We start from the raw sequence: 1153433 nt of genomic DNA, 5'->3' as shown, positions 1-1153433 counted from the left end.
CTCCATTTTTCATCAGCTGATGCTCTCTCGTCGCGGCCGCGATTCCTCTTCGGCGAGTACTCTCATTCTCTCGTCCGACCATCGATTTTCCGCGGCAACGCATCGCCCGCGTTTCCGTATCGCGCGTCGCGTCGCCTCGCGTCTTGTCGCATAACCTGCAAATCGACGGCGAACGGATGGCATCGTACAAAAATCGACGTGGATGAGATTCTCCAAAACGTTCCGTTCCCCTCCGAAATCCGACGGCAATATCTCTTCGATGTCTCTTTCCATCCGCTCCGGAGTAATCTCACGCGCGCCTCGATCCGAAATGTCCTCGCCCGCGCGCGCTCCACGTTTTCGTTACGTAAGCACGTCGCCGCGTGCTCCTCGGAGCGTGCTTTTTTGCCGCGGCGTAACACATCTCGCGCCTTCGGACTCGTGCTGGATCGATCGATCTTACACTTCCGCCACGTGAAGACACTCGGCGTTATTTCGAAGACGCACGGGAATTCAAATTATGCGGAAAAACTATGGGAAAAACATTTCTTTTGCATCGGAGCGGAACGCGTCGAGTATCGAATTTGCGTGAAATTTATTTCCAGTGTTCAGCTTCAGAAAAACCGAAAAAGGCACGATTTTACATGTTCCATTGAATCTTGTTACGAATTTTAATAAATTAATGTGATGATTTTAAAGAGATTTGTAAGAATTGGAAATTTCTGAAGATAAACTCAGTTCAAATTCTCTTGATTTTTCACAATTTTTCGAGTCATGAAAAAAAGAGGCGTTTAAGCATGTTTTTTTATTAAATATAAATTTTAATAAAATATGTATACAGGTTAATATAATATGGTGTCATGCGTCTACTCTCTGTCGAAGAATCCGAAAATCCGGGTTCAAACCCCATTGATTAGAAATATCTGAATTTTATTCAAAAGAGAAATGAAGAGGATTTATGGAGAGAAATTTAGTTGAACCTTGATATTTGACGATTTCTCGGATTAATGATAAATAGACGCGATTAAAAACATGTCCTCTTGAAAATATTATGAATTTGAATAAAACATGTGTATGGCAATTAAGATAATTAATAACGATTTTGAAGAGACTCGTAAAAGAACTGAAGATTGCTTGAGATAAATGTAAGGCAAATTCGATATTAACGATTACTCGCTTTAGAAGAAAAGAATATCGATATGTTCCATCTTCAGAATTTCGATTTTTATGTAAAAGATGTAAAAAGAAATTTGTTTCCACGGCTCGAATTCCCAACGAAATTGTTCGAGAACGTTCGTCGGAAGCGTTTCTCGATCATTCTGAAAAATTGTTAGATGACTCAAGTTTATCGTGAGAAACATCCAGAAGCCAATTACATAGAATTATGCTGTTAATCTACGAATCAGTTTATGTAAAAAAATTAAAATTTATGCATTTATAAGTTTTGTTTCCGCCCTAATTAAACCATTACACTTAACAAGTTTTAAATTGTGCTCGTATCGCGTTCGTATCTCAAGATTCTTGAGATAGAGAGATGGTGCTCTGTACAAATTCCGAGTACTATTCGCCTGACTGATCGTTATTCCGGGAATATTATTCCGATTTTCAGAATGCGAGGAATTTCGTCGGTACAGCCGGTCGTTGCGAACACTAATTTCGACCTTTGTTTGGGTTACAGTACGTTACAAGGTCGCGTGTAACTGTTGTGAAGATAGTCTTATCATATTTTCGTCGAGGCATGATCGCGTGGACGGTGAACATGTAATAACAAATACGCCGTCCTCCAACGAAATTCACATCTTTTCACGAATTTGGAAATTCCGAGAGTTTCGATTTTCCGTTACCTCGAGATTCCCATCTGCTGTGAGAAATTTAGATCAAATCGTTCGTCTAAATCGTACTGCTTTTCGGTCAATCATGCCTTCACTCAATTTTCTTCAATTTCCAACGCATTCGTCCTAGAAATAGGATGCCTATATATCATGACATTGTAAAAAAACTATATCCATCATTTCGCCTTCGAGCGCGCTTATGTATTCGTAAACATGTAGTAACAATAGGTACCAGCGATTAGCACGTCGTTTTCCTCTTCAAGGTCGTTTTCACGATTTAATAATAATAATAATAAGTACAGGCAACAATTTTCCTGAACTCATTGTTCATGCACGCGATTCGTATTATATTCTAGATTTCTCTCTCATACAATTGTATATATTTATATTTTTTTTTTTAATCATACATATCATAACATTTTAAAGCATCTAACGAGAGTTATCAGTTGATCATCTCTGAACTTATACAATCGCATGCGCGGCCCATGTATCGCATATATCATGAAACCTTTTTTTTTTTTATTTCAGCTAACAAAGTGACCGGAACTGTCAAGTGGTTCAATGTCAAGAGCGGATACGGTTTCATTAATAGGTCAGTAATTATTATTTTGCAACTGCCTCGCGCTTTTGTCTCTTTTTTTTTTCATCATTTGCGACGTTCATCCCTTTACATATTACTAGATAAACGAGGACGTGCACAGCTCTACTCGCTTGCGTGTACATGAGTGTGTATGTGTGTGTGTGTGTGTGTGTGTTTTGTGTGGGCGTAAGAGTTACTCATATACTACTATTAATCTAAACGTCCATTTCGCACCGCGACCGCGCACGAGTAGCTAAGCGACGTCGTGTGCATTAACTGTTGCATCTTCTATGAAAAATTTAGCCGCGAATACGCGTCGCAAAACGTCTAATTATCTTTCTCGCTTTATTTTCCTCCCCGCGAAATGCGATTAAAATTACGTTTGTTCATCTTCCGTTTGCATCGCGCGTCTACCGAATAAATTTCGCGACTTCCGTCGCGCGTTAAATAATTCAAGAAGAATGCTAACCGACTGACGCAAGCGACTGTTCTACGTGAAAATTTCAGTTCTCGCGAAGAATTATTTGTCTGACGTTATTTATACCGAATCAGTCCAGTTTCACGTGTTCTTTCAAAAAAAAATCTTTACAGTCTTACAGAAGAAAGCAAATAAGACATTTTTTATGGATTTATTTTAATTTACTGGAGTATACGTTTTCAATCAACGACTCATTTTCATTGTCATCGACAATCCGTTCTCATTCCACACTTAGAAAAAAAATTTTAACACAAAATTACTTGCTAGATGCATAATAGCTTATTTACTCGCAGTCAAGTTAAAAATTTTTTAATTGAAATACTTATGTAATTATAATGAAGAAATAAGTTTCAATCAAGTAATATTTTCTTGAATTTATAAAATATTTACCGTTAGACTGTTTTCATATTCAAGATTATTCAATTCTAGATTTTTAAATCTAAGAAAACAATTTAATTAGGTTAAATAATATCATTAGCTTATTTGTAAAATCATATAAGAAAAAAATGTAAAAGTACAAAATTATATACTTAAGGTAATATGACTATTTACTTAAATAAATATTTTTCTTTAAATTGAATAAATAAATGCTTGCATAAAAATATATATGGTTTAAGAAAATGTATTTTCTTTTTATTTAAAAAATGTCTTCTCTCGGGGTATTCTTCTAATTCCTTTTATTCAAATCATCAGGAACCTGTAACGAGTTAATGACTTAATAAAACACAAATTTCTGATTTTCCATTGTGCTTTCGGTTTGAAAATAAAAGATTTGGGGCGCGAGAGAGCCGCAGAGACTAATTGATAACGATTTTAGCGCACAGGCAGAGGGGGAGAGAAGTGGCAGTCTCTAATATTAGGAAAATCGCCGTCTCTCCACCGCAGGTTCGACCTGCAACCTCGACCTGGCAGCACGCCGCACGGAAAATAGACGCTTCATTCGACACGTGGACTAGCCGTATAGGAACGTAGAGTCGGTTCCTCGCTATTTCGAGGTCCCACTATTTATCTGGCGAATCGCCAAGAGATTTTCGCGTGCGCGCGGTAATGCTTTACGCACGAAACTTTTGCTCGCGCGCTTTTGGACAACATTCTCTTCCGAGGGATTCGCGACGAGGACGAGGCCGCGTGTTTTTATTCAGAAGGAAAATTGGCACACGCGTGTAACTTCGTCGATCGTCTTCGCGTTCTTCCTTGCGTATTTGAAAGCGTAAGATACAATAGTTTCACACGATCGAGCTTAGACTCGAACGTTCGTCTACTCTTGAGAGATCTCTAACGCACTTTCACTGACGCCAACGGTGCGTCGCAAAACATTGGAAAACGGCCGTTACGACTGTATACAACTGTTTGTAGAAATATAGAACGCTTTCCTCGGATTAAACAACGATCAGCAAATCGTCGCGTGTACGGATATAAATTTGGTTCAGGATATTTATATATCGTGAAAACCAGGAATTTTCAAGGAATTTATTTTTTATCTTTGAATAGGATGGATTTTTATCGGATTTATACGGATACTTGGAGATTTTTCAAATTTTGAATTAGTAACAATATATAGCTCTAAATTGGCATTGTATTGAAGATTTTATATTTCTGCTTATATAAGAATATGAGTGTTGATTTGATACTACTTTTTTTTTCTGTGTATATACATATATAAAAGATAGTATTGTATGTCTTTTACAGAATAAAAATTTATCTATATTTTTGGGAAAGAAATTTATGTCTCATATCTGTGGCTTATTTACGAGCGACTATTCGTGGTAAAGATATCGTAAATTTGTTAAAATAGCATTATATATACGATTGCCGACAATCAGAATAATCTTGAAACTTAAAATATCGTATGCGAGAGAAAACCGTTTTGCAAACGTATACGACTATTAATAATTGAAATTAGAACCGAGAATCTGTTTCAAGCTCGCTTAGAATTATTCGAAGATAGTTCCGGGACAAATTTCCCCACGAAATTTGCAAAATTAATAAATGAATTAAATATCAGCGAGAAATCCGTATATACGTATTGCTGGAATCTAATGGTCTTTACTGCGAAAATACCAAGTCCATTGTTCATTCATCGTGTTCGTCCCAAATTTCACGAACTCGATTATATCACAATGGGAGAACAACGTTCTGCCTCAATACCCATTGGATCGTACCTATTAATTATGCGGTTTCGATCCATGTTCTGGGGCAAACAGAAATTTTGCTACAATAGATTCTGTTTGTACAGTTGAGATCGAAGTTGACAAGTGGAAAGACAATTAACCGTTTAAATTAAATGGTATTAAATTAATAAAAAGCGTAATGTACGAAAATTTGACACGTTCATTTTACTTCTCGTAAAAATAAAAATGAAGTTACGAATGTCGATAATTCGACGGTTCGGCTCTGAAAACTTGATTCAATTTACCTGATTTACCTTTTGTTAACTGCGCGTGAGAAAGAGGAATCGCTGTCTAGCTGTGACAGCTGGCGTTTGTGTACGAGCTGTATTTCTCTCCTGTACTGTGCGCACCGCGGGAGGGTTCAACGACCTCTCCACTCCGTGCTTTGCTCCGCAGCTTCATGGATTCCGATTACGTCTCTACGCTCGCGAATTCATGCGTAGGACAGATGTATACATATACATATCGTTACGCGCGACGCGCATGTATCGTGTACATACCGCAACTTTGTAGAGTATGTGGATTACGCGAATCCCGTGCTGATGCGATTATGCCAAATTTCCATCGCGCGCAATGTGCAGGTGGATGCGATTATTATGCTTCCTTACGATTTAACTCAACGCATTTAATGCAACGATTTTTTTTTTCAAACATTGCAATCGACTGTCGTTACGAAATTACTGGAATTATGGAAAAATGATTTTTATCATAATATTTGTACTAAAATTATTTTAAAAAATTATAAATGTAACACGCAAATTTTGAGCATTAATTTAAAAAACTTACCGTAGAAATACGAATATCGATTTCTTTTAACAATGGTTTCTTCCTGTCTGTTTCAGAAACGATACCAAGGAAGATGTGTTCGTCCATCAAGTAAGTCTCATATTTAAACGCTAGTTAGTAATATTTTTAAAATAAATTTTGCTACATATCATTGTTCTGTTATCGTAGTCGGCTATCGTCAAAAACAACCCGAGAAAAGCTGTACGTAGCGTGGGAGATGGCGAGGTCGTTGAGTTCGACGTCGTTATTGGTGAGAAGGGTCACGAGGCCGCCAATGTCACGGGACCAGCGGGCGAAGCGGTAAAAGGCTCACCCTATGCTGCGGACAAGCGTCGCGGATATCGCAACGTTCACTGGGTGTATCCGAGACGCGGCAATGGTCGACCGCAGAATCGTAGATCACGCGACGGCCAGGAGGGTTACGAGCAAGGTACGCTCTGCCCACCATTTGTTTAAATCTTAATCTCGTTTGTTCCTTCAAGAATTACGAGTGATTTGCCTTCTCTTTAATGATTTAGGCGAAGGAAAAGGCGATGACGCAAACGCCGAAGGAGGCGGCCAGCAACAACAGCAGCGTCGCTACAGGCTGCGTCGCCATTATGATGGTTACTACCGCGGAGGACGCCGTTCCGGGCCCACATCGGCGCAACAGCAAGGAGATAATGCTGGCGAAGGTGGTGAGCAAACCGAAGGAACCGGCGGCGAAGGTGGTGCTCCGCCGCGCGGTGGTGGTCGTGGACGCGGTGGTCCATCACGACGTTACTTCCGCCGCAATTTCCGCGGAGGAAGAGGTGGTGGTCCGCCACGACGTCCTCGCAGCCAGGATGGCCAGGTAAGGGTTAGTATCTAACCCTAGCCAAGCTAGCGTTTCTTACACATCATTACTCAACGACTAGTAGACGAAAGTGTCGAATTGAACATGTTAATTGCGAATTAGCATGACCCCTGAATCTTATACGCCTTTCATCCACAGTTCCGAGAGTATATATTTTATACGTTCTTTATTAAAATTGTATCGTGTTAACAAGATGCTTCTTAGCAGCAAATGTTATGAAACATATATAATTACAAGTAAGATATTTCAATCTAAATTATTACTTGTAGCACAATTGTAAATTAGTTTGAAATAGAAACGACTTGACAACGGTTTATTCAAAATTATATGAGGAAAGTGTTTTAGTTTTGAGAATGTCATTGTTATATTAGATTTTTTATATGACGTTTTTTCTTCGACGTTTCGCAATACGCAAGACCTTGGAACTATAGGTGAAATACCTTGTACATCTAATTTGCAATCGGTTTTGAAACAGTTTTGTTCTGTACATTAATTTCTATTACGACAAACACGGTTCACCAACAAAAAAAAAGAACACCTCGGTTGCTTGCACCTAAACGGTATACATTATCCCTTTGTTATTTCTTTCTGACAACAGTATTGCATTATTTCATAGTAATAAACGGACTTTGCACATTGTAAACGTTCCTTTATTTCAATTTTGCATTCTTGCAAATGATAAATCGTATTTCAAGTCTGAACTAGCTGTTTAAATCTGCACGGTAGTTATAATAAAAAACGAAAACTTAGTAGTATTAGGCTTTATAACAATATTGTTTTTTATATATATATATATATAGAGAGAGAGAGATGCATTTCCTTGAAAGAATTATACTTGTATTTGCAGCAAGATTCTATAATTTCCCTCTTAATGCATTGTCCGCGCACGGAGTATGTGTTCTTCTGTGCTGTTTGCGAATAACTTTTTTTTTTACCACACACTTTGTAAAACAATAAAGTATTTTACATACGAGTATCTTAACGAATTTTCTACAATTGGCAAAGCACCCGCAATACCGAAATTAGTTAAACATCTTAAAAATCAGGTGACCGATGACGAGGCCGTTGGCGAGAATGCGCAACTCGGTAATTCGCGGAGAAATCCACGACCACGTTACAAACGACGATTAGTACGACGACCTCGTGCGACGTCGAGCCAACAGACGAACACGGTAGAGAATTTACCATCTGCGGACGCAAAACGCAAATCTCCCAATCCTGCTTCCTCTCCCGTGACCTCTCTTCGAGTACAGACTACTGATATCCCACCCGAATCCTGCAATAAATCCACAAAGGTATAATTGGTTCTACCCTTTCTTATTCAAGTTGGAAGATAACACGTATTATCTTAGATATTCTTTACTGACGACAACTAATGGACGATTTTACGAATTTGGCTGACGGTTGTAACTTCGCAAACATGCGAGTATACGGTTAAACGAAAACAAACGTTCAGTTATTATATAGAAAAGGAAGGCGCTTACCACAGGGAAATTCGTAATTGTAATAAATCGTGAATCATTAGTCTCATCTACATTCATCTGTAAATACATATTTCTTTATCAAGAGATCGCACTCAACTTTTTTTTTTTTTTTTTTTTCTCCCATGCATATTCAACTGTACAGCTTAAATGCGAGTACTAATCACAAGTTAATACGTATATGAACTTCTCTCAGAAGCCAAGCTGAAGTAAATTCTGTTTTTATTAATTTTTAATATCAAAACATACAATTAATTCATAACTTCCATTAAATTCTTTTTACTTTTTATTTCACGGAGTTAATTCGCGATTGTTCTCGGTTTCTGAGAGATTCATATGTGATTCCGACATAGCGGAATATCCGAAGCGCGCGGTAGACGTGGGAACTTTGCAATTTGAAAGGAACGAGAGAAAGCTTTTGATTAGGAGACTGCGAATGCGCGATTCATCGACAATACAGAGCGGTAGCGCTTAGCACACACTGTTTGCACGTGTCTCTTTGTACTCTTTTCAGTCGGAGCAGAAGTCTGATGCACCTAAAGATTCGGATGCACCTGCCGCTGCGCCTGCTCCACAGGTAACGTCGCTTTTTATTTTTTTTTTTCCTTTTTTTCGATCTCGCAGAAACTCGTATGCGGTTGTCGCAGTTTTCATTCACTTCCGGTGCATTAGGTGCGATCAACGAGAAGCAGATCTTCCGATTTAGTTTCTTGTTCTCCATTACTCATCTTTCCTCCTTTCGTTCTCGTTTTCTAGAAGGAATTGCATTTTCTACACATAGCTCTTACACGATGTCTCAAAGAAAGATGTATAGACGACTATAGTAAAAATATTTTAACTTTACGCGTTGCATAATTGCTGTTTTCGTGATGTATTGCTTTTGCAACCTTCGCGCAACGAATAACGTTCGTCAATGTGTTATGTTCGCAGGAGAGCCAACCGGTGCAGAACACCACCACCGAAAGCACCGCCTAACCGAGACAGAGTAACGCGCTATTACCGCAGGACACTCCTTTTTAACATATAACACCAACACCCGTTATACACTGCAGCAACAACTAAAAAAAAATCCAAAAAAAGAAAAAATGTAACAAAAAAATCAACTCTCTCCACCGAAGCAAATTAAAATTAAGATACATGTGAAAATTGAGAAGCGTACAGCCGCGCTTGACGGGCTTTTTTAGCGAGATAGCAAAGTTTCATCCTCTGATATGTAATAATCTATAGGCTTGACCTTATTTCGCTGAAAGAACTCTTTAGGAATGGCCGCGTGCTTCTCGTTTCGGGAATCGGACAGAAGGGTAAAGCAATTACGGAGTACGGAGCGATAAATGAATTCGAGTCGGCAAGAGATAGATAGATAGATCTATATATATATTTTTGTTTTTGTTTTTTGTGTATTTCTTGTTTCGTATATTACTTCTAATTTTTCTCTCCGGTAAGGCGCATTATAAATCGTTTTATACATACCCATAGATTTGAGTTTATTGCTACATTTCCATGAGCTTTCTTCACTTTCGGCGACTTCCATCAAAAGGAGTGAAAAAAAAACTTGAAATACCGCTGATAAATGAGTCCTACTCGAGTGTTTGTCTGTCTCGAAGTCAATCGTTTCTTTTTACAGCTTACATTTTGAAATTGATGAGCTTACCGTATTGCTTTCACTCTTTCAGTATGAAGAATTGGAATTGCCGCGGTCACATCGTAGCCCTGGGTATTTTAAAATTGTTAATTGCAGACTGATCACGCGATAAGTATAAAGTACATGCAATACAAGTTTTGATACTCGAGGATGAAAATGCGGTCGCGGATCTAATTTTTTTATACTTTACAGGCGATCACAAACTAAAAATGATTATTGTAATAGCATTTGGCCATATTTTTACAATTGTTAATAATTGGCCCCTGGTGGGTCCCTTATGGTATATTATTAATTAACAATTATTGTTTTGACTTTATTCATTATTGGTTAGTCATGGAATTGGGCGCGAAAACTCGTGAGGTGTCACGTTGCGAGTCTTCCCGAGCTGCGAGCGGTGCACACGAAGGCACAATGAAAGTGGTCTCGTTCTTTTTTTTTTTCCCAGTGATGTGTATTGCATCCTATAATTCATGTTATCAGGCCTTTGGACCAGTCGCAAATGAGAACGACTCCTCAGCGTGAAACCTCACAGACTTCCGTGCGTGAGTAAATCGTCCGGTCCTTTGGAATTGACGTCAGTCGACCGCGCACCGAGCAGGTCGTTTTTTTTTTTTTTTTTTAAATATTGTATCACTGACCGCTTGTATGCGGCAATCGACTTGATTTGATTTTTCGGAACAAGAGCCGGGCGTATCATACATCGGCTCAATTGACAAAACTACGAGTATCGTAGACTGTCATGAGAGTACGCAAGAGAACGCAAGTTAAGGAGAGAGAAAAAACAAACTTTATATAATTTTGCATGGAACTAATTTTTAAAATTTTAGTTTGTAGTATCGTCGACGGATTATAAAATAAATATATACATCTACTTTCTTTAAAAAAAAAAAGAAAAAAGAAAATGGAAAAATTGAAAACATCTATTTGGCGAATTTTATTGATTTCTGATTTCCGTCTATATCCAGGCGACACAAACGTCTGTGAAATCATCATCGCGGAGATCTGTTAGAGAAACATCCCTAATCTTTCATGCGCTTTCGTGTCGTTTGGGTGTAGCGTTACCTGTATGTTACATGGTATTCATTGTTTCCGTCGTCGTGTAGTTTGTCGACCAATGATGCGCGCAAAATGTATTCGCGAATGAAGAACGATTTCAAATAATGGCGGATACACTTATGCGTTGCAAAATACGTACAGAAACATTTTTTTTCGCGAGAGACGGTCGTGAGGATCTTGTGCACGCTATTCGCGTCGACGGATATGCATATTCAAAATCGTTGCTCGCGAATACAATTTGTTCCAGACATGTCACTACTGACACGCGGTAGTCGTACCTTCTGTCCTGGTACCGGCAGGAGGATTCCGCCCAAGCTAATTATGGTATATATCACCACGATGATCGTCTTTAATTGTCTCACTGTCCTACCACGTCCCGTTTGTGAAGTAGCGTTTGCCACGCCACGAAAACCTGAGTGTGTCGAGTCTTCGTAAAATTTGCATAATACCTTTTTTTTGTGTAAACGAAAAAATCTGAGAGATCGAGAAGTTCTGGTACCCTCGAGGTACGAAACATCCGATTGGTCAGGATTAGTTGTTTAAGGGAATAATAAAGAGAGAAAGAGAGAGTGTATGCGTGAGTGTGGTGCCAAGTGGAGAGAGACAAACACGCGGTTACGTTACGGCGGACGCGCGCGCATTTATATATTTGCAGCACTTCTACGACCGAGTAGCGAAATGAAAGTGAAATAAGCGAGAGAGGCGATCAAATGCCGATTCGATTCCGAAGTCGCCGTAATTTTTCTATTTTTTTTTCCACCCCTCCATTCGATTTTCGTAAGGGAGAGGAACCCAGCGGACACGCGAGATGCTGCTATCGATCGAAACGCCGTCACCCGTGCGTTTTCCGCTTTTTCTATTACACCGCAATCCGCGTCCGTTGGGACAAAAGCCCGTGGCGACTCTTCGGGCCGCGTTGTTTAACGTAATCACCCTCCGTTGTCTAACGTAACCGCGCGTTCCCACGAAAAAAACACGGTAGAAAGAAATAAAAAAAAAGAAAAAAGAAATCCAAGAGAGACGGCCTCTCGAGACGGCGGAAGGGAGAGAGAAAGAGAGGCGCGGAACAAGCAAAAATTTCAAGCGGCGCGCCGAACGGGCGTGCGATCGTAACTGCAAAAAAAGAACAATGCATGTGTTAACAGTGAATATCAGAGTTAAAACGAAAACCAAAGCCGTGAGAACAAAATCGAAAGAAAACGAATCACGAGCGAATCCAGTAGCTAAACTTCACACGCGGTTACAAGGAAAAGAAAAGCGAAGGAAAGAAAGGGAAAAAAAAGGGAAAAGTCAGCGTGTGCGGTAACCGAGAAAATCAGTTTGTGTACTTCGTCGTTCGGATTTATCACCGTCGTCGAGACATCTCGACGCGGCCGTCAGTCAATCGCGATCGCGTACGTGTTCGTTGCGAAAAAGTTGAAAGACGGCTTACGATCGGGCGGACGCGGAAAATTCGCGGGTAGGAGAGTAGCTTGAATCCGCGGCACGCATCGCGCGCGCGGTCCATTAGCTCGTTCGAACATTCTCGCGGGACTCCGTGCGCGTTTTTCTTGGAGAAGCGGAAAGGATCTCCCGGCGAGCCCGGTGCTTCGTATGTTAAATATCCTTCCCGATCGGGAGGCAAGCTTGCATCCTGTCGAGATTCTTTAACATACGAAGCGTTCGATATCGCGAGCACGCGATTGTTTTCGCGTTCTCCACAAATGCACCCGCGAATTAACGGACCGCGTTTGCGAGATTTCGCGATTTGTCATTGTCGATGGTTCTTCGGTTCTCGTCACCGTGGGGGGTGACGGGAACGGAGACTCGAGTCGCCGCCGGATAGGAGGGTGAACGAAAAATTCGTCCTTTTCCGCTGGAGAGAGGAGATCCTTCGGGAAGGAAGGACGAGCCGTGGCTGTGCGCGATCCTTCCCGCTCGAAACTTCCGTCGTGAATTCGCGTCGTGTCCATCGGGTAAAAACAATCGCAATAAAAAGGGATATCACGTCGCGACAGTCAATTAGATCCGATTCGAGTTTCACGCGAATAAAGGCGATACTCGACTGTATATATACACGATATATATATATATATATATATATATATATATATATATACAATATATATCGCGTATATATACAATATATATCGCGAAGAGAGACAGCGACGTGGATGAGAAGCAAAAGAGAAGAGCAAGAGAAAAAGAAGCGAAATCCCGATCGAGGAGACGTTCAACTCTTTCGAGAGATAAAGAGAAAAAAAAAGAATAAATAAGAGAAAATCTATCAAAAGACCTCGATGGACGCCGGGCACGACGTCGTCGTCGTCGTCGTCCGAGCGTGTCCCGAGATACAGTCGTCCGTCGACTGACCTTCCCCTCCCCAATGAATTTTGTACCGAAACGTGAAACTCTAAATGCTAATTTCATATACGGAATTTAATTTTTTCACGAGAAACATGTGCATTATAAAAAATAAATCTACCAAAAAAATCGCAAAAGTCACAAATCGAATATACGTTCTTTTTCATTCGATTTCCCTTCCCACCCCGCGCCTCCCCCGCCTCTTCGTTTATCCTGATATTTCCTCATTATTTCGATTATCATTGTGTAAACAACAATTTGCAGAGCGCAAAAATATATCGACAAAGAATCCGCAATTTTATCGAAAAGGTAATTACGATTGGGCCGAGTGGAACGAGAATGCCGGTAAAAAATAAAATTTCAAGTTAAATTAATAGCGGAAATATGCGTATACGCATTGATAAATTTTATTCAATTATCCGTATCAATTTATTCTCCATGAAACTCCGAGATTTACAGCGTACTTGAAATAAAATGGCACGGTCGTGAAATTACAGATAGAGAATATCGCGAATTCGCCATTGCCATTGAATATGAATCGGATATTTAATCTTTAATTTCGCCGCGGAGGAATTTCTGAGGTAATGCAATTGACGAGTCCCCGGCGGAATTGTACGTACGCATCTCGCATATGTGTAATTTCACGCGGTGATGTTGATCGGGGGAGCCCGGGAGAAGTTATAGGTATAATGCATTCCCGCCATGGAGAATTTCCAATAATACTGGTATTACGGCTGCACTTAATCACCTTTCGCAAGGTATATAAATTAATTTTCCGTCCCAGCGTTAATCTCGTATAGCAACGATCAGCAGTAACCCGACACCATAATTGACACAACGGATTCGGCTTCGATATTATAGATTCGTCATTATGAATTATAAATTGCCCGATCTATGCGTCGAACGATGCGCCCGTACATGCGCGAGTACATGCTTTAACGATTATGTTAAATTATCCGCAGCACAAAGTACGTAATCTCTACGCACAGCGAAAAATACTTTTGTTTTTATTTCGAAACGCTTTTAAAATTTTTTAAGTTCTATTTTATACTAAAACATAATACGTATACACACACATAAATTTATACACAATATAGTTACGTAAAAATTAAATATTGATATAGTAAGTTCTTATGTTTAAAACAATATTCTCATAATATTTTACACAATGTATAAAATCATAGAGATGGATAGAGAATTCGTTGATGTACTTACCGTATTTCCGACGCATTGCGCAATGCACTCTCGAAAATAGCGGCTCAACATATGTTGTAGAGCGGAGCTGCAGCGATTGTCACGAACAGAAGAAAAAGGTTAACGGGTTGTGTCGGATTTGAGTCCTTTAATCCGGATATATAATATATGCAATACGTGAGCACGCAACCGCTATATAAGTCGAGCAGTCTGTATGCATTTTTGCCGCATGCGATGATAAATATACGGTCTATCACGCAAGAGAGCGTCGTCTCTGTATATCCGAAAGAAAAACCATTTTTCTAAGCCATTTTATTTTGAAAAAAACAAACGGGGATCTCAACTTTTTCAAATTTATCATAGTATTTGGGGTGTGTGTATATTATTTTAAAAAATATACACTCCAAATACTACACATAAATTTAAAAAAGTAGAATAGAGATTGAAAGATGCTCCACTTTATTATTTCACTGTAAATAAGTCTCTGCGTTTCTCGGGCAGGAGGAGGAGGATTTATCGTAAATACTTCCTCGAGACGCAGTTGTTAAACGAGACGACGCGGGATTTCTTAACGTTAAGATTGGCAGAATTCCATGCTTTTCGCGATCGGCAAAACGAGAGGAAGATGTTAAGAGCAAAAAACCAGTACGACTTATCAGAAACTCCCCGACCGTATGTTTTCACAGATAGAGATACGATACACCGTGCAAACGTGCGTTCATATATATATACACACACACAGCAAAGGCAATCAGGAGAGATCTTGGATGAACCAATTGATTGCCTGCGCTCTGTGTGCAGGCGAAATTAAAAAAGTTGGCTTCCAGGTCGACGCCTCGGTAAACGCCTCGGCCGCTAATTTCCCGATACCGAACATCTACTCGTGCAGCCGTTTCACGCTTGCAATATCAATTACCGCTATCTGTTCCCGTCCATGTGCCGATAATCGTCGGATACAAGAGGTCAAAGTACAGTGCGTATGTATGGGGGTCGGGTAATAACGCGTGCAAATTGTACGACGTTATGCGGACGACGTGACATCGTTCGCGCGACGGGCGAAATCCCTTTCGTTCTATATCCTCCACCCCCTCATTTTTTTATTACATTGCTTGGTGATTTCATAAAGGCAATAAAGATAACGATATTCCTCACTCCCCCGCGCAAAGTTCGATCCAAATTGCCGTAACCTGGAAGAATTGCCGCTGAAAATTTTTAGTATATACATACGATAGATTTTAACCATCTTTTAACATTAATGAAAAACATTAAAAGGCAGATTATTATTAATCAGTTTTATAAAGATGAAAAAAAAAAAGAATTGCTAGTAAAAAGGTAAGAGAGATTGAGCTGAACTCTTCCTGATCAATACTTTCAGTATTGTTTTTGTTTCAGCTCCCTTAACTCTAATGTGCTACTGTAGGTGAATTTTCATCCAGGATAAAGAAAAATATGAATAGCGCTCTAGAGTTAAGCCAATCAGTGATAAGAACGTGTGAATTCATTACGCGGTTCGGAAGAACTTGTAAATGTAAATAAATTCATCTAGAAAATTATTATTGAGCACTAAGATCATCTTTTGATCGGTTAGTCATCGTTTTTCTTAATTTAAGTATGTATGTTGTTACACTTGACGATCGTAGTAGGTCACTGAGAATTTATTATATACCTGAAAGCAATACATTTTTAAACAAATAATACATTTTCGTCTGAAACACTATATAGAATATTGGCCCGGATACGTCTCGGCGCATATCACAGAGTGCGCCAGCCAAATTGGCCTGACCGGTAGCCACGATCAAACGCGTACCTCTTTTATTCGAAGAACATCTTCGAACCGCCGCGGTCGTCCGCATGGTTACAGGATCCGTTCAAGTCAGCTTCTCCGTTTGTGCGCTCTTCAAAGCGCCGTCGGTCGCCAAGTATTCCCGTAGTCAGCCAGACAGGAGCTTAAAGCAATTTCGGCCAGGTGTGTGTCCCGATGCGGTGGACAGGCGACTTGGTGAAATCTCTTCAGGGCGTCGCAGAGTGTCGCGATCGCCTCGTCGACCCTCTCGTCCTCCATACTGGCCAATCCACGGTCGTAGAGAGCCTCGCACTCCCGTAGGCACGCGAGTCGATCCTCCAAGCAGATTTTCTTTTGACAGCCCGGGCATTTTATCGGCTTACCCTGCCGAGCTCGTGGGTGTAGTCTGTCGCATCCTGCCGTAGGACACCTTAGGAAGGAAAAAGGATATTTCGCGGATTCTCTCTCGTCAGGAAGATTTTATTACGGCATCGTCAATAAAAATCAAATCGTTTATCGAAATCAAAGCGAATTGTAATTTTATGTCAGAAGATTCGACGTATCTTCCGCGCTTCGTTAATTAATCTCTACATAATTATTTCTTTATCGGAAATGATATCGATTTTAAAATGCTAAGAAATTCAATGTAAGTTATTATAGTTTTTATTATAATATCTTTGACTTGACTGATGAAAGATATCCAATACTGTGTTCCTTTTAATAAAAATTTAGAATTGATTATCTTCTTCTCATTATCAATGAAAATAGCAAATAAGATTTTATCAAAAATTTTCTTATTTCTCGTATCACTCATGTATAATAAAGTCACAACAAATGTAAATGCTGAAAAAATTCCGTTTGAGATTCTCTTTGAGAACATGACTTTGTTATCCATTTGGTTCGCTAATACTTTGTACGAACGTAATTAAGAATATAGCATATTGGAAAAAAAATTCAAAACATAAAGATACTCCAGTCGGTATTCAATCGTTTCCCCAAGGGAAAAACCGTTGGAACGTCAATGGAGACGTGCACTTAAAAGAATTGCATTTGCGTTAGTAATGACTCGTATAATAATTACTCGTAATAAATAATTACTCGTAATTGAACTGTTGTCCGACGCTCTCAAAGAGAAGCTCCGTGATTTATTTCTCTAAGAGAAATACCGGCGGTGCCGCGCTCCGCTGTTGATGTAAAAGACGCAACGTAACGAGTAGTGATGCTACTACCCAGAAAATTACCGCGAAACTGATAAAGGCACCTGGCCGTGTCGCTGGAGTTGGTATAAGAATCTTACGACGACGAACAGAAGTACCTTTGACGACAGAAGCATCCTTACGGCATAGGAGTACTTCCCTTTGAGAAACTCGCCTCATCAGGACTTGCGGTTTTTAACGATCTCGAAAAACATCTGCTAACTCTTTCTCACTCCCCCCCCCCTCACTCGCTCGCTCTCTTTCGGCCGCTTGTTATTCCTCTCGCGTGATATTCTTGTGCTTTTACTCGTTTGCTGTGGTTTACCAACATCTCTCGATTTTTTTCGAGAGACATTCAACCTGGGGACTTTCGGATTAAACAACGCGAAAAAAACGTTAACTGTCTTAATTAAAACGCGCATACCGCGACACTCGTACGTTTCTCGAGGTCGCCGTTAATGAGTAACTTTTTGCATTACTTCCGATAGATATTACCTCGCTAATCTGCCGACATGGAGACGTTCGACCGAGGGGGGAAACTTAAGCGGAGAACGCCGATACGATCGTTCGTTTAATTAAATTAAATTACTTCGTTAATGAGCTTGATCTCGGAGAATTTAAATGGACTTACCTCAACCTGGCGGAATCGTTCGTCAGATTCTCAAAGCGCGGCCAATCCTCCTGGCAAGCTTTGCACGTACACCGGAACCAATACCTTCCCGCCAGTGTCCTTTGACGCTCGGCGAGAGTCCTCTTCGTGAATATCGGTCCGTAGTTTTCGGCAATAACGTCGCCAGGCCGCAGACCGCGTATCGCCCTTATTACGATATGTTGCCCGACAAAGTACCTGCGATCCGACAAAAGGAGAATACTAATAATCCTGCTCCGTTAACTAAAATTAACACGCAACGAAAATTAACACATGGGCTATCGGAGGTACTAGTCTCCTCTGTTTCGGTATATGATAATTACGTTCAAATTATATCTAGCTTTTATATATTAAAAGTAAATCCGAATAGCAAAATTAAATTGCATTTCCGAAGAGAGTCAAACATTTATTTTAAAATATTTTATATTTTTTCTTTAATAAATCTATAGAAGAGAGTTGTTGAATGCGTGTTGGTCGCTTAAATCATCATATCTCAATATTTTATATTTTTACTTAATGAAGCAACACGTGTAGTAACAAAAATACGAAGTGAATGAAAAATAAGTAATATAAACAAAAATTTAGCAGATAACTTTTTATATTGTACGGGTTAACATTTAAAAAAAAAAAAACACAACCGATGTCAATTTTTGATCAATTTATGCAGCTATAAAAATGCAATCATACAATTTTTTATACCAAATCTTTTTAAAATTTTTATAAAAGATTTTTTGTAGAATATGTTACATTGATTGTATGTACATATTTGCAATTATTATAAGGATTAAATCGATATTTTTAATTTATTTAATTTATTTTAATTATTTATTTTAATTTATTTAAAATCGATCAGTGATACGATTTAGGAGACTTATAGATACAATATAACTGACTGATTGCCTAAATCATACCTTTTGCAGCACACTAAACCACAGCTTATAAATTATTATTGATGAATAAATATTAGTAATAGATGCCTGAAACGTCAAGCTATTATTTTCAACGTTTATTTGTGTACAAATCTTGTGTACCAAATGGAAAATACAATAAAAATTTAAGTGGTACGTATTCGGCAACTCTCATCTATATTTTATACTTTCTCATATAAATGCATACAATGCAGATTCTTATTTTATTATTTAGACACTTTACCTCAAATACGCGGCAAACGCGTTCAAATATTACGTCGTTAACCGGTCTCTTTTCGAAACGGACGCTGTTATCAAGTATACGAGTTAATAAATCGAAAAATGAGAAGGGCGACGCAATCACTTTGCAATGAAATAATAATCGTAATCATCACAATAGCCCCGACGACGTTAATAACGTGAACAGTAACAATTTCCGCTCGCACCAAGTAACGCAGACGAGTTTGTAACATTAAGGAATAATGAGCGCGCTGGTGTAATTTCGCATATAATGGTCGCGACCCACGAAGTCATCACAAACGCGCTTTAGTGCCGCCCGAAAATCCACGTACTTAATTAGCGTTAATAGATTCGCGGTAGAAGCATCAATATAGGATTTCCCTAGGAGGGGACCTAATTCTCGGATTGCGTCGCATCGTTTCTCTCCCATACAGCGTTGAAAAAGTAAAATATTACAGCAATGTGTCAGCAACATTGGTAAAATGTTTGTTTTAGAAATAGTGATACGTAATGTTGTTGCAACATTGTAGCTAAATATTTTGTAATGTTTTTTGCTATTCCGTGCTGTAGGGACTTTTAAATGACTCGAGACACTAAATAAAATAACTTACTCGAAACATTTATTTCTCGTTAAAATTAATATATTCAAAAGAATTGGAATTCGTTAGGATTATTTTATTGCCCCATTCAATTTTGTCAATTTCCTAGTAATAAGTGAGAGTTCGTGAATTTATGTAAATTCGACGAGAGGGAGAGAACTTGTTTTGGCGGGAAGACAAAGGAGTTTTCCGGCGATAAAATGTGAGAAGTTGTTAAAGGGGCCCGGAGAAACTTTGCCTAACAGACTGCGGGCGGTCGCGGGTCGATTAATAATTCGCGCGCGATGACACAGGCGATTGTGTACCGTCTGGTTATACTAATTAGCTCTCACACCGGTCTACATCGCGATCTACTCTTTAACGCGGTCACGTTATTAATATGTAAATTAGGGTGAATCATGCTGGGACGCGAAGCTCGACGAGACCGCATGCGTAATGTATATATAAAAGCTCGACGCATCTTGAGAAATAAGATCCTTTCTCGGGAAAATATCATCTTTGATCACGAAAGAGAGAGAGAGAGAGAGAGAGAGAGAGAGAGAGAGAGAGAGAAAGCTACAACAAACTGATAGCCGACAATTTCGTTAACTCTTATCTCTGTTCGCAAGAAGCTTAGCCCGCCACAGCTGACGTCACAATGTGCAACGTAGTTACGGATTGTTACTAAATCTGTGAGACCCATTTATGTTGACTAAAATGTACCAATTAATTTCAAGAAACTAAAATAACATATAACATAAAAAGAATGAATGCTGAATGTATTACGCAGACAGAACGGTTTTGCTGAAGCATCTAAAAATTTAGCAGAATGTAGATCTGAAAATAATTTTGTTGAACTATCAAAATAATTATGAAAAAAAAGTTGCCATATTATCGCAAACAGCGTCCTACGTAATTATTTTGATGATCTAAAATTATTTTTAGATCTGTATTCAGGCAAATTTGTGTAATAACAACAATTGAAGAATTGCGATGGTCTAATGAACTCACCGTCATCTCCGGGGGGGATAATTTTTTTTACAAAGAGATGCCCCTTCAAAACGTCTCTTCGCTATACTTACCTCGTCACCGCGGGATAGCAATCGTGATTGAAACGGGCGACTGTGGGATAAATCGCCACGCCGAGGTAGATCGGTCGGCTGCCGCGAAATCGATGCTCCGCGCTCACCCGCGTCTCGAAGAACTCGTGGGCGTTGAATTGGAGCAGCTGCAGGTTCCTCAGCAGCAGGGCGGCCACGGTGATCTCCTCGGCGCCTGGGACTTCTGCGAACTCGCCAAAGTTTCCGATATTAGTGTAGCTCCCCGCACCTCTCCGTGCATTCTTCTATTCTTTCCTCCTCCCCCATTTCTTGGCTTCTCGGCAAAAACTTTCCGCGACTCTTTCCGCTGAACGCTGTTAAAATTACGGTTTTACGGACGGACGCCGCGCCGCGCAGAGAGAGAGAGAGAGAGAGAGAGAGAGAGAGAGAGAGAATCTGCTGAATCGAAAAGTTCGCCCTTCGTGTGATCAAGCACATTTTTTCCTCGTCTTACCCCCGACTACTCGCGATCCGCTAAATTACCGAAAGTTAAATACAGCCCCCGCGAGAAGGAGCCGGCGTATATTACGGGCCGATAAAGTGACCGATAATAATAAGTACCGTCGTCTGGCGTGGAGCTCGCGAAGAAATCGACTCTCTGCAGGCACTTGAGCAGAAAGGCCGCCATCAGCGATCTCTCCAGGAAGTCTTTGCTCGTTCGTCTGTCCGCGTGCGTCACCAAGTTGTACGGGGCTACGTCGCCGCTTTCGCGTGTCTCCTTTGTACTCTTCTCCCCCGTCATCTCGGTAATTTCCTCGCCTCGTCTGGATTCCTTGAGTTTCCTCCGTCTGATTCTTCTCTTAGTCGACTTGCTGCTCGCCTTCGTGTCGTGCGTATCCGGCGCCGTAATCGTCGTTGTCGTATGAGATGTAGTCGCGGCCAAAGGCATCGCCGCCTTTTTCATAGCGCTCTTCTTTAACTCTTCGTGGATCTTCAAACACTTTCGCAGACCCTCCTGCGTCACCATCCGAAGAGCGACCATGCTGAGCACGCTCATGCCGGAGCCTAGAGGGAGGAATTTAAGAGCGGCTCGTAATTACCCTGTAAGGGTCTCGGCCCGTAGAGCGCTCGAGATAATGCCGGGTCGCGCGTGTGTAAAGTGTAGCTTTTACTTAGAGCGAGAAAAATACCTCGACAAATACAGTGGAGGTTTATTATCTCGCTAATTATTACATCGCGAGTACTGTTGTAATAATTGCTGTATCAAATGCATGACGATATCTTTCGTTAAAATAGTATTTTACAAAATACTATTCTTAATTTTACTTTATTAATTTATTTACTTTACTTTTTTTAATTACTTTCTTTCCTAATAAAATACTTGAATAGTATTTTGTTGGAAAAACATAAAATATTGATTGAAACATTTAATAATATCTCTCAGCTATATCGGATTAAAAAAATATTCAGCGGATCTCCGATCGGACTTTATTTTCATAGAATATTTTTATGAAAAATGTGGTGACCAATTTTAAAATTTCAAACGTCACGAGAACTTGTGGTCAAAATTTAAATTCTAGTTCAATTGTAAGTTTAGGTAAAGGGAAGTTGAAACTAAGTCTGTTATCGCAATATCCGCTGAAACTACATTTGCTATCGAAAATTGTATTCATTATACTGAAACGGAATCGTCCATTCATGCTCTTACCTATCAGCAACGCCAGGACTTTACACTCGTACTTGTGATACGTCGTCATCGCGACGTCCCTGCATTTTCTTCCGCAAAAGGCAACGCAGCTGCAGTCCGGGCATCCGATCGGCGCTCTTAGTCTAAAAATTTTCCGAATATTCGTAAATCGATCGAAAGGAGAATGGGGTTAGAGTTCGGAGGAAGAAAATTATGCAAATTGACGAATAAAAGCCGAGAGAAAACTACCGCGGGAGCAAAATTCAATCCAGGTAAATTCAGATCGATCAACAATCTCGAGTAATACGCTCCAAATATAACGAACGTTTTAACGAATTCAAGTCGCTTTGTAAAAAAAAAAGAAAAAAAATAAATAAAACCGTTGTGAATCCCAAAGTTAGTTTAAGAAAATAAATAAAATTTATACAAACGACAAATTTATGAAAAATACTCAAGTAACATCTGGAAAGTCGATTTAACATCTTTAAAGCCGGATTCAGACCCACTGACGTCGCCTTTCGCGCTTTCATCGAGGCAAGCTGCTCGTTCGCGTTCGTTCGCTCGCGCTAGCTCGGTCCGGATGTCGCCTTTAAACATGCGTGCCATTCTGAAATTTTTCACGGCTCGGTCGGCGCGCGCGGCTTTTATCTTCGCGTAATAACGAGTTTTTCCCTCCGTCCGCATACGTCGTACGTCGCGCGCCTCGCCCGGGCGTCGCTCGGGTTAATGAAATCCATTTTCTCTCTCTCGCCGTCGCGGGTTTATCCGTAAAAAGCTGCGGATAACGGGGCGGACGGAGGAGACGAGGGTCTGCCGCGCACGTAGACAAAGCAGAAGCTACACACGGTGGATTACGTGTCGCCCAAGGCTGGTGTCCATTAAATCCGGGAGGGAAAGAGAGGGCTCGAGTGAGAGGACCCGACGGCAATTTTCTCCTCACCTCGCGTAACAATGCTGACAATGGGTGCCATAGAACTCGGGCAGGAGACAGCCCGCCAGCGGTGGCTCGACTAACAGAATATCGCCCGGATGTATTTCCGCGGTTGCGACGGCGTGTTTACCCGCCGTCGTGGTCTCACGGATTTCTAGGGCGCCGGACGACCAACGGAGCTCGGAATTAACGGCGTCGTTTAACGGCGTACTGCCTCCGCCGCCACCGCCACCGCCGTCGTCGTCGTCGCCACCACAGTCGCCGCCGCCGCTGCCTGGGAAGACGCAGCACAGTGTTTTCTTAGGGTGAGTTTTGTCCTGACTGAGCTAATGGAACGGCAGGTATCCCGCGAGATACGCCAATTCCCCGACAAGGTTGTTTGAACTCTATTACGGGCGCGTAAGCGAGTACACGGAACGTGTATATGATATTTTAGGCACACACCCTTGTGAAAATTTTTCTCTGAATTTTTATGCGAATTGGAGAACACTTCAAAAATATTCAAAAAGTTTACAATTTTTCTAAAAATTTGTCATAAATGTAAATATTCTAAGATTAGTGAGATTATAAAATCTAAGAAATTTTCTAAAAAGTTATGAAATTATACAGAAATTTTGTGAAAAATTCTGAAATTTATATAAAAATTTTGAAAAAAATTTTCACCAAAATTATTAAACTATAAATAATATTGATATAACAATTTTTCAGAATTTTTCATATAATTTTTCAGAGTTACGTAAACTTCAGAATTATCCACAGAATTTCTGTATAATTTTTAAACTTGTTACAAAATTTCTCAGATTTTTTTTTTTTTTACAAATGTTAAAATATTTAAGAATTCAGACAGATATGTAAAATTCTGAGAAAAGTTAAAGGCTTTCTCAGTATTTCTGAATATTCCAATTCGTGTAAAAATCGTGAAATAGTTTTCACCAAAGCTAAACTTAATTAGTGTAGAACACTCGTGAAACGAGACTCGGGGGCGGAGAGAACGAGACCAACGATTTTCGCGATACATCGAAGGTATATATAAATATAATACGCCCACACGGTGCATTCAGTTTCGTCGGATATACACCGTGCAACATCCGCGGCACTCCGCGAACGGCATCGAAAATCCAGGAGGAGAAGAGCGCGGCTTCGCTTTTTCCTCCCCCTCCTCCCTTTTTTTCGCGGCGGATTTTCGATACTAGGGCAAAACGAGAAAATAACCCTTCTCCAGTTCGCTCTTTCGCCTCCGAGCGTTTCGGATATCGTTCGGTGCCTCGCGCTATGCGCAAGTCATGTTATTCCCTTCGCACTCTCCGTACGCATACACGCGCGTTATCTCGAGGATACTCGACGAGATAGGCGCGAAGCGTAGCGCTCTTTGTCCCGCGCCTCCGCGTCGATTTCCACCGGCGCGGTGGGTTGGGTCGGCGGCGCGAAAAGTTCCGGCCACGCTCCGTCGTTCATGAATGAACGGCCGGGGAAGAGAGAGGGGAGAGGCCGTGTACTACGGACTATACTACGAGCCGTAGTACGCGCGTCGGCTGACGCGGCGGTTCATCGCGAGGCATGATGCGTATGCGATAAGGAAAGACCGAGTGAGTAAAAGAAAAAATGGAAGAAGAGGATGAAAAAGTCACGTAATTGCGCGGCGATCTTGCTTTAGCCTTAGGCCCACGATCGAAATATCTGTCGAGATTACCGTTAACCCCGTGCGGAGAAGTCGCAACGATTCCGAACGATTCACGTCGAGATCTGGAACCATTGCACTTAGCAGGTGCGGAATCGTTTCATTCTTGGACGTCCAAGACGATTGAGAGATATACTTATTGGATGTGTTCAAACTGAGAAAAATTTGTTTATACTTTTTATCGGTTATCATGATTTTTGTTTGAAATATTTATAAATCAATTTAACTTTTGAGAAACTAAAATTACATTCAAGCGACTAAAAATTTTCAAATAGTTAATTACAGACTGAATTAAAAATAATTATGATGTTTAAAAAGAATAGAGTAAACCTTAAGAAATTTTATTTTCGTGATTAATAATTATTTTTCAAAATAGACTTTAAAACATAAATGTTTAATTTCTTTATTTTTCAACTTATTTTTAAATTTTTATTCGGACCTTATCATATACATAAACATATAATAAGGCCCAATATTCGAATTAAAATTTTGTTGTTTATTTATAAATATTTTATGTGGAAGAAATACATTTCATTTATGAGTGATTGAAATAAAGATTTTGTTATCATTTAATTTATTTCAATATCTCTATAGTTAAAAAAAAATATATATATATATCAAGGACTTTACTCCGCTTAGATACCTTATAATCATTTTGAGGGTCCAGCACAAAATTATTTTCAGATCTCCACGTCTAGCTGAATTTTGAAATATTTCAGCATTCTTTCATACACTCGTAGATATCGAACTTGCGTAAATATCATTCTTAGACTTGTTAGAAAATCGGATTCGATGGCAATAAATCGGAATTCCATTCGACATCGAGCAACGTGCCTTTCAATAACGAAGCTTAATGAAGCGAGTCTTCGTTTTACTGTTAATCCGATTTACACACGCGGCGCGGAAGTTTCGCCATGATTTAAGACTCCCGCAAGGGATCTCCGGGTTAACGAGAATGTGTAAACAAGCCGCAATCCCGCGTGAAACGCCATTTCCGGTTATCTCGGCCGCGACGCTCGCGTGTGGCATGCTGCCCACCGTGGGGTGTTCTAATGAATGGAAGAAATTGCTACGGTCCGAAAGGGGATGTGTACACACGGACGAATCGATTAATCACGGTACGTCTAGCGATATCGTACGAAGCTTCGCCCCCGGTAAGTGCGTTTCAACCTTTACCTCTTCGTTGAACGATATAGACAAAATGGAGAATTTTTCAATGGAAATCGATTGAATTCAACATAACAATGAATTGACAAATAATTTATTAAAGCTTTCATTTTGTAATTATCGCGACAATGATAAGTTTTGGCTAACTAGTAACATTGCAATTTATGCCTGTCCAGTTTGACGTTAATTTTGAGAACGCAATCAGCAGTCTCCTATCGTATTCATTTGGATATTATAAAAACATTATCCGGTTATGCTTTCCTTTATATTTTCACTCGTCATTTGCGTTCGCGAGCATTTCATCTTGCCGCGGACGTCACTGGAATAATCACCGACGAGCGTGAGTTACATTCGCTCGAATTTCATCCCCGCGACTTCAAATTTTTCCCTCGTTTGTACAGTTAACGAAACGTCGCGCCTGTCGTTGGTCGGAAAAAAAATATGCGGACGAGAATAATGCCCGGGAACACGGGCACGGAGCGTGCGTTAAAATTGCAGGATCCATTTACTAATTTACGATCCGGCGGGCCGATTACCGCAAAGAACGTACAGCGCATGATGAATGGAGAAAATATTCATTCGCGCGAGCGAAAGTGGAAAAAATTTCCACGTGGATAACATGAATTTATATTGACTTGTATTCGGGAGAAATCTCTGACCCGAAACTGCGGAATGACTTAATCCGAGATCTTCCCGCTGATACGATTTATCTTTTCATTATATGCCAAAATTAACGAGAACCAACTGATATATCTTTAACTTCGTTTGTTCGACTAGTTCGCGAGATCGCTACCTAGTTATCCGAAAAACAATTCATCTGCACGTCCAGAGTATTTTATTCAATAATTTCTTTTTTGAAAAGTTAATTCTCATCTTTTTCAGTTTGTCTTGTTTTTCACTCATTAAGAGCGCGCAAAAAGTTTAAAATTATAAAGCCAAAGTTTTCGACACCGCTTTTCTGTTAGCGCATTCTGAAAAATTAACGCTTCTAGACCGACGTTATCCCGGATGATGAAAAAAATCGTTATTACGAGGATTAATCGAAGGTAGCAGCGCCACGATAAGGAGGGTGTGATGAGTTTTAATAATCGAGTCATAAATAACAAATATCATTAGTTTCTTTTAAAAGGAAAGGATGCTTAATAATCGATAAATAAATTATTAGTGACATCGATGGTGCTAGAGAGTGTTCCTATAATGAAATTTGTCGAAATTTATTTTTCGAGTCATGCCGATATATCGCGAGTTCCACAATGCGCGTTCGCGTAGCCGGTTTTAAGAAATTAGACGAGTCCATTTGCGGCAACGACGCTGATACTTTGAACGCTCTTCTAATTTGATTGGGCCGTAATCAGGCTCGTGAGTGGTTACAGACCGTGGGACGGGGAGGGGAGGGGGAGGGGCTGAAGTAAATGAAGTTTAGTTACGAACGGCCGCACCTGCAGCGGCAACCCTCGAATCGCGCGTTTCCGGCTTAAGCCACGAGCCCTCGAGGGGCGCTTTGCGGTGCTAGAATTCCACGTTCGAAAACAAAGAAGCGCTTGTCTCTGTTTGAGCGCGCGAAACGCTCCGGAGCTGGCTCAGCCGGGGGATGCTCTTAACGATCAATTAGTCGGGCGTAGCCTCGGCTCGCATTCAGGCTTTAGACAAGCACGAAATAATGTCTTTATATTATCGGAACGAATATCGAGACAGTTGATTTTTTTTTACAATTAACCGAAATAGGAGCAGTCGGAGCCTCTCAGATTCTATTAGAGTTTGAGAAAAAAGTTTGCTTATTGAGATTCACTAATTTTTGAAGAATTTCATTTTGAGATGTGCAACTTGAAATTTATCGAATCAAAAGGTTCTAATTTCTTGATTATCCTAGAGATTTCTTCCGAGATGTGAGTTGACGCAAAAATTCAAGTACTCCACCATTAAAATTAAGGGCACCAAAAGTATTACTACGTGTCGTGTACGTGCAACGAATAAGAAAGACGGACGTAACTGCGAGAGAATTTATTAATTAATATAAAGCTAATTACTGAAGTTGATGCACGCAAAGTTACCGTTCCGAGGCGGAACTTTTCCCCGGTCGAGAAAAGACTTTCAATTTATTCCCGCCGCTTAGCGTTAACGGCTCGACGAATCGGGAAGATTTTCTAAAAAGTTTAGGGAGATAAATGAATCCAATCTGATGAGTATTAAAAGAGCGGTATGAGAGAGAAAGAGAGAAAGGAAGAGTAATGTATCGCCGCGACCAGACGGCCGGCGAATGCCCTCTACCACGACGCGTCTTTTAATTTAATTCTTAGTCCACGAAGCAAACAAAGTTTCGCCACTGTCTGAGAAATTCCAAGCATCTCATCTTCGCGAGCCTGCACGAGGCGAGCCACTTCTATTCGTTCACCTGTGTATGTGAGAAAGTTCGGGAAAGAAGGGGGAGAGAGGAAGCATTATCCTGAAAAGCGGTAGCTGGGAATATTGTTCGCCGCCATTACTGCAAAAATAAAATTGAAAAATAGTTGTTTTTTTTGCCTATCAGCGCTTTTAAAGCGTCCGTCAGTGATGCATAAACGGCATTTATACGAATAAAATATGCAGTCGAGAGCGCGCGCAATCAATCCTGCTGCCGGTCCATCATCCCCGCTCTACACGATGATCGGCGTTACTCGCCATTAATCACAGTTATCGGCGAGAGATCAAAATTTCATATTTTTTAATTCCGATCGATTGATCGCTAATTGCCGGATCTGCGATACGGCCACTCGCGTAAATAAATCGGGCCGGTCCGTTTCCGATGCTAAATACGGTACCACCGCTAAATATTCGCGCAGTTATTTTATTACCCTCCGATAAAGCGCCCGAATAAAAATCTAATTAAACTCAGCGCGCCCGGAGTGCTTTTATCCGGAGGTCGATAATCGTATCTCTCGCATCATGAAACGTTCGTGAAATAATGGCAAATATGTTTCGTGCCTTTGGATAGGTTACGTGGCGAATCGCAAATCGGCATCAAACGATTCGAGGGCGAATCTGGATCCTCGCGTTGTCAAACACAGATGTGTCTTTCCGTCATGACGAACGATGTATGCTTCAAATTAGCTGCGAATAAGACTGCGATTTTCAATAATACTCAAATTATGAGCTACGGCGAAATACGATTAACCCACATTGAAATATCGATTTCTTTTTCTCTCTCTTTTCCTTTTCAAGTATTAAACGTAAAATTCACGTAATAAACGTATCGCTATTATTTGAGTGTGCGTATTACTTAAATTGTTACTCTCATTATATTCAATAACGGCAATACAGTTTTAACTTAAACGTCATTCGAATCAATTATCAATAGACGAACCAGCAGCATTAAAAAGAAAAAAAAAAAACTTTTGTTCTTGCAGAAATAAATTCGCAATTTATTACTTTAATCGGATGCAGTACTATTTTAAATTTATCAATTTATAGATAGGCTAGTAAGAAAAAAATGATCTAATTAAAAATATTTGATTTAACCTCCTAATAGCGAGTAAATTTGGAAGCAATATATTTAGGTATCGCTAAACGTGAAATCGTTTCTTATCAAATAATGTAATTTCATACGCGCAAATTCGCTCCAGCGACACCGGATACTGACGACAGTGTTCTCAAGCGAGAGGCAACCCTCCGGACAACCGAAGCAGAGATAGACAGATCGAGGGGGCACCCTTCGATCAACAATTGTCCGGCCTGGTCGCGTGCACGAAACATCGACGAAATAATATCGTTTCCGCATATATATATAGATGCCCATCGGTCGCGCACACTCACGAATGCATGGAATTGCTCAACGGCCTGTCGTCTCGTTTCGTCTCGTCTCCCTCTTTCTCTCTCATCCCTTCTGTCTTTCTCTCTGGTCGGCACGCCTCGTTTACGCGGGAAATCCGATATTTTCCGACATGGTATTTGGCGCTCAAATGATGCGCGCGCCAAGTTATCGACGTCGATTCGTCTCTTTGTACCTAACTGGCCGTCAGCTACACCGGCCACGGGGGCCGGAGCCCCCGCCGTAATTGGAAAGTGTCTTTTTGTTCTTCGGCTCGATTTATCCCCCCCTCACTCCCCCCCCAGCAAAGTTTGTAACCCACCTCCCCTATCTATATACCTCGCCCACTCCTTCTTCGCTGCGCGGCCGGCACCCCCGCGGTGGGGTGCCGCACTTAATTTAAACACTATCGACGCATTCCTACGTACAGCAAATCCGAGAAAACCGAAAAAGTGTTCCGCCCCGATTTATCGTGCTCGCTCCCTGTGATTGCACATTCACGTTAAAAGCGCCGTTTAAACTGGAGCTAGAGTCGAAGAGGACTATTCCAATATAGATCCGATGCGCGGCGCACTAACGCGCGGTAAACCCGCTAGAAGAACTATCTGCGAAAAGCGCCTAAAAATTCGGTTGGAATTGTTACGATTGTTCCCGCAAATCTCCCTGTATTCGATCACGATTGACGAGATTCAAAAGAGAGAGAAAGAGAGAGAAATGGAGGGAGCTGATATTCTATCACTTATATCGATATTCTGAAAATGCGATTTGGCAGAGGATGAAAATCGACGACGAGGGTTTGGTACGGACAAATCTGCTTCTTCCCGCCCGGACGGCGCGGGAAAGGGAGAATTACATATTTTTATTATTCTATGAGTAACCTCGTCGATTCGTTCTCGACAAACGAAGTGAAGTCGCGTAATGTGAAGAGTTTGGGATGGGCCGCGATGAAAGAAGAGCCCAATAGAGTTATCCGCGTCTAGACGAATCTCGTTACGAGGAGAAGGAGCGGGAGGAGCAGCCGGTCGACGATCTACGATATGTTAAGAGGCGCGTTACCGCACAATGCGTTACACAATACGATCGGCACGCTGAGGTGGCCGTACATTCAATATGTGGGGGCGTCGAGGCTCCTTTCTTTTGTCAAGAGATGCAGATTCGCGCGAAGGACGCCAAGGTCCGAACCATCGTCCATCGTCGGCGTCGTTTGAACGGCGTACATTATATGTGTTTGCATATATATATATATATATATATATATATATATATATATATATGCGGCGGCTTGTCTTCCAAAGGAATATTGAATTAAGCGTTTCCCGGGAAAATCGACTGTGTGGGTTACCATGGAAACCATAGCCGGCCCCGTGTTTCGCTTCTCAACCCGGCGCGCGGCCGCATTCTCGCACGGATTCGACGTCGCTCGAATCGGAACCGGATCGCCGCATCGCATCGGACTGACCGACGTTTCATCAAACATTCCGGTATACGGGTTTCGCGGATTTTTTGGGCCGGTAATCGCGCGCGCGCTGCCGCCGCCGCGCCGCTGTGCTTTGCTCACCGCGAACCTCGCGAAATCCGAGGGATCGAAATATAGTCCGAAGCCGATCCGGATCCCGACGCGGCGGAGAACGGTGTCGCTCTGATTTATTATCGTAATTATCTCCCGTTTCACGAACGGAGTGTCTCCGAAAGATGGTAATGAAGGAGGAAACGACACTTTTGGATGTTTTATTTTAGCTGCAGGTTTCGCTATCCCGTCTGCCATTATACTTTTCGTTTCGAGCGCGAGATTTTTTTCTTTTTCTTTTTCTTTTTTTTTCTTTTTTTTGGCACGCCTAATGCACGTCGTACGCTAATATCTCGAGTAGCAGAGAACGCAGGATCGATAGCTTGCAGAGTGACTTGCTAGATTAAGCTCGTTACTCGGTATCGCGAATTATATTCTTGCTGGGCGCTTGCGAACTATCAAGGATCAATACCGTCCGCGCGCATAGTTCAATCCTAATGCAACTTGCCAGAAGTTTCCGGGAGAATCAAACATAAAGCCCGTACACCGATACCACGGGAGAGTGAGACGGAGTGAGTGAGGGGGGAGAGAAAGGGAGAGAGGACGTGAGAGGGCAGGGGCGCCCAGCGTTAATCCGACCATAGAAACTCGAATCTGCCACTCGATATGGAATAAAGCGCGCGCTTTTGTCTCCCGCTTCTCGGCATCGTTCGTATAAACGTCGCGCCGTTTTGAGACTCGACATCAACAATCGGTTACCCTTCTACCGTCCGTCATCCGGACGAGTGGCTGAATATTCGACTGTCAAACTGAGTTACCGAACTACACCCGACAGTTTTTTAATCAGGTGGGGCGGGCACGGGGCGGGCGAAGGAAAATCCGCGGAGAATTGCAATTTTTCATTGATCTTTACGTTCAACGCGCCGCCGGTGTCGAGTTCTCGTCGTTGACTATGCGTTGTATGTAACATGCGCGATATCTAATATCTATATATAACAAAAAGTCTAGACACTCTCCTAGATATCTTCGATGCACCGTTCCGTTCTCCAAAAAGTCAACGATACCGATAAAAGCATTTTTCAGTGCTATTTTATCAATAATATTTCTCTAGATGTTTCTTACACTCTGCACGATTGCAGTTTTCAAGATTTTCCACGTAATTTATTAATTATTAAATATTTTATTCTCATCTTTGATAACTTGATAAAAATAAGTATCAGTTTAAAATTTCCTATATTTTATCTACTTTAATTCATAAATTCATATTTAAAAAAAAATCTATACGATGTAGCAGACTCACAGATATGATTTAGACGACTGATTGCTTAAGTCATATCCTTTGCAGCACGTTGAAACCGAATTTATAATAATTTGTAATTGATTAAAGGTTAAATGTTGTAGTAATAGGTGAAACATCAAGCTATAATTTTCAACGTTTATTTATGTACCAAATGAGCAATATAAAAAAATAATTTAAACGGTAAGCATTGGACAACTCTTCCCTAATCTTTTTAGACGATCAAGGTTCTGCAGTTTCGTACTTTTATTTTTATCGACACCACCGATATCTGTTTTATGACATAGCTCCAGAGTACTTCAAGCCGTTCGAGGCACTTCATTTTTCGCGCCTGTTCGCGATATCGAGTCCTCGGGTAAGGTATGGTTGTGGATCATGGCGGTCGTCGTGGCCAGGAAAGCCCACTGGATTCACTTCCGCCGATCGCCCCTCGCTCACCGGAAACCGGAAAGCCGCGAGAGGAAGAAGTTTCTCATTCCGGGGGAAAGGATAGGTTTACTGAGCTCGCGAGGACCCGTGCCTGAGAGACCCGCCGAGAGCGAAGGAGAAGGAGAAGAGAAAGAGAGAGAGAGAGAGAGAGAGAGCAAGGAGAACGAGGGAGAGTCGATTTTCACGGAATTCACGAAGCGATCGCGAGTCCGGGCACGCGTGGGTTTGCGCGGTGCGCGGCGCATTGCCAATAAAGTTTCGTGGGTTAACGCGGCGCAGGTACGCTCGATCTACTAAGGCCGATAACTCGATTCCCCATCGATCTCGGGAGCGTGAGAGAGAGAAATAGAGAGAGAGAGAAAAGAAAAGAGGAGGAGAGAGAGAGAGAAAGAGAGAGTATGGAGAGACACGGTGTCGTTTTCCGCAGAGGGAGTCCGGGCTTCGTCGGGACACGCTTTCGCGGGATTCAATTTGCCATTCTCCCTCGGATCCACCCGCGTTTTCTCTCTCTCTCTCTCTCTTTCAGCACGCCCCTCCCCCTCTCGTCGACGATGCGGCGTCTTTGGGAAGAAGGAACGTCGCGAATGCGGTTACATGCACCGGTTAGAAGCGCTCATGGGTGCGAGCCGATAAATAGCGCGGCGGCGTTATCGGAGAATAGGACCCGCCGCGCTGCAAAACGGGGCTAACCGAGTTCACCCTCCACCCCTTTCTCCATCCCCGTTCGGAGTTCACCGCGAAATGGAATTACGAGTTGCGCGATCCGCGTGCACGACGTACGCGATCGCGAGCGACGCGAAAATATCGGAAGAGCTGTCGAAGCGCGAGAGCGTTCTGCTCAAACAGACCGCTCGGAAACACGAGTGGCTCGAGTAACACGACGGGCTGTGTTCGCTGCCCTCGTACAAGACATTTCAGCGTGTGCATACATTTACGTGATAAAGAATATTTCGATTAAATGATTTCTAATGTGACTCGAATTTTTCTAAATTTTTCTCTCCCAATTTGCATTGTTAATTACCGCTGCTAGAAGTGGTGCTAGACGTGCAGACATCGTTATTTCATCCACAGGCAGGAGGCGGATAACAGTTATCTCTGATAAATCATCGTGATTCCTGCGATTGGCGTCCTTCCAAGACGAACGAGTGTTTGCGAAGAACAAAGAACGTGACGTTGTTCTCGCCCGGGCTCTTAGATGCGTTCGATCGGAGGGTGGCAGTTTGCCGTTTGTAAATGTTCGCAGGAAAGAGGGAGAAGAGGAGGAGGAAGAGAAGGCGGAGGGTTGGTGGCGGCGCGTCGTTAAGTCCGTCCAGAGAGTGGCAAGTCGAGACGGATGGTGAGAATGCAAGTTTACGCGACACCACGGGGTTCCGGCGGCGGGGGATCTTAAGCCGGGCTTCACGAATCACATATTTTGCAGGGGGCTGCGGGGGTGGCAACGGTTGGCTTTTGTGCGAAGCAGAATCGCGCTTGCCGCCGCTGTCGCCGTCGCCGCCAACCACCGCCACCACCAGCATCGCCGCAGTGAATAGGATTTTCGTCGACAATACCACGACGACTACGAGACGGGGCGAAACTCGATATCGCCTCGCGAAGTCACCGCGGCAGAATTTCCGCGAAGAATACGTAGCGGCTGGATCGCCCGTTCTCCCTCTTTCTCTCTACTTTTTTTTTTCTATTTCGCGCTGTCGCAAGCACGTATGTTTATGACGCGCGAATTGAACACGAGGCGAGGTCTGCGTCCTGTGCAATAATTAACTCAGTAGGCCTATTTTACCATAAATCTACGTAATAACACCGTAACGATATCGAACCTCATTAAGAGTAGGCCTACAGGATAAAAGACTTAACGCGCAACATCCAAGTATATGATTTGCATTGCATAAGGAAGATCGAAGCTCGTTGGCACAAGTTAGCATTGCGTTTCGTATTTACAATGAAAGAAAGTTGATATGATAAGTTTATCGCAAAATATCTCTCTTATTACATAATTATTATAATATACTGTTCACAAAATATTATTTAACTCAAACAAGTATTACAATAAAAAAAATAAAAAATGTGATTTAAGCGGAGGCACATAAATTTTCGAGCTTTTCAAAACTTTATATTACTTTACTGCAGTCAAAATAAAATTTCTGTTACTATAAATGTTGCATAATAACAGCAATTGCTATAATAAAATAGTTGAAATCAAACATACGCACATGTTCTTTTTTTTTAAGAGAACGTTTAATATTTCTATATATTAAAGCAAGATATATTTAAAATAGTACATAAATGTTTTTCTATAACAGCATTTTGCTATTCGATCGTCACAAAATAACTATAAAAAAAATACAATCTTTACCAAAATATTTTCGATCTTTCTTTTTATTTCTATTACGTTTCCATTAATTTAATATGGAGTTTGTTGTATGGACAACTTATAATGTGATATACATCAATTTACCCCGCTATCGGAGTTAGCTGGCTACAAGGTAGTATGCTTGTATTTTGTTTATTATATAAAGAAACTGTACCATATACAGATAGTCTGTTCGAAAATGGGTTTGGTTATTACTAATGCAGTTGGCAGAAACAGAAATTACTGGCGTTGCGTTTTGCTTTTTCCACTAGTGAAACCAGTAGACAATCTTAAATAGTCCGAAACATAAAGATTTTCAGATTTAAAATTGCGGACATTTCAACGTTACCGCAAACTTGTATAAACATTTTGTAACTTCTATACAATATTACAATATTTCAATGTAAGGTTTATGCAATGTTTTTTAATCTTTTAATGCTGGATTATGATCCTCCACTTTTTATAACAAATATTATATTAATAATTAATATTATTAAAATATAGATTTATTAATTTTAAACTCTACCCCTTCTTCCCTTTGTTCTTTTCTTCGTCTTAATCTTTTTTCGTATTTAAAAATTCCCATGCAAAAAGATCTCTAAAAGTTGTTGCAGTAGTCTTGCGTAGCGAGAAAGACTCCGCATTACATGCACACCGTCTCTGTTAAATGCCCCCCTCGGGTTGTTGACCACGCACAGTCCCGTAAGATAGGCCACACGCCGCGCGCTGTCTGGGCCGGTCTCCCCACTCTCCACGGTCATTCAACTTGCCCGAGGCGCACGTGCGCCGAGAAGAGTGGGGAGGCGGCCTAGACAGCGCGCACGTGCACCGTGTGCGGTCAACGACCCCAGTGAGGAGGCATTAATCGGCATGCATGCGCGCCTTTGGAAAAGCGGAGTCTCTCTCGCTGCGCGAGACTACTGCGACGACTTTTAGAGAGATCTTGCCTCGCACCGCATTAAACCCTCATAACTGATTTGCACGATTAGGTAATTAAAAAATTAAAAATTAAATAAAAAAGTTAAATAATAAATTTTAACTTAACTCAGTTAATTTTAAATGATTTAATTTTTAACTTTAACTAGTTATTTTTGAAACACATAAACTTTAATTTATTAACTTTTTATCAAAGTTAAAAATTTATTTGTACAAAAAAGGTTATAAAAAAAATTTTTTTAAAGAAAAAACAAAAAAAGAAAGCAAGAGTTTAAAATGAAGAATAAAAGCAAAAAAAATAGGAGAGCGAATATACACAAAAAAATAATATGCACTTTTAATAACTACTGAATTAAGTGTAATATTTTGAAATTTTAATATATAATAGAAATAAAAATTTATTTAATAAAATTTTTTTTTCTGTTTTTCAGAAAAAATCACATGTAATAGACGGATAGATATTATAAAACGTTGGATATAAAAAGGAAAAGAAATAAAATAATAAAAAAATTTTTATTTAAATATTTTAATAATATTAATCATTAATATAACATTTGTTATAAAAAGTGAAAAATCATAACTCAGCATTGAAAGATTAAAAAACATTGCATAAACCTTACATTAAAACATTGTAATATTGTATGGAAGTTACAAAAGATTTCTACAATGTTACTACAAGCTTGCCGTAACGTTAAAATGTTTGCAATTTTAAACCTGGAAATCTTTATGACGTTTCGGACTATTTGATATCATCTACTGGTTTTATTGGTGGAAGAAACAAAACGCAACGCTAGTAATTTTCACTTTTGTCAACTGGATTATTTTTACTTGTAATAACCAAACTTATTTTCGAACAGAGGGAGGATAGTTCCCGGCATAAAAATGTAGAGAAAGGTTCTCTCTTACATATTAGTACAGTTTAATCATGATAATTAATTATCTAAAATATCGAATGTTGAAAACTGTTCCAACGAGCCCGTGCCTCCTTCACCTCTCTGCTCACATTTCTCTTTCATACACGCTCGCATGCGCAATCTGCACTGACGTTCCTACCAAACGATATAATTTTCATCGTTTCGATTCACTCTTCGTTTCTGCGAGGATTGTCGACGATACCGAATACGAAACTAATACTCTAATTCTTAATATACACAAGAGGCATCTCGCTCCTTATTCCACTCGGCGAATTCGAAAATGACGTTTTCGGAAACTGTTCTAGCGCGGTTCTACGGCAGTCAATAGACGCAAGACAATACCGAGAAGCATAATCCGGGAATGGCTCCTGCATTTTGACGCCGGATACGCGTAGGAGGAGGACGACGAGATCGCGCGCGACATTATTACGCCCGCCTTTATTGCGGACCTCCCGACCCCTCTTTCTCGTCTCTGTCTCTCCCCCTTATTTGTCTCTCTTCCCCATACACGCGCGCGTCCCGGTAACGATATTGACGCCAATCTTGCCTCGCTAACCTCCTTGTTATCCCCACAGATTACACTTAAGACCGTCTCTGTTATAACGTTACGCGCCCGCGTATCGCACTCGCGATACACGGCTCCCACGCGTAGCCAGTAATGCGTCAGCATACGGCGTCGTAATATCTTATCGTTCGCGGATAATCAGTAGCTTATTACTTTAGTCAGTTAAAGCATTCCGTATTCCGCCATCCGTACTCCGGAAGTCCGGATTTCAAATGCCGATTTTTGTCGTTGATCAGCGACGCGCGCTCTCGTCCGATACAGTTCCCCTCATGAATACGCCTGGGACCTAAACCGAATCTGTGAATCGAGTTTGGTGAAAAAGAGCTCGCATGCGCCAAGAATGCCTTACGTACCTCTCCCCTTGTCCGAAATCAGTCGAGCCACCTTGCTGATGCGGAGATCGACGGGCACCAGGGAGTTCTCAGTGCCCCTCAAAAAACGCTCGCACTCCTCCTTCATTCGCTGAAGCTCCCGCCTGTAATAACAATTAAAAAGATACACATATATATTTATATATAAATGTACGGGCACGGAAATTGCTGCAGAGAGGGGTCATTTCGCTGGCGCACACATCTCTGCCGCTGCCCCGTTTGTTTTATTCCGATGTCGCTCGTTAACCGAGCTTAAACGAGCCTCTCCGCCCGGGTCTATTGTAATTAGCGAAACATTTGCAAGTCATTTACAACGGAAGGGTGGAAAGGTGGGCGCGGGCGTGGGCGCGCGAAACCGTTATGAATATTCCACGTATGTCCCGGTCGCGCGCGCCGTGGGTGGTAGCGCGATATGTACTTCCGGAATAAACACTCGCGAGGCCGACGAGAGCTTCAAATTACTATCTTCTCGAGTTTCACGAAGTAGACGCAAATACTACGGAGTTTCGCGACTGTCAGATATACTACTTCGGTATATACGCATACACATTCGGAGGTAACCTATAGGATAGAATGTTTGACGTGACGTACCACTATTGATACAAAGATCGCGTATATATACGCGTACATAAGCAAAGATCGATACAGAGAGGAAAGGGCGGGGGGGGGAGAGAATGGGAGAGACAGAGACTTGAGAGATACGTATGTACGTAGTAATATTCATAATTGAAAAGCTTCACGGAGAAACATTGCGAATTTATCGGACGGAACGTTTTATCGGAAAAACGCTGCCGCATATAGCTCGAAAATGATAATTTTGAATACATCTGGACAACGACGATATCTTAATGAGATGTAACAGCGATATTAAAAATTTGCATTATCGCGAAAACACGCGGTGAGTAAATTTTATGTTTAATTTTTAATCAAGCGTACTCGTTAAGGTACGAGTTTCTGACGGACAAAAATTATTGTTGGGGGAGGGAAAAGCGATTGTATCGAGCGCGAGAAATTATTTTGTCGGGTATTAAGTATGGGTTTTGACGGACGAGAATTATTGTTAGAGGAAAGCCGCGCGCATCCCCCTTGTCGCTGCGGTCCGCGAAACTGCAACTTCCCGCTACGTGTACGTAAATTTCTCGCAAGCCGAAGGAAGCAACGGCATAAATCGTGGCGGAAGCGTGCGGTTTCGCAACAGAAACAAAAGGAGAGGAGGGAGAAAAAAAAAGGAGGAGAACGCGGGCGGCGCGCGGCGTGGCAAAGAGAAAGTCAGTTGGAAATTACAATATTCATTTCGATAAAAGGGAGCGCGGTGCGCGATCGTACATACGCTATTCTCTGTGTTCGAGGGTAATTTATTATCTCGATGCCCGGAGAATTATCCCGCTTTTGCGCCGCGGACTCTTTCACTGCGGACAGCATGTCCGGCTGCAATAAATACTCCTGTGATAACGACCGGCGCAAAATACGCCAATGATTCAACCAATTAAGACCTGACATTACTGATAATTAGCGAAATCGTTATTTCGCGATAATTTGATTTAGGAAGCTCGCGAAAATATCGGAGGAAAACACTGACAATGATATCAAGTCGAGTGGAGTAATCAAAGTCGTTACGCGAATCGGACAACATAATTCGCAATAATAAAATTAACTGCTATTATAACATCATTAAAGAGTAAATATTCGCGTAATACTCGCTCGATATACGCAAAATTTAAAACCGGTAGTTGTCAATTTTACTATTGGAAATTCATTACGCTCCATCCATCCCGCTCCAGTTCTTGCGTGCTCCCCATTAGAAACTTCTCTTTCTCCTCTATTTGTCTCTTCTAAAATTCAACTCTCATTCATACAAAAAGAGTCTTTTAAAACATTTAGACACGTTCAAAGTTTTTAAATATAGGAGATGCGAATGCGCGAGAGATTACACATTGAAATATATGCGGCAAACGCGCAAGTGAAAATAATATCGATCAACAAAGCTCGATGTAAGAGAAAGAGAGAGAGAGAGAGAGAGAGAGAGAGAGAGAGAAAGAGAGACGCGATTTAACCGATCATGAAAGGGTTATTCTATTATTTTGGATTTTTGTTGTAAAACTATTTTGCGGGACAAGTTGATACAGGATCGCGCTGACGAATGGGCACCGGAGGGTGCTGTTCGCGTGGAGCGCCCACGGGCGGATCTGGTATCAAATATTATCCATTATTAAACACTACAGAGCCCGGGCGCGTGTAGCAGCGTGCGTCCGTCAATTTTTCAATATTTTTCTGGCTTCGAGCGCCAAAGCGCTCCGAACGGGCGTCACTCATCCCCCGTGCCGCATAGCGGTGTATCGGTATAAATTCGCACGTTACCTTTGATACACAACGCGATGCGATATCATTTATCCGCCCGTGCGGATTTTCCGTTGTTACAACGCGTAAGTTCCTAAGGATATCATTTTTAGCCACTAATTATCAGTACAAACCTCGATAACATTTCAATATTATCGTACACAAAAGGAACGACTTTTTTGTTCAAGTATCTAAAAATTATTTTCTAAATCTGAATCAATGAAATCTTATTCTGATTTATAGTGCTACACTTGTAACTGTAATCATCTGTGATTTCGATTAAGAGGTGGATATTCTCATTGAGATTGGAATCAGGGTATTATCAGAGAAAGATGGTGCATGTACGCACTGATTGATATAGATATAAATATAGAAACTAAACTATTCACTACCTTTCGGTGGATGACATACTAATCCTGATTTAGAAAGTAGATAAAGATCTGAAAATCATTTTATTACACTTTATGTAGGATGCTAAAGTACGATCTAACAAAATTATTTTCAGATCTGCAACCAAATTTTGGATATACTTCAGTAAACCGTTCTTTCCATGTAAATTTCTGCGGACAGGCTTGCAGAATTTAATTAAAATGAAATTGTATCAGCAATGAGATATCGCTATTTTATTTGCACTCCCTCTAAAGCCTGATTTCTTCCTGAAAATCTCTGGATTTTCAAAAGACCTGAGCTTGAAACGTTCTACCTTGTGTTATCTCAAGCTACGATCTCCTTACGGAAAACCGTCGAAACGGCAGATCGGAGTGCATCCCGATCTTCTTGGGCTCGTTTCAGCGCGCGGCAAAGTAATACGCCGATATTTCGGCGTACCTATTTCAGAGAAAGAGAGGTAAGGCAGAATTTTTCTACGCCCGCGCCGGTGAGAGAGAGAAAAGGACGCGCGTACGTTTCGCGTTTTATGCGGCCGCCGCAAAATCGATCGTCGACGATCGAATCCCGCGACGGAGGAAACAGCGTACCTCTGTTTTTCCTACAAATTGAATTCGGTCCACGTTAAATATTATCGGTTATTAAAAGCAACGTCGTGTGTGCGCACATACGTATGCATGTGTGCGATCTGTCGATATTTTTCTGCTCCATGAACACTCTTTGAAAATTTCTCTCTTTTTATCCTCCATCTCTTCTCCCTCCTTTCTTCCCTCTCTCTTTCTCTCACTTTGGTCTCTTCATCGTCTCCCACCTCCCTGTCCTGCTTTGCCTGGGTTAATTCCGCGGGTTACTCGGTAGGGAAGGTCGGCAGTGTCGGTTTCCAGATCATAGCCACGCAATATATAGATCCGGAGCGACATATCGATCGACATGGACGAGAGCGGAATAATAATTTGCACTGTTATTGCGAACCCATCCGGGGCGAAATCAAACCGGGCCGGCGCGTTCGTGCTCTTGTTCCCCCTTTTCCTGCGTCCCTATGTCCTGGTGTTTGGTCTCTCTCTCTCTCTCTCTGGCTCTCTTCAGCTCTTCTTGTTCATTACCTCCACCCTTCTCCACTCTCTATCTTTCTCTCTTTCTTCCATCCGTTCTTTTGAAGGTAGAGTAAATGCTTTTATTGATTCCCTCCACTCTTTTTCCATTCCATTTTTTTGCATCGTCCTCCACACGTACACACGTTAGGCACACGCTTTGTTCGGCGGATGAGTGGAACAGCTACGAATATGCGAATGACAAGTGGCAATCGATTGGAACTCATCGTCTCCTCGGCGGCGCCCAGCTCGTCGACGCTCCCAAAGACGCTTCGCGTCGATAGAAAAATACTCCCGACATGTACTTGCCTCACCGTAATGGCTTCATCACCGTAGACGTAATGGCATTCTCGAGACAGTGGCAAGTGACAGACAATCCCGCATAATCTCATTCGACATATTTGATTTCGCTTAACGTTCCGATCAAACTACGAACTTTTTTCGGCTTTTCGTGTAAAGAAATAACAAATAAATCTTTAAATACTGTTTTACTGTTATTCCATTATATTCATTATGATTTTTATTTGTAATATTCGTTATATAATTCATTTCTTCCGCATTCGCGTAAAAGTGATTTCGTTTCATCGGCGAAGGATTAATAAATAATTAATAAATTTCGCAAATAACTCCGTACATAACTTCGACGTTATTCTTGAGAGACTTGTCAGACGAGTAGGGACGGTTAGCAGAACTGCGAGCGAGGTGAGCAATCCTGGCCGACGTCAGAAAAGCACGGGGGAAAGTATGGTTTACTTCAAAAACTTTTTACCGATAGCATAGCCAGCGGGCACTTTAAATAATCCTTCTGCACGCGGATATTAAATTTCTTACCGTGACTCGCGGTAAGCCAGTAGTGGGTAGTTCGTTTAAGCGGTACACTTTGTCCGCAAGACCAGATTGCTGGGCATTACATATAAATACATGTATATACATATTCTGTGTGTGTGTGTGTGTGTGTGTGTGTATCTTGTGGTCCTATGGCCATTTAAACTCTAATCGCAAGTTCCGTCAAGAAGCCCTTAAGGCTAATTGAGATGACTTTTTCACGGAGGCGTTATTTTACGCTCTGAAAGACGCGACGGCTCTCGATATCGAGCGTATCGATCGCGTTTGAGATTAGTTTCGTCGTAGCTTTTGAGAAAAAGAAAAGAGTAATGGATAAGTAACAAGTTGCAAAGTGTTGCAGACGAAGGGAAGCAAAGGGGAAATTTTTATTTAAAAAATTGAGCGCGCGAGTGTAAAGATGAGAATTCGTCTAATTAAAAAACGAGTAAGCGACGTCTGTTTGAACGGACTTTCGATTGGCTCCGTCTCGTACGAGTTTCGTCATTAGCGGATTTATGGAGCGTTTCTCGAAGGCCTCCACGCGGGACGTATTGAATATTAACGGACGCTCTAGTAAAAATTCTCAAAGTTGGCAAAGTGACTTTACGTTGTCGCTCGTCGACTTCGGGTACGCACAGGACGTCAAAAACGTTCGCTGCCTGCAAATAACGACAGAGCTTTGAATTTTAATGTACCCCGGCGATGTTGCGACATCGTCACGCATCCGAAGAGCATAGTATTCTCGTAAGATTAATCGTGACGGCGCCGATAACGCCGCCTTTCCCTCTTATCATATAATTAAATGTCACCGGAAATAAAAGGAGTTTTTTTTTTCATATTATCATTTCTTGTGGCCGGTACTCAAACAATTAATTACTATCAGCTTGGATTAAATTATATTTTTTCATATTTACGGTTTAAAGCAACAGTGTTAATTAAGGGTCAATTAATTGAGATATCCGTTAATTAGTCGGTTTATCAGAAAAATGCGAGCGGTTAAATGATAATTAAGCAATAAAATATAAAATTCTATATTCCCTAAAGTATCTCCATTTGTATGGAGTGCACGACGAGAATTGTATGAACGCGAAGTATAAACGCAAGGAAAGTGATCCCTCATGAAAAAATATGAGGCAAAATTGCGGAATAAAATATTTTCATAAGAAGCCGTGTCTCCGTGGAAGACCGGCTACAAGCTGCCATGTATACGTTCATTTAGGTAAGTGAGATACGCCAGTCGTGTCGCGGAGAGTCGGGAAAAGGGGGGGATTGAACTATCTTTCTGAAAATATTTTACGTAGCTATATATGGGTAATGTACACGGGACTGGCATTGTAATTGAGGTTGCAAGGGACACGTCGTTCATCCACCACGCGTATTCGGCGCTTTATGTGGGCGTCTGATTATAAAGCGTATTTATCTGATACGCAGAACGTATTCATCTCCCATGTATACTCGAGATAAGATGAGAACTGGATACGTCGGTCGCGCAATGGAAACGTAAGTTCAATGCTGAAATGCTCTTGAAATACGAAGAGATATCTCTGGTATCCTTTGTTCTATTTAGATAACTATATAGAACTGATGAACCAGAAATGACGGTCTAAAATTGGAAATACGCGAAAATACATCTCTAATATCAGATCAGCTAATAAAAGCTAATAAAAGTATCTGATTACTCATCTTGAGCTCTAATAATAGCAAGAGTACACAAAAAAAAGTATCAAACATCAGTATCAAATTAAAACTAATATATTCAATTTAACATTCATTATTTCATATATAAATAAAAAATATTGAATAAAACAATGATAACATTGCTTATATGTAATTTAATCTTCTTCAAAAAATTTAATAATCTTAAATTTCATCAAAATATTATATTTTTATTTTAATATCATAATCTAAAGAGCACAATATCGTTTTGACAATAGTAGTGAAAAATTATAGTCCTTGGTTTAAAGATGTTATTTTTTTCTATCCAATATTTTTTCTTTCAACTCATAATATTAATAAATATCGAATATATTTTTCTTGATGAGACTATACAAAATTTCTTCACATAAGCAAATAATGTCTGTTTAAGGTTATATAATATTTTAGTATTTAACAAAATATCGCGAAAATAAAGATATTCTGAAAACAAGAATGTTCCTTTTTTCTGTGTAGGAATTTAGATACTTATAAAAGCAATAGCGTTGTATAAATTCCTTTTGCAGAGGAAGATTGAATATTCCATTAAATCACAGATTTTAAAATACTGTAGAAAATCGAGTTGGATACCCTCGCAAAAGTTGGATTAGGCGCGTTATTTTCGTTATTACCTTCCTTCGACATTTCAAAGATATATCGCCTGAGCGTACCAGTTTTGTTTTTTTGTGAGACATCCTGTATAGTCGCTGAATCGGTACAAATCGCTCTTTGAGAGGACTCTCAGAGAAAATTATTTGCGTCGAATCGCTCGATGCCTCCCCTACGGTATCGATGTCGAAACGCAGCCCGCAAAAATAATCCAGCCCGAGGCAGGTAACGTTTATACGAGCGCGACGTTTCTCTTTCCAGCGTTACGCTCGGACAGAAATATGGTCGATCCGGCAGCTATTTTCTCTGTGGTCCGGCTGCAGCCGGCAAACAGAGAGTTGCGGGGCCGCAACCTTCCTGGATTTTCTCCCCGCTCTTTGCGATCGCAGCGTGCCGATGCGGCACGAAGATCTTCGAAATGCAGGCGGGCGCGCGCCATTAATTACGGCGTATCCAATTATTCTTCGTTACGCGGATGATATATCGGCCAACCGATCCCCCATTTTGTTATATCGCGCGTCGAAGTTCCGACGCGCGCGCATCCACTGGACGATACACGTTACGCTGCGGGAATATAATCTCTTCTCCATAACAATTATATAACAATGCTAATGCCATAACAATGGGCGCGATAACGAGGAACAACCTCGCGCGGAATATCGCTCGACGCATTCTCGCGTACACGGGGGGGAGGGAGGGGGAGTGTCATATGCTGCGCGAGAAGACTCACAAAATAGACATGAAACGTTGATACAGTAGCTGGTATCGATAAAACAGAAAACAAGAAAAAATCTTGCATTTTTTGTCCAGTTTTTTTTCTCTTTAAAAAAAGCAGTCTCTTTCTCTCTCTAAATCATTCCAATGCGATCCTGTAAAGGAAATGACGCTTTTCATGAGTTTCACGTTATTATTCGATATTATTACGTTTCTGTACGCCCTATGTACTAGACGTAAATCGAACCTACGTCACCGTGAACTTGTTAATTGCGGACTACTGTCTGATCAACAGACGGCATAATGCCAAGTCATTTGGATGCGGTAAGGGCGCTAGACAGTAGTCTAACCGCGTAGGCAACGTCGAAACAAGATCACTTCACAGCCGTGACTAAGCAGAGTCGGGGGTTACGTCGATTACTTCATTAATTAGCCTGGCCAAAGGTATTCTCGGTTTCTCTCTCTCTCTATCTCTCTCTTTCTTTGCTCTCGGACTCGCATCGACGGCTAATCCACTCTTGCGGGACTGCGCCGACACCCGCAGAGTTTCCGCTTTTTGCCGGAAAACGCGACGCGTCATCTTACTTGCCACAAGGGGATCTTCTTGTCGGGTCGTGCCTTGGGAAATGTTTTGCAGCGTCCGCCGTATAATCGATTTTCCGTAGTCGTCCACTCTCTGATGCGTTCAGCCTGACGTATGTGCGGCTTTTCCGATGTAAAATTGCACCTTTAGTTAACGTAAGATTCATGCTTTATTTCCGCTTCTTTTGGAAAAGTTTTGCGGATGACAAATCACTATTTACACAAGAAATGAGAAAAAATACCACATTTTTCGGTCGCAACGAATCTTGGTGCTTAATCATCTAGGTGGCCGCGTCTTTAAAAAAGTCTTAAAAAAGCGTCTTAAAAAAGCGCGTTATTAAAAAAAATTTTCTTTGACTGATTTTACTCAAAAATGTCTTGTAAGTGACAAATCTATTGATATCTCATTTCTTTTTTCAATTTCTAACTTCTTTAGTAATATATTCAATGATCAATGCTACGTACACTTCTATTTTCAATCTTCGAGAGTAATTAAACTGCATAGATTTTCCCAATTTTATTGATACGCGAAAAGAACAATTTTGCTGAAATACACATCTGAAAATAATTACCATGAACCATTTTAAAAAATTGTATCGGATGTTTAACTTGTTAGATTGTCAAAAATGTTTGCAGTAACATTATTAGGCTTAAGCGTACATAATTATTTTGATGGCACATAAAATTATTTTTTAATCTGTATCTACTTGTAGCTGAACTTTTAAATGTTGCAGTAAAATTATTCTAAAAATTTAAGTACACACAGATCTGAAAATAATTTTGTTGGAATAGCTACGAAGGATGCTTAAGCATCACGAACAATGCTGCAAAAAGTTTTGACATTCTAACAACCAGCTTGAGCGTTCCAATTATTTTAATGGTCTAACAAACTTATTTTCAGATCTGTAACCAGTTAAATTTCTAGATACTTTAGGAAAACTGTTCATCTCGCGTAAGCACTACTATTCTCTACTATTTTACATGTACCTTCGGACGTGTTTCTTAAATTGTATAAAATACCTGTAACATTATTGCCCATAAGTAACGTATTCAACAGAATATACGAGCAAGTCAGTAAACGATGATTTAACGCCTCGTTCTTTCGATTGCGAAGCTTATCCCCAGATAGATAAAGATCGCCATTGTCGACCGATCTCTCCGCGACACGAATCGCGATTCGCAAGTTCCGAGACATCCAACGGATTTAAAGCTTTTGTGGAGGGATTAAAGGTTACCCAGGGGTTAAGGGTCGAACGATAGAGCCAAGTGCTACCCTCGTTGCATTAATTCAACACGGCTACCTCGGATATCGTGAGCCGTGCGGTATAACAGTGTGATGCCGTATACGAGCATTATTTTATTTCGTAATACTCAGACGATAAATCTAGAAATGCGTTTTTACGCTTTAACCGCTCGCTTAATAAATTGTATCCTCGTAACGGTGATGAGAGAGAATCTTTCCGTCATTTCGAGCACGAAAGCGTTCCTCGAGCTTCTCTCCTCTCGGCCCCACTCGCCCTCTCTTTATTTCGATAATTAAATCTCTCTTCTGCATTGTCTACGATCAAAGCTCTCAGCCTGTTTCGTCCGTCGGAGGAATAATAAAACCGGAGCACTTTTAATTTATATAATTTACAAAAAGTCAAAATAAGAGATTAGTTCTCTTGGATAGAAGTACGACGTTCACATGGATGATTATCGTCGTTTCGGAAAAATCGCGAAACGACGTTGCGTATGCATCGACTCTTGCAGAGATATCTTTAGCAATAAACTTCTCTAAAAGTATTAATTGCATACAGATATGCAAATAAATTTGAGCCATTCTCTTTAATCTTTTTCCACATTGAAAAACTGGACTAGCCGCACAAAAAATGAGACGTTACTTTCTGAGAACGCCAGCATACATTTTTCAAGTTAAAAATATCAGATAAAATTACGTGATAATAAATTACGTCACGTTTGACACGAGCGGCGGACGAAATTTATCGCTCGTACATCATGCGAAACATTGCTCCAAGTTTTCCCGCGTGCATGTTTATCCCGATAATCGCGTCGCGTCGTCCTATGTCGCTTATCCCCCCCGAAAGCTGCCGCAATCTGGATCAAAGCCGTTGCAGGAACGTGCAGGCCGGCTCGAGGAGCAATCCTTCTTGCCGAACTGACGGGCAAACGTACGAGATTTCCTCGCCTGGCTGTTCTTCTATCCCAATCGTGTTCAACATCCGTCTCTTTTTTCGCCGGGAGAGCGGGAGAGCGGGAGAGCGGGAACGAAAGCGCGCGCGCTTCGGTCAGGATATCCCCGGGAAAAAAGCTGGGTTCGTTGCGACCGATGGCTCGTATCTACGATTTATCCGCGGATTGCCTCCGCGGAAATCGGGCCAGATCTAATTTCGCGCGCGCGACCCCGACGAGGAAGCACTATCTCTCGCTGATGGCTCGATCTCGTATCTCGCCGATCTCTATCCTTCTCCCCCTCGGCTCGCCGAGTACGCATTCCGGCCGGCGCATTTCTCGGCCATTAAGTGTCGGAAAACAGAATTACGAGGTCTGGGAATATTTTTCAAGTACTCGCGACGACGCTCTTTCAACGACTTTATCTCAGCTGGCGATCGCGTTAACTTACTCCGCACATTAATCTGATCTTCCTCGAAATTTATCGTTCATTTTGATATCCCAATATCGAATGATCGCGATAATGACGAAGACGGCGTGAATGTCACTCTAGCAATTGCGCAAGGATCATTTTCTTGTTCATCAAAAATCATTTTAAAAGGTTCCCGTGTTCGACAGGGAAATATTCCGCCGCTGAGCATTTGTATCTTCGATGGGGAAAGATAAATTGTCTTACGCATCGCTTTGCTCGATTTAAATTCAGCACGGTGCATTCCGTCCGTGAGGAGCTCCCTTTTTTCGCTTTAACTTCAGCTCTCCTTCCCGCAATTCTTAACTATGACGTTCGAATAAAAACGCGAGACACGAAAATGGCTATAAAATGGAATTTGATGCGGAACCGTGGAAGGAACTCCACCCTTCTCTTCTCTCTCTCTCTCTCTCTCCCCCTTTGTTTTCGCGAAATATCCCCCCCTCCCTCTACCCCTTGCAATTACACTCGCGCAAAATACGCTGACTATTATTCCGTGATAAAGCAAACGTGTTTTCTCGAGTGTCATCCCGCGAACATTATTTCGCAACGCGGCGTCCTTTCCCTCTGCAAAATATCATTTGTTTTGTTTGCGAAAGCATTCGCAAAAATCTGCGTATTTCACGCTGGAGAGAGAAAAAGAGAGGGTGAGAGAAGGTGAGAGAGAGAGAGAGAGAGAGAGAGAGAGCGCATCGTTTTACAACCAGATCCAGGGAGTTCTCAGCGGGAAAAGTCCGATAATTTCTGTCGTTATAACACGCGTTTTCCCTGCACACACACACATACATATGCGCGCATCATGTTATTCATACAAATTTTTAGAACGATCGTAAAACACGTAATCGCTGAAAATGATAATATCCACCGCCGTGCTCGTTACGCGTACATTTGCGCCTCGAGTTTCTAATGATTCGCCCGCGTTTGAGAATTCCGCGTGACGCTCATCGATAATTGTAGCAATTATAATTAGAACATCCCCCTCCCCTCCCCCTCGACCATTCTCCTCTTCCCCCGAATATAACGCCGTTTGTGGCACGGGACGGATAACGGGTGGCGCGGGCCGAATAAAATCCATTTTGCGTAATCCGTCATGTCCGCATTTATCCGTCATTAATTCAGCTGCGATTTTAATTGACAGAACAGCTACTACGCCCGCTCGCCCGCGGCTTGCACAGTGTTTATATTATCGATTTTGCAGTACGTCCACCGACCACCGACCAAGCGATGAGCGCGGCTCACTCGCGTCTACTCGCGATTGATGCAATGATAACTATGTCTGTCTGCGTCGATAAACCGGAGAATGCGGATCGTTAAAGCGAGATTGTACACGAAATTTCTGAAAATTCAGGTAACATCAGAGTGTAATACAATCACGACGAAACAATACGCGAACAATTTAAATTCTCATTTCAAAGTTTAGTTGTGTAATAAAATTTTTGCAAACCTTGCAGAATTATTTTTTTTTTAATAATCCCCACAGAATGTTTGGCTTTTCAATTTTTTTTTTGCTAAAATTACTTTTATATACATCCACGTCTGTTTTACAAGCATGTTATTTTAATTTAATAAATTTATTTTTTTCTGCTATTTATAAATTTTTTCATTAAAAGATCGCGCAAGAATACAAAGAAATTTTTTAAAAATGTTAAAAACAAATTTTTATTAAATGCCCGCCTACACCTATAGATCCTTTTTCGAAAATTTAACAGATTCTTTTTGTAATAACGGTATTATGACACATACTGTTAATTCAGTTGATCGAACGCAGAGCAAATTACCTCCGTTATTATATCGTCCTGAGGGATTTTATAACATTTTCCTCCGATGCATAATGGCGGTTTAATCAGCATCAGTATCAAACATATGTCACGTAGTGGGTAGTCCACACACTTGATCGAAACGATTGGTCAGTCATCCCGTATTCCTTTCGATTTGGAAAGTAAGGTAATGAGTTGGAAGATCGCCCGTGTTTGTTACAGGAAACATTCATTTTTCAAATTTGGTCCGGTTTCACTAAATAAATGATGGATCGCGCGAGTCTCATTCAGTTTCCCCTTTCCCTTTCTCTCTTTACCAGGAATTCCGGATTTTTTTAGCAAAATAAAAGTGCAGATGAAATGTGTCATGTGTCCCATGCGTCATGCAAACTTCGTACATACGTTAACCTTTCTGCATCGCAAAAGCGATAGTTAAAGTATCGGGAACAAATGTACGATGACGAGGATAATTTTAGGTTCCTTTTGGCGCGATCTCCGCGCGCTCATTTCTATCTCCCGAAGCGGATCGGCAATTATCTTTGTCGAAACGTCGAGCGAACGGTGCACCGGGATTTCTCTGTCGCGCGAAACAAAATCTCCTTTTTAAATAACACACTTTTCGCGTAAAGATAATGGCGTTAAAAAATTCAAGGCTCGTTCGCCGCGCTTAATCCGTCTCATCGGTCTTGGCAGCCGAAGGGTTAATGCCGCTCTCAAAAGCGCCGCATTAAATGTTTATTGTTCGTCTACTCAAAGGCCACTTCGTCTAGTCGTACGGCTAGTTTCACGAGGTTAACCTAGCGGGAAGCCAGCGACGGCACCGCAGAGAGGGTAGGCTAAAACCAGAGTCTAGTTTCGTTCGGCAGCGGCCGCCGTCCGACCCGGCAAGTGCCCATCCCTTCTGAATATTTTAGGAAGTGCACGCGAGCGCATATTCCGCCTCACCCCGCGCAGCATTATATCGGGCTCGAAGCCTCCGGTGGAGACCCAGGCGAGTGTGTGCATCCCCCAAGTACAGATACACCCGTGATTACATTCGTATGTGCGTCCAGGAGAAGTTATGACTCGGGAAAATTGTGGACGGTAACCGAAAAACATGCGGCAATGAAAGAGGGTGGAATTTATGAATTCACAGTACCCGCCTGTGAAATTCGACAAGATCGCGCTTTCAGCCCGAAACTGATGTTCAGGAATCAATGGGATCTTAGAGTGTCTCATGCTGTTTTGGAACATGATTTCGAGATCGAGTTCTTTTCCGACGATTTAAAATAGATTGTATGTACAGTTCGCTACACGAAAAAAAAGACAGTGACGCTATGGCTGACTTCGAAAGTTCAACATTTCAACTAAACAGATTTGATAGTAAATTATATTGAAAAGTAATTATAATTGCTTCCAGATACAATTTCTTTTAATATATCATATCATAAAATCTGCTTAGTTGTAAATACTAAATTTGTACAGTCAGCCACTTTGCCGTTTTTTTATCTCCACATACAGCTGCGGATTTTTACGCTCGTTTCTATTGTTACTACGATGAATACAATGTCTCTTTTTTCATTTTTAAAATCGAGATTTCGCGAATCGAGACGAGAATGCTTACTTCGGTTGGTCCGGCAAATCGTGGTCGGCGGCCAGTCGCAGATCCTCCAGCGCGAAATGGTACTCTTTGAGGGCCATAAAGGTCTCGGCTCTTCCCAGCAGTGCCAGGGGCAACGATAGACCCTGATCAACCGTCTTGTTTCTACCTAAGACAGATATTGTCGATACCGTGTGATTTGGGAAAATATTGCTGCTTGGTCTGGAACCACGCTCATCGATTACCGATTACCGCGAACGCGAACGGTTTATCGACACAAAGCCAATGAAGCCATGAAAACCGAACTTTCGACCAATTGACGTATGCCGCCAGGATGTGCGGTGAGTAAGATTCAAGTATTTATTCCACTTGTTGTGCGGATTTGGCGCTAAGCCAAAGCATACGCGATCGACCCGTCGACGCATATTTTAGACCTATTTTAGACCTACGCGCACATTAGAAATATTCATAGAAATATTAAAATATTTATTTGCTGTGAGAAAGAATCGGATGGCGTTCATACGTAACATAGTTACGTCGACAAATAACTTTTCATTCCCCGGCACAAATCATCGCTTTAATATAAATCTAAATTAATTAGCAATTAATAATTAAATCAAATAAATAGCAATTACATTATATTTGTAGTAAATAATAATTATATGAATTCATTAAACATTCGCGTCCTAATTATTGGAATAATAAAAGTATTATTTTATATTAGCGCAAAGTAAGCATAAATTCAATAATCATTGGTTAGTGTCCGTCTTAATAATCACACCTAATAATTTAATAGCATCAATTTAGCGCATTTGTAGATAGATAATTCATATAATAAAACGTAAATTTATCCGAATGAATTGCAGGACAGTGATATATCTATTGTCCATACAGAATTTCGAAATAAAGAAAAGCATAAACAATATATTAATATAACCGTAACGAAATCTAAATTATAATTGTTTGGGATAATATTTTGCTGAATTTATAGTGACCTGGTTGAGGTGCGCGCAGGACAGCCTGACTGAAGAGCAAAAGGGCCTTGTCACGCTTGCCGACGGCAGCGAGCTGGTATCCTTCGAGTCGCCTACGCCTAGAGATCTCCGCATCCTTGTCCCTGAAAAGGGGTTTCACCTTTGCAAGCGTGTCGGTCACGACGTCTTTTACTTTCGCGTCGGCGAAGACCGCCCTCAGCCGTCCCTCGTCGTCATCGATCCGGCCGAACGTCCCCGACGTCCAGGTATCGCCCGCGGTTTGCATCACGTACTCGCTGAAATCGTGGAAGAATCCCCTCTTGCCGGAGCGCAGCGTCTCCGACGAGCAGAGGGTCCTGTAAAATTCATCCTGATCCTGCATTCTTGCGCACGGAGGGACGCCCGGCGTGCCGCGTCCCGTGAAAGCCCTTTGTACCGCGTTCTTCCTTCTCCTCCGTACTTCACCCGTGCTCCGTTAACGAGATTCTCTGTATGCGAGCGAATCGCCTTTAGACGGGCTGAAATACGGCCCGTCCGTTTTTATATCGCAGATTAGTGTATCCACTTAGTTTGTTACGATTGCGTCGCTTGCATTAGCCGACTCCCTCTTTCCCTCCATTTTCTATTCTATTTTAAGATACGCTTTTATGTAATATATACAGTTTTATATATTTTCTGCTACTTATTACTCCCGTTTAGTCTGTCTTTTTGGTACGCGAGAGATGGGAATTTATCTTTTAAGATTTTTATCTTAATTTGCCTCCCAGTTATTACGTTCTTATTCGGTATCCCAGTTTTCGTAATACTTTCAGCTAATTATGTTTTAATTAAATCTTGCATATTTTTACTTTCGGAGAAGAAAGAGAGAGAGAGAGAGAGAGAGAGAGAGAGAGAGATGAATTTCTCTGGAATACAATCAATTTCCTTCTGCATCTCTCAGCTTCTTTACGCGCTGCAGCTGTCAATGTACCGACTAGAAGTCCGCCTCGTTACACTCGATGTTGCACCTCCCGACTGATCCTTTTGAATATTACAGAAGTTGTTTCGGTATTTTGTATCTGCCGTCGAACGCGCGCGTGAAACTCCGTTTTGCGAACTCTCGGGGATTAGAAGAAGAAGCAGTTAGATGACGCAATTCGCCGGGAGCAACGACCGGAATATATGTATGAGGAGCTTGGTGCAGATATTTTTTCTGGCGAAAATATTATTAAATCTGTCCGTAATGAATATAATTTCGCACACAGGTTGATTTCGTCCGCAAAAAAAAAACGCTAGATACGCGCGAGTCCGAGAAAAGTCATTCCGCCGTACTGAATCATAAAAGGCCGAAAACCGGACGCGCGGGCAGATTCCTATTCTCTCGTCTCGAATCCGCGGAATTAAACGACTCTATTCGCCCGTGAGAAATAGCCACTCGGGGATTCTCTATCAAGAAGCAGCCGAGACCCGAATTTAAAAGGACTTCCTTCGCCGGGCGAGTCCTCCTTCGCAAATTGGCCGCCGCTGGAATATCGGATGAATGCCGTATTCTTTCCGATTCCTTTGTTATTTACTTCTATTTACGCTTGTTTTCGTTCACGCGACAAAATTAACATCCAAATTATCTTAAATACATATTTATGAATACGATCGCGCCACGAATTAGAATTCGAACACACGCTCGTGAAAATTGATGGGCGGTACACGTTTTTCTATGTCCGTAGCATCGAAATCTTCGCTCGTCGAGATCGCATCGGTTTTAATTCCCACTTTAGATACCGTCCATTGCCATAAACGCTTAAGTAAAGTTCGCTTGAACGGCTCGTTTGACTGCCTTCTACGCAAACTTTTCACTTCGCCTCTTCAACCATTCTGAGCTTGCATCCCGATTTCTTTCTGATTCCCTCTTCACCGGTTCGCAGTTTTGGAGCACCACCGTCACCACCACCACCACTACCACCATCACCATCACTACCACCGCGGCCGAGGGACACCCGAGTGCATACGGAATGACTGAAACGGATTACCGGCGGCCCGTCGTCCTCCTCTTCCTTCACCCGGCGAGTAAAACTTTAAAGATCCTCGACCACTCTCATTCACCGCAAAAACCGCAGTACTCGGAGATTCCTCACGTCTCTCGCGCCGGCTCGATGCTTTATGAGGGGTTTACTTTATAGACACGAACGAGGTATTAGGACGGAAGACCGGTATTAGACTGAAGACGCCGCTAGAATGCGGACGAAAGGAAGAGACAAATATATGTGCGTATATATGTCGAAAGAGACGAGGACAGAACATCTTTAAGAACGGAAACTCCCTTTCCACTTTTACTCTCTCTCTCTCTCTCTCTCTCTCTCTCTCTCTCTCTCTTTCTCTTCTCTTTCGCCGTGTCTAGAACAGCTAGAGAAATAATTTTAGACACGTTCTATTTCGATCGTAAACGACTTGCGAAAGGCACTCGCTCCTCATCGCAGAGTCCTCTGGCTTCGTCCGATCGCAAACGTTAAGTAGTCGTGAAACGCCACGAAAAATGTCTCGTCGATAACGACATTCTCGATCCCGACGTCGTCTGATCCTCTCGCCTCCACCTCGCCTCCTTTTTTCACCGTCGTCGTTCCGTGCGGTCTTACCTCAGCGTCGCCTCTTGAGTCGACGCAGAAATCCTACCACCGATATCCACCCCCGTCACTGTCCGTTCCACCACCATAGAGCCCCATTATAGCCCAAGAAAATTTATCGCCGAACGTTCTTGATCTCCCTCCCCGCCTCTCCCCGACGACCTCACCTGCTCGCGGGAGAAAATACCTGGATTCGAGTAACTCGTAAATCGAACTAGCCGTGTAATAAAGTCGTACCGTGACGTTCCCTGCTCTTTCGGAGTTTCCGCACCTTGCGACTTTTTGCTATTGTGCGCCGAGCGAAATCTTCGAGTTCCCGTGTGCAAGACGTTCTTACGTGACTTTCCCCTCGGCCACTTAATGGTGAGCTAGATCCGACATCGTCTCGCCGGTAAATCTCAGTTCCCCGAATTTTCCTCTGAACTTACTGTGCAACTATTTACTTGTAACTATTCACGTAATTGTAACTGTAAATTACTGTTTTTTTTGTCTTGTGTTTTTTTTTCAATTAGATCATCACAGTATCGCACTATTTATTTGAAATTTTTTTGTGCTTCTGAAAATTTAATATCTCTATAAAATCTTTTTTCAAGCTTGAAATTTGTAATTCCGGAGAATTTCGACATTTAGAAAATTTTTAAATTTAAGAGACACTCCATATAATTTCTCAATTAGTTCCTTCGTAACTTCTCATTACATCCTCCTTAGATTAAAGTATTTCGAACACGTTTATAAAACGACGTCCGTAAAGTCCCGTCGGGTCATCCGGCCCGAGAGAATTTGTACATCGCGCCGCACCGACGGTCACTATCCTTGAAAACGTAAAGTATCGATGCTGCTGCTCTGATGAAATATCGACACTTGACTTCTTGGAGTAAATGGAACCTTTCGCGCGGTAACGTCATATGAAATTCCCGGAGGACCGTCGGCAGTTGTATCGATTTAACGTCCGACCACGTATGCCCCGTTAGTTGTCATATGCGTGTCAGGTGCCCGCCTTATCTATTCGCAATCCCGCTCATATTCTTCTCCGGAGCGTATGAATTTTTCAGCATTGTCGTCGCAAGATTCTTTCGCTCCCTTTCTCTCCTCCTCCCTCCACCATTACAGAGTAGTGGTAAAAATTCTCCACTGGGTGGGATGCCACTGGCGCGCTCGCATTAAATTATTATATTCAAGATTTTATCACTTCCATCCCCCGCGTTACTTTGTAATTTTCAAATTCTTTGATTCAATTTCCTTCCGTTTCGCAAAGGAATGCGACCGGCGGTTTTCGTTTCTTCCACGGAAACCGATTGCTGAGCGACAAACGCGAGGAACAGCGTCGCGTGCTAAACGGCGATGTGCCGCTGCTAATCTAATCAATTGTCAAACGAGCTTATTGAGTTAAGAAAAATGTCCTCGCCCACGTCACGATCTCTTTACTTTCCCCCTTTTAATCGTAAGATAAAAGTTCCTTTTCACCAAGAGGTTCGAACGGACCGCGAGAGGTATTAAATTCTGCGGGCAATCACTTTTTTTTTTAAACACCTCTCTCTCTATTTTCGTGCAACGCGGTCGTTTCTCGTGCGTGTTTTTTTTTCCGGTAGAAAACAAGGAAACGCTCGCCGACGGCATATCTTGTCGAGGGCTCACGATAATCGGGTCGATTTATGAGCCAAGATGGGAAGTTATCGCGGCAGTGGTAAAGCAAAACGCTGGCAGCTTTATTGGTCTCGAATCCTCTCCCGCAAGCTCTATGAAACTCCAGGAGAAACGTTCGGTAGATTTATCCGGCCGCTCCGCTAGTCGCTAATAATTGATACATCTGTTAGCCAGCGCACCGTACTCAACTACGAGATAACGGCGATACCGTAATCACGCGTTAAACAGGACGTTCGCGTGCGATACGTGCGCCGAAACGAAGCCCCGCCGTAATTCGTAGTTAAGTTCCCGGCGGCCGTTTAATTCGTACGGACGCTAAATGGCGTTCCTCTTTTTTTGCCGGGTAAGGCAAGCCATTTCGCGTGTTGGGGCAGAAAGACGCGGCTGATTCGCGTAATTCGAGCAAATTGCACAATAATGCCGGCGGAATATTCGCCGGGGGATCTTAATGGTATTTTTATCGACTTTCTTTCCAACACGCTGCGGCGACCGCCTTCGTGCGGCTGTCTGCAAAAAAAAGGAAAACAAAAAAATGTCGCGGGGTTTGCGCCGCGAGGGAAAGAGACCCCTTTTCTCCCTTCTCGCCCTTCACGTACATTACCGGGCGCAAACTTCTTTTTTTTAATGAACCTTGCTAGTTCTTACTTTGGTTATTCAAATTAATTTCCCCCATGTGTGTACTCGCCTCTTTTAATCGTAAGCCATAAGGGCGCGAAATTACCATCGCACCCTCTTCGGCCAAACACCTCGCCTCGCCTCCGCACGTCCTGCCGCCGCTGACTACTGTCATTAAATGCAAATTTCGCACGGCCGGCCGGCAGGGCAACTAGAGACCAAAGTTTAAACCGTATTTAGTGAAGCGTTCTTGCTGATTAGGAGCGGAACAGGTGTATTTCCGGAAGCAGCGGCATATGATTACCGCGAAGAAATACCGGGATTCGTCGCGGAATCTGCATTTACAATTGCCTGCATGTCTCAATTTACGTTGTAGTCCAGCTTACGTCTGCCATGCGTATCAATACCACCTACGAACATATTGTGCAAAACGCAATGGAAGATACTCCGATACAAAAATTTCACTCGTCGAACAACAATCGCGTCGACGACTAGTTGACAATATTATCGGTATTCCAGCGAGCTGAGTCAATCCGAGCTGAGTCAATCTTTATCAGCGTAGATTTTCAGTCTGATTGCTTTCACGTGAAGAATTGTAGGATCGATTCCCGCTTATGTCGGCGTATTACATATTAATCGTCTTTTGTGACACATGCAATACGATCTCTAAACACACGACACCGAGTGAAAATGTGTTGCATCGTTGGGCGTTAAAAATACCGTAATATTGCCAGATAAGCACTCTTTGGAAAAAAAAGAACGGAAAAAAACATTTGTAAATCTATCTACGTGTCGCGTGAGTTTCGAAGAAATGGATTAGATGGATTAGACACATTATTATTTTGTTAACCATAACATGATTAACAAGAAATTTTCCAACATTCTTATTCATTTTATTTGATTATAAGTATTCTTGTATCGTAATTATTTAGAGATAGCAGAACACGTGAGACGGCATTATCGGAACTTTTATGTAATTTTTTCACATTTAATAAGATGAAGGCGTTTTAATGACTCTCAGCGTCCCGTCAGCGCTCTTTTATCGCTCTCATAAAGAGCACTCTCGCGTCTCTCTTTCGCAATCTCTTTTTATCAATTTACCGTCACACAGCCGGGGACGATCGACTGATATCATATTCGCCGGTGTTACACTAGCTCACACGACCTCCTCGACTGAACGTGACCAGGGCGTTCGTGTAACGAGAGGAGGCGCTCGCTTCTGTAAAACTCGTCGTGCGCAAGCGGATTCTTTTTCGTCGCGGCTTCTTGCGAGCCGCGAATTTTTGTTCTTTGTGTCTTTCGATAAGCTGCGGATTCTTTCTTCAGAGAGTTTCTAGTGCGTCAGCGCGCAGTCATCAATCTCATCGCGAGCCAGCCGGAGAACCCGTCAAGCTTCTTTCGCAACATTTGATGATAAGTCAACGAGCTCGAAAAATGCGATAAATTATGCTATAATGTACGAAGAAAACTGCAGGCATGCATCCACTTCTTTATACTCTAATCTACATTCTATCTTAAGCCATGTTTAAATACGTTGTATCGCAACGTTCCGCGATTTTTAATTCCTCCGCGCAAGTTTATTCGTTTTATCTCTTAATTGAGGGAAACTTTAAGAAGTCAATAGCGAGATATGTGTATGCATGAGAGAATAAATAATAATTATAAAACCTATCTAAAAATTCAACTCTAAAAATAATTTTGTTATTTTTGTTCGACTATTAAAGTAATTAGTGTGGCGATCAAACTAATTATTAGAACGTCAAAGTTTTTTGTAGCACATCTCAGCATGTTTGAACGTTCTTCATAATTATTTTGGTGGTCCAACAAACAAAATTATTTTTAGATCAGGATCTAGCTTTTAGGTATTTTAATAAAAAAAAATAATAATAATTTTATTCATTTACAAATGTAGAATAAATAATAATCACAATAAATAACAAATTATAATTAACAGAGTTTTGATTTTCCATCTTTTTCCAAAGAATTAAAAGATTGTTCATACGTTCTGAAAAAAAGTTCTTGCGATGAAACGCCAAAAATACAAAAACTTTACGTAGGGAAGCAGTAAAATCATCTTGTCATGCTATGGTCAAATTATACTATGGTCTGCAGTACGATAGCAGAGGTTTTCAGGGTTCCAGACGGCGATCTTGCAGCGTCCATATGTAATCCGGGCTATCCGTGGGCAGCTCCGTACTGAAACCGTCGCGTCTCTGCAAACTAGTTTATGCTGAAAACCGCGCAATAAATTATCGTGAACGGCCCCTGAGGGACCGCTTTTCGCGATGTATAATGCGCCGGATACGCTCGCGGAAAGCACTTTACGCAAATGAGAAGAAAACGCACTAGCCATCCCGCCTCCTCGAAGACGAAAATCGATTTTTGAAAGGCGACGAAGCAGTAACCCTCATTCCTCACGATTATTGATCTTCTGTATCTAATGTATTGCACGAATGCTTTATTTCCACATAAATTCAGCCGCCCTCGTTGCTGACAGAGGGTGAGATAGAAAGGAGGAAAAAAGCGAGATAAAAGTTACTCGAATCTTATTTATACTTCCCATTGCTAGACTTAGAGGAATTTAATTCCCAGAGCAGAGAAAATATCTCCATCCGTCTATCGATTGTTTGGCTCTCCTCTCGCGCGCTCAACATATTTATTCGCGTTTAATGGAAATACGGGGCATTATGCGAACGATTTTTCATCCCGCTCCCTCTCCTCACCCACGCCCCGACGTGAACGAGAGTAAAGTATAGCCGCGGCCGCGGAATGCAATCGTCCATGACGCGATTACCCGCGGAAATCTTGCCGAATCATCAGGTGGTTCGCCGCGCGACCGCGCCGTGGACTGCGCAGTTTACGCGCGTGTTTGTCGTCGTAAGCCTAATTGTAAGCCGGTTAATTACGGCGTTTATTTGCGTGCGCCCGCTCGTCCGTCTGTCCATCTATCCGCCCGTCCGTCCGTCCGTCCGTCCGTTCGTTCGTTCGTCCACGCAGGTCCGTGCCGCTGCGTTTCGCCGAAGATCGGTAATCGTTTATCACGTTCGGCACAGGGAATTCATTACACGAGACCGACCGATAATGACATTGAATGTACGATGAACCGTCATCAATTGTCGGCGCAAGTTACAAAGTGTGTTTCTCTCTCTCTCTCTCTGTCTCCTTGTTTCCCCTCCTTTCTCTATCTTTATCTCTGTCTCTATGTCTCTCCCTCTCTCTCTCTCTCTCTCTCTCTCTCTCTCTCTCGCTCTGCGATCGGTTGCGTTAACGAAGTCAATTAGGCGCGGGATGGGTCCCGATTGCATTCGTGACGTAGAAATCTTCAACGAGAGCCGCGCGCGTATCGGTTCTCTCTGCTCGTAGATTTAGCGAGATAATTCGATCGATCGATTCTCTCTTTGCTAATACGACCGCCCTGACAGCGTCCACGTTGTATTTTCCTTCTCTCTCTCTCTCCCCCCTCCCTACTCCGCCTCCGCACTTTCCCCTTTTGCTTGCAAAGCGCACGCCGGGCAATCTCATAAAGATGAAAGCGATTTCTCGATGTTAGCATTTTAATTTAATCCTCTTACGCGCGGAAAACGGCGAGTAAAAATGTTTTGCGGAATGTCTTTCGACTTTACCGTGTTTCGCTCTCTTTAGCAAGAGACTTTGCAGATACGAATAGTTCAATGTGCGTCTCTTTGGACGCGATTCCCCGGTCCAGTCGACTACGCGTGATTGTTAAACTGAAAGTTGTGATACGGAGAAATGTCGTTTGCTTGGCAAAAATTTGCAAGCACGATTTCTAAACGCTCCACCAATTCAATATTTACCAATTGTGGATTAATTACGTAAACATATACGTGTTTTGAAGTCGAATTCACGCAAACGCTTTACGAGTTAACGAGAGTTCGCTCTTCTTTTATCTCTCGTTGGCGCGGTGGACGAGAAGAGAAAGAGGCGCGAAATGGACAAGAGAGCTACGGGGTCTAAGTGTTAGCCTCCTTATCGAGAGTCAATGACGTTTAAAATAATATCCCGGGCTAGACGCTTCGCATCGGTCGTTTATCTCGAGCCGCAGAAACTCAATTCTATCCGACGAACGAAGTTATGGAAGTTCGCCCCGGCTAAAGTGGCGTTGCGGGACCTGGGCGGCGGCGGCGGCGGCGGCGGCGGCGGTGGCGGCAGGCGGCGGCGGCGGCGGCGGTGATGGTGGTGGTGCATGGGGGTTGCTACTGCTGCTGCTGCTGCTGCTGCTGCTGCTGCCGCCGCGAGAAACTATCGCGCACCGTCTTTCTCGAACGACATAAGGCGGCGAGTCGCTATTATATCCACCGCGTGCGAGATCGATAATCCGTTCCGCTCGCGGGGACACACGGATCCAAGCTTCCACGCAATCCACCTAATTAGAAGGTGGATGTCACGCCGTCACGTCGTGCAACTCAGGGCTCACTGTTGACTGCAAACGCACGCTCGTTTGCGTGCATTTCTACAAGCAAACGGAACGCGCGATATATTGTGCGACGCGAAATTAAGATGCAGATTCGAACGCAAAGTTGCGGATATTTTATTTACAACATTTAAGATTCGGTCTTAATTTATCGACTATGACGTTTGTTTCTTCTTTCGATTTCACATGTATTTTTTCATCTTATCCATTTAAAGATAAGTTAGCGCCAGCCAATGAATAACAAAAGAAAAAAAATATACTTTAAAAAATTGCGAAAGTTTGGTTATTCGTAATTGTTGATGTTATTTATTTTCTTCTTGGTACGCGTACCAAAAAGTACGCTCGTTCTCTATTCGTTCATTCGCTCGATGTATATCTAACTTAATAGCTCTTAGATTCGACGTACTTGCTCACGAAACGCACAGGGAATACTCGAAATAATGTTATTTGAGCAGGAAATGGAGCCGTTGCCTTGATATAATACTGGCGACTGATTTTCATAGAAATGTGGACTCGTGTAATTTCGCAAAACGACCCGTTCATATACATTTCTTTACTATATATACTGCATGACTCGAGCACTTGAGCCGTAACGTGGATTTCGTTATTGTAAATATTTAAAGTTCACTTTCGCAATTATCTTAACGGCGTGTTAAGACAGTCTTTATTCTCCTCTTGTCCTCCCCCTTTTAAAAAAAAAAAAAAGAAAAAAAGAGGTCTCTGCATATTCCCTGAGGTAATAGCGGTGATACATATAAATGTTTCACGATGTCGCCTCCGGATCCTCCGGTCGCCGCAAAATTTGATTAACGAATCCCCTGAATTTTCTCTAGCGGGAACATCACCGTATCTGAAGTTCCGTATGACGGCACCACGACGAATTATTAATGGTGCCGTAGAATTACCAGTGTTTCGCGCGATTCTCCGACGGTTGCCTGCAACGAGATTCATTCGTCGAGTCGCATCTACATATTTCGCGCGTTTTGCTCCACGGAGACCGTCGAAAGCAGAAGAGAGGAAGAGAGAGAAAGAGAAAAAGAGAGAGAGAGATGTATATATACAACACGCGTGTCATTTCACGTAGATTATAATTCCATCGACGTAGGTATGAAATAAAATTACGAGCCGCGCGCGTGATGTATTCTGAGGCGCGCGCGTTATCGATCGGGATACGTTGCAACTGTGGCGCTAATTGCAATTGACGATTAATAATTAACGCCTACGTCCGTAATCCGTCGCGAAATAATGTATCGCTCGCCGCGCTCCGTCGTGCGCGCGACGGCCAATGCGACAAAAAATGACGGCGCGATATAACGTTGCGTCATTTCGGAGATTCGTGCATATCTTTAAAAACCAGTACTCGATACATTTATATATATAATTTTTTTTCAAGCGACCAGTTTCTAATATGATCAACAATATAAATTTCACATTTCTTATTTATTTGTTTACGTATCTTCTTCATCTTTTATGTTTACATTCATATCCAATAGTTTATTTTTGATCATCCGTATAATTGTTAATCGTCAATTATTCGTGTTATTGTATAATTTCAAAATAAAAGTCCCAAATTACGCTCGTAATTTGCTTAATACCGTACACGAATTCGCGAAAGCAAACAACGTTAACTCGCTCGATCTTGTTCTAATCAAAATGGAAATAGAAAGACTTTCTCACGACGATCACGAACGATCGTCAATTGTTGTATTACCGTCTCTATCTCTCTCGCTCTCTGTTCTTGCCACCATCCAATCGCTAGTCAGCTGGAGATTGCGGAGCGCGCAAGATCGCGACTGATCACGCGGGCTCGCGCGCGCATCCCGCCCGATCTTGCGTGGGCGTCGCGACGTCACGCAGCACGCCGGCTCGGGCGTATGCGGACGGTGACGGGCGGCTGCGAGACGCCTCGCGCCGCCGTCTCGCAGTAGGCGACGCGACCTCGGCCCGTCAGGATCGTGCGGTTGCTTGTACGAGGTAACGGGAGATCATGCCGGTCTCCGTACACACAACAACCTCGGAGGATTAAGAGAGGAGAGAGAGAGAGAGAGAGAGAGGAAAAAAAAGCGACCGCGGTGTGCCACGTGTCGTGACGACGTTTCGCGGCGTACCACCACACGCAGTCCTGGTACCGTCTCCTGGTTCGGTTCGAAACACGATCGGAAGTGCGTGGCGACCGGAGAGAAAGATGACACAGTTCCGCGACGAGGAGAGACGCGCGTCGCACGACGATAACCACCAGCGTGACGACGATCCGAGTGTAGATTGATACGTATATGCGCGGAGAAGATAGAAAAATAAGTGGGTGAAGTGTGTTGGGAAGCGATCTCTACGCGACTCTCTCGTTGCAAGTCGAGCAGTTGAGGAGTACGGGCCGGGCAGTGAGAAGCACGAGGGCGCGGAAACGAATCCCCTGGATCGCGGCGAGCCGCAGAGGAGAGGACCACGAGAAGACGAGTGAGTGTCACGTAAGAGGGGGAGGAAAAAGCGTAACGTAAATCTGCTCTCCTTATAATCGTGCACTTCGCACGGTGACGTAATTTGCTAGCGCGAGCTTGAGAGACGGGTCGGCGATACGCGTGCATCATGCGGGATACGATATGATATGACAACAGTTGTGTTAGAATTTAAAGAGAGACGAAAAGGAGAAGAACGGGGTGGAGCAGAGAGAGAGAGAGAGAGAATTGACGCGATTATATTTCGATCCTGTGGGAGGCGAGCCGAGTGGTTACGGCTGCTAGGAAGCCGCCGTAGATTCTCCCCGCCGCCGTCGCCACCGCCCGCCGTCTGACTCCGCACGACCTTTTCCACTTTCGACTATCTCCCTGGACTGCGCGCGGGCATTCTTCCACGTTGATATGCGAGCTCGCCATATATCTTGGCGGTTTTCAGGTCGTTAACGGCGGCGAGGGGGAGGGAAAGCGGAAAACGCGCGGGATTCCTCCCCGAAACTTTCCATCCAGGACACACGCCGTTTTACCCGAGAACAGAATCTTCGTCGGACGGGAGCGATCAGCACCACGCCGACGACCCCGTTCTTCCTCCTCGTTCCATCCTGCGCGGCGTTCGTGTCAACATAACGATAAGTTAAATTTCCGGAGAGTTTAAGTTCGTCCGCGCTCGTTCGACAGGATTACCAGTCCGCCCGTTCATTCGTACGTTCGTTCGCTCGATTAGGATTGTCGTAAACTAACGGCCGCGATCCGTAAAGGGCTGTTTGCCAGCGAGATTACCGGCACGAGAGCTCTCGAGACCTCGCCACATTTGCATTCGCGAATGTAGGTTCACGTTATTTTCGTTATGCTGCGAGAACCTCTTTTACAAGTTGAATCCTCTCTCTCTTTCTCTCTCTCTCTCTCTCTCTCTCTCTCTCACTCTCTTTGTTTCTCTCGGTTTTTGTTCTTTCTCTCTTACGCTCGCTCGATAATTTCCACGGCACTGAAGTCGCAAGTCATAGCCATCGCAGCCTTTAAAACGTTTGTGTGATTTAAAAAAGATCGATCGGTGCGCGCGCCCCTCGACGATCGTCTCGAGAGCAGCTACGAGCCACCGTCGCCGTCGTCGCACTGTTTGTAAACAGCATCGATCGACGGGTTGCCCGGTTTAATCGGATCAGCGGCTAATCCGACCGTCGACGCTCGCTAAACGTTACTTCAATTTTTTAGCCCGCCGTTTAATGCCGCCCGCAAATCGTCCATCAATCGCACGATTGCCCTTTTTTCATCTCCCTTCTTTCCTCCCCTCCCTCTCCCTCCCCCCCTCCCTCGCCCTCCTCGCCAACCGCAATTTATTTGCCTATCCGTTTACTCGGAGTTGTTTCACTCCGAGGCGAGCTCGAGTTCTCTTTTCATGGAAATTTGGTGCATTTTACCAGGCGAGTTTTTTTAATTCATCGATTGATCAGTCGCATTATGCGCAAATGCAAACAGCTTTCGCGGAGCACAGTTGCATTTGCGATTGATCGATGCAGTCGACGAATTAAAAAAACTCACCTTCCATCTTTAAATAGCCGGAAGCCTGTACTGCGCCAAGACGGTAGTTTAATTTTAGGCAAATACGTACTAGTATTGAAATCACTTCGATATGCATTTCGATAGATATCTATTCAGAAAGATGGAAATGCGAGATAATGTGAAAGACATATGCCTCCTGGCTGTCGCATTAAACAATTTTGTAGAATTTTTACGTCTGATCAATTTTGTGATTGTGTCACATTGTATATTTTGCTCGTGCTACGTAAGCTGACTCTCCGAGGTCTTTCCACCATCACAGGCGCAAAAGATCACGAGGTTAAGCTGCCCGACAGTTCGCTAAGAGTTCGTCCCATCGATCGTTGAAAGTTTCTCGCGAGATCGGCCGAAAATCAAGGAAGCTTTTAACCCTTTCGATCTTAAGGAATGGCAGCGCAAAGTGCTGCTGGCTAATGTGCCAATCTACCCATGTGTCAACAATAAGCGGAGGACGCAAACTTCATCGTAACACGTCCGTCTTATATAACGCGATATCATCGCGAGATTTTATGTATGTATATAGCTTCTACGATGTTATTAAGATAAAGTGTCCAAATGATTTTAATATGGAATGCCAGAGAGATATTGCAACAGAAAAATACTCTCGCGCATTCTGCAATATACTACAATAACTTTACAATATTATCACTCGCAGAATTTATGCTTTATAATTTCGGGCAGCTGTCCTTTAGGTTTATTTATTTTCTCAAAACTCTATTTTGTCCTTTATTTGTTTTTTATTTTAATACTTTGCCTTTTACTTTGAATTCTTTTTCTAATTGGCGGTCCGTCTAATGTCATACTAATAAATAAATTTTTATGGAAACAATTAATAAATTTAGTCGTTTAAACTGATTTTTCGAAAAACCTTAAATTTTTCAGATTTATTTTCTCGGAGAAAATATGATCGCCATTTATAAGAAAAGAATGAGAAATAAATATACATGGTAATTTTTCATTGTAAATAAGAGTATATCCTCCGAAAAAAATGGATCAATGATCGGGGGCAATCGTGCGGGTTCTCGACTGCGGATCCGCTTTCGAAGGGATCGTTTTCCTCCTCGTGCGAAGTTGTATTCATAAACTTGGCCTATCGGCCGGGTGAGTTTTCCTTCCTTCTCCTCCCCAAGTGTCAAGGGTCGTGCCGGAATTTTGCGGGCACAAAGCCGTCCGCCTCCGCTGCCTGTCGCGGATGAAGGAAACACTTATTCCGTGGAGGAGGGTTTCCGGCGCGCGGCTATTATACGCGGCGATCCGTCGCGTCGCGTCGCGTCGCGTCGCATCGCTCGCCTCGAACGCGAGCGCGAATATTGTTCATCGATCCTCCACAGCCACTAATTTGCCAAATTACTCTCGCCCTCGAGGAAGGTACGCTCGTTAGCGACTTGGGCGTAAATGGACGCTCCCGCGCTCATGGCGTACGCGTGTCACGGAAGACGACGCGATTAAATTAGGGCCATAATTCGTCGAGATTAATTTTCGGCGATGCAAACACGCCGCCGCGGCGCGGCGGATTTCCACGGGGAGCGCGAGCCACCCCGCCACGCGCGTTAATTTTTCCCGGTCCGCCCGAGGTTTTTCAAGGGAACGACTAACTCTATTCTCGACTGCGAGGGACGTAAAGAAAAGCGTTCTTTTTTCGTGATTGTGAAAAGTGCAACTGCGAGTCGAGTTATACTCTGACCACGTGCCGCGCGTGTTTATCCCTTGCTATTTTTTACCGTCTCTCGTATATTGTACCAGATGAAAATATATTATATATTCAGACAAATTTATTACTCGCAGAATATTTGTTTACACACACGTCTAAAGATCGTTCGTATTTTATACCTAGCTGTCATAATATCGCACTGTTGCGTTTCGAAAGCCTTTACCTTTAAGCACCACCACTTGCGTTTATCGGATTTTTTCGCTTTTGACTTCAAAGCGTAACGTTTATAAATATTTTCCATGTATAGAGAATTCTTAATTTCTCGTTGCTATCGTTGTCGACGAAAGGATTTATTCTAGAGCGCAGTTTCAATTCGATTCAGTTCTAAATATATAGAAAAGCTAAAACGCTCGAATGGATAAGTCGGCGCGCAACAGACTGTGAATGTCGACGAGGAAACAGCAGGATAATCAAGGATACAAAGGATTGTTAGGAAGCGCACGCCGCTAATGCGTTTTCTGATGTTTCCGCCACAGAACTCTCGGCGGGCTTTGCGTGCGCTCAAGTAACTTTGTGCTAATAATCTGTCGGATTCGCAGAGCGCCGTAATAATGGCCGCTCGTTTCTCATTTTCCCGTCATCGAAGCCTCTCTTCTCGAGTTTTCACTGTCCGACGGATCTCCTCTCGAGGAGAAATCTTGCCCCCGAATTATATCACTGCGCGCCTCGTTTATCTCATACCTCGAGTATTTCTTTTCGCTGTCAGCTTTAATTTTCTTAGCGCAAGACGTACGTACGATGAAAAATAAACGAAGGGACTTTCCCGGTTGTCGAGAAGATATATGAAGCGTGGGATGTGATGTACTGCCGGACATTATTGATTTATATGCTTGTACAAAACGCATTATTAAAACTTGAGACAAAATAAATTTAATTTTTACGCAAATTGTCTTTTCCGTCTTTCATCTTTTTTTATTTTTCTTATTCCAAGTCAGAAAAATAACTGCTTTTCTTTTTGCAAATAATCACAGCTGTCTAAGCGTACGAAGCTAAAAGGAAAAAAAATCGAGGCATGTTAGATGGAAATAACTAAAAAGATTTTAAAAAAGTTTATTAATTTATACACCAAAAAAATTGTTTATGCTCGAGTAAATATTATTTTAACATCATTCCCTTGATTTGAAAAAATAATTCTTAATTTTAAAAATAAATTATTTTATACTAGTTAATATTTATTTAAATCGAGAAATTATGTTTAAATTAATAAATTCATTTGAACATAAAAAACTTTTTTTTTAATGTATGTAGATAGATAGTTTATGATTATGATTCACTTAATGCAATTGCCGAAAAAATTGTATTCTCAATTTAAAAATTTCTCTTATTTTTATAATAGTATTAAAATAGACATCAAGAGGATTTTTTCGCTTTAGAGGGAATTCTTTTAAAGGATAAATAAATAGCAGACATTCTAAATTTTTATAAGGTTATCTAAATAAAGTGAGATTTTTTTTTAATAGAATTTACTCTAAGACTGATTTTCCACAAATAAAATATTTTGAGCACTACTATACCACTGCACTGGTTATATTAAATCATAACAATATAATTGTTGCAAACATAAAACGAAACATGGTCTGCATAGAATGTCACAGTTCAGAAGTTTGTTAGAAGGAACATATTTTTCGCAGGATATTCTAGAAAAGAAGAATTTATGTTTATTCATTAAGAATATATGATAAGAAGACTTGTAAAATATATACAGTCCTCTTATTTAGAGAATACAATTTCTTTTTGTTTTGTTCGCCAAGTTTTCTCGGCCTTTCCGACGTCTTAACATTTCCGGAATTTAAATCGTGAATCTCGTGCCCACCTCTCCGACATCGAATGCCTTCTTTGTCTACTTTAATCTGTGTTAATCTGGCTTTGTGTACCACAATTCCCGTAAAAGCGGCGTCAAGCGCGCAATCAAAGCGTCGCGGATAAACGCGCCTTGCGCAGGAAAAGGACAGAGGAGTAGCGTCGTCGTCGTCGTCGTCGTCGTCGTCGTTGTCGGTGGTGACGGCGGCGGCAGTGCGCGGGCGGCTGAAAGTGTCTGGCGAATTTGTATGACTTGTTGTCTACCCAGCTAGCAGTTTTGAGTAATCGCTCTCACTCCCCTTCGTCTGTTCTGAACCATCCCTAACTCGACGACGTCGGTCGTCACCCTCAAGCGAGATCCCCGGCGCGCACGACCTACCCCGGGGCATTCTTTACTCTCCCATCAATGCGGCGCCCGTCGTCTCACCGTCGTCGTCTACGTCGTTGTCGTTGTCATCGTCATCGTCGTCGTCGTCGTGGTCGCCGTTGTCGTTCTAGGATTGTCCCTAGAATCGAAGCGCACACGCAGGCACTCCCGGAATCTCGTTTGTACATTTATTTTACCTCCTTCGACGTCCCTCCCTCGTTCTTTCACCTTTTCCCTTCCCTTTTTTTTCTCTCTTTCTTTCGCGCTCCTTCTCCCCCCGTGCTGGCTCTTCGATTCGCTGTCGCAGTCGGAGTGGCACGGAGCGGTGGGAAATAAATGGCCCCTAATGGATTTCTTAGACGTGCGCTCGCGCGCGGACGCGGACGCGGCGGAACTCAGGTGCAGTCAGGAGTGCCTCGGCCCTCGAAAGTACGGCGGAACTCTAAATTACAGGAATCGTTGGTTCTCTCATCTCGTCTCTCCCTCTTACCCTTTCTTTCTCTCTTTCTCTTTCGCGTTGCTTCTCGACGTTCGGCAGATCACAGCTGCGCGACCTTATCGATGCCGATGAAAACTTTTCACCGTCGTCGTGCCACCATGGTCGTGTGCGAACTTTTCGCCTTCGCCAATAATCTCGGCGACATCGTGGTGACCTCGACCGCACACGCGGTCTCTCTCTCTCTCTCTCTCTCCCCTTTTCTCTTCGATCTTGGCTCATGCTCTCGCATTCGCGGTAATTTTTCATGCTGTCGTGCGCGCGCGCACTCGGCGAATTGCCGACCGGCACAAAGCGTAATTTTATTTGTCAGATTTATTCCGGATCTTTTTCAACGTTTACCAGTCATCGGTCCCGGTGTGAGGAAGCAGGTAGGAATGTCGGAACATCTGCGCTGTGTATCTTTGGTGCATAAAGATAGACGTTTAATCTCGCGGGTTACGTCACGCCCACGTCTCGAATTTTATATACACACATTCTACATGACATTAATACGAGAAGGAGTAAATTACGTCGACCGTTATATATTTAGCGTCTTTATGACTTTATGAGAAAAGCCAGAGTCACGTCTCGAGGTTCGAGAGAACTCGGTACCTTAGCCGTCGAGACACCCGCCGGCAGTTTTTATATCTATCGTGACAACCTTATTTTCATCAATTTAGACGAACCGAGAAGCGGCATAACTTGACTGTCGTAATGGCGCGGAAATAAAAGGTCTGGTTTGCGGGGAGTATGATAAAACTAAAAATCGTAAGGATTTCCCTGGATAATCGCGCGCCGAAGCCCGTCCTTCTTTTCGCAGGCACGAAAGTTTTCCTTCTTTGTCAATAATCTCAACGGATTTCGACCGACACCCGAGAATCTCTTATTTCCCCGCCATTGAAGCTTTTCCCGGTTAGCGGCTGGCTTTGGCGGAGCACGCGTCTCGCACTCGTACACGCAAATTCGCTTGTAAATTTTATCTCGTTCTCTTTTCACCCTGGCATTTTCCTCCGCAACGACGGCGGCGTTCCGTTTACCCCATTTGAGCGGCGGAACGTTGGCGATGAATAATTCCCGACGAAAACGTTATCGAGGGCGTCGCGCGAGATCACGAAAGATGGGATTACGAACGAAACCGAATTTTAACATTTTAACGGCGGCTGATTAAGGAAATTTTATATACTGTACATACAGGTGTTGTATCGCTCATTATGAATGAACGTAATAAGTTACCGTATCTCTAAATAACTCACGCAATTAAAAAAAAAAAAAAAAAAAAAAAAAAACAATTTCTGGCGTTGGAAATGATTTACTTGGAAGCCGATTCAAATAGCAAGTAATTTTTCAATTAAATTCATTTACTGATGACTATTATTTATCGCTTGAAGAATGTATTATCTCAGAACGTTTTCCACGTCGAAAACTCAGTTTTCCTCTTCGCAAATTTCTGCGATTGAGCGAATTGTGAAAGCTCATGGTGGACGGTACACGCCGGGGCTAAGAATCCTGTACTAGAACGGACGGTATCGCGCCGCAATTGCTCTAATCCCTATGCGGGACGATACATTTAATGACCGTTTCGTGGATCCGTTCGACGGGGAAATTGAGAGCTCTCGACGAGACGGCAGAATTTCCGCCGTTCCAAGCGCCATAATTGAGAGAACGAGCGCCTCAACGATGCTAATTCCGCGAGTTGCTAACAAAACAATTTAACATGGTTCATACATAAATCATCGCCGGCGGATAAAAGTTTTCTTCGCGGGAAGGGGGTTCACCATGGACGGGCAGCGACAGACGGGCTTGAAAGGACCCGTCGTCGTCGTCGTCGTCGTCGTCGTCGCGTCCTTCGATGTACCTCGCCGTCATTTTCGCCCGGCGAGAGGAGAGAGAGTTGAAGCTTTTCCAGGCGCGCACCAGCCCGGTTCCTTCAGAGCCCCTTGCTGACACTCTAAATCTCGTTTGGAAATCTCGCTTCTTCGATAATCCATTCCCGGGCGTTCGCCCCTTTCCCGGTTCTCCACCTCGGTCTGAATCGCGCTCGCGCTCGCGCGTTCCTTGCAACGCGACGCTTTCCTCCTCCGGCTGCACAGGGAATAATAAATGCGTCTTAATGACGCGAAGCCGAGACCAATGAGACGCGTCGGCATAAGATATAAATCTCTGATATAGCAGAAATTGTTAGAGTTAAAATGGAACGGTGCTAAAATAGAACGCCGGAAAGCGTTCACGATGCACTCAATGATCCATGAAGCTTTTCCTACATTAAAGACGATTAGAGGAGTTGTTCGAACGACGAAGGAATAGCCCTTTGAAATTAAAGTTTAAAATCTATTGTTTTATTAAACAACAGATTTTCGTTAAATCGTATTGATTGGCGTTAAACTTTAATGTCTCTTAAAGCGAGCACCTCGAATAAATATATTTAACTCTTCGTACTGAATAAAAGATAATTAAGGAAACTGCAAGTGTTCGCACAGTTTATTTAACACAGTTCGTCCGCGAGACGAACAAACTCCTTTTTTCCCGGTATCCCCATCGTTAATGAAATCGTTTAGAAAGAAAGGAACAGATGGCGAAGCTCATACGTGCGTATAAAAGGAAAAATAAATATCGAAAGTCGAGCAGCCTGCGACACAAGGGCGTTCCTTCGACTCTTGATGAACCGCACGACTGTGAGCGCTTTTAAAGGTTGAAATTATCACTACACCCAAGTATTAAGTAACACTCGCCATTTTACCCGCACGGGGACCGAGATGGGAGAATAAAAAAAAAAAACCTACAACCGACTGCTATTCCTACCTACTCCGGAAATATCCGGAACGTCGGACGTGCGTTAGCGCATTCGAAGGGTGAAGCCAACCCAACCCCCGGCATTCTTCGGCGCTGCGAAAACTCGACCTTCGCCGGCGCCGTCACGAATGACGAAAGTTTCCGCCGCTACGTGACGAGCACATCGTCCCCTTCCCTTCCGCCTTCCCTCCGCCACGTCGTCCTCTCGCTTGCCAACGAACGACGTTGGAATAACGTGAAAAAAAAGCGGGAAAAACTGTAAACTGAAGTAACTCGCTGGAAGTCGTCCGATCGATCGCATTGTGTCTCTCACCGCATGATCGCCTCCCCCCTCAGGGGTACACTCGAAAGTTTCTTCGTCGAGGTTTCGCGATGGGGTAGTTTCTGATACGGCACCGCCATTTCCTCTATCCCTCTCTCTCTCTCTCTCTCTCTTCGTCTCTCTCACTCTTTGTCTCATTTTCCCTCGTCGCTTGTGTTCCATCCCCCTCTCCGACTCCTCCACCCATCCTCCCTCTCCTCCCGCTGCCGTGGTTGCACTAATGTTATTCGGGCTGTGTTCTCGGCATAAAGTGTTACCCTCTCGAGTTTCTCGTTTCAACCTCGCCTCGTGGTTTTATATAATTTTTTATTGGCCGTATGCTTCGCCGACCGAAACATGCACCGGAAAATTTGCGCGAGAATATTCGAGGACGTCGCGCTTTAATTTACATCTCCGCTACGAAGTAGTAGGTACACGGAGAGCGGAGAGCGGGCACACGAGGATGCCGAAATATAATATTGCTCACTCTGGAATTTCTTTCGGAGGGTGATAGCGTGCGCAACGCAACGCAACGCAACGCAACGCAACGCAATGCAACGCGCCGCGCTGAATCGCGCGGACGCGAGAGGTGCCCGCGTCCGTTCGCGGACGCGAAACGGAGGCTAATGAAACAAAAGCTAAAACCCGGGTCGCGACGGCGGCGGCGAATTGAATAACACACGTCGGGTCCACCCTTTTCGCCGTGGCTCGATTGTCGCTTGCCGTGTGCCCTATCAATAGTATCAATGGCACTATTATTCGTTCGCCCATTTCGCTTCCGCGACGATGATTTCCCTTGTTTTCCCCACGCTCGCCTACTATACGCTTCTTTGTACGTACGGGAGAGAGCGGTGAGCGCACAGAGTGCGGTCGCGAAATGACATTTGCGAATTTTGTTCTGGCGACGCGCGCCCCGACCATCCGGTCCCTTTCTTCCGCCGTTATCCCGCATGCTTCTTCCTTTGTTCGAGTGAAGCAGGAGGGTAGAGGGGAGAGAGGGAGATGCGGATGAGACGGGTTCATCGCGACACGATGATGAATGCCGCAATGTCCGCCTCGAGGCGAGAAACAGCATGGTTTGTAGCTCCGTACGCGCGCGCGAGCGCTCGCTCGCTCGCTCGCTCCTCGTGTATATACGAGGAATACTGTACTCCGGGATTGCCCGAAAGCAAGGGGTTTACGAGATTTCGCGTCTCTACGCCGGCGGTGCTTTCGCGGCGGCGGCGGCGGTGCTTTCGCAAGTACGCTGGATTTATTCGCGCTCCATTTCGCGCGATTTTCTTCCCGTAAATCTGCGTCCGCTCCGTCGACGCGACGCGACGGCTCGCGCCCGCCGCGCAACACGCTCCTCCGACGTACGTGGCGGTGAAAATTTGCATGCGTTTTCCTCGAGAAAGCGAAGTGGAGCACGCGGTGGCGGTAATTCGGGGAAAAATCCGTTGCTCTCTCGCGAACGACGCTGCATCGTAGCAGCGCGTTGCCGAGCGCCGTTTTCGCTTGGATCCTCCTACAACGTGTGCGTTATCGAGTTATATCTCGACCGTCTGTCGAAAGTAATGTCAAGGGAGCAAAGGGGCGATAATTCGAAAAATTTCCGCGCTAATATCGGCGCCGCTCTCCTCTCTGTCTCTCTCTCTCTCTGTCTTCTCCACCGCGCGCCGCGGCTCGTAAATCTTCCCATTATTCCTTCCCATCGACGGTGCGCTGAGGGATCCGTCGCATCGTTCAAGATTAAAATGAAAAATCGCGCGCCGTGCTCCGCGCGCGGATAACACGGATAATGGGATATTTATACGAGCCGACGTTACGTATAATATTTTTCCGTCGCGAGCGCGTTCTGGGAACACGTCGCTGTTTACCTGCGGATACCTGCGTCGTCGGTCTCGGTCTCTCAGTTGAGAAGGGCCTTCGTGCGCTATCTTGTCCTTCGCGGCGTCGCCCATCTATATGGGCGGCGTCGCCCATCTATATGGGCGCGCGGCGGGTCCACGACGCCATCTTCGGGTTACAAGCGAGGAACGGTGTCCCGGGACGACGACGGCGCGGGCGGGGAAAAACTGCTGCGCGACTCGGAGCGCGACGAGCGAGCCAATAACATCGCCGCCACTGCGTCGTCGGTTAACAACTTTCGCACCGCAATATAATACTCTTGCCTCTCTATCGCGTCCAGACGGCGCACGAGGGATCTTCTGGCCAATAACGGGTTAGAAACAAAAGCGGCGCGGCGATCTTTTTCCTTTCGAACGTATATAAGTCGTTCGACCAACTCGCGAATCTCGTGAACAGAGCGTCCGCCGTGAAATCTATTAATTTCACTTTCTTCGGATTTTCCCCTCTTCTCAATGAGACCGCCGCCGCCGCCGCCGCCACCGCTTCTCGCTCGTTTTGCACCGCCTTAGCGAGGCATAAATCTCGCGCGCGGCGGTTGACAGAGAAAAATGGAAGGCGAGTCCCGACCCCTTACCCGGGCGCTCCAATTTTGGCGCAGTCCCGATGCCACGACGAATGCCGACGATTCTTTAAAGCGATATGCCCCGGCGAGACGCGGGATTTACGATAACGCGCTGAAGAATCGGGAGATCTTAATGCTAAGCGAGCAAGACGGTGGAAGCATGTCGTTCCTCATCGCGTCGCGCGCGCGAGTGAAGCGGTGATAATTTTCCGCGACGTCTTAATCCCCCTTCTACCCCCCTCGCCACGGCGCGGCGCGGCGCGGCGCGACGCACGACCCGTGTGATGCAACTCGTCGCCTTTTTTACTCTCGTTTCTCCTTGTCACGCTTCGATGTCAAAAGTGCGTTATTTCATTCACGAGCGCGAGCATAAAGTCGTCATTAAATCTCGTTCTTCAAAGCGCAACAGTGACCAAGTGCGAAATTTATATTCATATGTATGCGCATACATGCATAGCATTTGCTTTATTTATAAAAAAAAGTTAAGTGGGTTTTTATGTCATTCGGCATTTCGGTTTGTAGAGATAAAAGTTATTTATGTGAAGAGATAAATCTCGCTAAATAAGAAATTATCAAGCACATTGTTATTCACGTTTATCGGAATAAATCCAACGCGAAGAGTATAGTGAAAACGCCACGAGTTGAGGATCGTCATAGTTTCGATATTGCCGCCTTCGGAGAGAGATATATCTTACAAAGTTAATTGTATCTATACGCGTCTGCCCCCAGAAACTCTTTCGTTAAACAATAAGGCACGAGTGCATTAGCTCGACCTTATTCACATGACCCGGCATCCCAATTCGCGTCCCAGAAAAACAAGCCGGCGCGGTGCGATCGCACGGGGGAGATCGTCCGCAATCCCCCGAAATGCGTTTCCTTTTATTCAATATTGAGAGGTGGGACGTACACACTGCGAGCCGTCCGTCCGTCCGTCCGTTCGACGTGTGTCCGCTCTCGGCGTCGAAATTGACGCGCGCGCGCGGCGATTTACAGTAAAGCAGCTGCACCGCATTTCAATAGTCTCTCCCGGCCAGAGAGCGAAACCTGATTCGAGGCAAGGTGTAACGCGAGTGAACGGTGAGTTAGTGCGCCGACCGGGTACACCGGCGCCAGGCAGAAATATCCGAAATGGTAATGACATTTAAATGCCATTCATAAACGTCAGCGCGCTACCGCGCTGCCGGTGCGAGCGGTAGGAATTTTCATTTCGACCGGCAAAACGAGACGCAGCTGCGGCCGAGTGGATTTCGTTAGCATCGCTAAAACGGGAATGTCCGTTGTGAGAGCCGCAACAGCAGCGATGTACTCGCTCTGGCCCGCCAGATCCGAATCCTCGCTCGAGCGAGAACCTTTGAAGGACAGCGAGGCGCCGGATTGCGAGGCGCGCCACGACGGATTAGCGACGTCCGATTATTGGCCGCGACATTTTGCCAACGTTCGCGGTCGTAAATAATCGTCCATCGTAGAAAAATGTTAATTCATTCGTTTTCTCGAAAATTCGAGATGAATAAGAATCGTTTCGTTTAATTCGACGTGTATATAAAATCCGATTACGCCGATATTTGAAGCGCTCGAAAGTCGAGACCGTTCCGAGAAAAAGACCTTGACTCCCATATGGATCATATTAATCACGTATCATCGCGTCGGCAACGTAATTATTAGTGCCGCCCGAACGCGGAGAGGAGGGCGGCACTCGAGGGCGCGGCGAAATGTATAATGCATCTAACCGGGGATGCATCCGTCGCCCCGGCTGCTGGGGGAGCTGAATACTTAACGACACGGGCGCATTTGAATGCTTAACTGACACGTTCGAGAGGCGCGACGTGAAAAAGCGGACGGCGTCGTAAACGTCGCCCAGCAGGACGGACGGCACGGATGCTCATTACGATTTTATCTCGCCGAGTGCAGGCCGCGATTTCCGGGACCCCTCGCGTTCATCCACGACGTATACATCTCTCCGCGTGCAGGTACAGGAAGCCAGTATATACGGATATGTATGCACCCTCGCGCCATTGACGAATAATTCAGTCTCCGCATCTCTCATTTACCTGTCTCTGTTCCACAGCCGCCCCCTTCCACTGTTTCTTACAACTCGATCGCGATTGCACTGTATTATCGGTTGTAATCAGCGATTCACATTTATCTATTTGTTCTCAATCGTGAGTAAGAGTAAGATGGAAAATTTCATTTTTTGTTATTCTAACATATTATAGATTTTTCGTACAATACGCCGTTTAGAATATTATTTTTTTAGTGCCTTTAGACCTTCCGAGATTCCTGACTTTTTGACTTTTATGATTCGATATCGGTGTCTAAAAAAAACCAGTCGTATTCATCGTTACGCATTATGAGATCGCTTGTTCTTCGATGGACGTTTTTTATGCTAATTGCGAATTACCGCACTCTAATAAAATCCGATCGTATAACTCAGAAATTATTGTGACCTCGACATTTTCATATTAAGATTTTTCGATTCCAGTTAATTATCGGAGAAACTCATTGAAACGATTATACGATAGCTCTGCTCTGCAATTCATATATTATACACGTATCAATCAGAAATTTTCTCATTTTCGCTCTTGTTTTAACTCGAAGATGATATCGAATATTTTTACTCTACAAATGCGTGAAATATAAGAAAATTTAATTTAAAACTCGATCATTTTTGTCAAATCTTTTTCTTTCATTTTTGTATATCAGTATTTTTATTTTTGTTTAAATATATATCAATATTGCTACGAAAAGTTATTAAACTAAATTACTTTTAAATATTAAACATTAATATTCTTCTACGAAACTACATTTAAAAAATAACTGTTAATTTTTTAAATGTATATATAAAATGTGGTAAAAAATCAAAATAAATATAATCTATCGAATATTGTACAATATATTCAAACATAACGAAAAGTCAAATCTATGAAATATTGCGCTTTAATGGAATATTTTTTAATCAATTTCATATTTCGAATATTTTACAACCAGTCGAACAGCTTTTATGTCAGATAAAGGTAAATTTCAAAATTTGTGAATAGAATCAATCAACATCAAATTTTTACAACTGAGTGATGTGACGTTGTTCGGCATAAGAAATATGAATAATAACAATCGAGTAACACTTTCTAAATAATTAATCTTTAACGCTTTGTAAATATCCTGCGCAGGACATTTACAAAGCATTAAAATATAATACAAAAATTTCTGACTCACCAATGCAACGGGCGTAGTTGATCAGCTACGAAGCTACGGTGATTACTGTAACACACAAACATAACATTTAAAAATTAAAACTGTGCTCAAAACAATAAATATTTCAAAAGTTAATTCTTATAGACCCAGAGAAAAATTTCGTTGTGTCAAAAAAATATTTATTTGGCTCAAAGAAATTCGTGCACTGCTAAACGGTTAAAGAAACGTTTCTTTGATTTGAAGAAATTTTTGCATTGTTCCTTTTATTAGAATTAAAGAAACAGTTCGGTTATGCAATGCAAATTTTATTTAAATGAAAGAAATATATATTTTTTTAAAGAACAACTATTTTTTATTTATTTAATTATTTAATTTGTGTAAAATTATGTAAGATTAAAAGCTTTGCAGCGCACGCCTGTTGGTCTAGTGTATCAAATTATAAATGTTTATATATATATATGTATGCAATAATTACGCTTATAAATTGAAAGAACTTTTAGTTTTTTTTTTTCATCGTAACGTTCAAAATTAAGCATACCACAGCTAGTAATGTTTGGCATGAGATGATGTAAAATCCAAAATAAATGAAAGTCCTCTCGCCGCATCAATATTGTTGAATTTTTCATATTTGCAACATACACCGTTCTATATTTTCCACATAAATATATCATTAATATGCTACCAGAATTTTTTAAATATAAAACATTAATAATTTTACTATAAAGTATCTTAATATAATTGACGTATAAACTCTAGAATGTAGTATATAAAAATTATTTTCTAAAACGTTTATTGGATTTCACATTATTTTAAAATTTTCAAGATATCTGTATAAAGCCAAATTATTAATAAATGTGGATAGAGAATATCTATGAAATGATTAAAGATAATAAAAAATTGACAGTTATAAAAATAAACATGAATAAAAAGTATGAGTTTTTTTATTAAATAAGTTGAAATTATGCAATTATATGCGAATATTTTCTAATTTTTATAATCCTTTTCTTTATGTTTGCGATGCATGTATATGAAAACAGATTATTAAATATTATATATTTAAAAGATACAGACGTGGAGCTCAAATTGTACTTAAAAAATACTTATGAAAGAAAAAGATAATTTTATATTAAAAAATTTGCACAAAATATTTGGTAAACTACTTTTTACTAAATTTACTTGGAAAATTTCCTATCTTTTCTACGTTTATATGCGAATTTCTTTTATAAGTTACGGATTAATGTATCGCATAATTTAGTATTCTGTCGTATAATAAAACACCAAATTGCGCCGATAAATAATGATACATAATGAACGCCATTTTACGAGCTTTTTATGTCCTATGTATATTCTCGTATACAATAAATGTACAATAATTGACAAATTATTGCACGTATTTTACGATTTAATTAGTAATCCTGTCTTAACTCATTCATCATAAAGTAATGGATTCGACGTTAAATTTGTCTGTAATATTTTTTCACAAATTCATTATTTCAACACATAGAATAAATTTATTTCACTCAACGACACAATGCGCAGCAGCGGAGTTACAACTATGTCGCGTCTACGTTGATCTGTAAAATATAAATATCAAATCAGATTCAAATTATAGCGACGTTCGAAATAATTAATACTTTAGCGGACAGTTGCGTGCGTAAGATAATTACAAACGATTCCGAAAGTAACGGATAAAATTATAAATAGCAGACAACTCGCCTCTAGGGTTGCTCCACCGACGCCCGATGCCGTCCTGAAGCTCCTCCTCCTCCTTTTTTCCTTCCCTTGTTTCTCCGTGGCAGGTCTTCCGTGGCACGGCACTCGCGAAAACAGCGATTAATTACACATCACGATAAAGAACTAAAGAATGGACAATCGTACGGCACTTTGTACAGCATTCCGACATTCACGTCACAATCACGAAATACTTAATACGACGGAAAAATAAAAGTATCGTATGCGCGCGAATAAGCTATGAAGCTATTTGACGTTTCGATCTGCGACCTTTCGTTAATAATTCAAAAACGGAGCCGGCGGGTTCAACGTAGAATACCGCACAATACGACGTGATTAATAAAGAGGAGTTAATAATTAATTGAAACGCGATGGACCATTCAAAAATACATGATTCAGTTGCCCGCGCAATAAGTTTCGCATATTTAAATTCTTCGGAAATATGAATATTATTAAGTGATATATCACTCTTGGCTTCCTATTATTTAAATCATTCGTTCGTGGATTCATGCATCACTCCGCGTTCCCAATTCGAACAGTGGACTGATCATATTGAAATCGAGAAATCTAAAGCACGACGATATAAAATGCAGATTCGAATTTTATAAGCGTTATATATAGAAATAATTTTTGTTGACGAAAATCGCGACAAAACAGTGATTTCTACTGCTTATTGCTTCGATTCGCGTAAATCTTTTCAACAGACAAATACTTTCAATAGTATAAAATATTTGCTTCGCTCGATATGTAGCTCAGACTTAATCGTGTATCATTAATTACGAAGGCTAATAGCTCGATAATCGCTAATTGTAGTACAACTTGCGAAACGGAGAACGATCGCGTTTCACGAGATAACACACTTGCGCCGCTACCTGCTCGCTCGAGTCTCGAACGCGAATGATAGCACGGTGACCTTGCGTAAACACAGCGTGCGCTCGCTGTACACAAGAGAAACAAACTCCAAAGCCGTGTGTCAGCCAAATTCCTCGAAATGTCTAAAGCGTCGTATACGCATGCTGAATATTATCTCGCACTTGAAACTAATTATTAACAAGAGCTCGACTCTTCGCGTGCATTTTTGTTAACCCTGAAGATATCGCGTGAAAAAATGTTACCAAGATGAGTCTCTCTCGTTTTCGATTACTTTTTCGTTGTTTTATTTAAAGTGGTTCAAAAAAAATCTTTAAAAATGCATGAATATATTTTCGAATTTCTAAAACAAGTGTCCGTACCTTATTTTGAAAAAATAAAATAAAATAAAATGTAGCAATTTGATTAGCTTTGAAAATTCGAGAAACTTTTATGAATAAAAATCGGTTGGATATGGAATACCTATGATGGTACCTTAAAAGTGAAAAAAATAATTCAATCAGGCGTACTTTTTGCGCTTACCATACAATTAAAAAATTACGATTTAATCACGATCGATAAATACTGCTAAAGAAATAATTTATAATTCCCATTCTACATATATTCGTTTCAGTTTTTACTTGTACAACCAAATAAAATCCCGCAAAAATATTTACTTTCATAAATAACAGTTTAATATGATGTTTACCGAATTGCAGCGTAAAATAATTAATTAGTTAATTATAAGAACCGTAGAGAAGGATCATGTTTCGAGGGGTAATGCGACGACAGAGAGGGCGGCTCACGTCGCTGTCTGTCTGCTCGAGGCTTGTCGCGCGAATGACAGCAAGATGTATACAACAATACGCTGTACGTTGCAGATAACGAACTCCGAGTGTGCCAGCCCAACGCTCATCGTCGCTACGAAACATTTGACGTACTCGAAAATAAACGCACGCGGATTATTTTATTCCTGGTATTAATTTTCATTGAATGGGCTATTATCGTACATTATCTACGTTTCTTCTCGCAGACTCGTTCGCGTTGCTTGAGATAACGGAGTAATTCCGTAATTCGATTGAGGGCGTTCCGGAAACCTAATAGAAATATTGTCACTTGAATCCCCAATTCGGCGAGTACGCTGCAATTTTAACGGAAACGGACTTTGACTATTAAAATGGCTTTGTCGGATGTCCGCGGTCGGACATAATTAAAATTCATCCGGTGGACGAATGTAAATCTACAAATTTACAGTGTGTTCGCGTGTGGGTATGTCTGAACGTGTCCTCGGATCCCTCATATTCCCGCAATTTTGCGCTTAATGACGTAATTCTGTACTCGCCGTTACGGAGGTGACGTTAAAAAGTATCCTCATAATCGTGGAAAAGAGCAGGGGCACGGTCTCGCCTGCATTATGCGCATTACGAAGGTATTCGCGGCGTTAATTTCAATCCGTCAGAATGTTAAGAGCAACGACAGTGGACGAGCATTTAAAAAGTTATTCTTACCACGTTGCTTTAATAACTTCAAGATGCTTTTTACGTTAGAAAAATATTTGCCGTCATCCTCGCGAATCGAAAAATCGAGAGAGATATCTCAATAATTTCTATATGCGAATTGAGAATAGATAGAAACGAAGAGTACTCTTAATCGGGAGCAGTTTAAAATTTTAAGCGGTTTTTATTTAAACGGAGAATCTTAATTTCAGCTTCATCAAGATATCGGAATATTTACCATCGAATATTGACAAAATTACCGGAAGGGATAAAGTTCAATCATCGCGAGCTCCTACCGAGGGCGATTCGATTCGCGACTGCAGATTACACGAAGGACCTCATTAGCGCGAAACACGGGTGCGAAATTTCCGGGACACCGCGTATGTCCCGGATATGTAAGCTTCCCAGTCGGAAAATCGCGACTTAATCCTCGAGCGGCACGATACGTACCGAATGCACGAGCGATCGACTTAGGACGTTAAACCGGGCTTAATTCTTTCACATGAACGTGACTACCGGGTACGCCCGGTTCTTTTTACTCCCTTCTTCTTCTTCGTTCTTGTTTTTTCTATTTTGGTAGAAATAATCCTCATTGCGTATGCTTTTTCCCCGACGAACCGGCGGGGGAATCTCCTACGCACGCGATATTCTTTCCGCTGCCTACGAAAACACCACGCTCCGCTTACCGAGCCACTTCCTAACGACCTTTGAATACACCTTGCGCTCTTTCTGCCTTTCAGCATTTTCTTGCGTCCCTTGCTCCCCTCCCCGTCCTCTCTCATCTTTCGAGAAGAAACTTTCGCCGATCCCACCTCGCTTTGGCGTGTAAAAACCTTTGAGATGCAGATCGAAGTTTAACTCTCTCGGAATGTAAAGTACACTATTGCCGACGGCGCAAACGTGATTTCGGTATCGCGAAACTGGAATTTTGCACGCGGATCCGATGTACTCTCGCGAGAGCTGGTCAAGAGAGAGAGAGAGAGAGAGAGAGAGAGAGAGAGAGAGAGAGGAGAGAAAGAGAAGAGAGCCAGAACGATATTTTGCTTTAATTAAAAATAACGGGTCTCCGTGCAATTGTGTTCGTCGTGTACTGTTACGGCGCTTGAGTCCGAGGGTCAACGAGAGTTGGCGGAGTACACTCGGAGTACAGAGTACGGGGACTTAATGTCGTCGACGACGAAATCGTCGTTCCGCCGAATCGGCTTAATTAGAACCTTATCCAACTTGCGCCGCGCGCCAAACGACTCCTTAATGCTTAACAATAATGCGAAATGGTATCCGAGTTTCCGACAGTTCCGGTAAGCGTGGAGAGTCACCCTTGCACTTTCGTGAAATTCACCACGTTGGGAACATTGCCGGGGCGCGTTTAATAATTAGAAATTTCGCGGGAAACAGTGGAGCAACGAGCGAGGTACGAAGGGGTTAAAAGCGCGGCCGGTATAATATTTCGATTAACGGGCTCGTCGCAAACCTGAAATGGCAAAAGTCTTTTGTCAGTGCAACTCCCAATTTGCTGCGTTCATCAGCAGTCGCCCTCTCGAGGGCGGGAAGAACTCGATAAAGCGATGAAAAGAATCGTAAGAAGCGAAGCGCCTTGTGCCTGAGGCTTTATTACGCTTCGTGATTTTGGTCAGTGAGGATGAAACTTTCTAACGTTATATAACCCAAGGGCAACCTGCCTGATGAATATTTGCGTATGTAAACTACAAAAATTAAAGTATCGAATCGAATAAATAGAGGGGGGAGGGGGGAGGGATCGTTTACAGATTTCTTCATGTCAAACATTCACTTTACACGTTATTGCGAACGAGAAAGGAAGAAGAAAAGTCGAGAACGTCCGGTTGAAAAATGACGAGGGGCTGCAATCGCGGTCTCCGCCGAGAAAATCTATCATTCCCCGGGAACGCCGGATAGAACTTACTTTAGTTTTTAATGGAACACGTGCTACTATCCAGCCATATGAATTATGCGAGCTCCTTGAACGTCTATAGCAGAACTAAAGCGCTCGATCGAGCTTTTCTATAAAAGTGGTCAAGGATAGGAAGCAGAAAGAGAGAGAGAGAGAGAGACAGAGAAATGTATATAGCGAGAAAGTGGCGTGCTCTGAGATTTCCAAATCACGCAAATGGACAAAGAGGAATAGCGGGGGAAGGAGGAGGATAAACGCGATGCGAGAGATACGGGAGAATTAAGCGGACGCTGTTTCGCCGTTTAGGGTCGTCGAGGGAATTTAATGGGTCCCATCGGATGCAACATGTGCCTGAGAATCGTATCTATTATGCAGCCGTATACTCGGACTGATCGAGAGCAACGGACAAGAGCATTCGCTGCTCCGATTGCTGCCGCGTACTCGCGAGAAATTGACCTCCGGGTCCTCTCATCGAGACCCTTGGCACGACATTTCGACGTTGTTTCTTCGCGCGATAGCGTTCGTGAACCGCGTCGTAAACGACACGGTTCACGATTACTGCGTCGACTGTCGGCGTATAGACGAGACCCTGATATCCTGGCGCGGCGAATCCGCTCTCTCCCGTCGCGATGAAGCGACCGACAAATATTTGAGGGCGACGGGCAATTATGTGAAAAGGTATTGTAGCGCGTTAACAAGCGTCGCGCAGCTACCAAGATTTAAGATATGTACCTTTCCTGGGTACCTTCGTTTCCGGGCAGACGTTTCCCGCGAGTCGATGGAGCGAGCGGGCGCTATATACCACTTTACGTCAGCGGTTCTCAGACTTTCTTGCCTGCTGAAAATCCCAGTCCGGAGTTTGCCTTGATTATACATTTAGTCGGGCATTAACTTTTTTTTTCTCTCGTACATATTTATTAACAACATAACTTCCGCAATTTCTTTCCCATTTAGACCTGAGCGTTGAAAAGAATTGAAATCCTCTTTCCCGTTTGTTTCCACCATAATGCGTTAACTTGCACATTTCTGCACGGGCTCGTCGACCGTTATATTAGATAGGTATACAAAACGCATAAATTTTAATAAATATGATATTTCGAGGAGCAAATATAAAATCACCAGTCGCGCCGGAGCTTCGCCGGAGTTTCAGCACCGCTGGCTGCGAGCGTTGCATCGTTACCGTAATCCGCGAACATAAGTACATACGTGGATACGCGCGAGCGAAAGATAAGAAATTCAATGTAAATAACGCGCTCAACGGCGAGAATGACTCGGAAGGGGGATGCGCGAGCGTGACGTGAGCGAAAATTCTTCTCTCAAGTCGAGTTACGTAACACGCGCAGCTGCGTGGAAACAGCTCAGAAGTGTACGAGGAAAGGGGGCAGGAATGACACGACGGTTAGCCTGGCGCGATACAACGGATAAACCTGTTCGTGTCGGTTTTTCCACGGGTTTTCCCCCGTGACGCCCTATTTTACACGCTGGTCGATATTAATTTGCGAACGTGGAACGCGGCGGGGATCTAACTGTCGGTCGTCGTACGTTCTACGGTTTAAATGCCGCGTAAGAGATGCGGAGGGACGTTGATGCTTGCCAGCTCCCGTCGTCTCTTCACACCGCGCGATCGCTGTCGATACCTTTTCAATAAAATTCGAGTTAGATATCGACTGGCAGATGAACTGTGGCATCGTTCGATCATCCTTCGTTCCCACGACGGCCTTCGCCACGTCCACGTTTCCATGGATCGAGTTTGAGAATCCTCGTGACGGCGCGCGATCCTGCAAAGACTTCTAATTCTATCGGCCGAACCTAAACGTGCGTAATAAATCTGCCTCGATGCTCCCCACGGCAGATTTATCTGTGCCGTTCTCGCGACCGCAACACGCAGCGTAAACAAGATCGATTGAGCGTAGTCTGTAAAGTTTTCCAGATGTGATTTAATATCCTGGTTAGTTGTACGAGAAAGTAATTTCAGCGGGCAGTGACATTAAATAAACGGCGAGAATGAGAGAGGGGCGATTACAACGCGAATTGCGAGATTTTTAAGTCCATCGAGCCGAAACGCATTACAGGATTATCGTTGCGAATTAACCCCATACGTATTTCAAAGAGAACCGTCGTAATTATTAGGCAGCTATCCCCACGTGAATGTCTCGCGAGATCTCCTCGCGACGACGAAGTTACGCACGCCCGTTGGGGAAGATGAAATTAACGAGGTTGATCGGCTTCCTCGAACGACTGATTTAACGCAGTTTCCAGTTTCCTTTGCTCCCCCTGCACCATCTCGGAACTTTCACCGAGCACGCCGAATCTAATAGTCGGTCTCCCGTTAAAACAATCATCACGTATTTCCACCCTATTTGTGCGAACGTTCTACGATCCCCCGGCTAACGCCCCCGTGACGTTGCCGCGCGTATTTTTTCCACGTAATTGTTAACATACCGCGGCGATTCTCTTTCGCAAAACGCACACGACAGAATTGTTGCTATTTATTAGAACGAATTCAATTAGTTAGAGAAAAGTCGCTGATCCTGACATAAGGTTCTAAACATTGCATTTTATATATTAATACTGATAAGAAACATTATCTGCTTAAATAAATTAATTATATTAAAGAAGTAAAAACCTAGGTTTTATGGAGTTTATACATTTATGACTTTTTCTATATAAAATTTATATACATATAATACATAAACAAAGCGATAAAAGTCGATATCGGCGATCTTTCTCTATATATTGATAACTTTTATATAAAAAGAAGTTTTAGACATTAATTATTTCATGTTGAATTTATATAATTGATAATTCTCATGTCTCGTGAATATTTATGTAAAGAGAGGCAAGAGAGAGACAGACTCACAGAAACGATAAGAAGGAGAGAGAGAGAGAGAGAGAGAGAGGCTGCTGGCCGGCTCTTGTAACAATTTAGAAGTAGTGAATAAATACTGACCAATCTATAAATCAATATCGTCGAAGAGACCCGCTGCGGGACCGTGTCATTACCTGCCTCGACGGCAGGAGGGTTAATCCGTTCATTTCCGGCTTTCGGGATGTTTCGAGATTTTGGGAGATTGGGTCAACCGAACAGTATCATCGACGTGTTTACGCGTTGTTCGTTACGCCCGGCAATTTTTCAAAGAACCGAGAACGTTTTCGGGACAAACGGCCTGGTGCGATGCCAAAAGGAAGTCAAAACTTTACGTTACCACCCTCGTTTCGGACCGCTCCCGCTCTCCCCCCCCCGTCCTCCTCGTCCGATACTCGCTATTCTCATCACGCACGCGGTACACTTGCCTCGGGTATCGAGTTGACGAGCCGAGGAATTAATTGATACTGACAGGCTATACGGCTGCAATTAAATGCGCCGACTCCAGCCTATGTGCATAATGATGTTCATATTCCTATTATGCTGGACCCCCCACCATCGAAAATCGAGTTCTTATCCAGTCAATTTAGTGCTATTTAAGCGCTAATTTAATGTTTCTTAACCCTTCGTGGTCAAAATGACCCCAACGTATTTAACTGATTACCGTGTTCACAGTGATAAGCGTAATGCAACAAGTAACTCACTCACTGGTCGATTGCGTCGTCATTGCCTCGGTCCTCACTACTTCCGGGCGTCCCTCTTTCCTGCTTTCTGCTGTAGCATGCATCCTTGGTCGCATCCGTACTGCCACTATCACTATCACTAACACTATCACTAACACTCGAGCGGCGTACATCTGAAAACGATCAGGTTAAATTATTGCGATGCCGTTCATGAATTTTACGAAACGATCGCGCGAAAAATCCAGAAAATAATATTATAATAAATAGAAACTTATTAAACTAAACTCGGAGGTTTTTATATTTTGATAGTACAACGTCTAATAATTATTTTAGTGTAAGAATTTTGTAAAAATCAAATTCTTTGACAATTTGATACCGGATTTTAGAGCACTTTTTACCGAATTTCCTGCTAAACGGTTTGACCATCAAAATTCAGACTGCGGTAATAATTAGCATCTAAATAACATTAATTTTTGACCGAGTAAAAAATTGATTTTCAATAGCGGGGAGTCCAGCTTAATAGGGGTGATGTTTATTCGCCGGAATCGCATATGTGTCGGAATGTCGCCGTTCGTCCTCTCATCATGCATATGAAGTATCTCCACGGTATTACACAATGCGCCGCGTCGATAACCGCCACGAAATCACCCTCCACCTGATTGCCAACCGGTTGATTCCACTGAAATGCGAGATCCTAGCGAAAGATATTTACCAGTTTGCGGTTTTGTTCGACGAAAAGCTGTGCGAACGAGAAACGGCCGAAAGAACTTTCCTTTAGAGATCCTTTAGAGGGAGGGAGAGAGGAGGGAGGGAAAATCGATTATCACCGTTCACAAATTGTACTCTGGTCAAACGATCTGCGTTCTTTAATCATAAATGCATACCTAAAGTGTGTCACGCTATAGATACGAGTTTTTCCTGCTACACGCGCTATTTATTTGTCGGAAACGATGTTATCTTCGCTTCATTTTCATCTTTCTGGCTGTTCTCTGTTATACACCGTCGTTTATAAATTATTACCGGCGGATTAAGCGATTTCCGCTCTTTAATCATAAATGCACAAAGCGTCGTGCGAGGCGAGCGCACCATGCCGGAATATTCCGCCGCGCTACCCTTTTGTCCTCGCGAGGATTCTTTCGGCCATGATTGCTCGGTATCCACGGCGGCGCATTAATTGATCCCGCCTTGCGCTCGCAATTAATTTGGCTCGTGTCAGGCGGACGAGCGGCGATGTCCACGCGCGTGCGTCACAACGTGCTGCAACGTTGTTGTCGGCGTTCTTGTTGATTGCAGGCTGTCGTCAACGATATCCGCCCCCGAGGTTTTGGTGCGGCCGCACATCGGAATGACGGTCGTTGACCGAAACGAGAGAGCTTACGGTTTTCTATATATTGGTCAGTCACGAACGCGCGCGAATTTCGTCTGGGCGGCCGATTGGACTCTCGGTCGTCGTTAGGGATGGGATCAAGTTGATACATATATTCACGGTTTGTCCGATTCAATCTCATGTACCCCTATCATTTCATTTAAATCGAAACAGTTTGATGGACCACTCTATTTTCTTAGAAAGTAATGTAAAACTCGTAAAAATTAGATACTAAATTAAAGTAGTTGAAATAAAAATAAAAATAAAAATAATATAAAACTGAGAGAATATAAATTGAGATAAAAATTTCACTCTTCTTTTTTAGTTTAAAAATCCAGAGGCCTCTTACGTCATTAGATACAATTAATTCAAGTAAAAAATATGGAATAAAAATATTTGCATATATATTATAGAAGATAAGATTGCTTTCTGTGCATGAATTTCGTATTAAGTAGCAAAGTAATCAAAGGAATTCGTTATCTAAAGCGTATCGTCATCAGTGTTACGCGTAGGGTCGGTCCCATCCCTGATTGCCGTGTACCGGCAATCACCGTTCCCGAGTAAAATAGAGATTAAAGTCGATGGTGAAGCACCTCTTTCACTTTCTGATCACGCACAAAGACTTGGCGAGAATAACGCCTTTCGACAACAGGGATTGTTTCGGTCGCGCGGGATAACAGGCCAGTAAAACTTTTCGCGCAACGTCGCGTCGCGAAGAATCCCCGGTAAGCCCCATTTGTGGTAAAACCAGAGCGGCTCGGTAAGCGTCTGGCACGCGTGTCTGCCTGTGCATTTTTGACGGGGGGAGATGTAACGCGCGAGTGGTTCCTATCTTTCGATCGATTTCTAGTCACAAGCTAGCTTTGAAAGCGATCGGCAGTGAAACGCGAGACGAGCTTTCACCGAGACGTGCCATTAGCGACAAGAAACGGACAAATCCCTCTTCAAAAAAAAAGGAAAGCTCGAATACTACATATATATGTACAGACTCGCGAGCGAGCGATGGTTAAAGTGGAAAAATCGACGAAAAAGAATATTATTTAATATACGTATGCACGTAATGGAGGTCCACGCTTATCACGGACTGAGAAGCTCTTTGAGAGCTTTTTACCGGGCTCACTCTCGGAGTTCTCGTATGGTATATCACGCGTCTCTGCTTCCTCCTCTCGCTGCCTCCCTTCTACGTCTCGTTTATAAAATGCGAGTACGTGGAAACGAGGGGCACGAAACGCGAGTCGCGGCCAACTATATGAAGTCGGACTAAGTCACCACTCTCTTGCCTTCCTCCTCTCTTTGTCGTCGCGGCAGCCGGTATTCAACTCTTTTATGTGGCGCTCGTAAAGTAAACAGTGAGAATTTGGCGATAAGAAGCCAATTTTGTGGATCAAGTATCCTCTCGGATTAATGGTGAGATGCATGCGCTCTCTCCCGCAACGTGGGTCCTAAAATTCCGGAAAGTGGAACGGCTGCTCCGCTCTGTTACGAGAGCTTCTGTCCTCTCTCTCTCTCTCTCTCTCTCTCTCTCTCTCTCTCTCTCTCTCTCTCGCTCGCTCGCTCGCTCGCTCGCTAGCTTTTCCACGATTTCTTCGACGATACTTCAAGGTTCGATAAGACGACAGGCATCGATGGCATTGCGTATATATCCGCGGGATTGGCGACAGGCGTAAATCCAAAGCCAGTTTTTCCCAGTCGCTCGCCTTCCGGTTAAGCCTGCAATCTCCGGGCCGTATATTCGGCACCGCGATACTTTATCCGGCCGCATCGACAGCTTCGTCTTCGACGGCGAAGAAGAAGACGAGGATGATGAGCGGGAAAACGTTGGCTTCGTAAGACGTCGCGCGAATTAACGAAGATAAGTCTGATCGATTACTCGACGAACCGAGTACAGGTGGATTTATACCATCTTCTCAGACAAACGGCAACGAATTGCCATCATATCGATAAACTATTTTGTAACACGTCTTAACCCTCGATAAGATTCTTGAATCTATTACGTTTACTATATTCGTTTCTCTTTTTAATTTTATGAGCATTTCACGCAAACATAAATTACATTAAATGTATACTTGAGATTTTTAATATTTTTGTGAAAAATATCAAAATCACATTCCTGCGACGCTAAATTATATTATACGAACATAAAATTGCTTTCAAGGCAGTTATCGAGTAGTTCCCCACTGTTCCCAGATTGATGGCGCAATTTTTACAACGAACGTATGTTCTGTAGACGTGCCTGCATTTATTTACTCGTTCGTTTTCCAATTCCGCACGGTCCGACGCATATTACTTTCGCGCGGAAAAGGAGACGACAACGGAGCTACGATGTGCAATTAAAATCGTCCCTCCCTCGCCGTTTTCCTTTCTTCCGTCGCCGTTCCGTTGTCGTCCTTGGGGCGCGGGTAAAGCAATTTACATGAGTAAACAGCTGGTCGCAATTATGCTTCCTTCCTGTTCCAACCACGACGGTCGCAGTGTGTCAACTCAGTATTGATACCAGTATTGGTATCAGTACAATTTTAATAAATTAAAGTTATCAATGAATATCGAAAAGGAAACGAACAAAAAAGCTTAAAGCTTCGGGCAAAAAAGGAGAAGATGGGCACGTGTTTCTGTGTAAAGAAAATTACATGTCGTCTTAATGTCTCTGTTAAGAGAGGTTTGTGATTCAGGTAGAGGAATCTGTCGATGCAGTTCAAGTCGCTGATTCTAGGACACCCTGTGTGCAAATTATGACGCGGCCCGGACAGACAGGTCGTCAACCTATGATCGTCTGTCGTCGTCATCGGGATTGGCCCACTCATCGTTTCCCGGTGCATATTTTTCCGCGATACATTTTCACGACACATTTTCCAAGCCGTGGAATCGCAGAGCGGCGATCGATCACTTCGATCGCGGCGATTAAAACGACGAGGCGCGTCATTGTTGTATCGACGCCGCGACACCGCGACGGCCAGATTATTATATGCGCAGGAGGTCGAAGAAAGCGTTTCTCATCAGCGAACGATAACGGGTGTTGGCTTCGCGGGACAAAATCGTGCCTGAAATTCGACTCGACATGACAACTCCGGAGGGAATAGGGCCACTCGAATTCTATCGGGAGTAAATTAAACGATCCCCTTATTGCGCCTATTTATCCGATATCGCGGGCGGGCTCCCATAAATATTTGGCCTGTGCTCATTGACCGGAGGTGAATGCATGATCATTTATTTATTGCTACGTCGACCATTATTTCCCGCTTTCCCGAGGCACCGGCATCCGCATTCGGAATTCTAAAACCGCGCGCGAATGGCGTAATATTTTACCATAGATTAATCCGCGTCCGGCATGGCCGATATGCGACGAATAAAAATGCACTTTAATCTGTCCATCCTCTTCCTCCTCCTCCACCTTTTTTACCTTTCCTGTTCTCATCGAACCAGATTCCGGATAAGAACCGCAGAAATCCAGCGAGCCGCTGAAAACAAGGCGAACGACCGTATTCTGTATTCAGAAGAGACTGCGCCGCAAACCCAATACAATTTAATGTACGACGCGATTTAATTGATAGGGATTCCCGGAATACGCAAAGTCGGAATTTTTTCGAGCTCACCTCTCGGTATCGCTTTAACGGCCTTATCTAGCGTTTTTCGCGACGCCGACCGTACACCCGCGAGTAATCGTAATGAAATCGTATCGCGAGCTTTTTCGCATTACGAATGCGGCACGAGTCCGGATTTATTTCTATGCAGAAGGAAAGAGGGAAAGAACGACAGAGACGGAGATAGGGAGAGAGAGGAGGAAGAGAATGTCTCGAAACACTTCCCCCTGCTTCTGTTCCTTTTTCCGTTTCGTTCGCATTGCGCGTAACGCGCAACGCGACATTATTACGAAAATTTCAAACAAATCACGTAGCTTGAGTCCCCTCGCGTCGATACAAATCTCCCTCTTCCGCCGACTTTATCGCCGCGATTCAGTTCTCGCGCGGCGCGAAATTTATTCCACGCCTGGTAAAATCATATTGCCGCGACAACGAAATTAAAGTCTTCCGGATGAACGCGCCCGCTGTACGGCAGCGCGGACGTTGCCGATCGGCGAATCATTTAAATTTTTCTCCAAGGAGAAAAATAGCGCGTGTTTCTGCACCAACGAAGAGTCGCTGCGTCACTGGATGCTTGTCGCGTAAAATTTATAGACTCGGAAAGATGAGAGGGTGGGATGGGGACGGGGAGAACAGCCCTATCTCTTCGCCCTTCGGTCGCTCCGGAGAGTCAAATTTCACAGCGGTTTGAAGCGCAGTTAACAAATGTTTATCTATTGTTCGTGATATTCGTGTTAACTTATTTTTTCCAAAGCGAGAAAAGATCGTTTTATCACGCGCACGCAAGTCTCAACCCGTGAGATAATCATCCATCGAGGTAGAAGCTGAAGACGAGGCAGTTCGCAGAATATTCCCTCACTTCCCTCAAAACTCCTAATTATCGCTCTCGAATCCTCGCGGGTCACAAGTCGACCAATGAGCCGAGAGCAAGACAGAGAGAATAGGGAGATATATATAATAATCTTTAATTAATTCCATAATCTTTCCTCACGTCTCACGCGATTGGATTATCGACGATTGTGCGCAACGGTGTTGGACGCTCGACGCCTCGTTGCTTTGAGGGGAATTTTAGGGGAATTTAACGCCATCACGGTCGCGCGGTCGCGCCCTACCATTCTGATGGTAGTTTCGGCGTACAAAGTACTTTCGACGTTGAGCTCGTTTCGACGGCGTGGAGTCGCCGACGCGAGATGAATGGGGCTGCAATATCGAGAATGCGTTCGACAATCAAATTCGCATTACGCGAAGCGTGACAGGTAGAGTGGCGAAATGTGGGGATGACGGGCAGGGAGAAGCAACGGGAGGGGGAAGGGGAGGGGGAGGGGGTTGCTTTCGGTGAGAGAAGGATGGGTCGCACCGTTAATAAAGAACCTTTCACTGGCGGAGGGGGATCTCGTGAATTATAACCGGCCGTCACTGCTAACCGACGTGTAAGTGACACGAAACCACAATCAGGCATCTGTTGCGGCTTGCTGGCTGCTATTGAGTATACATATCGGAACGACGATTGATACATATCGGAATATCGGCGACCAGCGAATTGATTTCGGTATTGTTCGTCTGTTACCGACGTGGAGATATTTCCTGAGTAGCATTCGCCAACGATGCGTTGTCTACGATCGATCTACTTTCCCTCCAACTTGGCACTTTAGTTTCTTTTAACCGAGGACAAATTAAACTTGGATTTTTATTTTTCATACTTTTCTTCCGACTCGTTCAAATCTTCCTACTTTGAATCCTTACAAATTTATCTTGAACTTGTAACGTCAAAGAGATCTGAATATTTCAATTCAGAGACACTCACCTTTCGGATTGTGCGGTTGTTTCCAACGTCTGAATATTGCGATGTTTATTATCATTGAAATTGTTAACTTTGTTTCCTCGCGAAATTAGCTTGTAACTTGTTCCTGATGCTGTTCCGGCTTCGCAGCCAACATATTACAGCGCTGTATTACGTTTACGGTAATATTGTGTTGTTGGTCAGCGGGCGGGAAATTTTGCAGACCGAGACGACACGGTGGAAAAAGCGAAGGCACTTACAACGGTCGCTCGCTCATTCCTGATTCCATTTCCAACCGTACACAATGCCCGGGATCACGATGAACGAGGACGGGGAATGTTTGCCGAGATGTGACGATCGCACTCGCCCATAATACTTTTCTATCGCGCGCGAAAGATGTGTAGAAGACGCGCGCGAAGAACCATTATCGGCGGTAAGAACTTTTCGAAAAAGCGGGACGCGAAGACACGGGGGGTGGAGAAGACCGGGGAAGAGCGTGGAAACGCTCCCGATAGGAGAAAGGACGAAGTCAAGTATACGGAGTATCTCGAACGATCTTTCCGACGGCGGCGCGACGTTGCAGACGTGAAAATATGAGGATGCCGCGGAGAACTATTTATACGTATATCAAAATTTACGAGCCGCTAATGTACCGAACCGCGCGCGGCGGGGTGAGACAGACGCAGTCTTTCCCCACATCCCCGTTCCACTCTCCGTGCCTATTCGCGCGGTATAGCTTCGACGCGGGAGTGCTGCTCCTCGAAAAGTTTCGCGAAGCGAAGCAAAGAGATAGGGGTGGTGGAGTCTGAAGGATGGACCGGGGTGGGAATCTGTGCGAAACGCGAGTAAATGTAATGACGATGTTTAAAGAGAAGTTTCGACGTTTAGCTCGATACAACAATACGTCCCATTGTTGCCCTCGGCTACGTACAACAGTCGAAACTCCGGCCGGTGCCGGTGCCGCCGGTGCCAGAGTCGAGAGGGAGGGAGTGAGAGAGAAATAGAGAGAGAGAGACAGAGAGAGAGACAGAGAACTTTCCGCGATTCCAGAAGCGAATAGAATCCGAGCAATTTGCGGGCCTGTATACGTGTACATATATATATGTATATAGATATATATGTATAGCACGTATCGGGCTGACAGGTGCCGGGGGCGCTCTTTAACTAAAACCGAAAGCGCCAAAACAAATCTCGCGCGCAAGACCCTTGGCATTAATCCGGTAAAGTACGAGCCATTAGCTTCAAAGGGGCTTTACAATTTTTGCCGGGACGGTATATACAGCTCTCCGTTCGCGTCGGTATTTCACCGTACGGCCGACCGTATATTTTTCTTGTTATTGCCGCCCTCCCCGTATTCTCCCGTCGCGGCATATTCGAAACGTATTGCTTTTCGAAAGTGGCGAGAGCGCGGAACGCGCTCCGTTTTTCGTCTATCGATTTGCCGCGTGTTTAACGTGACACTCTAATTAAACCCCGAGAGATCAAACCGTTGACGGTGTCTCATTAGTCAGTTCTTTGAAGAGCGCGTCTCCCATCGCGCGGAATTTCCAAGAGAAATTCTTCCCACGGATTTTTTTCGGCAGTTGAGATTTAAAAATTGCCAAAATTTAAGCGGATTCGTTATACGGTAGGCCAACGTGCAAAAGGCATGTTGGATACTCTGCAATGTAATTACTAAGTGCAAAATTCTGGAACAGAAGATCTGAAAAATACGTTATTCGCTTGGAAATTCCTTGCGGTTATCAAGTTTCCGCCTGAAAGTCACTCGCACTTCGGTCACCGCGTAATCTCGCAAGTTCCCGCGATTCTTTGCGCGACGTAAAAGTCGATCGATCAACTATCTGTCAGACAACAAAACTCTCTCTTTCTCTCTCTCTCTCTAGCTTGATCAATATCTCATGACCGGAAGCAGCTGTACCGATCTGTGTCCTTTTGTATCTTCGCTGATAGCGCCTCTTTAAATTTTCAATCGATGTTAATTCTAGGCGAAGAGTCATGAATGAAAAATTTAACACGAAGAATCGCGCCGAAAGTGGCACCGAGACCGCCTGTGTTCGCTTGCATTTTTTAACGGTGTCTTTCCTCCTTTTGACACGAATGGCGAAACAAAAAGGCAACGAGCGCGCGAGTTTTCACGTTTCGCGAGTTTCGAGTCCGCCGCTATCTCCCTCCCTCCATCCCGAGAGAAATGGAAACGAAACGTCGAGCCGCGCGCGCTGTCGGACGACGTCTTTCGGCGACAATCGACTCACTGAGCCGGTAAAAATTTTATATTCACACTTAAATAGCGCTTCAATCTTGGACGTATATACGTATATAGCGGGTCGCGTTTATTTTGTTCGCTTCAGTTAAGTTCCTTTTGCTCGGCACGCCGCCGCCGCTGCCGCCGCCGCCACGTCGGGTGAAGTCGCGCGGACAAAAGTTATCTGACTTCAAGGCTTTTCCGGAGATACGTTGGATCCCCGCGTTCCCCACTAAGTGGAGGATTTTCAACGGTATGCAGGCAGGACAATGGCGCATGTACGAACTGACTAGCAGCCGTCCCGAAACGCGACGAGCATCCCGGAGATGCATCGCAGGAAATGGTATGAGAAACGAACGCATTACGCGCGTTGTTGTTACGAATAAATTTCATATACGGAGAAATAACAGGCCGTGCGTCTCGCGAATCGAGAATGTTGAGAAAATTGTTGAAATTGTGAACTTTGATAGCAGCACAATTTATGCAACGTATACGCGTCGCGGGATTTAAACTTTGAATTAAGCAATCGCGAAAGCGAACTAATAATGAGCAGAGAGACAGAATACTGTTAATTTTATATACTTATCGAAAGTTTATTTATTAACGAAATCTTTTGTTTAACAACGTGTGATTTAAATTGAAATATCAAATATCGGGATGTATAATGGAGCCACTGTCAACCGCTCTCATCAACCGCTCGTTCAGAATCACTGAATCTCCATTGAACGTTTTCATTTATTAATTGTTTGTCGGCGCTTTTGTTCCGCGTGACTGTCGCAAAATTCCCTCACGCTAAGCTACGCAACGGCACGGCAGCGGAAGCGGATTCGCCGCCGGGGAAATAACCGGAACGCGTGCGAACCACGTAATGAATTTCAATTACGCTCCGGCGCAATAATTTGCTTATGTGGAGCACAGTAATTTCGTCTATGCTCGAACGCGAGTTCTCCAAAGTCGCGACATTTGTACGCCGTTGCGCGTCGTCGTTTGTTCTACGTGACTGCACGCGTAAATGCGCATTTACGCGCGCGGGGATCCGTTCGCTCGCGGCGCGACGGTATAAACCCCGCGCGCAAACGACGTTGTGTAGACGCAACGTCAATCGCCGAACCGAGTTAACCTCGATTAGCCCCCTCTCCCACCTCCTCGCCACTTGAGTCATCTCATCTCGAATCGAACCAATAAAACTCTTTCCACGACAAATCGTTCGTAAAAGTGCCTCAATTACGATGAGAAACAACTTTTTTTTGCGCGCGCGCGCGCAAGGCATTAAACCGTGACGTCAATAAAGTGGAATAGATGAATCATGCATGAGGCGAGGAAATAGATTCCTGGATGTTTCCTTCCGCTTCGTGCGCGCGCGTGGTAACGCACGCGCGCATTAATATTCGCGTTGCACGAATTCTCAGAAGACTCAGAGCTCTACAGGGCCGCGCGCGCGTAGAAGCCGTAAAGGGACTGAAACCGGAATAATATTCGCTAAGAAACGCGTGCGGAGAAAGAGAGAAAGAAAATAAAGATCTGATAATATGTACAGTATCATTGTACACTTTGCAATTGTTCGCCAGAATGCTCGCAAGCCTTCAAGAAGCGAATGGTGCTATAATTTCGGAGAATGATAGGAAGAGTTCCCCGACTCTTACGCCATAGAGATGTGCAAACTTTTTTTTGACGCCGAACGAATCGAATCTCATTTCTTTGTTCAAATTCGAACACAGAAAGAACAATTTTGCTGAAATAGATCTGAAAATAATTATATTGAATCATTAAAAAAAATTGTATCGGATGTTTAACTTGGTTGCTAAGAACGTCAAAATTATTTGCAGCAATATTATTCTTGAATGTTCTACATAATTATTTTGATGACCCAACATTATTTTTTTATCTAGCTAAATTTTTAAATCCTGCAGTAGAATTATTTTTGTAAATCAACTAAATTTCTTTACTGCGTTTCTTGACCCAAGTCAGATCGTTGAAATATAACTTTTAATTAACGATAGTTGTTGCATTAAATTTTAATACATAAATAATAAAAAACATTTCTATGTAAGAAAGACAATATTGATTTGTTATATAAAATCGCTTTAGATACGATTCTTCTTCACTTAAGATTCAAAATTTTCGTATTCGAATCACAGAGATTCAAATCCGAATTGAAACCTACCCAATTCGATTTGATTCAAATAATTCGCACATCTCTAATCCTCCGTACCGTTAAGCTGTCTGATGATAAATCGATCCTTGATCGTTACTACTTAAAGTCCCCGTGGAAATAATTTCGGCTCTTTCACAGCGCGTCGTGAGTTATCGATACGCTCGAGCGAGTCCGGGTAATACCGCGCAAAAAGAGCCGAAGATTACCGCGTACGAAGATTAAGCTTGCCGGCTGACAAAAACGTGAGTTTTCCATCAAACTCGCGAAAAGCGTAAAGTAAGTTACGAGCGGCGGTGGCGGCGGAGAAGATATCGAAAATACATTGCGAAGTATAAAGCCCATGGCCCCGACTATAGCCCGTGTCGGGGGCTTATGAATACTTTATAAGCATCGCTCTTATTCGCCATCGCGTAGCTCTCCGACGCCAGTTTTCTTGATCCTCGGCACCGGAGGTCCGCGCGGGGCAATTTCTGCACGAAACTGCAGCGAACGGTTACGCCATGCATAATACCGCGGCGACCTTGCGCGTTTCGCGCGACAAGTGGCGACGGTGGCGAGATGCAAATCGCACGAAGCGCGATGAGACATCCTCTGAAGCGTCGTTGACGCGCGCGAAGACGAGAGAGGAGAGAGAGAAATCGTTCGATCTCACCTCTGCCGATGGTACGACGACGACGACGACGACGACGACGGCGGCGGCGCCGGCAGCGAGAGAGAGAACGACGTTATTGAGGCTTTAAGCCGCCAGGTACTCCATTAGCGGCGACGCGCCAAGGAGTAGTTTGTCAAAGCGCGATGCATTTGCATAATTGCCGCGCGCGCCGAATAATTATGCGCGTATCCATTAGGTAATAAAGTCGAAGCTAAATTTTAAAGCGACGATTTCCTGCGTGACAGACGCGAACCGCCAAGTGCCGTTTTAATTTATCTCCCTTCTCCCCCCCCCCTCTCTCTCTCTCTCACTTGTGTGCGTTACCTGTATGCCATGTAATTCATACCGGCTCGACGTGTCTACATAATTTATAGGCACGCTCGTGTACCTATCAGCTAATACAATACATCGCATACGAGGTTAACCATTAAATTCGTAATCCTATTTATGTGCGGCGCTAAGGCACTCATACGAGTATTTTCGTCTAATCGTAAATGTCCGTAACTTAGACGTGATTTGAGTCAATAACTTGCTGCGTACGAAGCCGTTTGTCAAGACGCGGTTCATTTGCATACTAATCATATTTTCGCGCCGCGGGAGGATACATCGTGAGAGTATGCGGCGACCAGAAGTCGGTAATAAATCTTGGACGATTATTTTACTTCCAGAATGCAACAGGGATTTCATATTTCATACGCACGTGGATCTCTATTAATTTTTCTACAAATTACGTTTATAAACTTTTACAGATTTTCCAACATACATATAAATTACAATTTTAATTACTGATATGCGATTCATTAACTTAAGATAATTTAAATAACAAATTGTTTTAGCGTGAAAAATTTACTTTACATTTCACCTTATTGATAATAAGATATAGATCGATAATAATGCTGGGCAAATTTTAATTGATTTATCAATTAATAATTACGAATAAAATTTTAGTCGAAATAAATCTTAAGTAGTCTTTGATCGATTAAATTTTTAATAAATAAAATAAATCGATTAAAATAAATTGTTGCACGTAATTGGATAATTCAATATGTGGATTGAGAATAATTAACTATTGCTGATTAAAAAATTTATCGTTGCTTATTGATCGTTAGTTTGAATTAGTCATTAATTTTATAAATGGATTAATGTAACATAATTTATTCATAAATATTTATTTGAATATCTTTTCAATATGATATTCTTCAACTTCGTAATTATTCGTAAATATTTTATATACAATTTGAAATATAATTAAAAATTAATTAGTAATGATTATTATTCTGTTTTCATTAATGATATTTGATGTATTTCAATAATCGATTAAATCACTCGAGATTATGCTCATTAATTTTTAGTCGATTACTTTAGCTAAGCAAAAATTTATTCGATTAATTATACAAAATCGTTTGACAATTAATTGATTACATTAGTCACGATCATATACATTTAAAAATTTTAGCCAATTATTTTATTTAACAACTAATTGATAAATGTCTCCAACACTGATCAATACGATCCATATCGGATATGTGGAGACAACGTATTTCTCTTTTGCAAAAATCACTACATCATGTTTATTTATCGCTTTTTTTAGAACTTTTTACTTTACCTATGAAATATTTCCATTTTTTATTTATTTATACCTGTGAAAGTTTGTCCTATAAATTTCAGATGACTGGTGTATCTCGTAATTAGTATTCTGTCGTATAATAAAACATTAAAATGTACCAATAAATGACGCATCGGTATAATGAGTTTTGTGTGTGTATATATGTATATATACATATGTGTGTATGTATGTGTATACACTTCCTCGCATGCACAATCAATCTTGCACATATTTCAGGCAGAAACATTGTTAATTACGTTACGCGAGCGCTTTAATCATTCGACTACAATGACCGCGCGACACTTAGACATTTCTGACTTTAACCGTACGCGCAATCCCACGATATTATAAACAATCGATATCGTCTGTTGTTTTTTTTTTTTCGATTTTTCCAGTTTAGCGATTCGCATTACTCCGCGCTCTCAATTTGCGAACGACAGACAATCGGCAAAGAGTTCAAAGAGCGATATGAGATACACTCAAATCCAAGTAAAAGTTTACTTATCGCCCGTAAATATTATGAAATAACTCATAATTCTCATTTTCTATTGCTTTGATTCTCATTTCGATGAAATAAAATGTCATACTTGCTTCTATAAATAACGACTGTCTCAATGTATGAATTGTTAATAGCGTAAGATATTTAATTGTTTGAACTGATCAATGCTAATCGTAAGTTCCGCAAGGAAGGATCGCGTTTCACGTTTCTCGTAGTGTTGACACGATCGCGTTTCGAGGGGTAATGCGACGACATACGGAGTGAGAGGGAGTGCTATTCAAGTATCATAACGCGCGCTGGTTGTGAAACGTCGCGTTTTACGGGCATTCAGCAGCGCGTTACTGAATTATCACGTTTATCACCTCGTGTCTTCTTCCTTTTGTTCAATAAAAACCGACTGACACTTGTTTAATAAAAACCGACGTCAGTTAGCGCGTATTGAAAAGCCGATTTCTAAAGCGACCTACATCGGTTTTCACTAAATAACGTTTGTTCTCGAGCTTAACAAACGCGATGACTGATTTCTCTCCCGGTACTCTCCCGCGCCGCGCGAAAGCCCCGGCGCGACGTGCCGAGCCCGCTTCGTCAGCGCCGACGTGTCGAGATGCAGTTTGTCAAAGTCCAATGTATTTGCATAATTCAACGAGCTGCCGGCATACACTTACGAGAGTGCACGTCGGATAACGCGGAGCTCAATTTATGATCATTTTTGCCATGCCGGGAACGTCGATATCGCGGTCGGGGTGAAGGAAGGTAACTTCTCGACCTCACCTCATCTCAACGGAGGAGTTCGTTACAAGGAGACCGCCGCCACCGCCGCCGCCGCTGCCGCCACCGCGGTGGAAGTCGAAGATCGACCTCTTCCGAAAGAAACCCAGAGGATAAGAGGGAAAGAGCGGGAGGGGGTGGGGGTGGAGAGGGATCGCGTTTCCGCGAGGCGCACGATGCGTTTGCATAATTTACCAGCTGATGGACGCAGCTGGAGCGTAAACTTTGCGCAACAATCTCGAAATTAAATTTTTAGCGACTTTTAGCACAGGGCGGCACGTTCGTGTCCAGGAAGATTCCTTACAATTTTAAAAGGCGTTTAAGAAATTCGTGGAGTGTTCGTTCGGTAGCCCGTCGCAATAATGCATAAGGTGTCCCGATGATAAGGCTACTTGGCGCGCAAATATTTGATGCTGCAAACATTGTGTAAGAACATCCTGAAAGCCCTGGATAATGACGAACACGAAATTCCTATCTAAAGTAAAATTTTTTTAAATACAAATAAAACAATTGTATGAGAAATATGTATATACGCATATTCGTATACGAAACTGCTGTAGCAGTTTGCGCGCGGGAAGCTTGCAAATACTTGAGCAGATTAAAGATCGTCAACGTTAATCGTGATTGACGGTGGAACTTTCCGTCGCTGTTATTAATCGTGAGTTCGATTAAGTTTCGCCCGACTTGGCGAGAAACTCCAAGTGGATTAATACCTTAAGGCGTCTCGTAAGGTACGAAACAACAGGAGGTGAAGAATTTGCATTCTGACGCCGGTCGGGCATTTAACTTCTCGGGGATCCGCGCATTAGATAAACAGTAGCCTGTCCGCAACGTGCTAGCCCTGGGGCTGTCTTGACGCGTAGCTAATTGCGTTTTCCAGGTGCGGACCCCGGGACTTTGGAAAACCGACCGTTCTCCCTCTCCTTCTCTCTCTCTCCGTGCCCTCCCTCCCTCTCTCTCTCTCCCCACGAGAACTGGCGAGGAGCGGCGACGCAAGAACGAAGAACGCTTCGCCTGAAAGACGATCCCGTGTGCAATGCCAAGTCATGCTACTTAGCGTGAGTAATACGAACGTCATTTTCCAACGAACTTTGGTCGCGTAGCAACCAAAGCGAACGGGAGCGACGTCGCGTCGCTCGTGGTATTAGGATTTTCTTAAGACATTCGCGTAGAATCTGCGCGTAGATATCGAAGATATCGAAGATGCGTTAATGGAAGGGAGGCAGCCAGGCAGGCAGGAAGGAAGGAAGGAAAGGAGCGGAGCGTTGTGTTAGAGGACCAGCACTAAATTTCATTTGCATTCCGAAGATTAATACCGGCTGCACCTGCCGGCGGTGTGCGGTGCGCGCGCGGAACGATCGATTATTTCGGGCTCGTAAATTCCAACCTTAAGCAGAAAGCGCGCGCGAGGGAGGCAACGCAGTTAATTTTACGAATAGATTGCGCCGGTATACTCCGTAAATCCCGCACTTACTTCCCAGCATCTGCGTCAGATTACACGCCGGAATATTAAAGCGTCTCGCTGGCTCTCCTCCGGTTCGCTAAGTCGACTTGACCGGTAAGCCCTAATGCGGAAATCGCAGGACAGGAGGGGGTACCTTGCGTCGTGCGCGCGCGAGGAGAAGGAACGTATAACGTGCGGCACGTTAACGACGACGAGAAACGACGTCTCGAATCCTCGGCAGAGTTGCAGGACGGCGATGGCCCTTTCGCGTTTCGTAAACATCGTAAACTGCAGCGAATCATTGGAAGTGACAGGCAGACGGCCTGACTGTTCACGAAGAACTCTCCGACATCGCGACGTTGATAGCCCTTAACTTTGCGCATGCTAATGCGACATCCAACGGGGAGACTGGGAGAGAGAGAGAGAGAGAGAGGAGGGATGTAAAGAGAAGCCCGGCCACCCTGACAACGCCGCAGCTACTTCCGTCGCTCTCGCGGACGGAACAATGAGTATCCGGGGAAACAATGGCACCGGGGAAGCTCGTACAACGGGCGAAATCGTACCTTGTTAAGGAAATTTTAGGCGAACGATGATATCATATCGCTCCTCCGTTGTTCTTCGCTCAGATTGACTTTGCTCGAGCAACGAGCTCTATAACGGCATTGTTGCTACATTTTTGTTATAATAAAATTTATCTTGGGATATTTCAACCTGCATTACTTTTCGCAGCTTGCAAGTATGCATAATATCTGTTAATCTTAAAATATCACAACCAAGTTATTATAAAAAAAACAAAAAATTTCACTGTGACATTTGTCGCAATCTTGAAGCTGCAACGAGATAGACTCTAGACATTCCGCGCGCGACACCAGTGGAATCACAAGATCGCGAACTCATGCGGTCGGGTCACGCCTATGACCGATAACGTTGTACAACGCGTGTCCGTCGTGGCCTGTTTACCGTAAAATGCAATGTTACGCATGTATACTGTTATACCACTACCGTCGCGGACGTATCGTCTGTGTCCGTATTGTTTACGGTTGGTGATGGTGGCGGCGGCGGCGGCTGCTGCTGCTGCAGCGGCTGGATGCCGCGTACGGAAAAATAATGTTGACCATTTCCATAAAGTTCATCGCTGCACCGTGCCGCTGGAGAAGACGATACCGCCTGCCATCACGGGACGCTATCTGAGTACGAACTCAAACTACGGGGGAGAGAGGGCTGGGGAAAGAGGGCGGAGGAGAGTCTGAAATAACAGTCGAGTGTACTCGACGATGTAGCGTACGGAGAGTGGAGAAACGCGCGCTATCGTTTTTCCCACGTTACCTGCCAAAAGTTTATCTCGAGTTACGAAGAGAGTACGACGTCGCCGAAGAAAACTCATTGAGAAAGAGCGGAATCAAATGTCCCTCCCGTGCACGCCCGCCCTAACTTTTCCCGCGCTTTAATCTTGTTCTCTCCTTTATTCTTCCGATCGTTTTAATTTTTCTCATTACGGACGCGATAGCATTCAAACGAATCGACTCGGAGATGATCGGGGCTAGCTCGTCCGACAGTTTTGATTGCGCAGTGAAGACCTGAATCGCAGTCGTAGATGGCTTTTTTCGATAAGAAATACTAAGAAATCAAAAGTAATTAAAGGAATTGAGAAAGAAAAGTCGCTTTATGGGTAGCAAAAGAAACGCCCTGCGTGAGTCAAACACATTTTTGCTCGAATTATAATATACATATAATATACTTGTTTTCTTACTCTCTAAATCTAAATCAGTGGAATCTTACTGATTTGCAGTACTGCTATACTTGCTATACTTATAACTGTGGTCATCAATGACTACTTTACAGTGATTCTAATTAAGAAGGGGGTACTCTCACTGAATCAGTGTATTGTCCATAAAAAACATTGCATACATCACTGAAAACAAACTATTCACTGTCTTTCAGTTAATGATACACTGTGATTCCAATTTAGAGAGTACATATCGTATTATTATTTATATACAAATTTGATTGATTTCTTCTCGAATTTAACTCACGGATGAGTTATGTATTACGGTATAAATTTACTAGGTGGTCGAGAAAAAAGCCATTTACGCGCTTAAACACACTCGATAACAGAGAGACATTGTTATCATTCCTCCCGCGAAACTAAATTCGAACCGCGAACAACGCTCGCCGGATGTTGCGAGCCGAAGCATAATTGGCTAAATAAGCGCGTAAGCCCGCGGCTTAACTTACACTCAAGAACTCGTTTCGCATTTACGCGCTCCGCTTGCTGGGCCCCGCCGCGCCGACTCGCCGCCTGAGGAGGGATCGGGAATTTCGGAATTGCGGCGTACAAGGTGTGTGTCTCGTACTCCCCTTTATCTACGAATCAATTTGGAGCTGATTTCCCTTTAACGATAATTTGATTGGGCGTTGCCTTCTGCAGCGAGTTTTCTTCAATTAAGTTTAAAGGCCTTAGCTCTAGATATTAAAATCCTATCAAAGTAACGTTTCATCTCTATTTAATACTCGTTGAGGAACAATGTTTATCTATCTCAGTTTTTATAAAGGCGAACTCGCGCGCGCACAATTTCCTGGGTATCTTCAATCGCGTTTTAATCTCGAATTACGAATCTCTTGTTTCATCTCTCGGTTTCTCTTGTTTTATCGACGACGGACAACGAACGACGACGGCCGATCGCAGAATTCACAGATTAGCCCGAGAATTCGGTAGGAGGAAGGCGGAGTGCGGGAAATCCTGCGACGCGCCCTGGCGATACCGCGCGCAGCTCGAGACTGCAGCCGCAGCGAGTGTCTCGTGCATTCGCGTGCATATATCTGAAATTGGCGAAATTGACGCGCCTGGCACTTGGGGGGCAGTGTAAATATTATGCATATCGCGGTACAAGCGAGGGAAGGGACCATCGGTAAGGGCAAGGGGAATGCGCGCTGCACCGGATGGATATCGACCGCTCACCCTCGTTTCGACGACACGAGGGACCGAACTTCTCTGTCGGCACTTAAGTGCGCTAATAACCGGAGTGCTCTCGCGTTCCATTTGGGAATGCCGCTATTCCGCTCGACAAATAGTATCCACTCCTTCCTTTTTCTCTCCCTATTTTTCTAGTAGTTTTTTTTTTCTTTAGCGTAACTGGCTGGGTGAGAACGTGCAACGATATCGTCGCCGCAGTGTGCGAAACGATCACCTTGGAGCGACGGTTTTTCAACCGCCTCCTCGACTTCCAACCGCCGCCGCGTCGGTTCACTTCCGTGGAGCATTTCAATGAGCACTCGAGATGTGTCGTGACATTTTTCTTGAAAACCAGATATAAATATGTATATCGTTTTTACATTTAAAAGTAATCATCAACGGATGAAAAAAAAAGATAGAGAGAGAGAGAAACCAGAAGGTATAATTAGCTATGAGGAAAAGTCATTACATCGCAGATTAGTTTCGTCTACCTACACCTTTTGTTTCGCTCACGTTTGTGTTGCTGCTGGAGCACTGTGTCTCATTTCGGTAGAATGTATAAATTATGGGATAGATCGGCGAGATTTCGCGGAACGTGCCGTTTGAAACATGTTCATTCTTCGTGCGCGTGTACCACTCGCGCGAACGAAATTAGTTAGCGAGTTTCATATACGTGCAAAATACGGCGACTATGATATTACCTGACCCGGGTACTCGCCTGATTTCACGTCGAAAACCCGATCTCTCCGGCTCCAATGAAAGCACGTATTCGAAATGCACCAGGTAACGACGCGATCTCTGGCCGGAAATGTCTGGTACCGTCCTTCGCTTCCGCGAGAATCGGCGACAGATACTGCCATAAACGCCTTTATCCTTAATTACCGCGCGACATAACCGTAAAACAAGCATACAGCGCGATGAACGCAAATGGAGTAAACGGCTTTGGCAACTCGCAAAATTGGATGTGCTCGATGGAACGTGCGATTACGAAGAAGCCGTCTGACTGAAGCATGCGTCTGCGCTATCGTCTTATTATTAGAAGTGCACATTTTGTCAGTCGGAGATTGTCGTTTTCAGTTAATTCGAAGTTTTCAGTTAATTCGAATAATTTTTTTTTTTTTTTTAGAAATAACATCGATATGAAACTCCAACTTTAAAACGTGAAAATATACTTGATACAAACTCATTTATTAAGATAAAAACGGAAACCATGTACATACAAGCACATCGGTGAATTAGAAACAAAGGAGCAGCGACCGATTCCATTACTTGCGCAATTTTTCGAATAGCCTCTCCATTATCCATATTGCGCGCGCTTATGGCACGGCGTGAGACAGAATCGTAATACGAACACAGGATTGTCTTCAGGGTAAATCGACTTGGCATTAACTATGAGCGTGTCATAACTATAGCTCGAGGAAATGAAATTCGCTCGTTAATAAGTGTCGTACGTGGTAATTAAAGTCACGCCGGTGCGGCGACGTGACACGAATATATTACGAGCACGCGAAAGGGTAGCCCAGACATCCTACTAGTATACCATAAATGTATTATAAAATTGGCCGTGGCTGCAGCTATACAAATTAATTGAACGGTCACGATTGTCTTTCGTGCCCGGACTGTCACGAACATCATCCCGTCGGATGATAATACCCCGCTCCGTAGATTACATCACGTGCTCGTGTAAAAATCAGGACAACGAGCAATTCGAGTTCGGTTTCCTCGCGCGGTCACGAGAGGTTGCGCGGCGTTATCTCGCTGCAGAAATTTATTTCCTGACGACTCAACGCTCTACAATTCGATATTCATGGAAAGGAAGCAAGAAGGCTCTTCAAAGTTATTCGATTTTGATGCCGGGTATGACTTTCGCGTTTTCTGAATGCAATTTTAATGCATGTTAATCGCGGAAACTCGTTTCACCAATGTTATTAAGAATTTCGAACTGAGAGGAGAAATTTAATCGACACTGTCGAATTTTGTTGCCGGAAGATACGAACTTTGCTTTTACCTTCAACGTTATTCTCGACACTCTTTTTTTTTCAATATCGAGTCGAGAGCGGGTGACGTTTACAGGCTATACAATTTAGAGGCCGCAAAAACTACTGTACTTGGGTCAAAACGAACATCGGTGCTGTCCCTTTATTTCCGCTGCGACATTGAGAACATCTACGAGCTGTCCGAAACGCGAGATAAATCCGCTTCGAGAACGAATGTCATTGATGTTGGACGGGTTAGCAGCGTTACTTTGTCGCCGTTCAAAATATGACATGGTTACGCTATTTGGCACATGGTATGCTATTTGGCCGAGTTCCTAAATGTTATCAGCATATATACGCATAGAGACATACCGAAATACATATAGAGATATGTACGTGCTAGTTCGATGCACATGATTACAGTCGATGCAACGTGGTAAACGCGAGATAAAACAAAGTAAGAATTCAAAATAGAATGAGAAAACACATGTAATATATACGGAAAGACCGATTTTGCTAAAATATCTAAAACTTTAGCTAGACCAAATCTGAAAATTTTGTTGGGCCAAAATAATTTTGGAAGACAGTTCAAGCATGACGAGAATGCAAAAAAGTTTTGACATTCTAGCAATCAGTTTGAGTGTCTCGCATAATTATTTTGATCATCTGAAAACTATTTTTAGATTTGTAAATATTTTTGCATATTTATTCAAATTTTTAGATATTTTACCGTTCTTCCCATGTGTAATAATCGAGGGGAAATTCACAGCCGGCATTGGTGTACAAAATTTCGGCAGTGGACTGCCGAAAAAAGTAAGCAGTGATCTATAATATTGACGGCATTGTCGTCAGTGGTTGGGGAGTGGTGAGCTCACTTCAGAGTCGGTTTTTCGATCATGGGGTTGAGCACAAAAATTTTTGAATACTTCGGGAAAGCTTTAGAATTCTTGTGCAGGCATTGGCGTATGATAATGGGCACGCGGTAGTGTTCATAATTGCATGGCATTGCCTTAATTTTAATATAGGATTGACGGCATTGTAGGCATTGACTAACAATAAGCATTGTCGGCAGTGTACAAAAATGTCGGCAGTGTTTTACAGCAATGCCAAAAATCGGCATTGGTGTACAAAATTTTGGGTTGTGAATTCCCCCTCGGTAATAATATAATGTGTAATAAAAAGGGCTTGTTTGTACATAGAAAAAAAAATATAAAGAAGAAAACTAATGATTCAAGTAAAATAATTAATTAAATAATTAAAAATAAAAACAATAAATCAAATAAATACGATTTTTAAAAGATTCATAAAGGAAGAAAAATTGGTGTTCCAATTTAATTTCATGTCGCATTCAATGGTGTCAGAGATCCCGGCACCGATATAACATTGCATCGCGATTACGTCGACGGTCGTAATGTTTTTCGTGGAGGGGACTTTGGTATCAGTGCCAAGGTCAGAATTTCTGTGCTAACGCGATAATGGGCGCGCGCGCGCCTTCCGACGTTGGGCTAGGTTAGGCACAAACCCTCGAGTCTTTTATTAGTCGGATGCCTTTCTACGAAACACACACGTGGGAGATTTTCCGCGTCAGACTTGTCGGCGCCGGTAAATTGTGCTGGATCTCCCGCACCCGTCGCCGAAACCCCGACTCGGCCAGGGGCGCGGCGCGGCGCGGCTCCGGGGTTAATATACGGGCCGCGTGAGGAAACGGGCTCGAGTGATTCACGACGCGATACGGCCGATAAAACGCGCGATTATTTTAGCTGCGAGAGGGCCGAGACGAATTAATGTTCCGAGGAAGACGCGCGATATATCCGCGTGCGCGAATCTCACGGGGATCTCTCCGTATGGAATCGCATGTCGGCGAAGAACGTGGCGTTTTCTTTGAGAGGATGACGGCGACCCTCATAGACGCGAGAGGAAGACGCAGACGGTTGTTATCGAGCGTGACGGCATGTGGACGTCTTTGCGACGACGACGACGACGACGACGACGCGCTATCCGATTTCGCAGCCGTTCGGATTGGCAGCTTCGGCACCGATATTGTGTACCCGGGGAAATTGACTGCGGGATCGCAAAGGGGGAGAGAAAAAGAGACTGTTTGCCGAGAGAGACGTCTATCGCCGAGAGGACGAGCGATGCGATCGATCGGTCGCGCGTTACGTTGCAATTATTCCGCGATAGGCGGTGATACATCGCGCCAGAAGCGGCGGCCGAGGTTTCGCACCTGCAATTAACTAAATAACACGGTTTCATTTCACGCGAAACGATTTATAGATCCATTTAGCAATTACAAGTTATTTCCCGGCTAGATTGCTCGTCGCGCTCTGCGCCTGCCGGCGCGCGTCGAGAAATCGCAGCTACGAAAAGCGAGAATGCCTCGTGGAGAGAAAGAGAAAGGGAGAGAGAGAGAGAGAGAAACGCGGAGGGTTCACCACGTGAGTGAGTTAGGAGAGGTAAACATTCGATACGTTTTCCGCGCAATCACGGAGATCCGGTGTTTGCGCGTATGACCATTTGTCACCTTACCTCGAACGGCCTTTTTACGCGCGCGTTTCACCGGGGATTTCCGCAATAATATGAGGAAGAGAGAGAAAGAGAACGCGCGCGTCGCGCGAATAAAGGATTCCGGGCTCTGGGTAAGAGATGGCGATTTAAAAAAGAGAATGGGGAAAAAAAGGGGAGAAAAAGTGCGGCGAGGTGAATTTCCCGAGGCTACGACCGCTTCAGCGTTACCGGACGAAATTGGCTTCGTAAAGTCGATCGCCGTGGAATGTTCATACCGTTGTGCGTTCGTATTGCCGGCGAGTTTCCACAGCCGAATTTATAATCCCGCGTGCCGGGAGCTTTCAAACGTGACGGTCGACAGTAGCGCGGCAATATGTGTGGGAAAAAAAAACGAGTACAGCGAGCTCTTTGTGCAGCGGGGTCACCTCGCGCGCGCGATAAAGCGTTCTTTTATCGGCGCGATTTCCGTCCTTACTATTGTACGGTCGCGAATAATTTCATCGTCACCGATTATACGGTTGACTGGAATTCCGGGAACGGTATAATCGATATAATTACGACGAATCCGGATTTCAGTGCTGCGAAACGGTGAACGACCGCTCGCCGATGTAATCTACGTTTATCCCAATATAGTCGAATAACGTAAAGGAATCACGGGGGAGAGGGGAGGGGGGGGGGGGGGCGAAGAAAAGATGAAGGTGAAAAAAGATTATTGCACGTATGCAGAACTAGAGCTGATCTGCTCGGCTTGAGAGCTAGCCGTTTTGAGACCGAGTTTCACCGACTCTGCAAATTTTGATTTTTTTTCTATAAATATTAAATAATTCTTTAGGATACGCAATGTCATTCTTTTCTTTATGATTAATGCACGCTAATTGTATCTTTTTCTAAATGTAAAATCAAAATAGAGGAAAAATTAATTAGAAAAGACAGGGACACTGAAATAGACAATAGCATATTCTGCTTTTCTTCGAAGGTTTGAAAAAACATCATGTAAGCATAGATCTGGAAACATCTTTCCAAAATTAAACATGTTTTATTTACATCGAAATATTTATAGACTGTCACATATATTATAGAAGTAGGAGCACTGTCAACGATTTTTTCTGTTAGAAGTAAACAATGTAGGACAACATGCCTGACATTGAAGACAACGTTGCTGATAGTAAATCAGTCTGTGTCTAAACGTTTCATAGTGAACATCGTCCACGTACCTATTTCAGAAATGTACGACTATCAGTAAGTTGTAATTTATATCAATTTTACATTTCTAAAAGTTTTTTTTCGATAAGTAATATTGTCTTAAAAATTTTCTATTTCAAAAGATATATGATTAATGTTTTAAAATATTAATACGTAAAGACTTGAGATTGATTGATAAAGTTCTAGACGAGCAATGAGTAAGTGGAATTTCGTGGGAAAAATCGTGTCTCGTATCTCCACGCCTACGTTGTGTGGCATCTGTGTAATCTCATCTGAGCAACAATTCAATGATTATTTCATGACAACAGAATGTTTGCAAGCAAGTTATCTCTATTTTTTTCTGATTTCCGCTGTGTAAATCCCTATGCGACGTAATCACCAGAGTTATCCTAATTTCTAAAAAAAATTTACTCACCAGCCGATACAATCCAGTTAACTTGACCACTGTTCCAACACTTTAGCTAACTATACTCGCGGTATTATCACTCATGGCACTCTATGATCGGCGGCACGGCACGGCACTACCGAATTTATGTGATGTATTTTCAAGTAAAGTTGTTTCGATCTCGATCGTTGCAAGCGCAAAGTGTTTGACGAGACAGCTCTGCCGACGGAAAAATTCAGCGTCGTGAGACTCCGAATAGAAATATCGTGAAAAAAAAGACGAGATGCCGCATCCGATGCGTTTATCGTAAAGCGTTTTATTCACATCTCACGATTGAACGAATAACGCGAGATTATCAGTAATTCTACTCGACACTCCCAACGCGCTCGGGATACATTAAACAATTGGCAAAACGGAGGCGACTTAATTTATGCCGACACTCGAGCGACGGACCGCGAACGTTCAACGAAATCGGTATCACAACGAAAATTGATTCACGACCGTACACGCTAAATTTTATGCTTCACACCGATCGCTCGCCACTGGATTCAACACTTTCGACATTTTCGATGCTTCTTGAAAACGTTAATAAGCGATTTGCGAGACAAAGGCAGCTTCATGCCGACGCTAAAATCTTCCGACGGGAAGCAACTGGCGAAATTGATATCGCGAAGAACGGGTTAATCCGCGACCGTAGCCGTCAATTTTATGCTTCGCGATGATGGTCCACCACCAGATTCACATTTCCGACGAGTCTGAAATACATCGAGCGAATCGCGAGTCGCGAGACGCATGCAATTTCACTCCGACTCTATAACATAACCTCCATCCGACGGGTCGCGAGCGTGCACCGAGACGCAATTGACGAGATCGGTATCACGATGGATGAGTTGATCCGCGATCATACACTCCGATTTTATGCTTCATGATGATCATTCGTCATCGAATTCACCACCTTGAAGTACGTTCAATGATTCGCAAGATAGAAGCAATTTCACGCCGACGCTAGAATCTAACCTCCATCCGACGGATCGCGAACGTGCGCCGAGACGCAATTAACGAGACGGACGGACTGATTCGCGCTAATTTTATGCTTCACATCGATCGCTCGCCACTGGATTCGATACTCTCGCTGATCCTTGGAAACGTTATTAAGCAATTCGCGAGACGGAGGCAACTTCACACCGGACACTCGAGCGACGGGACGCTAGCGTCCGACGGGACACTTGGCGAAACTGATATCGCGAAGAACTGATTGATCCACGACCACACACTACGATTTTATGCTTCACGACGATCGTCCATCGTCAAATTCAGCATTCCCGACATTCTCGAAACTACACTGAGCGCTTCGCGAGACAGAGACAACTTCACACTGAGCTGGCGCTAGAACTTAACCTTTTCGACAGACCGCGAGCGTCCGACGGGACGCAACTGGACGAAGCCGAAAATACCGAAATCGCGAAGGACGAATTGATTCGCGACCATACACTCCGATTTTATGCTTCACGACGATCGTCCGTCGTCAAATTCAATACTGTCGACACACTACACTGAGCACTTCGCGAGACAACTTCACACTGACGCGATGCTAGAACAACACGCAATTAGCGACACCGATTTCGTCCCGCCGACGGGACGACTTTGTGCTTCACATTTGCGCTGACTTTATACTTCACCACGATCGTCCGTCGGCGAATTTAACATCCTCGACACTTCCAGCACGAAATTTATGTTGAACGAGGAAAAATATGCGTGAAATGCGGGATGATGCCTCCCCGCGACATCGATGCCGCGACGTTGGTTGTTAACTGACCGACGCTCCGCTAGAACCCATGACGTCACATCGATAATCATCATGGCCGTTCAAATTTCCGGGAAAACAAAAAACCAGCCGCGTTGTTTTCGCATCGTTGCCCCGTCCGCTAATTAACATTTCTATTTTGTATTATTCCGTAATCTGCTCGATATCATTCAGTAAATGTTTCATTTTACAATTTTAATTTTCTTAGTTTTTTATATCAAAGTATGTAATCACGGCTGTTAAATAGATTATTTATAACCAATAGTTGTTCATTATTCATCTCGTTAGTTTCACATCTGTTTTACATTACGATGAAAAAATTATACACAACTGGCTTAATGTCAAGTCGAAACAATCGTATGATAGTTAAGATGTAACTTTTAATCGAAATATCGGGAAGATATTTTCTCTGGCGAATTATGTATTAAAAACGTTAAGATAAACATTTCACATTAAAATTTTGCTTAGTTCTTTGCTCTTTAATTATTTTCTCTTAATTTTTAATTTTGAAGCCAAAAATCTTGAAATATTTTTTTGAACACTTAAAATGTTCCTCGAAAACATTTGTTGGAATATTCGATAGTTTGATGTTATTTTCGACGCATACACATGTCGCGCGCGTCACATTAGTCACCGCGGGAGATGTTATATTTTTAATCTTGAAGGAAAGACCCGCGCGCCGAAGAATAAGATCGATGATCGACGGACCGTAAGCGCATTTATCATCGCGTAGAAAAATAAGCGACGACAGGTCGAGCCTATAAATGTAGTTTCGCATTAAGAATCGCAGGGAATCGATCATACGCAGATGCCCGCGGACAAAAATACCGGATTGACAAAGCGAGATATATACATTACACTTCACCACGTCATCTACTTTCCTTTATTATTCTCAGAAAACCCATCCCGATTATACTTATTATACTGACAATTAAGACACAATTAAATTGCGATCGAAAATTTCTGATTAAATTTTCGCCAGAGAAAATATTGTTTCAATTTTCAACAGAAAATATCCGTGGTCTGCACCCATTATCGAACACTCGATGGATATCATCGAAAACAAACTCCGAATCGAAAGCAAAATATTGTCGTAATGTTTTACCGCGCGCAGCAGTAGCAGCAGCAGCAGCTCGTGCACGAGAGATACGCGCGCGTAATTTACCATCTCTTCCGCTAGTAAATGTCGGTAAACGATGCGCGGTATCTCTGGGGCTCATCCGTTTTGCGTAACCCCCAGTTTCCGAGCCGGCATTGCCGTAAAGTCGAAAGAGCCATCTCTCCCTCTCTCTTCCTTGCTCTCTCTCTCTCTCTTCCTTCTTTGTCTTCCTGCCCGGTCATTTTGAAGAAACTTCCGGTCAGTTCTAACTTCGGACCAGTTCTATTTGTATCACGAGCGCTATACACGAAAACTCGAACAGGTTGCACAAAAGCCTTTTACCTCTTTTTCCATTTGCTCTTTCTCTGTCTCTAAGTATCTTCTAAATATCCAGGTTTATCCAGTATTCATGAAATTTACTTCGAGAAAACGGTTTATATAATCGATATAAATAATATCTGTATAAATTAAAATACTAAAAATATAACTGTACAAAAATTATTTATCGCTGTTTTATTCGGTTTGAATCTTAAAACAACATGTGTGTGTGTGTGTGAGACTCTCGAAAATTCTCGACTTGCCTCAATAAAAAATTTAGATCTCTTTTTACGCGAAAGCAATCTCAGATCTGATGACATTAAAGAGAAACGTGTACTCCGATCACATGTTTTGTGACGTCTCGTGCGATGCAAACTCACAAATTCCGATCTATCGGATTTTCGTTTATGATTCATCTCGTAAACGCGAGCTATTACGGGAAATTTTTGCATGCAAGACTCCCCCTCCCCCCACCTTTGATATCGCGTTGGCGCGCATGGATAATGCCGTCGTGTTTTTGTCGTTAAAATAAAAGGCGGGAAAAGACCGGAGGTGTATACGTCCCTCAACGTCGAGCATCAAGCGAGCTCGCGTCACCGTTCGTAAACGCCGCAGCATGGAAGGGACATTAGGAGCGAAAATGCAGGAAGAGAGAAGGAATTTTTCGAGTGACGCTCTTACGGAAATTAAAGTTTTGACAGGCGGCGCGATAACAGCGAAATAAACTCGCTTTGCTAATTCAATAACAACTAATTGACGTATTGCGTTTTGCGGAAGATTCGATGTAATGAAACACATAACACGATAAATGCATTATGGTTGTCGCGAGATGTGAGTAAAACATGGGGACAACGCGAGATCTCTCATGAAGCATAAAATTATTAAAGGGGACATAAGGATACCGCAAAATGCCGTGTAATCGATTTTATTCATCGCGAAACACGTGACACCTGTTCCGGGAAAACAGCAGTGACATCCATATCGATTTCGCGGTATCAACTTTTTCCCTCGCGTTTTCTGCGCACTAACTTATTCGAACTTTGCTCCGGAGGAGATATCGGTTTTTGGGGTTGGCGCTAGGATAAACCGGAGATACTATTCTTGTAACTGGCAATCTCGGGGAAACTTCTGGCTAGTATGAAACTCGTTCCTCCGCTTGTATTACGACCACTTGTCCTTTCTGACATCTCGTCCTCAGCCTTGATGGTCCATGCAACCGGACGACGAGTTCGTTAGATATTATCATAGGCAATATCATTGTTGATACACGAAAAAGCGTACTTGCCAAATGTCGCGTCTACAAATGTCGCGTCTATACAAACTGATTCCCCGATTTTCGAAATCTTCCTCCGTTCGCAGGGAGAATGCTTAAATAGATAAATCGATCAAATCTTTTCTAACGTTTAAAAAAAAATTTAGATATTTTTCGAAGCTCTGTGTCTCTTATTTTTTCCGTTTGGATTTGCATTAGTACATTGGGTACAGTTATCGTTTACTGTACCTTAACAGCGCAAAATATCGTAAAAATATTCTAAGAATATTTTCGATATCGTTCTGTTAGGGTACAGTAATCGCAAATAGTGCGGTCGATTATGCACCGAATAATTTTCTGCAGCATAAATATTTCTCGACGTTATCGAGTAAAAAAAAAATTGTAAAGTCTCGCGTTTACTCAAAGTCGCACTGCAAGCGAGACGTACGCACGACCACTCGCGAAGTCATCGCATTATCGCTATCGTCTCATTATCAATATCGGATTCGTTTAATCGTATAGTAGAGTCGATCGATGCGGCACGTGTTCTCGCTACGCTCTATCGTTCGCGCGGTGTTGCAACAGAGGTATAGCTTTCCGCAAGCTGCGCGGTGATAATAGCCATAAAATCAGGTATGCGCGCGCCGGTGAATATTTACGAGTTTTAGCACAGCTGATCGCATACCGAGCTCACGTATCGCAACATGTTCCGCCACAGTGAAACAATCCGTGACGCAGGTACGAAAAATTTTAATTCACATTTATATCTTCGTTATCGTGTTCGCCTACTGAAAAACTATCTCGATCCTTGAGATCGTTTTTCGTCAGTTAACAACTGACATTACGCTTCACTATCGAATCTCTACATTTGAAATGGTACAAAGGTCAATTTCACCTTTGCGATCATTTTCCGAATTAATAACAAGATCGATGCTCTTAAGCCGAGATAAGAAGACAGAGAGATCAAGAGCCGAAACCCATCGTGAACGCGCGCGCGTGTGTGTGTGTGTGTGTGTGTGTGAGAGAGAGAGAGAGAGGGGGGGGAGGGGAGGAAGAAAATCTGGTAAAGAGGAAAAGAGAGCACACGGCGGGCAGTGCATATCGCGCAGGAGCTAACAAATTGCGTTCCCGCGTTAAAGGAGCGAGAGAAGGGACCCTTGTCGGAATTATTGAGCCCGGCTGGTCGGATCGATACCTCTTTCCCGACTCGTCGTCGCGCGGATGACGAAAGGTACACTCCGCGCGCTGGGGCCTTTGTCAGGAAGCCCGCCGCCTCTCTTGCCAAGAGTCTGCCTCCTCTTCCTTCGGGATGCACCCGAGCGGCGCGCGTTCTCGCCCGGACGAGCGAACGTCGCCTTGTCCGCGGCGGCACGTGCAGCTGCCGTTCTCCTCCGCGTGGTTCTCGCCATCGCCTTTGATAAAACAGAGCTCGATGCGACGCCGCGAGAGACGCGAGCCGTCCGCCGCCGCCATGCGGCGCCGTGCTGTACGGTACCGTGGAACGATAACCGCGAACGTCGATTGATTACGCGCCGATAGTAAAACATCGCGGCCACCGTAGGGGTCGGAGGGCATCTCGTCGAGATACTATCTTCACGGCGCGATCGTGCCCACGAGTAACACTGGCGATAAGGACGATTTTTTGGCGTGCGTCGCGATAACCCGCTTTGTAACGTACGTGCCGCAATCTGGGTTATCGCGAATTAAATACGGAATAATGAGGCGACTCGGAGCCGCTCGTCCGTCGTCATCTCACTTCGCAAAATTCCACCGTTATAACTTGGAAAGTACTATCTCTTTGATGTACGCTTATCTCCCATTCGAGCTTCATCTCGAAATGAGCTTTTTCGGTAACCGGGCAACGACTGAGATCGATCTTCGTGCGGAGGAGTATAGTCCGAAGAACAATCCCCTCCGGTGAATCCTCTCGGTATCGCTGTTACGCGGTTTTGCGTAGTAAAAAGTGAGTTGGCGATAATGTATCACTACTTTGTGCAACAACTTGATAGTTGATGACATGCCCCTCGTCTTTACTTTGTTAACGCGTTATCGGTCTGTCACATTTTTACACTTTTGACAGGAATCAAGTACGTCGATTAGCATTGTCGAACGTGTGGTTATCGTTATCGTAAGATCGTTTTTGCGATGGTCATTGAAAACCCATCGTCAACTGGTCTCATTGCAGTGCCGTCGGTATGGCAGCAGACTCCGCTGATACTTCCTTGCTAACGAGCGCCATCGAAGAAGATCCGACGGAGAGTCCAAATGCGAACCACACGGAACAATCCGAGATCTGCCACCACCACCATCATCAGCCTCGCAAGGATGTCCCAAAGAAGCACTGGGGAGATCAAAACGGCGCGCTATTGCGCGACTTCGACGAGGTGATCGATTACATCGATTATTCCAGCCTGATTTGGAGCTGGTTATCAAGAATATGCAGTAAGTCTGATATACATATTTTTTCTTTCAAACAGAGTTCATACCTGTGCCCTCAATGGTTATTAATTGACATTGAAAATATTAGTAACGACAATAATAATGGGAAAAGGAAAAAAAAATGTTATGCGAAGCGATTTTAATTTCGATGCGATACCAAAGGGGTATCCGGCAATATATATTCGGTTCTGAAATCTCGGCTTTGAAAGATTATAATCGCGATAACTCGAGGAAGAGACGGGAGCTTATGCGATTCCCGTGGAATCGATTTCCATGCATCGGATTGCTTTAAGCTCGTATTTCGCGACACGCTTATCGCGCCGAGGAATGGAACGGTCGGGTTCGATAACGCAGATTACGCTGAGACAATTTTACAAATAATCGCTTTTTTGATTATATTACGACACGGTTGATATCAAGATGTTACGTCAAATCATCGTCAATACTGGCGATACGCTCGCGTTGGCCGAAACGTTAACGAGTAGTCTGATAAGCTGTTACTTTTGACGTTATTGTTATAACAATGCTTAAAAAGATAAGCTCCCGTTTCATTTCTGACCTTGTAAAGACTCTGCTTACAAACAAACGACGGGAAGCGTCCGAGTCTCACGCGAGTTCGCGAACGGATGTTCCTCCGAATGCATCTGTAATTAATGTTTACTAATCAATGTCTCTTACATGTCGAGCGTTGTTGCGATCAAGGTTTGTTTTACCACAACTCATTCTTTCTTGACCATCTCATTTATATGTTTGCAGTGTAGCTTTGGATATGAGTATATTGTCGATCCGAGGTAAGACGTACTATTTATGCGAGACCCTCTGCTCCCATCCCATTTTCACGTTTGCGCTCATATTCACGTTAAACTTTTAGACATCCTCAAACTCTTCCGTACCGCTGATAACCAGTAATACTCGTTTTCCAATAATGCTAGCGAACTATATCGTACGTTTTTCGCTTTGGCGCTAATAACAGGCTTCTTCGAAAGAGGTGTAAACTCTCGTTTGTGGAAACGTGAATAGCGTAAGGACGATCACATAGTTCCCCTGAACGGTGACATTTAATCCTTGCTTAAATCAGCAAGGAGCGGTAAGTCACGCTTACCGGCACGTGTGCTTGAATTTGTAATGCTGTATAGTCCGTGTTGCAAAGTTCTGGCTACGTATGTTTCGCTAAGTCGCAATGTATGCACGAGCAGATTATTTTAATTTATACGATACGCCCTGCACGATACCGTAGCGATAAGAATGGGCTTTACACATATCAATATTTATTATCTTTAAAAAAAATTTACTGTTTTCGTTCATTATCTGTGTACATTACGCTATCTATGTTATATTATATTTCGAAGCTTATTCAAGAGTTAATAATTCTTTCAGTTATTAAAAATTTTACATTTTTATCAGATTTTCTATATTTTTCTCGTCGATCCTTGTCTATGATAATGTCCTTTAATCGATTTTTATATCTAACAAAATATTGTATATTTTGAATAAAAATAAATGATTTATAAGGGAAGGTTTGTACCCAATTTGAATTACATACTAAATATTTACACTTTTCTACATATTTGTATATATTTTTATACCTACTATATTTCTTCATACGATATTTTAAATATTTGGCGTTATAACTTTTATATTTTTGTCATGTGTACCTGCATGTCGAGATACGAGCATGTAGTTTTTGCATTCCGAGGACAAAATTGTTGGTTTTAGATTCTAATATGCTGTATTTGAAGATGCGCAATAGGCATAGAACAATAAGATAGTAGGGGCATTAGAAATCAGATTGATAAGATAAGAATAAAGTATCAATGAACACGTGGCTATAACAAACGTGCTATGTAAAGACGTTAGGCACCTTTATCATTTTACTAGATCACAGATAATTGCGTATGTATCGCGCGTTAAAATGTTTATATTAATCTGGCAGGAAATAAAATTATTAAGAGGCATTCTGCTCTTCGATCATATCTCCATCGTTATTCGTATCAAAGGTTATATCATTGTCATCATGACGAGTGTCGTACAATTAGACTCACACGCTGGTAAAATTTAATCGATCTCGCAAATGATTCGATTAATCATACATTGATTAATTCAACTTGACTCGGTAATTCTCAGTATTTACGCTGATTGCAGTTTGCACGTAGTACGTAACGAGATATGCGTGGCTTCCCGGAGAAAGCCGACTTCGGTGAAAGATCGTTTTGCTTAATATACACAACGCATCATTAAACGCCTCGAGCGATTTAGCGAGCGAAGAGAGATGACAAAAAATCGAGCGGATCGCGGTCACAGGAGCTGGTGGAGCGAGGTAAACGCACTTGGGTTTGTTTACTGCGCAGTTTGCGCGCCGACACGACGGGAAAGAAAAGGAAACGGTCGAGAGTGAACGACCGTGCCAAAAAGTCGACTCCGTTCCACCTTCTGTCGCGTGATGTGCGCCTTTTACGATTTTAAATTACTAATAAACCGTTCGAGACTGCTAGGCGCTGTGCGACGTACTTTGGCGTTCACATAAAAATTGTTTGAGTCATTAATCTTTTAGGTACTACCACGGGTATTCCGTGTCCGACCGATTTCTATTTATGGAAATTTCTCAAAATTTCAAAGATAAATAGATTATACTATTTTTTTCCAAAAAAAGTATAAACAATTTGTTCTATAAATTTGGAATCATGTTCATTTTTAGAATTTTTAGAAAATTTTTTAAACCACTTTAAATAGGTGAAAAAAGTGATCTCGAAATCGATAGACTCATGATGATATCCTTTTTTTACATGGTACTTGAGAGTTAAATCTCTTGTGTAGAGTACGTTTCGTCGCAAGCTATGTCACGCAACTGGCATACGCAAAGATCCCGCGTTGACCGACTATTCCTTGTCACGTATTAGCATGCTTTGCGACGCGTTAATTTACATCGAGACCTCGAATCAAATTGGCACAGTTCGTCACAAAAGCAGGACCGTGTATCATTTACGAATCCATCGGTGAGATTTATTATCTCTAAATACTAAGATAGGATCGAGGTCGCGTTGCGTGGCGATGCGTGTATGCGTAGTACTGTTTCACGGGGGACCACCTCGCCGACAAATGCGAACAAATAAACCGAGCAGGCGGAAGAGGCAGGGAAAAAGGAGAAACGAACGATACGGTCGCCGCACGGCCACCCACATGCGTTTGCCCGAGACATAAATTGCAAGTCAATTATGCACCGGGTGCATCCGTAACGACCGGATGCGCGAGGCTGATTCGGCGCTTCATGATCTTCTCCGATGTAGAAAACTCGCTTTTAACTGAATATCTGAAAATTCTTCGAAAAGTTGCCGAGGTACACGCAAACGCGTTGAGATCGATTATCAATTTCCGCGTAATCGTTTCACGTGTGAGATGATAATAAAAATATTTTTCTTTCGATAAGGGCAGGCGCATATACAATCGCGACAGTGTTTGTCATTATCTTTACCGACACGATTATAAATTTCCACGTTCTCATGTTACACTTCAAGGCCACGTCGTCGTATTGTCACATAAACGACGAGGAACGAGAAATCGCGAGGTGTCGAAGAAGCCGCCGCGTTGTTTTGCGGAGGCAATTTTGTCCGGGCTAATCGGCACCGCACCGATTACGTTCTCGTTCGCTTTCGCCGTTATACAAGGTGTTGAAAATTTGTTGAAAGTTTGAAGAAAACAGATCGACAGAATACCCATCGATAGAAATAAGTGAACAGATCTTAATGATAGTGATTTTTCACTGAGAGAAAAAGTTTTAATGAAAAAAATACATTTTCTTAACACCATATTTTGATGCAAGCATTTGTTCTGTTTAAGAAAAAATATTTACTTTTAAGTAAATAGACATATTATCTTAAGTGTATATAATAAATTTGTATTTTTTATATTTTTTAAATGATGATTTTACAAATAAACTAATAATATTATTAAACTTAAATAAATTGATTTCTTAGATTTAAAAGATCTGATAAAATAATCTTGAATATAAAAACAGTAAATATTTTCTAAAGTACAAGAAAAAAATTACTTGATTAGAAATTATTTCTTCATTTTATTTACATAAATATGTTAATTAAGAAACTTGATTGCAAGTAAATAAGCTATTAGAAATCTACCGTAAATAATTTTTTTTTGTTACGTAAATTTTTTTTTGTTTTACGATATTTTTTCTCTCGGTATAGAACTGTCGGCACGCTATATTTTATTCGATAAAAATATGTATTTAATACTACAATCTAAAAAATCATAAAGAAAATAATATCTAGTTGAATAACAACAACGACGTAATAAAATCCTATCGAAGAAGAAAGCTATTGTATTTAAGTAAAATAAAAATAAAAAAAAGAAATATTTCGGTAAAATCATCTCAGTTTTTGACGAGAAATATCGTCCTGTTGAAATGTGATTGCTTCCAAACACCTTGTATAAGACCGGCACGCAGCCAATATTGGTGCCGAGAGGGTTTCATGCGCAGTCTGCCTCGGAGATCCCGATGGAACTCATCTCGTTAGGTTTTACGGCTCTTTACTTTCGCGGCGTCCGAACGCTTTTTACTACTCGGCCGTCTAGCAGCATTAATCATAAATCCATCTCCCGGGATCCTTCGTCTCGTTTCGTTTCGTCCCCTTAGCTGTCTCTCCTATTCACTTTGCCCTCCGCGCGTTTTCGTCCTTCACATCCCTCTCGAGATCATCATTTATGAAATGCTAAACTTTCTTTGCGCGCGATAACGCAACAACACGAGAAAAGTAATCTAACAATCAGATGACAGATACGATCGTTTTCACTTCACTTTTCGGCCGCTCGTGTTTCGAAGTGAACGAAGATGTGTTTGCACATATACAAACAAATAAATTGGCAGAAACAATGAACAAAGCGAATTGATTTATCTGCGATCATTTCAGTTGCGACCTTCAACGCATTTTAGTATTTGAGAGTAAGCATTTGGCTTCTTGTCAGTGCGACAATAAATTACAATTAAGAAAAAGTTATGTATAAAATATTGAAGCTTTTTGATTCGATTAAAACGGGCGGCGTCATGGTACTCACGGTATCGCGGAGATGCAGAGCGAGAGCTCATGGGAGAAGTGGTATTATTAGAAATATCGATATCAGATACCGAGAGAGAGAGAGAGAGAGAGAGAGAGAGAGAGAGAGAGAGAGAGAAGGCGGGAGGAGGGAGAGAGAAAAAGATGGTAAATGTGCTCTCGCGGCGACAAGCACCACATGTCTGCGGTTTGCGGCTATCAAACGATACGGGAGAAAGATCATCGATCATCGTTGCTCCAGTCGCGCAACAAGTAAAGGCACCGCGGATCACGAAGTTCGCCAACTTCTTTCTGCGAGAACTCACTCCGAGAAAATTTGGAACACCTGGCGTCTCGTTTCCGGTTGAACAATCATTTTTTACGACTGCCACCGTGACGATTATCGCGAAACGAGAATAGATTTAACAGCACGATAATTTTTATTTCGCGTATAATAAAATGTACTTTCGCGGGAAATAATTGAACATGCCAGCTTTGCTTTCTCTCTCTCTCTCTCTCTCTCCACGCTTACGAAATGGCAATTTTGGAGGCTTCCGATATCGCGTTTCGATTTATAATCGTTGAAATCTGAAGCATACGCGACTGCGCGAGTCACCGATATTTCCGTTCTGTTGAACTAAACTTCTCGAACTTCATCCCGCGTATCTCTGGCACGATTATATCGATTCGCAATGCGGTTTGTTCCGTAACATATCAAAAATAGCTTCCCGTAATTTTTTTTAATACGCTACACACGGTTTCATGTTACGATTAGTTCATTCAAATTTCCATAAAGAAAAAATTGCTATTTGACATTTGGAATTCAAAGATATCTCGTAACAAACGATTGCTGATTTATTTTGTAACATCACACGTGTGTGCTTGGTGTAAAACTCAAATAGATACGTGCTGCTTGTTCGTGAATCTTCGCAGTTTCATTTAACGATTCGTGCGGTTATGATGTAACTTTGACTCTGTTATTTTAGTAGCGCAGTTTTTCAGTTTTCTTATACGTTACAAAGACGTTGCAATATAAGTTCTAGAATAATCTCGATTCTATGTATCAGTCCTCTATTCAAGAAATGAGAAAAAGGATATCCTGGTTTATAAAGTACAGGGTAAACGAAAAATCGGACAGGTAAAATATCTCGAAAACAAGACACTGGAATTATATTTTTCACGTAATATGATTTTTCTAATTATTTTGCACATAAAAGTATTAAGACAGAGTTATCGAAAAATAAATTGTTTACGCGATGTTTTAGTTTTATGTCGAAATATTTCAAACCAAAGTATAAAGATATCTCGTAAATAATTAATTTTTCGATAATTTATCCTCAATATTTTTACATGTACAATAATTAGAGGACTCATATTACGTAAAAATCATATAATTCCATATAAAAAATAGTGATAACCTATTAACTTGAAAAATTGATTTTTTTTTAAATCATTTTTACTATTTATTTTTTTTCCAGTTCACTTTTGTATAAAACATTTGTTTCTCAAATATCTTGTTTTTGGAATATTTTACCTATCCAATATTTTTCGTTCATCCTGTATATTGCATGACAGTCGTCTAATTTTCGTGGTCTTTTGTTTTTCTAAAAATTTTGGGAAAATCCAATTTAATTAACCGTGTAAAATTATCATAAATTTATAAAAGAACTATACGATCATTGTGTACTAGTGATGGAAACTCGATTTCCTATTTTTCTGCGCCTTTGTATAACAACAGTCTTTTTTCTATAAATGGTCAAATTGTTATGTCAATAACAAGGAAATTGTCGGGATAACATAATCAGCCAAAATTATGTAGAACGGTTTATTGCATACACGTCACAGTCCGCGATATCTCGATCGAGTCGTTACCAGTCGTTGCGTCAGTCAGTGCTCATTCGTCAGAATGTGTGTCGTGAATGGCCTTCGGCTTCGACGTTATTTCGTCGATACTTCCTTTGAGGAGCGTCGATGAAGTGAACGGCCGTGAGTGCGCGTACAACGTGAATACGAGTTATGTGTTTCGACTGTCAGTCAGCCAGTTAGTCACGATCGTTAATCATGTCGGTGAGTTTGATTGGTGCGCTTTCACGATCTTCAGTGATATTAGAACGAAATAATTCGTCCAGCCTGGTGGACTTTCGCACGATTGGAAACGGTAAAGTGAATTACTCCGGGATGATTTTTGACGCGATTCGATTCAAATAGCTTTTCCTCGTTTCCTTCGAAATTATATCGAATAATGCGCATTTTATTTGCAAACTTTCCTTCTTTTACACAGATGTGACTGTGGCAATTGCTTTGAAATTAATTAATTGAAGACACACAAATTTTGACGAATCGGAGTTGCATATATGAATGAAAGAATCATGTTCCTTTTTTAACTTCAAATAAGTTCCTGCTTAGCGAAGTTTTAATTGAAACTTAATTTTCAGATGTTTACTTACGAATATGAAAAATAATCGAGTACTGAATTGCGAGACAAGATTAATCGACTCATTGCTCTTAAAAAAAAAGAACTGATAAAGTGTTTCAATAAACTGATTACTGTATCACTTAACGATGAAATATCATCAGTTACTGATGTAATAATTAATCAAAATCGAATGTTCTTTCGTTAATTTGAAATAGTAGTTTCTTAATTGTCTTTTAATTTGAAGATTAGTTGTATGCATAGGTATCAAAACATTGGTTACCGAGAAATTAACTGCAAACTGAGCAGCAAATCGATGGACAAACGGAAGCGCGGTGAAACTCACGGATGTGTATAGCCGCGAGGTATAGACATCTCAGTCGAGCGATATCAGAGATAAGATGGAAAGAAGCAGATGACTTTGCGCTAATAATTAGAGACTTTGTTTGGACAACCTTCAGCTCGTGGGAGGTTAACGCGGAGTGTTGTAAAAAAATTCCGCGTTTCGCATGTTGTTACTGACGCCAGCTGTGTTATCGCCGCGTTATTGACACAGGCGTGATGAAGTGCACGTACGCTGTTGCGTTTCCTCCGTTCCTTTTTTTTTTTTGTCGTGTGTGACAAGCCTATTACACATTTCACAGAAGGCGATACGAACGAGCCCGCCGCGATACGCGGACAGACGAGTCGAGAATACATTCGATCGTCATAGTAGATTCCACTTGAACGAAATAAACGGCGCGGCGCGTTGAATGAAAGAACTCGCGCAGATTAGATAAAGCGCCTCGCGCGAGTTGCGATATCGCGGGAAGAACACACTTCCCTGTATCGGATATCTTGGAACACTCAACGTAGAGTCGAATGGCAGATTCTTTGATATCTTTTCGCGTCGCGCGGGAAAGGTCAGGAAGAGTGTGGCGGATCGCAATCGACACGTGTGACCGACACGCAATCTCGCCTCGGGTGGCACTCGGTCATGCACAGATTTCAACGGCTCGCTTTTATCGGAGGCAGGACACGCACGATGATAACGCACATTTACTTTTTCGTAATAATCATGTGTCAACGTCGCGCTGAAAAATGCGCCCGTCGGTTCCGTTCATTATCCCCCGCGCGGTTCGTTCAACGCCGCCGTCGACGTTCTCGGGTGGCAGCGGCGACGGCGACCGGGTCGCGCAACAAATGACGTCGTTCTCCACGCATGGCATCGCGCATCGATTAATTAATTTCCACCGCGTGTTTACCTTAATTGCGCGTGGCTAGACGCGATGCCGCACGCGCCTGTGGTTTCCGCTGATTAATGGCGCACCGTTAGCGCGACATTTTTGCATGCTATTCTTCTGCATTCTCCACGATACTGCGTACGTCTCTTAACTCTCGACCGGTAACCGAGCGCGGATGTTTCGCATTCTGTCCATTAACTCGCGCAAAACAATTCACGGAAAATTCAGCTTATTTTAACAAGAAGATAGCAATCTGCTTAATTCGACATACATTTCATTGCAAAAACATGCTTTCAAAATTTATTCTGAATATTAGAAATATTAGAGGAGTTAAACACGTCAGCTTTGTCGCGTTCCATTAATTTTCAGAAAATTTTCAGAAAATATAGATAATGCAGCTTTAAATGATTTAATTATACATATATATGAAAAACAGATTCTTATTAGCTTTACGTTCCAGCTTGCATGTACACTTGATTCTCGCGTAGTCATATATTATTTCGCAATCCTGCCGAGCCCTAAAATTCGATCGGAATAGGGGTGAACAACCCTCGTTCGGAAGCGACCGTCGTGGCTTGAAAAGCATGCCGGACCTTGCCCAACCGATCTCTCGTAGAAACGTCAGGCTAGGGAGAATATGCGTGAAGAGAGAAACGCCGAGTATAATTGTCGTTGCGTGTCATTTGAAACACAGAGGAGGGGGGGGGAGAGGAGGGAAGGAGTGGGTTTCATTCCAGTAACGTGCATAGAGAACGCATCCCGTCGAAGCCCCATCTGGCCGTTACGTGCTCGTAACTACGTTTAATTTAATTACCGAGTGTTCATAAAGGCTGCACTTAGCACAGTACTCACGTTTCACAGTAAAGACGTTTCTTTTACATCCGCTAACCACATTCATCTTTTTTTATTTGGCTCTACGGGATTTAGATAGCGATTTTTCGTCTATAAAGCCCGCTACGCTTCGCGATCTATAATTTGCGACGAAATTCAAGACAAAATTTCACTTATAATTTTATATATCAAATTACGAATATAATTGTAGATGAGAAAAAAAATTGTTGTATTATACAAATCACGATTTGATTTAAAATTACGCGTAGAATATTCGACGATTGTTTCTTTTTTTTTAAATTCTGTCACAAATTGTAGATCACGTCAAGCGGGCTTAAACGATTTGAATTTGAAAAGGCAATGAAAGATTAAAATAAAATGAATAACGATTATTTAAATATCGAAATAGTATCGGGTTGTTACAGAACTGTTTGACATTTAATATTTAAAAATCTTGTTAAAATAAATGTAAAAGTGTACAGCTGAAATTTTGTTTCTGAAGGTTCGAATTGACGTTCGCTCAATTAGCAACTAAATACAGGGAATTCAATGGATATTCTAGGATTTCATTTAAACGATCCGATTGTCCTAGGTTTGCGGCATATTCGTGCAGCGCTAATTCTGGGATAAACCGATGTAACTCTCATCCACTGATAAACGTCGCATTTCATGTGAGCGCGGCTTAACAAATAATTCGGCTAAAGTCGACGTTCGTTGTGTTGTCCAGGCAACGTACCCGAGCGGTCGATGCCTCTTCTGTTATCATCCGGTCTCTCTCACCCATCTCCCCTTTCTCTCTGTCTCTCATTCATCCCTTTCCTCCGCCTTTCACCCCGCTGTCCAGCCCTTTCCCTGATCCCCCATTGTCCCTGTTCACCTAGCCGACCTTTGCAGGCGTGGCAGCATTAGTTAATTGAAAATCCGAGTCAATAAAAATAAGAGTTATCAAAATTGTTCTTATTTACCGTGACTTTTTTTTCGTGTTACAAAAGGATGACCATTTTCCCTTGAATTCAAATATAAACCTTTTTCTTTAGAAAATTACACTAATTATTCGAATTATTAATAAATGCGACAATTACTTGGTTACGAAATTTCTATTTATTAGAAATAAATTAAGGTGAAATAGAATACGCGTGTATATCGTTTATCGCGCAAATGCCGTGTCACTTCTTCGCGGAATAATTTACGTTGTAAATGAGTAATAAGTTCAACCCGTACGGACAGTTCCTGCCTTCCGCATTCATTAGCATTAGTTAACGTGAAAGCCGCCGGCCAACACGCGCATAACTAATTATTGTTATCGTCCATCTTTTTCCGTCAAGGTCGCTTGAGTTCATGAATAATTACAAACGCGAAAACCGCGCGAGAGTCTCTCCATAACAGAGAGTTGCAATCAGTTGCAATCTCTTCCGTAAATCGTGTGAATCGAGCGATGACAAAAAAAACATAACATATCACAAAAAGAATTAGGCATGGGCAATCGAGATTAATTATCGTAATACAATTTACTGTCAAAGCAGAAATGCAATCCGTACAGATGATACGACGATCGACGATAGACAAAACGAACTGCTATCAGTGATAACAGCGGCAGATGCAGACAGACGGTGCATTGGCGATCGCGGAACACGTTGCATTGTTATCATTCTGTCTCTTTCTCTTTCCGACCCATCCGGTTTCTTTCCCGCGCTCGATCAGGAACTATCGACCGGCGAGAGTGACCTTCCCCTCGCTTCGCTTCGCCGCGCCTCACCACACCACACATCGCCAAGCAACTTACGCGTCTCGTTTCATCAGGGTCGACTTTACGCGAGGAATGACGCAGTTGCCGCGAGGGAAAAAAAATCTATTTGCCTTTAGTCTATTGAGATTTCGACTTTGGGCAACATCCGTGACTTTCAACTTAAAGATACTTTCTAGTCCAGATTATCGGCGATATGCCCCACCCTCGCGCGTCCCGTCCCGGATCTCTCGTCCCGTTTCCCTCTCGTCCAGCTGCCGCTGCTACTACGCTCGCTCCACGTGGCGCAGGCGTGGGTTTGTTGTCTCTCCGTCGCGCTCGCCCTCATAGCTCTCGGCGGATTGCGGCGACACTTGGTTTCTCTCGCGTTGTTGGCGCGCAGACAAACTTTCCGCGCCCAGCCTCTTTTTTCGCCCTCTTCGCGCCGCGCCGCCTCCGTCGTCGTTGTCGTCGTCGTCGTCGTCGTGCGACCAAAGCGTCTGTGCCGACAGCCACGCGCGCTGCATTTATTGAACCGATTTCGTTCTCCGTCGCGGAACGCCACGTCCTCCCATCGCTTATCCTCACCTCTCGCATTCCCGCTCGCCATTTGTCATCCCTCTCTTCGTATGCTCGTCTCGTGCTGCGTCGAGCCGAGACCCTCGTCTTTCGAACCTTCTTCTCGACACCTTTCTCTCGTCCGTTCGTTCTCTCCTATCCGTCGACGTCTCCGTTCGTTCTCGTATATTTGGAGCGTTTCGGCGAGTCACTACGGCACGTACGACGCGACCCACAAGTCATGTAAATATAGCCCCGCCATCTCACGATACGGCGCGTACACGTGACATGCGAAGAGCAGCATCTTTAGACTTGACCGATGTTCCGAATTTATTCTCAATTTATTCTCCGATTTCACGCGAAGTACTTATTGTGTTGATTTCATTTTTTTTCAACTTGCGTAAAGACGAAGCATTTTAAATAGATTTATTCGTGCACGTTACGAATTTATTGTTCGATTGCCTTTACAACTTTCAATTCACTCATCCAATTAATATTCATTTAAGTTTCGTTTTCGTACGTGTATTAACTTCTTCAAATCTTAATCGGATCGCAGAAATTCTAATAAAAATCTTAAATAAATGAGAGACGATGGGTAAAAATGGATCGTTTTTTGTTTCCGGGGGTTTCAGAATTGGATTCAACAACTTAAAAACTACGAAAAAAAGACATACTATTTTTACTTGTTACTCGGAGAGCAAATATTAGGTCATTTTTTACCTATTATTTTTTTAGGAATTTCTAGCGAATTAGCAATAATTATATAGAATAGAAACGGTTGTTTCAATCATTTAACTGTCTGAACAAACCTACAATTCAGTATTCCTGATTAATCTAAAAATGTTTCATAGATAAGCATACGTGAAAAACGTAGATATAATGATAGATCATAAAATTAATTGTGTGTTGTAAACCAAGTGTTCAAATGGCAGTCACGCAATCTTTTTTAAAACTAGGCCTTTAGCTTAACAGGACCTTGAACCAAATGAGTTTCACGCACACACGTAGATCCGGTATTCGAAAGTCTCTCCGAAATTCTCTCTCGCAATTACATAATGCACAGTCGCGTAAATGCGTCCCTTCTTACCATTATCGCGGCAATGGATAAAAGTGGCGGTCGTGCATAATAACCGGGATCGATCACTCGTCCCGGCAACTGGTATCTATCATGACGTCACTCCGCGTTACTGATTCCAAGGGGAACGTGGAGGCGGGAGCGTGGACGAAAGCAGCCGCGGGGTGAAATCAGAGCGAATCGAGGACGTTCGACGCGATGTTTATTTCCGCGTGCTTCGATGGCAAGCAAGAATACCATCCGAATAGACGGGCGGATGGAAATACCGGTCCTCTTCCTCTTTGAAAAGTTCTAAGCGCTAGATTGCTCTAATGTTGACAGTCTACTCGAAAATACCGGCCTCGACGATCCGATTTCCGCTCCGCCTCTGCTCCTGGCCCATGTCTGCGCGCGCCAGGTGCATGCATACGTACAAACGACTTACCGGTGTAGCGAAGACCCTCGTGGTTCATACGGCGGGAAAGGCGACCGCGATGAAAGATGGTTCTCTCTCTTTCTCCAGCTGCGTATAACCAAGACCTAAGGCACGCTTCGTCGGCGGTAAACGTTTATGTTCTTTCCTCGTCCTGTTTCGCCTCATGCTGACGCACTGTGTCGGCGAACTCTTGAGCACAATTACGCGACGCGACGTCATCCATGCACGAACACATTACAGTGCACCCTTCTCTCTCGAGTCTCCAGATCGCCCCTTCGTCTCGCCTAGCCGCACATTGCTTTCAGTCGTGCGTGTACGCCTCGTCTTCAGAGGATTTTCCTAAGACGTCTAAACGTTCTCCATAACGTGAAGAAACCGGAACCGAATTCTGGAACAACGAGATTTCATTCAAAGCAATTTCGTCATTCTCGATTTCGAAAATTTAATTTTTTAATTAATGTTATACAATTTGACTATTTTCTCTTTTTTTTTCTTTAAATTTATTTTAATTGATCTATTTATACGCAATGACCACACAGAAAAAAAATTTTTTTCATGTTCAAATATCAGGTCACTTACGAAATAAAGGTAGGACTTTTATTTTCGGTATTTCTAGTATAATAAAATATCATGATACTTTGAAGTGTTATTCAGTATTCTTCGTTGTTATCGATGACACAACCTTAGATTGTTGGTCACTAACACCATTATAATAACACCATTACAATTCCATTTTCATTCAAAGCTGTAAAGATGCTCATACCACCTTATTTCGTAAATGACCTTTAATAATCTATTTATAACATCATTTCCTTGATTAAAAAAATATTTCTATAGTTCAGAAATAAATTAATTTTATACTAGCTGATATTTGTTTAAATGGAATAAATGATTTGAACATAAGAAACTTCTTCAGTGTAGCTAGGCCTTCGAACGTGAAAGGACCTTGGAGCTTTCGCGAATGCATCTGTGAATAATTTTACGAGAGTTCCCGGAATATATATCGCGTCGTACGCGGTCGCGGCACAGATAGATATATTGTCTATGTATCCCGCCAGATCGTACTAGACTAGGTTAATTAATCCCGTCTCCTAAAGCTTCGCGAAATTATTATTAGACGGTGCGACGGCCGTGTGTGATACGAGATGGGATCCCGACGGCATCTTGCGAAACGGCTTTGAAAATCAGAGAAACAACGCACACGCATCGTTTGTCGCCGTTCCTCCACAGACACGTCAATCGCGCCGATTCCTCGAAATTGACGCAATTCAGGAATTAATCAGGCCTCGCGGAGTGTTCATTAGCTTGAGGCAATAACGTGCTGAATTGCGCGGGAGCAAATCCTATGATATTCATGATTCGTCTTCGGAAAGACATTACAATACTGCAATGGATTTCTTTTAATTAAGATACCAATTAGAAGCCAATTAAACAAAGTGATAAATGAGTGAATGACAAATAATAGGCATAATTTATTGGGAGCTCTGGAGTGTGATGATTCGAGCACAAAACTACACAACAATTATGAGAAAGAGAATAGAAATATTGTACGATAAAAAAGAGATACAGGGTATACACATTGATGAATTAAGCAGAGATAATATGTATTACATTTAATTACAATTAAGTTTTATTGCTGTCTCAAATTGATTAGTGTGGAGGGATCAAATGAAGATTGCATTCGTTTTCCGTATTATTATGATAGTCCGAAAAAAATCGAACTATAGTTGCACTTTTGGCAGTTAGACGACTTCTAGACGCTCAATATTCCACAATATTATTGATCGTTTTAAATTGACTAAAAGAATATTGTATACAGTATTATTCAGCGCCTTTAGAAATCGCTTCATTTTACGCGACACTATTTAGAAAATATTATCATTTTCAATCATTATTGTGTTACATTGTTGAAAATTCTTTCTGTAAATGCTCGGGAGTCGACTGTATCGCAATCAGTCTGTCCCAGAATTATCACACAGCGGCGCATAATAAAAGACGCGTGCACGAGGAAAGAAACATGGGCTGTTGGAAGACATTATCGGACTCTTATCAGGCACGTTCGCGAGCAACGTGACGTTGACATACATCAATGCGTGATTTCGTTGCGGCGGCTTGACCCACGGAGAATTTACGACGCAAAAAAGTAATTTTACGAGTGCTAAACGAGCCGAAGGACTCTACGGACGTGGGTCGGGGTGAGAAAACGTCGGTGGAGAGAGAGAGAGGATCGTTCAAGGAGGGTAGTGGCGAGTCGTGAAAGAAGGATGAGAACAGGATCGAACGGGGAGGGATGAACGGGGAGAGGAAGTCGCGGATCGGAACGGAATAGAAAGAAGACGCCAACAGTACGTCTCCGAGAAAAAGCCTCTGTTTCACGAGGGGTGATGAAACGGGATGAAGACGCGAGAACGATAGACAAGGCCGGATTTAGATGCTCCGTTGCCCAGCTCCTCTCTCGAAAACGAGCTGAAGACGAGGAAGGGACACGCGGGCGACGCGAAGATGATACGAGGCGATATGAAGTGCATGCAACCGATCCTGCTTTTACATGTGCAGTACCTCGCGATAATCGCGATTGAAACTTTCGCGATAATAACGTCACTATAGTCATCCAGCGTTTCGCGAGATCCGCCGCGAGTGAGTAACGATTGAAACTTCCACAACAATGTTAATTAAAATTTTCATCTCGAATCGGAATTCTCTCTTCTCAGAATATTCGTGTGAGAAAATAGTTTTTTATTAAAATGTTTAATCAAAGAGTAATATCAAACCTGTATTTTTGGACACATATTAGAAATAGTAGTCCTGAAAATTTATAAAAATGATTTCTAGTTAAGTTTCTGTACTTTACATGTAGAAAAATATTCTCTATCATTTTATGATTTATTACAACATATTGTACAACATATTCAACTTCCTAATTATAGAAAAAAAAAGATCGATATTTTTGGAATATGCTTTTTTTTATAAATAATGTACTTATTAAACAAGGCCCACTTATTGTCATTTGTTTCTTATATGTGTGAAGATAATGATTTTTAATGCTGCTAACTTTTAAGAAGATAAAATTGCACTAAAATGGTTAAGAATTTATAAAAAGTAAAAAATTATTTACAGACAAGATAATTTTGTTTAAGAGTAGAGTAGATACTGAAGAATTTTGTGATTAATAATAATTTTAAAAATGATTTGGAAGATTAATATTTAATGCCTTTGTTATTGTATTTTCAATTTATTTTTCATTCTAGTCTCATTTAATAAGGTCCAATGTCAATTAACAAAATTCTTTTTATTTATAAATGTTTTATATGAAAAATAATTTTATTTTTGTAAGTGATTGAAATAAATTTTGTTCCCACTTAAGTTAGTTTAAATTTTATTCTCACTTATAAAGTTTATTTCAATATCTCCATAAAAAATAAAATAGGTGGGTCTTATTCGATTCTGATATTTTGATATATATTTAAATTGAACTTGTATGTATTATGTGTACACAAGAAAAATACATATTACAAATATATTTCAATTACAAATACTAAATTAAAACAAAAGTTCGATTTGCTTGTTATGCTAATTTTCTTCATAAAATTTTATAATATCTCAATAAAGTATAAATTTCTTTTTAAATACATGACAATGATTTTTTCTAAAATTTATAATGAGTATATTTTGAAATAATTATGAAGAAAATATTTTTTTTATTAAAGATAACTGTTACTTACCAAAAGAAAAAAAGTTTTTCAAGTCATCCCTCTTTTTAGCGGTAGAATTGATATTTTTCTGCATATACAGCAAACGAATTATTCTATAAATAAACGAATTATTCTATATATAACAGATTCTGTATACAGGATTTGCGTATTTTTGAACTCTTTGATAAGTTTTGCATTTTACATAAACTCGGAATCATACACGGAACAAAAATGTTTTTCCATGTTCAAGTAAATATATTTATTTTAACATCATTTCCTTGATTTAAATAAATATTAACTGATACAAAATACTTTATTTTTAAACTTGAGAAAGATTTTGTTAAATCAAGGAGATGATGAAAAAATATTTATTTCAATATAAAAAACGTTTTTTTCAGTGTGACACGCGTCCAATTGTATCCATTAGATAATAAATATTAAGCATATTGAAATTTGTAAGAGAGTTGCGTTATACGACTTTCGAAAGACGCGGACGATCGGGGATCTTTCGAAAGTTCCATCGCTGGAGGAAAGGAGAGCATTTTCTTACCCATGACGCAATTGCGCGTCGCAATTCCACCCCTGAAAACGAAGGGACGAGGGCAGCTAGAGGCGTCCGAAGCAGGCGAGCTCGCAAGTCGCGCGACGGATGCCAAGTGAGGCGATTCCGGGAAGGGGAGATGGTGGCGGCGGGAGCCTCCGTTCTCCATGTGGTGGTCGTGTGCGCACAAGCGCGAGAACGAGCGGGTGAGCGAGGAAGACCGAGAAGGACGGAGCGCGCCGTGCGCCGTGTGTACATCGGCGGGGAACGCGCGACCGTGTGTAAGTGAGGGAGGCCGTACGCGGCGGGAATCGTCCCTCTCCGTAGTACTACGCGGGACGCCACGCGAACGGCACGTTAAAGTTTTCCTATCCCGTTCGTCGTCGGGATATACAACGACGCCGTTGACCGTTGTGCCGTTTGTTTACAGACACGGCGAACGTCGTTCCGCGAGAATCGTCGCCGCGGCATTCCACGACCATCGCGAAAGACCACTCGCGCGCGCGCGCGCGCGTGCTTCGTCACGCTTCACCTTCTCGTGTTTACGTTTGGCGTCGACGCGCGCGCCCGATCACGCTGCGTTTTTGTTTACTCCAGACGTTTGAGTTGGGAAGAAACGCGAGGGAAGGCAAAGATGGATTTATTACGCGGATAAAACTCACCGAGGCGGACGTACGTACGACGCGAGTCGATCCTGGCCGTGGCGCGAAGTTAGTCGGGGTAGGAGAGAGGGAGGGGAGGAGGCTGAAGTTGCCGCTTGAAGCGTAGTAGGAACCACGGCGGGCCGGCCGCCGCGCTGCTGCCGCCGGTCCTCGGCAGTTTTCGGCGGCCTTCGCCACAGCGCCGCGCCGCGTTACGCCGCGGCACGAAAAATCACAAGGTTAGTTGACCCGGCGCGCCGTCGCGTCGTGTTCGTTTCTCGTTCTCTCGCGACGACGATACGACTCGCGTGGGAATATAAACGGCGCGCGAACCTGGTTGATCGATGCACGTGCGTCGTCGTGCGCGAGCGACATGAGTGAGTAAATATTCGCCCGGCTCTCTTGGCGGCAGCCGACGGGCGGTAGCCGACTCCACGAAAATCCACGCGCTACGTCGAAATTTCTCCAACTGTGAAAACGCGTACGGGCGTTCGCGCGCGCGCGCGCGCGTGTGTGTGTGTACGTGGGTGCATACGTGGGTGTGTATGGGAATACCGACGTGATGGAAAGTGCGTGAGACGCTACGTGCCTGGAACCACGTGTGTGACATCGCGTTTCCACGTCGTCGTCGAATGCACGTTGGATGCGAGCCGCGGACGCGCGCGGAGCTGCGGCGACGACGACGACAACAGAGGCGACAGGGCTTGGGGGATACAGCGCCGAAAGAGAGGTTAGACGTCCGTTCTCGTGGCTTTTCTCGATCGTCCTCGCAGCGTTCCTTGCCGAGTTCGAGCGTCTCGGAGAGATTCGGCGGGGTACGTTCGATGGCGCGTGTATTGCGTCCGTGCTGCTGGCGACCCTGCGCGCACGAGCGAACACGATGGAACGTGAACGTTGCCGCGTATGTACGCTTGCCATCTTGCGCCGTTTGAATTTACAGTCACGAAGTGAGGGACGGACGGACAGACGGATGGACGGACGGAGTCGCGGTCATTCCCGCGCGCCCGTGTAGCAATCTTAAATCTGCGATTTCTCATCGATGCCTCTCTCCCCCACGACACGAGTGCTGCGCACACACGAGTGCTGCGCATCGGAGTTCCGACTGCGTCGTAAACAACGTCGGTGCAATGACCACCAGCGGGGGAGCCGCGTGCGTGTGAGTCCTTTACGCGGAGCTGCGTAGTAGCGCGTAGTCGAGCGCACGAATCCCCTAACCCTAACCCCAACGATGACGACGACGACGACGACGTTTCGATATTGCGTAATGTTACGCGCCGAGAGAACGAGGAACGCTCTTTCTCGGGATCCCGTGTGACTTTCGGCATCGCGAAATCGAATGTTCCGCCCCGGTTTTGTCCCGCGTAATTGGCTATCGATTAACCCGACACGCGCCACTCCGGAATTGAAATGTCGCGTTGACCGTTGAACCGTTGACATTACACACACGCACCCACACACGAAGATCGAGTTTGGAGTTTATTTTAACGCGACCTTTTCTCCTATTCTCCCTTTCGTTTCTATGCTAGCATCGAATAGTCGAAGGTAAAGTGTCAAATTTTATCTCGAACGAGTACCATGCGGTCGCGACCATGGCGGCTGCCTGTGTGACGCAGTGTTTTTTTCGTCTCGATATTTTTCTTGGGCACGAAGAGCGACGGCCAATTTCCGGGAACGCTTCGTCAATCGCGCTCTAGACACGTGCAAGAATGCGGCTCGATTACCTCCTTTGCGCGCGTGTCGCGTAGGAGTCGACGACTTCGTGCTCGCTTTAATTCACGCGTGTGCGTTTCGTGCGACGCAGCGTTTTTCCAAATTCGCGCCCGAGATAACTGATTGGAATAATAACGACGTGTCGATTAAACCTGAGAACATCGAAACGGTACAACGACGAGGAATCTGTAGCACTCGATTTACTAACGCTGAAAAAAATGGTTTTGCAGCAACAATTTTCTGGTTACAAAAGGTAGATAAACATTATTGTGATAGCACGATATGTTTGGTACTTAAACGATTTTAATAACAGAGAATTTATATATCTCTCTGAACTATTTATGAAATTTAAAATAAAAATTTTTCTGCGGCGCTTATTCGTGTTAAGGTCAATCATACTTGTTATAAAATTTGACTGTTTATTGACAATGAGATCTAAAGTTTCTAGAATTGCTAAAATACCATTATAACTTTTAAATATTTGATAAATATTTTAGCAGATACAAAAAAGCGATAAATTTTTGCCGTGACGTTTAGAAATCTACCTACGTTAGCAAAACATTTTTTTGAGTGAACAAAGGAAGACCTTCAACTTGGAAATTTAAAACTGGCAATAACCCATTTTTCATTTCTATTTTATTATTCGTTAACTAAAGGAGATAGAACAGAAAATTTTAGACAAAAAATTAAGAATCTTATCAATTGTTGAAAAAAATTATAAAAAATGTGTAAATAAAAGCAAGAGCAACAAAATTCTAAATATTCTGATATTACTTCTGCTTTTGTTTATATAATTTTTTGTAATTGATAACTTTTATTATAAAAAAAAATAAATCTTATTAAAAGAAATAAATTTTCTCTCGAAAATTTTGTTTAATATTTTTTGGTAAATAGTAAAACAAAAATGGACTGTTTAATTGGCAATGAGGTCTACATTTTCTAGGATTGCTAAAATGCCATTATAACTTTTAAATATTTGACAAATATTTTAGCAGATACAAAAATGCGATAAATTTTTGCTGTGACATATATAAATCTACCTACATCAGCAATCTTCAGAGATTAATTTTATTTTTTTAGGATGAATTTGAGAAACGAAAAAAATTATCTACTACATATCAGAATATACTCCATGTGCTGCCAAAGTTTTATAATACTGTGAATTTCTGAGTTGAGGGCCTTTCGTCGTAAATAAATTTATTACCCAAGTGGGGATGCACTCCGATTTCTTTTAAATTTTTCACAACATTGCACGTTGTAGAACATATCATGAAAAATATTTCATGTTACATTTCTCTTCAGTTTTGCCCATAAGCGATTCTAAAGGCGGTTATCACCCTACAGTTTTCACCCTCACATCTGGTGTATATAATCTAGGGTGACCCACTTGGACAGGTTCACTTGTTAGAACACCACTTTTCTCTGTCGAAGGTGATTCACGTGGATTTCGAATTTGCGTCCTATCTCTTCTAAAGCCTACTGTATACCATTTATAACTTGCGACTTAATTCAAGACAAAATTCTACTCATAATTTTATATCAAATTATGTGTAGAATATTTGATTGTTTCTTTGATATAGTTGGAGTATTAAAAAATATGACAGGGTTATTATAAAAATACATGTAAATATAATAAAAGTATATCATGGAGAATTGTTTAGTAACATCAATTTCAATAACATCCACAGTTAAAGCAATATCTGATCGTTGAAATAAACTTAGTAAATTCAAAGAAATATACTTTAACATGTTACGTAACGAAATTCGAAGATCCTGCATATCAAAATATTTTAAGATCAAATAAAAAACAATTTAAAGATTTATTTAAGTAACATTTTATTTCAGAAATAATCTTATTTAATGCATCGGCATGGCACGAACACGTGTAATTATATATTTTCGTAATTAATAAATTTTACTACGTATAGGGAAGAATATTTTCTTATCTTCAGCTAATAGACAAGTAACTTAAGATCAAGACATTATCGCGTAGATGATCAGATATGAGAGTAGGTTAAGTTGTAGTTTGTCATTTACACAGAGATGAGAAAAAAAGTTATTAAATTGACTAAATTTTTCAACTAGATTAAATTTTTTTACTTCAAGTATTTATATATTTAACTTAAATACATAAATACTTGAACTGAAAAAATGTAACGTTAAAAATTATATCGAGTTAACAATTTTTTTTTCCTCAGTTCAAATATTTATACCCTGCGCATATTTCGTACGTCTTGTTTGTTCAGATGTTTTCAATATAAAATTATAAATAGAATTCTGTCGCAAATTACAGATCGTGTAAAGTAGGCTTAACTCTCACGCTGAAATTAATTATTATCAGTTAATCCGCGGTTCCGCGAAGATCGAAAGGCTGAAATTGTCGCTCGACTCGAGGCTACGGAACAGACAAAAACCACACGTTTATTGTTGGTCGACCGATCGGAACGAGCCCTCGTTCTCAGAATGCGTTCGGAAATTTATGGGGCTCCCCGAGGAAAAAAAGCGAGATAACTGAGCGTCACATTACGGGTGGCCCCGTAATTCTGTAACTTCAACCGAAGAGATTCGACGTCTCGAGCGTCGTTGTGCCTCGCTGACATGTAATGTTTGCTTCATGAACATTTCATTCAACGGTTCGCGGATCGATCGCCGGATAATTCGATTGCTCTTTAGTAATCAGGGTTCCCTCTGAGATACATATTGTTTTCGAGGCGTAATTGCAAAATCGATGTTTTCCGCCAGCTCTTCCGCCAAATTACCTTCTTTCGCTGTTACCTTACTCCGCAAGCCACGTGTATACGCACGCAGTTTATCAAATCGTAGTTTAATCGATAAAAAAGTACGTTAAGTCTTGCGTTATTTACGCAGTAGATATCGTCCGCGACTTGCCCTCGCCTTAGATTTTTTTTATCTCTAAGATCTATTGTCTACGATCGCTCCAATTTCTAGATTTCTTACGTGATTCAATCTAGCTGTGTTTGCGAATGTTATTAATAGTTAATAATATTCTAATCTAATCTACTACGATGATGAATCACGGTTGTTATCTAATCCGATGTACGGAAAAAAAATGTTGAAACGCAACCAGAGCGCCGCGCGTCTCACTTCGTCCCTTCATTCTCACGATATAGGTTTCACATCCATTCGGGCTTGGACGTTCGCGCGGCTCGGTTGAAAGTCCCTCGAAAGCTGAGATCGGCCTTCGATTCTCGCCGATAAATAAGACGCGAACAGCACGAGAATGCGCGCAAGCGTGCCTACGCCCTTCGTGAAACGACGCGGATGACAGAAACTCGTAATACGTCGCGTCGCACTTGGTGAAGGACGTCCGCGAACTCGCCGCTGGTGTGTGTTCAGCGAAAACGCGGGGGTGTAACCGTGTGTAAGAATTGTGTGCGTATTATTTTTCTGTGCGCGATACGAAAATTCGCGACGTTTTGTCACGGATTATAATCGCCGTCCTGGTGCAGCATGGATTACCAACGGCTCCTGTCCAACAACAACGACGACAATTATCCTACGCATCACCGTGAGTATCCTCCAGTCGTATCTTGCCCTTACTCGCCAAATGGCGTGATAATTTTCGACTCGAGCACACCCACGCCGAAGATGTCACGCGTTATTTGATCACCTCTCCTGAGAGGAAAAAAAAATAGCATTCATCATCACTGTATTTGGATGATTATCGTATGATGCTCGGCTATACACACTGAGAGAAAACATTTTTTAATGAAAAAAATACATATTCTTAAAACCATTTATTTTGATTTATTCGTTCTGTTTAAGTAAAAATATTTACTTTTAAATAAATAGACATATTAAGTATATAATTTTGTATTTTTTACATTTAAGTAATTATTTTACAAATAAAGTTGTAATATTATTAAACTTAATTAAATTGTTTTCATAGATTAAAAGATCTGTTTATCTCGAATATAAAAATAGTCTAACAGTAAATATTTTCTAGAACTACAAAAGGAAACCCACCGAGTAAATAATTTCCTTTCGTTGTAAAATATTTTTTCTCTCAGTGTATAAAAAAAAAGTGTTGTATTATATTAATCATGAGGTACGCCTCCTTCGAGAGCTTTATCAGCTGCAGCTTTATCTTTTATCGTCACGTTTTTAATCTCAATTTGCGCATTGCTTTTATTTGCTATGTATCCCTCAGTGGGCGGCCCTACGGGGAAAATAGGAAAATGAATCCTACGTGCAAACTGAAATGCGTAGATACGCGTTGCTCGCCGCACGCACCATCCGTGGGCGGTCGTCGGTTGATGCGAACACCCAGCGAGAAGTCGATGACGCGTTGCGTCTCTCTCAGTTTACTTTTCGTCGTGGGAGACGTTTGTTTGCGGGGTATTCCCAGATTTTGATGGCATTTATTTTCTCCCTTTGGTTCTTAACGATATTTTGTAGGAAATATTTTTGCAATTTTTTTTTCTTTACAGTGTACAGATGTATTTGTTATTACAGAGAAATTTGAGTCACATAAAAGAAGCTTCAATCACAACTCTGAAAAAAAAAAAATGTTTTTTTGAAAGTTAAAACTGAAGAACTGTAATTGATTATTAATAAACGATAAAATTTATTGTTTATTATAATTGAAATTGATAAATTTAATAAATTCTGTACACTAAATCTTAAATTTACACGAATATAAAGTCATACGCGGTGACATAGATTTTACTGTTTTATTTATTGCTTATTAATGTATTTTAATGTATTTTATTTTATTATCTATTTTTCATCAGTTTTGAAATCATCAAAATCTGGGCTTATCTTGAACTTTGTGAGATCTATACTCGTCCGCAGATTTTCCGTATTTCAAATTCGGAGTATCGAGGTACCACTGTAACAATTGCTGGCACAGGTGGACTACGATATTTCGAAAAATGTTTTCTCATAGAAAAAATTTTTGTTGTATTTTATAAAATTGCAAATATCGATATCGCTTTAACAATATCGTTTTAACTTCTTGTTAGAAGAGAAACAGATTTGTTGACTGTCTTTTGAAGTATGCATATACCTGAAATTGCCAATCCAAGTTGGAACCAAATCGAAGATTCGAAAATACAAATGGTAATCGATTTGAATTTCGTAAAAGGTTTCAGTGATGCAAATGTATTTTTATAATTTAAAGTGATCATTTATCTTTATATGATTGGACGTTGTTGATTTGAACTGTTTGATCTTATAAGCGTTTTTACGCACGAGACTTATGCATCGATGCTTCAAAGTGATATTTAATTCATTCGTATTTCCAATCTGTTATTTTATTTGAATCTCTTAACGTTTTAACTTTCGAAATTGTAACAACTAATTAATCTTATTTTTTTCTCTTAATCTACTCGTATTTATTATTCTTATCCTTATTGTTGACTTTCATATCTTTTTTTACGATTTCCGTAAATAAGTGTGTTACGTAAATCTAAATATTTTTAAAAATAGAAACAGTGATATGAGCGGGTTGAATAATCTCGAACTTATACTTTATTTTTTTAGCGAACAATCATGTGTTGTCTTGCGAATATCAATTTGTTTTTAGTGTTTTCGCGCGATAACAGCCACTTTGGGAATTGACGGGACATTTGATTGCGACCCCGAGATTCCGTTGGCGTCACATGATCACAAATCGCTTTTTGCACACCGTATATTTTCCGCGCTGAGTTTTCAATCGATCCGGGCAGCATCCGCGATGAACCCTTAATCCTTTGGTTTCGAGACATGGATGGAGGGAGAAAGAAAGGACAGATCGTTGCGTAAGAGCTCCTTGTGATATATTCCATGGTGGTCCTTGAGCTGGCTTTCGCAACGATGGGATCTTCGCGATTATATAGCGTTTAAATATTTTTTTAATGGGGATCGGCGCGTCCTTGGCTAACGGCCAGTTTGTCGCGGTTTGTACCTGCGCAGCTTCAAATTTTTGCGATTACCACGACCGGTGCTTCGTATTTGTGTCCCTTGAAATTCGAGAGATCGTCGCGCGCAACTTTTACGGTTATTTAAATCTCCGGCTAGGATCGATCGCGCCAACTTTTCCATAGTTTTGAAGTCGTTTCTTAGACTTGAAACTTAAAGATTTTGTACTAATATTTAATTCTGAAAATAATATCTAGTTATTTCTCTGGATAAATGATTTAAATTTCTTTTCCATTTCTCGAATTAAAATTTGCGAAATATGTATAAGAAATTAATTAAAGTCTTCACGATTACTAAAGATTGAGCGAAATAAATAAATCAATCACTATTGATGGAAATTAATATTTAATATTGACGAAATTGGTTGATAAATTTTTGGTTTGCAGCTTATGTATACAAAGATTTTAAAGAGAGAAATGTTGGTTTCTCTAGAATTCATCTTCAGATATCAACAGTCTCTTTTCTCTTGTCCTTACAAAATCTAATTCTTTGTTTGGTCGCTTATGATGTCATTTCTAACAAAAGAAAATCATGTCTGCGATGAGTATTTGTTACGAATCTCACTATTCACTACGAGCTGGCTTTCTAGTTCGTTAATGCAGCTGGGAGTAAATGCGCGATCGAAGTTTTCACGTAATACGTCCTTGAGGAACGTGAAACTCGTTTGTCGGTGTACAAGACAGAAGGTTGATAGATTCGCGGTGGAGAACAGTGAGCGATGAGCGATTGCTCAGCTTGTTGCTGAAAAGTTGTTATTGTTTCATCTGCCAAATCGCATCATTTCGGCCACAATACCGGGGATAATAAAATCCATTCTGGCGAATTGCGAGATTTATTTTTCGGCAGGGAGGAGGCTTCGCGATACTCGCAACGCTCGAAAACGCAATTTGCGCAGAGCCCTCGAGTGCCTTCTGTGGACCGACTTGTCTCCGGAAGTCCGACAATGCACGGTTCGTAAAGCGAGGAGGATGAAGACCGTCGCGGCCTGAACGGATCGCTTCTTTCCTTTTTTTTTTCCGAGACGGACAGTGGTCTTGGCGTGCGGCCAGTCGTCCTTGTTCGTTGCCAGAAGAGTATCGGTCGGCGACTCTGTTTTTTTTTTTGAAGCGATTGTAAAAGCCCGTCGCATTCCGGGGATTAAATTGACTCTGCCTCGTAAATTCCTTACTCGATTATCAGACTACTACGTGATGCTGATGTAATTTTTGGTCGGCTGGCGCTTTTCCTCTCCTTAAATCCTTATCCTCGATGGCTCTCAGGACGATCAATAATCACTGTCAATGTCTTGATACGAGGATGGCTTCGCAGTGCTTTCTTACTGCGGGACGCAAAAGTCGGGACGTTGGATGTCGACGAGGCATTCGCATACGGTTCCGCCTTTTTTTTTCTCCGTCGAGCAATATCGGTGGGATGACGAGCGGCTTAATGAGCAACGTCAATGGGTCAAACGAGCGAAATAACGAGCGATACGAACCGATGCGAGGCACGCATTTACAAAGATCGACGCAGCGATGGTACAGAAAGGAAAGGAGAAAGAGATATTGCAGCCTGCGATCGGTTGGCAATGATATCGGGTTATGGCTCGTGATTACACCTCTCGAGCCGGACCATCGCCCTTTATTTATGCAAGCCCGCGAGACGCATGGCTAAGTTATAGTGCCGGATATCTTTATAATACCGTCGTGAAAAAGCAGCAACTCAGTCTCACGGAAATCAAGCTTGTCTTATAACCACGCGCTCTTTTTTCTCGAGGTTATTGCTCTTTCATAAATTCGAACATATTGAATCAATTCGTCCTTTACGGAGAAATTAAATAACAATTAGGGAATTTGAAAGATTTCTTGATATCTTTCAATTTAGCATTAAATTTGAACTTCTCTTGATTTATCAGATTCTCTACAAGTATTTATTTTTACTAATTATAAATTAATAGATGAAATGATTTTTATATTTATGGGGATCTTGTTTAATTATTAGTTACATGTGTTTTTGTGTAAGGCCGTTAGAAAGTGGATCGAAGTTCATTGCACGCTAATTTCATAGTACAGGATTATTAAATAGGAACTCTCGCAAATGATAGCAATAATCTATCGCATTTTTAGCAATTCCCGTAATCACATCGAGGAAATTCAAGTATGCATCTTCGTGCGCGAACTGAACGGAATGCGAAATGTTATTAAATATTAATTGTTTGGTCGTGGATGTTTGTCTTCCCAATCGGATGTTTACTGTCCGTAGTCGTGCAATTTCTTGTTATTCCACATCGCAGAAAGCCGGGAACGTTAAAAATTTTACACGGGCCGCGTGTGTGTGTGTGTGCGGCGAGTGTAAATCGGGGCTGCCGCCAAAACACGTTCGAGCTCGACCTAGTCAGCTCGGCCTGCCTTGGTTCTTATCGATCCACCTTGCATAGGCCGTCTCTTCTCTTCCGAAATATTTGCCTCGCCGCGATAACGGCGAGATGGACATTGGAGTTTTGGCACGTCGAGTTCGGACAGTCTCACGGTGCACGTTTTGAGTCTCTCGTTTAAATTTTACGTTAGTGTATTCCTATTTAGAGATTAGGATCTCAAATTCTAGGAAAATAGAATGCTTCAGTTTGCGTTACAGTTGTCACTTTACTGTAACGCATGATGGAAATTATTATTGTGCATTTTTTTGTACACTGAGAGAAAAATTGTTTTAAATGTAAAAAATACATTTTCTTAAAGCCGCCATATATTTTGATGCAAGCATTTGTTTGTCCTGTTTAAATAAAAAGTTACTTTTAAGAAAATGGACATATTACCTTAAGTATTTAATTTTGTATTTTTACATTTTTCACGTTTAAATAATGGTTTTACAAATAAGGTAATAATATTAAAACTTAATTAAATTGTTTTCTTAGATTGAAAAATCTTAAATATAAAAAAAGTTTAACAATAAATATTTTCTAAAACTGCAAGAAAATATTACTTGAATAAAAATTATTTGTTTATTTTATTTATATAAATATTTCAATTGAAACACACACATGTTCAACATGACTGCAAGTAAATAAGCTATTGGGACTCATTGAGTAAATGATTTTTTTGTTCTAAGATATTTTTTTTCTCAGTGTATATGTGAATATACATATATCAAGAAAACTTAAAAATATTGTAGCTTATTCTTTTTCAGCTAATGTATGGTGTACTGAAGATATACTGTAATCATTCCTCGTATTCAGTGTGTTATTTTCGTACTCTTCCATGATAATATGTCTTATTGTTCCTACATTTTTATGAATTTTTCTGTAAAGATAATGTCATTCTCGTTTTATCTCGGTATGTCACGATTATCAACAAGTCTGTCTTTTCAACTCATGGCTTGTAGATTCCTCTCTCCACCGATTGTTAAAGTCATTTTCAGATATAAGACAAAATCTCGCGATAAACAATAAATGAGATAGGCGCGAGAGACAAGTTTCTCTTTATTATTGCTGGTTATTTTTCTTGGCGCGACTGCGCACATTCCGGCTTATGCTTACGGAACGACCCGGTTTCGTCATCGTGACAGGTAGATGCCCGCATACTACGTAGCTTATAACGTGGTTGGAAGAAACATCACGGGCGGGATGCTGAAGTATCTCAAACGTCTTTGCAATATCCGTGAAATAACGCGTTATCGCCATGACTGATAACGGTAATTAGGAATCTCTGCTGTCTTGCACGGATATTTGAATACAAATATGACAATAGAGATTTTGGAAAAAAATGTGGAAAAAAATTTGTGCAATTTAAATTGTCGCCATAAAAAACTTTTATTGTTCCAGCTCGATAAAATAGATTTTAATAGTGTAGAAAAATTACCTGGTGCATTAACATATTTGAATGTGTGCATTATAGTTGTCCAATGTAAATCCAAATTTAAAACAATCTAAATATCGAGAAATTTTTTTAACTTCTACATGATATAATTGGGGGCTTACTAGACAATTTGACTAAATATATTGCTTATAATTTGATGAAATATATATTACACATTATTTTAATTTACCTGTTTATAAATAACGTTTCAGTTATCGAGAAATAAGTATCATTAATAAAAGAAATGTACTCTAATATCAAGATATAAAAGATGCTCGATAAGAATACATCACGCGAATACATTAAAGTATTTTGTGCTTTATATTCATTTCTTGAAATTAGATAAAAAAATCGAGGTCGCGGTTGCGGATACGGATATGCGACAATCGGCGGATTGTTACAGAACAAGGAGCGGCAAAATGGTCGAATGAGATAATGTCAGTAGTAAGTAGAGAGACATGACTAGGCCAAGGTTGTGGTTACAATTGTGAAACTTGCGAACTTCGTCATATGTGATGCAAAATTATGTGGTACAAAAATTGGTACACTTACACATTTTATATTATATATTACATATATACACGACTTTTGCAATTGTTACATTTGCAGAATTTCAATATAATTGATTTAGTTCTGGCTCTTCGCCAAAGAATACTAGAATGTGTTAGGTATAGTATCTTAAAAAGAGACTTAAACGTAAATAAATTTACCAAAATATTTTATAAATATCTTAGATTGAATAGATCATAAAGATTTATCACATATTATAAATATTTATTTTTTTACTTACCATAAATATTATATGTAAGTATAGTAGTATATTTGCCCCTCTCTCCCCTTCAAAAACACACACATACTGTCACAAACACTCGAACCATATACACATAAAACATTTTCGATCGCGTTTGGAACATTATCAGTAATTGGACCATTTACCTTATTTTATTAATACCCGGTATTTGTTTTAGTTCAGTAAAAATTTATCATTATCACTATAGCAGGTGCTACGCAAATTCATTCATGTTATCCGGAAATGTCACGTAGAGGTAACTGCAATGGCGGCGCTCGACATTATGCGCTTTGTGCATTTACGTACCGCATACCGAGCGATTGCGGGTTAATTAATTGCTGCAATAAACGGTCACCGTGGCCCGCTAATTCGAGAGCATGCCCTCGCACTCGGTGTTATCGTTCCACTGATTAGGCTTACTCTCGACGTTCTCGTAGCTTACAACAGGGATTTCTTCCGCGATTGCGTGTTTGCAAAATATAGATTATGAAATTATTTTTTAATCATTTCTATTACCGTTAAGTTTCATCATTAAAATTTCGTCATTTTCGTCAAAATATAGATTATGAAATTATTTTTTAATCATTTCTATTACCGTTAGGTTTCATCATTAAAATTTTGTCATTTGATTATAAACTTTAAATATGATATTGCAAATGAATATTTTTAAAATAATTTGACACATAAATATAACAAAAAATAATTATAAAAGTTTTGATTAAACATAAATATAACTGAGAAATTTAGTTGTAAAAATTTACTATATTAATAGGAATTAATTAGTACGCAATCAAGCGTTCATTTTACGAGAAGTAAAGTTTCGATTTATTTATTTACTCCCACGAAAACGTTGATTCGAAAAAAATCAGGATTAAAAAAAATAGGAAACCACACGTAACTGCAATACGCGTGAATGCGTTAGCGATTTTACACGACTATTATCAGCGATAATTTAAAAATTAAAACAGTTTGCAAAGCATTTTACATTTCTTATCATTTCGTGATGATACGGTGAAACGTTATCAGGATTTTGAGCAGTCTTAGCGAAATTTGTAATTCGCGGCTGCTGTTGGTCTTTCTATCGGATATGTATATAACTTTCTGATGCTTAATATAAACTTATTATTAAAAATTTAGTGATCAAATTATTTTCATTTAAAGTTTCATAAAAATTTTAAAATTTTATAGTATATTTTGTTGACTGTTTTTTACTTGTAATTTACTTGTAATTTGCTAATTTTGTTTAAACAATGATTACAATTGGCATTTTAATTCAGATCAGGCAAAGAGAAACTTTATTAGTCAAATGGGAGAGGAATTTTTGAATTTTATTCATACAAGCCTTCGCTCGATATCAGCTAGTTTAGGTCTGTTGCTGCGTTTCCTTCATCTTGTTGCTCTTGTTAGTGATCGTTCATGGAAACGAATGCTAATTCACGGTGAGCGAATTCAACGGATATGTCGAGTATCGACGCCGCACATGTAATGTCACATGTGCATATACTCTCGTTGCTGTTGCGTCGTCACGACTCCGGATACGAGACAGACGAATGATTATTAAGGCTCTATTCATCTCTTTAAGGTATCTTTTAAGCATGGCGGTGATGACTTTTGCGCATTCGAGCTAGCCGGAGAGTTCTTCGATTAGGTTGCAAATGCATATTGAACGAACGAACAGAAAGGGCGAAAATAAATTTACGAAGTAGGGATTCACGCGAATACAATGGAGAAAGATTCTGAGAAAAGATGTTACTTGAGAGTCTTTAAATTAATTGTTAATTTTAAGTGAATGTCGTTAATTACATAAAATTTGAAATAATTTTTGTAATATTTTTATGCCTGTGTATACTATTAATATTAAATAGTTTTGTGTTTTAATATTAATTTCTTACAAAACATTTAAATGGGAAAATGAAGACAATAAATTGTGATAACACTTTTAGTAATGTTTACTAGGCAAGTGATCCATTTTTTATTCGCATTTATTAAATACTAAATTTTTATTTTTGTCTAATTGCCATACATCAATTTGGTTATATTTCTCAATTTTTCTATTAGAAAATTTCATAAAATTGTTCTTTAAAATTAAAAAATTTTATTTAAAACATCTATCAAAATAAATTGTTTTTATCGAAATAATATTTAATGAAAGCTTATCAAAATTTATCAAAACTTTTTGTTTACTAAATATTTTTTCACTTACAAATAAAATGTACGAAATTTGAATATAATAAAAGAGTTAACAGTAATGAAATCTTTAAATGGAGTTTTTGTTTATATGTACATTTTTTTTCTTAATCTTTCTTCGTATTAATATAAATTAATGTACGCAAATTGCTACGATAAAAATCGAGAAGCAGAAAGAAGTTAGAGTGAATCAGGAATAGGATCGAGATTCATCAATATAATATCGATATCCCCTGCTTCGAATTACTGCCCAACGGAGTTTATATTAGAAATTTGACCCGTATGGCCTGTAAAGGCACCTCTGATCTCCGTCTGACTGGCTGCGTACGGCGATTCCTCGGATTAGCGATATTTTTACTGGCTTCTCCTCGTTATGCACTCTCCTATGACTCTACGTCGCATTCGATATATCATCGTCAAAGAGAAAAGAAAGAGATGGCGGCGTGACGACGAGCGCAGGCAAAATTGCGCGCGACCTCCGCGAGGCGTAAATATCCGCGTGTTGCAACAGCTCACGTGTAAAACGCGACTCACGCACTACGCACCACGACGCGTCTTCAATGTCGCAGCACACATGTAGTTACTCATCTCTACCTTATCCCCCTGCGCCTCGACATTACATTCCGACGTACAGTTACTGCTATTCGATGGAAAGTTCGCCCGAGAGCCGCTGCGATTTCACAGCACATTTTGTCCTTAATGTTTGAACACTTTACTTTTTTTCCTTTGTGTCTCTTGAGACGAGAGGGGGCCACGTTCACTCATCGATAATGTAGTGGCTCCATCCCGGCCATGTAGATCCTGTGAAGCCCAAGTTGTAAAATAGATTTCTAGTACAGCGGGCTCGCTCTTACGCCTCTTTGCAGTATATTTATATTAGTAGATTTTAGCGTATTTTAACGGACTGATATTCTGTGCGATTTTTTTAGTCGTGTAGCCCTTCTCCCCTTTATTTGTTAGCCGCGACGCGCCGTACCAATCTTCTTCTAACATTTCCTTGGACTCTTACAGATTGGTTGCCGAAGATGTGCTCCTGCCTCGACGGCAGCTCCACGCTGCCGAGTAATCGAGCCGCGAGCTACGAGCGGCTTGGTTCCAATCTCACGATTTTCGAACTCAACAGCACTTTGCAAAGGAATCGGAGAAGTGATCAGGATTTTATCGACAGCGAAAGACAAGTATGTATTAAAATATCTTGTGCTTAAATAGTAGTCGAACACTATTTATCCATTATATTAAAAAAAAATCGAGTAAATGAATATAAAATAGCGAATTTTTGTGTAAAATTTTGTATAAAAAGAACTTATATATATATTCTGGTGAAAAATGAAAAAACGTTATTCATAAATACAGCGAAATACTGTAATTGAAATATTTAATTTAATTTGTATTTTATATACGCTTCTTTTATGAAATAAAAGTTTATTATTGATTCATTGATTTATATAAATTATTTGACTATAAAACATATAAAATATAAATCGCATAAGACGAAATATTTATCATTTATTTACGGTTACAATAGAGATGAATAAATTAAGAGAGACGTACAAAAGAGAACGTTGCGTATTAATTTAATTCGATTATTAAATTCAACTGAACTGTATTCGATTTAATTTATTTGTGTATTTAATGTCTTTCCAATGTTTGTTTGAATAGGAAGAATTACGGTTTTACAACTACGATCACTCTTTTACGACCGTAGTTGTGGAGAAGAATCTGCGAACGATCGACCTGTGCGAGTTGCTCAAAGTCAAGAGAAACACGAAAGGCCCAGCCTGGTCGATAATCGAAACGTGGCCGAAGCTAGGAATTGGTACGTAATATTATAAATATGACAATTTATATCACAATTGCAATATCATATTATAACATAATTGTAATTTATATCATAATTTCCCATGCATTGCGATTATTTCAAGCGAACCTATACTCTCGAACCTATGGGGAATGTAGTTAACGATCAGTCAATAAGCACGTTTTGCGTATTTCTCCATATTATACTTACGTACGAGTAACGACGTATCGACTGTATTTTCAAAGTCTGCGATTGTGTTCTTTTTTACGTGATAATTCGCTAGGATGTTATTCGCGGAATCGTTAATTTTTCAATAATTTTTTTAAATGAAATGTAAACATTCTGTACGTTTGGTAATTTATATGTATAGGTAAATTTAATATTTTTATCATTGGAATGTACGCATGCACAATTCAAAGACATACAAATGTGATAAATTTATAGATAATGGAATGGACTCAAACATAATGAAATTTACAGAATTAAACGTTTAATTTGATATTCAAATTGTTATCTGGTTTAACGATAACACGGACTGAGACAATTATGCTTGAATAGAAAAATACGGGGAATCGGAGAATTGACGGATATTTTTGAATTATTTTGCGATTACTGCGCGTGAATGCGCTCGAGAGCTATTTGCAAACTCGGTGACAAATAGTTTATTTATAAAAATGTTGCCACGCGTGTAAAAAGCGTTAATAATTTGTTAAAAGTTTGAGGCGCGCCAGGTTGAGGCGAAGTGACGCAATGAGCTTCTAATGCATCGGGAAAACTTCAGTCGTCTAAATTTTCTCTACGGCATTGACTCGGAACGAGATCGGAAATAACGTGTGCATGGCGAGGGGGAAAAGGGAGAACGGAGGAAAAGGGGCTGGAGAGGCCGTAAAGACGGCACAGAGCTCTATAATGCAGCCGAGAATCAATAGCTGGCGAAACCTCCAGGAGCTTGGTGCAGGTCAGAGACGCGACTCGCTGCTGTGTCTCCGTGCAGAATGTTTGTTTAGAAATTCGGGCGAAATATCACGCTATTCTAATCTAATATGCTCTTAGTGGAGTCATTTTACGAATTGATCATATGACGAGACGATCTGCACTAATTATATACATAAAACTCGCTTTATTAAAGAATTTACAAAAATAATTTTTAAAATTAATTAGTAAAAGAAGCTGGATATTTTAAGATTCTAAACATTGTGAAAAATTAAGCTCTTTATTATTTATGCAATAGATATGAAAAACATTCTTTTCCATATTTCCTTAAAACGTATTGATTTAGAAATGTTCAGAATCTATTTAATATATTTTTTTTAAATGTCGTTGAATATATTACTGTTGGTATGTTGGTAATGGCGGCATGGCAATATATTTGTCGCAAACGAATAAATTTTTCTGTTACAGAGCGTACATTAGAAGACCACGAAGATATTCTTGCTGTTCATAGAGAATTGGAAATGTTTGCTTCCCGATACGAGAGGAGGTTTTATTTCAATCCGGACTTTGTGAAATACGAAGTGTTCATCAAGCCTAAGGTAAGTAAAAAAATAGATCTCATTGAAAAAGCTGCTTTTCTAATTATCTATTTTTAAAGAACGTTTGTCACAGTTTCGAAAAAATAATGAAGTTTTTACATTCTGCGTGATTTTTTTAGGATTGGATATTTATGTTGAACAAGATTACATTTACATAGATAACATAACGTAAACAACAATATATAGGTATATTTATGTATTGTTTATGTTATGTTACCATGAATCTTTTTTATGACATATTTGACTTGGCATTGATAAAATAAAAATATAATATTGATAAAATAAAATAGTATTGATAAAATATAATATTAAGGGGATGCTAAAGTTATGAGTTTTACCGACTGAACAACGACTTATACACATATGATTTACAATGGCTACGTTCCGAAATTCATTGCTAATACTGAAAATTTGTACGTAACGTGAACTATAGATTTTTAGTATTGGCGGTATATATCGGAACGCAATTAATATATGTATACGTACGAATTATCAATACGTCATTATTACATCAATATTGCACACATGTAGATGTACAAATTTTTAAACACTAATTTTTCATATTAAGTATCCAAGCCAAAAATCTAAGATCACGACATTGTTTTATTATGTATCCATACCTCAGACTATTTCCGTTATGCATAAATTACAAAATTTTTTTGTGAAGCAAAAATTGATACACATTGACAGTTGTAGACGCTATACAAGGTGATTATTAATGGTTGGAACAACTATTTACCATAAGAGATGACTTACCGACTGCACTCCATTACATGGAGTAATTTATGTGGAGTGAAGTCAGTAAGCCATCTCTTATGGTAAATAGTTGTTCCAACTATTAATAATCACCCTGTATTAAGTTAGGAATAGGTAAAACAGATTCCAATTTTTTTTTCGTTCTTGGTATAAGGTCAACCGTTCCGAGTTATATTTGTGTCTGTACTTTAAATGTGAAAAAAGAATGGATAAAAGGATTTTTTAATTTGTAAATACAATAGGAAAACAGTAAAAAAATTGTTTGATCGGTAATACAGGATAACTTTAGCATCTCCTTAAAAACTAAAAAGCGGAATATAATTGTCATTATTTTTGATGAAATCTGAATCTTTTGTGAATCATTGTTTACATGCATGACACGTAAAACATTTTTTATTGTTTACGTACAATGTAAATTATTTATATTGTATGCATAAATGCCCAACACAAATATTGTGCAATATAAGCGCGTTTAATCTAACTTACCGACCGACTGAATTTACCATCCGAACAGTTGTAACTGCATTTGAATATCAAAACTGTCCAACTCTAGGTAAATTTTCGCTTTTTTCGTATCGACTTTTCGATATAAACACATATTTATTTACAATATAAATTTTGTGTTGTTTTTAATTTTATTCTGTAAATATGTATAAATGTTTATATCGACAGTATGTGTTGCAACTGCAATTTATTTTGCCGATTTGAGACGTCGGTAATGTTAGGTTTCTTCAGTTATCTTACTTGATAAACAAGAGATTAACCTGATCGATATTTTTTATACTTCGTCGGTACGTAGGTTGTGAGAATATTCTGTGATATTTCCGCCGGTAGATCTCTCTTTTACTGGCAAATCGGTGTGGTTCTACATAAAGGAAGTTTTTAGAGAGATTGTTAAGATGGCAGGAGAGACGCTTTTTCGATATCGGGAGCGGCGATGAGGTCTCAAGGATTCGGTAGTATTGATTGGAACATTCGTGTCCTGGGATTTTACAGGATTGAGCACGTACCTCCGTTTTAAACTTAATGCATCGAGATTGTAAAGGAAATATTTAATGGCGACATAATACATCAATGAAATCTTGTAGCTGCTATTTTATTCAATCTTGTTAGAAAATATTAATTTTGTAACATATAAAGAGATGTCGATTCATCAGTGAAGCTTCGTAGATAGTTAAACTCATTAATTAATACATCCGAACGAATATCAATTAGCGGTTTTGAAATTCAATCAGCTGTGAGTTCATAAATCTTGTAGCCTCGCCGATGATTGGCCAATTAGAAGATAACGAGCGTAGAAACTTGGGAAATTGAACATCGTAATCGACACTCTTCGGGGAAATTTCTTCCTTTTCTTGTAACGGGAGGGGTGGGCTCTCTTTGTGTGTTTTCGTTCAATTCATCGAAAACAAATCTGTAAAAAGATTTTTATAATAATGCTTGTTTATATGGAGACACTTCTCATCGAGATACTCGCGAAGTGACAGATATTTATGTATTTTCTCGTTTCCGAAATATTTTAGATCCGTATTCTCATCACTCTTCTCTCCGAGTCACTTTCGTCAATTTTAGAAACGATCCGAAATTCGGTTTTCCTCTATACCTGTTTCCAAATAAAAAAATGAGACTACAAAGACGTCTCTGCTATTTTTGTTGCAGCAATTTTTTCCCGCGGACATGATCACGTTTCCTGGCGGGGAGGAGAGGAGCACATTGGCTGAAGCCGAGAGCGCGCTAAGGGTGAGTACACGTGTGATTTCCTGCTGGTGCGATTGTCACAAATGAGAACGGTGCTGGCTCAGACGACAAATGTACGTTACTCACGCTAACGTTGCAGAATTACCTATTACGGGAGGACAGTGAGTGCCCGTACGTATTCAGCATGGTGTGGATGCGAAATGCGAGTTCAAATGGCTGGAAGAGGATGTACATGCTGCTCCAAGGCCGGAAACTCTACACGACGAAGAAGGTAACGACGAAGAAGGTAAGTCCTTTTGTTTTACTAGAACCGCTGATTATATTCTCTCGTACAAGCGGTCGCGGTATTCTTATTTCGCAATTAATTCATCGCGTGCGGTTTTCTAAACTGATACGCGCATATCACTATCGATTTGTATTTTTCGACGGAGGTACATTTCTTCTCTGACGAACCATGGCATGGGTTCGAATATGAATTATGAGCTTTAAACGTTTCGCGGCGAAAGAATTACTCAGCGTTGTTAGCCACTCAATTCAAAGCGCGCGCATTATCTACCATTTTGCGGCTACGGGCTGACGTCTTACAATGCGGGAAGACGTCGTTACATAAAGAAATACTGCTTCTCAATGTTAATAAGCGAACACATATTCAGCTTACGATGATTAATACGTTAACATGAAGTGATGGTGAGTTTCTCTTCTTCCCTACGCTCGCGGTTATCTTTATGCGATCGTAGTAGAAAATGCAATCTCGCGACGAAGATCGGGTTCTTACTGACTCATCGTCGGTGAAACGTTCTTTAAAGACCAAGTAAGCGATTCTTAGACAATAAACGATCGTCCGCATCGGACACTACATGCATCGACGCGCGTAGTTCTCGCAGGTGTTAACACTTTTCTCAAGGACTTGGCGGTACCGTCCGTTATGGATGAGTCACGACACATCGCTGGCAATTTATTTGTAAGTCATTAAGTGACATTAACATGTAACAGCTGGGACGCTTTCATAGCAAAAGGTTTGACACGAGAAACACGCCGCAATCTTTTTTACAACTGAAGTAAAGGGGACAGCTTTAAAATTTCGCCTTACATAAATACGGCACGAAATTTGAGTAGCAAATTTTTCCGTCAAGTTTAATGTCAATGTTCAAGTCCATTTGATCGGCTTTATTCGCGATGACGTAATAATTTGTGTAAAAGGAACCCGGAACCCCGGAATGCAGACGCGACGTGGCTGTAGACAACGTTGCTCTCACTTCGCGTTCGTAAAATTGTTCCGCGATACATCGGTTCGATGGTAACGCTGATCCGACTCGACCATCAAGTCATTTCATTTGCATAATTAACGTCGTGCGATATATTGGCGGGGTAACGCCTTCGATAACCGATACGCCGCGCCGTCGTGCCGCGGTGAAAAGTAGTAATTTTCGAGATAGCTATAGTTAGCTAGTTAATGTACCCGGTGATCCCGAATTCGCAGGCTCGTAGGCGCGGTTTGTTTTAAAATTAATTTTATTTGATTATCGATTCCGCGCGGCGCGCGTATAACCGGTAGCTCGCCGTTAAAACTGACGCGTCGAACGGTCGTTTGGCGAACGCGTTTCCGAGTCGCGCGTCATTAATCGCCCCGCAGTAAAGCCAGAATCATATCGGTGGGCGAGCGATTATTCGAAATATCGCGCGGATCCTATAGTAAAAAAAAATCCATTTGTCACGCATGCGTAAAATATCGAGTGAGTTACGGCCGCGATCGCTTTACTGCTGGTGATACATCTAGTTAAATAACGATAGCGCGACGAATAATTACAGAGACGCACTCGTGTACATAGCCCCGCGCGATCGCTCGTGAAATATTATCGCTGAATATTCTACCGTTATCTACGTACATCAGTACTTCGGTTTACACATTTATTAACGTATGTAAACGATACACGCGCTATTCAATGAAAGTATGCGATTTCCGTCGCACAATCTTATCTAGTGCAAACCAATACTTCCGCTGAAGAATGTGACAGGATAACTGCGTAGCTTCATCTCTTTATTTTTATAACTGTAGAGCTTTCTAAGGAGAAGTTTGCGGATTAATGGTCGATATTGTACGATCACCGTAATTATCAACAAGAATCCTGTCGGGAGGTATACGAGAATGCGGTCCTTCTTCCTCCTTTTGTCCTCTTGCGTCGCGCCACTCCGAGAACCGGCTTAAAACGCAAGTTGATTGGCTTCGCGCCCGTCCGTTGGCGCGTAAGAACATGATTTAATTATTTCAAGCTTCACCGCTTCTAACGATACCGGTATCAGCGGCTAATATCTTGTCGGACGAAAGCGTCGTTCCGTAAAAAGCTACGACTCGGCGTCATTGTTGCCGCTTCGCTTCAACACCTCGGGACAAGACCTCAAGTACGTCATTATTACAACATGCGATACAATCTCTCGATAGAGAGAGAGAGAGAGAGAGAGAGAGGGGGGGGAAGAGAAAAAAGAAGATGAGGCTTATGTAATAACAAGGACGTGACGAAACTTAACTTACTTGCGGTACGCCTCTGACGAGACCGCTTGCGTATCGGGGGACTTGCAAGCTTATCGATCCTCGATTACGGTAACCATCGCGTATAGCGACACGCCCCGCGAGTTTTGCACAGCTTTCTGCAAATCGGATTTTTCTCGCAGATACGGTTTCTCGTCGTGCGTTTCGTGACGTTCTTCTACATCGTTTCTTTTCAGTCTGACGCTTCGGTATCTCCCTCTGGCAATCTCTTTTCTTCCTCGCAGTCTAGGAGGAGTTTATATCTAAAAGTGAGTTTGGTTGAAATTTTCTGAGACGTTCGGCGGACTCGGCCTGTCCAAATGAGGGTTAATTGCTCTTGGAAAGTTCCTCGACTATATCTTCTCCCGACCAAAATGCGCGGAGGCCTCGCGATACGCTCCCGATTACTACTACTCGTCTCTCCCGGTTCTCTTTATCGCGCACACTCGATCGATTCTGTTCTCGCGTAAAACAGAGCCTTTCCATCAACTCTTTTCTTTTTTTTTTTTCCGTCGATTATTGTCGCTCTTTCGGCAGTTAAGTTGGGTCCCGGCCAAGCAAGCGAGCGCCAGTAAAAGCGAACGAACAACTTGCTTCAATGAATTCAAATAGTGCCATCATATTGGCGATTATCCATTCGAGTTTGTTCGCGCTCGCTCGCTTGATCTGGATCCGGCTTTAAGAGATCACGAGGCGAACGCTAGCCACTCGTACATGCGGAGCATATCGGGCATTGTATGGATATTCGCGTGCGCGCGCGCTCAATTGCAGTCGCAAATTATACCATACGCACACGGAATTCTATTGTTCTTGAAATAATTGGCTTATTCGTTACTTCTAATCCGACGATGTGGAATCAGCCAGGAGGAACGTGACGCGAAATAACGTTGAATTTGCAAGAATTCTATTCGCAAATTCTTGTCTACATTTTTACACAATTAAAAAAAATTTTTATTTTGAAACAAAAAGAAAGGGCGAAGTGAAAAAGACACGGAATAAGCTCCTCTTGGACGCGTGAGGAATGTTAAGCGCTAGGAAACGAGGAAAGGGACTCCACGGACGAGGTAATAGAGAATAACGCGACAATTGTGCGAGAGCGAGCCGGGAGTGCGAGAGTAGGTACCGATGCTAAATAATATGGTTTTGGGAGTGCCGTGAATAATCCTTACTAACCTTAGCATTCGCACCGCTATTTCGGTCCTCCCGGCCCGAATAATTTATGAACTTCTACCGCAACGCACCAGCCGACGGCCTTATCTCGAGCCGGTTGAAACTCTCCCCCGGACACGGTATATATCCGCTTCCTCTTAATTTCTAGCTTCGCGCACTCCGTTCCTCGGGGAGGTGTTATCGAGAGACCTTACCGCCGCTTTAACGTTGGGGCATCTTTTACGACAGTCGTTTGGGGTTACGCAGTCTTGTTTATTGTTCTTCGCGGACGGCAACGTATCAATGGGAGTGCCGCATGTAATATGCAGATTCAATATACGTTGATGCACTTTGGGGGCTTTGAATAAACCCACGTGTTCTTATCGTGTTTTTGTCGCGTGTACGACATCACAGGCATATCGATTTATCTTGTGTTCGTTTTATATTCATTAAATTATCAGCTGCACAAATACCGCAGAATTACAGCGATTATTTAAAATACAATTTCTGTATAAGGTAAAAATTCAGTTTTACGTTTGAGAAAGTTAACGTTTATCTCGTTTAATCGAGATCATAAATGATTTGCCGCCATCAGATTCCGCAAGGAAGTGACCGTGAACCCAAATAGTCATATTACATGTAGTTACATCTGTTATGTGTATAAAGTGTATTGAATAGGAACTGACGTTTATGTGTCCGGCTTATTGAAAGTCGCGCCGATGTCCGTTTTTATTGCGAGGTAACTTTCGCCACCCCAGTGCGTTCATCCTCTGGTCTTACCCCCGCAGAGTCCGGATCGGGTCCCCGCTAACCCCCTTTTTCATTTCCTCCCTCGCAACAGCGGGCGTGGCCCCGTTATCGCGGAAACGTACCCGCGACGGCAGGATAATTCTCTGTCCTCTACGTACGATCAATTTTATCGGCAAAAAACTTCCGAGTGAGGACGATCCGAAGAGGGGAGGGGGTCGGGGAGAGGGGAAAAAAAATTGCGCGCGTTTTCTCGTAGAAATATAAATACTCCTTTACGCTAGCTATCGGTGAGCTAAACGAGTTTCGTTACTTAACATAATTGCCGTGCAACTGCCACGAAGAAGTGTTTCGCACACGAATCGACAAACGGAGAAGTAAAATTGCCAGCGGAGAGGGCGGGCAGGGAGACGGGATTGTATTTTACGACCGCGACGGGTCCACTCTTCCAATTTGTCTTTACTTCCCTCTGTAAATTTATCGTAAGTACGGTAATTGCATTAACACGTGATCCGCAGTGTGCCGTTAAGTTTCGAAGGAAATGGTCGATCGTAGAAATCCCTGGAAAAATATCGCGAATGCTATGTCACTTTTTCCAATATCGCGGAATTAGCAGGAGCATTAAATTGGCAAAATATTTGATAACAAGACTACCATCAAGGGAGAGAGAGAGAGAGAGAGAGAGAGAGAGAGAGAGAGAGAGAGAGAGAGAGAGAGAGAGAGATGGGGAAAAAAGTAAGGACAGGCTAAAGCGGCTTCTAAATGCTCAATATTATCGCATAATATTTAGATATTGCACAATAATGATCGTCTGAAGGCTATACATCGAGTTTATTTTGAATTACCTAGAAAAATATTGAAGAAAATTATATAATGTTATTGTACAATATTATTGAGCGTTTAAAGGTCGCTTTAGTTTCGTTTTCATTTCTGAGTTGATCTTTTCGCGCAGCACATGTTTCGCCATTCGCACGAGCTTTTTTTTTCATTCGAGACCCGTGCAATGACACCCGCCGTAGACAACGAGATTATGTAATGGGATAGCTAATCCTCAGGGCATTTCCTCGCCGCCGTCAACCCGATCGACGTCACAGAGCGAGCCTTGACGCTGTCAATCTCGATTTACACGTAATACCATCCGCGCGCGCGCGCGTACGCACGTCAGAACGGGCCGATGGATAATTTCGATCAACCGATAATGGTACGGTCGCGGGAAGCGAATTGGATTCAAGGTAATCATGGGTTGTGCATGCGATATGTATGTGTTGGTAATTAGTTGCGTAATAGTGTGATTTCACGGCGATATACGTGCGTCCGTGTCTTTTAACGCGAGCTTCTGCAAGAGAGAAGCAAAAGAGGTGACCGCTTTCATTGCCGCAACGTTAACGATCACAATTGTTCTCGGCCGTCATTACTTACGCGTTACTTACACCTCGCCAAGAAAGATGATCACCGCTCGCGTTACTCCGCGTTTACTGTGCCCTTCTCCTCCCTCCGTTCTGCTTCTATACGGTCATAAAGAACGCATTTCGCAAGACATAAATTATGGCGTGCGATATTAGCGTTAATGTGCCCGTCGCACAAAGCGCAGCATTGCGTTTTTAGTGTTAGATACGGACGTCGTTATCTTCATTATCGCCGATTTCCCCGACTCGTTTGTCTCTATTCTCATTACGTGGAATATATCTATTTTTCTTGCATTGTGTCTCAGAGACGAGATGCTATTTTCTGAGTTTATATGCTTGTATAAATTTATCTTTTAAACTTGATTCTTTTAGACACACGCTTTATTCATTAAGAATAATGAAAGTGTGTTTATGGACTTGTATTTTTTAAATACAAGTCTGTGTTTTATTCGTGGGCACTATATTACCGGACCCGTACACTCGATTGCGCCATAATAGACGCGGCGTTTGGCGGCGTAAATGCAATTCGGTATAACGGTTTGTGCGAGTAAATTGTCTGCGATAGTCGGGGAGGTATACATTGTGCGATGTACATCGGCCGTGCGAAGAGATACTTGGTGTACTTTGTCTCCAGTCACGCGCTGTGCAAGATCAGTGTCCTGTCACGGAACCCGGAGACCTCCATTGTTCTGTTTATCGTCTCATCCGATTCCTAGGGCCCCCCGGACCGTAACTTTGGGCCGCGCTTTCGGTCCATTCACGAAGTTTTCCGCAGCTTCCGTCGTAATCGAAGTTTCGGGTAAGCGGGAGCGGGGTAAGGTATCTTGTATCTCGCGGGGAACGTTAACGGAGTAGATACGGCGCCGTTACGAAAGATAACGACGGCTGATTTACATAGAAGGGCTGGAACTCCGGTCGTTAGCTGCTAGACGCGCTAGCGATCGCTCTGCATTTATTATCGACTCTTGGCGACGACGACGACGACGACGACGACGACGACGACGATGCTCAAGAATGGCGCGACGTCGCGATGTCGCGGTTGCCTCGTGCGAAAGGAGCTTTTTACGTAGTACCGCCCCGCTTGCGAGAGTCGGAAGACGATTCTCCAGAGTGGAAAGCCGAGGGCGGAGAGACGTCGACGGCGACGGCCCGGGAAAAAAGGGCTTGACTGACGGTCTTCCGCGGCAAACAACCGTGACTGATGATCCGTGAGCGAAGCGCGATACGCGGGCGCGCAAAGGTCCCGTTTTCGCAAAAAGAACGATCCGATAATTAGACGCGCGCTTCTGCATCAAGAATTGGATTCTTTTCACGAGCGAGGATCCGTTGATGCGAATCGCTAGCGCATCTATTCTTTTTTCCTTTTCTCTTTTCCATTTCCTCTTCCGTCGCTTAAAAAATCGAGATAACCAAACTTGAGATAACTAAACTTTTGAGAATATTTCAGATTTTCAAGTGCCAGCCATTTTATCTTAAATTGGAGACACGTCATTTTATTTTAACAAATTTTTTTTCTATAAAAGGTGACACGCTAATTAAATAACACGTCATCTCTAAATGCTACGCGCTAATTCCTGTTACCTTTTGTACATCATAATTTCTATATTTTTTTTCTTCTCTTTTTCAAAATTGCAAATGTCTCTTTTATTTAATTACCTAGTCGTATTCAAAAGAGATACAATCGCCCTCCCTATTCATTTTTGCTGTTGTCGGGCGCCACGCGAGTGATTTTCACTCCAGCTTTACCCTTCCTCGCAATTAACGACGAAACCGTCCACCGACCGAAAAAGCTGGAAAGCCGGCGAAAGAGCTCTCGGTTGTTGAAGCGCGGAGGGAGGTGGTCCATCCCGTCGGCGACCTGGCCGTGGCTCCTCTTCCGGAAGAGCGAGCCGCTTGATGGATTACGTCGACTAACGGCCATCGTCTGGACGCGTTAGATTAGCCGCGGCAACGAGGGCGGACCTTCCGTTGCCGATAACCAAGACCGATCATCTCTCTCTCTCTCTCTCTCTCTCTCTCTTTTCCTCCCTCTAACCGATGAATGGAAATCGAGGTGGATAGTCCGTGTCAGTAAACTGGTTCTTCCTCGCCGCGCTCAATCATGAGCTCGCTTGTTCTCGCGCGGCGGAGTTATCGAGGCAGTTAACGAGGCTTGCCTCAAATGAGAACGATAGAGATAGATAGAGGAAAACCCCTTGATACATCCCTCACCGGTGAGGATACCAGTACGTGACTGCGAAACAAAGACTGTATTATTAGACGTAACTCTTTGCGTCGAAGTAAAATTATAAACTTCTTCCGAGACGTAACATAAAACTATTCCTCTTTGGGAAGATGGAGTAGCTATCAATGCGTATAAACAACATTGAAGGAAGCGTCAGAAATATGGAACATTTAGTGATCCAATTAAGTTGATTTTTTTTTTTTGTAGATTGTACAGATTTGGAGAGTACAAAAGTGACAGGATAGGAGATTTATAGTATCGCGTTATTTTTAATTTTAATTTAATCTTTTTTTTTTTATTTAATCAGTAACTATCGCCGATGTGATTTTATTTATCTTATGCTACTCGGAGCAACGAAATATTCCGGTGAGACAGGTTGGGTAAATCGTTACGCGCTATGCACCGGACGACGGTGTTGGCGCATGTGAAAAATGAGCCTCGTAGCGCACCGAGAGTCGGAGAAGTGTCATCGTCGCCGATGTTTTATCGCACGGTCCGCCGTATTATAGAGAGTAAATTCCGTTGCGTGCGCGCGCGTACTCGCATCCGGAGTAGAGAAGCGGGTTAAATTCCTTGTGAAACACGATAAGCTTGCGCATCGGTATATTTTCCGAGAGGACGAAGTGAGGGAACCCCTGGCTCGCGCGAGCTTGCCGGTGGACCTCGTCGACATAAAGGAGGTCATGTCACGTACACGGGGCGATCGTAAATACGTAGGACACCCCCACAGTGCGAGAGAAATTCTTGGAGAAATTCGGAGCTGATCTTGCGTTCGACAAAGATGTTTGGTCGCGGGTAATAACCAACTATAGTTAAACAGGCTCGTAAACTTGTTGAAATTATTTGCGAAATGACACGGCATTTGAATCAAAATTCAGGTAAATGACTGACGAATGATGAAGTACGTACTTTTTGCTGTTGCACTTTTTCCGCTATTATCATCAGTCTTTCTTTTCTCGATCGGAGACGAAAAGGTTTAACCGCCGGCTTAACAACTAACACAGGTATGGTTAAGCGTGCACTTAAAGTCGTTTCGCTCTCCTAAACTCGCCTTTAATGGCGCTCTTTTTCTCGTAATGCCTTCCTGAGACGACCCTTCGTGCACTATTAGTCCCTAAGAAGTCCAGCTCTCTTTCTTTGCGGGTGGGCAGAGAGGAAAAGAAGGAGAGAGGAGTAGAACGAAAACGCTAGGTTTTTCTTATCTACTCGATCTCCTTATTTCTTCCTTCCTTTATTTTACGCGCACGCACAATCACGTAGATTCGCTAAAATTGATGGAATTAATATCTCCGATAATATCTGTTCTTTTCCTCGTACATACGTGTTTTTTTTTCTAAAAGATTAAAAAAAGATAATTATGTTGTATCCTTAAATAATATACTTGATGAAATATATCGCGCATCAAAGATAAAAACATTTTAAGTTTATCGATTGCAATGAAAGAATAGAAAACATGTAGCAGACTTGGTTTATACACAGGAAAAAGAATCTAGAGTAAATTGAAAATCTGATAGATTCAATTAGACAGGTACAAATCAGGTATTTATTATTAAATCTATCAAACATTCTAATTATAACAAATAAAAAGAATTTAATAATTTATAATAAACAGAATTATAATTGGTAATATTAGATTGCATTTAGTATACACTCTTCAGTTGATTTAATCAAAATATTTTTGATGTAATTAAACGCAACGGTGTAAAATCTGTTTCAGAAAAGATTTTATATTTCAGAATAGGACTTATAGTCTTGGAAATTACAGTTTTGTTTTGTCATTTTTGCGGCGATCTCGTCGAACTTCCTTATGTCGTTACGTGCATCACGGCTAGAAAGGATTTTCTTCCGTTATGCGAATTGTTAGTACATCGATAATGTCTCTCTGCATCGGGCGCGCGCGCGCGAATAATAACGGCGACGACGGCGTAACACTCGCAGAAACACAGCTGCATTTATTGTGTGCAGCACGCGACGAGCACGCGTCAGCTGTCAGCACCGCTATTCGCAGCGCGAAGTCAGTACTCGGTACAACGACCCTTTACGTGTCATCGCTGAAAGGATCTCATCCGCGTGCGCGAACGTTTTGAGGTCCATTTGTGTCGATGGATTCGTTGCTGGACCGGTTTCTCTGAATGGCTCGGGTGGCGAAAAACGTGTTGCAAGAAATCCAGTTAACAAATTCAGTTAACATAATCGCCTCTCTTTTACGAGCGGCGCAGCCGGTTCAACGAGTCCGTTGCTGTATATTATTATCGAATTCGCAAAACTATCGATTTACAGTGTCAAGAAACAAATGCAAATTAAAACTGTTTTCATTAATTTTTTCTACCAATTTGTGTTCCAAAGTAATTACTTATCATGTAAATCCAGACATTATTAATCGGAAAGTTTAAATTTAATTTTACATACTTCTTAATATTAGGAAATACTCCAGCCTTTGCATGATATAAAAAGTTTATGAAATTTTGAAACTTAGTTTATTATTAATATTTAAACATTATTGTGTTTTTTCACATTTTTTGATCATATATTTTTTTAAGCTTAAAAAATATCTAAAATATTTTGATTGAATTTTATGGAAACAGCAGCGTTAAATATTTAATTTAATCGTAAAATGTAAGAATTTTGAAAAATTATAATATATTCATAAAAAAGAATGGAGTTTAAAGAACATTTTTGTGAATTAAAAAACTGAAATTTTATCATATGTTTGTGTATGAAATGTGAATTAATTACAATTTATAATATTATACAATTTTCTTTAAATATAACATTATATTAATGAAAATGTGGCAACTGCACTTGTTACATTTAAAATTTTTTAAAATTATTTAAGTCATTATTGTAAACAATTCTTTTTCAATCTTTTTTACATTAATATTTATCAATACTGTAAAGAAAATATTTTTAAATAAAGTATCGTTTTAATTGCATAAATTTTCTTCATTATTATTTTAAAAAGATATATGGCAAAGCTTGAGATAAAAGATAATGTCAAAAAGATAATGTCAAAAGCTTTTTTATTAAAAGATATATATGAAAGCAAAGTCATATGAATCTCCTCTACTTTTTTAAGTTGAAGAAATCAAACACAGATATATCATTTATCTTATATTTAGTATTTAGGAGAGAGATGGTTTTCGTAAATGCGGGGAAACTGAAAATTAAGATTTTTTCAACACATTGTCTAAGTCTCCATCTAGTCCCTTAAATTTTGTCGGCGTTAACGGAGTTAATCCGCTTATGGAAATTTCCAACGAAACTTCCGTAATCTCATCGCACCATGGAGACAAACGACTGGTTTCTATCCGAACGAAAGATACGGAATTCTCGAGAGTACAGTCGAGAGAACGAGGTTCTCTCTCGTTTTGTCCACAGACTTTTGGTGGGAGTAAGAAAAATCTTCGACATGCAACTTGGACTATCATCGTAACGCGGTTCTGCGCGTACGTCACTGTATTTATCCGTTTATTTTTATTACAATAGCAAACGCGCTTATTTATTTGCCTTTTTTCCTTTTTCCGTTTCGTCCCTTTTCAATTATCCCGACGGCGTAGCGTTTCGTCGCGAACGTGCCCATTAGCCTGTCTCCCGTCCGGGAAAATATTAGCAATAAATCGTCGCGCTACGTCCATTCTCAAAGCATAATTTACGGCTGTTTTGCTGATAATTATCGTTCGTTCCACGGAATTATGATGAAATTAACGATCGACCGCGCATGTATCCAGCATGCACATGCAAGTGTGTATCGGCCGTCGAGTTCAACTCTTGAAGGGGCGCGGCAACGATCCTTTTTTTTTTAACACGGGTAACCCTCCTTTTTAACACGTATTTTCCAAGCCGGTACCTCGACACCCGAAAAACGAGACCCTCTGATTATGACATGGCCACTAACGATGCTGCGAGGCGAGCTTACGTCATCCACGAAAATCTATCGACATTTTCTCATCGGCCGATCGGTCCGTTCGCGCTCGGTGGCGCGTGGGCGGTTCGGTTTTACGGCAACCGACAACCACCGAAATTTATTTTATCCGTCGAGCGTAGATTAATAGACGTCGTTAAGTTATACGAGATTGATCGCCGATGTGCCTAGATATTTTTATGGCTTGTTTTACAATTAGCAAGTGTGGCAATTTAATAATGGAATATCTACTTATTCGAACAGCAGACAGAATTCGTTGCATTATTATCTTTTTTTTTGTCTTTTTACTTTTTTTATTTAATTATTGTAGATAGTGCAAAGTACACATTTGTATCGAGTTATTTTACGTCTAAGGATTTTTTAAATTAGATTTTTTTTTGTTGAAAATAATACAAACAGCTAATCATTTTTGTCCCAGTAACCAAACGTGAGAAAATTTTTTGTTAATAAAATTTTTAGCACAAAATTAAACTCCATATTAATCAAAGCGCTCATAAATGAAGGATAATACTGTTGATCTAAAATATCATATACATATATATGTATAAAATATCTTATACATTAGGCTAATTAGATTAATTAATCTAATGACAGCGTTGTAATCAGATGGCGTCATGTTTAGTTCTCTCTATTATTGAATATGCGGCTGATGAGAGGAATAGATAAATAAATAACTAGACAGGTGATGAACGCGGAACGAGTGTGCTTATCGATCCAGCGATCGATCGAGGTGTAGAGCGTGGAAGAGCATAGAAGGGAAAGGGGAGAGGAGAAAGCCTAGTACATTGTCGTGGATTGCGCACGCCAATTAGAGCCCAACAATAGGCCTCCGTTTTTGGCGGAGCGTCTCTATTGTGAGCGACAGCTGACAGCGGAATACGCACACGCATCCGCGATGCCAGGACGATCCGCACGCAGCACGCACAATGAGCGATACGCCCGACACGAGAATAATACTGACACGTTACTACCTCACGTGTCTCTCTCTCGCGTAGCGCAGCTCAATCCTGGCAGCTGCCCGTCGCCAGTTTTCCCTCGAGAAAAGACTGACGATCCGTTTCCTTTGATTACCTCGGAATTATCGCAGATGGATTGACCGAAAGTCAAAAAGTCGAATAAACGAAAAATCTTCAAGTAGGACACGCTAGGAAAAGCATAATTTCAGTGCATTTTATACTTTGACTGCTTCTAAAATCTTCAGTATTTAAATATACCTATATCGACGTTTTATAGGATAATTTAGTTTACTTTTAGAAGAGAGAGACTACAATTTTATATTTAATCGCTGCAAACATATCGTATACAGACATATTCTATAATTATACAAGCAGTCTTTTTCATGATCTTTTATTTTGAGATTTTTGATTGCTTTATAGATACGGCACATATTTAGAATTTAGCTTTTACAATATGAATCACTATTTGAGAATAAAAAATATATATATTTATGTTATATATAAGACTTATATAATACATGAATGCATGTATATATATATGCTGTGTGGATGCATATATATTATATATATGTATGTGATATCGATCGTTCTCCACATGCCCGGCGGCATATACACGAGGGTACACTCCATGAAGGCACGGGAATGGCATTTGAAAATTGGTCGAAGTTAGAGGTGGGTTATCCGATTTCGTCGTTCATTTGCAAATTGCAAGAGATACGGAATCGGCTTAGCGTGGCAGTAGCAGCAGCATCCGTTTCCCTTCTCTTCGTTAGTGCAATACGCTTGTATACACACACACACACACACACACACACACATATATATCTTTCTCTCTCTCTCCCTTTTGTACACTTAGTTGCTCTATTCCCTCTTCAGCTTTGGCTCTGTTCTCGCTGTTATTCATTCTATGCGTGCAGTTTCTCTTTGAAAAGCCGAATAATCTATTCGATAATGCACTCTATGTAATCGGAGCTCTTTTTCTAATTTGCATATCTATTTATTGCTTTTCCATTTATTGCCTTTCTCTTTCTCTCTCGTTCTCTCGGTATCTCCCTCCAGTTAGAGCAACCCCTGATGTGCGGTCGATACAGGTCACATGTATCAGCTGGAGTTTGAGGGATTGATTTTTTTACTTGGAATCTGTTCTCCTCTCGAGCCTATGAGAAATTGAAAAAATTGGTTTCTCGTCAATTTTAGCGTCAAACGTTGTATTAAATCAAACATATTTTGTTGTTATACGAAACGAAAAATGAAAGATTAATAATGTCGCAGGCATTCACAGCCAGCGAATGAATTACTAACGCAGGAAAATGGGCTCCAATTAACTTCCGTGAGACTATCTTCAGCGTGTGGCGAGCTGATAAGTTGGCTTGCTTTAATTAAAGGGAACGCACAGGATGAAATGCGTTTCCCCTTTCTCCCCTTCTTTCTATCGCATATTTTTTCATTTTTCCACGTGTCCTCGCCCATTGTCAGGCCTCTCCCTGTTTTCGATTTAGCATCTACACGCACTCATTCCCCTTTGTACGACCTTTCCTCCTTACGTGTCGAATCGAAACTCCCTTATTCAATGGGAGAAAGAAATGTTTTTCTCGTCAGCACGAGGTTTTTTTTTCTTTGGGGTGTGTTTCTTTAGGGATTACCCTCTGCACTCAACTTGGAATAAATACAACCGGTTTTTATGGGATGGAAAGGGATGGGGTAGAAACCGAGTTATCTAATTTGATAAAAAAATTGTTAGATCATTGACTTTTTCGAATTCTATGCTTTTCTATCGATATCTGAGATTTTCGATAATGCTGATAAGTTTATGATACCATTCTGTGTGTGCGAGACGTCGCAACCGCGTTGAATCGTCGCGGCGCGCGACGTGAAAACACTCCGAAGCTCCGAATCGCGGAGTGGCGTGATTGTTTCGAGGAGTTCCCGATTCATGGGATTCGTGACAAAGGCTCAAAGCGGGGCGCGGCAGGATGAGGAAGCCGACAGGGAGACATCGGTCAGACGGCTCTCCTGCGTCTGACAGCCCTAGAGCTACTTACGCCCGAGTGCTCGTTCGCTCGCTCGATTAATTATACAGTTAATTAGCCCCGGGCGCTTTCCCCATCTCCGACTCGCTCTCGCGAGCGCTACGAGTTACGTGTTCTCCATACTCCCAACAAATTACGACGCATCTGCTCGGAATGCAATCCCTGATATTCTCGCGCCCCGAAGCGCGTTGCGTAGCGCGGCAACGATCTTCCTGATTTCGCAGAAATTTCTACTTCAAAATAACAGTGTATAAGCAAGGAACTTGGTGTGTGTACACACACACACACACACACACACACACACACACACACACACACACACACACACACACACACACACACACATATATATCGACTGCTTGAATCGTCTCTCGCTGAACATGTCAAAAATTTTTCTGCGACATCAAAGATAAATTGTAGCTGCTGTATCAGCGAAATGATAACAAGTGTATTATGTTATTTTTGTTTCAAGTTATATCGCGAGGACAAAAATGCAGCTCGCGTACGCTGCACTCGCGAATTTCTTTTGGCTGGTGACAACGTTTTTCGTATTACGTTGGACTCTCAATGACAAGCACATTCGGCAACATTTTTACCAAGTTCCTTGTTTGCGCTAATCTTTTTCTATCTCGTCCGATTTTTCATCTAAAATTATTGCACCGAGAGCAACACGAAAGAAGCTTCGATCTAAGTCGCGAAAAGTGGGTAAGATATGATATATTCCTCGCACTCGTTGGAAGTCGATGCGTCCCCGGAGAAAAAAAAAACGTTCTCCTTTTCCTCTCTCTCTCTCTCTCTCCCTCCCTCGGGGATGACTTCGGTGACTGTGATGGAACGAAGCCTCGGTTTCGCCGAGTCACTCTTCAGCGACCGCCCCGAGACACTCCGCCGACTAACTTGCTTGTTTTTTCGCGACACTCGGCGCCATTGATTTTCAAACAGTATCTTCGCGTTTTACCCTGCGACTCGGCCGTCAGTGGAGCCGCGCCGCCATCAATCTTAGAGTTTTCCACCTTTCCAAGCAGCGTGTTCCCTTCTGCCCTGCCCTTTTCCGACGAATTCTTCGACTTCGAATTTTCGCCGCGACCAGAAATACCCCTCCAGCGGCGGCGATATGTCGACGTGAAAATAATCCGCGGAATTTCCGTGCGACAAATCTATCGAGCGAAACGCACCTTTCCGCGTGTATGTGCGAGTTAATTAAACGTTCGGACGCCGTCGACTGATTACGGGACACGTTTATCTTGTATATGTCACGTCAACCTTGTATATTCCGACATTAATATTTCTTTATTTTCCTGCGTGAAACGGGAAACGTGCGACACACGCAAATGTGTGCGCGCAGCGACGGCGATCGATGCTCTTCGTTGTACGATCGTTGGGTACTGGCAGCGTATAGAACGATAGGGCGCCCGAGACTAATCTCGTTATCGGTATCGGTCAATTACGACGGTGATTTTCTCAAAAATGCGAAACTCGCGTCGTTCTCGACTAACAAGGTTACGTCGCCGGCGGCCAGGGACGGAACGGTCATCGTCGAACGACTGCTTGGTCAAGAAAAGACTCCGTAGTCGCATCAAAATTTCTTTTTTTCTTACAATAACAAGATACGTATCTGATACTATAATAAATGTCTCAAAAGAATACAAGTTTTTTATTTGGGACACATGCGAAAAAGATTATTGATTAAGAGCCTTTTTTTTAACTTTGCAACATCAATTGAGAAATAAATCTCGTGCTTTTGCTCTCACATAAATATCTCTAGTATATGCTATGCTAATAGCTCTTACACAAATATCTCTAGTTCGTCATAACTTTCACGTTCGAATAAATTTGATGTATCAGGTGTCGAAAATTTTTGCGCTTAGCCGATAAATTTCTCCGTCGTTTCCCGCAAATTCGGTCGAAAGAAAGAAGCCTGGCATACTCGTCGTGTAAACAGGAAAGTGATACTTTCCGTTGGAGGAATAGTCGCGCTTCCGGTCTCTACGTTTCCGTCGCCGTCGAAGCGAACAGTTCCGCTGTCGAAAAACGCGTAAGACGCGAGAGCGACTTAACGCCGCTCGATACCGTCCGTCGAGGCGAAGTTTATTCTTCCGTCGTGATTTGGGCTCGGGCGGGCGACAAATGTGTCCCCCGGAATTCGTAGGGCCCCGTGTATCGAGTACCTCGAGATACGGGCGATACGCGGACAAGTCCCAGCTTCTTGAAATCGTTCCAAGTTAACTTCTTCTCCCCAGTCGCGATTCCCTCGTTTTGCGCGCGTTTCTCCTTCGCGTATCGCGCTTTTCTATTCATTTATCCGCTCCTCGTTACGCGCAAGAAGACGCGAACCGAAGAAACGCCCTCCGCCTCCCGCGTATTTCTAAACTCACGACGAAGAAAATCTGTTGAACTGTGCGCGTTGGCTCGATTTGTCCGTGCCAAATGTTTTTGCCGACGTCCGTCCGTAAATAGCGACTGTACCATAAGCGTTGACAACTCTCGATGATACATGAAAAAAGTTAGTGCCGGTGCGCACGAGCGAGCGAGATCTCGGTGGTTTTTCCTGCTGCCGCGCTTCTCGCAGCAATGTCGATAACGAATGGCGGCACCCGGTGTTTCGCGTGGTCTGACAGAATCGTGGCGCGTCGCGAAAAGCGCCGTACTCTGCAAGGTGCATGCGACTCTCTCGTCTCGTGCTTTTTGAGGAAGCGACGTAATTTTACAAAAATTTCTCGAAGAAGTCACGGCGAAACGTCGGAGAAATTTTCGTAGTCTTCCCAGGGAGTTCTAAAATTCTGTGAATTTTTTTTTTTTTTTTTTTGACAGACTGAGAGGAAATTGTAACGTGCACTACGTTCGATAATCGCGTTTTATCTCGACTATTGATATCGTTCCGATCGTCGCCGTCACTCTGCTTCCTGTCTCCTCTCCGAAAGTCATAATAACGAGTAAGGAAAGCTGGGAAAAGCGTGGGGTTTTATCGTTGGCCCTCCCTTCGAACAACGTTTCTGCGTTAGGGCAGCGTTTTCCTTACTTACGATTTCCCGAACGTCCAACCCGACGTTTAGTGGCCGACGAAAAACTGCGGAGGTCAGTGGAGCCGGCGCGGTCAAGCAGCAAGTTTTTATTACATGGCGGAATATATCCGCGGGAAACTTTTTACGACGGATAAAAATACCCTAAAAAGAACCGCCCGCGTGTCTCCGAAAAGGAATTACTGCCTGTGTCTTCGGAAATGGCCAAAGTCGCTATGCCGTCACATTTACCTCGGTGTCGCGAAATTTTTGTAGGGTGATCAGAGGACAGCTCGCTACCGACTTGAAGTTAATTTTCAGACACTGATTCGTGTATCTGATGATGTTGATGATCCATATTGAATCGATTTTTAAGAAAGCTTTATCGTTAAAGCATTTTAATCGATTTCTTGAGTTTAATAATATTTTGTTATTTTTAATTTTCACGTGTAACGAAATTTATTTTAATACAAAATGTGTAGTTAAAAAAATTACATTTGATCAATCTATTTCTGGGGGATTCAATTGCTTAATTTTCAAGTACGCACTGTTTTCATATTACTGTGCATTTAGCAAATAATATAACTAATTTGAGTCAGATTTAATACATATCTTAGATTATATTGTTTCAGTTAAATTAAATTAACGACACATTGATTAAGCATTGATTAAGCGACATAGAAAAAAACTTTATTAAAGAAAAATTCTCCTTATCCAGCGAAGACACATCGGTACAAACGTGGACCAAGTTCGAAATTTCGCTGCGGCCAGCGTAGAACCGTGTTCTCGTGTTTTACGTTAAGCCGACGCTTACGGGAACGCGCTCGCGTAATATGTGTGGTCGCGTGTGCAAACGCAAGGGAGAGAGCGCGCGTGTACACAGACCGTGAGGCCGGCACGTAGTCGTAACACGGATTAGCATAAGAGCACATTAATTTATACAGCGTCGACCCCGAAGAGAGCAGGAGGGCGAGAGAGACGCCGGCACGATTCTACCGCTTATTATACCGTTTTCCGCGTGTACCCTCGCGCGTGTGCGTCAAGGTACACGCTCGGGCGGCGTATGCGCGTGGGTGACCGATCCCGTATTAGCATACATCGATGGCCGATTTGAAATTTTAATTGCGCTGACTCGGGATGGCAGCAGCGCGAATCTCCCTATCGGAAGGACTGTAAATAGAAATTTTGCAGCCTCAGACGAAACGCGGAAATTACGAAACTCCCGACCTTTTCGTTTACTCTGTTTACTTCTCATTAACATTTTGCCAGATATTCGTAATAACGTAAAATTGAAGTATATGTGTGCCAGGTAAGATTTACTCTAGGTGAATTATTTTCTAGCCGTATTAATGCGTCTGCCGTAGCACAATGATGTTCCGTCGTTAAAATTAGAATGGGGCCGCGTGCTCCGTTCGTCGTACGAGTTACGGTCGAGAGTTATGCGGTGCTTTGTGCGTACGTAATTTACTGCACGTTCGACATTCGTCGCCCCTGAAATTTTGACGTCCAACGCGGGGCCTGGCCGTCTCTCGTCTTCAACAACGGGACAATTCGACAAGAGGAGGTGAGCGGTGCGCCGTAAATCATTTTGCGCCTCTCAAAAGAGATTTCCTCGCTCGATGCGCATTCGCGATACGCGAGAGAAGATAGGCGAGGAGGTACATAAACATGTCTCCTCGCCGCGCCTTGTTGCGAAGGCACAGTGAATTACAAGAATAAGATATAAGGTACAAGAAATGTAGGAATTCAAGTCGTCGCGAACATTGATATGCAATCCGCGTGTCGAGAACACGCATACACGTTTACCTTTTTTTTTGCATTATATTTCGTTTCTAATCGACGACAGGATATCTTTTTGTGTTTTAAAATTCGCATATGACGACAGAAATGACAACTTATTTTAGTTGCCGATTAATACTTGAGAATAGAGAAATTTTACTTATATGTCGAAACAATTGAAAATGTTTAATACTAATTAAAAAATGAAAAGTCCGTACGTGACAAGTTGCGATAGCTTGCGGTCTTGCTCTTTGCTCGCGTGGTAGGCGAAATCGGAATCTCGGCGGTTACGATCGTCCTAAAAAGGAGCTTCGTGCAATCGGTAGTAACGGAGCGAGCCTCGTGCAACCGGCAACAATTTCTCGGCGCGCTGTTGCATCACGCGGTTGCGCTCACGACCTCCGACATCGGGCGATTTTTATTACTCCCTTGCTTTTCGTGCGAGAGACCCGAGCGAGCATACCGAGACACGGGCGCGGCAACGTGTGTCTCGTTGGGAAAGAGACGCGCCTGCCATTTTTACGTTAAAAACGTCGGAATTATCTATGATCTCGCGAGTGGCGGCACGTATACACGTACACGCGCGTGGGAATGGACCGCGAGAGCACCGGGGGAGCGGATCTGGGTTAATACCTGCCGCTATCTGGGATAAGAGTGGTTCGGTGGGCTAGCCGGTCGGTATGTTTGGAACGGTTGTCATCGCGCGAGATAACGCGCGCGCATAATCCCAGAATTAATCAGCCTCGGGAATTAATGCGGATTAGAATCGTCGCTCTACGATTTGCCGATTAGCGATGCGTAAAATGGCGTGAGCAGAAAAGAGGGTCGAATTATTCTGATTCGTATACTACAATTATTCGCGTTCCATGATCACTCGTGCGATCCTTTAATTAGGTTAAAAATTTTTGATATGAAGGAGTCAAGATCGCCGATAATTTATAAATCTAATTGAAAAACGTTTAAAGTTATGCAAGAATATCGTATAGATTTTGCTCGGGTTTACACGAAAAGAACAAAATTATTTGATTCAAATAAATACTACACAAATAATTATTTTATATCAAACCAGTGATATTTACGGTAAACAAGTAATATTTGCTTGTGTGTGATGTAAATAAGAGTTATTTGAATAGCTAAACTAATAACATATTTATTTGAATCAAGTAATCTTTTTTATCAATGTATAATTACTTTCACATGTGTATCATTCATTATTTCTTATTGATTCTTCGCAATTCAAATGATATGAATTCTTATCACTCGTATGATATTGTTTCTTCGTTCATATATTTACCAGAGCTAATTACTAATTTCATTGCATATTGTCATAATTAAATTATTTAATTTCTTTTAAAATTTAAATAGTTAATGTAGTTTAAAAAGAAAATTAATATTAAATTAAAAAATTTGAAGAATACAATTTATCTTTGTTTTGGTATCTTTGTTAGGAAGATGAAAATTTATAATTCTATTTTCCTTTTTTTACGACCGCCGCGGCTACTGCCAATCTCGGTTGACAAAAACGGAGAGAATATGCGTTTCACCGAAGTAAATTGATTGCGATTAAAGATATCTTCAATTACAATATATTTATATTCTTTTGATGTCAACTTTTGACTACAAACTTGTTAACCAAGCTTGGTTTAAAGCATACAATTATTACGTGCTGTACGTATGTACGTAAGGTACATCGCATTAAACGATTTGAAATTTGAACTTTTCACCGCGCATCGATTGAAGCGCTCGCAGTTCGTCCGCCAACTTCAGATCATTGAAAAGCGCGCGGAGCGTGTCACTTGTCGCGTAATCGAGTAACAGCAAGTCGCGATCGATCTTTCGTTAATAAAACGTGCATTTCGTGGAATTCACGCGATCGAAAAGCGTGCTATTATTGTGCTGAATACTGAATCTTGTATCACTCTCCTCCGCCTCTCTGTATTTCCGGACGAATCGTTGCGTCGTCGCGTCGCGTCGTACACTTAACCTTGCTTTCCATGTACGCGTCGTCGCGCGTTCAACGCGCTTAGAAAGGAATCTCATTCTCGGGTCTGTTTACACTGGCGCGTTTGAACAAAACGCGCATTTGGTTGGAGCAATCCATAGAGACGCGCGTTCGCGTTAAATAGCGCATGCAACGGAAAACAAAGATCGACTTGGCATTTCTCGATTCGGCATTCCTAACCTTAGCATGCCGCGCGCGGTAAACCGGAGTGTTGTCGTTGACGATGGCCAACGAAACGCCACGTAGATGCAATGAGAGCGAGGCGGTCCTGAATCGCGACACGTTTAATCGGAAAATATCGGTCCGCGTAATTAGTCCTGTATGCGTTGTGTTTTGGTCGCTCGCTCGCGTTCTCGCGTACGTGTGTGCGTGTGTGAGTGCCACGGGGAAGCTGTTCAAGCGGCCACGTAGGATTCCGAGAGGAGGAGCCGGCCTGGGTGGTATCGGGCGGCCATGGGGGGCAGCGGGGAGTGAGTAACCTGTCATTTACTTGTTATGACTTGTAATATGCATATTTAATTAATCTATGTAGGAACACACACGTGCACGTGTGCACATTTGGTTTGAAAATAATTGCAGCGAGGTATTAATTTTGGTCTAAACGAAGAAAAAGTAAATACATTTTTTAAAATGGATTTATGAGCGACAATGATAGATCGGCTCTATAAACTGTTTTATAAACCGTTACAATATGCGCTTGGAATGAAAACAAGATTTAGAGAATTTCTAGAAAAGATATACGCAACTCATGAAAAATACATGAATCATATGATTTGTACTTTTTCTGCGTGCATGTTATATAATTTAATATTTATGTCATGAGAAAAGTAAAAACGTGATTTAGAAAATCAAGAAAATGAATCGCGACATTTTTTGTAGCGTTTTAATTTTATTTTCCTTCCTTTTTAACACAATTTCTCTGCTTATGTAAATGTACATTTATAAAACAGAAATGACGGAAAATATTTCAAGTATATTTTAACTAATATATTTAATGAAAATGCGCTAATGAGAATTAATTCTGTTTATTTTTAAAACGGCTAAAAAAAATGTAAATTTTATTAGCTCAAGTTTCCTTCCATTTATCCATATTAGACGCGTTTTTTTTTGTAAATATCTCGACGCGGAAAGAGAATTGGAGATTTATCCGAGAAAAATCGAGACACAAAATTTTTTTTACACTCTACATGGATGATTCCGCGGAAAGCCTGGAAATTATTCGGAACACTCGCTCGCAGAGATAATAATTTATTTCCTTTTCACGGATGTGCAGTCCCGCAGCTCTCTAGAACTGGCTTTTGGCGAGCGTAAATTTAACAACTCGACCTCACGGCATTTTTATTCGTGAACACAATAAATTACCTTTACTTTTACGCCTCGCGCCTCCTTTTTTTTCCACACTCTTCTTTTTTACCTCGCTACGTAGTCGCACTGACTACACACGTGAACACGCGTGGCTAAGCCTGCATTGACTCGCGTCACTCTCTGTACCACTCGCTCTCCGCCTCTTTTCATCTTTTTCCCTAGCTCTCTCCCTAGCCGCAGAGAGACCGTAAAGAGTTTTCCATCGACGGCGAGCCATAAAGTTATGCCGACGCCATCATTAAAGAGGAGCGCCTTCGCGGAGAGAGATAAAAAGTATTTGATTACCCGCCGACCACTCTGATGAGAGACCTTTTCCCGAGACTTACCCCCTGCAACGCCTTTCCCTCCCTTCTCGTCTTTTTCCTTCCTTCCTTCTTGAGGATCTTTCCTACTTTCTTTCTCTCCCCTCTCTCTCTCTCTCTCTCTTTCTCCCTCTCTCTGTCTTTTTTTTTCGCGCCACTATCCGCTCTCTAACTGCACCATTAAATACCGGGACTGCGATAAAGGCGAGAAAGAGTAACGAGCGACTCGTATTTTCTGCTCTGCCCTGGCGAAGCGAAATATTACCGAAATCTACGAAATCGCGAAACGACGCGACCTGAAAATTGCCCGGAATGTTTTACGAGGAAAAGCCGTGGAAACGCGGCGGGCGCGGTATTGCCCGGAAACTTTGCCGCCGCTCCTTTTCGAAGTATACGGGCGAGGTCTGACCACATAGCGGCAGTATCCACTGCCGCTCTGATGTGCGCGTTACTATGCCGTAGTGCACTTACAGTTCCGTTTTAACATATCATTTTAATATATTACTCTTAACATGACGTTTTATCTTATCATCTCGACTATCTCGATCATAATTTTAACGATATCGTCGATGTCGGATATAATGTTTTTCTTTTCCCGGAGAATACTTTGAAGCGCGCATATATCGTAAGCGTTTACCGGATACGCTTATCTAATGCAAATATTTATTATTACGGCATTAAACGTTGCAGAACTTGAATCTCAAATGATAATTGTTATAAATCTGTGGATGACGCTTCCTGCATGTATTATCCAATATAATTATATTCGTACTGTACTTATGTAGATTTGATACGCTCGTAGTCCAACTCGAAATGGGATGCTATCTTCCCGCATCTCTTTCCACTAGATCGTAGTCCGTGTCGACGTACGAATTCGTACCCGCGTACGGTATGCACAGGCTACTGCATTCGCGCTTACAGTCAGCTCGCGAGTGCACGCGAGTTTCGTGATCAGCGTGGCGAACAGGGCGTGCTCCGTGCAAAAGAGTGCAACCTGTACACCTGTCTGTCTGTCCATCAGTCATTTAGCGAGCTGCAGGAAGATTAATGGCTGGGCCATGTAAATGACTAGCGGAGGTTCGAGAGCGCGGGGAATCCGAAGAGCGCGAAACACCTCTTTCTCCTCCTTCTCTTCTTTCTTTCTCGTGCGTCGTGCTCCGGGTGCGCTTTACCGGGTCGCCTACACCCTGTCGTCCTCGTACGACCGTAATGCCTTTTCTTTTTCTTCTCTCTTAGTCGTGCTCTTCGTCTCATAGACCTCGATCCATCCGTCGTCGTCGTCGTCGTCGGCATCGTCGTAGAAACGCGCCCGACGCTTCTGGCACCGTTCCGAAAGGAGCACGCCATCGTATCCTTGATCGATCGAGTCTTCTCGCTCTAATGGTTGGGCGTCAGCCGGAGATTAAGATCCCCGCGAGAGACACGATACCGTCCATACATACGTACCGTATTTTATTATTTTCGATTGATAACTTTCTCCTACGAGTGGAAAGTCGGAAGACCGCGCTAATTGCTAACAGATCCCAAAATAGGCGTAATGAAATTAAATGTCTGCGGATAGAGAATCTACCGGAAGAGCATGTCTCTCCCAGTGATGTAAACGAGAAATTATTCAGCCTGTCGTGCGTAAAATTCTTTCCTTATTATTTTATTCCACGAAAAAGTCTCGAGTACTCAAATGCGTCTCGCAGTCCTATTTTATTTCGCATGTACATTTTCATGTTTTTCTGCATGATATAATTTCACAGTCTCACGAAATTATTGGTCTGTTAACTGACGTCGCGATTACGCGAGATAGTTTTTTCGTGTTATTCTATCGACGCGCGATATTACTTCACGAATCTGAAGTAGTTGATATCCGTATGATCGGCCGAGCCAGCCTTTCAAAGGCAGCTTGCAAGAGCGAGAGCTCGTTTAATGCCATTCTGCGATTCGCTTTATTTTTTATCCGGCGTCACGCGAAGTATGAAAATTGATGAATGCCACCGTCGTTCGCTCGCTCGCCCGTTCGTTCGTTCGTTCCTTCCTTCGACATAAGACTTATATTAGCAACTGCCGTTTTAATTTTGAATATCTGAATATGTTACGCGATCGCGCGATCGTAAGCGAGCTGATTATTTTTCGCGGAACAGTCTCGCTTTTAGAAATTTCTTTGCGGCGTCTTGCTGCAACAAATCTATGCGATTCTTAAAACAACTCTATTTTTTTTTATTCTGATTTGTATTTGCATCACTAAAAGTGGACGATGATTGCCGTGAAATTAATTCAATTTACTTGAATATAGAATGTCGAATGTTCGTTGCGGCATTAAGAGTTGTAAAATTACTAATATAGAAAAAAAGAAATTGTTTTTTCTTTTTATAGGATAACGATGCAATAACGAGCAGCGCGTTCCACTTATATAATTAGAAAGTACGTTTAATTATAAGCGCATCTACAAATAAAAGTCCTTGCTGCGAGGTTAACGACAACGATGACGCAAATACGCATTATCGATAATTGTTTTAATTCAAGGCGGGCAGATTAGATTGCAACAGGATCAACACACGGTACGGAATTCTCGTGTTTTTTTTTCTCCTCCGTGCGTACACACATCGAGCTGTGGCCAAACACAGTATCCTCGCGGCGATAATACCCGCTGCACCTTCGAGATATTTGCGTCGCGATACGCTCGTCGACCTTTGCTTGCAACTCTTCTCGACCACTCTTGCAGGAGAGTATCGGGCGATCGCGCGGAATCTGTTTTCGTCGATCGCGCACGTATCACGACGATTGTTTTTCCAAGTCTCTATCCGCACAGCGAACCCGATTTATCGTAACCCTGCTGTTGCTGTTGCTGCTGCTGCTGCTGCTGCTGCTGCTGCTGCCGTGCTGGCCCGTACATACGTTTTATTATCATTCGCATTCCGTCGACGATCCTGCCGCGGGATTTGCGAACGGATTCCTTTGTGACATCACGAAACGTGGGATTTCCGCTCGATACTCTCCCTCTGTTTCTCTCTCGCGCTCTCTTTGTTTCTTTCTACGCGGCTGCATTTGTCGTATTGAATCGAGGCTTCATGGAAATTGTAGTTACCTACTGTTGTCCCTCTGTTCTTTCGCTCAGATGCCAGTCTTTTCGGTAGGAAAACAAGTTCCTTCAATCCGTCCTCGCTCACGATTGTTGCTCGTTTTCTTACTCTGCGCGAATTTGGAATTCTTGCGACCTTCGCACGTTTCATTAGGCGATAGCCGGAGTTATATTTCCTTTTGTTGAATCACGTGTTTCTCTCGTGCACTATAAATGTTGCTGACATTAACAGAATACTAATGAACAGTCTTTGCAAACTTTACATTTATACTTATCTTTCAACCCGTTTAAAGCATGCGCCTTTTTATATCTATCTAAAGACATTGATAAACTAAATTTTAAATTATAACTGAATTAAAATCTGTACGAAATTGAGAGAAGTTATCACGTACTTATTAAATAATCAAAAATTAATTATTAAATGTTATTTTGAGAGAAATCATTTTTCATAAATTATTTTGCTCTCAAGGTATCTTTAATCTTCTGTAAGCACTTAAAAATTAACCGTCCCGCTGTATAAATATCGGCTAGGCGATCGAATTTCGCCTTTGGTGAGAATTTTCGCTGAGTGCGCTTTCGTGTGATCAATGAGACGTAAGACTTCACGTCTCTTCGCGTCTCTTCGTCTCTCTCCTCTCTTCTCTCTCTTTCTCTCTTACCTCTTTCCTTCTCCTCCTCCTTTTTTTCTTTTTCCCTTTCTGCGTCCGTGATAAAATCGATTTTATGGCGGTGGTTTTAGTGCTCGCTAATATTAGCGATGCGATTATGCAACGGCATCGAGCGAGCTCCAGCGCACCGATGGTGCTTGCAGGCTGTTGCCAAGGCGGCGCTTGCCGAGCTTGCGTCACGATCGAACTGTAGTAAACTCCGACACACGAGAGTTAACGTGCGACCGAGGGATGAGAGGGAGGGGCGGAAGTCTCTTCGTTACTTTCGGAATACGGCAAACGATGGCTTGGCTGTATTGTATTATACATACAATATCGTGAACGCGGAATAATTATAGGCGATTGCAGCGCGATTCATATATTTTTCTCGAGTCATAACGCGTTACAACAGGGTTACATCTGCGAACAAAGTATTTGTTTAAGAGATCGACCCGTATAAAGATCCCAGGCTGTACGTAGTTTCGCTTTATGTGTCTTCATCGAATCGCACCGAATCACAGTTCTGCAGCTGTTGTAAATATTACATCGGGAGGCAGCAACCGTAAATAATGGTTCGCATGCAATCCTTATCGTTTGAGCGTTTCGTAGCATATCACATTTTATAGCGTGGTTGAAGAAATAGCTTTATCGCAATGAGATATCGTAAATAGTATAATAAAATCTGACGGCGATAACGGTATCAGCGTACTGCAAACAGCAGGCCCATTATCGCGACAGATATAAGTAGGGTGCGTTGCATCGGATGCGTAAAGTGTTAATTGACATCTCGCTTATTTATTATTACTCCCATTTTTTTACACCTTTTTTTCGACGTGTTACACAGCAAAGGCAATCTCTAGGCAATTCTTTTCCCTCAAGTTTTAGATAAATCCGATAATTTCTGCTATCTCTTTGTTTTATTGTACATAAACCTTGTTGTGCCTCACTTTATCCTCGTGCTTTTCTTTACACATCGTGCCTTGGGATAGGTCGCGTCTCACGAGCGGGAGCTTCTTCGAGCCTTGACGTTTCTCGCGTTCACGGCGATGGACGTGCGGGAGAGGTATAATAGAACGGAAAAAGAGATAGGGCGAGAGGGAGGGAGAGGGAAAAGTGAAGCGTGCGGGAAGGCGAGAGGAAGAAAGGAAAGCGGATCGTGCTGATGCATTTTAAAACGTTTATATCGCCGTCAAGCAGCGAGCGTCTAGGCTGATGAACGAGCGGGCAGTACGTGCGCACACAAACCCTAATGCGAATATAATTATCATTAGGAGGGAGAGTGGGAGGTCGCTGACCCTGGATAACGCACATTGCAACGCGCCCGCCTGTGTCTATACCCGCGGCTATAGTGGTTATGCGCCAGTGCACCGTTTTACTTGAGATTTAGATCGCGTTAAACGCATTCGCGGAAATCGACCGACCGACCGGTCCCCTGGATCCATTTTCAAGCGATACGCGCGGTATCTCGGCGCGCCCGCACGCCCGATCGTTACGAGCCGCCTCGCGCTCGCGTTTCTATTCTCGCGGAATGATGCACCGATCGCTTATGCACTCTCTTTCTCCGTATGATTTGCTTCGTGAATCAGTCGCTCGTGACTCACGGAAGCGACGAAGGCCAGTGCCGCTCGTTAAATCCGCGAAACGTGCGGAGGTCTCAAGGTTTCACCGTCGCGGAACGGGTCCATTGGAAAAACGGCGCGCGCCGGCTGTTAGTTTTTTCTCCCAATTGCTTCGCGAAACAACCGACAATTTCGCGTGATGAGGAAACTGTCCAATAAAGAGAAAAAAAAAACACAGAGGAACATGGTCAAAACTGAATTAAAACTCATAAAATACATGTAAATTATGCAAAATACAAATCATATAAATAAAAATTGGAAAAAAATATCAAATGGTAAAATTAAAAATGCTTATTATTTCCCGCAAAAAACCGCAAATTTAATATTTATATTCTCAATTTTACTATTAGTAATATTTATTTCCTATTTTTATTGATGTTTATAATTTAATTTATATTTTACATAATTTAAATTTATTTTATGATTTACATTTGTTTCTTTAATTTATTTTATTGTTAAATATTAATTAAGTAGTAATGACTAGATATCGATCGGGATTCAATAGCATTGCAATATTAGTTTTGTCCATTTTTGTTTTTTTCCTTTGTGCGACTCTGATTGAGAGAGATATCGCAGTCGTGCACGTATGAGGGAATATGCTCGAAAATATTGTAACATGTAACCAAATACAGAAAGAAAGAGAGATATGCATAAATACACACGTACAAGATACAGCAAGAATTTTGTGAGATACCAAAATACGATCTTAAACTTTTTCGAAAAGCATACCGTTCCATGTTCATTTTCAACTTTTACTTACAACAAATAAATCACCGTAAATTACTGGTCAGCGTTGTAAAGAAAAATCCGTAAGGTTGACAAGTTCGAGCGCGGAGATTCAAAAACAAACAGGATCGAGAGATTGTCCAGCGGAGGTCGAGCATACACGAGTTTACGAGGCGCCGCGAAGACGCGAGGACGACGCGAGCGTATATGCGCGACAACGAATATATGCTTTGCGCGAGAGAAGTAGCTAATAAATCGTTTATATTTACCTGCCGGCTAACCGGCCATTCGATAGCGCTTCCTTACAGCGCGCGGAGATATCGCCGGCGCGGCGCGACGTATCGATCTCGCGCGTGAGAGTATCGATCTCGCGCGTGAGAGTATCTCGCGAGCCGCGAGCGCGAGATTGTAAAGTCTCGCGCAAACAGATAGACGGGTTTTATCGTCTGCGTGGACTTCCCCGCGGAAAAACTGCAAGATCACTGACGGCGGGCGGGAAAGTAAACCAGACTAACGACGTTACGGCGAGTAGAAAGAATTTACGGCGCGCAATTTACTGTCCGCGAGCGAGCGTCGCGCGCTTAACTTTTACCACCCTCCCGTCTTCCTCGGCTCTATCGCGGAAAATAAAGAGGAACGAGATAGCGCGCGCGGCCGATAGATGGAAAAGCGAAGGGAGAACGATAAGGAAGACGCGACGCATCGCACATAAGGGACTCTCGGCCGAGGAATTTATCTTGGGGTGGGAAAACCTGATTCTGTAGAAAACATATACTTGAAAGTATAAATACAGCGAGATTGTACTATTGAGGTGCTTCGCATCCTTTATCTCACACGCGTCTCGATGGCAATCGCGTTCTCGTTTTGGCGTTTAGGAAGTACGCTGATGAATACATCCAGCACATTTTATTTCGTGAATATATTTACCGTACACACGGCATATAAGAGATACGACCGCGCGCTACGTATGCTACGCGCGATGTATACGTTATCGCGGTGGAGGAGAAACAGAATTAACATAAAATTAAAATCAACAGGAAACCCGACCGCCGCGTCCGCGATTTGGTGCATTAATTTCACCGCGGCCGGCGGCGGCGCATAATATCATAATAATGCGACTCGAAATAGAATCGTCACTTGTGCGGTACGCAATCCGTCCATGTTCACGATAACCCTTCACGTCATGAAATCGCTCAACTGACGCGGTTATTCATCTGGCAGATCGGTTTGATGGATATTAGCGACACGCAATACGATGCTGCAAACCGGCTGTTCAGATAACTCGATGGCAAAAATTTGTCATCGTGCGCCGTGCGTGTTGGGGATGCTTCGGACACATAATCGTGTTTGAAAAGTTTCACTTGTTCCCCCCGCGGTCCCGAGATGTTCATGGTCCAAGTGTCTGATTGAAAATATTTTGAATGTTCCCCGAAAATCGAATTCAGCCCCACGTCGCAAGTTGATTACGCAAATGCTCATCAAATGCTCTAACCTTGATTAAATATTGTATTAATGGATTTTTAAGTACGCTTTTAGGAATTATGTCATTTGCTGAAAATTGTTATCCGCGTCAGACGCGAGCGGTACGCCGGCCGGGCGTGTAGCAATTAGATGGGAAAACCCGTCCGGTACCGGCGGGTAATGAAAAGTGGATTACAACGATTACAATCCCTGGCGAGGAGCCGCGTTAAAAATGCAAAAACCGCGTTCGTCCGCTCGCTTTACCCGGCTTAATTTGAAGTTTTCACGTACCGTCTCGTAACTAAATTATTTTTCAACGGCGACTGTCGCCGCTGTCGCTTCTCGCCCTACATCTCCCGCTCGACCGAGAGAGAGAGAGAGAGAGAGAGAGAGAGAGGGCTTTGTTCTCCGCGAGGGAATCCAGTTTAATTACCAGTTTCATCTACGTACCTTTGCGTAAACTTGGAAAGTTCGCCCCGCACCTATTCCCTATCCCGGCAGCCAGTGCCGCGGTACGTATCAAAGGATTAACAGGAATTAACCCCTTTATGGCGGAACTTTATCCGGTCCTCTGAGGTCCGTACTTTACGACCTCCCTGTTACGCCCCTAGCAAAAATATCTACCCTGGCGATGAAATCGCTGGAACGAAACCGTTTCAGTCCTATCGTCCTCGCGTTTATCCTTCGCGTTTTGCGAACATCAGTGACTTCTCACAGAAGCGAGAGAGAATCTAGTACAGAGTCGAATAACAGCTGAATTACAAGTAGTAATGCATACAAGATTGTAATTGTTGAGATTAATTCATTGCAATTTTCTTGATGCGAGAGATTTGTCGGTAAGTAACGAGCAAGGCACTAAATCGGGATACGTATTTTAACAACTATATATAGTGTATCAGACGTATATATCTGGCCGCGGTTAATGTCTACTTGGCGTGTGGCACGATTCTTTCGTCTTGGTACGCAAGAAAGCTACAACTCGCGAGAGAGTTAACTGCAGCGGGAGAGAAAGTTTATTCGCTCGAATCGATTATCTTTCTAGTCATACGCGATTATCGCTTTCCAGAAGAGAGAGAGAGAGAGAGAAAGAGAGGGGGGGGGATCTGATAAAAGTCGCGATTTTCAAGGATTGCGCGAGGAGAACGATGACGAAGTGCTTCTGACGCAACCGATTCGCGAAACGAGCCGAGAACAAGGAAAGAAGGACCGGTTGGAATAGGTCGCGGTAAATGTAGCGTGGGTAACTTTCTTCGATCTTCGTTAGGCAGAGCACCCGCACGGAAAAGTAAGGGATCGTTAGATTCGCTATACGCTCGGTAAATATAAGGCCGAGGGTCTCGTACGTATCGCGGCTATGCTGCCTTATACTTCTGTCCTTTTTGCTTTCTTTCTAATGGGCAGTTAGTGTCTGAAACACGTGCAAACATCATCAGTACCGATTCTTTTTATTAGACCATTATAACCGCAAACGCAGATCGAGCCTGATAACGTCTTTTGTAATGCATAAAGAACACAATTGTTATATGTTACTCTTTTATTTTATACTAAAATAATACAATTTGTTATAAACAAAGTTGCACACGCATAAAGAACGATTTTATCAAAATATCTAACAATTTAGCTAAATACAATTCTGAAAATAATTTCGTTGGATCATCAAAATAATTATGATGGGCGTTCAAGTACAGTATCAGTTGATGAGCAAAAAGTTTTGACATTCTAGCAAAATAGATTAAACGTACACGAAAAGAATAATTTTGCTGAAATACAGATTTGAAAGTAATTATGTTGAACCATTTAAAAAATTGTATAGGATGTTTAACTTGGTTGCTAGAATGTCAAAACTTTTTGTGCAGCTACATTGTCATCCTACATAATTATTTTGATGATCCAGCATAAGATTATTTTCTGATTTGTATTTAAATAAATTTTTACTTACTGAAGTAAATTTGTTCTTTCCGCATTTTACTTTACATTCACTTAAAAATTATAATTTGAGATTGCTAGGATTATATAAGTTTATTGCAGCATCAATCTTTGCAGTTCCTGACATCGCTATCTTTTGATCGGCAATCTCTCTTTCCGAGTTTTGTCGGAAGTCTTCTGGCTCGTTTCCAGTTTTCTTTGCGTTCCAATTGATCAACCGATCACATCTGGCAAGCGCAGTCGTCATTGGGCGAGTTCGTTACTTTCCTAATCCCCCCTGAGAATCGTTTTCGCGATATGCTTACAATGCAGCTATATTCAGATATGAATTTCGCACTATAAGAATATCAATTTTCTCGACATATTCGTTGGAGATCACAGTGTCATTCGCCGAGCCATTTCCCGTTAAGTAAACAGCTCTAAAAAGACCATTCTCTTTTAATCAATGAATAACGTAATTGTGTTTGGAAATACCAGAGAGAGTTTGTTAATAAACGTCGCGAAATTCAGTTACTTTATGGTGAAATTTTTATGATTTTATGAAGAGCAAAGTATAAAATTTTATGGTAAAATAGACATTTATGAGCACGCGTAACTGTCGCGTATAAAAGCCTTCCTTTTATCTCTATTTTTATTTGAATCATTTATGTCACTGTTGTCGACGACATCTCTTCTATCTATGCCTCATGATTACATATCTGCTTGTTTCTGAAAGAGAAGGGAAAACTTCAAGTTCCTTCGGAACTAAGCCTCCGAAATGGGAACTCTGCCCCATTCCATCCGACCCTTCGCCCTCGTAGATTGTATATGTCGCCCTCGGAATTGGTTCTCCGGCGTTCGACATCGGTGACCGTTCGCTCGTAAATTGGTACGCGCCGTGCAATAATTAAACGCGCGGTCACGGGGAGCTCGTAATCCTCGTGCGGCAGCAGTCCCCTGACTCTTCTCTCTCACTCTCTCCGCTGTCTCTCTTTTTCTCGCTCCTCGGTCATCTCCTAAATCAATTCGTCGTACGTCCGCGAGACATCGAACGAGACCTCGCGACAGCTTCGTTAAAACGTTGCCTCGAAATCTAATATCCAACGGAGCGGTGCGTCGATTACTTTTTGTTCGTTAATTTTCTCCTCGCCCTCGCGCGAACGCCTTTATTTCGCTCAACGCACAGCTGCAGCCTGCTGAAACGTTATTGTAATGCGCCGACAGCTCCATTAACGGTTTCGGTGCGGATTTTTTACCTCGCCATACGATACTCAGCCCAACGAGCTGTTACAGTATGAATTGTATCTCTTATCAACAGATGTGTCCATTAACCCTTACATCTGAAGCTCTATTATAACTATTTGGATTTTTTCACCGAGTTATTTCTGTACAACAAAAAAGTATGATGTAGGAATTTTTCAAAATTACCAAACGCGTCAGCTTTCGAGATCTATCTAGAACATCGTGATTATAGACAAGAGAGATAAAAGCAATAATTCTCGCCTTTATATCACTCTCTGAAGTTCTGCGACTTTTGCACTAGTAGCTATCTCTCTCTTGTGCTATTCATGCAAGATGCATGCATCGATCGTTCCATTGCGCTGAACGTACATTGAGAATGAAGTTTGACTTGCAATTAATTATCTCGATTGAGGAGAAGCGACTTCGATCAAATCACGTCCATCGAGTGACTCGACAGGTGTTTCACCTTGCTCCGCTGTGATGTCTTTTCTGGAGGTGGACCGTCGTCTCACCTCCGTTTCGACATTTACGAGATTCCGATTGCGAGCAGAGAGACGAGCGTGGACAGAAGGGTGCTCGAAGGTGCTCGATCGTGCCTTGTTTTCGAGTCGTCTGGGAACCGCGTTTAGCAACAGGTGCGTTTCATCTCCTTTTCGCTCGGTTCTTCCCGTTTGTTCGTTTCGCGGCTAAAACTGGAACACAATCGTCTCAAATGTTACTCAAACATTTCGTACCTTGACGTGAGATGTTTCGGATATCCTCGATTCGCGCGTTTATATCACGATGTAACACGGCATTTCGTAATTGATAGACACCGCAATTGTGCGACAAAAGATAAAACTGTGTGTAGTTATATCGAATTACAATGAGCAGAATATTTTTAATAAAATGTACGACTCAACAAAGATCAAAGTAAAATTGACGAAAAAAAATGTCAAAACACGAAAAACAAAGTCTGAAATAATTTCAAGGTTATTACATTTCATAGTTTTTTTTAAATAGCAAAGTATTCGAGAAAATATAATGCGCGTAGCTTTTAACGTGCTTGTTAGTCATGCGATTTACAATGGTTGATAATTTTAAATCAACGAGTAAGAAAGAGAGGATTATATAACGTCTACCGGTGAGACAAGCAAATTGCAAATGTGTTCACGGTACGGGATGGTGTTGCCGGTTTTATGATCGCAGTCGATGAACGCATAATAGTGTCACGTAAGATATTCCAAGACGGCGACAATTGCAAAATACTGTCGTCGCGACTCTTACGCGTTATTCGGTTATTGGGCAATGTTCACGGATGCGTACCATCACGTATACACATAACTTCTATTTGCAGTAGAATTGTGTAAGTATGACATATGTCCTTGTGATTTCGAAACATGGCGATACGAGACTACAATGTAGTCTTTAGGTAAGAATTAACTGTCTCGTCGTTAGGTTTTGTTGAAAGAAGATTTTTTTGTTGGAATTATAATATTAAATTTAATACCTAAAGAGAGAGAGAGAGAAAGACCAATGTTCGTATCATCATATTTTGAAATCACAGGGACATATGTCATACTTATACGAACCTACCATGTAGTAATAAATAATATTGAAGTGTATACGATATTCAAATTCGCTCTGATTGTGTCAAATTCCAAGTAGTCGAGCAGGTATATATAAAGATAAACTTATTTTTGTACGTGAAAAATAGAACAATATAGAGATAGGGACAGATATAAGAGTCGCATATAAAGAGAGCCAGTTATGAGTTTGCATCACTTCTGTTCTGACGGAGCCTCTTGTTGCAAATTGAAGGTAGAGGGATGATCGGTTATTTTAAGACACCAACTAGGGAAACAAACCCCAGATTCTTGAGGCAGGCAAAGACGATTCAAACGAGCGTAGGCGCGCACTGATTGCACGGCTACGTATATTAAGCATATAAGCATTATATATTGCGCAGGTCAGTCGCACACACCGGTAGAGAACACTTTCACCGATTTACGATCGGCCACGGCAATTCGTGCTTTTCTTTCCTGTGTAATCGTGTCATTCTTGTTTCTGCCGCGTCGTTTCCGTTCTCCATTGCTAACGAAGCTGTTCCGAAAAAAGAATCAAACATCATCTTTGTCATCATCATCATCGTTCAAGTTCACGTTTAAACCTCGTGATGAGCACATAGTAGTTGATGCCACTTTCCGTTTGCGTACTGGCAAAACATGAGAAGACTTTGAGTCGTGTTCGCGAGAAACATGTGTTTCCTGTCTTCGAGTGAGCCAAGCTTGACAGCTATTTTGCTGAATAGTGAAATGAGTGATAAAAATAAAATTTCGCCACAAAGTGGTGTTGTTCGATGTTTACTGCAATTTTCTGACCTTCAGTAGTATGATATAACAGCATAATAAAAGGAAAATAAAATTTTGTTAGTTTTAAATTGATTGTATAAATTACAATAAAACGAGTTTTTAAATTTCGTAATATTTAGTGGAAATAAATACACAATGTAAATACTTTTATTTTTTTGTTTAACGCTCTCGCTACGTTACGCAGATATTTCAAAGCATGGAAGCCGAAAATAAGTTCACATTACACGATTACTAGAAAACAAGCTGTGTCGTCAGCTTGGTTTCTAGTCTATCCTAATTCCGTCTTTCGTCCGCTTCTAAATTCGAGAGTCGAAATTTGCGTTTCTCGCGCGTTAATGCGCCCCGATGCACGTCGTCGTGTAACGCGTGCCTGAAAACAATGGGATACATGTACGATTCTCGGGAGGGGGTGGGGGGAGGAGGGAAGAGGGAAGCCCAGGGAGGTGCGTACAATGGCAGCATTGTCTCGAGGGCTGGCATCCTCTTAACGTCGTTACTTACGCGGCTTGCTGGCGATCGCGACGTATGTGCGCGCCGCTGGCTTTTTGCCAGCGAGCAACGCGGCGGAGTCCGGTAAGGCACCGTCGTCGTCGCGCCTTCCTTGACCATTGCACGCGAGGTGCACGGGCTGCGGGTCGGGATGCCGCGCGTGAAAGTCGACGGTGACTCGTTGCGACGAGAAACGTGCCTTCGTACTCGCTTTTGTATTGCGATACGGACTCGGGGAGTACCACACCTACTTTCCTATTGCACTCCGACCGCGTTATCGCCTAGTCCCGTGCGGTTTTTTGTTGCCTTTCACCGTCATAATAATTACTTAATGTAATCGTATAATAACGTCTTGTGGGAAAATATTTAATGAACTTTAATGCGTGTTATATTATAACTGTATTATTATTATACGTTGTAATAATTACATTGGTAGAGAGTTATTATAATTATAGTAAAGTGGGCAAGTACGCGTGATTTCTATGACCGCACGCTGGTTAAACCGTATTAAGCTTCGCATTTAAGCATAATTCAACGTAAAAGCAAGTTTTATCGCGGAGAAGAGAGTGGTTTACGACGACCGAATTGAACAAACGAGGAGAGACTATTTTCGTATCCGGTTTTACGAGATAGGATTTTATACGTGTCTAACGACCGTACTGCGCTATCGATTTCCCAATCGCACAGACTCTTGTTTGTCATCTTTAACGACACATTGTGGAATAGTCGTGAGTGACAGACACCGTTTGGCCTAGATTCTAAATGTTGTTTTCGTACTCTTAACCCTTCCAGTGGCAGGGATTTAAATTTCCGGTGAAATATATAAATGACAAACTGATATTTGTAGGATACGTTGCTATAAGATTTCTTCATCAGCAATCAATACGGAGCGTAGGTTGACTTTATAGTTTTGTACTACTTTGTAATGAAATTTATCACGGAAGGTGATAAATATACGTCGGAATATACACAAGTGTATATTGAAACAAAAAATTTGAACTAACTTTTTCATCATTTATTCGCGTCGTCATAAATTTTTAAGCGGTGTAAAAACAAATAGATAAATTTTAAAGATAAATGTGAAAGATTGTAAGAAACAAAATTATATATATTACATATCATATAATGTAGAGAATTTTTAAAGAAAATTACGCTTATTAATTAAATTTACAGAGAATCGAGATCATTTTTTTGCACGAAAAGTTTTGAATACGATTTAGTTGCAGCATAACTACTAAAATCATTCTCGTGTTAATCTATACGATATCTTGCAGTAAATATAAATGTCGAATTCTAAAGAAGTATATAAGGTCAAGGAGAGAGTCTTGAAAAATGTCGAGAAAACACGAACGTTGCCAATAAAAATTTCTATTTCAAACAAAAGTTGAACAGACCGCGGTGTGTTTTAAAAAAGACGTTGAAGACGCTCGTCTGTCGTTATAAATAGCTGTTTTATTATGTGTGGAGAAGAGAAAGAGAGAGAGAAGTAGTTTAAAGAATCGCGCGAGTTGCTGGCATACTCTGTAAAACGTCACCTTTCGTTCCGCTAAAATGTAGCCGGATGCTTTTACGTTCGTTTCGCAACGCGACGTATTCGAGCAAAATGTCACGGGAATTCGCAGCGTCGCGAGTTTCTCGGTGCTCGAGGAAATTCGCATTACCATACGGAATGTCGCCAAACACGAGAGATGCGGATATCTCTCGCCAATGAATTCTAGAGCTAATCTTGAGCGCGAGGAACATTGTGTCCACGTAGTCGTCTGATTCTCGACGTTTATCAAGATAGAGCGGCCCGGAGTCTCAGAGATTTATAGATAAGGAATATCTGCTCTTGACGTTCCACATGCTGCTTGCACGAATCTATCGTGCACGTATATAGCGGCATACCGTCCGTCTTGACTCGGTCGCGAATAAATCACGATTCGCGAGCGCTCTCGCGAAAGAGCGACGATAAAAGTGCGACGAGCCGTTCTCAGAAGCAATTATACGCGGCGCGGCTCGCTATCGCGAACTCTTAATCTGCGAAACGCGTTATTTCTACATAGGGAAAAGTCGGCGCGGGCCGTCGACTCGACTCGGCGATAATTATTCGGTTCCGTCGGGGCCAGGGCAATTATTTCGCGCGGACCCGTGTCGCAATCCTATACTTTTCTCTGTCTTTCAACCCCCTTCTCTCTCTCTCTTCCTCTCAGTTTGCTACGCCGCTGATAACCGTCTCCTCTTCCGTCCGTGGATCAATGCCAGAACGATCTATATTCCATCGCGCATTCCTCCCTCTTCACGATATTCTGACGAGCAGTTTTCCCCGTGGGACGCGAAAATCTCGGACTGGGAAGTTCCCGAGTTTACCAAGGAAAAGAACTCTTCAGAGTTATACTTCTTGTTCGCCTTTTCACCGGCACGGAGGCTATTTTTATCCCATGAAAATTACCGCTTACCGTGCCGTTATTGGCCAAACGAAAAATGGCTATCAATCGTAAACGACTTTCCCACGAAGCATATCAAGCAACTTCAACCTGGGATTCGCGTGTTTCTATATCGGCGAAGAACGGGCTCGAGCAATTTTGAGGCAGTACTATGCTATATCAAGTAGATATGATTAAGTACGCTCCGTAGATTGTAATAGTCGTTTCGTGGACGTATGTCTACTGGAGAAGCTTTCTATTTAATATACAATAAATATTATCTAATATAATATTATCTAACAAAATGTATTTGCCTAATGTAACGTATTGTCTTCTTTTTATACCGTTAATACATTTAATTAGATAATATTTACTGCATCAAGTAGAATGGTCTTGGTAAACGTACGTGATCCACGAGCCTACTACTATTAACCTGCGGAAACCTCTTTAGTTGCAAATCTCTAATCTAACTTGCGCATATATGTTTACGAAGGTTCTGTTACTTAATCGGGCGAGAGATATACCGCTCCTAAATTTCCCGGTTTTCCCTTGCTTTGGATCAGCGCGTACGGCGCTCAGCGCTACGGGGGGATATATGATCGCGTCTGTTATCCTAGCGAGCTTAACGAAAGCACACCTTACTCAGAGAGAACAGGTACGGTAGTGTGTAGGAGTTTAAATGGAAACGACTGGCGTCTGCATACGTGTTCGCCGGCGGCAACCTTTGGACAACAATATTCGTACCGACGAGATAGAAACGCGCCGTTTCTTGCGAATAGCGATACACATCTCAAATCGTCCCGATCCTTAACCGGGATACTTTGCGAGCTTTGTAATACTGATGAGAAGGTAGGACTTTTCAATGGACGTGTAGGAGGCATTATTCTTTTCGAGACATTTTCAAAGGGTCATTGTACCTTGTGTCTATCCATAATAAGATAGATTACAACGCAATTTTATAATTTAAATTATAATGTGTAGGAGATAAAAATTAAAGATCGAAGATGAAGAACAATTTCAAATTTAATAATCGAGATAATTATAAAATTGTTTAATTTTTAATATTTTTTTTTGTTTTAACGAGATCGCAATCATTGCACTCAATTCTTTTGATTACTAATTTTTATTGCTAGAAATAAGTATTGCGCGCACATCGTATTAAAAGATAAATTTACATATAAAGGATAATCAGCGGATTTATCTCGCCTGGTTGTTCGTCAAGCATACTTGGCGCGAGACAGTATTGTATCTTTTGATAAATGACGTATGAATTTCATAATCGGTGATTACAAGACTGATGATCATTACGGTGCGCTTTGGGGGACTCGAGTATTATTTCCTCTTTTCAAGCTATGCATTATAAATTGCAGGAAAATTGATATCCATCGCGATAGACGCCAAGGCCGAGAGGGTTAAACGTCTCGTACATTATATTTCAGAATTTACAAATTGAAATTTCTCTGAACAAGATAAATGTTAAAGTTTCTCGGCTCGTCTCTCCGCTCGGCGCAAATTGACCCTCAAAATTTTTTGTCATCCTCTGACACGCGTTTTATTCGCGATTCACGGCATCTCGCACCCGAGTCTCTCGGTATCGTGCGTGCGATGTGCGGTGTGTGTTCTTGGACTAGGCGCTCGTCGCTATAGGTAACTCCGTGCGTGCTCGCGACCGGCGCGGCGCGGTGCAACGGGAGAAGCGTGCACGCCCGATCGCGCGTGTGCGCCCGCACTCTCACACGCATCGCGATACACGCAAGCGGCGCGGCGCGGCGCGGCGCGGCGGCCGTGTTTGCCGCGGAGCGCAGCGAGTGTGCCACACGTGACACACATTCGCTGGCAAAAGAGCTATTCTGCTAGAAACAGTGCTCGGCCGGGTCGACGACCCGTCCGCCTTCCATCGCCCGCCTCCTTTCACCCTCCCTCCCACCCCCCCGTGTCCACCGACACACGCGCGACGTGCACACGCGTGTACACATGGACGCGTGGGTACTGACTCAGCCGTTGGATGCGTATGCGTGAAATCAAGAGCCTCGTCACTCGTCAGCCGAGCCGACGATGCTTGCGTTTAAGCGACGTTCGCAGCGATGAAAAATGTGTGACCGCCTTGATTCTCATCTCGCGTTCAGCGTGATCATCGTATTAGATAAATGAAACACGAAGCCAGACAGCCGTACTCAGCGCTAAATGGAGTTGGGATCGCGAACCCTCGCACTCGAGTCACGAATTGACTCGAATTCGATATTGATTACTACCAGTCAAGTTGGGAAACATATGGTAAAATCGATAAGGCCGGATCAGTGAATATGCAGCCAATAAGGAGGCCTCTTTTCCAACTTTCTATTTCAAACATTGAAAATTAATTAGCCATTAAAACTCAAGTTGTAATAAAACAATTCGTTCCGTACGTTTCCATGACGCGATTGTGTATTAAAACTTTACGCGTGAACGAGTGCACGGTCAGGAAATGTACGAGTTCCGCTCCAGAAATTATTGCCAATGTAACGTGTCACGGTTGCAGGACAGCTAATTAACTAATACGCAGCTGATTTGATTTAAGGCGAAACGCCGTGCCGATAATTTTCGCTTCGCTGCGCTCTGTGGCGTGGCGATACCGGGTGGCTTACCGACGAGGGAACGGTTCCTCGTCGATTCCCATCAGCTACGAATATATCGATCGTAGATCATCGCGAAATAGATGGCCGTAATAAAACAACATAATCGAGAAAATACTCTCTTTTCCCTCCGTCTGGTTTTGTACGAAATGCAACGCTACCATCGGCGTCGGCAGCGTCTTTTAAAGCTGCTGTCGTCGCGTCTGCAAATTTCACGTAAGAGATCTCCCCCCGCGCCTCCGCCATCACCCGGGCTCGATTGCGCGAGAACGGTCGAGCGAATTCCACGGAAATTACCTCGAAACTCGCGAATCTCGAGCCGCTTGTAGCCAGAAGCGGACCCGCGCCGTACCGGAACTTGGAGATTCCGCATCCGGGAGGCTCTCGGCGTCAATAGCTACCCGGACCACTTTCCCGGAGCAGGCATCCCGGGTGCCCAGCGCCTCGCCCGATTACACCGCGATTCACCGCACCGGATCGCGGATCGCAATCTAGATCGGGATGTTAATGCGGCGGACAGGAGATTAGTTACGCATGGATATATCCGGCGCTAAAGGTGTAACGGTTCTATGTTACAAAGGAGGTCTACGTAACGTACTGGTATCGCCGGGTTTCTCCGATCGACTCTCGAGGTTTTTGTTCGAGGCAACAATTTCGCGGTAGGGCGAGCTTTTCAATTGTACACGATTGAAAATCGAGATCTTCAAATAAGGTCTTTCAAGAGTTACATTTACAGGTTTTGCATGAATGCCTTGATCTCCCGCAGAGCGCTAATATTACCTAATTAATTAAACTCAAACGAAGAAACTTTCGTACGAGTATCTTATTAGAGAGTTGAAGAAAAGCATTTATAATTTTCTTCCGCCTGGCATTTCAAGATTAATAATATTTCTCCAACTAGACATTTTTCATTTTATAGTTTACGATAGTTTAATTCTTATTAAAATGCGAACAGAAACGCAGCAATAAATTTCATCGTGATATCAATACGTAATTATAGAGGGGATGGAATAAATTAGTGTGATGTATAAGATGTTCATAAACGTAACATTAAGAACGAGCAAATAGCTGCAAAGGGAAAGAGAAAGAGAAAGAAAAAGAAAGAGAAGGCTGCGTTGCAATAATATTAATCGGACCGTGCGCGCACGCGTTCGATGCATCGACCGGTGGCGCGCGCGTATTGACTAAGGCATAGGTACGCACGTTCGTACACACGTGCAGCAATTAATTATTTGCTAATCGTTACATGCACGCAAATGGTCCGACTCGGGCCGGCCAACCGTTGGTTGGGCGGACGACCCGCGCGCGAGCGTCCGTCGTCATCGAGAGCGCGCGTAATTAGCCGCGGCCACGGAACACTTTGCCGCGCCCATAAAGAAGACCTACGGCGATAATAGTATCCACGGTAATAAGGTTAATCCCCGTTATTATGCCGGCCGTCATTATTGCCGGCACCGTATCGGTGAGAATCGCGGCGAATAAGGATAACCCGTTTTCAAGACAACCGTTACCGTTGGCCGAATCGGTTGGCAATCGGCGTTAATGGCGTTGCGAATCTCCGTCACATATAGCGTGCTTAATCTGGGTTAATCTAATCTTAACGACAGCCCGAAAATAAAATTGCACGTATGCACACGACTAGAGGTGCGCGAAGTTTTTTTTTTCACGCCGATTTGAATTGAATTTCATTTCTTTGTTTGAATTCAAATGGAATCAACAAAATTTACTCGAATTGAATCGAACTAAGTTGAAATATAATTTTTAATTAACATTATTGTTAGATTAAATTTCAATGCACAGATAATAAGAAAAAGAAAATAAATGGCATGTACATTTGTTATGCTTATATTTTACTGTATAACATAGCTAAAGTTTAAACTGATTCACATAGACAAATTGATATAATATTTAATTTAATTTCAAGGACTTAATATTAGAAGACTAGAGAATTTTTTTTTGCACATTATTTAATTTCTTAAAATACTTTTTATATATAAAGTGAAGAGGTTTAAACGTTATACGCAATGTTGGATCTGCAATAATATAGATATAATTCATATAGATTTTGAGAGGAAGAGATTCCGTGTTGCTTGTGGACGTTCCAAGATACAGTATAATCTCGCGTTAAGCGCGACGCGACGAACCGTGGAGCTTCTTCGCGTTCGCGTAACTGTTTCTCCCGCGGGAAGTCGCATAATCGCGTTACGTCGTTGTCGCCGTACGAAATGCAGGTGTTTACGAGCTTCCCGGATCGCGTGGGAGTCGAAATGTGCGGAATAGCGACCGAAATTTACGAGCGATGGTTCACCGATCTTTTTATCGCGCGGGCAAGGGGAAAAAAAGCTGGGGGCGCAAGAAAGACGAGCTAGTAAGACGAGCAATGGGTTGGTTCGCGCTCGGCGCAATAAGCGACGATACTTGCATCGATGGACGGAATAACGAGTATGATAAATCGCTTCCGGCATAGAGACTCGCGTGCACACGCGGAAACGCTAAGACGACGATGACGAGAGAGAAAGAGAGAAGACGAGGAGACATTCAGGAGGGACGTCGCGTGGGGGAATTTAAGGACGACGCCGCGACGGGATGCGAAGTAAGAACGCTCGGGCTGGCCGATCGTGACAGCCGGAAATAATGGTCGCAGGAAAGTGGCTCGCCGACGAGGGCGGATGTTCCCGTCGTGCACACGCCCGAACGAATCCGCCTGGAATTACGGAGTGACGAATTTCCAGTGTAATCGTAAGTCCATGACCTGCAGCGAGTACCGCTCGATTCATCGTTTTGACGCGCCAAGAAAATGTTATTACAGTACGGAAACGTGAAATTTGACGCTGAGAGCCGCGTCTCGGATCCACCTATACTCGGTTAGATCTGCTGCGTTATTTTCTCATTAGCAGAAATTTTCTTCGATAAGATTGAATTAACATTGTTGCAACATATATTGCAACATGTCCAAGAGATTTAATATAGATTAGAGACAGATTAAAAACGTGACGATAGCATCAGTGAGATTAACAGAAATGATGGAATCGTATCAGACGATAATGAATTAATAGCGCTGTACGTGTGTGAGCGAGCGAAGATGAAAAAAAATTAACGTTTCTACGCGGAGGAATAAGTGCATCGGTGCGACGACGTGACATTTCTCATGTCGTTCCGCGCTGGGTGCTCACGGCGGCCTTGGAGGAAACGCAACCACTTGGAAGGAACGTTCGACTCGAGGTCGCTGCACGTATCGATTACACACCGGTACGTCGTATAATTACAGCGACGTCGGCATTACGCAATTTTCCAATTACGGCGAGCAGCTTTCCAGCCTCGGGCAATGCGATTGCCTCCTCCTCCCCCTTTCTATCGTCGTCGTCCGTCGTCATCGTCGTCGTCGTCGTCGTCGTCGTCGTCGTCGTTGCATTGTCGATACTCGGGGAAGAATGTCGCGCGCAGTCGCTTCTCTTACTCGCCTTCGCCTTTGTCGTCTCTCCCGTCAGGCGACGGCAGAGTAGGACGAGAGGGGTCAGACGGAGAAGCCAGGAAGTCGTGCGGCATGGTAACAGTGTATATACCCATCGGGTAAATTACACCTGCGCCGACAACGCAACGCACGCCTGGACGCAACACACACGGACCCGGCGGCCGGCTTTGACCCCCGGGGGCATCGTAACAACCGCTGCCGCCACCGAACCGGCGGTTCCAGAACGGCGGTTTCGGACGACAGCCGGACGTACGTGCACCGGAGGTGCCCCCGAAAATGGCCAAAAGCGAGACACTGCGAGCTGGGAAGGGAGGGACGCGAGACCAGAGAGGCGGTCCACCTTCTCCTCTCCATTGTGTCCCGTGCGCTGTTCCCATTGCATCGCAATTACCGTACGCACGCACCCTCTACCCCCCTTCCTCCCCCTCACTCTATCTCTCTCTCTCTCTCTCTCTCGCTCGTTCGCTCACACTAGCTATACTGTACGCAATAAACATTTGTCGTTCCCTGTCCGCCCGTCGTTCCCTGTTCTCCCTTTCCGTTCTCCTTCTCTCTGTCCCGCTTACCCCCTTCGGGGTCCCCGCTCCTCTCTGGTCGGCGTGCCGGGCAAGCACGATATATTTTCGCGATGCATAATATTACTGCGTCCGCCGCTGCATCCATATCATTGTTCGCGGTCGTGGTGCATGACGGCCGCCGTGCCGCGTGCTCGTATGCGTGCATGCATGCGTGCGTGCGTGCGTGCGTGCGTGCGTGCGTGCGTGCGTGCGTGCGTGCGCGTACACGAATCGTCGAGGCCGCCTCTGTGCTATTCTCCGTGCGGAATCGGCCACGACGGCCAGTCGTTAACCAGGAGTCTGTTACCGTTTCGACCGAAACAGCGCGCTCTTGATCGCGGGAGGGAAAGAAAATTGCCGGTGGCGTTATTACGAATTTTTTTTGTTCGATGCCTTTTTTTCTTTTTATTAATAGAATACTTTTATTCGTGAAACGTGAGATGGCACAGTCGTTCTACGTTTACTTTTTAATTAATATCGCACTTAAAAAGAGCATCGTACAACGTTATCAGGTAAGCGTCGCGTAAATGGCCTCGCAGAAGATCGCGAGAAAATTTGCGTCGGCAGAGCGAATGAAATTCCGGCGCGATGCGATCGACGAATATTCCTGGCTCCTTCGTGCGGCGGAGTTACGTTCCTTCGGCGAATGCGCGACAGATATCGCGACGGCGACGACGATCGATTCTTTCGCGGTGCGATAACTGAAGAGAGCTAGTCTCGGTAACGGATATATATCGGGTTCGCTCTCGGCATAATCGCGAAAGAGGAAGCACGAGGAAAATAGATGGAAGAGACTTTACTGCGCCGTATCGTAGTAACATTGCGGGAGAGGAGAGGAGAGGAGAGAGAAAGAGAGAGAGAGAGAGAGAGAGAGAGAGAGAGGAGAAAATGACTGAATAAGAAGCGGAGAACGTAGGAAAGAAGATTGCGTAGTCGAGATCAGAGACATACGTCACGCGAGATAGAGGGGTGCGCTTGTATTCTTTCATAATTTTACGCTTTCACGCTTTTCTGTTAATATATAACGACGCGGACGTACAAGTAAAATATCACAATAATGCAGCTGTAAGCATTTGATCTAATAATTCGTAAATTATATTTTAAGTTTCGTGAAATAAATATGATGAACGCTATAGAAACGAGATACAATAGAAAGTGAGATGAATTTTTCGTTAATTAATAGCTTGTAAATGGAATATAATAAGAATCAAAAATTAATTTTCCAACTATGTTGCTGGATAGTTATCCTCTCTTGAGTTATATACGGTGGAAAGCAGCTTGCGCTTCCTCGCGCTTGATGTTTTCGAGCGAGCGACGCCGACGTTTCGGACTCCCCGGAGATATTTTTCGGAAACTTTATCCGCGTCCTCCACGCTGTGAATTCAGTGGCCAATCAAGAATGATTCCGCAAATACTTCGTTTCCGAAGTTCAACTTCGAAGGAGCTTCAACTTCAGGAGCTGAACGGATGGACGAATTCGTCTTCGTGAATCTTTGTGTCTCTGTGAAATGTTTGATTACGTAAACGCGGATTCTGAGCGACGCGTATCGATGCGTTTGAACGGAAAATATATGAGCGGCAAAATCCGGCGCCGATCAAAACATGCGAGATTTACTCAATTTCCATTTATGAATTTGTAGAATTAAAATTAGTGTTTAAATTATATTTGTCGCTTATTATCTTTCTTACTCTCGGTGGTATCTGTAGCTGTCTCGACAGGAATTTATTCTCTTTTTCGTTAGATCTTTTTGCCCGCTATTTTACTTCGGAAAACGAAGGTAAGGTTTTTCTGTGATAAGGTTTGGGCGCAGGCTCTCGATTGGTTTGCCTCTCAAATATATATAAGAAGTAAGCGGCGAATCAACCGGGTTCGGGATGAAAGAAAGAACGAAAGGCCAAGGAGGTGTTCTTGCCTTTCGATCCGATCCGCGGTTTTGACCTTCTTTATGGGACTACCGGCGGCTGCTTTTCCGATGGCAATGCGGGCTCCCCGTTCCTTCATACTCCTTAAATCTTTGTGATTCTCTGCGGACCGAGCGGGATAAAAGTGAGCATGCAAGGAAAGCGTCGAACGGATTGGACTCTGAAAAATGCAGACGCCGCCGAGTTATGACGCATAGAGCTGCCGTATGCACGTACACGGCGAAATGCTGCGCCTGTATATCGAATAACGAATGAATTTGATTTGGAACATGGAACAGGAACAATGAGAGCGGGGCGAAATGGCTGCAGTATCCTAGTAAGATGTACGATGAAACTGCGAACACAAATAATTCAGAACGCAGATACAAGTAACGAGCGCATTTCAGAAGAAATTCAATAATAAATTCATTTTATTATTAGTATGATATTTTTTATGATAAGTGATCATATTTTAATTAATTTTAATTAATATTATCTGTTCGATGACCGAAAAATGTACAAAGGATATTATTTTATCTTTATTCTGTATTGTACACGTGTATCAGTTATTTATTTCTCAAAATAGTTTTAATTAATTTTTCGAGCTAATGATTTAGTTATCTGCTATCATTATTAATGGTGACTTAATTAGACGGTGCTTTGCGCTTAAGATAACTGAGGAAGATGGATGCACCGACTTATTTCTCATCGCGTATTTAATAAGTGTCCGGTTGCATAATTGTATAATTACCACTTGACTTCTGTTGCTACAATTCCGAGAATTCACGGTCGTCCCGTTGTGAAATTAATGAATTAATTGGACCGTGCCATTGCAACTCGGCTCGATTTGTCAGTTCAGAGTCGGTCTGTCATCTTTTCATCTAATCATGCGAACATCTTCCAAGAATTGATGAAGACATACAAATCTTCCGTTTAGAAATTATTGAAATGTAGGATGTCTTGAGATTTTATAGCAACTTAAAAAAAATTTATGGAGAACTCTCTCGTTGTCTTTCCAACTTTTGACACATTAGATTTTTTTTTATTAAATTATGTGAAACATTCGACGCGAGTTTCCCCAGAGAATCCTACATAATTCTCTGAATCGTGTGTTTTATTTTGTAATTTTATCACTGTGGGAGCGATTGTGTTGAACCATCGTAGAGAGAGAAAGAGGGAGGAGTTTCGCTGAAAAATTTCTTACTGATCGAAAAAAGCCGAAACCCGTGATACTGATTACATCGTTAAATTCCTACTTTCTTCGTCCGCTTTGTCGCCGCAAGATTAAGCAGCTGTCTTGATTTGCCCCGGCGAAACTTTTTGACCGATCGCGCATCGCTCTCACCTCCATCTCCGTATCCCGCGTTGTCGTTAAACCTCCTTCGTCTCCGTCGCCGTTTTCTCTCGTCACTGTCGGGCAGGGTCAGGGTGGATGGAAGGGGCGAGATAAGGACACGGAGACGGGGGAGGGAAACGACGTCCTTCCACGCCGTAGTCCAAAAGCTGGGTCGCGATTCGAGCGGCGGTCGTTAACCTTTTTTCGATCCCCGGGATCATGGTTGCCGCGCGACCTCGTTCCCTACGTCCCAAACGATCTCGAGGATCTTCCCTCCATTGCCTCTTGCCTTTGCCGCCTACCACCTTTCACCCTCGATCAAATTGCTCGCTGAGAAAGTCGATACGCGCAACGAACTGGACGGGCGATGGTCTACGAGCGGGTGAAAAGCTCATTTCGACTCTCGTGTTTCGATACAGCTCTATGATAAAAAAAAAACCCTCTTACTAGAGGGGGGACGATACCTGTGTTCATTTATTTTATCATCAACTTTAAGGTAATTTAATTTGACACTCGATAATAGGCAACATAACAACGGATTACTGAACAAGTAACGAACGAAGATATTAATTTTTTTTTCTATAAAAAATGCTTGTGTCAAGTTTGAAAGTGCATAATCGTTAAAAGTCTTGGCTTTGAAAAGTTCTTCCTTAATGGCCAATTCTTGATGACCGATTCAATTTACCTTGGTGACGCGACGCACGATCACGGATTCTCCTTGTAACACGGTAATTACCTAGGAGAGAATTATCGCGCGCTCGTTTCGCCTATCGACGTATCGGCATCGCTGACTGCGCGAGGTTTAACGGACGGCTCTCATTAGTCGCAGCTGCGTTTCACGTGCAGCTGCGACACGCCGCGACGATCGTAGTTCGGATGCATCGCTTAGTAGCGCGCGCATGGAAAAGCTTTCCCTCTCTCCGTCTTTCCCTCTGTTTCTCTCGCCCGCGCGATTTATCGAGCGCGGACGCGCGAGAATAAATAAGCCATGGCACATAAATACACGAGTCCGAGCCCTGGCCGCGGCTCGCTGGCTCGCTCGCTCGTGGAAAAAGCGAGAATGGAGAAAGGCGAGTAAGAGAATAGTCGAGGCAACGGGAGGCGAAGACGCGAGAGATTTATCGCGTTTGTACGAAAGCACTACCGCCTATCTCATATTAATACAATGATACGTCTTTCGCCGTTGCGCGGACGGCAGGATGAAATAGAAAAAATTTCCGTGTTGGTCCAGAAAAATGTGATTGGTTATTTGCGCCAAGTTTACGTCAAGACTTTGACCTAAAAATTTTCGCGCGAGTAATAGTACAGTTTTTAATATATACACCAATTTTTTTATGCAATATATATATATGATTATAAAAATTAATTTAAATTCTAAAGATTGGATTTTCGCGATTTTAGGAAAAAATTTTGATATTTACTGCACGTGTTGTGTAAAAATATTACAAAAATTTTTATTTAAAAAATTCACAAAGAATGCTTTATTTTTTATACATTTGCGATCGTGTTTTTTTTTTTTTTTTTTTAACTTTACGTGTCATTTAGTCTGGTAAAAAAAATTGTCGAAAGGTATCTTTCGTCTAATTTAAATAAGCAAAACCAGTTTAAACCCTTTCCACCAGAGACTTCGTGCAGCAAACTTGACCAGGTCGCACTCGAGCCACTACATCATCCCTCTAAAAATTGAATTTACTATCGGGTATGACCGTACGTTCGGATCCACTCGTTGCGGTGCATCGCGATGCAACCGCGCCCGATGCGATCGGGTCTCGACCGCGCTCGCGATTGAGTTTATCTTTGTTCGTACACCATTAAAAAGGCGTGCGGTTCGATTGCTAGGCCCCATACGTTCTGCCGCAAAATCAGTGCGCTTGGAAGCCTGAGTCGTGTCGTACTCGGAGGGCAATTAAGATAACGTATCGGCCCCGGCCTTTTCGATCGGCGTCTCTCGGCGTCCCGTCGCCATCGGCATTGCCGTAATCTTAATCGTGGTCATATTTGTTGCGCTGGATACGATTTTACGGACGTCGATCGCGATCGCGGATAAAGAGAGACGATAGGAAGGGAGGGAGGGAGGGAGGCCGCAAGCGGGCAGAGAGAAGGAAAGCGCTCGGTTCGGAGTGTCTGCCATGTATTCGTGAGTTATGGTTTATATTCTTCTTTTGAGCCGGCAGCGGTGGCACGGCACCAGATATTATACTCCATTATTATTTTTGTATATCCGATGATTTATGTGCGAATAGGATGCCCGTGTGGCTTAATAATTATCCTTATAATATAGAAGATGATAACGTCAATGATAATACAAATTTCAACGCGTGCCCTTAAATTTATATCGAGAACTATTTTATTGCATTCTAACTTGCCTGGGAAAAGAATTCTTACGAGTCTAACTTAATTACAAATTAACTGTCGAACGGAAACGTGCTTAAAATCCATAATCGTTAGACAAGGTCTTAGATAAGATCGTTATACAAAGTCATTTGCTCTCTGATAAACTTGGCAGATTCCGATTGCACTTTTGCACAAGACTTATTTTCGTGCTATCAGGTGCAATGGCTGCTGAGAATTTTTTTAATTAATATTTTGTGAACGATTGTGAGCGGAAAGAAAAATTTTACTGAAATTTATGTCTGAAAATAATATTGAACCGTTAAAAAGACCATAGATATTGGATGTTTAATATGAAAATTTCTTCAGCAATCACGTCACGCTTGAGTATGCGTCCTATACAATTATTTTGATTGTGCGATCGGACATAAAATAATTTTTTGTATCTAGCTAAATTTTTAGATACTGCAGTAAAATTGTTTTTTCCGTGCACATATTGAAATGCAGTACCTTTCGAGACAAGACGGATAGGAACGTCGTTTCGCAACATCGTCTCGCTCAATGTCAACGTGTCAACTCGATATGATCGATATCGAAATTCTATCCGTGACGAAGTCTGGGCAGTTATGAGACCGATCATCGTAGCGTTACGTAATTCCCGTCCGTTTAATCAAACGTCATTTGATCTTTGCGATATTTCTATAATCACCAGCGCGTGTCAGTCGCGGGCAGTTTGCCTTCGAAATTTCCATAATTGCGGATCGATTACCTCAACTTAAGTGCCTTTGACAGAGCATTACAGCTGATTTGAATATCTTACTTATTCCGAGAAAAATCCAATAAAAGAAGCCTAGGAAAAAACTCTGTATTTTGTTTCGATATTCAAATTAGGGTACACATAAGTTACTATATATTTCTTTGATACTTGAAAATCAAATATTGTATTCTCTTACTTATTACCCTTATCGTAAGACAATTTTGAGCTTGTTACCTCAGAGCTTTGCCAAGTTTAGAACTAATCGATCATTCACTGGTGCATCCGCTGTAAAATTACATTGCTTTCGTAAGATTTTCTTCCCATCTCTCTCTTTCTCGTCCTTTTGCCGATTGACGGAGTGCTCTGGACTTGTCTGTGCAACATTGGGCAGAAACGAAATCAAGAGAAGAGTCTCGGAGCCACGCGTACCGTTTGCCATCGAATTTTGGAAACGAGCCAGCCAGCAGGTGCACTCGCCCTCAACGTAGAACAGACGTTAGGGTAGATCGTGCTGCGCGTCTTTATCCTTCTCGAAGCTCGAGGAAGAGAAGAGGAAATGAGAGGCAAAAAAGCAAGAGAGCTAGATCTCAGAGAAAACATCGACAAAGTAACGTCGTCAAGTGGATCTTCACAGTGTCGCCGTCGCCGTCGTCGTCGTCGGTCACGCTGGCTTCCCTCGTTAATGAGAGGAGGAGCCAAGGCATTTTCGGCTGCCGGCTCTTCTCCTTCACGCATTCGGCCTTCGATGATGTGTATCTTCTGGCACGAGAAGCAGGAAGCGGTAACAAAGCCGAGATTTTCCTTTCCTTTGATTAAATTCTACGTGGGGCGACTTGACGAGGGGAATAAATCAAGCAATCGCGATGATATCCCTCGGCAGACGGGAAAGCGGGGAAACGTTTTATTTCGCAAAATGAACGTGCGATTATTTGCTTGTGAAGTAATCGCGTGCTGAGTGTAACGGTGCCGGTGGCTATCTTGATACCATCTCATGGTGCACATTTACGACTCGCAGAACGAATCCCGGATTTCTTGCCAGCGAGAGTTTTTCGCGGCGCATCGGTCTCGCCGAAGTGCGAGCTCTCAGTTTTCCCGCGAAATTTGTACGCGGTATTTTATTACATTTAATTAACAAGCCGCAGCCGCCGCCGTTGGCAAACGGAGCAAATAAATTACGAGTACACTCGTCTTCGTTCACCATTGTTTTGCAAGCGCGGAATTTTATCTCGATACCGGGTTAACTCTGATCTGTTACGATATATATTGCACTTTAAGACCACAAGATTCCTATTTTTAAATTACGTTCGAGGATAGAGGGAGAGAGAGAGAGAGAGAGAGAGAGAGAGAGAGACTCGAGAATCGAGGTATCAAAGCTCAAATTCCGAGCAAATAGGCATGGTCGCGCGGGATCTGCCACTGTGGCTTGTATCCGTAAGCCCGGCTTTGATCTCTTCGAAGGCGATTTCGTGCGATATTACGAAACTCAATGCCTCCGAAGTTGCCCGGAGCTTCTCGTATCGAGGATAGACTTTAATGGCGATCCCGTCGATATTGTCTGGGGAACTGGGATAGCTCTCGGAATCGTATCGATCCGCGGCACTCGCCACGCACCCCGCTTACGTTCGGCGGCGAGCCACGTTTTTTAGACGCGACAAAAAGCGCTAAAGATAGATACGCGTTGTAGCGATGCAAGAAAATGGCGTTCTTAGAAAAGCTCGCTTTCGAAGAACCAGCCTGTCTCTTTTAATTGGTTACAAGATGTTTCTCTCGGCGACATCCGGCCGCCCTCGAAGCGTAACCGACTTGTGTTTTTCGGTCGACAAATCATTGGCGACTAACCCGGTGTCGTCTGACTCCAATTCCATCAATTATATCAAACACATGAAAGACCTCAATGAAATCGAATATATTTGAAACGATTTAAATTGCGGTTGGTGGAAAAGGTAGAGATAACATTTATTTAGTAGAAAGAGAGAGTGTATTTAATAAAAAAACAATTATATTATTCCCACATTTATCTATATTATTATTCTTCGCATATTTACACGCGATATTGGGAAAAATTTCTCTGTCAAGTTTTTCAATTATTGTCGGTTTTGATCCACCGGCAATCAATCGTCGCTTTGTTCGCTCGTCGGCGGAAAGCGGAAAGTCGATACGCGCCTCCGCTGAATTAAAAGCATGTACTGCCCCTCCTCCTCCGCCCCAATAATAGAACACTTCCGACGTGGCGAACTTAATCGAATCAGCGTGAAATGCTCGTACGGGGCTAATCCTGGGCTTCGGACTCGTTAGAGCCCGCGAGAGCAGCGAAGGGTTACCCAATAACAATACGAAACCGGACAGGCGTGTTACCTACGGCGATCGCTGGCGCGCCGAGTTAAACTTCAAAGCTCGCAATTAATCACTGCCAGTGTAATATCTGGCCGAACTTTCGCGGCGGCTTTACCGGCGGCTTACAAGGGCCGGAAGTTTCTGGCTAAGCTCGCTCCCGCGCCACGCCACGTATCCGGTGAGACGGAGAGCCTAAATATCCGCGGATTCGTTTGACCGGCAGTAAATTCAAGGGAGGATCGAAATTTTAAGTACCGGTCGCTTGTTTACACCGACTGGAGCGAAAATCCAGTTGTCTTTAAGCGGGACGAAGCGCCGGCGAAATCCCAAATGCGCAGTTAGGCAAAACCTCTCGGGAAATGTATTTCAGACGCTCCGTTGAGGAAGGGTTATCGTTCATTATCCTTTTCCACGATCCGATGGATTTAGGAATTTCCTCGTCCTTCCGCGGCAAGTGCCTCCTGCATTCTACAGATACACTCTAATCCTCTCAGATCTGTTTTCCATTGGAACGAGTAATGCAAATGCATCTTCTCGCTCGGATTGACATTTATTGACACATTGCTGAGTAGAATTTCATAAAATATTTACTTTTACGTTCATTGTGCCTTGTTTATTAATATTATGTTATAATAGTTATTTTTATTTGTATTTCTCCTTCCTCAATTCGAGACTGATTAATTTTATTGTTAGAAAGCCATCACGAGCTTTCGAACTCGTGCATTCACGCGTGCCGCGTTTTCCACTTATCTCCTTTGTCATTGTACATTATCAATCATTAACATTGGATCACCATCGTAGCGATATCGATGACTTGGTCTTTTGAATTATTCATTATTCGTGCAAGGAACGAAAAGGGTCTCGAAAAGCGATGACGTCCAGGATAGGAGGGAGAAACGTGCACTCATTCATCTGGGTTTGGTCCGATGCATGAGCCGAAACGTTTCGATCATTATCGGTGTTTACGTTACGGGCGATTGGTCCGAGTCAATGGGCGCTTTCTATTTCACGTCAAAAGGGTTACGCAAAGATATTGAAAAACGAGGCCTCCGTGTGCTCGGAGCGCGGACGTGCAGCTGCGGGATCAATGTCGCGCTCCTACCAACCGTTGTCTGGGAAATAAAGAGCGTCCGATTTCCACGAGTTTTCGCACTTCTACCTCGGCGCAGTCATAAAATTCGACACCGTCGTCATTCCGGCTCGCCCTTTCAATTTACGTGACTATAGCAGCTTGTCAAACTTCTGGGTCCGGACACGAAAATACGTTGGGCATAGGAGAATTAAAATTATCAGCTGTAGACAAATTTTTCGTTTAATATATTTAGGTAAATAATTATTTTTATAGAATAAAGGTGACTTACTTTTCTATATATTATACATAAAATATTAAGTAAAAGAGTTAGGGCGTAACTCGTCCTGTCACACATAAAGTAAATTAACAATTAAATTTTTAATTCGCTTACATAATTAATATACGAAAGTATATTTTGTATTAAATTTTTTTCTTTCTTGCAGCTTGTTGAGTTTTTTGTGAATTAATCATTCGTTCTAGAACTAATCGAAACATCAAGCTTGAGTAAAAATTTACGTGAGCGGAATCAGTTGTAAGACTTTTATGACTATGGTGTAAAAGACGAGAGTCTTATATGTGCTTGGTGTTTTCGGAATATAAATACGGTAAAGAATAATAAATATGGAGGAAAGAGTTGAAAGGAGGGGGGGGGTCGTCGAGTCGCGATCGCAATCACCCTGGACAGTTGTCTGGCTTTCGGCAGGCAAAATCGCGACTGTGGTCCACGAAGCCGTCTGGTAAGCTCTGGGGTAGATTGATTGTTTTCCGAACGATATGCGGCAGGCTTCATGCACACGTGGGATGTATACAGCGTGTCCCGGTGAAATTTATCACCTCGATTATCTAGCGGAATGGCGCGTCCCAAAGGCGACAAGATAAATGGCGCGTCGGCTTTTCTAAACTGTTTTTCAATACGCTCCTAATGGCGCGTCGCGATGACAATTATCTAATTGTACCATTTTGCGTCGCAGCTTTTAGGATCAATTGATATCTAAGATAGTGATTCACAAGCTTGTATCACAATGGTTCGCGGTAAAAGCGCATTGTCCACTGGTCATCTTTACAAAAGTGGCTCTTCAGTCATTCTTCGTTGTAATGTTAAGTCACGTTTGCGAGGTAATCCCAGCAGTACGTACGAACTCGTGCATGCAGGGAAGCGCTATTTCCCGGAATACTTTCCTTTGTCCTTTATTTGTGTCGCATAAATACCGAGTTTATACGGAAGAAAACAGAAACAACGGGCGATGGTTTAGGGCGGAAGCGACGGAATAAGGAGTCACGTCGTGCAGTTTCACCGCCTGTTGTTCCTTGCCTTCGCTCGTACTCGAACAAACAACGTTTGCAGTTTGCAGAGAAGCGAAACCCCGAACTTTTATCATCGCGCATTTAAAACTTCCTGAATTTTTCCTTTCATTTGCACGCGCTCTCCAATATTTTTTTTAACAAATTGCGTACTTCAATGAATATATTTGCGAATTTACAATGAAGGAATATATTTAGGTGATTTAATTTCTTGAATAATATTTTCATTTATGTAACATTTTTATTTTTAAATAACATTTTTATTTATGTAACAATTTCTTTCTCTTGTGAGCATCGTCTATGTACCTATTTCAAGAATATCTGACTAAGATTAGATAGTTAAATTCTTTAGGAGCTTCTTTTTCAATAAGTAATATCGTTCTTAAAATTTTTCAGAAGAAATAGGACATCATTTTTAGCCCCCAAAAAATGTTTAAGCTATACACGCGACATCCAACAAGTTATAAGTACAGCAAGTTAATAATTGTAATGTTTTAAGATTTGCTGTAAGAAATGCAGGAATATTGCAGGAATCTTTTTTTTGGTATAATGATTTTTGCGAATCTTACACTTTAATTTAGTTAGAAAAATAATCTTATATTTAAAGAGAAGCAATTACGTCACTTCGTACGTGACTGCGGAAATGAATCGTCAATCTCTTCGAGTCTTTCGTAAGTAAGACGAAAGTAGAATTCCGCAAAAGAAATGCGAAAGTTTACGTGAATTCTGCCGTTGCAATGTCGCACTCTCGATGAAGAAAACTCGCGCCGTTTAAAACTTTCCACGTGGACAAATAAAGGTGCAACAGGATTGCAAGCGCAATTAATTATCACCGTAGCGAAAAAGTCGCACGTATCTTGAGCTAAGAAGGCGCCTGTTTGCTCGGCTCTTTCGCCAATAAATCAATCGAATTCGCGAAGGGGGGCACCGACGAACGTGGTGTCAGAGTGCATTTGACGGTGCACTTATCGTCGAACGTGCGAGATCTTCGCGCGCTCGTTTTTCTCGTCACGAAGAGTAAGCCAAAGAGGATTAGATAGAGGCGAAGCTAACGTACTCAATCTTTAAAACAGGCCATATTTAATGCCGTGAGATGCAGGATCGACAATGCATTAAAACCGAGCTGTTAACCGAATTGATGATCACAAACATCGCACGCGTTATATCTTCCCCTTTATTTACGATACATCAATGCGTACATCGCGAAAAGAGGTTTTTTAGCCAGTAAAAAAAAAGAGACTCGTGCGTTTGTTTATTGTTCGAATTTTCGTTTCGCAGAAAGCTATTACAGATAAATAATAGTCGGAATGTTCCTGACCGCTATTTTTTGTCAGACTCGGTATAATACTTCCCTGGGAAAGAGGGAAGGGGGGGAAAAAAATAATTGCGCCGCGTTGTATCTCGCGTCGCTGGCACACATAGGCAGCCATATCTCTATTTAATCTAATGGAGTGAAGTAGATTGGAAAACGAAATTGTGGGGCGACTTGTACGGCGAAGAGGGAGATTCCGCGTCCGCGAAGCACGAGAGCTATGGCTTCCTAAAGAATTAACGCACGTCCCCTTATTTATAGTTATCGCCATTTAAAGCATATTTCCTGGCTGCGAGTACGACCGCGCTGAAAATTTAATGCCTTCCGCTGCTTCCCTCCCGCAGGCCGTGCGAGGATCGGCACCGAGGGCGACACAATGCACCGGAGAACCGTTAATCGCCGTCCTTTCGTTTCGTGCCAGAAAAGCCGAGGCGTTGCGCGCGACGCAACGACGGTCCTCCCTCTTCGTTCGAACTTTCGTCGTCGTTTCAATCCGCGGCTGGCTGTTTAATCCGCGCAACGTACGGCGAAAATAATACGCGGCCGTCGCTCAAAAGACGGGAATTTGTATATTTTTTTTCCCCCGTGTGACATCACGCGAATGCGTCACATGTGCTGGCTGTCGTCGATGCACGCGTAATAATTCATCCCTCGCGCATATTCGGCGATGCGTTCCGCGCACTCGCGGACTCGCGTTGAAATTACGATGCCGCATAAATTATAGGGACGAAATTACAGTGTCGCGCAAAGTACGGTGGATCCCTGTATGCGTAATTACACCGTTTCACCGTAAATGATACCGGCTAACTGACATGACGCTAAACGCGTAGTACTGACGTCGAGTCGCTCGACGACGTTACTACTTAGAAGCGGGGCTATATTGGCGGAATTGCCGGTGCCAGCCGCCCTCCGTGTCCGCGCTCGCCCGTGCAGTCCGCTCGCATCGACTTCGACGTGTTTCGCCGTTTAAGAACGGAGAGAACCAAGTAGAGAGTGCATATACACGCGTCACGTTCGTGAGGTCGGGAGAACCTTTGCGCCATGCGTAAAAGCACACAGGCTGTCGGGGCATCAGTGCCGTAGTCACGCTCGCTCTTTGTTTCGAGCGCGCGCGAGGTCGTTGTCCCAATTCTCGTGTCGTCGTCGTCGTCGTCGTCGTCATCGTCGTCGTCGTCGTCATCGTCGTCGTCGTAGTTGTCGTCGTCGTCGTCGTCGTCGTCGTCGTCGTCGTCGTCGTCGTCGTAGTCGTCGTCGTCGTCGTCGTCGTCGTCGTCCATCATCGATAGAGATAACAACGATAACTCACGATTTAGCGACACGCCGCCGGCAAGCTAATAAATTCCTATGTAGCTAGATCGAAAAGAGTCGCGGCGCCGGCAAAAGATGGAAAAATTATTATTATCCTTTGATGTATATTTCCCTTCTCGTATTGAACAGAGGTGAAGTCATAATCCGATATCGTATTTTACGGAGGTAAATTTTATTTACGAAACCCCCTCGTCGCATTTACGGCGTTCTATGTATCGCGTATCTGTATGATTTGATACGCGCGTTGTTGAGATAAACATTTTCCGTACGTCGTATCCGAATTTACTGTCGCCGATAAAAAAAAAGAAAGGCGACGAAATGAGAGTTTTTCCAAGTCTCGCGCTTGCGAAATTCGATAATTCGCTCCGAATGAATCGAATTCGCCCGGTGTAATTCCGATGCATTTTGTGTGTTCGATCGTAGCAACGACGCCCGAAATTGAAAATGCGCGAGCTCAGGTGCGCACCCTCGTAAATAATCTCCATGCCATCTGTCTTAATAGGTGGCCTGGCTGGCTTTACCTCGCTGGTGGAGGTGCGAACGAATGCGGAGATACGTTTGCGCGCACGCGTGTGTGTGTGTGTGTGTGCGTGTGTGTATGTGTGTTTGCGCGCAGCTTGAATAAATAAACAATCCAGCGCTCCGGCTGCATTTAATATTCCGCGAGGCAGCGTGCATATGCGACGATCTCGCGACCAAATGTCACGGTTTCGGACATACGTGTCACATGGAAAATGGAAAATCGCATAAATAAATATAAATGCATCATTGATTCGCGCCCATGGTCGATCCGTAACGTTTCGACGTCCGAGTTTATATCGCTGCAAACTTTTTCCGAGGTAAGATAAATGTGAATCCAGATGGAGAAATATGGGAATTATGGCAAAACCTACCGTAGCATGAATTATGAGTTACGCCTAATAAAGAATACTCGGTGAATTTAAAAAACAAATAAAAGAAAACTGTGTCAACTGAAATCGATCGATTGAATATTAAAGAACGATATAAATTTTTAAAAATGGTTTTTCTTTGTTAATAGCGTCGCTTTATTATTTATTATAATTTTAAATGTAAGAATTTATTTTTAAAAACGATAATTACGATTTAATGATTATTACACTTAATTTGTAAAAGTTGAGCCAGCTGCTTTAAACTAGGATTTTAAATCGACCGAAACGTACCTCGGAACGTCTCTATAGATTGTAGATGATACAGACGATTTCCATTATTGTTTGCCGTGGAACGGGGAAAGAACTGCCGTTTAAAGCCAGTCGTTTCGCCAGACGGAAAAGCGAAAGAGGTGACGCTTTTGGGACGTCGCATAAAATCCACCTTCGCGGATGCATTCGCGAACTCGAGTCGGTTTCGTATCGTTTGTAAATTTTAAGTGTCGCTCCCGGCTCTTTGGCGCCTTTATGATCACGCAAGGGATTTTTTCCGTTCTTCCTCGTCTTCCGTCGTCAGAAGCGCACGATATAACGGTGTCTTCAATAGCTTGCACGTTTTTAGCAACTTGGGATTTGTTTACAGCGACAGATTACAAAACGACGACGTTACTCCGCTTTGTTAAATTAAACTGTGTACGGCTGCTTTTTTTAAAAAAGAATATTTTAATGCGCAAGATTTGTCTGAAAAAAGAATCTTGTTGCATTATTTTTAAATTTAGTAGATTCAACTATCTGTTCAAAATTAAGAAATCTTGTAGGAATTATCAGATTATAGTACATTGACAGAAACGGAAAGAACGATTTTGTTGAAAATACAGATATGAAAATAATTATGTTGGATCATTAAAATAATTGTATTGCATTGAAAAGAAGATTTGGTAACTATTACCAAATTTAGTAACTTTATCAATCCAACATAATTATTTTCATATCTGTATTTTCAACTGAATCGTTCCTTCAGTATAAAGTCTATCAAACGTTCTGATTATAAAATCTCGAGTTCTATAATGAAACATTTTGTTTAGTTTCATCAAAACGCACTCGATATAGGTCTTGTTGACATAAGAAAATTATTTTTCTGAATGTAGTATATGTAAATTAAATTTACCAAGAAATTATCTCGGTGAAAGTTACATAAGAAGTAATACCTTTAATTGAAATAATCATAAATACAAATTAAATTAAATTAATTGAAAGATAAAGCACCTGCGAATGCCTCGAAATGGAAATTTCGTATGCAAATTTATTCGAAGTGCCCGAATAACGCAGCTACTCTCGAGCGTTTACGACTAGTGCATGCGTGGTTCGTCGTCGTGTGCACGTGAGAGCGCATACACGCGCGGCGAGCCAGAGAAAGTACAAGACGAAAGGAGCGAGAAAGACCGGAGGAGGCACGACGCTTTCCAATAATTTCTGCGCTTTGTTGTAAATTCCCCCCGCTAATTCGTGGTATTTTCTCGCTGTATTTTATGAGCGGCTACCGGCTTTGCCTCGCAAATTGTTTCCAGGAATTCTCCGTACGCTGTTAAATTACTGTACTTTCACATAATATGTGTGGTGGATTTTAGCTTGGCGCGGCGCGGCGTGCCGTGCCACGCTGCACTTCACCTAGAGTCTAGCCTTCTCATTGGAATTTTGCGCTCGTTTTCCGGAAGATTTTTTTTTCTTTTTTTTTTTCTTTTATACTAATCTCTTTCTATTACGTCCAAAATAGTTGGAACTTTTCGCCGCGCGCCGTGGCGGCCGTTGACAAACGACGTTCGCTATAAAATGTTCTCTTTCTGTTTCAGGCGATCGCGACGCTACCAAAACGGCCTCTGGTGAGTACGTTGAAATTATTTTTATAATTTTTCTTTCCTCTCATGTTCAGTAAATACGTCAGCGTTCGATCACGCTGCGAGAATCGGGATTGTGTCGTTAAGGTGTGTGACGTATATACGATGGATCATTTAACGGCATAAGGTCGAATGATAAAAACGAAATTGGTACGTCGCGAATAACGCCGTGCAATTCGCTCGCCCTGCAGGTGAAAGAAACGTCGAGATATAGGGAATAGAGATGTTTCCAAAACCGGTCGTCATTTAAAAATTTACGACTTTGACGGGCTGGCGTTCGGGGCACGTAAAAGCGAAATGCTTCGAGCGATATAACGCTGCCGAATCGATTACCGCCGAATTTCCATGTACTATTTTTAATTTCGCATAAAACTCGCCACCCTCGAAAATATCGTAAATAAACGCCGAACAAAAACCGAAACTTGTGGTATCCCGATACGATATTTCCGAAGCTATTTGAACGTTTCGATAGTCTATTAACGTTTACATGGTATCTGAAAGGCGTATGGGACGGCTATAAATCACGTTCAATATGGCGTTTCAATAAAACCGCTTGTACCAACGGAAAGAAATTATTTAATGTTGGAATTAGGAGTTATTATCGCGATAAACAAGTGTTAACAAAAAAGATCGTAGAGAGAGAGAGAGAGTGACCGAACCGTTGAACCAGAGCCTAATCAGCAATGTAACGTTTTACTCGACACGAAAACCGGAGCCGATGAGTGAAGGGAAATACGTGCGAGCGCGCGCGACGGGCTTTAACTATCCGGAGAAGAACGAGAGAACCGCCATTAGTTCAAAAGTTTTCCCAACAGTCTGTCAGTCTGTTTTCGTCGACGCGCTTCATCTTATTCCGGTGAGCGTGCGCGACGATTGTCTTCCGCCGGATTTTCGTCGGCACGAAACTTTTGGAGGACTCAACGAATCACCACCAGGTTGTCGTCGATGGAGATCGACGATCGGAGATCGCTCTTCCGATAAATAACAAGTTATTACGCGTAGACAAAGTGTGAACAGATTATATAATATTTTTCTTATCGATCGTACGCTCGACGTGACACGGTTCTCGAGCGTAAAATTTTTCGCGAGGAATTTAATAATCCAGAGTATTTAAGTAGTTAATTGAGAGTTTAAAAAAATAATTTATTGTTATGAAAAGTGGATATTGAACGGAATCGTTTTATTACATCCCACTTTGAACACATCTGAACAGTCGAATGAATTATCTATCCTACATACAGTTTTTTATACATTACCCTCGTGTATGTACAGTAAAAAATCATTTATGGCTAAGGCAGTACGGTGAAATCGATCTAGGATAATTTTCTTAATTCTTTGGTAACGCGGGGATTAAAATTGCAAATGTTTATGGTGCGTATATATGTCAACTCGCAGCAACGCGGCTTTCGCGACGTGAGCGCACAAGTTAATGCATTCCGCTGCACCAATGGTACCATCGACGGCAACGGTATAAAGCCGATGTTAATATTTGATTTGCCGGTTGCTGGGCGGCGATGCGCATGCCCAGCGTATCTTCGACATCCTCTTCGCGTTCCACCCCCTTTAAATCTCGCCACCCTCGTCCTCCTTCTCTCCCTCCCTCATCGAAGACACTCGTATTTACGTATCCGTCGCCGCTTTCAATAGACAGGATTTAATGCCGGGCGGTTGCCGAGCGGTAAACTCGCATCTTGTGACTCGCGGATAAGAATTATCGCGAGAGCGATCTGATTTCGCGACCGACGAGTTCAACGATCTCCCTCGCGCAACAACTCGCGCGATGGTACGATACTTTATTTCGGATAATTTTGGCTGGTGTTGCTAACGTCTGGCGGTCGATATACCGCGATAATTTTGATGCAGTCGCGAGAAAGAGAGGAAAGAGATAGAGGGTTCGAGAGAGAGAGAGAGAGAGCGCGCGCGCACGGTGACATCTCGGAAATTGTCGATCGGACTTTACGATGAACTTGCTATTCCCGTCCATCCTGCCCTTCGTTGTAGCGCTAACGCCAACTTCTCTGGAGAGTTAAACGGTGCAGTTCGCGTCGAAACTTTTTTTTTCCCTACGTTTATAAAACGCGAGTTATCGATTAACCTTTGTGAGTGACGTGGCGAATTTAACAATCGTGTTTCTTTTTTTAACGGGAATTTATTAATATCGCGCTCTTATGTGGTAGAAAATGGTCTATAGGCCGCGATCAAGCATAACTTTGTTTTTATCTACTTGCCCGGCACTTTTCCATATAAAATGCATCATGATGCATCTGTTGTACCACGTCGGTCACTAACGTATCATTGCGCGCCTCCTCGCGTGTTAATATTTAACGTGCCGTCTAACGTTGTTAAAACAGGAAGTCTGATGTAGCTAAGCTAGGCATTTCAATGCATAAATTTAAACCCTTTGAAACTCGAGTCACTGCTTATTAACAAAAAAAAAAACATTTGAATTTTACACGAGTCGCTCTTATACATAGCACTACTCATCGGGAGGTCGTTGAATAATTTTCTCAGCGAACATTACAGCAGAACATTTTTGCATTCAAACAGAATAATTTTTCTTCGAAGAAAAAAGGAAAAAAAAATACGTTGAGAATCTTTCTTTCTATCGTATATGTTTAGGACCTGAAAACATTTTAATGTGTCACGAGGATTTAAATATGTCGCCTTACTACTGCCTGGTGGAAAGCCGAACGTTTCTGCTGGTCGGAAAAATTATTTTAACGATTATTCCGTTAACGCTGTGTCTCTGAGAAACGCCGTACGAAAGCAGATGGTCACGGAGGGATTTCGTAACGTAGAGAGAGAGAGAAAACCACCGAGCCCGAAAATAGACGACTTTGCGGGCGCGCGCACGTCCTCGCTTTATACGAGGAAACGAGAGGCCTGTCAGCTGATTGGACGAGTGCCAATTTTTGGTGAATGAACCGACGTGTCTCGTGTCTCGAATACACACCCTCTTTGATAGTGTGCCTTCGTCACAACTCGCATTCGGTCGCGAAAAATATGAGGCCTTGTTTTTTTTTATTTTATTTTTTTTTTTTATCAGCCAACGCCTGCGGAAATGAAATCAATTCCGGTGCTTAAGAGATATGTAACATTCGTAATGTAACAGAGAGCGAGGCGACGATCGAATGTTACGCGTCAGTTACTTTTGTAATAATTTAGAATTTTTATCGAAGCAGCTATATTGTCTTTGTAATCGATATAGAAAATTATGAAAAGGTCGAGTGATATCTATTTAACATGTATATTACGAAATCATTCGGTAGTAACGATGCGGTTACAACAGGTCGAGAAACTAGTTGGATATCAGAATTCGTAGCAATGTCAGAATTACATTGACCAACTCGACGTCAAGTCCTCTAACGGCGAGCGAGTTGACTCGTCCTATCGAGTTAAAGGATTAACACGTATGTCTACCCCCGAGAGGCGTGCCCATTACCGCGAGAAGCGGCTTTGATATGCTAATAAAGAACCAGTAACGCGATCTCGATGTCAGGATATTGTCGCCCGATAAAGACGTTAGAGACACGGGACCCGAAAGAACAACCGCGCGTGTGACATGTGCGTAAAAGCCAACAACAGGCTTAGGCCCCGGGCCTCCGATTCCCCTTGGAAGATAATGAAATTTCACATGTGCGAGAATCGAAAATCATCTCCTTTGTGCAAGGTCGCTTAACGGAACACCCGGGAGGATCATCGCCGATAGAATCTCACGGGTCAACTCGACACTGGATACTGCGCGCGAGGGCCTTTTGCAACGGACGCCGAAGAGCCGCGCATGCAAATCGCAAATGGCCGAATAAGAACATGCGTTTATGCATACGTAATATTCTTACGCGATGCAGCTTTCGCAGAAGAAGATTAACGGTGCTGCATTAAGAAAATGAAGATACAGAAGCGTGTTGCGTTAGGAAAATGGAGGTATTAACTCGGTGGATTTTACGCAGCGGAGCTTTACGAAGAAGTTTTTGTTGCGAGACTAGAGAGGAGATTAGTCGGGGGTGGGGAAGAGAGAGGAGTCTTGCCGCGCGATACATCGGTCTCCATTTCTACATCTCGCTTTATTTCAGATGCGCGCTATCATGTACATTCTCTCGACCGTATCTTCTGTTCATTGAACGAGAGAGAGAGAGAGAGCATGCACCCGGCACGATTTTCTCTATTACACTTCCGGTCCCGTATATTCTCCTGCGTTTATTTATTTGCGAATCCGTTAGACTTACTCGCTACCGAGAACTCTATTACGCGCACGAGCGTCTCCTTACCGGCTGGCTGGCCGCAATGCTTCTTGGCACGTAGAGCGGGTCAGGGCTGGTGGCAGCGATACCACCGCGATAACCTTGTTCGATAAGCGTGGCGGCTTGCGTTTCCGTTAAGTCGTGCATCCTGCCGCGAATTGAGCTATCTACAAGTTAGTATCAAATGCACGAAGCTCACTGCAGCCACGATAGGAAAAAGGAATTTAATCACTCTTTAATGCCGATAGACCTGACATGACGGTTTTATTGGTGAATCGCGAGATGCTCTTTTCGCGAGTAATCCTCGACCGTAGAATAGGATTATTTACGCTTCGTAAATTGCTGTCGGAATTTTAACAGTCAGTCTTATTTTTTTCTTATTTTATATGTATTTCTTTTCGTTCTTTATTATTAACGCGAGGAATAAAAATGGCATAGGAACTTTTTCAATCCGTTGACATAGAACGTGGCTTATTCATTGCACAGTCAAATAAAAATAATTGCAATTTTATTATTCATCTAATGTTATGCCATTATAGACTTCTGGCAAGAATATCAGCTTTTCTAAATCACTTCGGGGAAATGTTCAATTCCAAGTGGCGCTTTTGCCGGACTAACGAGTTTAGGGGCACGCGCGTAGTTTCCGATTTGTCCGTGGCAATTTTTGAGCTTTCCCTGAAAATTCGATCATCGAGCGCGCGCTGGAGAGAGACGGAGATTAGTTCGCGCTCGGGATGGGACGTGGAAGAGATGAGGCGAGGGTAGAGCGGTTTCCGACGCCGGGGATAGAATCGGCGGGATCATTTCCTTGAATTTAGAAAACTGTGAAAATCCACTCTGGATTCGTTGCGATGGCGCGCGCGCGCAGGTCAGCTTACGACGAGCAAATTGGATTTCGCAGGCGCGAAGGGCGAGACAGAAATCGAATCGCAGGGGATAAAAGCGTTCGGGGTAGAGGAGGGAAGGACAGCGGAAACCGTTTCCGTTCCCGAGTGCTCCCGCAGGAACGGCTTTCGTGTTCGTGAGTTGGGAAACGGCGCGATCGCCAGAGCCGATTCATCGCATCGCGCTGTGGGCTTCTTTCGATCCACTGGCTTGCAAATTGAAACACCGGACACAGATGCATCAACGAGCGGTGGCCTCTTTGCTTATTTTTCTAAATATATAATTATCTTTTATTATAATATATATTTCATATATAATCATATTTTATTGAAACTCTTTAAACATTAAAACATAACGAGAAGAAATTATGTTGAGTCAAAGCAATCAAATGCAATAGATTAATTTATTGATTTTGTCATTTTGTACATCGTATCAGAGGTAAATCATATTCATCGACTAATTATATGAAGAAGATTGTTAGATATATTTATGGACTTTCATATTTTAAATCCCTTAATTTTTCAGACTCATTTGCACTTTTCGTTTTGTGTGTCAAAATGTAACACTTGTTTGTATTTAATGTCACATTTTTTACATTAATTTTAGAATTAATTTATGTTTAATGTACATTGATTACAAAATTGCTACAGCGATATTACAATTCGCGATATTTGTCTCTAACGATCAAAACATTTTAATGATTGAATTAAATTTTTTTCTATCGTTACGTTTTTAAGGAACTCACATTGAATAATCAACGCACGCCTCTTTCTCTTGTTATGTTCTTTTCGTATTTAACGAACGAGGGAGTAAAGTATTTCGAAGACTCGTAATCAGTAAACGGGAAAGGACTTGTGAAAATTTTAATCAAACCGAGTGGTCGCTCCTATATCGAATCTTGCTATTTGCCACGTTTGTTCGTCGTCGGGTACATATTACTCTTAATTTTGCAAAAGTCTCCCCGGGTCTCGATTCCTTTTCCCCTAAAGGACGTAAGATAATATTTGTCCCGAAATTTCCGAGCGAGGACTTGTGACGGGTCGAAGGTAGCGCCGGTTACGTATTGCATACTGCGACAAAGAACGTTTGCTCTTCTCGGCACAGGCCGGAACTGCCGTCTCTTGAGAGCCTTTAAAGTTTAAAGGGCCAGCTGGAGGGCATTAGGAAGGAGGCACTGCGCTACACACGGCCCTTTAAATCTCGGTGAAATTCTTGCAAAATGTTCGAAGCGCCCCGTCGCGTCCGACCGACATTTGACTTTTTAAAAGAATCTAAGAATTTTGCAAATTATTTATTGCAACGAGACGAAAATTTCTCTGAAGCAGCTACATTACAGATTTTCTACCAACATTTTGCTTGCTTTCTCCTATTTCTCGCACTATTTTTAATTGCAAGTCGATAAATTAAATTTCTCTTTAAACCAGCGCACTCCTTAATGAATTTATAAGACTATGAATTTGTTAAGGATTATGAAATGAAGAGAGAATAAAAATTGTGTGAATACGTATCGCAAATATCTTTTTTCTTCTTTATAAGATTTGCATTGCTAATCAAAGCGTTAAGAATTTATATTCTCTTGACTCTCCAAAATTAGATTCCAGTATTTTAATGATCTTAGACAGATTATCTTTTTTTTATTATATTTTTCTAGTCGCATTGTTTTCCAAGATCTAATAATCACTGACAGTTTGGTGGCACCTGCACTGCTCAAATAATCTTATTTTAATTAAAATGTAGTCCGATTTAGTCTTTTACTAAAGAGCGTGCTATCAAAGTTTACGAGCGAGTTTGTATTCCGTAATCTCTCTTTGCATATCTTTTACAGTACTTAGTATTGTGTTCTCCTGTTATATTAAGCATCTTTCTTGTTGTTAAGCAACTGTTAAAATAATGTACATTTTATATATTTATGAAATTAACGTAAAATACATATAACATAAAATGTGATTTAATGTTGATAATTGATTCGAAGATTTGAACACAAAAAGTATTGGTTGATCGAACGATAACTAAAGTTACTCGTGTCAAGAAACAATTAAAACAACGCTCGTTTGTTTAAAAATAGAGTAATCACAGAGAAAGAGGTCGTAGACCAGCTTTTTAAGGATGTAACGTGTAATAAGGCTGATGAAGACTAAGTTGAGTCTCGAAACGTTCCCAATTTAAACATCGTTTGATAAGAAAAAGCTCGTCTATGACTCTTCGCGAGTCGCACGCTCACGTCGGCTTTACGCACATTGCAATCTCCGACAGTTTGGCGCGAGATATTTCTCTGTTTGCATGGGGTATCCTGCGAGACTCGATTAAAGGGAAGGAAGCCTCCCGTGGCATTTAACCGCGCGGAATAACGAAGCGGCGCGCGCGAGTACAGACCGACCGATTGATCGGCGCGTACCGTCCGTTCGATCCCTCTCGCCGTCGGCGTCAACGTCGATGACGGCGGGGAAGTTGCGGTGACGGGGTCCGCCGGGGGCAGCACGCAGTACCGGGAATCGACGGATAATCGATATCGGGCTCGATTCCCGACCGCCTCGCCGTACGGAATAACGATGTCTCGTTAATGCCGTCGAACGAGCGTGAAAGAGACCATTCGTGTCGGTTCGCGACGGCGGCGGTGCTAAAGGAAGGAGGCAGGCACACGCTCCCTTACCTTCGTCGAGCTCGTTTCCTCCTTTGCTCCCTTCTTCCTGTTCTCCTTTCTCGCGTTTACGTGAATGGTGACGTTACACTGCAGCGGTATATACTCGAGCGATCCCGATAACCCGACCGCGCGCGCGCATCAAAGGCACACACCTTTGTCTCGTTAGTTTGCGTATCGAGATATAATAGCTGAGATCCGCATCTTTCGGTATCCACGATTATCGCGGCGGCAACGAAAAGATTTCCCGATGGAGTTCTCCTCAGGGTCTCTCTTTCTCCCTCTCCCGCCTCGATTCTCTGCTCTCACATTCCGGGTTGCTCGTCGGGGGTTGATACTCGAAAGCAACCATTTATCACTTATGCTGCATGGATGGTATCGTCGACGCAGCGATTCCGGGATAATTTATCGCGTGTTTTTGCAACGGCGCGGCGCGGCGCGGCGCGGCGCGGAGCCGACGGCGACGACGACGACGGCGGCGGCGGCGGCGGCGTCTCGCTGTTTCCGCGTACACGAAATGAATTCCTCGCTCTCTTCGCGAGCGAATGCTGCCACGTCTTCGGCGGCATCTTAAGTATCTGGATATTCTCTGCCGCGGATGGCGTCCGTCTTTTCCGTCTTCCTTCTCTTCGCGGCGCTTTCCTTCTTTTCGCGTTTGCTCATGTATCGAAAGATTCCAAGGATCGTCCCGTCAAGTCCGACTTTTCCGACTCGCGTTGCTTCTTTTAAGCTCAAGAGTGAGGAGACGACCAGCCAGCTCGCGCGACCGTGTCTCGAGACACGTTACAGTTTCACGATCAGCGATGCGAGAGAAACGCCGGTTTTTGTTTCTCGTCTGTGTATATCTCGCCCGGAAGGCTATCGTCTTGGTGGTTGTCTTCGTCCCTATCATCATGGATGTACTTTCATCCTCATTCTCTCTCGCAACCCTGAGGCAAACTCACCTACCCGTACAGGATAAGCTTAGACTCCTCGGTGTACAATACACTTCCCCTTTGTGCGAATAGTCTCGTCCGGTGAATCGCGCTTTCAGAGCAAGTACCCCGAGAGAGCGAGAGGTATACTCGCGTCGACTCGCTAGAATTCTGACAATGCACTTCGCCGATGCTTGAAATTTTTTCCTCGTCTCTTTTCTTTTTCGCCCATCCTCGGCCCTTGAGCACGCGGGATTTTCTTTTTTACAACCAGGCCCGAGAGAGTGAGAGAGCGGCGACGGACTTGCGAAAGAAATTGCGAAAGAAATTGCGTTCTCGAGAGACCGAATTATTCTTGTCAGCAACGAGGATCTTTGCTACGAGACGCTGCAACGAAAAGCTGCAACTACATCTTTCATTGTTACACGCTATTCTAAAAAAGAATACGCGAATTTTCGTAAAATTAATAAATCATACGTAGAAACGGAAGCCAAGTGATTGAAGTTAAGTGCTGATCCGCGAGCTTCGGATAACCGTGAAATATTTCTTCTTACGAAAAGTTTATCACAGGATACCGCGTCCCAGATTCCCCGAATGTTCTCGTATCTACATTTTCCAAGCTTTTGCGATTGAAAAGTAGCGCTACTGAGATTTTTCTTTAAATAAATACCGGCGTCTGTGTCGACCGCCGTTCCGTCGACTCGCGTTCGCGGCAGGCGGAAATGGGTCGCGATAACGTACATACATAATAGACGGATGAAGCCGTGTCTGCCGCTTTGCATACCGAATCTCGCGCGACGGCCACGTTGTTACGTGAGTAAAGACTTTTCGTCTACTAAGAGGAACAAGATAGCGGCGACGTCGTCGGAGAGGGACGACGAAGGGCGACGAAGACGGAGACGGAGACGGAGACGGAGACGTAGACGGCGATGGCGGCGGCGGCGTCGTTGGCGCCGACCGGGTAAGAAGATAACTTCGTTTCTCCTAGCCGGGAACCGAATCGACCGGAATAATTAATAATTAACGCCGGGGCGTGACCCGCCCCTGCCTTCCGTATTCTAGTTCGCGGCGGCGGATGTCGACCTCGTCGCCATCATCTCGCCACGGAACTCCTAAAGTATCGCTCGCATAATATATGGGGACGCCGAATTCCCATCTCCCTGGCTCTCACGGAATTTTTCGCGAGACTGTTTTCTTGCGGTGAAAACCAAGAATTATTTAGGAGCGGAAATCCCGACGCGCGCCCGCGCGATGGCCGCGTCGAGTTATACTTGGAAATTGGCAATAATCCTTTGAAAACAATGATTAGTTAATTACTTAGTAAATCTTGAGAAGCTCGGTAAGCTAAGAGGCTTTAATGAGGATAGAGCACGATATATAGACGCGGGAGCGTCGAAAGACGCAAATGTACGCCGTTAGGAGTTCCTTGAGGTCGAGAATAGTTAAAGTACGTTATACATACGTAATGTAACGAGCAGAAATACACACGAAATGTTCGCGAGCATATGCTCGCGAGAGACGGATTACGCAACGTTGATTGTGGAAACTTTTCAACCGTTTTCCCGCACGGAGATTTTTTTCTCCCCGCTAGTTCTTTCCTTCTCGCTAAAATTTCGCGAACAACATCAAAGGGCAGCGAGCGAATGACGTCGACCAGCGATATAATGGTCGCGAAAAGTGTGCCTGATGCGTGATCGTGCTCAAAAGAATTCCGCAGCCGGCGAGGTGTGTCAGCCCGATCGGATTTCAGTTACCGTCTTTCGCGTTGGCAGACTCGAGTATAAAAGGCTTCATCCTGCCGCATCCTACCACTCGAAAGATGACCGTCGTTGTCGCGTCGTTGGACGTCTCGCAGAAATAGACAAGTTCTAAAGGAGTGACGGTGGTATCGGGGCGTGCGGATATTAAACCACACTTTGCGGATTTCGCGTAAAAATCGCCATAGCGATTCGTGGCGATATCGGCGATGACTCTTTTCGACGATTTCAAGCTCCAATAATCTCTAAAAGCTAACAATGATATCCAGCAGAAGTGTAATTCAACGAGAAAATATAAAAGGCATGTTTTTCCTTTTATGTAATTGGAAAATTAAAGTTAATTAGAATTCAATTTTTTTTTCATAAACGTCTTTGAATTAATTTTTTTATAAACGTCTACGTTTGCTGCCTATAGCTTCAGTAAAAAAAAAAAATTGTTTTTCTGTGTGTTCTACTAATGGCAAACAATTGGATAATGTCTATGTAGATTCGTAATTTCTCAATATCGCATCAGCATCAAGAGCCAATTCGCGTTGCGCAATGGCTAATTTTTCAATGGCAGACTCACGTGATCATTACGTCTTGTAACCGCGAGATCTCGTGCCGTAATGATACGCCGGTAACTTTCCGCTCGATCTCCCGACGCGGACGCGGCGCGAAATATTCATCGTCGTTTTGTCGGACAGGCTGCACGGACGTCGTTACAAAATGTCAATTTACACGAGGACAGGTGCGAAAGAGCAGTTTGTTTTGAACGCTGAGCCAAGGTTGCAACGATGCAAATTTTCACGACGCAAAAAGCACTACGTTGTTACGCTTTAAAAACAGCAAAGGATGGATAAAATCGTCTAATTTGGCCTTTGGAGCGTTGAATAAAAACGGTATGTTTTTCTCGTAATTTTTTAGTTACTGAATGTGATTCTGACCTAAAAATTTTTAATTTGTTGGAAAAGTACTAAAATCGGTACATAAAGTTATTAAATATGTGTAGTAACTTATTTGGAGAACGGTATGTTGATGAAAATGTAAAACTACAGCGAAATAAACAAAGAAAATTAATAAGTGAAGAAGGCCTTATTCAAAGCGGATCTTGGAGTTTAAAAATATTTTTTTAATGAATTTTATCATTTTTAGTAGGAAAAATACTACACAATAGAATACTCTGGGAGAGGGTCATTGAAAGATGTAATGAACAATAATGCTTTCAATTGCCCTGATCAAGATTTAAAATAGTTATCACCGATAATGTCTTTGTTTTTAGATTGATAGTTTTTTGATTGTTTTATTCGGTAAAACATGATGAACTATATGAGAGCATTATCATGTTTTATTAGTACGAAAACACGATTTAATATGTAAAGCTCAACAACGATAATTTACGATGCTACTAAGTTTAATAACCTCATGTGTTGATTTCAATACTTTCCTGATAAATTAAAATTTTGTTAAGATCAGAATCAGATTCAAATGCTCAAAAACTGAAAGAAAAAAGAAAAATTATTTTTTTTGCTACTCCGAATATTAAAATTGACCCATTTTACCTAATGTCCTTTCTATTTTCTAAATATTGCTAAATTATTACCGGTACTACTACATGCCTTATTTCAAGATTGAATTTTTTCGTCCTTCGAAGAGCAATGATTGTTAGGGATCACGTTTGTCAAATCGAACTACTAACGCCGCGCCGGTTACAAAGGCTCCTGTCATGCAGCGCGAGGTGGCGCGAGGCATGACAGGACCTTCTTCTATATAAAAAAAAACATATCTTGGAGAGTTCGCACGGGGTAACGCATTTTCAGTACGGTCGTCGTCGTTATCGCTAATAGGACGAGTCAGTATCGTCCTGTAGAGAGCGGGCCATAGATCCTCTCGAAATGACGCTCGTGTCGTCCATCGCGCGATCGCCAGGCCAGGCCGGGGGCCATCGGAGACCAATAAATCGCGCGCGGATATCGATCTTTATTACGACAGAAAATAGAACGGCGAAACGCGAATGGAGGGTGTACGGTACGCCCGATGGTTTATTCCTCGTTTATCGCGCCGGCCGTCGAATTTGCTCGCGCGAGCGCGGCGGGAAAATCAGGCCGCGCCCGCCGCGTGCACGCGCGGTGAGCGGGACGCTAAATTTTTGTTCGGCTCATCAATCCAAATCAATTGGATTGACTTGTGAATTAACAAATTATTTATTGTACGTGCAAATTCATTTTGTAGGAGCAAAATGATTTATGGGTAAATGAAGTGATTTATAGCGAATTCGATGGGATGCGTCAGTGGGCGTTGGCACACGTCAAACCTCCGTCGCACGCAAGTTAATGTAAAGGCAAATGCAAAGTACATAAACGGATCGGAACCGCAAAATATTTAATATAATTTATCACATTGTTTGAGAAAATGTATGTCGGGCGTGCGCGCGCGCGTTTCATCAATCAAGCTATTCCCACGTTTTTATCTTTATGCAGATTAATGTATAATGGTTTTTAATCTGCCCGCCACCGGGTAACTCATCGTTGAATAACTGAGATGAAGCGTTGCAGCAAGTTTCCCGTCTACGAGTAAAATAAATCGAAAGTTTATATCTCTTTCCCCCGTCACGTCATTTTACTTTAACTGAAACGGGTCACTAAGCAGCTGAGGTAGCGCGGCAAGTTTTCCGTGCGGGAAGCGGATCGAAAGTTTATTATTGCGCCGTCTTATTTTAAATGGAAATGATTCAACGAGCGAGACAACGCGCTCTCGGATAACGCACTGAATTGCGTGGCGCGAGTGGCGAGTTGTGCGTACACCGCGGATGCGTAGTAGAATTGGATAGCACCGGTAGAATAGATGCGAAAGCCGCACGCTGCACGGCACCCGATCGTAAGTGTCAGTCGATTCGAGCGTTGCCGGGCCCTCTAATTTATGCGTCAATTAGATTACCTCGCCGAAGAACGCGTCGCTCGTAAAACCGCGCGCGACCGACGCGGTGAAAAAAATTCGCGGGAGGTACCTAACCACCAACGGTGGGAAGGTGGTATGCAGGGCGGAGGAGCGTTATACGTCGTCCGATATGGATCGGGACCAATAACCATCCGCCTCCTTCTATTCCGCGATCGTTTATCTCCACTCACGTAAATAGCGTCGTATAATCCCGTATTCCGCATGGAAACCGATTGGCCCGTAAAACGATTTTGACTTTCCTTAAATCGCTGACGTCGTATCCCTTCGAATCCCATCCCCCCCGACGCGACGGCTCTTCCGCTCTCGAGAAACCGAAGATATTTTCACGTCAACGTTAATTTACTCGCGTTAACGTCGATACTTCCTACGCTCTGTTTTCTTTCCGTCGAGGTCGAGTTTGTATCGACTGGATGCATCTTCGGATAAAGCTTTTAATCGAGATACGTCTTAATGTTTCCGTATCATTTTCAGGCCAAGTGATAATTCATTATCTTAGTCAAATCTCTCATAACGCAACTGTAAGAGGAAAAAATTGTCGAATGCGCACCAGTTGCCTAAATCACATTTTATTAATATTTTACATTTTTACTTGATATAAGCAACATTTAATGATAAAATAAGTTTTGGTAGTAAGTTGATGATGCCTTATATTTTTAATTATTTTAACTCATATATTCGAAGGCGATGCTTGCTTACAAAGGTAATACGATTTAGAAAACCCACAGGTACAATTTAGACGACTGCCTAAATTGTATCTTTAATAAAAAGATTTGTAGTAAATTAATTTCTTATTAGTGAAAGATCAAACATTGCAGTAATAGACAGTTACAATTTCCATTCATTTGCATACAATATCAAACGGGAAATGTAATTAAAAATAACTCAATTGTTAATAAAATGTTCAGCAGCTCTTCTCTAAATTAAACAATTACAAAATCAATTGTTTCACCCAGCAAACCTTTCCTTTGCGAAGCGCACGCTGTATCCACTGTCATTTTAGCGTCTTTCAAAATAACAGTTTAAAGCGTGTCCGCTGTGTAGGAGGTCGATTGAATACCTGCAAACGCGCAGGTGGCAGATACTTTTATCGCTACGTGTCCGTTACACACAGCATGCGGCCACGTTTCCGAGCGAGCGAACGAGCGAGCGAGCGATCCGCAACGTCATCGCGTGTGCCGTATTGTTTTAACGTACGCTCGAGTTTACTGGGTTAGGATATCTGGAGTGGTATGTCCGCTATATATACACGGGCTCCTTGGCCCGGGGCCAAAAAGTGTGGGTTTTCCGGGCGCGAAACCACTGCTTTTAGTGTCGCGGGTTGAAATACACGGGAGAGAAAGAGCGAGAGAGAGAGAGATTACGCTCCCCATCGACTTTTTTTTCCCTTTCCGTTTTAACCATGATTTCCTCCTCTACCTTCACTTGCCCCCTATCATTGCGTGAGCATAACGTGGCTCCTCTTCCCTGTCCCATAATAAAATAGTAAAGCTTGTTGGAACAGCATGTATTGTCGATGAGAGATCGTTCGACATTCGATTCCGATCGCGGGAACGATTCGTGAAAAGGTGCTCAACGATCGGATCCGAGTTTGCTTTAAGTCCTCGTAAAATACGTCCTTTCACTCCGCTACGCCGTTACGGCGATTAAAGGGTCAGGGGTGAACACCTTTTTATCAATAGAGCGCTTTCAAGAAACGTAGTCTTTCGATTCTCCAATATTAATCTCCGGAGTAATACCATTCCCAAAAAATACCGGATATTTTCTACACAATTTATCCTTACACCTTACATGAATAATTTTATAGTCCTAAATATAACATAATATTATTGATAAAATATAAAATATTTTATCAGTACATGATAAATATTTTATCATACATATGACCCACAGACTCGCGCAATTGTTATTTCTTAGTAAAAGGATGATGGATAAGATGAGTCGATTTTTGCTTCTGGATCAGATAAATAAAAATTGTTTTTTTTTGTAGTTTTTCAGTGCTGCTGAATCTGATTGTGACCTTCAAAAAATTGTAATCTTTTTTAATTTTTTAAAAAATACTTTTTTGACACATTAAAATTTTTTAAAGATTAACAGCTCAAAAGGAAGAAAAAACGTATCGTTTTTACTTGCAAAATTTATCCATTTTTCTCAGCTCGTTCTTTATCAGTTACTTTTTAAATTTTATTAAATTAATGACTGATACTCCACGGAGGAGCGTATCGGATAATTAAAAGTTAAGGATTGGCTTTTTCCAGCGTGCATCGTCCATTGAAAGAATGAAACCTTTAATCGAGCTCGAGCCTTGGCGAGATGAAAGACGCGAGCACTTCTTTCGCTCAAACACATTCGCGTAATGAAGCAGCCGTCATTACACAATATAGCGGAGCGACGCCTGCAACCGCAAAAGTTCTCTCCGCAAGCTCGCTCTCTCAGAGCTCCTTCCTGCCACGACAAAGATATTTCCTGAAAATCGCCGCGATGCTTTTTCGCCAAGTGCAACGGGCACTTTTCTTTGAACGCGAACGGAGAATCCGCCCGTAGTTCAAAGAGCTTTGCTGGAACACGAGAAGACAAAGGAGGGGAAAAAAAAAGGAAATAAAGCGGTATACTGTTTTAGAGCGGGAAGAGCGTGGAAGCGTTGTTACATTTTATTGATACCGTAAGCGAGAAATGTCGAAATGTCGCTGAATCATCAGAGTGATCGAGCCATAAACGATCTTTTACCGAATGAATGAACGAGTGAATGAGAGGCGCGAAGTCATACGACGCTCTTGCGATATCGTAAGACTTTTATTGATCCTGCACACTCCGCGCGCTACTGTAGCGCTGTATCGTAAATTGCACGCATACAGTTACGTATGAAAAGTTGTAAGGGTGTCGGGTAATTGTACGTCTCGCCCTATATAATACACGTTTCCCCCCGGAAATACGCACTTCCGCGGACGTCGAATTGTTACGATTCAGCACGTTTGATGAATGACATTGAAAACGTCCGAGAGACAGAAGACCGATGACATGACAAACGGAAAGAAGACAAAAGGATCGGCGAGCGTGACGCGGGAGCGACGAAAGACACGAACGTCGAAGAACGTAGGACGAACCGTAAACCGTAAGAAGGAAATAAATTATAAAGAATATATATAGAGTTTTAGTAGAGAGAGCCCGCATACGTCCATCACCATGATGGCTACAGGTTTTCGCGGTTAGATGAAAAGCCCATGGCAAAAGCAAGAGCGAACGTCGTACTATATAGAATTTTGTTCTCAATTTTCTTCCTAACGTTCTTTGAATTTCCAGCTTGAATATCTAAAGCTGATATTCATATTCTGCGAATATCATAAAGCGGCGAATCAATTTCACCTCATCGTTTTGCCGCGCGCGCGTATGTTGATTTTCGTTTTGTATAAAATACTTTTAGCATTCTGCATACATAACGAGGAGAAGATATTTCATCAGACGTGATAAATATCACGGATGATAATAATAACTCGTCAATTTCACATCGTGACCTGTGCGTTACGTTGCATATTCAGGCGCGCGCTTAATAAGAAACACGTGTTCGAATGGTAGAAAAAGAAGGATGGTAGCTGTTGCGATTGATTAGTGGCAAACGAGATGCTCGGTGAAACAGGCGTTACAACGCATTATCGGTGATAATGACGCTGGAGATGGGAGTATATGTTAGCTCGCACGAAACGAACATCTCTCGCCGCGCTCACGGCCGCGGTCGTCCGTCCGCGTAAGCAAATTTATTGCCGAAAATAAACTGCGTGTCGTCTACGGGTGCCAACTAGTGCCATATGGTACTAGTGGACTGGAAAGAGTTAATAACGAAACGCACGCGTGACTACTACGACGATGAGACGCGTCCGTGATACACGTCAAGTTAACGGGCACGCCACTCTATAAAGTTAGCTCGTAAATTCCGGCACGCGGCATGCGGGACGTTTCATATTCCAAATGATGGGATACAGAAAGGCTGGGGAGCCTTTCCGCGCTCGTGCACGGCAATAATATCGAAGAAACTTATTCGATGTTGCTCGGAGAGGAGTTATGGAGGATCCACTTCTCCGAGTGAATTTCCTTCCCTGCACTCTCTTCGAGTCGATGCCGCGCCACGCCGCGCCACGCCGCGCCACGCCGCGCGCGAGTTTCTCCCTCGAGACGATACACAGAGTCTCCGATTGGCAATAAAGTCGTCGTGGCGAACTTGAACAACTATAAAAATATTGAATTCCCCTTTTTCAAACATATCCGATCTACTGGATGCTGGATACGCGCGCGACAGCGAGATCGACAGAGAGATCGCGCTTTTCTTTCGTGGGACACAACGTCGTTTTCACCGAACGAGCGAATTCAATTATTCCGCGTACGTTTTTGCGAGTGATTCGCGTCGACCCACACGTGAAACCGCCTCCACCTCCGCCACCCTCCCGCGCATCGTCACGTAATGTAACCGCCGGCCTTGCACGCCGCGCGTGCACGACAGGACAATTCTCCTCCGGGCGTATTTCGTTTAATCGGGACAGCGCGCGATCCCGGGAATTGATCGGCGGTAAAATACATTTTATCGCGCTAATCGTGGGGCACGGAAAACGCGCGGAAGGTACAGTGGAGCACGGGGAATGCGACGCCCGTAAATGCGAGTCGAAAAATACATCGTGGATCACCGCGGACGAGCACCGCCGGCGCGATTAACGAGCGCGCGTTACACCGAAAGCCCATTTCGCCGATATTTTCGCAATTATACGAGGCAGACCCGATGCACGTGGTGGTCCCCCCCGGCTAGCCTCCTCTCTTTCCCTCCTTACACGCTGCCGCGGTGCGAAATTTAGCGTGTACGCTCACGTCACAATTATACGATCGCGCGCGTAATCGCGCGTATAGTCGGCCACGTTGCGTTTACCGCGCGCGCGCCTGACGTAACGAGACGCGATGTTAATGGGATTTATACTGTAACGCGTTCGTCACCACGCCACCACGGACATCTCTAAAGTCCCAGACACGGAATAAAGAATAATAAAAAAAAAAGGGGGAAAAGGAATAATTGAATACGTTGAATGGAAAACACTCGAAATATTTTCCTTATTCAACATACTGAACTGCTTCTATTTTCTGTGCTTTTTATTGTGTATTAAGCTTTATACAGGTCGAATCATTAAAGCATCAGGACTTTGCATTAAAAAGCAAACTCGTACATCTTCCTCCCCCCCCCTCTCTCTCTCTCTCTCTCTCTCTCTCTCCATACATTGAAGGAAAGTTTCCAGCTCCAAATAGTTAGCAAATATTGATAGACATAATGCCAAATAAATATTTATTTGATAACCAAAAATAATTTTACTTTTGTAAATATTTAATAAGCATTGCCAAACAGTTGGTTATATTACGTTTGGCATAACACTTACTAAATATTTAGGAAAATAAATTAATTTTTTGTTTATGTTAACCGAATATTCAGTCGGTAAATATTTTACTTAGCATCCGATAGCTGTTATCAAACTTTTTTTCAGAGTACACCTAACGGACATTCATATCATTATATGAAGACGCGTAATGTTATATTACAGCTGTCGCAAAAAAAAAGTGATTAACTTGTTCTTCCAACACTTGACAACTAGTTATCTGTCGTGTTATTAATTAACATATTATTTATTTATACATATTATTTTCTTGCTGATCGTTTTTAGAATGTTACATAAATAAACGTTTCAGTACGCCGTGCGGGTCGCATAATCACCGATGACGGTTGATTCGCAGTCGGGTATGTAAAGTAAATCCCGAGAGAATGAAGAAACACGCACACACACACACACACACACACGCGAGAAAAAAAGAGGGCAAAAGAGGGAAAAAAGTGCAACGCTTGCGCGTGTCGTAACGTATCTAATTTCGGAGCGCGAGCCTCGTGACAAGTGCGTTTCGATCTATGTATAGCGATGATGCGGGACGTTACAAGCCACACCGCGACCTAATCGCCGTCTCGTCTCCCTCTCCGCCTGCCCCTTGTCTCTCTTTTCTATCGTTCCGCGATTTTCCCCGCGTTCTCTCTCCGCCACCCGCCACCCACCACCTTCTCCCTCTCTCGCTCTCTCTCTCTCTCTAGAATTTCTCGCGCTCTATCGGGCTCGCGTGCACGGACACGTGAGCGGACGCACCGCGCGTATTACAGCCGTCTCGGCGCGCGTAGATAGAACTCGCGCACGCGCGCGCTTGCGCGAGCGCGCCATCAACTTTGCCTGACAGACAGTTCGGCGGCACGCCGATATCTCGCGATGACGCACGCACGTGCATGTGCGTGTTTCTCGCCCGTCTTGCCCACCACTTGCCAACCGTTCGAGAGAACCGATAGCGAGCGATTCGCTCGGGCCGTCCGCTTTGTCCGGGAACGCGAGCAGTCACGCTACCGGGGGAACGCAATTAACCCACTGGCCGCGGGAATGTATAAATCGATCGGTGAGCTCGCCGTTTCTTCCGACTTTGCGGTCTTCTTCATTAAATTTATCGACGCTAATTGTGAGCGAGCCTCAGACGAAATTTCCGCTCGAGCGAGGGCTTTTACTCTCTCGTTTCTGAAATACGTTATGCAACGATTACTAGCATTAACTGACCGTACGAATGCATAATTTAATTCGAGCTTGTTAGTTTTCCTGAGTTTGCAATTTTCGTCGTTATCTGTCGACCGACGAACTTCGAACGCGAGCCGCAATCTTCGAATCAACGAGAAGCAGATCTAACAGAGAAAGTAAAATCTATCTCTTTCCCGAAGTACGCTGAGCATTATTAATTATTAACGTGTTGATCGAATAAATGTCTGACACGATCGCGTACAGGGCTTTCGAGATGAAACAGTTCGCAGAAAACCAAAGACAAGCAGCTTTAGCGTAATGAATAGAGGCACAAATGCTCTGTACGGAGTTTCCGAGTCATCAGTTAAGGCCCATTTTCGCGTGACATTAAGTGTCCCGACACTTGCGGTTGCGACAGTGCCACTATTAGTCTTCATTATGTATCGCGACCTCGCGACATACGGCATTCGCGTTACGATACCGCGAAAACGAGTCTACGAGGTTCAAATTAGGAGAGAGTTGTTGAATATATATCAGTCACTTAAACTCGTACCTCATTAATATTTTATATTTTTACTCGATATAAGCAAGTAAGCAACGTGCAATGACAAAAATGTGAAATAAATGTGAAGAAGTGAGTCATGTAGATAAAAATTCAACAGATTACATTTTATGCGCACTTGCAACATAATAATTTCCGATTTCTTTATTTAGCTGATGATATAATCGTGCAATTTTATGCTGAATTTTTATATTTCAATGAAAGAAAATTCTACTTTTGTACATACATATTTCCAATTATTATAGAAATTAAATCAATATTTTTATAAAATCTCTCAAACTTTCTAAATCATATTCACCACAAATTTTATTACAATAAATGACATTGATATAAGACTGAATTATGATAATAAGATTAATAAAAAGTATGATATTTTAATTCACATATTCAGTACTTTTAAAGATGATACGATTTAAGTAGTTGAGCTTACAATAAATTAATTTGATAAATGATAAAACATTGCAGTAGTACATGTCTGAAACATCAAGCTACAATTTCCAACATTCATTTATGTAGAAAGAAGAAGTGGGAAATATAATAAAAAATAAGTTGAGTTGTGTACGACAACTCTAATGCTAACCTAAAATACAATTGAGAGAAAGCAATTTTGTCTCACGTAGAAACACAAACTCAATCCAATTATATTATACATTCAACGTTCTTTTATCAATTTTTCATTACGTTATTATTACATTAGTTCTGTTATTGCTTCTGTGTATGCACAAGTCAAATAACATTTAATTTATTACTCTTCCCCTCTATTATCGTTTCATTATTATCACGTTGTGACATAATAATATACTTCATAAGTATAACACAGTTCATATGATTAATTGCTAAATTAAATTCCATATCGTTAAATGCTGTTGGACGGAAAAGCGCGAGTTGAGCGTGGTTTGCGGATGCATACAATGCTGCGTCGCGATACGAAATGCAAGCAGCGTTCCTTCGAGCGTACCGCGTATTGGAATATCGGAAACGTTACATTAGCTTCGCGGAAAACTCACCTAACGAGAACGACGCCCGCAACCGGAGGTGGCGAAAACGAAATCACGTACGAGACGACGACTCGCGCGTATCGAACCCTTTTCAAAATGACGAAAGTTCTCGCTCGAAGTCGCCCGCTCGCGGTCGTCAACGGCAGCCGCGTCCCTAGCAAGTCGGAAATTTCTTTGGCAGACACGTAGGAAATATCGTCCAACTCTTAGGGAAGAAGCCGGCGACGGAAACTTTCTAGCAATGTTTTCCGATTTGACGTATGGTGAGCGTAATGCATCGTCCACGGGTGTTTTATCTTCGGATAAAATTGGGTCTCTCCCCTCTCGTCTGGACATCAATCTTTATCAAATCGACACGTTCGAACTTAATGTTGAATTGTATTTTCTGTGCGATTGTCATCTATGCGATATATTGCCATTTATTGCATACGAATTGACTGCGGAGGTATTACGATCCGAATCCTCCAACAAGGGAGGAGGAGGAGGAGGAGGAGGAAGAGGCGGCAGCGGCGGCGGCTCCAGTTTTGAAAACGTGAATTGTAACGAAATCGCCGGGTCATTCGATATCGAATGCGCGACGGAAACCGATGTAACAAGGGCGCGAGCAAACGATCTATAATCTGTCGATAAATCGTAGCCCGGTGTGCATTTCATTAACGCGCCGCCTGTTCCCGATCCCGGCATTCGGCCAATATTCGGCGTACAATATTTCGAGCTGTCCGTCGGTTGGTCGCAACCGCGGTTACTACGAAGCGCTCATTATTCCCGACAATGAAATCCCATAGAATCGACTCGTCTCGTTACTCGTCGTCCTGGTTAACTGACGCTAATTACGATTCCGGGAACCATTAGCCGCCATTGTTCTCTCACGTGCAATGGATGCGCGATACCGCCGCTGCCGTTCGGCTGCTCGCGTGTGTTTATGGATAATCAATCCCGCCGTCTCCCATTAGCTCCGACCAACCGACTGCCCTTTTCCGCCTCTGTCGCTTCTTTCTCTTTCGTTTTCTACCCTCTGCGGGAAACGGCGAAATCCGCGGGTACGCGCAGTTATTCTACCGTGTAGACACATGCCGTGTGACAAAATGCTGGGTTCCATCCAGAGCAGCAGCAGCAGCAGCAGCGGCTGCAGCAGCTCTCCGCTCAGTGTGGATATTTACAATTAAATTCGCGACCATTTTCGATGGTTCGAAATTGAATTGTGCCATCGAGGAATAGGATTCCGCCAGTGCTATTCGCATTTTCCGGACGAGCGCATCTTACGTCATCCGCGCGCGACTGCGATACCGAAGTGCCGATACCTTTCATGATTCGATTGGCGAGAGCCGAACGGTTATCGATTTCGCAACCGCGAAAAGATGGGTATTTACGCGGCCCTGATATTTCCACGGAAATGCAGTCTACTTCGGGGGTGATTTGAGGACGATGAAGATAGAATCCGATCGAACAGAAAGCGCGAAGATCCGTAGCTGTAGCTTGTTGCTAAGGAGAGCAGGAGGAAGCGGTGTCGCCGCCCGTTCAGTAGTGGAGGACACGACGTCTGTGCGGCCCGGGGTGGCGCGCGAAAGGGGGTGGCTGACGGCAGGGGGTGAACCGCCAGCGTTCTCTGAGGCTCGCTCTCAGTTGGTTCAGTGGGACATATCGATCCGAGCGAGCGGGGTGAACCCCGGTGGTGCAAGGAGGGGCGGCAGGGAGGAGGAAGGGTCGACTAACCCAACCATCCAAACCACCCAGCCGGCGAACCATCCAGAGCAAGCATGCGTGGTTTCCCCCTCCCCGCTGGTTCCACCCCCCGCTGTCTCTTTACCGCCAACATGCCGTGCCACCCCTCGAAGAGGGAGAGAGAAAGAGAAGGGGCGAGAGGGGGGGGGGAGGGGAGAAAGCTGGTCGGGCCTCCCCTTTGTACCAGCGGCTATATCCTGGACAAAGAGCTATCGCGCTCTTCGGCGAGAGGAAGACGGCGGATAAGCTCCACGAACAAAGGAACCACACTTTTTTGTCCGTTTCAATTAAATCCTCATCGATATACTCTTGGCGGCGGAAGTGTTTCCTCGATACGGTCGCGCGTACGGGAGGCACTCACCCTTCCGTTGTCCGGGAAGGACAACCGTATCTCTGCGAGTTCGCCGAATTCGATCCGAAATTCCCATCTCGCGTCAACGCGACCCGCATATTAATTCGCGAGCGTATTGTGCTCACGGCTTGGCGACAGCAGCTTCCCCGGCAACGGCGTTTCCAAATTAATAGCGATGTACTACTCGAGAAACGTCGAGCGATCTCGTCACGAATCCGACCGTTCATCTTCGTTGAAAATACGCAACTTTGAATCGAATGTGTCTGCATTTAGTATTGAACGCGACTATACGTGACACAGTAACGAAACGCGCTAAATGACACGTTTGTCGCGAATTTGATCTCTTTGAGGATGGCCCGAAAGAAAACGAGATAGACGGAGAGAACGAGCACGCAGGCACGGATGGTATCGATTTTGCGAGTTGCTACGTAAGATATCACAGTTTCGCGGCGCGACGCGGCGCGTATCTCGACGTAGGGTTTCCCCTTTAGCGAGATCAGCGAGACCGCCACGGTGCCTTGGCGCGCGACGGCTCTTCCTCGTCTCTGTGATTTATAGCAACCTCCGTGATCACGATAGTTACGGCGATGGTAGTAGTAACGGTGGGTGGTGAGTCGGCGGTATTCGCTTATGGAACGCGTACACAGTGTCCCCGGAGATCTCCGCGTTTTCTCTCGTCTCGGATATTTCTCATGCATACCCGATACCTTCAGCTTTTCTAAATATGTAACATACGTACTGTAGAGTACGTTGCATTCGTAATAACTATAAATGTATCTTTACTCAGCGATGGATTAGCAATAAAACTCTTCAAGCCAAACCAATCTTAAAGATGCATACGCGTTTGATAAAATTATACGCGGTATGTTCATTGATTATTATGATTCTGATATTAAAGGTTTAACAATGTAAAATGTCGAAGATTTTATCGAGGGAACCATTCTTTATATTTGCTTTTTAAATACTTTTGCAGTCGATCCTTGAATTAAAAAGTTTATCAAAGTAAATTCTGATTAAGCGAAGAATAAATTTTATTATTTACGATCCGAGTACACATTCATATTTTCATCACGAATCTATACGTTTGGAATTGTTTAGAACTCGAAGACATTGATACATTCATATTTTGTAGGCGAGAATCTGCTCAGGATTAATGAAAGAAGTTACATTAAGAAGCGATCAAGGATACCCTATAGAAAGTACGGAGGAAAGTCGACTTCGCGGTCGTGCTTATACACGCGTCTTCGCTAACCGCGATCCAACATCGCGTCTCGCCGTAATTCTTAATAAAGCTTTATGACCCCCGTAGAGATGTAAATTACTTGTCGCCGCGACTCGATTAATAATAGCGTAATGTTACCGCGGTCGTAAAGGGATCCGGGACCTTTGCCATGCGTTTCGCATTTGCATTTATCGCGCGCGTGTCATAGAACGATCGATTGAAAAAGAAAAGAAGTATCCGCGAGGAGGAACGTATTCGTCGCGATTTAAACGAATGAAAAATAATTGCCGTCTACGAATTGTGCGAGCAACTTCAAAGAGAGTTATCGGCAATATAGAAATTACATGCATATATTTAGACATATAATATAACTTTTCTATAATCTTCACAAAATCTTCATTTCACTCAAATAAAATTCATCGAGCGAAATATCTTGCGGTATGCTTTAGAAAACGTACTCATTTTATTGTCGACTCAATTATATCTACTTGTTTCGCAGATATAATTGACGTCACTACTACTACATTGGTCATGAAATGTGCTGTTGCGGCTATAATCTGATACAGGACGACCTGCGAACACGCTCGTTACACTACAACGATAGATTAGCACGCGCACATACGTACAATCGTAACGCAAATGAGTGCGATTTATTATTCTACATAATGCAACGGCGTCATCAGAAAATATATGAAAATTGCACTTATTTATTTTCTGTCTTTGTGCTTATTACGTGACTACTTTATTGCAAGGACGAAAGAAACTGGCGACTTTTATTACCGTTCTTTCTTACTTCACTAATAAATAAAAAGTTGAACAATTATAAAGAAAATCTAATAAATAAAATTAATACAGAGCACTCGTGAATGTAGAGAGAAGTAATAAATTTAAACGTAAAATGAATGTAATAAATAATTCTTATGAGAGAGACAGAAATATAGAGAGAATTCGGAAGAAAGCGGGTTCAATATAGAATATAGAATATATATATAGAAATGAATGCTCGATGCGTCGCGGAGAATGTTTTACGAATTGGCAAAGAAACAGCATGCACACAAGCGCGATAGAGTCACTATATATGTACGCAGCTATATGTGTACAATGGTTGAGTTTTTCACCGGAAGTGAGAAATTTTACGACTCCCTGCGTTGAGACGGTGGACATTTATAGTGACGTGACGTAATCTCGCAGCAATAAGCGCAAAAAGGATCGTGCGGCATTACCGATGAGCAAAACTCGATCGGTGGAAACGACCTCTCTTTCTCTTTTCATTCTTTCCCTTTTTTTATTTTATTACGGAGAGTTGTCTGAAAGATATTGCATCGCCTTTCTAGCTCGATAATGCCAGACGCCTTTTACAACGGCCGCGGTTTACAGCGCAACTTAATAGAATGAGTTTCTTCGGCGTATCAAATTTTAGTTAACTTGTTATGCGAAGTACACCCTTCTTCTAAATACTCGCGACTTAACGGTCGGTAGCTTTTTTGCAATTCAAACGAAGAGACACGTCTCAATTATGTGACACTGTAAAATTACAATTTAACGGTACGAAACAAGAAAGGATCAGGTCCATTATTCGCAGACGTAGTTTCTTATTTAAAGCGAACAGATTGCGGAAGTGCAATTTCTAAGGATCTCTCGTTTATATAGAGATGCGTAATGCGGTATATCATATATTTTATTTTCACTTTCTAAGGAATAACTATGAATAAGCGAGTAGGTCGGAGGAGAGATCTATTACCAAACTGTATGTCGCGTCTGTGTGTCTCGCGAACGAGAGTTGTAAAGAGACCGAGAGAATGACAGCGAGAACTTGGAGATATCCCGAGCCTCTTTAAATAACGCACTTCCTTCCTCGCGTGTCACTGGGTTACCGTGTTTTTCCCGCAAAACCCGCGGAAGAAAAAGTTTCATCGTGAATCTCCGCCACTCCTCTTCTCCGTCTCTCCCTTTCGCTCCCTCTTTAGGAACTCGTCGTATGTTCCTTCGGCCTACAGCAGGTTCATCCCTCGTTCGTGTGACGATGCGAAGGGGAAGTATGAAGCGTCGGTGGGCGAGAAAGGTGGAGGACGCAGGGGTTGAGAAACGCCGTGGAGAAATCGTAGGAGAACGAAGTCGTCGAACCGGGAGGAAGAATTATATCGCATCTAAATCATACACGCGACGCCGGCGCAAGGCCGTTTTATTTCACCAGTATGTTTTACGGGATCGAAAGAAAGGATGAGAACGGTGCAACGAAGGGGCGAAATCTTCCCTTGTCGCGGATACATCCTCTCTGCTCGCTTTTTCGTCTGCTCTCTCTTTCTCTCTCTCTCTCTCTCTCTCTTTCTCTCTTCGAAAATCAACGAGAACGAACGCCTCTTTCCTCCCTCATGGCGAGTCAATACGAAAAATACAAGGAAAATCCATACCGTGGCCAGGGAGGAGCAACGCAGGTTTTTCCTTCCAACTTCAGAGGCTGCCATCGCCGTCGTCGTCGTCGTCGTCGTCGTCGTCGTCGTTGCCGTCGAAACGATCCTTTGATAAAGCAGCGATGCATGCAGATGGCTTGTAGGGAAGAAACGGGCTCAATAAAAACGGTAACAATGGCCCGGGTGCGAGGTAACGCGGGCGTGGGTTGAAAAAATGGGGATGAAAAGGGATCTCTGAAGGTGGAGCCAAGAAAAAGAGCTTGCGGAAAGGAAGATATTCTCGCAGAAGCGAGCTGCAATTCCAATTCGACTAATTTAATTCAATGTTTATTTTTCTCATTATTTTATTTTTATCCGCGCGGTTTTATTTGAGCTTATTTTCGTCGGCATTTGTATTTCGCGATAGAGCTCGAGATAAAATTCTATTTATAAGTTTACATGCCGTGTACATATTCCATATGCCGGTCTGGTACCAGTTGGTTCCGAATCCTTTCGCAAATATTCCCTATGCTCACGAAATTCTGAAGCATTTGATACAGGTTGCACTAGGCTTTTCCCCTCCTTAAACGCGCCATAATGAAGCCTCCTCCAAATTGCACGTTAGACTACAACGTGGCGTCATTTAATCATCCACTCTTGGGGAGGACGAAAATGACTCCTCCATCTTAGACCGCTCGTCATTCTTTCGGACACGATACAATCTTCTCCCCATTCTTCTCCGTGGCACAAAGTAGCGTTGTTCCCAAGCAAGCCCAGATTTAACCGAGGTGCTCTCTTTGCCCTCTCTCCCTATCCCTCGTGCGACTTCTCTTTCTTTTTTTTTTACCTTTTGGAGATGCGCTGCTCGTAAAATTTTTAAAAGCATCCTTCGGCAACTTTGTCTTCCGTTGAACCGCCGTTCCCTCTGTCCCTTTTCGCCTGCTGTAGCTTCTTTTTCTGTTCTATTCCATCGCCTGAGACGACGCGATCATCGGCGAGGCCGACACTAGACGTCCAAGGAAAATCACGATAATCCCCCCCGGTCGTTTGTAAAATTTGGCGCGCTCGTAAAACCGAGAGAGACGGTAGTTACGTGCAGGGGAGTAGAGACAGAAAGGAGATGTTATGAGTGGTTCGGAGGAGGGAGGATGATCCCTTTCCGAAACGTTCCCGCAGCGCCCCAGTCCTAATCGTAAAATCGTCCCAAGCCGTAGGGACTTTGCCTTTCCTAAGAATGTATCCGGAGCGTTTCCGAGTATCGATCCTGGCCAGCGAGGATCCAGGTCCGGCATTACAGGCAGCCCAGTTTCGAGCTAATTGCTAAGCCGAGCTTATTTAACGCAGATAGTTGATACGATCCGGTCTTTTAACTTTTCGGCCGTACCGAAAATTAAGAAATACCCGTCCTTTTTTTCAGAAATGCTTAATAAAGGGTTAGCTGTTTTATTGAGACTTTTTTTTATGAACATTCGTTGCTGCTTTTGCCATAAGAAATTCAGCCAATTAGTTAGCTGTGAGCGTCGTGGGAGTGCCAGGTTCTCTAATTCCGCGCGAGATCGATCGAGAGAACGGTGAAGTTGATCTCGTAGAATCGCGAGGTGGATTTCTTTCCTTCGTCTCGGCGGATCGTAACGTTTTTATGTTCTTTCGTGCCGCCGTTTCCGGCTTTCATTCCTTCGTTGACTAAATCGACAGCGTATCCTTCTCCTCTTTCCATTCTTCCTACATTCGTGAATTTTTATGTTCGCAAAATTTTGCATTACTTAAATCTCGTGCCAAGTCAACCGAGCTTCAGAATTCACTTAAAACCGGAATGCAGAGATCGCGATTACCGCGATTGACGGAAAATCGTCTCTCCGTCGATTTATTCGCCGAGATTCGAGCAAATTTCGAGGATGGCTCCTGTCGTCCCTCGGACGGGACGCGACGGACGTAGCGGGGTTGACACCGTTTAAGCGTGTCCCTGTATCTTGAATTTTACGAGCGCCACAAAAACATCCCCGCATCCGTCCGGCCGCGAAAAAGCAGCCTCGTAAAATCAGGAGCGAGTAGACCGACAACTTTCATCTTGGGCTCTTATATTCGCTATTTTCCTGCGGAGAAATGGCGAAACTTTGCTGCTCTCTACGGCCCGTTCGTTGTTCTCGCGGCGAAGCCCCGAGCTTGCAGATCCAAAACTCGACTCAGTTACGACGAGAATAACGTTGTCTTGCTACTGGCAATAAACGTACCTTTCAAGCTCCAGAAGCATAATACTAATTTGATATCGTAGCACTTTTATTTGCACAAATGTTTTATTACTCTCACATTTTTTTTTCTCTTTTGCGAAATGCGCAGCGTTGTTTGGTTTGTCTAAATTGGCATTGGAAAGTCAGACTCGCTGTTCATTCTTGCGAGAGCGAGAAGACTTTATCCAGGGGAAAATAAAACGTTCTGCCGGTTTACGGGCGCCGTATCACGTCGTCTTAAAATAATTTGAAACTCGATTTACATGGGAAGAATGTAATCGTTCATTTTTATGCGGATCACCGCCGTATTATAAGATAATTCGGATTCACATGAGCAGCACTACTTGCAGCACAACACGGAATTTTATGATTTCCCATATTTTACGTACTTCGTATCCCACATAAAGAATTCTCATTATGCAGTTTGTAGACATAAGTTATAGTGTACCTGCGCACAAGTCGTCTCTTTACAAAATTAACATTCCGTTAAAGAGGCACATCCTTCTCTTGATTAAGCTAAAAATCAAGACGCAAATGCATTTTCCACCTCGAAATGCATTTTTTGCCTCCCCCTTCCCTCCCCGATTTTGTCAAGCTCGACGAGAGGCGACTCCCGTGAATTCGGTTACCGAATCCCACGCGGCAAGGTCGTAAAGTAAAAAAGCGAAGGTCACTTCTCTCTCCGGGAAAAAGAAATTCTGCATTCCTATGCGCACCGCGCTCGCAAATATGTGGTGCTGCGTGAGAAACCAACTCTTGCGATCCGTGACTATTTCAAGAAGAACGATCCTTCTCTTTTTCCCTCCTGCCCTTTCACCGTTTCTCTTCTCTCTGTGCAACGTCAGGCGTGTATCGCATTCGTGATGCTGCTCCTCCGGGGCCGGAAAGCCGCGACATCGCCGAGATTGATCCCCGGGCGCGCGCGCGCGCGCGCGTTCGCAACAGAGCGCGTCGACTTTGTAACGTTTTCATTTTCTTCTTGCCGCTGTGCATATCTGACAACGTAAGCAAACAGCAAATAGAAATTACGCTACAAGTTTATCATAAAACGGAGAATGTCTCATTGGTGTCTAACTGAGCTTAAATATTAGCATATCTTTTTATAGTTTAAAGAATTTTTTATTGAAACTATAGAAATTTTCTTATTTGATACACACAAGCAGGAACACGTATAGATTCTGCAGTAAACCAACATTTTTTTTGTATATAATACTAATCATTTTTATTAAGGCGTATCTAAAAACACAGAAGGATAGAGGAAAAAAATTATTCCATTATTGAAATTAATTAATTGAATTAATTAATAATTTTCAAGTGTTTATTTATCTCACGTAGAATATGTGAGAGAGGCTCCACATGCTTTCGTTAAGAGTAGATGAAAAGGCGCGCTGTTAGATGAAATGCCGCGGTGTCGAGCGGTCCAATCGAGATACTTAATGAAATCTCGACGTTTCTCGTTAGAGAAACGAATAGTCTTTGAAGAACGTTGTCGTCGTCGTCGTCGTCGTCGTCGTCGTCGTCGCCGCCGACGACGACGATATTCGGGCTGACCTCGTTTCGCGATGGCGAAGACGTTAGCGGGGAGACATTCCCGCTCTCGCCCGTGCCATTTGTCCACCGAGCGGCAGCCGGCTATTTTCGGGGGTTTTATTCGGGCACCCGAGTTTCTATCTGGCCCTTGTGTAATTCGCCTGGAGCAATGAAACACACGCGAGCGTCCGTCGTCCCGGCCACTTGAGAGAAATCAATTTTCACTTCGTCCATTAAATCCGTATATCGCCGCGCTTTGCAAAAATCTCCGCTGAAACTCGCGCTGAGACGAATCCGCGACGGAGATAAGAGCGGGAGTAAAGACAACAGAGGGAGAAGGAGGTAGGGGGCTATTTCAGTGTGTACTTTGCATTATTCGTCGAGTCGCTCGTTAAAATGGCGGCGCTGCCACGGAAGAAAATTGACTCTGGAAAAGCAACCTCGCTCTTTCCAGGATAGAATCTTCCACGAGAATATTACCCCCGATTAAAATAATGGCACAGGACATCTGGTCTCTTCTTTGGTGAATTAATTTTACATAACGTCCCGATTGCGTCTCTTTAACGCGATATCTCGCTTCGCAGTGACTCGGCAATTTTTATTTTAACATTTTCATGTTATCATATAAATAATCGCGTCAGGCGAGGGGGGGGGGCGCATTTTATGTTCATGGTAGCCTAATAAAATCACTGCGATGTCTTCGATGTCTGCGTTGTGTTCGATTCAAAGTTGGCAAAGAACCGCGAATATAAATTTTGTCATAGATTCTATTGATTGCCTGCGACCTCAACGGCGCATTCTTTGTTCCGCGGACAGGGATGCTGTTCCTTCAGCTTTAAGAAACTTTCAAAGGAACAAAGGTTACTGTTTGCTGCACAAAATTCGACCACGTGCCGAGGCCTCTTGGGGGAATACATCCTTCTAGAATAGTGCTGGTGCCGGTGGTGGTAGTGATGATAGTGGTGGTTGAACTCTCGCACGTTTCCCTTTTCCTTTGTTCAAGAAGTTACACTATCGCTTCTCGCCGTTGTCGTCGTCGTCCGCGCCGGGATCGTTAATCGAGTGTGGATGACATACCGATCGCATCTTCGAGTGAGACGTGACGTTTTCCCGAGGATCATATTTTTCTTTTTTTCTTATCTCTTCAATCAGTCTTTTGTGGAAGGGATAACGTGTTTCGCGAACGTTTCTCAAATGCTCCGATTCGCGCCCGGTAAGCGGAATAGAATCGCGAGACGCCTTCGCGAATTTGGGTCATGCGACTGATAAGAAAGGCTTAGATATCAAATACGTACGCGACTCGCGGTGATTCATCGCCTGTCAGTGAGTCATTTCATATCACGAAGAACCTGTCTCAATGACTAATTCCAAGTGTCGTAAATGAATCGCATAGATTTGTAATCTTAATATTCATATGACGACTGTCACGTATCTTTGAAGATTTTTACAAACAATGGATCAAGTGTCGTCCAAAAGTCGATGTAAAAAGAATAACTGAGTAAGGATAAAAAATTTTAATTAACGAGTCCCTCGTTCTGCTCTCGAAACTCTAATTAAATGCTCTTTTTTACCATTTTTATGGTATACTCGTGTGTTCTGTACACGAGACTAGAAGGTTTATGTCAGTCATATTTTAGGTGCCAAATAATAATTTTTTTAATTTTTAATTTTTACAATTTCCAACTCAATTATTATTCATTACTCATTATTATTCGGCACCAAGAATCGTTATGACTGACGCAGGCTCTTCTAGTCTCGTGTTTTAATTTCGTCAGTCCGATATAACGGATATTGTTTTATGTTCTATACGTTATACACAAAAATAAGTTTGGTAGTATTTATTACAAATTTTGAGTCACAATTTTATTTTTTTGAATATTTAGTATAACCAAACACAATAATATAATTAACCGTTCGATAATACCAACTGTATATTTAAAAAAGTCAAATTATTTTTTAATTATATTAACCAAATATTTATTCTTAATTTAATTTAATTTATTAATTTTATTTCATTTGAGTACTACATAAAAAAAAACGGTTTTATTGAAGTATGTAAATATTTAATTAGATGTAGAAAATAATTATGTTAAACCATCAAAATAATTACGTAGGTCACTTAAGTTAATTCTTAAAATGGCGAAACTTTTTACATTATTGCTCATCATGCTTAAACTTTTCTTTCCTAACTATTTTGATGGTTGAATATAATTATTTTTTATGTCCAATTAAGTTTTTTATTTACTTCAATAAAACCGTTCTTTTTGTGTGATTTATTTTTGGTTTTATTAGCCGAATTAATTGGCAGTATTTCACTCAACATTTAATAACTACTATCAGACTTTTTTTTTCAGCATACATGTAAAATTCTTTCCTCTCTCGGATTTAAGAAATTTTTACTAATCTCAGCTATCTGAGAAGTTTTAGAGAAAAATCCCGTTTGTCGTCTTTCCAAGAAAATCTCATTGAAACGGAGTAATTCTAGGAGAGTTGCCGGAAAAGACGAAGGAGTATAGACGGGGAACGAAATATCCGTGGCAGGATGCGAGTCCTTTGTGTGGCACTGTGGCGCACGCGGCCTTCCGTCCTCTTTGTCCTAGAGGCACGCTTCTCTCAGCCAATCGATAGAACGCCTTGTTTTAATGCGAATCCCCATCGCCGGTCTCCACCCTTCGCCGTGTTCCCACCGCTGCCGCAACCCCCGTTTCCCATATTACTTCGCTCTTGTATGTACCGCGATGGAGATATTGGGACCGCTGCCGCCGCGTGGATATTTGGACAGCGGCTACCACTGACGCCTTTTGAAAAATCGATGTTTCATCAATCAAGCGATATTTTACCGCCTGCGGGGCGATTTTTCCAACTCGACGTTTCGCACGCTCGATCGATCCCTGGACGACCGGAAACCGGCGACCGATCGCGCTAACGACTTTGGCAATCAATACCACAATGGCGAATAGATAAGAGTGGTACAGGATTACCATATTTGATAGAAAAAAAAGATGAGGGTACTCATTTCATTTAAACTTTTTCGTCGAGAACTGACGGGTTTCGTATTAGGAAAATGACATTTCGTTATCAATTCATTTGTTCTTCGGTCGCCAGAACGGGCGACTATTACAGAAAATAGAAAACTCTTTTGTAAAAACTGGGCAATTTGGAGAAAATGGAGGAAAAACTTTTTTAATAAAATCAAGTTAGAGAAAAATGAAGGTTAATGAGAGCCGAGATTTCCTTTTTTAAATTCAGAGGATTTTATGCGAGAGGCGAAATGAACAACAGAGCGCGCGTGCATATCATGCACTTTTCAGTTACATGTCCAACGATTCGCACTGATCGCGTCCTCCACTTTAAAGCTCGCGTTCGCATAAATCCTATTCACTCTTTCGTTTTCTCTCTTTCTCTCTTTCTCTTTTTGTCTCTCTTTAAAGTTCCCTTTGTTCCGCGTGTTTAGCATCGATCGTTCGAGCTACCTCCGCTCTCGCTAGCTGTTCCTGTTCATGTTCTGCCAAAATTCTAGCAAATATTTTTGGCCTTTGTGTGAATATTCTTCGAAGACTTAATGGATGCTCTCTTCCTCTTCTCTTTCTCTCAATATAATTTTCGCGAGTTGTCCGAATCCATAATCTCAATCTTCCGCTTTTGTGCGGGCGCAGATGCGCAAGTGTCCTTTGCGAGTGCGAAGGCAGTAAGCCCTCAATCATGTGTACAGTAAACCGAGAGCGGACCGGGTTTGCGGCTCTCGCGAGTGGAGGACGCGATCAGGTTTGCTTCTTTGTTTCTGCTCGCGTCCAGAATGCAATCGATACGCGCGTACGCTCGCTCGCGCTCACGCGACACATCGTCTTCAACTTTTTCTCCCTCTTTGTTCACAAATTGGAGAATTAATGGGAGGTCCTTTCTCATTTGACAGCGTTATCGTCGCGGCTTCTACTCGACGTTATCGCGTCGATTATACGCGCGTTGATGACGGTGTAAAATATTCGCGCAGGAGCAAAGGGCACTTGGAACGAATGCCGGTTCTCGTCTCGCTCTTGGCCGCCGCGGCCTCGCGTCGACAATTGTGAAACAATAACGACAATGGCATCGAATAACGGAATTGAAAGGGCCGCAGGGAAAGAAGCTATGAATAATACGATATGATGTGTGAAGCAGTCTGCGTGTATGTGTATGTGTGTGTACCACTCCGTCAGCGTTACGCATCGCTTGACCCGAGGCCAAGAGTTGACTTTGACTTCTCGGATATTCGGATAAATGCGAGATACCTGACCGATCATTGGAACATGGCCAAAGAGGTTTATAGACGGCAAGAGGAAATACGTTGTGGTAATAAAACACTTTTTTACAGAAAAGAGGAAAAAAAGAAGAAGGCCAATGCGAACCGTATCGCAAACATTGATGCGTAAATCGTAATTTTTAATTTAATGAACGCCGATACGTCCATTTTGTTTTCTTTTTTTTTATTGGAAATTAAAACGATTCTTGATTTTTACAATGCCATTTTTATAACGCTCAAGTAAGAAATTGCTGAGAATTTAAAAAATATAGGAAATATCCTTCACTTTGATTAGAGTATCGATAACATAAGATACTTGCAATTGCTAACTTCGTTCTTGCATAGTCGTATGAATTTTTCGACCGAATCAATACGTCGAGACTGAAACGATCAATGTCGTTCTACAAGTCGCAGGTAGAAGGACGAACATCCTTTGTTCATTGCGTGATCGTAATCGCACTTTATTTCTTGTCCCACGAACGCGGTCGATTATTCTTGTCTCACGGTATAGACGTTTTCTGCTCTAGGAAAAAAAAAACCCAGCAAATGCGGATTACGCTGTCGATGAATGAATCCGAGGCGTAATGTCGCGTATTAGATTCGCGTTGCAAACAGGACGATCTGGGTCATCGCTTTCACCCCGGGGTCATTATTTTCCGGTAATGTCGCCTCGAATTCCAGATGAGTTTGGCCTTTTACCGAGCGTCGCGCGCCGCGGTAAAAGCGCCTTTTAAGAGACGCGTAATAAAATGTGCATTAACGTCCCGCGGTTCTGGCACGTAGCCGCGCGGAGGTTAACGCGCGGCGTACATCCTGCGTTCCTCCTCCGTTCTCCCTTATTCACCTCCGCCTCCTGCTGCCTGCTTGCCCTTCCACCTTTGCCGAGAGACAGTGGCAATTTAGAATTTCATAACGAGAGAAAAAGGATTTAAAAAGCGTTTAATGCCCGTCGCCTTGCTCGGCCGACTTGGCCGCAAAAAAAAAAGGAAAAAGATAGGAAGGAAAGAATAGGCGGCAAAGAAGGAGGGAGAAGAACGGAGGAAGAAAAAAACCCGAGGCGAAGACAGGAAGAACGACTATTATCGCTTTCGGAGACAATGAGAGCGAGTAATGGAGGAAAAGAAGTGTCCCAGCTCCGCCGCTGCCGCTGCCGCCGCGTTCCTTGACATAATTCTACGATCAAGATATCGTTAACGATACGGTAATTGCTCGACGTAGCGTTACCTTGTCCCTCCCCTCTGTTAATTTCGCGATCGCAATCGGAAGATATTAAATGCTGCCGAGCGACTTCTCGTAATGCCGAGTGAACGCGTATGATCGATCGGCGATCGATCCTTGATTTGTTTAGTTACGCCAGTCACCATGTCTGTAGAAAGGTGTAATAATTGAATGCGTAGCATAAATTAATGCTTTTCTCAATCGATACGGAGTGTGATATAATACCTAATCGTTATCGTGATGTAATCACATCATAGCTACGTAGCACTTGTGATATTTAACATTATGAACGTTTGTTATGATATTTAAGATCTAGGCGTTATAAATATTGTAAGCGCGAAACAATGTTAGGTCATCACCTTTTATTTTTATTTTTAACACTTGATACATTTGGGATTGCTAGCGTGAGACTTCTCTTTGTGAGGTGAATAAAAATCCTTATCCGAGTACGTTGTCGATAAGTTGATCTGATAATCTTGCAAAGCGAGTGCTCTCTCAAGTGCTTCTTGATCTTAATGGAATCAAAAGTCTTATCGATGCAGCTTAGCTTATGTATTCTATCATAGTAATGTTTTATCGTTTTATCATTTAAGAGACGTGTATTTCGCGAACAAGGCAGTTTCGATTTTTCTGCTCAATCCTTCATAAATATTCACTTGACGTGCTCAATTAGATTATTTTTAGAATGCGAATAGTTACACGCCTAATGGAATTTATTCATGAGAAAGATTACGATGCAATTCTCATTAAATCTGTAAATAGAAAATTTCCGTGTATCAGTGTAGCAATATTTATTTAAATGGAAATTAAATTAACAAAGAAAGGCCTCTTGATAAGAATTAAAAAAAAGATAGTTTATTATCTCCAGATTTCAAGTCATATTATGAATTTAAATTTAACCCCATAGTTTCATTGAATTTAGGGTGTCGCGCTCTCATGTGGAGCGAATAGCATGACGGAGAAGGGTTAAGCGGTTGCGGCGACCGAAGAAACTCCCCGAGCGGCAGATCCACGAACGCACGCTTCCGGCTGCTCCTTTCCGGTCTTTCTGGTGGTCGCGTAGGAGTGGAATTACCCTGCTCGTACGGGTCTGGCAGGATGCCTCACCCTAACACGATTAACGCCAATTTGCGCCGCGCGTTGGACACGGCGAAAGCGAGAGAGTGAATGACGAGAGAAAGGTGGGGGAGGAGGGGAGGGGGAGGGAGGAAAAAAGGAACAACGCGCCGCAGAGACATTTTCACTTTCTCCTTCGTCTTTCTTTTTGCCCTCCTTTCTTCCGCCATTTTTGTTCAAACAGTGCGGAGCATTTTCCGCGAATTCTTTAAACGCTTATCAAATATTTCCAGCTCTGAATATTCCGGGCATTTAAATACCTCTAATCGGCGAAGTTGTGTTCAATCCTGTTCGAATTATTCGAACGATATGATTGTTTGCATATTTCCAACTCTAACTGGCGAGTGAGGGGCGAAGAGAGGAGTCAGCGGCTGTTGGTCAGCGGCTGTTGCATCTCGCACATTGAACGAACGACCGACCGACCGACCCTGGTGAAGAAACTGTGTTACTGCACCCTCCCTCAACCTTCCCCCGGCAATCCCCGGTTGTCGCTACCTCTCGCCGCTTTCCAAGGCACCGTCGTGAATATTCATGAACCGCGCGCGCCTGTCGCCGTAGTCATCCTCCCGGTCGTCACGAGACGTCCCGTCGCACGGAAATTCGTAAGGGAACTTCCGGGGCGGCCGCGAAGCACGGGCACGAGGGGATGGAATTTCTATCGAGTTTTCGAAACGAGGATGGGCTCGCGAGAGCGAAAACTTTTTGGCAGGGATTGAAACCCATGTTAATCCCGATGACGCCAGCGAAAATGTGTCTCGTGCCAATCGTCGCCATGAATCGTGAAACGAGCGCGAGAATTATTCTACGCGAGGGAAAAGCGAGTCTCGTACCTCAGTGTGCACGAGTCTCATTGCCATGCAAATCGTGAATGGACGGATTACGTTCTTCTTCTTTTTTTTTTGTTCACGCATCTGCCATCGAATCTTCGGTTTCAATCCTTGTTTAGACGGCAGTTCCGCGAAAAGTCCGGCTTACGTCGTTTGTCTTGCGAAACACGAATTGTAGAGCCTTTTGCGTGGCGACACTCGCTATTGGCAGTACGAAGAAGGGTACTCGAAGGCAAGTCCAGCTGTTGTTTCGTCAGCGATTGCGTCAGCGCGCTTGGGAGCGCAAGAGCCACTTGAAAACTGCATTGAGTTTCGTGTCCCTTTGCGAGAACCGGCCTGAAACGGCAACGAAATATCTGGTATGAGAATGCGTGTACGAATGGTCCTCAATGTCATCTTCAAACATTTATGCGTCGCGGGAATAAATGATACTTGTGCGCTCTTCATTTCTAATACATATCCCTGTACGATTTATCAAAAACCGCTTTAACGTTTGAACTTTTAAATCAATTGGGTAAAGTTTATTGCAAGAATTTTCTTAACAGTGCGCAAAGTATTGTGTAATCACACATGATAATCAAGATGAATATTGTGCAGACGTGACAATGGCTGTTTTAAAATTATAAATTAGAACGCACGCGAGATAGCTGCGAGCCGTAATATTCCTTGCTCGTGGTCCGCAATTATCGGTAAACTATTACGCGATATGCACACGCGTGCCACGTATTACACACAGGGAGGAGGGGGAGGGGGAGGGGGTGTCGGAACGTGTTCGTGCAAGATGGTGCTTCGCGTTAAACCGAGACACCTCGCTCGTTGAATCGATCCTGACAACACCTGCACACAATCTCTAGACACCGAAATTAGTCATCCCGCTTTTATAGGCCGAAAGCGTGTCGGGGCTTGAGAAAGCTCGTAATCCTTGCGTCATTCGCTCGCGTATCCGATATCGAGCCACCTTGTAAAACGAGACGCCCGTAAATTTAACGTTAGAACGCTCTGACTGAGGCTTACCTCATGTGCGACCTCAGTTTGCAACTGTAAACGCCCGTCGTTCTTTCGAGGAGCGGCTAGATCGACTTCGAGAAAATCAATCTCTGCAATCTCCTATGATGTTCAAAATCTGTTTAAAGTTCAATTTATTCGTATAATTTCTTACGCTGTTTATTGCCCCGTAAATTTATTTTACATGTAATTATATGTAATTGAAAGATTTTCTACAAAAATTAAACAAGTCCATTTTTCTTCCGAAATCTGGATTATGGCATCAAATTATTCTCTATCGGTAGCGTTACATCGTAAACACTTTTATTCTCATAAGAATTAAACGGAGAAAACGGCAATTAAAAATATAAATAGATAGTTAATATAAATTTCAATCATAAATCAGTCAAGATTTTTTTATTTTTTTTCTTTATGCATATACTTATCATATGTTCGAAGAAAAATTATCATCTTTATACAAAGAAAAATATAACGAGATATTTTTGTTGAAAATTATTTGTAAAATTTTATAAATAAAACGTGAAAAAACTGCTTTATATTTTAAGTAATGTTTTCTTCTTCGTTTCTTGTTATTTAATAATAAATATTAATATATTTTAAAAAAAGGTAAAATATTATGAAATAAATAGGTAATGAGTATAAAATTCCCGGAAGAATCAAACAAGTCCAGATTTTTATTTTCTTCTTTAAAATAGGTTCTCAAAATATTAATTAAAGTCTACAACTTTCTTCTCATATCTATTGTATGTCCGAAGCAAAATTACCATAGTTATATAGTAAATGGTTTGTAAAGATGAGACGTTTCTCTCTGTTTCCTGAAAATTTAACTTGTTAGACTTGTTTGGTTTTTTGTAGCAAACCCTTCAATTTACTCTGTATGGTTTCATTTTGCACAATGGAACAAATTTTTCTTTGTCAATTTACTCTGCTATACGTTATGTGCTATCCTTTATTGTCTTTCTGAAACTCGGTACATTTCCGGTATCTCGCGAGCTGCGGCGTGAGAGCATTTTCTGTGGCATCTCACAGACGTGGATTCAAGATCCAGATGACTTCGGACTCACGAACAGGAATTTCGTCATTGACGGTCGTTCGTCGCGGTTTAAAAGCGCGATCGTGCACTACCGCGTTTACGGTGCTTCGCGAAACCCCTCACGGTTTGTGTCTCACGAAAAAGGGAGACCGTCTCGGACGCGGATCGCGTGCCAGCATTTCGTTCTGTTCCGTTCCCGGAGAGACAGTGTCACGACGCATCGCGACGATGTAATTTTTCCGTGCACGGTGCCGCTTGCAGTTAAACGATAAAACCGCGGTTTCGCGGAAGCGCGCTTCGTGGAAGCGTACTTCGTGGAAGTTCGTCTGCTTCGAGTGACGAGGCGATTGCACCTGCCACGCGTTGCGTTGCGCAATCGCAACATGCAGTCTTCTAACGTAATATGCCTTCGTTCTCGCGCATGTTCGTAGCGAGCGAGTTTCGAAAAAACGATATTCGGAACGCGTTCATTCATGCCGTTTCATACAAATAAAACGTCGGCGCTGTTGAAAAATAACGCTTATTCTTTTTTTGACACAATTGTTTCCAAAATAGTATAATAAACACAGAGTCGCAGAGAAAAACGATTGACACAGGTTGATCGATCCATTCGGCGATTTTCAAACTAGAAACTTTAATGACAGTGGTAACAATTACACTTGGAAAAAATCTCCGATTCTAAATTTTCGTAGAGAGTCTCTTGCAACAACGCACGTACAGTTCTACGGTGCAATCGGGACGGGGCGTCACTGGGTCGTTCTTTCGAAACTCGTTCTCGCCCGACCTTGGCGCGCTCAGCTGTCCCGCAGTGATCTCGTGATCTCGCGCGAGAACTAGGCCCGAGAGCGTAATCGGTAATAGGAAGAGAAGCGTTGGGAGATGACGAGGGGTCGAGAAGAGCCGAGAGAGAAAGAGAGAGAGAAAGTTATATAAGCGAGAAGGGGGGAAAAATGTCGACCCAGTTAGGAGGTAGTGTAGAGTTCAAGCTCTAGCACAATGCAAGCTACCGATGCCCGACCTGTCCCCTTTAAGGGTCCGAACCGGTGGGACCAGCGATCGACCCCCCTCATCGTAAAATTACAATCCTTTCGCCTGCAGAGAGGAGAGAGAAGGGAGAGAGAGGGGCGTAGCTGACCGCTCTCCGCGCGAACAATGGGGGGATTTATAGAACGCACCCCGTGTTCGCGCGCTACAGATGTGTGCGGAGAAACGACTTACTGTAACCGTACTCGGGGAATAGGCTCCTCGCTTTCGCAATAATCATCCCTAACTCTCCTCTCCTGAACTGCGCGATCACTACGAACATCTAGTCCATTCTCATAAATAATCGTCGGAGTTAACCGAGATTCGAGCGATGAATACTGCGTAGGTTCTGCGATTCTTCTTTCGGGAGATGATATCGAACGATGTTTATCTTTAGTGGAGAGGCGATGTGATGGATGAAGTACATTGGAACTCAAGAGCGTTTGAAAAGAAGTGAGAAGTGTCGCCGTAAGTCTCGAGACTTTGCTCGGTGTGATTTTTACAGTATAAAGAGAATCAATTTATTTTGACTTGTTAATGATCCATTTAAAGATATAATCGATGCGATTCCTTTTTATTGTAAACCGTACCGCTTGACATCAGGTAGAATTTGAATTTAATCTCTATGATTTAATCCAACCTATTTAAAAATTTCCAATCAAAGACATTCGAATACGAGTCACGTATATTAACAATTTTATAAAATCATCTTCAAAGTAACTTATTATAAATTATATTATTTTTCTTACGTAAAAATCTTTTTTTATTATCGAAAATTCTATTTAAAATACGCAATAAAATAAGTATATTATTAAATAATTTAAATATTATTAAATATTATTAAATATTATTAAATATTATTAAATAATTTAAAGTTACGTTTCAACGATCTGGTTTGATTCGAATTGGTCAAGAAAGAAACTTTCAACATCTCTCATACAAAATTTGTTTGTTATTTTTTACAGTAATTAATTTTAATTTATATAATACTCATTATATCTCTTGATACGAATTAAAATGATATTCAGCGTGAAAAAGTATGTGCAACCGTGGTTTATAATCCGCACGTTGTAGTGAGTACAGTAATTCTACCAGAGATAAATTTTTCGACGTACTTTCGCAGCTATTGTCGAAGCGACATAAAACGTTGCATGACGCGACTTGATACGAGTTATCCACTTGAATTACGACCCTCTTTCTCTCCCCCCCTCCTCTCCCCTCCGAAGTCCTCTTGTAAAATCTACCGTTCGCGTCTATATCACTGTCGGCACTTCGATTATTTGTGAGCCAATCGTCGCCGGCCGCGTCTGTATTTTCGCGTCGCGATTAATTGAATCGGCATCCTCGCAATCTCGACGAAACTCGACTCGATATTAATTTCCAGCGCGGCCTCCGCCGTACGCGCCCGTGTTTGTTCGCGCAGTTTCAATTTACGAGCAGACAGCGCCGCACGACACCGGAAGAACATTGTCGCCCCTCGATGCCGAAAGTTTGCCGGTTCGCAGACACGAGTCGCCGCGCGATCTTTATCGCAAAACTTTGTTCTCCTCTTTCAGCTTTGTCTTCTTTCTTCGCGACGCGGCGGGAAGCCTTCTAATTCACGTAGAATCACCATCTCCCAGCGCGGTGGCGCATTTACGAGACCCCGTGGTTCCTTACTCGTGACTTCTACTCTCGCACGTTTATGTTGCTAATATTAGCGCACGCTGTTTTCAAGCTCCGTCATCGCTGAACCGGAAAAAAATTATTGCAAGAAAAGTAGCTGAAGAAATCGCGATAATTATGATAATTCTCTTGGCAATTGATCCGCGTTCGCGTTCCTCGCGAGTCGTGAGGCGCATATCGCAGAATTCGCGCGTCATCGTGACCAGGCGACTGTTTCGCGTGCACATCGATCCATCTTATTAATCACTTATTCATGAAACAATATTAAGAAAATTATGAAAACTGATAATTAACACGCCGATAAAAAGAACGTAAGGACTGACGCAACTTAAACGGAAAGCTCGCCTTCGAATCGCTGATAACGCAGAAATACAGAAGTGCAAATCATACGTCGCATCATATGTCGCAATCGATCGATCATTCTAGCGTATCGGTCAGCGATACGCATCGAAATGCGAATCGGATAAGAAGGTGGTATCGCGCAATTATCGCGATAACAGGGCAAAGATGAACTTTATCGTCATCGTCGATGAAAGATCGAGATTATTCGCGACGATCAATCGCGACGAGGGCCTGGCTCTCGCGAGATTTTCTATTGATCGAAACGACGTTTTAAACCAATCGGAAAAATGTTTTATACGCTGAGGGAAAAATTACTAAATTTTAATAAATATTTATTCGAACGCTACTAATGAAATATTTACCAAATGTAAATATATTTAATACCGGAACCACTAATTTAATTCAAGTATCATTTTTTCTTATGGAATAAATATTTATGTACCGCAAGTTTCATTACCATTCGAATAAATATTTATTAAAATTTAGGAATTTTTTCTCAGTGTGTTAAAAATGCGATAAGAATGTAAGAAATAATTCACAGACTATTTAATAGATGAAAGTCTTGCTCTCCTTTTCGCAACGTGTCGTTTGTACGTTGTGGGAATTCGAATTGTGGGAATTCTGGAAATCGTGTATTTCTTTCCAGCTCCTTTGTCTTTTTTTTTTTTTTTTTTTTTACTTTGTTTCATAATGAGAAGAATCAAAGCTCATTCTTTGTTTCTCTCGTCGAGCGATTGAGCTATCGCAAATATTTTCCGTCTCACTGCGGTAAAAATAAATTGTGACTAATGAGAGAGATCCGTCTTACGTGCCACGTTGCACGCCGATAAATTCTGTCAATCAGCAGGGTGACGAAACCGCAAAAGAGGAGCGATGCCGGATATGCCTGCCGTTGTTGCAGCGGCGCGGCGCGATACGCGAAAGGCTCGGCGTCGTTTCCTGCTTCGGTTTCCACCGTCGCCCGGTGCACGCATAATTTTCACGCGGCTCGCGTCTTCCTCCCGCCTTTGTTCTTTTGTGGTCGTCCGAGGCCGCTCGACCGTCGCCGTCGTACCGTGGCCGATATGCGGCGCGATTAGGAAAACACATAGTCGGATTGCGGTCGATGCAACGCGCACGTCGATCGCTGCACACTCGCATATGGGAATGCCTCGCTCGTTCATCGTCGTCGTCGTCTATGTCGTCGTCTATGTCGTCGTCGTCGTCGTCGTCGTCGTCGTCCACGTCCACGTCATCGAGCGACAGTAGCTGCCTCCGTTTTACAGCCACTCGATTCCGTTGCACTCGATGCAACGCGGCCGGCCGGCTCTCGGGGGCCTCGGCTCGGCTCGGCTCGACGCGACTCGCTCGCTCGTGAGGATATTGCATGCGCGAGAAAGCGGCTGGCTGGCTGGCTGTGCGGCAGGGCTTTCGCGGCGCTTCCGGTCGAGCCCGGAGAGTAAGATAGAGCGCCGCGAGAGCAGCAGTGCAGAGAGGAGAGACGCGCGCATATACCGGCGCGAGAATAGTGCGCGCGCGGGTGACGAGGAGAGAGTCGCGCGCGCTCGCGCGCGCGCGCACGCGAGAGAGAAAGAGAGAGAGAGAGAGAGGGAGGAAACGACACGGATAGGACGACAGTGGAGGCAAGAGTGCCGGGGACGGTTGGATGAGAGAGGAAAAGAGAGAGAGATAGAGAGGTTAAGGGGATCAGCGGGAGGAGGATGCGGCGCACAGCCAGCTGACTCGGGAAAGTTCGTGGACGACCGTCATCGAACCGAAGGAATGGAGGATAGCAGCACCGGCGCACGGCCGATGCAGTCGGCTGCCACCGGGGAGCCAGCTGACTGGCCGGCTCTCGGTCTTCTCCGCCACGTTTCGGTCGTCGTCGGATCTTTGTCCGCCGCTGTGCACGAGGGTACCGGCGAGCGACCAGCCGCTGTCAGTTGGCGCTGTGACACCGGAGGGAAGTAACGGTGCCGTTCCGAGGAACGACCCAGCACCGGAGAAAGAGAGAGAGAGAGAGGAACAGGATCAGGAGGAAGGAAGCGCGAGGAGGAGGCGGAGAGACAGACGGACAGGGAAAGAGGAAGAGGAAAAAGGGAAAAGTGAGGAGGGAGAGACATGATCAAGAGGATACAACCGGGAAACTAACGATCGGCGGAAGAAACGTCGCGGAAACCGACGTATCCGGGAACATACAGGCTCTTCACCCGAACATCGAACGACACCCTCCCTTCGACGAGTAACACCTCACCGCCACCGCCACCGCCGTCGCGAGTACCGAGGAATTTCGCCGGTGCAGTTTCCATACATTAGGTTAGGTCGAGGGAGGCCCAGGTATATCCATCGAGGCGGAGCTCGACGCCCATCGCCGCCGCCGCCGCCACCGCCGCTGCCGCCGCCGCCGGTTCCGATAAACGCGTCGAACGGAATCGCGGATTGCGGAGGCAACGAGAGAACAAATGGCAGAAGGGAGCGATCGTCCGGAGTACGAGATAATGACGACTGTGATATAAACGCCGTCGCGGGGAGAAGCGCGTCGTGCTCTTGCGTTTTTTTTTTTCCGGGGGTGCTTTTGCGTCGTATATGCGTGCCGATATTTTTACTCGTGCGAATCGACGTGACGTCCCGAGGGGCCGAGGAAGGGCAGTCCGTCAGCTGGAGGAAACTCGGTGCGGAAAGACGAAGACGGTTCACGACACGTTCACCGGTCGAAGAAGCGGCGGAGGATCACAACGACGACGACCACGACGACGACGACGACGGCGGCGACGACGACGACGACGACGACGACGACGACGACGACGACGACGACGACGACGACGACGACGACGACGGCTGCGATTCCGTTTGGTAAGTCATCGATGAATGATCACGATGATGATCAATTTAGTGTAAAAATCGTATACACACTTGGGGGGAGAGGGAAGATCACACGTCTCCGGACCAACCGTTCTACGAGGAGAGAAAGAGAGAGCAAGAGAGAGAACGATCGATGGCCGGTGAGTGCACTCGCGAAAATGATGTTGCACCTAACTGACGAAATGGCCTTTGCCGAGCTGATTTTTCTCTCACATTGATGACGAATTGCAATTGTGCGTAAAATCGTACGTCTCGCGAGAATTACGCTAACGCGTCAAATCGACTCGGTCGAAAATTGGAAAGCCATAGAGTCGTGGGGTTCTAAAGAGATGCTGTTGAAATCCGAAAAAATAGATTTGAGAAAGAGACGCAGAGAGATTTCTGTGATTGAAATATAAATGTGTGATTGCAAACGCGTGATGGGAAGAAGAAGAACACTTAAATCGAAATTACGTGGGTAACGTACGGATAATGTTCCCTCTCGAATTATGAAGGAAAGCGCGAAAATTTTGAAAGCGTAAAAACGCGCCGTCGACACTAGCGTGACGTTTTGCATTCCCTGCAATTTGCATCGAATTTGACTTCGCGAAGTCGACTTTCGTCGATCGACTTATTGAGCAATCAATATATCTTGATACTTCTTCTTGATAAGTTATATATATATATATATATATATATATATATATATATATATATACACACACACACACATCGTGCAAACAACCTACCATTAAATTATGTAGCCAAGTGTCTGTCGTGTAACGTGCGATTATCGAATTACGTAGCCAGCAAATTCTCCGAAAGAATTTTTTTTCATCAAGTATGAATAACGTCTCCCGCAATGTCAACGTTTAAATCTAAATTGAGGATGTGACGGGAACTTACGCGATATTCGCGTATTCAATGTTGAAGTGAAAATGAGAATCAGACAATCGCGTTTAGCGGCGAAGCGTACCGGAATCTTTGTCTTGGCGAACAGCTCGTGTCTTTACGTGTCTAGCATTTCCGTAAAAGAGAGAGAGAGAGAGAAATCTAACGTGGCATATAAATATCGTGCCGCGCGCGCATCGTCGCGTGATGGATCATCGTTGTACACTGTACAGCGATGAACGTTCCTAAATTTTAATGGTCTCGAACGCGATGCCTTGTTTAACCCATTTAAAGGGAATTAGTCCTCGCAGCCGACTGCACGGCCCCGCCTTCGTCAATCGGCGATGCTAGTTAGACCGTCGTCGTTGCTATCGTGTGGATAGTTACGATATGGGCCAGTGATTCCAAGTAAAAAGTTTTCCTCCGCTTCTTGCATCTCGAATATAACACTCCGATGCATTTTAATGCGATTTACGTAACCCTCTTACCGCACACGCGGCTTTATGGGTATCGACTTATCGCTAAAGTTCTATTTTACCCGCTGCTCACGACGACGCGGTACAAAGACCCCACAATCTTCCCCCTCCCTGCTTTAAGTTGTGTCGTGCATAATTTCTCGGTAAGGTGGAAATTGGATTGCGCAACGGAGAACTAATAGCGACTGAGATTCGTTGAGCCGCGCTCCGCTCGCAATAAATACCAATCTATATGTATCGGTATCTGTGCGCTGCCTGCCTACACATCGCGCCGACGGTAGCAGTTGTTCCGCTTGCACTCTCAGATTAAAGGATTTGAGGGACCGTTCTATTATACGCACGCGAGGAGGCGCGGTCGCGAAGCACACATTCGCCGCGACCAGTTTCCCCGGGTGCACCGTCCCTCACCGTCGGTAGGCCGACACAGAGAAGGGCAGTAGCAGCAGCGGCAGCAGCAGCAGCAGCAGCAGCAGCAGCAGCAGCAGCCGATGAGAGACGTTCGATAGCGGTCGAGCGTCGAGCGGTGGACGTGTATAACGAGCTCGACGCACGTGCGTTCGCATCTTCCACGTCACGCTTTATTTTTACGATCACGCGAGCGCCCGAGCGCGCTCGCTCGACTTACGTTGCACAAACGTAGATGACATGGGAATTCACGTCGCTCTGTTGGCCCGGTCCGGCGATTCATGAACTTACGTTTCTTTATCGTTCGGCTTCTTTGCGCCCGCGCTTGTTTTTTTTTTAATCTTTTTTTTCTCCCTCGGAGACATGATCGAGTACTTAATGGATAAAAATCTTGTGATTTTATAAAACTGAGTCTGTCACAAGCGTTTAATTTACGTACGCGTAAAGCAACTGTTAGAAAGTTGCAAAAAATGAGTCATTTTATTTGATGAATAAGCTCGTTTCAAATCCAACTAATCTAGTTATTGAATGTTAGAGAAAAAGATGGGCAAAAGTGGAAGATAATTGCACAGAAAGAACAATTTTGTTACAGTATCTAAAATTTTAGCTAAATATAAATCTGAAAAGAATTTTGTTCAATCATCAACATAATTATGTAAAACTCTTCAGTCGATTGCAATATCAGTAATGTGTGTAACACTACTCGAGTGTCTTACATAATTATTTTCAGATCTGTATATAGCTAAATTTTTCGGCTACATCAACAAAACCGTTCTTTCCGTGATACATGATAAACAAAAGGATAAAAAGAGCAATAAAATTGACAAGCAAGTCTCACTACGTCTCTCTTGATAATAATAAGTTTCTTCAAATTTACTTCGGTTCATTACGTTTTCACGGCTTCACCTTAGAAGGCACGCTCAATGGAACATGCAGAAAAACCGCGAGGAAGGGGTCGAGACACATCTTTTCGCGTGTGTGAACGCGCGTGCATGTGGGCGCGTAAAAAGAGAGAAATGAGGAACGCTGCGATAATTCGACGCGAGCGATCCACTCGAACCGGCCCCGATGGAATTGAATTCAAATTAAATCGAATTTATTTGCGGATCACCGTGTCCCTGCTCGCTATTCTCGCTAACAACGAGAATCTCTTTCGCCGTTCCCGCTACCTTCGGAACTTTTCCCATTTCCCATTTGCGATATATAATTAAGTATATATATTTCCTCGGTTTACGCTCTGTAATAAATCTTTCGTTAAAAGTTATATTCGTGGCAATCTCGTGACGCCGCCGCGAGGCTATCCCCATAAATACACAAAACCACGCGCGCGCGACGCGGTTTGAAATTTTCACAGCTATCGTTAACATTCATATTCCGCTGTGAAATGTTGCATGGACTGATTTGCGAAATTGCGCTGCATTAAGGCGGAATGCGTGATTTAATAATTAAAGATTAAAGGGAAAACACGCACGGCAAATTGTGTCCAGACCATTTTTTTTTCTTTTTTTTTTGCTGACGCAAGGTCTGGGTAAATATTGCAGCGGGAAGTCCGACTTAACGCATGTATGTATGTACACTACACGCAGTATATCGCGGCACCGTCGCGCAATTTTGACTCGACGCGTGTATTTCCATTTGCGCACGGAAACCTGGGAATTGCGCGGTCATCGCGGCGTTTGGACAGAGTCCTGCACGGTTGCACGGTGGCCTTTATTGGCACGTTGACCGCGGAGGTTAATTGATAGGCGTCCAGCCAACCGGATTTGAAGTTTGGTACGTTGGTTCGGCGCTTTTAATTAGAACGCGCGATGTACCGGAGAAATTTCAATGTCCGACGATGCTGCCGGCTGATCGTAAATTCTCCCCGCGATGAGTTTCTTTTTTGGACGACGCTTCTTGATGAAATAATACAGAATTTATCGTAGGGCTTAATTCTGCAACGACCATACGCTTGCCGACGACTGAAATTTCTATTTGTTTTTGTCGAGGACTCTCGCCTCCGCTTTTGCCTTGAAACCGAATGCAGCGCTTCGATGTAGGTGGATATAAGTGACGTTTCTTAACGAGAAATTAATTCTTGCAGCGATTCGCTCACGATCGTGGCTGGATTTGAAACGAGAAATAAAATTGGTATCGGTATGCCGTATGCTAATGTATTATAAATTATAAACAATACAGATATGATATCAGCGAAAGTCACATACCCATATTTAACATTCAGTACCGGCATGACAAAAGACTTTTTATTCGGCTTGAATTGATTTCGGATACTTGTTCTTTTGTAAAGAGATTGAAAATACATGTTCACGGACGTGCGATGCGTATTTCTCGAGCTGCTGTGTCGCCACTCCTGGGATCGTTGTTCGCAACTTATTAGCAGTCATTGCTGGCCCGCTTCTACTTAATGCATCGTTTATTGCGTTAGCTCTTCGATGCGTCGTCGTCGTCGCTGGCGTAGCTGCTCGGCGGCGGGGCGTGGGCGAAATTCCATTCCGCGCGCTACGAGTATCGTAAGTTTCTCTCGAAGCCATCGAGAGTTATCAGGGCGACCCTTTCTACCGGCTAATGCCCGCCTAAGGAGCTACCGTGCCTAACGATGCGTTACGACGATTGTCGAGAAACGAGCACGAACGCCCACGAGGTTAACACTTTCACAGACGATAAATCTTCATCGGCCAATCGGCCGTCGTAAAATTTTGTGCCGCTAATGCCCTCGCAATTAGCCGTGCCGCTTTTTTTTTCGGGAGACGATGAATTGAATTTTTAGCTAGTAATTTGAACCAGCTGAACTTTCATTACCTCCATCTGTTATTTGCGCAAACAAAATTATTCACATATTTATTAGAAAACACATTTTTGTTTATATATATATATATTTATTTATATTTATTTATTTAACATATATATTTATTTATTTATTATAAAATCTATATTTGCAATTTTTCCGTGTCACACATATGGAGGAGAGAATATTTATACACATTATTTGTAACATTCTCTCTCTAATATTTGCCGTTGCAAAGTTTGTGTATTTAATAAGAATTTTTCTTTTTCTGTCTGGATAAAAGTTACCAACTGCTACGTCAATATCTTGATGTAATATTAAAGCGTTTCGCCGCGAGGCTCTGATCTTCGATCGCGCGATCATGTGCGGCGAGCCGATGATTTATTGTGCTATGCTATACAACAAGAAAGAAGCGGCGGGGCATTATCAGGACGTTGCGCCTGCCTTTTTGTAACGCGTTATCGAGGGTCCGCTGTTATCGCGCAAAAGGTTTTTCAGATAACGGCTCGTTGAACATGCATGACACGCACGCGCGCGAGTTTCAATTTGGCGAAATTCTCGTTTGCGGCAGCCGTTGACGTATTCTCAATAATTTTTAATTTTTCCTTCGGCTATCACGAGTCTCCGGCAGTGCGGATTCCTTCAGAAACTTCGATTCGAGATCGACGCGTCGCAATATCTTACGAATGCTCCGAAATTTCGTCTAATTGCTTAATTGTTCCATAAAGATTGCGTAATGAAGGAAACACCTTGCTGTTTTATAATTGTTTTATTATATTTTTTTTGGGGTGCAGACACACGGTATTTTATAACTGATGGGCATAATTTCAGAAATAAATTCAGGACATGAAAAAGTTCGTGTACACTGTAGATTGATTCAGCCCACAATCAGTTATCGAAATATAATTTTATTAACATTGCAACAGGTGAGAAATATCACATTTATGACTTTTATTTTATAATTTCGTTGGGTGAATATTATTCTCCTGATTATATTATTTGTTTTACTTCTTCTACTTGTAAACTTTTGCTATTGCTTTTTGTGCCATAAAAGGCCATCAATTAATTTGTTTAATGAAATTTTGAATAAGTAATATAATTAGGAAAATAATATTTATCTAATAAAATTATAAAATGGTAAAATTTGCTAATAAAAATTATAAACGTCTGGTATTTTTTGCCTGTTACGTATTAATAAAATTATTTATAACTGAGCCGAATTGACTTATAGTATAAACTTTTCGTGCTATTTTTTGTCTTTTCCTGAATATAAGTTATACATGTTACGAAACATCCTGTAGGAAACATAATTATAGTAACAATAGTGGCAAATGATGCGTAGCTCCTAAAATTATAATAAACCAACTGTCAACGCGCGAAGCTCGTTCATCTCGACTTGGCACGGAAGTCTCATGCATGGTCCAGCGTTCTTCGCGGGTTCCCATTTAGTATCGTCCCGTTGCACGTACGATCGAATGTCGCGCGGTGATTTTATGCGTTCGCGCACTCGGCCACGCTGACAAGAGAGGCACGATGTCGAAAGTCGGCCATGGACGCTCGCGTAAGGTCGTTACGTCATATAATCACGATCCGACGAAAATTGCTAGCGATCGCCTAAAGACATACCAGATAAATCACATCCTCTCGCACCACCGCACCGTCGTGTGCGAACATCGTAAAAACTATTTTACTTTCAGCATTTGGATACCGGATGAAAAGGTGCGCGCGTATGTAACCCGGATGAAAAATATGAGCCATGAAAGTCGATATAGTTTAGATATAGCTCGGGTTTCGATGATGCGCGAAAACATTTCGTTCGGTGTCAACGATGCCTGGCTTCCTTTTACTTTTTCCGTCGTGCGTTGAAAGTCAAAAAGTCGAAATTACCGCGTGGCGTTCTCGATCGCCGCTTATCAAGCGAACCTGTGTGCAAGCAAAGGCGGAACGCGGAGGCTGAAATAACGATAAAAATCCCGGGAGCGTGTTTTGTCATTCTCTCTCCACCCACTATCTCTATTTCTCTTGTCATCGCCGAGAAGGCCTCTATCGTATCGGCTGCTCTATTCACGGCTCATAGATTCTTAAAGCTTTCTCACGCGCAGCGTCGACTTCGACTCTGGCATTTGCATCACAACGCGAGAATCGTTCGTAATATACGGCGGGCAATGCCATAAGCACGGAAGCATCGATTATTCTTTTGGCCGCTCCCGCCGTTATCCGCCGTTGCGATTGCAGTCCCTTCCCGTGCTGTGCTCTCTCTCTCTCTCTCTCTCTCTCTCTCTCTCTCTCTCTCTCTCTCTCTCTCTCTCGACCCACCAAAAGGACGTACACGGTGTTCGCATTGTGCATTGTGCATCCCTGCAGCACCCCTCAAAGTCGTCTGTGTGTGAATCACGCGACTTGTGTAAAATCGACGAGATAAATTCCGTCTCGCCTCCTCGAGACGCGCCACGCCGCGCTACGCCGCGCCGCGCCGCGCTGTCGCAATTTCAGGGCCTTTCGGTGTCACTCACGTATTCTGCATATTGTCATGCTGTCATTTTACTGGAAATTGCGTGTAACGTGTAACATTATGTGGCGAGCGGGCCGCTCCCATCGCATTAAATTTTAATGACGGATTCCTTCGACAATTTAGGATGGATTTTTTGTTAATCGCAATTGTCGAGACCGCGGCGTTACTTTTTGGAATACAGAACATTGTAACTGAGCAATTTTCGCGGAATTAAACGTGAGAAGGATAAAATAGATTAACTCATTAAACGCGAGGAGGACAAAACAGGCGCGTCTTGTTTTTTGCACGGTTCCAGAATACATTTCTTCAGAGAATAATTATTTAAATTAAATGAATAAAGAACGCAGTTTATCTCAAAGAAATTTTAATACTGATACACTTCTATGATTGAAGCTGATTGTCTCTCTCGGTTTTTCATGCGGCTTATTGTCTCGCTTCATGGTTGGACGGTACATGATGGGAAGAACGGCTATAAGCCGCTTGCGAGCCACCGAATTTAATTGGCCGTATTGAAACGGCTCGTAAGTCAACTAGACAAAAGAAAATGTCAGGTAGGTCAAGAACCGGTTTACCGCCTTAGCGATATTATATAAACCCGGATCGTATCCAGGTCCTGTCTCCGGATTCGATGCATTCGATGCACGATGCTCTCTCTCTCTCTCTCTCTCTCTCTCTCTCTCTCTCTATCTATCTCCTTTCCTTCTCCTCTTTCTCCCTTTCTTCCATCTCTTCCTCCTGCACCTCCTTTCAGACGGTGTGCCTTAATTGCAAAACTTTTTCGTCGAATTTCTACGGTTTCTTAGAAGATTGGTAATCACGAGAGCTCTCTTCCTCTCCGCGCGTCTCTTTTTTTCTTCGCTCCCTTTCCTCCCCCTTTCCTCTCTCTCTCTTTCCTTCGCTCTCGAGCGTTATCCGCTTCTTGTTCCTTCTGTTCTACCGGGGGGCATTTTCTTAGCACGCGAGCAAGCACCGACGTGATTTGCGCTCGCGATCGTTATACGGTTTCGTTCCAAGGAAAAAGGAGGAGAAAAACGACGCGAGGAGAGACGGAAGAGAGAGAGAGAGAGAGGAGAGGAGAGGCAAAGGCCAGAGGCTGCCTATGGGCGAGTGCGCATCATCCGGACGAAAAGGACGAATTGAAATGCGAGAGAGCGCGGGCGCAGAGGCGGATGATGATCGATCGTCTCTCTCGAGGCCTTGAATTCGATTTTAGCTTCTGGCGACCGGAGGAATGCATACCGTACACTACCTCGTTTCTGCATTTCTTCCTGTTTTTTCCCCTACCTCTTTTCTTTTCCTGTATTCCGTTCTTCTCCCCTTGGAAAAAAAAAAGAATACGACGTCGCGCCCGATCCGATCCGCATCGGATCCTGGCGATTTTCCAGATGCGCGCGTTCGATCGCGGTTGAAGGGTGTCATCGGGAGAGAGGATCCCGGGTCGGCAGATCCTCTCGACCGAGCGAATTATTTCAGTGGCCTCGGTTTTTCGATGTTGCACTCGGAATGACATGGCGGTTTTTCGATGAGGCGCGCGCGCGATTAATACATCTCGTGTCAGATTTTTCAGGGTTTTTCATCGGCAAAGCGAATTTTGTTCGATGATTAAATCACCGTCCTACTTTTACCTCTATTCCGCTTGAACTTGAATCACGTCACCGTCATCGTCACCATCGCGTCGCGTCGCGTCACGTCGCGTCACGTCGCGTCGTAGCGTTTAGCGGCAACGCTTTAAGCAGTTTAAGCGACAAAGTGCTTTCGCGGAACGAAAATTGCCCGCGGGCTCTCGCCCCCTTCCTCCCGAGTTCAGATATCAAGCCCGAGATATCATTAAACGCGTTTCACTCGGGACCTGATTAAGTTCTCAGATATTAATCAGCAGCACGTTTATTTACGGCGAATCGCGCGGCAGTATACTATTATCGATATCCGCGGTATCAGTACGCGCGGCGGCGAGTCGCGCGGCGCGCAATCGTAAAAGCGCGCAGCGACTATAAATAGAACAGCACGGCCGAGGCTTTTCAGGGTAAACCGACTTACTCGGAGAAACTTTATTAAACGAGCCCGCGCGCCATTAATCACCCAACGACGGAAATGCGTCTGGCCGGTAAATAAATGAAAGCTCCTAGGCCGTAGGATATATACCGGATCGAGGGTGGTTGGCTGGCTAGAGAGCTCTGGTCGAGAGGAGAGGAAGAACGAGAGAGAGAGAGAGAGAGAGGAGGTGGAGAAACTTTATAGTCCCTCGATATCGAACGTTCTCCTACCTGTACGTCCCTTTCCGCCTCTCTTCTTCTCCTCCATCCTTTTTCCCTTTCAAAGGGAGTACTTGTCGACCAAGTTTTTCCTCCGAGTAGAGAGGAGAGAGAAGAGGAGTCGAGACTATACTCTCTCGGGCGGACTCCGAGAGGAGGAAATAAGTCGATACGAGAGAGGAGAGAGATCCTGTTGTATGACATTGTCGACCGATACCGTTCGCTCTTCTCCCTTCGTGATTTGGTGGCATGCCCAGCGCATGGGGGCCAAGGCTCTATTTCTAGCACGGTCAGCGTGCCAGCGGCGGAGAAGCGCGATGGACCCGCTATAAACTGCGTTCGCGTAATGGCGACCGATAGCGATCCCTCTAACGCGTAATCCCTCTCGCTTGCGCGTTCTCGCCCAAGAGATTTTCGTAATAGAGCACGTACGAGAGCTGAGTTTCGCAGATGGTGGCATAATATCCAGCATTTAAATGGCCGTAAGCCACGCTCCGGCCAAATCTCTACGTTTTCCTTGTTTCAATTAAACGCTAGAAGCTGCGGGTATGGCACTTAGCCATTCATATGACGGCTCGCATTGCAACACTGCATTGTTCTGGGAAAATGAAAAGGCTGCTGCACACTAAATCCTAGCGCGGAGTTTCGAGTCAAATGTATAACATACGTTCGTTTCACTTATACCGTACCGTATATTATACGTTCGTTTGTCTAATCTCAGCTTCTCCCAGGAAGTTGAGATTGGATCGCCTTTGTCGGCCGTCGTCACGGTTACGCCTGTACAGCTGCTATTCATAAGGAAAAGGACATCGTTTCTGCCTGTCTTTATCATCGCGACGCGACGTGTGAACTTTTCCGGTCGACCTTTCGCTCCTCGGCGGAAATTACCTCCAATCGACAACCTCTTTGATTCAACCCTCGGGATATCGAACGCAATAACGATAACGTTCGATAGCGAGTAGTGCGAAGCGTATATCAAAATTTTCTCTATTTCTATATTTCTCCGCTCTTGAAATTTTCTTTTTTAACGTATTCTGGCTCCATTTGCTTCTTTTGAGCCTCGAATTTTCGTATTTTTCACGAATTGTACGGATTGTCTTGCGTCGCGGGGCCTGCCGCTATCCCTCCGAGTCGTATATCACGCGACTTCCCGTTAAACCTTTACGTTCGCTCGTATTCCCGGGTCGACTTTCAATGTTGCGTTCTGCCGGCCGGGCCGTTTCTTTTTTCGGTCGATCGTAAAGTTGCGAACATGCCGGGCCAGGCCGGTCCGGTCCGGGCGTATGGTATCACGGTTGCGGATCGGCGCCGATTTAATTCGGCACGTGCACACGTACGTATGCACTCGACGAGCGCAACGTGCAAAGACGGCAGTTGGATTTTTACGAACCGGTCGCGAGGGGGGGAGTTTTTAAGAACCGCGGCCGAAATAGCGTATTTAAAGCTGGTGAGCGTGCCGACGACGCGGCGCGGCGCGGCGCGTATCGAAAAAAGAAACCTCATCTTCGTCTCGATTCTCCCTGCCCGCCTAAAGACCGCGGTGTACCTCGGGAATCGAGCTATCCGCAGAAAATAACGTTCGATTCGTTCCGCGATTTCTTCGCCACTTTCTCCCGAACGAGCGATCGGCGATCGCTCGTGATAGACGCGAGGCTATTCCATCGTTTAAGGAGGCACAGGCGGAACGGATCTTGAATTAGAAACGACTCCTTTCTTCTGCGGACTTTGTCCCCCGCTTGCGACGGGTAACGACGTCATTCAAAAGGGCATAAAAAATTTTATCTCTTTCTACGATGCGAATGATAATGAGAAATGGTAATTAGAAGTCTGTGTATTATACATGTATATAAGTTGAGAGAATATTTTTGTTTTTATTACAGCTTATTTATCGACTATCCGCAAACTAACTTGGGTCATATTGATTGAGACTTGGCATTATTGACTTTGGCATTTTGACGATTTTATTATATCTCAAATTCGGACATGTACAGAAAAAGTAAAAATGCTTCGGGTCATGTAATTGCACAATCGTATTCCTATAGACGTTAAAAGAATACATCGAGATTTTGTCAGACTTTTTAGAGGCCAAATACCGTTTGAGGAACAAAACCGTTTATTAGTGACCCAGATAGTCTGATTAAACAGTGAAAATCAGGACAGTCTCGGAGAGGTTTCGTTAAATTAACGTCCAGAAATATAACGAAAAGAAAAATGCGGGCTCTCCGAGACGATTGAAATATCCCATTACGCGAAACACAGGTGTGAATGTGTAGTTATCTTTCATCACTCCCCGTCTTAATCGAGTGGAATTTTATCAAATGTATCAATGCAATCAGATATTATTATCATTAGATGTTATCGTGCCGATAAGTATTATCGCATTTTACGTCTTCGCCATGCAATTAACCACGCAAACTACAAAGACTTATCTTGCCTCGCGGACTTGTTGCAATTTCTTGCCCAGTAGCGAATTCTTTTTCTTCCACTTTACGTTTCCGGTTCGCTGCGCACCATGGTGAACTTCCCGACGCTTCCGATGCGGCGCGTGTATCTAATTGACCGTAAACATGACGAAAGTAAACAATAGTGAACTCAAGATTACATTATAATTTTTCTACTACAGATTTGAAACGTAAGTTACAGTGTGCAATAAATAGCAAAGAGGGAAATGCATTTTACAGAAATGGAGGAGAGGGATTGGGAAACTGAATTGTTAGACAACTTGGCGAATGAGAAAATTAAATTTGGACTTTTGCAAATTTATTTATAAATTGGCGAGGGAAACGATAGAACCCTGTCGTTGAAATTGCTGCGAAGATTTCACGATAATGCTCAATCGTTTCCACGGACTTCCCGTTATACTACTAGCACTCGAGAGCTACTCGGCTGCGGTAATGCCTAGGGATATACAATTTACGTGGGTCTTTAATTTACAATCGGTACCGAGAGCTGTTCTCCAAGGCAATCCACGATTCCTGCGATCCTTGCTGGGCTCGCGACTTGAAGCGCAACTTTTAATTGCGTTTGGCAAGCAAGAAGCGAAAGAACATCCCTGGGTGTAATTAACCTTCGGCGATCTATCTTCGACACCTCGACGAGCGGTTCCTCCGGGTATAACGGATGCATAGTTAATAATGGGGCAATAGCTCTGCCGCAGTTGGAGAGAAGAAGGCTGATTAACGTTAATAATCTCACGCTCGGAACGAGGTACGACATGTCACGGGCAATTTCTCAGATCTCTTCTTGCATTCATTGGATGCGCGCGACTTGGACGCGCGTGATCAGCGTGATTACCGTATTCGGGGCACCATGTCGCAAGCAATCTCTGTTATCACTGCGAAGGTCGTTCGCGATCGCGCCGCGTCTCGCGTATCTCGCGGAGAACGCCGACGCGTGTGTGCACTCGATGCGAGCTCCTGCGTGCTTCTGAAGCCCTTCGGCTCGGCTCGAGTATCTCCGCATCGCGGCCGAGCCGTGGCATGCATCTTGTGGGGGGTATAACGACTGAAAGTGCATGCGCGGTGCATTCGCTGTTCTCTCTTTTTCTCTCCTTTATGTCCCTCCTCGCGCTCGCGCTCGCGCTCGCGCCGCCGACTCGCTTGCAGGCTTCGCGGATCGACTTCGGTCTCGCGCGAGTAGAAAGACATCGGGCACGTCGACCGCAATTATCGTGGCAATTCGTCCCGAACGCGCGAGGGACGACTTTTTCCGCTGATGGACGGATGCACCGTTGCACAGCGCGCCGCCGCATCGTCGCGGATTTTCGCCAGGAAAGTAGCGCGACGTAGATCCTCACGTTACTCACGAAGGAGGAATCAAACTGGTCTCCGTCCGTCGCGTCGCGATGAGGTCGCGTGCTAGGTCGATATAGCTACGATGGCTTTTGCGCGACTTACTCTCAGATCCGGGGATTAGCGGGAAGGACATGAAGATCAAGAGTCGAGAGGATCAGAAAATTCGTGTATCCTAGAATTTTAATATCTATGCTGTTATAAAATTGCCCAGTTTCTTCTTCTTCTTTTTTTTTTTTTTGAAAGTAATTCACTATCTTTTGTACGGTCAAATGGTTTTGACGGAAATTTAAAGAAATGTTGTGATTATGATGATATGACACAAAGAATCTTAATTATTGCATATGTGAACGACTCTTTGTCCCATTGGACGACAACTATGTCCTGAATTGTAAACTATGTATTTATTCATTATTTGCGGATTGATCGGACCTAGCAAGAGTAGGACGGCGAGCGAGACGATGGATTCGAATGACTTGGAGCAATGCGAAAAAATTGATAAATTTTCAGCGGCGGCGGCGCCGCTCTTTATCGGCCTTCTTCTTTCTTTTTCGCGATGTACGTATAGACCCGCACGTCGCTCCGTTTCGCGCCGCTCGATAATCGAGTTACTTTCCGCCGATTCTTGCCAACGAGCGCAATACGTAGCGCAATCCGCTTACGCGGCACGTTTGTATTGTACAAATAGCCCCGCGTCTCTCGATTCTCTACGTGGTTGGCGCCTTATTATGCTCACAAGTTCGTTATCATCGGTTACACACCGCACATGCATACGCGCCCCTGTTGCCAAGCGCGGATGCAACGAGCCGAGACGAGCGTGAAGCGCTCCTCTTACTGGAATCACTGAACAGCACTTCAGAGATCTTTGACTTCTTTTACAATTAATCTCGCCTCTTGGCAATAATAAGAAAATTGTAACAACACCACAAGCACTGCGGTGCTTTGAAATTTAAATACCAAAAAGTCAATGCAAACTTTTTTTTCAAAATAAAAGCGTTTATAATATTTGAATAACGGTATAGATAAATAAACGTTGGCACATGAAGTTTTATAAGAGACGCCTAAAAATATTGCCTATTAGCGGCATCAACGATACAACGACGTTTCGTGGTCATTCGGCGGTGCATCCAGCCGATATCTCATTTTCCGTATCAGGAAACGGCGATTCTATCAATTCGTGACACGGATACGTCTCTCTGTCAATTTATAGCGCGTACTCGCACGAAAGTATCGTGTTCCTCGTGATAACGGTACTCTGACAGTGGGCGCGGGCGAGAACGTCGCCAGAGTAGTAACCGCGGATATTGATACCGACCTATCCCGCGAGAATAGTCCGAGACCGATGATGATGACGACGACGACGACGACGACGACGACGACGACGATAACGACGAGGAGACTCTCGCGGGTAACGTCACGAGCCATCTCTCTCTTTCACTCGTGCTCGTACCAACTGGGCGCCATAAACTTCTTTATTTCTCTTCTCGTTGGCGCTCTCTATCGCGAAACCACTCGTATCTTATCCACCGCCTCTTCCTTCTCGCGCTGCCATCCTCCTCCCGGTTTCTCCTCTTCCTCCTCCTCCTCCTCCTTCTCCTCCTCTTCCTCCTTCGTCCTTCCGCCGTCTCTCTCGCCGGTCTCGCGGCTCGTTCCTTCCTTCTCCTTTTCCGCCGGAGGGCGTGAAATACGAAGTCGCGTGTGACAGAAACGAGGTCGTAGCTCCTTAAGTTACGGGAGGAACAACTCGGCTTTTCTTACGTATACGTACACCACGTATACGCGGGCGCCCCTCCTCCGCTTCTTCCGCGAAGCTTCCGCGAAGGTAGACTACACACCGCACCTCTATCGCGTATCGCCATCACCGCCACCACCACACTATACCATCATCGCATCGCCAGCATCGCGTAGCTTCTCTCTGCCCGTCGCGGCCGCTGAAATCGTTCGGCCATTTTTCACGACCGGCGGTGGAACGCTCTCGCGAGGTTCGCGTTCGCACATCACGATAGGTCGGCTGAATTATACTTGGTCGGACGATAAATTTTCCGGAAATTTATCGTCGCGCTCGCGCGCGCGCGAGAATGCGCGTACACCCGTGCTCTCTACTCGAGAAACGGCTTCTGCACTCTCCTCTCCCCTTCTCCACTCCTCTTCTCGCGTACGCGTACGAGCTCTCCCGCATCTTCCGGGCAATTCCCTCTTAACGCACGGACTCTTTCCCTCGTTTCAAACTTCCCTAAACCTGCGGTCGATACGAGAAAAACTTTTGGCTGTTCCTTAAGGAGCTAGACGATATTTAGATGCTGTTAAAAGCAATAAGAGAAGAGTTTTGAAAGTATACGTATTTAAATAAATACGTGTGATGAAGATAGATTAAGATTGGTTTTTATCTTTTCATGAGTTAATTCGTCATTCTACTAAATACGTGCGCGCGCGCGCGTTCTGAAATTTAAAAATTACGTAAACCTTATATATGTGCTCTCAAGTTGCTCAAGATAATTTCTCTAAAGAGCATTCTTTGATTTATAGCAAATTCAGCAAAGCAAATCAAATATGTGAGCTTATAAATATCGCCGATTTTTTTCAGTAATTTTTTTATTTAAGCGTTATTTAATCACGATGAATATTACTTTATATTTACATTATTTCATTTTATTCTACCTTCCATTTACGCCGATTATTTCGTTGCCTTTCAAAGAGTTTACTCCTCGTTAATGTAGCATTAATTAATAAAATAGAATATTTAATTAATGTAATAACGTATGAGTGTTCTTTTGGGGGAGTTGTAGAGACAATCGCAGAGGATTTATTCCGTGATTGGATAAAGCGGTACATACGATCGCAGTTCTTTTTACGGTCCTGAACGCAGCAACATAGCGCTAGTGTTTTGTTCTTTTTCTCGTTTTTCAGTGATCATCGGACTTGTTTCGCCGGGTCTTTAGTCGGACGCGTCGTTCCTTCGGGGTAGTTTATTACCCCCACCCCTGGCTTCCCTTTTTTCCCTGTGTTATCTCTCTCTCTCTCTCGTTTCTGTCTCTGTTTTTGCTTTTTTTCAAACTTCGATTAATCACTGCGGCTTCTACCATCGATTCTATGAAAAGAATAATCACCAACGACTACTTTCCTTCGCGCGCTACACACATCTTTGCGCATCGTCATTATCGAAGCGAGCACCTTCGGTCAAATAAATTGGTCGTGCTCCGACTGGGCGTTATGTTTATCTCTTGAATTTATTTAACACCCAGAAAAGCAATCTGCTTACGCGTTCTTCAAAGACGGAAGTATTTTTTTTTATACTTTTTAGACTACAGAGATATTTTAAGTCGCTTTATTTTATATCCCGAATATTCGTGTGTATTCTGTACAATTTATATTCTTGAAATTACATCTTATACATGTTTTAATATTCAGAGAGAAAGTTTTGGTGTGTCTGCAATATAAAAGGCATTTTGTTATATTATTAAATGTTATTGATAAATTTAAATGCAAATACGCAGTTAAATTGTCGTGTAATAATATTTATGAATGAAAATTTTCTAGAGAGTTGTTATAGTTGCAAAATATGACAGATTTCTGGAAGTTATAAATTGGAGTATCTCCAAACGAGATAAATACGAGTTGGAATGCGGCCTTCATTTGCTGATGTGATTAAGGACTAGGACGTTTATTAACGTACTTCGGGGAGCCCCGCCGTGATTCACCTCGCCATTGCTGGAAGTCGCTTGAAGCCGCGCCAAAGTGTATTAACTCGCATAAATCCAAACTTAACTCTTGGATGATCAATGCACTTCTCGTGGGACAAACAGCGATCCGTCGCTACGCCGTTCGGTCGGTGCATCGTCGTTGCAACGACGTTGCTTAATGATGCAACTCGGGATTTTTTGAGAAATCGCACGATCGGATTCGGTGAATTAATTTTGCACGTTTGACAAAAATGAATTCTACGAATTTACTCTGCTTTCTTCGAAAGCATGAAAGCGACTTGTGCGTTTTTTTTTTTTAATTTATTCGATCTTTTTCAGTTATTATCGGTTGTTTTTCTTCGTTTTACAAAAACAAGGATCGGTGCTCTTTAGACGATCTCAATGCGAAAGACATGCGTAATTAATTTTATTTGCTTGCAATAAAAACGCAATAGTAAGTGACGTAAAGTACATCATCTTCGCGTACGAAAATTAAATCTACGAGATTTAAAGTAGTTGTATCGTTAAATCGTGTAACGTTCAAAATCTGTACTGATTTTTAGGAATACCTCCGTCATTTTGCTTTGAGAATCACTGTCGCCGCTGTCTAATCTGACCGACTTGCTCGCGAGCCGCGCACACCGAGTTTCACTCCCATCGTTCGAGGATCCTCGAGCGCGAGGAGGTGAGGAGTCGATTTAGCTACCGGTTTTCACAATCGGGACTCATGACTCGTGTCCAGCGCGCCCGCCTCGTTCGCTTCCTTAATCCTTCTTTTCTCTCTTTCTTTTTCCATCTCGTTATAATACATTAATCAATTTTATACGCAACACGTCGCGTGCTTTGAGGTTTAGCCTCTCTCTCTTTCCACACATTCCTTTCTCTTTTATTTTGTTCTTGAAGATTGGCGATGTTCTTGTTATCGCTAATAAAAAAAAGCGGACGGAGATAAGAAGTTGATAGGAGGTTTGCTCTATTCCAAATTCCGTTTAACACCGATTTCAGTCGATACAGTCAGTGCGATAAGCGTGAATAAAATTAATGGAGGTAAAGATATTGTCCGGTGACGTAACTCGTCTCGCATTTAATGAACTCCGAAAAGTCATTTGTCTTTTTGCTCTTTTTCCGTAGAATCTTTCTTACAGGAAGTTTTTCAAATGCCCGGCTGTAAGAAGTAGCTTTCGAAAGCTCCGTGGAAGTTTTCTCATCGTGAAATTTCGAAAGTTGGAAATTTATTACCTAGTCATTAATAAATTGTTATTAACTTGTTAATTATGATCATTAATTTAACTTTGGAGATTTGGAACGGGAGAGATGGATTGTTATTAATTTTTTGCTTTTCCCCTATTTTTTTCCTTTTTTTTTACACGTTGATTTCTTGCCGTGCATCTCGTTGCAAAATTGGCACCTCGCTGATCGCCGATCGACGGCCCTCTCCCTCCAGAGCATTAATAATTTAATAACGAACCTCCGCGTTTACATAGTGTGTTTTCTTTTAATTCTTTTTCTTTTTTTTCGTACGTGGCTCTTTAATTTGCCACAAAATTATAGACATCGACACGGTCGAGGTACACCGAGGCACAGTGGGACTTGCGAATTACATCACGTTTCACCGTCTACCGGTGCACGTCTCGCGGCGCAAGACATAAAAGAAAAAAGAAGGAAAAAGGAGGAATAAAAAAGAAAAAGATTAGTCGACGATGACCTCGATTTCGCGCACGTCGCCGATTTTAATCGCTATAACGCCTCTGGGCACGGCGTGGGGTAACCGGCGTGCTGTCGGAGTCTGCGTGTTTCAATTCAAAATCCTTTACTACTACTTTTTCTTAGCCCGCGGAGATATCCAGAAATTAAGTGCAGTGGAGAAATTCAACTGTCACAATGAAATGCTATTTCAAATCAAGAAATACCGTTTGCTCATTAAATCACGTCATGAAAATGAAATTATCCTTGAGATTTATTGCTTCATTAATACAGAGTTTACGCGTTTAAGAGGGTTGTTATCAAATTGTTCGTAACTTATAAATTACTTATAAATTACGTATCATTGTAATGAATTTAACGAATTACATTTCGTAATCTACTTTTTCCGAATCTTTTTACTGTCAATATTATTGGCAAAATATTTTTATCGCGTTTATCCACGTTCATCAGATATCTTTTAAAGGTAATTTGAAATGAAAAAGCTCTACGCTCGCGGAGAGAAATTTCTACGCTCGGTGACAGCTAGACATTTCGAGATCGTCCATCGTCGACGATGCCCTGTTCGATAACTTGGACTCGAACGTCGAGTGTGACTGCAGCGGGAAATTTTATTACGCGAACGCCACAATGCGCGCGCGTATAACAAATATTTAATTATCCGCACTAGCGAAGCGGCAGAATTTTAATTCGACCAAGGGGAGCTTCGTATGAAAAAATGAAAAAAAACTCTTCACCCAAAAAGAGAGACGGAGAGAGAGAGAGAGAGAGAGAGAGAGAGAGAGAGAGAGAGAGAGAGAGAGAGAGAGAGAGAGAGAGCGAGAGAGAAAGAGAGAGGATTGCTCCCTGCCTCGCATTCGTTTCGGACATTAAAATTCAAGAGCGGACATCATTGCAGGTGCGCGCGCACGGACGACGCAAATTCTATTAGAACGAATCCAATAAAGAGGCGCGACTGCCTGCACCCGCGCGTACGTTTACGCGAGGTTTCCTCCTCGACTTGGACGGATTATCGAGACGGGAGGTCGAAATGGAAAAGTCCGACAGACTTTTCGGCGAGTCTCAAAATCCTTGTCGGAGAATCATCATTAGATCTTTCTTAGTTGACTCGTAAAAATCAATTCGATCTTGGGAAATGGAAAGAAACACGTTAGATTTGCTTTTCATTAACGTTATGACACGATATTCGGTGTAAGCGTAGCGTTTGGGTTCAACGTCGCGGAATAACACGCCGATCGTGATTACAACGATCGATGAGGTAGTACGTGACAAGAGGCGGATGGAGGAGAAAGAGCGCGAAGGACCTCAGGAAGTCATGTCTTGTAGGTCGAAGCCCGGTGCCCGGTGTCCTCCATGTTCTTCCTTCGTCTTCCTTTCTTCCACAATTCACTCCTCCTCTTTCCCGACAGTAGTGCTCGAGCCGTTGTCTCCAGCTCGCCTTTCACGGATGCTTACCGTTATACGCTCTCGCAGCATTATTAGCGTAATCATAGCGCAGCCCGACGCCGGGAGCGGTTGGCCTACATCTTCTCAATGTATAATCAATGATTTTTGTTATTTCCCTCACACATACACACACGCACGCACACTCTTTCGGATGATCCTCTTTTGCACTCTCGTGTTTCGACGCGATGCGACGTCTGGAAACTGAACGCGATTTGCAATTTGTGCGCACGTGTGGTTTTAGCAAATATTTATTTAAAATGGGTAAAACGAGTTGGTTTGTGTTCACGTTGCGTTTTGTCTTCGCTCATTCGATCCATACTCACATTTCGCGGGATAGCGAGGTATTTCCGAATTTGCAATTTTCGCTTTCAAATTTTTGCAAAGTCGTTAAATCCTACTTTCAAGTTGAAATCCGGGGAATATAACAAATAAAGTGACGCGAGAGTACGAGAGGAGAAAGCCTTTCCGTGGACTTTCAATGCGCCCATTGCACGCAGGCCTCTTGTTGCATCCCTACCTTCGGCATCCTCTCGGTCTCTCCTCGCGCTTGTCTTTTCTCATTGGCTTGCAGCACGGCGGATCTCTCCGCCGCCTCCGGAGGAAGAAAAACCTGACCTATCGTACGCTGTCCTCTTCTCTCTTTCTCTCCCTCTCCGCCGTTCTCTAACACCGGTCTAACGCCGCCCTGGAGTCAATCCTTTCACTGCCACGCGAGCGGCAACTTAACGATGTCATTTCGGGCCAACGACCGCTGATGTGCGGTTCGAGCCTCGATCGGGCCCGAGTTCGTCCTCGGCGCGACTATGGAAGGCACGTACGCTTATTTTATAATAAAAAAATTATAAAATGATCGGCGAAGATTATTTATGGCAAGAAAATATGTCATTAATAAAGGGTAACTCGAAATGAGCGATCTATCGCAAAATATCCTTGAACGAAGATGGGAAGGATTACGACAACGTGGAAAGGATGAGAGCGCAGGATCAAATTTATTGGCAATGATTGCACGGGCCATTGGCGTCTCCGCGGGCGCTGCCGCCGTGTGTACCTTCCTTCTTTTTTTTCCCATTTAATCGCGCGCGAGAGCGTGCTTCTGGAATTATTTATAAACCGGTTTTGTTTCCGAAGCCGTGTAACCGTAGACGGAAACGCCAATAACTCTCCTGGCTCCCGCGCAAACAAAAATAACGCACAGGAACAGGCTTTGCGAGATTATCGCGAATCTCTCATCTCGGTAATATCTTATTCACATACTTATCATTATACTGCACGCTGATGTGTTACTGGGACTTTTTCGCCACGGTGAATCGTCGATTTCACGACGGCGAGGTATCGCCCATAAAAAAAGTCTGAGGTTTCATCTCGGATCCTCGGATTTCATCTTGAATCTCCTCCCCCTCCCTCCTCCCCCATTTCGAGTCGATTCTCCGTCCGATTCGCATCTTTACCGTCTTCCCAATTCTTCGCTCCCCTTTGCCGTGTCAGCAGTTTTTTTTATAACCGTCTCCTGGATTTTGTAAGAAGTATTTTGATGAATTACAAAAATGTTATTAATATTATTTCGCATGGTTCATAAATCCTTGATATCCTTAATTAAAAGAAACTGATAGCTACGTAAGTGCGTGATTTAATAATTTTATTTATAGTTGACGTAATTACTATTGTTTTCACTCGCCGCGATAGTGAACGACGATAACAAAAATAATTAAGCAGATATATGGCTGTGAGAAACATACAAAATTCATGCCGTTGCACAATTATCATAGATCGTATCGCAGATTGCTAAAACAATAGGAGGACGAACGATACATTCGAATATTCTACTTTCTTTTCACGTCTAGTAGCGGCCGTCGATTAGCTACTCGGGAGATCAACGTGCACAATATATGCTGACATCGACTCGAGATATGCAGATCATAAAGAGCTTGCCAATGTCTCGGCACGATTTTGCAATGGAGATCGCATACATCTCCATTGCGTATCGTTGCACTCGAGGCTACAACACTCTTGAAGTAAATACTCGAAGAGATGAGTAATTTACGTTACAAGGGTTACACTATTATTACATTTAAAAAATGGTAATGATAATAATCGTTAAGAAAAAGAATCAGCGTTCGAGTTACTTATGCGATGAGAAATATCTTTAATTTAACCATCTTGACGCACGGCTTATATCATTATTACGTTTTAAATAATAATGATAATAATTAAGGAAAAGAATTAGCACTCAAATTATACGTGCGGTAAGAAATATTTTTAATTTAACTATCTTAACACACATCTCTCAATTAACAGCGTGGCCGAAACGGTACCTAAAACGGGCATCAGGTTCTCGCCTTTCTCACTTTAATCTCCAGATTGCCTTCCTGACATTGCTGTTAATTCGCTCGTGTTTTGACATGTACTTTTATCTCCCTGCGTGTAGTGACATGATTCTCGAAAGATTATCGCTCGCGATCGATCACGGAACATGACGGGCCCGTCTGATATGCATATGACTACGGTTTACACGTGTCGGAATTACGAGCGCGCGCGCGCGCGCTCACTAAAAAGAGCCGAGCGTAGCTACGTAAGCGCGTAGGCATGTAAATCTCACGTGGGCAATTTACCCGTAGGGATACGAAAGATATCACCAGGATTTTCTTCTTTGCGCCCATTTTTTCTTCCTCTTTCCTCTTCTCACGTTTCCACATATTTTTCACGCTTGACGTTACGCTCGTATGTTTATTTTCGGTTAAGTACTGTACACTACCCTGTTACCCTGTAACCGGGCACTGTTTAACTACTACCTTTCTGCCTTTTCATCCTTCTCTCATTCGCTTTCGCCCGTAATTCCATGGTTAGCTGGATAATAGTTACGTAACCGTTAACGCAGCCCCGCGCTCCCGCGGTACAGAGTGCAACCGAGCTAATCGTCAAATATTTGCTGAGCCGTATTGCAACGGTCCCGCCACTATCTCGCTCTGCGCCTCTTACACACGCTCTGTTCCTCTCCCCCTTGTCTTATCCGTCTGTTTGTGCACGCGTGACGAATGCTTGCGCAGCAGCAACAGCAGCAGCGACAGCAGTATCGTTGTCGCACCAAGCACGGCAGTGACCACGCTCAACAGAATTTTCTCGAGGAGATCTGCGAGTCCCTGACCAACCGCACCCTTCCTTTCAGTGCGGTAGAAGCAAACGTGAGGAATGCCTTTCTCGAGAGACGTGCCGCATACTGATTCCTTTTTTAAAGATGAGATAATGAAAATTGAATAATGATTTCGATCGTGTATTAATAACTGGATATAATAACTAAATAAGGCGAAATTTTGATTCTGAAAATTAATATATTATAATAATAAATACGGTCGCATGGGAATCGCGCGGGAACTAATCGGATAATTGTTCTCGCTCTTCAACATTCAAGTATATTTGAAAAAGGCATTACGCATATGTACATATGCATAATGCCTTGCTATTAATAGAGAGGTCACGATATGCCAGGAAATGTAACGTGATTATGCAAGGTGATTTTTGAAAATCGACCGGTTGGAGGTTTACGGTTGGCCGCTTATCGTACAGGTGCCGATAAGCGGATAAAGGTCAGAGAGTAGAACAACGTGAACGGTACCTCCTGCGATAGAACACACACACACACACACACACACACACACACACGTCGAGTTAAATATAAAAGCGCCGTGTGACACCGGCTGCGCGTGAAATTGTTAGACGTCGGGGCGTCGCGCACGCATCTCGTTATCCACGTTAATCCGCCATTCTTCTGTCAACGTTGATAATTTTATTTAATTACTGAAGTCTGCGATGCAGCTCGAAGTAGTGCGTGTCACATTATTGGAAGCAAGGAAGTATAATATTATAAAAAAAGGAATAAATATAATAATGCTAAAGAAAGACACACTAATTTGTTGTTTCTCTGCCGTTGTGCTGCCGCTAACAATTTTGTTTAATAATAAAAATATACTTTAAGAAATCGAAACGATAGTATTAGTTTTATGATTTGTGAAACGTCGCGAGAAAAAACGGAAAAGTCGCTTCGAACGAGCGGCCGGAGGGGCGACCTTGATGCGTTCCGTTTAAAGAAAGCCGAACGCACTTAACGCCTATGAATATTTACTGCCGGAAATCATTCGACAAATGCGACTTTCCTGGTCGCCGTTGCAGGCAAATAATGGTGACTCCACGATAAGAGCTGTCGTCGTCGTCGCGATGCTTCCTCCGCGCGATGCGCGGTGCGCCGGCGTCGTAAAAATCGTCGCGCCGTTATAATAAATTGTCCCCGCGATTCCCGGCGACGTCGCGAAAGAAAGTTTTCTGCTGATTCCGACGGGGACTCCCAGGAAGACTCAACGGAACGAGAGAAGTCCGCTGGGAGAGGTATCTCGCGCGACGGTTTTTGCGTGTGGGCAACTCGCAGATACGCTTATACTACTTTGTTCGCGTTGCTCCCATGGGAAGATCACTATGGTCGGCTTATCCGCAACTATGGCATGTGCACTTGCGGGCCAATTATTGTACCGATGGTCTTACGATCATTGAAAATATCCGACAATTTTTGTTTGTTCGTATTGTCTATTTAATACACAGTAATCGCACTGAGAATTAGGACTCGAATAACCATTTTGCTATTTCCTCGGTAATCACGAACGTGATCTCCGAGGAAAGTTAAATTACTAACAGCGAACGATGTTGCCGAGTTTTCAGCGTAAAAGTATTGTAACACAGGGAGGAAGAGAATAGTAATGTCTCGTGATAATTTGAACTTTTTTATTTTAACCACTACCTTTGCCGTTCACTTGCCTTTTCGCATTCTATTTTAGACTGGATACTTTCGAGCAAAATTTTCACAAAAAACGTGTTGTCATTTTTGTTGCAGGAGAGCGAACACCTAATCACACTCGCACACTTGTCGGACTACAACATCTACAGGATACCGAACACCAAGCGAGTTTTTGGCGCACCCTTCGAGTGGGGCGTCTGCCTAAGGCCGAACAGCAACGCCGAAGCCGAAGACACGGAGGCTGGAGAACCCGGGATCAAGGTCATTACTTTCGAGAACGAAAAATCGCGCACCTGCTGGCTCACAGCCATGAGACTCGCTAAGGTAAGAATTGTGCTTCCTCTTCCTCGCTTCGCATTGTTATTTTCCACTTGAATACAGCGTAGTACGACGATTCGAGTGCATCGCGAGTAGTTTGGGGAGTGGATGCATCAATGGACGAATCAGTTGAACGAAATTATTGCTTGTTCGAGCGAAAATGTCATTTTATTACGCAAAGTACTCGTGGCGATGTAGATTACAACGAATCTTGACAGATTCGCGTGAGAAGTGTATAATTAAAGATTAATGATACACGGAGAGTATTATAATATGAGCAGAGAGTATTATGATCATCACACACAGTTGTTCAGTAAATAACCACTTCAATTTGTAGGGGGAAAGCTAATATCATCTAGAGAAACAGGTACTTAAATTTGCGGCGAGGATAATAACGCTTATAAAGTATCGCTACAATGTTTCGTTTCCCAGCCGATTCCGCGTCTTCTTATTCAACTCTCGGCTCTTCCTTCACGACGTGATCATCCCTCTACGGACGAGCCATGGGTATCATTAGGTCTGTGATGGAGCTGGGTATAATGAGCCTTATTTTCTTTCCGTTTCTCTCCATTTCTACCGCGCCCGCATTCGCGTCGACGTCGAATGTCGAAACTTCTTCGTGAAGTTCAAAGAAGTTGCGTGACTCGCGCGCGGTTCGTGTTTAACGGGGAGAAAAGAACACCTCACTCTTGTCGACATGCGTACACACTACTCCATGCAGCTTCAGCACGTTTCGCATGGCTAAATTTCTTTTCTTTTTCTTTTAGAACAGTCACCGTACTGACACGGTGCATTTTTCTTACGTTCTTTTTTTTTTTACAAAAATCGAGACATCAGGCTTCCTTTTCCCATCGTCGTTGATAATGTCAGTTTATATTCAAACGTAGATAGTCTTTGTCTTTTTTCTTCTCTCTCTCCCCCTCTCCCTCTCCAGTCGAAGTGCTCTAAGAAGAGTAAGTCGTCAATGGTAACGGTGTGAGCTAGTAACGCGCGATTGGCAGTTTCGCAGAACGAAAAGAAAATGAAAGATAGAAAAAGACTCTAGAATACGACCGCCTACTCCTTATTACGCTAGTCTTTACGAGTCTATTCTTCCTCAAGCTGAAGTGGCTCAGACTACTTCTCCAGTCCGGCTGGTCGATTCAGGAAGTAGATCCCGGCCACAGCTTATTATCATATTGCTCTATCATTCGCAGAGATGATAATTATACTCGTGACACAAAATAAGAATTAAAAATAAAATAAGAATTTAAAAAAGTTATTAACGTATAAATAGCTTATCTTCTGGGAGATATAAATATACGCTCTGAAATTAAACTGGAATATTGTAATTTAAACGACGTATTTATAGAAAGAACCAGAATTTTGAATGGAGTTTTATGTATTTGCATATCATATTGAAATCAACATTTCACAATAATTTTCACTTAATTTACAAATTTCATTAATTTATACAATAAATTAACTAAAAATAGTAAACTGAAATAATATCTAATTAATTAAATTATTAATTAAAAAATTAATGACTAAAAATTAAAGTTAATTAATTAAATATTATTTCAGCACGCGAAGATCTTATTATGACTGCCTCGGCCTATTCTTAGTTGATTATTTTTAATTCTCGATCTTGATATCGTCGATTCTGTTTAATTTATACGACTGTTGCGTCTCTCTCTCGTAAACAGTTCAGTCTTTTTTCGCAATTTATTATCGTCATGACTTATTTTCATTTCGAATAACGCTTGTGCTGGATCGAATAGCAAACTCATCTACCACGGGATGTAATTTGGAGACCTTTGCGCCAGAGAATCGTAACCTAACCTTTGCCGGTGCATCCTCGAGGGTCTCCCAAGCCATACGTCTATACTACCGTGGCCGCCGGCGGGCAAGCAGACCAGACTTGCCTAGTGTTTATCGGCCTCGTTGGTCGTCCATGCTTGTCTGCGTCTCTTGTCAGCCTATCTACCTATCTACCCGCTCTGGATCTACTATGTACTCTTCTCTTTTCTCCGGTTCTCGGCATCTCCCGTTTTGCTCCGTCGTTCATCGTCGTTACTCTTTCTTTCTCTCTCTTTTTCTGGTTCTTGGCTCCGCCTTTTATCCGAAGGGAAAAGGACGAGACGCGTCGTCTTGGTCGGTAACGGCACTAAGGTAGTACTTACGCGTGTCTCAGTGAGGCCTTTGTAACTCTTTCATCCGAGAAAAAGCTAGGAGTCTGATGAGATGCGGCGAACAAGAAGAGGTGGGGAAGGCGGAAGGGTAAGGGAGAGAGATAAAGGTGGTGAAAGAGAAGAAAAGGGTAGAAAAGAGAGAGCAAATGAACGGGTAGGCTCGGAGAAATCTGCAGGACTCGCTTTGATCGAGAACACATTGACACTCCTGCCTGTACCTTTTTATACTCCCTTTGTTTCTACGTCATTCTTCTTCCCCCTCGTCTCGTTTCCTTCTCGTATTTCAATCTTCGCGGACTTCGATTTACTTCACTGGAAATCTGTGAAGTCCAAGTATAGGGCCCGGATTCGTCTTCGTCGATTTGCGAGGAATGGAGTTCCAAGATAAAAGATGTCACGGTAATTTATTCGGTACTTTTATTTGTGTGAAAGTTTGAAATACATTTACAGAGTTAGTGTTATATCTGTAATTAATGAAATATCTACCGCGTAAAGTGTCATTGAATTAAAAAGTGGATATTGACGGATTTATTAGTACAAAATAATGGACTAGAACGGACCCCATGCGTAACCAGCCGGATTAATTCACGACCAGATTCCTTGCAAGGCGAAAAAATATATAGCGATTGTAAAAAAAATATTGCCGTTTGCTATCGATTATAAATAAAATATTGTCGTTTGATATTTGATATAAGTCTCGGTTGTTGGTCGTCTCGCGAAACGATAACGATAATGAGAAAGTGAATAGATCGTAAAACGATAATAGTCACGGATAAAATTAAGCCGCAAATACCAGGTCACTTTCTACTCGATTACACGTATCTCCGTCCTTATCGAGTTTCCTGTGTGTGATCTGAGAATTATAATTATCTGCAGCAAGAAGGATCTTAAGAATGAGTCGCGCTAACTTGCACGGTCATATTCGATTATGAGGGGGAATTTGTCGTGACCAATTTGCGGAGCAACTTTTCAACAGCAGGAGCCAGCAGTTTTTAATGAATAGAACCGTATCACCGGCAACGTGATTTTGCGATATCGAGGGATTCAACGCGGCATTATCTTTCGTTTACTTAGAGCCCATGTGCCTCGTTATCACTCTCTGTTACTCTATCGCTGATTAACGTTAGCATACATTTGTGCCTTGCCGCTTTCCTCATCGGCGCGTTTTCCGTCTGCGTTTGCGAATAATTGAATTACGTAATTATCTCTCGAAACGCGCGCGCGCGTGCGCACCGGCAATACTCTAGAGCCGCCTTCAATTAGTCGCCGCCGCCCTTCGCATCCACCTCGATCACGCTCCTGGTTCCCGAATACTACGCGAAAGCTCCGCGAATCTTGGGCTTTCGCGTATTATAAATTCTCTCACTTTCGGCAAAAGTGTCGAGTAAGAACTGCGCGACGGGACGATCGATGACACGAACGCGTTTTTCAGGCACTTTTTTTTTAATCAACCAAACATTTATTGACGTGTATGGAAATGCCTTATTTTATTGAAATTTTACAGAAATTGTACAGTTCAATGAAGGTATTGACTTAGTGATTTTCTTTTCTTTTCTTTTTTTTTTGACAAAATTAAATGAAAGTTATTAAGTTTATTTATGGGACGTCGGAGATACAAGGGATGCGCGCAACTCGAGAAATTTAATATAGACGTTAACAAAACTTTGCAAGGGCGAGTGTATTTTTGCTGTTGCTAAGCGAGTTTTCGCTGGTCGCAAAGCTCGCCAGGATAGTTTTCGTACTACAGTGCAAGCTAGAGCCCGCATTGGTATATTAGTACCCCTGTGCGTGTATGCGTGTGGGTGCCATACACGTCACGAGCAATTTACGCTTGTGTGTATGAGCGCGCGTGTGCGTGAGCAGTCAGTCGAGCATGGATGCGCCCGACTGTCTTGTGGGTCGATACGATGGTTATACCACTGCTGGGTCTACGGTTATGCACACGTTCACCGTCATTATTTCACGTGGCACCGTCTGTTCCTCCTGTCTTGTCTCGCCTCGTTTTTTCGCGTCCGCGTTCGTCTCGTCGCGCAATTGGCATACACTCGCTCGTGCACGAAGCGCGTACGCCAAAGTATATATGCATTAGCTTTCTCATATTCGTGTGAAATTCTTTAGTTTTCCAAAAGAGTGAAATTCTTGGGTGAACTTTTCAGTTAGGGAAAACTTGATCTTTATTTTTTCGATATTGAACATCTTAAAGCTATATAAAGTTTATTAATGTTAAAGTAAGTAGAATCTGTTTAGGATCAATTAAAAAAATGATGGCCGCGTTTTTTATAATATACTCATAAACTTAGAATTGATCGTAATATTTTTTGAATGGATAGTTTAGAAGATCTCTCCGAGCAATGAAGGAATAAACTTCATTCATAAATCAACTTTGTTATAAATGACTATGCTATAGCACGCGGGCGATGTAAGGAGCTTAGAGCAGCTCACACGGATTACCTTTGACTCAATCACGGAACCTTATCGCTGCCTGCGAAGCGTAGATATCTCTTGACGAAAAGAATCGGTTGTTTCGATCGAATATTCCTCCTGCATTCGCAAGCCACTTGTAAGAAATAGGATTACATTTTGTTCGAGCCGAAAATTGAATATTGCTAATCTTGTTGCTCCAAAAATGGTTTCCAAGCATAACTTTTATTCATGTTTCAACATCATTCGAGACACTATTGTACCCTACGCTCATAAAAACCATGGCGGTAAAAAATAATTACGTACCTAACAATTTATGACTTTATTCCTATATGTTTATGATTATCAAAATTAAATATTTTTTCTACGTCGGTCTTTTTATGCTCTTCTTGTCTTCTCACCTCAGTTTCTTCTCAAAATATGGTAATTACATTTGGAGCTTCGCGCTCTCCCCAAAAAGACGGGAGGAAAAGAAATTTAATTGTCGGCGAAATCGGGTGGTACTTTCGTATTCCGTCCGCGTAGCAACGTTGAATTTATCTAGGCGAGCGCGATACCACGGCGGCGGGGCGAGGTATCGATCGGCGGCGGTCCGCCTCGCACAGCTGGGCAGCACGCGCTAGCCGACCGGCGCTATGCGACAAAGTGACGCGTGTAAAATTATGCAAATCGCAGGTGCAGTTTTTTACATCCGCCGGCTTTACCGGCCTCGGATGTTGCGATGCGCCTCGTGCCCAGCGTAGAATCGGTTAGGCGCACGGCGTGTGTTCGCCCGCAACTGTAACGCTCGCGCGTTAACGATGTCCGCTCTGCTTTGTGTTTCAGTATGGCAAACAGCTTCGAGAGAATTACCGAGCCTTCAAGAACAAGCAGTGCGAGCAGAACGGCGGTAGCAGTCCCAAAGAGCAATACAACAGTTACAATGTGTCCAATGTAAGTACTATGTGTATTTTCGAGTGAATGTTCAGTCCTAATAACGAGTTTTGGAGAGGGCGATGAAAAATACTTTGGAAAAATGTAGAGCAAATTTGTAATAGCTGTTTTACTTGTATTATCGGCTTACATTAATATTATCCAATACGTCCAAGTTTTACTTATTGGATATTAGACTTTAAGTATTGTCAATAATCAACGCAAAATCCAATGAGCAAAACCTGACCGTTTTAGACAATATTGACCATTTTGAAAATAGTAACATACAGATCCTTGTGGTTCTAAAGTTTCTCAGCCCATAAGAACGAATCTGTTTTAATTAATTGTGCATTCTTCATAAGATAATCACAAATTCGAGCGCGCCGTAGTAATCGCGGACTAAATTTGAATAAGAAGAACAAATGCACGAACGTACAGATCATTGCGACTTGTGCAAGTAGATGGATAGAATCTTGTACGGTGTCTCTTGGCGAATTATTTTGCCACTGTGCGCGCGCGCGCGGTATATTTTCGACAGCCGCTCTCTCGCCTCGGATACGCTCGAAAGGTAAATTTCGCTTTAGACGTGGTAAATGGAATGGAAGAGGCGATTACGCTGAAATTACCTCGAGTGACAGTAATTTGCCGGGTCACGCCACGTTCGATCATTGCCTTCAGTTATCCCTTTTCCTGCACGAGCCGTCGCGTCGCGTCGTCTCTCGTCGAACTTTCGCAGCGTCTACCGGGGATCTCGATTAGCTTGCGCGATCTCGCGCCATTCAGCACCTTCCTTTGATTAAAATCTTCAGACCTTTGTTTATTTTCGTTATTTTATTTAATTCTTGATATTTTTAACGTATACACCAAACGCTGTCGAGATATGTTATTTGCTTAAATTTAACTATAAAATGCAAAATGTATCACGTAATGCTCGGTGTGTTTTGTGTTTCTTTTTTTTTTTTTCTATCAAAAGTATTTTGCTGTTTTCAACAATCGAAATAAAGAACGATAATAGGAGAACGTAGATTGATACGTATGTGAAAACACAACTAATTAAAGATGAGCATTATTCTTTATATGAGCTGATATATTTTGTGTGACTTTATATACATTTCCAAGTTTATCAAATTAAATTTTTTTCGGTTTTGAAAAACATTTTTAACTCGAACGAAAATAACAAGTAAGGTAGTAATAATAATAACGACAAAACAAACATTATTATAGCGATAAAAAGCTATAAAGCTTCCCCTAAATAGTATAAAGAATTTATTGCGAGATAAAGAAATTCGTTTATTAAATTTTACGAATACTCTGGTAAATAACGTTACCTCCGAGCAAGCTATATTATTGTTCTCCGCGGGCTGCGCGTGTTTATCGGCTCCCTCTCTAATTGATACACTGAAATATAAGGAAATTCATTGCGAATGAATGAACGAACGGGAATACGAGAACACGCATCGGACGGCGTAACGATGCCGCGCGCTGGATGCCGATACGGTTACTGGCTGAATAATTATAGCAAATAGCTCGTTAACTATTGATCTTTAATGCGAAATTCCGCGCGAAATACGTGAAAATTGTCAGGGCTGTGCCCGGGCGAGATCCTATTCGCTATGCGTTCGCGCATTCGTTACCTCGAGTGCACAGGTGCGATAGTTCTCTTTTGGCTGCTCTTTCTCTTCCCTCCCCTTCCCTCTCTTTCCCTCGATGCATACAATGCACCCTGTTTATACAATGGTTAAGCTACGGCAACGAATTACGCCTCGACTAGCTGGTATCGTATATCGCGGATTTTATGGTGACCGGTGCTACCACGATAATAAATTCGCCGATCCACGATCAGCTCGTTTCTCGAACGCGATTTGTTACACGATTGCTCGCGACCGGTTCGCTGAAGACAAAACGAAAGCCATCCATTGGTGACAAATTAATTTTTCCGAGAAAGATTTTTGGACGGTTGATCAATCGATTATTATTTCGTTTGATTCGTCAGTCGTTGCAGTAATTAGATCAACATTTTTGCATTTTGTTCGTGATAAATAACATGGATGGAAACGTCAAACAACAATGCTGCTTAATTAGTAGAAATTAATAAACGAGTGGTATATTCATTTGGCTGCTGTGTAAAGAGAGATTGTTTAAAGAATTTTTAAATAAATTGCTGTTATTATATGCGCTTTTTCAGGTACCTCCGTAATGAAATTTAAGCGAATAAATAATGTATCAACAGCGCTTTACGAATCTGTTAAAAATATCACGGATATTCCAATGAAGCGTAACAATAATGAGATAAATGTGTAAGAGGATCGATTACATTAAAATGTAAAAGTGGAACTTTATCAGTTATTCTTTAGGATTCTCTTTATTAATAATTTTCACGAATTCTCGTTCAGTGCAAATTAATAGCTCAATGGCGCGCTCGTGTGATATTAGCAATTATTGAATATCTTCTATTTATGCTACACTTGGAGTGAAACGACAAATAAGAACGAAATGAAAATCTCGTAAGAAAGATTCGTCGCGTTCTTCTTTTTTAATGTACGAACAGAATTAAAAGGAAAAGGAGGAGGTACCGAAAGGAACACTCGCATACCCTTTTTACGATTCGAAAAGCAAATTTTCTCGGAAAAATACCGTCGTAACTTACGCAAGGAATGCGAAGAAGGATCCATCCCCATCGGATCTCAGTGACCTCATTGTCGTGCCATCCCCGACCTCGCCGACGAGATAGAGGCTCTTTCTCTCCCCCCTCCTCCTTTCCTCCCTCCCACCCTCTCTACCCTTTCTTCCTTCACGTTATTCTTCGGATCCTACGCGCTAAGATGCGTCTCTGTAGGAAATTTCATCCTCGTATCGCACAGCTGATTCCAAGGTCGTTTTCGTGCCAGCTAGCCAGTCAGAGGGACGACAACCCTCGTCGTCGGTGTGTACTCTCAAAGCTAGACACGTACCGATCTATCCCCGTTCACCCTCTCGTCTCGACTGACTTATTTCTTCTTCCGTCCCTCTTTTTCCCGTCGTTAGAAAGATAAAGACGCAGTTCTTGTTCTCATTACGATCGCAGTTGCCGCCGCTCAGGCAAGATTTTTTTCAACTTGTCGTGTCCTCTTATCGATGAATCATGAAAATTGCATCATTACACGTTTCGAAATTGCTTTAATAATAAGAAGTAATTTAAGATAAACCTTATCATTAATTAAAGTGTGCCCGATCAATTACAATATATAAGAAAAAAAAAACTTTAATGTTAAGGTCGGAGCACAGCTGGAACTTGCTGAAGCAAAATTTAAAAATTTTGAAGATAAAATTCTCTGTTTAATGCGCTACTGAACATTTTTATTCGTATCGTGAATAGATTAAAATATTTTTACATTTTATTATTGGCTTTTTTTTAGGTTTTTAAGATTGCACAAGATTTTTCATGAATATCGATAATTTCAGTTTTGTTATCTCTATAATTGTGACGTTTTTATCGTAGTGGTTTTTAATCTCGTGATAATTGTAGAATGTTTTCCGTGTTTTTTATTTTTTTATTTTTTTTTATAATAGCGTAACTGTGTGTAAGTTGCATTATAATAAAGTATTCGCGAAATCTCCGCGAGGAAGGAGATATCGATTAGGTGAAGCGGGCGTGTGAGATGCATTATCGAGCCGCTTTGAAGAACTGGTTCTGAAATAGCGATCTTAACGAGTTTCCGGCAATAAATTACTGTTCGTGCCTGTTATGAATTATCCATCGAAGGAGCATGGAGGATGACAATTAAAGCCTAGTATGGAAAATAACCGATATTACGCGCTTAATGTGCAAAAGTGCAAGAGAAAAGATAGTTGACCGTTGTTTTACAAAATGTCGTAACTGATAGAAGCGGCCTGACGTGGTTCATTAACATACTCAGTGTAATGGCATGAAATTATAATGATACGTGGATCTGGATAATTTGATCACTAATTAAAATAATTTATAAGCAAGAAATTAATTCTTTTACATTGCTGATTCAGAGTTTCAAGATATTAATTAATTTACTTAACGATATTTTTAAATTTCCTTTTAATTATATAATTTCGATATTTCCGATTGTACACGCTGACGAGTAGAAAGTGGAAAAAGAGAGGGAACGTAGAAATAACCGTTTGGTAAGGCCAACGACTAGAAGCGCGTGGAAAGACGAAACTTCAACGATCCTCTTCGAAGTCTCATGCATTGTACATCCCATGCGAAGAGGTCTGAAGGACGAAAGCGCGAACCTGTCTTGCACTTCGTTTCAGTTGAAAGCTTCGATCACGGATATCGTTCGTTCGTTCGTGTCTCGCTTTTATCTTTATTCCTAGAGAGATAGAAGTACGCTTCGCGTCGCGACGATAACAAACCGACAGGGTGAGCTTCGCATTTTCTCTCTGCCGTGCTCTCCTCTTCGCTATATAGTGTACAAGATTGAACATTTAAATGGGTGGAACGAAGCTGCGAAGTAAAGTTTCACGTGAAAATTAGTCGGGTCTAATCTCTCGAATTTGAAAAGATATATGTGGAAGAGAGAGATAAAATAGTAAAATTTCCCTTCGTTACATTTTAAACGAAATTATTTAATGCTTACAAGAATTTACTCGAGAAAATACGAAAATATTAAATCTTGAGATTTGTACATTAAAATGTTTTTTATAAAACACAAAATTTATCACGTTTAAATTTATTTTGCATGATGATGATGCAATATTAAATTATTCTTTAAACACATATTTAAAAAATTGTAAACATAAATCGATACGTTAAGTAAATTTCAATAATATTTCTGAAGATATATACGCACCGTTGAATATTTTATTTTACCCTCGATTTGAATTTTAATTACGTCATTCAAATTGGAACTATGCTCGATAGCGACCATTGTGCGTCGCTTTTATTCACAATCATTACGTCATTTCGTCAAGCTCAATGAGTATCCACCTAGATCGCGTTTAACAAGCTGCTCTCGTAGTCGACGTGAAAGCGTCGTCGCTCTGCTTTTAGTTAGACATCATATTTCCCTTAATGGTGCGACGGCCAACTTGGATACGGAAGTGTCGGTAGCACCCAACGACATTCTTTCCGTTTTTCTGCCGCGGGGAAGCTTGACATTGTTACCCAACTCAGGACTCGCGGTCGATCCTCGCGCGAGCCATTTATTTGAGTTCGTACTTTCTCGGAATTTAAATGCGAGCCTTAATTACTCAGCTGTTTAATGCTCGAATTCAACAGTTTCAACAAATAATCGCCTCCCACGAAATTATTGTCGACTGCTGATGCCACAGTAAAGAATATGTCATTAAAATTTAATCTGTGGATTGTTTTAAATTATTAATAAAACGCTATACGCCACGTAATGAAACTCACAAACGCATAAAGAGCTTTTTCTTCGATTCTTCGTTGATATTAGAATTTTGGTTTCATGATATTGCAGAAATCGTTACAATTGACTCCAGCCGACCGTAATGTCTTCAATCGACATTCTTACTGAATTTTCGTCTTTCTTCGATCATCAGTCATGTTGATCGTCTCTTTTTTTTTCTCTGCCATCATTTTCATCCGCTGCCAGATCGGATATCAGGCTTGAATAGGGAGGAATACTCCGCTCGCTCAGGGGGTGTAGAGTACCTCGGTTACAGTCGGGAGTTTAAAAGTCGGGCAAAAAGCCCCAGCCGGCTGTTGCTACGCGCGAACTATCGACCAACCCGGCTTCTACCTATATATCCGCGAGTGAGGGAGAGAGAGAGAGAGAGAAAGAGAGAGCCCTCTTGGGGTATGGAAGAAGAGCTATAGATGGTACATGAGCGAGTGTGCGCGCGCGCGGTCCTCCATGCATCGGGATGGTCTGGAGAACATCAGTATGTGTATGTGTGCGTTTCATGTATGCGTGCGCTGAAGGGAAGGAGGAGGACCTTGGAGAAAGACGAATGGAGAAAGAGGAAAAAAGGCACATCACCCAAATGCGCGAGACTGACAAAGCCCGACGAGGCTTCCTATGCCTCCTCCTCCTCCTCCTCCTCCCTCTGCATTTCTTCTCTCTTTCCTCCGGCGTTCTCATATATTTTAGCCGCCACCCCGGCGAAACGTGCGAACACCGTATCGTTTCGTAGTCTCGCGATCGCTCTATTCCGCGCTTCTATCCTTGTACTTTCATTATTCTTTATTTCGCCAAGCTCTCCCGAAATATCTAGTCCCCGGCCTCTCGTGCGAGGTGCGTTCTTCCGGGTTTCCCGTCCTCGAGTTTGCATACGGCGGAATCGCGCGAAGCCGAGAAGGGACATCCGCGCGCTGCAAGATTGGATCGTAAAGGTAGACATAAACTCCCCGGGTATTCCCAGACGTCGTTCTCCTCTTCCTGCTTACCGTGCCGTACCGAAATATGCGTCCGCCGAAAATAGTCGCGACATACCGGTTATGAAACTTTCACGTGCCCCGCCTCCCCTTTTTCCCTCCCCCACGAGTCCTTTTATTGTACGCGACTGCGGCGGTACGTGTTCCGTTAAAAGCTTAAAACCGTTGCTCCGTTAAAAATTCATTTCCAATCGCATGCTGATTTTTCGAAGCGTATGCCGGAGGGGCCCTGCTTTCACGTGTCAACGAACCTGACATTAAAAGAAGTCGGCGAATGTCAGACCTCTATGTTTTCGCGTGTATAAAGGTTACGGTCTAAAAGGGACAGAATAAAAGCTGAGGACGTAATGAAAACTGAAAGTATATCAATTAATTAGTTTCTATGAAGTTTGCCTTGATTTAACACATGCGCAATTTTCGAATCGTTGTTTTATATGGGTACATTACGATATCTATTTGAAATCAAATTCCGGGAGCTAGTCGACAATCTACAGACGTATAGCCGTAGTTTGAGATAACGAGGCTAAGACTAACGAACTAAGATGACCCATTTCCCTCAGACTCGTCAGGAAATAAGACGATAGACTATATAAGACAGGAAAAGGACAACAAGGGGCGCGGAAGAATTTCCGGCGACGACGTTTTCCTTATCGGTCTTCTCCCGTCTCCTCTCCGAGTCTCCTCGCCAAGCCGTCGCATGGAAATTTTTAATTTAACTTTACGACTCCGTCGAGAGACGCCCTGCCATCCCCCCCTTTGTCCCCCTCGCCGCTCTTCACCTTGCGTCATTGGATGCATCGTTGTAAGTGAAAAAGATGGAAGTGTTTGAAGAGCCACATCGCAGAGCAGCATCGCCGAAGAATAATTGCATAGTCGGAGGAGACACGTAATCAGAATGTATACAGTCTTGCGGAGAGATTACTCGGATTCCCTCGTGTCTCACTTAATTATATAAATTTTAAAATTATTAACATTTCTTTTATTTGCTCAACGTCAATAAGTTAATTAAGACGATTGAGAGTGAACGATAATATGTAATTTACGAACTGTAATTTATATTATCAATAACGATAAAGTCGACACGTTTTTATTACTCAATTATTTCACGCTGAGAGAGGAGGGACCGGGAACGCGTAAACCAGCTCTGTAAGGGTGGAGATTTCGCGGACGAACTTTATAGCTTCGTCGAGAGGAAGGTGTTCTTGCATATAGATCTTCGGGAGAGGAGTGTACCGGCTAAATCGCCGACGGGCATAAAGCCGGACGTTCTCGCATTGTTTCCGTTGCGCCATCTCCGCCGTCGTTGTTATCGTCGCCCCGTCGTCTGCACTGATAACCGTCATCACCAGACGAGACGGATACGGTGGCGACTGGGTTACCCCGTAATCGAGTGCACTCCCGGTTAAATGATCCGCCCCGCGACAGCGGTGATGAAGCTGCGCGCTTCCACCCACTACCACGATTGCTATTATGTGCGAGCTTTGTCTAGAGGATAACCCGGGATTGTTGCCATTTATATTCTAGCTCCTACGATTGCACCGTTCTCTGAATGTCACGTATATAAAATCATCTGGGATTTAGATGAAATGGCATATATAATGTACCAATTTATCATAATTATCCTGTTCGTTAAATTATTGGGTGAGTGCCAAAGTTTTGATAGGTTTTTGATAGACGTTGTAACTAACATTTTTTTAAATGCTGAAAAGCAGTCGTTTTATTATTGTTTAACTTATCAGCATCTTCTGTCAAAATTCAAATGAGTTTGTATGCACTAAATTGCGCACATTGTCATCGTTAATATCAGAAGGCGCGTGATTTGTCTGAGGTTAAAATTACCTTGTTTAAATTTAACGAACCATCTTTCAGGTTGGAATTGCCACAACATATTCTCTCCCAATGCATCATAAATGTTTTTTTTTACGCTATTTTAAATATTTTTTTCTCTTCGAAATTTATGCATTGTTATACGTATACGAAACTTTTTTTTACTTTTTTTTCATTTTTATTTAAAAATCTTAGCCAATTCTTTTTCTATTCTAAATGTTAGCTGTGACAGCTATTGCCTTTTCAATAATGTAATATTAACCTGTTTGTCAAAAGTGCAAATAAAAAAATGTGTTTGCAACATCTACTGAAACTCAGAACTTTTTCACTCACGTATTATGCAACAGTTTCAAAAATCGTATATCTGTTCAGAATCCGAGATTTCTTTTTTTTATTTGAGACATAAATGTCAGAAAACAATTTAGCAGGAACATTCATAATTTTGACATTCTTCTATTTTTCCGAGAAGAACGATTGTGCTTCTATATATGGGCACAGAGGCAAGATTCAGAGATGTTCCGCCAGTGCACTTAGGGTGTGGTTTTTGCCGGTGTCCTTTGCCGGTATCTCCCCGCTCTCGCCGGAGCGTCGCCCAAAAACGAAACACATGCGCATTCTCTTCTTTCTCCACCCTTCCCGGTTTCTTTTCTCCCGCACGAGTTGCCCTACCTTCTTTATGACCCTCTTTATCGATGGTAATACGCGGCCGTTTAAAGCTCGCGCAAGTGCCACGGTCGATGCTTTTCGAAAAGTGCGCGAGCAGCACTAAAAAACTTCGCCGGCAGCTTTATTCGTAGTCCGGTGAGATGGCGAGCCCAGGCGAGAGGCGTATGCACGAAGTAGAGAGAAAAAGAGAGAAAGAGAGAGAGGAGAGGAGTCACCGAGTATAAATTAAAACCATGGCCACCCGCGGCCGAAGGGAAGGAAACGGTGGAGAAGGGACGCGTCCGAGGGAAAAATATCCTTCTTCCGTTCGTTCGTCTGACATTTATGTCGCGACAAACTCTGAAACTACGGTCGCCATCGTTTCCTTCGCGCTAAAAATTTGTTTAACTCTCGGCGAAAAAGAAAACATGAGAAAGAGAGAGAGAGAGAGAGGGAGAGGGAGAGAGAGAAAGACAGATGAAAAGTGTTATAATGTCTTCAAAACAGTATTCTGCTTTGAGATCAAACAGCATTCAACCAGGCTAAGAACTTTAACAGTTCGGGAAAATACCTCCATGAACGTCTCCGAATTCACCTTCCATCTCTTTTTTTTTACTCTCTGAAAGTTAAGAGTTCCGATTCTCTTACTCTCTAAAAGTTAGAAGCCACTTTCCGATTTCTCCTTTTCTGGAAACTGTCGCAGCACTCGCTGCGCGACGAGGCACTCGGTAGTAAGTGAACGTACTCGACGAATACCGCGATACTTTTCGAGGGCTGTCAATAATCCGACGTTCCCGTACCTGGGAAAATTCACGTTAGCTTTCGGAAAAGAATATCGCGCGATGCTGTGCAAACGCGCGACTATTACGAAATTCTTCTGTACATTCGCCCGATTCCCGTACGTTCTCGGCGTTCGCTCCGCACCATCGTTTTTCGATACTCGCCGGGCGATCTCTCTCGCAGACGATACGTGTTTACGCGGCTAACGGCCGTTTCTGCTTTTCCGAGAGGCGGCCCCGCAATTCGCCGACTAAATGGAACGTGCTTCGTCTTGCCGCGGGACAATTAACGAATACTCGACGACAGGGATTGCCGAAAACGGCGTTCGCCGATTGTGGAAATTGCGTCCCGCGTCTCTCGATGTTACCCTTCAGAATAACTTAAATTGCACTCGAAACTCACTCCCTCATCCCCCATCCCTCCCCAACCCTCTTGCATTCGCAGGAAGTGCATTAAAGTCGGTACCGAAAGAGGTTGCCCGAGGCAGCCGTGCTGCAAAAGTTGGCGAGTTTCAAGTTATACTATTCTCTCAGATCTTGTCAGGAGTATTAAAATGTATGTGCGCCATTCATGCATGAGAGACAAACGGTCGAATCTAGGAAATTACGTGAAGTTATATTATAGTAATAGAATTGTACATTGATTTTAGAAATTTGGAATTGAATAATGCGCGATTACATTATGAAACGAAATTTTTCTCCCGACTGAAGATCGCACGTAACGTCATCTCAAGTTGTTAACCCAGCGGGGTCGCGACGTTTAACATCGTTATCCGTAATATCACGCCGACGATCGACACAATTATTCTCGTCCTCTTTCATTTCTTAGCGATTCGTCCGCAAATCCTCTCGTGATACGACGCAACAGGACATTTTGATCTTACGTATTTCGCGAATACAAAACGGTATTGCGAGCGGTAATCTCGCTCACGGCTGTTCTCGTCCAAATAAATTCCACGTGCTTACAGAGTAAACCCCGGGCAGCGCACGCAATTGGCATTATATTTTCGTCGACCAGATGCAACCAGGGGAGATGCATCTTATCCCCACTGGAGAGCATCCTGCCAAGGCTAGCTGGTCCTCCCATTCCCGCACCCTTCTGCACCACTACCTCCTCCTCCTTCTCTTCCTCCTACGTCGTTTCTCCCTTCCTCTTGGCCATTTCCGCCCTGTCTCTCTCCTGCGTACGGTCGATTCTATGCGCGTGCGCCCATGTAACCTTGACATTGAACGATTTCTCCCTGCCGCATCGCGCTCCCCTTCGTCGCCGTCGGGCCCTAGTAGCAGCCCTTCCTCTCTCTCTCTCTCTCTCTTGCTCTTCGCCAGCTCTGCCGCGGACACCCGCGTCATCCGTCCGACGAGTCGAACAAAAAACATAAAAAAAAAGAGAAAAAGGAGATAAAATGAAATAACAGTGAATCGCGCCTGTCGGCCTCGACGCCCGTTCCTGTCAGACTTTCCCGCTGATGTGCCACTGACGCATCTCCCGCACGCATCCGACGTATGTATGCGTCGCGCGTTGTTTTCTCAAGGTCGCTATCACGTTCGGTAAAAAAAAAAGTATCACCAGGCTCGTACGGTTCGGCAGTTTACGTATCTTCCGTTATGATAGATCAGGTGAGTTCTCTTGTCTTTTTCTCACTCAATCTATTCTCTCTGGATATGCCTCCTTCGATGCCTTTCGATAGTCGTAATTGGATATTGCAATACCTTCCGATACTACACGAGACTTTTCTTCTCCGTTACTGCACAGCACTGTCCGATATTCTTCGGTAACTCTGGATCTTGCCTCGAATTTCCTGGCAGTAGCCAGGAAACTCGATCCCCTGGAAATTCACGCGCAGCACGCATCAGTCGCATGCAAAGTTCTACGTACGTCATCGCGCTGCGGTTTGGGCGCGGGAAGATGGTATAGTGTGCGTGCAGATGTGGATTATGCGTGTGTGAATGTGTGCATTTGTATGTATTTGTACGTGAGCATGCGCGCGAGTGGGTGGGTCTGATTATGGGCCTCGGGGACTCCGCTGCACTTCCTGCGCAACCTATAATTACTATTATCTAATCGCCGCTGCATTATGTAACGCGGTATAACGTCTGGCCTGGCACACGCGACCAGCTCTACGAGAGACCGATTCTTCTTTCCTTCTTTCCTCTTCCTTTTCTTTCTTCTGCAGATATAATCTATGCGATTTCACAGCGCGCAGACTCGTTGGAATTACAAAATACGCAAGAGATCTTAGGAAATCTCGACATTTTCAGAAAATTTCCCGTTTCTCCTGACACTGATTGAACTGCTGCGTGGCCTGGTTTCGCATAATACGGCGATCTGACAAAATACGATGAGAATGCAGAACGCGGATTATCGTGAGCTCGAGTTAGACTACGCGATTGTGATATGAAGACGGGATCTTTTCACGGGGCATTCGTACACTTTGCAATTTTCGAAAGAAAATTCGCGGGGAGTTCACGCAAGTGGAAAATAGCGCGGCGAAGCTTTCCGCAACTTCTTTTACTTACAAAAATCAGTATTGGCGTCGTATTTTTCAACAAAGATCAAATGGCCAAAAACGGTCGTTGTAAAATAATAAATTCTTTTTAGACACGGTTCGTGGCGATCTGCTGGATCCCCTAACCGTTGCCCGAACTGTTCAGATAAATTGATTTGTGACCTCTTTACCAGCAGCAAACCGGTTACACAAATCTTACTGGTCATTTGGAAGAACAAAGATCTCGTAGTAACCCAGTGACATGCAGAAAACACCACTCTATTCTTTCTTATTTTCTTCAGCACAAATTTATTTTATTGCATAAGATCAACGAAAGTTTTAATATCTAGTGCTTGCTGAAACTCGCAGTATTGTGATTCTTCTAAAATTGTTGATTATTCAATAAATCTAACAGGTAATAGATCCTTTAGAGTGTTAGTGTTCTCTCGTAGAAATTCGGAATTCTCTTTGGAATTTCTCTCCTTTCGGAATTTCCTTCTTAAATAATCTCGAAGAGGAGAAATTCTTCTAGAAGAAATATCTCGAAATTGCGTCGCAGACGCGGAAAGGAAGAAGGATGCGATGATAAGTAGAACCACGAATCAGGGCGGAGTCATAACTCGTTCTTTCTTGTATCGTTCTTCTTTCTATATTTTACGACAACGACGCCGCGTTTTTCTCTCTTTCTCTGGCTCACCATCTCTCTCTTTCTCTCTCGCTCAAGTTAAGGCGGATACTTTGAAGACCTTAATCATATAGATCGCCTAGCGCCAGTCATAAATATCGCCGATGCAAGTTCAGGCTTGGCGCATGTCCAACTTCGTTTAAAACCCCTCGCTTGGCCACCTTGGATGCGGTTCGCTGTTCCGTTCCGCATTTAGCAAATTCCACGTCTTTTTCTCATTCCGTCTCGCCCGCGCTCCTCGCTCTCTTCCGCTCGCCGTAATTCCGCAGCTGCCGCGACTTTAGAGTCGCACGACTGTCAGCGGTTATTACATAATCTACATGGTCGTCTGTCCGTATTTTCGCGGCATTCCTCGTACCCGAGCGTACCGGGAATATCACCTCGTCGCCTATGCCAAACGCGAGTATCAACATTAATCCACTTACGGGTCGACAGCGCAAGATAGGAAACAAAGTTCTCTCGATGAGAGCAGAGAGGAACCGTCGGCCTTAATTTGGCGCGTTTTAGACTTTGCAAACGATCGCGAATAACTGCATATGATGCATTTGTACGTAAAAGAGACATTGCGTAATATGTAATTTCTCCTACGAATACAGAAATTAATTTTACAACTTAACAAATGAACAAGTTGAAATAAGTTTTCTATGCATGTACATTTCATGTGCATGTTTTCATATAATGCGACTTGTTTCTTCAAAATAAAGTTAATGTTGCTCGTCTACATTTGGAAAATGGGTTGGTCGGATAGGAGTTAACGTAATACCGGAGCGAAAGGTAGAGTTTGAGGAAACTCGTGAAGGAACCCCGCGGTTTTGCCCGAGTTGGAAAACTGCGGACACCCTCGTTCTGGGAGTTCTCGTTCTCTCTTGCTCTCGCGGAGATTTGCACCGCACCGCGAACGTTAATCCGACGTGTACCGTATTAGCAATGCTAAAGTCACGGAACGCGGCTGCCTGCCTGAGAGACGAAGAAGAAGAATTGTAGCAATCCTGAAGGCTCGTTACCGTGGAAAGTCGTGCGGTGACCGAATCTGGCAGGCACCTACTGGCAGCCTCGCGCAATCGAAATTCAATTTAAGCGCTGTCGCATCGCATTCGCTCCGCTTTAACGTTCGTTTACGCATTGAAATGCATTTTTTTCTATTTGCGAATCAACACATTTGAAGGGGGGAGGGGTGGAAAAACCCTCAAAAGAGATCCAGATATTAAAGAGAGAAAAATGCTGATGATATGTATTATTGAAATTGCGATAGCGTGAAATGTTTAAACGCTTAATGAATTAGTTGTAAGCAAAAATGTTTGCGATATAACGAGTGCTTTTCGTTGTTCTTACTAAAGCTTTTAATGATTGGTTACGAAACTCGCTCACTACTCGTTACTTAGGATTTCTGCAAAGATGGTATAATTCTGTCCGAGCATATATCTATCCTCTCAAACGGGTACTTCTCACCACTTCTCTCTGAAGTCGACGTTGAAAGTGCTACTAGTTACATACATATTTCACGGTTGCTAAAACCTAAAGTGGCCATACATTAGATTTCTTCGCTTTCGGCGCCGAGCTCTCCATTGTACCCGTGGAGAACGATAATTACCGGTGTTACCTAACGTACGATCGTGGAAGGGAGAAGGGGAGTGGGTGAGAGTAGTGGGAATAGAAGTCCCGTCGTTCCTAATCTCACGGTTGCGGTCGTCGAGGCGGGAACGAACGAAAAGGCGGAGAAACGACCGAAATAGTTCATTCGCGTAATTTGCATGATTACACGGAATCGACGGTGGCACTTGAGAGTTCGTGCATTCGCGCGCCCCAGAACCGCCAGACAATCATCGGTGGGGGAGAGACGGCGTGGTGTGCAACGCTCAGACCGTGTATGTTTACGAGGACAGCGGCGGATACTCTCTTAAGGCTTTACGATCGGCGTTAGCGTTTAACAAGCACGCGGCGGCGGCCGCGGGTACCCGTAATCTCGCGCTGGACGCTATTCTAACTGCTTCGATGTTTGGTCAGACGCGCGTCTAGTAACTTTACAAGCGACGGTAATAACTCCGACACGACTATACGAGTCTCCTTACCCTCGGGCTAAACTGGCTCTCCCTCTCGATTAGTAGTTCCTGGTTTCCCCTTGGCTCTTTTCGTTCTATCCCATCCCCTCTCCCCCTTTTTTTTACCGCGCCTTTCATATCTCTTTTTCTAACTCGGCAAGATAATCGCCAGGAGCGAGTAACCAGAAACCGCGGCGCGTTATTCAAAGTTATTTAAATATGCGGCAAGTAAGACCGCAGATGGCCTGTTAAGGGCTATAAGCGTTGATCATGCGAGGTAAAATCTCTTGGGGAAAAAAATGTAACACGCATTTCCGCGATAAGAAATAATTTAGAATTATTTGAGATAAGAAGGAATTTGCACCTGTTGTATTGCGTGCTTGAACCGAGCCGACAGTATCGATAATTTTTTTTTTTTTGCCGAGAAAGTTAAACGTGCAAAATTGCGGTTTTGCAAATCAAGATTCAATCTTCTTGATTTATGCAAATTGTTCTTATTTAATTATGTCAGGATTTTATTTTTTGCGAATATTCGCAAGTTAACAATCGATGCTGCACTTAACGATCGCACGCTCAACTAAAACTCGAAATTTAATACGAATAATTGAAATTTGTTTCGCTCATTATGATACACCGCTTGAGAAGCGTGCGATTCGCTCGCTGCAGAAAAAGATACGTAGTCAAGTGATGTTTCTACGTGTACCGGGCCGACGGGCATCAGAATAAAACGGATGACGTAAGCTTTTGGGGTCTCTTGTTCAAGGTAATCACGTGCACGTCGAGGACGGGCTAGTCATGGCCAAGGACAGCCGTCAAAAAGAAACCCTTTTTTTTTTAGTGCGTTTGCCGCGGGCAAAAGCTGACGCGAGTAAACCCGCTGGGAATAACGTGGAACGACGAGATCTCGGTAGATACATCGAACGATTGCCAAATGAATTTTCGTATCTCTGGGAGAAAGAGAGAATTAACTGATCTGGAATCTCGTAAAATAAAATTGCGTTTTTGAACATTCATTTTATATTACTGCACTGATGTGATTGAATTATTTCGTATTTGATGCGGAAGAGCGACTCTTTAAATGATATTACAATTGAATTAATTATCCTCTTATAAAGAGAACACAGGATCTCTCTGACAGCCGCTTTTCGTGGTTACGTAATGGCCGAAAGGGATTACCCTATTTTTTCGTGTGCTCGCGACCTCAGCTAACTCATTAATGACGCGAGCGTGGCTGCAGCGGGACCACTAATTCCGATCTTGATTAATTTACCGCCGAGGCGAAGTCGGAGTTACTTCGAGTATGACTTTGCGTAAGTCGCGCGCGACCGGAGATTAATCTCGGCGCAAACGTCATTAGGCCGCTGCACTCTCAGGACTTAACCCCGTGAGCTTTCTCGAACGGCAAATCTGTCTTTAGATATCATCCTACTCATCATCGCAAGATTCCTCCTATTTTCTCATCATTATAACAATTGCGGATTAGCCGATATTCCTCCTCCTCTTCCTCCTCCTTTCTCCGGATGTTGAATGAAGATCTGTCGTTCTCGTAAGAGCAAGTTCACTTCTTTCTTCGACGGAAGCCAGATTCAGGAATATGTATTTCACGAGAGTATGCTCTCGTTAAAAGTGATCTTTCAAATCTTCAGTTTAATTAAAAACTAAGAGATTAATGGGATACATAGCCCTGCAATACGAAGGTTTTGCATAAAGTAAAACAAAAGAAGAGATAGTTTCGAGAAGTTTCGTTCTGCAGAGAAAGATTAGTTTGGTCTACGGATTACCTAGAGGGGGGGAGGGGAGGGGGAGTAAAAAAAGACAGTTTCATAATCGAAAGTACTTCCGAGAGGAAACATTGCGAAACGGATTAAGTGTTTCGAGATCCTAGGCAGAGCGGTGACAGTGATGGAATGGTCCGCGTTGAAAATTTCGGCTTTCTCGATACAGGTTATAAAGGAACGGGAGTCACCGCGACACTTGGCCCCCGGCAGTTAATTTAATGTGGAAATAACGAAGACCGTTTGAGCAAGTTAAAAGGTGCATTGATGTCAATAATCGGCCGACTATCCCGCGGCGTTTTGTCTCTTGGCGTGACTCCCTTTCTCGTGTCCTTCTCTCCCCGGCGTGTCTCTCTTTCTCTCCAGCTCTCTTCCATCTTCCGCTCAGAATTATCGCGTCTATTTTTATTCGTCGGAACGTGCCTCTGGCAAAATTGTTTAACACTTCTGTCGGGAACACTGCACACGTGACCGAACATCTAATTTTATCTTATGTGCGCTGGCACTTCGCCGCTTGCACTCTTTATATTTCACCCGCACGGTACATAAGCCATATCGAGCGTAAACTTTCGTACGAATCTTGACGGCATCATATACACTCCTTAACTCTTAAATTGAAAAAAAAGTGTGAACATGTATAGAATAATAAGTAGAAGCATTTGTATAACGACTTGCCTTATATCAAAAAGCGATAAAATATTCTGGTGTTCTAAATTATTTATGAAAAAATTAGCTCATTTGTAATCGATACATTGTTATAAAATCGTAATTATATATAATTTTTTCTAATTAAATCGAATTAAAATTTAAAACGATGCGTTCAAATAGATAATTTCGGGGACGGTATAAAAGCGTATTTCCCGTCGCGTTTCGCCGCGCGCAAGCTTCCTCAGAGAAGTCAAGAAGCTTTCGCGCTCCTCCGCGAAGCTCATTTGGTCCTCTCCAATCTTCTTAACGAGCCATTTCCCGCGAGTAAGCCGCGATCGATAGCTGCGAGTGCTTCCGCGCGCTTCCGCCTACCGGCGCGCAATTTTAGCTTCTTCCCAGAGAGACACGAGGCGACGCGACGCGACGCGTCGCATCCGCAATGTTGCATTGTCACGCATCCCTCGAGAGAGGAAGTCATCTGGTGCCGTTGCGCGTTCAGACTGAGGAGACTCTAAGAGAAGCCGAAGTGCGGCTTACGCGGCACAACAAGCCATTGTGCTCAATCGCCTCCCTTTGATCCCATCCTTCAGATTTCCGTATTCCACTTCAGCTACCACCGACGCCGCAACGGCGGCGTATATTGAAAGACGCGAGAGTGCATTTTTCTTTAGAGAGACGCGCTTGACTCATTCAAAGACTTTAAATACTCCAAGTATCGTGCCCGACACATTCTCTTTTGTATTCTTATCATAATTCGTACCTCGTAATTTATATATTATAGATAACGAAAACTAAATATATCAACGTAATTTACATCCGCGTGTCACTAGTGACACATGACAGATAGTCGAACAGTTAAACGAGAACATTTCGCTCGGAGTGAAATAATCGAGCGACACGTTTCCCTTACTTTCGAGGCTTACGGCACTCGTTCGCGACTTCATGAATCGTAAATCGACAGCGGGTACGTAGCTCGAGCGAGCGCGCGAGGGTAATTTAGCTCGGCACGAGACGTTATAGCGCGTAATCGCGACGCGGATAGCGAGCCTCGAGGTTTTTCTCGGTTTAGCGAGCGCGCCGTTTATTATTCAAATTGCACGGGCGCGACCGACCGATTTATCACTCTTTCTCCCTCTCGTACGCGACACGGCCGGGGCATAATCGTCGGTGTGCACGTACGAGCACGGGGACGCGAGAGATCGAACGCATCTGAATGCCGCGGTGCGCGCCCACGCGGCGTATTATACGTCGGTGACGTCGCACGATCGAGTGCAAGAGTGCACGTGAGTTATCGGCCTAACGTCTGTAATGCCCTCGTAACGACCGGCGGGCCTCGCCTTTAGCGTAGTTTGCATGATACCCTTTTTTTTTCCCCTCCGACAACTAGCATGCTTGTTTGAAACTTGTTAGGAAACTTGTTGCGGCTGTAAAGTCGGAATATTTTAGCTTGACTAGGGTGCCAGTTAACGAGTAAAAGAGCGAGTTTAGCCTATTAGCGTTCTAAAATGCATGATATTCCCCTGCCCTCCCCTCCCATCTGTTCTCTTATTGCAGATTGTTAATGTACCAGCATGATGGACGCATAGGAAGCATAGTATATCGCGCGAATTACGGCGAGCGAGGGACTCGATGAACGCGCTGGTTGATTAATTCCAATGAATCAGGTTCCCGTGCTTTGTGACGAAATCGCGTTCGCGAATCCGTAAAAGTTTATTGATTACGCGAAAAAGAACTCTCTTTTATGCATTAAAACCCGTATTGTTATCCCGCATTTGACGCCAGGGCGATAATATTCGATGTTCCGTAACTTTAGATGTCCATTGTACAACAGATATACAACAATTCAAATACAAGTCAGACTCGGACTTTTTGCATTTAAATATAAAATATAAAAACAATATTACTCATCTAAAAGATAGAAAATGTGTAGAAATATTTTTTCTTCCTCTTTTCGCTTCCTCTCTCGTGTGTACGTTATATCAACAAAAATACAGTCGATCGAATTAGAGATGTTTTTTTCAAGTGATATTTCCTTCTCTTCGAGGAATCGCCATCAATTGTCAAAGGAATGATTTTTTGCTCCTCTGCGGATACCGATCGATCTCCAGAATGATGTCAGCCAGCTTGTCTGGCTTTACCTTAAGCTCTTTGTCCGTACTCTCCGTGAAGAGGAGGATGGTACCTCGCGCGCATGAAAGAAACGCATGTTACGCTCGCGCTCGAGTGCGGGACGACAGTTTTTGCATAATTTTACGTCAATCATCGGTCTGTAGCCGAAGAGCTTCGCGCGCGGTGGTTGCGCAACGGCGCGACGATAGGGATCTCTTGAAAAGTCGAGGAACCGCACAAACCAGCTCGGCCAGCCGTCCGCGTAATTTGTCTTTGTTCGACAATGCGACCGAGCTAATGTCTGCGGGCGGCCGGGTTCTTCCATTATTTCAGAACGAACTTTGTCTTCGCTTCCTCTCTCTCTCTCTCTCTCTCTCTCTCTCTCTCTCTCTCTCTCTCTCTGCGCCGGACGTGTTCCCAAGCGAATCGCCGGGCACAATTAACGTCTATCTAAACTACCGGTCGACTACTATCTGAGACCGAGCGTATCCAATGCAATTTAGGAGACGTTCTCTTCTCCTCCTCCTGTGTGTCTTCCGCAATGAGCGAAGCTGCGCCACGACGACGACGACAACGCCGACGACGACGACAACGGCGACGTGCACCGACGACGGGCTTTGTGACAGTAATTCGCCTTTGTTCGATAACCTCGGACAATTAATACCGAGTTGCTCGACGTGCGTCATCGCGCAAGTCGCACGATAGCGGCCCGTCGCTGCCGGCGAGATCGTTGCGCAACACCCTCCGCATGGATGTCATAACTGCCGAGTGGTCGGCGATGGCGGAAGCGTGTCGCCTAGCCTCGCGGTTCTTTCGTCTCTTTCAGAGCCGGTTGAATTGTTCGAGACGTAATTTTGTACTCGTATAAAATTCTTCCGCATTGTTATCCCACCATACTTTTCCTCTTTTTACGACGAACAGCTACGAATTGCCTCTCCCGGGGGGAAGGGGAGGGCCTTTTCCTCCACTTCTTCCGTCCTCCCGCCCCGGTCCTCTCAAGGTTTTGCGATGAAACTGGATGGTTTGCGTAATAAAGTAGCGCTCGCAATTTTAACTTGCGCTAATATTCAGGTTTTAGAGACAAAAGACGCCTCTGACGGACAAAAACTTTCTTAATTTGCGAGCGTCCTTTTAGAGTGCTTTTATTACAAAACTTTCCTACAAAAAATACTTTCCCCCGATAGTTTCCTATTGGAATATATAGCACGGTGGCTACAACCTCGAGGGTAGTTCTAACCCCTAAACGCGACCACATCAGCAACAACGAAGAAACTCATTAAGATTTTTTTTTTCCTTTGTTCTCCGAATTCGCCAAGTTGCGTTAAAGTTGTGATAGACAGGGGTAGAATGGTTCGCGAACGTTGCTTGACCAGTGACTGAAATCCGTCGAACCGATGTGCATTCTTTTTTTTATTTTTTTTGTGACACCACCCCGGGAGACGATTTTGAGCCTCGCTGCTTCGTATCGGGGCACGCAGGCGAGCTGTTAGGGGTGCAAGGTAAAGACAAACAGGGGGAGGGGGCGGATAGAATGGGGGGTACCGTATTACGAGACAAGGGGAACAAAGAGTAGCATGCGCAGTAGCGTCAATCGGTGCAAAGCGAGGCAGGCCCCACGTTTGTTCGTCCGTTCGTTCCTCGGTTACCCGACTCTGCAGGGACAGTTGATGGGCGCCTAGCAACAGGCTTGTCAGGGGTTGTCAACCCTAAGTCACGGATCTCGTGACCACTGCACGCCGCTGTGCAGCCTTTATCATGAACGGATTCTGCAAATTTCATCGGCGGACTAAGACCTTTGATATCAAGAATTTCTGAAAGGTTTTCTTTCAGAAAAGCGAATGCACTCATCCTCCGTTCAGAAATAAATGTGAAATCAAGTATATAAATTAATTAGTACAGAAAAATTTTTTAAAAAGAACTTACTTTTTACGCTTTTTCCATATTTAACAAATAATTTTTTAAGACTCAAGGAATCTCTGTATATGATTGTATTATATTATAAAAATCAATATTTCCGAGGAGACTGTATTCCCGTAATAGGATTTGAAGTCTTATTCATAGTTAAAATTTTAATTAAAATAATTGCTTTGTTAAGTATCTTCACGGTACGGAATACTGTCTTATTGTTCTTCAAACATCATTTTCCTGCCACCAAGTTTTAACATAGACATTTGCATTTATAAAGGAGAGACGTTCCAATAGACCGTCGAGAACGTTATGAATAGGAAATTTCCAACATATAAAGTATCAAGTTAAAAATGACACATAGAGTTTAAACGCAAGCTTTTAAAACAACACTGTCGGATTAAGCTTGTATAAATGAACGCTTATAAATAAAGCGTCATGCCGCAGCTTTGTTTTATTTCTGTAAAATATTAGTCCAAACGTCTCTTACATCTCTCTCTCTCTCTCTCTCTCTCTCTCTCTCTCTCTCTCTCTCTATGGGACGAGGAGAGGAGGTGGCGTAGCGATAAACTCCCGCGGTGTACTACCGGAAATAGCCTCGATAAACCCTTTCCCCGCGTATCTCTCGCGCGGTGATGCCGGCCGGCCGACCGACCGGTCGCTCGATCGTCCGGCCAGCCGGTGTTTTCCGAGTAAATATAATGGAAACCAACGCGAAAGTTTTCCGCACACATAGTTTCCGCGTGCGCTTCGAAAGAATCCTTTTATCTCTACGGTCGTGCAACCAGCGTGTCCACGTGGCCGATAGCGATACGGCCGGTCGCCGGTGGGATCGATATCACGCGAGTCGGGGCGATAGTAGTCGCGAGCCTCCAGGTGCAATCTCCCACTTCTTCCCCTTCTTCTTTGACGGCTTTATCTTCGACCGTGGTTGACCCTCCACGTTACTATGCAAGACCCGTACGAACTGCAGACGCTCGCGAGACACTGCGTATTTGCAAAATGTTTTCGACAAAGAGAGCGAGCGTTTACTCCTCCTTGTCTTTACTGCAAGTCTAACACGCGATATTAATATAATTATAACACATATAATTTTATTGAAAATCTGTTGGATGCTCTCGACACAAATAATTGCAATTCAAATTTGTCAGGTCTCCTAAATTTGAAGAATCAGTTGTCGAACTGAAAAAATATTTTAACATTTCACAATGTGTAGAGCTTAATCTCGCTGTGATTAAATAGTGCGTTAAAAACTCGGTTTTATGAGCACTTTGCCTCGTCTGCGCTCTCGGCGCATTACGTTATCGCATGACTACGAGGCGAGATAGTAACCCAGTAACACGCGGAAAGAACGACTATTGATCGGTCGATGCGTCTCTAATCGGCGACTGCCAGGCAGTCCCGCAGTAAAGATCGAAGTTGCAAGTTGAAAAAGACGCAGATTCGCTTTTTGGCATTGTAATTTGTATAATCGCCTGAAAGTTAGAGCCTCTAAAATGTGCAACATTACATACATATACATATATGTATGTGTGTGTATAGCCTATATTATGTATATATATATAACAAGCTATCAACATAAATGGTATTGCATCTTATTTAAACCTGAAAGAAAAAACTGAAGTGATGATTGAAAACAGAACAAAATAATTTATGAAATATCTATTGAAAATTTTTGACGTAAAATTCAATTACCCTCTGCAGAGTTTCTCTCTCTTGACTATATTTAAAATTTTATATTGTGCAATTTTTAAATTTTATATTGCACAAAATAATTAATTGTGATATCTGACCTCATACATATGTCATTTTATATTTATTGGCTTACATAAGACGCGCGTAACGAACTGCGAAATTGCGAGGATAATTAACCGGACAGAATTTATCTCATTTGCAAAGGCTGACTCCTCATACCCGCTCGGTAAACACTATGTGGCAGCTAGCTGCCACGCAGCTCCGGGTAAAACGATACGCTACCAGCAGACAAGGGAGGGATGCTTTTATCGGTCGTAAAACAACGTTAGGCATCCACGATAACGAGGGAATCGCGAAATGCTCCCGAAACGGTGACGAGGAGTGGAGGAGTGACGGGGAGCGATGGGGGAAATCCAATCGCGCGCGCGCGCGCACATTGATGCAACACACATGTGATATCTTGAGCGCATACACATGCACGTCGTCATCGCGACGTGCAATATCGCCTCGCAATTTTGTAATATCAACGTTATATTGGCGACGATTTAAAATGTCGTAAAGCGAAGTAATGCGACGGAGTGGTACTCCGGCTAAGAGTATTCACGCGCGAAACGCCGGGGGTCTTGCGAGTCAGCGAAATTACGTTACGAGGGGAAAGTGGTGATCTTGAATATCTCGAGAATGCTTTTAAATACACCGTGAAACGAATCGACGTGAAATCTAGAGTATGTAAACGATTTTATGAAGAACTTGTCTCAATTGCATTAATTTTTCATACATCGTTATCACCACGATAAATATTAAATTAATTCTAGTTTATAATACGTGAAATTAACGAATCTCTGTACATAATGCACGTTTCACATTTTTTTTTCTAACGTATAATTATTCGAAAAAGACATAACTGCCACATTGCTTTCTTGCTATTATTATTATTACGTGTTTTACAATTTGTTATAAATAGAGAATGCTACAGTCGAGGAAACTTTGGAGACAGAGGATGTACGAGCGTATCTTTATTCCTCACTTATTTTGAAATGCACTCCAACAGAGAATTCAAACTCGAGATTTAACTGTCAAGATGTTTAACGTCGAAGTCTAGTTGTACGAAGAGCTCATAATACAGCTTGTCGATGCAGCGACAATTTTTATGTCTTTCCGAGGTGACGTCGACTTTCCATAAGCGACGTAACGAAATTCCTTTACGATGGGAAATGTGCCACGGAGCGGGCCGTGGTCGTGCAACCAGGACGCGTCATTTCCGACGGCTAGCGCTTCGTGTAAAGGTTGATCGAACGACGAGGGGGTTGACGAGGATAAGAGGGAGGAAAAGCGGAGAGCGTTATCCGCTGCACAGAGTCGTAAACTTCGAAGGAGCTTGTAATAACGATAAAACACGACGAGGAAGTCTGGCCAAGCCAGGGAAAGCTTTATCTATCTCTCTCTCTCTCTCGCTCTCTCGTTCACTCGCCTCTATGTGTTTAAACCGACGAAGTTAGGCCGGAAGTAGTAAACTCACCCGGAACCCGGGAAGCTCGCCACGTTAACTTCGCTTGGCGGACATCCCTTAAAATATTATATACACGTGGTCGGACTTGGATTGGTCTGGGCTGCGCCACCAGAGAGATTTAACGCCGCTAAACGTTTGTCCTGATATTGCTCAGTGCATCGTTTAAAAATCAATTTACCTGCGGAAGCCTTACTGATAGTACACGTCGTTATTAACTTCCTGTTGTATCTTGCGGTGCTCAACACCTTCCACCTCCTTTATTACTCTTTAACGTCAATAACGCGAGCGAGAGGGAACAAATGAAGTAGTGATGGGCACCCTAGAATGAATTTATTCTCACGGAACTAGGATAAAAAGTAGTAAAAAGAAAATATAATAAATTACGTGTAGTAAATTTAAATTAATCTAAATTAAATCTAAATTTTTAGATGTTATATCCAGGAAACTACTGCGTATGTATTATATTGCGTATATAATGTAGAATTATATCACTATTAAATGATAAAAAATAATGAGAAAGATATCTCGTGAGAAAGACAATGGTTCTTCTTTTGTGTGCTTGGAAGACAGTTTCTAAATTGCCGAGGCATATCGCGGTTCACTCCGATGTCAAGGCCACACCAGGACGAAAGCCTATCGCAAAGATACTTTTCTCTCTCTCTCTCTCGTTCTCCAGAGAGCGGTTTAGAGAAGGAGCAAGCCGAACTGGAGAGAGCCGGTTGAACATCGATCGCGGCCGGCCACGTTACGGGCGTATGCTCGGGGCCGCACACAGGCTTTCCCGGTTTCCGGGGACTCCTGAAAGCACCCTCGAGTTCTCGCTCTACGGTAATTCTCCGGCTGATGAGGAACGCCAAACCCCTCCACCTCTCATATCTATCTCTTTCTCTCTCCCTCCCTCCCGTAATTCTCTCCCTCGTACGTACTCGCGCCGCGAGCGTCTATTTATTTTAACGACCGACTAATCCACTACGTGCGCTCCGGCTTTTTGCTCGTTATCAAGGACCTGAAGAGCCAAGGGGGTTAGCGGGGTTGCTTATGCGACGACGCAAATTATCCTTCGGAGTACGTCCACACCGGGCTTCCAATATACCGTAGTGTTCAGATATCCGGATATAATTTACGTCTGAAATTTCGCATTCCTGTGATATAGATGTCCGAGTACTTATCGCTTTGATCGGTACTGTGAAATTACACGAGTCACAGGTGTTTGAGCAGCCGCAATTTCATAATCGAAATAAGGATTTGATAAGTATGATTCCGAGATGTAGTAGAGCTGAATGCTAGAAATTGTGGTATCTTCATCTATGGGATCTCAATCGCACTCCATTATTGTAAAGGTGTTCCAAGCTATCTCGATACTACTGCGATCGTCTCGCGCGATATCGAGCCTCGTTTCGGCATCGGTGTTCTTTATCGTCGATTGTGGAATCGCGGCTTCGCGGAAAGAGGAGTCCGCGGAGAAAATTATTGCCGGGGAGGCGGCGATGAGTTATCGTCTGCGATTGTTACCGGCTGTATCGTATTCGGGCCATAATTTTACGGGAGATTCGCCGGGCGCGGTTTATTCGCCGTGGATCACCCGTGAGGGAGGGGGGGGGGATGGAAACAGGAAGAGAATTCGCTCTCCGTCCTCTTTCTCTCGCCTGCAGGACGAGTTATTTACCGGACTGGAAACCACCCGCGCTTCTAATCCCAAATAAAAGCGTTCGGCGGCAGCCCGGAACGGCTCGCCCCCTTCATCGTGCTCGCTCGAAAAGGACGGGCTTCCGTTTGCCAAGAGATGAACGTCGAAACGCTCAAACTCACGTTCATACCCGGGATATAGATGGACGTATTTATCCCAGGATCATTGAGCACGTTGAAACTTCAGTGCATCGTTCACCGGAATCATACCCATGTATCCACGCGATGATAAACTCCTCTATATAAAAAAAATTGCAGCAATATTTCAATTTTATTTTTTTTTTTTTTTTTATACATATCTGGATGATGATACGTATAATAATTTTTAGAATTAACAGCAAAAAACTTGGTAAACTTTGATTCGTTAATGTTAGTAGAAATGAATTAAACACGAAATCCTTTTGTGAGCTACTTAGACCACGTGTTAACAAGAAACTATTTTCAAAGTTACAAAATATTAACATGAAGCTGCTGCAGTAACCCATTGCGCAGTGTAAAGCTATGATTTGTGTAAAGATATAATTCGAGAACGAATAGAAATTTCGAGATGTTTGTTTTTTCTTTTTTAATTAAACAACATGACATTCTGTGGAATAACTAATCAACTTTATACCGTTATTTATTTACATTTTATAACAACAAACACTTCTTTTATTTTTTTTATTTTTTACCACCGTTTTATTAATTTTTACTGGATTTTAAAATTCTAGTTTATTTTGTAGTGGAAAACCTCTAAAAAATACAATGCCGTTTGATTCGGTTACACGTCAGCTAAATCACTTGCAATTTCTACAAACCACGATTTACACTGTGCGATGAATCAAGCTGCAGTAGCTTCATATGTTAATATTTTATAACTTTAAAAATAGTTTCTTATTGTTAATTTCTCTCTCGATTCTTTATGACTGAAGATCAACATCTCCATTTGATGTATGCTTATACATATTCCATGGTGACTGTCTTGGCAAAGGCTCTTGGTGCTTTGCCATTGCCTTCCAAGAGGTGGTGATCAATTAAAAATCTGGTATTGTTCTGAGTGGATTTGAATCCGGATATTTGGCACAGAAAGCAGACGCGCAATGTCTGTCTCTTATGTCACGATTATCACAGATAAGATTATTGCTAATATACTGTAGTATAAACAGTCCACAAAAAAATTTCAATTTATTCCTATGCTTATAATAACGAGAATTACGCGTCTGCTTTCTGTGCCAAAGATCCTGCTTTTCACCGAGTTTCCACCGTTACAAACTTTTTTATCCCTCTTAAGTGAAATCTTAGCTCAAGTTTTAATTTTAACAGGTGCCAGTGCTAAATAAACGTTTACGAATGAACGAATTCTTTTTTTTCTTGCAGGAATCGGTACGATCACGCGTGGCGATGGATTTTACCGGTAGCGTGGGCAGGATAGTCGAGGACCCCAAGGAAGCCAAGGACATAGCCGAAAACGAAGGCATTCTCTGGCGGCGGAGATGGCGACCGTTTTCACGAACACCACCGGGGTGCGCCATGATGAGGCTGCACGGCCTCGATGCCGGTATACATGTTACTCAGCCTTGGTTCCACGGCGGCCTCAAGAGGGATGTCGCAGCAGCTATTATAAGGGATCACGGCAGCGTCGACGGGTAAGTTCAATCTTGTTGATTAATCAACTTCTCAAGTCAATTTTGCGAAAAGCGCGAATTTAAATTTCGAAGCAAACTAAAAAGTTTTATACTTCGTTTTACTCCGTGGAATAAAAGATACAATTCAAAATTATGCACGAGTCTGAAAAAAAATTCTGCTCGTATCACGTGTGTGCGAGTAGTATGTAAAATTATTTTTTTTTCCAAGTAAAAATTTTAAAAGAGCGGAGTCCAATCGGACTTTTGCTATGCATGGAGTCTATTTTAAATTGGTATATAAATTATAAGCGAGCTTCATTCCGTGCTAGTTATCTTACGAAGAATAAAACTTAAATTTTTGGCTACGTTCCGTTTCACGCATGATGCGCATGATGTATCATTTCGTCCTTGTTTAACATTTAGGGAATTACAAGGATAAAATGATGTGCCATGCGCATTATGCGTGAAACGGAACGTAGCCTTTAATCGAAAGTCTCTTAAAGCACATACTTTCGAAGTTCTGTCGTTTTTCGCTCGCGCGCGCGTCCGCGATTGATAACGCGCTGATTGTAATAGCGGCATCATTATAATAACGCTGTCCAAAAAATCCCGATCGCGTCGATAGTAACGACGATCACTGTCATCATCCGGGCGGGAGAGGGTCCGCCTCAAACCGGTTGAGAGTTACGACCTCGAAGCTGCTGGCGCGAGCGACACGCCTGGCTGGCGCTTGCGTAATCCTCGCGATTATTACGAGCGACCGTAAATCACGATGAATTCCTATCGGGCACACTTTGCTTCTCTCGTCCACTTCGACTTCTTTTTTTGTTATTTTAGTATCTTATTATTCGCTAATTCGCCCATGGTTGCGCGCGTATTTAAATTTTAATAGCAATGCTCAATCGTCGACTCCATTTTTCACGCGGGATCATGTTTCACCAGCGCATTCTAAAAATAAAAATTGTACACATTTTTTTATTCTCTAAAAAAAAATATAAGAGAATATATTAAAAATTTTTTTCTATACAGTTTTTTTTATTAGGTTTTAGCTAAAGTCACGCACAGAGCATAATAAATCTTTATTTCTTGTCTCTCCTCTTCTCTTGTCTCGTCATTATTTTTTTTGTATTATTTTTTTGCCTCTCACTGCCGCTTTGTCCTGAGTCGAATCTGTCACCGTATTGACCCTCGCATTTAACCCATATTGACCCGATAATCTTAGCGAGTGTTGCATATGTAGACACGCCCTTGAAACGTTAGGAAATTATTAATATCTTAAATCAGATTTCATTATATTCGCGTAGGCACTCCTGAGACGGGGCATTGCTCCCCGGTGTGCGTTACATATTTGACAGGACGGGATAGATACGGAATGTCCTCCTTACCAGATAATGAAGATAGCATAGTTTCCAGGTGTAATAATATTGTAAGAGTATAGGGACGCAAGGCCTATAATTATTAACGTTTCCATATCGCTCGCAATAGAGAAGAGAAAGGGACAAACGCTATGAATTGAAATAAATGACTGCATTGACGCGCGCTACGATTCCAACGGGCCGCGTATCGCGTTTCTGTCGCGCGTGTCTCTCCAGTCGTTTCCCTACGAATAAACATTCTGTCGAGCGATCGAGCCCACGTCTCCGACGCGTCGATCATCTCTATCCTCTCACGGGCGGTCACGACCCGAGCGAGCGCGCGGCAGCGTTTTGCCGATATTCCGGTTTGTCGCTCGTCCTCTCCTCTCTTATCTTTTCCTTGCTCCTCGATCTCATCTTTTATTCGCCGTACCAGCGCCGGGAATCGCGGATAAATGGTTAATTAACGACTCTCTCCATCTATCTCGTCGCGCTTAGCCCCGGGTAATTGAGTGCTCGGGGATCACGTAGTTGTCTCCGGGTTTTACGTTCGTTCAGGGGGCCCTTGCATAAATTTGCATAATCTCGATCGTACACCCGCCTCGCCGCCTTCTCTCGCCGTTATTCTCTTCCTCGTCCTTTCTCTCTTCATCTCGACAATGACGAAAAGAGGGAGGGGGAGAAGCAGCGAGAATCTCCCGCCTTGTGTCTTCCTACTTGGCACTCGCGAGTTCCCGTTGTCTCGTGTCACGATCGTCGTCGCCGTCGCCATCGCCGTCGTCGTTGGATGCGTAAAACCTTCTAATCGATTCCGCCCTGGGCATTGTCTACTAATCGCCATTTGTCTCTCTCTCAATTTTGCGAGTTAGCTCGGGCAACTCGTGAGATAGAGAGGAAATATCCTAACGGACGGACGTCGGGCTCCTTTGTACTATATGGAAGCTGTAACGTCGTTATCCTCTAACTCGGGATAGTTCTTGGACATTACCGTTCCGTAGCCAGGGCTACGAGTCACCACCGCCGATGTGTTATCTGCCTGCCTGGCGGACGTGGAATATTCACTCGCATGAATATTCCATTGGACGAGCATCGGGGTTGATGAGAGACGATACCGGACATTAGCAAACGTTATCGTCGCTACACATGAATAATCCGGCCGTGATACTAAAAAATAGGTCGCGCGAATGCGACCTTGCGTATCGCAATTATCAATAGGTTTCTTTTCTTTTCTTTTTTCTTTTTTTTTATTTCAAGAATTCATCCTTACAATAGACAGCAAATATGACACATTTCGAGGAAGTGCTAATTGACGTAAATTTGATTGAGATTTAAATTTCTGCCGAGGAAAGCGATAGCGTCGCAGAATAAAAGCAATAAAGTACGGATTTTTTTTATTCTGTGCGGGGATTTCAGGATTGTTACGGATTAATTATCTAAATAGCATGTACACGGAGAGAACGGTTTTTTGCTAAAGCATTTAGAAATTTAGCTCGATACAGATCTGAAAATAATTTTGTTAGACCATCAAAATAATTATGTAAGACGCTCAAGCTTGAAAACAAAATTATTCTCAGATCTGTATATCCAACTAAATTTTTAGAGGCTTTAGCAAAACCGTTCTTTCCGTGTAAGCAATAAAAAGAAGAGACTTTTTTTCAGATTTATGAAATAGCGAATCGCTTCGTGCAAAATCGCGTGCGTGACAATGAATTTCCTGTGAACGTATCACCGTAGTGCTATATAATATTTGTTAACGACCGCGTCGTGCAGTATCAAATATTTATCGAAGAGCAATGGGCATCTGTTTGATGATGCTTTATCGCGAAAGGGACCGCAAGTCTCTTCGGCGCGACAGCGGCAACGGGATTTCTCAATGAGAGAGTGCCAGGAAGGAAGCGAAAACCGCTTCTTCCACTCGGAGTTTTACGATCGCGTGGCCGCGTTGTGATCGTTTTACGACGCGAGCCTCTCTCCGTCTCCCTCTTCCTCGCTGCAAACGATCTGCCTCGTGACCGACCGGTTGGTCTTGTCTTTGTCGTTGCATCCCTCTGACCTCCATCTTCGCCCCTCGTCTCCGCTGTTTTTTTTTTTTTTTTTTTTTTTAACCACTCCACTCGTCCCGCTGCCTTTTACGACCATACTAATTTATACTATGATACGCCTGGACGAGCCGTCTTCCCCGGTATCAAACATCTAGCACCCGGTGCAGCGTGCTGGTCTCTCTGCATGCTGCAAAAAGCGCAGCCTATCTCTCCTAAATCTCCCAACTAGTCCTGTATTCAGATATCGTCTCGGCAGCTCTTAACCCTTTCTCTTACCCGCTCCCTGATATATGTATCACTTGAATGTTCCTAGAAAACTTGAAAGTTACGGTGAGAGATAGCACGTGTCCGTCAAGTAATGCAAATTCTTCCACGAATATATCGTCGGTATCGTATAATCAATGCCGATTATGTATTTGGATTGCCTCGAATTGTTGTTACAAGTTCCTAATTAATTTCAATCTGATTGAGAAATAAATTTAACAAGCAAATCAAAAGTTGACTCAAGTTTGAACGCGACGATAATTATATGTTCGTCGCCTTTCGAACTCTTCTCAAATATTCTTTTTTTGTGTATTTTCAGCGTGTTCCTGGTTAGAGAGAGCAAGAGCAATCCCGGGGCCTTCGTGCTGACCTATAAGTACAACGACAAGGTCTTTCACGCGCAAATCCAGCCCGTAAGTATCCGCGTCTGATCGATAATTAGCGACAAGTCGAAGATCTTTTTTGCGGTCGAATTAGTTTCGCGGCGATTAAACGCGAAAAACTTTCTCCGCTCGTTTACTTTACAGCCGAAGCCGCCGCGGACGAATTGCTCTAACACAAACTTCTTAAAAAGAAAAAAAAATTTTAATCTTTTACAAGCTGAATTAATTCCATCGGATAAATCGATATTGAAAGTTTTGTTTTTATTTCAATATCAGTCATATCAATGTTATCTAACGCGATAAATCAATTCCCAACGGTTGCAGCATTTTATAGAGATTCGATAATAGATTTTTCTCTAGTTGTTTTTAATCTTCCAGCCATTCTTTATTCTCATCGTCGTAAAAACGTGCGAATTTTTTCATACTGTAATTTTATTCGATCAAAGGTCTTTCGAACGACTTCATGATACGCTTCGAGTATTTATTCGAACATTACACGCGCGTGCACTCGCGCTATTACATATATTTTATTTATATATTGTAACATTAAATTTCACATCCAAATTGTTTTTTTTTCCAGATCCTCGATGAGCGTCGCAACTGCGTGCTGTATAGCCTCGACAAAGGGACGACCAGGTTCTACGATCTATTGCAGCTGGTCGAGTTCTATCAGCTGAACTCAGGCTCGTTGCCTACCCGGCTAACTCACTACGTACAAAACGGAGTAAAACCACCGACGTACAAGCCGGAAGACGGTGGGGCGTCGCCGTCGCCGCCCGAGAGCAGTAGCCAGCGGATTAACAGCATCGACAAGGCTATCGAGCCAAGTGGTAATCTGAGCAGCATTTGAGTATAGGACAGTCGGCGACCCGCTGGTGTTGTCAACGGCGATCGCCTGCTTACCGTTTGTGCCACCACCAACGGGCTCTTCGACCCCGCCATCATCACCGACAACCTCGTGATGGTGCACCGTAGCAACAGCAACAACAATCGTCTGGGGAACAACGGTGGTGGCAACGACAACCGCGGCGACGTTCGCGCGACACGATCGGGTTGCTGGAACCTGTGTTTCTGCAGTTACAACAAGTGGGATTTGTAGCGCGATCAGTAACGACAGCGAGATGATGTTCAAGCGAATGCGAAGGTGTACGGCTGTTTCGTTAGTGAGAGAGAAAGAAGTAGAACGATGAGAGTGAAAAGAAGAGAAGCGGCACGGCTTGAATATCATCTATCGTTGGATCATTCTCGGATCGCGACTCGTTCTTATAACACAGTATCTGTGTGTGACGTCACTGGGTCGGCTGACCCGTGCAACAGAGCGACCAATTTTTGGGCACGAGGCACGTAATAACGACGACAAAGAATATGAGATCGTCGTAGAGAAGAATCGCCGCAGAATCGCTGTCGTACAAGAAATTCTTCGTTCGTTTCGATTTTTCAACGTTCGTTCCGTTGTGCCGTTCACGCGAATAATGTCGAGAGTAGCGCGGCGCCGACGTCCGCCGACAGCGATCCTCGCGCGGAAACGAAATTCTTCGATGTTTTTAATGGTACTGTGTTAGTCGTCGTTTAAGGATTCACCTTGTCGTCTAGACCTTCCCGAATATCATCTCCTCTCCCCCCCCCCCCTTCCTACCTCCATCCCCTTTATTTCTCTCTCTTACCTAAGAGTCTCAACGATCAAACAAACGCGTCTAGACGATCAAAGAGGCATCGCGTATTTGTTTCTCTTTTTTTTATTTTTTTTCCTCTTCTTTCCATTTTCTACATGTTCAAGTTCGTGCAAGCATGGCGCGTACGACTAGATTACTAACCGCGCGCGGCGATACCGCCGCTCGCAAAGTTATTCCGTGAGAAGAAAGGAAAAGCGCAATTGTGCGCGCGTGTATGCATGGTGATGCGTGTTGTACCATCGTATGCCTGTGAAAGAGAAACAGAGAGAAAGAGAAAAGAAGAGAGTGATAATGAATGGAAAAAATAGAAATGTAGTACGATATAGTTATAACAACTGTATCGTAGTGATGAGCCAGCAATACAAGACGAATACAAAATTGGTTTTTCTGCTTGGGTGTGTGCGTGCCTATAAGTGAATGTGTGTGTGTGTGTGTATATATATATAATATATATATATATATATGAAAAAGAAAGAAAGAAATTGTCGCGTGGTCCCCCTCCTCCCTTTTTACTTCTTCGTTTTCCTTTCCGACGTGCGTCGCGCGTACCAAACGTCTCTTCTGTTTAGTCGTTTCTCCGAAGAGAATGCGCGACAGAGTCAACCGCGCGATTAGCTACCACAAACACAACTTTGTCGCCTGACGACGACGACAACGACAACGGGTTCAAATCACGTGAGAGAATCGACCAAATCGAGGGAGAGGAAAGAGTGCATGAAGCGTCCGCGTGTTCCGTTCATTAGCTGTAAGACTGTGTCACTTGGAAACGATAATATCGAGGTTCACGATTATTCTCGAGTCCAAGATGTTCAAAATTAAGCGAGACAGCTTTGTCGTCGGGACAGAAGCAACGAAAATGGTTTCTCGTAGAGGTGTCGAGGGTGTCTCGCGTCTTTACAAAATTTTTATCACGGCTCGGAAACTCGAATTTTTCGCCGCGGAACAAAGAGCCCATTACATTAATGAATCTAAGAGATACAATACAATACAATACAATTAGTGTAAGGATCCTCGACGCGCGCCTACGTCGGGGGCCGAGGAACACGCTCGCGGATTCTCGTGGTATTGTAACGCGCGCCAAAAAATGTGAAAGCGTGTCCCTTGGCAGACATGATCTCATATTTTACAGATGTTTCAGTTACGTGAGGCATTTGTTGGTTAATATAAATTCGGAGATGTGGTTCAATTATAATTATTGTAAAACTGTGCTAGGAACGCGTAACATTGAAGTAAGAGCACGAAAGAGAATGTGTGAGAGAGGTTTGAGGAAAAGAAATGTATGTATATGTGCGAAAAAGAAGCGAACAAGGGAGAAGTTACGAGAAAGAAGTTGGTCATGTGGTAAAACAAAAAGAAAGAGGTATATTTAAATACAAAACAGATATATATACATAATATGTATATGCATGTTCTAAATTATACAATTTAATTTTATATTCGGGATATATATTATATACTATCGATCGGAAGAAATCGATAGTGTGAAGTTCGTGGGTGTAGCATCACCGGGTGCGAACGTTGTCGTGCATTCTAGATTTATAATATGGAAGTTTTTAACGTGTAATGTTTTTCGAGTAATAATGCGGAAGTCATATAAGAGGAAGGCGGATTGGCGAAATGTTGGTGGAGCGTGCAGGGTACGGACGCGAGAGAAAATTTATTTACGCATTGTATTATGATTCGTCGAAAGAACAATACCAAATCCCCTGCCCCCCTATATTTGTACCTACTCTTTTTAATGATATATTTTTTTCATTGATTATATATTTATTTAATGTGTCGAACGTAGCGCCTACGCGTCATGTCTTGAAGTGGTAATTTTTTTAATTCGAAGAAGTGCAGATCTTATACAAATATATGACACGTACAACAAATAACACAAAACATATATATACAAACACACACATACACAAAACACGGACACAAATTGCATTAAATTTTAGAATAGTAGCGCTTTATAGAACTAAATATTAGGATAACAAATTCTTCGTGAATGGGTATGAAAAAACAATCTTCTGTAGGAAGGGTGGTCCGCAAACGCGGCGTTCATCCCCGATCCGTTTGTGTAAAGTTTCTCCACTTCACACGAAATTCAAGTTAAAGTCGAAATCAACGAAATTACCTCTTGGAATACGCTTATCGCGCGAAAAAGAAAAAGAGAAATTGTCCTTTCGGCCTTTCGTGTAAATATGTCTATTTAGGCCAAATCCCGCGACTCTCCCCGGGTTTCCCTGTCCCTATTACTCCGTCTACCCGTGGTCCGTCGACTGTTTGAAAATCAACTTTGATAGCGGTTAATCAATCTTGATTCTTCAGGTCGATCCCGCGGTTTCCCACTTCCTCCTCTGTCACCTTCTAATTCGAAAAAAAAACCGAACGGAAAACGAGACAGACGCCGGGTTGTTCGTGGCCACCAGCGTAAAAGAAGCTATAAATATTATTATTATTAATTAACTACATAAATTATAATAAAATATATTTTGTATTAATGTAGTCACACGAATTAATACGGCAAACGCAGTGGTCTGTGAAGACTGAATCTAAGTAAGAGAACGCAAATTAGTCCTGTGCGAATTTCATCGACGTCTGTTAAGAACAATAAAATGATCAGGTAACGGAACGTTTACAATTGTGTTTTTATTTCTATCCCCGGACTAGAGTGTGTTTCGTTGGTGCGTTGTATTCGATTATTTCGATGCTTTGGTTTCTTTTATTGTCAAGTGTCATTGGTGTAATTTACTGGTTTTATTTCACCCGTCTATCTTCGAAAGATCGAATTTGCCTTTCTTCCTCGTGAAAGCTATGGCCACAACTTGTCGCAAAAAACCGACGTTCGTGCTTGCGTATGCGATCGAATTACCCGCAGACGTTGATGAAACTCACATTGTCACTCCGGAAAGCGATATATTCCGACGCAGAGCCCGATCTCGTCGGATCGTTCCTCAAACTGAATCAATCGCACGAGTTCGATTGTACACAAGCGGCACACAGACGAAAATTTAAGTCTACAGCGAACGAGCGGCACGAAGGTCTGAACAAACGCGCGTAGTCGCAGCCGCTAGTTCGCTCGCAAGGATAAACGGTAAACGTACAAGTTCCGGCCAGGCTTTTTGCTGTTGCACCCTCGCGCAATCTGCAACACGCAAAGGCAGCTTAATTCATAGAACATACGTATGTAATACGATGATTATATCACCGATTATCTGTCTGTCCACAGTGGATCTGGAGAACGAGACATTCAATTTTTTATTTTTTTTATACCGTTGTAAGAGACGACATTACGTTTAATTAACTATTTAGTTTGTAATTCGGAAGGTAACTTTTTAAATATTTCTTTATTTCCAAAATTAGCGATTTTCAATTTCAACGAGTTTAATGATCAAGTTGTCGATCTTTCCTGAATTAAAATTCGTGATGCGAGTGATTCAAGATGAAAAGCTTTTCACGAACTTTCATTTTGGACTTTACTTCACGAACAAGCTCGAGTTATTCGGATGTAGAAACTATCTCTGATTCGTATCAACAGCGTTAGTAGAACTATTTCGTGATGAAAATAAATCCGTTAATGGTTGGGGAACGGAACGCGAAAAGCCTTTCCGATTACGACATGTTGAATATGCAATCATGCGCTCCCCGTTCGCTAATTACGGATTGCAATCGTAATAGTAATAGTAATAATGATTAATCGCGATCTGACGCCCGCTCGATTCGCGGTAAACGCGTATCGCGGACGAATGTGGTTCAGAGCGAGAGAGAGAGAGAGAGAGAGAGAGAGAGAGAGAGAGAGAGAGAGAGAGAGAAAGAGAGTGTATGCATGTGAGATAATTGCTCTGGTTGGAAAATTGCGCGAAAGTGCCCTTGCTGCCATAATTATTGAGGGAATAATCCCATAGTCATTCGCGACGTATGAGCCAACGGGCATGACAAATTGAAGCATTTGTCAATCTTTTCGACGTTTCTTCGATTTTCTTCTTTTAATCCAAAATTTCGGAGCATAATTGGATATTAAAAAAAAGTATAAGATGGTTATAGAGATATTAAAATACAAAAAAAACATAAAGATAGAGTTAGATGTTATGTTCCTTAAAATTTGTGATTCACTGTTACCGAGTTATATCACTTATTCTACCCAACGGCTCGTGCTAGATAACCAAAGGGACTAATGTTCCATCAATCGACAATCGCCGAGTGCATCCTCAATGACGGCAGGAGCCATCGGTACGATAACTTTCGGTACCTGCGGCCAGCGAGTATGCGCTCGTGGACTGAAAGCGGGGTCAAACCGTGGCACATTCCCATGGTTCATCCCCATCGGAATGTTTCAGCCGGAATGAACTCGCTCGAGGTAGAGGCGGATTGGACGAAGAAGCGGGTGTGTCGTGTGTGCGTGGTTTGCGTGCGTAGATACGGCGCGTCGCCAAGTTTCACGCGAACAGAATTGATGTCGATCGATATCAACGCGGATACGCCAAAGTAGTAAAAGAGCAAAACAAATATCTGCATTGTGTTTTCAGTAGCGAGCAGGAGAGACAAGACGACCGGGAGCAACGGGGAATACTTTTATACAGGGTGTTCACGACAATTATTGTGTTAGAAATCCACGAACGATCAAAAGCAAAACGCACAAATTTATCGAACCGAGATCCTCCTGAGGTCTCCGACTATTATAAAGACTTTCGTCTCTTCTGAGAAAGCGATCGAACGCGAGGTTTCCGCAAAAGAGATCCGTCTTCGCTTCTGCTTATCTCGAATCCATCCCCCGATCATTCGCATTTGATCCCGTGAATTGCCGCTGTCAACGTCGCGGATACGTCCCTGGTTGAAAAACATTTTCCGGAAGTAATCTTGATGTCCACAGTCCATCGAGATGTTCTAACGTTCATTTGGCTTTTGCGTTTTTAATCAATAGCGGTACATAGAGACAACGAGAAGGGTCCAAAACGCGACAATTTTCAACAACGGGCACAATCGCGCTGGGTATATCTTCAATGATTATAGGGACCAATGTTAGTGTGATAAAATCGACGGGTACCTATGGTCAATGATCAATATACTCAACCAGGGGTGTTGTGAGATTTCTAGATCTCTTTTAGGATTCTTCTTTTTTTTTCTAGTAGTGCTTTCACGCATATTGTCGTGTAACGCGCAATAATTCGATAAGCATCGCGATCTCTTGAAGCAGAACGAATATCGAAGCTCCAACGAAGAAGAAAATCAACGAGCGACGTTCGCGAGACTCGCTTTCGGTTTCCAAAAATCGTTTCGAGGAATTCCCGACGGCTCGCACAGCATCCGTTCCATACAAGCAAGAAACGGCAGCACCAAAATGGCTCGACATATCGACCTCCCACCCGACAAATCGTCCCCTCAATCAATCTCCATATGCGCAATAATTCGTTTCCTCCGGAACAACAATATTAATCTGCAATAATAATGTTAGCACCTGTAGCGCCGCGAATACGCGAGAGTCATTGTTATATCTTTGTATGAACATTTAATACGCAATAAATATGTATGTCGTCATCCCACTACACGTGCGATATATGCTTTACTTGTCCCAATACCTATTTGCATAACTGTCTTACATCGTTATCTTGTTTCGCGTTGCATATTTTACCGATAACAAATACATTTGTCTCTGTATGCTCTGTCGCAGCTAATCAAATGTTTTAAATTTTTATAATAGAAGCTAACTTTCCACAAATAATATAAAAGGAATTTTCTACAGTTATAAAAATATATATCTTTATATTCTATACAAAAAATACATTCCTTTGCATTACAAAAATATTTAGATCTATAAATCCGTTTATAAAACAGAGAGAGAGACTTTACATATTACGAAAAGCTTTTTAAATCAGACTTGTCAGTTTTCGATCTCCGAAGGGATGCGTATGCATCCCCCACGGTCAGAGTCACGTGCTCGCGTACTTGATACGTCAACACGTGCTATCAACATTAGCTGCGAATCTTCGATGACAGTTAAACGGCGCGAGTCGCCGCGGATTGCGAGTGCGCGCGCAAGCTGGCAACAGGTAAATGGCAGGTAAGAGAGAGAGAAAAAAGCGGACGGGACGCGAGAGGAGGTGGAGGAATAAGCGAACGCGAGGGCAGGGAGACAGGTGCGCCGGTTGGAGGGGACGAAATGGCTCCGACTTCTCGAAGAGGTGGGAACCTGAGGGAACTCGCCGCCGCCACCGACCGACTCGGTTAGGTTTGGCGTTCTTGCGATCGACAGTCAAGCGCGGAGGGCCGTCGATAGTGCGCGTTTGCGAGTTTGCGTGCCAAGTGAAATACAATGTACGCGTGTGCGTCCGTGTTCTCCGCGACGCAGGAATTCAAGAACGTCGGGGTGCTTGGCGCGTGATCGCGCCTGGATGCGTGGGTGCGTGCGTACGTCCGGGACGAAGCGGACTGCGCTTCACGGATGACCTCGGTAAGCGCGTGATCTATCGTAATTGTAATTTCAAGGAGTAAAGTCGTAGCAGAGTTCGGCACAGCTCGTCTCTCCCTGTTATCGCTCCAATAAAATTGAATAAATAATGCCCAAGTATTCAGTATTATTCAAAGTTAAATTATTTTTTAAATAGATAAAAAAAAAACTTTTCCTCTCTTTCTCTCTGAATTACAAAGTACAATGTTGTACGATAAAGATCGTAATGAGTTAAGGTTCTTTAAACACTTCTCTTTGATATTTTTTCGATGAACGTATGAACGCTTTTAATTTTACGCATATCCGATCACGAATATCGTTACCATCGAGAGAAATACCGTTGTCTGTGCGACCGTAGTCGAGCTTATCGTTGTCATTAGATGCGCGAGAATCCGGTTACCGAGTTGCTCGAATCGAATTAGAGCCGATCGGCATAGCGTAGCGAAGTGCGCACATGCGGAAAACACGCGGGATATGTCTCGTACGAGCAGTTGGATGTTGCGACGAGGACCCGCGGAGACTTTAACGATCACAAAGTTGCATAGATAAGATGGGCTTGACGCGCGTCGTGGTAATTTCACGATTTATTCGTATCGTATCGATCCACTGCTTCTATATATATATATGTAATATTGATCCGCGTTACTTGGAAATAACCATATGCTAGTATTTACACGGCGTTCGGGAAAAGTTATTAAAGATCTCACCTTAAAGATTTTCTGCCTAATATGGAGTCAATGTTCCCTTCTATCATTTAATAAAAATAAAAACTTGTACATCGAAAATAAAAACATTCTCTTTCTCCGCTGCTGTTGTGAAAATAGATTCATTCTGAATAGTATAAAATAAAGTAGAACAATCATTTTTATTTCAAGATTGTACTTTTTAATGGAATTGCAAGATCTCGATTCGACAAAATTTCAATTTTATGCTTGCTTACCGTTGAATAAATTATGAAAAGATTATGACACCCAATTGAACTTTCCTTAAAAGAACTATTGATTTAGAATGGTCAAGAAATTCGTCGCCTTTTTTAAAAATATTTTTTTGTGGTTCAGGGATCTGTGATCGTCGCTCATGTAACATGCTTTGAATAAGGTGTGTATTTCCGGTATTAAACGATGTTTTCCGAAAACTCGTTAAATATGCATGACTCGTTCGAGCAAGGATAAATCAATCGAGTGCGACGTTACACCGTTGCAATCACGTAATCCGCATGGAAACTCGCTTGGGAATATCTAAATGGAGCATTAGACGACGTTGTAACAAGAGCGACTAACTAATTAGTAGCTAATTATACGTGTTCGTTGAGCGACCTGCGTCCTAGTTTGTCGCACGTCGGTTATGTGAGATTAGAAAAACGTGGAATCGTGATTACACATCGCGAACGCAGTTTCTTCCGAGATTGATCGCTACCGCAGCATTCGCCATGTTTCGTCATAAGGAGGATGATCGCGCGTGTGACGCGGCTTCCCGTGATAATTCATTCTGACGTAAACTATGCGACAAGGCTGCATGTTGCGCATGGCGTTATCAATGAGCAAAAGATGTTACAAGAAACGAGATACCGAGTACGTATGACGATATGAGTCAGCCTCTAATTAAAATAACCGTGTGAAGCGGTTGATAGTATTGCTATTTGCTAGATTGAAAGGAGCTCCGGATATTTGCCCGATGATATCTTTAGATCGCGTGTTTTAATTCATCGTTATAAACTGCAAAATTAAATTTCGGAATCCTTGATTTCAAAGATGATTTTAAGATTCCTTTTTTAATTTAATTGTGCCATCCTGAGAAAAAAATTGTTAACCTGACTAAATTTTTCAATTTAATGGAATTTCTTCAGTTCGATCATTTACGTATTTAAATTAAATAAATTAAATATGTAGTTAACTTAAATATATAAAAATGCTTGAACTGAAGTTTAATTTATTTTATATATCTAAGTCAAATACATAAATAAATTGAACTGAAAAAATATAATCGAGTTGAAAAATTTAGTCAAGTTAATAACTTTTTTTCAGTGTGTTATTTTGGCACACTCATTTATAATTCGAAAACTGTCAATATTTGGATACTAATTGAGAGAAAATTGTTTTTAAAATTAAAATCAATTGGAAAATCATTTTGCATTACTAATTCAGGAAAAATTAATGTAGAAATAATATAAAGATTTACGTTTAAAAAAATAAATTCCAAAATTTAACTTGTAAGAAAAAAACAGCAAAAAAATAAATAAATAGAAAGAGCAAAAGAATTTCTATCGGAAAGAGTCGGTCATAATGGTTCCAAGTTTGCCATGGGAAAAGCGATTTTAAAGGCAGTGTTCAAAGATTTCGAAATAGAAATTTCTGCAATAATATAACGTAAGTCTTATACCGTTGCCGCGTTCAGCTTCTTAGTTACACGAATAATCGACGATTCATATCGTGCTAGTTAATACCCGATAGACGACTTTGGTTCGTGATTCATTCCTTCGATCGTATAGTCGATGTTTGAGTGCGAGTATGGACGACGCGTTCGGGCCCGTAACGTTCGCCATGCGTAAAAGCCTCCTCGTGAACCAGTCAGGCAACATTCCTGTGTCCCGACCGTGCATGTCTGCCGCCTACCTCTGACTTCTCTACTCGGACTTTCCACGGCAAACATCGGTCGATGCGGAGTTCGAGCGCGGCACAGTTAGCGACTCTTTCCGTTATCGCGGGATAAAAACAGCGAGATGGAGACGCTGCTTAATGAAAAGTAGACCTGCCAGCTCGTCCGCAGACGTGTCGGAATGCGACAAATAGACGTTCTAAAATAATATTGAACGACAGAGAACGACATCGCGGAAGAGATGGAGTAGCTTTCAATCACTTTGAGAGACATTGTCACTGAAATTCTTCAGATACGAAGAATTTATGTATGAATCAATAATTATAACTGTTAATTAGAAAATGTATGTCATGCAAATTGAAGTATTTAATTAGCCACATGGTAAAAAATGAAGATGATGTTTGCTGTAACGCAAACTCCTTTCTATTTATAACTTGTTGAGAATCAGATTTGATAAATGTCACAGAAATACTGACAAATACGTTTTTCATATTTTTCTACGTTTCTAGAAAGATTTGAAAAATATCTCTAATCGTATCTCAAATCATGTCGGGCCCACTTCTCGAGAACTTATCATTTCAAGCTCAAGTCCAATTACACGAAGTTATTCAAAAGGAAAAAAAAAAAAAAACAATAGAAATTCGAAGCTTGGAAAATATTCTATAAAATGATCATAAATTTGTATCTTATATAAAATACGAATATAAATAAACGATACAAGTTCTAAATATCTTACGATGCTAATTTCCATATTTGTTTTAAATATTTCAGCGTCGCTTTCGTACGATTCGAGTAGGTTGTACCATGTGTTCGCATTCGATTTCCATTTGTTACAACACCGGGTAACACCCTAAAAGCATTGTGCGTTACACGTATTGTGTACATTTGGTACCAGATGTACCACAACGCTGGTCCCACGTAGTGAATTGCAACGAGCATTTGCGTTACAATGTAACGCAATCCGCGTGATCGCGAAGTGAAGTTACACTCTTCGGAAAACATATTCGATAAAATTCATGTGATTTAAAGATATATTCGTAATTCATATTCGTATTGCGCCGTAATAGCATTGGCGAAACGTAAAAAGAGCACGCGTGATTGCGCATCTTCTGAAACACAATATCATAACAACTTGACGCATCGCTGTGTCGCAATTATTAAACATTATGTTATCAACCGTGACAATGTTTTGTCGAATTCTGCAATTACATTATAAGCGTAAATTTGCAATCATCCGAACGAATAATCGTAGAATTGACACAATCGATCTCAAGTTGGATATAATTAAGGTATCAGATATTTCATTTAATTAAGAATTAAATGTTGATTAATCTTTTCAAATTTTTAATAAAATGAGAAAAGATCACGATGAGACATTCCGGTTGAAAGGAACAATTCTACCTTCCCGGCTTCGATCGACTGTTAGTCGTTGTCGCGAGAGAGCAATTTTCCTTTGCCTCGAAGTTACGTAGGAAGCAAGCGTTTACCTCGCCGGTTGATACGAGCAGTGAGTCACAAATGCGATACGACGTGTGTCCCTGAGAATATTAGTCTCTCATTATATCTTATTTCAAAAATGACTACGGATTACACGTCCTAATATACAAGTGGACCCGCGGTTCTTATCTCATCTTATCATTCGTTAATTTACTTAAATTCATTAGTTGGTCATCAGAAATTTTTAAATTTATAAATCCGTCTATTTGCTGGGATTTTCGATATATAAGCATCGTCATGATCTATCGCTGTCGAAAGTATGTTATTAGCTCTATGAAATAATGTCCCGTCATCTATGCAAACGTCACGCGATCGAAAGAACATAAAGCACTGACAAGAACGATAGGCCGCAAGTAATTTACAAAACATGGTCCGTGATGCGACAATAAAACGAGGTCGTTGGTGGGTAAAAGTATCTCCGCTGTTGCGCGACACCGAACTCACTGGAGGCCATTTTGATGCATCCAGTCGCGTTCATGTATGCGTTAACACAGGTGTTTGAAGTACAGGTGATGCGTGTCACTTCGTAGGCACTGACGCATCTCCCGGCATCGCGACGTAACCAACGAAACGAAACACATTTACCTGTTCAAAAGTCACCGCGATCGAATCTTCTGATTTGACCTAAATGAGCACATGCATATGCGTTTAAATAAATCACTCTAACTTTTTGTATTTCTTTCCGATTTTTGAAAATTATATAGTTACCTGTACATTTTTCGTCTGGCTATCACACAGAGTAAGATTTATTATAAATTAGATTAAAAAACAAGTTATTCTTCTACTGTAGAAACTGATGACCAGAGTTGGTAAAAATCGTGTTTTTAAAAAACAAATGTTTTTTTTGTTCAATACATGTTTTTAATGTTTTAAACATGTTTTAAACACATGATGTATTATAAAAACAGCAGGACTGATAAAAACGTGATTTTTACCTGCTATCTATATATCAGTTTATTTATTTTTATTTTTATTGCATGGTCATTAACTTTCGTATCACTGCACCTTTGTAATGATAAGTTTGAAATATTGAACGTGTACATTATATATTTGACTTCCGAACGAGAACTTTGTCACGTTACAAATGTGTTTACTACTCCGACCGGCGGAATTTCATTGTACGAAGTATAATCGCACATTGCTTTGGACCCATTGGATGAATCATTCTCATCGGTTAATTTGTACATATTTATTTAATGACAATTAATTAATTGAATCAACACAATTTTCTAAAAATGTAAAATTATAAGAATAATTCTACTGTTGGATCGGAGATGTACGAATATCGATGTAATTTGCTGAAATTGTTGCTCAAGATGGCTTAAAGTGAGTCAAAACGTTCAACGAATCAATTTAAATAAAGGTTCTTTAACTTAAAATAATTTGCGACTCTTTCATTATAATTTTTATATTGTTTGACAATTTTAAGAGTGAGATTTCAATTCTAAATTACTAAATCGTGTCGCACGTTACTCGAAGTCATCGAATTCGTGACTGCTATGTTTTTTATTTATCATTATATTCAATCATATATTGCTGCTATTATCAAACACAAAAAATAAATAGATTTTTATATAGATCTATATATAATTTCGAAAATAAAATTTATAAATCAGATATGTAATAATAAATTTTTCGTAATGTTTCTAGCGCCACGAGCATGGAGCCTCTTCGAGGTATACTTTTCGAGTACCGTTAAGGATCGTCATGAGCGTCGACTGTGGATCGCGAGAGAGTCACCATTGTGTCCTAGATCCGTAATTCGAGTTAAAGAGGGAGAACGGAGAAGAGAGGCAAAAAGGACAATTAGGAAAAGGCAGAGCGCCAAACCGGTTGGCAAATTCGACTAAATTCGCCGCGCATCGATTCGATATTACTTCGATTGAGTGTTCCTGGAGGTGACCGTAAACAGCATGACATTGATAGTAACAGCTATCGTCGCACTGTCCGTGTTGGTTAACGTCGTGCTAGCCGAACTCGATTTTCGGGGTACCAAATGTGGGGAAAAGTATTGCAACATCACGGAGTATTGCAGTCCCTTCGATCAGCACTGTAGACCTTGTGCGATCGCGTGTAACGTCTCGAGTCACAATTATCAGCCAGATGAGTGCACGAAAGACTGTCAACGTGAGTAGCAAACAAGTTTCTATATAAGAGATTTAAACTATTAAAATAATTATTAAATTTATAATTATTAAATTTAACAGTGCTAAAAATACTAAAATTTATGCACATAAGTACGAAAGTGCTAGAACTTTAGAGTCGTCATTAAAAAAAAATATTTCACTCTGTATTTTGCGAATTTGAATTTATAAGCCGATCGCCTCTCATCCGGTGTCCGTCATATATCGCGGTGCATCGTCCTGTCGTTCCGGTTTCTCGTTTTCACGCGAGCCGACGCATACGGGAAACCGGATAGCAAGTACGGTGCCGTCGTTCACCGAGTGCGGCGACGAGCAAGCGAGCAAACCAAACCCGGGTTCTCGGGTCCGTTGACTTTGCACCTGACTGTTCCTACCGACTTCCCACACGCGAACACGGTCGATGAGTCACCTGGCTTCTTTTCTTCCTCCCTCCGTCCTCTTCATCGTTTTTTTCCTTTCAACCTCCTCAGACCCTTCCTAGCCTCCTCTTCGTTGTCCTTTTTTTTCCCTTCCATTCCTGCTTGGTATTCAACATCGGTTCCGTAATAGGGAAGGGGAGATGTATTTCATGCTCCGACAGGTAGGAGAAACCACGACTCCGCTCCTTCTTGGGACGCGCGAAGAATGAAATTCTCTGCCTCTACATCAAAGGATTCTCCTTCGCGCGACGCGGTGGGGGAAGAGGGAAGGAATTTGATTTGACGTGCGTAGCTGGTTCGTACTAAATTGTCCGCGGCGTTTTGTCGGGCCCACGTCTGTGGTTTCCCATTGAGAGACCCCGTTCCAGTGTCCGGTTACGTTATGTCGCTAAACTCGGTTCAGACTTATGAATTATATATTCAATTTCTGGGGGGAAAGAACTTGTTGACTCTTTCTGCGTGTTGGACAATAAATATAAAAAAGTCTCGTGAAATAGGAACTATTAGACGTGGGCGTCCTTTTCATACCTGGAATACTCGAGGGACTTGTAGAACACTGGATGAAGATTATTTTAAATTATATTCAATATTTTTTTGCGTTAAGATTCTTGTCATTTTTTAAAATTGCACCTCCATAATTAAAGACCCTTCCCTCCCCATATATATTTTAGTCGTATTTAAAATATACGAAAATTTAATGCTATACTGGAATGCATGTATAAAAATGCCATATTTATTATTTAAATATTATTTAATATAATAAAATTTATTTGTTCTACCGTTGATAACCGGTATAATTCTGAGCAATATCTTAATTCAGAGCATTCTTTCCTTTGCTCTTGTAAATCTTATCCATTGCCATCGCGGCTTGAATCGATCCACGTAAACTTGTAGTCCCAGGTCTGGGTTTGCTTCTCTTTTCGATTTAAAATGGGGTCATCTCGCGTTTACAGTCGGGATAAGCCGTAATCGCGTTCTCACGTGCTACACGTAAGCACATAGGTCGGAATTGTTTGTGCTGAGAGTTGCTATCGCGACCGACGTCTTCGGTCTTACGCAGGCGCGCGGAAAACTACGCTTTTTGAGAGGTAGACCATTGATTCGAATAAGAAATGGAGAACGTGCTAAAGCGTGCTAGTGGCAGATAGATCGATCGTGTGTAAGTCAAATCAAATTTATAAAATATATTCTCTTTCAAAATAGATTTGAAAAAAATAGACATCAGGGAAGTACATACTTGAACGGAGTAGTGGACGTAAAAATAGATGTCCACCTCACAAATCAATAAAATTGATCTTGTAAAAATTTTCGCATATATATTTTTAATTATAATTATTTATTACTTTCACACAAACTTTTAATATCGTTTTTATATTTCAAAGCTATTCTATCTTTGAATTATTGATAAAGACTGCAATGTGCAGTGTTATATTAAAACAATATTGTAGTGACAGTTAACGTACATTGTTGTTTCTAAAATTATAACTGATTCGACTTTAACTATATAATATATGAGCAATAGCATCGAGTTTCTCTCTCACGTATGAATAATAGTATAACAGTTACAATTGGAGAAATCTTGGAGAGTTTTGTAGCGTCGCTAATTTTTCGTAACGCTTTCTAAATAAATGTCTGACAATCTTGACGAACAAGTGTTAAAATGTATGAAATATACATTTAATGTTGAAACTTTTCGAGCACACTTTGAGAAAGTTTACGAGCGCCCGAAATGCTGAATTAATTATCAGAGTCGTTTCCTCTGATTTCAGTTTATCTTCTTGATCAACGCTATGCCCAACACATGGATCAATCAAGACAGTACGATGATCTCAGAGGTGAGTGGGCTGAAGTGCGAATTGAATATGCACATAATTTTATTGCGATGTACCGCCTTGAGAGACGTCAGACGAGATGGAGATTTCAACGACGCAAATCTCGCACAAGCGTCACTCGGCTCGTAATTCTCGCTTGACTGTCGCTTAATGCATCTCCGCGAAGATTGGTATTTATAATTTACCGTTACTTCATAGTTATTTTCATTATGGAAATATTTTTAGATATTTATTGTCGAGGTATATTCACATCTTCTTTTTTAAACAACTGGAGATCAATAGGAAAATTTTAATATTTAATATTTGAAGATTTTAGTGCCATCTCTCATGTGTTTATTACTTTATATAATTCGCTATTAAATTAAGTGAACGGAAGCATTTTGTAACCTACTATTCATTTTAACGTTTCGTATTAACATTAACTTTTCCTTTCCCAATATAAGAGAACATATACTTCACTTTAGTACATATAACTCGCAACTTTCACTTTCGAGGTTTCAACATGAACGGATGTGCTCATGAGTATCTTTTTTTCAAATCAACGATATGTTACGGAGCACAAAAGCGATTACCATTGCTACGTTGATCAGTTAACGCGTGAAATTAAATTGCGCAGAAATTCCTAATGATTATATTGTATAAAAAATAATACATATCCTTCTGCATGATAATAATATGTGGATTAGAAATATTTTCTATAGCAATTTTTATAACAATTTCAATATGAGAACCGGTTTCAAAAATAAATTTATTATATCACACTAATCCTCAGTTAATCCTTATATTATTAGCCGTAAAATCTATTCTTCTGTTGTAGAAGAGGTCGAAAAGCTTAAGTATAGGTTCGTGATCACAACGACGTTGACCTGTTTCTCACTATTCGGAATGCTCTACCTGCTGGGAAGAACCTTGATACGATGGAAAAGAATTCAGAAGTCTCTGCAAAGTGTATTCAGAAGAAATATAAAAGTGAAGGTGAGAATCCCACAAATAAATCTTTCTAAAAAGCTTATTCTTGAATCTTCTATTAAATTGAAATAAGTGCAGAGATAAAATAAGATATAGCAAAACGACAAAAAAAAAAAATTAAATTTACAATCCCCATTTTTACTTTAATTTGTTCAAGCCATAAACGATTATTCCGACAAATTTATTAACTTCTCGCGCGACGCAATGCGAGTATTTTGACGTCTTAATTCCGTTGTTGCTTCAGCAGGCCAATAAAAACAAAGTGCAAGATGACGTCGAGGCCGCTGTGAATAAGCAAAATGGTCTCAAGTTGACCATACCGAACATAAGCGCCACGGTAGAGCAAGAATCTAAGATCGAGAATAATAACAGTAATAGTAATAGTAATAGTAACGGGATTAACACCACTCCGAACACCACCAGTACTCCTCTTTCACGACGGCACGCTAGCGAGGATACCACGCTCGATTATGCCTACGATAATCCGGCGATGACACCGAGCCCGGACTCCGCGCAGCTTAAGACGAAGGCTCGTGAGAGTTCGTTTTAAGATTGCAGATTACGGACATTTAACAATAAGATTATATATACATATGCGCAGGATTGTTCTCTAAAGAACTTTAAAAAGATTTCCAAGTATTAAAATTTAAAAGAGAGATAAATATATTTGCGCTTGTTCTAAAAGAACGTTTTAAAATCCCATCATGATGCGTGAAAACGTCTTTGTGACGATAATTGCTTTTTTGAAAAATAAAAAGAACATAATATATATTTGACCAGAATTGAGGAAAAGATCACTTTACCGGAACTTGGAACAATTCTGGCTTAAGTAGAGGAAAATATGAAAAGAGGATGTGGCGAAGCGTACATACAGGCAATGAAACGTGACGTGTCTTTTCTGTCTCGTTCTGTGAATATATACTGAGATATTCTATAACATTTTCCGCGTTTTTACAAATACAATTTTTCGATATTGTTAATGCTCCAAATATTGGAGCATATGTAGCAATGGGCGATCGAAGGAGAGATCGATCGTAATACCGCTACTTTGTCTTTTTCTATGCTCGCGCGACTTTATGTAAGTTAAACAGTTCTTAAGAATGCTATTCATAGTTGAGACAGTACATTCTACGAATGACCACAACCTCATAGAGAATAATCACATTTCTGCATAATTGTTTTGCTTCCCGATAAATCACATTTCTGTATGCATCATTGAACGCCAAGTCATGAAACAAGTAATTTGATGTTAAGACATTTTTAATGACTTGGAGAAATGATACGTACTAATTTTCGACTATGAATTAATTACATTTTTGAAGAAGCAATATTTGAAAAATAACGTCCGCGTGTAGCTCTTATGTCGAGACTGTAAATGTCGTAATAGATTACTTGTACAGTTATAATGTAGTACCGTAAGTTTTTGGAGTGACTCGTGAACACGTGTCACGCCTCCGCGAACCGTGCGGCTGTGTGACTTAATTAAATAATTATTAACGCGACACGCTCGCGGGACATAGACGCGCGCAGTGCAATCCCGACGACTTTATCTTCTTGGTCTTAAACTGCAGGCGGAACGTTTCGCTTCCACCAATTACAATACTGGTTCCAACACCTTCGTCTATCAGAGACTGTAAAAGTTTTCTTATCGCGTTGATAAAGGCTCTGTGCATCAATGCAGTAACTGTGATGCGAACAAATTAATGCCACGTTTTCAAATTCAATAAATAAATAAATAAATTTACTATTTTCTACTAATCAATTTTATTTACGAAAATCTGTTTGCAAATTTTTTGACATTTACTGTTTTTTTATGTAAAATCGTTCTATCTTGAAATTAAATGATGTCTAGTATGAAGCATCTCAAAAACTAAAATCTTTCTATGATTTATGATTATTTTTTAATACCTGACAATCGTTAAAATAATATCAATAATTTGAATTAAAGGTCAACGTTTGGCACACAAATTTCAGTTACAAATTAAGCACAGTGCGCGCATATAGGATTTTAATAATAAGTACATAATAAATATTTTAAGAAATTCCATCCTTATCAGCCATTCCGTCCATGAAAGGCCTTTGGAGCAAACGTGCGCGTTTAAGACGGCGCATTTTGCATAGGTCAGTGACGTTGCACGCGAGAACGAAGGGAAATCAATAATAATTTTATTGCCGCGAGCCACGGCGAGCTAAAGCATAATATAGTCATTAACGTTGCAAAATTTCGCGGAAATGTATATTCAATTAATAGAATTATAGGATACCTGTTTATGAACATAATTTAGAAGCCATTAATCCAAGGAAAAATTAAAAAAAACGACGAATTAAATTGATTTTAAAGCTCGAGAGAGTGGAAAGAACGTCGAAGGATATTACTTCTGGAAATGGATTTGCATTAAAATGCAATTTGCTCAAAACAGATGCGCTCAACAATTGCTTGCTCCCTGAGGAACACTTTATATTTATCGATTGGGAGTAAGTGCTCGATTAATGCTCAAGTTTAATGAGTAAACATGTAGAAAGTTGCTCAAACTCATAAATTATCATTAATTATTAATGACGCTTTAATCAAATTTTATTTTAAATTCATTTATATTTTATGTTCAAATTTTAATATGAATTAATATATAAATTAATTTACAAAGAAGCAGAGAGTTTTAAATTTATTATATTTATTATGAATCTCTTTTAGAAAATAATTAAGTGACATATGGCAAATTGAAACAATTGTTTTTTGACCAAATTTCAAAATTTTAATTTTAAATACTCATCGATTAATCTTAGCTAAAGACTTGGAGATTAAAAATGGCTATTTGGATAATTAAAAAAAAAGATTACATTTTCAATTATATGGATCGATAAAGAATGTTTCACCTTCGTCCTGTAGCAACCACTGGCCTTAGATTTAATCATTTGTACACGATTCACCATTCTTAGCGATTAGCGAAATAGTAATAGCTATACACACTACAGCACACTTTTCATTTCATTACATGATCCCTTTTTGGATCAACGTCTTCCAGAAACGAAGATATTAATTTTGCCCAGAGGCAGCTCGTAGTATTAAGTTCTCAAGTCGAACTGTACATAGCGAATAATCTAATTTTATTTAACAATCTCTGTTTCCGCCGATATGTTTAAATATAACTATGTAAAGATATTTTTGCGAATATGGTATAAACTTCAAAATTAGAAGAATTAGCCGGCTTGAGATCTTACAAGCAAGATTTTCTCGATTTTCCTTCCAGCATACTTAAACGAATTGTATACATTTTTAATAATTAATGTTTTGTTAATTATATTAACAAATCACATTTTATTCTTGTTTTAATAAGTGAGGGATTCGGTATTATATGTAAAGTTGTTGATATTATTTAAGCAGCCGATTTTATCAATCGCTTATCTATATAATCTGTTCAATCTCTTAGCTTCGGAAAATATTATAAACACATAGTTCACTATTAACTTAATTTTAATATGCTGGACAACTTTTCATGCGTGATAATAATATAGATCATTTATAAATATTGCGATGTTATTCTTAGACGAATGTGTTGGTGTATGTGAATTATTCTGAATCATTAGTGTGTTCCATATTGAGTATATTATCGTACTTATTCTTACTTATCGTACTTATTGTTATATAAACATCTATGTGACTTGAAGCGTGCCTTTTTCTCAGCGTAATTCAAAATGAATACTATTAAAATAATGTTAGTACGGTATGCCTTTTCGATAAATTTTTTCAATGTTGAAATATATTTGTGATATATAGAAATTTATTTGTGTAATATAGGTACAATAAAAAGATGTCTCTCAATTGCATATGCACGTACACAAAGTGTACAACTTCAGTAAATCACGATAAAAATTTTAAAATAAAATTAACATAAAAAAACTAAAGTTATATTTGAATTAAGTATATTAAATATTTTGAATATATATTATACATTATTTTTTAATAACATTAATGTTTTGTTTTTATGAAAATAATAACTGTACAATTAAAAAATATTGCATGAAAAACTTGCTGGAGTTATATACTTTACGTATGTACATGGGAGGTGCCGATTTCTGAGATAGATATTGTTATAAGCATCTACATGTAGTTTAAATATAATCATTTAATTCATTAATTCATCCACTACATTACATCACAATAAAATGTAAAGAGTTTCGATGCGTGCGAATTGATTTTACTCACGATATTAAGCAACAATTGTCAAAACAATAATTTTGCAATTTTGCGTAATGTTATGATATTTGTAAGGTATTTGTAAAGTATTCGTGCGTTATGGATTTGAGTGTTATGAGAAATCGACACGATATAAATACATTCCATTGTAAATTTTTTCAAGATACATACGTTATTGATACCGAGGTATATTTATATCTTGAGTGGATGCCGGATATTTTACCGTTGTTACCGTATCGCTCTTAAGAATAATGGAAAGAGCGAACATTTTTTTATATACTACATTTATTTGTAATGTTGCAATTTTCTGTCAACGTTTAGTGTTATTTGGCTTTAATAGGGCCAGAGAAATGCGACAAAATGTTTCTGTCGAGCAGCAGCAACTTTGTTTTGTAAATAAACAAGTAGCTATACCAACAAATACACAAAAATTTATTTCCCTTGCAGCACCTCTATCAGTTCTATCATATTATTTCATTTTGTAATAGAAGATAATTATTTAAATGTGCAAATTTTACATAATTAGTTATATATAAAATTCTTTAATTATCTGCCTCGTATTATTAGTAACACTTAATTTTTTCTTGTCGTTCATTATAATAAATATCAATTTACAATGTATTTATGTATGTATATAAAAAGAGGAATATATATTTGACTCCTATAGCTATGCATTAATAATGCTGATTACTTTGTAATGTATGAGATAATTATCCATACTTTGAAAAATAAAAATTACTTTGTCTAAACTGCTTGTAAATTTCAAAAATATTTTTACTCTTCTTTCTATTAATGTATAAAAGAGTTGAAGACTGAACGGATCAATCGGATGAAAATCATCCGATTCCGATAAGACCGGAACAAAGATGATCTACGTAAAGTTCTTCGGCCGTTTCATGTACTCATACAAGTACCGTCACGGAAGGCGGTGGTCGAGGGCGATATGGAGCAGCGGAGCGGCGGAGAATCCGCAATTATTCAATCGTGGCCCGTGAAGCTGCGTTTAACGCATCGCTCTTTCACCGTCACAGACGTTTCGTGCGCGCAGAAGAAGCGGTACATCCGTAATCTCGCCGTCGCATCGTCGCGCAATCTCGAAATCACGGTAATCGCACGAAATCAAAGGGATTATAACTACGACTATTTTGTAAAAATACTGAATTTGACTTTAATTGTTCTCGACCAAGTTTTGCTTAATTTTTCGCGTTTCCATGTGGTTTTAAAAAATTTAATAAGTATCTCTGTGTTACGTGATTCTCTAATTCTACAGAGTACAAATGGATTTATATGAGTGTGATAGAGTTTCATGAATGTCTGTACATCTATCAAATTTATGATAAAACAAATAAATTTGGAATAAATATTTTCTATCTCTATGTGCCTTTTGAAATTAAATTTCTTATAGATTTTACAAACTGATTTTTAAGATTTCTCACTCTCAAAATATCGGTGTTAAGTGCGGATTTAACGCTCGTAATATTTCATAGGATGTTGGAGAACTCGCGTGTGACGAGAAATAATTGCAATTTAAACTTTTGTGCCAATTTACGAATTCTTACAAGTCTACTTTTCAAGTTTCTGAAGTTTAAATAACAAAAAAGTGCCGTAATGTTCACGGTGGCATCAATAGATAAAATCTATCGAATGTGAATATCTTTGATCGGGACAATTTTTGTTTGATAAATTCGAGGCAATGGATACGACAGATAATCGGCGAACGTTCGACCTGGTCGATTCGATAGTGTTCATCGGAATGTTAGGCGTATCTGCCCTTGTAGGCGTCTATCAGTGTTATGCATCTAGGAAGAAAGAGGACGCGGTAGGAGAATATCTTGTAGGTGGCCAGAAGATGTCTATATTTCCGATAAGCATGTCACTGATAGCAAGGTAAGAATTTGTTCTTTGCCAAGCGTTTTAATTTTTATCAGTATCAAAAAAGCTCGAATAATTAGAAACAAATGTTTCTCGAGACTTTAAAATCGTTTTATGCTTTGAGTGTGTATAAAGTTTAGGAAAAAGTTTATAAAAGTTTAATTAATTAATTTTACAACTCCTAACTTTACACTAAAAAATAAACTTGGAAAACTAGAATATTTAATTAAATGCACACAACTAAATATTGAGTTGATTTAGTTCATTCTTGATTAAAAATTAATGGGCGATGAATGAACTATATCTTTTTTATGCATCTAAATCATTGTTGAATCAATTAAATGTTTATTTTAATGTATCAAACAAAATAATCTAGTTAACAAATTTTTTTCTGAATGTACACAAGTTTATTAAATACGAAAATATAGGACAGTGGTAGAGGAACCGTTTTGTGAACCGGAAATATATAGGGCACGTTAGGTGATCGTTTCAATTGGTTGTCAAGGCTCTTCAGTTAAGATTCTAATTATTAATAGCCACAGGTCCACGTGTCGGAATAACCCGGATAAGAAAATTCGTTCTAAGAGCACCCCATATTAGCCATAAGTCACTAATGTTCTATTGACGGTAATTGCTTGTATGAATTGCTTTACTTTTGTCCAAGGAACATATCGCAGTTAAAATGACGTCATTTGACGTCATCTTGACGTCATTGTGATTGCGATGTATTTCTTGATTGAGTACGTTTCTTGGTATGATTTAAATGACACGCTCCTTAATAAAACTGTGAGATTGCATTTTTGATGAAAGAATACATATAATCTTTGTTTTTACCGTTGATTTATGTATATACATTGAACATCAATTATTAAAATTACTTAAATCAGATAATATAAAAAATCAATTCTTAAATAAGACAACATTATTTTTATCCCTTCTGAATATTTATTTTTAACTTGCAACGTTACGTTTGCGATTGACAATCGACTGGTCGTTTATTTGTCAGAAATAAATTGGGTATTAGAGACGTTTAAATTTGCATTATCTAAATGCAGCACGATTGTGAGTAATTTTAAAGACTCTGTAAAATTGCAGCTACGTGTCGGGCATAGCGATGCTGGGATTGCCGGCCGAAATGTACGTTTACGGCACGCAATTATGGTGTGTCGTGATCGCGGATAGTTTCGTATCAGTGACGATGGCGATCGTATACCTGCCAGTTTTTTACGGACTCCAAATTACATCATCTTACGAGGTAACGAATGATTTTAATAATAACGAATCTTGACAATTAGTAACTCTTTTTTTGCAGTATCTGGAATTAAGGTTCAATCGAGTGGTCAGGCTCATGGGTTCTTTTATCTTCATCATCAAGATGGTAAGTTTGTCTATGCTAAATAAGTAAATAAATAAATAAAGATAAAAACTTTTGATTCTTAAAAATTCCTTAATTTTTTAAAGCAAGTTCTCTTATTCGGAATTTATTCCTTTGTCTTTTGTCCGTAAAGGTTTTTGCTAATCTCTTCTCGAAATCGCTGCTAAATCTTTTTATTGAGCAGTATATTGCATGTAATGTATCTTTATCGAGAATTTCTCAAAGCGTTGAACTTGATACGTGTTGATCTCGCGAACAATTCAACACGCCGAGCAATCTTGTGCTTGCAGCTGCTTTACATACCGCTGGTGATATACGTGCCGGCGCTAGCCTTCAATCAGGCAACCGGAATGGACCTTTACACGATTGCGTTGATGGTCTGCGCCGTGTGCATCTTCTACACGACGCTGGTAAGAATACTGCTTGTACATTCAAGAATTGATTTTTTTAAAGAGATATTTTTAAACTTGAATGTGCAATACAATGTGTTCCTGAAAGTTTGTTTTATTTATTTTATAAGAGGATACGTGCAGTTATAGATAAAAATGAAAGCTGTTATCCTTGGTGCGAGATATAAAAAATACATTTTCCATTCCAGGGTGGTTTGAAGGCTGTTGTTTGGACGGATACTATTCAGACGGTGCTGATGTTCGGCGCCGTTATCACCGTTGCCGTACTCGGCACTGGCAGAATTGGTAGTGTGGCGGAGGTGTGGAGAAGGAATGTCGACTCGGGGAGAATTGAGTTCTTCAAGTACTAGCAGCAATTTCTTCGTATCTTTTTATACATTTTTTATTATAATTAACTTAAATTATTCTTATCATATACATAATAATCGTTTCTTTCGTAGTAAACGCTTAGTCATAATTTTACCGTCCTATTAAGTTAATGGGAACTATTGAATAAATCATATCCATTCTATCTTTTTTCTACTTTAATCAGCATGAATCTAGATCCTACGATAAGGCACACTTTTTGGGGCGTGGTGGTCGGTAACTATTTAAATTGGCTGGCCACGTGCTCGGTGAACCAAGCGATGGTGCAGCGATGCCTGGCAATGCCGAACTTGAGGAAGTCTAATGTGTGAGTCCCGAGAAATGCATCATAATGCACGGTGGCGCATGTCATTCATTTAATCCCCTTTTGTATCTAGGGCGATTATGATAATGGCCGTAGGCATAATAACTATTGTCTCATTATGTTGCTACACGGGAATCGTCATCTACGCAGCCTTTTACGATTGCGATCCGGTCACAACGAAGGTAAAATGATCTCGACATAAAGCAATTCATATATAGCAGTTCATAAATTATCGAATATGTGAGAAACGTCTCAAAATTTCCGATTCCAATTAATAAATTTCCAAGATGAATGATAATGATTGACACGGATGATTATATACGGATTCTTAGATTAACGCTTCGAAGAATGTTAATAAAAATTGCGTTTTAGCAAATAAGAAAGCCTGATCAGCTGTTACCGTACTTCGTGATGGAATTGTCAGAGGCAATACCCGGCTTACCAGGATTATTCGTTTCCGGTGTATTCAGTGCGGCATTGAGGTACTGTGAAATTTAGACGATCTTAGCTTTTTGAATTAATATATATGTACATATATATATATTTAAATTAATGTATATGGGATTGATTTCATTTTCTTTGTGAATGCAAATTCTTTGCCAAATTTTAAACTATAATGATATTAAAATATAATTGAGCATATAATGCTCTAGATTCCCTCTAGGCTCCCTTTCTTTTGCGATTTATGTAAAACGCTCGCTCGACTTTTAGCACAATGTCAACCGGATTGAATTCCATGTCGGGCGTAATCTATGAAGATATGATCAAGCCGTGTCTCCGTAAGCCAATTTCCAACGTCGGCGCGAGTCGCATAATGAAAGTCACGGTTGTGATAATAGGAGCCATTTGCGTAGGTCTCGTATTCATGGTAGAAAAGTTGAGCGGTCTGATTCAGGTAAAATGTAAACGCATATAATTACATTCAATCGCGTTCAAATCAGTCGTGTAAATTAATTTCCGATTAATCTACATCATTATCACATGTGAGAGCATATTGGTCTTTTTTTCAGGCTGGTAAAAGCTTGTCGGGAATAACCGCTGGACCCTTGCTTGGGATGTTCACTTTGGGCATGCTATTTCCAATGGCCAACTCTACGGTAAGAGGATGATGATCGTAGAACCAATAGAAATACATCGCAAACGCTTTCAAATTTATTTCATTGACAAGATATAGCTTAAACTTTCTATCGTTTATGTCTAGACGTTATCTGCACTTCTTAACATTTCGTTTCAAAGATATGTTTATATTTACATAGATCTTAATATAATATCAGTCAGGATATCTCAGAATTTTCGACAGTTAATTACAGTGACAAATTTACAACATAAGCGAATCGATCCTAAGAAATCCTGCTTTCGCCAAGAAACCATCCTATCTCTATCTTTTTATCCAAATAGGGAGCGCTCGTCGGTGCGCTGGTTAGTCTGAACTTGGTCGCTTGGATCTCGTTCGGTACGCAAGCGGCGATCTCCGATGGATCAATTTTTTTCCCGGTAAAACCGGTATCGGTAGACGGATGCACCGAATCATTGAGAAATACCGCCGGAAACCTCACAACGATCATTGAGACCGCTGTCAGGTACACTTATTAAATTGTTCTCGCATACAAGAACCGCATAATGATTTCTCTCGTATCGTATCGTATTTATGAAATATTTTACTATGCTTTCAGAGAACAACCTTTCTTTCTGTACAGAATGTCGTATCTCTGGTATACGTGGGTGGGCTTTTTAATTACGATTCTAGTAGGCCTGCTGGTCTCATGGTTCACAGGTCCGTCTAAGTACAGTCGCGCGGACAAAAAATTATTTACACCCATTATACATGGTCTTCTAAACTCGAGAAATCCTCAAAAAGCGGTACATATAATTCCACAATCCTCAATCAAAAGAAATCTTATCACTAATGAAATCTTATCACCTTGTTTTTTTTCTTTTTCTTACAGAATGAAGCTGAACTCGCAAAAATGACGAACGATGTGAACAATGTAACGCAAGCTTCTTCAAAATGTTAGCCGTCATTTCTCTTTTTACTTAGCTAGTTCAGTTGGGCAAATGTATACAATCGTATACGTCAAATTTATATTCGTGTATTCAAGTTAATCCCAATATCTCTAGGATAAAATTATATTTATTATTATAAACTACGACTCGCAATCGTTTGACGACACGATGCCGTTGTATATGTACGTCGTAATATCAATTTAATATAGGGAAACGCAACTAGATTTTGTGGACCGCAGCAATTAAATATAGAACTAATAAAAAATAGAATTTATAAATCTATATCAAATATATTATTAAAGTAATATATTTTACGTATATATACATGTATATCGTTCTGCATACATTAAAATCAAATTTTGGCACTATGCGCTTTAATAATTCAGTTTATTTTTCATTTTTTTCTACGGTTCAAGATGTCGCAGACCAAATTGGAAAACTTCATGGATCAAATCTGGCCCGTGAGCTGCCAGTTGCACATCCCTGACTTAATGGTTTAAACTACACAATGCAACGTCATCGATCAATCACAATACAAAGTGGGATTAACTTCGAATACAACTCGTTACACGCGCGAAAATTAGAATCTTATGTAAATTACTATATAAACCTAGGCAGTGATTCAAAGTTTTACACATTGTATATTGCCTATTTAATTAGGCCGACAATAATGTACAGAGAGAACAAACCTTGTTAGTCTAATATATCTGCATATCTATTTTTGTTGAAGAACGATTTTTTTTGCGTAATTAAATACTGATTCATGGCATACATTTTTAGGTAATGAATAACGCATCAATGTTGTAAAATCTACCAAAATATCCGGCGCATCTAAGCGTAAATATAACAATTAATAAAGTTGATTTATCTTGATAGATAATCACACTCACAAATTTTATACACAATCCTCATTTTTTTACACATTAAATTTTTATATATAATTTTCATATATTATGCATTAAAATTCCTATACCATAATACCTTGCTTGTATAAAATTTGTTTTGATTTCTCTAAGTTTGTTAGGGTTATTAGTTGATAGCCTTGATTCAAAGAGCAATTGCATGCCCATTGAAATCAAACCGATTATAATTGGTAGATCTCGCCACAAGCGTCTATACATATTTACAACAATCATAACTGAATTGCCAATCAATATACTTATCACTAGATTTCACAGCACAATTCATAATTACAATATGCAGATAGCATGTCCATCTATTACTATGCACCGTTTCGTAAAAAAAAAAGATATAGAACGACTTACCTGAATTGTTTGAAGTTCGTTCTCGTACGACAAATATGATCATCATCAAAAAAAGTGGATAACTTAAGATGTTAGTGGTGACATACCAATCGTCCTGGGATCTTGCTGACCTGGTTGAGTCGGCGGACCCTGTTGCGGACCAGCCTCTAGATTCTTAAGAAGCAAATTCAACCAATGCTTAGTTGAAGCATCCTCTTGCAAACATGTTGCAAATGTATTATCTCTTAGCTGATCAGGCAAGCACTGCCTTAGTGCTAACAGTGCTCTGTAAAATTAATCAATGTACGTTAAAGTTTTTTCAGAATTACTAAGAATGTATCGCGCGCATATTTTGATACTCACCTTGCATTGTCAGAGAGTCGTAAATAACACCGTACAACATGTTTGAGCAGTCGTGCGGAGGGATCTTTGGCCAAAGACAAAACCATTTTCCCTAATATCATGGCGACATGACTGAATCTATCGTAGGTTTGACAGATGTAGGACAAGCCACTGTCATCTAACAATATCTTCTGTAGTATAAATGTCGCGACGGTTTTACTCAGTTCTGAGCCACTCTCCATAATTCGTAAGCAAAGTGGGATAATCTCAGTAGTGAGAAGAAAAGTGATCACTTCTTGCTCATCAGTTTTAACTAGTGCGCCAATCACACCGAGACTTGTTAAGCGAAGATATTCAAATGGTCGTGTTTTGCTTACAGTGTGAAGAAATGGATATAGAAATAATGGGACATGTGCCTGAAAGCAAATGCATGCAATATTTTGTAGATATATATTTTTTTGCTATATGTAGATTCATTAAGTAGTGCAGTAAAACAAACTTCATAATTTTATACTATTGATCAGGCTATCCATTGATTAGTCTATCTGCAAGATTTTTCAGAAACAGCTTAACTTTTTCAAATTTTGTTTTTAACAATAGTTATTAAAGAACTTTAATTCCACTGAGGCAAAATATGAATCAAATCAGTTGATTCGATCAAAGATCAAATAAAACTTTTTTAACAAAGTTTTCCAATTTTTTTCAAACAATGTTTGCAAGGTTTCAAACAATGAAACAAGGTTTCTTGCTGCATTACTTACTTGTATCCGTTGTAAAGAGTTTATTTTAAATAAAACTTCCTTACTCCTAACAGAAAAAAATTTAAGCGTGTTGAAAGCTGCGAGTCACAGCAAGAACTTACTTGCAGGAATGCGGACCTCGTTTCCGGATGACTGGCCACGCATTGCAGCAACGCTAGGGCGTTGCACACCCGGTTGCTCTGATAGGCGGTGAGGGTCGCGGGATTGATCGCCGGATAGATGTTGATTATCTCTTGCAGGAGTGACGCCGTGGTGCCAAACGAGTGCCACAACATGGGCGCTAGGTCAGGCACTACCTCACGTTTCTTGCTCAACTCCAGGAGGGCATTCTCTCTCGTCTCCGGATTAGAGAGCTCGATTATCCACGTGTAGACTTTCTCGCGGTCGACGGTCTGCTGCAGGGCGGCCGGGCTCTGCTGAGTGCTCATATCGTATTTCTCTGGTTGCTGCTTTGCAATTCGTACTCGTTGCTCTAGTTTGCAATTTATACGTCTGCTTGCTGTGTTCACGTCAATTTCCTCGCTCGAGGCTCGTTATGTATTCCGACAAACTTGGAAATCTAACCTCTTTCTTTCGTTCTACGCAGCTCGACAATTACGTTCGCACGTAGTTCGGTGATATGCGCGAATTTTCGTCTCGTAGTGTCTTAGCGTGCTCCTTGCACGATAAGCCAATCCTCAACGATGCTCGCCAAGTCTGATGGAACTCAGAATAATCTCGCCGGGGTGAAAGCGGAGTCGGCATACGTTTCTAGCAGTTTCTAGATGTTTCGCCTAAGTACGAACATAACCCTCCTTTCATAAGTTTGCTCGTTTGCTGGAGCGTCCTGTTAACTAAAAGAACAAACCTATTTACATATAAAAAAAAACCCGGCAAAAATACAATGTAAATTGTAAATATTTAGATGACGAAATACCCAATAAAGCGTTGTCGTGTTATTCGAGAATAAATATTGGGTGTTTCATTATAATTTTTATTTCATTACGTTCTCAGGATACACTCACATGGGATGCGGAGTGGTAGAACTGCGGAACGACTGTTGGCTCACCTGGCGAAGAGAGCGCGTAGTGCATGTACACGAACTTCAAATCGTTCCTGTTTGTTCCTGTTCTAACCGCTTTCGTGAGATTGATTCGTCGTACCAATGATAATCACGCGAACGCAATGAGGACGAGGCGCGAATACCGAATTACGGAACAATTAACAGTAGATACGAGTGCAAATTGACTCACCGTTCGCCACTAGTCGCTTCGTCCAACTCCGTCTCGGCCGTTCTCGAACATTCGAGATTCAAGATCCACCTCACGACGATTCGTCTTTTGATTCACACTTGGCACGAACGCGCGATCCTTCGTCTTCGATACTTCCTGGTACTCACGAGCGTCGGAAACTCAAAATACGAGGCAACGGAGAAGATGCAAAACATGATTGAACGCGACACGAGACTTCGCACCGTGTATCGTATCCGACACGACGACGATGTTGCCACGAACGCCCGACATTTCACTTCACTTTCGGTGCTCTCAAAAGACTCACTCGCGTCAAAAGCACGTACGGGACGACGAGGATGCGAATTGAAATGCGCAACAACGCGCAGTGACCTTCCGTTCTCGCCTAACCGACCGGACCGATTGCTACCACTGCGTAGCGGCGTGACTGGCGCGTGGCCGCGCCTGCGCGCCGCGCCGCACCGCTGCGCCACTGTCGTCGCCGCTACGCAGTAGCGGCAGTCGGTCGGTTAGGGAGCACGGCGGAAGATCGCGGCGCGTCGTGGCGCCTTTCAACTAGCATCCTCGTCGTCCCGTACGAGTTTTTGACGCAGCGAGTGTTTCAAGAGAAACCATGGAGTATCGAAAGTGAAGTGAAATGTCGGGCGTTCGTGCCAACATCCGTCGTGTCGAATACGATGCATGATACGAAGTCGTGTCGTATTTAATCGTGTTTCGTATCTTCTCCGTTGCCTTCGTATCCCGAGTTTCCAACGCGTGAGTACCGAAAAAGTTTTTTTTTAATTAGAATAATATTAAAATAATATTCCAAGATAATACTTTTTAATATTAAATCTAACATTTATAAGAATATTATTTAATATTAAATAATATTGTGTTATAGGATATGTGTTTGTGATTTCCAATCATCAGTTTGTTTCCTATGTTTCATGAAGTGGAACTTGTAAATGCGAAATCAATGCAAGACAATGACAAACACTATTCCGGCAGATCTCATATAAGTGATCTACGGGAAGGCTTTTGCGATTGATCAGCGCTAATTGCGCATTCCGCAATTTTCGTTCAATGGGACATAGGAAAATACATCTTAGTGGAGCAGAATCGGTGGAATGAAGCCGCTATCAATCATGAACATTCCGCAGTTTCGCATCCCATGTGAGCGCACCCTCACGCTTTCGTGTTATCAACAGGGAGAATAAACGTACGTGTGCATATAATATTGGTCGCTTCAGCAAAATAATTCAATCGACACTTGATAAGCTAGAACGCAGTTACTGCATGTATATGTATTTACAACGTAGAAAAAGATTTTTATTAGCATATAATTATCCATTTAAAAAACGATGAATCAATATCTATTTATATAATTCAGTGTTAATTAATTTAATATGCGAGTTAATCGAGTATACATTGAAACATGTGCATAAAATGTAAGCGTGATAAAGGACGAAAACAAAATCTAAAAACTACATTAAATTTTTGAAAAATTTTTGCAAATTTTAATTTAAATATTTAAAAATTAGTCATCTTGAAAATGTCATGTATATTGAGAGAAAAATTGATTTAAATAAGTCAACTATTTTATACTAGTCATATTTACTTCAAGCAAATAAATGTTTACTTGTTTGATATAAATAAGTTATTTGAATAGTACTAACATATTTATTTGAATCTAGTAATCTTTTTTTTATTAGTATAGAACTTTAATTTCTGTTATAACTCAGGATTGTTTATACGATTTGCATATATTTTTTTAATCCTTGTATGACTAGTAGACTTTTAGCAGTAGAGTACTCGAAAAAGAAGGAGAGCAAACTCCGTTATTATTCATTATTTTCGCCTTGTTGCTAACGCGTATGTAATTAACTTTCTCATATATTTATTACGCAACACTAATAAAAACGGTACTAACTTTCGCGTATTCACAAAGCAAGCCAATCTCATTTATATTATCATAGCAAAAAAAGACGGTTTTAGTTGATTTAAAGTTGATTTAAGAGCTATAAGAGTTTACACAACATAAAATATTTTAATCAGAAATATTTATAAATATTCTGAAAATTTATTTTCAAAAAATGTGTAAAGATTCTATATAAGTTTCTTTTATAAAGATTTTAGAATAATATAATAATAATTTTGATTAAAAGCTCCATTTTTGTAGATTTTATATACTGTTATAATTTTAACAATAATAACCTTGTATTTATAATTTTACCAATTATAAAAAAATTTCACTATAAATTTTGATAATTTTAAATATTTAATAAAATATCAAATGAATAGTAAAAATAAAATAAACATTTTTTATGATGTTTGACAAACATTTACAATTATAGTGAATATTTTTTTAAAGATTTGTTTACTATTTACGTAATAATAATAACTAATAGCTATAATTTGCATGGATAAAATAATTATATATATAATCGGCATTAAAATGACTGAATATAAATTATAGTTGAATTATCGTAATTACAATTAATTTTTTCTGTCAATGAATGTAATGGGTACGTAATACGTTTGAAAATTATATATGTATATATATATAATACTGTAGAAATAGCATTCAAAGAACATTTCCAGGTAAAGAGGATTAAATCAAAAACTGCGACGTATATTACAACTCAATGTGCAGATAATAATTATGAAATATTAATCGTTATGTTTACGCTTAATCAAAACGTTTCTGCCTCTCTTCGCTAAAAAAGATATTTTATTGACAGAAATAGATTTCTAGGTGTCGCAACAAAAATTTATCGCAATTTTTTTGTATCTGCTAAAATGTTTATCGCACATGGAATTTATAGCAGCAACATTTTAGCAATTCTAAAAACTTTAGTTTTCATTGCCAATCATACAGTCAAATTTTATAACGAATATGAATGGCTTTAACACGAATAGGCGACATAGAAAAATTTGTTCTCAAATTTTTACAAAGAGTTCAGATATAAATTCTGTTTCTATTATTTAAATAGATTAAGTATCAAACGTGTATGCGATATTATAATATTCGCTAATCATTTATTTACTCAAGCTTTGCAGCCAAAAAGCTGTGGCTGTGCTTGCAAGTCCATTTTTTGTCGCTCTCTTTTTCTCTCCTTCTCTACGTACATGTACACTTATTTACTTATATCAGATTCAACGAAATTTAAGCTTTATATGCGTTGGCACGCCTAATGCAATATCATCGCGATCCGGCGCGTCTCCCGCGCGTCTACGCGCGCGCGCGCGCGCGCGCGATTCCGCGCTTCAGTATCGCTCGGTCTCTCGTTGGAGCGTGTCGCGGAGGTACCTGTGTGGAACGACATCACGAAAACGACGAGGGAGAAAGCCGCCGCGTGCGTCGTGAAAATCGCATTCCGCGACTTTCGTCCTGAGGGATCACGCGCCACACACGTTCTCGAAGCGTTCGCGCGCTCATCATTTATCAGTGCGGTGATATATATACCCCCCGCACGGACAGTCGAACAATCACATGCAGGCGACATTCGTTGTAGTTGATCGGTGTCGATCGTATCCCGAAAAATCAAAGTTCGAGCAATCGCTTTTCTCACACACAGAAACCCATCAATTCGATTGTGTAAGAAAAACATTTACTCAATTTACTCTTTTTTTTTGTAAGTAAGGTTACCTCCTTCCCTCCTTCTTCCCTCGATCTTGCGAGAGATCGAGGTCTCGAAAAGTCGAAGAGTATCGAGTTCGATTGGGCCGACTCATTTACGCGTTACTCCGCCGACGAGTGTTTAATTCTAACAAGTTCAATATTTGTTTCTTCTCGCGAGAGTGGCTATCAATCGTGACGCTCGGCACTACCGCGCGGGAAGCACAGAGACGTACGTATTTGCCAAACAGCAGTCATGATCGTCAATTTGTAAACAACGTCTGGCGATCAGTGTATCGAAATTGGCGGTAACCACGGCGCACGGATATTGCGCGTAGGCAATACGGATTTACGGGCAGTTTAGTCTCGGGGGGGCGCCGCGCAGCGCCGCGCAGCGCCGCACCGCGCCGCACCGCGCCGCGCCGCCGATCAACAAGTAGTTCGTTACGCGCGGTGTTTGTGGACGAGACGTCCTCGCGTCGGGGTGAACGGTGTGTGACGGTGTGTGACGGTGTGTGACTGCCGCAACAGTGGCCACGGTGATAAGTTCTTCCGATCTCTCCCTCCTCCCTCCGCCCTCGTCGTCGGGCGGTACATTCAGTGAGAACGACGTTCGCGGTGAGAGTAACATTCTCGTGCCGGTGCCGGGCTGCAACGTTGCTCCGTTTTTCGCGCTCGAAAGCAAAGTCTCAGGGGAGAGACTCTCTTCTCTCTCGCAGAGTGAGAAAGATCGGGGGAAGCTCGACTCGTCGAAGCACGATTCGAGGACAGGAGGAATTCTGAACGCGATCGACGCGCCCGGCATTTCGAGACGCCCGAAGGTCGCGCGAAGTAAACAGTGGTTCATTGTCGCAACGGCCGTGAACGCGAGCGTCACGTCGGAACGTTAGGTCGCGGGGGGGAGAAAGTTTGAGACGTCGTGCGTGATCGGGATCGTGACCGACGGTGATCCGAGTGCAACGGAGTGTCCGCCGAATCGCATCGTCGGCGCGCGTCGCCGACGTTCGTCATGCCCGGGGACTCGTCGTCGATCTCGCTCAAAGACGCGTTTGGCGGCCATTGTGGTCGCTCGCCGTGATCGATATCGGGTCGACGATCAATAATCTTGGAGCGTGTCGCGAAGGACGAAGGAGGTGAAGTTGGCGATCGTCCCCTGGCGAGGGAAGGATGCCGCGACGTGAACCGATTCCCGGCGGTGCGCGTGTCGTCGTCGTCGTCGTCGTCGTCGTCGGCGGGACATCCGCGGCGGGGCCGTCATAATCGCGGTGACGGAGGGAACGAGAGGCGGGGGTAGTGGTGCCGTGAACGCCGGCGGTACCGGCAGCAGCAACAGCGGGCTCTATAAGGTGGCGGTGACGTCAATGCACATTTGCGCACGGATCTTCGCGTGGGCATGGGACCTCCTCGTCGGTAGCGCGGCGTATCCGATGCAGCAGGTAAGCTTTATCGTGTGCCCCCAATCCCGCCAATGTCAAGGTGGAGAAGAGGGCGGGAGTGACGGGAGGTCACCACCGGTGCAGCTTGTCTGCATCTCCAAGCGAAAATTAACTGCAAATTTCGTTAATCCTGCAGCATCCGAGGCACGTTATTCTCACCTCTTCATCACCCAATTACATGAAAATGAAATAAAATATTTATAAACGATTAACGCACGTACACACGTGCTATTCACGGCTAATTAACACTACTGTACGTTTTATTTTGTACTATTATATATTTTAAAGTTATTTATACTACACTGAAATAAAAGCTTGTTGAAAAATTAAAATATTTAGAGAAATGCATTCAACTGAATATTGAATTAGTTTAGTTATTTCTTGAATAAACAATTTTAATGATTGACATGAATGAACTATACACCTCTTTTGTGCAACCAAGTAATTGTTGAATCAAGCCAATGTTTGAACGTAACGGGCTAACTATTTTATTAATTATTCAACCACTTTTTTTTTTGAGTGTACGTATGGAGAAACTATAGGAATGAAAATATTTTATGCTTGCTACATAAAATTGCATTTGTTGCATATAACTTATAATAATTTATACACTGAGAAAGGAAGTTATTAAATTGACTAAATTTTTGAACTCGCTTAAAGTTTTTTAATTTAAATATATATTTAACTCACATATATAAAATTATACATCTAATTATATAATTGTTTATATATTTAACTTTAATCTATATATTTAGCTTAAACATATAAATATTAAATATTAAACATTTAAATATTAAAGTATCAAATTTAAACTAATTCCTTCAGTTGTTAAACAACATTTGGTTATTTTTAACTTCTATGTAGAAATTTATTATTTTAACATGAAATATGATGTTAAAAAACAACCTCGTCTAATCAATATACTTCTGTAGTTAAATTATTTAGTTTCAAAACAAGTAGTGTTCGTATCAACGTACGCACTTTGTAAATAATAAATTAAAGAGTTAAATTTAACTTTTTTATAATTAACTTGTTTAACTTTCATTGTTTTAGTTCAAATTAACAACATATTGAGTAGGGCCAATGGCAACCTCTAAGAATGATTAAAATAATTTAAATTGAATAAAATTCGACACTACGAATTTAACAGTGTACTGAAAATGAAGAAATTTAATCAAGTTGAACATTTTAGTCAAGTTAACTTTTTTCTCAGTGCGGGGATTATTATTTGTTGGAGACTACATTTCATGTTTTTTTTATATTGCGTTAAATTGCATCATCTCGCGTTTGTTTAGACTTTTACAGTCTTTTTTATTCAAACACAGATTACGTTTCAATGGGACATCACGCTTTTGTTTTTGTTTAATATTGCTTCGTATAATTGTTTTCCGGAGCACGTGTAATATTTTTTCTACTTTTTGGCGGTGCTGTGTCAAGCTTATGGTTTCGAGTTTAATAAATCGTTTGTATATCGATAAGTTGCTAATACAGACGCGTGAGCATCAGAAATAGAGCTGTGAGAACTGGGGGGGGACTGTCAATCGAATATTCAATTTCCACCGTTTGATTATTTTTCGGATTGTTTTGCACAGACCATTGACGAGGTTCGAAAAGACAGGTGTACGCCACAGGACAAATGGAAATTCTTGCTACTAACGGTTATTCTGCTCTTTCTCTCCCCTTTTTTTACTCTGTTTTTATAACATTTCATATCTGCATATACGTTCGACATATTAAAATACAGACTTTTGAAAAAATATTACAAACGTTTGCATTGTTTTCATACTTTTAGAGAAAAGTTGAGAGAGGATAAAAGTAAAGGTGCGCTGTTTTTGTTTGCACTTTTTGATCTGTGATTTTAATAAAACTGAATCTTTTATTACTAAATGTAAATCATTATAAAATACTTCTAAAGAATATCTCGTAGTGTTCATAGATTTTTTTAGACGACTACTGATCGATATTGAAGCCATTAAAAATTATATAATGCGTCATAAATACAAAACTGACTTGCAAACTAATTGAAATAGTAAATTTTGATTTTTTCTGAATTTTAATCTTTTTTTACCTTTCTAAAAATTAAAAAAAATAAAATAAAATTTATGAAAAAATTAGAATGTACTATTTCAATTATTTTACATATTAGTTTTGTATTTATGATGCATTATAGATTATGAGCAATATTGCATTTATTAAATAAATGTCAAGTATATAATTAACATATAATTAATGTTTGATTAACATAATTAATATATAATTATACATTAATATATATTAATGTATAATTATCAATAGCTTTTCAAATTATGCAAGGCATGAGATATTTGCACTTCCTCAGATAAACTTTCATGTTTGTGTAACACAGAAGTTGTGTGTGTGTGTGTGTGTGTGTGTATAATTAGTTATGAGTCGATTATGATGTAGTGCAAATGTTAAAGAAATTAAATTAAATCTAGGATTTTATTTAATCAAGTTTATATCAGTTTACGAGTTATAATTTATATTTTTTTAATTGAAGATATTTGCACATGTTTTTACACGCGTAAAATTAATACTACCATAAGCACATGCAAAAGTATAAAACTTTTTACGGAGGCGCTGCAAGAAATTATATTTTCACAGAAATCTGGTAGTTACACTTTTATATAAAATTTATTTGAATCTTTCCCTCAATAATAACGAACTGATTGATTTTGCCGATTTGATTTGACGTTTCATTAAACGCGGTTCACAAAATATCGATAGGAGTAACAATTCAATTCAATCGCTTACCCGAAAAAAAAAAACATTTCCGCACCTCTTACACGTACATACACGTGTAACAGATCTAAAATATGTGATTTCTTTGTTCAAGAAGGCACATGAGTGCCTTACACCAGTTTGCGTGTAGTGTCGTGGTTATTTGCATGTGATGTTCCCCATTAGCTAACAACCTAATTATGAGCCTCCGCTTTACCCGTCGTCCGTTGCTTTGTTTGCTCCTTTTCCGTAAAGTTATCCATGTGTGTATGCCCCCGAGACTAACAATTTTGGCCTTGTTTCCGTGTTGTTAGCGAGATGGGTAAAGAGGAAGCATGGAGTTCGAAAATACGTTACTTTTACGCATCACGTTGCATTGACACGTGTGATGATATTAACTCAGATAACATTAATGAGAAATATATTTTAAAAAATTAACAGAAGTTGGCACCGGTTCGGTTAAAAGTTAACTCGTCACAAATCTGAATTATTGAAATTTGCACGCATGAATTTTTTTAATGACAAATAATAAAAGTTCTCTCCTCCCCCCTTGGCCAATTAAACTTTTTAAAACGCGTAGTTGTTTGTTGTTACGTACTGTTTATCGAATTGCGAAATGTGGTTCGTTTAGCGAATTTAAAAGCACAGGCGATACGATTCAATTATGTAAAATCGATGGTGCAAATGCTACGATATCGCCAACCGTTTTCCAGAAAAATTTCATATTTAAACTTCTTTTCGGATTATCGGCCTTATCACTTGATATGTATTTTGCAGACACGGTATAAAGTGTACGTTTTAATTTTGAATTATGGAGATTGTAGAAAGATCTACTCAGAGATATAAGTGAACGTAATGACAAAGCCGTGTCGAACGCACGTCAGTGCGGTTGCGATAAATGGGGATAAATACTCGATTGGCGATTATGCACTCTTTTGGATATCACGATTAGATTATGATGCTTCAAACGCGCGGGCTTTGCGGTTCTCGTGAAGTTTATTCGCAATTTAACATGTACGTTAATTTCTGTATTAATTCTGCGATTTAGCCATCCATCATACGTGAACGATATTAATTCCGGTTCGTGTTTACATGGAAGCGAATGGATATGTTTACATTTTGTTATATCGATGTACAAGACGTGAAAGTATTCGCAATTCAATGCGAATATAATAGACCAGCATTATTGTTAATTGACTGAAAACAACGTGATGTGTACAATAGTATTATTACGATCTAATTAATTAATTCATTTTATCTATTAGTTTCTATCATGCTTGATGGTATCAAGCGAAATAATTGAGGACTGATCGAGTTAGTCACGCATCACACAATGATTTTGTGGTCAAATTTATAGAGATTGAATTATGAATATTTAATATATTTAATAATTACAGATGTATCAAGGAGTCTTTGGCATTCCTTTAGCTTTACAACAACGTTCCTTAAATTCTTCCCAGTATTTTTGCTACACTGTTAAATATTAAAGAATCAAATTTAAATCAATTTTTTGAGTTAAATAACATTTTGTTATTTTTAATTTCTTTGTGTGTCAAAATTTATTTTAATATAAAATATTTAAAAGAACGACTTTATCTAGCCATTCCATTTCTGTGGTTAAATTGCTTCAAGTTTTAAAGTAAGTAGTTTCAAAGTAAGTCGTGCTCATATTGACATACCCACCTAGTAAATGATAAATTAAATTTAACTTAAATTTAACATTTTATAGTTAACTTGTTTTATTTGTACTTAGAACTTGTTTTAGTTTAAATTAACTGCATGTCAAACAGGAGCAATGGCGATCTATAGGAATGGTTAAAAATCATTCAAATTGGGTAAAATTCGATACTACGAATTTAACAGTGTATATCTCTATTTTTTCAATATATTGCTTAATTCCGTCACTCGTTTTATTCCCTTGAACGGATTCGTTTGAATATTCAGATTGGAATCTGACATGGAGAACAATTCGATAATATATACACGGAATATTCAGAGAGAAATTCCAGAGGAAAGTTAAGATAATTTTCCATTGCATTATATTTGAGAGAAAGTAAAAGAAAAATCTGAAAGGAGCCCAGTAATAATGTTTCATTCTTGTGTAACCGGATTGCGCGGTATGAGCTACGTCATAAACTCGATGGCGTCAGAATTCTGCGCGTCGTCGCCGTTAGTGCCGCAAATAAATTATAATTACCATGAAACGGGGTTACATTGCACGGCAGAGATAATTTTCCATTGCAGTAAATAGAGGAACCATCATGGATCTGCCCAACGTCGTGAAAATTAATTTTCTTAGACGTTGCAAATATTGTTGAATTTCTTCTCGGCTGTGGGATAAACGCGCATTTGACAGTTCGTTTTCCCCTTGTTCGCAATGCCACCACTTGCATTATTACAATGTGCCCGGTGCTTTCCGTACCTTTACTTCAGTTACATAGAAAGGCTCCACTTTCAAACTTAATGAAGCTTCCGCTTGTCGTGTAAACCTGCATGCATTGACGATGCTAAAATATCTGCCGTCGTGGACGTGACGGTAACTTTTACAAAGCATCGGTTCCATTGTGAATCACTAAGTCGCGTCATTTTCCACGATAAAGAATACGTGCGTCGCACTTTTGATCTCGTCCCGAATAATAAGGGCATGTCGCATTTTCTCGGTGAGCCGGCATGGAGCGTGAATAAAGCTGTCGCTGAATATAACTTGCCAGCGATAAGTCGCAAGTTATTGCCGGGAAGTTATAGTTCAAAGCCTTCGAAGTACCCCGAGGAAAACCTCGGCAAAAGTCACCGTCATTATATCTACTACTCTGCGTTGTGTCGTTAATTTGCATCCACCTGATTCACGTTGACATGATAAATTCACGGTGAAGCGGGGATTAACGTAGCTCGTTAATTAATCGTCGGTAACGCTGGAGAGTAATTTTTCTGCTGTTTTTAAGTGTTTCTTTTCTAAACAAGAAAAATTGCTCTTGAGTTTTGTTTTTGTTTTTATCGTTGTATAAATATTTGTTATTTATAGTTATAACATTGTGTTAATATATCTTTTAGATGTGTTAATATAACTGTGTTCTGTGTTAATATATCTTACGATGAGCACTGTAGATATTACATTGATAATGTAGCCTTGATAAACTACGTCATTTACCGCTTTCTCCCTCGAGGAGTGCATTTGTGTGATGAAAGAGGAAGTTTCGTTTCGACGGGTTCCGCCGAGTTCCCGATAAATATGAAAAGTTTGCGCGCAGAAAAGTGCGTACAAAAGCGTGACAGGTCTCGTCTTTTCTCGTGTCAGGTGCCATTCAAGCGTATCTCTCTGCACGTCGAATCAAACGTTAAACGATTAACGAATTATTGACGTAGTTTTGTCGATACTTACAAAAATCGTTTATTTTCTTCAGCTTCCCTAATCTTGTACATTCACAGTAATGTACTTTCGCACGTTATTGCATATAATTGTTTTGGTGTGTATCAATACTGATAGATGCATTCTCGCTTTTTTTTTTAATTGTTGCCGTTTCTAACGTTAGTTAGAAAAATAGAATTTTTTTCGAGGTATCGAGCTTTTTGTAGCGGAATGCCAAAGGTCGTCCTTAGTCGTAAGATTTTCCACGCAATCATCATTCCGCATATACAGAGTGTTCAACGATCAACGTATAATGTTGTAATTTATTTTGATGCGTAATTAAAATTTATAGAACTAATACAAGTGTATTAATGTCACAATGTTTAAATTATCTTTAGCTGTCAAAATTGACGCAATTTTATTACGTGGAATTTGCACGCTTAGATCTATAATTATTTCGTATCTCGATATATTATTGAATTTGACAGCTGAGATTGATCTTTGTTGCTTTTATCGCTCAAATTAATTTGCACGATTTGCAAATCGAAGCGGCAATATTTATTGACCAAAATAAATATTTTTGTGCCATTTAAAAAAAAATCGGAGTGGTCGGAAATGGGAAATATAAATTATTTTGACCATGTTTACGAGTCGCGATTTTTTTAACTGTAAGCTTGCTTTTGAATGTATTTAATATCGCGCTTTGAACTTTCCGATTTAAATTTATTTTGCTTATTGGTTTTGAATCGAGAGAGTACGTAGTGATACAAGAATCAAATCAAATCGAATCGAATAATTGAAGTAATAGAAAATATTTGATCGATTTCATTAATAATACATTAATAATGTATTTTCGCAGGACATTTTCGTTTGAAATGTATTGCGTATGCATGTATAATATGGACGTTGGATTGTATGTATATTTTCGATGAGACGACCTATCGCGTTTTAATTAGCTATTAACTCGATCATATTAATCATATCGAACCGTACCGTACGGTAACAGAATGAAATTATCGGTGCTATTATCGAATTTTTCGGTCATTAACGGAACGCCGCAAGCACGAAATCAACTTCAAGTTGAGTAATATAATGATTAATTAATAGGTACAATTGCTATTAATCCCGTATTTTAATATTTTGTCAAGTACAATAAATTTGATGTATTTGTATATTGATTACTAAAATCTACCATTATTCAAGATTGTTAATTTGCTCGAATGCCTATGAACTCAGCGATTTTATACGAGATAGTCGGAGATATATTTCTCATGGGCTGGGAATTTATTTCCTGATAGCACATCAGACCCGTGTATTTTCGAAGGGAGCTCACCTGAGATGGATGTTCCGTTTTATCCTCGTAAGAACGCTATCGGCGAAATACAGAAGGAAGAGTTGAAAGATCGAGGGAGGTGGGAAGGAGGGGGAGCTTTCTCTGTAATTTGATCTCCTCTTACGGAGACATACTTATAGGCTATGTGAAAGCATGTTCTTAAAACAAAGTAAATGAGCTTAGAAATTTGAGAAGAAATGCTTGTACATTTAGTAATCAATTATGTACTTATTATTTTTATTTTTATATTGCAATAGGAAATTACTTATACATATTTTACAAGAAGTTGAGAAAATATATTCTAAAAGGGAACATAAATTAACGTGTAGTAGATTATAATAGAAAATTCTGTATGTAAATGTAGTCTTCATATTTTTTTTAAATTTATGAAGAATAATTTTCCTCGTTGAGAAAATAAAATGTTTATATTAATGTATTCAAGTTTTTAATTTGTAGTTTTAAGAAAGAGAAAAATTAATTTTAAATGAAAATTATGTTTTTATTAAGTTTTTTAATATGTAATCGATATTTTACCGACCACGAAGTATATCAAAACATTTAAATTAAGAAAATGGTATACCCATACCGTTCGACGGCGGTTCTTAATGCTCAATAATAATTTTCTAAGTGAGATTGTATACATTTACAAGTTTCCCGTGCCGCATATTTTTCGGATTTTAAGTAAGGCCCACTTGTACATTTATTTTTATGGCCATTTATTTGTTATTGGTATGGCTTGCAACAGAGCATAACGATTTTCAATATTAACTTTTATGAAGTTAAAATTGCACTCAAATAACCAAGAATTTCCAAAAGTTAAAAAATTTATTATACATAAAGATAATTGTAATGTTTAACAGTCGAGTAGATCCTAACGATAAGGAATTTCATTTTTCAGATTAATTATTTTAAAAGTGATTTGAAAGATTTCTTTTTTTGTTATTTTAATTTTATTTTCCATATTTGGCCTTATTAAAAATGCAAGCGTTTAATAAACACCAGTATTATAGTTCAAAAAATTTTTTTTGTTTATTTACAAATGTTCTATATGGAAGATAATTTTATTTTTGAGAGCGATAGAAATAAACATTTTATTTTCACTTAATTTATTTCAATATCTCCATTATTTCTGAAAATAAGTTAGATGGGCTTTATTCTGCTCAGCTATCTTATTATTAAGACAAATTGAATATAGCAAGGGATACTTCAGTAAAACAAAAATTAGTACAAAAGTAACAATTTGTTTGCCCTTGCTCGTCAATCGATTATTTTCTCGATATACCTACGCAGTGTCCCACGAGTTGATACTAGATTCCGTCAGGCGCAGCAGTTCAATTTATCTTTGCCGGTTACGCAGGACGTGCTTCCCTTACTTGTGTGCGTGCGTGTGAGGATATTAGGATCTCAGTTTATCCCCTTGAGACTTGCCTCTGGATACACCCGATGACGGCATGTTGGCTGGTATTCTCGTTTGCAGGGTGAGATTGTTGATTGTTGAGAATTTCTTTCGAAGTAAGATACTCGGTTTCTATCTTCATCAAATAAACTTTTAAAGCAGCCCTTTAACCTTTTAGAAATAATCTTTGTTCGTATGTGGTTGTAATTTAATAATATTCAGAAAATTATTTTGTAATCATCGTCGATTGTGTAACCAACGTCATTGTTACCTTGATAATAACGGTTACACAATCACTTTCTGCCCCATGTAAATTAATCCAAATTTGACAATTTAGATTAATTATTTCAATTAATATTTAGAGGAAAATGATCAATATCGACAGTACTTTATTTTTGAATTGTATTTCTAAAACATTAAAAACTAAAAATAAAGCTTTGAAAATCTAAATATAAACTAAGGACGATATGTAGTGTGAAAATTGTTCAATTTGTAATCCTTAGTTTGCTCCCGTTACCCTACATTTTTTTCCAAGACAGAGCTGCGTTATATCCTGAGGAAACCTATGTCAGGCTTTGGGGTTGATTATGGCCTAGAAAACTGAAGGAAATTTGGGGAAGCTAGAGGTTGAAGCAGACAGGGAGTAGACTGAGACAATTTTAAAAGAAAATCGTGCAAATTTTATTCTTGCTTTTGAAAAATTTATTTTTAGCAAATTTTAGTAATCAATTTTGTACTAAAAGCCACGGGTGTGTGAATTATTTTTACTTAATTATTTAAGCAGATTATATTTTTATCAGTATTAAAGTACATGATTTAGCTTTCGAGAAATAAAGAATCTTCAGAAGATCTTTGTCGGTATTGACAACGTTCCTTTATATTTCATGTTAATGTTTATCTATTTTCAACTCGTTTCATACAAAGATTCGTTTGGAAAATGTTATCTTAAATAGAAATTAAATAACTGTTTAAATACTGGAATATACATATTCGAGAATACCTGAATCCTTGTAAATTCTTTCACATTTTTCTTTGTTACCTGCGTATATCTCAGATATTTCGGATAATTTTCTCCATTTAGAAACAACAGGTATTATCCTTTTCTACGATAATATATTTTGTGTAAATCTTTTCGCGACGTAAAAAACACATATTTTTTAATAAAAGATAGTGAGCGTAAAGAGAATGGTTCCCGCGGGAAGGAGAAAAATTTTATAACGGGGGATCAACCTTTTATTGCCCAACCGGGAAATAACCAGTGATTACGTATGCATAGGTTACGTTACTAGTTTATCGATTTTTAAACAAGACAGAGCACGTGTTCGCTGAATAAACCCGGTGACGCTTTCCTGTATGTTACTTCATGAACACCTGTAGATCCCGTTGCGTTGTAAAACCGTTATCGTCGAGCGACGCACACACAATGGTATTGTTTTTATTATACGTGCAGAGGATAAGCCTCTGTTTTTGCGCATATGCTGTGATTCTCGTTCGAGGGGATATAATCTCGCATAATATCACTTTGTTCAACTTCTCTTGTTAAAACGACGTAAAATTTTCGTTTACATTTAAAAGTACACTTGTAAAAGTTTATAAATATTTTATGAATCTGCAATATTACACATGTATAATAGATGCACGTACATCCTTTCGCTACATGTGTGTGATGTTAGCAATGTATTGCAGCAAAACGATTTTTTGCTGTGATATATTATCTTTCTATGAAATACGTATACTATCCATCTTGAAAGTTTCGTGTCTGTAATATTTTTTGAAGACATCCATTAGTTGATAAGCTAGCATAAACTTTTCTGACAAGGTTACAGTGACATGATCCTTGATGCGTGGGAGAATTTATATGAAAGTAGCTCCTTCTTTTTTACACACACACACACACACACACACATATACATATACATATACACATATGTATGTATGTATGTATGTATATAGAAAATAAGTGTGGAATGGATAAATTACAGTTTTGAGATGCATTAAATAATTTCAAGGATTAAATAAATTACGATTAAATAAATTGCGACACCCAGTATAGCTTTAGTCGGAAAGTTACGGCTTGACGTTTCCCCTTCGTTAATTTCTTTCCATCGAGGCTCATTTCGGTGGAATCCTTTTAAAGAGCAATCACGAGTGGAGGAAACGCCTTTTTGCCATTCTGTATTCTGCCGCTTAATTTTCACGTAATAAATAAAAATCACAAATCTCGTTTTTATCACGATGCTCGTTCTTATCACGTCACATTAAGTATTGCTTAAATAAAATTTTGCCGTGGAGATAGTGTTACATTTATATAAATAAAAAATAACACTTTAAATGTTCTAATGTTATAATTTGGTATAAACTTTTCAAAAAATTTTATTTAAAAAAATCCAAATGTTTGAATAAAATTTTAGTTTGTACCGACAAAATTATCGGCTAAATATGTATTGCATGCCGTTAATTGTTATTTAATTCATAATTAGTTTACATATGTCGTGATTGTAATACGTGTTTGATTTGTATTCTGGAATTTTTTCTTGCCCATATTTTTTGAAAATTTTAAGTCGATTGGACGATTATCATGATATCCATATCGATCGTGGAAAATGGTTAAAGATAATCGATTCAATCGGTGGAGTGAATAAACGTTAAGAGCAGGAAGGCGGTTAACCGTTATTGGGATTTGTCTCGAAAGAAAATACAGCCAAGAGGGAAGCCCTTCGATCGATATGCAATTACGACTTGTGGTCCACAGGGCAATAGAGCAGCTTTGCATCGTGGATAAATATTTGCCGCGGTAAATAAACGAGTAACGTCTGCTGGACGTATTTATTTGATTCGGAAGAAAAAGTATGTGAATTAAACAAAAAAAGGAGAAATATATCTTTCATGCAATACAAATAAAAATACGTTTCAGATGATATATCGGTTGAAGTCACCTTACGATTGATGACATAACGGTACATTGATTCGTTAGAAAATGATGGATTTTAATTAATTACGTATTCTAATTAATTACGTTCTAATTAGTAACGAGTAAATCGAGTTTCGTATAATTTGGAGTTTCGTAAAAATTTCTTTAAGATAGGTATATCGACGAATACAAGTGAGATTTTATCCGCTAATTTGCACGTAACGGTGGTCACCATTTAAAAGAACCACGTTTGTCAAAGATTGTGTTCCTTAGTCATCAATGGCGGTTATTGATGTTCCAATCGATATTCGTGTCCTTGTACCTGTTTCCATTGAACGGAAAGTTCAAAGCGTGCAAACGCCGATGGCGATATTAATGCCAACATATGCAAGAAACTGCGGTGACATGAAAATTATATTGTTGCAATAAATCCCAACGGAGATGGAATTTTATATCGATTACGTCACTGTTTCAAGTGCACTCGTTTGTGGACATAATTTCCCTTCGCTTTTGTAATATTCGAGCGCATAGTTTCAGAGTCGAATTATTACTTCATAACCGCGTTCATGAAATATTAAAAAGTGGCATAATTATCAATTTGTCGGTAGTTGGTAGTTTTGTTTTCTAAAAAACAGCTTGTAAAATTTAGATCTTTTATTTAATAAATGCAAAGTCGGTCTATATTAAAAAGTGTAAAATATAGTCCCGTCGACTGGATATTGAATGAAATTTCATTATAACCTGAATGTTACACTCTGGTATTCGTTGAAGCGGAATTTCATTGTATATTCAATAAGAGCTTTACAGATTTTAATGCTATTTGGAACACTGAATGTTGAGCTTAAATTCTACGTTACTTTTGAGGGAAGAAGCGGAGAGAACAAAATATCGTTAACGAGAACATTTTATGTCTTTAGAATTTTGTTTATTAATTCCTTCTAATATGAATGTGATACTCTACCGTTGTTAGCCAAAGGCGATAACGAAGTCACGTTCCTGCTACTATGATATATGAAACCGTTCATCAATTAGACGATTTGCTCGGTATTCGTTGACCATTCTGATATGCGTTAATCATCCTCCCAATTATTCTTGTACGCAGTGACTTGTTTAATATATATATATATATATATTTGCGTATTTTATATAACAAATCTATACGTACAATATTATTTACGAATTGACGATGTTAAATTTCTTCGCGATATTTATGATAATGTGAAATAAATGAAAGAGATACACGATTTATTTTTTTTGTTTTATAAAATATAAAACATTATTTTATAGTGTTGTCTAATTTCGATATCGAATTTTAATTATGAATGTAATTTGTTGCATTGGTTGAATTTTGCTACACTCTTGACATTTTGTGTTTAAATATATTCGAGTTTGCAAAACAAAGCGGTTGCGAGAGTCACTTTGGAAACGAGAGCTTTTACGATTAATTATTGCCACCTTTGCATTTTCGATAATGCATGTTACTCTGAAGGGGGTTTTAATGATAATAGATTTTGCATATAATTTCAGTGAGTATTCAATTAATCATATTAATGCGTTTTGCTATCTAATCCGATGATACAAACATTTCCGTGCAACAGTTGAAATTTTACACTTTATGTCGTATTAGCATCGTTTGGCAAATGGGCAGAAATTCCCGGAAAGTATACCATTAATTTAGAACCTCGTATATCTCTCTAGCAGAGCAGAAAATATATAGATCACGTTTATAGAGCACAGTCAACAGACGTATTGGTCGACGATAGATATAGCCTTAGTCACTCGGTAATATTTGTAATTTGATTAAGCGTTTCGATTTTATTACAAACGTTTGTCTTTGTGTCGGTTAATTACATTTTGTACCGTAGACGCACCCGATGCCTGTTCGCGACGTTTGTAATTTAGCAGGTAATAATAGACAATGTAATACTAGTAATAGTTCGAGGTGACCCATGCATGCCCATGAAATTTCCGAACATATTTTGGATAGTTGAAGTAACTGAATTTGTGGTTTACTGATGTGTTTATGAGACGCATGAAACGTCACAGATACAAATCAATATAAAGTCAACATTTTTTTTACGATATATAATGACTTTACCATAAATGCGATATTTGCAAAAATTGTGTTTTTTGTAAATTTGTTAAGGAAGGAAGATTGATTATTAAATTAGAATTTTTACATATACTAACAAAACTAATAAATATTTGTGCGAAAAAATTGATTTAGATCTAACTTGTTTAAAAGTTAAATGTCTAAAACTGGAACAAAATATAGTCATTTTTATTGCAAAAGTTATTACACGCAATAAATTTTTCATTGTTTTCTTCGAAGTAATACAAATTTTTATTTTATAGTAATTTTTTGTGCGAAAATATTGAATACATTTTGTTGTAGTTTTAACTTTTACCTCGGACGGTATAGCCGGAACGGTATATCCTTAAATAATTAAATCCAATGAAAGTATTTATTCTATACTGTCTTTGTAACGAGATAAGAATCATTATTTGATTAAATTAACAAGACGATGATTTTTTAAAATTATATATCGTAGTAACAAATGAGGAAAATATGTAGCTATCGTTTACAATAAAGTAATAAAACTTCATTATTTTCTTTTATAAACGGATTTTGTTTTTATGAAATTTCAATTTTTTAATTTTAATTAATATTTATCACCAAACGTAAATTAATATTTATATCATTGAGTATGAAAAAATTTGATGAAATACTAGCTACGCATTTGCTACAAAAAAATCTTTTACATAATATTTTTTTAATACATAATATTTTTTTATCAACAGTCTGTGGGAATCGAAGTGCGGGTAACCAATGAGATTCCCGTCGTCACGACGGAATCATTTGCCGTACGAGATGCAGCACCGCCTTGGACTACCACATCGGCTCCAAGTCAAACTTCTCCGCCAACCCCTACAAATCTGCACTCCCAATACTTATCGCCGCACGTCTTTCATGGACGGAACTCGCTTTGTTCCGCGAATGGTAAGATTTTTTTAATTATTATTGTGAAGCACGCATGAGAACAAAAACATTTTTTTTCATTGCGCTTTATTTTTTGCAATAATCAACATTAATTGAGAAAACGAAGAAATATAATACACGAAATATGAGCTATATTTAGAGATAGAGATATAAATACATCCCCTCACTTTAGAGAATTTATAGTAAATTTGAAAAACGAATATTTCTGTGATTACAAAACTTTGAAAAAAGTTTTTCATTATTGAGAATTTTATTTAAATATTAAATTAGTTAATTATTAAAGCTCTTAAAGTCATGTTTTTATTATATTATATTTTCATTTAAATTATAATTTAATTATATATTTTTTTATTTGAAAACGAATTACAATATGGAATAAAACTTTTAAGTGAGTATTGATAAAAATTTGAATAGTATCCGTTGCCCGTACAAATATAACTGCACAATAGGCTTAACTATTGTTAACAGAATCGGCTATCCGACAATCGCATTCGGTTTTACCGAAAAAACGAAATCGTGTTATCGTATTGTCTACACGCGGCGAGATTGGAATTTATCATCATCACCATTCAATCCCATGCGGTGGTAATCCCCTTAAATCGATGTTTTCTCCGCAAACACCTGCTTTCCAGGAGGCACAATGTTGTCTCCGCCCGTCTCTCCCTCGGGATTACGCGTGCAATGTCGGAGCATGACTTCGCTTTCGAAGATTTGTCTGTACACCGTTCGATTATTTCAGATTATACGCGAAGGAGGCGACCCATGACATTGCGCATCGGCCCTCGTCTAAGTCTCCCGAGTAAGAGCACATCTGCGCCGACCACAACCACAGACGGGGAATGGCGTGCACTTAGGTAAGTCTAATAGAATCTCCCTCGCTGTTTCCTGCAATTTCCGTTTCCGTAACAACGTATTTCGGTCGCGATAAACCGCACTGAATCGTGCACCGATGAGTCGCATGGCAAATAATAATGAAGACTCATTGCGAAAGCGTTGCTTTAAATGCGAGGTTTGTAATGAACAAAAGTTACAACTCGCCATCTTTTGGTGCTAAACGTGAGACACGAGCGTTTATGTTGGGTATGTGTGTGTGTGAGTGTGTATGTGTAAGTTGCTGACGTAAGTTGCGAAACGAAAATCACCGCAGTTATTTTACAGCGGAGATTTTAACATTTGGTGATATATAGAATACGGTATCGTTAAAACTAATGGTGCCATTTAAAGCGCGTTACGTTTTCACGTATATTTTTATTTTTCTTTTTTTTTTTCTTTCGCGTAGATTGTCACGTGAATAATTAAATGGTCTTGCCGCGTTCACAAATCCATGTGAGTCTACTGGAAAACAGATCCATCTGTATGTTATTATCATGGTAATTTGGTTGTGTATGTCGTCGTTAACATACATTTGCATGCTTATAAAGGTGATCTTGACTTTGTCACAGGCCCATATAAATGCGAGTGTGCATTGATCCATTGAAGATCCGACTATACGGGTCGTGTAATTATGATTAAAATAACTTTTTAATTAACTGGTCGTGGCGCAATGCAGTAGGAAATTTATTTAAATAAATCGCGTTCGAGTAAAGTGACACGTATTAGCGCTTGTTGTGATTACTCTTATCATATCTTGCTTATCGTTATAATGCGTTTTATTTTAGCGCGCTTAAAATTCGCAGCGTGAAACGTGTAAAACATAAACCGTTACGAACAATTTTACGTAGAATTATGAAACTCTATCTGAAAATATTCTGATAAAAATTTAATTTACTATGCGATACTTCAATCTATCTTGTGCTAGCGTATTAACGTGTGATATTCTAGATTGCTTATCATCGTAATTTCATGCATGCAATCCTGCATTATCAGATTCCGAAATCTTTCGACTTATCAACGTCAGAAAGACAGAGGCGCAAGTCTCCCTTGGCCGCAAAATTTTCAATTTTTCATCGCTCCTGTTATTTTGTTGGTCGGTAACTTAGTGCATGTTTTTTGCAAGGAAAGTACGAAAACTTTCCTGGTATTGGGTGTATACCTTACAAAGCCTGATCAATGCAATGGTTTCATCTGCTATCGTCGGGATAGTTACCGACCGTAAGGTTCACGCGGGTTTACATCGATCCACGCAAAATCGATGCCTCTTGTACCAAACGAGCTGTTCTTGCACTAGTTTTCATTTGTTGATATTCAACATAATTCTCTCGTGTAGTTCTCGCATTACTCGATTGGAAAATTAGTTTAAAAGTTCGAATTTGGCAAGTGCAAATATGCATTCTTGTTAGGTGGAAGAAACTCGATTTATATTTCGATTATTAGAAGTTGCGATAACAAGGTTTTGTTAGAATAGTAAAAGTGACCATCTGTCAGTCATATAAAAAAGCGATGATAAGAGAAAACGGCAAAGATGAAGCAAGGAGAATTGGTAAAATGCTCGGATTTTGAACAATGTTCTCCACCTGTCTCAGGCGATGACATGGTATTATAAGGACAGAAGGGAAGAAGATTCTACGTTATTAAAGTAGCAATTTAATCCCCCTTATTACATAGTGTAGAACAGATTATCGTGTCAGAGAAGTGTTTCATCGTGTCCTCCGTATTTGATAATGTCGCACTTTCCTCTAATCTAGCACAGTTACATTAGGATAACCCAAATAAATAGATAACTCATCGTTCAAATATATTTTATTTATTTTTTTTAATAAAAAGCAGGTACGTCATGTTGTTGATGACGTGATAATTCCTTTTTATTTAAGTTTTGATTGTAATTTTATTCTCTTGAAGATTTAATGATTCAAATTATATAATAAAGTCTTTCTTATATCGTTCTAATATATTCGTAGATGGAATAAAGTATAAAGTACGATAAAGTATTTAATAAACGCTATATTGAAATTTTCAATGGTAAACTTTATAACAATAATAATAATGCTAGAATTATTAAAGAAGAATTAAAGAGAATTAATGAATAGACTTAACATACTTATTGAAGTCTAATGCAATCTCGTTGTAGAACAGAACACAACTTCAACTGTAGTTCCTTCTTCCAAGCGTACTTTTTTTAATAGTATATATTATTATATATTTTTTTCCGTCAAATGATTTGCAGTTGTAGTAACATTGTAAAAGATTTATGTTTTTTCGTATTTTGGTCGCAACTAAAACTTGATTTCTATGAAATAAATATCTAGTTTCAGTAAGAAAGTTATTTAAGGATTATTAAGATAAAAAGTATGAAGAAATAATTATTCATTATGTCGGAGAATATAGTATAATGTCTTTTCTGAAGTAGTTGCTCCTACTGTCAGCTGAGACGATATCACTTCGAATATACTCGAATGACGTAACAATATTGGCTGAGGTGATATAACGAAGAGTTCTTCACGAGTAACTTTTTTGACAGATCACTTCTTCATTATTTTCTTATATGATGTTCGTGATCTTGAAACCCATACATATGACCTTTTTCAAATAAGTTTTATTCGTTTAGCCATCGCTGGAGATCGTTGCTTGGTAACTTGGCGCACCTGGCATCCAGGTACTTACTCGCAAACCGATAATCGAATCGATCGAATCTTATACCAAGACTGTCTTAAAACTGCCAGCATGACTCTGTGATTGGTTGATGATGATGATGATGGTGTCTCAAGACTTAAGACAGTACTTAAGACGGTGTTAAATATACGAATCGACGATCGCCGGTGAATACCGGCCTTAGATCTCTCGCGGTTAGATCGTATGGCATCAAGATGTCGCAATGGTCGAGGAGTCGATGACACGACCCTGCCACTCCTCGTGGCATCCGGTGGGCAGCTTCACGTTTTGTTGTGACCGCGACGGCCTTGCGGACGGTCGTGCGCGCGTTTCGCTCCGCGGGGGTGTCCGGCTTCTTCGCGGTTTTCACGTCGGGAGAGGCGACGCACGCGCCCGCCGGCGACGCACGCCGTCGCGTCGCGTGTGCTTCTACGCCGAAAAGCTGATAGTCGCGCGTAAACGTTTCCACGGTGCACTGACGGAGCTTTCGGAGCTTCAGCGTCGAGCGAGTCACGCGGGGTTTCCCCGAAGCAATTTGCCGAAATCGCCGCCCGGCGCGGCGTGTCACGCCTGCTGCACCTGCCGAAAGCGCACATTTGCGCTCACCCGGGCCTCGAGCCGGCCGCACGCGCACGTCGCCGTCAATTCGAGTGGTGTGATATGAAACAGGCGAGACGTGAATGCAACGTGTTGCGATAGTTCGCGCCCGCGATGGAAAGAGAGTAGTAAATATTACGACACGCATAACGCGCGCGGCGCAAACGTTTCTTGACGTTTCAGTTGAACCGTTTCAGTTGGTGTGTTGGAAAGTGATTGATGCAATTTTTACGGTGGAATTGGTTACACAGTTCGTGGGATGTTGACTCTCGAGGAATCTCGCACGACGCGACGTCCAGATTTCCCGATTCTTCGATATGAATTTTTTATTAATCAGAATTTTGGGCAAGACAGATGAAAGTCACGCTTCGAACAAGTTCTATTGTACTCACTTGACGTGCCTAGTCGTATAAGAAATCACATGTGGACCATTGTAGCACGTCTTACGTATATCTCGATAACTTTTTCGAACATCGAAAACTTTTCCATTTTCTAACTTTGTTACCATAAACGACACACAACGTGAAAGTCTCGCTTCTCTTTGAAGTTTCTAAATTCTAAATTCGATTCTTGTAAGATTTATAGACTGCGGTCATTTGTATCTAATACCGCATTTTTCACATTACTGATTAAAACTGGTAAATTTGAACTCGTCTAATAGGATAAACGTATTCAAAGTCAATGTAAGTAAGAATTAGAAAAATATATTTATCGTTAAACGTGTTGTGAAATTAGAGAAATTCATTTAATATTACAAATACGTCCAGAATACAGATCAAAGTTTCGTTTATCGAGTGAACGTTCCTTTGAAATAATTTGACGATAATCAGAAATGATTTTGTTGTCTTGTCTTTGATTTTGATGTGAAAAGATGGTTGCTCTTTTGCCGCAACGAAGATAAATTCTCGAGAAAAGTTCAACGAGAAAAGCACATGGGAAATCTTAAGAATTTGTTGATCCGGACAATGAGTCGCTTGAGATGAAGACGATTGTCCCGATCGAGAGTACCGAGCGAAACTAATGTGATTTGCCGGCGAAATTGAGATAAACACTGAAGAATTTCGCGTGGAGTCTTTCTTCAACGTTATTAAATTGCGCGTTTGTGCCCGAAATAATTTTCTCGATGAATCAACTATCTGAAAAATTCCGGCACATTATTTTTTTATTATTTTTTTTCGAGAAACACTTTTTATCTGATATATGTAACAATTGAACGCGAAAGAAATAATTTAGATGTCGTAAGAAAATGGAGAAAGTTATCGTGGTAGACGATTGAGCGATATAAATCGAGTTGCGACGCGCTAAAAGAGGTCTCATTGCCCCATTTCTCGAAAATACCAAAAACCGATTGTAGAATACTGTAAGAGGCAGCGCTCGTATTGCAGAACTGAGCGCAGCGAGCACATTACTTTCGTCGTAAACTGAACTGATCGTAAACGTATTATATGATACGCTCTCTCGTCGCTCGAAAAGGACATGGTTTCCGGACATTGAAGTGCGAAGCTCGATTGCTTCCTTCGCGAAAGTACAATACGTCACATTGTGCGTAGAAAGCGAATCGAGTCTGGAATAAAGAGGTGAGATCCAATTTGCGTAATTGCGCAAGCCTTAGAAATGGATTCCCTCTTAAATGCGAACTAGAAGTGCATTGTATGCGCTGTAAGTAGAATGGACAAAGTGCTTAGTTGGGTTTCGGCACGATTTCCGGCCCGGCGCAACGATTGAACTTCTTCGAGCGTGAATCATCGTTGCTTTGGGCAATCGTAATAGTGATTTTGAACTATCGCCACTTTCGAAATGCAACGTTTGTAATACAACAGACATTTTTGTATATCGCAGTTTTTTTTTTTTTAAGTAGAGAGAGATTTGTTTTTATCTCCTTAGTTTTGCGCGAAGTATAGAAACCCGTGATTTTTCGCATAATAAGTACACTAATCGAGGTCTAACTGTCTCGAAATACGAAAGCGTATATAAATTAACACGGTCTTTGAAAGAAATTTCTGCCTCTATTATTTCTGACACTTTATTAATGGGGGTCATATCTCTTGTCGACGGTCGTTATTGTTTTTTTCATGTTAGGAAATGGGCAACAGAATTGGTCTTGGCATATTTCAGGAGGCCGAAATATTATGTGGAGCGCTTCATCGTTTTTCCAAATTTTTGCTATTCGAGTAGTATTTTTTGGATACTTTGCGAGTTCTTAACGTTGAGGTAATATTGCTTTTCTTTATCCATTATTTCTCCTTTCTTTTTAAATCTCTCTCGAAAAGAAATATTGGTTCTGCGATCACAAATTAACATATATATAAGATGAAGTTTTGCAATAATTAAAGAAGTTGAATTTCGAAAGTTAGTCAACGAAGTACGTCGCATTATGGATCTTGACTTTATTGAATTGCTTTTGGTGATTTTACACTGCAGTCATATCGAGAAATAATTGAAAAGTTTATTCAGATGGCTCTGCGGTATACTTTGTCTTAAATTGTCTTTAAGAAATCGACCACGGGACAATTATACCTTCTAAGTAATTTAATACTACGCTGCTAATGCCGTACAATATTGGAGAGAATATTCTGCGTGTAATAAGCTCTTTAAAATCAGGTCACTTTGCCTTTGAACGTTCAAAGCGAAAAAGCTTTTCGTGAATAAGCATGATTGAGTGAATGACAGCATAGAAAATTTGTGAAAAAGTATCGAAAATCTTTCCCGCGCATTTTCTGTTTTTAAAGAACGCGAGGAAAAGTTTTGGCAATCTCTGTTACAATTCGTGAAATTTTATACAATCCTGCTTTTAGGTGTAAGTGGTAAAAAATATTCGGGGAATATTATTTTCTCTTTAGAAATGATTTCCGAAAGCAAATGGTTCCCGATTTAATAATCTGTTTCACAATATCTAGAGATTCTCGTGTACATATTACGTTGAGTTCTTACCTTATACAGATTTATGTGTGTCAGTGTGTTCGGTGGTGACATTATTATTTTTATTCTTTCACAAATTCTTCTCTCGATGTTGCGACGGCATGGCATAGCGGCAGTGCGATCTATCTGCATCTCTTGTCGCGCCGTATCTCGGAACAAACGGGAAAGAAGTTTCTTTGAGCAAAGTTCTGCATTTCTTTCTGCTTTACCTGCTTTTACCTCCGCGGAATCACGACTCTCTTTTTCTTCCTTCTGCTGTTTCACAGTGAAAGACGAGGGACTCTGTTTTATAGCAGCTCGCAGTTTTGTCGCAACCGCGACGGTATGACAACCTGCGAGCGGAAACGTAAATGGGAGAGAGAGAAAGAGAGATAGAGAATTATACCTGTGATAGCGCCGCAGTGCGCATTTCGAAATCTCGCATTTTCCGCTTTTGTTAACAATTGCTTCGCGCACGTAGCGACCGTGTTGTAACGCATGTGTCGCGGAAAATTGGCGTGATTGTTGAATGCATCGTCACGAAAATGCGTACGTCGATTTTGTTTCGTTGACAAATTAAAATTCGATCCGTTTTGAAAGGTCGAATGACACGTGTCAGCCCTTGTTAAATTTATTCTATTCATAATTAATGAAGCTTATAATTGGCATACTAGTTGGATAGATTTACAATGAGAATTATATCATTTGCATCACTCGTGTTAGGAAGTTCATACATGGTACGCAACGAAACGCAGGGGCACGCGAATATCTTCCAATTTTCTTTTTATCATCTTTTAAATATAATTTAGTGCATTTTAATGCATTATCGTGTCGTATGTACAGATCTACCGATTCGATCTATAAAATCAATTGTGATTCGATTTTACTCGTATCGTATCTTCTTTTCTTCATCTATCTTTTTACGTAAAAAACATTTCTCGAATAGCATCATTATTGCTTGTGAAAAATACACGATGATCAATAAATCAGCTGACCATTTCGCGAAGAACGATATGTAACTCTCGTTTTTCAGGTTGTTTCCTAGACCTACGAAGGATCCATTTATAAGTTTCGAGCAGAATGCTATTGGAATTCGATCACATAAGTGTCTTAATTGGTGTAACTTCTCAGAAAAGGAAGTTGCCTGCGGCGAACAAACTCGTAGTTGTTTGAACTCCAGCAAAGCTCTATGTTCGTAAAGTTTCAGTTCAAAGTTCTAGTTTATTAGTCTGAGGGGAAAAAACGATAGATTTATGTAACGTGATTTGTTAATTGTGGCGGGGCTATATCGCGTTTCATAAAAAAGAACTACACGTTTACATTATGCTAATGCTAACGTGGTATAAATTAAATTTCTAATAATATGCTGTTGAATTTTGTGATAATAACGCTACGAGAAATTTATTAAAATATGGAAAAATACGTTGAAATAAATGCAGCAGTTGAATAGATTCACGTTAAATTGAAATTATATATTTAGTTATCTATAAATCAATACGGATAGCCAGTAGAGATTCTAATCTCATAATGAGAGTTTTATTCACCAGATATGTGATACGATATAATTTGATTGTATATAAAGCTTATTATTATAATGGAAAATGTGAACAGTTTTCACATGAAATATTCGTTATTTTCTACACATTTTTAGATAACAGTTATTTAGTAGATTATTTGATAAAGTAAATGTTTCAGAAAGATTGAACATATCCAGACAACTTATTAATTTTGAATTGTTTTTATATAATATTAAAATTTAATTGTTATCTTTAAAGATATGTATACATGTACTAAAGAAATTTATAAAATAGATTATTTTAAATATTATAAAAATTAACGTAAAAAATAAATTTTTTACTGAATTATGCTGCTATTTATATTTTGATGATATTCTTCAGATTTTTTAAGAAACGTTATATATTTGTTAGTATATTTTTTTGTATATATTTTAAATAATTCAAGGACAAATATTTAAGATATTAAAGGCATTAACTTTTTGCAAGGCATGTAAATAAAAGTCAAAAGTTTCGTCATTTGAGACTCACGAGACCCTGTAATAAAAACCCTTCAGATTCAGTATAAGTGCAACATTTTTTTTTTTTTTTTTTTTTATTCACAGGGACACAGCGCTGGCGCTGCGGTTTTTGAAAAGATTTTGCGCTTTTAATTACACCTGGGGTCTAGGAAACCCCACGTGACTTACCAAAGATTAAAGACAAGCATTTTAGATCATCCGTATTTGGTTAATTCAGATGCTTCTTTTATTACTTTCAGAATAATTTAAAAAATTTCCATATTTTTGTATGTTAATAATAACATTTTATATTTTATATATTTCAATTAAATTATTTTTTCTCATAAATGCTTATAAAAATTCAACAACTTTTGACTCTGCACCCTTACATATCCGATTACATTTACCTTAAATAGTAAATTTCTTGTTCTCTTTGATAAATTCAGAATTTTCATCATGCAGCTCATAATTGCATTTCCTTCGCGCGCGCAGATTGCTTTGTTTTTGATCCCTTCCTCTTAGGTGGCAAAGCAAATATCGAGCTTTGGCGTCGCTTCAGTTTCGATCGTGATAAAACGGGCACGAGATAAACATTGCATGCATTATTTTCGAGTTAAAGATAGTTTGCCGCTTTTTAGCTATTCTTTTTTTTTTGTATAGTGAATTACGTGCCATTGCGGATTACCCGTGGAAAATATCGTTAGTGCATTGCGTGATCGCGTACCGTTCGTTGAATTTTCGTGGCACCGATTATATACGTTATTCCGAAAAAATATGGCGCTCTACCCGTAGCGATATGTACTTTTTCGATAGTTTTATCTCGCAGCTTGAATCTCCGAAACTATTTACGACGGACTGACGTAAATAATTTCCTTTTGCAGTGCTTCTCTTGAAACGTTAGAGATAGCAGAAGTATGAAAACAAGTATCACCAAGATCTTGTTTATTCACTTCTTTTCGAAGTAAAATCAGTAGAGCAACTGTTCAAAGCATTTCTCTCAAAATACATATTGTTTTGTGTATTTGATTACGTATTATATTACGTCAACAAGTAATTTTGTACTTTGTATTATTTTTTCTGTATTTTTATTTTTTTATTCAATAAGTTTGTGAAGATACACACTTAACTGTCGTTTAAAATTTTAAATTGAACTGACGCTAAGGCTAAGCATTGATCATCCACTAGAAACAATAGATTTTTACGTTATTGGATGGTTTTCTCACGTGTTAGTACTGTCCAATTTAGTTGTGAGGGTCAAGATCCAAGTTGAGAATCCATTATGTTCTAACGAGATTGCCTTGCTGTCCGATATTGCTCCCAACAATTTGTTACTTAAGTGTACGCCTTGGAAACGCTACTCAAAGTCGAGAATGAAATAGTGTGGACGATCGTGGGAAGCTAAAAACGTTTTGAATCAAAACGGGATGTATAAAGTTGCGCTATGAGTTAGGTCTTCGACAATGTAAAAACGTCGCGTGACTGTTATTACGTAGCCTTATTACAAAGTGTGGAAATATGTCCTAGGATTTGCGCAAGGTTGACATGCGACTGCTAAAGCCTTGGAACGATGTCTTTGCTTTTCCTCATTTTTATGATTTTGTTAGCCGTCGAACGCGCGGATCACTCATTCTAACGTGGATGCATAAAAATTTGAATAATCGCATATTGTATATTGGAATTCGTTTAAATGTATTTATTTTCATAAATATCGTAATTAAAGAGAAATTACACGTAGCACAATTCAAACAATACCGGAAAATAAATGGTATATACAATTTGTCGTATAATTTGTCCGAAGATTTTGACACATATTTATGGAAACATTGTACTGAAACAATCGCAGTTAATACTGCACGAATTTTCGGACGTATTTTTTATTCGCCCGAATATTTTACAACGTATAGAAAGGAAAAACTGTACGGGTTGATACATCGATTAATTCTTAGCGTGCACTAGCATTATTTTTTCTTTCTCTTTTTTGAAAGACAATAGTTCATCGCACAGAAAGGTATTAAGAGAGATATTTATCTATGACATTTTACAATATTATCTTTTAAAGTTTGAATAATTTCATTAATTATAAAATAATTATAAAACATTTAAAGACTCGTTACTTTGAAATATTACGCATTAGCATCGATATTAATCAAGTTAGAGGATTTTTACCGATACAAACCGGAAGAAAAGTTTTTCTCTGATAAAGAGTTTTCATCATCGAATGGTTGAATAAAACAATTTGATTTCTTTTTCTGAGAACGATTGTACACGTTAATTGCTTCCTGTTCTGCGTGCATCAATGTTTTTTTTTTTTTTATTTTAGCTACATTGCATGCATACGCTTGCTATGAAATTGAAGATGGTTTTGCGTGTCCCATTTAAATCGCGTTTCTTTGTGTAAATCCCTACATTTTTCACATTCTTTCTTTTTATGGAAACAGCACCTTGGCTGTATTTTGAATTTCTGGTCGCGGTTCAATATGAATTTTGCAAAGAATGAATCTTCGGAATGCGCGTACGTAAGATGGAAAAAATAGATTTGCGTGTTTGTCGCGTTAAAGTCGAGTTTTATAACAAAAATAAAAATTTGTAATATTTCTTATATATGCACTTGATTTAATATCGCAATTTAAACATTATTACTTCTTGATTATAATGTTTATTCAGAAATTACAACATCTAATTTTTTTTTATATTGCAAAAGGAAGTAAAAATAAGAAAAATCTGATGCTTAACAAGAAACCTTTTTCTTATTACTTATTTGCATCCGTTTACAGACTTATATTGCATACTGCTCCGTACACGTTTATATTGTACCTTGTAATTTCAGTTTAATAATCGTGGTTCCGTATTTATGGCTAAGAGTTGTTTAAACTGTTATAACTGTCGTTGCGCATGCAACGTCTTAATGTAATTTTCCTTGTATTCACGACAAGTAAGACCCGTGTGCACAGGTTCTAGTTGCTCCTTTCGTTTAAGAGGTTCACATTTAGATATTCGTATATTTCCCTTAACACGATACTCATGATGCGGACTGATAAAATTAAAGTTTTATAATAATTAATACGCTTTTGCTTCCATTCAAAACAGCTACGTATGACTTTTCAATCATCTAATTTACATATATACATAACGGAAACGTTTTTGCGTTACTCGATATCTTTAGACCTTTAGTGAATCATGCACCGTTTATTTTCAAACGCTGAAAATAGACCTAACGCACCACGCGTGCCTATGGTGAAAGGGTACCTGCAATTCAAGCTCGCGACAATGATGCATTCGTTCGTTATTTCGTTTCGTTGTGATTGCGAAAACAATTATCACAATTGGCATTCGAAGTATCAGTCACGCGGCAATTTATATGGTTTAACTTGCTGTAAAACAATGCACGCGATGTACTCGTCTGTCGATATAATTCGAAATAATTTACCGTCACGGCGCGATATATCAGCATTCATTTGCCGATAGGAATGAACAGCGCGGCTCTCGCGTGAATTTAAGTAACTTTTATTTTAATATATTTGAAATAACTTATATTTTATGCATAATATTTTCCATTGCGAGTAAATGAAGTTCCACAGTCTTTCCTTTTCTAAATATGTTTAGAATCTAGCATACGCTTTTGGTGTGTTCAATAATGCGTTCACAATATCTGCCTGGATATACAATATATTGTATGAAGCTTTTAAGCTCCGTACATATACATATTGTTTGCGAAAGAAAGACAGAGTTTAACTTGCGCAGCTTGTTTACTGAAAAGGCACGTTGCGAATAATAATGTATTAGCATGAATGACGCTAATGAATTAATCTTGATCGATTACACACATAAAAAGTACTAATCCAAATTAAGAACAGTCATTTTGTTTTGGATTATTTTTAACGATAGATATTTTTTTACTTTTTTGTTATTACAAATCTTAGATTCAATACTCCGATACTGTCTGAACGCTGCAAAAGCTCAGAAATCCAGCTATAAAACTGAGAATTTTAAAAAGCAGAAAATTGAACATCATAATATTTACAATATAAAAACAAGCATAATTCTCTCTAAAAAAAAATAATATTTTACTTTTCAATAAATTTGAAGCAATATTTTACGTGTTTATATATAATAAAAGCAATGAATCTTCTATAACAAAATTTGATAGCCGCATATTTGCAATTTTATCGATGTTGCAACATATCGTAATTTAACTTTTTAAATACACGATTTTCGCGCAACAACCGTGCTTTTCGATAAAGTCATTATTGCTGATATCTGCAATGAATAATGACGGCTGATCATATGATTAAGTGTTACATCTCAACTATCACAGCAACGTAGGCCGGTATTCATAGTCAATTCTTATTTCAAGATCGTCTTAAGTAACGTCTTAAGATGCTAATACGGTTTTCTGATTGGTTGATGCCATCTTAAGGTGATACTTAAGACGATCTTAAATATAAGAATCGACTATGAATACCGGCCCTAGTAATGTACCGCGAGGTATACGATTGCCAGTTTCGATGGAGAATCTAGATTCCGACGGATAATAATGCGAGATAAAGCAAGTTTATTCAATTTCACAAATTACATCGCGTAGTAGTAAACAATAGTAGCAAAATTACGTATGAATTACAGTTGAATAGTTGTATTAATGTAATGCTAATGCATAATGTACATGTGTATTTAATACCATATAAGTACTTCCATTTACATCCATAATTATTAATTAATCTATTTAATGTTAAATAAAACTATTTGTGTCCTACGCCATCAAAGATTACGATATTTTATAGTTATAATCATAAATTGCATCATGCATTTACAGATAATTATGCAATTTTAAAGATAATTGATTTTATAAATGTGCATTATGTTGTAGTAATCACAGTCACAAACGTATTTACTATTTGTTGCTAATATGTTACGTATGTTATTATTTAGTGGTTCATGAAGATACATTTTTTTTCTTATGTCCTTAATCCTCACGGATAAATGGAAGGGTCGACACGATTGCCGCTGGCTTTCTTTTTTTTTTTTAAGGAATTGGAAATGGTATCACTTCGGTTTAGTTGTTTGATTTCCCGAGGGAATGTGTCTTTTTATAGACTTTTTTGCGGGCAAACAACAGTTTTGTGGCGATGATAGTGAAATAAGTGTATTGAAAAATCCGATTTGCTTTTTATGCCGTAACATTGAAATATTTTTTGTATCTGAATAGAAGCAATTAGGATATATTAGAAAGAAAAACAAAAATTTACGGGAGAGTGAAAATTTGAAAAATCGATTTGCATTTCATACGTTTTTAATGTTTCTGTATTTTTTGAAATAATAAGTTTGAGAATAACATTTCTTTGGTACGTTTTGCGAGTCTTTGTTTTGTTAGATCGTGGAATTTAATGCTACATAAGCAGAAAGTAGCGCGTTAATTTCAAAGCTAACACTTTAGTGTTAGCTTTTGCTATCAACCTTCTAAAATATCAAATAAGTACATTTACCTGTCGTGTAACTAACTTCGTGTTGTATAATTAAATTACAACAGGAAAGTAGTTTTAACCAGCTTGCGGTGTTAACTACTTTGCGATGTTCGAGCTTCGGGCTAGTCGTCACACACTTCCATTTATTTAAATGATCAAACGAAACGGAAAATATCGCGGAATATGTAACGAACGCCCGAGACATTTTACCGACTTGTGGAGCGAATTTTTTTTTTTTTTTCTTTCTGAGATGCGATAGCGAGGAGCGCGATGTCGAGTGACGCGTTATTTTATTAGGAGACTGATTCAATTATCTTTAAAAGAGAAAAATTGTGTCATCAGTGATTCAGCATTGTTTTCATGATTCAGCATGTATTTGTCCAGCAACTTGTAGCAAGAGAAGCCTGATTACGGTTAGGTCTACTCAAGTAAATTAAATTATGGTATATACCATGTTTTCCTCTGATAAAACGTTAATCTTTGAGAATATTTTATGAAATCTTTGTGAAAATATTAATCTTTAAAGGTTATAAGAAGGATTAGAAAGGGCAGGAAAAAAAAACAGTACTTGTACAGAAAAGTAGTTTATGAAAACAGAGCAGATCGATACGCAATAAGATTTCAACGTAATTAGATGCTTTGCGTGTACATACTCCTACGCCGTAGGATTTTGCAGTTACATTGCAGCAACATTTCGCAACGTTTTTGTAATGTTGCAATGAAATATTTCTGCAATGTTTTTGCAATCGTTCTGTGGGTATATGATAGATGTGAAACGTAGGTGGAGGTACATATGTTTATGATAATTGACTAAGTTACAAAATTATGTTTGTTGATAAAATTAAACGTTTTTACAAGAGAAAATATTTTAGCAAATTCAGTACCTATTGCGAATGTTGTTCGTAAGCTGGAAATCCTGCCTTCCTAAATACGTGCACATGCAAGCTGCCTGATAAAGCTATTCTCCGAGTTATTGTCTAAATGCTTTGCTTACCTACCGCAAATGGATCAGAAACTATATTTACGAGTTTGCCCCTTCCTGTTTATCTTTTAAACAATCGCAGCTAATCGCCCACGGCTCACCGCGCTTCATATATCTCATCTCGAATGCATTATAAGTTCTCCGTACGTTCCATAATGCTACACAATTTTCCAGTAAAGTGCCGAAGTCACGAATGGCGATTGTCATTAAGCGTTTCATTCACGTATCCCGTGTAGGAACTTTATCGTTAACTCCGTTGAATACGTCCGATCTTACAATACAGACTCTCGATTTGCGTTCACGTACAGGTAGAAACGATGCCGTATTCGGCTTTGTTGCGACTCATTGGTATGCACCCTGTTGCAGGCTTGTAGAGAGCGCCGTGGAGGTCGTATCGCGTTTGGTAACATTGTTCTCGAGCGATAAGCAACTACAACTCAATCAGTTGCATAATTAACGTTCGTTTATAGTTGTAATTTATTTCTCGCGAACACAGGGAGTGTCACTTGGCGCTACGATTTGTCTTCCGAACGCGAGAGAACAGTAGGCATATTAAGTAAGCCGTTAAAACAATATGCAAATAATTGAAATCAACCGTTTGATAACCGGCTCTGAATTACGATGCTGCTTTCCATGAATCTGCCGTGTTCGCGATGTTCGTGTTTATGTATGTATGTAAATCGTCGCGATTGCACTATCGAGCATACCGTAGGCGAAACTTTGATGAACTCTTGCAAGCTCCAGCGAGCACTTTTGCCATACGGAGAGAGTTGGATCACGGATAAACTTCTATTTTGGAGATACGCCGGAGATCGATGTTCTCTCGGTGACGAGCAACGTTCGAATAAGTCGCTTATTGAAGGGACATTTCTTCGGTTATTTATTGAAAGCTGTAATAAATGTCAATCAATTGGCAATGCGCATTGTCTACAGTTAATCGAATAACCACCGAAATACGTACGTTATTCGTTATCTTAATTTCTGAGAGATATTGGTGACGCTAGGTGTTCGACGCACTCAAAATCACGCTTGTCGATCGATGCTTATATTACCATGTGAATCATTCGTAATCAAGTAAAACGATCTGGAATCAGGTGCGACAAAGGGGTTTGTTACATGCGCCCAATAATATGAACCCCCTTGTTGCTGCGCGCGAAAACAAGGCAGGATTACAGCCTTTGTAATAATACGCAATAAATCCTTTTTGCAATTGAGATTACTGCGACGCATAAGTTACTGTAAGCAATTCTACTTTTCGAGTTTATTTAAATTTTATTTTCAAATTATTGTATTTGAATAAATATTCGATCTGGCATTTGAAACGATCTTTAATTTAAATATCTCTCGTATTTACTTCTATTTCGAGTGCTGTGCGTAGGCGAAAGGGAGAAGCATGCCGTAGTTGTATTTTGTTTCATCAATTGGAGAGCCATAGTGTAGGATTCTTTTTCTCTCAGTCGCTTGGCTTCTTTTGATATGCAATCTAAGACGAATATTTTTCTGTTTCGCAGGGCAGGGCGCTAGTTGCAACAAGTAAGTAAATTGTTGTAAGTTGATTTGGCGACAAGTGACAATATGATATATTTGGTCCTCGCATTTACTTGTATTTTCTCTCGTATGAAAATATTCTTGATTTTCGTCTGTCACAGACGACAAATTCTTCACGTTATGAAACATTTCGTGAATCATACGAGAAACCATATTCTTCACGTTTCTTGCTATATTTTCGTCTTTTTATTACCCCCGATACGAATTCCTGATTTTCTCATCGATTCTCTCAGCGCTCAGCGAGATAGCTTTCTTTTTAAGAAACTAATATTTCCGAGCGATACGTCCTATCTTAATTTTTCAGTGTCCGTAGAATATCCGTTATTCGGTCGTACTGCGCAATCTAACTATTGCCGGCTCTGAAATGAACCGTCGGCCGATTAGACGATGATTAGGTTCAGCTCATTGCATCCAGTCGAAGGGTTATGCGAGTTATATTGGATCTGATTACGTAGAATTGAGTGGAAGATGGGGGTCGACTCGGAAGATAGTGCAGCTAACATTCTCTTTAAACCCAAGAATCGACGTATGATAGAAAACTTTCTTTTTCGTTCTTTTATCCTCCACGAGTTTCTTCGTCACTGAAAGCGACGAAATTCGATCACCTTTTCCTCGTATCTTCTGTTTCGCGTTTCTTTGTAAGTGTGTACGAAGAATGACAAGTTCCTTTTGCGTGGGATTTCTTCCTCGCGTTGGCCATTAAAAAACCAACGGTTAATCGTCAATCGCAGCAAACCGAAGGGAGAACTCGTTGAAATGAATACGAAGCTCTTTCGATGTACCTTCTCTCTTTGTAATCATTATAACATTTTACTTGGTTTCACATTTCTTCTGGAAGCAAATCTCTTTTTTATACGAAGTTTTTACAAGCTAATGCGGAAGTTCTTCTTTTGATGATTTTCCCCTTTGTCTCTTTCTTTCAGATATGATGGAAGGGTGTATTTCTCGGATAATTACAGAGAGTGCTCCTTTAATCGAGCCTCCAATACCTAGAATGATGCTCATGTGTGCAGACTGATATTGATTCGAATTGGTTTGACATGACGTGATCTTATGAGATAACAGAGAGACAAAGCTCATTATCCCGCTGTGTATAAGTGTGTATATGCTTGTTAGGTTGTAAATATATTACTATTTTCATCTTTCTTCCTTCGTTTGCACTTAATGGAATTTTTATTAGAAGTAAATTATACAATCTTATTTAAATGGACAGACGTTATTTCCGATTACCGCGTGTTCGCTTAAGAAAAAAATTGCTCGGTTTTTTTTTCAGATTCGAATATATTGTTTAATATATGTGCGCAATCCACGCAATTCGCGTTCTGAGTTTTAATATTTTATCGTGCTTGTGTCTGTCATTTCTGCATCAATAGGTGAGAAATTTTATGTTTTATATATGACACGTAAAATACACATTAACGGTTATGTCGTAAGTGATAAAAAATTTGAAAGCATAAATAGAGTTTTGAATCGATGAAACTACAAGGTATAACACAAGCGGTATTTATACGGTAACCTCTATCACACGTACTTCCTCGTATTTTCTGTTTCTTCTAGACGTTTATGTCATATTTCGTGTGGGATATAATAAATGTTTGAAGAGCGAAGGAAGAGTATCACGTTCTTTTACGTCAATCTTTCAATAAACTTTCGTGGGTTATTGCTACGATGTAGCGATCTTTAAATTAGGATTGAAAGAAAATAAATCGATGTATGAAACTGTGTTTGGGATTTGTTCGGGTTTTCCTTGTAGCATGTGAACTATTAATGGGTAAATGGAAATGGATTACGATTTGTATAAACTTTTGATAAATCTGTCTGTCCGCGGATCTACGATTTAATATCATTGCATATCTGAAAACTAAACAGAATTAGAAAAATAATCATGTTAAAGACATGTGGAAGAATTATTTTTAAAATATTAAAAATGTTTAATATATTTAGTAGCAATTGGGTTTTGTATATATTTAGGTGGAAAAAGATATTTAAAATTTATACTTGAATACCGATTTCATAAAACTGCGTAGACTTATTAATTCGTATTTTACTTCCTTTAAAATTGTGGAAATATAATATCAATTATGACTGAAAGTAGATTATATTTTATTTCGCGCTATAAAAGTGGTGCAACACTGTGGGCGGCTTTAATGAAGTTACAAAATCTTTAGTACTTCTCTTTGCAATCTTTCCTTTGAAATCTTTTCTCGATTTTGACAACTTTCTCTTTTGTTTTTTAAACGTCATTTCCACTTTGTTACACAATGAGATAATAATTACAATATTCATGTTTTGAATTATGGAACCTCTTAAATCGGCGCAAATTTATTGGATACAAAATTAGAAATCGTCGAAGCGTAGTTTTCTGTGTCGCTGCTATTTGTTGCTATTGAAATATTCAAAATTATCCAGGTACATCTTGTGCGAGATAATTAACTATTTTCTAAAAGTATCACGTTTGTATGACAAACTTCTGCGCCATCCTTCATGCGAACTTCTGTATTTCACTTAATTTATAATATCGAATCCCCGTCGGAAATGCTTCACTCCCTGATGTTTCACTGTCGTTTCATCATCAACTTCCTTTTTCCTTCGCAATAAATTATTACCTTAATTAAAGTCCAGGGAGCATTTCTGTACGCGCGGGTGTGTTCGAATGAATCTTGTTGGGGTTGAGGGAAAGGGCGGGCGAGTCAGATGAGTACTAATGACTTCCATCTCTGCGTGTATAATATCGCGCGAACAAGATTGCTTGAAAATTTCAAAGAATCTCTCTAATTATTTTAAAAAGAGGAAAAGTGATACCGGCGTCCGGAAGTCATTTTCAACGATTGTTTTTGTCGTGTACATTTTCATTATCTTTAGGGACTTGGGTGATGTTAACCTTCTCATTTTCTTTCTTATAACATTGGCGGCTACATTATGTTAAATTTATGGGATGTTTTATCGCATTTTAATTGTATTTTAGCGTTAGTAGATTTTAATATTTTAATAAGAAAGTTCTTTTTTAGCTGGTGATTATGTTAGCTTAATTTGTAGAACATTTGCAAGGAAACTTTTAAATTAAGTTTACATTTTATGGCCAATGTTTACGATAATATTTTAACGTGATGCGTATACTAATTAGAAGTAGATGAAATCGGTTTTTTTGCATTTTATTTTTACGGTATGCACATACGAGATTTTTTAAAGAATTATGTTTGAATACAAGTATATTACGGGGAAAAAAAAACATGAAAAAAGGTTTTCATTTATTTTTTGTGCAGCATATTTAGCGTTAGATTTAAAAATTTGATCACAATATAATGAAACAAATTTAATAACGAATTTTCAACATTCACTGGCAGGTTAATATATTCTAATTTTACTAATAGCATTTTTTAATATGTATTACATGTTTTACATGAATAACTTTTCCATGCATAAGAATTAAATACATCGGAAATGTAAAGTTTCGTATGTAGAAGTTAATAATATAGCTTCTAATTTTATAATAAAACTTTTTAATGTACGTTTTGCATGCTAAAATTAAGTTTTGCGCGTATAAAAATAAAGTAGCTAAAAATCTAGAATTTTATGAAAATTAACACATATGTCAAACAGCATTTTGAATTTCGGTTTAACGTAGAGATTATTTGGCGCATACTGAATGTAGGGCGATGTTTCTGGGATACATTCGCGAGAATTATAATACAATTCTCTGGCTTTGCCACATGCTATATTTGTCCTATTCTCTGTGTTTTGTTTACTTGATATGGTGTCGCCAGCTGATTGTCGTGACGGGAAGGTATTACGTTAATCTTGTTGTGTAACGAGCTTTATTTATCGACTTCGAGTTAGCGATGTCGTGCCTCGTCCCGAATCGGAATTACGGCTTCATTCTAGTGCATGACGGGCCGCGAATCGTTCGGAATAAAAGTTGGTCGCGACATAATTTTCTACCCACCGGTGGTTCTCATAAAGCCAAGGAGGTAGGTTAGGTTTATGTGCTGGAAGATATTTTCTCTCCCCGTATTTTATGATCGTCTCGAGACCTTTTTTGCGTTGCTTATGTAATATAGTTTACACAAGATCCGCGCGCGATCTCTTAAGGAAATCCATCGCGAAAATGTCCCATAAGGAGTAACTGTTCCCCCAGATAATCTTTACTTCATTTTTGTCACATTTTATCACGCGTTTAAACATCAGGATCAAGATGCCATTATCAATCTCGGAAAGATTGTTTGAACGTAGTTAACAAGAAAATGTATTCGAGATGAAAGTGGTTTAACTGATAATCGTACAGGGGACAAAATAATGTGAAGAAAACTATTACTTTCTTTATTACCAAGAGATTAATCCACTATTTATCTTTAATACAGATCATATCCTTGGAATAAGGCCGTGCAATTCAACAATAAAATGTTATTTTTTTAGAGGAACATATTTTAATTATTTAAATGATGTTGGAGGAAGAAATTTGTGACTCACGTTTCTTTTTCAAAATTGTCTTGTATTTTTCAAAACTTCAACGTATTTTACTCGATCAACGTAACTGCTTGAGTGAAATATTATCGAGTCATTGTGAGCAATTTTGAGGGATAAAATGAAAAACACTTTTCCTTCCAATATTACTTAAGCATCCTCCAATATCTCTTAAAAGATATTCTGTTATAAAAACTATATAACATTACAACGTTAATGACTACTTAGGCAGTGATGACCTTATTTCAAGCAGAGATAAAATTTATATTAAAGACGAAAAACGAGCCAACCTCTTATTAATAAAATAAGTAGTGTATTTTTTACGTTATTTTATCTATTTTATTCCGCACATGAGTTTTTTTTTCGAGAATCTTTACTGCTTTAATTAAATATATTTCAAGTATGTGCTTGATGTTAAAGTGTAATTAATAATTTTTTTTTATTTCTAAGTTCTCCGCAGAAATGAATTTAATTAGATTAGGAACGGTCTCAATATCGCAAAAAATATAGATTTCTATTTGATCAAAATTTTCGGGAGCTTCTTTAAATTGTTAAACATGAACGTAACTCGTCGTTTGAATATTGAACGTGAATAAAACAGCGTTAGCCGTATTACATACTAAATGTATCACTAGGCAAAGATATGTGGACATGTACTAATACCGTGTGTCTATAGAATGTACCATGTGAACATCGAGGCAAGCGTGATATCATGTTGCGGGCGTCGTCTATATTGATAGCTCTTACTGTGCTCGCGGTATATACCGTCGTTGGAGAACGGGCAGAACCTTAGGTTCCTATCGTACCCTCTACCTCTAACGCCTCATCTTGCCTGGCGCCATTACCGTCCTGGGTAATGTAAGTGTACTGAGTTTTTTTTTAGTCTTCAACCGTGCTACATACCTTAAAGCGTAAAACGCTCCTACAAAAAGCTTCGCGATGTTAGAAACTATATTAGTCTACGTGCAACGTGTGCGTTATTCCACTTCGCGCTTTCCAGCTGCGAAGTATCGCTTTATCATGTTAGCTCGCATGGGAATACATTTAACATAAATCTCGTTTCCTCACGGAAGGAGTTGGTTTTCTTCAGATGGATATATTAGAAAAATAAACATGCAGAAGAGCGATGAGCGGAGATTCGTATCTAGAAATTATATTGCAAAATTATTCTCGTCGAGGAGTGGAGGAGGAAGAAGGAGAGAGATAAGATATTCGATCTTTAGATTTATGTTGAATTAGAGTAGACCTATTTCAAGCAATTGTTTCAAGTTCATAAGAGACACATTGGGTCCATAATGCGACAGTCGTTGAAACGTAACGGCGCACCTGATTTTATTCCTGGTAGAAATGTCGCGTGGAAATGTCGCGTGACATTCTCACGGGAATCCCGATTGTTCAATTTCAGATGGAAATTACGCGGGTATCCAGGACAAGAACATTGCTGCAAGAACGCACGATGGCAATTATGCTAACTACATGCAAATATTAGGTGATACTCTTGTTGATCGTTACAAACGTTAGAAACAATAGAAAGCAGACGTATAACATTCACGTAAACGATATTATTCCAGTGGAGAGTGATATGATTAATAATCTCGAAGCGTTGTTTCCAACTGCGCTGCCTGTGGTGATTCATGATTGTTCGAAGGTCGAAGCTGACATTTATCGTATTTCAAAGTGACTATTAATGATCCAAGTTCAATTGGAGATTGTGACGATTTTCTCTCAGACATTGATTCGTTTTGGATTTGAATTTTGACCGCCAATTTTTTCTCGAAGCAAACGATAAATGCCCTACGGATATTTGATTTGGGAATCTACGCCGATGCACGCTTTGCTGCTTCGTAGCCGCAGATTCAAAGCGGATCTGTCATTGTTGTGGATTTGTCCTAGCCCAAGGATATAAAAAATAGAATAGAAAACTCGATAGTGCTGCAAAGTTTTAAAATTGTTCTACGAATAATATTGGGAAAAAATGGTGATTCAATTATTTTATACGAGCGTATGACAATATCTTTCTCATATCGCTGTTACGCATTAACTGATCTTACGTGACATACAGTAATGATTTGTCAGTGTTCGTGGGGATGATGGAGACAATGGTGTTGTATGCGTGCGCGCAATCAAGTACGAGGCGGGAGAGTAACTTTTGACGGTTAGTGCGGTTGTAAAGAGAACTCGTTAAGGCGCATCGTTACGCTAGAGACGAATTATCTGGGTATTTCGCTTTCTTATCGCGAGGTTTCACGAGCGGCAGAGTTTTTCCACGCCGCGGAGCTCGATCGGCGCGCGATCGAGCGGGCGCGCGAGGATCCATGCGATGATGATGAAGTGCGACGAAAGAAAGCGCGAAATGTTCTCACGGCGCGCTTGCAGCGAGAGTGGACCGCATCCCGGAATACCGGGATACAGTAACGTGCCCGTCGGCGGCCATCTCTGGGGAAAAAGAAATCAAGGACGCACCTCGGCGCCGGTCGTCGGTCACGTGAGACCGCCCGCTATAATCCTGAGAACGAGAAGGAGCTGGCCCGTCGCGCCCACACATTGCCGAAGGTAAGTGATCGATTTTGCGCATCGTCTCGATCTTTGACCTCCTCCTTGTGTGCTCGACTAGGCCAGCGTTTTCTCTTATACATATTGCTACTCGCTGGATCGATAGATTTGTTCGAAAATTTAATTGGATGTTTTTGCCCGCGGGTGTTTAACATTCAATTTTATGTGGCCCTTTCTGCTAACTCTGCTGAATATAAAACCTGTAAAAAAATAAAATGTTCTCTAGGAATAACGAACGTGAAAGTTTTTTTTTGCCAATTTGTTTGGACAAATTCTCGAAACTTCTTGATCAATAAGATGAGGCAAACAAATTTATCAGGGGTCGCGTTTCGGGACATGAATGCTAAATTTTCTGTATTGAGAATCACTGGTCTTAAAGCTTACGGATCAAAGTAGCTTCATTTCCTTATCTTCCCAATATTCGACATTTGTCAAATATCGAAAAGGATATCAGCTTTTCCAGCTAACGCGATCCGGATATTTTCTAGATGTAATCGAAAAATTGAGAAGAGATTTTTAGTTTATATTTTTAGAGAAAGAAGAGGAGCCAGATTTTATTATTAGAGGATTCTATTAACTTTGCGAATTTCTAGTCAAAAGTGATTATGCTTTATTAACACAACTAATTGCTGTTAGTATAATTCAAATATGTGTACATATTAAAGATATATTTGATCAAAAGATTAAATATTATTACATCCAATTACAGCAGATAAATTTGAATTTAAGCTAGATACATACAGGATTAAAAATAGATTCAATATTCCACAAGTATTTCCGAGTCGAAATTTTATTTCCATTTTCGATGTCGTAATACGACCTTTTACGCCAATTTTGATACTTTAAATCCTCAAATAGATCTCTTTTGAACCTATTGATTATAGCACGGTCTTTGTGGAGGTTTTGAAGAGGTTTTAAGAAATAATAATCTCTTTTTAATGTCAAAGCGGGAAATTCTCCGATAACTATCATTTTGAAGTAGAAGGCAGTAGAACTCAGAAGGTCCAATTGAGATCAAAAGTAGAAATAATTTGAAGAATTTTCAACTACTAACTAGTAAACTTAATATGCTAACTAACTAAAACTTAATATGGTTTATTTTATAAAAAATTCTGTGACATAATCGCATTTGATGCGCAGAGGAACATTTGTTGCAAAACGTTTGCTATAATGTGGCAAACAATACGTAACATTACATACGTAACGCTTCAAGAGATGTCCTTGTAGTGATAAATGCGGAACAAGTCTCTTGGTTTATCACGCTACCGGTAAATACATATAAGAAGAGGAGCGTATGTGTACGCGTGCGTGTGCTCTGATGCGACTTCCGTTCTTCTGTTGTGTCAATATCGATATCACGCTTCATTACGAACAGAAAGTCTTCTATCCTCGCGTAATGTTCTCTTTTTTTTCGTCTGACATTCGGGCGGAGTGAAATATCATGATTAATTATCTACTGATAAATCGATAAGTCGTTAGATGTATTTTACAAGTCGATCACTAGTCACAATCTTTATCGTCATCCTTAGGATTAAGGAGGTACATTCATTCTGACGGGAGTAACGTGAAAAAGATGCGCTTCTTAGCTGTCGGTTGCTTCCACACTTGGTCTCTTTACGTCGGTACATCTTTACATTTTCTCTGATCTCGCCGTATTCCATATTCACCGTTCTGACTTGTAATTTTCTATTTTTTTTTTGTTTTTTTTTTTTGTTTATTCAGTTGCGCGCAAGCCGGAAGGATTTAACGACGTCATTCTAATCCCTAGAGTGAAATTGCATCCTTACCGGAATCCCTTATTTCTATTGTGTTGCTAACAACGCGTAAGGAAAGGAGGAAAACAGGCTGATAATTGTTTTTACAGCGATTTTTTACCGCCGGGCGAAATGACAAAAAAGCGCTAACGTCGGCAAATTAAAAAAAAAAGGATACCATTTTTCATATTTTTAACGCAGCTTCCATTGTTTAATATGCGGATCACGTATAACGTTGCCGCGCCATAAAATGAAAGCCAGGCTAGATTTAACGCTATAAACGTGACCAGTTGAGGCTAATACTGACTAATAAGGTTGCTTGTTTACACAAGCTTTTGCCTACACTACTTACGTTACGTCAGATCGTTGCGTAATGTGGCGTAGTCATACTCCATTTTAATAATAGAACACACATTTCATGAGGGATTAAGTATTGCAATACGGAAGTTCGAAAGGGGAGTTTTTTTAATGAATATAATTATCTATGAATATTATTATTTTATTAGCTACTATATTCGTCTCCTGTATTTTTATCTCGTGATATAAGATATTAAATAGTTTTCGCGTAGTCATTTAAAATGCTAATTTGAAACGCATTTTGCAACTCTACAATTTTGTGCTTCATTGCGTCGGCGGCGTCTCGTCGATCCCTCGCATCATTTTCCTTCACAATTAGTGACCGTTTATGAATTATTAATGGCGATATGACTTAGCGATATGACTTAGCGCTTTGATAATGAATAAAGAGCGCTGAGTTGTGTATATCTTTAGAAAGTAGAATTTCCACGACGGCAAGGAACAATTGTATATTTGAGAAAGGAACGAGAGAAGATAATTGCACCGAAATATACATGATAGCAGTTAAGATACTAATAGAGCAGGCAAACGTTCTGCCTCCTTCTTGTTTTCATTCTCGTAAATAGCATGGGGTCGGAGTAGCATGGCGCGAACAAATGTAACTACATAATACAGGATGTTTTTCCCTTGGGTACTTACCTAACAAATGGCTATCTTGTACATATTTGCATATTCAACAGTTTAAAAATATTACACATTATCAAACATAGAGCGTCGACATTTTTCTAAAAATATTTCCTTCATATGTCTATTCTGCGTGTGTACGCTCATTTTTTTTATTATATTTCGCTGCATGCATTGTGAAAACTAATGTGGCGAACTTGTTTACATCGCTAAAAACAGCATAAGCACAAGAATTACTATAAGAATCTTTCTTTTGTAACACTTTATTGAAGAGGATATAATTCACCTTGCAAAGTACGGTTTTCTTAAAGCAGAGCTAACGCTGCAGAAATTCTACATCACATTTTTGGCAAAGCTGAATTGATAATGCAATCCGATGATGCAATCTGATATTTCGTATGAATAGATTTTTGAATGTTGAATAAAAAATTCAGAATTTTATTTCCGTTTTTAATACTAAAGAATATTAGTTATTATAATAACGATATTTCAAAACAAGAGTTTGAAAAGGTCTTCGCGTCTTTATACGGCATTATTATCTGTGTCATCACGAGAAAAATTGCAATCAAAACAAGATTTTCATGTTTTCCCTATTTTCTTTTTTCAGCTATCTTTGTTATTGCACGGGAATCGTGCGCGTGGAATAATTTCTCGTTACTTGTATTTAGGTGTGTTTACAATGCACTAACTTTTTTCACATAAATGTATATATAAATATTTCAGACAGCGATTTTTCGCTACAAATTATTTGACGAAAATTTACATTTTATCATCTCTTAATTCAACAGATAAATTGTATTAAAATATTTGTATTTTTGTTACAATTTTGTTGAAATTATATGCCACAGATCCAATTTCGCTTAAGACAAACTTTAATTAGAATTTTAGTGAAAAAATAAAATTTTATTAACTTCTTGAATACGTTAATGCGTTTCTCACTAAAGTATCCTCGCTATTCCGCCGAGTTTTCTTTTTCAACTTAAGACACAAAAAGTATTGCTGGCTCGTAGAAACAACCGTCGTTCTTTGAGATTGCAGTTTCTGTAGCTTAGAGGAAATATGATATTTTTCTTGGATATTTCTTGTGTATATCTAGAAAAAGTGTTTTTTTCTGCGAAACAGTTCTCTAACGAAAGCGTATAGACATTTCTGCGAAAAAAAAAGATAAGGACCTTGATGATGAACAAATATACTAGATTTATTTTCAGATATGCTAACACGAACAAAATAATATGAGCTTCACTTTGACTGGAAATTTTATTTCCTTGGAGACGTGAAGAGATCCTGGAAAAAGTTTGTTATACGCAATTTTGAACATGTCACGTTCATGGAATACCCCGCGTACTCAGGAGTAGCGTTTTAATTATCGTGGTACAATGCTGTATTGTGCCTTCGCTTCAACCACGTAATTATTCAGATGCGTTAAAGTTAGATGATTTCTGGCGACGTTTATATAGAATGCACCAAATTTATAAGCAAAATAATGAAAGTGAGAAATGAAAAGTGTTATTATTAAAATAGAGAGAGATAGAGGGAAGAAGAGAGAAAGTTTTTAGTATTTTATTTTAATATTTTACGATTGACTGTTAAGTTTTAATTAACTTATTATTAATTTGTGATCTTTGTAAATAAATGTGCATTACAGGCTTCCTTTTCCATTTTTACAATTTTAATTTATGCAATAATGTAAAATTAGTTTTGCATATTTTAATTTAAGGAATTGTGTACGTATTCTTAAAACATGAATATTTAAATTTCAATGCTTGAGCGTCTTTCATAAAATATCCAATAGAGAAAAGTTAAATTATTGAATGCGATAATTTACAAAATTTATAGTTTAATATTTGATTGGAATTTCATGTTTATTGAACTGTGGAAAATAATCAAAATAATTTTCGGAAAAGCACTAGACGACACATACTTTAATATTTCTGTGTCGTGAACTACTTTCCATGACCGTCGTTCATCGATCGGTCATATCTCTTCGAATATGTGTGAAGACAGTTGGCATATAGCTCTTTGCTAAAATATTTAATTGCAATAATATTTCAATGATACTACTCGAGATTTTTTATACGGCACTGTAACTCGAACATTTAACTTTAAGTACGAAACCTGTGCAACATGTCTACTTGATCGATAAATTTAGTATATTCGCGTACTACGTATAGCATGTGTATATATACATTTAATATGTATGTACATACTATGCGAAACAAAGTGTATAGTACGTATCTTCTACATAGAGGCAGCAATAGTCTGAAGTATAATCACGTTTCTGTCATTATATTCATTTGTTTAAAAACGCTGGATTACTTTCTCTATTTTATTATTCGGGTTTTTTTTTAAGTCAAGGATGAAACTGTTCTTAATTTTGACGAGGGATAAGATCCGACGACAGACAAGACTTTAATGTCGTAGGCTCTGGAAAATAAGGACTCTCACGCCAAAGTTTTGAGAAGGATAATTGTAGATAAGAGTAAGTCAGGTGCAAGAGACATAAACCGACAAAACTTGGAAGATCGTATACTATATTCGCGTTGAAGTGAAATACGTAGATTTCCGTTCTTTATCTGCATGTCTGCACTTGACAATGAGAGGATAGCAGAGGGCTCGCAATTTCTTCGCCTGAAAAATAATTCCTTTTGTGTGTTCAATATTAATTATCGGAAAGTTCAACTGGAGTAAATGTGGCGTTGACGTTAATTGTATTTCTTGTTAGGTCTTTAATGGAACGTAATTTCTGGCAGTTCCCCAGCAGTTTGGACTGTTCAACATTACATAGAATTTTTTTGTATCATGCTTTTTATTTTCATTGTTTCAACTTGTACTATATATCCTTACTTTCGTCTCCTTTAATTCGCTTCCCTGCTTTTACATATTCTTTTCATCTCGAATATATCTTTTTCGTTAATTCTAAAATCCCTCATAAGAAAAGATAAATCATTAATTTTCTTAGTTTATTTTGGGAATTTTCCTCTTAAATCTTTTCTTATTAAGATTTTTCCTCTTAAGGCATACGTAATAAGCGCATAATACTTTTCGCCGGTATAATTACTTATTTCAACTTGCGCGTTGATGTTCACAAGCCATAAAGAAATTGGTGTTTCTCAGTATCTCTGTCCTATCTCTATTCCTTAGTTGTAGTATTTGCTACCGTGAAATAAGCACAGATTTAGTATATATCAGTTAAATAGTATGTGTTAATATGTAGCTATCTGCACGCGTGTCTGCTTGTTCCATGTATTAAATAGAGACCTTCTTGAACTTTGAATTGCGAATCTATGTGCGTGTATATAATAACAAAACAAGCTATTAAATTCATGCTAGAAGCAAAAAGCATGAATTGATCCTTATCATGTTTATCCGCATTATCTTCACCGCTTGAAAGTTCGAGGCAATTTCTCACGCGGCAACACGAAGCTTCTACCGTGGACAAATTATAAAAAGGATGATAAGCTCTTAAAAACATTAAATTGTTTAATTTTTCAGAAAATTACGGTTTTATATTTAGATTTTATCTTTCCGTGATAAGAGATAATTTGTACTTTGTGAATTAAACATACACACACTTTCTCTGTTAGAAAATTAAAAATATTTATAAATTTATTTTTTTTTAAACGATTAAAGTTATTTATAAATGTCTTATGATAAAATTTCGGTAAAAAATAATCTTGTTTGATTATTCTTCTATTACTTTCATGTTATGATAGGTCAAGCGAATGGAAGTTTGGGTATTTTTGGCAGTTCGATAAAGCGCTCGTTGATCTGGTTAGACGGATGAAAAATAAACGATGTTGCAATGGCGATGAAGTTATGGCGCTGATTCGATCAAATAAGAACCCGATTCTCTCTCTCTCTCTCTCTCCCCTCTGACACTTTTATCTCTTGATATCTATATACTTGTCGACATTTTGCGCGCGACTATCGGGCGACATTTCGGGAAATGAGACGACGAGGTCAAAGACACGCTTAGGTGACTGCATTTTATTATATACGCGATAGCGTTCCGCGCCGGCTCGAGAATTTGCGATCCGCAACGTGCACACATAGCGACCGTTTTTTAGTCCATATCTCGGCGGAAGCACGAAACCACTTTAGCGTGTGTTAACCCCTGTGTCCGCGGAAATTCCTTGCCGGCGGAAGTTTTGTCTGCGTGTCACGTGCCTCGTGGTCGATACCCTCCGCGTCGATACTTTCGCCGCCGCGCGGAGGTATTCTTTTTCACATGCGCATAAACCGAAAGTACAAGTGGAACTGGTCAAAGTTGGTAGTTCTGACTATATGCCCGTGTAGTTTTGCGCTTTGAATGGATGCGCAGGATAAACGTTTTGTTCATTCGCCAATGGTGGACTCGCCGCCCGCCGCGCCGGTTCTGCCGATATCAAAGATAACGAATGTTCGATTTATCCGGGCGGCCTTTTCCCATTCGCGGAAACTGCATATTTTCCAAAGTCACTCTCCCGACATGATGATTAAGAGTAGTACGTGTACGTGGAAATTTGATTAAACATCGAAATATGAATAATAGTGGGATATCACGAAGGGAGATTTGCGCGATATACACGCACGAGAGAATAACTCTTTTATAAAGGAACAAACGATGCAATTCTACACCTCGCTAGACGAGGTAGAATAAAATTATTGATTTTGACATTTACATTTATATCACGTTTGTAATCAAGGAAGTAAATTATGTAGATTAGAAAATAAAGACGGACTTCAACTGGCTCTTCCGAATATGATTATTTGGGGGGAAATAGAAAGAGAAGAGAGAAGTCGACAAAATTCACATTTTAAAGCTATTCACGTAAACTGTTACAAATATTATATTTTATGTCGAAGTTACATTCTTTATTATCGAGTTAAACGCGTCCGTTTTGCACATTTGCAAGCTTCCTTTTTTTAAAAAAGAAGTCCAATTTAATTTTTTTTTCCATTTGTTAAATATTAGATTATTGGTTGTTCAAGTGATATTTATTTTCTTTACTGTGAAGCCGTTAGGAATTAATAAATGGTGCAGAGTTTGTAATGGCATACACATAATTGATTGATATACATGATTGAATGGCGCTCCAACAGGTATTGCGCTTGTTACGCAAACACGCATCAACGCCGTCAGAGATCGTAAAATCGTATATTTTCAGTTCAGCGTGTCTCTCTTTGTTAATCTACAATGCAGTATATACGTGCTAGAATGCGTCACGTAGCAGCCGATACGGATCTGGAGCGTTGCTAGGTTTGCAATTATAATTCCCGGGAAACTAGATAAACCGTACTTAAACAATGACGAATAACGGTGATGCATGGAAATTCTATTTTCCGGAATCCGACGAATTAAACTTTCCGCTTATCCGTTTAATCCAACCGCGTCGAATATAGTAAAGATCCATCTCAAATGATAGTTCTTAACTTCATTTGTTATTCCATGCAGTTTGCGAAGCGTAATTGCGGCGCTCAAATGGCTTCCTCCGCCGCGTCAATTTCTCGCGCTCGCGCCTCGTTACACAGAGGCCCCCGCGGTATACCAGTGCCAGTTTTAAAGCACTGGTTACAGGATTGAAAACGACTTTATCGCGAAACGCGCGCGGTGTTGTTTAAACCTTTTAGTTCAAAGGGCCTCCCGACGATAAAGCGATTATGTGAATCGATTCGATTAGCGTGGTTAGACGGCTTAAATATCCAATATGCGAGCGACGACAAATAATGGATCTCTCGCAGAAGCTAGGGATTATTGTACGAACTGCATTGGAGGAAGGCAGCGGTACAGTGTTTGCATAGGTTTGACGTAATATGTCGTGAGCATGGGGTCGCTGCCGCTGATTAAACCGTGCGGGATGACCATCGATTACACATTCGGTTGGAAATACACATAACATGAGTAAAATCAGAATGGAAACTGGACAAATCGAGGCATCTGTCTATCGCGCCGTCGGTCAGAAGTTGACGTTACGTTACAGAAATTTGATATATGCGTTAACGGTAAGCAGGGTTCGTTTCGTTCCGTTTATTGAATCGATGTACTTCAATTAACGCGCACATGGTCCGTTTTATCGACGTACAAAATCCAATTTCGTAGAAATTTCGTTAATAAAAACGTATATGGGGATCGACATATCCACTTTTGATTAGGTCGCATGATAGACCTTAGGATATTTCATTTATTACGGTATAATGTGCGAATACTAGCTTGGCGAGCTACGTAGGGCGCCTTTAGTAGATTGTGATAAATGAAGCTAATCGCGGAGTTCATAAATTAAAAGGCGAGCTAAATTTTTTTACGCGAAAAATAACGAGAATATGAAACTTGTTGTAATGTAATAAAAAGTAAAAAAATATAATTATTAACGAAGTAAGTTATTAACGAGAATTTGGAAAAAAAATGAACTCTGTTGACAGCGTTGTGTGATTGCGTACCGATCGATGCTCATTAAAGTCGCAGAGTGGATATAATCGATGAATATTTTATGACGATGTGACGTTGACGGGTTATTTTGCGATGAAAAACGCGGTGAAATTTTTATTACGGTAGACGATCTCGAGAGCACTGATTTTAATCACAAGAATCGCGGACGTAATGAGCGCAAAGCTTTCGCGAAGCTTATCGTGCCGAGTAGTCGGTGTGTCTGCAATGCAGTTACGGAGTTACGGGTTGGTATCGACCTGTTATACGGCAGTCATCAACCTGCCGGCAGGTAAGTGTGTATACACAGGTATGTCGTGAACAGCGTGCGGAGGAAGAATTGATCGTGCCCTCGTCTCGTCGCCGCCGCCGCTGCCGCACATAACCGTCGGTATTTCCTTCGGAATTTATATCGCGGAATTTTAAAACGGTTTTAAAACGCATGACTGTCTCTCATTATTAATGCGTATCCAATGTGAATTTGTAATCAGTCACAAATAGGCGGATCATACGGCTAACTTTAATATTTTGTAATTTTATCATGAGTACACGGCGCATATTTACATTTTAAATCAAATTTATAACCAAGATCATAACGTACATATTCATTATATTAATTTTGGCGCATTAATTTCAGAGTAACGATTCTATATATTTATAATAAGAATTTGTATAATTTTAATATGAATTTGCAAGCATTGACAAATAATCGAATTGCGTGCATATATATATTTATGTGTATGTATGTATGTATATGTGAATGACTAACCGTAATGTTTTATGATTTTATCCATCAATTTTAAATTATTTACAAGCACAATTATATAATGTTGTATTTATATTTATATTTTATAAAATATTAATACCGATGCATTAATTTTAAGGCGAAATGACATATTTATAATAGCAGTTTGTTTTCAAATATTATATTAATGAAATATTATATTAACAAAATATTAATTCAAATGTTATTGTAAATATTTAAATGAGCAAAAGATGCAGAGGTAAATAGAAAATAAAAAGAGAAAAGAATATAATTGTCTATTAGTTTATTTTATTCAGAGTATTTCGATATACATCTGCGTCTGAGTATATTTGGCTTTCTTAGAAATGTTTAAATGAAATCTCGAGAATAATCAATAATCTATTATCACGTGCTATTTCTATGTCAAAAACGATATTTTTATTACGCGACATATGTTGACCGATGGTTCTGAATGGTTTCGTAATGTCCTCATTTCCAAGTCGCACTTGAATATCGTAGACGTAGATATAAAAATTTTCGCTAAGTAATCAGCGTTTGCGTAAAATTTTAGCTTTATCAAATAATTTAATTATTATTTATCGTCTTTGTACGGTAGCACGAAAAGAGTCGCTCGTGCAACAAGTCTTTCATACATACATAAAGAATTCATTAAGGAGTATTATGTACTCTGGACGACATGGAAGATTTGTGCTGCATAATTTATTATTCCCGGCTTTGCAAAGCAAAAAAAAAGGGAGCGAAACTTTCCATTTTGCATTATGCTGGATGATTTATGTTTTATATCCATGACGTCCCCAGGCATATTTTCTTTGTACATAGCACAGTAAAATGTTCGTAAGCATCGTGGCAAACAGGAGACGCGCGTGGAACGTTAAACCTTAAGTGAAGCAGTAAAATTTCACTAACGTAAATGGCTACCTGTGCCACGGCTATATAAATTTTAAAAAATAGTAAAATGCCGTCGCTCATGCAGAAATAAATGAAGACAAGAAACAGTTTATAGATAAACATGACACTCTCAGTAGAGTGCGTTATTAGCATTTTGTATAATTAATAATGATTTGCTAATTTTCACGCGCAATCTTTGTGTAATCGTATTAATTGAAGTTTCGTGCGATTGCGAAAGTTGAACCAGAAACGTCAGACATAGAGAAACTTAGTATAGGTTTTTTCTGTAATTCCGCGTAAGAAAATATGCGTCGACGCGACGCTATATATTTTATATGACGTGATATATTTTGTACATTTTGATCACATTTCGTTATTTTTGACATAAATATGCTACACGCACAGTGTAGTATAACTGTGCATTTGTAACTGTTAATATGGAGGAAACGCATTCGATTATATATGTGTGATCGGATTTCAGAGAAATTAATCAGAGCGCTGATATATTAATTGAGATATTTCCCATATTTTCTGTAATTTATTAATAATTTTATCATTAACGTTTTAATGAGAAGATAGTTTTTCTCTAATTTCTTTTTAAATTAACTATGTTTAAAATAAAAAATTGCACGAAAACTTATATAGTTGAGATATATGTATATTTAACAAAATCTTATCGAATTTTATATGTATGGTGCTGCGCTCTGATTTCGATTTCCATAAACGTGACAAACGGATGGTTTCCTTGCTTTTCCAAGGGGTTCCATGTTTTTGTAGAATTCTTCCTTATCCCTGTGTCGGTACAGAGCTTTTGCATTGGAGCTTTTATATGGCAATCGATAAGCTCCTCTGAGTAGCTTGTTTTATCCAACGAATGGCCGACTGTCGGAAAGTTTGATGACGATAAAAATTTAACGTAATAAAAGTAATTTAACAATTCTTTTTATTAAGATTGCACTTTTACTTTCGATTAATAATATAGAACATACTTTTATCGTACGTGTTTCTAATCAAATATTTATTTTTGTTTCAGGTAAGTCTTGACTGTGTTATAAGTGTCATGACAGTCCAACGAATAATATGGGTCAACTAGGGTGAGTTTGCATGTGTTTAATGTAGGTTGTTGCATGTGAAATAGTTCAATGTATTTTTGTAAGTTAATATGCGCAGGTACCATCATCTTTAATATTTTTACCTCCAATACTTATTTATATTATATTATAAATTTAAATTATTCGCCTGAAATCATAGCGAGCGAGTAGAAGACATTTTTCTCTGAACCTCTTGAACAATTTTAAACTTTTTAACTTTTGTATGACTTGTTTGATAAAATCGATACTACCACAATTCTTCGATCAAATCGTATTCTAATGTGTAGTACATACAAAGTATATACTACATGCATATTATTTTATACTATAAAGTATAAATCAAATTTCTGCGTTTATCTTTGACTGGAAAGACAAAACGAAAGTATTTCTCAAAACGAAACAAATCAAGTTTAGCAAGGTTTTACTTTAAACTTTTTGTAAAAAACTGCGCGAAACGTTCTAAACATTTTGATAGATATCTTTATAAAGATAAGATGAGTAAATGTTATCAGAATCTTGTTCCACTACCAACTGTTCTTATTTCTAATAATAGAAGTTTGTTGGGAATTTTGTACGTGCCTCAAATAAAATCGTAGAGCTTTTGCGGATAACAAGTTACAAGTTACAATTACGTTACAGTTACGTACGTGACATAAATATTCACGATATGTATTACAAGTACATTTTTATTACTTATTATAACCCGCACTTTAATAGTATTGTTTGCGACATTGCTAATTATTATTAAATAAATGTTTTATCGAAATCCCTTGAACTTAATTTAATTGAGAGCTACAAGAGGAACGACATCGCGAGTTTCTCTTCGCTTTCGGCTTGTTTAATGAACTTAGTTGATTGCTTCACTTGTCGTACTAGTCCTACATTAGGAATCTTAAGCTTAGGACAAATTTACTTCGCTGGATGTGATTTTACTCAAACAAACATAACGCGAGCAAAAGGAATTTTTTGGATAAAATCGCTGTTTTAGTACGAACTACAGAATATCGGAAAGTTAGCAGAGTCGTACCCTAGGTTGGTTATTGATTGGCTGCCTGTTGCTTTTAGCCCTGCCGCACAGCTGCGGTTGTACACCCTTGTTCTTCTCCCTTTCTGTCTCCTGTCTTTCGACTTTACCCCTTACTCGTTCAGCTAATGGATATCCTGTCTCCGTGTCTGCATCCTCTTCTGACTTTGTCCCCTATTTACTTTCCTTTCCTTTTATTTTTTTTATTTTTCTTATCTTCCTTTTGACCTTTGTCTATCTTTAGTATTTTTTATATTCCATTTCGCGTGCAGGATAAATAAGTACCCGAGAAAAGAGCATTTTTATTTTATATTTCTCTATGGTGGTAATTATCTCTCAATTATTTCGTATTAACTGTTATTTGGCATCATATCTTCACTTCTATTTTATTTAAAATAAATTATCTAGATTGAAATTTGTTTTTAATTGGAGGAAAAATTTTACAATTTTGCGTAATAATTTTCTTGCCACTCTGAAATTAAGAAAACAGTTTTATGTATTACGTCGGTATTAGTAAGACCTTGCTCAAATGAAAACAAATCGTCACGTACAATTAAATTTACTCACTTTTTTCTCTTATTATTTCTTATTTCCCCTTAAATCGATTTAAATGAAATGCACCCTTTTGGTTATTTATACGGTCCAATGAAATGAGATTCGAAGACAAATGATCTATTTCTCGACCATTTATCTGTTAAATGGAATTAAAATATAACATTTCGTTGTGTCAGAAAGAAGGATTCTGAATTTTTATAGCAACGTGGCAAAATAAATAGTTTGCCAATCGCTTGCTCGTTTACTTGTTATTTGATATTTGGTATCTGCTTTCGGATATCGGATATGAACAAAGTTTGCCGAGAACATTTTTCAATATTATTGGATTTATAGTTTGATCGTGCGATGACAGCGTCGCGAGAAATATCTAAATGAACATTACGATAATAGGCAACATTATAATAACAGCGATGATATTTTTCGCGGTAGTTACGCGGTAAATCTCCGCGTGGTGAGTTTATCGACACTTTTATAATGGAGCACTGGGCCGTTTCGCGCGAAATCAATTCCACGGGTACATACGCCGTCGTGTAGTTTCCCTTCGGGATAAGCGAATCGGAAACGCTATCCATCTAGTTGACGGACAGGCGTGGCAGACGACGGGACTGCTGCTTGCTCTATATACGAATTTAGTCTGTTGCGTAGTTTAGAATAATAAACAATTTTTTTTTAGCGTATTTCTAGCCTGATCTCATTGTCAGTTGAATCGTTGCTCACCGACCGGCTGAATCGAGCGGAGTTGTTGGAAAATTAACGGAAAGAGCAATTTTCCAATTGAAATCGCGCGCTATTCGACTGTACAGCTTGGTGTGTAGGATAAAATAAATAGGCAGCTTAAGGAGAAATATTTTGGGTGTTTAAAGAAGAAAGAAAGAGAGAAAGAGAGAGAAAAAAGGATCCCGTCTACATAAGATGAAACAACAGTTCTCTTTTATAAATCGTTTATCATCGTAATCTTGCTGCTTTCTCGCATATACCCCAGCGTATTTTTCTTCTTCTTTTCTGCAATAGTTCCTGCCTTTAATATGAAAATGTACGAACTTTCGCGATTTCAAATATGAAGTTTAGAAATACGAAATCTAGATTACATCTACGGCAGCCCATTAAAAATCTCATTACGTAGTTTGAAATCGATTTTCGTCAAAATTGGATTGCGCCTATCGATAGCCCTCGTATCGCCCGCGAGTTTCAGCAGTTACAGCACTCGAAATGTAATTTCGGGATGCAATTGCCGGGTCCTATAGAGGCGCGCGCGTGAATCCGCGCGGTGGGATAATAGCGCACAGCGGTGGAGGAAAGCGAAACGCGCAAGCGTTCTTTCCTATATCGACCAACCGGCTGTCTTTTCGCACCAAGTCCGTCTTTTCGCGGCTGGAACTCTCACCGACACGGTCGCATAATTTCAGAATTTTTAGCATATGTACATGCTGACTCTGACGTGCGCTTTTACAAGCGTTTTGTTCGTGTACTTTACATATATTTCACGGGGCAAGGTACAGTGCGATGATAACGTAGAATGTGCGGCACTGCGTTTCAGTGGAAACGACGAACGACGGAGCCGTACACACACGCGAAAATGCACGAGCGTTCTAATAAATATTAGTTAAAGGAGTTTAACTAACTCTTTGTCTACCTCAAGCGCAGAGAAAGATGGAGAATCAGTTAAATCTTTGTTAAATTTAACTGATATTTATGATCACGATCTTCTGTATTTATGTCTGGCTTGTAATGTCTGTTTCTATTGGAACGCAATACACGCTTCCTCTAAATGCCTTTATCCTCACATTTTATTAAAATACTGGTTATTATTGGAACAATCGATGCTATTTTTGCGGAATAGATTCTATATGTATAAAAATCTGTGGCAGGCAGAGAATGTGCTTAAAGCATGATCACAAATCGCAAAAAATTGAGTTTCCGTACTTCGAAACGGTTTCTCGATGAATATCAGACGAAAATTGACGGGTTTTACATTGAAATTCATTTTATTTTTTTTTTTTTGTTCCTTACTACGGATCGTTATTCGTTCATTGACAATGCCAATTTCCATTCTCTTTCTCCCCTCTTTTCCTTCCCTTTTTCTCACGTCGAATAAAAGACTGGAAGAATAAAGCCACCACTTTTTGCATTTGCCGATCATAAAAAGCGAGGTAATCGTTAAAGCAGTTTTAGTGTCTTGGTGGTTTCCACGAATACGCTTGAAATTCTATGCAAAATATCCAGAGTGAATTAGAAATCGATGCAAATTTGACCCGGTCCTGAAAATAAAATTTTCTCTAGAAATAAAGTGACCCATATTAGTTAGTTGCAGATATTGTCCTACATTATTTTTATTATTTATTCTGCACATATATTTTTACAATATTTTTATTTAGTAACAGTTTTAGCAATGTGCAACATTTTGTCTTTTTAATTTCTGCGTGTACTTTAATTGTTTTATTTAATTTTCCTGAAATGTTTTATTCATGCACGTGCAAAGAAATTAAATTACAGTTTGCACCAACCTCGATTCGATTGAAAGTACAGGCTTGGTATTCTCCGCTGGTTAACATTTCCAAATTTTTTGCTGAAAAACAACTAAGTTTCTGTTCCGTTTGTACTCATAATTATTTTCGCGTTGCCATATTACCTTCCGACACATTCACATTTAATAATTTCAATCGTATTCTAAGGAATATCTGTCTTCTATTGCTGATATGGGTCATCTTGCTCTATAGATTTTTCGTGCTAGGCATATTCATATCTTTTATATTTTAATGAGATAAAAATCTTTCTGAAGTTTCATTTGCTTGATTTATTTTGAGTGACGTAGTATAAATTATTTGTCTCGCTGTAATTAATATTTAGCTAAGTAGTTAAATAATCACATAAATTTTCATAAAGCTGAAATATTTCCACAATACCGTATTAAATCAATCCACATCTAAATTAATAATTATGATAAAAAGTAATAAAATTTAAAGAACCTGAAATTTCAAAACTTTAAGCTGCACTAGCTACCTGGATTTTATAATTGTAAGATAAATTTTCTACGTCTTAATTATCTATAAAAAAGATATTTATTTAACCAAAAATAATTCTAAATAATAATTAAAATTGTTTCTACAAACATGATATAGTCTTGATAATGACGAGTTATAATGATTAACTACTTATAATTATCGGGGCATTATCAATATATTGAAAACATAAAATATAATTATAAAATTAATTGTTCAGGCACATAAAATATTAAGAGTTTATATTATGCTATAAAAATTATATTTTCGATAAGAATGCATTATTGCAATGGTTTTTATTTTCAATTCGAATTTTTCCTAAAAGTTATAATATTTGTAACATAAAATAAATTATTATGACATATTCTGTGTCCGAACAATTATTTTCGTGCTTATATAATATATTCTCGTAACTGACAATATATGAAATGTAAGGTCTCGCCACGTATTGAACGTTGGAAAAAAAATATTAGTGCGCGAGTAATGTGATACACGGAGTGTCATCGAAGAAGGAGTATCGATTTTCCATCGGGTTGTGAAGTAAATTTGGTAACAATAGGTGGTCTGTGATACTTTCGTAGCGAGACGTAGTGTGGTGTGTGTATTGCCATGTAGGCACCGCCATATGTGCACCGACGGTATAAGAATATTTCGTAAATTATGTTCACGACGGAAAAACGAATTTTCGCAAGAAGGAAAGAATTTCAGTTACTTGGAACTTGAATGTCTTGCGCGCGAGGTACTTTGGACGTACTTCAACAACTTACTCACCGTTTGCATTATGCATAAACATCCTGTTGTTGCACGTGTATAGCCAACTTGTTACGCCCAGTCTAGGTTTACAGCGCACTATGCTTTATGCGAACAACTCTAATGGTCTATTACATCTCGCCAATTACGCGCGAATTGCCGTTACGTTGTATCACTAGTGAGTCGATGTTCGTTGTTATTTACAAGCGTATACACATATTCGTTAGCGTTACGCTCGTATGGTTACGCTGAAGCTCTTCCAGCTATAATATGCGCAAATTATCAATTATATTTTGTAATTATTGCGTTATACAATTTCTATAAATTTGCCGTACACACAAATCAACAATCATGAAACTGCATCAATCAAGGAAATTTTGACTTAACAGTTTGTCGCACAACAGTATATTTTGAGCGTAAATAATAATTTATTAGCTTCAATATTATTGTAGCGAAGAGAGAGTTTATTTTGTGCATTATTTTCATTCTCGTTTGTTGTGTATCTGATCGGCCTTTCGAGCTTACAACTCCTCTTATGGAGTCCTTCCTGCAACGACGAGAGCATAATCTATTTTAGTCTTTATTTACTCTTTATTATCGGACAGGTTGCGTGCCAATATATCGATAAATTGCTGTCGGCAAAATCACTAAGAGTAATCTCTATTTCTGGTCAGGTTAGAACATATAGGGAATTATCGGGAGATTTGCCCTTTCAGGGTACACACGGTACAAACGGTATAAACTTCATTGAGTCAGGTGATAGTATCGATACCTATGGAAAATTGATTCGTCAATATCACTTTTTAATGTGATTTTCTCGGTTAAACCTGTATTATTTTTATTTGGGAATATATTGCATTTTACCTAAAGATTAAAATAATATTGAATATACGTAATGAAAGATAAACAACGTACATAATAATTAAACGTTATCCTAGTCCTTTTATTTAACCCTTATAATTTAATGTAAAAAATGTATCTTATTCCTATAAACATGGATATTTCGATTTAATTTTTTTTTACCTATTTAAAGTGATTTGAAAAATCTGTAAAAATTCCTGAACATAAATGTAAATAGGAAAAATTAAATATCGCAAAATACTAAGTACTTTTTAAATATTTTGGTACAAAAATAATGTCCTCGGTTTAATTTTGCTCTCTAAATTTATTATTTTTTTATGAGTAATTTAAAAAAAATAATTTTTAAATAAAAACACATTCAGATATTAATTTAAAATAAAATTATATTACTTACAATGATTTTTACAAAATTTTCACTCTTTCTAAAAAGTGACGTTGATTATAGTCGTGGATCACTGGTATGTGACACAAAAGTGAACTCGGTGTTGTTTGCGAGGAAATTGATGGTCTCGTTCATCCCACTGCACAAAGGTTTCCTCCCTGCTATTAAGACTTTTTAGGAGAGGATAAGGAGTAGAGAAACCATACACATTGCAGTTTCAATAAACTGTCATAGATAGAAATCGTTCGGATACGAAATATCCTTGTTTGTAGGCTAAGAGTTAATGTTTGCTGTTGACATAAAATACTCCGTACATGACCTAAAAATGTCTGAACTTGAGGAATCTTCAATAAATTAACGTTATAATTTTATCCCCGACGAACGAGAAAAAGAGATTTAAAAGATTAACTTAATCTTCTTTATAAAGAAAATTTTATCGGCATTATTTTGATGAAAACAATTACCTGTGATAATGCTCTTTTACTCAAAAATTAAATACGAATAACGAGTGTCAGAGAAAGCTGGGAATATATATTAATTCAAATTAATGCATTTGTATGTTAGTGAACAAATAAATAACAAGTTACTCAATAAATAAATAAACGGGACACAATGAGAACAAGCGTAACGATCATAAAATTGGGCACTATCATAAAAAAATGTAATGTTTCTTCGGTGTCATAAAAAATACGATTCTGAAACCTAATGCCGGTTTTTATTGGTAGGTTGTGACTCTTACTCTCTTATGATATTTTTTATATCAGAGAGAGAGAGAGAGAGAGAGAGAGAGAGAGAAAGAGAGAGACAATGGTGACGGAAATTCCGCGTGAAATCACACAGTAGCTCTCATCATATCTTTCGCGTTTTCAGCGTGAAGTCAATCTAATAGAAGCGCATAAGTGGATGAGAAATCAAGGATGAAATATAGAAGAGCGTTGGTCCGGTCAGCCCGTAGTAATCAGCCCGATTCAATTTTGAAACGTATCCGTACGGACAGTGAAGCTGATTGGTTTTCGCATATTCTATTTGTTTGTTACTATTTGCATATTAAAGTTCTCGCGGAGTTTTATTCTCTATTATACTTTGCTATCAATAGTAATTAAAATATAGAAGAAATGGATATAGGTTTCGATGTAGCAAGATCGAAATAATTATATCAATCATTACATTGCAATAAAAAATCAGGTGCAATTGAAGGGTTTCCTACAAAAATCAAACAAGTTCAGAAAATTAAATTTTCAGGAAACAGAAAAACTTCCCATCTGTTCATTCTATAATTTTTCTCTACACACGTATAATAGGTATAAAAATAAAATTGTGCTTTAATTAATATTTTGAAGACTCATTTAAAAGACACTAAAAAGCATCTGGACTTGTTCAGTTTTGTGAAAACTTTTTATTTATTATTTGTTTATTCCATAATATTTTACATTTTCTTTTTTTTATAACATTAATATAAATTAAAAATAAAAAAAAAATTAAAAATCTTTTGGACTTGTTTGAGATTCTTGCCAAAAAATTTTTTATATTTACTTATTTATATTAATATTTTTTGTTTCCTGTTTAATTCTTGTTAAAATTGTTCACGATGTGACGTTATAAATTAATGCCTAAACCCAAATTTTAAAAACAATGGACTATTTGTGATGTGGAAAACTTTTATTTCTCTACATAGAAAGTCGACTTATTAATAATATCTTTCAATAAAAATGTATTGTATACGCCTGATTGGTTTTTTTTTTTACGCACAAACTATCGTGAGATTAATTAGTCGAATAGAACGCTGCTTTCAATACTTTAACGGTCAGTTATCGATGAGCTCACATGCGCTGCGTTATGTGCGCCATCGCGTCATGTATGCAGTCACGTACGAAATGACCATTTCTGTTCAAGTGACACTGACGGTTCCAACAGCTGAATTGCTCGCGCACGCACTAATTATCCAATTATCCGATACTCGTCTGTAATCACTACGGGACAAGGATTGAGATGCAGTTCGAAGGATTGCGCGATGCGTCGTATCGAAATGCCGATTTGCGATCAATAAATTACCGCAGGGTCGTTTTCGAGCTTTCAAAGCGCTCTTCTCGCGTTCTAGTATGCACTTTAATGCATCGCGTCTACCTTTAGCGAGGCGATTCAGTTGGAACATTGCGTTTTAGATCAGGGAGTTTGTTTATTTCGTCACTTGCATTTACTTCGACGTTTAAATATTCATTATTGCAGCGGTTAACTGGCGATGGTAGAAGAAATATTACGCTAAAACAAGCATTGCTCTGTGTATGTGTGTGTGTGTGTGTGTGTGGGTCTGCAATATAAAGGATTTAATTATCAAACGATAACGAGAAGCAGAATACAATATTCAGAGTCAATCGTTTTTGTGACAATGCGATAAAATGACTGGGATATATTCAGTGTGAGAGAAAAGAGACGAGACTTTGCGATTGGATGAGGTTTATGGATGAGGTTTGAAATAAATGTATAAAATGGCAAAGTTCATTAATGACAGTAACGAAAATTATATACTTAGCGTTTAGATACAGCAAAATTAAGTTGATGACTCCTGACGAAGAGAAACAATTTTCAATTAAAAGGCAATTAACACGTAGTAGTGGGTTCTCGCGTTATGATTTTAATTTGACATGCCTGATATTAAGTTAATTAAAATTGATTAAAGTCGAGATATTACAAGATAAATAATTTTTACAATATGCTCAAGGATGAAGATTTAAGAGGGAGTGATAAAACCACGATAGATGTTATTCTTTACGGACAACGGTATCGTGATTTATGGTGTACGGTATTGCCTCGGGATCGATCCTGGATAAAGGGGGAGGAAAGCTTTATGGAAAATATCAGCGCGATATGTGGCAATCGATACGCGCGAGAGTCTATTCCCCTCTTCTCCCCCGGGGGGAAATTTTTAACGCTACAATCTACCGCGCTTTTACTATGCGCGCGGTAAAACAATGAAAGCAAATATATTATATTCGGTAGAATATCGAGAAGTGACTCTAATTAATTATTTGCGCATATAACGGCCGTAAGTTTCTTTCAATAAATTTACTTCATAAATCCACAGCGATACTCAATAACTCGAATTGCTAATTTTCATTTTGCAATATTTTAATTAAATTACGATGTATTTTATACCGGCTGCTAATTTTATTAATGAACTGCGTTCTATATTTATGGGTATTGAGTTTTGAAACTTGTATTTTCGAGGAGTATGGCAGATGAGCAGACTGTGCAGTTGAATAGTTTTGTTTGAATCGTCTTTTTGAGAGAAACTCTACGCATAAACATCTAAGACAAACACAACGTTTCATCTAGCAGAGGACCGATTTGCGAGTCGGCGAATCGGCCTCGAAAGTAATTAAACTTTGCTGCTTTGTGCTCGACGTTTATCGCGGATGAGTGTAATGGGTCCGCTAAAGGCTTGGCAAAGAAATTAACCTCTCTGTCAGGATGCGTATGTGTACATTTGCAGAAATATATTTCTCTATCGTTTAATCGACGAGGAATATAGTATAAAAGAATATCACATAAATTGTGATTAAAAATACAGTTGAATATAGAAGATAGAAGGGCGAGGTTTATCGTGACTTACAGAGTGGAGCGGAAAAAATGATACAAAAATCAAATATTTGCATACCGTGGACATATATGCTTTTTTATGCTAATGGGAAAGAGCGCGTTTTCAAATATTTTGACTTGTACTATTTCAGTATAGCGTTAGCGTTTTGTTATCTATTTTTGTTTTATAGTTGTACACTACGAGATTATTTGAATTGCAAACATATGACCTAACACATTCATATCAACGCGAATGACATATAAAATAGGTATTGGAGTTTGCGTGTAAACGTGTTTTATTGGTATTCCGCATGGGAATCCTTCTTACTCTCTATCTTATCACGCGAAAGGGCAACTGTTATCGATTTATGGTGACATAAAGTATACCAAAGGTAGAAACTCCAATGGAAACATCAGTGGTAACGTAACTCGACAATTGCATTCTGGTCTACCGGACGAGATTGGTAGGGAAAAAAAATCATGCGTCGAGAGAGCGTTTGAAAGCGCGGTAAATAATAGTCAGATGTATTAATAGAGACAGATAATTGAATAGATACACATACATGTGCAAAGTTGGAAAAATTGTGTTAAATGTAACATATATATCGCATGTCCCAAACGATCATATTTTTGTGTTAATTTCATGCGAGAGGGATGGGTTATAAAGTAACGTAAATATTATGTAAAAATTTAACACAAAGATATGCACACTTCTACATAATTTGATAACGGATTGCGCAAACACATTTCTTCAGTAAAATTAACATTTATGATACGTTGACACGTTTGTCGATACATTCATTTTATTCATTTATCTTGGAATTAAAAAACTACATATTTTATTTTTATATTATAAAATTACATAATTATTTATATTTACCCATAAATTGTTAGTTTAACACAAGAAATGTTGGTAATCAATTTAACATAAAATATTCAGATAACATAATTACATTATGTTAAATTAACACTTTGATACGTAATAAATTCATCAGAAAAATGGCAACAAAGGTAAACCTGCGTTGGTATAAATATAAAATATTTTACTCCGTTGATAAATAAATAACAGATAAGTGGATAAATAAATAAATAGATCGGTAGATGGATATGCAAAGAGAATACGTCGAGTGGTGGAGGAGACGCGCATGCATCCGCGTGAACCATACCGTACTCTCGGTGGTTGGCGATACGTGGGGGGATCGGTGCGGGTGACCTAATTTTTGCAAAACAGCCGGGGCTGCGGACCCACCGCCGGTCCGCGGAATACTAGTAGTGGCGCTGAGGGTAGCCGCGGTGATAGTCGGTAGCGTAGATGCCCGCTACCCCTCCTCTCACGTCGTTCGGGTGCTCGGAAAATCCGTCGCTTTTCCGGATGCTACGGCACTGTGCCGCGGCGTCGCCGCCGGAGAGAGAGAGAACCCTTTCGTCAGTTGGGTCTCGGCCGCCGTCAACGTCAATACGACGAAGGCGCACGAGAGCACATCGCCTCGGCTCCGGTTAACGCCGAGGCACACTCGACGTTCGTCGACGGGAAAACCGCGCATCTGGCCATTTGCATCTCTCGCTACGCACCCCCATTGTCATCCTCCAATTTCTGTTTTTCACCCTTTTTGTCGTGCGTTCCATTTGTCTGTCTTTCTTCCTCTCCTCTCTTTCTCTGTTTCTCCCTCTTTCACCTACTCACTCACTCTCTCTTTCTCTCTCTCTCTCTCTCTCTCTGTCTGTCTATCTTTCTCTGTCTCTTTCTTTCCATCTTCCTTTATGCAATCCAAATACGCTCGGGTTCCAATCTACCGGTGCATCGCGAGCGGTACTACGTTCATGTGCGTCGCGAGTGGCCCGATAGTAGATGACATGTAGCGGAGGACGCATCTCTCGGGTGTGATAGGGAAGAAGCTAGGTTTGAGTGCTCTATGTAGAGTGCAACCGGCGAGGGTATGGCCGACAGTTGCTCCGTTTCTTTTCGTATGATCTTCATAGGAGTGCTCGCGAGTGCTGTCTCCAAGTGCGACGGCGGCGGATGTACCGGTTGTGAATAATAGAAGAGAGAGAGAAAGAGAGAGTGTGTTTCACGCTATTAGGTAGTATTGACGCTATTGGCGTTATGCTCACCGGGAGAGAGGTGGATGCTTTATCGAGGCTTCTATGTTTATCCAACGTCGCTTGTGTAAATTTACGTGCCATTGTCGTAACGTAACAACAATGCGTACGAACGCCAGCGTACATTTCTGATCAACATCAATCAGACAATTCGATTTTTCTACCCTTGTGACAACTGATCCAGAAAATTGTCACTCGCTCCTTGTTTTTTTGTTGTTAAATCAGCTTGAAGGGAAATCGGACGAATTTTATTGCTCGTTTGCTTTTAAAGAGAGAACAAGAGCGGTACGTGGGAATGTTACAAGCGCGACGAATGTGTTTACAGTATACCTGGCAAAAGGATTCGATTTTATTTGCACAAGAGAACACATCCTTTTCATAACACGAATATCTGTGCGCGTTATTTTATAGATTTTTATTTCAAATTATTAGCAGTTAAACGTTTTTCCGTGACTGCGAGCGGAAGAACATAATGCGATATCCGATTTTTTGCAGAGCAATTAGGCGAGATCGAATCAAAGAAATTAACCGATTTACCGGTCATTTGATTTCAAAGGAAGTACAAACGGATGAGAGAAAACGAAAACCTTCATTTCTTTTAGATCTTTCGTCGTAGAGTCGTGATAAACTTTGTCACTGTATCTCGATCACTTCTAAGACTTTTCATTTTTCTTAATTGCAGAAACGACATTTTCTTGTTATTAACGCCTCTCGGCTGTAAATTAACACCCTTTATCGGATTAAAAAGTAAATGTTAAACACGTTGTTTCCCTTCTAAATTCTCTCTTAAATAACGCAGTGCCAGAATAAAGTATTAAACCGGAAAAGAGAAAGCTCGCGTTTTAGAAACAGTATCATTTCTTACTTCATGCATGACATGAGATTTCGTTTAGAACGCTCGCCCTTGTGAAAGTATTGAAATATTTATCCGGGAGATCGATTACTTTAATGGACGCTGGTAACCTTGTTAGTGGAACTGAATCCTTCCACGGCGAACTTTTTAATTTTGTTAAAGAAAAGCGCTCGCGGCGATAATTTTGCGATACGCCCGGCAGAAAAAGCGTATTAGACTCCATTTCTGAAAAGTCAGATAAATGATCGGGGTCGTATTCTTTTTCATAATAATTTTTTGCGTGTACGCCGGGTTTTTTTTGCGTGAAAGTTTAATGGTCCGCGGCGCTGCATCATTGAGACTTTGAAATAATAAACAAACTAATTTTGCAAACACCGTTCTGTTTTCTCTTCAAACACAGTGGCGGAATTATTACCGCGGGTTCTTATTTCGGGAACATATTTTGCACATTTTACATAAAACTGGAGCTCTGAGCGCCATGTATTCCTCGTTTAATCCAAAAAGACGAGTTTGCATTTAGATTAACTAAATAGGAGAATCTGAAAATAATGACGGCAACATTTAATTGGATGTTTAATTTAAGTTACTGAAACGCACGAGATATTATCTTAATGAAACCACACATTATAATAAACTCAGAGGACTGACAGACCATTTCCATCCAGATTTGCGCAATATTATTGCATAAACTCAATTATCGATTTTTCTCTTTCGTAACACGTCTCGAGTCCGATGCACAAGTTCCCTGACGTTTTATCATTCTAAACTCTTCCGCTAATGCGTCGGAAACACATTTAAATTGTTTTCGCGGAACCATTATTTTTTCCGTCTATTGAAATACACCCAGCATGATAACGTCGCGAGTAGGTAAATTATTTTTAACTGCGGGACGCTTTTATTCACAAATTATTATTTTAATCTTTTAACAGACTTGTAATAACGAAGATTGAAACACGCGCAATGTATTTTTTATTCGTAAATTTATTCATAATTTTAAGACATTTAGGCAGAGACTACCTAAATACCCAAATTGTTAAATATTAACTGATTCCATTATAATAAACGCTTTACGCAGGCTCGCGTGAGATCCGTTTATCGTTCATCCAAAATTTGTATGACCAAACAGCTGCGTCTTTTTTTGGCGAGTTTTTTTTCTCTGCTCTCGTTTGTCGCTCTTTCTCTCTCTATTAAATTTCGTTCACCCATCATCCCCAGGGAGTGTTCGCCGTCGCCTGTCTGCGAAACAAGAGTACCGCTTTCCCGCGCATTCGTGTGTGCATCGCACTTCCGCGGCGAGATTTGCGACTCGATTGTCTGCAAAATTGAATATTCTTCTCACTTCGGTAGCGTACGCCTAAGGGATTACGCAATAAAATTTTTATACGCTAAACGAGCGCTTATGAATTAGGAATTCTATATTGGAATTATTGTATAATTTACTCATCTAAAATCGATATATGTCTACAGATTGGCAATAATTTAATAACACGATCAATCCGGGCTACTAACGAAAATCGTTAACGCGTGGGTAATAAAGTTAAATAAAATCATCGGCTTATTTCTCGCGGTAGTTCGTAACGATGGCGGACTTTCATCAGGTACTGATTTTCGCGTGGGACGACTATTGTTGCTTATCCTTTTGTATCGTTATATATAGTATGCTCAATATTGACAGGTAGCAAATGAAACGGTTGCAAATGAAACAAATGTTCATTCGATCGCGTTCGTCAAGTCTTGTGTCGCGAATGCAGCGTGAGAGATGATACTGCCGCGGGATCTCCCGAGCACCTGTTGTAAAACTGCAGTGTACGTGCGTACTCTGTTGCGCAAGTTTCATCGTTCCAGAATCCAGCGAAGTTATACGCGTATTCAGGTTTTATTTTCCTCTTTGAAAATCTCCGAAGGGAGTTTTGCGTCAATCCGTGTGCTTTCGAGTGGGAATATCTCTTGTATAATCTCGTTTTGTTGTCTCGTGACTCGAAATCGTTAAATTTTCGTGTGAATGGAAGAGAAAATAGATTCTTTTCATCGTATTCGAGCGTACGTGCGTGCGGCATGATATTTGCCGATCCATATACTTCAACAATATGAATTTACATTATTTGTGTATGACAGCGCATACATTACAATATCTTTCTTTCTTTTCTGTGATTTTTGTCATTTATGATTTAAGGATTCTGGCGTTAAAAAATGCATTGTAAAATATGCAATCGGATTATTTTAGTTATCGAAAGTCGATTATTTTAATGTAAATTATTGTTGAAGGATCTATTAACGCACATACATACATTTGTACGTAAACATTGAAAACAAGTGATTCTTTGTTACGTGTTACAACAATGGCACGCGATAGCTCTGATAAAATAATTTAATTGAAAATAATTTCAAGGGATGAAAGGATAAACATTCCACACTTTACAGAATATTTCAAAGTGCACTAATTTATGTCAATAACACACGTGCACGACTATGTACATTGCCACATATTGAAGTGTGTATCGTTAGATTAAACTTCCAACATAAACTTGTTGATAGTTACTTCGTTAGAACGATACTTGCAAAGCTGTATTACAGAAAAGTTAGGTTATTATCTATCACTACTTTATTATGTAGTCCTCGATGGTACGTACGATATCGCATTTGAGTCGTGATAACATTTTTTTTTTAAATCTTCTGTCGTTTCTCGCACTCATTCGATTTTCATCGCCGAACGGAAATGTCATCGAGAAATTCGATAATAGTTACGAATGTATCAGGGATGCAGCTCGTATACGAAGAAAATACCATTGGTTGTCGACAGATAAATGTCAATTTAAAGCCTGGAAACGAGACAAGGAACAAGGACAGTCTTGACACCGGTGCAACTTTAGCTCGAATGTATCTTCCAACCAACGTCACGCAATAGCCTTATAATTTTATCCGAGTGTTGCATAGCCGCGATTATTTCTGAAATAGTAAGGTCAACGAGAAATTGCACTCAATTTGTAATTTCCAGTAATCATATGTTACTTGATCAATTTTCCAATTTGTGTGACGATAATATTATTTTCTATATTTAAGAAGTAATATTAGTTCGAATACACGTGTATTCACATTTAATCGTGTATTGTGATTTTTTTATTTCTTTTTTATTCAATTTGAGTAACATTTGATTGCGAATTAAGGAAAACTACATTCATAAAAGATAGATAATTGAAATGTTCGGATGATACATTAAATGAAAAAAAGTATATTTATTTAAACAATTAATCCGATGAAGTTTGAAAGGTCGGTTTCAAAAATATTCGCAGTATCGACACTTTTGTTACTGTACAATCCGCGCGCATACTATTAATAATCTGTATATTGATTTACCTGATTCTATTCATAAACATTGATAACGTATCTAACCATGTGTATAGTTCGTTCCAATTAGGTGTCATTCAGGATCATTTATTCATTATTGAAAAAGTCTTTTTGTTCGTCTCTCTAAATTGGTTCGCATAATTAATTTTGTATATTTTTGAAATTTTTTTTATTCACTCAAGTTTTATTCAATCAAGTTTTTATTTAAACAAGGATTTTTTTATCTCGGAAAGTACTCGACAAAATTATAACGCATCTGCTATATATATATATTTTTTTTACATAATTATATAACGGATAAGAAAGTAAAGAGAGCTAATTCAACAGATAATACAGTCCATGATCTTGCATCGCGTGAAGTGTTAACAAAGCGATTACACATATTCAAGATGCCAATGGTTGCGATCGATGATCTCTATAGGTGAATTTGGGCATAATCGTCGCAACGTTCCGTGCATGCGCAATGGCACGTTCCATAATCGTCAACAATAGATGCATTCGTAATGAATTGAAACTATAGAAATGAGAAAACAACGTGTAACAGAAGATATTTTTCGCGCATTTGTTTTAATCTTTCCACTAGTACTGTAAAATATTACCTTATTGTCGTTTTTTGATGAAACGTAGCATTTTTACATTTCTTTCTTTGGAGGGTTTAGCAAACGCGTTTAATATCTCGTCCACGCAATGTTATTTTTTTAAAGAATTATTTTGAATTATGTGTGCATATAGAAATTAAATTAATGGTTAGAAATGCTGAATTTTTATATTTATTTGTGCTCTTCTTTTATTTTTTTAAAATACTATTTTTTTATGTCAAAATAACAATGCAGTATTTTGTTTGGAGATTTGATTCCCGTGAATTGAAAAAAATATAGAAATCAACTATACTATATACATTTGTATACCTGCCATATGAATTCGAGGAAGTGCAGTTTGTAATCTTTCTCAACTATTATTAACAAAAGCCGTGTTATTGTATTACATTTCACATCACGCAAAATATTTTGTTTTATTTTATGTTCTAATTGAATTTTATAAAATTCCACATCCCATCGTAATTTATGTGGGTAATTTACATTCAAATTTACATCGGCAATAATATTTGTTGCAGATGTAACATCGCCACATATTATTACATGTAATGCAATTAATTATGTACATATTTTCAAAATATCTATTGCATTAAATATTACGTGTCGATATGCGGGAAAATAATTTATTATCTTTCGTGAAGCGAAATGAATTTGCAACATTCCAGCAATCTTAATTTTGAGTTTCCAGTTTGTCTGCTTTCCAGGTAATTTTGCGACCTAATGGTTTGAGAAAAATTACAGTAGATTGCGGGAAAATTAAAATCCTTGGCGTGGGCGATCCTGCTGTGCTTGATTACGTAGTCGCCTAAACTCACTTTTTTTTTTGTTACTCAGAAATACCGGTAGCAAACTGTCTCGAATTTCGGACGCGCTAAAACTTTCTTAATGAATTGTGAATAAAATACTTTGAAAATAAAATACTAACAAAGCATAAGGAAAAGGGAAATAAAACGAAAACTACGAATTATTTCTATCACTATTTTTGACATATTTCCGTGACTGTTTTATTTATATTAATAACAATATATGTATTTATATAATAATCAAATCTAATTGAGATAAGTGATATCTTTATAATTCACTTTAATGTAATAGAGTCATGGAATGTTTCGCGGATTTGTATTTTAGATAAAATTAATTTAATGAAGCGAGGAGCCAATTAAGGACTTCAATCCCGATTATTTGGTGAAATGGTTTTGCAACTTTTGCTCGCACCACTGATTACTAATTATTCTGTAATTTAGACGAGTAGTTTACCGTTTAGTCAACGTCAGCTATTTCCATATTACCGCTGCTCGAAGTAGCTGCATGGTAGCGATATAGTCTCAAGAGAGGAATGCAATTTACAATCTCTGAAGACGCTTTCATCCTCAGTATTCTATTCGGGTAAATTTTCATTATCGATGTACTCGTTACTGGTTTCTCTTTAATTTTTTCAGTCTTCTTTTTCGTTTGCGCCGTTCGTTAAAATCATATTACGGATTTATGTACATTCATTATTAGTATACATATTCATTCTTAGTATAGAATTTTTATGCAATTTAACAGTAGTCGATGTTTAAAGACTTCATTGAATGTCACAGTGGTACTATTATATTTTTGCTTTAACGGTATAAAATGAATGACGTTAATTTGTTATACATAAGGTACATACCTACAAACTTTCATTTACGTCCTGCAATATCAATATGTGACTATGTTCGATTCACTGATTAAGCATCGAATTATGTTGCAATAGCTGGCAGCTACTGCAACATAGTTTCTGGGATATTCCATGCGCCTATAATTACTGACCCTTAAATTACTAATGTCCTTCATTCGTCGTGTTCACTATGTATGCAACGTATTCTATTTGAACCCCCCTCCCCCTGTTTGATACTAATCCTACAATCATTTTACAAAATCCATTACGTTAAACTGCAGTTGTAGGATTTACATAGCTAAGAGAAAATGTGCAGCACACCGATATTAAAACGCATTGCCTGTAAGGATCGATCTCATCTGTTTAGCTTATGCGTGCGAGATAAAGCTTAGCGTAAATCACAGAATGATATGATCCGCTGATGCTTTTTAATGTTTATTTCTCATCGGAAGTTCAAACTCGACGATTTAGTAACGCAAACATATGTGTGCAATAAGAGAAGTAAATGAAAGATTTTGAAGGATATTAGGCTGTACGTCGAAATAAAAATTGCACGAAGTTATCATTTATTGTGTCGGAGTAATCTCGCGAATCTTCTTATCGTGTCCGCAATCGCTATTATAGAACATAAATACGATATGACCAACGACTAAGAATAACGTCGTCGTAAATACTTGTCTTTCATTGATTTATCAGTGAAATTAAACGTGTTTCTCTCTACGTTTCGCTTGAAACCGTAGATTCGTTCCTATCCAAGAAACGCGATCGGATTATGCGTTGCGTGCTCGTCTTTTCGTTTTGCATAGCCTTCGGAGTGTGTTGCAGCCTTAACCTTTGCATTTAATTTACGACCTAGCGGTTCCTGTGCCAAAGAGAACCTTTGCTACAATACCATTATTGAGATTAAATGCACGCGCGCGATACAGCCTCTTAATTATAATGATTTGATCCTCTGACTGTACTCGGCGGTATTTCAAGATAGATAACGCAATGTAGAAACAAAAAATAATATTGCAAACTCTAGAATATTTATACTTAATATAATTATTTAAATGATACACACACACACACACACACACACACACACACACACACATACACACGCGCGCGCGCGCACACAGCTGTGATTAGAAAAGTTGATATCGCAACACGATCGTTTTCAATATGTGGCATTGCATACGTCGATATTGTTACGATATTTCTTATCTCTGCATGTATCTCTCTTCTCGGTTGTATCGAAGTAAATTTCACTGTCATTACGAAACGAGAATTCTTTCTCCGATCGCATCGTGAATCTTACACGCAATTTTACAGAACGTTGGTCCAATATCTAATTATTCTACGAGACTTACCCGAGCACAACCTTCTCAACGATCGACAATCAATTTTGTGTTCTGCTCTGGATTCTGTATCGTCGTCGTCGTCATCATCAAGAGCGTCATTCATCGTTATTGGAAATTACGCGATACGTCAAACGCATTCGCATGAACTTCATTTCTAGAGCAAACGGATATATTTTTTTTTAAATAAACGAACGTATTCCAGTGTAAATGTAATTTCACGAGTGAGTGTGTGTAATCGTCGAGTTATTCGAACGAGAAGACAAATTGAGAACTCACTCGTCAGCAAATCATAATGCACAGCTAAGCGTAAGGAATGACAAAAGTAGAACTTGTTTACGTTCTTCAGCGATCCTTTCGCATAACTTAGAACCTATAATTCCGAGCAGCGTGCCAAAATGGGGAATCCGTGCGTAGCGGTGCGTTCGATTCGACGATCGCGTGTCGTGGAAAATTGCGCGTATTCTCTGATTATAGACCAAAGCGACGACCTTTCGTAATGCTGATTTCGCGTATTATTAGCCGCTGTCGTTGTGGTTAAGAGTAGTTTAACAAGGCTGATTGAAACTCACCGATTAAAGTTGGAAGCGAAATGTGGTAGCGAAGAATTCGGAGTAAAAGTGACATATCTTGAGTAAACTGATATAAATAATTTTGTAACTAAATGCCCACTGTGCGGAAATAAGAATCGATTAAAGTTTCTTCTAACCTCGGCTCGCCATCTCAGCGATCTATTTTCTACAGCACGATAACATCTGTTCGATACGTACGAGGTAACTACGACAAGAGGCAAGAAGCTGAAATAAAAATACGAAAAAGCAAAGCATCCGCATGCGAAATCGTTGGTAATATAGTTTTATACGCCACTGCAACAATCAATAATAACACAGTAGGTTGAGCAAGTAATAATATGTAGATTCTCTATCCATGAAAACAATTGAGACTTGATGATGAGGCAACCCGAACCAATAGCAAGCACCGTTGGCGATAGACTGTACGACAAACAAGAAGGCGCAAAGGGGTGCTTAGATGTATCTAACTTAGTCGCGGTTTGTTATCTTAAAGTTTCGTAAACCGCGCGCCGAGTGTCCTAGCGAGCGCAAAATAAATTAAGAGCCACGAGCAGGCTTGTCGACGGCAACGACGACTACGAAACTCCACATGTTCAGTTTACCTCATAATAGCTGGTTACTTCGGGTTGTGAATAGTCGGGTGAAAGCGCGCGAATGTGGCGAAAGCTGGAAAATAAGATGGACGTCGAGGTACAAACGCGAGAATGGCGAGTTCATATATTTTGAGCTTTTCACGCTGGGAGAATGGCGTATATAGAAATGTCGCGCTTTAACAACATTTTATGGAATTTGTGGCGACTCGAAGTAAGTGTCGAATAAAGGAGATAGAGCTCTCTGGTTAATAAACGGGATCTTTGTAAGACGATTCAAGGACAGGTCACATGAGCGGAAATCGAAAATGTCAAGGGAATGATGATAAAAATTTTTTATTTGCGAGATAAACGCAAGGATTAAAAAAGTTTCTCATTAAATATTTTCTAAAATAAAAAATTTATCGATAGTTGTCACACTTTGGGCGATATTCAAGATTTTGCTTTTAAAGACAAATGGAAAAGCTGCAGACAGATTTAATCGTGTGGGCAAGAGGACAGAGGGAGAGAGTGACACGAAAGACGATGCAACATCAAAGGGAGCCTTGAGGCAAAGGTTAATTTGCTCCACTAATCGTTTCATTAGTATATGTTACTGCTTATACGGGATGATGCTGTACAATAATGGACTCTGCGAAAAGACCAACGTCAACGTCGAGAGTAAAGATTTAGGAACTGGGGTGTTCGCCGAAATGCGAAAGATTGAGAAATACTTCAATATTCGAAGTTACAGTTTTCACCCACACTCGATTTGCTAATAATGCGCGTGTATCGTGTCGATATAAAGAACGAGAAATCGCGCGTTTCGAAAAGGAGGTATTGGGATTCCGAAAGTAACGACGGACGATTTTTGAGGTTTCATGTTTGCAATTTTCCGAGGTAACAAAGTGTGCGACGGGGAATTTATCATGGTATTTAAGAGGTAAATATATGTATCTCAGTACGACCTAAGAATGATGGCGAACGTGGCTTGAATACGAATCACTAATTTATTGCGGTACCATGCTAAATGTGTCACAATGGAAATTCTACTCGCTGCTCGATATTCAGTTGATCCATCGTTTGAGGTTCGTCGTGTGAGCATATTCAGATGTGAGAGACAATTTTCCGATGATCGCTGAATTAAAACGTTCCATTGCATGGGATAGAAGAAATTAGAAGAAGAAAGGAACTAATGTTATACATTTTTAATGTTGAGATTCTATTGAGAGATTTTACAACGATGACGAGAAGGAAACACACGCTTCCTCTTTTCTGTTATTTTTAACAGAGAAAGTCTGGAAAAAAGAGAAGAGTTATATTTAGGACCCTGGAAGCCACGTTATTTAGACATTGTATATTACAGTCTTACATATCCCAGCTTACATATAAACAAAGCTAGCAAGGATAATTTTTATCGTGATGAGATAGATCGCTAATTCGTTTATAATAAGAAACGAAAGCCTTGAAAGAGGACAATCTTTTCTGCAAATTTAAGTTACCGCTATAGTAAGTTTGCGTAGCTTACAAGAGCGACGAGAGAGAGAGAGAGAGAGAGAGAGAGAGAGAGAAAATATGTGAAAATTTACACAGTACGCCAGACGGAGCTCTGAAGAAATAAAAAAATCATGCAGCTTGCGAGACGTTACGTCGACGAGTGCGAACACGAGGCAAAAGAGCGGTTGAATTTCCTGGGAAATTTAAATCAACAGTTTGAGTTCCGCGAGACGACCGCTCGTCGCTCATTTATAGAAATGTTGAGAATTTCCAGAGTATTTCAGGCGACAGACTCGCATTAAGGGAAGACGGCGATATTCTCCAGTCGGCCTTCACCGGAACGAAGGACACTCACGTCTGCGCTCATGCCAAAACCGTATTTCGTCGTCTCGAGTAGTGACTCGAAGAGTCAACAAAGAATATAGCGTCGAGTATCGTCGTCTATATCGCGATACTCGACGCTCAAGCGACGACTCACTCGCTCGAGTCTGGGGACTGTTAATCCCCAGCGAGCACGTCGATCGGCATCGTGGACGCTGCCTCTGCTGGGGCTTGGAACGGAACACCCTGGCTGCTGCTGGCCCCCTGGATGTTTTGACATTGAGTGCGCTAGGGTGCCGAGGTGGGGGGCGCGTGGTCTTGCTGCCTGCCGTGCGCCGGCGGCGGCGGGGGTGGGGGTGGTGTTGGTGTCTCGGGGGCCACCCCCGAGGCCAAGAAGGGTTCCTTGCTGAGGCATCAGCAATATCAGCAGCCCCAGCAGCAAAGAGGCCAACAGCAGCAGCACGAACATCAGCAGCAGCAGAAGGTTTTGCAGCAGGAAAGACACTATCAGTATCAACCGCCGAAACGTATTTGCGTGGCTCAGTTTAAGGAGCGTGCGCCACTCGGTGATCTCGACGAAGACCTTGATGACGATCTCGACGACGAGGAGAAGGAGTGCGAGTTGAGGATAGGCGAGGAGGAAGATTACGGCAAGGAGGGTGGTACTCAGCATCGGCTTAGCCCGCGGCTGCACGACATCGAGGAGGAGGACGATGAGGAGGGTCGTCACGTCCGAGAACGGTCAGTCGTTAATCTAGTTTCGTAGGCTTTTCGAGCTAGTTTGCGCTAAGCGTTTTGAAATAGGGTTTTATTATTGTTTTACTTCAATTTTTCTAGCGCTGTTAGAAATGTTTACGCCACACGTTTTACACGATATGTCTCGAGATCGTTTGGTTATTATATTTAATAGACATTTGCCACTATCGATCAATCAAACTTAACAGATGCATTCAGCGAAGATTACAGTTGAGTAATAATCCAGTGGCAACTCAAACATGATTACTTCTCTCGTAGTATGGAGCCCGTGTTATGAATGATTACCAATATAAAACAATCGTATTCAGCTGTTACCTATTCGTTATCTCTAAATGCATTCGATTACTATCCACTGTGCACAATTATTGGCTCACAGATATTGAGTTTTAAGAGTGCTTCGCACTAATTGTTGTGTATTAATGTAAACGTATCGTGTCGTGTAGTGTAAACAACGCTTTAAGTAGCTAATAGCCGATTTAATTAAATATTCTGTTATGGGTATATCGATAGAATGCGTTAAATTTCGCGATTAATTAATGACGCTTTTCTCTATGATCGCAATTAACTGACGGCAACTCGCGTGTATATATGCGTGTAATTCATGCGTTATTATCGTTACGTTATGTATTACTAACGCTATATAAGTATTTTATACACACTCGATGTAACATATTTCTCTTGTGATATTTTTGTACCATGGGTAAATTTGTTTCCGCATTTATTAGCAAGCGGCAGCAACGGGAAATTCTATTCGTATCTATTTACAGTAGCATTAAGCACTACATTACTTATGTACGAAATTTTTCATTTATTTATTATTATTTACGGTACATAATCAATTGGAAAAGTACGTCTATAGACTAAGACGTCTGTTGCTGCGAGAGAGAGTTTGCGATAGTTGGTGGACGAAACTTTCTTGTTCGGTCCATACGTGTTTGCTTTACAATTTCATTGCCTCAGACGGGCGCATTTCTCAATGTTGCGCGTTATGTGTAGTGTCATATGTACACATGTATGCAATCAAACTTACGTCTGTCACATATCGATGTCGACGTCAAATCGTGTTTACTCGCCTGACTTTGTTGTTCACTCAATTTAATGGTGCATTACAGTTGCGAAAGTTACGTTTAGTTTCAGTCTTCGAAAATGCTCGTCTCTAGGAAAGAGGAGCAGTTATTAATACGTCACGCAAGTAACTGTGTGTAAGATATACACGAAATATGTTGTAAGCGCCGACAGATAAATTTAAATAACCGATATAGTACGAGATACCAAATCTATCCCAAGGTTTGAGACAATGCATTTACTGTGATGCAATTAGGCAATTTTCTCAGGATGTCACTACTAATTTATTATTGGGTATCAATTCTTTTCCTTCAGATCTTTTTTTTTTTCTTAGAATTAGGAAACGTATTGAACGTTGCATTAACAATCTTCGAATATTGACTTTTTTTTTATTAATACTGAAATCTGAAATGCGCGTTCATATTCCGATTGATGCAGCCGATTCAATGGGACTCGCGTGGTTATTGTGCTCGTAGAGAATGGCACGGGAAGATCTTCGATTGGTCACGCGACCGAGGATAATCTCGAGAATGGAGAGACTTAATCTGCCCGCTATTCATGTCCTATATCGGATTAAATGTTGCAAGTAATTCGCATTGGTTGATCTAAGTTCTTGACATAATTGCCCGTGGAACTTTATATAGAGATCTGGATCTAACTTTTGGACATTTTTCTTCTCTCAGATCTTCCCCTTCGAGCTTTCCCTTCTGAAGGCTTCTTAACAATATTTCCAACTTTAGCGATTACACGCGTACAAATACGGTTACAACGCATACAAATGTGGATTGAATATGTTCGAATAAATCGGAGGAAATATAGAGAGAGAGGAGATCGAATGCGGAGCGCGTTGTTTTTCAATTCTAAGAACTGTGAGAATCAGAACGACCGTGAAGAGATTTTAAATTAGATTATATTCCATTTTAAAATCTTTCACCAATGCGGAGTTTGAGGAAAATATCACGAAATCCAGTATCTTGGTTTTTTTTAAATAAAATAAAAGAAATAAAAATGAGAAAATATTGTTTTTTTTTACTAAAAAAGATTTATTGATACATTAGAACAATAAAATTTTTGAAATATAAGAAAAAATGTTTTATTCGAATATACATTTGCAGCTCTTACTTATTTAGCAAAATGATCTACATTAGGAGCTAATGACAATTGATAAATGGAAATTAATGTATATCGCGTTAATGTAGGATTCAATATGACGAGCATGAAGAGGAAAGCACATGGATAAGTACGTTTGACATACTGGGTTTCATTATGGCGCGTCAATTCGCTCTTTGGATATTGTGATCTGTACCGCAAACCTTTGGATGCTTGTTCGAATATGGCGCATTAAAATAAACATTGCACATATAGTCCACTCGGTTTCCAGTCGTAATTTAATATCGGAGATGCGTTAACAAGGCGAGAGAGAGATCTGACGTGGTAAAAAAAAAAGAGAAAAAACACATAGCCATTTCTTTTTGCTACGAGAATATATATGATTATATTATACACGTGTTCTATTATAATAATGTCGTTACGTTCGTATATGTTTTATTCAAAATCTTTCTCCAAGACCATAGTTTGATATTTTTGTTATCAGATATTTTTCCAACATAAAACAGAAATGAAAAAGAAATCAGCTTTAAAAAAATGACAGTTGTTCCAATACCAAGATAATTGCATTAAACATGCAGAAGTTAATAAGATTTTTGAGAAATCAATTTTGAATGCTATTTTAACAAGAATCAGATGTAAATTTTTTCGAGAGTAAGCTTATATTCTTTATAAAAATTTAAATTTTTTGAAATGGTAAGGCGAAATGGTAAGAGGAAAGCAAATAGAGTATGAGAAAAACATGAGATTAGTAAGAGGGGTATTGCGAGAGCATGTTTCTTGCATGCAAGATGATCAATGGCTCAATATCGCCGGAGTGATATGTGCGTCATGACTATCCAATCAGCCGCAGGAAACATCGAGAGCGTGCCCGAAATTTCCCCGAGTGGACACTGCCGACCAAATGGAATTAGGGGGATGCAGGCGATGTGGGCTAACAAGAACACGTATCGGGTGCACGGAGCTTTAAAGCATGCCGTTAGATCTAGCACTTACGGAGATATTCGCCCCGATAATTATATAAAACATGGCTGCGCGAGAGGATCACCGCTAGTTAAATATGTGTTTAATAAGGAGGAAAGTATGGTGTTGATTCTGTTAATATATTTTGCCTGTTTGCTCAATGTCCAAAATTTGTTGAGCAAAATTAATTATATTTAATTAACTATACGTTTAAATCAATAAACTTTTAAAACTAATTTTGAATAAGCGTCATTTGTAACACTGCAGAGTTATATGTTCTAATATAAAATTATCTTATTATTGATAATAAATTGTGACATGAAGAAAAATTCATTAAAAATTTACGTAAAGAAAAATTTGCTTTTTTTTCGAGTTTAAGAGATTTGTCTCACAAACGTCAATACTCATCCGAGATTTTATTTGAAGACTGCTTTTATATTTTTAAATTGTAAGATCTAATATGTAGATCTATATGTAGTTATCCAGAAAATAATCAACGTCAACATCATAACTCGACGTCGTTTGTTTAATATTGATTACGATTTTCCTCTTACAAAAGCTTAACACTAATAACCAGCAGCCACCGGTTTTACGCTAATGGCCATTATTGTAAAGCGTCTAAGTGCACACACGGATTATTAGGTGATTAGCTAATTTAAACATGAAATGATCGATATGCACGCACGTGCCTACGGTGATAAGCGCGTAAACGGATGAAGAAATATTTGGATAATTACGCGACACGAGAGAGATGTATTAATAATACGAAAGCGCTATTTTAATATACATGTTGTCCGTGTAAAATAATAAGACTGTAATTAACGCTTTACATTATAGCGAAAGTGGAAATGACTGAACAGAAATATGAACTTGAGGCATAGCTGCAGGCAGGTTTCCTTAGGTTAGGTTACTTAGAGGAGAACGTGATCGAACCAATAATTAACTTGTCTCAAGAAAGCTGAAACGGCTGACGTAATTAATGTATGGAATACTTATAAGATCTTAATTAAGGATATAATGAGGCAGAAACAATTTGAAGATTGTTATTAATCGATTATTTCTCTATTCCTTCAACACTTCGTACGGATTTAAATTAATAAGCAGATTTTTAGTCAGAATTTAACATTATATAAATTTACGTTAGCATATATGTTAACATTTTTTAAAATGATTAGTTGAATTAAGGCTGTCATTTCGCTTGCACAATTTTGACTTAAATTACTCTGTTGAAGAAATCGATAGAAAAATGAATAGGAATTGTTTAATTGTTTTTAATCGTAGTTATGAATCGGAAATTAATAATGCGAATACATAATTAATTACGATAAAATTTTTATCATTTATTCAGGACAATTTCTATTAAAAAATGTTGAGAAACTATAAGTCAATATAAGAATTCTATCATGTTCCAACGATAAAAAAAATATAACATAACGTAAAACAAAATGTTATCGAAATAATAACATTTTTTTCAAAATATGAATATAGTGAAACGATAGCAAGTTTTCTAGCAGATCGTATCGATTTCTGTCGTTTTCTGTTGATTTTTAAAAATCGGAGTACTTATTGTTTCTAAAAGCAAAAGTTAATCTTCTATTGTACGTAGCAAAACTGAATCGGGTTTTTGTTGTACATTGATTGGTTTGATATAATCGATTCAATCGTTTTCAAACGTTTGAACCGTTGAAAACCATCCATGAGTACCGTTTGATATCGATTGTCCTGATTTTTTATAAAGTTGCATGTATAAGGCAATGCTCTTCAAGATTAATTTATAGACACATCTTATCGATTCGCGAATACCAAGTAATACATAAGCTATTTTAAGTCTTACTCGAGAGCTTTTATACTTCATTAAATTCGCGATACTATCTTTGACTTGAGAATGTGGAGCGGGATACGACTCCCAGAGAGCGAGGAGCTGAATTATACGCCATAATGGTCTTATCCTATCCGTCGCGAAATAGATCGTCTGGTAAGCTTATTCCGAGACGAATCTTGTATAATTAGAACACGAGGGTGGACCCCATGGAAACGGAGCTGAGAGTGCACAGTGCACCTCAGTTGCGCCTACTACACGTATGTAATTTCGAAATCGAAATGGAGACGAAACGATATAGCAATGTGACTATATCAGCGGATATGGCGAATAGGCGCGAGAGTAGCAAAGTGACTATTTCCTCCCACGTTATTCGAGAATTCAGTTCCGCGTATTAGCAGTCTATAGAGATCTATAGACACGTATATACGAGTGCGCATTGTATCGATAGATACGTGCTTATGTGCAAGGATTGGGCTACGAAATGATGTAGTCAGCGCGGGGTTTCGGTATCGTATTAGGACGACCAGGGATTTCGCATATTTTGCCCTCTCTCTCTCTCTCTCTCTCTCTCTTCCTTCCTCTCCTCTCTTTCTCTCTCTATCTCCGTTCGCGAGATTGGCTCACGTTACGTTATAGTCAATCCGATTGATCAAAGATTTGCGCACCTGGTACGATGTGCATTGACTGTTCGCCGCGATATCGAATCGCTGACTTATTCCACATCACAAGGCAACCTGTTGATGTTCTATGTCCTGTTAAAATTACGGTCGATGAGAGATCTAATGGCATCTAATGGCAACGGTGATTTGCAACATGTATTGCATTCGCGAATTGTGTCGGCGCGGTCGCAATATGCATGCACGTGCTATTTTGACGAATGCAGTCGCAAGCGTATCAAAATGCTAAGTTCTCTCTCTCTCTCTCTCTCTCTCTCTCTGACCGGCGAAAAGCACCGTGCACGGTATATCATTAGTATTGACGCAACCGGGATGCATCACAGAACTGGTTCGTAGGCGATAATTCAGGATCTGTCGACGTATAGGACGTAAGCCCTTACGCGTTAAAGCGTATACAGACGAAAACAGCGGAAGTAATGCTAATACTGGAAAAGCCCCGCAACGAATGGGTCGATTTGATTAATGCGCAAAATAATCTGTATTGATTTGCAATTATAATTTGCAATAACATCGACGCATTCATTACCCACAAACGCGATGCATTTCTTTCTGCACCATGCCATTTGTATTCATTATTTGTTAATCGGCAATAATGAGAACTTAAAACTGATGTAACTGACGCACTTTTTTATATATGCTTCTTTTTCCGAGTTTATTCTATGTATTTATTCCATTTATAAAACTCTTTTTATAAGACTTTTTGTGTCATAAATGTGTCTCGAAGTTTTATCAAAGCTACTTTCTCGCTGTGTTTATGCTTCATTTGTGGCAGATCTTGTGAACTGACGGATAACATAGTTTCCATTTTGTAATCGATCGTTAGATAATAAGTCAGTTTTTTAAATTGCTAGTTTATTTGTCTTTCTATTTGTTACATATAAATGTTTTATACAGATGCTTCCGTGGAATGTTTGTCGAATTCTTTTTTTTTGTGGATTTATATTCCGCGATATATTTTTTATATCAGAAATCATTATTGGGCGTAAACGGAGTGCACACGTAAAGTACAATCGATCCAAGAAAAATCACGTTTTCTTACGTCTCTATTACGTACGCTGCCCCACAGCTCTTGTGCAAAATCTTTCTCACTTTCGTCGCTGTCATTCTCGTACTGTATCACGCATAGCGACAAGAGTAAATAAGAAAAAAAAGGAAAAAAGAGAAAAAAGAAAAATGAACAACGAAAGACCCTCGCGGCAACACGTTTGTAGTCTCTCGGGTCCAGAGGTGTTAGCTACCTCTGTCGTGGCCCATTTCCCTGCACATCCGATTACCACAGTCGGAGAAGTAGAAATCTTGTGGTGGTTACGGCAAATGTCACGTCACGCTAAGTATTATAATATGCTCGACATCCTGAGATTCATCCTCAAGACCAGATTGGCATTCTGAGAAACCCATTTAACGTTCTATTGTTTCACGTGATAAATGAGATAGATAATGAATAAACTGTAATCACGGATTTATACAACGCGTGATATTGATCCAGGTAGCTCTTAGCTGTGCGGCCCAATACGATGACCCGAGCTAGTTAATCGTTGTAATTAATTCATAAATCGTCTAGAGGGAGAAGGAGAGAGAGAGAGAGAAAGAGAGACAGAAAGGTCGGCCATTACTGTCGCTGCATTAATTCTGTAATACAGGCATAATGAATTTAGATATTACGATGTGGCTCCCGGACATATTCTTACAGAGCAGATAAAATCTTCAAATGTATTTTATATATATATATATATATATATATATATATATATATATATATATATATATATATATATATATATATTACATGTTATCTCCCTTTTATACGGAATGTCACATTTCTGTCTCATTATATTTGAATGATAGGTATTTGGATCAAGAGGCGATATTTCTTTCAGACAGTGAAAGAGTTTCATAGGAAGTCTTATGAATCTTTCAGTTTTTTGGGTGAACAAAAAGTGAGGCGAAAAAAAGAAAGAGTAGAGACAAAATGAATAAAAAAAAAATAGAAAAGAGGGAAGGATACGAATGAAGGATAGGAGAAAGTACAAGGGTGAGATTTGTCTAACGCAGCAACAGATTGTCGTGACGCGATAAGGCGTCCTATATGTTTTCACGAAGAAAGCAATAAGTTTTAAGGATTCGGTCGATTTCGCTGTCACGATAATTTAAGATACTCCTAATTAAAGGCGCATTATATACACGCGGTCTGTCTCGCCACGATAAATGCCGTTCGACACGATGAATACGTTGGTATGCCAACGCCATTTGCAGACCTTATCAACCTAAAAAATCGCCCACGCCGAGCGGCAGCAGATCAGGTTGGCGTTCCCGTAGGAGCGTCACGACAGCAGGGGCCCCCCCCGGAGGGCACCAACACCACGTGATCGCTACTGCCGCCGCGACGGCTCAGGCTAGGATGCAGGCCGAGCAGGGCAGCATCGGCGAGCTACGTGGGTACCACAACCTACGATCCCGTAGGCACACCTTGGCCAACGTTCGGTGAGTGTCTCTATTTTAGCCATCGGGATGTACGTGCGAATGGAGCGCCGATCAATACTCGCAGACGGCAAGAATGTTCAGGAGACGTTGCACGGAAGTCTGAAAAGCATGCTAAATTTTAGAGATGCTCTTCAAACATCCGTTAGACGAATGGATCTCTGCGACGTTCGATTTATGTCGTCGCGATTGAAATTGCTTATCGAGAAACGCGTGTGGCAAAAAAGAAAAAAAAAGGAGGAAAAAAGATTTTAGATCAGCATATAAAACTGTGTTGATTTATTTGTTGTACGATAGTCGAATTGTACAAAAAACTTTTCGAGTTTTTTAAAACAAATATTACAATAAAACATTTCTACTTTTCGAATTGCCCTTACTTTGAATCGAATCGATACATTTAATATATTAGAAACTTCTAAATACGAATTCAATGTTTGATTTTATCGCTGTACTATGCGTGGCAACGGATGAATTAAAAGCATGAGAGGAACATTTGTTCATGTATTATAATGGAATTGTTCGCATCCTTGTAAAAGATATATCGTATCATCGAATTACGTACTACGAATGATCTCATCTTTTTTATTCTTCCATTTTTTATTGGCTTTGTCTCAACCAGAAATCTAACACGGGAATTCGCTATTCATATAAACTCTGATTAAATTCCATGAAGCATTTTTCACATTTTATTCATGATTCTCTCAGCTGCTAGCAACTTTTTCAAACTTTTTACTTTATCACCTTGTCATTATCATAATGTTTTATAGTATTTTCTAGCCCGCTGTAATTACGCATAATCTTGATTGTTTTAATATTCTATTAAATGTTGTATATTATTTAATCCATTTATTATTATATTATTAAATGGATAAAATCATTAGCAACGAATGCCACTGTAGTACAATATCGACTGGTAATGTTTAATTAATCCAATAGTACATTATATTATTATACAACTGACTCAATACAATAATAATAATTATATATGCTTAATCGGAACAATAACAATTTCCTTTTTTAATTGGTTCTTTATCAGTCTTCTCCATTTTGAAGCAAATGCAACTGGGAGATAACGGCTCCACTGTCAATTTTTCCGGATTCTCTAAAATTGATTTCAAATCATCTTTATCTTTCTTTTTTTGTTCGGTTAGATTAGTCTTTCGCCTAGATATTTTGGCTAAGGAGGCCTGATCTCTTTTCTCGATCGCTTTTTTTTGAGGTACCGCGCGGTACGATTTACCGGTTAATGACGCGGTTAAGTCGTAGCTCTCTTGATCGTGAGAAATCTTCTTGATGATCTTCTCGACGTGATGATGCCTCTCGCGCGGCATCCTGCTCTGGATTTTTATCTTGCAATCGGGGCACAATCTATCGTGCGGTATTGGACGATCGATTTTAGGGCGAATAAACATACGCTTGAGCGCAGTCACCGCCGGAGGCGTTGCAGTTTTCGCATCAATCTGCGGTTGAACCTCTAATCTAAGTCCTGTCGCCGGCGGAGGCGGAGTTCTACCACACAAGCAACAATTACAAACCACTCTGCCCATTTCCTCGGACCTCCCGCCATAATTAATCGTCCTAATTTCGCGTTCTGTGTCCGGTCGCGCTAACCCGGCGGCGGCGATCTTTATAGATCGTAAAAGTTCAGCCGTGGGCACTCTCGCGCGTTCTCTTTCATCTCTTACAACTCGGTCGTGGCTAACGTGGCTTGTTTTATCCGTATGTGATCCGGTCGTGACGGTCGATTGGTCCTTTAAGCGTTTGAGCATCCAGAGCATTTTTCGGCCGGTTATTTCAGGACGGTCACCGGCGATTTCAGTCCTCGATGCTTTTAGCTCGGCTGCTTTTAAATATTCACTGATAATTCGTATCGGCGGTACGCCGGATGGTTCAGTGGTCGAAACTGTTTGCTTTGTTGTTTGTACAACCTTAGTTTGTTCGACTTCGGTTTGCATGACCTCGTTTTCCAGGATCTTAGTTTGCACTTCGGTCTGTACGACCCCGACTTCGGTTTGTACGATTTCGGTTTGAACGACATCAGTTTGCGGAATCTTGAACGGCTTTGCAGTCTCGATCGTACGTCGCTGCAAGTGAAGGAATATGTTCAGAACGATTAGCCGCTGTTAATACATGGTATATGTCGTATAGAACGACATAACAAACTACGAGTAATTTATGGCATTCCGCACATATCATGTATTAAATGTTATTCCCTTCTGAAATGTATTAAAATTTAATTTGCTAGGAAGCTAGTAATTATTAATAATTTATGGAAACGACATTAAAATAAATGGCATTTACTAACCAAGTAACATTCCGTACAGGGTGATTTTGTAGATATAATCTGCAGTAGTTCCTTCTCTTTGATCTTCGCTACGATCAGGTACGGTTGCGGTAATATCGCTGCTATTTCCATTTCAGTCGACTTTATTTCAGCAATTGGAATTTTTAGTTTTAGCTGGACCACATCTGGCTTTTCCTCTTCTATCGGTACTTCCTTTGTGTCTTTTAATGTTGGTTTCTTGAGCGGTGGAACTTTCATCGGTATTATTTCCTCTTTTTCTACTGGAGGCATTTCTTCTTCTTTCTTCTTTTCGGGTAACTTAATAGATGGTGTAACTTCTTCCGGCAGTGTAATTTCTTCCTCTTCCTCCTTTTTAATTTCTGTTTTGAGCACAGATTCCTTCGCCGCTTCGATCTCCTCTTCCATTTTTCTTTTCATTGTTGATATTAGCTGAATTGGTTTTTTTGCTTCAATTGTTTCTTTTTCTATCACGTCTGTCATCGGTGGCAATTCCGCGGCTTCAATCTTTTCTTTCATTAGTGCCGGTCTTTCCATTTCGATTTTTTCTTCAATTATTTTGTCCACGAATATTTCATCTTTTACGTCCAAAATAGGTGCAGCCTCTTCAGTTTTAATTTTTTCTTTTTCTATATCTAAAATTGGTGGTAATTCCGCGGCTTCAATCTCTTCTTTTATTGGTACCGGTTTTTTTATTTCGATTTTTTCTTCTATTATTTTGTCCTGAAGTAATGATTCCTCTTTTGCATCCAAAATAGGTGCAGGCTCTTTAGTTTTAATTTTTTCTTCTACCGCATTTGATACTTTTTCAATATCCACGATTGGAAATTTATCGGGTTTGACTTTTTCTAGTTCGATCATGTCCACAGGTGGTAAAGTTGTTTCTGGCATTAATTTTATTTCTTTTACATCCATTGTATCGCTTACTTCTATTAATACCGTTTTCTCTGCATCTTGTTCCATTTTTTCCATTACTAGAGTCGGAGAAACTTCTAGAATTTCATTTTTTCTCATGATTTCCATTTGTGGAATCGTTTCTTTTATGCCTGTCATTTCAGTTTCATCCAGTTGTGAAATTTCCTTCGACTTTTCTACGATCTCTTCTATAAATTCGCTTTTCTCAATTTCCGTCAATGGGAACACTTCATCTACTTTTTCATTTTCTGCTATTTCTCTTTCTTCTATTTTGGTTTTTGGTATGTCTTTTTCTTTTTTTTCATTTCTTTCTACATGATTGGATATAACTTTTTGTTCCTCCTGTTCTATCTTTGGAATAATTGTTTCTTCCTTATCTACAGAATTTACTATTTTATCATGTTCCACTAAATTTATTGTTAATTTATCGTTTATTCTATCTTCGACTGCTGCTTTCCTTTCTATGTCCTTAGTTTCAGATATTATAGTTTCTTTTGCATTTTGTGCGTTTTCTTCAATACGTGTTTCTTCAGTTTTTATTTTTTCTTCTTTATCGTGAATTGTAGGGGGTTGAAAAGAATTCTTCATTGAAACCGCTGGGAGTTCCATGCCAATTGATACTTTCTCTTTTATAAGAGTAGGCAGTAATTCTGGTTTTGCTGTTGCTTCCACTGGGGCTTTTACTTCTATCGCTATTTTTTCAGAATTAGGAAATGGTACAGATTCAGTTTTTGTCACAGGTTCCATTTCTTTATCCTTCAAAATTATTAATTTATCTTGTAATTTACTTTTATTTATACTATTTTCATTTTTATCGTGCTTTGTTTCTTTTTCATTTTTCTCAATCACTTTCTCCAGCTTACCTTCTATAGTTGTTGCATCTTCCTCTTCTACTGCTTTTGGTTTTATCTGATAGAATATAATTGGAGTTATAACATTTTAATCCGAATATACAATCAATTAAGTTATAAAAGCGTTCTTACAAATTTTTTAAGTTATTAATTATTGGTAAGAATCGAAAAGTGTTATTTGTATTATTGTTACGATCATGACTCATAAATAAAAAATCGCATTGTTACGTTAATCTCTTACCCCGACGTACGTTCCAACTTGTTCTACTAAGATGTCAGCATCCTTTTTTACTTCGCGACAGTCAGGATGTTTCTGAACATATGGAACAGAAATATATTGGTATTAAGTAAAATAGAAATATTCCATATTTAGAATACGTTAAACTTTTTCTAATTAATACTATAATATTAATTAAAATATTAATGCAGTCTCTGTATATTTATATAATTGCAATATTTCTTTAATTTTAATTGTAATACGTATTGTGTACCGCTGCTGTCGTGCGAATCGTATCGATTGCATCAATCCACGATAGAATCGTATCCCGTTGTATCACAATGCCCCGATCGACCCCGATTTTGTTTACTTCCGGCACTCGGTCTTTCGGTGTCGTTACCGGCTTATCTTCCACAGCTTCTTCAATTGTCCGTGGTGTTACAATTTCTTTAATGGGCACATCTATGATTTCAGCGACCCGTTTTTCCACTTTCTCAACAACTTCTCTCTCAATTTCGGTGCCAGGAATTTCATCCTCTTTCTTTTCTTTTTTTCCAATATCGTCGATGCCATTCTCTTTCCTTACTAATTCTTTTCGAAATAGCCTCTCTCGTTCCTCACTAACGTCACTAACAGTTTTATCACGTTTCTCCGTCGGTGCAGAATGTTGCACGTCCAACGCAATCAATTCCTCGTCCGTCATACCGGTAGGCGACGACACCACATCGTTGCATACGAAATCAGGCGGGCACGGTTCACCATCGTCTTTATACAGCTCTTCTAACGAGCTCAATTTCGCCAAGTATTCCCGAACTTCTTTAAATCTTCGTTGCTCATAAGCCAGGTCTTCCGGTCGAACTACGCTTTCCGCATCCTCGATTCGCACGAGATCCACCGGGCGATCGACAGCGTGATCAACTAAGTCTGGTTTAACCGAGACGAACTTATCATCCCTGATAAAAGCAGCTTCCACGTCGGCGTCGGTCACGACAATTTTCGCTAACATTTCCTCGTCCACGACTTCCGTCTTTGCCAGTATCTCCTCGTCCTCAACTTTGACCTTTACCAAAACTTCGTCGTCCTTCACCGTGGCTACGTCATCAGCCCTGCCGATTGGCCGATGCACGACTTGAGCCTTTGCCGCGACCATCTTGTCTGCCACTTTCGCAACGTCGTCGTCGCGACCTATTGTAGCTTCGACTTTCTCGATACTCAGAAACTTCTCCAGTTCCGCTTTACACGCGGCCATCCTCGCCTGGCATTTCTCGAGCGCGTCTTCCAGTTCGCATACGCGATTCGCCAATTGTTGATTGGCCGCAGTTTTCATATTCAATTGTTCTTGCAATCCGTTCGTGGTGCTGATCATGTCGCCCTCCATCTTCGACCACAGCTCGTCGGCTTGCTGAAGCGTTCTCATGTAAGCTTCCTCACGGCGTTCTAACTCGGTGATCTCCCGTTTCGTGATCACCTCTTCTTCCGCTAATCGCTGTAACTTTTCCAGGCATTGAATGTCCTCGGACTCGACGGACGTCACGCTGGAAACTTTGCTAAGGTGCCTCCGCTTACATTGCGTGTCACCGCACTGGCACGATTCCTCCATTTCCATTGCTCTTTTCTCCGACATCTCCCATAGCACTCTGCTTTCCTCGTTTAACCGTTCTATCGCATTTCTTTGTTCCTCCTGAATTTTTCTGGCTTCGTCAAGTTTTCTTTTTCTTACTTCCAACGTTGCGAGTTTCTCCGACCAGAGAGTTCGCGCTTCCTCTGCCCTTTTCAACGCCAGTTTTCTTTCGGCCTCGATCTCTCGCACCCTGCAATCGTAATGGCAGCTCGGTGTGCTGCGACAAGAGAGATTTCTCGTGTCTTTAAATAGTTTTTCCAGAATACGTTTGATCTTGCAGACTGGTGCGCCCTGTGACAGCCTCCAGAAATTCCATACCACAGCCGGCATCGAACACTCGAGCATGTCTAGGCGTTGTCGCAGATCTCCCTCCATCTTTTCCAATTCTTCTCTACGCTGCTGTCGTTTGCCGATTATATCGCGGAGAGGACGTTGACATCCACGTCTGCCAGTCGTCGCCATATCGCCAATATTTCCTGAATTTTCAATTTCACGTTTTGATCTATCGGACGAGATTTCTTCCAAAAGTGTCTGCGCTTCATTAAGCTCATCGGCAATGGTTATTTTTGTAACGGTATTTTCCGTACGTTCTCGAACTGAATTATCACATTTCTCGGTCTGGTCGACTCTGTTAGAAAAGGGTTCTGACGCGGTCATCTCTTTTAATATTTCATTACTCTCTTTCATTCCTTTTTTTCGGAAAGAACTCATTCCTTTTGTCGGGAATCTACTTTCTACTTCTTCCGATGTGGTTTCGATTATAAAAATCTTTGATTCAGCGAGAGAGCGACGTTCTGCATTCTGTTGCATTTTTTTTTATCTTCAATACGCTTTGACAGATCTTTATTAGAATAATTTTTGTTCTCCATGCGTCTTCTGATCGTCTAACTAAAGATTTAATGATATCCTCGAAATTTATGATTGTGCGGCGAATTTAATCTGTTCGTCGAAACGTAGGTTAATTCATTTGTCATAATGTTTTTTGCGACATAGTAACCTATCATTGTAATTGCTAGAAGTTATATTTGCAATTATACAATATACAACTGTGCGATTTAGGCTGTTCCAAAAAGTTGGAAATTCTATTCCGTGATGCAGTTTAACGCCAACCGATTGTGAAATAGCACGTTCTTACTTCCGCGGTTATTTTCATCTATTAGAAGATTGTGTCAAAAATACATTTATTACTTGCGCTGAAGGATTTAGTGGGATTTCTAACTCGGTTATACCTGGCCAATTATTCCTTCTTCTATCGTCGCACACATACATTATCTTCGTAACCATTAAATCATGTCTCACTAGTTGATATACGGCATTATACGGAATACGCCTAGCACTCGTCGTTGCGCGAACGCACGCATTACAATTTCGACGAAACGCACCATCAATTTTGGACGGATTCCAACGCGGGCAGGTTCTGTCGGCAGATTGCCGCAAATCATTCATGAGATTTGTCATAGCATGCGATTACAGCTTTCGATATCCCTGTGTCATAAATCACAGTTCTCAATGCGAATATGTCCGTATATTCATTGGCTATATCTTTACCATCGATATACCGATACCGGTCAAGATGGCTCTATTAACCTCTTCATTAAAACGAATTTTACATTTTGTTATATCTCTTTCACGTTATATGATTTACAAAATAACGGTACTAAAAGTATTTTATGTGATGGAGATGATAATAAAATATTTCAATAATAAAATTTTATACAAATACTTGAATAATAAAATATTTTATCTTTTGTTGGATAAAAGATTCTTTGATATCAAAATAAATTTCCAATTACAAAATTTTATTTCTGTTTATTGTATATTATTGCTACTACTTTATAAGTTGATAATACTTGGTTGATAGCCATAAAAATACAATCTCAGATGATGTTTAGGGCTTATGGTATAATAACGAAAAAGATTACAGAACGTTATACGATGAACATTTTGATGTTAAACATTGTGATACATGAAAGCATGCATAAAAGCAATATAGTATTCAGCAAGCTATTTTTGTAGTGCTCCTATATGCGTCAACCTCGGATATCTTTATTCATGCACCGTAGTATGAAATCGTTACAGAAATATGTCGCAACGTTTAATATTTAATACACAAAAATCTTATAAATATCAAGCTGCAATATAAAAAGTATGAAAAAAAGTATATGAGAAAATTTAATAAGTACTAAAAACTAAAACTTTATATTTAATAGTTAATTTGACGTAGTATGTATTTTATCATCAAGTTGAAGCGTGATAGTTTTCATATTTAATAAAGTTTATGGAGTATTCGCCAGAGCGTGAAACTGTAATACGAAGACGAAAAGAAATGTTTTAAATAATTCGTGAGTAAAAATTATTAAAAAGAAGGGAACTGGTAAAGTTTTATAATACTCTAATTTAACTTGTTTATCCAATGATAAATGAATTGTCAGGAGAAAACCAGGCTTTTGATATATTAAGATGTGTTTTAAATTTTTATACAGGTATTTCGTTGATTTACATGATCTCTTCAAGAATTGTGTTGAAGAAGTTTTCTTAATAACGGCGTTAATAATTTAATTCGTCCTTGGATTTTAATAAATGTTTTTAATAGCTTAGTATTACATTAATCAATTAATCTTTTAATAATAATATATTCGATCAAAGTTGTGAAATGTATAATATAATAGATGTTTTTTTTTTTAATAGCTATAGCTTATATATTCATCCACACGTACATACATACATATTCTCACTAGTGATAAGCGGTTTAAAACAAATCTATTTAACATGACAATGCAAAGATTACAATGCGCGATGACATAAGAAAACTTGGAATATTGAATCAACAGTGACCTTTGCCTAACAGTAGAAATTACTTATCTCTGCTGAATAATGTGAGCTTCGAACGATATATTGACCTTTTTAGTCTAAAGCACGTATCGATTTTTACCCGCTACAAGAGTGGTTCAGGGCAGTGTGTTCAAGGATAGCTCTGAATATAAATCCGGAAAAGACACATATATCCTCGGCGTCATCCATCAGGCAAAAATCCACCTGAATGAGGGGTGGACTTCACCTACCCTCAATTTTCTCTGACACATATACACATACACACACATACACACACTCTCTCTCTCTCTTTCTCTTTCTCGCTCGCTTATTCTCACCTCTTCTGTACCCCTCAGAAAATCAATAGCGTCGATATGAGTTTACCTTAGGCTAGAGCCACATTGGAAAACCAAAACTTAACGCGATCGAAATCGCAGGTAGTCGGAAACGGAGTTTCTATGTTCACTCGTGGAAGTTCCATCGCGGATTTTTGACTCGATAAGACTTCCCCGGGAGACCAATCGACCAATGTGTAATTTCGCCCGAATAACGTAGAGATCCAATTGATTTCAAACTTTGGGGACTGTGCTTTTTCAATCTAAAGGAAAGTTTTCGCGACTAATCGCTGCTCAGCACGCTCGACGCCAGAGGAACTTCATAAACTGCGTTAAGCGTTCGCTGAAACTTCACTGAGCTGCGTGGAATATCAGGAGAATATACTTTTGAATTAAGCTCGCGTTGCCGCAGAAAGTACCGATGGCTTACAATAATTCTAACAAACTGAATTTTAAACACGCAGATTCAGCTTTAAGTTTTACTTGACTGTAATTAAAATCTTTTGCAGCAATTACATTTTTGCATCTAATAATGCCAGTTAAAGGCGAATATTCACCTGCTGTTAGTAAATAATTACAGGTTTAACGCTATTATACAAAATACCTTAATGTATTTTTAGAAGATTAATTTTAGAGCTTTACGCTTTAAGGCTTTACGATTTAAAGATTTTTTACTATATATGAAAACTTTATATATTTTTTGCTTTTTAAATAACCAAAATTGTCTACTGCATATTTATAATACTTCAAATATTTTGGCTGGCACGCGACCTTGGAGTTTATTTCTCTTTCACAACGCGTAGTTTCAAGTTCTGCGATTCAAGCAGATAGCAACGTAAGATCGCTCCATATATCATTCTATTAATAATCGAAATGCAATCGCGACAAATCCGCGAGATGTAAAACGGAATTGCTCCTTACTATTAGCAATTTAGAAGATGAATTCTCTTATACCGTCAACAATTCGTATATTAACGCGACGGTTATTTATAGATTAATAGTTTTGCGCAATTTCGTTCGTTCGATATAGAAAGAGAATTAAACATTACTTCACGATACTAATACAGTTAAAGTTGGGAGTGCAATTGTCGCGCAGTCATTGTATTCTATAAATAATTAAAGCGCGCACGCGAACGTAATTAATAGTGTTTTTGCAAGCGTTGTGTTGTGTGATTACAGTCAAGAAATCTGAGAGAAAAAAAAGTGGCCTGGAAATTATTGGACGGCGGAACATGTAGTATAACTCGATCTCGAAAACATAGCATTTTTGTGTTGTGTACACGCTCTATTTATATGTATTTATTCCTTTTTTCCGATATAAAATTTTATAACGCGGAGTGAAGGGTCACTACGCGACCAATGTGAATTCTTAACCAATTTTATATCCTTTCAAGTTTGATAAGCTTTCTGATTTCCCCGGAGAGTTGTGTGCATCAGAAGCGTATATTGCCGTAAAGCTAGAGAAAGAAAAGATTCACGTGGACGAATTTAAAGTACACAGAGTTGACATGTGTATATAAATTTCCGTCTCTATTGAAGAAATATACCGATACATTTTTATTTTTTAACATTACAAACACGTATGTTAGTAAAAGAGTTACCTGAAATCAAATTACATTCGATTACGTAAAATTTTTTATGAAAACTCTAAATGGAAACTAAATGACAAAAGTTTCTTTGTCAAAGAACAAAATATATTTTGCTTGATGCTTAAACTACAAAATATTCATTATTCAAATCTAAAAATAGCAGGCACCGAGAACAACTTTGAAGTAAATTCCCATAATGGAAATCTTTTGATTCGTCGTTTGCAGTTAAAGAAAAAGTGTAATTCTCTGTGCTTCATAAACGTATTTGCATCTACAGCGAATATAGAGAAAATAGTTCATACGAGGCATTTCAGTTAGCGAGAATGGGAAATTGTTTTGGTCGAAGATGGTTGAGTTGCTCGCGGAAGCGACTAGACTTTCGTCTTGTTTCCGGCATCGGACGCTAGATCGGACACGGACAAAGGTAGGATCCGATTATTCAAATAATTCTGTCTTAGCCGGAGTACCGGCGGCTGAAACAAGAGAGTGCCGACTTCTTTTATTTCAACTTTTTAACGAGTTTTCCATTCCTACGGGACCGAAGACGGGGGTGTTTTTAATGAAACCATTCGCGCGACATTTTCACAGATATTCTCCATATTTCCGCAAACCGACGTTGTTTACTCGCTCAATTAAGTCGATGTTAAAGATTTTATTTATAGTATCATATTATGCTTTATTTCTTGACAATTAAGAAACTTTTGATTTCGTTTGCAACTTAATAAGCGATTTAAATAATATATGAGATATTTGTAGATATGGATCTTATTGTTAGCGAAAATTTAAACATTGATTATTATATCTTTATCTTTAGAAATAATTCGTTAATTACATTATTCAAGCAAGTTCTGTGTGAGATTTACGTTCTTAATTGAAAATTAAGACGTGTTTTTTCTGAAATATTTTATTCAAATTTTTTGAAATCTCTTTTCTATTGATTAGAAAATTCACTTATTCTTTTAATTTATATTTATAAAATATTTCATAAATTTTTCAAGGTGATTATAGTATTTTTTGTTAATTTATTTAAATAATTTAAGTACTGAAACCACACTTATTTGTATGAAAGAGCAGAAGGAATTCTTTTCTTTTTCTTCCATTGAAACGGAAATAAGCCAACATTGTCGTTTGAAGATTCTACCTCTCGTTTCTATGTCGGCACTTGATTGGAGGGTTCTCTAAATTGCTTTTATGTGATCGACGAAATTTAAAATATTATTAGATCCAGTACAAAAGTGCCCTTTCTTTGATAAGATGTGATAAAATGTCTCATTGGTTTCTTCGTAGCACATGCTTATGACGTAAAACGTATACAATTTTAGGACGGATTATGCGGGATAACTTGGACTTGCGTGCGTGCTCAGGGTCTCTTATCTACTACCCAAGGATCAAAGCTACCTTGTGTAACTTTTGTCAAGAACTCCATCTTTGCGTCTATTTCTCGTCTTTTGCTTCAAAGACCGGAGATCAAATCTACCGCCATTTCCAAAATCCCAAATGGGACTATAAGATGGGAAAATAAGATTTCTTTTTCCAATAATTCTCCTGCCTTTCGGCAATTTGATGTGGGATATGTAAGTGTGAACTCCGGATTATAAGTTGAAATGATATCCGTTTTTATAAATTTTGTGCTAATTGTAAGTGTAATCGTCTAATCGTTTAAATTTTTATTATTCATTCTTTTTTCATTTGCACATGAAACTATACGTACTACCTTGGACTAAGAATTAGATGATTACAACGATAAACGATACGTGACCGTGTCTCTGCAACGTTATATCACACTTAACAACAATTATTTTATAATTTATGATAGCGTGAAGTTGGAACTTTAACCGTATCATTCATCTAAATCTCGCGATAGTGTGGATCTAGATCCTTGATGTAAATTTGTTTCCACATTAGAATAGTATTGTTTCCATTCTATACACATGAGATATAATTTTGTGCATAGTACGTGCTGTTATTAATTATTCAAACGTGCATATTTACAATGTATAACGTAGTATTTTAAGCGATATTATATTCACGCGCGATAGATCTCAATATATAATGGTTCGTAACGAAGTAACGCGTTAAAAATCATATAAAAAAAATAAAAAAGATAACAATAAGATAAAAATTAATAAAGTAGCTCATATAAACAAATAATAAATAATACCATATATAGTAAGTATGTAATTAATGTAATATGTAATTTTTACATGGAAGAAAGAGAGAGAAATGGAGACAAAGTTAATTTCTGTTATATGAAGTTGCATGCATTGATTTATTAGCATGAGAGCTTGTATATGAAAGATTCAGTATGCCTCGCGTAGAAACTAGTATCGCAAACAGATTTTCAATTTAGGAACAGTCGGTGAAGTCCACGTAATATTCATAACTTTCCGCATACGTTGCATAGCAAATACGACATATTAATATTTGGTAACGTCTGGCGGACAAGTAGCAACGCGCGCGCATAACTATAATTCGACAATTACAGATATTCGATATTATACGGCAGTGTTAGAGAACGATGTAATAGTACCTTTTGATTTTCTCTAAGGAAATATTGACCACGTTCAAAGCAGCCATTATTAAAATTACGATTAAGAATGCAAGAGAGAGAAAGAGAGAGAGAGAGAGAGAGACTACACAAAAAATATAAATTTATATTGCATGAAAATATCCTTCTGTTTTTCATAAAGCGAGCCAAAAATTGATGTGTGATACACGCGGTCAGGCTCGCGCAAGGGATTAATTGCGCTAGTATAAATTCCGCAACGTCAAACCGGTGCGGTCGAACCGGGATTTTCGTTCCCGGCCTGTAAAAATGCTCTTTCCGCGCGACTCAGTCCGACTGCATTTTCCCAAACGGCCGTGCATATCTACCCGTGCGAATTTTGTCGGGCCGATAAACGAGGCACGCGAGGCGCGTGAACGAGCGAGCGAGAACGATAGAGAGTTAGAGAGAGTATGCAGTGTCCCTCGCACCCCCGGTTTCCCAGAGTCGTCGTATCTCGCGTGTGCAGCGGCAGCTCGGCCGCGTATAACGATACGGAGGCGCATCGACGCGACTCCGCACCCTTAAAGTATGTAGGTTAGACGTGACGTCATTACCCGCCTTGTGACGTGCACCCCTGAGTGAAATATGCAGCGATGCACTCGAGCATCCCTCGTACCCTCGCGGTCATTGGCACCCGCCGCAATGAATTGTCGAGGCCAAAGCGGCCAGTATTGTGGACGGATAGCTTTAAACTGTTTGCCTTTAAACCGTTTCGCTCCCTTTTTTCTCTATTTCTCGCTTCATTCCCCTCTTTTTTTTTTTTCGTGTGTCGTATCCTAACTTCTTGCTATACGTAACACAAAGTTCCTCCGGCATAAGACCGCCTTTGCCACGTTTGCTCGCCAGCGGTCGACAAATTGTGTTTTAAACCATAGAAGACTGCTCTTTTCCCCGTCGTCTCGCTCTATAACCCATGCGTTATAACGCTAAACGTAATTTTTCCCCGGGGCAATTTAATCGACGTAATAACGAAATCGCCCATCTCGGTGGTAGGAGACGTCACGATCATCATAATCGATTTCGCACTTTTTTTCCGTGGTGAAATAAAATTCACTAATTTTAAAATTTATTTGAAATTCGATTAACGCAACACGTGCAACGTGTATGAATTAATATTTACATATGCAACACGGCGTGCTTTTTGCCATGTCCATCGACGATAGTGTATTCTTACTGGAACATATACATAATTGCTATCAGTTTTCTATCAGATGACACGAGATGCTATCTGCATCAAGTTGTGCACACCTTCCATTTGCGTTATCGATTGCTATATAGAGTCTCACGTAATAAAAACAGCACACGTCGAACAGACGGTGCTTAATACTTCATGAAATTTCGCAGACGTGACGACTCGCGGTATTGACGAATGCTCTAGTTCTATTTTCGCCCTATATAGAAATATTACGGGAGGTGTCGAAATTGTTGCCCATTCTGTATCGATATATCGAGATATAGCTGCGCGTTTAATAAAAACAATTTTAACGCGCGAAGGCTCTCACGTCACCATCGTAGTACTTTAGTCAATAATTGATTTTTTTTTTTTTTTTAAAGAAGAATAACTTTTAGGGCGCGATAGAATTAAATTCGGAAATTGGACTTTTTGACCAATACCGATTGCCGGCTGCAATCTCCGTGATAACGTTCAGTTGATACTCTACCTTCTGCGCGCATTCGATCGCTCTTCGCCACTCGTCCGAGTGTAAAATACGCGATTGTGCGCCGTTCGTGCGAATGAACGTGTTAGACGGTGCTTCCGTCTTCCCGCGGAGCTTTTTATTTTCATATAAGAGTGCAGAATTTTTCGAGATGCTCTTTTTCTACCGATAAAGTATCTAGCTGGATTGTTTAAGTTTTTGATTTTTTTAATTACAGTTTATGACACGTAACAACACTCAAAAAAAATAAATTCTTAAAGAAATGCATAAATCTAACAATATTTTATGCTTAGAATAGTGCCGAAAATAAATTATCTTTGATTAAGAATAAATTATTTTTAAAACAATGCGAAAAGATATTTTTAATTGAAAACAAATTTTACTTTATTTAAAGAATAGAATTGCGCCCGTTTAATATTAAATATGCTTATATCCAGATTACTTTTTCTTCAATGCGGGCGGATCTGCTGCGACGGATTCATTGCATATTTCGTGTTGTTTGTAGGTAGCAGATCTGCTGCGGCAGATTCGTCGCGGCAGATCCGCTTGTGTGTACAGGCAATCGGTGTTTCTCTATCGTTGTAATAAAGTCGGCCGTCTGTTAATTATGGACATGGGTTAGGTAGGACGAGCTGAACATTTTACTTATTTTTGAAAGCACATTTTGACATACTCTGAATATAATATTTTACTTACAAATCCCTCACTTATTTCATAATCATTGATAGTCTATTCGAAAATGGATTTGGTTACTAGTCAAAATAAGTTGGCTAAAGTGAAAATTACTGGCGTTGCATTTCTTTTCTTCCATCAGTAAAACAAGCAGACGATCCCAAATAGTCCGAAACGTCATAAAAATTTTCAGATTTAAAATTGCGGACATTTCAACGTTACCGCAAGCTTGTAGTAACATTGCAGAAATCTTTTGTAACTTCCACACAATATTACAATGTTTCAATGTAAGGTTTATACAATGTTTCTTAATTTTTCAATGCTGGTTATGATTCTAACCTTAAAATACTTTTTATAATAAATGTCATATTAATGATTAATATTATTAAAATATAGATTTTTTAATTTTAAACTCTTCCCTCTTTTTTTTTCCTTTTTACTCTTTTTTCCGCATTTAAAAACTCTTTTCTAACTTCTCCTTTTATTTTTCCTTATTTTATTCCTTTTCCTTTTTATATTCAACATTTTATAATATCTATCTGTCTATTACAGAAGATCTTCCTAAAAGTCGTTGCGGTAGTCTCACGCAGCGAGAGAGACTCCGCATTACGTATGCCGTCTCAGTTAAATGCCCCACTCGAGTTGTTGACCGCGCTCGGTCCCGTAAGATAGGCCACACGCCGCGCACTGTCTGGGCCGGCCTCCCCACTCTCCTCGGCCATTCAACTCGCCCGAGGCGCACGTGACCGATGGAGCGCACGTGCGCCTCAGGCAAGTTGAATGACCGTGGAGAGTGGGGAGACCGGCCCAGACAGCGCGTAGCGTGTCGCCTACCTTGCGGGACCGTGCGGTCAATGACCCGAGCGCGGCATTTAACAGAGACAGCGTGCACGTAATGCGGAGTCTCTCTTGCTGTGTGAAACTACCGCAACGATTTAAAAAGATCTTCTTACATTGCATTGCATTATTCTCGTAACTCATTTGCAAGATTGGGTAATTAAAAAATTAAAAGTTAAATAATAAAGTTAATAACTTTTAACTTAACTTAGTTAATTTTAAATGATTTAAATTGTAACTAGTTATTTTTGAAAAACACATGAACTTTAATTTATTAATTTTTTACCAAAGTTAAAAATTTATTTGTATAAAAAAAGGTTATAAAAGAAAAAAATTTTAATTAAGAATACAATCTTAAGAATAAAATATATTTTGCACAGATATATTTATTATTGATGCAAGTAAACAGTTGTAATTGAAGAGAGCATTTCATACTTAAATAAGAACAAATAGCATTTAAGAATAAAAATATACGTGAATTAAAAATTTATTTTTTTGTGTGAAATGAATGTTTTTTATATTCAAAAGATACATTAAAATAAAATTAAAGAGTTTCCTACAAAAAGCAAACAAGTCCAAAAAGTTAAATTTCAGGAATTAAAAAACTTTTCAACTTGAAACTCTTCATTGTATAAATATGGTAATTTCTTTCTGAATATATAATAGACAAAAGAACAAAATTATAAGTTTTAATTAATATTTTTAGGATCTATTTAAAAGGAAGAAATAAAGAAAATTTGGTCTTGTTTTATATATTTTTGGGGGAATTTTATATTTATTATTTATTTATTCTGTAATATTTTACATTTACCTTTATTTAACATTAATAATGATAAAAGGCAAAAAATATTTAAAATGTAGAAGAAAAAAAATGAAAAGGAGAAGAATATTTAAAATATAAAGCAATAATTTTTCAATTTTTATTCATAAATTTTTACAAGATACTTTTAGTTGAAACATTATTTTAAATTTTTCTTTGTATAAATACGTAATTTTATATGATATATATCATTTTTCTCCGAACAAAGAATTAGGTTTTAGAATTCTGATTTTAAGGAATCCATTTAAAGTGAACATCTGCACTTGTTTAGTTCTTACTGAAAATTATGTATTGTATTTACTATCTGTTTGAAATGTTGAATGAGAGTGTAATATACGTGCAATATTTATAAAATAATTTCGCTTTTCTCCGATACTATGTTTACTTTTATAAAGTAATTTCGCTTTTTCACAATGCATAATTATAGTAAAGTAAACTTTTGTCTAAAGCGTAAATAAACTCTGGCGATGTGTTTGGCATGTGCCAAGCCTGACCTGAGATAAAGTTGGGAAATTCCTGCGGGTATATTTCATTATTATTGCGTGACCGTGTGATGTTCGAAGCTCAATAGTTTGATGCAATTATCGTAACGCGCGTTATTACAATTAAACGTCGCGTTACTTACATATATACCTACGTTACATTCAATAAAGCAAAATACAGCGTCGAGTTACTGATCATGGATAAATCAGATAACTGGATTTGAATAATTATCTCGTCGCGATGGTTAGTGTTGCTCTCAGCGTGAAAAAATCGTTTGATACAAACGAACGTTCTACTTAACTACAACTAACAAAATCATTCATGGGAAATTGCTGTAAACCGTATTTTCAATATTATATTTTTATTTTATTTTATGGAATTAATTATGTTGTGAACATTTGAACAAATAACGAAAGATTTGAATCTAGAAGATTTATAATAACTTACAATTAGTATGCAGTCATAATTTTTCTTTCTTGAACATTATGTTAACGCTAAACGTTTACCTTTATTTCTGTGCTGCTTCGCATATAATTGTTCAAAGATATACAGACTAAAAGTGTGGCTTATGATTGTTTTCCACAAGAGAGAGATACTTCAACGTTTAATTGACTCTCTGTGAGCCAATTTGAGCCGAGAATACATTGAGTAATGTGCGCCGTTGATCATGTTTAGGAGCTAACTGATTTTCAGTCATGCCTTTGTGCGAGATGGAAATCTGCGTGAACAATATCAGAACTAACGTCGACTGTTTAAATAACCCATTGTACGCCAACTTCAGCTGAGAGTACGCGGACTCACGCTTTTCGTTGTTTATGTTTAGAAACTGTATGATTTTTATTTGTGTCTTTACGCGAGATTGGATTTACGTGAACAATGCTAGAACTTTAATAAGCACGAGTATCATGAAGTGGAGATGATGAGCTTAGAGAACGAGTGAAAGACCTATAAATTACAATAAGCTTTACTTAGATTCAGATTGAATGAAAATTGTACATATTTAGAGTTATAACTATTCATTGCAACATACATAAGAACTTACATGTATCAACACAGATAAATGTACGAACAAAATGTTCTTATTTTTAGGGGAATGATTATGAGAAGATCAGATCTATTAATTCTAATAATCTTTTCATGTGTGAGCATCAATACCTCCTATTGTTTTGCTTCAACATGTCCAACGTTGATTAATTGATTGACGTAACGTATCATGATTCGTAAATTAGTATGAATCTCAATAATATCACGAATATAATTTTTTATCGATATTTTTTATATAAAATTCATAAAAGTTTAAAAACAACCCTTTTACATATAAATTTTTTACATACATTTCGCACATTTATGAAAGTAATATTTGAAAATGCGGCTACTTTTTTGAGGAAATAAAATAACAGTAAATAATATTGCCCATTTTATTTACGAGATCATGATACAGCTACGTCAAGTCATGCAAGATGCAACGCCATCGAATAAAGCTCGTGACAAACGATAATAACGTTTTATTGGTATTGCCATCGGGGGAGTCATTTTCCCACGGGGCATTTTAAAGTGCGCGGCTTTCACCATTTTGCGATCAGCATTTCAGTGAGAGAATATTGAACTTTAAAAATTTTAAATATCAAATCCAATTAACCTGGCAACTTTATGTACATATGAAATAAAATGACGTGCAGAGCTTACAAGTAAAAAAAAAAAAAAAAATTTTACGCGTAAAATAAAAGTGAAGCTCTCGTTTATTACTGAACAACTTTTTAATTAAATTATTAAATCGTCTAATTAAATCATCGGCTCTAAGGAAGAATCCGTTCTTCAATTGTTAAAAAGGTGTTCGTATTTCAAGCACATTTCAGATACAATCAATAAACAATTTAATTCTGTACTAGAAATCTAGTCGATAAGTAATATGTGTTTCGTCAGACAATCTGGCCGCATGGTGTACAAAACCAGCAATAATGCGTGCCAAGCAGCCATCACCGAGGTTCATATTTACCTCTTCATGTCATCCGTGCGAACGATATCGCCTCATTTATGCTGCGTATTTAACGTTAATCTTTGAAATTATCTATTTATGCAAGCCCTTCTATCGGCGTATCTTCACGCTTTTAACGCTCACTGCGGCAATACCATTTTCCCATGATAACACTGTTTTTATATTATAAATATCGCGTATCATGGGATAACAAATAAAGTGCTATTTTTGGATAATTGGTATTTTAATGAATGGGAGTTAAAATCGTATATTTTAAAATTATTGTATTTTCCTGCTATTTCTTCATGGATAAATCATAGTTTGCGTATCATTACGGTTGGATTGTGATATAAGAGGGTAATTTTATATTTTTCAGTTGTATCTTATTAATCATGCTCGAGAATCTTATTACCGTCTATATAATTTATCTAAAACAAGTTACCCATAAAAGATTATATTGCTTTCTATAATTTTATATTAAACTCATCTATGTGTTGATCGTTATCTTCTAAAACAACATCCACGCAAGGAAATCGACCCTGCAGCTAATTCGATTGCTACCACGACGGTTAAGCGAATCACAGAAAATTGAATCAGCCGGTGCAAAATCACGCTGATCGAACGTAATGTTCAATGTGACCCGTTTGCAGGATATATCCTCGTAGAATGGTAACCTGCTCGAGAGGGTGCACGTTTACATCGCTGTCAGTGTTTATCACCTGACGTCACCTGCCACCCTCCGGCGAACGGGTAGCAGGCTTCTGGCAAGGGATAGGGGGCGGGCAGGTTGGGTTTGCAGGTTCGTTCGTTCGTTCGTTCGTTCGTTCGTTCGAGGCGACGGCGATAGGGGAAGTTGGTCGCCATGGCTACCATGGAGGGGTTTCGACGAAGGAGTTTAGGGGATCGATGCCGCCAGTAGCGTAGCATCAGGTGGCTTGAGGTCGTTCGAGTTTCCACCCCCTTCCGGCGGAGGCGTCCAACAAGTGGGGCTTCCCTATAGGGTGACTGGCTCTATTGGCGGCCAGCTGGATACACCGTGTGACACGTACAGGTCAGGGATCTTTCTGAGTCTTCGTAGATCGACCTAGGTTACGTATACTTTTGTGGATGACCGAGGTTACTCCGTTTGACATTTGTCAAGAATCGTGGAGTTTACAGCACACGTGTCACCTTGTGATCTCAAAATGTTTTTCAACTTCGGTATATGTTTCGTTTATATTTTGATTCGATTACAATCCTTTGAGGATTGTGCAAACTTTTGCAATTTTATTTTAGGCAAAAAATTAGAAGCCATTAAACTGGCTTCATCGAATGTGAGTTTTATTACCTCGAAAATAATTTTCTTTTTCCTAATTTTAAAATAATTTGATTTATCAGATCTAGTTCTGCGGGTATAAGAATCGTCTCACGCATAATGAGGGAACATAATATTATGACAATGGCCAACTATAATAATGTTTGGCGACGTTTAATTAAATTACGAATTGTTTGTCGCCGTTGATGTAACGGATCGTGTTTCCAAATTTAATTTAATACCACTTGCTGCGACAAGAAAGCACACTCGACACTACAGATAGTAATAAGCTTTTTAATGCTATTTCAACTTGTTATTAAAATAATGTGTTATTAAAAAATCTTTTGTGATGTAATGTAAAAATACGTTATTACACAGCTTGATTCTCATTATTTGAGAAACCCATAATATAAAGAACCCATTATAAAAGTGCTCCTTACAGAAGATTGTGTATAGTATTACTTCTTTTATTCCAAGTTTTGATAGGTAACTGTATCCGTCCGTAATCTGATCTCAGAAACATTTTCCCGGTAAATTCTTCTGGGCAATATGCCCGCGAAATTTTATGGGCAGGGAATCGATATTCGCGAAATGCAATTCGAGTATTACGCATTCCATTACCGGTTCTCCGAGTGCATACTAAATGGGGAGGCGCATAATGACTAATCTATATATGCATACGTAATTGTCATTTATGGCTAAGCTTTACATCACTGCTCTGAAATGAGAATAAATAACATTTTAAATGTTGACAACCCACAAATAAATTGGGTTGAGATGAAGAAGTTTGTCGCGTTTCTTCTAAGTGAAATACCAATACAATATTTAGATATTTTTACATAGATTTATTCAACCATGTGTTGCGGCTGCGAACTTTTGTTCCAACCCAATAAATCCATTCTTTTGCCTTCTAGAGCGTAAAATCTCTTTCCAAGAAAAAAATTGCTTTTGGTAAAATTAATTACGTCAAAATGACGCCATTTCCATTAATGAAATCCGAAATTCTATTTATATGTGGCCTTATTTGCAAAATATACCTATCGTTTTTTTTTGGCATCGTCACAGAATCTCTTGTTATGTTAAATCCCGCAGCATCGTACAAATGATAATCTAGGTTTAACCGAATTGCGCTTGAACGATCACGGGAATCACAATGAAATCCGACGAATAATCTTTCCGTCGTCAGTGTTGTCACTATTGCGTTGATTAGAAACTCTATCTCTCTCTCTCACACACCCTTTCTTCCTGTCTCTTACGTGTTATCTCGTCGCACAGCGAATCCGCAATTCTCATTCTGCGTATTTCAAGTTCGTCGGCCAACTCGTAGCAATCCCGCTCATTGTCAATGTGCTTCGCTTCTGTATGTATTCCCTTTCTCAGAGAGTATGGTCCCGTCCTCGGTGATAAAAAGAACAAAACGCGAACGAAATAAGAAGGATCTTATCCGCTTTCGCAAAGAGGGCGGATACTGAACACTCTAGTAGACTACTAGGAGAGCGAAGGGAGCAGTTTCTGAAAGCAATGCTGAAAAGTAGACAAAAGGAAAAAGATAAGGATCGTTGTTCGAAGAGGAGGAGGAACAAGTGCGAAACAATGCATTTCACGTCTAACGAGAGCATCCCTATCTTTTTGAAACATACATTTTTTAAATACCTTACGTAATACTATTTACGTAACAATATTTACGTAACAATATTTATATCACATTTTTATTAAACTGTTTACACTGTATGCGCGGGATTATTAAAAAGATTATTAACAACAGTTAAATTTCATAACACATGAGTATCTCTATTTAGAAGCTGTGACTTTCAGGAAATTATTAATCTGCGGTGAATAAAATTTTCATAAAATTAACTGCAAACGGATTACATTAATAAATATAATAAATGAAATAAAAATGCGTCTCGCTCTGGCAGAGCCGGTTTTTTTTCAAATATAGTAGCGTAATAAAGATTCCATATGTAATAAAATTATTGTTATATTAGCATACAGTTATCGAAATAATTAAGTGGCTCACAAAAATGAAAAGGTTGACAAATGTTAGCGATTACTGTATGTTTTATGCTGCACCTATCTCGAGCTTTTTTTTTACGTCCAATAAAAGTGATCCGCATATTGTTAGGCGTATCGTATTTCTTCGAACAAAGGTAGGAAATATGAGATTTTTCAAGAAACATTGTGGTTGCGTCTGTAGTGTTCTCGTAGGTAGAAAGGGTAAAATGAAAGTTCTAGGAGCTTTCAAGGCGGGAAGAAAGAAGCGCGATGATATCGAGCTTTGTGAAGCGTCTGTTGTACCCAATCTGTGTGAACGAAGTTCGTGGAAATTGAATAACATCACTGGCCATTGTCCTAGTATTCTTTGAAAAATTCTGGGAGATTATTTGCTCGATAATATTACTTAGCAAGTAATTTTATCATGATTAAATTATATTAATTGTATATGCATATTTTAGAGACTGAATATTTAAATTGAGTTAAATTAAATTACGATAATAATATTGCGCTGTTTAATGTGGCAATTTTATTACACGGGAGAATTTTAATTTCGAGTTCTAATGGCAAAACGTGGTTAATTAGATTAAAAAGATATCCGACGCAATTTGCGTTTTCATTTCCGCTCGAAATATTGTTTCGTGATTGTACAATGTTATTTGCATTTGAGATTTTTCATGATCACGCTTAGCAATTGGCTCTAATGGATTTTCGTGTAGATAAACTTGTAGATTGCGCGAACAAAATTTCACTGGCGGTGTCGCTGAATGGCGTCGGATTATGGACACTGGCAGCGTAATTATCGGAGCGTGTAGTACTTGTCTCTCGCCACCGATAAGTATGAAGCATTACCGCACGCTTTACCGCGATAAACGCCAATTTCATTCGTGTGAATTGCGAAATAATACGCAGTTGCAATCTCGGGGTCGGACGAGCGTTCAGCATGGCTTAGCGAAATTAAAATGCACGATCTCTCGTCTGGATGGAACGTTAAACGTAGGAAATGGCGTACAAACAGAATATTGATGTTACCGTCATTTATGCGGTAGCACGCGGTTAAAAATTATATCTAGCGCGAATAAAAAAAGAGAAAACTAAATAAAACGGAAGTTCGCGCGCAGCGGACAGATGGGGAAGAGGGGACTCTCGCGAATTCTCCGTATTCTGAAGCTCTTCGCGTGCGCGGGGTTTATGTGGGAAGTTGTGGTAACTTTTTCCCGCCACTCTGCGAAGCGCATCCGCGAAACATTTTTCACGAGGCACGCTCAAAAATGTGGCCATGAATAAATCTTCCGTCGGAAATAACAGTCGGTATGAAGTCACTCGTTTTGAAACCACTCCAAAAAGCATGTAATTTATGAACGCCAAGCGAGCATGCCGGGGTACTTGCGCCATATTATTTCAAGAAGGCCTTAAAGACGTGCAATTTTTCCGCATTTTATCACGCCAGGGATCCCATTATCTTACAATCTACTTTGTTTCATTATCATATTTAAGTCCTCCGTGGAGAGTATAAAGTAAAGGAGTAAAGTGAGCTTTTTAGTAAAATATCTCGCGCGCAATGTAACGTTACGTAAAATTAAAACCCCCGGGTATTTGGTGACATGCGGATATAGAATTTTTGCATGGAACTTCATTACCGGCTCAGAACGTGCAATTTCCTGGATAATGAGTTTTTGTCGTTTTTGACTCCGCGAAGTTATGAAAAAAGTTGTGAAAATCCATGTGCATCCAGTCACATGATCGTCCGCAAAAGAGAAATCTGATACGAAGCAATCTCCATTACTTACTAAAATAAAATGTAGCTTTAAAAATTTAAATCTCCACTTTGTATTTTTATTATCTGTACACGAGTTTGCTCTTCATTGCGGTTTTTCCTTGAAATGACAAATTTGCAAAAAACTTTTGTTTGCCATTCTTTTTTTAGTCGTTACGACGCAGGCAACTTCTACGATCCTTTGCCCCTTTGACGATCTTACTCGCTCGGAGAAATAATGCCAAGATTTTCATGTCGTAAATTATCAATGTAACTAAGACGCATTGAAACTTTTCAAGACTCAATGTGATCCGAGGCTCGAACAACGGGAGCAACCTTAGAAGTTTTCAATGCGTCGGCAATGAACTCGAATCATAAATCGCGAACAATCGCCAACTTTTGCGTCACGCTTATGTATTTGTATTCCGTTATACATGGCGCATGTGTTATTGTTGAAGTCGCTTTAAGTGAGCTGCTACAGGCTATTGTTGACTCTCGTCGGATAGCGCAGCGTCGATAAATGCACATTCACGGCACGACAGTTACTTTAATTAAGTCCCGTCATGTTACACGATTACGAGCATAACGCGTGGGGTTTATGCGTGTTTATTCCCTTTACATGTACCGACACATTGACGCATCTACTCTGTGAATTGAAATATTCTTGCGGCGCAATATTACTCAAATTACATTCTGGAAATAATTAAAATTTTTTATTGAAAAATTTCTTCTGAATTAATAACTTTCTTTTAAAAAAGAAAACACACGTAAATGATAAATATATATTTCAAGATTACCGCTTGTAATGTTAATATTTCGATTAAATTTTAATAAAAGTATTTTTTTACGGAGAACCATGACATAAATACAATGTTCTTCTATGTCAAGTTTACATTTATTTGAGTTATTTATTCACGATGGGAAGACGTGCAATATTTCAGAAACGTTTTGAACTCCGCGATGCCTTATTTGGTCGGTAGCGCCACTATGCTGATTACCTGGAGGTTCTTTGCCTTTTCCGTGCACGCGTTCATAGCGACATATTGCCTGCCTGCATCCAGAGGAGCCTGTATTCATAGGAGCTTTTGTAGCACGTAACGATGGTAAACTCGAGAAAATAATAATCTTGTTGATGACGCTCGTAGCTGTGTGCAGCACGCATATATAGGGCGACGCACACTTATGCGAGATGGTGCTCGATAGACTCATCGATATTGACAAAGTTACGTTCACTCTCCCACGCGATAGTACGTCTTGTCGTTCGAGAAAAATAGTCTTTCAGAGTTCATCAGCCGTAGGTGGTAGAAACCGGCCATCGTGCACACGGGCTGGTTAGTTCTCAGCGAAAAACTTGGCGAGTACACCGCGAGCACCATGCCTATTCCCAGCTCTTACGGTTGAGCATGGTGGTGCGCTTCAACTTTGTTTCGCTGTACATTTTATGAGCTATCAAAAAGGAAGAAAAAAAGTTGTGTTCATTTTATTGATCTTTTGTTGTTCTCGCGAAGGCGAACACTTTTTTTGGTCTCCAGAGAGCCAGACAGTTAGAAATAGAGTATTTTCCAACCTGTTAACGTGAAATGCAAAAGTTTCGAAGTTAAATGAAGGACTTTCTGAATCAAGTACAGAACCTTCGTCATATTTTCTACGAAATATTGAACTTTCTCTTTAGTTTAGTTTCTCTTCACCATGTCACGGCAACTAGTACCGTAGTTTCATACGATACATGTGCACGTCTCTACAAGCGAGGATAGAAGCGTATACCACCCTCTTGTCTTGATGAACGCATATACACTACCCGTCGCTGCTCTGTGATACGTCATGCGATAAATTCATATCAGCCTCGCACGTTAGCTAGACATTTAGGTAATCCTGTATCGTTCGTAGTCTATAGTTATGTTCAATTGTTGTTATGCGGCATTCAATCGAGATGTTTCGTGTAAGACGTTCGATGATTTATCATCGCATAGAGTCTCAACACGCACGAGGTAATTGACTTCAGGCTTAGGTGATATTGTAATTTTCTGCAAGATAAATGAAACACTCTAAACACAGATTTAATCATTTGCTGTACATATATCAAAACAAAATTTAATTAAATATTACTGAAGCATAAGAGATATTATGTACTTAAGAGAGAAGTTAATTTTGTTGGAATATTATAATTACGTATAATAATTCTTTTTACATTGAAAAAAATTCTTTATATTTAAGTAAAGTTATTTATTTTAACATCATTTTTTTCCCTTGAGTTACAAAAATATTTTCCAAGTTTAAAGAAATAAATTATTTTATACTAGCCAATATTTATTTAAATCAAAAAAATAATGTTAAATACATTTATTTAAAAATAAAAAAAACTTTTTTTCAGTGAGTGTATAATTTTTTAGATTTTTTAAATTTATATGTCATATGAAGAAATTTATCATAATTCAGACGTTAATTTTTAGAGAGATAATTCTACTCGATAAGAGCTGCATCAGTGATACTTCAGTTATCCGTCAACTATCTCTAATTAGCATATAAAGTCGTTTACTCATATTGTTTCGAGTACCAGTTTATTTTTCGATGAGATACAAGTATTCGCTGTGTTGGTGTACACGAACGGGAGAAAAGTGCTCTTCTCGTGGCTTCTTCAATTATTTTATCGGATGATACAATATCTCTCGCGAGTTGCAAATTGTCCGCGGTATATTTCAGCAGAAATTCTCCCCGGGGAGGTTTCATCACGAGGAGAATCGCTGGAACCACTCGTAGAATTACAACAGACAGATTTGTCGGAGTTTGCTTGGATAATTGTCGCGGACTATCTCCCTCCCGTAAGTAAAGTGAAAATTATTATGCGTCGCGCACCGTGCTTGTGGCCGCTACATCCCCGCAGTAGTATTGTCTTCCAGATCCTGTGATAATGCCGGACACGTCGCTCCTTGCTGACGCCTTTGTACTTGTGAAAATCCCGTAATTTAAGTGGCGCTCGAAGAGCCGCCCCCCACCCGGGTGGTTCGTTTACAGTTTGCGCGGCGGAACAAAGGAGCATGGCCGCGATGAACTCGTTTACGACTTCACGGGCAGAATTCAGCAGCACCTCGGGGTGTCGATTTTCGGGCAAAACGTATATTACGGGCATCAAAATGGAGTGTGATAAGAATCTCGAGGTCACGAATAACGGCGTAGATTTCTCTCGTACGACGCGTTTTGCAGAATTTCAAAAATGACATCATCCTCTCTCTTTTTCATTTTTTTTTCTTTTCGAAGCGCCGTTTCGGAAACGTAATTTTTCAAAAAAATAGAAGTCGCTCTGTTGCCTGTATCACGTTATGATTTTTACGCGTCTGTGAAAGTAATCGCGTGAACGCCCAATTCAATTAATTCGTCAATCCAACAGGTTGAAAGGTTTGTTATTGTCCGCGAAGACTCGATGGCTGATAGTTGTTTGTTCAGGTTGATAGGTTGAGCGTGACCGATCAAGACCATCTAGGCTCTTGAATAAATTTACAATCGTAGACGAGGGTGTGGCGAGATCTTAACGGGGCGAACGGGTCGTAATAGTGCGGTTTATACAATTGCATAAAGTTCTTAGCATTTGCGAAGTTGTAATAGAATGGATAAGCCAAAGTCTAATTGCTCCATTTACAAACAGTAAAGATTATTATATCGTTGCATAAGTTTTCGAGATCGTCCGAGCAAAGTACCACTCTTCTCTTGAGAGGTTGTTTACGAGCTAATTTCCGTAACTGGTTTCGTAATGCTTCGTGTCGTAATTTACCAAAGTTGCCTTTCTGGTTTCTATGGAATTATTTGTGGCATTAGTTGAATCACTGGTTTTTAATTTTCGTATCACGCACACATAAATTGTGCATTTTTGTCAACCGTGGAACACGCATGCATACACGTTAACATGTACGCGTAATTGCGCGCGTTTAATGTAATCAGTCACGTCAGATACGCCCAACAGCGAGAGTTAAATTACATCCGTAATCGGTTGCTTTGATCAAGATTTGTACGTAAAATCTCTTATAGTAAGATTAAAATTTTTATAATAGAAATTTAAAATACTGCTGCTTTATATTCCCTGAGATGTCACGGTTTAAATTGAAACTAACTCACCATAAATTTAACAAGGTAAGGAGAATTAATGTCTTTTCTCTTTAGAGTCGTTAAAAGCGTGCTCTAAAATAAAAGTTGACAGAGCTCGAAATTCTTATTTAAACTGTTCTCAAATTGTTCGCTCTCAAATATATTTGCACAGCACTTACCGCAGAGTGTTACCAGTACGAACATACGTTACTTCCCTCTTGAATCATTCGGTGGAAGCGAATTTCTCGCGAAATCGCAGAGGTCCTTCACTACTCGGTCCCAAAAACGTCGGCGAACATCGGGAAACGGCCGGTTAATTTGAAAGCCCTGTCGATAAGCATCGACAGCAAAGTTATTTTAAAGTTACTCGTAGTTCTGGAATCCTTGGTAAGTGGAGACGGTTCAGAGAAATTTCGAGAATTCTTATTGCGTCGAGATACGCGATGGTATTTATATAAAGAAAGCAAGCAACGTTTTGCGCGCTCCAACTTTAAATAATATGCGTAAAAGTTGATATGTGCTCGTGACGCCTTAAGCTATTTTGCAGAACTTGTCAAAGACGCTTTCACTCGCGTTACATCTTTTATACGACGATTTTTGCAATTTTTGACTTTGAGACTTATTCAAACAACAGCTTTTAACTTCGATACAGATTAGACTTTAATAAAACACTTAGATTATAGTTTCAGTACTTAAAAGGTTAGCCTAATAATCATTGAGCTTATGTGATATGGTCATTGAGGATATTGGGTGGTGTACATCAAGACGGTTAATATTGTCAGAATGGGTAATTTCGATCAATAGATCAAATTGACATGTATCTACGGTCAGTAAGTACCGCCCATGACCGAAAATAAGCCAGCTATAGTTTTATTTTTATAGTATTTATCGAAGTAAGAACATCTTCAATTTTGAATTACAATTAATTTATCATTTGAAACGATTTCATTGCGTTTCTGATGATTTAGCTAACCGCAATTGAAATCAAGTATTTTGCGGTGGGGTCGGAAGGGTTTGTTGGAAGATATGCGAAATAATCCTTCGGGATTACTCTTGTACACACATGATACAACGTGATATTGCCAATATATATCTGACCTAGATCTATCTCAGAACATTTCAATGAGAGTCTCACGAGGATAAGAACTTAACGTTGGGTTTTCTTTACGTTACTGGTTTATCTCTAATTAATATTTAAAGTAATTAAGCAACGAAGTAAGTGATGGCAATAATTACAAGTGAAAAAATTAACCTGTTTTTGTAAAAAAAACATGCGATAAAAATATGTGTTTCAGCATATCGATCCAAATTTTGATAAAACGGTGACAATATAATACTTTCTATACGTCTTACTCTTGACAAAAAAATTTTAAATTCCGTTTGACAAATGTAAGATCGAGTCATGTAGTTTGCTATGTATATGTCTAATTAGTTCTGTTCTGGAATACTAATATTACCTCGCTCTATGCCGCACGTGCGCTACTTTATATTTGAACGTGAAAATTAATTTCTAAAATCATTGCTGTACGGAAGTTAGGCGCGTGCGTTGTTACACGAAAATCGGGCGTGCATTATGTTGACGCAAGTGAAATCGCACGGCTTTGATCCCTGAAACTAAATAATACGGTTTGCACAGGCTTCAAAGTGAATCACAGCACGGGATAAATTCATTTGTATAATCTCGGCAAAACGATCCGTTTTTACCAAGCGGTTTTTTGAGAAAATTAGAATATAAATGCGAGACTAAAGCAAAAATGTATATAACGGATGAATGTCTTTTTCGCGTTTTATTTTCTTCGGGATGATTTTTGCAAAAAGAAAATAAAGTTACAATGGAATGCTGTACTCCGGTACTACATTGACGCAAATAAAAACAATGTAGCGTAATGAAAACATTTCGCAGTAATTCTTTACGTTTATTGCTCAAAAGTGTTTTAAAACAGATAGAAAATACAAAAAAGTATATTTTTTTATCTCATTCGGAGCGATGCGTTTTTTTTTTTATTTCTTTTGACGATTTGTTCTGCTGTAGACGGAAAAACTATCGCTCTGTACGCAATTCCGTACGAGCGGGCAAACCCGACTATTTACTCGATCGAGTCACGCGAAACGGATCGGATGTGAATCGATATGTGCAAACAAGATGTAATCGTGTGCCGCAAAGTACAGTAAATTAGAATGACGATCTGTCAATATATCACGTTTATTGTCCACAGCAGCTAATTTTATTGTCGGAGATCTTTTGGAGCGAGATTCGTTAATATTTATAAAATGACGTATACTATAATATGCAGGAGTTGTCCTATATTCTCGCTCCACTTCCTCGATTTATGCAGTAGTACTTTCTGCTAAAAATTAGAAATATTACCTTAATTAAAATGAAGTTTGCTTATAAGTTAAATGAATTTATCCGTTTACATATTTAAAGATGAAATCGTCGCAAATGCTTGCTTTGAAATAGTTCTTTTTATAACTTTTAAAAAAATTGCTGTTTGAAAAATATTATAAATATTGATTTCTTGTTTGTTTCAGGTGAGTTTGGAGTTATTCAATTGCATATCAAATACGGTTTGTCGTACTGTAAGTTATGATTTTTATTTTAATTATTACGATGTTAATTACGATGATCACTACATAGCCAAGTTTGGTCGTTGATAAAGGGGGTCTCTGTTTTTCTTATCAATAATATTACGTCGGTATGGTAGACATCTGAACGATAAATAATGCTGGTTCATGGTATCGACGCGGTTACATTTTCTTATCAACTGTTGTGATTGTAGTTGATATATGAAGACTACAAATTTATATAGTGAATTTTTTTTCGAACAATTAACAACTTGACGTCAAACGCGAAGATTTCTTAAAATCTGTGTCCTTAAACTACTTGAAATATAAAAATATACTGCTTTCTCAAATGGAAGCAAACTTTATTCCAGCAATCTCGTTGAAAGCTTCAAACGGTAATGTCCATTTCTTGTGTATCATCACAAATTGACTTGGTCCCACAAAACGAGTTCAAACAAAAATACTATTGTTATCGTTCGTAGAAAAAGTAAATATTTTACTTACTGTGAAGCAAGACTATAATAATATTACTTACAAAAAAGTTGGCCGCAAGAATTTTACATAAAACAATTTATTAAGCATATACATTACGTAGAAATATTACACAATTTTTATCGACATTAAAAAATTTTTTTCCCGTCATTTTTATTAAAAATTAAATTTGTGTATTAAGTAACACTGAATTTATTAAATCTAAATTAATATTAAATAAATTTCTTTCTAATTGTAGTATACATATAAAAGTATAATCATATTTTTTATAATATTGTTTTCCAAAAAAGCAATTATAATACATAATTTACGTTTAATAGTGTATAAATTTTATAATTTTTATTATTATACGTAATTCTATTTTATGAAAATAAAAGATTCATGTTTCAATCAGCAGAAAGATAAAATATAAATTTAATTGGAATATTTTGCCTAATGGACTCAACTTTTTTATTCAGTGCTCCTTGTTCTTATCTGACTAGAAAAATCAATATGCGCTTTGACTATTCAAAGCTCCGATTTGTGTCAAGCTTGCAAGCATCGTGTGTGACGCGAGAGAGACTTTGTGACGTAATTACTCCTACCTTGCAAAACGCTGCTGGAGTCAATTGCATCGATTTCGTTGTATGTGCCACGTGCTTGCAGAGACACCTTTGTTCTAACCTTGCGAGGGGCGGGAAGGGGACAAGTGATATACGTTACTCCCAATTTTTTCATTTAAAACCTCGTTTTATCGATGAAATCCGTAAGATAGGCAATTTCTCACAAACGTTATAATTTTATGTTTGACAGACAGACGTAAAAACAAAAGAGAGATATCTCTAAAAAAATTTTATCACATTTTGACAAAATGTGACGAGGAATTTATTACGTTTTTGATATGCAACTTCTGGAACTTTTTAATACGCTCGGATTTTATAGTCTCGCATTTTGCATTAAATAATTTTATTCTTAGATCTTATTCTAAAATTATTCGAAGTGTTTTCTCCTTTTCTTCATTTTATGACAGGAAATTTTTAAAGTACTCTTTCTTTTATTTTTTTTTATTTTATTTTATTTTCGATGAGATTTACAAAAGAGGTATGTCTAAGTTATTGGACTAGAGAAATACGGAAATTTATTTTAGAAAATGCTGTGAATTCTATTGAAGATATTGAGATAAAAAAAAATTATAGTCTAAGAAGGATTGTTTACAGCTATGGTAACATTGTAATTATTCAACAAAAAGATATAAAACCTTAGACAATATTAGGAATCTCAGAGTGAGAGAGAGAGTCGCGTAACACAATCGCAATTAACATAACATAGTTAAATAACGACTCTGTGAGGTACGGTAAAAAAATATAAATTTATTCGACAACATACATAACGCAATTGGTACTGTGCACGTTCGGTCCGTGAATCACGTTCAAGAAGCGTTTCAAAAGACACACGTCCAATCGAGTTGTCGGCTTGAGTTTACCATTTCCTCAATGTAAGTGCGTACGAATGTGGGCGCCATTGATAAGAGGGTCGTGAGTGGCCACTACTGCTCCGGTGGTTCCCAAAGTCGGCTGCACGATAGAACTTGCCAGGAGTCCCGACCCGATTATCCTTCCGCTGCCGAGTCCAGTCGTGTATCCTCCCAGACCATAGCTTCCCAGACCATAGTGCTCGACGCCGCTGTTGAGACCAACGTGTTCCACACCGCTTGAGATGATGCCGCCATCCACCAAGCCGCTGCTAAAACCGGTGGTGCCCAAAGCCGCACCCGAGACTGTTCCCAGGCTGGATCCTAGACCGACGTATTCGTGGCCGGATGCAAGTCCAGACGCGAAGCCAACATGGGACGGGACGACGCCAACATGCGACGATACAACACCGACGGTCGACGGCACGACGTCGACGGTCGATGGCACGACGTTAACGGATGGCACGGAGACTGGAACGTGTCTTGTGACGGAGACTGGAACGGGGACTGGGTGTGATACCGGAACTGCTACTGGATGTGGCACGCGTACCTCGACGGGTTGCGCTACCGGAACTGGATAAGGACGGTCGACCTTTACGGGCACGTGACGAGTGATTGGGACAGGTACTGGTTGCGCCACTGGGACTGCATAAGGACGGTCTACCTTGACGGGTACGGGGTGCGGGACAGGCACGTGCTTGGTCACTTCAACGGGGACTGGCTGTGGCACCGGGACCGGCACTTGGACCTCGCGGTGTACGGTGAGGCCGGTGATGCGCTCGGTTTTAGCGTGTCCTACGGGCAACACGCCGAGTCCAGTGGTGTGACCACCAACGACGACAGGGCCGCCAGTGTAGTAACCTCCATAGCCAGCTCCGTATCCCAATCCGGTAGCATAGGCGGAAGCCAGGTTATTTCCCAGGGCGACTCCTGAGAGTCCCGACCCGATTATCCTTCCGCTGCCGAGTCCAGTCGTGTATCCTCCCAGACCATAGCCTCCCAGACCATAGCCTCCCAGACCATAGCCTCCCAGACCATAGCTTCCCAGACCGTATCTCAGGCCGTAGCCATGAGTGCCGAGACCGTAGCTCGGGATACCGCTTAGACCGTAGGTCGAGATACCGCCTAAGCCGTAGGACGAGATACCATCTAGACCATAACCGAGATGATGACCTAGACTCCGTTTGTCGTGTTTCTTCGGGTCTTCCTTCTTCTCGGCCGCTAACACGGCGGTTGCCAACAGAAGAATCTGCACATTTTATAAAAAAAAAAGAAAAAAAATTAATACAATTCTGAAGTATTATTTGAAGTCAAGGATAACGGTGGAATTGAACATAAAGTTCAATTTCAATAAATTTTACATTACCGTAAAATTTAATTATTAATTTAATTTATTTTAATTTAATCATAATTATTAGTTGTTTGCGTTAATTAATTAACATAATTTAATATCTAATTAAATAGTATATGCTTGTAAAGCATACGAGTACCGAGTGTACAATTTTAATGCAATCTCATTTATAAGGATAAAATTTATAAGGATAAAGCGAGTAATTCTGAATAGCAATTCTGAAGCAATTAATAACAAAGCAGTTAATAACGATAGAAGATATTATTAAAGAGGAAACGACAGTGAATAACTGCCTTTATGCACCGGCCTTATGCGTGTGAATAAGAGACTTCTTGGACTTACCGCGAAGAACTTCATTGTATCTCGTGGTAGTTTTGGATCGAGTGTGCCATCAGCCCGATCGGTCGGCGTTTTTATACGAAATGCCCGGTTCGCGATGTATGCGATTACTTTCACTGAAACGACGAGGAACACGCCCTGCTCCGCGATCCGCGCACCTCCCGATTATTTTTTCTGCGACTGGTCGGTCAGTTGGTCCATCCGATTCTCCGATCTGACGTAACGGCCAGAGCCGTGGCAAACTTGCTCTCGAAACGGGTCCGATTCCGCATTATTACGTGGCCGTTACGTGCGTAATTGTCTACATCTGTGTGTATAACGCTGTCCGTTACCTCATTTAATTCTTTTTGCAAAGGGCTAACTTTTACCAGTCGGTACGCGAGTCAGCGCTCGCGGCAAACGTCCAAAATCAGGGTCGATCGATATGGTAACGTCACGAAGGATCCGTAGCAAAAAAAGTTTGATACAATTTTTTTGTACATCGTAACAAGAGGATACACACATATTACATAATGCAGTGTATTGAAAATTATCTCTCTTTTCTCTCTTTGTAGATTCTTTATATTGTAAAATGATATGAGTAGTCCTAATCGCAAGATATCGAACACATTCTTCAATATTCTTTTCGATTTTACATTTTTTAAGGAAATTACATCTCAAATATTTTATCTAGAATTCTGAAGTAGAGGAAAAAATACTTTGTTCTACATTTTTTTAATTTCTTTGTAGAGAAAATCTTTTTTTTTTTACAATTGAATTGATAATACAAAGTTACGATTACATAACGTGTACTAGAAAAACGCTAATTTTTCTGACAAATTAAAAAATTTTTATAGCTTGATATTTTATGTGTGCGATATTTAATTTACATATTTTCGAGGTCCTAATCGTTTCCTTTCAGACCTTCGTAAAAAAGTCAGCATATGTATATATATCTATATATATATGTATATATGTGCTGACGTGTGTGACAAATTCAAGATATTATCCATTTTAATAATGCTTATTTTGCGATTCGACGGAATATAAATTACTTGATTTTCAATCGGAACTCGAAGATGTCGGCATCTTCCTAAAATATTTATTGGTGCTATATCCTGAAGGCATTTATTATCGTGCTGAGATGCGACGACGGATACGCGACGCTGAAAAATATCAGGCAAAAATCGAGTTACCCTTTAACGAGAAATTAACCAGTCTTTGCTGTTTGTTGTTCGCATAACTCGCATTGACGAATAAAAATTTATGTCTAATTTTCACTTGACAGAGATCGACGCGACACGGTTTCTATTTTTTGCAAAATGGTTGCGAAATAGCTTGTTGTTTTTAAAAGTCACTCACGGTATTTTCTCATATTGCACAATTCGCTATGAACCATTTCCGTTCTATAGCGCGACATAAATCTACACACCGCGGCATAACTCGCAGCTCGCAGCTCGGGATTTCGTAACCGTGTAGATTTTCATCTTAAGAATTGTCTCGACGAAGATGCACGTCCCTCCGCATGCATCGTGTCGATTTTCAGTAAGTGCTTTATATTCATGGCGCGCGTTTCCGCGAAAATGCGCTTTATTTAAATCGCACGAGGGGTGTGCCGTAAATGTAAATTGTATATCGTAAGGTGGCCATCAAGCGCGTTTCGCCACGTTTGCACGAACTAGAAACAGGAATATTCGGCATTTGCGGGTTGTTTTTGTTCGCGTGTAGAATTCCGTAAAAAGAGACAATTAAAACATTCGTGACCCCGCCTAGCGAAGATATGCCATTTTTTTGCTAATCTGAGTGCAGACGATGGATCGAAAATGCCAACTTGGAGACCGCTTGTCTGGAATCACCGAAATAAAATACTGGTTTACACCACATAGGCGAATTTATTTTAATTTATCGAGATATATCACTTGACTTAATTATAAAGAAACATACTGCTAATGCTAATGATGTTTGTCTCTCGCATTAAGAGATTTTTTATCGTTATTTTTTATTTTATATATTTTATTATACTTTACGCACATAAATAGCACATTAATTCTTCTCATTAATTTTTTACCAGGTCAACATTAACATTTATCGCCATTAATTTCGTAGTTAAAAAAATTCACGTATTTTAAAAAATAACCGATATTCCGCAAGTAATGGCAATGAAATATTATTCCGCAATTTTGGCACTTTCATATGCATAACATATCCTTTCCTTTTCGCGCGCGCCGCGAATAAAATTTCCACATAGCCTATTTTGGATGCTGCAAACCGCAAGGTAGAAGACGAAGGGAAGTGGAACGTGTTACAGAAAAATACGAGAACGATAAAAGGGGCGCCCTTTGCTGTCTCCTCTCCCGAATCCGCTTCCTGATTTCCTACGAGTCCCGGTGAAGTTTATGACATCGATCGTCGATAGCTCAATCGATTTTGCCGGTAGCTAGCCTTTTAATGCGGGTATTGCCCTCCTATTTTATCTCGGTAGTCTCGGTTGCCTTGAGTAAGCTCGTTATCTAAGAGCACGAAAGCAAGGTACTTAAGGTACTTTTCGTCAAGAGGCTTTTAATAATTTATACCGGAGGAAGTAACATTCTTCCATTAAGTATAAATTCCGCTGCTTTGAGCGACATGGCTCCGTATCATTAGCAATAGTGGAATTTCGACAGTTTTACTCTTTAGAGAGATGATGGTTTTAAATAATTATGAAAATAAAGTTGTAAATTACATCGGACGATATATTTACAATACATTTAAGTTACTCTGATAACCAGATATCATATGAATTGATACGAGAATTCATATAAATTGAAAGAATAAATCGCAGAAATGTATGCATCAATCGTTGTTAATTAAAATTTTGAAATGAAAATTGTCAAATGGAAATTGTTAAAATTTTATTTTTGGTTATTTGAGGCTAGTATTTTTTTTGCATTTTAAATGATTGTCCAATGATTGGAATATGGATATTTTAGAATACGCATATATTAATAAATTATTATTTGTCTTAATACTAATTGATAGCATTTATATTTAATAAATAAATACAAATATGCATGATTTGATGTAATTCTACCGTTGTGACTTGCGACATTCGTCATATTTGCTATTCATATAATTCATATATTTTCGATAAAAATAATGAATACTTTGAAATTCGCTGTACAATAGTTTTTGCAATAGCTGGACACTAATCTCGATCCGTCTTTAATCGAATAAAAAAATACATTTATGTATTGCTTGCTAATTTCTTGCACAAAGATCGACGTATATGTAATAACATGCAGGATGTCGATTGAAATTGGGTTGAAAGGGGCTCAATCGCCCTTTTGGTATTAACCGATCGGACGGAATCGTGGATATATTAACAATAGATGCGTAACGTAATAGTCAAAGCTCATGAATATGAAAATTTCTCGCCGCTGGCCATTTTGATTAACAATCGCGATAGGACAAGTTTCGGCATTACGATTGCACGATACAACGCAAGCAGGAGCGATAGTATTCGGTTCACGCGGCCTCAAATCGCGGGATGTATAATCCACCCGTGATTGATCCAGCGTGTAAAACGGTAATTCTTGAATATTACAAGAGACCCATAGCTATAATTCTCGATCGTATTCTCAATCGCGTACATACGAGATCGAATAACACAAGTCCTCTCGGGGGTGTGATATTTGCGAAGCATTTCGCGAATAACGTAGGATAATGATAAATAGGTACGCGTAAGGATCATTGAAGTTATCAATTCATTTATCTTGACCTTTCTTTTTTCATTTGTATTATATACATATGAATAATTGGCGCTCTTTTTTTAGTTTATTTTGAAAAACTAAAAAAGTTTGTAATATTATTGAGATTTTATGCAGTATATAATTTATTCAGTAAAATTGGTTTTTATTATAACAAATTTATTTTTTATTTGTTATATAAATGTATCTCGAAAATTGTATTTTTATTACAAGAGATTATTGTAAATCCATCGCGACGTTACTGTACGATAAAGCGAAATTCCACCGAAGAAAGAAGTATTATTAGCGAATTCCTCAAGGAAAACGGGAAGCAGGGAAGTATTACTTCTCTCAGATAAGACTGTAAATTCCGGTTGTGTCACTGTGCAAGCCCGATCTTTTGGTTCCGCTCATGCGTATATTCAAAAGTAAGAAGATTGGATGATGGGTGTTACATAACGGATGCAACTGAGCCGGTTTGTTACTACGTGCGTTCGCCTCTTTCTTCAGAAAAGCGTAATGAATCATTATGAAATTGCATATAAACGTTTTCTGTTACGACGTTGATTCGAAGTTCATGGTACGGATTACGCAAATTAATCTTCGTGAAATCATGCAACGAGTTCGTCGTTCGTTTTATCGCTCACTTAATAGTTATCGAAAAGGCATTTAATTACGACGTCAAAGCAAAGTTTCGTGGTATTTTAAAAATATTTATATAATAAAAATATATGCATTTATTATATATTTTACTATATTTATAGTAAAAATATGTTTTTTTATAACAGTTTTTTTTAATAGATTTTAAACTTCGCTCTGCAAGTATTGTCTTAATTGTGTCATTGCGATGTTTTACGCTACAGTAAATTATATCTCTACTTGAAGAGAGCTGAACATTTCTATGTTTCATGAAGAAACTTGTTAAAGAAATGCGTTGGCGGTTACGCTAAATAAGAAATTCTGTACTCTGGTGCGAAGTCAATTCGATACATGCACATGGTACATGCACTATATCATGCGAGAAAACGGGATTGTAGGATCAAACGTGCAAAATGCGCAGCGTTTTCTCAGTGCAACCAATATTTTCGATTTATATTCGAGTATTCGTTGAAAACGCGGTCGCAGCGTGCAACGCGAAACTTCGATATCGTGAATTCGCATCATCAGCGTCATCAACGAGAAATAGGATATTTACAAGTCTAGTAGAGTGTGTCGAAACTTCTGTCAGAGAATCGCTAAATCTGTTATAATGGAAAGGCAGACATAAAAGTTATGAAACGCAGGAGTTGCAGGACCCGTTTTTATAAGTAAAGCCAAAAATACCATTCTACACAAGCCAGTCTACACAAGGTTCTGGAAGATGCCGTGAAATTAACTTTAAATGTTTTAAATACTGAGCTCATCGTAGAAATTTCCGGTTTAATTATGGAATAAATTATGTAATAATAGCATCTGTTTTATGTAGATATAATTTATTTACTAATTACTGAAACAAGAATCGCTGTTCAGGTGACTCTCGATTATTAATGTAAATTACCACGGTCAGCTAGACGTTCAGATTAGCATACATTGCGCAATACGACTTTATCCAGTTCTGATGTAGGTATATGTATAGTACCAATTAGGATGCGCGCCTTTTGCGAAAATTCGGTCGCTTTACGAGACACGTTGCTTATGCAGCGATCAAAGTTAGCGCATGTCGAAACGGTGTGATCTTATACTTTCGCCGAGTATCGGTTTACGTCGGGCTATCAGCCAAAACTTGCTCGCCCATATGGACGTAATCACTAGAGTTACTTAACGTATTCTCTCTCCCTTTTATCTTACGTATTGAGTTTCCCATGGATATACATATATATAACGCGTCTCCTTTGCTCTTCTTCTTCTTCTTCTTCTTCTCTCTCTCTCTCTCTCTCTCTCTCTCTCTTATTACGTCATGCATAACTTGTATCAACGTTAAAAATTTGTCGATTCTACGATTGAACGTTTTTTGATAACAAAATTATTTACTACATATCAATTGTTTCTTTTCTTCTCTCAATTTTTGCGACTCAGCATGCCTGAATTATTTTACGACACAGCGATTTAATTTTCCATTTTTAATATTTATACTTCGAACTCTTATTGCAAATTATTTTATTTATTCGTTGACATTTTCTCGAGAGTCTCTAGATAATTAATTTTTTATGCAAATATATTTATTTTTATAAATAATTTAAGACTCTGAGAATAATAATTAAATTCACTAAGTTTATCTGTGTAAATCAATGCTGTTATTTCTGCGTGATACTCAATAATTCACGCAAAAATAATAGCGTTGGTACAGACAGGCAATCTTTGTGAATTTCATATTTTTATATGTGAGTAGTAGCTTGTAATATATATCGTAATTACAGAATACGATTAATAATAAGATAATATTTTATTTCATGGTAAAAAAAAATCGTGCAGAATTATTTTCAGTTCGCAAAGTGATATTGTTGCCATCATATCCGGAAGATCGTATTCTTTATTTCGATCGCGAATTTATTGTAACTATTTTCGAACTTCATCGCTAGAATATCTACCGTATTTTATTACGTATAATCGCGGTATCGAGTGCAGCGCTCGCGGCTTTTGTACTGTTACAGTTTGATCTCGTTAGTTCGAACAATTCAGAAACCATTGGTTGCACCCGGTCGCAAAACGGGTTGCAAAAAAAGAGCCTGCCATTTGCAATCCACCGGGTTTATTGTCCTAGATATACGCACGCGCAACGTGTGTGTATGTACTGAAATCAACATTCGCGATTTTCGTGAATAAAAAAGAACACAATGAAGGCGCGCGCCCACTTTCCGATGTAGCAAAAGCTATTTCTATGTTCACGATGTAAAATCACGAAACATAGCAGTGACGAAAATGAAAGACACATCGCGAATGTGTATAAATGCGAGATCGAAATCACCAATGCATGCAAATGTATGCAAACGACAAATATATATCATGTTGACGTTACATAAAAGTTGCACAAATAATTTCGCGGCAATGAATTCAATGGAATTAATAAAATATGTAGGAAATTTTCGAAATATAGCGGAAAACCCAGCGCTAAAAACCCAGAATACACAGAATAGGAAACAGGGAATAAGGAACAGTTTAACATGTTAAATTATGTAGAAACGTTTCACGTGTTTTCGTCGTTCAACATATTGAACTGCGCTTTAGTCTCTCTCTCTCTCTCTCTCTCTGTCATTGTGTCAGGGCCCTAAATATCGTTTCGCATCTTGTCAACCGTGGCCGATGTCATCTCGCTTGTCACGAGCCAACGTCTGCTCGTTCAGCTTCCTTCGGCAATTTCGGCCGACACGTCTTCTCCAGTTTCGCGAAATTATGCGCCGCGAGAACACCGAAGTGCATCGTGTCGTTGCGTTGTCTGTTGGTGACGATTGCACGTTCGCGAAACGACGGAGTCCGCCGGGATGCGGGACAGCTTGTAGCTAACCTCCAGTTGTGTGACAATGTCGCGCGACACGAAGACCAGTTACACAGATTGCCAGGGACACGGAGCCTCCGCCGTCCCGTTCGCGTCGCCTTTTCCCGTCGACGCGAATAGAGACAAGCTGAGCGAACCGGAAAGATCGGTCCGCCCGGTGTCGAGTTTCGTCGCGACCACTTGCGCATCCGATACGGACGGTTAGTTTGAGAAAGACATTAATCTTAGAACTGTTAGAATTGGATCTGAGAGAGCCATGTACTAACGTTACTTTGAAACGTCATGCAACAGTGTCTTGTCCTTAGTACTTTCTTTGGTATTCGAGCAAGTAAATATAAAAAAAAAATTGAGAAAATTAGGATTAGATTCATTTTCTCGAGTTTTTAGAAAAATGAATTGCACCGTGCTCGAATTCTAATTAAAATTAGAAAAGAGAAATAATTCTTTTTTATTTTTACCGTTTCCTGTTATATTATATCCCTTATTGCAATTTTTCACGAGTCTACAGAATTTTCATGAATTATTTGAAAAGATTATCAGTTTATTTTTTATCTTTTTTTTCAATAAAATTTGTTCGACGGCAGTATTTCCATTTTTTTTCCATTATTTATACAAGCATTTTTACGTTTAAAGCGATATAAATTTGCAATAATTTTGCGACATTCGTATCCCGTTTTATACAGAAGGAGATTATGAAACGTCTAGCGAAGGCATGGTTCTTTCAAAACGAAGCGGCACGGGAATTCACGGAGCGCGAGCGAAAGAATCGCTTTACCTCAAGGAGAAAAGTGCTTCCTTAAGCAAACGCGCCGCGTTCAATGGGAACTTATCTGCGATAAAGAGCGAAGTTATTTCCGATCCGCCGCACGAACTCGTGGAAAACAGGTTAACCCAGAAAACCACGTACATTCGTGATGGTCTTATTCCGATGTCTGAGAATTTGGCACAGTCGAAATCCCTGCCAATCCTGAAGAGCGAAATCCCGAGCGGCGTTTCCACGGATTTTACAGCTGTCGATGTCGCGCTAACGTCCACGTCGTCATCATCCGCGCATAAAAGGAAAATGTCTATGATTATCAAGGAGATGGCGCCGCTTATCTCTCCTTATCCTTCGACGATCTCGTTAACGACCAGCGCGACGACCAATTTTCGAGGTCGACATCGCGAGACGAAACGACTCGCGTCGAGAACGATGCTGCTGATTCCTTGCGTATGTTTTTAGGTGTTTACTGTCAATGAATCGAGTAGCTTTACCTACGTTACAATGAAATTTTTTTTAAAAAGTGCACATAGTTAAATGAAGATTTATTTAGCCATTTGTGTAATCTTCCGTTATCATCATTTGATTTTTTTCATTAAAAATTTCATTATTTGCGTAACGTCTAGATTAACTTTATTAGGCTAAATATGATATGAAGGGGGTGAAAGGAATAAATCGATCGTCCTTCCCACGATCACGATAGACTTATTCTCCGTAGGATACAACGGTGATTAATGACAGAAGGTCGGAAGAGCGCGTGACGGAAGTGACACTTTACGAAACGAAAAATAATCGTCGGGTAATGAATTGGGATCCACGACGAGACGCAATTCCGACATTCGTTAATGACGAGGGTGCTGCCAATGTGACAAACGACGATAACGACGACGACCTTCTTGATGTCGCTAAGAATCCACACTCCTCCATCAAGTCAGTCTTCTTCCCGCCGAATTTTTCGGATTCTGTCGCCTTACCGTACGACTCCGGCAAATCGAAGAGACACCAACGAAGAGTGTCCACCGACGTGGAGACGTTGCTGAAAATAGATAACGAATTGAGTCCGCTTCGATTCCAATATAGCGAGATCATCGGGAAGGCTCGGGCATTGGGTCTCGACGGTTCGGGCTTCGACCTTGACATCTCCCGTCGTCTGAATCGGCCAGACACGTTCGGCCAGTCCGTACTTTCGCCGAGCGCATCTAATTATTTTTCTGACCGCAACCTGACGTACCTGCGACGAGCCGCGATCAGTTCAGGTATCGAGAATCGATCCGCTCTCGTCGATAAGACCTCACCGTCTTCGACTTTCTCTGTGGTCGGTAAACCAACTCCGAGAGGCTCTCGTACCAGCTGGTTAAACGAGAATGGTTCGAGTTGTCGGCAGGAGGCGTTAAGTTTCGCCATTCGCGATCCCTCTCGCACACTTGAGAACTTCGATGGTCCTCGGTCTTTCAGTCGGGTCAGAAATAGCGTATCTTACTTTCCGACGACCAATAGCCATACGTCTCGTGGAGAAAATGTTCTAAATGACCGCTCTCGTAACGGATGCGTTTCCAATAGCAATTTTCAATCCTATCGCAAGTCCAAGACCGTAATGGAGAGAGCTACGTCTGCATTCGTCGACCGGTTCGCTCACGAAACGATCAATGCGGATCCTTTAAAATTTTTTAACAAAACAGAATATAATTCGCATCTATATCTCAATAAGACTACGGAAGATTCGCGAATATCTATCGACAATTCTTTTGGGATTCAAAGACTGAAATCCTCGGTATCCACACACATTGTGATCGATAACAATTGGCCCGCTATGGATAAAGGAACAGCGAACAAACGGCCAAACGAACATTTCGAGATTCCCTCCGGCAACCAAAATTCGACGGAATTTGCTAGTCGCAGTGGTGACCACAAAAGCACCTCGCCCGAAATCGAACGTGTCGTCAAAGATGATCGAATCTTCTCGCCACTTGATTTAAAATCGATTGATCCCGATGTAATAAATTCTAATCATGGAATACTACGGACAGGTTCTGCGTCAACTTGCGTCCCTCAGATTCGTGTCGTCAGCGTGAATACAGAATTTCGCACCACCGTTGAAAAGCGTTACACCAACAGAGCCATTAGTCCTATTCGGCATCCACGTTCGACGACCGTTTCGCCGACGCTGACGTCTTTGAGTAACGTCTTACTCGCCACTAAGGTGTCCAGCATTTTGGTGCAACAAGTGCGCGCTGATTCCTCGAGAAAAATGGCGAAGATCGAGCCTCCTACGAAAATGTGCTCAATCGACGCCAGATGTGTTCGTAAGCGAAATGTGTTTGTAGATGCAACGAGCAAGCGCGATTTTTGTGCTCAGAAAGTTGACTCTCGACTGGCTGCAGAAAATCCGTCGAGACTTACCGAATTTAAGAACGATGAGGCAAATTTAACGACAAAATTCAGAAAAGCGCAATGTGTTTGTTTACCGAGGACAAAAGAGACGATCACAATTGTTCCTATCGTTCTCACCGACGGAACATCGGGATCGCCTAGAACTGCAAACGTGGATGTCGCGGTTCCAAGACGCGCGGTTAAAACGGTCCCAAAAGTGAGCTATCAGCCTGCACGGTTCGACGCGAGAAAATTTCGTGGGACGTCATCCTTATCGATTAGAGATAACGAAGGATATCGAAGAGCTATCACAAATTCCTTGTGTTTGGGAACCGAAACCGAACAGCTTATGGACGAAAGGGGCTGGAGAGCTGACAGGACTTCCGTTTCTCGTGGCAATCGCCATCTGTGCGCAGAAGAAGATTATTCTCCTTCGACGACGACAAATGTCGCGGAAAATCCGAAGCGACCGATTCGAGTTACGACCTCGAAGGCGAGGGGCGTCAGAAAGACGCGAGAAGACCGCGAATCCGGCAGACCAGAAGTCGCGAGAACACTACCCGGTATGAGGAGCACGCCGGAAGATTTCCTTTGTGAAACGTGACTTCGTGATCCGCGAGGCGCACGAGTGCGCTCAAACGTGCGTTTCGAGAAAGCGGCACTTTAGCGAAAATGCGATAAGCTCATCTTCAGAATTTCCCGAAGCCGAAGCTCCTCAAGCGAAGCAAGTTCTCGGCGGAGTTAAGTACTTTCGAGAGAAACGGCAGAAAGTTTAAATTTGACTCGGGCAACGAACTGCTCATAGGACAGAATTTCCGCGATATGATTTATATATATATGTGCACGTGTGCGTCTACGTATATGTGTGTGCGATCGCCGTATGAAAGTTCACGAGATACGTGCAAGTTGAACACATCGTAGCATCAGGAAGGAAGCGGTCTGGGATGGAAAATTCTGCAAGGATACATATTTATTTTTCTGAATTTTATGAAGTTGCAGACTGAAATCCGTCGCATGTGGCGAAATAGGATGATCGTTCGAAATACATAAAACGGGAAACGGGCACCGAAATCATCGTTGTCGAAAAAAGGTCTCATATAAGTTTGCTTAAATATAAGAGAATCGATTCGGCCAAGGTTCCCTGTTCCCTTAGGGACAGATAAGAGGAGTTACCGAGAAGAAGATCGACGCGGTTGAGGCAAAATCCGTCGCAGAAATTTTCGCTGGTAGCCTAGACGCTTTCTGCATGCGTATCGAGCCGTCTCTTCATCCTTCGCGTGCTCGACTTCAAGTGCAAGACGCACTGTACATACTGCAGTCACAAATCCAAGCAACGAATGATTAGCAAATATATGTTAGCGGTAAACTTACAGCGGTAAACTTACAGCATTTTAATATTTGCAATATATCGTTACTATATTTAAAACCATCGTATTTTTCGAAAAGGTTTTTATTGAAGCACAAATGTTTGATACAAATTTTTTTGCGAAATATAGAAGCAGGAAAAACAACGATATAGTTAAAGTTTCTTCGAAGATGTTTTCTTATCGGACGATATTTGACTGATATTCTCGGTTACTCAAGTGCAAGCCGCGAGATGATTGTGGCACAACATTGCCGTACTAATCGTACGTAAATACGTTTCAGCCTCAAGTCTTTATGCGCGGTTTGGCGCTAAAACGGATCTGGTTATCTCCGCGGTGTCAGTGACGCGCGACTAAGTGTGTGATAAGTGACAGAACGTCACGAACGAAATTGCTGCGACGTGCATTTTGTGCTTTGGGAACTGGTTTTTTGTGCCTGTGAGATACGTTTCAAACACATCTTATCGCGTGATATAAAACTGTTATTACTGATTTAATACTACCTTTCATATGATTCGTTACGTTTGTCAATTTTAAGAAGAGAATCGGTTAATTATTAATTTAAAAAATCGTTAATGAACAATCTTTTTGCTCTTTCAAAAGAAAATAATAAAAAGACTTTCGATATTCAAAATAAAATTTAAAATTAAAATTTGACACGTAAGAATATCGATGCAATGTGCACAATTGTTTATATATATATATATTTATAAAATACTTAAATTAAATAATGAAATTTAGCCTCACTCTTGAAAAAATAAAGTCACAATTGGGTGTCAATCTAAAAAAGAAGAACATCTTTATTATTGTGCGACATACCTGCACACTTCTGGCTTGTTTGAATATTCTAATTAATCTAATTAATAGAAAGTTTCACCCGGCTTTTACAAGATTAATTTCTAGACATACATATTTGAGAAATGAGAATATTTTCAGGAAAACGTTGTGTCCGCCGGTAATTAACGAAAATGTATAATCTGCAAAGCTACTCGTGCAAATTAGGTTGCAAATGCTGGAATACTTCCTTCTACCTCCCGCTGCTCCTTCACCTCGATCCCTCCTACGTTCTTTTTTTATTCATTTCCGCACTCAGTCCAGCTTTCTATTTATCTCGCTCAGCGTGAAGCCACGATCGCGTTTCATATTTTCTTCCTTGGCACCGACGAAATTTCTTTTTGTATTATTCGAGCGTTTCACCGACGAACGATACACGTTTGCTGTTTACCTCACGTTTTACATGATAAAAGATATTCGCCCCGAGAGTCTTGACATTTTTTTTTATCGAATTGCACCGCGGAGGTTATCAATAATTGTATTTTTGATCTGTTTTTTTTTTATTTTTTTATCGCAGTGTCCGTCGCTGTAAATTTTTAAAACGTTTCCACGTTTTTCGAAACGTTATTCTGCGTTTCCTTATTATCATCATTATTTTATGAACTCATTACATTAACAACAATCGGATAATATTATTAATTTGCTACAATAAATCTCACAAATAATGCATCGTCATTATGTTATCCTCGGTATTGTCGATTTCGCGTCCTATAAACGCTGAACTCAATTTACTAATGTTACTATCAATCGTTGTTCCCATCATTTCGTATCGTTCCCTTATTTTTACTAACTACTTTTACTACGATACGCAGTAAAATAACTGTCGGTGTGTCATGTTATTACTCGAGGATAGTCTCTTACTGTCTCTGCAACACAATTTATAGTGTTTTATCGCTTGTACTGTCACTTAAAATCACAAGACAAGTGTTATTTTGACGGATCATTGAAACCTAGATGCTGCAACGTTTAGCTGGCGCGATATCTAGCTCGGCGCACGCACGTTTTTACGATAATTTACGACAATAAACGTGTCGTTGGCGGTCTTCCAAATAGCCTGCCCTCGAACGCGTAGTTCAATGGGATGCCAAGAGGTCACTGCCGACGTTTTCAACCATCTGCTACCTTTTGCATTAAACCAACTGCGTATTCAATACGTTTCGCGGTCGGTTTGGTTAACATCGATCAAATAAAAGCCCAATTGATTTTTCCTCTTTTTTTCAGAACTACGATTAGAGGTGAACTTTTCTTTATAAATTATTTTTCATAAACAATGAAAAATAATTTATAATTTTCTGCTTCATAGAAATAATATTTCTGAATCATATTTATTCTCTTATGATTTTTTTAAAAATATTTAATTAATGCTAATCTTGCTGTCGTACTTTATACTTTTACATCCTCTCATTTTTATCATGTAGTAAAATATTACGATTTTCTCATGTTGGAATTCACGCCTGCAAACGTCGTAGGGTATCCAACACCGATATTTATGTCAAAATATTCACATGCTTTACTAACCAAAATGTCGTCAAAGATATATGAAATTTTCTGCGGAAATGTCCATTTTCTCACGCACGACCTGATAAAGTTTCTGATAAAGTCTCACCTCGGCATCATCAAATGCAACTTGTGATGTTGCCAGATGTACATTAAATTTTTTAAAATTTTGAAAGCGATGTGTTGAATAATTTTAACGCTTTTAAAATAATCCTAAACTCATACAAATTACGCGAACGTATTAAAAAAGATTCCTAAGTTGTTCTTTATTAACTTTACTAAAATCAACATTATTATCTTTAGTAGGTTATATAATTAACATATTTCTAACAAGAAAGTAAAGGTTTTACTATATCTCCATTGAAACTAGCAAAAGAATAAATTAAGGGGAAAAAGAAACGATTACTGAAAATTTCTTTCGTAATGGATCAATAATTTGTTCGTTAGTGCAATAAAGTTGTGAAGTTTCGACAGGAACTGAAATGATTTTGAGATTATACGGAACGTAAGGCTGATTTTTTACCTTACGCAAACTAACGAAGTTCCCTGTGAATCTGTCGACGAAACTTTCCCATCGACGCGATTTGATCGTAAAAGTCCTGTGATTTCTCATTTATCTTCCAGATATTCATAAGGATATGAATGAAAAAGTTTTAGTCTCTTGCGTAAGAAAGTTTAGAAAAGAGAGCACAAGATTCAGCATTTATTTTCGATATTGTGATAAATAACATTTTCCGAAGTTCTATTTACCATGATAAATTGTGAAATACGATAATTGATCGAATATCTGGAAGGCGAAAATATTATAGAGACTTAATCAATTTTTATAAAATAATTTTGCAAACAATATTTAATTTTTAGCGTGATTTTTATAATCGTTCCAAAAGAGATATCCGGCACGTTGAAAACACGTTTGATTCTGTTTTGCGATTGTCATGAAAATAAATGTGCATTCCCGAGATTTTTTGACGGCTTTAAAGCGCGACATGTCGATATTGTAATATCCTTGGGTCTCTGAACAAGGATCTAGACATGCTGCTGACGTAAATGGTGAAATGCGAGTGACGTTGGGTTCAATAAGAGTAACGTTGATATTTTACCGGTGTGTCGTATACGTCTTCCAGCAACTTTCGGCTAACGTCGTAGGTTGTATTGCGTGCACACAGGATTCAGGAAGAGACATTGCGCTCGAGTGCGTACCGCTGCAGTTGGCAGCAACTGTTTAAAGTTTGGCCGATTTTCGTCCCTAATTTTATTTCAGGGTTAAATATCTCCTTGAAATAGGCGCGAGAGTAATGCGGACGCGTACGTAAAGTTCGTCGAGTTGGTTGTCAGTGCGCCTCGGAGATCGTATATTCGGTATTTACGGAACTCCAAAGCGACAGAACTAGCGCGTCGCCAGGAAAAGCGGATTATTTCAAATCGTTCAGAATACTCTCGTCGCGTGCGTCAATTTTAGTCTCTCTCGCAAGCGTCTTTACTGACGATCCCAAAATATCTCCTCGCGACCGTAGTTAAATAACCCGTGCTTAGTTTTACATGCACCAAATGCGCTGCTCATGTTCACGTTGACGGGTATTAATCGTCCCACGCACACATGCACAGAGACATTTCGACCTCTTTTCAGTCTCTTTAATCCGCGACTGATCGAACACTGAGGATAATTTGACCCGCACCGTTGCATCGGGTAATAAACGCGCAGTGTTAAGGCTTTCGTTTAAATTCGATGTTCGGAAACCGTTTAATTACAGACAGATCCTTTGGCTCTATCGAGCAGACGAATCTTCCGCTCGTTAAAAAAAAAAAAAAAACGAACTAGTCGGTTATATTCTTCATCGACTAAAACCTACGAGCCGGTTACATTGTGTTTTCCCATTTACAAGTTCTATTTCTGGAATCAAATACACGTATAATTGATATGAGAAGACATGACAGATTGGTTGAATGAAAGTTTTCTCAAAAAGATCAATGTCGTCGGACGAACGTTTAAATCTTTTTGCAAGTTTGCAGTATCCGTTTGATGAATAACTTCGAATTTATATTTCACATTTACAGTAACATTTAAAATAATTATAAACTCATGAAAATTACTTTTACATTCCGTTACAATAATTAAAAAGAATTGGGAACTCTATCTGACGAAGAACGTGGAGTGGGATCACCGCGCATTCTGCCTCAAGCGTGTTTCACGGGATCTTGGTTTTCTCTTAATCCACATAAACCCAGCAGTGGTATGCAACGTATGTGGGAGTCGACCCGCAACGTCCATGTAACGTCTGAGAGAATAGCGAACGATGCGCGGTGCACCAATGAAAGGTCGAGGCAATTATTTTAGCTTAATGCCACTATAATTTATGAAACTTGTAGACTGGTTAAATTCATTGCGTTTGCGGACTCTCAATTCCGATAGAAGCCTATAGCGGAGAGTGGGATTTGAATTATTACGAAATTTCGGTCGCGCATGTGTTGAAAATGCATATTATAAGACAAACGCGGGCTACAGTACTAGAGAAAATTTTGAATAGTTTAAATAAAAATATTTTTATCTAAAAAAGATGTATCTCTATAAAAAAAATACTATTTGAAGTATAAGTATTTTGTGTAGCAAATATAAAAAAAAAATACATTTACTCGAAATAAGATATTTACATTTTGATATCTGTCATGTATAAAAGTTTCTTCCATTTTTATCTATTATTTATTTTCTACACAAACTGTGTTCGCTTTGGCGCTCAAAGCGCTCCTAGGCATTATTTGCTCTTGTTTAATATTGAATAAACAAGAAGAAAAATGATGAAATAATATTTTTTATAGATACATTCTTTAAATAAACGTTTCTACTACTATTTTCTTTTTTAATTAACTATTTTCCTCAGCGCACTGGTCGCTTTCTTCGGTCTTACCTCATTATTATTAGGCATGACGACAGCTCTCGAAAGAATAATCCTTGATAATTGGCACAATTAATGTTAGCTCGAGCTTTTAGTTGGCAGTCTCTATTTAAAAGTCCGATCAACTTTTCTCACAGTTCTCCGTGCAAGGTCGCGCCGGCGTCTTCGTTGTGAATTCAAAGCTGTCGTCGGTCTCATTAAAACAACCGTCTCCCAAAGTGCTTTGTGCGAAAGAAGTTTAAGTACACGATAGAAATTGGATCAGAAAAGTTCACAATTATGTAAATTGAATTATTATCAATCCAACAGTTTTGTTTCGATAATTATTAAAGTTAATTGTTGCTCCGTAAACTAAATCGGAATTCATCGATCAAGCCAATATTCCAGAAGCGCGACACACGTAATTATCATATCTTCGGATAAAACTGCGTCGCGAAACAAATGTTACGAGCCGTCAGTGAGTTTGATGAAGAGAGAGAAAAAAAACGTACACGCCTTTTTGCTACTGTCATATGATTGATTAATTGCGCGATGCAAATATTTGCTCGGCCGAATGATGTTTCATTCGATAACGTGGGATTCCTCGCGCGGGATAAATGACTAAAATCATTATCATTTTTATTTGATGCTGCAAACGATCGCATGCCGATCGCACGTGCGATCATTATTGTCAGCGCATAAGCGCAAGCGGATTAATATGTTCGCGCGATATTTAATCCTTCACGACACGTTGAATTCACCGGCGAATCAGTAGTATCGATTATTCACGTTTGTCTGTCGAGAATTAATGCGTTTCTAAGGTGCGTTAATGTCGCGTTCGATGTAACCGTGAACGATAATGGAGGACCAATGTAAATTAGCACACTCTGGATCTCACTCAAAACTGACTTGGGTAATACAATTGATGGAATTTGTGTTTAGAAATTTTGCGGGTCAGAGGCGTCGATAGAGCTCAGCCCGCAAAATCTGGTTAAAGAAAATTGAATAGCGTTAGTAGATTAAACTTTGCCGAGGGAAATCCTCTTTCGAAAACGCAAACCGAAAGAGCGTTTGCGGCAATATTACTTCGATATGTTTAAGGGTAAAGTCACGTATCCGCTTGCTTATAGAAAGAGCGACCGTTTTGGAGAAACTTCCTTAAACATCGAAATCCCATTACTTTGCTCCGTCTGAAAAACGTCGGATAATTTGGAGTAACGTGGTACTCGAGTCTAACCGAGTAGGCCTTTAGGATTTGACGTATCTCGAGAGGCACAAAAAAAATTGATAAAATATCGTTGTAATACATATAAAATATACAAGAGGGACAGTCGTGAATTATTAACGGTGAAATTACGCTGCAGCTGTTTTCTCACATTTTTTTAGTTAATATGCAAACACTTTGATTTACGCGGTGTATTACATCTGAATCGTGTCCTATATATAGAGTCGATAATAAATAATAACGTCGATTCATGCAAAATTTGGAATCGTTTCGTGCTAGAACGCGCAAGCTCGGACCACTGCGCTCTTTCTTTCTTTGTCGACCACGCAAGCTTAAATGCACTTTTAACACTTGCCAGATGTTATAACCGATGCGTACGCGTGCACGCCTGACATCATGTGACAAATTATTTCGTCTTCGCATCGGTGCCGTAACTCGGCTCCTGGATTATTACCGGATAAATGCCTGTGTACGTTGTAGCTTCTCTCCGCGAGTGGCGAAATCGCGGATAACAAAACAAGCCGCGGATCTGAATGCATAAATAATGTTTTACCATGAATCACGAGAGGCGGCTTAATCGCATTTCCATAACTTACAAACGATGACACGTACGAATATTAAGTATCACCTCGCTTTAGACATATGTTTGTAATTAATCTAACCGTTTGCACGCGTTTGATCGCGTTAGTCTGATGACAAAGAAAAAAAAAAAGAAGATTGCATAGCACATTGATAATTGAAATTAGAAACGCGTGAAAAAAATTAATTATCCGTCTTATTTGATGAGTATATTTAGCAATTGCTATTTAAAGATCATTAGTCTTCAATCTGAGTTATACGATTAATTATATCCGTGCATGTGTGCTGCGGACGTTAAAATAAAGTTGCGATTGCTTGATATGGACACAGAATCAAATTGATAAAATTCAACTAATAATGCCGCGCTATAAAACGTATTAAGCGGAGATTGCGTGACATGACTTCGAAATCGCTGCACACCATGCGTGAAGTGACGCACTCGAAGGTGCGTAATATCGAATATATAATCGCAGATCGTATTTATTCATAATCCTTACGACACGTATAAATAATCCTTCATTTTCTTTTTGAAAAAATTTTTCAAGATGTTAATTAGATCAAGTTATTAAGTAAATAATTTATTTTAATTAAACTAATCAGTATGCTTTGTACACAACATACGTAACGACATTAAAATACATATATTACATATGTACGTAAAGATATTAAAATTGAAGAACTCAAGGTAGCTTTATCTTGACAAGTATCTAGAATTTATTTTCGATATCACTGTTTAATATGCAAATGCATTTGCAATTTATTTTGTATAATGCGATGCAAACGAGATAAATAATAGGTGAGGTTTTTCTTGTGTGGGCGAATGTGAGATATAGTAGAATTAGTTGCGGCTACGCGAGAGACGTAATTTGTATTCTTACGCAATACAACTCGTGACGTTAATTAGCACGTCGTGTAACGTGCGCCTATACATTCGTTGTAACCGAATAGCGTTACCCGGTATAAAAGTACTTTGTTTCATCGATGTTACAATGGCGCGCAATTTGACGGGCCTCAGGATCGTGTGATGGATTTAAACTTACCGCAAGTGAATTCCTATGTTTCCGGAATCAATATTGGGGGTTTCTGTTATTTTAATAATCGCAAGAAAAACGTGTTCCCCCCATGAGCACACTTGAAGTCTTTCAAACGAGCCTCTCGCGTGCGATTTTTCCACTGAACTGAACGAGAAAAGAAATTTTTTCCATTTCTTTGAACTTCTTGAAGCCCTCGCGACGATGCCGCTCCTGCTACAATATTATTTTGTATGGTAAAAATATCGTTTCTACTTCAAAGGAAACGAGTAATTGAAATTCTTTGCATCGATTTTTATTTTAAAGTACAGCAATGATTTTACATCTGTTTCTAAAATAACAATTAGAGTCGTTTATTATTCAGGTATAAATCTTATAGATAACATTGTTTTCAATTTACATAATAATTTTAATAATACATAATAATTTAAAATTAATACAATTTTATATTAATACATACAATATACGTATGTGTTAATATTTATTATAATACGTCATTTTCTGATTACTTTCGTAAATTTTTTATCTTGTAACCATGCATTTTTATATGTATTTTTATCTAAATAGGTTCTTTTAATTTCATTATGATTTTGATAAACCGTGACAGTTAAAACGAGCGCTCAGTAGTCCGGGAATATTCATCGATACAGGTGCGCGATATATTTGGACTTGGCTTGAACGTGTAAATACGAAAATTACCGATAAGTCACACTTGTCCCGGCATGTTTACGAAAAAAAAAGAATTAGTCGAGAAACATCTTTGCGAAGATTTCTTATCAATAATTTAAAGGCGCATGCCACTGTCCGACATTGACATATGCAAAATATATAAAATTTAAAAGGATCGCATGATCTTAAAGCTCCAAGATTTGTAGGATTTAGTGAGACTGATCACTTTGAAAAATCTTTTTCGACATAAGACTATAAAAGGTTTCTTTTATTTTTATTACATTAGAAAGGAGATACAATTAGCAGGAGCTCAAAGTGATGCATATTATAATCTTGTACTATTATTAGTACTGTTTTAATCATACTTGGCGTCTTATTTATTAATACTAATTCGGTTTTTGTGTTGGAAAGAAACGACCGATCGTAATTTTGCACGCTATATAAAATATTACGTCACGTCTCTATTTCTGAAGTAGTTGCCTTTTTCTGCTTATATAATTGTGACTCGAAGTCTTGACAAAAGTAGATCGAAGCTAATTTTTAAATTCACATGTAGTTAACGTAAGTTAAATTTTTCCTTTACCTTCGATTATCGGTGCTCCAGTATTTAAATATTTCGCTTTGTTATTAGCATTTTTATTACCGAGTAAGGAGAACCATTCGTCTGTTTCTGTTTCATACTCATACGCGTTTCTTTCTTTCGAACACCAAGAGATGAAATATTATGAGCCACACTTTCCGCAGGATGCTCGAAATACGTCTCGTAATTTAAGGATTAAGGATCTATTTGTCCGACATGATTACGCGTTATCAAAAGGAAACTTGCCCAGTTTCGTTCTAACATATCCCGAAACTCTCCGAGCTCCGGCAGTAAAGTTTATGATTTACGCGTGCCCGTTTCGTAAAAGCCGCCTCTGAATAGGCGTGTGTGTAAGACGTAGGATTTTATTCAACAGAAGAAGACGTTACTGCTATATATTCTGATGATATCCTGACGATCGACGGGCAACGAGGGTGGATATACGCCGAAAAATTTCTTCAATAATCTCTAATCGTCTAGATCTTAATACGGTGATTGAGGAAAAAACAGCTACTGTTTCGTGATACGTTGTCGGAGGTATCGCGCTATCACCGACCTCGAGAACTACATGAGGCTTATCGGTGGACAGTAATCGTAAAAGTCCGCACCGTGAACCGACGTCGACGTTGTTGTCGTCGTCGTCGTCGTCGTTGGGCCTCGATCGCGAGCACCGTTATCACATTTTGCAATCCGGGCCAACTTTGTCGCTTTTGAAACTCTAACGAGCTTCGTCGCGCGCGGATAACGAGCTGTATTATGTATTAGATCAGCCGGTAGACTGTCGGCGTTTTTCTTTCTTCTCTCTTCTTGCCTCGTCCGGAAGAACGAGTTGCGCAATTATCGGAAAGTTAGCGCAGCTGACGATGTGTGCTCGCGCGGGCGTCGCAAACTTCGTACACACAATACATTACAGCGGAATTGATTTTCAAAAACGTTTGACTGCGCCGAATCTCGTTCCGCATCTCGACCGCACAACAATTGAGCATCTCACATCGAACGAGGTGACTTATCGGGATACCGCAGAAGCGGCTGGAAAACTATCGTAGGCCGTCAAATTTATTGAATGCCGATTTAGTAGAAATAGCCAGTTCTGGTCAATGCAGGAATAGCAAGATAAATCCGTTTTGATAAAAAAAAACTATTATTTAAAAATCGTCAAGAATAAATTGAAGTTTATCGTTGTTGCCTATTCAATCACTAATAGTGGCAGGGATGATTGAATATTTATTTAGAATTTATTTTAAATAAAACTTATTTAAGATAAATCGACTTACTGAAAATAAAAAAAAATATATATAATAGATTCCAGAAACATTTAAAATAAGATTCGGAATCTATTTTATATTTTTTATTTCAAGTAAGTCGATTGAGTTTATTAAGTTTGATTTCAAATAAGTTAATCGACCGACCCCTGAATAATGGATTGAAACATCTCTTACATCTCTTAAGTAAAACGTAACTAATGACCAAAGTAAAATTTTTTTCTGCATGTAACATGTTAAAATACATGTTAAATGCAAGCAAAGTCTTATGTATGAGAAGTTTCCGGAAGTGTCCAAATGCCAATTCGTCCATTTTAATAAAACAGCAATTTCATCACACGATCGATTGCCAATCAAACTGCACCATCGTATTCGCGCGCGAACGCACTTCGGCGAAAAAGTTTCTATTCCCACTGGAATTTTAGACGCCGGAAGCATGTTTGGTATTCCGCGAATCCTTCCGGGTGAATTACTGCGTCCGGGAAAATCCAAAGAAAAGTCTACGGAATAATACAGCGAGATAGAAAGCCATAATCCGTAATCGCGGTCTCTCCGTGAGACGCTTTATATCTACTACGCTGCAGGAACGAAAGCTCAACACGCTATTTTTGACTCTATCTGTTAAAACCTAGTGAGAGAGACACATTTCCCTTTTCCGAAGAAAAGAACATTCGACTCTTCCCACAGAACAAACGTATCGATCGGTTAACGTTGTCGCTTCAACATCTGGCGCGGCTGTCAAAAGTATCTCGATGAGAATTACCGCATCATGAAATTTTACGTTTAGCCACAGAGCCTGGTTGAAAACCCGAGAGACCGTTAGCTTTCGGTGCTGCACCTGACGAATCGCTTCGGGTACGGGAGGGAGATTTTCGCAGAGCGGAAGTTCACAAGCCGCCCCCTCCGGGTGATGGTAGTGGTGGTGGTGATGGTGAGTCCCCCGGTGTCATGGTTCGGAATCCCTCACGCCCGAGAACAAATTTGAACCCGAACTCGAGCGAGAACGTCGGCGTTCGTACGTTTCCGCTGGCGACGACGGTGGTGTAGAGCGGTGTGGCGCGGGTCGACCGGACGCGCCTCCCTCGTCGCTCTTGCGCCGTAGCTCGGGGTCGCGGTGTAGGGCGAGGGTAGTTTTGCGCCCATCTCCACTCTCTCCCTTTCTTCACCCCTGCCCGTCCGCCTCTGCCTGCTTGCCAGTCTGCCTGCCTGCCTGCCTGTGCGCCGCCAGCCGCCAGCCGCTGCCACCACCTTGTGCTCGGTTGTCGTCGTCGACGTCGCGCGTTGCCGCCACCAACGACGGAGGCGGCCGAAGTTAGCACGCGGCTCTTTGTACAAGTACGCGCTCCGACTATGCTCGGGCTCCATTCATCGTCACACGGCGGCCAGCGCGGCGAACAGTCGCGTGCGTGCGTGCGAACGTGGTGCGTGCACGCGTGCGTGCGTGCGTGCATGAGTGCGTGCGTACGTGCGTCGCAAATCGGCTCGCGCGCGATTCCTGCCTCTGTCTGACTCGATCCGTCTGTCTTTATCTCCTTTCCCTCCGTCCACCTCTGTGTGTGTGTGCTCGCACTCTCTTTCTCTTTCTCAATCTCTCTCTCTCTCTCTCTCTCTCTCTCTCTCTCTCTCTCTCTCTCTCTCTCTCTCTCTCTCTCTTTCTCCCTCCCTATCTTTCTCTGTCTCTCTCTCTCTTTCGCTCTCCTTCTTGTTCCTACGTCAGTCGAACGCAAAGTCAGTCGCGTTTCGTGCCGGCTGGTGTGCGCGTCGTATCGCGCGCGGCTCGGCGCACCCGGGAGGCCACCAGCCACAACGCAACACGGACACACGAGTGAGTCCGCGTTTAAACGCCTGCGACGCGGACAGACGGCGGTTATCCTGGTCGAAGGTTGTTGGTGACGACGCGAGTGCATCGTCCGGAAACGACACACACACATATACACATAACGGGCCGCGCTCGTCGCGCGATGCGCGCGTCTGATCGCGTCGCGACGCATCATCGTCGATGCCTCCTCGATCGGCACAGTGTGACAACATGCGATCGTAGCTGTCGTGGACGCGTGTGGCGCGTTTCGCCGAAATTTCAACTCACCGGGACGGCCGACCTTCGCGTCTCCACCTCTTCCTCCTCCTCCTCCTTCGCTATCCTCCGCGAGCGTTCGCTCGCCGTGCTGATAAGCGGTGGACAGTGGCGAAACGAGGATTCCTCGGAAGCCGTTATCGAGGACATCGACTGCTCACGGCTCTACGACTCCGAGTACGTCGTGAGGCAAGCGCGTCACTCGCGTGTGCTATTTACGCGCGCCTACAAGTCCCAAAGAGTGAGATCGCGCCGCAAAACCATTCGGTGAACGATCCGCTGTTTCATGACCCACCACTGGAGGTGAATTGCCTTGGAGTGCACTTTGCCATTTCGTATCTTTGATCGTGGGTTTGCAGCCGAGGACCGAGTGGCCCTCTCGCTCTGAAACGTTCTCCAGAGAACTAACTCTCTGGCGAACGTTTAGGAGCCTGCAGCTCGAGCTGTCCCGTGGACGTTCACCAGCACTGATCTTTCCTCGAGAGTGACTGACGATGCAATTAGGCATTCGAATACTCGTACATACAAGTGTTTCAAGTGTTTATCGCAATGTCAGGTCGTCAGGTCGTCAGGTCGTCAGGTGTATTGTTCTAACAGCCTTTCATCCTTGGAATTGTAATTGAGATAACAGAATAATCAACTCTAATTCTTATGTAGCGACAATTGACGCGTTTATGTATTTTTCTTTTCAGATAAACAGTAATGTGATAACTGTTTAAATCACTGGACTCTTGTACAAAGATAAATTCGTCAATTGTCAATTGGGCAACTTTGTATATCGAGTATCTAGTCAGGATTAATTTGACTCTCTCTTTTTCTCTCTCTCTCTCTCTCTCTCGTGCGAAATAAAATTAATTGTGCGATAAACGAATCAGAGTGCGCGATGTGTAATCGCGTTTTTAACGAGGTTGAGGAAGCTATATTTTGTAGTATGATTTTGTATAATTTTATTTGAATATATAATTTGAGAGAGAAAAATGTTGACTCCATTCTCGTCACGTTTTTTCTCGTTGCGCATACAGTTTTTCGGATTTCCTCTGTGAATTAGAATTGGTCATTCAATCTTGTTAATCGTAATTTCCTCTCCGAGGAACGCGACGATAAGACATTTCTCTCTGTGAACGTATACGAAATTTCTTCATTTTATATTTATTCTGTCGCCAAACGGTACCCTTCGTTGATCAACGTCGGTTTTTTTCTTTTTTTTGCGAAGCGCAAATTTCGGCTGCAGATTCGGGTGACCAAGTTTGCTGGTGCGGCGGCGCCTGCGAATAAAAAATCCAGACACGTAGCACAAAAAAATTGAGCGAGTTCTGCACTTTCAAAATCAAATAAAGAGCGGCGTTTTATTACCTCTTTGCATGCCTGCGCGCGATTTTCGGGAAAGTTGTCCCTCTCTGAAAAGCGGAGAGCGAAGGGCTCTTCGCAATTTTTAGTCATTTATGACTGAGAAACTGCAATATTCGACTTCAAAACGGTCAAAAAGTTTGAGATCGGGTTCGCGCCATAGATCAAAGAATTCGTCGTTGAAAGCTATCTACGCGCGATGAGTCTAGGACACACGCTGTATACTCGTAGAGTGCGTCGAACGTCCGGAATCGCAACGTTGCACCGCTGCGCAGTCAAAGGTATTCGTAACTTTGGACGGGCTTCGGCCATAAATACATTTCAATTGATATAGAAATGGATTGATCGTTGTAATTATCTCCGTGTAATTAGCTCGAGCGATTGGCTCGTCTGCGCTGCGCGAAATGCAATCGGGGGCAATTAGGAGAGAATGTAGCGGAGCTGTCGAGCGAGACTTCGCTCGCGATGACAGTCACGCGACAGGCGCGTCCCGATGACAAAGGGGAAAAGATTTTTATTAAGTCGATTTACTCGGAGGCAAATGCGACTTGTGTGTCGCAGTGAGGTAATGCGCGTCTCTTCGACTACGCGGCTATTTGTCTTCGTTGAGCGATCCGCTTTTGCTTTCCGCGTACAACAATGTGTCGGCAACCGACGAGAAACGACGACGACTACGACGACGACGACCATTCCGCGTTTTCCGCGAGAAAAATAGAAAATCTCTTTTCCGAGGAGTTAAACGAAACAAATATTTACGCCGTTCCGCGTTTAAAGGATTGCGATCTCTTTGCATGTAGGGAATGTGTGTAAAAATCCGCTCTGCGGTGAGGAATTGGTTATTAACGTAAATGTATATGTACAGCATTTACCTCTACTTGCACGCTAGCTTTACTGAGTTATTAGTAAAATTGCACAGTATTTGCAAATTGAAAGTCAATTTGTTGTTATATTAAGCACACCTTATTTTTCTTTCTCTCAGAGATTCTCTCTTTCTCTCTCTCTCTCTTTCTCTTTCAGATAATTTATGTAAAATATCTTTATTATATATCATAAAAAGTATACTACCTTTTATCTTTATTAAAGGTGTTTATTATCTTAAAAAAGACACTATTATGGTTGGACGTAATACCGAACTTATCGTGCGAAACTTTGGACATATTAAATAATGATTATGCGCGGATATTATCGTTAACTTTGATATGATGAACCCACAACTTTGATATGATTTCTATTTTCGTTGAAGCTCGTTCTCCCTTATGGCTCCCACTCTAATAACAGACGGTTTTTACCTTCAGGAAAGAAAAGCGAATAAGAAAAATGTCATCGAGTTAATTTCTTCCTGTGAAACGCGCGGATTCTTTCTGCCCATTTTAATAAACTTTGATTCAGTGTTCTGTTTTTTTTTTGTTTGCGTGTGCCTTAAGCTATTCTTTGCACACCGAGTCTATTCTTTCGAGCGCTCGAAACTTTCCTCCCGATTTGCGTTGGCGTTAGATGTATGTATTAGGGGCATTGTGTGGAGCGACGACGTGCAAAAGTTTATGCTGCCTATCAATTACCATAAGAATATCGAGGATTCACTGTTACGGCGTTGCATGTAATTTGCGTGCCAATAGCAGTGGCGATAATCCAGTTTCTTGACGGAAGAAGAAGAAGAGACGCTTCGAAAAGTTATAATTATTTATCATGAAACAAGATAATTGTAATCTCATTAGCTGTCTCATCGTTTTCTCACTGTCACCGCGGAACGAAATGTTAAGAACTATGTAAGATTGACGAGAGGGAAGAAAATTCTGTGTTGTAATCAACGTCGACTAATTTTATAAGAATTTTCTTTCTCATACCCCGTATCTTGAAGAATCTTTTCGAAGCGGTTCATTATAAAGTAGTAACTTGTGTAGATTTTATTTTCATGAAAGATGTTTGCCAGTATGCAGCGAAGTTCTTTGAGTCTTCTTGACATCTATTTTATTATTAAAGAAATTAAAAGCTGCTTGAGCAGCTTATTTTGCGAAAGAACGCAAATAATTGCCGTTTTAATTCTAAAGATTTTTTCAATTATTAATATTACACAAATTTAAAACCGATTTGTGTATAATGATGGCGTCTAATGAGGAAATATTAAAGGCCTTTATTTTATATATGACATATTTGACTTAATGAACCTTTATTTGCAAATTATATATGATGAATGCATCGCAAAACTCGGGTTTTTACGATAGAGCGTGAAGCTAATTTAATTTGCTATTAATTCACGCGTATATGAAATACGATTATAAACAGTGAGGAAAGGGATGGGAATGATCACAACTCTCTCCCACGAGTGAACAATCTGGGAACTTTGTATAATCGGATCACTGCCCGCTTGTGACGTACAATACGATCGTCACGTAATTATATTATATTTATCAGAAAATTAATTTCTCTCTCCGTGTGAAAAAATAAATATTACAAGATACATGGTTATTTTACATAAAAAAATATGGAATTTTTATCAAACCATAATGTTTCATGAAAGAGAGATAGAGAAGATTAGTAGTTTAAATATTTATGAAGTATATGAAACAACATTGTGATTTACGCATGAAAGAAATTTTACATATTTGTAGAAGCTTATTATTAATTCAATGATGCAAAGATTTCGCAGAATCGTTTGAAATGTTTTTCTATCGTAATTTAGAGGATATGATTTGCGTTTGATTTTGGATATCGCGCTAATTAATATTTGGTTTCCCACTATTCGATTATATATATGTACATTAACGCTGATTTGGCAACAGCTACGCGTGCTAGTAACAACTTCATAATAATCATGCAGGCATGTTATTGACTGTTTGTTGTCCAGCTTTGAAATTCGATGACGAAGTTATGCTGTTACGCGAGTTTGGTAGATTTGTTTCGGTATAAGATTGATATCGCATGCCTTTCGAGAGAAATTGGATATATCTCTCGCTTTGAAACGCGTACTCCATCTCGAATCTCCATGCCAAAGACTGCTGCATACATCTTACATCAACCTGTCGTGCGGTTATTTGCTGTTAGTTGTATGCTAATTGAATGTCTTCTTAGATGAATACGATTTATTAAGTTTTATTAAAAGTTGATGTCATTACTATTTCCTTGATTGTTTTCAACGTTAATGAGATTTAAATCAATTAAATCTTATTTTGAAATCGATTTACAGGAGTAATATGTTTTCAATAATAAAAGTGCTCACCGCTATTTATCATCAAGTTTTTGCTTTTGTAAAAATTATCGCATGTACGAAATAATGTTGCTTATTTCGAAAACTAGGATAATGTTTTTCTATGAGGAGGATAATTAGTTTCCTTGACGTTTCTGCGAAAGAGTCTTCTCTTCTTATGAAAAATTCCGCTTTTTCTATCAACGAAGGAACCATTATGACGCGAATAGGTGACAGGGATTTTTCTTGTGAAGCACGATCGATAAAGGTTGTACGTGATTCAGGTCCGTTTCCGAATTGCATGAAAGCCCCGCGAGAAAGGACACATTTTTATCTTGCCTTCAGTGAAAAATCTATTCAGCAGTGATTAAGGTGTTTCATTGAGGGAATTATCTAAGAAAATATTCATTTTTCAATAATAAAATGTAATTCATAATGTCTTAAACGAAAAGAAACAAAGGAAGGATAAAAGAAAGCACTCTTTTCTTTGGTTTTTTTTTACAGCCAATATGTATACAGCGTGTAGCTTAACATTTATTTTTCAACCTCAGTCCTAATGTTTCAGTTGTGTACATATTTCCTGGAGATCTTAAAAGAGTTTCTGTTTACGTCAAAGTTTCGTCTATCATCTAAGTTACGAGGCCATTGCTTGCCTTGTATCATTGTTACGTTGGTTTAAAAATGCTTCTGATAAATCGGAAAGTCTCGAAACTATGATATCGTATAACCGGCTTGATCGATAGCAAAATGCTTGTAGTGACATGCGGTTCACCGATACAACACACGAAATGACATATGCCTCGTCGTGGATGTTGCGATTTACGAGTAGTCTATTGAACGAAATCGCACTAGCGTGGATGCGTATGTGTTTCGCGTGTGTACGTTAGCGATGCATTATATAAATAATATCCGGCATAATTTGAAGGAGAGAACGAAAGCGAGAGAGCAGAGAGAGAGAAAGAGAGAGAGATAGAAGTACATTGTTACGTATTTCCATAATTCCCACGCGGTGCTTCTCCGAGTTCTCGTTGATGAAATGTACGAAGCGACCGTTGGTACATTTTCGACAAATTCAGTATTTTAATGCGAAACAAGGGAGTCGTGACAACTGCCTTTCTGTCAAAATGTACTTTTTGTCGAACCTAGTCGATCCCGTGTTCACTCTGTAATACGTTTTCATCTCCCATTTCGCGATGCATCGCGGTTTTTATTCGAAAAGAAATGTTTGCTCTGAAATAATTCTCCAATTTTCCGTGTTCGTTTTAGTTCGTGCAAAAATTCACTGGACCAATTTTATTAGCAGTGTTATTGAAGAAATTAATCGCTAAAACATCGCTTGGCAAATTTAACTTTGAAAATTTGTCACACAATTGATTTGATCGACATATTTATTTTGATACTATGTATCATAAAACTGATGTTTTGTGATACAGAAGTACATTCTTAATTTGTTTTTAATTTTTTTTTTTTTATGAAAAAAACGGTTTGCAAGAGATTTATGTAACTTATTCATGAGTAACCACAACACACATTTGTTCATCAAAACATTGTGTTACAACGAGTACACAATTCAAATATTCATTACCTTTAACAGAAAATATACAAACAATTATGAATGACTTACGACTTGCAACTGGCACTTACAGATTTTTTTCTTGTTCACCTTGATAAAAATTATTCTACATTCTATTATGGATGGTAAGATTTTCTTGCGAGATAAATCCTTATAAACATTTTAAATGATAGCAAAAAATGATGAACATGGAAAGTAATGTGCATAAAATTACAGCTCAAGTACTTAGAAATATCTCGCGCGGCAATAACGTTTCCATAAACAATTTCATTTAATTATAGTGATGAAGCGATCACCGCATCTCGATAATTGGAACATAAATACTGCTCTAGGGACTGTCTATAATTAGCCAGATTGCGACAGTTTATGATAAAATAATATGTTGCGCTTCTTGTTTAGAGACGCGTAATTGGATTTAACACGACCAAATCTACGCGAAATTTTCCAACACTTTATATAACATCTTTATTTATCAAAGAAAATCGCGGGTAATAAAGCGCTCGGTTGTATAATAAATTCGTGTAGTAATAAACGTCGACAATATTGATAAATTAAGTTCGTTAACGATTAGATATAAATGCAGGAGAAGACGTTTTTATCGCTCGCAGCTTGCTTCAAATGGACGACGCGTGTACTTTCGATCCAAACTGTTATTCCCTAGCCGGCTGCAATCAATCATGCTAATTTGTACCAAAGTGAAGGACGCATTCAAGCGTGTTTGGCCTCAAATCTATTTCGTGTATCGAATTTTGGGCGCGCATGCGACATCAAAATTCCAAATTGATATGCGGCGTAGTTATCGCGGTTACCGGGAAAACGAATCTCTGCGGCGGCCGATCGGGCAGTTCCGAGGCAGTTCCGTTCAAACAAACGCCGCGCCGTTTCATTCGAACAGCGGGTAAATGTAACTGGATAAACAGCGGGATTTTGTAAACTCTTTCGTACAGAGCGCTTTGCAGATTGTTGTTGGTTACCAATGCGAAATCGAATGGCACTGATTGAATTACGAAAGATACGCCGATACGCGTCACTTGCATATGACACTGCTCTCTCTCTCTCTCTCTCTCTCTCTTTCCCTTATTTTACGCTCTTGGAATACCGTTCCGGCGGCGCGGCGGTTCACGTGCCCACGTATTTCGATCTTCAATTTTTTTTCGAGGGTGGAAAAAGACGTGATCGATAGCCCCCATAGGACGAGAATGTAAAGGCACGGTTAGCAGGCATCGTTGGCACGCGGCGCAACACATAATCGCTTTGTCGTGCGGAAAAATTGGAACGGGGCGTCATGCGGCTGTAAACCCCTTTTTTTTTCTCCTGCGGGACACCCCTTTTTTGCGTGTAGTTTGCAGCGCGCGTGTAGTTCGCTGTGCTCGGCGAGAAGTTCAATATCGATAAGATGAATCCTTTATATCACGGTTATATACGGTTATATAGCGACTCTTAATAAATCACTCGCCGCGCCGCGCCTCGCTGTGTAGCGGGAAAATCGTTGTAATGCGTATCTCCGCTCACTCGTCAATTCCGCGTCGCCCTTGGTACACGAGCACAACGAGAGAGAGCAAAGATTTTTTTTTATTGAAACTCGAAGAAAACGGTTTATTCGTTCGCGTTTCGCGTTATTCATTAATTACAATGTGAATGATAAAACGGCGTTTTAGCTTTCTCGTGATTTTGCAATCGTTTACCTCGTGCTTCATTTCATAATCTGTTTACCCGTTGTAACTTCGGCGTGTCCTCCTTGCCTTCGACCCGGCTTTACGGCGGCCGTTTCTCATCGTTACTCGTGAAACGAGAGAGCTCGCAGGCAGATTAAAGATACTCTCTCGCGTTGCTCGGTACTTTTAAGCCGCCACCTGAGAGATAACCCGTCCAGAACTCGTTTCGTATTCGGTACAATCCTTCGCGGAACATCGACCGAGTCCGTTCCATTATGCATTCTGTACCATATCGTCGATCGCAGCGCGGTTGGCGTCTCGCGAGACTCACGAGCTCCCTGGGCGAAACAAGATATCTATGCCGATATCAATCAAAGTCTCAAAATTTTCGGGAGCGCGGATTCGCGAAGAGTTATCGCTTGCTAAGCCGCGACAATTAATCCGTTAGATCCCTTGAGGAAAGTCTATTTGTTACGGCTAGTCGATCCGCATGAGATATTGCGACGAGATTAGTATTGCCACCGATGGCCGGCTTCATTTAAGAGAAACGAGCTTGTTACAGAAGTATAATTTAGAGATGCGTGTGGGCGAATACAACTCGGATTACGGAGTTATGATCGTTACAACGACGGGCGGTAAACTCGAGTCAGATTGCTTCCAAAGGAATCGGATTATCTAGTAATTAGAAACAAAAATATTTACGAAGAAACTACAGGGGAAAACAACGGTGCCGTTCTTGAGAATAAACAGTCGTTTGACTTTAAAACAGAAAGAGAGAGAGAGAGAGAGAGAGAGAGAGAGAGAGAGAGAATTTTTTCATCAAATGCAAAATAATTTCTCTAATTTTTAAATTGTAATTGAGAGAATTTTAAAGAGTGACTCCGTTTAATATTCATGCGTAGACATAAAAAAAATATTTGCGGATTTACGTTACATTAGTTTGCGCGCGTAATATTTGCGTAGTGTTTGCGACTGCGGCAGGAAATCCAACTTGAGTTAGTTATCACATACGCATATCACGTTATACGTTTCCGGTTCCGCGTTTATTCACGTTGTCGCTAAGTTACTGACAGGATAATCGGAAATTGGACGGTTTCAACCGGGTAATTAGAACACTCGCTGAGTTGAAGCTGCGCGAGCTCTGGTAGTGGCAATCGTAATGTGACATTAATCCCAAAGGATTAATTAGCGATACAATGTAATTGCCAATCGGTAGAGATGTAATGACGTATAGAGCGGTAACAACGAGATGATGCAAACGATTAGGAAGGAGGTGAGATGAAAGTATATTGATTACCCGTTTGTTCGACGCGCATCAATGACATACTTATTATGCATCTAGCACGAATTTTATCGCGGGATTAACTGTTCGTAACTCAATTTCTCTGTTATTGCGCTTGGAAAATGGATCTTCGTATTGCTGGGTTTGTGTACCCGATGTCGCATTCAGTGCAGTTTGGTAAACTATTGTTCAGGTTCGGCATTATATTATTAGTTTGCCATTACATTCAGCTTCTCAGTTTTATCTGTTCTACTCTCTCTCTCCCTCTCTCTCCCCCTCTCCTTTCTTTTCTCTCGATGTTACTTGTGAAAAGATTTTTAGCACGAATCACAAAGTGACTCTCAAGTGCAGCAGACGGAAACTTGAAGAGTTCTGGAGAAAGGCTGCTCCGATCCGTCTCGCAAGTTGGTCAACAAGAGTCGCTACGAATCAAATAGATATCGCGTTATCCGCTGAATATCGAAGAGGCGTTGATCGCACATAGGTGTATATATCTCGCTCTTATGTATACCGATATTTATTTCTGTGTCGGATAATCGGCTAATCGAGATTCCATGAATTCCAGTCCCGTGCGCGGAATGTGAGAAATGCGTTTGCGGTGAGCTTCGCCTTCGATCGCGCTTAGATATGTGGTTATCGTATTGTATCCATATGCGTTCGTAATAGAGCTGTCAGTCACTTAACATAAGCGGAATGTTACACGTGTAGGCATATATATTTTTTTTATTAGATCGCTTCATCAGTATACGACGTTAACGAGGTGCATTCATTGAATAGAGAAGTAGCAAATGATAATTATGTCCTCTTTTTTATTCTTACGATGTTATCAATTATCCATCGATCGCTCTTATTTGTAATTAATAAAAGGTCTCGTAAAGCGCGCGCGGCATTTCAAAAGAATAAAGTGCAGGAGACTGTTATCGATCGTTTTCGCCGTCAACCATCAGCACTTTCATCCGCGTGTAAGGCCAGCATTTCAAGGAAAAGGTGTCGAGGAATGAATAGATACACCTTCGCTTCTAGCTCGAGAATATACGGTCTTTTAAAGCGGCAAGCCCACCTGATTACAGTCGTTGTTGACACAGACTTATATCAAAGAAACTGACCTTCCTTCTCTTTGTCGAAAAAAGGGAGTCTTTTTTTGGAGTGGTATAATACTCGTAAAAAAAGAATTTTTCTACGGTGTAAAGCCGAAGCTAAGCAAAAAGCCAGGGAGCTAGGGAATACGCGATACATATTTTCCTTAGTGCATAAATTTGTTATAATTAATTTATTGAAAACAATAGCGCGACGATGTGGCAAGCATGCTGTATAAAATAACGTATAATGCAAATTTCAAAAAGTTCTGAAGTTTAAGAAAGACTTTCAAGCTTGTTTTTACTGAGAGAAATCCGCAAATCTTCAAGTTACACCTCTCCGATCTTAATGAACATTTTAAAGCATGGAGAATAAAGATAATTATAAAAAAATTGTTGCACGAACAAAAGAAAAAGTATGCTAAATTTCTAAATAAATATGTATCATGCGGAAAGAACAAATGCTCAATAATTTCAGCGCTACAAGAAGCGTTCTCTTGTAGCGTATTCAGTGTTTTTGATATTCATTCGACATAATGAAAGCCTTAATCGCGCGCTTAGTATAACGATCGTAATGCAAGACCGCCTGATCTACTTTTATGGTTTTCAATTTCTCCCAGACATTATGTTATAAGAACAGAGAGTGCCTACTTTAGACGCTAGCGCAAAAAACTTCTAGCACTTTTACAGTGACAAAGCACAAAATTTTTGTCGAAGTCCACTCGTGTTAGATACTTTCTATCTGTGCCGTACGAAGACAAACGACTTCACGTACCATAATTTTTTATTTCCACACTCTGTTCTCTCAGTATTTATTTATAATACAAATATTTTCCCCATTTGTACAAATTTTTTCGTTTCATCTACACTGAAAGAAAATATTCCTAAATTTTAGTAAAGATTTATTTGAATAGTAAAAATATTTATTTACGGTATTTACTGATAAAATATTTATTTACGGTATATATAAATATTTACTCTACAAAAATAATGATACTTAAATTAAATTAATGATTCTTGTACTAAATAAATATATATTTACATTTAGTGAACATTTCACTAGTACTATTTGAATAAATATTGATTAAAACTTGGTAATTTTTCCCTCAGTGGTACATTAATCTAGCTTATGTTAGATTTATTAGTACATATCGAATCACTTCGTGACCAATTTATCGACCAAGCTACACTATGATTTGTAAAAATATTAGTCAATGAATTATGAATTATCGTACCGAAAAATGTCATTACGGTTCAATGCATTTTTCCCTATGGAATTAAACTGTGTCACGTAAATACAACTGTCAAATTGAATTCTAATGGACTATTCGTCAATTTCCCGCCTTATTCACAACGAGTGTTTTATAGCTGAGTGTATTTCTGTTTAGTGATCGTCGTGAAACACGTTTGTGTATGTATGCGTGCGTGCCGTCGTGCGAGTCGAAAACGAGGCAAGAAATTTTGTGCCGTAAAAACGAAGGTCAAGCGATTCGCGTACGCGAGCCGATTTCGTAATTATTAGTTTGATTCCTCCGTCACTCGATTTGTTTCCTCTCCATCTTATCGTACGATCAGACCCACACGTTACTACGCGACACTTTATTCAGAATCTCTCGTTCCGACATCGTAATCGATAAATAATTGTGTTTGTGCAACGATGTATTAATCTCGCTGTTGACAATGAGCTGTGAACATTTATCAGTCGCGAGTTAATCGCGAGGATCGTCGAACAACAATTTTAATATTCCGAAGTGGTCTACACGCGATAGCTAGAGTAGCTTTCAGCACGATGCAGAGTTCATTGCTCCATTTACATCGCCGTTCCCTCGCTCGCAAGAGCGATCTCCTCATCCTCCCGTCTCATGTCGTCGATGTCATCGTGTGTAAAAGCGTGCTTACTTCTACCGGCCGCGGCAACGTGATTCCGCGATTCGTTCTGTGTACTCGTCGACTCAGTCGTGCGCAATCTACCTTTCCAGCCAAGGACATATTCATCTGCCGGCACGCGACACGTGATTTACTCACGTGCTCGAAAACGCTTTTACTATAAGGAGGATGTAATAGGCGCGTAAACATCATTTCATCGAGAAAAACGATATTCCTTCGATTAAGCGCGATCGCTTCCGTCGCGCGGTGATTGGTCGAAATTGCTCGCACGCTATGACGAATGTATTACGGGCATTTCCTGCTGGGGGCAGGTCTGCATTTACAAACTGCGCACTTGAGCAATATGTTGAGTATTTGCGTATATGTAAGAGCGCATTTTACAATTCAAATTACAATATTATCAGTTTACGACGGCTATGTGTGTACATACGTGTGTACATACGTGTGTGTACGCGCACGTGTAAGGAAGAGGTGTCTCACGTATCGTTTCGCGATATCAATAAGACAATGCAGTCTTGTTACAACTGCGCGAGATACATTTATTTGCGCCGGGAACGTCCTATAACTTGCACCTTCGGCCTCAATTTAAAAAAAGACACATTTTTCGACAATAGTTTCAAGTGGAGCTCTCCTGAAATATCGAGGCGGCGAAAGTTGCTATTGACGCGTTATCTCGTTATCTTGACACATTGCTGTTTCGAAAGTCAAGCGTACACTCCTTAATCCGATGCAGCGACGTCGTCGCTGCAGAATTAAATTATACGATTGTAGGAAATCCTCCTCTATAGATTGCAAATATTATGCGGTCTCGTGTTTCTGGTAAGTGCAGCCGCTTAATTAAGGTGTCGTTACGGTGCGCCTATTCTTTGTGTATACAGCTTTTCTGATGACGGCGGCGCCGCTGTTTGACTTAGGCTAGCGACACGGCGTTCCTTCGTTCGTTCTGTTTAATTAACATTTGTTGGCCCGCAAACGCAGAGGCGCATCACGTGCGGTGGAACAATCCCCGCGAGTCCAATCGCGTCGCGACGCATCGCGTTGCGGTTGTGCGGAGTTGCTGCGCGTTTTCGTCGCTTCGTATCGCGTCGCGTCGCGTCGGGTCGTCTCGCAACGTATTCCCACCGCGAGGTGCTGTCATCGTTATTATTATTTTAAAAACAATGTCTTGCAACACAATTAAAGAGGTGGGCGCAGCGCGCACCGATTTAACGACACATTAAACCCGCATTATATTTCGACCTTCATCGAAGTAATTCCGCTTTTAATGTCGCTATTATACTCGACTTACATGCCGGCGCTATTTCCGCCGAGTTACACGTGGCCTCCCGCGTACAAGCCCGCGCAATAAACAGTCGAGGCAATTTTTCTCTCCCTTCTTCATTTACCTTCGACATTACCTACGCGGAGTCCCCCCCGTATTTCACCTCCGCATTTCTTCCTCCCCCGCTCACATAATATCGCAACTTATCGTGCGAAATGTACGCTATTACGAACCTGTTATCCGCAATTGATGGGATTGTCATTTCCTCGAAATCTAGGATCGATAATCGTTCGGGTGAACGCTCAGACCGAGAATCTCGCTGTTAGCAGGAAATTTCAAAGTTGATTTTTCATCGGCAAAAGTTTCGTGCGGAAGCCCCACCGCAATATTTTACCTTTCAATTCTTGGTATCTTCAAAATTTAATTTTAAATTAAAATTCAAGGAAGTTAAGAATTCTTCGACGTAATGCGATGTAAATTTTTTTCTGCGGAATATCCAGAAGCGTGATGTGATTACGTGAGAGAGGATAAAAGTTGTGTCGAGATAAAATTCTGTTGTTACAATCGACCCCGAGCTTGTCCATTAAGCCCTCGTAACTCTCGATGTAACTTTGATGAACGTCCACGTCGGCGGTAGTGTTTCGTGCGATCGAACATGCGGAATCCTTCCTCGCGCACGATGCGATTGTTACCGCGAATCCTCCCTTCGGGTTCGCCTATAAATTTTTCCAGTTAACCGGCCGCCAATTGCTGACCGAGCACACCGATTCATCCCTCGGGATCTGCCTCCGCAGATCGATATCTTCCGGTAAATTTCCAGCTATCTCACTTGAGGATACTCTACCGTCTGTCAGAAGAAATGCAAACGTTGTTTAAATAAAAGACAAATAGAAGTCGTACAGTGATATTTAATTAACGATACCTGAATTGATACAAAGCGTCCGCAAGAATCCGTCGTTATTCCACAAGAACCTTATTAGGTCGTTTGATTTTGGAATATCTTGCGTCACAATGAAAGATAAAATTCCACATTGTTCAGCCACCGCGTTGAATCGAGAGAAACCGCGATGGTTATTGTGCGGATAGCATTGCTCATACAAATGTGACAGAAATCGTTGCGACGTATCGCGATATCGCACAAAGTGCGACGGCGAGTTTCCACAATTTTTTGTTGTACAGCGGCACATAAAGTTTCGGTAGCGCGCTTTCGTGTTTCGTCATTTGAATTTCAAATATTCCACCGGCGTTGAGATACGGTCATGCCACAGTAGCGAGTTTTCTTCTCGCAACGGTATTTCCCTTCATCTTGGCTTTTCCCTTCTTGATTACATTGACTCTTTCAGATTGGATGTCGAGTTTAATGCTTTCCATCTCGTATATCATATTTTTTTTTCGAAACGGCTTAGATCCAAATCGACAATTCCAAAGCGACGCGTTTTTCGAAATTTCCACGTCTCTCGGACTCGCTCTTCGTTCGTTAAAACACGCAGCGTGTTATTTTTGCACAAACGACAGATTAATAGGTGCGTGTCGGGTCGCGTTGCGTTGCAGAGCGTATTAATAAAGCTCTCTCGTCGCGCCCCACGCGCGAAATTAGCCGCGCGATAATCATTACATACGCCAGCACTACGCAATTCACGACGACCGAAGCTATCGCGTGCGCGAACCGAGCTCTCCAAAATGATTCTCTTTGAGAATCTAATGAGTGACCCCGCGGGCGCTTTGTCGCGTTGACGCGCGAGAGCGCAGCTCATCTGCGCTGTGTGGTGCATTGCTTACCGCAACGCGTTTCACCGTTGTTCAATGGGCGCGCGAGCGAGTTTTCGAGCTTTGAAAGGCACCGCGTTTACGGGCGTAACAAAAGGCTCCTCGCGTCACCGACTGTGATTTCATTCAACAGCTCGCCATAATTGCTCGAAATGTCTGATAAAAGCAACACGGCATCGATCGGCATATCGATGACGGGCGTGCGGTGGCAAAGCGCCACCACACGCCCGGAAAGAATTGCCTCTCTCTCTCTCTCTCTCAAACACTTGTCATTCATTCGTAATCGTGGAACAGGCACGTTCCGTCTGGTTCGTACGACGAACTATACGATCGTATATTAGCGAAGTCGAGTTGTTAACAGGAATGAAAGATGACATATTTACGATCCTTGTGTGCATAGGCCTTCGTGCCTGCATTCTTGGTCAACGAAGTCCTTCAATCCGCACGTGTAATTGGATTACGTAACGTTTCCCAAGGTTGACTTTGACGTTTTATCACTAACGAAAAGAAAAAATAGTTAACGAAGAAAATCTATCTTAGTGATATATATCAATGAATGAGGCTAATAGTTAGATCTTTGACACCGCTTGACGGCTTCGTTAAGAAATCATTTAACTCGGCTGCGATTATCGTTGAGCCTTTGAAAGTGTGACGAAAGTTGTCAATTCGCAGTCGCGAGAACGTCCCTTCCACACCAACGTCCCCTCCACCTAGATACAACTAGTTCGCAAACATCATCCAAGTGTCCCCATGTATCATTATTCTTGTTTAACGTTCAATGAACATCAAGGATAATTTTGAGTGCAACGTGGCTTGATCCTTGTGTCCGAGATGCCAGAAATCGCTCCGGGATCTCGGATGGAGAACAAATTGATCAATTGCTTTCAAACAATTCGGTCAATTGATCAATGGCGATTGGTCGGTTTTCTCTCTATCCGAGATTTCTAGCATTTCTTCGTGGACACAAGGTTTAGCAATAAGTGTAGTCCCTTGCGACGTGCATTGTTTCGCAGATAAAGTGTTGCGGGAATCCTTCGGTCACAACGCGCAAGTCTCACCATCTCGATTCGTAACCGTAAATGCGAGCTTTCGTATCGCCGGAGGATAGAGAAGGATGTCGCGATCGCGCAGGCAGATCCTGAGAGATGCCGCCTTGACTAGGGCGGACGTGTCCGCATGAAATATCCGAGTGTGCGTGAAATCCCCCTCAAGCTCCGTTGAAGCGCGAGGATCGGTGATGTCCGGCTGGCGAGTGATACGCGAAGACGTCGGTCGCGAAGACGACGTGTTCTGGTGACGTGACGCTACGACCGGGAGTGGAGTGTGCACCTCGAGAATGAGCAGTCTCCAGGTGCCGGAGCTTCGGCTTCCGGCGGACGACGGCGACGGCGGCGGTCCCGGCGGCGGCGGCGGCGCAATGAGGGGCACGGTTCCCCTATTGCTGGTTCCGCCGAGCAGCGTGCCGAGGCGACGGCATTCTTGGATTTGCAGGTGAGTACATAAATCCGGACGCCATTCGGATTGCGAAGCTCGTCCAGGAAACTCCGCAGAGAGAGGGAAATTGTTAATTAACGCGTCCCGTGCGACCGTAACGTGTAAACTCGGATTCCGGGCTCATTTGCGCACGCCCATCTCTCATACGCGAATTTGTTTTATATACACTCTGAAATGTTCCACCATCAATTTCTCCGATGAGCTCACTCCAGTGAGCTGATGTACTTTACGGAAATGATCTCTCGCGCTCGTCGAAACTAGATTAGATTCAGTAAGATGTATTGCAGATAGTGATACGCCCATTATGCAAATACGACAATTTCGTGTATCGCAATCAAATGAGTATATAACGTTTAGACCACGTATATCGTTACAGATTTAACATCGAGAAGTATACAGTGGTGGATATTTTACGATAATTGTTATTCGCTTCATTTACTCGCGCTAATTATCTAGACAAAATTTATAAACCGTAAATTGTTGTAAACAGTTTATGGCTTGGTTGGAAAAAGGAGACTTAAGTAATCGAAACTGTCACTTAGTTCTTTTTTTTAGTAATAACTTATAGGGAATGTAAAAGTCACAAAAGAGAGAAAAGTTTCGCAAGGAGAGTTTTCGCTGTCCTTTTCTCTATTCCTCTTTTCTTCTTTAATTGTACAAATGGTTTATTATCGCATGTCTAAAAACTTTTAAGATAAAACATTTTTCCGAAAGGACTAGAAATGTTGCATCTCTTTTGCGATTAATTTTTATACGAGAAGTGAATTTAATTGACACGCGCGAAATATCTACAGCTTTTAAATTTGTCTCCGTAAAAAAATACGTGCACAGACACGGTGATCAAGTTTCGGCCATCTCGACCTAACTAGTAAGCGCTCTCTCGGGATCTTTAATCTAGGGTAATTTTACACGTACACACAGGCTGGGGTGTCGTTACAATTTTCGAGAAGTTTGCGCGAAAATAGCCGCGTTGCTTTAAGGGTCAAAATTGAACGATAGACTTTCTCGTGGCTCCGATGTTCCTTTAATTCTCATTTGGGTTAATATCTGTGAAGTTTCCATACTAAGCAGCTCTCATTCTTCGAACCCTTGTAGTAATTTAATAACAGTTTGCTCGTGTCTTACCTAACTCATTTGCCGCGTAAACACAATGTTACAGCAAAGTTTCATTTGCAACTGATTATCGTATAAACATTCCATGTTGCCATTAACGAAGATACATAACGTAAAATATATTGAGAGCGGCGGTCCACGCGCGCCATTATCCACTAATTGGTTTCATTGCTGCTCTGTGTTCATTTAACTTTTTTCCCCGCGCAATGTACACAAAGATATTTGCATATTAATTTCTGTATTTTGTTTTTACCAAACGTAAAGTTGGACGGCGGAAAGTACGTTACGCGCATCACCGAAATACAAACTATATTCCGCTGCGTACATTGACTTTATATTAATATTTTATTCAACAGAAGTGCATAAAATTAAGATTTTTAATGAGTGATGCTTTACAATTGATTAAATTAAGCCCGGTTTATATTGAAAAGAGAAGAAAATCTTTTCTTCCATCAACTCCATAAGATCCGTCTTTCTTATGTGGAAGATTATTTTTTACTCTTTTCCTTTCTGTCGTCGCCAAGCGGTGCTGTTTTATAAGACGCTTAAACACGTCATAGATAGAGGTATTACGTACTACTTGTTGAGAATAAAAAGAAAGTACGCTCGTGTTTTTCTTACGGATAGTCATTTATGAGAAGGAGCACGATCGTGTAGACTGCTTAGACTGCTATGGTTTCATTAAATTAATCCACTTGTATCAACTAGCTCTGGTATCTTCTGACTGCTCGTACTCTGCCACGGGAGGTGTGCGTTCCATCTCGGATTTTTTTTTTTTTTTTTAATTACTCGACGTTTACGCACGAAACTCTTCTTAAATTTTTACGTGCGTTATAAAAACTGCAAGTTTACTACAAAGATATTCCGGACGTAGTTAATAATTTTTATTGCTATTTTGTCGAAAGAACATATACTTAGCAGCAGCTAAAAAAGGTAGAGAGAACGATATATGCGGGGTCGTAAATGCACGTAAATGGCATGTGCAAATGGCCCCGCAAAAGGTGAGTCGCGTCATCATACACATTTGTACAAGACGTTCGTAGAGCGATAACAATTGACTATTAATACCCCGGTCGCGCGCCACGCAGCGTTAAATTCTTGCGACTGCCGCGCGACAGTGGATTACCGCGCGATTTGCACAATTTAAAAATTATATTATTTGACAATTTTTACTTTACGTATCGTACCTGTGCAAGAAAATTAATATCTCATTTTTACATGTATCTCACAAAATCGAAAGATAACGAACGTGTTTGAGACATGAAAATAATACATCTCAGTCCGCGAGAACACGGACTGTTATCCTATAATTTAATTTCAACATAATTCTTCTCCCGTAACAAACGAGCTCGTCTTATCAAGGCATCAAACTGCATCTGGCAAGTGATTGTACATTCTTCTTTTTTTTCTCTCCGCGCTAGGATCTATCCTCTCGTGTAAAGAAAGGAAAACTTGCCAGGGGTGAATGCCTTCAAATTGCATTTTCCGCCAACACCTGCGCGAGCCAGAAGAACAGACCGAAGAATCCGGTTATTATAGATCGCGAGGCAGCTAACACCTTCGTTCTTTTTCGTTCGAGTCGGACGCTTCATTGTCTGTAACGGAAGATAATAAATGACATATCATCTCGATATATATTTTAACGCCCTTCGTACCTAATGTTCGGAGATAAAAATAGAAAAATTGATTTCCAGAGCTATTTTCATCTTGGTGTCGCGAGAAGAAATTAGAAATCAATTGTGTGTCTTGTGTACATGTGGATGTTTTTTTTATTTGTTAAATCCTTTGCCAAAATCAAAGAATTTATATAAATAAAAATTTTAGAAGGCATTCAAAAATTTTGGAGATATTTAAGATGCACCTGTTTGCCTTCATATTACTTTTTATGAGATAACATGAAAGAAAGTTGAATTGTTTATCGAATCGATTCTTAAGATGAAGTATCATAAGATTCCAAGGGTATTCTTTTGACTCTTTCAAGCTCTATTTTTTTGACTTTACTAACCCTTTGTCAAAGATTGATTTGAGGAATAATGAAAAAAGAAAATGTTTTTATATCATCCACCTTTTTATCATCTATCATTTATCAGCTCGTTCAATTCATCATCTCACGCGCGTTTCATCATTTTGTTCTTTTTTCTCTATTACTAAAAAGCTGAAAAGTCTGAAATAACTAATTCGTGAAAAGGTTTGAATGCAAATAGTAACCGATGTTTTTCTCTGATTTTTCCACGAAACCTGAAATGGTACGAGGGTGTGCGCATTTTATGTGTCGTATACAACTTAAATTTCCTGAAGATATATCATCGATTTTTGAAATAAACCAGAAACACGATACTTTCTGCTCGATTTCGCTCTTCTATTTATTCTGCATGTTCTTTCTCTCACTTCTTGAGACGAATGGATAGTACTTTAAATCGATACGCTACTGATGTTGCCTGCTGCACTTTGATATAAAATCGAAACGAAAAGATTATCTGAATGGATTAATATTTCCGCTTCTGCATACCATCTCGTGTCTCTTATTCTTTTTACGAAAAGAAATTAAATTTAATAGCTCTAAAATATATCTATATTGCAGTCTTTACTAACTTATTATTATTAAATTGATTGATTCAATTCTTTCTTCTTTATATATGAGACATGTTTAATATATATTCTGAATTTTTATATATCTGAATATTTTCTTTAGAGATTCACCAATATATCCATTAAACTATTCCACATGAAACGTGTCTATCCGTTTTACTATCAACGTGCGACCCACACGGTAACCCAATTATTCTGTAACTCTATTAGTCATTACATCACGCATGTAATTACCATTACCACTGCGGGAGTCATTGGCAACGTATAATACTTTGTCGCATGTGGCAAGGATAATCGTAATGCTGAGCAAAAAACTTGATATTTCCATCGAAAAAGTGACCCATTTTCTCTTGCATGCCAACGTCAACGAAGCCCCGAGTTTTTGCGCACGTTGACGTTAAGAATATGAGCCGTTCCGACAGAAGGCTTCCGCATTTCTCACGGGAGAGAAACTAAAAGCGCTTTCCTAATCTTTTAGCTTCTTATCTCTTCTCGATACAAGAGGCTATTTTTACACATGGAGGCAATGCGACAGGGGAAATGCATTTAACGAATACACACAATTCAATGAGGAACTTATACAACCGGCAATTATGTTGTATTATCTAACGCGTGGCATTTAGTACATGGATATTACGCTAAATTGATTTTTTTACACGATATTATACTCGGCTGTGAAATGCATAATATATACATACATACATACATACACATATATATGTATGTGTGTGTGTGTGTGTGTGTGTGTGTGTGTGTGTGTGTGTGTGTGTGTGTGTGTGTATAAAATATCAGAGCCAATTAAAAAATATTAATCTTCGTTATCGTAATGGCCCTTCGTTTCGATCAAACGCCGCTAAAACTGCTTTAATTTATCACCGATATTCACCATCGATGCCACTTAATATTGCTTTTTATATGCAGCAACAAATTTCGCATCGATAGCGTAGCGTATTTGGCTTTGAGTGACGTAAAATATGAGTGCTATCAGAGATGGATAAAAATACCGGTTTGGATTGTTACTCACGTAACCTTAGTGAAAGACATAACACGAGCTTTGAAACCACCTGAAACAAATAAAAAAAATTGCGTTATGTTATGAAAAATTGTATATTAAAAACATATATTTTTCAGAAATTATGTATACATATATGTATATTTCTGAATATATATATGATATATAGATTCAAAAATATATTTTAAAATTCTTTTTATAATTGAAAAACATATATTCCTGTATTTTTAAAAAATTACAAATATTTATCAATTCTAAAAAATATTTTAATAACAATCAAATTTTTAAAAATTTTTATTTACATTTATTTCTCTGATTTCATATATTTCTTATCTCGTATGTTTAAGAAACATCTAAATCTCTAAATCTATAAATTAATTTTATTTAATACCCTTTTAATGATCAAGTTTTACAGTATTTTTCTATTGCTGATAACATTAGGTATGCGATATATTCTGTAAATCATTTTATATACGTTATCACATCAGAAACACTACAAGTTCATTGTGTGCAGGTATGGTTTCAACCCGTTCTCGCCACATTCCGCAGGTCAAGTACACCACGCGTGTTGTTTTATTAAGTTCTTATTTATAGTCCAACGTGACGGGTTTCCAACTTCTCCTTCTCTTCTCGCTGCTTCGGTCCATTTGCTCTTTCTCTCTTCGAGCATCAATATAAGCTTGGCTTGGTAGAAATCGGAGGCATTTCTTCTGGTCTTTAGAAAAGGCATTTTCAAAAATTACTTTTCGCCATGCCAGCAATTCTTATACGAGTATGGCAAATTGAATTTCTTTCATTTTAATCGAATATACTATTCGTTGAAAAACATATTTTACATTTACAAATATATGGAGAATATATATACATAAACATAGAAAATATTATTGATAATTGAATTGTATTTGCTGATTTATGTAAGACAGGAAAATGTATCCAATATGCACTAATCTTCATACATTTTTATCCTGTTAATTAATTATTATATTCTAAAGTGCTGCTGAAGAGTGGAGAAGGGGGATGAATTTAATGTTATAATAATTCATATTTAGTATAGTTTTTGTTATTAAAATGTTACTGTAAAATAATGTTTGACAAAATTTTTTACATATTTAAGTAATGTTAGTTTAGTTACTCTAACACCTTGCTAGCTATAAAATAGAAAAAAATAGAAAAAAATTCTTAAAAGTGTTAAAAAATAACTATGTGAGTGAAAAATTTCAGAGTGGAATTAACGTTGGAAAAATATGAGTAACACTCCAAAGTTAAGAAAGAGATAGTAAAATTTTAAAAAACAAAGCAAAAATAGAAAAATTAATTTTGTTACATTTTTTATTACATTTAGCGCTCAAATGTCATCTCGCGGTTAATTTTATATTTGGTTTTTCACGCTGCAACGCCATACTATCGATTTATCGTGAACATATTTCATTTATGTTCGTTTCCCTGCCGTTACATAGAGAGATGCGCCGATGTTGCATACATTTTACGGCTGAGAAGTTTGCGAGTTACGCTATTCTTCGTTCTCGAAGGGAAATTAACGATGCGCGCCAAGATTAACATTCGTCCGTTATCAGTTGCTAAAGGCAAACTCATAAATATTGCACGACAGAATAAAATAAAGTATAATGAGTGTATGTACAACGTAATAAGTATTAAGAAAAATTATAAGATGAGAGAGGAAATGCGTGTGGGTATGTGTAGATGGAAAGAAAATGAAAGGATCATTATAAATATTAAATGTGGAGGATACTATTTCCGTTAATTTTAAGGGATCAAACTTTATTCATTAACGCTACTTTTCCCACGTGCAGTTAATAATTTGTTATCTCATTGAAAGTAAAACACAGATAATGTTATTAAGCAGTTGCGAGAAATTATGCGCAACTCTGAGGTAAATGCTTCCTAAATTTATATAAATAATATTGCAAGTCATCATGTCATTATTACAAGCCATATCAAAATTTATGTGAAAACGATTAGCCGATATCTTGACAAGAGAAAGTTTCTTTGAAAATAGAAATCACTCTCTCAAGAATGGTCATCAGATAATGAAAATATTTTATCAGTTCGGCGCAAACTTGGGCAAACAAGGACTATTTACTTGAATATATATTTTTATTATCCGTAGCGCTACATAATCTGGTTCGTGAAGATGTTTTTCTATTTTCGTATTCTCAATAGCCTTTCTAGTCATATCCAACGAGTAATGAAAGGATAACTTTGCCAGAATCTGCGTTAAATTAACTTTGTAACGCACTTCGAACTTTAAATTAAAATGCAAACCTTTTGACGTTATCTTCCCATCAGACGAACTCACAGTCTTGTGACATTGGCTTACTTAAATTTTTATTCTGTTATTCGTGCTTATCGGAAGTGGAAAAAAAGCCGGTAAATAAATATTTTTATCGCGAAGTTGATAAATGACGGTATTCCGCGCGCGTGTCGTTTTAATTATTGCGCGCATTCGCTGCGTTTAAAATAAAGTATGTTCCCACATGTAAAGCCAAATTTTGACCACCTTGTAGATGGCAAAGAGAATGCAAGGCTACTAGGGTAGAGCTCTGGTCCTGAGGGATCGATACTTGCCTGCTACCGTTGCTGCTACTGCCGCTACTGCCGCTGCTGTTGCTGCTACTGGTGGTGTTGCACGGGCCTGCACATTCGCCAATAAGCGACAACCTAGCAGTTCCGAAATGCATGCTCGCGAAAGTTTTGCGCAAGTCACATTATTATTTTAAATAAAAAATTAGAGTAATTCTACGAAACTCATTGAGTCCTTTATCTCGATTAAACATTTAAGTTCGCTAAAATTAAATTGTCTTTTATGTGCGCAAACGTAACATAAATTTAAGGCTACTTTGCTAAATCTATTTTACTAAGAGCGGAACAGAATTAACAGAAGCGGAAGATCTTAACGAAAACGCTAATACAGTTTCGTTGTAAAATTATCTTACACATATCAAACTGTAAAATTTAAAATTATTTGAAATTTTAATCAACCGAATTAAAACTAATTAGGGAGAAACGATGTAAAATAGCCCTTTAGGATTACGTGGTTTAATGCAATTTTCGTGAACATTAAATACAATTTTCATGCAGCGCGTGATCCGACACCTATTTATTTTCATACGTTTCAACGATACCCTTCAACGATCGCTGATGCAAATTGTTAACGACCACTTCTGTCTTTATACCACTATAAATCGCAGTAATAGGTTATTCTTGGTCATTAGCCAATTCAAGCTACTGTTTATCAAGATGTTCACATGTAACTGCCAGTGCCGCAAACATGCGCATGTCTGTCAATTGTTGACGTCACAATCATAATAGAAAATTGCGACGATACCTGATCCTTACACAATCAACAACACTGATCAGTAATATTCAAATAGTAATCTTGACAGTACGCGTCAATATTTTTACAATCTTAGATGATCATTGTATTTCTGACAATATTTCAGCTCAGTTTTGTATATCTGTTATATCTTAAATAAAAGAACTAATAAACTAATTAGTTTCAATAGACTAATTACTACATCAGTAATTGATGATTACTGTTCATTTAATTGACAAAGTAATCAATTTATTGAAACACTATTGGTTCTTTTTTTTGCAACGGCATAATATTTTCAATATACTTAGTACTGATGGTACTTTTGATCGTGTAAGGTTTCTGTTATTAATCTGAATCCATTATTTGTGTACATACAATCAAGAAATGATATAATTCATTCTAATAATATTCGTATTTTTTTACCAGTATTTCTTCTATTGTTCTTTTTATCGAATTATCCTCGATCAATTAATTACCATAATACCGGATCGCTTACAATGATAGTGTTTAATAACTTTAATCTCTCGTATCGTTTGCATATGTTCAATTTAATGATGATTGCGGCTCGTTGGTACCGAGGCTACCAGCTTAATGCACGCATAACACACGTGTTGTCGCTCGCTCATGTTGTGCGCGATCGAAGAAATCGTGTGCTGCGTCATAATGCGTGCTGGTGACAAAAGTGTCAGCTGATGTTAATCATTGATGATTTGCATTCGTCACGCTGCGTTTCCACAAGGAATTACGACACGCGATGCGATCCGACGATCTTGTTTTGCATCGCGATATCAGCGAACAACGCACCATAAAGAAGAAAAGAGGATAAACAATTTGTCACATGTAAGAAGATGTATTCTTTTCACGTCGCCAACTATTCTTTCGCGAGAGTATTGCGAACTGGCGTCGTTTAAGTGAGCGATCGGTGGTACGAGCGGTTATTTAAAGAAATGTCTTTTTCAAAAGCGCTCGAGGTTCTTCGGTTTACGATTTCGTTAGATTTTACTGTTCACGTTGACGGCATGAAAAACATTTAATTACACGATTGCGTCTAATCCGTATTTTTCCTCTCGATAGCTGACACATGTATTATAATCTAAGATGCGCGCTTTTTTGTATTACATTAATAAGTATACGTCGGGCTCGTGGCGGCAGTCGAGGGAGTAAGGTAAAGAGTGAAAATTTCATCACGGAGGAAAGCTCTCATCGCGAATTTCCCTCGTTTGCAGTGCGTTTCAAAGTTTACGCGTATACGCGCATGCGAACGCGTCCGCGCTCGTGCATGCACATTCCGTAAATTACACCGTAATATCGCATACACGGCGCGACTACGCTGACGCTGGCAGGTGTAATGTTTGCGGAATTGAATTACCATTTGCCTACTCGTTGAGTCTAATTATACCGGGCAGGAAAAAAAATGTGCATACGGTGAACAACGCGACCAATTTTCTCGTTGTTTTACCGAATTACATTCGTTGCCAGAGAGTCAGCTTTTTCATTCTTCTCATCGTCTTATGCAACGAGAATGATAACTAAGTGCATCCCGTGCATCAAGCTTAACCGGAAAATTTTTACATATCAGTAAAAGTGCCTGGGAATCTCATAGCCAAAGTTCCTTCGAAATTCTTCGAAATCGGAATCATTGATTTATCCTTTTACACATAGATTGCTCTTAACTTTGCAATTTGGAATCAACTTCTGCGTAATCTTGACTGTTTCAATCTTTTATTTTTGCCACTATTTTCCTCTACTCTGTAATTCCATCACTTTAAATACTTAGTTCGCAAGACGCGACTATGTCTTCTCGACTGCTGTAATTTTCTCAGAGATACCTTTACGTTTCTGTTCCACGCATTACTGCGAGCGTTTGAAGAAGACGTTTTAACTTTGAAGTGAAATAGAATACGTACAGAAGCCGTAAGAGAATGACTAACGCTACGTTCAAATGCAATTTCGAGACGCGCGTTGTAATGCTGAAACTTGATTCCAGAGTTATTATATTTGACAATGTGTAACGACGTTTTCCGGCATTATTCCGTTAAGATCTTCCTCGCGCCGACTTCACTTTTATGACTGCTTTTTCTCTGAATTTTTACATTTATCTTCATCTAACATTAAAGATGATGCTATGTCACTTAATATAATATAAAAGTTATTAAAATTTCGCAGTAGCGACGTGTTTGACTTTAACGTGTTTTAAACGCGTACTACATAATTGAAAAATATTTCACGATATTAATTTCTGCACTGCATTATACACAAAATTTGATTTTTTTAATAGCGCTTACTTCATCGTATTAGAATTTTGCTCGCTACTGATGTTATGTAATATACGCCGTAATACATGCATATTACATGCACGTTCGACTTACACATGTGCACATGTACGTGTCGTATGAAATGCACTTAAGTTTATGAGCCATTGTGTCACGTGGTTTTTAACTTCATTTGTTTTGTAGTGTGATATATCGGAGGGAGTCATAACGGGTTGTGCCGTCGCGCCGGTTGAGCTCACCCTCGGGTGATTTTCAAACCAAAAGTCTCTTTGCACACGCCGGCAAAGCCACATTGAGCTCGTATTACCTTTGCCCTTTCTCGTTAGCATGTGCTTGCTCTCTTTCTCTCTCTCTCTCTCTCTCTCTCTCTCTCTCTCTCTCTCTATTCATCTTTTTATGATTTCCCTATTGCGGCACGTTTCTCCGGGTGTTAAGGCAAATCTGTCCGGTTCTTACATGCCTTTTGCATTCGCATTTCTCTGCGATAAAATTATTCGTAATATCGTTGCTTTAACAGAGGAGCCAGGACAAGAGTCTTTCCCGTTATTTCCGTTCGTATACGGTCAATTAAATCTGATGGACCATGATTGAATTTCGCTGCAAGAAAGATAAAGCAAAAAATTCTCAATGCATTTTTATTATCGGAATAACAAATGGAAAGTTATTAGCATCGAAGTGAAAAAATTATGGCATTAATTTGAAGGTAATTAGTATTAAAAGTAATAATCTTTGAATAATAATAATCCGTATTGAACTGCATTATAATACTGCTATCGGGATGCATAGAATTAAAAGTGTAGAAAAGATTCTTGTGTTTACGTCTGATCACGGAATTTAGTTACATGTTAAATTATTTTTACGTGTAAAATGAATCGCTAAATTAAATTGTTTTAATTGTTCGAAAAAATTAAGAAATTTTAATATAGTTATTCTAATATATACATGTATGTACATGTGAGTGTACATGAAATAACATTGGTAACATGTCTCGTTATATTGTTCACTGTGCGAGCACACTCGGCGGTTTTGTGTTTGTGGTTTCCAATATTTGTGAATTTTTTTAACGATATACTATTCCTCCATTCACTCGACGATAATCGTGCGTTGTCTCTCGAACCACTCCGGTTTTATTAAATTAATCGAAGTGGATTTGAATGATTAAATCAATTAATTAAATCCTTGCCGCGCGCGATTAAACAAAAGTATTTCTTTATCACAGTAAAAAAAGTCTGTTATTTGCATATATGCTATCTCGTTTCGAGCTTTTATTTTTTTTAGAGAATTAATATTGTTAGCGCTAGCTAGTTTAAAATACTTGATATTATTCTTTATAAAATAAGAATTTGGGATAACAAAAATGATGGAATTTCTTCCAAAATCTTAGAAAGAAATTGCAAAGAAGTAAAAATAACATGAATCCTTAAATTCGACAGAATTCGGCCAGATGTAAGAATGGCGCACTTGGGATTCAATTTGGCGAAATAAAACCATCTGCCACATTCATATGAATCGCTTTTGCGATTTAGCACATTCTAGCTAAATTGGTCCTGAGAGAATGTAAATTATTCCTTTTATCTTTCACTTTTTGCTCGTGTCTTACATTCAATACCACGTGCCGACGTTGATCTCGTTAAATAATTTTCTCAAAATTTGATCCTATTGAGGAAAATTCAATGTTTGCGTTTTATTAAATTGTCTTTTCCATTTTCCAGTAAATTGCCGTTACTCGAAATTGTTGATATTTCAATTTTCGCGCGCAACACAACTTCCAATTAATTATATCTTAAAATGTACGGTTATTAAAATACATATTTAATAGCATGTTTGCTACGCGGCCGAGCTAATAACGTCAATACGTATAACGCGTATTCATACATAGAAATTTTAGCTATTAACATCCTTACTTCCATGCAACACCGATTATCGTAAATTTTGCGATCACGTATTACCACCGGCGCATAATGATTTGTGGTGAAACGCTTGTTTGTACAACCCAGTAATTAACGTCGCGCATAATTAACGCCATCCACTATTACGGAGCACTGATATATCTGTGAATTTTTCCATTTCGCGCTCTGTAATTTCCAATGTAACTAACTTACACGAAGATGATGCGATGATGTTCCGTGGAACAATGATATTCCGTGACGAGTGATCAGGGATGTAAAATTCAATTTTAACGATAATTCCTCTTTCCAAGACGAATATTCCGTATTATTCTATATTCGGATATGAGGTACAAGTCGAGTACGATCGTTCTTTCGCACAATGTTGCACACGCTCAATTTTGAGGCGTAGGACAAAGACAGTAGGCATTCAAAGAAATTTATCTCTAAACTCTAGTTTGCGTCTAGTTTCGAAGAGGCTCCACAGTAAAAAGTGGCTTTGAAGGGTTTATTCGGAAGCTCTGCAAACATACTGATACAAATTCGCCTACTCGGCGATATATCCGAATCTAGAATTCGAAATAGTAACTTCTCGATCTTTTTGCTTTCGCTAAATCCCATTTTATCCATCTCGAGCTTGGAGATGAAGCAGTGAATTTTATTTCTTACCGACTTCACCGAGGAAAGAGAGAGGGAGAGAGAGAGAGAGAGATTTTGTCCCTCGTTAATGTCCCCTTTGTTTCTTACGAGACGTTTCCGCAGCGGCGGATTTTGCATGCATAAAGCGATTTTCATTTTATGCTATTCATCCGCTTTCTCCGCGCTCAGAAATCAGTTCGCCGGGCAATTTAATATTCGTCATTGCAATTAGGAACGTGACTAAGCATTAGGTGGGAAAGCGATGGATGGTGAGCGCTATCAATCAGCTGTGGGCGCGAATTGGGTCTAGGCCTAGGGCAGATCGTGCACATCGACCGTTTTACTTGTGGACGAGCGTACGTGCACGATCCGACGGTGGGCATGCACTTCCTCGCGAGACGAAACGAGAACTTGACCTATAAAAGCTCGCCGGTTGAGCTTTCACGGCGCTCGTAATGTACCGGTCGCACGCGATCTTGCGCTTCGAAGCGAGGCCGAATATACCGCCGTGGGACTATCCGGGCGCGTACCGCTCGGAAATCATTCCCCGAGCTATAAATACGAGAGGGTGGGAATTAAATTAATCAAGGTTAATACCTCGTACTCGAGGTCTCTTATCGATGACAGGTGACTCGCTTTGTTCGTTAAAGGCTAGGTCACGTCGTGTCGCGATATTAATCTTCACGAGGGAGGATTCAAAAAAATGAGAAAAGGAACGTACGATTAATAGGTTGTTTGCACCATACCGACGAGAGGTAAACCTCGTGGGGGCATAGTCCTACCTAAAATAAAATTTACAGTCACGCGCTTATATTATAGTTGGAGAAACTGCGTCTCTCCCTCGTGGGCAGGATTTAATAATAATTTTGGCAAGCGTCTCGAGAGTCTGGAAATTAATCTCGTCGTCAAATTTTCTCATCAAAATTCGTCCGCACGAAAATTAGTTGTGACATAGAATACTAATGTATCAAATTGGATGTCTTGAGTAATTATGAAAAATCTATTTGTTTCGAAGATACATGTTACGTTGTAAGACAAAAATATAAAGATGCACAGTAGATTAATAAAATACTTTAAATATAGCGATGATATCGAAAGATAAAACTTTTGCCTGTCTTGTCTGAGATATCTAAAAATTCGTTGCGCATTCGAAAATATTTCACTGCCGCACACGTATGAATAAATTCATGTAGAGCTTAATGCGAAATATACGATGTATCCTCGTGTCTATTTAGTGTATCAAAATTGCGAAATGTCAAGAATCGCAAGGATACGCCGCTATCGATATTGATGGCTTTTGCGAACAGCTCGTAGTTGCATTCTGTGGCAATAATCCGAGATTCGCATTTACCTTCAAGGGCGGCATCGATCGTTCGATATCCCACACATAGACTTTTTTTTTACTTCTGTTGAACTACTGTTTCGCGAGAAAAACTGATTGGCAGCCAGCATTCTGTCAGAACGCGTATTTGTAAAAATGCTCATAAACGCGACTATAATCGATTTATACAGCGTCTTCGCGTACTTTGAATTTATCTTCATTTGTCTTTGTGATGCTGACTTCCCCGAAGTTGCGGTAACGATTCACGGGGATTTAATATCAAATTCATTTTGTAGATTTAATAAAATTATGCGAGAATTACAGAATCAAAACTCGATTATGCGAGCAAACTAATCTAAATGCGGATGGAACGTCGGGAGCACTCACGACTCGGAGGGGAAAAAGCAATTTTCAAGTCGGATGCGTTTCTGCAAGATTGATCACGAAAACACAGAGCATGGTGCGAAGCACGTGGCGATGGCGCTTCGACGGACAGTGGTATCGACCGACCTCGAAATGTACCTTCACCCCCACTACCTCGCGATATCCCATCGCATAACTAGCTCTACCCTCTCCGGCTGACTATCCGCGACACGGGCATTCCTGCATCCCTGGCCCGCTCTGGTTGCTAACCCTTCCCCAAAATCCACGGTGTGTCCTTGGAAGTAAGCATGACGCAGATTGGCGGTGTGCCTAACGATTTATGACACAGCTGGACACTCGTATTTTCTTGGCACCTTGCATCGAGATCATTTTGCGCTTTACCTATTTTTTTTTCTTTTTTTTCCGTCCGGCAGTATGGTTTCCTGGATATCAATTTTACTCGCGGTAACTCAAAACTGTTTCGAACACGACCGTACTAGGAAACGGTGGCACCGAGTGCTTACTGGTGCGAACACGTCACATCATGTTATATTCGTTCCTTTGACGCCATTCGACAACAGGGGCACTAAAAGGGTTAACATCGCAGTGTATACATGTCGATACAAGCCTACCTTTGATGATTGTGTATAGGGTGTGCAATTAATGTACGTGCTATTATGATATTAACAGGTATTTGTGGAGCGGATCGGCTCACTGGCGGAAAGGCCTTTGATGCTAACGGCAGAGCGATATTACTTAATCTTATATAATGTGGTTTAATTATTTAACAGCAAAAATATTTGCTTACTAACTAGATCTATTTGAATAAATATCAAAGATCAAGGTAGCTTATCGTAAAAAAAGTTGTGAATTTGTACAACCGTAAGACATCGTGTTACTTTTATTTACGAGGAAACAAATAGAAATCGAATACACAGACTATGCTCTCGATGTAATAAAATATTTTAATATTTAATAGCAAACTTTGACCGCCCTTGCTCTTATTAATAGTTGTCTTCATTAATAAATGTATAGAGGAGATACATACGTGGTCAAAATTTGCTATTAAATATTAAGATATGTTCGTAATTAAGAGCACTTGTGTCTTCATCTATTTATTAATAAATGAATGAAAAAGAACTTGGCAAAAACTTGCTTAAATATTCGAATACATTAAATTCGCCTCAATTAATCACGAGAAATCTGATATTGTATTATCTTAGAGATCGAATCTGGACATTTTGCGCCGGATGGCTCGTACCTTATTAATTTGGCTATCGTGCTTTCGGAGATAATCCTCGCAGAACTCGGTACGTTATAAGAAGGAATTTTCGGTCGGCACGAGGAAACCTCAGGGAATCTTGTCGAAATTTCCATCACTGAAAATTAACATTTCCTTTTTTTTTATAAAGAGAGATTCAATGTGCTCTCAATGTAATAACATTTATTTCTGGGTTATCCCATTATCGGTTTCGCGTTTGAAACAATGTAAACCGATTGTTAATTCAATTTGGTTAAGCTCGGTACGCTATCGGCTTCCGTTCAATCTTCGCAAAAAAAATAGTACCCTTAGATCACATTAAACTTTTACGGACACAACTTTGAGCATCATCGCGCAAAGTGAAGTGAATTACGTTAGGATAGTACAAGCGAAACTTGCGAAAACGCCTCGGTGAACTGGGTGCGCCTGGGGCACACGAGTATTCGATCAAGTTATCGCAAGGGGAATCGATGCTCCGGATATTAACCAATTATCCAGATTTCGATTGGTAACATCCTTTCTTTAAAAACGAACTAGAAGTGCACTTGTGATTACAGATTCGTTTTTAAAAATAATGCTAGTTCAACAAGCCGGCTTTAACGTGTCGTTTGCTTGAAGCACGCTATAAAAAATATATTGTTATTTTAGCCTAGGTTTTACCCATTGTTCGTTTCGTATTATCTCCGCTCGCCTTACGTTAACATTTGTAACAATTTCTCTGATGTTTCGTTTTGTATTATTCAAGTACGGCGTTAGGCTGCGATTAAGCTCGATAGAGCTTACACCAGACGCGATGGAAGGCTACATAAATTGCTAATAATATACTAATGGATCAAAACACTCAAGTATTTATAGGAATTTTCTGCCAGGTCGGAGAGAATTCGGTAACTGCCTCGGCAGCGTCCTGCGGCCTTTCGCACTGTTGCTGGAGCGACACGCACGCCACGGCATTCGCATCATTTAAGAATATACGTATAAGAGCCGCATTTATCTAGACTTTAACGCTAAGTAAATTGTAATCCTCGGAATAGTTGGCGACGACGCGTTCCGCGCAATTGCGTCATGGAATCCTCTCATCCGTGCATGGAATCATCTCCTCTCGCGCGTGGTCGATCTCGTGGCGATTAAGCTCCTTCCATTCACATCGCATGCTCGCCGTATGCGAGGCACGAGGCGCGGATACCAATGGCTATAATTATGGATTCTCACGAATGGATATCGCCTCGATTCCACGCTCGTCCGTCATACACATACACCGCGAGCTGTATCTATCGCATTATTCTCAAATGCAACGGTTGCGATTACCCACTACCCACTACCTCGCGCAATGCGTTTACGCTATCTTGGGGTTGCGGCTCCGTATACCACCGCGCCACCGCGATAACCTCAAGGCATGTACCTACACAAACGGGGTATATATTTCGTTGCCGGTAGGCGTAATTAGCATAATGGTCGCGGGCCGCCGAGTGGCTTTTCGTGTTACACGTAGAACCATTCTGCATCCGCGTATAGATAGATGCTGGCGCACGCGCGCGCGCGCGCGCGAGAGGCTCGAGTCTCGAGTCTCGAGAAATTCCTTTGCTCATTCATTGCGGGAGTTGCAACGCGGGCGGGGAAATGGCATTCTTTGGCACCGTCGCGTTGCGTAAGAGATCTCTAATAGGAACGGCGAGGCGCGGCGCGCCTCTCGCGCCTTAACGCGCCCGTCGAGAAATGAAATGCATCTTGCCGGCTCCTTTCAGGGGAGGAACGACAGAGATCGAGACCCGAGATAAATCCTTCCTTTCCCGCGACTGCAATGTGTGCAATTAAGTTAAACGCGAATTTCTCCGCTAATAAGAAAATTGCAAGGCGTTCTGGATATATCGCCGTTGCGCTTTATCAAAAGATAAATTAATTCAGCAGATGAAACTTTTCTCAATTCATCGCGCAGGTTTTTTTTTGTTTCAAGCAAATTTAAAGGCATGTAGCAGGTAACGGTTTTTTATTATAGAAAAGATGTGGGTTTCCTCTACGTAGGATCTTATAAGACAACGATCAGAGTTTGAAAAAGGGGGTAAAATCCATCTATCGTTTCGATTACTAATAAAATATACTTCCGCCTTCTTGGCTTATACATACACTCTATTGCTATCGAAGCTATTATGTAGGTCGATATTTGAGTTTCTTTCCGGATAAAATCGAAGCACATCGTGTTTGCCAAAGTACGGTTTACTGTAACTGCCGTCGGCGGAGAACCAAGTCGAATGGTTTCGGGCACAATATCCGATGTATTTGTCTGTCGTATTAGCTGCGACTCGACCGCTCATAACTGCAGAACGGCTGGGTAAATCGTAGAAGAGCTCCATCACAAATAACGGCCGATTTTGTCTTGCATCTCACTCTTTCCGCGCCTCTTTCATTAGCATTTCAATGCTCGTGCACTATCGTTGCAACTGTGTGTTCGATGTCTTGCTTTTTTTTCCACGCAAGCTGCTTGTACTATCATTAAATCCGTGTCTTCGTGCAGAGCCTTATCGCTACGGCGACCATATTTTCTTCGAGAAAATAGAGGACAAATCTGACAATTTTAGAATTTTCTTCCTACGTGTTTTCAAAACAGTTTAAACAACTAAATTTATCAATTGTTTCTGTAAAAATTTGTTCGTTAGTATAACATTAGATATTGAAAGGCCAATTAGAAAAGAATTTAAAATAGAGGACAAAATGAGATTTTTGAAAAAAATAAATCTAAAGAACAGCTACCCGAAATAAAGGACTGTCCTTTAGAATAAATATGGTCGTCGTATTTATTGCTTACTTCCGCATAAAGAGATATTCTTATTCTCTACAAAGATGCGATGATTTAAACAAACTCTTCCACTAATGTAAATTATAATAAAGTTTAAAAATTTTTAAAATTTATATAGTAAAATATTTTTTACCTAAATTCTTCGGTATGGTGTAGATTTAGAATGAAAGGACGTTTATTTCTAACATGTACGTGGTTTTACAAGAAATGTTTTGCTACATTGGCAATTTAGCGTAAATATTTAACAAAACTCAGAAGTGCAAAGTTTACTGCAGACGATAATATTTGTTGCTGCCTGGCAAACTCGCCGAACATTCACGGATGGCAGCATCGCGTTGGCGCGCCTTTATCGGTAGCCGATCCCGTAGGGATGACTGATCCGCAGTCATTTGGGCTTGCATATTAAACTCATTTGATCTAAACTTGATACGCTGTAGATCCTGTGGATACTCATACGTATATTATAATATTTATATATTTACATATACATACTTTTTTCGAATAATAGTGCAACAATAAAAATTTGAAAAATAATAGAAGATGCAATCTAATTTAAGAATAATTAGAACAAAAATAGGAATAAAATCTTATATACATAATATATATGAGTATTTGAAGCAGGACACCAAAAACTGTAATTTATTTTTATCTCTTAATAAAAAAATATATCCGGTAGCTAATAATATAATTTATATATTAGATTCAATTTTGTTGGTTTATAGTTACATGTTTAAAATATACATATTTATCACTAATAACAGTGACTAATATTGCATAATTGCTTCATTAAAATACCAATATTATTATAACTAATATCATTACAAGCAATATGTATTATTATCATACTCAATATTAATTTAGATTAATATCCTTAATCGTGTAATATTATAATCTTAATGATTTTAAAAATAAACCTGTTGTTTTTCTTGTCCCTGTTATGCAAGTCAATTTAAAAAGCAGATATAGTAATCTTCTCGGTCGCTACCTAATGAAACGAAAAGGATTAACCAACCCCCAGCATTCTTTTTACACAGTTGCTTCCACCATAGTTGTTTCCCTTTGCACGAGCGCATTAGGGCAAGATGTCGTAGCAAAAGGGTTAATAATATCGATTAATTATTTTTGCTTTTATTTTTATAAACTTCACTGCCTCTTGCATCCTTGCCGCATGCATCTCCTGCGTAACGTATTTTTGAACTTTAAGTAGAAATCTTGTAAACAGTGCAGAAGACGTTGCTTCGTTTACTGAAAATTCCAGAACGATGTGGAGAGATTGTTATAAATTGTAGCGAACAATTTTTATTTTGTAAATAAATTTTAGCAAACTCCGTACAGAGTATACTTGTATTTTTAAAAAATGATATACGCTTTAATATTATTTAAGAACAGAGTTAATATTTTGCAAGTGTTTATCAATTAGGAATGACTTCATTTCTAAAATATTAACTATCATATTTTTTTTATTAAGAGATATAAATAAAAAATAAATTACAGCTTTTGCTATCCTAACCCAAATACTTACGTAGGATTTTATTGTTTTGTCAATATATGTATAGCAGTCTTGCACAACAAATTAACAATTTCTCCCGAAATTATGTTTTTTTTATAGCAATATTGTGAATTAAATGACATCAAAGCTTATTTAATAAAATTTCAAGCAAAGCTGTCAAGGTTCTAATTCTTAATCAGTTAGCATTAAAAAAAAATGTCGCTAATTAGATTTAAATGAAAAGCGTAAAGTTAATAATTATTTTCTGAAATAACTCCCAACTTATTTCCACGGTTCTTTTTTAATATTAATTAATAATTTTCATCTTAGCAAACTTTTGCATTTGCGTGATAAAATCTTATTTACGAAGAATTAATGAAGACGAACATTCTTGTAAGGTTACAATATAGAAGTTGCAAATGTAACATCGCGATATTGTTTTATAAAATATTAAGTAGATTTGTAACGAATTCTCCTTAAGCAGAAAAGATTAGACGTCATCTTTTCCGTTTGCTTATTTATTTATTTCGCAGTACACCAACGTTACTCAGTAACCCTCCATTAATTATAATTAAATACAAGTTCCTTGTACTGTCCGATGATTCTTAAGCTATTTACGCTGTCATATTTATCCTCGTTAGTTGGAAGTTATTTGCATAATAATAATAATGACCGTACGTCTTTATCAGAGTTTGCGAGAACGATATTTTTCATTAGTGAGAAAAATCGTACAATTTAGCTGTAGTTGTTCTGTTTATAACCATTCGTGATTCACGTATCACGTTTGCATCACGTTTCGCCCGCGATTGCCAAATTCGTGCAGAACCGCGAGAAAAATAAGGCGGAGCACAACGAAGCGTCGCGTCTTGCGATTCCACGTCTAAGTTGGCCACCGCGAATATTTGGTTTCCCAAAATACGAGTATTATAATTGGCCAGCCGACACCCACGATTTATATGGAGGCACCGTCGTGCGCCGCCCCGAGAGAATTCTCGATTATAATAAATAACCGACGACCTTGCGTCTCATTCGACTTTCCTCCCTTCTCGGCGAACGATCTAAAAAAAAAAAAAAAAACGCAAGCGTTTGACGTTTACTCCCCTTGTGTCCCACGAGGATTACTTAATTCGAAGACGGGCTACTCGCGAATTTATGAAGATTGACTTATTGAAACGTGACTCATTTTCTAATCGGACCTTGACGTAAACTAATAACCCCCATTAGTTTGCATTTGTCACAACTTTGGCAGATATTTGCACAACACGCTGGATGTGGACACGTGCTCTGTAGCAAGTCGAATTTTCATCTCGTATAGCGTGCTTCAAAAAATATCTATAATTTGGCGACTCACAGTCCGCGAATGCTTTAATATCGGTGGGCACTTGCCAGCTCGTTCTCGGATATAGAACGGAGAATATATGCATAAATTATTAATACGGTTTTGTGCGCAAAATGTTGCCGAAGATAAAGAAAAGAAAAAAAGTTTTTTTTTTGTATTACATATAACGTATAATTTACACATATAATGTATCATCTTTGAAAGAAATTTCTTAATTCTATCCTATATTTAAATTTATTATGTACTTCAGTCGTAATTAGCGTGCAACCTCTCGCGTGCACTGGAGCTACTGTAATTGAATAATAATGTCTTTTGCACTCTTGCCAAGGGAAATTTGATGTTTTCATTAATCGGTCTAGTGGTTTGCGATCGGCTTAGGAATAATATCGTACAAGATTAAATCGTGGATCAGTTCATCATGTACATTTCATTACACGCGTGTTTCAAAATATTTTATTTCATACGTCTTGACACGATAAAAAGAAGGTAAAAAATGGAGGAGAATAATAGTAGTGGAACGAGGTATGCGAGAAGACGAGGAGCAGCGGCGAAATTGGATTAATGCGGAAGGCTACATTTACGTCGTGCGCACGACGTTGTAAAAGAAGCGGACGTAAAAAAGATATCACGGAGTATTTACGCGTGTCGTGACTTCGAAAATCGTACAAACTACGTATACGTGAGAAAAGCGACGGCGTTCAAAATAATCCAAGTCGCTCTATAAATACAATACGACATTCAGTCGTGTGCGGCGCGTCGCGATGTCCAGATGGTTACTTCGTCTGTTCGTAAGGCGCGATAGCCGATTTAATTGCCGGTTCCGTTAGATTGATTGGCGATCAGTGACTCGTGCTTAAGTCATTGAGCTAGGAGAATTTCATTCATCTTTGAAATTCGATTGTTTACGTGACAACGATGTGAACAACGACAGGTCGCCTCGTCGTTCGAGAACAGTGCAATAAATCACGTGCAGCAGAGTGACGTGTCGTGAAAAATGAAACAAAAAAATATATTCCATTCGCGAATATAAACGTTTATTTTTTTCGATATGCTCTTATACGCGCGTAGTGTTTCGTGATCGGTAGTGCGCGTCGCGAGTAATAATCGACGATTGTGATCCGCTCTTGCACAACAAGACCTTTATTGGCGTCTTCGTCAATTAACCATATTACGGCATAACAATCGCGATCGATGCGATGCAATTGCATAACGCGTAAATAAATAAGTCAATCGATTCATTCTTCGAAATATACGTTCGATTAGAAAATACAATCGAGTCCCATGAAAGCCATCGTAAATTGTTGTATTTCATGTTTCAATAAATTTTATCTCGCACGATACTGCGCGGATAAAATACGTAGCGATTTAGTCATACAGTTCTATGAAGATACGATGAGTATATCCTCGCGTATTAGTGCGTGCTAGTAGCTCGAAACAAAAATCTGCTCCCCTTCTCGTTCGTGAAATCTGTTTAGTGAATCTGGAATGAATGTGCTACAATTTTAGATGAGTCGTGACGCGTCGCGTGTCGCTTTGAACGCGGCTTCGCGCGTCGTTGTGCCGCGAAACGACGACGGTCACGCGGTCATCGCCGTCGGCAAAGTGCGTACGTTTTAACAGCGATAATCGCGAAAAATTAATCACGCCGTTCCGCGAGGATGGAGAGGCTCAGCGTGGCGGAAGCGTTGCGTCGGAAAGATAGGCGGCGTCGCAGGGGATGGACGGTGGTCGGGCACGAATTGCGGTGAGTATGATAAATCACGTGAGAATTTGGCCGCTCCCGCTCACGGATAAGGTATCTGTCAGCGATTGGAATCAACGGTGAAAAGCGCGTCACGGTAAAAACCGAGCATGCGGCAGGCGAATGCTTTCGGCCGAAACTCCATTCTGGAGACCGACTGGAATAAAGCTGGCACCGTGTATTCTACGTTCGAAGCGACTTAATGAAACGACCTGGATTTTTTTCGAAAACACGTATTGATGATTCGTCTATCGAGAGATGTATGTACACGGCACAAATCCGTGCGCAAAGTCGGTCAATCCGCAGCTATTTTTTTCGACAAACAAAAAAAGAGAAAGGATGATGTTTAATCAAATGTTCGTGAAACGAACATTGTTCCAATAAAATAAAGATGTCTTCATGCGTGCATGATTGCGACATTTTAATTATTATTTTAATTATTTTAGAGTTTCGATATATAAATTTATGAAGTAAAAACCTGTAAAAGTATTTATTATTTTAAAACTGTTTATTATTTTTTTGAACATATTGTTCAACTTTTATTTATCACTACAGCATTCAAATCGCTTTATCGAGCGATAAGATAATTGGAAAATGTTAGGCAGCTTTAAACCGATAACTGGTAACATTAACTGTAGCTGCTGGTACCGCCATCTTTCGCGATACTGTCTGGGTTTCACGTAGCTGGCTCTTCTCTGCTACGTTTAATAGTTAGATCGATACTGCGGTTCACCGTCGCTTTTTACAGTTTTACTTGGCAAAGTCGATAAACTAGATTCCATACTTCAAACGTGTTCAATGTTTTAATAACATTAGTACATATCATTTAATGATAGATAAACTAACATTAACTTAATTTAGAGGTAAAGTACCAAAAATCCATCATTTTACTAGAAAACAAATAGTTTCCTTTTTTTAAATTCAACATCTAGAGTTCCATTTTTATAGCTTCTTTAACTTCAAAGCTTCTAATTTTTACATTCTATATCCTTTGTAGTTAATAGATAATGAGTAATAACTTTGCTGAATCAGAGGTAATTTTTATACGCACTTTTTTTATTTTAATATATTTCGATAGAATTTAAAAATTTTAAGACCTAATATACATCCAATGAATACAGAGAAAGTTTGTATAATAAGTATTTCCAGATGAAAGATATTTCTGAATGGAAAGTTAATTAATTCTTCCATGAATATGTAGAAGTTTCGACAGTGGTTTCAACATTATTTCGACACGATTTATCATGATACATTATCGAAACGATACGTGCTGAATGCTAATCACATGCTAATATTATTATTATTATTATAATGATCGGTCTTTGAATTTATGTATTGCGTATGTATTACGGATTTACGTCACTTGTAAATGATTACACCTCAACGAATTATATAGTAGCTAAATATTTAAAATCTTTCGAGAACAAAATAATTCAACAATTCTGTATGCATTTCGCCGAAAAAAAACATTTTTGGATTTCAGCTTGATGGAAAGTTTCACCCGAGGGAGGGTTTCATGCGTGATCGTTGCGAATTGCGTGTTCATAATTCAAGTCAAATGCAGAGCATTTCACTGTTGTAGCTGCAGGTTACATTTAACACAGAAAATTTGAAATTTAACAATTTATTCTATTTCGGTGATTCAAATTTTCGAATATTACATAGCCAATTACAAAATTAATTTTAATTAACATTTTATAATTTACAATAAAGTAAATTTCTTTGTGAAACAAAAATTCTTTTTTGTTAGCAATAAAAAATTGGTTATAGATTACGTTACTTGTAGCCACTGCTACTCCACTTATACTCATCGGTTTCTTTTTCGCCGCAAAACGATTTATTTAAGCAGTTAAAACGGAAAGAAATACAGTTTATCGCATTTACGTGGTGATTATGCGCCGCGTGGATTCTTCGTAATGCAATGCTCGAAAACTTTATGGGCTCGCATAGTCCCAGTGCGGTGTTCAAATTTTACGTCGCGGTGCTACAGTTCGAAAATTTATCGTTCACAGCGTACGCATAAATTTCACGCGCGGAAACGACGCACCGTAAAGTTCAGATGTTGCGCTCAATACACGCCGCGGTAAGTGAAGAATGCACGTGAAAGAAATATCACGATGCGAATTAAAAATGATGACTGTTTGCGCCGTCCCTCGTAACGTCGAGAGACAACGTTTATGTGACACTCAATGATACATGCATAACGAAAATTACATTTTTAATAAACTATTTTCGCCAGCCTTTTTATAAGATATCTTTAGAAGGAGTAGCCCTTTTTAGGATTATAGATTTCTACAGCGTAACGTATCTTTGAACTGAAGAAACATACATCACATATGAATGTGCTCTTAGAAAAACATTTTTATAACTCCAAAGGCAAGAGGATACCTTTACGCGCATAAAGCATTTCTCTTCATTTGCCCTCGAGTTATATGATGCGACATCAGTTGCTTTATTTTCCAGATATTGGGTTAAGGAAATGGGCCGTTTCTGTGCGTCATCGTCAGTATCAGCACTAATATCCGCGCGAATAACGTCATGTGATACAGCATATACAGAACTGTATCCTCGTAATCTCTCGTAGAGAGAGCCCCGTGTAAATTGCTGATATTCGAAATTATTTCATCTCGGTGATTAATAATCAGCGTCATCGTGAAAGCCTCCTCGCGCCAAATGCTGACGTACGAAGTATGTTATGCCAGTCAAATCGATACGAGAAAGAGAGAGGGAGAGAGAAAAGTTATCTCACGCTCGTGAGAACGTGAAACTTAATAGTTGCCAAACTTTATAGCCGATCGCCACATGAACGTTTATCGAACTAATTTCTGGCTCTTGCCAATCTTCCTCCCTTCTTAAGGATTATTGTGCAAGGATTACTGTTCGAAATAACAATAAGATCACGCCGTTTATCTCTGCTAAATTAAATTTGTCTTTCATTCCATTACAATCTACCAAAAGTTCGAGAAAGAAATAAGATTATATACACCGAATTGTTGCTGCAAAGTAATTTACTTTAGAGCAGGTCGTCTTTTTAATTAACGTTTGTCGATGATATCCTTAATTAATTTAATCAATCATGTTAATTGATTTCCAACAATTCGTGCCCGACGAATAAACACAAAAATAAATAAGATTTATTTTTAAAAATTTGGTGGATATTTTTTATTTTTATTTTTATCAAAAAATATGTCTACAAAATTTCCTTTAATTTCTTACACATCATTTTTTTTCTTTGTAGAAATTCTTGTACGTATCCTTTGATCGTTTGATAATTAAAAAGCGTAAAAATTCCATTTCTTCAAGAAAGTCTCAATGCGTGTGATGAAGCTATTTTTTAAATTACAAATTACAATTCCCTTCTTGGCATTTGTAAGCTGAAGTAATAAATATCTATCTATTGCAAATTGCAATTCTACACATACAACTTGGCATTATCAACTTTAATAGGATTTGCACTTTATTGCGATTTATTGGAAAACATTTGTTTTTTTTCTTAATAATACTTGTCTTTAAAATAAATCTTATTGCTAACTTATATACGTCGGTGCATACCGTTAAACTGACGAATTCTTTGTGTTGGCGTATTTTGAGTCATTTAGATTCCTCTCTTTAACACGGTCTGCTTACATTCGACGTCAAGTTTGAACTTACTACCCACCAATGATTAAATAGACAATGACTCATCCTTAAGTCGTTTCCTACTCTTATAAAAGCGAAATCTTTTAGATCATCACCTTTAGTTTAAGAATAAATATACAGACGCGATTATTATCGAACGTATCAATAACGTTTTGTATTTCACAATGATTGCTCTTCGATCTTCTTGCCGACAAATAAATGACATCAAATGTAATCTTATATATCAATCATATTACATATACAAATTTCACTCAATTTTACCCAATATTTTTTCAGAGATAGGTGGGATTGAATTTCATATTTATCAAGCGAATAGGTTTTATTTATCGAAAAACCAATTTGTGTAAATGAAATGATGCGAAAATGATACGTTTGATATGCGATAAATTTCACACGTTTTAATCGTTGAATTATTAATTATTATCATTTACAACATCAATATGTAATTTCTAATTTCATATTCGCTCCTCAAATTGGACGATCAACGTACTATGTTTTTGTATCTCGCGAGTTGGTAAACGTCGTTAATGAAACAATATGCTCTCATGTTTGACGTAGGCGGCTGCAGAATCGCGCACTTATGTGTACGATGCACGCTCAAGCGTGAAATTGTTTCTCTCAGAGATATTTATTCTTGAATATTAAGCTTTCGCAACGATCGCGAAGGATGCGTGGAATCGATCAATTATGAACCGGATATTTTGTTGAACTTAAATTTGCTACGAACGATATGTCGCTACGAGCCTCACAAATTCATAAGGGCTAATTACATAATTCGCGCAGTCAACATATTTAATCTGTGGATTTTCGTTACGTTTGTGCCTTTAACTTCGTGACGCAAGCGAGTTGATGAATCTTCGTATCGCGAAAACTCGTTTTCGCACTCGGGGTCTGGTAGATTAGAGCGGACTTGACGAGAGATACTGTTTTATGTCTCCTCCGGAGTACGTCGAATGAGCAGACCCGTCCCATCTCGATAAAGAAGCTCTAAAACGCGCTTCGCGTAGGAGGAAAACTCTCTGGAGAACTATATCTTGCGCTCTATCTCGTTTCTGCGCTCAAAGGGCGAACGGCCGCTCTTCCTGTATCTCACCTAATAATGCGCCACGTTGAATTCTGATTCAGGACTTCCATCTACGGGCTATCTGAATAAATCAATTTCGCTATAGTACTAAGTTTCGCTTGACCATAACAACTGATAACATCAATCGATGTGTGTGAATTATACTTCCTCTGGCAGCACATTTCCCAAATTTCCAGATCTGATATTGCGTGTCGATGAAATTATTAACATAATGTTTCGCCAATTGATCAATTTGGCTGTTAGCCAAAGAATAATAGCTTCTTCTTTTTACATATTTAATCAAGACGCGATAGTTATCTTTGGAATACTCGAATATTTTAGTTTTACTACAATAAATTTTGCTTGGTTTAATTTTTAATTAAAAAATTGAAGAAGTATCTTGTTAGAAATATTATATTGGTATTTTATTAAAAATATATACGTATACATTTATTGCAGAATCGTGTAAAATGATATTTTTATTTTTGAAGCGAGACTGATTTCAAAATTAACGAGGAGATAATTGAAAGTCTGAAATCTCTCTCTCTCTCTCTCTCTCTCTCTCTCTCTCTCTGTGTGATCTCTCGTATTTCCCTAGATTTCTCTCTGATATTATCGCATCAACCTTTTCGATCTAATATTACGTGGACACAATGTTTCGCCGTTAGCTGTTCCTCCTCTAAGAACCTGTCATGCGTGATTGACGATGACGCTCCGTTAGATGCGTCGATGGGCAGATGGGCCGAAGAAGAGGGAGCGAACACCGAGGGCACGAAACGCGATACCCGAACGACAGAGACAGCGAGAGCCGCGAGTGACAGCCGGTCGGAGGAACAGCGAAAGCGAACAGCGAGACGATGGTCGCGGCTCACACACAGAGAGCATGCCCGCGGCAGCGGGTGAGCACGATGACGCTCCTCCTCGCTCCTCGCCAACTGGGTTCGCAAGGGGGCAGCTCGTCGACGCTCTCTCAGTCTGACAGCACACGCGACCTCGCGCGGTTCACGCGACCCCGTGCTCGCGTGCTCGGTCGTCCCCTGCGCCCTTGTGTTTTACCGTATCATCCCTCGAGCCGGTGACCGTCACTTCCGTCGACGGAAGTCGGAGCGACGCCCGGACGGTCGCGACCGCGTCCTAACGACTGATCAGTGTGCGACCGACAACGTCCGGTGAGGAAACCCTCGTGGGTCCGGTCGAGTTGCTCCGACCGACAAGTTGTTAACTAACTCCTGGATTAGCAGTTCTCTCTGTAGATCGTCGCAAAAGGGAGGGAAACCTTGTTATTCTCGAAAATAGGCCAACTAACGTTGCTACGACTAGGTCGTAATATCTTGTGTCCCCAGTGAGTTCTCGCAATGTGTACGCGGTGTATATACAAAGGACATCGCGGAGAGCACTCGACGGTGAGCGTCCACTTGGGAGTGGAAGAGTCACTCGGATCACGATTGCTCGCATCATTCGCGCGGATTTGCCTCGAACAGCTTTACGTTTCAATTTGATTTGGATCGATTAATTACAAAGTTCGGACGAGCTTCGAGGATCCTTTTATTCCGCGGAGAGAGCTTCCGTGGCTCCGTTAGCTTTTGTAATTAGCCGAGCATGAGAAAGCGTACGCGGGTGTGAAACTTCATTAAGTATAATAGCACCTAGGAAAGTTTTCCTTTTTTGTTACCAAGTCCTGCAGGATGACATTTTGGTCTTTATCAGAGTCGTAGCGTGGAAATTTCTGAAATGGAATTGGGATATAATGCTGCTCCATCTATAGAAAGAGGAGATTGCGAAGCCAATTCCCCAATCTCGCTTCTTCACCGAACGTAATCACATATAAGTGCCAAAATTCAATTTAATTGTTTTCAAGTGATGACATTGATTTATCGTGCCGGAAAAATATTTGTACGCAATCGGATTAATTCAGTGAAGCCGTACGGACGATGCGAGCAATGCGCTTTAAACATCTTTACTTGTTGTAATTTATGACAATTATCTCGTCGCGAAATTGATATTAAAATAGCACATTTGGAGTTAAAGTCCAAAATTCTTATCGCTATTATCTTTTAAGTACAAAAATATATATACTTACATATTTGCAGTAGGAAATCGAACGAAACGATAAGAAACGATAAGAGATAATTTTAAACATATAAATGGTGTCACGAGTCTTTTCTGCCTTGGAGTACTTGGAGCTACTGAAAAATAAATTTACATTCTGCGAACGTGTGGCTTTTGCAAAGTTGCCCTCCCTCTCTTTTTTTGTTTGCCTCTCTTAAAATTCTCCACGTGTCATGAAATTAATAACTCAAAACTTACTAAACTCAAAGCGTGAACTTTAAAGTAAGCAAGTTTCCTTAACGACTAAAGTGTTTTCGGGGCAATAAGAGTTTCGATTTATCTTGTTATACGAGGAGAGATAACGACGAGAAGCCTAAATTCGCCGTTTCTGGCGTTGCATGACGATCGCGCGTAATTTAATTGCCGAATTAAATTCACACGGCCAAGTTTGCACGCAAGGGGATTCATCTTTCTTCGTAGTTGTGTATAAATAATCATGGAACTTGCTCCACTGTGTCGTTACGATATCTCCTCGCTTTCTCCCGACTTCGAAATGCGAAATGCATCACGGGATAAACATCGTCTCATTTTCCCAACATTATCTTTCAGCAAGCGCAGCAATTCAGAATCACCTCGCAAGCGCGATGCAAAAGCGCGCGACGAACCGGTGCCATTAATTAGCGATGCACGCGAGCGTGATAACCCTTCAGCGCGAAACGCCCTAAGGACGAGATAAAAGATAGCTATTGCGGGACTAGTTTTCTCTCTTTTCAGCGCGGGTTTCGTTATAAATTAATCGTATTTCAATTTCGCTGTGACGTCTCATTTACAGTCACTTTGCATCACGCGAGTTTGCCGAGCCTTCAGGCGTAGGACATATTCCTGTAGAAAGATATAATATGCTTCTCCCGCTGACACATTTGAGATACGCTGTCTTTAATTATTCAAAGAGAAATGTTTATCTAGCAGATAAAACATCGCGCCGCAGCTCGCGGCGTATCGCGACCAATTTTTTTTCTATTTTTACCTGGCAGCGCCCGCCGTTCACCTGCGGGCAACGATGGTGACAGTGGTAGGGAAGAATATAACCCGGGCTTTTTTTTCTGTTTGCCTTTATCTCGTTACAAAGCTGACACCGAGAGAGGGTCCCGTTGAAAGCATAAAGGGAGCATAACCCTGTAAGAACAAACCGTGCACGGTAACGATAATACGACTTGTTTTCGGAAGAGCTTTTATTTTAGAGGGGAATGAAAAGTATGAGAAGGCTGTACGCCACAACCATCTGTGTAAATAAAACGTTGACAGGTCGCCGTAAGAAAATTGACTTTCTTCCCGGGTGCTCATTACGCCAAACCTCGATAGAATCCGTCGTCGACGACCATTCCCTGTTTTACTGTAGAAGGTCTTCGTTGAGCCTTAAAGCCTTGAACTCGGTAAAGAAAAGGCTTGACGTTCTACAGAGCTCTTTGAATTTTTAATCGATAAATCGGTAAACTAGATGACAGCGCAATATCGCTGTTCTACAACTCTAATCGCGGGTGATTTTAAAATCTAATCCAATTCAATTAAAAATAATTATCGAATCGCGATTCAGCGATAATGTTGAATATTTTGCGTCTTTATTCCGACTTCATTAGTGACCGCGGGCGCTGTTTCTTCGACGTGCTGAATTATTTCCTTCGTAACGGCGCAGTTTCGAATTCATAAATACGTTTGCGTTCGACTACACAATTGAAATTTGATGAAATGAAAATAGGCCAAACGCATAATGAAATATCCGCTATGGTTATAACTGTGATGGGTGGAAAGAAAAATATCATTTTTTATCCAAGCTATTCATAAATCTTTTAAATTGAATTAGCTTGTATTTGCTAAACGTTGTGAGGAAAAAAGTTTATTTAATTTTTCGCAAGAACACACGGAGAGATGTATTATAACAATCGTATTTACGCTTGGGTATAGTTTTGCGAAAGTATTGGAGCGGTGGCACATGCATATAAATTAAATAAAACCATTAAAATACTTTCGCAAATCGCTGTATATTACGCATGAATTATTTCCGTTTTCCGTTATGCATCGTAAATGTATCTCCCGTTAATGAAACCGGATTGCCTAAATTTTTATCGATACAACGACCTCAATCCAGCATAATCCGCAACTCGTGCTCCAATAAGTCATTAACTCTAAATATCCGGTTGTATGGTCATTTTGGAGGCACGCTTGCCGTCGGATTTTGCCATCTATTTTGTTAATTGATCCATTTTCGCCTCTCTGCTGGTTTTTTTTTTGTGAATTCCTGGTTCATGCGAGAATCATCGGGTCGCGACGACGGGTCTTCTCTGCTTTTCAGCTCGCCGTGTGTCGCGGCGAATTTAATTATATCCGAAAAAAACGTTGCGTGCAATGTACGTGTGTGCGTGGTCGCGCGCAGAGCGTGTGTGCCAGAACTAACTTTGTTTTTCGCCAGACCGCTGTCGACATTGACACTCGAAACAGCCGGCACTCGCTGCCACGTGATAGCACGACGATGCACGTCGCATCGACGGACGCATCGCGTTCTCGACGGTGCCAGGGTGGAAAGTAGGCCGTCGTGCTGTGAAAAGCTGCACCTGTGAAAAAAAAAGTGCGACACGGCCTTTCCACAGCTACACATTGACGAGTCTCCCGTTTCGAGGGCTCATGCCGCGAACACGTGATGATTTGTGTTCGTTTTTCCTTTTATTTCTGTCTTCGAGAGTTTAACGGTTGACTCGGCGTTCTTTGTCGCTCGATTGCTCTTCTGCGATCGTTTCTTCCTGACACTGAGCGATAGTCGGGCGTGGACGAACATGCAAGGTGCATTTTAGGGAAATGTCTGGCTCGATCGAATTCGTGGAGGTCTGCTTACAGAGTACGATTGATGATGCGATACGCAACATCAAAAGTATATAACATTTTAATCGAATCAATCATTTTAAAGAGAACGTTATTCCAAAATCCGTTGTTATTTCAGGAAAAGCTCAAGTTTTTTTTTAAAGCAGAAATAATATTGACGATAAAATTTCAATTTTTCATATTTTTGTAGCGGAGTTCTTCCTGAAATGAATGATAAATGCAGTAGTAATTGCGTCTAGCGGAAACGATTTTCCAACCTGGATAAAAAAAATATTTAGATTTTTGAAAATATGCTGCGTGATATTTTTGGAAGACTGCGCGTCCTTTTATATGAGGTATATGAAAGAGCATTAATCGATAGCTTTGACGACGTAACCCATACGACTCGCGGCGATTTGGAAATGTAGTGACATCGCTGCGGATTGCGTCCTTTACTTCATAAACTTGCAAATGGAGAAAAAAAAATACGAACCGATAGTAGACAAAGGAATACGAAACTTGCGTTGCTAACGACATCATCTACTCGTTAATTTTAACGATTTGTACGTAACAATCACGTTAGTTATTTTTCTCGTATTGATCGATGACGAACATTGTCATGCGATAACGGACGTGGCTACGTGGTGCAGCTTATTTCGTAATGAATGATACTCCCGTATCGGGGATACTCCCGGATAAATAAAATGTATTATTAATGATTTCAAATTTTATTATGTTTATAATAAAATGTTTATTTTATTAATTTTTTTAAATTCTGCAATATGCTTCTCCGAGTATTAATAATGAATTTACAGAATTTTCTATTCCCTTTTTGAAGTTTCCTTCGCGGATATAATCCGTTCACTTTAAATTATTTAAAGTCCTACTGTCTTAAAAAGAACACGCGTTTAATAAAAGCTTTTGTCAGATTCTCCTTTGACTTCTGAAGGGTTGATAATATTGTTTCCAACATTTCTTTCGTTCTGACAAGATAAATTTTAATCTCCCGAGGGACTGTGCACTTTAGTACATTTCAGGGCATCATCTTAACTTTGAGAGAGTTTGTTTACTTCTACAACACAATACCCTGGACTAATTGAGATAAAGGTTTTCAAACTTTTATAACACTGTAAACGCACAATCCAGTAGCAAAGAGAAACACGAAGCAAATTGTTTAATTTTTTTATTAACTTCACCATTAAAAATGAAACGCAAGTAATTAATTTCGTGCTTATTGACCTTATGAAATTAAAGTATAATTGAAAACATTTCCATGCATTAACTGTGCAAAATTTAATTGTTACAAATTTTAATTAAAATTTTTTATTACGATTAGAGTACTGTACATTATTTTTCTCAATAATTAATTTATTTCGATAATTACGATGATAAAACGTCATTAAATTCCTCAATCGATAAAAGTAAAATTGCTTTGTCGGTTGCGTTGTTTTGAATAATCTAAATTTATTGCAATTTAAATCGTGGGAATATCAACCGAGCATATTACAATTGTAGCTTGCATTGTCATGCTTTCAGTAGCACCGGCAAACCTAAACGGATCGTGGACACGCAATGGATGCTGAATTATTAGCACATTTGCTTTACAGTGTTTGGGAAATTGCTCGTTAATACCTTAACTCACGGTCTCTCTGCAAACTCGAGAGATATATAGGGAAATCAAACACTGTAATATTCATGATCAACGTATATCGCCACTTTGACGATCTCTGGTGCATACGTTTTACGTTTATAATTTGTTTTTTCTAGTCATGACTTTATTACCACTATATGCATTTATTTCCGTTGCATTCTTTTTTTACTAAATGTCTTAACTTTATAATGCGAGGCAAATTTATTCTAAGCTATCAATCATTTTATTTTGCCTTTCCTCTCATCTGTTAATATATACGTTAATAGGTAATTTTTTTTCTGACACTCATCTCGCCTCGTATTCGATCCGACAACTAATTACCGTGTCACAGATACATGTTGTAAGAAAACTTGCCGAACCGTACCTGGGGAAATGCATTTCTATAAATACATAATTACTGGCGTGGCATCCCTTTTTAGTTGGCTCAACCGCGACGGATAATCCAGCATGGATTAACGAAGGCAATTTTCACGCGGTGTCTTTATAAGAGTCTCATTACATCAATTCTTAGTTTTAAATTATTTTCTGTTTTTATGAAATTAAGACATGGAGAACTTTGTTTGATAATGCCTTTTCTTTTTCTTTAAAGGCAAGTCACATTTTATTGTTGTTTACGATATTTGATTAGATATTTTCGTTGTATAGTGTTTTTAAATAAAAACTGTACACTTCCAAGTGCGAATGAAAAATTTTTTACGGGTTCACCGTCCTGAACATTTCGAAAAATGCTGTAGCGAACCAATTGTCTATTATCGGCAATCATCTCATTCGACGTTTAGTAAATTGCTTCGTCAATCCATTCTCCTGTGAATGCATTGCGTACCGTATCTCATTCTCGCTGTCAGATGAATTCGACATGTTAAAAGATATCTCTCGTTTCTCCAGTCAAAGTCACAAAAGAATTTTATAGTAGTATTACAGTATCAATGATCACGCAGTATTGAAAATTTATCAGATACCATGTTATATTATTTTGCTATCAAATTTTTCGATACATATACTTGTATCTTTTTTTTACACAAAAAATGCAATTTGTTGATGCGTTAAAACTATTTCCCAATATATCGAGGAATGAAATATTTTACAGGAAAATACTTTCTTGAATATAGAGAAATTTTTATTAACATAAATTTCTATTTTCAGCAGATCATCAAACACAAAGCGCTTTATTCTTACACACATGTGCAATTTATTTATGTACAAAGCGAAAGCACTTCGTAAGAAAGATATCTTTAACCCTTTCGTCCTGTCAGCGTTAAAAGGTCAGCGGATACTGTTGCTTTTGCAGGCTAATATTCTAGTTGAGGAACGTTAATGTGCTATAATTTTTATTTTATAAAAAATTAGGATTGTTCTGTTGCTAGATCACAATCAATTATGCTGTGGCTTCCGGATTTCCGTGAACACATTTATCTTTTGATGCCCCTTTCCGTTGATTCTCCTTTGATAAATACCGCCATCGCACGTTACATCATCAATTACTATTAATCTAATACGCGGACGCGTAAAAAACGTACGCCTGACAGCGAACTATCGATGATTAATTTCACACCTATTAGCCGTTTATGTACTCATATATTATTCAAATTTAAACGCGATAAAATTACTGTGCGCAACAAGAGGTATATTTTGACATACATTATGAAATTATCTAGCAAAAATGGAAGAACCTAATTTGCATAACATATTTATCTTATAACTTTGTGCATCCATTGACGAGATGCAATTCAAACGATTGACACGAGAATGAACATTTAAAATAGTATTTTGGAATGAATTCAAAAACATTATATAAATTGGATATTATACGAAATTTCGTTTAATATTCAGGTGTCGGTTTGTGTCGTTCGTTTCACGCAGAAATGGGATACGCGTGAGAGCATTCAGCTCGCGATGTTACCTCTGAATGGAATTTATGTGATGGGAACTGTCACTCGGTCTTTTCCAATATAGAGCCGGTCACATTTCGGTGGCCGTCCGATCAGGAATGAAAGACTTTTAGGACCGGAAACTCGGTTAACCGATAGAAGATTATCGGAGTCAACTTGCAACAAACAGTTTTCCGTTTAATTAATGCAATTTATTGGCTGTCATTATCGCGTAGTCAATAATTAATTTCGTTTCACGTTAAATATTTATTTACCCTAGCCATTAAATCGCCAATGCTCACAAATCCCAGTTTATTATTATAACGGCATCGATAATGTACTAGTTAATAAAGCGTAACATTGTTAACATTATTATGTCGGGAGTAATATTATTCCAAACAAAATCATACGCAACCCCCTCCCCTCCACACACATTTCATAAACATACGTATGTTTATGAAAGTATTTATGCAACTTACACTCCTGGTGCGTGGTTTGCAATTAGCGATTCAGATTTCACGTTCGATAATGACCGATGAACGGAGTACGCGCCGTAACGACGCTTGCGTTTGCACAAGACGTGATTAATTGTGCCAGTGGATGATCCCTAATACAAGGTGTTCTAATGGCAACAGTCAACTCAGCTTCAACTCCATCATTGTTTGATGATCAGACATGTGCTTTCGGCTTGCTCTTAGGAAGATATCTGATGCTTGTTACGATGAAAACAGATGGGATCTATGCGTTGGAAATACTAAACAGAATGTTACGTACATACAAATCGTTAAAACAAATAGATTGGACATTATGATGCCCGTGAATTCTGCACAAAATTGCGCGAAAGTATTTCCACGATATTCAAGGAGCGAACTGTGATAAAGTTTTTAAATTTGTTCATTTATGTACATATAAATATTGATTAATATTGCCTTGTAATTTTAAGACGATTTTTTCTTTCCAAATAAGAAAAAGTGCCGTTTCTCGGTCGAAGCGGATCTTGAGGCTTAATAATTTTTTTGTATCAATTATTAAATATTTATTTTTCAGTTTTATGGACTGCCGATATGATTTGTCGGACTGGAAATGTAATCGTAAATTTAAGAAGGAAATGATTATTTTAATACAAGCATTCTAAAATGCCGTAAAGAACTTATTGCGAAAAATATCATTCCAATTAGGGTTTTTCATGCTAAGTTCTTTACAGCTTTTAAGATGCTTGTAGTTCATTATTAAATTTAATATTTCTAGCTTCAGTTTATGATGCGTTTCAAGTCTGATCAGCACTCAGTCTGTAGAAATGAAATATATTTAATAGTTACGAAAATATTATTAAACACCAAGATCTGCTTCGACCGAGAAATGGCACTTCCTTTTATTCTTTATTTTATTCACATATCGGTCTCATATTCAATATACTACTGATTATTATTTATTGATTTTTCTTGGTTTTTTTTTAATTTTCATTATAAGAACTATATTTTAATTAAATTTTAAATAAAAACTCTTTAAGTTTATTACGTTGTTTCTTTTCAGTTATTAATAGTTTGTTTGTTACATGTTATGAAATTTGGTTCCGCTAGAAACATAATGTATCAGTTGAAGCTATAGCCAAACCGCAGTACGCAGATGCATCTAACGATTGCCTACTTTAGTCATATGCTATCTTATCTAGCATAAATTCTTATCGCCTACGTCATGCCACGTGCTAATATACATTTATTATGCACACGAATATACTGACGAACCAGACAATAAAATTCCCACATGCGATCTTTGTGTTTCTTATCATACCATCTAATAGCTCGACACAGTTTTCAATTCGTCGTGTTCTTCGATAAATTGTGATCGTACTTCGGTATTTACGCCGCGCGAGGATTTACGCCACAGAAGTCATAAAGAATAAAAAAAGGTGTGAAAAAGTAATATTTTCGCAACCAGAGTTCCGTTATATGTCTTTATGTTATATTTATGTTATGTCTTTAGATGATGTCTGTTATATGTCTCTGTTCTATTTCTTATGTTACATAGTATTATATTTTGATTTCAATTTTAACAGATTTTTTTTACTATTAATATTAATAAAACCATCAAAAATTAAATCAATTATCATTGTTATGAGCAGAGTAGCGATGTTTTACAATCTACGTAAAATGATTACTCTCTTTGTAAGAAATATAAAAGACTCAATGATTACTTTGTGATATGTAGAGGGATGGTAAATGATGTATTATAGTATACAACTACTTGGCTCTTGTTCTTTGTTCAATTTAATTGTTCTACAAATAGTCATGTATAACCTATCCCTTTTGATGTACGGAAAAGCATTTCTTAAAGTGTTTTTTAAAATATAAGAAAATATTTTATTTTATTGAAATAATTTTTTTATAATAATAGATAATATAAAGTTTTTATTGGTTGTTTAGAATGTAGTTGCACGAGATATCGTAAATGATGGTGTATAAAATAGACGTGATTGTATAGCGAAGCGTCTGGTTTATTCTGCGCTTGATCGGCGTCTCTCGAATTTGCTGCCAGATCCTTTGGCTAGCTTATTGTACCTTCTTCGATCTTGGTTTGGCTCTCAATCCGGCTCGAAGGACCATGTTTAGAATGTAGTTGCACGAGATATCGTAGATAATGGTATATAAAATAGAAGTGATTGTATGGTGAAGCGTCTGGTTTATTCTGCGCTTGATCGGCGTCTGGCTCTACATTATGGTGGCATAGAGTCCACGCAGGGACGTACAAATGCAATGGGCTTACATTTTGAACATTGATAAAGCTTTATTTATCTTAAACATTGCTAATAATACTTGATAAATTGGTTTTCGAGGTGCGAATACATACCCTATCTGCGCGAGAATTATTTCGTAAGTTACCAAACTGTTTGCGAAGAATTATTTTAATCCCGACGCGATTGAATTCTCCGACAACTTCTGACAGTTGTTCGATTTTCTACGGGATTAAAATGTATAATGCCAATAAGACGATCGATCAACGTAGGGGAGAATTTCGATTACGAAAACTCATTATATTGTCTGCATAACTGATATATTCTTCGTCTCTTTCGAACTCATGCGCGGCTTTTCAACGTGACGGCATGGGGGCGGGAAAGATCTCCAGGGGATTTATGTTAATAAAAGGACGAAGGTGGCATGTAAATTTTCCAACACGAGGCAAAATGGTAGATAAAGTATTTAGTTTACCATTAGTCACATCAGTAAACGATGCCGATTTAAAGTCCTATAGTGGCTGCAACATGATATCATATTTGCATAAACGCTCATTAATTAATCGATCGTAACGGAATCTTTGTGACTGTATCTCTGTATGCTAATTGTCCCGTGTGAAAGTTCAGTTTTAACGAAAATTGCCTGATAAACTTTATAAATCCTAGAAAGCATGATATATTAATTGCAATTTATTACAACTATTTTATTATTTTTTCTGCATTATTGTATTTCTTAATGCAAAATTGTGCAAGAGAAAATTATATAAAATGCATGCGTTCTTTCGATATATATTTAATGAGCAATAAGACATTTCAAAACTTGGTAGACTGCATGGAATCATTGGTTCACTGTCGTTGCAATAAACGGTAACATACCACGGAAAGTCTGACAAGTTGCATTACTAATTAATTATTGTCGTCGTGCATCCAATTAGCTGTGTTTCTGCAGCTCTCATTGCTAATACAATCCCGAACGAACTATAATCCGGCGCGCAGAACTCTTGCGTAAAATGTGAGCTTTTGCCGATTGATTGCTCTTCGTAGTTGCGTCGATATATCGGCGGTTATCCGATCCGTGAATTACACGTGACGCTTGTAATCGAATACCGCGTGATGATTCCTGCAGCCAATTACGCTTCTATAACGGCTTCAATTTCAAACATGTAAATTGCAATCGTTCTAATCGTCTCAAAACCACGGACAGGTAACGTTAAACGACTTTCAACAATTACCAAGAACAAATTGTCTGATGTTAACACATATATTTTATCTGGCGGTTAAAATTGTTTTTTTTCCCGTATCATCCGCTCGTTTGTAACTGTCGCAGAACCTAAAACTCAAGAGATACACAAAAATTGATTTATGTGTTTCTCTGCACCTGTGTCCATTGTCATTGCATTCGTTATCGTGATTCTTTATTATATCTTTTTTTCGATTATTTCCTTTTTTTATTAAATTAATACGTTCAAAATATTTCGCATTCAATGTGATATACAAAGTTCTCCATTAAAGCTAATAATTCGGATTTTTATGATTGAAAATTTAACAACAATCTACAATGAAATTCATATTTTTCATTTTTTGCTGTTCGAAAAAATCTGTTCATTAGCCGAGACATCAGTTACGCAAATTAAAATAATACTGAAATAAATCGACAATAATTGTGCGTAGGCGCTTTGTGTCGGAAAGAGATGCGACGGAAGGAAGGAAGGAAGGTGCAGAGAACGTCAACGGGAAATAAACCGTGATTACGCGGCACGTGCAAACCGTTTTCCAAAGTAACTCGCATATTACAGACAAAGCATCATCGTTTTATTATTCGTATTCAAATAATCCATGCTTCAATACGACTTTAATGAAAGATCCATTTGGAGATTAAAATAATATGAAAATGTGTTCAGTGGGAATCCATTTATAATATTAGATATCAAAGTTGTGTATAAAAATTTAATAAACAGAGGGTACCCGTCGAGAAATATATTTAAGCTTACGTTCGAATATTAAAGTTATTTAAGTTAAGCATAAATCTGACGCATTGTAAATCTGCGCATCAAAATTTAATCTGCCGTTAACTTAGCGTTTATTGAGCAAAATGTGGATTAGGCGTTTCGCGTAATCAAATACTGACTACGTTCCGCATTACAATGGAGGATTAATTAACGGACCGACTAAAGACAATGTTATGTTAACGACAATGAATGTGTCGGATGCATATGCGTTTGGTCGACTCGGGATATATAGTCCCGTCGCCGTCCTTTCATCATTTTCGTGAATAAACGCGGCTCACACAATTATGGTGTTGCACGTAGGTATGTGTTTCAATTGTATCGATTATTTCACTTAACGAGACTGATACGTTTGAGACGAATAATTCCGAAATTATTCTCACGAAGCGCTCGTCTCTCGTTTCGTCTCTTAATAATATTATTCAAATGTCGCGCGTATAATCTGCACAGTTATAACAAAGTTGAAATATTTTGACATACTTTTTACGTATAATTTTGTATGATACGTGTAGCGCGCATGGTAACTCTACGTAGAAAAGAATTTTGAAATAAGCATAATTATTTTCTTTTCTGCCACGATTAAACCAAAATGAATGAGTTATCACAGAACGCAATGCGCATTGCATGAATTACGTGAATTTAATGTTCGAAATGCATTTCATGGTGCTTTCATTACAGTTACTTCCTCTCCTAATTAACGCAGAACTCAACGAGGACTTCGTTTTAGTATTAACGTATCTTGCTGATGCTGTTAATGAATTCGTTTGACCTCTTTCTATATTCTTCAGCCTGAAAATATCACTCGCTAACAGCAATTTTTATTGGATTATAATGCATTGCTTCTTATTTACATACGAAATTTATTGCAATAAAAAATAAAATTATTAAATCATTTTAATTAATTGCTCAGTTTTGGTTTTAAAATCTTAAAAAAACAGTTATAAATAATAAAAATTGTAATTAAATAAGTAAAAAATTATTACGTGGAAAAAGATACGGTTTTAATCGATATCTAATCTAATAAAATTATTTACAGCTTGACATTGATATTTGGCTATCAACGTAAACTTTTCAAAAAAGATATACTGTAATTTCCTGTCTGATAAATTATTTATCTGGCGAAAGAGCGGAAAGACATACGCGTTCTCGTTTTTCATAGGCGTGGTGATGTTTAATGCTTGCAGTTCTGCTTAACAATGTCGTGCGAAGATTTACTTGGTGATTAACGGTGATCGATGGCGATAATCGTGATTACCATATGTGATTTATTTTGCGACAGAAGCCCGTAGTGGACATCAACCACTCGGCTGGCCGAGGTAAATGGACGGTTTATGCAGGGACGACAGCGTCGTCGGATTTTCTATTAGGAGTGCCGACGAGGTCAACGATACTCGACTTCCGGCATGACACACGAGCCGCTCCAATTACCTAAGTCCACCTGCCATTACATTGTTTTTAACAAGGAGACTAGGTGTTAGCCAAGAGATGTTGTACAATGACGTTGGCATTGAATCCTTATCGTTTCACCAGAAAATTGTTTCTTTTACTATCGTTTTTCTACATTTAAAAGCTTCTTATCTGTGCAACATACGTTCAGATATATTCGTGCTTTCTTAAAATGAGAAAACTTAAGAAATGAGTTTCATGCGTTTTTTTTATTTTTTTATTTTTTTTTCTTTATAAGTGAACCTTTTAGTCTTTGAAATTATTTATGCCATTACTCGACAGCTTCTGCGTTGCATGCGTTTCTCAGGCGTTGTACAATATCGCCGGCATTGAATCCTTATCGTCTCATCAAAAAATTGTTTTTTTTTACCATCGTCTTTCTGCATTTAAAAGATTTTATGTGCTCGTACAATACCTTCAAATATATTCATGCTGTCTTAAAATAAGGAAACACTTAAAAGGTAGTTTTATGTAATTTTTTGAAAGTAAACCTTTTTAGTCTTTGAAATAATTTATGCCACTACTCGACCTCTTCTACGTTGCATGCGTTTCTCACAACAGTGAATAATTCTGGAACAAACGTCGTACCATATTTTCTTTACACGCGGCTGGTGCGACCTGACGGCATGAATTTCAAATTCCAACCCAGAAACGGCATCATTCGAAAGTCAGACGTTTACCCTGTGCCTCACTAGGTTTCCCCTTTTTTCCCTTTTCCTCGCCTTCTGCTTCGTACTTTGACTCTGGTCGCGTTTTGGGTGTACATTATTGATTGCGTGCCAAGATTTGTAATATCATATGTATAAGAACCGATATGCACTCTTCAAAGAACCGTGCTCGTACTCTTTTGAGTGACTGATCCACTTTAAGAATGCTTATTTATAACCGAAAAGAACAGCTGTTTCTGAATGTACAAGACGTTTTTTGCGCGTGACACACGTCGTCGCAAATGACTACTTGAGACGCTGAAGAAGGAGGCCTTCTCCGAGTGACATTAAGACGACAATTACAGATACCCGTTTTCTATCGTCCGAAACTCGCTCACCCACCCAAGTTGAGTGCCTGTAAAGTCCACCGGGTGTAAACGTATATTTTCCGAGACCCTTTTACATCCACTCGGCTCCTCGGTCGTTAACGAAGATCATGACAATCATTCTTATGATTTATTATGGTGCTCGAGCGCATGATTTAAGGCGTGCTAAGTCAAATTTCCTCGGTCCACTTTCCCGAGATATCTAAAGCACGTTTAATATGCGTTCGTAGGATAGCGATTAATCATCCTCGAGAACTTGAGATTTCGCAGGAAATATGAATGCACCAAAAACTGGATAAAGTATCGCTGAGAAAAATGTGTCCGACGTGCAAGGAAACGGTGCATCTTGCCTCAAACTTAAGAATGCAAGAAGTTTCCAGGCCATAAAATAATTGTTATTGATACGTTTTGTAGATCGTTGTGTTTCAGAGATGCGACTGGATTTCTCGCACTCTCTGAAATGAACTGAAAATTCATTTTCTTTATTAAATGTAGATCATCCAGTTGTTGTTGTTGATGTCGGGGCTATTAAGCCCGATAGATGCATTGAAAATCACGCTTGTCATTGCCAGCTGTTAGCGGTATTATTTTTTTCAATTTAATTAATGTGACATATATAAAATATCACATCGCAGTTGTAGAAGATCACTCGCGTTGGAGTCAAATGAAGAAAGTTAAAAAGTTATCGTGAGAAAAGTTAGAAGGCAGAGTGAGAAAAAGGGGAAAAAGAAATGAGGGATATATAAAGTTGGGAGGAAAAATTGTGTTAGGTGACGAAACAAACAAGATTATCTTGCTGGGAAATTTATTATTTATGTCACGTCCAAAATCCTTTTACTTTTTTTCTTGCAACAATTGCACATTTCCGGGATAAAGTTATTCTTTGGGGGAGTTGACCTTTACAGTTGGGGGAGTTGGATGAACGAGTCGAACTATCCTTAAGGGATTTGCTCCTTTTTTTCATTTCCTGGCATCAATAGCTATCGCGCGAGCGTACAAGCGATCCAGTCCCATGTGTTCTTCTGCAATTCCGCTTGAATTCTATTTCATTCTATTTGATTTTTCGAGCAAATTCCACTTTTTTCCATTTCGATCAGAGGACTGCATTCTACGCATTTAAATAACTTGCCGAGTATCCATTTCTCGTGAGAGGACTTGTAAAGACGCTTGTTACTTAAATCTCAAGACTTCGCGCACTATGTTCCGAGAATGTTGAAAACTTCCTCTGTACTTGTTTCCTCTTGCATTTCACGTATCGGTATATTACAGGTGCAACTTCCCGCGTACTTCTCGCCACGTGAAAATTCTCGTAAGAATTCGCCGTAATGAGGCAAGTTGAAACGTGTTCATTATCCTTGACATGCCGATAAAATATAGGTAATCTATAGATGAGACTCCGATAATTGTTTCTCTTTCGCCTTTCACGCGAATCCACGTGTCCAAAATTAAAAGGTTGTAACTAAATTGTGTAGGCGCTGGTATAATTTGAGCATCTAAAATCTATTGTTTCCAATTATCGCATGGTGGCTTGGACATTTAGACAGCAGTATTTACGTAAAGTTATCTCATTACAAGTTAATTAAATTAAAGTCTGTCAAGTTCTTTTAACGTTCACGTTTTATCCTCCTAAAAGTTCGTTATTTCGTTCGCAACGTTATTGCGCAAAGCTCCGATTGTCTCATTTGTAATTAAGTTAGATGTGTTTTAGCGAAAAGCATCGGTGCAAGAGAGAGACGAGAACCCAGAATAGAACTTGGAACGTAATTTTTCGTTTCGAGGCACTTCGTGACCAGCGGCTTTGCGTTCTAAGCTGAAAAGGAGCCAAGATAATTTCGCATAATGAAATCTCAACTGTTTTATTCAATTTAAGAGCTACAGCACACAAAATGCATAGTACAGCATAAGCATAGCAAAAGACCTGGATTAATGGACCGGCATTCAGCATAGAGTCACTATCATTATTATTTACATAAGACATCCTGTGCTATGCTTATGCTATGCTATGCACTTTACGTATTCGGACTCTCGCTATCAGCAGCAAATTATGTACAAAGCACACATCACTTTCCAATACCGTGAATGTTGATTTTTACGGAGAGCCAGCGAAGGTTGTTTCTCGCACATTGTATTTTTTACCTTTGACATTTCTTTTTACACCTCTGTGAATACTTCATGAAAATCACTTGTACACATTTCTTTATTATTAGGAAGTTATTTACAGCAATTTGCTGTGCAGCTCTATAATCGAATTTATGCGCATTTTGACGGTAACATCATGGAATAAGATATTTTATGGCGCACATTTCTCGATGCAAAATGCGAGATGTGAAAGAGGGATTTATATAAAAAAGTGAAATGTGTGCACACACACACACACACACACCACTTACGCTGAAAGCGAAAGATGATATCAGAAAGATCGCCTATCGATAGCGACATACTGCAATTCTCAAGGAGATTTTAAGCGAGCGACTGTCAGACGCGGCGAGAGCGGCAGCGCTCGTCGGTTTAAATTGGAAGGTATTTGTCCGCATTCTAGGGTCCGCATCCAGTCGCGATCTATTTCTGGCAAAAACGCGAGAGGCTCACCTATTTTATCTCGGGCGAAACCTTTCGGAAACGATCGCGAATCAGTTCAGGCATTACCGGCGCCGCGGGAGAACGGTTTCCTATATCGCGACATCGATGCGCCGCGCGCCGTGAGAGCCTGATTAAAATTTCATTCGCGCGTTCCGTACGTGATAAACAGATTTATTCCAATTTTCTCCGTATAGTAGCAAGTATTACGTCAAGCTTCACGTATACCATTTCCGTAATTGACGCTGTGTCCTCGAGCTGTTGTCAGCGTTGTCAGTTTCCAACGCCACTCATTCGCATGATTTCACACATGCGGTATAATAACAGAGCTCGTGCGGTTCTTGCGAATCCATTAAATAATCCATAATTAACGCACAGATGTTGTGAAGAGCGTCCGTGTCCATTATTTCAGTACGAGCTATTCGATATCGAAATTCAATATAAATAAAATAATGGCGCTCGAAAGGATTATCGCGTATTGTTTTATCCGGTTGGCTCTCGGCGACGGAAGATTCGTGTATATTTAGCGTGAATTTGTCATGGTGAATTAGAGAATCAAAAGTGAAGTCCGCCATCAACTTCACTTGATAGCGGAAACTAAAGTTGAGAGAACCGGCTAATTTTCCTCTCATCGTCCGCTTGCAAACTACCGGGCAAAGTTAAAGCTGAATTATCGCAGTTAACTATAAAACGGTAATCGTGTATTGAATAAGTACCTTGTTGAATAATCACGAGGAAGATAAGCGACGCTAAAAATGTGTTTGTTTAAAATGTTTTGTTAAAAAAAAAAATGATAATGTGTTTTGCAATTACTTTCGTTATTGAAGGCGCTTTTTTCATATTAGCGACGTTACAGTGCTGCGTGTACCATTAGAGGGAATCGATAAAAGCGTTATTAAATTCTGCAGCTTCAATGAAGCTACACACTGGCGCATACTTACGAACGAAGTAGAGAACATCTGTACATATGCGATAAATGCGTTTGCAGGACGACGGTATTTAGCAGCTCGTGCTTTTGTTTCCGCTTGATTTCGCTCGTATCGGCCGCTCCTGATTATAACCCGACCCTCTAACACGATTTAGCGAGTAATTTTAGATTGGAGTTATTGAGATAGATGCGCGGATTTATTGCGTAACGCGGCGCATCATGCGTTTAATTACTGGATCTTCTCCGACGCAGATTGTGAAAACAATCGTATTAGGCCGTTGCGCAATTGTTCTCAATTTTCGCGCTGATACATGACGCTTCGGAGCATTTTTCCCTGTCTCTCGATGCATGAAGATATAAACGATGTAACGCGGTTCGATAGCACGTTACAACTGGATTTTATGAAAAATTGAAATTATATGTAAATAAACATACGCGATGCGAATTGTAGTTGTTACGCACTGTTGATTCCGTCGAGATATTATAAACAGATGCAAACACATTTCTCTCAGTGATGTGCCCGCTAAAATAATCAGTATTATTTATATATGTATTTCAACAGTTTCAACAATATTTCAACAAGAAAAGTCAATTGGTTTTACTGGACACGGTATTTTTACTAATGTTATATTGTATTTTTACTGTTTTCTCTTTATTCAGGCTTATAAATTCATGTTTAGTTTATTATTGAAACAATATTGTAATACACGAAAATATTATCATTTTAATACGACGACCATTCGTTCTATTACATTCTTTTTGTTTCAATCATTTTCATTAGTTTATGGCGGTCCACGTTTCTCCGAACTTTCTAAAAGTGCAGAATAAGCTCTTAAATCCATCTCTACATGAGAAACTTGAATTTCAACTCTCGTGCATTTTCGTTGCTATCAATATTGAACGGCATTAAGCATCCGTCATTTGCAGAGAGATAGATATTCCATTTTGTATACATGAACAGAACTTCCTGTGTGGATTTACATTGAAGCAACATTTCCTATGACGTCGGTAGTTTCGTTGTTATTATAGAAGTTGAATTAATCCACAGATCTTAGAATTCCATTTTAACGAGTGCTAGAGAGATGCACGGAGTGTATTCCTAAATTAATTGAACTCGTATCACCAACCAATTTTTTAAGAGGACATTTTCAACTACAAGTTGATTTTATACCAATAAAACGTTCTTCTAGAGGAAAAACACTCGTTATTTTGACACAAAAGAGCAAATATATTATATATAGAGAGATCGCACACATATACGATCGAAGATGCAGAGTTTCTCTGTTATAATTCGGTAAATAAAAACTGCTTGCAGTTTGGTTTCTCGTTTCTATGGTCGGCTAACATTTACAGAGCGAACCGTGCTCGTATCGAATCCCATTTGAATGCATAGAGGTGAACACTTGAGATGAAGTACCTCGCGATCTACCGCTCGACCAAAATGGCTAAATCGCGTGGCATCGTGTGATGGATCCAGGTGAAAGGATGAATCCAGTCCATTTGACCTAGAACCCAGCGTATCCCCCTAATCTGGGTGCACCAGCTGGTGCATTGCCGGAATCGATGACGCTGTTATATAGAGTCCGGTAAACGGATTCAACCGGAAGTAGCGTGTTTCCCCGGGATCGTATCGGTGAAGTGTAGCCTTGCCCTCGCAGTGTCTCGCGTGGGTGGCGAAACACTGCGAGCGATTTCACGCCGGTGGTCATCAACAAATCGTGACTGCCCGTCGTGGAATCGCCAGGTCGGCTATTCATTTAACCCGCTAACAAGGTTAGCGCGTCTCCAGAAATTTCTACCGACCTATTAGTTCGTTGAATCTGATACGACCTACTTTCGGAACGAGACAATCGCAGCTGATTATGGTACGTGCCTTGATTGCGGAAAAAGGCTGCATCTTATGCGAGGACTTAGGTGCAGTTTATAATCGACTCTGCTGGATTCTGCCAGGCTTTTCATTTAAAGTTTTACTATATAGAGGGGAAATTATTGTTTCCCATCAATTTTAAATTATATGTATATCAGTTATTTTAATTATTTATAGGTTGCTCCATTCATAAATATTAATGCATGCACTTTGCATTATTATTTCAGTAATATTTCAGTTTAATTATTTTAATGTTGACGCTCTGATCGTCAAACAACGTAACTTTCTCAGATATAAATGCGTGATTATTTATAATCTTTGCCGAATTATATTATTGCTATTAATATTCTTAATAAATATACGATTAATCAGTACATAGAAACGCAATGTGATTGCATTGATATGAATTATGCAAATGCAGTGTATCTCGATAATACAATGATCACGCAATTTCGGAAGTTTTCGAATTTTACTGCAATAGTGCACATACTCCGAGAGCAAATTGTATTGTGAACGATTTTCACAACGATTTCCACGGAAGCTCGCTATGCATCATGAGAGCGCGATCGATAAGTAAAATGCTAGTAAAGCCTTGCGTGCAATCGACCACGTAATCTGTAGCGTAGATATGCTCAAATGGTCCCCACGTAGGCGTCTTTGCTGGTTTAGAGTAAAAGATCATTCCAGAAAAATATCGCTTTCACGATGCGGAGCCTGATTACGAAAACTATTTTTCTATCAAACTACGGCGTCGCGTTAATCTCCTTCAAAAGATTAAACACCCATGCTATGTGTCAAGATGAGAAAAGCACTGAAATTCTGTAGAAGCTGAAACTTAAACGGAGTTAAACTTTTGTAAATCTGATATGAAAGTGAGAAGATATATCACAAAATACTTGAGGTTTTCAAGAATAAAAATGTAATGTTTAATAAAGCAATTTATTATTTGAAACAAAATTAGATAATTGTAATAAGAAAATTACGATTTTTCTTTCAAGAGTTGGAAAGGTTCGAGTACACGCTAAAAACTTGATACTATGGTTTCAATCACGTTTCATACCTTCAATTAAATATTAAATGTTGCGGCAGTTGGGTGCTTTTTAGATGTTAAATTAACGGAGGTCGTTTTTACCTGCCGTACTTTGAAATAGATAGCTAGAAGCTTCGCGCAAATATTTGGCAGGATTTCTTGGCCTCTATTTACCAGCCAACTGATTTGCTAGAAGCAGCAGCATATTAGTAATCTTCTTATATACTTAGTGTGAGTAACTTTTAATGCGTCATAAACCTCGATATCTCTGTAAACTAATTATAATGTGCCAATTCCGTTACGGTTTGGAGATCGACAAAATAGAAATGATGAAAAAGCTCGTTGTGAAAGTACATAAGCAGAACTTAAATTTGAAACTCGGCAAATAAAAGCTTTAAAAAAAAAAGATAAATTAAACGGATGTAAATATGCAATAGTAATTAGACACGGTTCTTATCATTGTTATTATTTTTCGTAACATCGTTGCAATTTTGCTTAATCAAAAAAATTGCAAAAAATTGAAGTTGAAACATCCGATTGGCTTCCGGCTTGACGTAATGAGTACAGAAGTAATTTCGAAGATCTGAAATTGCTCAGATTATTATTATTACAGTACACGATCGCAGCAAAGATCATAATTTAATATTTGATATTTATTATAACAGTTATTAGGTTCATTGTTGAGTTCGCGTCATTGCAACGTGATCCAATTCGTTCAATATTATTATATTGAATGTTAACTGTATAATTAATGTGACAAACGTGTGTGGAACAAATTTATTAACATTAGACTACAGTACGTAGTAATAGTCGTCTCAATTATAGCATTTACGTTTACTAGTTGAAATAATTTATGTGCGCGTCCACGGATTAATTAATGCGATTTACATGCAACTACGCGACCCTTAATACTGCGAATTACTTTGTTTATGTGAGTAACGCTTAGGACAACGCGCGTTATTGCTTGCGACTATGGAATACAAAAATCGCGAAAAACTCCTCTTACCTAGAAAATTCTTGTTCCTGACACAAGCCGAGAAATTCTTGGCATAGAAACAAATGACATTTTACGCGATGAATATCAGCAAAAGAAATACGCGTTCTTCGCATTATTTTTTTTTTGGTACAGGATATTGTTACACCACGATGGTTACTGCGAGATCTAGGTACACAAATAAGCTTGCCACAGTAGCTACCGCGCTTAAAGCGTTCGACCGTTTCTCATTTATACGGTGCAACTGCTAAAGCCAGATGTAGCCTTTAACTTAAAGCGGGATGTAATCGAATGACTCTACCGCAGTGCGCCTATTGTACCTATTGTCTGTACCGGTGACCATTGTTGCCAGCTTGTATCGAATTCTTGTTCGCGCGCCAATTGCATGTTACTTGAAAGCAAAGCCTTTCGAACCCGGGAAGTTACGCGTTCACGTGCACAGATGCTTTAATTTATATATTTCGCGATGCACTCTTGCAACAGCAATAAATGTTCTGGTTAAAGAGAAATGACACTCTCAGAGACAGAAAAAAAGAGAGGGAGGAAGGGAGAAAAGATGTCGATAGCAAGGGATTTAATTGCAATTGTTCCATTAATTGGATGAAAAAATCAATGATCGCTTTCATAAACAAATTGCAAAAAAATTAAATCAATGCGAATAAATATTCAGCGTTGCAATAGTAACTCTTGTATTAAATTTACTGAGTGTTTTTCTGTTTCTTATTTGTTTTCTTTTGCACACAAGTATCTGATGCAAATATTTGTCGGAGTTTAAATTGCGAATTTATACTGTTATTTATAAAATGTCGAGAATGCTTGTATGTATATAATCACAAGATCTTTTATTCATACTAGACATAAATAAAGTTAATTTAATCTTTTCGCACTTTATAAGAAGTTAGATTGCCGGTGTAATTTTTTTATTATGTTCAATATTAATTATTTTGTTTATCTTCTGTGAAGATCAAATATAATATATAAATACTTCGGGATTAAATATACAGAATATAATATATTTGTCATATATTATAAAATATTTTAAAATCTCTTAAAAATTTAAAATTAAATTTTATATATAATATTAATATAAATATTGATTATTAAATATAATATAAATATTTTGAACCCTCTTGAAAATTTAAAATAATGGTATTCCCAAAATATGAAACAATGTGCGATAAACTCAGTTGTTTTATATAATTTTGGTTGGTGTGACACGAAAATAACTGGATTTTGGTAGTTCCGAATCAATTAACTATTCTGTAATTGAAAAAAATTCTGTGCAATCGCTATTGTACAAAGGTAGTCGGCATCGACGACAAATTTACATTCAGTAAACATTTTTTTAAATGTAACTGTCGATAGTCCAATTTTCTTTCGGACGCTTTAATCTTAGCGGTCTGGTTTAGCATTTTCCCCTTTGATCTCACATGCACAGTATTACACATGGAAAACAAGTTCGTGTTACTATTTAAAATATCTATTGTAGCTTTTAAAAACGAAGAAATTTAGAAATTGAATACGCAACAGATCCGACAATAAAACGTTTATCAATTTTATATAATGTCATTGTTAAGAATTATTAGCGGGATTAATAGAAGTTAAGAGGCTAAATGCAGGAAATAACGTTGAAAATGGCTTCAAGTGCTCCAAGTGCTCCAAATCAACAAAATTTTTTTCAAAAATGTTGAAAGATGTCATTGATTTTCAGCTTGTTGGCTGTTAAGCGACAAGATCGTGTGGATGAAATACATGATGCAATCGAAAGGAAAAAAGTGTCGAAGACAGTGTATTCTGATCTGACGACCAAGCGATTCACGTGGTATCATGAACACATCTGTTTGAAATTTTGATAATTCGGATAAGTTTTGTTCTGACGCTTGCAAATAATCTTCTACAATTTCGCGACATCGTATTTTTCACGGGAAAAACCTTCGCTTCTTATTCGTCGTTACAACAACTTTTGTGTTTTCCGAATAATTTAGCGACTTTTCAAAGATGGACGAAGATGATACCGAGGACTTGCGTGAGGCAGTTACGTTGGTGAATCAGCTTTCCACAAAAGTTACCAAGTCCACTTCGAAATTTACCTCCACGGTTAGCAAACAGATCTTACGAACGCACGAATCGGCCGAAGATTCCGACACGATGGAGTGCGCATCAGAGAACGAAGTGGAAAATTTGCCAAAAGACGAGGACGCGTCGATTAAGACGCGCAGATTATACGAGAAGTGTCGTTACTCCCTGGACATTCCGGATGAAGCTGAATCCCTGCGTAGAAAAACAACGATGTCGTCCCTTCGTGTGAGCGACAATTCGCGACTGGGCCTTTTTATGGTGAATCGCAGCCCGCAATCCAGCTCGAGTCAGGAGGAATACGAGCCTGAAGTGAAGAGCATTTCGAGGCTGCAGACGCAAGGCCAGCAACGACAGCAGCAACAGCACTTGTTGACGGCCGGCGTCAGCAGCCAGGTGACCGCCAGATCGATGGAGAGCCTGCGATCGTCGAGAAATTTTCTGAGTGCCGACGATCGTTATAGTGAGGATTCCAAGTCGATGGAATCGCTGTCCTCGTCCTCGGAGACGCACGTCGGCTCCTCCAGGAGTCACTACAGAAGCTTCCTAACGACGTCCACGAGGGACGTGCGCAAGATCGTGACGATCGAGTCGAAGAGCAGCGATAACCTTCATCGGGAGGAGAGTATGAACGCCGAGGTCAGACGCGGCCTGTTCGCCAATACCGGCTTGGAAAGGAAGATACCGCAGCATCTGAGCCTGCCGCCGCCGACTAGTGTGTTCTCTTTGACGAGTCCGGGTGGCAGTGATCGCAAGATCACGATCCTGAGCCCGCACTCGCCCTTGCAGACGTCGGAGTTTCAATTTGCACAGACACTGAAGAACCGGCGCAAGAAGGCCATCGTTTTGCCGAGGTTGGTGTTGCCCCGAAGCGAATCCGAGGTCTTTCTAGAGTGAGTAGTTGAATGATCGAATTTCCCGCTCTGCCATTGTGTCCGCATTTTCCGAGATAGCACCGCTCGAGGCAATCACCTATATATGCCGTGTTAACCTTTTCTGTTGCGCACCGATTTGTAAAAAAAAAATAATGGAATTGGTAGAAATCGATGAAAATTTATTGGGTAAATTCACGAACGGTTAAACAGCGAAGAGGTTAAATGATACAAACACGCGATTTGTTAATAAAGTCAGAGAATAACATACGTTTGTACAATTACAGCGATTCGATTTTGCGGATACATCTCCGGAAATATCTAATATTTATTATATACCGCGCTAATCCGCTGAAACGCCTATTATCGCGATGTGAATGATTATTTCATTATGACGAATTGGATTTGCTGCAGTGTAAACACGAAATTATATATGAAACGTACTTCGCGCGGCTGCACCTTGATGTTGCAACGTTATTAACACCGTGATTTCTCATTGTGAATCAAACACAAAGCTTTTGATGGTTTACAAATTCATATAGATAATATCCAGCTTGGTTATTTGTTTCAGTAAAAGCTTAATTGTTAAAAAAAAATGTTTAACTGATATGAAATGACATGAAAATGACAGAAAATTCCAAATTTCTCTTTTCTCGAGGTTGAAGATTTTTATATTAAAAAACAAATTACGACGGTATAAATTTAAAAACAAATTTTATATAATCACAATAATGTTAAATTACAATCTACTATTGCGTAAATTATCATATTATTATAATCGTAAAAGAAGAAATTTTACGTAATTACTTTTGACTTCTCTATGAGACGTCTATGCGATCTTGCTAAAGACGCAATATTCTTGTAAAACTGTTCAACAGAGAACGTGTAGCTTTATCGCGAGTCAAATGTAATTGTTCTTGTCACTTGTAAGTGGAGAGAAGCAGACCGACGTTCCTTTGTGATACAAATCGCGCGTGCACGTTTCATGTTTAGAATTAATTTGATGCTGTTTGATCGAAGCACAAGGAATATAATGTTCATTTTGTTTATGTTATATTAGAATATTCTGCCCTCGTTCGTAAAGCCCTGCGGATACCTAGTATCATTTCGGATAGTAACATACAGAAATATGTTTCACGCGTTTCACAATTGTTACACATATGGCGCGTTTAATGCTGCGTATATTACTGCGCCACGATGGTATCAATTTCATATACATATACATAATGATACGATTGAACGGCGAGTTTCTACCTGCACGCACTACCTTTGCATATATTACCTTTGTTTAGGTGATTTTGGAAATTATATTACTTAAATAGTAACAATGATAATGACTTGTTTAAAATACGTAAAACAAATGCATTGTTCAACCCTTTGCACTCCTATGTCGATTGTGACTCGATATCAGTTTTTATCTCATTTTTAGTTGAAGTAAATTTCAAATAAAACACTTAAAAGCGTTGCGAGCTGCTGATAACAAAATTGAAATATAATTCGGAGTGTAAAGAGTTAATTAATATTTCGCAAATAAAAAAGAACTAAAATATTATGAAACGTTAATGTTATAAGCTTTATCGAACGGGAGTTAATTATTTTATGAAACCAATTAATTGAGTAATACGAGAGCTTTTGTTCTCCTCGTACTTAATTTGCTTTATCTGAAACAATCGTCTCTCATTTTCTTGAAAGCGCCGTTAATAGCCTTATCTTTAGTTATTTTCGGCGCATAAAACTGGAAGCGCGATTACTTAATTTCCGTTCATCGAACATTTTGCTTTTCTCGCTACAGTCTCTGGCTTCATGGAAATATACTCTCGATATTCTGAGAGAGGCATGTGCGATCTAGAAGCTATTACATTAAAAGCAAATTTATATATCTTTTTTATTAACATTATTATTTTATTACATTTAAAATTATTACTGAGCGCGAAATCTTGTTTGCGGTTACTCTTTCCCAATTTGCAACGTTCATCCCTCGACCTCACTCTGGCAAGCCGCAGTAATTATGTCGCGTCACATTCCAAGTACAAACATGTGTTTGTCGGCCGGTACGCAAACGTTTACCGGGCGTCGTTCAACTGGGACGTATGTTCGAAAATAGATTGCGCGTCTATGATGCTTTCAACCTGAAAATGTCGGCCGATAAATGCGGCGAACAACGCAAGCTCGAGCGAGGGAAATGCGGAAATCTTTCTCACGTTGCTCGATAAATTACATTGAACGGAGTTTTCAAACCATTTACACGTACTCCAATCAGAATAAAATTGCCTTCGTCTGATACAAACATTTCATCTCATTGAAGTAACGTATCTTCTGCTCCTTTTTTTCAGATACCCCGAGTATATATTCCCTTGTAACAGGATAGCTCGTTTTGAAAGTCAGATAGCAATAAATTAATAAAACAATACGTTTTTATGTATAAAAAAAAGACTTAGCGGCTCGATATTTACGCGTTCGAATGTAACAGGTTTCAGTCAGCTTTAATGTATGCACGAAAAGCATATATCTATGATGTACACATGAATTACTCATGAGTGAAAAATATGACTTGCTAAATGTACGGCCTCTTCTGCCGGATATTTTTTTTTCATAAAAAAAAAATTAAATCTTCCTCGGCGCTGTGCATTAAAATTGCACCGAAGGGAGACATTTGCGAAACTCTTGGAAAATATCTTCGCGATACTTTCCATACTTTTCTTAATTAGACCTGCACCAAAAAAAAAAATAAATATTTACTGTTCTCAGTTTATTATGGCGAAAGAATTATTGCGTTTGGTAATTAATTAACGAATTTTCCATGCTCATCGAAATTAACTCTGTTTGATTAAAACAATTTTTAAGATTTTGTACGAAGTTAAGAAACCAAGTCTTCGTAAAAATTTAAGAATCTTTCGCTGTTCACAAAATACGTTTTTTTAAATGAGATCGTGAAAATATTTAATTTATTTAATGAATTTCAAACTTATTGTAAATTTATTTAAATACTGAATATATTTTTTTAATTTATTCTTTATATATAATCTCTATTCGTTAATGCAGTTCTTATGCATTAATATAATTTATCGCAGAATATATAATATTATACCATTAAAGGTTTTTAAAAGTAAAATATTAATATATTGTACATATTAATAATGCATATATGATGTTTTTATTGAAGAATTCATATTAATTTTATTTCGTGATTTCAAGGGAAATGGTATACGTAAAAATCGAATGTTCCATATTGAAATATATTCTTTGCGATTGTGTGTAGATAGGATTAAAGCATAAAATACTTTTAAACCACTCTTTTGATACGAGCATTTATGGCTAAAAAATACAAGGTCAAAACGCGCTTGAAAATCGCAAGATTTAAAGCTTGATCGCTCACACAGCCACTGTGCTTTATAAAAGCCTTTCGTTTTGCATACCGTGGCTGTAGTGCAGTAACGGCTCTGTTTTCTCTTCTCTTACCTACATTTAAGACCTTCTAACGTCAGTCGTAAAGTGCACCGTCGACTCTTGGCTCGTTAAACAAGGCCTTTTCAGGATAGCTTTTGCTTCGCCCGCGAGATGAAACGCAGAATATAAAACGGAGTAAATCGAGACTTGTTTGCGAGAGAATTATGATACTGTGTACCATCTACAAAGCTTTCAACCTGAAATATCAAATGAGTGCGACGGACGTACGCGTTTTCTTTGATATTGAAACAGAATCGAAACATTTTAAAGGGAATAATCTGTATTTAATAATCTACACGTACGTACGTCATCCTTTCACAACCCTAATTGCCTCTCGCTGAAATTCTGTTTATAAGCTGATTACCAAACCCATATTTACATTGATATATAATGCTAAGAGCATACATCCATTAATTCAGAAATTGTCATTCATCTAGCTGTCCATTATTACAGCTATTGATTTGGAAACAATACGTGCTTACGGAACTCGAATTTTATCGCTAATGTGCGATATTGAAAATGCTAATTGATCTAACCGCGATAACTATTATTATAATTCGTTCTTATTTGTTCACACGAGAAGACGTAGAAGAAGAAATAAAAAATTTCTATGCTTTTTAAGCAAAAATTTATCCACATTGTAACTTCTCCACGTTGTTGCTGATTATCAATAGCGTTGTTTTATCATCTCAAATAGTTTTGTTAACTCACTTGTATCCCTATTTCTCAGCTACTGCAGTTGTATCTTCGCGAGTACAAAAAGCTCTCGTCGAGTGCGACATTGACGTATACGCGGTATTACAGCGATATATAACCGGCAACTTGTTTTCTTCTAGAGTCATTATTAAATTATAAGCTCAAGTGATGTAGTGTTTTCGACAAACAAAGAAAATGATACTAAAAGATGACAGCAGAAAATAGTGGATGTGCGTATCAAAATTTTTTTTTTACACCGAATCAAATCGAATTTCATTTCTTTGCTCAAATTCGAATCGATTTGATTTCGCCTTAATCAAATCGTTGTAACTTTTAATCAACAATATAATTGTTATCCCGTTGAATTTAAATATAGATAACAAAAGATTTTTTATAAGAAAAATAATATAATTAATTATGTAATATAAAGTTACTTTAAATATGATTTTATAAGATTGTTGAATTTTATATGTGATTCGTATTCGAAACTCTTATATTCGAAATTTTCTAATAGTTCACATATATCTGGCAGGAAGAAGCTTGTCAATGGTGTCGTTAATTAAAGAAGCAGTACGATATTCCAGTCTCCTTACTTGCTCAGTCGCTAGTTAGTTATTTGGTCACATGCGACGATCGAGGGAGCAATTTCCCATCAATTACGTGCCCTTTGACGCACACCAAGCCATATTACAACATAGCTCCGCAGGAATTACCAAATGGAATGGACTGTAACGTTCTAAGAGCGTTGCTGACCATGCGGCATGAATAAGCGATTTCCATGCCTGAATTTTGATATTTTCCTGCACAGATTGCACCAGTGGCGCACCAACACGCGAGATAAACTCGAGCATGGCGGAATGAGAGACTGTTTATCCATCTTATTTTCCCGATTTTGTATTTACTCTGTCGTATGTACCTACGCGTAACATTACACGCTAATTAATCGATCAATGTTGCAACGCATTTGCCTGTTGGATAATTAGTTCCGACTCCGGATTGAAGTTTGCGTATAGTGGCTCGTTCAACCGTGTTATTTAGCATAGTAAATCGCTGCATAGTTTGCAATTCGCAACTCCCATATATGTATGCCAACAAAGAATAATAGTATATCGCAGTTTTGAATTCCATTTGACAAAACTGTTTCCTGCGACGCGTACGAAGTAGTATGTCATTACGATAAAGCAGACTCGACATATTTGTCCCGAAATGTGTTTCTCGTCCGATGCGCCCGATAAATCTCCCATTAATTAGAATGTTTCGCATTTATCACGGGAGAAGAAGATAATTAGAAAGAGAGAGAGAGAGAGAGAGAGAGAGAGAGAGAGAGAGAGAGAGAGAGTAGTGTATAATCAATCTCCGTATTGAAATATTCTCTACCTATTTACCGTCGGCCGCATCAAGAGCTTAATGTTTTTTTATCATCGTAGAAGTTAGTTTTATGTTCGACGTTAATGTATTGCAATCGTTGTATATTGCTGAAGTTAATTTAGAAGCAACGATGACGGGGCGTTACATGCTTGCTCACGCTGGAAACAAGCAATTTCGAACTTTGTTTCGAACTTCTATCGTTGATCGAGGCACGTAATGTTGAAACAACGTGACGAAAATACTTGTAACGACAACGTTCGATTTAAATATGATATTGACTATGCCGAATATAAGGGTCTTATTACGCCAAGCGGATTGATGACAGCAGCTTGGATATTTACAGTAAAGTATACATACAGATGACGAAGGTAACTAAGAAATTTCTTCGCTACTTTCGTCATCTGTATGTATAACACGTAGCATGAATTATGGGACTAGCGCCTATATGATAACAGCATCGTACATGTAAACGCGATTTCTTCGCATGCAGTTTTCATACTATTGTGACGTGCAGCTGACAGAAACTTTGAATGCGTTTCAGGCCTAAGATTTTATATTCCACCTGCGATCGATCATTTCGACGTGTAATCCGTATTCACGCCAGGCCGTTTCGTTTTGCGTTGTTTCCTCAACGATTACCCGTCCGCGAGATCGATAGTAATGCACCACTGAGGGTCGCCGCGACGGCCTTGATTTGTTTAAGATCTAGCCCTAGTCACTAAGTTTTGCATATAAACTAGTTGCAAACAGTTCTCAGGTGTACCCGCATGTGGAATGATGATTGGCGAAACTTTGTACACGATAAATTCCATTCGTAATCGCGTTTTCCCCGAGAATGAAATGATCTCAAGGCCTTTCATTCTTACATGCTTATTATTGTATATATAACTTATTGTGTGTACAAAATTATTGTAGTATTCTACATATAAATTGCATTAATTTATCTAGTAGAGGAGAAGCTGGTCCCCTATTTTCATTTTGTACGGTAATTTTGTTATTAATAAATGTTTTAAATTGAGAATTTAACAATTGCATACGTTAATGTGTTGTTTAATCGATTCTAGAGTAAAAGTTACGAAATGTTTACTATTTAGAATGTTATTTATAAAAATGAGACGACACTAGATTGAAGAGAAACAGGGGTGGTAAACCCTCCTCTCTTTGTGGGCCTTTCACAAAAATAGACGTGAAAAGTTGATACTGTATAAAAACAGTGTTTCAAAATAAATTTAATATAAAAAGAAAATATTGCAGAATATAAGCAAATCCCATTTTAATCTTACACAATTAAAAATTTGTGTACAACCAAATAAAACGTTAAATAACAAAAGAAGTACTCAAGTGTGTATACATATGTATGATAATACGTTTAAGTTATAAAAGAATAAGGAAGTACATGTAATTACTCCAGTAGCGTAATTTATTGGCGCAATATTGCGCCGATGTATTTACAATGAGGATACATTGAACTAATATTGCGCCTATAAAGTTACCAATATTTGCTGTTAAGGTAAATACTAAAATACCTTGAAGAAGTTTCGAAATGTTCAAAAATAAAAATGCCTTATAACAAATGTCGACTACTGAACATTGGCGTGTTAGCGCCGCTGCATAACGAGCTGCAAAACAAATAATTCCAAGTGATCCATAATACCACCTTCTCCTCTACATATCAAAATAAAATCAATTGTTTTATTTTTTTTTATACAAATTAATCTTGATTAGATCTTACATCAAAAAATTTCCCTTTCTTAAAAATAAATTAAAAGCAACTAATGTCACTTTGTGAGCGATGCTCTAATATGCATGCATAAATCTGATTCATTGCGAAGCAAAAGGTATCTTCTCATTGTATTCGTTTCAAGGCCGTAGGCAGGTAGATAACATTTTTCATTCAACATCGCAAATGAACGTTGCTGGCACGTACATCGCGGAAATGAAACATAACATTTGCGAGTAAATGGGAAACAGAATATCTTTGGATCAATATGGTCGGGTTATAGCACTGACATTACTGGCCGATGCATACGTGTGTGCGTATGCCAGTTCTTCCAAGTGAAATTGCACATTTCATTGCGCGTACATTGAGCCGTTATCGTTCACATGACGAGGGAATCGAGGATCGACGGTATTGTTTCATCTGATTCGCGGCCTCCCGTGCTAATGCCGCATGTGTTTGTTCGCGATATGAACTTTGGCAAATACGACGAGAGCTCGGCGGGCAGAAATGTCGGACTAGTCCGCACAAACGATACATAGGTACTGGTGAAAAAAGGTACTTTAATAAAATTGATATTAAAATGACAACAAAGAGTGCCGCAGTTTAAATATTGGAGCCAGAACTTCTCTACATCCGTTAAATGGATATAGATTTTTTCTTGCGTTTGTATTTGTTTACAAACGCAGTAATGCGTGCACTTGTTATTGATGACGGCGCACGACACCGTTACCGTTGTATTAATTAACGGAGATTGCGTAATATCGTAACAGTTCCAGATTGCGCAGGTAATCTCACTAACGTGACTGTTAATGAAAGTGATGTTTGACCAATTTAATAATTCTGCGCCTCCAGAATTATCCTGGATTTCTTCGCGTAAAACGATTTTACTTATTTTATTAGTGTAATTTATTTTGGCGATTTTCTTGCGCGGAGCGGAATATTGCAGCACGGTAGCTTATTATGGAAAATAGACTTATAACGCATAGTAAAAACGTGATTATAATTTCGGGTCGTGACGCATCAAGTTGCTCTAAGCAACTTGGGTGTGCTTGCTCATAACACAGACTTATAATTTAATTATAGCAAACTTTACGCCAGGTTAACCGCTCTCTCTCTCTCTCTACCCTCCACTTGCTTCTTCTCCCCCTCCTCCTTGTTTCGTGAAACTTTGCCCATCTAAATCTGACAAGTTGTACCACGTGGGAGTCAGAAACGTGGAAGCTCGGTCAACGCTTAAGACAGTCGTCTTGAGATTAACCGATCTTTTTAGGATAGTTTGGTCCTGGTGGAATACAAATCCAGACAGAACTTAATTCTTACGACACGTATGCTGGACTTTCTGACCTACTTTCACCTCCGTGAGGATCTCCCGTGTTTTTCGTGACGTTTTTCAAGCTATTTCTCAACGTTGATGAGACATTCGCGTCGTCATGTGAGACTGAGTCAATAGTCGCATCTATATTTAAAGCTGGGAACAAATAAATATTGCGATCGCGACTGCCAGAAGCATAAGAAGCGGGTGAAGCTCTATTCTTCAGCGAGACGTTTTACGCTCAATTGTCAAACCGTCAGAGACGCACGAGACGAATTCGTCGTCGATGGCTTAGCGAGAGATTACGGCGCTCGGCTGCCAAATTGTGACGTTTATATAAGCGTACTTCTATACCGGTGCGCTTGTTTAAAATACGCAATTTTGTTTATGCGACTTTTCTCGTGGTGAAGATGTTACTTCAGATCTTTTCCCGGCTCAGATATTTTTGTAACTATTTTTGCCGACGCGTATTTCTAGAAACGAAGATAAAGTTACATTTTTACGAGATTTTTTTTTCTACAAAGATAGATTGCATCGTTTCAGCGATTTAAAATCTTATGCACATATTTGATTACATAAGATTTATACGACTAATATATACAGACGGATTTTTTTTTATTTTACATTTATATATGTACAGAGAGACTCGTGAGTTTTCTGCAATGCGGAAAAGTTGGGATGCCTTGTATTTCCCGAGACCGTAGTTTTCCCGGTGGTGCCGTCGCGGAAAATCTTGAAACTAATGGACTTTCCACGAAAATTTTATCGTGCAGGTTCGCTGCTGAAGATAATCGTCGTCTGCTTTACCGACTACAAAATCGATCCATAGGGTGTGTATAAAGTTTAGCAGACGAACAGTTCGTGGCAGCACGATGCCGCGGCTGCTGCAATCAATAATCTGTCGGGTCAAACTTTGTTTTCATCTATAAAATTATCTCGTTCAGCAAATTGCAATTACTTTTTTTGTCGAACGGAAAAAAATATGTATTTGAAAATCTAGAATTTTGTGTAATGTTAAACGCGATATATAAAAGAAGATATTTCTTCTCTGAGATCATTTGATTTCGATTTCCATGTAGAAACGAAGATACAAATTTTAATTTGCTTACTAAAATAAATATTTTTAATTATTCAAAATTTTGTTTTAAAATTTATTTAATTTTATTATTGACTGTATGTATAAATTTATTGAATATATGTTCACTTTTCATTGAAATATGACACTTTTCATTGAAAAGTATCATTGAAAACTTATTTAATTTTATTTCTGGCCATATATAAACATGTTTGTTTAATATTCATAACGAAACCTATCGAATACAGATATGTTATCAAACTTTTTCGCACGCTATTTATACGAAGAATGTCAACTCATTGCAGTGATTTGCGCGATAATAAACTATGACGTTTGACCGAACAGTGACACCCCTTGTTAGACCATCAGGAATGTCGCGAAGGGCAGTTGAGAAGGTAAAAAGCTTTCGAATATTGAAGGCGTCATCGAAGTATTAGCGTTCTTAGAATGCAGAGGGGACAAATCGAAAACGGGTTCTCGAAAATGCAAATTCAGCGAGAAGCAAGCGATAAATGGTGTCACCGCGAGATGCATTTGAGCGCGCTGGAAATAATACGAAGCACAATGCATCCCCTAAGTTTCAAGTTATTGGTGCATAGCAAATGATGAAAGTTATACCGATCCGATTTACAATCTATCAGGTACAAAGGGATCTCGCCTAGCCGTATCTGAGCCATTGCTCCGGAATAATCTCAATACAATAATTTTTTATACAAAAATTACATGATTAATTACAACAGACCTTCCGTGCATACAACTAGTAACATAGACTTTTTTATCGATATTTTTTTACCCGACATTAACGTTGAATTCATTTATTTAAACGCGTGAGGTAATATTGAAAACTGCGACATTAATTTTATTTAAAATGTTGCGATATGTGCGTTTAGCTTTATACAAAAAAAAAAAAAAAAAAGCATAGATAGCATCTCTTTACGGGAACTTAATACGTTTAGTACGAAATTTATTACGTTTTATTAATAATGTAATGTAATAACATTATTATCCGGTTTTGCTGCCTGGAGATTCTCTCATCCGAAGTGCGTCTACTATATATCTAACCGAGGGCTCGTCGAATACATTTATTGATTTCCCATTGCAAACGCCACTTCAATCGATTGATCGCCGATATCAGATTGCAAGTCCTCCTGTCTTTGAAATTAGTTTTTTATTGATTTTTCACTCGAGATTTGCCTCCTATCCTTTTTCACTTTCTTCTCTCTTTTATCTCATTTCTTCCAATAGTTATACAATCGGTAAATCATGCAATATGTATAAGTTTCAAAACGTATTTTTAATTCATCTTATTTTCATCTTAAAAATTATTTAAATTATTGATAAAAATTTATTTTATTGGCACACAACTAAGCTGAGATAACCTTTAGCACAACGAATCTCAATTACATATTTGTATAGTTGACTTATTTTTCTATTATTATAATTATATTCTATTGTATTTACTTCATATCTTTGACAAAAAGTGAATGAAATATCGTATAATCTCAGGAAAAAACGTATTTTGAATTTTTTTACAGCCTTAGACGTCATTGATTTTGAAATGGGTGTGTCGTGTCACTGTGTTAATGAAACAACCAAATTTACATGCGACGTTACATTCTATTCGCGACTAACTACGCGGCTAATTACGCGATCGATGAAATTAATCAAAATCCATGTAATCTGCGATTTCAATATTCACCGATGAAAAAGAATCCGACATTCGGTCACATTTTTAAAATTTTAATATCGTCGACATGTGATTCGAAGAAATGTGAAGAGAATAGAAAACGCTTTGGGACGTTTGGTGGAATTATTCTCGACGGCAGGTTCCTCTCTCGGACTTTGCATGCGAATACGGAAGATATGTATATTTTCCTTCCGACATGGTGTTATTTAGATTAAAGTCGCGTGTGTATGGTCAATATCGTTGACGTAGGTCATGGGTGAACAATTATTCGCGACTTTCACGGCACTTGCGACCGTGGCCCTATATGTATCACGTCGGTCACGGATCCGTGTTTCCGTACGAACGAATCCACCGCCCGATGTCGGTCTCTCTCTCTCTCTCTCTTCATAACATCGCACACGTCGCATGTTTTATTGGCTCCTCTACTTTCCGCCTACACTATTTTCCTGCTAGCCCTCGCATCTCTTTCGTAGCGTAACCAGTTCTCTGTGACTCGATCGGACAATTCCATCGAACCATTTTTCCTCCGGGCCTCCTTATTGGCTCGGAAACACATACCGTCACGTTTTATTGACTGTCAATGTTATTACTGTCTGACGTTTCCACGTGTGATGTTAAGCGTTACGGTCTCGCCGAATGCAATTCTAGAAAGGGCGATAAGTCTCAAAATTAATCGACATTACACGTGATGCCGTTTCTCGGAGTTAAACGTGGGCTAAACACGCGTACTTGGCGCGGCAGCACGCAAAACTCCCATGCAATAATTTCTAATGAGCGTCCGTCGCGTCGTGTTGGAATTTAGACTGTGCGACGCGAGGTGAGACAGATCGCGGTGTTCACGATTGTTAACTGTGCGCAAGGTGCATCTTCCCCCGGTGTAAATATCGCGACGAACTCGCGGGATGTCTTCATTTGCACGATCGTCGTTCATTCGTCCGCGCGTCACCGGCAAATTGTATCCTGTTGCAGCGTTTACTCGGAAACCCACGCTCATACACAGACGATGCCGCCACGTTCCCGCCACTCCATTGATTTCGAACGGAACGTGGGTGTGTCGTTCCAAACACGTGGCCCGTTCTTACGGCTCTTGTGCGAGAGAACGTTTGGACACGATCGCGATATACACGTCGCCCGATAGCGGCGCGATGTTCGACGATTGATTTTCTCGGTGACGACTCTACCATTGATTAATTGTGTAATCATTTAGATAATCGCTTAATCGGGCCAATTAAGGATCAGTTCACTGCTTTGAAGCCTCGAGAGTCGTGTTTGCTCTTTAGTTGGGGTCAACGTGAATTATCAACGTCGGAGAAATCAACCGATATTGTATCAGTGTTGGTTACTCATTTGCTTCAATCACGACACAACTCAAAAAAGAAACAAAACTTTTGGACTTGAATATTTTGAATCATTTAAATTTTGTAATATTATTTTTAAATACGATTGTAATTATTTGAATTAAACAATTACAATGTTTTAGTTGTGTCGTTGCAGAAAATGAGCGATATATCAATTTAACAATTAAACATTTTTTGTTACACAAAACGATTTTGCTGAAATACAGATCTGAAAATAATTATAAAAAATTAAATTGGATGTTTCACTTGGTTGCTAGAATAGCAAAACTGTTGGTAGTAATATTATCATGCTCGAGCATCTTACATAAATACTTTGATGATACAACATGAAATTATTTTCTGATCTGTATCCAGCTAAATTTTTAGATGCTGTTCCTTCTAAATCGTTCCTTCGGTGTAACAGCAGATACTGATTTATCGTGAAAAAAATAAATGGCTGCTTTTCGTCGAAATATGCATTGAAAAGTTACGCAAAGTCCTACAAAGTTTTACACGTACTAAATAAGTTAACGATTAAATTACAATTGCCGTACGACCGATATCCGTCGTCGGAAGTATATTTCATTTTCTTTATTCACTATATTTATCGACTATAACAAAGGAAGGATAAATAATGAAGAAGTAAGCCGATATCCAATAATATAATAATAATAGAGTAAAAAGTGGATCGTCCCGGAGAGAAGAAGTTGAAGAAAGAAGATAAAGAAGTCCACCAACGTTCCAACGTTTATCTCCAACGCATCTTCGTATTTCATTGTTGTTGGAAGTTCCGTCATCGTCGCAAGTTGAAAATTTTCATTTGTACTCGCCGACATGTTCATGGTTTTTTCTCCCTCTATTTATTTCCGCACTGACTGCATTTGTTTGCTCCTATTATTCTCCGTGGCTCTCCTTCTCATATTCTACACAACTACCTGGGATTGCACACTTTATTCTCACTATTATTTCTCACGAATTATTATCCTTCTCTCCCGGTTTACGAGGTTTGCGTTAGATTATCCTCCTACCCGCGCTCTTATCCATTGTTCGTCGCGCCTAAGCGCTACCTGGCTACTTACGGCGGTATCTACTTCACGTTCATCTTTCCGGAGGTGTGATGCGCGCGTGGTACGCGCCGAGCCTCCTAATTAATCTCGTAATCAGTTAGCACTAGCAGCGTATTCCCTCTTTCTAATTACCACCCCTTTTACCATCCCCTCAGCGCGTCCCTCGTGTTACCCCTCCGCCATCCCTCCGTCCGCCACTCGGAGCGGCGCGGCCGCGAGCGTCGGCGTTTTCGGCGTGGAAGTCGACGAAGGAGGCGCTCGCGTCGATAGAGCCACGAGAGAACGACGCCGCTCCTCTCCGTCGCTCTTTCGTTCTCCGTCTTTCTCCGTAGTACTCTCCGTCGTCTCTTTCCCTGCTACCCTTCTCTCTTCTCTTTCTCTCCCCTCTCTCTCTCTCTCTCTCTCTCTCTTCCATCCTTTTCACTCATTCCATTCCACCCGTCCGCGGGGGTTTACGTCTGTGATCCTGCAGCCACGTTGGAGGCTTGCTCGCCCGCACAAATTCCACAGCGTCGCGTCTCGTCGCGTTCTTCCTCCGGCCGGCCTTGGACCGTCTGACGCCGATCTCGCCGCCACTGATCATCCAGAGGATCCTCTCTTTCCGCGCGCGCCTTCGGCGGTACTCCACGCTCGGAGTACCGTCCCCGCCTCCACCGAGAGCTAGAACGTTGTCGCGGTCGCCCTGGAGTGAGAGAACGCGAGTGTCGGGCGCGCATCGCCCTCGTTCACCCTCGTCGTCGCCGCCGCCGACGACGATCGATCATCGATGGATCGTCATCCCATGTGCGACGTGGGAAGGAGGACCACCAGCAGCGAGTGCATCGTGCGTGTTCGTGCGGCCATGTGCACCCGATTGATCCGCGTGCCGTGAGACGCGCAAGCGACCCGACGCGCGTCGCGACGCCGCGCCGTGTCGGAGACGCTTCTCCTGTCGCACACGCTCGCTCGCTCGCTCGCTCGCCGAGAGACACGCCGGAGACACGAGAGAGCGGCGATGAGGTCGCGCAATGACGTTCGCGCAATTCCGTCGGCGAGTCCGGCGCGGACGGCGACGGAGATGACGAGCGATGTGACAGTTCTGGTGGACCACGGTGAAAAATCAGTGTTGCTCTGAGGTGTCTTCGACCGCGCGCGCGAACGCGGTTGGACGTGGGTAGTTCGTCACATTCCCGACGACGACGACGACGACGTTGAATTGCGCTTGTATGATACGGCGGGGATTGAATATTGATTCGTGTCTATGTGGCTTTAAGTAACCTCGCGATATGCGCTTCCACCTTGATAATAGAAAGCGTTCAAGTCGTCGCGACCAAGAGGGAGAAAAATTATCGCGTGCGCCGTAAGCGGGGGTGGAAACATGTGATCTTCCGCAGAAATAAAATTTTTATGAAAATAGCTGTGACAAGGGGTAGAGGGTGTGCGGATAAAAGCCGCTTACAGCCTGCTTGATGATTCATAACAAAAAATTATGCAGCTGCGAAGTAATAACGATACGTGTTTTCGGAATAAATTACACGGTGTGTGTAGTATAAGTCATGCATTAACGACCTTGAATGCCAAACGACGAACATGCATCCAGAAGTGCTGCATATAAATGTGGACTTATAAATTCACTGATTTCAACACGAAATCAAAGGCTACACGTCCGTTACGAGATCTTCCAATTTCCTTTAAGATAACGAGGCTAATGTTGATACACGATAAAATTAGCTGACTGACGTGCGTTGCGCGAGAATCGGTGGAATGCATATTCTGAATTAGCGATGAGAGCCCGATACTGATCGGACGATATCTACTTAAACATTTACAGCACAAGAGTGAAGGGTAATGAATAGTCGCCAATTCAAATTGCACTTTGTTTGTCGGCGTGATAAGAACTTGGAAGCGAGGAAAACAATTAATTTGCCCGCATTCGAAAATAGATCTCACGATTCTTAACGTCTTCCAAGATAGAGAAAAAGAGGGAGAGAGAGCCGCGAAATAAAATGCGAAAAGATCTCGCGTATATTTTCTCTCGTTACATTTGTACATTCCGGAAATTCTGTCAGCCAGACACCGACAGACAGCGTAATCGTTTCGGAGTGGAATAATATTTTCCTTATCCATGTGCCAGGGGAGAGAGAGAGGGGGGGAGAGGGAGAGAGAAAGGTAGAGAAAGAGAGAAATAACACCTTTATGGCGTACTTAAAGCTCGGTGAGGGATACACAATAAAATTGCCCAGGCCAGAGACGAGATGTCGAGTGCCCGAGATTCCTCCCCAAAGGAAATTTTAATACCGCGGAGTTTAATAAAAAAAAATAAAGAAACGAGAATGTCCCGCAAATTCTTTTTCCGCGGTCTTAATCCCGCCTGAATCGCGGCTTGTTACCCGTCGCGCAATTTCGAACATTTCATTTGACACGACGCGCCCGTGCGCGCGCGCGCGCGCTCTTCGAGAGTCTACTAGACGTAGATAATAATTATATAACCGACAACGAGGTCCTTCCAACGTTAAGGGCTCCCCGTCACTCAACGTTCGCCGAACGAAACGTAAATCGATATGATCGCGAACAAGCGAATGCCTTGTATCGCGAAAGAAGGGATTCCTGGAAGAAACGAAAGAATCCGTGAAATTGAAAGCTATCGTAACGCTGCGTTTTCGTTGAGGAGCTTTGCCGGATATTCGAGAGATATTAACGTCGTTCCCGCGCTGGATACGGAGGCTTTTATCATACGTGTCCTTTGAAAAGAGATCAATGCACGTTTCCTCGACTGCTCCTGGAACGAGAGCGAGAGAAATACGACCTGCGAGATGGAAAATTTCATACGAAAATTTCCGGACTTGCGGATCACCTCCTCGTGCGAGAAAATCGACAATGTCCACCCTCGAATAAGAAGTAACGCGTGAAAAATGTGATTGGCGAGACAGCGGAGGTCTGCGGTTTTGTTTCCTGACGGGGAAAAAACCGGCGGGGGGAATATGTTTCTTAATTCAGCTATTAATATGAGACGAAATAGACTCATGTGAGCTGCGAAACCGTGACGTTTCCGACGAGTTGAAACAGACGAAAACGTTATGTAGAGAACTCGTAGAGGAATCGTAAGCCACGAATCGACGGTGACGACGATGGGCCAGGATTGGTGTGCGCGTAGACGTAAACGTTTGAGCAATTGTTGCTGCCCATGCGGACCACGTGTTCATCCCTCAAATAGGTCAGTGAGCTATCAGACGTCAGATATTAATGTAGCGAGCGTGCCTCGTGGGTATTCGTGATTAGCGTAGTTTGCAGATATTTTTAGCGCCAAATAGCGAACTTTGATATATGCTTTAAGCGAGCCGCGAGCAGCGGAGGAGCGGTGTAAGTTCGCGTACGTCTTCGAGAAACAAAGGAGAGCTTTTAGGGTACTTACTATTTAATTCTAAAAGCGTACAAATCGCGCAGCTTGCGTGGCAGTCGCTAGCGCTGGATTAGCGAGCGCTGTATCGCGCTAACAAAGTTGGAAGTTTGTCGCTCGATAAAATCAATGAGGTGAGATGCATGAAGGTGATAATTTTGAAAAACTCTCTCCAAGAAACGCGATGACGTGTGGCAAATGTTTCAGTGCTATGCCGTTATCATAGTTTTTAGCGATGTCCCGTGTTTATTTTTTTAAAGGTAAATGACGTAAACGACGTATTCATTTTATACCCGCGACGTATAACGCTTGCGTATCAGATAGATCTTCTTCAAATTGGAATTCCTATCCGAATCAGTGACTCAATAAATCATTATTACGAAGCAATTAAGATAAGAGGTCGATTTATCGTGGAAATGGGCAAAGAATTTTAAAATATCGAGGTTATCCCGATAAATCTAATGACGTAAGTGCTTAGTTGCAGAGAGCGAGAGAGTGCGCGACGAAAATTCATAAATATCTTGGGCAATGACGGATTAAGTGGTAGAGAATATTCTTGTGCAGAAATATTTTTTACTCTACAAAAATGTTTATCATAACGTTTACCATACGCGCCAATAGAAGAAAATTTGAGATAACATTTACATCAAACTGTAACTTTTTGTTTCCAAACTGAATTATATCGATCATAAGCCATTATATGACTATTTGAATTATCGCATTTGAATTATCGTGGCATGCAAAATGTGTAATTTTTGTCTCGTTACATTGGCGATTTGTTGACAGCATATTGCGTGCACATTGCAGTAAAAGAAGCGTGTCAAAGGTCAGTACCATTTGGCTGGCTCTGCAACTAGGATGCGTAATATATTGAAGAGAAGCACACAGAATAAAACATAAATGCTTTTTCGTGCAACGTTTTTCATAAGCGAGCGAGAATGCATTTTAATAATTTTTTTTGCCCCCTTTATTTCATATCGAAAAAAGCAATTGAAAATTAATTCAATCACTATGGACGCGCTGCGTTTACATATATATGCACAGTCTTTGAAATAGCCGCTCGTACAAAATGCGCAAAAATCACGAGCGCGATTTTAGTCGAGAGTTATTCCATTAAAGTTAATTGCATTCTCGCAAAAAGAATGGAATCTATTTGCTCAACCATTATACATGTTTCTTCTCTTACTTCGTGACTCTCCGCAGGAGTTCTTCAGCAATTTCTGGAGCGAGCGTCTCCGGCGCTGTCTTATATCGTCAAAGAAGCGCGCGATAAGAAAAAAAAATATATATATCTATCGATTTATCGATCCCCATGTCGGAGAAGTGTCGGATGTCGAGAGAACTGGAACGACGTATTTTTATAATGCGTTACGTAATTGCGTCTTTGCCTCGCGCGTTCATCAGTTATTCGGTGATTGTTAGTTCGACGAGCGAGTGTTATTGGACCCGCAGAGGAAGCCTGCTGAACCTTTCCTTTACGCGTCTCCGCTCTTCAATCATCGAGAATTCCACTTGGATCAAATGTCGCTCCGAGTCGTTCGCTACCGGGCTCTTCGCGCTCGCTGCATGGCAATGCAACGTATGTAATTTCCATTTCCGCGTCGCCTATGCGCGCCGTACGAGCGGCGGATGGCATTGAAAAGAAAGTCAGTCCGGCTCTAAAGGTCTCGGCGGCGCGACCCGAACTCCGGACGAAATGTTAACGCCAACATTAAACGCCGCTGCACGTAACGCGTGACGTTGAGCACGGCAAGCGCGCGCGAGAGAATTTTGCTAACACGCGAAACCGTATTGGCGCACGTCAGACCCTGAACACGTTACATTTTGTCCTCTACGCGGAGAAAGAGAGAGAGAGAGAGAGAGAGAGGAGAAGAAAGGGAGGGAAGAAAGAGCAAACGAGAAATTAGGTCGTCTTGATTGCGCGATAATTGAGAGCGCGATTAAGCGGCGAGGTAAACGAACAATCGGCCGGCTAGACGATGCACCGCGCCGAGTTTTCTGTGGTCGCAAAAGGAGGGTTCATTTACTGTCTATATAAGTTAGTAGCAATCTTCCGTCTCAGTATAAATATGCCGTAGCACAAAGAGAACAACGCATTGTGGAAAATAATATCCCGTCTTTCTCATTCCAGTGATTACAGAAGACTTTTATTTCTGATAATTTCCAACGCGATATTAGAGCTCTGATTAATCATTCCGATCTAAAGAGAAATTCATTATACAGTTTACCTGGAAAAATCGAGGAAACTGTAGAATTTTCAGGAAATTTATTTTTTATCCTCGAAAATCATGAAAATCAGATTTTATTGATACTCGGGGGAAATTTTGGAAATTTTATTTTTTAATTTAAATTCTCTCTTTTTTTGACAAAGAAAGATCTTCTTTGATCATTTTTTCCTAATAATGCAAAATCGATTAGCAACAAATATAACCTATTGCATACATATCCACGTATGTCTTCGTGTGACTCACGAGTTTTTATAAAAAAAATAGTGACGATAAAAGACATCGTTTTAAATTGATACTGTATGTTTGATTATTGTAAGCTGGATTCACGTACTGTTAACAGATTGTTATGTTTATTTCATGTTTTTTCTTTCTAATATTTTATTAAATTTAATATTCAAAACTTACTTGGCTTTGCCATTATATGATTAAGAAATATTAAAAATAGTATTATAAAATAAATTTATTTCAAAGCTGCGTTATATAAAATTCTCTAATCTTACTTGGAATTTTGAATAAAATTCCTGGAAAATCCGGGAATTCTCAAGAAATTCTTTCGTAGGATTTGTAAATACTGTAAATATCCTGTTACATTCAATCATGTACAATAATAAGAAAAAGAAATGGAAAAACAGTAAGAGCTAAAAAAAAATATGAAATATATCTTATTTAAAATTCCTTAAAATTCAACTATAATAGGCGCGTTAAAAATAAATTTGCGAAAACACAATCTTAATTCACTTTTGTACGAAACACGAGTGAATTTATAGAGTCAGTAGTATCACTAAGACTTAAAGCCGGCATGGGGCAAACAAGCTAGCGAACAGCTCTCTCTCGTAACGAGTTTACGTATTGAAGCTTCTTGCAGACGTCATCCTTCAAATTCAATCGTATCATAATCGTAGCCTGTAGTGCGTTTCCGTGCAACGCAGTTGCGAATGACATTTTACCGGCGTTTCCGGCGACACTATCGTTATAAATGTTTTGATTTGACGCACCGACGAACTCGCAGCCCGCGAAACCGCATGCAAGAGCTCGTGGCGAGCACCGCCGGTTCCTTCACCGAGAACACGAAGCTTTCTCATTACGGGATCGGGCAAATATCCAATTACAACTGTTCCGCATTGTTTGCCTAGAGACGTGCTCGCGCGTCGATAGAACGACGGAAACGAGAAGGAGCTCGTCCTGATTTCAGTATAATTGAAAGTCAGATTACGCAGGCGGGCGAATGCACAATCGGACGGCTTAGGCGTTGTTTTCGAAGTTACCGCGTCCTCGCACGCGCGCACGTGGGTTTCCAAGTGCAATTTAATCGTTACATCAAGCGATAACATATTTTGCCAAGTTGCGATTCGTGAACGCAAAATATCCCGCCCGATAATTAAAATTTAATGAATATCTTGACGAGTCACGCTAATACGTAAACTTTCATAGACATTGATTATATTTAAAACATTTATATAATATTTTTAAGAATATTCTGCACTCGCTGTTACATGAAAGAAATGCTCTTGCAAGAATTAAATAAGGTTTTTTCGATTTTTATTGATGTGCGAATTCGAGATGCGACGAGAAAATGTCGCGGTCTGAAAATGTCTCGTTGCGGATTATTGTATAGGAGATATAAAAGTCGTCTCCATTAAGGTCGATTTAGACGTCGCCACGGAGACGTCTCTCGATCAAAGACGGTTTTTGAAGCAGCGTTTTGAAGGTAACTACTGTTCGATGTCTCCTTGATACGCGACACTTCGTTATCTCTCTCGACTTCTCATCCTCCTTAGAGATACGTCGCTGAGTTCTGACGTAAACAGGAAAATCAGAGGACCCTCCCTTATTCTTAAATTTCATAAAGAGTTTCTCAATTTAGATGGTTTCCTAAAATGCGCCCGTCAATTTTTCCAAATAAGATTTGTAAATATATCTCTCGGATAGATCTCGAGTGAAAAACACTCGAACATGCATATTTCAAAAAGAGATTTTTAATAAATTTTTGTTAAGAATTATGATATTGTTCGAATATTATAAAAATCAATATAGATAAAGGAACGAATATTAATTATTGCGTCAATCCTTGTAATTGGCGCAATTATAATTGTGGTTGAAATTTTCAAAGATGAGAAATGGTGTTATTAACCGCGCGCACGGGATGAACCGAGGAGTTGGCGACCTCTAGATGCGCTTCCGGTCCCGTCAATAACGATTCGAATTGAATTTCTTGATCGGCCATTGGACCTGCGGGGCCACTAAAGCGATCGGGCGGGTAATCAGGAATTTAATTAATAGACCACGACGATGCGGCGGCTATTAGTGATGTTTCCTTCTTCGGAAGGTGGCCCCGCCACTTGGCCTCCTCTCCACTGGTCGGGTTTCTACCCTGCCTTTCCCACGAGTGCCGCTGATCGATGTCGTGGCGGTGGAGGCTGGCTGGCTGGGCCGGTGACGTAATCGGCAACCTCCGCCCCCAAGCCTTGACGTCACTGATGCCCTCAAATGCGCGTGGTCAGGTGCGTATCAGCGAGAATCTCCGTCTTCCTCCGTGCCCCGGTGCCTCCTCGCCGCCGCTTCCCTCATACTTTAGAAGCACTTCAGTCGACGGCCCCGCCGCAACGTCGACATCAACATGCATCCGTTTAGGAAAATGGAACAGCGTTCTGTAAATCCCTACCGAGGGCGGATTAAATTCCAAGCCGAAGAAAAGATAGCTGATGCTGTAAGGAAGATCGTGAATAAATTTCTGAGATTAAGCTTTCTCGTTTTTCGCAGATTAATTACAGACATTTTTACATAGTATCTTAAATCATTTTGCGTCGCTTTTTCTTAGTAATTATATCTGTTTTAATTAGAGAGACGTGTAATTACGTGTAAAAGCTTCAGAATTATACATTGAGAATTTAAAAACATAGTTGCATAAATGCAAGTTCAAAACGGATTTTAACAAAAGCTTTTAGTCTCATTCAAAACATATCAAATAATAAGCTCATATTATTTATTTAGTTTTACATAAACAAAGTCTTGGTTTAACGTTTAATTGTCACATATTATTGAAAATTAATAAGCCCCGAGCAAAACAGAATGTTCGATTAAATTTTCGCTAAAAACTTGAAAACTGATCAAAGCATTCGTAAATAAAATTTAATATCCTTTTTAGTATTGCATACGAATAATATGAAAAATAAAATTCACATTATAGCGAGCATGTTTATTTACGGCGCAACGTTCGGTTTTGTAGTACAGTTTGTTATATTGTTTCGCGCGTTTGCGTGCATTCGTTTTCCTAACGAATTGCATTAATTATGCGAGGAGTTCCGCCGGCTGTTTTTCGCGCAAGCTATTTGCAGAATTTTAATCTGCGACTAAAAGCAAAATTAAGTATACAAATGTAGCTTTGCCGCGCAAACTTATACAGAAATACATTGAAAAGCGTAAGGCTTTTTTGAGAAACAATTGGAGCGTATTTTTTTTTTTTTTTCAATTTTTCAGGCAGGCTCTCTCGCGCAAAGGAAATTTTTATATGAAAAAAAATCGTATTCCACGTCCTATCTCATCTATTTTTTCGCGAATTCCCGTTCGAATGCACTGCGGTTTTCGCGGTGCCTGAAGTATGAAAGTCGTCCAATTACCGTGCGCTCGTGTACGCTTATCGAATCCGTGGAAGTAATTTGTAGAAAACGTGGTAACAGTTATTGTACTCGATGATTCAGCAGCCGGTGATTAAATCCAGACTGCTGCTTCACTTCGCGAACTAGTTTTCTTCCTCTCTGGATACACCTCTGAAGAATTCTCAAGACAACCTCATCCCCGGCATTGGCACCGGTCCATTGTTTAGTTGAAGGGCGGTTTCTCCGCATGAGGACTTTCATCGATTTCCTTTTTCTCCTTCATTCGCTCATGCCGCCCGAGATTAAGAATTTCCCTTCTGCAACCGCATCGCAAGCAGCGAGACGCGGATAGCTTAAGATTTTCCGTATGGCCTACATTGGAAATTACATCGATCGAATCTGAATTATTGATGATTATGAAAATATGCGACTGTGTCCTCCGAGTATCTTCGCATTTAATGAAAGTACATTTGTACTATAATTTAATTTTTTACTTGGGGATGAGGACGAATAGTTTTTCATTATTGCAAAATATGTATTAATAATTATTGTGACGTACACTATTGATTGTATCAGAGATTTTCCAGTTTTTTCTATTGAAAAAGATTTATCATGTCGAGTGAACGAGGTGCTTTTGCAAGTGATGTAAGGCTATCATTCACCCGCCGCCAAACGGCTCGCAGGGGAAAAGGCAAGTCCTGGCAAGACAAGTGAAATTGGTCGATCAGTATCCGGCTTGTAGCAACCTTCCTTATCGGTAGTCACTGTTTCTGCCTGTACTGCCTGTCTGGCAAAGTCCGAAAGCGTCGATTCGTGTACCTGTAGAGCTTTATTCTACCTAGTTGCCTATTCCGTAGTATCTGAAATTGGAGCGAATCGTCGCCGCGACGTAGACGTATTGATTAATAACGCAATGAATAAGTTGGTTATTAAAATGCGAATGGGTTCGTGGTAGACTCATATTATCATTCCCTACATAAATTGATAATAGAACTATGAAAATGTGTATAGAGCACAAGCTTTGCACATTTTCACTTTTACAGTAAAATCGATCGCAGGTCACATGTCAGCTGAACATAGAGAAAATACGTCTTTCTTTAAGCCTTTACTGATTAAATAAAGCTTTGTGACGTTGCTTCGTGCAATTTCATTCGCTGTCTTATTACCAATTTCGCAAGGTTTAAATGTTTTACGCGGACAAGATGTAAATCTTTCGGACACATTGACTTTCTGTACATACATGCGGTTTCATACATTGTTCCTTCAATTCCCGATATTCCCTGATAACCCGGACAGACCACAAAGCCACTGCCTTTATTACAGTCGCGCATGACGTCAAGCATGCTAAAACCATGTTTAGTGTAATAAATGAATAAGCGAGAGAGAGATTGAGAGTACAAAGTTACGAGTTCAATGGCTTCAAAGGCCGAGTGAGCGCCACAAGTAATGCGCATTCTGAATTAACGAGTGGAACATAGATTCAACTTTTACGATTTTCAAAAATTAAATATGTTTTATATTTATATATTTCACATTTGACTTTGAATCTCGAACTTAAATGTTTAAAAAGCGAAAAAAGCAGAACGACGACAATTGGTTTAAAATTTGAAATCTCATTTTTTTCGATTCATTTTTTAAAACTTAAAACACGTTTTAGAGAAGAATAAATGAGTTGCCATTCTCTCCCTCTCTCTCTCTTTTTATTAAATATAAATAAATATTAGAAATATTATAAAATAATTAAAATTTATTTATAGTATAAATTATGATAAAATTTAACTCATTCAACGATTAAATATATCTTGTTAATGCCGATTGAGCGTTTTATTTTTTTCGTAAGATGAAGCATATTTTTCACAAACGTGTCCATAATATGAAAGCAGCCGTTGACTTGCTTCAAATAATTTTAGATGCTTTATTTACCTTATCTACATGAAAATGATAACGCGATAATCCATAATGTATAGTTTATCTAATGAACATAAAACGCCCGCAGAACTTCATTATTTGATGGCTACTTTGTATGCGTCGCTGATCTGCGACTGATAATAACACAACGTGTATTGTATGAATTCATAACAATGAGATGATTAATAATCATAAATGACAACTCTGTATATAATGGAGTTTTTTTCTGAATTATTTTCTCCTGAGCGAATTAAATATCTCTTCAAATTTATAGATCTCGTCTCTTAAGCTTGCCAAGTACTCTTTAATAGATCTTTTCGCGTAATTTATAAATCATAGATGACCTTACGACATGCGAAAAACATTTTAAATGTTACAAAGATGTAAAAATATAGCATGCATTATATAAAAATTAGCACGTTTTAATAAGAATCCCTCTTTTTTTTTGTTGCAGGTAAGTCCAGATGATGCTATTATTAATCTGGTCAATCGCGTTGCAAGGTCGCACTGCTCGGAGAGTTTACGTAAGTTACATACGTTACGCGAAGAAGTATCCAGGCGTCTTGGCGAATATCCGTGGTTGTTTCCATCTTATGCATATGCACAAACATCGCCGCGCGTCTTTGCGTAACAGGATATCAGCGCTTAAGTCTTCCGAACAAGTAACAGTTCGCTGTGTGTACGCACTGTCGGTGAGGGATTGCGATTTTACTATTTTGGATTCATTCCAACTTCTTCTCGCTACTACGACGAGAACGAGACGCAGCGCGCGAGCACGCACATTTGGAGCAGCAGCCAGCCGCGGCAAAATCGTGGAAAAAAAACCCTACCTGCTTCAGATTTTCGTTGGGCTCCGCGTGAAAATGCGACATCACGACTGTTTTCGCATGCCTCACAGTTAAATTGACATCGGTCGTCGTGATACACAGCGGAGAAATACAATACGCGGGGTCACGGACGAAATTCGGTCATCCCAATATCGTGTGGTGCCCCTCCTCTCCCTTTCCTCCGCACACAGCCACCGTCCACTCCGAAGGCAATAAAAGTCTGCGCGTCGGCGGTGAGTGTGCGAATGTTTGCCGAACTATCGTCGAGTGCGATCAAATCTGATTTGTACACATACACAGCGCGCCCCGGCCGTGTCCGTGCACACGAGCACCCGCGCGAGTACCTCGGTAATACGTAGCAACACACGAGATATCGTACGTCGGGTGTATACACAAAAAAGGGGGAACGACGACTCGCGTGTGGGAGGATGGGTGATATGAAACGTATGTTTGCGCGTCGGAGCGTGAGGATCCCTCGTCTCATTTACTCTGTCACCCGAGGGGATATATTCTAATCGAATTAGACCTCTACGCAGTCATCATTCCTTGCGCGGACATCGCCGGGAAGTTTGGACCGGCGCCGGCGGTTCTTCCAAGTGCGACCGGTCGGTTATTACGTAAAAGCCAACGTCGTACGTTTCGATCGATGCGATATTTGGCCGTAGGCTAATCCGAACGTTTATTTGCACGTCCGTAGTCGATTTGTTGGACAAGCAAAAACAAGCGTTTGCCCGGTTACCTTTTATACGGGCCACGTGGTACAAGGATCGACGTGCTGGCTTTCGGGCCAGGATCCAGGGTGGGACGTTGTTTTTTTGCACTTTTTCCTCTTTACGTATTTTTACGTACATTTGTTATATTTGGCTGGCTCGTGCGAGACGAGAGCGAGAATTCGGACAGCGGCGAACTTATGTCAGGTCGGTACCGGGGAAATTGTAAATGACGAGCGTTCCCTACCGATGTCTCGTTGCCAAAGTAGTCCACGTGTTGCGCGAAGATACTCTAAAAGCGTCACCTAGATCCTCGTTTACTCATCGTGATATATTTGGCGCGCAAACCACAAACGTTCGGTACGTAATAAATCTCGTGGACGTTGCATTTTATGGATTATCATTAATTTTCACTGCGGCGCGCTATTTCCAAGTTCTTCTTTAACGGCCCCAAACGTGTTTAGCACATTGCGCGTATGTGTATGCAGATGTCCGTAATTCTCGCGCATTACTCGTGCTACGTGACACGTGAAACTATTTCCGTGCATCAGTCAGTTGATAATCGAGTACAGAAAATTAACGCACTATTTAACAGCGCGCCCGTATACAAAATTTTAGTACAGCGAAATAATATATTAATCTCCCTCGCGAATGTTATCGTAAATTTCAAACTGAATTTTACATAGACTGTTATTTTTTTTTTCCTAAGAATTTTCAACTCGATTAATTGTCAAAGGGACTTAATTTAAAATTTCATTATCAAGATGTTTAACGTTGGAAATTGGGAAGACGTAGAAAAGAAACCTAATTAAGTACAACTGCGGACTGATTAAATTTTTTCTGAAAGGATTTGGCTGTGAGAGTTGCCCGAGGTACGATGTTATTCGGAATTACATTAGCCTTTCGTTCCGTCGTCATTTCGTCGTCTCAAAGACGCTGATACAAGTCTTCGTGCTGTTTCGCTTATTACAGCGATTCACGCGATCTTGCCTTTCTTCCGTGACCGTGTACCTTTTCAAATGAAAGTGCTCAACCGCGAATCAGGCGGCGTCGAAGGGTGACCGTCGCCGCAGATGACGGACGCGGGCGCCGCGAGCTGGCGTTACGCTCGTGATAGCTCGGGCCTTTAACAGCTCTCGAAAGAGCTATCATAAACATCATAACAATCGATCCTCGTCCTGCTCGTTGTACCAGCCGATAACAACCTGGCGGTTCGACAGTTCCGCTCGAGCGGTCTGCCTCGCCACTTCGCTTACGTTACGTCGATTCGCACAATCGTGGGCTGATTCGCGCGACCCTGGGAAAGCCGTGAAATAGCGATTTCCCGAAGGACCGGTTTTAGTACCAATGAAGTTTTACTGTAATCTTCGCGACTTTATTGCACGGGACACCATAACGAAGAGGGATTTTGCGTGGTAGTGCGTGTGCGGAATCGTGCGGCGGATTTACGCGAGACATTAATTCAAATTCCTTCTCTCTCTTTCTTTCTCTCTCGGATGATCCGACGTGGGAGGAATAAAGGTTTCTCGCGTGCTCTCTGGCAGCTGAGCGAGACGCGTTTCAGCCATTCAGCGCGCACAACGCTATGTAGATTTCTTTCCGTCTGCGCGCGACAGTGAAGATAGTTTTCATTTGAGTTGTCGGAAAGGACGTCTCATCTCTATACCGGCTGATGACCCATCTAGATAGGAGGACTTCTATTAACCGACAAAGCGGAATTACGTATATTTGAATTACAGCGGTCTACAATGACCGCTTCGAGGCGATTCCGACAACTTTGCCGCCACGTGAGATTGGTTTTCAAATGTGTGTCTTGACGTTGTAGACAAAGGCCACAATCAGGGAACGAGCGTAGCACGAAGTGAATATTAAGGCCACAGAGAATGTCCCAATTTATCGTCCAGCATTAATGACGTATAATAATTTAAGTGTGACGCACGCCTATACCTTATGAATTTTCAACGACATCCTCTGCTAATTAATTAATCGGGAGGAGGAAATCACTGTAATCTTAGCAAGTGTTTACATTCTAGCTTCGGCAAGGTAATCACTGTCCCGGCCATTAGCGTCCGTGCTCGTCGGAATTAATTCACCGCGCCGACCTTGATGTCGATGTTGACCCGTCTATCGAAATCTATTAATGATGTTACGGAGGAACTGCAGCTGTGCAACTCATTATTCGAAGTGCACCGATCGGTGTCGCGAGATGAGAGTAGTAAGCCACACGCGTGCGATCACCTCGCGTTTCGCGGTCTCATTGTTCCTCGCGACACGGCGGCGTAACACGTGGCCTCGGCGTAGCGGCGGCGACGATGACGACGACGATTACGACGACGTGGTAGGGATAGACGCGCGAACCGGTCATTATTGCATTACAATCGTCGTTTTTTCTCGCAGCTCAGCTGCCGCTGCGATGCGGTCGCGGGAGTGTGCGCGCGGCGCGGCGCGGCGCAGCGCGGCGCGATGCAACTCGCGCGCCGGTGCGTCTGTCGCGTGACCACCAAGCCGCGGCCCGCCAACCTTAGTTGGCGTCGACTCACGTGGATGTGCGGCGGTGTGAACGCGGTTCCGTGCTCGCCGTTCCTGTCGCTTCGAGCGACACGTTGCCGTGTCGCCGCCGCTAATCGGTCGCGCTAATTGGTTCCGCGGGACTAATCATGCGCGCCGCGCATCGGCCGGCCGGCCGGCGGCCGTCCGTCGGGCCGCCGCCGATCGCGTCCCGATCGGATTCAGGTATCCACGTCGTGGACGAAAACCGGTTTTCACGGTGCGTCGTGAAGCCTCTGCACCTACTTTCCGCTTTCCGCCTTCCACCTTTCAGTGTTATTGCACGCGGCGGCACACGATTATCGATTATTCTAGGAGCTACGTACGAGCTGTCGCGGAATACATCTCTTTTCCGTTTGTCCCGGGTCATCTCTCAACCGTTCTTCGGCGCGCGTGTCATTCGGAGAGTTTTCGAGAAAAAAATCACGGTTTAATTTATCGAAACGTCGGTATGAATCATCCTTTGTTTCCACGAAAAACACGAGATCGTTTTTTCAGTTGCATGGCGAAGGATTAAATTGGAGTAACGCAGGATTAAAGCGGAGTCATATCCGTCCGAAAACGATTTGACGAAAAAGTAATTCTGTTTATTACAGCAATCTAAAATTAAAGCGCGAATATTCTAAAAAAGAAAGAACTTGTGTCTGAGAGGGACGCGGACTAGTCGTAAAATGTAAACTCTTTCTATGAGAGACCTTAAAGTGTTTGGATATACATTTAAACGAGCAATTAAAACACATGATGTGCTCTTCTCTCAAATTGCAAAGCGATAAAGCTCCGTGTTGCTTAGGGTGTTATATTTCTGTCGCGAGATCGACTTCGTTTCCTGCGCCACATTGTGCATGTGCGCGCGGCGTAAATAATTTAAGCGTAGCTATAACATATCGGTGTAACGAGGTTTCCAGTTTTATACGGTTCTCCTTGCGGAGTGTGCGTTTGCGAACGATTCGAATACTACGCTCTACGTCGCCTCATTAACTCGGTCTTATCTAAATGGTAATTAGACTTTGAATATTTATTAGAAATCTCGAAATACATTGCAACAAAATCATGCATAGAATTCATTAAATGATGACGTTAAATGGTGCTGGATTAGCTTGATTAGTTTTTAAATCTCGGGGAAAATAACTTGAAAAATTTCGTAGAATGAAAAGTGACTTAAGAAAAATGGTACAAACTCCAATTTCACTCTATACAAGAATTTGACTTCTGTATAATAAATTTTTACTCTTATCAGCGTGGCGAATTATTTGAAAAATTATACCGGCTCATTCACTCCTTTAGAGTGACGTTTCACTCTACGAGATTTAGGGGATATTTATCAGAAATGCCTCGAACGAGAAATCTTCCGAGATTTACCTTGAACCAGTTGATAATGGAACAAAACAAGTATATTTCGCGTGCACGTACGACATTGCGTCAATAACGATCGTAATGACCAAAAATTGCCTTTTCTATGTTATCGCTTATGATGTTCACGTTCATTTGGTGGGGCAGTTGGAGCGCACGCCAGGAAATCCGGCATGCCTCTCGGGTATATGTACACACCGTCGTTTTATCAACGAGTCATTAAGGCCATTGAAGATTCCGCGTCGTTATCGCGGTACTTATTTCATTGACCGGACGCTGACGCGGATAAATAAGCCGCAGATAAATCGGCGCCGTGCTGTCGTGCGACACGAGACGGATTTGCGATCGCGAGAGGAGGAAGCTTCGCTTTTAGTCTTTGTTTCCCTTCTCGGCTCATCCGTTATCCACTTTAACGATGGATTACGTGCGTCATGTGCTGATCTATGTCAAAATTGGTGGTAGGAACGTATTCGTGCTAGTCTATTCTCTTCACGAGCTTTTCTCTCGCAGCGGAAGTCACGATAACACGCATCATTTAAAATACTTAATGCGATCGTCATTATATGCGCTTCGTGCACGCGCGCGTGTGGCGCGTCACGACTTTTTTTACGTAATATATGTGTGAAAAATATATGAATCGATCGCAGGCATACGGATTTCCCGTGCAACGAAAATCCGAGCTCAGTAATCGTTCGGCGATCGGCCGAAGTACTTGTTGAATCGCCGTCATACCGAAGTATCCAATTTTCCTAATGGACTTTATCGACTAGCTCGCGATGTGATACTTTCTAAATCGGTTGTTCGCCTTTCGTTCGCCTGCATTGTACGAATTTTGGTATTTTCAGCCGCGAGGTATTTCTGCATCGGGGTACCCGGAAACAAAAGATCGCGGCTCTATCGTTTCTTGCTCGCGCTAGTGTATAGGTTCACTCCAATCTTCCGAGCATAAAGGTTCACTCCAATCTCCCGAGCTTAGTCATTCATTAGCGTTGGTGCATTCGTTATTGTTTCGTTTCCGATGAAGAATGTATCTTAATCTACAGATCGGTGCACAGTGAACTTATAAATCGAGAAATTACAATTTTTTTTGCCGAATATGTTACTTTTTAATTTAAGGATTCAATAAAGTATGCTGCGGGATGTTGATATAAATTTTATAAGAACAATCGTGTCTCTCAGAGTGCGTTTAGCTCCGCTTGATCGCTATGTACTTGAACGATGACGTCATCGGTCTACTCACGAGTCATGGTCGGTCGCTGTTAAACAAAGAATCGCTATCAGCTGAAGTTAATTACTCCACTTTCAGCAGACTTTTTGTAAAACATCAAAGCCATTGTCACTTACAAAAGCAATAAGTTACATGTAACATTTTGTATTTATAGTTTCGTTATGATGCATATTTATAATTAGCGCCGCCGAAACGTTTTCACTTTGCAAATTTGCGTATAAATGAGAGCCTGCTTAATTATTAATTACATAAATACTGGTTCCCCCTCCTGCTTAATTACGTTAATAATTTATTAATTATACTTTGCTTGAGATGAGAGCATAATAACGAACAACAATTAATATCGATCGAGTACGGCATTAATATTTTAATGCTTCGATCGTTTGACAATATACGTGAAAGTAGATTTGTCGCCTTGGTATTATCGTTACGTGTCTTGTGTTCGTAATCGAAGAAATTTCGCAACGTCAGCAGAAATGTAGATTATGATTGGAGAAGCGCGTATAACCGTCGCTCGGTATCTCACGGGCGATAAAACAATCTATTAACGAACCATTAAACTCGAGCACGTTTGAGCATTATAAATTTAAATGCTAAGAATCGAGGACGGCACGACGAGGGATTCGTTTATGGTTATGGCGTGGGAGAAATATACGTCGCGCCCGTGCAGTAAATTTACGCCGCGTGTTACCTTACTCGGGCGTTTAATTGTTAATTTACGATGGAAATCACTTAATGTCCACGGGCAAGTTCTACGCCCGTATATTATATGGTTCAGAGGGGGACACTTTTCGAATAACACGATTTTGAAAAGCAACATCGCGCGCGGCTTCTGTTCGAATTACATCCGTCAAATGGGTTTAATAAATCTGAACTTGTAAAGTAGTCCAATAAACTACACTTTAATAAACCATTACGAGTAGGATAAGCCGTAAGAAATCTGTCGACAAAGAGTATAAATTTACGTTATGTCAGCACAGATTCAAAACCATTCAGTTTTTTTTTCTTTTTTTTGTCGTGGTTTTACCTCGACACCGCGCTCTTATTTGTAGTTACGTGTTTCGTTGGCGCGGTAAAAAGAAATGTCACGGACGGCGACATTTCTATTGTATCCGCCAATACAACGGAGATACGGATAGACTATTCCGCGCTTATATAATAGAGTTTGAAGGGACATTTCGCGAGGAAAACGCGCGAAGATAATCGTTGAAAGAATTATATTTAATTGCGAACCTCTTTCCTTTTCATTTGTATTTTAATCATTTGCTCTTGTCTATCTATGTCGCACAAACTTTCTTAAAAAATGTGCGACTTATTCGAATCAAATGAGATTCGATTTCAATTAATTCGGATTTCAATTTATTCGGATTTGAATTATCTCGATTTGAAACTGAATTATTCGAAAATTTCTCGAATCTAAGATTTTTAAAAATATGAATCTCATATATTTAATAAAATTATATTAAAAATTACTTTATATTACGTAACCAATATTATTCTTCTTACAGTCTAAAAATCTTCTGTTATTGTCTGTATATTAATATTTAACGTAACAATAATTATTTGTTAATTACGTTAACGTTGTTAATTAAAAGTTGTTAATTACGTTTCAACGATTCGATTGGATTCGGCATTAAAAAATCCTGATTTGCACATCACTATTTCTGTATAAGTTAGTTTTGTTGTTCGACGTGAAATTTTGACAATTTTAGACACAGCATTAATTTTTCAAAGATGAAAGGGTGAAAGAGCGAAAAGGGAACGCTGCTTTGTATTATTCTATGCGCGGAATTACGTTTTTCCGTCCAGCTTGTCACGTAGCTATCAGCGCAACTTTCTAACAATAAATATTGTTCTTGGACGATATTGGCTTGGCTCTAATAACAAGTAGTACGCGGATCAATTTAAATGACGTCAGATTATTGCGTTGTCACCTTTGTTCAACACCCATATGACAGTTTCTCGCGGAGTGTAAAGCTTTTCATGTAACGTGTCCTATTTCTTGTTGCGTCATGCGTGCGATTTTTATCTTTGTCGAACATTAATATGCTTAGAAGAAACATAGCATTTACACTTGGACTTATAACAAAAAAAAAATGTAACTTTGGCGGACTTTCATATCCAAAATTATTACCATATATCTCAACAGAATTGTTGTCTTGGCATTATGGAGAATTATTTATGAAGATTTTACATGTAATTCTTAGTTTTTTGTTTATGTGTATAAACTCCGTTTATTTTAAAGACGCGAACGCTATGACTTGGCACATACTGCTCGAAATAAATTTAGTTGCCATGGTGAAAACAAATATTAATACTTTCCGTCAAGGAGAAATTGCAAAACGTAGAGGATGATTGACGAACCGATTTTCATTATATTTTATTTGTTTGTTTTAGCGAATTTTTCGTTGCCTCTTTGAAATCCGTATTTAGAGTCTAATTAAAACTCGGCCAGTTTTTAAATACCTTGGTATATTGATAATATTCCATATCTTAAATTAATAGTACGAATTCTAATTATACTTATCTGTAAGCAATATCAAAATGGCTTTTGTCTTTTTCTGCGTATTTTTATATTTACCATTATTATTGCATACAATGCTTAGAAAAAGATTCAAATTTTTTGAAACCGCATTATCAAAGTGAAGTACAAGTGATAATTTTAAAAATTTGCCAAAATTGCAAGAATAATAAAAGAAATAATAAGAAAATGAATAAAAGAAGATGTGAATAAGAGAAAGAATGATAGCTACTTTTACCTCCTCAGTGCTGTTAAAGGAAATAGAATCGCTGCATAATCTCGAAAAATTTCTCTTAGCAGAAAAGATTCCGAACCCCGAAGGAAATCTACAAGTTCATTCGAGATGGACTGGACGTACGTGATGCATTCGAGATACTCTACCAATACGTGTTTCATGCATTTCGTGGGCGGAAAGTTTTAATAAAGTACAGGTTGCATAAAACAACTTCGCTCGCTCCGTGTTACCTATTACTGTGATACGACCGAAGTGAAGTCGTCATGGCTTCGTGCCACAAGACGACGCGCAAAAGAATGAAGAAGTGGAACGAGCTTCTCTCAAATTCGCCGAAAGACGCGCAGCTGCCCGCGGGGTTATCGATATCGCGAAAAGTGAACTCGTGGTAATGATCGTAATTATCGCGCCTCGATGAGAGACTATCGGCACGCGAAAGTGAGGGACACGCGCGAAGATGATCGCAGTGTCGCTCTTCATCTGGACGCTAACGAGAGCGCGGGAACGTACGGAAATCGGGCTCGAGAGCAGGCGAGATTCCCGAAGGGACTCATTGTACAGTCGGGACGATCGGGACCGTGCGGATTCCAGGCGGAATTCCAAGGAAACGGCGACGATCGGACTAGCCATCGTCGACCGAAGGCGGCATCGTCCTCGACGGCACTCGCGTCGTTATTATGTCGATCGTAACAAGAGGTGAGTGGCATATGTCGCGAATCGGTTGGATTCGCCAACATTTTCGGCGCGATATCAATTGCGCGACATCAATTGCTCAATCGCAGAGAGCGATTAATTGGGGTAGGAATTTACGATAAAAGTAAGACGGATAACCCGCGGAACACAAAGGAGAATATGAGCTATTACCAACTTACAAGATTTTCTATGGAAACAGGTATAAAATATTATATGATCGGGTAAAATGAAAAGACATAATATCGGCACGCCCACATTCCTTTCTTCATCGCCGCTTTTGAGCGTTGTGAAACGAGAGCTTATTGAGATAAGCCGTAGTCGCTTAATATCGCTTTAAGATCATATCCACTGAGGATTATTAAATCCGATCCCTTTTTGCCCTAATGCTAATGTAATCGATGTACTCTGGTAGCCGCGAGAGAGCTTACCGACTACACGACGAAAATCAATTACTATCCGCTGTTCAATAGAGTAGGACGCGAAGTTGCGAAATAATGCATTAATATTAATGCTCGTTGCGCACTAAACCGAACACCACACGTTATCATGTGAATTCTTTATCGTTGCGTTCCAATCACGACAAGTTTATTTATAATTCTTATCTAAATACAGCCGATTATCGATAAACGTCCCATACGATTGTTCGATGATACGTGGTTAAAAATAACGTACAACTATGATGAGGCTCACTCTCTTTTTTTTGCGTTGCAATATAAAGTAAGTTTCAAGAGCAAAATTTACGTGTCAAAATACGTTACGTTTTTTTGTTATTACACAATTTTGTGGGAAACACGGAGAGTCGGCGTATTTGCATATTCCCGATCGCACTCGGAATATTTTCTGGATTATCGTCTCGGGCGCGAGGAAGTTCGATGCAAAAACTGAATTTTGCACGCGGGACTCCGGTGTCTACGCGATCGCATTTGCATAATATTGTGTTTGCGCCGTCATGAATGGCGCGCGCTAAGTACTTCGATTGTCTTTTTTACGACGCCTTCGTAGTCGAATATCATACCTGCGGGCGCGCCGCGCCGGTAGTGGAGTTCTTGACACAAATCTGGCGACCCTGAAGGGTATGTAGATGATAAATGCTCTTAACAATCGCGTAGCACGCTAACTCCTTCGGGATCGATATTGCGCTTTTAAGCGGGACACCAAATTCTTCGGTTCGGTAAACTGCAACCCCTGCTTTACTTTCGCATAACCGTAAAAAATTGCAACATACGCGGCCATTTAGATATCTATATTCCTCGGAGTTGAGAGATTAGAGATTTGTTTTCCCCTTGTGACAATTCCTTCCCATCGACGCGATGATCTTTGTGCCTTCTGTATGTTATAATAGATTTCACTGTATGTATAGTACATTTGTGCAGTTCCGTCGTTACGACACGAAACGTGCGACGAAAAAAAAGTGGCATTTGTGGAAAATGTACGTGGCGAACGTATGGAGCTTAATGCAGCCTGATGCTCGTTAACGGACGCCTACACGCGATTTCGCGGCCCCGGCAAATGGCGCTTGGCTTAAATCGCGTCCAGTGGAAAAGCCCGCCACGTCGTCGTCGCGTCAGCACGGATTCGTAGATGAGAGAACGGACCAGGCTCGCGTGTCGAATGGGGATACATCGGGCCAATTTTTTACAAGCGCTTCTCGAGAAAATCGATACACAGTACCCTCCGCATATATCTGTCCTCGACAACGGGGCTTTTCTTGCAGCTTCCTGACGTTTTATCGGCCCTCTCTCTCGCTAAATCCCGATTGCTCTTCAAATTGATAAAACGTCCGCTATTTGCTCCTCTATCTGTCGCGAGTTCTTGAAAAGGCTACGTTCTTCTCATCGGAAGTGGTTTATCGCGAGACTTTATTGGCGAACGCACACTATGACCCTCGTCTATGATCCTCTTACTATTCGGCGTATCGCATTTTAAGATTCTTAATTGGAAGATCTAAGAAATTTTGAGTAAAACAGAATCTTCAAATCTTATAGAAAAAAAAACAAAAAAAAAACGGCGAAAGACCGCAGGGCAAAGATGTACTTACGACACGGACGAGTAAGAACATACTCATGTATGAAAACGTTTCTGTTGCATTTTCCCCATTTAAACAATCGATGCGAACAACGCAATATTTTCTTGGAAAACTTAGCTTAAAATTGTCGGTGAACTTAGAATAAGAACCTTTTCCATTTTCCCGTGTTTTGATTTCATACACCACGCTTTCTGCTTTCTGGATCTTAACGCTGGAATTCGAAAAGCGGATTTCTTCAACAAATCTGTCTTTTCCTTTCTAGAGCGTAATTCCAGAAGTGATTTACTTTTACTTGCGTCATTTGTGGCAGAAGTTCGTTCTTCATATCAAGATTTACACACTGTAGCTCAATAAAATTATAGAAATGAATTTAAATTTATTTTAAAAGTGAAAAATTTATGTGAACAAAAGTGCACGAAGAGAATGTTCTCGTAAAATTTACCATGAAAATATCATAGTAGTCGATGGATAATATTGTATTTCGAAGAATTCTATGTAATTTTTCCTGGTTTATTAACATTTACTACACATATTTTATATTTTAACAATAAAATATAAAATTTGTTTGATTACTTCGAAATATATTGAAGATTATAAAATATATATAGTTAAATTCAATATTTTAAAATAAAACTGTTAAATTGTTAAACAATTTGATTTTTCAGTGTTTTAAGTAGATAAATGCCAAGTAGCGATAAACGTATGCAATATCTTACATAAATTTTACGTCGCAGCATGATATTTTTAACTTGACTTAATCTCTCATGATAATTTTATCATGTAACAGGTAATTGATTGATACGCTATCTATACCATAAATAGACAATACGTTACATACCATCTGAATTATTCTTCTCTTAAATTGTAAAAATTTTGCCTTAGAACATTTTATAATGCTGCATGGTAATTTTTGTTAAACAGTTTATAAAATATCTTGTGTGCATTTAAAAAAATTCTATTGTTAGGCATAATATTTAATAGATCCAAATTGTGTGCCCAAGTTTACCACCACACGTGGTAAAATTCATAGAAAATTTTGTAATAAAATATAAACAGAAAAGTCTCTTCGTGTACGTTTAAAAATTCTAAAATAAAAAATAATAAAGAATTGATTATTATTATATTATATTTTTAATCTATAATGTTTTTGAAATATATATTTTTTAGGAAGCGTAAAATAATATAGACTAAACAAGAGGAAAGCTTTTTATTATTTACAAGAAAATTTAAGAAAATGTAAAGATATTATTTTATAAATTATTATCAATTTTAAATATGGCTTAATAAGCAGGTACAAATTTGTTTAATAATAAACTGTTCACAGCTTTAGTAATAATTTAGCAGCCATTAATACGTTCGATATTTTAACTTATCGAGTCTTAAAATCACACTTTACAAACGCATGTACCTCTTTGTAAATGAGGACGAGCACTGCATGATTTATTCACAAAACCGTTTGCATTCGCACCCTCACGTGCGAAATTACCTTTTACTATTTGTACTAGTAAAACATTACGTACTACTCGAATACGTATAATTTATTCATGTGAGTTACAATTCACGTGAACCTATTTTGGGTGGAATTAAAGCAGCGACACGAACGCGATTACAAATTCAGTCTATTTTGCTCGGTTTACGCAAATAAACCAAAACCAAATGTCGAATTCAAGTTGGATGCAGTTTCGTTCGGTTTCCAGTGAATTTCCTTATCGTTATCTCTTTCTCGAAGATCTCCGTTACGGAAAATCGAGACGCCCGATGTACTTTTGTGCGCGCGCGTTCAACCCGCCCTTCACCATCCATCACTCACGGATACGTCTCCGTGAAAGGGGTTTTTTCCCCTAACCGTATCGTATATCACCTCGAAACCGGCGCATGCCAATTCGAGATTTCCATGTAAACGAGATGACCGTCGTCGCGCCGTCGTGTTCGTATTCGCACGTAAACAGAATCGAGCGATCGATGGTGCACTCGCTCGTGAATAAATGTGCAATCGTGATTGCATCTTGTTCCCACGTTACGCATAATAACGACTTTAATCAGTGTAACGCGATTGCGGGAGTTGGTCGGAGTGGGAAAGGTATGAAATCATCGTGCACGAATTTTTAAACGCTCGCAATAAAAATAAAACATTCATTTAGCCTCGCAAAACGAACGAGACGACGGAACATATTTGGAAAAGCTGATTGCGTCAAAAAGTACTTCCTCACATCTGCGCCAAAAATTCTCTGCTGAAAATTTTTAAACGATGATAATATGTATTCGTAATATCCGCACGTGTACATCTGTCTTTATATCCCTGATAACAAATAAACGGTTGAATTATTCGAGAGATCTATAAATAAAATCGCTTACCAAATGCAGAGTTCGTTTTGCAGCGATTAAATTTTTTAAATTATGCACAATAAATATTGGTAACGAAGTGTAACACACATGTGGGGGGTTTTTTACATAAAAGAGTACGAAGCGTCTGAGTGTGAATATGCAATTTTATAAAGTACGAAATTTGCAAGAAAACGGTCAATTATACGTGTACTCGATTAAATTCACTCCCACAGCGTCAGCAGCTGATTTTTTTTTCTCTCTGTGCTACATCCTTTCCGCGCTTCTTTATCGCCACAATATTTCGTTACAGACGATAAAAGTCGCGTATGCGCCTCCATAAATACCCGATAAACTTAAACTATAAAAGTTCATATTAAATTAAACGGCGCGGTGTGTTAATAAAACTGCAAAATCGCACTCGCAGCGAAGTTTACATAGTCCGAAATGATGTACGTCGGATTTATGAGAGATAAGTGCAAGAGTTACGGCGAAGCGCACCTGCAATTTATAATATTGTAACGTTTCACTGACGTTCTTTAGCTGATCGGTGTTTCGATGGCTTTGTTTATCGGTAAAAATTGATTAAAAAGTTCCGCGCGCACATCATCGATTCGTTTTTCGCAAAAATATAAGCCTCCGCACAAAAAAAAAATATACTTAACAATTTATTTTGCTAAAATAAATCTGTATTTAAATGCTGCAAAACAGAATTTTATTCTCAGTAAATAAATCAAAGTTTTATCCTTAGGAAATAAATTATAAGAAAAACGAGATATATTTCATCACAATAACATTTTTTTATAACTCATAAATATCGAACGAAATGTCATAAGTAACATTTACTTCTGAATATTTAAATTTCTTTCTTTCACTATCGAGCAAAGAATGTTAACATACATTCACTGTAATTACCTAATGACGAAACTTTAAGTAGCTTAGTTTTTTTATTGATAATATTCGATACCCTCAGTCTAATTACTGTAATGCATGTATGGTCTAATAGCTTTTCTCATTAACATATTTGATAAAGTTTGTTTCGTTTATTTCTTAGAATATTTAGAAAGATCAATGCCAGTTCGATGAATCGAACCATTTTAATATTGTTTTAGCGAAGCGCATAAATTTTTGATTTTCTGGATAACGATATTATCGACTCGTTACTACGTTACGTCCTACTTAGAACCTTTTCTTTTTTTACCATTGCGCAATACATTTTATGGATAATTAGAGACAATCATACTTCGCGAGGTGCAATTAGATGACGCGTCGATTTTCCCTCGTGATAAACGTCACTTCGCCTTTCATTGTTCGTTCTTCCAATTGAGTTGATTCTTCAATTTACGTCAGTAAAATATAAATCAGGTTGTCATCAATTCTGATTTATTAAATTTTCATAGCATGCTCTCTCGTGATTGTACGATATTTTAAACAATTTAAACGACTCATTATCGATACATGGCCACGATAATTACGATTAAAATAATTATCTAGTATTGACAATTATTATATTATTGAAGAAGATTTTTTATGAGGAATGAGTACGGTGCATTTATATGTACGTACATACATACGTACGAAAATTTTTCAACGTCATATTTCATCCGATACAGTTCAATCCCCGAGCACGCCGAATAATCGGGTGCGTACTGTTTTATTCCTTTGTCCATCTGATAATTCCTTTATTTTTCTGACAATGGTCGACACGTCGTATATTCATTTGAAATAACGGTCACGAATGAAATTGTTCTATCTGTCATATCCGTTGTCTCTATTGTTCGTCGTCACGAGGCATAAGTGGATAAAAGATCGTTGTCGTTATCTCCTACACATACAAATTACTCTTGATCTCTCATAATTATTTCAATTTCTTCGCACTTTCGTTGCACGAGGGAAGAATTCGTTGTGCGAGGGAGGAAGTCGATGTTGAGCGCGTAATTAAATCAAGCCCGAAACCCGAAGACCTGCGACTGATGTTCGTCACGTTTTACGGAAACATTTACGTGATTCGATGCCCTTGCGTGTTATATTACAATGCTCCTTACAGTACTTTATGGAGTACGCTTACACGATCAGCGTGAATTTCTCAACTTGGCAGAAAACGACAATTCTGCATCTGCGTCTGGTTGTAGAGAGAAGAACGTTCAGCAAAATATATTGCAGATACACAATGATTCTATTTATAATATCAAGGCTGAGGCTCCTTAATTCCTTCCATATTTCATCTCTCTCTCTTGACATATTGATTGATAATTGATTATTCGATTAAGGTTACTCGAATATCCCGGCGGAATATCCCTGTATGCTCTCCGTGACACATGCATTGCTCCAGCAGAATTTTAATTTGAAGATTTGCTACAAAAATATTTGAAATTAAATAGCAAAGGGGAGATTAGATTCGTGCGTCCGATCACATTTTTGCTGAGGAAAATATTTACCTCGGAGTTTGTTTGAAGAATCTCTCTAGGCGAAAGAGGAAACAAGGGGGACTCTCGTAAGTGCGGGGAGGAGGGAGATGGAGAGTGTTGGAGACAGGGGAGACTTCTATCGACGTTAGATAAGCGAAGCGCGAGTATATATACGCGGCGAACCGATTTCATTCGTCGAGAATGATCGCACACTTCGGAGCGTGATGCGCGCAGCTATACTGGGTATAAGCAACAGACGCCGGCATGGCAAGAGTCAGTTCGCGCACGGCACGCGACCGATGAGGTCGGTCGCTCTTCGTAAAGTTGAGATCGGCCTAACTTGGTATTGACGTTTCCACTCAACCTTGAGACACACCACGGGACGGTCGTCGGGAACGATTCCGTTCGCGTTCTGACGCTTAACTCGCGATTATCCGGGATGTAGAGCCCTCGCGCGACTCGCAAACGTTTCAACGTTTGCTCGCACGTGAACGTGAGTGGTGCTCTAATACTGGCGCACTGCAGTTCAAACATTTAACGACAAACTGTCGTTGAGTGTGCGAAGGGTGCCCCCTGCGAGGCCACAGGGTCGTAAGTGCAGGATGAATAAATCCGGTTGTGTAATTGAGAATTTGTGTACGATTTGACGCCGTTTCGATGCAATTGTGTCGCGTGAGTGCGTGCGCATCGAGATTGCGTTATTTGATAAAAGAACAGAAAAATGTGCGCTTTACGAACAGCCTGAGGGTTTGCGCGGGGAAAAAGTATGTATAAAGGAAACGCGTTTAATATTTTTAGGAGGCAATAACAACGACAATATACTCAATATTGAATGCGAGTGGTACGATGGAACTTGGAAAATTTAATCGCCGTGTCTCGAAAAAGCAACGCTGGAAAGACGTATCGAGGGAATAATGAAACGTATTTGTCGTCCGGGGTCGAACGTTGATAGCTTGCGCCGGAGAAAAAATGATTTTTTTTTTCTGTTATCGAAAGCAATCCGGGGCGCTCCCCATCTTCCATTGGCTTCGTTAGTTTTCTGTATCTATTCAAACATTCGTCATAACCGAATTGTCATCTGTATCTGTATCGCAAGCACGTATCAGCGGCCAGATTATCGATCATGTGATTGCATATGTTTCGGTTGCAAAACATTCGGAATGATTCCTAGGGCTTTTTTTGTTTTACGACCACTGCCGTTTTTTTTTCGTATAGCGGATGAGCAATTTTGTACACGCCTATAAGTATACCCAATTTTTTGCGTTGCCGTGCGCGCGTCCTATATTCGTGGAAAAATCACTGATAGGATTTGTACCTAATATTATGAAGAAAAAAATGGTGATAAATGTGCGGCGTACGCTCGGATTACCGTAGCGTTGATTCTGATAAATTGATTTTACATCGCAGCCATTGATTGATATCGGTATATTAATTAATATCCACGCCGAAGCCCTGGTTGCCATTGAATTTGGGACTTCATTGAGTTTGGCGTCATCACGTAATGAATTTATCTTACGGGATACGCGTAATTGAACTCGATAAATAAGTTACGACGGCGGCGCCCCAATACCAAAAATATTACAGAAAATTGTAAGGGTAACTTCGGCTCGGACAGAAGAGATGCTGACTTCACATTGTTGGACATTCTCTCGATTGTGATCGCCGAAGAAATTTTTGTCTTATATTCTTGAACTTCTAGAAATTCGTGTCATATTTTCTCTAGGGTATTTTGAAATCTCAACAGTTTATTAAGATCTTTTGAAATCGATATACAAAGAATAAATGTAAGAAAAATGTGAAGTGATATAATTAAACTGCAGTGAATGGAGCGATGATAGCTGCGCTTTTCTGGATAATGAATGAGAAGTCAACTTGCTAATGAGATATCATTAGCGCACGATTTCAACGCTGGTATATAATTTTAGCGCAGACAAATCTCACTTTACTTTGCGCCATTTAGTCGTCAAAAACGCGAATAATTTTTTCGCGATCTTCACGTAACGCCACTCCAAATTGACTTCGAGCAGGGTGTGTCCCTTTCCTCTTTCACAATACACCGAGGTATTTCCCCGACGTGCTGTTTGCGTAGGTACTTTCTTCTCGTTTCTCCAAATTTTACTTATGTCGTGCGTGATTTTATCGGGAGCACACTAATCTCATTGTCCTGAGCGCAAACTTTTGTGTTACGTTAATTAGCGTGTCGCGTTAATGGCCGAGATCTTTGTTTCGCAGAAACAATGTATCTTAACACCTCCGTTTCTATTCAGTAACTTCGGTAGTATCCAGAGGACTTCTTTTATACTCTTATTATGATAATATATTTATTAGACATAGAAGCAACGTAATCTTGAAATTTATTTTACAATTCTAACCATTGCAGAAAGTGAGAATACAAAATATTTCGAGTATAAAAGCTTGCCGTAGAGTTTCAAGAGAACATGTTAAAAGTGACTTCGGATCCATTACCGCGGCGAAACCAGAAAAGTGCTCGACATCGTTCGCATCGCAGGTTAACTCGTTTTTCCTCCTCTTCTCCTTTTTGCTCTTTTAAATGCGCTTCGTACCTTTCAAGAGGCAATTAAAGTAAATCAGAATATCTAATTAATGAACTAGTCACATCAGAGATAAAAATTCACGATAAGATATTGTGCGGGGATACGGCGCGGAGATAATAGAATTTTTAAACGTTATCGGCCTATATATAATTAATGCGAAGAAGAAAGTTTCTTACGACACCGTGACGTTAAACAAAAAGGAATTGTTGTAAAATACAAGTCTGCAAATTGTTTTACAGAAGGCGTAGTAATTGCGTTTCCATCTTCTCGGAAATTCATTTACAATCCGATATCAGTGTAGCCTTTGCACAACCATTAAGGGAAATCGGCCAGCGCGCCGAGAACTCAGTTATAAGTTGCTCCAATTAATCGTCCGGCGAGACGCGAAGTCAGGTTGTAACAAACTATCGTCTATTTCAAAGACAACGTCGCACATTCTCGTTAGAAGAACTTTACGGATTTCGTTATATGACTCAGACGCATCTTGCACTATGTTCTTGCACCGTTTCATGAATGATGCATTTCCATCTTGACGATTCGCGCTCTGTTTACCCGGCGGAGATATCGCAGCAATATGGGTGACCGTTTGCTCTCTCTTTTTCTCGACTTCACGGCGCTCTCGCGACGAAGTGGGAATCAATTTTTCGAATGGCTGCTGGTGTCGTCAACTCTTTGCCGTCTGAGAGATCGTCGTAGACATTTCAAATTGGTTAGAAAATGAAACGCGACCGAAAGCGTAGCGACCTGGATGATTGGACGTTGACGTTTCTTTGAAAATGAAATTAAAAAAATTATTAGCTCAACGCCGTAGAGCATACGGATCACGTTAAAAATTGTAATACTCGTCGTAGTGCTATGTACATACGCTAATCTTGATTTTTTTGCCCCTCTCTTTCACGGTATTTTCATTTCAAAATGTAATAAAAAAGATTCCTCAATTAAGTGATAAATTGAAAGCGTGACCTGGATGAAAACTGTTCCCCCAACGAGGAACAAATGGTAAACAATGGCCAGCGAAACTCAAATAGGACTGAAGCACTAAATTGTCGAGTTACACGAAGTACCGAAATTCTCTTTGGTTACGTTATCTCACGGCGCAGATAATACAACTTGTTCATAAAACTGCGATATGTGCTACATCGTAACTCTCTACGCGACGTGGGCCGTAATGTGAACTATTATTCTCTTACTCGATGTAATGGTCTTCTACAAATAACATCGTAAAGAACCACTCCGACTGAAAGAGCATTTTCGTGAGGGACCCTTTTCGCACCGGGGAGCTATAAGTCTCGCGTTTATGATAATGCTCCGATGTAAATTGCGTGCCGTTACAGAGAAAGTTTCAAAAGCGTTTCTGGAAGAGATCATTTGTATATAAATCAGTCGGTTAAAACTGACGTAACGACAACTATTTGCAAAAGTTTTAACGAGAGCGGAGTAATTACTTTCAACGCAATCGCGTATATCGCGCGGACGAATTTATTGACCAATAATGTCGTTAACCCGCCGCTAATCCAACTGCTAAGAGCAGCCAGCTAGGGGCGAGAAACAGTTCGGTATAACAGGAGGGCTCGAAAAACATAGTCGTGTTACGCAACCTCGATGTAGACGCACTCAACGCACAAACCGTCGAAGATAAATAAGGGTCGGTGTGAGTTCTGCTCTGGGTCGGATGTTGACTGTGACGCGCACATGCGAGGCTTATAAATATCAGTAGGAACGGAGAGCGTCGAACGTTTCTCAAGATGGACGAGTACGCCCTCGTTATGTCCCACGAAGTCGCGCCCAGGCTGGCGCGGAGGGACTCGGGAACCATGAGAGTAACACTTCCGTTGACCTCCTTGAGGAGGCACAGCGGATGCGTTTCCACGCTTTCGCGAGTGAAGCCGCATCCGAAGTTGCTGTACGTCGCCGTCCCGTAAGTGCTCTACAATCTTCACAACTATTGCCGCACCAAGGAAATACCGTGTTGCATTACGAACAATTAGAACTCATCTAATTGCGTTGGCACAGCCGTTGCAGCGCAATCGAACTCACACAAGAATTTATCGGTATTTTGTTGCTAATTAATTGGCAAGTTTGTTGGTTCAGAGAAAGGTTGCCAATACCGACCTATCATTTGGTTTTTCGATAATTGTGTTTCTTAAACGACAACTAAAAGTAAACAAATATAAATACTAGAAAGTGTCTTCTATCCGCGATGGTAAAGTAGTTTTTATAATACCGTTCCGAATTTTGCAACAATTAAATTTTTCGTAAGATAAGCGAGGTCGTTTTTATTGCACTGGAAAAACTAAAATATTTAGTCTGAAATGTTCAACTAAATATTAGATTGTTTTAATTCATTCTTGATTAAAAAATGGTTTGATTAAAAACTGTAATGGTTTACATGAATGAACTATATCTTTTTTGTGCAACTAAATAATTGTTGAATCAACCCATGATTTAGTTGAACACATTGTACTAAACATTTCAGTTTTTCAATACATTTTCTTTCCCATTGTAGATTTTACATTTAAAAAAAAGCTATAAATATATGAACTGGGTTTTTACTTCTTTAATTTCTAAGCAGACTGAGAAATAAAGTAATTTAGGAGTTCTATGTTGCATTGGCAACTTTTTTCTACTTTTGATACATAGAAAAATATTTTCTTCAATTATTCATTCCCAGCATAATAATTTATGAATATTTTTTTTCTTTCTAATGATAAAAATAGAAATAGAAAGATAGCGAGAGATATTCATACAAAACTTGATTTTCGAAGGGAAATTCAAGAATAAATGGGCTAATTTGATTCCAGTGTGATAAAGAATACAAAAACTCGACTCCGTAAACCAGTCTGTCATTCTAAATAATTACTTTTCGAAACATTTATACCTTCGTGTCGAATTGCCGAAGAAGTTGCGTCTTAAAGCCGTCTCGCCCGACGCGGTGGAGAAGATGCATTAGGAAATGAGCGCGAAATAATCGACGGCAGCTGATAATCCGGCAATCACGGTTATACACGAACACCGTAAAACAAGCATTACCTTAATGCAATTACCTTAATGCATGCACGCGATAGCGTATTTGCACGGTGCTATGTATATAAAACGAGCTTTCGATATGTACATATTTATCGAGAACTATACCTGTACTCACATATCCGTACCAAGTGGCTAAACAACAATTCTAAGCTAGCTCTCTCGCCTCCTGGCACGAGAAAGTTTCCTCCGATGGCGGTGTGACCTTGCCGCGTCTCGCCGAGCATCCCCTTTCATCTTGCTTTTCACGAAACACGCGCGCGGAAAAGTATTAATCTGTGTCTTGTGATATTATTTATCCGGCCGACAGAAGAATCATCCACGGCGATGGGAAGTTCATCATTTATCGTTACTCTCGTGCCGGCGGAACGGGACGGGAAACGAACTCGTAACCCGAAATCGATAACGAGACCGTCAGCAATCACGGGCAACGCGGATGATCTGAAGATGATACGCGCGCGCGTGCGCGTATATCTGTGTTAATTACGCGAATAGGAATGGTGCATTCGCGCGTAACGCATATTTCCGCGTGGAGAACGCACGCGGATGGGGCTGCGTGAATTAAACCGGCGTGCATCAATTAGGAGTTTCGGTAAACAATCGATAGTGCTCTTGCGGCCGTTTAATTGCGCGCCGAGATGCGTAATTAATTAATTGATGGACGCGGGATCAATTAGCGCGTGACGTTCGTCGAGGTATAACGAGCGGAATCGCCACAAACGCCGGTAAATTAGTCACTATAGTCAATTGTCCAAGCAATTCGATCTATTCCTTCAACATTATCTGTTAGCGTTCATCTTCGTGTGTCCGTCTATACTACACTGAGAAAAGAATTGTTGAAAAATTAAAATAGTTAATCCGATACGCGCGACTAAATATTGAATTGGTTCATTTAAGTCTTGGTTAAGAAAATTCGAATGATTAAGATAAATGAGCTATACTTTTTTTGTGCCACTAAATAATTGTTGAATCAACCCAATGTTTAGTTAATTCGTATTGAACTGAATATTTTACTGTTTTAACAAATTTTTTCTCAGTGTAGATATATATGTATTATATTTAATAAAATTTTATCATGCGGATTAACAATTGATTGGTGACATAAATAATAAATCCGATTTACTATTTTTGTATTAATCATATATTTTGTCTTGATTATGATCGTTATTGCAATAAATAATTCAATATATGGTGTCGTATCGAGATTTAATAAATAGCGCTCGCTTTTACGCGTTCCGAAATTAATGATAGCCCGTTGAACCAGCGATTCACTGTATGTGACATCTATATCAAAAGTGCGGGAATCGATATACATATAGACACGGGTACAACGCCATTACTTGCTTACGGGCGCGGCTTTTCGTGCCGAGTGTCGCCGGTAAGCGGCGTCGAATAAATAATTTTTCCAACAGCAGATTCCGCGAGTTAAAGCGGCAGAGACGTCAATTGTGCAGCAACGTCAATACGATTGTAGCACGAATTAAACCAATAAATTGTTCGACTGAAGAGCCCTTATCTCGCGTTGCATTGCGCGAAACGTTCACGTACGAAAAATTCGTTAAAATTTGACGAGAATTCAGCGTGGCATATTTCGAATCTGCAGCCGTAACGACATGCCGACGAAGATTCTAGTTTGGGGAGATTTTTTTGTTCTTTTCTTCGAACGAATAGGCGCGGCCTACGAATCGCGGAAGTGTCTATTAATGACATTTATATTTCTGCCTGCAACAAATATTGGCTGTTCTAGGCTGGGTCCTCTCGTGTGCAAACAAACGCGCCTCGTATCTCGCTCGAGGACTGTCTTTTGTCGCGCTGTCCGTGAATTGCGAGTGGCTGTCTTCGCGTAATGCACTCCTTTATCAACCGCATCGACGATCAGATTGCGCGGGGCGCGCAATCGCGGGCCGCTATCATTGACAACGACCGGGCTATTAGTCATACTGAATGGCAAGGTTACGAGATTAATCACAGTTTACATAATACGACGTAATGATTGTTATCGTGCACGGTAAAAAAACGTGGCCGCGCGCTCACAATATTCCCTCGATGTAAACAGAAAGAGAAAAAAAAAAATTTTAATTAAGTGACGGACGCATTATTGCGAGCGAACTACCGTGACCACGGTAACTGCTTGCTTCCGACTTTACAGACACTCTTTGAAAACATGCAATTTCATTTCTACAATGCGGCGCAGTGAGGGCAATAATAGTGTAGACGGAGTATCACAAAGCTATTGTATTACCGCTCAGCCGCGTTCGTTTCACGACTTCATACAACAGTACGACTTCTTCCTAATGAAAATTTAATTAACGTCTTCAACGGGAGGGATATCTTAATAATTGCATCTTATCTTTCTATTTACGCCGACCCCGCTTTAAATTAACGAAAATTATTATACCGACTTGCGGCAGATTGTTCTCAGAAATCCGCGAGAGATCCGCGAGAAATTGCAGTAAACGTGTGAAATAGATAAAAGAATCGCTATAATGAGCACCCAAGTGACAAAATCGTCGCTCCAGTTATACGCTAGAATTCCCGCAGGTCTTAACTAGATATATTTATGACGCCACGTGAGCTAAAAAGGATACAACTCGACATCTCTTGGCATCGTAAGAAGACGCTTGCACGTCGTTAGCGTAATGAGGAAGATTTTACCGCCCATTTTACGCTTCATCTAATTAAGGTCGCTCGCGTCGACAAATTTTTCTTCGACCTGCCACGTGTTGATCGTACACGGCGGCTGTAAATAGGCGGAGAACATAGCCACATATATTAAGTTCCCCCTTTGATCAATCTTTTCTCTTTAAAATGCATAATGTACTATTGAAGAATTATTTTTGCGTTAATTAGTATAATTATAAAAATTACTATAAAAATAATTGCATCAAGTTTGTTTGATCAATACAGTGTTTTTGCTTTAATTAATATAATAAGAGAAGTTACTAGAAAAATAATTATATATTAAAAATGTAGTCTGACATTTTATATTGATCTTTTTTCTAATGAGCTTACGAAATTCGCTAAAAAATACCGAGTAATTTCGTGGAAGTACGACACAATAATAACGACGTACGTGGAATTGTTTTCAGAATGCCGAAGAATAGTACATACGTTTTAAGCTGTCTTATTGCAAAACGTGTGTGCGTATTTCAGTTATTTATTTTCGCAAAAACGTCATTCCACTTAAGTTTCTCAACTACCAACACAGATCTATTTCGGTCTATCCGATTTACGTCCGGATGGTCGAAGACCTCGGAACAGCTGTTCCCGAATGCCTTGAATGCCAAACCGAAGGTTAGACCCAACAAAATTAATCACGATCGCAATTCATTGCGAAGGGAAATGAATTGTATCTAAGAAAATATAACAACATATAAAATTGTTATATTTTCTTAGATACAATATCTATAAAGAGACATAAATCTGACAAGAACGACGACACTTGATTAATACAATAAGAAAGTTTGGTCGAAAGGTAGTACCTGAGTCTACGAGTACACCTTTCGAAGAAGACCAAGAGAGCAGGGAGACAACTGAGAAAAAGAAGCTAATCAATTTTGTTTATTGCGTCTTGCGCAACCGAGCGCGATAGACTACAGAAATTCATGAAGGTGTCCGGATTCGCCATCAATATATTTTAATGCGCGCCCCATTCATCATGCTCAGGATACCGAGGCAATATTCTATTATGGCGGCATTATATATTCCGTCTTCCACGAGATCATAGCACACAGGCCATATTTTGTGCTTTCCGCGCGCGGCACAATTCATAAACCTTGTTTTATCGGGCCGAGAGCAGTTTGCGCGGGCGAAAAATGATTATTTACGCAGCATGATGCGCGAATTTATGCGAAATTTCACCGCGAGAGAATCATTCTTGCGCCGCTGACGTCAGCAATCCAGGATTACTGACCGAAGGTCGGGATAAAGTTATTCATCCCCCGCGTGAGCGTGACGTGGAGTAAAGGGGACTCCCGCGCGCGCACGTGTGTCCTTCGAGATGATAAATCTGTACCTAGCTTCTAATGAGAGTTTACGTTTCTCATTACAGTTTCGACGTGGAAAATGGCGCCTCGACTTTGGACGGCGGCGCCGGCGGTGGCGGCGGCGCCTCGCCGAGCGCGGGCCTCGTTCTCCAAACGCTGCCCCAGAGGAGGGAAAGCTTCCTGTATCGGAGTGACAGCGACTTCGAGATGTCGCCGAAGTCGATGTCTCGAAACAGCTCCATCGCTAGCGAGAGGTGAGCATCCCCGATTTATTTTTCTCTGATAGCTTGGTCTCTTCTTCCCGCCCTTCCCCCGCGACGGCATTACAAATCGATTATCAGTAAATCGGGACTTACGTGAGTAACGCAGACAGCGCGTATCGGCGAAGGTTGCTTCGACGCTACTCGGGCGAGAAAGACCATAATACTCCTTTTTAAATACGTTTGTGAAAAAGAATTTATCAGCTTTACGGGAGATATCGAATCTGGAAGAAAGTCACGCGATTTATAGTGACGCGCAATAACGTTGAATTGATTTATTGTAAAACGCGACGCGTGACGCTTAATGATGTTTGTCATACTTCGTTGCGTGTTCGCGAGTACGTGTTTTAATCATATAGTTTTGTAATTTATTCTGTTCGACAAGAGGAGTTTCATTCGTGAGTTGATTTGACGTTAACTCCGTTGTAAGTCGCTAAGCAACATTTACATGAGAAAACACCTTATTATGGAGATATTATGGATTAACTATTGTTTAATAGTTTAGTCCAGCGAAGGAATCTAAATTTCACACGCAGGAAGATTGTATGGAAGGAGCAATTTTGTTGAAAACAATTATGTTGAACCATTTAAAAAATTATATCAGATGTTTAACGTAAAAACTGTTTGCGGCAACGTCCCGTATAGCGCAGAATAGCAATATATTGTAGCAATATTCTGCAATGCTTTTTTTATACTGTGCTGTACGGGATTGGGATATTAAGCTTGGGCGTTCTACTTAATTATTTTAATGGCCCAACATAAAATTATTTTCTGATCTGTATCTAGCTAAAGTTTTAGATGCTGCAGTAAAATTATTCTTTCCGTGTGGTTAATATAGCAAAGCAGTAGCTTGTTATGCAAGGTTAACACTTATAATTAAATAAAATTGATGGTAAAGAAATAGCTAAGAAATTATGTCTCAATTTAATTATAATTACAATTTATAATTGCTTTTAGACGTAATTCTTTTGCTACATGCGGAAAGAACAATTTGTGACACCAAAGTGTCTAAAAATTCAGTTAAATACAGATCTGAAAATAATTCTGTTGGATCATTAAAATAATTATGAATGACATTTAAATATGATGAGCATCGTTACAAAAAGTTTTGACGTTCCAGCAATCACTTTGAATGTCTGACATAATTATTTTGATGGCTTAACAAAATTATTTTCAAATCCGTATTCAACTAAATTTTTACATATTTTAGCAAAACTGCTCTTTCCGTGTACATCCATCTGTGTACTGCTTAGTTATAAATGTAAAACTTGCGAAGCGAGCTACTGCCTCGCTGTTTCTTTTTTCCGTGATTTAATTTCGAAAGTATCTTGCTCGTTGAAAATGCAAAGTTAAAAGCGCCGAAGTAGCGTTCGTACGACTGGGAATACATATGGAACACAAATTAACACAACTTTGTACAGAAAGAACCATCGCCCTATTTAAATTCTGACAGTGTGAATCGTTGATTTTACGTCGACGCCCTTATTGCTCGCTTAAATTTCAAAATAATATTGTAATATACACATGTTTTTCGAAATTTATATGCATGCGTGCACTTTTCTGTAATTTTTTAATTGCGGGCCTAGAAATTTCGCGCGTTTATTCGGCCGTAAACGAATCGTAATCATAATCATCGCTGTGCTGTTTACTCTGGTTTGGTACCAATCTGCAATATCGTTGGAGGTTGTGAGGACGTTTTTGCGGCAACGAAGAGAACGCGTATCGATAATGCAGATGCCTCCTCCGAAGCTACGACATAGCTTCGGACGGATTACAGAAGCCGATAAAATGGAGAACGGAAGAGAGACCCTGGTCGGTGGCGCCGGCAGTGCTGCCGGCAAGGTATCGCGGCAAGATATTATACATATATACCTTATCTTCCCTTGAGATAGTTGAATGATAAACGACTCGGATGATTAACATGACGGTATTAATACATACAAATCATTATAAAACACATACCCTGTGTTTCAAACTCGATTTTATCACAACTGAAGAATTGATCTTTGTTGTTATGATGTACGAACATGCGATATCTTCGTTGTCTGCAACTGTAATTTATGCGTGTAACAATTTTATTTTGTCCCACAACTGTACGTAAACAGTTCGTGATTCGTCTTTGTGCTTTTGTGTTTTTTGACAAAGTATCGTAGTCTCTTGGTGGCGGTGATGCTTACTATTGGTTCTTACTTATCTTTTTCTCTCTCACACACATGCACACAAATACACACATTGTTATTTCACTTACACACACACACACACACACACACACACACACACATACGTTCAATCGTCTAATCTACAGCAAAATGATGTTTTCCGAATACTTTTATCTGAATATTAATCTCTCTATCTAATAATAATAAATTTTCATAAATAATCATTTATGGAAATGAGCTATTCCTTTTTCTTCAATTTGAGAGGTTAGTCAATCTAAAGTTTGATTATCTTGTACAATTCTAACATTCAGTATCTTCATAATAATCACGCAAACTTGGGAAGCATCATTTATACGCTGCCGTCTATTTAAGTGTTTTACCGTCGCTAGTGGGTGTTGAAGTGTGACGATATGATGTATGTGATCCTTGGGTTGCAGGTTCAAAGAGACAGAGCTTCCTGTCGAGCGAGCGTATGTACTCGATCCTATTATCTAACTCATTTCGTTTTATTTCACATGTAAACTCCACACTAAACAAGTCATTCAACACTCCCCGTATATGATCACCGATGTAAAGCAACATCTTATAACATTTCATTAATATTATTCCACGTGAGACCTGCCTGTTTTCCAAATAATCCTACATGCATGTGTTACGTTTCCGTGTAGAATTGTTTTCTCATTATTGTGATTTTACGTTTTACGTTCCGACATTACTGATATCGTTTACCTTTATAGATAAATTTAACTCCCATTTTAATTATATCTCTCACAATCGTGATTGCGTCATATTCCCATTAGGTAATATGCGTGTTTAAAATAAGTTGTTGGGATGATAACATGCAATTAATAATATTGAATAATTATTATATCTAATTCAAGATGTTTAAAAGCTTTCGAAGAGATTTACAGATTAGCGGAGGTAATGGAATTATGACAGTGCAATCTGCGCTTGCAAGCATTATAATTAATTTCACCAGGACGAAATCATTTTATTGCTTTTAAATTATTCATCATTCGTTTTTATGTACTTCCATCTGGTGGTCACGGAACCGAGTAAACTTGGACACAAGATCGCATCGATCTCACGTATACGTATACGAATACACACAGCTTTAGTATAAGATCATGCAAATTCCGCGCTTACGCAACAGCGACATCGCTTCACGATATATACTCGTAATATCGCTGATTTAGGGTGTAGACTTAGATGGCTAAAATGGGCAAAATCCATGTTGAGTCCTGTCTTGTGTCTGTACATTGTAGAGACATTGTCGAATAGACCCTTATTAAGCTAGCCCCCCCCCCTCCCTATCCCCACCAGTGCAAAATTAATTTTAAAATATTTTAAAATTAAGTACTAATTAGGTGCTAATTTGATGCCAAAATCCGAATTAGGTGTTCAAACCATTTGACAAAAAATTACAAAAAAATTGGATGGCGGTGACTTAATATTAAGTTAGCCTTCCCTCCTCCCAAGAAAAAAATATTTATTATGTAAACGAATAGACAAATACAATAAAATTAAGTGATAACTAGAAGCTTCAAAAAATAATGAAAATAAATTGAAAACATATGTTACGGAACTTATTGTTAGAAGGCCGTGCGGTTGGTTCACAGCAGAGAAATTATCTTAAAAAATTAGGTACTTGGGCAAATTTAGTAATAAAAAATTCTTTTTTTAATATCATTTAGAGATATCAAGTCGCCGAATTACGTACTCGTTCTGTTTGGCTAGTATTCGATTTTAAAGACGTTTCTTGCTAAACGGAATAAGCATCTAATTCGGCTTCATGTCTTTAAATAATATTTAAAAAAAGAATATTTTCATACCAAATTTATATGAGCACTTAATTTTTTTAAAGATGACTTCTTTTTTGTGAATCAACCATGCGATCGGCTTCTAAGTTCTGTAATATATTTTTGATTTATTTTCATTATTTCTTGAAGAATCCGATTAGCACTCAATATTACTGTAATTATTTATTTATTTGAATAATAAATATTCATATTTTTTGTTGGTGGGGCTAGTTTAACGTTAAGCCAGCCTCACCCAATTTAAACAAAATTTTTTTAAATTTTAAAATTTTAAAAATTTTATAACTCACCGAACCGATGCGCAGCAGCGGAGTTGTAACACAGCTACTTTAATCTGTAAAGTGCATATAAATCCAAATTATAATAGCGTGCAAAATTAATATTTTATTTGTAAATTAAATCTATGAAATAATAAAAAAATATTTCTTATGGAGATGTATTTTTTTCTTTTAACTGTTTTTGTCTTTTTACATAGATAATTCTTTAATTTTGGAAAAGTTAATAAATTAAAGTTTATGCGTTTTAAAAATAACTAATAGTTGAAGATAAAAATCAGTAACCATTATTTAATTTTTAGCTTTTTAACTGGTTAAAACTATCTACTCAACCCTGGTTATTTGAAATATCTACGTCTATTAAGCTGGCACAGCTATTTTCGCACAAATGCGACTCATACGGGAATTATTTGCTATTTTTGCGCTCTATTTAAAATTTTTTGCGGCAGCCGTTTCGCTAAAAACAATGGCTGTGCTAGTAACACAATAAAGCCCATAATCAGATCAGTAAAGAATAGCAATTGGAAATAAAATCAGAGCATAAAAAAACATTGAAATTATTCGTAAAGTAATTTTATTAAATTATGTACTCGTTTACCTCGTGGTTGCTCCGCTGATGCCTGTTGCCTCCCAGGTCCTCCTCCTCCTCTCTTGTTCCTGCTTGTTGCTTTTTTGTGGCACGAGCACTCACTTACGAAAACACTACTATTTATAATATGGTCAGCAATAATCACCTCGATACGACAATCGCGCGACATCCTGGACGACGGTACTCGTGTTCACGGTGCACGACGATCGTATGACATCCTGGACGACGAGAAGTTCATTACATTGCGACAATAGGAAGTTAACGCGGAACGACGAAAGCGTTATCGGCGTTCACCCGCGGTGCCGTCGGGGAAGTTAACGCGGCAGACGACGGAATCTCGAGCTCCAGGAGATCGCGTGGTCACTTTCGCACCGCACCGCGGTGCATAACCTAACCTAACCTTTCGGCCGGTCGGCCGCGGGAGTTATTAACACACAACACGCGCGTCTCCGGACGATTATTATGTTAGCGTTCCCATGTACGCTGATAAACGTATTGAGACTGAAAACAAACATCCGCGGATTGGAAAATGCGATCGATTAGCGCCCAACAAATCACTGACCCCGTCGCTCGTGCGGTGAGCTTCGATCGAACGGAGGCTCATGAAATTCGCGATCTAACAAGTTGCCGTACACTTGTCAGTACATACGGCGGTAATCACTTTGACATGCATATCACGCGATATCTTGCACTTGCACGATACTTCCGATACGTGCGATGCGCAGTTTATTATGTCGCGACAACGGGAAATTAATACGAAACGACAAGCGCTATCCGCGAGCTGCAATCGCGTCACTCGGCAGCCGACGGCAATGACGTTAGTCGACGAACGACTCTCGAACGATGGGACGCGCGGATAACTTCACGCGACAACTTTACTATCGCCCCGGCGCGCGATAGAATCTTTGGTTCGGTGGCCGCAACTGTTGCTAACGCATACCACACGCACGTCTCCGGACGACTATTACGTCCGCGTTCTCGCGTACGCTGACAAACGTACGAATCGAGTCTGAAAACAAACACCCGCGGAGTCGAAAAATGCGATCAACCGACGGATCACTGATGCCGTCGCTCGCGCGATGGGCTTCGGTCGAACCGAGTCTCACGAAATTCGCGATCTAACAAGTCGCCGGTGTACTGCGGTGTACTTGTGCGTGCGGCATTAATCACCTGATACGAAGATCTCACGGCATCTTGCACGGCGCTTCCGAGATTGATCGTACGCAACACGAGATTTATTAGCGAGCAGCGCGACGCAATGCCGCCAGTGCGGGCATCTTCACGCGACCAACGCGAACCCCGTAGTGACTAGACGCCTAGTTAGAAGAGTCGCGCGGGGTCGCGCTAGTCGCGTGAAGGTGCCGGCACTGGCAGCACTGTCCGCTAATAAACAATAAATAAATTGCGTGTTGCGCACGGTCAATTTCGGGAGCATCGTACGAAGTGCCGTGCTATCTTCATATCAGTGATTACCGCCGTACTCACAAGTGCACCGGCGACTTGTTAGATCGCGAATTTCGTGAGTCCTCGTCCTCGTCGATCAAAAATCGTCGCGCGAGCGACGGCATCAGTGATCCGTCGGCCGTCGGTCGATCGCATTTTTCGATCTGTGAGTGTTTGTTTTCAGACTGGATTCATATATCAGCGTATGTGGGCGTGATCGTCCGGACTCCCGCGTACGTTTGTTGTGCATTAGCAACGGCTGCGACTACGTGTTCAAAGGTTATCCGCGGCACCTTACCCTCGCGCACCACGGCGTCCACGGCAAAGTGAAGGTACATACCTCGTGAAGGTGTCAGCGCGTCCCCATCGTTCGAGAATCGTCCGTCGGCTAACGTCATGCCGTCGGGAGCCGAGTGACGCGAGTGGCAGCTTCGTATGATACCGCTTGTCGTTTCGCATAAATTTCCCGTTGTCGCGACATAATAACTCACGGTTGACATCGGAGTCTCGTGCAAGGTGCCGTGCGATCTTTACGTCGAGATGATTGTGCTCACGTGTGTACCAGCAGCCTGTTAGATCGTGAGTTTCGTGAGACTTTATTCGACTGAAGTCTATCACGCGAGCGACGGCGTCAGTGATCCCTCGGTCGTTGGTCGCATTTTTCGATCCGTGGTTGTTTGTTTACTGACTCAATTCGTATGTTTATCAGCGTGCGTGAGAACGCGTACGTGATAATCGTCCGGAGACGCTCGTGCGTTCGTTGTGCGTTAGTAAGAGCCGCGAGCAACCTTGTCAAAAGGTTATGTTACGCAGCGCGGCGCGGCGCGGCGTGATGACCGCTCGCTCGAGATTCGATGTCTATCGCGGAGTGCCGTCCAGGATGTCACCCGATCGTCGAGGTGATTATTGCTGGCCATAAGTAGTAGTGTTTTCGTTAGTGAGTACCAGTACCACAATAAAGCAACAAGCAGGAACAAGAGAGGGGAGCGGAGGAAGCTGGGAGGCATCGAGTAACAACAGAGCAACCACGAGGTAAACGAGTACATTATTTATAAATTACTTTAGCAAGAGTCTTTAAAATTCTAGCCAAACGGAACGAGCACGTAATTTGGCGACTTGATGTTTTTTTAATAATATTTAAAAAAAGGAATTTTTTAGTACCAAATTTCCCCGAGCATTTAATTTTTTAAGATAATTTCTCTATTGTGAGTCAATCGCCCGACCAGCTCCTAAGTTCTCTCTGTAATATATATTTCCAATTTATTTTTATTATTTCTTGAAGCACCTAACGAGCACTTAATTTTACTGTATTTGTTTATTCGTACGCATAATAAATATTAATTTTTTTTCTTGGTGTTAGCTTAATGTAGCCAGCCTCATCCAATTATTTTTTAAATTTTCTGCCAAGCGGTTTGAGCACCTAATTAGCACTTAATTTTAAAATATTTTAAAATTAATTTTGCGCTGGTGAAGGGGCTAGCTTAATAAGGATGTCGAACAGAAGATTATTCGCTGCGTAATATTTTCTTGCTGCTTTCCGCCGATCATTCAGTTCAGAGATGAAAGTGCCGAATATGCATCGCGTACTATTTAGACTTGCCTATCATCATTCCTGGCGAATTTTGCTATTCTGTACGGTAAAATGCGCGCTGTACGTGACGACACAGTAATGTTTGTTTAAGCGTCGGATTATGATACTCTTTCTCTTTTTGCGAGTTAAGCATTAAGTATTTACTAACCGCATGCTGAACATAGTTGAACGTTATCGAATAAATCTGAATATTCTTATTTTCAGGATATTTACCGATCAGTACAGGTAAGTTGCATCATCACGTAATTTAAGTATCGTAACTTAAGTCGTTTGTGCGACGTTACAAGCTGTATGATTGAATGATTCTGCCTCGATTGTGTGTCGATTAACGTCCGATACGCCTTGTCCGACACGTAAAATCCATATATTTTGTACAAGAAAAAGCTTTAACGCGAATTGTTTGCCCATCGGAGCGGAATGATACGATTATAAGAGAATGAAATTGCGGATGCTTCTCGCGCGCTGTTGCAATAATGATTCGCGAAAGTATCACGAAAATCCTCTAACTGGAAAATCTTCTAACTTCATTTTTTTTTTAGTTTCTTAATACCATCTGAAAAGATATTTTTCGACATTGTGAGACACTACCACGTATCCATTATAATTTGCATTATGTTCCCTCGCGATTATTGTGTGCCGTGTAAACATCGCTTATTATTCCGTCAGACGTATTACGACGACAGGATTTTGCATGCGGGTCTCATTTTACGATAGAATGTGTGCAACGTGAGTGCACACAAGTGGAACTGCAGGCTACGCAAATATTTTTATCTAAAGTGGCATTAACGCACGGATTGATAGTGTAGGACGCTTTTCACTCGTATATCTGTCGTGACGCATAAACGCCTACCGTCTTCCGGAGAAACTAGGTATTATAATAGAGAAATTTTTATTTTATTTTTAAAAAAAGGAAAGGATGAGAATATATCCGGTCAGCTGCCTGTAAATAGGATACACGTTTAAATAATTAGATATCCATGTGTTGAAATTTTATATCTTAATTAGAGATGAAGTGATTGGAAAAAGATTAGAAACAAGGAAACAGTTTTTGTTTACTCTGGCGTTGAAGTTTTTTACTCAGATTTTTACTCAGTAAATAACAGGTTTTTACTGAGTTTCTAGTTTTTTTTGTAGTTATTTTTATCTCTAATCTTAATGAATTAATGCAAAAAAAAATTCCGATATTTTATTTTACATTTCTGCAAGTCGATCGTTATTAAATAGAGGAAAAAGTAGAGAAAAAGGTATTATGATCTTTGTAGATATTAGACTCATTTATAATATATCCGTTATTAGATAATACATTCTAATGATCACTTATAAAATAATTTTCCAATACACAACAATCAATATTGCTTATAAGGCATTTTTACTTTTAAGCATTTCGAAATTTTTTCAATGTACATTTTAGCATTTAATTACGCATACTTTTTTTTTTAAACTGAGGCGTATAATTATATGAATATATTTGGACGTTTTCTTTTGTTATTTAATATTTTATTTGCCTGTGCACATTTTGAGTTATGCAAAGTTAAACCATAGCATTCGAGTTTGTAGTTATAGGTAGTAGTTATTCGATATGTTGATTGTAATTCTCTACTGCTAATCTATAGTTTACGTTATGTACATTATAGATTTTCAGTACTGCAATCTATATGCGAAAGAGATTAGGTGTGTGTACAATACATTTGCATATATTCCGTAATATTTTCTCTTTATTTTGAATTTATTTTGAAATTCTGTGTTTTTTAAACAAATTTTTTAAATCTTTTTTGGTAAGAGGGAAGGGGAAGGTCACATTACCATTCTTGTTTCTTTTTGACTCATTATGCATCACATTTTTATAAATAGCATTTTAAATAATTATATTTAAATAGTTCTCTTAAATATTAAACAAATTCATGAGATACATATATTTTTATATGTGCCAATTTGAATTTAAAGGGGCGATATTACCCTCAAGGATAACGATTAGTCGATTTCAGGCATTTATCAACGAAACGGTGAGATATATAAAATAATGTTTTAGACAAAATTTATAGTTTTTTTATGTACTTTATGCCTGTGTACTTACATATTTTAAAATTTAATATTTTTCAAAATTTTAATTTTATGAAAATAATAAGAGAAGGATTTGGAAAAATAATAGATTAAAAAAAATTTATTAAAAAAATCTAAATACATTATTTTTGAAGGATGATTTCACTTAAAATTCAAATTGGGTATATATAAAAAAAAGTGTCTCTTAAGTTTTTATGCTTAACAACATCGTTCAAGGAGAATCAAATCGATTCTGGACAAGTCCCAGTTTACAACTGATTGAAGAATACATTGACGAATATAATCATCTCAAAATGTAAATTAGTAGCAAAGTAAAAATATAGAGTTTATACAAAATGTAAGTGAGGAACCATAATACCACCGTCTCCTCCAATATTATAATTAATAGCTCGTTGATAATTTTACGTGATTGAAAATTCCGAGTAGATGGCTAGTCAACAATTTAATTATTCAAGTTCTTCAACTGTTGCGAATGAGAAAAGGCGATCGGCGCTAAGTTCCGCGTTCGCGGATATTGCGTCTGACGGGCCTGAAATTAGATTTTCCGATGAGCGCAGCGATTATTTTCAACGTCACGACTTAATCGTCGTTAACGACACATCGCGGACACATTTGTGTACGCGCGATCGTATGTACTAACTTCAATTACCAACTTCGTTTACGGTCGTGCGGGAAACGACCTGGTGTACGCTATTTTCGAGACACGCCTAAAGCGACGATTGACATTGCGCTCGCGAGAATTGTTCCACCCGTGTATGTGGAGCACTAAACGTTGTCGCCTCTGTATGGTAACGATATGTTCGGAAATTCAAGTCGCGTAACATATTCGCAATCGACAAGGCGAGAGCGACGCATCCATTTAATTATAAGACGTAAATCGTTCGGAAGATTACCAGAGCAACCCAGGAGCGATCCATCAAAGTCACGTGTTTCAATCCTGTAATTCTGGAGGCCGTCCAACTTAAACTTCTCAGATTGAATGAAAATAGCTGAATGGCTCATCTAAGCGATGGAATTAACTTTTGAGCGCTGCGCAAGCAATTTCGTTCGATAATCATTTGGGAAATTTGTTTGGTCGTACCGAACAAATTTTACTTGATTATATTTGATAAAAAGCGACATGATTTGTGCGCAACAAAATTCCTCTATTTGTAGAAAAATTGACTGTACAATTGGCTGTATTGTGTCGCGCATGATTGTGTGTGTGTGTGTACGTGTGTGCGCGTACTGTGACCTAACCCGTGACCTAGTCGATCATAAACTAGACGGACTGAATGCGCTTAATTATTGCGTTCGTTAGTCTTCTACGTTTCACGCGACGCCGGGCGTCGTAACAGAATTGTTTACTCGCCCTACGAATAATTGTGTACGGTACTCCATCGCTCCAATTCTTTCATGGCACGTTTTCTTTAAAACTCGTATCCACAATGGAACGGATGCTCCAGATGAACGCTTGCGGAAATCCGAATCATAAATATTATTCGCCGCACTCTCGTTATTTTATCGTGAAACCGCTTACGCATTCGGGCAATTGGGAAGTAATCGTTCTATCAGATTGTCTTTAAGAGTTTCTCGTTACGTAATTCGATGTCTGGCAGTTTTGTTAAAAAAAACATACATATGTATATATGCAAAAAAAATGTACGCGTGATATTTGCCAATCGAAAAATTCATTTAAAAAAAAAATCAATATTGATTGACGCATAATATCAAACCTAGATGGCATAACCATTTTTTTTTTTTGCTTAAATATAAATGTGTCTATTTTCACGTTTATGGAACATGAGCTGTGGCGGAAAAAAAGAAAGAAAGAATACGTAACTTTTTAAAAATGCATACAGTGCTTTAGCATATGTAATTGTTTGCGCAATTCGCTTATATTTTAAGATATATTCACAGTGTACAGGATGTAAAATCAAACTTCCAATATGTACTCTGTAGAGATATGCAAAATATTATCCTCTGCAACTAAAAAAAAGAACAAGATAATTTGCAATTGTGAAAAAATTTCTTGTAGATATCAAGAACCGCATTTTTATCTCCAATGACGAATCATGGTTGTCAATAACTCGAAATCATGTTTACATGATATGTGCTTATTTTTATCGCTCTAAAGAGACTACGTACGCTTAAGTGGATCTTGGCGATTTTGAGATCATTAATAACGCATCTATAAACGACAGACATTTGAACAACACGTCTGTAAACTTTTTTGTCCCGAGGAGGAAAAAAACACGCTTGTTTTGCGGTGACTTACACGATGCTCGGTATACATGTTGCGTGCTGTACCGTTTCATGATCTCTCTCAAGCAACAGAGATTGCGTCAAAACAACAAAAAAAGGTATTTTTCTCTTAATTAAGAGAGCTTTGTTATTCAAATCTCTGTCATTAATTTTAAAATGTTGAGCACGGTGAAACAATGTGACAAGAGCAGAATATTAAAAAATGATCGGAAAAGAGGCTCCTTAAACTGTTAAAAATTATCGAATTACAAAATTTGACGAGGCATCGCGTATATAGTCTCTAATATAATTGATGCCTGCCGTGTTAAAATTCATTGAACATTCGGTGAATCTCTCTCTCTCTCTCTCTCTCTCTCTCTCTTTCTGTATGTAGATTGAACGGCCACAATTAAAACGGTCTGTTGGTTGCGCATTGCAGCACTGTATAGTAATAATTACGTACTACAAAATCCGCTGTAAACAGATGGAGGTATGCATTGGAGTAGCGCATAAAATTAAAGATCGCCGTTATAAAAGCCGTACTCTCGTTACTTTGATACATTTTAGTGAAATATTTCTCTGTTGCACTAAGATAAATTGCTACATATTCTGCTTTGCTTTTATACACATCTATTTGCACATATTTTCAAATATTTACAAACTTTTGTCTGTATAAAATATGTATCTGTTTGTCGCGTAAACTAAAATAAATGGAAAATACTGTAAATAATTAAAATAGGAAAAGAGCGATTAAAAAAAAACAAGTACTGAATTTTGAACAAAATTGCTTAAATTTAACATTTATGAAAAAATAGTTAATTTATAGATGTCGCAATAATCCTAGTTCTTGCGATAAAAATGTATTTTATACATATGCAAAAATTTGAAGTCGATGGACCTTTAGAAGTTTTTAAGAAATCATGTCAATCTTGTAAATATGTACAAGTAAATGTGTAAAAGTGTACACAGAAAAAAAATTATTGAAAAACTAAAATGTCATACGTGCAACTAAATATTGAGTTGGTTTAATTCTTGGTTAAAACATTTGAATGGTTGCTATGAATGAATTATACCTTTTTTTGTGCAACGGAAAAATTGTTGAAATATTTTAATTTTTTAACAAACTTTTTATTCATATTTCAATTCTAGATAAATATAAGCAACATATTTCTCTAAAAGAACTCCAAAAAGAGTGAACAAACTTTTTCGCATTTTAGGCTAGAAGTATTCCCGTAAAAAATATCTAAATAAATATTCAGCAGCCAGGAAAAAATTTTTTCGATTGAATCATATATTTGAATCAAAGAAATTTGTGCATTGCTGTACGATTAAAGAACAGTTTCTTTGATTTGAAGAAATTTTCTGTTCCTTTTATTAGAATTAAAAAAAATAGTTTAGTTGTATAACGCAAATCTTTTTTTTAAATGAAAAAATAACATATTTTTTAGAAACCAGAATAATTATTTTTTTCATTTTTGTCAGTTCTTTTTTTGAATTAAACAAATAATTTGAACAATTAATTTATTTACTTAAAAAAGTCTGATAATTTTATTTCTTGAAATCAAATAAATTGTTCTTTTCCTCAAAGGTATTTTCACTTCAACTTAAAGAAAATCAAATTAAAGAAACGGTTTTATCAATCTACACATAAAACTTTTCTCTGAGTGAAGACATATTCTTTTCAATTCCACGTGTACAAGCTGTCGACACTTTGACGCCTCTACCGAGGCACAGATCGATTCCGAATTGATCGTGGGACCTGCTATAGGCTCGCGTATATACCATCCGTTACAATCTCTCGGAAGTAACTTTGTCTTCTTTCCTGACGAGCTTCCGCAGCCGCATGCACGTTCTGTAACTATATAGCTCCGTAACTCTGTAATCTGCAGCCGTCACGGCCGGGCATACGTCAGCGGCGTCGCGGCGCGTAAGCACGCATACATGTGTAGGCCTATCTCTATTCAGCCGTCCTATCACCTGAGAGAACGACGGCTCCATTCTCGCCGCGCCGGTCGCGAGGCGGAAGGAGCGTGCGGGACGACGGGGGTGCCCCAGGTTGCGCAGTGTCGGCGCGCGCACGCTTCCCGCGCAAATCGTCGCCGTCGGGAAATCCCCCCACCTCACCATCCCCCGTTTACCGCGGGGGAAATCTCTGCGAAACCAGAACACCCCGGCCAGTTCGACATCGCGGCAAACACGAGGTGATCGACGGCGATACAAGACCGACTCTCGCTCGCTAACTCTCTCGCGCGAGTGAACGAGTCTCGTACTCGATCTGTGCGGCCACGTATATTATATACGCGTGTAAGTCGCGCGTTTTTCTTCTTTTTTTCCTTTTTTCGCCTCTGTATTTCTTCTCCTTCTGTCTTTCTCGCACGCGCCCGAAAATTTCTCGGAAGTACCCCGCGCGCGAATCGACGATAAAGCTCGAGAGCTCTCTTTCTTGGCCGGAGACGGAGAAAGTTTTCCTGACGTGTTTTGTGCGAGACTCGAACAGCTGGCGAAGAGGTATTCCCCGAGGGGATGTGCCGGCGCGGCGGGAGATTTGGATAATTTTAGAATTTTGGAGGATCTGCTGGAGATGTTGGCGGTGCGCGTTGAAGTTTTCGCGTTTTCAGAAACGGACGAAAGGGACATGCGGTTCCATTAGATCCGATAAAATTGAAGTGAATTTCGTTTTAACTGGGGACGAGGAAAAATTACTGGGTTTGAAAATATGACGGAAAATGTTGAATCTTTTTTTTTTTGCTTTTAACGTAATCGCTTTAGGTCCATCCCTCGCAAAATGAAAACGTTAATCGCAACGATTACATGTTGGAAGAGATATGTGAATATAATTTTCATACGGATCCCAGGAGTGTAAATATAATAAGAATAAATACCATATATTTAGATTCTGTGGAAAACGAGGACATATCGCGTAGAGTTTATCGGCAGATTCGAGGCTGTTTGCGTTTAACCAGTTGCTGCAATATCGGTTTTTCATCATACGAATAATTGGGTACGCAAGGGTAGTGAAGAAAGAAAAAAAGGTGTTACGGAACCTCTCGGGAGAGAAATGTACGAGCGACGCGTCGCGCGATATCCAAAGTTCCGAATTATCTCTTCAAGTTGGATACAGTCCGCCTAACGAGACAGTTAAATGTACAAGCTGAAAATTGGAATTGCCAGGTCAATTGAGAGTTCCTCTGAGTATGAAAACACTGTTTTTTTACGCGGCCGTGAAGGGAAATTCTGTGAAAATTTCCGCGCGATAACAGACGTTTGCACTGACAGTTTTTACTGAAAATATGCGTGATACCTCGAAAAATGTTATTGATTTAACGTTTGCTCGATTTGAACGCTTGTTTGCGCGATACAAATTCGGCTGTTTTTCTGACGCCTATTTGTCCGTGACGTAGACATCGTATCAATTATCGATATCGTCTCGAGATTCAACGTTCCAAGATAGATTCAAGAGATATTACGCCACGATAAGAAGTGTCGCGACATGCGAGAGTGTCTATTTTTGGAAATCTCTATTAATTCTTTCGCTAACTTATCTATGACGCGTATTATCAATAACTGGTAAGAGTATTTGATCACTTGTAAGACGTGTGTGTCGAACGTCCCTTATTAAAACGAGAGAGACATTATACGTCGATTGTTATGACAAAGTATATTTTGCGACGATTTTCTGATAATATCCGCTACAGCCTGACGAATAATCTGATAAAAATTAAATAGACCTCGGCGGCTTACCATTAACGCGAAACGCTGATAACGTCGCTCGGATTGGCTTGTCGTACGACACGTCAATTGTTGTCCTACACGTGAGAGAAAGAACAGCTGGACTCTCGGCTTCGTTCCAGGCGAAGACTGCATTATTATGTAACGACGTTCATCGCGAGGTATTTCGTTAGAATCTCGGTAAATCGTACTAAAACTCCTCGTTATTAATCCTATGTGATACGATATGGCTTTGCGTTATATCATCGCTGATGTAATGCGCGAGCTTTTGAAGTACTCTCAAATGAAGCGATCGCGCAATGACGTCGCGCTCGCACAATTGCGGACAACGTAACGTAACGCGGCTAATCACAGAAAAATGGATTATGCGTCATTGGTAGTGCGATAACAATATTGTGATCATTGTGAATGCTCAAGCCCGCCTTTACGAGCCTGTCATTAAACTACAAGTACCTCGAGAGCGTTATTACATTGTTATCTGCAGTGTGTTTATGAGTTCTATAAATATTGCGCGACGAAATCTATCGAACGTCTCGTCGTTCCCATTTCGAAAGATACGCCTATCTCTCATCGGCCGCGTAGATAAGATATCGAATGTCGATCGCTCTTCCTCCTACCTTAGAGGCTTCCTGGAAAGGAAAAATTTTTCCTCGCCGCGAAATATGCTCGTTTGATTGGAAAAAATGCGATCGCGCATGTTGAAATTTCCTCGGTTCGTTCGGTTGTTCGGTATTAGGGTATTGGACATGCAGTCAGCAGCGAAGTGTCAAGTATCGACGTTTTGACCTCGACCTCTCAGAAGAAGCTGTTTATATTTATAGTTCCGTTTGACGAACACGAGTGATTCACATTTGATAGAATTCTTTGGACATAAATCGGCTCAGCGACGCGAAAAATTACGTTGACCCCTCATTAACGGAGAGACCAAATTCTTTACGTGAATTTTTTTTATACACAACTGTAAGCATTTTTCTGGTATTTTTATAACGTTTCAAATTGATCTCTTGAAGTCGGAGACTCGTCACACCTAGAGAAAAGTTTCTTTGAGTCAACAAAATATTTGTTTGAATCAAAGAAATTTGTGCATTGCTGCACGGTCCAAAAAAAGTTTCTCTGATTTGAAGAAATTTTTTTTCTTGCTCCTTTTATTAGAATTAAAATAGTAGTTTGGTTGCAGCGCATCTTTTTTTAAATAAAAGGAATATATTTTAAAAATCAGAGCAATCAAATTGTTTCTTACATTTCTATCAGAAATAACTATGTACTTTAAATTAAACAAATAATTTATTTTGAAAAAAGTTAATAACGTCATTTTTTTTAATTGAATAAATTTTTATTTATTTCAAAAGTATTTTTATTTCAACTTAAAAAAAAACCAAGTTAAAAAATGATTTTATTGATTTAAGCATGATTTTTTTCTGGCTGTATAATCGCAGAAAACCTAAAACGAAATTTATTATCTTTATTTGACCGTATCTTATTAGATTGTTCCAATCTGTTTAGATTACTCAATATCGGTTTTATTTATAAGTTGTCAACGTGCGGCTATTTAAATCGCAAAGTATCTTTCGCAAAGTAACTTCACGTGACATTGACCTTACGAATCGACCTTTTAAACGTAATGTAATTTGACGGCCGTGCAAATGTTTGCCGAATAAAAGCGTTTCTTTGTTCCTTTTATGTTCTCTCTCTTCCAGTTTCGTGTAAATCAGAATGTAAAAACCGCCAAAGCATTGATAATGAAATTTGTGGAATAAGTGAAGCGTGTGATACACATTCTTTCTCTCCTTTCCGCGTTATTTTCATTTAATTTGCTATAGCAAAAAAAAAGAAATAAATAGCACGCGAATACGTCACTAATAGAATGCTACATAGCTCGTAACAGAATGTGTTTACGGTCATAAGTGACACATTCTACGTAAAGGAACATTCTCGAGTGCCGGTTTTCCTTGGGCAAACTTTTGCCCGAGGCTGATATGCTAATTCATCGGTAAGAAGTCGTCGTCGGCGTATAATCACGCACGTTCAGCAACTTTCCGCCCAGCCAATTTTCGCAACTCGTTCCTAGTTATCAATCAACTCCAAACGAAAAAAAGAAATGTTAATGGAAACGTATAATTATCGCATAAATATCGATCGATTCTCTTACAATGTCTCAACTCGACTTTTTGCGTGGAGAATACGATGCTTCTTCACGCGATATAACGCGTCTCCGTTAATCCGACTTTATTTGAGGGAACTCGTATTTGCCTCCTCATAATTATCATACCCTTGATCGAGTGATTTCGCTCGTACTTGCTCGTAGCTTAGCTGGGGCGAGGGCTTTTAATCTATTCGCTGCCAGAATGTTTAATTTTCGCTGATAAAGGGACTATTCAGCTAACGGCAGAAGGGCCCGGTCGAATTAGTTTCATTTGGATAAGTTGGTACTTGGCCCGGTTTATTGTCGCGCGCAGTCGGTAGTACGGTTTATAAAGTGGCCCCTCCATTGTTCCGAACGCGATATCGTTCAATAGCAGTTGAAGCAATAATGCACCATCTCTTATCGTGCGGGACTTTATTACCTATCGAAACGCGATCGCGGACGAAAGAAAATTCGTGTTCGTTCTCGATAGAGGCGCATTTCAGGTCATCACGAAGTTTATTTAAATATTGCGCTAAAATATTCTCTCGTAATTAAACAAATAATCGTATTTAGATAAGCGACGTGATTAAGATCTCGTTGCTCTTCTTTAGTTGCATTTTCGTGCCGTACGTTCGCGCCTACGCGCGGCTGACAATACACGTCGATTACTATCGCTATTACGAAATCAACGTCACGATATTACTTAATATAACGACCTTGATGTGTAATCTCTGCTCTAATCAGGTACTTGCCTTCTATCGCGATTTATCTATTTATGAGGAGGTGCAATAAAATAATATGTGCATCAGTCACGTGTATCTCAATTTGGTCAGATCGGATATTGACGATGCGAAATTAGCTTGAAAAACAGCGGCGTTTAAATAAAGCGAGCGAATTATGGTGTAGTCCAATGTATCGTTACGCTGAGTTACGGATTGTCTGTTACACATTTCTGCGCCGTTGATTCGCGCACAGTAAATGTCACGTGTATATAATTACGCAATTAAATTCAATTATTACAAAATTAGCGAAATTTACCTGTCGTTTGATCCTTTGTTGCGTCAAGGACAGAGCGATTTTAATGAGGGACAACTGAATTCGCGTTTGTTCGAGTCTCGCATCTCGTAATTTCTCGCATTCGACTCTCGCGTCTCTGTGTTACGTCAAAATGGTTAAATGGACTATATAACCGTTATCACATCGCGCTTTTCCCGATACAGTGCATCGTTCCGACACGATAGGCATATATGTGACCTTCCGTGGTGGAGTGAGCTGTGGTGATCAGGGGCGCATCTTTCAACGCCTCCTCCAGTTGGTTCCCTCCTCTCTCCGGTCGGGTGAACCGGCCCGAGGATATTGAACAAAGAAGACGTAAACGCGGCCTTGCCCTTTCGAGGCAACCTCCATCGATCGGCGACGTTTCATCCGTGTAAATATGCGTCTCTTGTTCGGCCGGTTATGTGGCATAGGAGCATGAGTCGCGTCTGCACGTCATCGGGGCGCAATGAAGCGACGTAGGTCGCGGGTGAATCACAGCACAACGCGGTGAGGCTATTGAAGGGAAGCGCGCGTTCGCGCGGATGGCATAGAGAACGTGTATGTGAACATGACGATGAGGAGATCGAGGAACGTATAACGCGATGTCCGACTCCAGTGGTGGCTTGATAGAGTTCATCGGGTCGACCGTCGGCGGCGGTGTCTGCGGCGGCGGCCTGAAGAGATGCGGGGGTGGCATGAGCTCACCCGCCCTGAATGCCGGCAGCATCGGCGCGACAGGCGGACTACCCAGGACCATGTCGACCTCCGCGCTACGAGTTCGACCGCCCAGGAGGGCGCTCTTCTGGGAGCAATGCTTCGACAAGAGAGACTTGTAAGTTTTCCTTAGGATCGATGTTTTCCTGCCTTTCCAGCCGGCAGCGGCGATGGGTTTTCGGTGACATCGAAGACGGAAGATCCTGCCTCGTTGCCCCGATAAAATTCAACGCGAAAAGAGCCTCGGCTATGCGAACATTCGAAGTGCTTGAATCTACTTCCTTGTCGCGTTTTGCGATATATTTGTTATAAGGGAGAGATGCTGAATGCCTAAATCATATATTTCGTCATTTTATATTTTTACTTAATATAAACAGCATTCAGTGATATAAATATGAAATGAATGAGTAATATAGGCAGGTTACATTTTGTTTTGTGCTTACTACACTGGATAAACTTGGTACAACTGATGTTAATTTTTGATCAATTTATATGTAACAGATAATAATGTAATCGTTTCATTTTATACTAATTTTTTTTACATCTTTGTTAAAGATTTATTACAGAAAATTTTACATTTATTGCAAATACAATTTGCAATTATTATCAAAATTAAATTGATATTTTTATAAATTTTATCAAGTTTCCCAAATAAATTTATTATAAATTTGATTGCAATAAATGATATAAGACTAATAAGTAATAATAATGACATGAATAATTGGTATGAATAAAAATATGTCAATTGTAAAAATAATTCCTTTTTTGATAAATTATTAATTAACTGTATATTAATTAACGATTTCTTATACTTTAATGATTTTATTTCATAAATTTGATACTTTTGAGGATGATATAATGATTTAAATCGTACCTTTTGCGTCTTGCAAAAAGGCTTGTAATAAATTAATTTGTTATTGCTGAAATGTTAAATATCGTAATACTAGATACCTGAAACATGAAGCTACAATTTTCAATGTTTAAAAAATAACTTAATTGGTACGCATTTGGCAACTCTCCTCTATATTTCTGTCGTTCGATAATGATTCTCTTCAATTTCGTATTATGTGACATGTTTCGCGTGAATATGTAACACTGTACGTACTGTTAAAGCTTCGTACGATGGGATATTGAAACAAGTATCCTGCATCGTTATAGGTTTCCTTGTAACCTACATACAGGCGATTGGAGATCCTTTATGAGTGACCATCCATTCTTATGTCAGAATAAATGCTCCGGCAGAATAATTTCTGGAAGACTAACGATTGACAATAAGGACTGACATGTAACCCACTTCTTGACTGCTATGTTTCGCGGTAAATGAATTGTTTATAAAGATACCCAACGTATCGGATGTATTACGAAATGCAATCTCGAAATCTCGCAACGGCGAACATTCGAGAGATTGTATTTGAAGTGCAGGGTGACGTAAAGCTAGAATATACGAGACGTATTCACCGCTCGATTCCGCAGACTGTGGATTATATCAATGTTTGATAGAGTTGGAATTCTATCGCGGCGCAATACACAAAATAGCGTACTTCATTGAAATGATCTGACGCTGTAACGAATCGTGCGAGTTTGTCGAATCTTGTTGACACTTTGATAAATTTGAATAAGTTGTTACATATAACGATTTCGGGATTAATGTTACTCAATCAATGTGAATATTATTTGCACATTTCTCTTTGAATAAGTATTATTATATGATTAACGGATCAAAATATATACAATGATTATCAGTAGGCATATTTTTTAGGGTAGTAAAATTTGTTCTATACATTTTTTTCTGTTAAGTCTTCGATTATCACGTAACAGATTGGCAGATGTTCAAAAAAATAGCCTGCGAAAATTTGCTTGATTTTATGCGGCTGCAGTGTATAAATTTGCTCCACCTTCAGCGTGCCGTGCCATTCGGCAAGCATAATGCAAGCTAAATCTGATTAACCAATGTCGCGCCCGGGGACGCGCCTTTTGGAAAACGGCCAGCCGGCCACTAGTTCGACATTTCGCGACCATACGTGACGCTTGATCCACATAAATACGTGAAACTGCACATCGTTCTGCTGGCTGGTATCCCAATCACGGTCACGGATAACGACACGCAGATCGTTATTTCAGCAAAATTATCGTTATCCTCGCTTGTTATTATCGGACGTTATTCAAGAAGTATATGCGGAAAGATCTGAATTCTATTTTGAGATTATGCGATACTTTTAACGGGATCTTTATGTTAGATTACGACACCAGACACGATGATGTAAACACGGTAATTACACTAAATCATTGCGTGAATTAATGAGAGCATGAATCGGAAGCGGGTCAAGGGAAAGATTTACGTCATTGTGGAAAAACATGTACGTGCGCTAGAATTGTGTATAGTTTTGTAGTACAATTAGAAATTGGTCTTTTGTGTGGAGAATTTTGGATGACAGTTATAATGAAACTTGAAACGTAATAGAAGTGATTTCCATTTGCGCACTAAGTCTCTGCAATGCTAAGTATTTATTTGAATATGCTTTATCCACATGAATTTTATTTAAAATTCAAAACGGTTTAATTTTGCGAAGATAATTATTTGATGAAATATGTGTTTAATTAAATCTCTTTCAAACTTATGATATACACACAAAAAAATATTAATTCTACTGCTAAAGAAAAGTGATTATTCAATTGAATTTTTTTCTTTTACAAAGTAATAATAATTTTTAACAAAGAATATTTTCTTGATAATATACTTAAGATGTACTTATTACAAATTTTAGAAAAACTCATCATATACTAAAAAAAAAATGAATTATACTTTACTGACAAATATTATAAAATTCTATCGCAATATTATAAAATTGGAATAGTAAGTAAATTAAATTTTTGTTTTATTATAACTTAATATTTTTGAATAAAGTATTAAATTACTAGAAGTCGGAATATATTTTACATAAATTTGATACTTATGATGAACTTATGGTAGATTTGCAGACGTATGAACTAGTGAAATATTTCAAATGAGTAATATTTATTTAATCAAGAAATTTATAACATGTATTTTTTTGTATGTATACAGAAAATTTTTAATTATTATTTGTTTCAAGTAAATGATGAATGTAATACTATTATCAAGAAAATATTCTTTACAAAGATAATTGCTACTTAAAAGAAAACTTAAATTTAATAATCGCTTAATATTAGAATGATTAATCAAATTATTGTTTTTTTCTAATTTGATTACGTTTATTTGAATATATAAAACAGAGATAAAATTAATTTAGATTTAAAAAATACAATGTTTATATTTGAAAGGTTTGTATGGATGTTTGTCAAATATTATTCAACGAATATAAGGTTTTCCTTTTCGATTTAGATTTGTCATGAAAACGTTGTCAGATTTATTGATCTATGCTAAATAAAAAATTGAAATATTTGAAAATTATTGATGCAGGAAATTGTGTGATTTAGTTTTTGAATTTTGAGAAATTTTAATGGCGTTAACTGTGAATTAGACTTTGGTTAAAACGTATGTGATGTGCAATTTAGTTAAAAGAAAAAAATACAATAGATTCTCCTTGAAAAGCAAAATTGAAAACTTGTAAGCTTTACATAGTCAAATAAAATTTGCAAGTTGTCTACTAGGATGTTGTATGCGATGCTGTTTGTTATTTAGAATACAAAACGGTGAGAATTTTACGAACTCTATTAATAATACGTTCCGTAATTAATATTTGTCATATATTTCATATTTGGAGTGTAATATATGGCATTATTTATAATTAAATATCTTTAATTTCTCAAATTTGCATCATAAATTTATTATCGAGAAACATGACAGTTTTGATAAAATAATGATGAGAGGCGCGAATCGCATTTTTTTTTTATAGCTGTATAACATTAACATTATTTTGCAATTATTTTGCATTTATAGTGGCGTTCGAATGATCGGAATTCAAATTTCTGTGGCTCGAGAGCGTCACGTTCGCCAGATAATCAGATGTTATTCAGCGAATATTGTGTTTCATATTCCGCTTGCTTGTCAGTTTGTCAGGACGGCCTGGCGTTATCTGGCCACAAAATGACACGCTTATATACGCTTTAACCTTGTCTGCATTCCAAAATCCACTTTTATACCTGCTTGCGCAATCACAATATTTGGCTATCGGTTTCCTCTATTATATTACCTGTCAACTATTGATTTGCCATCAATTATACAGATGGATTCTCATAAATATATGTACATACATGGTGTAGATCGACTGCCATGTTCAAAATAATTTCGTTATTGTTATACCAAGTCCTCTTCGTGCAACCATTCGCGACAATTAATTTATTAATCGACATTAAATTGTTGGACACATATTATTATCATACCGCAAAGTGAAATTTTCGCAAAATAGGAAGGATATAATTCACATGCTAATTTATATGTGACGAAAGTTTTGCAATATTCGAAATTTAAATTATATGCAATGATTTTACACAATTTTATATACAACATTTTTCTCTTTTTTGGTAATTTCTTTCTGTGTTCCATTTTTTTTTGCTTTCTTCAAAATTGCATAATCGTTTTTACAAAAGTTTATGTAAATGAGATGTGACAACCGATGCACAATATTCCGTATATATTACAATACATCGAGTATGCATTTTTCTCTCGTGTTTTTCTTTTACAGCAACTGAATCGGTCACATAGATCATGGAAAATAACCATTGAGGTAAATATTTGCTGTTCATGTAAAGGAAACCGTTCAATAATTTGCGCCATGGTTGCACGAAGAAAATGCCATTCCCACGGTGAAAGGAGAATGCTTTTTGCTGTACGTATTGACTGGATTTCGCGCTAGCATTAAAAAAGCATTCCTGCAATATTAGTTCATATACAAAATTTGCCGGCATATTGGGGAACATCAGAAAAGACCCGATGAAAGAACCATTCATAAACGATGCTATTCAGTTCGTGATTGAAATATGCAATTAATTATTTCATGATTATCATTAATCAGAAATTTGCTTGATTAACGTACCGGATAGCTAATTAGTAATGTTAGAAATAATATTGTCGTAAATGTTTTGTACATGCAAGTACATTGTCATTGCGCAATCAATGTTGATAAAGGAGCTATAATGATATTGAAGTATGCAATTTTAGCGAAATAAAAAATGTTCAGTTAACTATTCGTTTGATTTCATTTTTCATTCATTTAGCTTTCAAAAAGTGACGAACTTTCCATCAAATTTTTATCAAGAAAAAATTAAATTTTAAAACAGTAGAAAAAATTGAGTGTTTTAAAAATTTAACAGTAGGATAAAATTTCAGAAATGTTATATGTCATGCTTCCTCTTTTATACTATTTCTTCAAAAATTGGAAATGTGAATTCGTATCACCGGAGACGAGCTCAATAAAAGAGAAGGTAATCGACAAATGGCCGGATGTGAACGTGAAAAATTGCTGCTGCTCGAAGAAAAGTTTGCAAAATATAAAATAATTTTCATATAAAATCCTGAAAATTTCGTTTCCAAAGAGGAAGAAAAGTAAGAGCAGCGCCATTGCATGCTCAGCAATTGTGTCAGAAGTGTTGTATTTCAGACTTTATTGCTTATCGTACGGAATTCGTAGAACAGAAAAAGGCAAAAGCTTTCTCTACGAGAAAGACAAATATCGCTGCTCCTTTTATATCGCTGTTTATATATTTTCTTTCGAATTTTCGTTGCATTTAACGGATCAGCGCCTTGCATATTCCGTCGCTTCTAGAATTTCAAATTTCGAGTTTGCTCGCAGATAGACGTGACCGCGCGGTCATCCGTTCGCAATTTATCGGAATTTATTGCCGCCCGTGTCCGACCTGCAACGAAATGAAAAGTCCCGCTTGCCCGGGCATTCGTGGAATTCGTCGTTTCGTTTATATTTTTGAACTCGGCCAGTTCTTTTGATGACTCCATTCGTGCCACGTACGTACGTCGGCGGTTTTCGTGTTTATTCCCGTTGACGTTTAAAGGGAATTACTACGAGCGTTTTTGAGATACATCGTGGTTACGCGCTCTGCCTCAGTAGCACTGCTGAGAGTTTACTCGGACAATTCACTCAGGCAGGTCGAGCTTATGTATTTCTTTTCGAGCTTATGTCGGCCTTATATCTTAGCGTTTTTATATTATAATGTAGACTGAGATGACGTACGACAGATATATGAAATTTAATCTGTTTCCTAAATCTTTTCTCGTGATGTTATCGTTCAGACGTGTATATTGCGCGATCGTACGCTTTTCTTGGAAACGGCGGCGGCGGCGGTGGCGGTATAAAATATATTTTGAAAAGCGCCGGTCTCTCGCTTGCCTCTTTTCTTCTTTAGATCAAAATAGAATGAGTTAAGCTGCGACAATATTGACGCGCATTTGTAAGACGGAATTCTTCTATAATCTACGAATTTCCTCCCCCTCATCGTGATACAGATATTGTAGCGATAACGTACTTTACGATAGAACGTACTTCTATGTCGAGCACTGCGTTTTTGCTATTCTCACGTCAGTGAACCGACGTAAGATTCATTTCATCGCAATATTTCATCATCACGAAGGGGGATAGGGAAAGGATTTTTCTTCTCTTTGTTCGTCCAATATTTCCTCATAGTCAGCGAAGTACAATTAAATCACTACGATGGAAACTTATTTTCCATCTCATTACGGAAGCAAGATTTGTATTTGTGTGTTTATTTTTATTTCTAAATACGTATTGAGAATAGTAATAATTTTGGTGACGCAGAAATAAAATTTTAATGAGGCAGATACGAATAAATAGATAAATAAATAGACGCAGAGATAAATAAATTTATATTCAAATATTTAGTTTAAATGGTATAGAAAAGATATTTTTTATTTATTGATACGGTGATCGTGATTCTAAATGTTCTGCCGCTCATGTGATTGACATAAAATAATATTTAAAATAATTAATGATAATGTCGACGTAATATCGAAGACTATCGGTATTTTCCGTAACTTATGACCTTTCTGTGATATTCATAGAGAAATGACCGATTCTATAATACATACATATACTATTATATTTCGCCTACGTAATCCCACACTAACTGATTCTAATTAAAATAAATTCTATAATCTTTTGACGCACATTGTGTCAATTTGTAATATCTCAATTATATAAAATTGCGTGCTATTTATCGCCGAGGTATCCTCCCTCATATATTTAATTATAAATTATCGCAATTTTTTTTTAAAGAATATAATTTAGGTGCGCGAATAGATTATTAAATTTTGCAGGATGGTAATTAACACCGCATTATGCGTCTTAATTAATAAACATGTCGACCATTTCTTTTGGTACGTAATTTATTCTCACTTCCTTTGACTTTCTGTTACTACGCATCCCGTTTGATGTATGCAACTAATTAGGATTACTCTTAGGCAAGCCTTTAGCGCATTCCGGAATTGCGCATCTCTATTTAATCAGCGTATTATTATTATCATTATTACGTATTCGTTGCGATAATGGGGATATATGACTTTAGTTATTATTAGTATTAAGTAATTTGCTTTTTACGTATTGCGTGATCCATGTGACTGCTATTTTTACGACACTTTAATTTTAGATTGAAATCTTTGTCCGACTTTGCAACTAATATGATGTCCTAGAACAGGAAATTACATTGTGGCTGTAAAATTCATTATATCCAGAAGTAATTTGAGACAATTTTAATGTAATTACATCATAATTGGTTTAATGACCTTTTGGTACGGGCGTATCGAATCTCTTGATTTTAACAATATTTAATACAACAAGAAGTGCAACTATGAGTATCATAATATCAGCCTTTATACATTATTTAATTATAACTTGAACAAATTGAAATATTATATCCAGAAGTATCTTTATACAAGAACGAGTTTGTTATACTTACATTATGATGATAATTATTGTATATTAGATTAATTGCGTGTACATACGTGCGGTCTTTCGGCGAATCGCCAAAATGCGATAATAATGAAGCTCAGGAAGCAGTACTGCAATATCCATCTCTGTATAATTATCTCATTACAATGTAAACAAATTAAAGGCAATTCCGAGCTATAACGGTTAGTCATTATCTTTTTTATTTTACCAGTATATTTGCTATTCATGATATTAACAAACAAGGTTGATTAGTAATTATTTGATGGCGATGTTTGTACATTATCCTCGAAGATTCTCGTTGCACCGAGAGAAAGTCGTTTGCGGTAATTCCACCGGGAGTAACTGCCAAAATTATTCAGCTCTCACGATATTGTTTTCGAGGGAGAAACGCAATTTTCCCTCGCGGCAGATGGGAAACAGACAGGGGGATGAATAATGAGTATAATGCTGATTACCACGAATTTCTCTCGATGTGCGTTATGCACAATTTTATCAGGAGATATATTTCCTTCACTTCACGGCACGACATTGTATACACGGAAAACACATTGTTGCAGAGAAACAAGAAAAAAGTGCGCGAACTGAATTTGGAGCAATATCACTCTCTGCTCTTTTTTTTCTAAATAATGATTGATTACAACACATGCAACAATTTTTTGAAAGGGTTTTCCGCGAAAAATAAAATTAATTGTGACAGATGAAACGATGTAACTTGAGCATTTTGAAACCCCAGCGGCTTGCGCCGTTTTTATCGATGAGATAATTAAAGAAGATATAATCTGTCGAACTTATGCGTTATTCTATGTAATACATACGCGAGATATATACGTAATATTGTTGTAGATATTTGTCTATTGCCGTTAATTATCTGTCTACACGCAGGAAGGTGTGGGCTTAAGACCCGTCCGATGCAAAATCCTCTGTAATCTCGCTTATAATGCATGCACGTTTAACCCACGTATTCGCAGAATAGTATAAAATAAGTAATAGCATACGATACATTTTATGTTTCGCGAGTTTTATATTTGGAATATATTAAACGACCGCATGTAACGTAAACGCGCACTATCGATTATTACGACTGTAAAAAATAGAGCGTGTAAGGTAACGAACATGATCGTTAGGTATACACATGTATATGTATATATATATATGTATATATTACATGCATCGAAAACACATCACTGAAGGGAGTATTCTCGCTTACGGTTCTATTTTTTTATCTATTTTTAGGATTTTTTTAAAACCAAAAGTATACTATGAACTTAAACAAAAATTTAAATAAAACGTACTGTAAACTTAAAACTTAATATATTTATTCTTAGATGTTTGAATGCTTTTTACGAATTTTTGCAAACATTAGAAAAAATATTTTTGACAATTATTTGCAAGTCTCTATGGGCGTGTCAAAAAAATATTGTTCATTATTGATTTAAAGTGTAAAATGTAGAAACAAGATAATTTTTTAAGTTTCAATTTAGGTAAATGTAATTGTCGTTCAAACTGCAATAAAATTAAAAAATTGATTTTGTAAAATTTTTAAAAAGATTCTATTTTTTCGTTTCTTTTTTAGAAACTTTTCTTATAGGAAAAATTGAAAAGTTAAAATTTTTATTTGATTATTGTCCTTTTTCTTAAAATATCTCTTGAAAATTTTTATTTTTAGGTTTAAAACTAGATGAATTATCATCGAAACAATTTTTTAAAAAATTGATTTGAAATAAACGCGTTAAAAATTGTTTAAAAAGTTTGTATGTTAATAAAAAAATTTTTGCGAAGTCTTTTACTTTTAATTTGCGTTCTCTCTCTTTCTCTTTCACTCTTATTCTCAAGATTCAAACTATCAAAAAATACTTGAGAAATAATAATTGAATTTTTGAAATCCAAGAGCGCGAGAATACCCTTTTAACCTTAGAACAAATAGCGAGCGACCGAAGGAAAGCAATCCCAATATATTTCGGATATATTGTTCTCATGGGAACGAGAACGATAAAATTCGATGCGCCCGATAAGTCGACGTAGTATTCGTTGTAGGATCCAATTTGGCTAAAACTGGATATTCGCCTGAAATTGCGTGGGCGTAATAAATAAGAGACTATGTGTGATCGCACAAACGATAATAAATGAAATTGAGAGAGTGAAGAATAAGACTAACATTGTACCATCCCCGATGAATTTCGACGTAATCTTTCGCCACTCGTCGATCAGATGTTTGTTTCGCAAACTATCAGGGTGACTCGGAATCCGTTTACGATTTCGAGCTTGCAAACGCGCGCGAGAAGCCCCGCAATCTCTCAACAAATAGAGATATATTTCTGCATATCGACGCGCAATTTGCTTTTTTTATTTCTAAATTACCGAAAAGTATAGTTTATTTGAGTGTTACGAGCCAATTGACGCAGTCCTACGCGAAACGGCGTATTACTTTCCGTCGTAAAAGGAATGCGGGTTTATTGAATTGGAGCTTTACGTGTGAAATTGCGTATTTCGCGCTAATCTTCCGTTTTCTTTTGTTTAATTCGCGATCCAACGATTTTTGCGTTGTTCCCCGACAAAGTGCGCGTTAATGCGTGTGCACGTCTTTGTGTCCGTTGTACATAATTAATGTGTACGTGTGTATGAGCGTGAAGACGAAATGAGAATCATTTGTAGCGTAACCAAGCTGTGTCACGCCTGCATGCAATTTCCTGCAAAGCGAAATAGACGCTGACGTTTTTGGCAAATAATTCATAGCAAGGCCGTTAAAACCTGATCCTTCTGATACACGAGCGGGATGATGAAACGTCGAATGATGAACTGTGTCTTTTCTTTCGATTGCAGCCATGGCGAGGACCTCATCGTTACACCCTTCGCACAGATTCTTGCTTCTCTGCGCTCGGTCAGAAATAATTTCTTGTCGCTCACGAATGTACCGACGAACAAGTGAGTAGATTAACATTCATCGCTCAATGTTATTATGCAATGTTATGTTACGGGCTTTAATCGACTTAACTCTTGTGTTCTTTTTGCAGATCACGAAGGAGTAGTGGCCAACAGGGCAGTAGTACGCCCCAGCCACGGATTTTGGCGCCAGGAGGTAAAGATAATACAATATTACAATTCGCTTTGTATCTCCCATTATTTCCGCTTCGGATGAATCTTTTAATATCTGCATAATTGCACAGAACGTTAACTCCTCATTTCAAATTTTAATCTTCATTTAGTTTGATTTAATACACTGAAACGCAATGATTAATTACTTTTTTTCTTTAATTTATATTATATCATTAATACGCGGAAAATTTTGTTAGATCTCTCTGAACAGGATTTAATGAGCTCCTCGTTATATCAATAGCCGAATAATTGTTCTAATAATTTCTATTTTTTTTTATAATTCATCATTGTTAGTAGAACGGGAGTCTCGTGTATTTATGAAGTATCAATTACCGTTTTATATAATATTCCTTAGGAATGTCATACATTCTTTATCATGTATAATCGAAACTTGAGCCCCTCAATTTTTCCCAAGAGTAAAGAAAATGTATTTTGCTTCTTTATTAATATTGTATCAAGTTGTAACTTCATCTTCTCTGAATTCACAAAGTTTATATTGACCTTTATTTTATGACAGAAATTTTATATGTCTTCTTTCTGGGTCACGTTAATTATTACGGATATTCGTCCTGTGTACGATTTATTTAAGGAAATCATAAAGCTGATTAATTCTATCTGTCTCCTGTTAAAGAATACATTTATGATTGTCGAATGTGTGCTTTCAGTTATCTCTTTTTGAAATTCCTATTTTCACTTTATTTTTAAAATACTATTTATTTTTAGAGATATTATTTATTCTAGTATAAAGTGCTTAAAATATCCCACATTGCTCATGCATTTTTGAAAAATTGCATTAAATAAATTGCGAAAATAAATCGGATTTCGAAGCGCTTCCTTGTCGCTTCATCTCGATCGAATAGAAATCTTTTCAATAGATAAAATCTTTTAACGTTAACTTATTGCTTGTTAGAGAGAGAGGGGAGATGAGAGAAAGTGATTGCGAACGCTTTGACGTTGGCTTTAAATTTATTTCTTTGAATTTTTCAGAGGAGCCCTTCATGAAGCTGGCTGTAGAAACGATAGAGGAACTAGACTGGTGCTTAGACCAGTTGGAGACCATTCAGACTCATCGATCCGTGTCGGACATGGCATCCCTCAAGGTACGATCTCATATCCGTTTATATTTCTTTCCTCTCTATACTCTTTTCGCAACATGTTCTCTTAGCACTCGATTTCTCTTATATCTTGCAAAGAAGAGGTTCTGTCTCGCGTTATAGCCACCCATATACAAAATGTCTCGCAGGAATCCGTCAGGCTTTAGGAATGCGTTATTCAAATGATTTTGAGCAGAAAAAGTCATACGAATGAAATTCCATCAGAAAAGTTACAATATTCTTTGAACAAGTTCTTTATATTCTTAAATAAATTTCCTTTCGGAGTCATAAAAAAAAAGTAAACTCTTTGGTACAAAGACAAAGATTGGAAGAGCTTATTTTTTCTTTACTACTTTTTTCTATTTAAAATTACTTAAATAGCTTGATCATAAATTTATTAACTTCCTAGAGTATATTATAATTAAAACATCTTTACATTTTTTAATTAATTTTATAAATTAATTTTAAAAATAAATTTGCATCATGATGATGTATTTTGTATTCTTTTAATAACATATATAATGTTAATGAAGCAATAAAGTTTCTTCTCATAATATTAAAATTTATTGTGCAAAATATATAATAATAATTATAAATAAATTCTGCGTCACGTAGCTATTACCGATTTGATTTTTTAATCTTTAATAATCTTCCATTCTGGAATACCAAAGAAGCAGAATGAAATTTTGTTCTCGCGCAAAATTGATAATACAGAATTTATTCGGTTATACGAGAATTACGCAGTTGCTAGAAGTCGAACCTCTACTTAGATCATAAAGAGATTATCTCGTAAATTTTTCGGGAAAATTCGAAATTGACCAAGGTGAATATTAACCAAGGTGAATTCACAATATCAAAGAATCCTCATTTTCATTAAATGAGACAGTATTTATTTGCCAGCGGGTAATAGGCACTTATCATGTACAGACAGAAACAATCGTTTCTCGATGACTGTGCTCGACATCCTAGCCATGCAATTTCCGCACTGATCGTTAATCGTTTGCGTTCCGGTCGCGAGAATTTCCAATTTCCACGTCCGCACTGGTAAAATCGACGGTAAAAACAGGATCATTTGAGTGCAAAACGTGACCAATTTATTTCCTCCTTGAGATACAGGTGACAGCAAAGAGAATCGCGATTTTATATTAGCGACTAAATTATATAATGGGAAGCAAGAGAGAAATTGAAAATCTAACCGTAAAAATGAGCGAGAGTGGGATTATTCCTTTTATATTTTCCCTCCTTTTTTCCAAACCTTTAGATCAAAAAGGCTTTCAAGGCCACGAAAAATTTCCCGATAAAAATTTCGCGCGCGAGAACTTTGCGCAAAACTTTTCTCATTTATCTCGCGCGGACCGGAGAAGTCATCCTCGCGTGAATATGAATATTCTTTTATGTGCTCGAAATATTTATCGCGAGGTTTGATGTACTTCAGTTGGGTTTTATTTCTATATGCGCGCAGGGATTCAGCGATGGAAGCGCAAAGAATGTTGCTCTTAGCTATTTCGTGCGAACACTCTTCCTAGGATGATCTTTTTGAGACTTCTTGTTAAACAGCTTTAGCTTTTGCGAAGATCCAACGCGTAATTAAACTTCTTTGAAGGTTAAAAGTTAAGTAAAAATGTTGGATATTAAAATCTGAAGCAAACGTGACGTCGCAATTTTCCGGAATGCAAATTCGCTTTGGTTTACTCTGGTAAAAATCGCCGTTTACCTTTTGCACTTTTCGGTCGCGCAGTTTTGCTTTCTTTCACCAACATTAAATCAATAATTTCTTTTTTCAATATTATTTTTATCTTTTCATTAACCCGGGAAAACGCCACGAGGTGCTCAATTAACCTGAATTCCTTTCAGGATATTTATTAGAAATTTAAAACAAAAATATAAGAAATCCAAAAAATTAAAAGAACTGCATAAACATTTTACCAGTCTGTTATGAAATCTACCGCCAATTTCTTCGTTCGCAAAAAAAAGGTTTTGATACCTCTTTGTACTTTCACAAAGCGAGCGTAATATCGGCTTAGCGTAACATGCGTAATTGAAAGAGCTGACATAAGCGAAAGTCTCCATTTTTCCTCGAGGTTGCCATTATTCTCTCAGTGATGTGGAAGTTATTAAAGATTTTCCGCTTTTGAGCATTTCTGCGGTTCTTCTTTAATCGCCATCGTGAAATTAGCGAATTTTCTGTAGTTCGCTCTCTATAATTTCCGCTATTTATAAAGTGTTAATATTTGTAGCGAGTTTCGTAGTCTCTTTAAACTCATTAGAGACTACTCGCGATACTCGTTAAAATTGGGAATCAAGCTGAAAACGTTAATGATAAATAAATATTATAAATGAATATCTATTTCTAGTGAAATAGTGTTAAATAATTTCATCGTTTTTTTACATTTTTATGGAAATTATGTTTTTTCTGTTTAATTTCTGTCTTGCAAGCATCCTTTACCGTTATCTTTTTTTTAAGTAACTTACTAGAATCTCTCGCATAATAACGTATTCTTTAGTAAATTTTTTAAACGTAATTACAAGCTTGCTTTTTATGCGTGAAAATATAAAATATAATAATAAAAAATGTACACCTCCTTTCAGTGTTTCGCTCATTATCGCGACCTTTCTTCTTCGCGACCTATATATCTCATGTTTATTCTCATCTTATGAATTATTCATTTGCTTGAACGTAAGCGTTACGGCGGTGCCGAGCGAAATGCGTGCCATTTTCAGTTATATGATCCTTACTATTACGTCTGTAGTCCAAAACTAACGTGCATAATTTCTTAACATTACGTCAACTCCATACTTTCTTCTCGTCAACAAAAGAAGTTCCGCCATTTGTTCTGAGCACATATGACTCACATAACAACGCCGATGTTCCTTGTTTGTCGAAGTGACGTTCACGTAAATGTGCTCTGAAAGCAAGATGACATGGCATGTATATCAGTTTAGTGAAAGGGAAAGTCCAAATGATGAATTAAAGCAATTCTTACCGGAGACAGAGAAAGCAGCTTGCAGCTCTTTATAATTTATTCTCCAGAATTAAAATCAATTGTTCTTCTAAAGAATTAATGTTGAAAAAGTAGAATACTGAAAAAGACAAACATCTTTATATCAATTGTGTGTGTGTGTGTGTGTGTGTGTGTGTGTGTGTGTGTGTGTGTGTGTGTGTGTGTGTGTGTGTCATTATTTTAATGAGGCAAAACCATTTTTAAATATACATCAAGCTAAAATGCTTTTGGCAAAAACTTTGACGTGCTATTGACAAGTAATAACGAAAAGAGTGACTTCTGAAAATTGTTTTTTATCGAGCTTTTTTTCTTTATTTTCTGCTGTACGTTGAAATGCTTTTATGACTGAAAATTGTGTCAATTCATCACACGCCGCTGCTCTATTTATTGAAACCTATCTATATCTTCATAACTTTATTTTATCCGTATTTTTATGCAAAAAGATTGTGTTATACTATATGTGTTCAGTAGATTGCAAAAACGACCTATTGGAAAAATAGGTAGTTTGAATAATTAGTTTTAGCTAAAATGTCATGTGTACGAGATATTGAAAGGAAGTTTCAATTCTACAAAATATTGGAGGCCTTGACACATTTAACTTATTTACAGTGACATTTTCATTAACCTTTTCAATTCTAATTTAATCGATAATATTTCAAACAATGGCATTGCGTTTGAACTCGTAACTTATTCTAACTATTGGTCTAACTTATTGATGATTTTTGAAAACAAATAGTAATAATGTGAAGTTTCTATTATATTGTCTGTTCTAGTTTTAATGTAATTTATGTGCAGTTAGCTTTTGCGAAAAGTCGCATCTTCTATTTATGTTTTCGCGTTATTGTTTATTTACAATAAAACTATATTACATTTAAATGCTGTTATATTTGAAGAAAAGTAAGTTTTGACGGAAGTTGAGGTTGTTATATAAATTGAATTAAGGGAAATTAATAAGAAATGCCCAATAAAAAATTTTTGAATACTACTGTACTGACGTAAAGGAATAATTAATATTTCGTCAAAAAATAGGAGAGTTGCTGAATGTCTAAATTGTATCTTTGTTGCTTATATTAATACTTACATTTTTATCTTAATTAAGCAATATTTAATGACAAAATTATGAAATATTTTAGCTAAATAAAAATTATAGCTGTTGTTAATTTTTGATCAATTTATGTAGTTAATAATGAAAATATAATTATATAATTTTATTATTTTATTTGCATATATCGAGCTAGAAATTGAATATTTTATTCATATAATTTTACATGGAATTTTTATAAAAGAAGGTTTATTGTTGAATATTTTACATTTATTGGATGTACATATTTGCAATTATTATAAAGATTAAATCGATATTTTTATAAAATCTATCTTCCTAGCTTCCTAACTTATACTACCACAACAATATTATTATAAGTATGATGCGTGATAAAACTAACCATTGATATGAATAAAAATATATCAATTAAAATAAATTTAAACTAATTTTATTTCCACTTTCTTACCGTTTTATTATTATTATTATTTATTAATCATTAAATATTTTGTCCTTTTTTCGAAAAATTATTAATTAATGATTCTTTTTATATTTAATTCTTTTAATTGATAAATTCGATACTTTTAAAGGCAATATGATTTAGAAAAAGTCCACAGGTATGATTTTGCTTAACTCATAGTTTTTGCAGGATGTTGCAAAAGATTTATAGTACATTAATTTGTTATTGTACAAAAAGTATGCACGTGTTACAAAAAGTCACAATAGGTATCTGAAATATTAAGCTACAATTTTTAATATGTTTACTTGCATACGAATCAAATAGGAAATATATAATAAAAAAATACGCATTTGCCAATTCTCTCTTACATATTATTTTTACATTTTACAAATTCTGCTATTTATTCTTTATTTGCAATAGTTTTATTTTTCCAAAATTTTCTGTATAATATTCTGAAGCAATCATACCACACAAGATATGAATTACGTTATCGTGAATGAATAATAATTCATTTTTTTATTTTGATTGAAAAATTACTTAAATCTTCTCTCAGATTGACATATTCATAATTGAACTTCTTATATACGTCTTTCATATTTTTCACTTATTTCATTAAATCCGTAAGGTCACGTTTCTCGTCTTACAGACGCACTACCTTGATGACCCGACTATGTGACGTAGAGAAATCGGTGCTTTTTTTCTAATTAAAGGAGTGGCTCTGCGAATCGCTAATACGGGACTGTTACCCCGGAGCAAAATTTTTTTGTTTTTATCAAAACTTTGTCCAAAATTGTCTGTTCCATCGCGAAAGCGATAAATTGAAGCGAGATTTCGTCTGGGATTTACATCGGAAAACGCGGCACACGTGACCGAGTCATTGAGGCTGCGCTTTGATTACACACGGAGACCGATTTCTCATGCGGATCGACTGAAGTGGCGCCGCGTAAAGCGCTCGTGTGTATAACATTCATCGATTCGGCGAAGCTGGCGCTGTATAGGATCACTTCAGCCGTAATTCATTCCATTGTGCGTAATCGACGAAATCCTCGTCGCGGATATTGTAACTATGTTTTAAAAATCAAACGACATCGCTCATTGTTGTTAATATTGCAACGTAATGATAAAAAAAAAACTGTACATTCTATACTCGAACATTTTATCTCGATAGCTTTAATCTCATGCGATTACGATGACGAAAGGCAGAATCTTTGCCGCATTTAGTGTCAAAATCCGTTCACCAGTCTATGCAGTATGTTTATGAAAATCAAATCTCTGGAGGTCAGTTCGGTGTTAGACGGAATTTCCCAATCTCGCCGCTTGCGAGAATCTCCAAAATCGTGCTGCTTTGAAGCTCTTAAGTAAATCGTTCGCCGCTCGCATTAACAGTTTCAAAGCAACACTTGTGCATCATGCTAAAATACATTCTCTTCGGCGGATTTATACCGACTTATTTATACGTCTGGGGTGGAATACGTTTACGGTTGCAATACGGTTTGTTTTCATACTTGGCACACATACCCACTGCTCCGAAATTCACCGGGAGAGCGCCCGCTGACCAACCAGAAAATAGCGATTTCGTGGATTTCACGTATCTGCATTTTCATATACTATTGATGGTAATCTCGCGGAAAGGTCAACATAAAAATGAGTTTTACCCCATGCCGCAATTTAACGTGCATATTCCGTGAATATTGCGAAACTGTCAGCTTTCTTTTGGATGAAGGAAAAGATTTATCATGATATTGCATGCAAATGTACATTTTTCATGCTCTGATCGAATTTATTGGACGAAGGGAAAAATGAAAAAATTAAAATGAAAAACGGCCGATTTAATAATAACTGATTCCCTTAGGAAGAATGCCCTTGCGAGCGTCGTTGCTCCTCAAAGAAAATCGATACTTTGAATTAATTGACCTACATCGGCAACGAAGATTCGTGACCTCATCGTTAGGCTCGGTGCGAATAAGCCAATCGGTTATATTATATGTGCGGTTTCAATATCATAGCATGTAACAAATATAACGGAATCAATATTTAATATGTACAATTAAACCTGCTTCATGAATACGTGTATTTTCAAAGCGTTAAATTTACTGTACTTTGTAAAAGTTATAAATATGCTTCTTAAGATTATCCTCCTCTGATTTCTTAATATATAATAAAAGACGAGCATTTTAAGATAATTTTAATAATTAATTTTTATTTATACTTATTCGTAATAAAATTCTCTTCTGATCTGAATGTATCTGATCGACATCCGAATATTATATACGGATCAGAAAATAACTTTATATTGAACCATCAAAATAATTATGTAGGACGTCCAAGCATGATAATGTTACTACAAACAGTTTTGACATTCTAGGAACCAAATTAAACACACGGTACAATATTTTAATGGTTAAACGAAATTGTTTTCAGATCTGTATTTCAGCAAAATTGTTCCTTCCTTAGTTGCTCATTTTATAAATTATAAATATTTAAACTTGAAAGAATTTGCTTTCATTTTATTTTATAACTCTGCGATGAATTTGCTGCGACGAAACTATCTTTAATACATTACCGCGGTACTCCGTTATTAAAATGCCGCTATGCCACGACCGTCGCGAATGCCCTGCTAGATAGACGGTAAAGCAAACTAGGAAATTTTCCGTCGTTATCGACCGTCTGTAACCCGGCACTAATCTACCTTTCTTATTTTCAAAATGTTCGCGGCAAACATTTACTCACGTTTTTCGCACTTGATTCCGCCCGTGAAACTTTTCAGAACGATTCGAACCAATTATCGCCGTCCACGGTCCATTGCGCAAAATGCTTGTCTCGTTCGTTTTATTTTCATCGTTTATCGCTCGGCGTGTGAAGAGTCTGTTCACTGGAAAGAACTAGTATTGACTCGTTCAAGTCCAGACTTAAGTGAAGTTGTACATAATGATTATTATCATACCGCTATATTATTATTATTATTATTATTATTATTATTATTATTTTATATATATATATATATATTCACCGCAAAAACGCTTGTCCAAAATTTAGAGTTTCGGAAGTAACTTTGTCGTGCTCTTTAAATCGGAATCAGTTTACAAATTTTTCTAATTTCAACGTTATACTTTATCAATCAGCGATATATGCACTGTTTCTCAGCGATAATTCTGATTTTGATTAGTGAGGGTACTTTTCTTCTAATTAATCACTGAAAGACTATGGTGTGAGGATCACAGATGATCACAGCTATAAGTGAAGCACTGCGAATCAATGAATTCTGAATAAGAGAGTAACTGTAAGGACTGTACAAACTTAAAAGCGAGATTGTTAATTTAAAAGGAGACTGTAACGGTGGCAGATGAAATCATTGGCCGATAATCACGTGTCTCACGTTATATCCTGAGCACTTATTGTTAACGCGCGGACAAATAAATTCTTTTCGCAGGCCGCGACGGCGGATGCTAGTGGAAAAAAATCGCGGCGTTAACAGCGTCGATCGTTCCGAGAGGAGGATCCATTAAACATTATCACGCCTGGCCGTTTAACCTTTTCCCCGTAGGTTCAAGGGACCTCCGTGCACCGTATCGCCCGAGCGTCTCGATATCATGCGTGTCGCGCGTGATTGTCCAACACAAATAAATTGCCACGAAAATACTTTCGCGACGATGCTGCTTTCTAAATTGGAATCAGTGAAATCTTACTGCTATGCAGTGCTATACTTGTAAGTATGATTATCAGTGACTATTCACTGCTTTTTACGGATGATACATTAATTCTGATTTAGAGTTGGATACTCTCACCGATCGGTTTATTATCATTGAAAGTGCATATCGCTGGTGATAGTAGTTATATGTATAATATTGACATCAGGCTATTAATGTTTTTTTTCAATAACAACCCAGATAACACAAAGTCTAAAATCGGGTCATTAAGACATCTAAAAAACGTTTTGAAGATACAGTTTCCAAAGTAATCTTAAAGATCTGATTTTAGACATTGTGTTGTCTGGGAATACACTTACAATTAGTATTAACAATCCACAAGTGTCGCTCGCGTGATCGGTATTTCCGATCGGCAGATACTCCAATTGAGCCTATCAATGTTTCTCAGCCTTGCTTCGCGCCCGTGATATTCCTCGAGACGCGTTTGTTGACAGTTCAATCAAAGACATATTGTTTTAACTCGGTCGAGCTTGTGAAGCTTGTGAAGCTCATTCAACTTGTGAAATTTTAATAAGCTGCCATATATCAATTTCTGATATCAATCTCGTAACAGACGTGTAACATTGAACGAGACTTCGAACGTGCTATAGATGCAATTTCTCGCAAACGTGAGGATTGAGACATTATCGCCGCGACGTGTTTCGGTTTTACTATCGTTCTTGCTGATGTCATGCCAACAGACACGTAGCTCTCATTTCCGTATATATCTATTTTCATATTATTGCATTTGACTCGCACATTTCCTCGCGATGAGAAAACAATCATGTATAGTTTGCTTATGTATATGTATGAACGTGTGCGTTGTAATTGTCAACTTGCCAAATACCACTTTTGAATGGATCGTAACGGTAGTTACGAACTACGAGACGATGAATAAATTGCAAATAATGCAATATGAGCTGGAGTGAATTGCCAGAAATCACATTATTTCGTTTTAAAAGTACATTTATATGTACAAATAGAAACGCATGTACGTCGTACCTACACGCTATTCTCGATCATGTAGAGACAAATGATAATGCATAATGCAAAATAACAAGTGAATGATAATAAATGTAACTAATTGGAGCTACTTATTAAATGACTTAATTGTGATCCGTCATAACATAGGAATGTTGAACAAAAATGCAAAGGTAAATAAATGAAATGCGCATCCTACTGTGGAAAAAAACTAGTAATTTTAAATTGCAATAAGCGGTACTAAATGATCATCTAAAGTACAACTAGGCTGTACTCGCTTTTTGTCGAACGATGATAGTTCAATCAAATAATAGACATTTACCTGATATAGCTAACCTTATTTTACGCCAAATTCTATGAATCCTTCGACGACGCCAAATTCTATGAATCCTTCGACGACGCCAAATTCTATGAATCCTTTGACGACTCCTCGAGGGAGCTTCAGCTTGTCTCACCGCGGGAGCTCTCTCGTATCCCTTGTGTCTGACCACAGGCATTTATCTACTACCTCTGAACGCAGTTAGATGACTGTCTGACCAAGAAATTCCGTTACTACTGCCGAGCTCCCGTGTAATTGGTTCCAAATAATTTGTCGCTGTTATACTCATAATATGTACAGTCTCTTAGAATAGGTACAATGAATGTATAATCTCTTCGAATTATACGTTCGCCACATTTGCATTATTCAAAATAAAATGCTCCAAGAAATACATTTTGCTAATGCTTCAGAAATATATTTTGCACATTGTATTTATATGTATACATATATTACATATTTTTATTACATTTTTCGCTATCAATTTATACAGTTACAGGTTTTATTTTAGATATTTAAAACTGGTAAATTGAAGTGCATAATAAGAAACATTCATTCATTGATGTGAAATAAATTTTGTTATTAGCACTTTTGTACGCGTCACATTTCAAGAATTCTCGCCGTTTTTGTTTATATATTTCGCCGAGTTTGAATAATTTTAGGCTTGAATTTTACTTAAAAACTTTATATTCCAATCGTCATTCCATTTCCCAAACCTCCCAAACCACCTTCCAAACCTCCCAAACCACCTCCCTCAGCGCTTCCCGTACCACCTCCGAACATATGCATCAAACCTCCTAATAAACCTCCCAAACCACTCGCACCACCTCCGAACATACTTGTCATCATGCCTAATCCATGACTCGCCATACACATAAACATTTTAAGCATCGTACCAAATGCACTCCCCATCGAACTAAAAAGCTTTCGGGCTATACACATGCCAGCATTGATCATTCCACTCATCACTGCAAACGGACAAATTCTCAGTCCTATGGCCTTAGATAGGTTTTTTATAATCGGTGCATTCGTCATCCGCTGTACTTGTTGCGTGGCGTGTTCCATTACGTGCTCTATGTCTACTTTGTTAATCCGCTGTACTAGTTTCATGCCATCTTCGATTATCTGCTTTATGTCTGCATTTTGAATCTCTGTCTTTTCCGATGCTGCAAAAGTGTCGAAATTGCATCAATCGCATATGATTACAGTTTAAAATTATGATTAATAATCTAGTATATTGTATGTGGAATTTCCGATCCGAAAAGATCTTTAGTTTTCTACATATCGAAATATGATTAAAGTTCTCTTTCCTAAAAATTTCTCTTTCAAAGCGAGTATAAGAACAATTGTTAACGCAAAATGTATTATACAATTCTTGACAGGAACATAAACTTACAATTTTCCAATTTTAAATGCATTTTTGTACAAGTTGAAAGTACAAGACAAGGCATAAAATCACAGCTTTTATTCGCAATTAAATATGTAGCAAAACATCATAATAATATTTTAGTAACTGTGCTAATGTTTTATTATTATAATTGCTTTATTTTGTGTCTTGTTCAGATTAATTTGCACAGTATGTATAATTGGATTGCGAGAGAAAATTCTCGAAGAATGTTGTACATGATAATTATTCTCTTTTTTTCAACTTACCAGCTTGAACATAGATTACAGCAAGTACCAAGATTAACAGTAAATTTTTGTACGCCATATTTCTAACGAGTGTTGCTAACAGTATGAACACTAGTGCAACGTATTCTAATGTGACCTATGTCGCTTATTCGAGCGTATTTATAGGAACGCCGGTAATTAAAATACAAAATAATTAGTCGTATTAATACTTATTAGCACTTATCACTTCCGTATATGTGACGTATTTTTGTTCACGTACATACGTACGTCAACCCATTTTATGCAAAAATATGTTTTTGGAAGTGTAATTTCACAATAGTATTCTACAAATAAAATTCTCAATCCTGTAAAGCAATTTCATGAATTTGCGGAGGAAGATTGAAAATTAATAGTTTAAACGCACGATGGATTGAAATAGAATAATTTTTAATTTTCTTGTAGACCTATATTTCTTCAGACCTATATTTCATGTAGATTATGTAGAAAAACATTTCAAGCTTCTTTTAACTAGAACTTCTAATTCTGCTCATTAAACCAGTACAATGGTTGTAATAATAATGATTTTATTAAAAATTTCTAATGAATTATTTCTAAATATCAATAAAAGATGTGACAAAATTTTTTCCTTTGTATATGTATAATATTTTCTTTAATAATTTCATCGCAAAAATAATGCAAGGCGCGTTATGAATATAAATAAATTTTATCGAAATTATTATTCTTATTTCAACTTTTATTTGAAAGTCAAGGAATGTCAAAATTAATTGTTACATGCGTAACATTATTCAATGTCGTTCCTGGTTCACTCTTATCAATTACCTTGTCGCAAATATCATACTGCATTGTGTAATTTTTTACTCTTACTTGTCAATGATAGATAAAAAAGAATGCGAAGGACGTGCTCTATTAAGCAGTAACGTTTTTATTTGCACATGCCACATTACATCATGTTACTACTTCTTGAGAACATGTTGAAAACGAGTATAAATTGTATAAAGATGAAGAAAATGCGGTCTAGAAATTTTTGATTTGTTCGTTTCGGATATTTTTTATCGCTTTTTTTTCATTTATTTGAAACGTGGTTTATTCAAATTATTTAATTAATCTTGAAGATTGCGGAAAGAACCATGCTTGTGACTTTCAGAATCTCAGCGCAATCCACTTATGAAACTTTTTGTACATACAACTCATATATAAAATATACTTTAAACTTGATATAAGTTGATCGAGAACTTTAGTAGCTCTTTCTAAACTTTTTAATAATTTTCTTCAAAAATTGCAAACGACAGGAGTCACCAATCTAATTTTCAGCGCCATTTTAAACTCGGAAGTGAGGATCGATCGGACCAATTCGTTTTTCTTATCGACATCGCTAGCTTCCGTTTGTCCGATAAGCTCGAATAAACAAGTTTGTTTTTCATAAAAATTTTTGTGAAAATTATTCCGGAATAGATAAGATGTAAAAAAAAAATTTGCAGTCAGAGACATATAATTAGATAACAAAGTAATTCTTTATTAATCTCCATTATCAATTGCATAATCGTTTTATTTCCAGAATCAATTTTTACAAATTTGTTCTGCCGAAAGACTTGTTTTACATGTATTATTATATACATATATTATTTTTTTATTATTTAAGTGAACTTTGCAAAGAATTCATTTTTCTATAATAATAAATCCCGAAAACAATCTGTAACAATGATGAAATACGAAGATTTTTTTCATTGATCAGTGCATACAGGAAAGAATGATTTTGCTATAGTATCTAAAAATTTAGCTAGATCCGAAAAGCTACAGATCTGAAAATAATTTTATTGAATTATAAAAATAATCATGAAAGACATTTAAGCGTGATGCTACAGAGGCTGCAAAAAGTTTAGACATTCTAGCAATCAATTTGTATGTCTCATATAATTATTTTGATGGTCCAACAAAATTATTTTCCAATCTAGCTAAGTTTTTAGAAACTTTATCAAAACCGTCTTTTCCGTGTAGAAGAGGAGAAATTGAGAAAGTCGAGATATATCTCGAAATCCATAATACTGGCATCTCGCCAGGAGACATGGCGCCGTAGCGCGTTCCATGTAGGAACTTATTCCTTCTCAGTGTAAAACTTGTTTATTTTTAATATGAGATATTCTCAATAACTGCACCTTCGATGCTACGTCAAAATATAACCCACTTTATAAATTGAATAAGAGATAAACCAAAGATTTATTTGCGAAATGCTTTTTGTTATTAATTATTTAATTGGCAATATATTTCTCCGATAATTGCTTTTATTAAAAAAGAAAAAAAAATGTTTGTAGGAGCAGATGCCGAGTGGATTCGTGAAAAATAGTTTCGTATAACGTTTCCACATATTTGTACAGCAGATGCAAACAATTCGGATACAAATCGTTTTCACGCAAAACGTGAAAACCGCCGCGAACGTAGAATGCAGTTGACTCTGATTGCATTCGATTACGCATAACACAGCCCGAGGAGCGGGAAAAAAAAACGCTACAGGTGCATGTTGCACATATTTATGCCTTCCTCTTATGCAGATGTCAGCTGCTTTTATTATTACGAGTGATCTGTCGCGGCTGTTGTATAGTATTAGATGATCGTCACTTATCGTCTATGTATTTCACTCTCATATGTAGTATGTATTGCAGACTGCATAAAAACGCATGCACCATATCGACGAACGGTCTCGATGGATGTAACCGTTATTAAAAGGAAAATACCGCTTGTGTTTTTGACATCATTGTATGCAAAATAGAGTGTGTTTGACAGTAATAAGCTTCGTGACAATAATATGTTAACGCATATCATAAAAGGTTTCATTACGCATATTCACCACCAAACGTACTGCATTTTGCATGTGGAATGATTATGTTATGTAATATGAAAAAAAAAAATGCTAAAATTGCACAGATCGGCATCCTTGCATATTTTCGTGAGTGCGTTCATCCCTCATCTCGCATTTACATATGTCGGATGCTAGGAGAAAGGGGAAAGTATAAATTGGCGTGTCGAGTGAGAAACGTTCGTATCTAGTTGCACTTCAAAAGCGAATCGCATTCTTCTTCTTATTGCGCAGCGCAGATCGTGATATCATTATTTAAATAAATGATATGAATTTGGGTGCATTAGAGAGCTTTCAGTTTGTTAATCTCTAATCAAGATAATGGAATTCTTAACGAGTATACTCTCTTTAATAACAAAAACATAGAATGCACATTGAAAATCTAAATATTTTAGATGTGAATTACGTCATACAACAAACATTCTTTTTATCTTATAAATTTTCTTCCAGATGCTTTCACGTCATTTTAATATCTCTGTTTCGGTTTATTATTAGTTTTCGGTATCATCGCATTTGACATTCATACGATTATGCAGTTGCACTTCTCATGGTTTATTTATTGCTTGATATTTTTATCGAAACGTTCATTGCGAACTGTTCTGTTTAATAATGTCGATAAAACGGAATGATTTGTTGACAAGTCGTCTAAAGTATCGGGTTTATTAATTATCGCGAATAACCGACCGCGAATGTCGCTGGTGACATTAACTGTCAAAAATCAATGCCGACACAGTTTCTATCTGTAAAAAAAAATGAAGAACCGCAAGGACTTGCCAAGTAGGTCGATCGCATAACGTACCATCATTGAATGAAGGGCGCGCAATCTTATCGCCAATTTGCGTTTCTTATTTTGTTGGAGAAAAAAATATTTCGCTTGCCGCGATCGTTAATACGAGCGCACGCAGGGTCCAACACTTGATTTACGATCCTTCGGGACGCGTTCGGTGTAATTTGTTTAAACGTCGATAAAGGTGTTTACTTTACCCACGTGTACATCTAGATCTCGCCTTTTGCTTTGTTTGGCTCCGGTATTTCGGTACAGGAATGCGAGCCGTATCGTATTGCGTCGTTTTGACGAACCATTAGTCGAACAAGTGGCGTCCGCTTTCGATCGAAGAAGAATGTCTGACAGGTGCGGAGAAAAGTTCACGGAAAATAAACTGCGTCCGCTTCGCTGAAGCAAGAAATTATTTTCCCTGTCGCGTGCGAGAGGCCGGATGTTACCACTCGCTCATTGATGGTTTGAAATTGATGCTGACCATTCGCTAGGTGACTGCGCGATAACTCGCAAGATCGTAAAAAGAATGACAGCTGAATGACTTTGAGCACAATAAATTTGGCTATAAATCTCTCCAAATATAATCCATCGGAAAAGAAGACTCGCTCTTTGCACCTCGTTAATGTCTTTTCAAGTGAAATTTTTTGATCCTCGAAACATCCCCTATAAGATCTTACTGTCCGTTATTTGCTTGGCGATTCTTGTATACGGATTTCCAATCCTGCGATTTCCAATCCTGCAGACGCGAGAGAGTGCGTTGAAATTATTTTAGATAACCAAGCCAAGCCATCAGTTTTTAGACATCATTATCATAAAAGACTTTTAGACCAGAGATAACGGGAGCGACAAATACGCGGTAAATGACGTAAATGTTACTTGACGTATACTCGAGTAGGAGAAGCTTTCGTGGGTAGATAGATACAAGCGTGACACGCTCATCCCGGAAACAGATCACTGTGATTATCTTTATGGTACATCGATTTATTGCCGTCATCTGTGTTTTCCGTGCGAACGCCGCGGGTCAAACGTACACTTTAAAGCTTCGGTGTTGTAAGCGGACGCTCATGACACACTCGCGACCCTGGGGCGCGACTATCGTCGTATTAAATATCGTCTGCGAGATGCATTATCGATTCCATTATCGGATAGAGATCAAGCAATGCTAATTAATCGTTATCGTATAATTTATACATGTATGTCGCGTTCTTTGTCTTACAGACATAATATATTTTTATATGCACCAAGTGTGAAAATTAAATTGCATTCTAATGAGTTATATTGTCCTGATACTGCAAAAAAACAAAATAATTACGTTCTTGCAGATGTTTTGCCTTTACATTTTAATCGCTTATTTATTTGACCAGCTAATTACGACAAATTTTTACAATCAGCTACTTTTACAAAATTTTTGATATAATAAGAATTTATTTTTTCCTGTCTAGCAAAACTATCTTTCGATAAGCTTTATAAAAGTGGAAAAGGCGCATTGTACGGAGATACTCATTTTTGTTGCATGATACTAATTAATGTAAGATAATATGATCACGCTCCGTCTTGTCTTTGGAAACCGCGTTCGTAGACTGTTTGTCTCCACTGCATGATTCATAGCTTTACCATGTCATGGATGAATTAATTATTGTCCGCAAAGTGGCGTGAAACGATGTCAGGTATGCGAGAACACGCAAATATGCAAATATAGTAAGATGAAGTAGTAAATGTGTTCTTTTCGATGTTATACAAAAATCAGTTTTTTTATAATTTGAAATTTGTCACATTATTCTTATTTTTATATTCTATTCTGTTTAAATAAATTTAAAGGTAATAAATTTAAATAAATCGAAAAATAAATATCTATTTGTTCAAAATGAAGAAAATATATATACTTATAAGCAGTATATTAAATATACTGTAGAGCAATTTATAAAAGACTTAGAGCCCACAAATAAAATATGTAGTAAATTGCGTCCATGTGGTATATATGTAGATTTAAAAAAAAAAATCAGAGAGGCTGTAACAGAAAATTACGAAAGCGACTTATTCTTGGTATCATGTAGGTAAGACTAATCAATGACCTGTACTTACGCTTCGTTGATTAATTTTATTACTTGCGCCAGTAATAAAGGAGGGTCTTTTGAGAGATGTTCTAGTAACGCAGATACAGCAGATGGTTATTAATCGTTTCTCGTAAACAGTCCCAACGATGTGTGTGGATACACACATGGACGAAGAAAACATGGCGCGTAGGACGTAAATAGAAAAATCGATCGACCCATTCTTTGCGAGTAACGAATTCCATCTTCATTTGTATGAATTGCTTGTTATTTTTACTATTTGCCCCATTTATTTTTCCACAATATTATTTTTTCATTATTGTCTATCTATCCTTTCTTTCTTACACAATAATTCTAAATCTTCAATTTTCTTCGTTCCTTTGTCTATCCGTAATACTATTTTCATCTATTTTATTACTGTCTTTTTCTATTCGATAAAATCGTCTTTAAAATGCCAAACGGTATTGTAAGTCACGTTATCAAGGTAACATCGCACGTTCTGATGGAAAGGAGCCGTCTTTTTTTATTCGTGCTCTTCCTTTTTTATTATTACGCGCACGTGCCTAAATCGACGAGATTATAAAAAGCCGTCCGATTTTATTACACGTATCAACAGTCGTATACACTCGTTATCGAATTTCAAATGATCTATTTCACACTGATTTTGTCTCGTTGCACCGAATGTAAATCCGGAGCGTATTCACACATACCGGACGAATTGAGTTTATTTCAATAGGATTGCGTAACGATGCGCGAATTGTTTTAGACATCAATGGGAAAAATCACTCAATATTCTTTTTTTCCAATAAAGTGTCTCTCGCGTATTCCCACAGAAAAGATGAAAATTTATTTTTTTTTTTTACAGTGTCGGTTTTTAATTTACTTTCGAAGCGCGATCGATTGCACATTATTCGCGAAAGCGTGTAAATTCCATTATAGAAAAAAAAATCAATAATTTTAAATGGCAGTAAACGGTATTTGAACGATCATTTCAAGCATTAAGCTCAACCTTTGTGAAACAATGATACTTCTATCGAATAATACATTACTTGATGTAACTACGTTTATGTAACCTTATTTCTATAGCTTTAAAATCTAGTCTCCTTCGACGAGACAGGGAGCTTTTGCTTGTCTTATCTCAGGAATTCATCCCTTGTATCTAACCAAGAGAATTTATCTATTGAACACAGTTAGACGTTTGACTTAAAAGAGTTTATTACCGCCGAGCTCTCGTGTAATTGATTTCAAATAATTTGTTGTTATTATATTTATAATATGTATAATCGCTTGCTATACATATATTAAGAATCCTTTGAATAATTTTAAGAACGTAGTCTTTATTTAAAAAAATTTTTTCCCAGTATCACTTATATGATTTTCTAAACCATGTACGCCCTCGGGTAAACTAGATATTATATCAGGTATATTACGTATAATATTACCAATTAGATCATATATAAATCACCACTAATTATTTTGCCAGTTATATACTTTGGATATGTTAATCAACATGTGTGCATTATACGGTTTAATATATATATATATATATATATATATATGTGTGCATTATACGGTTTAATATATATATATATATATAATACTTCTCCGAGACATAATAATTTAAATTTTTTCCTCATCAAGCACACTAAAATCTTCCTAATTACCATCAGTTTCTTGGGACATAATCGAGTGTTTCAAAAGTGATGGAAAAGAGACTTGAAAGAACTTTTATGAATGATGTATTCAATATACAATCCATCATCTGTTTTGTTCTATTGTACTATGCCTGCGAAAAGCTCTACAGTCTTTTCTCCACTGCAGTTCTGTAGTTTCGTGCATTTGCGGCAAAAGAATGAAAATTAATTGTTTACGATGGAAAATAGGGTAAGGATTTTTAATTCTCGTCAGATTTATATTTTATTATACATATATGGAAGTAGACGCCTTTCAATCTATCTTCCTTTTTTTTTTAGCTAAAAGACTTTTAATTCTGCTTATTGAATATTTATGGGAAAGTAGGTATACATGTCGCACAAGAAACAGCCATATCTAGTTGCACTTTAAAAGTGACTTAATAGTATAAATATAACTATTAACAAAAGACACCGAAACGTACAATTAATTGGCTTCAACATATTACCATTATTTCGATAAGAGTTATTTTCAGTCGCCCTTTATTCATGTATGCAGTACAGCTTGGCATTTAATGGAAACTGCGTTCCAATTCAGAATATAATGGCACGTGAAAAGATACACGTGGAGAGAGGCGTCTATAGTTAATGCCGATGTAACCATTGTCCACACACGCGCGCGTGGAAGGATATATTTCGATGCCGCCAGCTGCAGGAGTAATCCGAGTCCCGCCGAGCTTTTCAATTAATAAATACACATTTAATAATGCAATAATATCATTCACACTTGTAAACAACTAATAGCTGTTAATGATTGATCGACTGATTTCGCACAGAAAATATAAAGCGTGAAATTTAATCATTTTATGATTCATCGGACAGTACGACAGAATACGTTGAAAGATAAGAAGAGTAATGGATGAAAGAAAGGGATAAAAATTAAGCCAGACGAAAAATTGCATGTTTCTACCAAATTAATGTGATGCACAGTGATATAATTTTTACTACATTCAATAGATATTGAACATGATGATTATCGCGCGAACGTGCCATGTTGATTATCACGTTAAAATTTTACGCTGATTTTTAATATTTTTATCTAAATTATTCCGGATTTACATGATTATTCGTGGATTAATAATTCTGTAATGTTACAAACAAAACTTGGATACATAAATGATTCGACGCATGGTTGCTTCATTTATGTGTCTTCGTGAACGAGATAGTTTGTGTCGAATCATCTTTCCCGGCAGTTTCCGTCAGCATCGTTGTCGTTATTGTATGCGTCATAACTTGTTACTGTACCTGTGTGCACGTGATAGCCCTTATCTCTCGACTGGTGGTTGTTGCTCTGAGACTGCGTGTCATTCCCGCGATGGTCCACGATTAATTTATGATGGTATTATTACTCCGAATCCATTGCGGGAAGAAGCCATCTGCTCGAGCCGTTAACAAGATCGCGCAGTTACGTTCTCGAAATAGTCAAGATCTGTTTAGATCTCGAATTCTCGTACATCCAACGGTGCATATTTTATGCAGGAAGTTGTTTGCACTCCGAAAGTAATTTCCTCCATTACGATAAGTGTTCGGACTAAGTATCTGCGAATCTTTTGTCACAGTCTGTCTAATAAGAACGTGATTGGCATAATTTTTGTTTAGAAAAAATTAGATGAAAAATTCTGTTAGAAGAACAAATGGTGTGACTCTCTCTACGACGCGTTTTATTTTTTAATAAAATATCATTTATTAACTGACCATTATAAAAGAAAAACCAAATTTATTGAGTGTCGTGTATGTAAAACGATTTAAAGCCATGTTTTTCTTCACACACCTGAAAGGACTAAAAATATCGCGCAAAATGAATTCCGTAGAAAACGTGGGCGTAAAACTAAAGCTTTCTGAAAAAAAATATAAAAGTTGAAATAGTTGGTTTGACAGATTCGTTCTATAGACATTTTTATTTTAATATTATAAATTTAGTAGAAAATATTTTTTGGATATGCTAAGATGACGAGAGGACGACTTACTAATGTAAAAGCGTCGTAATACCAAAGTTCAGTCGTATTTTTTTTTCTAAGTGCAGTAGTATAGCTTTAATTGTACAATTTCCACGCGCTGCGACATTACGGAAAATTTATTCCGATTGATAATCACGTGACAATTTTTGTTTTTTATCAGGACAAGGCTGAAGTAAGCTGCAATTATTGCGAAATAAAAATTTTGTCGTCGCACGTGGAGCTTGACTGCACTTGTCAACATATAAATATATCTAATTTTCTTATATCTAAATTGCTCGCCATTGTCTAGCGTTTATAATTATTTTGTGTTAAATTGATCAAATGACGTAAAAGTTATTAATCATACAGTGTGACTCATACTTTTCTGACGTCAATATTATTCTGAAAATTTATTTACACAATTTTTTTATAAATTTTTTTCTACTTTGCAAGAGATTAGAATAATTTTTATATTAATAGTATTTTAATATAAAAAATCTTATTAAATGTTATTTTATGTATAAATTATTAAAATTTTAATAACAAAAATTGTACTAAACTTGAATTAGCATTTGAATGAAAATTTACGGTAGCACTGCAGGATTAATACCTCTTGCCTCGATTAACAACTCTTGCTTCGTTAAATTAAATCCTATATATATTAAAATATATTTTCTCCTAAGCGTAATAGGATAGCTCTGTAGTTGCACAACTTTCTCGTGCTGCAACGTCATAGTTATAGAAAATTCATTCTTGTATTCCTGGCAATTTTTATTTTTTATCAGAACAAGGCTGAAAAGCTGCAATAATTTCGATATGCAAAAAAACGCAAAAATTATCTTGTTTTATGTGAAGCTTGACTACAATTAGCAACATATAATGAGTACATTTAATAATTTTGCAGTATGTGAAATAGTAGTAGACAAGAACGTAAAAGCTTTTTCCTATAAGAGAAACAATAGTAATACATGTGATTATCGATCAAGGCTGTATAATTGATTACGATTGATAACTGGCACATTTATATGAAATCTTTTTCTTCAACGATGAGACGCTGATGGAAGTTTAAAATTAATATTGGAAAATGTAACGTAAAGGATTTATCGTAAAAAGAGTAGAGGCATCTTCATTAATAGCTGCGAGTGAATTAATTGCTTCTTTTGCATAAAAAAAATATGGGAAAATTATTAAAGCTTCACAAAAGTATAGTCTCACGCGAAATCCGTTATTAGGGAATAACAACGTACGAGTTATTTATATTTGGTTATTTATATTTTATCACGTGAAAATGGGCTTATCGAACGATTTCCCGTGTACGCTCAACGTGACTTTTCGCGACGCTATTGCCGGTCGAAACGTCAGGAACATTACGTGATCGTAATACGTCAGATACATCGCAATCCGATCATATTTATGAACCTCGTGATGCTTGTTCGGTGATTGTACACAATAAGTAGTCGATATCCACGCGGCACGTGTCCGCCTCGTGAGCAGCTGCTAGTAGAACAATAATAGAGATGTACGGACACTTCATTTCTCGATGCTCCCTTTATATCAGCTTCTTTCCACGCGCCAAGTGTACATACATAGTGCTACCAGAGAGGCAGATCGAGTATAACTTTTAATAAAAAAAGAACTCAGAAAATCAATAAATTGTTATTCGCGGCAAATGATTTTACTGCGCTGTACCGTCTACCGGAAGTATCTCGTGGCGAGTGCATAGTTGCGTCTGACAGAACAAAATAGCGTGTGCATATATTCAATTGTGCAACTCATTTGGAATTACTCCGTTTGCTTGTAATAAAAAAGTAAACTAGAAAAAGCCGGTAATCTGTAGCACGACGAGAGCGAAAAAAGTGCGAGAGGAATTATCCGAGGTACGCAAGAACGTCGTAACGTTCGCGACAATGGGCAGACGCAGTGTGCGTGTGAGTTCATCGTGATTGTCTTATGAATTTTATAATAGTCGTAGCGTTATTCGGAATCGCATAGACATCACTTTCGAGGGCTGTTAACGTCGGCGATTCGCTTATCGCGCGAGACACGGCGCCAGAGAGAACGAAATGATTTTTGTCAATAGTTACGTAACGTCCGTGAAAAAAGGCCTCCTTGAGAACGGGAGGTCGCGGGTATAATAATCATTGCATCCTCGAACTTTCGCGTACCTCTGTGCAGAGACACGACAAAATATTGGAATACGTCCATAAATAGATCGTAAGTCCTTTTCATACAATAATACTTATCGACATTCCTCCAATAATTGTCAACATAATCCATAACTGTTGTGCGCATTGAAAAAAATTTATAAGCGCTGTAGATAGAGACCTCTATCGGAAATATAAGTAAGATAAATATATCTCGCAAAATATAAGCTGATATTTCATAAATCATTAATACCGTATCTTTTGAGTATCTTTTGTGTCGGCAAAATTTATTATTATATTTGCATGCAATTTGCATGCGCGTCAGCAAGCAAGCGAAAATCGGACACTGAGGGAAGGGGGGAGAAGATGTCAAGTTTGAGGTAGGAATGTCGGATATAGGAAATAAATTCGCGTCTTTACGGACGCTTTCAGTGCGCTCTCTCGTCGCGGGATTATTGAGATCAATGGATACATTTCAAGGAGAAATTAGAAATCGAGGAAGACTTACACTACGCGATGATGAAGATTGGCCGATGTTCAATCTTCTTTATAATTTCCGCTTGACAAGAACCGATATTTTTCGGAAAATTAATCATTAACAGAAGACGTATCTTCTTACTTCCTCTCTTATGCTAAAAGATATATATGGTATATATATTAGCCCATTGAGTATGCTGAAGATTAATCGTATAATGTACTGCTGCTCTTTGAATTTTATTTTAAATATGTGTTATACAGCTGAAGCTACTTCAAGATTTTTATGTAACTGATCTTGGCGTCAAAGACGAAAGGACATTTTTCTAATGGGTCGGAAAATTGAAACGTCTACGTTTTACGACGTAATAGGATATCTGAGAATGATGTGTCAAAAGCAGAAAATTTATCCTAAAAAGAATATACTATACTGTACAAGTTTTATTTCTCGAGAGACTACGTCTTATTTTATATATATATATCTTATGTCTCGAGAGAATATCGTTATCAATAAAATATGACATTGACACTCATTAACTTAACAATTCTTTAGTCAACTGTTTCTCAATCTATTGCAGATGCGAAATCAATTTAATCTAGTTTTATATAAGTCTTAATTATGTTGCATTACATTTAGAGTGTTGTACGTACATATAGAAGTACGTTAAATATATATAGAAGTACGAATTAAATAATAACATCGAAATCTATAATTATTTTTTTGTATGATTTATGTGTCATTCGATAGTATCATTTTAATAATTAAGATTAATGAAAATAAAACGTGAAATTAATGCTGCTAATTCTCTACACAGTTAGAAAATTTATGTTAATTTAACACAAGGTAAATATGTGGAAAGTAATGTAAATATTATGTAAAGAATTAAAACGCAAAAAAAATACAACTTGGAAACAAATTATCGAAACATATTTCGACAATAAAATTGATAATTTATAATATGTACATTTTATTCATTTATTTTAGAATTAATGTTTTAAATGAATGTTTCAATTATGTTATGATGTTTGTTCATTTACCCATAAATTGTATTAGTTTTACACTAATAAATGTTGAATGTCAATCTAACATAAAATATTTAAATGACATAATCGCATTATGTTAAATTAACACACGGGTATGTACATATTACAAATTCAACACAAAAATTTCAACAGGATTTTGACATAAATACAAATAGTTTTCTAATGTGTAGGTCGTCAAGCGCGAATGAATCTCAAATTAAAATATTATACGTCGACGATAGAGCGGTTCTAGCGGTAACCAGATAGGAGAGCGTAAAAATAAGTGAAATAGTTCATTACCGTGACCTTCTTCCATCCGTTAGAAGGAGGAACTGGGCTATTTCTGACAGCCCACATGCATCGGCTGTGCAACGATCGATAATCCGGTCGCTCCTCGTGGGACATTCATGTTTTTCGTCACTGAGGCGTTAGGTGCATCGATCGTACCTCCCTAGTTATAGGACATGTTGTTTGTTTGCGCGCTAAACCGCGAATGCATGCGTGTGGCGAGCACGAGGCGAGAGCAAGGCGAGCACATAATGTGGGAGGCATTATTGCCGCTTGCGAAACTGTCACTTTCGCGCGGTCACTCCGCATCAAGTGGGCGAGCGTGCCTGCGAGGCACTATTTTTAATATCCCTCTCGAGTTCGTTGTAACGTACATGGAGAGACGACTGCCGCATTTCTGGCATGACGAGGGCGACCGTCGTTTCCGCGAAAATAATTAGTCGAGTTTTTCAAGATACACGGAGTTCAACGTATTCTTGGATTTTTCCTTCCTACGAGCGAGAAGAATGTATATTCTTGTTCTGGAAAATTTAGAGGCTATATAGCGACTTTCGTGTATTTGCATTTCTGTTGCGCATATTTTTATGAAATAGAACCAGCACGGCGTGATACGTTAATAATGATAAGTAGGTTCGACTAGTTTTTTGAAAGCCATTCTTTTTTCCGTTTTGCTCTTCACGAAGAAATGTAGGTAAGAAATTCTACGTGTATAAAAAAAAAGTCGTTCGGTTCTTGGACTCGTCGAAATCGCAAGAAATTCAATTTGATCCCATTTCATCGCTAGACTAAACGCAGCTGTGATATAAAAAAAAAAAAGAAAAGGTGTTCGTTCATTGCATAGACTTTGCAGTCCAATCAAGCGGCAAGACGCGAGCGATCTTAGCGAATCTAGACTCGTATAAATCTTTATGCGCGAACTATGACGTTCTTCCGGTCTCTTCCCTAAACTCTTTCGCGAATAGTCCAAACAAACTTTACGGAATCGCGAATGTCCGAGAAACGTGTGTTCGTGATAAAAGCGTAATACGGGCATCTATATCTTTAGCATATTACGCAGTACTGCTCCGTGAAAGATAACAACTTCCAGGTACAAAGATGAATTGATAAGTATGCTCCTCATTGATAACAACATAATAATATAAGCAAGCACGTGTATGTCGCAATACTCAAAAATTATTACCTCGCATACACCGGAAAGTACACCGCATACCGAAGTGTCAAGTAAACGCAAGAAATTACGTGTCCGCGCTTTTACGATAGGCTAATTAAATATTCGTCACTGAGTGATTTGCGAATTTCAATCGCGGAAAAGAATGACGTGGCATGCTTAACAACACCTTTTGGCGTCGTCAAACACTGATCGCGTCATATAATAACCCTGTTAACCATCTACAGTGACGAACGCTGTGTGACTTTGTCATCGCCAATTGCTTGACTTAATATAAGCACGCGAGAAAAATTTTAGATCAGTGCGAACAGATTTTATCGCTCTTTGATGAAACGAACTCGACAAAAAGAAAAAAATACGCAGCAAAATTGGATGGTGAAGATAGCAGTCCTTGACGGTCCAACGAATGACGTACACATCGTATCACGTAGTTCTATTTATTAATTAATAATTATCGGCGCAACTCATGCACACGGCGAAATATCGTATTTTTTAACGAGTTACGCAATCAGAGGTTGTCATCCGCAAAGAGTTCGTTACTAATATATATATATTTTTCTTGTTTTGCTTCTTTTTGTTTATTTTATTATTAATTTCTACTAATCGAACGTCGATGTTTACAAAGACCGAAAATACAAGGTTTTTCACGAGAGGAAGAAAAATCAGTTACATTTGAAATTTATAAACCGGAGATATTTTTTATTTTAAAAAGTTTCTCTCCTTTTTTTCGACGAGCAAAAACATTTCTCGAGTTACAATCCTAGAATTTAACGGAAGAAGAAAATGGCTTTCGATACGTAATTCTTTTCTAAGTAAAACTTTGGTTCGCGAAATACAGGTGACGTTCTTAGATAAATGGTGGGCTACGTTCTCCGCCTCGGATTCGTCGTAAGTCCAAATTTATCTCACGGACTCATTGTTAGCGATCTCCGAGAAGTAGAACAAGCATTTGAGGGCGATTCAAAGTGATGCGACATGCATTTAAATGAACGCAAATGGAATTTGCAATCCCCGCTGCCGCAACCAATTACGAACTTTTTTCTACGTTCTCTCGTCATTAATTCGATGAAACGGGCTTTCTTATCGTCGTGATAAGAAGTTACGAATTTGGCACGTATCAATTGGCACACGTCGATCGACGCGTTTGTCTATTGATAGTTTCTTTGAGCTTCTTACGCTAAACTATATTGACTATAATTGCTCTGCAACAAGGGATTATTGTGCAAGGGGGAATAATGATATTAAGATATAAATTAGGAGAATTAGATATTACTTTCGCGAAACTAGCTCCTCTTTGTAATCTACGCAGCATTCAGGAATTTCCCAGTAACGAGAGGGTCTTTGAGAGCCCACACGTGGAGTACTTGAGGTCCTCTGTGTAGTATGAATGTATTATATCCACTTCCACCAGTACACAGAGTTCAGGTGGACGAGGCTCTGTTTCTAGTTTCGCTAAATCTAAATATGTTCAAAGGAATTTATGCATTTCATGGAAATAGCGACTCCAAAATCGCAAAAATATATATTAGAGAAGAAATTAAAATGTGTATATAATAAATCTAAAAATTCTTCTAAACTATACAAAATCTTAACGCAAATCTAATTACACCAGATCAACAGAGCTCTTCGCTGTTGTCAAAATTTCGAGAATATCAGACTTCGTTACATCAGCCAGATACCTATTTTAAAAGAACTGTGAAACCTTTAAGCCTTGTGTGCACAATGCTAGAAATCTCTCCGAGATCTCAGATGGAGACGGAATTGTGCAATCGCTTGAATTAATTGATTGAATTTTTTAAATGCGATTGATCAAGTCTTGAACATGAAACTTTAAGTCAGTTACCTGAAATCCTTAGATTCTGTTCGTCCTGATTAAAACCTCCACATTTTTACATCTACACATTCAGAGAAAAGTTATATTTAAATTGATGAAATCTTTTTTCTTCAACTTGGCTCTTTTTCAAGGAGAAATGAAAGTATCTTTGAGGAAAATGAAAATTTATTCGATTTCAAGAAATGATGTTATTAGTCTTTTTTCAAAGTAAATAAATTATTATTTTAATTTAAATTATTTTTTAAATTTAAACAAATAGTTTTTTAATTCCAAGAAAAATTCGTAACAAAAATGTAAAGAAATAACTTGGTTGTTTTGAACCATTTAAAAAAACGGATTTACGTTACACAATCAAATCATTTCTTTAATTTAAAATAAAATTTAATAAAAAAGAGCAACCAAGAAATTTTTTTACATCAAAAATTCTTTAATCCATAGCAATGCACACATTTCTTTGATTCGGTCAAATATTTTTTTAATCGAAAAAACTTTTCTCTGGATGTAAGGCAAGCGCTAAATATGCATTCGGCCGTTGGAGAAAGCGATGATTTTTCAAGTGTAAAAAATGCAATGATTTCAGGTAACTTTGATAAGCAAATTTTCTTATTGTGCGTAGATAAGATTGCAATCTAGAAACAGGCAACGAAAAAGAAAAGAACCACTAAAGCGCAATTAACTTCGACTATTGTCGCGACAAGACGCGTTAGATCTCTTTAGAATTTACATCCATTCGCGTGCGAGATAAATACAGGAGCAGTGCGAGCATCATATAGTATCGCACATGTACATGTGTCAACTCGCTTCGATGCATTCCGTTTCACGATCCCCCACTACGCTGAAGTAGAGCGAAGGGAGAGACAGACAAATAAAGAGACGGAGATAGAGAGGGAGACGGCTGCACGCACGAGACGTACGAGACGTGAAAAAGAAGGAAGAGTGGAACGAACAGAGACAGAGATAGCCAGCTGCCGCCGAGATAAAAGGCCTGGTCGTTGCGATTCAGGCACGTAGACCACGCTCAGCAGTCGGCTCGGCAGCAGCCGTAGTGCCGCTCGCAGGCGCCTACGAGTGAGTGGTGAATTTGTCTGTGAATCAAAAGCGAAAAGTGCCGGTCCGTGACTACTCTCCGATCCGTCACGCTCCGAATAGGTCGCCGGTCGTCGAACTCGCGCCTCCGGGTGTCCGGAACTGGAGCAGTTCGCCGATAGTTCGCGACACGTGTAATCCTTCCACGCGAAGAGGATCTGAGAAATTTCTCCATTTGTTTTTCGATCGCGTGGAGTTGGGATCCGATAACTACGCGTTGAAAAGTTAGTGCGCCTTTTCTCATAGTCACGCGGAAAATCCGAGGACTCTCTTTCCGTCCGGAGTTTTCCTCGGCGAGGGAACTCTTTCAGGCGTGTGCTGTGCAAGTCGCAGGCCGCAGGTACGAGACAGACCGCTACCATGACAAGCGGCGAGGTGGAAACAGGCAAAATGGACGAGTCCGCTAGGTATTTCAATTACCTGAGGACTCTGGCGGATCTCACGGCCTTGGCTAGCATCGTGGCGGTGCAGGTAATTTGAGGATTATGCTTGAATCTCGCCTAATCGGGTTGACGTATCCCAGCTGATGTTGCCTTCTCTTTTCCAAGGGATTAAACCCGGTGTACATATCCTGGATGAAAAATGAAAAATTTCTCCATCAACTTCAATGATAACGCGTCAGTCTCATCAACTCCGATTAATTAAAAAAAAAAAAAAAGAAAAAAATGAACTGCCAACTGCGAAACTTGAAACTGATCATCCCTGACCTAATTTCATTATATTTTATATAAATAAATTTTGATTTGCAGAAAATGGATAAAGAAAACAAAATAATATGGTCAGTTTTGCAGTTGGCAGTTCATAAATTTAATTGATTGATTTTGAATTAATCGGAGTTGAGGAGAGAAAAAAACTTTCACTTTTTACGTTTCCGCCTTCGGAAAAAAGTGATGGATGCCCTAGTTTATTCCGGAAATACGCAGCGATACAGACAATGCGGCGTTTCTACTTACAGTTTATAGGATTTTGATTGAGAATTTTGATTAAGAATTAAGAACAAATATAAACAAAGCTATAAAATAATGGAAAAGGTCAGAAAAGCCAATTTCCGAAGCTGAAATCAAATTGCGTTTATTGATGATTAAATTGATCGCAGAAATCAAAATAGCATACTGATTTGACGCGTTCTTAGCGAATCACAGCTTTTAACAAGGAGATTGATTGATTAAAAGACAGGAATGTAGTTTGAGAAAGTTTCAAGAAAAAACGCAATATGTTAATGTATACGATATCTATGATATCCGACTTTATCAACATGGATTCGTGCTAGAACTCACGTGAGCAGCAGATGGCCACGGTAAATCGAGCAAATAAAAAAGCGGGACGATTTCGAAAGACGGACGATCGATCGCCCGAGGACGTTCGTTTACTGCCGTTGTCGCGACGGAGGTTAATGCATGGTGGGTGGAATCACCATCCAGTGACGCATCTTCATCTGAATCATCTGACCTGATTTTCTAAATTACTGAACAATAGTGCGAAGAACGATGGGATGCGTATTGCGCAATAGCAGGTATACACTCATTGTCCAATTATAGATCGTGATATCGCTGGTGTTTTCTGTAATTAGTTATCAAACCTGTCAATACTTTGAAAATAGCTTTATCGTTATTTATTCGAAAGAAGATTTTCTGCGAAAAGTGGATTGAAAAGACTCTTGAGATACGCTATTATTATCTCGGATGTTAAATCGGCGATGCGATCTCGATTGCAAATTAAACGATTAACAAGCGGTTCAACGCGAAATCCGTTCGCGTGGAAAGCGCAGTAGTCCCGCTTATCTCCGAACGGAGATATATCGGCGAGGGCTGATCGATCAAGTTGTTTCTCAAGAATCGACCTTTGAGCTTCGCCTAAGAGTCTGATATCGGTGCAAGACGCTGTAAACTCGGAACAGATTGCGCCGTATTTATTAAGAGATCTCTCAACAAAAAAAATCCCGCAGCTGGAGTTGCTTAACGCGAATAGACTGATAAAACGTACGCGCGGTAATGATTATCCGCGAATGAACATGCGGACAGATTGTACGGTCGCCAAACTCGAGATATTGGCAGATAAGGAGGGCATATCGCGGGGTCAAGCGTTCCCGCTGAATTTAATAATGCTAACTCACGCGCGCGTCATAATAATGAGACGGCCGAGCAGACGGCTTGTGGTTTTATCCCCGTCGCGCGAGAACACGTCGAGAAAAACGATTTCCGTGATTTTCTCAACATTACGTCCGTACGCATTTTATAACGGTTGCGAGTCACCAATAGCCGGATGAAAGTATTAAAGTATGCGCCTCTTATATAAGTACCTTTGACGTAACGCGCTCGCGCCCCGCCGGACGTACCAACCAATGTTTCTGGCGAGTTAATGGCTGTCCCATTTTCGTAACGTAGCAAAGGTTTATCTTTTATCTGGCTTTGTGGCTCTATGAGAGCCTAGCTCGCGGGGAAAAGTTTTACGATTGCCTGAGAGTTTAGAGGGCAGGTGAGAAAGAGCTGTTTATACTGACTAATAGGAAACCATCGGGATGTCCAGATAATAATGAGTAATGATAGTGAGAAATAAGATTAGCGCGTACAGCTCGGCGAAATTTCGAAAGTAGAAAAATGAATCGCGCGGGACGGCACGATTACCACGAGCGATTAATAAAAGCCGTGCGCGTCAGACAGTAAGGTGCGACAGCGTGAACTTGACCTTCTGCGACATTTCAATGAAAGTTCAATGATAATTATAGAAAAAAGGTGACTCGCAAATAGACGCAGCGACGTTGCCGTTAGTCCGGCTAATCCATCTGGATTGTATAGGATTTGAGAGAAGCGCAATTGCAACGTTTTATATCCGTAAATACTTTCTCGTGGAAATCGTTTTCTTTAATAACGTCGTTAAATAGTTCTGCCTTGCAAAATTGTTTAATCAAACTTAATTGTTAATCTTTTATCCTTATTTGTCCGATTATCATCGTGCCAGTTAACTGCTTGTGAAAAATACTATTACACTCACGAAGAAACTGTGAGATGTTATTAAAAGGCCAATATTGTACACTTAGCCCCGATAGTTTTTAGACGGCGAGTCTAACTGTATTTTTCCATAAGGGATATTACATCTGTTTTTTGACGTCACTTTCAATGATACCTGTGAAGGTTGCGTTAATCTTATTTTCGCGTGAAACAAACAAGACTTAATTACGAACTTGTCAGATTTAGGAGTCTGGAAGCAGACATTTATACCTAGCTCCACGCGATCTCCAAATGCTTCTCACAAATTCTCGTTAATGCGTTAGTCGAACCGTAAGGCAACAGATGTCTTGTTACGTTACTTTCAAAACGCGAGAGAAAGAGAGAGACGGCGTCTCGTTAGAGTATAATGTACTAGAAATTATCGCGGAAGGAGATATATAGTCTGTAAATAGTGTTGAATTTATGGCGGCTTTTGTTCCTTCGCGAAATCTCGACGTGACTACCCGAAACGAGATTGCGCGAGCTGTTAGTTTCGCGCTGTAACGCACGCATCGCGACACGCCGCTCCGTCGTTAAACCGGGCTTCGATTTTCGTCGGATTCGTCGCACCTAGAAAATCCCATTGTGTACCCAAATGAGAAGTGTATTAGCCCGTGTCAGTCCATATTGAACGGGAAAAGGGAGAAGGGTGGCAGACGCCGATTGTGCGCCGATTTTATTATTCGCCTACGTTCACGCGATCGCATGCGTTTTACCCGAGTTTTTGCCGAATCGACCCACTTAAGCCTCTCGAAATCCCCCCCTTATCTTTATGGTCTTACTGTCTTGCACCGTGGCAGCACGTCACGTTCGAATACGCAACGCAATAAACGCCATGCCGATATTTTACAAGAGCGCAAACAACTTTGCTCCTTCGAACAATAATAATCACGCCCCCCTCTGAGGTTTCTCGACGAATCGTTTTCGTCGGGCAAAGCGATAGATAGGATAGGAACGACCCGAGATCGATAACGAGCAGATTTATTTAAAAAGCCCTATGATATTGAATTTTTGCTAAAATTACGAATGTAAAATTGAGGGAATGAATATTAAAATGCAATCGGCCAGGAATCTCCGTGTCAACCTGGCACGCCTCTTTTATGTTCTTGTCTCTTGGCCCTTGCAATTTCTCCATTTTTCTCTTGTATTTTCGTCACTCGAAGATGCATTCTCCGCGAGACGAAATTATTTGAATTACCGTACGTCAAACGGTAACTATGTTAGACAAGAGAAATAATTGCCGCAGGCGGTTTGATAAAAGGTAATGCAGGTGCTATCTATACCTCCTTATCGCTCGTTCCTTCTCGTCTAGCGTATGTAATAAGCGCAAGCTGCAGGCGCACGATAATTACATTAGTTGTTCCGATAAATGCGAGGCGTCTATCTATTTTCATCAAAAGGGGGTTACGTCAAAACGTTAAAGTTCAGCGAGTGCAACGGTAAAGTTCAAAATAGGAGAGGAGAGACTCGACAGAGTGAATGACGAGCGTGGAAAAATCTGTAAAATCGTCCGAGGCAGCCTCCGTAAATTCTCTCTACAAAATCAACAGTTGCCATGCGAATTTCTCGCGTAAACGCGAGCGGATCGACGTGACGCGCGACGGCACGAGGCGCGCGCGTGCCTAAACACATTGGACCGAAAGGTCCGTTTGATCAGCGTGTTATCCGATAATCCGCCCCGCGGGTCGTTACTCCGGCGGTATATATTTGCGCAACTACATATATTTGCATTTATCTACCGACCGGCTGGATGCGCACACGTTCGCCGCACGTCTGTGCAAAGATGATATACGCGATGATAGTGGCGCTGATAAGAGAGGGAAGCGCAAATGACGGAGGTTCGGCTTTGTTTGCCCCGTGTGAGCCTCCGCACGACGGCGTGCGTATGTCCCCAACGACGTTTTCGACGGACGATGTACACAGGAACGACGTAAATATTCACGTGACGAGATAAGGGTTGAGAATCGCGCACACGCGAGAATGAGAGAAGGCTCTCGTGGGAGGAGAGGATTCACCGGTTTCCCTCCCGAGGTTTCCGTCGTACATTTCTGTGATCCGGATTTCTCGTCTCCCTTCTTCCGCCTGCCTAGCTTTCGAGAGCTTAGCCCTCGCCGTTATCCCTTCTTCCACAAAAATCGTAAATCCGGGAAAATGACTTTCTTCCTATCGCCCTGGCAAATGTATATCTGGAGTTGGTTTAGCAGAAGGGACACGCCGATAGATTCTGCCCCCTCTCAGGTAATTTAACCGAAACGGCGTTTACTAAAACCTTACGTAGGGTAAAATATCTGAATTACGTGTGAATGAAAAGTGATTTTGCAGAAAGGATCATTTGTGGATACAATTAATAGACTGTTGTACGCTATCGCGATAATTTATCGATTCTTGGAACACAGACGCAAAGTGTTATACCCACAACTACTCTCCTAAATCGCTCTCCTAATGTTCGGCTTTTATCTTTTTGTTACAGTTCAAGAGAATGCTGAACAAGGAGCTATCGCATTTCTCGGAGTCGTCCAAGTCTGGGAATCAGATCTCGGAATACATCTGCAGCACCTTCCTCGGTAAGTCGAATGCGATTCTTTTTTTCTTATCGCAATTATTATCGTGAGAATAAAGCGATGTAAATTATAAGTTGGTGCACGCGGCGAACAGGAGATGACGTACATCGTTCCCTCCTCCCCTCCCCTCCTCTTCAAGGAAAAGACTGCGTTTTCGCGAATACCAGAGAAAACGAAGGGAAAGAAATTCGCGAGACTGCGTCTAACGAGGCCACCGCCGGAAGCAAGTTTATGGGCGCAATAAAACGAGCGCTCTTACGCATTAAAAGCCCTTGAAAGAGCCGTAGCCGGTATCGCGTCGTGACCATTCATTCTGGTTAGCTCGCTTTGTCCGAACGAACGATCGGTGTCGCGCAAGGTTTATAATCGACGAGTCGCGCCCTCGATTCCTTTGTATTCGAAAGAACGCGTCCTTCCGCAGGACGAATGTAAAAGATGATTTCTCGGCGCTATACGCCGCGTCGAAAATCGCTATATCCCGACTGCAGCTTTTAGCGGAGCAACCCCAGCGCTCGCGGCGCATCTCCGCAAAATTCGATTTACGACACGCTGATTTCGTTACATAATTTCCTAACGAGTTTCGCTCGATCGAAATCGGATTATCGAAAGTCGGGCGAAATATTTTTTTTTTTTTTTTTTAAGATTGTAGCATAGTGGCGGGAGAGGAGATTGAGAGGACGCGCTCGGGCGAGATGCGAACGATGCTGTTGTCCAAACGCGTAATCTTACTCGCGCGTCAGCGCCTTTCACCTCGCTCTCGTGTCAATGCCGCTTAATTAACACGGTAGCACGTTTATTCACGTCTTTCCTTTTCTCTGCTCGCTCAGACAAGCAGCAGGAGCTGGATTTGCCGTCTTTGCGAATCGAAGATGCGGTCGCCGCGGCGGGAAGCGTGGATGCACGAGCGGCGAAGAAGAAGGACCGCGTGCAAAGGGGCCCCGCCGCTATGTCGCACATCAGCGGCGTGAAACGGCCGTTGACACACACCAACAGCTTCACCGGGGAACGTGTGCCGTTGCACGGGGTGGAAACGCCGCACGAGGAGGAGCTCGGCAAGGTAAGCCCTTTGACTTTTAACTTTTCGCAACGCGCACCGCCAACGAGATAACGCCAGCGGCACACTCGCAGCTGGGTTCCCCGAATCATAAATCGCGGATCGGGAGAACTCGAAACATAAACGGACTCTCGTTTCGGAAAGATAAAAAATGAAGTTAATGGCCGCGAAAATACACATTACACGAGAACAATATCGTAATTATATCAAAAAGTCGTTGTTGCAGCATTTCGCTGCAACGTTATGACGCTCTTCACTGGAATCCGCACTTAAAACGTTAAAAAAAAGAAAAATAACTTCTTGTACACGCGTAAAGAAAGAGAAAGAGAGAAATAAAAATTTACAAAGTTTCACAATTCAAATAACTTGCGCAATAAGAATTATTTGCTCTTACATAAACGCGGAGATAAAAGTGGAATAAATTTCGCTTCGATTGATATTCACCTTCTATTTGTTCGGGGGCGTTTGCAGCAATTCATACTTTTCGCATCTCCGAGGCAAATGTTCCTGCAAGATAATTCACAAGACGTTTGATATTGAAATGATAAACAGCTAATTTGCGCCGTCTTACATCCCCCAAGTCCTATCCGGCTCAATCGCGCCCACGAGTGATCTTTGGCAAATGTCAAAGTACATAGCAATAAGGCGATAGAATTTATACACGCTAGGCTGATGCTCACGTGTCACAGCTAACTGGGGTTACGAACCCCAATAGACTCGAGATTTATTTGACTGTACGATTATTAATCGCAGCCTAACGAGATAGCGGCACGTGTAATCCGTTTAATATGTTATATGGTCGTACAAAGCAGAAAAACAGAATTATATGTTAATGATAAGTTGATAAGTATATATTGCTCGATTTTAATACGATTGCTCTGATAATTACTAGGTTTTAATATAATTATTGCTTGATAATTAGCTCTTGATAATTGTAAAAGCTTCATTTAGTTATGAGGTAAAGAATAAATTTTCAATAGGAGAATCTGTAATAACTACAGTAATCGTATTAAAATTGCGCAATATGTAATTATTAATGAATGTATCGGTTTTTAAAGTCCTCATGTTCAAAATTCGCTACTGAGAAAAAGATATTTAATATAATTCGTGAAATATAAATTTATTTCACTTTAAATCTTTATTCAGGCACGGCGAAATAAAATTTTATTCCGTGCAAACAAATCAATAAGAAGATTGAGAGACTTATTTATCTGTTTTTTTAACCAATAAATTTTGAAGAAAATGTCACAAGTAACATTTGCTTGTATTTCGAGTTTTTTTCCTCGGTATACTGAAACCGATATATAATAGATCTCGCTTCTCTTGGTTAAGAAGTAAAGTTATAATCATCCGTTAATTTGCGATGGACTTGTAGAAAGGATAAGTTCTATACAGCGCTTCAATATCGGTTTCAATGTTACGGAGGACGCTGTCTCGCACAAATTAATAATGAAATTTACCGGTTGTCCAACCGGAAAGGCAACTTCGTGATCTTTATTTGTAAAACATTCGAGAAGATAAATAACGTCAGATATGTTGATTTAATCCTGTGAAACATCTTTTTTTTTGACAATCATATTATGTAAAAGTATGTTGTTACGCAGTTAACTTTTGAAAGTTGTCTACATATGATTAAAGATTTAAAAAAGTGATTATAAATGTATTTTACGAAACGTTGGCAATAAAAGTGTCAATTAATTTTAATGAATTGTGAGAAACAAAATTGCTGTTCAGTATTTACATTTTCGGTGAGAGAGAGACTCCCGAAGTATATTGGGTTTTCCGAAGTCAAAATTTAGATTAACAGAACGGTCTCCTAAATACACACCAAAGATCCATGTTTCTAGTCTTCCACGAAAAGCTTCCATTTTGGCGAATTTATCGCGGTGACGACCTCAGCGGTGATTCCGTTTATTGTTTCTTTTCGTTCTTTTGATCCGCTCGCGATATTGACGTAAATTCCATCGCATCCGAGAATTCCATGATGTTTCTGGCTTTCATCTCCATTCGCCTATGGATATCTGTATTCGTGCGATACTATATCACGATTCGAATCAACGTCGTACTGCGCGGTTTCAGTTTCGAAAAATTTCCAACGACGTCCTCGGTAGGTACATATGTACCTGCGATGACTGAACTTTTATTTAGAGTGCTCCCAATTTTACGGCGGAATTAGTGTGCACGTAGCAAACAGTGCGGTAAGAAAGAAATAAAAAAACGCAAAGGAAAGGGAGGAGCAGAGAGAGAGAGAGAGAGAGAGAGAGAGAGAGAGATCAGATCAGATTAACGCGTAAATTTCGCGGATTAAAGAGATTACGTAAGCGCGAGCTTCGCGTACGCCAATTAAAATGCTTTGCGCGAAGCTTTCGCTACATCATTAACTGCGCCGCGTCTATATTAACTGTTGATATTCACCGAACTTCCATCACATTTCCGTATGCGCATCACGATCCGCATTTTGCTCTCTTTAGGAAATAACCATGTTTGTCGCGTTATTTCAAATTTGCATGTCAACGCGTACGCGTGAACACGAGATGAGATTCAAGCGCTGAATATACATCCGAGTTCATTGTATAGAAAATCCCAGGGACAAGTGCCATCCTTCTCTCTCTCTCTCTCTCTCTGTACTATTACGATCGCTAGGGGAATTTCCAGGTAATAGTGAAGAATAATGATTGTTTTTAATGGCGAAATGTCGCCGGTCACGGAGCGGCAAAGTTTAATTGGTTTCGGCGAGCTGAAACTCGAGCGCATAAACATAATAAAATTTATTTTTCATTCCATTTTACGCACGGGCACTAATAGAGGATTTTAAAGAATTTAATTTTCTACGTTTGCCCGGAATTTATTAATTTTCTCCTAAGTATCTTGCTAAGATACACGTCGCGGGAATACTTTTCCGATGCACATAAATCATATCGCACATATCTTCTCGTTTCTCTGTTGTTTAATTGCAAGCTTATCTCTCTCTCGGCGGCGTAGTGAACGACGCGGCGTGCGCGAATGACAATAGAATTTTTAGAAAACAGAACGTTTACCCTGTGGTATACGATTACGCCGATTACAAGGCCGGTTGTATTTTAACCGGTTGTATTTTACAGGCAAGAACGTTACATATTTGGGCCGAGGTCACGCGATTTCGATAACCTGATTAGCGGCGCGCATCTTTCGCGACCGCGAAAGCGAAAGCGAAACTGATCTTCGGCTCTTCTGTGAAAGTAACATCATAGTGATCTCAACGTCGTTCATATTGATCTAAAATAAGATTCGAGCAGTGTTACGAGGTATCCTTGACTTCAATTGCCACCAAACTTAATTGTTATTTTTATTGAAAAAATTAAAAAATATCCCTAATTGAAGTCTGCAAAGCGATACTTTAGGGAGGAATAACTCCTCACAATGTTCTTTGTGTATTCTCTTAGAAATCTTACTTCTGGGAAAGTAAGCGGTGAAAGGCTATCTTTCCATTATGCAAATTGAGGTAAATTTTCTTAATGAAAAAGAGGAAGAAACCGGGTGTATAAGCGCCGCTGTTCCGCATATTAATCAGTTTTCTCGTAGAGAGATTGCGTTGACGATACACTCGTCAGACTAAAGTGCAATGCAGACGTCCTTAGATGGTTACGTGACCCTGCAGGCTGCCCGGGACTAGAGACCCATTTTTATATACCCACGCAATTATGATCCAACCGTCCTAGAATGTCACTTTAATATCGCCAAGGATACTTTGTTTGGCGCTGGAGTTTATGCGTCTCCACGTTTGTTTCAAGAAGGAGACTATTATTCACGAACCAGTCGAAACCAGTCGCGGTACGGTGCTGTTCAATGAAACTCACTGTTTAACGATTGTTTACAAACGATCCAGTCGAGTCTTCTTAAATCTAGCTCGCTCATTTCGTTTTAATCGTCTTCGTTGTCGCGCGAATAATATACGAGTCTGTGATGTTGTCCGTGAATAATCAGCTTCGCATATGACCTCTCGACGATAACGCGAGACCTCTACTATCTATGGACCCGTAGACATATCAAGTTCTTCCGTTTAACGAGTCGCTACAAGGTGCATTCGTGCTCATAATTAATATCTACTCCGCGATATAATAATTGAATAATAACCACAATCAGTCTCTCTCTTTCTCTCATTTTTGATATCACTGCAAAGTGCAAACATTTAATTCGTATATAACGCCGTCACATTATTGTGAATGCTTCATGTAATTATTTACAGTTGCTCTCGGACATCGACAAGTGGGGCATCGACATCTTCAGGATAGGCGAGCTCAGCAACAATCGGCCCCTCACCTGCGTCGCGTACACGGCCTTCCAGAGTCGGGATCTGCTCAAATCGCTGGCGATACCTCCCAAGACCTTTGTTACCTTTATGATGACCCTAGAGGATCATTACGTGAAGGATAATCCCTTCCACAATAGCCTCCATGCAGCCGATGTGACCCAATCTACTCACACTCTGCTCAACACGCCCGCACTCGAGGTTTGTATACAACGTTTATATATACTTTTGCTTACGTAATATCGTTTTCCTTTTTTTCCCCTGAGCTTCGTGCTCAGTAACTTGCTCTCACGATAAGCTCTACAAATATCTCGTTGACGACTATATTCCTTTTACAAAGCATAACGTGCTCACACTTTGTAAAAGGAAGAATTGAGAGACGTCGTGAAAAAGAAAATGTATTTTTCTGTGACAACATATCATAAATGGTATATTATGTTGCAGTCCGTGTTCACGCCGTTGGAGATCACCGCTGCATTATTCGCGGCTTCCATCCATGATGTAGACCATCCCGGACTCACGAATCAGTTCCTCATTAACTCAAGTAAATATCAACAAGAATTAATTATCAACTTTTCTGTTTAATCTGTTACTTTGTGTTGCTGCAAGTGTTTATATTTTATATATCACATTTCTCTATCTCTAAAAAAAAAAAGAAAATGCGATTAACATGTTTATTGCTTCTGTTTTACAACGATCAGCAAATAAATGATGTTTTTTCTCGTGCTTAGGCTCCGAGCTCGCGCTGATGTACAACGACGAGTCGGTGCTGGAGAATCATCATTTGGCGGTCGCGTTCAAGCTTTTGCAGAACGAGGGCTGCGACATATTCGTAAATATGACGAAGAAGCAACGGCAGACGCTGCGAAAGATGGTCATCGACATGGTCCTCTCGACAGACATGTCGAAGCACATGTCGCTGCTGGCCGATCTGAAGACCATGGTGGAGACAAAGAAGGTCGCCGGTTCCGGCGTGCTACTGCTCGACAACTACACCGATCGTATCCAGGTGCTGGAAAACCTGGTACATTGCGCCGACCTGTCTAATCCGACGAAACCGTTGACTCTTTATCGACGATGGGTGAGTTTACTGATGGAGGAGTTCTTCCTGCAAGGTGATCGCGAGCGGGAGCAAAACATGGACATCAGCCCGATGTGCGATCGGCACAGCGCGACCATCGAGAAGTCGCAAGTCGGCTTCATCGATTACATCGTGCATCCACTCTGGGAGACCTGGGCGGACCTGGTGCATCCGGATGCGCAGGAGATCCTGGACACTCTCGAGGAGAATCGCGACTGGTATCAGTCCATGATACCACCATCGCCACCGTCCGACGAGCAACAGCCGACGAACGAGAATCAGCAGCAACAAGATAGGATACACTTTCAAGTGACGTTGGAGGAGGGTGATGAGAGCAGCGAGGCTGTAGAGGGCGGCGATACAGGCGGTGGCGGGGAGTTCTCCAGCGAGGACCCGGGCGGTGAGACAGAGGAAAACGCCACGGAGGCTGGGATGTGACGGAGGCTCGCCGGTATTTGCAGGAAGCTCCATGAGAAGGTACAGCAGAGTTGGTGGCGAGTGCGTCAGTGACATTCGCACCTAGCCGCGCCTAGTCGCCGGTCCTTTTGTATCGACCTATGCCACGTCGGCTGGACCACGAGGGAGGGCGGCATTTGAGATGACGGGAGGGCCGTCTCGGGCGGCAAGAGGGACAACGTCCCGACGACGACGGAACTATGGTTCGCGAAGTGCGAAGATACTTCAGGTTCACTACGTTTCGGCTGGACCGAGACGAGCGACGCGAACGGACGAAGCTGCGCGTCTTTTGTCGTCGTCATCATCGTCACCGTCACCGTCGTCGTCGACGTTGTCGTTTCAGTTTTGTTTCCGCGTTTCGTCTCATTGAATACTATCCAGCGGGAGGGGCGAATCTCTCTTCACAAAGTACCTGCGCAAATGAAAGCGGCAGCTGCATGTTTGCTACGTCGAGTGGGTGGCAAGTTTTTTTTTCTTTTTTTATTTACACACGCACACGCCGAGGCCGATAATGATCGACGTACGGTGATCGTCCATCGTCCACCGATCATCATTTTCTTCGATTGATTTAACGATGTTGTGTCGCCGTCGAAGGCTGGAGGAAGCCTCTCTTCCAGGACATGCAGGATCCTCAACAACATATCAACAGTGTACGATATATTATGGATTCTAGCCGATGCTTAGCGATACTTCCGAGCAGATCGATGTCTCTGTCTTCTTCTTGGATTTCGAACGCCGCGCGGAAATTGTTGACACGTAAGCCACGTATGAGACTTGTACTTGCGTATGACGGAAGTTTATCGATTTGTTCCGAATTCCTGCGTTAAGTAATGTCGCGTCGTAAGCTTAACGATGCGTTGCATTCTCGCGATTTAATTTTGCGAATGATCCATGAAATGGTTTCGTCAATAGTCGATATGGATTGGATCGAGCTTGATTTAGCCGAAATGCACGCTGTATCGGAAAGGAATAAATGATGAAATCAATAAACAGTTAAACGGAAAGGATACTCAGTTGCAGTTAGGCGCGTTCATCCTTTTAGTTCTTCGACGGTTATTCGATAGTCACCTACTTATCGGTAGAGGAAGGGATACTTGTCTTTAATCGTAAGATTTTGTCATGTTCGCTTCGTAGACGTAGACAAGTTCGTAAGTGAATTGTTCGTAATCGAGAAATACGAGAATCCAGAAGTAGCCGCGTGTCTATAAAGGAAATGCTAGAGCAAACACGTAGAGTATTACCCGCTGTCTGCGTGCTTTAAGCGAAAGGAGCGCGGAAGGCATCCGCTTCTTTTTCCCATATCATGCGGTCGGCGGGGGAGCACCGAGCAGCAGAACGTGGGAGGGCGGAGGAGGGGGGTATTGAGATAAGGGTACAATTAATTTTAATACACAACTACGTCGAAAGCTGGTCTTTTAAGTTTGTATTAAAATTAATTACCGGAGCCGCGAGACGCTTTCTTGCGATATATACGATACACACAAGAATACACGCAAAACACACACATACACACAATACACAAATGCAATACGTACAACTACAATGCGAGCGAGGATATATATCGATAGATGTTTTTAACCAAAGAGTAATATAAGTGATTGTTAAGTCGATTGTGCCGAGCGTGCCGTTCACCAATACGTCTTCTGACGACGAATAATTCAGCGACGGTAAACGTATCGTCCTGGAATTTTGCGTGGGATATCGGAAGGGAGTGTCTTTACCACGAATGTCCATGAAACGCTCAAATTTGCAAATTCGTTCGAGGTTCGAGCCGCGATTGCGACCCAAATGGATTTGGATCGTGAACGCGCGCTGGTACGAACGCCGAACGTACGCCGCTGTGTTTTTTAAACGTACAAGTTATGTCAATGTGCCGCGAGGATAATTTTTCTTTTTCTCTAGGACTACCGCGAGTCCTTTTAAAAAAAAATCTTTTAATTTCTGAGGAGGAGCGGAGTGGTCGACCGTATTGGTGGAATGGCGACAATTTCGCGCCTCGATGATATCAGGGAAACGAATGGTTATTAGCAACTCGATGAGCGAGTGTATATCGAGGATCAGCCTAAAAGAATAAAAAAACAAAATTAACGTTTCACTACTACTCTAAGTCGTAAGCTTGCCATCGACTGCGCGAAGTAGGGAAAAAATTCGAGTCTGACCGTGAACGTGCGTAAGCGACCGGGTAGCTCGGGCTCACGTAATCGTACATTTCTTAATTATATTAAGAGAAATTACCTAAAAAAATCGCATAACAAAAAGAAGAAAAAAAAACGGAAAAAATACTACGGAGAAAGCAAAATCTCTATGTGTGTTGTAGACAATGATCTAGTGAGTGTTTTGGTGCTGGCCACCAAGCTTTAGCGCGTAAGAAAACTCCGAGGTTCACGAGAGTCCGCGACTACGTTGTTAAGTCAAGAAAAAAAGGGGGGGGGGAGTTAACTTAACGAAGTTTTTAGGGCGTAAGCAACGAGGTTATAATAATAATATTAATAATAATTACTGATAATAATCATAATATTAACAGTAATAATAATGATAAGTGCGAGATAAGAAAGATACTGATTTATTAATTAATGTTAACGATAACACTCGCTGGGCGAACAAACGAGTGATCGAGATCGCGTTCGCTTCAGCCGTCGGGGGCGTCGTCGTGTGAGAGGAGAAAAGGGGAGAAAGTGATGAGTGAGAAGAGAAAGGGGAAGAAGTGTTATCGATGATGTACCTCTGCACTGACGCCGAGTCTGCGACTTGGCGAAAGTATTCAATTAGACGGCGATCTTTGAATTATTTAGCGCGAGTGCGTCCTTGATTGTATTTTTTGGCGTGGACGAGCGGAAACGCACTCTCGTTCTTTCCGTAACATTTTTTCTTGTCGCTCGTCTCGATGGATCTCGCGAGTGTGTGCGCAGGTACAAAGATAAAAAATAAAAAAAAAAACGCCACAAGATACGATTTTGTCATACAAATCTTACTGGATCATCGCGATTTATCGCACTTCTAGAGCGTCGTTGTTCTGGAGCAACGAATGGTCTTCTCCAATATAGTCTGCCAATTGCTCGTTAAAGAATAAAAAAAGAGAGAAAGCAAAAAGGGAAAAGTACATGTAAAGCATTGAAATTGACGGTTCAACGATGATTTATAAGTACAACAAATTGCGATGATTCAATGAGATGTGTAATAATATTTAGTAATAATAGATTGATAATGATGATGAGATGGGGAGAAAAAAAATAAAAATACCTGTTTGATTGCTGGACAGTTAAATGAATGTATTAATATCGTGTAATCGTCGTACGAGATATATGTGTAATAAAACATATTTATTGTCGGAAGTGTCGATCTTTTTTGTTCTTCAACCCATTCGAGCTTGACTAATAGGTCTTTAAAATCTGTTGAATAAACGTTACAAAAATATTTAACGTGCATGCATGTCTATATATTTATTAAGACTTTAATAATAACAATCTTTTATAAAATAACTTTTTATATCTAATACAGAGGTAAGTCGACATACCACTTTGTTTTTGAATTATATTTCTTAAATAATAATTAAAAACAAAACTATGGAAACATATATACAATTTAAAAAACGTTTTTAAAAAAAGTCAAATGTATATATTATAAGGTTTTTCTTTAATTAACTAAGCAGATTGTGTTTTCATCAGTAATAATAAAATACAATGTCTAGTATCCGAAAAATATAATGTTGGTTAGTGATATTCTTTTAATAAATATATGAATGCCATTTATTTTTAATTCAATCGCAAATGATTTTTGAATATGAAGGAAGAACTGGGAGACGATTAGACTGAAACCACAGGGTCGTCTTAATTATTTGTAAATATATTATTAAGTATAACATCTATAATATAATAATAATGTAATAATGAAAAACCATTTATACATTAATAGGTATCATTTACATTAATAGGTAATATTGTAATCCAATAGTAAAACACTCAGTTATGTATAGATTCTCGATAGCCTTCAAGCGTGATGAACTTTTAGAGTAGTAGTACCATCAGATCTCGCGCGTGTTACGGTACAGAACATTTTATCAACTCTGTCCGTAATTTTTTTTTCCCCCTATCAGTACAATACATACAATAGCTTTGTCGTCGCCGCCTCCCCTCTAATTACTTATTTGATAATCGACGCCGCGCGCCCACACGCGCATACGCACACACGCGGAATAAAGCTGATATTCCTCGATGAAAAGGTATGTGTCGGAGGCTTTACACCATGCGATTACTCCTAAATCTATCGCCTCGTTATTGCGGGATATATTGGGATGCTTTATGAATCGTCAACCGCGCCAGGCCTCGATGAAGAATAAACATGTCGCGAATCCTACAACGGAAAGGAGGAAGCCTCGACAGGTCTGGGCTCTCGTTTGCGCTAAACAAAAAGTTCCTCTCGCGAAATCGGCTGAATCTCCTCCCGACAAGTATATATAATACCTGAGTGCACACCGGCTCGAGAACGAGACGCCGATAGGAGAGATTCGTCTACCCTCGACTCGCGGGCCAATTCGAGGGGTGTGTGGATTACGTCCGATGCTCCATCGGGTCTCGCCCCCATCGTTTACGAAAATCGAGATTAAAAATTACCAAGTAACTTCGCTAAGACTTAGAGACGGTAATAGTCGTTGTGTCGTGCCCTACAGGTAGTGACGTGTGCGCGTGTTCGATTACACTGTATAAGGAGAGCGGAAAGAGAAATCCCTCTTTCCGCCTTATGTTATAAACATCTGGATTATTTAACCGCCTTAGAGTATCCGCCACTTAGTTCGCCCTCGTGCGCCGGATAATATCGAGACATTTTTCTCAAATTTATATATATACATCTTGTCTGTCGTCGTTCTGCGAAAATCTCTCTCTCTCTCTCTCTCTCTCTCTCTCTCTCTCTCTCTGCCACTCGTAAGTACAAGAAAAAGAAAAACAAAGGAACAAAATAGGAAAAGTTGATAATAGCAACACGCCCTACGCATCTGATTCGGAAATTTAAAAACGGGGCTACTTCGATGCGTACTCGAATATTGTTGTATGGTGACGGAGGTAACTTAATAGCGGGTGCAACTACATGAATTACGTTAGTTACAAGAACAGAGCTTAATCTCGTCGATGCGTCGGCCGCACCGGTCAACTTTACAACAATAAAAACATAGTATATATATTTTTTTTTTTTCACAATATAATTTATCTTTAAATATTTCTGTATATTTGTATAACTATGTAACCTTCGATATAAATACCCTGAAATCTACAATCTCGCGATCACTATCATAAAATTGAATTCACCTCCAGCTTTTTTTTTAATTCTTCTTTCCCGTCTTCCTCTTTTTACAACGAATATCTCTTCGTGTCGACGTACACGACGCGAGATTACACTCGATCGCGTTTGTCACTATACATATATATTCGAATCCTTTATAAAGCCTATTATGTACAAATAATCTCTCCCGCAGCCTTCGATTCTGGGATGCAACTTAAATAAAGGTCGGCGAAACGTATACTTCGTGTTTACTGATTCCGCGAAACTAGTTCGTGGAACAGAATAGTACAAAAGCTCGCTGTACTACAGAACACTAATTGACAGAGAGCACGGAACAATGCTGAAATGTACGTACTGGAGATCACGGTTGTAAGGAAAAACAACAACTGTATTTTTACGATCGTTAGAGCAGCTGGCACTCTAAAATCTTGGAATTCCTCTTGTGTGAAACTTCGCGTACAGAACAAATAGAGAAATTAGAGTAATCATCGATATCATCTTAAAGACATGATTGCAAGAGAATTGCTATAAAAAGAATTCAGAAAAATTATGTTTCGCGTATATGGCTTACTATGGATAAAGGATAAAGCACGATGGGAAGAAATCGAACGCTGATTGGGTACTTTCGATCCTCGACTATGTCCTTATTATCTCCCCTATATTTTGTTCGGTTTACCTAATAGTGTACAATTTATAGCCAACATCGATTTGTCGCGTATAATATTATTTATATATTTGTTTGCGTAAATCTAACTGCCCAAGTATATGTGTATAATCGATTAATACGCGGCCGAATACCGTTTTCGCCCTCCGTCCTGCGATCGGAGAGCCCTTAAGTAAAATATTTCGGATAAAAAATATGTATATTTTGTCGACATGTTGGTTTCTGTTAGACGATCGTATCAAACGATCGCACAATGTCGTCGTTTCGTTTCTCTTTCTTCCTTTTATACAATAATTCTTAACGCTTTAAAATGTCTTTAACAAAATCCGATACATGGTCGGTTTAAAATTAAATGATTAATGATTTCTCAAAAAGATTCATATAACGTTAAAAGGAATTATTTTTATTGGATCGTCATTTCTGAAAAATCACATTTGAAAAAATGCAGAATCTATTTTTTTCTAGTTTCAGACTTTTTCAGGCAATATGTTGTCAAATTATCCGAAAAATTATGGCTGAATTTTACGTAAGAAACCTGAATGTTATTTATTATTATGTCGCATGCAGTCTAGCCTACTGCCTATTTTTTCTCTCGATACCGATATGTTGCAATGATCTTCCGTCGCATGTTCATTTGATAATTGAATTGAATAATATTATTCTGAAATTGCACTTTTTTTCTTATCTTATATTTTCAACATTTCGATTAGTATCGCGAAGAATCTTTGGAGTGGACAAAAGAGATGAAATTAAATCAACCAACCCAATACTAATTCTTCGTTAAAAAAAAAATCCAGAATTGAATATCTTTTAACTAGCCTAATTATTTCTACTTCGTCAATCGCTAATTGAATTTCATTCCATCATTATTCTGTTTCGTATTTCAAATTTCGTATTTCTCGCATCAAAGAAAATGCTTGATGGCAGTGATATTTCGTGTTCATCTCAAATCGTTGCCATCACCTCAAGTCCTTGCGCTGCAAGTACATTTCTATTACGACTACGACACACGCGGAATAGGATCGCGCGACCGAGATTTCTCGATCACTTGACAGAAGCTCTCGATAGCGTACAGCTAGGTATCGACCTCACATTCATCGCACGAGGATTAAAGTTCAATGGCGGATCAGAGTGTAGTTTTTACAGAGTGCTTACAGGCTAAACGCTCCCTCCACCCGATAAATATCTCTCCCGCGCGAGGTGTATAAAAGAAAGCGAGGAATTCTTTAGGAGCAAAGAGTTCGTTTTTCTCGTTATTCCGGCCTTATGGTACTAACAGCGATAGTAGTAATAATTACAGTAATAATCGTTCGTATAGTTTTTTCTCTTTTTACAGCGGCTCCTCAGCAAAGAGCGATTCGTGCCACGAAGCTTTTAACGGAAATGCGTATAATTACAGGTTGGACGTGGCAGTTTTCTTATTCTTCCCTAAGTAAGTACATGTATCGCTCGTCGCACTTAGAAGCGTCGAACGCGTCCGGCGAATGTGGCACTGGCTGCCGAGCTACTTCTAAGTAGTTATAGTTCTATCACTTCCTCTCTGTCACTCGCTCTCTCTCTCTTCTCTTTTCTCTTTCTCTCTCTCTCTCTCTCTCTCTCGTTCTCTCATTCATTCTGTCTTTCTCTCTGTCTTTCTCTTTCGCTCTTACTCCCTCTCTCTATGAGCAACACTCATTTCGTATAATATTGGCCCCAGCACCCTTATTATTTTCTTTTATTATTACATCATCTCACGCGACGACTAGTACAAGCGTCAGGAATTTGCATATGTAGCATCGAGCGAAATTAGTATTAGACCAGAGTTTCCCAAGCTTGTATGAATCGCAATCCATTTTAATGAAAATGAAAGAGCGAAGAGGTATAAAATGAATATTTAGTTATACCACTATATTTCTACATTTTAATTTTATCTTGAATATAATATTATAAATCTGTAATTTCTCAAATACATATTAAGATATGAAAGTGTGAAGAATGTATTTATTTCCTATTTCTGTCAATGATAGTTTCGTCATCGATACATATTTTTTTCATGCGCAAGGAGTTTAATAAGTGCAATCTATTTGGTTTTGCTTCCTACCATCGTTGAAAAATTTTTCACCCACTAAAATCTATAGGACGCGATCCATACTTTGAGAATCTCTGTACAGTTTACGGAAAATATCTTTTTAATGACAGTTTGCGTGTCTGTACTAAAAAAATTTATCAATATTCAACTGTTATAATGTAAAATAAAGGATTAAATAATTAAAGAATTGAATCGAATAAATGTTGGAAAATTACACTGTAATGATTACATTTTAATCCTAAATGAATATATATAAAAGATGACGTAACAAATAAATGCACTCTAGCATTTCTTGCAACGAGAACACCGCCTGTAAAAGATAAAAGCACAAATAGAGCCCGAACGTGTCGTCCGTTATTTCCGGTCACGACCTCGCGGAACTAGCGACTCTTTTCGCGAAACTCAATAAGTCGTCGTTGGGTTTTCCTCACATCTTCAAAGGCAAACGTACACCCCGTTATACAGCAACGCAAATCCACGCCGACTCTACGTACGAAGACGTCCAGCCACGCAACACATTCCCGCTTCGCCTTTCTTTATACAAGAGAAACGTAACGAGGATTGCGACATACGAAGGCAATACAAACCAAGTTCATTCGAGGGCAATAAACGCAGCATATTTTCACGCTGCGATCACAGTTGGGCGTGGTAATTAAAGGATAATTTCTGCAACTGCGATTGTATCAATAGAATGTGAATGAGAAGGAGGAATTATTTTCTAACTACTGCCGCGCGTATAAAACATATAACAAATAACATTTTCCTTTAGTCACAATTTATGGAAAGATATCGTTACATTAATAACGATACATGGTAATTAAATGTCCGTTAATTCTATATGTATCATTTTTATGTTATTTTCTTTGCAATAAGGTAATCGAGTTTCGATAGCTGAGCTTTGACTCTCTCTTTCTCTCTCTCCTCAATAATAATGTTATTTCAATCGATCTCTCGTAGCGGAACTGTGTAGGAAGCTTGCGTTTCGTAAACGCATCGATTTTTATGTACATTCGTAAAGCCTCGCTTCCATACTCGGCTTTGCCACATTCGCGGGACATGCATCTCTATATGTATATATACCTTACCCGTTTCCGACTTGTCTCTTTTATATTTTTTAATCACTTCTCATCCATTCGTGCGTCACGACGCACGGCGCTCGCGCTCGCGCTCACTTATGTCCTAAGATTGATTATTTAGTTTACCTCACCGTACCAGCATGTCACACACAATCATCACAAATGCAAATATTTCGCAATAAGAGTTTTTGTTCTTTTAACTATATAGCCACCGGTGCGTGGCGCGTCTCGGCTCAGTGGCATCACCTCGCGATGTATCTGGCGAGGAGGGCGCCGAGGAAAATGATGTGGAGAAGAGACATCGGCACCCGAAGCGCCCACGTGGTCCCCGACGAGACCTCGCCGCATTGAGCTGAAACACAAAATCCCGGTGTTTCCCTTAATAAAAATAAGACTTGTAAACAAGGAAGTAAGATACAACGAGAGACAGAAGTCTGAGACACCGAATTCTCGCTAGATCAATAACACAACTTCGTCAAGTTAAAAAAGCTCGACAAACAGGATATTTTCAAATTTCTCAATTTCATTAAATTGAGAAAAAGCGTCGGAATGAAATTGACACAGTGTTCCTTAACTTTTTCTTTTGATGTATCTTGGAGTATTATATGCGCGTAATTACATACGAAGTACGTTTTTTTTACTATAAATTTTTTTTCTTTATTTTCAATTGACTCTCGTTTATATTGAAGAAATCACAAAATATTGAAAAAATTAAACTTTAAGCGATAATTTTGAGTGAAAATGAAAGGAACTTTGCTATTATGTTTGCACTGAATATTATAAATAACATTCAAAAATGTAATTAGTTCTCTTGTAATTAGTTTTAAGCTTTTTTTAACACTATTTTAATAATAAAAGGCGTTGTTTAACATGTAAATGCAATATACTTCTAATTTATACGCGATTCATACATATTAAAAATTCATACATATTTAAAAAACATCATTTTCAGGTTACTGAATAACTCGATTTTTTGAATAGCTAATACTTAAACCTTTCTTTGTAAGATGGTTTGAAATGTCAATACTAAAATATGAAAATATTTTTCCTCAAGTCATTTTTCTTTCAAAGTTATAAATTTTTACAAGGAAACGTGCATTTTTCCAATCTTATCAGCTATAATTAAATTTAACATTTATATATAATTTTTTCAAGCGTACAAATATTTCTTAGAGATGTCTTAAAGTATACGTAAAAGTTTTTTTTTTTATATTTATAGAGATAATAAAAATTAATTCTAACATGAATGTCTCAATCATGTATACTAAAAACGTGAAAAAATAATGCGTAGATAGAGAGTTAATAAAATCACAATTGATGAAAGAAAAAAAGGGTGATGGAATTACTGTAAATAATGTCATACTCATAAAGAGCGAAACTGTGGCGACTGAAGTTACGTGTCACGTTCGGAATTAACAATGCTCACCGTACGACGTGAGGTTCACCTGCCACGAGACTGGATAGCGATGAGAGGCTCTCGGACAGGAAGCGAGATGGCCCGTCACCGAGAGTTCACGACTTCCTGTCGTCGCGGCGGACGCGCTGTAAACGAGGCAGTAACGCCCGACGTCGGTGCTAGCCACCAAGTAAGCGGTGCCGTTCTCCACCCAAGTTCCATGGCATAAGTACTCTGGAAACGAGACGGCATCGACTGTGAGCAGAACGAGATAAAGACAAAAAAAAAAATAAAGAAAGAAAGAAAAGAGGGAGAGAAATGGCAGCGTGTTGTTCTTCGCGAGTTATTCTCCGCGCGCTGTAGACGCCGCGCTAAAAAGCGTCGCGCGCGCAAAGTCGCATTAAACTTCTCGATTTCTTAAAGTACCGCGAAGGCAGAGCGAGATTATGGGCGCCGTAACTTTGCGCCCACAGTATATAGGAAAAGTTTTTTTTAAGACCGTTTAAAGGACCGACGACAATAACGTGCCAAGCCACACGGAGCAAATTTGACGGAGCAGATGGAAAAAGGCCATAACTCGTTAATGAGACTTGGTATTATCTTCGTCGTTGCCCGAGCTTGTTCCTCGACTCTGGGAAAGGGACATCTTTTTGTACTGTGGATATTACAAGGGAAGAAAGTAGCTCGTGCACCAAGAAATTTTCTAAGCTGCGGCGTTACTTGGAAAATTTTAATAAATGATGTCAGCGATGAGCCGCTCAGTTGCATTAATACTGTAATTCGAATTATTGATTTCGAAAATTAATTATCTCATCAGAATGTACACTGTTGGGCTTATCGCTCGTAAATTTTCATAATTTCGCTTTCTCGCGGACGAGATAATCGTAATCCCTCAACCATTCAATTAACGTATCCAATGAAGGGCGCGGGGATAAAAATGCGATTCGATCGGCCGGGGAAGATACTTTTATGTCATCATTTTTACGGCACTTGCTCCTCCGCCTTCCGGCCGTAACAATGCGCGCGAGAACGGAAGAGGAATAAACGAGGGCCGTAAATCCTTCCGACACATCGATATCAGTGACGTTTCGAGCGACGATACCCGATCGCACTTGCGAGATAGTAAGATGAGAATTTACTGCGGTCGCTCGACAGCTCGTGACTTCGCGTAAAGAGGAAACGCGAAACCGCGCATCGTGTTCAACGACGGGCGCGGTGGCACCTATCAACGGTAAAAACTAAACGCGTTAAGCGCGACATTGATGTATCAGAATAAATGTAGAATTTTTTATCTGTTGTTCACACACACGCGCACGCACACGTACACACCTGGACCTATACGAATACGACGGGAAAAATTAACGATCGATCATCGTCTGCCTATCTAATGAAACCATTCGATGAACGTTAAAGTTATCGAGTAATTTTATTCTTGGAGATGGTAAAACGGTTTATCTTACTTTGCCAGCCGTAAAGTTCTCCAGGAAAACGCCGATTCGGAAAACGCGAACGTACGCGGGTTCTAAAAGTGAATCATCGTCGGCGATGAAGTCCCAAAACGCGCGGCTCTAAATTCGTCGGGTATTCCGCTCGAGGGAATTGGGGTGCATAATTAGTCCGAGAAAGTCCGCGGAATTAGAACACGTGTTCCCATCGTTTCCCCGCTTGACAAACGATCCTGATTCCGACGGCGCGACGTGAGCGGGGAAGGACTCGGCGGTACAACGCGATTAACGATCGCGCTCGAGAAGTCGCGCGATGCCCGGCGACAACGTCGCTCTAAGCCGCGAACCGAGCGAGCGCACACCGAGCTGTTTATACGAAGTCTTAATGGCCATTCCGCCTTCTCATCGCCGTTGTCCTCGTCCTCATCGTCGCTGGTATCTATGTCTCAGAATACAATCCCATGTCGACAGCCGCGAGGCACGGGTCTCGAGTGCCTAAATCCTTGGTTGTGTCAACATGTCTCGGTAACTCGCGTCGCTAAAATAATTCCCGACTACGAAACACTCCCCTCTCTCTCTCTCTCTCTCTCTCTCTCTCTCTCTCTCTCTCTCTCTCTCTCTCTCTCTCTCTCTCTCTGTCTCTCCCTCTTTCGCTCCGCGCAGCGAGTTCTACGTATCAACGTACTCGCGGATTACGGAGAGAAACACCATCGGCTTCGCACGCGCTGCGCATCCGTATCGTTTGCTTCACAAGGGATTTAATCTGCCTACCATCTTTCCGACGATCCATTTAATCTGAAAATCGTCCCCCCCCCCCCAAATTACTTTGGGATCACTTTGTTATTATTATTATTGTCATTGTCGAGCTGAACATGCGGCTTACACTCCGACGTTGATATATGGAGACGTTAAAATAGGAGAGTCTAATACAATGCAATGGAGTTATTTTGATTGATTGTGTACGAATGCGTAAATGGATATATCTCGTCGAAATTAATGGATCTCCGTAGTAATAACGCTTCATGTGCAATTTATTATCAGTTCGATTGTAGATGTAACGAGGGAGAAAACAATCCTGATCTCGCGAAACTCGCGGATCCGAGTGACCGAGCGCAAATCGAGGGTGGTCGTACAGGCAAGATGGCGCGGAGAGAACCCAGGGACATAACGCGCGACGTGTCAATTTTTATGTATGGAGTCAAACGAAGTGCACAAAGTTAGCGCGACCGTAAGCAAGCGCTATACTCCGGCAACCGTGACGGCCGCTGCCTTTCCGCAAACTAACTATCACCACTTGTGATAACTTTGCGCGAACTAGAGGATGGGACGCGACGAGAGGGAGGTGCGGGTAATCCGATAAGATGTTCCGAGCGGACGTGCTCCAACCCGTGTCGAGACCTCTCTCTCTCCGTCTCCCTGTCCTCCTATCTTGAACATCCCGGACGAACGTTCTGCTGAACCACGAGAAGCTTCTCCGAATAGGTCGAAGACAACGGACGACGATTGCTTTGAGTATTCCGAACCGTTCGCATTGTCCCCGGAAGCTTCTTTGGAAAAATCCGTTATAGTTTATGGAACCACGGATAAGAGGAGCCAGAAAGATTCAAACATGAAGATAACAACGACGACGACGACGACGACGACGACGACTACGTCTGTTAACCATGCCGTACCACATCCGCGCGTTGAGAATCCGTCAAAGTTTGCGAACGCTTTGAAACCCTGTAGTAGTCTGAAATTTTCTTGCCGCTTATCGGACATCTCTTTGATTAACTTCCTTCAGTTAAGTGAAATCGCAAGGGGAACAAAAAGAATCTCCATAACGTACGAACGCTATCGTATAAAGTAAGACGCTGGAAATCGCGGTTAAACTATTCTAATCTAATACTGCCAAATTTACAGCAAGATAAACCAGTTCTAATATAGAAGAAAACGTTTCTAGCTATTTCTATTCGACTATTTTAATAGCAAAGTTATTATTCCAGGTAAAATTGAGACACAAGACTGAGAATTGAAAGATTTCGCCGAGATATTCTTTACGGTGCGAATAAAAGAATCGTATAAATAATAAAACTTGATTTCCCCTCGTTTAATTTTATGTGCCCCATCGTCCCCGGATACTGGAAACTATTACATGCCAGAGACTAACGTTCACGAAAAGCAGTAACATATGGGCAAATGGGATAATCCTTACCGGATAACGCCTCGTCGCTGCAAGACGTAGCAAACTCCATGCGATCGGGTGTCCTGCAACCGATGTCCAATCTACGTACACTACCGTGATGGCACTGGCTTGGGTACGCTGTCGAGGGCACTCTCACGTCGTGCACCTCCGCTGCGTTAGCAACGTTCTGCTCGCCGTCGACGGCCAATACGCTCTCGAGGTTGTCGGCATTCGGTGGCCGAAACAACGACACGATCTCGTAGCGACCGAGATTGGGGCATTGCCTGGTCATCGGATCGGACGCTGAAAACACGCAGAAATTATTTATTTTCACGTGTCTCGCTATTTTTAATTGTGATCCAAGCCAAATCTTTTATGAATAATTTGATCAGACAAATGGAGCGACGAAATATAAAAATAAATTTTCTCACGTGTAAAGGACAGCCATTAAGTTTTACGCGATCCCCCGGCGCCGCGGCGACAAGCTACGAAAGATCGCTGCTTACATTGCGGTGTAACTTTTAGCCGAGCAATTTGATACGCGATCGACACGCAGTCAACGCGTTCCGCACGTTAAGGTAAAACGCGTTCTACTTTACTCCTATAGAAAATTAGCGCAACACGATCCGCATCAAGGTGAGAACCCGCTGTTTATTGTGTTCAACGTCAGAACGAGTCTCTCGAGACAAGAGTCTCTTCGTTCAAAAACTTCGACGCGAACGATTCCTGCTTTTATATTTTCTACATGCCTCAGTCAGAATTAAAAGCCTTGAGGACGAACTATATTTTTATTTTAGGCTTTTTCAAGCAATCAGCGACGAGTTTTGAAAAGTAAAAGTCTGATTTGTCACAAAATTTAATTTCGCGTCATTATTAAATTTATTTAATTAAATAATTAATACAACAGTACTTATATAATATCTATTAGAAAGTTTATTTGAATTAAGTACTTCAACTTAAAAACTGGCAAAGTCTGTCGTTGTGATTAAGAAAAAGATGATATTAAGATGGGATATGCGCGGTAAAAACCATTCCATGTAAAATAAAACTTGAAATTAATGTAACGGAAAGATGGGATGGGTATATAGAAATTACTGTTCTTTAGCAAACGAGAATGACGTTAACCTTAGAGTGCTACTAGTAGTTGAAATGTCATCCAGTGACTAATTCACGTATTAAACAGCAGCACTAGTCAAGAGCTTATAGTCAAGAGCTTATGGTTCCGCCTATTCTCCTCTTTAGTACGTCCGTGGTTATAGGCAGTGCCAGATCTGCATTACGTTCTTTATGACCTGTGATTTCAAGCCTGAGTGAATATTCGCCCAGAATAAAATTATAACTTTCCTCTATGTATAATTTTCTGTAATATACATTATGTTTGTGAATTTATTTTTATAAATTAATACACAATTTAACATAACATGGATAGAGAAATAAAAAATTTTCAGCAATTTTAAATGAATATTGCGATAATTTTTCTGACTGTGACAGTAAAAATGAGGATCCGTCAGAATATAATTTTGAGTAGAATCGGTACATAATTGTACACGTCATTCAAATAATAATTACATCGATTTATTCTACTCTTTCAACAACGAAATTATTAAAGTTTAATAATTTATATTAAAATAGTGTTAGTTCAATTATTCTACCATCTTGCAATCCATAAAGTATACATAAAGAAGTGTTAAAAAATGTTTAATTATGCGGATGAATTTTCAGCCAGAGTATACTATTAACGTCAGAAAAGTATGAGCAGCACTCTAGGATTAATGCCGCGGTCTTGTTATACGGTGAAAAAGATTGAGGAACGCTGCTTTTACACGATATAACTTTCAGCCGAGCAATCCTCGCGATTGTAACACGCGCGTGTGTATCCGAGAGTGCGGTGCACAAAAGAGAAGACGAGTGCGAATGTCGGCGCGATAAATTCCGCACTAGCGACGCGGCGGAACGAGCTACGGCTCTTCGTCAACGTTGCTGGAAGGAACGTCGACTAAGGAGAAACTGAAAGGCGAGCCGATTCTACGACAGAGAGAGACTTTACGACGGATCCGGCATATGATCCTTTATGCGCTCATAAACCCGCGCCTCGCGAATTGATTGTTAAACTCCGCCATTCGCAAACTTCTCGCCGAACGCGTTCGCGCGCTTCTCTCGCATGAGTACATAGGCACTTAGTACATAGGCACTTTCCATCATCGGGTGCGTAGTACGGAGACCCCCCCTCCAAAGTACCTTTCACGTACAGATTCTTGGATAGATTTGGGGTAGATTTATCCTTCGCAATAATGTCGAGGCATCAATCATTCTCGAGCTACAGCATTGAAGATATAGGAAATTTCGCGAAACAGCCCTCGGAGCAAGAATAGATAACAGAACTTTATCCCTCGTTTAATTTTAAGTAGACTTTCCACTTTAAAAGACTCTTAGGACTTGAGGATTAGTTACAAAAGTGCTTAAAGTCGAATGTTGGAAGGTTACTAGAACTTTTGTTAGGCTTTCCCAAGGAGAAAAATCTGTTCCGAATTGCTTCAGGCACCCGCAGATGTGTGTGTGAAGCTGGCATATCATTTGGTGGAAACTCACTAAACATTGACAGTTCTGGGTTTATTTTCAATAATTCTACAGTTCCTGATAGATAAAACAAATAGTTCTGGCCTTTGAAGCGAAAAAAACGCATAGGACAAAGTGAGACGCCAGGTGCACGCAGCGTCTCAATTTGCCTATCCTGCGTCATTTTCCAGACCCAATTCTTGTAGGATTTTAAAAGATCTATAGTTCTAGATGAGTTCTAGAAAGAGTTCTAGCGTTTAACATAGTTTATTTAATAAAAAAAAAAAAATTATTGTAAAATATTTATTTTATAATATTATATAATAGAATTCCGTGTACAAAAAAATATTTTTCCTCCAGTTCTGAACGTATCTAAACGCCTTCCAAAGAATTCCGGTCAATTCAAATATTTATTAATTAGAAAAAAATTGTTATCTTCCGCAAAAGTCGTATATTCGCGCATATGGGCGAGAGGCTAGTGTATATTCGAAAGTTCTATGTACGAAAAAATATTTTTCCAATAGTTCTTAACGTAATAAAGCGCCTTCTGAAAAGTTCCAGGCGATTACGTTGTTAATTAGTTAGTAATAAATTATTAATTTCCGTCAAACACGTATTTTATCATATATGGGTGAGACGCTGGTCTATATTCGACATTTTTGTGTACAAAAAAATACTTTTCTTGTAGCTTTGAACGTAACCAAGAGCCTTCCGAAAAGTTCCATTGACTCAATTATTTATTAATTGAAAAAAAAAATTATTTTTCGTGAAAGTCGTACATTCGTATATTTTAAAAATTCTAAAAACATAACAAAAAAATTATGAAACAAAAAAAAAACAAACCACAAAAAAATAAAATAGAGCAAAAAAAAAAGAATAATAATCACGTTACGTCCACGTCATTGATTCTGGGTTACGCTGAGAACGAGAAAAGCCAGAGTCCATATAACAATACATTTGCCAGTATACATATAACAATAAATGCGACTATATCAAGAAATAAAAATTATTTAACAAATAATTAATAATGATGCCGAGCTCAATAAAATATTGTTAAAAAAGTTCAGACCTACAGAAAAAATATTTTTTTAAGCACAGAACTCTAAACAACCTATCAGCGCCTCAACGATATACGCGAATATACGTCTTTCACGGAAGATAACAATTTTTTTCTAACTAATAAATAATTGAATCAATGGGAACTTTTTGGAAGGTGCTTTAATATGTTGAGAACCGTAGGAAAAATATTTTTTCGTACACAGAACTCTTCGAAAAAGACCGGCATCTCATCCATATATGCAGAAAATAGGCTTTTTGGAAGTTATTAATTTTTTGTTGATTAACTAATATCGGAATCTATCGCAACTCTTCGGAAAGCGCTTTAATATGTTGAGAACTGTAGGAAAAATATTTTTTCGTACACAGAACTCTTCGAAAAAGACCAGCATCTCACCTACATATACGAAAAATTGGCTTCTTCGGAAGTTATTAATTTTTTGTTGATTAACTAATATCGGAATCGACCGGAACTCTTCGGAATGCGTTTTAATACGTTAAGAACTATTGGAAAAATATTTTTTGGTACACAAAACTCTCGAATATACATCAGCGTCTGACCCATATGTGCGAATGTATGACTTTCGCGGAAGATAACAATTGTTTTCTAATTAAAAAATATTTGAATCGACCGGAACTCTTCGAAAGACGTTTAGATACGTTCAGAACTGGAGAAAAAATATGTTTTGTATACGTAACTCTATTATGTAATATTATAAAATAAATATTTTATAATTTTTTTTTTAAATTAAATAAACTATGTTAAACGCTAGAACTCTTTCTAGAACTTATCTAAAACTATAGATCTTTTAAAATCCTACAAGAATTGGGTCTGGAAAATGACGCAGGACAAACTGAGACGCTGCGTGAACCTGGTGTCTCACTTTGTCCTATGCGTTTTTTTCGCTTCAAAGGCCAGAACTATTTGTTTTATCTATCAGGAACTGTAGAACTATTGAAAATAAACCCAGAACTGTCAATGTTTAGTGAGTTTCCACCAAATGATATGTCAGCTTCTCACACACCCAGCAGATGAAACAAAATGCGCGGAATTTATGACACTTTGTATACGCATCTGCCACGTGAAACGTGTACGTGAATTCGCGTGTCAGGTCTGGCGAAGAGGTCTCGCAAGATCGAGACAAATCACGAGCCCGTACGAGTGTGTATACATTCGAGTGAATCGTCCGTGAGATACCGCCAGATATCCCGACGTCGCCGGATCGATGTTCGGAATTGGCTTTAGAAGCTAAACATAGCGCTTTTCGTTAGACCGCGAATCACGTTTTATTCGAAACGCCCAACGCGCCCTGACGAGTCAGCAAAGCTCCAGCGATATACGTATACGCGCTTGCAAAGAGTACAAAGTGATACATTCTCATCGATAGAGTACAGTGCCAAATGAGAAATCCGGCGCAGATAAATGCGTCAGTGCAAGACTGTTACTTTCCAAGTCAAAATTTTGCTTCTGCTTTCGACCAAAACTAGACGTTTTAAGCTTCTACCTTGAACCTCGAAATAATTATTAGAAAATTTTCCATTTCGAGGTTAAAATATTTACTTTAAACTTCTTAAAGCACCTTAACTCTTTGCAAAGAACCTATTGTAATCAACAGGTTCAAAAGATGTCTATATGAGTGTTTAAAATACTTTAAAGTATCAAAATGGGCGCAAGAAGTTTAAGATAGCTGTCGAAAGTAAAAGTAAAATTTCGACTTAAATTACATGGCGGAATGTTCGTCTCCTTGGATGAAACATATCGAGTCTAATTACTTTACGTACGGATCTATCTTTACACGCGTATCTCCTATCGGAATAACTCGGTAGAAGATTGAGACTAACCGAGGAGACACGGGCGATGAATCAAAAGGAAAACTGAGGGGTCAAATTGACACCAAAGCGCCGGGAGGCCGACGCGAGCCCGGAAATCACCTTCGAGCAAACGCTTCTGATTCCGGTTTCCGGCCGGGCGCGGCCGAATTTCCAATCTACTTAATCTTGGCCTACGGCGAGAACGAAATGGGCATACTACTTTACGAATCTGTTACATCGCCGGCCCTCGCTGGTAATGGATCTCCGGCGAATATCGCGAGGAAATTTCACGCCCACGGAAGCGTTCGAACGCGTTTATTATTTCGCGCACTTTATCGCGCTCCCTCATTCGCGTCGGAGCAAAGGCGATATCGGAGGCAAATAGAAAATTGAGAAGAGCCACAAATATTAATCGCGCGACAATGCAGCGGACTCGCTTTGAAAGAAGAGACGCAAGAGGAGAGGGCAAGTGGCGGGAAAAGGGAGTTACGCCTTTGACAAGTTTCGAAAGAAACTGCAAGTTAATTTGCGAGACGCGCCTCATCGGAATATCGGCAAATTAATTTTACCCTCGATTAATTACGGTTGTAATACTCGACAAAGCAAAAATGCCGGGGCGCATTAACGGCGGAACCGACCCGCGTTTAACTGCGTTAATTGAAACTGCAGTAACAAACATATAACACGATCCGTCAACTGAGCACTGTTAAGCGTAATCAAATTTGCGTATATTACATTCGCCGGGCTCGGAAAGTTGACACCCCGCATTAAAGCCCAATTAGTTACTTTACTGCTGCGATGTGATATTGCGACGACAATGCGTAATTCGATTAGGAGATCAGAATTTACTTACTGATGAACGTCGTGTACGGCATCGTGTGCGAGTTGAACGTGCTCGAGTTGCATATGTCGTCGGGCTGCTGGCCCCATTCCGACAGTTGCATCTCTATTACGTGCTCGTCCCTCTTGTGGAACATGACGCATACGTATCCGTTCTTGCTGAAAAGGAACGTACAAAAGCGTTAGATATCGAGAGAATCGAGAAGCATGTCGTGAAAATTGAAGAGCTCTTAACATGAAAAAGTGAGAGAGAGAGAGAGAGACAGAAAGCTGTTTAAATTTAGAAAACGTGACAATATAAATTCCTTATAACGCTGAGACTATTTTAATTCGTTAAGTCATTGGGATTACGAGAAAGAGATCGCACAGGGGGAGACGAAGGGATGTCTCGTTGTGAATAACCGTCGCGTCGTTTAGTCCACCCTCCCCCCTCCCCCTTAGGCTGTAAAAATAAGGTCTCTCGCGGAGAACAGATAAAAATTTAGATCTGAAAGGATTAGGCGCACGAGATACGCTTAATAGTCGGTCCAGCGGACCGTTAAGGTTGATCTCGAGAAGATGGGAGTATGACGTGCCCTTTCTGCCCAGGGTGGCGGCGCCGGCTAAGGGCGGAGAGAGAGAGAGAGAGAGAGAGAGAGAGAGAGAGAGAGAGAGAGAGAAAGAGAAAAGGGAGAGCATCCTAAATCTCCCCTGTGTAGGATTAAGATTTTATTTTATCAGGACCTTTCTTAACGGCCGAACGTTAAGTTTAACGCAATTCTTTTACGACAGCCTTTACTGGCGGAATCTGAAAACTCGACTGCTCCACGCGCGCCTATACATATAGTATGTACGTATATATACGCGCGCGTATAGACACGCCGCGTATAAGTTCATATCTGTATACACCTCGGCGATATACAGTTTACATTGTAAGCCCGTGGAGCACCGCGTCGTCGTAAGCCGTTGCGCGAACCGGAAACGACGATCTCGACATATATTTGTCTTACGAGTTCCCCGCCCGTGAAGAGGGATATAAAGTTTATATTACTTCTCGATGGCTCGCCTCTCGCGAGCGAAACTAGTTTCCGCGATCGCGTCCGGGGATTTCGCGGGTGGCATTACGGACGAATTTTTTGCCGGATTCAATTTAATTGCGCTTGTTCCGCGGGTGCCTGTCGAGGACCGCGGAAGAGCGACGCAAGAAAGAACGTACGGAGCGGTGTCCGCTCGCGATAGAATGTATAAGCTGTTGCGCACGCAAGAGAAAATTATCGCTTAATCATTTTAAAGAGAAATACATGATAACCGTCGGGCGCTTCGTAAGCACCGATCGGTTTCTGACAGGCGAGTTGTTCCGAAAATTCGAGCGAATTCGTAAGCCGTAAGTCACGGCTTTTGATAGTCGAGTTTAAAACGAAGCTATGGCTTTTACGAACCGTACCGTCCCGACTAACGTGTCATAAATACCGAATATATAACCGTAATAAAATGTAAACCGTGAGATTTTATTTGCGACGCTCCCTGCATTGTCATGTCGACGATTTTATTCTTGTTAAAATCGCGTTTCGCGTATATAGCTTTAACACTCGCGCCGCAGACTTGTAAATCTATTTTTGAAAATCATTTCGAAATAACAAAGCGTATTTTTCAATAAGTTACAAGGGCAAGAACCGGGTCAGGGCGTTAAAAGTTTTAAATCGCTATTTCAGTGTCGATGTGAAAGAATAGGCAAATTGCACAAGACATGACGAGGTAAATTATGGATCCTCCTTAAATATTCAACTGTGCTTTTAGACCGTTAAGCTTTATTTTTCCCAGCAGAAAAGTAGTGTGTTCGCGACGTCAAAATTTCATTATTCGCCGCGAACCATGATTTGTGTAAGCGCAGAGCCTCAAATGCGGTCTTTTTACGAAAAATATCCCGCAGCCGAGCTGCGCGCGCATTCGAGCGTACAAAAGCATTGTAATAAAACGTGACGAACGTCAGGGGGAGGCATCGTGGTAACCGACACTCGTCTGCGATATGATTGATCGATGTCAGTTTTCCGGGCGAATCACGTTTACGATATAATCCGCCAAACCACCAGCCACCCCAGCCGATATCCGCGTGCGTATAAAAACGTACACGTCGGAAGACGGGGGGCGTTAAACAGCCCGATGCGTGGCGCTGACTTTGGAGCGCGAAATAAAAGGCATCGCGAGCGTTAGAAAATCAGCGGCCAGAACAGCGAAGATGGAGTGAAATACAAATGGTACATAAAACGTAGATAAAAGAGAACAAGTAATAGAAAAATTATTTAACGCGGAAAAAGCTGCAGCAAAAGATAGCGAAGGAAACTAAAAGCACATTTCTACGTTTATCTCCACTTAGCGAAAGCCATTTTAAAATACCAAGGTAATGGGAGGAGGAAAAAGAAAAGATTCCTGCAAATGGTATTTAAATTTCAATGTATAGGAGAAAGTGCGATTTTCGAACGTGTTTGCCTCGCCAAAAAATTGAAATACCATCAAATTGTAAAAAAAAAGTGACATATTGTGTATCACGCGGGATGCGATAGACGAAAATACTACAATATCTTGACCAAATATCGACAGTTAACGATACTCGATCACTATGCAATCGAATAAGTAAAAAATCGTTTCCAACCTGACTGATGGTGATCGTATGTCAACGTATTCGAGATGCGTGCGGTGACCGAATGTGCGAAAATATTTGCCGAAGGATATATAGACATATAACGTTGAAAACGTAGATCTCTTGTCGTTGCAGCTGTTACTCTCCGAATTAAAACGGAATGTAAAATACTGACCAATTGCACATTGCGGATCAAGAGCAATTTCGCGATTACTCGTACCGAAAAAATATATTCTCGAAATAAGAGGACTTTTTACTTTGTACGTTTTCTTAATACATATATATAAACATTCTCTACTCATGGCTACCTCGACTTAGAAATTCGGACTTACGACCGGCATGCTATTGATTAAAAATTAACTAGCAGATTATAACGAAGCTGATTAAGCAATCATTAAGTGATCTAAATTAAATATTGATTTTATAACATTAGATATTATATTAGGAGTTACGTTTTTAAAAAAATATTGTTTTTAATTACTTGTTAAAATTAATCTGTGTGTTTAAACTAAATATTAATTGTACAATAATTAAAAATTATACAAATATTAAAAATTATAATCTTCGCAAAACTTTTTTTTTGTTATTTCCATAAATGGAAGTCCGTAACTGTTTTTAGTAATATAATAATTATTTTGCAATAAATGATGCTTTATTTATATGAAATATAATTTACAACCAAAGTGTCGAAACACCTTTTGTCGTAAATTTTTGGGAAACTAAATTTTTAATTAAATCAAAATTTTGTTTCCTTTGTTTTGTCAAAATTATTTCTTCAATCATTATTTCTCGCTAATGCAAAATTGATTAGCAATAAATGTTCACTCGCATACGTTATCTTATGATTCGGGTTTTTATTAAAACAAATTTTATAGTGACAATAAAAGACAACACTCGAAGAATTTTCGAAGAATTCCTTCGAAAGTTAAGAAAATTCGCTTTAAAAAGGTAATTCTTAAGTTAAGAGTTTTTTTGGTGCAGAAAAGAGGCGTGGAGTAAACAATCGCCGTAATATTGTCTTCAAAGAGCAATGAGGTAATCGAGGGCGTCGCACTGATTATGAATAAAAAACACATAACAGCAAAAGTTTTAAAATGGTTCATCGCGCCTTAGGAAATTCCCCTTGAAAAGCGTCCGTGCATACAATAGCATATAATGCAATATGCATCGCGGCACTGTCCTCTCTGTTGCGGCTTGAAAACTCGGCAATAATCAAAGTATCCGCATTATTGCGTCGGTGTTAAGAAAAAAAGCAAAGTAATCCCTCTTTCGCGCGTTTTAACGAAACTTTCCGCGTTCGAGGACAACTTGCGACAACTTGCGATTAACGTAGATACTCTTATCCTTTATTATGCCTGAATTAATTATGAAATTAAAGATATATAACGCATAGCGTATCGATATTTCTCTACGAGAGTTTGGTACGGTTTCCTTTAGCAGAAATTTTCCGTTCTAGATCGCGGTTCATTACGGTATTTTCGGAAATTCCCGACGGGGAGAAGCGAGTATTCAGACCCGATGCGATAATGCATCGACGGCGGCGCGATAACGTAAAGAGCGGCAACTTAATTAATTAACTTGTGCAGCGCGCAGCCGTTTACATTCGGTTTCTGGCGTGCATCCGGGAACGCCCAACCGCCGTTATCGTTCCCCAGCGTGCAGTGGCGTCTTCTTACGAGATCGTATGCATCTTCCGTTTCTCTTTCACCCACAGAGCCACAGGCAGCGCGCTCTCCGCTCCTTTCTCTCTCACCACGCGCGACGACCAAATTCCCTGTTTTCCCTCGCCGTGCCGCAAGTTCTTTCGCACTTCATCGATGATCGCCGTTGATACCTTAATTAAAATTTTCCCTAATTTAGTGATACGCTCGTAATCCGAGGACCGCGCGCCGCTAATTAAATGCAAATAACAATTATGGACGTTCTCTCTCTCTCTCAATCCTAAGAAACGTCATTATTAACATTAAAATATTATTAATTACGCGATTGTGAATATACGCGAATGTATACGCTCTGTCGATCGCTCGCAATATGTAATCACCCTCCTGCACACGTAATTACGTCGTTCGGAATTGCCGTGATTAAAAATACATGGCTGCCGCTGCCGCCGCCACCGCCGCGATGTTTATCCGCAACAAAATATTCCTTTGACATACGACCTTGCACAACATCGACGGCGATATATGACGCTCGAGTTGACGTTGATTTAAAACTTTTCCGTGCTCGACGTGTCAATGGCCGGCGCGCACCGGCCATTACCGCCGTGTCGCCCACTTACTACGGTGTCCCAAATCGAGGAGGACATTTTTCATAGTCGACTTTTCAATCTAATTTATATTTGCTCGTCGGACCATTCACTCGGCCAGGGACGCGTGCTCATCCGAGCAATTTCGTGCTCGTCTTTCCCTAGCGAAAAGAAAGCACTTTCCCTCCCTCCCTCCTTCGTCGCTCGAGACGATCTCGCGGATCCGGGAATGTAGGTCGTCCTTGTCAGCGGCGTTTCAAAGATCGAGAAGCGTCGGAGAAACGATATCTAAGGTCGATTCCGCGTGATAGAGGTATACCTTTGACCACCGTAGGGACTACCTATACGAACCACGGAGCGGACGAGAATGTATCGGCCGTTACGTTCTTTCTCCTTCTCTTCTTCTTCCGCTTCTCCTTCGATTTCATTCCGTCCGCTGAGAACCACCGCCGCTGCCGCGTCGTGATGAAAGCGCATCAGCGTCGCGGCGGCATGGCGGTTCTCTCGAGCGTGCGGAAAGCGATATCGCGTGTCTGCCGTAGAGCTCGCCGTACCGCGGTGTCGAAAACTCAAGGAAATGCAGCTGTTCCGCCATCGCGGATACGGATGTTATTCTTTTACGAAGCTAATCATCTCTCCGTTGAAAACGGGGGGTTAAAAGGGGATCTTGGGTTTGCAGAAATTAGACCGGCAGTAAAAGCATTTTCCGCGTCCCGGTCTCTCTTTCATATTTTAACTAGCAGCAAAAACATTTCCGTCCCATTTCGCTTCATTTCCGATTTTGCTAAACAATTTTACGCGTGTACTGAAACAAATTCATAAAACAATTTACGCGTGTACTGAAACGAATTCATAAAACAATTTTTCACTCAACAAAAAAAAAAATACAACGTCGGCCAAACACGAATAAGGAAACTGTTCCAACAGTTTCAACGGCGCGGCGGCGTGGCGTTGTTTCAACAAACGGCCACTTGAATAATACAGTTTCGCCGTGTCGAGAACAGTAAAATGCAAGTGGGATATCGCAGTGTACTGTATTCCGACGAAGGAGTATCTTGATGTCGTTTTCAGATGAAAATGTTGCGCGTACACGTAACGCGAGTATTGACGAAGCTTCACTCGTGACAGAACGGTCACATAGCTGTTTATTGGAAAATACATGAGCCCAAAGCGTTGTATCTACCTGTATGATGCACAGAGTATTTTGGAATTCCTGTGACTTTTGACTTAAAATCGTGCACAGTAGCATATTCCCTACGCACGGACGCACGCGCACACGTACGTTCAAATGTCTCCATTAACGTGACAGTATACGTCACAAAAATTAAAAAAAAAAGTGGATACAAGCCGAGAGAACATTTTTTTTTTCCTATCATTTCGATTCGACCATTGTGCGTATTTGCATGTTACGAGAGTGAGCTTTGTATCATTCTGTAATCTCGCTGAAATGGACGAGCCTCAAAGCTATTCTGCAATCGTGCAAGCTGCATGTTCTATGACGTTTGAATATTGCGGATTTACACGCCGCAGGTGTTTGCGATAGACAATCTGTTTAGTTGTAAATTAAGATTGGCGTTTGCGCCGGATTCGGCTATTTGCGAAATAGACGTGACCCACTTGTCGATAACGCCAGACGAAGACCTAATTTTAACCCTATTAGCATAATCTGATAATGTACCCGAAGATAGCTTCTGATTTACAGCGGAATACTCGATGCAGCAAAATACGCGCGCCGACAGCGCGCGAGAGCCACAAAAATTATTATTTTATTTACCGCGCCCACTACGCCTTATCGTATACCAACGTTGTTCAATCTTCGGCGACGTTCTAACGTTCGCGATTTTCAACAAAGTAATTTCTGCAGGAACACGTTACCGGCTCTCTCGCGTATACGTTCCTCCTCGGTTTGTTTGTGGCCGCTATTCCTTCGAATGTCCTCGTTTGCTTCCCCAGCCATTCCTCCCGCGCGCTGGCGGAGATTTATTTTACTACTTACAATTAGTTTCAGCCGCCACTTCGTACACTCAGAGACGCAGTGCGACGTGTGCGCGGGTCAGCGCGAAGAATACCGCGCAGTTTACCGTGATTTAACTACTCGACCGTATTTCAGACCCACCATGTTGCGAGAACTGTCTTAAAAACATGCAACTGCATATTAGCCAATCCCGCGCGCAACTTGGAATGCGCACTCGAGAATAAATGTCATACATTTCAAAGGCGTATAGAAATAACTATCTCCACTTTTAAATATTTTTGAACATGCTTTATGAATCTTTATATCGTAAGCTCTTCCCCCTCCCCTCTCTCTTGTGTCTGTGCGTAAGATAAAAATTTATGAATCAAATAAAAAGAAGGTTGATAATTACGAGCGTATGTACGTGAATACAGAGTATTTAAGAATTATCAAACTTTTCCTCGACCGCTGGAACGCTAAAGTGAAGAAAAATAGAGCTTTTAAAGTTCGAAAAGGTCGATAGTTTTTGAATTACAGCCGATTGAAAATTAGAGGCGAGGTGAACTTCAAAAGTGTAAATAGGGAATAAAACCTAGTTCTCAGCAAATTTCAAGAGAACTTTATTTTAACGGCAGTTCAATCTCTGAGGCTTGATTACCGAGTTTTACGAGATTTCCGAAACTATTTCGGCACCGTCCGGCAGCAGATTCTTCAATTAACTTGGAGTTGATATATTCTGCATATCGAGATATCGTCAGTTATGAATAACTGAAAGTTAAAGAGCCTTAATGAATCAATCTTTTGAAGCGGGTAAATAGCGAGTAAATAACGAATACATCCTTGCAAATTAATGGCACTTAAATTAAAGTGCACTTTAATGCAATTTTAATAAGACACAACTTATAAAGACCATATTTAATATTTTTAACTGACTACAGAAAAAAAATGTAGTATTTGCAATGTTGCATTTTTATTTGTTCATGATTGAAATCTGTCGGAATACATCTTTTTCTACAATCCCCTTAGTTTCTATTATTAAACGTTTTTGCGGACAGTCGTATCGAAATCGATCTTAGGTAGTGATCGAATAAATTCGTGGTTAGGCATGTCTTTCAGCTTAGCGGAATGCTATCGACTACGGCTCGATCGCCGATTTGGCAGCGCGTATACACGATAATTTTCCACCGTCTTGTGCGCCGATTCGAGCGCGAAGGTTCTGCACTTCCGGTTGGTAGGACTCCGGTCAACGAGCAATTTTCCGGCCGATTGGTCGGCGAAACGTCGAACTTGCTCCAAGTCGATCTCTGCCGACAGCAAGAGACACTCTTGTTTACTTCATGCCGGATGTAGAGATTCTCTACGCGCGTCCTCCTCCTCTTAATTTTGTCAAGCAAATTCCATTACTCGAATATTATCGAGCAAATTCCGTTACTCGAATATTATCAATTAATATCAACACGAATCTTTCTAATACACGTATCAAAAGTATAAGTTTCAAGTTCACTGTTCATCACATTTTTTTATCATGTACTCTTTACGTTTAGATAATATAATTTCAAGTAATTACTGTAATTGGTTTAAAATTGTACGTAAAGTTTGACTTTTAAATTTCAAATTGTACACGGATGTGTTGAGATAAATATACACACGAAGGGATCCAACTCTCCCCGTGGCAATCGATTTTATTGTTTACTTCGGGTCAAAGGTAGTCTGGACTCTTGTGTGCTGTAGTTATCTATCCTCTACCATCGCAGGGTAGACATCGTTTACCAATTAGTACGTCTGGTAAATTTTCGACTTGATCGCGGCGTGGTGAGGATATCTCGCGCGCGTTACAACCATTTAATTAGACGAAATCATAAACGCACGATACTAAACAAATGTCGGGGCGAGTACGCGCTGGGAATATGAGCATGATGAAGTTTGATTATTATTTGTCCGTGCGCGTATAAATTCTAATCAACGTATATCATAGTTATATCAGCGAGAATGTCGAGTAAATTACGGTGGCCGCGCTGCATAACTCGAAGTTCGCATTCGGAAGTTAAAACCGCATTCGACCGTGCATAGTATTCTAATAAATACAGTACGTCCTGTGGCCTTTTCCTCTAGAGATGATCGGAATGATTTTCTGCGGTTCGCCGAAACATTCGAAACACGCGTATGCGTTCGTTGAATAGTAACTGAAATATTCTGACAAAGAGAAAGAGAGGGAGAGAGAGAGAGAGAGCGAGAAAAGGGAGAGAAAGAGAGCAGAAGATAATTTATAAACGGCCAAATATTTCAATCGTATATAAATTGCATTTCCTGAAAATATGGAAAATTGGAAAAGAACACAAATAACCGTAAATTATTAACATTTAAATTACGTTCGAAATATATTAATATAGATGTATAAATTATGTAAACTGTGTTGGAGTAGTTATTAAAGACGAAATTGAGGAAATGCGATCGATAAAATTTCAGCAAAAAGTGACTTGTACAATTGAGAATATGACACTTATTGAAATCTGAGCTTGTATTTAGATTCCACGACATCATTTGTCACTTTAACAGCGTAAAATTAAATGAATAAAACGTTTTTGATATCGGTTGTTACGTACTATTTTAAATAATATTCCATTTTGATTTTTCGCTCACTTCCGTAAAATGAAGGAAAAATCGATGAAAGAGAATCGTAGAATTCAAAAAAATAAGATAATTCTGAAATGCAAGGTACATGTGCGCGCCGCCAAATACACACGGTGTGATCAATGAAGCGCGACTCGCTGGAAATGAACAAGGCGGCGCTGTATCGGACACGTACGAACAAAAAAATAACACGGGGCGGAGGAAAGGAAAGGGGAGGAAAAAAAGCAGAGCAAAACTGGGATGAGATCGCGCGCGCGGCGGGGCTGTACATGCGCGTCGCCTGCTTATGTGAGCGCGGATCGTGTTTACCCGGGGGGGTTGGTATGCACTTGCATAAGCACCCCCCGGTATCCGGCGGGGCGTGTGTGCTCGGCGCACCTGGAAAGGGGAACCCTCTGCAAACTCCGTCCACTATTTACGGACGCGAGTAATTCATAACTCGTTTTTTCGTTAAGCCTGTCTTGCCCGGTTTATCCCTCTCCCGCCTCTCACCCTCTTTTTTTTTCAATCGGGGACGGTTTGCGTGGGCCTCATAAAAACGAGCTTTGATCGGGTGCATCGAGCCGGACCGGTCGTCAACCAGTAGCGCGACCGGCAAAGTGTCGAACCGAACTGCAGCTGCATGAACTGCAGCTGCATCGCACCGGACACACATTGCACATACACTGAACATCTCTCTGTTGTGTGCGCGTGTGTATGTACTCTAAAAGCTCGTTATTAGATCGCGCGCACGTGATCTTTTCTTTTCTCGCGGAATGCTCGTTTGACAGGCGAAGAGCCCTTAACGGCTCCCCCTTAGCAGCGAAGAAGAGAGAAAGCCTTTTAGCTCGGACCACAATGGCCGGCCACGGCGCGGAAATCGTGAGATCGCGAGACGAAAAACTTCTTTTTTCTCTCCGCTGTGTGCAAGACGATGTTACATGTGTTCGAGAGTGGGTTTTGTATAAACGTTAACGGCGCTGATGAGCGCATCGGCGAACGGGGTAACGTTTACCAACGTTAATTCCTAAACAAAGTGCGGTTCATCGAACATATATGACTTGGAATTATCGTTGTTTTAATACAGATTTTCATCGTAGGTATATTATGGAGATTAACGTGACATGATATTACGTAACTGAAGGATCTCGATTTACACTGCATACGAAATCGTCCGCCCGAGGACTTCTACCTGGGGAAAAGTGGATTCCGACGTTATTAAAGAATATTCCCTTCTGAGTTACTGACTCTCATATTTTCTGAGATATCAACGTACTTCGTAAAGTTCAATATTATACGGTTCGCACGCGGCAGAATTCTTCCCGGCTCTTCGACGTCTAATCGACTCGCACCTTCCCGCAAGATACTTCTCGCCCGGAACGACCGCTTCCGCGCAAATATTTCCACGGGCCGGCTTTTGAGCAAAGGTCAAACACCAATCGCGTGTCCAGGTTTCCGGTTATTAAATCGAGACGATCCTGGTAATGCGTGAAAGGTCCTGCTAGAATAAAACGAACGTTTTATTACGTACGAGGTGAAAGGGAAAAAAAAACGGCCATACTCCGTTCGGATATCCTTTTCGGAGCGGACGCTCGAATTCCCGTTCGTCTGAAATATTTTACAACGCGGTCGCCGTGGTTACGGGCTGTAAATTCACGAGCATCACGAGCATCACGGGCGATTCGTCGGTCAGTGTACGCGTATGACAGATCGTCCGGTATACGATCGTCGATGAAACGACGAAATTCGTCGAGCAGAGTCGTCTACGTCGTGAGAATAAGGATCGAGAGGCGCGGCTCTTTCGTATCAAAGAACCAATTCGAGAAGAAGCTGCGTAAACGTAAAAGCGGACGGGGACGCGGCAGTCGGCAATCGGCAGTAGAAAAAAAAAGAATGAGGATAGAAAAAGAGCGGATCCGGAACGTAAAACGCGTCGTTTACGTGCTAAAGTGTTCGACGAACGGGTGTTCGCGTTGGATTGCAGAAGATCCACAGTGGATTGCGTCTACGCTGCACACGTATGTAACCGTCACGTTGATCGAGATCATTAATTTGAGTGTCGTCAACACCAGGATATAGCACTCGTTCGACCAAAATTTGGTTTATTCATCATGTCGGAATAATCGATCGGATGAAGGTCGAAGTCGCGCAATGTTCCGGCAGCGACAAATGATTAATAGGCCGAAGGGTATTTTGCCTCTTCAGCCTGCGAGTGAGTTGAATCACTTGTGTCCATTTTCGAATGACGTAAATGATAATGCGGATCAATTGCGGGAAAATGGGAGAAAAGGAAATCTATCGACACAATTTATCTGTAAAAGCAATTCGTACGTTGAAAAGAAGTCAACGATTATTCCAGTTATTTGCATTCATTTTTATAAATCATTTCTATAATTATTCATAAAAACTGTTATTTTAATTACTGTCGCTTCTCCCAATTGTAATATTAGAATAATATATATCAATATCTTATAAATTTTTATTTCTTTTATATTTAAATAAGTTTTCGAGCATGTTGTATTTGTTTTGTGTGTATTAAAATTTTTATTTGAATAATGATGAACATGATGAATAAGATAAGAGAAAAAGATATTTATTACAAATTACACTTAAAAAACAACAAGATAAGCATATCAACTATATGTTTAGCTATTATGTGTTTAAAGCGGCAGTAAGTGGGACAATTTCCCTAGAAAATATTTATGGAAGAATAAATAAAATTTCAAAACAACGGACGAATGTATCTAGTAGGATGTGATTGTCGAATTTGGAAGAAACTGAGATAAAGCTTCTCACGAAGCTTTGAAGTACAGCAAGCGGGGTGTATAATTTACCTAACCGGAATGCATTCTACGAATATATCGACGCAGAATTGAGTTACAGTACAGTGAGAAGGATACGTAAAATACGCGTCTATCTCTCTTTCTCTCTTTCTTCCTTCGCAACGTTATATCACCAGAAATAAGACGGTAAATTTGACGTGTCCGGCGTCTTTATGGATGTCGACGTGCCAGTGCGGACAGGATCGCGAGAGGGAAGTCACGATAATGTGCGTAACAATGTCGAACGTCGAGTAACGGCGGATCGTAGATATAGAATCTCTCCGGGTCGTTCCGCGTCATGAAATCCACCCGCCGTCGTCGGGCGCGGCCGTCAGGTCGAACGGAACGAAACGCGAAAGTTTTATGCAGTACACGAAGACATCCAGCTCGATATACAACCGCGATAAGCACGTTTTTCCGATAAGGACGCCCGCCCGCTCTCCTGTGCAACAGGACCGGCGCGAAAGTAGAGATCGCGGGACCGCTTTCCTCGGAATAGCTTCCAGCAAAGTTTCAGCGCGTTGCCGGGTATAGAAGCGGTCAATACGCGCTCTTGGGACGATTAAGAGATTTTCAGTCGCCTACCTGTTTCGTTATCGCGATCTAATTCCGCGATCCGTATCATTGCGCGCGATATATTTAGAAACAGACGACAATGTGTCTGGCGCTGATAATAGAGTCGAAACTTTTCGCAGCTTTCCTTCTGCTTGTTGTCACTCCAACGGTGGTGTCGACCAATCCCGCCTATACTTTCGGATACTTATTACATTTCTCGCCGTTTTTGCCGCGAGTTAATAATAACGATTATAAATATGACATCGACACGGTGCGATGACCTACATAGATATCGATCGCGACGGGCGTAATGGCGTCTCAAAAATATAATATTTTAATTCGCGTATTAATAATATAACGGAGATATAATAACGTAGAAACAAAAATGTACGCGTTCAACCCTTTTTCTTTCCTCTTTCCGGCATGTAGCCGCGGGTACGCAGGTTAAGAAGGTAATTGTACATAAATTATGACTAAGTGGATCTAGAGTTTAAATTGTCCTGCGACTCGATTGGGCGATAAATATCGGCGAGCTCTATGCCAGACAGGTCGAAAGAGGGTGGCAGACGAGCCTCCATAAGACGCGGCTTTGAAACGGAGGATGGAATATATAGAGGAGAAAGAGAGAGGGGAAAAAAGAATATGAATCTACAATGATTTATCAGAGTTGGTATCGTCCCCCGTCGTTGTATACACGAGACTTCCGTGACAGGAAGCCATTTTTCACGACGTTCGCGAAGAATACTTGCGACCGGCTGACATTTTAATCGATCTGTAAATACTTATCGGCGATGGGACGGATGAGGTCTGGTTAAATCGACGGACGTGAAAATAATTACGAGCGCGCGCGCGCGGAGGTAAACGATGGGCGATTAAACAAATTGAGCGAAAAAATTTAATTTCACATTCCGCGAGATTCTGCGCCCGAAGTTAATGGCAAAAAGTTAGTGTATATTGCACGCGGAACTGTGATGTCAGTTTCCAGTAATTAGGCATCGATCACACAGCGGAAATACACGTGGGAAATATATATACGAGACATAAAATCATTATAATCGAAACGCGCGTTATGTCCATCGTCGAGCTGACGTAATTCCTGAAAAATTAGAGAAATATATATACGCGCGGAAGCAATGAAAGAGTGAGGATAATTCGTACCTCTTCTCAATCGGGGCTTCCAAACTCTAGCGCTATTTCCCATAATTCCAGCATGTGTATTCAAAATATTCCTTTTTTTTTCAACTACAATCTCGTACCCTTTTATAGAGTAGTGGCTCGTTGCACGAACGATTCGTTATTACGTGTGTCCCGGGTGCATCGTTGCGATCAATGCGAGCGCTCCGCTCGAGATGCACATAAATCGTGTGCCGTGTGCATGTAAACACACGGACGGACGGATGGACGCGGACCAGAACTTGCTCGCGTGTATATGCGGAAGTATATTTGCCCACACATACATCTCGTCCCGCCGCCGTCGCAAGCCGGAACTACTTGAAATCGTCCGAGCAGGTGCTTCGTAAAAGCCGCACATCGGCGTTTTGGCACGGTTTCATTCTGCCGAAAGGATAGGTAAAAGCGAGGGGAGGAAAAAGTCGAAGTGGATCGTACGTTCGTTAAACGGCTGATTTATCGTCGACTTGGCGAGATTTACGCGAGAATCTTGTTACTCATGCGCTCGCGCATGTCGTATAATTTTATCTGTAGTCACACGTGTCTTACAATTCGCGCACGGGGCGCAATGTGATTCCGTATAAAATATTAACTCGTCCTATAATTCGAAAAGACCGATAAACCAGCTAACTTTAACTTACTGTATTGCATCGCACGTGCCTCGTAATTTTAGTCAAGATCATCCCGTAAAGAACGATTTTCGATTTTCTCACTCTCAGCGTCTTAATATATCCGCGGCATTACGGTCTCTACGGATTTTCTTTCGCTCTCGCGCGCGCTCTCCCGTCACGATTTCGTCCGTGCAAGTCGGTTCCGAGGAAAGATTTGTGCTCTCGCCCTCGGTTGCAATTCCAGCGTGGTCGCGATAAGTGCTCTCAGATTTACAGTTTAATGCACAATCGTCTTGCCCCGCGCTCGCGTTTGCCCTCCACTCTTCTCTAATTACTCCGGGCCGAGGCTTCGGCCTTAATTGAAATACCGAGTCCTCGCTAGCGTTTGCCACTCGGCACGGAGAGAAAGAGAGAGAGAGAGAGAGAGAGAGAGAGAGAGAGAGAGAGCTGTCGTGGTGCCAGGCGCCGGTGAAGTATCGGCGCAAAATATTCAATCTTGTAACAGTCAGCGCGATTACCGTCCTCGAGAGGTTCATTCTTCAACGTAGCGTCCTCGCAAATCGCGCGATCACGCCCAGAAGTCAGAAAAGCAAATTATCCAAGCACTCCGACAAATTCTCCCTTCGTCACTCTATTGACTTACAACATTATCGTGTTATTAAGTTGATTACCCATGACATTTCTCAAACAAACGTTGGGTCTTGCGTGAAAAATATCGCCAATTTTCAGCGACGACATCGCAAGTATTGATCTCGAAAAAAAGATATAAACGTTCATCCGAGATTTCGGGGGTTGAGTGGCTTCGTCGATCGCGTCATTTTCCCCATAGACAAACCGCTTTTCTCCGTGCCCCTTCCGCGCGCATCCGTCACAAAAATGAATTCACGAAATCTGCTCCCTGACATATAAAAGAATATCTCCGTGTCTCCGCCATCCTCTCCTGATCCGCCCGTCTGCACGGCCTCTTCATCTTCTCCTCGTCGCGCGTAGCTGAGAAACGCGAATCCCGGACGACGACGGCGTTTCTCATAAAGTCGCGAGCTGGCGCGTAATCGCGGGTATATTAAAGCGCGAGAAGATCAACTTGGGGAGGATTCCGCGAAATAAGGAGAATTCCGTCGACGAACACTCGTATGCCGTATAAGCGCGGTATGACGGGAGCATCAAACGAGAATCCGCGCGCATCCGCAAGTAGCGTCTCGTCGAAATGATACGTGTTCACCGCGAGACCGCGGCTACGGAATCTTTTTCGCAGTGTTAGAGACAAGTATGAAAAGATCGTCGGTAATCCGTTGCAAAGGAGAAAAGAACGATCGTGGCTGATTTTTAATGAACATTCCGCGAATTCGGGGCCGCGGATCCTTTTAATCTGCCTAAAAGTTTCGTGAAAAATTTCTACACATTTCATTCTATTGTCGATTTAATCCAGTCGATTTAATAGTCACCGAATTGCATAAACGATCACTTGAAGTGGGACTAAACAAACGAAAGAAGCACATTAAACAGCTTATTATGACGATATTTCGAAAGAAAAATAGTTAATAGAACGTTTGTGAATATATTGTCGTTGAGATTATATATTTAAAGATTTATAAGAGTTACTAGGAAAAAAATATGTTATAACATTCATTTTATAGCAGTTTAAAATAAGGCTAAAACACTATCATTTAAAGTTATTTGTATTGTTCAATTTAAATTGAGGAGCTAAAAGAGCCATACGTAAAATGATCTTAATCCAAATGCAATGCAATTAATCAATAATTTAATTTAATTTAATTTATTGTCGGTTAATGCACAGCGAAATTACAAAACGACACACGGCGAAAAGTGCGTATACGTACAAAAGGTCAGAGGTGAAACGTCAGCATTACTGTTGCTCCAGAGCCCACCCAAAAATATAAATACTGCGTACAGAAAACAAAAAGAATTAACGTTGCAAAAATATGTTGCATATCGTTATTCTCAGTATACATACGGCAAAAGAATTCGACGCCCATACTTGGTGGTAAAAAATTAATAAGTCGATTCTGATATTCAGATGAAAATAACAACTTGTGTAATTGTGTTTACCAATGAAATGAAACGATCTAAAAATTCTTTTTGGAACAGTATAAAAAAAAGAATTTTTAGACCGTGTTCCATTTCATCGATAAACACGCAGATTGTTGTTGTTCTCATCAGAACTGACTTATTAATTTTTTAACACCAATTATGAACAATACACTTCTGTGATAGCGTTTATATTTAGAATAGCAATATGCAACAAAGCTTTGTACTTTTACTGCATGTAACATCTCGAATGCACGGAATACAATTCGGAAAACGACATTTAGCAACGATTTAAATTGTACATACAATCTATTTAAAATATGCTTTTGTTTGTTAACAACTAGTGCGCCACTGATGATAATCTAATGCGGAAATCGAAACGTTTGTTAAATTGTAATGAAATGCATTACGGGTAAATTGCATTAAAATCATGCGAATGATTCTCTTTTAGCTCCTTAACCTGAATTATTGAATTTTATTCCTCTGAGCATTGTTTATATTTTTTATTTGCACTGCATTTGCTCATGCAGAATTATTAAAAATGTTTATTATATTTTTATCATATTTGTTTATTATATTATATAAATAAAAAAAATTATACGCGGTATTTTTCAATAAAAAATATTTGTAGAAACATGATATAATATTTTTATATTTTATATTTTTATATTTTATAAATACAAAGATATCATAACACTTTTAACTCAAACCTCAATAAAAAAAAACTCATATTATTTCAAATTTATAATATAAACTCTTATCATTTGAGTAATTTTATAACGTAAAACAAAACAAAACGTAACGTAACATTTTAGATCAGTAAACAAATTTCTTGTAACGTGAGCTTGATTTTTTCGACATCCGAGGTGTACGAAACGTGCCCAGGTGACTATCCTCAGATTAATAAAAACATTTGCGCTTGCTCGTGATATTCGTTTGTCCAGATATTATGCACCGGCAATTTCTACGTGGCCTCTGCACCTACGTGAATGTTACTACGCGATAGAGGCTTGGCTGATCGTTCCGTGCAAGGCACAGAAATAGCGGTCGATGGATGGGATGATTGTAGGTTATTTCCCCGGCATAATATTAGCAACCGTGTCATGCGCTCTTATTTCTTTGCCCGACAATATTCATTCAATAGACATTTAGATAATGACGCAGGCCGACGCGTCAGCGCGATATCGCTTCGAGCGTATCGTAGCGTTCGCGGAAGCGATTAACTATAATTTCTATCACTCGAGTATCGAGTCCAAGAATATCTTTCGTCAGATCTTTAATAAAAAGAAAGAACGGTGGACAATCGACGCGTCCTCGATTCACAGCTATAATTTCAAACGTTTTATCGGAACGAACTGTGTCGCGTAATACGAACGTAAGAAACACTCGGCCGACTTTTTCGCGAATACGTCGAGAGTTCTGCATCGACGTTCGACTCCTTCAACGAGTGGTGAAAGCGCACGTTTGGTCAGCCGATGAGAGATGACACTGAAAACTATGAAAGTCACCGAAAGACTCCTGGAGAAGTTTCCGAGGCAAAACCAAGTCCGGGTCGTTCGTTCGGTGCGAGCCAGCGAAGAAACGTGATTGAAGAACGATGAAAACGAGATGAACGACGCGACGGGCATAAGTCGACGAGAGAATTACGTTTTTCTTTCCTTTTTACGCCTCTCTCGTGTCGTGCACTCAATCTCCCAGCTCGCGAGAGTAGTAAACGCTTAACGCCGATGCGTCCCGTCATGCCCCCGCAGTAATTATTCGCCGCGCATCAAACTGAAAGAATTGTAGCGCGGATAATAAAACCTCTCCCCCGGAACGAAGAATAAGATGTAAGCCGGGTAAGGCGGGAGAAATGGCACGTCGCTTTTTATTGTCGACGTTCGTCGGGCACGGCGTAAAAAAATCTTTCCGAGGTGACGGTAAAAGAAATACGCGATTTTTAAAAGCGCTCGCCTCACTAAAAAAAATACAGGCTGTGATAAATTTCATATCAAATTTCGCTTAGCGACGTGTTTATGGGACAATCATTTTACGTAGTATCATCAGTCGTAGGGTTATGTCACTTGAGTTACTTTAGAATTAATCTTCATTATAATACAATGCATAAGAGTATAATATACAGAGTGTCTATAAAGTCCGTCCCCATCCCTTATGTTGCGGAGGGTTGAAAATGTGGAAAAACCACGAAATGTGTGTTCGATCATTTCGAGAGAGAGAGAGCTACCACTCCACCTCCCAATCCACTTAAAAGAATCGCCCCTCGAAATAATCAAACACGTATTTCACGGTTCTCCATAATTTTGAACTTTCTGAGATACAATGGGTCAGGACAAATTTTTTAGACACCCTGTATAATGACGTAACCCATAAATCATCGCTGATTGCTTTGATTTCACGTAATATTGTAATTATTTATGACGTGAATTTATACAAGAGTATTAAAATGTGAATTGAAATGACACTATTTACGACCCACCCGAGTGGTAAGGCTTTGCGCTCGATCAGACGCCGTTTAATGCGAAAGAAAGTAATTCTTTCTTTTCTCGCTTCTCTTCCGCTCCGCGTCATCTTAATATCGTGATATCTAAGTAAAGGAATTCTTCGAGCAGCTGTCGCGCCCGTACCGCGACATTATTCTCGGAACCTTCCTAAGTGAGGATATTAATCGCTGAGAAGTTACGCTTGACCGAGTTTCTTCGGGATAAATGAAGAGGACAGTGTGTCTGTTGAATGTAATCACATTTTATCGAGCGCACCGTCAATTTGCATTATTTTTACCAGTCAGATATTTGCTGCTCGAATAATTATCATTCGAGGCACGTACGTTAAATGATAAACGAAGGCGATGAATATCCATGTACGAGATACAGAAACTCGGTCGTCATTTAAGCTCGTCATTTAATTCTGCGCAGTCAATTTTTAAAAATTTATTCTTGTAATCGCTTTCTTTCTCTCTCTCTCTCTCTCTCTCTCTCTCTCTCTCGTTTAATTCTCCGCAATTACCTCCTCCTTTAGTAGCAGAGCAAGAAATTTATCTTCGCTCGACAAACAACGAATGTTTGGACACGCTTCAGTTTTGCGGAACGGGCGAAGAAAAACATCGGATCGGCCTTCGCGTTTTCTGGGCCGATTCCTTCCAGTGTGCTCCGGCGAGTAGTAAACACTTTAGCGTGTTCCCACGGATATGTTCGACAAACACGTTCCAATAAGCACTTTTATCTCAGCTTTTAACGATGAATCGTACTCTCGGCGGCAGTGGGGCGCGAATAACCGGACCGGGCCTCTCGTACACGTACACGAGCGATTAAAAGCGATACGTTACGTCGCGCGAACTCGCCCGCACGAATGCTTTAATGAGAGTACCCTGCTGGGGCGGACCTATATTGACATTCCGGCGCGCACACACACACACACACACACACACACACACACACACACGTTTAACCCCCGTGGAAAGTGGTGCAGCACAGACGAAAGTGGAGGCTCTCCGCGTTCGTATCGTTTAATTACGTGAACAACAGTAAGCGAAAGCTTGCGATTATCATATTACTCGCTCCCCTGATTATTATTCCTGTTCTCGTCAACTGCAAAATCATCCTTCGCCGACGAAAGGTTTCTCTTCCCTTTTCGTGCAAAATGCAGACATTTTAATAATGCCCCTCGCAATTCCGCCGAGCGGAAGAAAGAGCGAAAGAATCTGTTCGCGGCGGCACCCCTTCTGCAATTTTTCCTTTCAGCTTCCGCTAACTATTGTGAATCACTGCATTATCTCGCACTCTCCTAACCTCCCCCACCCCCTTTCCTCTTACACGAATGCGCTGTAGATAGACTTACCAATCTCGCGTTGCCTTTGCGACGAACTGCTTCTGGGTCTCCCTATCGATCGGCATGGAATGGTGATAGTGATGATCATCAATGGAAACAGCTGAATGGCAAACAAGGCGGGTCTCGTTTCGGTCGAGAATCGTGAGGTTGTAAGGCGACGCCAGGAGTCGAGAAGCCATTCGATCCAAAGCCACCCACGATTTACCGGCCACCACCCAGGACGGATACGCGCAACGCTGCAGTGGCTTTTCTGTAACACGAAAAGATGGCCTTGGTGAGAGAATCCCCTGTTTGTCACCATGATTCTCCCCGCGACGCAAATTTCGCATGTGCGCATTCACAATATTCCTCTCTCTTAGAAGATTAAATCGAAATTATATTTACGAGTTCTAAATATTTAACGTTTCTTCTCTCACTCACGCGTTTCTTTGTACATTTCTGGTTGTCGACAGCAACGTTTTTACAGATTAAAAGTTAAAAAGAGCAGAACAATCACGGGTTTAACGGTGAGAAAAATTGTACGCGAATTTCAACAGCATTTAGAATTTAAACTTTCTACAAAAGTTTCGCCATTGCTATTCGCAATTATCAAAAATATTTTTAGTGTTTTCAAAGCTGCAACCCAAGATTGCAAAGTTGATTATCGCCGGCACGTCAACAGTTTAATTCCTGTAATTTTCATCTGCACATTGCAAATTCGGACGACTGTTAAATTCAAATGTAATTACGTGTCAAGAAATAGCTGCGGCTTTATTCTTAGAGAGCGCTGTAACTCCGCTCCTAACGCAGTTATTTCAAACTCGAAATGCATAATATATACTGTAAGCTCGTTCCCGACTCTTTAAGTTCACGGGGTCCTCGAGCAGATAATCCAGCATAAGTAAACTTTGACCTCTCTTCATCCTACGTTGTAAACTTCGTTTTCAACGGCATGCTGGCTGTTTCCTGGGCATTATCAGGCTCTTGCACGTTCCGTCAAAGAATTCCGTCGGGGAAAAAAAAGGGGGAGGGGGGAGCAAATGAAAATCGAGCGGTATTCGGCGGTATATGTTCAATAATTTCGCCCTAATTACAGCGCACTTTTAACGGCGTTATATTCGTAACTAGCGTAATTATACGAGAGCGACATACGTCATACGTGAACGTGATGTATATTAACCAACTCATTAGCTTCATTAACACACATACACATGCGCGCGCACGCGCTTTGCATTATAACGCATAATTCACGTATGCATTGCATTGTCATTGTCGCGGTAATGATTCGGAATTGTTCTCCCTATTACTGATAAAATATTGAAGTCGCGTTGTGTGTGCATTGTTCGCGGAATTGTTTAGAAAAATCGTAAACTTTAGCTCTCGATCATAGCAATTTATTAGAGAACATCGTAAAGTAATAACGTTTTTATAAATAATACATACGTATAGTGCTATTAATATAATTTATTATTTATTCCATAATGTAATCGCATTTTCAATGATAATCGTCCATTAATTCATTAATTTTTTAAATTCTGTTGTCAAAGAAGCTAATCAGCTTTGATTCTATAGCATGATAATGTTCAACGGCATGTAGTAAATTATACGTAACAAAAAGTTAAAGAATTAGGATGGAAAGTACTCTTTTTTTCACCATATTCAACTCATCTGACTATCTTTGGAATATTTCTTATGAGACAAAAGTCTCGTAAGAATAAATATTAAATGTAAATTACTTTCAATTACGTTAAATTGCTTATCTACTCTCTAAAGCTAAATCAATAAAATATAACCAGTTTGCAGTGCTATACCGTGATCATCAGTGACTAATACATTTCAATTTGGAGAGTACATTTTTCTAATCAAAGCCGGACAGCTTCCTTACAAAAAAAAAGTTAATAAATTAATAGATGATCATCACAGAAAATAATGTCACTTAAATTATTGAATAAATAATAAATTATATTAACAAAACTGTGTACTGTTGACATTATTTATAAAAACTGCATTACTATCCGGTCGACCTAATACATCTTAAGAATACGAAAGCTATTAAAAAAACACCGTGCACAAAGTTGCTACGTGCAAACGACCGGTTACATTGACGCAAATAATTTGCTATAAACGCGCGACAGCTCTGTCGCCGGCGAACAGTTATCCTGTCAATGGTCGGTTGCTCACAGCCATCAATCACCATGCACCGTGAATTAATGGACCGTTAAAAATGCACGAGCGACAAAGTATGCTGCGTGCGTGCCGCATACTGCAACAGCGGCCTGCATGCAACTAAAAGCTAATCGATAATTCAATCGGGTGTATGCGTGCGCTGTAACGCTATAGGTCGCCGAAATTGCGCTGCTTATCGCATACGTCGCCGCGGATGATAAGAGAGAGGCATAACGATAGCGATAAAGAAACGAGCGGGATCCGCGTCGTAATTGTTTCATTATGCGATCTACGTTCCCGCGATACAATTATTTTCTTACGCGTATATTTTCCATGTGATACGTGAAAAGAATCGCGCACTGGTTTGTACCTAGTTACAATCCCTACCTTGCCGAAGAAATTTTCATATTTATGTTTAGTTGCACGCACGTTGTATAATTTATAACGAATAATTTTAATCTATTTGATTTATTAATTCAATTTCACATTTCAATAAATAAATTTCGGATATTGCGCAATTTAATTTTTGTGCAAGATAGAGAATAAAATTAGTTTAATGCGCTTCGAATTTTACGTCACAAACATTTTCAACAAAATATTCGACAGACAGGAATTATCGCAAAATACGCCGATAGTTTGAAATTTAAGTGCGAAAACGAAATACGAATCTACCTTTTTAATATTTTATCGCGGCGTGTCTTGCGATGTAAGCACGCTGTATATAACGAAATGCGTATTAAAATGAGTCACGCCTGCGGCGAAATGGAAGAAGAAACGTATGCTTTGTTTAAAGTAAATTACGTCCATCCTCTTATCTTCCTTTGCAGTCCGACCGCATGTAATGCCATTGCATTACCTCGAAAAGATTGCAATTCCACAGTGCGTCGGCGGTGGTTATTTGAAAACGGCAATCTAAAATGAAAATAGTATCCACGGAAAACGTTGCGGGGATCCTCGGAGCGTCGGTATTAAAAATGATTGTTCGTACCAAAGCCAATTTTTTTAATCGACTCGTACAAAGAAACTAGCTTCTGAAATACGGGATGTGAAAATGGAACTTTCTTAAAAAGCAACACTACTCCTAATCAAGATTTGTTCGAGAAAACAACGAACCTTAACAACATAAATATAAAGAGAATAAAAATGTGCGAAAATAAAATATGCGAAAATCTAATAGCTGTTTTACAATTCACTATTATTCCGATATATCATAGATACGTGTATATGCATTTCTACCGCGCGATGATATTCCACGTTTTTCGCGTAACTGTATTTCTTCCGTTACTATGCATACTTGTTCTGGCTTTCTACCCTTCTTGCTCTAACCACAATATTTCCCGAGATGATCCTAATGCACGGCGGATTTTCGAAGCAGCGCAAACCGTGCTTTAAAACTATATCTTTCCTTAGTAGAATAGATCAAACTGCAGCATTTTAAGGTACCTAAGTCGAATAAGGCCTAGCATTAAATAAAGTCCATTTTAGAATTTATATCTCTTGAAAAAGCGCTTTACCAGAATATATGCTTAAAAGATGTGTCATAGAAAGTAAGTAAAGAGAGGTCGGAAAATTAGAATCGACAGCAACGAATCTGTTTAGTGTAACAAAAACTTTGTAACAAAGTAGCTGAGTGACTCGTTTTTAATAACAATTCTTTGTAAAGCTTATCAAATTTGCATTATTTTATAGTATATTATAATATATTATTTAACCTCCTAACCACAGAAAGTAACAAACATACATCAATTTTTGTGTGGGAACAAGTACGTTTTTAGAAACAACTAATCGAATAAGATTCATGTCAATTTTGTTATGACCATTGTCATTTGTCATGTCATGTGTGTGGTTAACATCAAAAGATAACAATTTTCAATGCTTTTGAAAAGCTAAAACTGCATCCAAGTGGCTATAAGTTTCCAAAGATTAAAAGATTAATTACTAATTAAATATCAAATTTAAAAAAATTGTAATATTTAAAAGTAGAGTTAACCCTAAGGGATTTTGTTTTTATGATTAATAATCATTGTTAATATATTTTTTATTCGGGCCTTATATTAACAAGCACGTAATAAGGACCAATCTTTAAAAAAACTTTTTTATTTATCTACAAATATTCTATATTTTATTTTTATGTAATTGACCAAAATCAAAAACGAACTTTATGCTCTCTTAGTTTATTTTAATATCGTTGTAAAGATTCTAAAAAATAAAATAAATGGGCCTTATTGAATCAAATATCTGAAACGTTTTCTTAAATGACACCTTGTTCGCAGTTATCGTTAGAAGCATCGCATTTACATGCAATTTTTGTGAACCGATTACAAGCATGTGCAGAAGACATTACAAGAAAGAATAAGGAGACGCAAATTTACATATCGGTTAGATAGAATTTATCGCGCGTTGGCGAATAACGTTCTCTTCATCCACGGGCGGGCACTTCGGAGCGGGAAGCCCGGCGTAGCTCGAGATCCCGGGGCTAATCTGCCTCCTGGAAAGTTTAAATGGAAACGCGGTACTCGGGTAGGGGGTTAACGAAACATCCGCGACGTGCCGTGGTAAGGGCACCGCTGAAAAATTTTTAAGCTGCTTAACGCTCGAGTTGAATTTTCTCCAGCAGCCGCGGCTGCGATTTCGAAATATTAAGCGGCAGCTTCATCATTCCTCGATAACATGTTCGTCGATTGTCGCCTGACCACGTATAATAGATTGATAACGGCATTCATACAATAAGAGATAATAATAAAATAACATTGGAGATTCGTCGCGAATGAAAAATCCGAACGTGCCGAGCGAAAATCAAAAGCGAATAAAACAGAAACCGATTCGACGGGTTTACTCGATAACGGCGGCTCGTCGTGACGCTGATCCTCCTTCGCAATAGATACTACTGGATCATACCGATCGTCTCGGCCCGTACATTACGCCATTCGACCGACGACGCGACGCGACGGATCAAACTGGAGCCGTCCGCTCGTCGTCGCCCTCAATATGGTTAACCATGAATCCTGCGACAAGAGCGTCCCAAACCGGCAAGGCTACGTGTAGCTATGCGATACCGTGGAATACCCGAAGTACCTGGCGCTGACCACTGTACGGTGCCAACGCTAGTATGCCGGACAAGAATCCGATCTGGTGTCCGCAGGCACTCTCATAGTTTACGTGCTCTCGTTCTCGAGGTTCGGGAAGCCCCGGACGTACGGAGGCGGCTTCCGTTACTCGGGTCGAGGAATACGCGCCGATCTGCCACCGTTGTCTCTCGTCGCCATCGATTAACAGCCCCTCGGTGGAATTTCGATCGTTAAGCCCGACCTTACGCGTTGCGCGACGATCATCGAAACACAGCCGACGCAGAACGTGCCGAACGATCGCGATCTAGGCGCTATTTCAGGAAGGCGGAAGATTCTTTCCTCATTTTTTTTTCTTTTCACCTTTACAAGCGGTAAAATATGCTTAAAATAGTTGGTGCGTTTAACACACCGCAAAAAAGAATATACGTTCTCTCGGAGACACTAGGGTAACTCTGGTATTACGCTGTAGAAGTAAAAAAATAAAAAAATAAAAGAGAAAGTAATTTGCACGCAACCGATTTTTCTCTGTATAATTTTGTTGTCATTTTAATCTTACGATATATTACAACCTACATAATCATTACTCTCTCTCTCTCTCTCTCTCTCTCTGTCGAGTGTAAAAGACATATGTTAATTTCCACTAATGGAGATTAATTTCGATCTTAATTTAACTTATTACATTTACCTTTTTCTTTAATTTTAAGAATTACACAAAGATGAAGAGTAATAGTTAAACAAAGATTAAAATTAATTTACATTGGTGGACATTAGATTTTTCATGATACATAAGTGTAGAGAGACAGTAAAGGAGTACAGCAAAATACAAGTGTGTTCAGCTCCTGTATTCTTTGTTTCCACTTGACTGTTCTATGAACGACTACATACCCATCTCTTTTAATTTACGGTAAAATTGCAAGAGCATTTGAAGCATTCTTTTTCAAATGTAAAATAAATAAATATTTCATATTTCTAATTTTTTTATAGTATAAAGTTTTTGTTATAGTTTGTATTTCATAGTAAATAATACTTGATAAATTAAATTTTCGATATCCGTGGCATGTATATACCAGAGTTTACCAAGATTCTTTCCGAGTTCTTAAAAAGAGCGTAATAGCGTGGGAAGAGAGATGAGGGTACTCACTCTGTATCATCTTGAATGTTCTGGCGGCCTCGGTGACGCTGATCAATCCGTTGCAGGCGGCATCCGAGCTCTGCGCGAGGTTCCACGTGTTGTTCGATGGATTCGTGTAAATAAAGCATCTGTAGCTCTCCTCGTCGCTTGTTTTACGATCGTTACGATCGCTGTGTAAACGTGCGACCATGTAATTTGTGCTGCCCTCCCTCCAATGAGCCAGACACTCCAATTCTACGTCTAAAAAAACAAAACGTTACAACTGCAAATTGGTATGTATCCAATAATAACCGTTATTTCATTTTTTTATATTTTTATATTTTTTGTTTTTTACCCCGTTTCACCAGGACACATGGGAGACCGGCATTGACGCGGAAGTTGTGGCGCATACGTTTTACGAGGCTTTACAGAAAATATAAACTGCAGCGCGATGAAGTTACCAGCTGACGAGGGGGTGGTACGCCAGCCTTCGCAAAGGTATATCAAAACAAACACGAAAATTCGGTCGTGATTCTCCAGCCTACCGCGCGACTCTATTAGTAACAGACTCGTAAATGCAAGTTTATTGCCGTTGTCCCTGGATAGAGCTATCTGCAAAAGTTATAAACGTAGGTAAAACGATATATGAACGTTCATGAAAACGCATTATACCGTTATAAACGTAGGTAAAACGATATATGAACGTTCATGAAAACGCATTATACCGTATTCGCGGATCCGCCGCGCGGTGCATCGTGCATTCATTTATCCGCGCGACGGCGCGGCGCGGCGCGTATCGAGATAGACGATCGGGGGCACGGGCCGATGATAATTGCGCAAAATCGTTTGGACAAGCCCAGCAACAAATGGTAATTGACAAGGCCATTAATCATTCATTCCGAAGCCGCGAGCTTTATTGACCGTTACAGGCCTTGCACGTCATGTTAATTAATGTCAAAGCGGATGTTAACGTCACCGCGGAAACACCGCCGCCCCCGTCATAATTCCTTTTTACGTGCCGAAATGCCTCCGTCGCCCGGCGTGACGAGTCGACGAGACGGAACACTTATTTCGCGTATGTAATTCGATCACATGGTGATTTCGTTCCCGATAACTAAAATCAGCTTCCGATATTTCCCCGTTCGCGCAACAATCAGGGATTGTCTGACCCATCCCACACTACATTTTATTGTTTCTTTTAATAAATTCATTTTTTTTGCGACAGAAAACCGATGAAAAATGTAAAATAAACCAAATGTTGAAATTTCGCGAAAAAAAAATGTAAATGACAGAAAACTCGATGACAATAAAGCTGCGAATTGAAACTTTATATCCGCAACGTACTTCAAAATTTGCAACACATTCAGGCACTCGGCGAGCGCTTTATAACTGTAGATTGCAACGAATTAATTATGGACCAATAACAAAATGTCACTAGGCAGTGATTGGACTCGCACACGTTGTATAATTCATAATTGTTTGGGTATTCACTTGACAAATTATGAACGTTTGTAAACAGGTATAATACAATTGCTGTGTAAATGGATATTACACAATGCATGTTGGTATAACAATATTATTTTATACACAGTATCTATTGTATGTACAGTGCCCATTTATTATACGATATCAAAGAATCCGATAGAAAGCGCCAAATCAAAATTTGCGTTATCGTTAGATTTGTATTGCGTTGGAAAAAAAAACGGGGCAACACCGGTCATCTCCAAATCCGATTAGAGATTTCCTGGCCCACTAGCGATTCAATTATCACTTTTCATTTTGAATCTCGCGACTCACAAACCACTTTACTCGTATTACAATTGCATTTCTTCAGAACGCCCAAATATTTAAATCGTGAGTCTGAGAACCTTTCCTGATACACGGTAAAAAAAAAAAAATAAAAGAAAAAGAGAAAAATGCTCAAAGACTAAATAAGCCGTATTCGCGCACTGTAGCTGACGTTCGATCCGTCTGTGTAAAATGAGTTTGTCACATGTCAGCACGGTATAATGACGCGGGGAGAATACTGACCCACGCTTTCGGACGAGTGAACGTTGGCACACGCTTGGTAGCGCAGGAGCAGACGCGAGTCCTGCGTGCACGCTTCCGCCCGTGACCGCGGCGAATTGCACTCGCCCTCGCCCTGGCTGTACGTGAACTCCAAGGGACCCTTAATGGGACAGGGCAGCGGCGCTGCATTGGAGCGAAACAGAGAGACCAGAGTGGCATCGCTGGTCAGCGTGCCGCATTGGGTCAGCAGACTCGGTTCCGGTGAATCGCTCGTGCAATAAGCTATAATAACAATAGCGAAACGTAGCATTGCATCACCGTTCCTTAAAAAAATGTGCCGACAAGAATGATGAGACTTATATTGGGTTCATTTCGTTTTCCGCGATCAAAATAAAATTCTCAACAAATTACAATCCAAGAGAAGAAAAGCTATACGGAGGTAACGAAACGAAACAATTAAGAAAGAGACAAAAGCATAAATAAAATAAAATAAAAACAACGGATAGAGATTTTTGTTTCATTCTGTTTTGATAATTAAGTTACTTTTTTAGCGAAGAAAAGCAAACTGCAACAGAAAGTAGACGAGAAGAAGGAAGAACGTAAAACTAACAACATAATGTAAGATATTTTGTCAGGCACAAAGAACGATGGAAGATTATAACGAGATTCAGTAAATCATAAGTTTTCTACAACGCTCTGAATTAAAAAGCTAAACGTCCTTTAAAGAATGAAACAGAGCAGTCGTTAAAAAATCTTAGTAATTAGCAATTTCCATGTCTTACTTTCTTTGTATTGCAGAACGTTGGCATGTTGCGCATGCATCACAATGCACCGGTAACATCTGTACTTCCTGAAACAGAAACGGTAGAAAAAAACAGTATTGAATGCTATTCAGTGTACATAGTTTTTATAAATTTCACCCATTCGTATTACTTATGAATTAAAATCAATAGAAATAAAAAAATAAAATGTGCGATATATATATATATATATATATATATATATACATACATACATATCATGCCTGGTCCCGCAATCGGTTTTTTTATCATACAAATCCGTCCACTAAAAGTGCGCTTTGAAAAAAGCGTCGCTTTTGAATGATGGCATCCAAAAAATTTGAAAAGCATATTTTAAAATGATTTTCATACATACGGCTGATTCATACCGCGAAACTATACATGTAGTTTTTGAACAAAGAAAATTTATTATTGTAAAAAATCAGCAGATTACTTTATCGCGTATCGAAGTGAGATGTATACTTTGTGATTATCCGCATATATAAAAAAAATCCGTTTTGCATCAAATTTCATTTTATTCAACGCGTAATAATTTCGAACGATTTGTTTCAAACGCGAAATGCATCGTTGTGCTTACGGCCGCTGTCGTTCCTCACCGCGGTGACTGTATTTACGTTGATTTCCGCTCTGGAAAAAGGTATAAACCATCGCGCGGGTCGCCCTATTTGAATATCGCGTAAATTTACAAACCAAATATCGAAGTAATTTCTGTCGCGCGACTGCGGCGGCGGCGGCGGCGGCGCTCGCGAATTTCGCCATTGCGCTAGCCGTCGCAACGGGCGCGACGATTTCGCCGATTATCGTCCTTTTCAAAATGCACCGCTAAAGCGGATTAATATCGTTACAGCCCCGGGTCTGTCCCGGTGCGCATAGTAACAGATGCACCGGTGGCGGAGTGGCGATAGTAGCCGGAAACTATATCGGACTGACAGCCGGGAACAAAGGTAAACTTCGACTTAAGCCACCGAGCGGGTGAGGGATGCAGAGGGGGTGAACCGAGGAAAAGGGGTAGAACGGGAAACAGTGGAGAAGCTGCGAGAGAAGGTAAGTTGCGGACCCGAGCTAAGTAAGCAAGGTGCCAACTAGTAAGGACACAAGACAAGCTCCGAAAGTTTTAAGTAGCTACGCGATACTACTCGTTGGATTCCTCTCTCCCTCCCACCCTATCTCACTCTCTCTCTCTCTCTCTGTCTCTCTCTCACTCACTTATTCTAGCGACGTCATTATTGCGCTGCGTTTGTCTTTTCGCTCACGCGCGCGTGTCCCGATTTCTCTCACCTCGTGGGAACTGGTCCAGCAACGACGGCGATCCATCGATAGAGAGAGAGAAATCGATTTCGGGGCTGAAGTTGCCGCGGAGTTACGGGCAACTCTTAATGGGTTTTAAATCGTCGACGCAATCTCTCCATCGTCGCGGAAACGCATAAACGCGAAATCGTACCCGACCATGATCCGAAAGTTCCGAAGTTTGTTTGCACGTTTCGACGCAAGCTCGCGTCTCCGAAAATAGTTCGGACGTCGGACATCGTCGCTCCGCGATCGTATTCCACAATGCGGGAGAAAGACCGCAGCACACAGGCAGCCTGGAAACACGGTCGGTCCACAGTTAAATGCGGACGCCTTTGTCTGAGAAGCAAAACGCTTTTGTCAATAGAATTCGTAGTCCCGCGCTCTCGTTTCTGGCGCTCTCGTTTCTGAGCGTTTCTCCAATGATTTTTCTCGACAACTTCTCTCGCACGACGATCGGCCTTCGTTTCCCATAATTATAAATTTCGCTTCGCCATCTTGCCCGCCTCGAAGATACGTACGCAATTCGTCGTCGATGTTTTCATTCCAAATATTCGAAGGTGCTCGAGCACGCTGCTCCATCCGCGCCCAAGTTCCACTTTCTTTGATAAGTTACTTTCGTATCGACAATCTTACCATTATCATTTTTATTAACATAAATGGTAATAAAATGTTTGATTTTTAAATGTCTACGATCCTTAAGGTTCAAAATTATTCCAATTCAAACACTTTTTTCTTAAAATAATAGTAAGGCGGAGATATCGGAAAAATGCGCACCTCAAACATTTAAGCTATCTTCTTATTACATTTCCTACTTAATACTAATTGGTATGCAAATAAACTGGAAATTGTAGCTTGATAACTCGGGTATATATTGCTACAGAGTTCAATCATTCATCAATAATAAAATAATTTATCATAAGCCATTTTGCAGCATGCTGCAAAAGATATGATATAGGCAATCTATCGCCTTTGAAAGTATCGAATCTATTAATGAAAATAATTAAAATAATTAAAATATAAGAAATTGTTAACTGGTTGGTCAGAAAAATAATCAAATATTTAATAATTAATAAATAACATTAATGAGAAAGTAAGCACGCCGAAATACAAGTAACTTGAATTTACTTTTATATTTTATATATTTTTATTCATATCAATTATTTTAATTTTACTATTATCATTGATCAGTTTTCTATTTATAAAATTTATATAATAAAATTTATGGTAATATAATTTAGGAAATTTGATAAGATTTTATAATTTAATCTTCATCATAATTGGAAATATGTATATGCAATGAATGTAAAATATTTCACGATAAATCTCCTTTTATGAAAATATTAAAAAATTCAATATAAAATTGCATGACTATTATCAGCTACATAAAATGATCAAAAGTAACATCAGTAATATCAATAACATCAGTAATACCCGATTTTTTTAAGTGTTATTAGCATGCACGAAACAAGGTATATTCCGTTAAATTTTTGTCTATATTACTCATTTTTCGTTTATTTCATATTTTTGTCACTAAAGCCGGTATTCATAATCGTAAATAATTTTCAATCGTTGATTGAAAGCGTAATTTATTATACATTCATTCATTTTTTTTTCTTTTAAATATTGAAAATTATTTGATTATGCATACCGACCCAAATGGTTAAATTGGTAAAAATATAAAATATTGATAAGGCACTATTTAGGCAATACGCATTCAGCAACTCTCTTCTAATTAGACATTTAATCATTCGAATGATTAGCGTTAAATATTAAAAGGATTTTGACAGATAGCAGATCCCCCTCGAATAAATTGCGTATAAATCACGATATTAAGTTAACGACGGCATAGATTCTCGCGTGTTCAACATAAACCGTCTTGATTCATCCGCTTGATCGGTCTCCGTTGAACGTATTTACTTAATCGTTAAGCCAGATGGTTTACGTTAAGTCGAGTATTCGCATTTTAACGAGAGGACCGCCGCGCCGTTAAAGTCACCCTCCCTCGACCCTCGACAATTCCCGATGCTTCATCGTTCGATGAACTTCGCACTAATAACTCGAAACGAGACGAGGTGAGAGATCGTTTCTCGTTCTTCCAGTCATCCCCGTACCATCTCTCTCGTCGAATATGTGTCTGATATAAATCTACCATGATCTTCCCGCGTGAGTTATTAATGACGTGAATTATTAACGCGAGAACTATCTCCAGGGAGTAAACAACGATTTTAAATACGATATCGATCTCGCGTACGCGAGAGCCACGAATGAGGGAATTTCGGTAAGGGATTAATAACCCGCCTGATTCTGTCGTTATATCGCGCACGACGACAATCTCAATATGTTAATTCGTAACGTCGATTTCCGCTCTCCGTCCGCGCGGGACTTTTGTTTCTTTTGCATAAATGTCCCCGCGTCTCCGTTTGTAATTCATACGTCGAATCGCATCCCGTGTTTGTGTTTTAATCCGATCGCTACGCTCTGCACGCGTTGACGTCGAACATTTCAGGATGCAAATTCGTAATCTTCTGTTTTCACATGTTGACATCTTGCGTAAACATCCGGTACAGCGTAATCCACATATTCCATTCGGTTTCGCTCGTATCGGATTATCGCGAGCCACTGATATTACAGAGCGTGGATAATAACCAGTTTTTATTTCGTTCATTTTGTGAAGAGACGCGCGCGTGGGGCGATGTTGCGGAAATAATTCGCAAGAGTGTCATTCAAATTTGATACGTAAATTTTTTCGAAAGAAGAAGGACAAAAGATGTTCGGGAGAAGAACGCTCGACACGATTCCAAATGCAGTACGAAGAGACGAAGAAGATACGGACTATCCTAATGCATCACGATTACGCAAGAAACAGCGGCGATAAAAACGTATATAGGGAGAGGGCTGTTCTGTCTCGTCGAAAGCGTAGTATCTCAAGATCCAAATTGCCGATCACAGAGCAACGATACTATTTGCATTGTCTAATAGCCGGATAGCGTGCGAAGGGCGCGCGCTACCCTCAGTTTTACCCTTCCGCCCACTTCGACTCCCTCCTTCGAACGGCGTCTGACATGGTCTCGCTCGCCTAAACCCGTTTCCCGGAGCATGGTTTATTGATTTCTCCAGTGCGTAAATACGTAGCATGGCACTCCGCTAACGACGCCCTCGAGAGGGAGGGAAAGAGAGAGAGAGAGAGAGAGAGAGAGAGAGAGAACTGCGATGTGAACGCGTACACGACCGCGCATTCGTCGAAAGCCCAACGTTTTCATAAATTACTGTTCGGTCGCGCGGGCTTTCCCGTCGAGGGAGAGTGTGCGGCGAACTTTTTGACCACGCCGTTACGATCATTATCCGCAAATTGTCCGCAGAGGTGGAAAACCAGACCAGAAACGGATCGTAAACGAGACCGCGAAGAGAATCTGCAAACAATTTAAAACCACTGGGCGATTGCGAAAATTAGATGCAAAACATCGCACGATCGGACACTATTAAATTCGTCTCAATTTGCATCCGTTCATTAAAATAACAAACCTTTTTTTGAGACAAAAGTAGACAGTGCAGTGAAAAATCGTTGAAATTAGAAAAAAATTTATTTTCTCACAGGATCTTATACTTTGATCCCTTTTCAATTTGACTCATATTTTACGTCGGTGAAGCTGAGATTCTTAGATATCTATTAGCGAAAACAAAGTTTGAAAAGTAAAGCCTAGTTAATTTTTGAAGAATTTTGTAGACGAGCAAACGTCCTATAAAATTCTGCAAACGTTTAGTTAAATAATGATCAAATAAATTTTGTAGTTACTGGTACTAAAAACTTATTGTTAGTTACGTTGAACGAACCATTTATAGTTACAAGTTGTAAAACAATTGTTTGGTTAAGGCTACAAATAGTTTGGTCAAAACAACTACATATTTAATATCTATAAAATTCATTTAATCACTGTTTAAATAAACGATTGATCAATCTCACAATCAACGCACTTAATAAATTACATAAATGTGCAAAGAATCAATCTTTAATTCAAATATAAATTTTTCTTCCATGCATTTTATATACCGCTTGTTCCGATAATTATGTATTGTAGCCTTTTCAGTTATGTGAATACATGACAACGACTCGCTCGTGAAATTAAATGGTTGATTCGCAATTTTACATAATTAAGCACGTGTCGCGTTCAATATTTAACACCTTCACAAAACAGGGTAAAATTAGTAACACAAAGATAACAACGGTAGTTCTACGGGATAGAAACTCTGTGTAGAGAGCGGCGCAAGTGCGTAAATACCGAGGATTCTTCGCGGTAAGGTGTTAGACAAAGCGGCGAAAATGAACCGCCCGCGAAACAAAAGCAATCTGTCCATACATTATCACCTCGCGGTATCTGCAATGAGATCTTTTAAATGGGTTATACCTCGGCGTTAACTGGGTACCCATGTAATTTTCACGCAATACATTATCTAGTGGTTATATTATCTCCCGTCCTTGCGCCGATAATTCCCACCGTCGCATGCGGCGATGCGCCTCCCGCGATGACTACGGTTCGATGAACGCGATTAAATCTGCTTATCGTAAACATAATTAAATCATATTTACTTACATTATGATTAAACTGCACGCGTGTCCCTTCTACAAATTCAATTTTCGAAAGGTAGGCACGTTAATTTACGAACGCAAAGCCGCTTATCTTTTGGAAAGCCTAATTCATTAGATTGACGTTTCTCTTTGGTAAGCGCGGCTTTTAATTTATTAATAGGCGCGAAGCGCGAACCGACAGTTCGCTCGCGGTTCTTTTTTTTTTTTTTTAACGTCGGTGGGCATTTACCGTGCTATACGTAACGCGCGATGCTCGCGCTTAAACAAATCTTACGCGAGTGCTCGTATTTCTGTGTCAGCTCCAACGAGCAACGTTCACACGCGAAAACAACATTGTTTTGAACAATCACGCGGGTGTACGCAAATTTATTGTGGAAGGCGGATTACGAACATCGATGGGGGTGACCGGGTTACGCTACACGCAGCGTCGCATACCACTTAAATGCCTACATATACACGCGTGCACACGCTCGCCGTTCGAGAGGAAAGGGAAGAGGGGTGGGGGGGGGTGAACTAAAGCCCGTGAGCTTAAACTTAGGTGCCAACCAATCACGGCCGCCGAACTGACATAAAGCCAAGGCTTTGAGCTCGAATTAAATTTTAAGCGAGAACGTTGCCCGCAGCGTCACGCATCGCGACGGGTTATCTGCACTGATAACAGGAGACGGCGCGACGTTGCGAGAATAAATGCACACGCCATTGAAGAAAACTTTCGAGAAGCACGGAAAGCATCCCAGATGCGCGGATTTTTCGTTAATATTGAACAAGCGTAACAAGTTACAAGCGTATTTGTAACTTTTTTACATTTTATCTCGTCGCGTTATAAAATATATACGTATATAACTTCCATCTAGAGTGTAAGTAACGGTTTACGTAATATATTCCTGTAGACCGGGCGCACATCTTTTAATATAAATGTCGATAAGGATCGCGAAGCAAGCCAACGTTTATTGTAACGACAATCGATAAAATTCTACGAGGCAGCATTAAGCTCCGACTTCCCTCATTGCGATTGAAGCGTGAACTTGCGCGAAGAAATAATGAAGTAACAAAATCGCGAATCTACAACTTGCACGGCGACTTGGTCGCGTCGCGCCGTTTCCTGCCGGAAAAAGCGAAAACTTTTTCACGGGAGCTTACGACATTACGACGAAGAAAGTTTCGGCGTCTACGAGGAGTTCTCAGACAGGGAATGTGGATCACGTAGATCAAAGGCATACAATGTAAGGATACTCTCGATGTATGACGGAGAAACACTCTCGAAAATTGATACGCTTATTCTCCGTCGAAAAAGCGAGTTTATTTCCGGTTTTGCCGTCGTAACAATTTCGAAAGTTCGTTGCGTTGAAATGCAAACGGGTACGCGAATCCCAGAATTTTATCGCCGTTTAAAGCGTAATCCGGCTGATAAAATTCCTCGACTGTGATACCAATTCAAAAATGAGCACAACAGTCCAACTGATAAAACATTACTTGTGCAGCATTATTTCGTGTTGCGGTATGACGGAAATGTTTAAATACGCATACCGTAAATTCAGTTGAAATTAAGTGCGCTACGAGCGCAATGTGAATCGCAAGTCATCCCGCATTGCGGACTCTTTTGAGAGATTCCTGTGTGCGAAAGCTCCGTTTAATAAAAGAGACGCGCGCGAGGTTGATCCAGTAATATTTTAATCATTATGATGCGGGATTTGTTTAGGAAAGGATAGTAGAGACATGTGCGGTTTTTGTGTAAACGCACCTGAATTCGAAATCACGTACACGTTAAGCTCGCGAGAGAGCTTAGTGACAAAACAAATTCGCGCTTTCAGCCCTGTATATTATCTGGCGTGTTTGCTAAAACGTGAATTTATTCATGTCCGGACGAGATTAAAAAAGGAGTTTCCCCGCTTTTCTTGTTTCCGCCGTAAATTATGCAATTGTGTACCTCGTCGTTTCCGCGTCTGCGAGACAGAATTTTTTTTGACGCAGGAAGGAACTATAACTTTTTTAAAGCAGGTATAAACGATTACGCGAGCAATACATTTCTGCGCGAGAGCACGACCGCCATTTATTAAACGCGCCGCGCGCGCGCGAGCGCGTGTTTCGTACATAATGCTCTCGCGCGTTTTTCGTTAAAGCATAAATTTTCCCGCGCATAGGCTCACGCACCCTCTCATCGAGCGAATAAAAGCCCGCCGAACATAAAGAACGGCCGGTTCCGGCCGGTTCCAATGGCCGACATTCCCATTCGCGTGTAATATAATTTAGGAACAAATATTTTTAGAAAAGAGAGACAGAGAGAGAGAGAGACGGAGTAAAGAGCATTAACAGGTACACGCGTTTCCACTCGTGTACCCGTCAGGTGTCAATGTAAATTTATCGCAGTTTCCATAAAATCTATACTATAGATTTCGTAAGTAAAAGGACTCTAAATTTTGATACATCTTCTGACATTTTTCTCAATTCTACTTTTTTAATTTGAAGGAAGAAAATTTATAGAAGATATCAATTTAAAAAAAATCGATATTACCAAATGTCTATCGATTCTCCGACTGTACTTAAATTTATTTCTCTACTCCCATTCTGTACTCCCGGACATAATGTATAGCGGTAGACACTGGTAGACATTGCGATTACTGCTGATGGGATTGGGTCGACTAAATGGATTCGCGGTAATATGTGGTGAACGCAGAGTTAAAAAGTCATTCGAGCCATAGCAGTTCTAATTTCTCTCGACGCAGAGTCAACAGGAGTAGCGAAACGCACCCGTCGGGATAACATGGCGTTCGGTGCGTTTGAAAATACACGGCGACACGTAGTCTGGGTCGGCCGTCTGGGTTGACCGAATGCCCGGCGACCTCGTTCGGCAAGATATCACTGAATCATGAGTGCCAGGCTCGAATCGAATGTCGTTACGCGCGTTCGTGGTGGTGGCGGCGGCGGCGGCGGCGGCGGCGGTGGTATCCGGTACGTGTATACGCGACTCGACTCCGCGCTCTCCACTGTCCACAGTCCGGATAAAATAGAACGGTCAGGGAAAAAAAACACAACGAGAAAGGAGAGAGACGAGAGAGGAGAGGAAACAGAGATAGGGAGATAGGAGGGAACGAAGAGGAGAAAGAGGAGAAGAGAGGGTAGGTTTAGTATCACGGTTGCCGTGCGGGTACAATTTGGAAACCCGATATCTCAGCCGCGGACGCGGTTGTAACGTCGAAAACCTATTACGTTACAAAGCCGCGTCGTATGCGAAACCGAAATAATTCACGCGCGCGAGTCGATGCGATGGCCACCAAACTGAATGCGCAACCCGGCAGACTGTTATGTACCTTCGAGCGCGATGCTCGCTGCTGGCTAGTATTTCGAGTATCATTGATCGATTTCGAGTATCATTGATCGATCCATGAAATACCTATCGATATTCCGCGGGCGAAAAGTTGCGGTGAATGCGTGATGGTTCTCGCGAGAAACTATTGTCTTTACTGCGAGATCGTGATCCGTCCTCTTGCTCGTCGCGTACACACACACACACACACACACACACACACACACACACACACACACACAGAGAGAGAGAGAGAGAGAGAGAGAAAGATCAGATAGAGTTACCATTGTATTATTTAGATATTTTAGATGCATTAAAAATATAAATAATTTTTCGTCGAAGATAGAAGCATTAGCCCATTAACGTCAGTTACTTGCATTGAGAATGAACGAGCACAGTAAATGGATAGTGCGCTATTTCTACGTGCTGTCGTTTCATTGAATATACTTTCATAGATAAGTTAATTTTATTTTCAACTGACTATATTTTGGGATTTATCGAGATATGAAAGGGATACATATCGGACGCTATTTATATTTTGATTTGCGTAAAAGCTACAGCAAAGATTGGACATTTGGTCAAGTATAAAAAATTTATTTTTCATTTCTTTTTTTAAGTCCTCTTTTTAAAGTTATTATTTCTGGTGGAAAATGGAAAATGTTACCCAAGAATTGAGAAATAATCAAAACCTAATTTGTTGAAGCTCACTAAATGACGTAGAATAACATTTTTAACTTTTAAGCTCTATTATCGTGTCTTTCGGGTGTAACCAATTTTTTTTTATCCATGAGAATTTCTTTAGATAGTTAAATTATACTACAAAAAAAGCACAGACATATTTTTCTAGACACTTAAAAATATGTTCATGAAGTTTTAAAGGTTTCTTGAATTATTTTAAATATACGAGAAAGTAATTGGACGCGAGAGTATCTATGATTAGACTAATAAACTCATGTTTTACGCTATACTATAAAAACTGATTCCCATTTTTTTTATAAGCAAATTGTGATAAATATCAGCCAAGCATGCAATAATGAAAATATTAACATCTCTTACATATTAATTATGTAGTCGGAGATATATTTACCAATTGCTGTAATCATATTATAGTTCATAATTCAAACGAACTGATCCCATGCATATTTGATCGTACTTCTTTAGAATACTTGCAAAACGAGAACAAAGCGAGCGTGGCATGTGCGCAAAAGTAGACGGGGGAAAGAGAAAGGCTGGAAATCCGAGGATGTTACAGCCGGCCACAGGCATCGATGTAACGTCGAAAACCTATCATGTTACAAAGGCACGGGCGCACATGGAATCGAAATAATTCACATAGTTTTGTTTTGGCGGGCACGCAAATACGCAATACGGTCGATTCTACGCGACCGCGAAAGGGATAGAGATACGGGAGGGGGCAGAGGGAGAAGAGCGATAGGGGGATGAGAAATTTGTTATCCCGCAGCATCCTTTGTGAAAACAAAAATGAGCCGGTAATACTAGTCCAATTTTGAAACGTGAAACGCACCGCGAATGCAAATTACCGCGGTGCGTTCGGCAAAATTTTCGAGGCGGTACTTATGTCACTGCGACAGTAAGTGATTCAATATGACAGATGTATGTAACGTAAGTGGGAGGTCAGCGAGGAGCGACGCAAACGAAAAAGCCCGCAACGATAAACAGCTACATTTTCAGCGTTCGCGCTAAAATCGCTCGTCCCTGGTGCGAATATTACATAAACAACCCCTATGTATCGCATTCCTGTATCCCCCACGTAAATCCGAAAAAAATGCAGATTCTTCTTTGGCGAGTTACTACCGGGCGTTATAAAGTTCGCAGAGAAAAAGAGAATCTATTAACGAGGTAGAGAGCCGCGCTCCCGATGGGATCACAATTAAAAAGCTTCCGCCTCGTCCAAGCCGACCACCACCACCGCCGACGCCGCCGCCGCCGCCGCCGCCCGCGCCGCCCCGTTCGAGGACTAATTTCGCCGCGAGTTTTATTATATCCTCCTTCTTTCTCTCTTTTTCTCCACCCCCGGTGCAACTCATTACGGACCTTATGCCTACACGCGCACAAATTGCGAAAAAGTTCCGCTCGGAAGAAGCGCGGCGGTGGAGTAACGATGTCGGGCATTAGCGAATGGGAACGGCTTTTTTTTGCGGAGAATCGATCTGCCAATTCGTCGTCCCCATGTTTTTCGCCGTGTCTGGCAGATATTTAACTACCGTTCAAAATTTTCTATTGAATTTCAAACAGCGATGTTTAACATGAACGTCATATTGCCGTAGTGCGCAAATAGCTGGGAGAGAAATTCCAGTATTAATCTGGGTACACATTTTAACAGGAATCCTTTTTTTTTATTGTCCACACATGTCAATCGTTTTTAATAAAACCTGCTGTGTAATGAACGTATAATAAAGCTGTAATAAAATACATAAATTTTTTCAATCATTATAATACGGGTTTTTGCGTTTTTCTGCTAGAAATCTGCAATTCGGTATACTTTTTCTCTGTCAAAGTACGTTTTCTAATTATCTCGACTATTTATCGCATCGGCGTGTTGAGATCACAATAGATCAGAAAAGTTTCACCTCTAGGAAACCAACGTGGACAGTTACGGTGCACGTTACATGCACGTCTATTGATACATTATTTACTTGGGTTCGACCAGCAGAGAAGCTGCACGTAGCGAACACAAGTGCCTCCCGGCATTCTAAGAGACATCCCTAAGGAGCTTTACTCTCGTACTGTATTACCGCAAGATTCAAGATGCGTTCTATGAACCAGGCCGGTGTAAACGTCGCGAGAGACGGTTAGCTTATGTGAGAGGGATAGAGTACCGCTTTCTCGGGGGATGATGCCTTCAGATACGAGAGACGCGGGAGATACGGGCAGAAACTCATGATTATCATCACACACAGGTTGCAACGCGACCCTTGCGCAGAAAATATCGAAGGGCTCTTTGAAGAGTCGTGGTACATTTTGCGAAGAATGATATTATCAGATCCTTTTAAGAGTTACTTCCCACAGACATGCGAGAACCTGTTACTTGCCGGAAACCGAATATAATAGACGATGAATCGCTGCTAATTGAACTAACCGATAAATTTGAACTTTTTCTTAGATCACGAATCGGACTGAGTGGTTCTTATAAATTTTTTGTTATTGAAAACAAATATAAGTAAAATTATTATACTTTATTACATTTTTAAGAAAATTTGATTTGAAAGTGCTAAAAATGATACTGCTATTCAGGTTAAATAGTTCAAAGACGTGACGTGATGGAGCAATTTTATTGGCAAATTGTTTTCAGCGGCAAAAAGTCTATAAAAGTGACCTGATCTAGTTCGTGGTCTAAAATTTGTTTCAAACAATATTATTAAACAATTTTATGCTATTTTTCTTAATTGTGAGGCATTCAATCCGTCTTCTGTGTTGCATTCAAAGCATCTCTCACACTAAAACGAAACGCGCTCGTGTGGTTTCGTAGTTTATTTCCTCGTAAGAAACTTTTACGATGTTGTTCAAGTTGGTGAACTCTGTTGTCACAAACGGCATCAAAAACACTGTAAATATTAAGATATATGAGAAATAGACTCGCTTCAATAAAAAGAGATCGGTTGTCTTCCAACATGAATCCCGAGCGTCAAAATGATTTTCACCATTACGCGAGTTTATCTACTTTGCCGCAAGCATTTTATAAATATATAAACTCTGATATCAAATAAAAAAAATAAATTAAAAAAAACAAAAACTCAATCAATTAATAAAATGCCAATATAGGAGTAGAGTATTATAACAGTTATTATTCTACTGTTATATTCGAATTCATACGCTACGCTGGACCTAATTCATTTACCGCGCGCAACAAGCAAACGAAAACGTCGAACCGGAAGTTGCCGGAAGATCCATTCAGTAACGTAGAGAGAACGTAAGGTTTTTCCGCACTTTTCTCCTTCTCCGATACGACTCGGTTATTTGCTGCGAGAAAAAGGGAGGACATGGCAAGGCGAAGCAAGGGGAGAAACGTTCGAGACTAATGGAGAAGGTTCGAAAGCAGCAGGAAAATAAGCAGCCAGGATGCTCGCGGCGAGATGCTTTTGCATTGAAATGTCCGAAGCTCCACGCGCTCACGTTTTCCTCCTATTTCTGCCTTTTCTTGCGCGGATCTCGGGCAAAATGGACACTGAAAGATACGAGAGGCGCGCGGTATCTACAAAACGTCTTTCAAACGGCGAGAACGTTTCGCGCAAGCGTCGATAATTATCGCGCCGATTTCACGCGATCGTCGATCTCGATGGCGCGGATCGGCGGCACTCGGATAAATCGCTTTGGAGAATGACGAGAACGATGCCTCCTGTCGTCGTCTCGCATTGACGCGTAAGCTCTTCACGCCAAGTGTTGCATTATGCAGGGAAAAAAAACCGTTAAGCAACAAAAAGGGAACGCTCGTACCGCGGAATAAACCGCGGGCGGAAAAATCGGATATTCCCTTTCCTGTCTCGTTTGCCCAATACGAGACGTTGCGGGATTGACGTTGAAGGATGCGAAAGCTTTGATAACGGCTTCGGGAATATCTTTCCGACGCTAAATATTCAAGACGCGTGAACGCCGCACAATCGCGCGGCGCGGAATTAATTTCGAAGCTTCTGAATTTACGTTTGACGTTTCCCGCCGGCTGAAGAAATTCCGCCGGCGGACGAAAAGGGAAACCTTGTAGCGTCTGATAAGCCGTAGATGGAAAATCGCGCGGCCCTCCCGCACGTCCCACCGTCCCACCTAGCTGTGTTTTCCTCCCCCGCAAAAAAATTCGTCGGCGGACTGACGTTAACGGATGTAAGAGCTCCGGTGGACGGGCCACGGCTGCGAAATTGTTGGCCGTTTTGTAGAATTAGCTTCATGGCTTTTACTTCCCGTCAGGACGCCCCTACTCTCTTCTTCCCCCCCCCCTATCCCTTTGTTTTGCTTTGTTTCGCGCGATATTGCGTTTCTACGAAAACGACTTCGGCGTAATGCGCATCAGAGATCATCCGTTCTCGGATCATAAATGTTCCCTGAACGATAAAAATGGCGCATATTTTAAGCTGATATCAATAAAATGTAATGAAGAGGACGCTCGTGGATCAAATATCGAATCCTTCGCGACCTACAATTACGGAGTCTCAACATTTATACGCAGATAAACCGCGTTAGGGATCATCCGTTCTTGGATCTCATAGATGCTCCGCGGAGAATAAAAATGACGTATATTTTAAGCTGATCGGTAAAATGTAACGGAAATATTAAAACGAATCGATTATCGAATTCTTTGACCTACAAAATTGAGAATTCAAGATTTCATACACGTTACTTGCACCGATAATGGCAAATACGTTACGTGAAATTAACACGAAGATAATGGGCCGGCTTGTTATTGATTATCGAAAAAACTGTTCTTTGAAAGCGGGCGAAAGAAACGGTCCCAGCCTCTTTCAGCGTAGTTATCGTGCACCGGTCAATATCGAACCCGTGGGACGTCGCGTTACGTACCTTTCATGCCAATACGCGTACACGCAGTAAAAAAAAAAAAAAGAGAGAGAGAGAGAAGGGAAAAGAAGAAAAAAAACCGGGCGCAAATGACAGCGGTGCTCGAGCGAGCGAACGAGCAGATATTTTCCCCGCGCTCGCCGCGGGCTGTTGATTTAACCGGTCTGTTTTCCCTCCTCTCGGTCGTGCACCGCCGATTCCATCCTTCTCACCCGGATTCTTTCCCTCCGTCCTCCTCCTTTTTACAATCCGATTTCGCCCCGGGCGATCTGTTTCAGGTAATACACACGCGTTTCTCTCCCTCCCTCCGCGTCCCACGCGCCGTATTGTCGCCCGGAGCGTCCACGTGCGCGCGCGTGCAGGGAGAAATTTGTTATGCATTTCGTTGCATTGAACAGTTGTGCGCCCGCCCTGCGGCGGATATCCCTTTTGACTCAATTATTTCATTAACCGTGTCTTCGCCTCAAAGTAGCCACCCCGGAGCTACTTCCCTCCCTGTGCGTTCGACAGCTTCTCTGTCACACGCGAGATATTATTATGGTCGACAGGCGATTTTTCACTTCCACGCTTAATCAACGACGAATCCATTTCGAGGGCAGATCATCCTTCGGCTAGAGAGATCGATTCGGTTATGGAGACCTTACACGGTCAATAATACTGTCAGTACCAAGAAATACTGACAATATTATTAATCGCATGTGATTAATATTGATGGATTTGATGGAGAATATATTGATGATCCAAATTTTTTAATTCTTGATTAATTTCGTTGTGTAGTAAAGATATTAATAGTAATAATGATTACGTGAAGAGAATGAGTTTGTGTTTCCGTCGTTCCACAATTGTGGACAACGTAATTGCAGAAATAATCTTGCGTCGTAAAAGTATCGATGCGTACCGTCAGTATTAGTGATTAAATATTATTAACTACGCAAGGTCTCTATTAGGACCGCTTTGTCGATGCGTGAAGCAAATTTACCGGAAGATTGCTCTCTACGGTGAAATTAAAAAGCGAGAACGCGGGTAAACGAGGAGACACATTCAATTTGCCTAACGAGCTACATGCGCCATTGAGGGACTTTTCGTGCGCAGGTGAGAACGATACTCTTTCTCAAAATAATAAGACGATGCGAGCATGTGCAGCATTTGCTACAATAACAGAACGATATACGCACATTTTCCTCCGAGTTTCTTTTGCGCGAGGGCGGCGCGTAGGAAATTTGAGCATTTTTAATGTGCATGAATTTTACATATTATTAAAAAAAAAAATGGAAATAAGCGATACGAGATGCACGCTCTTCAGCTGTCCCGGTGATTTTCAGCTTTTTACGATCATCTGTGAAATAGACTAATCCTTCCCACGCGCGGACATACAAAACAAAAAACAACGCATATGCGATGCATGCAATTTAACCGCGTAAAAATTGATGCCTCGATATTTCATAGCGCCGCATTTGGAATATCCGAAGCGCGGATACGCGACCCTGCGAAAATAAGATCGTCACTCGTCACACGTCCAGCATTCCAATTGTGCGAATCAAACGCACCTCGTTCATTTTCTCCGGAGACAATATTTATTCGCACTAATTGAATGCGTCATCGATATTTACCCTGGCGCGCGCATTAGATACGCATGAATGTATATATCTCTGTATATCCGACGATCGTACCACCGTCATGCGAAAGTTATATTAAACAGCGAGCGCCGGTCGCGCGCGCGCGCGCGCGCGTATCGATAATACGCCATCGCTTATAATTGCCGCATTATTTAACGCTTTCGTTCGGCCGTTTAATGCAATTTCAGAAGCGTATGCGTGGTCACGATCGGCCAGAGCACGCCCGTCCGCCGGGTCCGATCAACGCGCACGCACGTGCACATGCAGCGTAGTGCGGCGAGAGGGTGAATGCAGCCCGGGTGCACGCAGCAGCAGCCCTGGAGGCGGCTTCTCCGGGTCGAGGCGCATTGTTGGTTTTCCCCGCCGGTGTTTGCACTGTCCCGTAGTATTGTTACGTGGTGCGCACTCTCGCCACCCCCGCTGCACCGTCCCCGTGGGAGCGACGCACAAGGCGGGGGTATCTCATATTAGCCGCTTAATTGTCTCTATTTGTCGAAGCTCACCGCTCGACGATTCATACCATGGGGGAGAGAGTGGCAGACCGCGCGCTGGCCGCTTCTCGAGATCATACGGAGGGTGCGTATCGTGATCAGGCGATCGGAACGATAGCCATGATTTTTCAAATCTTGTCGTCGTTCATGGATATTATCCATCGAATAAATTCATTTCTATCGATCATTTTACAAGGAGGAATAAAATTAATTTAAGATTCTTTTCATTTTTTAAGAAAAACACTTTCGATAGAATGTAATTATAATATTACACTGTTATCATCTTGGACAAGATAGAGTAGAATCTCTTTTTATATATAAAAAAATGTAATTAAAGAGACATGTTAAATGAAAATACATTTCCAACATTTAAAAAAAAGCTTTTTGTTAAATTAATAATTCAAGCTGCAAAGGATGTTTTTAAATGGTAAAAGTATCATTGTTCGTTAACATATAATTGAAAACACGCAATCGATTAACGTTCAATTTTTATAAAATAAGCCAGCCAGTTTTTTTTTCTAAATTATCAGGTCAAGTGATATTTAACCCCATGTTAAGAACATTCAGGAATAATTATTGTCACGACAGGAATGAAATTTCAAAATGTACCGAGAAATATGTCAGCAAAGAGCAAGCACGGTCCTATGTTCCACAATGAAGATGTTATCGCGATAGTAATAAAGAATTTTGAATAAACGTCCCCTTTTCACGTCGCGCCATTGTCTTTGTCGTATTGTGCCAGTTGGAGACGGTTAGTTTTTCAGCAGTTGAATTGCACACTCTGTAAATATTTCAGTCTTTGCTCATTCACGTTTATTCTACATTCGTTGTTACGATATGTAGAGCCGTCTATTCTTGAAAAATTAAAGTGACCTCGTGCCGTGATACGAACAAAACAGAAAGAAAATTAAATAAAGAGCCTCGGTAATTAAAATTAAATAGAGAGGCATGTTCCACTTCGAGAGAGCACGAATAATTTAGAATATTAGTTATCTTGTTTAGCGTCTCGTGAAATTACAGCGTTTCTTCACTGCTTTTCGTTAAATGAATAATTCAAGCTGAAAAGCCATTTTAGACTTAAAAATCCAGTAGCCATTAATAGATGATTGTAAGTCAATTATCAATTAATGTTTTATTTTCGATGAAATGTATAAGTCAGTGTTTTTTTTTTAATTGGCAGAAATTTTTAATATAATCGACATTTTAGCGTCGAGAATTTGTAACGTTTTTACGTATCACTTAATAATTACAAGGTATGATTATAAATAGCATAAAATCTCCATAGATATTGGAATCACGATAATGCTTATTACGAGAGAAAGGATAAAATAAGTCTGGCAGACTCATCTCGTTCAGATGAGGGTATAACTTCGTTATAACGTTTCTTGTTTCTGCTTTTATAAATACCGGACCGGCCATGGCGGCGCGCCGTCGCGAAATCTTCTTTAATCTCGCGGACGACAGACTATTTACGTCGAAGACTGCGGATAATTCGATTAATCCTTACCGTCGGCGATAGATTTGATTAAAACGTAGCTTTGAGGTAGCGCGACGACAGGCCCGTACACTCGATGTGACCTTTATATTCAATCGGTCCGGAGTGACCTCGGTATTAAATCCTCGGGCGGGCACGCCCGACGCCAATCTACGTTTTAATCGCCTCGTTTGTTTCACAAAGGGACAGTCGGAATGGGACGCCGCGCCGCGTCGAGTCAAACGGCCAAATACTACGTATATTGTCCTATGTAAGAGTACTTTCTTCAAGAATCCCTTTGCTCTCTCGCCATCGCGCCGAGGCGCCGACACGCCGATGAGCGAAACACGTTATGGGGGAAGTAAATTAAATGCAGTTAAGTGCTCGGTTTTGAAACCGCGCGTGCATTCTTCCACGTGAAGGATTGCACGCGAGACTCTTGACTCTCTTCAAGTGAGATTTATATGTAATATTTTAATATGTGTATATTTCTATAGAGTCTTTCTCTTCTTTTCCTAGTTAATTATCTATCTAATTATAGCGAAATATATATATTGATTTCGTCTCGCTTCGGTCAGTTATCTCTCCACCTATTGTGTTAAATGAGTCAGCGACTCTACGTACGCGTATGCATTTTAGCGTGTTGCCCTACTTTCAAGCCAAGCGCGGAGAAGAGAACTTTCAACTAGAATTGACACAAAAAAAAAGACAGATTTAATCACGAAGATCCACTCGTTCTTTATGTATGAAACATAATACGATATTGGATCAGAACGCTTTATAGTGCAAATTTGTCTAAAACTGGGCATTCAGCCAACGGTCACTATACGCTCGAAATTTTAACTTTAATCCGACGAATATAAATTGCGAGAGATTCAAATGGAGACTGGAATAAAATTCACAGGCTTATGAAATATATAAACGTTCGAAAAACGGAGGCCGAGTTTTCTAACAAATTCTAAAAAATTTAATAGAAATTTAGAGAGAAGAGAGTCTTATTAAATCAAAGCAATAATTCGTCATACGGGGATTAGAAAAAAAATGACCAAGTTATTAAACTTTCCCCAGACAAAGTGTGTCTCGCTGGAGCTTCGAATCGACCATTAATCTTGAACCTTCTACACAATTGAACGGCATCCGCGTGCCGTCAAATTTAATTACAAATTACACGATATCACGTGTAAACTACGTTGCGAGGACATGTCACGTTAACTGGATCATCTTAATGACTTAAAATTAGTGCGTTAATTATGAGATGGAAGTAGAGAACGGCGTGCAATTATACAGGGCTGTTTTGGCAGCAGACTGCAGAAAAAAAGGGAAGGTCTGCGTGTAAGTTGACAACGGCGTTACTTGCACCGCGTGGAGACCTAATTTGCGATAATTCGCTCACGTATACAGTCGCTGAGAGCGACCGAATTACATTCTAATTATGTAGAGTACCGCGGCGCATACCTGACGAAAGTTTCATCAAAGAAACAGCGAACGACATTCCTGCAATAAACCCTGATTAGATTCCAAACTGCATTACGCGGATTACGCGGACTGCGCGGAGTACGCAGACGCGCACGTACACCTATGCTCCTGCATGCATATTCCGCACTTGAATATCAAATCAGGTGCGGTCTATAGTCGTTCGGCTCTCCTTCATTCATTAATTTGCATCTTGCGTTACACCGCGCTACGTAGCGACGATCTATTAATGATTACCGGCTCATGCAAATGCGCGGTCCTCGGAGGAATACATGGAGGCGTCCGGAAAGTTATAGTAGCAAGTCGCATTCATTATTAACACGCACTTGATACTCCCGTTAATCCGACGGCGGCGCAGTAGACTACCGCGCTAACGCGATAATGCCAATCGGAGATTTATGTAACTCGCAAGATCCTCGGGGAGGATTTCTCTCTGCAGAGAAGCTTTTTTCTTTTTTAAGACACCAGACCTACGCCGGCATACGGAACTTCTTCCTACGGCGTGAAGCGCGATATCGTCTGTCCGCCGTTGGTTAAAAACTTTTAATGATTTCCCGAAGATTTGTCAGCGTATCGCGGCAAACCCGAGGTGCTCGCGGAGATGGATCGCTCCGGCGAAAAATAATTAGCGTTATAACTCAGAGGGGAAAATCGAGAGAGCGAGAGTTGGCGGCCGGATGTGCGGAGCGGACGGGAGGGTGTGGCGACTGGTTTGTATCGGCGCTACATGTGATGGATTACAGCGATCAATGAAAGGTTGATCAGCCGGCTGATTGATTAGATAAGTTTCGGCGGTGTAACCGAACGAACCGCCACGCGAGTTCTCGACACTTCGGCTCTGCCTTTCGTCTATTTTTCCTTGCAAGTTTCTCTCTCTCTCTCTCTCTCTCTCTCTCTCTCCTTGCTTTCTATCTCCCCCTCACTCTCTCTTTCACTATCTCTCTATTTCTATCCATCTATCTCTCATTCTCTTTCCCACGGCATGGCGTAACTCTTTTATTTATTCATGTCGACCTTACCTACCCACGACACGCGCTACCAGGTCGGCCATTTTCGCGGGTCAAAAACGAGCAGCGGAAGCCAGGAGTCACGAGAGAGAAGAAATTAAGGTCGCGACCAAGGGCTGAAATTTTTAACAGCGCCAATTCTTTCCAGCCATCTCTTTTTCGCTCGTACAAATGGAATTTGGAAATTGCGTGAGACTTCACTGTGAGGTTCAGCAGAGGAAAAATTGGGAAGGATCAGCAACGTTGCCTCGTTCTGGTCCTAGATATCCCCCCCAAGTATCCCCAAGACTTCCCAAATCTTGTAAATCCCGTCGTATTATCTCGTTAAATTTCAAATTGTTGCTTTTCACGGTGATTTGGTGGCAAACAAAGAGAAATCAACTGGAGAAAAAAAAAAGAAAAAAATATATTTAAGCGGAATGCGTTCGCAGCCACCTAATAATGGCTGCATCACATTTTACATTTGTTATTAAGCAAATAAGAAATTAACTAGATGCATATGAAGGGTTTCCTGCAAAAATCGAAACAAGTCCAAAAAGTTAAATTTTTATAAAACAAAATATTTGATTGTATAACTATGATAATTGTTCTCTGGTTTGTTTAATATTTTAAGCATTCAATGAAAGAGAAAAAATAAACCTCTAGACTTGTTTGAATCCTATCATTATTAATGTTATAAAAAAGATAAAAAATATAAAATATTACGGAAAAAGTAATAAAGACATAAAATAAATTTTATAATTTATTTTATATAAATTTTGTATAATTTTATATCAATTTTATATAAATTTTCAGAGAGCAGAAAATTTCTCATCTTCAAACCATTCGTTATGTAAATATGATAATTTTTCACCGGACGCATAATAGTTATAAGAACATGAAAGTTTTAAGCTTTGATTAATATTTGGAGGGCCCATTAAAAAACAGATAGAAAACTTGTGTTTGCTTCTTGTAAAAATTTAATATTTATTACCTATTTCCTGTTCATATTTCCCGTTTTTCATTTAATCCTCGTCGGAATAAAATTGTTCACGATAATGCGACGCTAATAATGAAGAACGATTTGGCGCCGTTATTCAGATTTAGAAAAAATGGACTTATTTGGTTTGTGTAGAAAACCTTTCACATACATTTTTGTTTGCGGAATCGATATGTGAAGTAATAAAATTTTGACAAAACCGCGGACATTTTCGGTCGCTCAAAATCGTCCACCTTTGCACTTTTGATTGTTGCATCGAAAGCTCACTGAAACGCATTCGGTAACGGTAACGATTTACAGATCGTTGCTCTCAAATGTTATTCGCTTTCTGAGCATTCGCGGAATTTTGCAGAATATCCCGTGCGTTACCTCGAGTCGAGAGTATCAGTAGCGCGTAGATGTTGCGACGTTATTCGACGTTGCCGGGCGCCGGCCGAGGCTGGGAAAATACGTTGCGTCGTCCCCCTCGAGCTCGAGGACATTGATTCTGAACAATTTTCACCTCGCCACGCTCTCTCAAGTCGGGCGAAAATTTACGCGGAGGTTCACCCCGGCGAGACCGACAACCGACATCACGTCGGAATGTTTTCATCTCGCATTCGTGTTCCCTGCAGACGGCGTTTCCACGGGTCAAAAAATGAAGGACCAATAAAGAAAAGAAAGAAAGAAGACCGCACCAGGGCGAGCAAGAAATTAAGATCGCAAACCGTGACTGAAACTTTCAGCGCCAGCCGTCCGTGATTCTACTCTTTGTGTTCTGCTCGCGAAAAGCGCGATGTCCGGAAATCCCGAGCGGTGATGAACAATGAGTTCCGAGTCTTTCATTCATACGAAAAGGCCTACTTGCTACCATTTCGCGATTTAACCCTAAAGTAACGAGGCTCAATATATATGCAACGCGAATGCCGAGCATTTTTTAAAACCTTTCTCATGCTAATTATTTTCTCGCTCTGGTGGGAAATGTTAACATCGAAAGAAAAGATCGAGCAACTACCGGCAGTGGCGCAACTCTGGATCTTGCATTACGGTCGCGACGGCTGCGCTTTCGTATCGAGCATTCTTATCGTTCCTCTCTCTGGAGAAAGAAGCGATTCGACGCGGTAATGCATCGGCGCGATCCTGAAACGAAGTCCTCTCGCGCCCCCGGGTCCCGTAAATCCAGAACGCAATTAGTAAAGTGACGCGCCAACGTCGCCCATCCGAGTAAACTCGAAACTTCGTCCGTTTACCTGCATCCGTCTTGAAAGTTTCAAAATGCACAGCCAAACACAGCCGAATGGCTGGCGGTTTCGAGGACGACGAACCTCGCACTTCCGTCGCGAGTGAGTTCACAAAGGAGGGAATGCTCGCGAGAAGCGCGCGAGAAGGAGAAGAAGCTATTTACTGCGGGCGTCGCGCGGCGCAAGAAACCATCGAGTTATAGACAATCGTGAGCACGACGGGATAAGAACCGCTCCCGCGTAGAAACGATATAGTCGGAAGGAGAAAATGGAGAACTATAGAGCTGTGGAGAGAGGAAGATATCCCCGCTGAATATCTCCATCCTCTTGCTGCTTTACCTCCCTTTCCTCTCGTATTTTCTTCACTCCTCTTCCGCTATCTGTCTCGTTCTCCATCGCGCGGCGTCTTACGCAGCGCGACCTGAGAGGTAATTCCTTTTTCGCTCTACATTCGCAAGTGGAACACCGAGCGCTCGTTTGTCCAAGACCTCGTCGATGTTCAACTTCCCGTTTTATTCGCTCGAGTCTCTATTCCACAACAAATATATCACCGACCGGATTTTCTAATGTACCTGACGTACACCACCACCGTAAATATTATGTAGTTTTGTTAATATAAGTCGTTGTTTAATTAATACAATTAATCCCCCTTATTTTCGATGGTTGTCCACTTATTTAAAATTTTAACTTCTTTGTCGGAAAAATTAATGAGTCGAAAAATGGATAAACAATATGGGGATTCGAACGTTACTTGCTTCTACAAAGTTTTTTTTTTATGAAGTATTTCTTATCTTAATTCTTTAATTTCTTGTTACATTTATTTTGTTGTACTTGAGCATTATTTAACAGAATCAAAGCTAGTTAATAGCTTCTTTGAGAAAAAAATTAAAAAATTAATGAATAAGTGAATGATCATCATAGGAAATAATGGCGATTATATTATTGAATAAATAATAAATTATATTAACAAAACTGTGTACTGTTGACATTATTTATAAAAACAGCGTTACATTTTGCCCACCCCACCTACTCTCTAAATCTGAATCAGTAGATAATCACTAATTATCAATAACATACTTAACGGAATTAATAAATGATTATCTTAAAAATCAATGAAAAGTTACTGATAATCATTGAAAAATTTTCATTAATCAACGCATTAATAAATACACTCATAAGTACTAATAAATATACAACAAATTTATTGATTTTTTAATTCAAATTTTCACTAATTACCAGTGGCATATTTGAAACTGACGATCAGAATTATTCACTGATAATCAATGATTATCCACTGATTCAGATTTAGAGAGTAATATAATACATTTTCCGACGTCCGAAAACAGACCTAGCGCAGGTATGATTTTGATTTTCGCTAATTCACGGTCTTTCGTCGCAAAAAATCGCCATCTAATTTTGCCGGTTCGTTCTCTACGCGGAACGTCAACAATTCCTGACGACGTAGACGCGAGCTACCCTCTCCAATTCAAATCCAATCAGCGGATACTCCGTCGAGACGACCGCGTCGAAGGGCCGTGCGACGCGAAACGCTGCTATGCCGCGACGCGATATTATTCATATGCCGGCGACGCGTTTGGCTCGTCACTCCGGACGCAGAGGCAATATAACTTTTTTCCCCAACCCCTTCCTCTCTTGGCTGGCTTGCGCTCCGTTCGAACCGTCTGTCTCTCTCTTTTTTTTTGTTCGTCCTCCGCCACGCGCGTCCGGAAATGACGCCGGTCGTCACAGTCGCGCGTAGAAATACTTTCTCTTTCGACGAGCGCGAAAGCGTCCGACCGCGGTTTCCAGTTGGTTACGAATGTATGTTAGTCCGTTCGCACAGATGTAATATTTCTTTATTCACGTTTATATTATTCGCGTTAATTTATATATGTAGAGAAAGAAACGAATTGCCAGAACACGCAATTCGGTATGGCTTACGGATGACTGACTTGTTGTTAGAACATGTTTAGCTCCGCTTAATTAGCTATCGTCATTACGCCAATTAGAACGGGATACGAACGTGCAGTACACGTGATCTAATCATTGCGAGATCGTTAGGCCTACATTGACGGAGAGCTGCAGCCTGCATAACTGAATGATCCGTTTCGCTTAGTCTGGGTAGACGTCGCTGCTACGACGCCGAAGTGCGATTAAATGTAACGTAATATCGCTATCTTACCACGTCACAACATCTCGTTAACGACCCCTTCCGCGGAGATAATCGATACGATATATCGAGGTACCTACGAGAAGATCAAACCAAACGGGGGAGAATCCTCCTACAATCGCGACCATTTTAATAGATACCAATTACAGCTTCGATTCGAATCAATTCGGATTACGAGATCATTAAACGTGAAATCATAATGGTGATCCTCGACGTAATTTATAACGGGCTTTCGTTTCGCCCAAGTTTTTCAAGTTTCCAGCGTGAGCAATAATTGGCTTAGATATAGATCCCAAGCCCGAACTAGCATCGAGCAACGTACGATGATAAATTAATAAATTCCCGTTAATATGGACTTCACGCGCACGGGCGCAGTGGCAATTCAATTATCTTATGCTCACCCATGTAGTTTATATGTATCCTATGTAACCCACATCTTCCGCGCCATTCCACCATTTTCCAATTATCCCGCAATAATGAGATCTAATACTCCATTATTACAACGTGCCGGCTACTTTATCGCTTAAGGAGGATTAATGACGACGTCCGCGACTACTAATTTTATTATCGCGAGCTAACGAGTGTACCCATTTCGTATCCAGCATCGTACGGGGGGAATTAATCATGTAATCGCCAGGCTTCCTCGCGAGCATACTCGTAGTAATAATTTCGCAATAACTTCGCCGAGGCATAAAGTATCTCTTTGATTAATCGGCCCTTGAAGTAGTACAGATCTACAGATCTAAAGAAAATGAGTCAATTATTATGACGGTTTTCTTTCGGAAAGTACTTTTTAGGTACTTTATTCAAACTACTGTTCGATATAATTCAACCTCGCATCGCAAGTAGCAACCCGATGCAATTTATTTTCCGGAAACTTTTCAACTTCTCTTTTTGCCCTTCTCAAAAAAACGTACTGTTTTCATAATTTTTTCTCTTTCATTCCCGTGTATTCGTCACTGTACGCATGTGTGATTACAGTCACGAAACTAATTGTCCGGACACAGGATATGGAAGTTTATTTTTATGTTACAAAAAATTCAACAAATATTATTATTTTTTTTAGGGAAAACTCAATTGGAAATGTAAAAGAGTTGCCAGTAACGAATTTTTCATCAAAAGTATGCTTTTCATTTGTAGCATAAAATAAATTCCCGATATTTTGTGTGCTCGGACAATTAGTTTCGTGACTGTATATAAGATCCGCTTATTTATTTAATATTATTCCGCCACAATTTAATTATCTTTTACACATATTTTTAACTCAAACAAAACAGATAAAGATAGAACTAAAGTAAAAACGCTTTATTGTAATTTTAACTAAATAAATCTTTTAATTTGATTTTGTTAACAAATCATACTGAATCTTTTCAGTATGAACACAAGTTTGCTTTTCTAATTCAGTTTTCCCCCAAAAAATATATTTAATGAATTTGTAGCATAAAATAAACCCCCAATATCCCTGTGTGTGGAGAATTAATTTCGTGATTTCGTACATTCCCCTAACGTTTATCTGTATTCTTGTCCTTCATTCTTGATGCAATAACGATACCGCTGTCGCAAAGATGAGTTTAATTGTCTGCAATACAAAATTAAACTGCAGACCCTCTACGCTTTTTAAATCGACAAACAGTTATCGCGGGGCGCAAACTGCAATCGCTTGTCATTATTTTGGATTATCGGTTACCGTTAATTGACGGTCGAGCGCAATGTATCGTACAGTCTGTTCCCGATCGAAACTATTATCGGGTCGACGAATATCACGACGATACCTGTCACGGTGAGAAATAACACGATCGGTCGAATCGAACAAAAGAATTAACGGAAAAACCGTAGGATAGTATCACGCTTCATAAATATCGCTCCCCCGTAAATCAATTAATTGACATGCCGTGTGTATATCGAACTCGCGTTGTAAAATGTTTGCCGGCACACCGATTGTTCATTATGAAGCACGATGATTGATCGAATATGTACGACAACTGTATCATCGCAATTACATTTTAATGAATAAACAAACAAATAAAATTCTTTTGTGCTGCCCCTGGAGCGAAAATTTTCTCGTGATTACCTTCAGCTAGGAGTTTGGATTACGCACACTAGATTAGTTATCTTAAGATAAGCAAGTTATCGCTAGTTTGGTAACATCCACGTTACCAACAACAAACAAACTATGACGCTTGCACTCATACCTATTATCCATTAATGCAGAATGCAGAACAGCATAATTAGATGCACATTAAGCAAACAATTTAGCTCTTGTGCTCGCACAAATTGGCGCATCGTGATCTGCATTGGACAAATAATGTTATTACTATTCAGGCGTAAAGGGCAAAAAATTCATATTTTTTTTTTAAATATCGTCACGTTCCGTTTTTACAGCCCTTCTCTTTCCAGTATCGAATTCAAGATCAACGAATATCATATGTAAAGGTGAAAAAAGGGTACAACGGAATTTTTTTTTCCTGACAAAATTTCGATAACACCGAACAATTTATGTAAATTTTTTTACATTTATTTTATCTGACGTTTATTTTTCATTCTCGGTTTCCCCGTTTTCCCTCGTATCTTCTTATTAGAAATTTTATCTCCGTCTCTTTTTACGTTACGCGTCCTTCTCTAACCGGAGAACTCACGGCGGAGCAGCAGGAGGAGCGTGCTGATTGGGAGGCTAATCACGCGCTACTCTCCATTACATTAATTAAAACTTAGCTCTCAACTCTGCTCGGTTTCTACGTCACCTGCCGCGCCATTCGCGTTGTCCTTCTTCCTCTCATCCTACTCGCGTCTCCCGATGTTCTCGTGATCACTTTGTCTCTCTACCCACCCGTCTACCTATCCACGTATGCCGCTTGTGTATCGTATTTCCTAAGAACATCATGCTTTCCACCAACAACATGAATATGAATAAACGATAAGCTTGTTCTGTCACCGACATTGCTTAATAAGATTGATTCAACTGAGAGCGTTTATATTTTACTAGTTACTTAAATATACTATTAAATATACTACATAGTTATTTAAATAAACCTCCCAAAACCTCTTCGTTAATTTTATTTCCACAAAATTGATAACTAATTATAAAAATTATCAAAAATTCTTTAACCAAAATTCTTTTTGTCTAAAAAAAAATAGTTAAAATAATTAACAAAATCACTATACGTTAGTTATGTACGTTAACGTATCACTACATGTTATTTTTATAGAAATTTTGCAATTTCTTTTACGTGTTTCAAGATAAAAATTAAAAACAATTTCATACGATGCAAATCCAAGCAATATGACGTTAAAATATCACGAGTAGAAAAAATCTAGCATAAATAAAAGGGCCGCTATTAAGATTTCTTTAGTACAGACTAAACACAAGTTTCCTATTCGCTACTCTAGTTTTGCTTTCAAGAGACGGTCCCAAATGATCGCACTTTCAAATGGATGCCGAATGGAGAATTATTCTCAATTCAACGTTCACCTTACGTCGCAGAGACCCATAGAGTTTTACTGTCGAGATTTGTTTTCGAATTGCAAAGTCCGGAAACTTTAAAATACATCTCAAATTCTCAACTAGATATTTATCCGAGTATTTAAGTATTAAACCTATAAAATTCTAAATAAAGAACGAATTGATAAATTTATTTTGTAATAGCTCTTGTTTACATACACATTGTACAAAACAGTGTGTAATTAATTTTGCATCAGTAAGTTTGTATGCGTTGATAATTATTTACATTATCACTGAATGTTTGTAATCGGAATGTTCAATAACGGAGCGAATTCTCGAAATTATCCCGCGAATTAAAGCGTTCGTTGCACAAAAGATTTGCATGCCGTTGGCAAAACCGCTTTGCTCATTCGGCGAGATCTCCACTCGACCCAATTCGAGCATCGTATCGGCAAGTATTGTGGAAGTAAAAAAAGAAAAATGGAACGAGAACGGTGAATAAATAACGTTGTACCGCGGATAATGATATTTATTGAATGTACAATTATACACCCTATATCGACGAAGAGAATAGTTTCTTCGGCCGATTCTATCACGGATAGCCGCCGCCGTTTATTTCTCTTCGCTCGTACATTCATTCTCCCGGGGGGATCAATAACGACCGCGAAAAACAACTTTCCTGCCCCGCTAATGTTACGATTATGGCCGTACGTTAATCAAGTCAAACGATCGGCGCAAGTGGCCGCGTGACTGTACGATATCCGATCTGGCAGGACGGCCAGTGATAATAATGTCCATAGAACAGGCGGCTACGTATCTTTCGGATTAGTCGGGGAAACTGGCCTGACTTAACTCAGCTGAAAGTTTAATTCTGAACTATGAACACTCTGCCGCGCGCGTAATACCCTACGTATACGAGTATATATCGCGAATATTATCCGGACGAAGTGGGTCGCGGTTTAACGTCTTCGATGAGGATATACGGGGCGAATGAGGACGTGGGACACGGCCGCCCTGACGGCAAAATTGGAAAAAGTGCCGATCAAACAAAATTAATTGGGTTCCCCGCGTCGAGCTGCAACAAAGCAACTCTCGCTTCGGGAGCGGGAACGAGCCGATCCGATCCGATCCGAGATACTTCCCGGCCGCGAATCATTTCGGCACGGAACTCTGCTATATCCGGCCGGGCCGCGATATCGCTTTTGTAATTCTATCGCGGGATAAAAGATCGTGTTTGACTAGAAACTACCGCGCGAAAGTATACAGACGGACGGCGCGCGGTCTATTCCGCCGAAATATAACATGTGGACCGACGTGCGACGTGCGGATTTTGCGGAAACCGTGTTGGAAATGGAAATATAGGGAAAATTCTTGTTACGGGAGAAGCACGTGTGATCGAACCGGTGAGAAATGTGTTCTTTTCTATAACGTGATCGGACCTCGAAAACTCGTTCCAATTATTTTCCTACGGCGGCGGGGAAACATGGCGATACAATAACCTCGTTATATATGCTGAAAAATTCCTCCGAAAATATTGGATAATTCGTGCTTCATTAATTTTATGGAAAATATATAAGGAGGAGGAGGAGGAGGAGGAGGAGGAAGAGGAGCGGCGCCGGCGAGTCCTCTCCCCTTTCTCGATCAAATAATAATTTTATTAATGTAGCATCAATAAAAGATTTTCACGTCAATCATGCGATTCATAATGCACTCACATTTTGGATCGTTATACGTATTTTTAGATCATCGTTCCACGTATCCAGCATGCAAAATATATGACGTAATTAGTTATAAAGTGTCCATATCTACATATCTATTTTTCGCAAAACGAGCGATTTCAAGTTACAAGGAGTTATGGAATTAATTGGTTGGCGCTGTAACGATCGCAATTATAATTTACACATGGCTTTTATAACCAACTGAAAAGTCTTTTTCGCGCGATGGATCATGGAGAGTGGAGAGAGTGGAGAGAAAGAGAGAGAGAGAAAGAGAGTGAGTGAGTTTGCCTCCCGGGTCGAGCTCGCTCGTAGAGCCTCGGGGTTACTCGCGAGCAGCTTCTATTTAACATTTAGTCATACGCTCGCGTAGGTAACTCTACCGACTACGCATTCGTCGTAAATCTTACCACTACACGCGCGCGGCGCGAACACGGCGGCCGATGGTAAAGGTACACATATCGATATACGAACGCGCGCACTGCTCCGCTCGGTACGGATCGCCCGTTCTCTTCGATCTCAAAGCCACCCCTGCTCCGGTTTCACGGATGGAATTTCAGGAGAAACGTTTTATACGCCGGGTGCTCTCTCGGCTGGCACGTCGCCTCGAGCGCTTTGTCGGAGGGCAGTTAATTAATAAAAGCTGGAAAGAAGGGAGTACGGGAGCGACGGGGAACACCGCCGCGCCGGTCCGGGCGTTGGCGTTGGTCCGGGGGAGAGTGACGGGGCAGACTGGGAACAGGGGAACAGGGGAACAGGAGGACGGGAGAACGGGAGTATAAACGGAAGGCATAAAAGGATGGAATACTATACTATCGTTTCATATCGCCCGGCTGAACTCCGCACTTGCAATTCAAACGAGAACGGTCACTCACGTGTCATGAACGAGAAACTTGTCGCCGTTTTTCTCGATGCAGAAGCCCTTGCTGGTGATTTCGGAACCGTTGACCGTCACCAAGTCCGTAATCCCCGACTGGAACCACCGACCGTACCATTCCTCCGGGAATGTGCAGCCTGAAACATAGAGGATGGATACAGACGGGGGTGGTTTGCTACGGGCCGCCTGCGGACGATGGGCGATATACACTCGCTCGGTCGGAAAGTTTCCAGATTTTAATCTGAGGACCCGAGTCCGCCGCGCCGCGCCGCCGCGTCGCGCGCCGGCAACGCAAAACTATCCAAGCGACTACGGCCACGATATTTTTCAGCCGGATCGCCCGGCGAGCAGCCGGCGGGCTTGTACGCGTCAGGGTTACGCCGCGCGCCGTTCTCCAACGACGACGTGGGCAAGAGGAGAACGTAATGAAACAATTGTAACTGCTGCTTCTCCCTCTCGGAGACGGAAAATGTCGAGCCCCGCAGGATTATTTTCTCGTTTCCCGCGCGAGAAACGCGGCGATTGCGCGAGCTGAAAAGCCGGTGTTTCTCTTCCAGGTCGAGAGAAGAAAATACGTGCAGTGTAATACTATATCGGTGAAAAGGGATAATTCAACATCCTGTTGTCTATTACACGGAGATCCCCGCGCGTAAACTGATTGCGACGCGACGGTCCGTATTTATCTATGGATTATGTGCAGATGTTGCCTATACTCCGTATCGAACGTTTATACGGGGCATGCAGGTTGTTACATTTTAAATTCCGGGATTCGATATATGGAGAAAAAAAAACTCAACAACGGAGAAGGAACATTACGTTTCTCGTATCACGTAATGCTATTGCGTAATGCAATCTCAATACGTTGTATAATGTAATCTCCGTATCAAAATACTCTTCCCTACGTTCGATATTTCCTGTGCCTTCGTACATTTGGATAAATCGAGCTAACGAAAAATCACCATCCATTTCCATTGCTTTTAAATAATCGGAGCGTGATCCGCTGCCGAGCGGTCACCCGTGGTTGCAGAGAGGAGGTCCTTTCTCACCCTTCGTTTCTCTCCTCTATGGGCCCTCTCCCCTTCGAACCAAACGTCTTTTCCGCCTGATTTTCCACGGGCCACGAGGGTAAATACGAGATTCCGCGAATATTTTGAATGCCCCTCGGCAACGGAGTCCGCCGTGAGCTCAAACGAAGTTGTAAAAATGGAGAATCTCCTTAGAGAGATCGGATTATCGCGAAAGAGCGCGAGCGGGCGAGAGAGCCGTTGTTTCCTCTCTTCGTCGCGCGATCGTTCATCCTCCTTTCTCTCCTCCTCCTGAATCTCTCTCCTTCTCTCTTTCTCGCATTCTGCGTCTGCATCTGTAGCAACGAGGATTACAACGAGGAGCGACGTCGCGATTAAGCATTGTTTGCCGGAAGCATTTTGCATTTAATAAGTCCAAGTGTTTCGGAATCCCGGATGAGCGGGGAACCGAGGGGAGGGAGCAGACGAGGCCGGAAGAAACTGGGGTGCGGGATTGAAGAAACAGGAAAGACGACGAGGAATTTCGCGAATTCGCTACACGGAGATGCCGGTCCTGCTCCGCGATTGCGTTTGCGAGTTGCAAAAGCGGAGAGTCGATGGAAACGACAGCAGATAGGATTTATTAATACTCGAGAGGCAGACAGACGGTCGCGTGCGTCCTTTTCCGCTAACGCATCGATGTGAACGCATCTCTCGCGTTTCTGTCTTTCATCCTCCCCCTCCTTTCCCATTCTCTCCTCCTCACTCTCTCATCATTGGAAACCGGATTGATTTCTGGACATATTCAGCCATTACCGCGGATCTTAATTTGCAGTTCTCGTAGATTACGCTCCGCGGAGAGTTACCATGCGTATCAAGTATCCCCGTAGTTGTCAGTGTCTAATAGCAGGTGTATCGCATGACTACATTGTTTCTAGTCGCAACTGCGTCTTCGGTTACACTGAGATGCAACGTCTACAGCTGCATATATGGAGTTGTACTGCTCTTGAACAGTTTTCGCGTCGATCTCTTTATCAATAATAAGTTTGAGGCCGCGCGTGTTACGTCGCTCCCGCGAACTTATCTAGTATTTGTATAATTGCGCGAAATTCCGAAAGGCAGATAAAAAAAATTGCTCCCTTTCTTTCTGTTCATTAAAACATTCTCTGCATGGCGTGTTTTAAAGAGCATAACTACGCAGATCCTGACGCATAATTACCGTCAACGACATTACACAACGCGTGCTAAGTATCGCGAATCCTTACTGAGACGAGATGAAAGAAAGAATTAAGAAAAATAAAGGAGAAAACCCAGAGAAAGAAAGTTAGAGCGAAGGATGGGGGATGGGAGGGGGAGAGAGAGAGAGAGAGAGAAAAGGAGAGAAAGGGAGGAAGAGGGAGAAGGTAGTAGATAGGTAGCCACGGTATAATTAACGGAAATTGGAGTTAGGTCAGAAAGCAAAGTTATCGGGGAGAGTTTCGTTGCCAGCGCACGGCAACGAGCCATTCCCAGCTCGCGCGCGAGCGCGTACGCAAGAGGACTGGCTTTTTCCGGGGCAGCAGCCGCTGATATAATTACTAATTAATTACCGTTCCTGCGCGCCGCGCCGCGTCGTTTCGACGGGCTCGCTTAAAAGGACACCGTGTGAACAGGAAAACGGAAGTGCGACTATAATCCCTCGGAGGCGCCTCCAAGCGAAGCGATATTCTGCATCGCGACAACAAGCTGGTCTATTGTAAGCAGCCTGTCAATACGCGCGCGTTCGCGACTGCAACTATTTTAATAGCTGACGTCACGTTCGGCCTTATTCAATTCTTCATAACGGAGTTCGTAGCGTTGGCATGTGCCGTACGACTATGTTCAATTTCAAGGATGACAAGCTGTTTTCTTCTTTATTTATTTTTTTTCTTTTTGTTTGTTTTCTCACCAGTCAAGCCGAGAAGCGCTTGTAACGCGACGTATCGGCATGCTGATGAAAAGCGCGATCCGGCAGAAGGGATTTACAAAGACCGTTCCAGAAAGATCGTTCAAGATCGCTGAACGAATTTAGCATCTCGATATTTTCTTACTTTTCTTGTTCGCTCTTCTATAAAATTTTTGTCTAATTTATTTAAATCAGAAACAGCAAATACAACCTGCGCAAACTTATAAACTCGGATAGAATTAGAGGGAGGAAAGGGGGTGGAGAGAGAGTGTGCGGCTAGCAAAGCATTCTTTACGTCGATGTCTTTTTTTTTCGCTAACAACACATTTAATGTTCTTACGTATGATACAATCTTGTCATAAAGATCGCGCCGTGGAAAAACGATTTTGGGAAATAAAGAGCGGATTAGAGCTCGACGCACCGTCGACCGAGCACTCGTATTTCCAGTAAACCGCGCGGACTTCTCCACAAAGAGGAGCTTTCCCGAAAAGAAGCTCGCACATCTCGGGAAGCAAGACGAAGGGAGCGAGAGCGTTTAGCCACGAAAACGACCCATAAACCGCCGGGAGATCTGGGATCGATCTCCAGGCGGTATCAAATTATTGTTCTCGATATCTCGATCTTCGCGATAAAATCTACGAGACCGAAATATTATGGTGGATCTGTTTTGTCGTCGATTTGATAACGTTGAAAATTGAAAACCGTACACAAAAAATTCGATTAGCAACTAATGATAATTTTGTCGAGCATCGCATTCCGATTTTTTCGCGTTATTTTTTTTACAAATACAGTAATTTATAATAATCCATATGAATTTTTCCGTAGGGAAAACGTTCAAAAATAATAAATTACTGAATCACTGAATAATGTTTCTCAAATAATAATGGGATGTTGTATACATATTGTATGAATCTATTAACTCTAGCACCGAATTTTTATTATTTATTAATATTGTTTATTAATTTTCAATTGTGTACTTTTTGCAATTTTTAAATCGGTCGTTTTTTTTAATTGACTTACTTCACGGTTGAGCGTGACCGGGAGAAGCCAGAATTTTCCCTTAACAAGGGAAAATCATATTAAAACGGAGCGATACTTTACGAAAGCAGAAAAAGGGATTCTCGTACGAATGAACTTGAAGATATCGAAAGTCCTTGGAAACTCGATAAGAACTTGGAAACTCACGTAGCCGGCCGTCGATCAATTCGTCATCAGAGGAGTTAAAAAATACATTATCGAGGAAACGCGAGGAGGGAAAAGGGAAAGGGGGAGAACTACATAGAGATTAGTGATTTACACTTAGTCGACGTTCGCGAATTATTGAAAAAATCACTCAGGCGTGAGGCAGTTTCGAGATAAACTTTCCAAGCGGTGCACAAGATCTCCCAACAATAATTCAGTACTTCGCACCGTACTCCGTCCATAGCTACGTTCCCAGGCCATGTTCAAATAAAACATACCGAAACGTCGTTTCTTCAAAAAGACAAGGCGATAAAGATATAGCGATCGCCAACGATTGACATATGAAAATTTACACAAGACGGCGGCGAGCGCGATCGATAATTTATAATCAAACCAGCTCGAATCGCTATCGCGTGCACAGGCACCCATCGATTGTTTTCGAGTTTGAGCGCCGAGTAATTCTCCCTCTTCAAACGGTTAATCTGATTTTTATGTATACATTCGCGCGTACCTACACACGTCCTCGAGCGTCTATCGCCGAGAGTGATCGGGTTTCAGGTGAAATAACTTGATTAAAATAATCTATCACCCGCTAGTGACAGGGGTGATTGGCTATCTCAGTTAAATATGATGGAGGGATCTCTGTACTCGCGAACGCGCGCGCGCGTGGACGCACATAAGGGTTCTATATATTCTTCTATCTACCTTTCTCCGTCACTCTCTCTTTCACTCCGCCGTATTCGCTCGCTCGTGCAGTTAGCCTGATATTTTCTCCTGGCTAGCTCTCCACCTCTGTATCGACAGAGGCAAATTGATTGGTAATATGTGGGCACTGCCCATCTACCAACCTCCGTGACATTTACCAACGGAAATGCCTCGTTTTTTCCCCCGATATCCGAGCTTGAAAGAGTCGCTGAGAGGGCTTTTACCGTAGGAAATGAATATTACAGGAGTGGATATCGTACATCGGCACCTGGCCCGACGATATTACAACGTCCGGGAACGCGTACATATAGTTACGGCGGCTGAAAACAAAAAAGAGAGTGCACACCCGTCCGGAACAGTAGTAACCGCGCTACATGGCCAGACAGATGCAAGAAATTTACAGAAAAGTACGAGTTTCCAAGCTCCTCATAAAATATCGGTAGATACGCGCGTCAGACGTAACGTATAAATATTTCTTGCTTCAAATTAACATCTAACATTAATGGTCAGGGAAAAAGTGGGATCTTAATTGCATTGCCAACGCAGACAGATACATGTATCTCGATCCCGCTGGACGGTGCGTGCAGACCTACGATTACGCATATCTGTCAGCGGGTGATCGCGTGAACATCGTGCGTGCAAATGCCGCAGGATACGTTCTGAGAAACACGTCAAATATGAGTGACAACGTCCTGCACAGATATGTAGGAATTAGGGAGCGTATATTGGAAACCGATCGACGTACGACCAACGAGACGGACCGAAGACGAATGTGTCAATCATCTCGAGGGGATATTGCACGTGACAGAAGCACAATACACTTGAAGACACGTCTAGTGATCGGTAACAGTTTTCCGGTTTACATCCTATTCTTCCTCTTTTAGATGGACGAGACCGCGTTATGATTCGAGAGATCGATGATTAGAGAGTGTTTGCTATCTATAATATAAACTGCCTTCTAAACTGATATAAGTTTAAAGTGTCGCGATGAAGTCAAACATGTTGAGAAATGCTCCGGTAAAGCTCTCGCGAAGAAGAAATAGTCGCTTTTTTGACGTCATGTAACATTGATGGGTTGATTTTTCGTGAGGATGGAACCTGACAGTACACCGATACCTTTCTTCGGATTCTATCTCTCGCCGAAGGTTTCTTTTCTCAAACGAGCTACCATGTACGTGTCAACGGAATATCTCTTTTCATGGCGGGAGGGCGCACAAAAGAGACGAAAAATGTTTCAGCTCCGTTAAAAATTTCCTCCACCGAGCGCTACAAAGTGGATATTTAATTAAATACAAGAAATACCGAATCTCCACTCGCAAATACCAACACATGTCTCGTGATCTGTGTGTACGTGTGTGTCGTGTACGAAAATGTGCATGCTTACATGTGATCAATACACATCCGGGTCAGTGATTACCCAAGCCTTTGTTAAACGTTTTCTATTGTTATTACACGTTTAAAGTAGTTTCCGGAACAAAAAATATTTGCATGCCGCGAGACGTAAAGTGGGAAACGCCTAACGTTATTAAACGGCGCGGATGAAAGAAGGATGCCCAGGATTTTAATATAAAAGCGCGGACGAGTTTCCGCCGTAAAGATGTTTTTATAACGCGTGTTTACGTAATGCGCCTTCAACGTGAAGCGGCGAGTAAAAATTGCATTCATTCAATTCTTAAGTTCGGTTGCGGAGCATCCGGTGTATGTAATCGCCGCCATCAACGTACAAAAGCGTGCGTTCTGGAAACCTGGATACCATACGAGAATTACCCGCTCCATTGTCTTGCAAATTATTTTCCGACGGCGAAACTGTGCGTGCGCGCAAGAGTTTAGAGAATGGTCGTATTTTATAAATTCAGATTAATTAAATTTCACGTGTGTGCAATGCTTTCATCGCGAAACTTCCGCCCGTTTTACGTCCTACACAGAACAAAATCTCATATTCATCTGTCATACATGTCTATCCTCTGATAAGTATAAATTACGATTAATTTGATCCATTTGGCCCGTTCGACTTTATCCGCGCAAATAATACATCAAAATTTTGTCCGACCGATCGAAATTCGTCATTTGACATTGCCGCTACGGAAAGATCGTCCGCGCAGATGGGAGATCTTATTCTCGATTTTTATATAAACGCGTCGTTCGAGTTGTACGTACGAAGTTACGCGAGTCCAAACGACGACAATGATTTCCTTCGTCACGCATCCGGCCGCGATTCTATCCGGCCACTTAAGATCCGGCGTTTCAATTTCGCGATATCATCGAATCTCTGATGGGTAGTATTGTGCGCGTAGCGCCACATTTCCCAGGAAAAACCATTTTCCGCTCGGCGAGACTTTCGTCCTACCGCCACCGCCGCCGCCGCCGCCGCCGCCCCATGCGGACTCGGCGTATTATAAATTGAGATAGAGGATCCTATATACGAATAACCGATGGTCGGGGAACTGTTGCGGGGGCGGATTCGGCGCACCCGAAAGCGATTGTGCAAGTTTCCCCGCATTCTTACCTTTCCTTTTCTCTCCCTCTTTCTCTCTTATTTTTTTTTACCCTCCCTCGTATACCTTCCATTCCGCTCCTCGATCTCGCGCCGCGGCACAGCCACCGATTCTATTCGTTTCGTCGGAAATTAAATACACAGGCGCCCCTCGCGCGCAACACCAGTCTGTCGTGTATATATCGTCGGATAACCACACCCACCTACTTGTTGAGGAAAAGTTAAGGTGGAAGCAATTCCATGCCGGTTCTTCTTACGCCAGCTTGAGATACGACGCGACGTTGATATACGTGTACGATCGCGAAAGTGGTCCAAGAAACAAATACGAGAGGCAGCGTATAATCAATATTATAACTTAATGTTATCGAAATGTAGGTGAATTTTCTCTTTAGTACAATTTTCATTACGAAAACTTTGACAGTTCAAATTAATGGTTAATAAGATTTTATTTACATAAAAATAATCTTGTAATCTATAAAATAAAAAAAATGTAGAACTGATTCGTAGAACTTTGTCATTACGGAGAAAAGATTAACGATAAAATTAAACATTTTAGATGCATCTTGTCGAATCATTCAAATCAATAGTCACGCAGTCGATTCTCTCTCGGTAGAAATATCTTACAGAATGTCCTTTTCACGGGGGTAAAAAAAAAGACATAAATACCTGGATAGATGAAAGGCAGAGAGGAGACTTGACACGCCACGCGTAATATCAGCGTGTAATTCGACGATTGCCAACGTCCTGCGACGAGCCACGTCTCCCGCGTAATCGTTCGCGCTTTTAATATCAGTCCCGGGAAATTTATTAAGGCCGGAGCCAATCAGATATTACGGCCGCGTACGACTGGCTCCGTCGTGAGAAATGAGCGAGCGGCTAATTATTTCCCATCCTCGCGACAACAACGTACTCACGCACGTGCGTGCGTGCGTGTGCACGAAGCTGTACCATCAACGAGACACGCCAGACGATTTTCCCGCCCGTTACACAACGATATCCGTCGCACCGTTGTACGGTCGAGTAACTTTTTTCTCCCTCTTTCTTTTATTTATTTATTTATTTATTTTTTACCTGATTCCGCATCGAGAATGTCTAACCCCGGTCCTTCGCCGCCAAAAAAGATACCGGGAATTGCGAAGGCGGAGGAAAGGGCATTTTCAATATCTGCTGTATTTCCGCCACCGCCGTCTACCTCCGGGTATCTACCAAAGGGTAACATTGTACGCACCCCCGTCACTGCATTTTAATATTTCAGGATTCAATGATACCGCCTCTACTCGCCCAGCTGTGCTCAAACTTTAATCGATAAAACATCCTGTTTGACGCCATTTTATTAGCCGTGAAAAGAGTGCCGCAAAACAGATCCTACGGCCAATTACAAAGTGTATCTGCGTAAATTGCGACATTAATAATTTTAACTGTTAATTTACTTTGAAAATACACGACAGCGTGCATCTGTCGTGTACCACGGAAGATTGATCTTCTCGTTGAATAATTGCGATTAATTAACATTTGCATGTATTTTTTCGCATTACGCTTCGAAACGTTTTTCGAACGTCATCGCCGGTACAAGCTTGAAATCGATTATCGAGACCGGAATGTGACACTTCCATATAATGTAACGGGATGACAGCCGTCTCCCCCTCCCCCTCCCCTCCGCCCCTTCTCCCCTTCCCTATGATACCCGTCTGTGTTAAATTATCCGCGTCAATTTGGAAAATTCTATGTAACTCGTTGCGATATGATTCCCGGGAGGTATCAAAAGGGGTAAAAGCGGTATCGTCGCACACAATGGGGTCGATGAGGCGTGAGGTCCGCGCTATAAAATCAATTTAATGATTTCTCTTTGTTTACAGCTGTCGTACTTTACGTGCGTACATCAACGAGCCGTGTATTCAATTGATTTCGATACGCCACTTGATACAATGCGATAACAGATCGGGAAACGCCAAAACATCCCCCGAGCGTCGAGCGGAACGTACTCTGAAATGCGTAAAAAATACACGCCTATCGTCGATTGTTGTAATACAGACGTATTGCAACGCGGATCAGACATTTTTGATAACGAAAAATCGGGCGCGATTCTCTTTCTTCGTTCATTCGACGTAAGTGCAGAGGCTCGTTCATAGTCGCGAATGACTCGGCCGATTATTGAAAACAACTATTTGTTCGCGTTGCTGTACTCCTCATGTCTTACTTTGACATTGTATCATCTCTCTCTCTCTCTCTCTCTTTCTCTCGACACTTACGGATAACAAATCGTACTCCCTGTAATCGATACCGCAATAGTAATCCTATCGTTTCTCCAAGTACAGTTGAAGGTGCGATTTATCGTTGCGACCGGTTTTCCCACGATTCCTCATATCGTTCATAAAGCTTATCGATTCGCTCGTAGTCTCTCTGTCTCTCCTCCGAAGCGTCAAGTCTAAGTTTCACTGACGGTATTCGTTATGAAGTTCGAGTAACGGCAGTGTAGTCGAGCTCCGAGGAAGGCAAGGAGTGGGAGAGGTTCGCTCATCTCCTCGATCCACCATCCTTGAGTTTATAATGCGCCCCCATAACTGTATATTTCATGAAACCGTCGACTAACGCGGGAAGAGAATCCTCCCCGGCACGGATTACCAAATATCTCCTTGAATTGTGCGTCGAAACGCGAATTATACGCATCTCCGCGAAAGAGAGATACTTGGGCGAGATTTCGTGAGCGTTGCCGCCGGATGGGTTAGAATTTACAGCCGCAAAAGCGCGAAAGCGTTTATTACCATTTTGTACTACGTAATATTAAACGATCATATATTATAAATCCTACGTATCATTACAAACCCAATGGCGCGCGTCACTTTTTTTTTTATTGCTTTAAAAAATACTTTGAACCTTCTAGAATGAGTTAAAAAAAGTCTTATGTCTGTTACAAAATTTTTTGTGTGAAATTTCGCGCTCTTTCTTAAGCGTGTCGGGCTGCTCCAAAACGACTACCTACGGCACATCGATACCTGCTCGAAGGGTACAGCCTAATGACTTACCTTCTGATTTCTAACTACTCTAGTAGTAGGAAACGTGGATATTCGTCGCTTTTCGGAATCACGTCATTGATTGGATGGTTCACTGGCAAAATCGTCGACGTTGAGGTGAAGTCCAAATATTGCAAATCTTGCGAGCATTGGAAGAGTAAATTAGAAACAGTTGAGTATGAAGAATGGCTCAAAACACACGTTGATGAATGTCAAGCAAATCATGAAGGTTCGTCTGGTAAGATGGAGGTAGACGCCGTCGTCGAAATGTTTCAACGTTCCGAAACTTTACATGGCATGAAATATGCAAACTATGTCGGCGACGGTGATAGCAAAACCTTCAAGGGTATACTGGAGAAACATCCATACGAAAATTTTGAAGTGAAAAAGAAAGAGTGCATTGATCACGTGCAAAAGAGAATGGGCACTCGTTTGCGAAATTTAAAAAAAAATGTAAAAGGCCTCGGAGGAAAAGGTAAATTAACTGCTAAATTAATTGACGAGCTTACAATATATTATGGTTTAGCGATACGGCGGAATCCAAACTCCGTGAAAAATATGAAAAATGATATTTGGGCAACCTTATTTCATAAAATGTCAACCGATGAAAATCCGCAACACGAGAAGTGCTCGGAGTCTTGGTGCGACTGGAAAAAGGCACAAGCAGCAAATTCCTTGGCTACTTACCATCATAAGCCGCCACTACCGAAGGAAATTTTTGAAGCTATCAAACCTATTTACGAGGAGCTGAGCCGTGATGATTTGCTAAATCGTTGCTTGGGAGGCTACACTCAAAATAGCAACGAAAGTTTCAATGCTGCTGTATGGAACTTGGCGCCAAAATCTTACTCAAGCGGCAAAAAAGTATTATGTGCAGCAACTGATATTGCTGTGTGCACCTTCAATGACGGTTTGACTAACATTTTACGAATTATGCAAGTTTTGGAGATGGATATCGGCTACCAAGCATACAATTTTTGCCTTGAAGCCAATGCGACAAGGATCGAGCACTCCGAGCGGGCTTTGACAGATGCAGCAAAGAAGGCACGCACCAGCACAAAATCGTCGCGGAAAGAAAATGAGGAACAATACTTGAGCAAAGAAGGGATGCTTTACGGTCCTGGGATAGCAGACTAATGGTAAAAAATTTCAAACAGTCACATTTTTCATTTTGTCCCGTCTAAAACACGTCTCTAAGCTTTAAACGCGTTTTTCTCAAAACATGGTTTTTTAAAACGGCACGCAGCATAACTCAAACAATTTTCATTCTTTCCACTCCAAATTTTAACCACTTCTTTAAAATAACATTTCGAAGAGAAACACGTACGGAATTTTCGATAAGTTGATTAGAACATTATTTATTGACAAATATGTGACCGTTTTTTCCGTCAAAAATTGAAATTTTTTTTTAAATGCGTGCCAATTACTCAAAAATAAATATTTCTCAAATTCCGTACGTGTTTCTCTAGCTATACTCATGTAGATTAAGAAAAAATTTTTTGTTTTGTTCCAGATAAATCTCTACGATGGTTCTGCTGCGTGCCGCAAACCCCTAAAAAATAAACACGTCTCACGACAGTGGCTATAGCGTCGCCATTTTTTAATATTTTTTAATAAAAAAATTTTTACAAACACTTAAAAACATGTTTAATAACATCCTTAAATATTATTTTCTTCTTACTTTTCCTTCCATGCAAAAATTAAATTTACAGCCGCAAAAGCGCGAAAGCGTTTATTACCATTTTGTACTACGTAATATTAAACGATCATATATTATAAATCCTACGTATCATTACAAACCCAATGGCGCGCGTCACTTAAGTTGATTAAGTGCCGTTAATCCACTGATTAACTAACCGTGATTTAGCGATTCCTCCCCCACCCCCCCATCGTCTCTTCTGGGTCAGAAATTCCCAATACAGCCAAAGAGAGAAAATCAAATTAATCTGGACCGTCGCTAATCGACGCTGCTACGAGCTCGGAAACTCCTTTTCCCTTCGCTCATGAGATGATGCGACAAGAGCTCGCGCGGACTAATATCCGCGAGTTTCATTAAGCCGAGCGTGTTAGCGTCGCGACGCACAGGGGCACGGTCGTCGTTATAAATAACAATAAGGCTCCACGTGGACGGCAAACATCGTAAAACCTTTCGCAAACACCGGGAGGCGGATCGTGTACCGCCTACGCGACGGCGACTAGAATCGTTTTCTCTCTTCATCCCTTTCATCCTCTCTCCTCCTTTCTCTTTCTCTCTCGGAGAGTGCTCGATGGAGAAACCGGCGAGACCGAATGGAATATCGCTTCGTAGATGGAATATGGTCGGCGACGAAGGACGCACGGGCGAGAAAAGCCGCGTCCGACCCGCGTCGTGAAATACGAATTGGGAAGCGTGCCTGGTCGCGCCTCGCCGGGATATTCCGATTTAGGGGAAGGGTATCCCTTCGGCGCGCCGGGAGGGCGGTATGTCAAATAGGCCGAGGGTGCGAGCGCCAGGGGAAACGGGCGTATCCGAAAATATGTTGCAGCTGCACAGCACGTAGCTCGTAATCTTGGGCGACTCGCCGCGGGAGGCATTTGACCCTTTGGCCGGCGAGTTATCGCGGTGGGATTACACCGGGATTTCGGATTTGAAACGAACCGACGTATTCTCGACGAGTACAATTACGGTACGGAAGAGCCCCACGAAGGCACCGCGACGATTGCAGATAAAGATTTATTTATACGGAGCAATTTGCGGAGCAGTATCGTGTAAGGACGACTTTTATATAACGTCTAACGCGATCATGATTCGATGATAGGGGAGATCGGGATTCGTGGCCAACAAGAGGCAGATGGCATTGTGACGTTCCGTTTACGTATTTGTGAAAAGAAAACAATACACTGAAAAAAAAATTTAGTAACTATTACTGAATTTGATAATAGTTATCAAATTCTTTTTTCAGTGTGGCAGAGTTACTACAAAATATTTCTTTTATGAATATTATTTTCATTTTATTTAAATCAAACAAGTAGCAATAAAAAAGTCTGACTCAAGAAGAGGCAAGTAAATTTTCAAGCGTTTCGTATAAATGTCCTTCAGCTTGAGAGTAAATCTAAATGACATATCATCAGTTAAAAGAAAAGTTTCTCTACATTTTTATTTTTAACAGTAACAGTAATTTATTATAATAAAATGATTAAAGTCAAACGTAAGTAGAGATGGAGTATGTTGACTCACATTTAAGATAATCTCAGCTCACGTGCAATTAGGAAATGCGTAAACATTTAGTTACAACTTAATTCTGATAAAGAAATTTATATTTAATACACCTAAATTGAAAAGCAAGCTAAATTTATGAAAAAGTTAATTTGTTCTTTGTAACCGCATTTTGCTATTTGATCATTACAAAATAACTTCAAAAATACTTTATCAATAATCTTTATCAAGTTACAATCTGTTTTTTCATTTCTATTGCGTTTTCACTAATTTAATAGGCAGTTTGTCGTACAGATAACTTACATCGTAACATGTGCCAATTTACCCTGCTCTTAAGACGCAAACTGGCTACAATGTAACACGTTCACTTGCTTATTTCACTTACTACAAAGAAACTATACAATATATAAAATTTTATCGTATTAGTACAGTTTAAACACTGTAAGTTGTTTAAAAAGTTGAATGTCTAAATTGTGAAAACTGTGCCAACGAGCCCCGGTCTCTCCTACTACGCACTCTGTGTCCGAACATAGCGAATTTAATTTTCGACTACATAGGCAGAGGGACGGATAGACGAACGTATTGCCCGAAGTGACTCGCGTCATAAATTATTAATACAATCATAACTCATCGTCCGCTGCGTTAACAGGCACGAAACGAGGAAAAAGGAATTCACGGATCGTTCCGTCGGCTAATAAATCGCCGTTAGCGAGGAGGCGCGTTATAATTCTCGCGTAATTGAAATATGTTTCTCCGGGCGTCCCGCAATTCGTACTCATTGCGCGGCGCGCTGAAACGAAAGGAAAAAATAAGCGTATCCGACAATGCATCTTAGTAGGATGCTTTCTCCCACGATGAATATCATTATCTGTAATGCCCCGCAAATTTTTAAGAATAACGGGGCTGAAGTCGGAGCTTTATTAAAACGTCGGAGGAGTAAAAAGTAAGGGCGCGTTGTGTAGCTCTAGTTCTCAACTAATTTTTAAACTCGCCTACGCGATTCACATCCGCTGATAGAACAATCTCCAGCTCCGGTCGTAAACCGCGGCGCCTGTGCATCGCGAGTTTATACCGACTCGTTCGATAATTTCGCGGGCGTACCTGACTTATCGTTTTCCAGCCGCACGAATCACCGTAAACATTCGAAGGACTGGATGGGGGATGGTTGCTCCATCCGGTATACTATCGCCGCGTGTGTGCCCGTGCTGTGTACATAAATTACGGGTGGGATCGATATCCTTTACGATCTCCAGACGCAATAGCGCATACGCGATAAAAGGGCTTCAGACAGCGACGCGCGGCGCGGCTAAATTCACAATAAGTACGCTAACTCGATGAAACGTGTAAATCGTAAAAGATACGGCCCGTTTGCGGACCGGGCGCTTTTCGCGCGCTTCAAGGGCCCGCCCGGTATTAACCGTCAGGCCGCGCGCGATCTCTCCGAGTACAATTTATTGCGTTTCACCCTTCGCGGTACCTTTCCGGTGTCGGGTTTACGGCCGTAGCGTAGTCGATAGAAGCGCAATATCCGTTTTATAAAGTTGCGAGGTGGATAAGCGCGCACGCGGAGCACGGGTGAAACGACCCTCCTCACGAACGCTCGCCGCTCTCGCCGGGTCGTTAAAAGCGCGATAGTTTTCGCGCTTCTAATTCATCTCGCGCGCACATAACGCGTATCATTTGTCATAACCGCGCTGCGAACAAACGGGCCGCAAGAAATACGGGGCTAGGCCGAAAGTTGCGCGGGAACTTTCCCGGGGCATTAAGCTTATTATATTAGACTTGTTTCCCGCCCGTAAACCCGCGCCGGAAAATTACCGCATCCGTCTTTTACCGCGGGGCTCGGCGGCTTCATCCGTATTGTAATATCTCGGCAAGAGAGAAAGGACGAGAGAGAGAGAGAGAGAGAGAGAGAGAGAGAGGGAGAAAGAAAGAGAGAGAGCCGTGGGCGGGTGCGCGCACGTTCGATCCGAGTTTGGTCACCGAGACCGAGGCGGAACTGACGCGACGACCGCAGAGGGTTAAAAAACGCGCTCGCGACTCCCGCCCAAGGCGGTTCGTTTGATCTCCCGATGAATTTGCCGAGAAATTAATTGTGCCGTAGCGTAGGCGAATTGGCGGGCGCAATCCTCCCGGCATACAATACATATGTTCCACGTTATCTCGCGCGACAGCGACGAAGCCGTATTCGCGTGCCGCAGTCACGCGCGGAATTATACGGCGACAGTAATACTTTGCCTTCTCCAGAGGTAACTAGGAGACTAAACAGCGCGTACCTTTCTTCCCCCACCTCCCTTTCGTTTTACCCTCCTTACCGGAGTGCACCGTCGCCTATTGTTGGAGTTAAAGCTTGAGTGACAATATCTGGATGGCGGCATCGGGTGGCCCCGGGTAACTGGAGCATCCGCTTTGTACGCCCAAGATCGTAAATTCAATTCTCGTTCCCGTTGTCCCACCGGCGGCGTAAAACCGCCCCCGCGACCGGCGCCTTCACGACGACGTGCGCGTGACGATACTTCCTGCCGCAACTTCCGGACGACGGCGCGCGCTTGTGCTATGCGCCGCTTTCTCCGCTAGACGCAAAGTGAATATTATAAATGTCGCTCGCGTGCCATAACGCCTACAAGCGGCGGTGAACTTGCTTCTAACTGAGTTAACGAAGGAGGTCCTGGACGCGAGAGTGAAAAGAGGAAGGGGGAGATGAGAAGGGAGAGATGAGAGGCGTGGAAGGCAAACGTCGCGGAAACGCGTGACGTTTTCAGCTTCCCAAGAAAATTGAGAGAGAAGCGAGCATCCCAAGCTATTTACGCGGATACGGCGGTTGTGAAACTTTCGCCGATGCTCGGAAACATATTAGCCTTATGAATATCAGGTCAGTCCATCAGTTGCTAAGCGGGCATATTTATCATAAATTTCTAAAGCGGCGGGAACAAGCGAGTTTGCGAATATAAAAGAGTAATAAACTCGTAACAATAAAATATGCGTCATCGATTAAAGAAAACCATGTTTTCCGTTACTTTCGTGTAGAGATGCACTTAAAAAGATACATGGATATAGAATTTGATGAATCGAGAGATAAATAGAGATGTATGAACTCTATTCGCATACGTTAATACCTTGTATCATATCAATATTGTCTTTTTTACAATATCGGAATCCGTTATTATTTGTATATTAATAGTCAATTTAATAATAATTAGATTGTTAATTAAAAGAGCTATATCAACAATTTAGAAGATACATCAACGATTTTAAATTCAAACAAAAAAATGTCAGTTCGATTCGATAAATAAATCCTCATTCTCTAGAAAAAAAAGTATATAAATGTGCAAATTTAATTTTGTTCTCTCCTGTCACTCAGATATCAAAATAAGGGTATTCGATCCTGATTTAAATTACTGATAATGCGATGATAATGTGATACGTGATAAATATCACGTGTCGACTGGTATCAAGATTTTCGTAAACGTGTTAATATGCTCGATATGGGTCATTGGCTACGATAATTTTAACAAACACGGAGAATCGGATGATGCATATTTGTCGCTTCGTGAATTCGCGAAAATTCAAATGTCCCGATCGGAAAATAAAAACAATATTTCCGCGGACGTATGTCGAATGGAATAATTTGACGCTCCGTTTCATCCAATTTGCCCGGCAAAAGAAGCAATTGTTCAATGTAAAACATCATTTCTATTTTCTTTTTTGAATTGCAACTGTAATTAACCGTTTTCGTTTGTGAATATTTCAAAGGGAGCGCGTAAAATGGCTGTCTCGTATAAAATTAAAATTTTTCAGAGCCATCGCATAACTTTTTAGTCATTACAGAAAAAAAGGTTTACGAGGTACGCGATATTCCTTTTTCTACATTTATTTATACGCAAGGGTAATCTCGATCGTATCGATATCAAGCGAGATCGAGAAACTCCTGGCTGTGACATTATGCCGGACGAATTGTGTCAAAATGTAGTCAGTGGCAATATCAAACTCTATACAGCTACTAATAGATTAACGATATCGTTAAACCTATCTTAATCTCGCGACTATAGCAGCTGTGGTCTATAGCGCACTTTACATCGCGACCGCGATGGTAATATCAAGAAAACCGTACGCCGCAATTGGTAATCGCGCTTCAAGTTACGTTTATGGTAACCGTAAAACCGCTGGAGAGCGAATTAAAATAGAATCAAACAAAATCCGGCGTTACTCGGCAAGCTAACGCTCGAAATAATTTCGCGAGTACCGTCGTTCTCCTCCGACAGATCTACGAAGATCCGACGGATCTCGCACTTTAATAGACCAAGATTCCGTACGTAGCTCTCGTTGGAACGAACGTTCATATAAGTCGCGATGAAATTGTCACATTCGTGCCGCAGTTTGTGCAACACCGTCGCCTTTCTTTGGTGCTTCAACTGTTTTACATTATCGCGCACATTTTAGTATACGATAAACAAGCGGTAAAGAGTGGCGCGTGTAAACGCGCTTGATACTACCGAAATAAACAGTACGAGAGGCAGAAATACATGCGGCTGTCGTAAAAGATACTCTCGCTCGCGCGAGTTGTTAAAATATCGTTGCACAAAGCGCCGCGTGCACGCGCTCGAGATAATTTCGAGTACGACGTACGTTGAAGCGCCCACCGCACGATCGTGTATCAAAAGTCGTCGCCAGAAACAATTATCCACCATCATCGTACACGACCGACATAATCCGCACTTGTCCGCGCGTCGTGTAAAAAAACTTTCACAGGCGACCGGCTCGACGTGAAGTAAAATTGACGTATACGCGCCCCAGATGCGAGATCCGCGGACGAGAGCTAATCACGCTATCTCGCATTATCTCGTCCCGCATCCCGTGGATTTATCAACCCTTTTTTTCATCGCGTCAGACACCCGATCGTTTTACGAGCAAGTAAGGGCTCGTGCAGATTCACGCGCGTTCGCGTACGCACGTTTGCCACACAAGCGTGGATTTAATAGGGATAACAGGGGATTAACCGTTGCGTTTACTCGTTATTCTCGTAAACTCGATCAAGGCGATTGCCGGGTTCGTTACCAGGATCAAACGATTTGCGTGACTCCGGACTCGGCCTGGTCTCGACGTTCGCGTGTGCAATTGCCGACCGACAGACCGACCGACCGACCGACCGACCGATCAACTGGTCGATCGTCAATCCAACGATCGCCAATACCGCGGAAAGAAGAGTCAGCAATCCGTCGTTGTGAACTAATCGCATTCTGTTACGTGATTAATAGGCCTCGCTGCGCGTCCGCCTCGCAAGGAGTCACTCAAAGAGGAAATGCAATAAACATGCGAGCTTTCTCGTTCGAGTTCGATATCGACGTCGCGCACGAAAACGCGCATCGTCGCAGAGCGCAGCCCAGATTTATCTCGGTCGATCCGCTTCGCATGATTAATAGAGTATCGGATTGTATTTTTCACTGTCCGGACGCGCGCGCTTCGCGTGGGCTGAACGGAAAAAAAAACGTAGAACTCTCCTTGACGGGCCGTGATATTTTCGTCGGTATGGAAATTTGACGGTGTGGTATTTCTTTTGCGCGTTCATACGTATATACGGTGGAATCCGACCGTGACATATAGAGGTGGCCGGAAAGAGCGCGGACGATATTTTACTGGTACACGTTTCCCCGATATGTGTTAATTTTCCGTAGCGTAGCGCGGTAACGTCCGTACGTACTCTCGCCCCGATCGCTGCAATTACTTTAACGCGATTCTCATTTCCACCGATGAGATAATGGAAATTGCCGCCCCCACGCCGCTGCCGCCGGGGGAGGCCGTGGCGCCTGTCAAGCTCGGTGATAATCGCGCGGACAGATGGGTCGACGAAAGAAGGAGTAAAACGGTTGCTTTTATTGGACGAATGCAGAGCCGCAGGGCGGCCTGGTGGATATACCTTCCCTCCCAAGACACCCTCATGAATGTCGAAATACAGGCTCATTCCGTTCAATTCTGTAGAAACGGCCGTATCTGTATATACACGGTGGCGTGTGACAAACGATCCTCCACGTCCAGCAATATATCCCCGTCCCGACTTAAGCGCGGCGGTCGCGTTCACGTGGCCGAAAAGGGCAGAGGTGGTTGCGCCGTGGCGGTCATTAAATTTTTATTCCGGTTTTATGCGATTTGCGTGCCGGCGTGAGCGCGCGGGGAGGAAGCCGGGGCAGAGCGAGGACTTAATGATGATGTATAGGGGCCGAGCGGCGGAGCGACGTGAAAACGGTCGCGGGAGGGTGCCGCTCGGTCTGTGCTCTCTCCCGGCAACGAAAGGAGAGTTTAAACACAAGAGGGGTAGAGGGAGGAGGGGAAAAGGAGAAAAGAAAGAGCAAGCCAGTTGAAGGAATACCAGGTATGACTCTCTCCAGGTGGAGGCGCGATATTTCATTCGCTGTTCGCGCGCTATCTGATTGTAGAAGGAAGTACACGCGTTCCCTCCGGACTTCCCGCCCGAAATTCCGAAGAAAGATTTATACGCGATCCAGATATTAAAAATTGGATAAATATATACTACGTACGTATACTTTGACGTGAGAATAAGAGAGATACTTTTTTTTCTTTCGAATATCGATGTTTTGCCGATTTGATCGTTGTACATTCCTCAGCAACATATTGCTCCGAGCACAGTAACGCAGATAGATCGATCGTTTTATTACGTTTTATCCCCTTTAAAACCTTGTCGTTGTTAAAAAAAAGTTCGATAGATATTTTTGGTGACTGCAGATCGTTCGATGAACTTGGTCACCGTTCCGCGGCAGACGAGCAGCGGGAAAAATCCGATTTCCTTGAAAGTGTTCCGTTGCGAGTAACAGTATTATACGGCGAATCTCACGGTGAATATATCCTATCCGGGTCAGATGTAAATGCGGCTATTTATGAAATCTGACATCTCCATTCCGCGAGCGCTTCGCGTGTGCGCGTTAGGACTTCTAGATGCCCAGTCGTTGACATTTCAGAAGGACGTCGGGCCTTTCCCGCAATATTTCTTCTTCCCGGTCGCGGACAAATGCGATATCTGCACTTGATATCGCCGACCGTTTCGTGCCTATGTAAAAAAATAAATAAATAAAAGAAAACCGCTTTGTAAAATGACCGATCGCGGAAGACAGCAATAAGACCATTGTTAATAAGACCATTGTTGCAACAATATCGTCCTTTCTTCATTCCAGAAGAACTCCAACGAGAAATCTGAGCGACGGGTAATGTTCAATTAAAAAAATTTTAAATCGAGATAACGAACGATGCGTACTCTAATTCAATTTACGAACTGTGTTTCAAGACCGAAAGTAACGGCGTGCAATTTGAAGAACTCAAAAAATGTAAAGTCACACGTAAAAAATATTATTGATCGTCAAAATCCCGTTATGATCGTTCGTTGATTTTATTTCGACTTTAATTGTGAAAAAAAGGGTTTTTTTCACGTTAGATAATTATACCACGCATTACGCCACGCTGCAAAATCAATTTCGCTCTGTAAAACTCGAGCGATATTTTTAGAGACGTCACGAAAATGACGCTAGATTACGGTTAGCGAAGTTAATTGCATTTGCAACGGTTATCAGAGACACTAAAGGGATTATTACCGAAAATGTATCCGATTGATTTTGAATCGCGTTTTGGATCGCCGCTCTAATGGATCTACATTGCGCGCACGTACATCCGTAATCGCTGAATTATAGGGATAAAATGACTCACGCGATTTATCTCTCTCTCCCGTACACACAACGATAAAATAAAATATTTAATAATCACCGAAACGCGTGCGGATTTCGCTTTTCGATCCCACATCGACGTGCACCCCTTCCCAAAACTATACATTGTCCCGAGCCATCCCGAGTGTACTTGTGATTAATGTTGCATGAGGGGAACTCCTAATGATTATTTGGCAGCGTTGAGTTATCAGAAGGGAGTAACGCTCGCGGTCGACAATAAATTATTATTATCTGGAAACACAATGAAAATCCTTATCTCTTTATGTCATGTAGAATTTGCCATTATCCTCGAGGAATGAGATAAGCATTCAATTCGACGTTATTGCGATGTTGCGCGCGTAATTAGTACGAATTACGAAAGGGACGCCTTTAATAAATACGATAGCGTGTTACGCCGTGCAGCGCGCGTTACGTACGGCTATCTAATAATTAAGCAGCAACAACTCTATTTGACGGTTATCGAATAAAAAACGCAGGGCTTCGAAAGAGAAGACGGCGGAAACTCACGCGATCGCGAGCGCAGCCGGTCGCCCGCCCGTCCGCCCGCGCGCACGCTTGAGACTGCATCGACATGATACATACGCTTTTAATTTTAATAATGGCCACAAATTAATTGGATATCGCCGGCCGTAATGGCGTGTCGATGACAGGTCGAATGGGTGGTGCCGGAAGCTCGTACGCAATTTCTACGTGTACGCGTGTACGCGGCGGGCACATAATTCCCCTCTCCCTCCCTTCCTCCCTGCCTCTTTCTCATCCATTTCCGAGTCTCTATCCTTTTTCACGTGTTCGTTGTCATAAGCACTGCTCGTTAGTTAAAATTCGTAATAACTCTGCTACAATAACTCGAAAAGTGTTTACGATATTTACTCGCGACCGTAAGTAGTTGAGAACAGAAAAGTCTCCCTTTATCCGGAGTTAATTTTTAAAAAGCCGGTTAATGGTCTTGAGTGGTCGTTTCTGTAAAATTAATGGCTGTGCGTTGTAGTCTTCCTCTATCGAGCGTCCTGAATGTGACTTCGGGCGTATTGTAAATGTCAACGGTAATATTCCATAATATTGTACATGATTTAATGCATTTAACGTTATCAATTTACCTACATTATTTAGTTAAATTTGATACACCGCCAATATATGTATGCACAGAATCGAGCTCGAAATGCGTTGCGCTAGTTCACGGCGTAATTATAATACGAAATTATTTTGTATACAGTTAGTGCTGATATAATATTAACATAATATTAATTCGTCTAACGATCCTAGAAATTGATGCCGCTAGTACAAAGTTCAAAACTCAATAACGTCAATTATACCACGGTAATTCTTGCCAAAGCTTCCGCTCGATGAAAGCCGTAAAATAAATCGCGTACCGGAGAAATAGAATACTTTTCACGGCAGTGGTCGGTGGCTTGAAGTATTATTGAAAACTCTCGTACTCCAGCGCTATCAATACACGAACCGTATATATCAATGTTCTCTATGCACACAGGACGGAAAAGAGGCTTCCGCACGTTCATATTTTGCCGCACACCTCAGGAAATTACGCTCCTTTCTACCAATTCCACCTCGCGTCCATTGGACTCAAATGATGTTGCCAGAGAAAATAGCGCTGTCATTGCGGCTGTCACACGGGCCAAAAGGGGAGGAGAGGCTCGTAAATCATAAATAATCCGGTCAGCCTATCTTAGATGTCATAAATAGTACCTAGCATCGACGTTACAAATCCAAATCATTCCCGTCGAGTGTGCTCGTGCATTTATCAATTAAATGGCCAGCGCCCTCCTCTCTCTCTCTCTCTCTCTCTCTCTCTCTCTCTCTCTCTCTCTCTCAGATTAACGTAATAAATATATAATTAATCGGTGTATTTTTCTTTTTACGTGTCCCAAGTGGATTATGTCGCTTATAAGATGATAAATTGTGCGGTGACCGTGCAAGAAGAAAACAATTTTTTACCCGAGCCCTTCTTGCGTGTAACCACTCACGGGTTAACTTATAACTGGGACAGGTTAGTGAGCTTCGTAAACAAGAAACGCAAGAAACGTACGGTAAATCACGGCACCGGTCGAAGCTTGCCGTGCAAATGGCGCACGGTTTGCGCCATAATATGATGCGCGGTAAAAGACCACCGCCGTCGCGCCGCCACCTCTCGTTTCCCTCTTTTCCACCCAGAACTTGCGAACAATAGATAGCGCGGGGAATGGAAAACAGTCGACTCTCCGCCGGCCGCAGTTTTCGGATGCCACCCACGAAGAGGCGAAACAATACGTCAAAAGTTCCGCATTAATTGTCCTTAAGTTGCCAGCGATAAATTCATTATATCCCCCTCCCTCCCCCGGGTAATGGTGTTATCGTGTTTTCGCCCCGTGGCTTCGGTAATACCCGGCTCTTTCGGCCGTTTTGTCCTGCGAGTCTTTCACTCTCTCTCTCACTCTCTCTCTCTCTCTCTCTCTCTCTCTCGCCGTTTTCCTTCCTTCCTTCCTTCCTTCGCTGCAATTTTTCCTCCTCGCTCCCCGCTCCGGCACGTATTTGCTATTGACGTCGTTGCAACTAGCGCCGCCGGAGTATCTCCGGGCTCTTTGAATGCACGGTTCAAGAGGGAAATTAAATTCATTCTATTTATTCATTCGCGCGGTTGTCAGTTCAGTTTCCTTCTCTTCTCTTCTCTCTCTCTTTCTTTCTTTTCTGTCTCCTCTCACGCTCGCTCTCACTTTTCATTTTCGTCGCCATTTCCTCCCTCGCCCCTCGTCTCTCTTTCTCTCTCTTTCTGTTCGAGCCAGCGGAATGAAAATTCGCAGAGGAAGACGTTGTTGGAGCGAGAAGAATGAGAGAGCACGGAAACTGAAGAGACGGTAGGCGTGGCGCAACGAGTCTATTCCATTCTTCGGAAAGAACTGTACTTCGAGTCCCGCAGTCAGTCGACGCGACGGAGACCTTTCAAACAATTAGCGAAAATGATACGTCTTTACAGGACGGACTTTCGCAACTGCAGACGTTCCACGAATGCCGCTTAAGACGCCGATTGTACGGCTGCTCCGATTATTCTCAATTAACTTCTTGAATCTTTGTTTAAAGTACGCCCATCTCGCGTGCGCGCAAACGTTCGACCCCACCGACTCTTTATAGATCGAGAAATTCGTATAAGCAAGTCTTTATTTAAGATCAAATACACGTGTCGCTCTAAATGCTTTCAGTAAGGATCGAAAGCGTCAAGCACGCGTGTTCGCGCGTGTTTCTGACACGGGACGTGCGGCGACCGACACTTGACGATAAAGTGCACACGGATCACGGATCAGAGAGGCAGGAGGGTCGATCGGCGAATACAGGCGAGGAGATGTGTCACATGTGAAGCGTAAAGGCGTAAGGCGTGAAGCGGCGTCAAATGGTACGAGATCGAAAATAGTCGAACACGAATCAGAGACGGCCCGGCCGGTCGGTTAGTCGCTGTCCGGAAATAAAGTAGGTACACCATGTACACACGCGCGAGAAGGCAAGTCGATGGTGGCGAGACGGTACGACACGCTGAAATATTGAACAGACGAGATCTTCGCACTCTCGAAGATCCGCGGATAGCCAGGGAAATTCCCGTTTTCAAGCGCATGGAGAATTTCGCAAACGCGCAGGAATCGCCCTTTCGTACGAACGCTATGAAAAAAATAGCGTAATATACGACGTCGGTTAACGAGATAAGGGGAGGGGGAGGGCCGAGGGGGAAAGGGTAAATACAAAAAGGAACGGAGAGCGGAGTAAACTAACGGACGAGCCCAAGATTTCTGCCAAGATCGGGATGGCCCATGAATAATTTTCGCTCGAGGGAAAATAATTTAGGAGTCTGGAACTCGAGGCTTCGTGACTTCTCCTCGGGCATATCCGGTTTTGTCCTCGCAATTCCGGGATAACGGCGTTCCAAGAACGGCGAGTCGTCACGGTGAGGCGCGGCGGGGAAAAAGAACAGGGCAGTGGACAGCTCCAATTACGAGGCAAAAGACGGGCTTGATGCACGTTATTCCGGAGATTTCATCAAGAATGAAATATCAGAGACTGACACTTAATTACGTTGCCTTCGTAAAAATTAGGCTAAAGCTCGGACGAACAACATGCGGTTGATAAAAAGACATTCCAAGATAATTGTGATATAAATAAAATTGATATTTCGACGCTCTATTCTGGATAAGAAACTATTTCAGAATTTTTTAAATTTCTGCTTTTAAACCTGCTCACTTTCGCAAGCGATTTACGACAAAAATCTTTTCTGGAGGTTCGTATATCGATGTCACTTCCAATCAATGACTACCATTTTTCTCGTCTTTTTTCCCCGCACTAAGCCAGTACACTTATGTGTAACATACCGTGCCTGCCTCCACGACTGCCTCAATGTTTACATGACACGAACAACGGGATTACAAATAGGATCGACAGCTATTTCCCTTAAGCACGAATACTCGAACTCTTTAGACCTCGGGATACAGCGAAGGCATGCTATTAATTAACGGTTAACTTGCAAGTATTACAAATTGGATTGTTCGCCAAAATCACGATAAATTTATAAGTAAGGTAGTATCTAAAGTTAAATCTTCGAATATAGAATCGCAAAGTTCCGTGGATTGTTTTCTTGCGGATCGCAAATATCTGCTTTTATTATAGAACGCACGTTCCACCATCAGCTATGTCCGGATAAAATATTTATCTGGATCTGTATTGCAAATCTGTATTTTTAAATTGACCTAGTCGAATGCGCGCCACTTTGTGTCTGGCGCATTAAATAATACTCTTGGGATAAAAACCATTTACACATGAACGGGAAGTTTGGTCAAACTACATTAAATTTTTTAATTAAATTCTATTACGCTGTCGGGGCTAAATTTCTATTATCAGCGCTCCGTTGTAACGTGCCGCGAACTGTTAATCAATAATATTACACGCAGGCTCACTAAAGCATGCGAAACAACGAACGCAGTAATCCATAGCTCTTGCAGAAAAAAATGGTAACAATCCCCCCGTAGAGCTAATGTTCTATCCACGATGCGTCCATTATCGTATGACGTCCTCCCCTCCCCCCCCCGCCCCCTCATTCGTGAAAGAATCAATTTTTTCCCCGACGAAAACTTCCCCGTTTTTTTTTCCCCCGTTACAAACCGCTTTGCAAAGGATAAAAAAAAGCGTGGGACACGCTCATGCGATTTAACAATTTTAGCGCAGTTGTCGTCTCGCTTCGGTTTTTCGCAAAATGCAAATTGCGAGAGCGCCCGGGAGAATTTTACAAGCGGATAAAAGCGGAGACTGTATTTTGCAAACGCGCGTATGGGAATATGAAATTTCAGGGGGTGCACGGTAAACGCGGGGCAATACAATTCCGTAATTCATGCATTAAAGATACAAAGAATCTACCGTTTGCGCGCGTTAAAAAAAGAGAGAGAGAGAGAGAGAGAGAGAGAGAGAGAGAGAAAGGAATAGAAAAAGGGAGGAAGAGAGAGAGAGAATTAGAGAAAGAGAGATGAAGAGCGAAATAAAAGAAGAGAAAGAGGGAAAACTCGCTCAAACGCGCGCATACGCAACTCCCCTCGCAATATGTACGTGATTTTAAAAAGTTTCCGGATTGAAGCGCCGCATCGTACTGATACCTTGGAGGATGCAAATCGTGCTCGAAAGCCCTCGTGATTTTTACGAGCGAATAAAAAGAAAAAGCCGACGGATAGGTAAACCGAGCTTCTGCCGACGGCGTGTGAGGGGCATCACCAGGAAAGGAAGAGGGAAGGGGATGGCGCGGCCGCCACCAACAACTCCCGGCATCAGGGTATCACGGAACAAAGAGCGCACACGTTGCGCCGCGGCGCCGCCTCGTTATTGTTTCATGTTGCAAAATATCGCATTCTATTTATGTGCGCCTGACGGGCGCATCCAAAATTCACGAGGCTTTGGATTATATGCGTGCAGCTATGCAACCGTGTCACGTCATCCATCTTACGTCTCGCGGCGCGACGGTGCCGCGGTGTGCACGTACACGCCGACAAAAGAGTCCGCGCGATGATATAAGTCAAGGCGAAAATTATGTCGTAGCAGTCGCGGCGAATATGTATCGCGTACACGAGAGCGCGGTCCTTTTAACGTGAACGCTGTAAATTAAAAGCAGACCGGCGGGGAACGTGTTGTCCGGCTGCACAAGAGAGTCGCCTCAGTCGCCTGACGACCGAGACGCGAACGTGTCCCCGGACACCGGGATTCTTCTTGGTGTAATTAATCCTCGTGCAGTAAATATTTCCTTTCTTTCCCCCGATACATCTGCGATTTTCAAAATGTCGCGAGGAAAGTTGCACAAAGGAAACTAAAAGCTGTCGACGGAAATTTCTCCTTTCGGATGGCACTTTCATGCATTGCTGAACTCAAACGCTAAGTTTGCCTCTGTTCTTCGCCGAGGTAGACGCCGATAGTGACGGAGCAAATGTACGGGTTAAACGAAGTAAGAACGAACAAAATACAACGTCGATTCGGCAAATCGCGAAAATAGCATTGAGGCACGCTACGCGAATACAAAAGTTCCCGAAGGAAACCGGCTATTTATCAAGAGGAAGTGGCGCGGCCAATTTGAAAACAGCAGGAAAGTGTGCCGCGGAGTCGGTAAAACTTCTCAAGAAGTTTGTAGCAACGGCTGGATTCGCCCCGTAATTCAAGTAGCGGCTTTCAATTTTTGCAGTAACGCGCTTATGTTTTTAGCCACCATCATGTGTAAAGATATCTACGGGAGCAAGAGAGAGAGAGAGAGAGAGAAACTTCCAAATCTCAAAAACCACTATTTATTAAAAAAAAAACCATCTCAACTCTCTCGCGTTATAGAACAAAAGAGAAAATACAATTTAACCTATGATTTAGTAGTCGCAAAAAATTTGTCAAAGAAAACGGTTCTGCACGAAAGCTAATTAACAAAAGATTCGATACTGCGGTTATTTGCGAAAACCTCCGAAAGAAGTGGATATTTTAACAAATTGCATATTAAATGAGAACCGCAAGAAAATGAAATATGAATAAACCAAAGGGCATTAATGTAGACCGCGGATAAGCAAAGCGGCGTCTGACTGCGGACTGGTTTTTACTACTCGCGGTCTCTTGGCGCAACGACGTTTCGTGTCTCTCTGAGAAATATGAGAACTTGAAATCTGCTTTATCGTTTGCCCATGTTAACGAGACCTTTAATTATGTTTACAATGTACCGAGTATAAACTGCTCCTTAATTTAGAAGGTCAGACGCGAAGGACGGCGACAGCGATGATGCCGTCATACTGCCGCACATAATGAAATTTATCTATCGCCGGTCCGATACGACGAGGGGCTCTTTACGTGTGTACACAAGCAGGGTTTAATCTATTAATAATAATCATCCCAAATACTTGTAATTCAATATTGAGACGTACGATATATTGATACCGTAAGAATATGTAAATATTTGTTAGGAAAAACACGATGAAAAATATTAACTATACGAAAAATCCTTACATATATTAAATTTTAAAAACGTTTCAGTCCGCTGGAAAATTATATGCGATATAATTATTGCACACAGTTTCGAAATTAATTAACAAATTAATTAACTTTTATTTCCTATGCGATAATATTTTCCGTTGGACCACAAAGGAATTACATTTCCTGCGGAAAACATCGTGCCGCTAATTTGCAATCGGCGTCGGAATAGATTTTTGTCAACGAGATAAAGTTCCATTCGGCATAAGGAAGGGGACTCGTCGTTACTCGGGGATGCTAATTAGAGTCGCAAAGCACTCAGACCCGGCGCAAAGCCATTCTTCCCGATGGAGGGAAGATCGTTCACTGTCTATTAAGTACTTTTCGTGTGTCGTAATTCGATTAAGCACACTTAACGAACTTGTCCTCGCTCAAGCATAGCTACTAGATTAGAGTTTCATTCGAGTTAAGGTGCGCTAAAAGAAGAGTGAAGATTAATCTCCTTATAGAGGCAAGGACGAAAAACACCCTCCAAAACGCGAAAGAAATCATCATTGAGATTTGCCTCGATATCGTAATGAAGAAACAACGCTTTAATGAACTGGCAAATAGGTGGCCCGAGGCCACCTGATAATAGATAATGAAGCGCTCTAAGTACTTATGCTCCGATTGTATGTAAATAGGTCGCTCAAGGCTACTGATTATTGTAGACAATGAAGCGTTTTACGTATTTATGCTTCGTAAGCGCTATGAAGAAGCGATCGACCAGCAAGCAATTTCAGTCTCGCGAACCGAGGCAAAGCTTCGGATCGCCTTTTAAAGCGTCGAGTTTAAACGAACAAGCGCGATATTTTAACGACGCAAAAAGCTCCGCAGGTGTGGTGGTTGGCTATTAATTATTCATAAAGTTATCGTGGGCGACCGGTTAAACGCGATGCCAAAAAGGCCAAAGGTGAAAAGTTCTTCGTTAAGGGTAAGAAAATGCGCGTGTGGATACGCGAGGAAAACCGCTTCGCCGAAGTAACGAGAGATATTCTATCTCCGCGAGAAATATCATATTTACAGAGAGAATACTTCAGCAATCCGCGGAAAAGTAACTCCATCCCGGTACGGATAGATGGATAGATAGATGAATGGAGGGAGAGAGAGAAAGAGAGAGAGACTCCTTTTTTGCAATTACACTGGATATCTGAGAATACGTATATAACGACAGCGAGATAAACGAGAAATGAGATATGCTCGCTCTAAATTTTGAGACTATTTTGACTAACACGAAAATGAAATTTGCTGCCATCTCTTACAGAGATTTTCGAATATTTAACATTAAATATTTTGGTAACCGAACCTCAGCCGGTCTAGGACTCTGCCAGTGTAAAGTTTACTTAAAATTAATTTTTAGTTATTTGTTCCCCTGAAATTCGATTTGCCGGAGCCCTTTAATTTCGTAGACCGAATAATTCCGTAATTAGATCTCGGTCTCAATGTTGACAAAGGAAAAATCATTTCAAGATTCACAGAGAATACCCATCGTGCTGTATATCACGCATCGTACAGATTTCCTAGAACACCCTGTATTCCGGTCACGTATCATTTAAAAGAAGCTGAGAACATTGCGTGCGCAGCATTTGGTCTTCTCCTCTTTGCCAGATTTTTTGCAAGTCAAAACCGCGTCTAATTATTCAGGCGGTCGTCAGTTCGCGTCGGCTATTTCACGTCGCGTTTGATGTAAAATAATCCGCGCATTGTGCTAGGACGCACATCGAACCATGCTCGGTCTTTCTAATATGGCCAATTACAAAAACAAATTAAAAGATATCAATAAGAAAAAGTAAATTGTGACAAGCTAACACGTGAATCTTGACTCTTTGCAAATGTCTCGATAACATTACAGAAACATTTGGTATTTTTCGATTAGCGCGTTTCGTCAATTCCTTAATGTAAATAGTTCACAATGAAACATATACTATTATTATGCGATAAAGCAAACGATAAGGAACTGGATCCACGATCCTTGCGGCGTGCAGGGATGGGAAGGCGGAGGCGCGCGCGGGGTGAACCGCGGAGCAAGCGAGTCGAGGATCTGCGCCGCACGAAATCCGGCGGTTTGCGCGCAAATTGGATGTTATCTCTCGGCAGCTGGGGACAGAGCATACTCAGATCCGCGCGAACGCGCGCGCACACGCCTACGTATATACGTCCCTATAGCCACCTGTACCCGCGTGCACACGCGCAAACACGTATACACACACGTACACATGTATATCGACCACTTATAAACGTGAGATGAGAACTTTACCGATCCTGGCATCGAGGCGAAGTCCAGGGGCAAGCTTTAAGCTTCCGACCATCCTCCCACCTCGTATCCGTCTTCCTCTCCCCTACACTCTCATCTCTCTCTCTCTCTCTCCTCTCTCTCTCTTCCCTTCGCCATCGTATTCCACGCCATCCTTGTAGTAGAACGGTTGAATCTTAGCCGCAAGAGAGAAAGGTCGATTTGCCGCAGCTGCTTCGACGGATCGTTAAAATCGACCCTTAAGCTGCAATCCGGATCGAGAAGCGGTCGAAGCGTCGGCAATAAAACGTCGATAATTTTGCCAATTCGGATCATTTCGCGGAGACGCATTGTTCCGCGGCCGAGCGGCCTCAGTTTTCCGTACCCCTACGTTCGCGGTCGATATCGCGGCATATCTCTCTCTCTCTCTCTCTCTCTCTCTCTCTCTCTCTCTTCAGCTCGCATGCAGGAAATCAAGCGGATTCACGGGCGAATGGGGAGAGCTTTGCACAAGCCGAGGCGCGGCGTGGCGGATTGCGGCGTGCAACTGCGATTTTCCGCAGTGCGCCTGAATTTCTTTTTAATAAATTACGCGCGGAGATTTATCGCGAGCGCGGCGCGACTGATTGATGAGCGTGGCGATGCGCTCCGATGAGCGGCGCGTGCGAAGGAGGATGGATATTGCCGATATACCTAGTGGTTTGCTTTTCCGACGAGGCTAAATGAAATAATATCTCGAGAGTACTTTTCTCCCCCCCCCTTCCCCCTCCGCCCTTCCGTGGAATGAATAGGGCGCGCGACTGATGGAGATGAAGGAAAAGCTTCGGCTCGACTGACGTCGAGGTGCAGCCCGATGAATGGGACGCCGTGGAGTGACGTCCATCGAGATCAAAAGACGAGTGGATGATCCTGGACGCGAACTGTTGAGCGGAGACAGAGAAGTCGTGGAGATTATCGGGACGACGGCGATGACAACAAAGAGCATTCCGTGTTCCATTGTATTGACGTCTGCACCGGTGCATTTGCGGTAATATAAAACGCTGATTACGACGTCCCTCCTTGCGACAGGGTGTAGTGCTCCAACCGTGAATAACCGACAATAATTCTAATTTTAATGTTATCAAAAATGTCGAAAAAGTAACGATACAATTCTTGTCGCCGTTTCTCCCTTTGCGTTCAATAACAAATTAGCTAATTAAAAATGAATAAAAGCGAGAGCCGTTTAAAATAGAAATTAAAGTTTCACATTTTTCAAAGGGATATTTAGACGGTCATTAAAAAAATGACAATATTTAAAAATACAAAATCCGTAGGACAAGAGTGAAATTTCCTTTTGACGTTCTCCTTATGTTTGACGAAAATTATTCCATCTTGCGTCACGTAACGTACTCTGCGTCAAATTTAACATTATTGAATTTTGGATATTCCGATGTCAGGTTCGGACGTAAGAATTTCGCCAGTATTTCAGGAACTGCGATCAAACGGAAAATTAAACGCTCGTGAGGAAAAGCTCGAAGCGTCAATCACATAACCGAGCTTTAAGAGAGCTATATAAGAAGATATCGAGGTTTGTCGGAATAGGACTAACGGTTTCTTCTTGCACTGTACCGAAATGCGCCGCGCGCCAGCCGACCTCGTATATCCTTGAGAAGAATTATCGAGATGTTTATCCGCTTATAAAGGCCGCTATCCGAATATTTATTAGTTCACGGGAGGAGCGACGCCCTTTTCCGCTCCATTTCAACGGGCAAGAGTGTCGCGCTGCCACCCCGTATTTATTGTCCCCGACGGGAGCGATGTTTCGCGTATGTTTGTACCTGCTTTTTCTTCGAAATGCACGCGATAAATTCGGCATAAATGACCGAAGGTGAAATAAACTAGCGGAATTATTTTTTATTCGTAGTCGCGCGCGCTTCAAATAACCTCCCGACCAATGTTCATCTTGCACATATCACAGACATTCTCTAAAATTATTCATTATATAAATAACCAACTAATGAAGTAATATTGCTCCTGTGCTCATATTTCGAACGTGGTGGTTGCGTCTAAAAGTAGAAAATCAAAGACAAATATAAGGAGCAGGACAATCACCTCGGTAATTCGTAAGAAAAAAGAATGCAAAAGAGCATTCGTTTCAGCGTAAGCGTGCAAAAGCTAATTTGTAACTATAATAATATGATATTCGACGCGCTGCAGATCGAGAAACGGTTGGCCGTTTGTCGCTTTCGCGGCGGAGAGCCGTTCACCTAGAAGATATTTCCGGTGCGCGAGAAACGAAAGGTCAGTAAAAAAAGGGGCAGATAGGAATATGACTGGCGGAAGAACCGTGTGCGAGTATGCGGAATTCTATTTCCACCGCCGCGCCGGGGACGATCGTGCGCTTGTAGGGGCTTATACGACCTCGTTTACCCCGTACCGGCATTGTTGCGAGTAAATCGTTTGTATTTTCTACCGGCGATGCAAACGAGTTCGCGGAAACCGATACTAAACTGGTAGCCAGTTTAGTTTTCCAGGGCCGCGACCGGGGCTGCAGTCGTCGTCTATCGACCTATCGATGTCTTCCGCCACGCAACGCCTCGCGGCGTCTTCGTCGAACAAAAGCGACGACGGGACCTCCGCAATCTGTTTTCTCTCTACACCGACAGCACGGGCGAGGGCTCACGGTTCGCCTGTGTGAAAGCAATTCCACGACGAGGAGCCCTTACGACCGCAGGAGAGCGCCCTTTACATCCCGCGATTTTTCTCATTAACCTGGGGCCGGTCTCCGAAACCCGAAGCTAAAACGAAATCCCGTAATTTAATTGGGTCGCGCACAGACAGATGTTAAGACTCTTCTCGGATCCGGCGGACGAGTGTCCGCCGCAAAGTTCCAAAATAGACGTTTACAAAAGTAACGCGTAATCAGAATCGCTCCCGCGTAAATTACACATTATCAAGAACGTGTTGCGTCTTGTATGTAGGAAACAAAGGGCGGTCGGATGTTGACGCGATTAAAATTCACCGGCCGCACGGTTATAAACGAGATCGGAATGAACAATGTGCAGCAAAATTAACACATCGCCGTGACGCGTAATTACCGTTCCGCAAAAGCTTCCCTTCGGCCACCCCGCTACCACCGCCGCCACCGCCGCCACCGCCGCCGCCGCCGCGCCGCCTCGTTCCATCCGCACTCGATTATCCGTGAAAGAATCAACGGCACCCATCGGTACTTTGATTTTATTACCACCCTCTCTCGAGAGCCGGCATCCACTTCTTCATCCTGTCCTCTCCGCGGCACCCTCCAGTTCCTCGAGTTTCTCGAGTCGTCGACTGACTCGACGGGACCGTAAAACAATAATGAGCAATCACATAATAGATCGCCCGTGGGGTCTCCTTGGTCGTTGCCTCTATTCAACTCTCGCGCTGGCAGAATAGCGTTCGATTCTCAGGCCGGCGATTTTCTTAGTTGGCCACGGCTGGCACGATCTTGGCGCCGGCATTCGCCGTTAAAGCTTACCGAGGCGGAGGAGGAGAGGAGGGGAAGGAGGAGGCACGGGCGGGCATTCGCCGATTAAATTGTTACGCAAGTAAGCCGACACTTTGGTGACTTCGTACTTATCGATCGGCGGCAGATGGGTATCGCGATGCGCGTAACTAAGGGCAACGAAGGTGCCGATTCGTTCGGGTTTACTTGAAACGTTTTCTCTCTTTTTTTTTTACGCCCTCCCCTCTCAAATCAATACCTCCCGAGATGGAAATTCGCACGCTTTAAATACTCTTCACTCTGTATTTTCAAATTGTATTCTATTGTATAAACACAAATGTATTTACATTCGTTATATATTTGTGCTTTATATTTATTCCCATCTATTCGCATCTACATTCATATAGCGATATTTATATTCATATTTATATTTCCACAGTTTGAATATTGAAAAAAATACTGATTTTTATACTGTTCTTGTTTCTTTCTTTTCCCAAAATCTCGAATATCCCAGTTTTATTCGTATTTTCATTTTCGCTATTACATTAGTTGCGCAAAAAGTAAAAAAAAAAGATGATAGTACCCATTCTCCATTCGTGACAGATGGTGCGCTTTGTGACACCGGCAGACGGTTCCAGTCCGGCCGATATTTCGCATTGTGAAACTTTGCTATCGTATCCAGCGCCCTGACTTTACGTTTATGCCCAGTATGTACGAGTACGCGTGTAACACACACGTACACACGCCACAATGTATATTTATATATTTACGTCGCAGGCAGAAATGCAGCGTAGCCTGACCCAGTCTCGGGGAATACACATGCTCAATATGTATGCGGTGCGTACGACTACCGTCGCGCGGATACGATTAAAACTCTTACACGTTACAGCACCGTATGGAAATCAGCATGCGCGGAATATTGTAGCCGGGTGCGGCAACGAAAGTTCGCGCTCCGTATCTGCGTGGAATTTAGCGGAGGATGTTTACGAGGGAGGAGAGTGCCGGGGACGCGAGCGTACGTGCGTGTTTATGCGGCCTCGCGCTTCGGGTCCGTTTTAAAGCGAATAAGTACGGACTTAATAATGTTTTGCTAAATGCGACCATCGCCAACGCCGCCGCCGCCGTCGCCGACGCGTACAGAGAAGCGGAGAGATAATACAGCCACGAAAGTTCATATTTTATGTCTAGAATTTAATAGAGACGCTACGACCGTGTCCGACAAATGTTACGTGCGTACGCAACATTTATACTGCAATATATGATGGCAAATAAAAGATTGCTAGTATCCCTTGCAAGCGTAGGCGCAAAAATTTAAAAAAAAAAGTAAAGACGACACGGAGAAACGGTAAACTTCTCGTGTTTTAATATCCTCTTTCTTTCATCAAGTAATAAAAAAATAAAGATAAATAGTTTTAAACAATTTACAAATATTTTTGTATATAGGTAACACATGGGCAAAGTTGCGCGTATAAATACCGTTTGAAAGTAATTGGATTTTATAAGTCTCTTGCGTAATATTATTTAGTTAGAAACTTACTATAGCTAGACTTCTCTATCCTTCCCTGTACAATGTACATCATTTGTCTAGAGCAAGCTACTTTCGATCCTGCACAGAGAGAGAGGGAGAGAGAAGATTATATAGAGTAGATTTAGCGAGACAAATCTCCAGGCTGTGTACACTTGCGAATCTCAGTTTCTCCGCAGCCATGTCCCGTGTTGAACTCCCATTGCTACCATTGCACTCTACATTTTATGAAGGAAAGAATGAAAAAACACCATAGCGAAAGTGGATTATTACGAGGGAAAGAAAAGAAAAATTCACCCGGAGTTCTTGCGATAAATCAAAGGGGAGAGAGAGAGAGAGAGAGAGAGAGAAAAGTTTTGGGAGACGTTTTACTCGCATTTTAACTGCGCGAACGGCAAACGAAACTGCAGAGAGGATTAGCCCAAATTTCGTCGGCGGCCCAATGTGATTCTGCATCCGAATGTCACGGAGAAAATCCACTTCGCGCGACTTGTCCTACGCGATATCGTTGAAATTGATATAGGCGTTAAAGCGGCGCCGTGAGAGTCCATCAAACTCCGTCGGAACGTAAACTCGCGATAAAACGTCGAATAAAATGCGACGATAAAAAAATTGGGGCAATCCAACTGTGTACGTGTGTGTGTGTGAGTACGCAACGTTTATGTGAGCGCGAGAAATAAAAAAGTGTCGAGTGAGGCTCGCCGGCTGATGGAGGCAAGTTTCGCCGAGAGAGATCACTGGATTTCTATCTCGCGCGGCCGATACAAACGGCCTATATCGGCTGACGACATTCGGTAATCGAGGTCACCTCGATTTACGCAAGAACGGTCTTACAACACAGGAGGAATAGTCCCTGCCCCACCGTTCGATTCACGCGTGGGGGCGTTATGCACGGCATGTGGCGAGAAAGATAAATTTATTGCGGTGAAGTATTTGTGGAAAAAGATGACCATCCTCCCTTTATTCCCAATCTAATCGGAAGGACGGGGGAGGCCAGCTGACGTGCGGACTGAAAGGTACGGAGGGATGTAGAAACGACAGGTCGCATTGGCATTGTGTCACGATGTTTGAGTGGGTAAGCCATCGAAGAAGACCTGTCTCTACGCGAGTAAGAAGTATGATATAAAGTTCCTTCATTCAGCCCCCTTTCATTCTCGTACGTCCTGGTACGACACGCGCGACGTCCGTGGCGTGATGTCAAGTGTCACGACACGAGTCGTTCCGCGAGCGGAATATCTCGACATCGCGACACTGAAAACCAAGCTAGTATCTTTTATTGCGCTTCCTTCAAAGCGCCCCGGCGCACCAGCGTGACGTCGCGGCGCGCTGGTGTATCCGGTAACTCACTTGCATTCGCGAATGGATACGTGTTAAACTTTGTAGAACGTGGAAAGGTAAAACGACGGAGATCGTCATCGCTTCGTCAATAGGGCAGTAACGGCATTGAAGGGCGTTAGGTTGCATCGCAGACACGCTTACGGCGTGACGCTGCCGGCGAAACCAGCTCGTGAAAGACTCGAAAATGCTTTATGTACTCCCGCTATGCAGGTATATGTACAGCGTGTACATGGCCGCGCGCACAGGGCTGACTCTCTCCGCAACTTGCCGTGTGTTGTGTCACTACAAATTGCAAACGTGCCGTTCCCGCTCGAACGGTATGGAACCATCGGTTTTAATTGAGGTGGAGTTGCGATTCAACTGCGCGTTGCTGCGAACCATTCCGAAAGCGATACGGTTTCTGATGTAAACGTGTAATTCTTACATCTACATGCATAAAAGCGTATCGCGAATGTCGAAACGTTTCAGCCGTTTCAATCCTCGTCGTTCTCGGAATAGATGCTCTTCAGTCTATCTCGCGTTTCGAGACGGTTCGCACACATTCTCAGACTCGCCACGGCCGCGAGCTCCGTAAACTCGGAAATAATGTAGACGCGCCGGGTTTTCAATCTCACAAAGATTAATTCGCGCAAATATCATTTTGTTTCCGCTCGTTGGCTTACGCGCTGCATTGTTTACATACGTTCTCGCGGGCGGGGGCTAACTTCCAGCAAACTCGTTTCCGTGGGAGAACGGAGGCCCTCACGCCGCCGGCGAATTCTCCCGGCGCCGTCATAGCCGTTCCACCCTCGCGCAAGACACGTTCCATTTCAGGAATACAGCGCGGCGCACTGAACACGACGTAACATTACGTTTTTTTATGGGAAGAATCTCTGACACGCGCGCGCGCGTTTGTCCAAACTGTTGTGGAAACTGTCTGATGTCTACATCAGCTCGCAATGCTATTTTCAGGGCATCTCTATCGAACATCTCGAGTTACAGTTTCGTGGTAAGTACACATTATGCAAATCGACGCTGCTCCGACTTGCTTGGCGTCGTGCATCACGGAGCGCGACGACCGCCGCAAGGTAAAAGGAGAAGGGGGAAGGGGCAGGGACAAATGACCAAACACACGGAACTGGTAGAGGAAACGGCAATTACGATCGGGTAATTAGAACAAAAAAGCTCGTTCACAGTAAGCGACCCGCGCGAAAGGTATACGAGCGTTCGCGAGATGCAGCACCCAGGGACGATCGTCTCTTCCATGGGAGGAATTGGCGATCGGGGAGTGGTCCAGGCGGGGATCTTCGCTCCGAATTGCCGAGTACACACATCGCTAACTAGGTTACGTAATACAATTAGCGCCTCCGCTAATTTCTCAGCGCCAACTAGGCAACCGGCTAGAATAGTAGTTCGCTATTAATGGGCAAATACAAAGCGCCGACCATCCGAAACGTGTTGCCATCGTCTCACCCCCTCCCCTTTCTCTTTCTCCCTCTGTTTCTCTCTTCCTCACTATCGTCCTACCTCGCCTTCTCCCGATGAGAGGAACAACTAGGAGAACCCTCACCGTAGCACGGTCCAGACGAACAAAAACAGGTTTGATCGCGTTCACAAACACGGGGGTCGACCGGCGCATTTAATCGCGAGAGCGCGTTTCCAACAGCTCTTATACGACGCCCGTCCCCCTATGTATTCGGTATTTGTACTGGAGGAAATGCGCGTTGAATATTCAATTCGCCGCGTTATTAATAGGCACGAGTATCCTTCGCGAAATATTCGTCGTGCACTCGATACTTTAATCATCGCGCGGGTGATAGCAAGAAAACGAAGTGGTAAGAGAGAGAGGAAACTTTATTTATACCGAAAAATTGAAGAGATGAAGGTTCTTGCAGCCGCGTTGAAAAAGAGTCACGTGTCACAAATTGTACATGTCAAGCGGTTTTTTTTTTTGTGAAATTAACTTCAAATTGGTCAAAGAATTTGTACAAAAAGAGAAACACGAACGACTCGACGTGTGCAGATGACGAGATCGTGTGTATACACATGTATATGTAAAATAAAAATAAAATATTAAGCGACATGTACAAGTGACGTGTTGCACTTACTAAACTGCCGCATGAAACCGGACAAAGTTGCGGTGCAACCGGTAGGTCCGCGCAGAACGGTACTAAAACGAAATTAACGCTCGCCAGAAGCGAGTCAGGAGGATGGTGTTATTCGGGAAAATGAATTGCGCGAGGTGCACGGAGAAAAGGATTTTAAAGGATCACGAAGTAAGCAAGTGAGGAAAAGTGGAAGCTCGCGGAAAAGACGCAAGAAAAGAAACAGAAGTACGGGAAGGAAATGGAAGCAGGAAAAACCGACAGAGAGAGAGAGAGAGAGAGAGAGAGAGAGAGAGGAAGAGAAGCAAATAAAGGATCGCGGATTTGTGTAGGAATGAGAGCAAGTGGAGTGGAGTAAACGAGCGGGGGAATGGGAAAACGGGGAATGGATAGGGAAGCGAACGAAGGGATAGCTATTTGTGCATCGCTGAACGTTCGTCGAGCGAGACGCATCGGTGCGCGCGCGCCCGCGCGCGGTTTGTGCATCCAGGATATTAAAAACATACACATCCGACAGTAAATCCGGCGTAAAATATAAATCGGTAATGCCGCCGAAAAACTCGGTCGGAGCTGAGCCTCCGGTCCCTCCGGTTTTCCGTCCCCCTCTCCACGGTGTTCATCCCCTTCCTACCCCCGCGCGTTATTTCGCTCTGCTGGAATCGCGTCGCTTTCTCTCTTCCTCTCTCTTTTCCCTCATCCTCCTTGATAACAATGTGCAGCTTGAATGCGCACTGTGTGTTCTCTGACGCGCCGCCGCCAGCGTACAGGTGAGATTTCGCAGGATGTTCGATGGAACGAGCGCGATAATCGTCCCTAGAATGTTTTTTTTTCTTTTTTCTACACAAGAAGAAAGGTTAACGAGAGCGTGAATTAACGAGCGATTTCCGAGCGAGAGGCAACACACGTTGAAACGAATAATAAATTTCATTAGTATTATAAATACAATTCAATTTATCAATCGAATAAATCTGTACGGACGAATTACAACGCTGCGGAACATAATGCAATATTAATATTATTCACTATTACAAATACCGTATGCCGTTTACAAACGATGTTAAATTCCCCGTGTACTATTTATACGCTAATCGTTAACAAACGTGGCATCGATGCGGCTGAATGAAGCGATGAAAAAGACAAATTCAATGCGCTGCTTCTATTTCGTGGCGTCGATTACGGGGCCGTTCGATTTTCCTAGGCAACAATCCCCGCCGATTTAATCACCGATCTCCGCCGTCGCCTTAAACCGTATTTTTCTCCGACGCACGTCCAAGTTTAACGTCCGACAAAATGTTTTCGGCTTTATTAGAGACGGAGAAAGAGGGAGAAAGCACGGGACGGAAGCAAAAAAGAGGGGCTCGTCGTCGGGGCTGGCTTTTAATCGTCGTCGCGACGCTCTTTTTTCGCGTCTCTCACGCGGGTGGGCGCGCGCACCAGTGTTGGAATCCACTTTAACGGACCTCGCTAATTACCGAGCGGGTAGCTCCGCTTATTTGCCTTGACTCTGATTAACCTTCCACGTGGTGTTCCTCCCTACGCAACAGAAACGGAAGAGAGATCGAGGGGGTCGACCGTAGCGAGGCGGTCATATATAAGCGCTTTATGCACGTTTCCGCGTGATATCGCGACTATGAAAATTTAATGCTTTTCGTTTGTCATAAGTTCCGTCCGATTGGATTCACAATGAAACAATACAATAAGCTTAGGTTTTACGATTACGTCTCTTCGATATCACTAAAAGTCGAGACAAAAAATCGATATTATCTATGTCAATTTCCAATGTCTCTTCTACATTATTAGTGATATCTCTTCTATATGGATCAAAGAGATATCACCAATAATGTATATATTTCATTTACTATTGCTTAGAGAATCGCGATCAAAGTTTTTTGACGCCGAATTAAATTGAGCCAAATTTCTTTACTCGAATCGACAAAATTTTATCTCAAGCAAATCACTAAAACAAAAATTTTAATTAACACATTTATTGCTAAGTTAAATATTTAAAATATAGATAATAACGTAAGATTTCTAGATTGTACATGATGTTAAGTAATTTTTAATATAATTTTACAAGATTTCAATACATATACTATATTTCGTAATTAAACTTTTAATTTTCAAAATGTTCAAATAATTCGATCGAATCATTCAAAGAGATTCAAATCCGAATCGAATTTCACTCGATCGAATCAAATGAGATTCGATTCGATTCGTATAGGTCGCAGATCTCTGCAACAAATGTTCAAAAAAATTTATTCGAAAATAAACAGCAACTATGCAGCGTTATGTACTCAAGAAGGAACACCAACAAGTAAGTTTATTGAAGTCAGAGTCGTGATTAGATACCGGCACGTACGATCGGACTTCTTAAATGATACCCGCGACACTCGCTTATCCGTTTGGCGCGTTACACGCAAGGCAAATATCCGCGGGCGATTATGGCACTAAATCAGGCATCTCTCTCGCGGGGAGTGGAAAAGGGGGAGGCGGGAGTAGGCGACGTGGAGGATGGAACAATCTGAAGCGGCGCACGATCGTGCGAAAATTCACCGCGTCGGATGCGCCTTATCTCGGCCGAAGAACGTGCATATCTGCTAGGCGGTCAGATAAGGATGATCCACCACCTACGAAGCGCAAGCAGTCGGCGCAGAAAATTATGTGTGCCTCCGTAAAAGCGTCGTGCCCTCGTCCACAAACATTGCCGAGTGGCCCTCAGTGATGGGAAACTCGTGAAGCAGCGCGAATGGGAGAAACGAGAGAGAGAGAGAGAGCGAGAGAGAGAAAGAGGACGATGGTTGGATCAACATGGGGCTCTATCTCCCCCGTAATTCTCGATTTTACACTCGTCGCATCGTCCGAGCGAACGACTATTCTTTTTCTATAGAGGCATCGTCTATCATCGAATTTTCGAACGGTCCGCATAAACACACTAATATGCGACGCAGTACAATGTTGCGAAGACTAAGCCGACCGATTCGTCAGTGTCGATGGCCAGGCAACGTTTATCGCGTTTATCGTGTCACCGATAAATTACCAGGCGCAGCCAGATATAAGCGTTACGGTCCATTAACCGGAAACACCGCGTAATGCCCATCTCCGCGTAACGTTAATTTCGACGCGCGCGTGCTGTACGCGGAAATGGGAAAAAAATGCAGTTTTATTACAAAGGTACAAAACCGCTCGCCAGGGACAAGAAACGAATTTCAGCGCTTCGCTTCGGGCACTCGCCCCGTCCCTTTCTCGCAACTGGCCGGTAAACGCGCATTTTTCTCCTCGTAAAATTAACTCTCTTTTCCACGCTCTTTCTCTCTCGTGCTCTATATTCCTTTCTCTATCCCGATGAAAAAGGTTATTCATATCAGGGGGCGCCGTACCCTTTTTCGCTGCAGATTACTTCAAAGCAAATATTCTCCGCGCGTTCAAAGGAATTACAAGGATATAACTAAATCCGTCGAATTTTTGCGTTGTTAATGCAAGATTGTTGCGATATGAGTAAAATGATGAGCATGTGCAGAGAGAAAGAGAAAGAGAGAGGGTGAGAGAGAATTGACGTGTACGTTATTGTCACGCACGTGATTTCACGATATACGTATTGTAATGAAAATTATATTCTCATATTGATTTTCTTGAACTCATGAAAATTGAAAATTTCATTTTTAGTGCCGTCAAATATAAAATATTATTTAAAAATAATTTTTTTTCTACTTGGTATAATCGTATTATTTTGTGTATAATTATCCTCGACTCAATTTTAGAATATAAAGTTCAGAGTTTGCGAGTGTGAGATGTAATTGGTACCTATGCTGAAAATAACACTCTGACATTTATTTAGAGAATAACTACGCGCGCGCGGGACCCTTCGTGCCCGAAACCGCAATGTCCTCAAAATGACGGTACCATTTGACACAAAACAAAATAATGGTAAGCAAGTTGTCGGAAATGACACCTGTAGCCAAATGATTTTATTCGCTGACTGCGAAGGGTGCGGATCATATTTACCGCCGGTTTACACCGGCTTAATGCCGCGTTGATATTCGAAATAATAGCGACTCGCTGGCATAAACGCGGTCCTCGTACACGTAACGCGGTATCCATGTAAGCGTTTAGATTTACTGTTTCCACTAGCCAGCGACCGGCGAACATGGCTTTGCCAACGTTGAGGTATTATATCTCTACCCAGCAGAACGAGCCGCCATATTGTATTTCACTGTCATTTGCTAAATATGTGCAAAGCCCAATAATGGTCATAAATTCACCATTGAACAGTGCAGTTACCCATTTACACTTCTGCAGCTTGATTAGCGGAAATCCTGATATTTACAAGCGTCCACAACTCAAAAAGCGTTCAAATATCGATTCCATGGCGTCCCCGCCAGAAAAAGTCAACTTTAAATTTGCTTTGGAAATTCGAAAACGTAGATGGCAGTATATGCATTTAAGGGAACGTTGTCGTTTTCGATATCAATTTATATCCATTTTTAGAAAAAATATAAAAGCTATAAACTAGAAACTTTATATATTTATTCGTTGAACGTTTTTCATCAATTTTTTCAAATATATAAAAAAAAATATATTTTCGCCAGTTATTTTATGTCTTTTAATCTGCTCTATCTATCAAGGTTCAAAATATTAAAAACTACCTAAAAACGTTCGGCTTTTCGAAATTTGAAAGCGAAAAAACTTGTTTAAAATTTTAATCGTGGAACTTTCTATACGTGCATAATTACACGCTTATACTTGATACTCGACTCAAGAAGAAGAAAACCTATTCCTTTAACGACTTAATTGGTCCCGTTTGCATCAAATACAAAGTCTTACAGACCCCTCGTAATCTCAACGGTCTTTACGCCATTGTCCCATAACACCCACGCCATTAACAAGTTTCGAGCTTCTTAGTCGCCGTGCACGACCCTCTAAAGCGTCGTGGTCCTGTGGCCACTTCAATCTACAAAGACGGTTCGCGACCGTCTCGAAGCCGCCAATTAAGTTAGTTACCAAATTTAAGAAGTCGAAAGAAGTGATTTAACGTGACAAATAATAATGGATATTTATTAGCGTTTACGTGAATTTTACAACTAGGAATTGAATAAAACGGAAAATCGAAAGTTTTTACTCGCATGACAAATCTACAGACGATCGAATAATCTTCCTATTTCACGTCACTGCTATATAGAAAAGCATATAATATTTCTGTCCGTACAATAGAACGGAAATAAATTCGACATTATCAACGTGTCTTTTTACCGACAGTATAACTGACAGAAATAGGTAATTGATTCAAACATCTCTCAGCCCCGTACGGAAGATTAGAATTTATATTCAGCTAGAAAACTATTTTCAAGTTATCCGAGTTAAAAGTCTGCATTGACAAAATGCCCGAAACGAATTAATGCACTTCGCTTGTCCAACTCCTCGTGTCTTCCTCGATATCTTTGAAACGATAGTTTCACCGCCGCCGGCACGGAACGTCACCGCAGCTCGTTACTTCGCGAGTCTTTACGACATTGTCTCGCGCCGGTGACCATTGGCGAGTTTCGGACTTCTCGATCGCTGAAAGGAAAGTCAAAGACGGCCCCCCGGTGCGAGAAAGCCGCCAATTAAGTCAAAAGGGGGAAAGTCCGCCCTGGCAAATTCCGGACGCGCGTACTGCTGCGGTTCGTTTGCCGTCGTCAGAGCGCGACCGAGAAAATACACTTTGACCTGGATCGGCGTTAGGGAGACGCGTACTCGGTGTCTCTTGTGTGCTCAAAATCGAACTTCGTGCCCGCGGTCGTCGGCTCCGGCAAACTCGAGAGATTGTGTCCGTTCCTTCGTACGTGGATGGGGGCGAGATTTGCCTCGATAGAGGGCCAAACACAAGTTGAACGCTGCTGAGCAACTTTCAAATAGGACAGTGAGCTTACCGCAGCACAAATTCGACAGCATGCGCCGTTTTGCGCCCGACTTGCAGCCGTGATAAAGAATTTATGTTTCAGAGCAAAGGAAAAAAAAGAGTCAAATTCGATTACATTAAAGGTGCGAGAAAAAATTTCATTCGTGTGATGAATAGCGCGGAACACATTTCGCTATCCATCACGTTAGAAACGGTCGTCGATAGAACGGCAGTAACGCGCAACTCTTCGTAAACTGATCGCGTATTTTGAGAAATAACGTACGTGTATTTCTACGTGTAACGGAAAGCTTTCATTGTCATTATAAGACGATCTGTTACCGAACCGCGCGGGAGCTTAGCGGAGAAATAAGCTCCACTGGTACAACCGCTGTACAAAAGCCTCTTAGCCCCGGCTCGAGCAAGGGTGAAAGAGGACTAATTTGTCTATACGCGCACAGTTGGGGGAGAACCGGTAGAAAAGAGCCGCGCGATTATGGGTCATGCTTGGCTGTGCAATACATCCGGGAATCCACGCGCCCCATTCGGAGGAACACGGACGCCCCCGCCGCCACACGTTGTTTCCACGATCATCATAATCCACCCCTCGACGTTGTTTTCGCACAGGTTCACGCCAGATTCTGAGCGACCGAGGTGGATTAAGGATTTTCCGCCTGCCTCTTGTGGCCCCACTACACGCTCGTCGTCGGTGACAGAAAAAAAGAATGACCCAATTCGGGGGTTTTTCTGGTTTAGAGGCCGGCTTTTGCAGCTCGTTGAAGAGCAACGAAAGCAGTAACAGTAGTCCACTCGTGCAACAAATAGCCGTAATGGTATTGCTCGTCGCATTCGCGTAAAGTGACTCGCAAATATTCTTATACAATGTATTCTATTTTATCGTGCATATAAGTACATGTATGCTTTCTTTTTATATTTACGAGTAGATCTTAATAAACTTGTTATTTCCTTTTGATTTCAGTACGTTACTGGAGCATTCAAAAGCTTCTCAATAAAATTAAAAGACTTTTGAATAATGATAAAAAATAATATAGATTCATATAACTGCGCAAAAGATAAACGCAGAGTTATTTTCAGAAAGATTTTTTAAAACTTAAATTCTCTAATACTTTGTCCAGCTCATTTTGACTGCTTCCTTTTAAGTAGCCGCAAAGTTAACCATATAAAAATTTAAAAAAGTTTAAATTTAGATTCTAAATTTTAGAACTATGTAGAGGAGTCGACAAAAATTATTTTTAACTTTATTTGAAAGTTCCTTTAAAAGTTTAAATTTTCTTTAAAATGCTACTTAAAAAATTAAGCAAATTTTAAAATTAATTTGCAGATAAATATCGTGATTTAAAATAATTGTTAGTTTTTCATGAAACGTGAGAAAATAAATCTTTAAATTGAAAGCTCCACATTTTCCCCAAGTTATTTTTACATTTCAATTTTAAATTATTATTACGTTATTGTTAAATATAAATGGATCTGTTAATTTACTGCAATATCTGATCATTTTATATCGCTTTTGTTCAAATAATGGAACATTTTCCTATTCCATACACATAATCCTCATTCCACATACACTCGTACTAAAAATACAAAATCATACATATAAATCTGGCACAAATTATAAACTTTCTGTCTAAAATAGACATTGTATTGTTGTAAAAAGAAACGTTGTATAAAATGAGCTTTATATTATATAATTAAAAACCATGTTAACAAGCTAAAAAATTCTTTATTTTAATAATAATTTTTAGTAATAATTTCTTTGAAATATTGTTAAATTATAAAGCGTGCCTAAATTTATATTTAATGTTCTACCATATTTTTCGTGCACACAGTGGCTGTGTGTAATCTCTGATAATCGATTTAGTTATTGGTAGAGTATTTTCGATAAAATAACTTACCACGCGATGCACCGAGAATGCACGACTGGGGCAGCAAAAAACAAGTCAGCACCAGTGGCCAATTCATCTTCGAATCTGCAACAAAAAACAAGTACCAGAGTCATTAGACAACACAGCCATTTAAGTGTTACTTGTGGCGACGATTTCGAAAAGACATCGAAAAACAATATCGACCCAAAACACTTTGAGAAAGTGTTGAAGATTCGCACTCGGAAATCGCCATTTTCCGTCTTAATGAAGCACGGCGATTGTCTCCGAATAACTGCCAAAATAGCTTGTGCAAACAAGCGCCGGCCGAGCGGCAATATCGGTTTTCTTCTTCTCCGGCTACTCCGGCTTATCCCGCCTTATCCCTCTCAAAATCCTGAGAAAAAACACACCCGGCGCAAATTAATGCGTGCTACACTCATTTCCAAACAACGGCTCGACATAATTAGGGGAGCGACCCCTCCGCGTGTAATACTGATACGGAAAAATGTTCCCCTCCCGTTAATCCTTCTTTCGGTCAGTTATAACCCGATATCGATGGACGTGCCCGCGGCTACGTCACGAAAAAAGATGGATCGCTCTTGGCGCGATAGAAATTCAGGGGGATCGATACGCCGGTAATTCTTGTATCGGCCCCGAGAATAAGTAGCCCATTGACCTCTCGGGCACGTTCTGAAATTAGACCGGCTGTGTCGATAAAATGTACCAGACCATTTTCGTGTTAAAACACCGTCTCGCGCAACTCGAAATGTATTTCGAGTTCGGCTTTGTCGCGGATTCGCCTCGGTATATGTAGCATAATATTAATATTTGGATCGTCCATCTCCGTGCGCTGTCCGTACTACACGTGTCTGCGGAATCGAATCATGCTAATATCCGCAGATCCAAAATCCCGTGTCGTGTCCAATAAAAATACGTCGAGTGGCTTAGGGTGGAGAGACCCTTTATTCGCGTCCGTCAAGGGTCGTTCCGCGAGCGGACATTCGACATTCTCCAGCGGACGGGGACAAAATCCTCACAACCTTATGAGACGAAGCTTGCATTCCGAGCAAATTTTCGGTAGCCGCATACCGCGCGACGAGAGAAAGTTCGTCATTGCGTTTGAAATGAAAAGCTCTCTTCTATATAGCAGTTATTCCCGCTTCGAGTTCCTCCAGATATACAACTGGTTGTTATTTTTATTATTTTACATTTATCATTTCAGCTCCGTCAGTTTGACCGAGTAACTCTGAGGTTTCCTCTGGCCATCTCAGCGAGCTTACCAACTTCGCGAATGAGATCGACGAATCTGTGTTCGTGAATTCACGTAGCGTTCCAGCGCTATTCACCATGCGAATTAAACGAGACGCGAGCAAGCAAGCTTGCGGCCACGGAAACGGGTGGGGGTAACAATCGGAGCGAGATAAAGGGCGCGAAAGAACAAATTGCCTTCCCCGCTCGCGCGCGATAAGATGAATAGATGCGATACAACGTAAAAGGATACGAGTACTGAGCGCGATGAAGTATTCATGTAAACATGAAAACGTATATACGTCTTGTCACGTGCGATAAAGGTGCGAGATATAACGCGCGTGTCGTCGCGGCACTAAGCGTCCGATGCAAATTGCAGGCGCGTCGGATAAATGAATTTACGTTTCCGTCAAGTGTTTTCACTCTTGGCGCGGAGTAATGCAGTAATTCTTTCGCTCGCTTCGATCCGGACACGGATCGCGAATACGCGCACGCTTCTTACAATAGCCCTCGATACAGGTGCACCACAATAGTTTTCAACGTCGCCCCGTATGAATATTGCAGTCAATGGGCGCATTCAGCGGAGACGACAATCAAGAGTAGCACTTGAGCAGCAATGCAATCCGCCTCCGCTCTGAATATCTCAGAGTATATCCCGATCGTATTCAATTGTTACTCAACTGTTGTCTCCGCTGAATGCGCTCAGTGTAAACATGAAATGAGATTTGGCCAGCTGTGTTTAGCCTTGCGCGTACAATGGGAATATGGGTGCGAGATTCTAATGCGCGCCGAGCGCGATCGATCGTCTTAAAATAGTCACGAGCGCGACACGAAGAACCAAGTATTACATAAAGAGATATTAGATCCGAAGTGCAGGAGCTCTTTCATTAAGAACGTTTCGTCTCGACTGGATTATTCTTCTACCTCCTAGTTATATATAAAATATGACGAGACGCGGGGTGTAAGGTCAATCATGAAACGAACAAGCGGGTACGCGAGAGCTCCGTAAGAATCTTAAGAATTCACGGAGCGAATAAAAGCGCTCTTCGCCTCTTCGCTTCCTGTTTATTCTCATCGCCTTTCACGCCTTGGCGAGCTAATATTCAGGAAGTCGCCCTCTTTTTTTGCATTTTTTCATTAGAGACTTCTCACTACGGAAAATGCTCGTTCGATAATATTTCATGCGTCGGGCGATTAAATGCCATATACCAGCTTCACGGTCGCAAACACCAGTCGAGCGCTCTCATTTGTAATTATCAAGGGTAAACGGATGAAATCGCTCTTCATCGCGAGACGCGGGATTCTCAAAAAAGAAATCCCGGGTAAACTCAGTCTCGGTATTAACATCCGGCGAACGTGTGGCGTAAATAAAGAATTCCGTCTCGCCTCGCCGTTTCACCTTCCTCTTCCCTCTCAGCGGAGATCGGCGGCGCGGCGGTGTTCGTCCTCTTTCCTCGCCGCTCTGCGATTTCTCGCGAACACAGAGAGCAACTAATATCCGCGCGGGAACCTCTATTTTTCTTTATTAGCTCGTCGCGCGGTGTGCAACAATGCCGCGCCCTGCGCACACACACCGCGCCGCCGGTGTCAATGGCGCTGGCTTTTCGCAAACTCGCCAGCCGACCTTCGCAAACCGAGCCGGGCCGTGCCTCGGAGAGATGCGACCGAGGCACATCTGCGGATTCCCGTAGAATATCAGCGTCGCCCGCACGAACAAAGGGAAGCGGGAGATAGCGGCAGGGATCGGGTACGAGGGACGTCTCGCACGGAGTGGATACGGGGTCGGCAGCCCCTGTGGGGAAGAAGGAAGAAGGAAAAAGGAGAAGAGGAAGCGAGGTGGAGAGAAGCTCGACGGAAGGATACGAAAGAGGGTGCCTCGCCTCGGGCGTCTCTTCGTGCCGGTCTCTTATGTGTCCTCCATCCCGGTCCTTACCTCTTCCAGCCGCATCGTTGCAACCCTCGCTCTCGGCACGCCCCTCTCCGCCCTCGCCACCCTCGGCCTCCCGGAACTCCTCTAAATAGCCATGTGACGCTACCAGCCACCGTATTACATTCCATATACACACCGACACCGAACGACGACGCGCGCGTCATCGGTGTGTCGCCCAGTGTGCTGACGCACACGTGCTTTACACACACACACACACGCGCGCGCGAGCGCGAGGATCTAGAAGAACGTTCAGAAGCCAGAGTTCCTGATCTCCCGATGGCCCCCATGGGCGTGCGCGCCGAGAAACGACCGCGTAGTTGTAGGGTTGTTCCACGTGTTCGCGCGCGTCTTCGTGCGTGGTTACGTTTTCCACCCGCCACGCACCCTTCCTCGACTTCCGGCGTTTCTTCCAGCCGCCACGTTCTCCGCCGAACGAACACGTATTTGTTGAGTTTTATGATCGCGACGTAGGTATTTCGCGTGCGAGCGTGATCACCGGTCACCAGTTGTGCGCTATTCTCACGATCGAGATGCGCGTTCGTGAGAGAACTTGGGCATTCGGAAATGACATCTGCTAAAAGTTTAGGGAAACTACCAAAAATTCGCAAGAGAAACGGCGCTCTTGCCTGTGGTCGACCATTATTTCGCTATAACAATAGCGCAATTATAATAGAGCGAGATTATATATTAACGTTAGGAGGTTACATTGGGGGAGGCATCTGGTGGCAAATTCAAGGGATGTTCGATTATTGATGTGCCACATTCAATTTATTCGAGACTATTACGCAAACCATACCGTTATTTACTCAATGCAATATTAACTTGCCACGAGAATACTAATTGCGTTAATAATGTATTCTTCAATTACGCCAAAAGAACAATTACACGCATAATATTTGCATTTGCTAATTAAGTTTGTTTCTATTAATAACCTAATGTCTAGTCGCAGACTGCAAAATTTATTTTATTTAATTTTCTTCTTTTTACGAAAAGTGGTAATTTCACAAATATTACTCGAAAATAATTCATCGCAGAAATATAATATTTTTTGAAATTGTCAGACAAGAACGAAAGTCTTTAAAATGTCATCAGATTAAATTCATACAATATTGGAAAGTAATATAAACTAAATTTATTTTCCATCCAACTTATTTTTAGATTTTGTTGCATAGATTTGTAATTAGTTTTTGGTTGGACAGAATATGCGGATTATACAAAATTACTGCAATTAAATATGTTCATTTTCGAGAAAATATCTAAAAGCAATTAATGCAAAAACGTTTCATATAAGATAACGTTATTTTATGCAAAAGACATAAATGATGACATAATTATAATTTCATTTAGATGAAATAATTATTAATACGGTATTATAGCAATATCTGATGTCATTTCGAGATATCAAATTTCATACGAATAATTATTGTCATTTACAACGTAACTTTGTGAAAATTAATATACAAGCAATTGCGCGTTTGTGCTCATATTTTATAATTACTAAAGTGACTATAAGAGAAAATTCTAAAAATGTCAAATTTTATCATCGCGTGGACATACAAACGGGAAAGATATTGACACGATGGCTTAGCGATTTAATGCATACCATATATTTGAATAATGGAAATGCTTTTATAAATTTAAAATATTTTTTGATTCCTATAAAATGTAAAGCTTTTTCGAATGGTTTAAATCTTCATACATAATACTATACGTATGTATTTTTCATTGATTCAGTAGCACAATTTATAAAAATCTACGTGATATGCTTTTATATCCCTCATCACAAACGAATGGCGCTCCGCTCGAACTCGCAGATCCGTACAAATTAATTCCGTAGACTCTCCTCCTTTTTCCAACCCTCGTCCTTTCCTTTCACCACGTACGGCTCTCGAGACACTCATTAACGCCCATTCTGTTCGTATCCAATCTACGCCGTTAAGATGAACAGGTTAATAACCGATGCATTATCTCGAGGTTCCACAATCCGCCGGACGATATTAAGCGTTCGATTACATCGTTACATTTGCCGCCCCCGCAAATGCAAACAAATAATTCGATCATGTCGATACGTACATAAGAGTGGGGGGCGGAGGGTACTTGTGCCCCGGGCCCATCGGGCGCACAGTGCTCGCCACGTCCATCGCAACTCGTAATCGAATAAAGTGCAACTGTTTACGGGTAATTCTCGTACAACGTTTAACCGGTAATTCGTGCTAATACCGCATTAACAAATAATACCGTGTCAGCAAGCGAGAGAGATAGGGTGGCAGAGAGAAAGAGAGAGAGAAAGAGAGGAGAGGGGGCGAGACAGAAGCGGAGAACACAAGTGGGAGAACCATGGATGAGAGAGCGAGTTTAATTTGCAGATAATTACCTCGCCAGCTACTGAGCTCCATTGGAAGCGAATTGTAGCGAGATCTTGCTGCATCGATGAAAAATTATAGTCGGAATATCGCCAGACGAATTTGTAAAAAAAAAAACACACAAGGGGATTTTGTTTTATTTTTCTACGCGAGTGAAATCGTGCGCGAGCACGAAACTCCGGACAAAATTCTTATTTCGTATGTATGAATTTTTCACGAAATTTTCACCGTTCCGCGCGCAAAACTGAGTATATATCCAAATTACACGCCCGTCGGAATTAATAACTTTTTACTCGGCATTTATGCGATTGGCGATTTGGAGCCATGGCCGGATTTCATTAGCGATCGAAAAACAGCGCGATATATAGCCCAGTTTCGAGCGTGCATTAATTCTAACGGCACCGTGCTGTAATAATCTGACGTCACGTTTCGGGTCGTATCGCGCTGCATCACATTGCATCGGGAATTTACATTGCGTGGCAAACAGCGTGAGATTTTCGCGATGGAATACGTCGTAAAAAATGAATTATAGCTTGCGGCCGATGCGATCGTAAAATGCCGCTTGTTGGATTGATGCGAAAAAGTTTCGTATAGTTTTATACATGTTTGCGTTTTTAATTTTTAAATAATCCTACTTTACATTCCTCATACGTTTAAAACTAATTTAGTTGTATCATTCTTTTTTCTCAACTATATCGCACTTCTCATTTTTTTTGCTCTGCATATACTTGTCATATACTTTCAACGTACATGGCGTTAACTAGGGATTTCTTTCATCTCAAAACGTCACCCTCGATACAAGCGTATAATACTTTATCGTACTCTCATCCAACGAATACATAGACGGAAAGCGAGTGTACGTTGTGCCTCGGTATCATACTCCGACATATATGCAGGATGTACAGATTGAAATCCGCCCATCGATCGAGACGGCGAATTCCACGATACGGCCCGGTGGCACGTACGAAAAGACAGGAACGGCGCCGCGAACAGAAATACCAGAGTGCCATGAGAATCCTACATTTTTTCTCGTTCGGTATAGAACCTAGCGAGAGGGACAATTTGTGTGTGTGTGTGTGTGTGTGTGTGTGTATGTGTGTGCGAGAGAGAGACAGAGAGAGAGAACGAAAGAGAGAGAGATACGATCGGTTATTCAATTAATCTTCACCGGAAATCGATTTAAGCGACACGCGGTACGCGCTCGCGCGCTTATATTCCTGAAAGTATATTTTTCTCCCATGTAATATCGGAGAATCGTGTAGAGACCGGTAGATGAGCCGATGCTTCGAAGCTGTAACGTCCGATTAATTCCGCGGACACCCGCGGAGATAAAACGCTCCGAGAATCGCGTGCGTGTCTACGTCCGATGTTTCGCTACTCTGAATGCTCCGGGCGGCGAGAACAACGCATATAGCGAAGAGAAGAGTAAAATATTGTATACCGTAATAACGGCCGCCCCCATACCCCTGGAGTTTCTCTCTATCGGGGCGCGCGGTACCACGAAAAAGAAAATAAAGAATACATGGGATACTTTATGAAAAAAGTTTGCGGAAGACTGCGTATAGCGACTGCCATCTCACAACTTCAAATTTGCGGCGAGATTCGGCGTCATAAGCCGCCGCCGACGACGACGGCATGATGACGGCATTAGAGATGAGCGAGGGACACCGTCGTGGTTGCAATAAAACGGAGATGGACGAGGAAGACGATGCCAAGAAATACGTTGCGACGACCGGGGCTGTTTCCTCGATCACTTTAACAGTCTTAAGAGAAAAGCCATTTTTCATTATTGGTCTCTGATATTACAATTTCTCTTGTATCGAGTTTAGTATACAATCTCGTTTTGCGCCCACGGAGACTACTAGCGCTTGTTACACTATCGCGATGTTTGCGTACACGAGTGTGTACAGGTATCAAAAATGGCTATACGTTCGTGTGTAATTTCGTCGAAAGAATGCAATATGAAAGGAAGTGAACGTGAACGAACGTGTTATTTGATAATCTGTTACGCTTATTGTTCCCAGTACAACGAATACTAAATATCAACTTTGTAAAACGAGCATTCAGCTTATATGAGCTATACTCGTTGGCTTTAATGAGATAACTTTGAGAAATAAAAGCGTGCGGTTTAATTTCGCGGATATCGAAGATTGATTAGCGGATAACGATCGTGTACTATCTTTTTTTTTTTTTGGTTCCGTTAAAAGTTGAAAAAAACCGAAATTACTTTCGTTAATCCTTGATTGCATCAAGCCATTAATTATATTATTATTGAAAATTATTTTTAACAAGAGCACGATTACATATTTATGAAAATTAAGATTCTTTCATTAAAGAAATTGCGAAAAAATATACAGTGATATAAGCAACAATCTGTCATTCTAGCTTTCGATTCTTAACTCAAAATAAATTTAAATACTCGCTAGTATAAATAATTGCGGCTGCAATTATTTATATTTAATGTCATCGCGAATGAATAGTGCGAATGTATAATTAAGTCCGACCGCTTTCTTCCTCCCGACGTTTTCTCCCGGAATCTCGTGTCGTGGAGAGCGACTGAAGAGATTAAGATAATATCTGAATCTTATGTCTCATTCTTCCAGCTTCCTTTAATCTCGGTTTAAACTGCACGGCTTTCTGTTAAAACACTCGATTTCAGTCTTAAGCTCTTTTAATCCATAAGAGAACATTACTCGTCGATTAATTGCATTAAATGCTTAATACTTTTCTCCCCAAAGTCCGTTAAATACTTTGGTACTTAGGCGAAAATTCGATCCGATAAGACTTTTAAAAAGCCGTGCATATGCAGCGCGTTTTGAAGCGAACGCGTCGAGACGAGCGTTAAAGCTTCGTTCATTATCGCTTGATTAATATATCACAGTTTAATTATAGTTTTTTTTTCAGACTTTTCGCCAGTAAACTTTTATATTGCGTGTGTGATCTCGACTCTCGTAAATATACTTGAATACGTTTAATAAAAAAAATGATATCTCTCTCTCTCTCAAAATTATAAAAAAATATAAAATTCCAATAATTAAATTACCAATACGATCAGAGTTAATTTTAATAAAATATAATAAATATTTGAGTTTACCTCACATGTCAGCTCTGTACGGTGCTATTGATCAATTTTGTTCGCTTATCGTGACCTCGATATTTCCGTGTTAGATTCTTTGACTCTAATTAATGGCCAGAATAAGCTATTAAAATATCGTGTGACAGAGCGTATGTGCAACGCTCTGTATTGTAATATAGCAACAAACAGTAATAATAAAACAATCGGAAATGAAGCTAACGCATTTCGTTTTAGTCATATCATCGAATTTAATCCAAAACGTTATATTGATCCCGAATGTTATTATATCGCACACATAACAAAAAGCACTGTTTGCATAATATTTATTCGAGATATCGATGAAAATTCATAATATAACAGATCTCATCTGCTTGGCTGATGTAAATGTCTCCGTGCATTGGATATTGCATAAAAAATTTTAAACATTTCAAGTGAACGTAATAACACGAGAGGAGCGTTATTGGAAAAGTTGGAATAAAATTGTCTCATGAGCAATTGAAAGAAATTTTAGTTTTACTATTTTAATATTTTAATTAGTGGCCACTAATTAAGAGGAAAAAAAAGAGGTAAATCGTGTGGTGACAGTGGCCGCAAGACAGACTTCGTATGATTAATTTAGTCACCTATTATCGGAGATCGATCGCGAATTTGAATAATCTCGATACATATTCCCCATTTAATTACCTGAAACGCGAGCCGCAGCTTTAATTCACGGACTGTCGCGTTTAAGTCGCGCGTAAGCACACAGTGTGTTTCGTTGGGGTATTTTTACGTGCCTGAAGTTTCCTACGTGGCTCGATTTGTCAACCGGAACTTTCGCGCGTCCTTTTGTACCTTTATTCGCCATTGTGCTCATTTTGTTCCGCGACGCTTTGTATTCGCGTAGCGTGGCTGTGCACACGAAACAAATCAGAGCGGCGCTAATGCGCGCCGAAGGTTCACGAATTTTTCCGTCACGCGGAGAGAGCGACGCGCGTATACTCTTTCTCTCTGCGAATAAAAATCGGTAGAGCTCGAAAGATCGCCAGAAATGTGTTGTACCTAGACGAACGCCACGCCGCCGTCGCCGCCGCCGCCGCCGCGCCGCCCGGCAGCACTCGCGTACGTAGCTCGAGATAATGGCTTCGGCAATGATTTATTACCAGCGTAGCCATTGTAATGCTCCGAATTACCGTTAACTCGTACAACCATCTGCCCACGAACGTTCTCCCATATAACTCTCATGTAGCGAGCGAGTATTTGCCAATAAAAATAAACCACGGGAGTTAAGCTAAACTAATCTGCTGTAAACTTGATTTTTATGTCTCTCGAATTAATGTAATAGTGCCAGATAATCGAGAAACATAAAATAACGTTAAAAAAATCTACACGAAGAATTAAATTGTCCGCTGGAAAAGGTAGAGGCATCGTTAGTTTTCTTTTTCCATGTACCTTTCGTGTGTTTCTCCTCTTCTTACCCTTCACCCTTGCCCCCGCCGTACACACATATGTACCCACGTATACATTATAGATTCTGCAGTCAACGGGTTAACAATACCGTGCTCTGACAAGGGCGATACATCGGTGCAAAGATAAGGTTGACCGGTAGAGTGATTTATTATCGCCGTCGTTCCATCGCAATAAATCGATTCACCATTGACGAATAATCGTAAGCACTTCGCCGGCGTCACGGGAGCGAATCGAGCGAACAAAGGAACAAGAGACGCGGCACCAGCTTCGCTGGAAAATCGTAATTGAGCGCCGGAGACCTCATCGCCGGTGTCAATTATCGCGCGGTATTCGCGCAAGGAAATTATCGCCCGACGGATAATAGTTAATTTGCTGAAAGTACGTATCGATCCGTCGATTTATATTCGCGATACACGGGATCACAATGAAGTAACGGATTGGAGAAACTTCCTTTATGCTTCGCGCTGTGTGCGCGAACGCCAATGCGAAATTGGAGTATTATGGAGCACGGCCTAGCGCATAATTATTCCTGCGCGGCACGTCATGATGCAGCAATTGAATAGCAATCGAATTGCGCCAGGATTACATGACCTGTGTATTAAACGTATCGGCAAAATAGAAAGGGCCGACAGCCGGAACTTTGCCGGCGCGACATTTATTCGGTTAAAATACAACTACGCGCGAATGGGGCTTTTACGTAGCTCCATTTAACAGCTCTCCTGTTTAACATACAAAGCAGCGATAAACTGATCGCTAATAGTTCTTATTCCTGCCACCAAAGATAATACACAAATCAGAAAGAGAAAAGAGAAAAAGCTTTAAGAAAATATTGGACATACGATTCTTGCAAAGTAAATAAAATTTGACAATATGTTAAAATTAACACTTCAAATAAATTGTACATATATAAGAAATCGTATAAAATTATATTTTTATTTAGTAACATATTTTTATAATTTATTTACTCTGTTATTAAACATTAAATTATTTTTTATGATATTAAAAAAAATAAAAATTTTTTGTGTAAGTGCTTTAATAAGTATTCAACATAATTTATACAAAATTTTATTGTGATTGCCTTGATGATTGTAGTTATTTTATAAATAAATAATTTTTGTACATTTTACTTATCTCTGGATTGTAATGAAACTTTACATATAAATCATCTTGAATATTTAAAGTACTTAAATTTAAAAAATTAGATTTTTTTTATTATTTCTTATTTCATTTATTTCATAATTAATTATATTTTCATTAGACACATGTCTATTTCTTATTGAAATAAGTTTTTATGCAAATAAAAAATTGTCATTAAATTTTTTCTACTACTTTCAAATGCAATATAAATCAATCTATAATTTTTTTATAGTTTTCTTAATATTTTTAGAAATGTTCTATACATCCTTAAAGAAGTACTTGCATAATTAAAACACAAGTAACTTTTAGCAAAAAGTAAAGCCGTTTTAGTGCTTATCGCATATTTTAATATTTAGCTACATCTAAACCTGACAATATCATTTCTTCCCTATATTTTTCAATAGTTGTCAAATTTTTGTTATATTTCTTTAATTCGTCAAAAATAAGTTTATAATTTTTATTTTATAATTTTTATGTATATTGAAGCATTTAAAAAAATATATCAGTGTGATATATCAGTCATTCAATGCATCTATCATAAGATGCCACATGTAAAACTCTAAATTTTTATTTTCTTAAAAGTTACATGGCCAATCGATGTAAAATTTTAGTGTAGTATTCGTTTCGCTGTAAATAATATTCTATATAATTTTTAAGCAATCTGACCTTTCGATACACACCTTCTTAAATCAAGGATGAAGGTGTCCCGCGGAAGAAAGTTCACGCGCTCGTGCACGAGGTATAATGCGGACGTGCGGGGAGCGCAGTTAATCAAAGAATTAATCAATCGTGTCACGAATTGATCAATGTCGGACGCGGTATATTCTCGTTGCAGACAGGAGGGCCCATCTGATCGATGTGAACTAATTTGCCGTGTCTCTCGACGTGACAGACCCGAGAGTCTACCTCCAGTCTATCTCCAAGTAATACTAGGATTAAGGATGAGCAACTTTGGGACAAGGTGCAAGCTCGGAAACTTCCTTCCGTCTCGCCTTTACGTTTGTCACGTCGCGCGAATTCAAGAAAATATATGTGGCTGACGTGAGAAATGAGAAAATTGGCGATTGCCGCGCGCGCGTACCCGGCCTCTACATTTCAACGCCGCGCGACGAAGAGCGCGACGGGCGGCGCGGGCGTCGAGTGTAGCGTAAACGGCGCCGCGGGACTCATCGCGACGCTCGTAAAAATCGAATAAAATTATTCACCCTCGCGTCGTATATCAAGCAGCCTCGATCGACGCTATATAAGCTAATGATACGTTTCGCGTCATAAGCAATTTAGGCATTTCCCGCGATTCTCTTATAGTAAAGAACGGGCAAGAAAGAAAGAAAACAAGAAGATGGAATATCAAATTCGCACATAACGAATCAAGAGAGTTTCTTGATTCGTTATGTGGTGAACGGATACAACCTGTACGCGAGAGGCAGCGCTGATCGTCTAGAGAGCACAAAGATAGGCGCAAGCGGATAGATGCAAGCGTGTCACACGGATGAAGAGACACACCCGCAGAATCGTCCCCGTAATCTATCGCATCTGTCAAATTACCGGTCTTCCGGCTGGCCAAGAAGCATTCGTTATCGTCCTACATGTTATCGCACGTGCGCATTACGTAGTGTACCCAGCGCGTGAGGATAATTGATCAAGGTATTTATTGACGGTGAGAGAGCGAGACGCTTGTATGCGAGAGGATAATTCGGCCACGCGTCGAGAGGACGCACTCTATTCACGCATGCACGACACACTTCGAGAGTGGACATCGCCGCCGCGTCGCGGAGGGTGAGTGAAAGTGGTGTGTTGCGACGTCCGTGCATCCCGGCGCGGGCGACGCGAGGGATAGGCTCTGTCTGTGTGTGTTGCGCGCGATACCGTCGCATACAATACGCACGTTTGTGTCGGCTCGCAGATGTATTCGCGCTCTCTGCTCGTAGCACCGATGTTGTAGTCATGTGTTCGCATGGAGACGCTTGTCTACCCCGAGCGAGCGCGATAAACGTTGGCACGCGCGCGCGCGCGCGAGGCGAGGGTCGGCGAGGAGACGAATCCCTGTGCGGCTGGAAGGACTTGCGGGGAGCGGGATAAAGCGGAGAATCGGCGAGGGACACAAAGCCCTCTCGCGCGCACAAAGCGAGAAGAGGAGCGGCGGACGGTAGGGTCGGCAGGGTGGGACAGCTCGTGTTCATAACGCGACCCCGTATCGGCTGATCCAATTTGACTCCCTCTGACACGGTGTACACCGTGGGGTACCTATCCGCGATAACGCCTAATCCCTAATGCCCGACTTAAGCCTTTGGACGGGCGATTCAACCCGGCAGTCCACCGCGGCGGAAACTTCTGCCGGCGCGATGTATGTAGGTCGATCTCTTACCAATGACATTCTGATCACGGCATGTAGATTGAAATTTTAATCGATCGCAATGGATCAAAGATTATATATATATACACACATATATACACGGCTCGCTTGCGTTATATATAATAAATCGACAGGATTATTCTTTCACTTGCGCAGAGATGCATGATTAAACCTATTTAAATGTACTTATTCGCTGGGAAACGGATAAATTTGGAATCCTCTAACATATTAAAGAAGGTAACAAATATACTCTCGCACAAGAGGAATAAAGTTTAAAAAATTCTTTTTTAGAGATCGATTGGTTCCAAGAGTTTCTTTCAACACAATGTATTTCAGCACGTCCGAATAGGTATGAAATGAAACAAAATACCTCGTGTTTCGAGCCAAGCGTTGCCCGAAACAGTTGCAGGAAGATGTATGCGCGTGAGTGGCTTCTGCGGCGCGCGGGAGACACTGATTTGTGGCACACGTGTCCGCGTTCCTCGGCAAATTAACGCCCCGGGTTTCGGCACGAAAGTATTTGCAAACGCTTGCGTGCGGCACAATGCCGCTTCTTTCTCGAAATGATACCAGCCCGAGAACGACCCGGCGCAAGCAACGGAACGTTACGGAGGAAAGCATTTGAGGGTGTACAAATGATATCAATATGTATCCATTAAGCTCTCCCTCCCTCCCTCCCTCCCTCCCACCCATCGACCCTCCCCCTGCGGCTCCACCCGTTCAACCATCTCTCGGTCGAAGTAATGTTTTGGGGTTGCGGTTGCCATGCGACCGGGTTACGCTCCGGCGAAACGACAGGACGACGGAAGTGATCGCGATCGACCAGACAACACTTACGGATCTCCTTGTATTCATTGCTCCCGTTTCCACGCGCGGTCCTCCCCCTCGGTTGCTAACGCGCGTGCCTTTGCTCCCCCCCCCCCCAGCCAAGAATCATCCCTGATGAGAGATACTTCGTTCCTGACCTCGCGCGTAATCCCTATTTTTCCCGCCGAGTCTTACCATCGATCTTCATCCGCGAAATCCGACGACAGTACTCCGACCGTCGATTTGTCTCAACTTAATTTTGTCACATGTGTGCAGCGGCACATCAGATCGACGACGTCGCTCCTCCATCTGTCGTCGATAAAGTTTCATTCGGAGGACAAGATTGATCGTCCTTCGACGCGTCACGCTCCGACGATTTTTGCGGGACGGCATCCGACGTAAGAAACGGTATACATCAACTTTTCATATGCTAAACGCGCTCGCGTAACGAACAATACGATTGTTTATATTTGAAATTTTGTTCTTTTTGCCACAGCCGTACTCGGCCGCGCGGCGTACCCTTGGCATTCGCCGAACCACCACTTTGTCATCTCTTTGTTCGAGAGTTTCCGTTCTGAATGCATTTTTAGCTCCCAAACCAAATGAACTGCGAGCCGAGTTTGTTTTAAACATTTGTTTCGTACAACCTGTCAGTATATTTCGGATATTTTCATTTTATATGCTTTCAAACGAGGCACTGTTATTTTCATGTTGTTTCACGCAATGTTTTTTAACATTTATAGCTCCAAGGCATCATAGGCAGTCGCAGTGTTCGCGGTTATGAATTGATAAAATGTCATTTTCACAGACATTGTTTGCCACTGTTAGCATCGAAGAAATTTGAAATGGTTTTTGCGCATACATATAAAAATAATATGATCTGCTGTTTGTTTGGCCTGACGTACGTAGCCCACCCGCTTTTTCGGTGCTGTAAAGCTTAATTATGCAAAACTGTATCAAAATGAAAAGGGCGCGTGACGTAACGTGGACATGGCAACGTAAAAGTTAGATTTCGCGGTAAAAAGCTTCGCGTGTCTGCAGATTAATGACTGTAACCTCCCAGTAGTAAATAGCTGACGGTTAATGAAGACGCACGCGGACGGGGAGCCGCTTTGTTCGCGCGCATAAATTTGCTAATGCAAACGCAATTATCTTGGATTCGATCGCGCGCTCTATGCTTCAATTACGCTAATTCGTAACGCATCGGCATACCGGCTGGCTAGCTGGCTGGCTGACTGGCTGCCTGGTTGGCTGATGCAAAAAGGTAAGAGCGAACAACGCGTAAACGTGCAAATTTGCAATCGGTAGTGGCACCGTCCCCGACGCGACGGCAAGATTAAGCGCCTTCTTCGCTCGTAACACTTATCATTTTGAGCGTAAGACACCAAAAAACGAGTAGACGATAATTGCTACCAAACCAAGAGCGAAAGAGAGAAAGAGAGGCGAGACACACACAGAGAGAGAGAGAGAGAGAGAGAGAGAGCAAAAGGAAAGAAGGGACTCGGAAAGCTTCGCCGCGCGGTTATGCAAAAGCAGGCCGTGGAAGTTCACGAGCGCCCAGGGTTCGAGCCCCTCTAAGCTTTTAGCGAAATTGCTTTTACTAACTGATTACATAACGTAATAAAGGTTATTTTTACGTGAATTCGTTCCGCGATCTGGAAAGATCGCCCAGCGGCAATGTGTCATTGGCACAGAACAATTCCACGTCCTGGTAAGAAACGCTAAATCTCGACCCGGGCGATCTTCATTTGTTTCTCGTTAAAGCATCTTTTCCGCGTCGAGAGTTTACCCGAGTGAAATTTACTTTTCTACGTCCGAGTTTTCCTAACGCGAATTACATGTCGGAAATTCCAGAAATTTAATTCGCGAAGCAACATATAAAACAATTAAAATAGCACATGCCCAATTCAACACAGCCTTATTCGGTCGGTTAATCGTATTCTTTCGCGCGCGGAGCATGGCGTATCCCCCTTTTCTCCCCTCCGACACGTTCCCTGAGGGAAACGCAGCGGCGAAAAATGACGCGCGAGCAGGTACAGAGGCGGAGCTCGCTGGCGACATTATTAATTTAACGAGAGGGGCTATCGTAATCCAAGCCACGAAGCGTTGGACCAGGCCGTTTGCGTGGTCATTAGGCACACAACGAGTGCGGATCGATCGAGCCGCCGGCTCCGCCGTGTACACCGGCCGCAATTACTCGACCGTTATATTAGGTAGACTGTCCTGATAGATTACTCGACAAACCGCGTAGCCGTGCCTTTCAAGATTTAATAGTGATTTATGAGCCGCCGCGCACCGTTCCGAGCTCTTTACCTTTCTCGTATTCACGAACGCGTGCGCTCGCTCCACGTCCTCATTATTCCCTCTTTGGACGAATGCGAGTAAAACTATTAACGTGCGGACCTATTAACGCGACCCAATTCGCCGGCTAATTTCAACCGAGCGTAACGACGCGTACAAAAAAGGAGAGGAGGGGGGGGGGAAGGGGGATAAGGGAAAGTAACGACCGCGCGATCGAGATCGATCCAGTTCGAAAGTACAGACATTAATCAAGCTAGGCGATTCAACGGCGTTCAGGACCGACGTCGTCTTTTCCCTACAAAGTCCGTCGAAGCTCTATCGACGCATAAATCTTCGCTTACTCCTAGCAAAAAAACGCTCGCGACAAAATATAAAAGCGCAGGAAAGTTATCTCGCGATGACGCGGCCCCCTTGCAAGAACAAATAACGATGTAATGATATTCCGAAGTTTACCGTGCTGGCAATCATGTTAGGAACCTAATCCAATAATAGTCGGGCTGCGCGAGACAAGAAATTACAAGACCGCCACGTCAGGAAGATTTGTGTCTAAATCCCGGCGAACGTTGGCAAAACACAACGCGCGATGGCGTAATTCCGTCTACCCTTTAGATGACGACGCTGCCGGGCGTCTTTTCACGGTAAGTGTAGGGAGATGTGAGTCGCTATGACGCAGAGAGGAAAACGCAGGAGAATAAGAATATACGAAGTGACGCGAGTGAATCACGACGTCGCATTACGCCCCGTCGCAAAAATCCATTCGTTCGTCGGAAAAATTGTCACGTGCAATTCACCGGAAGTGAATAGCAAAGTGCTGAATCGCGCCAAAGCGACGAGTTCCTTTCGCGAGCGCGTACTTTGCATCTATGTTTACAACAATTACTTGTCTTTGACTCTCTTCCGAGTCGCTATAGGAGCGCGCTCGAGCGCACTCTCGGAGAGATCCCTTTTCGAGAAACGCTGAATCAATATTTGACGCATGCGAATGTACTAATTTATCGCGATGCGTGTCAGAATAAATAGACTGATACATTTGCATTTTCATCGTTCTGTTTGTATTGCGCGTCGAGAAAAATGCATCGTCACGTTAAAATTTGCTGTTTCTGCTTCACGAGTCGAGAAAGAGAGAGACAGAGAGAGAGAGAGAGAGAGAGAGAGAGAGAGAGAGAGAGAGAGAGAAAGAGAGAGGGAAAGAGGTCAAATGACGCGACAAAATATTCACGCGAGACAAAGGAACGTGGCAGCCTCTCGTGTTCTCAAAAAAGCCGACTTGCCACCGCGGTAAATGAAGAGCGACTGCAGTCACTTTGACAGAGAGTCGAGCCGGCGCGGCGCGACGCGGTGCTTCGTCGTTGCACCGCGTCCCTTCGCTGTATGTATGTGCCTTAACCGAGAGCGTAGCAATGTCGCGGGGCATCTCCATGGCCGACGATGGTGCCCCGGCGAGCTACAGTACCCAGGGGCTAAAGCACGCTGGGTCGAGACCCTCTGTGTGCATCGAGAGTGGCGCGTCGCCCGCCTCGCCTCTCCTCTCCTCTCCTCGTCCCTTCGTCTCTCATGAATATTTAAACTGGATATTAAAGGCGCAAAATCACCGCACGAACGAGCCCTCGCCTCGCCACGGCAGCCGGGATCTCGACGAGCGCCTCGAATTTCGAGGCGGACCTTCGGAGCGAGGTGATCGATCCGGAATGCTCTCGGATCACGCGGCGCGGCTCGAGGGCAATGCCGTGAAAAAGTGGCAACTCTCGCGAGTTTCGGAGAGATCCCGGAAGAACCCCCGTCTTGGGGTTAGTTCGAGAGGAATAAGAAATTCGGCGAAAGACTGCGGCCCTTCTTATCCCGCGTGATCGTTCGCCTCGCGTTAACTTTGTAAGTGGTAGGCGTTTTACTTCTCTCCGAGCGAAATCGAAAATTCGGGGTTACGTATAGGTTCGCGAGTAATTAACGTTACTTATACCGTGAATGCTGAGCAGTTTTATTTCCTTGAAAACCGCCTTTTCCTTCCGATGGAATATCCCCTCGCAATTATCACGCGTGAGAAGAACGTGGGTAACTTGAGCAGCGCGCTCCGAACGATGGATGGTACTCAAATAAATTTCGTGTCGGAAAATCAATAATGAGCGTATGTTCTCCGATTTCACGGCATCCACGGCGTCATGTAGACCCCTGTCCGGACATTAGAGCGAGACGAATTTCGCGTCGCACGACCTCGCGGAACATCGGTCACGGTCGCCCGATCCTGCGGCAAAATATCCTGACAGCGCGGGCAACGTGATATCCTTTGTAAGTCGACGAGCCGTGCGGCGACAACACGAGGAAACATTGTTAATCGAACGTCGCTGACGCCGTCCGAATGAATAATGCAGCAGCAACGGCAGCGCGCGGCCGGCGTCTCGCGCAATCCGAGAGCCTGGCGGAAGCGGGATATGTCCGCCTATATTCGCGTCCGTCCCTACTTCGCTGCCGGGCTTTCAGATTGACCATTTGCCCGCAACAGTCTGGAATACCTAATTGCCGCAGTAACGTCCGAATGCCGAATGCGAGCGATTTTTCAAACGGCCTGCGTTTCCGGCTTGCATTTCCGGTCTGCGTTCCAACTGAATACCAACTGAATCGTACACGTTGTACGATTACTTGTATGAATCATTTTCGTAGAAGTAAACATTTTGACGAAAAAGTTTTACATCGAGTATTTTTTTTTCTTTTTTTTTTTCTTTACCTCTCACGGTTCCGACACTTTGTCCTATACCTGCCTGCCTGCCTGCCTGCTGCGGCCCGTCGTAATTACTGCCAGTGCAAGCGATATGAGCGAACAATTACGTATGTATCGCGGTCATCCTTTATTTCGTTGTTGATGCACCAATCTCGTTCTCAATTTTCTGACCACGATTCTCGCCTGGACACCGGGAGTACCCGTTTTTCATCTAAATGCAAACGGAATGCACCGCGCCGCGCCATGCCGCGCCACGCTGGCCCGGGAGAGACGGAGGAAACGAGAGAGAAAGAGAGAGAGAGAAGGTGAGTGTGCTCGAGGAAAATAACTTACTAACCAAGCTACGCGGAATTAATTGCGTCACCACCGTCCCGGCGTTTAGATTCGCGTTTCTTTCAACGACTTACTTTACATAATTGGCTCTTTCCATACAATTGGATTCCATCGGGCTGCGATTGCCTCAAACTCGACGGACGCGCTTCATCGTCGGTATGGAGGCAGCGTCACAACCACCACCATCAGCCACCGCGAATTCCGGAATTACATTCCGGGACACAAATCGTACGTTATAGAACCGAGATCAAATCTAAACCTCCATTGTCGTTTGCGCTCGCTGTCAAACACGGAGAACAAACAAGTTTGCGCACCGCGCCTAATGTCTAACGCGCCCACGAAGTTTCTCGACGGACTCGAAATCTTCGTTCCGCGCATTTCCGCCGCCTTTGTTGGCAACTTCGGAAATTACGCGATACCGCGTCACCGGCAGTCACATCGCAGAGAGATGCGTGGAAATGTAATTGCCTCGCGCGTGACCGAAATATTTAACAATCCCAGCGCGCCAGTGATGCGCGAAAATATCGATTTTCCGACTTTGTTAGTCGCGCTGGTTTTATTCGCGAGCGCGTTTAATTTAATTGGAAAATATCTGTGAAGATTGTATAGAGGATCGTAATGACAAATAATATCTATATAAATCAATATGCATTGCGAATCATTTTCGTTTATGCAAAATTACAATTCTAAAAGTGTATAACGCGAGTGTACAAATCTCTCGCACGTTCATTTAAACGCCGCAATTAAACGGTGAAAATCGCTTCGTAATTATACGATACGGATGACTCATTTGTCTCGTCTAAATTCGCCGCGCACTTAATAGACGACAGAAACACTGGATTCATCCATCATACTTAATCTGCTGCCGAAGAAAAGATGCGGCTCGTAAAAACGCCGCGCCGCGGCGTTTCAGGATCTGTCGCGTATAACGTTAACGACGCGTGCAGATCGCGTAAGTGAAAAAGGACGATCACCAGCCAGCCGTAGAAGAAACAAGACGTGTTCGTGGAAACTGCGAAGTGGAACCCCCCCTCCGCTCTCCCTGGAAAAAAAGGCCGTAAAAAAAAAGTTTCTTGAATCATCGCGGCTACAGTTTCGCAACAACTCTCGTTACGACGTCACTCCTGCGCTAAAGTGGAAACCGTCTACGCGAAGTAGCAGACGTCGCCGTTGTTATTACAGTGCGAAAGTAAAAATAATGCCGGTTGTTTGCGGCGCTGCTACGCTTCCGCGCGAACGTAACGCTTCAAAGTTTCTTACAAACCATGCGCAAAAATACATATGTCCGAGATGTTTTGCAAAGCGCTTCGATCCGATGTTCGCGCGCTTTTGGCGTGCAATCTCAACCGAGTCCTTTAGGCTACGATGCGAATGGAAACCTTAATATTGTGATACATGGAAGATGTTGCATATTCGGATGTTGATACATGAATTAAATTTGACATCTTTTCACTTTTATCACGTCAAAAACGCATTTAAACATATAAAATATAAATATTTATTTATAAATATTTCACGTTCTTCTTTTAATAAATATTTATATTTATATATAAATGTAAGTATATTTAATTTTTCACGAGACTTTATGTCCTGTTCATTTTATTTACAATATTATATAAATATAATTATATTAAATTTTCCACGGGATAAATTTGTTTCTTTATTTTAAGCGTTGGAGGCAAAAATTGCTATATATAAGTTTTTAAGGTCGTTGATATCAAATCTATTAATCTAAATTTCTTTTTATAAAATAGCTGATCCAATTTACCGGATGATATAATGCAAAATTTAATTTAATTTTATTGTATTCGCGCAAAAGTTAATATACATATATAGATTTCTTGGAACAAAAGAAGCAAAAAGAAGTTACAATAAATCAGAATTAACCTAAATGATTTGCGGGTAAGGAATCTAGAGCGAATGTAACAAAACACGACTCTCGCAAGATATCGATGCGATGTGGCACGGCACGGCTTAAGGGTGGTTGCAAATTGAAGAAAGCAATATCAGAGCAGCGCGGCGCCCGCCTTTAATACCCCTCAGTCAGCTATCCCTAGGAACCCTCACGGGCCGGTTAATCCGGAGTCAGCTGCCGGAAAGGAATGGAACCCATTTCGGTAGGCCGAGGCTGATACCCACCACCTGGCAATATTTCAACGATCCACCCGTTCGAGAGAGAAGATTCGTTCTTTGTCGACGACGATAGTACCGACATTCCGTCACTCAGCAATTAAAAGTGATAAAATCGACAAAGTGCTCGCCTAACAATCTCTCTCTTTCACAGCTTTCTTTAACAATCATGCATATCAAGCGACAAACTTTACTTGCAGTCCTTGACAAAACATGTTGCTAAGAGAATATATATACAGAGTGGATTTATATAGATTTGGAACATTACTATTATTTCTTTGAACTCTGTGTTGTAGAAAAAATATTTCAGATAAAATTGTATGATCAAGGAGAGAAATAACGGTAAAGTTAATTAAAAAAAAAAAAATCAATTTTTCATGACCATATGAAGATCATCGCCATTTTTTAGTAAAATGTAATTTTTTTGCATAATATCAATTCTCTAATTATTCTGCATATAAAAGTATTGAGATAAAGTTGCCAAAAAGTCAATGGTTGACGAGATGTTTTATACTTGATATTCTGGCATATTTCAACATAAAATACATAATATCTCGTAAACTATTAATTTTTCGATAATTATATCTTCGATAATAATATTCGATAATAATACTTTTATGTGCAAAATAATGAGATAAATCAATTAATATAAAAAAATATACGTTACTTGAAACGTAGTTTCAGAAATGATAATGAGTGTTTTAGCTTTAAATGCCCTACCCTGTATAAAGAATATATCGTTATGTTAAAATCATACGTTTCAAAAAAGATTCTGAATTCGTCGCTTTAAAATTTATTTTAGACGATTAATAAGAAACCTGAACTGCTAAAATATTTTAACGTAATCTTTCAATATAATAAAAGGATAGAATCAAATTCCACATACATATGTACAATGATAAGATGAAAATAAGATGAGATATAATGCAGACCAAATCAAATATCCGGTATTCAATGAATTTGGAGCGGCTGAAACAAGTGCGATCAGAGTTCTTCCGATAATTTTGGAGCGGTTTATTTCTTATAGATAAAATCGACTCCCCCGCGCGCATTTCCGCCAAGAGTTGAGAAGATTTCAGCAAACCGCTTAAAACTCGGAGAGGAATGGGGCTAGAGGGGCGAGAGCTTCATTAAGGATTTCGTACTTCGGCAGTGCACATTTCCGGTGTCGGTGCCGGGGAAATGCAGATTAACAAGGAAGAAAACAAGAGAAAGATATTAAGCCGGGTACTTTTCGTTGTTTCCCGGCGCGCTGCCGTGTCTTATTTTCCCGGGTCGTGTCTATCCCGACAAAAGGTCGCCCGGATAATTACGTAGCGGTAGCTACGGTAGCAACGGCTCTGCCGCTGTCTCTCTTGCAGCGGCGTCAGGAAGTCAACGGGTATTCATTAGCAAGAAGAACAACAAGTCGCGACGAAGTCGCGTCTTCCGTGTGCCACATTTCCTGGATTATACGTCTCCATCGCTCGCATAACTTTGCTGCTGCTTGGGCACTAACGCGACAAAACAGCTCATGACAGGAAGGAGAGAGAGAGAGAGAGAGAGAGAGAGTACCCGTGCCTTACGTCGAAGATCGTAGAAGAAAGACAAGAGAGAGGGAGAGAGAAGAAAAGGAGGACGAGAGAGAAAAAGGGTTGGCGAAGCTAAAGAGAAAACTTTTAATTGTGGGGCCCTTTTGAGATTACAGGGACTTCAGAGTATTAAGCCAGCGCGATACTCGATACAACGTTCTCTTCGAGGAGGACGCTGGGTACATTTAGAAATTTTTACGATCTCCCATAGTGTCCCGGGATGGCTAGGGGTTTCTTTGGGCACTTAATAAATCAATTTTAAGAGGCTCTCGGGTAAACTGGTCTCGTTTATTATGTTACAAGATTCTGATGTTTTAATAAAGAGTAATAACTTTCCCAGGCATTAACTTCGGACAGGGAATTCAAAATATGGCAAGTGTGATCCTTCCAGAATACCAATTTAACAGACGTTCTTGCGAAAATACATCAGTTACTCTTAATCTGACCTTTCTAAGGATTTAATTAGAAGGCTCGCGCCGTCGTAATTGTGCTGCGCACCGTAACGAACGAACGAATGGACGTTATATTAATTAGCAAATAGATTAACACACAAAATCGTACGGAGACGGCCATCTCGTAAGATTATGTTTCTTAAATTATCTTTATCGCTCGCGGGAATTCACCTTCTCCCACGCTATATCCGTCCTGTAACAACCGTCTCTCGTGAAGACGGAATGACGAAAAGACGGAAAGCAAGAGATGGAGATAACTGGAACAGGTACAAGGGAGAAACTTTTAATTGGTTTTAAAAAACGAGCCAGAAGCTGACATTTAAAACAATCTATGAGCTCGAGTTAGCATCGTTATATCCATTTCACGAAAATGAAATGATAAATTTATTTTAAATTCACCGGGCTCGCAACGTGAATCTCTCCAGATTTTCGAGAAACTGACGTTTCTCGGCCAATTCTTATTGTTGATTCTTTATATATAATAAGAAATAATTATTTTAAGAATTAATATCTTATTTCTTACATAATAACGCGAGTGTAAACGCGAGCAAAAATATATACTTCATATTTTATACCCTCTGTAACATTTACGTTGAAATAAAATTATTAATTCCAAAACCATTTGCGAGTTTCAATTAATTTCAACTTTTCAATATAATCTCTTACGAGCATAATTCGTAAAATCGTAGTAAGGGATTTGCACAAATAGATTTTTATTCGCATCACGGCGCAACGATGGAACGTCATCGTCCCGTCTAATTACGCTAAGTAAGTAATCAGAAGACGTAACATTAGACGTTAATTTAGATTCAGCCAACTTTAACGGCTTTATGCGAAACCTGGTATAATCCAAACGATTTACAGAAGAAACTCGCGCGTCGCAAGGATGCTCTCGCTTGGTTGCATCAGCGCGCATCCAGCGGAACAAATAAAAAGCATTTCGCGTCTTAAGCTCAGTGAGAAGAATATTCAGCATTCCGGAACTTCTAGAATGGCTAAAGAAAGACGGTCGCTGCGCCGCTTTTGCTTTCTATTGTCCAGGATCTGCTTCGATCTTTCATCGCTTTTACAAGATCTGCCACGTGCCTGATCGCGTCAGAGAAGCTCTGTCTCCTTGCTTTCCTCGTCTCCGTATTTCTCCTTTACGAATACACCTGAGTTTTTCAAAGATCATAAAGAAAAATATAGTTGACGCATGTAAATTCAGGTATTTCCGTTATTTTAGGAATTGAAGGAAAATCGTTGTAATAAAAATTTATATGATATAGGATATTCTAACACGAGAATTTTTACATCAAAACAACAATAATCTCAGTATAACAAAAGTAAATAAAAATAAAAATCGTACGCCTATAAGATATTTTAAAAAATGCAAAATTTTATATATTTTTTAAATTGCATATTTCCGAACGCACTTTCAAATATATAGATTGAATATTTCCGATAATGCTTCTCGAGCCTATAATTCGATACGCATATACACAGGGTGCACACGTATTCAAGGGAAACGATAATTGGAGTGGCGAGCATCAACATTTTAACGAGGGTATTCGGCCAGTAGTCGGCCGAAAAATAAACCGTGGAATTTTCTTCTGACTCCGCGCAGCCCGGATATTATTCATCATTAGTTGCGTCACGTAATTTCTTAAGATTTAGCTTCGCGTCGCTCATCCCTTTCCCGCCTTTTCCGCAACGGGATCTCCTTTATGCCTGGTCACGTCTGCAAAATGCGGTATCCCCGTGATTCCGCGTCGCTTTTCCTATCTTCCGCGGAAGCTTGACTCTCTCTTCTTTTCTTCGTATGCCTCTCAACCCCTCTATCCCTTCTCCTCTTTGTGTCGCTCTCTTGTACGAGAGTCACTCGCTCATCCACCGCGAGCCCTCGATTCGAGATGCGCCTCGACAGGTACGTGGAGCAGTATTTGATCCCCCTCGCCGCAACGCCCGCGCCATGCCGCAGCCCCTTTCGGCGATTACATTATGCGATGAGGATACTCGAAGAGAGAGAGAGAGAGCGCAAAGGGTACTTTCTGCAAGGCGCGCCGGGTGTCTGAGGTCGCCCGGACTCGGAAACATTTCTTGCTCGCCGAGTAATGGTCTGTTTAAAATTGAATTACCGTAAGTGCCGCGCAATCCTTGATGACTGACTAAATACGCACCGGAAGGAGAAGCACGACGGGCGAGAGAATCTATAGACGTCGCATTATGTTAAGTACATCCGTTTGGAATCAGTGCAGGAAATGGCGCGATCCTTGTTTCCGGACTATTAATGAAAATTCATGCGCACTGCTACTGTTCAAATATATTATTAATTAAAATCGGTCAAGAAATATTTTTTTTTTTTTTTTTTTAATTACTCCTGGAGTCGAATTCACCGTGAAGTGTTACGACAGCAAGCTATTCGTCCATGCGCGTCTACTCGCTCGGAAATATGGAAAGTACGCGCGGCAAAACGAATTACATACAGTATTAACGGAACGACCGTATCGGGAATACCATGATGTCTGTCATTATGAGCCGGCATTGAATTCGCCGGCATTGAATTCTATCATAGACTTCTCGTAATTATACAATCCTTACATAATCGCAAACTCAACCCGACGGGAGAGATCCGTTCTGGCGATCGCGCTGAGAATATACGTACCTATTCGACGCTATCGGGCAATGAGAAACTCGTCTAAGCTCCGGCTAAGCACGGCAGAACGTCTATATCTCGTAGAACTCGTCCGTCTCGAATTAACCTCTCTCAATTAAGACAATGGTCCCCGGTTCTACGGACATCCTCTCCTCATCGAAGCGAGAATGGAGGACCTACAAGCTGGGTTTCAGTGGTTCTCACAGATAGGTTTCCGCGATCGGTACCGCACTATCCAGAAATGGCAATCGAACGAGATATAACACTGCCTTTCAATATTCCAAGTAAAATTATATCTTATTGATTCAGTAATGCGGTTATAGAAGACAACATACTGATAAACCTATATACCATAAATTCGATCGATATTGAGTTGATCGAAAGCGGAATCGGTTACCTAAATTATACTTTATTAATATTTTATATTTGTACTTAATAAAAGCAAAATTTTAGTGATAAAAATATGAAATAAATGTGAAATGAATGATGTAGGCAAAAATTCAACACATTGTTTTGTGCGTGCTAGCAATACTTAAAAAAAATCACAACTCATACTAACTTTTTGATTAATTTGTGTAGCTAATATTGCAATCGCGCAATTTTATATTAAATTTTTATATTTTATATTTTCATAAAAAAACTTTATTGTAAAATATTCTGCATTCATTGTATGCACACATTTGCAATTATAAAGATTAAATCGATATTTCTATAAAATTAAACAAATTACCTAAATCATATAACCACAAATTTTATTACAATAAATGATAACAATTAATATTTAATTAATACACGATAATAAAATTAATAATTGATACAAATAAAAAAATGTCAATTGCAAAAGTAACTTCAAGCCAATTTTATTTTTACGTCCCTTTAGATTTTATTAATTACTAAATGCTTTATTCCTTTTTTGATAAATTATTAATAAAATAAGTATTAGTTGATGATACTTTATACTTTTAATTATTTTTATCAATTTTAAATTCAAAATTATAATAAATTCGATACTTTTAAAAGCAATACTTGAGAAAATCACAGATACGATTTTGACGACCGATTGCCTTTTGCAGTATGCAAAAAGGCTTAAATAAATTTAGTTATTAGTGAAGGTTAAATATTGTAATAAAAGATACCTAAAAGAGGTACACCAAGTTATAATTTTCAACGCTTATTTGCGTACAATTGGTACCAAAGAGAAATGTAGTAAAAAATGGCGCATTCTATTCTATTAATAACTGTGTTTCTAAAACCCCAAATGTTACAGTTATACGTAAAACTTAATAATAAAATCGTAATAAGTAGATAATAAGAGTAATCTTGAGCAATGAGAGCTTATGAGAATCGACATAGCAAAGAAAGAATTAATTATTCTGTCGTGGGGCACGTTATTTTTGAACAACGCTGTACGATGGAGCAAAGCACAACTACGAACAGAGCAACGTGTCACGGGGCATAGGTACTCGGAAAATGCGGTGTAGAAGCACTCCGTTAGAGAGGAAGGAGAGTGAGAGCACCGGAAGGAGGAACGTCGATATGGCTCTTCCTTTTCAACGATCGCGTCTCGAAGAAGCACTCTCGCTTTCAGCCACTAGACGGGAGCTCATCGATTAATCGGCCGGTAGCTTCCATTGTACCTGGACGGCCTTAAACTACCTGCATTAACTTCGAATTCAATCAGCGATATTTTCGTTTATGGATCAGGCATCTGGTACACGTAAAACATAAATTTTTTTTTTCAAATGTCTATTATAATACAATAATTGAATTTATTTGACAGAACGTAATTATGTCGCGTGACTTCTTTCTATGCTACTTATTTCCTTCTTCTTTTCGTTGCAACAATGAAATGATAATAACTTGTCACGAAGCATCAATCGCGGAGCAAGTACGAGAAAATATGCATCGGAAATTTAATTATCCACACATCAGCCAATTTGATCGACGATACAATCTCGTGCGAGCCTGATGTCTAATCGGAAATCAATTTCCTCTTCGCAAATATAAATTAACATGAAAATCATAGAGGCATATGTCGTCAAGAAGGCCGATGCTTACTGCGTTCCGAGTAAATACGTCTCTGATGTTGATGCAGGAACAATGCACAAATATCCGCAAGTTTGCATAGAAATGCCGTGCGGTAACAATGCAGAATATTTGCAACTTTGCATAGTAACGGGGCGATGGTTTGCAGCGTCGAAATATTTGCAAGTTTGCACAGCAACGTCGTACGCCGGCAGCGGTGGCGGCGACGGCGGCGTTCTCCCTCGTGTTACGGAGGCTGTACGTATAAGTGCGGTTTCCGTCGTAGAATGAGAAACCGGCCCACGGACAGGGGCCACCATTGTGTCAAACGTTGTGCGTGCGTGTGCGCAATTTCCGCGGCAGTGAATTTCTCTTTAATTCACGCGACTCGAATCGCCGCTAACCGCTGTGCAACGCGTGCGCGCGCGACCCTTTACATCGCGGCCGCCAATCCCTCCGCGAAATTGCCCTCACATTTTTAATGGACTACCGGCCGCATTATTTCGACGTTTCCTTCGAATTTCCGAACGCGAGAAAGTTCAACGTCCATGCCGTTTGCACGTACGAGAATAATAATCAACGCTTCCACGTGGAGCAAACTTTCGCGATAATTGGCCATTTTCATTTTCCATCGTAAATGAAAACTCGAATGTATTCACGTTCGCAAATTAGGTTCTGCCTCAGGATAAAATCGATCTAATTTGCTAACCAAATGATAATAAATTATTAATTAATAATGCGTATTTTCTCTCTCTCTCTCTCTCTCTCTCTCTTGAATTCTCTCTGCAATTTGTTGTTAGCTCCAATTTATCGAGCCTCGTTGACTTTCTTCCGGTTCTCGCGTATGACCGTTTGCAACCATTGCCAAATTCCTATTAATCCGCGAGCCAAACTTCGCTAAGTCCTTTGTACGAATCGGAAAAGCCACTGTGGCGTCCCGTCAGCCGCGTTTTAACTCTCGTTCCACGTTCCAGCGGATCTAGAGAATATCTCTCTTGCGTCATTTAAATTCGCAGCAATTTCCAGCGGAACGTCGACGAATGACGGGAGCGATTTTAAGTAAGAACAGAATTATACGAGCGCTCGATACGGGCGGTTCGAATTGCTTTGCAAATTGGAATTTCGATTATGCGGTGCACCAACACGTTTCGCGCGGGCTGCCATCGCTCATCAGGCATGAGAAAAACTCACTCGGACATTTATTTCTCGAATAGAGATCAAATTGCGCGAGCGATTTACGGTCGATGAGCGAACCGTCGCAATATTATGTCCCGTAATTCATGCAACGTGATTTTATCGTATTATTTCATTACATTCAAATCTCCCTTCTTCTCTCTCTCTCTCTCTCTCTTTCCCTCTCGAAATTACAGAAATAAAAGGAAAATTATATATGTCATGGTGTGTGGAGATAAAATATTGATCAAACTCGCCTGCCTGTACAAAATCGTGACGAGACGGTAACGGAAGAAGTGTAAATAGCAGACAGCGTTAATTTCTGAAAATTGCATTCCGCGCGAACGCGATAAATAAATCACGGGTTTCGCCGCGAAAACAGCAAATCCGATTGACAAGCCGTCCGTTGGATAAGCTAGATAAACTTCGCGCATTAGTTACTACTCTTATACGCGGATAATTCCTTACAAATCACTACATAGTGGATTTGCTAGTCACTCCGCGCGCAAAGCGAGAATTTTCAATTTCGACTTTCTGTAATCCATTGTGTCCTACGCGGCCGGTGAATTTGATTTCGTCCATTGTTTCGCGCGGTGTATGCAGGATAAAATCTCGTTCCAATTCGCGGTCGCTGCGCGGAACAAATATGAAAATAATCGGCACACTACAATATTTCAGCGGCGTAAGCGCGAGAATCGGTATCCGACGCTGACAAGATCACTCTTTGTTCTGTAAAATGCGAGCTACCGTGAGTTATTGTAGAAAACGCGATAAAATACACGGATACATGGTTATAACCGACGCAAGTCGATAATCGCTTTTATAAACGGATGTCAACTTGCATTCTTATGTTCTTCAGATAAATTTTTCTTCGATCCAACAGTCGCACAAGTCGCACTTAACACGTCGCTTGTTAATAAATCAAGTAATAAATATTATTATTTTTATATTCAATCGGTTAGAGTATCGCAAAACAAAAACAGCTTACACAGAGCATATTGTCTCGAATAAATACATTAAAAATCCATAAAATGCTAGAGCGAATATTTTTCTTCCAACGGGGCAGATATATTTCTTTACAAAGTCTGCCTTTAAACCCTCGTTACGCCACTGCAACGGGCGTTGAAATCAACCACGCAGAACTAAAATTTTGCAACGTTGGGAAATAATCCGGCCGGTAAGCGAAAATCGAACGAACGGCCGGCACGTCGAGCGTATATTTCACGTGCTACGGCATTGTAAGTAGCTTCGACATCAAGTTTGCACGTTCGATGCATACTGCCAGATACCTATCTGCCTTTAAACACTTTCAATTTCCGCGCCGAGATAAATGTACATGTGTGTGAAATACTTTGACGAATCAAACGTCAAAAATGCAAATGAAAGAAACTAGTAAAGTTTATTCGAGAGGTTACAATTCCTATGTCTCATATTTTTTTTAATATTCACTATATACGTATATTTTTTTTCTACGGATAAAAGAAACGATCAAATGCTTTTCTCTTTGCCCTCGGTAAAGTTTTCGTCGTGTCGCGATAGCCGTTCGAAACAATGAAAACTTTTTATGATAGAAACCGTATGTGTGACCTAGATTGTTTGTATCCAAACGCGAACTCAGGGTAATCCGGCGTTATCGTATATGTTTGAAAGTCATAGAGAAACATACGATCGCTCCCCAGAAAGCAGTTGCGGCTAAAGGATGACCCTCGCAGGAGGTGATCTTTTAAACGCAAACGACGGCTGCGGGGGATTGCATGAGATATAACGACAAGTTAATCAGATAGCTAACTGTCGCCGCAAAATTATTTACAGCTGCGGAAGAAGACCGCGACGAAAGTACCAAGTTACAGTTTCCTAATTTATTGCGCGATATAGATCGCGCGTGGTTGGCTTATCCAAACGTTTTACCTTCTATTTACGCGCGATTTATGTGTCGATGCACCGAGTTGTATTTTTTTTTTCCTTTCTCTGTATACCGATCGCTTCAACCCAGATTTATATGACGTTCGAAAACGGATAAAACGTGGACAGTCAGATATAAATAACAGTTCGTTACTCTCTGCATCTAAAAAAAATATCTATCTTTGTGTACACTGTTATCTGTATTCTTTAGATTGATCGTAATCCCTATGATTCATTGTCACAGAACTAATGCTTCCAGAATCATAGAACTGTAACATGAGCCATGAGAGACACGTAAATTAGATTAATTAACTCAGACAGCAATATTAAGTGTTTAATTAAAAATGCATTTAGATAGTCATTATCGCTTATTATTGCTGATTATATTTATTTTACTTATTAATTTTGATGATACTACGTATGTTAGAGACGACATTACCAAGCCATTCATCGATATCGACTATCGGTCCCCAGAAGCCTGCAGCGGCTGAAAGATGACCCTCGCAGGAGACGATTCTTTAAACGCGAAAGATGGCGGTCTGGCGCGGGGGAGAAAGAAAGAGCAGGGCGAGAGAGAAGTATGCCGACAAAAAGATCAGGCCTGAAGGCGTTTGGCAAACGAGGACGGTGGAATCGCGCTTGGTTCCGCGATTCTTAGACGGCGAAATTGATGGGAAGGACAGAAGTTTAGTGGGCGCCTATATATCTCGCGAAGGAGCATACGGCGACCGGCGATAGGGAAGAAGAAAGAGAGAGAGAAAGCAAGGAGAAGAAACAAGAAGAAGAGAAAGAAGGCACTGGAGGGAAAAGGGGGATGGTACCCGAAGTCTCGAGGCTTGTAACTTTGGTAACCGAGCACCGGCTTGCGGAAAAAAGGAAAAGGATCGCGGTCCGATGCTCGGTCATCGAGAAAATCTCTCTGTCTCTCCACCTTTCTGCTCGTAGTAATCGCGAGCCGGTCTACGTGCTTGCGCGCGGACGTGTGTGTACAAAAAGAGCATCCCCGAAAGCGTTCGGCTACGTTGTTCTACAAACGGAAGGAAAAAAAGAAAATTGTCGAGGGAGAACGGTCGCGTTCGGAAAGCGTCCGTGGAAGCATCGGTTTCATGATGAAACCATCTAAAGGCTGAACCGGCCGACTGTGATTGATTCATTCAATTAAAAATTAAAAAAAAAAGAAAAATCCGAAAAAATTAATCGTACCCTTCAATCGTATGACATTGCAAATTTTTAATTACATTGCTTAATGATACAAGTAGCACATTTAATTAACATGCTTATTAACGTTGATATCAATTTATTGACACACAAAATAAATTCTATATCCTTAATAAATGAATGATGCTAATTAGAACTTGTAAATGATAAAATACATACGATGAATGTAAACCATTCAAAGTAAGTCATTTAAGAAATATAATATTTCTCTGTCTCGTATTAAATAACGCTGAAAATAACGATATGATGATGTTAATTAACTGTACCAACAAATTAATTGTTAACTCGCGTTGGCTCTCGTAAAATGAAAAGCCAGTTGCTTCGCAGCCGAAGCTTTCACTCGATGTGGAGCACGTCTTGAGCGCGAGTGACCGAGGGGCTTTTATCTACTTCGAAATAACGTAACATTTACGTCCCTTCATGGCGCTTTTTCTCTCTCCTCTGGTCTACGGATGTCGTCAAGATAAACCGGTCGCTAGAGACCTTCGACGAGTGTTTCTCCACTTCGGAGGCGACGTGTCGGGATATATACCAGCTTTGGTCAGCTCGGTACTACTAGGAACACGAACGAGCCGCGAGGACGACGGATTTACGAGCGCGGAGAGGCAAGAAAAGGCCCGATGCAGCGCACATTTATGCATCGTACGTAACATATATATGGCGCACGCACGTGTGAACCACGGCCATATACCATGAGCTGTACATTTAATGCGCATAAAGAGAGGAGCCACCTGCACGCTTTCGGGAGATAGCACCTATTAAACTAAACATATCACCATCCTAGACATCAGGGACTCGTTACCTCCTTTAATACCCTTGCTTACTAGAAGAGAAATCAAAATTTTACAAGGTGAAAATAAACGCTCCAAGAATGTTTGCTAATTTATCGAAATTAATTATGAAACATCCGACTATCGATTACGAAAGGATTGGAGACACGCCGCGCCACTGTTTATTCCCGTTTCGACAAACTCGTGCCACCGAATCCATCCGACCTTTGTTTTTGTAATCGCGCAATTCCCCGCGGATCGGTCGATGAATTACACTCGACGTGCATTATCGCACCCGACGAGACGAACGCGTCTCGCGCGATGACGGTGCGATACCGCCGACAAGTCCTAATGTCGCTCGTGCATCAATTAAGTTATCGCCCTCTCGGGGAGGTAAGTAATATTGGCGTGACCGAGGCTGGCTGGCTATGAAGGTTCAGCGACGACGACATCGTCGTCGTCGTCGACGTCGTCACCGTCCTCGTCGTCGTCATCGTCGTCTTCGTCATCCCCGCGCGCCCTCGTTCCCTCGACACATCGACGCCACTATCGCTATTAAGACGCGGGTACTCTGGCACCTCAACATCCACCACCACTACTACCACACCCGGCCGTCGCCGCCACCCTGCTTCCGTAAAGCATGTTCTCTCCCTCTCTCTCGCTCTCTCTCTCTCTCTCTTTCTCCCTTTAGTTCCTTCCTTTCGCCCCCACCCTCGAGAAGAGAGTCCGCTCTCCCGATCGATCTTTATCCTCCACCGTTCTACAAGTCGACACGTGCTCGCACACTTCGACACCTCCTCGAACGAGTTGCGAACAGTTCGTACCGTCAAATTTTTTATCCGATGCTTTTAGCATATTTCACGTGGTTTGTCGAATGTACCGGCGAATCGAGCGGGTATTCGCGAAATGAAGGGAACGACGATGCTAAAGTGGCACCAGAGCGGAAGGTGGAATTTTTTTTTTTTTTTTAACACACGCGAGATGCATTTGATGCAGCGCGTGCAAACGCTGGCAGCAAAGTGTGTTGTAAAATTCTCGATGGATTTGCAGTAAACAAATATAAAATACGCGATGCCTTTTACGAGAATTAACAATATTTTATTGCGCCACGCGGCACCGCAGATAATTTAAAAATTAACCGGTTTAGTGTAAACCGGCGATGTATCATGGCCGATGCCTGTGTGTCGAAGCGCCGATAAATGAATCGATATTAACGGCCATTAAATGAAGACACGTCCTACGCGAAGTGGAAATTTCACAGTCACGTTATGAATGTAACCAACCGTGGCGCCGCGTTTTATCCAACAATGCTAATCTTGCACCCTCCTCGCCAATTCCCCCTTTTCCCGGCGTAGACACGAAAATCCTTTAAAATCACGCCGAATGCTATGTACATCGATAATGCTCGCAAATGGGCGCGCAGCTGAGTGAAACATTAGCGTTGCGATTAATATTTCGTTACGTGTAAGCACGACGGCCGCAAATGCCATTAATTCGCGCAGAGGATTAGTGGACCGCAAATTTGAAGCTACTGGTTTCCAATTAAGTATTTAAACTCAAAAAATAGATAGCGTCAAAAATTCCTTTTCTTCTGTTTTTTTTTTTCGACGAAAAAATATCTGCGTTTCTACATATTCTAACGCGTAAGAGAACGCGGCAAGCATGCGATAACGTAAGAAACGGACTTTTAAGTTTCGTTCTCTCTCATCGAATAACCAAGGTAAATTCCCTATGGAGTTGATCCATCTTGAATTCTACTAATTAACGCTTCTTCCGCTCGACCTTTGCGGCGATACAATTTTTGATCGGACGAGCAATAACGCGAGAGCGTTTTCGGTAAATTCGTCATTTCATAGTGCAATAATTTCATCGCCATTTGTGACGCGGCAGTCCGCTCACGGCGCGGATGCTGATGGTATTTTCGTCTCATATACGCCGGACACGCTACATTATACGGGCGTCAACGTGTACTCGTTACGTCTCGTCGCGTCGGACGGGCGTCTCCGACGTTCCGCGCGTCACGACGCAACGCAGCATCATCATCGGTATCTGCGATAAGTGCCGGTTCGCTCTACTCGCAACGCGTCGATTCCCATTCGCTTACCTCGGTACTTTCGCGTATTACACACGGGAAAACGTGGCGGTAAGAAATTGATTGCAGACGCTACATCATACGCCGCTTTCAAATTCTCGCGGCGGAAATTTATATTAAAAGTATACACTTTAGGAGATACAAACGTATAAGTAACGACGTAGTAGTGTAACGATAAACTCGAATTAATTACCGGCGACTATAACGCGTGCGTTATACGTACAATTATAGTCAGTTCGGAGTGAGAATAGGGACACCCCCCCGCTATATAGATCAGTCGTGACGCGTCCGGCATGATAATTGAATGGCATAACTCGACCCTATGGCACGTTAATTAATTCTACAGCCTTCGTCTGAAAAATAAATGACATTTCAAATTTTTAAACGCTACTTGTCGCATTGGAGCTGACCTGCGCTAACGTTTACACAGATCTTTTAAAAAGTTTCCCCGGTGAAAATGCTCAACGTGTCAAAACTTACTATGTCGTTCCTCGCGCGTTTCTTGACGTTCAAAAACGAAAATACCGAGAGCTCTCCCGATCTTGCGCTATTACTGCAAAATTTACGAGGCACACATTCCTCAAAAATTCTCCGTGCAAATCGCGATAAAGGACAAACAAGTTGCATCGTTTTCATTCCGCCCAACGGGGCGTTGACCGTGGTCCAATTCGGACTTTAAATCAAATACGAGAAGAAGAAGAGAGGAGGGGGAAAGGAAAAGTGACGTGCAGTTGCACCGACAGCGGTTCGTGAGTCTGCAGCATGAAGTTAACGCAAGGACCGTGTCGTCGGTCGGGCGGGAAGTCCAAAGAGAGAGAGAGAGAGAAAGAGAAAGGAGAGAAGAGAGTGAGAGACACGGAGCGGGGGAGGGTGAAAGAGGTCAGGGGTTGAGCGGAGGGAAGGGAAAGAGGGGAAGGTGAATGAACACAGTTTGTTCGGCAACGCACGTTGCGGCTGTCGTCTGTCGCAGCCATACCATCCTGGTACACGAGCCAGAGAAAGGCTCGGCGAACAGAGAGATAGATGGGTAGGACGGCGAGGCGAGCTATACCCGGCGCCGGAACAATGTTTAATTGGCAATCGTGCCACAAATAATTATCCGTACGCGCGGATACGCATGACGCACGCTCGTTGCCATTGGCTTAAGTTGGCGCGGCGCGAAGCGGATTGTCAGGCCCGGTGGTGATACGCCGGTGGCGATAAAAATCGGTGTAGCGAGACGAACGACGCGATAAAAAAAAAAAACTCGCAGAGGAAAAAAAAATAGGAACAAGAGACGTTTTTGTCGCGCTTTACGATCCGCGCCGCTATAGAGACGCTTAATAACGTCGCTATCATGTCCATTGCGTTGAAATTTTGCTCTCGTGCAAGTCGATTGTTTACAACTTTGTAGATGAAATAGAAAACAAAATCGCGATTTGTCAGTGAAAGAAAAATGTGATCAGTGGTCGGCTCGTGCTTTCTCGCCATCCAAATTCTTTCAGAACGAGATAAGGGATAAATATTATCCCCTCAGCGAGCCAAAGTTTGGCCGCTAGAAAAATGGCCGCTACGGATTATATATATTTGGCGGTGAAAATAGCGGACCCTTCCGCGCGCGCGATGAGAGTGTGCCGCCGAGTAAATAAGACAGACGGCAAGATAAACGGCGGGACGATGATCCCACGATTTTTATTCCGGCAAGAGGTAAAAAGTTACGCTCCTTTCAACTGTCTCGTATTATTTACTTAACTCCGAGAATCTTATTATCGGTATCAAAGTGCGAGAATGGGAATGACTCGAAAGCACAGGGCTCACAAATTTTCAGAAATTGACGCGGGCGCGGTTGCCGAAGGAGAATAATCCTTTCGATTACGCAAACGATCATACCTCCGGGTGTAACCGCGAAGGCGGCGGTATAATTTATCTCCTTGAAACGCGGGTGTTACTCGCCACGAGTAGCGTAGGGCGACTGCTATAAATTTATTCGGCGGCGGCGCCGCGTTGCGGCTCCGCTTCCGATACCAGCGGCTTGCCGGTCATGGGAATAAAAATTGTCCGATCTTTCTTACGTTATTACTCGAATTGTCCCGTCGGCTTTAACGACCGCCGAGAACTCGACGAAGCCACGAGGAGAGATTAAAAAAAAAAAAAATCTCCGCGGGAGGAGTGAAATTATGAGAGTGGCGCGAAGGTGCCGGAAACGAGAAACCAGAGCCGTTCTCTCTCATTCTCTCTCTCGCGCGGTACCTACGACGGTGGATTATCGTTAAGACAATTTTACCGTAACGAATATCAAAACTCATTTATATCATCGCTGAGAAACGTGTACGATGCCTGGCGAGAGAAAAGAGAAAAGTCTACGCTCGTTCGCGGTGGAAGACGAAGAGGAGGACAGTTGAAGAGGAGAATGTCGGAGGGCGGAGATTGGTGCTAGTGGAACTAGCTGGTCGCGGTTGGCACGAAAACGAAGTAAAGAAGCGAAGACGTGAAGAGGGACGAGGGACGAGGAACGAGGCGGGGAAAGGAGGGAAGAGAAGGAAGCGAAAGAGAGAGGAAAGCCGAACGCGATGACACAAAAGCTGGGCGAGAACGAAAGGAAAAGGGTGGGACTCGGCGGAACGGTGCTCATGAAAAGAGATAATCTCTGTTCATCTTGTAATTCCCCGGTAATGCCATTATACCGTCGGGCTCGGCCAGTACTCGCCACATTACCGGCTTACATCTTTGTTTTCGTTCGGTCACCGGCGCCTGGCCGAAGGAACGAGAAGGAACGTACTGGCGACTGGACCCCGGTATGCCGTTACGAGGAGACGCTAGCTGGGCGTAATTGAATCGACCGTTCTTAAAGGGCGATAAATCTACCGAAGAAACTGCGTCGTTCGCGCGTTGTGTCCCACGTCGCCATCCATCGACTCCGGACGTTTTTCGTAGTCTCTTTTCGCCGCGGTCTCGCCTCGCGAAAACGTGACGGTCGATACACGGATCCTCGATCGCGGAGAGTTGCCAATACGGAAGAGAGCTGAGAAAATATTGCCCAACCAGAATTTCATTATGAATTCGACATTCGACATTACGTACTTAATAAAAGACATTAAAACATAATGATGATGATATAGACTTTCTAGAAGTATAACAGAGGAACTATACCAATATTAGTAGTTTGTATTTCTTATTTGCAATAAAAGTGGTTTTGTCAAAGTATTTTTTAAATTTAGCTAGATTCAGACTGTCTAAAAATAAGTTTTTAGACAGTCAAAATAAATAAATAAATTGAGACAATTTATCCAAACGTGAGTTTCATCAAAGTTAACCCTTCAAAATTTTCTATTGATAAAATTATAATCGCCACGTTCGATCGTGACCGTTCACTGTCACAAGCACGGAATAGAGGGAGAGAGAGAGAGAGAGAGAATTAGAAACGTCACTGTGTACGATTAATACTAAAACCCCTCAACTATACAAACATCGCGTTGCCGAGTCATCCGGCGATATAATTAGATCGAGCGCAGGCTTACGTTTGTTTTCGCATGCACGCATCGTCGGCTAAACACGCCCACGCATCGGTGCCGCGCGGCGAAACTCAAGCGGATGATAGTGGCGTTAATTTTACGCCGCTAGGGAGGCATCTCTACCAGTCGAGATGGTAAATCGGTGCTACGGTGGAATTAACGATGGACTAAACACTAGATACAGCTGAATACTCCGCGTATACCGATATGCGTTGACGCGTCGTAACGTAATCATAATCACGGCGATGTAACTTAACAGCGATCGGTTATTAATTTGAGGGCTTCGATTACTTCGATGGCGCACAGCCGGTGCACCGCGATTACGCGGCTGGTGCCACTTGCCAGCAGAGAGGCGTAGTAACCGAATTATTACAGTCGATTCCGTACGATCGCGCGAAGAAGACGGGATTTGCGGGCTTTTACGGAAAACCATTCATCCCGCGAAAATGGCCCTCCGAATTTGAATGCGAATCCGATGCTCGGTCACGAGGATCGCCGGTATTATCCCTCGATAATGGGGAATAGCTGTCGCACCGTTCAGAAAAGTTTGCACGCCAAGTTTTTCTTCGAATATACCTAACAGGCCTTAAAACCGGCTCACCTATCGTGTTCTCGATTAAATCTCTGTGCAACGATACGATATCATTTAATTAAGCCTACGGGGAAGAGAGTGTACAGATGATTATCATTTCCGATATAGGTTCGATTCATTTCGTATGAGCAATTTAGTTAAACGCGGCTCATTAAGCATTCGCGATAAATCAAGAGTTCATTTAGATGAATCTCCTTGCATTCGATGCGATATCACGAATATGTGGCCTGTATTATATGTATATACGCATATGAGAAACGCAACGATACGCTATTTAGAGAAGCATCTAATTATGCAATGCGATAACTGTGTAACGAAAGTGTAGCCACGAATAATAGAGCGCTAATGCGTCATGCGTGTAAATGAATAAATTTAGCGTCTGCCATTACGCTAAGGAAAAAACAAATTCTTTCATCAACACTAATGCAGTGAATCACTCATTAGAACTGATAAAGACTTGGTGAAGCTTTGGATAGAGTATTTTTAACGGGAATAACCCCGTGTCAAAATCTAATCGAGAAATTTCCGTTTCGCAAAGAGACATGCTCCTCGTCTCGAGTAAGTCTGTTTACTGACTCTAAAAATAAAAATATTTCAATGTATGCCAAGAACTTTTTTACTTTTAGAGTCAGTAAACAAGCTACGTTGAAAAAGATCTTAAATATTTCAACGGTATTTTCTACTTGTTCGCTACAACCCACTGGAGAAACTCGAAACTTTACGCTTACAAGCATCATTTCTTCCGAATCAAAATCTGCCATGTCTGACAGGTAATGGCAAGAGCCATTAGGAACTAACACGTTGCAACGCAACGGTTGATGTAGCTTATGACGTTGACGAGAACTGCAACCCGCACGGCCAAATTCGGCGCACTCAGGTTCGGCGTGTGGTTCGAAACTACCCACTCTCATTACCTCTCGCCGCAGAATGGACTAATCTACAGTGTTACGCGAATTGTCAAATCTGCCGCCTAGCGCGCCGCGCGAAATGACCGGGAGCCGCAGTGATTCAGATCGATATCCGAGGAGACGGTCGTAAGAAGACCGTCACCTCTTTTATCTCTCTCTCTCTCTCTCTCTCTCTCTCTCTCTCTAGTAAAACTGACACAGTTGTGAAGAAAATTTTAAAAATGGAACGGAATTGCTGGAAACGAATGGAAACGTCTATAGATAATCGAAGCACAGAAAAGTCAGAAAGAAAGAGAACGAAAGAGAGAGAGAGAGAGAGGAAGAAAAAAGCAGGACCGGGGTTGGCGGGACTCTCTCTGATTTCGGAAAGTTGGATAACGGCAAACCGAGCGTAATGGCGCCGATAAAGACGCCATCGTCGACGACGAGGACGAGGACAAGGACGAAGAAGACGACGCAGAGGCGCGCGCGAAGATTCGATTCTATCGGAGCCGTTATTTACTCTTCAGGAGCTTTGCCCGTATCTAAATGCCTATGCGCTCCTCGCAAACCGCTCTCTTTCTCCTCGTTCGAATTTTATCGCATTTGCCGATGATTATAATTGCTCATGCTAGTAAAAGGTGCACCGAGTTTTATAGAGCAATGAAGACGCGCCCGTCGGCGTCGTCGGTTCTCCGACTTTCTTCGCTCTATCTACTTCGATCGCGCGCGCTTGTCTTACCTTACTCGTTCTGTTACTACTAGCTACTAGCCGACCGGCATGGGAAACTACGGACAGGTATCGGAGCGCGGGCGTGCGGACAAGTGTCTTGAGAATTACCTATTGTTTTTCCCCGTTCCGGAAACACACGGGTGCCATCGGGAGCATTAATGCCTCTCGTAATGGAGGGAGGCACGTAATACGAGCCGGGAACGCGGCAGCAGATGCTCGCGCGTAATCCTCCTAGGTAGTCTGGCGCACGTTTCGAGAACATCGTCTACACCTTTGGTGGTGGTGAGAGAGATTCGACGCCACCATAGTCACAGAGCGCAGATGCGAAATGCACGGGCGTAAGGTGCGTTTCTACACTTAAGATAGGACGTGAATCCAAAGGCTTAGTATTTCGATATAGATCCTGCAATTATTTGCTATCGCTCTCTAATCGTATTTAAAAATAAAAATCTATATGCAAACCATAACTCATTTATTAGCGTGCGTCCAGGAATAAAATGGCAATAGTTATCATCTTAATTAGTTTCCACTGCGCGACATACGCGTCGTTAGTCCTTGGTGTGTCCCATTGCTTCTTTACAATGCAAACCGACAAACATAACTACTAACTACTCTTGGGTCCTCGGAGAGCCCTCGCGACCGCAGGAGGCCGCGCCGAAGAGAAGAAACGAGGAATGTAAAAACGAGACAACGTATGAGAGGATAAAAAGCGAGAAGCAAAAAAGACACGCAAGAAAAATGTTCGACCGGACAAGTGTTTATACACAGCGTGCCCTAAATATACAACGCGCCCTATCGCAAAGTATATGAATATTTTATCAGAGCCTCTCTTATTACAAGGTAAAGAAGACGATAGACAAGAGGTAGAAAAAATGTGTAGATAGTCTAGCACAAATTATCTTGCGAACTTTCGCAACTTGAAATTTAATTAGCTTGCGGTATCGCGTATTTTATGTTTATCTTGGGGAAACGCAGTCAATAAGCAGCACGACGACGTCGAGATCGAGTAACCATAACAAATTTCAATCTGTCAATAGATACTACTCCCGTAAGAGCTTCCCGACGAAGAAGTCACGTTCGCTGATCACTTTATGTGGTATACCCAGTATGTTTTTATTTGAACTGGGTCACTGCGAGACTGCTGCTCTCCAGGAAGCACTCGTAGAACTCCGGAGGCACTTAAACATCTTGGCGATGCCGGGGAGTTTATTGCGTCTTTGACACCGAAGTGCAGTCGAAACCCATCGTCGTCGTCGTTGTCGTCGTCGTTGTCGTTGTCGTCGTCGTCGTCGTCGTCGTCGCCGCCGTCGTCATCGTCGTCGTCGTCGTCGTGAAACGACGATACGCGGCAGCTGCTGCCGTAATGTCGCCTTGGCGCACCTTTCCGCACTGTAATGGAGGAGAGAATCCGACGGGTCGAACTTGTCGTTAGCCACGGTACTCTCCTCGCGCGAGTTCTCGTGACCTGACAATTCGAAAAATGCGAGAGCTGCTCATCGCGAGCAGCCGCTCGTTCTGTAATATCGCTCGTACCACTCCGCAGGGCCGAGTTATTGATCGAGAGTTACGTCGCGTCTCAGGAGAGAGACTCGAAGTAAATAATAATTACACGAGAAACACTGGTACGACCCGTTTTCGGAATTAACACTGTGTGTGATTTACTATAGTTTTCGGAAATAGCATTGTGATACATTGTAGTTTCCTAAACTGCATTCAATTCTGCAAGACCAAATTAACGTCAAATCGATATCACAGAGACGGTAGATGCAGAATTCGCTTCTTTTCTCATAGTCATACGCAGGGCGAATGCTTATACTTCGATTTTACCTGCGTAATTCCATCATTATTACAAGTTGGAGCACACCGTTAAAAGCGTCATGAAATTCAATGTACTTTTACACAAGTTACGCAAATACATTAAATTTAATGCATCTGTAACTGAAGAGTGTCTGTAAGTATCTGTATCTGTAACTAAAATGTTTTTAATGTATCTGCTTGAAATTTGCTTCCGTTACATATTATTGATTTAATGACGTTTTTTTTTAACGGTGAAGGTAAAAGAACTTCTGCCTCAGAATTTCGAACACTTGAAAGTTAGAGTGTTGCGATGAAGTGGTTATTAAAACAGTCTCGAAAACCCAAATACCTTATGCTCCAATTGCAGACGCGCGTATGCAATGCCACGTACATACATATACTGATACTTGGTCCTACTCTCTCTCTCTCTCTCTCTCTCTCCGTCTCTCATGATGCGACAAATGTGTTGCAAACTGGGTCGCCAAGACGATTATCTCTTCAGATGTAACTACCGGTAAGGGATAGGTACGGGCATCATTATTACGCTCGAGAGATTCCGCAGAGTCGTAGCCAAATCGAGTAGGATACTTTCGATTGCTTACGGCCGTCTATTCCCGGGAGTTATTTCTACGAGACTTCCTACATTGTTGACTCGCGCTACTTGCGGTACACACGCGCGCGATAAATCCGTACCAGTATAAGTTGCCGTTCGGTGAGAGCTACGCTACACAATTTCCATAGCATGCTTTTACGCGTGTTATACATCGAACATTTTGCGGAATAAATTTATCGTGCGACAACGTGAAAGCAATATAGCGATGAAAGGGAAGGAAACCCCGGTCGGGTTTTCATTGCGTGATACATCTATCCCTTTTTTCATTTCGATTATATATTTCAATCCTCGTATCCTCCTACATAGTCAACGCATTTTCAAGAATTGTTAATAAAACTTTTAACGAGTTATCGTCATTCATTATCATATTATGCCAATTAATCGGAATCACAGAAAAACCAAAATTCGTAAAGAATAAAATAAAATAGAATCGAAAGTATTGCAACAATAGAGCAATAGAGAGTAACGTCTGAAAGAACATGAAATCGGGTATGTATCCGGAAAAAATTTCTCAAATACCAAGTACAAAGAGCTAGAGCAAAGCCATGTGGAAGGAGAGTTTGCCGCAAAAATTTATAATGATGAGAACAAAGATATTTGGAAGATCTTCGGAAACATTACCAAATCGGCGCACGTGACCGCGAGCAAATCGCGCCGACAAAGAAGGTGGAAATAAACGTTATAAGGGAGAAAGGGAGACGGAAGAGAAGAAACGCGCGCACGAGGTGAGGAATCGAGCGAGAGAGGAAAAAATATCCTATGAATTCTTGAGTGACTTCGGATATCACGTTCGGTCCCGCCTGGCGGAGATTTTCTACGACTTTGTAGTCCGCGATATATCTAGAGTCCGTTTGCAAGTTTAAACCGCACCTTGCGTTGTACGTGTCGCAAATATATTCCACGCACAGAGTGCAAAGATTTCCCGTGCACGCCGTTTCGCTATCGTTGCTGCAATTTTACAGAGCGGCGTCGCCGAAATCTCAATCTCCGAGTCTCATGATTATCTCCGACTTATCGGTCACACGTTGTTTAACTTGCAAAAATATTGCGTGAGTAATATGATATTTTTAAAAATTATTCGTCAGTTATTCGTGTAAATGCACAAACATATTACGAGTTCTGAAATTGTGTATAAATTTGATAAATTCTGTTAATTTAGTTTTATCGGCGGGACAACTGATGCATTTTATTAAGTTCATAATCCCGTAAGTATTATCTTTTGTAGCCGACCCTAAATCACAAATTCGGCGGGAATTGGTGCCATTAAACGTCCCCAGTAAACGTAATTCAAAATGTGCCAGCGTAATTAGTGGGCTATGATGAAAACGCATAGATTGTACCGATTAAATATCTACGCTTGAATTTATGCTCGATTTTCATGCATACCTATTGGAAAACGTAATTACGCTTATGACATTTAATGCGGAGTTATGTAATTACACATTGAGCTTTGTACGTGCCATAAATCGTACAGAGAGCCCGATCAAACTCGTACAATCATTACTTACGTCCAACGGTTATTTGATCATCCAGAACATATTTATCTCGACTTCGTGGTCTGGCGACGATGCCGCTCATCGATTCCTGCAAAAAGAGAAGGGCAAAAGCTTGTCGGATGGCTCAACGATATCACGTCGAATTTCATGTGCAATAAAGTTACCGTCAACGTGTATTGTTCCTCTAAAATGATTAAATATTCACGCATTGAAATGGTATGAAACATACATATCGTACGCACACGCGTGGCAAAACCACAAATTGGATGCATAACCGCGAACGAGTAATCATTATACCTTCATCATTTCAAAGTCCAAACACCCGATCATCATTATTCAGTTAATACACCGGAGAAATTTGAATCGCGCTTGCCGATTCCGTTCTCCCGCGATAATTTCACGCGTGTGCGGTGAACAGCGACAAAAAAAAAACAACTCTCAACTTTTGACTTTGGATTTTGGGGAACCGTGGCGGAACGCATTCGAAGGCAGAAACGAGTTGGGTGTTATTCACGAATCCGTCGAATGTATATCGACAATTTCGTTCTCGCAAACTTTACAAGAATACTCGCAGGATTCTTGCGCGGCGTCGCGACGGCGTGTACTCTGCTGAAATTAAAATCGATACTTGCAGAAAGAGGGTGAGGGCGAAGAAGAGAGAAAAATGGAGATAACGTCTGGATTTTACTCTTCCCATTCCTCGCGTTTATAAAGCCGTGCAAAATCGCCGAAGAAGGGAGCGTTTGGATAAATAATCATTCTGCAGAGTGCGAATCTTCCGCATGGGGTGGGAAAGAGCCGCCCGATAAGGTGGGCGAATAACGAAGTGGAAGAAGCGAGTCGTAAAGCAGCGGGAATAAATAGTCGAGCGTCAAGTCGGCGGCCGAAGTTTGCGAACGCGCAAATCCTGAGGGAAGTCTTGAACGAGAATTCCGCGTGATCGTCCCCATCCTCCTCTACCCGATTCCGTGCATTCTTCATGTAATTATTTTATCGCTACAAAACAGCGTCTCTATACTTTTGGAAGTTTATGGCTTCGTCAGTGCGCCAATCACTTCCTATCCTCTTGCATAAAGATAAATACAAAAATTATCTCATTTCTATAGGTAATAAATAAGTAAAGAAGGGAAATGAAAAGCGCTAATAATGCGACACAACCAAAATCCATTAAATCATTAAAGAAAATAAAAAGAAAAATCGTAGATGCTTAAAATATGCATACAGATGTGCAATTTCGTGTTATACAAGCTCGAGATATTATTTCCTAAAAGGAGTAATCATATTCGCTTGAATGCTCGTCGAAGTTCGCTCGTAGAGGTACGCTTACTTAAGTGTCCAAAAATGAAGAAAGTTGAGCGAAATTCTGAATGGAGGAAGGAAGATGCGAAGCCACGCGGCGCGCGAGAATAAGTGGTGGAATGCCCGGTCAAAATTTACGAGCAATACTTTTCCACCGGAAATTCTCGGGATATTCGTGAATACCGCCGCCCATCCCCGAAATCGCAGACCACGTTTCGTGTGCTCGATATTGTTCGCTTCCCCCTTTTATCGGCAGAGTGTTCATATTTTAAAAACGTATACAGTACCTAATCCGGTCCAATGGTAGCGTCTAATTGGCACTCGGATAACGGCATGGAAAGTTGATACAAAAAAATATATGCTAAAAGTATTTGAATCTATTATAATTAAATATGGAATTCTGTCCTGTGGAATTTGTGTTTTTCCCCAATATTTTCCCTCGAGAGAAGAAGATTCCCGCTGTTAGAGATCCTAAGAAATTTTTACGGGACCGTCTTCCATTGATTCCATAATTTTTATGTTTTACGCACCGATGAGGAGCATTTTTCTGGAACAAACTCCTTCGTTCCGGTGCTGACGTATTTCTTTTATGGGAGAAGCCCTTGTGCGCGATGTCCGCCGCAGATGCGATATTCATACAAATAACATTCAGTTTCCCCGGCCGTCATGGAATTTACGAGAAAGACGGACCGGGGATCGGCGAATTGAGACCGTAATAGGAATAAATAGCGGAATATATTCGACGCGACGATTCCAGTTTACGACTAATAGGAAATTCTGAAAGAAATCTCGAACGTCGATGTCCATACAAATGTCTGCTTCTTGCGCGCGCACTTGCTTACTCTCGAAAATAATTTTTTGCGTTTCTCGCAGCTAATTTCAAAAACTGTAATCCATTTGTTTCAGAAGAACTTACATTGCAATAATAATTCTCTCTCTCTCTCTCTCTCTCTCTCTCTCTCTCTGATGTAGGAAGATTTTAATGAAACATGTTCATTAAAAACATCTCACTGCTTTCATATTTTATTTTTACAAAATTCCGGCCACTATAATTCTCAAGAGAATCATATATAACTGAAAGTTATTCAGCAAATAAAAAAGTACTCTCTTCCTTCCAAGGATTCCGACGTTCCATGGAGCACAGTTTGTTAAATGCTGCAGTAGAAGCGACACGACGCTGAAAACGATGCGACCGGCGCCGCTGGTCGAATTCCGGCCGCAGGCACTCGACGCGCGAGTCCGAACAGCAAGAACTTTCGTTATGGGTATTCCATAATTTCGTACTTATCGCCGGGAACAAGAACAACGCGCTCGGACCAACAATAATTAAGGAACAATGCTCGCCGACGCGCACCAGTTGCGTAAATGTATTTTAAAAAAATAGTGTTTGCGCTAGATTCAACGAACGGGAAAAATAACATGGGGAAAAATAACAAAAACGCAACACGCTGACGTGTTTGCATTCGATTCTTTACAAGCTCATGTAAGCTATAGAATAACAGCGCGTGTGAAAAAAATCTAACATCGATTTATTCGTACCCGATATTGATAGAAATAAACATCCTATTCAAATATTCTCAAAAACTCTAATTTACAGAAACTAGTTTGCAGCGAAATGATGTACAATACGCTTTTAATTAATATATCATGAGATAAGTAAAGTCACAGAAAAGCATATTATGTTATACACGGAATGTCTATAAAGTTAACTCTCTGTTTGACTAAACAGTTTTCGAAATAGAAGGGATGAGAACAGACTTTATAGATGTCCCTTGTATATCTAGAGATTCTACTTCTACCAAATACTTTAGGCAATAAATTGCGCTATGCCGGTGCGATTAAACAGCAAATGCCGTATCATAAAGTCCTGACAAATGTGCAGCCGATCACAAAGCAATCTCGATTTACGGTACATTGAATTCGAAATTAACGATCCGTATTAAAGATGCAGCGCAACATAATGTTCCGAAGAACTTGCGCCCTCGTACTAGAAGAACGTTTATGATGAAGTGAATTCAACTCGAACAACGCGCCGTTAATTGCGTTATTGAACCGTATTACGTTGCTTCTTTTAGTCAAACTGTGTTCTTAATTAGCAAGCATCCACATTCGAAGACAGAGAGATGAGGGGGGAGGGTGGAGACGGGAGGGAAAGGAGGAGAGAGACTTCGTTAATGAAACGCCTACGGCAACGTCAAGCGCGAAGACGCTGAAAACGGGAGGAGGTTACCCGATACGTCGTTGTAAGCCAGAGTATCCGCGGAGTTTAACAGTCTGCCAAAATGGATGGCATATTGAATTCGTCACACACAGGAGTGTATGTTTCACACAAAAAACAGCAGGCTCACGTCGAGAGCACTATGGGAAAACGATCGCGTAGCACAAAAAACAAGCACTCCCTCCCCCCTGTTTCTCTACCCAAGAGAGCGAGAGATCAAACATTTCGATTAACAAAGTGCTTGAAACATCAGATGCACAAGCAGTTATCCACGTTTGATGGATTCAGCTAGAAATTCAACCAGCACTTGGGGCGATTTGTACGTCCTAATAAAAATGTACCGCGTTCATTTTAATTGTAAGCTCCTCTTCATCTTCCACGTGCGATTGAATTTAAATGATGCGCGAGAATGCGTAATATTTAATTACAGAGAGCGAGAGAGAGAGAGAAAGAGAGAGAGAGAGAGAAAGGGAGAAATGTACGAGTGAGAATAGAAGCGTACTTTAACCCTTTGAGTACCAACCTCCGCCATCATTTTCCGTGCAAAAACTGTCAGATCGTTTTACTAGAAAATACAGACAGTTTAAATATAAATTATATATTAAATTGCACTTTATATGTATATATGATTCATAATAGACTTAAAAAATATAAATGTATACAAGAATACCATTTTTATCGAAGAGACGTTGTAATAAAAGGTCAAGAGCATTGCCGTTAGTGAATCTAGCAGTTTCAATAATAATCACGTTACCTATATTGAAATTTTCTTCACGTAAATAGAACAAAAAAAAAACGTATATCGCATTTAGATTTCCTCCTCGTTAGAATATCTGATCAAAGAGACATAATAGAGTAGACCTTAGAAGAGCAAAATTAAGAAGAGAAACTTGAAATTATATTTAAGTTACATTATAGTTTCTGTTATAATTTCTGCGAAATAATTTGTGTAATAAATGTACGTACAAAGTGTGGCAGAGCCAGTCACGAAAGTAATTAATTTTTCCGTTTTGAGGGACACGCTCTTGTGGAGGAACGTTCCTCCATTCGCACAGCTAACTTTTATTTTTCTTCCCGTTTCATCTCGACTCTTACGCGTCGTTTTCTATTTTACGCGGGAGTGACAGCGAAAAAGAAATAAAATACCGAATGTAACCCAAGTATTATATACCGAGGAAAGAGGAGAGAAATTCGCTGGATGATGGTAACGCGAGCTTCGTCTTGAAAATAGAGACTCAAGACGGAGTCTGGGAGTTATAATTGCCAACGCGACACTTCCTGCCTGTAGAAAAAGGGGAAGGGAAAAAAGAGAAAAGAACGGATGAATGAAACGTTCTGTAAACGTCTATCGACACGCGTCGTGCGTGTCGACGGGGAATATAAGGATGACGGTTATGTAGCGGAGAATGAAAACCGCGATAGGGTCATAGCAAAAAGCCCGGTTTATTCGATACTGCGAGGACGAGCCAATTCGCCCTTTTCAACCCCGACGGACTCTGTTCATCCTTCTCCGTCGAACGCGCGCGCGAGATAAAGGACGAAAATAGGGACCACCCTTTGCTCTCGTTTGCGCGACCGCCGGCGACTGTAATTGCCCTCTTCCGGACCCGGCCCGACGTTCGACCGTGACTTTTACGACGGCCGATATGACCGGTTTTACGAGTTTCCGTTCGTACCACGAGACTAAGAGGGACGAAATCAGTCGCGGAAGCCGTTAAACCGCGGACGAATTAAACGCCCGAGCTAAACGCGTCGGCGTCGGCCGCGTGCTACGTCAAGGAGAAGCGCGATAATTGATACCTGCCACAGATAAAATTTTCTATACCGCTGCGACGTTTACGACGCGCCCCACGTCCCTTACGTGTCGACCGACGTGATGGTTCGACTGTAGAAACCTCGCAGATATATATCAGATGAAAGATCGCGCGTACGCGCTAGACGTTCCGCATTTAAATCGATATATAAATGCATTTTTATCCTCTTGAATCGTTGTAAAATTTCGATTTAAGCGGACTGTTTCTCTTTCATTTCTGTTACAAAAGGATTATAGCTTTTAGCGACACGTCGTGCTCACATTTAATTTCCGCCGAACCGTTTCGCGAAAAGGTCAGGCATCGTCGATTTTTTTACGACGTCATAGTTCCTCCATTACTTCTCAAAAATTTTGGTATGCGAGATAACGCCGCGCCGGCACATCGCCCATCCCTGCAGACATATTCGGTTCACGATCTGCCATGTTACATACTATGTCCGTCCAATTGCCTGCGCTCTCTCGTAGCGAACGATATTAAAAAAAAAGAGAGAGAAAGAGGGAAAAGAGAATAAAGTGGAAGAGAGAGAGAGAGAGAAACAAAACGCGATCGACGTTTTACCGACACCTGTCAGACAGAAAATAACTCTTGTCATTGTTTTGGTAGTCAGCAATAGTGCCGATTCTAAAATTGTTATGTCATAGATACAGTATCGACTGTGTAACTCGGCCGTCGTATTTCGTACAGCTGTACGTGATGAACAAATTGTACGTCATACGTGTTCTTCTCGTCGCACCGGAAGTCATATTGTCGAAGACTAAATCCGGACATCACGCAAGCGACGCCAAATTATCGATGTCTCAAAACCGCCGATAAAATCGAGCAAACGCTTTTATTTCGTACGTAGTACAAGTATAACGATCTCTCTCGTAAACGTAGCTATCTCAGGTTACGTACATGTTAAATACAGTTTTAATCAAAATAATATACTTTCCCAAAGTATGGATCGTAATCCATTGGTGCGTAAAGGCTCGATTTTTTATGAGTTGCAAAAAATTTTTCAGCTACAGTAGCAATTGATACCAAATTTCAATACAAACTACAATTATTAAATTCCTTCTACATAAAAATAATTCGGTATGATGTCAAAAATACAACAAAAAATAGAAAAATAAATGTATTGTTTACTTTTATATTTAAAATTTTGGAAAATAAATTTATACAATTACATTCAATAAAAAAATTTTTTAATAAAAGAATAATAAAAAAAATGAATAATATTAATTTATTCACTCCCCCTCTTCCCTCTTCCCGTTTTTTTTTCACAATCCCTAAAGCTAGATGCGTCGCAATTCACATAAGTTTGGAAAATCCTAAATTAATGTGCTGCAGATTATTGTCAATACATCCCATATTAGCAGTTATGTCGCAAAAATCGTAAAAATTAAATAGAAATCTGCAATCCAAATTTTTTTTTTATACGTTAACAATCAAAAGATAAACATTCAAGCAAATTCGGAACAATCGCTGAAACTGTCGCAAGAAATATATTGTACCATGGAGATTGCGCGGTATTACTGATAGCGTACCTCGAATAAGTGCATATGCACCACATAGCGCACCTGGGGCACATTTTGCACCTTAGATTATATTCAAAAAGTAAATGCAAAGCTCTACATATAGAACTATATTTCACGTGTGGGAGGGAGGGGAGGAAGGGAGAAAAGGGGAAAGAGGTCGCTGCTCTTATCTCGAAACACATTATAGGTATAACCTTTTCAGACATGACAAATGACAGTAATGGACGGCTCGCGGGACGATAAGTGAGGAAAAACTTACGAGAAGCAATGACGCGTCGGATTTTTCACATAGAGATACGGGCTGCCGGCAGAGAGTCCTCCGTAGAGACCTCCCATCGACGGTGGGTCTATCAAATTAATTGAAATTAATTAATTGGAACAAGATCTTAAGTTCCGACAGAAATCGACGAGCTAGTCACCGTCCGACTGATGTTTACAAGCGTAAACATCAATTACGTCCGATGGCAATTACGCCTTGAGAACCAATTAAAGTGTCAATTAAGACGAGACACGAAGTACTTAACGATATTGTACTTAGGCGACGGCGGCCAATTGTGGTGCGCGTGCAGGTTGCAACGTGAAGCTTGCATCTTGCGGGTCGTTAATTGACGCTCCGATATTGCTCTTTACGATTACGGCTTTTCACCAAATCGTATATAAAATTACGATACGTCGCGTCGCGTCGCGTCATCGACACTCTCTCTTTCGCTGCGAGAAAAGCATTCCGAGGGCGCTCACCCGACCAGCTGGATTTATGACCAGTTGAAAGGAAACCATTGTCGATCTGCTTTCTCTGTATTTCCAGTATTACATTTCACGGTCAAATGTTATTATTATGTTCGCGGTACCGACAGTTCGAATGTATTGGAAATGTCAGTCATAACATTCTCTCTTCCGTTATGAAAAAACCACGGAAAAAATTAATCTCCCTCTCCCCTTTTCCCTTTTCCCTCTCTTTTTCTATGTCAATTTTACATCTCGATAAAGTCATATGTATCTTTGTTATGCGCTCTCGAAGCAAACTCACGTTGTAATACTCTCTTGAATATCTTTTTTATGTGTTGAATATTTAATGTGAAAACTATCACAAGATGGTCATGTACCCTTCTGGACACTAGGAAAGATTTTTATTCAATTAATAGTAAAAATTACAAGAGTTACAGAACGGTAGAACAATCTTTAAAAGCTTTGAAACCGATAGGATAGATTTTAGCTTTCATATAACGTTAAAAAAAATCTATTTTAATAGCGACCTTGCCAATATTGTAAATTAAAATCCTGCGACAAGTGGCAAGCTTTTAATAATCGCTGCGGAAAATTCAATTCCCGAGTCCTTTTGGAAAAAAAAAAAAAAAAAAAAAGAACAACTTTTCGCACTATCCGGCACATCACGGTAATATTCTCTTCGCGCGCGAATGAAAAACGTGGGGAATTTTTTCGCTATTTCTGAAAGCCCGGGTAGCGAGGTCGCACACGGCGCTACACTCAAAATGCAGCGATGATTGTTTATGTCGGCGATTTAATTAAGCTCAGTGTTAATTCAATGTACGTGTTCGGAACAACTAACGAATCACGGTTGCATCTGCGTGCCGGATTAGCAGGCGCCCCGTGCAGCCTACCCTCGTGACTAAGAAACGTGTATCGTGTACATGAATATGGTAGTAATTAACCGCGATTGTGGCGACAACGCTCTCAAAACATGCAGCGCATGCGAGCCGCTGCGCTTTATCGACGTGAATACTTATGCACGCCGCGTTTAGCTCGCAGACGCATCCCTCTCTCTCTCTCTCTCTCTCTTTCTCTCTCTCTCTCTATATATATCTCTCTCTCTCTCATCGAGTTACTCAAACAAACGGGATATTTATTTCAATAAACACAACGATGAAAAATATGATCGTAACGTGTGACGACAATAAAATATTCTGATTCTGTGTCAGTGACTTTTGATCAAATTGGGAGCTGCATGCAAAATCTTATTTTCGATTAATCTCACGTGGACATTATTTTAATAGAATTTCACATCCGATGTAATCACCAGAATGTTTAAATATTGAATTTGAAAAAAAAGACGGAATTGCGAAGAGGAACGGTATCGACTGAATTCTGACGGAGCAAATGTTATTTCGGTTTTCGGACGATACGATACGTACCGTTATATACGTACGAAATGTAGCAGCAGGTAAATATCCTGCACAACGGATATCAGTTCGGAAGCACAATCGCTCCGCTATGTAACTCGAACGTACTACGCGGAGTCCAAACTCGCGTTATTCGTATAAGCCGGGCGCGAGGCGTTACCGTCAACGCGATAGTCGGGAGTAACTACATCTAATAATAGTTATCCCTCGTTATTCCTCGCTTATACAGTCCAAGAGTATACTGACAAAGTAAACTACTGCCAGGTGTCGAAGTACGCCCTCGTTAGCGGGTTTACAGCCAGGTCACCATTGTGTAACCACGTAGCCGGCATTGCATGCAGGCTTGCTTGGCGAATGTCGCGGGCGCGCACTGTGCGCCCACCGTCGTACTACAACGACGATATTATCTTGGTAACGACCGAGCGATAACGAGAGTCCCTTGACTTTTCTGTCCGATCCGCGCCGGTCGCGCTACGTGCCTACGTAAAGGCTAATCCGCTCCCGAACGTTCCGTGACAATCGTCGCGATTCTGTTAATAACCTTCGCGTACGCTTTAACAATACTATCGTAAACTTGCTCTGTGAATTTCATGCCAAAATTGCTCCGCCTTCAAAAATTATTATACGGTCTCACGTTTAATTACCGAATCCCTCTTTCTCCCTTTCTCGGCGAAGATTTCGTAGAATTTTTCTTAGCAAGATTTATGAATCGGAGTCTACAGCATCTTGGACGAATAAAAAATTAAGAAATAATTGCAATCAGCCGATACAGAATATCTCACGTAATTGTTTGCGAAAGGTGATGTCGATATCCTTCGGCGACTATTGAACGGTTCAAGCCGTCAGGTGCCAGAAATCCAAACGTCTCCTTGAGCCACGTACAGTGGCACCTTTGTGCCGCGTCGAACGTCGCCGTCCATCGGAGGAGAACGGCTATACCAGCTACGGTCGCGACGCAAATTTCGGGTAAATAGGGTAGTGAAACGTAAGACGGAAGACGGGTAAGAGGGTGATGTCGCTCGAGAGCGAGACAAATGGCGAATCGATGCCTCCATTTGCTTCGACCCACCCCCGTTGCGAGGTCCTCGCCACAGTAGCGCCTCGCTTCTTCGTTGTCGCTACCGGCGAGAGGGTGACGGTTATTGTTAGTGAAAATCTGCCGCAAGCTTGGTGGAACGTGCGCCCTGCACCACTACCCCGTATGTTTCGCCAGCGAGGGCCGTCTGAAGCAACTCTGAGGAAAATTCCACGTCGGTATCGGAGGCAGCCACCGTCGCCGCCGCGTACGACGTCAGCTCCATTGTGGCAACTTGATTGGTTTGCTGCTTGATACGATACACCGGGCAAAAGCCTCGTGTCATAACCGGCGAGACGAGTTCTCTCGCCGCGTCGCCACCGCCGCCGCCGTCGCGAGAGAGTACAAGTACTAGCGCCGCTTTGCGCAGCATCTCGGCCGTGTCATCAAACGTCTTGTCAATCGTCAGTGCGATCCGATTACGAAATTCGGTCCCGCGATCTCCACATCAGCGTCGTCGTTTCGCGAGGGTAGGGTATTTACTCGCGTGCAACGCGCGGCCGATTGCACATCAACGTGTCACAGACGAGCGCACGTTTATCGCTGAGCGACGATAAAATATCAACGGTATACAGCTGATTCGCGCGCGAATATCACGAGTGTTTGCCGTGTCCGCGAATAGAAAATTTAATGTATATGTATTTTCCCCCGAGATAAAATATCCCCCACGATTTTGTGTGTGAGCGCGGTCACTCGTCAGAGTCGGCCTGGTCGGCCAGAAATCCGGGACGCGTTCGTGATTTATATACTTAATGCGGCCCACGAGCAGCTTCTAAATCCGATTTCTGAAGTCTGGATTCGTTAGTCAGTGATATCACGTCCCCGCGCTCGATCGAACAGTCGTATCATAATGGACGGGGCGGCACACCGTGACTACGAACACGAGGGGAAAGGGAACGGCGTAGCGTGCGGCGGTAAGCGGAGAGAGAGAGAGAGAGAGAGAGAGAGAGAGAGAGAGAGAGAGAGAGAGAGGAAAACGAGCTTTCCCGGAAATCTCGCGAATTCGATCCATAAATAAGCCCGCGGAGGCCTATCTCCGCAATCTAACGAACTTGTAACCCTAAAATACTCCAGGAATAGCTCCTCGTCACGAAGTCTCCCGTGGCACCGCGGGAGTCGAAACTCTCCCTCTCCCCCTCCCGCCGTTCCCGCGACTCTCCTCCCGCGGCTTTGCGGTTTTATATACATGATATAATGCGCGTGATATAATCGATAGCGAGCATTCCGCCAAGATGAGAAGCCGTTGGGGGCGTTGTCACTATCTCGCATGGGATCTCGATAGGGTAAAAGTCAGAAATGAGCACCGGCGAGGAGATAGCGGGAATCACCGATCGTACGTGAAACGGGAAGTCGATACTTTTCCTGTTCCCCCAAAAATTACATTCCACGTGGCGGAACAGGAATTCCGATGATGAGTCCGCCATTATCATCGAGGAGATATCTCATAAATATCAGGGATTAAATATTCAACGCGCGGATGAATTAGCGAATGGCCGGACAAATATGTTTGCGCGACTAAATTTATTGCAATGTATTTTCACATCAAATTATGGACTTTTTCAATTAATATTTATTAGGCTTATTACCGTTCGATCGACAATTACACCGGTGCAATTACGAATGAATAAAATTACCTGTCTACAAAAATCGCATTAAGCTTTGTTTTACCGTTCTCCCCTCACATTTCCCATCTTCAATTGAGAGATTGATGGAGAATCGTTCATCGAACTGAAAACAAAAATGTCTATCTTCCGTAACAAAAAGACGCAAGAAGATATTTGTGTAATACCATCAGCCGGGAAGAGAAAGACACAGCATGCATCAGATCTTGACAGACAAACAAAATGCAAAGTGGCTGCACTCTAGACAAATAATATGCATAAATTTACATATTGTGTAAAAGTTCGTAAATCTTGAACGCAATCCGGGCGAAAAATAAAATCACCGAAACAGAGCTTCGCGAAGTGCACGCGCGAGATAGTACGTCAATCTGCATTAAAGTTCAGCGTATCGTCTAATCCAAGGAAGAGCGCGCCTTCGCTCGGAATACGATGTGCATGAAAAATCTCCGTCGACGAGTTTCCAAAATCAGACATTAACGTCTTCAACGGTTCTTTCGCTAAGGGAAAAAAAAAACAATTTTTTTCACGCTTTCCGTAATTCGCGTTTCGACAACGGCAATTGGTCGACAATTACGCGGCAATTTTAACGCTATTCCACGGTACTTTGCCCGCGCGATTCCGTATGACGTATCATGACGTATCTTTACCGGAGTCGAGAACTAACGCTTTTCTGTAAGCCGTATCCCGTTGCAAAATATCGTTACGCATTTGTCACCATAAACACATTTCTGAAGTGCTTTACTCGTCGTTGTAAAGGAAAGCCGCGTGACAGTAGCGACTGTGCATCTTCGCCGGCACAAGTGTACCGGGTTACCTGCGTTCTCCCCCAACACTGTGTATGCATCCGCGCACACAATGCCCCGCCAGTATGCGGCATTAGACTTTCACGTATTCACGCGGGACGCCGGGTACCGCAGGAAGCACACAAGCCCATAATACCGGCTTGCAGTACATGCAATATGTACCGTTGCGACGTATCACGATGTTACGCGAACAACTGTGTGCACGCGCACATCGATACACCTGCGTATGTACCGTATAAACGACATCCAGCCGTTACTTCCACTTAATAATACATATATATACAGATTATATGTATATACCGATTTGTAAGATATGATTTACGCGTTACTTCTCGCGCCTTCCGGCAACCGCAATGCATCCTCGAGATATAGGAGGCCGCTTAGCCCTCGGCGATTCAATTTAATAGCTAGCGTCTCGTAACGTAAAAAACCATATATTGAAATCGTAAATAACTAATCTACGTACGAGCAACAGTCTCATCTTCATATGCATAGTCACGCGGAAGTCGTTTGCATATGAACAAGTGCACTTACACGATATTATGATAAAAAACTTACGCATAAAGACATTAATTGTGAAAATTACTGCCAAGTTATCGCAGCGTCTCATTTAAAGGCGAGTATTAGAAAAACTAGCGGCATATTCTTTTCATTCGCTCACCATTGGACGAGCGGTTTAATCTCGGTTAATAACAACTCATAATCTTCATCTGGATATTATCCGAGCGGAAATGAAATCATGTCAGATTGATCAGTCAAAGCTCGATACAAAGGCAGGCACTCATGATGTCGGTATTGCCAAAAGAAAAAAAAAGAAAAAAAAAGAATGCGTATATTGTTCGAAAACGTGGAGAGAAAACTTGGTCGACAAGTAACAATGGCTTTTTGTCAGCCTACCGCGAGCTTCGGCGCGCTCCGGTAATATAAGAACATGAGAACCCTAGATCATCCGGTGGCCTCTTCATTCCTCTCGAAAGCCGACCGGAACCGATATATCGACATATCGATGCAGCGCGCACGTAACTTGGTCTCGCCTTTGTGCAAATGCATTTAGGTCAATCTCCTCGGCACGACTGACATAATCATACGAGCCCTTCGTCCTGCCTTCCCTCTCTTCAATTCATCTTTCCTTCTCTTCCGCTCGTTTGATTTTCTTCCCGCCACAATGATGAGCTCGAAATACGAGTACATCTAATAGCATTGATGTTCTCACGACTTTATCGAAAATGTTAGACATTCAAATTGTATTTGAACGGATAAAAGTTTGTATATAGATGGATTCTCTAGTTTTGAAGCGGAAACTATCAATAACATTTGAGAATCTTTGATGATCCGTTTTAGAATGACAAGCGAGATTTGTCAGAAAGCTGTTAGGACGTATACGCAGCTTAGGCGACGTTTTCTTGTCGCGTGAAGAACTTTCCTCGTAACGGATGGCGGCTTCTTTGTCATTCCGAACGGTGAAAAGGCCGCGTCGGCTTTAACTCTTCCGTCAGCCCGCGTCATTTCTTTTCAGACGAGATTTCGGCGAGTGATAAGAGCGAAACTCGCGACTCGGTCTTTAAGGGAAGAAGCCTCCTGCACGTTCAATATCGTCGGGTTTAATATAAAAGACGACAGGCGTCGCGGCGCTCAGCTACTTTGCGCATCCAGGTCGTTCTACTTTTTCGACGGGCAGTCCGGCGTAATGTCAGATGTTAATAACGTCAAACTTTTCCGCGTTCTTAAACGACGAAGGAGAACGTTTTATCGAGCACAATGTCAATATCGCTCCAACTGTCGACTCGTTCGCGCATCAATAAATAAAATACGATTTCGCGGTAATAATTAAAATACAACGAGTAACAATTTCCGCAGAATTTATCGCGGTCTGTGACGGAAGTAGATCGTTTATGTTCTCCGTAATTGTCTAATGTGTCACAATTTTGTTAAATGACAGATGAGTTTTCGGTTTATATTTTCTTAAAAGACTAAAATTTGTATTAATTATGTATAATTTTATATTATTAAATTACACTGCTTATTTAAAATGTACATCATAATTTGTGAACGAGTCAAATGCAGTGAATGAGAAAACTGACGCTTAATACAACTAAAAATAAAGGAAAGAGTTCACAATGGACTTTGCACGAAAGCTTAAAAGTTCCATCTAAAAGCCCCCTCGTTTTCAAGGAAGCAATTAATTAATTGCCAGCCACGACACACAATTTGCACACGGCTGCACAATGTTGCGTGTGACAATCTTTGGCGCGTCGCGGGGAATGAATCAGCATTGACATTGCATCTCCCTCGGTTGCCCGCATGAAAATCGATTATTATAGCTACTCGCTCGTTCCCGGCAGCCGTCGACAATTTCATTCTGGCGGTTACTCAACCGATGCCCTGCACGCGTCTCTCTCGTTTCTCCCGATCATCAGCGTTTCCGCGTTTGGAATCTGCACACACGGACCATATGGACTGCTTCACATGCCTAAGGCTCGATTATTCGAAGCGATGTTTCGAACACATGCCTTCTGGTGGGTAAAAATTTTATTACGAATTACGATCGCGTTCATTTACGCAAGAATGTATCTCGATGCATTACCGCTTCTTCTTCTATAAGGCTCTAGGGATTGAGCCACGAGAGTTGCCCGCTCGGATTTTGACGACGACAGGCCACGCATGCTACCTCCGATTTATGCGATATACGCGCTCAACAAATGCGTGAGATTTGCGCGAGATTTGCGCGAGCAGAAGCCGAAGACGCGCGAACGCGTACAGCCGCATGCGCCGCGCCAGTAGGATTTACAACGGGTATGCATATGTCTCACGCGACGTAGCCGCGTGTGTAACTACCGTATTCCCCGTAACACGACGCATCTGGATTACATCATGCGCGTTATACGCACGAGGCCGGGTTAGCTACGGTTAGCTGGTAGTGTGCGTACGTGCATGCATGTGTAAGTATTAGGCAAATGTCCCCACGTAGCGGGATTTATTTCACGGTGGACAATTAGCGAGATATTTATGTGGCCTGCACGGCACGCCATCGTCCGTAGCAATGCCTAATGCAACGGGGCACACACATAGAGGAGCGTACGCGGTAACACGTCGTCGGTGAGTCACGGTCGCTGTATTGTACGGCGATGAATATGTGAAACGGGTTACTATCGCGCACCAGTGGTCGCGGCGCGGCGTGGCGCAATTAAGACTACTTCGGCGGCGGTTTATCAAGCGGCACGTAGATTAATAAATTGGTAGACGTTTAGATCGCTAAGTATTCGCTGTCATATTCCGCCGCACGCATTCGTTTTAACGCCAGGCGCGCACGAACGGCCCGGCGGCGCAATTAATCGCGGAGCGCGGTTGAGAAAGAACGGGGAGAGTCTTCGCGGCTATTTAAATGGCCGGAAATAGCGTTACCGGCGGGAAAGGCGAAATAAGGCAAAAGAACGCGACTTTGTCTCGGTTTCATTCAGACCAGAAACGTACCGGCTTCCCCGTCCTCTCGCCGTTCGTCAACAACGTCGCACCAATTTGTCAGCGCCTTGGAAGCGGCCCCATTCCAAACCATTCCGGCCCTTCTCCCTTCAGCTTCAACGGCAGCCCAGCCGGCCTCGCGGCGGCTTCCCCTCCCCAGGGATTTAACGAACCGCATTTTCACGGTGGCGGTGACACGTCGTCGTTTCGAAGACGAGAAGCCACGAAGAAATGGTCAGGGCTTTGTCAACCTCGGCGGCCATGCCGCCAGCTCCGTCAGACAAGTAGAATTTCCCTTCTCGAGTCAGCCGGGAATTCGCGCACGTCTTGCGCGAGATACGAGGTCGGCGCATAATAATTCGTTTAATTGTCAGCGAGAATATTTATTAAAATTCTAGTAGTACTTATTTGTGCTAAAGAGAAAACGGAATTGCAGAGTCTAGTCAATAATTTTCGTGAGGTAGATTATATTTACAGCAAAAATTAAATAAAGAGAGTAAAGATAACGGAAGAAGAAAAATAAATGCAGAAAAATAGTGCTCATCGATTGTCTATCGCATGTACGTTGTGTATCATTTCAAGGAAATGAATCGGCCAAAGATCGAAGAGGTCTTTTTTGAACGGTCTAATCAGAGATTCCCGATAAAAGATAACTATCGGCTGGAATCTCCTGGCGGAATAGCGATGCGAGTCCGAGGAAGTTACCTATCTACCATCGTTCGGCGAGGCATTGTTTTCGGAAGTTACACTCGTTAGACCGGACAATGAAGATTTGTTCGCGGGCAAACGTGGCGTGCGAACAGTGGCGTCTCGTCATGCGAGCGTTTCTGAAACGTTGGAGCTCCATTGTGCTCCACCGTTGGGATTCAAGGGGTTAAACCATCAACCCTGAACGATATAACGCTGTAACGTATATTGTTGCACACATCCGAATTACAAAGAAAAACTTGGCTCTCCCGACGCTTTTATGAAGACGGATGTAAATAATGCGAAAAACGGGAAAGAATTAATGCTTCAAGTAACGCTGCCTCACGGCAGCGCTAATATCCGTTTTATGCGAGTAGCCTTCGCGTGCATATCTCTCTTTCTCCCTCGACGGTCGTAAAGTTGCATACACAGCGCGTTGACTGCTAATCGAAGAGCGCTAAAATATATTTCAACGTGCAAGAGCCATTGCCGTGTATTATTTCACATGAACACGCGCGCGCGGCCGGAGCAAACAACCACGCGGAACAACAAAAGTAATATTTGTATATGGCACAGGTGCAACTAGCCGCATTGTGTAACGAACGATTTCAGCGGAGACACACCGACGTGATTTGACTTATTGAACTTACTCATTAAGCGAATTTATCGAAATCCAATCTCGACGTCCTGTTTACGATGCTTTCGCGGTATGGAAATCGATTCGTATAGTTAAATTACCCGTTGGCGATAACGTCGTTGATGACGGAGTGGTCCGCGTAAGATAAATGAGCGTCGAGATCGTGAAACCTGATAAGAGAAATATAACAATCCTCTCTCCCCGAAAACCCCGGCTACGGCGCATATTCTGCAATTTTTTTTTTTTTTAATATCGTCAATCTTTTTTAAATATCAGACAGACATAAACAGAGAGATGGTTGCAGCGACAGCGACTTCGTGATTGATTTAGCGTTCTCGGATGGAGGATCCCGCGCGATTTAATTAGCTCCGTGTTCCGCGGAGCTACATCCATTAAATGCATTTTAGCGATTAATAGGTAATTATACGCGTCATGAAATATATTGATCAAGGTAGAGCGGATTCAAACGACGTAATTGGAGCATTTATGTAGAATAACCTATTTTTTGTAGCTTGTTAGATCTTATTAGAGAAGAGCTAGTTATAAATTATGTACAAGATTGAAGATACAAGAATATGGACTCGATGTTCCTTCCCTGTTCGATATTGGATTATGTCTTTGGCGTCTCTTGTCATATTTTCGACCTGCTTTACTCCTAATTACCAAGTTTCATCCAAAAGAGAATGGCTAATAAAACACTATACATGTATAAATAAAATCAAAGACTTTTAGTTCATTTTCAACATCAATGATAATATTCAATAAAATTAAATTGTAAAGGCATTATTGTAACGACTGATAAAAATCGAAAAAAGTCGTTTTAAATTTCTACTTTCTATATATAAATTATTAATTTACGTAAAATTTTTATAACATTTCACGGCACTAAATTTCCGTTAATTCTAAATGTGAATCGATTTCGCTCTCTCTTTCGTTCCAAGTATAAAGTCAAACTATGCGAACTTCAAGAACGAAGAATCTGGTTTCATTCGATATCCTTCACGAGCAACAGGAAGAGCAGAAAATTCGGTTGATTTGAAGCAGCAATTTCACCTGGATGGTTCTTCTCTCCGATTACTTCCGACTTTGCGACACCTTGCTGAATCGCAAGACAACGTCGGATATGTTGATGAAGTCTGACGGAACATCGGTGTGGCGGTTCCCGTTGAGAATCAAAGTCCTAGGTTACTCAAACCCTGGCGCAAAGGACGAGAACAACGACGACGACAATGATAACGGAGACGACGGGATCTTCTGTACCTCAGATTGAATCTGCACAGATCGGTTAAGAGGAGCAGCCCCGAGGTAGACCGATGGCAGGAGATGGGAGGGTCAATGGATGAGAGGGGAAGGAGGCACCGCCTGAAAACGTGGAAGCTGTAGAACGGTCGAGAAAAGGAGGTCAACGACGTCCTTAAGGATTTCGACGAACTCGAACGAACGAGTCTTGGACTCGGGAATGCCATCGTCGCCCGACGTTATCCCGTGAAGTATGAAGGTAAAGAAGGAGAGGAGGGACGAGAGGGCAAAAGACGGAGGAGACATTGAGATGGAAGACGGAGGCAGCGCGCGACCGGGGGAGGACAGGAGAAGAGAAAAGCGAGAAGCGGGAAGCGAGAAGCATCCTTCGACGGACCACGAGTACCTGGGCTCCCGCGGGATCTGACGCTGACCGAAAGTCAGAAATAGAAGAGAAAAGGCGAAGCGAGACTAAAGCGATACGACGAGAGAGTAGCGCTGGAGGAGGGAAAGGCGAGCGGGAATCGGGACAAGAGAGCAGACGTTGCAGCGGAAAAATGCAAAATTCCTCTCCTTCCTGTCGGCAATTCCGATCGACGGATCGACCTATTTCTTTTTCTGTTGCGGCAATTGTTGCAGCACTTGTCGTGAAAAAATATATTGGAGGATCACTTTTACATTCGCGAAAAAATCCTGGTTGAATAATTTTCCATATTTTCTGCCTGTGATTATTAGAAACACAAATTTGTTTATATTCGTCATGTAAACCCGAACAATAACAGACAACGATAACAATCAATATTGCCGCAATCGATACCGGTTGGGTTCTCAATAATTAAAACACCAATAATAATTTTAATCGGGAAACTAAAAAAACATTACTTGCGCATAAAAAAAAAAGAGTTTAAAATTAAAAAGATGCTATAGCAATAACGAGATCTAAAGACGAGGATTAAAAGAGGAGTAAAGTGTAGATATATCCCTCAACGCATCACGAGTACCTGAACTCCCGCGGGATCCGGCGCTGACCGGAAGCAAGAAATAAGAGAAAAGAAGACATGAGACTAAAGCGATACGACTCGGGAGTAGCTGAGCGTGGAAGGGAATAGAGAATAGGAATCGAGACGAGAGCAGCAGTTTCCTACGAAAAACACGAAATTCTCCTCATTTCCTCAGGTCGCCGTCGACAATTCCGATCGACATTTCCTCTCTTTTTGCGACAATCGTCGCGGCGCTTGCCGTGAAAAATTACGTTAGAGGATCGTTTCTCACGGTGAGTGGCTGTAAGGACATCGTTTGGGTACCAAGAGACAGAGAGGGTCGCAAGAGTACGAAACAAAAATAGCAGTATGGTAAAGGTGAAGCTTAAAACTAGATAAAACAAGCGATGGAGCTATCTTTCGACACGGTGGAAGCAAGAAAAGCAAAGAATAAAAAAAAACGAAAAAAAAGAAACAAAAAAGAAAAACAAAATTGTTATTAAAAAGAAATGATTTGAATTAATAAAGTATACTTTCTTTCAATTTTTTTGTCTTACTTTTTTTGAACATTTACGTAAAAATTTATATTATTAGTTTCAAACTGCTAAGAGTAAAGGGAGGTATCAAACGATAATAACAGTAGAATAAGGGTAAGGGTTAAAAGGCGAAGAGGGTAGAACGAGATGTTGCTCGTGGTACGACATGGGTACCAGAACTCCCGCGGGATCCGTGACTGACCGGAAACGAGAAACAGAAAAGAGACAGCGAATCGAGACTAAAGCGATATACCGGGACCAAGTCGTGAGGGAGAAGAAGAATGAAGTAGCGATCAATATGAAGATCGCCGTTTCCGCGGACCGACAAACTCGATCCATCCCTTTGCATCGTGCAATCTCTATGCAGAATTCCCATTCTACTCGCTCCGCCAAACTTTATGACAAAGAGTAAATATTTAAATTTCCTTGCATACGCGCACAAAACATATTGAATGCGCCCGGCAGAAAGCGCGAGAGCGAGGAGGAAGGAAATTCGATGAACAACATGGATGGTAGCGGGCAGAAGAGACAGGAAAAGGAAAAGAACATTTTCGATAGGCAGCGAGACGGGATTTTACACCGAACGAGCCGGGAAAAAGAAGAAGTGAGCGAGAGTAGAGAATAGGAGCGTAATAAGTATAGAGGACTGGAATCAAAACGGTGACAGCTTTTGCGATTCTTCTATTCTTCTCCAAGGGAATTCACCTTTGAATCGACAACGGTTTACGTATCGCGGCAAAATCTCACTGCGGAAACGCGCAGTTATGTCGAACGTGTTAAGGCAAGAAAAGCGGGAGCAGATAAAGACGTAGCGAGACGTCACGGAGAAGATAAAAGACGGACCAGAAGAAAACGGAGCGGAACATCCTACGGCAGACCACGGACATCCGCGTAGCAGTCTGAGGTCTCGGTGCTGACCGAAAGCCAGAAATGTGGAAGGTAGAGGGAGAGCTAAAGCGACATGACCAGGGCAGCGGAGCGTGTGAGGAAAACGAGACGGCGATGAACACCGGTAATTTCGACGACTGACCGGTGTTCGTTCGTTGCCGATTCGATGGCTGTTCCCTATCCCCATCTGATGTAAGTATTTTTTATCTTTCTGAGAAACAACGTAAAAAGACGCTCCAACTATAACCTTCCCCAAAGTTAAACTTTATGAAATATATATACAAGGTGATTATTAATGAATATCGCCACTTTTTACTATATTAACCTGATTTACCGACGGATGCGTATTTCTAACATATTATTATATTAGAAATTACAAATGCATGCTCATATGGTAAAAAATGGGGACATTTATTAATAATCATCCTGTATATAATACGCGTTTCGAATGTGTTATACAAGTTAACATAAAAAATACGCGAAAGTACAAGAACAGCCAAATACAGTGCGGAATATAGCAGTAGCGGAGTAATTATAAATCTTCTGCGGGAACAAGCCGCGGTTTACGTAGCATTTTACATGTATAAAATCGTACGCATAACTGGGAGGAAGGGGACGGGGGGGGGAAGGAAGGAGGGGCGGTTACGGCAGCGCTGGTACAATGCGCGCAAGTTCGCGAAAGGAGAGGAAGTCTAGTGAAAAGGCGGAATAATTTACCGGTATGAACTGAATTCCGTCGTACAAGTTGGCAACTCCGCCCCGACATTTACGAAGGCTGCCAGCGTTAAAAGCGATATTCCGTAAGTATAGCCCAACTTTCGCCTTTGATACTCTTGGACCGTGCCCGCTCTACGCGCTCGCGCGCGCCACGCCGGGGCTACTAACAGCACGAACTTTTCCAGAGGAACGAAGTTCAAGATGAAACCACTCGTCGAACACGCCCGAGTAATCCAAATAATCGACGTCCCGACGTGCATGCACTTCACTCGTGCCTCCGCGGAATATCGATTAGTCTCGATGCCCCGATAACTCGATTCCTCCTCGTCGTATAACTTCTTTAAACATAGCCAACACGCGAAACCGGCGGCGCGGCAGCGCGGCGGTCCACTTCGCGGCCACCTCTGCCAATACGGCATTTGCCGATGGATCATCTGCGATCGTTAAAATATAGGATTGAAACAGTATTACGGAAGCGAGCTGAAACCCGGCCGCATTGATATTACGTTATCTCAATGTTATCCGGTATTACGACGTGGGTCAAGAATCCACTTTTCAAATATCATCAATATTCATTGGAATATTTTATCTTCTGTAGTTCGCGGTATTCTTTCAATGTATCGGCCTGCTCGCACGGTTCTCACTTTATTATTTTTTAATATATTGATGTAACTTTTTATACATTTTAAACACAAGTGCTGCATGTTATATTTAACATTGCTAAAATGTTAACAAATGTATCGTTAACATCATTCGTGTAATTATATAAAAAACTTATAACTTTCTAAAAAATAAATCTCCAAATTTCGGCGTGTTGTTTCAAGTTCAATGACCAGTTGTGTGCTTAGCGACTCTTCATTAATGTAACTTTATACACGTCGTAGAGGAAGTCAGCAGAAATGTACGCTACAGCGGAGCGGAAAGTTGTGCTCGCTAATCGGAAGAACAGTTCACGCCCGAAATCGACCCTGACTAGGACCGGCGAAGCCCGACGAGCCTCGGGAGTCACATTAACACTCTTAACATGGGCTCTCTATCGCGACTAATGGAGGTTCTCGGTTTCAAGCACAGCGGGCCATGGGTACGGTACTTAACTCGTGTGCCTATCTGCGATTACCATGAGAGAAGGTTGGGTAGCGAGAGGGTGCACGTGACCACCGAGTGTTTGCCAAAAGCGTGATCCACTTCCGGTTCAATTCGAGCGGTAGCTAAGTGTACGTTAGCACCGGTCAAATTAGCATACCGTCGGCGAAGCGATCGAGAATTAGCGTCATCGCGAAATTCAAATGTTGTTTCGGCGACAAATGTTGTTCGAGGGAATCTTACGAGAAGACAAGACGGCTGATCGCTTGCTGATTCAAAGCTCGCGAGACGACAAGTCTCTGCTTTACCACAAGATGCGGAATCAATTGAAGACTTTGCGGCAATTATAAGTTGACGCTTATAGATGGGGCACAGGTAAGAAACCGCCGCGCCGCCGCGGCAAAACACGGATAATCCGGCGAGTAAAATTTTAGCGAAATCTCAGTAAATTTATCTGCATTTCCTACGGCGGCGGTGACATTCGTGACGTAATTAAATATTACATGCATTCCTGTTAGTACTCCTCCGCCGGTCCTCAGCGCGAAGATTAATATTTCACGGCGACGGAGCGCGCACACGTCGGACGACATCCTGAGAAAAACATTTCGCGAGAGAGAAGAAACTCCGGTTTAGGCGATTCTAACTGACGTATACTCAAGTTAAATATCTACCAGAAACGATGAGAGAGATTTTACATATTTCGTTGTAACGCTGTGTATACGAATATTTTATGTCACAGCAACAGTGAAATTTAAAATTTATTGCGATTAAACATTTTAGATTTAAATAACTCATAAATTATCTTAATTACTGTGCAATAATAAGCTGATTTATCCTCTGTCAACTCTAATGATCATGAAATCCAAATGATCAGCACGTTTACTCCTCAGCACAGTGTTGGTAACGCCAATCAACGTTTGCGACTCCGCGATATCATATTTTCACAGGACACACGGACGTCCTGAGTCGTCACGTCCAATGTGATCGTAGAAAAATCGTCCAGGAGAGCGCGTTCCCGATTTCCTAGGATTTCTTCTCGCGCGAGTGGGTGATCCCGCCGGGAACTAGCGGGTGTCCCATTGTCCGCGTCCACGAGAGCATAGTGTGGCGTTTATATCCGCTGCACCATACGCGAGACAAAGTGCGAGAACCAGGCGGGAGGTCATAGATCTCTCGATCCTCCCGCCGCACAGCTCGAGATTCGCTCTCTTACGTGGCCGTTTCTTTGCCATAAATCTCTCACTTTCGGATTGCTTTCACGTATCGTCACACCGCGCGGTTGATTCGTGAATCTGCAGCGTGATACCGTGTCCAAAGAACGGCGATATCCAACCGTTTTCCATCGCGAACAAAGTGTACTATGACGTACAAATGACGTTGACGTTGACGTTAGCTTGTAGGAAAGATAACGAAATTGTCTAACTCGAATGGAAAGATGGGAGTGTAAATTTTTTATTCATATTGAAATGTAATAGCTTTTCTGTGACAAAGTAAACGTTCAATTGTGCGACTTGGTTGAAGAATCGCGTCTTTTAATGGTGTTGAAGTCTTCCATTAACAATAATAAATCTATTAAGTGTAGAAAATACATTACACGTCCCCGTGCAAATTTTCAGTTAAGATCCATCGCTGCCATAAAACGGCCATGAATCTGACTTCGCTATTATGATCTGACTTGATGCAGAAGTGATTTATCTTTCAGATTCCTGAGAAGTGGAAATCCAGATCTCTTGAAGAATGTGGGTCAAATAAAATTGTGGTTGAAATCTTTTCCGCTATCTGGGGCGCGCGATAATAAATTCAAATTTGATCAAACGCTTTCCGTTGCAAAATATACGCGGCGGAATTTCGGATTCGTTCGGTATAATGATTAACGTCATTCATTTCATAATGCCTGCTGATGGCTCGTGACCCCTCTCATTATACGGCAACGTCGATCGATCGAATCAGCCACTTCTCCCGCCGCAAGTAAATCGTAGAATTATTCACAACGTGTGACATTCAGGAATGTCTCATGCAAATTTTATTCAGCATTCCTAAATTCAAAGTATATCATTAACCTTCTCCTTATATAAGCCATCCTCTCAGAAAAAATTGCCGTTCCCTGTGTAAAATATTGCCGCGCCTAATGACAGGATAACGTAGCGCCAAGAAATCCTTCTCCAAGAGATATGAACATTTATGGCAGAAAAGCGGGAAGAGGCGAATAATTCAGCGTAATCTAGCGACGCATAGTTCCGTCAGCGTTTCAGCGTTTGATATCGCTTATCGCTATGCACGCGTAGTAACAGAGTATCGATCATGTTATATTAAATCGGTCGGACAGCAGGTTTACATCGGTGCCTACAGAAATTTTTGAAGAGAGCCGAGCTCCCCACAACGCCTGAGTGTGTTGAATTCCTGTCGGCGGCACCCGCAGGAACGATAACGGAAGCGGATAGTTGGCGCCACGCCAGACGACACCCCGGGTTCTTTCTCGCTAACTTACGAGCGCGCACCGTTGCATCCACCAACACATCGCGCGCTGATAGCATATACGTGGGGAATACGTGTACGTCTAGTTCTCTCTTCTCTCCCTCCGCCCCCCCCCTCTCTCTCTTCCTCTTCCTGTATATCCACCAAGTAATAATCCTAACTCGCAGGTTAGCCGGGCTTAATTAGAACGGGGGTTAGTGGCTTGGTAGGTATAGTCACATCTCTATTATCGGATGCCGTTAGATATCTTGCTTCACTTTCCGCTCTTCCAGCCTCGTGCTTATCAAGAATACTCCGATCCGGAACAAACGAACCGTATCGACGAAGTTGTTCATCCATTGAGACCTGAACCCGTTTAATTTCACTAGGCTAAATTTTCTCGTTCGAGTGGAATTTGGGTAGATTATATGCCGACGTAAGTGCACGTCGTAGACCATCTCGATAATATATCGGAAAAGACAGGCTGGCGGAACGTTTTTCTCTTATACAAATTGACTATTAATCTCAATTACTAGTAAAGAGCACACGAGAAAGCACATTTATACCCACCAACGTGTCGCGAGGAGAGTCACTAAGTCAATATGTCCTACACATTGACTTAGTGAGTTTTTCCAGCGAGTCGGCGATATATCGCCTTCAGCACGTTTTCTTGCGACAGACTGGAGGCCCCTGGGAAACGTGCGAGCATAGCTATCCAATTCGATAAAATGGCTTTTCTGGGTTTCGCCAGGGTATTTCGAGTTATCAAACGTCGATCAGCTTGGCGTGATACTGCGCCTGGATCGGCCAGCGACCTGTCAGCCTGACGGGATGACCGCGAAGGCCAAAAAAAAGGAGAGAAACCTTTTATGTGTAACATGCGCGACACGGAGGGGTCCGAGCGCCGCGCCGGCGGCGAGGGGAGACAGACAATGCAAAGCGCGTCCCTTCTCGGATGGGGGTTAAGCGAGCCACAATGCGACCGTAACTTAACTCTCGAATTTCACTGCTTTTTTCCCTTCCACTCAATTTACTCCCATTGATACGCCTGAATCGCGCAACAGACGCTGAGCCTCCCAGACGTTTTATTAACAAAACAATGAACGTTTCTCTGTCCGCCCACGGGATATTGAATCGTCGGATGATATACATTTTGTTATTCTAATGTGAAATCATCGCACGCTACGTAAATCACGTGCTACATCTTGCGTTAAATGAAATGAATGGGAAGAAACACGTTGCATCGCGATCGAAACAGCTTGAAAGCAGCGTGTTTAATGCTCGAGTGCCATTCACTCGTATGTTATCTGTACAACGTTAACAGCCAAAAAATGATGAAGAAACTGAAAAAAAAATATGAGAAAAGCAGCAATCAATCTTTCCCAATTCTCGTTACTATTATTGCAGACCTCGCTGCATCCGGATCACGAATGCATGTATACGTGCGTCTACTGTCCACCGCGGGAACAACGGTTTCCGGAATCCGTTTTATGCCATTTTATGAGTTCCTCGGTCGTAATATTCCGTCGCCAAACTGTCGGCTTGTCATTCGGAGACGATAAAATCTGTTCCGTCGAGAGCAAAGGCACACCAAGATATCGCCATCCTCCGGCTGTTAACCGTATTACCGACTCGTAACAATTTCGCAATAATTATGTTACGCATAGTTCGCGTCTCGACATATTTAGTCACATAAATTTAAATTCGCTCCAGCACACCGCACGTCTGCGGTGAAACAATACGTCCGCCATATGTGGGATTATTGATAATATATTAATAATATATGCCCGAGATAAATGAGTGCCGTAATAATTAAACAAAATAATCGTTTTCGCTGCAAAAACAAACTCGTATTATGTCTTTATTGCGTTATTACTGTCGCGCTGCATGTTGTTAAAAGCTTGCAAAATTGTGCCTGCAATTACCACCGGCGAAGCTGTATATTTTAATTAATTGGGTCACTAACAAAAAGCGTTTGGGCGAATATTGCTTTCGTGCTAACTCTGTCACTACGTAACTCGACCGAAACACGCATTATCTCAAAGCATAGAAAAGAGAATAATCCACGCTAAAAGGCTGATAATAAACTATGGCAAATAAAATTACAAAAAATTTAATCTTAATAACAAGACAGAGGCATAAAAAATAAATTACAGATGCATTTATATAAAATCAAATTTATATATATTTTTTTTTTACCAATTACGCAGAAATATATTATTTACGTTTGTTCGAATGTAAATATTTTAAATTACATGTCTTTATATATAAATCAATAATAAATTAAAAATATATGAATAACTAATGCACGATTTGATATTGATAAGTGATCCGCTACTGGGTTCCACGCGAGCTGCCGCGACCGAATCTATATAGATTCCACGCATGGAAACGCAGCGCAAAGAAGAAAAATGGAAGCAGATAGGATAAAGGCGAGTTGAATTATTGCGCCAGACGGAGACACTAAATGCTTTAATGAGCAACGAGCAACGGACGGCTCCTATAAAATTCCTCTGTGATGGTTATCCCAACAGAGGGATGGATTCCAACGAGAAGGCACATATGGGAGAAAGAGAAAAAGAGCCGGCACACATTCGCAACCACCGCCGTCGTCGCGCAGAGAAGGCAACGGGTGTGGGTCGGCTGAAAGAGGAGGCGTCGAGACGGCGCGGCGAAAAAAAGGGGCACGGGAGAAGAAGAGGAGACGACGGAAAGCGACGATCTCTCCCTCCAGCAAGGGCTCCAGCGAGTACACGCGTGTGCCCGACAAAGACACGACAGAGAGGCACCACCGAGTACACCCATTACCGCACACTCTCTTCTCTCTCTCTCTCTCTCTCTCTCTCTCTCTCTCTCTCTCTCTCTCTCTCTGTCTTTCCCTCTCAAGCGGCTTTAATGCTGATAATAATGCACTTCGTGCAGCGATGCGCTGACGGCGACGCCGTCGGGGTTAGACCGGCTGATTTGCGCCACTGTGTTGCCGCTGTGCGTTCCGTCGTCGCATGCATCGATTCCGGGTATATACCGGCGTTGTATACGGTAACGAGCGCGGCGTTCCCCATAATGAGTGGTACGATCGGGCTTGTGTTTGATACGACTCGACTAATGAAGTAAGACTGCGCGCGTTAGGAATTACGGGAGAGGACTATCGTGAACACGATTCACAGTTAATTATCGTTAATAAACGAGCGTTAATGAGCAAAGATGTAGAAAAGAAACTACATCGAGAGAGATGAGAGCAATTAATTTCCCTCCGATGAAAAATGCAACGCTCGTTCGGCTCCTTCGGTGAAAATCATTTATTCATAAATGCATATTTATTACGTGCCGTTCTTCTCGAAGAACGCGAACTAGAGATACGTAACCCGTGACAGCATTCGCTGCAGATGTTACTCCGTTCATCGTTCCGCGATCGAGATGTGATTTCTCCTCTTCTTTTTTCTCCGCGATCGCGCCGCGCTAGATCGCGTAGAAAGGAACAATCACGAGCCGCGGGTTATTCGCCCTGTTATCGAGAATAATGTATCTTGTAACGCGCAGATTTCAGTAACGGCCGCTTTGCGCTGTTACTGCCATTGCACGGCATCGTATTGATTCCGATACAAACGCCGTACGTATATGCGCGTGGTAATGCCGTTGTTACGCTAACAGACAGGCCGGACGGCATTTTGTCCATCATATATTACCATGAGAAACCGACGCGTGATGAGCCGATTAGCGACCGTCCCCATTAGGGAGGTCAGCATCTACCAAGCGATAGATCGATATGCTACGATTGAATCCGCGAAACTATCTCCAATCCGTCCTCAATAATATGTATATTCCATTGGCCGCGTTACATAAATTTTGTATCGCGTGAACAGCGATAAAATTTTGATACAAATTAATTTCAATTATAAACCCAAGTGTAATTACGTGTTACGTAACATTGCATAATTATTGTGTATACATTGATTCCAAAGCGTTGATGGCCAATGAAAACTAGATATACCTACATAATGTTCAATCTAACTTTTTTAATTTTAATAAGCGAAATTTTGTGCTCGTCTCAAAGTTTCTGATAGATTACTGCGTTATCGTTTTTAGTGAAGGAAAATTTATGGCGCTTGCAAAGTTGCGAAGTGAATTTTTCGGAGAAGATAGGTCAAGCTACGGAATCATAAGATATTTACAACTTCCTAAAGAATATTTTATAAAGATAAAATTAGCTCACGCGTCTTCTCGTACTGAGAATTGTTACTTTACTGTAACGCGATAAATTTGTAATGTATTTCGCTAGCTCCTCCGGCAGAGTCGCGTTCGTCGGAATTATCGGATTATCCCGCGATTGTAGTTTGCGCCCCCGCAATTCGAATTAATTAATTGTACTTATCATCCACTCGGAAGGATATCTAATCTAGCGCACACAAAAGAGAGCCGAAGTGCTGCCGGTAAAATTGTTTTAAGACGTTCGTCGAAGGGACGACGAACGAGCCGAACACGACTGCTACGGAAGCTGCGAACATTTCGAGAACGGTGGCTCCGACCCAATCGCGTTTCCGCGCGAAGAAAGAGTACGATTCTCGAGAACCAAGTGGAAGAGGTAAAAGAGAGGAAGGTGGGTCGCGCGGGCGCGGCGAGAGTGGCTATCTACGCCATTAAGTCCGCACCACAAAACTGCAGTGCTCGGGGAACGGAACTCCGCTGCTGCCATCAGGGGTCTTTGTGTTATTCAGGGTATAGATCCACGTTCGTTCTTAAATGCCCTTTTCCGCTCCTTTTTTTTCCGTCCCCTCGTACGCGGCGCGGCGGCCCTTTAAAAGCCAAGGGGTTGGCAACGCGAAGAAAACGCGACGACTCGCCCGCCCGATGTCACGCGCCTTTTTTCCCGCGCGCGTACGCGTGACGCCGCTCCCCTTTCGTGCGTACGCGAGACAGAGATTTTCTATTACCGATAAACACGATATCGCGATAACGTGTCCCACCCCGTTGTCCCGATACCCAGTATAATGAATTCCGAAACTTTTCCCTCCGCGCGTGCGAATTTCCATTTGCAGTTACACGGAGCTCGAGGTTTCTCTGCGCGTACAAAAAGACTGCATTACGCCGCGAAACGAGTCATTCTTTTCATCTCCACAGTTTTACTCCTAGTCTTTCGTTGAAAAAAGAAAAAAAATACAAAAAAATCGCAACGAAATTCTGCTTGGTCACCTCTCACGCGTCCGACAAACATTCCCCAGGTGTAATTCGCGACGGAATCAGGGGAAAAAAACAGGGGAGAAATAACTGGGCATTGCCGCGGCACACTGTCAGCAAAGCGTCGCGACGTGAAACACGGCTGACCAGTACTTTCGGAATCTCGTGCGTGGCATGCAACGACGGAAGCCGTTGAACACGACGGACACGAAACCACACCACCACTCACCGACCCTCGGTGGCGGCTGCCGCCGCCCGGTTTTATGCACGGTACGTGTGCGTGCTTCCTGTACAAGCCGAGGAATGCGGACCCCTCCCTCCCTCTCTACCTCGCGCGACGGGGAGGATGCAGAGACTGGGGTCGGGCTTTCCTCTCTCTTTCTCTCTCTACCGCTCTACGCGGAGGGTTGATGAATTTCGTCCGGACAGCGTCGGATTTACACGGGCGGAAAGCGAGAGGGCAGAGGGGAAAAAGAGACGGGGAAGCTAGGTAGGTAATTGGAGCACGGTGGAGGAGGAGAAGGAGGAGGAGAAAGTCGAGTCACTACGCGGAACGATACCCGTAATATTCTGCGGAGGGACGAGATAACAGGCCGCGCTCTACGTGAGCTTGGAAGAAATATTTTCCCTCCTTGTGTATACCGCTAAGTAAAGCTTCGTATCGCGCCGGCACTTGCGCAACACTTGCGGTTATTTCGCGACGGGGACATCGTTCCGTCCCGTAGTTCTTTCCGGAACAGCGCCAAATTCGCTCACTTTGCAGAATTATTGTCGCTCTCTGCGTGTAAGAAAGAGTGACAAAATCCACAAAGTTCGACGTCCCTTCCTGCTATATTTTTTATATTATGTCTTATCACGACCTTACACGATCAATAATGTTAATCAATAATACTGACAGTACACAGTTGAAAAAATTGTGTTAAGTTTAACGTAAATCACATGTCCCAAAATGTCCACTCGAAACTTTGCGTTACTTTAACATATTTTTTTAAAATCACTTTCACAATTAGACATCTTATATCTGTTAAGTTCAGTTAACATAGCAGACACGTGTTGAATTTACACGTGAATACGTTCATTACTTAACGCAAAAGCTTTAATCGGCAGATTTTTTCACAAAAGTACACAAATTTTCCAACAGCGTATACTTCAATATTTTTCAACCCATCAAGATTATTGCTGCAAATTAAAAAAATTAATCAATATATTTTACATCAATTTATTGATATTGATCGCACAAGAGCAATAATATCGTCAGTATTTGTTAGTACTGCCAGTATTATTGATCGTGTAGCCTATTAGTTATTTACAGGTTGAAGAGCGCGTACATATCGTGCAAGGAGAACTAGAAACGGGAATAAATAATGATGAAATCCGTAAAGTTCCATGTTTCTTTCTCGCAGGTGCTCTCGTCCCACTGACGTTTATCAAATTGATCTCGCCGGCCACACACCCCGGTCGCGACAGTTCCGGCAAGTCAGTCTCTGAGGAGTTACCTGGTCACACCTGAGGAGTCCCGACGTCAGCCCTCAGTAGCGTTTCACAATGACGGCGACGTTTCAACGTAGCCGTCGAAGCAAAGTTAGACGGACACGGGAGTACCAAAAGTGTAAAACTTCCTCGGAACTTTGACGTAGCCCCGACGTCAAATAAAACCCATATACATACTACATGCAACGCTTATCGACACTGTCCGTTACACCGACGCGATCCGACAGGATTCAACATGATCGAACGCAAATCAAAACTTCCACGCGTGAGTACTTCCATACGCATAATATCTAATCCAGAGACTCCTAATAGATAGCGTGTAAACTGATTTCATTTTAATTCACTGTAGACTTAAATCTTTTAATAAATTGTAATTTAGCATTGCAAAATGATAACAGTGATAGAAGAGAAAGAGAGAGAAAGAAAGAGAGATAGTAAAAGAATAGCGGTAGCAGTAGTAACGGTATTCAAGGGTCAGACGAGTGCGATTTTCCGCGAACACGAAACGAGAGGAGGCGCGATGAGAAGTTGGGCGCCCCGAGAATTTAAACAAACATATTACGGCACTAAATCTCTCCCACGAATCGCCGGTTCTTCGATCGGCAAACGGCCCACTTCCCCGATCCCTTTGTCGCCGCGATAAATTACACTTCTCGTCTTACGGCCAACCGGGGCCGGACAATTGTCCGGCGCAACACGCGCCATCATCATAAATCAAGCCCACCCGCTCCGCTACCGCCGCGCATTGGCAGAGTTGGGCGGATTTTTGCACCTCCTCCGTCGCCGCCGCCGCCGCCGCCGCTACAGACGCGCGAGAGGGAAACGACCGCCGGCGAGTGTCGGTTATGTAACCTTTCCCGAACAACTTTTTCATCCGCGGACGCGTACCACGCCGTCGACTCAATTTCCCTGGGAAATCGCTCCTCGCGACAGGCTTCCCTTCGCTTTTTGCGGGATCCCTCGCCTATTCTGCTTGCGCGGAAACGCGAGTATTAGTGCGCTCCCGTGCACCACGGACGTTCCTCAACTTTCCGGCGCGGAACGATATTATTGTACGCAAAATAATTCCAACTCGGAATATTCGATAAACAAGCGCGGTAATATCTCCCTACGGGAAGTAGCTTATTAATTTTGCGGAATGTTTGCGTGAATTGAATCATTCGCGAAGGGTGAACGTGAAAGTTGAGACTGGCAGCAGCACACGTTTATGTAATCTCCCGCGCAATTTCTAAATTAATTAAAACAAGAAGAAACATTGCATTTAAAACAAATGCCAGTAATGAATCTTCGCTAGAGACGAAGCATATAAGCGTTAGTGATACGGACCGGCAGACTAATAACGTTGTTTAGCGAAATCTTCAACAAAGATTAAACGCACTTACGTACGGACAAAGATCGTATATAAAATGTTCCCGCGACTGAAAGGATTAATTACCAACTGAATCCCCGCGCGCACGTTGCATGCGGTAGTATTATAATAAACTTAATGAACCCTCTCGCGTGTAAATCGCTTTGCATCAACACAGTTCTTAATAAAGCGCAACAACTCGCCCGTTACTATCGTCGAGAATCTTGAAGCACTTTGTAGCGGTGTTATTCAACTCTTTTCTCCTACCCTTTTTCACAACCCCGACGAAACTGGCCGCTCGCTTCCGCTGCAAACGTTTTACATCCTTGCGTAAATCGTATGATGTATGTAAATTTCATCTGCCGATTTCCATGGACTCTCCCCCCTCTCCAACTCTCCCTCCCTCCCTCCCACGCTGCTTTTCATCTACCCTTTACCTCTCTCTCTCTCTCTTGCGCGCAACATGTACTCGCTCGTGTACATGAATTTCCCGTGCCCCCCTCCGGCAGCCCTTGCTACTCGCTAGTTTCCCTCTTCCTTCCACCCGACCTCGCTGAATGGCCGACAGCAACAGAAATGAAATTGTTTGCAAACTAATCTGTCCTCGTGCCAGCTGAGAACGAAGCGCACGTACGCGTATGTATGCACACGGCATACGTGTGTGATCGTGTGTTGTGTGGACTCTCGCCTGTGTACGTGGGTATGGCAGCAATATGCGGCCTGGTGGGACTGCCAACGGCAGAATCAGGATACCGAGATCATAGCCGCGGTAGCCAGCGAACTGGCTACCATAGTAGATGGAGAGGCGTACAATTAAAATTTACTGTCCCATAACCACGTCTATCCGTTTTATCCGCGGCCGAGAGTCGCGCGCGGATTCAGCCGCGGAATCTAGGAAGCTCGAAACTAAAACTGAAAACGTATTTTCCACACAGCCGATTTCGCGTATCGATTGCACGCAAAAAGCAACGGGATAGAAAGGGAGATAGTGCAGTTAACCGTTTGCGGCGACAATAAAATAAAATGCGGGAAAAATGCGCTTTTAATTCCGAATGACGAAGATAAGTTCTCGATGGCTCTCTGTCACAGACATCCGAGTGGACTTGGACGAAAACTCGTCTAAACTGTGCACGCATAAATCGCAAAAAAAAAAAGAAAAACGATCCAACACTCTCTATCGGGGTTTTCGCGCGCGTACGACGCGAGTAATTAGAATACTTGGCAAAATTTTTCAATCGAGTCCTTTATAGGTCGTAAAAGCGGTCGCGCTATTCTTCTACGTGGTAGCACAGAGCTACCACGGGCCGCGAGAGAGCGAACACGTTCCCCTGCATGCACGGGCTCGGGTTACAAACGCCGCGGCGACAATGCTGTCCGTCAACAATAAATAATCAATAGCTCGCGCGCCGCGTCGCGCAAAGTACGGAAATAGTCGAATACTTGTCGCTGACAGGGGTTTCATTAAAGTCCGTGACGCGTTTCAGCATAATTGCGCGTCACAAAGCGAAACGCGGCCTCTTTGTGGCGACCGCCGCAATGATACATTTCGCAATGGTATCTATCAACTGATTTCCACTTGCTGGAACAAATCTTTGCCCGCTTTAATTAAGCAAACTGTTTGCTGGAAATGGCAAACGCTCGCATTCCTGTCTAATGTCGCGTGCACAATCGCCGCGTGTCCTCCCGCGCGCTGCAGGTCCGTGACCCCGGGCAGTTTATATCACTGGCGCGCAATCCGCCGCCGCGTCGCGCCGGCTTTAAGCCGCGCGCGCGTATCCCTTCGCTTTAACTTGGAAATTATTAAATTTATCTACGTGCACAAAGTGTCAATGGCTTTTAACCGTCTGCCAATTATCGCGTATATTGCCTCGTGCCTCGTAATGCAAATCAAAGCGCTGTACGATATATGTATGTGTCTCTCCCCGCTGAGAATCCGGGGCCGTGCCGAGGGGACAAATCGCGTTGCGTAACCGGCTTTAAAGCGCTATCGATCGAACGACGATGACTGGCGGCGATTATTTAGTATTCGTCGCGTGCGACCGATGTTGCCCCGCTGATTAACTGCCCGGAGTGGTTTCGTCCGCGTCGTCGCGTTTTATTTCGATTGCTGTGTTGTTGCGTACTCCGCACGACAGCGATGTACCCTCGTCCTCGTCGTCGTCGTTGTCGCCGTCGTCGTCGTCGTTGCCGTCGCTGCCGATGCATGTGGTTGCGCAGCATCGGGGAACGATCTCACACGTAGCCGGTAGCGCGATGCATTATTCAGACGACGGATCCACCGCGCTCGTGGTGTCGTTGAATTACCGTTTACAGACGCGATTTGTTCCTCCGGGTGACTTCCACGCGACCGGCTTAACTGCGGGTTAAACGAACGTTTCGGCCGGGGGAAATCCGCGGCGCGCGTCTTTCGTCGTTTTGCCGGATGTCCCGACTCGCGATAGCGCCGACAAAGTTCACGGAGTTTTAGGCGTGAGCAAGAACCGGATTTATCACGTGAAACGCGCCTCTGAGACGAACGAATTAGCCATCCCCCTCGGTCGCCGATGGTTTAGTGGCGTAAGCCTTATGTACGCGCCTATCTGCGAGATTTAGTGCTATATGCTCGAGCCTTGTGAACGGTGACGCGAAAATTTATGCATCGATTTTTTTTTTAAGTCAGTTTAATGCGACGAAGTATTAGTACTCGATCAATGTGTAGGGTGTTCAATAACGTGTGGGCATAAATTCAGAAATAAATTCAGGATAAAAATAACACAAAAGGTTTACATCACTACAACAATTCGGCTCCATTATCGAGATATAAATAATTTTATTAATATTGTAACAAGCAAAAAAATACCAGATATTTACCGATTGTATAATTTTAATCAGTGAAAATTTTATTATTTTATAATTTTATTAAATGAATATTAATCTCCGAATTAGACTATTTTTATAAAATATCCATCTTTTGCCTGCTAGTGTTTTTTCTGTACCGTAGGATGTCGCTTTTAATTTGCCTAAGTTTAATAAAATTTTAAATATATAATTGGGATTTAAATATATAATTTTATGATTTTACAATTTTATCATGTGAATATTATATATATTATATATATTATATAAAATAATAAAATTTTCACTGACAAAAGTTACAAATACTTGATATTTTTTGCCTGTTACAAAATTAATAAAATTATTTATATCTCGATGACTGAATTGAATTAATCTAAAGTATTATATATAAACTTTTGAGTTACTTTTGTGTTCTAAATTTACTTTTAAGGTTGCCAACCTTTTACGAATCATCCTGTATATCTCCCTGCAAATTATCGTAACGCGGCGCTCGATCGTATTCGATGATCAGAAATCACAATTTTAGTTCCGCTCAACCGCAAACGAGAAGCTCTAAAAGTGCGAGCTCCGACTCCTTCATGACAAGGCTAATGCGATATGTGGCGTGCAGCCAAAATGGGAAATTTCTCTGTCGGATTTAGGTGAAGACTGACGAGTCGAAAAATTCTTCTATTCCATTCTCAGACGACGCGTTAAAAATATTCGCGTTCCAGTTGAGAATTACATTTGCGGTTAACTGCCGAGACCGTTAATTGCTATCGCTCTTAAAATAACGCTCGATTACCCGAGGGTTCTCCCTACGGCAATTTTCTAAATGCGAATTACCAAACGGAAGAGAGGAAGAGTGAGAAATGATACGGAGAGATACAGGGAGAGTGTGCGAGTAATACGTAGATATTTCGCAAAGCGTTTATCGCATTTAATTCTCATTTCCATAGATCGTGATTTCAACATCGGGGAAAACTATCTTCTTCTTAAATGAACGCTGAAACGTTTTATGGATATTAATGAAAATCATTATCTCCCGCGTGGTTGTTAAAAAATCTTTAAACAACTTGCCGCGTGGGAAGAGATCTCTCTGTTAGATCTTTTTGACACACACATATCCATTCTCTAGCAATTTGAACTTTACCATATTTCACAATCTCTATATACATTACTAGCATGCGTGAATTTCCGTCGAGAGCGCAGTCAACGCACACTAAGCAGCACATTGAGCTTTCTACGACGCCGAGCAACGGCTCCAATATGGTGCTTTCAATTTTCTCTATTTAGGTTCTAATGAAGAGCAGCCCTACCGACTATGGCAAAGCGTGGTGAGGAGGAAACCCTTGACGCGGGCAAACGGTTCCTCGCGCGCGTTTCCGCTCTTCCGGTAATATTTCAGCAGAAAAGGCAATTTTCAACCGGTCTTCTCCGGTGCGGTACGTAAATACAGATTTATCGACTCGCTTAACGAATCATTAACTAGAGGTTCAATTACCTATAGCCTAAAGGATGAGCAATGAGCGAAATGTTGCGATAAAGTATATCGCAATTATATAAAATCACGTAACACTACTTTCTAATTTCTATCTTGAGGTGAAAAATTTTAGTTAGAAAGAGACAGCAACTGAAATAATAAAAAGTTTACACATGTATGAGTAAACTTGGACAACGTTATGGAAAAGGACTAATGAATTTTAATGGAGAATGAACAAAGTATAATTTCAAATAAAACCAAGAAATAAAATTATACTGTGCAATTAATTAAAAATGGCTTTAAAGACGCACGCTTAGAGATCATTGAGAGTACCATACTGAATGCCTGATACGACGCTTTCAATTTTCTCCATTTGGCTCATAATGAAGAACCGCCCCGCGAGCTATAGGGGAAGGGTGCCACGAAGAAAACCCTTGACACGGGTAACCAGTTTCTCTACCCCTTGTCCTAAGACTGTCGTCATCCCCCAACGCAGTTTCCACCGCACTACTTCGCGCGACAGAACTTATCTAATATACCTGCTCCCCCGCGCGTCACCAACAAACCCCTGCCAACCTCCCCCGGCAGACGGCTCGTACACCCCTTTACGCCACGTACTCGAACCCTCGGGAAGTTCGTTCTTCCGGGGGAGAGCCGGAGAGAGACGTAGATAGAGGCGACGCCACGAATATAAAGTAACGCAGCTCCTAGTGAATATTATATGCGCGTCGAGGGCAAAGACAAAGTCGTTGCACGAAACTCTTTTTCTCGGTATTGGAGGAACACGGTAATTCATTCAAAGTCAAGCGAAACAAGAAAATAGATGGGTCAAACAAATGCCGCTGTTAGAAATAACGCAATCCGAAGTGCGCGTCTCTTTTTTTCCACAGAGTTTAAGAGCATCGACGTAATCGCCAACGATATTTATTATATAATAACCGCGGTATTCAGAATCAACTTTACGCTCAATCGGAATTAAAACGCAAAACTAAGCTAGAGTTTCTTAAGATTGCGATTTAAGCTTCAGAAGTGTAAACGCATTAAAACTTTATTTGTCAATTAGTACCGGAGAAAGTTTATCTTAATAGAATTTTAATGTATGATTTAATTACCGAGATATTTAATTTCAAACTTTCAGAGAAGTTGCGGCAAATTGTCTCAAACTAAAATATTCACCAAGATAAAATCGATCGATGTGAAATGTGTCAAAGGGCACAAAGTCAATTTACATATTTGATACGAATAATCTGTTGGGATAAAGCGTAAAATAGAGTATTCTTAATGCACAACTTATCCGCGCCTCGTTTGCATACGCGTATATAATATTTGCAATTGCCAAGGTAATTGCAAAATTGCATGAAATAGAATTGCGTACAAGGTACAATCCCAGCATCATTCTCCAAAATCTAATCGCTTTTATCTCGGCTCCGCCCAGAATGCAGCCATTATGGATCAAGGCGATTTAGTGAAAGAAATCCCTCGCGTGCGCGCGCGCTCCGATCGAAGGTAGGCAAAAGCCGGAAGTGGCTCGTTGCGGCAGGAAGTCAGGGGGTGTGGAGATAAAGGAGATTTTCCACTGCGGAGGAAAGCTTGTCTTGAAGATCTGTCGGACGTGACAGTAAGTTTATTGGGGCGGATACAGATTGAAGAGATCCGACGTCCCGATGCGACGCGGAAGAAAATTATCTACTTCGTCTCTGCGAGCCGTCTCTGGCTCGCCCGAACGAGCTAAACTATCCTGTACCGGACCAAAACCACTTCCGAAGATCTTCCTTTAGACGTGTCCCGATTATTCGGCGCACCTGTTTCCCCTAAGCCACCCCTTTACCCTTTACCCCTTGGGCGTCCCTCTTCTAAACATCCTTCAAGAGGGACTCAGTGGATAAATGTTCAGGAAAGAGCCCCTCTTGATTCATCTGAAATGCGCATATTTCACGCGCAATGTCTCCATGAAAACTTATACAAAAGCAGAAATATATTTGTGTACGCACCAAAAACATGTACAATGTTTCACACATTACACTTGTGTATCTTTTTTTATGACAAGTTAAAATGCTCAAGCTTCTCACGCAAGAACCATATTTTTCTCCCGCCAAGTAACAGCAACTTAATTCCTTATCCGCGCGCGTTGTCTTCGTATACCTGATCTTCGTATACCCGCGTCTGGCGTAAGTATATTAAATAAAAGCCCGCGCGAGAGTAGAAAGATGAAGAATGCCGTGGAAGATTTCTCAGGAGATCGTTCACGGGCAGGCTCAAGTTACGACACGTATTGCCGTTCGAATCTGCTGGATCATCAAACAACTTGTCTAATACATGCGCGCGCGCGCACGCGCGTGCACGCTTGCGAAGAGATTGGACTTCCACAACAATCTAAATCTCATCCTTTCGTAGTACCCGAGAGGGTTTGGATTTCCTTTTGAGGACGTCGGATGTAACTGAACACGTCGGATACCAGAACCAGAGGGCTTAACGACAACGTCTCGACAGCACAACTCGGTTTGTTCGCTCCCAAGGTGTCACTCCGCCCGGAGTTCCATTAACGTTGCCCGAGTTGTCGCTTCTTCGGCATCCATCGCCGAATCATATACTTCCTATCATTCGCGAGGTAGACAATCGACATTCTCGCGTGTATGTATACGAATAGAACAATTCGCGCTCCATCTGAAAGCTATCCTGCCGCTATCTGAAAGCAGCAGCGACAGCTACAGTTTCACGCTCTAATAATCTGTGATCTCCAATGTATCGTAATAATACTTAATAATTCATAATGTTCGATAATATTGATTTTTGGACCAAAGCAGCAATTAAACATTCGTCGCTAAAGTTCGATCAGTAGAATACTGATGTATCAATTCTGTCTGATCCACTGACATATTATCGATTCGACATATCAATAGTGTAGCTCGTTAAACGGGAATAATTAGCTCTGTGAATCTCCTTGTTACGCAATAGCGCTATCTTACGACCGTAAACGATAACCCTAATGCAACGTTGAATTTAATTAACCATATAACGATTAAGCACATATTGTGAAACTAGATATCAGCGAAGCTACGTCGTGTAAGCGTGTCAGAATTCCGTGATTCCTATCTCGTCAGATCTTATATCTCGCAGTCGATGAAGCCGAACGTAAACGTACGGAAATCAGACAGACGTTTGTCATTAGCGGCGCGGAAACCGGGTTTAAAGTAGTCGGAACTCGGTCTGATGGGTTAAAAGAAGACAGCAGGTTTCTGAAGAAAAGGAACGAAAGAGGGCGTAAAGAGGATTGGGGCCGAAGCAAGTTTCCGGGAAAGGGTAGCGAAGGGTGAGATTTAATAAAAGATTACTATGTGCCTGGGCGATGTACCCGGTGTTCGACTTTGTAGGATTTAGAGAGTAAGAGGTTGCGCGATACCGTTTGGGGTATTCCACTTTGGCTTCGAGTCCCATGAGCCTATAACTCGTGTCCTGAAACATGTGCGTAATATCTGATAATAACTTGGATCGATTAGAGCAGTGAGCGCGAGTGATAGAATCGATGTATCTATATAGGGTGTAAAATATCTTCCTGCCACGCCCGGCATTGTAAATTACGTCCTACGATCTTCCTTCCGGTTTATTAAAGGACTTAACTCCCTTCGCGGATGTAATCTGAACTTCATTATTTAAAATTCAGCCGGTGCAGCGATTGCATTCTCGCGCGGGACGACCGCATGAAAGATTCAGACCAGGGTCGTGCCGAGAGAAATTGACCGACATAAATTATTTCAGTATTCTCTTGGCGCGGCGAGCGCGGAAACTCGGTCGAATGATGCTTACAATTTTAAACGCGCAGCACGCGCGGTCTCTGCATAATATAAGTAATTCCTGCGGCAAAGAGCATCATCCGTCGTAACGAAGGAGCCGTTTAACGCGGGTTTGTCGAGTAACGGTCTGATTCCCGTGGGAGTTACGTATAATGCTTTCCGCGAATAGAATAGCCGCCACCGGTGAATGATCGATCAAGGAATGCTATTAAATAATTCAAACCGTTTGCAAAATGTAAAAATCGTTAGTGACCTTTCAAATATCAATTAATGTGAATTTTCTTTCACGCTTATACGACAAATATCTCTTTCGCGACCTGAAAATATATTCTAGTCGGCGGAATTTTAACGCCTACATATTTCCGCTTGACATTCAAGGATGCTCTCCATCGCTCCGTTTATCTCCGGAATCTTGAAAACCACTGGCCGCCAGAGATATCGTTTATACTACATGCACAAGGCTTGAGAGAGCGGCAAGGAGCCGTAAGCGTTCTCTCCGTCTGCTCGCCACCCTTTCAGAGGATCCCCTTTCTCTTTCTCTCTCTCCCACTCCCTCCCTCTGTCTCTCCTTCTCACGCTCTTTCCTTCTCTTTCTCTCGCGTACCTATCTCCGGTTCACGAAACTTTTCTCGTAAAATCACTACGAAGATTTCATTAAGCGAACGCTTACTCGTCATCTGTTCCGAGATAATGGACCTCCCTGGCGTCTGAGCGAGAGAAAAAGAGGGAAACGTATAGAAATAGAGCGTTCTATAGAGCGAGCGAGCTAGAAAGGACAGGGGCCGCAAAGAGGGTAACAAGAATCGCGAAAGCTGTCGACAAAATGAGTTTATCCCAACGTTAGGATAGCGACAAAGATCATAGAAAGGACCATATGAGAATCGCTAGATTTCATCGACACTAGCAACCTTCTTTCTTTCTTTCTTTCTCTCTTTTACGATACATACTATGATAAAAGTGTGTTAACATTAAGTTTAAAAAATCTTAGTGATATAAATTTATAAAAACAAATAAATACTTAATTATTTCATGATATTTGGGTATCAAAAATTTAATTCAATGTAATGTAAAATATTATAAAGATACGTGGAAAAGAGAAATTTTATTTGTGACAAACAAGTCATTATAAATTTAAGAATCCTAAATATAATATCAAATTCAATACTTGGACAATTTCAATGATATATATTGACAATAATTTGGACTGAGAAGCGCCCTATATTCGAATTTATTTAAATTATTTTAATAGAATGATCTGATTTCCAGATATTTACACTAACTTCAATTCTCCAATGCGCATTTAGGTGCCATGCTTAATTGTCACGAACACCGTTGCATTCCATCGTGTTCAACCGTGACCGGGTTTTGCGTCACGCTCGGAATTTTTCGCTCGTCCTAGCGAACGAAATACCTATTACGGTAATTCGAAATGCTCGTGGCACGCTTAAAATAATGACCGCTTCCGTTCCGTAAAGATTCAACTGGGCCCTTGTCCGCGGTGACTCGTCGTCACGTTAGGAATGCGCCGATCAGCAAGATTAATCACGGTGAACCATGAAGTTTGCAGTGAGACAAACGCAATGTTAGCTAAATGAGCCCGTACAAGGTTTATTCGGGTATAGGTAGTTCATTTGACTTTGTGTTATCTTCGCGTTAGCATGTGGAAAGAAAATCTCACTTTGAACCTGCTGCTTCTTTTTTTGAAATATTCATACCGAGTTTGGTCACAATTATAATTTTCACTGCTAAAATGTTAATTTATTACTGGAAGAGCTACGAATTATATTTAGAAAATTTTTTACGTATGCAACGTTATTCTTATTAGCTAAATGATTATCACGGCTATCACAGAATTCTGAAAAATGCTATCACTGCAAGGAAAGAACAATTTTACTGCAATATCTAAAAAATTTAGCTAGATTCAGATCAGAAAATAATTTATGTTAGACTATCATTATTATTATTATAATGTAAAACATTCAAACATGAAGATACTACTGCAAAATGTTTTAATATTCTTAGCTTAAACGTCGAAATTCTTTAATAGTTCAACATATTTCTTTTCAGATCTGTATTTCAGCAAATTGTTCTTTCCGCGTATTAATAAAAATGATAATGTTACGAATATCGTTAGATTTAATATTAATGTCCGGCAACGATAAAGCAGGACGGTGTTTTACTACCGATAATCTGAACGCGTTAAATCGACTACTATAGATTATACTTATTTCGTTTTACTTACGATGTTACGTCACGTAAAGGTTCTTACAGTTTTCCCGTTTCTTTCTTTCGTATTCCGATCTCAATCTCTAACGTTAACTTGGCTTCGTGCAGATGATCGACAGGTCCGCGTACACGGCACAAACTGATTAAAGTGTCATTTCCGTATGCCAGTGACATTAGAAGTCGGAAATCCAGAGACTTTCTGGTCGGTCTTCGTGCGACACGCGATCCGCGGCACGTGGTACATTTTAACGAGCCTGTGCCCAGTGCCTGTACACCGCGTGATTTCAGCACAATACAGAGTACTCCATTATTCGTACCGCATGCCAAATATTCACTAAACCGAAGCAGATGTCGTATCGCGCAAATGACAATACGGCCATCATGACAATGCGGTAACGGCGAATGTTAAGGTATGCGCAAGATCTGTCGCTCGTATTGTATTCGTTCATCGAATATTCCTTAATCTAATTTAAAAATCAACAATTCCAATTGATCTTCAATTCAAATTTCCTGGTATTGTCCAAAGTGATAGTCACGAGAATAGTCTATAAATTATTTCTGCGATATATTGCTTAACCCAATTATTCACCCTGTGCTTTGCGCGCAAGGGCAGATCCTTTGAATGCACGCGCGTGCACGCAAGACAATTCACGCATCCATGACAATTCACCGCATTCACCCAAGTACATACACTTGGCAGTGCATACTTGGGTGAGTAACGCACGTGAATACATACATTGGAATACATACCAACGTGCTGCTTGAATTCTAATGGTGACATCGAGTTTGTGCACACCGGTTCGCCGGTGTGTACACGCCCCGTATACGTGCACGAGGATGTACGCGTGGAAGACATCAAGGAGTGTGTCTGCTTGCAGACTAATCGAGTCTAATGAGTCTGCGCCCCGCGAGTGGAAATTAAACCCACCGGTTACAGAACGGTCAAATGACAGCGTAGTAAGTCGCGCGCGGTAATTTCAGCGAAGAAAAAAAAACAAGATGAGCCGAGCGGTGCAGCGCCGCGAGAGACGCGCGATGCGCCGTGTACGTCGTTAATAATTTTGCACACAACGTTGCGATCCGGCGCGGAGAAAACGCTCGCGGGCGGATTGCCGCGTCATCTGACCGTACGTTAGATCGCAATTTGTACACCGCACAGTTAATAGTCGCGAAAAGCCGCGGGCAAAAATCCATGACGAAAAATCTGATGCGTACGTTGAATTGAAATTCAATTAACCCAATTTACATGGGTCGACATTCATTATCGGTGACCTGCGCGCGTTCACACGGGTTCGCTCGCGGGAGCTTCGCGGCAAGAGAGCGCAGAGTCGGACAAAACGCGAACCGTGATTAGCGTGAGGCATTAAAAACGCTCGAGCAACAGACAAAATCTAATTAATCGCCGGAGAGGATATCGCAAATTCATTAGCATAAGCGAGGTGGAGCGTAACCGTGGGATAATATTTCGTTAAATCGGCGATCGATTTCACGGAGATTAAATCGGCGTGCCCTAAATAAACTAAAGTCGACGTATCTGGGCGATAACATTGGACGAGAGGAGGCTATACGCGGGATCGTTATACCATCGCGCAAACTGCGAGGGTTAAATGCAACGGGCGTACTTAAATAATGCATAGCAACGTTTTACAACAAGCATCCGTCATCAGATATGCAAATCGTTCGCGCAACAAGCGATAAATTTGCATCCTTTTTGCATACATTAACCGCACAATTACTGGCATGGTAGTATCTTTCTAGCGGATACAGCCGCTAGTATCTGCGCATAATCCTAATAACTCGTGAAACGCTTCGAAATAGGAGATACCGCACGAGTGTTTAAAGTCGACCGCCGCTTGTAGGAATTGATGTAACGCAAAGGGAACATATTTCATCTTGCACGTCGCCAACTAAGTGCTCCTCGTCGCGAGCGCGCTCTTGTCGAAAGCTGGATGAAGCACACGTGCGCCCTTTTCAAAGGTTGCGCTTTTATGCAACTTGATGGCGGAGGTCTTGGCTCTAGGCGGCTCCGAGAAGATTGAAAATATGGAATCTAGACCGCGGCAGGCTTAACCCACTTCGTGTCTCGCAGTTTTTCACTACTTAGGGCTCTCGGATGCTACTCCAAGCCGCTCGCTACCCAAATCTGCATTTTTCAGCAGCGCTGTTAACATCATGGTATCACGAGAGCATGATGACGTTGCTTTTAAATTCATATCGTACGTTAAATCCAGACTTGCCGTACGGATTCGAATAAGTTCCCAACTTCAATATGTCGAACAATTGTTCCATTCGCATTGAAATTATTCGCGTATCAGTTCGCTTGAAGCGCTTGACGAGCGAGCTTGCAACGATAACGACGTACTAATAAAATAAGCAATCAAAGCTGGGTCAACCATTAGTAAACAACTACCCTCGAAACTTGGTATAATTCGATAGGGAAAACGCGGGAATTCATAGGGTAATAAAACACAATTATCCTCAAATCGTTATGTTGGGGAGATACAAATTGCGGAGATTCGCAAGGGTCGAAAGGGTGGAACGCGGATCAGCCTAGTCCATAATATCGTTAGAAAGTTCTCACCATTGAGATATGAATACAAAGCAGCGTGTCTCGTGTAAGCCTTACATTCGTGCATACATACATGTATACGTGTATATATGTATGTATATCCACATACTAATGCCGCCACATTGCGGTATAGTGGGTCAGTTCGGTGGGCGTACTTGGAAATCGAGCGAACATACGGGACCATTCTCTTCGCAAAGTGGATTACGCCGATTACAGGACGAACTTAATTAAGGACTGCCACATAAATAACCTTCACCTTCCGCGCTGTCAAGTGCGCGAGTTACGCGAGTAATCCTCGCGCGGTTCGAATTCTTCGCGTCTTCCGCCTTTAATCCCGGCGCCGGCGCGACATGCGCCGAGAAAAACGAAGCACTAACGATAAACGAGAAGAAAAGAGCGAATGAAGATTACTCCTAATTTTGATTTATTATATCTAGGTATACGTTCGAGCACGTAAACAAAAAAAAACCAATAACCACACACACACAAATATTACAATAACGTGTAAACATTATGATAAACTTGTGTGGTTGTTTCGTACTACGGTCAATGGAATTGAGATTTAATGTAATTAATTGTTTCTCGGTGTATAAATTTTTGTTGTGCATGACAACGTTGATATTGATCACGTTTCTGATCCAAAATGGCAATCTGGTCAATTAAAACATATATATACAAGTATGTGTGTATGTATATGTGATAGATACATGTTGGGTTATCAACGACTTTAAGAGATGTAAAAAAAACTAGAGGAGAATGGACCAGATAAAGACACCAATTCAAAGTATTACTTTCATCCCTCGTCCTGTCTACTATAAGTGAGTACATCGTAGTGTTATTTAACGCGTTAAAAATCTTGTAAAAAATCAAAGGAAAGTCCTTAATTTCCGATAGTAATTCCTGAAGGGATTATACATCAAAAATAGGCCATTGAATTCTCGCGCTTCGGTCGAGAGTTCAATCTCCGAGTATCGCGACGTGCAACATTGTGGACGATAATGGGCCGACTATCGGCCTCACAAGGCCGGGCCGGTATGTTAGAGGTATCAAAAGGGAGAAGAGAAAAAAGGCGCTCAGGGATCGCTCGCGTGCACCATTTTGATTGAATTTTTTTTTTTTTTTTTGATGTACGGCGAAATTCATCCGCTCGGCCGGCGAACAGAGAGTTGCGTTTTCGCGTTCGCTCGCTCGCTCGCCCCTTCCGCCCCGCGCTTTGTCAGCCAACTTTTTTCAAGCGCGCTTCGTATCGCCACTATTGCGGCGGTGCGTGAATCGCATAACAGTCTCGATACAACGAGCGATAGCTTGGGGCACAGGCGGCGACAGCCAGGCGGCAGTATCTACGGAATGCAATTCACCGAAGACAATGCACCGCGTTAAAATGGCTCGTATAGATAACCCGATGCCCTTGTGGAGCATACCGTACGTACATAATACACATACACGGGTGGAGAGAATCGATACCCGCGTTAGGCCAGCACTCTTCTTTGCAGATCGAGCGCGCGCGGAGAGGGAGTGCAACGCGACTGGCAATAAGGATGGCGGAGACGGGACCTACCGCGTCGCGCCGCGCCGAGGAGGGTAAGTCAGAAGGTAGATGCAAGACGTCAAGATCCTTTCACCTTTTGCGACCCTATATTAGCCCGATACTGGCGCGCCCTTCTTTTCCCTCGCGTATATAACGTATTTCGTCCTTTGAGTCCAGCGAGCGGTACGGAAGCGGAGTGCTCGGAGGGTTGTAAATGGAAAGAATATGTCATCCACCTCGCGAACGCGCAGTTTGCATCCCTCCTTTGCGTCTGTCCGTCGTATAAATATTGTCATATAAATATCGTATTCTACGGATTGTGACGGAAAAGTTGGCGTATCCAACAAGATTTGCAAACGGGATCCCTGACAATTTGCGAATATAGCAAACGGAACACCTATTACCGCTTTAATTAACTGCCGTGCGAGCTAGAGGAAAGATAAGACGCCTGCAGATGTGTGAAATGATGACACCTCTCCCTTCTTCCCCATACAGCTCCACCGTAGTAAGATTATTCTTGCTACAATGTAACGTACATTACTTATTAGAGGTACATCGAGTATTAGCTTAACCCGGAACGTCTCGCGCCGTTTCCCTTATATCATTCGTTATCCGAAATGTATATCTCTCCTGAGCACACACATACATTCGCGTTATAGACGGGAGACGTTACGTAAGATAAGGCTGTGAGGAGGAGCTTCGTGAGAAAAGAAGAGGGAATTTAAATGCGCGAGTACGCGGGGTGGATGTGTGTATACACCGGAACGACACGTAACCATCCACCTATCTTTCTTTCTCTTTCTCTCTTTCTCTCCCCCTCTTTCGCTCCTTCTGCCGATGCATCGTATGCATACGTGCGAGAATATACATCGCCGCGGAAGCGGTCGAGAGAGAAACATCGTGCGCTCACGCGCATAGACACTTTGTACACGGACCAGAGTTGAGAGAGCGGCGCGGGATAAGTGACGACAACGACGCGACGGTGTCGCGGTGGAAGAAAAGGAGAAAGAGCTTAAACGCTCAAGCGCGCGCGCCCGCGCGCGCGAACACGCGTGCGCGCTACACGATACGCGTGTATGCATGTATAAAGATTATACGGGCGACATATGTATGCGGTTACGCGATACGATATTCCGAGTGTGCTAAGTGCACGCGAACGCCAAGTTCGCCGCGTTCCAGGTACATACGTGTGTGCTCGCCTCGCGCCCGGGCGGCTGCTGCTGCTGTTGGGGTGCCGCGTGCGTGATCGTGCCTGCGCGTGCACCGACGCTTTACATAATATCTTTGCTATTGTAAAATGCAAAGCACCGGCACGAGGGAGTCCTGCTGAGCCAGCTTTTCCCCGCGCCGCGTTTGCACACTGTACCGTACCGCACAGTTCTCTGTTAGAGGGCGGAAGGAGAGAAAGCTACGGGTGCGGCAAAAGCTCGCGGAAATGGAGAGGAGACGCCTAGAAAGCAAGTTTTTGTCTTCTCATGTAAATCGCGATGTAGCCAGGGCGATTGAAGGCTTAAGCACATATTTTTATATTCCCTTCTTCCGTCGAAAAAGGAACCTCCCTCCTCTCCTTCAACCTTCCACAATCTCCCTTGCTTGGTCTCTGAGGAAAGTGATATAGTGTCGCAGCACGCGAGAGCGTATCTCGATGGCTAATACGATGGTACGGTCATTAGCCGTGTGGGATAATTATTAAAATAAAGCTCGTGGAAGTGCGACCAAGGGTCCAGTCTAACCGAAACTGCAAACTGCTCCCTACTAAAACCACGTATCATTGTTACAGTTGAAACAGGAAAGTGTACTTTCGGGAAATTTCAAAACGTACCGTACTCGCGATATAGTGTGTACGCGCACATAAGCGTTAACATTTCAAAATTTCATTTTTAAACTAATTCACAATTTTCATCATTAGAAGCTACGGCATCATTTGTAGAACGGAGAAACGAGCACAATCGTTAGCGTGGTGCGAATTTATGATACTCGTTATTCTCCGGGATATATCGCAATCAGAGTGTCTACTTGAAACGTTCGTTGGATTGTAGAAGAAGTCCTCTTGCGATACCCGCTTGAAATTCTCAACAAGTAACCTGCAATCTCCTCGATCATTAGACACCTTCGATCGGCACCGTTCAATTGCACAACTGAAAAGAATTTATCGTGCCAAGCAGCGATAGCGATAAGTTCATCTATCATATTTTCCTTTGAAAGACCGCGCCAGTGATTCCATTGAAAAACAGTCTGTCGTTGTAAAAAAAAAAAACATCATATGCGGCATAAATTCGCGGTTTATTGTCGTCGATACAAAAATAGAAAAAAAAAATCTAACTGTTCTCCGCTGCGCCGAAACGTAAAATAAAAGCATCGATATCGACGGTGTAAAAAAGATACCCCGCCAGTGCCCCCTGAAAGTGCTCGATTTTTACAGACCCGCGCTCGCGGTCTGCAACACCGGGAATACATTTCGATATGGAGATATGATCTTCGTACGCGACGGACGCGTGAAAGATTAATGGCAAAGCGGCGTACGTAGTTTTCGGTTGAACCGGCCCCTCGTTGATGGGATTAAAAAATTCAACGACTCGCGGCAGCGCGAGGTGTCGGCCTCGGGATAATGCACGGCGCGCCGCGCCGCGCCGTCGCAAACGCCGACACGCATCCTACGTGGAAATAATAATTTAACCGATGATATTTATTTAGCGGGATTTTCGGCGGCCGGGCCGCCCGCGTGAACACTGCCCGACGTTGTCTAGCGTGCCGTCGCGATTTTATATTTCCGCGGCTTTGTGGCTGCAATTTCACGGCGCGACTCACAAAAAGCGAGCTCGCTCTTTCGTTCACGTGCAATTAACCGGCACACGTCGGCGGTAACCTAGCTATGGGACGGTCGATACAAGAGTGCACGCTGGAAAAAAAAATCGCACATCCGCTCGTGCGAGTCCAGTGTCGCTATGGACGCGACCAGAGGGTAGTTACTTCCGTCCGAATAAACGTTCGGATTTACATGTATATTTATAATGTTATTTTTCATTATTTAATAAACCGCCGAGAAATAATGCCATTGGAGGAAAATTCAACATTATTAATTTGCCGATATTTCGCAAATAAACAAAATTCCCTCGCGGGAGCTCGATGTAAATCTCACATGCGTGAGCCACATGCTGGGAATAACTCCGCGAGAATGTAACTTCTTCCAGGATCTTACATTTTAACATCGTCGCGTATCCGTCTCTCTCGCGAGAGAAAACGAGATTTCAGTGAAAACACTCGAACAATACGCCGGTGAATGTATACGTGAAGAAGTGACGGTGACACAGCGACTATACTATTCCGCGAGCAACTCGAACTCGTGTCGTAACCGCGTTCCGACACCTCGTCGCCATTGCCACGCAATTAAGGTAAGCGTTACACCGGCAGCGAGATGCCACTTTGTGTTTATCCAAGTGTGCGTTTCTCATACCACCGTTTACGTGCCGCTTTTAGCGGCTTTACGGCTCTTCCACGCGTGAAAGAAACATTAAAATCAACGTAAACGCGCGCGTGTGCCTACGCCAAAAATACTGCTCTAGCATCGCGTGCTCTATATCACGGATCCGCGGTATGATTTACCGTAAAGGGGAGAATGAAATTGTCGCCGCGTATGTGTAATTTATTTACAGAGAATTTGTATTGCACCCCTCGCGCGCACGACTAAATCCTATTTCGCTGTACATAGATCCGCGGCACTCGAGGACGAGTTAGATTTCCGTTCTCACCCCTGCAACAGCGAATTCACCAATTTCGCGGATTTATCCAAACGTAAATAATTGATAGTTCGGGAAAATTGTCCCACATTTTATTTGTTAAGTGGAAGAGACGATTCGATAGCATCGCGGCTTAAAAAAAAAGAACCTACAAACGCGTATATAAAAAACTGCGAGTATTTTAAAAATAGTTTTGATTCTCGTAAACTCGAAAGTAAGCTCTCTCCGCGTGAAACAATGCCTACACATAGAATATTTTACGCGCACTCCGGTGACATATGTGTAAATTATACAGATCGTCGCATATATGGCCCGAATGTTTATACTTTTCGGAAGGAAAATCAGAATCTATTGGGAAATCCGCCCACTGAATTTCCGCGAGGATATTCCACCGAGTCGCTCATATTTCACATTTCGGCCAACGAGTGCGGGGGCACGTTTTCGGTTAGCAATATTCCGTAGGTCCGTGTATCCACGCCAGTCTAAGTAAGCCTTCCGGGTCCCGAAGGAAACGTTTACGACCAAGTTAGCTGCTAATCCCGGCCATAGTTATAGTCATTAAGCCACGCTTAAACCGACGTTATTGCTTGCATTAGTTTCCGACCGGGCTTTCGCGTAACGCTCAATTTCGGCATGGAGATATCGTACAACTTTATTTTGCGCCGCGGTCGCGGAAATCCCGTAGTACAACTGACACAAAGTTCACTTTCGCCAAGTACGTAGTACGGGACGAGGCTTCAGCGAGTAGGTATATATTTAATCAAAGCGATTAATCGAGCAAATACGTATTTAGCATTGTGCTAATGTGGTGCGTTACTACAAAGCGATCTCTCCCAAGGTTCGCTACTTCTCGCTTCATTCGGTCTGCCTCTCTTGGACGCTACCTGCGGAGTATGTACGTATCGCGTGGTGAGATCTAGGCAAAGGCAACGGTTGCAATCCTTCCGTGCGATAATCAAAGGAAGACACATCCCGAGCGCGTACGCTCGTCAATACAAAGGCAATCAATGATCACGAACTAAATTGAATTTTGCAAAGCGAGACGCCGTCTCTCAGCTGAGATTCGAGACTACTCGGGAGCACTTTGTTTACCAACATCGGCCAACTGATTTTGATACTTAAATAATCAATTGAAAGAGACGAGAAGGACCTCCCATTAGTCTCGAGTACGGTGCATAATTCCTCCTCTTTTCTAGCCGCAACCCTCTGCTTCCTCGCGCGCGAGGTAACGTAATCCATTTTGAATTTACAGATTACGAGGTTGGGTGGATCGCGGGGATTTATGGCATTTGATGGACGCCTATTTACGACCACGCGCGCAGGAAGCGAGTAATCAGTTCGGCTTCGACGATGCATTCAGCGCGTCGCATGAAACATGCACAGAAAGTCGGTCCGTTATTCGATGTACGGCGCGAAATTTTCGACTCTCGCTCTCAGATGATATTTTCTTCCCGATGTCGATGCGGCGCGCGACGATCGATATTTCAAGGAGGGTGCATTTAGGAGTGCACCGCATCATTCGTTATTCCTCGATTACCCGTACCGCACATCCGCGAGCTGATACGTAATCCGCCGTTCATCGGTCGGCAACAGAGAAAAATCCACTTATAGTCGGCCATCGGTCCGCAGTTTCAAAATTAACTCTAATCTAGGATCAGACCCCGCTTATAAAGTGCGGCGGAGATTTATGAAAAAAATGGGATCGACGGACGATGTCGGGCGGACGCGCTCTAATTGCGCTCGACGACGGACAGGCTTCCTCGCCGGATAATTGTACATTATTCCACGTCGCGGATTTCGCTCGGCGCGGCCGGAATTTGTTATACGATGGGGTAGACTTAAGAGCGTACCAGTGGTGGCGGCGGCGGCAGCGGCGGCGGCAATGTAACTTCGCGGTGAAAAAAGTTTTAAGACCGGTTAATGCTTAAGAAATTAAAGCCGTGAACTTTGGCCTCCAACGTTTGTTGATTATTTCCATAGGTATTTTTTCAAATCTCTCTTCTTAGATCTAATACCAAACTCTCCTCTCCTTTAACAACAGTACATTGAATTTTCTTATTCTCATTCTCCCCAACCGAAACTCATTCTCCTACCGACTTTCTTACGAACGCTTGTATACTCATGAATATTTATATCGAAGATTGAAAAACGTTTTCTTATAATGTCTGCAATTTAAAAATTCATTTGATTTTTCCATTTACAAAGCTATCGAAAATAAAACTGCAGCAAGCAAAAGAATATTCTTTGTTCGTACTGTAATCTACCTTTAGGGCAGAGAGAGAGAGAGAGAGAGAGAGAACGTTTGCTTCAGCATATATAAAATTCGTTGGGTGATATTGTCACTGAAATAACACGCACAAACGCGCAACACAAACTGGCGGTTTTCATTCCGGCGTTTGCGGCTTTTGTTACTTTGTTACCAGCGCGATTCATATTTTCACCGATACATTCGCCATTTATCTGATAAACACGTGTAGGTAAATCGAATTTTACGAACACGCTTTTGAGGTCAGAAATAACGGATATGAAAGCAAGGAACCATAGGGTAAGCAGGGTATTATCCGCGAACGTAATGTCGATCGGATAATATAAATCTCGATTATGCGCCGCGGAATATATCGAAGTGCGGAGAAAGCGAGAGAGAGAGAAAGAGAGAGAGACAGAAACGAAGGGAGAGAGAATGCGAAGCCACGTATCCGACAAAATAGTGCAGCAACGTAGCGTGCATAAATTATGACGTAAACTGTGAATACCTAATATCACTCTCGTTTTATCCGGCCTGCCGAGTGTACCATTATCGTAGTCGAGATGGCGTGATAAAGCGCAAATTGGCACTGATCATAATCTCTTTGCTATATCAGATTGATCACGCAGCACTATCGCACAACAACAACAACAACAGCAACACACGTACAAGAGGCACTGGCTCTTTGTCGACTTACAACTTAGAATTTTCGAAAATACAGATTGAATTAATTTCGCTTCTAAATTCGGTTATCGTCTATTGCGTAAAATAACGCTGATAAGCCGAACTGATCCTCGAACTAGCGGAACTAGTCTGCGATCATGCAGCGGCTCTTCCGATTGCTGTTGAGAGTTAGTTGAACAATGTTGAGATAACGTTGGAGACGAGCAAAAGCCCGTCCATTCAAAGCGGTCTCGTAATATCAAACTATCGTTAACCGTTATTCGACCAAGTGCCATCAATTTCTCGTGTGTAGCTGTCGTGATGTCGGTCTTCATGTCCTGCCATGTCTCAAGTTGAGACCTGACGATAAAAGCGATGGAGCTCGGTGAATCTCCAGAATTAAATTCATGAAATATTGAAAAACTCACGTAGTTGCTAAAAGGCTACTGTATTCGTCGCTAAAACCGTGATTTCATTATAAAGAAAGGAAAAAGGTAGTCTTAGAATATTACGAGTACCTAGACACGGTAAACGAACAACGTCTGCCTCATTATATCCATTATTTCTTCCCGGTGCCTCCCCTTTGAAGAAAACCCTACCATTTCATATATTCTTTCCCTTTTTATGACGGCGGAGCATTATGTGACAGTGTAATATGAAACTGGCTATTACGTACATATACGTCTCTTAACCATATATATTACTATATATGCGTCATATGTAGCTATGTTCCACTGAAACCGTTATCAGGAAAATCCGGAAGATTTTCACGCAAGAGATACACCCAGCTAACAATTGCAGAATATTGTATGTATGTATTATAAAAGAGGAACGTAAGAGTCGTACGCATATCCACTAACTCTATTTCATAAAGAGAACACAGATTCGACTACATTGTCAAATATCAAATATCGTCTTCCCAAGATTTTATACTGATAATAGCGACAATAAATCATTGAATCAAAATATCTAAACTACATTCATTTTAGTATAATAAGCGTAAAGAGACAAGCAATATCAAAATGATAAATTATTCATTGGCGCTGTCTAGACGCCGTATACTTCGCGCCACACACGATACGCAATTTTGCCGCGCAATTTAGATTCAGCGCAACGAACAATCGAAAAGGCGAATAAAAAGACGCGAAACTTATTGCAAATGCACGAACAGACCTGCACATGTCGCGAATCTCGCACGCGGTTTCCGGTCTCCAGAGCATCACCATGAAGAATCCGGGCGAGCTTAGTACACCGGCAGACATTCGACCGCCCTTGCTTCCCCATCGAGGGTGGGTGTTCCGCGAAAGGATACGATAGAGAAAAGGCGGGAGAGCTAGCGCGGAGGGACAAAGAGGCCGAAAGAAGGAAGGAAGAAAGGAGAAAACGACGGAGGAAGGAAGGAAGAAGGAGCGAAAGAAGGGCAGAAAGTGGAGGAGGAACCAGAGGCATCATCCGACCCTCGACTCCCCAGGCGCACCCCTTTTCTCTTACCCCTTGCACTCTCTTCCTCGCGCTACTCCACTAGACCACTCAAGGCACTCTTCGTGCCTCCCGCCATTCTACGCCCTTCACCTTTCTCTCTTCTCTCTTTACCTCTCTCGTTCGTTCGACCTTGTTTCTCGCACTTCGTCACTCTTTACTTCACGCCATGCCTCGACTTCATGCGTACCGCCAAATGGGGTTACTTACTTCGCTCCTATAACGGCAAATGTGCACGTGGTGGCAAAATTGTTGTTAACCTTTCATGAAAACTAATTTAGAGTATTTTACAAATACTTGGAAAACGCATTCTAGTCATAATTACTTGGGGAAAGAATATTCACGTAGAGAGAGAGAAAGAAAGAGAAAGAAGAAGAGACCTATAAACATTTTTACGACGTGGAATTATTCTTTTACCCCATCCGATATGCGTGCTCAGCAATTCAGCCCCTTTCATTAAGAACGTTAATGACGGTTACTGGTCGGCCAACGACCGCAGTTGCGCAAGATCTCGCAGAGAGACGGGTGAATTTAGGCGTAATTAAATACGCGCGTCGGCCTTGATATTATTAAAGTTACAATGCAGAAGTGTATTTAATTAACTTCCGATATTGGCGCCGCGCCGGTGCGATCGCATGCGCGCCTACCTACGGACGGACGGACGGACGGATCAATTTACGTCGAAATTATTGTGCACCGTTGTTGCCCGCTGTATTCATAATTCAATGGTACATCGGGTTAATATTAAATATCGAATTAGTACGTTCAATCAACCGCGAGTGCGGAGCGCTTTTGTCGGAAATTTATAGAAATTACCACTATTTTTGAGTTTTAATAAAGGTCGCCGCGACGAGCGAAATTTTATTCATTCGCGTTCGCTAACGCGGCCAATTTATCTGAAATTTATTTACACATCACCGCACAGTGACTAAATATCGAATGTAAGTGCACCGTATTACCGTCAACCAATTTATTAAACAACGAGCCCATTTATTAAACAATGACGTATCCAGTTAAAAATTATATAAATATTCCCGCGCCAACTCCGCACTGGCGTTATTAGGAATTCTTAACATAATGAAATAATAATGATTTAATTGAAATGAAGCTAATTTCGCACATAGTCCAGACTTTAATTTGACCAGCCATTATTACTACTTCGTGTTCAGAGTAATTTTGACTCGACGTGTATTTGCAGTCATACGTAATATTCTGTATATTTTAGTATCAAAATTAGCATTGTAATTAAAAAATTTAACCGTAAGTATACGCGTATACACAATTCTACGTTTCACTGAAAAGTTATACAAAATATGAAAATTGTGTGAGGGAAGACAAATATTTTGTATGCGTAATTTCAGGACAAAATTAACTTTACAATATAAATTATTTCGTTCAAATTAAAAATAATATCAAATAAATAATATAAATTTCAGTTGTAACAAATTCATTCTGTCCTTGACTGAGTTTGACGATAACGTATTAGATGTATCTTCGTATTTTTTTGGACGCAATAAAACGCCCGAAATTGAAACAACGTGCGCGTTCAATTCCCAAATTCTTTACGCACGGGAATAAAATTATACCGATTTGTTACGCCCTTTTATTACGAAATCACGTGCGGCGAGGCCATAATACGAACAGTGATAGTTACTGCTTCCACGAATTTGTAAACGCGCATTCAATTTTAATCGATGTCTGACTAATAAAAATACGGGAAAAAATGAACGAAAGGATTCTCCGCTTGCTCATCAAGTTTGACTCATAACGTTTCATCGAATCTAAACTAAGGGTTTATTATATATTGCATCTAAAAATATACTAACACCTACTTTAAATTAATATAGAAATTTTTTTACTGAGTATATAAATATATTTTTTTTACAATAGAAAGAAAGAGTACACTGTTATAAATGTCATAAAATTTAATGTATTTTAAGTTACATATTAAATTTAATGTACCAATAGGTAAAAATTTTAAAATAAAATTAGTGCACTTTTGACAACATTAAATTTATATTAAATGTATATTAAATGTTTTTTTTTAAATGTATCTGCTTGAAATTTGCTTTCGTTACATTTCATTAAATTTTGTTACCGATTTTTATCAGTGTAGGCATACAAGCTAATAATTATTTATATCTTCACAGTAGAAAGATATTTATCAATCGTGTTATTTTAAACTAATAAAGAATGATAAATATACTTTAAAATAACAAAAACCTATATAACACCATTAGTCCAATAATGTAGTATATTCACAACAAAAGTTCTGTTTTTAAAATACAGAACAAGGTTGATGTGAAAACTGTTTCATACATCACTTTTTCAACGACTAAGATAAAGTTACTGTTTCGCGTTCGCGTTGGAAATTCGGCTAATTCGATGTGCGAACTCGCGTTGCGGAATCGGCTGCATCGTGCGGAATAGTAATATCGAGGCGGACTTAACCTCTGGTACAAGTAAGATCTAATGAAGCAATTCAACTGCAACCGCAGCCCACTTCAAAGTTTTGAGAAACACCGTATTGTACTGTCAGTATATTACAAACTGCAACGGCGGCCATACCGATGCCGCAGCCCGATTATATTTCGCGAACTATTATACTTCGAACGATCGAACATGCGGTGTGCAATACGGAGTGCCGACATCGCCGAAAACATGAACCCCCTTCGCATCCGAATGTGGCAATCTGTTATACGCGATCACGTAATGCGATTGCCATACTTGTAAAAAAAAATTCTCGCTATATGTTTGCACGTATCAGTAAAAATATCAGTAATATTCACATACTACGCCTTTGTCAGAGAAATTTCCACAGTTTTAATGAATAAGATTAAAATAAAAAATCTGATAAATATTGTTTTAGAGAGAGAATATTGTTTTAGAGAAAAATATATCTATAAAATAAAAAATTAAATTTTTATAACCATCGCTGAAAACAAGAACCCTTTACATTCGAGTGCGATAACATACAACTAAACAAGATTTTCACAAAAAAATTTTACAATATTTTTGTTCATATATAAAATGCCAGTAGTATTAACGCACAATATTTTCAAAAGAATTCAATTTGTTTTAGTTTTATTGAATAAGATTAAAAAATACATACGCGCGGAGAAGCATTTTAGAGAAAAATATGTCTATAAAATAAAAGAGTCTAATATTTATGAACCATTCAGAAATGTAAATTCATTTTGCATTCAAATAAAACTACGGCAACGTATCACAAATATACCGGAATAAAGAAAATATATTTTTTTAAATATTTTTACTCATAATAAAATACCACTGATACAATAACCTACTTTTTATTGGAAACAATTTAACGTTTTCTCAACTTCTCTCCGTAGATAAAATTAAAGCAGTTTTATTTTCAAAATATTTAAGAAAACATAAATCTGATATAACATAATTATAGTGTGTTTTATTATATATTATGTCGGTTTCCTATTGTATTTTCTGAAACCTTTCCCAAAACACAAAACTTTTTTTACTTCAATTTTACATTGCATTTCATATGCAATATCAAATCCAATATAAACTCTATCTAAATCATAATGCTAAAAACACGAGTTTTTAGTTTCCGAATGTGGCAATCTACGTGATAACGGAGCACTGTCACGATTTTACATACAATATATTTGATAACGTGCAAAGTATAAAAAAATGCTAAAAATGATTTCAATCGCATTCACGAGAACAGTTAAATTATTCAATCATTTGACTTAAGATCTTTTTATATTGGCCGTTCTAAACTTTCGATATCTATATCCTTAGACGTTACCGTCGAAATGAAGTTTGTCTTTCGACTTTCTAAGTTCAATGCTGAACTTTCTTTTCATTACATCTCCCGCAGTAAATCTATTTTTACATTTGTTCAATCGGCGAACGTAACCATTGTTTTCAACACACGAGAGAATAAAGATCGATGAAAACTTCATTGAAAACTTCATATTTTTACCGCGCATTTAACATTCAATTCGATTATCGGATTCCGATTTTTATTTGAATAAGGATTAAATCCATCTCCTTATAATACAACTATTAAGGCTGTAAGATGGTAAATACGACGATAAAATTTTTATGTCCACGAGAAGCGTCGAGCGTTTAAACATTTGTCGCGGCCGGAAAACAATCGTGATCCGAGATTCGGGAATCGAGTGCAGATTCGCCAATACAAAAGCTCATCGCTGTTGTCGGTGTAATCCGAAATTTACCAATGGTCGATGCTCTTTTCCGCGCCGCAACCGCAGTGTGTTGAGTAACAATTATCGGCCGCAAAAGCGGCATCGGTGCGGTTCGTGCGACAGGACTACCGCTACTCACCCCGTCCACCTCGTTACATGCTCCGACTCCACTCGCCTCGCCGATTAGTCACGAGTACTCGCGTGGGACGAAGGGCCGGGGTGGCGTGCGCCGAATCGAAGGGGGTGCGTCTGCCGTCCGCGTCGGTGGAGGTCGTGCCACAAAAATCCGCGATTCACTCACCACACCTGGGACCCACCGACGGCTTTACTTTAGGCTAAACGGGAGGGAGTTACAAGTTCAAGCGCGTACGCGAAGCGCTCGCGTGTCGTTGACTCGTGCGAATCGAAAGAGAGAGCGAGAGAGAAAGAAAGAGAGAGAAAGAGAAAGCGTGAATCCTTTACTGAGCCGCGTAATAAATGTGCTCGCTCGCCGGCGACGTCGGGGACCGCGCGAGGGCCGAAAAGAGCGACGACGACGACGTTGGTACCGCGGCTCGCCGATGCCGACTGTCGACGGCGGCAGCGGCTGTCGGCGCGGCCAACCCTTCGGCGCGCGCGTGCGCGTGCACCCCGACACACCGCCACCCTCCGCCGTTCACCCTCGCGCGCTCCTTCGCCCCCTCGCCCGCCAATCACGACTGCTTTTACAATGCCTCGAAAAAGGTAGTGTCCGCAACAAAGGGCAGAGTGCCTTTTCCGGCGGTGTTTTTTCCCAGAAAAAGATGCGCTCTTGGCAGTACCTGTCAAAGACGGGGAATTTAAATGATAATGAGAGTGCGATCCGCGGATCGCCGCTGTTTTGTGTCCTACCGGCCCGGATCTTGGGTTGCCAACGACTTTTTTTTTATAACTAGGTACGGAAAAGAAAAAGATTCTTGAGTTTCGATTTTCTATCAAGGTATCTAGCGTTATTTAGATGCATCGAATCCGCGGGTGTAGCTAGAGCTTTATGGAAACGGTGTAATTGAATATAAATGTGAAAGATCAACTCAAATAAGAATATCGCGAGTCTTTCTCTCCATCGTCGAGGACATTTTCAAGAGGAACAATATACTCTCGCCAATACAGCGCGCGCTTTCGTCCCGTATCGGCAATGACATATATCATCGACACGTGTCACTTCGACGAAAGACTTTAAGCAGTTTTTCCGAGAGTCGATAGTTTCGACGTAAAACGTATCTTAAATTCGGAGACGTAGTTGATGTAACCAAAAGAGCACGCTCAAATCTTTACCTTTATATAAATTGCGTTATTTTTACGTTGTATTATATGCGTTCTTCATAAAAAAAAGAAGCTTTAATAGGAAATCAGATTCACGACACAATTCATTAATTATGCAGGTACGATAGGTCTACATACATCGGCATAGTATTATCGAGACTATTCTCTAGGTTGACAATAGTAGCGAGCTCGTGGATAATTAATGACATAGCTGGCATTAATCAATCATGTAAATGATATTAATGCCCAACAATCATCTATAATGCCAGTTCGTAAAGATTAAATAGACTGTTAATTTGGCTTTAATGTATTCGCCCACGTTAATTGGCAAGCATTAAATCACGTTAAGCAGCCTCGCAAGATACCCGGGCACGCACTTTACGCGTCAGTTAAATGCTGTCGGTCTCGCTGCACCTCTTTCTAACGAAACGGTGCATCGACCGCACGCCGCCGGGAGGTACCAGGAGTGCACATCGACGCGCACCGATGACCCAAATCGGAATTTATTAAAATACGAGGTATAAAGGTTACGAGAAGAAAAATGGAGGTGTGGCGGAAGATCGTGTCTGGCCATAAGCAGCGATTTAAGATAAGGGTCGGACCGTAGGGTGAGATATACCCACCTCGTATGCGGCGCATACACGTCGGGTGTATCCGAGAGGGCTCGTCTTCCGTGGTCCGACCCGGTGGCACGGAACCGCACGTGTTTGTACGTACGTACGTACGTGGCGAGCTATAACGAGAGATAGTGAAATGTAGTGCGTCGCGAGTGCAGGCGCGGCCCGACGCGACGCGACGCGACGCGACGCGACGGCGGTACGTCGGGGCGTCGCTCGTTGGAATTATTCGCGTTCGAGATAACTGGAGTCAACGACATTCCACGGGCGATAGTTCAACGAGCGCGAAAAACGCGGAAAGTTGCACCGATAACGTCCGCGTTATTTCCGCATTGGGTTTTATGGTCGGGAATGACTGACTAGGGAAAAAAAATGTTTTCGACCGGCCGTGCCCTAAGTAGCGATGTTTTAAGTAGTAACGGCAGGCAGTGGTAAGACTATATATATCGAAAGAATCGACGGCACCGCCAATAAACTGTTAACTGCGCGATCAAGGCGTGTCTTCCGTATCTTCTCAGAGTGTCAGTCTCGCATTAATAACTATTAATTGTTAATTAAGAAGGTATTTTCATCTGGAATGCGAAAAAGTAGCCTATTTCAGAAAATTTTTTTAAAGGTAAACTGCTACACGTATTCTTCTGCTTGTACACATTTATTAAATATCTACAAATTTTTATCGGGCTAAATTAAATTTTGTTACCTAAATTTGAAAACAAATACATTATACAAGTCAGTCGATTTTTCAAAAACTATTGAAGCTATCGATTTTAACTTTTATGTGTGTGTGTGTGTGTGTGTGTGTGTGTGTGTGTGTGTGTGTGTGTGTGTCAAATACACATTGGTTTATCGCACAAACTAGAATAAATAAAAAAAAGATTGCAAATTATTAAAACGTTTAGAAAACAATTTTTTAACAAAAATCGATTGCATTTAACGTGTATAGAAAAATAATTAATTTATAAATATCATAATAATTCTAGTTCATGCGATAAACAGACATGTATTTTACATAAACAAATGTTAAAATCGATAGCTTCAGTAGTTTCAGAAAAATCATGTCAGCCAACTGGAAAAATGTGTGTATTTTTAAAATTACGTAATAAAACCAATAAACATTTGACCATATCAAAATTTATAGATATTTATCAAATATCTACAAATAGATGTGTAAAAACGTAGAAAAATGCGTGTGCAGTTTTTTCTAAAAAATTCTCCAAAATAGACAAACTTTTTCGCACTCTAGCAGTAATCCCCTTAAAGGATCCATTTTCTAAACAATTGTACGCTAATCGCGGAGGATAATATCGGTAGGATTATATCATGTGATAACAGAAAGAGGTACACTGGCGACACACTCTCGATATTAGTTATGCTAATTGAGCCTACGTGTCGGGGAAGTGCAAGCGACTCGATCGCATACATGCATTTGTAAGCCGTCGTTTAATTCCCTATACAGATCCCACTGTCGCGATACGTCGGGTCCCACACCCATCCGATATAAATTCAAACACGTCCGGCGAAATGAGCTTTTTGTTGTTTCCTTTTCTTTTTCCTCCGCTCTTTTTCTTTCTTTCTTTCTCTCTCCCTTTCTTTTTTTTTTGTTTCATCTTTCATTTCTGCGGAACGGTAATGGCATGGATCAATACGATGACGGGCTGTTTCCGCTTAAGCGGATTTTCACGGCGTTATTTTCGCCGTACTCGCGAGCTGGTTAACTCGCTCGCTGCTGGTACGTCCACGGTTTGCGGAGAGAGAAAGGGGAAGAAGAAGAAGAGAGGGAGGGGGAGAGGAAGAGAGCAAAATGCATGTGCTCAAAGCGCGCGGAAACAAGCCTGCAGACAGTCAGGTCTCGTCTCCGCCACCATCGCGCCACCACCCCTCGCTCTAAAACCCACCCACGGTTTGCTCTTTTTCTCTCCCTACCGCGCTCCGTTGTCCCCCTTTGGTGTACGAGCTGCCGGCGATGCGATGGCGAGATCGGAGCTCGTCGCACACGCCCATACCCCACGTGTATGTGCATGCACACACGAACCCCCGTGCCACATGTGTGCCATATAGGAAATGGGAAAACGAAATGAACCGTGAATAATTATGTATTACTTTTAATGCCTCACGGTTTACAGAAACGTGCCCGCCGATACCAGGGAAATATTAACGTCAAAGGTACTTCCTTCATTTTCTACGTGTATATCGCCGCTCGTACGTACATCGCGATCGCATCGTCGTCTCGAAGCCAGGGATCAAACGATGCACGAGAGATTCGACGTATAACGACTTCTTTTTTCCTCTCTCACTCTCTTTCTCCCTAAAACGCTTCCTGCGCTTCCGTGCACGTACGCCGCGATATAACGTAGAATATCGAGATAAGAATTCATCCGATCATTATAATTTAGCATAAATTTATGTGCCGGAGGGATCGTGGGCTCTCGTCTCGATCGCCCGACGTATATAAACGCGAGAAATTATCCTCAAGTTATCCCCATCTGAGCCAAGCGGTAAAAACGTCATTTTAATTAACAGTTACGTCACAATTTTATTTCAGTTACACTCTTGAAATTACGATATACTGTTCTGTTCACCGTGTGCATCTCTGACTGCAAACTACTGGCTGTATATTATCGTGCGTTGTAAAAATGTTTCGCGGTTGTCCGACACTGACCATTCGTAAAATCGCAAACGTAAAATGTAATTCTATTAACCGCATTTCCGCGATACTCCCGCAAAAACTTTTTGAAATAATACGCATCTGAAAAACGTTAGGCGTTACCAAGGTACGGGAACGTATGTAAATAGCGCTGTAAAAGATGTGAAAGATCAGAACTTGCGGTACCGCCTGCAGGCGGATTTTATAATCACTCGCCGTGGTGGATCGGGGCAAGTTTCCGCTGCCCTTCGTCGCCCTTTCACACCGTTGAATCTAATTATGGGAACGTCAGTTTCGCGAACTTTGCCCGGTTTTACATCTTTATACATCGTGCTACGATATTACGGTAGTTTCGCGTCAGCGTCGAAATCTTCTGGACGATATTAACTGCAAATTTGCTTGTTCGGACAATAATAACGTGTCTTGAATAACAACGTCACGGATTAATAAAGTAGAGACTGCGTCTAAATCTCTGTGTGATGAAATGTAAGAAATTCGTAAGATAATGGCATAAAAGAGAGGCCGAAAGCGAAAGTTACATCATAAGTCTGGATAGTTCAAAACTCGATAGACCAGGACGCTGTTCGACCCAGCTTTAAGAAAAGTATTGATAGATTCTTTTCTACGGAGTCTCACACCGCGATTTGTAAGATATTTTAAAAGTAATCGTGAATAAAAATACATTTTACGATTAGTTTTCAAGTAAAAGAATAATATTCTTTATTCACTTTTTTTCTATTTTATCTTATAGTTCCGAAAAATTCAAAGTTTTTTTTATAGTTTGAATAAGTTTTTATCCAAGTCAATTTAAACTCGTCAAAATTTCTTTTTCTAGTTGTCGAAATTTTACCAGACCTTGTGTAATTAGATAAAGTGCTATTTCCTCAAAATCTCACGCGCTCACATTATCTCAAAAAATATGGATCAATCGTCCGCGTTTCGCACCTCGTGCAAAAAAAGAAATGCGCTCAGACTAAAGTACATGTATTCAAGCCGCGCAGAAAGCAATTGATTTATCTGCTTTTCCGTCGGCGTTTCCCTGAGTCAAAGTTGGCACGGGGGAACCTTCAGCATCCCTCGCTTGTTCGCCTCGCTGTTCGACAAACTATCACCAAAGAAGTTTTAAAGCTGACCGAAAGCAGCAGCATTGGCAGACAAATGACTCTCGACTTTTCCTCGCACAAAGCACATAATGTTTTGCATGAAAGCCTACTGAGGAAAGATTCGCAGCCGTTTAAAGCAACAATCAGATATTTGCTCAATTCATAAAATAATAAGCTACATGTTCAAAGAAAGAGATCGGTAAAGGTAATAGGAAATACGTAAGAAACATTTTATAGTAAAGTACTTGAGCCGAATAAAGTCTAGCGGATTAATTCGCTCAAACACCTGCGCTTGGTTTATATTGGTATTTGCATTATTTTTGAAAAATTGAAGATAATTGTGATGTTTAACAGTAGAGTAGAAATTTTGTTTTTGTAATTAATGATTATTTTGAAAAGAATTTAGAAGATAATGTTTAATTCTTTTTTTATTTTCAATTTATTTTTTATTAAGCCTTATTAAAAACACAAGAGTTTAATAATAGACAATGTCAAGTTAAAAAAATGTTTTTCTTATTTACAAATGTTCGATATAAAAGATAATTTTATTTTTGTGAGTGATGAAAATAAACATTTTATTCTCTCAATTTATTTCAATGTCTCCATAAATAAAGTTTATAAAAAATAAGTTACGTGAATCTTTTTCGACTCAGATATCTTATAATATTATATATTGGGTTTTTCTTTTACGAAGAAAAAAAAGTACCAACTTTAAAGAAACGAAGATATCTAATTTATCGTGAGAATGAGCGAAAAGTAGAACGAGTAATTTTCTTTAATAACTAATAGCGAGACTGCATCATTCAATCCTCGATTCAATAATAATGATCTCGACAAGTCCGCTTTTATGGAGAAAGAGCGCGCATTTTCTCCGCCAATGCGAACGGCATCGCGAGCAAGAGACTTAACGACGAGCTATTTATGATGTTGTGGATCAACTCGCGAAGTCAAATCGAATGAGATGACGACGAGCCAGCCGAGGTCGATTTCAGCGTCTGCTCACTCACGTATAGTGACCCGCGCGCGACAAAACCCGTCTCCGCAGAGGACAAATCGTCCGTGAAATAGAGAAATTCGTGAGGATCCTCTAGAAAATCCGCATCCGTTTCCGGAATACCTTATGACTGGCAGCCCGTTAACATTCAGACGCGGACCGACCGCATAGGTAAGTTGCTGGATAAGTACGTTCGAAATATACATATATACGAAACATTTCGTCAAAACTAAGCCAGCTTACAATTCATCGTGCAAAAGATACACACGAAAGTTTCATCAGGTTTCAGATTTTGCGGGGAATCAAGTCGTACCCTAAGTTCTCAAACTCTGTGGATGACGCATAGGGTCAAGCGAATTAATCTTTCAGAAAATATTACGATACTACTACGATTTTTTTTATAATCGAATTAATTATTAACTGATAAATGCATTCATATATTTTAATAGATGTATTAGTAAATAAAATTAGTATAAATGTTATTAGAAGAACCTTTCAAAAGAATTTTTAAAATTAGTCACTCAAATTGATTCATAAAAATCTAATTTAACCATCATTTTCTTACATAATAAATTATTAATTACTCGTGATATTTAATGGACAAATGAAACATTGTAATGTGTATTATAAGGTAGAATAACAGACATCATTATGTAATGCCTGATGCAATAAATTTTCAAAAGCAGTAATTACTATTAATTGACAAGCCAATTGCCTGTCGCTTGCGTGCGTTTGCACATTTATAAGACATGTAAAATAAACACAGCGACCGTGTCGCTGCGCTTGCGTACGTTCGAGGGTGGAGAGGACCACCCTTTGGATCGATCCTTCAGCTTTATCTGTAAGTGGTGGTCCATGTGCGAGAGGACCTTCATTTGTAGAGGCCAGTCAACGGTTATTAATGAAGGCAACTGCATTAATGACAAAATATTCTTTCTCACTAAGCTATATATCGCGCGAACAAACGTGACTATCAAAATTATGCATTTCAATACTTTAAACAAATATTTTAATCACCGGGCATAATCAAATGCGTAATTAAATAATACGCAAAGCGTAATTAAATAACATATATATTGATATCTTCGGACAACGACAAATAAAACTACTCAAATTAATAATTGTTACAATTTTTATCAGTGACGTTTCGAAACATAGTTAATTCGCAGACACTGAACGCAAAGTTCACGGCAACTTTTCTTAACAAGCTCTACCTGTGCTCCGTGATTCTTTGTTTCAAGACACGTTTCTAAAGCTCCATCTCCGCCAGTAATTATTATCCCGTCGGTAATAATGTTCCGCGCGCGCGCGCGCGCCGAAGTTCCTTGTGTCCGGTCATCATTATTAATAATATTAAGGATTAGCACTATAACGCCCCGGGTAAATGTCTATTTTATCATTTCTAATCAACTTCGCATAACAAATACGAGAGATGTGACAGCCGATTTGCTGGTACAAGGCTCCTTTAGTATAACGTAGATAGGTTGAGACCCCATTAGATCTCAAGTTGATCCTGCAATCTCCTAAGGCGATACCAGACTACGAGTGCGGCGTCTGTAATAGGCGCTCATGTAAAAGACGGTCCCATATTCTCGACTTCGCGTAAAGTCAGTGTCACGTATACTCACGTGCAAAATTGTAAGAGCCCTTTAGCAAAGTGCTTTTGTTGATAATGTCCTCAGTCAACTACGCGCTTGACTGTGAGATGCAAAACGTGACAGAAGCGATTAGGCAGTTTACGAGGGAGCATAATCGCGCGTACACGAATATCTTATCACCGAGCGATCTACACGATATAGCCGATCATCCGTGACGTTTTGCGAACAATCGCAAAATTGTGTATGTTCCACCGTAAAAGAATGTTACGCGATTGAGGAAAAAAAATTTCTAACGTTTTACAGAAACATTTTGCAAGGTTATTATTAAGAAACCCGAAGTAATATTTTTAAAAATTTTAGTTATATTGTATATTTATATAAAAACATGTAACAGTTTAAATTTCAAGCAGAAGATACTTGAGCTAAATGGGGTCAAGCACTAAATAAGGTTCACTTTTGAATTTACTTAAAAATGCACTTTACCTGCAGTATATGCTTCTAAAATGTGTCATAGGAAGTGAGTAAGGACCGCGGAATTAGAACAAGTAGCAGCGTGTCTGTTTAGTGTAACGAAAACTTTATAACGAAGTTGATGTATGAGCCGTTTTTATAAAAGTTCGCTATAAAGTTTATTAAATATATATTATTTTATGGTATATTATAACATATAATGTTATTTAAATTCCTAACTGCAGAAAACAAAAAATATATATTGATTTTTACAAATATATATTTTTTTTAAACAACGCATTTACTTAAATAAGGCCATTTATATAACAATTATTATTTTTTTTTTATTATGTGGAAGGTTTACACTAGAGCACAACAATTTTCAATGCTGGTGTCTTTTTTGAGAAACTGACCAGAAAATTGACTAGAAACTTCCAATTTAATAAGAGACCAAATTAAAGATAATTATGATGTAAATTTAAGAATAACTTAATTTCGTTTTTATAATTAATAATCATTTTAAAACTTATTTAAAAGATAATGTACAGTTTCTTTATTATTTTCTTTGCTAAAGTCTCAACAACAGAGTTTAACAAATTATTTTTAAACATATTTCATTTTTGTGAATAATTGAAATAAAGATTTTATTCTTGTTCAGTTCATTTCAATATCCTTATAGAGTTAAAACAAAAAATTAATAAAGGGCCTTATTCAGCTCAAGTACTTTGTATTGACCTTATAGCGATTCCTCTGCAAAGCATATACATATCGATCCTGCGTTTTTTTCCCTGTGCGCATGTTATCGTATCCGAAATAATTTCTCCATTTATTCTCTCCGCGTGGAACACACTAGCTACATATTACCGCGGCTTTCGCGTTTCGAATCTAGCATGTTTAAAGTTCGTTTTTCTTGGTTTAGGCGGCGATGCCATTGTCCGTCGCGAGCAACAAGAAAGTAATAACATCATGGCGAAATGACAAATTCGCTGCAAATATTACAGGGAGTATACGTCATAAATCCGCGTTACGGCTATAATGCAGGTCATATAACGGTTTTCAACGCGATTCATCGTGTGTTTTACATTACAGTAGAAAGTAATCCGTTTTGGTTAACACAAACGCACTAATGCTCGTCTAAACGTAGGACGGCGAGAAATTATTCTCCGACAGCTTAAACTGATCGCTGGAGAGAGATCGGTCGTAAGACCATCTAATAGTTTAAGAAAGTAATCAACCAACTTTAATTTCAATACCCGCGGAATTCCCGTTACTTGTTACTGGACTTTCTTGGCAGGGAGGTCCTGAAACCCCTTCATGGCGCAAAAATTAATCCCACCCGGGTTTAATCTCGCACTCGCACTTAATACACCGATTTCGACATGCACTTTACACTGTTAAAAATGTCGTAAAATTGAATGTATTTTTAAGTTACACAAGTAGAAATTCAGTGCACTTTTAATTACATTAAACGTTTTTAATGTACCTACATGAAATTTGCTTTCGTATTTTTAACAGTATAGTGGATTATTTGAAAATGCGAATTCTTTAACGTATTTAAAAAATCTCTTCCTGACTGTAAAATTGCTCGGGATTAAATTGCGCATGCACGAAAAAAAAAAAGATTAGTTGCAGCAGCAAAAATCTGTGTGTGATAGTTAAATTTTATCCATGAAATTTGATTACTACGTACAGATTCTTGCAACTGTAACCAATCTTTTTTTTCCGTTCGATTGAGAATGTAAGATAGGCGGTTATTCAACGCGCGATACGTCCGTTTGCGGATCATCTTTATACGCGTGCTGTTTCTCCGCCAATTATACAGATTGTATGGAAGTGTGCGACGGCAGAGTGCAGATTGTAGATCGAATTTCGCGCAGTGGCAGTATTCCATCGCGCGGGCTACACAGCCGCTATCGATATCCTTGTGTAATGGAACCATTCTGAACCAATCGCAAGGAAATTGCCTCTCGAAAATACACCAGGCAAAAGTATAGACCTACGTAGTCGCGTTGGTTGAACGTTAACGAACTTAAAGGTGTACGTAGCCAGTATCGAAATCGCCCTCGCGCGCATTTTATCGCGTATCGTCGATACGGCAGAGTCAAAGGACTCGATACAACGGATTATCGCAGTCTTTCTTTTTTCCCTCCGGGCACTTCGATACACGCAGCTATATTCTATCCACTAAAAAAAGAGAGCAATCACGAACATCATCTTGAATATATGTGTACTTTGTTACGTACGCGCAAGTGTGTTAGAAACAGGTAAAAGTCACATATGCATATGATTTCTTTAGGTAGCAATCCCAATAGAAAACAGTTTTCTATCGTGCTCTTCTATTCTGTCAAACTGACACATCCCCGCGAACATCGCGAGGGACGTACTTGCGTGCGCGGGAGTTCGGCATGTCTATCGTCCGTAACTTCGCTCGCCATTGGTACCCCATTCGTCCCCGGCTCACGAACTCGACGGCGAGAAGCTAGGATATATCCATGGACATGTTTGTAACATCCCACGGCCACGCGCCCGTGCTCAAACTTACATTACCGTGTTCAGACGCGGAACGTTTCGCAATAGCTCCCGAGCGGCAGCTATATATGTACACGCAGGGGAGACGCACATAGCCCCGTAATACGTACATACGTACGCGGCAAACGCAGCGCAGATAATGCGCTGACAGGTGGGAAAGGTGGACGACGAAACCGCGGGCGGGTTTCGACAGAGCGTTGCATCAACTATACGATTCATCGTACTGTAGATCGCATTAATGATTTTTTTTTTTTTTTTAACTGAACGGATCTCAATAAAACAGAACAACTCTCGTATATTTCCCCTTTACTATCGGCGTATCACCCTTGTGAATTTCTCGATCCGATGTTGACATATATGATACAGTTCCCATAAGTGTCTTTTAAAGTACTCCTTCCGAACCTGTGTTGCGTCACAACTGTCTGAATATCCTCAATACCGTCAGATATTCTCTTCTGGAAACCCATCTCGATTTTAATGCATATACAATCAACGGAAAGCGCATTCTATTCGCGTGTGCATGTGTGTGCGTAAAACACCTTAAGCCGGATCAGACAAACGAACGCGAACAAATACGAATGAGCAACTTATACTTTGAAGGAAGTTGTTTATTTATGCGCGTTCGCGCTCGTTTGCTTAACACAGCTGTATAAAATATATTTAGAAAATTTTCGAGAACGACTCTATTAATTTGTCCACTTTAAAGAGAAATTAAAATTTTTATTTAAAACAAAAATAAAACGCGTAAACTTAAGTATAAATAACACTAACCGCTTGCGCCCTACAGTCGCGCGGGTCTTAGACAATAATACTAATGCACGCTCGCTTGGGCAAGGTTTAAACTTACGACCCTACTGTAACGTTTCACTAAATACTATAGCCACCCTAATTCCTCGGTTGTCACCGAGCCTTTAATGATGTTGTCAGCCGGTGCGTCCTCTTATTGTCGCCATTAATACAGAACGGATAATGCAGGATGTCGTAGGAATTAGGAAACCCTCGTCAACGCGAATGAACGTTTCACCAATTGTACATTTGATCGGCAATTTAGCAAAGAGATCGTAGTTAATAAGAAATTATCGATTCTATTATAATCTATAAATGAACAAATTTTGAGACTCTTTTTTTAAAATTGATATACGTGTTTATCGCTTGCATTATTCAGTTTACGTTTAATATATTAATTATTTGCTTCATAAAATTTCACCGAGAAAAAATTTAATTTTACATCTTTTATATTACCGTTCTTTCCGGAAAATCCATCAATCAAACGCGTAAGTGCTTCGCTTCGATTGATCGTGCTCAAAAACAAATTCGGCGATCAATCATGTTAAGTAGTCAAAGTATCGTCTGAAACCAGCGAATGCATAAGCTAAAATGTTACGTTCAATATAGTACCTGACCTTTTATTATCGAAAGTCGGATGAGTCCGGAATAATTCAAGAAAGTCTTTCGGTAACCGTTATTTTAAAAAACTGAATTAAAACGTGACAATACAGGCTAGAGGAGATCAGTAATAAAATACTAAATGTCACATTTCATTTTGTACCGAGTGTCACATTCCCATTATATTTAGAAAGAATAATGTATAAGCTTAGAGGTCATACCATTGCATAAAAAAGTCGCGAAAAATATAAGATTGATAAAGAGATTTCGGATAAACTTTTTATCGACGACTTTTATCGATCTAACTCTTCATATATCGTAAACATTACTTTCGCGGATCTATGAAGTTGGCACGACATTCTGTTAATATGAAAAAAAAATACATAGAGTTCCAGTGGCACTTTTTATACTTCCAAAGTTCCTTATAAAAATAACAAAGAGTTCTGCAGTTTTTACCCCCCAAAAAAGCAAGAATAAAAAATGTGTTAACTTCGTGAATCTAGCACGGACCTCTCCTTCTCTAAAGTAAAAGAAAACAATAAATATTAGTATATTTGACAAAAATTCTAGTTAGTATCGATAAGTTCTATCGCTGATTGCAATTTCAAAATTCACACGATTAACATTTCTTTTTATACTAAAATATTAAATATACCACGACATTTGAAAAAAAAAAACGTCGTGTTTCCTACTTATCGCACTTCCAGCAACAGTTCTTATCAGTTCTGATAAAGATCTATGCTACACAATCATTTTTTGAAATAGTTCTGGCGACTATATATTTTAAAATAATTTTTTAATACAAATCAGCATATTATCTCATATTAGGCAGCACAACACTTGAATAAAAAATGTCATGCTGCCTAATATGAAAACATTTAAGATTATAATTCAATATTAAAATATTTCGTTGAAGTCCGGTGAAATCCGGCGTAGTCCGATGATAATCCGTAAAATCTATGAAGTCCACAAAATCCAATAAAGTCCAGTAAAATTCGGTAAAATTCGATGAGGTCCAACATAGTCCATAAATTTAAGTCTGTGTAGTCCAGTGAGGTTTATGACAATCCGTGTAATGTAGTGAAGTTAGATGACAGTCCGTAAAGGTCACAAAGTTCGATAAAGTCCAGCGTAGTCCATAAAGTCCATAAAATCAAATAAAGTTCAATGAAGTCCGGTGATATTCGATAAAATCCAGTGTAGTCTATGAAGCTTGTTGAAGTCTGATGTCCGAAGTAGTTCAATAAAATCTATAATAGTCCGTATAATCTAATAAAAGTCCGATGACAGTCTGTGAAGGCAACGAAGTCCGATAAAATCCGGTGAAATCCAATGACGTTTGATGAAGTCCAACATAGTCCGATAAAGTCTAGTGGAGTCTATGAAGTTCAGTGAAATCCAATAAAGTCCGATAAAGTTCATGAATCTGTGATGTGCGATGAAGTCTTGAAGTCAAAATTTCGATGTATTTTTTGAATGATTATCCCATCAAATTAAATGTTAAAGTGTATTATAAAAATGCTGGAAAGTAGAAATGCTGGAAAGTAGAAATGCTAGAAAGTAGAAATGCTGGAAAGTAGAAATGCTGAAATGTAAAAAAGCTGAAAAGTAAAAATGCTGAAAAGTAAAAATGCTGAAATGTAAAAATGTTAAAAAGTACAAATGCTGGAAAGCTTAATGTGGGTCATCAGTAACCACACAGTACAATACGTTTTAATTTAACAAATTAATATTTAAAATTCGAGTACTAGTAAAAAATTTGATTCTTTATATTAAAAAGCACTTATAAGTATATTTCGAATCTTGCAGGTGTTTGTAAGATTCGAAACTAACTAATCAGGATCAATTACTTCGCAAGTACATTATATGGAAACATTATTTCTTGTAAATTCGATGAAGTCCAGCGTAATCCATGAAATCCGACTGATAAAATCCGAAAAAGTCCATGACAGTCCGACAAAGTCCAATAAAATCCGACGGAATCCGATGAAGTCCATGACGGTCCGTGTAATCTAGTAAAGTCCGATAGTCTTGAAGCCAGAAAGTCTTGAAACCAGATGTTTTGAAGTCAGAAGTTTTGTAATCAGAAGTCTTGAAGCCAGAAGTCTTAAAACCAGAAGTCTTGAAGCCAGAAATCTTGAAACCAGAAGTCTTGAAGCTAGAAGTCTTAAAGTCAGAAGTCTTAAAACCAGAAATCTTGAAGTCAGAAGTCTTGAAGCTAGAAGTTTTGAAATCTTGTAGTCTGGTGTACACTTATTTTCCCAGTAGTCTATAAAGTGCGTAAAGTACGGTGACATCCAATAAAGTCCGATGAAATCCATGATAATCTGACAAAGTTCATGACAGTCTGTGTAGTCTAGTAAAGTCTAGTAAAGTCTTGAAGTCAAAAATCCTGAAGCCAGAAGTCCTGAAGTCAGAAGTCTTGAAGTCTTGTAGTTTGGTGTATATGTATTTTCATAGTAGTACACTTGGACAAAAAGTGTCGTGCTGTCTATTTATTGCAATGTCTAAGTGTGATGGTTCATATATTTAAAAAAGTATTTTTAAAAATACAATCACCAGAACTATTTTTAAAAATAATTGTGTATCATAGTATTCTACCAGAACTAGCGCAAATTGTAGCTGCGATAAAAAGACAGCACGACACTTTCTGTCTAAGGGTTCGTACATTAAAAAATTATTTAATAAAGTGCAATCGCCGGAACTATTTTCAAAAATGGTTGTATAGCAAAGAACTCTACCAGAACTGGCGAAAACTTTCGATGGAACTGCGATAAATAAGCAATAAGATCTTTTTGTCCAAGTGTCGTGGTTTAATATTTTAGTACAAAAAAAATGCTATTCATGTGAATTATATTTGAAATTGCAGTCATTGGTAGAACTTTAATGGTACTAACTGAAACTCTTGTCAAACGTACTAATATTTGTTTTCTTGTACTTTAAAGAATGAGATATCGTGCTAGATTCACGAAGTTAGTACATTTTTTCATTTTTGTTTTTTTGCGATAAAAATTGCAGAACATTTCGTTATTTTTATAAAGAATTCCGGAATTATAAAAAGTGCCATTAAAGCTCTATGTATTTTTTTCATATTAGTAAAACGTCGTGTCAACTTCACAGATCCCACTTCCGCATTATGTATCAATCATCAACCGTAACGGCTTGAAACGGTAATGCAATTCGACGCTCATTAAGTAAACGTCGTTAACAACGCAGTAATTGCCAGCGTTAGATGGTTGATCAATTAGCCAAGCAGATAATTTGCCGCTTACGAGACGACTGTCGAGAGCAGGCGTTCTCCGATACGGCGCGAAAGTGTTTCCACACATAGCAGCTTCCAATTGCATTCATATAAGCGCATCCGTTTTCCTCCGCGTGGAAACGGATGGCCGGTATTGACTCTCGTTTCAATATTCAGCTTCTTGAATAAAACAACAGCGACTGACCGGCCGGCCGACCGCGACCCCCTCCGATATCGAGCCACCGGGTATATTCCGAAGATCTTGCTGCTGCATCAGCATTCGTCCGTGTCCACGAAAAAGATAGCCCACTTGCATGCCCATACCTTGATAAACACCGAATGCAACGTCGTGCTGCGCGAACGTTTTGCGGAAATAGTACGCGAGATTCGCGAACGGAATATGCAAACAATCGATGTGCTAATCTTAACCGCACGTAGCGCACCGAAGTCCGAAAAATTTTGTAGCACACTTTCGTTAATCAACTCGTCACTATTTTTACGTATACATATAACCGAAAACAAATTAACGTGTTCGCGTTTAATCATTTTCCAAATATACGTTTTTGTTAAGTGAGCTGATAAACACATGTCAATTTAATTAATTACTGAATAAAAAATTTCCAATGATTAATTTCTAATTCCGCACACACAATTGTGTGATCTATAATTTCGTCCTTGTTTCCAAAAATTTATATTACAAATATAGAATTTGTAACTTTATTTGAGAATCAATTTTTACGTATTGATTTCTGTTTCTATTATTTCGATTATTATATCAATATTTCAGTTTTATTTTACATAATGTATTTTTATGTCACAGTTTAATATAATATTAAAATAAAAATATGATGCAAAATATTCAACAAATTACATTTCAATTAAATTTCATATGTCTTCTAAATATAGTAAATATAATTCTTCTGTAATATAGTAAAAATAAATAAATTAATATTAAAGGCAATATTTAAAAGCAAATTGACTTTTATTAAATATTGATTCATACTCTTATGTTATTAGATATTCAAAAAATAAATGTTAAAATTTGGAATATGTAAATATCAAAATGTAATTAAATATAATTTATCAAATATTGCAACATAATCAATATAAATAATAGGCTACAAAAAATTAGTACAACATTAGCATTGTAAAAGAAATATAATTAATAATCATTTTAGCAAAATTCACCATCACAGCGTAGCTTTTTATTAAACAAATTAATTAGATTCTGTTAATTCTAAAATACTTCCTGTTCTTTTATTTTTGCATGTGTCATATGTACGTTAAAAAAATGTTCCAACATTTTTCTTTTTATATTCAGAGCATAATAATATTTAATCCTGAAAAAAATATAAGAATACCAAATGCAAACTTAATAACATGTTAATACAAGAATATTTGAGAAGAGAGGATTAAAGAAAAACCAAATTAATTAATACATTTAAATATTTATGATTTTTCTCTACATATTCTTTATATAATAAATTTTATTTTCATGAAAAAATAAATACGTTACACGCAAACATCTTGCAACACCCATAAAACATGAAAATCATGATAAAAATTTTATTTAATTTAAAAGCTTTTCATAGGTCAAAAAATATATTTATTACAATGTTACAATGTTGCAATTTGAATATTTAATTATAATGCATTTGATACAAAAATTGTCCAATTAATATTATCAATACCTTATTCTTATAATTTTTTGATTGCGCTTCCTGAAAATTTTATCAATGTAAAAGAAAATGCTTCAGGATTAAATATTGACTCTAATCTGTTGTAGCCCATTTATATTAAGGTAACAGTTTCACAGGACTCATCTTTGTATTGCGTTAATTTGAGATACATCCCTCAAGTACAAGACGTCAAATACATCCGTTACCTTAATGTAGAATAAAAAAAAATTGACTCACCGCTATGATGCGCAGCAGCGGAATTAATAATCAAACAGCATCGCAGACTACGTTGATCTGTAAAATGCAAAAATCAATTATTTTACATATTACAAACGTCTCATTAGGTACTTAAATGTACGTTCATCCTTCGATTTACACTTAGTATCCATTCCACGTGATATTTTTTACGCGATTGAGAATCGTCTGCCATAAATACGAATACGTAAGAGAAAAATCCACATATGTTGTAAAAATATTTATTTCACATCATATTCGCATAAAAAGAACAGTAACAAAAATTAAGAAAAACAAATTTAAATTTTATTCGTTACCATGGTCAGTACTACACTCAAGTCAACCGAAAAAAGATCAGAATATTGTAACGAGTACGATCGAATAAAAACTTTTGGTTCAATGACGTCGAATAGTTTCAATATCGAGATATATATTTTTTCCGGCCACGTAAAATGAGCTCGCGTACAAAAAAAAATACCGTGTAAACGGAGGGATTATTTATTGCGTAAAAAAACCGCGTACAAAAAATGCCGCATAAATCGAGGGATGAGTACATTTTGAAACAACGAGAAGGGGTTAAATCACTTACCCCATGGTTGTTCCGCCGTTGCACGATGCCTTCCAGACCTCCTCCTCCTCTCAGATGCACTGGTCCTTCGTTGAAAACACTCACGCACACTTTCGAACTCCGAATTAGACTAACAATATTACCCCCGACGATGCACCGCCATTTTCGATTACCCCGACATGACGTCACGTTTTTCCCGACTCTCGCTCGTCACATACGCACGACGCAAATCACACCGAGAAACGCCAGTCATCACGCATCCCGCGGATTAATCAACGCGACGCGATCACCGATTCCCGACACTTATTGCGCCCGAAAAAATACGGGAGGAGGACACGCAGGGACACGGCCACACTTTCCTCCGTCCGACACACTCGCGATTTTCGGTTACATCGCACGTCCCGTACGAAATGAAGCGGCAACTTCACGCCGCTTCGAGAAGTTTCGCTACGCCGCGTCGTGTCGTTTCGCGACCCGAACGATTGCTACGTCGCACATCGCGATTAACGCGAGAGACCAACGGATCGCCACCTGATTCGATTACTCCCGACATCCGGAAACACGCTCCGAAGTTCCCAGTTGTCAATCACTGTAGACGCACACCGCGAATCACACGCAAAACGGCCCGAGAAACACTCACTCATCCCGCGGATCAATCAACGCGACGCGATCACCGATTCCCGACTCTTATTGCGCCCGAGTAAACACGGGGAGAACATGCGGGGGACACGGCCGCGCTTTCCTTTGTCCGACACACTCGCGACTTTCGGTTACGTCGCGCGACGTGTACGAAACGAAGCGGCAGCTTCACGCCGATCGAGAAGCTTCGCTGCGCCACTTCACGATCCGACTGATTACGTCGTACATCGCGATTAACGCGAGAAACCAACGGACGCCACTTGATTCAGTCACCTCCGACATCCGGAAGCATCCGGAAGTAGGCTCCGGAGTTCCCCGTTGTCGAACTGTAGACGGGATATACACAGCAAACACCCCCTCCACGTACACGCGCTGTCCCGCTGTCCGCCATTGTTCGCAGCCCGGCCGGCCGGCCGTCTCTAGCCTGTGACGACGTTCACGCAGGAGGCGAGTAGTGGGGGAGGATGCGTGCGCAGCGGCTAGGGCCCAGGCGACACGGAGCGGAGCACGTGAGTATCCCATTCAATCGTCTCTCGTGTGGTCCTCGTCTGATTGATAAGCTGCGACCCATTGAGTGATTCGCGTCACCGCTGCTCGCCGAGTAACGGCCGTGACCTTGCGTAAACACAACACGCCGTGCGTGCCTGTGTTTGTCGCGAAGAACACACTTCGAGCGCCGCATACCAAACAACTTTTCGCCCTGCGCAATATTTAAGGTACAATGAATTCACATTCAATCCTTTACGTTTCAATCTATGTTAATTCACGATGGATACATGTGGCTATTCGTCTCTGTTATTTGAATTGTATGATTAATTGTATTTAAAGTATACGATTGCACTGTGAAATTACGCGAAGATACGCGATATATTCGAATATAAGTATCGTCAGAAAATCAATTACGATTTCGAGGAGTGTGTTAATTTTATTTCTCATACTCTGTGAACTACATAACGCTGCTCAAGGAACTTTGCATTTTGGAAATCTAACAGAGATATTATAACATGAATTTTAAAATCGAACAAGGTGCTTCGATTAATTTATATGTATGGATATTATATATATATATTTACTAACAACAGATTTGTATTGCTAAATTTGTAAATTACTTAATATTTTTTTAAATAAAAATGTAAAAAAATTTAGAAATAGTATTAAATTTAGAATTTAAGGAATAAAATTTATTTTCGTTTAGAATGAAACAAGATACATGTAATATAATATTTATTACTACAAACTTGCTACAAACTTTTGCATTCCGTGAGAAACAAAACTGCAAGTTTCATAAATTAAAAACGTTATGATTTTAATACAAAAAATAAAATTATCGTAAAAAAAGAGACTCGATCTCAATTTCTGAGCTCATTCAGAAAATCATACAATTTTACTCTTTCTCTATGTGTATATATAAAAAACGAAAAAAAATTTTTAAAAATTTAATAATAAATAAAGTTTCACAAATACTTTTCATTAACAAGTAAATTTTATTTTTCTTAAATATTTGAGAAATAATTTATATAATAATTTACATTTAATCCTACATCCTGTTTGTAGTAATTAAGCAATCACTTAAATTTGCATTTAAGAAAAAAAAGATAAAATAATTTACACGTAGCAGTTACAATTTACTAGTAAGTAATTTGTCTATATGTACAGAGTCCTACATACCATATGAAGTCGCATCAATTTTGACATATCCGAAGCGTACATATTGCATCTGAATATTTGTACATCATGATTCAGAATTCTGTTTGACAGTTTAATGTTTGTAACTGTTTCACATGTATGAAAGGATTAAACATGTAAGATTAGAAATGAATAACAGATGAAACAGAATTAAATTAATCAATAAAGATATAGTTTTGTATTATTTAATCAACAGTCTCAATACGCATATGCCAAGTGCACATATTTATGCAGTTTTACGTGATAAAGCATAACGTGATATCTTGCTAACGTATCTACTCATAAGGAATTAAAATGTTATCGAGCAATAAAAATATATACTATCTATCTAATAAAGATCGTACACCCAGAGAAAAGGTGTTTAAATTAATATTTTTAAACTAATGAAATCGTTTCTTTAACTTGGTTTTTTTAAGTTGAGGTAAAAATATCTCTGATAAAATAAAAATTTATTTAATTTTAAGTAACGATTTTTTTCTAAGTAAATACATTATTTATTCGATTTATTCAATTAAAACAAATAAAATTTTAATTCAAAGAAAATATTGACAGAAGTGTAAGAAATAATTTAGTTATTCTATTTTAAAAATATATTTCTTTCATTTTAAAAAAAATTTGCATTACACAAACAATTTCTTTAATTCAAATAAAAAAATAACAAAAAAACTATTCTTTAATGGCAATAAACAAATTCCTTCGATTATCATATCTATTTTTTCATTCTATAAATTTAATCTTTTAGAAAATAAAAATTTATTTAATTTTAAGAAACGACTTTATTGACTTTTTCTAAGTGAATAAATTATTTGTTCAAATTATTTATTCAATTTAAAGAAATAAAATTTTAATTCAAAAAAAATATTGGGAGAAGTGTAAGAAATAATTTAGTTATTCTGTTTTAAAAATCTATGTCTTTCATTTAAAAATAAATTTGCATTACACAAACAATTTCTTTAGTTCAAATAAAAAAATAATAAAAAAACTTTTCTTTAATAGCAATGAACAAGTTCCTTTGATTATCATATGTCTATTTTTTTATTCTATAAATTAAATCCTATAAATTAAATCTTTGAAAAAATAAAAATTTATTTAATTTCAAGAAACAACCTTATTGACTTTTTCTAAGTAAATAAATTATTTGCTCCAATTATTTAGTCAATTTAAAGAAATAAAACTTTAATTCAAAAAAAATATTGACAGAAGTGTAAGAAATAATTTAGTTATTCTGTTTTAAAAATCTATTTCTTTCATTTAAAAACAAATTTGCATTACACAAACATTTCTTTAGTTCAAATAAAAAAATAATAAAAAAAACTTTTCTTTAATAGCAATGCATAAATTCCTTTAATTATCATGTCTATTTTTTCATTCTATATAAATTAAATATCTAATTAAACTCGTGTTTAATTAATCACCAAAATATGCTGTTAAAATATAACACGTACATGATACTTTGTATCCAAAAGTATTTCAATTATTGAAAAGAAAGATGAGAAAGCCTTTTTGCAATTAAAATTTAGGAACGTCCTACTAGCGTAAAATTTCGATTGTATCAAAAAGAAATCGAGCACAAAGCGCAGAGAAAAAAAAATTGAGCAAGCGATCTAACTTGTGGTATGACGATTCGATAGTTCGTTTCCTGGAAATGACTGAAGCCACTTTTGTGTAAGTATACGTACCATACGTATGTCACGTATATGAATGCATTATATGTATCTCGCTTCGTCTATGTAAGAGTGTACGTGCACATGCAGCTATGCGCGATAGTGCGGTCGACCAAAGCCCCGACTCATATAGGAGTGTTTAGATTTTAGGATGCACATGGGAACGTGCGAATCCGGGTGGCGGTAACCCGTATTAGGGTCACGTGCAGATTTGCCGAGGTGAGACCGTATCTTATGCGTCCCACGTACACTCATCTCCGAATCAGAAACCCGTCATAAACGATGCAAGGCCCATATCCTCCTCGAGACCCATATCCTCCTCACCCTCCGTCGAAATTTCAGCCCCGTGAAACCCCCGCGCGATATATTCGCGGCGCGGTGCGGCGCGGGAAATCAGGCTGCTGCTTGCCGCTGCCGCACAGCAGCTGCGTTTCCGGCTGACTGGCAGAAGGCAGTTCAGTAATAATTGAAACGGCGACCCTACGGCCGCTCGTTTATGTATACTTTAACGATACCAAGATTAATCGGATGCGTGGAGAAGCTGCGAGTGCGAGATGCGGTTGGTTAGAAACAGGGCTACTAAATTTGTCAACTCTTGGGAGAACCCCCTAACCCAAGGAGGGACTCATATTCATCAACTTGGAACGTGACTTAGGAGAGCCTTATTCTCTTGGATTATATTGTCCAAATGTAGACCATTATTTTTTTATACCTAAATAATCAAAGTAGATATTAGGTATTTAAAGCCTGTATTTAAAAAATCACGCGCAATTGCGCACCATTAACGAAGAATCGTTAGATTGAACGAGCCGCAAATTTCGGCGGTACTTGGACGCGAACCGAGGTATATATTTGTTTCATTCGCTCGTTTGTGAATTCGAGAAGAGTAGAACAGGGTGCGTGATCGATCGGCGTAGACAGTATATCAAACGTGCATCCATCCATCCAGCCTGACTACTATAACATAGAGTCTCGAAGGGGGACAAGAATATCCTATTTCCGGTGTTTTATCGACGGCTGTTCTCTATGCTTTGCGAATCACTGCAGATCGTGTTTTGAACCGTATCATTCGTTTGTCGAATATCCCCGGCTAACACACCCATCGCGGGCACGATGTACGTACACACGCATGCACGCGCGCATTCTTCCCGAATTTGCATTTTCATCGTGCATACGCGTAGCATTCGGCAAAGGGACGGGCTCCCGTTGTTTTTCTCGCACACGAGAATAACGTTTGTGGACTTAGCGATATTTCTGGTTGAATTTTTGCCACACAGAGTCGCGATACATCGCTCCGCATCGGGATATATGTAAGAATAACACGCGATAGGACGCGAATATGCGAAAACACTCGTTCGTTGTATACATTATATGAAAAAAAAATCTGGTGTAGATATTCCATGCAATATTCCTCGGGCAATATGCGTTATGACGAATTTATACATGGGCACGCAAACGTATATTAATCGTACCAGGTACGATATTGCTAAACATCATTATTTTTTCAAAATGACTTATGTACTTACCAAACAAAGAGATGGCGCAGGCTTCCAAACTGTTGTCATTTCTCTTCATTTATTCCAGAGTTGGATCTGAAACAGAAAAAGTGAAGCTTATTTAAAATTGTGAAAATTGTGGAATTTTATCAGAGAGGTACAAGTCATTCTGGATTGAACGATTGCGTTCACAGATATAGAGTAACAATAAAGATAAAACTTAATCACAAAGTCTTTTAGGATAAAAATACAAATTTTGAATAGTGACAATCTCCCATGAAATTTTCGTCATGGAAAAGTCGATTTCAAAAAAGAATTTATATATGAGTTAAATTATATAAAGTTTTCTTCGCCAAAAATTACTCGCATTCGCGAATCTTTTTTCTAAAAACTTGGATAAGGGAGAAAATTGATAAAGCATCTGCGTAAAGTCAAGTAGGGGTGTGGGGGGGGGGAGGGAACGTACGCGTCGGGGTGACGAATCGCATTAACTCGGCGGCGTACCATATGCGAAAAGAGGTAATCCACACAAGTCGTCGATCGGTGTTCTCTCGCAGCGAAAGCCGGTATTATCCGCGGTAGGGATGGAAATGCGCGCATTAGAGCCGCCAACGTGCCACAATTTCGCGGGGGCGCAACACCCACTCCGGTCAATAGTTTTAACTCGCGAAAAACGTTAGGCCGCTTAAAACCGACGTGTATACGCGTAACACGCGCGTCGCCACGGCTTATCCGCGGTAATAATCCTCGCGCGCGTGCATACGCACGCATACGCACCGCGACCATGAATATTTACGCCCGAGTCCAGGTAGGCCCGAGCGCGCAGGACACACAGCCCCGGCTATTTATTATCTGCTAAAATTATAACGTTCAACGTCATCGACGCGAGAGTCGAGTGCCCGTGTAATCGAATCCCCCACGTATATAAATATATAATCGCAACGGCGAACTCTCGGCTCGCGTACGCGCTCGTGAAGCGCGGGCGCGCGCATGTTCGCAATTCATGCGTCCATCCGATATTTCCGTATCGGCGGCAATTTACTGACGTACACGTGTCTGAAATTCGGTGATTGCACGTCGAACTGAATTTTCATCCCCCCAAGCCCAAGGTTTAACCGTCGGCTATCCACTCGTCCGATCCGGCCTGGCCTGGTCCGGCCTGGCCGCGGCCGGGTTCGGCGCGCCTCGCCTCGCCTCGGCGCGGCGCACGCTCCGGCTCGCTCTCCCCTGATACGCAATAATGAAGTGGGTATGTAATTATGCAATGTAATACCCCGGGATTGTGCCTAATTCGCGCTCGCGGCACCGCGGCTCGTATTATACGGCATCGACGACGAAATAATTTCGACAAATCCGAATACGGTTCGGCGATCCGCGAATTTCCGGCGAGAGGGTCGGGAAAGGAAGGATTGCCTCGGGGGCGTAATTCGTTTTCGATCATGCGCGTAAAGTTTCAATATTCGCCATTTATTAGCAAGATGTTTTGGCAATGCGTACTTATATCTATAGATATTGTCTAATGAGCGGTAGAGAGGGACGGAGGAGGAGGAGAAGCAAGAGAAGGTGAGGAAAGCGAATGGCAACTTTACATCTGACGGCGGCTTTAAAGTTGCCAGATATGAAACCACTTCGATAGGTGAAACGCTCATGGGATCACCGTCCGTCAGACATCGTCGACCCGAGGGCCATCCCAGGCGACTTCGCTTTCCATCCGGATATGGGAAACTATGTTGGAAATACCGAACACCGTCGGACATTCTTCATCATGTGGAAAATCAAGCTCCTCTATCCTCGCGCTTCCTCTTCCCTCTTTCTCCTCCTCCTCCTCTTCTTCCTTCTTCTTGAATCGCGTACTTTCGAGCATTTCAATGAGGTCATACTGAAGCTTTAGATATGCCGCTTGGGTTTTATGTCACGCTTAAATCACGTCTGTCATAACAGAGACGTTCTAGTTGTAAAAAAACTAATGTAATATACTTTGATTTTAAAATAGTACCTATGGAACTTTATGCACAGTTGTTTAGAGTTTATTTATTAGATGTTTATCTGCTAGGTGTTTCATTCATCTAGATGAACATTCATCTGGAAAAGTAAATTTATTACTTTTAATCGTTTTAACGGTTCTAGAACTTTGCCGATATCCCTGAAAAACTAAATATTTACGTTGCTTCTTTCTTTTGCTTTTCGAGCACAAGCGTATCGAGAGCTACTACTAATCGCAAAGGCCGTTACATCGATCGATACAATTCGCGCTCGGCAGGCGTACAAGCGACGTACTATGAGGCTTCGGGGGCGAGGATAATGACACTGCAACGAAGACGTGCAAGGAAATCCAGAGAGTTAATTAGGAAGTACCACCGTATCAGTCGGCGCGGTCGACCCGCTCCCTCGCAGAAGGCGGTAGGGTAGGATACCTGATGCAAGATGCACGAGGCGAAATCGGGCTGGAGAGAGGTATGGTTGAGCTGTATCTTATGTACAAGGGTCTTAATGTACACATTCGCGCGTCTTAAAGGCGAAAGTTAGTTATCCGGAGGAGTGCGCCAACTTTCGGCACGGAGAGCGTCTGCAAACGCGGTACTCGGCGCCGTGTGATCCGTAAAGTTCGCGCTTATACCGAGATAATTCGCAGGATACATCTTTTTCTATTCTACAGCGAAGCGCGAGATAAGTAGAAGAGCGCGTACGGGGCAAGTTACTTACACGATTATGAATTTAACTTGAATGTTATAAATTTCGTTTCCCTTGCGACTGCTCGTAATTTCTTATGATCAATCAGAATTAAGAAAGACTATATTAAATTTGCGTTGATTAAAGACGTTCTCACAGATTCCTGCTGAATAGATGTAATATATTTTCCAACACGAATTTATTATCGTTCCATTTTTTTTTCTTTTATTATATGCTTTACATTATTTATATACTTTCTCGGACATTTCCGTTGAATGTAACACTTGATGAACAAAACACGCTGTAATTTCCTTTTCGCGTTGCCTGTCGCTGCGTCGCGTCGTATATCAATTTCGAGCGAAAGCACTCAAAACAGATTTTCACTTAATGACACGCCGACACTCGTGCAATAAAGAGTTCAACGGTACGCAGCCTCTATTATGTTAAAGTGCGAGCAGTTACAAAACTCTCTTTTAACTGTCGCCTCGCCAAGTGTCGCAACGAGCACGGAGTAAAGCCATATTTCTCAAAACGAAAGAAAATGGTGCAGTTGACGATGCAAAGATCGAAAGAGATTCAGAGAAACTCGAATCGTCCCTTTTTCGATCCCTTTGAATAATTCCGCTAACTTAATGTTTGATCTATACTCTAACTAAAACTGACTCGCTGCAACTAAAAATCACATTGCGACACGTTTTCGTCTCTCGTGCCATTTATTTAGATGCGCGAGAATATTGAATTTTACATGGAAACCTTTGCTTTATACAATATGGTAGTATAAAATAGGATATTAAATTATTTGTTAATTTGAAAAATGCAACATCACGTTGATGTTTTTCACTAGATAACAATTTACTTGGCAGCCGCATGTATAAATCAAAAAAATTCAATAGAATGTGTGAGATCGCGCAGAGTATTCAATGTTAAAGAGGATTCAATGTTTAATAATCGATAAATGTTGGTCATATTCGTTCGGGCCTTTGGCAAAAATCGCGTTGCTGTGCGCAGTCAGCGAACTCCGCAGTTTTAATTTCACTTTGCCGAGATAGAGGCGGATAGTATCGACGAAAAAAGAAATGAGCAGTCGCCCGTTTACCAACCCGCATATAGGCACCGCCGACGAGATGGGTATATACACGGATCTATTATTCATGCATGAATTTGAAACGCACGTTACACCAAATTGGTACCCTAAAGGGCTAACGTAGCGTACTGAATATTACAGGCGGTTTTTAACATGGAAATCAATTCCGCGTATCAGATTCATACATAATAGATGTAAAGGAGTTGTTTCACGGAAAAAACCTATTCCACCGGGAAGTTTATGCTGAAAAGCTGCTCGGTGATGCGGCCTGATGAAAGGATCAACAGAGTCGATAGCTATCGGATGCATTAGCGTGTCATTATATTATCCATGTACAAAGGTGGAATAAACATTACCATTATCTCCTGGTAATATCACTTTACTATATAAAGTAGCGGACATCTCTAACACTATGTAATTCTGTAATTTTCAGTTAAAATGTCTCTCTACTCATGATGCTAAAGAAATTATCACCGCGTCGCGTAATCTTAATGAAACGGACACTTTTTCTTTACGTAAAAACCGATATTCGAGAGTGTGTTCTTTCCGCGTTCGATCTGAAAGTACTCGAAGGAAAGTACTCGAAGACGAGCCATAATAGCAGAAAATTTCACCGCGTGCAAAATTACCCGATAAACAGCATCGACAATCGTTGCAACACGCCCGGGTATTTCCACGCCATCTTGTCGCGAATATTACGATGGAAGATCGAAATTTATCGCTGCAACAAAGCGCCATACAACGTTGCTTACGCTGCCGCAACATAAAACACGGCCGTACTCTCGATTGCGCCTTTTCGTTTCCACATTCGAGTCACTTTTTCCGTTGAGCATACATCTTATACACAAAACCGGATAAATTGGTTCTGCTAATGTATCGATATCATCGTTAATGGATACAGTTATTTAAACAAAATTTGCTTCTAATTTTTCAAATTGTTTGTCTTCAGTCAATGCACTGTTTATAGCTTCACGAGTGTAATAGCTTGCCAAAAAAAGAGAGGGAGATGAAAACGTAAAACGGAACTTTTCGTACTACGTTTGCACAATAATCAGATTTCGAGGATTTAAACGATTTTGACACGGGTGGTACGGGAAAAAGTTTCAATCCGCCGCTTTCCGCAATTAAACGTAGACGTCCGCTGTCAGATACACTCACGTCGCTCCCGGTATTCTAAAACTCCGAATTCATAAATCAACATGCGCGATATTCGCGTGGAGTCGAATCGTCGAGCGGGCAAAGCGATTTGAGATTTCAATTCAAAGGGATATTCGACGGAAAAAGAAATTACGTAATCAATCGACCAATTTAACAGACACAAGATATTCTTACAACAGTCAGTCGCCCTGTGATGGCAGAATCGCAATAGACTGCGAACTCATTAACGTTCGCGGTTAACGATTATCGAATATCGGAAGTCCCATGTTTAACATTACCTTCATGTAAACGCAAGCATGCATGCGTGCGAGAGACAAGAGAAAGAGAGCGAGAGAGAGAGAGAGAAGGCAAAATAGTACATGACAGCCATACCGAAAGGAAATAGCTAGAAGCACCAACAAGGTATTTACAGCCAAACTCGACTACTGTGTAATTGGAATGTCAATTTCGTAACTGTACACTTTTGTAATCGCGGGAAACGGCGGCGATTTGGGCAATGCAGATTGGATGAGTAAGATTTCTAAATGCACGTATATCCTGTGATTCTTTTCGTACTTTTACTTTTTCATACTCATGATATTTAATTATGTATTAATTACATTTTTGCATAAAACACACCAAATGAAAAGCTTTGAAAGCTCAAATATTAGACAGGAGAGACGGAAATACCGACAAACAAAAAGAAAATATCTAATATCACTGTTGCGCCAAATAAATGATAAAAATAAATCAAATAACATCCGCTTAAACAAGAATTAAGTATAAAGTCGAAATATTCATAAAACACGTTGATACGAAATGTGGGCTAACGTTAAAAATTACTGTTATTTTATCCTTCCAACGAATTCTTCGTGTACATGACAGACCTAGAAACAAAACGTCAAAATTCGCGTGCTAGCATGGTAGCAACCCTCCTCCAGCCTCGAAACGAAGAAGCGGAAAAAGAAGGAGACGAACGGAAGCAGAGCGATCTATTGTTAGTTGCCGCGGGCGAAACGAGGCGGATCATCTTTCGGGCCAGTTAAAGTTTTTATCGTGGCCGACATGCCGACCATACGTCACAGCCCGGCGGTTTTCCCTCGGTGGGTCCCCTTCACCCCCTCCCCCCACCGAACTCGCGGTGGCTATTTATAAAGAAAAATTACGCCCTCGAGATCGCGTAATGAGCTCCCGCGGCAAATACGTGCAACTGTCTGTCTGTCGGCGGCGTTCCGCGCGGTTAATAATAACAGGGCCTCCTCACTTTGCCTTTTAACGGCTACGTTTCACGTATATTTACCCGCTCGCGTTAACGAATGAACGGGTCCAGCCGCTTTCCCGTGGAAGAGCGCAAACGATTAATATCGACTCCATTATTAACAGGATCGTCCTAACAAAGAGTTATTTTCCCGCCGCTGCGACGCACCCCAAAGGGAGGGAGGAAGGATGAAACTCGACCCCACTCAATCTCCTTCTCACCGTTCATTTCCTTCACCGGTATATCTTGTATTGATATTTGCCTTCTTTTTTATTGCGCGTCTCTTTGATGGCGCGACATGATTACTCTTGTGAGAATAAAGCGTCGGTATTAAGCGCTCGTTAGCTCTATATGAAAGTTATGAATCTCGGTGAATTACCGTCTAGACATTGTAGACAATTTTGTCGCGAGAGCAAAGACCTGCGCAATTTACAATGGAAGCAACTGCTCATAATTGATGCACATTAGCTAATTAATTGGTTTTTATTAAGTTTTCACCTGATTCTAGCTGTTTCTGATGTAAGTACGGATGAGACTTTTTATATGTAAATTATTGAAATAATTAAAGTTGCAACCGCATCTGCTCATTACAGACGATAAATACGTTTCCTTTAAACCTACTCGTTTTATTCTTCGCGAAACGTATCTTCGATTGATTCTAAATCATCACTTTATTGACAAAATACTGAATACAGAACTCTATAGATAAAAATCAATCATAACGCAAAAGACAGAATTGCGTTTGCGCAGGTTGCAACGCGTGGGTCGTTAATAATATTTTCCAACACAGCCATTAATTAAAAATGCAAATAATTGCGGCTTAATTTAATTACGTATGTAAACGCGCACGGATTAAAATTACGGTTCCGACCGAGCTGATTGAAATCTTTTACGTCAAGCATATAAATATTTTGCACGAAATTACGACTCGTTTGCTTTAAACAAAAATATATGCGAAAAATCTATCGAACGATATTCCGCAATATTCAACGACGAATAAACGCGCGTTACAATCCAATCAAGAGCCCGAGGAGCCCGAATCGATAAGTAACATTTCTAAATATTAATCAGACGTAAAACGTCGCGTTGCATGACGCTCGCAAGATCTAGCGTATTATTGCATGCTCGCGAACGAATCATCGTCATGCTTGGGGGGAAAATAAAGCACTATGGCTGGAGTATTCGGCGTATCGCTTATTGGTATGCCGGTGACATACGGGTCCAATTTGGTTACCGGCGTCTGCGAATCGCCGAATATCATCTACTCCATTGAAATTCCGATATAGGTATGAGACACGATATCGCATTTGTCTCCCTGACTGTGTTACCTAACGCTCGCATTTTGGCGCCTGTTGTTCTCCCATGAGAATGTGACTACGTGCCAATGAAGCGCGGCGATCCTTGTTTCATTCAGCACGTTAAATATCGCTGCATCCCAAATTTTTAAGCACTGATGAAAACGATAAATAATAATGAGAGCCGTCAGAAGCGAAGCTATTGGAGAAATCTGTATAATAATGTGTGAAATGTATTTCAAAGAAGATTCTCAAAGATATTTTTATAAAGTTACGATGCTCGTACGAAAAAAAAAAACCAGTTAATTGTGTCACGAACAGTGTTTACGTGCAATTTAAAAAGTTTCATGTAGCTAACATGTGTTATCGATCCGAGCGGAGTAGATTTCATAAAACAGAACGGAGTAGATTTAGATTCAACTCTTGCTATATGACATTTCCGTCGAACGCTGCCTCTCAAATACATACCCGAAGACGCGTATGAAAGCGTATCTAAGAATAAATGTCAACGCGATTTATCCTTTCGAGAAGAAGTTCTTCCTTGCCATGCAGTGGGGACTGCACAATGGCTATTCTCAGACGTCCAGTTGGACATTCGCGTATATCTATGCATAGACCGGGAGTGTACGCACTGAATATACGTCAAGATTTCATGTCAAAACAAATCGTCGTGAATATATTCGAGAGGGCACTTCTAGGGACAATCGGTTCAGCCCCGCAAGAACGAGAGCCGAAACGCATTGATCGTCACCGTGACGGGCTATCGGTCGCTATAGGTCCCGTATGTTTTCGCGTGCCGACAAGGGCGGAATCATGGCGAACGCTCGTAATTCTCTCCCATCTGCGGCGGAGCGGGTCAGACAGGGAGTGCAGGGTGCAGTAGCAAGCGGATGGCGGGTAGAAAGAGAGGGGGGGGAGGGTGAAGGACGGGGGCGCCTTTCCCTGCCCCTGTTCACCTCCACCCCCTCTTACGCTACGCTCTTTCGCAGGGTATAGTGGAAGCACCCAGGGGCAATTGAAACTCACGGCCATTTACTGCATTTCAATAATGGTTTCCCATCTCTCCCTCTCCGCGGCGGCTCCGCATCCCGCGTCCCTTTCCGCGCCTCTTACTGCACCGCCGCGTACCTTCCCGCGTACCTCTCCACCACGCTCCACGTACGCGTGCAACACGAGAGCTCGGGTTGCACAGTCGATTTACTACGAGCTTTATGGTACACACCGTGCGAGAGCACGCAGAAGTACCCTACGGCCAACTATCCCCAGCGCGCGCGGCGCAGCGCGTCTCTACCATGGCAACTGTATTATTTCCCATAAACTATCCCGGGCCACGCGTGAGCGCGCGTACGCACGCACGCATGCACGCACGCGTAACGCAGCGATTTTTACGCTTCCCAGAAAGCTCGTTAGCGCATCGAAAAGCACGTGGCCGCTATTTCTGCCGACGAGAGAGTGGCGCGAAATCCTCGCGAGTATCAACGTTCGCTTCGTTCGATCATACACGCCGGTACCACAAAACTGTAAACAGGGGAGAGTTGCCAACCAAATGTGTACCACTTAAACTATTTTTTTATTATATTTTATTATATTTCGCATTTGGTGCTATTTTGGATGCAAATCAAAATTCAAAATTAACTCGATGTTTCAGTCATCTATTATTTAATCCTTTCAAAAATAACAAATTAATTATAAGCTTTTTTGTATCACACTACGAAAGGTGTAATTAGAAAAATTAGTTGCCTAAAGCGTACCTGTGGTCGTATCATCTTTGAAAATATATCTATAATTACAGTAATTTATAAATTAAAGTAATTAAAAATGTAAGAAATTATTAATTAATATATATTTTATTAATGATTTGTCAAAGAAACAATTAAATATTCAATAATTAATAAATAACAATAATGAAAAGATAAAAAGACTAAAATAAAACTGGTTTGAATATATTTTTGTAAGTGACGCATTTTTATTTATAGCAATTAGTAGTTTCAAGTTTCACTATTATCACTTAACAATCTCATGTTAATATCATTTCTTTACATTAAAATTTGTGGTGATACAAATTAGGAAACTTGATGGAGTTTACAAAAATATCGATTTAATTTTTGCGATAATAATTATAAAGAAGTATTGTATAAAGAATGAATATAAAATATTCTACAACAAACCTTCTTTTATAAAAATATAATTGCATAATTACGTTATTATCAGCAATGTATAAATTGACAAAAAAATTTACATTAGATATACATAATTTTCTAAAGTGTTAACAGCATGCACAAAACAAAATGAAACTACAATAGTTAAATTTTTGTGTTATTTGCTTATTTCTTATTTACTTTTAATTTTTGTTTCTAAATGTGCTTTTATGTTTCTAAATTGCTTATATGTAATAAAAATGTGAAATATTGAACAGGTACGCTTTAGAAGACCGGTATGTATTCAGCAATTTTCCCCTAAGCAAAATACGAGAACCGGTAGACGTGAAAGCGTTATACGATTCAATAATGCGCGCTGTCCTCGATTCAATTTTTTGCCGAGGGAAAATCAAAATTAATCATTTTTCAATCAGTTTTTAATGTTCACCGAACGTGCGAATCTTTTTACAAGCCGCTGAGAGGGAGCCGTTAAATTAGCGGTGACCGTAAACCACGGAAATGAATATCGATTAAGCGATCGAGAGCGCCACGTTCTGTAATATGTAGGATCATTTCAGAAGCACTATCGGAGACGGATAATTGAGCTGGATATTGAATCGTCGACGCGTCACATTTCCGCTCATTGTCGTCTGGTGTACAGATACATTCTCACAATCATAGGTACGATATGTAACGGATTCAGTAAATTTGAAATCGGCCAAATCGCCCGCAGACAATGGGCGAAACAAATTTCGCCCATTAGCAACCGTCGGAGGATACGTGTCACGCTGCAGTTGTCGTCAATACAAATATCTGCTCGCGAGATGCGCCCATATTCGTCTGGGTACCTTCCACATTCGTTTCTGCCCCCCTGCCCTCCCTTTCCCCCCATACATATGCGCATATGTACGCGCGTGAATACGCGAGATGAAAAAAAAGAGCTTGGATTTATTCCGCAAAATCGCGACAAGTCCAGAAATATATATCCCAGCTATAAATATGACGATCCAGATTACAGATACGGCCGGCCGAGAATTGGGCATTCGCGGATTTATCCGTATCTTGGACAGGAAGAGAAAAGAATTGAACGATTTCGAAGCCCATTTTCCTGCTCGATTTGAAAGACTAGAGACGCATCGCCACGCCAAATGAATTCCCGTCGACTCCCCTCTATAGATCTATCGTACCTGTTCTCCGCGATCCAGATTCTCGCCGTTTTTACGGATGTTCGGACGCGCGTCAAACGGAGCATACGCTGCAGAATGCAGACTGAAGGGACAGACAGAATAAGAAAGCGAGCACCGACAGCGAGTACCGGCTACACACGCACACGTCACCCCTGACACGTATGTAATTGCCTAGATTCGGATCGCGCAAAAAAGGTGAAAACACGTCGAAAGCCGGGACGGAAAACAGCTGTTACTCGGATAGCGGATTCCCAGAGTGAGCTCTCTCATGCGCTCGCATCAACCGGAACGAAGAACAATGCGCGTCGCGGAGAATGCTCTGCCAGGATTTAAATATAATAACCCGCGGCGAACGCGCAATAAAAAAATGTTTTTCAAAATTTATTTCTCACATATCTCCGGATTTTTTCAATTCTCTCAAAATTTTAATAATATAATGTATTTTCTAATTTAAAAAGAGCATATGTATAACTTAACAAATTGTAGATTCCCGGTCTACGCTAAAATTTCACGAATTTAATTACACAAAATTGTTTCTTATTAGAAAGACGCATTCCGCTCTGCAGCAATTATTTGAGATTCAGCTTAAATTCGTGTGTAATTATGTAGTAATTAATTACGTTCCTTAAAGATAATTGTTATTTTTAAAAGACGTTATTTTCATGTATTTATTTAGGCTATGTAATCTCCCGTAAGCGCACCTTGCATATGCAATGCGATGCACGTGTTATATACATGTATCGTGTATACAGCACCGTGGACGGAGGATCCTAGCCTTATGTACGCAACTCGCAACGGGGTATTTCCGCTCGTCAAATAACAAGTTGTATACATTCAGAGCCCAATCACGCGTATTATCCAGTATTCTGCGGACCGCCTCGTACTTCGACAATCCGAAACATCGACGGACGTGAAGCGCGTTCATACCGGGTGAACCGGGCCAGATGGGTGTGCCCAAGATGGGTTTGACCATTGTCGCCTCTCTCTTTCTCAATTCTTTTACGATTTACAATTTATCTATATTTAATCTATATCCATTTCATTCGAGAATGTGACAGTAGTTAAAGCTATAAGTTAATATGGCTCGTTTCAAAATTAATTGAAAAAGATTCTAGTTAGATTTCAGAGAAACCTAAAGCTCTTTCATCTAAATCTAGAAAAGCATAAAAACGCGATATTCTTTACTTTGAAATGTGTTTAAACGATTTTTCAATTGAATTTCGTCTCGTTTGTACAGTATATCCACGTAAACAGTAAATTTTTTGACATCTTCCTCGATCACCTGGTATATACGCTTCCTACACGTGCACGTACGGCGCACCCCTCGAATTTTCAATCCGCGCTTGCCAAGGCACGTCCAAATGATAGACTCAGCCTACAAGAGGAACGACGACAGGTTCGGATCGTTATCGATGTCGGGATATATCTATCGATGGATCAACCACCGATAGCCGGCGGAAACGGCAGATCGTTTGTACGGGGAATGAGGAGCATCGCGAAAGCGCGTTCACATACGTGTGTATCGGTGCGCACGATTCACGGGAGGGTGTAATAGACGATGTAATCGGCATCCTACGCGTGTAGCTTCGTGTGTACATACAACGGATTGTCTAATGCGGGACATGTGTTAGGTGATCGAATTTTGCAGCGCGAATTTCGCGTCGAGGCGCGTTCTTTCCCGCTATATTGTATACAAGCGGAAATTTAAGGGAGATAATTCTTTGTCGCGGTTTTCAATTGAAACTCTCGCGATGCACGCTGCGATACGCGCGATCGCCAAAACTTTAATTCTAATTTTTAAATCGTCTCGATAGGATCGACTCACGCGTGACAAATAAATGCTATTAATTTGTATTTTAAAATATTTAATATCACTTATTAAATTACCGTGCCAAAGCCAAAAATAAAATGCGCCATCTGAATTGGCAGCATTTGAAATTCTAATGCAGATAAGTTCGCGTCTATTACGTAAAGAGTTGACGCTCACGATTGTGAGAGTTTTTGATGTCTCGCTAAATTTCTGGATTATAGGTAAGACAGGAAAGTAAATCAACATCATATACATCATTATCATATAATTTTATACCAAAACGCAATATGTAAATAATTATGTAACATAATACGTAACATGTGATTATTAATTACGATACTCACTAACCAAAGATCCGTCACGACTTTCTTTTCGCTTTCATTTGCGTTCTTCGACTTTTGCCTAACCTTTGCTTTCCCTTTCCATCTTTTCTTTTTCTGTTATCTCCCGGTTTCGGTGGTCTTTTGTACTCGGAAACGTCGGCCGAACTGCTCCTTGTGTTCCATTTGCTACCGCGCTTTTTACCTCCATAACCATATTTCGTAGCTTTCATTTTCATCTTTAATTGCGCCTTTGAATTCATCCTATGATTTGGCTGTTTGTTTTGCAGTTTCTTTTTATCATCCAAGAAATCGAGGTCCTTTCGTACGCCTTTACGATACTTTTTAACCTCTTCCATCATTTTTCTTTTCTCCGCGTGTTTCTTTAAAGTCGCTTCGACTTGCATTTGCTTCGCAACCTTCTTCTGTTGTCTCATCTGCCTCACTTTTTCTGACCTCTGTGCTATCGACTGTTTCTTCATCAAGTTTTCTCGTACCTTTTGCATGTGCTCATCGGATTTGGCCATTTCGGCAAAGTAATCATCTGGCCTAGATGTTACTATACCAAGTTTCTTTAACCTATTGATACCATCCATGACAGCACCTTGAGCCTGACGGTGAAACATGTTCTCTCTACGAAAGTCGTTCAAGACAGGATCCTCGGACGGATTGTACTGAGGTAATTTTTTATTTCCTTGTAGTTGCTTAGCTCGTCTTACTTCTTGCTCCTGCATTTGGAGCGCCAATTCTGGTGCCAACGGTGCAGGTGCGTTTACCATGTCTAACATCTCAATCCATGGCAGGTTCAGCTTTATCTCATCCAGTTTTTGCTTCATGAGACTCTACAATTTGTTTATAGAAAAAAAACTTTCAGTTAGATTATGTCACAAGGTCTGTTTAGCCAAACATTTTGCACAGTCTCTTCTACTTTTTTCTCCAATATGAAAACAAAAATAAGAAAGATAAACAGTGCACAAAGTTTAGCTAAAAAGAACAGATCTAAAGAACCGACTCCAAAATATACCATAGCAATTTCTAACAGAACAATCTCTTACCACGCAGTTCTTGGACTGTTTGTCACTCGTCTCGACCGCAACGTTGAGACCCGACTTCAATGATCCCCTCGCAAAGGCCTCCTGCAGCTAAACACGTGGAAAAAGCGAGGTTAGAATCTCGCACGATCTCGATGGTAAACGCAAACGGAAATCGTGATACTCACCTCCTCGTCTGACGAATTGTACTCCGAGTCTGATTCCGATACTTCTGACATTGCGAATAATTTACTATTACCTTTATTCAATCGCGTGATCAACCGGTACGACGTGATCACGAACGGCAAGAATAAACACCACGCCACTCCACGGTAAGTGGAGACTCCAACTACTCCAAGTCCGAGCCGCTGTTGCAGCCACCGTGAACCGTGAATGTGTCTCTCGACGGCGCACGTACTGCTAGTGACATCCGGTGGAAGGATCTGGAAGTTTATTCAGTAGGGTAAGGTACCGACGCAGCTGCGAGAGAAAAATGTTTCTTTTTATCCGGCGGGAATATCGCGGTACGAGAAAGAGTTCTCTTTGAGAAATTATTTCTTCTTAAAAAAGTTTCGAAAATTTATTTTTCTTTGTTGTTACGTGCACAAATTAATTTCGAAAAAATTATCAGAAATCTTTTTTGAACGTGAAAACTATCGACGCGAAGCCGCCAAGCACAGGCCACAGGCACGCACGACAGCGCAAATTGCGTAACCGCGCGTAGACTTTTGCGTTAGACTGTACGCAGTAACCTTGATGCGACTCGCAAATTCGGTATCCAAACGAAAGAACAGGTCAGGATACTATCAAAATAACGATAAAATAAATCGCGTCTGAATCAAAAAGTGACCCTAAATAATCACTTTGGAGTCCTTTTGACGCCATTTTGATGTCGTGACTTTTTGTTCTGTTTGCATAGTTACGCGCGCATTGCTCGCGCAAAAAAAAAAAGAAAACTGCTATTTGAAAGTAAACTTCCTGACATTTCGATAAGAACTTGTCGATTTCGAGTTTCGTTCCGCTAAAATGTTCGCGAAGAAAAAAGTCGCGACCTTTCCGAGACACACCCGTGCGCGCTCTCATTACTTGCGACAAATTCGCGCCAACGTCTCGTTCTCGGAGAACGATGTGGAAAGGGCGACGAGGGCGGGGAGGAGCGTGGCGACAAATTAAGAATAAATAATTAAGCGATTACGTTTGGTTCGAGTCCCGCGACGGCGGGGAGACGAAATTCCGCTTGATTCTGCAATCGAAATTCTCGCGTTCCCTCCATTCGCTTTCGTCGTTGCGCTCAACGTCTGTCCATCCCCGTTGATCGGAAGCCGCGCGGCGAGTGAACGAGCGGTGGCGTTCGGGTAAACGCGTGAGCGGCAGTCGCCGATTGGCCGCGCGCGCTTGCGCGCCGATGGACCAGCCAATCGCGGCGGCCCATCGTAGAACGCCGGGCGCGCAGCGGCGGCAGTCCGCGGAAACCCATCGTCCTCGAAGCGCTCGTCTGACACGCATTATGTGCTCGATGCCAGGATTTTCGTCGCAGCTGGCCGGATGACAACGACGTAACATCATGGCGGATAACGATAAGAAGCCGATGTCACGTTTAATGAAACTCGCCAACAAGTTTAACTGCTTCTACCTGTCAGGTAAGTGTACGCGACGGGTCGCGCCCGCGCCGCCACGTATTGTCCCCGGCGATGCGTCTCCCGGCTGCGTGATCAATAGGAACGACGCGGCCGTCGTCGTTCGCGCGACGAACCGCCGAGAATATCGATCTCGCGTCTCGTGTATGTATTTGCCGTTCGCGTTTCAGAGGAAAACAATAGGGTGGAGAAGAGGAACAAAAAAAAAACCGACAATCCCGACGCGTATCGCGGATGCGATTATCGACGGGCCGCGTGTGCGCGCGCGCGCGCGTCTCCGCCGCGTCCCCGTCGGCGTCGTCGACGACGATCACGAGCCTATCCCGCAGAATAACTCCGAAATCATCTTCCACTTTTTTTGTATAGACGGATGCGTCTGACGCTTGTTTAAAGGGATCGCGATAACGTTGACGTATAGCTTATGCTTCCGAGAGAAATGTAATTGCCTGGTCAAGTTTACATTTAGAATCTTGTAAATTTGCTACATCCGATGTGCGTGTTGTTCTCTTTTCTAAACGTGACTGTCTAATAGTATTCAGCAAATTTTCTTGTAATAAATATTCATTTTTGATAACATATATGTAGGATGAAATTATAATATTTTAATAAATATGAAAGAATGAATGTTTATTTCTTAGGTTTACATGCAGGAGAATGCAGGGCTTTTGTTGTCGATGGACAACAAGTTGGACTTGTTCGTCCAGATGTTATGAAAGAGATATTAAATCACCCTCAAGTGAGTTTGTCTCATCCTTTTTTTTATTATTGTATGTTTAGGCATATATTTAATGCCATATTACTTTTCAAGGTATTTCAAGTGAATCCTGAATATGTGCAATTAAATCCAGCCTTTCGGGATTACACTGAAAGAAGTGCACGTGTTGATGAGGTATTGAGAGAATGGATGGCAGGTGGGAAATTTGTAACGTTGCGAGGTTGGAGGGAGGAATGCTATGAAGTGCGTGCACAATTTAATACACAACCATTGTTTAAGATGGACCGGTCGGCTACATGTAAGTATACAAAAAAATGTGAGAGAAATAAATATTGGTGTATATATATATATATTTTTTTTTTTTTTTTCAATGACAGGTTTATTTGGAATTCGGAAGTATGGGGTGGATATAAACGGCTATGTAATGGATCCTATTAAAGGCCTGTCAATATGGTTACAAAAGCGTAGTCCGAACAAACAGACATGGCCCGCATACTGGGATAGTATGGTGAGCGGTGGATTGAGTGTTGGTTATGGTATAAATGAGACCGCGATAAAAGAGGCCGGCGAAGAAGCTGGAATTCCAAATCATCTTATCGCCAAGCTTAAGAGCGCTGGGTGTGTGTCGTTCTTCTTTGAAAGTGAGAGGGGCCTGTTTCCCAACACAGAATTTGTATATGATCTTGAACTGCCGCCTGACTTTGTACCAAACAATAGTGATGGAGAAGTTGAGACCTTCGAATTACTCCCAGTTAGTGAATGCTTAGAGAGGATACTTTCCCCACATTTCAAAACCACTTCTGTACCAGTTGCCCTTGACTTCTTAATTAGACATGGATACATTACAGCAGAGAATGGTAAGATCTCATATATAAAATATGTTATTTACTATAAAAATTAAATATAATTTACAAGAAGGCATTGCGTGATAATTAATTTATTCGTTTGTTTTTGTTTCAGAGCCTAACTTTATACAGATTGTGGAGTTACTTCATGTACCTCTGCAAACTATGTACAATCATCGACACAAAGCTAGTAATAGAATGGCTAATGGCGAAGCAATCGAAGCTTTAGAAAAAGTTTAAGGTTTCGTTAAGACTTTTAATTTATACTGTGCTAATGGCTATGAATTGAATGAAATGAATGAGGTTCCTTTTCTATGTTTCTTCGTTGAACAAGTATTGAGAAATCTCGTATTATACACAGCTGTACACATGTAAGACTTAAGAAACTTTTTATAATTTATAAAAATTATAATTTATAAAGAGAACTATGGATTTATGGATAAAAAAACATTTCTGTTATCGTTGGTCATATTTCTGCATTTATTTTAACATTGTTTTACATATCTTATATTAACAACGAAAAAAAGAGAAACTCAATACGCTTTATTAACTGCATCAATAATAACATGTTTATGACAATTTTATAACGTTTTTCTCTTATCTATACAAGTTTGTGTGATTCAAAGCAAAAAAAAAAAATTAAAAAGTTTTTACAAATCTTTTGTATGACGCAGTAAAGTGTTAACTAGTAACATTGTTTGACTCTAAATTTTACAGATAATTTCTTCCATCTACACATTTCTTTCTATCACAAGATGAGTTTTAACTAATTACACTATATTGAGACATTTTTCAGCTTAACCTGCCATTATTTAGCACAATGAAATCATATACCAATTATATTAATATCGTGCTTGTCAACTGAACAGATGCATCGTAATAAATGACGTTGAATAAAATTGACTTATACATTTAAAGTTAAAACAAAGTATTATGGACGCAGCATTCCAGAGAATAAGTTTATCGATAAGCTTGCGTTTAAGGACTGAAAAGAGTAAAAGATTTTTAAAAAAATAATTATTAATACCTTCATATATATATTGAAACTTGCAGCACAGCTTCAATGGGAGACAGTCTGCATAACACTAAGATCACATTTACAGTATTATAAGAACTATATCATGTACTTTTCTAATAGGTCAAAAAATTTACAGTCTGATCATGTGCTGACTTTGTGTTCAAGTGAATTTTACTAACTTAATCATTTTTTCAGCATCTTTCTTTATTAGTGATTTTTTAAAGGAAGATTGAAAGCATTTATATTATTTATTGTAAGCTGATGTTTTACAAATTTAATTAAACATTAAGTACTTCCACATATGAAAATTTAAATATGATATTTGTATATGATTAATACGTCAGTGACTGTACAAGTGAGAAGCACAAAAGCTTAATAATTATTGTATTACTACATTTTTATTCTTAATGAATAATATTTTTAATAGATTATATTTTTATTTTAAATAAGATTAATATTAATATAAATAATTACAGTGTATTACGTTCTCATGGATATTCGAAGATAAATAGATAATGTTTCGATATTATTACATATGAGTATATAATATTTTAGCTGTATATAATATTTATTTATGATTTTCATCTCTGCTTTTACAATGGCAGTTTATCGAGTTGTATATTGCATTAATACGTATTATATTATCGCTTTATATTGATGAATTGCGAAGATTATCATTAACTATTTGTTATTAACACCTTCATGTGATATTTTACATCGTGTTTTAAAAAATTGTTATATATATATATTATATATTATACCTCATAAAAAAAAGAGCATACATACTTATTCATATAATTAATCTGTTAATATTCGTGTTAAATTCATTATTACAAAAATCGCATTACATATTATGAGTGTGAAATCCAATCTCATATATTTGTTATAAAAATATCAGTTATGGTAAAATATATATTAATCTCATAAGTAAATTATCGTATTTCTGCACAAGAAAGAAGTACGTGAACATCTGTATCATGCCAAAAAACTGGAGGTTACAAATATCTGGTTCAAGAAATATCGGTTTTGGATATTTAAAACTTTTGTAAAATATTAAATATTTTGTAGAATAATTTAAATAGTATAATTGAATCTGATTGAATTTCAAGTAGAATCTTTTCAAGTATAGTTTTCCGTAATCTCTCTTGCATATATGCCGATGAATTGACATTGCGATAATTATAGAATTGTTAGTTTAACAAGTTTTTGCAGTCAAACCTTATAAGAATTAACCGAACTGTGTAGTAGATTTCATAAGTTTAATACTTTTGTAATGATGATAATGTAACAATATACTAGTCACGCTCATCTTTATCACTCTCTTTCTCTTTTTCTTTCTCTGTCTTGTAACATTAATCTGGTCATCAGACACAATGTTGTGATACATTTACTTTAAGTAAGATTTTGTTTCCTACTATGATTCAGTTTTGTGATAGGGATGGATAGGACTGGTTATATGTTTATTGCATGAATAAAATAGTATTACATTACATGACGTACATGCTATTATTTAACTCTGATGCAGTAATAAGGAATTGTGCATTTAAGACGGAAGTGTTTGTACTCCGATTAATAATGAAACTGATTTTATTACAGACTGTTATATCAAGAGAACTTACAAGTTTTATGTTGTTTTGCATACTACTACTATTGTAATTATGAGTGATTGTCTGCGATCATATACTAATTAGCTTGTGCATTCTTAGCTTTTGTATTCTTCGTTGCAGCCTAAGTATGTATCGAGTGTAAGGGCATCCAAAAAACTTACGAACCATCTATTTTTTCGTTATTAATATGTTTAAATGAGCACGCAACACGGCTCGCGACTTAATCATACGGTTTCGCCATTTGAACTATCGCATAAAAAAAAACAAAGTTTTTTTGCAATATGCAAAAAAATTAGATTCTAAAAAATCTTTCAAAGTAATGTATTTTAAACATCTTTTTGAATGGTTTTAATTTAAAATTTTGATAATTTTCTACTTTAAAGAATAAAATAATTTAAAAGGATTTAATAATTTTAATCAATTTTTTCCTAAATATATATATTTATGAAAAGATAAAATAAAAAACTATGATAAATTTTTACTTTTTTTTAGTAAAATGTATCTTGAGTAGAAAGATTTTTTACACGCGCAGATTTTTTAATATAACATGCATACATTTATAGTAAATTATTACTCCAATGCAAACAATTTTTTTCAGCACAAAGGAACTTTTACATAATTTTGAGGTAAAATATAATTTATTCTTGCACATTTTCGGCAGAGAATTGTAAAACTGCATATAAGATTTTAATCAACTCCGACTGTATGTTGTTATTCCATGCTCCCGTGTTTTGCAGACAGAAGTTGTATAAAGATACGGATTGCTATGCTCAATCTGTTTAACATTAGTGAAAATTTTAACGATAATATCGATTGCATCGAAGATGTAGCTAAAAATGTAAGAAGTGTGTAGTTCTAGAATCAGATGATTGTACTTACATAAACGATGAGAAATATTTCGACTGGCTTTTTATTACATGTGATTCTTATATTGCTTACTGTCATACTAATTTTATTATTCTAGCGTACACAAATGCAAATCCTGGCTGCAGTTAATTTGCTTAATCAAGATTATTTCCGACCGTAAGCGAAGATGTGGATACGTTGTGATACGTATATTTTGCTATTCACTATGTTTAACTGACGACGATATAACGTAACCACATGTACCGACAACACGTGTGATAATAAAATAACATTTATAATTGAATATGATGATAAATGTGGTATTCTAAACGCGTACTTTTCAGTCGTGTTGCTTGATGAATTTTGTAATGAGATACTCCCCGTGTGCTATTTACTGGTATTATTTACAAATCTTGTTCAGTTTAATTGTTTACATACTTAATCATATTTATTCATAATTATGATTAAATACGAAAGATGCTCTTAAACAAAAATCTTTTGAAGACGCAAATGAAGAAATCAACGGACAAAAAGTTAAGCGGCTGATTTGTTATCAGAAGTATAAACTGTGATCTATTCTATGTAGTTATCAATTTTTTTTTTGCCATTTGAAGCGGTTTGTACGAATAAATATACGCTGGATATTCGCTAACAATTTCAGATTCATAATAAATGAACGCCTGGGGGACGGCATCTTTAATGTTCCCGAGCTTCCATTCAACGAGTAAGCAAGTTGACCCCATTAAATAGTTTCTTTGGACCAATAACATAATTCGAGCAGCAAAACGTTTTTGATTGATATGCTTATTCGGGCCGTATATGCTTATTTGTTCCTGCAAACTCAATTTCGATCTACGATTTGTTTCGTATTAGTCTGTGCGAATGCTGTCATTCATAATTGAGATAATAAATTTGTTTCGTCCACTTCTTTGATTCGAAATAACATCTCAATAATTTCCACGTACTTTTCTATACAAATTTCTTTTGAAAACTTTTGTTTTTTATTACTTAAAAGTACGAACCGTTTTTCATGAGATATTTCAATTCTTTTTCATTTGATATTTTTTCCGTTAAAACGTTTTATTATGTAAATTTTAATATCTTGACTTTTTCATATGCTGTAACATTTGATATATGTAAGGCCTTGTTTGAAATGTTTAATATACGAGTATATCGATATATTGTGAATGAACTGCACCCACACACATAAAATTACATAAGTATTTATATAAATAATTTATACATGTATTCTGATATATATATATGTGTGTGTATATATATATGTATTTTCTATATGTTTATTTCTAACTTTTTAAATGTTTTATTAGCAAGCACATGGTATAAATAGAGAATTTTGTTACAAATAAAATTTGTCTAAAGTAGATATAGTTAATTAAAACGAGATATTTTCACAAATTGTGCTTCAAGAATACACAAATAATAAAACTTTATTAAAGATTTAAGTAACAAAATTTTATTTTTCATGTGAAAAATTCAATAGATCTTACAAGACACGATTATTAAAAAATTTAATTTAAATATATAAGAGAGAGGTATAGAAATGTAATATTTCAGAAAATTTTTGAAAAAAGAGTTATATTTGAATAAACTTTGAATAAACAATTCATTTTGTTAGAAATATATTGTTGAACAGAGGTTACGTCTGTGTGAAGGATTAATTTACAGATGACGAATCACGCATTCTTTTAAAGATTACATACATATGTCTGTTATCGCAATTCCGTCATCGTAACAACTGTTACGATAGCGGATTTCATATGATTGGGCAAACAAGCAGAAAGCGAAATCGGGGATATGAAAAAAGGAGCGATTGTCTTCGATACTTTGTGAGAGACACGTGCGCGATCGCGGTCCATGCGGCTGTCGCATCGTAAATCAATGGGTCAACGGGGTTTGTTACGTTTCTCCTGAGATTTATTTTGGTATTATCGATAACCTTGCGATGATAGCCTTTGCATTCACATGGCGCCTTTTCGCGATTCTTTTACATGTGCCTGTTTACACGATTCATGTGCCGTCCGTGTATCTTAATCTCACGATCGGAGGGGATTAATTCTTGTCAGCGGGAGTTCGAAGATTTGTTATTCGATCGTAGCAAACATTCCTTCACTTTTGACGCAATCACAGTATCGAGATATTTTTTTACATATATATTATACAGTTACAAAGGCCGATCAGAAAATATTTTATGTAAGAGATCGATAGTCATTAATATTAACTCTCTCAATCCCTTTCTCCCGAATTCTATTTGAAAAAAATTGTTTTCTCTATTATTGTTTCTAACAGTGTAGAGATGGTATCAGATTTTTTTCATGCTTTTCCTATTAATGGTTTTGGAAACATCAAAATGCTGTTGTTATTTTTGTGTTGTTCAATTATCGATTAGTTTGAACAGATGGATCTGAAGATTGTTGCCTAAGGGCAACAACGGGTGCGAAAGGGTTAATTTATATTTTAAGGATTATCGTGATATTAGGAAATATTACAGAGAATAAAGTGATGGTCAAATAAATAATTCTATTTATTTTTTGTTTATTTGACTTACACAATAAAGTTGTATATATCAATAACTGAGTATTGTATAAAATTGCATTCTCTAATATAAAATTTTTATTGTATTGAATGATTTATAACCATAGTATAATTTGTAAACTTTGTAAAATTTTATGAATCTGTATTAATCAATTTAATTACCATTGCACGTAGTATTTTAAAATATTTTTTTTATGACTGTTTCAACTTTGCTTTAATTTTTTCTACAGAGTTTTGCTGAATTATATCTCATTTTTTTAAATAATTAGCGCAATCGTCGCACTGATCGTCAGGCATCGTCGAGGAACCGCGTATTCGGCCTTGTTTTAATACATCGAGAATATTTTGAGATTTCGCGCACATACTAACAGATGCATCAGACAATTACAAAATAGGTGCAACGCAGAAAAGAGCGGCGAATAACAACGGTGGAGCGACTGTTTGGTGATACTTGACCTGTTTAAAAGAGATCATCTCTCTCGTGTCTGCCTCTGAGCATTGCTGAGACAATGAACGCGAAAGAGAAAGAACCATTTCGTAGCTACGGGTTCACGAGAAAATATCATTTTTTCAGACTTTCCCCAGTGACGTTTCCTTAAAACAGCGGGCTGATGATTAAAAATGTTCTTTCGCATCTGGTTACATTTTGCGCAGAACAGATCATATTATGCATGTGTAACTTGATAGAGTAACTCGCGGAGTAACTTGATAACGCATATTTTATACAAGATTTGCCATAAAATTATTAATAATTTTATACAGGATTTGTTATATATTGATCGTACACGATAATACTTTCCACCGAATTTGAGAATAATTTGTTTTTGAAGAAAACATTTTATCTTTATTTCTGCAACGATTACATTTTTTAAATTAAATACATTTTGGCAATTAAATTACAGCAGTAAATTAAAATGTGCTTGAAATTAACGAATGATCAAGGTACCTTTACTATTAAATTCCAGAAATGTAGTTGGCTTAAATTGCTCCAATTTTTAATGTTGAAATAATAATTTTATAATATGAAATCGAATGTTTTATATTTGTTCATTAGGTATTGACTAAAGATAAATTAGATGTCCAATAAAATTAAAAGCAAGTCATGAAGTCAAACGACGTCAAAAGTACTTAGTATCAGTAATAGATTATCGATTGGAGTATCACGAACACTTCTTATGCTATTTTTAATATTGAATACGTTTCATTTTTTCAGGGTTCCGTAGTTATGACTGGATCTGACATACTCATATAATTCACATTGGAATAAAATGTAATTAAATTACATTTGGGCTGTGCATACCGCATGAAGAATCACACGACAATTAAACAAGACGATAGTTTCAGCTGTGAAAACTCTTATTTACGTATGTATCATTTATTCTCGTATTGTATTTTAATTTTCTGCTGTCACTTAGTCTACAACCGTATAATATTGTTATACGATAAAATTTACTTTGATTTACTGATTTTAGGATTAAACACCGTTTAGTCACCGTTCAGCTAAAAACAAAGTAATCGATACGACAAAAAAGCTTGATATCAATAATAGACCGACGATATCTTCCTGGTAGTCCAAGTGTCGCGGGCATCCCTAGGTCGCGGAGAGCGCGGGCGTGAAAACGTGCAACCGTGATCTTCGGCCGCGAGCCGACCGCCTCCTAAGCGATCTCCCCGCCGCCCGAGGACGGCTACAGCGGCAGCAGGGAACAACTTTGACCACAGTGGAAACGAGGAGAGAATCCCAGGGGACGTTGGTCCAAGGGAGACGCACGTCCACCGCTTGCGACGGTGGGGATCAAAAGAGGGAGAGAAAGGGAGAGAGGGAGAGAGATGACCGACGGGAGAGATCCTCCGATAAAGCGAGACGGCGGATCAAAGAATCCGGGGGAGGGAGAGAACGTGCCGATCCGCGGAGCAGTGGGAGAGACCGCGAGATCGCGTCGGCGAAATACAAGGAGAGGGAGAGAGAGAGAATGAGAGACGGTGATAGAGGGAGCGAATGAGAAGAGGGGGAAAGACGAACTCACCTCCTGGTGGAGAGAGAATCCAACGTGGAGAAAGAGGAAGTCGGGCCGCGAGCGCGGGACGAGGAGAACGAGAGTGGCGAGAGAGAGAAAGAGCCGGACCCGGTGTGAGGAGAGGGAAAACCACGGGGGCTTTTGAAAAAGTTTTATCTTGTCGGTACGCTCGGCCTCTCAGACGCTACCGAACGCCGGTACGGTGTTGTTGGCCACGGCGTGGTCGCGGCCTCCTCGCCGACGTGTTGCTGGCAAAAAGAGCGAACGAAGAGAGAAAGAGAGAAAAAGAGGGAAAGAGAGAGAGAGAGAGAAAGATAGAAAATCCCGGTCGTGCGCCCGCGATTTCCGGTCCCGGTCGGTCCTCCCGATCGTCGTCAACTTCCGTCCATCTCGTCCGCCCGCGCGCCCGCGGACGTTCGCGCGAGAGAAGCTGCGAGGAGGACCGCCGAAGAGGAGGCTCTCGACAAGCGTTATCCGCAGGACAAGAGGGCAAATTCCTCCCGCGTGTCCTTGGAGGAATTATTTTTCCTTCGTCCGTCTCGCCATGTACCGTCGCTGAGGTGTCCCGCAGTGCCAAGAGAAAGAACGAACGAGAGAGGGAGAGAGAAGAAAAAAGAGGGACGGACGACGATAGGTAGGAAGAGAGAGAAAGAGGTCAGTCAGGAAGAGGGCGAAGAGGTCGAGAAGTGATTCCTTGCCGGTCGCGACAGACGGCCAGCGGCGAGATGAAGAACCGTGTGTTGCTAAAGAGTGCGTTGCTCCTGTTGCTGATCGCGGCGGATGGTTTGGTGACAGCATCCGAGGTAAGTTTTTCAAGTAAACTGCTCCTGGGACCAGGATCCTCCTGGTCCTCGAAATCCGTCGAAATTACCAATAGTTCCGTGGAATTTTACCTCAGGGCGGACGCGGTGCTCCGAAACACGTTTTGCTTTGGTTCAGTTAGGAGTTAGGTGATCCTCCTTTTAGAAAATTCTATATATGTTATGCTACACTTGTAATACCACTGAACGATGGCTAAAGATGTAAGACATTTTAATTGACATTCGTGTCTGACATTTTAATTGACGAGAGATAATTCTGGGAATCTAGCTTGTCACTGGTAAATTTTAAATGGCGTTCGAAGGAAACTTACAGCGTCGTTAATATTTCGTTAATACGATCGTATACTCGAGTACTTGTTTTCGAGACTCTTCGTACGTAATTGGAATTAATTAAAATTTGAAGAATACTAGGTTCTGCTATCGCGCGGTGATATTCGCGAATTTATCAGCTGAAGCATTTCGGTAACTCCCTGCGCGACATATGGCGATTAGATAGCCCGTGTGTGGTTCAATCACCGCGATTATACCTGTTATGTGTCTCACTTACGTTTACTGATAAAGATCGCCGCATACCTCATGGTGGAGGCATGCTCTTATCGCTCTCGTAAATCGTCGCGATAGATTTCGTACGTATGGAGTGCGGCGGCGTTACAAATGATCTCTCGCTTCTTTTTAGAGACGGTACTCCCCTTTTTGAATTGTATATCATGACTCTGACATATTCTTCCGGTTGTATACAATTTGCGACGGTACGTTTGCGCGTACGACCCGTACGAGGCAGCATCTCACTGTGCTCCAGCTGTACCGCGCGCTTCGATCTTGACGGGATATTGGAACATTGATATAAAAGTGAAGTAAAATGACGGCTGAGAAAAATCGATTAATTATTTAAACGTGTCATTTGCATCAACACTGTTGGCGTCATTGTGAGTTCATTTAGTCACCAGCTGTATTGATACAGCTATTACGGACCTAATATATCCAGAATTTATTATATACGTCAAATATTTCCGCCGTTCAATCTTCGCGACGCTTTATCTGAACATTCTGATTTTTGGAATGACGATCGAATATAAGTGTTGGTTTCGTAGTTATTAAAATGTAATGAACGCGATAAAATAAACAGTAAGTTGCAAAAATAACTGCAGCAATTTATCATGTAATTATTACAAATATCATACGACGATATACAAAATTTCTCTGTCGTGAAATTTATGGAAAAGTACGTTTTAATAAATGGGTGCAGATCAGATTTTCTTCTTTATTGAACTATCTATATGTTGTGATAGGTTTTGTAGCTCTTGAGACTTTTATATTCTTCTTCCGTTTCTTTTTCGCGACGTGGAAGATGCGCCGAGTCGCTGCGTCGTGCAAAGAAATCCTTCAATTTAACAACGATCAACAGGTATGGGAAAAGAGGACCGGTGGATCGCGGAAATATGTCGTTGGATCGTCAGGTTCGGAAAATACTGATCGAATTGTTATGCGTGACGCCGCCGGGCTTGTTCGACAAACCGGCAGCGAGACGCTCCAGGGATAATTCGCACGAATCGATTATATTCCGATCACACCTCGAACTCCGTAGGAACGGATACGACGAGCACAAGTTGAACTCGTGTCGTGGCGAACTCCGATCGTTTCTGCGGAACCCGCCAATCCAGCGAAATATCATTCCGCGAGGCACGGATTTCCGCCAAAACGACACTTCGCCGGTGGTATGATATGACGAGACCTTCATCAGCTTCTTCGCAACTTCAACAATACATTCTTTTCTCATGCATTTGTAATAATGCATTAACGATTTTTCCTATCTTGAGTCACATTGCCAAAAATAAATTATTTTATCGTCTTATTGTCGAAAAATCTTACTGTTGCTTTTAGTGAGACACCTTACATATATGTAAAAGGAAAAATTTCTTAAATTCAATGGAAAATACCGTTTTCCAACAAAAAAAGAATTTTGTTTAAGGATATATTTATCTGAATGTTTTATAAAAATATTTTATCTGCTATCTGTAAAAATAATTTAAACGATTTAGTAGATATTTTATTTTATTTTAAAAAGCAAGAGATTCTTCGAAATCTCTGCGTTATCATATAATCAATTTTATAAATAAAGTAATATTTAATATTTTTTAAATAAACACACTTGAAGATGTATATATAGTCATGAACCTAATTATTTGAACACACAAGATATTGGGAGTTTATTTTATTTAGAAATTTACCAAATATTATAATTTTTAGGAAAAACTCGAGTGGAAAACTTTTGCCAGTGATATATTTTCATCGTAAGCGTATTTGTACTAACTGAAAAAAATCACTGACCTGCTGTCAACAAAATCAAATAGAAAGATATATTTAAATGAAATTGTAATAAAGCGCAAAATATTACTTTTATCTATTTTTACTTAAGTCTAAAAATATTTGCAAAAGATGTTAAAATTAGTATAAATAAGTATAAATAGTATAAATAATATTAAACACGACAATTTTATATATACTTACGTTACGGTTTATTTCTCCGGGCACACAAGATATTGAAGTTTCTTTTTTATGCTACAAATCAAAAGCACACTTTTAATGGAAATGCATCACTGGCAAGACGTTTTCACTTCTAATCGAGTTTTTTTTTTTAAATTTAATATTTGATAAATTTGTAGCACAATAAAATTCTCCTAATATCCTATGTCCAGATGATTGCTTTTAATTGTATATAATGTACAATACTTAGAATTGTCGAATAGTTTGTTTATCAGTAATCTATATAATCTGTCAGATCAAAATTGGATCGTAATTTACAAAAAACAATGAGACTGATGTGTGTTTTAAAATGTATAAATTAAAATCTTTTAACTGCTTTTTAAAATGTGGGTAATGTAATAAAATATTATTTTTATACAAAGATGTTTAACATTAGTGCGAAGAAGGTAATTTACTAAAAATAAAAGTGTTATTAATTTTGCATATAAAAAGAATCGTATTACATTTGAGTAAAACGTGAAACGTTGTTTCATGTTACATATTAATACAATTTTAAATAAAGTAACTACTGTTTCAAAATAAAATAAAAACTTTGAAAAGATGGCAAACAAGAAGATAATCGTATTATCGCGTCTTTGAGACAATTTTAGGAGAAAAGTAGAATTTTCGGCGATAATTCAATTAACTCGATTAAATAATAATTGATTGACCAATATTACAATCGTAAATATCAATCTGGACCAGTGCATCATCGAAACTAAAATGCATCGTAGACCAGGAATCGCTCTTTAACACCCATATTTGACCTACGATGACTTTACAACGATTGCATTATCTTTAGTTCCGAGTATCAAATATCGTGATACCAACACGATACCAGTGGTCAAGATAAAATAGCGAATCAGGGCCTGGTGTAAAAAGCGCTTTTCGCGCTTCGCGGCTTATTCGGGCGAATTATGACTATTTCAAGCGACGCCTTATTCGAGACATAAGGAGATATGAGTGTCTTTTCTGCGATGTGCGCTATTCAAAGCAGCCTGGTAAATGGCTCTATTTGAGGCGCAATGCTGCGCTGCAACGGGCCACGCTCTCGTTGCATCAGCGCGCAACGATGCACGTGTTCAATAATACAAGCTAATCGTTTTTTGGTTAAAGACATTTAAATTTGATGATGAGTAGCGATGCCTCTGCTCACTCTCTACTAGATATCGAGCATCGATATTACTTTGGAGAACTGTGGTATAATTAAACTGTGTTCTAGTTATTTTGTAGATAATGATTCAGTTCGTGTCAATTTTGGGCGTCTGAGAAAGAGATTTTATGTCTCAATTAAAATTTTATGATCTAATTATTGCGAATATACACTTATTTGTTATGAACTAATTTGGCGAAACTAGTTTCTTTTAGAATTAAATCTGCTCGTTATTCTTGACACAATGAAAGTAAATCGTAATTCCTAAATTCAGCCGCATTTGCTTGATATAATTGTATCCAGTAAACTGTATCTTTTTTTCAATTGGGAGAACAAATCTGCCAACGTTGAAGATTTAGTTTCGTGTGTTTTTCGTGGCGGTGGAGAAATTTTTTAGGTGGGATATATCGTCCTGACCCATGAGACGATACTGACTCGATAAATCGAGTCGGCGGATATTGAATTAAAATAGTTATTCTCGGAACGGCACGTTCGCCACGGTTCGTCGGTGGCTTGATTAATTTCGAATCGTTCCTCGATCTGGAGTCGAATTATCATTTCACGGCGCTTGCAGGCATTTGCATACATAGACGATCATTTTGCAAGCCGGCGTCTTAACAAGTATTATAAGTCGTAACCGGCGCAAGGGTGAACGCAATTATGAAATGAGGTACAAACGCGTCTCTCTGAATTTTTATAGAAAGAAAGCTTGAACGACTGAAGAGTATCATTATCTCGAGTACACATTTATGAAATGATTTACTAATGTCCGAATTTTTAATTATCGTGATTGATATAATATTGAATCTTTTTTACAGTTTTCGTATTTAGGGAAATAACATTGATAATTGACATCTGCACTGGAAAATATTATTGCTCTCATTAGCTTGTCATGCTCGATTTATCAATACAGTGTAGAGTGACGCCCTTGGCATAGATTTGGCTTATCACAAAGCTGTCGATTAGGTTCTGTGAAACTATAGGATGTCAGATATCGTATTTGTGCTATTTTTGTAACACCTTTTAAAATTGTTAAAAATAATATTTTAAAATTTGATACGCCACAGGCAAGTGATTTTATTGCATTTTAACCGTTTATCTTTATCAAGAAAATGATATACGGTAAGAGCAATCTGATAATCGTAGAATTAAAGCACATGAGATTTTTTATCTGCATGCAAAGTACACGTGTTATTGACCCAATTGTTAAATTCGTACATATGAATTGTTTATATAAATATATTTTACATAAATTAAAATATATAAAATTAATTTTTTTAGTGCAAAATGATTATTGAATTTAGCGATTTAACAAACACCCATACATAGATGCTTAAAATATTAGGGACAAGAGTTAATTAATTTGTACTTATCGATAGCTCGAACCAAGTGTTGTGGAAGTTTTTCGAATGCAAGCCATAAAGTTCTTATTGCAAAATTGCGACATATGTATGAAGAGAAAGCCAAATCCCGACACTCGTCCGACGACTTCTGAATATCGTTAAAACGGAGGTCATACCTACGGTTTAATTTGTAATTTTAAGTCTTACTTGGCTGTAACCTCGGATGTCCCGACATTCCTTATCGTATTAGGTAATACGTATGTGTTTTGTGACAATGCATTTTAAAACGCCGGCGGCGATAAAATTAAGCGGACGCTAATACGCGACGGAATTTAATTAATTTCTCACTTTAATGGACGTATTGGTTATAAATGTAAATTTGTTCTCGTATAATATTTCTTATAAATCAAATCGTTAAACCTCCTGTCCCAAATATTTATTTATATCTATGAAAAGATTTTGTCTCGCAAAATCGAAAAGACTCGGCTTCCCATTTGATTTGAGGGGAATAGATCACCACGATTCGTTGGGTATGCTCTCGAATATTATCCTTTCGTAAAGATGACAATGTACGTGTGGAAGAAAAAGTCGCGATCCTTCCGTTATTGCACCTGTTTTTCTATGCCGTACCCTCGCCATCCCTGACCGTTTCGGCTTGAATTGCGAGGGATTCGCGCGGGCGAAGGGTCTGAAAGATTTGTATCTTATGAAAAATATGGTAATGCACACGTATGTAGCGTGGCGGGATCCGTTCGATACGGTACTGTTGCTCCGCACCAACGATGCTCGACCGGTTCACATTAAATATTATATGGGTGCATCAAAATTTATATTTAAATAATTTATGTTTTTTTCCCCCCTTTCTTTAAGTGTAACATTTAGAATTTTCGGTGCTACGCAAAATGACAAGTTTAAACAGATCTCGTTAACTTATCTCGCGTATTTGCGTTGTATATGCCTAATATCTACTCGTCCAATACGCGACCTTTACGAAGACTGACAAAACATATTTACTCGGAAGATCGGGGATCCTTCGAGTTTCTGAGCATGCAATTTCGTACGGTTACGGGTAATTTGAAAAGTTCACGTTTCTACAACCACGAGAGATCGTCATTTATCCTTGTGGGGCTTCATTGGGGCAGGGAGGAATTTCAAACTCGCCGTTACAGCGCTTCCACAAGCTTGAGCATCCAGAAAAAATGTAACTTTGACAAGATTTCAACTGCCGAGTGAACAGAGGTTAATTATTATATCGAGGTAATTCGTTACGAGATCATTTTAATTAAGTGAAATTTGATTTGTTGATTTGTTTGATATTTAATATCGTTCATTGCGTGTTTTACACTGGCGGAAGTATTGATGATACATGGGAAGAAATTACTAAACTCAAATTGCTTTTGATTCAAAAAGTGCCACAAAGTGGGTGTAATTTCTCCGAAGTTTTAATTTTGAAAATGCTGAACCCATACAATTTCCATTATCGCTTGTAATTAGTATCTTTATGATTAGAGCAAGGGAACTACCTTTTATATTTTTGTACACTCGGTTCACACGTTAATGACAGGTCTCGCAGCGGGTATAATTTATTTGTGCAACATGTAATTTCCTTGTAAAGAGTAACATGTAATGTAGCAAAATGCACAAGTATTGCTTGAGAAAAATCAAATCAAAAATGCGTCTTTTAAAAGATATTAAAATTATGATTATTTGCATTATGTATATTACATTTAATCTCATTAAGCATTTATCTTTAAAAGTGATATTATCAACAAATTTGAAGAATGTGGTTTCTAGAAAGGCAGCTTATAATTTATTTCTATACTTTTATGCTGTCATCAAGAAAGAATGCTCTCGAAAATGGTACATTACGAGTTCTGATATATCATTCTACTCCATAGAAATGACGAAGCTATGAATGATATGTGTAAATTTTAAATAATCATGCCTCCGCACAAAAACGACATGGAATGGACTGTAAAGAGGCCTAAACTGCTCGAAAATTGAGTATTGGATGATGTCTTTAATGCCGCAAGTGCCACTTGTTAAAGAGGCCCATAAATTTCATTGGTTGACCCTAATGAAGTCATACGGATATTTCAGACGATTCCCACAGGAGCGCGCATGCATTTTGAGGACTTAATTGATTGTCGCGCCGAATTAACCCAAATTTAAAAGGAGTCTAAAGGACTCGTAAATTAACATCGGAATGATAATTAAACTCGCGCTATCCGTACGATCTCTTTGTATACGGGTTCATTTATAAACGAAGATCTCGAACGATCGTCGAGAGAAGTCGTTTGCAGTTTTAATATTTCTCTAAAATATTTATTGTAATCACAAAATATCTTGTAGGCGACATACAATACGTCGTACAAAATGAGAAATAATCAAAGTTGAAGTGATTTGCCTTGAAATATTTTCCAAGTGTTACGAAACGTGTAAAATGTATGCTTCATTATTTTATATCGTTGTTATTTTATGCAAAATTGCAATAATTATCACTTTTTTGAATAATAATGTTGCATACTTCAATCACAATTTACGCATGCATCGGCGGAATCATTATTTCTGTCCATGGGCGTGTCAGTTAAATCGAGACGACACGCGACGCGATTCATCGTGAGATCTTTCGCGTCGACCGCGCGGTATTAAAAGGATCCCGAGCCGGTATCTGGTCATATGTAAACCATCGGAGTCGTCGAAAAGTCGGAATGCACATGTGAGGGACGAGAGAAAAAAAGAAGAGGATCGTAAGAAAGCCGTAATGCAAACGGATGGGACGAGGAGGATCTTCGTCCAAGAGGCGGATGCGATAAATCGCTTACCTAACTGTACGAAGTCCATTCGCGACGGTGGCCCGAGTCCTTTTTTCACGCGTTCGGGATTTAATTAATTATTTCAGGCGAACGCGGCAACCCTATCTTGACATTCTCGATAACGTCGCGGAAATCGTGTCCCGTTACAATGCGATTGTTCGGCTGACAATTCGCCTAATTAATATTGATGTCCCTTGTCATTACATATTATCGACATATTTTATTTCCGTTACGTTATTTTATTATTAAAAATATGATATATGGAAGCTTGCCGCGCGCTTATATTAATAGGATTCTCTCCAATTGAAAATTTCAATGTGCTGTGAACTATCGCTTTTTTATGAAATTTATTTGATCAGTCTGATCGGAGATAGATTAAAAACGTCAGCGCAACGTTTGTACAGGGCGCCTGGTAAAATGAAAATGATGTGACCGTACACCTTATATCTTATTTAAACTCGATTTTGTTTTTTGCCGAAAGTTTAACTGGAAGCTATATCGCATCGAGTTGATATTCATCTTCGCGATTAAGCGCGCCTAATTAATTTTTTCGCCGGCAGAAACCGACTACTGATTACTCGACGGTAATTGGGCAGCCAATAAATTATTGAAAATATACATAACGTTCTATTTATAGAACGCGCATTCCAATTTCTTCATTAACACGCGAATGGACCGCGATATTCGATGCAATGTTCCCGCATGTACGGTCGTTGCTATCACTCGCGTCTCGTATGCTAGCCGTTTGAAATTCTCGAAAGACCGTCGAGAGAAGTCGTTTGCAAGTACTTCTGGTCCTCGAACGGGTGCTTGAGGATTGACGACGAGTGGAACCTTAAATGCCGTATCGCCAGGAGGGATCTACTTTTTTGTCACGCCACGTCGGAGCTCACGAGCGATTATTTATAAGCTCGCGTAGTCGCGCGCTGAAACGATATTTACGTTACTTATATGCAGTCCACCACTCGCAATTATCGCCGGACATCGTTCCGTCTCTCTTTCTCCCGTATAATGGCACGATATCGTTCCACGTAGCAGTTGATGAACAGCGACGCGATAAATATACGTCGCGGGATCATACATATTATAAACGGTCGCTCTCGAAGATTACGCTCGAGTTTTTTTTTTAATATTTATCAAATTTTTTAATTTTTACGACTTTTTAATACTTATTAACGGTACACATTTGTTTAAATTTGCGAATCTGCCGAACGCGTATTTCTTAATACATACAAAAATCAATTTTCTATGAGAAAGTTTGACGAGCTTTTAATTACGAAGTTAGTTAATAATGCAAGTTAAAGCACTCTAATAAAACATGAAAACCCGACAAGCGGTTAAGTAACAAGATCTTGTTATTGGGTTAATTTCAATTACTTTGGTTCAAAACTAAATCTCGTATCTAAATGATGATAACGATATCAAGTAGAGACTCGAAATAATTCATAGTAATATTATATGTATATATGTCGTATATCACTCTGAGCGATCATCAAAAGCTGTTTGTATCTTAATGGGTAGCTGTCCGAGCTTTCTGATATCTATCGTCGCGATTGTATCGCGCGGGAGATAAACGCCGTTTCCTATATTCCGTGCTTATTCCGGCGCATTCTCGGAGAAGAGGCAGGAGTTCGTGTGCGCGTGGCGGCTTACTCATTGCAGACAATTAAGCGTCTGGGCGGAATAACGAAGACGAGAAATCTCGCCATCGAAAGTCTTTCTCGCGTCTACGGGAGAAGCCATAAATAGATATATGAAACAGGAGGATGAGGGAGAGGAGGCTCTCAAGGAGGCGCGCGTAAACGTCCACTTAAGTTTACGAGGGTGCGTGCCTTTAATTAAAGTCAGGGATCCTCCCGCGAACAATTGAGCCGCGCGCTTTTTGCGTATCCCGCCGCGGGATCAACGGCGTCCGAGAAGCACATCGCGCTGGATCTATATTTTGTACTCTGACCTACATTTCAATTACTGATCATTTGAATCACGAGAGAGACAATTTCGATTCCGGAGGTGATTTTTATTTAAAATGGCAACACACTTTTCGAGATACTATCTTATAAATTTAGCTATTTTTTTTAATGACATTTGCATCAGGTGCAGGTATTAAATTAATACATAAAACAAGTTTTGATAAAGTATTTAAAAAAATTAATTAGATACAGATCTGAAAATAATTTTGGATCATTAAAGTAACTAAGCATAATGCCTAATCTGGTTACCAAAATATCACAACTTTTTGCAGCATTGCTCATTGTAAATGTCTGACATAATTATTTTCGATTATTCAATACCATTATTTTTAGATCTGTATCTAGTTTATACAGTTTAGCGAAACTGTTCCTCTCGTGCACTAAACAATTTTTTGAAATCCTGAATTATAACTCTTAACATAAGCACACTGAATTTAATTAAAATATTTCTAGGCATTTTCTACGTTTTCAAAATTTCCTCAACTTTAACACCCTGTATTTTAAAAACAAGTAATTATTGTGAAAACGTGACATTTTAAACAGATGTTTCCTAGGATATTTTCTTCTCCCTCTTTGTCTTTTTCTTCTAAAATAAGCTCAAGAATATTCTCTCAAATTTTGAGACTTACTTAGAAATCACTTTGTATATAGAAAGGGATTAATATTTGAACGACTTGAATAAACTCATTCGTATTTTACTTAGGTGTAATCAGATCCAATTGCAGATTAATCGAATCAATTACATTGTATTGTTACTTACAATATTAAACTGAATCGATTGACGACTAAATTAACATTTAAAAGCAACCAAGTGCAAGTCGTTAAAAATTTTCTCTCTTATCAAATTATAATAAAGCAATTCTACAGCAGATAAAAATCTGATTTAAATATTAAGTTGAGAGTTCAGTCAGTATATTCAGTATCGTGATTAGTTATTAGATTAATTAATAGGTAGCGATGTACAAATTAAGGTTTTTTTGACTTTAAATCAAATTGAATTGAGAAAATTTGATCAAATCCGAATCGAACTGAATCGACAAAATTCTACTCAAATCGAATCGAATTAAATCGAATCCTGTTGTTAAAGCACAAATTTAATTAATAACACAATTATTATTAAGTTGAATTTTAAAACATTTGAAATAATAAAAACATTAGTATGTAAGAAAAATGATATTGATTATATTGACAAAGTCATTTTAAATGTGATTGTATAAAATGGATATATTTGATTTGAATTTGAACCTCTTAGATTCGAAATGTTCGAATAATTTGTCAACTTGTAGAGATTCAAATTCAGATTCGAATCAAATAAGATTCGATTCGAATAGTTTACACATTTCTAATAATAGAATGTATGCACATAGCATTCTTGAAATTAATTTCTTTCTCAAGAAGAAGAGACTCTTCTTTAGTCTTTAGTAATATAAATAGTAATTCTAAATAAATGTTATTTAAAACAGTAGTTTTTCCAAGTTTTTGACTTTCGACATTTCCAGTTTGCAGTTAATAGACTGGATTAATCATTTACTGTTTTATGGCAAGTTCTAATTAAGCGAGAGAATCATGTCGACATCTTGTCAATTTCTTTTTCAATATGTTTTACGGCGTCTATCGCCTCGGTGAAATCAGGGACGTTTGTCCCTGGCGCATCTCGGATGTGACGTAATCCCGTGTCGTGGATGTACGGGTGTGGAGTTTTATGCAAACGATCCCGTAAATCATTTCATCCACGCTCCATCGAGTCGCTCCCGAAAGTCGACCGCCTTTCTTGCCGTCTTTCGGAGCCGGCCCGGCCTTTCGAAAACAGGCCTACACCGTGACCGAGACGTTATACATACGTGAAATGTCGCGTCCGATATCACGAAGGTCGAGAGTATATCACTTTCGGATTCGAAATGCCGCCAGAAAATTAAAGATTCAAGCTCGTATCGCGCTCATACCGAATTTGGACGACACGTGGCACGATTTATTCATGCAGCCCCCAAAGTAAATATAGAAATTTATTTTACTGTATTTTATGATTTATTATAAATAAAACATGAAGTATTGTAATCACTTTTGCATTTAAAGTGTTCCAATCTTGGGTAAAAATTGTGGTGACGCATTCAAACCAGCTTTGTGCGATGTATGATTGTTACCGTTAGGAAATCGTCTGTAGCTATGAAATTATCTCGAATACACGCCAATTGGCCCGATTTGTCATAAGAAACCGTGTGTCGTAAGAGACGCTTTTATAACGATGATTTGCCGCCGATAATGCTCTATGCGAACAGATCGATAAAATATCGGGTCGGGTTAATCTGTACACTCGGATGACGTACACACTCCGTTATGTTGTCTAAGTCATCTAAACAGGTTCCATCACACTTTATGCACTTGCTTGTCTAAGACCTTTATTGGTCTTCCTCTTCTTATCTCGCATTATTTGAAATAAAAAACTTATATACGATTATTTTTATATTTTTTTATCGTGTAAAATAAATTACAATTAATAGTACAAGCTAGTAAAAAAGATATTAATGACGAATAACGATTAAAAGTACTAAAAAGATATTAATTATACAAAAATAAAGATATTATTATATATCAGACATTCCGCGCGCTCTTTCCGTCGAATAAACATGAAATGATAAAGAAAATATCACTAATGTTTATCACTAATATCATTTAATTGACGTTAATGTTATAGCTTATTCATCGCATTTCGCAAATATTAATTTATTTACGAAAACCCACCGGAAATATGATTTTAACATATTTCTGAGATAAGTTAATAGCTTAATAGATAGCAATTATTTCTCGGATAACTGGAGCACGACTTCCTCTTCGTCGTCGTTGAGATAGAGTCATTTTCATTATCCCACGAGAAAATCGAAATCTACGAGCGCGTTTTGAATCTGTTATTTAAACACACCACATACGTTACAATGCGTCGCATTGCAAGACGCATTACAATGGGGCCGTATACGCTACACGCTCTCAAAACAAGCAATACAGTTTGACCACGGGACGGCAATAAATACGGCATCAGACCGGTTCGCTCGACTAATCGATTTTTCACATAATCCTTATCGAAGTATTAACGTTGCTGGACCATTCTCGTAGCCGCTCTCGGCTGACCCGTTCACTATCCCTTCGACGGTATGCGCTCGCGCATCTTCCCTCGGGCGAGCGGTGCAACTCTTACGATATTGGTCATTACATTAATCGGATATATCCGGCCGACTTTCGCGCTCGGCCGTAAAATTAAGCGGCGATCGAACGTATTCGCTGGCACGAAACCGAAAATAATCTCCATTTTCGGCGCGAGCTGAAATCATACGCGCGCGTGCCTCAGACTTCGCTTTCATCGTTTACGGATTTTCAAATCCGTGGTCCGTACATATCTCAATTAATCCTGACTCGGGTAAAATTAAATCCAATCATCGTGACTGAAAGAAACTAGAATGTCAATAATAATGTCAAGGTAATAATTAAACTAATAAATTAATATTAAGTACGTGAAATATATAATGATTTGTCTGAGTGCAAATTAATCCAAACTTGATCAATGGATCGATGACGAAAAGAAAGTAATTTTTCATCGTTAAATCAGTGTGTATAGAAAGACTAATCATGACAGTGGAAACGGGTCACGGTTGGTCAGACTCGAGCAAGCGGTCGTCTGGTCAGGTCGGGCTTTACCTCTTGAATAAAGTAACTTCGACGCCCGGACAGGTAGGATCTCGGCCCGAGCTCGCTTTTGCCGCATCTCTATACGCATGCACTGGTAAATAACGTGTTTGCGCGTTCACCGGCCCACCACCGTCCGCGACTGCCACCGCATTGGCTATTTTTCTAGCCGACGCGATGCCTGCTTAGCTGCGAGAATTATGAGAGTAATCCCTACGAAAAAAGTGTTAATTATCTAGCTTGATTGCCGTGAAGTATCAGAAAGGGGTTGAAAAATGAGATAAGCGCGATGCCGTGTCCCAATTCAGAATAGACATTTTTTGTATAAAAAAAAGAATTGTCATTTCGTTTAAATTGATCCTTTCAAGATTTTAAATAAATCAAACAAATAAAAATGGACATAATAACATTCAGTCTTGTCACTATGGCATCAAAATTGAAATTTTTATTTCTGACTATTTCATCTCTTATGTCATCTTTTGCAAAATATTTTTATATCTAGATATCAATTCTATATCTGGTTCATGTTATAGATATCGTCTGAATTTTTGATATTCAGAGCGACAAATGGCGAATAATTGAAATTTCTTATAGTAATTTAACTGAATATTTATTTTCACATAATAGATAATCAATATTCTAAATGTAGTTTTCTTTAACAAAGTACAACAGAAAAACGGAATGTATGAGTAAATAAAAATATGAAAACAAATTAATAATAAATTAATTTATATAAATACCGTTTTAATCAAAATAAGATACTTTTTTTCTTATAGATACGTTACAAGAATTAAAGTTCAATGCTAGAATTTATCGAAATAAGTTTAAACATTATCTTTTGATGAAGTTCGTATCCAATGAGGAATGATTATCGAATTGACATCGTTTCGATGAAATATACGATTACATATACGTTAAATACATTCTGCTCTTTACATTTTAAATCATTTTAATCAACGAAAATTCAAAAGTTGGCATATAATATATCCGAGTATCCAGCGAGAAATGATAATTGAATCGACATCGAAATGATATCGATTGAAACATATGTCACGTCTTGAATTTTTGTTAATTAAAAGAATTTAAATTACAAAGCAGAAAGCTTGACGTTCCTATATTCAATGTTATCACCTCATATTCATACAAACGTAACAAATGCGGTTGCAGTGCTTGTTTTTGTCAAGTACGTGGCTACGCTACGTTACATGCACAAGCCGCACTATTATTTGCAAGCCTTGAACAGGTAATGGTGCACATTGCTTTATGAGTCGTTGTATAACTCCCAGAATTGAGTAACAATTGGTTAAAAAGTTAAAAGTTGAATGATAAAGTTAAAACTAAATAATTTAGTTAATTTTTAATTTTACTTTAAAACATAAACTTTGATCTATTAATTTTTTTTTAAGTTAAAAATATACTTATGTAAAAGAAACAAAATATTCCTATATAATAATAATTATTATTTCTTATTTTATATAAACATAATATAAAAATAATAAAATCAAAAATTTATTTGATAATCAATATTGTGCAATTATTTTGTTATTTAGAGTAAGCTAATTTTTAAAAAATTACGATATTAAAGTCAACTTTTAACTTAATTTAATATTAATGCAACTTTTGAGTTTGTTTTTTGTGGAACTTTTATCTAAATTGACTTTTTGGGCCGTTAATTTTAATTTAATTTAATTAAAGAAATTTTAACTGCTCAATTCTTTGATTACTTTTCCAAATGCGACAAATGTAGTAATTTTTTATGACCATTATGTTAAACGATTGCATGATATCGATTGATTAACTTACGGAGTTAATAATTCGTGATAATATACATGACAGCAAATTATTTAATTAGCGGATTTTATTTCACGAGAATTATTCACTTCAAAAATAGAAGCAATGAAAATTATACATTGTTTTATCATATCATTTACGATCGTGATTATTTCTTCTTTCAATGTACTTTTATCCGAATACGTCGTACATATCGCGTGTTAAATTTTCCGCTATAATACAATTCGTATAATTCCAATGTGAAATCGCGACTTGATACACAGTTAATCGATCTAAATGAAGAGTCGTATAATTTATCGACTATATATTAATATAAACGAAAAGCATTTGACAAGAAAGGAACTTGATATACCGCGCGAATTAATTTTATTGTGTTGAACGAAATGAGTTTTTCTTATTCATCGATTGATCAATCGTATTACGCGCAAGCGTAGCTTTTGCGCATAACGCTGTTGATCGATTGACGCATTAAGCAGATCCATATTTCATGGGTTTTGAAAAATTGTTTTTGGCAGGATTTTGCGCGGCGCGGGTGTATGGCGCGCTTTGTTTGCGGTCGCGAGGTCGCGCTTGTTATCAACAGGCGGCGCGAGTCGCTCCTCGCCAGTCTCGCGATGTCGTCGTCCTATTGTTCCTCGCAACGCGATAAACGCGATCGCGACACGTGCCGCAAGAAGAAAGCACTATCATTCTGTACGAATGAGTGCTGCTTGCTAACCGTGCAATTAGTTTTCACGATCAACGATTCGTGAGCGTTTCAGCGTGACGCGGTTACAGAAACGGCGGAGTAGCGCGATGAAGTGAGTTGCGTGCGGTTTGCGTCATGAGTGAAGTGTCGCGCGAATGGATTTTCGGGAGTGTTTCCGAGTCGAAATTTTCCTATTTTGGCCTAAATTAGATCTTTTACGTCTATTTGAATACACTCAAATAGACCTCTTGTGAATCTAATAAAGTTTGTGTGGAGTTCGGTGAAAAGGTTTCACCGAAAATTTCTTGTTAACCTCAAAGCACAAACTTTTCCGATAACGACATTTTTAAACACAAAGTAGGAACTCTCAGCTCCCACGATTATAACCTATTTACAACTCTTCAAACTTATATACGTCCTAAAACTAGAAATGAGAAAGGGAGAAAAATTCCGACTCGGAGTTCAAGCGTATTTTCGGAAGTGTTGTGCGAGGGAAGAGAGAGAGAGGAAAGAGAGAGAGAGAGAGAGAGAGCTCAACGAACGAATATCTGAGAGGAGGAGGAGGCCTGGGAGGCATCAGGCAACGGCGGAGCAACCATGGGGTAAGAATTTTTTAATATCTATTTATTATCTCGTACCTCTTTCAAAATGTTTCGAGATACCTAATAAGGCATTCATAACATTTAATATAATTTGGATGTGTTTTTTCTGTTTCACAGTTCAACGTAGTCTACGACGCAGTTTATAACTCCGCTGCTGCGCATCGTATCGGTAAGTCAAATAATTTTTAAGAGAGGAGAGAGAGGAGAAAGAGAGTTGAGCGAAAGAATACCCGAGAGGAGGAGGAGGAGGAGGAGGACATTGGCGAAGCGTCGCTTGGACAACGGCGGAGCAACCGTGAGGTAAGAATTTTTTAATATTGATATCTCAGAACATGTTTAGAAATATCTATTAAGACATTTATAACATTTAATATAATTTGGTGGTTTCCTGTTTCACAGCACAACATAATTTATGACAGTTTATAACTCCGCTGCTGCATATCATATTGGTGAGTCAAATAATTTTTAAGAGAGGAGAGAGAGAGAGCTCAACAAAAGAACTCTTGAGAGGAGGAGAAGACCTACAAACGTTGCTCGGACAACGGCAGAGCAACCATGAGGTAAGAATTTTTTTAATATATATTTATTACCTGATATCTTAGAATATATTTAGAGGTATCTAATAAGGAATTTATAACGTTTAGTATAATTTGGATATTTTTCTGATTTACAGTTCAATGTAATCTACGACGTAATTTATAACTCTGCTGCTGCGCTTCGTATCGGTGAGTCAAATAATTTTTAAAGTTTAATAAATTTTTAATAATTTTATATATGTGATTATAATAAATGTATATATATTTTATTTATTAAGATAAGCTGAAATGCTTGCGTAACAAGCTGAATTATGAAAAAATATTTATTTTTAAAGATTTGAAGATACAGATAAGATGTATGTTATTATTAACTTAAAATAGAGTAAAAGTACCATACATATCACGTTTCTGTTGCCTTAATATAGATCAGCTGCGACAGAGTAAGGTCAATATTTAAGTCTAAAGTACTTTTTATACCTGCACATTAGAATTTTTAGCGCAATTGAAAACAATAGATTTCGATAATTTCGAGAAAATAAAAAAATAGAAAAGAATTAAAATAAAACTTGGGTATTATAATAATTATAATAAACATATTACTATTTGTATAATACATATAAAGCTTTTAAACTCAATTTAACTTTCTCTATAGTGTTCTTGTATTTCTACGGAGATACTGAAGATCAATGCAAGATATTTATGTACATATACATGTGTATTTATTTGAATATATATAAATTAAAGGATAAAAATGTTTTACACCTACACAGTACATTTAAATTAATTAATTGAATAACATACTTGCTAATGGTTATTAATTATATTTGTTATTCTTTAACCCAATGTTTTACTAATATTTTATGGTCCATCTATCCACTTTTATAAATAATTTGACTTTCTATTTGAAATAAAGCAAAATGGTATAAAGTAGGAAAATATTTTCTCTCATAGAGGAAGCATAAAAGATTCATTCACATAAATTACATCAGAGTTATATCATTAATCAAATATAGGTAATCATTTATAACTTGGAAACTTTTGTAGCTTCGACATTTTCACATTACGATTCTCCACGTTAATTAAGTTTAAGAATACGTTATTAACATATCCGTATCCGTCTGATTATGCGGTTCATACCGTATTATACACATAAAAATCATTTCCGGCTCTATTCATCCGATTTAACCACAAGAACATGCGAATCGGACAGGGGACAAAGAGAGGGCCTGTGTCGTTGCACAGATTATGCCAGAGCGAAGGAGGTAGAAAGGGAGGGTCCCGCGAGGACTGACTTGTCTGAAACGTGGGCGGGTAGAAACTGGTTCTCGCGTGTCCACCGAAAGGAACGAGAAATGAGCTCCTCGTCTCCTTTACCTGCGCGATCGGACCCCTTGTTCTTCTCTGGTAGTGGTAAAGGGGGGCGGCTGACCTGCGCTCGTCAGCCGGGCACACGCGTGCCCCAGCTTCGCTGCCTATCTGTGTGAAGTCGCAATTCTGGTGATCCGCTTGTTTCGATCCTGCGTTGTGCCGGCATACGCGTATTACGAGGGCCCGGTACGAAGGAGGCACGGGCGAGACGACGACGACGTACGTCGCGGTCCAGGGCCCATGGCAACACCGTTGTATGTCGCCGGCCCCGACGGCGTGAGTCAGACGTGCCCCGACGTTGCTCGCACATACATAGGCCCCTTCGTATGCATATGCGCTCGAGGCGGGAGCCCGCGTGCTCGATTCTTCTCTTTTCTCTTCTCTCCTTTACTTTGGTTCCCGCGAGACCGCTCGCTGCGGCCCGATCAGCGGCTACGCGCTTAACACGCAGAGTGCTAATAATTCTTTGCTCGCGGTCAGCCGAACGGTAATTTTCCACTTTGCTCGGGAATTGATTGCTCCACGGAAATGGGAAATCGTCGCAAATACACTGCAGTTACAGAATCAGTAAAAAAAAAGAAAAAAGAAACATTTTGGCGAACATGACTGGACGTGGCAATCTTATGACCGTATCGCACTCTCTCGTCGTAGATGGCTACGATCATTAAGTTTTGCTCGCAGAGCGACATTGAAAGCACGAAGAGTTGAATTACTATCACTTAATATCAATCGGGATATGTGGGACGCGAAAATGAAGAAAGAAGAAGCGCGCAAATAGAGTTAATGCACGGTGTGAATGAAAACGGCGCCACGTCCCTTCTTTCTGATACAGCTGATCATTTTTGCTCCTTTATTAACCTCTGTACGACATCACGAATGTCTAAACTCGTAATTTGTATTGTCAGACACATTTAAACTCGACTTCGCATCGTACAATATAGACCATTGGTCGTTGACCTCCGTCCGAAAGGGGAGATATTTTAGAACTGAATATTCCGTAGCACTGATTTGCATTACGATTGAAACGGATTTTACTTTGTCATTGTCAAAAACGATTCAAAAAATAAATTCAGAGAGATTTATAATACATAAGCGCTATAATATTATTTAATATTAAATAATGTCCTTGAAATATTAATAAGAAATGGTTATATGCCCGTTCTTGATAATACATGAATATTACGTGAAAAAGTAAATATTATTTACTTCAAATTTTAAATTATAATTTTTAAGTGTAATAATTATAAAGTTTATGAATATTTTATGCATAAAATAATTCACATTAATTTTTGACCAGAATAATGTTTGTAGAACATTTTCATAATGTTTTACGGATATTAAAGTAATTTACCACGAGTATTATGTAAAAACGGACATATAACATTAACACAATATTTCCATAATATTAAAATAATAGATATCAAAAATATTTAAAAATATTTTTGGAATATTTTTATATTATTTTAATTTTTAATAATATTTGTATAATATTTTAGAATATTGTGTGCTTATAGATTTAAAGTTATAAATTTTACAATTCTTTTAATGGAGACTAAAATCCTTATTTACCGCGCATTAACAATGCAACAATTTTTTTATTTGAATGAAGGATCCTTTTTGTGATTGAAATTATACTTACATAAATGTGGAAGGCAATATACGTTATTAATTGTTTCGTTTTTATCTATTATTATATCCTTAAGGATGTTATTAGATGACCTCGTTTAAACATATACATACTCCATTTATACTTTTCTTATACACTCCTTCATGATATATGAACTAGTCGATTATTATTTAATTGAAACTCAGAACTTACAAGTTCGTAAATAAGACATGTTATGATTTTGTAGTTATGATTTCTTCACTCTATGATTTCCATAGCGCAATCACGATACATTTACTCAGATATAAAACATTTTAAATTTGCATTTTTATTGCACACGATGTAAAACATCGTATAAAACATCTTAAATATTCTAAAAAAAAAAAATGGAAAAATTCTGAGAACATTCTAAGTTCTAGACAGAGGGATTCTAAGAACGTATTATCGAAAGGTTTTTTTTAAAAAGATGTATAATGATTCTTATATTAATATATAAGGCGATAATCTCAAAGCTACTGCTCTTGGATCTAAAGAGTCAGTATGAAATAATTCCTAGAATATTAACGATTAATGCTCTATCCGCTCTAAACACTGAGAAAGTATAAATCGAAGCGTTCGTCAAAATCGTCGGGGTATCGTGCGAACGTTTCTACGAAGCATCGAAGTTGCATCTAAAATTGGAGGTCAGGTGTAAGAGAACAGAATGTGTATCTTCACTATCGCCGGGCTTATTGTTAGAGAAGTAGTTTCCCTACGGATCGGAGTTTCGACGCAAACTTCTCGAAAGGGCTATACGTTCGCTCGGAAGGCGGATGTATCTTGAATTCATAGAATGTTAATAATGCAACGCGGAAACACGTACAAATGTGAGCGTCGATATGTTCGATCTTCTTCATTTTCATTGTCCGCAGAGATCCGCAGATTTCGATGCGAACTTACGCGCGCGGTGCGAGAAGCAATTGGGGATACTCGAGGTGTGATGGAAGAAAACTCGCGATAAAAGCGCGAGGGATTGAAGCTATTTATCGTGCAGATCGTCGAGAGCAACGGCCGAAATTAAGAGAAACCGGTTGCGCCTCTGGCTTCCTGCGAAAACGCGGAGCTTTTTTTATTTGGTGATGCTTCAATACTTTATGCGTCACCTTGGGACAATTGATTTGAATTTTACACAAAACTTGAGCACAATTCTAATTCTTCTTCCCCTCCCTTTTTTATATTACTTCAGATGTACTTAAAAGCACTTTAAAGTACTATTAGGACGTGAGAGATTCACTTTTATTGGTACCAAATAAAGAGGTCGTGTTAATAATTGAATTAACTTATTTAATTTGGCAATCGCGGAAATTATAATATTCTCATATAATCAATATCGCTTTAACTCGACGTAATATACATTTTTCAAGACAGTATTTGACAGCATTCTTGAATTTCCGGTCAGACTATTTTTATTCTCAACAGAATAGAATTCGCGGAACAAGCTGTAAAAGACAACGAAAATGCAGTTAATGGACGTTTCATAATTTTTCTCTGCTCCTATTCTTTCGTGTCTTGAGAATCTCGGATTACCTCAGCCAAAATTAGCGCGTCTCCTAATCCGGGCTCGTAATCGTCGTCTGCGAAGTCTACCCGTCATGAGTGAGATTAAAATATCAAATAAAAGATTCATATCAGTAACCGTTGCGATCCGTCACAGTTTGACTATTCTTAGACGCCAGTTCCTTCTTTTCTCGAGACACGATCGAATCGTATGGATTATAAATTTGAATTTTACCTCTGGTTTAGTCTGAATATTTACTTATATCTATTTTTCTAGCTATATTAGAGAAGTGTAATGTAACGTTAGAGACATATAATAAATAAATCAGGGCATGTTCACTTGGACAAATTAATACATTTCTCGCGCGAAAAATCTGAAACTTTTAAATTAATAAAAGACAGGTAGTAAAAATTAAAATAGCCGCTAATACACTTTGTATTTTGAAATTTTACTATGATTTATTTACACTGCGTTTGAGTTCGTTTAAGCTAATAGCTAGTTTTTATATTTGTTGAAGCTTCTCTCGTGATCGTGTACTAAAATATGTCCGTCTATTAAAATGAGTCATTATTATCCCCCTCTTCCGCGTTCCCCGCGGAAATCTTGCCGGTTGGCGAGGCCAGAAAGTCGCTTTACGGTTAGGATCAAACGAAATCTTTCTCGCTCGTCTAAACAATCCTCGGTTGTACTACAAACAAAATCAGTCGGGTAAGAGCGGAGCGGTGCCGTTTCGTCGAACAGCCCGAGATTTATAGCTCGATCGAGTTTATGAAATGTGCGCGAGTACCATCCCCCCAGAGCTGCCAAGCCGACCGTTTTTTTCCGTCTCAACCCATAAATCGCATTTTTAGAAAATCTTACGTCATGTAATTGGATTTGCAGACGGAACACAGTCATGTAAAAACCGCATGCAAAAATCTAAAAAAAAAAAACAGTAGTTTCTCGAGTTAAACGAGTCAGGCTAGAACGAGTCAGGCTAGAGGAAATATTATCGTTTCGAGATATTACTTTTCCATCGTAAAGCGCGAGATGTGCAAAACTCCGAAGGATCGCAATTCCGGAATTAGAACGGATGTCGTCTTAAATATTATTTCGAAAGTGTGGTATCCCGACGAAAATATACGACGAAAATAATACAACAAAGAAAATGAATTATGAAATGATATTCCTTACCCATATTTGTTTTCATTCGTTGTTTATTAATCTCTAAGATACAAATGGCCATGTTATAATAAAATGGTAATTAAATTGTAGAAAGTCTTTAAGAATTCGTAAGTAAAGAATGAGTGACGCGACATACGGGCGTGAAAGCTTGCTCGTACGATTGCCACGGGAACGCGCCGTCGGTTATCAAACGAGTCAAGTTTGCTCATTGCTATTCGCTGAAGGAACCAGGCGCATTTTTATTACCGCTGATACGTCGATGAGGGACAGCGTCACGTTCAAGATCGTTTCTCGCAGAAAGGAGGCTGCAATAATTCCGGGAACGACGATAACATTCATGACCGTTGACGGTCCACAAATCTTGCTGGATGTGAAATTAACGCGAGTGAAATGACATAATTTTAAAATTCCAGAAAAAGAAGGCAACGCCATGTTTGCAGAATGAATAAGCGTCCCGTTGTCGATGACTGTATCATATATCCGTTCGTTTTCTAATTATTGCCAATATCTGTAAGATAATAAAATGGATGCGAGACTGTGGCCTGTCGTGGAGCGTGGAAACGGAGATGAGGATAAAAGTAAAGATTTTCCAAATTTTTTGACAAGATTATAAAAGAGGATTATAGATAAATAAAAATATTTAAATAAAATAGATTAGTAGAGCAATTGTGATGTTAAAAATTAAAAAATTAATCTGATTTAAAAAAAAATTGGAATAATAAAAGGTGTTAGAAATTGCTAGAAATTGGGTCAAAAATTTGTTGAAATTGAATTTGGTGAAAAATTTTTGTGAAAATCGAAAAAATTGAAAGTCAATAAAAGATCAAACATTTCTAAAAAAATTATTAAAAGATAAAACTTTTTACTGAGAATCACGGGATTAATAATTTATAATCCGTATTCAGAATGCTCTTATAAAGGCGTTAATAAATTTTTTCGTTGTTTTATTCTTGTTTTACATCTATTGAACATTAAAGATAGAAAAAGCAATTTATTTCTTCACATTTTTATATATTTTACGTACTGCATATGCGTTTTGCATTATGCGTTATGACGTTATGTATATATAACATTACAATGCCATAATGAAAATGAGTCTTACATAGCCTCGCTCAGAGTTCGCGTGGGTCGTCATTTTATATGCTCGTGATCTCTTCTTCGGATTCTTCGGTGCAAAAAGCTCTTTCCGATTGTAATCAGTAACTATTCATGCACACTGCTTTTAACAGGGCTCAAGAATTTAGTATTCACATACTCTTATGCGCTAGATTGTTGAATTATTGTCAAACCTTTTCAGCTACACTTAAAGATTCAAACGAAAGCTTTAAACGCTGGTAACGTGCATGTGCTTATTGCTATATATTTTGGGTATATTTCCTATCGATTTCGTCGTACAATCTGTATCATTTGAAAAGCCATGTAACTCCAACAATTGTAAATAATAAAAACTGGGCTGTAATGAATCGAACAATAAAATATACTTCAATTCTTGAAAGCTGAATAGATCTATGCAACCCTAAAAAAGCGCTCGGTTGAGATGTTACATTTGAACATGTCTACACGCTTAATTTAATACGCTTTAGAAACATTTTTATAATTAATGGCAATCATTGTTGATTACACGATCACGGGGTAGTACACAAGTATCACATTTTCGCGGCGTCTTATCGATCTTACGTTAATGCAATACCCTTATTTTCTCATCGATCACAGGTGAAACGACTTCGCCTTGCGATGAAAACACTTAATAAATAACAAAATCTCAACATTAATAATGATATCGTTCACGAGAAAGAAACAATGTAGGCGCGATCGCCGCGAGACAATCGGACCCAGGCGAACGTTTGTCAAGATCGAGGCGTGTATGTACCATGAGGCGGTTACGTGGATGCAGAACGGGTCGATTGAGAAAAAAGTACGGTGTCAATAAATTCTGCCTTATCTGCCTCCATAAATCCGTGCACCGGCCTTTGAGGCTCGATGAAGCATGCAAGTCGTTCTATTGGGAAGGGAGTCCACGTGTATATGCACGATTCGCCACGCATCTACATACATGCGCGCGCGGGATGTTCGTGGGCTTTCCGTGGACTTGCGGATTCTGTTCGATGATTATGCGTTATTAAATTCTCTTCGTGCAATAATGCATCGCATCGTGGATCAAGGCTGATGACGGATTCCCGTCATCAATGCTGAATAGACAGGCTGTGAGTCGAGCGCGAGTCTGACGCGGAAAACGGCGCCATTTCGTCATAACATTTTTGTATTATTCTAATTAATTCGTTGAAGTTGATAAAGTTGAAAGTAAGTAGTTAAAAGAACGTAGTTAAAAGCCGCATTCCTACCGAAGCTAAAAATCACGCGCGGGTCTTTAATTTTCTTTTTTGTATTCACGAACTGTTAATAAGGTGTCATGTTTGTAATGATGTTCCATTAAACGTTACACAATATGCGTGGTTGCACATTCTCGTACATACGAGCTTACACTGACAATTTTCTATGATTGTTAAATTAATGTGGCGCGGCATACTTTGCCACGAGGAGAAATATAATTGAGGATACGTGAACATAGTGCGATTGCAGAAATTACCTGCCAAGTGCACCAAGCGTGGCAAACATCGGCAAATGCTGAATGTCTATGCCAGACCAAAAAGGCTACCTATGTCATGGAACAAGCGTGGAGTTGGGTTCCGTGTGTCTGAAAAATAGTCGCTGCGTGAACGATCGGAGCCACGAGGCATCTTGTGCAAGGAGTAATTTACATATTTAGTAGTAGACGAACGCGATGCTTACGCAACGATGACAATATCGTATCAGCAATTTGCACAGTTATCTCGTAAAAACGTCGCACCATGTGGAGCAAATGGCAATGCATGCGATCATCAGCGTGACAAATTAAGATCTGCGACTTGGGGTTACGCGAACATTTAAATATTAATGAACGTTTCCTACTGATACGCTAACGCGTGTATTGCTCAATCGCATTGAAGTAATGTATATTACATGAATAACGTCAATTTTATTTAGATGCAAACTTCCTTCGATACGTATGTGTGTCCTTTAATAAACATATTTGAAATATTAACTGCAAGTAGGCGAGAGTAGCCGCGAGTGCGTACCACCCAAGTTATTTTTTATTGCATTTCTTATTTGATACTAATTTATATGCAAATGAAGATTGGAAATAGCTTGATGTATCAGGTACCCGTAATAACAATATATTCAACCTTTCACCAATAGCAAATTAATTTGTTATTGTCTTTTTGTTACATTATATAAAAGATACGTTGTAGGTAGGCAACCGGTCGCCTTTGAAAGTATTGAATTTATGAATGAAAATAATTGAAATCGTACAGAATTATTGACTAATACTTATTTCATTAATAATTTATTGAAAGAAAGGATCGAATATTTAATAATTAATAAACAACGAGAATGTAAAAATAAGGACGTCTAAATTCGAAATGGAACTTGAGTTTAATTTTGCAATTGGCAAAATTATTGATTGAAAATCAACATCAGTCGTGTTTGATCTTTTCAAGTGTTGTTAGTACACGCAAAACGAGAAATCTAAATTTTTAAATTTTTGTCTATATTATTTCTTTCTTATTTTTATCACTAAAAATTGCTTATATTAAAAATGCAAAATATTGGAGAAGTACAATTTAGGAGAGCAATTCGATACTTCCTCCCCTAATTATTCGAATTCGACAAACTTTATTCTCTTGGATGTGAATCGTGTGAAATTCTTAATCATTTATTTCTCTCTTTTGATTATCTCTGTGGCACATCGCCAACGTTTGAAACGCGTGTGACAAGTGCCGTCATTCTCTCTCATCGCTCGCATTCGAGTCGAATGCTAATGAACGTGCGATTAGCAGTAGGACGATACGAATGGAATGCCGCCGGAGGAACTGCGAATCGAAGCGAAGAGGCGCGTTAATTGCCGTTAATTTCGTCCGGCGAGACTGCGAGCGATGAAAAGCGAATATGTTCGCGGTCATTATCGTGTGTGGGGACCCTGACGAGAAACGCCAGGCGGAGTTATGACCGCGTAATCTCATCTCGCGTGTCCAACCACGCGCGTTTTCCGAATTCAACGTACTTAAACTCCGGAATAGTGAAACTTTTAGCGGTCGCTTCGTCCGTGCAGTTTTACTGAATTATTCAGTCAATTTTATGATAAATTTTTAAGGAACTTTAAAGCTCGACATTCGAATTTGTTAAAAATTAAGGTGACGAGCGCTAACACACAATTTAATTGTGTCGTGTAGAGACTTCTATTAGTCCTTTGATCATTGCATCAATCACGATCATTCGAGTGTTCGTTGAGAGGCTATGGTAAATAAATAATATCGCACGCGCGGAATGAAAAATATCAGCTCTATTCGATTGAATCTTGTTGCGAAACACAGTTTAACGATTATTTATACAATCGCGAGACAATCGTCGCCGGTATCTTCGCAGCAAAATCGGAAGTGCATGCGCGCATGTATCGACTATTACTTATCCCATTATACGCTGGCGATATTGACACGTACCTCCGGCATCGATCCAAATGTAGGCGGTGACATCATGCGCGTGCTCTCCGCGAACCGCCTCGATCGTTTATTTATGAAATTATAGTGATTTATCCGCGATCGTTCGATCCGGTGCGGCGGCACTGCGGCGAATAAATTTGCAAGTACGAGCCGGTTTATTGTTCAACCGAGTTTACTTTTTGCCCCGGTACAATTTACAGTTGCTCGCAGCGCGTGCAGCCGACTACAACGTTGCATGGCGTCACGCGAAAATGTTGAAAAACGTTGATTGATGTTGTAGATCTGTCGCTCGATAAATAGCGAGCAATTACACTTGCAAACAATTAATGCTGTATATCATTACGCACGTTAATTGATTATTTACAAGTAAGGTTACAAGAACAATTTTTCATTTCCTAGGAGGAAAACTGGTTCACAAACACTATCGATATTATTACGTCATGTATTACTGAGTGAATTTAGATTGAACGCACGCGCATGACAGTGTATTAGTAAAAAGAATATTATTGAGAAAATACAATTTATTTACATAGCTTCAATGTCAATATGTTGTGAAAACAGAGTTACGTAAAAGACGAGATGATCAATGCTCTTTGTCACATGCCCATTGCTCGTGTGAGTGTCAATAAATCAGCGGTGATTCGATTGAGTGCAAAAGATTATCACTACATAATGAAGTTACATAATATCTGCAGTAGCGCCACGTTCTATTTATGGCATCTCTGTAATACTAAAGCTATAATTGATATGCGGGAATTCTATTTTTTTTTCAAACATTTTTTCAAGTTATTTTAAACGCTATTGTTTTATATAAAATGAGATTGTCATTTTTTCTGTCATATTAATTTAAAAAATAGAAAATATGATTTTTGCAATGTTGTACATTAAGTATGCGATTTAAATGTATTATTTTCGATACGTGTAAACGATTTTACGCTAACGTTTATAATTTATAATACGTCGTCTGATAATAATCCGTGATCGTTTAACGCCATTTTTATATCTTGGAGAGACCTATATATACACATTACTGTCAGATCTATGAATAGATACACGGATTAACATGGACGACTACGTGTAAACGACTCTTCCTCTATTTGTATCTCCTTTACATTCTCTCTTCGTTGTTGCGCGTGCTTCGATAAGGCGCCACGTATCTAAATCGCATGAATCACCAAGCAGAATCTAAAGTGTTGTGATGTTACACAATGCTCGATCAAGATGATTAGCAGCAGATGATTATACATAATTATACATGATTATATATAATTTGTTTAATGTTTTATGATTAATGTTTTTTGCTGATAAGACGTAATTATTAATGATTTACAAAGACTTACTAGATTGCTAAAAATGGCATATTTGTGCCATGAATCGGAATTAATAGTGTGATTTTGAATATTGCATTATATCTTGTATCAGAATTATCAAAACACTCAAGTCTTAACATATAAATGAGACTTTAATATATTTTATCATATTTTTTTACATAATATCCTATTTAATATTTATTTAATTTTACTAAAAAAAGTTTTACTTAACATTTAAATAAAACAAGAAAGAAAAAGAGTGCAATGTAGATTCGTCGCATTTTTCATTATCAAGACCAAGCTTTTAAACAGGGAAGTATTTTTCGTGAGTGGGTTTCTAAAATGTGTCAGGACAAATCGATTTGCATAGATGATCAAACGATTCGTGGGTCATTAGCGATGCGCACGCATGCACGGCGATTTGGCAAAGTTAATCAGACGCAATGTGCTGGCCGCCTCTCGCTGAAACGTTTAACGCGCCTCGCATATTCAAAGCATCCCGCACGCGAGTGAGTGTTTGTAGGTAGATATTTATACACGCGCGCGTAAGACCGCGTGCGAGAGTGCCTCCAGGAGGCCACGCGTGACTTATGCAGCGGTTTCGCATAATTCGTTCCAAGTATAGAAGGGCGTCACGGACGCGCTCGTTTCCTAGTTTTCGCATCGCGAAAGATGCCAAATGCTATCATCGCGTCTAGATCGCGATCTGTTCATACTTGAAACTTCAGCAGGTATCGATTATCTGGCGGAGCAAAACCGAAAAGCAACGAGATTAGCGGAGCTATCTCTGGAAGATATAAATTACGGGTATAAAAGGAAATAAAGATAAAGAAAATAATATAATATAATAAACTATATATAAAAAGATCAAATAAAACGAAAAATTTTAATAGGTGTTAAAATAGTAATATCTTTAATCTTTAACAATAAGCGGACGACGTTCGATCTCAACGAGTTCTTCAGCACCAGGCATTTAAATTGATTTGACAATAAATGACAGTAAAAGTATTAGGAATGCAAATCTAAGTATTTTTTTTATTTTTTATATTATTTTATATAAAACGTAGTCTCCCTCTTTGTTTTTTTGAACTTTTTGCACGACGACAAAATATTTGAAAATGAAATAAAATGAATTTATTAAGCTGTTTCTCAAAATTCTTAAATTCGCGATTCATAATGTAAAGAATATTATTTCCTGGATTATCACAATTAAATTTCGCCAGAATTATCAGCGTTTTCATAATGTCGTGTGTACCCAAATGCATACACATCCTATCACCGTCAGCTATGTATTTCGCGTCAGACGACGCGCCGAGCTTCTTTCACTATTCAATCATCTCCCCGAGTGCGCCATTGAATTATTAACGAAAATTACGGCAAATGGAGTGTCCCGCCGCCGTAATTATTTACAATGTGCCGCTCTTTATCGCCGCGCCGCCGCCGTCGCCGCTTAGGAACAGTAAAGACGCGGCTCTTCTCGTCGCCGCTGAAGGTTAACAGCGTAATACTTGACGCCCAGGTTTCTCTTTATCACGCAGCTTTGTCAGCAGCGACGGTGTTTCTGCTTTCGCGCCGCGTGTGGTATACGCGCCGGAGCTCGCTTAGGTAACGGCAACGGTCAACGTACTTTCGGCGCACATATTACGTCGATTTGATTTCCCTTGCGTCGAACGTTCCTTTTATAATAAATCGAAACACATGGAAAATAAATTGACAATTTTTATTTATTATTCATAAATAAATCGCGCTGTCAAATTTGAGAGAGGAAGATTACTAATCTGTTCATCCGATTGTATCGAACATACGATCTCTGCAAAGTAAATAAAATTTAGAAATGTGTTAATAACTTAATATTAACACTTCAAATAAATTACAAGTATATGAAAGTTGTATGAATAAGATTATATTTTTATTTAATAACATATTTTTATAGTTAAATCACTTTATTTGTTATTAAAAATGTAATTACAATTTATTTACAACATCAAGAAAGCTGAAGAAATAAATTCTATTTTTCTAACTGTAAGAACTAAATATGAAACGATATCGCGATAACGGATGAGAATTTAAGACAAACGCGGTTGTATAGATTCCGATTCAAGAATTTACCAACCGAGTTAATAGTGTTCTCTAAAGATAAGGCGCAGGGCGTGAGAATGAAACGGAGAAAGTGCGACGACGTGTTTCTTGCACGTATCGTCGTCGGAAGAGGAAAGAAACGCGCGCGCCGTGTGCTCTTCACTTTGAAAAACGCCTTTTTTCCTCTTGCGGTATTTAGGTCGGACGACTCGCCTTCCGCCTACGTCGAAGTTAATTGCAGGTGTTAATGTGGATTATGTACCGGCGCCATGTGCATCTGCGCTGCCTGTACATTTGTTCACGTTTAACCACCGATCTGTACGTTTATTCATGTGTGCAGGTGTGCTCTTACGGCGAATACATGCGTATCGAGCATTCAGCGATCAAACTTCTTGCTCGTTCCTCCTTTTTGCCTTTTTCTTTCTCAGCGTCTTGATATACGGTATCTCGTCGTAGTTTAATTCTGTTCTTCTTACTATCGTTCTTCTTACAATACTCGCGCGACGCAGGAGACGAGAAGAATGTGGATCATCGTGTGCGAATGGTACATGAAACGTCAATTTTTAATTTCAATACCTTTATATTTTTAACAAGAGAACGTTCCTAGAGTTACTTGTATTAAATTATTAGTTTCTCTATTTCTCCTCGTATAAGCGTATACTTCCAATTTAATCTGTTATATTTACATGTTTAAATTACATACTCATTTTTTGCACAGTGTATTCTTATATTAATTACGATATTTTACTCATACACGTAATATTGCACAACATTTCAATCTTCGAATTATATAGAAAAATTGTATTCTATTTTCGCATGCATTTAGAAGATATTGCTGTAAAGCACGTTCTGATGCAGAAGGGCTGGTTATCTCATTTAGAGCTGTGTCAGCTTCCGTAAGTTAGATAGACAATGCAGATGTTGCTGTATGCCACTTACAAGAAGCAAGAAGCAGCAAGATTGACATAACCGTTTTGTTGCAAAAGCTTTAGAATTATTTATTTTTATTTTGTTTTTTTTTCACGTACTTTTTTTTTTATTTTTGAGTAAAAATTATGCACACGTTTTAAATAATTATGGCTTCTACTTGACATATGATTTCATTGTACGTAAAAATTTAACTAGGACACGTCTGAAAATAATTTTGTTGAAATATCAAATTATGTGGAGTGCTCAAACATGATAAGCAATGTTGCAAACTACTTTAAAATTCTAAATTCTGTCTAGCTTGATTATCTTACATACTTATGATGATAGGTTAACAAAAATTATTTTTAGATCTGGGTCAAGCAACATTTGTACGTACTTTAACAAGACTGTTTTTTTTTCCATGTACAGTCCGTAAATATTTCTGCATGTAATAATTTTTCTTGCATTATTGGAGGCTTAATAAAAACGACAAATTTCACATTTTTATACGTACTAACTGGGTCAACTTTAATTTAATTTTGCTCTAAAAAAAATTGTGTCAAGCAGCACCAAAATGGAAGACCACCAATGGCTGGCGACACCTTTCCTCTTTTTAATTGTAATTTCCATAGCTGTAGCGCGACTTATTTAATTACAGCTTAAAGGGGAGTGCGATCGAGAAACAATAAAAGCCAAAAATGTCATCTCTTAAAACTAATGATCAGATATTTTTTAATTCAAAGCTAGACAACTTTGTCATTTAAACGTATTAAGTTTATATCACAATTTGGCAAAAATTTATAAAGTTTTTGAAAGGGACTTTTTTGCTAAAATTGGGATAATTAATATTTAATATGATGAAACAGCAAGACAATCATTTTGTAAGTGGAACGCGTCTGGGTCACATTCCTTGAAACTTCCAATTGTTTATTACATTTCCGATAGATCTGTAATGTTCCAAAAATAGCGATTTCTTTCATAATGCTCTGAACAGAATCAGCAAACATTTATCATCGCATATAAGCTTATCGCTCGTCTTATCAGCGGCGTTTGACCGACTAATCGCTTTAGCTAAGCTCTATTCGCTAGAATCGCTTTGGTTTCCACGATTATCCAGCGAAGGATCGCGGACCGATAGAAGAGGGGTGACGAGCCGGGGGATGGAATCGTAGGGGGAGGATGGGACGACGACGACGCCCGCGCCGGGAGAAGAAACCGGTTGGCACCGTCATCTATTTCCAGCAATCTCGTCACACGCAACCGCCGAAAAAGTTCTCTCCTCCGGATTGTAGAGCGACGACGCTCTATAAATACGCGCTTACGGGACTGTGTAACGTAATGTGTACAAGTGTGCACATTCAACTGTGTGATCGTCTCGCATATGAACTCACTGCCGTCAATTAGTCAGCGACCATCTTATCGCGCCCGGCTCGTTTCGATTCTTTTTCGCCTCTCATCTCCGTCCGTTGAGGGGAGAGGTCTGGATCTCTTTTTATTCGCGACCGGCGCGCGCGAATCAACGCGACCAAGTAACACTTGGGTCACGTAGCCGCGATTACGACTCGTTTGGTTTGTTTCGCATGATTATCAGCATCTTAATTCGCCGTCGCGCAACCAATTAGTATACTGTTTCTTTCGTACGAACTTTTTACTTAGATGTCTTGTTACTTAAATCTGTAGTTGTAGATGCTAAAATATTGTTACGACCGGCAGATGCACTCGCACTCGTGACGTACGCTCAAGAAAGAAAGACACAGAACTTTAAAAAGCACGAGCTTTAATCACTTTTTAAAACGCGCAGCATATCGCGGAAACACATTCGTCAAACACGCCCGTCAAAATACAACTTTTTAACTGTCACTAGACGCGTTGTCAAAAAGATCTTTTATATATGAGGAATCTCGCGTCTTTATTCGATCATAACAATATTTTATTCTATGTAACGAAAACGAAAAGTTTAAAGTAAAATGCATCACTACTTATTAAAAATAATTAGAAAAAAATATGTTATTAAAAATATTCTGATCTCTAATGTATATAAAATTATCACGAATATAAATCTGGTTTAAGGCCCAGCTTAAACAATTATCTAACTATATCTTAAATTAAATATATTGTTTTAAAAGAGGTTAGAAACAGAATTTTAATCAATATAAATAATATATTATATTTTTTACGGCATATAATATAACATACGTACATAAAATATTACGATATTTGCACTTATATTTTTGTAATATTCATAAGATTTATGCTATTACGTTGCATTTAAATATATACAACACACGATTGCATCAGTTATTAAGTCTCAAAAATTCAATGTTTCTCTTATTTCTATTTATATATAGAACCAATTGCTTTATTGCTATTAAAATTAGTGATTTTATTATTATTTCATTACATTTATTGTCGACGGAGAATTGATCCTTTTAATCGTATTTTTAAAGTTCGTAAAATTTTAACAACCCGATCTATTCGTTGAGAAATATGATACGTGCGAAATTGGGAAATGGCAATGGGATTAAACGAGTTTTTCAATTAATACGAATATAAAAATTCAGAATTTTTATCTCTCATCTTCGAACGATCTTCGTTGCTTGCGTCCGAAGACAGTAATAATCGCACGACCACGAGAAGTAAATGAGAGGATTTTATCCGCGTGCGCGTAAATTGCAAATTTTTTTATCTTCCGTCTCGATTTGGACTACTAAAGAAAACATGTTTTGCCGAGGTTTGACCTCTTTTCGGCTGATCGATGAGTTAATGATTACCTTGTAAATTGTATACATTCGTGAAAATAATCGCACGAGAAATAGAAAGTGAATAATGCTGGCGCGAATGTTGAAAGATTTGACAGCGAAACCAAGTAATTCATAAAGTTCACGGTATCTATAACCCCGTTGAGATTTGCAAATACGCGTGAAATGCAGTTATTGGGGCTAATGCGATTTTCCACACGCTGCGATAGTCACGATGTAGAAATATATCTCTGCTCGACTTTTCTGCGAAATCGTTAACAAATCTGGATGTTCGACGAAATGCAGTTTAAGTCGAAGCGTGCAAACGAGTACATCGTAAACGACAAACGATTTTGGCAGTCAAAAAGGGGCTTCTGGAGAATCGTCTTACAGGAATAGCGCAGGTGGAACTGTAAATTACGGTCGCTAATACGTATAGGAAGATATTCACCGAGCGCCTATTTTTGACATTTGTCGGTTTTTTTCGAATCGTCAACTTTGGTAATTTTATCCAATCGCAACTCAGAAATGAATTTCTTTACTTGACATACACGACAGGTGGATGCTTCTTTAGAATTGAAATCAATAGTTAAAATTTATTATTGAAGTTAACTCGTGTAGTAAAAATACGCGTATTTATACGTGTTGCAGCACACTTAATTTACGACAATGAAAAGATGTTACTTATCCGAGAAATAATCCATTTAGAAATTAACTTGGTAATATAATTCGAAACTCGTTTTTTTTACATGAATTTTCGAAGTAAGATACTTATTGCCGAAATTAATATTTTTCAAGAATTTAAAACAACATAAAATAAATAAATAGTCAAAGAAAAAATTATCTATTAGAGACTGATGTCAAAATACAAGTTGAAAGTGCTTTCAACTTGAATGTAAATTTCTAAGAACAATTACCATATATTTAGCCACGATCCTCAAAGAGATCACATCGGAACTTTTGGCTTTTATGTGAATAACGCGTGTGGACCGCGCCTTTGTATGAATAATTTCGCGGTTTGGTCCACGCCAGGCGGACCGAAAGTGTTTTACTCACACGCGCGGGTTACAAAACGGATCCGATTTTTTTCGTTCTACCTCGAGAGTATCTTGTCTAACGCGGACGCTGCGAGATAAGTTTCCCACTCGCAGCGTGATTTATAGAAACTTGATGACACGCGGAATGTAGACATCTATGCGCCAACTACACGGATGTAGGTTGCGCAATTAAAAATTAATTGCAAAAGGCAAACGATCTGCCTCATCACGCAGGCGGTTCTTGCAGATTGACTGTCTGTCTGCGGCCAATTAGTTAATTGCTTAATTATAAATTGTGCGATTGCAATGCATGAAAGCACAGGAAAAGAGAAACGCTCGATACGAAACATTCGATATTCTTTTATAATAACAATCTATACAATTATAAGATAAAATCAAGAATTGCGTTGAGACGAGCAGATGATTTATTGCACGTTGCCGTTTCGTTGCAATGCGATACAACGCGATAAATCTAATCTTGGCGCTTTTGTAAATATTAAGCAGATAAAGACATTCTGATTAAAGAAGCAGAAGGTGGCCATGCTTGAAGAAAATGCGTTAAAAAGTGCCAGAATTCAATTTTGCGCGATTTCTACGCGACGCGGAACGGACGCATAACGCGATAATGCGAGGAAACGACCACGCATGACCCTGGCATTACGCGCGAATACCTCGACACTATTAATTTGGTCGATTCATCATTGCCTACGCATGGAATCGTATAGCATCGTATCTCGTTGACCAGTTAAATCATTTAACATGCTTATCTCAATTATTTTGTGTCATCTCTTCCAAACGTATTCGCTTTGATAATTTGGATAACATAATAATCTCCAATTTGCTTGTAGCATATAATAATCAACGTGTCTCATAAAATTTAGTCAATATTATTTCCGTTTGTCTTGTTTAATAATCGATCCAATGAGTCGTGATGGCAATAGAAGATTACCTCATTAAGAAGATTATGAATCAAATATTTTTCTTAATTTACATTTGAAGAAAAGAGAAAATTTAATCATATATTTTTGCGTTGTAAATATTTTATTCTTTAAAAGATTTTTTAGGGGAAAGGCTCTAAAAAAGGAATTTTATTTTATTCCCATTTATTAGCGCGGGTATCTTACAAATTTATTGATGCATGATAAACTGTGACTCTTGACAATTATCTAAGTGGCTACGCGGCTTCGTTTCCTTTTCTCGAGGTATAGCGGTCTGCCTTATCGCGTTTACAGTAAGTTCTCTCGTTTTTTCCCTGATCGGGGGATTTTGTCACACACACGCGCAAAACACGTGTCGCCGATAAGGTGTAACGAACCGTAACCGCAGACACGAGCGTGCCTCTCGTTCTTGACTTTGAGATCGACCGGTCAATCAGTCAGTCAGCCAGCCCAGCCGTTTATTTCTCTCGATCAAGAAATCACTCGAAAGGAAAGTCAACCGGTTTAGGCACGCGCCGGGATAACGACGCGCCGCGACGTCTTCTTGGACGCGTTATGTCATGCGGTCTGTTTGCCTTTTTTCTTTTTTGCCTGCGGCTCTTTACACCGCGATCGTGGACCCGCGCCGCCGCTCCTCCCGAAAACACCGTTTTACTCTTAACCCACCGCGAGATCACCACGACGGATCGTTTGCTCTTTTCTTGTGTGTGTGTGTGTGTGTGTGTGTGTGTGTGTGTGTGTGTGTGTGTCCGATGGAGAAAACGAAAGGGCTAGGCCTGCCCATTGGCTCGAAGGAAACGAAAGCTCTTACGGCCCGTTATTTTGTAGGTCTTTACGGGATTTCTCTCCGACGACGTAGATAAATTTATTAGCCGAAGAAATTAACACCGCTACAGCAATACGTGAAACGATGCATGTGCAATATGCGGTATTTGAATAAAACTTATGCAAGAACGCAGAATTAGCGGGTTCGCTCAAAGCTGTTAGCTTTATTTCGCTTAATTTTACCTCTAAATAAATATACTTTTTAATTTAATATTCTCAATTTTTTAATTATTTTTTTGCTATTTAATTGTAACCTTTCTTCAAAGAAATTACATTTAAAATTATTTTTAACATAATTTATAATATCTGTTTAATCGTACAAACTTATTTAACTATGGGCTACTTCAACCAATTCTAATCGACTTAACTTTGATCGACGATTAACTCAATCGACAGAATTGCCAATATGAAAAAGAAAACACAGTTTATTATTAGATCAAGACGCAAAATTTAATCGATTACAGCATCTGATATATTTTATAGTTTTAACATAGATGAAATTATTAATTTTTCTATTATTTAATGAATACGAGCTATTGACAATACTGCTAATAGAGTTCATCGTCGATCAAAGTTAATCGAAGTTGGTTGAAGTGGAGTGGCCCTTAATTTACCACCAAGACTCTTACTTCCTAATATTAGATCCACCAATCTCTTGCTCGGTTTATCACGTTCATTGTAAGATTATTGAATATTCTATTATCGGAATGGTACGATGTCACTCTACCGATGATGTCATGTAACGGTGACGTAAGACGCAAACAGCCCAGCACCATACATAAAGCGCGACCATAAAGCGTTGAAATATTAATCTTCTCATACTCGAGGTGCCAGAGTTCTCATTTCTCTCTTGATAGACGAGCACAAGTATGATTCGTGGATCACTTAAGTCGAATCTTCTACTTCTTTAGGGCTGATACAGCCGTGCCTACAACGAGCAAATCGATGGACCGAACCGTTAATATTTGTGATGATTAATATGCTTGAAAGACGAGAGGTCTTTCAAAATGTTGCATAATAAATTGCATCGAAAAATACATTTTATACTTAAAACTATTAACATCTGTTGTTAATTGCTAGTTATTTTTTATATAATTATTGTATATATTTCGTAAATCTGGTATTATACTTAAAAAAAAAATTGTATTCTTGAAGTGTGCATTTGCAACGAATTGCCTCATCTTTCATTAATTATTTTGCAAGGTTACTCTCTTGCTACGGCGCAACCTCGGCCCGCGTATCTTCGTGTGTGTTCCGCATAATCAATTCCCGATGAGTTCGGTAATGATCCACCCGTTGAAGTGTTGCCCTGAAAATGTTAGAATAATTGGTGCTTAATTGGAAACACGATACCGATACCGTTCGGCGTATTAGCTTCGTCTGTGGAGAAGAGGGGCACGCGGTAACTTCAGGAGAATTACTGCTATATAGGGTTGTATGAAATAGTATAGACGTATATATGTATATCACGGAATCAAGTAATGAAAATATCATTAGCGCCTCACTTAGTGTATCGAATCTTTATCGGAATTTTCTTTTTTTGAAGACAACTCAAACATGATAATTTTTGATTTGTGTCCTTATTGCAAACAAGGACATGATTAAAAAATTAATACATGAAATCAATCTCATCGGTGTAACAGTTACATATTAAATTCAATTTCGCGTATTAGTTTCGATCCAAAATAATATTTTGTTCTAGTGCATATCGTTGCATACGAGGTTGCATATAATTATATTTACTTATGTTCTGTAAATCAAATTACCTTATATAAATCTATTAATCATAAATCTTGCAAATGATAAAAAAAGAAATTGCATTAGCAAAGATAAATTTAAAAATAGTTGAAAAATAAAATGTTTTTATTAGACCTGATATTTGTCAAAACGTGGCTAGAACATAATGCATTAAATTTCACGAACAATCTTATTCCTGTTGTGATTTTTAGGATTAAAAACAGATATCGCAACTATTGCGCGATGTAACATTATGCTTTATCCATCTTGGAATATCTCGGATTCAATATCATATTAATTAATAGGATAAATGGCAAATGAAAATCAAGCATTATAGTTAATGTGCATATACTAAAAAATAGAAATACAAATTTCTTAAACCATATGGTCGAATATGTTCGGACACTTCGATTCTATTTTGAGTAATTTTCAACGGAAATGCAATATCTCTCTATTTTTTAATTTGATTTCATTTATTGGTTTAACATATTATCTTTGACTTACGGAATAATATTGCGAACACGTTTTTAACCTACTTCCTGTGACGAGTGAACTTAAGATTTTTATAATGTTCGACTTCAATTTTTTAACTCATCACGGTTGTGTCATTTATAGGATACTTATGGACCGAAATATATTACTCGGCTATGCAATCGCCTTGAAAGACACATTCAATTTTCTTCTTGACATCTTGTTTTATCGAGGGATTATTTTTACGAAGTAATTTTCAGAGATTGTACTTCCGTTGAAAGTGATTTAAAATAGAGTTGAAACGTTCGGACATATTTTAGCGAATTGTTTAAAAAATTTGTATTTTTATTGTTTAATATACGTGCATTCAACTACAATTTGATTGACTCTCATTTGCCATTTTATCCTATTAATTAATTATCTCGAGAGTCCGTTTAATATCATATACTTGAAATAGAAATAAAATTATTGTGAAAAAGAGGTGAAGAATCCTTGATCTGTCACATAGGAGAATGCGCATGCATATTTTCCTTGTGCAGAGTCAATTGGAACAACGATCATTTGGTGCGTCGTCGCGTCGGCGCGACGCCATGCGTGTGATCACGGGGACTTTTTCCTTCTGACATACGACTACACTTGTCGCTGCTATTTGCCGTTGAAAAAAGCACGATGCTAAAACGAAAAAAAGTCTTTTGCATCCTGTGGTATTTATAAAAAGAATTGTTTCATGGATTCTCAGGATTAAATTCCGTTTAATAATTTCGCATCCGCTTTCTTGTATCTGGTGATGCAGGTGGATGCATTCGTTCATTGATTATAGAATTCTTAAAAAAAAATCTACGAAGCGATGGAATATTTCCATCAAGCATATTTTTAAATAACAGGTTCGTTTATCAGTGTCATTTTCCACATTTTCCTGTTTTTATTATTAGAATAGATACAAAAAGTATTAAATCAAATTCTGTAGAAATTACTTAAACATATTTATTGATTCGGAAGCAACTAATAATGTCTAAAAAAAATGTATGACATAATGTTTCAATGTTAGTGATGAATACATCCGAAACAAAGTAGAATTTGGGTATGAATCTATCGACCAACTGAAAGTATATTTGTGAGTGCTGACTCACGTCTCCGCATGCTTTCGCTGTCATTGAAACGTTACGAGGCACGGGCGACGAGCTCGAGCCATCGTTGTATTTCAATTGTATGTCACGCAAATAGATGCGGATGTAAATTTCGCCGCCTGGACGTTGGTTACAGAGTATGTCAGATTTGTCGGTCTTCTTACGGTGTTGCAAAACATCAAAAAGCGGATATCGATTTTCACACTTTTTTTTATTTTATATTTATCCAATATATATTTTATTTTATTTTATTTTTTATCATAGTGTCTGTTATCTGTCTAATTTTGCCGTGACACGTTTTTCGAATGGATTTTGGCTGTGAGTCATGCGATGATCCAACGGTGGTCTCTCGCGTGCTAAATTAAACGAAATAATTTTGACAGTTACGAACTCAATGATGCATCTCAATCGAAGCTGCCGCTCTCATTTTCGCGAAACTGTGAAATAAAGCCGTGACAACGCGAAAGATGGGTTGGACGAATTTGGTCGCTCGGATGTTGAACAATGGACTATTAGAGCAGTTTCGGAGTAAGCCGGTTACTCCATGCAAGGGGAATGCGAAGTGGTGATGAGGATGGCGGTGAGGGTGGTCGAGAGGGCACTCGGCATTTACCTCTCGCCAGTCCACATTCGTCGCTCTTTTTCTGCGGCTGTTTACCTCATCGAGAAGGGAAAAAGAGAGCAATCTTCGTCACTTTCAAGACTGACGAATTTCTTTGTACCTATCACCCCCGCGGAACCGTCTGCATATTGTTGCGAGATTTCCAACTTGAGGTCCGACTTTTATCCCTATAGAAGGGTGAAAGGCTCAGCGATAATCAGACTTGCTCGATACTTGACAATTTTCACAGAATCTGATTTGAAACAATTTTTTTATATGAAAGATATTTAATTTTTTTTTTACACATAAATTATGATCAATCATTAATGATTAATTAATTATAACATATAGCAAAAAATCTACATTTATTATTTGAAATAAATGCAATTGTGTAAGGTAATAATAAGTGCAAAAATGTAGCAAAAGTTTTATTTCAATATGCATTAAATATATTTTTACAAAATATTTTTTATGTTACGAGCGCAAATATTTTGTGAAAACAATTTTAAATGCTATTTTTCTCGAAATAATATTTTCTCTCTAATAATAGTCCTTTTTCAATCGCAAATTTCATAATAGAGCATTTTATTACTTATTCTTCATTCAATATTTATTACGAGTAGAAATGAAAATTATTTCTTCGTGAAATATTCTTTAATAATGATCACGTTTCACTATTTTCCTAGCTATCAAAAATTTTCGTGCTACTCAATAAATCACAGTTGTATTAATAAAGAGAGTCAATATAAATTTTGAATTTGAAATATTCGAAAATGTTCTATGAAACTTGGAGTTTATAAAAGCGAGATGAATTTTGCGATGGAAATCTTGAATAAATATGACAATCGTAGTCGCGAGTAGATCATTAATTATATCAATGTCAGCTATCGCAATTGCTAGTGTGTTTTAGCACCTACGCATATCAACATATACACTCTCATGAATCGAAATGGCATAATTGTCTAAATTCCACTGTAATGGTATAATACGCCAAGCGTGGTGGCGATAATTAATGTAAAGGTCAGTTCCATCAACGGGACATACATTCTCATCATCATAAAGACGCCTTAACATTCATTCTAATTATCATAACGCGACTACGATATTGTTTTGTGGTAAAACCACCTCACGGATCTCATCTTTATTATTAAAAGCATATCAGACATAAAACCTTTCAATAATTTCTGATAATGGATGTTCCATTTTCTATCGCCGTAGATTCCACGACCTCTGCTTAATTTTTCATCTTCTTAATTCTTCATTGGACGCTTAGCTCAAGTTGCAAATTTACAACGAGCTTTCGGCAAACGGCAGGTGTAAGAAAGTCTGTGAGAAATGTTGCGATTACAGATTCCGCAAGAATTTTGTAGCTAATATTTCGTTAATCTCAAATTCGATGAGCATTATCGAAATACCATTCGGTTTTCTACATATTGATGTTACAATACACGTTAAATTTGATAGCTATAATATTTTTATAATATTTTAATAGAAGAAATATTTGTACTCACAGTTGAAATGTACAATGTTAACCTTATTTGAATAAATTCTAATTAACTGTTACACGATTATTAATGACACTGTTTAATTTTTATTATTTCGTTATTATTGGGAGACTTAAAATGCCTCGAACAAATTTTCGACGTGACAACCAATAAGAAAGACGGATGGGCAGTGTCGAGTTTCGGCACATTAATTTCTGTGAACTGGCTACTGCGTAAGCACGCATCCTACTTGCATCAAGCTGATACTCACTATTGAATTACATACCGTAATTGCGAGTCGGTACTGAACGCGAAACCTAACGCGAATGTGTAATTTTCCGGCCTTGAGGAAGTTCGAGCGTGCTCCGCCCGAAGATGCGTATGGATTTCTCGCAGTTATTACACGAAGAGATAACGGGGATTATTCTTTCATTGCGCTCTAATCCTTTGGATCACGCCAAGATGTTCTATTACCACTGTTATATATATATTTTTTAATTAGTAGATTTTGTTTTTCCAATTTAGCGTTAACTTAATTTTCCTTCGAGAAGATGTCGGCTCTTCTCTTTATACTCTTCATATCGATCTGTCTATTTTCTACCGTACCGCAGGTTCGCAGAGAGCGATACGCATGAGCTAAGCGCTGTAATCGTGGCGGTTTGTTACGCGCAAAAACAAACGCTCAGCGGCGAGCGGAAATTAAGCAGAGGCGTATCCGAATTTCTCCCCGCGCTAATAATGTATTCGGTGATCAACGTTGCGGCGTCCCGCAATGTATCCGTTGTAAAAACTTGGCGTGATAACTGATGAGATGAGCTGGCTGTCGATTGTGATGTGTGGAACGAAATGTAGCCTAATCCGGATTCCGTCATTCTCACGGTGGCGCAAAGCCACGGGACGTTTATTATTAGCACGGTGACGAATCTTGTCGCACAATACGTTTTCAACAACAATGCATCGCGTACGTTTATCGTGGCCGTAAACCCCCTTTATGTGACTTGGAGTTACGTAAGGACTTCTATATGTGGGACACCGTAACTGCGTCATAGTGATATCGTTGATTGCTGCCAAACTGATCGAAGCCGGTCGACGTTAGCCCATCTATGATACGATCGTCGCCGGCGGATTTTCCTGTGGAAAAGGTGGACACCCTATCAACCGGGGGATCAAAGCCTAACTGACGAGAAGGTCTACTTCTGAAGTTCTACACATCGCCCTAATTCCCCCGTGGATCTATTCTCGATCCACGCGCTCGACGGAAATGGGCTCCTTGGGGAATTGTTTGCTTTTACCAAACAAAACGGCCACGCGGCCTATATCCATGGCGATATACGCATACCAGACCTGACGAGGAACAGTGCCCTTCTTATGTACATACACTGTGCATTCGACCCGAAAGTTACGATTCGATTGCATTGCAGGTGTGAGCATCTATGCTCGGCAAATAGATCTAATATCAATAGAATGACGTTAGAATCGTTATTGCCAGAGGAATGTATCTCAAAACTTTTCCGATAAAGAACCCACGTATTATATATTTTATAATCGTGTACTTTATACGCGCATCTTTTGATTTAAACATATCAAATTGAATTATATCTGATTATATCTAATTATTATATTTTTTGAGAGGGGAGGGGGATTAGAGGAGTTTTAAACACAAGGGAATTTATTTTTTGTAAACATAAAGTTATGAAATTTAATTATAAAGTTTTATTCTGTGATGTTAATGCGAATAATTAAAATGTTAAATTAAATTGAAAGTAATTTTTCTAATTTTTACGAATTTCTATTCCATTTATTTTTGACTTCTTAAAATTGGCTTAGACTCATAATATCTTTCAATTAAGTCTTGCATTCGACTCGAGGATTTTTACACGTGTAAGATACAGCTTTTTTCGGAGACGGATATTTGTAGAGCGGAAAAAGGAGCGGAGAGCTGTACGATACGTCGGCGTGAAAGATATTTTGAAACATTTGAACTACATTGAAACCCTCTCGCGCTCTCGCGACCTCGCGCGCGATCGCCTGATATTCATTTTCGAATGTTTGCAAAGGTTTAGCCGCTCGCTCCTTACAGCACATTTGCGCGCGCGAGCCGGCTGCGAGATCGCGAAACGCTCCAGACATTATTTTCACTGAAAGCATATACGAACGCCCGTCAAAACACATCGCCGATACAATCGTCCATGCTGCGGGCGGCCACCATCGATTAGATTCGTCGACGAATTGCACGTCGACGTCGACGTTCGCGGCGATATCGAAACGCAGGTTGAAACATTATTTAACGAAATCCGTATCGTTACGGCAGCGGGAAATCGTAGAATGAATATTTCAATAGAGCCATTTATATATGCTGTGAAAACGTCAGGGGTTTGGAAAAATAAGGAACTTTATCTGTATTTTATTTCTAAGTATCGTTATTCTGAATTATATAACGTTCGCTAATTTTAATAATTATTGCAGCATTACATGCTACAAACTTACTGCTTAAAGTTGAATCTACATATAAACCGATGCTTGTTTTTCATTGGAAAATTTATTGCTTACATTAATTATAAAATGAGAAATTGCAAAAGTATATTATTATCTCGCATTCTTACTTGAATTATTCATTCGATACGTGATTAATTTTGCAGATTACGAAACGTGTTCGCGCAACTTCTCCCGCGGGTCACACGATAAAACTCACATTTGATAATCAGTCGCACAAATGTATTTATCAATACTGGGAATTTCGGGGAACCAAAACATCGGCAGCAGTTAAATATTACGGAATTGGTATCAGTGAAGAAGAAACAAAGGGGATATAATTGTTCGATTAATTAACAAACGCCTCTAATTATTCCGCGGTGGTCATGCGAGAAATTAAGCTTTGTGGCGTTTTAATGAGAGTCGCGCGCAGACTTCGTTTTGCTTCGGCTAAGATTAAGACGAATACGCGTACTTGCGAAATCTCTCGATGCCGTTATCGCGCATCTTCAAGGTTCGCCGAGATAAATGTAAAGCGAGCGCAATTGCCGGCGGGGATCGTGAAACGGACGCACTGATCAGACGAGAGCAAGCAGCACGTGCGATGACTATGCGCGATCGGTGCATCGCGGTTTAACGACTTAATAGAGTTAATGACCGTCGGATCGACTATCCTTAGAGGCCGGCCGGGGCAAACAAAAACGTGGGACGTGTTGCGTAAGCTAATTCACGTGAGAGCAGCCCGATGATGATCGGCGGGCGGTCGCCGCCGTCGATTGATTTCTCACGAGATTCGTCGGCATGCATTAAGAGAGCTTCTCCCTTTCACCTCGCTTCCATAATTATCTGTCTCATTAGTCATGATGGGATGGACGGTAGGCGCTTATTCTCGCCAGAGCGCGATTTATTATATATATATACAGGATGTTCTGGAATCGACAGAAAGAAAGTGCACTTTCTTTCTAAAAATTTGTTTTTAAAATTTAATCTTTCTTCAACGAGAATATACAAGATTGTTATTTTATTATTACTTTTCACACATATTTTTCATTGAATATGTATTTCAATCTTAAGCGATTAAGCTTTGAATTAAAATTCTAGTGAAATTTACTTTAAGTTAAGTGAGAAATATTTTACTTTTGCTATATAATTGGCAGTTGATTTATATACATCGTGAATTATTGTAATGTCAAAATTTCTACTGTTTTATCTACAAAACTAATTTTAAAGAAATTATTATTAAATTTGACTGACCTGAATAGTCAAATTAGTTGCTAGAATGTCAAAATATTTTGCACCCTTTCTCATCACGCTTGAACATATATAATTATTTTAATGGCTCAGAAAAATTATTTTTAGATCCGTATCAAGTAAATTTTTAAACACTTCAAGAAAACTATTTTGTGTACTTCTCTAATAATTCTAAAATACTTTGCACACGTGCCACTTGAATACTTAATAAATGCGTGTATAATATACTGACCTACGTAATAATAGTTACATTATTTGAAATTAACTGTGACAGTTAAGGGTTAAACCTTGGGGAACAAATCTCTGTGAATACAGTCGAGCTGGTCGTCATGCAATTTACACCCCTCGCGAGCGACGGCCGAGGTGACACTTAACGCGCCCCTTTATAGGGGGAACGGGTGTGCGGCAGATCGTAACAGACGACACGAGCGTTGGGGCGGTAAGTGGTAAGTGGAGTTCCGTAATTTGTTGAGACCACGCTACTCGTCGCTTCGGGTTTCATCGCTCGTGACGCCGCAGGAAAAACGGGGAGAAACCGCTTAGGTAAAAGAGAGGACGATGAAGGATGACGGACGATGAATCGGGCAGAAAGAGATTTCGATTCTAGTGCTGCTGAAAGTATTTTTAAATAAATTTGCCTTTAGCGTCGTGTAAACTAAAAGACAAAATTGTTGTGTGAAAAGGAAGATAAGCTTAATAAAAGATTGCTAACGAAAAAAATAAATTAAGTATATAATTTTAATAGAAATGTAAAAGTGTTTGCAACAATTTGATACATTTATATTTTTCATACAATTATATAAAATTATAGTTAAATTTTTTGATAGAAAAACACTCGTACTACATAAGATTATTAAAGTCATTTCATAATTAAATTGATCAAATCACTCGATAATTAAAACAATTTATCAAAATTTAAAAATGAAAAGGAATTCATTATTAAATTCATTCAATTACATTAAACGTCACTCTAAATTCATGGCGTTTAAATGACAGATGGTTAATATAATAATATTAATACTTTATTACTTTAAGTTTTAATGAAAGACTGCCAATCATTACCAATCTATATATCGGGAAAAGTCTATAGACATTATTAGAAAGAGAGTAACATGGTATGTACACATAATAACGAAGACAACGATCTAATAGGGAAAATTTAATTTTCTCTTTAATTTCATCTCGACTCATTTCTGACGATTCCACGATTAATTTCGCGTCGTGCTCATTAATAAAAAAAATCCTTTATGATCAGTTAAGACAATTCTTTTCTTGAATCAAATTAACAAACAGTCTGACATACGTCCGCTCGATAAATATAATCGCGTGTTGTCTTTGTATTTATCATCAAAATTAGCAGACTGAAGCGAACAACTTAAAGACACATACTTGCGAATTTACGAAATGAATTTCAAACTATACAGATAATTGGATCGATTTTCTATTTGTGTAACAATATTTACACCAATTTTTAACGAATCGATGATGTTGCGATTATCGGCGTTGCATTTACACGTCAAGAATTTGCTGGTACAAGAATTGATAAGAAGAAACGGAGCTTTCATAGGAATTACGGAAGAATTGATATCTCGTCATTCGAAATCCTTCTCGCGGAGGAGTTGTCGGCGAGACTGGCTCTCCCCGAAAACTGGTTAATGCGCTTTTTCCGGTGTCGGGAGTTGACGTGCGAGTGGCAGACCGCAGCCCGCGGCACCGTCGGCCGTTGTGAGAGTAGTCGGACGTCGCGGTTCTCCTCGGGAAATCGGACCGAGATGATTTCCGCAATTTCGCGACCGTGGCCAAGAGAGGATTTAGGTATTTGTCCGAGTCGGAATTATTTGGCTGTCGTCCTGAAAAACGCGAGGATATGAGGGTTCATATAAGATCATCCCTACTTCGACGGTCTCGCACCGCAGTAAATACGTCGGTGTTAGGAATTAAGCGTTTCTTGTTTAAAATCTACTCGTACGTGCGAATTTTAGCTCGTTCTATTTGTCTGTGTGATTTACAGTGTATCAAAAGCTATCGATTTATATTTCTGTGTACGCAGATTTTTTTTTACATTATTCTTTATTTTACTTATCTCTGCGTCTCTCCATTCTCAATTTATTACATTAGGAATTGTAAATGTATAAAATTATCGTTGTGTTCGTATGAAAGTAGCGAAAGCTCATATCTGTTAATCTATTAGCCTAGAATGCCCCTTGCTTTTTAACCCATTTGCACCCGTCGTTGCAACAATCTTCAAATATATCTAAATGTCAAGTTAATCGATGTTTGAACAACATTTTGATTTCTCCAAAACCGAAAGAAATAAATATTTAATAGGTACCATCTTTACAATATTAGAAACAATAATAAATAGAAAAAAAAATTTTTTTAATAGAATTAATTCGGGGTTGAAAGGGTAAATTGGAATCACCGAAAGGCAGCGAATAGTCACTGATGATCACAATTATAAGTACAGCACTGGAAACCAGTAAGATTTTACCGTCTCATATTTAGAAAGTACACACTCATATTTAGAAAGTAATAAAAGTACTTGACACTTTACAATTATTTGTTATATAGCATTTCGTATTTAGCCGTTTTTTTATCTTTTTCGGATCGTTTCTCCCGCAAGAGGCTATTAAAATGCAAAGGCAAGGTAGCGGGGACACCTTTTCTTGTCCTTGCATCCTAGACGCAGATTCGGCGGGCGTGTGTGACCCTCCTTAGTATTCCGCGCGACTCTGGTCTTCTTTTTCGCGCCACGATGTCACCTTTTTCCCCATCTTCTTCTTCCCTCTTCCTTCGGTCGCCACCCCTTTATTCCACTCCATGTAACATGTTCTTCGCATTAATATAGCACGGCTTAAGACAAAGGACGATCGACCGACGTCTCGCTCTCCTCTTTTCTTCGTCCTTCTCTCATCTCTTTCCTCCTCCCGTTTTTATCGGCTCGCTCTTGCTCGCGTCATATCACCGTCCTCTTTCGCGCGTCCTGGAGAACACGAGAGGCTGGACGTATATATTCGTTAAGTCAAAGCCCCGGGAGAAGTCCCTCAAATTGGGGGGATTTCTTCGTTCCGAACCTGCCTGCCTGTCTGCCTTGCGCGAGACGTGCTGGATCTTGACCTTTGAGCACGTCCCTTTTTTTTTCGAGACATACTTCGACGCCACTAAATCATACCGATGAAGTCGTTCTATACATGGACGTCGCAATTTTTGCAGTTTGCAGTTTAATGAAGCGGGATTAGTGGACGCTCTATATCGATCATATTAGTAATTATAACATTACGACGATTATATTAATAAATATATTTATCTTTCGTGAAAGGAGATTGCTGTAGAATTTATATATTATTAGCATTTTAAAATTCATTTTTTTTTTGTTCTCTTTGCTAAAATATTATGATCCGTATTCAGAATATACTTATAAAAATGTTAGCGCACGTTTTCATTATTCTATCTTTACCGTTTATTAAATAAGAATAGAATGGCAAAAAGCTCGCTATTTGTCGAGATTCATTATTCTATCTTTATTGCTTATTAAATGTAAGACAAATATAAAATGACAGAAACACCGTTCTATTATTGAGTATGACATCACTTACAGCAGTTAACTTTTTTGTTTTTGCTATATCACGTCTAAATATATATAACTACGATGAATGAATTACGAAATAATATTGAAGTACGTATCGCGATTTTCTTCTTTTAGTATTAGATAATGATAAGTTACATTATAATATTATATATAATAATTATAAAATGAAAGAAAATTAATATTGCAAAGATCATATATTTATAAATATTATCATATTGCAAAGATCATATATTTATAAATTATTGCATTTAACTTGTGTATATGAAGAAGAAACACACTTGCTCTCGCATGCTTGCGATAATAATGTTTTAAATTATTCTCTTCTATCGATAGTAATCTTCAATTTTTCGAGTTAAAAATTTAGCAAAAGGTCGCTGATTATCTACAGTACGCTTTGACCTGTAGATTGCAAGCGCCCCGATTACGAGGCCTACGTATCAATACAAAGTATAAGGAAAAATGTAATGTGCTCACATTCATTCACACGACTACAATTGACTAAATAATAATGAGAAATGCACTGCGGAAAAAATCTCGATTGGAGTTTATAGTCGTAAATAATTTTCAATCTTTAATTGAGGCGTAATTAATTAGATTGTCATTCATAAATCATTGAATATCGACCTTAATTTGTAATTATATTTGAATTAATTAATAAGTCGTTTGTTGAAATCGAAAGAGAAGGAGAGAGAGGGGGGGAGAAATTTCTGACTTTATACATTTTCAAAATTCGATTCAAAATTATAAATTAATTTAATGCGACATCAAGTTTTTTTATTGGAGTTTACAAACCACTTGGAATTTCTACGTATTTTTGTTCCAAGTCAAGAATTGTTTAACGCTTTCAATATTATATCGATTCTTTATTAAATAAACATTAATAAACATTAATTTTCTCTCGGATGTATTTTGGGAATCGGAACCTCTAATCTGAACGGTATCTCGGTTTTTTTTCACGTTTGTGGCGGAAATTGTAATTCTCTCTTCTCAAATATGCTATCTCTGTTATCGGTGCGATTATGTAAAAAAGCCTTTCGGCTGGAGCCAGTTGAAGGCACCGTGTAAAAGATATTTATCTCTTATCTCGTGCGCACGTCACTCGAGCACAGTGTAAGCAAACGAAGATAGCCTACATACGATGATTCGGTAACATACGGGCAATTCAGAATTGCATCAATGAGAGGAGAAGCTTGCGGCGAAAGTGCCGCTGCTCTCGCAGGCGCTTATCGGTTTTTATCAGAGCGCCGCGTGTGCAGCGATGTAAAAATCTGCGATATTCCGGCGGATACGTAAAAATTGGGGAAAAGAATACAAATGTGTCGTTCCCTGTATTTAATGTCATCAACAATTAGCGACGATTAAATCATCTTTCCGAAAATCCACTCGTTCTCACTACCGTTATCGATTTCTACATTTCTTCTTGCGCATTACCTTGTATAGTCATCGGCTCTCCGCATATTCCACTTGCGGTTTCAGGTAACCGCATATGGCAACGAAAGAGAGTTTTTGCGTAATTGCGAAATACACCATCCCGCCGAGTCATTCTGACCGGCGTTACTCGAATCGCCCAAGGTGAGGTGAAGCCTCGTTAAGAAGGAAAAAAGAAAGAATGGGAGGAAGAAAAAAATGAAAATGGGAAGGTTGACCGAGTATCTTACGTCTCCGTCGCGTCTCCGGCAACTTTGCCATCCTAAAGCCCTCTGAAGTTCTCCGGACCTGTGTTCGACGCAGGACGAATTTCCTGAGGCTACTTAACCTGCGGCAACACGTATTTCCCATGCATTTTAAGGATTTCGGACTATAGGGGCGGTGTTTTGTCGAAGTATGAGCACGTAGTTGCCGTGAAAGGATCATAGAGTGGACTTAGCTGCGGAATCCCGTGTAAAACTTGCCCGGAATAACAAAGTTCCGCGTCTCGGGGTGCACTCGATGCTCCGCGTCTCCCTCTCCCCCTCCCTTCCATGGTCAGACTCTTTACTTTTTTTTGAACTGCACTATTATGACGTCCGACTTCAATTTTATATTCTCATTAACGCTTCGTGATAGTACGATGAATTCGCGCTCTCAAGAACTGCAGAAATTCACGGAGTGATAAAATGTAACAAAATGCGAGAAACATATTACTAGACGTTTTTGAAACTTTAGACACAGGGTGTCAGATCATCTGTACATTTTTTTAAAAATAAACTAATTTCTATTAAAAAAATTTTTCTAATTTTGATAAATAAAACGAATGATATTTTTAACTTGATTCCGATAAAAAAAATGAACTACTCAGATTATGGACTGGATATTGAATTTTTTAAATGTAACATGGACTTTTTATTGCACATTTGGATTAGAGAGAAACGCAAAGAAACAAAAATAGAAACTTTTGTCTCAAACATTTTTTTCTGGAAAAAATGCCTTCATTAATCTTAAAATTATCTTAAAAGTAATGTGATGAAAAAATAAATTTAAAAGATCAATGGAGATATTTGTAGAAAAAAAGTTTTGACATAAAAGTTTCTTACTTTTTTACGTGTGATCTAAATCTGCGATAAAAGCATATTTTCTTTATTTTGAAATGGGTGTATGAATGGGACATTCTGTACAAATCGTGAAGGGAAGAAATTAGAAAAAAAAAAATGGAACCTTTAGTTATTTGAAGTTTTTAATTGTGTAAGCGAAATATGTTTCAAATTTTATTTAATATCTCCTTTTCAACAACTTTACTTGTTCTTCTGATTTTTATTGAATTTGTTAAAGTATCTAGGACGCAAGGATGTACATCTTGCTTTTTTCCAATAATCTTTTGAAATTATGAAACTCATGCTCTCATTATGATAGACGATAAACGCGCGCAACGCTGTCATTTAAAGGATAGTTGAGATGCGAAATTATCTATAATAAAATTGCGTTGCGCGCGAACAATGTACCAGCTGTTTTCTGGCAGGATGCGTTGCGCATCGTGGTCGTTATCGCGATCTAAAATGGTCCCTCGCAGTACGTTTTATCTGCGTCCCGCTAAGCCCGGACTTCCGCAATTTCGAAACAACAAGCGCGCCGGGCGTTGTTGCGTTCTTGACTCGCATTTGTGACTGTTAATGCTCGAGAAACACATTCGCGAATATCGTCGGAGTGCTCGCACGAACGATGAGATAAAAAAAATCATTGAACTAATTAATCGATTATAATTGAAATCCTTGTGCTGATATTTCTATTTTTTGTGTAATTCAAGCTTATCAAATTATAAAATAAATTCTCCTAATATCATTGTCTATCACATCCACCTTTATGCGTCTTTCTAAACATTACCAGTTATAAATATCACGACATGTCCCAGTGATCGAATTGGCTAAGACATCCGTCTGGGAATGTTGGAAAGTTCAAGTTTTATCTCTGTTATTTTTTGCAACAAGTTTTCTGTAGTATTTTTTGGAAGGAAAATATTTTTATTAGCATGAATGCCATAGTGAATGCTTGTTAGCATCATTGTTACTAAATTATCAATTTAATATTGTGATATTATTTTTCTTCAACGTAGTTTCACTGTATTTTAAAATCTACAATTTATTCGACGTACAGTTTAATGAACTCAAAAATATATATGAAATCACGCGAGAAACGTCAGTTTGAAGATTCAGCTGTGGCCGAATAATCTTATCTTTAATTAATGGCTTTCACATGTCGATTTATGTTCTCCTAATAATCAAAATTTAATACAGAACTGCAATAAATTCTTCTGATGAGATAACGTTTTGATTCGAAGTAGAGGCATTAGATCGCTTCGCGACGATTGCGAGTGCAAACGTCTGGATGTTGCCTCGTATGCGAATTAATAAACGTACCGCACGCCGTGTCGTTAGCCTCGTTAAAACCGAGTTCAAAGTTACGTAACACAAACGCGGCTATGCTCGCACTCGCTTTTCGACGACGTGTGCACGCACGAGTGCTCGCGTGTAAAGGCGACCGTTGGGATGCTGCACGCGAATCTTTAAATGACACCCGGCGCGGCGTGTAAACGCGCCACCGTAATAATACGTCTCGGCTTAGGCGCGATTTAAGCTTCATTACCGGTGCACGAGCCTCCCATCTCGCACCCATGGAAAAAGACACGACACATTTCCGCTCACGTGTTGCAGCACCATGCACTTTGTGGGCGCGTGCATACGTGCCGCGTCGGGAACGAGACACCTATCTTGTTTGTCTGCGGAAAGGGTTCATTGAAAAGAAATCGACGCTACCGATGCGATAAATTTCAATCTTTTATTCGTAATGTGAGATAAGAAGAAGTCAACTTAAATTTACTTGTGATTTTTTTTTCATTGAAAAAAGAAAAATTAAATTTTCACGCAAGAGACAGACATAGAGTAGAAATGCTTAAAAAAGAAAAGAATTAAGAAAAGAATAATAGATTAAAAATAAATGAAAGCATTACAAGTTTATCGTAATTTGGAGAATTAGAAAATTTTATAGAAATAGTTTCTCATTAACCTCATTGATTAAAACTGTCGCTCACAAAATGAACACGCGAATAGAAGATCGGAAGGATTTATTCATTGCGCGAATGAAAAAGAAATATTCGTTAATCGATCGTCGCCTCCTTTCCATTCGTACATAAGAAACCCGCGTAGGGTCTCACCACCCGGTATACGGTGTATTATTCATACTTATGCTATAACGGTAGCGCGCTTGCATAACCGGGCGGGTTGTACGTACCCCAGGATCGTCAGGTATTCGCCCATAACGATACGTTATTCCGGTTGGCTCCTGCAGCTTATATCCACCGGTACGGTACGCCGCCGGTTCTCCATTTTCATCCCCCACGAGCGACGTCATTGACCCACCTCGTACTCGAATCCTGGGCAGTTTGCCGGTCGCGCGGTTTTTACGGAATCACGACGCGCCGCTGCCGGCAGAATGGCTCGACGATCCTGAATTTATATCGTGTGTTTAGGTGAGAATTGGTTCTTTATGAGGGACACGTGAGGATACTCGGTGATATACACGCTCGATGGCCTTTCACACGTACGTGCCGTCGCCGTTGCTCGCGCGCGTGCGGTCACATGTGGTTATCCGGGTGGCAGGTACTCGGGCAGGAACTCGATGAGATAGTGACTTATGCATTTGTCATAAGTGGCAAAAAATTGCGACGAATGCGGGGAGGATATCCATAAAACCGCCCGAAATATATATATTTCGACTTTTACATTTTATAAAAAAGATTTAGAAGCTCGTTGCGCGCACCCTCCGCTAGGGATGGTAGATTAATTACAGGGATTGTTACGTTTAAAATCGTTATCGATAGAAGAACAATTGTCGGTTTGTTTTTTTGTAAAGATTCATAATTTATAATGTCGATCTTACGTTTTCAGGATGACGACTTGATTTTCGATCCGGAGGGCAAACAAACCGCGGCTCAAGCACCATTGATCGAAACGCATCAGGACCATTCTCTCTTTCACAGGATAAAGAGAGGGGTGTGGGACTTTTTTACCTCGTCATCCACGACCACGACCACGCAGGCGCCGCCAGGTATTAATTCTCTCTTAATTAAGTGCAATTAGAACTGTATCATGTTATTCTGTAAATTTTAATTTGCAATCATTGAAAACATTTGCATTATTTTTATTTAACTTGCGTCATTATCCAATTTTTTAATTGTCCAATTTTATATTTGATAGGCCAAAAAGAAGAGGATGAAGATCAAAATCAAGATATTGACAAATCCGTCATCTTGAACGTTGGGGTTGAAGGAAATCATACTCTTGATCAGCCTGAAACGCCAAATGCCAAAACGGGTATTGGTGGCATCGAAAGATTAATCCTCGAGAAGAACGAGGATAATGACGAAGCAGACGACGAGGTACGAAACTCCGAAAATATTTTATCTTTCAACTTTCTACCTGTCTGTCATATTTAATTAACCTTTCGCAGACCAACTTATTTTTCACTGCTTAGACTAATTACATCACTGATGAACGGTTGTATTTTTCAAATAAAAAGACTTTTGAACTCTGAAAATCTGAAAAAATTTTGATATACTCTTTTGACATTTAGAAATACGATTATAAAATATTATATAATTTGAAATAATAAAATATTACATAATTACGTTTTTTTTTACTTTTTTGTGCTTGTAATTTGAGACAGAATTAATAAAATAGCAAAATTGTGTGGACTCTACAACAATCTCATTTGCGAAGGATTAAATTGCACAAATATTGTTTATCTAAATAATATGAAAAGATAAATATAATTAAAAAATAATAAATTTACAGAATGATAATTAATTATACAATTGCACGGAAAATATAGTTTTGTTTTATTGAAGTATCTAAAAATTTAGCTAGATACAGATATGCGAATAATTTTGTTGGACCATTAAAATTATATAGAATGCTCGTGATGCTGAAAAGAATTTTAACAGTGCAGCAACCAGTTTGAATATCCTTTTTAATTATTTTGATGATCTAATAAATTATTTTCAAAGATCTGTATTTAATTTAATTTTTAGATACTTCAGCAAAATTGTTTTTTTATGAGTAAGATTAATAAATAATTTTAACATTTGCGCTTTTCAATCTTATTTAATTATGACATTAATCTATTACATAAATATCTATTACTCAGAAATGTTATTACGTTTGCATAGCACGAAAATGAGATTAGTAACGCCGCAGAAAGTCAAAGAATACCAATAACGTACGGAAATTCCGATGACGAAGATTTGGCTGGTTCAGGAGAGATCGAAGGCAGCGCAGGCGAAGTGGATTATCATCCAAACGCAGGAAACCAACATCGCAGTACAGACGGCAAAGCACGTAAGTCTTTGATTTTTTATTAAACCACAGCTCTGTTAATTAAAATAAAAAATTGAATAACAGAAAAAAATTTAATTATTTATTTCTTCTTTTTTCAAATAATAAAAGAGAAAATAATCTATTAAATCGTATATTCGATTTCATTATTTGTAAAGCATTGAATTAATAATTTAATAACTTATTAAACAATATATATTAGTAAAGAATAAGAAGAATAATAAAAATTGTCATAAATAAGTTGTCTGTTCTCTCTATAAATCTTTATTTATTAAAATAGTGAAAATATTTGAAAATTTTTCCATATTCTTATTTTATCTTATTTTATCGATTACTTTAACATAAAACGAGAAATTGGCAGTTTTATATTAAGATGTACTACTTACGGTGATAAAATTACTTAAAAAAGTGTATATATATATACAGGTGATAATAATTATTCTATTGTAATTAATATTAATTAATATAGAAATTTAATATACAGTTTATCATCTATTTAAACTTTTCGTATACATTTTAAAATACGTCAAATTTTTAATGAAAATGTTTCTTAATAATAAGAAATTAGGTCGTATTATTTGAATATATTTGTTTAGTAACAAGAAGGTTATTTTCTTTAAAACGTTTAAAAAATCTTATCAATATGTTTAAAAACATAATAATAAATTTTTTCATTTTGTTTTCTACCAGACTGTTAAACATCTTGTTGTTACATCAGAATGAATTAGCTCTATGAAATAAGCGCATAACAAATCAAGAAGCGTAGTAAAAGTTATATTTGAAATAAAATATTTTTGTGACAGAAATATATTATTTATTATTGTATTAAAGAAAATTACTTGTTATTAACGAATGTTTCTCTTGTAGGATTCTATCGAATAACGTTGACGGTTGGCGAACCCTACAGGCGAGAATACGCTGACAGAAACAGTCCTGAGTACCGAGAATTGAGCGGCAATCTCACAGAAGCCGTCGAAAATTTGTACAATCGTCACATTCCAGGATACAATCATTTCGCCAGCGTCGTCAAGATATCGTAAGTATGATTATTCAGTCTGACTTTAGCACTTAGTGAATCAGTCTCCACCGCGTTTTGGGCTAATAATTTAAATTTTGCTTCCAGGCCAACAGCCGACGCTTTTACGTCGCAAGTTACCCTAGACATTGGTTCGACATTCACGGACGAGGTTGAGGTGCGTGCCATCCTAGAGCAACAGCTGCAGTTTCATTCCTTGGGCAGCATCCAAGTAGGTCCGGAGGGATTTACGTTCAGGATATTCCAAGGTATTTCCATCTTAGGCGGCTATCGTCTAACGACATGGAAATGATCGATTTCACGTCGGAGCTTTCGAAACTAAACTTCGTAATTCGTTCAGTTTTCCGTGATGCCACGAGCTTGCGAAAAGTCCGAATACAGAAAGTACGAAAACCCGGTGAATATCGAACAGTTGACTGCTCAACGAACAAGATCAATAGCTATATGTGGAAAAAATGTATACGAAAGAATCCATAAGAGGATATATCAAGTATCGAAAACTGAAATTGATCATTTCTGTGGAACGCATGATTTCGGCGTGTTTAGATTGTTAGAGCGTTGATACGAGCAGATATGCACGAGGAATGCAATCTTTGTTTCAAGCTGCTTTTAACTGCAAACTTTACTCAGAATTTTCACGAACTCCAACTACTTAGAACCATCCATATTTTTTATTCAGTTGATTATGAAATTTACTATTATTAGTTTATAACTTGTAAAATTATTTAATTTCTCGTCTTAATTTCTCGTCTTTAATTAAGTTTTCGTTCTCATTAGTTGTTCTTTTTCTTTTTTTTTTCAAACCTCTTTCTCCTATCAAATGAACACCGACTGGTACCACGATTCGCTTTACCACGATTCGCTTGTTTTGTCTTCTCTCGACGTACCAAATGCATACAAACACACAACATCCGAACATAGCCGGAGAAAAGGACACTCAGCCGGAATGTGATCAAACGGCCGAATTAAGGTGCAGAAGCGGCGAATGTGTGCCTCTAGAATATCGCTGTGATGGCGTATTGCAATGCAATGATGGTTCCGACGAGGACAATTGTCCGACAGATTCGAATAGGACACGAGATGGTAAGTAACGTATGATTCTACGTTGCATGATAGTTTCGCTAGAAAACTATACATAATGCTTGGTCGTTGTTGATAGTGCTTATTTATAAAACTTGCACCTTCATTCTCCTCTTCTGATTAACGAAGACTGCGCGGATTGTAGGTATACGGTACCTTGTAATGTAGATGTAAATACTGTCATAAACGTTGGGACATGATTCGATAATTTAATATTTTAATTTTCTAACTCTACTAATTTAGAATGTAATGCGAACTGTCGCGTTTACATATGTGTATCTTGAAATATATTTGAATATCTCTCACAGATTTCTCGTGGAGATCCGGCTGGGGTGGCGAGCTTTAATATAGATTTTTCGTCTATCATCTTTATTTTTATCTTCATTACCGACCATTTTGCATTAACCACATTTCCCAGGGTTTTCAACCTCGGTTCAATAACGGTACATAGTCAAATTTATATTTGAGTATAATTTTTGCTATTACAACAATAACTTAACTAAAATGTATATTTATATGCATATAAAGAGAATTAAATTGTAGACAGAATTAAAATTTATTTTGATAAGAATATTTTTCTAAAAAAATCATTATTGCAAGAGTAGATTTTTCTTTTCTTCATGTTGTGAAGTATTCAAGTATTGGAAGTACGAAAACACTGGTTGAAAACCCTGGTAATTACCCTATTGATTTTCGATTCTCCTAATTCGCCCTTTTCGCTAACGCGCGTGTAAAAATCGCATATCGCAACCGTCAACACTGAAACCATGCTGATAAACGAAACAACAGATTTTGACTACACCACCGTGGTACCGCAACATTTCCCATCGGAGGAGAGGACTCACACGCCTGAGGTAAAATCGGAGGTATCGGCCTTCGATATCAGGGAGAAGGAGGAGGAATCCACGCTAAGATCGTCTTCGAACAAGTGCCGCGCCGATGACACGGTACGCTGTCACGACGGCAGTCGTTACATTTGCTCGGTGCAGCAATGTGACGGCATCCCGGACTGCGATGATGCTGGTGACGAGGTCGATTGCCCGCATCCAGGTACTAGTTGAGCTGGCTGATTTTCGCCGAGAATTGGGATTAACTCTTAAAAGTCGGCGTTCTAGAAGAACCGCGATTCGTTGAACTGGCGCATACGGAAAATGATGCATGATTAACGAAAATCAATACGAAGAACAGTATTATCTTAAAGTTATAATTAAACGTTATTATTAAATATTTCGATAGAAATATTATATTTGGAAACTCGGTAACGAAAGCGGTTCTTCTAGTCTTAAATTTATCTAATCCTTTTTGCATTCTGAATACGTATATGTATATACATGTGTAAATGTATAAGCTTTTTCTAGTTGTTCCTTGATATCTTTATATACACAATCAACATAATATTGCGTGTACATTATTAGGTATATACGAAAAGCATTCAAGTCAAATCGAGGTTTGTGATGTTACACATCAAACAAATAACATAATAAATGTCTTCTGTTATTATGTATCATCTTGAACGCTTCTCATACTATACGTATTAGAAAGTTTCAACTTTGTTCCTTTGTGTTTTATCTTATATAATTGTACATATATGTGTATGTTAGAATTACTAGATTTTTATCGCATCGTTGCATGTAACGTGCTAATGAGATATAAAATTCACGTACGTCTTTCTAACACTTTTTACGTTAAAAAGCAAATTCTTATATTTTTGCCAGTATCACGTACGATTGCATTTTTTACGTTTGAAAGCGAATCGCGATAACTACATTATAAAGAAATTAATATATTAACGATTTACGTTTTACAGGCTGCAGCGTTGGAGAATTTGCGTGCGACGTAAACAGATGCATACTGGAATCTCAGCGGTGCAACTTTGTGGAGGATTGCCAGGATGGTAGCGACGAACACGACTGTCATTATCCAGGTAAGTACATATCTCAATTTTTTATACTAATGTTTAAAATGAATCGCAGGGATTCTTATTTGTTTAAGTACTCAAACAAAAAGAAGGATTTTGAAGCATTTAGAAAGCTGTTTTACGTAAACACTTTCTTCCTTCGCGTTAGAAGATTACAAACGTAAAAAGATTACAATTAGACCTATATTCTAAAGGGCACATTTAAATTTTTTCCAAAAAATGTAAGAGACATTAATATTAAATATCTAATTCTCATATAATATGAAATAACTATAATAAGTCATATAATATTAAATATATTACACAATACGTCTTTAGACAGAAAACGTATTCAAAAAAGCTACAGAGTGTTAAATCGTTCGTTCTTTCCATTACTTCTCGGTAATCTCGGTTTTACCGACCGCATGATAACGGACGGTGCATATAATCCTCTGGAACACCCTGTATCTTACCTACGATCGTTAGTTTATCAGTCTGGACGGAGACCTGAGCGTAGATAGTATAGACCAGTTACCTGTTCTACCGACCCAAGGGATCGATAGGGTCGTCATCCCTCGGTACTCGTTTCCACCCTGTTGGAACTTCGCTTATCGAGATCGACGGTTTATCGGCGTGCCCGACGCGTTCCCGTTTCATCCCGTCTCGACGCGACGCACGCCGCGACATTAATTCAAATCGGTCTGCGCCCTCGTCCAACCGTGGAACGTCGGTGCAAATTTCCGGCGACGTGTCTCTTCCGCGAACGGCGATGCGAATCCCTAAGCAGCGACGGAAGCTGTGGTTTTTCCAGCAGAAAAATAAGGTCAGACGGGGGAGGCCGGCGCGCAAGTGGTACGTACCTACTGAATATTCAAAGCTCGAGGGCTTTTTCTCTTGTCCCACGCCGCCGTCCCGCGCGACCCCCGGCCTTTTTTTTCCCTCTCCCTCGTAGTAGCTTCGTCCGTCTCGAGTGGAGGACGATCGTGGTCAACAACGCGGAAGCGCCGGATACCGGTCGGTGTTGTAAAGCCCACCCGATTGCGGCTACACGTACGGGCGCTTTGTTGCGCGAAAGCCAGCTTAATTAGACAGCTGTGCGCGTTCGGCCGAGGTAAATTAGCTCGGTGGTATCGGCTTGTGAATTATACTTGCGCGCTTTCCTCTCGGAAAGCGCGAAGAAACATCAAGTAATCGCGGTTTACATGTTATTTGACTAATTGCGTTGCAACTTATGTTTGTAACCAGCGTCATGTTAAATTAAATAGTCTCAGTAATCGGACATTTAACAATTGAAAGTAAAAATTGTAGAATTTTTGAAAGAATTCACGATGATAAAGCGACCTAATTTTATAATTAACTCAAATATGGAATATAAAACATTATTACCTTACGAAAATATGAAAAATTCTCAAATTATTCCGAAAATGGTAAAGTATGAAATATCTAAATAAATTAATGAACAATCTAAACTGCTTGTTTAAATGCTTGTTTTTAATATTATTCATTAAAAAAATAACTACAAAACATAAATTAATGTCTACCCTTGTGATGTCTACCCTTGACAAATATATAACGTTAAAAAGTTTTAAAAACTTTAAAAGTATAAACTGTAACTTGGTTGTGTTTGTGTAATAAATTAATATTTTTTAACATTCATTTTTATATTTTAAAATATTTTATAAATATCTTTGAATATTTAAAGATTACAATTAAATTTTAATATTATAATAAAAATTATATTTAAAATTAATAATAAAAAATGTTCTTGTAAGTGTCTAGGTTTAGCAATGTGTTTGGTCACTAGGACATTTAGACATATCTTACCTTTTTTTTGTAAAATTGATAGAGACACATTTTTTTGTCATAAAGCGAGCAGATATACAAACAACGTGCAGGGTAACTTCGATATTACACCATGCGGGGATTTACGCCACAAAGTCAGAAAAAAATAGAAGGAGTGGAGATAACTTTTTTGCAGCCACTCTGTTATATATCTTTATGATGTATTAGTATTGTGTTGTAATTTTAGTTTTGTTACTTTTTTAATATTAACAAAACCATTGTGGGTTGAATCAATTTGTCAAATGTTATGAGTGGTGCAGCGATATATATGTACAATTTACGTAAAATGATTACTTTCTTTGTAAGAAGTGTAATAGGTTTATTGATTATTTCATGATTATTTCATGACAGAAATGTAGAGAGATAGTGAAGAATGGAGTACACGAAAATACATGTGCTTAGCTCTTGTATTTTTTATCCAATTTGATTGTCGCACTTTTGATATACAGCTAGAATGCAAAGATATTTAAAGTTTTTTTTTTAATGTAAGAAAATATACATTTTGTATTTCTAACTGTTTTTATAATAGTAGACAATATGAAATTTTTATTGGTATAATTAATTTTCCTTAAATATAATAAATGATACGTGATAAATCGAGTTTTTCATTGGTGCGGTGTATATATATCGAAGTTACTCTGTATAAATTGTGTATTCTAAGAATATTCTTTTTTATAATAGGATATTATTACGTATAATATGTGCAGAATATTCTAATATACAGTCACGATTTTTTTCGTGATGATATTTCGCGTAATAGCAACAGAACACCGGGCTAATTATTTCCGTGATTTATACAATGCACATAACGAGTCGACGGCGCACATTTGTACGTATGGCAAAACATAGCGTTCTATATTGTATTTTTCGTCATTATTGCGATTTCGCAATTATTCCCCATTGAAAATGAACAATTCACAATCACAACTTGAAGCGCTGTTCTCGGTGAAGCTACTCTCTAAATTCTTTGGAGTGGAAATCCAGCCGGTTGAGCGGATATTCATACACTTTTAGAGTGAGATTCTACTCTAAAAAAAGTGAGATTCCACTCCAAAAAATTTAAAGAGTAGTCGATGCCTGTCGACAAATAGCTCTGCCGCTTGTCGGAGCCGGTTGTTGATCGAGGATCTTGTTCTTGGTTAATTCGAATGGAGAAGCCTCGCGTGGCGTCCACCTGGTCGCAATTCTGGTTTCTATCGCGGAGCATCTCACGATAATCTCGCAATCGTTGAAACCCGCTCTACGCATTCGCGTAGAATCGTTACTTCGCCGTTGTGCGTACTTCCGTCCTCGTAACTCGCGCGTCGGACGAGTGGCGGAGAGAGAGAGAGAGAGAGAGAAGAGAAAAAAAGAGAGAGAGAGAGAGAGAGAGAGAGAGAGAGAGAGAAGAGAAAAAAAGAAACGCAGGAACAAATTGAGGAACGGCTTCCCGCTATTCCGTTAATCGTTCACCGGCGGCGAACTGGGGCAGCGCGCGCTCGCGGCGCCGGCGCTGGCTCGCGCGATCGAAGGATATAATCCTGCGAGGGCCGATCGTAAATCAAGCAACCGTGCACGCTCTCCGTACATCCGCGCTCTCATCATTTAAACGTCTCATGGTTAGCGGATATCTCCCGAGTCTTCCGGCAGGCCTTTTTTATCCCTCCGACGACGGGGGCTCGCGCTCGCGGGTAGGACGAGGGGCTGGCACGGGGTACGATGGAAGAAGGAGGACACATCGTCGAAGCATCGCTTCACATAAATATCCGTAGACACGCAGGTTGCGGGCCCGGCAAGAAGAGCGCTTTTACTTGCTCTCGGTAATCGCGATGTGCATGCTTAATCAATATTCAAGTATTCAGTCGTGAGGCACGGGGCGATCGTAGCTCTCTTTCTCTCCCCTTTTGTTGATTCATCCCCTTGTTCTTTTTTCCTCATTGCGCTCTCTCTCTCTCTCTTTTCTCTCTCGAGTAGGAATGCGCATAACTAGTTCGTGTCCCCGGGTGCTCTCCCTCGCGCCAGCGATATGCATGCCCCGTTGGACAATTATGAGTACCACCGAGTTGGGGGTAGAAGGATGAAGAAACGATGAGCACAGGAGGGCAAGCGGAAGAACGCGAGTAGAACCGTGTGGAGGAGGGTAGAACAGAACCGAGAGGGTAGGGAGATAACTTGCACGCTAGGCACCGCCACGACAAACGTCAACCCCCGTCGTCTTCGAACATTATTCAGGTGCGTCCTGAGCGCGCGTTATACATGTAGACTGGCCGACTTAAATGTCGTCAACGGTATATAGTACGTCCTTGAGCGGCGAAGAACGTCGGGGCAGCGAAAAGATAGGAATATACGACCAAATTTCAGCTTTTTACTAATACATCGCGACTGCCTTATTATTATTTGCCTGAACCGCGCTCGATGAATATCCTCCTCCTTTTGCTTTTTTTATCGGAATAAAACGTCAAGCTCACTTACCCCCTTCAATTTAAGACAATTCTGCAGAGGAAATTGAAAATGAGACGAAGAGAGATGATATTCTTATTACTTGAAATAAGACATTTTATTCAACCATTAACGAATGACACTGGTACGTAATGTTCTAGAATATAAAATCTTTATATGTTCCAGATTCTACTTACATTTGTAAAGTATTTATCGGAATACATTAACAGTAAAGCTTGAAGTGTCATAATAGATTTTAAAATTTGAAATATTTTTGTGCCACGGAATTAATCTAAACTACTGTGCATCTAGACTAGGCTCGGTATCGCCCGCGATATTTCTCGGCGAAGACATTCACGATTGCTTTTATAACGCAGCGCGATGCATTCGTTATCGCGGAAGTATAACGGAGGCCGGTAGTTTCAAGAGAAGCTTCTTCGTGTCTTACGACGGAGAACCCCGCTCCTTCTATGTGGCCACATCACGTCAAACGACGCCAAATATTGTTATTGCAAACTTATAGATGCTAATAGTTGGACGATATTTTTACAGTAAATGTTGAAATAGCTTTCTAACTGCAGAACTTGTAACCGATCGTACCAAAACGTCGCGCTCGTAGCTACACAAATTCAGTTGAGAAATTAATTAAATTAAATAATTTTTCCGTACTTTTCTCTCTCTTTCTCTCATATATCTTTCATGATTGAAAATTATGGTCTTCGCTTGATGTATGCTTATGCGTGCTCCATTTTAGCAAAGCTACTCTCGGTTTATCATTGCCTTCCGGGAGATGATAATTAATTAAAAATCTGATACGTTTTGCGTATAAAAGCAAAATTTTTTAACGACTTTATCTTATAAAATCAATGTCAATTTTTTTTAAATATTTTTTAGGTATTAAAATTTAACGTAACAATAAGTATGTTGTTAATTAAAAGTTTCAACGATTTGATTCGAGTCTAGTATTCAGTTCTATATGGATAATAATAAAGATTAAATGAAATTCGATTTAGTATCAGAAATCTTAATTCAAAACCTGTATCTCAATTATTAAACTGGATAGTTAGGTAATCCATATTATTCGCAGCTTAAATATGAGGCAAAATGACAGTTAAAACGGGGCAAGGCTTAAACTCGGCTGGCACAGCGCGGTAACAGATGATGGTAATAATACATAATGGCAGGCTATGCCTTCGGCGTTTGATGCTTGTCCGATTACAAGCCGACTAGTGTGTCGTACGACCATTAGGGGTTTACGCGAGACTCTCTCTTTTGCATGTCATTACATCTTAACGCCTCCACTGCCGGCAGCGTAAACACACGAGCGCACCCGCAAACGTCCGGTCTGCGAAAATTTATCGTTCCCCGCTCGTCCGAAAAACATCCGTAAAAAGAAGTTCGCCCGGCTAATGCGTGTCGACCGTATCTAGAAATATCGCTTGCTATCACTTTACTTCACTTTCGTATACATCCTCGCAGAATTGTGTCCTCCAACTTGTAACAGTGTAACTAAAGGTCTAGGGTACTTTGACATTTTGCAAAATACACGTCCTATAAACTTTCTTCTGTTTGATTTTACTTATAAATTGTATTTTTTCTATTTTTTAAGTATGTTATTAATTTTTATTATATAAAATATAAAAATATATTATTAACTTATTTGGTAATTAACTTGTAGATATTTTAGATAGACTAGATCCCGAGGCGAATTGAATCACAAGATGAATCAGATTAATATTAATTTTGAGACAGTGCCATTAGTTTTTTTCAATGAGTTGTTTTATAATGCTACTTAAAGTAACTGGTATATACTTTTTTGTTGCCAAATTTTGAGCGATACGAAGAAAAATATTAGGGGAATTGGAGAGTATGTAGTCATTTTTGTAAATAATGTAAAGAATATGTAGTTTAATTAATTAATTAATTAATTATTTAATAATATAATCGCCATCATTTTTTGTGATGATTTATTTATTTATTAATTTATTATTTTTTTATTTCTTTTAAATGATTCGAATATTGTTTGCTTTTATAAAATTTTTTCCCCGTAATAAGAAATGCTCCAATGATTAAAACAGATGATAGCAAATACGATGAAAGAAGAAGTATTTCCTATCTTAATTCTCCAATTTTTTGTTACATCTATTTCATTATATATGGTTGAATTTTGTCATGTTACAGAATCAAAATTGATTAGTTTCTTCGAGAAAAGAAATAAAAAGTTAATAAATAAATGGATGAACGTCACATAGAATAATGACGATCATAATACTGAATAAATAATAAATTATACTAATAAAATTACATATTATTTTTATTATTCATAAAAATCTTACTTTCCCTCTAATATGTTAGTTACTCTCCCCGGTTAATAATTGATTTTGAGAAGTATTGAAGATTTTATTATAATATTTTATACTAACGATAAGTAAAAGTAGTAGTAAACGCGAAAAGAAGGTGCACCTTGATAAATTATGTTAACGTGCGTCATCCTGATCGATCCAGCTAGGGTAAATAGTGATATCTGTTATCAGATCATTAAACTTTATTACAGTATCCTATTCCAACAATGTTACCTACATGCGTAAAAAAAATTTCTTCACTATACATAGGAAGTAATAAGTTAATATTTCATAAAAGTCACAATTAACTGCACTCATATAACTATGCTATCATGCATTACGCCGTCAATTTCAGAATCGAATTATATTAAATTTTTTTTATAGAAAACGCAGCTGAGTTTAAACTCCGGACGAAAATTAACTAGCGCGACAAAACTGTGGCCTTAACACGTACTACACATGAGCTGTTTTTTTTTTTTTTTTTTTTTTTTGTACGGCATGATAGTTCTGGGCACAAACAATAGATTCCTAGGCCGCAAAAACGTTATCCTCATATGTAGTCGGACGAACATTTACGTCGCTGCATTTTTCACGTGCGAAATGCAGTTGCGCGTTTCGCACGTGAGTAAAAACTATAACGCCGAAGAGCGGTTTTGATCGTTTCGCGAAACCGACATATTAGAAATGTATTTCTCGATCCTTTAATTGAAAACGCTTCTCAGACATCTTTAAAGCAACGATTCGAACGAACACTTTAGAGAAATGTCGAACCAACTACTTTCAATTTGAGAAAAAAAAAGGGATAAATCTTTGGTTTTACACATTTTTTACGTTTATCCTATTTCCTCCTTCGTTTCTAGCAATAAAAAAAGACATCAGTCATAGTGACACGCATCCGAACGATGAAGCTTAACGCGCGTTGTACAAGCAACACGCGTAATACGCGCGCGAATGCATGTTTGATCCTATCAACGGCGTATCAACGTTGGAGTTTCGTGCCAGGTGGATAAAGGTTGTCCTTGTTGCATGCCGTCGCATTGGCATGATCTACGCCGTCGCGCGATCGCATCTCCATGGTGCGCAAAGTCACATTACGGTCGATCAGGGGCACATTCGTTCGTTCGTTTACATTTTCGAGACACTGGGCAGCGCGTACGGTTTTCGCGGCGAAAAATGAGCCTAGGTCGCGTCCTGCACACGCTACGGACGAGTTTTTAATTGACCGTTTGCATGCGCCGTGTGCACATTGGCCGTAAAGCTGCGGAATGTTATATCTTATCCATTTATTTCTTCTTTATTTACTTCCACCTTCGACCAGTTATAGCGCCGGTAGGCGCCGTAGTTTATCTGGGGAATGCGTTAAATAGCACCCGCATTCATCCTCGACAAAGACGACTCTGTTCTCAAACTTACGCAAATGTAACACTAAATTGTTGCATTTCGCTGATCAGGATCAACTGTGTGAGCCGCGAAGAAATAATGATGTTCTATTATTCCCCCTCCCCCTTTCTCGCCGCTTGTCCGCAACACTCGTGCGAGTTTATAATGAAAAATGTTTAATTTATCTTCAATTAAAATATTCATGAGTCGCGAGGCAATATCGATGTGTTTCGAAATGCAGCGTCTCGTCTATGGGCAATGTAAAAAATTGACATAACTTTTACTGTGTATCTCTCTATGGATACGCCACATATATATATGGATACTTTATATAGCCGAGAGCATACTATGGCATTCTCATGTGTACCAAGTTAGGTACATCGCGATTCATTGGACAAGTTGCATTGTAGAATATTTCACCACAAACGAAAGACCTTTTTCGTATATTGCTAAAGTAAAAACTCTTAATTAGAATATTTTATTACATCCAATATATACGTATACAAGTATTTAAAATTAGAACATATTGACACGACAAACATGTTGATAAATGGATACATATTGCCAGATCAGATAATTAACTTTGGGATCATTTCCAAAATTAACAGTTTCCATAACTTGTTATCGCTTCGGAAATTTCCAATAAGCACGTGTCTTTAGCATCAATTAATTCGTACTCGTATATGCTCTCGCGATGATATTTCGTCACTTCACTACTGCTATTTCTGTACATGTATACATGATGTCGGCATTGATACGGGATACAGGCAACGAATGAATTTAGCATGCCTACTTTAGATCGGATGACGCCTACGCCGAGACCGTATTCCACTTATAAGGGATAAATGACATAACATGTGTTGAGTAGTGACTTGGCTGAATAGAAGATGAGCGATTGCACGAAGTTGTTCCCGTTTCCAAGTTTGGTTATTTGCACGTGCATATCAATGACTTGAGAGTGACGGCCGGGCCCTTTACAATAATACCTTCTCAATTTGTGTCTTGGCGCTCGGGCGGTGAGTTAATTCACTAGGCTGCTTTACGCTGGTATGCTCTTAGGTATAACTAACTCTGATAGTGCGCTGTATATCGTTACAAATTAGCTTTAATTATTAATGTGTATTAATTATGACGATATGAAGAATAAACTTCGTCAAAATGGTTTTGTACGCTTGATAAAAATTACTCGAAATCAATGATTTTTGTGAATAGAAAAAGAAATAAAATAAATTTAAATTAGAGAAGAAAGGACGAAAGAAAGAGAGAAAAAATAAAGATAAGTAAAATAAAGAAGAGAGAGAAGGACGAAAAAGCAAAGAAAAGAAAAAAGGAAAAAAAAATATTATTTATATCGCATAAGACTATGTGTGCCACGACTTGCTAAGTTTTTTGTGAGAACAATGTTTACGTACATTAGTTTTCGCTAATACCCTGTTCTAATTTCTTAAATGAATAATGGTGCCAGTAAGTAGTTGACAAGAATATATTTGAACAAGAGAATTGTATTACCATCGAATGTACATATAATATTATATGTGGGGCGAACAGAAAAAGAGAAATGAAACGATAGAATCTACCAGCAATGAATAAATTTATTTATTTATTTTTTAAGTAAAAAAATAGTTTATTATTTTAACGTATTCAATGATAGTAATGATCACTTTTAGTAATGATCCTCTAATTTGATTGTTACAAATTTGATTGTTACAAATATAAAGACAGATCAATAAGAGCGTTAACCTCATGCATCGTGTCGTTTCTAAAATTGACTGTCCTTCGAGAACTACTTGTCGGTTCAAAAATTTCTGGCAACTTTCTGGAAACTAATCTTTAACAAAAGATCGTGTGGTTCGTCTGAAATGTATGGAAAGCTGAATATTCAGTGGCCGTAACATTTTCCGAAGTTTCGGTCACTGCAGGAGACGGCTATTTGTGAGCCAGAATAGTTGGTAGCTGTATGCCGAACGACTTAAATGGCAACATTTACTGTAGCTATTTCTAGTTTTCAAGCATAAAATCTTTATTCCGCATCGTCTCACGTGTGGAATTTAATTATGTACATCTTCTCGGCGCTTTCATTATATATGCAAACAATTAATGGAGGAAACGTTATTTTTATTTTTTTATCTCTTTCAAAGCGATATTGTTAGCAATGATCTTAATTATTTTTTAAATTATTTGACATAACGGGAATTAATGATAAGGCGTTAATTATATCAGCTCAATCCACTCGTAAAGCCGACGTATTTGAAATCGTACTATTCGAGGAATGCGGTAAGACAGATATATATTTCCCGACCTTATCAATTTTTATCACAAAACGAACTTTAGTTCTAACAAAGCGAACTTTTAGTTCTAATAAACGAGTTTAATATATGTAAAGTTATCTATAAAATTTAATATTTCAATGGAACACGAATCAATTTTAGACAGTTGTGACAGGCGGATTTAATGCGTGTAAAGTTACCATATAAAATTTAACACTTCTCATGGAACACAAATGAATTTTAGATACCTTTACTAATGTAACATGCATAAATCTTTAATCGAATCTTATAGAAATCTCTGACATGAAAAGTTGTCAAATTTGAACTAGAAAAAAATGTATTTCTAAAGCATCAGTATTTGCAGCAATAGGTCAGCGTTCCACATTTTATGAAAAAAATCTTTAAATGAAGTTAACATGAAGTATTTTAGAAGTTATTCAGAATATTCAGTTTAAAATACATTTGTCGACTTCAAAACCAGGAGTGCATACTTGCGTTGAATATATTGCATTATATCCCTTTATCCCTTTATTCTTTAATTATTATTAAAAGAGGGCTCTTCTCACGGACGCGCGGGGAATGAGCACGATCGTCGTTGCGCCGTCCGAACGCGAAAGTGGGTTTGCTTTTATCAGCGGTGGCGGCTCGCTCGCTTTTTAGAATTCATTTTCGGCTTTAAGCTTCATTTCGCGCGCGCGAGAATTAAGCGCGCCGAGGGGCGGCGGCGAGAGCAGCGGGTGGTTGGAGGACAAACAGCAGATTGGTAGGCGTTACCGTGGCACCTCGTACACTTAAGGTCCACTCGTAACAAACGAACAGCACCAACGACAAACAGTCGGTGTGTATGTACGTGTACGGTACAGTACGCTGCAACAATATTCCTCAAAGGTTCATTTATCGAACATTTACGTCGAACAACTTGTGAATCTATCGAATCTACCATCACCGTTGTAGATAAATGGTAGTTGAACGAAATACGCGTAGGAAAATTACAAGTTTTTTTGCCTTTTTTTTTCCTCTAATCATCGTAGGAAAAATTAGGTCTGAAGCAAGACTCTCTCCGTCCTCTGTATTTTTCATAATTTCAATTTATTTAAAATTATAATTAAAAAATCTCATGTTAAATATTCTTCCTGCAATTTGTAATGAAAACGAAATAGTGGAGCAAAGAATCAAAATATTCCTAGCTCTTAAATATTATGCAGTTCAGCGATCCAGTTTCAGTATGACCTTATTTAACTCTTCCCTCTATGAACTTTTAATCGAGTATCTCTCAATAAAGTCATTTAAGTCTGCATATTGAACAATATTTCAAGATTATGTTCTTCTTAGAAAAATTTAAATATAAATTGATATGAACAACGTTAATATTTTACGCGCGGGTTTACCCGTTTTGCCTTTTGGTATCGATTTTCTTTAATCTATTCGATGAATAAAAGATGCGTGCCGGTTTAAACGTGACTTAAGCACGTAAAGGATTACGCCCTCTCTTTCTCTCTCGTTCGCACGGTTTTTTTTTTTTTTGAATTGTCAAAACCCAGATTTCTCGCGGTTCGGACAGCGCTCTGACTCTTGGACAGTATTATCCCGATGCATCGTAGCCACGTGTACGTGTCTCACACGGACGCGCACAACACAGGCGCGGTTATTTCGCGGCGTTCGCGTGCACGCGCCGTTGCTCGTTGCAATTCAGACCCCCTTTTTTGTAATTTACGACAATACGTACGCGGTCGGGAGAATTACGACGCGAGCGGGCGGCGTCGGCGCTCTGGATTTGTTTAATCGTCCCTGAGTAGAACGAAAATTCTGCCCGCGCGACCTGCATCGTAGAGCCCGAACGCGAAAGTAATTTTCGCCCACGGGCGGGGATGCAGAATGCACCCCCGCGAGGAGTGGTCCTCGTCAGAGGCGGCCAAAGTCGAACTCGTGCAAACTACACATAACGAAGAATTCATTTCACCTTAAAGGAAGACGCGATCCCCCTCCGTATGCCTCGCGAACGATCGTGGAAAAAAGATAAGGTGATGAATGGACGCTTTCTACATAAAAACAATCGAACGCTTTTGCACCTCCGAGAGAGAGAGAGAGAGAGAGAGAAAGATGGATTTCCGTTCTGTCCTCAAAGAAGAGAACGCGACGGTATTTCGTGTCGTTACGAATCATTCCTAGCGTTGTGAATCGTAATACACGATCTTACGTGATGCAGTAGCAAAGAAACTTTTCACTGTGATTCAACTTGGTTCTGCGATATCATGTGATCGTTGGTAGAATGAAACATGAAAAACAATCGGTAATGTTTGCGCGCCCCTGTAATCTTTATATTTGATAATCACACAGAAAGAATGATTTTGCTAAAGAATTTTAACTGGATGTAAAGCTGAAAATAATTTTGTTAGATCACATCGAAATAATTATGTAAGACGCTCAAGCTGGTTGCTGGAGGATTAAAATTTTTTACAGTGTTGCTCATCGTTTTTGAATCTTTCTTTATAATTATTTTGTTGGTTCAACAAAATTATTTTTACATTTGTATTTAGTTAAATATAATATACATATGATATCGCTGAGGATAATTACGAGTTTAATTGGTCCGGTCGTAGCACTAAGTATTTCTTTTTTTTTTTGTATTAATGTGTAAAATATTTAAATATCTGTGTCTGGAATGCAATTTGAATTATTACTTATTTCCATGTAACAGTATATTCTCCATTTTTTGTTCAATCTGTAATATTATTTAGTCGATTACCTTTATTTTCTTAATAATTCGTTAAACGCGAGAAATTGTCTCTTTTTTTTTCTATAATTTTTACTGAAACTAAAATAAGTCTCGTTTACTAAATAAAATGAATAAGAAGATCAAATTGGTGGCTTGATAACAAAAATAGGGCATTTTTTAAATCCTGCCGCGCTAAGTGGGTCGCATTAACTTTTGTACCCGCATCTCTCTCAATTCGTGTCTTTACAATTTTCGTACTAGGTGGCTCGGTTTACCGTCCCGATTACAGAAAATAGATGTATAAATCAGGACGCCGTGTCGGTCGATCGTTTATCTCGGAAGCGAAGAATTCGACGGCGAGCTGGGAAATCGAGAGCGCTTCTCGACGCGCCGTGCTGCTCTTGTTCCGCCTGCCTTGGTCCATCTCTCTCTTTCAGTCTCTCTCTCTCTCTCTCTCTCTCTCTCTCTCTCTCTCGTCGAGAGATTCTAACTGTTATGCTAACGCGAGTATGATAATCCGGACTTGGTCGTCCGCGGGACGTCCGGAGGGTGGGACGGGAGAGGACCGCGCCGACTCTATACATTCTCCAAAGCCAAAGCCAAAGAGCGGAAACATAGGACACGCTTTACCACGAGACCGGGACCGGGACCCACCCTCCCGCCCTCTCCTACTCTTCCAAGTTGAAAAAGTCCATTAGTATGAAAATGCGATATAAGATGGGTTTGAATAAACATGCGCCGTCCCTTTCTTCCGCGACGTGTCTACATCGTGTCGCGAGCACATTTCGCCCTCGCCGCCTTCCTTTTCATCCCTTCGCGCTACCACGTCGTCGACTACGTCGTCGACATCCTCCGTTGCGCACGTCGACACGCCCGTCCGGGCGCGCACAGACCCGTGTGATTCTAAAGTTATTTTATTTAAAGTTTTATAATCTGCACGAACCGAACGTGTCGGCCGACCGTACCAACCCCGCGCGTCGTCTTCGCCGACGTTCGTTTTGCTACGCTTCATTGCGTTTCTACGTAGACTTACGTCAACATTCGATAAAAATTAATAATTAGCATTATTGCTTGTTGGCATCAATATTAATTTGTATCTAATTATACTAATTATCAGTTTATGATAATTATCAATCTATGATTACTATTCTAGCTTAATTTAAGAACTGCATTTGAAGCATCAAAATAAGCCGGAAATAAGGACACGCAGTTTAAAAAGTTTGAAAATGTATATAAAATTACATAAGAAAATTATTGAGCATCAAGATCCCCTGCTATGTTTGTCGACCTTCTCTCGGTTTTTACCTTTCGCAAATCACGGGCATGGGAAGAACGGTTTTGCTAAAATATCTAAAATATTCAGCTGGATATAGATCTGAAAATAATTTTATTAGACCATAAAAATAATTATGTTGGACTTTCAAACTGATTGCTAGAACGTCAAATATTTTGCAGCGTTGCTCATCCATGCTTGAACATCTGTCATAATTATTTTGATGGTGTAATAAAATTATTTTCAGATCTGTATCCAGTTAAATCTGCGTAAATTGTAAAAAGCGCACATCACAGAAATGCGTTGAGGACTCACCACGCTCTAACAAGAGATAAGGACTATAATAGAGAGAGTGAGCTAAACGTTTAGACACTTCAGCAAAAAATCATTCTTTCCGTGTAAGGTTTGCTCAGAACCTCAGGTGTAATTAAAAGCGCAAAATCTTTTCAAAGAACGCAGCGCCAGCGTTTATGAAAAATAAAGAAAGAAAGAATAATATTGCACTAATGTTATACTGAATCTGGAGGGTTTTTATCTTAAAATCTCGTGGATTCCACGTGACTGAACTTTTGACTTTTATCCACGTGTCTTGCGAAAGGTTAATTGTATACATATCACGATCTTACCTCAATTATTGTCAACTTTAATTTCGTCGTCAATATATAACGAACGATGATACTAATGGGTCCAATTAATTTATCCAAACGAGCATTCGGTAGTAATTAAAATATAACATTTGAGTCTCGTCTTTGATATTAAATCGTTCGCACCGTCAATGCACGACTGCGCTTTTAGTTTAATTAGATTTTCAAACATTTACTGAAGAAAATGTGAAACATTCGAACACATGCATGCAACACGTCGTCGAAAATCCGTAAATGTAAAATTAATTGTCGACGAGACTATATTCTTGCCGCTCAGGCGACAGATGAATTATCTCGATGTTATTGGTTCCCAGACAAAAAACATGCAATTTTGATTCATTTGATACATTACAATGACGCAATGGCAGCGATGTGATCGTCGTAAATCGATTGTAATTCGCTTCTTCGAATAAATTCGCGATTCGTCGTTCTTCGATATTTAATTTAACGTTGTTGCTTCAGGAGCAACTTTAAGGCTCGAACATTTTCGTGCGTAAGAAGAATAAAAAAAAGGGTTAAACGAGATCAGAGAGGAGTTCATCTGCGAGTTCATCTCGCGAACGGCTCGGCGCCGACTCTTTTCGCACAGGACTGGCGACGTCGAGCGGCGCCGAGCGAGCGCCGGAAACTGCCGAGAGGTCGAAGCGCGCCAAAGGGTCGGCATGAGGCCGTGTCGGCCGCCCGCGTGATTGCCATTACGCCACGGAGCCGCGGTACCTGCAAGACCTCCCACGCTTCTCTCGGCCGACAGTTACTCGCTCGGATCACGACGGGTCGGTCGCTCCTAGTCCGCGCTCCTAGTCCGCTCCGGTACGCGCCGACGATAGTATCGCGGAGGATCGCGATTCAGCTGCGTCGGCGGCCACGAGCCGCGCACGAGCCGGCAAATAAGGGAGAACACGGTCAACCTGCCGAAAGTTCGCAAGTTTCAATTAACGGAGCCCCGGGTGGTATGAACTCTCGAATTGGATAGACGAATGGGATCCCGCGCGCCTTGACATCTCGAGCGAAAGCTCGCGTTCGGTCAAAAGTCGCGAATCGCGCGAACGTCATGTGGTGCGCTTCCTGCAGAACTCGCGCCGCTGTATCGAATTAGGCTGCAGGCAGTTCGGTTAGGTGGGCATGCGATGAGCGTCCAGCTGATGTAGAGCCGCCGATCGTCGGAGCGATGTAATTGACGATAATTGTGTGAGTTTAGTACAAAAGGGTGAAAGCTCGATCTGTCAGTCGTCGAAATCGCTCAAGAAAATTTCTAGGTCTAGGACTCTCGATTCTTCTCACGTCTCGTTTGTAACTCGGTGTAAGTAATAGTGTTATCGGAAACAACTGATCCGAGGTGTCACCGTGGATGTCTTGAGTAAGCCTACCACCTTTCGTCGTGCTAACGATATTTTCCTATCCGTTTCGGATCGGACCCTCTGTTTTTCTTGGCTGACTGTTCGATCTTCGATCCCTACTCCCTATCGGTCTATTCATAAATGGTGTCGCGTTACAAAATTCCGTCGCTTAATCTGCGTCTCAATTTCCATTCTCAGTACTATCGAATTCTTTTCCTTCTAGAGACTAAATATATCTCAGTAACATTCTAGTTACATGAGCCGATGACGAAATTAAAGTCGGAAGCTTAAGATAACGTCGGTACACACACACACACATTACATTACTAAAAAAAAAAAAAAAATCTTGAATGAACGTAAGAGATCGTTTTTCTCAATCCGATTTGATTTCCTTAAACGTAAAGAAATTGTTTCTTTCGGCCAAAGTTTATTTCTTTTCAACGAAAAGATTTGAAAAAAGAAAAGAAATTACGATAAAAATGAAAAATGCATAATTACAAATACATTTCGAGATCTAATAAATTATTTTATTGTATTTTTTACACTCGGTTTATAATCCGGAAAAGTTTCTCGCGCTAGCTTTCGTACGGAAACTTTTCTATGCATAGGCATGTTCCTGAATTTATGACGTCTATTTCATCGCTTCGTATATATTTAAACGTCTCTTCGATGCTCGTGCTTTACGAGGGGTGGAAAAGTGCAGTCCGCATTTGTGAAGCGTGTCGCTCATCCGGAGTTCCGGCTAATCCTTCGTCCAAAATTATCCGCATCGAGAAGAGACGAAAGGAACGAATATATTTAACCATTTCATTGCTTTCTTCTTTTCTTTGCTCGAACAAGTCATCGATATATAAACGCGAGTTTTTTCGAAGTGACAGTCTTCTCTCTCTCTCTCTCTCTCTCTCTCTTTCTCTCTCTCAATCTTTCTTAAAGGCTCGATCACGCTTATTCAAACGTAAACTCGTTCCAAAGGGTTGCGTTTGCTTGCTTACGTTTGGTTTACAAGGAGAACAGCGAGGACTACGAGAGCATGAGCCATCGCCGATGATGCACCGTAGTAGAGGCAGAGCGTACGAAGAGAGAAAAAAAAATACAAAGTAGCTTACTGCCTCCCACGCTTCTGCCGTTGACAGCGGCGGTGGGGTGTCTCTATACTCGGACGGTTCTTTCTTCGGTCTATGACGACTAGCGGGCATGCCAGTTCGCTAGATTCGGTCAGCGAGAGACGCGACGTTTTCATCTCGCGCATTCGATCGAGGGAGCTTGATCGCGTTCCTCGGATCCATCTCGGAAAGTAGGTTCGTAGGTGTAGCCCTTGCTCGGATGATCGGCGGCAAAGTTAACGTTTTTTTTTTTTTTTAATTAACGAAGAAGTCGCACCGTCTGTTAATGTCCCCGTTGGCCGATCGATTCGGCACCCGGCGCGGCGCGGCGCGGTCGTTTCGGCCCCCGCAAATTTCGATCGTCGCGCTCGAAAGACTTTCGTGATCACGGTTACGTTCCCCGAGGTGGACGTAACTTGTTTTGCCCGAGGTGCAAGGCGCGTTTCACGAGAACCTGCAGGAAAGTACCTTCCCGAACGACCTGGGCTCGTGCATAATGTAGCTCGAGCGATTTGTAAGGTGAAGTTAAGCCGCGCACCGTTAGATACACATGTATCTCTCTCGCTCTCTCTTCAGCGACAGACGAATTCACAGTAATTTTTAACAGCTTTTATAATTTCCCTTTACGATCGCGGCGAATAAATCCGGGCCGGGGGATTGATGCGCGTCGTAAAATGCAGGGTTACGAGCTCGAACGAACGTTGTCACCCAGTTTCTAATCCATCGAGGTTTCTTTACCATCCGAAATTAAATTGCGGAGTAATGCAGGGCACGGAGTCCGAAAAAATCTCATTTGCGACTCGGGTGAGAGCGAACATGAGTTTTTCCCCGAGTAAATCCTTCCCGAGGCACGTAACGAAAGTCTGGCATGCATCTTCGCGACGTGCTTTTACGCATGGTATTCCCGCCAATACGAAAGCGCGATCGCGAAAAGCACCATTGTGTTGCCTGTGCCCCGTCCTTCACACGCATTATAATCAAGATAATGGGCAACTTTTACGAACTATTTAAATTGGATAATTCAAGTGATAAAAAGAGCCATCGCGTATAAAAAGGAAAAGGTATTATCCTTTATTCTTGTGAGATCTCGTCGAAATTGCGCGTTGGCACGTTCTTTTCTTTCTTTAATGATACATCAAACAAAAATGAAATTATTCGCGGTCGAGACTTGAACAGCGTTTTGAAAATTGCGAAAGTAATGAAACGTCGAATGTATTTTTTAATAATAAAAAAAAAGAGAAGCGCGAAGAATGTCTTTGCTCTCGATACTCGATTGACAATCGGGTTAATTGCTATTGGATTTATAAGAACTCGGTTAATAACGTAACACGCGGAATGTTTAACGATATTGGAAATTGGAGTACACAGTGGAAGAAAAGCGGGTGACACAATGGAGAAAACCGCGACAGCGCCGACAATGCAACCGGGGGAAGCGAGATTGAAGACCGTGGCTGGCGTGCATCAAACTCTACGCCGCGGCGGGCCGTCATTCAGAAAATAATTAAAAATAATTGAAAAACACAGCGCGTCGTGGCGCCGCCGCACGCCGTACGGCCATTGTCTGTTTACTGGGGCGCACAATTTCCTCGGCTTTTACCGCAACCGCGCCGCGCAATCCGGCTTAATCCGCGCGAACAAATACTGAATTGTCGCCGCGTATAAGGACGGAGAAGAAGTAGACCGGGTAAAGGGAACATCCGGTTGGGGAACTGCATAAATCGCGAGGTCAGATCTTGCGATTCGGACGCGGCAGAAGTCGAGAACGAGAGAAAAATGTGCGTGAACGAAAAAGAAGCGCCCTTCTTCCCCATCGGCCATGGAAAGAACGGGTTTGTGCTGGAGCGTCTAAAAATTTAACTATATGCAGATTTAAAAATAATTTTATTGGATTTCCAAAATAATTGTGTAAATTATTCAAGCTTGATAAATGTTGCCTCAAATTTTAACATTTTAGCAATCAGTTTCGAGCATCCGCATAAAATATTTTAAGGATCCAACAAAATTATTTTTGTCTATCTGTAACTAGCTCAATTTTCAGATACCTCCACGGAGCCGTTCTTTCCGTGTCTCTAATTCTGAGCGTAGATTCACGCGGAACCGCATGGCAGTTTTCATCGACGATAAATTGAACTTACCAAACGAGCTCAATTAATGAATCGGAAGTTACTCCGGAAGAAAAAAAAAGAAATACGGCTCTTCGGCGGAGGGAGAGACCCGCGTTGCAGAAAAATCGTGACACGGGCATAAAAACTTTTCTCAACTTTCTACGATCTATCTTCGTCGCGTGCCTCGACATTTCGCCACGGACGAGACGAGACTTGCGGTTCCTGTCGTTTCCCTGCCATATTCGGTCCCATCGCCGGTATACTTACAATTTAGTGAGTAAAGTTCTCCGCGAAAATCGACAAGACGGGTGAGGGAGGCGGGAGGCAGGGAAGGTACTTTCCGCTGTGATCAGCACACACAAGTCAATTAACCTTTGCAATTATTTAGCTCCTGTGTGTACCAACTCTCGGTTTCCTTCGCGGCGACCGGGACGCGCTTCTGAGGCGGTCGGAAGCTCTCGAGGTCTCGTCCCTGTACGAGAGGCAACGTGCGCGCGCGCCCGCGCGCGAAATCGCGTACGCGGCAAATGAATCGCTCGTAAACGATCGACAAGTGAAATGGGACTGCCGACGACGAGATTCCTGGCGATCCTTTTGCTCCTGCTGGCCGTAGCACGATCGAACCTCGCGCAGAGGCACAGAACACAGTATCGATCACGTAATCGAGGTAATTACGTAATCTCTTTTAGAATCCTTTACATTAACCCTCACGTTACAGTGTGAGAAAGGGCATACTCAATCATGGGTGTCTCGCGTCCGACCACTTTTTCATTTAAAGTGATTCAAAGCATCTCTAAAAATTCATGAACACACTTTCAAGTTTCTAGAACAAGTGTCTGTGTACTTTTGTGTGTGTGTGGAAAAGGAAATAAAATGTGGTGTAATTTAATTACTTTGAAATCTCGAGAAACTTCCGCATGGATAGAAATCGATCGGACACGGAATACCCATAATTAGGCCGTAAGAGTTAAGCTAGATCATCTTAAGCTCGGCAGCGGCGATCGTATCGCGACACGAATGAAAAAAATTTTTTTACGAGGGAACTCAGGTAAAATTACGAGTTTTAAACTCTTCTCCACTACTTTCAACGGTCCATTTTGTGTAATATTGCTGATGTAATGCAAATGTCTCGGCACTACGACGTTGTGATGTGCCACCATTGCCGAGCTTAATGCGTTAAATATTAGGTCTTAAAGCGTTCGCACTTTAATCTCTCAAATTTCATTCCGTAACTTTTCTTTTTTTTTGCGGCTAATAATTTCTACGGATGAGAAATAACCTCTGGCGAGAAGAAGCGCGATTGATCAGCGATATCTTACAATGGGGAAGGAAAAGATGATTCGATGTTAAAAGTCTCGTCTATACACGAGCGAGGAAATCATTTGTTCTGTAAAGCCAAGTAAGAACCCATTACTCCTCAAGTTCACGACAAGTGAATAGCATTGTTTTAAGCGATTACACAATTTTTCCGGCAATTCTATGTATATCTCTCTTTTCTCTCTCTCTCTCTCTCTCGCTCTTTCTCTCCTCCTTTTTTCTATTTGCTTTTACAGCGTGTCGCCTTTACCCTTTTTTTTTCCTCTCCCTATCCTACTCCCGGCAGACTCTCGCGCCTTCTTTCTTCGTTCCCCACCATTCTCTTTCACGCCATAGTGCCTGGCATTTAATTGCATGATGTCGGGCACACGATGTATTTTTCAGGATAAATCTCGCGATGTTTCGTTCACGCTAGAAAACGCGGCGAGTGTGGGGCGAAAAAGAGATGGAAATAACGCAAGAAGTCTCGTTTGCGCGTGGTGGATAATACAGTAGCGCTCGAATACCGTTCTTCGAAATAAAACAATCGGCCTCTCTTCCCATAAATCTCGGCACCTTCTCCCCATCTCGCGTGCGTATTGCATTTTACACGCGCGCAATACGCATCAAGCTCTAAGCATTTGGCAAGCAAATATCTAATGCGTGAGCAGTTGTACAATTTTTAAAAACAAGGAGAAGTCGTTATGTGTAAATTGATGATAGGATATTTAGATATTTATGAGCATCTTGTTGTCAATAATGTAAAATGTAAAACTTTAAATTGTTATATAAATTCGTTTATTAATTCGGCTGATGCTTCGTGCAGTGCGCTACAAATTTATTCGTCACTTGTAATTAAGATGTCGTTTTAAAGTATTTTAATGGTGTTCTGAACTCACGAGGTGATAGCTTCTCTCCCTATAGAAAAAAAAAGATAATTTAAAGGTAAAGAACTGGAAACGCTATTTATGTGTTCTAAACAATACAGCGGGTGACGATAAACGCGGCCACGCGCGCACATAGATACGTGTATACACGTGTGAATGTGGCCACTATAAAACGCACGTAATATAAAAGCTGCCCCCAGCTACCCCTTCTGCACGGGCGATGCGTCCTTTTTCCCTCCAATTTTTTTTCATCCCGCTCGCTCCCCGTGTTGCGCCGCGCTGAAAGCCCGTAGTTGCACCGCATTACACCGTAGCGGTTTACGTCCCGAGATATAATATTCAGTTTAGATACATGAAGATATTAGATAAAAAAGAAACTGTTAAAAATATCGCGAAAAAGAGATTTCCGGCATTTCAGGCAAGTCTCATTGCGCTTATGCAGACAAGTTGATGTTTTAATGTCTCATTAAACTTCATTAGACAGAGAGAGAAAGAGAATTTAAAAGACTGAAAATCAGTGATATATTAAATTGTTAATTTAATAACCATTTTATTATCAATTGAATAAAATAACGGTTTCTTTAGCCCCAACACCCATGTGTCGCGAACAGAATCTACTATAAATAAAATAAAATTGTTATTACTGATGGCGATTAATTTCGAATTAAATTAAAAGTGTTTGGTTTCGATATCCGGTTTGTGTTGTATTTCCGGAACAAACGGCGGAGCATGAAATGAGGTAGTAACTTAGCTGTTAGAACAATCGGACTTTCGTAAGAAAATAGCAGCATGATTTCTCTATCCATTTGCGTCTTCGATGTAATAATAATCGTCGACACAGGCAATGTCAAATTGGAGCATAAAGTGGTACACAAAGTCTAGAGCGCGATTACAGTGAGGGAAATGGGCCGAGAGAGAGAGAGAACAGTCGAGGTCTAGCCGGAGGGGACAAAACACGAGACTCGAAGTCGTCGCAGGAAGGGACTGCCGCGCGATGGTGGGCGACGGTCGAGCGTATGGGCAAGTTCGTTATTATTTATTAATACATTTACGATTGTGCGGTAAAGCAGCGGCCAGAAGTTCGCGACGCGGCTACGACCGCCCGCTACGGGCCCGGGCTAATGGGCAAGAAACTCGGAAGTTCCATAACCGGCGTTAACGACGCGTTGCGTTTATGCGTCGGCGATTCCGGCGATGTTGTTGCTCTCGTTAGTACATCTCCTAATCTCGCCCGCGTCGTGCCGGTTGGAGAAAAGCGTCGGGTATAAAAAGAAACGCGTCCGCCCTGATTTCTCTCTTACGACGCGTCATTTTCTGAAACAGCGCCGCGATAAATTCACTATTATTGCTATTAAATCTTTAAAATGAGATCTATTACAATCGGGTGTATTACTGCTTTTGGAATATCATATTTGAATTAGGTAGTCTTTGTTCAATAATCATGCTGTATACTTTGGATAGTCTTATAATCAAGTTCTTATAAAGACTTATAATTCGAGATTATTTATTAAAAAGTTTTTTGTAAATAAAAAACAATTTAAAATTAAAATTAAATTAATTATAGATTTTATTTAATTTCTCTTTACATATTTAACGGTATTAAAATTTCATTTTATAAGTTTATTTTTAAAACTAAATTTATAATTTTCTACAAATTGTCTACTTTAAAATGTAATAATTTTCTCTTGAAGTGGTATAATTTATACATCAGTTTATACAGAATTAATGCAGAAGTAATACGCTAAAATAGTTGAGACTGTTTTTTTATACCACTGAGTTTAGATGGCTTTATTATTACATTTCTATGTACGGTCCACGCATAATTTATTATTATATGGTTAATAATTAAAAAAAAACTACATAGTATATCGATTAATTCGAGTGTTGACTTTGTTGCGCTTTTTTCCAAACTCTTGTCATAGGAAAGTCACAGAAATGAAACTCTTTCGTTCACCATTTCAGTTTGCGTAAAAACAATATAATACACTTTCGTTAACAATGATTTTTGAATGCAACTGCATCGCGAAAAAAAAGGGAAAAATATTCTTTGTTGATTCGTCCGCGTGGCGCAAGTTGCGCGAATGAATGCTAATACACAAGAGGTAGCGCTGCGCAATTTAGGTGATCCGCGCCGGAGTGAGTGCGCTACGTAATTTTAGTGTTAATAGATTTCCTCGCGCAAATCAAAGCACACGGATTCATTTTCAGAGTGGAATTTACGACGATATTAAACTTAGCGGGAGTCACCGGCGCCGATTTCGATAGCGAAAGTGTGAAAAGGCGGAAGAATAGGGGCTTCCTCGCACGTCGTCCTTGAGCAAACGTCGAATTATCATTCCCCAGAGCTGTTCCCCCCTTTCTCGAAGATAACTCTTATAGAAGATAAGATTGTTAAGCGAGAAGCCGTTTCTCAAATTTATGCGCCGGCCGGAACGTAAGACGTAGTAAAAACGGCCCGATTGCTTTCAGGTAGCATTTTTTTTAATCAAAACACGCGCGCACCGTCGAAACTGCGAATCCGCAACGCAGCTGAATTTTTGATGTGCACACACGTTCCTCGTTCGTCACGTTTGGTATGCGCGCTAACATTCAGCCGTTCGCGGCCGGCCGCGGCGCGGCGGTTCAAAATTTGTACCCACTCGCTCCGTTACAACGCCAAGGTAGTGCACCGCTCTTTTCAGGGAGCATATTTCATATTACGCTCCACTTGCTACCTTTCATCACGTTCTCCGATCTTATCCCTTCGATTTCAAAAGCAATCTTAAACTAACTGCGTGACGATGAATAGAAACGACTCGAGATTAGATTGCGTATTAGAATACCATGCATCTCTTTTATATCACAATTATTTGCCCTTTTTATCTTTTTACGTTCAAAGTTACTAATGAAAATTAATAACACCTCGCATTTTGTTCGCATCAAATTTTTATGGTGGGTTCTTTTCTTTGAAAATTTAATGGGAAATATTGGAAAGTAAAAAGTAATAAGTTGAAAAGTAAAATAGCTTCTCTCTCTTAGTCTCTCTTTTTCACAGACTTTGATCATGTAAATAAGTAATAGGAATTTGTGATCAGTTTTACGATCGTAAATGGCTGTATAAGTGAAAAATGATAAAAAAGTACGATAAGTACAATTGGAGAATAGAACGATTAACATCGTTTCATTAATTCACTGATTGAATATTACCAACGACGAGCAAATGCGGGCGCAAAAAGTGGATAGGAGAGAGGGTTAAAGAAGAGATAGGGATGAGGGGAAGGGGTGGGGGGGAAGGAAGGAAGTAGTGTGAAAAAAATTCGCATTCAAATCTCGACGTGACCATCCGGTTACGTCGAGAAATGTATTTAAATTCAATGAAATTCAAACAGAAGACATTTTGAAGGAAAAAAGGAGGGTGTGCAAAAGAAACCAAACGCATGCATAAGCAAAACGACGTCGTCGTCGTCGTCGTCGAGGGATCCGATTTTCTTCCGATCGTGCAATTAAAAATCTTTATATTTCACCTGTCGCGGGATTCATCCTCTCTCATCTCTTTCTCCTGAAAAATATTTTACGTTTATTTCGTAAAACTACGAGTCTAGCTTGCAAATCAAAATTTACGAGGGTAAAGGAACTTTGGGCTTTCCTAATGTATCGTATATAATTTGAGCAAGAATGACTTAACTACACGTTCGTTGTTCACAGAAAGCAGTTAGCAGTAGTAAGAAACGAACTTTCAATCTCTTGAACAAATAAAAGGAATGTTGAAAATGAGCATACGAATTTCTTGGCATTTATTTGCAAATGATTTTCACTGATTCAACTCAAAACTCTCGCTTTGGATTAGGAAGCGTCGCGTCGTCGCAAATATTGGTTACTGAGTATGTTTGAACGATTAGTTCACTAAGTATGCCGCTGTCTGGCTTCTCTCGAGCCGATTCACTCGAACAGTTTCGCGACAAATATCCAAAACAATTTTGTCCTTATCTAAATGAAAATGCGGCGTCTCGCGGCTTCGGCTTGAGTAAGCGCGAGGATGTGCACGCGAAATGAGAGGCATATAGAAGGCTGATCGGTCGTGCTGCTCGCTGCGAGACCAACTTAAATGATTTTCAGACTTGGAGTATTCCCGGGAAAGACGTTTCCCCGTTCTCGTGTTTCGAATGCCCTTTTGACTAAATGGAATTGAAGTCGGAATGCCGGCATTATCTGAGCCGTTTATTTCGCGAAAATCGCGCAAATCGTAATTTAAATGCGATACGAATGTGAAATGTAATACGGATACAAATTAATATTATGTAACAATTTTGATGCGATCATTAAATTAAAATGTTAACGGTGGCATTATCGAAATAAGCGGCTTGATTGATAAGCGGATAATTTTACAGGGACGTTTGATGCTGTCTTGCATCGTCATGTGTTGTTATTTTTGTGCGGCTGTCCATGCCAGATACAATTCTTATAATATTGATAAGCATAAAATAACTCGTTATATCCGGATATCGCTTGTTTGATTGAGCAGCTCTTCCATAATAAGTATGTCACAGTCTCCGATATTATTATCGAATTAGAAATTTATTTGTTCAGTAAAGACTGGCCTCAAGTTTAGAAATCTGTCGCAAATAGATCAAATAGATTTGCACTTTTAGCATTGATGATACGTATATTTTTGTATCAGTACAGCTCGTTTCTGTGGATAAAAAACAGAATCGAGAAGAATAACGTTTATCACATTGAATGATTAACATCTTTATTCATACTCTTATCTAGGCAGAATAGAATTTATTCTGGCACTTGCGCGGCATATTAGCGAAATATTTATCTTGCATTCAACTTTTAGATTTCAATTCGGAACCCATCTAGGATACAAACATTTTCCGAATGGCGTACACACCTCAATCGCTCTTAATCGCCCTCGAAGCGATCCAGATCGTCTCGATCGAAAGGACTAAACGTTTCTCGATTTACGAGCGACGTATACGTCGTTTCAGCCTCGCCTCTCGACGCCCGCGCGCCGACTGGCGAAAGAGAGTCGGCGGGGCGGGAAAAATGCGAGGGCGCCGATAATTAATGCCATAAATCCGTGGCCCCCGCGCGCGCGAGGATCTTCGATCCATCGATTTCGCGCGGGGTGCCGTCAAACGGCCGCGCAACCCTCTCTTCTCGAGGGTGCAGCGCGTCTACGGCGCATAGTCGGGCCGGAAGGGGCCGTCGGCTATGACGTAGCACTTCCGGCCCGTACGGAGCACACACTCGGGATCGCGAGATCGTCCGATATCGAGCGGCTCGAGCGATTCGATAGCCGCGCGATGCTTATTCGCCCGAGCGTGTTTCTTCGCCTTTTAGTATCGATGGCTTCCTATCGTGGCCTGTCGGCCGTTCGATTCACTCCGTAACTATTAATTCCACGGATAGAGACAACGTTAGCGAGTTCTTGGATATTTTTGCCGCAGCGTCCGACACTTTTTCAAACGTTTCGTTTTTTGCATCGGCTCTTCATGCAACGATAATTTCTTCTTTACCCTGTGAACAAAAAAAAAAAAATGAAAATCGGTTATTGGCGCGGTCGTAGTTGAACGATCATCAGCCTGTAAAAAAACCAATGTAATTCGACAATTTTAGAACGACCGCGATAGTCGCTAAGCACGATCGTTAATCGTAAAAGCTGTAGAACTTTCATTTTAATTTCTTCTCGAGGATTTTTTGTGTTACTATGTCTAATGAGACAGATACATAGCAGAGACAGATAAAATATGAAATAGAATGATAACGAGTGTAGACGGATAAATATTTAAAACGACACCAGAGACGTCTAAGGATATCTAAAAGATTTAAATGTCTTTACAGCTTTGAGATTCTCCTATCGTCTGAAATTTTATTATCAACATAGATAGTGATTATCACCAGGTGAAAATCATGCGATAAACGTAGTTGATTGCGTCGACTGTCGGAGAAAATCGCGCGCGAAGAGCTAGCCGCGATCTAGAAAAAAAAATGTCGGAAATACATCCACCATGGTGGAACGACGTTTTCCTCCGTGGAGATATTTGCTCTCGGGACTTATTAGATTTGGCTGCTTCCCTTTCCCCCTGTCTCCTGTTCGCATCCCTCGAAGTAAACATGCTTTACCAGGGGCACACACGCATAGTCGCGGCTTTCCGCCACAACCCCTCTGCAGTCTATCAAATTCCTTGGTTCTTCCTTTTCTTCCTCCCGACCTCTTCCTTCTGCTTTTCTCCCCCTTGAGATCTTAAGATCCCAAGAAAATGTAATGAACAGAAAAAATGTCGATCAAGAGATTATTTTTTTTTTTTTTGTTTAGTGATTTACGCAGTCTTCCGTTCTATTCATTTAGGACATTTTTGTGACTTAAAAGGTTTAACGAAAATCTTTAGGAAAGATGTTGTCAACATTTACGAAAAATTATCCTAATGTACGTATAATTAACAGAACATTTGACTTGCAGCTTATGTATTAGTACGTCTTATCAGTTTTACGTCAAAAAAAGTTAATAGATTGTTAAAGAAGACATAGAAAGAAACTGATTATTAAGGATGTTTTTATTGAAGCTTTTATTGAAGCTTTTATTGAAGCTAATTATAGCTTGTTGTTTATTAATAATTTGTTAGTAAAGTTTAAATTACAATAATTTTGTTTATCAGTACGTTGAGAAATTTGGTGCTGCTTAAAAAAGATTTCTTGAATTTTTGAACTTATGTATTTTTGTCACAGTAAATTTAGTTTGGATTTAGTAAATAAGTGAAATTCTGCCAAGACACACTTTTTTAATACTAAATGTAATCAATACTAATTTTATATCGAGTAACATAGACACACATATATATAATTGCATATGTCATAATATAAAAATATCTGAAGAGTATAGGCAGAAGTAGACAGAAGCATCACGATGCATCATCGATCTGCATCACGCGCTGATTCATAATTATCAAGACCCGAACCTTCAAGTGACTCTATTTGAAACTTACCAATGCTGCTTGTCAAGCTATTTTTAATTGTATTCAGACATTGCGTAAAAGCTCTCTCTTTATCTCTTATTACCGCGTCATCGATTGCAGTTAAGTCTCGTTTGAATGCTCAAGCGCGAATCGCACATTAGTTATACGAGAGCGGTTGCAGAGCCAACGATTCTCCGTACTCGTTGGGTGAATGGATCTGCGAAAAATCTCGTCATCGCGAAACTTCTTCGCGACGCGCTTACTTCATCTGATTTGTAGCAGCACGCGATTGCATAGCTCGGGTTAATGCGCCAGTTAGGGAAGGGAAGAGTAAACGAGTTCCACAGAAATATTTTGTACTGTGTATATGTTTTTAATTTATTTATATCGTGTTATACATAATTCGTTGCTTATCGAATGACATTTTATGCTGGTGCCACTAGAACCACATTTTAATCGAACGCCTAAGAAGATAACACTAATAAAATAATTATATGATATAATTATTTGATTATTGTTAATAATTAAATCATACAGATAAATATAATGACAATAAGTACCTACATATACTTGATTGTTTACCGAATGACATTTGATATTCGTACCACAGAGACACATTTAGAACAGTTCGTCAGGCGCTTAAGGAGATAACAAATTTAATAATAATTAAATAATAAATATGACTAAAATAACATTAGGTAAATAACGTACACAAACATCGATATACATTTACATATTACAAAGGTCTCATTAATATTAATATCGACAGAAGTAAATGACGCTAGTGAATCCGAACCTGATTAAACAATAATCAATTCGAGTTTAATCCGGGCTAACGTTTTATATTTTTAGGTCCAAATTCATAGACATTTCTTAAATCGCAGATCTCAAATCTGTCTTTGTCTTGCTTATTGCCGTTATATGCGTTACCATATGCGAGGCAAAGACGGATCTGAGATCTGAGAAACGTCTGTGTATTCGCAACTTAATTAGCGCATGCACACCGTGACTACGGTTTCCCAATGGCGACAGGCGACAAATTTCGAGCGACTTTTGTGCTTAAAAGTACGCCGCAGCGAAGGTTGGATTATACGAGTGCGACCGCGTCGAAAGGCGTGCTCCGAAGGCAACGACGACGACGACGACGACGACGACGACGACGACAACGACGTGTGCCGTACGCACCGAGACGATAAATAGTGGACGCCCGATATCGCAGTGCCCGTGACGGCACAATAAATTATTCGTCGTCTACGTTTACCTTGGCGTTCACGTCGCGCGCCTGCCGCGCTAATGCATATTAGAACAGCATACCAGCTCGTAGGTGCGTGCACTAGAACGCCCGAGTTACAGTTAAGATGTTTCTCCCGTGATATAATCGAAGGCACATCTTTATCCGATGTCCTCCCCTTCTTCCCCCTCCACCTCCCCTTATTCTCCCGTATCGTGAAACATCGCGCCTTTGGTTCACCCGTTCTCCATTCCTCATTCGCCAACCAGGGAGCTCTGTCCCTCGCTGTCCCTCTCTGGACCGCAGAGAGATCAAACTCGAAATTGCGAGGCATTATTAAGAGACCCCTTCATTTATTCACATCCCTTTGATTCTCCTGGATCTGAAAAGCATTTTACGGTACATTTATTATTCGCAGAATTTGTGAAAATTTCAGTGTTATTCGGACAATCTCTTTCCCCCTCTCTCTCTCTTTCCCCGCTCGTTGGTAACTTTGATCACGATTTTTATTAATACATTTCGTATCTTGCCAATGTCAGACTGATTGTCTATGTTGTACCAACTAGCGCACAGTACGTTTTCATTACGGATTAAAACACGCGTAAAAAGTGCTTTTAGTGTAGCGGAACTAAAAATCACTGGCAGAGCGTTGCGGCTGACGCGTGCAAGCTTCCTCTTTTATCGTGAATTCGCTCGAAGGCCTTGAGCGATTCGCTCGCGTTGTTGCGCGAGATACAGCGCGGGTGTTATGCGCTTCCGGTCAGGAGAGATGGAAATAGATTTAACAAAGCGGATAAGAATTACATTCCGCGGCACGTGGAAGCTATCAACCGAAATTCTTTGCTTGATAAATTTACCTTTGCTAGAATCCTCCAATTAAGTCTTCACTCAGGTGATGCAGCTTTGTCTGTGCACTTGGAAAACGTAATAAATATTTGATTGTTTTGTCGTATTTAAGTGAACGGATCGTTTCCAGTTAATAAAACGTATATTGTCTTTGTAATGCAATTGTTTGATTAAAACAATAATTTATTCATCAAATTTTGCAAACATGTTGATTCATTAATATACTTTTTTTAAATGCTATTTAGATAACAAAACTTTTTATATAACTATATAAAAATGAGAGAGCCAATGTTTGTCTACAGCAGATCTTGTCGTATAATAATTTTTGTGTGAATTTTTACAATCTTCGGCTTACGTGAACTGCGTGCCGCATATTCGTCAGTCTTGAAACACATTCTTTAACTTAAACCGGAATATGTAATGTCACAAATTAAATGGAAGATGCTCATGAGCATCAATATTATTAAATTATTTGTCAATTTAATTCATGTTATTACGCATTCCGGTTTCGATTCAAGACCTTGTATCAAGAATAACTGCGACATGCAGTTTACGTGAGATGGAGATTGTAAAAATTTACGCAGAAATGATTATCAGACACCAAGATCCGCTGTGGGCCGATACTGATCTTCTCATCTTTATGTTTGACATTTTTTCATCGGTCTTAATCTCATTATTATTTTTAACAACTATTCTTCATCGCCGATATCAAACTAAAAGTTTGTGAATTATTTTCTTCGATACTTCTCAATTATACGTATCAAATTATATTATAAATGTTTTTATATGTCGACTTCTACCTTTTACTGTAATTGAAGAATCGACTTCCAGTTCAATTGTAGAAGAAGATCGCCGGTATCGACATACCACTTTATTTTTGGATTACATTTCTTAAACTGAAAAACTAAAAATAAGTCTTTGGAAACTTAAATACAGACTTGGAAGTGTCTTCTATCAGATAATATAACAGTTTTTACAATATTTTTGAATTATGTATTAATTGAGTTTTTCGTAAGATGAGTAAAAAGAAGTGTGTTTGATGAAATGATGTTTAAAACCGACATACTAGGCAATAATACAAGCATTTTTCTTTTCTTTCTTTTTTACATGAATTATTTGTACGAAATACTTTTAAATTAACGTAAAATGAAGTCTTCAATGTAAGATGTTTTTTCACCGATTTACGCAAACATTTTATGCTGCTCCGCAACATGTAGCATAATAAACTAAAATAAGCAAAGATTAGATTAGATCATTGACTTAATAGACAGACCTCTTAATGCTGTATATTTTATTTTATCTTATGATTTTTATTAACTTATCTTATCGATAAGTGCGCCGGTTTGCATTTTAATTTTATAATTAAAATCGTATTATGAGAAAAATATAAGTAAAACTGAATTTTAGAATATCACAAACATGTAAACTATGCAATTTGCCAAAGAAATTGTGCAAATTTTATTCTCGCTTTTGAGGAATTTGTTTGTAACAAATGTATAAAAAAAAAGAAACAACAGATATATAAATTATAAAAGTTTATTTTTTTAATAATCTAAGCAGATTATTATATTTTTTATCAATGTTAATAAAGTGTAATGTTAAATTTCCAAAAAATTAGATACCGCTTTAGGAGATCTGTGTAACTCAGCTTTAAAAATTTACGAAAGCAGTCGTGAAAGCGCAAAGCTCCTGAAAGTATAAAATACTAGACAATTGCTTGAATTGCTTACGTTCATTGTCAATCAAGAATGGTCAATGTGGTCATGCAAAACATCCACGAAGGGCCAAATTCGCGATGATATCATCGCTATCGTTGCGCCGGCAACAAGAATATATAAGACAGACGGGATAAACGGGAGTGGTGACGCGGAGCCGCGATTGTAAGTGGAGACGGCTCGCTGCTGGCCGCGAGACCGCCGTAAAAGACGGACCGACGACGGCGAAAGGTGGCGTCACGCACAGCGGATGATAGCCCAATGACCATAAGTTTCAAATGGTTACATAAGCGCGCGTCGCAAGACACACGAGTGCGCCAGATCGCGCAAGACGCTCTTCCTAGAATCAGGCGCGTTAAGCGTTAGATTTTGTGGCACCCGTTGAACTCCCACGCTTGACGCAGTACGAGTTTGCTTGTTAGGTCACCCACGTCCGGTCTCACCTGGTCATCCCGGGATGCGATTTATCGATGGTGAACGGTGTCACGGCGACGAGACTGGCGTTTGTGGCCAGGAGAGAGATCGGTGGCGCAACCCTAAATTTACCGAGGCTCTCGCTCGCCCAAGACTATAACGCGAAGTTGAGAAACGTGCCTGAGATCTGGTGGGTGCACCCTAAATAGTACGGGCGTCCAAACTTTAAACAAGTAAGATTTGGAAACGCGATTTATGGAAGAAGAGACTGATGGAATCGAAAAAAGAGCGAAGGGGGCTTATTCATGAGCTATCGGCATGACTCTGGACGATTTAAATATTAAATAAAGAGCCGTGGTTTCATGGCTCCCATTCTGTCAAATGTCAGCCGTAAAAATCGAAATGAAGGACGCAAGGGAGCGATGTCGTTGCTAATGACTCATTTTTAGAGTCGGCGCTTCGCCTAGAACGCACGACAATCAATATTTTCTTACCGCGACATTGATACAGTATGTTGCTGGTAAAACCAGTCGACCAGCATGCTAAAAGTTTCACGACATAATGGATTATCGGCAGAACAGCGCGCGTAACCAAATATTTGCATGATCCTTATTTCGTTGACTGTCGATACCATCCGTAAATTTTTCAGCGGCCGCTGTACACGTTGCTGTTTAACTATTTAACGGTGAGAATCGATGCGTGAGATGAGGAGGTTCGATGTACAGCGTTGCATAAAGTATAACGCGCTAATGCATAAATCTCACGTGCGGGTATATCGCACGGAAAATTCTTTCGTCCGTAACTATAATCGTCGCATATTTTCGATGGCAAGCGGCGCTCACGAGTTCAATGGACTCGAGTCGCGAAATCGAAAGAGGCGTTCGAATTTATCGTCTCTCTTTCTGTCTCTTTTTGCGACGATAATTCATTCTCTCGTTAGATAGCTTTATTATCCTGCCCACGCCGGAATGCTTAATTAGATCCGCTCGAGGCCGATCTTCTCGAGCGAATTTCTGACATTGACACAGAATACGCAATACGTGTCACGTGTCCCCCATGGTCGGGGACGTCTCGCTCCTTTCATTTTCCTTAAGGAACGTAACGACCCACCCACGTATCCGCCCTCGCTCGCATTGTCCTTTGGAAAAGTCACTGCAGTCGGACGCGCTCGCCGGTTCGTCGAAACGTTTGATGAAACATCTCGCAGCGGGCGTGCAGTCGTGAAATTCAAGTCTTTTTTAATGAGACGGGCAGGCGACAAATCGTTTTCAAGGAACAGCGCGGCTCGATTAGTTGTTGGCCTATAAAACGGTTCAGCTTGAGTCGTGGGCGACGAGCCGGCGCGCCGGCCGTGATGTTCGCGCGCCGCTCAATTAAAGCCGAACGAGAAGCGTCTCGTTTAGCTCGCGGGCATCGGGCGAGATGAGCGGATTTCCAATTCACGCGATACCGCGTTTTAATTAAATACAATTGGATCATGAATAGATTTAATTATGAATACTTGACAGACGACGTAATAATGGTTTTACGTATGCGTATGAATAATAGAATCGTGCGTCCGCGGCGCCCACCAGCCCGCGTGCGGAACGGCTGTCTCGACGGTTTCTAAAATCACCGAATTCGTCAGCGACGCTAAAAACGGATGACCGTATTATATACGATCGCCCGAACGGCGATCGGGCAGCAATGGGCGCGTTACGCGAAACATGATGTCACTATTTTCCGTGATGTGCATCTCGATTTCTCGCCGATGAACTCACCGGGCTGGAGCGCGCTCCGCGCCGGTGACATAACTCGCGACGCACGCGTGCACGCGCGTTAACTTGGCCATTTACACGCCAGACGCGGCGAAAAAAAAACGAAAAGGTAAAAGGGAAAGAGGTGTGGGAGACCGTAACGTCGCGCAACCGGTGGAAGTGCATTTCAACGCGCGCGGGGTGATGCATTTGTCGACGCTGACAATGTGGTATCGCCACCTTTACTATCGCATTCTTCGTCTTTGACGCGTGAGTTAAGCGAGATTAATTACACCCGGTCGCCTACCGAAGGTCGAAAACGTTTCGAGGTCGGTGAGTAATACCGAACGATTTATATCGGAGTAATGTAAAAGCCATCAGATGCCCTCGATAGCTCTCGCGCGTTGAGAGAAATCTACTCCAGATTAATCGAAAAATTTTCACTACGCGGATGTGCGAACGGACGGACGGACGGTTTCGGGGACGTTCCGCGCGACGAATCCTCTCGACACGAAGTTTAATAATTTAATCTAACAGCAAACTACCGACCTATTTTTCTTAATTAATCGATATCCCGCATCGCGACGGAGCGTCACGTGTTTATTTCAATACGAAGAAAAATTATCGATACGTCCATTAACGTTCACCGTAATACAAGCACTGTCGGATAAAATTCTTCATTTGTGAGTAAATTATTTAGAAACGTGCAATTTGCATAAACAGCCGCGTCTCGATAGCGCTTGACCGTGCGCCTCGGCGACGATAATGAGGGAATAGTCCGCTTTAACCCGCTACGGTCCGTAAAACTGTAAACGTGTAAAATGTGCCAAGGATGCGGCGAGAAATCAACGACTTGAGAACGAACCTGCTTAATTTTATTTTTAAATTCCGGAAATTCTTGAAAAGCTGACTCGACGTTATCCGGTGCATCTCTGATAAACGCACGAGCTCGAGTCTATTATACATATAAATTAAAGAAACTACGACTTGAAATTTTATATGTATTACGAGATTATTATTCGATCTTGATAGAAGATATTTTAGCATTTATTATATCGTTTTGCTAAGGTACAGGTGACGGAGCGTACGTCGTATCATAATAATCGAGAGTTGTAATAACTTTAAGTAAAAACCAGTATCGATCAAGCGCGCAAACCACTAGCGAAACGTTTCGCATGCGAAATTGAAGAATGATCGCGAGCAACGTGTTACGCGTTGAATAATCGGTCGGACGTGTTGAATATTCGTGATGCCGCGCGATTTTTCCCAGCCATGGCCGGGCAGCCTAAATCTTCCGTTGTCGATTTATACGCCCGGCAAATTCCTGCCCATGACGAAGGGTCACTAGGGCCGGCCGATAGAGTTTGACGTAACTACGATGTCCGGCGTTCGACCGTGTTTCGACGACGATATGATAACCGGCCCAACAGTTTCTCTCTTCTCTCTCTCCCTTTCTCTCCCTCTCTCCCTCTCGTTCTCTCTGCCCGCCCACGAGTGCCGTAAATAACGGACCAGGTAAAACGAATTGTCGATAAATAAATGTTCGGGTCGTGTATACGTGTCACGTTGTGGACCGACGAGCCCCGGCGATCGTTATTTCATAACCGTTGCGCGCTATCGTTTTCCAACCTGGCCATTCGGGCCGCCTCGCCGCTGCTGCCGGCCGCCTCCTCTTTGCCACTATTTATTTGATAACTGACGGACGGCCGCGAGTTCTGTCTCAGAATCGTATTTAGAATTCGTCTGGTACTGTCCTTCTTTCTCCCTACCCCTCCTCCCCCCTCGTCCCGACGCTTGTTCTACCTGCCCCCGCGTGTGTCCAATCCAACGATCGATCGACTTTTTAAACTGTCAATATAGCGAGGTCAATAAACGGACGACTCGCCGTCCCTCTGTTACTCCGACAATTCGGGTCACCCCATAGATTTAGTATCGTGTAATCTGCCGGATTTCCTATAAATCTTGACAAAATGTTTTAAAATGTTCACTCGGCAATATGATAGTCATCTCAATTGCGTACAATATGTTGTAAGTTTTAACTGCGTTAACAGACGCAACGACGTGTTAAAACCGACATAATGAAGATCCTTATCCGATCTGATGATCCAAAATTACAAAAAAATTTCTTTTTGTTATCAATTTTCTGCAATCAAGTGTTTCCCCTTTATTTTCGGTATTTATGTGAAAATCATCAAGAATTGTCGAAACACGTGCCACTGCGAAGTTGAGTGATTCAAATCACTCGTAAAACGCAGGGGGCTGTTCGTGCCAAAGATTACCGGAGCAACCGGACCGAAATGGGTACCGGCGGCTGTATTTCTATATATCATAGCCTATAATTTTCCAACTATATCTCTGGTTAGTCGTATCGTAAATACGTTGGACGTAATCGTAAAAATTTTTACCGGTCGCGCGCTTTTTCAGGCTTCAGGCGAAATGGGCGGTTAATAGCGGGGAGGAGCAGGAAAAAAGGAACTTAATCAAATCGGCCGATTTCGAAGGAGAACGTCGTAGAAAGGAGAAGAATCTCTCGCGAAACCGTTGAAATTTTTTTGTCGACGTAATTAACACTTAAGCGGGCGTCTAATTTTTTGTGACGTAAATGAATATGTGGAGGTCAGTTTGATCAACACTTTAATTTATCATTTATTTATATTACGTTTTTTATTTTTATTTATGAGTAATTATAAACTGTTACATATTTTAAACATGAAATAATTTGTGTGCAAGCATTAGAAATTTCAAAAATTTATATTTTTAAAAATATTTCTTTATGCAGCATTTTGATTAATAAATAAATTCATAGCTTTCAAGTTAATAAATACAGGCACTTAAATTGATCAAATAAATTTCAATTATTACATTTTACATTAAAATATAAATACACAAAACACATGAATGTTACTTAAATAATGTGATTGTTTAAATCCAGCAGTAAAATTCGGAAAGTGACATAAAATTATAGTATCTATATTTTAATGTAAATACATGTTTACATCGTTGTACATTAATTTTTTAGCATATTACAAAAAATTGAAAGGTAATCAATGTTTTTATTATTAAAAGATATAAAAGATTAAAAGAATAAAAATTATTAATGTACAAAATAAAATACATGTTTATATCAAAAAATTTAAAATAAAATGTAAAGTCAAAATAAACTGAAAATAAACTTTTAAGCAATACGCCGAATTGCGCAGAAAGTTACGCACTGAGTTGCCTGGGAATCAAATTGACCCAAGAGATAAAAGAACTGTTGTTTGTAGCTAAAATATTCGAGCATTATTGATGCCACTTGGCTAAAGTCAAGACTAAGTTGTAGGAGGAAGATACTCAGAATGGTAGAGTCGCAAACAAAAATAAAACGCAGAAACGTTTATTTATTTGTGCGTTCGGGTCAATTTAAATCTCCACGCACCTGCTCAAAGGTTAATAGTGTTCGAGCACCGCGCATCGTCTCGCGTTCCCGCGCGGATTTTCATCATTTTCTTTTTTCTTTACGAGAGAGACAACGTCCCTGCACTCTCCGTGGCTCCATTCTGACGGATATCTCGCTCTCGTCAGATACCGGAGTCACGTGATATCTCTTTATCTACATTCCAGGTATCCTTATTCGCATATTTCATACGACGCATCAGCTTTTACTGCACTACTCGTCGCATCGCGAGGCGGCCCCTGGCATCTACCGCCGGGGTCTGCGACACTGAACGCCGGCACAGGGCGGCAAGAAATTAAATTATACTCTCTTTATTGCGGCGGCGCGCTGTGCTTGCGCGCCCTTACGAGATAACGAGACCGGCGGTATATGAAACTGTAGCGAAAGACATTCATATATCGTTACCAGATCCGCAACGTATAATTTCCGCGTTGCTAATGTATCGTAATTTCCATTAGGGACGGTTCGCGCAGTTGTACGGTGTTACTCGCGCGGACGGAGGAATCTGTATCGTCACAGTCGTAAATCCGAAATATCCGTGGAAACGTCGAAATTATATCTGCTATTTCTAACGTCGATTTCGACGGACGAACGCGCGCGAGTCGTCGTTAAATGTAGAGTGCGAAAACACGGCGCTTCGTGCAAGCGCGCGCAGAGCATCTTAATCCCCGTCTATCATTCGGGATGAGTGCATATGACGGCGCGTTTATTTACACGCGTTCCCTAACACGCGCACGAGCTGTTACACCGAGGATCGAGTGATGTAAATGAGTGCTCGCGCGCCCACGTTATCGCGAGCACACCGTTGTGTTACTCGCTTATTTTTAGATGCCACGTAACGCGTGTATTTGTTAAGGCAACAGACCGCAAGAATTTTCTCATTCCGTCGCCGTGTCGGACGGATTCACGGCAGATAACGGCGATGCGTGCTGCACGACGAAGCGTGCTTCGGTACACGCCAATCGCGGATCGTCTAGCGGAGGACAAGAGCCGGTATTCATATTTAATGTTAATCGCTAATTTAATCCCGTACGGCTGCCTCTGATTTTCAACTAAAATACGCGAATCGTAGTGCGAATTATTCCGGACTGAGAATCACATGGCGTGGCATTCGTCAAAGCGATCTCTAAACACTTATAGTAATATTATACTCTTCTAGACAATGCAAAACAGGCTTGATATTACCTTCAGATCAATAAAATTGTGTAGTAATATCGAGCCTTTAATAGTCGCTTAATAAATATACATATTTCAATGGTGAGACGTATCTTTCGAGAGAGGGTCGAATCTAAAAAGCGATACTCGCGAAGAAATGCTGGATACCCGTCAGCATATTAATTTTATCTCATCGTAGCGTCGTATTTCGTTTCGTCTCGAGTTATTCTCATGTATCCATTTCCGCTCCGTTGACACGATACGTCGTCGACATCTTCAAGAATATCTGGACATTTTCTTTTTTCTTGTCATTTCTCTCATGATCAGGAGTTTCAGCTAATTAATCGTCGTCTTAATTTGACGGAAAAAGTTACATCCTTTATTCCAAGTCTTTAATTTCAATTACGTGCGAAACGTAAAAGAATTTTGCATATGGTGATAGTCTTAAAATCTATCTGCATGCGAGAAGGCCGAAATGTGAATTAAAAAGCCTGATTACAATTAGAAATAGGTAAACAAAGATTGTGCTAAAAAAAACATATTTAACGATTTCAATTGTGAGTCATTTAAGATTAAAATGATTTTCATTAATTCACGTAAATTCAAGGTAATTTTGTCCGAATTAAAAAAATTTCTTGTTTATTTACAAATCTTCTCTATGGAGGATAATTTTATTTTTTTGCGTGATTGAAATAAATATGTTATTCTCACTTATTTTCTTTCAATATCTCCGTAAATAAAATTCTATTTAGTTTAGGAAAAAAAAAATAAGTTTGGTGGGCCTCATTCGGCTCAGATACTTTTTACGTATATTAAAAACCTTTAATTTTACCAATATTAATTAAACTCTCCGAAACTTATTGTATTAAACATTAAAGCTCTTCATGATATTTAACATACGTTTACTCTCTAACATGTATTACAGTGAATGTAAAATGTATTTAAAATTGGAAAAAAGAGAATCAAACCATTTCAACCCACTCCAATTGTCCGTGCACTCTGGTTTTAACTATTTAAATAATTCACTAAACCGCTCCCCCACCACGCTCTTGTTAATAATTGAATTAGTGCAACGAACTCCCGAGCTTGCTAATAATTTTATTTTTATCCACCCCGCCGATCGTACCCGTTTAATTTAATACATTGGCGCAACGCTCTACGGCGACTCTCGCGCGCACGTGTCGCGCATCTTAATTGCATCGCCGGCGATGCAAATTACACGCGTTAGCGCGCTGCCGCGGGGGTCGTTCGGGGAAACCGAACGCGCGACGAAGAAACGCAATTTTACATCGATGTCCTTTCCCTTTTCTCGCGCATTCTCGCACCCGGCTCACCCGGGGCTGCGCTCGCTCGCTCGCTCGCCCGCTAGCAGCCTTATCGCGTCGCGTCGCTCGCTCGCTCGCCCGCTAGCAGCCTTATCGCGTCGCGATCCGCACGCGACACGATCAACATTCCGACGGAGACGCGAACTCGGTCGCGGAACAACGGGACCGTCGCTCCGCTCATTAAGCACTCCGGGGGCCACGATCGGGCGACAACGATTCCCGTAATTGCACGCATGCACGCACGCACGCAGGCACGCACGATCGAAACGAACGACAGCGAGCAGAAAGGGTACGCCGAGAGAGAATTGTCGTATCTCCCACGTAGATGCGTCGAGCGACATTTAAAAGATACAATTTATGACACTATTCCTGAGCCGGCGATTGCGTTTCAACGTGACTGCGGGATTAAATCATTGGCTCGTGTCCCGTTCATTAATGCGGCCGTCGATCGCGGTATCGAGTTACGTCTCTCCAGGTGCAATAAAGGTAAAATGCACTCTCTTCGCGCGCATCCCTTTCTCCTTCTAGGCGGTCTCTACTTGATCACCACACCGCGCCGCTTCGCTCTCCCCCGAGAAGACGGATCGCTCTCTCGCGGACGGCAATAAAAATATTTCTGCTGCAAGACGCTCGACCGCGTGACACAATAAGCGCGTGCTGGGAATTAATGAACGCGCGAGATACTACGTCTGCCCGCGGTTTCTTTTATCTCAGCAATCGCGCGTTAGCTCGGTACACTCACGCACGCACGGATTGCATCTTCGTACTTTGAAAATGAGCGAATGAAGAACGATCCCTCGCCTGCCTGTAATTCTGAAACTTTCGCCTCGCGGCTCTAAAATCCAAGGCTTCCAAGTAATATCCGCAATCGGCGCACAAGTAGCACGATTACCAACGCTATTAATAGAGTATATTTAATAGAATGTGCATTGTGAATTATTTTCAAAGCTCCCCAGTCACGACGGCGTATTCCCATTAGTCAGCCGCGACCTTTTCATGGGGCCACCAGGTGGAAAAAGATCGTCGTCATCGAGGCACGATAAATTACAATCGTCTTATCGATTGCGACGCGTCGTGCTCGGCTCGATTGTGGACGCGATTACGCTGCGTTCGTCGTTTACGCCACCGGCAGGCAGGCAGCGACTCGATCAGGAGTCCATCACCGGCGGGAGTACAACGCGAAAAAATAGCTTAACGGGAGGTCGACCGGGTTACTTTCTAGTTGCCTTGTATGCGCGTATAACGCCCGCGCTCGCTGTCGATATTTCAACGTGCTGTATACGCCGCGATTATAGCCGTCGCGCGAGCTGCAGCGCATGCATCTTGTTACGCGAAATTCGCGTGGGTAATAGGGGGCTTTGATTGCGTCGTCAAAGTCGCTGTGCGAAAAGCGACCTAAAAGAAGTGCAGCCGGGCTGAGTCTTTAACATTCAATTAGGCTGACAGCAATAATGTCGAGATACATCGATCAATGATACGACATTCGTCTCGATACGATTTGAAAAGTCATTCTTTTGTATTCATTAAAATTATAAATAAATATTTATTTAAATTATTTTTATTACAATTTATTTTTCAGTTAATGATCGATCGATGGAATGATTCTCCGCTGTAAGCGCAAATATAGCTAGGCAAGGCAAAATTCTTACCATTAAAGTTTACTGACACGCTTTAAATTTTGTATCATTTTGTATTAGCTGATTTCTATTTCTAAAGTAAGATATGCGCCGCGTGCGGTGAAGCATTGAATAAAATATTTGTGCAGAGTCCAGGCGCTCTAGAAATAGGTACCAGTTACAGGAGACTTCAATTAGACCGTTTCGGATTCACGCATGATTAACGCTGACAGCGTCCCGCCGCCGTGTAAACATTTAAACAGCGGAATTATTAAATGGATTAAATGACTCCGCGAGACTAACGCGTTAATTATGCCGACTCGTCGCAGTTATACGACAGAAATCCGCGCGTGGTTTCAAGTAACCGTGACGGGAAAGTAATAATGTTAACAACATTCACATGGACGCAGTCCGCGCTTATGGATTTAAATGAAAATACATTACTACGATGCATTTGCGTCCCGCGGGCGATCGGGGCTCTCCGATGGCCGGCGAGCGCTGTCATAAGAGAGGATTTTGCCGTTTTTGTATTTTAAATCCGACATTTGATACGATTATGCCAAGTTTTTTCCTCTTTCCTTTTTTTCCTACGCTCCTGTTTTCCATTATGAAAGTACGGAGCATAATTTGCCGGATCCGCGAAACGCATCGGACCCTTCGATTCTGAATTGTACGAATTTCGCGCGCGATTTTAACGACGCCGGGAGCTCTTTCTCTCTTTCTCTCTTTCTCTCTCCCTCGATTCGTTGGCGACGAACGTTCAAGGAACAAAAGCATCGCGTATTACGAACGATCCCCGCGAGATTTTCCTCGCCCCGCCTCGCCGCTCGCGCGAAAATTTAACCGAATCGGCCGATCCCTACTTCCGCGCGACGATTATCGCGTTCCCCCCCCCCCTCCTTTTTTTCGAGCGCGATTACTTTTTAGCGGCGCGTTTTTTTACCGCTTTTCGGCGAACGCTGGGACGCGCCGCGCGCAGCGACGGGACGTCATTAATTATGACATTTAAATTGCAAATCGCTCGCTAAAATATGTCGAATCCCCGGCGCACACGGCCGTCCACACTTTACGTCTCGCGTTCACACAGGCGCACAGATCCGAGCAGCGATCTCTCTCACTCCCTTCCTCTATGATGCAGGTAGATTTTATATGCGGCAGCGCGTACGCGCCGACACATGCACCATGCACCGTGCGCCAGACCTGGTGCATGCGACCAGGAGCCGTGCATACGTGAATGTACATGGAGCGCGCACACACGACGTCCACATGCTACGTGTCATACGCAGTCCCCGCGCGGCATGCAGAGAGCGGATTTTTCATGCAAATTCGCTTATAAAATCGATGTTAATTTTTATAAAACGATTATCGCGACCATCTATGTGACAATAATGTTAACTAAACTGCGGCCGCCGGACCGTATGCGGAACTCCTGTTGACCGCTTCCGGCGCACCGCTAAAAAGTTAACGCGCTCCCCCCGCCCCCTCCTCCTCCCATTTCCACGTCCCGATCTATCGTCGCTGCAACGATCGCTGGCAAAGATTAATCGTCGGCATCAATTGTCGTATTGTAGCCTTCCGAGGAGTATTGCGTGAACGCGGCAGATGGAACGCGATCACGAACTCTGCGCTATTCCCCGCCTATTTGGCCGACCGTGTGTTATCGTTTATGTCAAACCGAGGTGTTATACGTGGCGAATCTATGCATAACTATTACGTACGAATGTAGATTCATGCGCATATGAACGCTTGCGCCGTCTCCGCGTTGTCGCCGCCGCGCCGCGCCGCGCCGTTCCGGCTCGCTCATCAAGATTTGCATTCGTGGCATCGGCAAGACTCTCTCTCTCTCTAAAGTGCTTCGTATACAAAATATTTATATACGAACGTATGTACATATGTACGGAGAAAGCTTTCCGTCTTTTCATTCGATCTAAGTCAGGCGGCGCACGTACGCTCTGCGAAGTGCATTAACGAAGCCGCGCGTCGACCAACGCATCCCTCTCGTTCGGGAAGGGGAGGAAGGCAAAGGACGACGCGTGTCCTTCGCCTTCATCCCTCTCTTCTCCGATCGCCCGTCCTCCGATCCCCGCCGGGATCTTGAGGAAGAGCACCTGCGAGGGTGGTCAGATAAATGCGCGAGGCGCGCGCGGATCTTCCCGCGCGGTATCACGGGGAAAGACGAAACTTTCGCCGCCGGCAGTCCATTAGAAGCGCACGGACGATTTAGCAAGGTGAAGGGCGGCGGAGGTGGCGCGGTTGCGCACGCTTTTCTGGAGCCGGCTTTTAGGTCCGGCAATTTGATGCTCGTTGCTTGTCATGCTAATATCTTCAGCTTTATATCGCCGCCGAGTTTTTCCCCGGCCACGGCGTTGATACACGTTTTCGTATCCGCGTCACCCACCCCTTTCTCCCCCTCGGGTTCCGCCCGCGGCGTCCTCGCGGTGCACGCGTCGTTGAGCACCGTGGAGAATACCCACCGCCCCGTTGAAATTATGTCGCTTCGTCGAGACGAATTGCTCGGGAGCGATTTTAAGTGAGAGGAAATGCTCTCTCGCTTATTTCCTTTTCTTCCTGTACTACGCGCGTACGGGGTCTCGCGCGATGCGATTCTCTGCGCTGAAAGGTTACACGTGGCACGACATCCCCTGAATCTAATTGTAAGCTAACCCGACCGAGCCTCTTTGATTTTCCACACGTATCCGCGATATGCGGATACTTGGATGCATCGCGCGCGATTTTATCCGTTTCACCGCCGCGAATTATCTACTCGGTAATTCGAAAATGTAATTTGCATAACATTTGCGTTAGATAAACCGTAGCTGCATATTATCTTCGAGCCTAATGGCTATTCGAGATGAGTGATATTATATAAGCACCGCGCGGGGGAACGATAGCTTACGTACAAGGCAGTGCCTGAGCTATGATATTACAGGAGTAGATCAATACAAATTGCTGTTTCCGAGTATATCCTGTTTTTAAACAGGACGCAGCCGGCTCCTGCGCCGCCTAATTAGAATTCCATTAACAAACGCATCGCGCGTCAGAGGTAGTATAAAAGAGGTAATAGGCGAATGGTAATATAATAATGACACATAATAATAACAGCTTTAATATCACGGGTTCATGGCATCTCGGCAATCTGCGGAGTTGCGCAGCGCTAATTTAATGAAAACGCGGTCCGCCGCCGGCCTTTTTAATTGCGCTTTATACGCCGTAAAAAAAGAATTTTTTTTACGCGTGCTCCATCGTGCGATCATCCGTACGGCCTTACGGCGCGTATATTTCCCGGGGATATACGCGCGCGAGTTTCCGGATTCATTACTCTATCGCGTCGATATCGCACGATTAATGAAAGTAACTACAACGCGGTGCCGCCGCCGCCGCCGGCGAATCCTCCTTTACGATCGGTTAAACGTCCCGATGTAATTTGCATCGCCGAGATGCAGCGTAAAGCATCTCGCTGTTGAGATAAGGCATAACGGCGCGAGCATAAGCGTATTCATGATTTTTTGGGGTGAGGAGGGGAGTTATCAATTCTGTTGTCCAATAAACTGTGACTTTTTACGTTGATAAATTATTTTTTTTAGATATTTTGTAGCTTAGCGTGTTGCCTCGTTTCTGATTTAAAAAAGTATTGGATTTTGTAAATTGTAACTATTTTTTTTCTGAAGAAAATAAGGGCAAAATGTAAGTTAAAAATGTTTAAAGACAAATAATGTTGTTTTTTAATATTACTTATTGTTATTATTATTTTATATAGAATATTCACAATTATTTTTCTATAGGAAAAGATTTTTTAAAAATTTAGAAAAGAACATAAAGAGTCTTTCTGTATGAGAAACATTGCACACAAAAAAATAAATTTTTAAAGAAATGCATAAATGTTTTGATCTAAGAATATTTTGTGCTTAGAATAGCGCCAAGACTACATAATCTTCGATTAAGAGTAAATTATTCTTAAAACAAAGAGTAAAATATTCTTAATTAAAAACAAATTTTACTTTATTTAAAGAATAGAATTGTGCTCGTTTAACATCAAATATGCTTGTATTAGGATTTTTTTTCAATGCGGGCGGGTGTGCTGCAGCGGATTTATTGCACATTTCACTCGTGTTGTTTGTGGATAGCAGATCCTCTGCGGCAGATCCGCCTGTGTGTACAGGCAACCTGTGTTTCTCTATCGCTGTGACAAAGTTGGTCGTCTGTTAATTATAGACATAGGCAGAACGAACTGAACATTTTAATTTTCTTTGAAAATTTAAATCATATTGTGGAGGCATGCTCTATGAATGTAATATTTCACTTACAAAACTATCCTCGCTTATTTTATAATAATTGATAGTTCGAAAATGGGTTTGATTAATACTAGTAAAAATAATGCAGTTGGCAGATATGAAAATTACTGGCGTTGCGTTTTGTTTCTTTCACCAATAAAACCAGTAGACGATCTCAAATAGTCCGAAACGTCATAAAGATTTTCAGATTTAAAATTTCGGATATTTCAACGTTACCGCAAGCTTGTAGTAACATTGCAGAAATCTTTTGTGACTTCCATACAATATTATAATTTTATATATAAATGTATATGTATATGACAACAATAATTTATTCAGAATCAAAAGTAAGGTTATATTTTTTAAATAAAAAATTTAAAAAAATGAATAAAAATTTGAAGGGAGGAAAGATTTGAACCTTCTACATCTTTCTTGGACGCTAGCAATATGACACGAAATTTCTCCACGATCTTTTAAAAAGGGTACGCTATTGCTTTTCAAGGCATCTGTGTCAAATCACTTAATTTTCTAAACATGAACTTTCTGACGCACGTCATTCCCGCAACAATGGAGTTAAAAAGATAAGAAATTCCCTGACGGTTTTCTCGCATTTCTTCAGCTGCTCGTCAACACGTTGACAGATTCTCATTCACGGGCATAAAGTGTATACACATCTTTATAATTAATAAATGTGAACTCTACCCCCTCGGGGAATTGTTTAAAAATGAATTTTTGCGCGACATCTGCGCCAGAATAAGATGATAATTTGCGAGAGAGTGAAATATTAAGTAGGAAAACATCGTGTATGTAAAATAGGCAAATGGAAAAGTTTGCGCGGCTTTTTCACGGCATGAAGAAGGCAGCCGCGCCGCAAACCTCGAGTTTACGGTACCGTCCCAAGGCCCCATGTTTACAATATACATTTTTATGGGCTGATTCTTTTATAGCTCTTAATCTTAACACGCTTAGAACAGGAAAAGTTTCGGAAGTTTTGGCCTTCGTGGTGTGCTACGCCTCTCCTTATTTCTGGTCGACGCTGAAAAGTCGGATAATCGATCGAAGGAAAAAATAGCGTTCGAGTTTCTTGATCTTTCTACGCGAATCGAATAAATAAATTAAGCGTTTCGTGTGAAAATAGTATCGACGACAGCTGATGTGTAGATCTAATAAGTAGACAATTGGTTTAAGAGCTGCAGTTAATTCTATTGCAGTTAATTCGCGCCAGAGCAGTTTTGGAGAAACTTCATCAGCGTAATAATAAAAAATTATTGACCATACGAAGAAAGCGCTTGCATCGTTTTCAACTTTGTAATGCGATTACTGCGTATAAAGTGGTCAGCAACTGATTATGTGTATTTTTTTTTTTAAACACCCGTAACGAGACATATATAATTTTGATTGTCACTTTGAGCTCTGTATCTGCAAACACATTTCAAACGAAAAATGTGAAACAAATCTCTTTCCCAATAACTCGCATTATAAATCTTTGTGCAATTGAAAATCTTGAAAATAATTTCCGTTAATCTTTCACAATACTCGCGTTTCTCAATTCCGATCTTTAGGTCACCGTGCTTGCTAATTTTTCTTCTTTCCGCGATTTATTTTCGACTAACGCGCGCAAAAGGCGCACCATGCGCGGAATCGCGCGCAAGGATCTTCCACAAAGACCTCGTGCGGCAGCTAAGACGTGCGGGGAAGTTATTCGTGTAATTTATGGCTAGAGTGCCTCTCGACTACGACGAGGTCGCAAGCGCTGACGTTCTTCTATTTCAAAGTGCGCTCCTTGAAGTTGTTATGAGAATACGAAAAGCGTCCGGCCTTTGGACTCCTTTGGAACGATATACTGCACCGTTTTCTGAAAAAAGCACGAGTGTCTCGGTAAACTGGTGAATATTGACAGACTCTTCGCTCTAAAATATTTAATTCGATACCTAAACCTGGGTTACAAAATAAACTCAAATTGAAATAAAATAATTTTATCCTCTTTCTAATTAACATTGATGGTTGTGCAACACAAGACAGTATATCGTTTTGACGTCTGCTGATTTACCACTTCCGGTGGTTAATCTGCGAATGCCTTTGCCGAAAGACGGGACATATTCCTTCCCGTGCACGGAACGTCGCGTAATCCGGCAATCTCGCAAATGTGGCGAGCGTTCTATCGACTTAATTGCTTTACCCTCCTTAAATTCACAAGGCAGCGGGAACTTGGCTCGTGTACTTTGCCTGTCAGACTCTGCTTCTTCGTCGGGTGTAGCGGTACGGGCATGGGGGCGCACCGCGTGGATCGTTCCTTTTCTTTTTGTCACGACCATCCAGTTTTTAGACGTATCGTAACGACGACATTAGTATCGCGTGCAACAGCTCGTGCAGCTTTTAACGAAGCCGAATGCTCGCGGAAAGCGGCGAGCTGACAAGATTGCGGGCGTGCACTTTGAAATAGCAGAATATAAATTAATGCGCCAAAACGTTGCGTTACTCTTCGGTTATATTATGCTACTGTATGGTGTTACTGAAACGAGATATTATTTGTTCTCTTATTTATCGATACTATAAGTACAAGTTATCGGTGAACATGTTTCAATATACTTATTGAAGTTACAGTTAATTTATTAAGGTGACATGGACATTGTGTATTTATATCTATGTATCATCAGCCAAATGTGTTTATTAATTTTTTGCAACTCGAACCACTATAAAGGTTGTTCGAGCAAAAGCGATGCATTCTGGATTAATATTGTTTCTCTCCATCTCCCATTGCTTCACGGTTTATCAGATATATGTACCTATGGGACACAACATTTCCGATGTTGCGCCGCTAATACATTGCGCAACGATAGCTCCGATATCGCGAACATTAAGAATTCAAAGAGACACGATTTTATTTTCGGTATCACCAACTGCTGATCTGAATTCTCGTCGCTGAGTGTAATCGCTATTCTCATCCCGAAGTGAATATTTCATATGTATATCGAGATATCGTACGCCTGAGAAAGTCAAGAGCCATATTTTTTTCTAATAATTGGTTTTTAATAATAACAGCATTAAAGTCATAGAACTAAATAAAAATAAAAATCTTTATTAACGTTGGTATCTGGTTATTTTTAAATGGATTGTTTATAAATTGTGTAAAGGGGAGGAAGGGATTGGTACCAATTAGTTTTCTGAAAATAACTCAGCAAATATTTACGCGACGCAATTCTTATCCACATCAAATTAGCCGAAGTTCTATCAATCACCTTATAGGTAGAAGTTCATCTGGTGTATAGAACGAACGTAATTCACAACTTATTGAAGAAAATAAAAAAGGCGTTTGTGAGATAGCGGGGGATCGTAAAATTCAAGCATTAAGAAAACTAAAAAAAGGCACTTTTAATTATAAGAAATTATAAATTAATGAGCCTTCGTAGATCGTACGCGTTAAATGCCAAAAAGAAGATTTATGAACATTTTATAAAATATATTTTATTTAAAAAACATTTTTTTCTTTTTTATAATTTCTTTAATGCTAAGTAAGCATGATGCAACATCCACTATGAAGTTGGAAAGTCACAAGAGCAGTTTACGCTCGTAATGCAAATGACTCACGACTATCTCACGAACCTTCTTATTATGTGATACAATTTTATATGCCGAATTCATGCACAGCACAATTTAATTACATTATTTGAAAGCCGCATTCAAAGCTTTCAAGCTACACTAAAGTGAAAAAATTAATATCTAACGTTCTTTTCAAAATTAAATAAAGAGTATACACTTGTAAAAATCGCTGCTTCCTACAAAATTGAAATTTAGCTTTTAAGAACGCAATGAATACTAATGACCATTAACTACTCTACAATGTTTAAATAGACTACGTCTATGATCGAGTCACAAATATTAAATAACAAAAGAATAAAATTAATATTTAAAAAAATACTCATTACATTATATGATTCTTTAATACAAATATTTCTATTAGCTGAATATACGTATATTTTGTATAAATCACGAATTAATCTTATTTGATGAATCAATATTGCGCTCACAGATTGAATTACTAAATCCGCATTCTGTGATTAAATTTGATCTCCTTGGAGCCCAACATCTCGTCGCGAGGGAGACGAGCGGAAAATGTTTGTGCGAAAAATCTCTTTAACACTCGTACAAACGGGGAGATGATGCAGCGCATCGGGGAGTAGCCAACTCTCGAGTTTGGGGTCCTGTTGACTTACGGTTCGTTTATCTGTCGAACGAAGGCGAGACAGAGAGCGGCGGTAGTCTGTTTAATGAACAAGCCTGAACGGTTTGATTTGCATTGCGCGCAGTCACGCTCCGCTCGCGGTGCGAATTTCAACGTAGCAACTTCCGCTACTCGGTGGCCACCTGAGTAACGTGAGATACTTGCACGATGACGTGGAACCCGCCCTGGGACGCGTAATGCGCCCGGGTGGAGAGTGCTTTAAGGGACATTCCTGTCGCGCCTGCATCGCGCCGTTGCGTTATCGCGATTCAGCGTCGAGTACTGCCATCGAATGACAGTTTCCTGTGTCAAAGCATACCCGGCCGCCGTTACACAACGTGATCAACCCCGGATGCAACCCGCCGTTCCCTTCCCTCCCACTGTCCCTCCGCCGTTTGCCAGTCTTCTTCCATCGAGAGCCGCGCAATTCGAGCAGCAAATGCAATATTGTGGCCTCGCCGCCGAGACACTTGAGACAAAATGGCACGCTTTCGCGCGCGATTTGTCCCTTTTTTTCTCCTGGTGATTTTCAAAGGCTGCACTTTCCAAGAGCTCTTAGATCCTCTTTTCGTGCATCGTTTTACATGTATTTAATTACTTGAGCAGCTTAAGAGATTCTTCAAATTAAGCAATTATATGGACTCTTTAATACACTCATTTTGAAATTTCTTTTTAAATTCAGATTGTAACATGCGTTTTTTATTTTCACGTTTATATGCAAAAGTTTATTGTAAATTTTCAGTTTAATAAAAATAAGTACAAATATACATAAACATTTGCAAATATTTATAAGTGTAAGTAAACATATATATATATAAATATACATAAATGTCGAAATATACATAAATGTTTGTAAATTTTAGAAAAACAGAGCAGAAAGCAGCTAATACATATATGTATTTTATTTTATTTTTGTTTTCATACAATAATTTTAATACTGAAAAATTGAAATTTTGCTTTATGTCGTCTGCTGCTACATACATGTATTAGGAGGTATCGAAAATTAATATTATTTTAAATAACTTGTTTGCAGTTTTGTTTATTTATTATTTATTATTTATTAAATATTATCATTGCCATGATTTTCTGTGCGATTTTTCAATGATTAATTTAATTCCTTTCTCGAATAAGCTAATCAGCTTTGATTTGAAAAATAAATAAGGTGATTCGAACATCACTTGCTCATCCAAAAGCATTTTTTTCATAAAAAGTAATCCAATGATAAAAAAGGGAATACTTGCCATTTTATAATTTAATAATAATATAAAATATAAAATTTATAGTTTAATTTTTTAATTTTTTGTACATTTATTTTTTATACGTCTATTTTTCTATATACATATATGGTCGAACGTTATCGCATTATCACACTGTCAATCAAAGTCGTTTAACTTCTTTAAATAAGGAATTAAGAAATTGATGAATAAGTGAACCATTACAAAAAATAATGGCGGTTACATTATTGAATAAGTAATAAATTATATTAATAAAATTACTGTTTCAATTATTTTTAAAACCATTGGTTTTCTGATTTTTCTAATTACCTATACATAATAATAATTTTTTTCTGCCATGCAAAATTGCATTTTATTTAACTTGATGAAGTATCGATAGAGCATTACTTTAGTTTTATTAGTCCGCATCGTGTTTCTTTTTTTCTCTTTGTGCACGGCACTCGTCAAGTGACTTTTCCATTTGTTCGTACTCACGAGTACCTCTTCGCATTAGTCGATGGGACAAATGTGAAAACGAGATGCCGTTTCGCGGCTCATGCAAGCGCGACCAATCATGCTGACCGTATGATCAGTAAGTGGAAACGGACGAGCACGCGTCCGGCCTATGAAATCGGAGTCAAACTTGCGAGCGGGCGAATGTTTATTTGAAATAGGATAGCCGGTCAGGAAATTGTGTACGCTCCTGATTTCAAAACCCGAGTGAGAGGGATTCGAGTATTGAACCCCGAACGAGCGACTGACGAAAAATTGCACCCATTGTTTGCGGTTCGGTTGTAATCATTTGGAGACAATTAACAATTGACTTTGTGCGATACGAGAAAAGTCGATAAGTGTGTGCGAAAGAATCCAATAATGAAAACAATACGCCGTTTAAATCAAACTATATCTGAGATTAAAGTAATTTGTGTGAAATCTCTTTCGATATCGAATAATTACGTTATAAAAGAATAATTTAAACTTTTTTTAAGCCGTTGCCGTGTCCGACTATATGTAGGCACAATTAGAAACATTTTTGTTTTGCCAAACGAATTATCTAGTCGATGAGAGATCGACCATCAGTCACCGTGTTTATTTTTCCTCGCGATCCTATAAAAAAAATCCCATAAAATTCGTATGATTTTTTCAATATTAAAAACGACGGCGCACGCTGAGGAGAAAAACGAGTACTGCGACGTCTGTGCAGCAAAGCGCCATCCGACCTACAACCTCTTATCTTGCAACTCTACCCTCACCTCTCACGGCCGCTGCTCCACCTTTGAAATCTTATCCGCCGCTACGTACGACCTTCTCAGAATTTATATTAAACAACCGACTCCCATTATTGGTTTATTCGTGTGTTTGTCAGGCAAGGTAGCGATCTATTCGGCGCGAATCTCGCATGATCGCTCGAGAGCGCGTGAGAGTCTCTTTTTCACGATTCCTCGCTAACGCAATTCGCTTACGTGCAATATCAACCTGAGACTCAACGAGATAACACCATCTTGTCCCGGATAAAAATTAAATCTTAAATTAAAGCGTCCGATGACTGAGACGGATCGAATGGTTATTGGAAAATATACATGCCTGGATTTGAGATCAAAGTATCAAATGCCCATTATTCTCTGTTTAACGTGCATCATATTTTAATGTATTATGATTACGTTTTGTATAATTATTTTTATGGATTTAGCCTAAAGTGCAATTGTAATTTTAATTTAGACAGTAACGACGATAGTTTTCATAGTTTTCATAGTTTTATTCGTGTATATAACAATCGACGTTTCTTTTCTTTGTGCAGCTTGTTCTTCGACCGAGTTCATATGCAGGAACGGGCAGTGCATCGACAGTAACAAATATTGCGATGGCGTGCAGCATTGCCACGATGGATCCGATGAACACAACTGCCGTAAGTATGGTTTCCACATCCGAAAGATGATCGTCCGCACTCATCACAGTTATTTGCATGCGCATGCAATTTAGACTCGCGATGGTGATGTACGCGCATTGTAGCTTGAAAATTCATATGTCTTCTAATAGCGTACTTAACGTAATGATAACTTTGTTAGTTAGTTAATTTCAAATTAATATTGCACTTTTGTGTTCCTCTGCAACATCCACAATTTCCAAACCATTAAACCCTCTCATGCGAGCTGTGCACAACAAATTGTCGTTAATCATGCAGAATACAAGTTTCATACATCTCCGAAGAACGTCTATTATTTTTATATGATAAACACGCTGTACAATACTTTTAAAAGCAAATTGAGAACGATTATATAATACTAATTCGGAGGTATTGCATGCGAAAGGGTTAATTACAGCGAGCAGAAGCAAGTTTGACAAGATTGTACTGGTACATACGAATCTATAAGATCCGCGTGCTGATAAAGTATCTTCATGCGGAATCGTGAACAGATACTAGCGACGCCCTTGCACATACCGATATTATTTATCGCTGGCTAACACCGCACGGCAGACCTGCATGCGACTGCGCCGGAACTAATGGTCGCGAACTGGTCCCGACGTATTACGATGAGCTCAATAATTATAATAGCTGTGACAATAGCGTGCTCGGGTGAAGAAGAAAAAAAGGACATAGAGGGTTGTGGTGGGTGGCAGTGGTTGACGTGGCGTTCTTCGGCCTCGCGTTTAAGGCCGTTGCACCCGTGCACCGCATCGACATCCGTTTTCCCTCTTCGTTCAATCCCAAACATCCCTCCCTCTCTCGTCGCCCTTTCCAACTACGTTAGTTTATTATTTCCGTCGTCTTTCGCGGAGGCACGCTTCGTGATCGGTCCGTTGTATACGACCATGCACATTGCTAACTATTCGCGGTCGTTAAAGACCCAATTTTTTAAGAATCGAGAACATTTTACGATCGGTGAGTTGCGGCTGGAAACATCCTGTGCAAATTTTGAGCGTGATTCGAGCGGGAATGCACTCGCTTTCCATTCCTTTGCAGTACCTGTGCCAAAAATCAAATCTGCATGACGTAATTCATTTTTTGCACCTCTACAAGATTAATTACATAAATTATTCTCTATGGACACAGTTGAAAGAAGACATCTTTATATCTGCTGCTTTTACGTCGTAACGCAAAAGAAAAAATGTTGCAGATATCAAGTTTAAATTATTTCGCAATTTATATCGTAATAATCGCGCTGCAAATTGCTATTTTATGCAGCAATAATCCATTAGCGGAAATAACCGTAATGAGGAGGGAGCAACACGTTCGGTGACGCGTGTCATATTTATGTGATTTTACGACGCTTACACGTCCATTTGTGCAGAAGCTAACATCGTGATAATGACAATTGTGGTGCGCGAGCGTACGTGTCAACCGCCGAGAATCGATCGCCGATTTCTTATTCATCATCTCGCGTAACTTACCGCACATCTCATTAGCGGCGTAAATGCCGCTAACGTGGAAGCGCGAAGGACGATTAAAAAGAGAAAAAAGAAGATGAAGCGCGAGGCGGAACACCCTTTCCCCGCCCCTGCGTCCCCCGCGCCAAATCCAGGATGGCCCCCTGTCGAACCAGATTTACTCGCGTTTATTAATCCGCCCTAATAACCGGCCGCAATTTTAATCCGACGTTAATCTCCCACGGGCCGTCGGCCGAACGTCGCGGCCCGGCCCTTCCATCACGCTCTGCCCCGGAATTTCGCATTTTCACCGCTTTAATCCAATTTTGATTCGTGACGAGAGCGTCACGCGCCCCCTCCCCCCTTCCCTCGCCCGCCAAACTTCTCCGCCGCGAAAATCGGTCGCGCCGGCCGCGAAATCGCGTCAGAGACCGCACGCGAAAGTCATCATCCACGCTAAATCCCCGCGCGAGATTACGTTTGTTTCTCGCGGTGCCGTCGACGATGTTATACGCTACGCGTGTCATTATGCCGGCGGATGATATTTTAGAGGGTTGCGGCTTATTTTGACGAATCCGAAAGTTTTAATGGCCACAGTATGAAATTTGCTGGAAGACACTGTCACGTATTTACCGACACGCGAAGAAAAAAATATTATACGCCATATCGTATCGATTATCTCGAAATAGTTCGCAATTACTTTGGAATTACAGAGTTTATCTGATTCAGCAGTTAAACCGTTAATTTCTCGAGTGCATACGGAGGATCGTTTCTATACTCGGATGTTCGCGCGAAGCAAATCGCCTCGAGCAACGAGCTCGTGAGCAGATTATTGAACTCGCGACTCGTTTGCAATTCAATCGTCAAATGGGCGAGGCTCCGGGGCAGGCCTTGAACTTAAGATGATGTCAGAAATCATCATTCGCAACTTACGCCGTTTCATCGGCTATTCACGACTCGGAACGTGATATTTAACGCCCGTTTTCACGGTTTGTTATCGCGATTGTCCGAGTTTAGAACAAATTGGAATAAAAAAAAGAGCAGATTTTTGCGACATTTCACGTCGTAGCAGATCAGTTAATCTCGTAATCGACCGCATTAACTCGTATTAACTCTCTCCATGAAAAATTTGCAACCAATACATTTTTTATAATCGATAGCTGTCACTCTATTCGACGACAATTAAGCGAGTACAACTGAAACTTCCGTAATTCTATGCCACCGCTTCGCTCGATGGCACGAGATGTGAATTATTTATTTCGCATCGCGGTTTGAACATTGATAAAGTGCCATTCTATTTTTTTCATAATTTTTTGGTTTCTGGTTTCCATTGCTTTGATTTTTTTTTTTTTGAGGCGGTCGATTAATGTTTTTTTTCTACGCGACCAGAATGCTTCAGCTTGATGATCGTAATGAATATTTTGGTAGAAGGAACCAAATGCGAGCGAATTTGCGCGAGAAAGCATTACGAGATACGTGAGACACGTGCCACTATTCTCCCTCATCCTTCCAAGCTTTACGTGGACGATAATTTAGCGTTTTCCAGAGAAGTGTTGGGACTCTATCTCTCTCTGTCGCTTTCGCTCGTAAAGAACTTTCCACTACTCTTCAATCGCTGTCCCTTGCGAATTCGCGCGACTTACGTCTGTCCACGTACGTGTGTTTCTGTGTGTGTTTCGTCCCTGCGTGTATTTGTGCAATAACAGTCGTCGACTTGGTTAAATGTAAAGGCAACTGTTGGTCGTCACGCAGTGTCCTTCCGCGGCGAGCAGGTTCTTTCATGTTCTTCCATCGTTAACTAATTGCCGCTGTAAATTAGAGTACGGCGAGAGGGAGCACGACGATTGACGTAACTCCTTGTTCATTTATAATCTCTTTTCTGTGAAATTTCTTCAAATACGTGCTAATTAATGGCCCAGTCACTTGGGCGCGCTTAACGCGTTTCGCTCGGCTACTAATTAGTTCATCTTCGGGAACTCCTTTCACGCTATCTTATATCATCGGGCCGCGATCCTACGTCAGAATTGTTGTTTTGTTCTCTCTCCAGTTCGGATTATCCCGACATCTTAGGTCTGTCTTCCTCAACTGCACTCCCTATATTTAACTTGTGTGATAATAATACGAATAATCTGTAAACTTTAGAAAAATAGCGGAAAATGATAGAGGAGGAAGTGGTACTACATGACCCTTGTACAATTACATTGGCCACTCGTAATATCTACGTTTCTTTGGTGACAAATTTTAGCTTTTACTTATGAAATTATTTAATGGCCTGCCATTACGTAGTGGCACTAATGTGCTAATACCTGTTATAAACCATTTTTACTTTTAAGCATTTTTTTAATTTTTTTCAAGATTTTGGCATTTTTACACATGCTTCCTTATTATTATTATTTTTTTTTAATTTGAACATATTGTTACACGAATATATGTACACTCGAATGTTTCTTTTTTTATTTAACTTTTTATTCGTCCGCACACATTTCGAGTTATGCAAAAACAATAGCTTAGCTCTTTGCTAAGTTGGTTAAGAGTGTGCTAATGCCTCAACAGATAATACGACTCTTTCAAAGTTTTCGTATCGAAGTAATTATTTGATAAGTTAATTCTACTAATAATTTATAGTTTAGAACTGTAATTCCACCTCCTCTATTATAAAAAAAAAGTTATAGATGCAGTTGAGCAAAATGGATCTAAAACTTGGTGTTGCTAACTTGCTTCCCGTGTTCACTTACAAGTGAAGAACCTAATTCAATCTGTTCTCTTCTTGAACTTCTTGAGCTAGGAATGCAGCTTAATTTACTCATCGAGAAATGGAATCATTTTTCATTGTTTCCGCCGTCATTTGTATCTCAGTGCAGTGTATGCCTAATCGTCGTCAGCATCATTCTCTCTCAACTGTGTTTGTTACGTGTCTTCTCTCAAATTGACCTGTATCAGTCGAATCATCGTGCCGTTCTCGGCGACATAAAGACATAAATCTTCCCAGATTAGCCTAAGTGCAATTCTTACAGCCTGCAAGGAAGACCAATTCGAATGCGCGCCTGGTTATTGCGTGCCCTTATCACGACGCTGTGACGGATACACGGACTGTGTCGGTGGAAGGGACGAACAAAATTGTTACAACATGAGTACGAATTATCACTATTTACTCCAATCAGCTGCGAAACGGCTGCACACTCGCGCGAAACATGTAAATCAGTTACGCGGCGTTGGAATAACGCAGTCGCACATCTGCGCGCGAAATAGCAGCTTGACGTTTGCCAAGAAACTCGTTTGACTCGTTAAATTATTTCGCAAGAAAAATGTCGTTACAAACACCTCTTTTTTTTTATTATATCGTGGATATCAAACTGCGTATGTTGCGCAAGCGTAGCCGATGACATTCCAGGGTCGCGTTACGAACGGTCACCGTGAGATTCCAACGCCGGTAATTGCGCGGGAGCACGAGGCAACGGAGAGAAGTTTAAGCGTTTATTTTCTGCTTTTTGCCCCGTGAAATTTTGTAATCGAAATAAAATTGCATTCGATCCGATTTCAAGAGGCATCAGTCTCGTGTTCCCGCGCATCGCATGATTCGCAATACACACGCACACGAGAGACGCTAGAGAGAACGTTTCGCAACACGCGCACCTCCGCGGCGCGGGCGCGGCGTCAGAGGTAGGTAAATATACGAATTCTATTGCATCTTTTTGGTACATGGGTGGAAGGGTTACGCGAATTTTCCTGAGCGTGAGCGGTGCCTGCGCAGCATGAGACTTGAGCTCCTCGCATTTTTAACTCATTAGGAAGTAGCGCATGATAATTTACGCACGACGCTGGTTACATCATAAAGTTATGCAGAAACTCGCGAACAGGTATTCGCACTTGCGATAACGCGGCGGCGATTCTTGCGCTTAATTATTCATGGATGTGTAGTAGCGCATATGGCCGCAAATTTACTCCGCAAAACAGTCACGGGCGTTAACAGTGATACGCGGAATAACTGTTATCCAACTGTCGCGAATAAATTAAATCTCGGCGGATAAATTAAATCCACTCGAAAGAAACTCACGCGTTTTCCGACACGTTTCGCGACAGACATTAGTTTCACTTATAGTGGACCGATTTGAAATGTGAACGTGGTAATTAGATGACTAGACGAGTTTCATAATTGTAAAAATCAAGATTTTATTCACTTTTGCAGTCGAAGAACTGGATAGTTTTAATAACTTACGACTTTAAATACTTTTTAAGCACGTTACGAGACTGTCACATTTAGGGCAACGTGAAATTTTAAACGGATCAATCGATTTTTTGTTATTTATAGAGCAATTTTCAGATTTTACGTGTTCGCAATGCGATGAACAGCCGGAGTCACCGGCAAGCATACGCGAGTAACGCGACACTATAGCCTATATTTACCATAGGTCAAGTGGATTTCTGCAAATAGTTGCCATTTTTAATTAACTAAAGCGGGCTATCGAATATTTCCGAGCGTGGCATGTATTCCATTGATTATTGATATCGCGTAAATTGAATATGCTTCGGTAACTCGTACAAATTGCGACAATAATCAATAAAACTCGAGTCGATAGCCCTCCTGTTACTTTGTCGGACAGAGAATAAAAACTTTTAACTAAATCAAGGTATCGCTGTGTGAAAGCGCTATCGTATTATCAATGAGGATATTTGTTGCGCGAATTTTTTTATCGGTTTATCCACCCTTTCCTATCTCTTTTTTCCCTCCTTTATTTTACTCATACATGTTTTTATTTTTTCCCCTGTCTCTTTTAAATAGCACGATGTCGAGCGGATGAATTCGAGTGCGCCATCGGTTCGTGTGTCAGCAAAAATGCAAGATGCGATGGACGTAACGATTGTTTCGATCATTCTGACGAGTATAATTGCAACGGTTTGTTTATTTATATTACTTTTTTTTCTTTATCCTGTCGATACTTCCTCTATATTGAGTTTTTGATCTCATAAGCTTCTAATAAATAAAACATATTTAAATCGAATAATTATTTTCTTTTTTACTGTCAAATTCGAACATTTTTGAACGATAAGAAAAAGTTGAATTTTTTTGTCTTTCGAGTAATTGTTATGACATAATTAAAATTACATGGAAAGAATAATTTTGCTAAAATACGGGATTAAAAATAATTATGTTGAATCATTAAAAAATTTATATTGGACGTTTAAACTAGTTACTAAAATGTCAAAACTTTTGCAGCATTATTATTATTATCCTCGAATGTCTTACATAATAATTTTGATAGTTGAACATGAAATATTTTCTGATCTATCTAGCTAAATTCTTAGATATCAGAGTAAAATTGTTATTTCCGTGTAATATAATTTTATACATGTGTTGAATGATTATAATTGATAAACTGTTTATCCGCCTTTATGCCATCGTTTTCAGTGACCACCTGTAGTGGAGATCAATTCCGTTGTCTGGACGGCATCTGCTTAAGTATCGACAAGCGTTGCAACGGAGTCGCCGATTGCCGCAACGGCGAAGATGAGAGCCAATGTGGTAAGCTAATTTGTTTCCTTCCCGCTTTTCTTTTCGAACCTACGTGTTTGCTCGATCGATTTTTAACGTCTTGAGAGCGCGAACGGAATTTATCAAATGAGATTTTTCTAACGATGCAGATTTCGACGGAGTCCGACTTGCGCGCCTCCGTTGTATCTGCCCTCGTCGTTTTTAATTGCTCGTCGACAACGTGAATCCTATGTTGTCGCATCGTTCATAACTATTCGTGAGGTCAATAATCACTTTTGCACGCGCAACGATAATTCCGCCGTAACAGTTCCAGCAATAAGTCGCGATAAGCCTGCACCGATGCTCTTCGCCAAGTGTCAGTTACCCGACGCGATTATTCACGAACGATCGAGAGGGGCGCCTGAGCTTAAACGAGCCTCAAACGCGCCTGCGAAGTTTAACAACAAGATTGCAGGCACTTTGATAAGTCTCGCGAGAGTAAACCTAGCAGTGATCTCATTCGAGTGCTTAACATCGTAGAAGTAACGTAAGCAAGGATTGCCACTCGCATATACGTATAATATATATCGCTCTCCATGCTCTCTGAATTTCAGGTATTTCGCTATTTTTTTTTTTTTTCCTTTTATTCAAGTCGCGGATGAAAAAGTACTCGTCTCTCTCTGTGTTACAATGGTAAACTAGGCGAAACTGCGTTTACGCTTGCACATAATTAGACGCCAACGAGCGGTCCCAAGGCCCGGCGTCGGATACACACCGTGTTGCGCGCTGTAACGTGAATAAACGTAAACTTAATTTTCTCCGGCACGCTCCGGGTGACTTTCGATTTACGATTTTCCACGCTGACCGAACTTTACGCCCAGCGCGCAACGCCGAAAATAACGCCTCTTTTCCCGAAATAGTTTAGCCAATGTCGTTGCACCACTACCTCACCTAATCCCCCGGTTTTCGTAGCAATCTAAACCGGGGGGCCGCGCGCGCGCACGATCGGTCGTGTGTGAAGAAAGCGGCAAACTTTCGGGTACGTTCTCCGAATGCACCACGATTCAACGTTTCCCCCATTACCCCAAACGGGCTCGCTTTAATTAATCGATTTTTAAGCGAACCGCATCCGATATCCCTGCAGCCAACACGCGTGGAGCGAAGACATCAATCCCATTCTCCCTGCCGATCGAAGATAAATTAATTCGCGTAAAACAGTCCGCGTCATTCCGTTGCGATTGACTTATCTTCTTGATTGAGAATGCAGATTGCTGCCCTTCGCTCCCTCTCGCAAATTCCCTGTATACCTCCCTCGTTCATGTACTAACCTCAGCAAAAGCAGCACAGCTCGAAGCATCTCTCATACCAGGTAAAGGTGCGAACTTCCGCTTCTACCGTCCAGATGGTATACACATATAACACTATGTAAATCTCCGACCTACCAATCTTTGACTCACGGCGTCACTTGCACCGCGGATCATAAATATGATCGCCGCCGTGCGAAATTATTTAGCGTATCACGTTCGTGGTTTGTTCTCTTAACGCGCGGACGCGCATATTTTGGACGGAAGATTCGGAATCGTCGAAGGGCTTGCTTGGAGCCGCGATCGCGCGGCTCGCTGGAGGGATCGTGCGAGCGATCCTAGCTGTTGGGGTACGGGAACACCTTGAGGATGGGGGCTGACGCGCGTCAGCGGGGCAATGCAATCTTTAAACGCGCATGAGTGTATATGGTATATGGAGCAGGTTGCGGAGACGGCGAGTTCCGCTGCACGGATGGCCGCTGCATCAGCTACGTGTTGCAGTGCAACGGGGTGAACGAGTGCTCTGACGGCTCTGATGAGAGGGACTGCGGTAATTATGCCACACCACGCTCTTTCCTCTACTCTATACAGAAAACACGTACATCATACTCGTGCACGTGCACGAGACAAGTCATTCAATAAATACATCATTCATGTCGCCAATTGCGTTTGGACACTACACTCTCTAGCGCGCTTGTCGTGTACCGTAGATTTTTTAATTATTATTAGAACTTGGAATTGATTAAGACGGAAATATCTTGAGAAGAAGAGACTCGTGTTTTTTTGAGAGTGGATTAGTTATTTGAAAAAGTAGTCAAAGATTTTTTTTTATTTCTGTGAAGCTATTAAAAAGTTATCTAATTTATTATTATTTTAATTTCGCCAATACTTTTATATCGCTGTAGTTTAATATGCAGTAAGTAACAGGAAAAGTCTGACACTAAAGCCGACAGAATTCAACCAGCTCGTCCTCCATCGATCGTGCTGACTTTCAAATGCAGCTTCCGAGTATTCCGCGTGATATTTTCGCCATTACATTCAGCCTTTTTCTGCTGTAATCCCATTTTAATCGTACTTATCGCGAAATCATGCGCCACCCGTAGAGAAGCACCCGTGGCGAAATTTCTATAACGCCGGAAAGTTTGCAATTGCACGGAAGTCGTCGGCCGCGATTTCCTACGGTGGAAAACTCCTCGCGGAACGCCGAAGGAATATGAATATGCAACCCGTGGCGACGGAAAGCGCCTATCGTCTCGCCATCAAACCAGCCGTGACGATCGGTAATCCGATCCTGGAAGCGTTTCCGGAAGAAGCTCAACGACGAAGATTCCCAAACTCCATGCAGCGGAATTCCTCGGCATACTTGATAAAAATTGCCTCCAAATCGCAAGATAACGACTCGCTCTCGCTATGGCGTTACATAGAGTTTGATCGATCTCGCAAGCCCGACGCGAATTGCAGTAATGTCCAAGTTTATTACTCGACCGTTGACCACGTCTCTTCGCGATCGAGCAACGAATCTCAAATTCCTAAACCTCTCAAACTGTCAGATAATCTCTTGAGGCAAATATTCCAACACAACAATATTTCGATGAAAAATGTTCATTCACAATCTGTCAATAATCGCGATGGAACGCGGAAAATGATAGGTGGGAGCAATCCTGATCAACCGAGAAAGTCCAATGCGTCCAATTTGAACGCGATGATCATAAATTTTTTATACGATATCAAAAGGGACAGACACGCTACGGAAAAGGATATTTCCAAATTAGAAAATTCGAACGTCAGAAGTACTTTCTCGAAAAAAGAAATAGAATATCGAGATAAAATCGAGAGGGCGGAAACGAAATTGAAAGAAGATACGTCTAATAGAAATGAAACTCGTGTTGATAACGCAAAAGTGATGCCCCATTCTAGAAACGTCACTTTGGAAGCTGTGAAAAATGCGCGTGGCACGAGCGAGACTCTAGGGAGAAAAGCGCGCAGAAGGCACGGCTCCGCTTACCAAAAGTATTACGATAAATATTTGATTAAGTTAATGACTTCGTCTACGGTGAGAGCGTCGACAGAATTGGCAGCGCGAACTTCAACAACATTAAAAAATACCTTTTTGAAAAATATCGATGAGTACGAAGTGACCGAAGCTTGGAAGGCTGAAAAGAGGAATATGGCAGAAGCTGTAACGGAATCTATTCGTTCTGATGTATTATTCAATAAAACTTACAAGCCATGGAATTTACGAGATAATTACATTGAAAGGAAGAACAATTCAGACAGTAAAGAAAATTTTTTTGGATACGAGGTAAGAAAAGACAGTAGAGTTTCGAATTATTTTAATAAATATTTGAAGAATCGTTACACGCCATCTAAAAGAATAGCTCCCGTAACTGTGAACACGAATAAAATCGAAGAGTACCCTATGACGAATATCAAGCACTATCGAACGCAGAAAGCAGCATTACCAATTTCAAAAGGAACGTCCGCAACAGCAAAAACAAACCAGAAGGATTATTCCTCGATAAAGACGGAAAATTTGCTGTATGAATTTAATTCGCCAGAGGTAGAAATACGTCGATATTCAGCAATCGACGCTGACGATGTCAATATAATATCAAATCTTCCGACTTTGGATCACAACCTGACTGAGACAAATCGAGGTAATAAAAAGTGTAATGAAACGCGCAAGCGGTCTAATACTTATTTTGAAAAATTCTACGGAAACCATGAAGAAATTATAACGCAAGACGATGACAAGATCGATTCCGGATTGATAAATTCCGATGAGACGCCGAAATTGATAAATGCGATTGAACGTGCGTACGTGACGTCGAAGGAATCGCAAGAATCCAGGGAGACTCTCGAGGAAGAATCACCAAAGGATGACTTTGACATCCTGATATTAAGCTCGACGACAACGCGGGCTCCCGAGATCGTCACGTGGGATGCGGGCGAATCCAGAGAGAAAGCGTCTACTGAAAGGCACGGGAAACGCAGGCACAAAAGTCGTCATAATGGTCGTAAGAACAACAGATCCAAGAAGAGAAAGAAGAATCGCGATGCGAAGCGTAAGAGAAAACCGACGTCGACCGTCGCTTCGAAAGTCGACGAGCCGACGAGTGTCGATTATGGTAACGCTTATAGTTCAGAGCGGGCGAGGACTACGCTCTCTCACAATGATTCAGGCTACGACAAAGCTGACGACAATTGGAATACGAGCACTGGTAGAAACGACTGGTATCTCTCTGATGAAATTACAACGGAACCTTTTAAGACGGAATTCTCTCACGCTGATGAATCCGCCTCGGAACATCCCGTGGAACACAGCATTCGCAATGGACTTCAGCCAGAAGAAACAACGAATGCGGATCTTGTCACCAGTAGCACTGTATCTCATTTATCGACGACGACCCATGAGAAAGTTTCCAAAAAATGTAAAGTACTAATTGCAACTACCACTGAGAGCGCCTGGTTCAACTGGTCGGCAGACGATAATAAAAAGACAAACGAAGAATCTACGGACGACGAGTGTGAGGATGTTACTTCATTTCCGATCGTAAGTGAATCGGTAGAAGAAGAAACAAGCTATTATGATACTTTTGTCAGCGATAATTCTTCCACATACGACACTTTATCCTGGAAATTTTCCAGCGAGAAAGACAAGGATATAAGTAACGAAGAAATAACCACAACTTATAGTACGATTAAGGATAAAGAAAATAACAAGAAGAGCGCGATAAGTAAATCGGTCGTAAATGAAGAAAGCGATGAAAGTAATAAAGGGACACAGTTTTGGGATCAGGAGAGCATCACGCATTTTGTAATCGGAGGCACCACGCACGACGTGAATTCGGATCTTGGTAGTGAAGAAGAAGAAGAAGACGTAACAGAGAAGTCAATCTCCGCCGAAGACAACGAAATCGACAATGACGCCGTGGCGATGACGGAGGATTACGAGATCGACAATTGCAAGAGGAATCAGCACGCTTGCGACAAATATACGTGCATCGAGGAGGACCAAGTCTGCGACGGTATCGTAGACTGTCTTAATGCCAGTGACGAAACCGATTGCGATTACATATACGTCAAAAGATTGGAAGAGCATTTCAGAGCTATTAACAAAGAGATTGAATTCATCTCGTCGAACACTGTGGGGGACGCGTCGCTCGACGGATGCGATCGTTACGAGCATCCTTGCGACGGCACGTGCATAAACGCGCTGAACGTCTGCGATGGCAAGAGGAACTGCCTGGACGGTACTGACGAGGAGAATTGCACCACCGAAGGTATTCTCTATATAGAAAACAATATCCTACGAGAACTGACGTCTCTCGTTTCGCTCTTCGCCTACGCTGTAAAAAAAAACTTCTCGCCTCGAACGGAACGAGCACGTCACGTGAATCTCAAGCAAGTGTGATGTCATTTCGGGATGATCTATCATCTTCGCTGTACATACAGGAAATTGCTTTGAAGATATCGAATTGACTAATATGTGGACGTCCTTGGGAAACTACCGAGATCTATATCGCGATATAAATAAAAAACGCTGACACATTATTTCCGGCTATATACATAGACACTTCGTTCTCTGTTTAAGCTGTTGTTATCTGAAGACTATCGAAGACTCGCTTCCGCGCTTCTGAAGCAATGTCACGACGTGGAAATCCACGTCGTTTGTTATGTATTACGCTTTGGGGAACAAACGTGTTAACAAACGAATCACGGATAAGTAATAATTTTGTGTTGAATGTAAAAGTGCACGTTTACATTTTGTGTCGTCCATCTTTGCTGTAAAAAGAGGTTGCCTCCCGCGGCTGAAGATGTATCGATCACGAGTCAGACACGGTGATCCTTAAAGTGCAGTGACCGGAGACGATTATCTTATCTCTTTTTAGACGGTTATCTTATCTACTTGTTATTAGACTCGTCGGTCCTCGCTCAGTCTGAAAGAGAAATTGCAATTGACGATTGCGTCAATAGCTGCATTAGTCATTCTGCATACTGCAGGCATACAGTCAGCCGTCAACATTTTTATGCGGTTATCATTAGATCGTTAATTAAGTATTCGCAACGGCAAAACGCGAATCCTCTTTTGTCGCGCGTAGAAAGAACATCCCATTTCATTCATTCCATCCATTGACATCATTGTTGTCACGCATTACTCGATCTCTTCTATTCCGCAAGAATACAGAAGAAATTCATTTTTCTCTGTCATAAAAAGAAGCATCTCAATGACATCTCGCGAGGATCACTTCCGATAATGACGATATGCAATCCACACGTCACACGTATATGTATACTCGAACATTGTACATAGTTCACGAGTTGAAGTAAAAGAGAAAATAAGGGAATATGAGACATATATAGAAACTTTGGACTGCGTGCAAAGTTTTCTAAAAATATTTAAGTTAATATAATATATGATTTACGGAACAAAATATTTTTTTTTTTATTTTACGACCGAAGAACAGGTTAACTTGGTATTGTCTCGTATTTCCTGCCTTTTCTCATAATGGAAAGAATTCTAACCACCTTTAAAAGGCTTTCTCACGATGCTTTAAGTGTTAGACCAAGCTTTAAGATTAATAAGATTTCTTGGTTACAGAACCACGCGTTTTATCAAAAGATGCTTTTCATGTGTACAGATTTACGAGTCCTTTACCACGCCTAAAACTGCTTTAAATGTCTCTTCATATGTTCATAGCTTGTACTTCAACCTCGAGCTCGTCTGTCTCTCAATCGCCAATATGAAATGAGATACTTTCTTATTATTGTAAAATATGTTTTTTTACAACACAAATTTAATATACGTACAGTATCTAAAGTACAGTAATTAAGGTTTTAATGTAATGTAACAATTTGATGTCATTTAGAAAAATTACTCTTTACATTTACTTATTCTAATATCGCAATATAGATCGTCTGAAATTAACGTTACTCGAATTATCTCTGATTTCCAAATTTTAACTCGAAAGTCCATTGAAATCGCGGCGACTGAATGGCAGAATGCGAGACACGAGCGTTGATCAGGAGGATCTTTGTTTTTTGCCGATGGCGCTCTGTAGGTTTGGCCCCGTGCCCTTCCACGGACTTCACCTGCGGGGATGGCTCTTGCATACCGAAGAGCTCGGTCTGTGACGGATTCGACGACTGCCCCCGGGCAGAAGACGAGCTTTATTGCGGTACATAACCATGTATACCTTTCACGCTACTCGGTATCGAAAGAGAGAGAGAGAAAGAGAGAGATAAATCGAATGAAAAAAAGCAAAGGCATGGATGCATCGACTTGCTAGCGTATAATATCAATCAATGTTATTTTGACGTATAATGCAACTCGAGCTTTAAAAAAAAGTTTTGGATGTGAAACATAATATTTTTGTTGCGTTTTATCGGTATCGTTACGCGAACAATAACAAGTGGCGCGATGGAATTTTAACTACAAACGCGCAGAAATTGATTTCGAATAATTGGTGCGAATTATTTATTCGCACTGTTATGGTATTCGACTCGATGAGCGGTTTGAAAATATTCTGTGAAACATGGCTGAAATTATGTAACGAATAATCAATTTTATTACTATTAATGCGTGTGGAGTTTTTTTGAAGTAAATTTTTAATGATGAAAAGTGCCTTCAGAGATTTCCAGAACAGTTGATTGTTTTGTAATTGCATTATATGGAGGGCAGCTTAATTTATTGCCGATTAAAAAGATGCATTATCTAATTCAACAGCAAGGAGTGTGAAAGTGTGTTGTGGTTCACCTAAATCTCTCTCTCTCTCTCTCTTTTTTCATGCCGGTTTTTTTTTCGAAACCTTGCTTAGCTTGCACCCAATACGACGCTTGCCATTGGATCAATCGCTTAATGATTTCACCTCGTTGGATCTAATCACCGACTTGTTCCGCGTTGGTTAGGCGCTAATTACAGAGCTTAAATTCGAATCGAACGCTAACGTAACCAGAGCCAACAAATTTAATCGCAGATTTCGAGTGGTAGACGTATCTCAATTAATTTAATTATTTTTTTGGGCACGTAGAAATTTTTCAAGAATAATTCTTGTTATATATATTATTTCAACAACTGCATTGTTTATAATTTAATTGAAAATAAACGTAATGCCGAAGGAAACGTATGGGCGAAATCTGCGTTTAGAGTCTCAGCACATACATCTAATGTATAATTATGTAAATAACTTTATCATTGTCCTTAATGCGCATTCCCAATTACCCTCCGGATTTCTCCGCAGAAACAGTGTCAAATATTTCGAATGTAATTTATATATAACGAACGTGTCTTTCTGTGATAAATTATCTTACGATTAATTTATGAGATAACATAATCGTTATCATTACAGAATAATTCAATCATTACGATACGTTAAATGAAAATAATTATTACATCTAAAAACAATTTAAAAATAATCTTTTAACATATATAATATCATTCGCTCAATTGATTTCTTATTCGTATATTCGAATCGCGTTTTCTACTGAATTTCGCTTCGAAAAACGCGCAAGTGTAATACATCGAATATGCATGGAAACCACGATTCTTTCCGCGAAGTTTGACTCTAAATACCGGAATCGTCTGTCTGCTGACAAACGACCTCATAATAGCGGACCATTATACACATTTACGGGGAGCTAATAATCGTGTATCCTCCCGCAAAACTACAGTCGATCGCGGAGGAAAGCTACGCTTATCGTCACGACACATTTTTCGCGCACTGCACGCGACATCGTAATTCGCATTAACCAATACGGTGGGTTATTTTTCACGAGCGTTCCGTCCGGCTCGACATAGCGGATGGCTTCGTGATCTATAAACGAACCGAAAATAATTTCCAATTCTCCCTCATCCATCCCGTAAGCAGTAATAACCGCTAAATGACGCTCTCTCGTTGCCCCAGAAGCAGCTTTTTCGCTTTCGTGATGTGACAATAGACAGCAGAAGCTATCAATTAAGTAAAGAAAAGCTCGAGTATAAAGCGAGACCGACACGACCAAGTTGCGCGTCGTCGTCGAAGCGTTTCGCTTTCTGCTTCCGATATAGTATATGTACACGTACACGGAGTGATTGTATATATGTGTAAAAATGTGTGTGTTCTTTGCGCATATGTCCGCTGAACAAAACAAAATACAGAGCGGGAATGCACGCCTAACCAGTTCAAATGCGCCACCGGGAACAAGTGCATCGAGGACGTCTACAGGTGCGACGGCCATCCGGATTGTCCAGATCACAGCGACGAGGACTGCGCTCCGTCCGCTAACGACACTACACACACCACTTCGCCTACCACCAGTACGCTCCTTTTTCAGTGTGTCCATCGCTTCGTTCATAATACATTCGTGCAACCTCGTCTGGCGTGTTCCGCTTTTCGCTACTTCGATTGGTTCAACTTTTGGTAGCTCTGCACACGTTCGAAATCTTCGATTCGTTCTTTTGCGTTGGCTGAGTCGCGACAAAAAGTTTTGTATAAATAACTACGAAATGGCGAGTTTATTTCCGTTGAAAGTATAAAAAAGTCAAATTGTCGAGAAATCGAAAAATGCGCTCTCTAAATCTGAATCGGTGAAATTTTACTCGTTTACAATCCTATACTGTGAAACTGTCATCAATGATTATTCATTGTCTATCTTTTACTGATATACGGATTCAGCGTATCATCACGGAAAGGCAGTGCATGTATCACTGATTGATACAGTTATAAGTGTATCACTGAAATCAGGCTGTTCACTGTCTTTCGCTGATTAATACATTGATTTCGATATATCTCTAAAAGGAAGTTTATCGCGGCTATCGACGATTATGAGACAGTTTTCTATTCATAGCTAGTTAAACGTTCTCTTTTTACGAACGCGATTGCTTTCAGCCGCTTATACATGCCCGTATTCCGTGCAGCCTTACTCGCCGCGAGAAGTTAAAGAGTAAAAATGGAAGATTTGAAAAATATCGTCGGGCTTCGCGATGTATTGCAAGCTAGTTGCCCGCCTTCGACTCGTGGTCCGTAATGTTTGGTTTCGGTCGAATCCTCTTAAGGAACTCTTATTTACGCGGGACAAGTGGATCTACCTGCCCGAGCGGATACACACTCGACGATGGTTGTATTTCATTGTGCATTTCTCACGATCAATCGTTACGACCGTGGTCGAGAAAGCGATTTCTCGCCTTGTTGCTTCTCCAAAGACCTCGACGGCCATTGTAACATTCGTTTTACCGAACCGGGAGAATTTATACTTCCGAGACGCGACTACTAAACTTTATCGAGGCAACTTATTGAAGATGTAGAAGCATTTCTTTTTTCTCTTTCTCTCTTTCTCTCTCTCTCTTTCTCTTCTTTTTTTTTCTTCCGTTCTTCAACAAACCGAGTTCTCGACAACGGCTCTATTTTATTGTACCACCTGAGTGCGGAAGGGTCGGAGCACGCCGGAAACGTATTACCCCGCGAATCCCCGCGTACGGAAGATTCACGGGATGATCGTCGACACGGTACTCTCGCCCGTTTCCGCCGCAAATCGCCGCGTTATAACGCAGCCTGCAGATATATACGCCACGTATGCATTGATATACAGAAGTAGCTGCATTACGCACGAACTTGTATGCTGGGATGCAGACGATGGTGTTTGATAGGAATGCCCTTAATCTTGCCTACGAGCATTTCTTTCCCCTTTAGCGAGCTTTAACGTTCCTCCTGCGACAGTCTATTAACATTGCCGAAAAGATAGTGTAAGGCCAAGGATAGAAAATTTCGGGAAACTTGATCTGGGCATTCTTACATAGCACTCCAGCCCACGTTTGCGTGATTCTGCTTGCGGACTTGGTATCCTCCTTTTAGTTTCTTCGTTGCATCACTCTCGGTTGCATTATGGTTGCATTTGTATGATAGAAGATAAGTGCATTATGTCTCGCCGCGAGTGCTACCTTTAAATTTTATTTCTGGCCGCTCGGTGCTCCCTTTCTCTCTTCGCCGCGAATTTCCCTTGAATGTGCCTGTTGTGTATGTGTACGCTCAGAACCGTTCGATCCACGCTGGACATCCGAACGCAGGAAGGAATGCGATCCGAGGAAGGAGATGCGCTGCGATGACGGTGGTTGCGTTCTCCTGCGACGTAAATGCGACAATGTCTTCGACTGCCTCGACGGCAGCGACGAGCGGGGCTGCGGTAAGGGCTTCACCTCACAGCCCATCCTCTTCCTTTCCTTTCTGCATACTCGTATTAACGATGACAAATGTTTCCTGATTTCCACTCTCCGCGTATTCGTATTAACGATGACGAACGGTCCCTGATCTTACGAGCCTGAGGAAACCTCTCTTTTGCTTATTCGTAAAGTCTTATATAAAAAATGTTTTTATATATGATTTTGTTTTAATAACTTCATTTATAATGACTCGTTAATATTCTTTTTTTGATAATATGATCTTTCGATAAATGATTAGAATAAATTTGGCATAAATGACGTTTTTCCATTAATGAAAGAACGCTCTGTTTCTTTTAATAGTCGTTGATAATGTCATCAAAATATATTGAGAAACACTTAAGGTAAATTTAATTAAGTATTTTTTGCTTAGCTCTTTATTGAAATTCAATGTTCAAATACTTCACTTATACATTGATAATGTTTGCTATCGACAATTCAATCCACAAGTTTATTATGATAGCTATATTTGCACAAATATTCATTGGTGTCATTTAAATTAATTATGTATCTAAAGTTGACATAATGAAGACTCGTAAACTTTTAATAATTGTGTTATTAAGAGTGCTAATAATATTCTAATAATTTCTTATGAATGAAATGAATCGAAGATTCATAATTAGGTTTATATATTTTTTAAATATTTCTAACAAATTTTGAATATTATAAATTTTAATATTTTTTAAAATGTTTTTGAGAATTTTTTACATTTAAATTTCTTTTAAATTTCCTTCAAGACACATGCTTAAGTGACAAATGATGATTAAAATGACACCAATGATGATTCCTCATTATTCCCCAAACCCCAATGCTTTTTGCGGGAGCTTTCGACATATCTGTGTCATAAAGGGGTGTGCACACCTGCCGAATGGAAGTGCGCCAGTGGCGAATGCTTGCCAGAAAACCAAAGGTGCGACGGGGTAATGCAGTGCGCCGACGGATCCGATGAGGATCAATGTGGTAATTATATGATACAGCTTTTGCCCGCAAAATCGTCCACAAAAAAATGGCCTTCTCACTGCTCTTGCTCGTTGGCCAGTCGCACGTTGCAAAACTTTTACAGATTTACATCCCCCTTTACAGGAAGAATATCGCAGGCCAGTTATTCACGATTTGCTGGAATCCTCTAATGATCATACCTTGATTAGAATGATTTTTTATCTAATCAAATGTTATATTAATTACGCAGCATGTGTTATGAAATCCATGTTTGAATTATCTAATGATGTATTTCCTTCTTTATTAATATTAATTAATGCCTGCACAGTAATGGAAAGTTAATGATTACTTCATTTTTGTGTATGGATTAACTGTTTCCGTTCGTTATATTCATCATTAGTCCTACTCTAATCTCGATATCACCTCGTGAGTCTTGATTCCTTTGAGCCAAAAAACATGTTTGGCTGCATTTGTCATTGAGTATCATTAAAGTCCTACATTGAAACTGAACTACTTCGTACGGAATGACTTTTTATCGCATTCGACATCGCATTCTTTCTTTGCAAAGGGAGTCACTCTCGCATGTGTTGCATGATCAGCGTGATGTCGCACGTTGCATTTTGTCTACGTTGTAAGTGTCGTTGGCGCACGTGTCTCTCTGGAAGTGTAACCGGTATGAAAATTCGGAAGCGCATGATAAAAGCTCCCGTAAGTAGATCATGATAATATTAATTGGACGATGCAAGAAGAGTGAATGTACCGATGGGTTTACGTGAGGATTGATCGTTCTACTGTACACTCTGCCTTAGAAACTTATTAGAGCAGAGTAGCTGGTGTACCCAGTCAAGTACAGTAATATACTACTAACAAGGGTGGCAAAGCAGCGTCTATTGCGTATGTTAAGAAACGCGTAATAATTCACGCGAGCATCCCCCACATTTGCTTAACACTTACGTAATCGTAGAGGCTTTATCATTCACCATTTATCGTTTTAAGAATATCGATAAAAATCTCTTCGAGGAAGCAAATTGAAAAACGTTTAATGATACAATCGAAAAGTAGTTGTATTTAATTTTATGAGAGATTTTTTCCTTTGAGGAAAGGATTACAAGGAGACGTTTGAATAATTATACGTAGAGTCAATATTTGAAATTCAAGTGTTTCTTCTCTTGTGCATTATCTCCGTCAGCTACAAGTAAAAAAATAAATAAAAAAAACTTGCATACACACCGCCGCGATTACTCAAGTGTTAATAAAATAAATCATTATCACGTGCGATGCCAGCACGTCTCTCTAGTCTCTTACACATCATTCGATTATCTTGAGCAAATACGGGACCCGGCGGTGGTAAGGCCATTTTTTTTCTCTCTCCCCCTTTCCCCGTCCCCATATGGGTAGCATGCACGATAATACTCGACATGGAACTTGATAATTATTGTAGTAACCAAATGTCCTGCTGGGTGGTTTCGATGCAACGACGGATTGTGCCTCGACATTAAGAGACGTTGCGATGGCCGGCCGCATTGCTTGGACGGCTCCGACGAGATCAATTGCCCTCGTAACAGTGATTTTTAATTTAGCTTTATTTCACGTGCCGAGGACGATATAGACCTAAGCCACACGACTGGAGAATCGGCCTCATACTCATAATACTCATTGTCAGGCCGCCCAGTAGTTCCGGCAGGTGCTGCTTTTTCGCATTTGAATGACATAGCAGTATCTTCGATAGTATTGCATCACAAGTTAGAGCAAGTTACCTATTACAAAATTCTTCAAATATTTCCGGTTTCTTTTTAGACACCCACACACCGGATACTTGCATTTTGTAACTTGGGTCTGTGTCCTTCTTAGCGCATTATTTATGTTGATAGCACGCACGAGAAAAGCTTATCGTTAATTTAACAATTTATTTGAATTAATCAATGAAATTCGATAGTACAGAGTTTGTAGTTGTGGTTTAAAACGTATCGATATCACAATTCACGATAATTTTTCTCTGTGCGCCATTTATTCCATTCTCTCTCTCTCTCTCTCTCTCTCTCTTTCTCTCTCGATAACATCACTTTCCTGTTTTTTGCTCCCTGAACTATTTTCTTATCAGCATTTTTATCGTGAATCATAATACTTCCTGCGACGTATGGTATTGTTATGGGCATATGATACTTATTAGCGAATTAACAGTGAATGAATGCAACCAATTGCTAATTCATTTGCTCGTGAATCAGTTTTGCGTGACCTCATCGTGTGTTACCAAGAAAGATGCTCCATGATGTGTGTTTCAGTGTGTTTGAAGGCTTTGAAATAGATGCAGGATCGAGTGCCGCAACCGTCAATCTTGTCTTTCTTCGTTTCGCGGCACTCGATCTTACTTTCATTTCAAATCTCTATTTCGTTTTCTTTTATCTTCGTCAATCACGCTCATCAACTTTCTCATCGAAATTGGCTTCTCTGCTGCCGCGTGCATTATCGCGAGACGAAAATCGCAGACATCGTCTCCGAAGGGTCGCGTGCTCCACCTCTCGCGTCGTTTCGCTCGCGCGAGACGAGATACGGCGAAAGATGCAGCATGCGAGACCCGTTCGAGATTCAATCGTGCGCTCAGCTGACTTTCCGAGTAAGACAATGATCATACGCGAGCGACTTCTCCGAATCTTACGCAGAACGTCGATCGTACGGGACATTTAGAAACGCCGGCCACGCAGAGGATCTGCAGCTGCAACTGCAGCGGCAGCGACTGCAACGGGCCGGGCGCGACGACGGCGACGGTGTGTGCGGTCGCACGAACGACTTCTCGCGCACACGTCGGTGTTCGAGTCAGCAATTAAGAGGCTGTGTAACTAATACGGGCGCACGGGCGCGTACACACGTACGCGAAAGCTGTTAATCTCATTTCGTCGCCCTGTATCGACCGTTCGAGCACGTTTTAGCCGGACGTTGACTGGCCATTAACTCGAATGCCGACGTGTCGCGGCACCACTTGCCGTAGTCACCCCGGAACGACTCTGTCAAAGATGGATGAATCGAAATCAATCCAAGGGAATTCATTCCCGCGAAACTCGACTGCCGACCGCCGAACTTGGGGAACCGTTTTCCAAGTGTTTGAACTTCTTCTTAGTTCTCTTCTGTCGCCGCGACTTAAGGATGTAATTGAAGTGGCGAGAATGCGAAAATTAATTTTAATTCTTATATTAAAAATTTACAAAATGACTTTCTTGTATGAAATAAAAAAAAGTCCTTTCATAAAATTTTTACTGCGCTTTTTTGGATACACTAGGAAAAATGTTTTGTTGTAATAAATGATTTGATTAAAATATAACGAGTAAAATTAGTGTAAATAAATATTTCTTTTTATGTTGCAGCAGCAATTAAATATTTTGTTATGTACAATAAAACAAAATATTTGATTGCTGTTAAAAAATGTTTCAATTAAACAGCTTTTTATGAAGGCACTAAATATTTTTCCTGGTGCAGAACATGAGTTGCTAAAATGAAATAAACTGAAAAGTAGGACGGAAATGAATGAATGAATTCAAACAGTGGTAAAGCCAAGCTTGGAGATTTCTCGAAATGAGTTCCCAAATTAATATCTTTCGATTCATCTCTTCATATGTGATCAACGATTTCTCTTTCTATGTTTTAGCATTATATTATACGTATCTTGTTACATTTTAGCGTCGAGACACAATGAGATATAACAATAAGTCGATAATTACACTGAAAAAAAAAAATCTTTGTCGAGGAACTGAAATATTTAGTCCGATACGTTCAATTAAATATTGAATTTGTTTGGTTAATACAAAATTGGAACGATTGACATGAATAAATTATATCTTTTTTTGTGCGACTACATTGTTGAATTAACCCAATGTTTAATTGATTTAGTATCAGATTAAATATTTTAGCTTTTAACAAATTCTTTATCTTTCGATGTAGGAAATGACTAATTTATTGTTGTATACACTTACATTTATTGACTCGTATATTTCACTGTGTCTCGGTTCTTATAGCTGTTTGTGCCTTGATCTTGAATCTTGAATATTGGATAACATACTTGCGTACCTAACATATATCTTGATTACGCGCTCTGACTTCTTGACATGCATTTTGTATCGATTATGGATGGGATCGAACTAACTCTACCTTCTTCACTTCTCTCTATCTTTCTACTTGTCTATCTGTACGTCTATTTACTATCTTACTATCCGTCTATTTTCAGCACAGGTTGCCTGATCTTTGAATTGCGCATCTACTTGTATATATACATATCTATATATACATATATATATATATATATATATATTGATGTATACGAATTGCATATGTATATATACGTTTCTCTGATACCCTTTTACCTCCGGTTATTTACGTCTCTCCACAATTTTCCACGCCGCGCGCTGACGCGTGCACAAACCGCGCTCTGCTGTTGCGTACAGCGCGTAAAAGCTCGCGACTGACGTAACGCGAACTTTTGTAAATGTCACGTTTTGCGCGATGGTCCTCTCTCCCACGTTTGAGAAACTTAGTTTAATTTGTTTATATATATATATACATATAGTATATATAAAAAGAGAGTCGCACGTTCCCGGGAAAAGTTTCAAGCAAAACCGGTTTAATATAAAACGACGCGACATTTATACCGGGTTATTATTATAAATCTCTCAGATTACGATACGGTTTAGCGAAATAGCATAGCCGAGACAAAATTATAGAGCGGTATACGTGAAAACCGTGACCTTTCAGCGATTCTCTTTCTCGGTTAGTTTTCGTTTAATCAACCGCGGTGAATGCGTGCACGCGGCATCGCGCCGCCGTCTCCGTGTGCATTTCTCGTTGAGATAATACGACACTGCGGCAATGTGCACGATACTTATTTGACGAGGCCGCTCCGGCGCACTTTTACCGCCCTTCGTCCATCGAAAGGAGGAGGAAGCACCTCTCTCGCGGGGACTCTTTATCGATCGATAATTATCGAAGGCACTTGGTCAGCCTCGCGCATCTAATTTCTTCGTGCAAGGGTGAGGGTTGCGCCGCACACATTGAAGCGATGTTCGCAATTTTTATTTTCCGGCTGACTCATACCGAGGGTATTCTTCGCGACCTCACTGGATGACCTGGCGAGGCATGAGGATAGTCGCTCGACGCGGACGATTGTCATTAGACGAATCGTGCACATTGTCGCCTCGTACCCGTACAAAGGATCTTCCTCGTATCGTTTGTGCCCTTCCCGTCCCTACTTGCCATTCAACGGAGCTGATTGGTTTTTGCAGAATGCCCCGACGGTCAACTACCCTGCGACAATGGCGTCTGTATCAATAAGAACTTCTTCTGCGACCACAATATCGACTGCCATGACGCTAGTGACGAACGAAATTGCCGTAAGGATATCTTTAGATAGATGCACTTTCCGATCCTTCACCGAAACTTATTACATTCCATGTACATTCAAATATTACACAAAGCCATCCTATGCAGTACTATTTTTTCAGTAAAATGCGCTAATGCATTTTGTAACTTGAAGCGTTAACCAAAGCTTTCATTAACCCTAGAATGGTAATGTACGTAAATTTTACGTATAACACTCCACATATATTCCGTTCCTTCCACCTGCTCTAACCCACCCTCGGTAAGCGCCATTTCTGAACGCTAATCTATGCCACTGGCATCAGCAGGGAGACCAACCCTACTATGTTAAAGTTAATAATTAAGTTATTTGTGTTTATAATAGGTCCAGACTATAAATATTTTGTCAATGAAATGTATGAAAATTTTGTGTTACCTTAGTTGAGAGTGGCCTACTTCCTCGAACGTAAAATGGACGTGAAAATACTAGTGCCTACTGTATCATTCAATAGCAATACTATTCTGGGGTTAAACAGATATTTATGGAAAATTTTTTTCTATCCATTCAACGAATTTTCATTCGGGAAGCGTACAGCTTCGATATAAACAGCGTGTTATTCAATTTTGCAGCGGACAGCGGAGAGACCGGCGGCTCGGGTCAAGAATGCCACCCCGACAGTTTCACCTGCAGCGACGGCAGCTGCATACCTCGTGCCGCGGTGTGCGACGGACGTGCGGATTGTCCGCACGACGAGGACGAGATTAACTGCCGTCGAGGTAAGTCTAACATCCGGGATCGGCGTTCGCGCGATATTCCTGCGTTGCCTTCATCGTGAAGAGCTGCGATTAGAAGAGCTGCGATTAATTGAGGATCCGGGGGAGTGGTCCTTTATCGATTAAGTATTCAGAAGATGGATACGGAATTATCCCCCCATTGGTTAATTCAGGCTTGTCGGTACCGTTTAGCCTTCCGAACGTATTCATAGCCAGGACTTAAAATGACATTGGGAGCACGATTCGAGGGCGCAACCTCATTTCTCAGTTCACTATCGCACGTCCACAGTGCTGAATGAGTGCTTTCTTGGACGAGATTTAAAATTTAATCCCATCTCGATTGCGCGATGGACAAGTTATTTAGTCTCGCCTGTTAAGATCATTAGTATAAATAAATAAATCTTGCTTACAAGATTGAGTCCGAAGAAAGATGATACTTGAGATATGAGTGAAGGTGACGCAACGCGCTTGTCGCTCGAAACCGCTTTATTACATCCGGTCTCTCGTTAAGTCCTGATTATGCGTACGGTCCTCGGTAAGAGAGGAAGGCTTTCTCTCCGAGATTTTCGGCCGTGTATCAGTTGCGGCCGCGTCGTCAAATACATCAACGACACGTTCCGCGAGAAACAGTGCAGCTCAGATTGAGTTACTTCTAGGTGTAGACGCCTCGGATAGTGCCTCCTCCGGGGGGCGTCCGGAGACGCCGGGGGTGGTAGCCGGTGTGAATCCGGATAACGAGGCTTACAGCCCAGACACAGATGCAAATGCTGATGTGCCGTCGACAAATCTGAGCACGCCGAGGAGTTGTGCTCCGGATGATTTTGTTTGCGCCGACGGCACTTGCATCCCCGAAATCCACCACTGCGACCATTTCTACGATTGCCGCGACTTTACCGACGAACAGTACTGCTTCGGTTAGATTATTTGTAGATCTCGAAAATCTGGTGACACGCATACATTCCGCATCGAAATCTCGCGCTCCTCCATTCTCTCTTCCCGATAATTTGTCGTCAAATTTTGCGGCTATAGGGAAGAAATCGTTCATACATCGATACTTCTCGACATACGAATGATTCTTTGTATATTGACAAATTTACGTTGATGAATAACGTAAAAAAAATTTTAACGTGAAAAGATATTTAATTTCTTTGATATTTTTTCTCTATTCTCACATGGTTATACATATTTATCGTTTCGGTATTTTTTAGTATTGTTCCACTAATAAATATTTCACCAGATAATTCTGATTTATTGATTTTTAATCCTTTACGAGTATTTCTGTGCAATATTTTTCGTCAAATAAAATGTCTGTGATACGTCTCTATAAATTCATTCTTTTTAAAAGTGAAGCTATGTCCTTTTTACAAATTTCATCCTGTCACTTTGAATAACGTCAAAGATTTTATCCGCGGGATACATTTCGAAATATCACACTTCGAAAGCACCAGATTCTCTCAGATCTATGTTCTTTTCTGCCAATCTGTGTTAGCAGCTGAATAGAAGATGTGTAGGTTGTTCCAGTAGAGACTTGATTATATTTCTGAAATTTATAATCGCAGTCTTATATATATCTATATATATATATATATTACCCGGCGCATTTTTATAAGTAATAGTGCATCTCTGCCTGACGTAAAATTTAGATCGTTTATTTTTCTCGTAGGTAGAGCGTTTGGCATAAATCCTATTTAGCATGCATAGCACGAGGAAAGTACATTTTTTTACCTATGCACTTTTGTGTACTTTGAAAGAAAAAGAAAGAGAATTGATATTTAAAACGGTACTTAGTTAATGACATCCATAGATACTTCTCTGACCGAAATTGACAATGTCTTACATAAATCAAGAGATCACGAATGTCTTTCCTCCTGAATCTATATTGAAGTTATATTGAATGACGAATTATATATAAGTGTTCGTAGATGACAGTCAGTGCATACAGTATGAAGGATTAAAATGCGCGCAGACACGTTGTGTATTAGCTCGTTATTTCTATGCTGTATGAACTGATTTCCGGTTTAGATTCTGGAGCAAAGCTGTCTAAATTAGCGAGGAAAATTCCGATGAAAAAAAGGGCGAGACGAAGGAGAGAGAACGCCCAGTCGGACAGCTCTGTTCTAGATTACGTTTAACAGTCTTTTCTAGGTAATGAAATCTTTACCTCCATCGTATTTATATATTTCGACGTTAGATCATTGTTTAGATTGTAATGACGGACATATGATGGCTCCATGGCTGACATTTTACATTGTATCTGTGTCTCATCTATATCGTTTCTTTAACGGACCAACGATTCACGTTGGTTGTCACGTTAATTACAACGCGAGCTCTTATTTTAGGATGCACGCGGGACCAGTTCCAGTGCGCTAATGGAGATTGCATCCGCGCCGATCAGAGGTGCAATGGATACATCGAATGCGCCGATGGTTCCGATGAACCGGAGGAATGCGGTGAGTATGAAGGGGTATAATCACTGCGTACTCGTGTACAAAATTAATTAATAGGTAATAAATAAATGAAAAATGAGTATAGTAAATAATAAAAAATAATTAATAAAAAAAGAGATGTACAATAGTTGGCCGCAAGTCAATATAATTCGACATAATTTCGAAGTAATTTAATTATTTTATATACATAATTTATAAATGGAGAGTTGTAATTTATGAGATAACAACTTATTAAATTTGTTAATTTCTTCTTATCTTTTTTAAATTTTATTTAAATCCAAATAATTATTCTCTCTTGAATCTTTACTTATATTTTATTAGAACCACCAGAGCCATCACCATCGGGCCAATGTACCACGGATCAATATACGTGCATTTCGGATAGAAGGTGCGTCCCATTGTCCTCCATCTGTAACGGAATTCCAGAATGCCGAGATGGATCCGATGAACATAGCTGCGGTAAGTCAATTACGTACATTTAACTCAACAATAACGTCCTCGTAGAAGTTGCCAGCAAAATAATAGCGCTAAATGAGATCGATGGAATGAGAAATTTTACTTTGAACTCTCGTATTGGTAAGCAAGAATTAATAATTGACGACGAGACTTGCACGCCTAATAGTCAAGATAGTCTAAGCAACTTTGCGAAAGCGCAGCATAATGACACGCATTTAACGACGAAACTAAAGATCGCAAAGCGGTATGCTCGTACGAGGAATGGAGGTGCAAGAGCGGCGATTGTATACTTCAACATCAACGTTGCGATCGCCGAATCGATTGTCCGTACGACGACAGCGATGAGTTGGGCTGTCACCATAGGGCGATGCAAAGAAATCACAGTAGGTGCAGTGCGCACGAATGGATGTGCAATGACGGTCATTGCATCCCGCTGCATCAGCGGTGCGACAAAAGGCTCGACTGTCCTAGAGACATGTCCGATGAGATGGATTGCAGTTATGATAATTGTGAGTCTCCCCTGTAGTTAGACATCCGCGGAGCGGAGGCCACCTTCGCGGAAGGGGACCGCACGGCCAGCCGATAACACGCCATGTGCTAATCAATAATACCTTGTAAATATCCATGACATCGTAACATAATATCCGCTGTAACGTAATACTGTAATGTTTTATGTAACACTAAAAGGTATTTATTATCCCCGTTTGCAGCGGATGGGATCCAGGCGAAATGAGTCTGTATTGTATTTCCATTATTTAAATTACAATACCGCCTTTACTCAATAATGTATACACTTTTAATCTGAGAATAACAAACATCTATCTTATGACGAATAATACTGTGATATACTATTTTGATTTTTTCCACGGTGCATAGAGTAGATCGTAGCAGTAGACGTCATACTATGTATCATATTTTCTAAAAACAATTAATAACTGTTGATGAATGAACTAAAATATAGAATTGCATTTCCCCGTAGACGAGAAAAATGCAGAAAGGTGCCGGGTAGAAGTCTCGAATTAACAAAGTTGATAACATTGATTCTGTATATATACATTTATTAATCATTGATTATTTTTATTAATGCTTTTACAATTTACCAACTTGTTTTTCTTTGCTCGTGCGCAGATACCCATGGAACATCTGACCTTAGGCTGAAGACGTATCCCAGTGAGCAAGTGATTAAAGAAAGTAAGTATTACTCGTTTATGTTAAGCAGCGTAGAGATTTGATGATATGCTGTACATGCATTTGTTGCAACTTTAATTTTTATATACTGTAGTGATTATCTAACTAAAATATCTGAATAATGGAACCTCTTAATTATCTATATTAAAAAAATTAACACAAAATAATAGGCAATAATGATAAGAAGCAACAAGTGTCGCGTTGCCAACGAATTTAGGATATCCCTAGTGAAAGAAAGTTATTAATAAATGTGTTTGTTATTTTTTTTCTTGCCTTGGCCAGACCCGGCGAAGCAAGGTAAGACTTTTCAAAAGATATAAGCTGCACAAATCATGCTGTGGGCTAAAATAATCTTCATGAATCATTAGATGTGCAAAATTGAAAATACATACGAGTATATTTTCAATTACGATATACAAATGTCTGTATATTAAATACATGTATATGTATTTTTGCTTTTCATGGTCTTCTGTTGTAAACGCTTTCCTACGCAAAATAAGCGATAGAATTAATTAAAAAAAAAAAATTTTTTTTACAAGTTCTTTGATTAATAAATATAATTTATTATAAATATTTTATTTTGCAGATATATGTATTGCAATCGTAATTACATTTATTTTCAAAGAAATGCAAAAATTGCAAGGGATGCAATTTTCACAATTAAATCAATAACCGGGATTTAAAAGAAAAATCGTTTGAAACCATGCATGCAAATATTAATTACGCATGATAGCTAATGTCATTGAGAACTTGAATTGTGCATATTTTGGGCTACAAAATTATTTACGAAATCTTCCGCTACCGATGTCTAATTCTGATCGTCATATATACATTTTATTTATAATAATTCTTTTGACGCTAATTTTCTCGAAGAATTTTAATTTTATTGTGCCGGATGCCTTGCATAAAATATTTACAAGCAGCGTAACATGATTAAGAAGAATTGAAGTGTTGCACGAATTGAACTAACACGTTGTCAGTGTCATTTCAATTTAAGAAACGGGGGAAGTCCGCTTGCTTACCGATCACTGACGGGACGATCATTTGACGTACCGTTGGGCATAGTGATCCGTAAAGGTGCAATCTCTCGAAACTCGGGCAGAATTTATATCATGCAAAACCGTTTCGATCAGGTCGCGAGGTCGTGTTCCAATGCCGTGACGAAGGTCTTCTACGTGCCAGAGTACGTTGGATTCGCGGCAACGGCCTTCCTCTGCCGCCCGGCAGCCGAGACATCAATGGTCGCCTGGAGATACCCAACATCCAACTTGAGCATGCTGGAACCTACATCTGCGAAGCCGTGGGTTATCCACCGTCCACCCCGGGTCGTCAACTAAATGTCATTCTTAGCGTTGAGAAGTGTACGTTCTTTTATCTTGCCTTTCCGATTTACAATTACTATCGAATTTATTCACGGTAAAATAGAGCCATGAGAATCGCTAATAAATACAAGATTCATTTTAATGAAGCGTAATATCAACTTAATTACCGCGTAGTTGAGCAGCCGTCCACTCGACCGCCACAAGTGTGCCACTACGATCAGGCTACGTGCAGCAACGGCGATTGTATTCCCAAATCGTACGTTTGCGATGGTAAATTCGACTGCACCGATGGATCCGACGAGATGCGGTGCAGTAAGTATGATAGGTATCTGCGAAGTTGCCCGGCAAATACAAAGTTACAGTTATATAAATGTTAGTTGTAATTTTCCCACTCAACAATATAACTGTTATATAATACACTCATTATATAACAATTACATTGTTGAGTGGGAAATCACAACTAACATTTATATAACTGTAACTTGGTGGGTGTTTGCTGGATGAAGATATATCCGGCATTCATACTTTATTGGCGAGAGTTTTCAAACGTTTTCGCGCGTTTGTTTCGACAGGTCCGCACGGATGCGAGCCCAACGAGTTCCGCTGCAATAATAAGCAATGCGTCAGCAAGTTGTGGCGTTGCGACGGCGACAAGGACTGCGCGGACAACAGCGACGAAGAGAACTGCGCGCCGTCTCCCCCGGGATCACCGTGTCGTTACAACGAGTTCGCCTGCAGCAGCAATAAACAGTGCATCCCGAAGAGCTACCACTGCGACATGGAGCGCGACTGCTTGGACGGCAGCGACGAAGTTGGATGCTGTCAGTATCGATGAGAATTTCATGAGTGCGAAGCGTCAATAGTTTATCGCCGATCGTCTCACGTTCGTGATCGGAAAAAACGATAATAGTTATATATCTTTCATGAAACAGTCGGCGTTATAAAATTACTGATTGTTTTTTTACATGCCAAAAAGCGATATATATTTCATACTTAAATATACTTTATTAATATATTTCTACGTTGAGTTTTGAAAGTCAGAGTTATATAAAATATATTTTTTCTATTATGAGAAAATCTACTGTAGTTAAATGAAATGTCTATCTATTATTGACCATTATAACTATTAACAATGATTTGGTCTCTTTGTAGCCCCCGTTTACATCATAAAACCTCCACCGCCGATGGTCGTCCTCGTTCCGGGCGACGTGTTGGTCCTCACCTGTACAGCGATCGGTGTTCCGATACCGGAAATCAACTGGCGTCTCAATTGGGGACATATTCCCGCGAAGTGCACAACCGTGTCTACTAATGGAACGGGTACGCTGACATGTCCGGACATACAGTTAGAGGACCAGGGCGCGTACTCGTGCGAGGCATTGAACGTCGGAGGCTTCGTCTTTGCCGTGCCGGATGCCATCGTTGTCGTGAAGGAACACCCCAACGTTTGCCCGAGAGGCAAGTTCAATTCCGAGGCGAAGATTGCCGAGGAGTGTATCTCGTGCTTCTGTTTCGGCGTCGCCACGGAATGTCGCAGCGCCGATCTCTTCACTTACCAGATCCCGCCGCCGTTCGACCGTCACAAGATCGTGTCAGTCGAGACCGCTCCGACGATTAGGGTCTTCGGCGACGTTAGCAATCAGATATCCGAAATCCGCCCGCTTGGCCGGGACGGCGTTCAGCTGATGGAGTCATTCAGCAACGAACTGGACACGAATGTCTATAATGTTCCCTACTTTGCGTTACCCGAGAACTATCACGGCAGTCAATTAAAGTCTTACGGTGGCTACCTGAGATACACGATCCATCACAGTGGTAACGGCACGCCGAACAACGCACCCTCCGTCATCCTTAGCGGCAACAATTACATCTTGATGCATAAAGGCGAACAGCCAACGTCGGATTACGAGAATGAGAGATCCGTCAGATTCTTCTATGGCGAGTGGTACAAGCAACAAGGAAGAAGCGAGGTCCTGGCCTCCAGGGAGGAGATCATGATGGCGCTGGCGAACGTGGACAACATTCTTATAAAGTAGGCATCGAACTTAAAATTATATCGTTGAAGGATGTTAAAACAATTTTTTGCAATATGTTTGATATGTTTCAGAGTGAAGTACGACGACTCGCCACAACTGGTTGTTCGTCTCACCAACATTGTTATGGACACCGCCGACGTGCGTAACACCGGTCTAGGATCCGCGTCTTTCGTCGAGGAATGTCAATGTCCTACTGGTACACACTTCTTCGATAATCAATCAGATATTTGAATAACAAAATTTCATTCGTTTTACTGATTTTTCTTTTAATCGTCTTCAAGGATACACTGGTCTATCTTGCGAGCATTGCGCACCTGGTTATCTGAGACGCGAAAGCGGACCATGGCTTGGTCAATGTTACAGGGATGAACCACCGTGTCCTCCGGGATACTACGGCGATCCCTCAAGAAACATTCCTTGCCAGACCTGTCCGTGCCCGCTTACCAACCCATCGAACCAGTAAGACGCAAATTCAACTTACGTTAGTGATATTTCAATTCAAGACACTTTTATAATTTGTCATACTATAAATAGGTTCGCCCGCACGTGTCATCTTGGTTCTGACGGTCAACCCACGTGTGATTGTCCTCCTGGTTATGTTGGACGCAGGTGTGAACAGTGTGACGTCGGTTACCAAGGGAATCCTCTTATTCCTGGAGATATGTGCGTCCCACTTCAGCAATGTGATCCGAACGGGAGTCTTAGTCCTAATGCTGATAACACTGGAAAGTGTCATTGCAAGGTATAGCATGCTGATAATAACACCAAGCAATTTCTATATATAATTTTATATAGAATGTCTCAGAAATTGCGCATTTTTTTCTCTTACCTAAGAAAAGATTCTTTTCTGTAAATAATCTTTTTGTCAAAAAATTTATGCAAGATAAATGCGTGATTTCTTGAAACATTTCGCAGTAACGATTTTTACTATTGTTCTTGCATCCATCTTTTGTGGATTCAACTTTTTAACTTTAAAAAATGTAAGTACATTATACAATTCTTTTATGTGGACATAATATATGTAGAGAGATCAATATTTATGATAAAAATGAGCGCTAGGTCATAATCGAGAAATGTTGTCTATTCTGTAATATATTCTTTTTCAGCAATATGCAACGGGTCTTACTTGCAACCAATGTAAGGCGAATACCTTTAATCTGGCCTCGGCAAATCAATTTGGATGCATAGCTTGCTTCTGCATGGGCATCACCAACAGATGCGTCTCATCCAACTGGTATAGGAACGAGGTATGACAAAGATATCGCATCGCGTCTAGTTCTATCTTTGCTTACCGGATAGGTAGTTGCTTAAAAAAAATTCTTATCACAAAAAATTACATAAGCGAGATTTTATATTTTATATAAATCTAACAGAAAATTAGCAGTCTGCATAATTTCTATAAAAATACAAATTATCAATTAAAATAAGAGTTCAAAATCTGTATCATTCGCACACTGCAGGTTCGTGTGTCGTTCACCAACTCTATTCGAGGCTTCTCTTTAATCGAATCCAAGAGCACTGATACCCCAGACATTGTAGAGGGAATTCATCTGAACACCATCAGCCGGGAAATAATCTACAGCGACTTTCCCAATCGCGGTAACAATGATGTCTATTACTGGCAATTACCCAGCATATTCCTCGGAGATCAAATAACATCTTATGGCGGCAATCTTAAGTACACTGTCAGATACGTACCTTCTCCGGGCGGTCAAAGTTCAAGGAACAACGCCGCGGACGTCGAACTTATTAGCGTGAGTGCACTTTCACGAATCTTAATCTGCGTACCTGATGATGAAGATATAACAAAGTGATTTAATATGCATACAGGCCAACGACATCAACTTGCTTTACTATTCTCGCGAGTCTCCCGAACCTAACTCTCAGCAATCATTTACCGTACCGTTGCTCGAGCAATATTGGCAACGTAATGATGGAACTCAAGCGGACAGGGAACATCTATTAATGGCTTTAGCAGACGTACGAGCCATCAGAATCAAAGCTACTTACACGACGCATACAGACGAAGCTGCGTAAGTGCTTTACATTTTTGATATTATTAAATCTCACATTTTTTTAAGATTAATTAACAGAAAACAATAAAAGCTATTATCTTGTAAGTTCTTTAAAAGAATATAAAAATATTTACGAAATAAATAATTATTGGAAAATTTTTGACGTCTTAATAAAAAAGTTGCGGATTCGCTCAATATTCAATTAAAATAAAATTAAAAGAAAGAGAGTAAGATTACTTCAAAAGATTTTAAGATTTTGAATATTATAATAATTTATCAAGCGATATTGTGTATGCTTCAGGCTCTCCTTTGTGTCGCTGGACACTGCTGAAAAATTCAACACAGGTAAAGCTCGCGCGGTCGAAGTTGAAGAATGTACTTGCCCCGCCGGCTACAGAGGACTTTCATGCGAGGATTGCGACGTTGGTTACACCCGGGCTATTGAAGGTCTTTACTTGGGTATTTGCGAACCGTGCAACTGCAATAATCACTCAAATCAGTGTGATCCTGAAACTGGCACTTGTGAGGTAACGAAAGCAGTTTTAATCGAGTGATAACGTTATATTTTATTAATACAATTAAAATTTTTTTTTCGAGAATAGTTAAATAATGTAAAAAATTTTGTTAATTAATTAATTTAAATAGCTTCATTTAAATGCAACATTTTTCAAGTAATTTTATTGTTTATTTTTTATTTTTTATATCTAGTTATAAAATATGAAAATGAAAACTTAACTGAAGTTAATTAAAATTTTATAAAAATATGGTCACGTATAAATACATGTATGCAGATAGGTATTCAGAAGGATTTGATATGAAAATCGACACCTTGCCTCGACAGAATTGCGCTCATCATACCACCGGCGAATACTGCGAGCTTTGCGAACCAGGATACGAAGGAGATCCTACTCGAGGCACACCGAACGATTGTACATATAGGAGACCAAAACCCGAGCCATGCAGATGTAACGAAGCTGGTGCACGCAGCACTTCTTGCGTCGACGGCCGATGCGAATGCAAAAGAAATGTCGAGGGTCCAGAATGTAATCGATGCCGCCCGTCGACATACGGATTACGCGCCGAGAACATTGATGGATGCGTCGAGTGTTATTGCAGCGGGGTAACTGATCAATGTCACGAGAGCACATTGTACGTACAGCAAATACCGATGTGGGTATACGACTCACATCACGGTTTCACTCTCACGGACTCGTAAGTACATGCACTTCATTTTTCCAAGTAATAGTTTAATTTAATATAAACACACATACACACTTACATAAAAAATATTTTGAAATAAAAAATTTAATTTAATTAAAAAAAAAAAAAAAATTTTATTAATTTTTTCTTGTCTTAGTTTGACAAATAAAATTTATACATAATAATGAATGAAAGAAAATATCGATCGATTTAATACTCTTATGCAGGACTAGACGCGACATAATCGACGACGGCTTCGAGCTAAATGTGGCTATGAATGAAATCGGCTACCGCTATCCGGACAGCAGAAGCCGCAGATTGTTCTGGTCGCTGCCAAGCGTCTTCACTGGTAACAAAGTGAAGAGTTATGGCGGAAACTTAACTCTGACACAGCATATCACTGCATATCCTGGCGCTCAGAGCTACAAGGATCAAGATATTTTGCTAATTGGCAATGGCATTACATTGTTCTGGACGAATCCGGTGGAGCTTCAACCCGAGATTCCGCTGGTACATAAAATAGAATCTGTCCAAAAAACTATATTTCATAATATTAAATTAAATTATATATATAATTTAATATATATTTTATAATTTTGTGAAAAATCAAAGAATTTAATGCTCGAGCTCAAATATTGTTTAATAGTATATTGGCCAAATATTTTTTAACTACATAAGGATTTCAACCGTATGCAATTATAAAGGCGACATACGTACATCTTTCACAGACCTACACTGTCCCATTAAAAGAACATGAATGGAGACGACTGACTACCGAAGGACCGCGCAGCGCTTCTAGGACGGATCTCATGATCGTGCTGTCCAATTTGGAGGCTATCTTGGTTCGCGCGTCCCACAGCGAACGAATGACCGCAACGTACATCAGCGACATCAGCATGGATACGGCCGTGGAGAATCTGATTGAAAACCGACGAGCGACTCAGATCGAAGCTTGTCGTTGCCCGACCGGTTATACGGGTACCTCCTGCGAAACCTGCGCTCGCGGTTATTATAGAGACACGAGTGACCGGACCGTCAGTTATCTGGGCGCGTGCAATCTCTGCCCGTGCAACAAGAATGAGGAGAGCTGCGAGATCAGTAGATCCGGTCACATCAAGTGTCACTGTCTGTCGGGTTTCACGGGACAGTATTGCCAAGACAGTGGTGAAGGTAAGTAATAGCGTTCCTTGATATTCAAAACATCATGTGCAAAATAATATTAGTGTTTCCAATTACTTTTATTTAAAAATATGAAAATTTTGAGAAAGGAGCGAGTGGTAAATTGAACAAAATTATATTTATAGCGAATATACTTAAATCTTTTCTATTGATAAAAGAAACATCCAGGAAGTCAAGTTACTTTTACTAGATTCAAATAGCTTTTTATGAGCGCGACAGAGCAAGATTCTTTTGCGATTACATCTATAGTAAAAAATCTTCCAAAATCTCCCACGAAGTAATAATGATACATTGATCAGGTGAGCTCATGGTAAGCTTAATGCCCATGAACGGCGAAGTTGCACCGTACTCTACGATTCAATTTACGTGCAACTATGACTATCCAGACACGTTTTACATCTATTTTAAATTGTCGTCATTCGACGGATTTCCCATAACTGCGCGGGGCGGCGAAATCGGCCCGATAATGAAGACAGATAAGGGAGCTATCCGCACTTGGTTCGTCCACATGGGACACACCCCTTGCAACGTGGAATGTCACATCGTGAATTATTACGGCAAAGAACTGGTCAAGATCGTGACGACAATTACGCCAGGTTTGACGGACTACAATAGCGAGAGCTTTCGCATCTTGTCCGTCCATTGGTGATTCATGGCGAGGGAGATCACTCGAATCGTCATTTCGCCTGTGTTGTCACTACGCCATCGTAGATCGTCATCGTAGATCGTCACCGAATTTGGTGAAGGCATTTCTCCTGGGTTATAGTCCTTATCACAATTTCGTATAGTTTTTCACAGGATTAGTATTTGCGGAAAAGCTTGGCTTTTTCCCTGGTACATGGTATTCAGTATCACAGATGTCCTGTCGAATAAAATGTGTGTATCGTAGAAATTAATACAAATGTATCATTCTTCGAAATAACCGTCATTGTAATGGATGTCAAAATGTGATGGTGGTTGCATCCCTATGTGGACAAATGTCGCTTATTCATTGTAGTTGTATCTACAGAATTGCAAGATTTAGTAACATCCATATTGTCTCTGTTGTTCGTCATATTGTTTCATAGTCGCGCTAAGACTGCTGCAGTTTTACTATCGTATAAGAAAAATTTGAAAAGAAAATCACGTTCGTTTTCAAATCAATTTTGTTTTTATTTCTTTCACAGAACTAACAACTACTACACCTGGCCCGATACCTCCACCCAGGATCATAATTTACATACAAGAACCGGAATTCCAGATCGTCCACACCGGAAATACCGTTCGATATCATTGCACAGGCAGATCCAAAGATAGCGTAAGTCTTTTATTGATTTTCACCTTCCAAATTCTTTTATGAACGTAATTGCGATCCCTTTTTATGATTGAAAATAGGAGTCGGTGCACATTAGGTGGGAGAAAGAGGGTGATCAATTACCGCCTGGTAGAAGCTTGGATGATGCAAATGGATTGTTGGTCATTAGGGATGTGAAGGTTTCTGACAGCGGCGTATACGTTTGCCAAGTGAGCGATGGAATCAACATTGGATATAAGAAAGTTACGCTGACTGTTGGAGGTAAAAGCGCAAGTTTGATTTATTTTAATTATTATATTATATATCGATGTAATTTTGTTATATTCTACCATTATAAGTTTTGAGAAACGAGTTAAAAGAATAGATTAATAAATGTCAATGTTATATATTATTTAATTCTTATACGTTATATTACTGGATGCAGCGTTTCCAAAACACTTACTGGAAATACCAGGTACAAATTATTATCGTGTCACATTGTTCGTGAAACAGGTCGTAACTTTATCCGCCTTTTTTTAAGGAGCTAACCCGGTAGAGCCTAAAGTCGTTATAAATCCGCCATATCAGCAAGTAAAAGAAGGCGAACCAGTTGAGTTCCGCTGCGAAGCCACTGGTAATCCACCACCCCAATTGGATTGGATTCGAGTTCACGGAAGCATGAGTCCAGAGGCGACGTTCTATAACGGTGTATGGAGTCTTCTAGCTGCATCGAAGAACGACGCAGCCGAGTACAAATGCATAGCTAGAAACAATGTTGGCACAGACGAGAAGACGACCATCTTATATGTTCAAGGTATAGTCAAAGTATCTTGAATATCGAGAGTGTATCTCAAATTATAATTTTAAATCGTACGAAAATTATTGTTTAATGTTAATCTTATTGTTCAATGTTATTATTGAAGATTTCATCCTATGTTACAGACAATCCTAATAAGCCACCACCTCAAGGCTTGCCACCGACCATAACTCCATCCGAGTGGTCTGGAACTAGCGGAGACGTTGTCAGACTGATTTGCACACCGTCTCAGTATGCGAACGTAACCTGGACGAGGTCTGGCGGATTGCCATTGCCTTATACCGCCAGTCAACGCGACGGTATCTTGACGATCACTAATCCTACTCATAGCGATTCCGGCATATACGTGTGCACCGCGACGAATATTTACGGAACGGAGACGAGCACTACTGCCAAGATTACGATAGAGCCCCGCACAAACCCACCGACGGTCAAAGTCAAACCGGAACGGCAGGAGGTGTCACAGGGCACGGTGGCTGAGGTGCGTTGCATTACCAGCGGAGAGCCGGGTGTACAGGTGAAGTGGAGCAAGTATACGGAAACAATGAGTTCGCGTGTCCAACAAGTAGGTGACACGCTCAGGATCATTAACGCCCAGGTCTCCGATCGAGGAGTCTACATTTGCCATGTTACTAGCCCTTCGGGAAGTTACGAAGCCAGTGCTATCATCGAAGTTGAACGTAAGTTTGTGGTACTTGAAAAAAAAGAAACAAAACTTGCCTTTGCATATTATTCTATACAATATATATATATATATATATATATAATGTAATATATTCGGATGCAAAAGAACGCTTAAAAATATTTGGATCAAATAAATTTTTTTTCTCAAAATCGTACGAAAAATCCAGCTTACTATGCATTGGAAAAGAACACGTATCTGTGCGTAAATCTATACGAGAAATTTATTTTTATTTCAATTCTTTCTTGTTATTCTTAATTTTTGAAAAGCGAACCTTTATTGTAGGTCGCGAAGCTCCAGTTTTAGAGTTGTATCCACAAGATGTACAAACAGTCCTCCTCGGCGGCTCTGCCGATCTCCAATGTCGTGCGAAGGCTGGTTTCCCAGTACCCGAGTTGCACTGGTCTCGCCAAGACCATCGACCATTCCCTTCCAACGTTGAACAACTTTTTGGTGGACTTCTTAGACTGACGAATATCACGGCAAATGACGGCGGTGCCTACATCTGTTCCGCGTCAAACGAAGTCGGCTCGACGTCGGCCATCGCACATATCGAGGTACAATCTCTGCCTGTGATCACTATCACTCCGAAGCACGGTATCTTGCAGGTGAAACGCGGAAGTAGAGTCCGTTTGATGTGCAGCGCGAGCGGTCATCCGCAACCCAACGTAGCTTGGAGCAGACACGTCAACGGAATAACTATACAGTAAGTTGACTTTATTATCGTTATTTGATATTCTAGACTTGCTGCAATTGTTACAATCTTGCGAACTAATAACAATTGTAGTAACTTTTAAAAAGATAAATCCTCAAGTTAAAATGCAATTTAAGCAGTAAAAAAAATTTATTACGCTATATGAAAATTTATATATTATGCGGTTAAAGATTAAGTTTAAATTACTATTTAATTTGATTCTAAAAATTCTAATTATTACATAAAAATTTCATGACATCATCATGATTTTTACAGTGATACGTTCAGCAGATCAGCAGCTACTCCCTTGAGCGCCGTTTACGAAATATTCTCTGTTTCACCCGACGATGAAGGATCCTATACCTGCCAAGCTACGAACACCGTAGGAATAGCCGAGGAGCGTATTCAGATTCGCATTGAGGATGACGACGATTACGTGCCTTGCACTGGCGACAGAGGCGATATTCCGTGCGACGATCGACAGCGACCACAACCTGATGATGTACGAATTATAATTCTGTCATCGTAAATCTAATGACACGATGACACATTTTAACGAAAAACTATTTACAGAGAGACCCGAACCAAACAGGAGGAGGAGTGTTGATCCCCGAAGACTACTTGAGAATCCCGAACGGCGGTAAAGTGGAGATGCGTTGTCAGGTCTTTGGACCGGATGGAAATCACATCTACCTGGATTGGAAGAGAAGCGATCATCGTTCTCTCCCGGAAGGTAGCACAGTGCACAATGGAGTGTTAAGTATTCCGACCGTTGACAGAAATGCGGCTGGAGAATACATATGCTTGGGCTTGGACCCTGCTGGCACCGTACTTTTCCGGGCAAAATCCCATCTTGAAATTATATGTGAGTAACCATGTATAAAATGCGTCAAATTAATGTAGAAAAAAACATGCGTGTTATTTATGAGATAAATTTAAGATCGACTTTTTTTCTTTTATAATTTTCTTGATAGAAATTGCACGTAGAGACTAAATTGATTTCTTTATTCAATTTTTTCTAGCTCCACCAAGAATTGAATTAAATCCCACGCGTCAGACAGTGGGACCTGGAGAAAATCCATCCATAATTTGCACCGCTACGGGAGACGAACCCCTTCATATCGAGTGGGAAGCTATAGGACGTCCATTACCGTATTCTGTATCACACAGCGGCGGCATCCTGCAATTCCATGGCATCACTTATGCCGACGCTGGCAAATATGTGTGTAAAGCGACCAATGCAGCAGGAACAGCAGAAGCGGTAGCAGAAGTTTTAGTTAATGGTTGGTTAATGATTAAATTTTTTTAGTTCACAATGTATATAAAATTTTTCTTTTAAATAATTGTGTTTGAAACACATCTATTCAGTATTAAGAGAAAAAATTTAGAAAAAATATATAGCATAAATTACATATTTTATAAAAATGTGTTTTTTTTATACGGGACACGTCATCCATAAAAAAATATATATAAATTTTGATATAAAAAGATACAATGCGATGTTTGAGTATTTGAACCAGGACTGTGTAATTATTTAAAGCATGAAATGCTACGCGTCTATTAAATATTTGAGGATTACTTAGAGAACAGCAAACTACAAATCAACATTAACGATTTTACAGAACATCCTTATGACAATGCAAGAATCCGTGCTGAACAAGGAGACGTGGAAACTCATGTTGGTAATTCTGTACGCTTACGTTGCGAGACGCGCGAACGTGCCTTGATCCATTGGAGCCGAGAGGGGCAACCCTTACCGGCCAACGCGCGAATCGGAGAAGATTACTTAGAGCTGATGCAAGTGAAACCAGAAGACAGCGGAAGATACATCTGTCAGATCCAGAGCAGCCGCGGAGTATCCAGCGATTATATAAATTTGAATGTTTCTCGTAAGTTCCACCGTATTTTTGTTAAACCCCGTCGTTTTAGCATCATTTCATAGATTTTTTGCTTTCATCCGAATGTATCTACTGAAGATCGCAGTACATGCTAAAGGATGTTTCGCCTGTTAAGAGATTTTAATTTTTGCCTTTAATTCTTTTGGGATGCTATGATCTACAATGAAAAATATTACCATTATTCCATCTCATAATCCTGAAAGTGTTAAATCTCAAACTGCTTTTTTATGAAATATTTTTTTGTTTGCTATTTCTAAGCGAATTTTCATCAATAGAACATTTTAGACTGGTTCATCTGAAGAGATTTCAACTTCCCGTTCAGGACGCGACTGATATAAACTGCCAATTCCACGTTTGCCTTAATAAAAAGGAAACAATTATTTATAAAAAATTTAATGATTAATAATAATACATATATTTAAATAATAGTGATTTAAAATTTTTAATAATTTTTAACATTTTTTTATTAAAATAACAGATTGTTATTAGGTCTGTTAATTTATACTAATCCAATGCATCACTCATGTCACTAACAAACGCGCAGCAGATTACTCTCAGACAATACAAATAGCAAAAGACATCACACGGAGGTATTCAAGAAATGCCCTAAAATCTTTTAGATGTCTCTTGAAGTTTTGTATCGTTTGGACTCTGTTAACGAGATCATATATATTACAAACGTGGTTCCATGAACGTTTCCACAAGTTTAGGTTTTTTTACAAGGCTCGCGTTATGATTTAGTAGTTAATTTGCTTGCGGATTGCATGCCAGTGTACCGATCGCAGTGCAGGCACTGGGAGTATCAATGCAGAAGCCTACAATGCATTCCGATGGAATACTTTTGCGACGGCTATGTTCAGTGCAACGACGGTACTGACGAACGCTTCTGCCGCAACGCGCGCTATCGCCAATATCTTCAGCGACGACGCGGTTTGTTTTGAGATATATGTGTGTCGTGTGACGTCCCGTAGTTCTCCTACTCGTAGTGAACTATCCCTTTCTCGCTTATTGTACGAACCTATGAGGAAAGGATACGGACTAAAATAAACTCTTTGACGAAGAAACCAGGCTCGGATAGTGAATAGACAGATGAAATAAAAGATTCTAAAATAAACAAGCTTATCTTGTAAAATAAAATATTTTTATAAGCAAAAATATAGTGCGGAAAAAATGCACGCCACCCGTATCCCATCCTTGTCAGCAGCAAATACAAAATGTGTGTAAACCAACACATATATATATGTATATATACATGTATATTTCAGACTTTAGTCCGATACTATTTTTTGTTAAGAAACTTTTTTTACAAGTAGATCTCTATAATCTTTTGCCATCTCCAAATGTACTAATGTTATTTCAACAAGAAATAATTTTTTTCTTTGACTTTACTTTTTTATTTACGTAATTTTTTTTATGATGAATTTTAAACACGATATAAAGAATTCAGGTACGGATATGTCGAATAAAACGTTATAATTAAATCTCGCAGTTTATTTTAAAAATTAAAGTTGTAGTACTTTCGTGATATACACGACGATGTGCAAAACAGGATATACAATTTCCTAATCCTATACTTTCCTGATTGATCTTAACGTATGACCAATATGTGTAATTCGATTCTAGCTGCTGCGGTGCCTTCAGTGAGCATCGAGGTGTCTCAAGATCCAATAAACATCGGCGATACAGTTGATATACATTGCACATATACTGGGACGCGCAGTCCACGTTATCGTTGGACGAGACCGAGTCACTTAAGCCTGCCACCAAATGCGCAAGAGTACGGCAACATCTTGAGACTAACTAATGTAGCTGTTAGCGATAGCGGACCCTACAGGTGCATGGTGGACACGTCCGAAGGTATACTTGAAAAGGACTTCAATCTGATTGTTCACGGTAATTAATATTATATATACAACATATAATAGATATATGTATGTGTGTAAAAAAAATGAAGTGCACTGGGCCCTCAATTTACATAAAGTATCTGTTTTTCTTTTCGCGATTGAGAATCGCATAAATGAAGTCTGCTAAAAGTCTGCGTAAGAAAAAAATCTACAATGTTATAAAAATATTAATTTTACATAGTTGCACAAAAACAGTAATAATGAAAATTAAGAATTGTAAAGAACAATTGTAAATTTTATTTATTGTAGCTGTCAGTATTGTACTTCAAAGCAATCAACCGATGTAATAAGTACAATCAAATACTTTTGGCTCATTGATATAGAATAATAAATATGGAAACAAATACATATTATCTAACTGTGTAAAAAAGATGTAAGTGGAGTAACTAGAAATAGAGGGATTATTTGCGTGTAACAAGTATCACGTAAATCGAAGGATAAGTGTATTTCCGTAAAATATTATACATATTCTTTCATGTATATTTTGGTTAATACACAAATATATTTTTGTCAATGCTTACTCAAATTGCATATGGTTTACGTAAGTATATAGCCGAAAAATTAATTTTATCTTGAAAATTATTGTGAATAAAGGATTTTATGATTTTTCAGGCGGAATTCTCGATGAACCAGCGCTTGAGACCAAATTTGCGCCATACGGATCAAGTCTGGAAATGGATTGCCGTCTAGATCTTGAGCCACCAATACAATTCCAGTGGAACAAACTTGGTGGACTTCTGCCACGTGACAGCCAGACTTATGAGGTACATAAAATGCATATACATATTTCTATTTAATTAGGAGAATTTTGCGTATTAATGATAATTATATATTTTGATCAAGTATCTTGTGCTATTCGATACACGATATATTTTTTTATTTTGCAGAACAAATTAAAACTGACTAATGTAAAGGCTGAAGACGCTGGAACATATATTTGCGTTGGAAATAATGGAGAAACGCGAGTCGAAGTGCCTACGGTACTGGTTGTAACAGGAGTCGTGCCTAATTTTAGTCAGGCGCCCGAAAGCTATATTGCTTTCCCGCCTCTACCCGATTCTTATCTTAAATTTAACATCGAAATCTCTTTCAAACCGGAAAGTTATGATGGCATTCTGTTATACAACGATGAATCTGGTCACGACAATGGCGACTTCATCGTTCTATCTCTAAATAATGGATACCCGCAATTCAAGTAAATAGAAAGATCTTGTTAAATACGCGTAAAACGAATGACAAATAGCGTATTTTATTTCGCTTATCGAATATAAAAATTTTATCTTTAGTTAACAGAATTATATGATTGAAAAATAATTTTAAATGCCAATTGTCTAGTTTTTCTAATTTTAAATGTCAATTGTCTAGTTTTTTTAATTTTAAATGACAATTGCCTATTATATATTAGACATTGAATATTAAGAAATTGCGATCAATGTTGCTTTTCAAATTAAACATTGACCAAAATCGTTTTTAAATTTAGCATGAAATTTAGTCGCAACGAGTGAATAAATTCTTAATACAATGAATTTCTCAACAGATTTAATCTCGGTTCTGGACCAGCCGTTATTCGCGCGGATAAACCTGTTACTTTGAGCGAGTGGCATACCATCAAAGTCCAACGCAATCGAAGAGAGGGAACGATGCTGGTGGACGGCGAGGGCCCTTACAAGATGGTCGCTTTGGGCAGACGCCAAGGTTTAGATCTCAAAGAGCCCCTTTACATTGGCGGAGTGCCCAGCTACAGTAGAATCAACAAGCAGGCTGAGGCGAGCACAGGTTTCGTTGGGTGCATCAGCCGACTAGTCCTTGGGGAGAAGCAGGTCGATCTGATGGGCGATCAGACTGAGAGTGTGGGTATCACGACTTGCGAGACTTGCGCCGAGAATCCCTGCAACAATGGTGGTGTGTGTCAGGAAGCGGCTACAAAGAACGGCTACACGTGCCTGTGCCGAGCTGGTTTCAGCGGCAAACATTGCGACAACGTCGGACAATCCTGTTATTCAGGTGCAATATGACTTATCATACTTTAATTTATATTTTTTGTCTAATTTGTTATAAATACAATAATATCTAATTACGATCTTTAATTACGATTTATTTTGTAATTATTATTATAAATTTAAATTTTTAATTTTTAATTTATTATCTTAATCTTTAATTTATAATCTTAAGAATCACATGCATAATATGTGTAGGCTACTATTACAAATAAAACTCCTTAATATTTTATTGCTTTAATCTAAAATCTTTGAACAATGAGACTTATACTAAATAAATTAAATAACATTAGGTGCATGCGGGGAAGGTAAATGCGTCGACAAAGAGATTGGTTTCGATTGTTACTGCCCGATCGGGAAGACAGGCTCAAGATGCGAGCATTCGGTAGATATCTACGACCCAGCTTTCCATGACGATAGAGCTTTCATCGCTCACGAGACTCCGAAAGCTCTTAGATGGTGAGTATTACCACCGCTCGATCGAACGCACGTGCACGAACTATTTCTTAATGAATTGCACTTAGTCGATGTTACAAGCGCACATGATAGAACATATTGTCGCGGTGATTGCATCTCATTATTTTAATTTTTCTTTTCTTAAGTAATTATTTGTACATAGCTCACCTATGAAAAATGAAATAAAAACATGAAATAAAAGAAGTTAATAAAATATATTCTTTAAAATATTATAACTAATATGTAGGAAAGATTCTAAATATAATTAATAATTAATAATAATTATGCAGTTAAAAGTACATTTTAATTAATAAATCTTGTATTCTCTCTTTTTTCTAAAATCTTTAAAACAAAAAATTCTATCTACAGGATTGTTATAAATATAAAATAATAAAAATTATAAAGGGGTATCTTTACGCCTTTGACGAACTAACAGATTTAACTATAATTGGAATATAGGTACTAATCTCATTGTCAGTGCACATATGAACATCCTCAAGCATCCTAATTACTAAAATTCTTTTCAGGGAAAGAGAGAGTTCGACCACTACACACAGTCGATCACGATTACGCAACGCACAAGTTAGGAAACCACGATCAAGGCCACATCACCACAATAATTTGCACTACACAAAAAAACATTAGATCTAGCACCAATTTTACGCACTTAGAGAATCATTACTTATCCAATCACAGCAATAATAAACTTCTCCCTCCGTAGATCTAATAAAACACCAAACATAATAATGAGCTACCTAAAGTTTTAAATTTTTAGTGTTACGTTTATGCCTGTATCCGAAGAGATTAATCAATACGACTTATTTTTGTGCGATTTCTCTCACTGCCCTTTTTTGTTTGGTACACGCGTAGTAGCAGTGGTTATGATAGGAAAAAAAACGAATAATGAATTCTTAACAGGTATTTTACAACGAGCCTGCATAGTGCGTAGTTCCTTGTAACGGATGCCATGGTGCTGTAACGTTAAAACAACAGTCAATTTACGAATTAGTAATTAATATGTTTTGTACAGCTTCTTAATTAATACACTTAACGCGTCACTTTAGTCATTATTAATTATTAAAAGTAAATACGTGAAGTCACTGCCAAATCAGTCTCGCATTTAACAGTTAGTCCCTACTCAAGCTTAGAAAACGTCAAAGTCGTAGCATTCACATACGTGTATATGACAGTTATATATGACAGCATATGTAAAATGTTTGTACTTATACATATATCTAAGAATTTATATATATAAATATTAAAAGAGATGTTTCACGTACGAATGATCGTTTATATACTCAGCGGAATCATGCTATTCGAATATTTTTAAAGCAAGTAAATAAAAATTAATATAATAAGTCGCACATTTTAATTTAAGTTTCGTTCGATTTCTTCACCTTGCATGTGATGTAAAAAGATATAAGACGAAGAGGTAAGTTTTTAAGACAAAAACATTTTTCATATATTTGTTTTGATATTATTGCTTAAACGAGCTTCTGTATATGTTCATGTATATATGTACATACATATATAAACCCTTTTCCTGCCTATATTCTTTCCAATCTTTCTGCACGTGTGTACAGTTCGTAACAGATTTGATTGCCATTAAATTAATTTCTATTAGCTTTCTTTTATAAAAAATATAAGACAAAGAATAATGAGACACTGATACAAATATATTATACGTAAGAAAGATAAAAAGTGAAAGCGTGCAAATTGCGTTTTATTAACACACGACATATGTTGCTTAAAGTCTTTTAAGAATTTTTGTACAAAACGTTTTCTTTATCGATTCTATACCTAATTTTAGGCTTACCTTAGCCATGAGTTTTAATCCTGTGGACACCGGGGACGGGATCTTGATGTACTGTTCTCAAAGTGACGAAGGCCTTGGAGATTTTGCAGCGCTCGTATTAAAGGATAGACACGTTGAGTTTCGCTTCGACATCGGTTCCGGTCTTACGACAATAAGATCACCTCACGCAGTCCAACCTGGTGTATGGACGTACGTGACGGTGAATCGAGATTTCAAGGATGCAAAACTATCGGTGAACGGCGAGCCGTTTGTGGAGGGTAAATCGCGCGGAGCTGCCAGAACTATGAACCTAAACACGCCTCTTTACATCGGAGGAGTAGATCGTAGACGAATCACGATCAATCGGAACGTCAGCGTCGATCGTGGTTTCCATGGATGCATAAGCCAAGTAAGCAAAATTATTAATTATTATACAAGATAGATAGAGTAGCAGTATACTTTATAATTAAAAGTATAAAATAATAACTATTTTACATACAATGAAGATGGCGAAATTTCATTTAATGAATGTATGTTAATTTATATTTTAGCTCGAAGTTTTGTCGATCAGTTTGGACATAGTCAAGTCATCGATCGACGCGGCCAATATCGAGGACTGTTCGGAGCCTCATCCGAATCAGACGATGATCCGTACGACTATCACTCCAGCGTCTACGCAGCCACCAACAACGTTATACGATCCTTGCGCAATAAACCCCTGCATCCATGGCCAGTGTCAAAATCTAAACAATGATTATTCATGTATATGCGAATACGGATACGCGGGCAGAAATTGCGAGAAGATGCAAAAGCAATGCGAATTTCTTACTCCGTGTAGAAACGGCGGTTCCTGCACGGATCTTCACGAGTCCTACAAATGCGATTGTCGTCTCGGTTACAACGGACAGAATTGTGAAAAACGTATGTACGATGTATACACTATTCATACGTAAATTACATAATCAGCAAAAAAAAAGAATTTTCTAAACTCTTAAAAAATATACGTTTTTAAGTTTAACTAACGAGAGAAAAAACGAAAATTATTTCTTATTACAATGTTTATATGAGCGTTTAGAGATATATTACAAAATCATTATAATATATAATTAAAAAATAATTAAAATAATTATATGATATAATTATATATTTGCAGTGGCAGAGATCACGTACGACGTTGCCTTTAGAGGAGACGGTTGGCTGGAACTAGACAGATCTGTCATGATGCACGAAGAAGAGCGTGAGGTTTTAGGCCTCGAGATCAGCACTAATAAGAGTTACGGATTGATCATGTGGCACGGTCAAACGCAGAATGATCTAAATCCTGATGATTACATCGCTGTTGCTGTAGTAGATGGGTAAGCAATATACATCGCAACGTAAAACAAAAATGTCCGCTGTTCTAATCTTAAGATACTGAGGAATATTAACTTACATTAACACCATTTTAAGTTTTTTCTTGTTATTCCAGGTTCGTGGAGTATCAGTACAACTTGGGCTCCGGTCCAGCCGTGATTCGCGTCACCGCCCAGCGCGTCGATGATGGAGAACGGCACAGAATAATCTTGAAACGTCAAGGAAGCGATGGCAGCATTGAACTGAACGGCGAGCACACCGAGAGCGGGGTCAGCGATGGACTTCAGCAAATCTTAAATGCAAGGGGTAACGTTTACTTGGGCGGCTTACCAGACTACGCGATGACTTACGGCAAATACAACGCCGGATTCTCCGGTTGCATTTACACACTGGAGGTGCAGGACTCAGGAGCTATTGATATCGGTGAGAAGGCCATTAGGGGTGTAAACGTCTCGCCATGCACCAGGTAAATATCTTAAAAAAGAACTTTTCCTCCAAGACTGTAATTTCGCGTATTTTTTATGTTAAACCGCTTCTTTTGTCTTTGAATTGAAGTCGATTTTTTCTCACGGATCCTTAAATTTTCATCAATATTTAGTGATTTAGATCATATTAATAAAATTATCATTAAAAAAATGTAATCCTTAATTACTTGGAGCCGACAATCTAATTTGTAAAATACAATGGTAAAAATTATTCGAACAATCTTAATTGTATTGAAATAATGATCTGCAGTAAAATAACGCCTAAAATGACTAATTTCGTTGGATATTCCTTGGCATGCTGCTCAGAGTAAGATGGATACCATCTTCATTGGTATTTACGGATGCGGATGCAGACGGATTCGATGCGTTTGTACCGCCACCACCGGTGAACATTATTCATCCGAAACCCGCGTCCAATCTAGCCGCGTATGACATGACAAGCTATTCATTATTAATTATACTTCAAAATCTTATTGCTTTAACTAGGGATATTAAGGAACAAAGTGTACTTTTCACGCTATTATGCGTAGACGCAGTTAACGTTCTGAATGGCTTGTTAAGCTAAATGAATAGAACATTATCAATCTTTCTTGTCGGAAATATACATTTCCCTTTAGACCAAATCACATAGTATTATCAAATCGAGATTGCGAATGTACAGTACTTTAAAGGGTGTGTGTATTTCTGCGAGTTTGCATATAATATGTACAGCTAATAAATTTGTAAATTATTTAATGCTTAACATATTGACGTCGGAAGTAACATGGCGAAACTACGGTACGTTGCTTCTTCATCTTCCATTTCTTTCCTTTATCATAAATATCAATTCTGACGAAAAAATTTTAATGAAATTTTGATAAAATGTCAATAATATTTTGTTGAATTTTATATTCATTTTGAAATATTTTGACCAATAATTTTATCAAAATTTCAATAAAATTTAATCATTCGTTTTTCATTGTGGAGTATCTGCGATTTTTCGTTAATTTCATACAAAAAAATCAATATCTTACAATATCTTCTATTTTTCATTAAACGCAGAAAATAATCTTTTCAGCAAAGTATAAATTAAAATTTCGTTACACATTCATTGAACTTTCTTATCAAAATTTTATTAGAATTTTCTACCAGAGATACTTGACGTTCAATTATTATTAATAAATAAACTTGTACTAAATATTTGTCGATCTTACGTGTACTTTTAATTTTACAGTGATCGAACTGATAGACTTCCTACACGTGGTGACTTCGGAAGATACTGAAGAAAAGATCTGCATTTGCATCT

The 1153433-nt window shown here is 40.3% G+C and overlaps 16 protein-coding genes and 1 long non-coding RNA gene across 98 annotated transcripts in view; 10 read left to right on the top strand and 7 right to left on the bottom strand.

Annotated features, from left to right (window-relative positions):
* Positions 1 to 13333, top strand: part of LOC105194327 (Y-box-binding protein 1) — a 13910-nt gene extending 577 nt beyond the window's left edge. The window contains exons 2-7 of one of the 4 annotated variants that reach the window (XM_011159203.3): positions 2340 to 2403; positions 5883 to 5916; positions 5995 to 6256; positions 6345 to 6658; positions 8657 to 8719; positions 9073 to 13333. In XM_011159203.3, coding sequence (XP_011157505.1) covers positions 2340 to 2403; positions 5883 to 5916; positions 5995 to 6256; positions 6345 to 6658; positions 8657 to 8719; positions 9073 to 9117 — 782 coding nt within the window. In that variant the 3' untranslated portion in view covers positions 9118 to 13333. Of the gene's footprint in view, positions 1 to 2339; positions 2404 to 5882; positions 5917 to 5994; positions 6257 to 6344; positions 6665 to 8656; positions 8720 to 9072 lie in introns of all 4 variants that reach the window. The other 3 variants (XM_011159194.3, XM_011159220.3, XM_011159212.3) reach the window with 3 other exon arrangements.
* A 2681-nt stretch (positions 13334 to 16014) lies between these two features.
* LOC105194313 (SET and MYND domain-containing protein 4) lies at positions 16015 to 139199 on the bottom strand. 17 transcript variants are annotated; one of them, XM_039458090.1, is made up of 12 exons: positions 139039 to 139199; positions 138519 to 138601; positions 134806 to 135184; positions 89511 to 89662; positions 79977 to 80021; positions 38367 to 38488; positions 23399 to 23663; positions 22480 to 22601; positions 21393 to 21836; positions 20814 to 21015; positions 17988 to 18203; positions 16015 to 16590 (listed from the first exon to the last, which is right to left on the bottom strand). In XM_039458090.1, exons 4-12 carry the CDS (start codon positions 89660 to 89662, stop codon positions 16275 to 16277), a joined length of 1884 nt encoding a protein of 627 aa, XP_039314024.1. In that variant the 5' UTR covers positions 134806 to 135184; positions 138519 to 138601; positions 139039 to 139199; the 3' UTR covers positions 16015 to 16274. The 17 variants fall into 17 exon arrangements, 16 of the variants coding, with proteins under 16 accessions (XP_039314024.1, XP_039314021.1, XP_039314027.1 ...); XM_039458087.1 differs by having other exon boundaries at positions 89515 to 89662; XM_039458093.1 differs by lacking the exon at positions 89511 to 89662 and adding an exon at positions 52623 to 52767.
* LOC105197151 (growth factor receptor-bound protein 14) lies at positions 64785 to 338091 on the top strand. Of its 7 annotated transcripts, XM_039458098.1 has the most exons (14): positions 64785 to 65314; positions 105016 to 105193; positions 121260 to 121516; positions 155118 to 155284; positions 155766 to 155922; positions 157306 to 157436; positions 159852 to 159932; positions 160030 to 160161; positions 222246 to 222275; positions 293373 to 293600; positions 299012 to 299119; positions 326596 to 326864; positions 330824 to 330917; positions 331468 to 338091. In XM_039458098.1, the coding sequence occupies exons 3-14, from the start codon at positions 121270 to 121272 to the stop codon at positions 331735 to 331737; spliced, it is 1914 nt and encodes a 637-aa protein (XP_039314032.1). In that variant the 5' UTR covers positions 64785 to 65314; positions 105016 to 105193; positions 121260 to 121269; the 3' UTR covers positions 331738 to 338091. The 7 variants fall into 7 exon arrangements, with proteins under 7 accessions (XP_039314032.1, XP_025991575.1, XP_025991574.1 ...); XM_026135790.2 differs by lacking the exon at positions 105016 to 105193; XM_026135789.2 differs by lacking the exons at positions 64785 to 65314; positions 105016 to 105193 and adding an exon at positions 114224 to 114252.
* On the top strand, positions 222282 to 254403 carry LOC120359684. The gene is made up of 2 exons (XR_005576442.1): positions 222282 to 233606; positions 247584 to 254403. It is a non-coding gene; the product is annotated as an uncharacterized LOC120359684 (long non-coding RNA).
* On the bottom strand, positions 279726 to 281890 carry LOC105197136. The gene is made up of 2 exons (XM_011163370.3): positions 280822 to 281890; positions 279726 to 280429 (listed from the first exon to the last, which is right to left on the bottom strand). The coding sequence occupies exons 1-2, from the start codon at positions 281092 to 281094 to the stop codon at positions 280304 to 280306; spliced, it is 399 nt and encodes a 132-aa protein (XP_011161672.1). The 5' UTR covers positions 281095 to 281890; the 3' UTR covers positions 279726 to 280303.
* A 659-nt stretch (positions 338092 to 338750) lies between the features above and the next one.
* Positions 338751 to 353065, top strand: LOC105197137 (protein grindelwald). The gene is made up of 5 exons (XM_011163371.3): positions 338751 to 338996; positions 344736 to 345212; positions 347418 to 347483; positions 348298 to 348455; positions 348694 to 353065. Exons 2-5 carry the CDS (start codon positions 344999 to 345001, stop codon positions 348997 to 348999), a joined length of 744 nt encoding a protein of 247 aa, XP_011161673.1. The 5' UTR covers positions 338751 to 338996; positions 344736 to 344998; the 3' UTR covers positions 349000 to 353065.
* A 483-nt stretch (positions 353066 to 353548) lies between these two features.
* LOC105197139 (sodium-coupled monocarboxylate transporter 1) lies at positions 353549 to 359707 on the top strand. Of its 2 annotated transcripts, none has more exons than XM_039458108.1 (13): positions 353549 to 353749; positions 354132 to 354531; positions 355612 to 355771; positions 355829 to 355894; positions 356182 to 356301; positions 356490 to 356644; positions 356834 to 356974; positions 357045 to 357153; positions 357344 to 357453; positions 357683 to 357866; positions 357982 to 358068; positions 358370 to 358551; positions 358645 to 359707. In XM_039458108.1, the coding sequence occupies exons 2-13, from the start codon at positions 354338 to 354340 to the stop codon at positions 358940 to 358942; spliced, it is 1806 nt and encodes a 601-aa protein (XP_039314042.1). In that variant the 5' UTR covers positions 353549 to 353749; positions 354132 to 354337; the 3' UTR covers positions 358943 to 359707. The 2 variants fall into 2 exon arrangements, with proteins under 2 accessions (XP_039314042.1, XP_039314043.1); XM_039458109.1 differs by lacking the exon at positions 353549 to 353749 and having other exon boundaries at positions 354338 to 354531; positions 358645 to 358831; positions 358918 to 359707.
* On the bottom strand, positions 359316 to 362960 carry LOC105197138 (CCR4-NOT transcription complex subunit 9). 4 transcript variants are annotated; one of them, XM_039458111.1, is made up of 5 exons: positions 362555 to 362960; positions 361887 to 362155; positions 361424 to 361794; positions 360583 to 360977; positions 360304 to 360505 (listed from the first exon to the last, which is right to left on the bottom strand). In XM_039458111.1, the coding sequence occupies exons 3-5, from the start codon at positions 361748 to 361750 to the stop codon at positions 360304 to 360306; spliced, it is 924 nt and encodes a 307-aa protein (XP_039314045.1). In that variant the 5' UTR covers positions 361751 to 361794; positions 361887 to 362155; positions 362555 to 362960. The 4 variants fall into 4 exon arrangements, with proteins under 4 accessions (XP_011161675.1, XP_039314045.1, XP_025991546.1 ...); XM_011163373.3 differs by having other exon boundaries at positions 359316 to 360505; positions 361424 to 362155; positions 362555 to 362959; XM_026135761.2 differs by lacking the exon at positions 362555 to 362960 and adding an exon at positions 362327 to 362491 and having other exon boundaries at positions 361424 to 362155.
* Positions 362961 to 366644: 3684 nt separating this feature from the next.
* LOC105197141 (cAMP-specific 3',5'-cyclic phosphodiesterase) lies at positions 366645 to 707246 on the top strand. Of its 18 annotated transcripts, XM_026135766.2 has the most exons (14): positions 366645 to 367588; positions 382116 to 382314; positions 383054 to 383168; positions 631003 to 631191; positions 633794 to 633826; positions 639276 to 639296; positions 661680 to 661781; positions 661871 to 661935; positions 662940 to 663052; positions 696945 to 697038; positions 697863 to 698092; positions 702315 to 702578; positions 702822 to 702921; positions 703109 to 707246. In XM_026135766.2, the coding sequence occupies exons 1-14, from the start codon at positions 367514 to 367516 to the stop codon at positions 703894 to 703896; spliced, it is 2388 nt and encodes a 795-aa protein (XP_025991551.1). In that variant the 5' UTR covers positions 366645 to 367513; the 3' UTR covers positions 703897 to 707246. The 18 variants fall into 18 exon arrangements, with proteins under 18 accessions (XP_025991551.1, XP_039314018.1, XP_025991558.1 ...); XM_039458084.1 differs by lacking the exons at positions 366645 to 367588; positions 382116 to 382314; positions 383054 to 383168 and adding exons at positions 386352 to 388016; positions 405207 to 406354; XM_026135773.2 differs by lacking the exons at positions 366645 to 367588; positions 382116 to 382314; positions 383054 to 383168 and adding exons at positions 441733 to 441960; positions 449863 to 450090.
* LOC105197142 (elastin) lies at positions 483230 to 485157 on the bottom strand. Its single transcript, XM_011163382.3, has 2 exons — positions 485044 to 485157; positions 483230 to 484599 (listed from the first exon to the last, which is right to left on the bottom strand). The coding sequence occupies exons 1-2, from the start codon at positions 485056 to 485058 to the stop codon at positions 483370 to 483372; spliced, it is 1245 nt and encodes a 414-aa protein (XP_011161684.1). The 5' UTR covers positions 485059 to 485157; the 3' UTR covers positions 483230 to 483369.
* On the top strand, positions 492756 to 525070 carry LOC120359682. The gene is made up of 2 exons (XM_039458097.1): positions 492756 to 509634; positions 523329 to 525070. Exon 1 carries the CDS (start codon positions 493779 to 493781, stop codon positions 495948 to 495950), a length of 2172 nt encoding a protein of 723 aa, XP_039314031.1. The 5' UTR covers positions 492756 to 493778; the 3' UTR covers positions 495951 to 509634; positions 523329 to 525070.
* Positions 672923 to 674338, bottom strand: LOC105197140 (keratin, type I cytoskeletal 14). The gene is made up of 2 exons (XM_011163378.3): positions 674184 to 674338; positions 672923 to 673696 (listed from the first exon to the last, which is right to left on the bottom strand). The coding sequence occupies exons 1-2, from the start codon at positions 674239 to 674241 to the stop codon at positions 673215 to 673217; spliced, it is 540 nt and encodes a 179-aa protein (XP_011161680.1). The 5' UTR covers positions 674242 to 674338; the 3' UTR covers positions 672923 to 673214.
* A 490-nt stretch (positions 707247 to 707736) lies between the features above and the next one.
* On the bottom strand, positions 707737 to 956723 carry LOC105193330. Of its 8 annotated transcripts, XM_039458101.1 has the most exons (13): positions 955690 to 956723; positions 955104 to 955160; positions 877452 to 877527; positions 832183 to 832257; positions 785022 to 785160; positions 753840 to 753907; positions 753079 to 753339; positions 751078 to 751308; positions 744733 to 744973; positions 724279 to 724424; positions 718032 to 718304; positions 714423 to 714647; positions 707737 to 713348 (listed from the first exon to the last, which is right to left on the bottom strand). In XM_039458101.1, exons 3-13 carry the CDS (start codon positions 877519 to 877521, stop codon positions 713239 to 713241), a joined length of 1839 nt encoding a protein of 612 aa, XP_039314035.1. In that variant the 5' UTR covers positions 877522 to 877527; positions 955104 to 955160; positions 955690 to 956723; the 3' UTR covers positions 707737 to 713238. The 8 variants fall into 8 exon arrangements, with proteins under 8 accessions (XP_039314035.1, XP_039314039.1, XP_025991561.2 ...); XM_039458105.1 differs by lacking the exon at positions 877452 to 877527 and having other exon boundaries at positions 955690 to 956721; XM_026135776.2 differs by lacking the exons at positions 955104 to 955160; positions 955690 to 956723 and adding an exon at positions 937484 to 937930.
* LOC120359683 lies at positions 795315 to 796985 on the top strand. Its single transcript, XM_039458110.1, has 2 exons — positions 795315 to 796482; positions 796857 to 796985. The coding sequence occupies exon 1, from the start codon at positions 795347 to 795349 to the stop codon at positions 796478 to 796480; it is 1134 nt and encodes a 377-aa protein (XP_039314044.1). The 5' UTR covers positions 795315 to 795346; the 3' UTR covers positions 796481 to 796482; positions 796857 to 796985.
* A 17259-nt stretch (positions 956724 to 973982) lies between the features above and the next one.
* Positions 973983 to 976419, bottom strand: LOC105197145 (probable rRNA-processing protein EBP2 homolog). The gene is made up of 4 exons (XM_011163387.2): positions 976279 to 976419; positions 975272 to 975526; positions 975108 to 975194; positions 973983 to 974894 (listed from the first exon to the last, which is right to left on the bottom strand). The coding sequence occupies exons 1-4, from the start codon at positions 976354 to 976356 to the stop codon at positions 974091 to 974093; spliced, it is 1224 nt and encodes a 407-aa protein (XP_011161689.1). The 5' UTR covers positions 976357 to 976419; the 3' UTR covers positions 973983 to 974090.
* Positions 976420 to 976535: 116 nt separating this feature from the next.
* On the top strand, positions 976536 to 980793 carry LOC105197146 (uncharacterized protein YJR142W). The gene is made up of 5 exons (XM_011163388.3): positions 976536 to 976723; positions 977359 to 977456; positions 977529 to 977733; positions 977813 to 978292; positions 978396 to 980793. Exons 1-5 carry the CDS (start codon positions 976648 to 976650, stop codon positions 978518 to 978520), a joined length of 984 nt encoding a protein of 327 aa, XP_011161690.1. The 5' UTR covers positions 976536 to 976647; the 3' UTR covers positions 978521 to 980793.
* Positions 980794 to 986314: 5521 nt separating this feature from the next.
* LOC105197149 (basement membrane-specific heparan sulfate proteoglycan core protein) lies at positions 986315 to 1152713 on the top strand. 29 transcript variants are annotated; one of them, XM_039457997.1, is made up of 62 exons: positions 986343 to 987125; positions 1042379 to 1042538; positions 1042688 to 1042869; positions 1043659 to 1043827; positions 1044692 to 1044860; positions 1044948 to 1045108; positions 1045782 to 1045943; positions 1046730 to 1046990; positions 1047748 to 1047864; positions 1101365 to 1101472; positions 1105947 to 1106063; positions 1107713 to 1107826; positions 1108340 to 1108453; positions 1110149 to 1110256; positions 1115769 to 1115885; positions 1117844 to 1118002; positions 1119715 to 1119864; positions 1120748 to 1120858; positions 1122279 to 1122401; positions 1126105 to 1126212; positions 1126808 to 1126954; positions 1129291 to 1129401; positions 1129720 to 1129857; positions 1130088 to 1130363; positions 1130983 to 1131045; positions 1131325 to 1131339; positions 1132176 to 1132403; positions 1132539 to 1132676; positions 1132937 to 1133185; positions 1133517 to 1134396; positions 1134472 to 1134596; positions 1134682 to 1134859; positions 1134935 to 1135142; positions 1135507 to 1135647; positions 1135861 to 1136154; positions 1136231 to 1136433; positions 1136717 to 1136942; positions 1137257 to 1137627; positions 1137843 to 1138125; positions 1138344 to 1138785; positions 1139094 to 1139390; positions 1139961 to 1140091; positions 1140169 to 1140349; positions 1140513 to 1140542; positions 1140609 to 1140881; positions 1141010 to 1141564; positions 1141852 to 1142272; positions 1142537 to 1142762; positions 1142834 to 1143125; positions 1143283 to 1143543; positions 1143883 to 1144149; positions 1144900 to 1145088; positions 1145782 to 1146051; positions 1146675 to 1146826; positions 1146950 to 1147257; positions 1147600 to 1148066; positions 1148353 to 1148518; positions 1150326 to 1150719; positions 1150862 to 1151231; positions 1151464 to 1151665; positions 1151779 to 1152129; positions 1152455 to 1152713. In XM_039457997.1, exons 1-62 carry the CDS (start codon positions 987048 to 987050, stop codon positions 1152711 to 1152713), a joined length of 13566 nt encoding a protein of 4521 aa, XP_039313931.1. In that variant the 5' UTR covers positions 986343 to 987047. The 29 variants fall into 29 exon arrangements, with proteins under 29 accessions (XP_039313925.1, XP_039313927.1, XP_039313926.1 ...); XM_039457996.1 differs by having other exon boundaries at positions 1110146 to 1110256; XM_039458000.1 differs by having other exon boundaries at positions 986344 to 987125; positions 1122279 to 1122395.
* The last annotated feature ends 720 nt before the right edge of the window (positions 1152714 to 1153433 follow it).

This window comes from Solenopsis invicta, chromosome 15 (assembly GCF_016802725.1).
Source record: "Solenopsis invicta isolate M01_SB chromosome 15, UNIL_Sinv_3.0, whole genome shotgun sequence".
Lineage (NCBI taxonomy): Eukaryota > Metazoa > Arthropoda > Insecta > Hymenoptera > Formicidae > Solenopsis > Solenopsis invicta.
Note: the sequence above shows the minus strand (reverse complement) of the source record. Positions and strands in the feature narration are given on the sequence as shown.

What these genes read in the sequence shown, in the direction of transcription:
- LOC105194313 (XM_026135780.2), bottom strand. Translation starts at nt 53,954, where the DNA reads ATGCAGGATCAGGATGAATTTTACAGGACCCTCTGCTCGTCGGAGACG. An exon ending in TGCTATCCCGCGGTGACGAG is followed by an intron (nt 18,204 to 20,813) that starts GTAAGTATAGCG and finishes GTCGGATCGCAG; the next exon opens with GTACTTTGTCGGGCAACATA. An exon ending in AACGATTCCGCCAGGTTGAG is followed by an intron (nt 16,591 to 17,987) that starts GTAAGTCCATTT and finishes TTCCTTCCTAAG; the next exon opens with GTGTCCTACGGCAGGATGCG.
- LOC105197151 (XM_026135789.2), top strand. An exon ending in TTATCGACAGCGAAAGACAA is followed by an intron (nt 155,285 to 155,765) that starts GTATGTATTAAA and finishes TTGTTTGAATAG; the next exon opens with GAAGAATTACGGTTTTACAA. An exon ending in ACAGTTACAATGTGTCCAAT is followed by an intron (nt 299,120 to 326,595) that starts GTAAGTACTATG and finishes TTTTTCTTGCAG; the next exon opens with GAATCGGTACGATCACGCGT.
- LOC105197136 (XM_011163370.3), bottom strand. Translation starts at nt 281,094, where the DNA reads ATGTCGTACCTCGTTCCGAGCGTGAGATTATTAACGTTAATCAGCCTT. An exon ending in GCCTTGGAGAACAGCTCTCG is followed by an intron (nt 280,430 to 280,821) that starts GTACCGATTGTA and finishes ACGGTCAATTAG; the next exon opens with ATACACGCGCCGCATCGGAA.
- LOC105197137 (XM_011163371.3), top strand. Translation starts at nt 344,999, where the DNA reads ATGACATTGATAGTAACAGCTATCGTCGCACTGTCCGTGTTGGTTAAC. An exon ending in ACAGTACGATGATCTCAGAG is followed by an intron (nt 347,484 to 348,297) that starts GTGAGTGGGCTG and finishes CTTCTGTTGTAG; the next exon opens with AAGAGGTCGAAAAGCTTAAG. An exon ending in GAAGAAATATAAAAGTGAAG is followed by an intron (nt 348,456 to 348,693) that starts GTGAGAATCCCA and finishes TTGTTGCTTCAG; the next exon opens with CAGGCCAATAAAAACAAAGT.
- LOC105197139 (XM_039458108.1), top strand. Translation starts at nt 354,338, where the DNA reads ATGGATACGACAGATAATCGGCGAACGTTCGACCTGGTCGATTCGATA. An exon ending in GTATTCAGTGCGGCATTGAG is followed by an intron (nt 357,454 to 357,682) that starts GTACTGTGAAAT and finishes CTCGACTTTTAG; the next exon opens with CACAATGTCAACCGGATTGA. An exon ending in ATCATTGAGACCGCTGTCAG is followed by an intron (nt 358,552 to 358,644) that starts GTACACTTATTA and finishes CTATGCTTTCAG; the next exon opens with AGAACAACCTTTCTTTCTGT.
- LOC105197138 (XM_039458111.1), bottom strand. Translation starts at nt 361,750, where the DNA reads ATGAGCACTCAGCAGAGCCCGGCCGCCCTGCAGCAGACCGTCGACCGC. An exon ending in CGAGGTCCGCATTCCTGCAA is followed by an intron (nt 360,978 to 361,423) that starts GTAAGTTCTTGC and finishes ATTTGCTTTCAG; the next exon opens with GCACATGTCCCATTATTTCT. An exon ending in CGACTCTCTGACAATGCAAG is followed by an intron (nt 360,506 to 360,582) that starts GTGAGTATCAAA and finishes TTAATTTTACAG; the next exon opens with AGCACTGTTAGCACTAAGGC.
- LOC120359682 (XM_039458097.1), top strand. Translation starts at nt 493,779, where the DNA reads ATGAATTGGGATCCACGACGAGACGCAATTCCGACATTCGTTAATGAC.
- LOC105197141 (XM_026135762.2), top strand. Translation starts at nt 578,742, where the DNA reads ATGGACGAAGATGATACCGAGGACTTGCGTGAGGCAGTTACGTTGGTG. An exon ending in ACGAATGTACCGACGAACAA is followed by an intron (nt 661,782 to 661,870) that starts GTGAGTAGATTA and finishes TTCTTTTTGCAG; the next exon opens with ATCACGAAGGAGTAGTGGCC. An exon ending in ACGAGGAGGAGCTCGGCAAG is followed by an intron (nt 698,093 to 702,314) that starts GTAAGCCCTTTG and finishes AATTATTTACAG; the next exon opens with TTGCTCTCGGACATCGACAA.
- LOC105197140 (XM_011163378.3), bottom strand. Translation starts at nt 674,241, where the DNA reads ATGGCGTACAAAAATTTACTGTTAATCTTGGTACTTGCTGTAATCTAT. An exon ending in TGTAATCTATGTTCAAGCTG is followed by an intron (nt 673,697 to 674,183) that starts GTAAGTTGAAAA and finishes ACACTTTTGCAG; the next exon opens with CATCGGAAAAGACAGAGATT.
- LOC120359683 (XM_039458110.1), top strand. Translation starts at nt 795,347, where the DNA reads ATGACTTACCTTCTGATTTCTAACTACTCTAGTAGTAGGAAACGTGGA.
- LOC105193330 (XM_039458101.1), bottom strand. Translation starts at nt 877,521, where the DNA reads ATGAGCGGCATCGTCGCCAGACCACGAAGTCGAGATAAATATGTTCTG. An exon ending in TCACTCGTCCGAAAGCGTGG is followed by an intron (nt 751,309 to 753,078) that starts GTCAGTATTCTC and finishes TTGTTTTTTTAG; the next exon opens with ACGTAGAATTGGAGTGTCTG. An exon ending in GGTGAACCTCACGTCGTACG is followed by an intron (nt 713,349 to 714,422) that starts GTGAGCATTGTT and finishes TTTGTGTTTCAG; the next exon opens with CTCAATGCGGCGAGGTCTCG.
- LOC105197145 (XM_011163387.2), bottom strand. Translation starts at nt 976,356, where the DNA reads ATGGAGGGAACGCGAGAATTTCGATTGCAGAATCAAGCGGAATTTCGT. An exon ending in TCGCGGGACTCGAACCAAAC is followed by an intron (nt 975,527 to 976,278) that starts GTAATCGCTTAA and finishes ATAAACTTCCAG; the next exon opens with ATCCTTCCACCGGATGTCAC. An exon ending in ACAATTCGTCAGACGAGGAG is followed by an intron (nt 975,195 to 975,271) that starts GTGAGTATCACG and finishes CCACGTGTTTAG; the next exon opens with CTGCAGGAGGCCTTTGCGAG.
- LOC105197146 (XM_011163388.3), top strand. Translation starts at nt 976,648, where the DNA reads ATGGCGGATAACGATAAGAAGCCGATGTCACGTTTAATGAAACTCGCC. An exon ending in GATGGACCGGTCGGCTACAT is followed by an intron (nt 977,734 to 977,812) that starts GTAAGTATACAA and finishes TTTCAATGACAG; the next exon opens with GTTTATTTGGAATTCGGAAG. An exon ending in ATACATTACAGCAGAGAATG is followed by an intron (nt 978,293 to 978,395) that starts GTAAGATCTCAT and finishes TTTTTGTTTCAG; the next exon opens with AGCCTAACTTTATACAGATT.
- LOC105197149 (XM_039457991.1), top strand. Translation starts at nt 987,048, where the DNA reads ATGAAGAACCGTGTGTTGCTAAAGAGTGCGTTGCTCCTGTTGCTGATC. An exon ending in GTTTGGTGACAGCATCCGAG is followed by an intron (nt 987,126 to 1,042,378) that starts GTAAGTTTTTCA and finishes TTACGTTTTCAG; the next exon opens with GATGACGACTTGATTTTCGA. An exon ending in CTCTGATGAGAGGGACTGCG is followed by an intron (nt 1,110,257 to 1,110,809) that starts GTAATTATGCCA and finishes CGCCACCCGTAG; the next exon opens with AGAAGCACCCGTGGCGAAAT.